The 1,153,433-nt window shown below is 42.2% G+C and overlaps 2 protein-coding genes, 2 long non-coding RNA genes and 2 other non-coding genes across 13 annotated transcripts; 4 read left to right on the top strand and 2 right to left on the bottom strand.

Moving 5' to 3' along the window:
* Nucleotides 1-11,336: 11,336 nt before the first annotated feature.
* Nucleotides 11,337-413,814, bottom strand: PRICKLE2 (prickle planar cell polarity protein 2). 7 transcript variants are annotated; one of them, XM_066350403.1, is made up of 9 exons: nt 404,397-404,507; nt 403,534-403,619; nt 107,046-107,229; nt 71,619-71,732; nt 68,675-68,812; nt 65,649-65,852; nt 62,277-62,463; nt 55,808-56,683; nt 11,337-17,343 (listed from the first exon to the last, which is right to left on the bottom strand). In XM_066350403.1, exons 1-9 carry the CDS (start codon nt 404,436-404,438, stop codon nt 16,469-16,471), a joined length of 2,706 nt encoding a protein of 901 aa, XP_066206500.1. In that variant the 5' UTR covers nt 404,439-404,507; the 3' UTR covers nt 11,337-16,468. The 7 variants fall into 7 exon arrangements, with proteins under 7 accessions (XP_066206500.1, XP_066206499.1, XP_066206506.1 ...); XM_066350402.1 differs by lacking the exon at nt 404,397-404,507 and adding an exon at nt 404,289-404,357; XM_066350409.1 differs by lacking the exons at nt 403,534-403,619; nt 404,397-404,507 and adding an exon at nt 413,744-413,814.
* Nucleotides 341,562-341,637, top strand: TRNAD-GUC (transfer RNA aspartic acid (anticodon GUC)). Its single transcript has one exon. It is a non-coding gene; the product is annotated as a tRNA-Asp (tRNA).
* A 111,219-nt stretch (nt 413,815-525,033) lies between the features above and the next one.
* On the bottom strand, nt 525,034-702,523 carry ADAMTS9 (ADAM metallopeptidase with thrombospondin type 1 motif 9). Its single transcript, XM_066350504.1, has 40 exons — nt 702,409-702,523; nt 701,434-701,834; nt 696,402-696,564; nt 669,185-669,474; nt 666,329-666,412; nt 666,114-666,229; nt 665,127-665,167; nt 664,912-665,017; nt 659,155-659,301; nt 657,849-657,990; nt 655,371-655,484; nt 648,265-648,410; nt 638,640-638,821; nt 638,418-638,554; nt 636,904-637,021; nt 636,271-636,366; nt 627,804-627,970; nt 627,582-627,711; nt 625,872-625,998; nt 618,346-618,556; nt 617,672-617,836; nt 615,792-615,956; nt 613,440-613,559; nt 610,859-610,963; nt 610,556-610,723; nt 608,615-608,884; nt 603,084-603,245; nt 600,022-600,198; nt 573,393-573,560; nt 566,382-566,555; nt 552,084-552,254; nt 548,125-548,319; nt 546,596-546,728; nt 546,290-546,384; nt 546,084-546,178; nt 545,859-545,992; nt 543,722-543,813; nt 538,703-538,807; nt 529,127-529,221; nt 525,034-526,532 (listed from the first exon to the last, which is right to left on the bottom strand). Exons 1-39 carry the CDS (start codon nt 702,521-702,523, stop codon nt 529,132-529,134), a joined length of 5,817 nt encoding a protein of 1,938 aa, XP_066206601.1. The 3' UTR covers nt 525,034-526,532; nt 529,127-529,131.
* LOC136381924 (uncharacterized) lies at nt 566,452-598,061 on the top strand. Of its 2 annotated transcripts, none has more exons than XR_010747176.1 (3): nt 566,452-566,572; nt 582,565-582,754; nt 596,723-598,061. It is a non-coding gene; the product is annotated as an uncharacterized lncRNA (long non-coding RNA). The 2 variants fall into 2 exon arrangements; XR_010747175.1 differs by lacking the exon at nt 566,452-566,572 and adding an exon at nt 573,510-574,132.
* Nucleotides 699,891-1,042,939, top strand: LOC136381923 (uncharacterized). Its single transcript, XR_010747174.1, has 6 exons — nt 699,891-700,290; nt 855,064-855,149; nt 1,011,381-1,011,540; nt 1,013,286-1,013,415; nt 1,040,471-1,040,723; nt 1,042,178-1,042,939. It is a non-coding gene; the product is annotated as an uncharacterized lncRNA (long non-coding RNA).
* LOC136382691 (small nucleolar RNA SNORA67) lies at nt 816,288-816,424 on the top strand. Its single transcript, XR_010747313.1, has one exon. It is a non-coding gene; the product is annotated as a small nucleolar RNA SNORA67 (small nucleolar RNA).
* Nucleotides 1,042,940-1,153,433: the final 110,494 nt, after the last annotated feature.

Raw genomic sequence — 1,153,433 nt, 5'->3', positions numbered from 1 at the left:
GAGGGTGCATGGATGGGGAACGCCAAGCTTTTCATTTCTAGAAAGGAGGAGAAGACTAGGTAAGGCCAGCATGAATGCCCACTGCCCTTGTCATGGATGGCTTAGTTGAATGGTTGAGAAAACTCCCTCCGTGCTGGCGGTCTGGACAGACCCTACAAGCTGGATGCCCGGGCCGCTGTGCAATGTCTCTCCCTGAAGGTCGGGCTGTCTGGGTGCTTCAGATCCTCCTACCTGACTCAGCCAGCCAGCCCTGGATTCCTTTTGGAGCAACCTTTCGAGGTGTGTCCCAACACTCAGTTCCCTAGGTCCGTGTGTGGGCTTGTGGAGGTGGAGGAGGAGGATGAGACAAGATCAGGGGCATGGAGCTACGGCGGGTTGGTAGCCTCAGTGAGCACCCGAGAAGCTGCTGAAATTAGATACTGGAAGAAGCCTATGACAGAGAAGGAAAGAAAAGCAGAGAGGGGGAAGCAAAGGAGGGAGTGGGTAGGAGGCTCTTTAGAACTTGACTTACATGGACAATCAAATTAGACAAATGAAAGGTACCGAGACTGAGATAGAGCGTTTAGAGTTAATGAAATGGAAAGAAAGAAAAAAGTAGGTTTTGGGATGAGAAAATATGCTCATTTCATCATATCAATTTTTAAAATACATATTTATTTTTGATTGCTAACTCATTACTGAAATAGATCAAAGTTTCTTTATTTTTCTTTTTTTCTTTTTTTTTTTAGGTGAGAGGAGGGGAGATAGTGAGGCAGACTCCCGCATGTGCCTCGACTGGGATCCCCCTGGCAACCCCGTCTTGGGTCATGCAGGAGTACCGAGCTATTTTTAGCACCTGAGGCTGTGGCACTCTGAGGGAGCTATCCTCAGCATGTTGGGCCAATTCTCGAACCAACCAAGCCACTGGTTGTGGGAAGGGAAGAGGGAGAGAAGGGGGAAAAATGGGGAGAGAAGCAGATGGTCTCTTCTCCTGTGTGCCCTGACCAGGATTTAACCCAGGACACTCATACCCTGGGCCCACGCTCTAGCCACTGAACCACTGTCCAGGGCCTCTTTTTTGTCTTTTATTTATTTTTGTCTCACAAACTTAGTCATGCGAAAAAATATCACCTGGGCTTTGGTCTTAAAAGTCTCGGTTAATTATGTGACACTGAACAAATCTTATTTCCTCCCTAAGCCTTAGTTCTCTGATATTTAAAGTAAATATATACAATGCCTGACTCTTGAAGCATTATGAAAGTCACATAAAACATCTACAAACTTATAAACTATATACAAAATACTGATTATATTCACTTACAATGGGAGTACAGTCCCCTCCAGTTCATTCTTCTCCACCTTTGAACATGGACATCTGAAGTCACACCTGACTGAGGGGCTCTCAAGTCAAAATGCTCCAGAGTTCCCCACAGTATTTCCAGAAAATGTTTAAACCTCATAGCTTAGCCTAGACAGCCTCCCCAGTCTGGTTTTTGTGTACCTTCCTGGTCTCATCTCCCACCAATCGAAGCCTGAACTCAACAGGGTGGCAATCCTAATTTATCTACATTTTATCTTCCTAGTGCAGGGAGCCTCAGTAAGGGGAACCTCCCCATGGTCATGGTGGCAGGTGTATCTCAAGCGCCCAGGGGCTGCAAACTCCAGTGCGCACCGGGGCCAGGTGGGGGAATCAGCAGTGAGTGAGCCAAGTGGGGAGGAAGCAAAGGACATAGTTACCACTTGGACTCAGCTATCTTGCCTTGCAGAAACAGGGCCCCGATCTTGTTAGATCTTCAAGAGAATCCCCTCTAATCCAGATTTTTATGTGAACTCTCCTAATTTTTAAAACCTTGACAAGGAATTTAAAATTTTTTGAAATCAAGTGTTGTCCAAGTAGAATATATCACAAGACTAGATAGAGTTCACTGTGAGCTGCCATTTTCATTCCCTGGCCTTCTTCTTCATATATGTTGAAATGAGAACACATGAAAACATATAAAACCATAAGAAATGTCATTTATGGCTATTCTGATGTCTCTTTATTTGACCAAATCATCCTGGCCCTTCAGAATGCTATATAACATCAACTCTAGTGGGCAGCCTCCTAGACAAACCCTTCTCTTCCCACTCCCCCAGCACTGCATTCTTTATGCCATGACCTTGGTCTAAGCCTGATTACTGCACGGCCCAATATAGTGGCTGAAGCCCCAGCCATCACTTCTGTACTCCAGACAGCAGGATGGGGGAAGGAGGTGAAGTGCAGAATGGCCTGCTACCAGATGAATCGGTCCCTCTCAAAGGACTTTCAGAAGTCTTCACTTACTTTAGTTACATCTCATTGTCCAAATCTAGCTGCAGGGGATCCCTGTTTAGGTTAGGGAGATATATAATCACATCACTGAAAAGGATAAAATCAAGGATCTGTAGTAGAAGGAAAAATGGTTATTAAGTTGGCAATTAGCATTCTCTTTCATATTCACTGACTTGTTTTCCTGCTTCTACTATTGCCCCTACAATTTATTCTCAAAACAACCATTGTTTTTCAATTGACTATACTATCCTCCACAATTTAAACAATTTTAATGGCTCCCATTGTCCTTAGGATAAGACCAATGCTTTCCTAAGGCCTAAAATGCCCGTGTGACTTGGCACCACACACCGCTCCTCACCCCAGCTTTCCTTCTCTACCCTCTCACTCTTATTTACCACTCCACCTAGGCTGTCATGATTTCCATTCCTTGAATGTACCAGACTCTCTCCCACCTTGACACAGCTGCTCCTGCCTTGAGCTCTCTGCCCCCACTGACTGACGCCTCTAAGCATCAGCCGGAACACCCGTCTTCGGGGGCATCCTCGCTCCTCTAAGCATCAGCCGGAACACCCGTCTTCGGGGGCATCCTCGGTCCTCTAAGCATCAGCCGGAACACCCGTCTTCGGGGGCATCCTCGCTCCTCTAAGCATCAGCCGGAACACCCGTCTTCGGGGGCATCCTCGCCCCTTCAGGCAGAGCACCGGCCCATCCCCATTGATCTGGGCCACATTCTGACTATTGAGCTCCCTACAGTTGAAGACACCACTTTTTGTTACCACATGTTTTATTTCCACCATTGTAACAATAATTTCCCATAGGAGTGAAGATTAGTAGCTATGAAAACAAGAAAAATATTCTAAGCAGTAAAAGAAAAACTTTGGAAAACAGAAATGATAGTAACAGAACTCATTAGTAGAGTTGAGGACAGTGAGTGTGTTGATGTGTGGGACCATCACTGAGGCCAGTCTTCCTCACAAGACCCTCTGTAGTGAGGACAAGGGGGCTTGCTCCCTTGTACATATATTCCAAGGCCTAAAAGATACTTACTAATTTAGTAAATACTTATTTGCCTGAAGCACTTAAATAAGTCACTGGACTAAGTAAAGGGTATGTGAGACTCAGCCAAACCCTCACAAGCCACCTCCTTCCCCATACCACTCACAGAAAGTTATGAATCTGAAATGATGCCAAATTCTGCCCAACTAGTCATTTATCAATGCCTAAAAGCAACTCCCCTTTCTCTCTCCATCTTGTACAGAATAGCCTTTCTAAGCCTTCCCCACTCAGCTGTTCTGTGCTAGGTGATGAATGTGAAGTCACTGCTCCCACCTCCCTGATTCAGTTAAAAGTATTAACAAAACATTAAATTATTAAGCCTTTGCAGGGAGAGGATGTCCCCTAGTTTACAGTTTGGGAAACCAGCTCCATTCGCTTCAACCTAAAACAACACAAAAAAATAAACACAATTTGATGAAAGCATTTCACTTTAAACCTCTGTCTTAAAAATGAAAACAAAACAAAACAAAAACCAGGAAAGTAACTCTCAAGATGTATCGTGCAACTTTATCTGGGAATTGAAATAAAAGGTGAACGGGGAATACAGGAACCAAAGAGCTGGCAACAGCTGCTGCTGGGGCAGGGAGAGGCACCCAACATTGACCTGTTTCCGTCCCTACAGGTGTGTGATGAGTCCAGACTGGTCTAATGCACATATAGGAAAGCGGAGAAGAATGTTGAGAGTCTCTTACTGGCTACAGTGCTGACACTGGTTTTCTGCTCCAATTAAAGTAAGACCTCAAGAGTTTAGGGTGACTCTCTCTGTCCAGAGGAACTTGGGCCAACTGCTAGAGGATGCCTTGACCCAGTGGCAGATGTCAACACTAGGATGGTCCAAATGAATGCAAGTTTTGTCTCTCCTTCTCTGTGGGAGACCTCAGGAGATAGTATCTCACAGCCTGACACCAGATGCTAATCAGATTATATCCAGATGCTCTATAAACATGTGTCAACAGTTGAAAAGACCTATTCTAATTGGGACAAAATTACTTTTTCCAATGTGTAGCATTGTTTAAATACACACTAAGGTGCTTGATTTTTCTTAAACACAGAGAAAGTCCAGGTTGAGCAAACGTTGTATATGCTTTTGCACTAAGTCTCTTTGATAGAAAGAAATCGGGCAGCCTCTCCAGCATCCCCTTGCATACACGTGAAATTCCTTAGTGGTTTAGGATCCCATTGCTCAGTTTAAAGACTGTCTAGATTTTAGTAAACCCTTCTTCTTTCTTGCTGATTAAGGAGTTCCTAATATTGACAACCATAACTATCTTTTACATTTTTTACTGAAGAATACCCAAAATGTTTTTATGTGTTTGCTTCATGCAGAACTTGTTTGCAACCAATGCTCCAACCTCCATTTGTTGAGCGCCTGCCTAATGCAGAGGGCAGTGGCAGTGGGGAGCATCAGCGAGCTGTGTGTCACGTCAGTGACGGCTGTGAGCTTTGAAAGAACTCATGGTGAAGTTGGTGAAGTTGCAGAGACAGATCAGTAAACAGGAAATCGTAGCACTCGTGGAAACATGATGATAGCGGAAGACTAGGATGCTATAGGAGCCCAGAGGGGCTCACCACATTTGGCCCGGAGATAAGGATGGTCCAAGAAAGCATCGGGAGGAAGAGCCCTGGGTGACCTGGGTGCAGGGACCCAGTGAAGTCACAGTGAGAGTGAGGGAACCTCGGCCGAGGAGGCACACCATGCTCGCATTATGTCGACTGGAAGGCAAGTAACTAAAACTGTGTAAAAGTGGAGTGGGCTTCCCCAGAAAGCAGCAAGTTCCAAATTATTAGAAGTGTGCAGAGGCTGGATTAACATTTCTGGGAATTGTACAGATAGATTTCCCTAGTGGGTGAAAAGACGAACCAGGTCCTGGCCCAGTCCTGAGCCAGCCCGGGTGTCCAGAAGCAGCGCTCACTGTGTATTTGGTGCTCAGTGCCCCTAGTTAGTCATTAGGCAAATCAAAACTGCAGTAAGATACCATTTCATACCCATTAGGTATAGGGAATCATAGGAATAGCTACTATTAAAAAAAAAGTAAAAAGCAACAAACATTGGCAAGGATGTGGAATATGGACCCCTTTGCATTGTTGGTAGGAAAATGGTGCAGCCATTGTGGAAAACTGTGGTGCTTCCTCAACCCTGAAACGTAGGACTATAGCCTCTAGTCATTCTTTAATCTCTGAAGGAGTTGAGACAAGGGACTCAAACAGAGAATTGGACACCCTTACTTCCTTGTGGCATATTTCACATAGCTGTTGAGCTTTCGAGTGCCAGGTGCTGCTTGGCTGCCACCCAGTGTGGTGTTCAGCAACACTCTGAGGACCAGAGGGAGGAAGCATACGATTTTCTTTAGTCCTTGGGCCAGTTTAGTGTAGACTTCAGTTAGGACTGTTGGGAGCATTCTTCTGGAGATAAAGTGACCTTTCTGAAAACACTCCCAGTTCAAAGATGGTAGCTGGGGATGTGTAACACAGGGAAGGCTAGCAAGCCATCCAAAACCATTAATAAGAAAGATCCACAGGAACTGACCCAGGAGATCAAGAGAAGCTCACAGAAGCAAACAGCTTCTCTCAAGAATGAGATTGGGGCCCTGGCCGGTTTGCTCAGTGGTTAGAGCATTGGCCCAGCATGTGGAAGTCCTAGGTTTGATCCCCTGTCAGGGCACAAAGGAGAAGTGACCATCTGCTTCTCTCCCCCTCCCTCTTCTCTCTCTTCTCCTCCCACAGCCAGTGCCTCAATTGGTTAGAGCATCACCCCAGGCTGAGGATAGCTCTGTTGGAGTGCATTAGCCTCAAGTACTAAAAATAGCTCGGTACTTGAGCATTGGTTCAGACAGGAGTTACTGGGTGGATCCTGGTCGGGGTGCGTGCAGGAGTCTGCCTTACTGTCTCCTATCCTCTCACTTAAACAAACAAACAAAGAAACAAATAAATAAAATAAAAAGAATAAAACTGGACAAAGGAGGACAGGGGTCATCTATTCAGTTCAGATAAGAAATAGGCAGGTGTCCTCTTGAAGGCAAGGCAGCAGAATGAGTGGTGAACGGCAGGCTGATTAGTCAGCAGCAGGGTTTGTGGAGTTAATGTATTTTGGGTGCTTGCATCTTCTGCATGCCTCAGATAACTAGATAATTATAAGTTTTTTCTTTTTGCAGGCCAAACTTTCTCTTAATAATTTAAAATAGATAAGTGAGAAAAGCAAAGCAGAGCTCCACAAGAACAGAAAATTTGGCATTCATTGTTTCATCCCCAACCTTAGAGTGCATGCAGTAGGTGCTCAATAAATATCTGAGGCATGAGTATGTTATCCAGTGCACTCAGCTCAGGGTGTCTGCAGCCTTCACTTTTCTATGGAGGGGAAAGTATTTCCCAGTGTTTCAAGGGCAGCATTTGTGGTGGCAGAGGGCTTCATGCAATCTAGATAACCTTTGCATGCATCATTTCAATGATCTGATTTATTCTTTTATTTATTTTGTTCAATAAATATTTCTTGGGGAACCTGCTCTGTGCAGGCACTTACTGAGCTGAGCACCTGTGAATACAATGGTAAGCAAAATGAGTGCGCACAAGCTTGTAGCCTGATGTCTTATAGAATGTAGTTCTCTAAAACCATCACCAATGGTTGGAGGCTTTAAATAACTGAGTAATTTAACCAAACCAAAGCAAGCAATCAACCAAACCAACCACCCAAAGGCAAGGGGGCTGAGAAGTAGGGGGGAACACGTGATATTCAGTGAGCATTAAACATCTCAGCCACACCCTTCTTTACACAAAACACCCCTGGGATCATCATTCCACAGAATTGAGAAACAACTTTTAGTTGGAAAATAAGATTTAGAGACTAATGGGCCAATTTCTTTTCTGGGCTCTTTACTTGAGAATAATTTAAAAGTGAAAGTACAGTAGCATAATTAACTCCCCCTCTCTGTGGGTCAGAGGAATTCATTACTGACTGGTGTATGCCCACAGTTCTTCAATCTCTTTTCTAGCCTAGGAAACTCCATCTTACATTGTAGATTTTCAGCTGACAAAGTGTATTTTACCACTCTGGTAAAAACAGATGAAAGAAAACTCTAGATTGTGGAATGAGTATGTTAGTTTTAATATCTCTAAAAATTGTGTGGCAGTTGCATGATCTAACTTTTGAATGTATGCCTTTGTTCATGGGGCTCCTGTTTACAATAAATATAGTTGATTGTATCTACAATGTTAGAAGAATGTTTGCCTTTGCTAGATTTACTTTTTGTTACTGGATAGCAAGCGTCAACTTCTTTCTTTGTGTTTCTTCTACCACTAGGGCTTGTATTAAGTATCATACCATCTCATGTACTTCTAATTCAGGTGCAGGTTTCTATTGCCTACTAAGTGCACTCTGATTTTGTCCTGGCTTGCTCAGGCACATTTTCCAATAAACAATGGTAGTATAATTAGCACTAGCCCCATGAAAGAAATATGTTGAAATATGATAATTTATTCCATTTGCTAATGTAAGTTTAACCCTGGGTAGCATTTTCCTGATCAATATTGACTTGATTATTCTCAAACCTTTATTTCCTAGAGATGATCCTTTTATTATATCATAAATCATCTGATTATAATTCAGTGCCATGAACTCTTGACTTTGTTTTTTGCACTTAGAAGTGATAGTGCTTGAAATGTTGGGAGCTTTATTATGGAGTCCAAGGGCACTATTACGCTGAAATTGGAAAACACTATGCTTAGCTGGAGCTTTTTAAAAAGTACCAATTTGGGGAAACTCAGTAACCCAAACACACAGCCACAGCCACTGCCACTAACAGGGAGCTCTCAGGGAAATTTTGCCTTGCGGCAACTCACCATCCAGAGGAAAAGAGCCTTCTCTGTAGAAGGAAGGCGAGAATGTGGTGGGGAACCTGGACGCTCAGAGGCATGAGGGCTAAGCCCGTGATCTCCAGTTGCCCTTTTCATTTACTGAACCAGGATTTTTAGGAATCTCCCTTCTAACATTCCTTCAAAATATTTTTTAAGCAGTGCTGAAAGACAGCCAGAATCCCAGCCCTTGTGGGAAGGGAAGAAAACTCAATTACAAGAGAAGGACAGGGAAACGTAGAATTCCATGAAGCCCAAGGCCAGAGGCACCTATTTCCAACTTTCTGGGAGCAGAGTTTCATCCTGGAGGAAGCATGTCTAAACTGAAAGTTGAAGAGTAAGAAGTAGTCAGGTGGAGAACAGACGGGACAGAATAGATAGGAGGGTGAGTGTTTTAAGTGTACAAAACAGCAAGTGGGTGCAAGAGAAAGAGATGGGGATGAATTAACAAAGATCAATTTGGTTGGATTCCATGCCATTTATTTGTCATATGATCATCACACAGCGGTTTCCATTGATGTGGCTTGCATGTTCGTGTTTGGATATCTCTCTGAGACAAAATTAGCTGAAGATGGACGGTGCCAGACCTGAGACCTGGTCTACACAAAGGTTATAGACCTAGACCATGAAGACAGACACAATGACTTTCTCAGAGGCATCCTTTTACCTGGCACGAGGCCACCTGCTGAACGGAGTTCACACGACTACAGAGTAGGAGTAAAAGATCTCTGTGGCACCTGTGGCTTTGGAGACAAAATTCATCCAGTGTTAGAAACAGCACAGTACAGAGAGAGTCTTGGTTAATTGGGTGTAGTGGAGGTAAAAATTAAACCCTACAGATTGGCTGATTTGATTTACATAATAAAGAGCAGGTGAGAAGGAAAGGGAGGTGGGACAGAAAAGGTCTGTGCACTTGGCATGTTTGGAGGTGGAAGTTGAGAATGAGAAAGATTTGGGGGAGAGCTGGCATCCATGTGCAGAACCAGTGGAAGGGGCAGCAGTGGAGAGTTTTCGGATGTTTGCTATGCAGGTAGAATTCATTTCCTCCTTGGCATTTCCTTGGAGACAGTACAGGTTTGAAATACTTAGTATTAATTTATAATATTTTTGATTCTTTATTGGTGTTTCTTTTAATGCACTCCTTGACTACACTGGGCCAACTGGAGTCACAGGTTTGGGGGGCTATAGAAGCTTTCCTTTGAGATGGTGGCTGGCTCTGAGTGGAGTGCAAACCACTCTTGAGCAGTACAGCTAATAGATAAAAACTGTTTCTTCCCTTTGCGATGTGACTAGGGTAGTCTTTATAGAAAATGCACTCTGGAGAGTCCACTCAGCTCATGATTTTCTCTTCTGGAAACATTCCTCACTCACATGAAGTAGCACTCTGCCAGCACATTAGCTCCTACAAGTCACCGCTTTTCTTCCAACAGTTGAAAATCTAATTTACATGCTGCTCTGGTCCTCACTCCCAGACAATATTAATACTATCCTAACCAGAACATAGCTGTGGATAAAACTCTGTAGACAAACCACTTATTATTTCCTTAAAAGCAAATCCAAAATCTTAAGGTCATCTGCTGGTTTTAATTTCTACTAATAACTGAAAATTGACAGTATGGCCTGGGTAGGAGTCAGTTTCAAGAATCCTCAAGTAACAGGGATGCTAGGCAGCAAAGCATGTGAATGGGCAGTTCTCAGCCACGAGTTTTTCTTGTTCTCAGGGGACATGCAGATATAACTCGAGATATTACTTTTAAATTGTCATGAAATAAAGACAACATAAAATTTACCACTTTATACTGTTCAGTAGTATTAAGTACATTCACGTTGTGCAACCAATTTTCAGAACTGTTATCTTGAGAAACTGGAACTCTATACTCATTACACAATTTTACATTCTCTTCTTCCCCCAGCTCTTGACAGCCACCATTCTACCTATGCTATAGATTTGGCTGTTCTAGGTACTTCACACAAGTAGGATTATCAGTATTTGTCTTTTTAGTGACTGGCTTAATCACTTAACTTAATGTCCTCAAGGTTCACCCATCTTGCAGTATGTGTCAGAATTTCCTTCCTTTTATTTTTTTAAATTATTTTTTATTTTTTGTATTTTTCCGAAGCTGGAAACGGGGAGGCAGTCAGACAGACTCCCGCATGTGCCCGACCAGGATCCACCCGGCACGCCCACCAGGAGGCGATGCTCTGCCCATCTGGGGTGTTGCTCTGTTGCAACCAGAGCCACTCTAGCGCCTGAGGCAGAGACCATAGAGCCATCCTCAGCGCCCGGGGCCAACTTTGCTCCAATGGAGCCTTGGCTATGGGAGGGGAAGAGAGAGACAGAGAGGAAGGAGAGGGGGAAGGGTGGAGAAGCAGATGGGTGCTTCTCCTGTGTGCCCTGGCCGGGAATCAAACCCGGGACTTCTGCATGCCAGGCCGACGCTCTACCACTGAGCCAACCGGTCAGGGCCAGAATTTCCTTCCTTTTAAAGGTGACTAATATTCCATTGTATGTATACATCTATCTACATATCACATTTTATCTATTTGTCCACTGATGGATATTTAGGTTGCTTCCACCTTTTTGGTTATTATGAATAATGCTGATATAAACATGAGTATATATGTATCTTTTTGAGGCTCTGCTTTCAATTATTTAGGTATGTACCCAGAAGGAGAATTGTTGGATCATATGGTAATTCTATTTAAAATTTTTGACGAACTACCACCGTTTCCTACAAAGGCTGTACCATTTTACATTCCCACTAAAAGTGCACAAGGATTCCCATTTTTCCCCATCCTCACCCACACTTGTTATTTTCTAGTTTTTGTTTTTATAGTAAATCATCCTAATAGGTGTGATGTATGGAGACACTTCTTGGTTGTCACAACACAGGGGGAGGGGTGCTACTGGCATCTAGTGGGTACAGGTCAGAGATGTTATTAAATGTTCTACAGAGCACAGGACGGCACTCTGCCACAGAGAATGAGGTGGCCTGAATGTCAATAATGCTGAGGTTGAGAAATTATGATGTCAATAATCATGTTCACCTTTCTTTCACAGTAAATCTCACCCCTGACATGTGTGGGCCTCTTCTGTTGAGATGCTCAAAGGCAAAGACTGACAAAAATCTGCAGCATGAGGGAGGAATGGCAACATTTCTTTTATTCAACTTTTATTGGAAGTTTACAGACATCAGTAAAACATCATATCCATTTTACAGTTGATAAACAGTTGCTAAGAGCACAGGTCTCAAGCAAAGTGTTCACAACAGTCTCTGGCAGAGCCTACACCAAAGGCCTGTTTCAGACCTTCTTAGCAAACAGCTTGACGCTCAACACGTAACAGACTCTGGCCTGCCTCAGCGTCTTGGGCCCTCTGAGGTTTTATTTATGCATTTGGAATGAAAAGAGATGGGCAAAGCAATCCTGAGCAGGAAAGAATGTGCCTAGGAGAGAGCAACTGCCAAAGTCCTCATTTGCCAAGGAAAATGGAGGACTCATAGGCACAGAGTATTAAGTCAGGCTCTATAAATAGAACCAACATGCTTTATGGGTAAGTATGCAAATCACCAGAAAGGCTTGAGAACAGACCTTACTGGTGAGTATCTCTGAAAATTTTGCAAAAGCCTGGTCAGTGACTACTGAAGATCAATAGTCAGATGCCCAGTAGGGTGAAGGGTTGTCTCAGAAAACCTTCAGGATAGATAAGACAATTTTCTTTTCCTATTCTATGGATTCATCTTATCAAAATTATATAAATGTTTTTCTAACACTATGTGTATTTTCCCCCCTCATTTTCATTCCCTTCGAGGAAAACTAGTTTTGTCAGCAGGAAGTCAGCCTATAAAATAGTATAGCTCCCAACAGTGAGTCAAGTTTTATGAGTCTTGTGCTGACTGGGCTACTCCTATGAGAAAATGGAAAAAGAATCAAATCTTGTCTTGATACTAACCTTGGTGACTGCTTCCAAGTGGCCAAACAAGCTTTGGTGTCTGCTAGGTTCCAGAGGGACCAACCACTAGAGGCAAGGCTAAACTCTTCATTTCTATGTCTCTAGTGCTTAAGAAGTATGTATACCTCAAAAGGCAGGTGAAACAGCCTTCTAAGTCAGCAGAGGCTTGGCTGAGTCCTGCACCTGGAATGCTGTTCAGAGCCCATTTCAAAGCCCTGAAGGTGATAAACAGTTGCTAAGAGCAACTCGTCCAGCATGAAATATTCAGATTGCTGGCCATCTTCCACTTTCCTTTTCATAGATTCTCCTTCTTACGTGTTAGCATCTGATTTCTCTTAGACAGAAATACACAAAAAGCACTTCTCCTTGGAATTTAAATATCTGTGTTATTTCTTGTTGGAAAGGGGGATTAGCCGAAGAATAAGATGGACTCTTATCTGACCTCTGCAAAAGGACAAAGGCTGCCTATAATAATTGGCTAAGAATATGAGAAGGGAAAGGGAGGCCAAAGACATTTGTCTTCATTTAGCCTAAAGAAGTCAGCTCCCGTTAGCATCCACCATCTGGGGACACGGGAGTTGGAGTCTCACCATTATTTATGAATGATGCTTCCTAAGTGGCTGGTGTACTATTTTTGGCCAATAGTGAAAGAGCCCACAGTGGAAAGACAAATACGAATTAGTTTAGAAATAAGATTTGCTATCAGATAAATAAGATCAATTTTGATCAACCAGTTCTGACTGGCCGGAGTGCCACCAGATTTTTGAGGCTATATCTGTGTTCTTGGAAAGTCCACAGTTACGCATGGTTATATCTGCCCAGGCTGCAGAGTACATGCTACGCATATGCCATCACAGGCCGCCCCTGAGCTCAGCCATTGCCAGTGGTATCCAAGAAGCAGCAAGCTGCTGCAGGAGAAGAAAACACTGTCCTGTTGTGTGCAGGAGCATCCTGTAGAATGGGAAAGAGGGTGAGAAAGAGCTGCCTGCAGGCCCTGTATTAGAAATACAAAACTGCATGGTCACTGGGATGGCTGAGGGCAGAAAGGAAGGGCTAGAGAACACAGGATGAATATAAAAAGAAGCTGTCAAATCACCAACACTAGGGATTCTCCCCCTTTGAATGCATGCAGAACCAAGAAGTTTTGCTCAGCTCATTCACCTTCACACTTGGTAGAGATCCCAGAACTAGACAACGGAAGGAAGGGTATCTGAATGCCATGCTCGATGCCACCAGCCTGCTAAGAAACCTATTCACAGTATCAAGGGTGGTGTGTATTGGCAGGGCCATTCAGGATGCTGTCAATGACAACTCTTGGGAAAGAGCCAGTTCTGATGCTGCTGAATTGAGCGGCAAATAGGACACGAACTGAACTCTATAGCTGCAGTGTTAACCAAGAGACAAGAAGAGGACTGCTGTGAGGAGAGGTAGAAAAACAAACAAAACTCTAAGGCATTAGAGCAGAGGGGAAACTGGGACAAGTCCATAGACTTGTATAAGACTAGTCTATTGACAATGAAATGATGATCTAAGAAGAGGTGACTGCAGGCCTTACTCACAGCGAAACTGACCAAGAGCTAGTGGTTATGATGGAGAAATCAGGTAAGGACCCCAAGTTCTTGCCTCAGAAAAGAATGCATTAGATTTTGGGGAATGGAATTCAGGGATGTCATGTGTAAGGTGGATGTCATGTAACAGGTGGAACTCCCAGTACAATGACACCCTGATCTCCCTGGGGCATTCACCTGGAGGCCCATCATCATGGTGAGGGTTTCACCATCCTGCATCAACACTCTGTCAGGCGCTCGGCTGCATGTGGAGTGGAAAGACCTCTGCAGTCTTAGACTCGATGGCGGGGACCTTGCCTATAGACAGTCTGACCCTGAGGCTTGTATCCATGACATCTCAAACTCGGACCAGTTTGGCTGCTGCGTGCTCCCTGGGCAACTAGATCTCAAATTGCTCTTCCTCCAATCCCTGCGGACATAGTTATGTGTAAGTTTCTAGGCTACCTTCTTCTTTCTGCTGATGGGGGTTAAAACCTCAGCTGGGAAATGCAAGGGGCACTCTGAAAATGACAGAATTAGAAAGCAATGTCATTAGGAGAATTCCTTTCATTGATTCTGGGCCACAGAGGACAGACACTGTTTTCAGTGTGTTGCTAGGTGAAGTCATCTACTTTTTTCTCTTTTTCCTTTTCCAAATGCCTTTTTATTCTCATCAATCAAGGAACTCAAAACTCCAAATTGGACTTGCCCAATTTCTACCAGAAACCTGCCACTTTGGTCATGTGGTGTTGCACATTTTTTCTTAAAATCAGTTTGCCAAGCAGTTTACAAACTTACTATACAAAAGTAATGGAGTTAATTCTCCAGAGGCTCGGATAATTAATGAAGCATTTAGATATGAAGATAGCATGCGGAAAAAAGCCACAACCAACATTTGCATTGCTTTTTAAAAAAATCAGTGACAATGACAAATGTCATATTAATACCTGAAAAGCAAATTATTTTAATATATCCTGAATGGAGCGCTATTTCCACATCTTGTACAGCCTTTCCTTCTCCAGACCCACTTAGCATGGTGTCTGAAAAGCCACTTTTCACATTCTCTCCATAGAAATACTAGAAAATATTAACTACTACACTGATAAGAGACCACGCTCACCTCACCACAGCAGATGGCCACTGAGATTCACTGAGTAGCACAAGGACAGCACATCTCACGAAAGGTGGGTCCTGCGATGGGTTATTTCAATTGCCACAATCCATTACAAGGAAGAGGGAGAATGGAAGAAAAAGTAAGCGCTTCATTTTTAACCGAAGCAAGGGAGGAAGTTTTACTATAAACAACACAACCGTTAAATGTCTTCTTTAAGCAAACTCACTTTTGAGCCCATTTTCTATCTGAACAACAGCCCCCAAAGTTCAAAATGGAAATCCTCCTTTCAACATTTGTTCTTCAAGACTATCACACTGAACCCTCCTGAGTAGCTCAGCCTTTCTGGAGAACACAGATATTCTGATTAGGGAGTGTGTGAAATGGAATTATTTCCACAACCACTGGTGGCTACTCAAGGCGGTTGCCACCTCTCCTCTACTTCATTTCCAGAAATTCTTCTTCACCCTGACCTTCCTTCATATTCTCCTTCAGTTCTACCCTTGACCTGCTTTCTGTTTTCAAATCACCTTATTCCTTCTCCATGCAGAACATACAATCTGTAACTCGCCATCACTCCGAGAACCCCATCAGAACCTTTCGGCCCCTAAATCCCTAATGCTTAAGTTCATTTGCACTGAGGACAACCGGTTGTCGGGCTAAGGCAGCTGTTCCATCTGCCTTGGTAAAGGAAAGCAGATAAAGCAATCCAGGAAACATGAGCACCATAAAATAATGCCACATTCAAAACAACGTCATGCTGACATCACACAACAGCACCACTCACAGTCACGGTATTTTCCCCAAGGGAGAGGGCAGTAGTGAGCAACTTAATGTTCCTAGCAGGGATGGCGCTTCCCATGGAACTTGACTGACACTGATTGGTTTCTTTAATTGCCAAAAGTATGTGTGCTATTAATAAAACGACAACCACTTTGTAGAGAATAGACTGTACTGAGAGTGGGAGTGGACTTAAGGACGGCCCCTTAAGATGGAATAGAGCATAAAATGCTTTGGGTTTAATAGTTAAATTTTTTTATCCACAAAAAGCCAAATTGAATAAACTCCTTTGAAAGAAGTCTCACTGACATGTAACAAATTTGTATAGAAAAAGAAAAAAGGATGTAGTCCTGGACCACCTCTGAATACTACTCAAAGACGATGCTGGCTGTGCATGCGGCTCTTCACCGAGTCCTACGATATAGAAATTCCTTTGATATTACAAAATACAAAAATATTTTATCAGAACTCTCATTTACATTGCATTTACAATGGACGTGTAAATAACTTAGTCTTGGGTCCTGGCTAATAAACAAATTACTTACTGGAAAAGGGTCCTAAAAGTAAGAGAACCAGAGAGGATACAAGCGAGCAGGAAGCAACTTGCCACCTTATGAGTGGCAACTCAACACACTGACGGGAGGGAGGGGCTCCCCGGCCTCCACAGTCTATAGCGTTTCCAAAGTGAAATGTGCAAATAATATTCAACATGCTGAGAACTGTGACTACTGACCGAGTCAATCTGTCACCTTGCCTTCATCAACTGAGAGCACGTCCCTTCTTCCCTGGGAACCACCCCGAAAAGCGCTTTCAAATTTAAAACAGTGCAAGTTTCTGAATTTACATTCTTAGCTCCCTTCTTCCCCCATTTCTTGACCCTGATCAGATTAAGAAATAATACAGTTTTTGCTCTTTTGTCTTTTCCTGTTGTGCAACTGTTCCCTGCCACCTAACGTGGATGACTTGGGGAGGCCGTAAGAGCTGTATTTGTGCAGAAGCTCATCGCTTGTGACGTATCGCAGGCGGGCTGGCTGTGGGATCGGTTCTCCTAGGAAGTAGCCCTCATTGTCAGACTCGGAGGAGGAAGAGCAGGTGGAACACCAATCGTACTCGGTGAAGTAGGGTCCCCATCGCTCCCCAAAAGCATTCTGCAAAGCCAGGTCCGACACAGTCCTGGGGCACTGGCCATACAGGTCCCTCCGGGACCCTTGGCCCAGGCTCTCCTGGAAGCTCCGCTGGCGCATGAATTGGTCATAGTCCTCCCTAGCTCGGAGCGGGGGCCTTTCTTTCAAATGAGTCATGGCCTCGCGCTCACTGGCCAGATGCAGGGCGTTATCCGAGCGAGAGCGCCGGGACCGCCTGGACCGGTGGGGCCGGAAGCGGCGGGTGTCTTCGCGGGAGGTGCTCCTTCTCCGCGTGCGTTCGCTCATGGGCTGGATCCTCACGCCCTCCTGCCCCGGCAGCTTGCTGCTCCCTACACCTGCGTCAAAATCAAAGCTCTGGTGCATCCTGCCGCGAGACTGCAGGTCCCTGTACCCAATGGGGTTGCCGAGCTGGTGGAGGTTTCCCTCCATCTCCTGGTACTGCTGGGCCGAGAGCAGGCTGCGCACAGACTCTGCGCTGCGGAACTGCATGGACGAGTTGAGGGTGCCCATATTGCTCAGCTTCTCGGAGACATTCATGCCAGAGTCTTTGCTGAGGTCAGGCATGGAAAACCGGGAGAGGTGCTCCTGGCGCTTGGCACCACCGTCGGTGGAGAGGCCTGTGAGGGAGAGAGGAGAGGCCACTGGAGGTTAATAATAAGTGTGCAGCAATGGGGGTCACTGTCACAGCTGGTCATCTGAACGGTCATCCATCTATTCAGGGGCACTGTGTAGGGTTGTACAGTTGGACACTGCACAAAGACTCGCTCAGAAAGTGTATAGGTGGCTCCACAGGGGGAAGTGTCCACCGAGAGAGGCATCTGGCTAAAACGGTGTCCACAAGCATGAATTTTACCAGTTAGCCATTCCTCCAAAGGTACATCAAAATTACTAAAGCCCACTGTGCATCTGGCAAAGGATGTTTCCTCTGTTTAGAATTTCACTCTACAAAGTGCTTCAATTACCTCTTGGATTCTAGTGATATACTATATGCTACCTAGGATAGGGATTTTGGAGAGGAACCTTTGAGCTAAAGAGGTGGGGCCATGCCCAAGCACTTCCTGACAAAACTGAGCCTAGAATCTTGTCCCATGATACTGGACCAGTTCACTCCCCTGTTAGCTCTCAGGAGTTTCCTGATCTGCCTGCTGTCCATCAGCCCCCATCTCACATGCCCTAAAACCAAGTGACTCCCTGAGTGTAGACAGAGGGATGTTTATTCTCACTGACTACTTAGTAAAGGCCTGTTTCAGGGATCTAAAGGGGCCTCCAGAAGCCAGAAGATGTGAGTGGGACTCTGGGGCATTCCTCCCCCCCAGGCCCTTTTACAAACAAAGCAGTGACCCTAATGCTTTCTCACAGCAGGTGCCCTAGCAATGGACCTGTATGCCCAAAGTGCTGCCACTGGCGTCACTGAGATTAAAACCATTTTGAAGGCTGAGGGTGATTCCTGACTTTAGTCACCTCCATTTTGCCCATCTTAAAGCAGCACTCAAAAACAAAGCTTAAGAGTGGACCAGGTGGCAAATTCTCATCATTTCTCTCATTATCTATCCATTGAAAAGATCAGCAATTTTGCCATTTCTGGTAGCAGACATATCTCTGGATCACTATGGCCCATTATGACCCCTGCCACTGATTACTCTTCCCACCTACTGGAGCCAACAACTTACTTCCACTCCCCTGATAAATAATATTATGAGCACTTTGAAAAACAACTTATCAATATTACTAAAGATAAGTGCACATATACACACACACACAGATGAATTATGAAAAAGCTGCTTTGCATATGTGTCTTTTATGGACTTACTCATTTCTGCTGGGTATATAACCACAGTGGAGATTCTATTACTTTCCTTTACCAATTCTGATTATATACGCAACAGAAATCAGTTCATATTCTACTCAAAGTCTTCCAAAAAATTGAAGAAGAAGCAATACTTACAAACACATTTTATGAGGCCAACATAACCCTCATACCAAAACCAGGCAAGGATGGCACAAAAAAAGAAAACTATAGACCAGTATTTCTAATGAACATAGATGCTAAAATACTAAACAAAATACTAGCAAATCGAATACAACAACATATTAAAAAATAATACATCATGATCAAGTGGGATTCATCCCAGAATCTCAAGGATGGTTCAACATACGTAAAACGGTTAACGTAATACACCATATCAACAAAACAAAGAACAAAAACCACATGATCTTATCAATAGACGCAGAAAAGGCTTTCGATAAAATACAACACAATTTTATGTTTAAGACTCTCAACAAAATGGGTATAGAAGGAAAATATCTCAACATGATAAAGGCCATATATGATAAACCATCAGCTAACATCATATTAAATGGCACAAAACTGAAGGCATTCCCCCTTAAATCAGGAACAAGACAGGGTTGTCCACTCTCTCCACTCTTATTTAATGTGGTACTAGAGGTTCTAGCCAGAGCAATCAGACAAGACAAAGAAATAAAAGGCATCCATATCGGAAAAGAAGAAGTAAAGGTATCACTTTTTGCAGATGATATGATCCTGTACATCGAAAACCCCAAAGAATCCACAAAAAGACTACTAGAAACAATAAGCCAATACAGTAAGGTCGCAGGATACAAAATTAACATACAGAAGTCAATAGCCTTTCTATATGCCAACAATGAAACAATTGAGAATGAACTCAAGAGAATAATCCCCTTCACAATTGCAACAAAAAAAATAAAATACTTAGGAATAAACATAACAAAGAATGTAAAGGACTTATATAATGAAAACTATAAACCATTGTTAAGAGAAATTGAGAAAGATATAATGAGATGGAAGAATATTCCTTGTTCTTGGTTAGGAAGAATAAATATAATCAAGATGGCTATATTACCCAAAGCAATATACAAATTTAATGCAATTCCCATCAAAATTCCAATGACATTTTTTAAAGAAATAGAGCAAAAAATCATCAGATTTATATGGAACTATAAAAAATCCCGAATAGCCAAAGCAATCCTAAAGAAAAAAAATGAAGCTGGGGGCATTACAATACCTGACTTCAAACTATATTATAGGGCCACGACAATCAAAACAGCATGGTATTGGCAGAAAAATAGACACTCAGACCAATGGAACAGAATAGAAAGTCCAGAAATAAAACCACATATATATAGTCAAATAATTTTTGATAAAGGGGCCAAGAACATACAATGGAGAAAAGAAAGCCTCTTCAATAAATGGTGCTGGGAAAACTGGAAAGCCACATGCAAAAGAATGAAAGTGGACTACAGTTTGTCCCCCTGTACTAAAATTAACTCAAAATGGATGAAAGATCTAAACATAAGACCTGAAACAATAAAGTACATAGAAGACGACATAGGTACTAAACTCATGGACCTGGGTTTTAAAGAGCATTTTATGAATTTGACTCCAATGGCAAGAGAAGTGAAGGCAAAAATTAATGAATGGGACTACATCAGACTAAGAAGTTTTTGCTCAGCAAGAGAAACTGATAACAAAACAAACAGAAAGCCAACTAAATGGGAAATGATATTTTCAAACAACAGCTCAGATAAGGGCCTAATATCCAAAATTTACAAAGAACTCATAAAACTCAACAACAAACAAACAAACAATCCAATAAAAAAATGGGAAGAGGACATGAACAGACACTTCTCCCAGGAGGAAGTACAAATGGCCAACAGATATATGAAAAGATGCTCATCTTCTTTAGTTATTAGAGAAATGCAAATCAAAACGGCAATGAGATACCACCTCACACCTGTTCGATTAGCTATTATTAACAAGACAGGTAATAGCAAATGTTGGAGAGGCTGTGGAGAAAAAGGAACCCTCATACACTGTTGGTGGGAATGTAAAGTAGTACAACCATTATGGAAGAAAGTATGGTGGCTCCTCAAAAAACTGAAAATAGAACTACCTTATGACCCAGCAATCCCTCTACTGGGTATATACCCCCAAAACTCAGAAACATTGATACGTAAAGACACATGCAGCCCCATGGTCATTGCAGCATTGTTCACAGTGGCCAGGACATGGAAACAACCAAAAAGCCCGTCAATAGACGACTGGATAAAGAAGATGTGGCACATATACACTATGGAATACTACTCAGCCATAAGAAATGATGACATCGGATCACTTACAGCAAAATGGTGGGATCTTGATAACATTATACAAAGTGAAATAAGTAAATCAGAAAAAACCAGGAACTGCATTATTCCATACGTAGGTGGGACATAAAAGTGAAACTAAGAGACATTGATAAGAGTGAGGTGGTTAGGGGGGGGGGGGGGGGGAAAGGTAGAGGGAAAGGGGGAGGGGGAGGGGCACACACACAAAAAAACTAGATAGAAGGTGACAGAGGACAATCTGACTTTGGGTGATGGGTATGCAACATAATTGAAAGACAAGATAACCTGGACTTGTTGATCTTTGAATATATGTAACCTGATTTATTGATGTCGCCCCATTAAAAAAATAAAATTATAATTAAAAAAAAAAAAAAAGAAAAAGAAATCAGTTCATAGACCCCCAAAAATGTCCAAGGGTATTCAGAGAAGCTTTCTTTGCAATAGCCCAGAACAAGAAACAATTCAAATGTTAATTAACAGGTAAAAGGATAGATAGTGGTCCTTCCTTCCCTTCCCCATTAAAAGGAACTAGTTCTCCTTGGAGAAATAGCCGACTCTAGTATAGGAGAAGGGTTAGGTCTGGAACATCTGGTTATGCCAAAAAGTAAGGAAGTGTTAAAAATAAAAAGTGATGGGAATTTGTCAGAAGAACACAAGGCCCAATTTCAAGGGGTTCCCATTAGCCCAAGCTGAGCAATTTGAGCATTACATTATTTAAAACAGTGCTGATTTATAAGCTACTGAAAAAGTAGAAATTTATGAGTCTATATTGATAACAGATAAATACAACAATAAATAAATGGGGGAGGTGAGTGGGCTCTTGTATGTAGTAGAGCACTCAGAGTGGGTGCAGAATTGGTCATAGTCCAGATGGAGTGCTGGAATTGTAACCATTGTAGGTAAAGATTGGTTCATGCAAGAGTCAAAATACGCTAAATTCTGGGGGTCATATTAGCGGGGGGAGCAGAATATTAGCATGCTATTGTTTCCCCACATATTGTTTCTTAGCTGTAAGGGAAAATTTAATAACTATACAGTGGAGATCAAACTTAGCATCATTGATGAGGGACAATTGGACTACACGTGCCCCTGGATGGGATGTTCTGAGGACACACTATGGCTTCGTCTTCTAGTCAAGGATACATTTCTTGAATGTCTTGAGGAGGAAAGATTAGACAAACCTGCAAATGAGGAATATTTTATTAAGAAAAGATTGTATTCTTAAAAAACTTCAATATTATACAAGATAAGAAGACTCTCTAGACTGAAGGGTACTAGAGAACCAGGGCAAACATATACAACTCCTGGTCCCAGACTGGAGCCTGCTCTGGAGCGAATATAAAACCAAGGCAAACATATACAACTCCTGGTCCCGGACTGGAGCCTGCTCTGGAGCGAATATAAAACCAGGGCAAACATATACAACTCCTGGTCCCGGACTGGAGCCTGCTCTGGAGCGAATATAAAACCAGGGCAAACATATACAACTCCTAGTCCTGGACTGGAGCCTGCTCTGGAGCGAATATAAATGCTATAAAGGATAAGTGTTGATCAATTGTCAAAATCGGGGCATGGGCAATTGATAAATGTAATATGCTTTATTTGCTGTGGTTAATTAATATGCTAGTGTTTGAAAAGATTGTTATCATTGGGAAATATGTGTGAAAGTACATGGTGGTAAATGGCCATGGTGAATGCAACTTGTCTCAAACTGTTGAGAAATAAGTTGTGTGTAGGTGTGTATGTGAGCAACAGAGAGAAAATGATAAAATGGGGCGAAATGTTAACAATAGGTGAATCTAGCTAAAGAGTACATTGTATTATTTCTTCCACTTTTTGTAACTTTTCACTAAGTTGGAAATTGTTTCCAAATTAAGTTTCTTAAAAATTGTTCTATATTTAGCCCTGGCCGGTTGGCTCAGCGGTAGAGCGTCGGCCTGGCGTGCGGAGGACCCGGGTTCGATTCCCGGCCAGGGCACATAGGAGAAGCGCCCATTTGCTTCTCCACCCCTCCGCCGCGCTTTCCTCTCTGTCTCTCTCTTCCCCTCCCGCAGCCAAGGCTCCATTGGAGCAAAGATGGCCCGGGCGCTGGGCATGGCTCTGTGGCCTCTGCCTCAGGCGCTAGAGTGGCTCTGGTCGCAATATGGCGACGCCCAGGATGGGCAGAGCATCGCCCCCTGGGGGGCAGAGCACCGCCCCTTGGTGGGCGTGCCGGGTGGATCCCGGTCGGGCGCATGCGGGAGTCTGTCTGACTGTCACTCCCTGTTTCCAGCTTCAGAAAAATTGAAAAAGAAAAAAAAAAAAAAAAAAAAAAAAAAAAAAAATTGTTCTATATTTATATGATACAGTGGTTTTCCATTGCAGGGGAAATTATAGGGGTTAGGGAGGTGCTACTAGCCCTTAGTAGGCAGAAGCCAGAAAGAAGCTGTGGAATATTCTACACTGCACAGTCCAGTCCCCACAAGAAAGAATTACCCAGCTCAAAGTGTCGATAATGCCACAATGAAGAAACTATGATATAAAGGGATACTAAGCATCAATAGAATGAATAACTATGCCCAACAACATAGATGAATCCCACAGAAAATGTTCAGACAATACAAGACGACATGCTGTATGATTCTGTTTATATGAAGTTTAAGAACAGGTGAAGGCTAGCTATGGTGACAAAGGCCAGAATACTGGGGACAGACAAGGGAAACCCCTCAGGCACAGTCAGTGCCCTGTATTTAGATCTGGGAGATGGTTACAAAAGGATAGGTATATGTAAGATTCCCCTGAGGTGTAATTTTAACATGTTTGCTTTACCTTATGTAAGTTATAGTTCAATAAAATGGTGTAAACATAAAGCAATGTTCTCATTAAAGGGCCATATTTAAATTAGGAGATGCTTGTGAAGAAAGTTCCATATTCTGACACACTTGTGGTCCAGTCATATATGCTACTGGTATATATTTTTATTTCATTACTGAGATCATTGTCAGGGCAAAAGGAGTTGAGTCCTCCAACCTCTGCTTCCCATGCTGCTGAGCTCTGATATTCACATCCTAACGGCTGGTTTATAGCAGCCGAATTGCTCCTAGAATGGCCCCAACCTGAAGGCAGAGAGGCGTAGTAGTGACCTGAGATGATGAATGAGTAGTTTGAGCAGATGGTATTTAGGAAGGTGGGAAAAAACTTCAAAAATCATTTGTAGAAGCAAAAGCTGTGCACGTGGGTGCAGTAATCTTTGCCCAGCTAGCTGTCTACTCATGCTCGAGTGGAATGAGGGTCAGCATTGTCAATCTAGCAAACACTAGACATTCCCAGATGTGCTGTTTTCCTGAACCGGTCTTTCAGAAGCGCTGAGGTTAAGCACCTGTGAGAAGAGATTCATGCGTCCCCGAGGAGGTGACGGTGAAGAGCTGTGTCAGCCCCACGGGGAGGGGTCTCGCCCTCTCCTCTGCAGTGCCTCGTAACCCTTCCTTCCTCTCCCCCCAAAGAGAAAAACATTTTGAAGGACAAGAGGCCTGTTGCTCAAGTCCAGTGTCTACTCCCAGTAGTGCCTGAGCCTGAGCCTCAAGTCCAGTGTCTACTCCCAGTAGTGCCTGAGCCTGAGCCTCAAGTCCAGTGTCTACTCCCAGTAGTGCCTGAGCCTGAGCCCCCCCCAGGAGGGTGTGTGGGGGGGACAGAAATTCTACCTGCTCACTCCAGACAGGAGAGATGTCTATGTTCTCATTTATTAACTCAGATTTTTTTTTCAGGGGTTTCCTGCATACAGGCCATGGATAAAATGGCCTATAGATAAGCAATAATTGTGTAGGGTGGCTCTCTGGTGAATTTCATTATTGGCAAAATCCAGAGTCCTTATGCAGAACTCAGGGTCCTCTGTTTCTCCACAGTCACAGGCTAAATGGTGTCCCTGCCCCCCCTTCCCCGCCTTACTCACACTCTCCCTTTTCCATCGGGCACCAGCAAGCTCACTCCGGCCCCTTCGCTCCCCCTTTTCCATCGGGCACCAGCAAGCTCACCCCGGCCCCTTCGCTCCCCCTTTTCCATCGGGCACCAGCAAGCTCACCCCGGCCCCTTCGCTCCCCCTTTTCCATCGGGCACCAGCAAGCTCACCCCGGCCCCTTCGCTCCCCCTTTTCCATCCGGCACCAGCAAGCTCACCCCGGCCCCTTCGCTCCCCCTTTTCCATCCGGCACCAGCAAGCTCACCCCGGCCCCTTCGCTCCCCCTTTTCCATCGGGCACCAGCAAGCTCACCCCGGCCCCTTCGCTCCCCCTTTTCCATCGGGCACCAGCAAGCTCACCCCGGCCCCTTCGCTCCCCCTTTTCCATCGGGCACCAGCAAGCTCACTCCGGCCCCTTCGGCAAACTCTTCCCTTTGCATTAAGGCCCTCTCATAAGCATCATTCTCATAAACATCATGCCTGCTCGGACGGCTTTTTCTAATTTTTTTTAATTCATTTTTAGAGAGTAGAAAGAGAGAGAGAGAGAGAGAGAGAGAGAAAGAGCAAGCAGCGGGGAGGAGCAGGAAGCATCAACTCCCATATGAGCCTTGACCAGGCCAGCCCAGGGTTTCCAACCAGCGACCTCAGCATTCCAGGTCGACACTTTATCCACCAGGCCACCACAGGTCAGGCTCAGATGGCTCTTTCTAAAGTAGCAAAGTTGATCCCCCACCAACCAGTCACTCTACAATAGTATGTGACCTGTTGGCAGGCCCCCACCTTCCTTAATGTAAGTTTGTAGTAGAATGAATGCCCGTGGGAAGTGGGCCTTGTTCACTGCATTCTCATGGCAGGGACAGTGACTAACACCACACCCCACTGGTGCTCAGTAAATATTTGAAGAGTTGACATAAATGAAGCCTTACACTACCCATAGCCAGCAGAATGCCACCACCCTCTGACCTGGAGTGGGCTAGACTTAAAGAAGCACTGACTGTATTCGGATGGGTGGAATGCCAAGCATGAGAAACAGAACCCCAAAGCAGCTCCGGCCAACCTCACTGTCTCTGGTAGCTCATTATACCAGACCACCATCTGGGGCTCCTTCAATTCAAGTTGAAGAACGCGTGATTTATAATTACCTCCTTAATCTACAAAATATGCTTTGTCTCATTCATCATAGCTCTGGAGATCTGTTTAAACTAGCAGCTTCCATGTCCCCAAGATGAAACTGTAGTATCACAGTTCACACTTCAATCTGATAAACCTCTCTAGGCACAGGAAGCTCTCTATCAACAGAACTGGAGAGCTGCTTCCTGGCTGGGTAACTTGGGGCAACCTTTGAACCTCTTGAGAAGCATCTGTAAAGTGGGCATAACAACAGTATCTGAACTTGAAAGCTGTAGTGACTATTAGATGAGGAAAAATGTGCCTTTCCTTTTTGAGATTCACCGCAATTGTAATACATACATAGAGTATCGGTTTCCTTTCCATCTACCTGCTTAGTCTGCAAGCTCCAAAGGGCAGGTCTGGCTCCTGCTTGTGAGGCCCGTCTCTGTACCTTGGATTCACGATGCTGGAAGAAAGTACGCAGGGCCTAATCGTCCCCAGTACATGCTCTATGGCTCAGGAATTTTATACCCAGTTAGCAAGGCAGAAGAGCTACCTGGAGAACACGTGCTTATGTGAATGAATGAATCTGAGCAACATGACCCACACAGGGCCACACATGGCAATATTCACCGGTGATGAGCCATGGTTAAAATAATTTGTGCCTCCAAACTGTAGCTGGGGATTACTCCTCTACCCAGGTGAAATACAACTCTTTATTCCATTTGTCAAAACACTGCAAGTCCAACTAAATGGGGCTCTCAAATGCTACACCGCAATCCAACTATACGTGCACTTTTTTTCTTGCTGCCCAGGCCACCGCGTGTGTGTATGAGTGTGTATGTACACAGGAGCACAGGTGTGTGTATGAGTGTGTATGTACACAGGAGCACAGGTGTGTGTATGAGTGTGTACGTACACAGGAGCACAGGTGTGTGTATGAGTGTGTATGTACACAGGAGCACAGGTGTATGAGTGTGTATGTACACAGGAGCACAGGTGTGTGTATGAGTGTGTATGTACACAGGAGCACAGGTGTGGAGGGGACGATGGTGATGATAGTGATGGGGAGCCCAGTTCTCCAGGAGAGCTCGAGCCGCAGCCCATAGTATGGCCGCCTTATCAGTGCCCCTGGCAGAAGACCCCACCGACAGCGTGAGACACACAGCAGCTCTCTCTCCTCTCAAGTGGAACTCGGTCTTATTAATAGACAAAGAGGTTGCATTCCTTTCTAAATAACTCAAGCTTTGTGAGAGGTGCTAGATGGTGTCTGTGGAGTTAAAGGTCTTGATCTGATTCACCCTTGTCCCGGGGGTCAGTGTGGCCAAAAACTACACAAATGTCTAGATACCCGCAGAAGCCACAGGCCTTGTCCATCAAGGAGGGGTCAGCCTGTGACTCTCTGTGGTTCAAGTGTCCACACCGAGGAGCAGCCAGGGTGCTGTAAGCAACAGCAACACTTCTGTCCAAGCAGTGTCCCCTCACTGAAAACAGGTCTCACAGGACCCAGTGACAGCAAGAGAAATCAGTGCCTTCAAAGGACACTGTGGGTCTGGTGGAGGAGAAAGGCAGTCTTCAGCGTGTCCCTCCCCTTTTGTTCTGAGAGCAGAACGAGTCCAAAGAGAAGAACATGCAGACTTAAAAGGTGATGGCGGCCCTTTGGTCCGTCCTTCTCTTTCTTATTTATTTATTCTACTCCTCCAACCCCCTAAAACAAAGAAACAAAAACAACTGGCATGAGAAGATAGCTGTGTTTCTGCCAACTTAAAAGACACATTTACATTTCCCATTTCTGTGCAGTAGAAGAAACAGTAACACTATTACCCTCTGTCCTACAGACACTACTACTCATACTGATGACTTTGCTCCCTGTCAGTACAGGTTTCCCTGTATGACTTTTCTTTATTTCTTTTTGTATCTTCCCTCCCCTCCCCTCCCTTTTCTTTCCTTCCTTCCTTCCCTCCCTCCCTCCCTCCCTCCCTCCCTCCCTCCCTCCCTCCCTCCCTCCCTCCCTTTCCTTCCCTCCTTTGTTCTTTCCTTCCTTTCTTCTGGCTGAAGCAGAGACGTGAATAGGAATTGTGCAGAACACAGTATTGCAAAATATGGCCCATTGGTCTAATTCAGCTCACTACTTGTTTCTGTAAATGAAGTTTTATTGGAATACAGTTACACTTATTAATTTGCATACTGCCTACGGCTGCCTTTCTGATACAATGGCAGAAGTGAGTGGTTGTGACAGAGACTGTATGACCAGCAAAGTGTAAAATATTTACTATCTGGCTCTTTCTATAGAAACAGTCAACCTCTGGTTTAGAATGGAACGTGCTGTCTGTAAAACCTGAGTCCCCCAAAGCCATGACCTCTACACAGCCTAAGTGTCTCGGCCATGAGAAATGTCTCTGACGTGCTAGTGTATTTCAATGTATGATATCAACACCTTGAATTTATGCCTGACCAGGCAGTGGCGCAGTGGATAGAGCATTGGACTGGGATGCAGGAGGACCCAGGTTCGAAACCCTGAGGTCGCTGGCTTGAGAATGGGATCATAGAAATGACTCCAAGGTCACTGGCTTGAAGCCCAAGGTCGCTGGCTTGAGCAATGGGTCACTCACTCTACTGTAGCCCCCACCCATCAAGGCACATATGAGAAAGCAATCAATGAATAACTAAGGTGTTACAACGAAAAATTGATGCTTCTCATCTCTCTCCCTTCCTGTCTGCCTGTTCCTATTTGTCCCTCTCTCTGTCTCCATCACAAAACAAACAAACAAACAAACAAACACCAAACAAACAAAAAACAGCCTGAATTTCAAATTGGCAACAGCTGGAGAGAAGATGTCATCTGGGCATGGAATTTAACCACCACCGCATGTTCTTCAGTGACAGGGTATAGAATAGTTCAGTGCATGACAGGGAAGGCTGGGGGTGGGGATGGAAGGAGAAGAAGAGGGAGAAGGAAGGGAAGGTGAAGATTGTGACCATACACACACTTCTTGCTACTCAAAACATGACCCATGGACCAGCAGCAATGGCACCCTCACCAGATGTGCAGAATCTGAATTCACAGAGGCACTCCTGGTGATGCAGGGCCCTTCAAGGCTAGGGGAACACTGTGCCTGATAGCAGTTTTGAGGAAAATGTCCTTCATAATTAAAGGTTTTTCTACTCTGGGAAGCCACATCTTATACCTTCATACACTCTCATTCAGGGTTTCTCAACTTAGTACTTTGGCATCTTAGGCAGAATAATTCTCTGTTGTGGGGTGTTCTGTGCTTTGTAGGATGCTGAGCAGCATCCCTGGTCTCACCTACTAGATGCCAGTAACACTCCTCAGTAGTTGTGGTAAATCACAATGTCTCAGACATTGCCAAACGTCCCCTGGGGTTCAAAGTCACCCAACTGAGAACCACTGCTTGGGCAGATCCAGTCCCGGTCTGCTGCTGACTGCAGGCTGAGGGGGACTGCACTCTTGACCCCCCCAGGAGCGGCCATGGGCTAGGCCGCTCCACTCCATCCCGCAAACACCAGCGCTCTCTAGTGCAGTCAGGGTGGACGCCCGTCTCTACAGAAGGACGAACATGTCCACTGCTGGGTGTGCTCTATCTCCAAAGCGGGGGGGGGCTCCAGTGTTTCCTTCTAAGCTCCTCTCAGCAAACCTGCTCTTGACAGCCTGCTCTTCCCTCAGGGAGTTCCAGGAGTGCCTGTGGCCCAGGCCCACCCTGTCTTACCCCCTCCTCCCGTGGAAGCGACAGACTCCCGAGCCCTTGACGTTCTTTTCTTACTTTTTTAGTTTCCAGGCCATCTAGTGCTCCCATGTGACCATCGGTCACACTTGTTTGCAGTCACATGTCTGCCCTCTGCTCCTGTGGTACGGATCAAATGCTGGCAAATGCAGGCAGCTGCTGGGGAGAAGGGGCCGGGGCAGCTGGCAGAGGGCCGGGGAGTGTGGGCAATTCTGATTTTGAACCCCCTCTGCCCCCAGGTTGAGCCACTCAGGGAAGGATTTCCCACCCCTGGCCACTCCACAAGACCGGCCCAAACTGAAGACAGCACCTTTGCAATGAGTGGTTTTGAAGGCCATGGCTGATTCGAGGTTTCCCAACCCAAGAGGCTCTGTCTCTAGCAGCATTCTAGGGACTTGCCTTTGAATTTGGTGGTTGGAAGGTGACAGGCATGGCAATAGGACTAAAACTCCTTCTTCTACTGACCAAGCACAGTTACTAGGAAAAGTCTGGTCAAGATCGAAACTCGGATGGGATCGGTCCCTTACCTTCTATCACTGATTTGCTCATTACATGAACTTCCCGGTAAACAGTTACCCCAATAAAGATGGAGGCGTGAAAGGGAGTACAGGGAGTGAAGGGCCAAATCAGAAAGCGACATTAGAAACATGAGGGGGTCCGACCCAACTACTGCCCCCCTCCGCAGAGGACTGTGGCTGTGGGGTCACAAAGTCTATTGCTAACTGAGAGGATATGCAACAATCCAAACCAGTGGAAGACTGTTCGCTAGATGCCGCTCTCCAGAATCCATAGCCCAAGTCAACAAGCTGCCTACCCTGGAGTCTTTGCTCAGGGAAGACGCTAAGTGGCTCTCTGGCAGTGAAGAGTGGGTGGCCAGGGTCCTGGACATTTATTTGGTTTCTTCAAAGATTTTTGAGGAAGCCCTGCCATGGCAATGCTTTGTGCAGCCTCTGGGAGCAAGCCTTCCAGGGGACACTTCTGACAGCGTGATACTTTACAGGAAGACATATTACTAACGAGTGACATACAGTGCTATGGGCAGTAGTCACCAGGCAGGGGAGAAATGCAATGCTGTGATGGAGAATAAGAGACTGGCTCTACCTGACATGGTGCTGGCAAAGACCCTGTGTGTTGACAATTAAAGTGAGACCTTAAGGATGCGAAGGAGCCAAAGACAGTTTCATGTGCTCTAAGAAGTGACAGACAGGTTGTGTGACTGGAGCACCTTGAGCAAGGAGGGGAGAAGCAGGGACGAGGCTAGGCAGGTAAACAGGAGCCAGAGGGAGGTTTTTCTGGGCTGTGTGGCTTTGGGAGATTCCTCCCACGCCGGTAGACAGGATGAGTAGAGCGCCTGAGACAGTGCAGGGGTGGAGAACACTGGCTGCGGAGTTCCCCTTCCGCTCGGCCCTTCCAGTGGTGCCTCCCTGGGCAAGGCCTTGAGCTGGGCTGGGCTTTGGGTCCCTCATCTGTAAACTGGGGATTGCAGATCTGCTTCATTAGGGTGAAGGTGGGCTCACACACAGAGAATTCAGAGCAGTGCTGGTGCGGCAAGTCCAGGTGCAATGCTAGAACTGTCCTCTGCCCCCTATTTGTCACCTCTGAAACATTTTTCTGTGTGGCATCATATATATTGCTAGGCATTGTCATGCAACTTTTCAAGTGGGTAATAGAGAGTGGGAACAATTTTCAAGGTTGCACAGCAGCTATTCAGAGCTCTTCCCCTCCCTCCTGCCTTTATTACTGTGAACAGAAAGAGAAAAGGAATTCTGCAGGAGTGCTGGCTGTCAGAGGTCAGAGGGACAGGAGGCAAAGGTCTACCAGAACGAGGGCTTGGATCCACAGCACCTGGGGTTAGCCCAGGATTCGGAATTTCTAACAAGCTCCCAGGAGATGCTGATGGTGTTCGTCCAAGACCACACTTGGGACAGCAAAGGAGCAGCGTGCTTTGCTTTAGCGCACAGATTTGGAAAGAACGCCTGGCATCACTCGTTTCTCCCGAACACATCAGGAAGGTGTGATCACAGAGACCACCCAGGAAGCTGTGTCTGAGCATGTGACAGCCCCATCCTCAGCCAGGGCGCCAGGGGACCTTAGGAAGAGACAGCCAAACGTGGCCTTGCCCATCCTGTTCCGTCCTCCTCGTCTCATCCACTGGAGCTGAGCCCAGCCTATTCCCTGCTTTTGACAAGGGACCCAGCAAAGCCGGGACAGGGTTCTTAGAAAGCATAGGCATTGAGCTCAGCCATGGAAACTTCCTCTCACCTCCTGTCTGTGCCCTTCACCCGCCTTCGTGAGGCACCGTGGGCTTGGCGAGGCGCATCCGCACAGATGGAGAAGCAGCTGCTAACCCGGGAAGAGCTGAGCATCCATGTCCTCCAAAGGCCCTCAGACCTTCCTCTCCTCCCAGCTTGCCAGCCTCTCACGGAGCCAGCCTGGGAGGAAGGGAGCTTCTCCACAGTGTCCTTCTATGAAGATGTGAAAATGCATCCTGGAGGCAAGTCAGTGGGCAGTTGCTGAAGGACTTTTCAGAGCAGATCTGCTTATAATTTCTATCCCTGTCACTGTAATAGCGACATCCATGCCCATGGAAATTGGAGCCCGAGGCAAAAGGAGATAATCAATAAAACCAATCCTGACTTTATTTACTAATTTAACATTTTTTTAACTGAGGATTTTTGCATGAATTTTGCTTCTTAGAATACCACATTGAAATATTGCTTATCTTGGTTGCTAAATTTTCTGGGCTGCCTTTCAGACATGCACCCAGGGCAGTGACAGATGCATCACCCTGGGCCCTGCCAGACGGGCCACTCACCTTTCCCCTCAGATAAATCTTTAATTTTTATTTGTAAAATTCCATGGATTGTATAATTCCTATAAACTGTGTTTACTAGAGTGATGGAAAAAGCACAGAGAGTCCCTGACTTATGATGGTTTAACTTATGATTTTTTGATTTAACAATAGCGCAAAGCTACATGCATTCATTCAGTAGAAACCATACTTCAAATTTTGAGTTTTCTTTGCCCAGCCCAGCAGGCAGTGGTGTGATACTCCCTCAAGATGCTGGGCGGTATCAGTGGGTACAGCTTCCCATCAAGCACATGCTCAGGACAGTAAACTACCTATACCCCACAGTCTATTAATAAACGCATCTGGACTTAATATTTTCAACTTATGATAGGTTTATTGAGATGTAAGCCCATTGTAAGTTGAGCAGCATCTGTAATTGACCTGAATAGCAAGGGACCTAGAGTCCCAACTCTAACACAAAATACTCGTAAGATCCCGAGTGCCTCCCGCCCCGCCCTCTCTGAGCCTCAGCCCCCCCTCTCCCGAGTGCCTCCCGCCCGCCCCGCCCTCTCTGAGCCTCAGCCCCCTCTCTCCCGAGTGCCTCCCGCCCCGCCCTCTCTGAGCCTCAGCCCCCCCTCTCCCGAGTGCCTCCCGCCCCGCCTGCCCTCTCTGAGCCTCAGCCCCCCCTCTCCCGAGTGCCTCCCGCCCGCCCCGCCCTCTCTGAGCCTCAGCCCCCCCTCTCCCGAGTGCCTCCCGCCCCGCCCTCTCTGAGCCTCAGCCCCCTCTCTCCCGAGTGCCTCCCGCCCCGCCCTCTCTGAGCCTCAGCCCCCTCTCTCCCGAGTGCCTCCCGCCCCGCCCTCTCTGAGCCTCAGCCCCCTCTCTCCCGAGTGCCTCCCGCCCCGCCCTCTCTGAGCCTCAGCCCCCTCTCTCCCGAGTGCCTCCCGCCCCGCCCTCTCTGAGCCTCAGCCCCCTCTCTCCCGAGTGCCTCCCGCCCCGCCCTCTCTGAGCCTCAGCCCCCTCTCTCCCGAGTGCCTCCCACCCGCCTGCCCTCTCTGAGCCTCAGTCCCCTCTCTCCCGTCCCTTTGCCGGAGACTCTCCAAGCCTCTCTTGGTGAAGAGTCTAATTTGGGGGGGGGGGGGGAATAAGAATGGTTCAAAAAAATTTTTTTTTGTGTTTATGGATATATAATTGACATATAACATTAACTTAGTTTCAGGTATACAACACAAAGATTCAATATTTGTATATGTTACAAAATGATCACCATAGCAAGTCTACTTAGCATCCATCACCACACATGGTTACAGTGTTTGTTTCTGTGATGCGGACTTTTATAACCTATCTTCTTAGCCACATTCAAATATACAATTCAGTAACATCAACTGTTGTCACCAACTGTACATTATATTCCCCGGACATTTACTTTATAACTGAACGTTTATTCCTTTCACTATTTCTGTGAGAGTCTGTGATTTTGAGTCTATGATCCAGGGCCACTCCCTCCCGTGACCAGATCAGGGTGGAATGCTGAACAGGTCCCACGGAGAGCCAGAGCCGGAGGGAACAGTGTGGGGAAAGAAAGCACAGTATTGGGGTGCCGCCAGATAGTCAGAAATGGAAGCACGTGGTGGGTCCTTACACAGTCAGGGAACATTTAAGGATATAGTTTGTTGATAGAAAAGAAAAAGAGAAATTGAAACCCAAGATTTGTCTACTTCATCATCTTTCATTTGTCCTAACTTGCTGCCAAGTCTCAATGGGATGGTCCAGGACCTGCTGGCCTGTGCCTTGCCGTAGACAGTCACCCTGAGCAGCCAAGGATCAGTGTGTAACAGACTGCAGGCCTATTTCCACCTGCGTCAGACTCACCCATGGGCTTGTTGACATGCGGTTTACTGGTTCCTGTCCCAAACTGCCTGCCTCAGAACTGCTGGGAACAGGGTTCAAAAATCTGTATTTTCCACAAGTTCTTCTGTTGATTTTAGTGTTTCTGAAAACGAAACCCCCACTGATTTGAAGTCACGTGAGTGTGAATAAGCAGATCCCCAGCACCAGCTCCCCTCACTTGCAGGCAACCTTACAATTCAGAATCTGAAAAGCTGTGTTAATAAACTGCCTCACCAGCGCCAAGCCAGGTGCAAGGATGCTGTGACCCACCAAGCCCCGAGCTGTCAGATGCAGGGTTTCCAGGACAATTTGTTATCTTTCCCACCAGATCTTGGCTGGTGAAAACTGATAACTTAATTCCTAGGCCCCCGCCACTAAGTGTGGTCCCTGTGCCAAACCAGCCAGGGTGGATGGCAACCCAGCTCCCCTGGACCCTGTCCAGATGGTTGGCACCTGCGAAGCCCATCAGGATGCTGGAGACTGGAGGGAGGGAGGAATTTTACTTGGTGTGGTTCCAGCTCTCAGGCATTAGGCTGCTCTCTGCTCTGTGAGTGACCACCCTGGGCGTGCTGTGCTGTACTTATCCTCAGGCAGGATTTGGTCCTACCAAGAGCCCAGCTCTGAGCCCCTAGTCTCCTGATAAGAGTACAAATTTTATACCAGCTGGAGGAGGCCAGTTTGGTAGCATCTGCATGTGCACATCTCTTGATTCAGATACCCCACTTCCAGGAATTTAGGCTATAGAAAAACTGCCACAAGCATACAAATTCAAGTAAAAAGATGTTTGACAAAATAGATTCCAACGGTAAAAAGTCTGAAAAAATCCAAGGGTCTAGCAATAGAAGCTGTGTTACAGGAATGATGGTGTAATCACACAATGAAATACTGGATGACTTAAAAGAAATGTGTATTAACAGAGAGAGATGGACAGGTATCTAATGAAATAAAAAACAACAACAGAATTTCAAATGGTATGATAACACTTCTGTTTGCAATTTTGTATCTGTGAGTGTATACCCACAGAGAAATACCAAAGGAACAGTCACCATTAATAGGGGGAAGGAAGGAAATTATGGGACAATTTCAATTTGTACAGATGGTTACCTGGCAGAATGCAGAGATCTCCTGCCTCCCAGGCCAGAAAGCTGGGTCCTACCTGCCCTGCTCAGAGCAGGTGATGCCCTTGCCAGTGACCTGATGGCTGTGCCTTTCCGCACCCTTCCTGCCTGGTGAGTCACACCTGGTCATGATGCCAAGGACGGCCAATGAAGGCATTTGGACGTGCTTTCTTAGTCCATTTGGTGGTTTGGGGCCTCCTGATCAAGCAGACTCAGGTACCAATTAAACTGAAAGCCTCGACCCAGGAGTGGGGCCGACGGGTTCATCAAACAGTGCGTGTCAGGCCTCCTGATAACTTCCTCACATTTCACACTGTGCTGGGAGTCAGCTGGTTCACACCGGTGTGGCAGAACTGATATTTAATTTTTGTTGAGTTTGGTGAACTGGTTGTTAAAATGGCGCTTGTAATCAGGGTTCTCTCTAAGGTGGGCGCCTGGGCAGCCACCTAATGTAGAAATCACTTTACATTCCTCTCTTTTTTAACATTCATCTGTGCAACAATGTATTCTAAGCACCTGTAGTAATGTTTACTCCATTCACACGTGAAAAAAATTACAAGTGAGCACACCAATCAAGAAGCAATATGGAAGCTACGTTAACAGAAAAAAAAAAGAGTGATCAGGAAAAACACAGCAAGTTTACTCTCCTTCAAAATCTTAGATAACTTAAGTCTAACCTTAGCTGAATGACATATATTTGTTTCTTCCTTTAATATGTAGATGCTGTATCTCAAAAAATAAGCATAAGAAAAATAAGATACCTAACTAAATACCTATAATCTGTCAAGACTGCGGCTGAGAGACTGGCTTACATTGTATTTACAGAACATTTAAGACTTCATAGTTGTATGTTAATTATACCTTAATAAAATAAGGCTTTATATATGAAAAAAAAAAGCAATATGGAAATATCTTAAATAACAGTTTTATTGTTTTTTGTTAGGTATTATTTAATATTTTTTTCATTAATATTTTAAAACTTTCTTAATAATCTAGTTTTGTGTACCTGTTTTATTGTTCTTATTTAAGTATTAAATGCATGAAATAATAAGCTACATTTTGGTATATATATATTTTTATACTTAAAACGGTCATTAGAGCAGAGAACTTGTTGTGAAATGATTTGAATCCCACCACTGATATTATGATTGTAAAAGTTCCTTTTCCTTTCCTTCCCCGAAGTTCGCAGCACGGTGGCAGCGTTACAGAGAAGGACGTGGTGGTAGGGGAGGGAGCAAAGGGAGGGAGGGCTGGCGTGGTCTGCGAGTGTGCAGCCAGTCAGCAGGGCGCTGAGTGCCCACCTGCCTCTCCACGCCGGGCAGCTGAGTCCTGGCTCTGGTACAGCATACAAATGGAACTTCTCCACCCTGACAAGAAACTTCTGAAGACAGATTTGACCCCTGCTGCTAAAGAGAGGCAGTGATTCTAACAATGACAAACCCAGGGATTATCAAAGTGGGGAGTGGACTGGCTACACCTTCCATGCTCATGGGAGAGTTGTAGAGTGAGGAATGGGTGTGGGCACATTAAGAAGCACAGTCAACATTCTAATACCATATTAACTACTGTTTTCATAGTTCAGCAGTCTAGGGCTATGACAGAGAGCTCAACCTTTGCACTGTTGACATTTGGTCCGTGTAATGGTCATGCGGGTGGGGCTCACATTGTAGGATGTTTACCTCTACCTACTAGATGCCAGTAGATCCCACTCTCTATTGCAGTGGTGGTCAACCTGGTCCCTACCGCCCCCTAGGGGGCACTCCAGCTTTCATGGTGGGCGGTAGCAGAGCAACCAAAGTATAAATAAAAAGATAGATTTAACTATAGTAAGTTGTTTTATAAAGATTTATTCTGCCAAACTTAGTGAAAATCCGACATAAAGTACTTGGTAAGTAATTATTATTATATGCTTTAACTTGCTATAACTCTGCTTTATAAACTTTATAAAGTAAAGTTACTTCCCTACTTTATAAATCACCATTACTGTGGAACTGGTGGGCGGTTAGAAAATTTTACTCCTAACAGAGATACAAAAAGGGTGACTCCCCCTGCACTAGAGTGAGGAAGGCAATGGGCAGGAGGCAGGGAGGCTGCACGCCTGCTCAGCAGGGTGCCCTAATCTTGCAGTGGCAGCTGCAGAGGTTGTTCGGGCTGAGGCTGGCTGGTGCCCTGGCTGCTCTGGGTGCCATTTGGGCTGCACAGCTGTGACAAAGGATGCAAACAATGAAAACAGGTAAAAAATGATTTTTCAAGGTGCTTGTGGCAGTTGGCAGGCCCTGACCATTTTGGCTTCATCTGCTGGGCTCTCTGGAGTACTCTTTCTATCAGAGAAAGACTTGAGTTTTGGGTAAACTCCCTTTCGTCAGCCAAGATGAAAAACTGATGTCACCAAGTGCCGCTTCTTCTCCTTCAAAAGCTTTTATTCTATGGAGGGACATACGGAATGGTGGTTACATGTGTAGACTGGCAAACCTTACTCAGCTATTCAGCTATGTGACCTTAAACTCTTCACTTAGTTCCCTCATCTCCAAGATGGGGATAACAGCTATAATTGCTATTGTTTACTATAGTTCACTTGACTTTTCCACTTCAGTCCTTAGCTACAACAGTATCAAAATACATGTGTCCTGAGAGGATTCCACATCTCTGTTGATGAAAACAACCAATGCTTTTGAGTTTACTGTGATCTCGGCATTATACTGTTCCCCCATTTAACCCTATGAAAGGGTTGTTACAGGTCAGAACATTCAGACTTAAATCGTTTAGAAAACTTGCTCAAGGCCACAGAGCTGGTAGCAGACAGAGCCAAGAGTTGACCAGGAATCTATCTGACTGTCGACACTGTCACCTTCATGGCAATTTTCAGCTGCTTTGGGCAGGATTAGGTAGAGTACAGATGTTACTAGAGAGCATTTTTTATGCGCTCTCTCTTAGGATGTGTGCTGCTTTACAGAATGCGAAAGGACGGACCAAACTAGGATGCTAGAACCAGTCACAAATCCTCCTGGAAGTCAGGAACATACGCACCTGAAGAAGAATCTGAGTTTGCCTTAATACAATGCGACTCAATTGTGTCTGCTCTGTAGAATTAGTGAGGAGTCTTGAAACATCCCCTTACCCAGGCCAACCCCCAGGCTGGTTAAACTGGAATTTTGGGGTAGGGCTTAGGCATCAGTATTCCTTTACCCTCCCAGATGATTTCATATGTGACCAAGATTGAGAACCAGTGTCTGAGTAGTTTTATAGCATCTAACTTACATCTTTCCTATAGGTACCCAAACAAACTCTTAAAAGAGATGAAAAAGACCTGGTGACCATTTTCTTTAGAATAAGGGTGAAGTATTCACTCTAAACATTCTGAATTTGAGGTAGGAATTCCCACGAGATACTGGCTTCCTTATCCAGAACAAAGTTGATGGGAACCAAGGGCCTCAAACATGTGATGGTTCTTCAGATTTGTAAGGATGTACTTTGGTCAGCAGTCACTAAATTTGTCCTTAACTGTGAACTAACCTAGTCTTATGTCCTCACTTGGACGAAAATGGGGCCACATGCTGAACCTGACAAGCTCAGAGAAAGCACGCATGGTGGCCTTGCAGACTCAGAGACCTAAAGTGACCACACAGGATGGTCTGAAATAAACACTTTCTAACTAGACCTCACTGGATAGCTTGATTTGTTAGACTCTAACAGAGCATTGTCCTGAAGTACAGAGGTGGCCGGTTCAATCCCTGGTCAGGGCACATACAGGAACAGATCTATTTTCCTGGCTCTCTCCCTCTCTCCTTTTCCTTCTCACTAAAATCAATCAATAATTTTTTTTAATTAGGCATAAACAAAAAAACAAACAAACAACTTTCTAACTAAAACCAGTTCATGGTGGGTAGTCATGACCCAAAGCAATCTTTTCCTCTAACAAAGGAATGTTATGTTGTCTTTTTTTTTTTTTTCAGGGACAGAGAGAGAATCAGAGAGAGAGAGGGATAGACAGGGACAGACAGACAGGAATGGAGAGAGATGAGAAGCGTCAATCATCAGTTTTTTGTTGCGAGACCTTAGTTGTTCATTGATTGCTTTCTCCTATGTGCCTTGACCGGGGGCCTTCAGCAGACCGAGTAACTCCTTGCTGGAGCCAGCGACCTTGGGTCCAAGCTGGTGAGCTTTTTGCTCAAGCCAGATGAGCCTGCGCTTAAGCTGGCGACCTCAGGGTCTCGAACCTGGGTCCTTCCGCATCGCATCCCAGTCGGACGCTCTATCCACTGTGCCACCGCCTGGTCAGGCTGTATGTTGTCTTTTGCATCTACAATAATGCACCTGATAACATACAGTGTCTTTGAAATGTAAGAGGAATCTTTTCCTGACCCCTCAGGGTGCAGCCACCAGACCAGAGCAGAAATCCCTCATTGCTGTTATCATGTTAATTGTTAACTATCTCATACCTGCTTATGTAAAAGAAGTGCATTTCACTTGTTATCTCAGAGATTTCCTGCCTTGCTTTCCCACTGCTCTAATCTGTCACCAGTGGGTTTCATGTGACCCTCTTACATCTTCTCCTTTGATTCTAATTTATAAAATAAGTGGTGAATTTTCTCAATCTGTTGAGACTTTGCTTCCTGGAAATTGCTGACAGTTTGGCTCAAATAAACTCATAAAAATTCTTACAGGTTTGGAAGTTTCTTACTTTGACATCCCTCAAACACTGTGATGAGATTCTATACATGGACAATGTGTCACAGGGTGACTTCCCCCCAACAATGCAAAATCTTCTGGCTAAACTGGACTTCAGCCTCTGAGAGGGATTTTGACACAAAGTGGTAGGATCTAGATCTTTGATGGCTAGGTGAAAGCCTTTTATAGCAATACCCACCTGGGAAAAATGGTAACAGCTCAATCTTTCTTCTAAGGACCGTGGACACATCCAAGAGCCCCAGAGTCTGTTTGCCATGGCCAACACTGGCTAATTTGTGCAATTGTTGGGCAGATAAAATATATTATGCTCACTTTGTTAAAGATGGCGCTGCCCACATGGAAGCCTGTTGCCCAGGTGATATTAGTGTGTGTTGGGGGCAGGCTGTGGGCGGGCAGGCAGGATCCTTGTAGCCTGGAGCTTGGTTTTAGGACTAAGCCTTTCCCACTCTTTTTGATGTGGGGTGGTACAATCCCATCATGTCTCTGGTAAGTGACTTTGTATTAGAGACTTCCCTATTTTGTATATTGGATTAAAGGTTTTGATTTCTGCACTATAAAGTGGGGCAGACCCGGAGCTTGCTTTCTCAGTTCCTGAGATTAGCATTAGAGCAGAGCAGAGAAAGGCCATGTGGAGGAGGCCAGGAGAAGCAGCCAAGATGGTGGAGTGTTGAGTGAGAAGCCAGTTTGTGCAGAGTTTGTGCAGGGAGAAGGAAGGAGATGGGGAACAGAGGTGAATAAGTCTGGTGAACTAGAAACCTTTGATTCTAGGAAACTCGGATAAGTCAGTAGCTTTGTGAGCACTGAATTTGAGTGGGTTTTGGAGCCCAGTGTGTGTTTTTACTTGCCCACCGGGTGCAAGCTAGGATTAAAGATGATAGCCCACCAGTTTTTGGCTCCATTGTTTCTTTACCGACTGTCCGAATCCAATGCGAACCTGCATGGGCCTGGCTGCTGTGATAGTGGCATGGCTACTGGCTTTACATGCAATAAAACAAGAAGGGGATTTATGAATCATATGTCTGTTTAGCCATATGTTTTCAAGGCTTACTGTTTACTTAAGGAAAGGCTTTTGCATTAATCAGGTTTACACATTAGTTGTTTGGCTAAGCCAGGATACCTAAGGTAAAATTCAAACGTAACACAGCTATGAAATCCAGAGTATGACCAAGCCAGAAACCAGCACTGAAAGGAGAAATCAGTTATAGCAATAGAAAGATCAACAGAAAGAGTACACAGATTTATTTTTTTTTTAAACAAAACAGTTTGGTTTAAAGGGCATGCTCTCCCCCTGCACTTCTCAACACAGATATTTTTGACCTAATGCTTCATTGTACCTTTGCATTTGCTTCCTAAACCCACTGGGCTATTCTTCTGACTTGATTTTACTTTCAGACACCCCACTGAAAAAGGGGACCAGGACAGTGTTCTCAGAGGGATTCCAGGAGGTTGAATTTGAGCCAGCAATAATATGTGAGAGCTTTGCAGCTCTAAATATAGAGCTCTCTCCCCCTTGACAACCACACTCTCATTATACTGGCCTGCTTTTAGTTCCCAGAGTTGCACAAGTTCTCTGTTGCCTCAGGGCCTTTGCATATACTACTTCTAAAGCTTATAATTTCCTTCCTCTCCTCCTCCCCTTCTTAGCAAGGTCAAGTCCTTCTCATCCAATTCTCAGCTTAAATATCACTTTAGGGTGCTTCCTTGACCATCCCTGTTATGTCCTTTACCCTCAATATTCTCTATTCCTTGCCCTGCTCCTTTTTTTTATAAACTTAATCACAATCTGTCTTTGTGTGTTTGTGTAGCCTCTGCTAGATTGTAAACCATCTCCACCCTGTCCCCTAAAAGCTGTGCCAATGGCTGGCTTTCCTCCCATCTGGCTTCTAGTTGGGTCTGGCTCATGGGAGGAGATCCAAGGGCAGAAAGTAAGTTCTCTCACGGTATTCCTTACCCTGGCTCCCTCTACTATCAGGCTGCAGGTCGGCAGTGGTTCTCCACCTAAGGCCCCATTCCTACCCAGTGGCCCTCCTTCACTAGGCTTTAATTACTCTTTGAATGTGCCATCTGTTTCCTGCTGGGGTCCTGACCCACACAGGGACTGGATCTGATTTACTCACCAATGTGTACTTGGCAAGGAGCAGAGTGCCTGGCACATGGTAGGAGCTCAGTAAATATTTGAATAAATGAATATAAAACAACTCAGAACAAGATTTTAAAAATGTCTCTCTCTTCCCCATTCTTTTGTTTCCAAAAATATCTTGTATCAAACACTGGTATAGAAAACAGATAAACAGGGTTGTTGGGATTTGGGTGGGTGGGGATACATAACAGTACAGGTCCCTTTTAAATGGTGTTGGGCAAATGAGTTTGTAAGATCTGTATTTTCTAAGTTTGCTCACTTGTATTGTTAAAAATAGTAGCTGCCCAGGTACTTGATCTGTGAAACTGCTAATTACCTTTCTGCTTGGGAAGGGCCATTGTTATGCTAATGTTGCTGGAGGAGGGGTTTTCCTGCCAAAAAAAGTTTGTGAGGAAGAAGGAAAAAGAAGCCAAGATGGCAGGGTGCTGAAGGAGAAGCAAGTTGTGCAGAGAGGAAAAGGGACAAGATGTGTAGATGGGGAGCCAGAGGTGATTTGGACTGGTGGGGGCCTTTGATTCTCTAGGAAAAATTGGAAGAGCTTTCTGGTCGTGAACCCGGAGAATGTGTGAGTGGGTTTTGGTGCCCTGTGTGGTTTTGCTTGCCTGCTGGGTGCGAGGCTAGAATAAAGGGATGGCCCACCAGTTTTCGGCTCCGCAGTTTCTTTACCATCTGTGCGAATCTAATAGGAACCTGCATTGCACCTGCCTCTGCCTGGCCGTGATGACCGTGGCTACTGGCCTGACAAACAGCAACTGTAGAAACGCAGTGCATTAAAGAGATGTTTTGGGAGGACACCATAAGTTTCTGCAACTGAAGCTCACAGTCTAGGGGGCTGGCTGAGAGTGAGTGACATTTACATCTCAACGTTCCCAGGAGGGCTTTGGGTTCAGATGCTGGATGACAGTGGGGGTGTGGGAACAGAGAGGGGGTGTCACTTCTGTGAACTTTAAGAGTACACTTTTCCTTTTGCAGACATTCTGGGCTCAGAGGAAACCTGGAATAAAAAATGTCCTTGGCTATCATGTGCTCCCTCCAACACTGTCAGATAAGGTGTGATGCTCCAAAGCTCCCACAACAAACAGCTTCAGAAAACAAAGGTGACCAAGGAAGCCTTGCTTCGTGGCAGCGCTAATCCCGAGCAGAAGGAGGGCCACGGGACGACGCTGAGCAGACAGCAAGCCTGGCATCTGGTCACGGATGATGCTTTATGAGAGCCTGGGCTGTGCCTGAACCCTCTCCCTGCAGAGAAGGGCAGGGTCAGGCTCCGTTCTGGAGCTGATGACGATTTCAGCTGAAACCTCCTTTGTACCCTCATTTTCTTCCCAGCTCAGGCCCAAGCTCTGCCGGTCTCTTTCTCATCCACAGACCCAAAGAACAAATTAACTCCTCTAAACTGTGGCAAATGGGATATCTGAGAAGTTAATTGATACAGGGGGCAGGGAGAGTCAGCGAAGGAAGGGTGGAGGTCTGGGGCCAGCAGGTGGCATTCTCACATGAGGAGGCTGGGTTCCATTAGCACTAATAGGTGTTACATGGGTATAATTAGGCCGCAGATTCTGTAGCTCAGACAAGGTTGGCGATTGAGATTCAGGGAGAAAGGGCCCATCTTTCCGGCTGCAAGTATTCCTGAAGACTCAAGGCAGGGTCTCCCAGTGGTGGGCGTCATGTGACTCTGGGTCACTGATATCCACAGCACTCCTCAGACTCATGCCCATCCATTGGTTCCGACCCTCTCCCAACCCATCCCTGTCTATTATAAGGATTCCTGTGTTCTATTCAATCTTCCTTCTCCCTGGTAAGTGAGTAATGGGCTGAGATATAATTAAAAGGAAGATGGCAGGGGGGTCAGCACTTTGGGGCACCTCATAATAAGAGTAATAATAACTCTCAAATATTGAGTTTGCCAAGTGCAGGCATGGATTAAGTGCTTTCTGCACATTACCTCATACTCCACGGCACCACATGTGGCAGACATTACATTTACTCTCTAGGAAGCTGGGGGCCGAGGAGATTTAAGCCATTTGCTGGAGAGGTGATGGGATTTCAACCAGATCACTCAACCTTAATGTGTGCTGTAGCTGAGGACAGAAATAGAAATAAAAAGGGTTCTTTCAGCTGCAGGAGCGGATTCCAGAATGCCCGGGCCCTTCACGTGACACCATGTTCTCCTCTGATGTGGTTCTGAATGACTTCGGTGGGGACTGATGACTTCCAGCTCTCAACCCTGTGTTCAGCCCTGGCACTGCTGGCGCACAGGGCCAGACAACTCTGCTGGGAGGGAAGCAGCTGTCCTATTGCCCTGCAGCATGTTAGCAGCACCCTGACCTCTACCCAGTCAGTAGCACTCTGCACCCCAGTGGTGACAACCAAAATGTCACCAAAGTTCCCCTGGGTGACAAAATCACCACTCCTCCCACTGCCACTCACCCCTGCGGAGAACCACTGACCCAGACTGCTCCTTTAAGCAGGGGTACATCACAGGTAAAGGGAGACACACACCCATCTTTTCACCTAAGACCCAGAATCCAAATATAAAGAAAGAAATAAAAAGGATGAGTTATTCTAGGCTGTTCTCCTCTCCTCTCCCTTCCTGCTCAGCTCAATCTGCTCCCAAGGAAAAGACACAAGTAAAGCCTGACATGGACTTTTCTGCCTTTTAAAACCAGCACTTCTGATTTGAAAGGTAGCCGTCAGGCCATCTCCTCCATGGGATGAGGAACCCTGGCAGGTTCCAGATCACTTGCTGCTAGGCAGCACAGAGCCACGGCCAGGGACACTCACCAACAGCACACCCCCAGAATCAGAAGTAAGACCCCACAGGTGTCGTTGGCCTGACAACACCCGCAGGGAGGCAGATCTTACTGGGCAGGACGATTGGCTTCAAGAAGTAAGAATCTCTTAGCACACAACTGAGTCAAGGATTCGTTCCAAGAAAGCAGAAATACTCAGAAGGACTGTTTCTACTCCTTTGTGCAACAAGCAAAATGAACTCATTTTTGCTCCTGTTACTTGTGCATGAAAAAAATGAGAGAAATAAAATGAGAGGAGCTGGATAAGCCGTAAACTGGAGCACCAAGCCCTTGGGTAGCCGGGAGTTTAGAAAGGCTACTTACTGGAACAGAAAAGCGGAGTGTGTGTGTGTGTGTGGCGGGGGGAGGTGCCTGCTTTAGCTAAGTGGACGGGGAATTCAGCATGACATTTTTAAGCTGTTCAAAGTTTTTACAGCAAAGAAAACACTAGGTTTTTTCTTAGGAATTTTGTGTTGTAAGACAAAGACTTTATCTTCTAAATGGTGTCCCGCCTGTTTGCACAGCCTGATTTGTGACAGCTGCCTCCCAGAAACATGTCATGGTCTGGTTTTGATTTTGGAAAGGCAGGCTAGAGGAGACACCTGGCAGAACAGAACTAGGAGAAAACACACACACACACACACACACACAGTCAACTACCTGTGTGCTCAAGGTGATGATGGTATAAAATCGAGGAAGGCTGGTGAAAATTATCTTAGATTAAACAAACAACACACCAACCAACCTCAAACTCTTATGAAACTGTGGTTTCATGCCTTTTGATTTTCACATTGATTTAGAACTGAAACATGCCCCACTTGAAGATTAGAGTGTTTTATTATCTACTTTTTCTAATGCATTCAGCAACAATACCCAAACCATTTGACAAGTATTACGCTTTTTCATATTTAATCTGTACTATGTAATTAAGGAATATACCATGCACATGTTTCAGATAATGTGCTTTTAACTCATTAAGATGCTATTAAAAAAAAAAAGCCTGACCAGTGGCAGCACAGTAGATAGAGCGTTGACCTGGGACATTAAGGTCACAGGCTTGAGCATGGGCTCAACTGGCTTGATTCTAGACTCACCAGTTTGAACATGGGGTCACCAGTTTGAGTGTAGGATCGTCGACACAATCCAATGGTCAGTGGCCTGAGCCCAAAGGTTGCTAGCTTAAAGCTCAAGCTTGCTGGCTTGAGCAAGGGGTCATTGGCTTGGCTGGAGCCCCTGGTCAAGGCACATAAGAGAAAGCAATCAATGAACAACAACAGTGCCACAAATGCAAGTTGATTCTTCTCATCTCCCTTCCTGTTTCTCTCTCTCAAAAAAAAACAAAAAACAAACAAACACAGAAAAGATGCTATTTACTGTACCAAGAGCTATTTGATGTCAGGGACATCTTTGGAGCTTTTCAGACCAGGCATAATCTAATGTTTCTTTTGTCCAAAAAGGAGTCTGGACTCAGAGCAAGGAAGGATGACAGTTCTAACCATAGATGATATAGTTGATCACTCAGTTAATAAGATGAGGAGCCTAGCTTTCTCTAGGTCAGTGGTCCTCAAACTCAATGGGCCTAAGAGTTCTCTGTGGGCACTTGTTAGAAATGCTAATTCTAGGTCTGAATCCTGAAAGTCTGTGAATCTGGGACAGGGCCCAAGAATCTGCATTGTTGACAAATATTCCAGATGAATACAAGGTAGGTGGTCCTCAGATTACTCTTAATTGATGGAGTAAATGGTTGACTGTTTACACAGAGAAATACACTCCTGAAAGCTGGCTCCAGGAGGCTTTTACAAGAAAAAGGGTTATAATCACATCCATTTTCCAGTGCCTGGGGAGACAGTCTGCATGTGGGTTGAGAGGGCAGTTGAGACAGGCAGTGGACATCAGAGAACCACTGACGGGCCTCCCATGCCACTGACACTTCGTGGAGGAGATGTTAACAGTGGTTTTCCAAGTGGCCAAGGTGAGATGGTCAAGGATCTGATAACCACTGTGCCAAAATATCTACATGGTGTGATTACGCTTGTAAGGGAAGGGGGAGGAATGACATTTTGTTGATGGAAGTCAACGGAAGTCAAGATTTAAATGCAAATCAATTTGGAAACTGTCTAAATGTCCAATTCAAGAGCTGTGATAATGTCAATGCAATGGAATATTATTGTGGTCATTAAAATGATGGTTACAAAAGCTATGAAAAAAATTTTTTTAATTTTATTTATTTATTTATTCATTTTTAGAGAGGAGAGACAGAGAGGTAGCGAGAGGAGGGAGAGACAGAGAGAAGGGGGGAGGAGCTGGAAGCATCAACTCCCATATGTGCTTTGACCAGGCAAGCCCAGGGTTTCGAACCGGCGACCTCAGCATTTCCAGGTCGACGCTTTATCCACTGCGCCACCACAGGTCAGGCCAAGCTATGAAAAATTTTAAAAAGCTATAAAATAAGCTGATGACAGAATGCAAATGAAGAAATTCAGGACAAAAAGTATTCAGTATGTTTACAACTCAGAAAAGAAACCTCATCAGGATATAGAGAAAAAAACTTGAAAATTCACCAAAATATTAATACTAGTCAAGTGGTGAGAGTTTGAATATATTTTTCCTATCCCTACCCTTTCTCTCAATTTTTTTCTTCTACATTTCCCTGTCTATATTTTGAAAAAAAAATCATATAAACCTGAGTTTCAAAGCCATTTTCAAGTAGTCAAGCTCTCTCTCATTTCCTATTATGGGATCCCCAAATTCAAAGGTTCTAAAAAAAAATTTACACACATTCTTTAAAAATCTGCTCTATAAAATCTTGCACCAATCTAAACAGTTCATCACCCAGTGGCCCCCACCAGGACCCATTTTTCCAGTGTTTCCTTTTCTGTAATAAAATGAATAAAATCAGCAATATTTTCTCTCCTGTCAGCAGCCATGGTTACTTACTCGGTATAGATGACTGCTCATGCCCAACAAGGTTAAATAAGCCTCCTGAATGGTTATTAAAAACCAGGACACTGGAAGATTTCTCTGGACCCAGACAATGTCAGCAAGACCATGACATGTGGCAGGAGTGCAGCAGCCACTCTGGGTGGGGCTCTGTCCCGTCTTCTGTTGTTTGCCATCTCTTCTACCTGGCTCTACCTGGCTCCGAGAGTGCCTTTTGCTTCCCCACATGCCAGGAAATGACCCAGGCAGAGAAATGAGGGAAGAACAGCTTTTCCTGTGACGTTCACTCTGCTGCTTCATCTGGCCCCTGTGGGCCTGGTTCAGAGTCATAAAATGCCCATGAAAGGGCACAGCTTCCTTGAGGAGCACAGAGGAAGTTACTCTGGGAGACCAGTCAGAAGGTATTCCTGCATCACACTGTCAACACTGAGTGGAGAGGTTTGAGATCCATCCAACTTGCCCCTCCAAGCCATCTCCTTGCTGGCCTAAAATACCCCATTAGTTACCCCAGGAAGATGCTCCACAGACCAGAACTTTTGACTCCAGAAAACCATGGCTACCATATATATGGCCATGTGATGTCAAGTTCAATGTGGGGCTTCAGGAGAAAGGGACCAGGTCCGGGGAGTCGCCAGAAATGGGCAGGAGACCAACAGTTCAGTAGCAGACACCTGTGGTTTTTACCTCCTTGCAGCATAATCTCTTCCTTTGAAGACACTACTTTGGTTTTCCTTTGAGAAGTATCCCCCATCTCCATTCTTCAATCCCTGCAATTATTTTGGCCTTGACCCCACTACCTGGTTCCCAGGATGGGCATGGGACTCAGGCCTGGTCAGTCAGAGCAATCATCCTCCCTGGCCAAAGAATTTAGTTTAACAATTGTTAGGTGACCCAAGTCAGGCAAATGCAACCTCATTCTGGGACTTCTGGTGACACTACTAAGAGCAGTTCCCATTCCTGTCCACCTGATGCTAAGGGATGTCAGCCTGGAGCTGCGGAGAGCCACTCTGCCATTCCTGCTGCTCCTGGGAAGGGTCTGCCAGAGCATCAGGTACATGGAGGAGGCAAGGGGCTGAGACCTAGTGATATCAGTCCTGATGACACTTGTACCCAGCTGGGCCAGGAACCAAATGTCTGTGAACTCTGTAGTTATTTAGTTAAAAAAATATCTTCTTTGTTTACACAAGTTGGGGTTGGGCTTCTGACACTTGCAAACAAGGGTTCTATAATTCCAGGGAACAAAGACAATACCTATGCACCTGCCAAGTAGTTCCCAGGCTGGCTCTGGGCCAGCTGATGGCACTCTACCGAACGGGAGGTTCTCATATCCGCCAAACCAGCAGACCAGGTGCACCTTCTCCACAGATGAAGGACTGAACCAAGTCTGAGGGGTGGCCGCTCAAATACTGGGCGCCAGCTGGCTAGGAGGCTGCACCCAACAGTTAAATAAAAAAAAAACTGGGTTAGAGGGTGGATATCCAAGTTATACAGAAGAATAGGAGAAATGTTTCTACCCCAAGTTAAATATAGAAATGTTCTGCATTACAAGGATTAAAAACCATTTCAGACATTCCTGCTGAAGCGAGCTGTGCTGCTGCTTTCTCAGTCTTTTCCAGCTTGCCAGCAGCGCTGAAAACCCACACCCGCCCCCAGCAGTCAATGCATCTTGGTGTTGTACAACCCAGTTTCCTTTGTCAAGGTATGTGGCTGATGCATGTGAAAGGTGTGGACATGCCACAACAATACACACTGTTCCAAGCTGTCAGCAGGCCCTTCTGGACTTTTGTTCCTGCTGTGTCTCTCCTTATGCACGTCAGTGACACATGCACTTCAGCGGATGCTGGCCTGGGTCAAAACTCTGGGTAGGCACATTTTTATCCATTTCGATGTTTTCAAATTTATCCTCTTCTTTCTCCCAGAACTTTTCCCCAGGGAGACTGGAAATCTCTGCCAATTTTCTCTCCTAAGTCACTGTCACCCTCTTATTTCAGTCTTTGCTCTGTTTATACCTTGGACACTGCCATAGTCACCTCTTCTCTGGGCTGTATAGTCTTGGGCTTGCACTTACCCTCTTCCAATCAATTCCTCATACAGCAGGCAGAGCCATCTTTTCAAAATGCAAATCTGATTGTGTTACTTCCCCTCCCTGTTTGGCTTGAAACTTCAAGGGTTCTCTACTGTCCTTAGTGGAAAGACTCAAACCCTTAAAATATTCTGAATGCTTCTCCACTGTCTAACCCTTGTCGTCTTTCCCAGCTCTCTGTGTTCCACCCAGCCAGGTGGCCATCTTTCAATTCTTTATACTTGCTACCACAGGACCTTTGCATATGCTGCTCTTGCTGCCTAGAATGCTCCTTCCCTTATCCCTTAAGCATCACTTTTTTCAGGGTGCTGTTTCTGACTTTCCTAACTTGGCCATATCCCTCTTTCTATGCCCTCCTAGCTCTGCATTTGCCACAGATGCAATTTTATATCACACAATAAAATTGTTATCATCTATTAAACTCCATTAGACTATGAGGTACAGGAGGGCAAGGCCCACATCTACTTTGGCTCATCGCTGCACCCACAGCACCTTGCACAGGCCATAGCACCAACTAATAGTAATAATAACTAATATTTATCGAACACTTAGAGGGTATTAGGCACTGTCCTAAAAATTTTATATGGATTAACTTATTTAATTCCCACAACAAACCTCCAAGGTACGGTTGTCATTCTATTTCAAAGATGAGGAGGCTGAGGCACAGAATAGATAAACTGGATGCCCAAGGTTACACAGGTATTACACTGAAAAGTCCAATTTCCAACTCATTCTGCTGTATCTCATAGGGTAGGTACATAAGTCACATTAGCTGGCTGAATGAATGAGTGAACAGAAACCATCTTTCTCTTTCCCTCATCCCTATCCACACCTGCATTCCTTTCTTACAGGTACTGGCTCTCCCTGACACAACCACTCTACAGAATCTGGCTGGTCCTCAAGGAATAGCCCTATTCTCGGCCTCATCATCCCATAGCAGAGCCCTTCTCCAGGGACCAGCTGACCGCCTCCAACTGTTCTGTGGTATAGCATCTGCCTGCAGTGACTGGTCCTAATTCTAAGTCTACTGTGCACCTGGCCCCAGTGTGTGACTTGAGCTCTGACCCTAACTTGCACTACAGCCTTATTCTCCTCTCCATTGGTGGCCATGCCGGGGCCAACCCCTGGGCTTATACTTGTCGCCGTTGTCTTTCCTGCCTGACCTCCTGCCCTTCAGCTCTCACTTGACATTGTGCTCTCGAGCTTCCCGTAAGCCCTGCCAGAGCCACACTGACACATCAACACACTGGCTGCCGCAGGAAGAGGAGGCTTCTCCCTGCACAGGGAGTCACGGTGCACCCCTCCTGACTGTGGTCATGACCCTTCATGTGAGGGTGCACACCAGCGAGGTGAGGAGCAAGGGCTCTCAGACCACCACCTTCGGACTCAGGGCCTGGCCAGCAGTGGTGACTGCTGGAACTCGACAACTTCTTTGAACTTTAGTGTATTTATCTGTTAAATGGGTATAATAATCAGACTTATCTCATAGCATAGTTGGGTAGATTTAAAGTGATGTTAGACATGAAGTTATTAGCATGTCAGGTCACAGTCTGTGGTCTATTATGATTATCATCAGTTATTGTCTGATGACAATCATCCACCTCTCTCCCATGGTATAGTGGCTAAGGGCACTGGCTCTGGAGCTAGAATATCCATGCTTGAATCCTTTTCCTCCTCTTCCAACCTGTGTGGCCGTTCTGTGTATCACTTATGTCACCTGTAAAATGAAACTAAAACTAACAAGTCTATGTACCCCATAGGGATGTTGTCAGTTCACATAAGGTGCTTAGAGCAATACCTAGTGCATGATAATCACCCAGTCACATCAGCTGTTGTTGCTGTTGTTGTTATTACTACTTGAATACTATGCTCATCCAGGCTGCAGGCTGCTTGAGAGCCGTGTTTAGGGAATGGCAGGGCAGAGAGTTTCTGCAAGGTTCTACACGCTGCTGGTATAAAGGGTGACTGTGCCCAGCTGACTCACTCCATGTGAGCACAGGGATGGACAGTGTTTTCCAAGGAGGCACGTACACTCCCAGTTCTGACCAAATCGGGAGGTGCCAACCCACATCTGGGGCTGGCAAGCCACTGGGGAGATCTGTTTTTCTGGTTCTGTTCTAAGGAAAAATGGTGCCCACAAAACAATCATGCTTCATGCCAGATTAAACACAATAAACTTATTCAATAAGATAAGTTGCTGATCATGGCGGGGGGGGGGGGGTTATCCTGAAATCTAGCTTTCACCAAAGGATCAAGATGTTTTGACTAAGCCTTTTGTGTCATGTACCTGTTATCATAGACTGAGATTCTAGGATCTAAAGATACGCAGATGGTTCAGAACACTGTCTTCTCAAAAGGTCACTGAGTTTTCTAGCAAAATTCAAACGCAACAGTGAAGGTTGGCAGCAGGAAGACTTCCCCAGTCCAGTCAACACAGTATCCTTGGGGAATACCATGTGCGGCATTGGGTGCGGAAGGCTTCTCAGGGTCTGTCTCAGTGACAACTGGTAGAGCAAAGTTTCAAATATACTGTATTGGCTACAATCTTTCTTCTATGCTCTTGTGTCTGACAGCTCCATGGGAGCGTAACAGCACAAAATGGGTTTCTTTAGTTCCCTGTTCCTCATGCCCTTCTCACGCTGGTTAAGAAGAGAAGCCCAGGGGAGCATTTCAAACCTGAAAATAAATGCAAACCTGCAGAGCTGGTGAACACTGGGAGATGTCAGTAGCTAAAACACTCCTGGAGGCCAAAATTATGCACTGGTATGTTTGAGAAAGGAGAGGAATAATAACAAAAAGTATCGGGTAACCACTTAGAGGGTCATATGTGTCAAGAACTATATTAATGAGTTCGAATGCATGATCTTTTCATTCTCACAAAAACCCTACAAAGGAAATACTGTTATGCACTAAATTTCAGGGACGACGAAATGGAACCTAACAATTTAAGTGACTAATTCAAGGTTACATAGCCCCTACATGAAGAATGCTGAATTTGAACCCAGGGAGGGATTTCATAACTGGTACTCCAAACCATTAATTAATTGAGAATCTGAAAAACCAGTGCTCCTGTGAGAACTTCCAAAGAGACTAATGATGAGGTTAACATCATGCCTGTCCTAACTGCCCCCTTCTCACATCTGTGCTGTCCAGCAGGGTAGCTGCCACTACATGTGGTTATTAAAAGTTAAATTGATTAAAAAATAATCAATTTATTCATTGCTGTTGAGCACTTAAAATGTGGCTAGTGCAGCTGACAGCCTGAAATTTTTATTTCATTTATAATTTTCATTAATTCAAACTTCAAAAGTTACATGTGGCTAGTGGCTACCATATTGGACAGTGCTACTCTGAGGATTTTCTCAGCTGCATCAGACATGGTTTATGCTGCTTTCCAAAGAATCCCAGAGGTAAAGGCGAATTAGTTACTTTGCCCAAGAAGCCACAGAAAACCATGAGGGTCAAGTCCCTGCCTCTCTCTTAAGATCAGAGACTCTATGTTCTTCAAATGTATCCACGAGGCCTCTCCAACATTCCCACCCCCACATCTCCCGATTTCCTCATAAGTCAAAGTGTGAGGACAAAAAAAAAGTAAGAATAGGCAAAACCCAAGAACAACTGCTCTCAGACAACACTTGCATCAGCACCAGCAGGGAGCTGGTTAAAATGCAGGTTCCTGGGCCCCACCTCTATAGGGTCTGATGGAGGGGAACTAGGAAAGGCCCTGGAGTCTACGTTTGACTCAAGCAGCCAATGACTCTAATGCAGGTGGTCTAGCTACAAGAAACTGTTTCAGAGGCTGAATTACTCATCTATTTCTTGGCCTCTTAAATAATTATAGCACATAAATCTTTGAGAACAGCGTAAATTGGGCTGGAAGCCAGGCAGTTCTCAGTCTGCACTGATTGCTCACCTTGATGATATCGGGCAGGTGCTTAGTCAGCAAGGCCTTATTATTTTCTCTGAAACATGGGGCAAGGATGCGTGCTGTTTGTCCTCCAGGACAATGAGACCACAGATGGGAAAGCACGGGAGGAAACACCAGTGAAAAACACACTGCGTGGATACTTTGCGACTCAGAGACATGCTCCGCTTGTTAGCAGAGAGCTTCCATAGATTTCCTTTTTTTTTTATTTGCGCATTTTTAACTTGTCTGAAACAAGTGGGAGATTTGACAGCATGGGCTTATGTTAAATTGCAGCCTGGTGTGATTAAGAGCACTGCTCTGGGGTCATATGCAAAGGTTCAAATCCCTCTACTTTTTAAAAGCTGGGTCAAGTCCTTCAGCCTCTCTGTGCTTCTGTTTCTTCAACTCTGAAATGAGAATTTAAGTCTTCCTCTTTCATAGGGTTGTGATGATTTAATTGAGTTAATATTTATAAAGTGCCTAGAACAATGTCTGCCACATGGTAAAGCTAGAGCCCTGTTTGTTGAATGAACAAATAACTGTGAATGTAGCAACAAGCAGCTGTACCTGAGCAGTGGCTGTCCCCTCTAGATGGGGCTGACATACACCAATTTATCACAATCTCCACCCAGACACATTTGACCACTGGATACCTGTTATATGGGGTCTACCCTTAGGGGTCCAGCTCATGAGGGGCAGATGCACTCAGTGGATCTCAGAGCAGTATTTCTCAAGATATCCATGATGAAGGACCAGTTTATTTATAATCCATTGACTGACACGTGCCTGCCTGAACATGACCGATGCATAGCAGTGCCACACACGGCTCACCTGCGGGTTCTACAACACCCTCACTGGTCTACCCCTGGACCAATAAATGAGCCCAATAGCATGCCTTTGGATGTTGTCAAATTGCTGTAAGAGTCAAAAGCACTATTCTTCCAGTACTTATGTCATTGTGGACTGTGGTCAGCCCTGATCCTCAGATGACCCTCTGAGTAGTGCCGTCCTGCAGAACGTCTATACATCTTCACATACTCACAAACCAGCTAGACAATTTGACTGGAGAGGGTGGGCATTAGAGTGTCTCTCTCTCTCTCTCTCTCTCTCTCTCTCTGTCCCTCCCTCCTCTCCACTCCGCCCTTCTCAGCTCTGTCCCTATCTCTTTGTCTTTACCTGCACATTCGAACCAGCTCCCTAATGAGATACTGGGGTCCAGAAGAGCCTTGGAAGCCGTTGTGGATGCACGGTGCCCCAGGCAGCACCCCGTTTTGCGAGCACTGCCTTCAGCTCACAGCTGCCCCATCTCCTGAACGTTGCCTCTGCTGACAGGAGCGGCTTTGGCCCACGCCCACATCCACAGCCTCATCTCCAGTTGCTCCCAGCGGCCCAAAGCCAAAGACTAAACCCTAACTGACATGGTGGTGCCAAACATTAGCCCCTTTGTCACAAGAGGGAACCAACTGTGGGGGACAGTGTCCTCCAGAGCCCCCTGTGAAGTTGGGCTGAAGCTGGGCTCCTGTGCAGACAGCATCCTTCACCCGCTCCTCCCCACGCCTGGGCCTGTTTCTCTCACGCCCCCTCCCTGGAAGCACCCCCTGTGACATGTCACAGGCATCCAAATGTCTGCTTCAGGCTCTGCTTGTAGGGAATCCGATCAAACTAGCCATCTAAAACTTGGTGGTGCACCTTCCCCAGTGAACTGCTGGAGGGGGCACATGGCAGGAACAGCATGAGAGCCGAGGCCCATCGTCAGGTCACCCTGAGGTCACCCTGTGTGTCTGCCTGCCAGGTGAACAGACCTACCTGTTGCATTAGACAGGGCCAGCGACTCCATGGAGCCCCGAGGGGTCTGCTCCGTGGGCGTCATGTCCGCAGTGTATTTCAGGGAACTGAGCGGATGATGGGTCCGACGCTGCTGAGTGGCCATGCCCCCTTCCTCCTCCTCCTCCTCCTCATATTTGGGGACTTGAATGCTGCCTCGGGTCTCACTGAAGCTCTGACTGGACATGTCGCTGTAGCTCTCCTGGGACCTCAGCCGTCCCGGGTAGTAGTCCTCTCGGCACTCCTTGATGAAGCTGCCGCCGTGCCCCTTCAGGGCCAGGGACGAGCTCCTCTTGGGGTTGCTGAAGTGCTTGGCCCACATGTCAGGCTGGGCCCCAGCCCCTGGCCCGCCCGGGCTGTAGGAAGTCCTGACGTTGCACTGGCTGAGCAGCTGCAGAGGACTCTGTGGTTGGTTCTGCTGCTCCATCTTGTTCCCATAATGATACGGCTCCTCGCGGCTCCTCCAGACTGGGTCCCGGGGGAGGCTGGGTGTCTGGCTGGCCAGGCTGAGCAGGTCCATCTGCAGCGACAGGGGGTCCACGTCCGCGGACAGCCGGTTGGAGCTCACCTGCAGCTGGCTGTGTTGGCTCAGCGCGGGCTCCTCCGTCTTGCCCTTGTTCTTGCCGATTTTGGCACTGCGCCGGGACTCCTTGGCCCTGGCATTCTGGAAGGCTGAGTCGGATGAGTCTGAACCATTGGGGTCCTCCCCAGCACTGCACGCCCGTGAGCAGAATATTTGGCCCTGTTTTGGGAGGAATGGCCGCCCAAGCAGGGATTTCTTGCAGTGAGCACAGCAGAAACAGGTCTCAGTGGCGTGCCAGTGCTGGCCGTCGTAGGTCATTTGGCCTTGGTCAATCCCTGAGAAAGAAAACACATGAAAGAAGCCAATAAGCTGCTCAGACTACTGCATTACATGGTAAAACATATAGCACACTGGGTTCCAGACACAGCAGAATACAATGTCATCAAACCAGTGATCAGGCCCCCATGAACGGTATGCATGTCCTACTATGAACACCTCCTTGTTGTAGCAGTCAAGTCCTTAAGTCAGTTGCTCTGAGTAGAGAAACTAATCAGAGTGGCCTGCCCATGAGTCCTTCTGCCTGGGACACACTCCTCCCGACAACGAGCAATAATGTTATCAATGTATGATAAATGCTTGCATATGTGTAAACCTATTTAACCTTCTATTGTATGAGGGAGGTTCCTAATATTATTTCCACTTTTCAGATGAGAAAAAAAGAGGCACAGGAGGTTAAATAACTTGACTGATGTAAAACAGCTGGGAATCACCAATGAAATCTGTACCCAGGAAGTCTTGCTCCTCACTGCGACATTGATACTGCCTCCTTCACTCTCCTTAGGGGTCTGCTCGAAGGTCAACTCCTTGGAGAAGTCGTCCTGTCCACCCTACTAATGCTGTCCATCATTCTCCACCCACACCTGCTGCATTTTGTATTTTTCTTCATAGCATTAATGCTGCTTGATATTGGACAGCTGCATACGTGCATCTGTTGAGTAGTTCTCCCCCTGAAAGTGCAGCTCTATGAGGACAGGGTCACTGAGTCTCTTTGGTATCCCCAGGAACATGGCCCGGTGCACCCATCATAGGGGCTCTTCATACATTGAATAGATGGGTAAATTCAATCCCACCACAAGTGTACCCCATTCCAAAAGGTAATCACTGTAGCAGCTCAGTGAAAAAGAAAAAAAATGTGGATTTCAGCTCTTGGTAAGGAAAATATTTGGACATGGTTTGCCAAATAAAACATATCACCCCTCCAGAAGCATCCACACCCTTTGCTTAACTTCTTCAGGAAAGGGAGAAACACATTTTGCCCCCTGCCAGGGCTGGGCCTGGTTACACAGTCTCGCTCCACCCACAGGAGCACCTGCCATTGCCCCCACTGCACCTGCTTCTCTCACCCCTCTGCCCCTGGGTACAGGACTTCATCTCCTGGTGGTGCACCATCGCCCTGCCACCCTTGGGCCACGAGCTTTGGGCAGGGCTAATGTTACACTTGGACCCAGCACTGGCCAGTAAAAAAATGTACCTCCCAGCCCAGTGACTGGTTCAGGGGCGGGCACATGACCTTCACCAGGCCAAGAAGAGAGACTTGGGACTGTTGCTAAGACAGTGATGTGGGGAGGCTCTCTTTTGACAGCAGCTGCTAACCTGGCAGGATGAAAACCAGGAGCTATGGGGGCCCGGGTCCTGTGGGGACAGTCTGCTGAGAATGCAGTCCGCAATCACTGTGGGCAGGAAGGGGACCTTTGCAGGTCGCCTGGTGTCTGCTGAGGAAAGTCTTTCCAGGAAGGTGGTATCAACGTAAACCTCTACTTTGGTGGTGAGGATCCTGAGCTGGCCTTTCCAGAAAGAACTTTCAGAGACTTGTCCAGAGAGGCAGTACGACATAGGAAGTGGCCTTTCTGTCCCTGTGACAGGGGAGGGTGGCTGCAGCTGCTGGGGGCCTGTGCTGAGCAGGAAGGAGCTCACAGCAAGGACCCAGGGCAGCTGGGGCGGCAGCACGAGCTCCCCGGAGGAGAGGGGGAAGGGAGAGAGGAGGGAGACCAGGCCAGCCTCAGTGTTCTCTCCTGGCCTGCATCCAGACAGCAGCCCTCAGAGCAAAGAGGGAGACAGGCTTCAAGACTGAGAGAAAGAGAAGGGCAAGGACAGAGGCAATCAGCCGGCAGCCTCTCCCGGGCCTGTCTGCGCTCCTCCCATTCACCATCGGTCCCCAGAGCCCAGGGAGAGAGAGGTAAGCACATTCGTCTCTTAGCTCCTCCCCAAGCTAAGGCTCTCTATGTTTCATTATGAGTCAGGACATAGGGACTAAGAGAGGATTTTTAGAGGGACTGGAGCAGCCACAAGGCCCACCCCAAGGGGGGGGGGGACACTGAATCCCCTGGCTTTCATCCAGCACAGCATTTCCACCAGGAGTGAGAACTGGCCACGGCAGGCTAGAGGCAGCTGACCCAGAGCTGTGGCTCCTTCCACACTTCCTCTCCAGGCTCCTGGCAGGAAGCAGGGCAGGCAGCAACCCAAAGGCAACTTTCTAGCATAACAGTGTGAAGTTTCAGGTTCAAATCCCAGCCCCCTGCCATTCCAGCTGGTTGTGAAGGTGCTGATGCTCATTTAATTTGTGTTCAAATCTTGGTTCTGCTGCTATCTGGCTGTGTGCCTCTAGGCAGGTGGCTTCATCTCTCTGTGCCTCGGTCTCCTCCATGATGCAATCGGGGTAACTGCAGTATCGACTTCATAGGTTTGTTGTGAGGATTCACTGAGTTACTATGCAGAGTACGCTTAGATGTATGCCTTGTAACTATTCTGACTGCTCTTCTTGCATTTTTATTACATCTCAATGCCTGTCTCCTTCTTCGCTCCGAGGGCCACTGCCTGGACACAGGCCAGGAGAGAACACTGAGGCTGGCCTGGTCTCCCTCCTCTCTCCCTTTCCCCTCTCCTCCGGGGAGCTCGTGCTGCCATCCCAGCTGTCTGGGTCCTTGCTGTGAGCTCCTACTCAGCACAGGTCTCAGGAGCTACAGCCTCCCCTCCCCTGTCACAGGGACAGAAAGGCCAGCTCCTATGGCCTGTCCTCTACCAACTCGGTGCTGTGTAAGGAAACACATGCAGAGGCATGAGGGGCCTAGTTCTGGGACAGGCCTTGCAGAAGGCTGGGCCTCCATGGGGAGTGGAGGAGGAAGTGTGTCACAAAGTAGCCCAGGAGGCAGTGGAACAGGGTCCCTGATAAACATCAGCGACGTCAGATGGTGCTCTGAACTGCTCCTGAACTCTAAACATCTGGAAAGGGGCTCTGCCGGTCTACATCTAAGGGCCCCCCACCCGAGCCCTTCAAGTACTTCTCTGAGGGTGGATGTGTTGACTGCTGCTACAGCTGTCGTCTGTTTATAGGACTGTTTGCTGTGCGCAGGCAAGAGTACCGTTGCCCTAGCAACAGCTGCCTGATGCAGGGTCTGCTCGGAGCAGCTATATAAATATGGAATATTTGTAGAATACAGTCAGAATGAAGCACCCAGAGGCTGGTGTGCATGATACACAGAGCATACCCTTTCACTGTTGCAGGAAATCAAGTTTTACAGAAAAGTAGATTTAGAACAAAATATCAAGGGCAGCATTTTAAGTGCAGCAGTGATAATTCTATAAGCCACAGAGGTCCTCTTTTTGGGTTAAACAGGGACGCCTTTTTATGGATTTAAGAGGAAAGGCATGGGAATGCCAATCACCATTCCCAACGAGCTAGGAGAGGTGAGAAGGAGAAGACAGCAGGCCTTCGAGCTGTGTAGGCTGTGGGGACAGTCAGACTCCTCTCTTCCAGGCCGCTGAGTGCAAGTTCTAAATGGCAGTTCCTGGAAAGGCTTTGAAGCACCAATGGAAAGGGACAGAAGAAATAGAAGTACTAATGAGAAGGGGTATCGTTGCTGTAAGTTTTCTGTACACTCAGCCCCTCTCATGTAAGCAAGCACTTACTTGCAGACCCAGAACCTACAGCGAGCAATGTGGGGTAGGTGAGGTGCACTGTCTCCCCTGACAGGTCTCATCCCTGCCCTTCCTCAAGGACCCAGTGACTTGTCCAAATCAAGATCCCGTTTGCTAACTCTTACCATAAAAGGAAGCTTACCTCTTTTGACTATTTTGACCTTGCAAGAATGAAAGCTGTTGGTTCTGGTCATGAGAGAGTGAGGTGTTTAGGGCTGGGAAAAGGGACTCTGTGTATCACCGAAGTCCCCAGAGGGGGTGTGCTAGACAAAGGTCAGCAGGACAATGCTTATTCCCAGGCCTGGCAGGTCCTCCAGCCCAGAAAGGCCTTCCAGAAGCAGGTAGTGTGGAATGGACACTCAACAACAAAGGACCACAGAGCCATGTAGTTGCCTTGTCCACAAGCTGTGATTTTTTTTTTTTTTTTGAGATAGAGAGGGAGATAGGGAGACAGGGACAGACAGACAGGAAGGGAGAGAGATGAGAAGCATCAACTCATAGTTGTGGCACCTTAGTTATTCATTGATTGCTTCTCATATGTGCCTTGAATGGGGGGCTCCAGCCAAGCCAGCAACCTTTGGGTTCAAGCCAGCAACCATGGGGTCATCTCTATGATCTCATGCTCAAGCCGGCAACCCTGCATTTAAGCTGGTGAGCCTGTGCTCAAGCCTGATGAGCCCTCACTCAAGCCAGTGACCTCAGAGTTTCAAACCTGGGCCTTCAGCATCCCAAGCCAACTTCTATCCAATGTGCCACCACCTGGTCAGGCAAAGCTGTGATTTTTATCAATACACAAATCCCTCCAAATTACTGGCTAATTTTTCATTTGATTACATCATTCCTAATGAAAAGAAGTAGCAGACAAAGCTACTTCTTTTTGCTCCTGATAAAATCTTTGAAGTGGGGCAAAACGGGCTCCCAGACTCACTCCACACCTACCCATGGCAGGTAAGATGCTGGCAGCTTCTAAGCACATTTCTTGGAACTGCACAAACCACAGGAAGACCAGGCTGCTGGTCTCACCAACATTCATTCACTGCCAACATCCTTCTTTTTCAAGGGTGGCTCATTCTCAAGTTGCCAGGAAAGGCAAGTTGAATGAAGCCACAGAGGAAACATGGTCCAGAGGGCTGAACAAACTGGGTAGTATTTGCAAAGGGGAAATGATTTTTACTATCTCAGGTCTGCCACTTGTTTGGGAAGTTTATACCTTATAAGCTTTTTGAGCCTCTCTTGCTTTGTATTTGGTTGGGTCAGTTTTTATTTGGTGTTTTATTTTTGTTCATTTGTTTTTAGACCTGCTTTCCAGAAACCACTTGGTTTGCTTGGCTATCTTTCCCTTTCTACAAAGAGAACTGGTTTGATTTCTCCCTCTGTTGACCCTTAAGTTTTTCCAGGGAGGCAGTGGAAGACATCTGGTTATATTTTCCTTTTCCCTGACTCTTGGTAATGGGGCTGTACATCACATAGCCCCACCTCAGGTGCAGGCCTATGAGTCAAGCAGACCAATAGGAAACTAGGAATTCCTTATTCTCTTGTTTCCGGGGCAGAACACATGACCAAAGCAGGGCCTATGTGATTCCTATACGGAGACCTGACTTGGATAGGGGAAGAGACATGCCCCACTCCTTTATAGAATGCGAGCGCAAAGCCTCTGTGTCACTGGAGGGTCATCTTGGCCACTATGTGAAGGCTGTTTGCTCCCAAATGATGTGATGAGAAGCTGAGCTGAGACACAGTGGGAAAAAACTCTTTTGGAACACTTGACCCATCGCTACCTAAGGCAAACATACTCCTTGGCCTTTCTAGTCATGTAACTCAAGATATTCTCTTTATCACTTAAGCTGGTATGAGTTGGGTTTCTGTCATTTGCAACCAAAGGGATTCTAACTGCATCAGATACATAAAGGTCTAGTCCCGATAGGATCAAACTAAGCCCAAGCATGGCCTCACCTATGTGTTGGGCACAGGTGTCGCAATATTCTGCATACAAGGACTCGAAGCAGTGGCAACAGTAAGGCCTTCCCTCCTTCATGATGTAGCGCTGGCCACCCAGCACTGTCTCACACTCGAAGCAGCAGAAATGTTTCATGTGCCAGTGGCGCCCCTCGGCTTCAGTGCATTCGTCAGCAAAGATGATCTGGTGATGGGGAAGCCAAATGGTTAGGACCTAATTAAGGAAAGCAAGGGGTCCCACACTAGAATGGTGAGAAAGCAGGTCCCGCCCACAAATTATTGAACAAAAATGGCTATGGGTATGTTCATTTTATATCTAAATCAGTTCCCACATGTGCACTTGTCTAAAGGACAATTAAGCATGGTTTCTGGCCTGGCTAGTAATTGGTTTAACCACGTTTCAATAAAAGAAAGAATGTTCTAGTATTAAGACTATAAAGCAGGACCAAAACCCAACAACCCACGGGCACTTTGAACATACATATCTGTTTTATTTGGCCTATAACAATACATATAAAAGATGTGAAATGTCATACGAACACCTGGAACTCGGTCTCTTTTTTGAATACATAATATTTGGCAACACCTGGTATACATCCTGCATGGCCGCAGAAGCTCACGCCGAGAGGAGAGGCTGTTGCTCTTGGGTGAGCAGTGAATGCTCCCATCTGCAGTTTGGTCATACTCTTCACCACTTGCTGTGGCCTTAACATAAGCCACTCTCATGTACAACATTTGCTAGCCCTCAGAAGCCTCTGTGCTTTGACCTTTAATGTAGATTTTTAAAATTTCAAAGCATAGATTTAAAAGCTTACTATAAACTACAGTCAAGTGGTACTTGTATAAGAATAAACATGTAAACCAACAGAATAGAATCAAAGGTATAGAAATAAATCTAAACATTTACAGTCAATTGGTTATCAACAAGGGTGCTAAGAACATTCAATGGGGAAAGAACAGTCTCTTCAACAAATGGTGCTGGGATAACTGGATAGCCACATGCAAATGAATGAATCAGAACCCCGATCTCATACCATACACTAAAAGGAATACAAAAGGGATCAAAGACCTAAAGAACCAAAAAACTATAAAATGCTTGAAAGAAAACAATAGGTGTAAATTTTCATGATCTTCAATTAGGCAATGGTTTCTTAGATATGACAAACCAGAAGTGTAAGCAACAACAATAACAACAAGAAATTGGACTTTATCCAAGCTCAATACCTTTGTGCTTCAAAAGACACCATCAAGAAAGTGAAAATATACACAAAGAATGGGGGAAAAGACTTGCAAATCATGTACTGATAAGGAACTAGTATCCAGAATATTTAACAACAGTTACAGTTCCATAATGAAAAGAAAAATCACCCAACTGAAAAAATGGGTCAAGGATTTGAATAGATATTTCTTCAAAAAAGAAAAATGTACACGTGTCCAATAAAGACATGCAAAGCTGCACAACATTGTTAGCTGTTAAGAAAACGTGAACTGAAACCACTTTATACCCACTAAGAGGACTATAATCAATAAGACAGTCAATAAGTGTTGAGGAGACTGTGGAGAAACTGAAACTCTCATTTACTGAGAGTGGGAATGTAAAATTGTGTGTCTGTCCTGAAAGAAAGTATGGATTCCCTCAACAAATTAAACAGAACTTTCACATTTCCCAGAAATTCCACTGATAGGTAAACATACCCTCAAGAGAACTGAAAATATATGTCCACAAAAAAACCTGTATATGAATATTCATAGCAGCATTGTTCATAACAGTTGAAAAGTGAAAACAATTTAAATGTCCATCAATTGAAAAATGGCTAAACAAAATGTGATATATACATACAACTGAATATGAGTCACACACAGAATACAGTACTGATACATGTCACAACACGAATTAGCATTGAATATATCATGCTAAGTGAAAGAAGCCAAACACAAAAGGTCAAAGCTATACAGCGTTATTTTACTTCTATGAAATGTCCAGAATATGTAAATCCATAGCGACAGAGACTAGATTAGTGGTTGCCAGGGCCTGGGCGCAGGGGAAAGGGATGTTTCTGCTAATAGATACAGAGTCCCTTTTTGGGGTGGTGCAAATCATCTGGGGTCAGAAAGTAGTGATGGTTGCACAAGTTTGTGGATATATTTAAAATCTCTGAATGTGTGTACCTTAAAAGGGTGAACCTTGTGTTATGTGAATTATATTTCAGAAAACCAAAATTTCAAAGCACTTAAATAATCATATTCTATTTGCAACGAAATAACATAACGTCATATCATGAGCACTCATTTCCAGATGTGGAAACTGAGGCAGGGAGGTGAAGTGGCTGTCTACAATTACAGAGCTGGCCCTAAACTCAGTTTCCTAACTACCTGTCTATAGGGTCTTTCTAGCACGTCACCGTAGCATTAGAATCCAAATTATATAAGACTGCTCCACTTCCCCCTAGAAGAGTGAATCTTTCCTAGGCAGTTTATATAAGGGAGAGATGCCCATGTCATAGTGAACTCGGGCTGAAAAAGCAAATGTTGTTTAGACAGTTCCACATTTCTGTTTACAGACTCAGATAGAACCAAAAATCCACTCTGCAGGAGGAAACCCCTGTCCAAGACATTTCCCCAAATGATTCCCATAAAAATTGTCTGCTTTGGAACATTCTCTTTTCTACTCCAAATTCTTAAAAAATTTGTATCAAGCTATAAGCTCCAAACCTTTAAAGCTAAAACCAGGATTTCAAGTCTTCCAGCTCACAGATCATACCTGGGTGTGTTTCTGGTAGGAGAAAGCATCAGGCCTGGAGCTTCTGTACTTGTCTGCTTTCTTACACTGGGTAGCAAATTCAAGTTCTTCTTAGACCATGGGGCAAAGTTTACCAAATGCAGTATCCATCTGCCTCCTGAATCCTCATCAGAACTTTTGTAAATCATGGGAAAATTAAATAATGCTACCAGTTCTCTTCTCAAACCAACCTGTCCCAATGAAGCTAAGAAAACAGAACTTTCTAAGACATAAGTGGTGCACTACTACGGATGACTGCTCCCTAGGACGAGGGCTGAACTACAGCTGCACAATGCCATTTTTTCCCTTTTAAGCATTCTGAACTGACTTAATATCAGCAATCTCTTCAGCTACAGAAACCAACTGCTCTTCCACCTGGGTGGCCACGAGACTGCTGCGTCAGTGAGGCAGGCCACAACTGGACATGCCAACCACCAGGGATGGGTGGGCCTTCCTCCTGGGAAGGGTTAACATAAGCAGGTGGAGCAGCCTGTGGTTTTCTTCTGTGCAGGAAGCCACAGGACAGTGTGTTGGTTATGCAACACAGGGCTGCTTGGCAGGGCTGCAAGCCCCACGGAGGGTACACTGACCTCGTCACAGGCTGCACAGCGCGGCTTCAGGCACTCGGCATGGTGCCGACCACAGTATATCTTCCCATCCTGGTAGAAGTAGATCAGATCCACCAGGAGCTCACTGCACACGGTGCATATGAAGCAAGGTGGGTGCCAGCAAACGCCATGGCCAGCGCGTGACGCAAACACGGCAATGTCCCCACCATTGATCTGGCCTCCGCACTGTGAAGCAAATGGAAACGTGAGTGTGAACACTAGCTCCTGCCTCTCAGTACCATGCTCAGGTGATAAATGACCCCCACCTCCAACAACAGTAGACTACTGAACACGTAGTTTCCAACTGGTCCCCGTGCAACCCGCCTCACATACGTGCCCTGCACCCACTTGCCTTTCTCAGAGCCACCAAGTAAGATGAAGTAACAGAAAATAAGGACTCACAAAGGTGGAAAGAAAGGGAAACTCTTGCAGGCAGGAGGCAAACTTAAACAAAGCGAAGGTCTCACTTTGAAGGATCTTTCAGATCCTCCATGCTCCATCCAGAGGCTCAGCCAAGTTTAACACCAGGAGTAGGCTGTGGGGGCCCAGAGTGGGGAGAGGGGCTGTAAGATGATAGGGGAGTGGGTTCATTAAAATATGCCCACCATTATTTCTCTGAAAGCTCCTCAGGCATGCTCTTAGCCTGCTTCCTCTAGCATCTTTTTACATAGTCTTGATTGAAAAGGCACACCTTCTAAGACCAGATTCTGGAAAGGGCTTCTTCTTTCTCCCTCCCCTATCTCCCTACTCATGTTCCAAAGTTCCTTCCTATCCAGAAGGGAACCAGGTGGAATCCCTGATAACCCATGTTTGCAGCTGGGGTGAGATAAAATGAATATGGTCCGAGGGTCTTTGACAGAGAAATAAAGTGTGAGGCAGGGGTTCTGGGGAAGGCTCTCTGCTGAAATGACATTGGCCATGAGGTTCCCAGCCTGAGGGTCTAGTACTATGGCCACACACATGGGGCTGAGCTTTGGGGGCAACGTCTAAAGATTAGAAAAGCTACCTCCAAACCTTTCCTACATCATATACCTCACACTGGTTGAAATGCTTTCTAGAAAAAGAAGATCTCATGGAACAGTCTCTAGGAGCTCATTCATGAGAGGGACCAGACAAAAGATAAGACGTTAGGCTACACAAAGTACTACCCCTTCCTTTCATAACACTAGATCTGAGACAGCACAGTGTTAACAGATAAACCGAAGCACATTAAAAATGTCAAGTTTACTTCAGCAGATATTGAATGAAATTGGACAGGCAGCACCAAACTGAGGGTGTGTGGGGTACTCCACCACCTGGAGCTCAGGGAGAGGCTCTTACAGAGGCGAGGCAGAGCCAAGCAAGGCAACGGCATGGCTGGCTAAGTGGCTGCCTTCTTTGGGAAAGCCAGGTTGGCATTTGTGATTGATTGTCCTTAAGTTTCATTTTCTCAGATTCTAGTACATTAATTCTGGCTTAGGTTTTAGCTTGCTAATGTAGCTCATCATATGAAGTATCGAGTCACATCAGTGTAATGCCCTCTGTTTAATTACTTGAACAATACAGAATCTCATTTAATTCTCAATACAGTTCTATAATATAGGCATTTATTGTCCCCATTTTGCAGATGACAAAACTGAGGAAAAGTAATATGGCCAAGGTTATCTGGGAGAAACATGAGTCACACTGTCTTTCTGCCTCCGTCCTCTTGTCACAATTCTATACTGCTTTCAACATCTTCCCACAATATGCCCAACCTTCCTTCTGTCCTAGGTGAGCCCAGCTGGGCTGGCTCCAGAAGGGTCTGAAAGTGGCGGAGCACACCGAATCTTACATCTTAACCACCGACCACCTCTCTCAAGGTTGTGTCTTAAGGATAAAGACCATGGCCAAATCTCTGGTCCTTCGGTTCTCCTATTAAGTATTGTCTCCATTCCACCCACCTGAAACTCCTTACTCTATCCTCCTGAAATCTGGAAAAAAAAAAACAAAAACAGCTTCCAAATGGCTCCCACTCCCCTCAGGTACTACTATCTCACATCTCACTTTCTCTCCACCAATCTGGTTCATATATCTTCAGCTCCTAAATGAGTCCTTTTAGAGCCCCCGAGTTCGATGGGCCTGTACTAAAAGCAGCAGGGCTCAGCCAAGTGTAGAAAACGACATCTAGCACCAGCAGGCCTTCGGCATCTGAGAGGAGCAGGGTGAATGCAGGCAGACTAGATCGCCACCACCCTGCTTTCTTCAAAGCCCTCCTCTGCCATGCCCTGAGCATTCTACAGGACGGTGAGAGAAACAATAAACTCAGACTCTTCAACCTAGTGAGGTCTGAGGGAGAATGCAGGGGGCTTCATGCACTTTGCCGAGGAACCCTTAGAGCCAGAAGACCATCATTTACCATCCTTTAGATGTCACCAGTCCTGGCATGACTCTGGGAAAGAGGCTGCCTGACCCATAGTCCATGTAAACTCCGTTTTTCTAAAGGACTCATTTAAAACTATAAAGCCATCATGTGTCATTCCTCAGCTCAACTCTTTCCAATGGGTAGGTCAGTCTCCGGGACTGGCCCTCTGTCAGCTCTGCTCCGTGGTGAACTCTGCCCTGCCACACTGGCCGACTGCTCAGGACAGAAACGCCCCTGCCTCAGGGCCTGGGAGCTGCCCGTTCCCTCTGCCCTCGCAGCCCCTTCCCCAGGCTGCACATGTCATGCCCCAGCTCCTGCCGTCTTTGCTGCCTGAGGGGCACCTTCCAGGCCACGTAAGGAAAACACAACCTTCCACACCCAGCACTCCCTTCTCCCTTCCCTGCTGCATTTCCTCTATCTTCTGCATATTATTGTCTGACCTCTTCCCCTGGAATGGAGCTTTTTACAAGAGCAAGATTTTTTGTTCACTGCTGTGTCCCCAGGCTCAGAGCAGTGCCTGGCCCACGACAGGCACGCAATAAGATGACTGGGGGGGGGGGGGGTGAGCAACTGAGAGGTCACATGCCAGAGCGTTCCGCCCTCACGCCTTGGAACCCACGCTCACCTGTTCACAAATGGCCCCGGTCATGGTGACCGGGAAAGGCCTGACGTTCCCTCGGCCCAGGTTCTCGCGTTTCCTCTGGTTGCTGAAGAGCTTCAGCTCCCGCTTCTCCTCCTCGTCCAGGGAGTTGCAGTATCGGACCTGGGCGACAGAGGGTGGCATGGAGGAGTCATCTTCCTCCTGGGGGTTCCTGAAGCTTGTGCCTCAGTCTTTGCTCAGTAAATACACTTCTATTTGGTGTTATGGCCCTGGCTTGTACTGGAACACCACCTGGCTTGTGGACATTTAAAATGGGTCTCAGCCTCGGAGGCTGACAGCCAACAGAGCTTGCCAAAGGCTCCGAACTCTGGAGCCCAAGGCTCAGGCAGGGTGAAGGTCCATTTCTGTTCCTCATCCTCCCTGCCTCACTCTGCCTCCCCACTAAGATTCAAACCCAACTTCTGCAACTTTCTTCTTCTTTCAGATGCATTTGGATCTTTAAATTGACTTTGGATCCTGATACTTTTAGGCCCATGCACCCGCGTATGGTCCTTGACACGAGGGAGGCTCCAGGCCAGCGAGCCTGAACCGCTGCCAATGCCTCACAGCTTCTTTTCTCCCATCACATTATTGGGAAAATGAAGAACCACAGGCTGGAGACTGAAGAGCAGGAGGGAAGAGCTGCGCTGGGCTTGGTTAACACGGCAGCTCTTGGTAAGCTATGCTCCTTCTTCTTACACAGACACAAACCAGAGGACAGATGTTAGTCATTCGGCTCTCCTCTTATGTCTGCACACGGTAGGAATTTTGTCATAGTCTTGAACTACCCCTTATTACTGTTTTAAAACTGACTCGCTTTAAAAAACTTGAATATGTTTACTTAAAAACAAAGTATATTATAAATGGAAAATCAGTATTACCTGCAAAAAACAGGGGTGACCATAAACTAAACAGAGTGAGAACAAAACTACACTGTTGCCAGATTCTAGCTGGCTACTGTTGCTTGTGGGAAATCCTAAAAAGCAGATTTTTAATACTGCAACTTCCAAGTGGACACTAGGAGGGTTTGGAGAAGTGTGATGCACCTGCAGGTACCAACCGAAAATTTCCCCCTTGATTATGAAATATAATTTAAAAGGATGTGGTTCTCTCGTTAAATGGTTCAATTTTATTTACTGCCTTCTTCATGTTCCACATAAAGTGCCCTCTCTACCACACTTTGGGAAACATTGCCCACCACCAGTCTTCATAGTATTCTGGGCATCAGAAAGGCTAACTGAAATGCTCAACTGTTTTATCATCCAGAGGGTTACAGTGAAACCTTTGAGCTAAACAGATGCATTCTCATTTAAAAACCAGGACAGCTGTAGATGCCAAAATCGTCTTCTTTGGATGAAAATAAAATGATCAAATATTTACTTTAGAATCTCCCTTTGTTCTCAAAAAAGGCCACGTTAAATGGGTGAAATCTGCCCACTGGGTCACATGTAAAGAATTCTCACTGCAGGAAGAAGGACTTCGAGAGGTCTTGTCTCATGAACCACAGTGAACTGTACACAGAAGAAATGACTAAAAGCAGAAAAGAGCAGATCAGGTCTTTCCATCACATAAAAAAGAGTTAACAACAACAACAACAACAACAAAAACCCAAAACGACTTCATGTGGATGTCCCAGTGAGAGAACTGCAGTGACCCGAACAGCCCAGAATATACGGTTACACCACTGACATTTTATGGACTTAGTTTTAAAGAAAGGCACACCCCTCCTGCTTGTAAAAACCCTCATTTTCACTTCCAGATTCGTTGACTGGGCATCAGGTTACAAGGCTTGCTCTCAGGTTTAAAGAGAAAGCATATCCATTTTTTAAATGATGTCTGAAATAAACACTAGGAAAGGGAAGCCTCGCTCTCCTTCTAGGAGCCGCTTCCGTGTTCAAGCTTTTGCTCCACTTATTCAAATTTACCTTTTTATTCAAATGGGAGAAGGTAAAGGCTAAAAAAGCACTCAGTCATTTCCTTTGGGTTCTAGCTTGTGGGTGTGGCAGTGGGTAGAAAGCTGGTGTCTAGCTCGCTAAAGGGGTTACATCTCTTTTAATTGAAAATTATGTTTTTGTTTAAAATGCAATCAGAGTTCAGTAGACAACTCAATTCTATGAGTTATCATTTTTACAAACCAGATACTTAAAAATTAATTTCTAGTTTACAAATCTAAACCCCTCAAGCAGTGTGATGCCTTTAAAGCATTTACAAATTTCCCATTATGATCAACTTAACTTCAAATACAAGAAGTGCCTGCGGACAGTGCCATGTGTCTAGGTTCAGAAAGAAAAGGAAGAGCCTGCAAGCCACAGTTTCAAGGGCACACGGGTGACCTTAGCAAGCTGGACTTTCAATGACAAAAACACAGGCTTTTCAGAGCTGCAAATCGGAACACAGAAGTTCTGCTGTGGTGCGGCGTGGGAAGTGAGCACACCTCTTTCTCAGGAGATGACGCAGAGCCACGGAGCTTCTGCGGGGTCTGAACTGGCCGTGGAGCCCCACAGTCTGACGGAGCTTCTGCGGGGTCTGAACTGGCCGTGGAGCCCCACAGTCTGACGGAGCTTCTGCGGGGTCTGAACTGGCCGTGGAGTCCCCAGTCTGACGTGCTCAGGACCCAGACTTGCACACTCTTCTTCAACTAAGAAAACCTGGACTTGAGCTTTTACATGTTAGTGCTCCCTGGTTACCCCCAAATAGCAAGTAGTGCCAGGCCCAGAGGTGACTCCAGTGCCTCGTGAGATCCTGCTCTCTGGTAACACTCTCCAGAAGGTGTGGGACAGTTTCTCTCGGCTCTAGTTAAGGAAACTGAACCTAAACTAAACTGCCAGTTTTCCTTCCGAGATCTCACGGACCACAGCATTCCAGTTGTGGAGCAGAAACAATTCAGAGGTTCCAAGAAGAGTCTTCCTAAGACCCCTTCAGCCCTTACCTCATTGTCATGTGGTGGCAGCTGGTGTAATAGCTGTTTGATGCGCAGTTTCTCGCCAGGGCTGTTGACATACGGAACTTTCTCTTCTGGGAGACAGCTATAGTACTGGTGAACCTGGAGAAGGAGAAGCGACACATGTCCTGCCCATTGCCAACTTTCTGGGAAGATGATTCCCATGGCAGGGCACAATTCACTTCGCACGGTCCCCCCTCCCCCGCCCTGGAAGGCAACGGTATGAGTTTCTCAGTGCAAGCTGAGAAATTCCTCCTGAAAGGAGTCCGGTAAATCACCTATCTCCTGGGGGCTTTCCCTCTCTCCACAAGGGAAAATTAAAGCCAGCACACTTTCCTGGGCAAAGAGCAATCGGCAAACATGCTGGGGAACCCGGAGGGAGGGCTTTCTCGGCAGGCGCCCTGGAGAGCTGACTTTACCATTTTCTCGGTTAGTCTCCAGCATGCAACACGCCTATGGAGCCAGCGGGATATGTCAGTGCCTGCCTCGCAGCACGAGTCCCAGCCAGCTCGGCACTCGGCAGACTGCTGGGTCCCTCGGCCTCCACCTGCAGGAAGAGCCCTCCAGGCCTAGAGCCTTTTGTAAGGACAGACGGCAGTTCACATGCCAGAAAAAGAGTCACTAAATCTGGGATGCAGAGCATGCAATAAAAAATTGTCATTAATAAGAGTATTACTGTACATCTTAGAATACTCCTGTTTATATCAGTTAGGACAGATTCTTACACTTTCTAAGGCTCAGTTAACACTAACAATAACTTTGGAAAGCACTGTGCAAAACTAGGGAAAGAAAATACTGACCATACAATAGGTATGCTATTATTTAGGAGAGGCACCCCCTCAAACAAAACAAAAAAACCAAAAACAAATGCACAAGCTCAGATGACATCATGGAAAATATTTTGAACTATCTCTTAGCAGCATCATGATCAGCTCTTGTGAAGCAGGAAATTCATTCAACAAACAGAGAAGAAGGAAGACTTGGGACTCTAAATTCATCATATTCATTACATTCCACAAACTTGGTCTAATCCCCTGAGTTTAGGGAGTCTTGGATATGCACATATGTTTTGGGAATGCTGGGTGAAGAGTTATGAAAGATCTGTCTACTTTGATCTCCAGAAACTAAGTCATAAGTGTTAGAAGAGGGGAGAAAAGGCTTTGCAATGACAAGGCCTTAAAAAATGTGAAAACCATCTTTATTCTTGTAACAAATAATTGTAACCATTCACCATCATGTGCATATCATCTTCTTAATCAAATCCCAAAGGCAACCATAAACAGACTTCTTGTCCCAGACTAGCTGGCTTTGGGAGGCCAGGCCTCTGCAACTGCTCCCTAAAGGCACTTGGCGAGGAGCCACTTCCCGGGATGGGAAGGAACCACTCCAGGCCCGCAGGCCTCCCACAGGTTACTAGCACTCTCCCAGAGAAAAAATAAAAGCCCAGCTGATGGAGCTGGTTTGGAATTAGAAGCTGGCACTGAGCCCATCAGAGACCAGCACCAGATGGCCCCTCAGGTAAGTGCCAGGTACAACAGCAGACCTTGTCTCTGTGTCTTGGAGAAGGGCTTTGCTTCCTGAGTCAAAGAACTGCTTGTAGAAAGGCCTTGTTGCGACACCACACCACTTTGTCATTCTCACAACTCCCATGATAGCTATGGACATTAGGGACAAATGCTAAAATGAATCACTGTGGACACTTGCTAATGAATGGTCTAATTTGAACTTGACTGAGCCTCCTCTCCATCGCCCTCATTATTCACACAGCCCCCTCTCCACTGCCCAGAACAGTCATCCCTGAGAGCCCTTCTGAACCAGCGCCTTGAGCCGAGCCCTCTTTGATGCTGTCCATGGCTGGCCCAGGCTGGAGTCTGCCCCGCCCCTTCCATGCCATGGCCAGGGGATCTGCACCTCCAGTCCCAGCTTAGCCATGTGCCACCTCTGTGTCCTCAGCAAGTCACCTAATCCACTCAGAAGCCTCATTATAAGATTGAGGCAATGAAATGAGAGTGTAGGCAGAGCACTTGCCCCTCAATAACATGAATGTATAGCAGTCAGTATACTATCTTGCTTGGAACACTCCAAATGGAACAAACCAGAGGCTTCATGGACTTTCTTCTATTTTAAAATGTAGGGCACTACTGTCACTTTATAGAGTGAGACCAAACACTGGAACTCCCCACCCCCATCTTAGTCTAAGTAAGAAGGCTGCAAGGAATACAATGTTATTTAAGCTAGTTTGATTTCAGAGATAAGAATGGCAAAGTATTATAAAGACGTGATGTTTCCTCCAGAACCCAAGCAGTATACAGTACAAGGGCCTTGGGAGGAAGTGGAGCCTGGCTGGTCAGGTGATCAGATGAGAAGTGAGGGCGCTCATCTCTCTAAGCCCAGTGTCCTCTACTCTGCAATCTCTGCAGATCTGCTTCTTACCTCCCAAAGCTGAAGGCTTCTCTTATAACACTGGAGTTTATAGAACCTTGGTCCCTAGACTGACTAGCTTTGCTCAAATCCAAATTTCCCAGAGAAAGAACCCTGGGCAGGGACCACACCTGGATTAAAGAAGTTCCATACCATTTAAGGGTAAAGGAGTCCCAAATACTCAGTGATAGAGAATTCTAGAGGTACTAGGGAGGTAATAAATATCTTGGTATGCTGAGGTCCACCCTGCAGACTTCAAATTCTTTTAAAAAATTTTATTTTTCAGTTACAGTTTACATTCAATATTATTTTGTATTAATTTTGGGTGTATAGAATAGCGATTAGATAATCATACATGTTACAAAGCGTCCCCCAATATTTCCAGCACCCACCTGGCACCACACATAGTTATTACAGTGTCATTGACTAGATTCCCTAGGCCGTACTTTACATCCCGTGACTATTCTGTAATGACCAATCTGCACTTCTTAATCCCTTCACTTTTTTCACCTAGGCCACCATCGCTCTCCTCTTTGGTAACCACCAGTCTGTTCTGTGTCTAGGAATCTGTTTCTGTTTTGTTTGTTCATTTATTTCATTCTTTACATTCCACATAAAAGTGAAATCACATGGTATTTGTCTTTCTCTGCCTGGCTTATTTCACTTGGCCCAATACCCTCTTGGTCCATCCATGCTGCCACAAGTGGTAGGATTTCATTCTTTTTTATGTCTAAGTAATATGCCAGTGAATATATGAACCACCACTTTTTTCCACCTACTTTTCTTTCAGTGGGCATTGGGGTTGCTTTCATATCTTGCCTATTATGAATAATGTTGCCATGAACACAGGGGTGCATACATAAGGCTTTGAAATTCTTAACAGAGGCAGTGACTACTCTTTGGGAATAGAGCTCTATTTTTCATGGCTGGGCATCTTGTGATGCCTTTTATAATTCAAGCCAACTGATTACTGAAAGTGAATCCTTTCTACCAGTATTCCAATAATTCCTTGAATATGGACTGTGCTAAAATATTTTTTCACAATAATTTAGTGGATGACTTACAAACTTACCTAGTTAGTGAGATGCCCTTTTATTAAAAACAAATCAGCTAATATTAAGGAACAACCTACAAAACCAGCCCAGTGTCACGTGCAAGGTGACTTGACAGGCTCTGCAGGAGGACAGTGAGCTGGGCCTTCACCAGTTCCAAGCTTCCCCAAGCCTGTCAAGCCCAGGAGAAGAAGTCAGTCTCTCATGCTGGCTTCTGTGTCTCCCCCTGGTATTTATCTGAGCTTTCTAGGCTCTTTATTGAGCAAAAGAGATTAGAAGATGGATGAGAATGAGGGGGAAACTACTCCCTTGAATTCCCAATCTGTCTGGCCACGCACAGAAACATCACATGCATTACCCTCTGTCATATTCCATAATAAAACTATCGTATAGCCCAAAACATACACCAAGGGAAATACTTAGTATACTTCCTGGCACTCCAAAAATTAAACTGAACACCACCACTGAAAACCCTGCAGATTGCTCATTTTAGCCCAAATATGTTTCACTTGCTAATTTTTACAAGTAAATTAAGCAATTCCAATAGAGTTTTGTCAATGATCATCATTATCTTTATTTTTCCTCTTGTGTGTACTGACATATTGAGCCTATTTTTCAAGAGCAGGTCTGTTGAATGTTCTAGATCTAGAAATTCTCCTTCCTTTAAACATTCCCAGGTAGAAGTGCCTTGTGATTCTGCCCTGGGTGAAGCTGTACAAGGTACATTTCCTCATAAACAAAGAATTTTGAATACAATAAACTGGCTTATAAAAATGAAGTAGCTGAAGGCATTTAGAGTACTATTCCCAACAGGGAGGTTTGGCAATCCTTTAGTCTGCCTGACAGATTGTCAGAACTCAGTGTGCAAATGAGTCTGCAGAGCAAGGCCTCACCCAGACTGGGCTTGTTTGCACTTTTGACAAACATTTCTGCCTGGGCACACATGGAAGAGAGACAGTAAATGACTCCTCACTGGAGAAAAAAAAGTGAGCTAATTAAAAAATATGTGTGTGTGTGTGTGTGTGTATTTTAATTTATGGATTTGAAAGAGGAAAGGAGAGGGTGTGAGAGGAGGAAAGAGGGAGAGGGAGAGGGAGAGGAAGAGGGAGGGGGAAGATGTAGGGAGAGAGAGAGGGGGAGGGAGAAGGGAGGAGAGGGGGAGAGAGAGGGGGAGGAAGGGGGAAGAGGTGAGAGAGGGAGAGGAGGGGAGAGGGAGAACGAGAGGAAGGAGAGAAGGAGAAGGAGGGGGAAGAAAGGGGGAGGGAGAAGAGGAGGGAGAAAGAGAGGGGGAGAAGGAAAGGGGGAGGGAGGAGGAGAAGGGGAAAGGGAGAGAGGGAGAAAGGGGAAGGAAAGAGGGGAAGAGGGGGAAGAAGAGAGGGAGAGAGAGGAGAGAGAGGAGAGAGACACATCAATTTGTGGTCTTGCTTATTTATACATTCATTGGTTGATTTTTATATGTGTCCTGATGAGGGACAGAACCAACAACCTTGGTGTATCAGGACAATAGGAGGCGCAGTGCTTTATTTAGAGTGATGGTTCCCGCCTGGCCTATGGTGGCACCGTGGATAAATATTGGCCTGGAATGCTGAGGTTACAGGTTCGAAGCCCTGGGCTTGCCTGGTCAGGGCACATATGGGAGTTGATGCTTCCTGCTCCCCCAGCCCCCCTCTCTCCTCTTTAAAATGAATAAATAAAATATAAAAAAATAAAAATAAGAAAATAGAGTGATGGTTCTCAAACTTTTGCTTGCATCAGAACCACCTGAAAGGTTAAAACACATATCTCTATTTTAGTAAGCCTGGGACGGGACTGATAATGTGCATTTCTAACCACTTCTCAGGTGATGTCCCTGCTGGTGGGCCAGGACCCCACTTTGGGAGGTTGTTACCCAAGTGCTCTCCTTCTGCAGCCAACCCCATGAGGTTGCCAGGTAAATGGTGGGCTTCCTGTTTCTTCTAAGGGATCCAGGAAGCCTAGGAGGGGAAGGAACGTGTCCAATCCAACCCAGTTTTGCAGGTGCCTCCTTCCAAACCTACATATGTGTGATAGCAAGGGAATTCTATCAGCTTTGGCAAGAATGAGGACTCTTGAGGGAAAAGGGCTTGTATTTTTGGGTGGGACATTTTTCATATCAAAAGCATTCCTATTTTTCTTAAAGCAGGAACCCAAAAACAAAGTCAGACTTTCTTGGTTGATCTTAGATTAGCATTCATCATCTAAATGAAGGAAGGGATCAATAAAAGTATTTACTTATTGAATGGCTCTTATGCCAGGAGTGTTTTTCTGTACAGTAGCTTGTGAACCTTTCCCACACCCTGGAGCTTGGTACGTTATACTCATCAGAATGAGCAACACAGCTAAAAAGTGGTACTGCCACTTTTGATTTGGCTTCCTCATTCTCTCCCTCTGTTTATCATGGATTCCTCACCTTCCTTATCAAGAAAAAAAAAAAAGAGACTGGCTGAGGATAGGAGAGAAGAAAGAAATGGATATAGTAGTTCTCAATATATCGGTTTGACTGGCTACAGAAACGACGAATATGTTTTCCTTTGCTGCTTTCCATAAACACATGGTACAAAATAAACTGATAGTAAGTGAAAAAAAAAGTATTTCAAATTAAGCAGTCTTCCCACAACACCATGGCCATGGCATGATGGTGTAAGGGAGCTGCAATAGATATGGCAACACCACCCATTTTCCTTTCTTCCTTTATGGGAATACCCTTGTTTTACTTTGATTATCACTATACCCAGCTAAGAGCGATATTTCTGCATCTCATTAGCAGCTACGAGTGGCTATGTGAATAAATCCTGGCCAATAATATGCACGGATGTGACTTCTGAGTTGGCTCTTTTAAAGGATGCTAAGCAGTTGGCAAAGGCCCTTTGGGCCCAGCCCCCATCTTCCTGCTTCCTGTCATCTGAACTTCATTTATCAATGAGAGCAATAAACTATTTCTTTATTTACAATCTTTATTATAGGAAGCAAATGCAATTCCTAAATGATACAGCAGTGGTTCTCAAATATTAGCATACTCCATAATCATTTGAGGCCCTTACTGAACATTATTCCAATTTTCATCCTTCAGGGTCTGAAAAGGAGCCCAGAATTTTGCATTTTTAATAAGCACCTCACACCACACCAGAAGAAACACTGCTTTAAAGGGAGAGAAAACATGACTCTACCAGGTTTAAAGGTAAAAAAGCCCTGGGGTGTAATCTCCAATGTCTGTTGACAAATATAGAAGGTTTTACAAAAGCCCATCTTAACCCAGACACTACCTAGTGTCTTCACTTCACTTTCACTTTCTCCCTCTCCTGCAGTTTGAGAAGTTTAGAACCTCAGTTAATCTACTTCAATTTGGGGAGGCAATAATTAGACTACTCCTGAGGTCTCAGAAGGCAGGTAATACAGAGAAATGAGAGATGCTGCCTGAATTTGCAGCACGTGGTGGTTTTTATGAAGAGTGCATGCACATTGCTTCCCAAATGGGGTCCTGGAGAATAATTGGGTAGCATTCCAGCTATGAGCCAGTGGCAATGGGCTGCTTTGGGGGGGGCGTTTGCTCATTTTGCCTCTACTTGCCAGAATTTCATTCTCCAAGCAATAGGAGAATAGTGATGTTAAGTGGCATCTAAGAGGTATAATTGTACTGAGTTTGTCTCCTTTCTGTTTCTCCAGGAGACCCACATTATAATTTTAATTGGTTTACTCGGGAAGTAATTTAGGATATAACTGTCTAAAATATAATGCCTAAACAATGTCTCCATACTTAAACTCTTATAGATTAGGAGCAAAAATCAGAAGGAAAAACTCATTTGGGGTATTTTCAGAGGAGTACATCAAACTACCTCCACCCACAACACACACACTTTTCTTGATCACATCTGATGTCTAATTCATCACCAAAATGTGTCAGAGATAGGCTTAAAACATATCCAGATTTCAGGCATGACCCCGCCCACAGGGTTATTGCTATGGCTGCCCTGGTTGCTGGCTTTCTCCTTTGTGTCTACACTGCTGATTCTGTATTCAGCATCAATGGCAACCCTATCTGAATATAAACCAGGTCATGTTGCTATTCTTCTTAACACCCTTGATGGCTGCCCATCCCCCCTTTGATTCAAAGCCAAATTCCTACCTATATGACCATGACCTTGCTCCTTTAAGACCTGGTTGATAAAATCATTTCCTATCATCCTCCTGTTCAGTTCTGCCAACAATGGCTTCCTTGCTATCCCCTCACCTCAGGGCCTTTGCACTACCATTCCTTTTGATGGGACCATTCTTCCCCCAGATGTTTACATGATGTCCACCTTCACAATGTCCAGTCTTTGCTCAAAGGTCACCTTATAAGAGAGGTCTTCCCTGATTAGGAAATTAGCACTCCCATCTCTTACTTTCTAGACCCGAGCTTCTCAATTTTTCAACCAGGGCTTACTGTTGACCACCAAGGCATATTTGGCAATGTTTGAAGACATTTTTGGTTGCCATGACTGAGTGTGTGTGTGCATGTGTGTGTGTGCTACTGACATATAGTGGGTCAAGGCCAAGGATGCTGTTAAACCTCCTACAATGCATGGGACAGCTCCCATAGTAAAGAAAGATTTGAACCAAAATGTCAATAGTGCTGATAAATCTTTAACCTGCTTTTCTTCAAAGAACTTGCCAGTTGCTGATACATAATCATCTTGTTCATTGTCTCTTTCTTCCATCTCAAATATGACCACCTGGGACTTTGTTTACCAGATAGTCCCTGAAGAGGGTCCTACATGTAGTATGTGCTCAATAAATATTAGTTGAACAGATGCATGCTGTAGTCAAATCTCATCTTTAGAACTTTCTGGTTTAACAAAGGACTTAGACAGGGACATGAAGCAAGAGAATACACAAGTGAGGTTTTAGGAGAAACTGGAATAAAATGCACAGTGTCCCTTTCATTCCATCAAAGCACTTGCTTTCACACCAGAGAATACTGGTGTGTGGTGGATAGAAGAAATTCTAGAGAAGGATGAATAAAATGAATAACTGCCAATGTAGTTTCTTTATGAGAAAGGGACAGAAACAACGCCCACTTGTACTTGAAGCAAGGGAATTTCTTCCAAGTTGAGTCAAAATTGTTCAAACAAATTGAAGAAAATAATCACACCGAGTCTTAGGCAGGGACTGTAATTCTAAATCACGTGAGTTGTTCTGTTCCTCTGACGGCTCTCTCTACATGCTTGTTCTTTCTAAATCTCTCAGTTTATAATTTTTTAAATTTAGAATATTAAAGCTCAATGTTTAGTTAAAAAATACTTTCCAGTTAGTCTGGAGCATTATATGACAGGTGTTTATTTTATCCTGTCTTAAAGAAAAGGTCTCAGAAATGGAAGACCATGGAGTTTAAGCACTTTTCTTTTAAGCTACAGTTACATGAAGACTCCCCTACCTCAATTTTACCAAAGCACTCTGAGAAATGTCTGCACATTTGCATATATGCTCTACTAAAAATTCCTCAACAGTTGCTTACTTTTTTTTATAAATAAATTTTTATTTTAATGGGGTGACATCAATAACAGTTGCTTACTTTTTTTGGTAAGGGTTTCAATATTGTTGTTGGACAAAATACACAAAGATATATGTATGAAAAAAGCAGGTGGCAGTTTGCTACAGTGGTTAAGTATTTGAACTCTGAAGTCACATTGTTTGGGTCTGAATACTGGATTAAACACTTACCATCTGTACATAGTTGGGCAAGTTACTTCATCTGTTATAGAGTCACTATCTCCATCTGTAAAATGGGGACAATAATACAGGGGTGGGCAAACACAGATTTACAGTTGTGAGTATGCAAAACACATTTTATTCTGGTAGAATCATATAATCATAATTTGCATGTCATTTTTATATGAACAACTGTAAACCTACCTTTGTCAACTCCTGTATTTACCTTGAAGCAATGCTATGGGGCTCAGATAATATGATGCAACTTGCACAGAGGCAGGCACACAAGGAAGGCTCCGTATGCCTTTGTTTTCAAGGAAATGCTTAAGTCATAAATACCTATGTTATGGACTGAATTGTGCCCCCTCCTCCACTGCAAATTCATAAAGCATTAGCCTCCAATGAGATTGTATTTGGAAACAGAAACTTTTAGGAGGTAATTAAAGTTAAATGAGGTTACAAAGCTGGGGTTGTTATCAGAAACGACTAAAGGACTTATAAAAAGAGGAAGAGACACCAGAGGTGCGTATGCACAGTGAAGACACAGTAGAAGGTGGCTGTCTGCAAGCCAAGAAGAGAGTCCTCACCAGAAACCAATCCTCCTGGCACTCTGATCTGGAACTTCCAGCCTTCAGAACTGTGAGGAAGTAAGTTTCTGCTGTCTAAGCCGCTCAGTCCGTGATAGTCTGTCTCTGCAGCTGGAGCAGACTAAAAGCAGTCTACCAAATGCAAGGAAGGTTACAGGAGGTTACATTTCAGTAGCGTGTATAAGACAAGTAGAGAAATGACTATAATGAAAAGTTAAAATAATGCAAAAGCCATTAAAGGAAGACAAAACTACTACAAAGTTTTAAAAAAAAACAACCTTAAAAACCCAACAGATTAAATTCCTAAATCCATAGCATTTGCCAATTTCAATGGTGTAAATAATCCCACTATGGCTGATTTCAAGCTACCAATGTGACATCATTGGTTGTGGGGCTGGGAAGAGGTATACATTAGCATACCACCATATCACAGTTCTACCATATGGATAGAACAGATGACATGGCCTCAAGAGCACAGAAGTGAACTATGGGAAAGGAACTATGGTGTGATGAGTTTTGAGTATGTATTATCTTTGTTTTAAATATAATTTATTATAAGATTATATAATTAAGTTACAACAACTGGCTTACAAAATTCCTGAAAGCTGACCAATTGGATCATGTGATACTGTACAAGCCAGTTCAGTACAGCAGGACAGAAACTCACACGGGGTATGTGGCGAACTCTCTTTAAAAGGTAGAAAGAATAGAAGAGCTATAAACATGTACAGGCTGCTGGCCTCCTTCTCCACAGAATTATGCCCTTTCTTTCTATATCTTTTCTTCCCTTCTTGTTTTGTTTTTAAATCCCTAGGCATAAAACAGAACTAAAAAACCTTTAAAGTCATTTATGTATTGGAGGAGACCCTAATATTGGCTGAACACCTGGCAATATGTGTCCCCATAAATATCTGATTTTGGAATTACTTCTTTCCTAGGTGAACTCCTTATGAGTTTCCTATATGGTATCTTCCCTGTATGTTAAGTCATTGTTTTTAATTTTATATTTCACATATGACTTAACTAGTCCATTTCCCCCTCTATTATTAGTAAGTACAGATTCACAATGTTAAGTAAACCCATTTTGAAGGAAGTTTAGAAAGCAGCAACAGAAGAAATCCTAGAACAAATTCAACTTTCTAACTGTCCAATGTGATGGATAATGAGATATGCTATATGATTCCAAGAAGAATTCTTTTTTAAATAGAGCTTGCTGATCACAGGACATTGTTAGAAACTCATTTTAAAATACAGGTGATCTTTGTTTGGAATCAGTTCATTTAAGGCAGCTTCATCTTTGAACATTAAAGTAATTGAAGGTGTGAACGTGTGGAAAAGTATAAAAAACCAAGGAGCTCACTTACATGTTATGAAATAAGTATTTCTGACCACTATGGCCACTTTCAGCCCAGGTTACACTGCCTGCCCACTAGGTTTCAAATGTATGAAGGACACAATTAGAAGAATTTATTTTTCCCTGTTCTGCGAGGACAAAGATCAGTGAAGGAATTATCTTGGCTTGCAAGTTCAACGTTCGATACGGCCATAAAGCTCTAAACGTCCTACATTATGTCATTTCAAAGAAACAGACAGGAAGGAAGGTTTGAGTAGGATGAACTAGATTATGCCACAGAAACAACCATCACCAATATACTACCAGCTTTGCCCCACAGTTGCTTTTTAATTAAAAAAATGAAATTTTCTTATTGTGGTAAAACATATATAAGATTTACCACTTCAATCATTTTAAAGTGTACAATTCAGTGGCTTTAATTACATTGAAAATATTGTGCAACCATTGCCACTCTCAATTTCCAAACTTTTTCATCACCCCAAACAGAAACTCTCTACCAATGAAGCTACAACTCCTCATTCCCCCTTCTCCCAGCCCCTGGTAACCTCAAACCCACTATTCTGTCACTATGAACTACCCTACTCTAGGTATTTCTTTGAAGTGGAATGATATAATTTTTTCCTTTAGTGTCTGGCTTATTTCATTTAGCATTATGTTTTCAAGGTTTATTCAGGTTGCAGCATCTGTCCAAATTTCATTCCTTTTTAAACCAGAATAATGTTCCACTGCATGAATATATCACACTTTGTTTATCCATTCATCTTGCTTACGGGACACTTGGGTTCTTTTCACCTTTTGACTATTGTAATGCTTCAGTGAATACTGGTGTACAAGTATCTGTTTGAATCTCTGCTTTCAGTTCTGTGGGTGTATACCTAGGCGTAGAAATGCTGGGTCACAAGGTAATTCTGTGTTTAACCATTTGGGGAACTGCTACACTGTTTTCCCCAGTGGTGGAATACCCATCAGCAGTGTACATGTGTGAAGGCTCCAATATCTTCATATCCTTACCAATACTTGTCATTTTCCATTTAAAACATTATAACCATCCTAGTAGGTAGGAAGTGGTATCTCGCTGTGGTTTTGATCTGTGTTTCCTTAATGACTAGTGATGTTGAGTATTTTTTTATGTATTTACTGGCCATTTGCATGTCTTCTTTGGAGAAATGCCTATTCAACTCCTTTGCACATGTAAAAGTTGTGTTGATTTTTATTCTGTCATTGAGTTGTAGGGGTTCTTTATATATTCAGTACATGAAACCACATTTTATTTTTCGCTCACATATCATCTCTGATATGGGTACGCAGAAGCCCAGGTGATGGAGGCTCTATCAGGGATCCCCAAACTTTTTACACAGGGGGCCAGTTCACTGTCCCTCAGACCATTGGAGGGCCACCACATACAGTGCTCCTCTCACTGACCACCAATGAAAGAGGTGCCCCTTCCAGAAGTGCGGTGAGGGGCCGGATAAATGGCCTCAGGGGGCCGTATGCAGCCCTCGGGCCGTAGTTTGGGGACACCTGCTCTACACTGTCGTTTTCAGATCAGCAGACAAAAGGAAGGCACGAGCTTAACACTGATAATGAAACCCTTTTACCTGGATGCGGTATATGTGACCTCTGAGCCCATTTCATTGGTAAAAGCAAGTCACATGGCCATATATACTTTGCATGAAGTGAGAAAGTTCAATCTCTTGCCCCCTCCTTATGTCTGGGAAGAAGAGGGAGTCAATCATTTGTGAACAGCCCTGCTCCCTACCACAGCATGGAAAGAATGGAGTGATGTGTGAGCAAGAGATGACCTTTTGGAAAGGGAAGTACAGGTAGTTCTTGTCATTCATGGTGGATAAGTTCTGTAAAGTCACAGCAAACACTTTATTAGTGACTGTTGAACCACTGCTCCTAGAGGACACACAGGAATAGGTTCCTACAGGCCTCTGGTCACAATATCTTTGTCAATAAAAGAATCCATATCATTGTTTGATGTGTGTGTCTCTATTTAAGGACACCTTATTTAATATATGATGTTGATTCATTAACATCGACTTCACAGTCAACAGCACTGTAACTCATTCTGACTGAAGATTCTCTAATACATACTTTCTCCATAAGGGCATCTCAAAGGCTTCTTGCCCTTAGGGACACCAGACAGCACTTTAGTGCTAAGTGTGGGAGCCATTTCAAAGAGTAAAATCCCCAACAAAAAGCACAAATGCAAAAAACATGGTACTAAATAGATGACAAAAAGCACACCTGCTTACTGTGTGAAACAGGAAACAAAAGTACAGCCTTGTTTCGTTCATTTCAGCTGGCAGCATGCCCGTATGGAGGGGCCGTTCACACAAAGCTTTTGTCCCTCTGTGCCTTTCTGGAAGTGACCGTGTAAGTGCTGTGACTGTTGATCTGGGGGGAGGTTACAAACAAAGTTTAACAGGTGCATTTGCTGATACTTGAATACATGAACGATGAGGGTTGACTGGATGACAATGTATTGACCTGCACAGAAGTAAGAGGCAGAGGCAGGGGCGTCTCAGAGCTCATGCTCATCCCACTTCACCCCACTGAACCAGGATTACTCTGCCCTGAGCATGCAATGAATCACAGTTTATTCTTTGAGCTTGTGATTCCTGTTAAAGCCTTGAATAATAAACAGGCTGGACTGGCCATTAATCATGAAAGCCAAATGGACAAGGTAGAATTCCAAAGAAGGTAAAAATCAACCACCTTATATGGAAGCGTGTGCGCTGTGAATGTTCTGTGCATACATTATGTAGCAAAGGTCATGTACACTGACTCGGGCTTGACAAATTCTTTTTCTTGAAGGTCTAAGCAAGAGAAGTTAATGTGCTCAAGTTCACCCCCGCAAAAAACAATGTGGTCTTTGGAGCAATTGCTTCAACACCTGACATTATGTTTTTAAATGTTATTATTTTATTCTATTTCATGTATTTATTTTGTGGTGAAATACATATAACATAAATTGCCACTTGAACCATTTTTAAATGGTATTAAGTACATTGTTGAGCAACCATCACCACCATCCACCTGCAGGACATTCTCATCTTCCCCCAGTAAAACTCCATACCCATTAAACACTCACTCCCTACACCCCTCCTCCTGGCAGCCACCACTGTTTTTCTGTCTCAATGAATTTGACTAGTGGAGAGTGACTTTTATTAACATGTTGGGACCAAATGTTCTGTGTTAATGCTCTTCTGAGATTACAGTGAAAATCAGTGGGGGGAAAATGAATCAGACAATATACCTACACTTACATTTAAGTTCTTTTCTAAGCAACTTTCCTAAGACAATCAGGGAGTGCAGGGGAGACTCTGTAACAAACGGGGGGGAGGACCTGGGGACTCAGGGTTCTGAGCCTGCTTCCACTGAGTAGACCAGTGCAATCCATCCTCCCTGCCGAGGTCATGTCTCCTGCATTTTCAGCCTCAGGGCATTAACTCAACATTTTACAGATCATAGAATTCCCATTATGTAGCACCTCGTCCTAGCTCATGACAGAGTCATCTGATTGCTTTTGAGGTGGCCCGAGAAGTGACCAAATGCATTAGTGGATAATTGCTGGAGAAGAGAACTCAGTATCAACTGGACGCAGACCCAAGTAGGCAGATCTGGGCAGGCACTCTGCAGCATCCTGACATTTCTGACATCTAGTTCAAACAGTGCTATCCTCACGCTATCACAGTCTAATTCCAAAACCAGCAGATATCATTACATGCTTAGACAAGGACACTGCTCAGTGCAGTGGCAGCCTTTAGGCTTGGTGTTCTGTGACCTGGGTCACACTTCCCTTTGTTGCCAATGGCATTCCTTAGCCTTCTTTCACTTACTCTATCGAAACCCACTCTAAACCTCTGTAGGAAATATGCAGGAAATAGAAGAAAAGAAAAAAAGTCCTAATTTTACTCATATATTTTTATAATATTATAAAAATGGGGTGTTTCAGGATCAGTTCTTATCCATGTTAAATGAAGTAAGCAAAGATGTGAAACAAAGACATGAAATGATCCAAAAATTATTAGTATTGGTATGATTTTGTTTTAAAGAGAAATCATCCAAACTTATACTTTACTTGGGCCAGAAAACGTCTAAATTCAAAGTCAGGTAAAGGGACTCAGAATTATACTGAGGTGCAGGCTATGCAAGATGGGAAGAAAAATCTTTCATAAGTAATCTAAGAAATGACACTAAAATGTACATCACATCAGGTCCCTGCTATATTTAGAAGAAAAAGAGAAACATCAAAATAACTGGATGTTTGTTAAAACTAAATGAAGGAGGGAAGAAAGGCATTAGGTATAGCAGTGTGGGGCCCTGAGGCTGGAGGAAGCTGAGCTATTTGAAGAGGAACAAGGGATGCAGTGTGGCTGGCAGTAAAGAACTTCGGGCTACCCATCGCAAGAATGAAAGTGTGTTCCACAGCTTAACAAGGAAAGGAAAATGAAGGGAAAGGGGAAAACCTTACTAAAAAACAGTAGTCAAGAAAATAGAACAGGGCAGAAGAGAAAAGACGGCAAATAAAAAACAGAAAAAACTGGTAGTATTAATTATCTAAGTTATCAAAGTAAAAGTATATATATATTAACTCATCAATTAAAAGCTAGATGATCAGTTTGGATTTAAAAGAAAAACGCTATCACATGTTGCTTACTTAAATCTATAAGAAAAGGTTGAAATGAAAGAATAGAAAAATACAATCTTGCAGTTACTCACCAAAAGAAAGCTAATGTGCAATGCTAATATTGCACAAACCAGAATTTAAATAAATACAATTAGAAGAGATAAACAAGGATGCCATAATTGATTAATAAATTCTTTGTCATTTCAAAATTATTGATATAAATTATTTTGTAATAGCCACCAGTTCACTACTTAATAATATTCCTAAAAAATATTAATGCAGCTGTTCATAAACTTTTCAAGAACCATAAAAGATTTCCATGTTAAGTTAAATGCAAAAAAAAAGGGGGGGGGGTGTTGAAAAATAATGAAAGGTTCAAAAATATCATGTGCCTGACCAGGGGGTGGTGCAGCGAATAGAGTGTTGGACGTGATGCAGAGGACCCTGGTTCGAAACCCAGAGGTCACCGGCTTGAGCACAGGCTCACCAGCTTGAGCAAGGGGTCACTTGCTCTGCTGGAGCCCTCCAGTCAAGGCACATATAAGAAAGTAATCAATGAACAACTATGGAGCCACAACAAAGAATTGATGCTTCTCATCTCTCTCTCTTCCTGTCTGTCCCTCTCTCTGTTTTTCTGTCTCTGTCACACACAAACACAAAATCATGTAATCATAAACTTGAAGACATCTAAAAATAAAGCCTCAAAATTTATAAAGCAGAAACAGAAATAGAAGGAGAAACAAATATATTAACAGAATCAGAGATTTTTTTTGCATTTTTCTGAAGCTGGAAACAGAGAGAGACAGACAGACTCCCGCATGCGCCCGACCGGGATCCACCCGGCACGCCCACCATGGGGCGACGCTCTGCCCACCAAGGGGCGATGCTCTGCCCATCCTGGGCGTCGCCATGTTGCGACCAGAGCCACTCTAGCGCCTGAGGCAGAGGCCACAGAACCATCCCCAGCGCCCGGGCCATCTTTGCTCCAATGGAGCCTTGGCTGCGGGAGGGGAAGAGAGAGAGACAGAGAGGAAGGCGCGGCAGAGGGGTGGAGAAGCAAATGAGCGCTTCTCCTGTGTGCCCTGGCCGGGAATCGAACCCGGGTCCTCCGCACGCTAGGCCGACGCTCTACCGCTGAGCCAACCGGCCAGGGCCAGAATCAGAGATTTTAAGATGCCTCTCTCAGGTATTGAACGATCAAAAAGACAAAAATTATGAAGGCTATAGAGTATGTTAAAAGTAATTATTGTTCTCTAATTATTAACTCTATCACCTTTTTTTCTTACAATTTAGAAACATTATCTTGTTTATTCTTACTGTAGACAGACAAGAAAAGATTTCATGCCCTTATTTTCCAAATAGGGAACAGAAGCTAGAAAGTGCAATGACTGTCTAAAACTGAACTTTTCTGATTCATAACTCTATCTTGACATGAAAGCCTCCTTTTCTGTGTATTCTTCTGATCTAGTCCTTGAGTACTTTCCTCAGATGTTGCAAGGGGAATAGTAGTGAAGTAAATGAACTCTGTTTCCTAACTGCTGGCTCTATGTGACAGTGTTCAAGTCATACATACTTCCTCTGAGATTGTTTTCTTAAATATCAAATACAAGGTTTAGGTTCAATAATTTCTACAGTCTTGTATCTATACATCTTCCCTCCTTCCAAGTCTCTGAACAAGAGCTTCAGACTGAAATCTCAGCTTGGTTTCCCCAGATGGACCTTTCCAAGAAAAGTATTTCTACACCTATTAGCTTTCCAATCAGTAATTATACCTAATGTTTCTTGACATGCCAGGATTATATCATTGCCGCATAAGGCAGGAACCACTACATTGCTATCGTCATGTTATAAAAGAGAAAGAATGACCTTACCCAGGTGAAACAACTTGCTCCAATCATAACTACAGTCAGAGTAGCAAAGTTGGATCAGGTCCCCCATGAGGCTGACAACAGAGCCAAGGCTTTTAATCACCATGCTTTGGGATGACCACTGACCATACTTCAGCACAGCTGTTTCTCATGTTAAATTCACCCTCTCAATGGATTCTTGATTATCCACCCAGCAATGGAGTCCAAGAGAGGATGGATGCTTCAAAACCATGCACCATCTCAGCTCAAATTTATTCAGAGTTTAACTTGACCCTCTCATTCAAACAACAGGAACACAATTGCCAAGTGGCTGGCAAAATAAGTTGGTTCACATTTCAGTTCCTTTCCCTGCTGTCCCTCTGTCAAAGGCTAGGATGCTTGTAATGATTTGCAAAACGATGGAGCACAAAAAAGGACCCGGTGTTCAGAATCTGGGTCTCTGCCACTGGAGAAATCATAACCGGCCTCCTCCTCACACCCATCACTCGATGCCAGTGAGGGTGGGGCGCCACCTTTCCCCAGCACCCTTTGTCAAGAGTCAGAAAGGAGGTTTCCCGGAACCCCAGGATTGCAGGGAAGCAAGAAATGAAAAGTCAGCATTGAGCTAGGCTAATTAATGTTTACAGTTCCTCCTTGGTAGCTGCTCCATTTTTTGTTACCTTTGTGAAAATTAGAAAAAGACTTCCTCCTAACTACAAATTAGAAAAAGCAAGCAACCAGGTAAGCTCTAAAGTGCCTTGTGGTAAAATATACTCCCTTTCTGGGAGGCCTCAGAGCCCAGGTAGAAATCAGCCTCCAGTCACCTCCTTTACCAGGCGCCTTTGTGCAAACTATATAACTATATGTGGCAGCCCTGGTCCCTCCCAAGCTGAGAGCTTATGAATTTATCTTTTCGGTTCAGGAAATGCAGGTCCAGAAATTGCTTGAAGAATTAGCTTCCCTCTGCAAGATCTGATCATTGAGTTTTAATCAGTCTTTAATTGCCATAGCAGTAACAACTACCATTACTATTTATTGAGTGCCAACAACACATTAGGCATATCCTAGGGAATGAACAGAGATGATGAAAGAAGCCAGTCTGTGGAAATGGTTTTTCAGTGCCATCCATCTGGAGGTTGTTGAGTTTTTGTCTCAAATCTCCTTTTTGTTATGCATAATTAGTACTGAGCAATTCTTTCTAACAGAGCTTCTTGGCCAAAGGCTCAGTTACTTCCCAAGGCAACCATGGAACTTTAGAAAGACTCCATCATTGACATGAGAGAGGATGCCTGCCTTTCTGTTTGCTAAAGAGCAACTTCATTGGATCAATCAATCAATCAATCATTCCATCATTTTATTGAGGTATGTAAAATATAATAAACCGCACATGTTCAAAGTATACACTTTGATAACTTTTGACATATACAGTACTCACAAATCAATCAGCATAATCAAGACAAGTGAAAATACATGTTACCCTCAAAAGTTCCCTCTGCCCTCTTCAAATTCCCCTCTCATTTCACCTCCACACCACATTCTCCCCTACCCAAGTAATCATCTGCTTTCTGTTACTACAATTATTTAAATTTTCTGGCATTCCATATAAACAGAATCCTATAGCACATACTTTTCTTCACCTTGTTTCTTTCATTATTTCATTCTTAATGATTTTAAGATTCATTCATGTTGCAAATAGCAAGAGTTTATTCCTTTTGATTACACAGTAGTATTCTACTATATGGATATAACAATTTGTTTATCCACTCATCTGCTGATGGACATTTGGGTTGTTTCTGGCTATTTAAAAGAAAGCTAAAAGCTGCCATTTTAAAATCCCTATGCTTAAGGTATTGCTTTATTTAATCCTAACAACCACACTCATGAAGGTGAATTAACTTAGCCAATTTGAACACAGAGCTAGTTAGTGTCAATCCTTGCACTCTTGACCACTACAAACTCAGAAGGATAAGTACTTAGAAGCTATGGGAGGCTGGCACAAAGCATGAAGTCTGTGTGGGTCTTCCATAATGAGCGACTTTCTACAGTTGCCTATGAACTACTCCATGCCACACAAAGCACAATGCAAAGATAGGTCTGGGAAGCTCCAGTTTTACAATGAACTGGGAGAACAGCCACATGAAAATCACATGTACAGTAAGGGCACTTAATAAACAACTGTGGAATGAATAAACGGTTGAATGCACAAGTGAATGAATGAACCGATGGGTAAACAGACAGATGCAGGAAGTTAAGTATTAGTTGACTTGATGGTAGATTCATCCAACCATCTCATGAAACTACTCGAAATAGCTCATGAGTCACCAGGCAGAGGAGAACATCTTGATAGTAAATCAGCTCTCACACTGGCCCATGGTGTAGGCTGCTTGGTCAGCAGAAAAGATGTGCAGCTGGGAACTCATGTAGGAAGTCCAAGTCCAGAGGCCCACTCCCAATCTCAAGGTTCCCAGAACACATTTACTGTAAAGGTTGAAGCCATCTGTCTTAAAAGCTGGGAACTCCAATGGCAGGTCTCCTTTCCTGCGTTTGCAAATGAGCCTTGGCTTCTCTGGGCCTCATGCTCTGCATGTGAACCTTAACAAGACTCTGCTGGTGGAATCTGGCCACGCTGCTGCTGACTTCATCTGGCAGAGGCCCTCAAGCCTGAACCCAGGTTCTTGTCCATCTCTGACAGCTCTGTTGAAAACAAGTTCATTAACAGGCAGTTTTACTGAATGCTGTGCACACAGGCATACTTCCCATCACTATTCAATGACTCATTGCATTTCTGGAGCCAAGATAAACACAGCATCATTCATGAGACTGGTTTCCCGGAACTGTTCAGGAGATTGTTTTGGGGTCTCCTATCTCCTTCTTACTTTCCTTCCCTACTCATCTCTGATACTGCACTGAGAACACTGAGGTGAGTGACAGTGAAGGCTGACACAGGAGATGCAGCTGAGAAGAAATTAAATCCAATCCAGGTAAAGAAGCATGCTTCTCACTGCAGCTATGAAATTCCATTTGGAGCTCAGCATGAGCTGATGGAATAATGAAAGATGATGACACTGCAAATGGCTGGTGAGTCTAATAACGATTTTTGTTCAGTTTTTAAAGGGGCTATAAGATTATGCATTCCCCTCTGGAACCAGACCACCCAGCAAGCCTAGAGAGATGAACTACTTTATCATTCTCTCCCTTCCCCCACATCCACCAGCTTCTGTCCTTCTTGATATAAATAGCTTCTCTCATAAAAAGAGCAAATTGTCAACTGCCTGAAAGTGAACGGTAAAACTGGGTGCCTGGCACCATGGCTCCAGCCCAGTGGTGAGTCACAGCTACAGAATTCACAGACCCAAAGCAGCTTCTGGGTTAACAGGCCAAGGAGCGAGCCAAGCAGGACCGGTGAGAGGATTTTAAGTGCATTTTGAATTCTTTTAACTAACAGCCTTGTAGTCAGGCCACATTCAGGGGACGTTAGTCAGGGGCAAGATGCCGAGAATGGAAGGGCATAGCTCATCTTCTTACTTCCCATGGCAAACCTGCTTCAGTGTCTTGATGACACACAATGATGGTGATGATGACAGTAGTTACCATTGAAGAGGACCTATTCTGTGTCAGCATCTCTTAGACTCTTTATAGGAGTAGTTCGTTTATTCTTACAGCTCCTCTAGCCATTTGCCGTTTCATTTACAGGGCAACCAAGGTTCCAGGGCTAAGTGGACGAGCCAAGATTTGGCCCCATGTGTTTCCAATGCTGTGCTTTTTCCATTGCCCAACAGCAGTTTTCAGCTGCAGAAACACCTGGAGGCCCTGATGAAACAGACTGCTGGGCCCACCTCCATGGTTCAGGTTCTGGAGCTTTGGGCCATGGCCTGAGTAGTTTTATTTTAAACAAATTCCCAGGTGATACTTGCACTGCTGGTGCTAATGCACTCTGAAAACCATGGACTGGGCTGACTGCATCTGCAGAATTTAATCATTATTCCATGTACTGCTCAGCTCAAATATCACCTCTCCAGAGAGGCTTGTTCCTTTTCAAGTAGATTCTCTAAATTGGGGGCCAGCAAACTACAGCCTATGGATCAAATCAGGCCCACTGCCTGTTTTTGGAAACAAAGTTTTATTGTCACATAGCCGTGCTCCTTCATTTACATATTGTCTATGCCTTTGTACTATAACATCAATGAGAGACTGTTATGTCCCACAAAGCCTAAAATATCGACCATCTGGCTCTTTACAGGAAATGTTTGATAACGCTGGCTCTACTCAACCGCCATTTTCACTGCTATCCCAGCACACCTCTCTCTTTCTGAGTGCCTTGTTCATGCAATTGTTCATTTGACTGTGCCCTGCACTAGACTGTCAGCTCCACAAGGGCAGGGATACTGGTTTGCTGGTTCAAAGGTGTTCCTGCAAAAGTGCCTGGCATCTAGGTGGCACTCCATGAACATCTGGTGAAGGGATAAACACCACCATTTAGTGCCAGCTACTTGTCACTGTGCCAGGGACAGGAGGGCCATGGAAAGAAGTTGCGGAAATGTAGTTGACCGTGTGGGATCCCTGCCAGGAGAGGAGCCAGAGATAAACAGAGGTGTTGATGGGTAAAGAAGCCTTTGAAAGTATGGCCTTGCTGCTTCCTGCAGTGATGGGGAAACTGGAGATGGGGAAAGAGGAAGGCCTTAGTCATCAAGGTCAACCTGAGATTAAGAGAACGTTCCTTCCCTAAGAATGAAAGAGCCTTGTGTGAAGTGTGCTGCACCCTTCGCTGACACACATGCTCAGTCAGCTTCCTTAGATCTGATATCTTGGGTGGATCCCCATGAAGAGGGGAGAGGAGGAAGGGCCTGAGGGGGCACTGGCTGGAGCAGACCTCTCACCAGCTGTGGCACCCTGGTCAAGTTCCTCCCTGAGCTGCAAGGTATTATGGGAAAAGTGGGGGATTTTGAAGGATTAAATCTGATTGTTTACTTGTGTAATATTTGCTTAATGAATGAGTAATATGCATCAGATATTATTTTAGGCACTGAGCGATTGTGACAAACAAGACAATGTATGTCTGCCTCCAACAGGCTCACATTGTAGAAGGCAGGGCACATGACAAATGGCAGACACAAACATATAGAGATTATCTGCTGTGCACTGGGCCTATGGATTCCTTGTTATCTTTTCAGCCTCTATATGAGGACCCTCTGCAGGCATCCCCAAACTACAGCCCGCAGGCCGCATGAGGCCCCCTGAGGCCATTTATCCAGCCCCCACCGCACTTCCGGAAGGGGCACCTCTTTCATTGGTGGTCAGTGAGAGGAGCACTGTATGTGGCGGCCCTCCAACGGTCTGAGGGACAGTGAACTGGCCCTCTGTGTAAAAAGTTTGGGGACCCCTGCTTGTCTTATTTCCACAGGTGGGAAAAAACATCCAGGTGGTGGATGATGGGGCTCCTCTGATTTCACAGTGACAAGCATGGCCTTGGGACGTCTCAGCCCTGAGATCCACGGATGCTTTGGCAAGGATTGGACACCGCATGGGCTCCATTCATTTCACCCCAAACTGTCCAACAACACTCTCCCCCAATTCTTTGTACAGATAAAGTTGGTACTGATTCCATTTCACTTCTGACCTGAATGCAAATGAGTTACAAGTCAGAGCTCTGCCTGGCAGGCTTCTTCACATCTTTTAGTAGCAGCTCATATGCCACCTTCCCCAGCCAGAGACTGTCCCTGACCAGTCAGTTTAAATTAGCAATCCCTCCAACACCCCAGCCCACATCCATTATAACAGAAGCAGCTTTATTTTCCTCATAGGTGGACTGAATGAGACACAACATGTAAAGCACCTAGGATGATGGATGCCTGGCACATGTGAGTGCACTAAAAGTTCATACCACTATCATAACATCATTGTTCTTTTTCAATAAAAATTTCAAGTCATCTTGATCATTTGTTTTGCTCAAACCAACGACCTTGGGTCCAAGCTGGTGAGCTTTTGCTCAAACCAGATGAGCCCGCGCTCAAGCTGGCGACCTTGGAGTCTCGAACCTGGGTCCTCTGCATCCCTGGTCAGGCCGCTAGTAGATTTTTATAAAATTAAATACCCATACTCAAGAACACCTTCTAAAATGGGAGGTGACTTTCATTTGTACTATATTTAATTGAAGACATTTCTCAGAAGAAATAGAATAATAAAAAGTATTACCTGAAGGTATATCAACCAACACCACAATCAGGGACTAAAATGAAAGGTTTCTAACAAAAATGAAAGCACATTACTCTCAACACCAACTAGTCTTTGGTATTTTGCCTCCAACACAAAATATATATATATTTTTATAAATTTTTATTAATTTTAATGGGGTGACATCAATAAATCAGGGTACATATGTTCAAAGAAAACATGTCCAGGTTATCTTGTCATTCAGTTATGTTGTATACCCATCACCCAAAGTCAGATTGTCCTCCGTCACCTTCTATCTACTTTTCTTTGTGCCCCTCCCCCTCCCCTTCCCCTCTCCCTCCTTCCCTCCCCGTAACCACCACACTCTTGCCAATGTCTCTTAGTCTCGTTTTTATGTCCTACCAATGTATGGAATCATGCAGTTCTTGTTTTTTTTCTGATTTACTTATTTCACTCCGCATACTGTTATCAAGATCTCACCATTTTGTTGTAAATGTTCCGATGTCATCATTTCTTATGGCTGAGTAGTATACCATAGTGTATATGTGCCACATCTTCTTTATCCAGTCATATATATATATATATATATATATATATATATATATATTTTTTTTTTTTTTTTTTTTTTTTTTTTACAGTGATTAAAGTCTTTAAGCAAACTCTTGGCCAATACAACAAGAATCCATAAAAGAGTAGTATCCTTAACATTTTCACCAAGTCCAAGTTGGCACCAACACCATTCCAAATCCCTGCGAATGCAACCCAACCCCAGTTCAGTCCGTTAGGAGCTATCACAAGGAGCAGGTGTCCAGAAAAAGTCCACATCCAGGAAAAGTCCGCATGGCACTGGAATTGTCACAATTCTATACTTTGCAGCTCACGCCCAAGTCCCAATGACTGCTGCTTCTAGCTGGTAATGATTCAGGTAGACTGGAAAAGCCATCTGCAGCATGTGTGGAGATGGAGCCTCTGTTCTCCTCTGCCTGGAGAGATGAGACCAGGGTGCTTTACCCTGGAGCTCTGCAACTGTGGCATGGTAAAGAGAACCTTGGGATATACTAAGCTGGGTGGCAAAGGTAGATTCATAATAGAAGTTGGCAAAAGGAGGAAAGAGAGCTCTAAATTAGGAGTAGGTCCCAGCCTGAAATATAAGTGGGGCATTGAGGTAGGAGGAAGAAAAGAAACAGCAGAAAATAGGACTATCAACACCCACAACAGAGATCTTTGAGGGAAGAATAAAAAACCTGACTATTCAGGCAAGACAGAGTTAAGTGGCCCTTGTGCAAATGAGATCAGTTTACCTGCTTCTTGTAATAAATACCCTAGGCTTGTCCACAGTGTCGTAGATGGGGTCGACGGCCCTGGGCACCTTCAGCCTTCAGTGGCAAACCCCAGCATTCTGGGAAAGGTTAGGTCATAGGTGGCTGGAGCAGGGCTGGAAGAGATTGAACCATCCTTTACAGGAGCGAGGGGGAAGCCTACCTTCCAGTGTCCCTGTTTCCTCACAGCAAAGGCATGTAAGCCTGGCAGGCTTTAGCTCAATGACCTTCCTTTCCACTTTGAAGAAGGACCCAGATGGCATCCTATGAGACCCATTTGGGGCACTGGAGCCTTTAAGGGCATATACTAAAAGCTGGTAGTTCACCTGATCTCTATTATGCTTTTTCTGCCTCTTGGCACCTTAAAAGCCATGCTCAGAAGATCTCGCTGAGGGGTTTGAGGATCCCAATCCGCCTATATAAACCTTTTCTGTATATCTGGAGCTATTTGGAAAAAGACAAAACACTGTTATTAGCTGGATCCAATAAAAGAAGGTAGAAGTTTGCAGGAGAAGAAGATTTGGCATCTCCTGTTCACCAGCATTCAAAAGAAATTTAAAAATTTTAAAGTAAAAAGCATGATATGGTAGACCCATAGGAGTTCCAGGATATGACTCCTCTCTTTTAAATTTTCTTAAATTGACCTTAAAATATTTGCTGGGTATGCTATAATAATACCTTGACTTTAAAGATTATAAGAAATACCCATAATTCAAAAGGTTTGACAAAATACAGTAAATGCTTTTGCTACATATGCAGGATCATTGTCAGTTTTAACCAGTTTAGGAAATCCAATAATAGAAAAATGCATACAGACAATGAGCTATAACCTGCTTAGCAGCCTCTCCTGTTCTGACAGAGGTTACTATAAATCCAGAATAAGTATCCACTATAACGTGGACATAGGGCTGTTTGCCAAATGAAGGTATATGAGTAACATCCATTTGCCAAAATTGTCCTGGTAGGAGTCCTTGAGGGTTAACTCCAAATGAAGGGACAGATTGTAGTATAGGACCCCTTGGACAGGATTTACCAATCTGCCGTGCTGCTTCCTGATAAAGTTGAAGCTGTTTACACAGGGCTGCAGCGTTCTGGTGATGAGTAGTATGAGACTTGAATTGTTCGATCTATCATGGTTGCTCCAAATAATTTTCTTTTGTCTAGCTTGATCAACAAGGGCATTCCCTTGTGCTAAAGCTCCAGGGAGCATGGAGTGAGCTCGAATATGTCCTATAAAACATGGAGCTCTATGTTGACAAACAAGACTTTGAAGAAGGAGGAACTGCTGAAATAGTTCATCCGCAGTTGTCCCTAAGACAGCATTCTTTATAGTGGAAACAACCCTAATAAATATTTCCTGTCTGTATATAGATTAAAGGGGGAATATGGCAAATGCTGAAAAGCCATGATAATAGCAAATAATTCTAGTCTTTGAGCTGATTTTAAGTTGACTGTTTCAGTATAAAGTTGTCCATTGATTTGCAAGAGCGATTTGCCATTTAGTGGAAGTTTCCCAGAGCCAATTATTGTTGATCCTTTGAAAAAAGGAACAACAATAATTTTGAGGCTCAAAACCTATAAGCTGTAAGGGTCGCCTATGCCCCTTGATAATCAAGGAGGCGACAAGATCAAAATATGGAAGTGTATTCCATGGGCTATTAGATGGATCAATGTGCCCAAGCTGTAGCTGCTCTTGTACCAATCGAGCAGCTGCCCTAAGTTTCTCCTGAGAAAGGGGCCATTGGTCTACCCATACAGGATTATCTGATTTCCAAGTAATTGGGTCTGCACAATGCATTATTGGGGTAGCAGGAGCTACCAAGGCCCCTATGCTATATTTTGATATCCTAATCCACATCTTCTGGTATTGGGTGCCATTTCTATGGGGGTGAGAATTCCTCTCTGTTCTTTCCCTAGTCCCTTAGTGGGCAAAAATCCCCGATCATGCATTTGAGTACTGACTAAACCATTAGGACTGACAAGCAACGCTCCCGTATTTTTCAAAACATCTCTACTCCACAAATTAACTGGCCATCCAGGGAGCGCATAAGGCTTAAAAAATCCAGAATGACCTTCTTAATCTTCCCAATGTAAAAAACTAGAACTTTGTTGAGGGGATTTACTCTGCCCTATACCTTGTAATTCTGTGGCTGCTGCATGAGTGGGCCAAGAAGGAGGCCAATGTAGCTTAGCAATAACAGATACATCAGCTCCAGTATCTAAAAGTCCTTTAAATTTATGCCCTTGTATTGTTAGTTCCATTTCAGGGCATTCCTGACCTGTTTTTTTAAATCCAATTGGCAAAATCAGAGGAACCAAATCGCCAATTTTCTTGGGGCCCCTTTTGCAGGATGTGGCCTGAGAAGCACAATTAGCATCCTTATACTATTCTTCTAACTGCCTGAATTAGCCCTGAGACAAATTCTTTTTTTTATTTTATTAATTTTAATGAGGTGACATTGATAAATCAGGGTACAAATGTTTAGAGAAAACAGCTCTAGGTTATTTTGACATTTGCTTATGCTGCATTTCCATCACCCAAAGTCCAATTGTCTTCTGTCACCTTCTAACTGGTTTTCTTTGTGCCCCTCCCCTCACCCAACCCCCTCCCTCTCCTCCCCCCCACCCCGTGACCCCCACACTCTTGTCCATGTCTCTGAGCCTCATTTTTATGTCCCACCTATGTATGAAATCATATAGTTCTTAGTTTTTTCTGATTTACTTATTTCGCTCAGTATAATGTTATCAAGGTTCATCCATGTTGTTGTAAATGATCCAAAGTCATCATTTCATATGGCTGAGTAGTATTCCATAGTATATATGTACCATGGCTTTTTAATCCACTTGTCCACTGATGGATACTTGGGCTGTTTCCAGATCTTCGCTATTGTGAACAATGCTGCCATAAACATGGGGGTGCATTTCTTCTTTTCAAACAGTGCTATGGTGTCCTTGGGGTATATTCCTAAAAGTGAGATAGCTGGGTCAAAAGGCAGTTCGATTTTTAATTTCTTGAGGAATCTCCATATTGTTTTCCACAGTGGCTGCACCAGTCTGCATTCCCACCAGCAGTGCAGGAGGGTTCCCTTTTCTCCACATCCTCGCCAGCACTTATTCTGTGTTGTTTTGTTGATGAGCACCATTCTAACTGGTGTGAGGTGATATCTCATTGTGGTTTTAATTTGCATTTCTCTAATGATTAGTGATGTTGAGCATTTTTTCATATGCCTATTGGCCATCTGTATGTCCTCTTTGGAGAAGTGTCTATTCATTTCTTTTGCCCATTTTTTGATTGGTTTGTTTGTCTTCCTGGTATTGAGTTTTACAAGTTCTTTATAAATTTTGGTTATTAACGCCTTATCAGATACATTGTCAATATATTCTCTCATTGTGTAGTTTGTCTTTTTATTCTGTTCTTGTTGTCTTTAGCTGTGCAAAAGCTTTTTAGTTTGATATAGTCCCATTTGTTTATCCTGTCTTTTATTTCACTTGCCCATGGAGACAAATCGGCAAATATATTGCTGCGAGAAATGTCAGAGAGCTTACTGCCTATGTTTTCTTCTAAGATGCTTATGGTTTCACGGCTTACATTTAAGTCTTTTATCCATTTTGAGTTGATTTTTGTGAATGGTGTAAGTTGGTGGTCTAGTTTCATTTTTTTGCAGGAAGCTGTCCAATTTTCCCAACACCATTTATTAAAGAGGCTGTCTTTACTCCAATGTATGCTCTTACCTCCTTTGTCAAATATCGGTTGTCCATAGAGCTGTGGGTTTATTTCTGGGTTCTCAATTCCGTTCCATTGATCTGTATGCCTGTTCTTATGCCAGTACCAGGTTGTTTTGAGTACAATGGCCTTATAGTATAACTTGATATCCAGAAGTGTGATACTTCCCACTTTATTCTTCCTTTTCAAGATTGCTGAGGCTATTCATGTTCTCTTTTGGTTCCATATAAAGTTTTGGAATATGTGTTCTATATCTTTGAAGTAAGTCATTGGTATTTTAATTGGTATTACATTGAATTTATAAATTGCTTTGGGTAATATAGACATTTTAATGGTGTTTATTCTTCCAAACCATGAGCACGGTATATGCTTCCACTTGTTTGTATCTTCCCTGATTTCTTTTATCAATGTTTTATAATTTTCCGAGTACAAGTCTTTAAACTCCCTGGTTAAATTTATTCATAGGTGCTTTATTTTTTTAGTTTCAATGGTAAAGGGGATTGCTTCCTTAATTTCTCTTTCTGACAGTTCATTGTTAGTGTATAAAAATGCCACTGGTTTCTGAGTATTAATTTTATATCCTGCCACGTTGCTGAATTCATTTATCAGGTCTAGTAGTTTTTTGACTGCGACTTTAGGGTTTTCTATATACAATATTATATCATCTGCAAATAATGGTAGTTTTACTACTTCTTTTCCAATTTGGACGCCTTTTATTTCTTCTTCTTGTCTGATTGCTGTAGCTAGGACTTCCAGAACTATGTTAAATAAGAGTGGTGAAAGGGGGCACCCCTGCCTTGTTCCTGATCTTAAGGGGATTGCTTTTAATGTTTTGCCCATTGAGTATGATGTTGGCTGTGGGTTTGTCATAGATGGCCTTTATCATGCTGAGGTATGTTCGCTGTATTCCCACTTTGCTGAGAGTTTTGATCATGAATGTGTGCTGGATTTTATCAAATGTTTTTTCTGCATCTATTGAAATTATCATGTGGTTTTTCTCCTTCCTTTTGTTTATGTGATGAATCACATCGATTGCTTTGTAAATATTGTACCAGCCTTGCCTCCCCAGAATAAATCCCACTTGATCATGGTGTATGATTTTTTCCATATATTGCTGGATTCGGTTTGCTAATATTTTGTTGAGGATTTTAGCATCAATATTCATCAGGGATATTGGCCTATACTTTTCTTTCTTTGTGTTGTCTTTGCCTGGTTTTGGAATCAGAATTATGTTCGCCTCATAAAAGGAGCTTGGAAGTCTTCCTTCCTCTTGAATTTTTTGAAATAGCTTGAGAAGAATAGGAGTTAGTTCTTCTTTGAATATTTGGTAGAATTCACTTGTGAAGCCATCAGGCCCAGGACTTTTCTTTTTGGGAGTTTTTTGATAACTGTTTCAATCTCATTTGTTGTAATTGGTCTGTTTAGGTTTTCTGATTCTTCCAGATTAATTTTTGGAAGATTAAATGTTTGAAGGAATTTGTCCATTTCATCTAGGCTGTCTAGTTTTTTGGCATACAGTTCTTCATAGTATTTTCTTACAATATTTTGTATTTCTGTTGTCAGTTGTTATTTCTCCACTCTCATTTCTAATTTTATTTATTTGAGCCCTCTCTCTTTTTTTCTTGGTGAGACTGGTTAAAGGTTCATCGATCTTGTTTACCTTTTCATAGAACCAGCTCCTGGTTTCATTGATCCTCTGTATTGTTTCTTTAGCCTCTGTCATTTATTTCTGCTCTGATCTTTATTATTTCCTTCCTTCTACTAGCTCTGGGCTTATTTGCTGTTCTTTTTCTAGTTCTTTTAAATGCAGGGTCAAGTTGTTTATTTGACTTTTTCTAGCTTCTTGAGGTATGCCTGTAATGCTATGAACTTCCCTCTCAAGACTGCTTTTGCTGTGTCCCATAAATTTTGAGTTGATGTATGCTCATTATCGTTCATTTCTAGGAATTTTTAAATTTATTCTTTGATCTCACTGTTTACCCATTTGTTATTTAATAACATGCTATTTAGTGTCCAAGTGTTTGAGTATTTTTCAGTTTTTCTGTTGTGGTTGATTTCTAGTTTCATGCCATTGTGATCAGAGAAAGTGCTCGATATGATTTCAATCTTCTTAAATTTGTTGAGCCCGCTTTTGTGCCCTAACATGTGGTCTATTCTACAGAATGTACCATGAGCACTTGAAAAGAATGTATATTCTGCTGCTTTAGGGTGAAAGTTCTGAAGATATCTATTAACTCGAGTTGATCTAGTATGTCCTTTAAGTCTGCTGTTTCTTTGTTAATTTTCTTTCTTCAGGATCTATCTAGTGATGTTAGTGAGGTATTGAAATCCCCTAATATTATAGTATTTCTGTGGACCTCACCCTTTAAATCCATCAAAGTCTGCTTTATATATTTAGGTGTCCTATATTAGGTGCATAGATATTTATAATGGTTATATCTTCCTGTTGAATTGCTCCCCTTATTATTATGTAGTGACCTTCTTTATCTCTTAGTATAGTCTTCGTTTTAAAGTCCTTTTTGTCTGATATAAGTATTGCTACCCCAGCTTTTTTATCATTTCCATTTGCGTGAAATATTTTTTTCCATCCTTTTATCTTCAGTCTATGTGCATCTTTTGTTTTAAGGTGTGTCTCTTGTAGACAGCATATGTATAGGTCCTGTTTTCTTATCCACGCAGCTACCCTATGTCTTTTGATCGGATCATTTAATCCATTTACAGTTAAGGTTATTATTGATATGTAATTGTTTATTGCCATTTTATTCTTTAAAATTGTATTCCTCTTTTGCTATATTCTTTTTCTCCTTTGATCTGTTTACAACAGGCCCCTTAGCATTTCTTGCAGCCTTGGTTTGGTTGTAGTGAATTCCTTGAGGTTTTTTTTTTCTGGAAAGTTTTTTATTTCTCCTTCAATTTTAAATGATAGCCTTGCTGGATAAAGTAGTCTTGGTTGTAGGTTCTTGTTCTGCATTACTTTGAATATTTCTTGCCATTCCCTTCTGGCCTCAAGTGTTTCTGTTGAGAAGTCAGAAGTCATCCTTATGGGGGCTCCTTTGTAGGTGATAGTCTTTTTTTCTCTAGCAGCTTTTAATATTTTCTCTTTATCACTTAGCTTTGGTATTTTAATTATGATGTGTCTTGGTGTTGATTTTTTTGGGTTTCTCTTTAATGGAGTTCTCTGTGCTTCCTGAACATGTGAGAAGTTTTCCTGCCTTAATAGAGGGAAATTTTCAGCTATGATATGCTTGAACAAAGTCTCTATCCCTTGTTCTTTCTCTTCTTCTTCAGGAACCCCTATGATGCGGATGTTATTTCTCTTCATGTTGTCACAGAGCTCTCTTAGAGTTTCCTCAGACTCTTTGAGTCTTTTTTTTCCTGCTCTGCTTCCATGCCTTTATTTACCGTGTCCTCTAACTTGCTGATTCAATTCTCAGCTTCATCTATCGTGCTTTTAATTACTTCCATTGTGTTCTTCATTTCTGATATTGTATTTTTCATTTCTGACTGTTTCTTTTTTATTATTTCGATGTCCTTTTTTATATTCGCTATCTCTTTAGGTGTTTGTAATGTCCATCTATTATTGTTCTAATATCTTTGAGCATCCTAACAATCGTTATTTTAAACTCTGCATCTGGTAATTTGGTTATATCTGATTCATTCAGGTCCTTTTCTGGGGATTTCTCTTGATTCATTTGTGTTGCATTTCTGTGCCTTCTCATCTTTTCTGTGTAAAAGAAGGTCTTGGCCACTGGAGTCCACTAGGTGTGGCCTCTGTTCCCTAGGTATGGTCTGTCTGTAGGCCGCCACCCCCTCTGCTGTTGCTGCCTAGGGAGTTTGGGTATGGGAGTTGCTGGTGCCTTCCCACTGGGGCTGTTGCTGTGGTTTCTGCCTCTCCTTCACAGGAGTGGCTGTGATCATGTGAACACAAAGTATTTTAATGTTCACTATAATTTCTCTTGAAAGAGAAATAGTTTTTCAGAAACCAGAGACAACTAACATAATATTAAACATCTGAATTAAAATTTTTAGGACTAAAATTTTTCTAATCTTAGAACATAATGGACAAGGTTTTAAATTTTTTTAAACCTATAAACAGTTCCGTGAGTAATAAACTTGAAAGAATCTCTTAATTTAAAAAGTTGCAGTCCACTTCTTTCATGCAACAAGATCTCTTCCAATATTTTTAATAAAGAAAAATATAGAACCCTTTAAATAGTTTGAAGAGATCATCTCTCTCTGAAGAACAATTTCCCGTTCTAACCATCATAGAGGCTTGAGTAAGTATAGAGAACAGAGAAAACCATGCAAAGAACAATAGAGCTATAAGAGATAGGAATATTTTTTCCTCTGACACAATTCAAACCATTTGTTTAACAGTATTAGTCATTTTCTTTCAAAACAAATCAAAGAACATTATTTTATACTTCCCAAAGAGGTTCATTTCAGATAAGTCAAAGTGGCCTCCAAAAATACCATAAGCACTTACTTTTTGAATTGGTGAATTTAACTAAAAACGAGCTTCTGCAATTGTCTTTTCTCTTGGCTTGATAGAAAATTTTCTCTGAATATGAACATCCTAGATGGATGTTTAAAAATCTTAGAGAAGAATCTACCTAATCAGGGAACTGAAATTTCAGGGCCCAACTTACAGGAGGCAAGGGAAACAAACAAAAAAAAAGATGGGTCTCTTAGAAGCTGCTGGAAATGAGGTTAGCAAGAAAATGAAACAAACTCACAGATGGAATCTAAGTGTGACAAAATCATTGCTCAAGTACTGGGGACAGAATGGTGATGGCAAAAATAGTCACCCACCACCGCTTTCAAGTCTCCAGATAAACTCAACTGCTCTCATTCTTCTTAAACTTACTCTTTAATAATACAATCCTTACTGAAACAGAAGAAAATAAATAACCTCAACCTATAAACAGAGAGAAACACTCTATTTCTTCCTGCTAATATCCAACACAGAATCCCCTTCAATTCTTGTGGAGATTATCTCCTGTGAATGTTTCTATTCTAAGCTACTTTCTCTATGATAGTAATTAGAATGGAGATAACAAACTCTATAAGTACCTATAGGGTTTAAAAATTAATTCAAAATGAAAGAATGGGCAGCTCTCAACTCAATGACCAGAACACCAATACTGGCAGAAATGAGATTTCAGATCCTCAAAATTTTCAAGACATAAATATGAACTTTTAAATAAAAATTCCTAATTATTAAGCATAAGTAACTAATTACATAATTTAAACAATCAATACTTTGCTGGCTGAAGAAATCCTGCCTGTGTGTTTGATTTCATTAACCAATTTGCAACCTTAATGTTGGAAGAAGAACATGAGAAATGCCCAATCAAAGAGATATTATCAGAGTCCCAGTCCCACCCTTTAGTTGGTGAATTCTTGAGTCCTCCTTAGTCCTAAAGAACTTTATCCAAAAGCAGGATCACATCTCAAGTTCCTACGTTAAAATTTCAGGGCTTTAAACTATAAAACATACTGTCAGACACAAAGATCTCCAGAGTGAGAAGTTTTCTGTGTCAGAGGATAGGAACAGTGGTTGAACACTTAAGAGTTTGGGAAAGCTGTCTCTAAAAGATGCACAGAGAAGATTGTGAAAATATCCAGCCAAGAGCAGGGGCTTCTAAGCCAACACTGATGCTAATGGAAGAGAAAATTTCAACTACTGAGAAATGCAAAGCAGAGATTGTATATCGCTGAGGAAAGGCAGTGAAACAGAAAGAAACCAAGTTCATCTCATCGAGCCAATAATATTTAGAGCAGGGGTTGGGAACCTTTTTGGCTGAGAAAGCCATCAACGCCACATATTTTAAAATCTAATTCCGTGCGAGCCATACAACGACCCATGTACATTACGCATTATCCAATAAAAATTTGGTGTTGTCCCGGAGGACAGCTGTGATTGGCTCCAGCCACCCACAACCATGAACATGAGTGGTAGGAAATGAATGGATTGTAATACATGAGAATGTTTTATATTTTTAATGTTATTATTATTTTTTTATTAAAGATTTGTCTGCGAGCCAGATGCAACCATCAAAAGAGCCACATCTGGCTTCTGAGCCATAGGTTCCCGACCCCTGATTTACAGCCTGCGGGTAGTGCCAAAATATTTCAGGAAATGCCAATGTCTTTCTTTGTAAAGCCAGGCCAAGCGTAATATTTAAACCCAATATACACATATCACTGGGGAGCACAGGCAAATCTACATTTCCTCATTCTGCTTTACAAAGAATCTTAACGTAAGATTCATGGCCAAGGTAGAACTCCCCTCCCCACTCCAAAATTAAAGTTTCACAATCTAATGTTTCAAAGCCAACATTTTTGAGAAATTTCTAAATTATCTTCTGTTAACAGGTAATGGCTATACAGAATAAATGAATAATAGCTCACACAAGGCTGTTTCATTTCTCCTCCTCATATCTCACTGCGGCCCCAGGCATCTCAACCCACGGAGCCCTAAACCACTTCTCTGAATCAGCCACATCAACTCTGTCTTCTGAACTGGAATGAGGCAGGATGGGCAAGACAAAGGTAAAAGCCAAACCACAACCACCCTCATCAAGAATGGTACCTGTTCAGGCTTCAGCCCGGGCGGGACCCAGGCGTACTCCTCCAAGGCGCAGCCTGAGTCATCGTCAGAGGTCGAGTTCCTCTGGAAGTCAAACATGAGTTTGCTGACGGTCTTCTCCATCTCCAGGGGCATCACCGTCACCATGTGCTCCTCCTGAGGGCACTTGCAGTGCAGACAGATCTTCCTGCAAGCAGCAAAGGCAGGAGGTGAGAAGGAAGACAATAGAATCCATTTTTTCAATTGGCCTGCTAGGCCCCAGCCCTTGGGTCCCAAACCATGAACACATTTTTTGGTAACTGGCTTTTGGCAAAAGCATTTAAGGTAAGCATGCCACAGCATGCCTGTCTTTGTAGTAGACGTCATGGCACCGCACATGCAGAAACACTGCAAAGGTCGGACACCACCAGCTAAGCACGCTAAGGATGTTTGTACATGGACCCCAACCTCGCCTTCTAAATCAATACCCCAAAAGAAATGTCATAATAGCTTTTATTTTATGAGGTAGAACACTAGAGATAGACCATGACCACAATTTCCTTGACTGTAACAGTAATTAAATAGACATAATACATATAGCTGACCAGAAATACTACCAGTGGATTTAACAAATACAAACAAGATAGTATTTTTATAAAAGGTTCATCAACCTTGGAAAATGGACATGATTTAAAAAAGAACTGTAGGTGAGACTTTCTTTAAAAAGAGCAAAATTATTATTTTCCTACTACAGAAATCTAGTCCTAAGATTTCATGAGAAAGACATTTTACCTCCACTAAAGATCCCCATAGGTCTGAAATTCTAATTAGAAACCCAAATCTTAACTACGTTGGTCATTTTTTTAATATAGAAGATCATGTATGTGAATTATTTCAAAAGGTAGCAGCCAATGATAAAAGTCTCTCCTCCAAATTGAACATTTTTCGAGATTACCTACCATCTGTTCCATTTCCCATGGCTACACAAACAATGAAACAATAAAAAGGTTCATGTCAACAACACAAAAGCATTCTAGCTTCCATCAATAAGATAGAGAAGAAAAAAGCAGAGGAGCAATTTCTTAAGAAAATAAGCTGTTATACATATACTCTCATCCTTACAATTAGTTCCAGAAGCACCTTACAAAGGCAATAAAAGTCCTAATCCTCACATGTGCCTGAATTTTTTGATAACAGCTTTTTAAAAATATAATTCACATACCATAAAATTCACCATTTTAAACCGGGTTTTAGTATATTCACAGAGTTGTGAAACTATTACCACTATCTAATTTTAGAACATTTTTATCACCCCCCAAAGAAAACCTGTACACATTAGCAGTAACTTCCCACATTCGCTTTTCCCCCAGGTTTGTGACAACCACTAATCTAATTCTTTTATTTTCTTTTTTATGCAAGAGAATAGGAGACAGGAAGGGAGAGAGGAGGGGAAGGAGAGAGATGAGAAGCATCAGCTTGTAGTTGCATCACCTTAGTTATTCATTGATTGCTCTCATACATGCCTTAAACAGGGGCCTCAAGCTGAGACAGTGACCCAAGCTAGAGACCTTGGGCTTCAGGCCAGGGACCATGGGATCATGCTGATGATCCCACACTCAAGCCGACAAGCCTGCACTCTAGCCGGTGACCAAAGAGTCTCAAACTGGGGCCTCAGTGTCCTGAGCTGATTCTCAATCCATGGTGCCATCACTGGTCAGGCTGTATTTTCTATTTCTATGGTTTTGCCTATTCCAGAAATTTCACATCAATGGAATCATACAATATGTAGACTTTTGAAACTGGATTCTTTCACATTGTATGATGATTTTAAGGTTTATCCATGTTGTAGCATATGTCAATCCTTCATTTCCTTTTATTGCATTATAGTATTCCATCATATATTTTGTTTATCCATTCATGAGTTGGTGGGCATTTGGATTGTTTCCACTTTTTAAAATTTGTGAATAATGTTACCTGATATTTATGTACAAGTTGTGTGTGTGTGTGTACATATGTTTTCAATTCTCTTGGGTAGATACTTAAGAATAGAATTGATGGGTCATATAATAACTTTAACAATTTGAGTAACTGTCAAACTGTTTTTCAAAAATATACGATCAATTGTACATTCCCACCATCAGTGAATGACTGTTCCATTTTCTCCACTTCCTTGCTACATTTATTATTGTCTTTCTTTTTGATTGCTGCCATATTAGTAGGTGCATAGTGGTATCTTATGGTGATTTTGATTTGTAATTTCTTCATGTCTAATAATGTTGAGATTCTTTTTATGTGCTTACTATTTATCTTCTTTGAAAAACGACTATTCAAATCCTTAGTCCATTTTAAAAGAATTGCTATTTGTCATTTATTATTAAGTTGTAAGCATTCTTTATATATTTTCTAAATATAAGTCTTTGTGTACCCAGAAATCGTGTCAGATATATGATTTGCAATTTTTTTCTCCCATTATGTTGGTTGTCCTCACTTTCTTGAGATGATGTCTGTTGAAGCACTTTTTTTTTTTTTTACTTTGACGCAATCCAATTTATTATTTTTTTTCTGTTGTTGTTTATACTTTGAGTATCCAAGGTCATAAAGATTTACTTCTGAATTTTCATCTAGGAGTTTTATGGTTTTAGCTCTTATATTTGGATCTATGTTTCATTTTGAGTTAGTTTTCATATAGGGCATAAGATAGGAGTCCAAATTCATTCTCCTGTGGCTATCCACTGTCCCTGCACTGTTTGTTAAAAGTCTATTCTTTCCCCACTGAATTGTCTTGGCTTACTTGTCAAAAATCAACTCATTGTAAATTTAGAGATTTCTGGACTCTCATTTTTATCCCACTGATCAGTGTGTCTATCCTTGTGCAAGTACTACACTGTTTTCATTAACATTGCTTTGTAGTAATTTTTGATATTGTGAAATGGGAGACCTCCAACTGTGTTTCTCTTTTAAAAACTGTTTTGGTTCTTCTGGGTCCCTGGTATTTATATCATAAAATATAAATTTTAGGATTAGCTATTTTCTGCAAAAAAAAAATCCTGCTGGGATTTTGATAGGGATTGCATTGAACCTGTATATCAGTTTGGAGAATATTGCTGTTTTAACAATATTAACTCTTCTAATCCATGAACAAAGAATGTCTTTCCATCTATTTCAGCATATTTTAATTTATTTCAATGCTATTTTGTGGTTTTCTGTTATAAGTGTTGAAATTCTTTTATTTATTCCTAAGTAATTTATTCTTGATGCCATTGTAAATAAAATTGTTTGCTTAGTTTCATTTTCAGATTGTTACTATATAAAAACACAAATGATATTTGTACATTGATTTTGCATTGTATAATCTTGCTGAACTTGTTTATTAGTTTTAACAGTGTGTGTGTGTTTTCATTAGAATTTTCTATATATATATAAGATTATATCATCTGCAAATAGAGACAGTTTTATTTCTTTCTATCCAATCTGATGTCTTTGTCTTGCCTTACTGCCCTGGCGAGGACCTCCAGGACAATGGTGACTAGAAGTGGCCTGTGTGGACATCCTTATTTGGAGCCTGATCTTAAGGAAAAGCAGCCAATCTTTCACTATCAAATAATATTTAGCTGTGGGCTTTTTGTATATGCCCTTCATCAAATTGAAGAAGTTTTCTGCTGTTCTAGTTTGTTGAGTTTTGTTTTGTTTTTATCATAAAAGGATGCTAAATTTTTAATGCTTTTTTACATCTACTGAGGTGATCAGTTGGTTTTTGTCCTTATTCTAGTAACATCTTGTGCCTCAATTTTGACACCAAAATGTACTGAAGAAACAAAATCAGTGTAGATCAGCCGAATCAGGCTTGTCAGGTCCTCCCACTTCCTGCTTTTCCTCAGACGGAGACTACGTGCAGACAGAATGCACACGTGGGTCTGCTTTGCATCTGCAGAGTCAAAGATGTTTCCTCCAAACCCTGGCTCTTCCTTTTAAAAATATAGATCATTTTAACAGTAACTAATTAATCAGCTACTTTAAAAAAGTAAGGGTTTTAGGAAGTTATCAGGGTTTTTTTCTCCCCTTTGAATTTTTATGCCAGGTTATGATTTAAGAAAAAAAGGTTTAGTGTGTCCAAGCAAATTTACAAAGTTCTTTGGTGACTAATGGTTTTTATAAGAAATCATACTTTTAAAACAAAAGGTAGAGGATTTTTTTTAACAAATTCAGATTCTAGAATATTCATCAGTGAAACTTATTCAGCAAAGCAGGGAAGAGCATAATACTAATACTGGACGAATGTGATCTAATGAACTAAAGCTCCAGGAGAAGGAAAAAGATGAGAATGTGAAACACAGGATTGCAGAAGCAGTTCCAGAACAAGTCTCACTGAGGAGAAGCATAACATCAAAGCGAGCGAAGGGAGCTAAGGGCCCTGTTTACTCATCCAACAAATAACTATCCTGCACTTGTCATGTGCCAGCTCTGCTCTACACACTGGGGACACCTAACCAAAACACAACACAGATTCCTGCCCTCATGGCACCTGCAGCCTTTAAGGGAGAAACAAACATAAGCAATGAACAGCAAATGATTCAGTCATATCGGACACGGAAGGCGCCAGATGCTACAGAAAACAAGAAAACTGAGGCAGGAGGGCAATCAGAACTGGAGTGGGGGCATTCATGAACAGAATGCCGAGCACTGGACTTTCTTTCCTTTTGTTTTTGAGGGGGGGGGGGAGAGGGACAGATGAGAAGTATCAACTTATAGTTGAATCATTTTAGTTGCTCTTCGATTGCTTCTCATATGTGCCTTGATGGGATGAGGGAGCTCCAGCCAAGCCAATGACCCCTTGCTCAAGCCAGTGACTCTGGGCTTCAAACTAGTGACTTTTGGGCTTAAGCCAGTGATCATGGGGTCGCGTCTATGATCCCACACTCAAGCAGGCGACCTTGCACTCAAGCTAGTGAGCCTGCGCTCAAGCCGGCGACCTCAGGGTTTAGAACCTTAGGTTCTCAGCATCCCTAGTTGATGCTGTATCCACTGTGCCACTGCCTTGTCAGGCAGCACTGGACTTTCCTAAACGTTGTACAGAGAAGTGCAGATTCACACACCAAGAAAGAATATATCACCCTCACCTTCCTCTGAGACAAAGGCACAGAGAGGTTAAGCAATGTGCTCAGTCAGTGGCAGACAGCAAGCGGAATGGAGACTAAAGCAGGATCTATCTGACTCCTGAACAAAAACAATTACCTATAGACAGCATACCTGACTCCAACCAGAGAATACTCTTTTACTCTTGAACAACAAACATATTCAGAAAAATAAAATCAAAGAGGAAAAAAGAAGAAAAGAATATAAAAGTGGCAAATCAAAAGCAGGAAGACTGTGTTTCCCTTCTAGATGCCTCCCACCCTCATTCATAGCTAACAGGCACTCCCGTGGCAAGGCATTTTTACTTGCAAAGAATTTTCAACTTCTGAGTGGTTCCATCACAGCCTTTGGAAAGACTAACTTAATAACCTCTGGTTATAAATCGGGAACCCAAGGCCCAGATGCTCAGAAAGTTGCAGAGGGTCAGAGGTACAGCCAAGAGGATGTCTCTTGGTCCTCATGTGCCTCCCCCCCCCTCTTGGCAAATGCACACAGCAACACCCAACAGCTTTCTCTTTCCACACATGGATTTAAGTTTTGCAAGATTGCGTGGGGAAGAATATAATTTATTTTTTTTCCAAATAGACATTTATGAAAACAGAACCTGCTAGTAAAGCAGGATTTTATTAAAAAAAAATCCAACCATATAAAGCATGCATTGGTTTCATTCTGTCAGAGTTGACATTCTACCTGCACATAATTGGGTTTGTGAATGACAAGTTTCCAAGGAATAAGGCATGTTTCAGAGAGCAGAGATCCTGCATCCTCTTTTTCCCTCCCTCTACCCAGCAACAACCCCTGTACCCCCTAAGTCCCCCTTCCCACACACAAGTTGCCACTATTAATTCACTTACTTCCACATCCAGAAGTCACAACCTGCTCTTGCACGGAATGCAGAATACCTGCAGGTGGAGGCTCTCTTTATAACCATTTCAAAGTATTCTGGTCATCTGCACTGCTGACCACACCATTTGGAGAATGACTAAGAATTTATATCAGTGAATTTACCAACCATGATGAGGAAAGATTCATCATAGAAGGACTGGGTATGTGCAGCAGTCTCATCCTCGAGAGGCTGACAGGTTATTCACAACACTGAACCCTGAACCATCATGTCTTGTTTTGTGTGAGAAGCAATAGAATGAAGACCAAAAAAAGAGCCTTCCTTTATCACATGATTCTGACAAGTTTAAGTCATAAACTGCAGCGTTTTAGATTTGGATGGAATTGTAATCATCAAGTCTCTTTTAAAATTCTTCCTTCTCTCTCTCTTTCACTACCCCCCCTCCATTTCTTAATGAGAGGAAAAAATTTTTATAGAAGAATTCATATATGGAAATACATTCAATATATAAAACAGAGCTGTCCAAGTTGATGTGAAGGAAAGAGACCTTGTACTTAATTTCTCTCAAGCTCAACTTCCTTCCCAAACTCCAGACATTTCCATTGTCCTAAGGTCCCAAGTATAGTAGCCAGGACCCTGCCCTGGATTCCTCCAGGTCACTTCCACCATTTATCTAAATGTGAAGGAGGTGCTCAATAATTTGATAGGTGATGGAAAGACCAACAGGGAGAGAGAGAGAGAGAAAGAGTGGGGGGATGACAGTTGATGGCTTTTTAAAGACAACATCTAATTCTGAAACTTGCACATAAATAGTGATTCTAGTCATGGGAAATTGCATATCTGGTTTTCAGGACATGCCAGGGAGATTCTTCAGGAGTGGTGATGTACCCCAGTGACTGACGGCTAGGGCTGACACAGGCCCAGGGAAGGCGTGTCCACCAGCATCTCGGGTGACTCTGACGCCCCCTGGAGGGCACTCTTCCGCAGCTAGCCTCCTAAGTAGGAGGCAGCACCTGAGGCAGAGAACAGTCAGAAAACTGGCGTGCGTTCTGCCAACAGAACTGGTGGTCTCAGCAACTCTGGGCAGTGCACATTTAAAAAAAACTGTTTTGGGGATCTATCCCAACCACTGTCTTAAACTCTTACATCACTAGGCCCGCCTGTCATTCAGCTGGCACCCACTGAGGCATGATGTAAAAAGGTGCTGGCGCAAGGCAGGACTGTACCAGACACCAGAATGGTGTCTCCCATTGCCAGCCTTGCCATCTGTCCTCCTGCCTATACTTCCTTGGTGGTATGGGCTTCTCTGTCCCAAGACCATGGCCAGATCAGATTCAGGCCACTTTTATGCTCATGGTCAAGGGGCAGACTTCTTCAAGAGTGGCTCAGCCCCACTGCAAACCAAGTGATTGATGATGAATGCACAATGCCGGACTTAACGTGGCAAGGCCTCAGGCAGTCAAGATCAGGTGTAGGATAATACATTTTTATTAAAGACAAAGCACAAAAATAACCCAAAGGGCCTCCATAGCATCTTGCTAAATAATAGATGTGTCCTAGGAGTTTAGATTCTTCTATGACTCTAGCTCACTACAGGCAAAAAATAACTCCTTTTATTCTTAATATTTATTATATTTATTGATTATATATTATTTATTTATCATATTTATATAATAAATATTATAATATTTATTATAATTTAAAGTTATTGCTTCCTTATCTTAAAAAAAAAGCAACACGATGTAGAAAAGGATCAGGAATTACAGATAAGTCAGATGAAAGACAATATTTCAAAAACACTCACAGTCCCAGAGATAAACACTGCTAAACAGAAACAGTTGCTGGTCCTCTGTCTCCCTCATGTTAAGAAACTGAAGACCAGATTTCACTCTATGTGCTTCCCATCAGTGAGGACCAAGAGACGAGACTCTGGCCTGGAGCGACAAGACATGAGGAGTGCCCCCCACACGTGCACACACAATACCCTCAGCAAACAGATGTGTGTTATTCAACCCTGATCAGTGGGTTTGTTCTGATCTGGTGCCCTGTAGCAGGATCAGAGAATTTATTACGTAGTCTCGAAGATGCCAGCAACGTGGGGATTGCATATATATTTATGGGTATCGCAGAGTTAAATTAGGTCCCTCAGATAAAAAACATCTGAAAACCAGATTTCAACATTTATCGACTTTCAATTTTGTGTGCAAGTGGAAAGAGATGGGTCATGGATAATTTAAAAGCACCAAGCCCTGGCTCTGAACTGTGTCTCTGTCTATCAGTCACATACTCTCATTGCTGCAATAACTTACGTCACCTCAAGCTACCTGAAGGCTCTGTCCTGGCAGGACAGGCTCAGGTGCAGCTGGGCAGGAGTCTGGCTTTCTCAGTCAGCTCTGCTGCCCAATTTCTTTGGGTTTCTAATGAAAGCCTCATCTTTTCATATGCCATGCAAAGCACCAGCCTAAAATAAGCCAAAAAGGATTCTGAGTTTACTGCCTTTGGGGAACACCTTTCCCCGGCTTTAGGAGGTAAATAAGTGCTTCGGGGGGAGAGAGATTTTACTGGGTTGCAGGCTGCCCAGAAGTTAGTGAATAGAGACAGTAGTTAGACTTAACAAAAAAGGCACAACCCTGCTGTGCTTAACTGAGCCAGTAAGACCTGGCAGCAGGGCCTGCCCGCCCAGCGACATTGCTGAGATAAGCCCACCCTGCCGGGAATAAGGCAGGGTTGTCAAAGCTCAGCTATCACAAAGGACACAATCGGGTTCTTCTACAAAACTGCCTGGGTTACAGGATTATACGTCCAAAGCACAGGGCTTCAGCTTCTACCTTCCATCCTCTCCCAAACACAAGTGGAGAATCAGAATGGCAGAGGTAAGTGTAGGAGCCGGCCTGAAATGAAATGATGCTTCAAGAGGGGAGTCTCTTCCCAAAGGGTCAAGGACCCCAACCAACAGATCTGACCTCCACGGCCCTGGCTTCTGCCTCTCAGCCCAACACGCACTTTGGTACTGGAAGACGGCAGGTAAGGCTGACCACAGTGACTGTATTTCTACTATTAACATAATCTCTTACATTTATGGAGGATTTATAATAGTCATATTATTTTTACATAGTTTATCTCATTTGTTCACTTTTACTAATCCTAAAAAAATTGGCATTTTTATCCATTTCACAGATAAAAATATTTGGGCAATGGACTCGGAAGCCACCTGACTGAAGTCACACAAATTAGAACCTATGTCCTCTGATTCCAAAACCAGTGCCCTTTCCACCATCTTGTTTCAAGGACAGTGGCCAAATCTTCTTTCCTTCTATTCTTCAGTGCATCTTTCCACCCCTCCCTCCATCCATCCATATCCACTGATACAGTCAACCTACCAACCAACCATCCAAGCAAATGACAGTGGCTGAGCACCTACTGTGTGCCAGGCACAGTACTAACATCCTGGGCATATAACAGTGATTAAGACAGACATATCTCTAACCCCATGGAGCTTAGAGTCAAAGGAGACAGACAACAGTCAGGTAAACAGACACTTGCCACTGAGCAATTGTGGTAAGTGTCATGATGAAAATAACAGGGGGATGAGAGAGAGAGGGCGTGCAGGTGGACCAGGAGCGGCCTCCCTTTGCAAGTGATGTTTGGGTTGGGACTAAAGGAGTGTGAGGCAGCTCTGAGGACAACCAGGGCACAGGGACAGCGCCCAGGTGGGGAAGAGTGTGGCATGACTCATTCTGAGGAGGGTGTGTGTGTCCTTCCCTCTCCCATCTTGGTCTGAATGGATGACAGTGACCAAACTGGCTGAGCCACTGCCTGTCCCAGAGCTCAAGCACATACGGAAAATTGAGGGACAATGCCATGTTAGTGGGTAGAGAAAGGTTCTTTCATTCTCCCGAATTCCTTTCTTCGTGGAATTCCTATACCCTTCTGTCTTGACACCCAGACATCAGCACCTCCTGTTATTAGCAGCCTCGTTGGCCCCTAACTCCCCCTCCCAGCCACAGTATTTTGTCCTTCTCCCTTTCTGGCAAACAGTCTGAATGAGTGACCCAGGCATGAACCTTGCACTTGCTGCATCTAGAAGCAAGGTTTCTATCTCAGTGAGAAAAAAAAGATGGTTTCCTAATAAACACAGAGTTAAAGGGCTGAGACCATGACGGGGCCAGCTGGGAACGAGGTTGGTGTGTGCTAAGAGCCAGAGCGCAGCGCCAAGCCCAGGCCAAGCCCGTGCCCGCACCCAGGCTCCAGCGGCTCCGGCCATCTGCACCGAGAGTCTCTGCTCCTCGCTGCCAAGGCTGGTGTAGGGTCGTCGTCAGTGGCAGTTGTTTCCTCTCTTAATTCCTATGTCAATTCATACTTCAATGGAGAACTACAGTGTCCCACTTTAGATTAATTATCTTGTAATTGTTAAGCAGTGGAAACACATTCTTTTATTTTTTTAATTTTTATTGATTTTAATTCATTGTGTTTACATAGATTCTAGTGTCCCACAGAATACATCCCCCTCCCCTGTGTCCCCCTCGACATCGTCCCACAGAATACATCCCCCTCCCCTGTGTTCCCCTCGACATCGCCCCACAGAATACATCCCCCTCCCCTGTGTTCCCCTCGACATCGCCCCACAGAATACATCCCCCTCCCCTGTGTCCCCCTCGACATCGTCCCACAGAATACATCCCCCTCCCCTGTGTTCCCCTCGACATCGCCCCACAGAATACATCCCCCTCCCCTGTGTCCCCCTCGACATCGTCCCACAGAATACATCCCCCTCCCCTGTGTTCCCCTCGACATCGCCCCACAGAATACATCCCCCTCCCGTGTTCCCCTCGACATCGCCCCACAGAATACATCCCCCTCCCGTGTTCCCCTCGACATCGCCCCACAGAATACATCCCCCTCCCCTGTGTTCCCCTCGACAGCGCCCCACAGAATACATCCCCCTCCCGTGTTCCCCTCGACATCGCCCCTGCCCCCCCCCCAGGCCTTCCCTCCCTCCCTACAGGATTTGCTTTCCTGCTCTCTATAACGCTGGGAAACACATTCTTTTCTAAAAATAAGCCTCCTGGGTAACTTTTCATATTTTGGACATGTCTTACCCTACTCTGTTGACAGGTATGATGTCTCAGCTATTGAGGGACAATGTCTGAGACTGGTTTTCCCAGAATCAGAGCCTTGAAAGTTACCCTATTTCCCCATGTATAAGATGCACCTTAATTTGGGGGCCAGAATTTTGAAAAAAGATATTAAAGTTATTGAACTCAAGTTTTATTTATTATAAAATTCATACAACTTCTCAAGTGGGAAATGCAAGTTAAAAAATCTACAACCACTGTATAAGATGCACCCAGTTTTTAGAACCCAAATTTTTTGAAAAATGTGCATCTTATACATGGGGAAATATGGTATGTGAGCATAAAGAAGTTTGGGAGGTAATCCCAGAAAGTCCTGCTAGGGAATCGTGAAGAGAAGCAGGGACGGAAGGACGCCAGCACTTACTTCTGAGGTTGTGGGCAGGCTGGAGCCTTGGGCAACTGGAGCTCATTTCTGTTGAGGAGGCACAGAGGGCATGAAACAGGCCTCAAAGATGTTCCACTGGAGAGTCAAGGACGCAGGGGGACTTATCCACCAATTCCCAACAGTCACTGGGCAGGGACCGCTCCTGAGGCACTCTGGCCTACCCCAATACAAAACAGGAAAGCTTAAGCAGAAAACTGTAGTTCCTACTGTAGTAGGAACCATGGATCAGAGAACACGGGAATGGTGAGCGCCAAGGGGGAAGAAGAGAATGCCAAAAATATCTGCTGCAGGAAACTTCCCTTAATAAAGATAATTCACTGAATATCTACTATGTACCATGCATTCTGGTATTGCAAGGAATTAAAACAAACAAAAAACAGTAGCAGTCCCTGTTTCACTGGGAGACAAAGATAGAGACACAAAGAGCTAAACTATAACTCACAAAGTGAAGAGCATTTGTGGGGATGTTTAAGAGAATGTCCTTGTTTTGAGGAGACATATGCTGAAATACATACAGGTGAAGGATGATGTTTGCAATCTATTCTCAGATGGTTCAGCCATAACAATAGTGTGTGAATATATGGTAGGGAGAGGGGAGAGAGAGACAGGGGAACAAAGAGAGAGAGGGAAAGGAGAGGAAAAAAGAGAGAGGAAAAGGAGAGGGAGAAGGAAAGAGAAAGGTGGCAAATGTTAACAATGGAGAAATCTAAAAGGGTGTATAGAAGGTCATTATATTATTCTTGTAAGTTCTATTAAGCATTGTGATTTTTCAAACTAATTCTTAAAACAATCAGAAGTGAAAAGTACTTGGCCTTTGCCCGGCACTGTGCTCCAGAGAGCTCCTATTAATGAGAAGTTGGGGGAAGCAGCACCTAAAGGATGCTGAGTAGTAGGTTGCTAGGCAAACAGAGAAGGAAGGGGTATTGCCAACAGGCAAACAACGGGGTAGAGGTGGCAGAAAACATGGTGTCATCAAGATTTGGAGAGGAATCTTAGATGGTGACAAGATGGCAGCTGGAGAATGACACAATGCAATCCATGGGAAGAAACTCTGATTTTATTATAAACATGCTCATAGCCAGTGAGAAATCTGCCCAACAAACATCAGCTAGCTAATTCAGCATGGTGATAAACAGACAGAGAGAGCCTGCAAAGAAGAGTGTGGCCACTGACTGTCTCCATGGCAACACTGCTACCTGCCTCACTGTGTTTCACCAGAGGCTGCGTGTCTCTAGAAAAGTGCCAACTTCCTTAGCTGCTGGTTAGACTCACTGCCCTATGGAGAATAAACTGAGGTGGATGAATGAGGTTATTCCTTGTAGACAGCGTCCTCCACTTCATTTTGTCCACAAACTGCAATTTTATGGCATGTCGGTTTTTGCCTCTTTGGACACTTAGCACAGCAAGTTCCTATAGTTTCTCCTTTGCAGAGAGTCCTTCTGAGGAAATGACTGCAAACAATTCTCACATTCCACCTCCAAACTTCAAGGAAAGAACTGAAAGACACCACAGAATATCTGTTTAACTTTTTCTCCTTCTCTTCCATGCCATCTGCTGAAGTACTTGTTCAGTCCCTACCTGCCTTGTGGCAGAAACTGGCTGACCTCATGGAGATAAGATCTGAGACATTAACTATCCCCCCCCCCCCCCCCAGGTATCTGAAGGCAGTACCTACAGGATTGGACTGGATTAAAACCTTGGATACTGGAGCCACTGTGACTCGGGTTTGAATCCTAACTCTGCCACTGCATTGAGTTGCTATTAGAATTCAATAATACATACAGCATGCTTGGAATAGTGAAACCTGACTATATGTGCTGGGCCCCAGGCCATGTGCAGGGATATAAAGGGATATAAAGTCAAACAAACAAGTAAATAAAAATTATCAGGCCCTGGCCTGTTGGCTCAGTGGTAGAGTGTCGGCCCGGCGTGCGGAAGTCCTGGATTTGATTCCCAGTCAGGGCACACAGGAGAAGCCACTATCTGCTTCTCCGCCCCTCTCCCCCCATCTTTCTCTCTCTCTTCCTCTCCTGCAGCCATGGCTTGAGTGGTTCAAGTAAAGTTGGTGCTAGGCACTAAGGATGGTTCCATGGCCTCGCCTCAGGTGCTAAAATAGCTCGGTTACCAAGCAACGGAGCAGCAGGCCAGACGGGCAGAGCATCGCCTGGTAGGGGCTTCCTTGGTGGATCCTGGTCGGGGTGCATGTGGGAGTCTGTCTCTGCCTCCCTGCCTCTCACTTAATAAAAAAAATCATCATGGTCCTTGCTTTCCAGAAGTCCATTTAGGCCCTAGCAACATATTCTACCTAGACTGGAAACAGATCAATGGAAAACAGGTGGTGAGCAAGCCAATTTTGTGTCTTTATGAAACACCAAGATGTGTTAGATTGAGCAAGGTAATTTGTTTATTCTCCTTCCCAAAAGCTTACCAAACCTTTACCATGCTTTTAACATTTCAAGGTCATACAAGAAACCTTTTTCTTTTTTAACTAAGATACAATAAGGCAGACAGGTTGGAGATGAAATGAATGATCTCTGTGACTAATCAAGCACTTTAGAGCTCACTATGCATTTTTTAATTCACACAACTCTGAATTGCCAAATTCAGAGCAAAGGTGAGTACTGGCGCTTCGGGCTGAGGTGGGGAGGCCTGGAGAGGCACGGGCTGTGGATACACTGCTAAGTGGTTGGAATGTTGACAATGTCAACTCTGCCTTGTGTCCCCCAAGACGGGGAAGTAACGGCAGTTTGGTTCCATTTCTAGGGTATAATTTTCCCAACTCTTCTTCTGAAGAAAACATTTTCCAAGCAGACGTGGGCCTCTGTGCTAAGCACTTTGCATGTGTTAATCCTCAAAGCCCAGTTTGAGATGGAAACTGTTATTGTCCTCATTTTACAGATGGGAAAAGCAAGTCTCAGAGTTCTGGAACCGACACAGGCTCTCACAGTCAGGAGATGATACAAATCATAAGGCAAACCCAAATCTGCTGGACCCCAGAGCTCTTCAAGGAACAACTGAATGCCTTCCTGAGGCCCCATCAGACTGACTGCGCCGCCCCGTAATCCATGTAAAACAAGTTGTGCTTTTCTCCTTTTTCACAGAGGCCCCCAAATCACTGGCAAGTCATAGAAAATTCTTAAGTGGCTGCTTATTAATAACATTTTCAGTTTATATTAGGCCGCCTTTCATCCCGGGGAACCCAGCCAGCTCCATGCACAGAGCACCGCTGAAACCCAGCCATTTCTGGGTGGATGGGGGCCAGCTGGCAAGATGACCCTCAGGGCTTGGCTTGTGGGGATTCTGGCAATGGTCACACCCTTCAAAACTTGACAGGGCCCTTGACTCTGTGCGCTGAAAGGCTCTAGGAAAATCATCCCAGAAGTCCATGTTCCTCAGTGAATGAGGCCAAAGGCTCACAATGACCCCAGTGGATTTGGGAAATAACAGCATCAAGAAATTGGGTGCTTATCAAAAATTGATGCCGGAAGTAAAGGCTCACAATTCAGACCGAGTTGGACACAACAGGGAAAGGCGCTATTTTCAGGAGAGACCTGCTTCAGTCAAGTCCAAGGGAAAAAACTAAACAAGTTTCTCAGGGTTTCTCCTAGCAGGGGCAGGCAAAGGAGGCAAGAGGCTGACTTCCTGCCCTCCAGCTGGACCTACGGGAAGGTTCTGTAGTTTTGTCAGGAGTGTACTAGCTTCCTCATTCTGCATCAGTGAGAGGACAGAGAGGAGTGCATAGGAAGAAGATAACATTTCCTGGTTTCACGACTTGCTGGAAAGCAGCCCTTGATGTACTGAATTTACACGGTCTACAAAAGGAAGGTAATTATTTTAACTTTGTTATATTCAGACTTAACAAGGTGAGGGTTAAAGGATCTATGTCCCCATGTGCACTCCGCTGCCCTGAGCCTGCTGGATGTAGCAACTCAGTAAACACCACCCGCCCAGACTCAGGACTTCCTTGCACATGAGTAAGTCTCAGCCATTTATTCATCTCCTCATCTCATCATGTCCATATCTTGACTCGCCTAATCCAAATACCTCCTGCCTGGGCTAGAGCAACAGCTACTTTTACTTCCCTGTTTTCAACCCTGCTCTTCCAGAATGTACCTTCCACCAGCTGTTTGTTTTTAAAACAACTGTGATAATACTCAACAATCCTGCTTCAAATGTGCCATTGGCATGCCTCTGCAAACAGCGTGGAGTCCATGCTCCACCCTCGCTCTGCGAGAGCTGACGTCTAACCCAGCCCCTCTGTCTCCGGCTTCATCTAGTTCCACCGCCCATCTCGTCCACCACGCTTCAACCTCGCTTACCTTCCATCTGTGCGTAGACTCGCCAAGGCCAGCCCTCCGTTAGGCTCTCTGCAGTGGCTATTCCTCTGCCTGGAACAGCTTCCCTTAGCTCTTTGTGATTGTCCTACTTGTCATTATTGATGCCATTCCTCAAAGGTACCTCCAACAAAGCCCCTATAAAATATAGCCCACTTCCCCTCTCATTCACTATCTATTTTATTATACTAAAATTTTTTCTTAACATTTTCCAGTATCAAAAACTGTCTTACTTGTCGATGTGTCTATTATGTTTTTCCTGCTATAAAATGACTTCCGTAAGGCCAAGGAGCTTACTTTGTACCTAGGACAATGAGCATTTAATCGGTAGTTTAAAATGTTTTTGAATCTCAAATACCTAAACCCAGAATCTAGCTTGGAATGTCTGAACCTGCAGGCTACGGACCTTTCATGACCATGCAAACAAGATATCATCAATGTGTAAAATTTTTTAGTATTTACTTTCTGCAATAATTAAAAACATATTTAGTTACAACAATGTCAAAAATGTAGGGTGTGAGTCAACTATATGATCAGTAGTATGTCATCAAAACTACACCAAAGAAAGACTACCTTTTTTTCCTGGGTTAAATGAAAGTATGCGAAAAAGGAAGCTTATGGCAGAGATGATGTGTGAGCTCTGTAAGGATGACCGAGAATCGTGCCGTAACTGTACTGAAACGTAATTGGTACGTGTATTGTAAATGTTCAATATTTGAAAGAATGCTTTGAATACAGAAAGACTGAAAACCTCTGACCTAACCCAAAGGAAAAGTTCAAAACATTGTTAAATGAATAATAAAAAGTATCTCAAACACAGAAGAAATAAATATATCTGTGGCTTTGGTATCTGAGACCACAGACCTCAATTTGCTCATCTGTAAAGTGGAAGAAAACCAGGGAACTCTCCCTCCTGCTCCACAGAGCACAGCATTAGCTCGGGGGCAGCCATGAAAAAGGTGCATTTCCACAGAGCACAGCATTAGCTCGGGGGCAGCCATGAAAAAGGTGCATTTCCACAGAGCACAGCATTAACTCGGGGGGGCAGCCATGAAAAAGGTGCATTTCCACAGAGCACAGTATTTTCCAGACCTGTTAACCTATGGAAATTTTCCTGGATGCATTTATAACAATCTCTGGCCATTCTAGCAGTTCTTAACCTTTTGAGTGACTGTATGTCTTTAAAATCTGATGAAAGCTGGGACTCTCACCCTTAAAAAATAAACATACACACAATCACAGAAAATCTTGTATGTAATTTCAAAAATTTTGTCAGTCTTCTCTGGTCCTTCGATGCCCATGGATTTCAAGTGACAAATACCTGGTTCAGAGAATTGGTTCAGTGTCACAGATCTTCTCTAATATTCCCTATAGGGCCAGAGTCAGTGTCTTGTATCTTTCAGATGTTCTATTTCTCACTCTCTGCAATGTCCTTTTAAGAATTCAAAATAGTGGCCCTGGCCGGTTGGCTCAGTAGAGAGCATCAGCCCTGCGTGTGGAAGTCCTGAGTTCAATTCCTGGCCAGGGCACACAGGAGAAGCACCTATCTGCTTCTCCACCCCTCCCCCTCTCCTTCCTCTCTCTCTCTCTCCCTCCCACAGCCAAAGCTCCATTGAAGCAAAGTTGACCTGGGCGCTGCAGATGGCTCCATGGTCTCTGCCTCAGGCATTAGAATGGCTCTGAGTGCAGCAGAGCAATGCCCCAGATGGGCAGAGCATCGCCCCCTGGTGGGCATGCCAGGTGGATCCCAGTGGGGAGCATGCAGGAGTCTGTCTGTCTGTCTGTGCCCCCCACCCCACTCCCCGGCTTCTCACTTTGGAAAAAAAAAGGATTCAAAATAGCACATGATATCATAGTTACCATTTAGGATGCTAAATTTTAGAAATTCAGTGGTACAGGATTTAAAACAATTTTTAAGCATAGCAAGGGCAAAACATATTGTGTTTAAGTAGCCAAACTGAGTGTGAAAGGCAAGTTCAAGCTCGTCTGACCAAACCAAGCCCAGTGATTAGCATGCTTTCCACCTAGTCACCTTTTAGAAGACATTTTAGCTAGAACCCAAGCTCTTCTTGAGAGAGGGACATGCGAATTCTTTGCTTTGCATTTCTACCCTGCTTCCTAACAAGGCAGGTGTTTCAAAGTGGCCCAACCTGCACAGGAAACATGGTAGGGGAGGGGAGGGAAGGGGAGGGGAGGGGAGGGGAGGGGAGGGCAGTGAAGCGAGGGTGGGATGGACAGTGTTCCAACCTGTGGCAAGCTTCTAGTCTTGACAGGCTTTTCCAATGATTTCTGAGCATATGAACTCAACTGCAAGTGGTAGACTTGAGCAGTAATTTAAATGCATTCCTGAATCTTAATGGATAAACTGTCAGGAGAGAGCTACACAGTTGCTGAGCCAAGAGCAGCCACCCCATCTGCACTGGCCACCCAGCCAATGAAGGGCTGGATTGCCCAGACAATGCCCACAGAAAACAGTTGGTTGTAGAGCAGTGGTTCTCAACCTTTCTAATGCCGTGACCCCGCAATACAGTTCCTCATGTTGCGGTGACCACAAACCAAAAAATAATTTTTGTGGCTACTTCATAACTGTAATTTTGCTACAGTTATGATTTGGAATGTAAATACCTGATATACATTATGTATTTTCCGATGGCTTTAGGCGACCCCACCGGGGTCACGACCCACAGGTTGAGAACCGCTGTTGTAAAGGAATTATTCCTCTGGGAACATCATAGCAGGAAAGCTAGATAATCACTGGTAATGAAAAGTGACAGGATCCTTAAGAATAGTAACCATACTCATCAGAACAATAGAATGTATATCCCGAAAAAGGAAAAAATCTATTACAATCTTAACCAAAAATTCAACTAAAACCTTCAATAAGTCTGCAGGTCATCCACTTTGGGGAGGAAGGATAAAATGTGGAGTAGGTGGAAAATAGAATTTCTTTTCAGCATGCCTAAACAATTTGTAGGTGTTTAATAAACATTTACTAAACTGAAAAGAGAACCAACTACTAGGGAGTCTGTAAGGGTAGTGCACACATGTAGGTTAAACCCCTCGGCCAGCTACAGCTGGCGAGCAGAGGCTGCCTGGAGTGTTGTATCGTGAAGGATTCTGAGCTGCGTTGGGTCTTCATGGAAAGAATGTGGTGGTCATTAGTGAGGTCTGCACTGGACAAGGACCTGGCGATGCAGGCGCCAGAGTTTTGCCATACTAATACTATGGTCAGGATATTTCTAAGAATGGAGTTCAAACATGGGTATACATTCAAATAAGAATAATTTTCTCCAGTGAAGAAGATATTCCCTACCTTTTATACAGAAGTTTCTGGGGGAATAACAAGGTGGGGTAAGAGAAGAAAGCAGACATCTGTTTGTCCTGCCAGGTCCCCGCCTGCTGTACAGTCAGGTGACAGATAGCAAACCCACAGAATGCTTATGACCAATAGCTTATAACTTCCACTTACAAGGCAGGTTCACTGGGGATTTAGGCTGAGGGTAATTATTTAATTAGCTGCCATATCCTGGACCACAAGATATTCTCAGATGGGTAACCTTGCTCTTTCTACTAAGGCAGAAAAGCAATCAGATATACTGTCCAAATTTACAAAAAAAGACTAAAAATTAATGGGGATTTAATTCTAAGTAACCAGAAACTCAGTTCACCATAACTTCCCATTCTTCTAAACATTCCTTAGCTAATGTTTTCCCCTAGCTGAACTATCCAAGACAATAGAGTAAATCCTCGTGTCCTTCAAAACTTCACAATGCCTTTGATTTTAATTTATATAAACCAAAACAACATTTTCAATGAAAAACAATACAACCTCATTTGGCAAACAGTTATTTCTTATACTGTCAGGTGCCCTAAATATTTATAAGGGGATACATAAGGAAAATATATTTACGATGTTTGTGTAATACTCTCTCTCTCTCTCTCTCCAAGAGCCTTTCATCAACTGTCTCTGTAAGTTGTGAGGACTCCAGAGCTACAGGGGATGAATCCAGCTTGATCACTTTCTAGCTGCTAATTAACCACTCTTTGCTTAGTTTCTGATGAATGCAAATGATTACATAACCTGCCTCTTAAGGTTATCATGAGGAGTAAATAAAATATAGCACATAAAATAGTGAGTACTCTGGCTGTCACATAGTAAGCAGTCATTAAATGTTAGTTATTATTTGTATTACTTTTCAGAAGAAGAAACTGAGTCATAGAGCAACTAAGTGGTATCACTGAGGTTTGCTCAAATAACAAATGTTAATAGTAGGACTAGAACCTACCCTTCTGAACTGATTCCAAATTTCTTTCCTATGGAACACTTATTCCTCTTTAAAGGTGGCTGAGCAGGGGCATCATCAGAGTCACCAAGGACCTTGTCAAAAATGCAGTGTCTGCATTTCAGCAACTTCCCCAGGTATGTGCATATTAGACTGGAGAAGCCTGAGTCTCCAGCACTTTGCAGAATGCATGCATACATAACACAGCCCCAGAGGGCTTCTGACATGAATGAGCAGCACCAACACACTGAAGGACCATCCACCCCCTTCTCAGTCCTCTGAAACATCTAAAGGTCAATGTTTCTCCAGGAAGCTCCAAGTCATTCTCTGGAGGGCTACTGCTTCCCATATTCCAAAACATATTCAACACAGAGAGGTCAGGTCCTGATACGAACCCTGACTTTTTAGTAGTCCACTGTGCAAATCACACACCTTCACCAACAGGGCTGATTTCATTCTTAAAGTTCACACTTACAAAGATCAGTGGCAGATGAGAACTTACACTTCATTTGATTCAGGACCTTTATTTTAGGGAAGAAAGAACTGGGGCTCAGAGAGGGGAAACAATAATCCCAGTTAGAACCTCATGTGCCTGGAACTTGGAGTTAAAAGCCAACAAACTTGGCCCACTCTCCAGACTCCAGCTGGTTGGCCCAGGCCACAAGTTTGGTCCAGCAGAATGTCCCATGCACCCTCTTGTCCAACAAAGGGCTGCTTTTGTTGGTCTGTGGCTTTTCATGCTCATCTAGGTGTGTCTTGCTGACTTTCCAACCAACCTCACCCTTTCATTCTAAGAGCCACACTCAAAGCTGTGGGGGAGGAAGCCGTATGCTCTGTTTAATGCCTGAAATACCTCTTGGATGTTGCCAATTTTACCAAAAGATCAACCAAAAGGATTTAATACAGCAGTTGAATAATGAGGTCTCTCTCAAATGAAGGATCAATAGAAGGCAAAGGAAAAACATTCACAGAGGATATTATAGTGAAATATATAAGGAGGTCTAGAATGGTGGACATCATTCAGGCTTTGGACTATGATGGTCCCAGATTCAAATCCCAACTTTACTCTTTCTTTACTGTCTGTGTAATCTTGGCCAAATTACTTAACTTCTAGGAGTGTTGGTTCCTCTATGTCAGCTAGCACAGTGTAGGTGCTTAATATATAATACATAGTTACTGTTTTATTCTATATATTTACATAAGCACTAACCCATAAGACTATGTACAGACACACAGGAACCCCCCCCCCCCCAAAAAAAAATATATATATATATATACATACAGACACACATATATATACATTAACAGCTATGCTGAAAACATATGTGATCCAGTGACCACAGAAGTATAGCTGTTTTTCAGCGGAGTCCCAGAATGTCTATGAAAAAGCATCTCTGAGGACTCACAACTGATGAACAGATGCCAAGAAAAGAGCTGGAAGAAAGGTATCCTGCCCAACTGAAACGAAAGGCAAGAATTCCTGTCCCAGTGGCTTTTAACTCAGACAGGTTAAAATACTGGATAATACTTGCAAGTTTGATTTTAAGGAGCCAAGGAGGGGTGGGGGACCTGGGGCCAAGGCCCTCCCAGTGCCAGAGGCAAAGAGGCAGCTCAAGTCAGTCATCGGTCAGACAGGCGGAGCGCTGGACCTGACTCCATCTTTATCCCACATTCCCCAGGAGGGACCGGTGTCTGCGATTCCTCCCGCGCCCCAGGAGGGTTTATGTCCAGCAGCTCAGATGCCAGGACAGGAAAAAAGAGGACATGAGAAACCACATTAGTCCTTCTTCCTCATGCAGGTCCACTCTGCTATCCTGAGGGAGCCTGATTCTGGGAACAGGTTCTCAGCGGAGGCCAGCCAGGCCTCCCCGATGGCCCTGGGGTGCTGCTGCTCCTCTCCTGCATCCCCTCTCAGAAAAATGAAGTCTTCCACTCGGCCAATTTGATGTTATAGACTTTAAAGCCAAATGTGTTCTGGAGGTTTACCCTCTACACCCACTCAGGAAAAGCAGGCTCATATTGTACTAGAAAATGTGCTCTTTTTAATGAATTCACTTTTTAAAATGGTCCATGGCACTCTAGTGGAAAACATACTCTGTGTTTAGCCACAAATAGGGTTTTAAGATTTGAAATGGCTACTTTATGAGTTCTATAGGGCAGATGGGGAGAAGACAGGAATTTCTAGCTGAGGGAGCACAGAGGCTCCTGGCTCCTGAGTTGTGACTTAACCCAAAGGGAACCTTCAACTTGGCTCTTCCCGGTGAGTAGGAGATGGCTGATATTTTCCCAGCTGCTCACCCACTCCGACTTCCCACTTCCCTCTTCCTCCACCCAGTCTCTCTCTCTCCTTGCTTCTTTTCTCCCTCTGCCTGTCCCCAAGGAAATAACAGAATAAGCAAGCCTCTGAGATTTAGACTCCAAACAAAGAAATGCTCAAACAACAAGCCAGAGGAAAAAAATCAACCAAGTCTCCAAACTAGATGGGCCAGGTCCCCAGTGGAGGTTTGGGAGACTTATGATGCCTGAAACTCAGCATGCTCTTATTCCAACATTGTCTCCTTTGCTCTCATTTACACACACACACACCAACAAGGTACAACAAAAACAGGAATGTTTCATTAACAATCTTCACAGGTTAGGACAAGAGTATCAATGAGTTAACGAATGTTAATGCCTTGTACCTCAGCTCCTTGTCTGTGACCATTCACAACCACCACTAGCTACTGATTATAAACAGGAAGGAGAGAACAAAGAAAGGTTTTATTGGGTCTTCAGGCACCCAAATGCCACTCAGAATTCCTGTCTGAGGCTACAGAGCATTTTGACTCCTGAACACTTGAAAAACAACAGAGAAGAGTGCAGACCATGGCTTGGGGCTTCTGAAGAAAAGAGCTTCTGCAAATTCAAGGCAGGAAGGACAGAGGGGGTTTGGAGCCCTCCTCCAAATCAGCCTTTGCCATTGATGGGACCTGTCACCTGCTGTGTCATTCAGGGGAGTTATGCTTATATCTTTGGACTTCAGTTTCCTCTGTAAAATGAGCATTATGACAACTAGCCGCTGGTGGGCACAGGTGGGGATGAAATGGAAATATGAAAGTCCTCGGCCCTGGAAGGAAATAAAACTCAACACCTAGTCAGTAGGCACCAGGAACTGGGCATGGGTATTGCAGCCATTGTCTCAGTAATCCATGAGTCCTGGGGAATTTATTTCCAATTTTTACATGAATAAACCAAAGATCAGAGGGTCTAGGGAACTCTTTCAAGATCATACATACAACCAGGAGGCAAGTGGGATGGGTTATTAACAAGGTATAAATACCATTCTCCGTGCAGAACACAACTTGACTGAAAACCAGTGGCAACCAGGAGTAATCAAGTCCCAATTCTGAGTTTCCTGAGAAAGAACTCTATACCAGACTCCTCTGGCTCCTTTAGTTCACTTTTAGTTTGTCCTGCAGACCCCTGTGTCAGAGCTCCATTTCATCTAAGTTTAAACAAAAGGTGTTGGAAAGAAAGGGAGAAACAACCATCAAGTTTCATGACTGAAGTATGCTCACGACAGGAGGAGGAAGGGCACCAATCTGACCGCGGCGTACTGGTCGGGAGCACGAATCCAGAAGAGGGCTGGGTCGTGGGCAGGAGAGCAGGGAAGCTGGCTACTCCTTCCCCAAACAGGGGACCACAAACAGAAGTCACCCGGCAGGAGAGCAGGGACGCTGGCTACTCCTTCCCCAAACAGGGGACCACAAACAGAAGTTACCCACTTGGTGGCATCAATTCTGAGGAGCCAATCAGGCAGGTGAAGCGTATATCCAAGTCCTGCTTGGATGGAGAAGAAAATGCAAGGTGCACTGTAAAGAAAGAACAGAACTGCCTCTGACAAGCTAAGTTGGAAGAAAAGAAAAACGCAAACAGAAATCCAGAAATGCCTCAACTCCGATTTGGATCCCGCAGTTTTCGACGCATGACTTGTCAGCTGCCCCAACGGGAAGGCTTCCTTTAAGGGTGCCTGAGCTGAATGATTTTCATTTTACCATCCGGTCACTTTTAGTTTTGCAAAATACAGCAAATCTGAATAATACCTTTATTCTGTCAACTCAATCAACAGGGTGGAAAGTTCCTTTGAGTGGGAATGGATTTGGACATGACAGTGACTGGAGATGGTACTTTCCCGCTAGCAAGACCTTTCTTTAGAAAAGTGAAAGTCAGCATAGCACCTTTTTAGTAGACTATTTTGTTTTTAGCAACAATGTATATACTCAATGATAAAAAAGTAATAATGACAACAGCAATAATAGCAAACACTTATTGAGCATTTACTGTCTGGCTAGCATGGTGCTAGGTGCTCTTCACTCTTCAACTCATTAAATCCTTATACCTTTTACCCTGTCGATAGGTTCTGTTGCTCTCCCCATTACAGACAGGAATTACTGCTCTCAGGGAAAGATCTCCGTGTCCTTAGCTCTTTCTGAATCCACAGTCTGAGCCCTTGATAAACATCATTCTACTGTGTCTAACCTCCAACTTATTTTCTCTTTCCTTAGGCTTCCATGAATGCATCCTCCTTCCTATATTTCTGTTTTCCCATCTGTATTGCATGGCTGTTACAACACTGCTGTTTAAAACTATGCTATTTTACTATTTCTGGCTGCCCAACAACTGTTTACAGATAATGCCCAATTGAACCAATGTGTTTTAATTTTCACATTAAAAAAGAATTACCAAGGGGAAAGAGCATTTGATAGAAAGGCAAAACCTTCTCAAGTACTCAAGAAGGCATTGAAATTCAAATTTCCAAAATAGGGTAATTCTGTCAAAGTTGTGACTCCATCTTGACCCCTCTGTGAAAGTCGTCAGCAGCCAGTAAGCCTTATGAGAAGCAGCCAATTCAGCTTCCAGCAAGGAGGCCAGGCTGCTTCATTTAGTTAAGTCTCACTGGGGTGGGTCAAAACACTATCCAGGAAAAGATGTTCAAGCAAAGCAAACTGCAGTCTTCTTGCAAGCTGCAGCTTTGGTACATGGCAGTCTGTGTCTATCTATTCATGGCACATTGGAGCCCTCCCCTGACTGTGCTCATGGATGCACTGACTAGAAGCAGAATGCTCTCACTGGGGAAATGATCTTTGTGCCTAAGTTATACAAGAGCCACACTTGGCCCAGTGGATGGCATCGCAGCAGTTGGTACAGATCACTTAGCCTGCTGTGCTTTGGCCCAGCCTAGATTATTTATGCTTCACAAAAGTCCCAGGGGACCCCAGCATATTCTAAGACCACACAATAATGGGATTAAATATATATATTTCATTGCAAGACCTCCATGGCAGATTAGTAATGCTATGATTGGTTTTCGGGAAACCGAGAGAGAGGAGACCTTACTACAACACTCCTGCAAGAAACCCAATGTGGAGAACACACTGAGTCATGTGTTTCTGCCAGGCTGAACAGTCATATTCTGGAGCTCTGTCACCATTTCTAATTTGAAAGCACTGGCTAAAATTAAAACTAAATTCGAGTGCCACTGCTTTACCTGAAAGTCTCAGCGAAGTCATCATTCCTCAGATCCTCTCATGGTTGCTGACATCCTGAGCTGAAATGACTACTGTGCACAAACACTGGCAACTGTTTGGTTTTTAAACCCTCTCCCCTTTTATTATTTTTAAAAGAGAGCAGCACTTCTTTTACAGAGATGTTACTTCTAAAGCAGTAGGACATAGCCCTGTAGCTGTGATGTGTCACTTTACAATTGAGCTTTCTAATAAGCATAGGAAAGGCAAAATGTGCCACAGGGCCACTAAAAATGCCATCTCTGTAAGATAATGGAGGCATAACAGCCTCCCCAATGCAAATCCTCAAGATCTAGCCTTTTCATCCTTCTTATAAAATATACTTTTGTTTAATTTTTGATTGAGAGCAAATTCCTTACCTACCTCCAAGGAAGATTAAATGCCCAGGCTTGGTAGCTTCTGCCAGACCCCGTGAGCTTATCAATTGCCCCAGTTCACTTTCTCCCTGAGTCCGGCTCCTAGGAACACAAGCAGGACCGCAGGCAGCCAAAGCATCTTCTTCTGGAAACCCTTCTCCAAAATCTGGACCCTTCCTGAAGCCAGCAGCAGGCTGAAGCCCGAGCTGCTCAGCATCCACTCATGGAAAACAGCCCACTGGATCCCGATCCTGCCCAAGAGCCACCAGGCAAGGGGAAAAGTGTGACTTCTACCGTTCCTGTGGATCCGACTGCCTTCCTGAGAACCTCGCTGTCGTCAGTCTGCAGTAAGTCTCCGACCCCAGCCTCAGCGTCACCAGCTGATCCTCAGCCAGCACCAGGAAAACAGTCAGCTGGTCGCGGAGCTCAAGACACTGAACCAGGAAATGTGCAGCTTGACAAAATAATAGTAATAATAATAATAATAATAACTGTCGGCAGCGGAGCTGCCCGTGGTGCAGAAGTCACTGTTGCAGTGCTCGCATCCTCCGCATGCTAATGAAGCCGTGACGTCAGCAAGTCAGTCCAGGCATCTGGACGTCCTGTCCCTGCTGCCCAGCGCTGAGATTTATTTACATGTAAATTAGCCTTGCCTCCCAAATCAATAATCCCCAAGCCAGGAAGACAGGAAGAAAGCCCTTGCAGGATGCAAAGGCCCTAACTAGGCAACCTCCAACGGAGTACAAAAATATCTCATACAAGAAGGGAGGCTTTAAAGACATACGTCTATTTTTCCTTTTTAAAGTGGTGCTCTGATGTGCAGGGTATCAGATCTGGGCCGAGTTTCCAACCTGAGCGCCTGTTTCAGATTATGTGCTGCACCAATTGAGGAGTGAAATCAGCTCTGTTTTTGGTGTTTTCCCCACTCCCCAGAAGCTGTGTAGAGCCTTTGAATGTCTCTACTTTCTTTTCTCTTCAACTTTTGTTCTAAAGTGTTTGTTGGCTTGAGACAATGTCATCTTTGAACTTTTGTGCATCCCTGAAATAAAAGACATTTGGCTACTTTTTTCTCAATGTGCTTGGGTGGTGAATTAGTCACCCCCTCTTTGCACCCCTGACCCCGGCTCCGAGTAAGCATGGGCCATGACAAAGCATAAATCTGCCTGGAGCATCTGAGGACACTTAGGCCCTCAGAGAGCACTGCCCCCATCTCTCTATTTTACAGATTAGGAAACTGGAGCTTTGAGTGAAGAAAGGTCTTTTCCAAGGTCACACCAGGATTTTAGCACATTTCCTGCACCTCAAAATGAAACTTTGACAAACACCTTTAGGTCTTCATTCAATCTCCATTTCTCTGCACCAACAAAGAGGCCTATCCCAGTAATCACAAAGAAAGAACTCTATAGAGATGGGTAGCCCTGGGTTCAAATCCTGGTTTAGTTTTCTGTGAGTGATATGACCCTGAACAACTAACTTAACTTTGGGGGTCTTGAGTTTCTTCATCTCTACCATCCCTTCATTCAGTAAATATTTTCTGGGCACCTACTCTGTGCTGTCCACACTGCTTACTCTCCCCCAGCTCATGGTGTTTTTTTTTTTGATTTTTTTTTTTTAATAATTTTATTTTTTTAATGGGGTGACATCAATAAATCAGGATACATATATTCAAAGATAACAAGTGCAGGTTATCTTGTCGTTCAATTATGTTGCATACCCATCACCCAAAGTCAGATTGTCCTCTGTCACCTTCTATCTTGTTTTCTTTGTGCCCCTCCCCTTCCCCCTTTCCCTCTCCCTTTCCCCCCTCCCCCCCGTAACCACCACACTCTTATCAATGTCTCTTAGTTTCACTTTTATGTCCCACCTACGTATGGAATAATGCAGTTCCTGTTTTTTTCTGATTTACTTATTTCGTTTCGTATCATGTTATCAAGATCCCACCATTTTGCTGTAAATGTTCCGATGTCATCATTTCTTATGGCTGAGTAGTATTCCATAGTGTATATGTGCCACATCTTCTTTATCCAGTCATCTGTTGACGGGCTTTTTGGTTATTTCCATGTCCTGGCCACTGTGAACAATGCTGCAATAAACATGGGGCTGCATGTGTCTTTATGTATCAATGTTTCTGAGTTTTTGGGGTATATACCCAGTAGAGGGATTGCTGGATCATAAGGTAGTTCTATTTTCAGTTTTTTGAGGAACCACCATACTTTCTTCCATAATGGTGTACTACTTTACATTCCCACCAACAGTGTATGAGGATTCCTTTTTCTCCACAGCCTCTCCAACATTTGCTATTACCTGTCTTGCTAATAATAGCTAATCGAACAGGTGTGAGGTGATATCTCATTGCAGTTGATTTGCATTTCTCTAATAGCTAAAGAAGATGAGCATCTTTTCATATATCTGTTGGCCATTTGTATTTCTTCCTGGGAGAAGTGTCTGTTCATATCCTCTTCCCATTTTTTTATTGGATTGTTTGTTTGTTTGTTGTTGAGTTTTATGAGTTCTTTGTATATTTTGGATATTAGGCCCTTATCTGAGCTGTTGTTTGAAAATATCATTTCCCATTTAGTTGGCTTTCTGTTTATTTTGTTATCAGTTTCTCTTGCTGAGCAAAAACTTCTTAGTCTGATGTAGTCCCATTCATTAATTTTTGCCTTCACCCAGCTCATGTTTTTATGGTGAGGACTGACACAATTGTCACACACTCAATAAAGAAGATATTTTTGATATTTTGGATGAAAGCAGAAAAATTCACCATGGTTTTCCTTCCACTAGGATGGCCACTGGTTCTATCCTCCAAGTTTTTCCATTGTCATCATTTATAGTTTAAAATTAATTATTCGTTCAGTGCTGCCAATGCAGTACCCTGTGCCCAGTGAGAAGTGCACACAAGCCAATACTCTGCACCCTGTGCCTGTGCTAAGAAGCAGGGCAGGTTCCTTAGGTGGAGGGGGTGCTGGGAGGCGGGAGAGAGGTGTGCTCCGTTAGGCACATAGGTGGCCCTGAGGACAAAGCAGCCAGCCCAGCCTGGCTCCTTGCATAGACTCCCCGCTTCTCCCTCACCGGAAGAAGCCACTCTGATGAGCTCTGCCTTTCCAGCTGGAGTTCCTGAAGCTTCAAATGAATTTTCTGTTGGATGTGGGAAAGTTAAATTATGTCTTTTGTTATAGGTAATTGTATTAATAATGCTTAATAACTTCTTTCAGAATGTTTCTCTGTGGTTCCCAGAAGACCTTTCATGGTGAAAATCATGCGACCAGAATAACTATTCACTAATAGAAACAGAATACAACTAAATGAAGTAATACTCTGCTTCAAGTCCCCATCATACAGAACTCAGAGCATGTGCCAGACCTCAACATCCTTCAAGAAGTAGAGTGCGCCCTGGCCAGTTGGCTCAGTGGTAGAGCATCAGCCTGGCATGCAGGAGTCCTGGGTTTGATTCCCGGCCAGGGCACACAGGAGAAGTGCCCATCTGCTTCTCCCCCCTCCCCCCCTCCTTCCTCTCTGTCTCTCTCTTCCCCTCCCGCAGCCGAGGCTCTACTGGAGCAAAGTTTGCCTGGGCACTGAGGATGGCTCTATGGCCTCTGCCTCAGGGGCTAGAATGGCTCAGGTCGCAGCAGAGCAACAGCTCAGATGGGCAGAGCATCACCCCCAAGTGGGTAGATCCCAGTCGGGCACATGTGGGAATCTGCCTCCCCACTTCTAACTTTGGAAAAATGACACACACAAAAAAAAAAAAAGAAGAAGAAGAAGAAGAAGAATAAGAAGAAGAAGAAGAAGAAGAAGAAGAAGAAGAAGAAGAAGTGGAATGCCAAATATAACAGTTTGAAGCCACCAATGGCCAAGGGGAAGCATTGTAGCCATGGACAAGTCACTCCAACTTCTATGTTTCAATTTCATCTGGGCCCACTCCCCTCTGACCTCATTATCAGCATGATCATAAAAGAATTAGGAGAAGCAATTCACAAGTGATTGACAGTGAAGCAATAAAGAGAAAAGCTGGAACACAAAGTGAAAGAGATGAAATCTTCAATCTGGAATAGGTATGACTCACGACTATCAACTCATAAGACATGACAATATGACATGGGGTCTGCAATATATTGCCTGGGGACAGACCCTGGCTTGGACGCACTAACTCCATGATTGGGGCCTAAGGTTCTCTTCCATAAGAAGAGGGACAATAATAGTATGTTACCCTTGCAGGGCTGTTTTGAGGATCAAATGAGAATGAATGTGAAGCACTTAGCACGAGCTGAGCACACAGCAGTCAGTGAAGGTTAGCTACTGGCAGTGGAAACAAGAGGACCATATTTCTGGGCAGCGTGGGTGCTTCCACTCACTCACTACATGAACTCCTAAGATTTCTCAGTTACTGTGTTAGGCCTGATGGACATCACAGTGACCAACCCAGAGATGGGCCCTGCCTGTAAGAGCTTCAAAATGAGAGGGAAAGACAATGAAGAGTGTTACTTGTGTTCTGATAGGGCTCCTGCAGAGTTCTCAAAGGTCTAATTACAGTCAGGAGGGGATGATGCAAAGCACATTGCTGAAGTCCTTGTGATTGGAGCTCAGTGCTTCCTGTAACTTGAGCTCAGCGGGGAAACCGAGATCTCTGCATTGCCTTGGCATAGATTACTGACAAAACACAATCCATAGATCAATAACTCTTTGCAATAATTATTTTCATCCTGGAGACCATTTTATTCAGGATTTTTTGGAAAATTTGTTGTTAGGTATTAGCAAAGTGAGGCAACAACTTACGTTAGAAATTTCGGAGATCTGGTAAATAGGGACAAAACTCACACTAGTTTTACAAAAACAGATGAGATTCCACATTCATAACAGCAAATTTCTTGGGGGGGGGGGGAGATGAGGGAGAACAGACAATACATGTGAGACACTCAGTTAATGGGAACCTGTGGGATGAAGGACAGTCTTGCTGGGAGACAAAGATGCAACTACTAACCTTCAGAACTTCCTGTTTAGATAGGACAACAAGGTAATTACAAAATGAGCATCACTGCATATACTATTTAGGAACACGGGCAAAGAGGACAAAACTGACTATGGTTGAGGTGATCAGAGATCAGGAAAAGTGTGATTTGAGTTGGGTTGAAGGCTAAAAAAATTTTTATAATGAAAAAACATCCAGAAAAGATCCAAAAGCCATAAATAAAAAGCCTGCTAAAGGCCCTAGCCAGTTGGCTCAGCAATAGAGCATCAGCCCGGTGTGTGGAAGTCCTGGGTTATATTCCTGGTCAGGGCACACAGGAGAAGTGACCATCTGCTTTTCCACACACCCCCCCTTCTCTTTCTCTTCGCCTCCTGTAGCCATGGGTCAAGCAGGTTAAGCAAGTTGGCCCTGGGTGCTGAGGATGTCTCCATGGGATTGCCTCAGGCATTAAAATAGCTTTGTTGTCAAACAATGGAGCAGAGGCCCCAGATTGGAAGAGCACTGCCCACTGGGGGCTTGCCAGGTGGATCTTGGTCAGGGTGATTGCAGGAGTCTGTCTCTGCCTCCATGCCTCTCACTGAATGGAAAAAAAAAAAAAAAGCTGCTAAAATAGCCAAGGTCAAGCTTTAGCTGCTGGAGAGCAGAAAGAGCATGAATATAAGACAAAAGTGTTCACACAAATGCAGAATGAAAATATGCTGTTGGGCCAATGAGACATGGGCAAGTCATGACCAAGAGTCCACTCCATATATATAGGAAAATCAAATCGTATCACCAGTCTAATCGGCATTAGTTAAAATCTTATTAGAGGATTAAGGGGAAAGAACAGTGAGTCACTACTGGTTACTTTACAGAAGATAAGGCTTAGTGACAACAAGGACTACAGCCTTCTAGAGGAAGGGCTTCAATGAGGACAGTCACACGAACAATTTTTAATCTCCATTTTCATAGGTGTATAATATAAATGAATAGATTTTAAATGAACTAAAGGGGGATTTACAGAACCAAGAAGACTTTTGAATACTGACATGATAGGCTGGACTGGGCCACTCAGATCAATGATAACACCTCGGTCTTAAGAACACTTTAAAAAAAAGAGAACATCAGCCCTTGTGGTTCAGATCAGTACCTTCTGACCCTGCCATTGTGAAATAGTAATTACTAGAAGGGATATTAACAAAGTTTCAAATCCCACATCTAATAAAGGTTGTAAGTTCGTTTATTTTATTTAAAAACATATGTGTTACATAGGTGGGACATAAAAACGAGACTAAGAGACATTGGTAAGAGTGTGGGGTTACAGGGGGGGAGGGGCACAAAGAAAACTAGATAGGTGACGGAGGACAATTTGACTTTGGGTGATGGGTATGCAACATAATTGATTGACAAGATAACCTGGACATGTTTTCTTTGAACATATGTACCCTGATTTATTGATGTCACCCTAGTAAAATTAATTTTTAAAAAAGGGGAAAAATGTGTTATTTTGTGTGTACTATGATGATATTATTTTAAAGAACAATATTCTCTCCATTGTTATGAAAGAGAATACAGTTCTTTAAAATTTTATATATAAATATATATGATATATATACACATAGAGATGGGGGGATTTATATAGTTTTTAGTAACCTACTCAGGTATGGTTCTCTGACATTTAGATTTCAAAATCCAGTAATATTTTAAATGAGGAAAGGAACCTGACAAAGAATTGTTATGTTAGTTGGGCTAGGCTTGGCTATTAATGCTGTAACAAACAATCACAGATCTCAGCAGTCTAAAACAAGAAAAATTGATTTCTTACTCATGTCAAGTTGGCTGGAGGTCCAGAGGCTCCCCTGGTGCCTCTATTCCAGGTAGTGATTCAGGGATCGAGCCTGATTCTTTTTTGTGTGTTTGTGATCTTAACACATAATTTCCAGGTTACAGCAACAGAAGAAGAGAGAACTAAAGTTTTAGGTGTCTCAGCTTGAAGGTGAATGACATCACTTCTATTTGTCAGACTAGTCCCATGACCTCATCTACCTGCAAGAGGGCTGAGAAGTATATGCCCAGGAAGAAGAAAAAAACAATGGGGAACCTTGGTATGTCAACCATAGCCGTCAATTTTTATTTTTGCTGTGTAAATTCATTTTTTAAAATGAAGCACAATCTACCAAACCTATATTATCTTAACCCAAAGGGATGTTTAACACCAAAGAAGTAATGATTGTCCTAAATAAATACTGGAGCCCTGGCCAGTTGGCTCAGCGGTAGAGCGTCGGCCTAGCGTGCAGAGGACCCGGGTTCGATTCCCGGCCAGGGCACACAGGAGAAGCGCCCATTTGCTTCTCCACCCCTCCGCTGCACTTTCCTCTCTGTCTCTCTCTTCCCCTCCCGCAGCCAAGGCTCCATTGGAGCAAAGATGGCCCGGGCGCTGGGGATGGCTCTGTGGCCTCTGCCCCAGGCGCTAGAGTGGCTCTGGTCGCAATATGGCGACGCCCAGGATGGGCAGAGCATCGCCCCCTGGTGGGCGTGCCGGGTGTATCCCGGTCGGGCGCATGCGGGAGTCTGTCTGACTGTCTCTCCCCGTTTCCAGCTTCAGAAAAATGAAAAAAAAAAAAATAATAATAAAAATAAATAAATAAATAAATACTGGAGATCAAAGTTGCATCGGATTTGCCCTAAAAGGGCAAACAAAGAAAACATTCTAGATTTTTATCAACATTTGTATTAAACAACATAAACCACGTAGAAAAATAGAACTCATGAAGCTTCTATAGTGCAGGGAAAGATAAATAAGGCTCTCAAAAAGGCAGAACTGTCTTCTTAAAAAAGAAATCAAAAGAGATTCAGTAGTTTTAACCACTTTTCCAATTCAGTTTTATAATAATCTGTCTGCCTTCCCCAAAGCAAGCAGGACATTGTCACTGAAAGAGCCCAAACAAAAAGACCTAATTTCAAATCAGATCTATTACCGCCTAGTTTCATGACCTTCGTAATACCAGCTATTCATCTTTCATAAAACTCAGTCACTCCATCTACAAAATGAAGATTTGGGTAAGGTTAAATGAGTTAAATTATGTAAAGGACAGTACCTAGCATATAGTAGGTGTTGCTATTACTTCACACTTGGTTTTCAAAGAATGCAACCAGAACTGATAAGCTTGTTCATGATAAACAGAAGGAAGACCCCCGCCACTGGACATCTTTTTTCTTATCCATTTGTGTAAGATTCCAGATCTTTTACAAATCTTATGCTTTTCACACCATGGACACATTTCTATATTTTGTGAAAAATAATCTGGTATACTTTAAACCCAGGCAAGAGGCCTTTTTTTTCTACCATCTGAGGAATCAACCACATTTCATGCATTTTAATTATTCTTGATCCCAATACATAATCATAATCTAATGCACAAAATTTTAACTTTATCCTCTTTTAATTACATTAATTAAAAGGAGAAATATGAACAAGCTATCTTGCGCAGCTCAACATGAAAGACTGCTCAAGATTTTGCTCACTTCCCAAAAAAGATTAAAAATTGCATCAGTACATGCTTACCATGAAAATATGGTTAAAATTGACATGCTGTGTTAACAAACATTACTTTTGTTTGAGATTACAAAAGCTGCATTTTCTATAGTAGCTTGTGGGAATTACTAATTCTCATTTAACAGTTGAATCAAAAACTTAATTTTCTTAATGTAAAGGACCAGGGGACAAGCAGGACTCACACAGGGATGCGCTGGTCGCCCAGCATTTCCTGAGTGCATGCACTCCTTTACGCTCCTCTCTTGGGAGACAGTGCTGACAAATGAAGGATACTCTGGAAAAAGACTAAAAATTCCCTTCCTCATAAAGCAGCAAACTGGCAGCAAATACCTGTCTTGAGGAAATTATCCTGGAAGAAAAATGTCACAGATGTACACAGTGGTTACTGTTTTTCACAAGGAATGGAGAGAGCCTCTCTTCCAGGTGTTTTGTATACTTTTTTTCATGTAGTCCTCACCAAAATCCCAAACTGTAGCTTTCATTACCCCTTATTGTACAGATGAGGACAATGAGGTTCACAGAGAATACAAGAATGACACAAGGCCCTGACCGGTTGGCTCAGTGGTAGAGTGTCGGGCTGGCATGCGGGAGTCCCAGGTTCGATTCCCGGCCAGGGCACACAGGAGAAGTGCCCATCTGCTTCTCCACCCCTCCCCCTCTCCTTCCTCTCTGTCTCTCTCTTCCCCTCCCGCAGCCAAGGCTCCATTGGAGCAAAGATGGCCCGGGCGCTGAGGATGGGTCCATGGCCTCTGCCTCAGGCGCTAGAGTGGCTCTGGTCGCAACAGAGCGACGCCCCAGATGGGCAGAGCATCGCCACCTGGTGGGTGTGCCGGGTGGATCCCAGTCAGGCGCATGCAGGAGTCTGTCTTACTGCCTCCCAGTTTCCAGCTTCAGAAAAATACAAAAAAAAAAAAAAAAAAGAATGACACAAGGACCATCAGCTGAGATTTGGTCCTGGGTCTGATTATAAAGTCCATATTTCTTCTTCTAATTTAAATGTTCTCATTCACCCTCTCAAAAACTAGGTGTGTCCCAATCAGGGTGTGGTATGCTGGAAATAACATTATTAAAAACAGAAAAATGCAGAAGGGTCCCTAGTCCTCAATTAGATCAGCCCTTTGTACAAAACTCATGCTACTGCTGTCTTAGGTATTTGTCCTTCCCTTTAGAAATTTTGTCTTGTTTCATAGTTCTACAGCATTGGTTAGCAGTTATGATCCACCATGGTTAGTGTTATGACTATTCAATTAATCTTTCTCTCTAGACAGTGCAGGAACTGTGCCTTTTTGGGCTTACTTTTCTATTTCAAGCACCCACCACAGTACCTGGAGATTTGACAGCTAATGAATATTTGTTGAATTAATGAAAAGTTCAACAATAATTTTTCTTACCTAGAAGTCAGAGGGAATTCAGGATTATTCCTGTAAGCACATTTCTCTGTTCACTTGTACTCCAACCTGACTTTGTGAGTGGGAAAGGGAAAGATAGGGCTGACATCTCTGAAATACTTTAGCTTCCAGGACGCCACATTCTCCTGGTTTCCTTCCTATCCTCTGGCTGGTCTTCCTCAGTCTCTTCTGCTGGTTCATCTTCATCTTCCTGACAGCTGAACCCTGGGGTTCAGTCCTGGAACCTGTACTTTTCTTGATTTAAATTCACTTCTTTGATCTGGTCCAGGGTTCTAAGTACCACCTCTGTGCTGACGACTCCAGGCCAGACTTTTCCCATGAACTTAAGGAGTCTCTAATCTTCCCGCCTATATCACATCCATATATGGATGTCTAAAGGGTTTCTCAAAATTAACAAGTCCAGGTCTTGGTTCTCTATATCCACCACAAATCCACTGCCTCTTTAGTATTCCTGATTTGAGTTCATCACAACTTCATCTTTCCAGTGGCTAGAAACTAACGCTTTCAAGTCACCCTTCACTCTTTTCTTTCTCTTGCCCCTGACATTTAATCCAGGAGCTGGCAGACTATATCACATTGGAAAATCTTGTCTGCTTTGTGTTTTGCAAACACAGTTTTGTTGAAACACAGTCACACCCATTCAGTTATGTACTGTCGATATTGATGCTTCAACAGCAGAACTGAGTAGTTCTAACAGAGATTGCATGGCCAACAATGACCAGCATAGTCACTATCTGATCGCGTACATTCAACACTTAGTAACCCGTGATTAGTCCTGTTGGCTCTGCCTTCAAAATGTATGCAGAATCTGACATCTCGCCCACCACCTCCACTATTCTCACCCTGCTCCAAGCCACTGTCACCTCTCTCCTAGATGGCGATGAGAGCCACCGTCAACTCTGCCTCCACGTGATAACTACAGTCATAGAGATTCTCCGAAAACAGAGTATGTCCTGCTTCCACTCCAGACCCACCAAGGCTGCTCATCTGAGAAAGGCCATTGAGATCTATGCTCCATGACACCCTCTTTGGCTAGTCCCTGCCCTGCAGTCACTAGCACACTGTCCCCAAACACAGCAGGCACTTGCCTGCCTCCAGCTCTTTGCACACGTCCTTCCCTCTGAAATGTTCTTCCTGCAGATAGTTAGCATTGCTTACTCTCTCACCTTTGCAAGTGTTAAAAATATCATCTCTAGCTTTCCTGTCCTAAGATTGTCCTCCCTTCCTCTTTCCTAATATTGCCAAAATTTTTGCCTGCTTTATTTTTCTTCTTAGCATTCTTAAAAGTCTTATTGAGATATAATTCATATATTATATAGTTCACCCATTTCCAGTGTACAGTTGAGCAGGTTTTAGTATGGTCAGAGTTATGCAGCTATTATTGCAATCTGATTTTAGAGCACTTTCACCAACCCCCAAAAAACCCTTAGTACTCACTCCGCATTTACCCATTTTTTCCAGCCCTAAGCAGACATTAATATACGTTGTCTCTATAAATTTGCCCATTCATAAGACTTTTTCTTCCACAAATGTGTCTTGACTTATTAACGCTGAATTAAGTTTATACCAAATCTTGATATTCTGCCCCTAAACTCTACTCCATCTCCCCCTCCCCTCCCTCCTCCTGACATTCACTACTGTTGTCTGGGTCCATTATTTTTTTTCTTCCCTTTCTTTTTTTTTTACTCAATCCCTCCATCCACCTCAGAGAAATGCAAATTAAACCACATGAGATCTGACCTCACACATGTCAGGATGGCCTGCTGTTCTCTGCCCACTTCCTATGTATGAATCTGTCTCTACTTTGCTTGTTAGTTCATTACATTCCACATGTGAGTGAGATCATATGGTATTGTCTTTTTCTGACTGGCTTATTTCACTTAGCATAATGCTCTCCAGGTCCATCCATGCTGGCTCAAAGGGTAGAATTTCTATCTTTTTTACTGCTAAGTAGTATTTCATTGTGTAAATGTATCACAGCTTTTTTTTTTTAATTAATTTTAATGCAGTGACATTCATAATAAGGGTACATATGTTCCGAGAAAAATCTCTAGATTATTTTTACATTTGATTATGTTGCATACCCCTCACCCAAAGTCAAATTGTCTTCTGTCACCTTCTATCTGATTTTCTTTGTGCCCCTCCCCGCCCACCACCACCCTCTCTCCTTCCTGACCCCCTCCCCACCGCCCCCACCTAACCCCTTGTTACCAACACATTCTTGTCCATGTCTCTGAGTCTCATTTTTATGTCCCATCTATGTATGGATTCATAATAGTTCTTAGTTTTTTTCTTATTTACTTATTTCACTCCATATAATGTTATCAAGGTCCATCCATGTTATTGTAAATAATCCGATGTCATTGTTTCTTATGGCTGAGTAGTATTCCCTAGTATATATGTACCAAAGCTTTTAAATCCACTCGTCCTCTGACGGACACTTGGGTTGTTTCCAGATCTTCACTATTGTGAACATTGCTGCCACAAACATGGGGGTGCATTTCTCCTTTTGGAACAATTCTATGGTGTTCTTGGGGTATATTCCTAAAAGTGAGATAGCTGGGTCAAAAGGCAGTTCAATTTTTAATTTTTTGAGGAATCTCCATACTGTTTTCCACAGAGGCTGCACCAGTCTGCATTCCCACCAGCAGTGCAGGAGGGTACCCTTTTCTCCACATCCTCGCCAGCACTTATTCTGTGTTGTTTTGTTGATGAGCACCATTCTAACTGATGAGGTGATATCTCATTGTGGTTTTAATTTGCATTTCTCTAATGATTAGTGATGTTGAGCATTTTTTCATATGCCTATTGGCCATCTGAATGTCCTCTTTGGAGAAGTGTCTATTCATTTCTTTTGCCCATTTTTTGATTGGTTTGTCTTCCTGGTGTGAGATTTACAAGTTCTTTATAAATTTTGGTTATTAACCCCTTATCAGATACATTGTCAAATATGTTCTCCCATTGTGTAGTTTGTCTTTTTATTCTGTTCTTATTGTCTTTGGCTGTGCAAAAGCTTTTTAGTTTGATATAGTCCCATTTGTTTATCCTGTCTTTTATTTCACTTGCCCGTGGAGATAAATCAGCAAATGTATTGCTGCGAGAGATGTCGAAGAGCTTACTGCCTAAATTTTCTTCTAAGATGCTCATGGTTTTACAGCTTACATTTAAGTCTTTTATCCATTTTGAGTTGATTTTTGTGACTGGTGTAAGTTGGTGGTCTAGTTTCATCTTTTTGCAGGTAGCTGTCCAATTTTACCAATACCATTTATTAAAGAGGCTGTCTTTACTCCATTGTATGCCCTTTCCTCCTTTGTCAAATACGAGTTGTCCATAGAGCTGTGGGTTTATTTCTGGGTTCTCTGTTCTGTTCCCTTGATCTATATGCCTGTTCTTATGCCAGTACCAGGCTGTTTTGAGTACAATGCCCTTGTAGTATATCTTGATATCAGAAAGTGTGATACCTCCCCCTTTACTCTTCTTTTTTAAGATTGCTGAGGTTATTTGTGTTTTTTGGTTTCATATAAATTTTTGGAAAATGTGATCTATATCTTTAAAGTATGTCATTGTTAATTTAATTAGTATTGCATTGAATTTATAAATTGCTTTGGGTAATATAGACATTATATTATGATGTTTATTTTATTCTTCTTAACCATGAGCATGGTATATGCCTCCACTTATTTGTATCTTCCTTGATTTCTTTTATCAGTGTTTTACAATTTTACAAGTACAAGTCTTTAGTCTCCTTGGTTAAGTTTATTCCTAGGTACTTTATTTTTTTTATTGCAATAGTGAAGGGGATTGTTTCCTTAATTTCTCTTTCTGACTGTTCATTGCTGGTGTATAAAAATGCCTCTGATTTCTGAGTATTAATTTTATATCCTGCCACTTTGCTGAATTCGTTTATCAAGTTTTGGCTGAGACTTTAGGGTTTTCTATATACAATATCATATCATCTGCAAGGAATGATAGTTTTAATTCTTCTTTTCCAACTTGAATGCCTTTTATTTCTTCTTCTTGTCTGATTGCTGTGGCTAGGACTTCTAGGACTATGTTGAATAAGAGTGGTGGAAGGGGGCACCCCTGCCTTGTTCATGATCTTAAGGGTATTGCTTTTAATTTTTGCCATTGAGTATGATGTTGGCTGTTGGTTTGTCATAGATGGCTTTTATCATGTTGAGGTATGTTCCCTGTATTCCCACTTTGTTGAGAGTTTTGATCATGAATGGGTGCTGGATTTTATCAAATCCTTTTTCTGCATCTATTAAAATTATCATGTGGTTTTTCTCCTTCCTTTTCATCACATTTGCTATTGTGAATAATGCTGCCACAAACATGGGGGTGCATTTCTCCTTTTGGAACAGTTCGATGGTGTTCTTGGGGTATATTACTAAAAGTGAGATAGCTGGGTCAAAAGGCAGTTCAATTTTTAAGTTTTTGAGGAATCCCCATACTGTTTTCTACAAAGGCTGCACCAGTCTGCATTAAAAATGTTTATGTTATGAATCACATTGATTGATATGCAAATATTATAACAGCCTTGCCTCCCCAGAATAAATCCCACTTGATCATGTATGATTTTTTCCATATATTGTTGGGTCCGATTTGCTAATATTTTGTTGAGGATTTTAGCATCTAAATTCATCAGGAATACTGGCCTATAGTTTTCTTTCTTTGTGTTGTCTTTGCCTGGTTTTGGAATCAGAATTATGCTCGCCTCATAAAAGGAGTTTGGAAGTCTTCCTTCCTCTTGAATTTTTTGAAATAGCTTGAGGATAGGAGTTAGTTCTTCTTTGAATATTTGGTAGAATTCACTTGTGAAGCCATCAGGCCCAGGACTTTTCTTTTTTGGGAGTTTTTTGATAACTGTTTCGATCTCATTTGGTGGAATAGGTCTGTTTAGGTTTTCTGGTTCTTCCAGATTAATTTTTGGAAGATTGTATGTTTCAAGGAATTTGTCCGTTTCATCTAGGTTGTCTAGTTTTTTGGCGTACAGTTCTTCATAGTATTTTCTTACAATATTTTGTATTTCTGTTGTGTCAATTGTGATTTCTCCATTTTCATTTCTAATTTTATTTGAGTCCTCTTTCTTTCTTTGTGAGTCTAGTTAAAGGTTCGTCGATCTTGTTTACCTTTTCAAAGAACCAGCTCCTAGTTTCATTGATCCTCTGTATTCTTTAGCCTCGATGTCATTTATTTCTGCTCTGATCTTTATTATTTCCTTCCTTCTACTTCCTCCGGGCTGTACTTGCTGTTCTTTTTCTAGTTCTTTTAGATGCAGGGTTAAGTTGTTTATTTGAGCTTTTTCTAGCTTCTGAAAGTGTGCCTGTAGTGCTATGAACTTCCCTCTCAGTACTGCTTTTGCTGTGTCCCATAAATTTTGAGTTGTTGTATACTCATTATCATTCATTTCTAGAAATTTTTTAATTTCTTCTTTGATCTCATTCTTAATCATTTGTTATTTAACAACCTGCTATTTAGTTTCCATGTGTTTGAGAATTTTTGAGTTTTTCTGTTGTGGTTGATTTCTAGTTTCATGCCATTGTGATCAGAGAAAGTGCTTGATATGATTTCAATCTTCTTAAATTTGTTGAGACCACTTTTGTGCCCTAACATGTGGTCTATCCTAGAGAATGTACCATGAGCACTTGAAAAGAATGTATATTCTGCTGCTTTAGGGTGAAAGATTCTGAAGATATCTATTAAATCGAGTTTATCTAGTGTGTCCTTTAAGTCTGCTGATTCTCTGTTAATTTTCTTTCTTGAGACTCTATCTAGTGATGTTAGTGGGGTATTGAAAGCTCCTACTATTATAGTATTGCGGTTGATCTCTTCGTTTATATCCATCAAAGTTTGCTTTATATATTTAGGTGTTTCTATATTAGGTGCGTAGATATTTATAATACTTATATCTTCCTGTTGGACTGCTCACTTTATCATTATGTAGTGATCTTCTTTATCTCTTTATATAGCCTTTGTTTTAAAGTCCATTTTGTCTGATATAAATATTGATACCTCAGCTTTTTTTTTCATTTCCATTTGCATGAAATGTTTTTTTCCATCCTTTTACTTTCAGTCTATGTGCATCTTTTGTTTTAAGGTGTGTCTCTTGTACACAGCATATGTAGTGGTCCTGTTTTCTTATTCATGCAGCTACTCTGTGTCTTTTGATTGGATCATTCAATCCACTGACATTTAAGGTTTATTATTGATATGTAGTTGTTTATTGCCATTTTATTCTTTAAAGCTGTATTCCTCTTTTGCTATATTCTTTTCCCACTTTGATCTGTTTACAACAGGCCCCTTAACATTTCCTGCAGCATTGGTTTGCTTGTAATAAATTCCTTTAGTTTTTTTTTTTTTGTTTTTTTTTTGTCTGGGAAGCTTTATATTTCTCCTTCAATTTTAAATGATAGCCTTGCTGGATAAAGTAGTCTTGGTTGTAGGTTCTTGTTCTGCATTACTTTGAATATTTCTTGCCATTCCCTTCTGGCCTCAAGTGTTTCTGTTGAGAAGTCTGATGTCATCCTTATGGGGGCTCCTCTGTAGGTGATAGTCTTTTTTTCTCTAGCAGCTTTTAATATTTTCTCTTTATCATTTAGCTTTGGTATTTTAATTATGATGTGTCTTGGTGTAGGTTTCTTTGGGTTTCTCTTTAATGGAGTTCTCTGTGCTTCTTGAACTTGTGAGAGTTTCTCCTGCATTAATTTAGGGAAGTTTTCAGCTATGATATGCTTGAACAAAGTCTCTATCCCTTATTCTTTCTCTTCTTCAGGAACCCCTATGATGCGAATGTTATTTCTCTTCTTGTTGTAACAGAGCTCTCTAAGAGTTTCCTCAGACTTTTTGAGTCTCTTCTTTTTTCTTCACTGCTTTCATGCCTTCATTCCACTTGTCCTCCAACTCACTGATTCAATCCTCAGCTCCATCCATCCTGTTTTTAATTCCTCCCATTGTGTTCTTCATTTCTGTTATTGTATTTGTCATCTCTGACTGATTCTCTTTTAATATTTCAATATCCTTTTTATACTTGCTATTTCTTTATTTAGGAGTTTGTAATGACCATCCATTGTTGTTCTAAGATCCCTAAGCATCCTTATAATCATTATTTTGAACTCCGCATCCAGAAGTTTGGTTATTTCCATATCACTCAGTTCATTTCCTCAATGTTTCTCTTGTGGTTTCATTTGGATTGCACTTCTCTGTCTTCTCATTATATCTGTGTGTTTAGGTTTTTGTTTGTAGAGCTGGTTGAGCCTAGGCTTGGTGTTGTCTGCCTCCAGTATTCAATTGTGTTATTTCTAGGTCTTCTTGGGTTGGCATCAGCTATTATTTGTAATCCACTTTCGGATTTGGGCTTCTTTGAAGTCTTGATTTATTTGTTTTCTTAACAGGTGATAGTCTTGTTTACTGATCTCAGCAGGGGGTTTATTTGAAACTGTATCCAGGAATGCGGTGGCTGTAACCTGAGACTCTGAAGGCCTCTTCTTCTAGTTACTCTCTCTGGGGGCAGGGTGTTTTCTCAGCTTCAGAAGGGGGAGGTGTATCTCAGATCTCCATGGAGACCTGAGTTACTTCCCCTCCTCCCCACTTCTTGTTTTCAGCTGTGTCTTGTTGCGCTGATTGGAGCTGGAGAGATGTCTGGAGATCTGTGACCCAGAAGGACTTTGTCTTTTGTTTTGTGTAAGGGTCAGCCCCTCCCTCAGCTATGGTCGCCTCCAGCACCAGATAAGTCAGCTTCTCAGGTTGTCCCCTGCATTCCTCTTCCCCTCACCATCTGTCTCTCTCTCTCCCCTTTCTTTTTGGAAGACAAGCTGGCCCTTTCAACACACCTCACTCCCTGGTTGCCAGGCAAGTGGCTGTGAGCAGTATTTTCTGCTCTTTTCCCTGGAATGAGATCCCCTCTGTGCCCTCAGCCTCACCCCCCGCCCCGTTCCTGTAAGCAGGGGAGATTCAGGCACTCCCTACCAGGTTTGTTGTGGCTTCTTCTTTGCTCCTTGTTTTTTGAGAGATATTCTTGTAGTCCAGAGTTGGTTTTTTATGCTGATTGTTCATGAATTAGTTTGTAATCCAGTTTGGTGGTGTGAGCTGGGAGTCTGCATCTGCCTACTCTGCTGCCATCTTCCAAGAATTGTACCACAGCTTTTTAAATCCACTTATTTACTGATGGGCACATGGGCTGCTTCCAAATCTTCTCTATTGTAAACAAGGCTGCAATGAACATAGGGATGCATATATTCTTTAAAATTAATGTTTCAGATTCATTTGGATAAATTCCCAGAAGTCAAATCATTGGGTCATAAGGCAGTTCCACTTTTAATTCTTTAACTCCATACTGTTTTCCACAGTGGCTGCACCAGTCTGCATTCCCACCAACAGTGCACAAATTTCCTTTCCTGCATACCCTTACCAATACTTGTTTATTGATTTATTGATGATAGCCATTCTGACAGGTGTGAGGTGATATCTCATTGTGGTTTAATTTGCATTTCTCTGATGATTAGTGACATTGAGCATCTTTTTATATGTCTATTGGCCATATGTTTGTCCTCTCTGGAGAAGTGTCTATTCAGGTGTTTGCCCATTTTTTAATTGGGTTGTTTCTGTTGGTGTTGAGTTTTATAAGTTCTTTATAAATTTTGGATATTAACCCCTTATCAGATGTATCAGCGAATATGATTTTATGTTTAGTGGATTGTCTTCTCATTGTGTTGATGGTTTCCTTTGCTGTGCAAAAACTTTTCAGTTTGATATAGTCACATTTGTTTGTTTTTGTTGTTTCCCTTCCTAAGGAGATATATCAGAAAAAATACTGATACAGGAAATGTTCAAGATTTTACTATGTTTTCTTCTAGAAGTTTTATAGTTTTGAGTCTTATATTTAACTTTTTAATCCATTTTAGTCTATTCTTGTGTAAGGTGTAAGAAGATGGTCTAGTTTCATTTTTTGCACATATATGTCCAATTTTCCCAACATCATTTATTGAATGAACTGTCTTTACCCCATTGTATGTGCTTGCCTCCTTTGTCAAATACCAATTGATCATATTGATATGAGTTTATTTCTGGATTCTCTATTCTGTTCTGTTGATTTATGTGTCTATTTTTATGCCAGTGCCTTACTGTTTTGATTACTACAGCCTTGTAATATAGTTTGGTATCAGTATGTGTGATAACTCTAACTTTGTTCTTTCTTAAATCACTGTTGCTATTCAGGGTATTTTGTGATTCCACATGAATTTTGGACTATTTGTTTTAGTTCTGTAAAATATGCCATTGGTAGCTTGATAGGAATTGTACTGAATCTATAGAGTGCTTTGGATAGTAAGGACATTTAAATAATGTTAATTCTTTCTATCCACAAATACAGTATATGCTTACACTTATTTATACCTTCTTCAATTTCTTTATTGTCTTATAATTTTCTGAGTACAACTCTTTCATATCCTTGATTAAATTCATTCCTATGTCTTCTTTTCTCTTTGGACAATTGTAAATTAGTTTGTTTTCTTAGATTCCTTTCTGGTAGTTCATTATTGGTGTATAAAAATGCAACTGATTTCTAGATATTTATTCTGTATCCTGTTAACTTTACTGAATTCATTTATAAGTTCTAGTAGTTTTTGGTGGAATCTTTTGGGTTTTCTATATACAGTATCATGCCATTTGCAAATAATGAGAGTTTTACTTCTTCCTTTCCACTTTAGATGTCTTTAATTCTTCTTCTTGTCTGATTGCTATAGCTAAAACTTCCAGTACTATGTTGAATAAGAATGGTGAAAGCAAACATCCCTGTCTTGCTCCTGATCTTAAGGGAAATGCTTGTAGTGTTTGCCCATTGAGTATGATACTGGCTGTGGGTATGTCGTATATTGCCTTTATTATGTTGAGGTATGTTTCCTTTATTCACACTTTTCTGTGAGTGTTTATCTTATATGGGTTCAGGATTTTATCAAATGTTTTTCTGTATCTCTTGATATGATCATGTGATTTTTATCCTTCATTTTGTTTATGTGCTGTATCACATTTATTGATTTGTGGGTACTGTACCATCTTTACATCCCTGGAATAAACCCCACTTGATTGTGGTGTATGATATTTTTACTGTATTTCTGGATCCAATGTGCTTTTTGTTGAGGATTTTAGCATCTATGTTCATCAAGAATATTGGCCTGTAATTCTCTTTCTATGCAGTATCTTTATCTGGTTTTGGAATTAGGACAGGGGTCCCCAAACTATGGCCTTTTACCCGGCCCCCGTCGCACTTACGGGGATTCAGCTGGTTCCCTGATTCATTTCAATTGTAGGCGCTCTGGCGCTTACAATTGAAATAATGCGCCCGCTGCTATACAGGAACTCTCTTTCCTGTATTGTGCTCGGCGCTCACTGTTCTACCTAGATGATCACGTCGCGATGTTGTAGCGCGCGATGTGCGTATCTAGGCCTGACAGACTGAAGACCGAGGCTCCGGGTCCACAGCGCGGCAGCGGCTGCCGCACTAGGTAAGTATATTTTTTATTTATTTTTTAATTGGATTTTTAAAAAATTTACTTGTTCTTTATTTTAAATATTGTATTTGTTCCTGTTTTGTTTTTTTACTTTAAAATAAGATGTGTGCGGTGTGCATAGAGATTTTCATAGTTTTTTTAGTCCGGCCCTCCAACAGTCTGAGGGCCAGTGAACTGGCCCCCTGTGTAAAAAGTTTGGGGACCCCTGAATTAGGATAATGTTGGCCTCATAAAATAAGCTTGGGAGACCCTCCTCTGGAATTTTTTGGAATAGTCTGAAAAGGAGAGCTGTCAGTTCTTTTTTGAATGACTGAAAATATTTACCTGTGAATCTTGACTGAAAATATTTACTTGTGAATCTATCTCATCCAGAACTTTTGTTTGGGGGGAGTTTTTTAAATTACTCCTTCGGTTTCACTAGTTTTAACTTGTCTATTTAGATTCTCTGATTTTCCCTGATTCAATTTGAAAGGTTGTATGTTTCTAGGAATTTATCCATTTCAACCAGATTGCCCAATTTGTTGGCATCTAGTTGTTCATAATATTTTCTTTAAATCCTTTGTATTTCTTTAGTGTCAGTTGTTACTTCTCTTTCATCTCTGATTTTATTTATTTTGGTCCTGTATTTTTTTTCTTGATGAGTCTAGTTAAAGGTTTGTCAATCTTATTTATCTTTTCAAAGAACCAGTTTTTAGTTTCCTTGATCCTTTATATTGTGCTTTTTAGACTCTATTTCTGCTCTGATCTTTATTATTTCCTTCCTTCTACTCACTTTGTGCTCTGTTGTTCTTTTCCAACTTTCTTTTAGTGTAAAGTTAAATTGCTTATTTGAGACTTTTCTTTGACATACACTTGTAATGCTATGAATTGTTCTCTCAGGACTGCTTTTACTATGTCCCATAGCTTTTGGGTTGTCGTGTTCTTATTTTCATTTGTTTCAAGGTTTTTAAAGTTTCATCCTTGATCTCATTATTAACTCACTCATCATTTAGTTACATGTCATTTTACCTCCACATCTTTGTATGTTTTTCAGTTTTTCTCATGATCAATTTCTAGTTTCATACCCTTATAGTCAGAGGAGATGCTTGATATTATTTCAATCTACTTAAATTTATTGAGACTTGTTTTGTGTCCTAACATGTGGTCTTTCCTAGAAAATGTTCCATGTGCACTTAAAAAGAATGTATATTCTGTTGCTTTTGGTGAAATGCTCTGAAGATGTCAATGAAATTCATCTGATCTAGTGTGTCATTTAAGGACACTGTTTCCTAGTTGACTTTCTTTCTAGAGGACCTATCCATTGATGTCAATGGGGTGTTCAAATCTTCTACTATGACTCTATTACCATCAGTTTTTCCACTTATGTCCATCAAGATTTGCTTTACATATTTAGATGCTCCTATGTTGGGTGCATTGTTTACAAGGGTTACATCTGCTTATCCGCAGTGTCCTTCTTTGTCTCTTACTCTAGTCTTTGTTATAAAGTCTATTTTTGTCGATATAAGTATTGCTACTCCAGTTTTTTTTTTTTTTGCTACTCCAGCTTTTTAAAAATTTTCATTTGCATGAAATATCTTTTCTTATCTCTTGAGTCTGTATGTATTTTTAGTTGTGAGGTGGGGTAGGTCTCTTGTAGACATGCTGCTTATGAAGTTTACTGGATCCTTCTCTGATGTTGCCTGAAGCTGGCCACTGGATGTGTTGATTCTATACCTCTTGGGAAGGACTCTGGTTCTGGCCAATATAAGATGCTCCATGAGACTGGCCCTCAGCAACCTGTTTGGAGCAGTCTTGATGTGGTTTTTAAGATCAAGATACTTCCAAGTCCCTTGAGTACACCTAGGAATGTAATTGCTGTGTCATATGGTAACTCTATGTTTATCTTTTCTGGAACTGCCAAACTGTTTCCCAAAAGCAATACGTCAGGGCTCCAATTTTACCACTTCCTGATCCCGTTCATAACACTTTATCTAAAATGGAATTATATAATATGCGATCTTTTTTTTAATTGGTTTCTTTCACTGAGTGTAATATTTTTTCATGTTGCAGCTTGTATGAGAGCACCTTTCATTTTTGTTGCTGAATTATATTCCATTGTATGGATATAATACTTTTGATCTATCATTCATGAATTGATAGGACATTTGAGTTGTTTCTACTTTTTGCTTATCATTAATAATGCTACCATATACATTTATGTACAAGTTTTTGTGAGGATACATGTTTTCATTTTTCTTGGGTATATTTCTAGGAACAGAATTGCTAGGTCATATGGAAGCTCTGGTTAACATTTTAAGGAACTACGAAACTCCTTGCCAAGACTGAAAAATCAGTTGTTAATTTTATTGGAATTCTCATCAACTAATGAGTTGTTTTCTCTTACTGCTTTAAAGATTTTCTTTTTGTCTTTCAACATTTTGACTATAGTGTGTCTCATTTTGCTTACTTGGAGCTCATTAGCTTATTGGATGTATATATTAATGTTTGTCATCAGAACTAGGAAGTATCTGCTATCATTTCTTTAAATATTTTTTTCTGCTCCTTCTTCTGTCTCTTCTCCTTTAATTGATCCATTATGTATATGTTGGTATGCTTAATGGTATCCCACATTTCTCAAAGGCTGTTTGTATTTTCTCATTCCTTTTTCCTTTTTCTCCCTATTCTTCAGAATGCATAATCTTTATTGATCTACCTTCAAGTTTGTAAATTCTTTCTTCCTTCAGATTAAATCTAAAGTTCAGCTCCTCTAGTGAATTTTTCATGCTATTATACCTTTTAACTGCAAAAATTTAACTTTTAATAATTATTTTTAAAAATACATTCTCTTTATTGGTATTCTCTATTTGAGGAGACATATCATCATGCTTTTCCTTTAATTCTTTAGACAGTTTCTTACAGTTCTTTGAATGTATTTATAATAGCAGCTTTAAAGTCTTTGGTAAATCAGACATTTAGGTACCCTGACAAGCAGTTTCTTCTGCCTACTTTTTTCCCTGTGTTTGGGTCACAATTTTTTGTTTCTTTGCATATTTCATTGCAAACTGAACATTTTAGATGAAATATTGCAGCAGTACCAGATACTGACTCCCCCCTCCTTTATCTAGAGCTTCTTCTTGTTTGCTTCTTTATTTAGCAGATGGCTAGACTAGTTAAGTGAATGCTATTTCCCCTGCAGCCACAGCCTCTGACTTTGCTCCTCAAGAGAGTACAACACAGTCTCCCTAAGTATCTGGCTGGTCTGTATTTATTGGTCACAGCCAGATGTTAGCCTCACTAATTGCTAGCTGATTGTTCTATTGTTTTCAACAATACCCCGGGGCATAAATTACTCCTCAGTCTGATCTGACTAAAGTAGTGCTCCTCCACAGGGGCTGGGCACTGCCAGTCTCTGAGGTGATCCCTCCTGGGATGAAACCTGGGATGATCCCTAGACTGAGAGCCAGGTAGAGGAGAAGCCCCATCTCCTTGGCTGCATATTCTCAGAGTAGAGTTTCGTTCACACTGATATGTGCTGGAGGGAAGGCGGAAGATGAGTGCTATGGCTCAAATGCCACAGACTCACTGATACCAAGATTTAGCAGATTTTCTTGAATAGATGTTTCTCCATTTGCTACAAAATCTTGGGACAATTTTTAGAAACTATTTTTTTCAAAAAAGTCATTTTCAGTCAATTAACTGTTTCACTGGTTAAAGGGCCTCCGTGCTCCTCACAGTGCCACTTGTCGATGCCCATCACGTCTCCGTGCTCCTCACAGTGCCACTTGTCGATGCCCATCACGTCTCCGTGCTCCTCACAGTGCCACTTGTCGATGCCCATCACGTCTCCGTGCTCCTCACAGTGCCACTTGTCGATGCCCATCACGTCTCCGTGTTCCTCACAGTGCCACTTGTTGATGCCCATCACTTACCACTCCTAACGCACTGTTTCACTTGTCTATGTTGATGTAGGCTCTGTCTGCCTGTGGAGCCCCTAAAAAGTAAGCTCCATTTTGGGGAGGAGAGAGCAGATTTTTTATTAGTTTTAAGAGAATAAAACCTCAAAGCCCAGCACAGTGTCTGCACACAGTAGGCCCTCAATAAATATGGGTTGAATGAATGGAGTGCCCATGACACACAGCCAATCCTATATATGCCATGGCTGACCACAAACTGCCATGGCTGGTGCCCCATTTCGTATATGTGCTGCCGAACCAAGCACACTGGTGACCCATTTCATGATGTGACAATTATGCACAACTGCCATTCAATATTTCCATATAACTTTTTTTCCACAATTTCCTCAGAAACGGATCACAACCCTGGGAGACTGTCATACTTGCGACTCTCATAGGACAGCTGACTGATGTAGAAAAAAAAAAAAGAAGTATAACTATGGTGTACATATCCCTCAACCCACGCTGCTTGATGCTGCCTCTGTTCCTTTTAATCTTAAACATTCTTTAATATATATAAATAGCTTGCTATAAAGGGTGTCTAATTTATCTCACTAAGTCCTGCTATAAAGGAACTAACCCTGAAATGGGCAACAGAAAGTCCATGTTTGGATTTTGAGCCTCTGGCTCATGTTGTCTATGTGCCATCAAAAAAATTCCTTAGCTTCTACGTGCTTCAAAAGTCCCTCTGGAAAATGTTACAGTGGTGATAACCTTAGCCACGTTTCTTGTTATATGAGTTGGAATAATCTTCACAAAGCATTCCGCACACAGCAATCATAAACCTGCTCACCCATCACGAGGGGGCGATCTGCTCATCTAAGGAGAGGGTGGCTGTAAAAGTAGATTGTTCATGTGATGTGTTTTGCAAAATTACTTCCTTCAAGCTCCAGAACTGAGTCTTCCTGGCCTGCTGGGCTGAGAAAAAGCCCATGGTTATGTTTCTGTTCTAGTTCCTCCTTCTTCTCCTCCAGGCCTGTATTCACTTCTCAATGCCAGGCCAAGTCAGGCCCTGCAGGGGAACCTGGGAATCCTGCCTCAAAATGCAGACCTTCCCTCGGCAGGGAGTTCCCGGGACAAGGCCATCCCCTTGAACACTGCCTCCCAGCCACCATCTTGCTCAGCGGATGATTAGGCCAAGGCCTATGGTCCAAACTACATAAAAGCAGGTATCAGAACTTGAAACGCCAAGCAAAATGAGCAGTAGAGAGTTTTACTAAGGCACCATAACATGCTTCCCTTTGGAGAAGCTGGTAGTGTTGAGCCTAACACATGTGAGTCTGAACCACTGAGAGCCAGGGTTGGGAGAGAGAAAAGTTCCCCAGGGACAGCTAGATGGCAAGTATTCTTTTGGGGCACGGGGGCAGGGAGGCCTCCTGGATTTTCTGGAGTATATGAGATAATACAGGAAAAACTGCCAAGTACACAGCAAGTTCTTCAAAAATATGTAAGTATAAGATACTATTAGTCAGGCTTTGGAAAGCGAGGCGAGGCTGTCCAAAGCCCTCTGATTTGAGTAGCCATCAGCACACATGGCTTGGGCACCCAGGATGTGTTCTTCTTCCTGACTCTGGAGCCTGTGGAATGAGTCCCTGACAGCCAGAGTGGGTTTCATGCTGTCTTATTTCTTCTTTGTGCTCCCAGTGACGCCACTACAAGGAGGAACCCTGCTGATGCATCCCCAGGGTCACAGGGGACAAGCCCAGACGGATGTCAGAGCAGGCTGCAGTGGTGAATTATTTAGCACCCCTTCTCTGAGGTAGCAGCCCGACTCATCCGACAGGAGCCAGGTTTCTCTTCCCTTAAATGGCACACACAGAGCCCTGCTGGGGGCTGAGGCTGCTGGAGTCTTTGCTGCTCAACTCATCACTGTTGGGGCAGCTGTGGAAGGAAGGAAAGGGCTATTAGGAGCTCAGCCCCCCCACAAAAAAGATACACAGAGGGGGTTCAGCTAGCTGGGATGAGGGGAGCCGTACTACTGGCAACCAGAAATGCCAGGAGTGGAAAAAGCTGGAGTCAGCCAGTGGCTAGAGTCAGCTGCCCAGAAAACACAGGATGCTTCTTTGGCAGAGACTAATCAGAGCCACCAGGTGCTACCCACAGATGCCCTGAAGGGGTCCTTTAGACTAGTTTTGATACCTCTAAGATGATTGCTATCTGGAGTGCCGAGCCATAGGTGGAAAGAAGACTTATAAGCCAGATTTAGAGGTGACAGTTCCATGTACTACATCTCCTTTAACTCTCACAACCACCCTTTAAGGTTATACAACTAGTCCCTGCCATAGATAAGGAAACTGAGGCTCAGAGAAGTCACTGTAGTTTTCAGTTGCAAGCATTCCTCTAATTTCTAAATGCATTTCCTTTTTCTACTATTTATACTTGTCCTTACAATTTTTATTTAGCTTGCTGAATCTCTTTTTCCCACTCCATCCTAGGTTTAGGTTAATTTTGATATGTCTTGGTTTTGACCAGTTATGTGTGGAGGCCATTATTAACCTCAAGATATTGGTCAGGTCAAGGAGAGCAGTTGTGAAGACAAGGCACTCGAGGACTAATGGGCATGGGAAATACGGAATGTTTACATACAGCTAGCGCCCCTTGGAAGGCTACACAGTTGGTCCTGGATGGATCCTAAGGGATGTTCTGCAAATTGAAGAAACGCACCAACTCTGCAGGGTTCTAAGGATCTACAGAACTCTTCATGGTCCCTGTGGGGGCTGTGCAATGCCTCAGTGAGTCTGACCTGGGGGTTCTACAGAATTCATTTCACTCTCTGGGCCAACTGAGGCACCGTCTTGATAGAGTAGGTGCTTTGAAACCTCCCCAATAGCACAGCATGTCAGAGTCCCTGGTTCCCAAAGTGTGACCCTGGACCAGGAGCATCAGTTCCAACAGGGAACCTGCTGAACATGCAGATTTTCAGGCTCCACCCAGATCTACTGAATCTGGAAGTGGAGCCTGGTCATCCCAGTTTTCACAAGCCCGTTAAGGAATTCTGTACACAGGTTTAAGTTTGAGAACCTGTGGTTTAAGTAATCACTAGCAATTGCCGTTGAATGCCCAAGAGAGAGGCACAAGGGGTGAGCAGTGGCATGAGACTGGATGCACCTTGTCTAGGATGGCAAGGTGGAGGCCTGAGGGTGGACTTCACCCATGTATGCGTTTACTGGGCCTAGAGGTCAGGATACTGTGTGAAGGACCAAGTAGGGTATGTGTTGGGCTCTGCATGCCACACAGTCTCTTTCTTCCACAATTACTCAACTCTGCTGTTGTAGTCTGAGAACTGTCACAATCTGTAAACAAATAGGAGTGGTTATACTGCAATAAAACTTTATCAAAACAGGTACTGGGCTGAACAGTCCTGCAGGATGTAGTTCGCTGACTACAGCAGCTTCTCTGAAAAAATAAAACGAAACGAACATACAGCAAGAGATCTGGCCTCTCTGAGTTCAAGTTACCAAGAGGCAGAGATCTGCTGGAGTAAATGGGACAGCCCTCTTTTAGCTGGGACACGAGCTCTAGTTTCCCACAGTCCCACCTTTCTACTCTCTCTCGAATCCCAGGACAGAGAGTCAGTTTGCATTTATTACACTGCCCATTTTCTCACTTATCTACTTACATTGACATGCGATTAATACATAGACCTGCATATATATATATACATTTCTGTGTGTATTTCAGTGTTCAATACTTTGTATTCTAGAGACACCTCAATTCTCTCTGAAGGGCGTTGATATCACAATATGATGAAGCTTGGTTTAGAATTCCAGGATGAGCTCCAGCCCTTCTTGACACTGTACCTTGAGCAAGACCATGACCCTCTCGGAGGCTCCTGTGTGCAAGGGCAGAAACCAGCCCTGCCTCGCTGCCCTCCCAGCGTGGCCGTGTGGCCGTATGGCCCGGAAAGAGCACAGCGTGGCCTAATTGTCAGCAGCCGAAACTATACCTTCTGGTTGGCCAAACAGGGGAAAGATATTTTCTTTCCCTATATCAGGTATCTAAACACTGCCTGAAATCAAACTGGATAATATTGCATTGCGCCTGTCCACTCATCACCCACCTCACACCCATGCGGGCAGGAATCCTCCCTGTGCATTACTCTGTTCAGATCAGCTGAGGATTCTTTGGAAAGCTCAGAATGCCAGGCATGACTTCTAATCATCTTGTCTCTTTTCCTTTTTTTAAAATTAATTTATTTTTAATACTTTATTTATTGATTTTACAGGGACAGGAGAAAAAGGGGAGCATGGAATGGGAAGTATCAACTCATAGTTGCTTCATGTTAGTTGTTCATTGCTTGCTTGTTGTATGTGCCTTGACCAGGGAAGCCCAGGGTTTCAAACTGGCAACCTTGGCATTCCAGGCCGAAGGTTTATCCACTGCGCACCACAGGCCAGGCTCATCTTTCCTCTTTTCTGCAAGCAACTTAAGGGATCAGAGGTTTCATCTAGAGTCCTCCACCCTCATTCAGTTTCCTTTCCTCTTCTCCCCATCCCCCTACTGACCCAAATAAATAAATAATGAGCGCATAATGATAATGATCTTTGTTGCAGAATAAAAAGGGCATATTTAATGTCACCTTCTTAGCAGTCTAGCTGGAACCTTGCGCTGTAACTTAAGTTACATGAATCAGGCACAGCATTTCTAACTACACATTTTTCTGGGGTGGGGGGAAGAGAACTTTTCATGAAGGAAATTCTTTTCCCTCTTTTCTCTTTCTTTAACTTTTTTCCCACCCTGTCTACCCAGAAAGTCTCTTGAAAGAAAATACATAAATCTTCAGTTTATCTGGGTAGCATATTTCACAAAGAATCACAAAGATTCTTTGATTGGTAACACAAGTTAGTTTTCCACTTACATTATCGAGCGACAATTTATTCTACAATAAAAATAGCCAATTCTGAGCTTCCACCTCAGTGGATGCCTTGGCCAGGGAGGGCTAAGATTCCAGGATTCTTTTGCTTCTGCTACCACCTCCTTCACTTGCATGGGCCCCCAATACTTTACAGCTGTTCCTCTCTAGATGCATCTCACCTACTCCATCCTCTGTATGTTTAAGACAATGAACACCAGTCTACAAATGACCATTTGTGGCTCCTGCCAGCATTAATAGTAGAGCCAAGAGCATACCTGGGCATCTTAAGAAGAGCACAGGCTGACTGAGATGTTCATAAAAAGAGAGAGAGACAATGACGAGAGAAGGCTGTGATGATTGAACACTTACTATGTCCTAGTTATTCTAAGATAGAGAATAATATCTCCATATGAGGGATGAGAAACATGAGGCTTAAGAGTGTACATGATGGCCCTAAAGAGAAACAGAAACCAATAGAACAGGGATTTGAATTTAGGTCTGTCTCATGGCTCTATACTATTTTATTTATTTATTTAATTTATGTGACAAAGACAGAGAGAGGGACAGATAGGGACAGACAGGCAGGAAGGGAGAGAGATGAGAAGCATCAATTCTTCACTATGGCTCCTTAGTTGTTCATTAATTGCTTTCTCATATGTGCCTTGACTGGGGGGCTGCAGCAGAGTGAGTAACCCCTTGATTGAACCAGTGACCTTGGGCTTGAGTTAGCAACCTTCGGTCAAGTCAGCGACCTTTGGGCTCAAGCCAGTGACCATGGGGTCATGTCTATGATCCCATGCTCAAGTCAGAGACCTCACGCTCAAGGTGGTGAGCCCATGCTCAATTTGGATAAGCCCACGCTCAAGCCAGTGACCTCAAGTTTTTGAATCTGGGTCCTCCGCGTCCCACCCTGATACTCTATCCACTATGCCACTGCCTGGTCAGGCTGTCCCTTGGCTCTTAAATGCAGTGGTATACTGGTATACTGAGTGGGTTGAACTGTGATACACATGTGTATACTACTTTAAAAGCAGTGATATCCTCCTTCAAGGATAGGCACTTTTTATTTATCTTCTGTAGACAGTAGGCTAGGTCTAGAGCATCATTTCTTGAACAGGAATTCTTGAGCTTGACAATATAAACACTCTGTACCAGAAGATTCTTTGTTGTGGAGATCTATGCCATCTTATCGTACAGTGTTTATTAGCATCCATGGCTTCTTCCCATCAAATGCCAGTAGTGAGAGACAAGATGGCGCTGGAGTAGGCGGACGTACCAGCATCTACTTCCCAGAACCAAAGTGGATTACAAACTAATTTTATGAACTATCATCTGGAAAAACCAACTTTGGACTAAACTAAAAGGACTCTTCAACCAAGGAACGCTGAAGAAGCCACACAGAGACTGGTAGGAAACGCGGAAACGTGGAGAGGGCTGCCCAGCTCCTCGGAGCGAACGGCAGCAGGGAGAGACTCACGTGGTGGGAAGTGAGTTTAGCAGAGGGGAAAGGGTCCTGAGCCCCAGGAACAAAGCCCTAGCCTGCAGCCCCAGAGCCCAGAAGAGGCGTAAGGGCAGTATTTAGCTGGAAATAAGTCAGGATACTGTTTGTGAGAGAGTCTGATTTCTCAGACCCAGGATCCTTCTTAAAGGGACCGCGCAGAACATCTCTCTCAAAAACAATCACCTGGGGCTCCTGGGGATGGGGGTAGAGAGAGGAGAGGACCACAGTAACAGGAAGAGAGTGCAATCTAGGAGGCACAGGGAGAAACATTTTGGGAGATAGCCACCCTAAGCCCTGGGACGAGTCACTCCCCAAAGCTGAAGTGAATATTTCCCCCGGAAACAGCAATACCAGCAAAGGGAAGCAGGAGAGCAGCCAAACAAGCTCCCCCGCAGCATGCAGAGCAGAGTCGCATAGAAGGAGGGAGCTTTCGGGTCTACAGTAGTGAGTCTTAGAGTCCAAGCTGCAACGCCCCCACCACGCGGCTGAGGGCGCATTGGAGAGCAGGCGGCAGTGGGAGACAAAAGCGCGGTTCTGCTGGCAGGGGCGGAAGCCAGCTGGCCACCACTGGGCTCAGGTGTGAGCTCAATCTTGCCCGGCTGGGGAGAAGGGGGCGTGAAAAAGCGGTCAAGCTCAGCTGCCGGCAGCCTGTTATCCAGCCTACGGGAGAAGGGCGGGAAACCCGGAAAGGGTAGAAACCAGCCCCAGAGCAAGGGCAGAGGAGCACAGCCCCGCCCCGCCCGTGCAACCCAGGCTTGCGGTCTGACTTGGTAGCCGGCTCCTCCCGCGGGGGTGGAGCCAAAAGCCCAGAAGAGGCGGAGTTCCGCTACTGAGCTGAGCTTGGGCACGCAGCCCTGCCTGGTGGTAGAGCCAAGGCTAGCAGCTGTTCCTTGAGTGGGATCATCCTGCAAAGACAGGGCGAAAGCTCGGAAACAGGCGGAGACCCGCAGCTGAGCAAAGGTACTCGCCAGTGCCCTCAGGACCAAGCATAACGTCACACACGGGGGCGGGGCAAAGGCCAAGGCCACAAACCCTTGTGCACCTGAGCACATGATCACAGCCACTCCCGTGAAGAGAAAATGCGGAGGCAGAGAAATACAACACAAATAAACCAAGAGAAATCCCCAGAAAAGGACCTAAGTGAATCAGATATAACCAAATTACCAGATGCAGAGTTTAAAATAACGGTTGTTAGGATGCTCAAAGATATTAGAACAACCATAGATGGCCATTACGAATACCTAAATAAAGAGATAACAAATATAAAAGAGGACATTGAAATAATAAAAAAGAATCAGACAGAAATGACAAATACAATATCTGAAATAAAGAATACAATGGAAGGAATTAAAAGCAGGATGGATGAAGCAGAGAATCGAATCAGTGAGTTAGAGGACACAATAAATAAAGGCACGGAAGCAGAGCAGAAAAAAGAAAAGAGACTCAAAAAGTCTGAGGAAACTTTAAGAGAGCTCTGTGACAACATGAAGAGAAATAACATCCGCATCATAGGGGTTCCTGAAGAAGAAGAGAAAGAACAAGGGATAGAGACTTTGTTCAAACATATTATAGCGGAAAACTTCCCCCAATTAAGGCAGGAAAACATTTGACATGTTCAGGAAGCACAGAGAACTCCATTAAGGAGAAACCCAAAGAAACCAACACCAAGACACATCATAATTAAATTACCAAAGCTAAATGATAAAGAGAAAATATTAAAAGCTGCTAGAGAAAAAAAGACTATCACCTACAAAGGAGCCCCCATAAGGATGACTGCTGACTTCTCAACAGAAACACTTGAGGCCAGAAGGGAATGGCAAGAAATATTCAAAGTAATGCAGAACAAGAACCTACAACCAAGACTACTTTATCCAGCAAGGCTATCATTTAAAATTGAAGGAGAAATAAAAAGCTTTACAGACAAAAAAAACTCAAGGATTTCACTGCAACCAAACCAAGGCTGCAAGAAATGCTAAGGGACCTGTTGTAAACAGATCAAAGGAAAAAAAGAATATAGCAAAAGAGAAAAACAGTTTTAAAGAAAAAAAATGGCAATAAACAATTACATATCAGTAATAACCTTAAATGTTAATGGATTAAATGATCCGATCAAGAGACATAGGGTAGCTGCGTGGATAAGAAAACAGGACCCATACATATGCTGTCTACAAGAGACACACCTTAAGTCAAAAGATGCACACAGGCTGAAGATAAAAGGATGGAAAAAAATATTTCACGCAAATGGAAATGAAAAAAAAGCTGGGGTAGCAATACTTACATCAGACAAAATGGACTTTAAAACAAAGACCATAGTTAGAGATAAAGAAGGTCACTACATAATGATAAAGGGAGCAATCCAAAAGGAAGATATAACCATTATAAATATCTACGCACCTAACATAGGAGCACCTAAATATATAAAGCAGACTTTGATGGACTTAAAGGGCGAGATCAACAGCAATACTATAATAGTAGGGGATTTCAATACCCCATTAACATCACTAGATAGATCCTGAAGAAAGAAAATTAACAAAGAAACAGCAGACTTAAAGGACATACTAGATCAACTCGAGTTAATAGATATCTTCAGAACTTTCACCCTAAAGCAGTAGAATATACATTCTTTTCAAGTGCTCATGGTACATTCTCTAGAATAGACCACATGTTAGGGCACAAAAGCGGGCTCAACAAATTTAAGAAGATTGAAATCATATCAAGCACTTTCTCTGATCACAATGGCATTAAACTAGAAATCAACCACAATAGAAAAATTGAAAAACATTCAAACACTTGGAAACTAAATAGCACGTTATTAAACAATGAATGGGTTAACATTGAGATCAAAGAAGAAATTAAAAAATTCCTAGAAACAAACGATAATGAGCATATATCAACTCAAAATTTATGGGACACAGCAAAAGCAGTCCTGAGAGGGAAGTTTATAGCATTACAGGCATACCTCAAGAAGCTAGAAAAAGCTCAAATAAACAATTTAACCCTGCATCTAAAAGAACTAGAAAAAGAACAGCAAGTAAAGCCCAGAGCTAGTAGAAGGAAGGAAATAATAAAGATCAGAGCAGAAATAAATGACATAGAGGCTAAAGAAACAAAACAGAGGATCAATGAAACCAGGAGCTGGTTCTTTGAAAAGGTAAACAAGATAGATGAACCTTTAACAAGACTCACCAAGAAAAAAAGAGAGAGGACTCAAATAAATAAAATTAGAAACGAGAGTGGAGAAATAACAACTGACACAACAGAAATACAAAATATTGTAAGAAAATACTATGAAGAACTGTACGCCAAAAAACTAGACAACCTAGATGAAATGGACAAATTCCTTGAATCATATAATCTTCCAAAAATCAATCTGGAAGAATCAGAAAACCTAAACAGACCAATTACAACAATGAGATTCAAACAGCTATCAAAAAACTCCCAACAAAGAAAAGTCCTGGGCCTGATGGCTTCACAAGTGAATTCTACCAAATATTCAAAGAAGAACTAACTCCTATCCTTCTCAAGCTATTTCAAAAAATTCAAGAGGAAGGAAGACTTCCAAGCTCCTTTTATGAGGCGAGCATAATTCTGATTCCAAAACCAGGCAAAGACAACACAAAAAAAGAAAATTATAGGCCAATATCCCTGATGAACTTAGATGCAAAAATCCTCAACAAAATATTAGCAAACCGGATCCAGCAATATATGGAAAAAATCATACACCATGATCAAGTAGGATTTATTCTTGGGAGGCAAGGCTGGTATAATATTTGCAAATCAATCAATGTGATTCATCACATAAGCAAAAGAAAGGAGAAAAACCATATGATAATTTCAATAGATGCAGAAAAAGCATTTGATAAATTCCAGCACCCATTCATGATCAAAACTCTCAGCTAAGTGGGAATACAGGGAACATACCTCAACATGATAAAGGCCATCTATGACAAACCCACAGCCAACATCATACTCAATGGGAAAAATTAAAAGCAATCCCCTTAAGATCAGGAACAAGGCAGGGGTGCCCCCTTTCACCACTCTTATTCAACATAGTTCTGGAAGTCCTAGCCACAGCTATCAGACAAGAAAAAGAAATAAAAGGCATCCAAATTGGAAAAGAAGAAGTAAAACTATCATTATTTGCAGATGACATAATATTGTATATAGAAAACCCTAAAGTCTCAGTCAAAAAACTACTAGACCTGATAAATGAATTTGGCAAGGTGGCAGGATATAAAATCAATACTCAGAAATCAGAGGCATTTTTATACACTAATAATGAACTGTCAGAAAGAGAAATCAGGGAATCAATCCCCTTTACCATTGCAACCAAAAAAATAAAGTACCTAGGAATAAATCTAACCAAGGAGATTAAAGACTTGTACTTGGAAAATTATAAAACATTGATAAAAGAAATCAGGGAAGATACGAATAAGTGGAGGCATATACCGTGCTCATGGTTAGGAAGAATAAACATCATTAAAATGTCTATATTACCCAAAGCAATTTATAAATTCAATGCAATACCGATTAAAATACCAATGACTTACTTCAAAGACATAGAACACATATTCCAAAAATTTATATGGAACCAAAAAAGAACACGAATAGCCTCAGCAATCCTGAAAAGGAAGAAAAAAGCGGGAGGTATCACACTTCCAGATATCAAGTTATATTATAAGGCCATTGTACTCAAAACAGCATGGTACTGGCATAAGAACAGGCACATAGATCAATGGAACAGAACAGAGAACTCAGAAATAAACCCACAGCTCTATGGACAACTGATATTTGACAAAGGAGGTAAGACAATACAATGGAGTAAAGACAGCCTCTTCAACAAATGGTGTTGGGAAAACTGGACAGCTACCCGCAAAAAAATGAAACTAGACCACCAACTTACACCACTCACAAAAATAAACTCAAAATGGATAAAATACTTGAATGTAAGCCGTGAAACCATAAGCATCTTAGAAGAAAACATAGGCAGTAAGCTCTCTGACATCTCTCGCAGCAATATATTTGCTGATTTGTCTCCACAGGCAAGTGAAATAAAAGACAGGATCAACAAATGGGACTTTATCAAACTAAAAAGCTTCTGCACAGCTAAAGACAATAAGAACAGAAGAAAAAGACAAACTACACAATGGGAGAATATATTTGACATAGCGTCTGATAAGGGGTTAATAACCAAAATTTATAAAGAACTTGTAAAACTTAATACCAGGAAGACAAACAATCCAATCAAGAAATGGGCAAAAGAAATGAATAGACACTTCTCCAAAGAGGACACACAGATGGCCAACAGGCATATGAAAAAATGTTCAACATCACTAATGATTAGAGAAACTCAAATTAAAACCACAATGAGATATCACCTCACACCAGTCAGAATGGCGCTCATCAATAAAACAACACAGAATAAGTGCTGGCGAGGATGTGGAGAAAAGGGAACCCTCCTGCACTGCTGGTGGGAATGCAGACTGGTGCAGCCACTGTGGAAAACAGTATGGAGATTCCTCAAGAAATTAAAAATTAAACTGCCTTTTGACCCAGCTATACCACTGTTAGGAATATACCCCAAGAACACCATAGCACTGTTTGAAAAGAAGAAATGCACCCCCATGTTTATGGCAGCATTGTTCACAATAGCAAAGATCTGGAAACAGCCCAAGTGTCCATCAGAGGACGAGTGGATTAAAAAGCTTTGGTATATATATACTATGGAATACTACTCAGCCATAAGAAATGATGACATAGGATCTTTTACAACAACATGGATGGGCCTTGATAACATTATACTGAGTGAAAGAAGTAAATCAGAAAAAACTAAGAACTATATGTTTCCATACATAGGTGGGACATAAAGATGAGACTCAGAGACATGAACAACAGTGTTGGGGTTACAGGGTGGGGGGAGGAGAGGGTGGGGGTTGGGGGAGGGGAGGGGCACAAAGATCATGGCTTTTCAGCATTTGCCATATTCCCCCCTTAATCTATAGACAGACAGCAAATATCTACGTATGGTGTTCCCACTATAAAGACAGCTGTCTTAGGGACAAATGTTGATAAACTATTTCAGCAGTTCCTCCTTCTTCAAAGACTTATATGTCAACATAGAGCTCCATGTTTCATAGGACATACTCAAGCTCACTCCATGCTCCCTGGAGCTTTAGCACAAGGGAATGCCCCCTCCCTTTTTTTTTAGTATTTTTACTTTTATTATTTTTTGTATTTTTCTGAGGATGGGGATGGGGAGGCAGTCAGACTCCTGCATGCGCCTGACTGGGATCCACCTGGCATGCCTACCAGGGGGGAATGCTCTGCCCATCTGGGGTGTTGCTCTGTTGCGACTGGGGCGGAGGCCATGGGGCCATCCTTAGTGCCCAGGGTGGCTTTGCTCCGGTGGAGCCTTGGCTGCGGGCGGGAGGAGAGAGACGAAGAGGAGGGAGAGGGGGAGGGGTGGAGAGGTAGATGGGCACTTTTCCTGTGTGCTCTGGCCAGGAATCGAACCCGGGAATCCTGCACACCAGGCCAAGGACTCCAACGGGTCTACCATATCATGCTTTTTACTTAAAAAAAAAAATAATTTACATTTCTTTTGAATGCTGATGAACAGGAGACACCAAATCTTTTTCGCCGGCAAACTACTACCTTCTTTATTAGATCTAGCTAATAACACTGTTCTGTCTTTTTTCCAAATAGCTCCAGATATATGGAAAAGATTTATATAGGTGGATGGGGATCCTCAAACCCCTCAGCGAGATCTTCTGAGAATGGCTTTTAAGATACCTAGAGGCAGAAAAAGCCCAATAGAGATCAGGGGAACTACCAGCTTTTAGGATACACCCTTAAAGGCTCCAACGCCCCAAAGGGGTCTCATAGGATGCCATCTGGGTCCTGCTTCAATAGTGGAAAGGAAGGTCATTGAGCTAAAGCCTGCCAGGCTTACACGCCTCTGCTGTGAGGAAACAGGGACACTGGAAGGTGGGCTTCCCCCTCGCTCCTCTAAGGGAGGGTTCAGTCTCTTCCAACCCTGCTCCAGCCACCTATGACCTAACCTTGCCCAGAAAGCTGGGGTTTGCCACTGAAGGCTGAAGGTGCCCAGGGCCGTCGGCCCCATCTACGACACTGTGGACGAGCCTAGGGTATTTCTTTCAAGAAGCAGGTAAACTGATCTCATTCGCACAAGGGCCACTTAACTATGTTTTGCCTGAATAGTCAGGTTTTTTATTCTTCCCTCAAAGATCTCTGTTGTGGGTGTTGATAGTCCTATTTTCTGCTGCTTTGCTTAATATATAGTGTTTCCTTTATCCCTCCTACCTCAATGCCCCACTCATATTTCAGGCTGGGACCTACTCCTAATTTAGAGCTCTCTTTCCTCCTTTTGCCAACTTGTATTATGAATTTACCTTTGCCACCCAGCTTAGTGTATCCCAAGGTCCTCTTTACCAGGCCACAGTCACAGAGCTCCAGGGAAAAGCAACCTGGTCTCAACTCTCCAGGCAGAGAAGAACAGAAGCTCCATATCCATGCATGCTGCAAATGGCTTTTTCCAGTCTACCTGAATCATTACCAGCTAGAAGCAGCAGTCATTGGGACTTGGACATGAGCTGCAAAGTATAGAATGGTGACAACAATTCCAGCGCCATGCGGACTTTTCCTGTGGGGACTTTTCCTGGACTCCTGCTCCCTGTGACAGCTCCTAACGGACTGAACTGTGGTTGGGTTGCATTTTTCAGGGATTTGGCATGGTGATGGGGCCAACTTGGACTTGGGGAACATGTTAAGGACACTACTCTTTTAGGCATTCTTGCTGTATTGGCCAAGAGTTTGCTTAAAGGCTTTTAATCACTGTAAAAAAAAAATAGAGGACTGGATGAAGAAGATGGGGCACATATACACCATGGTATACTATTCAGCTAGGAGAAATGATGACATCGGATCACTTACAGCGGAATGGTGGATTCTTGGTAGCATTGTGCGCGGTGAAATAAGCGAATCAGAAAAAAACAGGAATAAATAAAATAAAATAAATAAAAAAAAAAGGGTGATGGGTATGCAACATAATTGAACGACAAGATAACCTGGACATGTTATCTTTGAATATATGTATCTTGATTTACTGATGTCACCCCATTAAAAATAAATAAAATTAAAAAACAAACAAACAAACAAAAAAAAACAGGAACTGCAGGATTCCATACATTGGTGGGACATAAAAGCGAGACTAAGAGACATGGACAGGAGTGTGGTGGTTACAGGGGGTGGGGGGAGGGAAGGAGGGAGAGGGGGAGGGGGAGGGGGAGGGGTACAGATAGAACTGGATGGAGGGTGGTGGAGGACGATCTCTCTTCGGGTGATGGGTATGCAACAGAACTAAATGACAAGATAACCTGGAAATGTTTTCTTTGAATGTATGTACCCTGATTTATTGATGTCACCCCATTAAAATAAAAATTTATTTATAAAAAAAAAATGCCAGTAGTATTCCTGTCCCTATCTGTGACAACTAAAAATGTCTCCAGAAGTTGCCAAATGTCCCCCTAGAGGACAAAATTGCCCCCACTGAGAAATACTGGTCTAGAAGTAGTTTAGAAAGTCTACCTTGCAATAAGTTATTTATTACAGCTTCTTTGGGGGCTATATAAGGTAGAGGTTAACAGCACAGTTTCTGGTATCAAACATACCCAAGTCAGAATTTCAGTTCTGCCCCTTAGTAGCCTTGTAACCTTGGATGAATTATTCAACCTCTTTGAGCCTTCTCTGTAAAATGGGACAGAGAACAGTATTCTGAGGATTAAAAAGATGTAGATGGAGTCCTTAGCAGAGTGCCTGAAACAGTAATATTGTGATTATATCAGTATTGTGATTAAGAAAAAGAGAATCGGAAAGTGTTGAATTCAATCACTTTATCCAAAGATGAGTAGACTGAGGCTCAGAAATAAAAAGTATTAATTCAGATTAGGACCTTGTCTAATTCTCCAATAAATACATATTTTTGGCTACAGGTCTCAATGCCCTTGATCATTTCTACTCCATAAAATGACCTCTTTGAGCCTCCAGGTATGTTATTTCTCTACTATCCATGTTTTTTCATCTCATCATTGCTAGTACTTTAATTTGTAGCAGTCAAATTATGAAATGGGACAAATTGATTCTTTTCAGGAAGTACCTACGATCATTTTGATGGAGCAATCAAAGACAAAAGAAAACCTAACAAGAGTAAAGAAGTTTGAACTTGTGTGAAGTCACAGAGTGGCTTACAATGACCTTTCCAGAATTTGGGAAGTTACAGTATTTTGACCTGTTATTCTACCAAAATCAACGCTGCTCATGGAATATCTCAGGGTGTTTGATTTTGCTCAGCAAAAATGTTTGTGTCACCACTTGGTAACCATAGCTAAAAACACCAGGATCTCAATTCAAATAGGAAAACACCATTTTGATATGCAATTTGTGTATTTCTTTGAGCCCTGTCATTTTACGAGAGGTTATGGGATGAACTAACTGGTGGAAGGAGTCATGTAGTAACTGATGCAGTAATTAGTCTCTCGCTTGAAAACGCTGGGAATAATTATCAAGTTATATAAAGAAGGGATTTCTCCCTCTACTTCTGGCAGGGGTTGACATTTAGTTACCCTAGATTTAGTAATCACGGCTGGAGTGTGTGTGTGTGTGTGTGTGTGTGTGTGTGTGTGTGTGTGTGTGTGTGTGAGAGAGAGAGAGAGAGAGAGAGAGAGAGTGAGAGAGAGAGATGGGGGAAGAGGGGGATAGGTATATTCATACGTGCCCTCAACAAACCATATATCAGCATGATCTTGGCCTTATTTGGTCACCAGACTCAGGAAGACTAAGGCATAATCCTTAACTCAGGTGGATCACAGCTGAAAATAGAAAGATATGTATAACTGCATATATAATACACATATATCATTACATTGAGCTATAGTTCTCAATCAGTGTGTCATAGCATATAACAGTGGACCCTGAATCCTTCAAATTTGGGCTGTCAAGTTTTTATCAATGTATATAAATAAGTTTAGTAATCAAAGATGTACATGACAGCATCAATATCTTGCCTAAAGAATGTGGAATTAAGTTAGCCATTTCATGTCAATAGGGTGAATTGCTAGTAATAAAATGTACAACACATAGGACAATTTCAAGCCAATTTTTCTAAGAGAAAAACTGGGTTCACTGCACAAATAACATTAGAATTTTGATTTCAACTTTTCAAAGCTTGCTTAAAAAAAGTTTAATTATAATCTTTTAAAATGTCCTGTCAAAAACACTAGTATTTTCAAGTGTTCCACAATAGAAGTGGTTGGATGGGCAGATGAGGGAGGTCAGAAAAGCCACCTCTGGGGGTCAAGGCAATATACATGCTAGTGGGCCCAAACCCCCACTACCATTTCCCACTTTTAGAGCATTCAGAGAACTCCAAAACCTATGCCTACATGTTAACTGCAACTTCGGTTTGGAATCAGAGACCACACTCCTAACAGAAGATCTTAAAGAAAAGTGAGAACCGCCTGACCAGGCGGTGGCACAGTGGATAGAGCATTGGACTGGGATGCGGAGGACCCAGGTTCGAGACCCTAAGGTCGCCAGCTTGAGCGCAGGCTCATCTGGTTTGAGCAAAGCTCACCAGCTTGGACCCAAGGTCACTGACTTGAGCAAGGGGTTACTCAGTCTGCTGAAGGCCCACAGTCAAGGCACATACGAGAAAGCAATCAATGAACAACTAAGGTGTTGCAACGAAAAACTGATGATTGATGCTTCTCATCTCTCTCTGTTCCTGTCTGTCTGTCCCTATCTATCCCTCTCTCTGACTCTTTCTCTGTAAAAAATAAGAGTGAGAACCTTCGAAGGGTGATGGGCATTCCAGCAGACATGAGGAGGGTGCACAGAGCAGTTCCAGGGTTTTTTATTGTGATACAACTTTTCCTTCTATTACAGCAAGCGTTTAAATCCAGAGAGACTTAGGTAAGTTTCTCTTTTGGTATCAATGTATGACTCCTAAGGAAGTTTCAGATCCAGTGCAATGGCAGCTAAGCATGCTCCAGCTGAAGACTGTGGTTTGAAACCTGAACTTGGCCTCAGAGCTGTCAGGCAGGAAGAAAGGGAGAACGGGCAAGGTGTTGGAATGAGCGTGTGCTCTCCGTTTTGCCAATAACCTAGGTGTTTTTGTAAAGATAAGGTTCTCTCTCTTTAAATAACAGTTCACTGAGACTTTTCCTTTTACTTTGGGCTCTCCAGAATATCATTAAAGACAAAATCCCTCCTGTGTATACACCCTTTCCTTGGGAAATCTCACTGCCATAGTTGTCATTTTAAAATTTTACCCAAGGAATCTTGGGGACACTATTAAAAACAGAGTTCTGGAGTTGGAAAAGACTTTAGTGACAACCCACAGCTTCACCTTCACCTTGACCTGTTAACATTAGAGTCCATTCTCCTTTCTCCCTTTTGGATCTTCTAGTTTTCTCACTTCACAATGACTGTGATTTGGGTTCAGCTATAACAATGGTTCTAAAAATGCAATGTGCCTCAGGATAGCCTGAAAGTCTTGCTCAAGATGGCGGGGTCCCACATCCAGAGCTTCTGCTAGTCAGTGGGTCCAAGGTGAGATTGTGCGTTTCTAACAAGTTCCTAGGTGATGGTAAGGCTGATGCTCATGGAAGATCATTCTCTGAGGGTCACAAAGTAGATGCTTCCACAGTAGAGGTGAAGATACTCCCAGAGAGCTCAGTCCAGTTCACAGCCAAGGGTTTTACTCTCTCATGCTATGTCCCTGCCTTCATTCCAGTAAAGTTCCTGGTAGAAAGTATCCCCATAAAGTTCTTGGGTTTCCCTGAGCTGTCCTGCCCCCTAACACAGTGAGGAATCTCTAAGAAGAAGGGGCACAATCTACCCATATAGCTCATTCCAGGCTTATCAATATTATTCACAAGAAAGTCTTCATGGGGTCCATTTTGTAAAAATTATATTTGGAATCACATATTTGACTGTCTCATTTTTTAGATAAAAATTCTGGAGCCAAAATAGGTCATGTGACTTTCCCAGAACCACAATACTAGCTAGCAGCACCCTGCAGGGCTGCCCTTAGAATCTCGGTTCTTGACCAGTCACTTTCCAGAACAGAATCTTTTTCCAGCGGCACTGGCTCCCTGGTCAGATGACAGATTTTAATGAGCTATAGTACATTGCTTCTTACTTGAACATAAAGTTCCTAAAATATTCTTTTAATAATTGCAGCAATTACTATGCATGTATTTCAATGTGTACAGAAGATACAATGAGGTTTTTTTCCTGTTTTTTTCTTTTTCTTTTTTTGGGGAGCACCATTCTATTTATATTACCTGGTCATGTATTTATAGGATACAGATTACCTTTAAGCATTCTGATTTCAAAAGACTAATACTCCAAAATGACTATTATACTCGGGGAATAAAGACATTTTATTTTTGCAATCTTTTTGTCTTGTATCATATATAACCTCCTGTATCTTACTGAATCAGGCTTTAATTGTAGGTGGCTTCTTTTTATTCCATTATTTAACTATGTGAAATTTTGCAGCAGTTAGGAGTAAGGCAAAAAGTTTCTCCCCTTACTTAATAAGACATCATTTCAAAAGAAGGAATGCACAGATTTAAGTACTGTAAGTCATATTTTAAAGTAACCTGGGCCGTAACTATGACATAGAATAAAATGAACTGTTTTCTCCCCCAAAGTTTTATTTTTTTAAGATTTAAAAAAAATTATTGATTGATTTTGGAGAGAGAGAAAAGAGAGAGAGGAGGAGGGTATGAGAAGTAGCAACTCACAGTTGCTTTACTTTAGTTGTCATTGATTACTTGATCTATGTGCCATGACCAGGCAAGCCCATGGTTTCGAACAGGCCACCTAAGCATTCCAGGTTGATGCTCTATCCACTGGGCGACCATGGGCCAGGCCCAAAGTTTCTTTAACAATGTGCCCAGATGTAAAGGATTCACATGAGATAAGCCCACTGGTGTGGTATACCACCGAGCTGACAACTTAAATTAATTCTTAATGAAGAAAATGAATTTTACTAGGAGTTACAGAATGGAATTTCATTTTCTAGTGAGCCTCAAATGTGGTTGTGTAGAAGATGGCAACAGAGTAGGCAGACATACAAACTGCTACCTCATGAGATCAAACTGGTTTACAAATTAATTTAAGAACAATCATCGTGAAAAACCACACAACAGGAAGCTATAACTATTATAAATATATATGTACCTAATATAGGAGCGCCTAAATATATAAAATAGATTTTGATGGACAAAAAGGGCGAGATCAACAGCAATACTATAATAGTAGGGGATTTTAATACCCCACTAACATCAATGGATAGACCCTCCAGACAGAATACTGTAGTAACAAAGAAACAGCAGCCTTAAATTATACACTAGATCAACTAGATTTAATAGATATCTTCAGAACCTTTCACCCCAAAGCAGCAGAATATACATTCTTTTCAAGTGCTCACGGTACATTCTCTAGTATAGACCACATGTTAGGGCACAAAACAAGTCTTAATAAATTTAAGAAGATTGAAATCATATCAAGCACCTTCTCTGATCACAATGGCATGAAACTAGAAATCAACTAAAATAGAAAAACTGAAAAACATTCAAACACTTGGAGAATAAATAGCATGCTATTAAATAATGAATGAGTTAACAGTGAGATCAAGGAAGAAATCAAAAACTTCCTTGAAACAAATGAAAATGAACATAAAACAACTCAAAATTTATGAGACACAGCAAAAGCAGTCCTGAGGGAAGTTCAAACCATTACAGGCATACCTTAAGAAGAAAAAGCTCAAATTAACAACTTAACCATGCACCTAAAAGAACTAGAAAAAGAACAGCAAGTACAGCCCAGAGGAAGTAGAAGGAAGGAAATAATAAAGATCAGAGCGAAAATAAATGACATAGAGGCAAAAAAAAGTACAGAATATCAATGAAACCAAGAGCTGGTTCTTTGAAAAGGTAAACAAGGTTGATGAACCTTTAACCAGACTCACCAAGAAAAAAAGAGAGAGGACTCAAATAAATAAAATTAGAAATGAGAGTGAAGAACAATTGACACAGCAGAAATACAAAGGATGTAAGAAAATACTATGAAGAACTGTATACCCCAAAATGGGACAACCTAGATAAAATGGATAAATTCCTTGAAAAATATAATCATTCAAAAATCAATCTGGAAGAATCAGAAAACCTAAATAGATCGATTACAACAAAAGAGATGGAAACAGTTATCGCTCAGCAAGAGAAACTGATAACAAAATAAACAGAAAGCCAACTAAATGGGAAATGATTTTTTCAAACGACAGCTCAGATAAGGGCCTAATATCCAAAATATACAAAGAACTCATAAAACTCAACAACAAACAAACAAACAATCCAATAAAAAAATGGGAAGAGGATATGAATAGACACTTCTCCCAGGAAGAAATACAAATGGCCAACAGATATACGAAAAGATGCTCATCTTCTTTAGCTATTAGAGAAATGCAAATCAAAACGGCAATGAGATACCACCTCACACCTGTTCGATTAGCTGTTATTAGCAAGTCAGGTAACAGCAAATGTTGGAGAGGCTATGGAGAAAAAGGAACCCTCATACACTGTTGGTGGGAATGTAAAGTAGTACAACCATTATGGAAGAAAGTATGGTGGTTCCTCAAAAAACTGAAAATAGAACTACCTTATGACCCAGCAATCCCTCTACTGGGTATATATCCCCAAAACTCAGAAACATTGATACGTAAAGACACATGCAGCCCCATGTTTATTGCAGCATTGTTCACAGTGGCCAGGACATGGAAACAACCAAAAAGCCCATCAATAGATGACTGGATAAAGAAGATGTGGCACATATACACTATGGAATACTACTCAGCCATAAGAAATGATGACATCGGAACATTTACAGCAAAATGGTGGGATCTTGATAACATGATACGAAGCGAAATAAGTAAATCAGAAAAAAACAGGAACTGTATTATTCCATACGTAGGTGGGACATAATAGTGAAACTAAGAGACATTGATAAGAGTGTGGTGGTTATGGGGGGGAGGGGGGAATGGGAGAGGGCTAGGGGGTGGGGAGGGGCACAAAGAAAACAAGATAGAAGGTGACAGAGGACAATCTGACTTTGGGTGGTGGGTATGCAACATAATTGAACGACAAGATAACCTGCACTTGTTATCTTTGAATATATGTATCCTGATTTATTGATGTCACCCCATTAAAAAAATAAAATTATTAAAAAAAAAAAAAAAAAAAACAAACCTCCCAACAAACAAAAGTCCTGGGCCTGATGACTTCACAGGTGAATTTTACCAAATATTCAAAGAAGAACCAACGCTTATCTTTCTCAAGCTATTTCAAAAAATTCAAGAGGAGGGAAAACTTTCAAACTCCTTTTATGAGGCGAACATAATCCTCATTCCAAAACCAGGCAAAGACACTACAAAGAAAGAAAATTATAGGCCAATATCCCTGATGAACTTAGATGCTAAAATTCTCAACAAAATATTAGCAAATCAGATCCAGCAATATATGAAAAAAATCATAAACTATGATCAAGTGGAATTTATTCTCAGGAAGCAAGGCTGGTACAATATTTTCAAATCAATCAATGTGATTCATCACATAAACAAAAGGAAGGAGAAAAACCACATGATAATATTAATAGATGCAGAAAAAACATTTGATAAAATCCAGCACCCATTCATGATCAAAACTCTCAGCAAAGTGGGAATTCAGGGAACATACCTCAACATGATAAAGGCCATCTATGACAAACTCACAGCCAACATCATACTCAATGGGCAAAAATTAAAAGCAATCCCCTTAAGATCAGGAACAAGGCAGGGGTGCTCCCTTTCACCACTCTTATTCAACATAGTCTGGAAGTTCTAGCCACAGCAATCAGACAAGAAGAAGAAATAAAAGGCATCCAAATTGGAAAAGAAGTAAAACTATCATTCTTTGCTGATGACTTGATACTGCACATAGAAAACCCTAAAGTCTCAGTCAAAAAACTACTGGAACGCTAAATGAATTCAGCAAGGTGGCAGGATATAAAATCAATATTGAGAAATCAGTGGCATTTATATACACCAACAATAAACTGTCTGAAAGAGAAATTAAGGAGACAATCCCCTCCACTATTGCAACCAAAAAAATAAAAGTACCTAGGAGTAAATTTAACCAAAGAGATTAAAGACTTGTACTCGGAAAATTATAAAATATTAATTAAAGAAATCAAGGGAGATACAAACAAGTAGAAGCATATACCATGTTCATGGATAGGAAGAATAAATATTAAAATGTCTATACCACTCAAAGCAATACATAAATCCAATGCAATTCCTATCAAAATACCAATGCCATACTTCAAAGATATAGAACAAATATTCCAAAAACTTATATGGGACCAAGAAGAACACGAATAGCCTCAGCAATCTTGAAACAGTAAAATAAAGCGGGGAGTATCACACTTCCTGATATCAAGTTATACTACAAGGCCATTGTACTCAAAACAGCCTGGTACTGGGATAACAACAGGCATATAGATCAATGGAACAGAACAGAGAACCCAGAAATAAACCCACACCTTTATAGTCAATGGATATTCAACAAATGAGGTAAGAGCATACAATGGAGTAAAGACAGTCTCTTTAACAAATGGTACTGGAAGAATTGGACAAATACATGCAAAAAAAAAAAAAAAAGAAAAAAGAAACTACACCACCAACTTACACCATTCACCAAAATAAACTCAAAATGGATAAAAGACTTGAATTTAAGTCATGAAACCATGATCATCTTGGAAGAATGAACATAGGCAATAAGCTCTCCGATATCTTGCAGATTTAACTCCAGGGGCAAATGAAATAAAGGACAGGATGAACAAATGGGACTATGTCAAACTAAAAAGCTTTTGCACAGCAAAAGACAACATGAACAAAATAAAAAGACAACTCACACAATGGGAGAACATATTCACCAACACATCCCAATTAAGGGGTTAATAACCAAAATCTACAAAGAACTTGTAAAACTCATCACCAGGAAAGTAAACAATCTAATCAAAAGTTGGACAAAAGAACTGAATAGACACTTCTCCAAAGAGGACATACAGATGGCCAATGGGCATATTAAAAACTGTTCAACATCACTAATCATTAGAGAAATGCAAATTAAAACCATAATGAGATACCACCTCACACCTGTCAGAATGGCGCTCATCAACAAAACAACACATAACAAGTGCTGGCGAGGGTATGGAGAAAAGGGAACCCTCCTGTACTGCTGGTGGGAATGCAGACTGGTACAGCCACTGTGGAAAACAATATGGAGATTCCTCAAAAAATTAAAAATTGAACTGCCTTTTGACCCAGCTATCCCACTTCTAGGAATATATCCTAAGAATAACAAATCACTGATTCAAAAAAAGAAATACACCCCCATATATATTGCAGCATTATTTACAATAGCCAAGATCTGGGAACAGCCCAAGTGTCCATCTGTAGATGAGTAGATTAAAAAGCTGTGGTAATACACACAATGGAATACTACACTGTGAAAAAGAAGGAAATCTTACCCTTTGCGACAACATGGATGGACCTGGAGCCTATTATGCTAAGCAAAATAAGCCAGGTAGAGAAAGAAAAATATCATATGACCTCACTCATATGAGCAATCCAATGAACAATATGAACTGAGGAACGGAAGAGAGGCAGAGAAGATGTCAAAGAGTCCAGAGGGAAAGTGGTCAGAGGGAAAGGGGACGAGAGGAGGGGATTAAAGAAAGGAAAGACAGTGAAAGTATATACACATAACAGAGAGATAGAGGGCAAGATAGTAAATCATGGAGGGAAGGAGATAAGGTGGTAGGGGAGGGGGAAAAGGGGGTCTCAAGGAGAACACGGGTGGGGGAGGGAGAGAGATATATTCGGGGGAACACTTGTAACTATGTAATCCCAACAAATTAAAAAAAAAAGTAGTTGTGTAAAATCATTTTGAGATCAAAGTGACTGTGAGTCTGGACTGGTTTTCACCAGCCCGCCACCAACTGAGGAATCAGCCATCCATTCCTTAGATGGGTCAGGAAAACTGACAGCTCTCCATGGGCAGTGCACTCCAGTCTGTAAAACTTTCAAACTCAGCCACCCACCATAAAACTTACATAATGGAAGCTTTGCTTGCTGAAAATGTTTGCAATAGAAGTCTGAGCATATATTCCATTTTAAAAAACACAGCCCACCATCTCACTGGATGAAAATTAAAATGCACATCAGAAATAATTCACTGAACATCAATCAGTTAATTTTCATGAGTCATTCTGACTAAGTTCTTGCTAATGATCTGTCTTGGCAGAAAAGTGTTTGACCTAACTTCTCTTCAGTCTTCTTTATTCACTTCAAGAAAAGCATTTAATAATGGGCAAACAGCAAATAATTGGGGAAAAAGAAACAAACAAAAAACACTTGCCAGTCAACTCCAAAGGGAAACCACCTTCCTTTCCCAATAAGTTTCCAATCAGGAAAGGCAAGGAGAAGTCCATTAATGCGCAACCAGCAGATGGCTGCTGGGACACCCACTCACTCAGTGGGTTGCAGGCGAGTAATTAAAGTCCGCCACACGCACAGCAAAAGGTCAGCGTCTCTAGCTGTCAGGCAAGTGGTGACTTGAACCACACAAATCAATCACCATTCACATCAAAGGAGTGAGAGGTGAAGCGAATGAGACAGATACAGCTGGAAGATCTTGTCCCTTCATTTGATAACGTGTTGCCTCTTTTTATACTACATTAGTTCCTCCCACTAGTCCATATTGCAAAATGTGCCAAAGTTTTATCCTGATGGACTCTCTTAGGTAACAGAATCAAACAGTAATAGTAGATGTCATAGAAACCACAGTAACACTCTATCTTGTCCAGTAACAGAATTTAAGTGAAGCTGAAAAATGAACTGAGAGTTTAACTCAAGGGAACAAAAATTTATTTTTGATTTCTCACCCAAAGCCACAATTTAAAACTGTGATTAAAAGTAAATTCCTGTGACATACAAATACATTAAAATTTCCTCAATATGATTTACTATATCTAAACTCTGACCATCTTTCCCCTTTCCACAAAGTAAAATAAATACATTAACAAGGGGGAAAAAAAGAAAAACAGTAGCTGTATTACCAGTAGGACCAGTGACAGTCTTGCCAAATGGAGGCTCAGTAAGAGGACTGAGACTCACCAGTGAACCGCACACGGACTATTTGCTTCTGCAGTCAATGCCTTGAAGACTGCTCAGCCCTTTTCCCTGAGTCTTACAGCTCATCCATTCTGTTCCATCCCAGAATGTCCTGCTGTCCAGGTCTGAACCTCTTCTACCTCTGGGAGGACTGTTCTACTTGAATTACACGTCCGTTTCCATCGGCCACACTAGTGGATGCTCCCTGAGGGCAGAGGCTGTGTGGTGGGACACTGATGCAAAGCAAAGCATCTTGTACCCAACAGGCTGCCTACTGGATGGAATGCATTGCTCATGTAGCTTGTCACTTTCTAAATTCCTCTGAATCTGACCCTCATAGCCACTGGGTGACGTGGGGTTTTTATCTATCCATTTTCCTGAAGCGGAAACAGAGCTTAATGACTCGCTCAAGACCTGTTAACCCTTAAAGAACGTAGGTGGAATTGAACCTGGAATTTCCAATGCCACAACTGCTTCCCTTCCCTTTACCACCAAAGCAAACACTGGCTCTCCCTGTCACCCACAGTGCCAGAAATCAGCAAGTTTCGTGGAAGGCCCTGGGAGCCAGACCGGTATTGGGGCTGCATCCCAGCTGTCCTTGTGGAACTAGGTTCTTTCGGGGCTGTATCCAGTTTTTCAACTACTGAGGTTCTGCGCAGGATCATTCTTTGGTGTGGGAGGTCCTATGCACTGTGGGATATCTGGCAGTGTCCCACAGAATGCCAGGAGAAGCCTTCCCCAAAATTGTAAAAATCAAAAATGTCTCCAGAAGTTGAGCAACATCCCCAGGGGAGAGAAAAGCCTGATGACACTGGTTGGGAGTCACTGGTATAGAAAGACCAAGATTACTTTGCCTGCAGGTGGGCACATGACCCAAATTACCAAAAAGAGCACCCACATTGCCCAGATCTGCCCTTGGTGAGTCCATGAGAACGGATGTCATCAAGGCAGGGCAAATCAGTGTTTTGGGGGGTTGTTGTGGGTTTTTTTTTGTCATATTGAGTATGACACTGGAAAAGTAAGGAAGCATCACTCCTGAGATCATGGCTCTCTTAGGTCTAGGGTGGTCAATGGTCCTCTTCGGCAGCAGATGGAAAGAAATGAAGCCAACATAAAGGAGTGTATATGCAAGAGAAGACAGACCCCTCTGATCCTGTGTCAGAGCATGCCTCTGACAGCACCCAGAATAAGCCCTACCCCTCAGAACTCCCACTTGCATGAGCCAATACATCCCCTCTTGGCTTATATTGGGTTGACCTTTACAACGAGAGAGGCCTGATTTCCTGTAGGGTGTGAGGCCCAACATGTGCTTCCCTTCTAGGACAGAGTGACAGACAAAGTCCTTTTCCAGGACAGCAGAGTCTAACATGCTGTGGCATCTTCCCCTCCCCCCGCTCAACCACCCCTGCTGTCCCTCCACACAGGAGGGATGCTCTGGGCTGCAGGTCTCTCTCCCTCTGGGACAGTGCCCTGGCGTCAGCATGCCTCACTTCCTTTAAGTCTATGTTCAGCGCACCTTCTCTGGTGGGAAAGAAGCGGCCATAATAACTGCATGTTTTAAGGTGGGTATCAGCCTTTTCAGGGTGATCACTTCATAAGTTACACAAATGTCTAATCACTATGTTGTACAACTGAAATAACATAATGTTGCGTGTCAACTGTAATTGAAACATAAAAAAATAAATAATTAAAGGTCCCCCGTCAAGAGGCAGAGAGCTCATTTTGCATGCATGGCAGAGAAGCATGGCAAGCTGTCAGAGATTGGGAACTGGTTCACATCTGGGTGTCTGTTATTCATTGCTGGTCATCTTGAAGTCTGAGGTCGTCAGTGTAGTTTGACCGTGATACACCACGGTGAGATGTAAGGCCTTGGCTCCTCTCTTTTTTCCTTCTGAGTTTAAAGACCTCTTTCTATGGGGCTGTGCTGGCCTGGGTGACAGTGCAGATTCCATCTGCAGCTGCAGTTTGGCTGTGGGTGCCTTCCAAATAAGGCTGCTGCAGGGAGGGCAGCCACAGGAAGGCTGTGAAGCTTGGGCCATGGCAAGTAATCACTAGTCTAGGTCTGGACTCCTTCACCCAGATTGGGATTTCTTTTGCTGCAAGCAACCCAGTTGCAGTTGGTGATTTAAACTAGTAATATTTCACATCTTGCATTCTCATTCATCTAATGTTCCACAAATATTTACTAAGCTCCTAATAGATGCCAGGCTCCATTCTAGGCTTTGGGGACATATCAATGAGCATGACAGACATGTCCCTCTGCCCTGATATACTAAGGATGGGGCTCTGTATATGGACATAATTTATTGCCTGTCTGCTCAAGACCTTCCCACAGGTGAACTTATATTTTAAAGGAACACACTAGAGATATTATAGCCAAGTATTTAAGAATGCATTTGAATCAATCCAAGACAGTCTGAAAAAATAAAGTAATAGACATACTCTACACCAGTGGTTTTCAGTCACCAGTTGAAAGATTATAATCTTCATACAACATCAGGGAGGTTAACTCTTTCTCAGACCAGCACAAAACTTCTGACGAACTGGGGACTGGCACCAGTCCGTGGACTGGTGGTTGAAAAACACTAATCTATATCACGCCAACATTCTTCCCTCACCTTCCTTGCTCTGGAATCTGATAAGAGCTTGCTCAGACCCTGGCTCCATCACTGACCTCGTGACCATGAGCAAGTTATTTAACCACTCTGAGCCTCCATTTCTCTCTCTGTGAAATGAGGATAGCAATTGTTTCCATCCTTATAAAGTTGTTGGAAAGATTATATGAAGTGCTTCAATAGGAAACTTAGCACAATGAAAAATATGAGGCAATCATCATGGGACAAAACTCTGAAGCAAAGAAGCCTACGGCAATTATTCCCCCCCCCCCCTACACACACACCAGCTCTCTCCCAGGAAGCTTCATACTTGGTCACCACTGAACATGGCCACCCAGGTCAAGCACACACTAGGAAAGTACACCCCCAGCCCACCGACTGGCTGCCTGGTTGGAGAACCCCTTCAGCTGACGCAGTAACAGAGCGGTGGACAGGATCCTGCATCACTCCAACGCTGACCCTTTACCTCTAAGAAGTTGCTCCCCCATGGCAGAACTGATCTACTTGCTGGTCAAGAGACTTTTGCTGTTGTGTTCAGTACCCAGTAGCATGAGCTGTTCTTTGTGCTTCATATAACCTTACCCTCAAGCCAGGAGGCTGTGTGCACAAGCCCTGGCGTGCGAGTCAGGGAGTCTGCGGGAAAGACTCAGCATGTGTCTTGGCAAGACCTCGGCCTCCTCTGGGCCTTGCTTTTCTCAGGGGTAAAACCTCAGTGAATCGGACCAGGGGTCAACAAACGTTTTCTGAAAAGAGTCAGGCAGTAAATATTTTAGGCTTTGGGGCCATGTTATTCATGTAGTCTCTGTCACAACTATTCAACTGTCACTGCAGTACAACAGCAATAGATGACATATGAATGAGTGAGCATGAATGTGTCTCAATAAAACTTTATTTACAAAAATGGCTACAGGCTGAATTCAGCCAGAGGGTCATAGTTTACAGGGTCCTGGATTAGAGGATCTCTTCTAATTAGATGGTCCCTTCCAGTTCTGAATAGCGATAATTTAATTATCCAAGATTTACCTCCCATCAGCCTTATAGAATGTCTCAAGGGCTAGAAAAGTTCTAGGTTCAATTAAAAGTTCAAGAAATAACAACAGCTACCATTTTTTAAGTGATTGCTGTGTACCAAGTACTGTGTTATTGGCTTTACGTGCCTTACCTCATTTTGTCCTCACAGCAATTTGTTGAGGTAGACATAATCAATCCATATTTTAGCTAAAGAAAACTGAGAATTCAGCAATAAAATTACCCACTCAACAACATCAAAATGGGAGGTGGCAGGGCTGGGACTGAACTTTTGAACTGTTTGACTCTAAAGCCCTTGATCAAAACTACTGACCAATGGGACACACAAAGCTGCACAGAGACCTCCCGGCACGGGCGTCTCCACCGGCTACCCAGCTCCTCCCCGGGACCCCCCGGAGGTCCACGTGAGAAACTGTTCTCACATGCTCAGAAATGGAAAGGTTGGCTTAAAAATAACACACACGTTCAAAAAAAAAATCACACACACGTTCACTACTCTAGATGATAAATTGCTTTTAAATGCATACTAACTGACTCCCCGCCCAGCTCAAGACCTTCCTGTGGCTGCCCTCCCTGCAGCAGCCTTATTTGGAAGGCACCCACAGCCAAACTGCAGCTGCAGATGGAATCTGCACTGTCACCCAGGCCAGCACAGCCCCATAGAAAGAGGTCTTTAAACTCAGAAGGAAAAAAGAGAGGAGCCAAGGCCTTACATCTCACCGTGGTGTATCACGGTCAAACTAATCACGAACAAAACTCTTCCGAGACAGAGGCTTTGAGAAAATCCAAGGGCAGCCTGGAATGTGCCTGGGACCTGTGGGCTGAACCTCTGAGAGCATTTCCCACAGGGTCCCTGCTGGCGTGCCCTCGAATCCTGGCACCACTCTCCTCCCATTAACCCAGTCTCCTTGAGCAGTTGGTGACTATGAATGCAGTCTCTCTGGGGCCTCAGTTGGCGGGTGGTTGGTAGTAACAGAAGTGGATGTCTCAGTAAACAACTGCCCTCTCTAGAAGGCACAGTGAAAATGCTAATCCTACAATTCAATAAATATTTAATGGTTCTTTCCTTAGCTTACTGATGCGATTAAGCAGGAGCCTCATTACTAAAACCTACTTTCACTTCCTCTTTTATTTATGAGCTTTATTCCTTTATATGAACACACAGCTAGATTAAGACAAACTGAAGCCATGAATACAGTAGAAATAGGAACAAACAACTGGATTCTACCAGACCATGAAAACTGGATGCAAGTCATATTCTGGCAAAAGGCTCTGCCTCTGTCCCTCAGTGTGACAGCTCAGACTGAAGCAGAGCTAGAGAGGCCACGTCAGGAACACGGATCAGCTATTTTCACAGAGACGGTAACATTCAGAGGAAGAAAACAAGAAGGCAGGGCCCCTGAATTCTGTTCTCATCTCCTAACCAGCCAGGGCTAGTTATTTATTATATTAGTATATTATATAAATAATTTGACCAACAATAATTCATCTCAGTATTTTTCATTCTTCCCATCCACATGGCCCTCGTCATTCTTTGAGTCTAGCTCATATGACACAGCCTCTTGTAAACTTATCCCATCCCTCCCCCAAAGTCAAATTTATTATTCCTTCTCTTGTAATCCTCTATGCTTTGTTGAAATGCTATAATAGCTTTTATCTCACAAGGTGACTTAAATATTACAGTCAGGAATAGGAGAGTTGAAAGTATAGACTCAAGTCTAACTTCCTACGTTCATTACTTACCAGCTGTGTGGTCTTGGGCAAGTTACTTAACTTCTCAATAGTCTATTTACTTCCTTAAAAATGGAGATGATGGTGGTGCCCCAAGGGACCATAGTGATATTATGTGAAATAATTTGGTACTTAGCAAGCACTCAAATAGCTAGATATCCATGTCTACATATCACACACACACATATACACATGTAGATACACATGCACACATACATACATACATGTCCATACATTTAGATATGAGGTTTCTGATTCCCCCTACATACCTATGCAGATGTATATAGTATATGTAGCATACAGAAGGAAACAAACATCATATCTACCTTCTACCGCTTCCCATTTAGTATACAAAGTTGTAAACCTGATTGGCTAAATTCTAAGCCAGAGTAGTGAGTAAGGGCACTTTAAAAGACCACACACCTAGGCACTGTTTTCTAGCTCCCACATCCTTCCTTTCATGTGGCTTGGTAGGTAAATGGGCACATGATAAGAAATGCCAGCTTTCTCTCTGCATGCATGTCTGAGCTCATGGGCTGTGATCTTGTTTTCTGTCTTATGTGACTGAAGACAAGGTTTTGTAGAATCTCAGCATATGCATTAATGTTTAGGGGGAGGTAGGAGGCCACAGTTTGTTTTCAACTGAAGCCACGTGCCATGGCCCAAGCTTCACAGGACTTTCCACTGACGGATGATGCTTGTTATCCTTTGTTATCAGTCATTTGGGAACATCCTTGGAAGGAGCAAGGGTACAAGTCACCCATCACCTCATTCCTAATATTATACATGTCTACCCTCCTCAGTACTGAGGACAGACACAGGGGGAGGGATGGAGAGACTCTGAAGTTGGGCAAACCTGGTCCAAATCCCAGTCTGCTACGACAAGGCCCTGGGGAAGATGGCGACCTCTGCAAGAGTCACTCTGTCCCTTTGTAACGTCTGGCAGAGGAATCCAGTCACCTATCCAACATCTGTCCTGCCCAGCAGCAGGACCCTCACTGAGGTCTAAGCACACTATCAGGGAGAGCAGACAGCTGCATTTCCAGCCTCTTCCACAGAGATGTGCAGTCATGTGACTGAGTCCGGCCAAGGAGATGGTAGGAGAATTGGGTGAAACTTCAAGAAGTCTCCTATAAAGAGTAGATGTGTACTTCTTCCCCTGTCCCTTCTTGCTACAGGTGACTCTGAGGAAGGAGGCCATGTGCTAAGACTGGCAGGGCAGGGAGAAAGAAACCTGGGTCAATATGATACAGTGACACTGCCACACCAACCTTACACAGCCACCTCTGAACTCCCTACAGGGAGTGAAATAAATGTCTAACTCATTTGTACCACTGGTGATTTTCTCTGTCCTGTGCAGCCCAGCTTAATGATAAAGAGGTGCAGCAATAACGTAAATGAGACTAAATTCCTCCCACCACCCATTTTTGTCTGGGCCATGAGCTAACAGTGATTTTTAGAGATGAATATTCACAATCACATTGGTGTTAGGAACCTGCAATTCTAACCCTTACTCCTTAAAAAAGAAATCCATGCTTCTTATTAGACCTGTATTATAAAAGTTATACTCAATTATTATATTTAGATATAATTTTGATTGTCAAAGATTTTTGTGTGAAAATGTGTTTTTTCTTACATAGGTTAGGTACCCATTACTGTCTTTGATTCTGCCTCTTGACGCAAAAAACCTAAAATATTTACTATGTGCCTCTTGACAGAAAATGTTTGTTGACCTATGATATAGAAAATTCCCAAATACTGTTGGTCATATAGAAAATGAATGGTAGCTGTTATTACAATAGAATTAAATCTCCAAAAGAGTCTGGCACTGTAGTTGCTCAATTATTTGTTTGTTTTGTGAGATATTACAGTCTTATAGAAGAGTATCGTTTACTTCTTTGTTGACTCGAACAGATAAAAAAAATCTTCCAGAGTGAACCTTACTCTTTCCAAGTACCTCCTCTTTCCTTTCCTACTTCTTGGTCACCAGGCAAAAAATAAAATAAAATAAACAGGAGGACCCAACAAAAATACTTACAATGTATTTTTATGGGCACCTAACAAAACAAGCAAACAAAAAGGACAAAATGGATAAGACAAGGGAACAAAACAAGCCTAATTTCATTCAGATTGCTCTGCAATATTTCGGTAACTGGGCCAAATATCCATCCTAAATTTCTCCAGCTAATTCCAGACTTGACATGTGTAAATTGCCAACTTGGCACAAATTAATGGAACCCCAGGCAAAGCCACATATTTGATTTTACCATTTACCACATGGTGTAATTCTTCATCGATGACCAAACTCAGTTTGGGGAGCTGTTCAAGCATGAGTTCCAACCTTCCTCAACAAAAATTATATGGCTAGATTAAACCAGCAGCCCTCAACCTTTTTGGGCCATGGTGCCAAGTTTCTGGTTCATGCCCACATCATTATGCCAATCTGTGCCAGCTACTTCCTCCACCCTCTGCTCCCAACCTTCAGTTGGACACGCTCTAATCTGTAACACAGTTTAGGTTGTCCAAATACCAGGCTTGGGATTATGACATGAGGGGTCAAATTAGTTCAGTGGAGGCCCCAGTCAGGGAAGAAAGGGCTGACTTAGCACTAGCAGAAGGGGCGTGAGTAGAGGAATGAAGTGGCACTGAACAGGGAGCTGGGAGGTGGAGCTGTGTTTCTCGTTGGGTATTGACTCCTTCTGAATTACCACATCTGGTCCCAGCCCACTGCAGGAAGGCCAAGGGAAACGTATTCTGGAAAGTGTGATGGTTCAGAAGATTCCAACACATGGCTTAGGAGGGTGTTGGGTAGACCAGGGAAGGATATCAGTTCCTTTAAATCAGCCATGATCCTTGGTTATGAGAAGTTCTTCATGTTGTGAGGCATCTGAAGCAAGCAATTGGGGTTGGGGTTAGGAGAGAGTTCTTGATTAAAAGTATCATGGATTTTGTCTCAGCATTATATGTTCCTCCCAAAGATATGTATTAGAATGTCTATAACAGCATTCTTTTAAAAGCCTTTAACTAAAACTAACCAAATGCCCATGAACAATTGAATGGATAAATTGTGATCTATTTAACAATGGAATACCATACAACAAATTAAATGAATGACCTACAACTATATACAACAAGATGATTAAATCTCACAAATAGGATGTTGAGTGAAAGAAGCCAAATATGGAAGAATGTATATTGTCTGACTTCATTTGTGTCAAGTATAAGAACTGGCAAAATCTATGATACTGGATGTAAGGGAAGTAGGTTCAGAGGATGGAAGAAGAGACACAAAATGGCTTCTGGGCACTGGTAACATTGTACTCTCTGTGCTGGTGACACCAGTCCAGTGTGTTCAGTTTATAAAATTTCACTGAGGGCCTTGGCCAGTTGGCTCAGTGGTAGAGCATTGGCCCAGCGTGTGGAAGTCTTGGGTTCGATTCCTGGTCAGGGCACACAGGAGAAGCGCTCATCTGCTTCTCCACCCTCCCCCTCTCCTTCCTCTCTGTCTCTCTCTCCCCCTTCCGCTGCCAAGGCTCCATTGGAGCAAAAATTGGCCCAGGCACTAAGGACGGCTCCATGGCCTCCATCTCAGGCGCTAGAACGGCCTGGCTGCAAGGGAGCAATGCCCCAGATGGGTAGAGCATCGCCCCCTAGTGGGCATGCCAGGTGGATCCTGGTCCGATGCATGCGGGAGTCTGTTTGCCTCCCCACTTCTAACTTCAGAAAAATACAAAAAAAAAAAAAAAATTCATTGAGCTGAAAGCCTATGATATGTTTACTTTCCTATATGTATATTATATGTACTTTACTGAAAAGATTTCAAAATGATGAGGTGGCCTTGAAGAGATCAGCAACCATAGTTTGCTAGTTCTCAAAGGAGCCCTGGCTGTTCTTGAGATGAGACAGCCCACATCACTTCCTGTGACCTCGTTTGGAGAGAAGGAACTTGGTAATAGTGGTCAGGGCAGTAGCAATAGTAAAAATAAATAATCATAGTAATTAACTAGTATTTACTTGTGTTAAGCACTTTAGAAGTATTATCTCATTTAATATTTATAATAATCCTATGAAATATGTATAGTCACATCCCATTTTATAGTTGAGAAAACTGAGGTTTGAACTCCTGATTTAGGCATTCTTTTTACTTCCCCAGATAACCAGAGGTGGGGCATGGGGTGAAAGAGCTCTTGGAAAAGTAGATCCAGGTCTCCTGATTCTTAAATTAATATGCCCTTGTTGGTTAAAAAAAATGGTCCCCCAATGATATGTCCATATGCTAAGTCAGTGGTTCTCAAAATTTTTGAAGTCAGGGCACATTTAATATCCTACAAATAATTGTAGGCTCACTATATACAAATTTCTGAGAAATATGTTATAATAATTAAGTTAAATATTAAAGAAATATAAAGTCCAAGCGTGCCTTTATGGTAATTAAAAGAAATAAATACAACAAAATGAAATTTATTCTGACATTAAAAACATTTTTATGTTACATTTTTTTTATGCTTTTTAGAATTTGTAAAAAAGAGGGATTAAAAAATTAAAAAACGACAAAAAAGTTATCTTTATACATACACACACACATTCTTAGTAAGATTTAGTAAATTCAGCAGGTCCCAGCACAAATGTGTTAAATTTTTTTATTCTTGTGTTTATGAGAAACATGACCCTGATGTGTCCTAGTGATTTCTTCAATGTTTGGGCATATATCATACATATTTGAAAGGCAAACTCTCATTTCCTCGTCAATACATTGAAGAATTCCTCTCTTTTTACTCTTAATTGTGTTGAGGGTAGAAAATCCTAATTCACATAAATAGGATGTTGAAAATTATAGTAAAATGTTCAAATCTTTTTTAGATATTGCCACATATTCTTTTATAGAAATCCAAAAGGCTTCAAGAGACAATTTCTTATGTTTAATCATCAATCCAAAACCCCCACTATACATATCATCTTAACTTCACACCAAACAAAGGATAGAAGAAACTTGCCTCCAGTTTTTCTGGGGAACATGGGGGGTAGTGTAAACAATCCAGCACCACAGCTTAACAGCCTTTTGCAACCTAATCAGGCAAGTGAGGTGTGGGGTTGGGCAGACTGTCAGCTTACAGCCAATTCCCCACACCTCTATCCCCCAAAAATCTAAACTCCAAAAACCCTGTTGGTTTTTTGATCCCCAATAGGCACATATTTCTCTGGAATACCATAGGAGCACTTGGAAATCTTCTAAGGTGCCAGTGTGCCCTGCCGCACACTTTGAGAACCACTTGGAACCTGTGAATGTGACCTTATTTAGAAAAATGGCCCTTGCAGATATCATTAAAGATATTGAAATGAGAAGATCATCCTGGATTATCCAGGTGGGTCCTAAGTGTCATATAAATTGTCCTTATAAGAAAAAGGCAGGGAGATTTGAGATATGCACAGATATGAAATATGGAGGCACATATTGAAGTGATGCTGCCACAAACAAAGGAACACCAAGGATTGTTGGCAGCCACCAGAAACTCGAAGAGGCAAGGAATGGCTTTTCTTCCAGAACCTGTGAAGGAAGAATAGTCCTGCCAACACCTCAGTTTTCAAACCTCTGGTCCTAAGAACACTAAGAGAATTAATTTCTGTTGCTTTAAGCCACCAAGATGTGGCAATCTGGTACAACTACAGGAAACAAATATACTCTCCATTATCTAAACATCAAATGGCAGATTCTAAAAAATGTTCTACATGAGGGTGACAAGTACCCCTGAAAAGCCTTCTGGGATCAAACCATTTTGGGAAATACTGTTAGATAGATTTCTTTACTGTTGGAAGTCTCAAGACCTTTAATGTTTCTTGTGCCTCACATGTCTTTGAGAAGAGGACACAATAATATGGAATTTCCCAAACTTAGCTAGAGGACCCCACTGGACATTCCCAGGAAGGGCAACAATATACCATGCTGAAAACAATGACCAGACCCAAAGGGGAAGAAAGGCCTAAAAGATTAAGATTAATACTTTGATAATTTTTTCATGATTATTTTTCTAAAGCCCCCAAACAAGGCATAGGAGTTATCAGGTCAAGAGTTTGATGGACGATCTCCACAGGCCCTTCCAAATCTAACAAACTCGAAATTTTTATGTACAAGAGCAAAGATGATTCTTGCCTTTGGCACATGTTGCTAATCAATCACAGCTGTCCTCCCCTGAGCTGAAGGGCCCCTGATCCTCAACCAGAGTTCCAGGCAAGTAAAACTTCTGCCCTATTCCTGTTCTAGTAATTTAGTGAATAGTCCAAATAAATAAACCATGGTTTGTGAGTTTTCAAAAATGCCTATACTATTCTCTACTTGTCCAAGGAACAGTCTCATCCCCACCAATATCTGTTGACTTCTTCCCCCATTTCTAGAACATACAATGTTTTGCTCTGATTTTTAAGTGAGTAGTCCAATAATGATGTTGGGGGAGAGACTTTGGGAGCAGGAAGAGGAGGAAGTTCAGGCCACTATACTTGCAGCCCAACCTTTTTTCTCTGGGCAGTATTCTCTGCAACAGATCAAACGTGTTCACTGTACATGTTTACTGTCCTCTGAGTTCCACAGCCATTCGTGGGAGTAGTAGTTGATCTCAAAAATCTTGCATCTCAAGACAGTTCCCAGAGCAGCAGCTGTATCTGATCAGACTTCCTCGGCTGGAAAGTTCAGAAGCTCCAGATCTTCAAAGAAAACCATTAGCTGGGGTGCAGTTTTTAAAAGGCGATGAAACACTAATGTCTCATTTCTACTGCAACACCTTCCTCTGAATAGTGTACAGACCCCTACAGGGAGCAACGATCACTGACCTCAGTTTACAATAAAAATAAAAACTGAGGCTCAGAAACGTTAACTACAGGGACTCAGCACACAGGGTCAAGAAGCATAGCTTTTTCTATCTATCCCCCAGGAAGGACGAGGAAGATGAGAAAAGGACAAAAGTGGGTAATAAAAATAATTTTAGCCCTGGCCGGTTGGCTCAGTGGTAGAGCATCGGCCTGGTGTGCAGGAGTCCCGGGTTCGATTCCCGGCCAGGGCACACAGGAGAAGTGCCCATCTGCTTCTCCAACCCTCCCCCTCTCCTTCCTCTCTGTCTCTCTCTTCCCCTCCCACAGCCAAGGCTCCATTGGAGCAAAGTTGACCCGGGCGCTGAGGATGGCTATGTGGCCTCTGCCTCAGGTGCTAGAATGGCTCTGGTTGCAACAGAGCAACACCCCAGATGGGCAGAGCATCGCCCTCTGGTGGGCGTGCTGGGTGGATCCCAGTCGGGCGCATGCGGGAGTCTGTCTGACTGCCTCCCCGTTCCCAACTTCAGAAAAATAAAAATAAAAATAAATAAATAATAATTTTAAATGTTTCATTAATTTACAATTTTCTTGCAGTTTGTCAGATATTGAGCTAGGTAACCCAGTCATTTAACCCAGTAAGGCCTGGCTAGATGACAGGCATTGTGCGCTGAGGATGAGAGTTCACTGGCACGGGACCTGCCTTTAAGAGGCTGGGGGTGGGGGTGGAGGCAGACAGTTACCACATTGGAAACAAACATTTTAGATCTTGAGAACTGCTTTGGAAAAAATTAATAAGGTAATGTAGCAAAGAAAGATACGGGTGGGGTGGCGGCGGTGGGGGGGGGGGTGTTGGGTGGCGAAGCAAAGGCAAGTAGGAAGTCCTCTTAGAAAAAGATTTAAGCTAAGACTTCAATGATGAGAAGTCAGTAACTTCCCTGGCAAGCAAAGTTCAAGGTAAAGAGCATTTCAAGCAGAAAGAAGAGCAAGTACCAAGGCCCAAAGGCAGGTGGGAACTTGGGGTGTTAAGGTGTGGCTACAGCATAGGGACTAGTGTTGGGGAGGGAGAAGTCTTTGCAGAAGGAGGCAAAGACCAGACTTTGTTGAGTGTAGGGGTCTCCCAGTTCATGGTGGAGGGTTTGGAGGTTGTCTTTATTGCAACGAAATGCTGTTGGAAGTTGTTAAACAGGAGTGGTATGATCTGATTTGAGCTTTAGAAACACTGGGAATTTGGGAAGGTTGTTGAGCTATCATTATGAGAAATGATGAGTGTATATACGAAAGTTGTGTCTGGACAGATAATGAGCAGTGGTCCCATTTGGGAGAAATATCCTTTCTATCACTTTTTTTTTTTTTTTTTTTTTTTACTGAGGTATAACTTACATATAGCAGAATGTGTATCTTGCGTGTAAAGTTTGATCAATTATGATAAATGTGTATACCCACAAAACCTACACTTAATGAAGACAGAAAGCCTTTTCAGCATCCAGCAGCGACTCAAGCCCCTGCCCTGTCAGTCCTCCTCCTCTTCTCCTCTACACCCAACTGGGGATGTAGTTTTGAGGTTTGAACATGGGAGTGTGTAGAAAAGAGAAAGAGCAAAGATGCCAAAAGTTTTTAGCTTGAGCAACGAGGTGTCATTTGCTGACCAGAAAGTCGGGCTTGGGAAGAGGGAGGAGTCAATTTGAAGTTGTGCTCTGATGTGTTAAGTTTGAGCAGCCCATTCACCATCTAAGGAAGACTGAGAAGAGAGTTATGTGTATAAGTCTGGAGCCCAGGAGCAAGTTCAGGTTGAAGGGCTAAGTCTGGTCATCACGGTAGGAAGCCATGGACTGGATGTAGCCTGTAAGGGAGCAAATCACGTTGAAGAGGAGAGGAGGATGAAGAGGGAAGATGAGAGCAGCGCAGGAGGAAGGGCAGCGGTGGGGGCTGCGGTCAGAGGGGGACGTGCGATCGGGGTGCGCAGGAGCCACAGAAGAAAGAAGAATGTCACAAGGAGAGAACCAAGCCTCAGACAAGTTTTCCTGAGAAGTTATCTCTACATCCCTTATTTAACCCTCCCTCAAACTCCATAGGAGAGGAACCATTATCATACCTATTTTACCGAGAATGAAACCACTGTTCAGAGATGTTCATGACTTGTTCAAAGATACACTGTAAATATGCATGTAGTAGAAGCATCATTTTGAAGCATAGCAGCTTCCCCCAGGTATGTTTTGCTGCATGCTCATGTGAGGCTGCAAAGGGGTTCCAGGTCGCACTGGTATGGGTCATGCAAAGTCAAGTCAAAAAGGTTTCCGCCTTTGCAGTTGGCTCAGTGGGTAGAGCGTCGGCCTGGCTTGTGGAACTCCCGGGTTCGATTCCTGGCCAGGGCACACAGGAGAAGCGCCCATCTACTTCTCTACCCTTCCCCCTCTGTCTCTTTCTTCCCCTCCTGCAGCCAAGGCTCCAGTGGAGCAATGTTGGCCCGGGCACTGAGGATGGCTCTGCAGCCTCTGCCTCAGGTGCTAGAATGGCTCTGGTCGCAACAGAGCGACACCCCAGATGGGCAGAGCATCGCCCCCTAGTGGGCAGCCAGGTGGATCCCAGTTGGGCACATGCAGGAGTCTGTCTCTCTGCCTTCCCACTTTTCACTACCAAAAAAAAAAAGAAAAAGTTTCCCTACTCCAGGGCTCGGAGCTTCTAATATACTAGCAAAAGGAAGAAGCAGGATGTCGCATTTTCCAAATATATATGGAACCATTTTTTGCTTTCTTGCTTGGAAGAGCAATTGCCCAAGCAGTTGTAAAAGGCAACATGATCACACCTTCAAATCACGTTTGAACAAAGTCCAAAGTGCTTCCATACCTATATCACTTGTACTCAGAGGAGAAAAGGTTCTGTGAACATTCCATTTTACAGATAGTGGAGGCAGCATACGAGGTTAAGGGGTTTGTTCTGTACCCTAAGCCTGCAGCAATTAACCCAGACACACCAGCACTGACCCCTGTGCCTGGGGCAAGAGCAATCAGGTCAGACCAAGGGGGAATCGGGCAAGAGGCCTGAACGAGACTCATCGTCACCCCCTGCCTCTGTCCTCACAGTGCCACCTCTGCACCTGCTGCCTGCAGGAACCTACCCAGAGTGGCAGCAGCTTGGGCAGAAGCCCCAGGAAAAAGGAACTTCTGGTGGGCTCTGGCATGGGAATCAGAGAAAGGCTTCCACCTTCTTGGGTGTGTGCTCTGTGAAGGGCCTTGTGGGAGAATTCTGTGGGAAGGGGATGGCTTGGAAGAAAGGAGGTGGCCCTGGGAACTGCAGAAGGACCCACCAAAGGCGACAAGAGCTGCTTTAAGGATTTTGAAATCTGAGGGCATTGAAAGCACCTCAGGAAAGAAAGCAATCTGATCATGAGCTGTCTCAGTCCAGCAGTTAGAGCGCTCTGGCAGAGGAGATGACACTCCCATGTGTTAACAATCCTGCGGTCTCCCCATATTCTGCCACAGCAGACTGTGAAAAAGGGCTTCACGGCCTGCCGCCTACCAAATGTCAACATTGTGGAGAGGTCCTTCCGCAGACAGACTTGGATGAGGGGTCGCTAGGTTCCAGTTGTAAAGAAAAGGGCCTTCACCTCCCCAGAGCATAAGCTTGAGCACATGGACTTTGGAGTTTGATGGTCACAGGTTCAGGTTTCCTGTGTGGCCACTTAGTGGCTATGTGAGCCAGGGAAGTTACTGAACCTCTCTGAGCCAACCCTTCCTCATCTGTGAAATAGGCATGATAATAGCGCCTACTCCATAGGGTTATTATGAGGAATTTAAATGATAATGAACAAAAAGCAAAGTGTGTCCTAAGAGAGAGTCCAAGGTCCCCCCCCCCCAACTGGGATGTATCTTAAAATGCAGATTTCTGCATCTTACCACAGACTCCAAAGGATGCTCTTTTATGCTCAGGAAAATCTAAGATTCATAAGACATTTTAGTCTGTGCTTGGCAAAAACTTAGGAAGTTAACAACTATCATTCTGTTTATTACTACTATCTTTTAGATTATGCAAATGTGAGATTTCTTCTCCAGCCAGGATAGCCTAGTGCTCAAAATAAAAATTTATCTGAAATCCAACTCAATATATTTTCGCTCAACCTCAGGAGCCTAAACAGAGTGTTGATCATTGGAAAAATCAAAATAAAATCAGTGAGTAATTACAGCAGCCTAGATGAATGAAAAGTAATATTCAGCAAATGTTCCCAAGAAATCGAGTAGTCATAGTTTTCCTTTCTTTTCTTTTCTTTTTTTTCTCTTTTTTAAGAAACAGGAGTATAAAGCAAACTTTCCAAGATGTGATAAGCAATATCATGTGCACACTCCCTGTGGACTGGCGTCTTGCCTGGGAAGGTGCGTAGTGTGGGGGAGACCCTCACGATGGGGAAAATGATTTCTATACACAGGCTAGTTGGTAAAAGTCAACTGGGAAACAATTTTCAAAAGCCTCTGGGCTAAATTGGCAGGGAAATTGTTTATGAATTTTCCCAGACACTGAGCCCCACAGTCCCTGTGTCTGTCTGTTCCATGTGCCCTTCTCCTGGGAGACGTCCAGAGACAATCTTTGCAAAAATGAGTCTTCTTCTGGTTGTCACACAGAGCATCAGGTTATGAAAGAAGGTCACTCAAAAAACTGCATGGTAATAAAATGTTAAGTGTCCTGAAAAAGAATCTCTTGCCATTTAGTGTTTGAGAAAATAAAAATAGCAAAGAAATTTTCTGGAACATTAACTTTAAACTCTTATTATGATTTCCATAAAATTCCATTACATTCAACAAGGATTACCATTCTGTATTCTGGCAGCTAAAAAAGTCATTCCCTCTGAATCAAAATATCATTGACATCAAAATATCACACTGAGTTTATATTTACCCAGAGCTCTCCTACTTGATTATAAAGTGAGGAAGTGCTTAGTGTGACTGGGTACCTTTCAGGAAAGATGAAGAAAAATAGCTTGGGGAGCACACAGCATCTTTAAGATTGGGATTTCCAAAAACTGCAGGTTATCTGTAAGCACAACTACACAAAGCAGATTATGTGGTTGCCTTCAGAGTCTTTTTTGTTTTTTTAATTTTTCCATTGATGAGAGTAAGAGAGAGAGAGAGAGAGAGAGAAGCATCGACTCGTTTCATTTAGATGTTCCATTTAGTTGTGTCCTCATTGATGGCTTCTCATACATGCCCTGACCAGGGTTGAATCCATGACCTCCAGTGTGCCGGGCTGATGCTTACCCACTGAGCCACCTGGCCAGGACATGCCCTTTGAGTCTTTTAATTGCCCATTCTCCACATTGCCGATGCACTTTAGGTAAACTCAACACAGAACTACTTCACTTTCTCTGCAAATGGCTCTACAAAGACCATAAATGTCATCACCAAATTGGTGAGCACTAGTTCGAACCTTTGCATCTCTCATTCCTCAAGACATCTGTGTCCCTCAGGATAATAATTGAGCTTAAAGGAAATTTTGGGAAAAGGAGCCAAGAGCTTTTCCTGCTGAGGCTAGTGGGAGGAGGCCAATGGGGAAGTAGGCTCGATAAAACTGTCTCCAAAGTAAGTCCCATCTTAAAAAGCTTATGAAGGGAACGAGAGAGTTATTTTAGTTTCTTAAATGGGAGTCCAAAAAGAAAAAAGAAAAGGCTTGTTGATGGAGAACCTTGGAAGACTGGGAGAGGTTGAAGACATCACTGCAGAAAGATTGCCTAGTAACAGAGCTTTCTTGTATTACACCCAAAGCTGTGTACCATCTGAGGCTGATTCAGGAAAATACTCAAATCTCCTGGTAATTTCCTGCAGACAGGGCGTTTAATCATCTCCGAGCCTCTACCACCAAAGGAAAAAAAGAAAAAAACAACCTAAACCAAATGATTCACACTCTTAAAACGAATCTGCCTTCAGAACAAGAAACGTTTTCTGCTCTTGAAAAGCAGCCATGATTTGTTATTCTAACAAAGCGTTCTTTTCCTCCAAACAGAAATAAAAATCGCTCAAGGAGTGCTTATACTAATATCTTCTGCATTTCTTGAAACTTCCATCCAGTCAACAGTTTCTCCTGGCAGGTTCTCAGAGATCCAGGGAGAGCTGGGTACAGCGACTGAGAACACAGGATCATTTTTATAAGCCTCCCTCCCCCACCCCACTATTTTGGCCCCATGGGAAGATGTTTTATTGTAGAGCGAGCAGAATTAGCTGTACATATAAATTCTTCGCTGCTAGGCTCACTTGACACCTTTATCTGAATTGCTCAACAGCTGGAAAGATTTGGCAATTGACGATTTGAGAAGGAAAGGCCCAAATCCTCCTCAAGTGATATTTGTTCTCTCTGTACATACAGGCCACATTCATCTAATTACTCATCTAGCTGCACAGATAAAAACATCTGTTTGTGGAAAGCAGGAACACAAAGTATACAAATGATTCACACCATCTAAACATGTGTAAATAAAGGCCAGCCCAGCATGAGGAGGGCCCTAAAAGCCAAACAGTTTAATACGGGTGGAAACAGAGTTTGGTAATCCATGCATCAGACTTTGCTCCAATTTTGAAAGGTATTTCTTCCGGCTGCCTTTAAAAACACAAAAGCAAAAACAAACCCTCTGACCCTCTACATTGAGCTCTAAACTTCCAACTTAGGCACAGACACACGAACAGACTGGGGATGGAGGACAGGAAGTACACACTGTTTTAAACCCTCCCCCACCCCTCCATCCACCTCCATGGATTATTTTGGCTTTAAAATTTCCCAGGATACAGCTGCTGGGAAGCCCCAGCTTTGTGTGATTCCACTGCTCAAACCCTGACCTGGGAGAGGTACATTCTACTTAACGGAACGCCAACAGCTTTCTCATCCTACAGACTGCCTTCCACAGAGCTAGGAAGGCTGCATTGGAGACAGTCTCCCCCACCTCCACCCTCATTTCACAGAAAATAAATGAACAAATCCAGAGCTGCTTAACTGTAGAAATCCACCAAGGAGAAAAGGAATGCATTTGGAAAGTTACAGGAAGATAGGGTGTATGGAGAGAAGTAAATATTTTTTTGAAGTAGACCTTTCTGAAGACATTAAAAATATTTTTGATAGTGTAAGAGAAATAAGTAGGTCATCAGCAACAAATACATTTAAAGTATTTGAGGGAAATGAATTGTAAGTGTATAAAGACTTTAAAAGCTAGTTCTGGGACGTTTCAGTGCTTCCTTTGAAGTCTTCTTAGCACAGCAACATAATCCCCTCCCCCTGATTATATTGCCATCACTATTACTGGTTAATAAAGTGGATGCACAAAGGCTGGCAGGTACTCAGACCAGAATGACCCCTGGGTCTAGGTCCACCACCTCCCCGCCCCCGAGATCTCGACCTGCCCAGTACCTGTATGGCAAGGAGCATCTGTCCCAGAGGTTAGTTTCTCAGTTCAAGGCCCCCTATCCCTTGGGAGGGGCGTGAAAATCGAGAGTAAACGCGCCCCAGCGCCCCGCTCCGTGCGCCCGGGCCACGGGGCCACTTACCCGGCTCAGTCTCGCATCGCTCACAGCTGCAGGACCTGGGCCGCCAGGGAAGTGGGGGAGCCGGAAGGGGCCGCAGACCCGGGGGCAGAGGGGTGCGGCTGCGGCTAGGACGCCCAGCCAGGCGTGGGCCAACAACTGTCCGAAGACAGAGGGGGCCCTGCAGGGGCTCCGTGCAAGGGGGGTGACATTCCCGGGGCTGTGGCAGCTGCTCCTGCACAGCTCCGGGTCCAGAAAACCTCTTCGGTCCTGGGGAGAGGAGCTCCAAGCTCTCCAGGCTGCCTCCCGGCTGCTTAAAGGGACTCCTCCCCACCTACCGCTCTGCTTATTGGTGAAAATTCTGAGCCACAGGCCAATCCTAGACCTGTTCCTAAATTGAGATTTCAATCAAGGAAGCTACTGCTTTAAAATTAGAAAAGGCTGATATGGGGAGTGTGGGGGTGGATGAGCAGATCTTTAGCCACCTTTCTGAAGCAGAAGGACACAGGCTGTCTGGCCCTCGCTTACAGAGGTGCGGAGCTGGGAGAGGTGAAGAGCAAGAGTATACTGCACAGAGCAAATGAGGAAGACAAGGGACATGCTGGACACTTGGCCTTCATCCCTCCCATTCACCTCCCCACAACTCACTCATCCTTCAGGGCTCCTCTAATTCTCACACATGCTGGATGGAGGCCCTCCACTCCTGGGAAAAGCCCACCAGCAATGTGGTGCTGCTGCTGCTGCTTCTTTTTAATTAAGTGAGAGAAAGGGAGGCAGGGAAACAGAGACAGACTCCTGCATGCACCCAGACCAGGATCTACCCAGCAAGCCACCTATAAGGCAATGCTCTGCCCACCTGGGGCTGCTGCTCCATTGCTCCGCAACTGAGCTATTTCAGCACGAGGCGAGGCCATGGAGCCATCCTCGGCACCTGGGGCCAACTTGTTTGGCCATTCAAGCCATGGCTGTGGGAGGAAAAGAGAGAGAGAGAGAGAGAGAGAGAGAAGGAGCAGCGAGAGCAGAAGGGGAGAGAAACAGATGGTTGCTTCTCTTGTGTGCCCTGGCAGGGAGTTAAACCTGGGACTTCCACGTGCCAGGCCAATGCTCTATATCTGAGCCAACTGGCCAGGGTGCACTGTGCTTCTAAACCTCTCTGTCATTCCCCTTCCAGACACTCATTACACTTTCACTGTTTTTGCACTAACTGTCTCTCTCTTTATATTATAAATTCCACCAAGCAGGGATGTTTCATCCATCATCACACTGTATCACTCCCTACCTGGAACACTGTAAGCTCTCAGTAAATATTTGTTGAATGAATGAGTAAATATATGAATGAAGAAATGGGCAATAAAATATATCCTATGTTGGCTGTGACAATACCAATGTAAATTAAGAGACAGTACTCAAGAGTCCAGGTGTTCATTTCAGACAAGATTGTGTTCAAATATGGCCTCCATAACTTATGCCTCAGTTTCCTTGTCTGTAGAGTATGATCATAAAACCTCCTATCTCACAGGGTTGTTATAAGATTGCATTAGCTCATCTCTGGACTAAAGGACATGTTCAGTCAATAGCTGTTGTTACTAAAATCAAACTTATGTTTGCTGGAGGCTAGGACTGGTCTGACAGCTGGTTTGGCCTCTTGGTGAGTCATTCATGAAACAGGAATTAAGTGCCAAGTCAGTGCCAGGACCCATGCAAAGTGCTGAAGTCATCAATGAAAGACAAAGTCCTTGACAACAAGGAACTCAGAGTGGGGGTCAGGGTGTGTTTTAGTCAGGATTTTCCAGAGAAACAGAACCAATAGAATATAGAGTGAGAGATTTATTATAGTAATTGACTTGCATGGTAATGGAAGCCAAGAAGTGCCATGGTCTGTAGTCTGCAAACTGGAGACCCAAGAAAGTTGGTGGTATAATTCAGTCTGAGTGCAAAGGTCTTAGAACCATGATGGCGAACCTTTTTATAAAAACCGCCCACTTTTGCAGCGCTGGTCAACCTGGTCCCTCTGCCCATTAGTGGGCATTCCAGCTTTCATGATGGGCAGTAGCAGAGCAACCAAATGGCGCCATGATTGGCCCACCATGAAAGCTGGAACGCCCACTAGTGGGCGGGAGGGACCAGGTTGACTAGCTCTGCAAAAGTGGGTGGTTTTCATAAAAAGGTTTGCCATCACAGTCTTAGAATCAGGGGCCAATGATGTAAATCCTAGGCTCAACCCCAAAGCCTTAGAACCAAAAGTGCCAATGTCCAGAGCAGGAGAAGATAGATGTTTTAGCACATGTAGTGAGAGCAAATTGACCCTTCCTCTGCTTTTTTGTTCTATTCAGGTCCTCTAAGGATTGGATAATGCCTACCCACAATGGTGAGGGTGGTCATCTTTAAGAAATCTACTGATTTAAATGCTAATCTCTTCCAGAGACAGCTTCACAGACACACTCAAAATACCAGCTCTCTGGGTATCCTTTAGACTAGTCAAATTGACTCACAAAATTAAAAATCACAGTGTAGGGAGAAGAAAGAGAGTAGACAGACAAAGAGAATTATGTTAAATGGTACTCAAACAAAGGCATATTTACAGGAATGTTTGTGGTAGGATAGTTTATAATAGCAAAATAGTGGAAAACCACAATCCAATAAAAATAGGGCAAATGATTAAATAAATTAAGGCACATCCATTCCATGGAATACTATACAGTCATGAGAAAAGAAAGGCAGAGCTAACTGCACTAATAAACAACGAACTCCAAAATACATTGCTAAGTGTAATGCAGAAGGTCAAATGTATCCCTGGTTACATAAATAAATCTTCATGTATTGTGTACACATATGTACTCTGTACATGCATAAAAATGCTTCTAGAAATGTGCCTAAGAAAATGGTAACAGTTATTATACCTGGCAAGTTGGTTTTAGAACTAGCCAGGTCTCAGATGGGAAGGAGACTAATATTTCATCATATATCCTTGGGTATTATTTGAATATCTTACCATCATAAACTCCTAGTTCTGGCAAGGTGGCAAATGATGATGGCCTAAAAATTCCAACACTTCAAACACCTAGATATAACAAAAATCTTGTAAATGCTTAGCTGATTCACAATAAAGAAAAAAAAATTCCCAGGTGGTAGAAATAAAGACACTGAAGACAAGAATGATAAGCATGCAAATTCACTGTGGCTATGAGGTAGAGGGGGAGGGGCTGGCAGCAGGGGAAGGTTTGTCTTGGTTCTAGGGTTTTAATGCCCATGCAGGAGAGAGGGTAAGGCTGGGACAAGAAGAAATGTAAAGTTATGAGACCTCTAGAAAACCAGGGACCCTCACTGAGGGCTGCACCCTCAGTAAACAAATAGATTAGAAAATTGTTAACCAGTCAGCATAATTTGTCTGTCTCTATTTGTGTTCTAACTAGGAGAGAAAGTGTAAGCGATAATTATAAACCCTAGGCCTATGCCTTTCTTGAAAGTGGAGTACTAATAACAAAAATCAGAATCAGAAAACTCTACCTAAAAAAATTAATATAAAAATTTTGATCTGGTCCTGCCAAGAATGCCTCACAGAAGCAAATAAAACTTGCCCTGGAGAGCCAGTTCTATAACCTAGGATACCACTGGGCCTGCAGAGAAAGAGCCCCCAATGTAGTGAAAACAACTGAAGAGTCACAAGTCAACGACTATGAGGATCAGAGGCTAAGCGTCAGAGCTCATAAAAAATATTCTAAAAAAGAACATGAAGTGATCTTAAAGTTTAAAGTGATTAAAAATGTTAAAGCACAATCAAAACCCTAAAAAAGAACAAGACACAATCTTTCCCTGTAGATTCAATAAAATTAAAAACTCATTGGATAAGTGAAACAGAAAGTTAGTTACTGCTGAAGAGAGAAATATGGATCTCAGGACACTACACAAAATGAAGCACAAAGGGATAAACAGTTGAAAAGTTTGCAAGAAAGTTTAATAGAGATGAAGGCTGGAATGTGAAGGCCCAACATACTTCTAATAGGAGCCCCAGAAGAGAGAATGGAGACATTGAGGAGAGCATAATTGCTGAGAAATTTCTCAATTCATAATACTCATAAATACTCAGATTCAAGAAGCACAAGGCATCTCAAGCAGGATAAATAAAGATAAGAACAACTGCATGTATTAATTATTCATAAACATACAGTTTTAAAAACGCTGAAGTGAGGAAAAATGAAACGGTAATAATGCAGTAACAGAGGTCAGCACTCAGCGCTGCAGCAACAGGGCAACTCCCTAGTCCACGTCTGGAGCTGGACTCTACTTCCCCAAGTACAGGGCGAGGCAAAAGCAGGCCCACGGTTGTGAAGTATGTGAAACAGACTTTATTCTTGCATTATTATTCGTTAATTATTGTATTATATTCCATAGGAACAACTATAAACCTACTTTTGCCCCACCCTGTATGATGAATTCTGAAGTATAATGGGTTCTTGAAGGCCTGCCTGTACATTACATATGGTGCTCATGTACCAAGGCAAAGTGGCAGAGATCCCTGGGAAAGATGTACTCATTCAGCCATAGAAAGAAGAAGAAGAACAAGGAAGAAGGAAGAAGAAACAAAAGCCCCTGTCCTCAAGAATCTCACTCCGGGGGTGGAGGCAGTAGATAAACAGTCCATCACAGAATGGGAAGTGTTGTAACAAGTGAGCATAGACCGATCTGGAAACCGAGAAGAAGAACATCTCAACCCGCCTGCAGGAGAGGGAGAGGCGGTCCCATCAGGAGGCTTCCCAGCAGAGGTCACATTAGCACTGAGAGAGCTGCGAGCTTCTGGGAAGACATGTTAAGAGTCAGGCCTAGCTTTACAGCCCAGTACTGTCACTTACTGTTTTGTAATTTGTAACTGCCTATTCACCTCATCTGTAAAATGAAATTCATATCACGTCTTGGGGTTGTACTGAGGTCTAGGGGAAAACATATAATATATAGATATAGCATTGAGCAGAAGGCCTGGATTATAAATGAATTTTCACTAAATGGATAACTAGTATTATTATTAGATGAAATGCAGTGCCTTGCTGAGGAAAAAAATCTCTTGTTTTAAAAGGCAAGTGTCTTCTAAAAGCTGAAGAAGACAGAAGCTTCACTCAGCTTGTTTTCATAGAACTACCTTGAGAAATATGAAATGTTTACTCAGTATCCACCCTGAAAAAAGCATATTATCATGCTATCAAAATATAAAGTTATCAGATATGGTCCTTTTCATAAAGGGACTTAAAATATAGCCCCCCCCCCAAAGAATTACTAAAGGCTGTATATGTTGTATCAAATATATAATTAGCTTCAGTGTTAAACCTCAAAACCATGACAAAATTCTTATCTATATCACTGAACCTTCAGATTCCCAACCACAAACCAAGCTGAAAGAATTCAGTCGAGCAGAGGAACTAGACGGGCCCTCCTCTGTATTGCTCAACAGGTTTGTGAATGACTGAGATGATGGATGGGGAAGAAATTTGTAAAATCCAACCAATAATTCCAAGTTGCAGGGCTCTGCCAATGCTCTACACAAAGAGATCTAGCCCATGTGCAGGGATGGCCTGAATTAAAGTTGATGAAATTCAATAATGGCAAGAGTGTGCCTGCCCTTTGGAAGAAATGCTGAACTGTGCTGTCTTAGGAAAGAATTGGCCAAGAACATGCTTTGCACTCATTCCTTCATGTACCATTTAACAAACATTTCTCTAATGTCTATTATGAAAAAGAGTTTACCTTATGGGATGGGTAAACATGAAAAAAACACGAATCAAACACATTCCTGCCTTCAAGCAGCATAAAATGTAGCAATCCAAAATTCTTTTCACTTGAAACTGCCCGAGCTCTCCAGCATTTTTCCTCTTACCATGCAGATGTGATCTAAAGCCATCTAAGGTTTGCACTATGGATTGAACACCATCGTGTTCCAGAATGGCAAACAGATTTCACCTCTTGGGTGACCCTTGAAGGATTAGTAGTGACTTTCCAGAGTGCTGACTTGACAAGAAGTCTGAGGCTACATTATGGCAGAAAGCATGCTATGATTGACTAGTGATGTCTGTCACATGGATGGATAAGGAGTGACAGCATCAGTGCTATGAGTCTGACATCTCCCATCAAGTCTGACGCCCTGGTTTCACAGATGAGAAAACAGAGCAGATCTTTCTTCCTGGAGCATTTTAAATTCAGCAACTCTAGCAGGGGCAACCACGGAGAACCTTTATATCTGAAATGTTGCTGAGAGAGAAGAAAAAATCTATAGCTTGGAATATTTCTGATGAGCTTTTAAGATATGCACTCAAATTCTTTAGCAGCCTTTGTATTCTACAGCAAACAGGCTAAATGGAGAAAGCTACAGACTTTGATGTGCCCATCCCCCAGGCACACAGAAGATTGTATTAAACATATATCATTTGAGTATGTTTAAGAATTTAAAATATTGGGTGACAGAGATGTCTATAAAGTGAATACATTTTAGAAATACAAAATGAGTAAATACATAGAATCACAATTAACATGTTATTTAAGAAAGGACAAAGACCTTGGCCAGTTGGCTCAGCAGTGGAGTGTCAGCCGGTGTGTGGAAGTCCCAGGTTCGATTTCTGGTCAGGGCACACAGGAGAAGCGAGCATCTGCTTCTCCACCTCATCTTTCTCTCTCCCTCTCCCTCTCTCTCTCTCTTCCCCTTCCACAGCCATGGCTTAAATGGTTCGAGCAAAGGTGGCCCTGGGCACTGAAGGATGGCTCCATGGCCTTGGCCTTAGGTGCTAAAATATACATATATAGCTCCTTGCACAGCAACAGAGCTGCGGCCCAGCTGGGAAGAGCATCTCTTGGTAGGGGCTAGTCAGGTGGATCCTGGTTAGGGTACATGCAGAAGTCTGTCTCTCCCTACCCCCCTCACTTAATTAAAAAAAATGGAATAAAAAGGACAAAGATTTTTTTTTATCACTTTATTCTATTAAATGATACAGATAACAGCAGCCAAAGAAAAGAAAAGAAAAACCCTTATTTTTCTACAGACACTTTATATCCTGGGGACTCTGTAACAGTAACTAAGGAGATAGGGTCTGTCCCTATTAAGCATTTCCACACCCAATCTATGAACGCTCACCACCATCACCCAGCCCAATCACAAAGAACACAAAGAACCCTGCAAAGCACAGAACAGTATAAATGGACGAGAGATAAGCAGGAAGCCCAACTCCAGCCTGATTCAGATACAAAGAACAAATTGTAGCATTTGATTAATATGCCAGCCCTTCCGTCATGCTGACTAACTACAAAGTGAATCTTATAGAAAACCAACTCTTTGAGAAATAGGTCTAATTAATTGTTACATAAATTCCAATGAAATATTAGGGAGAAGGGATAACGGGATGGAGGAAGAGAGAAAGAGGGAAAGAGAACGTGAGGAGGATGAGGAGAAGAAGGATGAAGAGGGAAGAAGAAGGGAGGGAGGGAGGGAATGAATGAATGACTCAGAATATGAACAGACCATTGTAAAGAACAACAGGTTTACCTCAAGGCCCCAAAAGGTATGTTCTGCCTTAAGACGGCAGGCTGCCTATTTATATTTCTCCCACATACACTTCTGAAGAATTTTGGGGGTAAAAAAAATTAAAACAGCACCTCAAACACTTCTTTAATGCATAAATTGGTCGGATTAGTCTTTTCCTCCAAGACACATTCGTTTGCAAACCACCTTCAGGATTTCCAACAAATAGGCTTTTACTAAACACTATGTTCATGATTTGTCTTATGGACTATGACTTATATTATTAGTTATCATGAATAAACAAATTGTGATACATTCACACAACAAAATACTACTCAGCAATTATAAGGAATGAATACGGCTGAATCCCAAATGTATTATGCTAAGTGTAAGAAGCCAGGCTAAAAAGGTTACCTATTGTTTAATTCTATTACATGACATTTCAGAAAAGGCAAAGTTATGGGAACAGAAGGCAAATCAGTAATTGGCAAGGGCTGACATGGGAGGTGGGATTGAGTAGCAAGAGAAAAAATACAGAACTGGTATCTTGATTGGGGAGTGGTTACATGACTGCATGCACTTGTAAAACCTCATGAAACTGTAAAACTAGGAGTGAATTTTACTATAAGCAAACATAAAAAAACAACAGACAAAAAAATGTTAAACCATCTATAGTATCACTTTTTAAAATTATTCCTGTATTAAATATTTTCTCATTAGTTTAGTTATTTGTGTAAAGATGTTTAACAAATTACTCAAAAAATCATTACTTAGGAACTGTGCTCTGCCAAAGGCCCTGTCCATGAAGTTGCTCTCTCCTCACTAAGAAGGGGGAAGATCCAGTTCTAGAGGAGTGGCAACTCTAGCCTACAATGAGAGCTCCTCGCTGTACTTACAAAGTAGAGGAGACTGGAAAGATCTTTTTTTTTTTTTGTATTTTTCTGAAGCTGGAAACGGGGACCAGATAGACTCCCGCATGCGCTCGACCGGGATCCACCTGGCACGCCCACCAGGGGGCGATGCTCTGCCCATCCGGGGCGTCGCTCTGTCGCAACCAGAGCCACTCTAGCGCCTGGGGCAGAGGCCAAGGAGTCATCCCCAGCACCCGGGCCATCTTTTGCTCCAATGGAGCTTCGGCTGCAGGAGGGGAAGAGAGAGAGACAGAGAGGAAGGAGAGGGGGAGGGGTGGAGAAGCAGATGGGCGCTTCTCCTGTGCGCCCTGGCCAGGAATTGAACCCGGGACTTACGCATGCCAGGCCGACGCTCTACCACTGGGCCAACCAGCCAGGGCCAAGATCATTTTTAAACTATGTGTAACTCAACGTTTGCTGCACCACCCCAGACAGTCTTACGTTTGTAAAGCAGCGCTACAGACCAGAGGCTCTGGGAACGAAGAGGCTGCATCTGTGTCTTCACAGCCATCGCAGCACCAGACAAAGGAAGCACTGGGCAAATATTCATAAAGTGAGTGAAATAAAACCTTTCTGCTGTGTCTCATACTCCACTCTTCCAGGAGAGAAAGTTCCTGAGGCAACTCAGTTCATTGCCAGACGGCTGGCTCCTGGGTTGAGTTCTGCCTTCCAGTGAGCTGGCAGCCAGCACGCCACCAATATGGATTCCGGAGAACCAGTCCAGACAACTCTTCCCCCAACACCCTTCAAAAACCTGAGCCTTCTATCACCCGACTGCTGTTAATGGTTCCTCACAGGACATGGTCTCAAACCCTTTGACATGCTGGCCACTCAAAACGTGATACCCTAGTTAAATTAGAACAAGGAATTATTACTGTCAGTGATACAGGTAAGACAGAGTCATGGAAGAAAACATCCATTCTTTCCAGAGAAACACATTTAGGAATATAAGGCTAAAGTAATATGGTGTCTGAGACCAGCTTTAAATACAAAAGACAAAAGGAAAGACAGAGAAGGAAGGTGGGAATGAGAGAGGGAGGCAGAGAATTAAGCAAAAGAAAAAAAAAGATGAAGCACATATTCCAAAATTTTGATAATTAAATCTATTACATAGGGATTATTGTACTATTTTTTTCCTATGTTTAGAAATGTTCTTAATAATGGAAAACACTTACATATGATTTAATCGGGGCGGGGCAGAGAGGGTTTGTGCCCCTCCTGTTTCTGTCAGGGAGATTCCAATGTCACGTTAATTTGACTCACAGTGAACTGTTAACAAAACCTGTTTAAATTGTTTGGTTTTTTTTCCTCCACAATCTCTCACTAAATTACAGCCACTTTATTCTACACCTGAGCGCTTAGGTTTTTGGCTCCAAGTGCAGGTCTGTTCATTTCTTTATTTTTTAGGTTCAGCCAATTATCTCTATTTGCATGGAAATCCATGATCCTCAATCTGCTTCTTCATACTGCGGAGCATCTAGTCTACTCGTTTTCATTGCCAGACTATGTCTATATAAGAACCACATGGGATTTTGTCAATACCGCAGATTCCTAAGCTTCAACCATAAAAATTCAAATTCATTACATTTGGGACAGGGCCCAGAACTTGTATTTGCAAATTTTCTTAAAACCAAGCTAATATAGTCATTATTTCTCTATTATATCATCAAGTAGTTGTTGTTTTTTTAATGATAAATGTTACCAAAGATTGAATAGAATTTTTTAGTTGCATTTGAGGGAGGGGAAAAAAGGAATGGAAATATCTCTATTATCTCAAATTGGCTACTCCCAAATTATAAAGACAAACGTTCCAGTTAGTTCACAGGGAAAACTGGTGACTCGTAAGCTCTTAAGAACAATTCTAGATGAGGTAATTTGTATTGATAGAGAGGCAGGTATCAGCATTTTTATTTCCTGGGCCTAAATGTTGACATCTCTATTCTTGGTGGTTGCAGAAATAATTTCTGGTCCAAAAACTAATCAAAATTTACTTCTTGGAACTTTTCATGTGTTTATACATTTATCTATCCAGCTGACCACCTTACCTTGTGGCTATTACATACAAGACATTATGGTAGTCAGTTCGGGGGACACATATAAAAAAGACACAGTTTACACTCAAGAGAGTCTGGGAAGAGAGAGAGGTCTGTGTTATATCTACATGCATTAAACAATTAAACAAAGCACTGAGTGATACAGCCTTGGAGGAAGAAGTGCTCAGGAACAGAGGAGTGATTGAACCTGCACAAGAAAGTGATGCTAACAACACATCTTCAGGAATGAGCAGGAATTTCAGAGGTGGAAGGAGAGAAATACTGTCAGACAGATATGACAGTATGAGCAAAATTAAGGAGGCTTGAAAGTGACCCAAGCAGAACAGGAAAGATAGACATTTCATAGAGCAATCAACCTTGGCACTGGGGTCTGGAAAATTCTTTGCTATGGGAGCTGTACTGTGCACGTAGGGTATTAGCAGCATGCCCGACCCATTAGATGCCGATAGTAACCCCCCAGTTATGGCAACTACAAGTACTTCTCGATATTGCCAAATACTCCTGAGTAACAAGGTCACCCCTTTGAGAACCTAGACTAATGGGAAAGCTTGGAAGTATGTGTGAAAGAAGAAAAGGATGAGGGGCTGAAAGAGCACAGTGATGTGGCTTGGGTCTGTGTCATTAAATCAGTCAGTTGGTCAGGCTCTCTGATTCTAAATAACCACTGGCCACTCTGAAGCTCATTTCATTTAAAAGGGCCTTCTGCCAATTCCAGCCTGCTGGCGCAATCCACATTAGAAGTCATTGGTTGAATAATTAATTTGGTTGCCTTCTATCTAACCATATGGCAAGCAGAACACTGCAATGACCCCTTAGATTCTTGGTCCTGGGGTTACACACACAGTCTCCCAGATTTTCAATCACACACTAATTTAGGTGTTGCTGTGAAGGGATTTCATAGCTGTAACTGAGGTCTCAAAACAGTTTATCTTAAAATAAGGAGATTATCTTCAGGGAGCTTGACCAAATCCCATTAGCCCTTCAAAGAGGCTGGGATCTTCCCTGAGACACAGATTCAAAGGGCAAGAGGGATTTAATTTGAAGGAGACTCAGTCACTGGCTTTGAAGATGGAGGGGCCATGTGGAAAGGACCTCAAAGTTGCCTTATAAGCTAAGCATGGCCTCTAGTTGATAACCAGCAGGGATGCAAACCACCTCAGTCCCACCACAAGGAACTGAGTTCTGCCAACAACCTGAAGGAGCTTAGAAGAGAAGCCTCTGAGAACTCAAATGGCCAACACATTGACTTCAGCTTTCTAAGAACTTCAGCAGAGAAGACAGCTGCACCATGCCTGAACTTCAGACCCATATAGGTTGTTGAAAGCTGTTCATACAAAGAATGCATCAATAAGTGGAACAACAAATAGATGTGTCTCTCTCTCTCCCTTTCCCTTTTTCTTCCTTCCTTTCTCTCTAAAATTAATAAATGTTTTAAAATCTATAGATCTGTGGTAACTACCTAAGCAGCAGTAGAAAAGTAATACCTGTACAACCTTGATCCCATAATCCTCCAAGACCCAGCTAAATCCTCCTTCTCCATGAAGCCTCTCCCCACTGCACACAGAGACTAGACCAGGTCATTTCAAGTTTCTTCAAATCACCACACTGTCTCATGCTGCTCCCATTGCCAACAACCCCCTTTTTTTGTGACATCTCATGTTGATAAAGTACTATCCTGTCAACCATTGAATAGCTCCTGAAAGATTGCATGTTCTTTTGTCTACTTATCCCTGCTCCTCCACCAAAAAGAACGTCAGCACTGGGAAGACAGTGGTCATCTCCCCAAGTATCTGTTGAATTTCTCACAGTGCCTATAATAGTGTTAAGCCCATTGCAGACATTTAGTGAATCATTACTGATTGATGGCCATGGGCACTCACCCTAATCTCCACATAAGGGGGGAAGAGGTATTGTATTCTACCACCAAAATTTGCATTATGAGGGAACTTCCCAGGAGCAATTTGCTAGCATTCAAAGAACCATTTATATTTCAATAATTACTAACATGAGATCACTCTCATGAGTGATGATGACTCTTACTTTACAGTGAAGTCTCCTGGGTCACTTAACTATCAGGGTCATGTGAATAATCAGCCAAATGCTCCTTGCATTTTAGGTTTTCTTACTGTTGCTCCCATCTAGACGTAAGCTAGAGGTTTCCAGCTACTGGGCTTGTAGTTGAGTCTCCTAGTTAGGAGACCCAATTTGGGAGGTTGGCGGAAGGAAGCTTCCCATTAGCCTTGCCCATTAAATACTCTATCCTCCTTTAAAGGAGCTTTCGCCATCAGGTTTCTTTCCAGGATGGATTCTAGAATTACAGCTTCTGGGATCTAATTTTACCCACCAGCCCAAGTGGAGTTTCCTCTCTTTTTTTTTTTTTTTTTTTTTTTGTATTTTTCTGAAGCTGGAAACGGGGAGAGACAGTCAGACAGACTCCCGCATGCGCCCCACCGGGATCCACCCGGCATGCCCACCAGGGGCGACGCTCTGCCCACCAAGGGGCGATGCTCTGCACCTCCGGGGCGTCGCTCTGCCGCCACCAGAGCCATTCTAGCGCCTGGGGCAGAGGCCAAGGAGCCATCCCCAGCGCCCGGGCCATCTCTGCTCCAATGGAGCCTTGGCTGCGGGAGGGGAAGAGAGAGACAGAGAGGAAGGAGAGGGGGAGGGGTGGAGAAGCAGATAGGCGCCTCTCCTGCGTGCCCTGGCCGGGAATCGAACCCGAGACTTCTGCATGCCAGGCCGACGCTCTACCACTGAGCCAACCGGCCAGGGCCGTTTCCTCTCATTTTTGCCATTATCAGCAGCAGGTCAAATAATATGACTCTGATCATTGTCTCAAAATTATCTCTGCTAAAGAACAAATAATTATGGAAAAAACTGAGAGCCTAAACTTGTAAGCAATCGGGTCACAGGTCTCCTGGGTGGCATAAAAATCATCAGGCTGTGGCCCTGGCCGGTTGGCTCAGTGGTAGAGCATCGACCTGGCGTGCAGGAGTCCTGGGTTTGGTTCCCGGCCAGGGCACACAGGAGAAGCGCCCATCTGCTGCTTCTCCACCTCCCCCCTCCTTCCTCTCTGTCTCTCTCTTCCCCTCCCGCAGCCAAGGCTCCATTGGAGCAAAGTTGGCCCAGGCACTGAGGATGGCTCCATGGCCTCTGCCTCAGGCACTAGAATGGCTCTGGTTGCAACAGAGCAAAGCCCCACATGGGCAGAGCATCGCCCCCTGGTGGGCATGCCGGGTGGATCCCGGTCGGGCGCATGCAGGAGTCTATCTGACTGCCTCCCCGTTTCCAACTTCAGAAAAATACACACACACAAAAAAAATCATCAGGCTGTGAAAAGTCAACCTTCCCGCCGACTTCATTCAGCTCTCTAGTGAGCTGTGTCAATTACTGTAGAGGCCTAAAAGTTACCCAACAGAGTCCCAGGGACTTGGGAAGGCAGAATTCATATTTGGTAAATGTGTACTTGGAGAGATGGAATAGAAATGTTTCTGGAAAATCATTACTCATAGCAGGAATTCTCTAGATGAGGGTGGTGAATGTTTCCCAGCTCTGTTACCACCCAGGTCCAGATTCCACAGCAAATACCATAAAATAATCGCGGAACTCTTTCCAGCGGAGCCTGGAATGGAGTTAGAGTCTTTCTCAACACAACTCTGCTGGATGGAAAGCCCCTTCCAAGTGGTCCCAATTGGCCTACAAGATAAAATCAATTTGCCTCCTGTTGAACTAAACAAACTGATATTCTCTCTCTTTACCACACTTGCATTTGCTTTAATTTTTTTTTTAAGCAAGAAGGAAAACAGAGAAAAGACAAGGAAATGAAGCATATCTACTCAGCTCTATGCTCTCACTGTTTCTAGAAGTCATCAGGTCATCAAAAGCCATTCTTTTTCGGTAGCAGAAATTGCTCAATGTTTTGCCATTTGAGCTTCAGAGCAAAGAGAGGAGTCATCTTCTCAGTTTTCTATGAAGGTTCTTCTTTTTTGCCCTTCCTTGTGGTGAAGTCCTCCTAGATTTGGCCCTGGGCTCCCTTTTATCACTCTCCCAGGGCAGGGTGACAATCCTGCCTCCTCATCCAGTGGCATCCATCACCCTCTGTCAGTGGGCTGACTTGCTCAGTACTAGACTCTCCTAGGTGCTGGGGATATGGTAGTGAACAAAACACAAGTCTTCGCCTTCATGGACCTTGCAATTTGCTGTGGTGGAGAAAGGCAATATGCAAATAAGACAATAAGTACTAAGGGGCAAAATGAAGTTGAATGAGGAGAAAGAAGGATGGGCAGGGCACACAAGGTGCCAGCTTAGAGAGTGCTGATGGGCTCGGGTCTCCTTTCCAGCCAGAGCTCTCTCCTGCCTTCTCAGTATCTCCACCTGAAAGTCCAACAGGAACAGAATCATATGTCCACCACAGATGCTCATCATTGTCCAAGTTTTCTACTTCAGCAGAGCCACCTACCCAGACTCCTAAGTCAGATGCCAGCTGCCACCCTTAAACCCTTGCACTCCCTCTCCATTCCAACAGCTTCTCCATGCCTCCCAATGTTGTTTTCTCCTCCATTTCTGCTGCCATACCCTGACCCAGCCCTGTTCTCTTTTCCCTGGGCTGGTGCACCAGCTCACTGACAACGAGAAATTGTGCCTCTCCCAGCCCAGTCCAATGCCATTTATATACTGTGGCTAAAATGATCTTGCTAACAGTCCATCTGACCATGTCATTCATTCCCTGCTTAAAACTCTTCTATAGCTCCCTAGTACCCTCAGGTAAAGGAACCCGACTCACAAGACTCACAGGTCTGACTCTTACCTATGATGTCAACTTTCTGTGTCAAAACTGCCCCCAATTCTAGCAAATCTGACCTGTATTATAGTTTCTTGCTTTTACTACTCCTGAACATGCCCACTCATCCTCCAGGTTGAATTATGGGCATCTGGGAAGCCTTCCTCTACTTCAGAAGACCTTGGCTAACCTGTTTGTTGATTAACAGGGCAATCAGCATACTACCTGGCACTCCATAAATATTTCTTGAATATATCAATGTACAAAGCACAAATCGATTTGTATAATTGTAACCAATTTCTCTTAGGTCTCAGGTATCCTGATTCTTGTGTCCTCATAGCCCAAGCTTCTGGGGGCAGGAGTTCCCATGGTTGGACAATTCATTTATTCTCTGTAAGCCTCAGTTGCCTCATTTACTGCAAGAGAAAAATAATTCCCACTTTGGGGAGGTGTCATAATGAGAAAATGAAGCGGAGTATTGAAAGACCTAGCAAGCACATGGCTGGTACAAAGTAGGTGGATCTGTAAGTGGTGGCTCTTATTATTTAAAAAAACTTCTGTCTGCAAGTCAGGCAGAGAACAGAAATACTCTCTGAGACAGGTGTCATTTCTCAGAGGTCATCAAACCTAGGGGAAATGGAGAGAATGAGGGAAAATGCCTCCTCTTTATCAAAAGCTCTTCTTTCCTTTGAAGATCTCTCTAGCACTTTGCACTTGCTATTCTGTTTTTCACTCTGAGTTCATTTAGCTTTAAGCTCACAGCCTTTATTTTAATACATGTTGCATTTTAACAAGTAGGTCAAAGCCATTTTATACTTGCAATATGATTACCATAGTAATAGCTGTATTTTATAACCTGAAAAATACTCCCAGGGAGACCTGTGGGGACAGTTACAGTTTGTAACAAAAATAATAATTTCAGCCCTGCAGAATAAGCTCCTCTTAAAAACTCTCTAGTTGCAAGTGTTAATTTTTGAGGCTCCCACAATATTTGAAAATGGCAAGTGCTAATGACTAGCTGAAGACATGCTCAAGAGTTTTACTTGAGTGTGCCTTTACTTCAGTAGCTTTGTGTTTGGAGAGTTAGTATTAAAAATAGTAGTAGCAGTAGTAGTGAGAGCAGCAGCTAATGCTTACACAGCACTTGAAGTACACCATCTGCAAAAGGGGTCCGAGTAGTTTCCCGCCTGTACCATGCTCTTGAGCTGTCTGCTGTCCTACTGACTCTGGGCTTGGCCTGCAACTTGCTTTGGCCAATGAAATATTAGCACATGTGACACAAGCAGAGGCCTGAAAAGTAATTGTACCTTTGGGCTTTGCCCTCTCGCAGCTGTGGCCACACCACGTGGACAAAGCCAGCCATTACAGTCCCGTCTGCCATCACACTAAACATGTAAGCAAAGCCACCCTGCACTATCCAGCGCCAGCCAAAGTGACCCGGACGGAAAGACCTGCCCAGCCAACCTGAATCGTGACAACAAATTTATCTTGTTCTGAGCTACCCAATTTTGGAATGCTTTGTTATGTAGCATAAGCTAACTGATACAGTGTTTATGCATGTCAGGCATTCTTCTAAATGCTTTATGTAAATCAACTAACTCATTTACTCCCTACAGCAAACCTTTGGGGGCAATACTGTTATTGATCTCACAGATGAGGAAATTAAACACACAGAGACCTGATAATTAGCCCAAGGTCACACTGTTAGAATGTGATGGAGCCAGAACTTGAACCAGTAAATTTGGCCCAAGTACCTACAGTCATCCCTCGCCATATTGCAGTTCACTTTCTTGTGGTCTCACTGTATCACGAATTTTTAATTGTATATATCTAATACTGTATCACAGATTTTTTGCTATATCACAGGATTTTGCAGTATATAGGTATTTTTATATATTTATTATTTTAATTATTTATGCAGTCAAATGAACAAAATAAGTGTGGGAAAGGTTAATAACAGTGTAGGAAAAGTTTATAAAGAGTGTGTGGAGGGTTTCTAAAGCCTTAAAATATATATAAATAATAAAATAAATATAAGATTGCTACTTCGCAGATTTTTGCCTGTTGCAGGGGGTCTGGAATTGAACCCCTGCGATAGATGAGGGACCACTGTACTCCTAACCTACACAGTACTCACTGTCAGCTATCTTTCTACTACAGAGATGTTTATTTTACACAATAGTTATGAAGAGCATTGTTTAACATGAACAATTGTGTCAAAGATCAAGATTATAAAATACGCTGTGCTCTAAGCAAATACCACAGGAATACATTTTGAATCCTGAAAACAGTTAAATCAAAAGTACTCCCAGCCATCTGAGCACTAAATTCCATTCAAAAATTCAGACTGGTACAATGTAACCTTTAAAATGAATTTTGAAAATCTAAAGTAAATACTCTTCAATCACACACTTTCTCAAGTTTTCGTGTATTTTATTTCAGTCACTTAAACCACAAAAGGAATACAAGCTTTTAAAGTATCAGGTGTACAAGCCAAAAGGGCTCCCTCCCTTGCTTTCACCCTTTAACCTCACCTTTATCATCTAACAAATTATTAATTTAATGTGTATCTTTTTAAATTCTCCTATTTATGCAACTGTAGTTACTAAGGACCTACAAAGTTACTATTCATTAAAATTGAAAATAAGAAAAAAATCAGTTGACTCTAAAGAGCATATTTTATAAAGGCCTCAATTCATTATTATTAAGCATCTATGACATTAACTGTATTTTAATACTCAAAGTGACAATTATCCTTTCACTTTACACAACACATGGGATGATTACTTGTACAATACATATACAAGAAGCCAGTTTTCTGGTCTAAAATATAATTTTTATCTGAAAAATGCTGCTATATCTTTTAGAACTGAAGTCAGCTTTCAGAATGACCATGTAGATGGCAGTCCGGGAGGTCCAAAACAGGTCATAAAATCTCACACGCACACATATCAAAAATTTAAAAAAAGGCCCTGGCCGGTTGGCTCAGCGGTAGAGCATCGGCCTGGCGTGCGGGGGACCCGGGTTCGATTCCCGGCCAGGGCACATAGGAGAGGCACCCATTTGCTTCTCCACCCCCACCCCCTCCTTCCTCTCTGTCTCTCTCTTCCCCTCCCGCAGCCAAGGCTCCATTGGAGCAGAGATGGCCAAGCGCTGGGGATGGCTCCTTGGCCTCTGCCCCAGGCGCTAGAGTGGCTCTGGTCGTGGCAGAGCGACGCCCCAGAGGGGCAGAGCATCGCCCCCTGGTGGGCAGAGCGTTGCCCCTGGTGGGCGTACCGGGTGGATCCCGGTGGGGCGCATGCGGGAGTCTGTCTGACTGTCTCTCCCCGTTTCCAGCTTCAGAAAAATACAAAAAAATAAATAAATAAATAAAAAGAACACATCAAATGCACAAACACAAAAAATCAGAGGCCATCCCCATCTAGGATAGGAGTGAAACTGACCGGAATCATTTTCTTAGGGGATAAGAGAGTAGATCTATATAGTCAGGGGATAAGAACCATGGGAGCCTATTCTCATCAGGTGATAGGATAATAGCAAAGTAAGGCACATTCCATAAAAATCAAAAACAGTCCGATTGTTATATTTTTAAAAATCCAACTGAAAATATTTTTATTTGGATCAAAAGTTTTTTTTGCCCCAAATAACAAGTGACTTTTGTATAGAATATATAAAAATTGAACAGTAATATAGAACAAATTATTTTTGTAACTGCTTTGTCTCATTTTCCTTCTTCTTAATAATATACTGGTTTTGAAAATGTGTGGATAAAGCATGAGATCAAATGGGGAAAGTTAAATCCAGATTTCATAAGGGCAGCCTGGGGGACTGAGGGAGGGAGGTGCTCCTGACCCTTTAATTTGAGTAAGATAAACATAAAGGCACTGGTTTCTCATTTCCATCATGGAATAGATGCTACATCTTTAAAGGCCCTAAAGCCACATTAGAATTCAGAATAGTGCTGGTAATCAATATGTTGAAAAAATACATATCTCTATCTACCTACCTATCTATATAAATAATTTTAAGTCCATAATTTAGCCATGAGTCTGTCATTGGATACGTAATTAAGGGATGATAATGAGAGAAGCATTCACTTAATGCAGGAACCACCACTGAGCCAGTTCATCCACTCAGGATACCCTCACTGGGCATTCAGGGCACATGAAGTCACAGGACAGGTCTCAGGACTGAAAGAGTCAATGAGACGTCCAGTGACAGAGAAGACTTACCAGATGAGTGGACAAGAAGACTGCAAGTATAAAAATGATTGTATAACTGCTCAGTTTATTTCCATCTGAAAAGTCTACTAGTAAAGGTTAACAAGTAAATGGTCAAATAGTAAATAAGTTAACAAAAAATGTTTAATGCCTGACCAGGTGGTGGCACAGTGGATAGAGCATCAGACTGGGATGCGGAAGACCTAGGTTCAAGACCCTGAGGTCGCCAGCTTGAGCGTGGGCTCATCTGGTTTGAGCGAAGCTCACTAGCTTGGACCCAAGGTCACTGGCTCAAGCAAGGGGTTACTCAGTCCGCTGAAGGCCTGCAGTCAAGGCACATATGAGAAAGCAATCAATGAACAACTAAGGTGTCAAAACGAAAAACTGATGATTGATGCTTCTCATCTTTTTCCGTTCCTGTCTGTCTCTATCTATCCCTCTCTTTGACTCTATCTCTGTCCCTGTATTTAAAAAAAAAAAGTTTAATAATTAAGATCATGAGATTCCCTGTGTGCCAATCACTGTGATGAGTGCTAAAATAGAAAAGGTACAAGACATGACGCTGTCTTCATAGGGGCCATGTCAACAGGAAAGTCGGAATAAGAACATAACGAGATGGCACACAGTGCAATCAACAGTTTGAAAAAGAAAAAGAATAGAATGGGAAGGGATCACATAGAAAGTAAATACCTAACCTGGTTGTAGGAAGGTCTCCCCAGAGAAGATATACCTAAGCTAATAACTCAAGGACAAGGTGATAGCTGTACTTCTAAAATGGAATTTCATTTAAAATATTTAATTTCTAGCCAATAATTCAAAAGCTTCTTGCATTGGGTAAGTGTTTTTGAGTTGGGTCCCCAGCACAATAACTCTCCAACTTTAATGTGCATCCAAGTCGGCTGGGATCTTGTTGCACACACAGACCCCGGCTCAGCAAGCCAGGGGTGGAGCTGAGTCTGTATTCCTCACCAGCTCCCAGGGGTGGAGCTGAGTCTGTATTCCTCACCAGCTCCCAGGGGTGGAGCTGAGTCTGTATTCCTCACCAGCTCCCAGGGGTGGAGCTGAGTCTGTATTCCTCACCAGCTCCCAGGGGTGGAGCTGAGTCTGTATTCCTCACCAGCTCCCAGGGGTGGAGCTGAGTCTGTATTCCTCACCAGCTCCCAGGGGTGGAGCTGAGTCTGTATTCCTCACCAGCTCCCAGGGGTGGAGCTGAGTCTGTATTCCTCACCAGCTCCCAGGGGAGGCTGAGGCTGCTGGTGTGCAGACCACATCTAGAGTAGCCCGGCCCTAGCACAGAGGGGTCCCTGCCCACAGTGTGCTGTGTTTGGCTCATGTGGTGTTCCAAAAACTCTCCTTCAGTTGGAAACTTGTAAAAATCAGGAGATTTTACAGAAAAAGCAGGATTTCCAGCTTCTTTGGAGAACTTTCTATCAAAGTGGATCCTAAATTTCTCACGGAGGGCATTGGCTGGAGCTTCTGCATAGTGGCCTCCGTGCCCAGAGGCTTCCTTCTGCACCCTTTTCTCTCCCTCAAGGGTCCAGTAGCTTATAAGTGTCAACAGCTCCCACCCAGCCACCCAGCATTCCTGCAGCAGTAGCCTGCACACCTGGCAGGAACTGATGCCATTAATTTATAATCAGAAAGGGCCAACAGCTATTTATGGAAACAGCACTAGTTTCTGTTACCAAACTCACCTGGTTTGGCAAGTGCCTCACCTGTTCCAAGGTGGCATTACAGTGCACACCATTACTGAGATAAAGGGGCATTTATGGAAGGACGTGCATAGACAGTGAGATCGCATGGCCGCAAGGCATTAAATGCCAGCCTGGGGTACAGCCCAGGAAATTCTCAGCTGGCTGAGGATCCTGAGAACCCCCTCTCATCCTTTAAGATGTCAGCACCTGAGCGCATCTGGAAACACTTCTCAATCTGGAGCCTTGGCCAGAAGTGGGGGCAGGACTCCACCTGGAGAGAATGTGTGTTGGCAAATGTGCGAGTGGGTGCAGGCAGACAGACCTCGCGTCTTCTCGTCGCGGAATATTAATCTGCACACTGGTACTTTGCTATTTTTACATTTGAGTGATGTCTCTGCATTTGAATGCGACAGAAATGTTCCACTTCGGGGCTCAGGCATCAACAATCTCCAAAGCCCTCATGAGACATTTCTGTCATCCACAGATTAACAGACAGAGTAAAATGGATTGATAAAATTTTTAGTATCAATTGAGAAAAAGTATATCAGAAATTACTTATTCTCTGGTGCTTCTGATGCCTGATGTGTCCGTCACTTCCTATGACGAGAAAGATTACTGCTGTGCTAGGACTTGAATTAGGCTTGTGAAAGATAAAACTGGAGAAGCCTCCTCTGTTTGTGACTGCCAGCATGCATCTTGTTCATCATTACTTTCCTTTACTAGGTCAAAGTTATGAGCCTGTCCTGGATTTGATCCTATCTTTATCTGTCACTGCTATATCATCAGATCAAAACCTAGCATTTTCTTAGAGTTAGTGGTATAGAGGAGGTAAAATATGTTTTAAAATACCACTGACAAAGAATACCTACTTAAAGCAGTATGAGGGGGAAATTGGAGCTTAGAGCACATGCATATGAGTGTATCCCCATGATCCAGCCACACAAAGTCATGTTAATTTTGTGATAACAATAAAAAGGAACCAGGAGAACCTGTAGTCCCTTGACACACACAGTTGGGGAATATTGAGATAATTCTGTTCTTCTGTCTGTTTTCTGCTTATAGTACTTAAATCCCAGTTTTTAAAACTTTCCAAATAATGAAGTTTGGCATCAAAAACAAATACATACGAAACTGCTCTAAAAATACATTGGCCAATACTGCAGTGCAGCCTAAGCTGAACTAATTGGACCTTGAAAGTTTCTCTTCAATTATCACCAAAAATTCTGTCTTTCCTTCCTCTCTCTCTCTCTCTCTCTCTCTCTCTCTTACTGAGAGGCAGAGAGGCAGAGGCACAGATTCCCACATGCGCCTGGACTGGGATCCACTCGGCAAGGCCCCTGTGGGGCAATGCTCTGCCCATCTGGGGCCATTGCTCTGTTGCTTGGCAACCAAGCTATTTTATTGTCTGAGGCGAGGCCATGGAGCCATCCTCAGCACTCAGGGCCAACTTGCTTGAATGAGCCATGGCTGCAAAAGGGGGGGGGGGGAGAGAGAGAGAGAGAGAGAGAGAGAGAGAGAGAAGGGAGAGGTGGAGGGATGGAGAAGCAGATGGTTGGTAATCGAACCTGAGACTTCCACACACCAGGCCGATGTTCTACTACTGAGCCAACTGGCCAGGGCCAAAATTTCTTAATCATATGGTCTATGAGTGAATGTCACTATATTAAAGGCAATATAGTATAGTACTCATGTATTACAATTGGGACTAAATGATCATGTGATCATGTGTTCCATGTTGGTCTTTCCTTCTAGAATACAAAAGCACAAGGTACCAAGGCCCACATTTATCCATTACTATAACGCCATATTCAAATAAAAAGTACCTGGCACACAGCCAGCACTCAGATATTTATTAATTCATTGGATGAAGCGAGATTAAAAGTAGGATAGTAAACAGTTACTGTCCTTAAGGAAGTTGAACTCAAAATGAGAATCTGGAGGACTACAGACTCCCTGTCACTACTTCTAAGGAAGACATTGATCCACTCATTGGCTGGGGTCTTATCCTGACACGTAGCACTGAAGAGAGCTGGAAGCAAAGAGATCAGGTAGGATTTTGCGAAACAGTAGCTAATCAAGAATACACTCCTAGTCTGGGATAGAAGAACTAGTGTCAGTTCCTAATTATCACCACTGTGCTGCTCATGGACCAAATGTGAACCTGGAACTTGAACTAAAGTCAAAATGAAGAGACTGACATTTTTCAACATTCACTAAATCAACTGTTTTCTTTTTTCAATTGAAATTCAATAGTTTTTCAAAGCTCCCAGAACTATAGCACTTTCAGATATTCTAAGAAGTAATGAGTATATTTGGAAACTTAATGAAAATCTTAAAGGCTGATCTGCCTCTCACCTGCTTCAATAATAACAGCAGGGCCCAAGCGAGAGCTTCGCATGGGAGTGTGCAAATCAAACACAATTCACACGCAAGGTGGACGGATTCCTGAGAAAGAGAGAAAGTCGCGTGTTTGGGTATGTTATGAAAATTCACATGTGCAAAAAATGTTATGGCTATCAACTCTACATATATCATTTGAAACAATCTTTCATTGCTCAAAATTGTCAAGTGTAGATAAACGTATTTCAAGAGGCAATAAAGAGATTTGGTCAACCTCAGCAGTTTTAGCCCTAACCATAAACAGGAAGGTAATTATTTAATTTCTTAATTTCTTTCAAGGGAGTAGGATCAAATTTAATACCGATAATGCCACTGATGTGTTTAACTTCTGGGGCCTCCCAGTCTAAAATGGCTAAAAAAGGACTTTCACCCTTAAATACAAAACAAACTGTCTCCAGTAGAGGCCTGATTTGACTGATTATGAATTCCACATAAAATTCTGCTTGCCTCCTGGTTGCTGAGAATGCCCTTTCTCAGTATAATAGACTGGGAAGATAGGGTCAGAGCACTCTTCCTGGAAGGGTTTAGCTCATAAAATCAAATATCTATGAAGTACACTTTTGTAACAGAAAAAGTAAAACAAGTCTTGCATTATGCAACTAAAGTGCAATCTACTCCCAGAAAAGCTTGTTCTGGTGGAAACATCTCTATCAGGTAGCCGGTGCCACCATGTCTTAAATGGCCAAAGCTAGAAGTAATGCTATCTTTGAAATGAATGATTTCTAAATAAATTATGGTAATATAATCAGAGACCTACTCACATTTTCAAATAATAAAATATAGGCAGAAATTAATCATCTGGAGTCATTTCTCTCACACCAATTATGATAAGCTTCTATGCAAGTTCCATTATAAAAAGAGGGGGGCTGTGGATAGCATTGCTCTTCCAAGGAAAACAATCATCTAAACCAGTCCATGGGTCAGCAGGCCAGTGCCAGTCTGCCAGGAATTTCGTGCCAGTTCATGAAAGAGTTAACCATCCTGATGTGATGCAACAGGCCAGCAGCTTTTAAAACAAGAATCTAATCCACATCCCAGCTGAAATTTCTAATCATCATGTAATTTCGAGGTAGTTGAAAAGGTATTCCCCAAAACTGCTTTAGATGACAAATGTTTCCTTAGTGGTTAAGCATCTTTTGCCTGACCAGGTGGTGGTCCAGTGGCTAGAGTGTCAGCCTGGGATGGTGAGGATCCAGGTTCAAAACCCCAAGTTCACTAGCTTGAGTGAGGGCTCATCCAGCTTGAGCGCAGGTTCACCAGCTTGAATGCACGGTCACTCATTGGCTTGAACGTGGGATCACAGACATGACCCCATGGTTGCTGGCTTGAGCCCAAAGGTCGCTGGCTGAAGCAAGGGGGCACTAGCTCACCTGGAGGCCCTCCAACCCCAGTCAAGACACATATGAGAAGGAATCAATGAGCAACTAAGGTACCACAACTATGAGTTGATGCCTCTCATCTGCCTCTCTTCCTGTCTGTCTGTGTGTCTTTCTTTCTCACTCTTGCTAAAAACAAAACAAAACAGAAAACATCTTTTAACATGATCATATTTATAATGAGATACAATATATTTGAAAGAAACAAACCTAGCCCTGGCCTCATAGCTTGGTTGGTCAGGGCACATATAGGAACTGCTCCATGTTCCTCACTCTCTCTCTCACTCTCTCACTCAAATCAATAAATAAATCTAAAATAAAAGAAATTATTTTAAAAAACGAAGAACCGAACCTCTATAATTTTTATATAGTTTGTGTTGTGGGATCTGTACATATTTGGTACTTTAATCATTTTACCATTTAAGAGAATTTGCCTATTCATAGAAACAGGTTCTTATAATTCCAATTTAAAATGTTTAATGCCTGACCAGGTGGTGGTGCAGTGGATAGAGCATTGGACTGGGATGTGGAGGATCCAGGTTCGAGATCCCGAGGTCGCCAGCTTGAGCGCGGGCTCATCTGGTTTGAGCAAAGCTCACCAGCTTGGACCCAAGGTCACTGGCTCGAGCAAGGGGTTACTTGGTCTGCTGAAGGTCCACGGTCAAGGCACATATGAGAAAGCAATCAATGAACAACTAAGGTGTCACAACAAAAAACTAATGATTGATGCTTCTCATCTCTCTTCCTGTCTGTCTGTCCCTATCCAACCCTCTCTCTGATTCTCTGTCTTTGTAAAATAAAATAACATGTTTAAGTTATTGGTATAGATTTATAACTTTAAATTAAAATCTATTATATTTACATATAGTTTTAAAATATTTAAGTCAATTTAGTTTTCACTATATTTATGAGTTAAATTTGTGAGAATCATAAAATTATTAAAAGGGAAGGGAATGGGTATTGTTTTTCTTGGGAAAGGAGAGTATCAAGTCAGATGACATAAAAAGAAGCCAAATATTCTGCATTTATAAATATATCTTAAAATATAAATAATTTAATTATATAAGTTTGTAAATGGGAACAGAAAATATATAAGCATGAAAGAATTGTAAGTTCTGAATGCTAAACTTACAAAAGTTTTAGGTTTTTCAATTAATTGAATATTAAGTTTCAAAACCAAAGCAATCTAAATAATTCTTCTTTTCAATAAAAACTGCCCTTTGGGGCTTCACATAGATCCGTTTTTTGCCTGACTGCCTTTGGGTTCATATTCTTATGAGGTCCCATGCATTTGTAATTACACTTGTTTTTCTCCTGTTAATCTGTCTTATGTTAATTCGATTCTTAGGCAAGTTGAAGAACCTAGAAGGGTAGAAGAAAAAATTTTCCTCCCAACTGGTGTAGTTGGCAGGATCAAGTTCGCTGGCCAGACACAGCTGAGAGACACTGGGACCTCTGACAAAAACCAGCAGGAGGTAAGAATCCCCCACGTCCGTCTCCTGGACCTCTGCCTGCAGGTCTGATGGAAGCAGAAGTGGTGCATTTCCCTTCTCAGTTTAGATTAGCTGGCAAAAATGTCTGTGGATCTAGAGTCTTGGGTATAGGGACTCTGGTAAAGCTTTGTTGTAAGTATTCTTAGTTTGTATTGATCCTTTTTTCCCAGAGATTGTCACTATTTTTCTTTGTCTTCATCTCTTGTGTCATTTGTAATAGGGAGGGAAATCTCAAGACAGAACAGACACAGGTTCTATAAGCCTGCTGTTCAAGTCAGCCTCAAAGACTGGTGAGCCCACGGTTCTCACCACACTGAAGTCTGGTTGGACAAATTTTGCTGTGGGTTAGTATGCACATGAGGTAGAGCTGTTACTAAGAAACGTCTTAGAAGCCAAAGCTACAAAATTCATGGGCATGGGTTAAGCCCTAAAGAACCGTAAGAGCACTTGTCACCTAACCCAAAGCCTCCTGTGTTAGCCATGGAGATAGGTTAGATTGATATGAGTTCACCTGCCAACCTCAAGAAAATTTTTATGCAATGAGGTACTCTATACAAATACCACATAATCCCGAGCCTAGTGGCATATCACTACTAAGTGTTTGTTTTGCTCCAAGAGAACCAAGGCTTGGCTAAAGCAGTTAATGCTCATATAAGAAAAAGAAAACCAGATAAGATCTTCTTTTTGTCTTGTCTGTCTTGAGAGCTTGGCTTTGAACCAGTGAGAATATTCGCTCTGGGCTCCACCATACAGAAGGCACAGGCACTGCCGTGCATTTGGCAGCTAGTACAATACACTGGAATTCTCAACAGCTGTAGCTGGCTGGTCAAACTGTGTCTGCAAAAGGTCAGGTAAAATGTTACGTAGGCCTTGGGACCATATGGTCTCCATTGCAACCATTCAACTTTGCCACCAAAGCAGCCAAAGACAAATAGCAAATGACTATGCATGGCTGTGTTCCAAACATCTTTACTTACCAAACAGGCTGTGGGCCAGACTTGACCCATGGGCCACAGTTTGCCAATCCATGGTCTAGTCTAGAATATAGGGGCCACCCAATTCAGAGGGATCTACTCTCTGATTTGCTATAAGACAACTGAACACATTCCTGTCGTAGGAGTTGGAGTCCTCACCTAGCCTGACTTCTCACTCAGCGGTGGCAGGCAGCAGATTCCCAGTGAATACCGCTGCCAACTCATAAGATACACCCTTTTCCTTGAGGTCAGATGGTTATATCTCAATCTGGAAATTTCCCAAAATGCTTTTTCCTTTTGAGACAAATAAATCAAATTAAAGGGGTTTAATAGTGTTACGTTCTTTGGGGATTTTAAAAGAAATTGGCCTTGCTTTTCATAAACAAAGTACGTGAATGTAGCTGGCTTCACTACATGAACAGACTCGAAGGCTCCAGAGTCTGACAAACTTCTGAGCCGGTGACGCTGCGACGAGGACACACCTGCAGTCCCTTCCTGGACACACGTGCCCTGTAGCTGGCCACACGTGCTCTGTAGCTGGCCACATGTGTTCTGTAGCTGGCCACACGTGCCCTGTAGCTGGACACACGTGCCCTGTAGCTGGACACACGTGCTCTGTAGCTGGACACACGTGCCCTGTAGCTAGCCACACGTGCTCTGTAGCTGGCCACATGTGTTCTGTAGCTGGCCACACGTGCCCTGTAGCTGGCCACACGTGCCCTGTAGCTGGACACACGTGCTCTGTAGCTGGCCACACGTGTTCTGTAGCTGGACACACGTGCTCTGTAGCTGGACACACGTGCCCTGTAGCTGGACACACGTGCTCTGTAGCTGGACACACGTGCCCTGTAGCTGGGCTCCAGCTGCCACGGGGTGCACTCACTGCTCAGAGGTGAGTTCCAAATGCCCCACTTCAAACCTCAATTCCTCCATCAGATGTTCTCACAAAAAGCTGAACATGAGAGTTCAAATAAACCATTATTGCATTACTTTCTTCTCTCTCATTTTTCTTGTCACAAGCAGGAAAGAGGCTACCCACATTTAGTGAGCAAACTCAGGAAAGCAGGTTTAGGAGTTGTGTTTGTGAAGGTGCTGGAGCCAAGCAGTCGTATGTCCTCTGCTCATTCAAGAAATGTGGAGAAAATAAGTGACATAAGCCAGACAACAGGGAGAAGAGTGTCTACTATGGGGCATTTATTGGATGATTTTGACATGTGCAAGGTCCCGTGGGCAGGTCTTCCCAAGGGTTATATCCTTTCATTTCAACACAGGGTTCTGAAGGGAGAACCAAGCACTGAAATAAAGAAACTGAGGCACAGTGAGGTCAAAGGTCATGCAGCCAGTAGAGGGAGAATGTGGATTTAAATCCTTGGACATCAGAGCCCACAGTCTGAGCTACTACTTTAATCTGCATTAAGCAGAACGCAGGACTCTGCCAGGAAGTTTACCCTGCGCTTTCCAGCTCTGCTGCAGCAGAGGCCTGGCGGTCTCTTCCTCCCACACACAAGGCGGCTGGGCCCTGCCTGCCAAAGTGCGCTGCACGTGGCATCATCACGCTGTTATAAACCGTACCACTTGCTCCTGTATTCCCAACTAAAGTATAACCCGGGTTTCTCACCCTTTGCACTGTGGACATTTGAGGCCATAGAGTTCTTGGTTGCAGGGGGCTGACCCATGAGTTGCAGGATGTTTAACAGCCTCTTTGACTTCCACCCACCAAGTGCCAGCAGCAAACCCCTGAAAGGGGAGGTTGGGTAAAATTGTTCCTGGTTGAGAACCACTGTTATCAAAACCCTTGAGGTCAGGTTGTCTGTCCTTGTCATTGTTTACCTACTGCCCAACGAAGGGCCTGGCACACAGAAGGTGGTCTACAGATACTAAGTCACTGCATAATGTCTTTCTGCAGCTATATAGCTAAGAACATTGCTATTGTTGGTTAGATGGCTCTAAGGGACCAGAATGAAATCTAAGTCTAAACCTTCTGTGTGCCATTCCTTTAGATGTTTGGTTTCCATGACACAGCAGTCATCTTTACTCCTCCATATTTCATTCAGAATGAATTGTTGATTTTAACCCCTAAAGACTTCTCAAATCTGTCTAACCTCCTCCTTTCTACTGCCACCCTTATTAGCCCAAACAAGAGACCTCTTTTTTTTTTTTTTGTATGGACTGCAGACAAGCCTCCTGACTGCCATCCCAGTGCCCTCTCTGGTACCCTCCCCATCTGTTCTGCCTGAGACACCAAAGAGATCTTTCAAAACCCAAATCTACTTATTCCAGGCTCTTAGAGGGCTTTTCATTGCTTATAAAGTAAGACTCCTTAACAGACCTTTGGAGACTTCATCTTTCTGCCCTGGCTAACTCCTGCAACCTCCTCCTCTCATCACTGGGGCTGCAGTTCTTTAAAAATGTCATGGCTGGCCTGACCTGTGGTGGCGCAGTGGATAAAGCGTTGACCTGGAAATGCTGAGGTCGCCGGTTTGAAACCCTGGGCTTGCCTGGTCAAGGCACATATGGGAGTTGATGCTTCCAGTTCCTCCCACTCTTCTCTCTCTCTGTCTCTCCTCTTTCTCTCTCTGTCTCTCCCTCTCCTCTCTAAAAAAAATGAATAAATAAATTTAAAAAAATTTTTTAAAAATGTCATGGCCTTATCTGTGGTGGTGCAGTGGATAAAGCGTCGACCTGGAATGCTGAGGTCGCCATTTTGAAACCCTGGGCTTGCCTGGTCAAGGCACATATGGGAGTGGATATTTCCTGCTCCTCCCCCCTTCTCTCTCTCCTCTCTAAAATGAATAAAAAATTAAAAATGCCATGATCCTACCTGCCCCCCTGGCCTTTGCATACACTGTTTCACATGTGTGGAACTCCACTGTCCTTCGTATAGACTAACCTTGGTGTTGCTTTTTCCTGGTACTTTCATCAAAGGTCACTGTGGAACCATGTTCCATCTTTTTCCTAGCCTTCATCCACAAGACCACCCTCAGAAAAGAGGACAGGTACCTTGTCTACTTTTGTTTGCTATTATAATCCCTGTGTCTGGTCTATGGTGGATGCTCAATGAATGTTTTTTGAATACGCTTGCATAATTAGTAGCTTAGAGAGACACTATTGGTGAATACAGAGGTTTTGCAGATGAGATGCACTAAGATAAGTGGTTAGGTATATGAATTATGGAGTTCAAGTTCTAGCTCTTAACAGCTGTGATACCTTGGATAAAATAATCTCTCTGTGCCTCAGTATTCTCATAAAGTGTGGAAAGAGTTCCTACCCTCACAGTATCCTTGTGGATAAAGTATATAAGCATATATAAAGTCTCTAAATAGTGTCTGGGACATAAAAAGTGCTATATAAGAATTTGCTGCTATCACTATCGGTAGTGGCATTTTTATTTATGTTTGATGGCTAACATCAAACATTTATGTTTGAGGTAACAGGCAAGTTCTTCAGCAGTCACACTGAATTCTTGCAAGTCCCAGATGAAGAGATCCACTTCCTCATTCTACAGACCCCATGTTAACCCCAAGGTCCTCTTCAGGTAGGCTAAAAGGTTTACAAATGGCCCTCTGACAGGTTCCACAGAAGGTTCCCAAGTTCTTCTTTTTGTTTGTTTTTTAGTGAACTGAGAGGCAGGGAAACAGACTCCTGCATGTGCCCAGACTGGGATCCACCCAGCAAGCCCCCTACTGGGCAGTGCTATGCCCATCTGCTCTGTTGTTCAGCAACCAAGATAGCGCAGCATCTGAGGCGAGGCCATGAAGCCATCCTCAGCACCTGGGGCCAACTTGCTCAAACCCAGCCATGGCTGTGGGAAGGGAAGAGAGAGATAGAGATAGAGAGAGGAGGAAGAGGGGGAGGGGTAGTAAAACAGATGGTTGCTTCTCCTGTGTCCCCTGACCAGAATTGAATCCAGGACGTCCACTGCTGGGCTGATACTCTACTGCTGAGTCAGCCGGCTAGGGCCGGTTCCTGAGTTCTTAATAATAGCACTGCTCCTTCATCAACTCTGTGCCTCCAAGCTAACTGCAGAAGCTGAAGGGCCATCAGCACCTTGGCCATCAGATAACAGAAGATTGGATTTGTTTACAGTGCAATTAAAATCCAGCCTCCCTGGAAAGCCTAGTTCACTCTGTGGACCTTTTCCACTCAGAGACTATGAAAACATGAGTGAAAGTCGTTTCTAATCTCTTCATTAAACAGACATTTCTTGGAAGCACCTGAAGTGCCTGGGACTGTGTTAGGGGCAAAGGCTGGCAGCCATCACTTGTCACCAGAGCCTGAGCACGGATCACATTGTGATGAGCAGCTTTTACTAATCTCCTATACACTCCATGTTGTTATGGGGCTGCTCCTCTGATAGCACATGTCAGGCAAAGGCAAACAAAGCCTTTTATTCCTTGCATTTGTGTGCAGAATCATCATTCCCAAAGGATAATTCCAATTCCAAACATAACTGCAGGTCAAATTCTATTGTGAAAAACTCCTAAAGCATATGTCAGGCAAGGATTTTGTTGCCTGCAATGAGCAGGCCATTTGGCTGAGATTTGGAAATCCTGTTGCCATATAATGATTCCGTTGTGTTGGGATTTGTTGTAATGGGATTGGCCTATAACTTAACTGAGAATTAGCAAAGGGCCACTTTTATTTCCTGAATCCTAGGGCCAGAGGGTACTGGCACCTGAGCCAACTTTCTCCTAATGAGGCAATTAACACTGCAACATGGTCTGCCTAAAACACATTTTACTGCTTTGCTCATCAGAAGGTAGGATGAGTAATAACAAATCAAAAGGCAGCCAGACAAACATTAAAGAAAGGGGGAGAGAGTCTGTTGAAAAGAAATTACTTTTACTCTCCCTTTATGTACTGAAAAAGGGAAGATCTCAACTCAAGACACTTTGTTTTTTTTTACAGAGACAGGGAAAGAGAGAGTGGGATAGATAGGGACATACAGACAGGAACGGAGAGAGATGAGAAGCATCATCAGTTTTTCGTTGTGACACCTTAGTTGTTCATTGATTGCTTTCTCATATGTGCCTTGACCATGGGCCTTCAGCAGACCGAGTAACCCCTTGCTCGAGCCAGTGACCTTGGGACCAAGCCAGTGAGCTTTGCTCAAACCAGATGAGCCTGCGCTCAAACTGGTGACCTCAGGGTCTCAAACCTGGGTCCTCTGCGTCCTAGTCCAATGCTCTATCCACTGTACCACCGTCTGGGCAGGCTCAAGACACTTTTTAAAAAGTGTTCTACACGCCCAGGGTCTCCATGTACTGCATTACTTTCAGTCTGACCCAGCTAGAAGAACATGTATGTTATAATTAAAGATGCTGAGTCCTCTGGGTAATAGATCCAGGAAGGTGAGTCATCCTGCCACAACTCACTTAAAAGAGAAAATATTCAAAAAGATCAGCTAAAAAACTAGGCTTTGAAATGGCAAGGAGGGTGTTAGCCATTCAGGTTAGTACCTGGTATAGATGTTATGAGTTGAAATAAAGTAAAACACCTACAGGGGGTCCTCGGGTTATGACAGTCTCGACATACAACATTTCGAGTTTATGATGCTCACTCCCATAAAAACTTAAAAATGTTGAGACGTGAATGTTTTGGCATTATACTTTTTTTTACACTAATTTTTCGTCATTTTTTCTGTAACCACAGTATATTGTACAGTACAGTATATTTATGTCCTTTTCCTTTTTTTCTGTGGCTTAGCTGTGTTTTTATGTTCTAGATCAGTGATAGTCAACCTGGTCCCTACCGCCCACTAGTGGGCGTTCCACCTTTCATGGTGGGCCGTAGCGGAGCAACCAAAATATAAATAAAAAGATAGATTTAATTATAGTAAGTTGTTTTATAAAGATTTATTTTGCCAAACTTAGTGAAAATCCGACATAAAGTACTTGGTAAGTAATTAATATTATATGCTTTAACTTGCTGTAACTCTGCTTTATAAATTTTATAAAGTAAAGTTACTTCCCTACTCTATATGATAAATCACCATTACTGTGGAACCAGTGGGCAGTTAGAAAATTTTACTACTAACAGAGATACAAAAGTGGGCGGTAGGTATAAAAAGGTTGAATACCCCTGGTCTAGATTATGATTTTATACATATGTTAGGATAGGTAAGTGACTTAGGCTAGGGTGGGTGTGTTTCGACTAATACCAAAATTTGGGTTACAGCATTGTCGTAGGAACAGAACTATGTCGTACCCAAAGACCACCTGTACTTGCTAGTCTACAGGATGTGTAAGAAGTTTGAACACCTGGGGGAAACAGTGTGTTTTCACTGTTCTCTTTTCAGGTTAACAATTGGCCTCATTGCCTTAAACTTAGAGGCATTTCATCTTTAAAAAAAATGTCAAGCAGGTACAGAAAAATATATTTGAAAATATAACTAACATACAATTTAAGATGTTTCTCATTTCCTAATATTTCAGATATTGTCTACATGTTTAGGACCTTCAAAATAAAGAAGGACAAAGAGTGAACCATAAAAAAATATTTCCAACACTAGCATGAAAAAGAAAATATAAGCCCTAGGGATCTAAAAGTGAATAAGCTTTCCTAGCTATCAAGATTTTAAATACATATATCTTTACGCTAACTTTTTTAAAACACAAATATTTTTTAAACTAGTAAATTTGAGGTAGTAAATCCACTGCAATGGATTTATCTGATCAATGGACAGTGAAAGCTTGGGAAAAAACCTAAATGTTCATCAACAAAAGTCAGGATATAGCCATATAAAGGTAACACTATCCTGTCATGATCACTTAACTCATAGAAAAATGTTTCTTAAAGCATTTGTAGCACATGCTGGATATAAATATCCTCTTGATGGTCTTGAGTGCTCCTACATAAATGACTTATAATCCTGTAGACTTCTACTTTATTCTTTTTTTATAAATTTATTAATTGGGTTCAGAGACAGAGGAGGTGAAGAGAGAGAGAGAGAAGATGGGAAGAAAGAAAGGAGGGAAGGAGAGGGAGAGAGGGAAAGAGAGAGAAACAACATGCTGTTCCAATTATTTATGCTTTTGTTGGTTGATTCTTGTATGTGCCCTGATCTGGGATTGAACCCTTAACCTTGGTGTATCAGGACAATGCTCTAACCAATGAGCTACCCATCCAGGGCCCACTTCATTCTTAACTAGGTCTGCAGAGTCCTTGATAAGGATTTTCTAAAAATTCGTTCATAATTTACAGCCAAATTGCCTAGAGAAGAAACTCCAGAATGATAGAGTAAGAATCTCCAAAAATCTATTTCTCCATAAAAGCAAAAAGAACACTGCCAGTATTGTCAAAATTAATATTTTCAGAACTCTGGAAATTAACCAAAGGCTTGCGAGAAACAGCTGAATCTTGGTATGAACAGAAAAAGTTACAGCATTTTAACTTGTACTATTCCCATCTTCCTTTCATTTCAGCAATAGCCCTGGAAACAGCAGTTTTGCAGGAATGGTAACTGTAAAGAACAGTTGCATATCGGTCATTGAAGGGGGACAGAAAGTATCGGATAGGGCTCCCTAGAATCTCATCCCCAGAAACTTGTAACGACTTGACCAATCTGGAAATTGCCTGGAAAAAACCCAGTAACAGGGCCTATTTTCAGTTGAGCTGGCACAGAAGGGAAAAAACCCTATCCTCAGGTGTTTGTTGAAAACATTTAGCAGCAATTGTTCAGCCTCACAGATGTTTATGACAATAATACCATTGGGGGAAACAACAGGCTTGCCAAAAAAAAAAAATCTAGAAAATAAGATGAATATAGGGGGATTTAAAAGGCTCCGGAGTATTTCTGGGGCTCTAGAAAGTCACAGACATGTGAAGGGCTGTGCACATGCCCATGAAAGACTCAAGAGGGCTCTCTCACCTCTAACTGACCTTGAAGATCTGCACAAGCAGGAAGTGAAAGCTAATGCAGAGTTATAAGCTGCCTGAGTGTTGAAGGTATATAACAATACACATACACAGCCTGTTGGCAAGGGGGAGACTTATTTGTTCTATATATTTAACAATATATCTGTCCAATTCTTAGCTGGCCACTAAGGTAACTGAACAGGGATCTCAGTGACACACATGACAAAGAACAAAGCCATTATAGAATTCATCCAAAAAAGTCACTAAACAGACAACAAAAATCCCTTTGCGGGAACAGTTTTCAGAGTTGTAATATTATTTCAAATGTCTAGATTCCATTTCAAATTATGAGATATGAAAAGAAACAGAGGCTCTGGCCCGTTGGCTCAGTGGAAGAGCATTGGCCCGGCATGTGGGAGTCCTGGGTTTGATTTCTGGTCAGTATACACAGGAAAAGTGACCATCTATTTCTCTACCCCGCCCCCTCCTCCTTCTTCTTCTCTCTTTCTCTCTCTCCTCCCTTCCCACAGCCATGGCTCAAATGGTTCAAGCAATTTGGCCCTGGGCATTGAGGATGGCTCCATGGCCTCATCTCGGGCACTGAAAGAACTCAGGTGCCGAGCAACAGTGCAGCTGCACTAGATGGAGAGAGCATCGCCTGGTAGGGGGCTTGCTGGGTGGATCCTAGTTGGGGCCCAGGCAGGAGTCTGTCTCTGCCTCCCTGCCTTTCACTTAATTTAAAAAAAGAAAAGAAAAGAAAAAGGAAGGTGCTGCTCATATATGAGGGGAAAAGCATTCAGCATAAACTACACCCATGGAAGCTCAAATATTAGATTTACTTGATGAAGACTTTAAATCTACTATTATAAATGTTCAAGGAACTAACGGAAAACTTGTTTAAAAATGCATAAATTATAAAGAAAAGTATGAAAACAATGGCTACTGGTCCTGCAGGGTTGGGTCAGTGGTAGAGCATTGGCCCAGTGTTTAAATGTCCTGGTTCAATTCCCCATCAGAGCACACGGGAGAAGTGACTATCTCATTATCCACCTCTTCCCCCTCCCTTCTCTCTCTCTGTCTCTTTTCTCCTCCTGCAGAAATGGCTCAATTGATTTGAACGCATGGCCCTGGGCACTGAGGGTGACTCCATGGAGCCTCTGCCTCAGATGCTAAAAGTAACTTGGTTGCGAGCATGGCCCCAGATGGGCAGAGCATCAGCCTCAGCATGGCCCCAGATGGGCAGAGCATCAGCCTCAGCATGGCCCCAGATGGGCAGAGCATCAGCCTCAGCATGGCCCCAGATGGGCAGAGCATCAGCCTCAGCATGGCCCCAGATGGGCAGAGCATCAGCCTCAGCATGGCCCCAGATGGGCAGAGCATCAGCCTCAGCACGGCCCCAGATGGGCAGAGCATCAGCCTCAGCATGGCCCCAGATGGGCAGAGCATCAGCCTCAGCATGGCCCCAGATGGGCAGAGCATCAGCCTCAGACAGGGGTTGCTGGGTGGACCCCAGTCAGGGTGCATGTGGGAGTCTGTCTCTCTATCTCCCCTCCTCACACTTAGAAGAATACAAGAAAGAAAATAAAGAAAGAAAGAAAGAAAGAAAGAAAGAAAGAAAGAAAGAAAGAAAGAAAGAAAGAAAGAAAGAGAAAGAAAACAATGTCTATTAAGTAGAGAATATCAATAAAAGATAAAAATTAAGAAAGAAAAAGAACCCAAACCACCCAAATTGAAATGTTTGAGTTGAAAAGCACAATAAAAAATGTCACCAGAGAGGTTAAAGAACAAATTTGAGCTGGCAGAGAAAACAATCAGTGAGCTTGAAGAGAAACCAACTGAGATGATCTATTCAAGTCTGAGAAATAAGAATAAAACAAAAAAGAATGTGAAAAAATAACAAAAGCCTCAGGGACCTGGAGGACACCATCAAATGTACCATAATAAGGGTCTCAGGAGAGGTGAGAAAGGATCAGAAAGAATTCTGTATTTCCCCATGTATAAGACACTCCCATGTATAAGACACACCTTAATTTGGGGACCTGAAATATGAAAAAAAATGTATTACCTAAAGTTATTGAACTCAAGTTTTATTCATCATAAAATTCATACAACTCCTCATCACTGTCAAAACTCCCATGCATTAGCTTGTCCTCATCGGTATCTGATGCTGAATCACTGTCTTCATATACTGCCTCATCCTCAGTTACATCTATGGCATTTGAAATGCCACACTTCTAAACCACTGTATAAGACACACCCAGTTTTAGACCCCAAATTTTTCAGAAAAAGGTGTGTCTTATACATGGGGAAATATGGTATGTGAAGAATTAATGGCCCCGAACTTCCCAGATTTGCTGGAGAAGATTAATTTAAACATTCAAGAAGCTTAAGGAATCCAAGTAGGGTAAACTCAAAAATACCTACTCCTAGCCACAACATAATAAAACTTTCAAAAGTCAAAGACAAAGGAATGTAAAGGCTGAAGAAGAAAAAAGTGGCTCCTTTTGTACAAGAGATCCTCAGTAATACTTAGAGCTAATTTCTAGTCAAAAACCACGAAAGCCAGAACACATTGAAATGGTATATCCCAAGTACTGAAAGATAAAAGCTGTTAGCCAACAACCATCGAAATTATCCATCAAAAACAATAAAGAAACTGAGAAACAAATATTTGGAGCATCTGTTCCTAGTAGGCCTTGCAAGAAATACTAAAGGAATTACTTCAGACTGACAGTCACATGAGAAAATTTTAATTTGGACCCTTTCCTTATACCATACATTAAAATGAACCCAAAATGAATTAGAGACTCAAGAGATAAACTGTAAAACTCTTAAGAAGAAATAAATCTTCATGACCTTGGATTAGACCAGGGGTCCCCAAACTTTTTACACAGGGGGCCAGTTCACTGTCCCTCAGACCGCTGGAGGGCCGCCACATACAGTGCTCCTCTCACTGACCACCAATGAAAGAGGTGCCCCTTCTGGAAGTGCAGCGGGGGCCCAGATAAATGGCCTTAGGGGACCGCATGCGGCCCGCAGGCCGTAGTTTGGGGACGCGTGGTAGACAATAGTTTCTCAGATATAAAATCAGAAGCATAAACAACAATAAAAACATAAATCAGAGTACATCAAAATTTGTTCTTCAAAAAATTCTATCAAGAAATCTGAAAGATAACTCATAGAATAAGAGAAAATATTTGTAAAGCATATCTCTGATAAAGGACTTGTATTCAGAATGTATAAGGAACTCTTACAAGTCAACAATAAAAAGTGAAATAATCTAAATTAAAAATGGACAAAGATTGTAATAGATATTTCTTCCAAGAAGATATACAAATCGCCAATAAACATTTGAAAAGATGCTAACATCATAAGTCACCAGGGAAATACAAATCAAAACCACAATAACACCACTTCACAAACACTAGGACATCTATAATAAAACAGACACACGTTATAAAACACTAGAACTCTCAGATGTTCTCAGTGTGATTATAAAATGGTACAACTGCTTTGGAGAACAGTTTGACAGTTCCTCAAAAAGTTAAGGGGGCAGCAAAATGGCGATGGAGTAGGTGGACATACCAACTTCCACCTCCCAGAACCAAAGTGGATTACAACTTAATTTTAAGAACCATCATCTGGAAAAACCAACTTTGGACTAAACTAAGAGGACTCTTCAACCAACGAACACTGAAGAAGCCACACTGAGGCTGGAGGGAAAAGTGAAAATATGGATAGGGTTGCCCAGCTCCCAGGAGCAAACGGCAGCCTGGAGAGACTCACGTGGTGGGAAGTGAGTTTAGTGGAGAGGGGAGCATCCTGGGCCCCAGGAACAAAGCCCCAGCCTGCAGCTCCAGAGCCTAGAAGAGGTGTAGGGACAGTATTTAGCTATGAAACAAGTCAGGATACTGTTTGTGAGAAAGACAGATTTCTCAGACCCAGGATTCTTCTTAAAGGGACCACGCAGAAAACCTCTCTCACAATCACTCACCTGGGGCTCTGGGGGAAGGGTGAGAAGAGAGGACTCGAGCAGAGGGAAGAGAGTGTAATCTAGGAGGTACAGGAAGAAACACTTTGAGGGACAGCCACCCTAAACTCTGGGCTGAGTCACTCCCCAAATTTGAAGTGAATATTTTCCCTGGAAACAGCAATACCAGCAAAGGGAAGCAGGACACCAGCCAAACAAGCTCTCTCGCGGCACTCAGAGCAGAGTTGCTTAGGGAGCTTTCTGGACTACAGTATTGAGTGCTAGGGTCTGAGCTGCAGCACCCCCATCCACACGGTTGAGGGCTCGCCAGAGGGCGGGTGGCAGCAGGAGGCAGAAGCACGGTTCCATCGACAAGGGCAGAAGCCAGCCAGCCACGACTGAGGCCTGGGTGTGAGCTCAGTCTCGCCCAGAGGGGGCGGAGGGGACACGCGCAAGTGGTCAGGCCCAGCTGCAGGCCTGCCTGCAATCCCGCCTGCAGAGGAAGGGCAGGAGCCCCAGAAGGGGCGGAGACCCACCACTGAGTAAGGGTACAGGGGTGGCAGCCTCACCCGACCTGAGGAACCGAGGTTTGCAGCCTGATGCGTGAGCTGGCTCTTATCGTGGGAGGTGGGGTGAAAGCCCAGAACAGGCAGATTCTTGCAACTGAGCGCGCCACGGTCGGCAGCACCGAGGCTTGCACCCGACCAGAGCGGGCTGCTCCTGCAGAGGTGGGGCGAAAGCACGAAAACAGGCAGAGACCCACAGCTAAGCAAAGGTGCTCACCCCTGCCTGTGATGCCAAGGCTTGCAGCCCAGGCACAATGCATAACCCTACCTGCAGGGGCAGGTTGAAGGCCAAGGCTGCTAAGGCTTGCAGGCCCTGGGCAGGTGATCACAGCCCCTCCCATGGAGGAGAGGTGGAAACTGCAGTGACAGCCATAGTGGGCTGGCATCGGCAACGTACATACCCAAATGCCCTAGACAGCAGAGGCAGAGGGGGTAGCAAGCCTGCAGAGAGATGACACCTAGGAAACACAGAGGCCACACCCATTGGACTCCAGAGGCCAAAACCCTCTTATACACAGATGAAATGGGAAGGCAGAGAAATGCAACACAAATAAATCAAGAGAAATCCCCTGAAAAGGACATGAATGAGTCAGATATAACCAAATTACCAGATGCAGAGTTTAAAATAACGATTGTTAGTATGCTCAAAGATATTAGAACAACAATAGATGGTCATTTCAAACACTTAAATAAAGACATAGCAAATATAAAAAAGGACATTGAAATAATAAAAAAGAATCAGTCAGAAATGACAAATACAATATCAGAAATGAAGACCACAATGGAAGAAATTAAAAGCAGGATGGATGAAGCTGAGGATTGAACCAGCGAGTTAGAGGACAAAATAAATGAAGGCATGGAAGCAGAGCAGAAAAAAGAAGAGACTCAAAAAGTCTGAGGAAACTCTAAGAGAGCTCTGTGACAACATGAAGAGAAATAACATCCGCATCATAGGGGTTCCTGAAGAAGAAGAGAAAGAACAAGGGATAGAGACATTGTTTAAACATATCATAGCTGAAAACTTCCCTCAATTAAAGCAGGAAAACATCTCACAAGTTCAAGAAACACAGAGAACTCCATTAATGAGAAACCCAAAGAAATCTACACCAAGATACATCATAATTACAATATGATAAGTGATAAAGAGAAAATCTTAAAAGCTGCTAGAGAAAAAAAGGCTATCACCTACAAAGGAGCCCCCATAAGAATGATATCTGACTTCTCAAAGGAAACATTTGAGACCAGAAGGGAATGGCAAGAAATAGTCAAAGTAATGCAGAACAAGAGCCTACAACCAAGACTACTTTATCCAGCAAGGCTATCGTTTAAAATTGAAGGAGAAATAGAAAGCTTCCAAACAAACAAAAAAAACTCAAGGAATTCACTACAACTAATCCAATACTGCAAGAAATGTTAAGGGGCCTGTTGTAAACAGATCAAGGGGGAAAAAAATATAGCAAAAGAGGAATACAGCTTTAAAGAATAAAACAGCTCCTGACCAGGTGGTGGCGCAGTGGATAGAGTATTGCACTGGGACGCAGAGGACCCAGGTTCGAGACCCCCAAGTTGCCAGCTTGAGCACAGGCTCATCTGGTTTGAGCAAAGCTCACTAGCTTGGAACCAGGGTCTCTGGCTCGAGAAAGGGGTTACTTGGTCTACTGAAGGCCCGTAGTCAAGGCACATATGAGAAAGCAATCAATGAATAACTAAGGTGAAGCAATGAAAAACTGATGACTGACACTTCTCATCTCTCTCCATTCCTGTCTGTCCCTATCTATCCCTCTCTCTAACTCTCTCTCTGTCTCTGAAAAAAAAAAGAATAAAATGGCAATAAACAACTACATATCAATAATAACCTTAAATGTAAATGGATTAAATGATCTGATCAAAAGACATAGGGTAGCTACATGAATAAGAAAACAGGCCCTGTACATATGCTGTCTACAAGAGACGCACCTTAAAACAAAAGATGCACATAGACTGAAAGTAAAAGGATAGAAAAAAAACATTTCATGCAAATGCAAATGAAAAAAAAGCTGGGGTAGCAATACTTATATCAGACAAAATGAACTTTAAAAGAAAGACTATAGTAAGAGATAAAGAAGGTCACTACATAACGATAAAGGGAGCAATCCAACAGGAAGATATAGCCATTATAAATATTCACCTAATATAGGAGCACCTAAATATAAAGCAGACTTTGATGGATATAAAGGGTGAGATCAACAGCAATACTATAATAGTAGGGGATATCAATGCCCCACTAACATCACTAGATAGATCCTCAAGAAAGAAAATTAACAAAGAAACAGCAGATTTAAAGGACACACTAGGTCAGGGGTCACCAAACTTTTTACACAGGGGGCCAGTTCACTATACCTCAGACCACTGGAGGGCCACCACATACAGTGCTCCTCTCACTGACCACCAATAAAATGGTGCCCCTTCCAGAAGTGCAGTGGGGGGCCGGATAAATGGCCTCAGGGGGCTGCATGCGGCCCGCGCGCTATAGTTTGGGGATGCCAGCACTAGATCAACTGTATCTAATAGATATCTTCAGAACATTTCACCCTAAAGCAGCAGAATATACATTCTTTTCAAGTGCTCATGGTATATTCTCTAGGATAGACCACAAGTTAGGGCACAAAAGCGGTCTCAACAAATTTAAGAAGATTGAAATCATATCAAGCATTTTCTCTGATCACAATGGCATGAAACTAGATATCAACCACAACAGAAAACCTGAAAAATACTCAAACACTTGGAAACTAAATATCATGTTATTAAATAATAAATGGGTTAACAATGAGATCAAAGAAGAAATAAAAAAATTCCTAGAAATGAATGATAATGAATATACATCAACTCAAAATGTATGGGACACAGGCTCTGGCCGGTTGGCTCAGTGGTAGAGCATCGGCCTGGCGTGCGGGAGTCCCAGGTTCAATTCCCGGCCAGGGCACACAGGAGAAGTGCCCATCTGCTTCTCCACCTCTCCCCCTGTCCTTCCTCTCTGTCTCTCTCTTCCCCTCCCGCAACCAAGGCTCCACTGGAGCAAAGTTTGCCCAGGCGCTGAGGATGGCTCTGTGGCCTCTGCCTCAGGCGCTAGAATGGCTCTGATTGTGGCAGAGCGATGCCCCAGATGGGCAGAGCATCGCCCCCTGGTGGGCATACCGAGTGGATCCCGGTTGGGCGCATGCAGGAGTCTGTCTGACTGCCTCCCTGTTTCCAACTTAGGAAAAATACAAAAAATAAAATAAAAATTTATGGGACACAGCAAAAGCAGTCTTAAGAGGGAAGTTCGCAGCATTACAGGCATACCGTATAAAGCTAGAAAAAGCTCAAATAAATAACTTGGACCCTGTACCTGAAAGAACTAAAAAAAGAACAGCAAGTAAAGCCCAGAGGTGGTAGAAGGAAGGAAATAATAAAGATCAGAGCAGAAATAAATGACACAGAGGCTAAAAAAAATAATACAGAGGATCAATGAAACTAGGAGCTGGTTCTTTGAAAAGGTAAACAAGATCGATGAACCTTTAACCAGTCTCACCAAGAAAAAAAGAGAGAGGACTCAAATAAATAAAATTAAAAATGAGAGTGGAGAAATAACAACTGACACAACAGAAATACAAAATATTGTAAGAAAATACTATGAAGAACTGTATGCCAAAATATTAGACAACCTAGATGAAATGGACAAATTCCTTGAAACATATAATCTTCCAAAAATTAATTTGGAAAAATCAGAAAACCTAAACAAACCAATTACAACAAATGAGATCAAAACAGGTATCAAAAAACTCCCAACAAAGGAAAGTCCTGGGCCTAATGGCTTCACAAGTGAATTCTACCAAATATTCAAAGAAGAACTAACTCCTACTCTTCTCAAGCTATTTCAAAAAATTCAAGAGGAAGGAAGACTTCTAAGCTCCTGTTATCAGGCAAGCATAACTCTGATTCCAAAACCCGGCAAAGACAATACAGAGAAAGAAAATTATAGGCCAATATCCCTGATGAATTTAGATGCTAAAATTCTCAACAAAATATTATTAGCAAACTGGATCCAGCAAATATATGAAAAAAATCATACATCATGATCAAGTGGGATTTATTCTGGGGAGGCAAGGCTGGTACAATATTTGCAAATCAATCAATGTGATTCATCACATAAACAAAAGGAAGGAGAAAAACCACATGATAATTTCAATAGATGCAGAAAAAGCATTTGATAAAATCCAGCACCCATTCATGATCAAAACTCTCAGCAAAGTGGGATACTGGGAACATACCTCAACATGATAAAGGCCATCTATGGCAAACACAGAGCCAACATCATAATCAATGGGCAAAAATTAAAAGCAATCCCCTTAAGATCAGGAACAAGGCAGGGGTGCCCCCTTTCACCACTCTTATTCAACATAATTCTATAAGTCCTAGCCCCAGCAATCAGACAAGAAGAAGAAATAAAAGGCATCCAAATTGGAAAAGAAGAAGTAAAACTATCATTCTTTGCAGATGATATGATATTGTATAAAGAAAACCCTAAAGTCTCAGTCAAAAAACTACTGGACCTGATAAATAAATTCAACAAGGTGGCAGGATATAAAATTAATACTCAGAAATCAGAGGTATTTTTATACACCAACAATGAACTGTCAGGAAGAGAAATTAAGGAAACAATCCCCTTCACTATTGCAGCCAAAAATAAAAAGCACCTAGGAGTAATTTAACCAAGGAGATTAAAAGACTTGTACTCGGAAAATTATAAAATATTGATTAAAGAAATCAAGGAAGATACAAACAAGTGGAAGCATATACCATGCTCATGGTTAGGAAGAATGAACATCATTAAAATGTCTATATTACCCAAAGCAATTTATAAATTCAATGAAATACCAATTAAAATACCAATGACATACTTCAAAGATATAGAACACATATTCTAAAAATTTATATGGAACCAAAAAAGAACACAAATAGCCTCAGCAATCTTGAAAAGGAAGAATAAAGTGGGAGGTATCACACTTCCGGACATCAAGTTATACTACAAGTCCATTGTACTCAAAACAGCCTGGTACTGGCATAAGAACAGGCATATAGATCAATGGAACGGAACTGAGAACCCAGAAATAAACCCATACCTTTATGGTCAATTGATATTTGACAAAGGAGGTAAGAGCATACAATGGAGTAAAGACAGTCTCTGTAACTAACAATGTTGGGAAAATTGGACATCTACCTGCAAAAAAATGAAACTAGACCACCAACTTACACCATTCACAAAAATAAACTCAAAATAGATAAAGATTTAAATGTAAGCCGTGAAACCATAAGCATCTTAGAAGAAAATATAGGTAATAAGCTCTCTGACATCTCTTGCAGCAATATATTTGCTGATTTATCTCCATGGGCAAGTGAAATAAAAGACAGGATAAACAAATGGGACTATATCTAACTGAAAAGCTTTTGCACAGCTAAAGACAATAAGAACAAAATAAAAAGACAAACTACACAATGGGAGAATATATTCGACAATACGTCTGATAAGGGGTTAATAACCAAAATTTATAAAGAACTTGTAAAACTCAACACCAGGAAGACAATCCAATCAAAAATGGGCAAAAGAAATGAATAGACACTTCTCCAAAGAGTACACACAGATGGCCAACAGGCATATGAAAAAATGCTCAACATCACTAATCTTTAGAGAAATGCAAATTAAAACCACAATGAGATATCTCTTCACACCTGTCAGAATGGCGCTCATCAACAAAACAACACAGAATAAGTGCTGGCGAGGATGTGGAGAAAAGGGAACCCTCCTGCACTGCTGGTGGGAATGCAGACTGGTGCAGCCTCTGTGGAAAACAGTATGGAGATTCCTCAAAAAATTAAAAATCGAACTGCCTTTTGACCCAGCTATCCCACTGTTAGGAATATATCCCAAGAACACGAAAGCACTGTTTCAAAAGGAGAAATGCACCCCCATGTTTGTGGCAGCATTGTTCACAATAGCAGAAATCTGGAAACAGTGCAAGTGTCCGTCAGAGGACGAGTGGATTAAAAAGCTTTGGTACATATATACTAGGGAATACTACTCAGCCATAAGAAATGATGACATCGGATCATTTACAATAACATGGATGGACCTTGATAACATTATACTGAGTGAATAAGTAAATCAGAAAATACTAAGAACTATATGATTCCATACATAGGTGGGACCTAAAAATAAGATTCAGAGACATGGACAAGAGGGTCGTGGTTGGGGGGGGGGGGATGGGAATGGCAGAAAGAAAACCAGTTAGGATGTGACGGAAGACTATTTGACTTTGGGTGATGGGTATGCAAGATAATCAAATGTCAAAATAATTGGAGATGTTTTCTCTGAACCTATGTACCCTGATTTATCAATGTCACCCCATTAAAATTAGTAATAAAAAATAAAAAGTAAATGTAGGATTATCACATAGCACAGCAATTCCACTCCTAAAAATATATCCAAAAGAGAGGAAAGTGTAGGTACAAAATATTTTGCAAATACAGCAGCATATTCATAGCGGCCAAAAGTGGAAGTAATCCAAATGCTCATCAACTGACAAGTGGAAAACAAAATGTGTAAGTTCATACAATGGAATATGATTTAGTGGTAAGAAGTAATGACATTCTGATACATACTACAACATAGCTGAACCTTGAAAACATTATACAATGTGAAATAAGCCAGCAATAAGAAAACAGAGATTGCATGATTCTATTTACATAAAATGTCCAGAATAGGCCAATCTGGAGGCAGAAAGAAGTAATAATTAGCATGGGCAGAGGGCAGGGGGCAATGGGAAATGGTGGTTAATGAGTACAGGTTTCTTTTTGAAATTAGGTAGTAGTTTGGGTTGTACAACTCTAATTATACTAGAACCTACTAAAATGTTCATTTTAAAAAGGAAATTATATGATATGTAAATCATAGGTTCAATAAAGCTGTTTTATTTTAAAAGCTGATAGGAATGAGGAAAAAAAATAAATTATCAGTATTCTGGATACTTATGTAACACTTCATAACATGTCTCATTAACTGTGTGACCCTTGAAATGATTTCACCTCTCTGTGCCTCAGTAGCCTCATCTGTAAAATGGGCACAGTAACAGTAATTACTTAAAGGGACAGTTTTGAGGATTAAATGCATGAGCTATTATTGGGAGAGGAAGAGATCAGGCTTCCTCTGACCTTAGAAAGAAGAAAGAAGGGGAAGATGCTGGAGCAGGTAGGTCTAGAATTCTAGAAGAACAAAGCTGTGGCTCCAAATCATAAGGACCCCTATATTTTTGTGTTGAGGGAAACAAATAGGGGGTACAGTATAGGAAAGAGGGATCCCTTTGAAGTCACTACAGCAAAGATGACAAACATAAGAGAGGCCAGCTGACATAGAAACCAACTCTGTGCCAGGATAGCACACACAGCACCCAGAACGAAGGACAGAAAATTGAATGGCCAGGCCTTTTCAGGGCTATTAAGTGGCTGGGGCTGTGGGCAAGGAAATACGGAGGAAGGGAAGACGAGTTTGATCAGAAAGGTCCCTGAGGAATTGGCAATGACATTTCAATCCAGGAGAGAGGAAGGAGGGGCTGCCAATGGAGGCAAGAGCTAGTTCCCTGAAATTTCTTAAAACAGATGGTTGGTCTGAAGCAAAGCTTACTCATACCGTAGGAAAAAACTAGGATTCTTTAACCCAAAAATAAGAAAAATCAATGATGACGTGTTAATTGTCTCACTGTCTCACTAATTTTATTTCTTTCAACCTTTTCTCTCTAAACTCTTTCTCCCAGACTTTACTATTGTCAGATACTCCTGTTGTTTAACTCAAACTTCCCCAAACTTGTTTGATCATCAATTCCACTCTTTCCAGAGAAACATTCCTAACCTGATTCAAAAGTGGGATCCTGAGGGAAGGAGGAATTCTCTACAACAAACAGATGCGCAACTAGAACCCCAAAGAGGGTGGGGAAGGAAGCGACTCCACTGAGACATCTGTTCTGTTCCCTTTGTGCTGCCTGAGTGAATTTTCCAGGCACCACTCACGTGGAATGTAGTCCTGAAGCTAACCACCAGACAAGGGATCCTGAAGGCATTTTTCTGGACATCAAAACAGGCATATGTAACAGTTTACCAAGGCATCTGGGCATGCTGAGCTATAAACATGAGATGGCATCATGTTACCAACCTCAGTGCTCAGCTCTGCTGTGTCAAACCCTCTTCCTGTTGGTGGATGTCTCCCCCAACAAACATCCAGGCCAGTTCTGTGATGTTTCAATACTTTCCATGATTGGACATGGCTCATCTGGGTTTCTAAGGCTGAGCCCTGTTCTTTGTAAAACTTCTATTTTGTATTTAGATCCATACTCTTTCCCCATCCCACAGAACAGGTGGCTACATGCTTGCTCTGGAGAAGAACAGTCCTGCCTTCTAGTCTGGAGCCTCATCTCGTCGCTCACCTTGCCCTCCAACTCTGGCACTGGGAGGCCCAACACGCGGCAACGTCTGCACCTCTGCAGAACTAGAGGGTCACCTGCCTGTTCCCTGGACACTCCTTTTTGCCTTTTCATGAAGGTTAGTTATATCAAGTAATACTGCAGCCTGCAGACCAGGTTTGCAGGCCCTGACCTGAGTGGGGTAGAGAGGGACAGATGGCAGCATGGACCTGTCCAGACGTCACACACAGCCCCTGCAGATCATCCCTCCTTTAGCATTGGAAAGATGCATGTTAGATGACTAATTTACTTCAAAATATACTGCTCACAAAAATTAGGGGATATTTCCAAGATGATTATGAAGCGATACAATATCCCCTAGTTTTTGAGCAGTGTACATCTGCATAATTACGGTGACCTCATGTATGTGCTGGTTGGCTTGGCCTTAGTTTTAGGGGTTGTCAGCTAATGTGCTATCAAGAATACATAGACTCGGGGGGGGGCCAGTTAGCACCTCATCAAAAAGTGCCATAGTCTAGTGTCAGCTACCATATGTGTGCTTCTCTTAGCTGAGCCCAATCAACAACCAGCAGTTGTTAATTAGCCTCAGAGATGCCAAAACAGGTTTTTATTGGTGGAACAATAACTTGTTAATTAGCATAATGGGTGTCAGAGAGAGGGTGTCACTGTTGAAATCCAAGGTATTTAGGATGTGTGCAGTGGCTAAAGTCTTCTGGATACCTTTCTCATCTCTGCACAAACTGAGAACAAGATTCCACTTGGGCCTGTACCCTGCTCCGCTTATACTGCTGCCCCTGCCAGGGTGTAGCCCCTGGTTTGAGAGATTTTCTAGCTGATGAGTCCAAACTAGAGGAGACAATCTACATTTGTGTGTGATGCTGGGATCACCTTAAATGAACCTTCAGTCCGGGGTGTGGTGGAAGCATTTAATACAATGGTTCTCTACATTGGCTCAACATGGGCATTGAATGAGGAGCTCTTAGAATTTCTATGGCCAGGCCTCACCCAGACCAACAATGTGGGAGTCTCTGGAGGGAAGATGGGTACCCACAGATCTACAAGGTCCCCCCAGTAATTCCAGCGAGTAGTACTGTACAGCACAGCATGCTGGGATGCACCGACTTGCAGAATGCGTTTCTGAGCTGTTTGGAGCCTGCTCTACTAATGAATATTCATTCACTAAATGTCTGTATATGTGGGGGAATTTGGTCTCACGCCTCCTTTCATCAGATTCAAAGCAAAGTTATAGAAGAAGAGCTAACACTCACCAGCTGTAACTCCTTTGGCAGCTTCCAAATGAATCTTGGAAGTTATCAAACGGATGTTGGTCAGCTCATAACAGGGGCCAGCTCCCCATCTCTCTCATAAGAAAGGAAAGGAGAGAACAGCTTCTCCCTAAAAGACCACCTTTCTCTCTCTACAGGTTGTCTCTTAAATCAGCTTCGGTTCGGGTGAAGCCAACAAGGCCCAATTTAATCTCATCTCTTCTTGTAGCCTGTCCTATTTGTAACAGCTTCTCTATGTCACAGCCCCATCCTGATGGATGCCTGTCACTTGCATGTCACCCTCACCAACTGGAACAGAGCCCTTTGACGAGACCGACTTCTGTTTGACGAGACCGACTTCTGAACTAGGTACATGGGGTACCTGTGCTCTGTCCCCACCCTGGGTCTGGAACAAGAGGGGATAACTTCCACTAGGCCAAACATCCTTCTATTATAAATACAAACAGGCAGACCACAAGTGGGCACATACAGGTATGAGAGGAGGAACCAAAGCCAATAATCTCAGCAAATGCCTTGACACATTTACACTCAGTTGTCAAGAAGAAAGCTGGAAGTGCTACCCCTCACCTTGTCTCCCCTGTCCCCTAACAAAGCAAAGCTGCTGAGCACAGGGCTCATCTCCACACTAAGCAAACTGCCTCACCCAGGGAAATCACCTCTGTTATTACCACATCAGGGTCCTATCCACGTTACTAACAGGCATCCATCAGGAGAGGGCTGTGAAATAAACAGACAGTTACAAATAGGACAGGCTACATTTACAGGAAAGGAGAACAAGAAGAGATGAGATTAAATTTTCTGTGCTTTTAATCTTGCATGTCACTCTCACCAACTGAAATAGTTTATTGTGTCTCTTTTCCACCCACAGTGTGCTTGCTGAGTTCTCCTAGCAGAGATTGTGGTCGACAAGAACACTATGTGAATTCAAAGCACAAAACAGACTCTCATGTTACCCTTCTGGAAAGAAAAAATAGATCATAATTATTAGGGACCAAATTGTGTCCCCCAGCCCCCAAATTCATATATTGAAGCCCTAACCCCCACTGTAACTTATTTGGAGACAAGACCTCTGAAGAGATAATAAAGGTTAAGTGAGGTTATAAGGGTGAGGCCTTAATCCTATAGGACTGGTGTCCTTAGAAGAGGAGGAGACAGCAGAGCTCTCTCTCCACATGTACAGAGGAGGCTCGGCAAGGACACAAGAAGAAGGTGGCTGTCTGAAAGCCAAGAAGAAAGGTTTCCCCAGAAACTGACCCTCCTGACACCTTGATCTTGAACTTGCAGCCTCCAGAGCTGTGAGAGGAAACATCTGTGTTGTTTGTGTCACCTAGTCTATGATATTTTGCTATGGCAGCCCAAGCTGACAAATGCAATGATCTGAAATTGCTTCTAAGTATTAAACAGAAGTGGGTCCCATTTCAGCAAGTGCAGTTCTACTAACTACAGCGTGCAGATGCTATCTCTATCAAAATGGAGGTGGTGTGGGTGGAAACATCAATAAAAAGCCCAGACTATGTGCCATTAAAGAGCAAGCTGGGAAGGGAAAGCCCAAGCCAGTTCTCTTCACTGATCATTCGGAACTCAGAGTGAAAGCAGAGTCAGGCCAATGCACGTAGCACAGTCTTAAGCATCAAACCAAAAAAAACTGGAGATAAAAGTTTCCAACTGGTTGTAGAAATGCCAATTTCTTCCACTTTTTTGCACTGGAGCAAGTGAGCATTGCAGTGTCTAAGAGGGAAATTTTGATCTGTGCATGTTTGGGTTGGAAAACGGAACTTTGGAAAAAGCAGTCCCTGAAAATTTAAAGCACAATAGTCAACTGAAGACTAATTCAGAGTGAGCTGTTTTGACTCTTGAGATGAATGATACAGTATCTGAATTTCTGGAGCTTGGTTAACAGCTAACCAGGCTGTTCACATTTTTTCTTTTCTCTTGAAACAAAAGCAGCAGCACAGCAGTTAATAATAATGCTCAGTCACAATGTATGAAGTGCTTGAAATAATTTTAAAAATACCCTTTAAGTAGAAATCCTAAGTTGCTAAATAACATCTTGGTTAAATAAGAGTTTTCCTTTAATATTGCATCTTTGGCGATTTCACTGTATCCAGCCACCAGCTGAGGACATGGGGATCGACCAGCACAAGTATTGTTCAGTTCTCTGATTGCAGTGGCCATGAGCCATTCACGCTTCTGAGTCACATCCCTTTCCAGCGAAAAGAACAACTGCTACAACAAACTGCTTTCACTTGTCACTCATCAGGATGCAGGACTCAACGGTGACCTGATGCCAGTCATTGGAAATGTACAGACTCCATGTGTGAGGACAGCATAAGGGAAGGAGCAGGAATGGCATGCGTCTCGGGTTCTACTTGGACACGGTAGCTCTGGCCAGAAAGTCAACACCGGCACTGGGTGATGAGGGAAGGAGGGAAGGAGTCAGCTTTTCTTGAGTTTCTGACTGCCAGCCTCTACTTTCAACTTCAACACATGGTATCCCAGGGACAGAGAAAAAAAAGACTTCTTCCAAACACTGGCGTAGAGAAGAAAGGCAACAGTGTGCTGTTACCTTGTGACTTATAAATGGGAGGTGCAGCTCTATTCCAATGTGTGTTATTGTGATCCTGTACACCAGAGATTTCCAACCAGTGTGCCACAAGAGGTTTTAAAACATGGAATACCTGGCTATTTAGTCAGGGGAACTGACTTGTTTTCCCTTAGATTGTCAAATTAAAAAAAAATGACAACAGACAACATAACAATAGCCATCTGATGTGAATGAATCAAACTATACCTATTTCTTTTGTCAGATCAGCAAAGATGGAATATATTTTTTGGTGTGCTGTAGAATTTTAATAATTAGTTTATGTGTGCCATGAGATGAAAGATGGTTGAAAAATCGCTGCTGTACACAGACATGTAACCTGTACTATAATTTTGTTTCTATATACTAATTTGTTGCTTAATAACTATTTTTAGAGCATTTGATATGTATGTCTGATTTGTCTCCAGGACACTGTAATTTCCAAAGAACATTTTGACATGACTACAGCAACCCATATAAGAAAAGGGAGGAGAAAAATCAATGAGTTCCATTTATGTTGTGAGCTTAAACAGTACACACGAGAAAAGTGAAATTAATTCTGGACATCCATAGGGTTTAGCCTGCCCAGAATTCCTTACCTGTTTTTCTGGTAAGAGCATTCTAGTTTTCATTTGGAAACTACCTGTCCATCACTCTCAGATGAAGGAACTAACACCAGAGTACATGACTTTGACCACACCACTTCCTTAGGCTCCAGGGATCAGCAAACAGTCCTAATCCTGGCTACCCCCTTGGTCCAGGGATTGCTTTACAGACTATTGATCCAACTGGCCCAATGAGAATCATCCCTAGGATAGCGCTGAAACTTTTGGGACAGCCTCATTTTCCTTTTGAAGAGATTGTCAAAGCTGATTGGATAAAGCCTAGAGATGCTAGGCTAAAACCCTGCCTGAGAATGACGCCAACCAAGAGGGAAGCTGAGACAAAAGGAGAAAACCCAAGGTCTGATTTTGTTAGTTGAGCTCCCAGACCTGGGCATGCGGAAGTGAATCTGCCACTTGCTTTTGCTGGCAATAAATGTTCCTTTTTTCATTAAACCAAGTTTGAGTTGGTCTTTTGTCACTAATTACCCAAAGTTCTGATTAATACAGATCCCTAACTCATAGTGGCTTACATAATCATGAAATATGTCAGCCACTTACTGGGATAATGGCAGAATGAGCAGGCTACTTTGGCCTCAGGACATGGGTTCAAACCCTAGCTCTGATGGGTATCTTTAAGAAGAATTCAATCCCTTGGCCTCTGTTCTTGACTATAAAATAAATGGATGCTGAAACTATCTATTGGGCCAATTATGCAAATTAAATGAGGAACATAGGTGAAAGTAGGCTACCGCCTCTGCCAGCCTTCTCTGCATTTCATCTGGTGGTTTAGAAATAACTCCTAATACCTCTTCCCTTTCCTGTTCTAACTAGATCATAAACTTCTTGCGGGAAAAGTAGACAACTGTTCTCTAAGTAGGGTCTGAAAACTCCCTGGGATCCCCCAAATCTTTCCAGGGAGTCCACGAGGTATAAATATAACACTGAGATAGCATTCATCATTTTCACCCTCATTCCCTAATGAATAGTCAGAGAAGTTTTCCAGAGGCTAAATGATTTGTGATATTACAACAAATTGAATGCAAAAGCAGATACTATCCAGCTATCTTCTATTAAACTAGACATTAACATTTTGAAAAACAATGTCATTGCGCACACTAATTTTCTGGTGTTGTTTGGAAAATATGGTATTTACATTAATATGTAGTGTAATTTTTATTTTTATATTTTAAATTAATAAGGTTTTTAATTCCCAATTTTTGATTATGATAATGGTAAATATAGATACAGCTCACATAAACAAAAGCTTTTTGATGAGACTAAAGTGATCTTGAGAACAAAGACTTTGAAAACTCATGAAGTTAAAAGTATAGACTTTGCAGCCAGATCAGGTGAGTTCAAATTTTGGTTATGCTACTTACTGACTCACTGAGGGAGGGAAGTTAATTAACTTTTCTTTATTGGCCTTAGTTTTCTCATCTGTAAAATGGACATAATTATAGTACCAACCTCCCAAGGTTATTGTAAGGGTTAAAGGAGTTAATAAATGTAAAATGCATACCTCAATACCTAGTACACAGTGATTTCTCAAAAAAAAAAATCTTCATTGCTATAGTCACTATTATAGTTTAAAACATAGCATAGGAAAAGTGTAATTATACTGAGCTAGCTCTACAACAGGTACATTGGTTTTCTGTAAAAATTCCTTTCAGCAGACTATTTAGGAATACTATGTACACATCCAAAGATGAAAATAAATAGATTGTGCCCTCAGAGAACTTACAATTTAATAACAGAATAAACAGTTACTTAGTTTATACTCTGTACGACGGACTGGTCCTTGATTGTTCAATTCAACCCATAAAAGTAGGTACTCTTTTTTTTTTGGTATTTTTCTGAAGTGAGAAGCGGGGAGGCAGAGAGACAGACTCCCTCATGTGCCTACCCGGGATCCACCCGGCATCCCCACCAGGAGGCGATGCTCTGCCCATCTGGGGCATTGCTCTTTTGCAACCAGAGCCATTCTAGCTCCTGAGGCAGAGGCCATGGAGCCATCCTCAGCACCCAGGCCAACTTTGCTCCAATGGAGCCTTGGTTGTGGGAGGGGAAGAGAGACAGAGAGGCAGAGAGAAAGGAGACGAGGAGGGGTGGAGAAGCAGATGGGCGCTTCTCCTGTGTGCCCTGGCCAGGAATTGCACCCAGGGCACCCACACGCAAAGCCAATGCTCTGCCACCAAGCCAACCGGCCGGGGTGAAAGTAGGTACTCTTGATTTATGTACTTTACAGATGCAGTAACTGTGCTAACATAGATGAGTGATTTTTCCCCAAATAATAATACGGGCATACATCAACTGAATCCTACATGTACCAGACAACAAAGCCTTTGCTCCTTGCCAGTACCCTACAGGATCTGTATTTCTGTGGCTAAATCTTGAAAAGTTACGAATCAAAGCTTACCTTCAAAGGAAAATGAAAATACATCCTCATTCCAGAAGAGCCTGAAGGAACCCCAGTATTGGGCCTCCTCCCAAAGGGGAAGCCTTTGGAGACGCGAAGACTAGCTCTTGTGATGGGTTGGGGTACAGGGCAGGATCGTAAATGCAGAGGCAAGGTTACTAACTCCATTCTTTACAAAGCACAGAGGTAAGCCATATTCTACATCTTTACAGGTTACTAACTCCCTTCTTTACAAAGCACAGAGGTAAGCCATATTCTACGTCTTTACAGGTTACTAACTCCCTTCTTTACAAAGCACAGAGGTAAGCCATATTCTACGTCTTTACAGGTTACTAACTCTTCTTTACAAAGCACAGAGGTAAGCCATATTCTACATCTTTACAGAAGAGGGGTGCCTGATTTTGAGGAGCATTACCTCCTCTCAAACAATGACTATGAAAGAGAAAGCTTTTCTTAGACAACAACAGAAATAAAAACCACCAAATAAGATTCGGAAATGTCGCACACAGTTTGTAGCTTAAATTATAAACTGTCCCCCTTACTATACAATCTTTCAGAGCAGAGGAAAGATGCCCCAGGGGAATGAATACTAGTTAAAGCCAGCCAAAACTATGGCCTTTAGGAGCAGAAACAATAAAGCATCTATTATTTTTAGCAATTTCTCACCATTGTCTTTGCAGGGTGCTTTCTTCCTTTTATTTTTTGTTCTTTTTCTCAAAAGATTCATTTTCAGATTAGTCACAGAAGGCTGTCAAAATGCTGGGAAACTGAAGGTACTCCAGAGCTGTCTTCTGGGGTAATCCTCCAAAGCTTTTCAGGGAAAACGACACCACCCTCGCCTCGCAATCTGTGCAAGTTTCAAATGTAAGCATGGCAGAGAGCAGAGCCCATGGGGTACTGACCCTTGGTCTCTCTGTAGGTGAACTTGGGATAGATTGTTTCTGCACTAACGGGAGGAGCTGTCTAGGAAGGATGAAAAACCTGGCACAAATTAAGTTCTCCAGGACCATAAACACACCTGGAAGAAGAAAGAAACAAATTTGAAAAAGAATGTAAAGGGGAAATAAATGCACATTAAGAACACGAATCAGCCCTGGCCGGTTGGCTCAGTGGTAGAGCGTCGGCCTAGCGTGCGGAGGACCCGGGTTCGATTCCCGGCCAGGGCACACAGGAGAAGCGCCCATTTGCTTCTCCACCCCTCCGCCGCGCTTTCCTCTCTGTCTCTCTCTTCCCCTCCCGCAGCCAAGGCTCCATTGGAGCAAAGATGGCCCGGGCGCTGGGGATGGCTCTGTGGCCTCTGCCCCTGGCGCTAGAGTGGCTCTGGTCGCAATATGGTGACGCCCAGGATGGGCAGAGCATCGCCCCCTGGTGGGCAGAGCGTCGCCCCATGGTGGGCGTGCCGGGTGGATCCCGGTCGGGCGCATGCGGGAGTCTGTCTGACTATCTCTCCCTGTTTCCAGCTTCAGAAAAATGAAAAAAAATAAAATAAAAATAAAAAATAAAAAAAAAAAAATAAAAAAAAAATAAAAAAAAAAAGAACACGAATCAGCAGCAACAACAGAAAAAAAAAAAACAGTTAAAAAATCCTCATAAAAGTGGTGACTACAGGTTATATAGAAAATCAGATATTAGTGTGGTATTATGGATTACTAAAAAAAAGCTCCCCCCTCTCTATGAAAGGGTGCACTCACTTTGGAAACAGAATGGCAGTTCCTAAAACAATTAAATATAGAATTACTGGATGATCCCACAATTCTATTCTGGGTAGATCCCCAAAAGAACTAAAAGAAGGGAGCCTAACAGACATCTGTGCACCCATGGCCCTAGCAGCATTATTCATGATAGCCAAAAGGTGAAAGCAGCCCAGTGTCTCCTGGAGGACGGATGAGCATAATGTGATATGTACGTGCAAAGGAATATCATTAAGCCTTAAAAAGAAAAACCAAATGCTGACACATGCTACAACATAGATGAATACTCAGGACTATGCTAAGTGAAGAAAGCTAGTCGCAAAGGAACAAACACCCCACTATGCCACGCAGGTGAGTATCTAGATAGGTCACACCTAGGTTCACCCAATTCCTAGAGACAGAAAACAGAATGGTTAGCAGGGGCTGGAGGAAAAGAAGGAGGGCTACTGTCCCTGGGGGAGGGAGCTTCAGTTTGGGGACAGGAAAAGCGCTCTGGAGATGGATGTTGGTGATGGCTGCACAACAGCGTGGACATACTTAATGCCATTAGACTGTACCCTTAACATCATCAAAAGAGTACAGTTTATATCACATATATTTTACCACAATAAAGAAAGTAAAAAAACAAACACACCCAAGACAGAAACACAGCCCCCTTCCCCATCCATACCCTTTTTGCAATGTCACATTGCTGCTCCTGCTACCAAGAGGCAGAGTCAATTTCCCTGGCCCTTAAAAATGGCCTGGCTTGTGGACGGGCTTTTACCACAGGACATGGGAGTCACATCCCGGGGTGTGGCAGCTGAGGCTTCGAGAGGCCGTGGAGCTTCTCCATTCACTCTGGGAACCTGGCCACCATGGAAAGAGGGTCAGACTATCTGGCTGGAGAAAGAGGCCACCTGCACAGAAAGACCTTGTGCAGAGACGGGTCACAGTCAGAGCCCAGTCACGTGAGTGAGGACATCGTGCTTTCTTCAGACTCAGCTGAGCGGCGCCCCCAACCAGCAGCACATGGAGCAGGCAGGTCCTGCAGGCTGAGCACACCCAGATCCCTGACAGCAGGACGGCAGGCAGAGGCGGGCTGCTGAGCCACTGCATTTTGAGGTGGTTTGTTCCACAGCAATAGGTCATTGAAACAATCCTGCAAATCTCTGCCACACTCTAGAATAGCTCCATTATCTTCTACTACTGCCAATTACTTTATCCACTCATTAAACAAATATTTATTGAGCACCCACTATGTGGCATAGCTGTTCCTGACATATGAGATCTATTACAGACCCCTGCCCTCAAGAAACATACATTTAAAAAAATTATTTTTTGCATTTTTCCAAAGTTAAAAGTGGGGAGGTAGTCAGACAGACTCCTGCATGCACCCAACCAGGATCCACCCAGCATGCCCACCAGGGGGCGATGCTCTGCCCATCTGGGGCCATTGCTCCACTGCAACCAGAGCCATTCTAGTGCCTGAGGCGGAGGCCATGGAGCCATCCTCAGCACCTGGGCCAACTTTGCTCCAATAGAGCCTTGGCTGCGGGAGGGGAAGAGAGAGACAGAGAGGAAGGAGAGGGGGAGGGGTGGAGAAGCAGATGGATGCTTCTCCTGTGTGCCTTGACCAGGAATCGAACCTGGAACTTCCACACGCCGGGCTGATGCTCTACCACTGAGCCAACCGGCCAGGGCGAGAAGCTTACATTTTTAAAGGAGTAGATGAGAGCAGAGGAACACAATTAGTAAGAAATCAGACGGTACGTTAGAAGGTACGTGTGACGGGCAAGGAAAGGGCTGAGCAGAGCGCAGAGGCCCGGCGCCGGAGGGGCAGGGGGCAGGCCTGTCCCCTTAGTGGGCCTGCACGAACTTCTTTTCCATGAAAAGAATTCATCTTTCCTTTCCTATGTTTTTTGTCAGCTGACCTTTTCTGATGATGCCTTGGTTTTAATTCTTTGTAATCACTGTGCTAATGGATATAAATACAGGCAACTCAGTTCATTATCTTGATTACAGAAAAAATTATATGTTGTCTCATACTGCTACCGCTATCTAAAAAAGAAGCAACTTGATTTGCAGGCAAAACCTTGAGGTAAGTCCTAGAGATCCAAAAATTTCCAAGTTCCTATCCTGAATCTAAAAAGATATCTGTGGGTTTTCTATAGTTTTTATGTTGAACTTGCACATAATACAGCCACTTCCTAATGCTGATGATACACAGCAAAGCTTGCTCAGAAAGGGGGTGTTACTGCTCACACTCCACCAGCTTCACGTAAATATGTGTTAAGACTGTGGGGGACTGCAAGCTGACAGGGTCCTTGCAGTTTAGATTTTGGGGGGACAGAGGTGTGGGGACTGGCAGTAAGCTGACAGAATGCCCACCCCCCCACCTCACTTGCTTGGTTAAGTTGCTAAGGGCTAAGTTCTCCACACCTGTGTGTGAGCTGTGTTTCCACTGCTCCCATCCCCTCTGTGTCTGGAAAAGACTGGAGGCACTTTTCTTTTTACCCTTTGTTTTGTGAAGTTAAGATGTTATGCAGGGTAGAGGGTTTTCTGCACTTGGGAGAATTCTTGGGTTGCCTTGGAAATGTGACTTTGTATCAGAGATCTCTTTGATTTGTTAATGACTTTATTCTGCCCTATAAATAAAGCGGTTTGGGGGTGGAGACTCACTCTTGCAAGCTACCTATAGGCTGTGCAGAGACCTCCCAATCCTATCCTTTTTCTCTCTGAGTTTATTTCTTCATTCCGCATCATTTTCACTCAGGACCTAGACAATTATTAGCCTCATCGGTCCTTAGCATAAGACCATATGCTTTCATGTCGGGCATACCTTGGTTCAAGTCCAAGTCCTACCACCTGCGACGTGGTCGACCTGCTCCTTAAGCCTCAGTTCCCTGGTCTATAAAATGATGATAATTACACAAAACCTCACAGAAGGAATGATTAAATGAAATTATTCACAACTTAAAGTACAGTATTTAGCCAGTGGCTAGATCTATTATCATATGGTTATTTTTTAGAAGGCATACTCAGGTATAAAAACTACAAAAACAGAACAGTCATCCCTTGAGTGTCTCACTGTGGAATTATTTATCATTGGATGTTTCACATGTCTCTGCGTGACCTACTAAAAGCATGAAGGCCAAATCGCTCTAAAACTGGATTCAAAGAAAGTTCACACTGACATGTACCTTTCTGCTTTAATCTCATTTTGAAGCTAGACATCAGTGACATTTTAATCACACAGGACTTTGGTGCAGAGTCAGTCACAAGGGGTCAATCTGAAAGCGTCAAATGGGAAAAGTCACTCCTCAATACCTCCCCCTACCTGGAATCGTCCTGAGACTGAACTCTAGGGTTTCCGTCCACTTTAGAGTGTTTCCGACCCTGGATTAGCAACCCAATGGTAAATGTAGATTTTGTCTTTTGGGAGGTGAGGTAATGGGGTGCTGTCTGGCATCTAAACTCCTTCCTATGCTTGGAGAATCCCTGCCTTATAAATGGAAGACAGATTCCATTTGACACCAGAGAGGGTGAAAGTCAACCCTCACTCACTGCCTCTCCTGACATGAGCATGAGCATGAGCACAAGCCAGGACTGACTAGTCGTGTGTACTTGTCCAGAGTCTAGAATCTGGCTCTAAAGACACAAAGGAGCAGGAACGAGGATGGTATAAGTCTTTCAATGAGCTACAAGAGCTGCAACACGGGCTTCTGGGGGCAGCAGTGCAAAGGTGGGTGAGCTACAGCCTCTGCTGTTTGCAGTGGTGGCAGCTATATCCACATGGATCATTTTTTGAGATTCTTCTAGTTGTCAGATTCAGTGGAGCGCTTCCCTTCTATCTGTCTGTGCTCAGAGCCTGGCTCTCCAGCCTTCTTGGAGATTCAGTGATCTTCCTGAGAACCTTTGAAAACAATCTCTCTGCTTAATTCAGTCTGAGCTCATAGCTGTTACCTACAACTAGGAACTCTGACTGGTAGAGAATTCTGAAATAGCTATAACTGGGCGAATGTGACCAGATGCCAGGCATTGGTCTCAGCATTTTATGCACATTATCTCACATTAATTCTCACAACCAAAGTGCAAAAAAATCACTCTTGTCTCCCTATTTGAGATGAGGATACTGTTAAATGGTGCAAATGGAATTCAAATTCAGGTCCCTCAAGTACCAAAACTCAATAAACCACTAGTTCATACTCTTAACTTCTATCCCTTGTTATCTAGACCCTCAATTTAAAAAATTTTATTGAGCCTCTACCACATGACAGGCACTTTTCTAGACACTGAGGATAGAGCAGTGATCAAAACAAGCAAAAATTTGTGCCCTAATATAATTTACACTCTAGGCCTGACCAATGGTGGCATAGTAAATAGAGCATTGATCTGGGATGCTGAAGTCCCAGGTTCGAAACCCTGGTGTCACCGGCATGAGCACAGGGTTGCCAGCTTGAGCGTGGGTTTCCCAGCTTGTGCATGGGATCATAGACATGACCCCATGGTCAATGGCTTAAGCCCAAAGGTTGCTGGCTTGAGCAAGGGGTCACTGGTTCAGCTTGAGCCCTCTAGTCAAGGCACGTATGAGAAGGAATCAATGAACAACTAAAAGTGACATAACTATGAGTTGATACATCTTATCTTTCTCCCCTTCTTCTCTCTCTCGCTCGCTAAAAAAAAAATATTACATTCTAGGTTTTTGCTATAGACTGGATGATTGTCCCTTGTCACATTCATATGTTGAAACCCTAAAACTAGAGTGATTTAGGGGGCTTTAGGGTATGAGGCCTTTAGAAAGTGATTAGGTCATGAGGGTAGAACCCTTATGAATGAGATTTGTGCTATTATAAAAAAAACAAACAACTCAAGATGGAAGAGTAGGTGGAAGCTATTCTCACCTCCTCCCAGGACCAAACTGGACTTACAACTAAATTATAGAGCAATCATTCTGATTAACTATCTGAAGACTAATGAAGAGAAATTTTATAACCAAGGACTTACAGAAGAGGCCACATCAAAGCTTCTCCAATAGGTTGCCAAGGGCCAGTCATAGGCAGCGTTTTATATTGTCCTGCAGCAGAGTCCCTCCCAAGAGGCCCAGAACCAACACACCCAGTGGCCAGCTTCAGACAATGTCAGAGCTGGATTCAATAAGCTTCAAAGGTAGCATATTCAAAGGGAGAGCTCGCAGGCACCAAACCCTGCTGAGACAAATCCCACTTTGTGTGGTCAGCACCTGTACAGCAGCTCACACACTGTGGTCAGGGTGGAGCCTTAGAGCAGCCATCATAAGTGATAATCTCATGCATGAATGGGCCATTAGTAATCAAGACTCAGTTAAACATCAGGGCCCACATAACCCACACAAGAGACATTCCTGAAGTACCCAGCTCAAGTGATCAAGGAGACTGCATAACTGGACCCCATGGGACAGCTACTATATAAGGCCACCACACAAAGATGGGGAGTATAGCAGATCTCTCTAATACATAGAAACAAACACAAAAAGGAAGTCAAAACACGGAGACAAAGAAACAGGAACCGAATGAAAGAACAGAAAACAAACTAAATGAAATGGAGGCAAGGAATTTATTAGATATAAATTGTCAGAATGACTATCATCCATAAATCAACAAACAACAAGTGCTGGCGAGGCTGTAGAGTAAAGGAAACCCCCATACATTGTTGGTAGGAACGCAGACTGATGCAGTCACTGTGGAAAACAGTATGGAGATTCCTCAAAAAATTTAAAATGGGCCCTGGCCGGTTGGCTCAGCGGTAGAGCGTCGGCCTAGCGTGCGGAGGACCCGGGTTCGATTCCTGGCCAGGGCACACAGGAGAAGCGCCCATTTGCTTCTCCACCCCTCCGCCGCACTTTCCTCTCTGTCTCTCTCTTCCCCTCCCGCAGCCAAGGCTCCATTGGAGCAAAGATGGCCCGGGCGCTGGGGATGGCTCTGTGGCCTCTGCCCCAGGCGCTAGAGTGGCTCTGGTCGCAATATGGCGACGCCCAGGATGGGCAGAGCATCGCCCCCTGATGGGCAGAGCGTCGCCCCATGGTGGGCGTGCCGGGTGGATCCCGGTCGGGCGCATGCGGGAGTCTGTCTGACTGTCTCTCCCCGTTTCCAGCTTCAGAAAAGTGAAAAAAAAAAAAAAAAATTCATGACCCAGCAATTCCAATTTTGGGAACTTATCTGAAGAAACCTGAAGTAATTTTGAAAGAATATTTGCACCCCTATGTTCACTGCAGCATTATTGACAACAGCCAGGATCTGGAAGCTGCCCAAGTGCCCGTCAGCAGACGAGTGGATGAAAGAGCTGTGATATATTTACACAATGGAATATTACTCAGCCATAAAAAAGAAAGAAAACCTACCTTTAGTGACAGTATGAATGGACATAAAGATCATTATACTAACTGAAATAAGCCAGTCTGAAAGACAAGTACCATATGATCTCACTCATGTGGAATCTAATGAACAAAATAAACCAACAAGCAAAGTAGAGACAGACTCACATACAGAGGGCAGGCTGAGCGCGGCCAGGGAGTGGGGTGCAGTCGGCTTGACTGGTGGTGGTTGGAGGGATTGAACAAAAAAGGAAAAAAAGAGAAAAAAAATGTACGAGGACAGACAACATTGTGGCGACTGCCAGGGAGAGTGCGGGCGCCGGGAAGTGGACAGGGTAGGGGGCGAAGGGGTGGGGTGCAGACGCGACTTGGTGTGGTGAACACAACAGTGTGCAGAGATGTGCTGTGGAGTGTGCAGCTGAAACTTGTATAGTTTGGTTAACCAGTATCACTCCAATAAATTCAATAAAAAGGGAAAAAATTTAAATGAAATTAAAAAGACCTCAGAGGGCTCACAGCAAGAAGATGGCTATCTGTCCCTGGAAATACCTCACCAGATACTGAACCTGTGGGCACCACCATCTCGAACACCCCAGCCTCCAGAACTGTGAGAAAACAATGTCTGTTTATAGCCCCTTTGTCTATATTTTTGTTATAGCAGCCCAAATAAATGAAGATGGTCTTATATTCTTCATTCTGTTTATTATTATTATTATTGATTCTTAATTCTTATTTTCCCAGCTGGTTTACTTTAATGAATCTGTGTTCTCTGTTTCTGACTCCCGCCTAACAACTTAATTAATTCCACTAACCCTGTCATTCTGGTTCAGTGGAAAGAGCCCAGACTAACACAACACACAAGTGGCAGATCTCAGCTTCCCTCAGCCACTGCTGACCCACCAGGAAGCCTGCATGCAGGCTCAGAACCCTTCCCAACACAGCTGTAAGAGCAAGCACAGCTCAGTGATCAAACCTGCCGCAGCAGACAAATCCATTTGCCAACTGTATTAGTTTTCTACTGCTGCTGTACAACGTCACCACACACTTAGTAGCGTAAGACAACATTCATTGTCTCACAGTTCTGCAGGTCAGAAGTACAATGGGCTTTGCTGTATTTTCAGGGTCTCATAAATCAGAAACCAGATGTTGGTGCCTGGCCTCTTATCTGTAGGCCCTAGGGAAAGAATCCACTGAGATCTTGTTCAGTTGTTGGCAGAATTTATTCCTTGTAGTTGTAGACCAAGGTGACTTCCTTTTGCCATATAACATAACATAACATAACATAACATAACATAACATAACATAACATAACATAACCATGGGAGTAACATCAAGGGACAAAGTAGTGGAGGCCATCTGTTAATTTCCACACCACCCTTAGCCTAGGCCTGTTGTATAGTTAGAATTTTAAATACTGTGGACAGAGTCAGCCTCACTGGAAAGTGACATGAAGGACATGAGCAAACAAGCTACATGGATGTTTTGGGGACATCTGTGCTTGGAGTTATAAATGCAGAGGAGAGGGACCAGAGTCGGTCACAGTCCGCAGTTTTGTTTTGTTTTTTTTTTTGTTTTTTTTTTTTTCATTTTTCTGAAGCTGGAAACAGGGAGAGACAGTCAGACAGACTCCCGCATGCGCCCGACCGGGATCCACCCGGCACGCCCACCATGGGGCGACGCTCTGCCCACCATGGGGCGACGCTCTGCCCACCAGGGGGCGATGCTCTGCCCATCCTGGGCGTCGCCATGTTGTGACCAGAGCCACTCTAGCGCCTGAGGCAGAGGCCACAGAGCCATCCCCAGCGCCCGGGCCATCTTTGCTCCAATGGAGCCTTGGCTGCGGAAGGGGAAGAGAGAGACAGAGAGGAAAGCGCGGCGGAGGGGTGGAGAAGCAAATGGGCGCTTCTCCTGTGTGCCCTGGCCGGGAATCGAACCCGGGTCCTCCGCACGCTAGGCCACAGTCCGCAGTTTTGGTCAAGAGGCTAAATAAAGGTGTGAGAAGCTCAAAGAAATGCTGCAAAGGAAAAAACCCCTAAGAGCTTCTGGCCTGTAGGTATAAAGATGGGAATAAGAAATTGACTTTGCCAGTGAGCCTCCCTGGAGATAAGGGTGCAGTTCTAGCATAGAGGAACAGCTCACTAAATATTTGTTAAATAAAAACATTACATACTTAAGCCTCCAGTGTGGGGCTTTGGTATGCCATCTTCATTACAGACTTCCTTCTTTCAGACTGAAAGAGTCCCAATAACACTGCACAAGGCATTAACAAATCACATAGCTTTCACTTCTATAGCAGATGTGTCAAGATGTCTTTTCTGATTCTTTCCTTATCAATTAGGACCTGTGGTACTGTGGATAATTAACCTAAGCCTCAGTCTCTTCATCTGTATTTCCTCCTATAGTTAGTTACTGAGCAGATTAATGATACAAGTAAAACACGAAATAATAGTGTCCAGTGCCTAGTAAATAATCAATAAATGAGCAACTGTTATTATTATCAACATTCCTATTAGTAAAAGTAGCTTCTGGGTGTGGGAACTGGCACTTTACTCTCGGCCTCTATCTCATGCGCAGCTCTATTTTTTCCTCCTTCCTCTCTCTGACATAGGAAAGGTCATATTTAGTACACAGATCCAAGAAGAACTGGAGACAATTTTGTAGAAGGCCATTTAGCAACACTGCTGCCCTTGAGTTTGACTTTTTTCCTTCTAGTGCTAAATATGCTAATTCTTTCTCTCCCTTCCCACCACCACCAGCAAGCAGACTCTCCACGGACCCATCCGAGTGACTCAGAGTTTGCTATGGTGCATCTGGAGTTTCTCACAGTCTTGCCTTCTCCCAAACCTAAGCATATTTGTGTCATCAGCAAATTTCAACAACTTGCCAGTGAGAGAGATGACATTTACATACCCACAGCTCCAGGCGGCAGTGACCAAGCTAGTGAATTTCTAATGAGAAAGGTGTTGGTCCCCCTGGAAATAAATATTTGACAGCTGGAAAGTTCCAGATGACAGTTGATCATTTAACCCATTCTCAGCCATTTACCTTCTTTGCCTGTTTCTCTCTTGCCTTCCACTTTTTCTGCTTATAGATCTGCAAACAACTACCATGGTTTCTAGAGGACCAGCGAGGCAGAGGAAGGTAAAAGAAGGAGGCAAGTAAATCAACCATGTGAAAGGTTTGCGAGATTGGTGGCTGTTTGCAGAGGGAAAATGGCAGAAGCGTTGCCTCCACAGTACTGGGCAGTACAGACAATAATTTACAAAGATGCATTGTGCTGCTGGATTGAGGGCAGTGCTAGTCATATCTGCCCAGTCTCCTCTGCCTCTTCTGGAAAGAGCTGCCCAAGTTTCCCTGGTAGCATGCTTCCTGCCCAGCTGACACTGTCAATCAAATTCCAGCCCCAGCCAACTCCCCACCAGGCATATGTCAAGCCCATTTAGTTTTTCTCTCCCATGACTGAGAATTTTCGGCAGAGAAGCACAGATGGAAGAACAGACATCAGCTCCTGCTCCCTTGATCTTCAGGTCCTATTATTCTCCAGAGGTCTGCTTTTTCTGCTTTGCCTTAAAATCTGGGAGGCACTCTATATCCTCCCTTTTTGTGAAGCTAGCACAATCACTTTCTTCTACCTGCAATCAAAGAATGGAAACAATATCAGTTCTAAATCTAGCCTTCCCACAAAGAGAGCACCAGTTCAGAAAAGCCATAAATTGACATGCTTGCATTTACTAGGTGTGCACTGTTATTTATTGCAGGCAAGGAGCTCTTTTCAAGACAGCAGTAAAATTGGCACTTAGGATATCTTAGGGTTAATAATTCCCATTTCTCCTGCCAGTTACTGGGGGAGAGTGGGGGTAAGGGGGAGGCAGAAGAGCACAGACGTAACTGATAGACTAGTACTCTCGTGGGATTAATTAAGCAAGGCTAGTGAGTTTTATCAGCATAAGAGAAAAGAGGAGGTTTGAAAGGAAAAGAGATATATTGACATCAACATTATCTAGAGATGAATTTTCAAGAGTAGAATAATAGAGATGTCTTGGTCAGGGGTCAGGTATAAGGCAAAATAATAATAATTATAATAATAATAATAGAGTCACAATTATTATCTCTTGAATTACAATGAGGTACAATACAACTGATAATCCCATGCAGGGAGATATTAATACACATATATTACATAGACTAAAATGTACAGTGTGTAATGAGTACATAGACAAAAAGGAAAACTTTACATGGTCAATTACATAAGAAAGACAGAATCTGAAACGTGAAATCGCCAAGAAGGCCATGCTACAGGAAGCCAGTGGGTTCTGCAAAAGCAGAGGGACATCTGTCTCCAGTAACCTGGGCACCAGTGAAGAGGAGGACAGGCAGAGTCACCCAAAGCACTTGAAGAGTTATTTTTATTTTGGGAAGGGAGTTGATGGCCAAGTATTTGTTAATGCAAGCATATCTAATACAATGCCTGTGACTTTAAGAGGCCATTTGCTCTTTCCAGGGGACATCTGATAACTGGCTACATCTGATAACCTGCTACTAGTTTGCACAGAACTGGAAACCATCAGCCTTCCCAGAACTGGACTACCCCTAGGCCTTGAACACTGGGATACACATTGTCCTATAGTTCTTTACTTCTCTTTGCCTCCTGAATAAAAGACAAATATAATGCTATAAAACATTTTGACTAGATACTAAGATCAAAATAACAAGTGAAATTAAATATGTAATTTAGAGATGGAAATAAATACAAAAATGCAGGGACAAGGATGTGACTTAATGGTCACAGAATCACAAAACAACTTAGGCCTGAAAATGGCTTTAAAGAGAAGCCAATTTAATATTTAAACTATAATACCTAATACATGGTGGAAATAAAAAATTGGCTGTTGAAAGGATAAATAGCTTAATTTCTTCAATGAGGAAACAACAGTGATTAAAATGATTTCATGGTGATATTAAAAAAAAGAAAGGAAAAGCCCTGGCCGGTTGGCTCAGCGGTAGAGCGTCGGCCTAGCGTGCGGAGGACTCGGGTTCGATTCCCGGCCAGGGCACACAGGAGAAGCACCCATTTGCTTCTCCACCCCTCTGCCGCAATTTCCTCTCTGTCTCTCTCTTCCCCTCTCGCAGCCAAGGCTCCATTGGAGCAAAGATGCCCCGGGCGCTGGGGATGGCTCTGTGGCCTCTGCCTCAGGTGCTAGAGTGGCTCTGGTCGCAACATGGCGACGCCCAGGATGGGCAGAGCATCGCCCCCGGTGGGCGTGCGGGGTGGATCCCGGTCGGGCGCATGGGGGAGTCTGTCTGACTGTCTCTCCCTGTTTCCAGCTTCAGAAAAATGAAAAAAAAAAAAAAAAGAAAGAAAGAAAGGAAAGGAAAAAGGGAGGAGAAAGAGAGAGAAAAAAAAATTTCAAAGTATGATACAATAAAGGCTAAAGCTCTTTTTGACAAAATAATGCCAGCTAAGAAATGGAGAATGAACAACAGAATTTTAAAGTCAACATTTGATAACTCTCGATGTAATAACTGATTCAAGCAAGGAATTCTACAACTGAGTGGGAGGTTTGGAGGAACAAGATATTCACACAGATTACTTATGAACCATAATGAGGAAACTCACCTCCACAATGGAGAGATCTAGCAGACACCCCCCCCCCCCCATGGAGTGATCCAACAAAGCACTGCCAATTATAGAACAAATTGACATTATGTGGTTTTACATGTGATGCTAGGGAAGTGCATGGCATCATCTAGACAGTATTCTTGGCAAAAAAAAAGAGTCTATCCTAATTCCTATTGCAAAGAAACAACCAGACAAATCCAGAGTGGGGGTCACTCTACAAGAGAACTAGCTTGGACTCCTCAAAAAACATCAGTGTCCCCCCAAAAATGGGGTACATTTTTCTAGATTATAGGAGATTGAAAGACAAGAACATGTAACACATAAATCTTGAATAAATCCTGGATTTTTTTTAAAGGCAAAAAAGGACATTGGGCATGGGGGGTTACTGGAAAATTTTGAATATTAACTAGATAGACTTTATTAAATTAATATGACATTTCTTAGATATAACAAAGTTGTGATGGTTATGTAGGAGCATGTCCTGATGTATAGCCTATATATGCTAAAGTTTTTTGAGGTGAGAGTTATTATATCTGCAAATTACTTTCAAAGGATTCAGCTCTAAAAAAGTGTGCATACATGCACACAAAAGACGAAAGCAAATGTGGCAAAATGTTAATGATTGGTGAGTCTAGGGGAAGGCCTAGGAATATTCTATGCACTATTCTTCCAATTCAGTAACTTTTGATGTTAAAAAAAAAAGAATTGGAAGGAAATGAGGAATCAGGTTCCTACACATCTTTAAATGCCAGACCAGAATCAGTGGAAATACTGTCAACTACAGCTCAGTCTGCCCTTTTCCTTCCTGTCAGGCTTGAGTAAGGTATTCTCACTAACCCACAGGTTGTCAAAGTGAAAGCCTCATAGGACTCCAAGAACCTATGTCAAAAGTGTTTACAGACAGAATATGTAAAGAATGTTTATAACTCAATAAGAAAAAGGAACTCAATTAGAAAATAGGCAAAAGCTAAAGAGAGATACAAATGGCCAATGAGCACATGAAAGGATAGCGCTAGTCCCTAGGAAAATGCAATCAAAACCACAACGAGGTAACACTTTCCACCCATCAGAATGGCAACAGTCAAAAGGGCAGACAATAACAATGGGAAGATGTGGAGAAATTGGAAACCCACACATTGCTGGTGGGAATATAAATGGTGCAGCAGCTTTATAAAACAGCTTAGCGGTCCTCAAAGTTAAGCATTAGAGGTACCCTATGGCTCAGCAATTTTGTTCCTCTCCTAGGAATATACCTAAGAGAAATAAAAATATATATATATATAACACACAAATATTGTACACAAAGGTTCATGGCAGCATTATTCCTAATAACCAAGGAGTAGAAGTAATCCAAATATCCATCGGCTGTGGTATATCCATACAATAGAAGATTATTCATCAATGAAAAGGAATGACATATTGATATATATAACAATATGGATGAACCTTGAAAACATTATGCTAAGTGCCTGAAGCCAATCACAAACACTACAGAATGTCTGATTCCATTTATATGAAACGCCCAGAGTGTTCAAATTTATAGGGAGAGAAAGTGGCTTAGCAGTTGCTAGAGGCTTGGATGAAGAGGAGAATGGATAGTCATTGCAGAAAGGTAAGGGCTTTCCTTTAGGGATGAAATGTTCTAAATTAGACTTAGAGGGTTTTAGAACCCTGTAAATAGGCTAAAAAACAAAGAACTGTACACTTAAAATGAATAAATTGTATGGCATGTGAATTATATAAATAAATAATATAAATATAAGGCTGCCTTACATGTGTGTAAACATACACACAATTATGACCCCCCAAAAAGTATTTGCAGGCAGCTTTCCCCCTAATCTTTGATCTCTCTGGCATATGATTTCTTTGTTTCTGCTACTACTCCAAGGTAAGTCCTAGTTTCCCTTCCAAATGCCCTACAGTAGACCTCTGGCTAAGTGAACAAAGGAAAGATGCTGGACCACAACCTACCTTCTCCAGCATCAGTTAGTACTCAGTCACTCTGAGTTCCATCCTCCCACATGAGGACCGTAAGCACTGCCTGATCAGCTAGTACCAAATTGTCCCTGGGCAATGATCACACGTACAGGATCAGGCTCCAAACTGCTATCTAGGCAGCCTGCTTCTGAAGCATCTGTTTTCTTAGATGAATTGGGAGTTTCAAAATTAGAATAGAAAGAACCAGGTTTTTAAAGGGACAGATAGTAATTTATATGCTGGGAAGGAGAAAAGGGGACTGGAAAAGAGGAAAGCCATGGGCCATGCAGGGAGGAGGAAAGAGCTGTGTACGTGAGGCAGGAGTCGTCGTGTGATGTTATAGCCCTCCAGCAACCTGTCCCCCTCCTGGAAGCAGCTCTCTGGTTTCCCATGGGGCACTGCTCTTCTCGGTGGCCAGGTCCATTTGATGTGGGTGGTGCTGAAGTTCAGGTCTAGAGGACCCATAGTGCATTCACTGCCCTTGGTTCAGGAATGGGCACATGACCTAACAGGGCCAATGAGGTTCATACCTAGCAGTTCTGTTGGAAGTTTAGAGAAGAAAAAGAATTTGTGAAGATTTGAAGCCAAGAGCAGCTGGCAGCATTCGAGCCATCACAAGGGGAATACTTGCATGAAAATGGAGAGGTTCTCATATTATGTGGGACCCAGAAGCTAGAACACCTGACAGTTTGAACTACTGAGTCAATGATTCCTCCCCCCATCACTCCTTTTTTTTCTCTAAAACCAGTTTGAATTAGCATTCTGTCTCTTGGACAGAATTCTGTGTAACATGAAGGAACTCAACAGAGTCCCACCAGTGATTGTTCCATAGGCCACCCAATGACAGGAACTCTATCTGTGACGTTAAGTTTATGTGTCAATGTGGCTAGGTCATAGAATGCCGATATTTTGTCAAATAGGATCCTATATGTTTTTATAAATATCTTAGACATTTAAGTAAAGCAAATTATCCTCCATAATGTGGGTAGATCTTGTGTAATCAGTTGAAGACCTTAAATGAAAAGACTGACCTCCATGAAAAAGAGGAAATTCTGCCAGCAGATGACCTTCAGACTCTAAACTGTAAGTCTCCCCTGGGTCTCCAGCCTGCCAGCCTACCGTGCTGACCTTGGACTTGCCAGCCTTCACAACTCCTGAACCAAACCCATAAAATCTATAAATCTAAACCAATCTCTCTATAGACAGACAGACAGACAGATAGAGATATGTTTCTCTAGAGAAGCCTAATGCATGACCAAATGGTGACCCTAGGGCAATGTAGTCTTTCAAAGCTTCAGATGGGAAGAACGTACAGTCACACCTCTTACCCCCTCTATCTCCATGGGCAGTAATCATACCCACTGCACTCCAGGTTCTGTGTGACATCCTTGGCTCCCTTCCACTTAATTACCACTAATATACCATTCCCCCCCCTTTTTTTTTTTTTTGTATTTTTCTGAAGCTGGAAACAGAGAGAGACAGTCAGACAGACTCCCGCATGCGCCCGACCGGGATCCACCCGGCACACCCACCAGGGGCAATGCTCTGCCCACCAGGGGGCGATGCTCTGCCCCTCTGGGGCATCGCTCTGCCGCGACCAGAGCCACTCTAGCGCCTGGGGCAGAGGTCAAGGAGCCATCCCCAGCACCTGGGCCATCTTTGCTCCAATGGAGCCTTGGCTGCGGGAGGGGAAGAGAGAGACAGAGAGGAAGGAGGGGGGGTGGAGAAGCAAAATGGGCGCTTCTCCTATGTGCCCTGGCCGGGAATCGAACCCGGGTCCCCCCGCACGCCAGGCGGATGCTCTACCGCTGAGCCAACCGGCCAGGGCCCATTCCCCTTTTATAGATAAAGAAAGATTAAGTGACTTGCTCAAAGACAAAATGCTAGGAATTGGGAGACCCAAGAATCCAATTCAGAATTCAGGTCTCTGGAGGTCAATGGTGGGATTCCGCCAGTTTGCACTGGTTCCACAGAACCAATGCCTAATTTTTTGTTGAGTTCAGTAAACTGGTTGTTAAAATGGCACTTGTAATCAGGGTTCTCTCTAAGGTGGGTGCCTGGGCAGCCGCCAATGTGGAAATCACAAATTTACATTCCTTACTCTTTTTAATGTTCACCTGTGCCAACAGCGTATTCTGAGCGTCCCTAGTGATGTTCATTCCGTCCATAGGTGAAAAAAAATTGCAAGTGAGGACGCCAATCAAGAAGCAATATGGAAATATCTTTAAAAAGTTTTATTGTTATAAGGTATTATTTAATATTTTTTCATTAATATTTTAAAACTCTTTTCCTATAATATAATGTAGTTTTGTGTACCTCTTTTATTGTTCTTAAGTATTAAATCCATGAAATAATAAACTACCTTTCAGTATATATATTGTTTTATATTTAAAATGGTCATTAGGGCAGAGAACTGGTTGTTAAATTATTTGAATCCCACCACTGCTTTAGGTCCATCCCAAAGACCTCCCCTCCTAGGCAAGCTCCTGTGTCCTGGGAGGTATCTCCTGCGGTTGCTCTTCTCTTTCTGAGTTTGGGCAGCAGATTTCAAGTTACAAGAAGAAGCAAGACCACACATCTGATCCACAACCCTCCACCCTTCCCCCAGCACTGCTTCCCTGTCAGGGTCCTTTTGTTGTTTAAACGCCTGCTTGTGGCTGGTGCTGGCCTGAGTAAGTCACTAAGTCCTGCAGCCACAGTCTCTGTCCTTTGACGGTTAGGGTCCAATCTCCAATTCCTAATGTGCCAACATGGCTCCCTGGAGTAGGTTAACGGATTCGTACCTTCTCAACTCTCCTCAGTCAGGACTTGACATCCTAGCATGACTTTTCTGGCAGCTGCAGCTTTAGGGCAACGTGGAGGGCAAGGTGCCAGAGCGGAGAGAGAAGACTTGGCGGCACCCCACTCTGAAGTCTGCGCAGAGGCCGGAAGGACGCTGTCGGGCCGAAGTGGCAGGCGGCCTTCCTCTGCAAGGTTGCCTGAGAGCTGTGTTTGCATGTTGGTCACTCGTATCCCACCTCTGTGACATATGCATACCCACGCTACCTTTAATATTACCTATTCAACATAGTTTTAACTGGCTTCTTGTTTCATGAAAATAAATCTATTTGAAAAGGGAGTTTTATGTAATAATTACATATGAAACTAGTTTTACTTGTCATAAATAGAAAATAGTTTGGAAAAATAAAATTTAAAACATATTTAGCCCTGGCTGGTTGGCTCAGTGGTAGAGGGTTGGCCTAGCTGTGGATGTCCTGGGTTCAATTCCCGGTCAGGGCACACAGGAGAAGTGCCCATCTGCTTCTCTACCCTTCTTCCTCCTCTCTTTTTCTCTCTCTCTGCCTTCCCCTCCTGCAACCAGGATTGATTGGAGTGAGTTTGGCCCCAAAGTGCTGAGGATGCCTCCACAGCCTCTGCCTCAGGTGCTAAGTCTTAGCAGCTAAGAAGAGCTTAGTTGCAGAGCAATGGAACAGCAGCCCTAGAAGGGCAGAGCATCACCCTCTAGTGGGCTTGCCAGGTGGATCCCGGTTGGGACACATGTGGGAGTCTGTCTCTGCCTCCCCTCCTCTCACTGAAAAAAGGGGGAAAATTCATTTCTACTAGACACACTTGGCTATTAAAGGCCATGAGCCTATGACTAATTCTAATTTTGTTTAAGAAAAAAGGGAGATTACAAGTAACAGAGAGATCTTAAAGACCTGTTAGCTAGTGACCTGGAATCCCTAGAACAGACTAAATGTGATGTCATTTGAAAAAAACATGAGTACATGACACAGCTTAGGTCAGTGTACCTCTACTGAATGTCGTCTCTGGGTCAGAACCTGTGCTGGTTAACCTTGATAATCCATTTGAACAAGAGTTCCCTCAGAAATAGTTTTTTTTTAATTGGCATTTAATTCAATTATGCTTCAATATAAAGAAAAATGTGTTTCCAGATGCTCCTATTTTTAAGTGTCAATATCAGTATAGCCTTTGCTTCCCTAGCTTGTTTACGCCAGCCTTCAAATTACAGCTTCTGTTAACACAACCAAATACAGCTTCTATTAACACAACCAAATACATCTTCTATTAACACAACCAAATACATCTTCTATTAACACAACCAAATACATCTTCTGTTAACACAACCAAATACAGCTTCTATTAACACAACCAAATACATCTTCTATTAACACAACCAAATACACCTTCTGTTAACACAACCAAATACACCTTCTGTTAACACAACCAAATACACCTTCTGTTAACACAACCAAATACATCTTCTGTTAACACAACCAAATACAGCTTCTATTAACACAACCAAATACAGCTTCTATTAACACAAAGTATATTAAACTGGAATTTCATTGAAAAATAATAATAAAAAGACCTACCAGCACCAGCTCAGACTTTCTCCTAAAGGTATGTGAGAGAACTGGAAATGTATTAACTTTTCACTACATACTTTATTTTTACTTAATGCAGAATGTGTATAATAACTAAAACCATCTTTCTCACCACTTGAAAACATCTCAGTGCCACATAAAAGAATCTGCAAACTGCTGTGGCAGGTGGCCATTTGGGGAAACATTGGGTTAGAGAACACAAATACTTGTGTTGGATTCCTGCTCTGCCAGTTACCAATTCTTTGGCTTTAGGCAAATTACTTAACCTCTCTGAATTGCCAGTTCTTCATCTGCAAAGTGAGGATAACAATATTAACCTTGTAGGGCTGTTGAGAACTAGAAGAGGATAAATATTCCAAGGGCACTGCATGCTTGGTACACAGCAGGCACATAATTCATATTACCACTCTGATGGGGGGGTGAAAGTCACAGGCAACACCAAGAAAGCTGCTTCATGTCAGAGGTGACAACTTAAATGCCACTATGGCCAAGCTAGTCACACAACATGAGGCAGCATGTTGGGTGGTGTCCTAATAAAATTGAGACCCAGGTAAGGTTACATCTAACACAGGCAGTTACTTGCTCCATTGTGGGGAAGCAGCTGTGTTAGACTCACTCGCTGGGTTACCAGCTGCAAGCACTTTGCCTGATTGGTGCGTGAGTGTGTATGGCCTATGTAAGGCTATGGGTGCTTGCCCTCAAGGTGGATAGCAGATGGTAGACTGCCTTCTCATCACTGTGAGGGCCCATGTTGCTGTTTCTTTGCCTGAGAAGTGTTTTTTCCCTGCCTGTGTACTCGTCTGCCATTGTGAGACTCTATTAAACAGAATGGCCCAACATTTTCCGGCTCCACAATTTCTCTACCATCTGCCCAAATCCAATGCCTGGCCTCGGACACCAGCATTACATCTGGCATAGGGAGCAGGATTCAGAGCAGGTGGGTATGGAGCTGCCGACACCCTTGAGGGGTGAAATAGAGGAGTGGCTGCTCCCAGTGGCTCTCCTGTTGGGGACTGGGGGTTGGGTGTTTTTTACAATCCTGAGAGAAGAAACCAAGAGTTCTGTGCAAGGTATAAAGCTCTGGGGTGAGGTGCAGACTGAGCAGCAATGACAGTGTGAACTGGAGCGAGCGCTGGAGAAGGTTGACCAGGTTCGAGAGCTGCAGTGTGAGACGCAGCCTGAGCACCAATGGTGCCTGGAAATGGCACAGTCTCTGGAGAAGGAACTATGGGTTTGCAAGTTACAGTTTTCCCTGGAAGCTGAATGTTGGCAGTGACACCTGTTGGAGAAACAACTGTAGGTTCAAGAGCTCGAGTCTCAGCTTCAGGCCGAGAGCTGGCAGCTGCAGGAGCCGAAATGGTTGCTGAAGAAGGAGCCGTGCTGGCGTAGCGGCACTGAGCCTCCAGGAGCAGGCACTTCCATACGGTACTGAGCCTCCAGGAGCAGGCACTTCCATATGGCACTGAGCCTCCAGGAGCAGGCACTTCCATACGGCACTGAGCCTCCAGGAGCAGGCACTTCCATACGGCACTGAGCCTCCAGGAGCAGGCACTTCCATACGGCACTGAGCCTCCAGGAGCAGGCACTTCCATATGGCACTGAGCCTCCAGGAGCAGGCACTTCCATACGGCACTGAGCCTCCAGGAGCAGGCACTTCCATATGGCACTGAGCCTCCAGGAGCAGGCACTTCCATACGGCACTGAGCCTCCAGGAGCAGGCACTTCCATACGGCACTGAGCCTCCAGGAGCAGGCACTTCCATACGGCACTGAGCCTCCAGGAGCAGGCACTTCCATACGGCACTGAGCCTCCAGGAGCAGGCACTTCCAACTCCTCCTCTTCGGAGAGGAGGCTCAGGCTGAAGCTGCCACCAGACTCAGAGCCCAGCCAGTGATCACCCCAAAGGTAAAAACCCAGCAACCGAGAGTCCCTAAGGGGCAGGCACAACCCCCTTCGCAGGTAGTTGAGCACTCTATGGTCTGAGTCTACACCCAGGCAGAGCTGATGGAGTTAGGGATGAAATTCAGGCAGAAACTCACCAAGCCCCTGGTAGCCTCATTGCTGTGGCTGTGGGACACAGGGGGTGGATGGCATCATGCTCTTCAGAACAGAGATGGACCATAAGGCTGTGAGAGCTACTGCCCGTGCTGCCCCCAACTAACAAGAAAAATTGGCCTCTAAAGGTTACCTGAAAACAGATGTGGGTAGATGTGATTGGGGCTTGGGCAAATAGGAAGAAATTAGATGGCAAGCCTAATAAAGTTCTGTTGGAGCTTTGTTGGCAGCTTAAGCCTCAACAGAGATTCCAGCTGCTGAAAAAGTAGGTAAAGCAGGCGACCCGGCATCTGCCAAGAAAACAGCTGGCGTTCAGGCTGCATGGTCGTAAGGTAATTGCTGGAGATAGCTGTGGAAGAGGAGGATCCCCAAGACTTTTTATCCCAGTTTGACTAGGGGGAAGGACAAGGGACTCGTCCAATAGGTACAGGCAGGGGCTGGAAAGCCCATGTGAAACTGGCAATCCATTGAGGCAAGCAACCATAAAGGGGTGGAATGTGGGGCAGCTGTGTTAGGCTTGCTCGCTGGTTTCCCGGCTGCAAGCACCTTGCCTGATTGGTGCGTGAGTGCGTGGCAGCACTATGTGTATATGGCCTATGTAAGGCTATGGGTGCTGGCATTCAGGGGGACTGTGAATGGTGGACTGCCTGCCCACCACTGTGAGGGGCCATTCTTGCTGTTTCTTTGCCTGGGAAGCTGTTTTCCCTGCCTGTGTGCTTGTCTGCCATTGCAAGGATCTATTAAACGTAATGGCCCAACCCTTTCCAGACCCACAGTTCCTCTACCATCTGCCCGAACCCAATGTGGACCTGCCTGGCCTTGGCCACCAGCGTTACATTTGTCTCAGATAACTGCAGCCATTTTAACAGCAGGTGACATTTATTAAGTTATTACTCTAAGTGTCTAAGGACTTTCCATATTACTAACTCACTGAATCCTCCTAAACCTAGGAGGAAGGTCCCATTGTCACCCTCATGTTACAAATGTGCAGACCACGGCACAGTGAGATCAGGTAACTTGTCTCAACCCCACTCAGCGAGGAAGTGGCCTGGCCACACTGAAACCACAGGCATCCTGTTCTCAAAGCTACTCACTCTCTTCAACCTCTGGGGCAGGAGTGGCTGTCAAGTTTCAAGGTGCATTAGAATCACCTGAGGGCTTGTTAAAATACAAGTGATTCAGTAGGTCAGAAAAGGGATAGAACTGAGAATTTACATTTCTAATGCTTCTCAGGTGATGCTGATCCCAGGAGCACACTTTGAAAACCACTGTTAGGCTATTCTTCCTTTCCGAAGCTGGTCTAATGTTCCAGCTCTGATTGAATTTTAAGAGAAGCCAGAAATGTGGTCTTCTGTATGAAGGCTCACTAATTTAAATGCTGACCACTAATTCAATATTTTTTTAAATAATATTGTATAAGTCAACAGTAACAACAACAAAATAAGCTAGCAAGTCAAATTTGGCCTCTAGGCTGTTGCCTTGTAATTTTTGCCTTATGAATCCAAAGCATTTTAATACATTTATGCAACAAATGTGTATAGAACACTTGCTACACACCAGGGGCCCATTATGGGAGCTGGGCACAGAGAGATAAGCAAGACAAATGAGACTGTCTCTCTTTGTAGAGGTCACAGTTGGGGTGACAGAGTGGAGGCGACTGAAGAGAAGACAAAAAATAACTAAATAATCAAAAACATCTTTCCAGCTATGTTGAGCTCTCTAAAAAAAAAAACCCCCAAAACAGCAGAGTGCAAGATCTCCTTGGTTACTTACAACTCTACAAGGAAGAAGGAGGAAATGCAATACACCTCTATCACAGATGAGAAGCAGCCGAGAGAGTTGAATTATGCACTGCATCCAATGTCACCCAGGCCGTGGAGGTCAGCAAGGATCACACCAGTGCTTGACTTCTCTGCCAATACCAACTGCATGACATCATCCCCTCTCCCACAGATTACTGACCTCATTCCAAAGTGTGGAAGGTCAGACTGCCAGCACCTTGCAGTCTGCCTCTGCAGGTGAAATTTAGCTTTAACTAATTGCTACTCTGGTAATGGCTGCCAGGGATTCATTTTAGAACTCAGCACAGGTGCGCTCTGTAGCTGATGTTCTGTTTTCAAGGACGAAAGGAATTAGGCAACCCGATGTCTTCTACTTCAAGAGTTAAAATGAAGTTATTTTCCCCCCCAATCAACTCATGTTATCTCGTTTCAATTTTCCAGAGTGTTTTCTCATCATAAATTAAACTGGGTTGCCAAGTCCCAGAGCAACAAAAATGGAAAGGGAGTTGGGAGGAAGGGAAGAAAAAGTTTTGGAGCTTATTAAAAAATACTGTTCCTGTGTCCTTGAAGTGCAGTCATTATATAAGGGAGCTGTGTGTGGTAAGAATATGAAAGTGATAAGGATGACGACAGCGAGGACGGTGACAACAGTACCAGCAATAACAACGACCTTGATGCCGCTGACTCTGTCTGGCCCTTACGAAATATTCACCAATGAAAGCCCCAAAAGTTTAACTGTGATGTGGGTAAGCAGCGCTAGGCCTATTCTACATATTAAAAGATAGATTTTTTGAAAAGTATAAGTGAATTCCTTAAAATGGTTAGTGCATTCTTGATTCCAGCAGTTAATGCAATTTCAACAAGACACCCACTTCCTAAAAACACTTATAAGACAGATATGCTGACTTCACATGTGCTATAGTTATTTTCAAGTCAGCACTAAGGAGATGAGCTGTAACCAGTGGTATGTGCCTTTATAAACTTGACATAGATTGAAAACACCAAGGCAGAGAGAGTTGACAAAGAAAATGTCAGTATATAAACTGCAGAGCCCCCTACTCCATCTTGGCCCAGTTCAGTAATCAACACAGGTCAAACCTTGGCCCTGGACACAGAGGTCCTGGTGTGAGAGCAGCAATCCATCAAAACCGTGAGCTATACACCTGGCCATTTGCCACAAGACTGTCCTCAGACTGTTTCATGGGTAGAAGGAGGCAGACTTCCATTTAAGTATTAGTTGCAGTGATCAAGTCTGAAGCCCTCAGGTCTCCCCTTCCTAGGAAGAGATGAGCAGCACCCTAGCTGCCCTCCTACCCCAACACTGCTGCAGGACAAAATGCAGAACCGCGCTGGAAACTGAAGGGACAATCAAACAAAAGCAAGGGTATTATTGTCACTACCTTCTCCCCAACTCGATTTGTAAGCTACTTGTGAATAAATAAGACATCATCTTGTATTTCTTTGTACCTCCCTCTTAACACACGCTCTTTGTACCTCTCACCACAGTATCACCACATAATAATGCCAAGAGCAGAACAGCAGCTTTGTGGGTGCTGCTGGATTTCACAAACCTTTGTCTCCTACAAAAGAGTTCACCTCAGGTTTTCTTCAGTCAACACATTTGAAAAATGATTTGATAGCCCCCAAAGTAGAAAAATAGTATGTCAGTTCTAGAATAGAAGTAGTACCCCTTTCACTGAGTTCTTTGTACTTATTTTCTCATTTCATCTTCCCAGTAGTGTTTCAAGGTTGATATAACTAGCATCATTTTTGGATGAGAAAACTGATACTCAGAGCGTTTAAATAAGTTGTCCAATTTCATACAATGAATAAGCAGCAGAGGCAAACTTTTATCCCAGGTCTCTCTGATGGCAAAGTCCTGCATCCCTCTGCAAGTCGGGTAAAGCTTAGTGCCGGTGGACACATCTGTGGTCCTGAATGCCCATTACGCTATCAGGAACTCTAAACACACAGTCCTTTCTACAAGTATTTCTTAAAGTATTCCTCTTACCAAAGAAAGATGATCATGCTTTTGGACAAGTATTCAAAATACAAATCTCAATCCTATAAGCATTCTAGAAACCCTTCCCATTTATTCTTCAAATTCTAGAACTTTATGTGCAGAGGTGTGGAGGGTAAAGATTATTGCGCAGTGGCATCTTCAGCCAGGACAATGATTCTACAAGTTCAGCCTTTAGCTTGCCTTAATGAGCATATACCAGAGGGAGCTTGATAAACATGCATATCCCTGGGTTCATGCCTCCCCCACGATTCAACTTTTGGGAGGAGCCCAGGAATCTGAGTTTTCATTAACTCCTTGGTTCTTCAGATGCAGGTGGATCACAGACCACACTCTTCTGGTCAGAATGGGTGGGAATTGGGGACCACGATCCTGGCTCACTGGCACACTTGTTGTCAGGCCTTCAACAATCCAACCAACCTCTTTGCAACTCTGTCTTTCTTGGGTATTCCTGGCCTCATCCTTTGGGGCTGATTGGGCCCAGTTTGCTTCAGAACTTCTCAATGGAGGATATAATCTTTTGGTACATGGTCACTGTGTCAGCTATATCCACTGGGATGTCCAATAAGCCCATTTGTTTTTAACTACAGAACAAGCTCCAACTGGAAGGCTAAGAATGCTGTAAGAAAGCCTCAACCTACCCAGCATTTGCAGGATGCTACTACAACCACAGTCAGCCTTGGAGGGCAGCGCCATCAGTAATGACTGCATGCTTAGCAAACCCCCTTCTACTGATGTCAATTGACTACAAGAGGATCCTTCCTTCGCAAATATCAATATATATCAGTAAGAAGGCAGTACAAATGCTGCTTGCCAAAAGGGGTGCCTTAACACCTATACAACACACACACACACACACACACACACACACACACAAACACACTCCAAGACTGGCAGTGGAGGGAAGATCTCCTTCAGGCTATAGTTTCCCAGTCCTAACTGAATATTGGAACACACTGTGAGCTATGAAAAATATATACATTCTTGTGCCCCTACCCAGAGATTTGTTTTTAAAGTGTCTAAAAGGGGACCTCCAATATTGGTGCCTTTGAAAATTCCCTAGGTGAATCTATTGTGCAACTAGAATTGAGAATACTGCTTTGCAGGATCTTCAAGCACCAATCACAACCCTGGTATTCGAGCCCTTCCTTAGCTGGCGCACAACTCCAGTACCACTAGAACTAGAACATGAGGCTAGTGGTCTCCACAGTGAATTAGGGACGATATTAGAGTTTAACTATCAGTTGATTTTTACCTAAAACTTAGAGGAGAATAAACTTTACAGATATTTAATATATGGCTTGATACCAGGATCCTCACTTGATTTTACTGACAGACATTATGTGACATGCCTCCTAAGTAACACTGACAGAACCTTGAGAGAAGCGTGGTAATGTCAATAGGGTACAGTTGACATTGGGGATACTGAGGATTAAATTTTAGCATAATGTGACATATTACTGAGTTTGCCAGGTTAAATGGATTTATGGAATTATGGATACCTGGTATCACTTGACCTAACCTTACAAATGACCTGAATAGATTACAAAATAACCCACAGAGTGTAAGTATCTAATGCAAGCACAAGAAATGGAGAAAATGGCTGAGCTGGTACATCTCCTCCTCCTGCTATGAGGTCCTTTAATGCCACATTATGAAGTAAATATAACTACAAGGAGAACTAACCATAATTTGGTTTAAAAAACTCAAAATGATCAAGGTGGTTTTTTGAAGTATGGATTTTGCATACTGTTACTATGAACCTTGATTTATATATAAATCATACTTTGGAATACAGACAGTCTTCATTTTGCACAATTCAGTTACTCCACTCTAGTGAAATAACACGTCTCTCATCATGGTTCAAATTTTAGTTTCCATGGAATATTAACTGTAATTTGCATAAAGTAAAAACATCACTGCTTCAGTCTACAAATCACTATGTAATAATAGATGCACATTATGATCAGTGACCAATCATATCACTTCTCTCAAAGTCTGTCAAGGACTGATCACAAGCATCGATGAATCAGTTCATGCACAAACAGCAAAGCATATAGTTAGCTGTGCCTTCTGCCTTGCAGGGATAGTCCCATGTGACATTTTATACAAACAAGTGAACTGGCCACCAAGATTGAAAGTGTAGCAAAGAAAAGTGATCAAATAAAATATAAATGGAGTTATAGAAAAAATAGGTGAACACAGAGTCAAGAAATTCTGCATATGCACCCAAAGGAATTTAATGAAGGCAAACTAAACATAAATAGAATTGCCCTGGCCGGATAGCTCGGTTGCTTCGAGCATCATCCCGAAGCACAGAGGTTGCTGGTTCAATCCCCAGTCAGGGAACATACAGGAGCAGATGTTCCTGTTTTTCTCCTGCTCTCCCCTTTCCTCTCTCTAAAATCAATAAAAAATAAACATAAATAGGAAAGTAGTTGTAACAACAACAAAAAGAATGAAGATGTGTGTCCTAGAGGAAGTGACACATAGTAGTTCACATTGAAGGAGCTCTCTGAGACACTGAATAACCACACAGCATACCATGGAAACTGATATCCACTGGAAAGGAGTCGGACAATTTGCCACATTCTAGCAAAGATGCTTTCTCTGTATCACAGTTATGACACAGGGAAGAGAATCGCCATCCAAACATTTTAATTTTCAATGTTTCAAATGTTTTTAAATCACAGTTGACTAAATATTTACTTTTTCAAAAATTTCCCCGTGCATTTATAACCAATAGTAAGAGACTTTATACCATTTTGAAAAATATTTTAAAGGTCATAGTACAACTGTAATTCCCCCACTGCTTATTAAGATTGCTTCGCAAAGTTTCAGTTTGCACGGTTATTTTTACAATCCCATACTGCTGTGCAAAGCAAGTACTGCCTGTTTCAGCTAATCATAGGAGTGTACATGTATGATTTATTGATAAGTTAATATACACAGTCTAGCAGCCTATGTTCAAACAGATTCTACTGAGAAAGTGTGCAATCAAAAAAGAGTTTGAAGCCCTCCGGCTCAGACAATGCTTATTGGCGAATGCAACATCGTTAAAGGCAAATGACCGCATTAATAAGGATCTAGATCAGGGGTCCCCAAACTGCGGTCCCCTGGGGTCATTTATCCCGCCCCCGCCGCACTTCCGGAAGGGGCACCTCTTTCATTGGTGGTCAGTGAGAGGAGCACATTGACCATCTCACTAGCCAAAAGCAGGCCCATAGTTCCCATTGAAATACTGGTCAGTTTGTTGATTGAAATTTACTTGTTCTTTATTTTAAATATTGTATTTGTTCCCGTTTTGCTTTTTTACTTTAAAATAAGATATGTGCAGTGTGCATAGGGATTTGTTCATAGTTTTTTTTTTTGTTTTTTTTTTTTGTATTTTTCTGAAGCTGGAAACGGGGAGAGACAGTCAGACAGACTCCCGCATGTGCCCGACCGGGATCCACCCAGCATGCTCACCAGGGGCGACGCTCTGCCCACCAGGGGGCGATGCTCTGCCCCTCCAGGGCGTCGCTCTGCAGCGACCAGAGCCAATCTAGTGCCTGGGGCAGAGGCCAAGGAGCCATCCCCAGCGCCCGGGCCATCTCTGCTCCAATGGAGCCTTGGCTGCGGGAGGGGAAGAGAGAGACAGAGAGGAAGGGGGGGGGGGGTTGGAGAAGCAAATGGGTGCCTCTCCTATGTGCCCTGGCTGGGAATCGAACCCGGGTTCCCCGCACACCAGGCCAACGCTCTACCGCTGAGCCAACCGGCCAGGGCCCATAGTTTTTTTTTATAGTCTGGCCCTCCAACGGTCTCAGGGACAGTGAACTGGCCCCCTGTGTAAAAAGTTTGGGGACCCCTGATCTAGCTAATCTAGGTCTCTGCCACTGGATGCAAGCCTTGCCTGCCAACCTACAGTCTGTGCCCAGTGTCAGATGCCACCGTGAGCATCTTTTACCTAGGCATGCCCTTTAGGCTCTCTACCACCTTATTCCTGAGAAGTGGTCCTCAGAAAGACAACATTAAGGAGCTTGTTAGGAATACAGAATCTCAGGCCCCGTCCAGGTCTACTGACTCAGAATATGAATTTTTAATAAGATCCCCAAGTGATTCTGAAACTTTAAACTTTGACATGTACTACCCTCGACTTCACGTTTGAGCCTAAGATGCAATTCAAGGGCCAGGCAGTGGGATGGCTTTCCTATGTCATATGTCTAAGGACTGAAGTACATCTATTACTGAAGTCTATATTTTGTTTAAGAACACACTGCTTTTCTCGGTGACTGATATCATTCATGAAAACAACAGCAGTAATAACAGCAGCAATGGCAAAAATATATCAAGCACTTTGTGCCAGACAGTGTGATACACTACCTATATCATCTCATGCAATACTCACATGATCTATACAACAGGAATAATTATACTATTCCTAACACACATATAGTAGAAAAGTTGCACAGAACCTAGGTGATAACAGGTAAATGAGAATTGGAGCTGCCTGTATATATGAGGCTGGTGTGTAGGTGTGTGTGTGTGTGTGTGTGTGTGTGTGTATGTGTCTGTCTGTCTGTCTGCTTTAATCATAGCAAGCAGTCAGCTGCTTATTCTGAATCCCCCATCCCCATTTTATTTAGGTTTTCTCTGAACTATTTTTCTGGGTTATTGCCTACAGCTAACAATTTAGGAACACCTCAAAACTGGGCGTAGGTCAACTGGCTGTTTTTCATAAATGAACAAATTTCATATGGAAATTCCAGAAATCCAGAATAGCCAAAACAATCTTGAAACAGAAGAGCAAAGTTGTAAAACTTGAATTTCCCCATTTCAAAACTTACTGTCCAGTTGCAACAATAAAGACAGTGGGGTACTGACATAAGAGAGTCGTGCAGATGAATGGCACAGAATTGCAAGCCCAGAAATAAACTCATGTATTTATTGTGAAGTGATTTTTGAAAAAGGGTGCAAAGACAATTCAATAAGGGAAATAATACTCTTTTGAAGCAATGGTCCTGGGACAACTGGACATCTACATTCCAGATAAAGACAGTGAACCTGTGAGGTATGTATGGGATGGTGGTGGTAGGCAGTCAGCAAGGGACCTGAGTTCAAGTCTTGGCCTCTAAATAAGAATATTAGAGCCAAGAGAAGATGGTTGGGGGAGGTGTGATTGTTAATTCCGTACAAGTGTGAACTGAATTTCTCTCATCCTCGACTAATTAGATTTTCATTTTAATTAGGCTGACTCCATCTGCTGTCCTTTCTTAAATCCACATACTAGCAGGACATGAAACTGCATCCTAGTCCAAACTTTCTATCCAACCAGGTTTGAACAGCAAATAATTTAGAGAAGCTAGAGTTTGAAAGGGGCTAATTTGTATCATTAATAATTCAATTAGCTGGGATATTATGGGCAATCCACATTTCAATTATGACATCCCCCCAAGTTAGCCTAGTAGAGGAACACTTGAGAAAAATGCTAGGAATGACATTTCCATATACCTCCAAGATTCCAGGGACATTGACTCACCAGGAAAAGCCAGACAGAAATCTAAATGTATGACTCAAGTGCTCAATTCCCACTGGTAGTTACTCATGCTGCTTTGCAGGAAAGAAGACTCAAATATCGAGTTTAACATAAATATGTCTGTTCCTTGCATAGTTTCCAAATCTGAAATGCTGCAAGTTCTTTCCAAACTTCTATATAAAAGGAAAAAGAGGTTAATTGCTCTGACCCCCTGAAAGACCAGTGCAGACTAGCAAATATGTACACATGCAAACATGCATACACAGAGCACCTTGCTCTAATTGTTTTGAGTGGTTCAAATTCCTCATCAAGAATCAGGCAAGCTCGCTGGCTGGGTCCTGTAGTCCCTTCCAACACCACAGCCTCCCCCCCAGCCTTTCATCTGGTATGTAATTCAGACCTACACGGATTTAAAGTGCAGTGACCAATTTGTCAACAGACCAGGGTCTGGAGAGGGTCACTAGTATGAACACTAGGGACACTCCCCATAAACTATGAAAAAAGGGCCATAATGTGTTATACAATGTGTTTTTCTACACACATACCCTTTTATTTCAGGACAGCTCTAAATTCCTGTGGCTCATAAGAGTTAAAAGAAGATAAAGTATAGACCTTATAAGGAGGCCTAAAGGAAAAAGAGGACTATCTTCCTTCTCCAACTCCAGTTGGAGTTCCGAATCAACTTCCTAATCCTGCTCTTTCTGGGCCAACCGCCCCCACTATCTATTCCTTTTCTAAGAATCAACTGAATCTCAGCCTGTTCCTTGCTGGCTCTGCCAGCAGGGAGCCCTCCTGCATGCCTGGGACCACCCACAGACTCCTGGCTCTGTTTGGACAGGAGACCCAACTGCAAAGAGGGAACATGGCGACTGTTCCCAAAAGCGGTTGTCACCTTGGTTCGAGCATTCAGATCTCAGCAACAGTTGCAGCCCTACCGCACGCTGACTGCCTTACTTGCTCAGAGTTTGGGTGACATCTAGGACAGGAGCATCCAACCAGCAGAAGTTGACCAATGCTTGGCTGGCTAGAGCATAACTATCTACAGAGGTTTAAAAAATACACAGATTTCCAAGGCCCACCCCCAGAAATTCCAATAGGTAGTTCCTGGCATAACAACTTAGAATCTACATTTTTTAAATATACTTCTATGGAGTATAGACGAACAGCCAGGTTTGAGGACCACTGCTCTAAAACCAAGACACTAAAGGCAAGGTCTTCAAAGAAGTGAGATGAGGATGACACATAAGAAAAGGTATGTTTTAGAATATTCTTTCTGGGTGTCTTTTGAAAGAGACTTACTCATATCCTGCTGTACATGGACTTGGTCAGAACTGCAATGTGTGTGAGCGTGCATTTTAAAGTAAAAACTTTGGAAGTGAGCAGAGTGGTGTTTAGTTCCTCCTCAGAGACTGCCAGACACAATGTTCAGTTCCTCCTCTGTGACTTAGGAAGTGGGAAACCTTGGACAAGCCGGAGCCTCAGTTCCTCAGACAATAATAGGGACAGTGAGGCTGAGGACCTTAGCTGTGGCCACTCACAATTACAGGGTGACTGCACCGTCACACGTTGCCAACAGTAGTTTGCTGGGGGTTGTGAGAATGAAGTAAGGCATTTCACATAACATACTTAGCACACTGCCTTCTACATTGTTAGAGAATAGCTACTGTTATGGTTTTATGGCCTTAGTTGGCCAGAAAGATAACTGCCTTTACTGTCACTTTAAATAGGACCAAATAGGACCAAGCACTTTCCACCTGCCTCCAGCCAGCAGCTTCCTGGCCACCACAGTCCCCTCTCCCACACTACCCTTGACTTAGTTTCTGATGTTTCCCTTATGACATATGCCTTAAGGTTCAGGCAAAAAGGCCATGGTTAAAATAAATTATTCTGCTGGAGCAAAACACTTTCCCCATTAGACATTTATGCTGCAGATATAATTTATTTTTCTGACCAATTACTTAGCAGCATTCTAAAGTGTTTAGGATTTTAAAATAAAGTTAAAGAAAAGCAGAAGTCGAGCCTGTGAGTCCAGGTAAAATCTGCTACCCTTTCAGGCTAAGGGTCCTCCTGTTAGGATCCCAGACACCGTGGGAAAAGTGGGAAAACTAGTACGGTCCATGCACTCTCTCCAGGAGATCCTTTTTGGGCATGAACACACATAAGTATTCTGCATGTTATTCCAGAGGGTTTGTGCCACTGAAGGTCACCTACAAGGACCATTGAAAAAGGTGAGTGCTAAGTTACATACCCATCACGGTTGGCAAACTCTGTCAAGAGCCAAATTGTAAATATTCTTGGCTTTGCACCTCATGTGGACTCAGTCACAACTCCTTAACTCTGCCACTGCAGAGGGAAAGCAGCCACAGACAGCAGTTAAAAATATCACATGAGGCCCTGGCTGCATAGCTTAGCTGGTTAGAGTATCATCTGGATACACAAAGGTTGCCGGTTCAATCCCTGGACAGGGCACATACAAGAAAAGATCAATGTTTCTGTTTCTTTCTCCCTTACTCTCTCTCTCTAAATCCAATAAATAAAAATTAATAATTAAAAACCAGTGAGTGCATAAATAAGGGGAATAATAGCCTGACCTGTGGTGGCGCAGTGGCTAAAGTGTTGACCTGGAAATGCTGAGGTCGCCGGTTCCAAACCCTGGGCTTACCTGGTCAAGGCACATATGGGAGTTGATGCTTCCTGCTCCTCCCTCTTCTCTCTCTCTTTCTCTCTGTCTCTCTATCTCTCCTCTCTAAAGTGAATAAATAAAAAAATAATAAGGGGAATAATAAATCAATTGTTTCTCTCTCTCTACCTCTCTCTCCCTTCCTCTCTCTAAAGTCAATTAAAAATTATTTTTAAAAGTAATCAGATAGCTGTGTGCCAATAAAACTGTATGCACAGAAACAGGCAGTAAGTCAGATCGGGGTTGCAGTGTGCTGACCCTTGCTTTAGAGTTTGTTAAGCCAAGGTAGGTCAAACCCTCTGGGAAAGCATCTAGGATTGGAGCCTTCCATGGGCAGCATTCTGACAGGCGGGAATACCTCCCCCTGCAATCCCTCAGTCCTGGCTGAACACTTTCCAAGTACATGGTCCTGGCTTTCTAGGACGGTGGCAGCTCCAAGGAGGCCCTGCCTTCCCCCAATCCACTTCTAGTCCTAGACCCTCCAGCATACCTGGAGCTGTTTGCATTTAAAACTCCCCTTCTACAAAAGTGAACCTACCTGGAGTCTCCTCAAAAAATTAAAAATGAAATTGCCTTTAGACCCAGCTATCCCACTTTTAGCAATATATCCTATGAATACCAAATCACTGATTCAATAGAAGATATGCACTCCCATGTTTATTGCAGCATTGTTTACAATAGCCAAGATCTGGAAACCGCCCAAGTGTCCGTCAGTGGACGAGTGGATTAAAAAGCTGTGGTATACACAATGGAATACTACTTGACCATGAAAAAGAAGGAAATCTTAACTTTTGCGATTGCATGGATGGACCTGGAGCCTATTATGCTAAGTGAATAAGCCAGACAGAGAAAGAAAAGATATATGATCTCACTTATACGTGGAATCTAATGAACAAAGTGAACTGAGGAATGGAACAGAGGCAGAGGCGGGGTCACAGGGAGCAGAGGGACAGCAGTCAGAGGGAAGGGGGATGAGGGGATGGGATCAGAGAAGGTGAAGGGATTAGTGAAATTATAAACATAACAGACATGCAGATAACAGGACAGCAAATCTCAGAGGGAAGGGGGAGGGAGTTAGAAGGAGGGAGACACTTGAATCCATGTTAACATAATAAATTAAAATTAATAAAAATTAGAAGGAAAAAAAAGTAAACCTACCTACCCAAACAGCAATACTTTTCCTGGCCGGACAGTGTTGCTCCCATACATGGATAGAATTTCAATGGAAGTGACTTACATAGTGGTACTGGTTCATCCCAAGTAGGTCTTGAATAGGATAGAAAAAAAGAGTAACAAGGCCTAAAAATCCAGAGCACTTGGGTCACTTAAGTGGGTTGCCATAGGGTAGAAAATCACCTTATTACTTTTGACAAGTCTTACCAGAAAACCACACATCTTTACACGTGCCATCGTACAACATCATCTGCAGACAGGAGGAAGAGAGAGCCTTTCCATTTTCCCTTGTGGTCACTTTTTTTAAAAAGAACCTTTAAAATAATAGACATGGCTGTAATCAGATAAGACAGATGGAATGTTAGTGACCCCAGAAAACAGCTTGTTTCTCATCCCTTCTCTACTAGCATCATCCTATCCAATACGCGAATGTACATCACGCTGCCAGTTAAACAACGTGTGGGGAAGCCTTTCTCCTCACAGTGCCGCTCGGCTGCCTTTCGGGTCCTAGGCCCGGACTCACTCTCAGATTAATGTGCAAGTGGGGTGTGGTGAAATCATCTCGACAACCAGATAGACAAAAAACACTTGGAATTTTCAGCCCAGCTCCCAATGTGCTTTCTTCATCTCCTGAGGAATCCCTTCTTCATGTAAACTATCTTCCTGTTGACATGAGTAGGGTGGGGTGGGGTGGGGTGGGGGCAAAGGGGAGGATGTTCTCATCACAGAAAACCATTAGCCCTGATCTAACACTTGTAGATTCTTGAGTATATACTCAATTTAAAAAACATTCCAAGGACCATCAGCACAGAAGAGCTTCAGGGTAAACAAGAGGTATTTCCATGGCACTGCCACGGCACACAGAATGTCAGAACAGTGCATCCTTCGTGGGACTGCTTAGTTCAGCTCATCAGCTACCTCCCCACATGAAAAGACATATTTGTCTGTCTTCCAAGCACTTACATTCACTTGCTGACTTTGTCAGAAGAATGCTAAATGAAGCAAGCCTTTTACTAGATAAACATTTGGTTTTGATAAGGGAAGTTTTTTTTCTTCTAATGGAAACAAACCACAATGCCACTCTTTAAATTTTGTCACTGACAGTGAGTCTAAGAGATGCCTCGCAGATAGCAGGGAACACATGCTGCAGGCTCAGACACTTCATACGAGGGAAGGGAGGTCTGCCGGCACTAGAAAGCCATGTTTGGTTTTGTTCTTAGAGATCTGTCTGGGCCCTGGCCGGTTGGCTCAGCGGTAGAGCGTCGGCCTAGCGTGCGGAGGACCCGGGTTCGATTCCCGGCCAGGGCACATAGGAGAAGCGCCCATTTGCTTCTCCACCCCTCCACCGCGCTTTCCTCTCTGTCTCTCTCTTCCCCTCCCGCAGCCAAGGCTCCATTGGAGCAAAGATGGCCCGGGCGCTGGGCATGGCTCTGTGGCCTCTGCCTCAGGCGCTAGAGTGGCTCTGGTCGCAATATGGCGACGCCCAGGATGGGCAGAGCATCGCCCTCTGGGGGGCAGAGCACCGCCCCTGGTGGGCGTGCCGGGTGGATCCCGGTCGGGCGCATGCGGGAGTCTGTCTGACTGTCTATCCCCGTTTCCAGCTTCAGAAAAATGAAAAAAAAAAAAAAAAAAAAAAAAAAAAAAAAGAGATCTGTCTGAATTTCCTAATTAGGATGATGCCCAATTAGGAAGATGCCTAATTGTGGGGAAGAGGCCAGGCTTGCCTAATGTGCTCAGGCAGTGCATAGATGAGTCACTTCCAAAGGCAGCCAGAGTCAAAGCTACTGAGTTCACAGATGGCTGCCAAGGTCTGCAGATAGGACCTCCTTCCCTGAGCTGATGCACCCCAGCTCACCAAGACCTGGGGCCTCCGCAGGGCACAGGCAGGATTCTTGCCCTTGAGAGGCACTCTGGTCACTGCCATTTCACAAAGCCTAGAATGCATCTCTTCCCAGAAGTTGATGCATAAGACCAGTTGGCCTGAAAAGGTTATTACCCTGAAGGATGCTGGGAGTCAAGATGACAGATAGCTGGGATCTATGGTGCTAAACATAAATTCCTGCTTCCTTGGTTCCAGAATGTTATTCCATCACTCACAGTCAGCTCCTTTCCCTATTGTCTGCTTCTTTCTCCTCTTCCTCCCTACCCCACCCCTGCACCTTGACATCAACTGTCTAAATTCCTCTGAATAAAGCAACACTGATTTTCCTCCTTGGTCTTTACTCTGTCACTAATTGGGATCAGTATTTTCCAGTTACATAAAGAGTGCCTGTGTGGCTTTATAACATGCTGACAAATAAGTTGGCAAACATTTTCTTTTGTTGCATCAAACGGCACTGTGGAGGACTGTAGCACTAGCAACCAAGTATGCACACTCTTAATGAAGCAACACAGTTAAGAAACCATCTCAGTGCTGACTATAGGCTCTGGGGATCCAGAGTCACATTAAAAAGGCAAAGAGTGATCTATTATATACGATGGATGTTTGTTGGAATGGTTTCCAGATGGACCCAGGAGGCTCCAGAAGAAAGGTTACTAAAGAATTATGCAAGGTTCGCGAAGCATGCTGTTAAGTCACAAACAATTTATTTTAGAGAAATTTGTCCCAGTTTAATCAATCTCGTTAAGCCTTCCTAGAGAGTTTCCTAAAGCAGGACAGTGCTCTAGGTTAAATGACGGTAAAAGATGAAAAGCACTCTCACTTGAGAAGAGACAGTGCTTCATTGATTAACTCAACAGTGATCACTGAGAATGCACTGTATGTCAGGCAGACACTGCTCTAGGCCCTTGGGATACATCAGTGAATAAAACAAAATTTCCTGCCCTTACATTTAGTGCAGAATGGGAGAAGGGCCATCAGACAAAAACAAAACAAAACAAAAAAACCTAGGCCAAATAAATGAGTAAATTATATATCATGTCAAAAGGTAGTTGAGTGCTTGGAATCAAAGAAAACCAGTACAAGAGAGACTGGGAATCCCAGAGAGAAATGGAATAGCGTTAAACAGATTGCCTAGGTAGGCCGAGCACTCACTATAAAGAAGTAAAGACTGTCTAAGCAAAAGGGACATCTGATGCAAAGGTCCTGAGACAGGAGCAGGCACATGTCCAAGGACCAGCCAATGGCCTGCTGTGGCTGCAGCAGTGACCTGAGAGAATAAAGTGGTAAGTGAGAACGAGGAGGAGCTCAAGGTAGGGGTAGGGGCTGCTGATCACATGGTAACTCAGAGGCCATTGAAGGACTCTGGCCTTTAAATTGGGGGAGATTGGGAACCACTGGCGAGTTCTGAATAGACACCTGACTTAGGTTTTCCAAAGATCTCTCGGAGGCTGGGACGGAAGGGATGCTATGGCTGGAATCCAGGTGAGAGATGATAGTGACTAGAGTCGGGCAGTCATGGTGGGAATAGTCAGAGTCCACCTGCTTTGAAGGTAGAGCCCATAGCACTGCCTGGTCCACTGAGTGTGAGATGGAAGAGAAAGAGAAGAGTCAACAATGACCTCAATGCTTCTGGCCTGAACGATGGAATTGATGGAACTGTCATCAGGTGCGATGGTAACAGCTGTACCTGAAGCAGAGAGAAGACCAGTGTCATCTTCGGACATGTTAAACTCAAGACGCCTACTAGTCACTCAAGAAGAAGTGAAATAGCCCTGGCTGGCTGGCTCAGCGGTAGAGCGTCGGCCTAGCGTGCGGAGGACCCGGGTTCGATTCCTGGCCAGGGCACACAGGAGAAGCGCCCATTTGCTTCTCCACCCCTCCACCGCGCTTTCCTCTCTGTCTCTCTCTTCCCCTCCCGCAGCCAAGGCTCCATTGGAGCAAGGATGGCCCGGGCGCTGGGGATGGCTCTGTGGCCTCTGCCTCAGGTGCTAGAGTGGCTCTGGTCGCAACATGGCGACACCCAGGATGGGCAGAGCATCGCCCCCTGGTGGGCAGAGCGTCGCCCCTGGTGGGCGTGCCGGGTGGATCCCGGTCAGGCGCATGCGGGAGTCTGTCTGACTGTCTCTCCCTGTTTCCAGCTTCAGAAAAATGAAAAAAAAAAAAAAAAAAAAGAAGTGAAATAGATAGCCACTGAATATTCAAGTATGAGGCCTGGAATGCAGATACAAAGCTTCATGCCTGGGGTATATGGAATATTTACAGCCACGAGAAGGGTGAGCTCACCACCATAGCAGGCCTGTTATGTACCAAGTCCCAACATGCAGAACAGGGTTTGATTGCCCTCCTGGACCAGCTCTGAATCATAAGGTCCTATACAGAGATGCAGCAATAGACAGAGTGGAGAAACAGCACTCCTCCGTTTGCTCCTGTCTCAGTCTTGGTCAGCTGAGCATTCGTAAGAGAGTGATGCCAAAGTTCAGAGAACATTTCAGAAAGACCAGAGTGGGTGACTCTTGATTATTTTGAAAATTATATGGTCCTTCTAGAAAAGGCAGATAATGGGAAAACAGAATGAGGCCTAGAGTACCAGTGTGTAGTCAAAACAGGCAAAATCACCAGTTCCCTGAACTAAATTCCCCCCTTACTCGTTTCAGATGAATTCCTCCCTCCCGAGCCCACCGTGTGCAGGTGTGCCCTGCAGAAGGCTCTCGCCTCCACTCCGCACACCCGGAAGCTCACACCAGTCATCAGGGAGCATCCACCTCTCTCAAGCAAGAAGTACTTTATTTATACCTCTCAAAGCTTCTCTTCATGTTTCTATATATTGATTGATTTCTACTTTGTTTTGTTTCAGGAAGCCTAAAGGCAGCTTGTAAAAAGAAACAAAATACAAGACAGCATAAATTAAAAATAGGAACAAAAGGAAATAGAAAATGAGGAAGGGGACATGAAATAGGTCCAAAGAGGAGACTAAATTGCATACTAAGAGATGCATGGTCCACAGATTGGGCTCTAAGCTTACGGCAACCAATGTGGAAAAGAAAATATTATGTAATTACACAACTCACTGTTTCCAGAAAGTAAAATCATTTCAAGTGCTTTGGAAAAATTAAAACACACACATTCTAGAATCTGTCCCTCTTCTCCTCAGGCACTCAGCTCATGTCCTATCTATAATGCAGTCCATGGGTATGTGAGTGAACAGAGAAGTACACAGACACATTCATCCATTTATTTATCATTCATTCTATCATTCCCATGAGTATCTCCTGAGCATAAACTATGTGGTAGGTACTGAACTAGAAGCTGGGGACAGGTTAGTAAATAAAGCAAACACAGGCCCATCCCACATGTTTATATATACATTAGAGTGAGAATCCAGCAAACACAAAGAAAGCAACAAATAAAAAAAATGCAAAGTGCCTCATACTATGAAGGGAATAGTTAGGAGACTGATATTAAAATAATGGGGAGTAAGGCATGGACTTTGAATGGGTATGGTCAGGTAAGGCCTGTCTAAAGGTGATAATGGATGAGAAATTAGAAGGAGGTAGCTAAGTGCAGATGCAGGAGACTTTGGAACAGGGGTCAGGAACCTACGGCTCATGAGCCAGATGTGGCTCTTTTGATGGCTGCATCTGGCTTGCAGACAAATCTTTAATAAAAAAAATAATAATGTTAAAAATATAAAACATTCTCATGTGTTACAATCCATTCATTTCCTGCTGCTAGTGTTCATGATTGTGGGTGGCTGGAGCCAATCACAGCTGTCCTCTGGGACAACACCAAATTTTTATTGGATAATGTGTAACGTACACAGGTCGTTGTATGGCTCACAGGAATTACATTTTAAAATATGTGGCGTTCATGGCTCTCTCAGCCAAAAAGGTTCCTGACCCCTGCTTTAGAAGGAGCCCTGTGCAAAGGTCATGAGGCAGAAAAGAACTTGGTATAGTTCAAGTACAGCCAAGTGTAGCCAGAAATCACTGTGACTCAAACATAGTAGACAGGGCAGAAACTGGCAGGAGGTGACATCTGATGGATCAGATCAGACAGGCCGTGTAAATCTTGGGGAAAGGTTGGTTTTATCCGAACACAATGAAGAGTTTTAACCCAGGAAGTGATATTCAATATACAAAGGGAAGATCGCTCTGGCTGCACCCTGGAGAACAGACAGGAAGGCAGCAAGCAGGAAGATGAGTGAAGAGGCTGCTTGCTGTGCCGGCAGGGCCTGAACTAGAGGAGTAAAAATAGAAGGCAGGAGCAGCCCACAGATAAACTGAAGAGGATTTGATTCACTGGGATCTGGCAAGTAGTTTGGATACTTAGGTACAAAATCAACAAAGGGAGGAGTCAAGAACAAAGCAAGGTTTCTAGGGCAGGAGAGTGGTGATGACAACGGCCACATTAATTGACTCCATCAATTAATGGAATCTGAGGCCTCATCTCTGCTAGGCTCTGTGCTAAGTCCTTGGTTTGAATTACCTATGTCATCATCTCAACAACTATGTACGGTCAGTATTATCATTATCCCACTTTATAGATAAGGAGAAACACAAATACCAAGTGTTCAAGATTCACAGTCATGCTTTTAAGAATGAAGACGGAGATGAGAATTGTGTGTGCATGCACGTGCATGTGTATGCGTAGTACAGTTGGCTGGCACCTTTCACACTTCCTGAATTAAAATCCCAAAGGTGGGCACAAGAATCCATTTTGTTAAAGAAGCTGGAAGGCTAATTCAGTGTAGTGGTAAGTCAAGTGTGCTCTGGCTGTTGAATATTCCACGTACAATTAACTGCAGACAAAGTCAGAATAACTATTTCTTGTTTTTGTTTTTGCCTTCATCAAGCTCATAAATGCAAAATTCAGTCAACTGCTTCCTAGGTTCTTCTTTTGGAGCGTGATAAGAGAGGAGAGGGAGAGGAGAGGCTGAACCATCAGGGGAGCAGGATGAAACACACTGGCTGAGTTCTTTTCAACAACCCGTAGCCTTTCTTAGACGCTCAGACCAGGAGTGGAGCTTGCAGATGACCAAGGGCAAGCGTGCAAGGCGTAGATGTTTTCCGAATTTAGAACTCTCCCTGAAGACTGTTCCAGATCAGGGCTTTCTAGATCTCACCAGTCTCCAAGAAAGGCAATCCAATCCCTGACCTGTTCTATCAATGAACTCCTGCTGTTGGACACCTTTGTCTGAAAGTTCCTTTTTCTATCAGGGACTGTTATTTAAAGTCATTTCCTCTCCACTGCTAGTGAACATTCAAAAGAGTTTGCCTTGATCTTCTTTGAGTCCATCTTTCATAAGGAATAATATAAAATACTCTTCTGTATTAGTGAGAAGAAAAAGAATGCATAAATGCAAGGAAAAAAAGGAAAAGGAGAAAGATTACTCTCAATTTTCATTCCCAAGAGTTGTCTTCCAGAGAAATATCAATTGATTTATCACATACATATGTCAGCATCTGGAGTGAAACTGAAAACTATAATTATGATCAGAATTGTTGAATTTCGGAGCTGGAAGGAAAAGAACAGTTCTGTTTTGTTTTTTAAGTATATGTGTATATAAACTATTCACTATAATTTAATTACATTTTTCTTATTCCAGCTTTTCTTATTCCTTTCTTATTCCAGAGGGAATACCATGCCCTTCTAAATACAGATAAGGAAACTGAAGCTGAGAGGGGAAATAAGACACATCCATGGTCACAGTGTCCTACTGTGCAAGTGACAGTGCTCAAATTCCAGGACAGTTCTAGTGGGAACTTAGAGCAGGTCGTTCTCAACCACGGGCCATTTTGCTTACCAGGGGACATGTGGCATTTACATCTGCGGATATTTTTGGTTGTCCCACTGCAAAGGGGAGACGCTAAAGACACCTAGAAGGTCTTCTAGACGCCACGGACTGCTGTTCAGCACCCTGCAATGCACAGCACAGCCCCACAACAGACAATCCTCTGGCCCAAAATGTCAGTAGTGCTGAGGTTGAGAAACTCTGCCTTAGAGAATGCTCCAGTGAATTCCTTTACTCCTGACAAATTGAGAAATACAGCACAGAGATTTAGATGCAGAAAGACATGTATACTTCTTAACGGAAGAACTCATTTAATTATCTTGAGCTACCTGGAGTGAGTTTAGCTTCCTACACAAAGAAAAAATCTGATTCATCTTGTTTGGTATTTCACAGATCTAGTGAGAATTTTTTTAAAGTGTTCAAGAAATAAGTATGATTCATTTCCTTCCAAGGCCAGAGTGAAACCTTGCTTTGAATGTGCTCAGCTATTACTGTCTAGTTCTTCTTAAAGGATCAGGCTAAATTCAACTGTGAAAACGTCCATTGCTATCTGGGAAATGTTTCACATGGTTGGGGAAGAGCCAGTGGGTCTAGAACCAGATAGGTCTGCAACAAAATCCCAGCTCCACCACTTATTTATTGATTGCAAGTAACTTAAAACTCTTTTTACCTCATTTTCCTAATCTGCAAAATGGGGATAATAAAATTTGCAACTTCCCTGGCCGGTTGGCTCAGTGGTAGAGCGTCAGCCTGGCGTGCAGAGGTCCCGGGTTCGATTCCCAGCCAGGGCACACAGGAGAAGCACCCATCTGCTTCTCCACCCCTCCCCCTCTTCTTCCTCTCTGTCTCTCTCTTCCCCTCCGGCAGCCGAGGCTCCATTGGAGCAAAGATGGCCCGGGCGCTGGGGATGGCTCCTTGGCCTCTGCCCCAGGCGCTAGAGTGGCTCTGCTCGCGACAGAGCGACGCCCCAGAGGGGCAGAGCATCACCCCCTGGTGGGTGTGCCAGGTGGATCCCGGTAGGGCACATGCGGGAGTCTGTCTGACTGTCTCTCCCCGTTTCCAGCTTCAGAAAAATACAAAAACAAACAAACAAAAAAAATTGCAACTTCATAGGGTTATTGTGAGGACTAAAGGACTAAAATTCTTAATATAATGCCCAGTTTTTAGTATTTGCTGTTTTTATAATGATGATGATTAATATTATTCTTACTCCCTTGGTGAATTAGAGAATGGCAGAAAGTTTTAAATTTAAGAAAGATATTTCAAATAAACAACAATTTGAAAAGGTGTAATTGTCCCCAAATTCAACTTCAGGAATTATAATTTCTTAAACTTAGAAGTCAAACAAGGCTCAGATGCATGACAGATACTAATAGGCTAAATGTGCCTATGGGTATCAGACTAGATGAAGAAACTTCCTGAGAACTAACTCTGTGTCACACACCACATGACACAGCACATCACAATGCCTCCGTTTTTGTTTCTAATGTCATGAAGTAGGTGCTCTTTCAAATCTTCCTCTTACCAATGAGAGCAAAATCTACTGAGATTAAGAACCATGCCTAAGAGTACTCAGCCAGCTTATGGCAGCACCATGACCATAATGCAGGTGCACTCAGCTCCAATCCGAGTGTTTGACTACTGAATTATATATATCACCTCTGCCTGTCTTTTATCCTGGGAACAAAAGCACAGTGTGACCAAAGTGTTTGTGCACAATAATGAATTGGTTTCCCTCTAATGGACTTGAACAACATACACTGTTCTTTTTCTTTTGTGTGTGTGTGTGTGTTTAACAGAGACAGAGAGAGTCAGAGAGAGGGACAGTTAGGGACAGACAGACCGGAAGGGAGAGAGATGAGAAGCATCAATTCTTCATTGCGGCTCCTTAGTTGTTCATTGATTGCTTTCTCATATGTGCCTTGACCGGGGGCTACAGCAGACCCAGTAACCCCTTGCTCAAGCCAGTGACCTTGGGCTCAAACTTGTGAGCCTTGCTCTCACCAGATGAGCCCGCACTCAAGCTGGTGACCTCAGGGTTTCTTTTTTTTTTTTTTTTTTTTTTTTTGCATTTTTCCAAAGCTGGAAACAGGGAGGCAGCCAGACAGACTCCCGCATGCGCCCAACCGGGATCCACCCGGCATGCCCACCAGGGGGCGATGCTCTGCCCATCTGGGGCGTTGCTCCGCTGCATCCAGAGCCATTCTAGCGCCTGGGGCAGAGGCCACAGAGCCATCCTCAGCGCCCGGGCAAACTTTGCTCCAAAGGATCCTCTGCTGCGGGAGGGGAAGAGAGAGACAGAGAGGAAGGAGAGGGGGAGGGCTGGAGAAGCAGATGGGCGCTTCTCCTGTGTGCCCTGGCCGGGAATCGAACCCGGGACTCCTGCACGCCAGGCTGACGCTCCACCACTGAGCCAACCGGCCAGGGCCGACCTCAGGGTTTCAAACCTGGGTCTTCCACATGTCAGTCCGATGCTCCATCCACCGCGCTACTGCCTGGTCAGGCAACATACACTATTCTTGAATTGTTTCTTTTTTTGGCTGCCACGTTTTCTATCTAGGCTGTCCACGAAATGCTATAGCTTGAGGAAGTCTAAATAAAGCACACACATCCAAGGACGCCTGCTGAGATGCCGTCTGGAGAGCATTCAGTCTGGCCAGAGCTTGGAGAACAAAGGAGGAACTGTACGAATACATTCATCTTGGATGCTTCCAACAACACCGCTCACCCACAGGGTGGTTCCTGGAAGCTGAGGGGGCTGCCTCATGGCAGTGGTAAGTCCAGGGCTGAGCAAGATGGCTCCACAACCTCACCCTTCCTCCTGGAGGCCAGGCTCATCCACCAGTGGGGAAAGCTGCTCCCTCAGAAAAGTCCATAGCACCGCCCCTTTCAGCTCTCCACAGCATAGCTCTGTGGTTGGACATCTGAAGCTCAAAGCCAAGGCTGCAGGGACATCACGGTGTGGCCATGAGTCCTAGAACAGTGATTTCCAACTGATGTGCCACGAGAAATTTTAAAACATGTGATCTCTGACTAAATAGGACACAGGACCCTTTGCCCTTAGATTGTCAAATACAAAAATAACAACAGCCAACACAACAATAGCCGTCCAGTGTGAATGAATCAAAATTATAACTGTTTTTCTTTTGTCAGATCAACAAAACATAGAATATATCTTTTGGTGTGCCACAGAATTGTAGTAATTAGTGTATGTGTGCTGTGTGGTAAATGGCTTCAACATTGCTGTCCTAGAGCTCAACTCCTGAAAAGCAGTGCTGGCCCAGAGCAGTTTCCCAAGTTAGAGCTCGCGTGTCTGCCAGACTCTGCCTCGCGCGGGTCAGGCGGCATCTGGGAGTCATGGGGCTCATCGGGAAGCCACAAATTCTAAGTAGAATCTGCAAAGCACATAGGAAATGCCAGGCTCAGGTGCCAAGGCTGAAAAAGTCGGGAAAGAACAGGAACTTTCTGTTTCCAGGAGGCACATAAAACAATGGAAGGGGGTTTGTAGGAGGCGCTCTCTGGCCCAGAACCTCTTCTTCCTTCACAGCACAATGCAGGGCAGGGCTCAGGAGGCCCGGGCAGTGTTCAGTGAGGTTATTTCTGATCCCTCTATCATCCATCCTTATTCTTTTAATATTTTTAATTATTTCTCCAATTATGTGCCTAACATATACAACTCAAAAAGAAAACAATCAAAAGGCACAGACTTCATATAACATAAAAAATCCATAATTCCTTCACCAAGGATCACCTCACTTAGGATTTTGCTATGTGCGTGTATATAAAATACACAATGCAGATATACATATATCTTGTAATTATATATATCTTGTAGTTTTTCCAGGAATGTGTTGAAAGAACAACAAAAAGTTTCAAATGACACCTTTTGTTATATAGGATTTTTCCTCAGTTAATAGCATATTCCGGTTTCTAATTCTTTTTAGTACATTGCCATATATATGCTTTCTTTCTGTCTGTCTTTCTCCTTTTTTTCTTTTTTCTTTTTCTTCTTTTTAGTGAAAGAGAGCCAGAAAGGAAGGGAGAGAGATTATAAGCATCAACTCATAGTTCTGGCACTTTAGTTGTTCGTTGATTGCTTTCTCATATGTGCCTCACAGGGGAGGGGCCTCCAGCAGAGCCAGTGACCTCTTGCTCTAGCCAGTGACGTTGGGTGCAAGCCAGCAATCTTGTGCTTCAAGCCAGTGACCTTTGAGCCCAAGCCAGCGACCATGGGGTCATGTCTATGATCCCACGCTTAAGCCAGTGACCCCATCCTCAAGCTGGTGAAGCCTACACTCAAGCCAGCAACCTCTGGGTTTCAAACCTGAGTCCTCAACATCTCAGGGAGATGCTTTAATGACTCATTGTACCACCACCTGGTCAAGCACATTGTCATATATATGGTTTCTTTGGTTTTTAAAATAATCCTATGATATGTACAGATTAGGACATTGAGAACAAGTAGGAGAAAACTTGGACAAGTAGTCAGATAATATATAAGCAAAAGGGCATGGCTGTATTTGAACAAAACTTGCAGGTACTGAAATTTTAATTTCACATAAGTCTCAAAATATTACCTTTATTTTTTCTGACCATTTACAAATGTAAAAGATGTTCTGAACTCACAGGTCTTACAAAAAGAGGCAGAGAGCCAGATTTGACCCTCAGAAATCTGGTTACCAATCCCTGACCAAGAATACTAGTATATATGTTATTGGTAAATGCATCTTTCCTCATAATCTTTTGATTGTTCTATTTTTTTAATTCAGGACCAAATTGGCCAATGCCAGTGATATTTCCATGTCTTAATGTAATAATAGCAAGACTGAAGAGATTTTTTTAAAAATTAGCCAAACACTAGGGCCAGCAACTGAAAAAAGCACAGGGCGAAAGGACAGATAATTAATTATATAGCTTAATGTTGGTTGAATACTTACAACCTGCTAGGCATCAAGCTTAGGGCTTTATATACATCAGTAAGGATAGGAGAGGTCATGCCATGATAACCAATGATCCCAGAAACTCACTGATGACAATCATAAAGGTTTGGTTGTAGCCTTATCCTGCATACACACTGGCTGTGGCTCTGCCCCATGGTCCCAGCCTTGAGTCCAGGCAGATGGAGCAGCCTTTATAAGGAATACTGCCAGTGTTATGGCTGAAAGAAAAGAAAACATGGCAAACCATACCACGAAGTGACATATGCTCATTTGCTTACAATTCTTTAGCCAAAGAACATTAAAAGATCATGCCTGAAAAATGGTCTGGGAGTGTAGGGGAGACAGATATTTGTGAAAATAACAGAATGACTTTAAAACAACAACTTATTTTATCCTGATAAGGATCCCTTGAGATAAAATTATTTCCTCATTTTATAAATGTAGAAACTGAGCTCCGGAGACTTAAGTTTGCTGAGATCACATATCTAATAAGTATAGCTGGCACCTGGTCAAGTTGGACCCCAGACGGTCCAACATGAAAATTTACATTAAAATCCCTGGACTCTCCTGCTTTCTGTGAACACTGAAAAAATGTACTCACCTGAAAGTCATCTATCCATAGGTATTTGTAACTATCCATTCGACCAAAATAATGGGACCATGGTCTCAATATGTCAGACATCATGACAAAGGTTATCTATGCTGTGCCTAGAAAACACTGAGAAATGTGCTAGAGAGATAGCCTCCTTCTTAAAAAATATTTAACTGAACCAAACAGAAAAGACTTGGAATACCATCACTTCAAAAAACAAAATCAATGAAATAGAACTCAAATAAATGTGTTTGGAATTATTTTGTTTTCAAACAAGAATGCCCTATGTTCTCACAAAATAAAAGAGCTTTTACACAATTTAATGTAATAGCATTTTGGGGAGGTTTGCATGAAGGAGGAAGCGCTGAAAGAGACCCACCTATGGAGTTCACAGACCTATATGTGGGTAGTTCATGCATCCATCTATCATAAAAATCAAAGAATGCCTGATAACTCATGATTTGAAACAACACCCCAAACTCTACAGAAACCTAATGATTTCATTGGTCATACAGAAATCATCTCTGTATTCTTTGCTAAGGGTATCACCACCAGATGTACATATCTACATATTTATTGAGTATTTGCATGTGTTAGGCAACTGGCTAAGTGCTTTACAAAAATGCTCACAACTCCATGTTAGTAACTCCATGAGGTAGTCTATTTTACCAATAAGTAAACTGAGGCTCAGAGGGATTTGTCAATTTGGTCAAAGCCACACAGTTAATAAATTGCAGAGCTAGGATTCAAATCCAGATTTCTCTCTAACTCCCAACTCCTCTGTAGTGCCACAGATAGTCAAGAGCGCCCAGGATGCAGCTTTAGGTCACATGAGTTATGAACCTAGACAAATTCTTTTGTCATAAAGGAATGGCATTTGTGTGTGCACACACATGCGTTAGGATCCTAGATCATCAGTCATCACACAAACCAAAGCAATAGTGGCTTTAACAAAAAAAAAAAAAAGTTTATTTCTCTCTTGACGATGTCTAAGGATGGGCAGGCCAGGGCTGCTGTGGAGATTCCATGTTTTGGGGACCAAGTCTCCTTTTTCTGTATGGTATCCCCCTCTTTATAGTGTCATCATTGTAACAAGTCAATGATAGTTCATTGCCATGATGGCACATACCTGAAGAGGAGAGGAGAACATGATCCAGTAGACACTCATCTGGGCCAGTACTAAAGGACATGGCTCTGCTCAGCTGCAAAGGAGGCTGGGAAATGTTATCACATGCCCTCTTAAATTTCAGCCCAGATAAAGACAAGGAGAATGGTTATTGGAAGATGATAAGCAGTGTCGGCCACCATGTGGTAAGGAAAGGGGTGCTCACGACCTCATAAGAGAAGGAAGACAGTGAGCTCTGCTGCTTTCCCCTGCTGAGCGCTTCCTCCTTGCAGCACACAACAGTAAGGAGGGGAATGTCAAGAGAGAGAGAGAGAGAGGGGACACTGCAGGACTTCAGAGTGGGAGCTATGAAGGAGGTAAAGGGACAGAATGAGGTTCCACTACTCATCCTCCCTGCTCCCCCTTAATAACACTTGGCACCGACTTCCTGCACAGAGGTGCATGTGGACAAATAATGGACAATGAAATGGAGGGAAGGGGCCCTTTCAGGGAGAACTGTCCTCAGAGTACCCAGCCCCCAGCCGCTGAGCTGAGCTCCGCTAGCCCAAGGCTCTGCACAGGAGGGCCCCCCAAGCAACCTCACCGGGTTGATATTATTTTCAAACACCATCCCTGGGGAACTGCTCACAAATGATTTCTTATTTTTATTTATTTATTTATTTATTTATTTATTTATTTATTTATTGCATTTTTCTGAAACTGGAAACAGGGAGAGACAGTCAGACAGACTCCCGCATGCGCCCGACCGGGATCCACCCAGCACGCCCACCATGGAGCGATGCTCTGCCCATCAGGGGGCAATGCTCTGCCCACCAGGGGGCGATGCTCTGCCCATCCTGGGCGTCACCATGTTGCGACCAGAGCCACTCTAGCGCCTGAGGTAGAGGCCACAGACCCATCCCCAGCACCCGGGCCATCTTTGCTCCAATGGAGCCTTGGCTACGGGAGGGGAAGAGAGAGACAGAGAGGAAGGCGCCGCGGAGGGGTGGAGAAGCAAATGGGCGCTTTTCCTGTGTGCCCTGGCCGGGAATCGAACCCGGGTCCTCCGCACGCTAGGCCGACGCTCTACCGCTGAGTCAACCAGCCAGGGCTTGATTTCTTATTTTTAAACCAAGATAATTATTCCTGCTCTTGCTTATACTAGAGCTTTAGGCGACCCCTGTGTTTTGGTCGTTCGACCCCCGCCAGGGTCGCGACCCACAGGTTGAGAACTGCTGTACTAGAGGGTAAGTATTCTAAATATTTTTAAACAATATTAGGAAGTTGCCAGTTCAAAATCGAGAGGAATGGAAATGGAGTTTCTCAAAGACCACCATAAAGAGACAAATAATATAGCTATAAGAAGAGACTATTTCAATTGCCAGGCACCAGAGTTAAGTGACATAGATAATAATATATAAACATATAAATGAATAATGTATATGTGTGTATATTGTATATATGTTTTTCCATGCACATTTATCTTTTCATCCTCATAAACTGCATTTTACAAACACAGAAGCCGAGGCTCAGAGGTTCATCAGGTGTCCCAAATACGCACAGTGAGTATGTGTAAGAGCCAGGGTTCACACCCAAGCTTCTCAGGCTCCCAAAACAAGGAGCAACGCTAGACCAACATACCCTAAAGCAGGGGTCCCCAAACTTTTTACACAGGGGGCCAGTTCACTGTCCCTCAGACCATTGGAGGGCCAGACTATAAAAAAAAACTATGAAAAAATCCCTATGCACACTGCACATATCTTATTTTAAAGTAACAAAACAAAACGGGAACAAATACAATATTTAAAATAAAGAACAAGTAAATTTAAATCAACAAACTGACCAGTATTTCAATGGGAACTATGCTCCTCTCACTGACCACCAATGAAAGAGGTGCCCCTTCCAGAAGTGCAGCAGGGGCCGGATAAATGGCCTCAGAGGGCCGCATGCGGCCCGCGGGCTGTAGTTTGGGCCCTAAAGTATCCCCCAACACTGCCACAGAGGGTGTGATGCCCCACACAGATAAAAGTGAAGTACAGGGGGGCTTTGCTCTTTGTATCAGAAGCCTTTCTAGGAACTTACACTATATTCAAAGTCTTTTATAATAGTATCAGAATCTAAATGAGTTCATCATTTTAGCAAATATTCTGGTAAAACCTTTTGTAAATATGAGACTCTTTTTGTACAGTATGTACCTGATAATTCATTGTTCTGTACATTTTACTTCTAGATACAGTATTTAGTTACTTTTAAAGGGACAAGGGGAGGTATTTACATCTGTAGTGCTTTCAGTTCTATTGCAGGTACAGTTGGATTGTAATCACTCAGAAACTAGCTGTTCCATTTTTCTGTTATCCAAAAGGTTGGTAATTTTTTCTGCAACCTGAGAACTAACGTAAATAAGAGAGACAAGTCAGATGAGGTTAGCAGTAAACTGCACAGCAAATGCCCCACCTGAAAGGGGCACTGGTGAATAAATTCCACACAGCCTTGCAGTGCTGTGATCCCAGTGTGAAACTACCAATTTGTGAACATGAGGAACTAATCCCATTCTTCAAGAAGACCCATACAGGCCAAACACATCGAGGACACATTGCTGCCACTAGCCATCAGTTTGTATTATTGTTTTGAGTTACCTGAGGCTTGGGATGTTTTATTTAATTGACTCTGGTAGTAAAAGAATAGTGAGAAAGAACATGAATGAGGCTTAAGTACACCGATCTTCAAGTCAGCAAGATCTAGACTCTGCTCTGACTGACGCCTACCAGCTGTGTGATTTTCCATTACTCCTTAGCTTCTCTAGAGCTCTGTAAAACGGGGATCCAGTTGACCCCTGAGCAGCTCTGGGTTTAAAGTCACCAGTCCCTCTAACCTGGAATTGAAATCCTCTAAAACTAAACTACCCTAGGTATCCATGAGGGACTGTTTCCAAGAACCCCACAGATACCAAAATCTATGGAAGCTCAATTCTCTCATATAAAATGATGTAGATCAATACATACATTCAGCCCTCTATATCCATGGGTTACCAACTGTAGATCAAAAACAGTACAGGTATCTACTGAAAAAAACCCTACATATACGTGGACCTACATAGTTCAACCCATGTTGCTGAAGGGTAAACTGTGATAGGTAAACCCACCTCTCAGGGAAGTTGTGAGGATTAAGCATGACAAGGCATCACATTTAATATATGATTGGCAATTTATTTTCACCTCTATTTGTGGAGCCATCAAAACCTCTTCCTACATCTCAAGAAAGATCCTCATGAGGTGACTTTGTTTTCTCAGGTACCCAACCAAATTCATGAAGTCTTACCTATGTCAAGAGAAGCATTCTAGCCCAAAGATACTAGAAGAATAAGGCTTGGTTCTTCTCCTGGAAAGTTCAGAAAATCTACAGATAATTACTATTGAAAAACAAAATCACTAGAATTTAAGGAACCTCAAAGATCATTTTTCAAATCTCTAATTTATGGATAAAGAAACTGAGGCACAAGCAGTTGAGATTCATCCAAGGTTAGAGCTAAGTCCAGAGCCCAGACGAACATTCACAAGAACAGGCTCTTTAGAAATGCCACAATGACTTCCCCTCTATACTACCAGGTACCACCACCAAGGTGACATTTATAATCTACAGTGAGAGCTAAAATCAGGGACCCGCTTAACTCTCAGTTTTAAAACAAAACTTGTTGTCCAACAGGTCCAAACAGGTCATCTACAACCAAGGTGTAACACAAAGAATGAACCAGGAAAATTGTTTTCCTCTCTCTCTCCCCTTCTCTCTTCCTTCCTTTTTTTTTCTGTCCTTCCTTCCTTATTTTAAAAATATAACCCTCACCCCAAAAAACATAAAAGTCACTCTGTGAAACTCTTATATTTTTTAACACCCATTGTTTATAGATTTGCTTGGCACTTCGGGGCACCTCTAGCACCATTTATTAAAAACTCTTTTCCAGGTGTCATGAGTCCAAGTGCTCATGAGACCATGAAGTAATGACAGAAGGAGAAGGATTTTTCCATCCTCCTCCTTCTGGCAAGCAGGCTGGTGTTGTGGAAAGTATAAGAGGGTTCATTAGTTTTCTTTGGCAAAAACTCACAGTCTACTGACAGCCCAGAGAAAGCAATTCTCAATATTGCAATAAATTTATGTACATGGAAATAAAAAATACTTCTCAAAGAGAGCTATAAAAAATAAGTGCTTATAATAGCATTGATATTTAATCAATATTAAGTTGTTAAATAAGTGCTAAACAGGATTAAACAAGCCAAGTATACACAGAATTTTTTTTTAAGGGAAAGAAAAGTCTACTACCCAGATACAACTATCATTAACATTTTGGTATATTTATTTTCTGCCTTTTTTTAATGTGATGTATTATTTTTAAAAATAATGGAAAACAAATATACATCATTCACAGCAATAAGCATATCTCACTCATATCATAAAAGTTTTGGTAAATATTATTCTTAATGGTTATACTTTATATAAAAATAATTCATAATTAATAATATAATATTATTATTATTCCATTCCCCTATTACTAGAATGTTTTTCAACCTTATTGCTAGATATTTTCCAATTGTAAAAAACACTCCACATTGTTATAAATACCAAAGTGACAGAATTTCTTTTTTTTTAAAGAACAAAGTTATGTTCTAAGTAAGGATTCCTGCAAATGACATTATTGAGTTAACGGGCATGACTTTTTCAGGCTTTTTATAATATTTTGCCAGAAATTTTGAATTCCAAATAGCAATGAAAGTGCCTATCACTTATCACCCTTCAAAACTAAATAAATATTATCATTGGGAAGAAAAGAACAACAACAAACAAAAAACCCAAAATATACTTTGTTTATTTGATAGTTAAAATATCTTGTTTTTTTAATAGTTTTGAAAATTTTTAATTGATTTTAGAGAGAGAGGAAGGGAGAGAGAGAAACATTGATCTGTTGTCCCACTTCTTTATGCATTGATTCTTATATGTGCTCTGGCCGGGGTTGAAGCCACACTCCTGGCATATCAGGATGACGTTCTACCCAACTAAGCTAGCAGACCAAGGCTCTCTTTTGTGCTTTTAATTGCACTCTTTTTACTGCTGATGAGCTGAACTTTTAAAATTGCCATGTGGATTCAACCTCTCACTCTCTGTTCATATCATCTGCCTATCTGGAAGGCACTTTGAAGTCAAACAGTGCTCAATTGTGGGTAAAGAGTATAGGTTCTGCCCAGAGCTTGAGTGTCTCTCTCTTTCTCTCTTTACTTCAGCTTCTTACTGCTGACCTAACGCTAACCAGTGAATGTTAATGCTACCATAGAAGAGAGACCTGAGTCTTCCCCCCAGTTAGAGCTCAGTTCTGGCTGAACCGCCCTTCCTACATGCTGCCCTCATGCTCTGGGAGCCAGAGTCCACAGTAGCACACGCCAATGAGAAAAGAAAGCTTCAAGGGCTCAGAGTGGGATGGAGACAGAATTCCTACAAGAGGCACCACTAAGAACCACCTCCAACAACAGCTTTCAATTAGAAAAAGGATTACAGATCTGTCAAAACCGATTTCAGCATCCATCACTTCCCCTAATCTGCTTCCCGAGGGCCGAGGAAAGCGGCCCTGCAAGACAGCAGCACCCACCATGCCGACCTGCCCACTGAGCCACCGTCTCAGGAAGCTTTTCAAGGAATGAGATGAAAAGTCAGCACGCAGGAGTTCCGTGTCACCCTGTGACAGAGCTGGGCATTAACTCCTTGGAAACATCTCTGTTTGCGGGAAATTAATGAAGCACAGAGTGAGTGCTGGAGCTCTGCAAAGTCAGAAATGTGGGTGTTGCAGAGGCAACAGCATAGACCCCGTGTTAAACAGACAAGATTAAATGAGAGCTGGAAACACATTCATAAATCTTTCTAGTAGCCTCCCTCAAAACAAACATTTTCACTGGGAATAATAAACAAGGAGCCGAGCTGCTGTGCATGGCATGCCCAGGTTTTACTGCAGAAGCTCTGGGACAACTGAATTGAAGCTAATTGGCCTTGAAGGGTCCACTCTTCCCTGGAGTGAAAATGAACATTACCTTGGTGTTAATATTATTAAGAAAAGGCTATTCTATTTGGTTTTTTATTCATAAACCTATCTCCATTAAACATTGATTGCGTTAGCCTACGTTGAAGGCTCGGTGTCATAAAGAGACAGATGATATTGGATCAGAGGCCACCAATCTCCAATGCTGCTACAGTCCCTCTGTTCCTAGATGCTACTTCACCCAGCAATATGATCAGTGCTTGGCTGAGACTGAAATGAAATAAACTCTGCCCTGTGTCCTCTGCACTGGATACTTACATAGCTGACCAAACATCAGCCCTTAGGAGAAACAAGAAAACATAGAGATCCAGCAAACTGGCCTGGGCATCAGGCAGAAAGAACTGGATTTAAATCCCAGCTCCATGCTGATGGGTTGTACGACAATGGGCAAGTTACTTATCCTCAAATTAATAGTAAATGAGTTCAAATGCAATGATTTGAACAGTGTGTGATACATGGTAAGAAGTTAATAAATTGTTATTATATTTCCTCAACCTGAAAAGAAACACATTTCAAAACAAAGCTACCCCTTGAAAATTAAATTGTGATGATTAAATAAAACTTGTAAAAATGTCATCATGGAACCTGGCAAAGACTAAGTGCTCAATAACGGTAGCTATTATGTCTAATTAATAAGGAGCTTTGGAATTTGAAAAGAACTGTACACAGTGTTAGAACAATTCGGGTCCAGTTCTTAATTTATCATTACTCATTTTGTGATTTCATTCCAATATTCTTTAGGAATCTGGCATTTATAAGTAAATATTGAGGATACCAGACAAGTAATTCAAAGCTATGGTATCAGGTGTGTAAAACAAAGGCAAAAACAGATTTTAAGTGAAATAAAAGGGAAAACAAACAAACAGAAGGTCTGGTAAGGAAACTTACTGGGTGCTGAGAAGGCTACATCAAAAGTCGCTAGCTCCTAACGAGAAGAGGAAGCTGACGCCCCTTCCATGCTTTATATCAAACCTAGTCTTGAAGAACATCATCATGGTGGCCCCACAACTTCACAAATCTAGCCCTGGAGAAACATCGGTACAGTGGTTTCTTAGTCCAAGAACTTAACCACTGTCATGTGCCTAAAAGTTTTTTTGGAGAGCAGGGGTGAAAATCTTCCTTTTTACCAGGCATTGCCCAATTGTCCTCTACAATGGCTACACTACACAGCTGTGCATAAAGAGTCTGAACTTCAATTTTTAAATCATCCCTATGACCCTAGGTAGGAGACACATTTATCTCCATTTTATAGATGAAGAAACAATGTCATATAAATCACCATATTCATATAAGCAGAATGTGGTAATAGTAAACTTTCTAAAGCCATCTAAGGTTGTCTACAAGTGTGAACACCTCTGAGTATGAATGTGTGTGTTGTTTAGGTCTAGAGCACAGAAAACAACAGAAGTTTCTATAGTTAACAGGAAGTATTGATAGTAGATGCATGGGTTCTTATTCACATACAAGAAAAAATGTTGCACAGGCCATAAGAGTTTTTACCCTTTGCTATACCTGAATCTTTGGAGACCTTAATAAAAGTCCCCATGCCCAGACTACAGCCACACCTGTTATACCAGAACCTCTGGGGGTAAGACCCAGCACCAGTATTTCTTAAAACTTGCTAGGTTGCTCCAGTATGCAGCCAAGGTTCAGAAACACTGGGCATGAAGAGAGTTATAAATGCATCCCTTATTCAACTCAGAAGAACCTACACATGCAACTGTAGTATGTGGAATGTTATGCAAGTATTAAAGTGGTAACTGGTAATACTGAAAATGTTGAAATGCTTATGACACTACATCCAGTGAAATGAATAAGGTTGGATTTTTAACTTCAATCGGAGATAAAAGGCAGATGCTATCTTCTCCATGGTCTTCCTGAATGATGAATTTCAAGCTCAATTTTCTATCTGCCTATTTTCTTCTAAGTCAATGATATACTTTGAAAAATATTTTTGTTTCTTTTTATAAAAAGATATTTATAAAACTGTCCATGAACTATTATTTTAGGAAGGTAAAAATATGCATGCATATGAAGAGACACAGGAAAAGAAAAATTTTCTCAACAGATGCTCTCATGGCATGTGACCATATAACATGACACCTGAGTGAGAACACTACAGAGAATTTATTTATTAAATTTTACTCAAGCTCATTAGGCAAATGTCACAGCAGTAATTGCTACCAGCAAAAATCATCAATGAGGGCTAAACTTGTGGACAAAAGTATAATGAGAAGCAGGATATTTGCATAATCTCAAAAGTGTCACCCTATAAAATATGAATTAATTACAAAGAGAAAAATAATAACTTTATAGTGGAAAAACCTGGCAGACAGTACCTTAAACAAGTGATCAAAAATACCATCACCGACACATCATAATTAAAATACCAAAGCTAAGTGATAAAGAGAAAATATTAAAAGCTGCTAGAGAAAAAAAGACTATCACCTACAAAGGAGCTCCCATAAGGATGACTTCTGACTTCTCAACAGAAACACTTGAGGCCAGAAGGGAATGGCAAGAAATATTCAAAGTAATGCAGAACAAGAACCTACAACCAAGACTACTTTATCCAGCAAAGCTATCATTTAAAATGGAAGGAGAAATAAAAAGTTTCCCAGACAAAAAAAAACTTAAAAGAATTCATTACAACCAAACCAAAGCTGCAGGAAATGTTAAGGGGCATGGTATAAACAGATAAAAGTGGGAAAAGAATATAGCAAAAGAGGAATACAGCTTTAAAGAATAAAATGGCAATAAACAACTACATATCAATAATAACCTTAAATGTAAATGGATTAAATGATCCAATCAAAAGACATAGGGTAGCTGCATGGATAAGAAAACAGGACCCGTACATATGCTGTCTACAAGAAACACACCTTACAGCGGTAGAGTGTCGGCCTAGCATGCGGAGGACCCGGGTTTGATTCCTAGCCAGGGCACACAGGAGAAGCGCCCATTTGCTTCTCCACCCCTCCGTCGCGCCTTCCTCTCTGTCTCTCTCTTCCCCTCCCGCAGCCAAGGCTCCATTGGAGCAAGGATGGCCCGGGCGCTGGGGTTGGCTCTGTGGCCTCTGCCTCAGGCGCTAGAGTGGCTCTGGTCGCAACATGGCGACGCCCAGGATGGGCAGAGCATCGCCCCCTGGTGGGCAGAGCGTCACCCCATGGTGGGTGTGCCGGGTGGATCCCGGTTGGGTGCATGCGGGAGTCTGTCTGACTGTCTCTCCCTGTTTCCAGCTTCAGGGGAAAAAAAAAAAAAAAAAAAAAAAAAAGAACACCTTAAAACAAAAGATGCACATAGACTGAAGGTAAAAGGATGGAAAAAACCATTTCATGCAAATGGAAATGAAAAAAAAGCTAGGGTAGCAATACTTGTATCAGACAAAATGGAATTTAAAACAAAGAATATAGTAAGAGATAAAGAAGGTCACTACATAATGATAAAGAGAGCAATCCAACAGGAAGATATAACTATTATAAATATCTACGCACCTAATATAGGAGTACCTAAATACATAAAGCAGACTTTGATGGATATAAAGAGTGAGATCAACAGCAATACTATAATAGTAGGGGATTTTCATACCCCACTAACATCACTAGATAGATCCTCAAGAAAGAAAAATAACAAAGAAACAGCAGACTTAAAGGGCACACTAGATCAACTCGATTTAATAGATATCTTCAGAACTTTCACCCTAAAGTAGCAGAATATACATTCTTTTCAAGTGCTCTTGGTACATTCTCTAGGATAGACCACATGTTAGGGCACAAAAGTGGCCTCAACAAATTTAAGAAGATTGAAATCATATCAAGCACTTTCTCTGATCACAATGGCATGAAATTAGAAATCGACCACAACAGAAAAGCTCAAAAATTCTCAAACGCATGGAAACTAAATAGCAGGTTGTTAAATGATGAATGGATTAAGAATGAGATCAAAGAAGAAATTTAAAAATTCCTAGAAATGAATGGTAATGAGCATACAACAACTCAAAATTTATGGGACACAGAAAAAGCAGTACTGAGAGGGAAGTTCATAGCACTACAGGCACACTTTAAGAAGCTAGAAAAAGCTCAAATAAACAACTTAACCCTACATCTAAAAGAACTAGAAAAAGAACAGCAAGTAAAGCCCAAATGTAGTAGAAGGAAGGAAATAATAAAGATCAGAGCAGAAATAAATGACATAGAGACTAAAGAAACAATACAGAGGATCAATGAAACTAGGAGCTGGTTCTTTGAAAAGGTAAACAAGATCGATGAACCTTTAACCAGACTCACCAAGAAAAAGAGAGAGAGGACTCAAATAAATAAAATTAGAAATGAGAGTGGAGAAATAACAACTGACACAACAGAAATACAAAATATTGTAAGAAAATACTATGAAGAACTATATGCCAAAAAACTAGACAACCTAGATAAAATGGACAAATTCCTTGAAACATACAATCTTCCAAAAATTAATCTGGAAGAATCAGAAAACCTAAACAGACCAATTACACCAAATGAGATCAAAACAGTTATCAAAAAACTCCCAACAAAGAAAGGTCCTGGGCCTGATGGCTTCACAAGTGAATTCTACCAAATATTCAAAGAAAAACTAACTCCTATCCTTCTCAAGCTATTTCAAAAAATTCAAGTGGAAGGAAGACTTCCAAGCTCCTTTTATGAGGCGAGCAAAATTCTGATTCCAAAACCAGGCAAAGACAACACAAAGAAAAAAAATTATAGGCCAATATCCCTGATGAATTTAGATGCTAAAATCCTCAACAAAATATTATCAAACCGGATCCAACAATATATGGAAAAAATCATACACCATGATCAAGTGAGATTTATTCTCGGGAGGCAAGGCTGGTACAATATTCGCAAATCAATCAATGTTATTCATCACATAAACAAAAAGAAGGAGAAAAACCACATGATAATTTCAATAGATGCAGAAAAAGCATTTGATAAAATCCAGCACCCATTCATGATCAAAACTCTCAACAAAATGGGAATACAGGGAACATACCTCAACATGATAAAAGCCATCTATGACAAACCCACAGCCAACATCATACTCAATGGGCAAGAATTAAAAGCAATCCCCTTAAGATCAGGAACAAGGCAGGGGTGCACCTTTCACCACTCTTATTCAACATAGTCCTGGAAGTCCTAGCCACAGCAATCAGAAAAGAAGAAGAAATAAAAGGCATCCAAGTTGGAAAAGAAGAAGTTAAACTATCATTATTTGCAGATGATATGATATTGTATATAGAAAACCCTAAAGTCTCAGTCAAAAAACTACTGGGCCTGATAAATGAATTCAGCAAAGTGGCAGGATATAAAATTAACACTCAGAAATCAGAGGCATTTTTATATACCAGCAATAAACAGTCAGAAAGAGAAATTAAGGAAACAATCCCCTTCACTATTACAACAAAAAAAATAAAGTACCTAGGAGTACATTTAACCAAGGAGACTAAAGATTTGTACTCGTAAAATTATAAAACATTGATAAAAGAAATCAAGGAAGATACAAACAAGTGGAAGCATATACCGTGCTCATGGTTAGGAAGAATAAATATCATTAAAATGTCTATATTACCCAAAGCAATTTTTAAATTCAATGCAATACCAATTAAAATACCAATGACATACTTTAAAGATATAGATCATATATTCCAAAAATTTATACGGAACCATAAGAGAACACGAATAGCCTCAGCAATCTTAAAAAAGAAGAATAAAGGGGGAGGTATCACACTTCCTGATATCAAGTTATACTACAAGGCCATTGTACTCAAAACAGCCTGGTACTGGCATAAGAACAGGCACATAGCTCAATGGAACAGAACAGAGAACCCAGAAATAAACCCACAGCTCTATGGACAACTGATATTTGACAAAGGAGGTAAGGTCATACAATGGAGTAAAGACAGCCTCTTCAACAAATGGTTTTGGGAAAATTGGACAGCAACCTGCAAAAAAATGAAACTAGACCACCAACTTACACCATTCACAAAAATAAACTCAAAATGGATAAAAGACTTAAATGTAAGGTGTGAAACCATAAGCATCTTAGAAGAAAACATAGGCAGTAAGCTCTCCGACATCTCTCACAGCGATGTATTTGCTGATTTATCTCCACGGGCAAGTGAAATAAAAGACAGGATAAACAAATGGGACTGTATCTAACTAAAAAGCTTTGCACAGCCAAAGACAATAAGAACAGAATAAAAAGACAAACTATACAATGGGAGAACATATATGACAATACGTCTGATAAGGGGTTAATAACCGAAATTTATAAAGAACTTGTAAATCTTAACACCAGAAAGACAAACAATCTAATAAAAAATAGGCAAAAGAAATGAATAGACACTTCTCCAAAGAGGACATACAGATGGCCAATAGCATATGAAAAAATGCTCAACATCACTAATTATTAGAGAAATGCAAATTAAAACCACAATGAGATATCACCTCACACCGTCAGAATGGCGCTCAACAACAAAACAACACAGAATAAGTGCTGGTGAGGATGTGGAGAAAAGGGAACCCTCCTGCACTGCTGGTGGGATTGCAGACTGGTGCAGCCACTGTGGAAAACAGTATGGAGATTCCTCAAAAGATTAAAAATCGAACTGCCTTTTGACCCAAATATCCCACTTTTAGGAATATACCCCAAGAACACCATAGAACGGTTCCAGAAGGAGAAATGCACCCCCATGTTTATGGCAGCATTGTTCACAATAGCGAAGATCTAGAAACAGCCCAAGTGTCCATCAGAGGACGAGTGGATTAAAAAGCTTTGGTACATATATACTATGGAATACTACTCAGCCATAAGAAATGATGACATCGGATCATTTACAATAACATGGATGGACCTTGGTAACATTATATGGAGTGAAATAAGTAAATCAGAAAAAACTAAGAACTATATGAACCCATACATAGATGGGACATAAAAATGAGACTCAGAGACATGGTCCAGAATGTGATGGTAACAGGGAGTGGGGTAGAGGGGTGGGGAGGGGAGGGGGCGAGGAAGGAGGGGGCGGGGGTAGGGGGAGAGAAGGGGCACAAAGAAAACCAGATAGAAGGTGACGGAAGACAATTTGACTCTGGGTGAGGGGTATGCAGCATAATCAAATGTCAAAATAATCTGGAGATGTTTTCTCGGAACATATGTACCCTGATTTATCAATGTCATTGCATTAAAATTAATAAAAATAAGATAAAAAAATACCATCACCAATACTAACACATGCCATTATGTGTGTGCACCTTAACACGTACCTCCTGTTAAGATGCTTTGAGAAAAGCCCAATATCTGTGGTCTTCTTGTCAAAGAGGCAATCCTCAATTTAATGATCCAAAAATATCAGACAAGCCAACGTTAAGGATACTCCATAAAATAAATGGTCAGTTCTTTTCAAAAGTGTCACTTCTTGAAAGACAAAGAATAAGAAATTGTCATAGATGGGAGGAGAAGACTATTGGGAGACATGACAACAAAATGTAATTTGAGATCCTGGAGAGGCTCAGGGAGGAAAACATGACATTAGTGGTAAAGCTGGTGGCCTTTAATTATGTCTATAGTTTAGTTTATTAATATATTGTGTCGATGGTAATTTCCTGGTTTTGATGATCATACAATGATTTCATAAAATATCAACTTTTGGTGCAACTGGAAGAAGGGTACTGGGAACTGCATGTACCAGTTTTACAACTTTCTGTAATTTTAAATTATTTCAAAACAAAACATTTTAAAGATTAGTGAAGTTTAGTTACTTAAAAATAAATATTAAGTTAGCATTTTCTATCTACTCTCATTGGACCATCATGTGCATATACTTTGAGAATTAAAGAATAGGGTCAAGGATGTCTAAGGAAGATTATTGGAATCCCTCTGCATAATAGGAGGTGAGCTGAGCCTGGAAAGTGGGCAGTTTAACTATGACGCCTGCACTGATGGTCATATCAACAAATGCAACCCATTAAAACTGAGGGGGCCTGTTGGGCAAGAAAATATGGAAAGGTCACAAAGCCCTGGATTTTGTGCCAAAGGTACAAATACAAATGCTCAAGTGTTGACCCAATACAATATGGCTTTGTGATCTGGAGTCAATAGTCACTTGTTATCTGTAAAAATGAAGATGAACAAACTTTTTTTTGTTTTGTTTTGTTTTCATATTTTTCTGAAGTGAGAAGCAGGGAGGCAGAGAGACAGACTTTCACATGCACCCCACTGGGATCCACCCAGCATGCCCACCCGGGGGCGATGCTCTGCCCATCTGAGGCATTGCTGTGTTGCAACTGGAGCCATTCTAGCACCTGAGGCAGAGGCCATGGAGCCATCCTCAGCACCTGGGCCAACTTTTGCTCCAATGGAGCCTTGGCTGTGGGAGTAGAAAAGAGAGATAGAGAGAAAGGTGAGAAGGAAGGGTGAAGAAGCAGATGGGCACTTCTTCTGTGTCCCCTGGCCGGGAATCGAACCCGGACTTCCACACGCTGGGCTGATGCCCTACCACTGAGCCAACCAGCCAGGGCAAAGATGAACAAACTTTATTGCACATAATTATAAGCATAAAGTCAATAGATGTACCTAAAAGCATTAGGTAAATGATAAAGCCTTGCTATAAAATGGTTACTAAAATTACCAAGAGTAACAATATCTATCTAGCCAAGATAATAGCACAGTTTCACTGTGCTAGTCCCCAAACTTTTTACACAGGGGGCCAGTTCACTGTCCCTCAGACCGTTGGAGGGCCGGACTATAAAAAAAATATGAACAAATCCCTATGCACACTACACATATCTTATTTTAAAGTAAAAAAACAAAATGGGAACAAATACAATATTTAAAATAGAGAACAAGTAAATTTAAATCAACAAACTGACCAGTATTTCAATGGGAACTATGCTCCTCTCACTGACCACCACTGAAAGAAGTGCCCCTTCCGGGTGTGCGGCGGGGGCCGGATAAATGGCCTCAGGGGGCCGTATGCGGCCCGCGGGCCGTAGTTTGGGGACCCCTGCTCTAATGGTACTCATCTCATGGGGAAGCAAATCTGTCTCGCCTTCTGCCTGAACTTGGAGCCTGGGGTCACCAGTCTTCATGTGTGGTCAATATTAAACACCATCTGTCCTGAGTTAACACAACGCCTCCTTAGTTAAAGCAATGAGCACTGGCTACACTGGTGAAAGCCTAAATAAATGCAGTATGAAGGAAGGAAGACTTTATATTCTGTTTATTACTTTGGAGGGTGGCATTCACTTACTACTTGTTTACCCATCTAACTTGTGTGACAAAATGTCTTTTGAACAATTTTACAAGCAATCAAATGCAATCAAGTTCTTTCTCTTCTTGCTTAATTTTCCTCAGCAAACAAGATACTAAAAAGCCAGTAAGAAGCTGGGGCTTTTTTTCAAATCTTTTTTTCTACTGCACTCATATTCCCTGAAGGTGCTCTACCCTTGCCCTTCATAAAAAAGCCCTAATAATTGTATGTTCACTGTCTCTGGTGTAGGTCATTCTTTTTACTGTTTCCATGCAGAGGAAAAGGGAGAAATATGCTGGGGCATCCGTTGTTTTAGTCGTCCTGAGTTCCACTCCACTTCTGGAGTAAAACCAGCCCTCACTCTCAATCCACAGAGTCTGAGCAGGGTGGGCAGCTCCCATCCCAGCACAGATCAGTCAGGACTGGCCAACCAGCACAGCCCACCCTCCAGGCCAGAGAGTTCAGGGATGGGCACTCATGTAAATGCAGGAAGGACTGGATATAAACCTGAGGCTGCCTAGGGCCTTCCTGCCATCATGAGAAGAGAGTCTGTCTGGACAAGAGGACAGCAAAAGAAGAGAGCAGACAGACAGTCAGACTACTGCTGACATCATCCCACTCTCAGTGTCCAAGCCTGAAGCTAGTGCTACATACCCCTCCCCACTCACTAATAGCTCAGTTACATGAGTCTAGGTTTCTGTCACTTGCAACCCCAAGGAATCTGATTAAGAAACCCAGGAAATAAACATTGAACAAATATGCTGCCAGCAGAGGTCTGCAGTTTTCAGGGGACAAAGATGGTTGTCCAGATGGGCCACAAAGATCTCATCCATCTCCTCCTGTGGTCATGAAAGGTTCCTTTGCAAAGGATCCTACTGGAAGGTGTAAGGAGGCATCTGCAATGAGAGAAGGGAGGTTTTCTGTGCACAGCTACCTCATACCACACATGGTGCCCAAATAACCTGCCCAGCCTCATCTTCCAGCTTCTTCCTCCCCCATCTACGACCTCTGGGCACACAGAACATCTTTCTCTTCCCTACCTCACCGCAGTGCTCCATGCTGCCACACTAGTGCACCATACTCCTCTGAGACCCGGCTCAGAGGCGGCCTCTGTGAGGGGGCCCTGACTTCTCCAAGCACAGCTCCCCAGCCCCCACAGCGGGCTCCCGTGGTCAGACCACACCACTGCAGTAGGTGCAGGCGGCCACACGTGAAGATAAACACTGACACAACAAGGTTTCCAGCTTTCCTCCTGCGTCAGAGGTGAGCTCTGGCTTCTCCTCCTTTCCTGCATGCGACTGAGGTCTCGGGCCGAGGACCTAGGTTTTCCTTCTGTAAGGGTCTAGTTTAGACCTTCCTGAAGCTGAACTGAGAGGAAGTGGGAGTAGGGAAGACACTGAGGACATGGAGCTGGGGAAGAGGGCTTTCTGGGGGAGTCTCAAAAACAAGATGGAGAGAACCAACCATGTGTGAGGGAAGGACATGGAGCTGGGGAAGAGGGCTTTCTAGGGGAGTCTCAAAAATAAGATGGAGAGAACCAACCATGTGTGAGGGAAGTGGGTGAGTGGGGTAAATAGGTCTAATAAGACTGTTTCCAAGTATCCTTTCATGATGTATGGGCAAAGTAAAGACAGAAGTTTTTAAATTACCTTCAGTCGTCAAAAAACTTTCTTTGATAACAACACTTGCATTAAACACACTGGTCTCTAGCTACACACACTCATACACACTCTCTCATACATACAAGTGTACACAGCTAGCTTTAGGCCCATTTCTCTCTCTCTCTCTCTCTCTCTCTCTCTCTCTCTTTGTATTTTTCTGAAGTGAGAAGCAGAGAGACAGAGAGACAGACTTCTGCATGCACCTGTCCATGATCCACCAGGCATACCCACTAGGGGCAATGCTCTGCCTATCTGGGGCTTCACTCCATTGCAACCAGAGCCACTCTAGCACCTGAGGTGGAGACCATGGAGTCATCCTCAGCACGTGGGCCAACTTTGCTCCAATGGAGCCTTGGCTGCAGGAGGGGAGGAGAGAGACAGAGGCAAAGAGAAAGGAGAGGAGGAAGGGTGGAGAAGCAGATAGGCACTTCTCCTGTGTGCCTTGGCCAGGAATTGAACCTGGAACTTCCACATGCTGGGCCAATGCTCTACCACTGAGCCAACCAGCCAGGGCCACCCATTTCTCTCTTTTGAATGTAATTTCACTAAGATCAGGGAGTATTTCTTAGACCATGTAAACATGACTCTTAACACTCAGCACACAGTATCTCCATGTAAGTTCTTTTTTACAGCCAGTATTTCACCTGTTCATACTGTGAGGGGAAGGATTTTATAAATGAGGGAACAAGAACCATTCCCTCAAAGGCAGGAAGGACTTTCCAAAGGCCAAGGTGCCAATGAGTAGCAGACGACATACAATTCTACATCAACTTCCCAGTAAACCATTCTGTGACCTCCTGCAAATATTCTAGAACCCAGACAGTACTAAATACCAACATGTGGGCCATGGCTGGGCTTCTATCAAGACCTACTCAGGCACCATTGCTGGGCATTCTTTCATAGGTTAACCTGGTGGGTCATTAACCTGTTTTCCTTTCTTTGTTTCAGAACAGAACCTTGTACCTATTTTCAAGTTGAGGATGCATTCTCTTTTTTTGTTCCTTTGAGCAGCATATTAAGAGTACAGATCAACAGGTGACACAAAGCCTAATACTTCCTGACACACAGAAGGCATTCAATGAAGACCGGATCATTCCAGTGTGGACGTACATTCCAGTGTGTTCTGTGGAGGGAGTCTTCACTCTCCAGCTCTTCTCCCAGCAGCACCTGCACATACCACCCAACATTCCCGCACGCCAGGGCAAAATGCAAACAGGACCAAGAGCCGCTTGCTACCCGAGCGTGGAACTGCAGATGGACTCAAAGTGAGTCGCTACACTCTCAGGATGAGAACCAGAGCCCATCTGGGACTGGCTGTCCTTGTCACATGGTTTCTGGCCAACTTTTAATAAAATTAGGAGCTGCAGCTGATCACTGCTGGTGTGCCTTCTTTCAAAACACACACTTGGGCCCAAGGCTGAGGGAGGTGGTTGAGTTTCTGAGAGCCACAGTCCTACACAGAACACCTTCCCCTGTGATTTATTGGGTCCTAAGTAGCAGCCAGTGGGCAGGCTCACCGCCATCCACTGTTCTTAGACCAGTATCACGCGCCAGGCAACGGCCTGCCCAGCATCCCGCAGAGAGCTGAGCTGACACTAATTTTGCAGAGAGCTGATCTAGGGCCCTAAGGATTTCTGCCTGAGTCTTCCCAGCATGTGCTCATAAGTACTCAGCCCAGACCAGGGCTTCCCACCATGCAGGTGTCACACCATGGCACACCTGGGAACAGTAGGCCCGAATATGCTTTCTACAATGAAAAGGACTTAAAAAGTTAAAGCAACCAAACACTTCAATTCACCATAGGTGTCAGTCAGAGCTCTCCAGAGAAACAGAATCAGCAAGAGAGATTTCTCTCTGTTCTCTACCTCTAGCTATATAGAGACTATATGGTTTAAGGAATTGGCTCCCACAATGAAATTCACAGGGCAGGCTCGCAATTCAGATGAGAGTCAGTACTGCCGTCTTGAGTCTGAAAATCCATAGGGCAGGCCCGCAGCTTGGATCCTCAGGCAGGGTTTCTATGCCACAGTCTAGAGGCAGAATTCCTTACTACTCAGGACCTCGGTCTTTTAAGGCCTTCAACTGACTGAGAAGCAACAATATTAGAGGGTAATCTACTTACTCAAAGTCAACTGATTGTAAACATCTATCACATCTAAAAAATACCTTCACGGCAATATTTAGATTAGTCTTCTTTTTTCATTTAATTATTTATTTACTAATTATTTTTATTTTTTATTAAGTGAGAGACGGGGAGGTAGGGAGGTGGGGAGGTGGAGAGACAGACTCCTTCATGCTCCCTGACTGGGATCCACCCAGCAAGCCCACTAGGGGGCGATGCTCTGCCCATTTGGGGGCCTTGCTCCACTGCAACCAGAGCCATTTTTCAGCATCTGATGCAAGACCATGGAGCCATCCTCAGCACCTAGGGCTAACTTTGCTCAAGCCATTGAACTATGGCTGCAGGAGGGGGAGAGAGAAAGACAGAGAGAGAGAGAGAGAGATTGAGAGAAAGAGAAAGAAAGAGAGAGAAGAGGGAGGGATGGAGAAGCAGATGGTTGCTTCTTCTGTGCGCCCTGACTGGGAATCAAACCCGCAACTTCCACACGCCAGGTTGATGCTCTACCACTGAGTCAGCCAGCCAGGGCCTAGATTAGTTTTCAGCCAAACAACTGGATGAGATAGCTTAGCAAGTTGGCACATTAAATTAACCACTGCATCTTAATTCAACACATATAATTCAGTAGCTTTTAATCTTCTTTGGACTGTAGAGATCCCTTCCCCTTTTAGTTTCCTGAGGTAGAGTTTACATCCTTCCCACATTTCATACGACTAACACCTCACGTTCAGGTGGAGGTAGGTAGGTACAACTTTCCTCTGACCCATATATATTGAGCAGATTTCTATTATTGAACTTACCATGTGTTATATTATAAAATCAAGCTTCAATCTCTCTACCCCACTGTGTTGCTCCTAACAAGCTGCGGGCAGGAAGCCAGCCTCCCGGTACTTACTAACCCAGGAAGCAGAGAGCCAGATTAAATGCTAACTCACAGCACAGCTATATTCTTCCAAGGGCTGATTGTCTGTGGCCATGTAATTACCCTAAAATGTCCTTTGTGGTCAGAAGTAGATACCACTCTAGGAATTATCCTATAGAAATCAGTAGACAAGCTCAAAAAGACATATGTACCAAACATCATAGTTGTAGCTTGAACAGTGAAAACTGGAGCACAGGGGATCTTATTATCATCTCTGGGAAGAAGGCATAGTGAATGTCCAGCAAGACTGATTTGGTGAAATAAATCACGTTATACATGATGCACTGTGCTATTATTAAAATGTGGAAGTCATTATTTGCTGTTTATTTTAAAAGTGGCAAATTATAATCATGTTTAAGTGGAGGTACACGCATTCAATATTTTATCTAAACAGACACACACCTATACCCACATGTACAAATATGCACGCCCACAGACTTTATAAAGCAAAAACTGAACAGTGGTTAGTAGAATTGTAAGTGGGTAAGTAGTAGAATTATGAATGATCTACAGGTATATTTTAAAATTTCTTTCCCCTTACCCCTGTTTTCCAACTACTTACCATGGAAATGAGACACCTGTGAAGAAATGCACAGTGGTTAAAGAAAGGGCTACGTGCACGCCGAGACTTAGCTGCTTGCTAACAATATGTCCCTGCTCAAGAGAATCTCTTCCAGCATCAAGTTCCTCAAGAGAGTCGTGCCAGTACCAGAGCACTATGCTGAGATTGATGTGGATCAGCTTGATCCACATGCTGGCACACAGTCAGCCCTCAAGGAATCTACACCTTTGGAACAGAAGCAGATTTAAAGAAATAAATGTCAATGAACCAACATGCATGCCGTGTTCTTTTGGAACACATCACCAGAGGTTATGTTCAAGGCATTGTTCTCCATATCTGAAGTATAAGACTGCACACACCCCCACCCCGGTTGGGCTGGGTGAATGAGTAGGAGACAGGGTAGCCACTTCCTAAAACATCCACCTTCCTGCACAATCCAAACAGCACAAAGGACTCTGCCATGCCCATGCCTCAGAAGCCATCCCTGCCCTTACTCCCTTCCAAGAGGGTTTTGCTTCCATTAATGTACCCTAGTAGCTGGCCGTCCTGCAGGTCCAAGACTCTCATGCAGCTCTGGACCACATGATACTTATTCCTATCAGCTGAGGAGGGAGCCAGGGTAGTGGAGGAATGGGGGAGAAACTCTGGACCTTCCACTGCTGGTCTCAAGAAGAGAGAAACCACTGGGTGCTTAAAGAGCCGATGCTGTGCCCCTGCCCTCTGCTAGCAATGGAAGGGCAAGGAATCAGGTGTAAGGGCCACCAGATATTTCTTTCTTATGCCAGAATATAGAAAACCATATTCATCTTCACTAAGGGATTAATACACTAATTTTAATCATCCAATCTAAAGTAGGTTTCCTGCAACAATTATCTCTTATAGATTCTGTACGTTTGCTATATTTTTCTTCATAGTATTAATATAAGCATTTAATAACATATATAATTATTAGTTTCCTTCTTTATCCCTAGCTGCAATGAACCAGAGAAACTAGAAAATAAAAAAGCATGGGTCTATTGACACATGGCCAGAAGGCTGTTCTTTCTTCGAAATGACCATGTCATTCAAGGCACTAACATCTTCATTATAACCTTTCCAGTTGTTCCCTTGAAACACCTACTAACTGGCTGAAAAGATGGTAACACAATCAATCCATCTGTCTACATTTTACCAAAGTTGAAGTATGGTTTCTTATATTCTGGCACAAAAACTCAATCATCTGATGGCCTTTAAACCCATTTTAGTAGCATGCATCAATAGTCACTGTCATCCTGCCACCCTTTCTCCTGATGACATCAAGATGGGTCAAGAGGATAACTGGGGAGGTAACACTGAAATGCAGAACACAAGACTTTTAAATATAAAGACGGCCTTTCTAACATAAGATTTATTCTAGAGCTTTATGTCCCACTATTTATGAAACTCTGTATTTGAACTCCAAGCTGCACATTTGAAATCCAATAAATATTGAAGGAGTGTCTACTCTGTCCAACACGCTGAGCTAGCAGGCGGCCATTTGACCTCACATAAGACAGATAAGGATGCTGCCTTAATGGAGCTTACATTCTGATGGGGGAGGTAGATAATAGACAGAAAACAACTAAATGAATAAGATTTCAGGTGGGGACAGGTGCAATGAAGGAAAAAACCACAGTGAGATGACGGAGCCTCCAGGTGGGGTAGAGACAATGAGGAGACCTGAAGGGGTAACAAGGCGCTGCCACATTCAAGGCTGAGGGAAGGGCAGCGGCACCACCAAGTGCAAAGGCTCTGAATTGGGAATAATGTTCACATGTTCAAGAAACAGATGCAAGTGCAGCAATTAAAGGCAATTAGACCAGATATCCAGAATGCATTTCAGATGTACCCAAAAGAATCCAATTTTCCACTGCTTCCAGAAATTAGAGGAAATACCAACAGTAACATCAGTAATGGCTGGTGAGGTAGCTGTATGCCAAGCATCCTGCGAAGAACTTCACCTGCAATATGTATTTCCCTACGACAGTCCTGGGAGGCAGGTGTCGTCGTTTCCGTCTTTCAGAATAAGCAACCTAAACCTGGACGGGTTAGTCACCTGTCATTTCCACATGGCTATCATGTGGTGGCAGAGCTGGGAAGAGAACCCAAGGTGTCTGAGTCCTGGGTACTTCTGCGCCCATCCGGACCCCATCCTAAATGATACCTTCTCCTGGACACCTACAGAGTCTGGTGTAGGTCCCGCAGCAATGGTGGCTTGGCTTTACCCATCCAAAATCCAGGCAAAAATCAAACCGTTTTATATCAACAAGGCGAAGAGACAAAAGCCATTAGTAATGATTTTCTGGCAGTTCTGCACGAGGTGCTGCTCGCCACCCACATACTCTTTTATTAAGCTATAATAAGCCTTAGATGAAAACTGTTGCCATAGGTGAAGCTTACTTTAACATATGGCTGATTCAACTGAAGAAAAACATGTTAAAATGCATTTTTTAAAATCTCATTTTACTTATAGCATGTTTTTGAAAAACAACACTTGTCGTGTTTCTGGTCTGCTGATGCACTTCCAAATATTGGGCCATGGAAATGTGTACTTGTTCAAGGGTTACTTACTAAGGGACAACAAAGGCACTCAGCACTCACGGAACGTGGCTTTCAGTGTTGGATTGGACGTAGTTTGCAAAAATATAAAGAGGTAACCTGCAATTCTGTCGACTTGGTTAAGGACAAAGTGTCTCTGACTGGAAAGTAGCTGGGTGTTTCAGTGAGAGACTGCAGCTACTCCAATAACCTCACTGCAGGCTTTTCCTCACTCAGGAGGAAGGCAAAGCAGCAGGGGCAGGGAGGAGGCAACAAAGTGATCAAATCTGCGTGGCGGGAGACAGGAAGACCCAGAGCTCCGGGAGGACAGGACTGAAACTGGCTGGGTACGAGATTTATCAGGCGGACCACTCCGCAAATTATAGAAAACGTCTAGCCATTGGGTTGTACACCTGAAATTAACATTGTACATCTGCTGTAATTGAAAATTAAAAATTTATTTAAAATAATAAAGTACAAAAAATTGGCTAGCAGGGAATACTTTTCATGTGTCAATCATTTAGTCCTAGCCAGGCCCTCTAAAACAGGTATTATTTGATATATATTTTTTACTGTTATGATAAATTCCTTTTATTACATAGTATTTAGTGGTTGTACTCAATTAACAAGGTCAACAAAAACTTATTATTCTGTTAAATAACACAGAAACTTGTAATATTCTGTTAAATAACACTCTATACATACATTTTTTAAAATGTGGTAACATTAATCCCAGTTTCTTTTATTAATATAATTTTAAAAACAGGGAACTGAAAACAAACACACACACACACACTCCTTTTCTTACAGCAGGTAGGATTAACAGAAGTTCACATTATATTTACTAACACATCAAAGACTGACCCATGCCCCTAACACCAAACTCAAGGTTGCTCTTGCTCAGGAAAGCTGTGCTGAGGGTGCTGAAAGGGCCACCCCGTGGCATCCGTGTGAGGTGATTTCTTTAACTGCTAGACCAGGGCACTGACTCACTGTAAGGCCAGGGGCCGCCATCGTGGCCATTCACATGCAGGTTCTCATTAAATTCGGGCAGACGGTAAAGAAACAGCGGAGCTGGTGGACGGTGGGCCATTCTGTTTATTGGTGTCTCATCGAGACAGGCAAGCCACACGAAAGCCAAGGGAAAAGAAGAAACCTGCTTTTTCCCGTGGAGGGCAAGGGATCAGGGAGGAAAAAGAAATGCTCCTGCACCTCTCAGTGTTGGAGGCAGAATCTCTCCTCCAGCAAAACATTAGCAAGACAATGCCCTTCCCAAGCAGGAAGGTAATTTGCAATTTCACAGACCACATATACCCGGTGCTGCCCAGCCCCCAATGCAAACTGTAAGCAAGCAAACATACAAAGCATATTTTACAAACTTCCTTGACCAACAGTCACTACTGCCAGATGGAGTGCCTTTTGAGGATGTGGATGTGTGTGGGAGGCACGCAGGCTCCCTCTGCTTGAGTCTCGAGATGCAGATTCCCCTGACCAGGCAAGTCTGAGGGCGAGAGGGCACTTGCTCTGAGAGCCACCACCGGCCACCACAGAAGTTTGTACTTTTCTGCACATACCACATATGCTATTTTATTTAATGTTTTTTTAAGCTTATTAATTTTTATACATTTATTTTAAAAGGAAACTTTAGATTTTCATAGACAAACCAATACATTTTGCTAGAAATGAAAGCTAACCCTTTTTTAAAAAATATATGAAATGTCCAGAACAGGCAAATCTGTAGTGACAGAGTGTAGGTCTAGTGCCACACTATCACAGCCAGGCACGTGCAGGTTCTCATTAGATCTGGACAGACTGTAAAGAAACAATGGAGCCAAAGTCTAGTGGGCCATTCCTTTATTCTGGCATCGCATCCGGCAGGAAGAAAAACACACACAGAGGGAAAACATTTCCCTTTCCATTCAAGGCTCCCAGAATCACTGACACATCCGGATTTTCCGAGAATCAAAGGCCCTCACCAGTCTCAAGCCACCTCCAGTTCCCCATCTGCACACCTTCTCCCTTCTCCTCTAACTGGCTTCTCCTTCAGCACCCTGCCATCTTGGCTGCCTTTTCTGCAAAAAAAAAAAAGGGGGGGGGGGCTTCCTTCCTCTTTCTTCTCCTTCTTCACAAACTTTTCTTGGCAAGAAAACCCCTCCTCTGGCAACATTAGCATAACAATGGCCATTCCCAAGCAGGAAGTTAATTAGCAGTTTCACCTGGGCAGCGCCATTCATGTGGGCAGCGGCCATTTTTAACAATAAAAGTGAGCAAACCCAGAAAATACAGATTTTACAAACTCATTTGCCCAACACAGAGAGTAGATCAGTGGTTTCCAGAGGCTGGGGTGGGAGAGCTAAAGGGACTTAGAATGGTAGATAGGGGATGGGGCTTCCATCATTCTGAGGTAATAAAATATCTGAAAATTCATTGCATGCAGGAGACACACTCTGTAAATATATACTAAAAGCCACTGAATTACATCCTTGAAGTGGACAAATTATGCAGCATGTAAACTATACCTTAATAAAGCTGGTCAGGGAAGTCCCCTCCAAGAAAGTTGAGCTTGAGGAGAGCCTTAACTGAAATTCAGGGACAAGCCATGCTAAGCCCCAGGGCAGACAAGGCTGGAGGGTTTGGTGTGTTCAGGACCAGGAAGAAGGTGGTGTGACCAGAACAGAAGAAGGAGGGGCTGCGGCCAGGAAGATGGGCATTTGGAGCCTGAAAACCATGGTCACTGGGTCTTGGGTTTCATTGTCAGTGTGAAGGGAAGCCACAAAACAGGTTCTGAGGCGGGAGGGTATGTGACTTCAGAAGGCCCCTGCCTGCAGAGTGAGTGGAGTAGAAGAACCAAGGATGGAAGCACGGAGCCCAGGGAGCAGGCTCCCACAGCAGGACAGGTGGGAGAGGGCGAGAGCCTGGCATGTACTGGTGGCCAAGGAGACGGACAGACAGGCAAAGCATGGATGTGCTTTTCTATGTTATTTTTAAAAAGGGTTAGCTTTCATTTTTAAATATGATCAAAAATCGCTGCTGGTTTGATGGAATATATGAGAAAAAATTAAAGAAGATGTCCAGGTTTCCAGCCTAAACAAGAGAACAGACATCAGATATAACTGCTTAGAAGACAGCCTGGCACTGAGAAAGTGCTCACAAAATATTAACCACTGTCATTTTACCAATTTTATTAAACCCACCATGATCATTACACCTTCTAGCATTCCCACCACCACAGTCATCACAACTGCCACCATCATTACCATCAGCACCAACAAGCGCAGGGGAAGTAGCAGGAAGAGCAGAGGATACCACACGAGAAAAAGTAGAAGTCAAAGAAGCCTGCATCCAAACTGCTGGACATGCACAAAGGAGTGTTTGCCAGTCTGGGACGTCACCCAGGTTATAGGGCCTGACACAGTTCTACCACCACTCTCTCCCCATCCCACCACCCACACATTCACAGAAGCTTCTTTTTGAGTTTACAGTCTCTTAAGGGATTACTGTTGTCACTCTCTGGCTTTTGCCTGGCCCCATCTTCATCCACCCCTCTGAAGCATGCTCCCTTCCCCCCATCCCAAATGGCCTGCTGTATCTTCCAAAACTGCTGACATGTGTATGTGGAACATTCATGGCTCAACTGAGTATTTCAGTGCCTCCAAAATGCAAGCAATGTGCTCAACACCAGCACTGACCTACAGCTAGTACATTCTATAAATGGAATCTTCAGGAAAAAAAAGGTAGTAATTGCACTTGCAAATCTCTAATCTTAGTCACCTTATGCCCAAAATACATCTAAAACTCTTGCTCTTCCACACTACTTGGCTTTCTTTTTTTTTCTTTAAAGATTTTATTTTATTCATTTTAGAGAGAGGAGACAGGGGGGAGAAGGGGGGAAGAGCAGGAAGCATCAACTCCCATATGTGCCTAGACTAGGCAAGCCTGGAGTTTTGAACCGGCAACCTCAGCGTTCCAGGTCGACGCTTTAGCCACTGCGCCACCACAGGTCAGGCGGCACTACTTGGCTTTCTATCAGCTGCATGTGTGAACACCATCTCTCTAGAGCAGGCGTCCCCAAACTACGGCCCCCTGAGGCCGTTTATCCGGCCCCCCACCGCACTTCCGGAAGGGGCACCTCTTTCATTGGTGGTCAGTGAGAGGAGCACTGTATGTGGCAGCTCTCCAACGGTCTGAGGGACAGTGAACTGGCCCCCTGTGTAAAAAGTTTGGGGACCCCTGCTCTAGAGTCAAGAAAAATAATCTCCATGTTGGTCCCTATCAGCATGAAGGTCAATAAACAGATGAGACTGTAAGTTCAAGAAAAGATAAGCACGTATAAGAAGGCTCCACATTTTCTGGGTTGAACCCTGATGGTAAGATAAGAACTTTTAACTATTCCAGCAAACCATGTCAGCTCTTAGCCCATGCTTTAGCATTTCTTCTCCAAATGCTGCAATGTTATATAAGAACATGATTGATCTTAGAATCCCAGTAAAAAATTCTTGAACAGGAGCATTGCAGAGCTAATCCACCATCTCCTTGCAGATAAGAAAGGGCATGTTGACCTTGTGGGAGCAAATTTCTTTGAACTTTACTTTAAAAACACTAATTTGTTCTTGCTAAATGCTCATGACTTGTTTGCAAAGTAGAAGACAAACCACAGGCAAGCTGCTCCATGTCCGGCAGGCCCTGGTCACTCTCTGCCCTGTGCTGGCTGGCCAGTGCACTGCAATCATTTAGCTAAAGGGCACAAATCCCTTCATCCAGGACCAAATCCAGGCCAATAATTTGGGGACCTATATGAGTGTGGGGAGGAAAGAGAAATGATGACTTTTATCCAGTGAACAAAACTTCTTATAATTAGGTTGGTGGTTTCTATGGTAACGAGGAGCCAACTCTTTTATTTGAAATAAAAAATAGCAACACTCCAGCTGTCCTTGCTGTCCGGATGCTCCAAAGCAATGAGAGATTTGATTTCACACTTGCTAGGACGGACTGCTGAAGACTTTAAGCCATGCATTTCACTAGTTGTCGAGTTTTTTTTTTTTTTTTTTTTTTTTTTTTCTGAAGTTGGAAACGGGGAGGCAGTCAGACAGATTCCCGCATACGCCTGACCGGGATCCACTCGGCATGCCCCCCAGGGGGCGATGCTCTGCCCATCTGGGGCGTTGCTCTGTTGCAACCAGAGCCATTCTAGCACCTGAGGCAGAGGCCATGGAGCCATCCTCAGCACCCGGGCCAACTTTGCTCCAATGGAGCCTTGGCTGTGGGAGGAGAAGAGAGAGACAGAGAGGAAGGAGAGGGGGAGGGGTGGAGAAGCAGATGGGCACTTCTCCTGTGTGCCCTGGCCGGGAATCAAACCCGGGACTCCTGCACGCCAGGCTGACGCTCTACCACTGAGCCAACCGGCCAGGGCCAGTTGTCGAGTTTTGGTAAGACATTAAGCTCCATTCCCCTGAGAAAATATATGTAAAAAACAAAAGCACAAAAACAACCAAAACAAAACAATGTTCCCTCTCTGTAGCCAACACACAATTTGTTTCTTTCTCCCTAATTATCATAGGATACCATCAAACCACTTCCTTGAGAAAACTGTTGGTAGTAGTTCACCTTGAAAAACCATTGGAGAGCTCAAGATAGATGTCTATGTATAATAACATCCACTATTACTGGGGACTTCAGTAGGTGCTAGGTACTATGTCCAGGGCTTTCTCTGCATCATCTGATAAAATGCTCAAAGCAACTCTAAGGGCTATGTACGGTAGGCTGTCCATTTAGTGATAAGGAGGTTTAAGAGGTTAAATAACTTACCCATGGCCAACAAGAGCTAAAACTCCACCCCAGTTCTCACTGATGGCAAAGTCTGTGCTTGATCTATTCCACCTTTACTGCTGTCTTGTAACCTAGACCAGCAGTTACATTCACCAGGTGGAGACTGTGTTCAGAATACCCCATAGAGGCCTGTCCACCTCAGAGAACCCTCTGGCTCATCTGTGGGAAGGGTCACTCTCCCTCCCCCTCTCCAGCCCCATCGCATAGGTGCCTGGCAGCCAGTGAACCCAGAAAATCATAATTCCCTCTCAGAAGGCTCAGACTGTAGTCCACATGACCAAGAGGAAGCCGAGGGGTGCCATCATCAGAGGTTAGGATTGTAATGGTGTGCATACTGGTCCCAGAGGGAGAAGAAAGCTATATAATGGAGGCCAAGCAGCTGGGAAGGCCTGATCATAAAAAGTGACCTTCAAGCTAAGTCTTGAAGGAAAAGTAGCTGTTACTCAGGCTACAGAGGGATAGAGCGAGTCTTTGGGGCAGAGAAAATGACTGTATGGAAAACCGCAGGTATGGGACAGCACCACTGGGAGTCTTGGCAGGAGGGCGTGGCATGGCTGGGGCAGGAGAGGTGAGCAAGGACCACAACAGGAAGGACTTTCGTGTTTCTGGGGGGCTGAGGGCAGTCAGGGAACGAGGACGAGGGAGAAAGATACGTTCTGGCAAAAAATAGGCATCCCCTTCATGATATTCTAGAAATCTGAATTCTTTTGCAATTACTCTTGGTTGTACACAGCTCTGGGACTGAATCACATAGACTGTGGAACTATAAGCATCACCTTATTATCTATTTACATGACTGACCACCATGAAGCCACAAATTCCTTTAGAACAAGAGTTTTAGTCAACTGTAATTGAAATATTTTTTTTAATTTAAAAAAATTTTATCTTAATCACCTTTATCCCATGTCTAGTAAAGGATCCAGCATATAGCAAAAATTTAACATATGCCAAATGAATGAATATAAATGATCACCACTTATTCTTTGAAATATATAAATATTAATGTTAACTACTATATTAATTTCCACATATCAGTCCTGACTATAAGTCAACTGCTGTGCAAAACACTTTATAGGCCTCATCCCATTTAATCAGCACACTTGCTGTACTCAGTGGTACTACATCAGCCTCCTTTTACAAATGCCGAGAGTGAGGCCAGGGGGGCCAGCGACGACGCCCTGTCCGCAGGGCCCAGCAGCCACGCAGCCCGATCTGCAGCCCCGCCCGCAGGGCCCAGCAGCCACGCAGCCCGATCTGCAGCCACGCAGCCCGATCTGCAGCCACGCAGCCCGATCTGCAGCCACGCAGCCTGATCCGCAGCCCCGCCCGCAGGGCCCAGCAGCCACGCAGCCCAATCCGCAGCCCCGTCCGCAGGGCCCAGCAGCCACGCAGCCCGATCTGCAGCCACGCAGCCTGATCCGCAGCCCCGTCCGCAGGGCCCAGCAGCCACGCAGCCCGATCTGCAGCCCCGCCCGCAGGGCCCAGCAGCCACGCAGCCCGATCTGCAGCCACGCAGCCTGATCCGCAGCCCCGCCCGCAGGGCCCAGCAGCCACGCAGCCCGATCTGCAGCCCCGTCCGCAGGGCCCAGCAGCCACGCAGCCCGATCTGCAGCCACGCAGCCTGATCCGCAGCCCCGTCCGCAGGGCCCAGCAGCCACGCAGCCCGATCTGCAGCCCCGCCCGCAGGGCCCAGCAGCCACGCAGCCCGATCTGCAGCCACGCAGCCCGATCCGCAGCCCCGTCCGCAGGGCCCAGCAGCCACGCAGCCCGATCTGCAGCCGCATTTGCGTCATCTCAAGCTCATGCTCTTCATCAGCAGGCTGCAGGCTAAAAACAAACTGCTTATTGCAAGAATAGATGCTCATTAATTACTAGTACTGGGCACACAGTAGGTGCATGAAAAATTAGATCAATTGAACAATTTATCTAATACCTACTATGTACTAAGGTATCAAAGATCACTGTGGCAAGTTATCTACCCTCTAGAGCTGCCATCCTGCTGGTGACTGAGGAATTCCTGCAACATGACTTTGGAAGTGGGGGAGGGCTATGGCTTCTTTGGCAAGAGTCGATCTAAAAAAAAATAGAAAAATAATTCCTTTGTAGGTTTTTATAATGGTCCTTTGATGTATTTTGCCAACTCAGGCCCTTTTCTTCTTTTCTGTGATAAAGTGACCTTGAATTAGCTTTGAGATCCAATGTCCTTCTGCTCTCTCTACTCAAGCAGTCTGGGTGATGCTGTCCCCACACTCTGATCTAAGGGAGATATGACTCATATATGGCAAATCAGAGCATTTAATCTATACAGTCACAGATCAGGGATGGGAGGGGTAATCCCTGAGATTTCCCCTGGAGCTATCTGGAGAGCTGGGGTCTCGGAAGCAGGGTGGGTTTGAGAAGAACTTGAAAAATGCACTACCATCTGACCCACAAGGGTGGAAACAGTCTGACAGTGGAACTAATGTAGAGGGAGGTAGAGCCAATTGATGGAGAGACCCATGTCCAATTGACGTTGCTTGAGCCTTTGCGGGTAGCCTTGGCTGAGTAGTTCCATAACCTCAGCCAATCAATTCTCCATTTTGCCCTTCAACCCCAGAGACTGGTATCTGACACTTACAACCCAAAATCTAGACAAAGACAGCTCTGCTCTAAGGAAGAGATGGAGAATGAATGGGAAATTGGTACATGTGGTGAACCAAGAGGAGTTGAAGAAAATACAGAGGGAGGATCATGTGCAGTTATTCCTAAGGGTCCCTTTTATTGATTGCATTAAGACACATTCTACAATATGGTATTAAAGCCCACATTCAACTCCTCTAGGTAGAGCATTTACCTAATTACTGCCCTAGTACACCTTCAGTGCCCTGGTGATCAAGAGGAGTTAATGCAGTCTCCAAGAAAGATGAACAAAAAAGAAATTCATTCATTAAATATTTACAGAGCACTTTCCATTTGTCAAGCACTGAAGCTACCATTTGCTGAAAATTTATATCTTATCTACTTCAAAGGAGATTTTAGACACCTTTTAAGTTAAACTTCACTGATCTGAAAAAGAATTAAGAGGAAAAGAGAACAAAGATCCCCTTCCCCTACCTCCTGCCCTCCATGCACTAGGATTTTTTCAGATAGCTAAGAGTAGCTGATATCTCTTTGAAAGTAAATTAAACTCCATAGTGTATGGGAGAAAGGGAAACTGATTGTATTACTGAGGAATGCTTTCTGGAAAGACCGAATACATCTTCAAGATAGAGCAAGGAGAGACCGGACACCCATGTCCGAATGGAAAGGTGGGCTGGGGGCCGGGGCTCAGAAATGATACAGCTGATGTACTGGGTCCCAAAGAGCTCAACCAGGTGCTCCAGGGAGCAGCACCCAGGAACCTGCAGCTTCATCAGGGTCACCAGGTGACGATTTTGCAAACTAAAAACTGGAGCCAAGATGCCAGACCTGAGGACCCAGATAACTATTCTGCACCCTGACTTTGAGGAAGAGGAAGCAGAGCCCTGAACTTGGCAAGCAGGCAATTCTCTCGATATTCAATGACTGCGTGAGCACGTAAGCACTACTTAATTGGATGCAGTTATTTAAAGGCAGCCCATCCAAAGAATTCACAAGTCCCTGGAGGTGGCAGGAACAAAGGTGAAGTTTCTTTAAAGAAAAATCTTAAACTGCAATAATTTTCTTTCTCTCTCTCTCTCTCTCTCTCTCTTTTTTGGGGGCAAATTTTACCTGCTCCTTGCAACAGTTGCAAGCAAAACAATACCCACCAACCTCTTGCTTCAAAATTAGAAAGCTGTGAGGCAAGAGAAATAAACACGAGTCACAGATGTGATCTTAAATTTCTACTAACCACATTAACATACAAAATTAACGAGAACAATACATTTTATTCAAACCAGTAGATCCAAAATATCATTGCCATATGTAATCAATATACAATGTATCAACGAGACAGTTTCTTTTTTTCTTTTTTTTTATTCATACTACATCTCAAACTCCAGTGTGATTTTGCACTTAGAGAACAATTCAGGATGGGCCACATTGCAAGAATTCAACAGCCAGGTATGGAGAGTCAATACAACACATCATGGGTCTATGGGACAGAGGTGGCAACATTTCAAATCAAGACCTAAATCTCCTAACAAGAATTCCATAGTGAAAGTCTTTGAGGAAAAATAAAATGAAGGCAAAAAAACTATGCTACAATATAGCCAACTGATTTTTTTGTATTGAATTTTAGAGAAAGGAAGGGAGAGAGACACCAATTTGTTGCTCCTCTTATTCATGCTGTCATTGGTTGACTCTTGTATGTGCCCTGACTAGGGATCGAACCTGCAACCTCAGCATATCAAGATGACGCTCTAACCAACTGAGTACCCAGTCAGAGCCTAGATGTTTACATAGATATCTTCTATGCTACATTTTTGTAAAAGCTATTAAACTGTTATTATAAAAACCATCTCCATTACAAGGGGAAAGAAACTGACACCCAACCACCCTTTTTTCATGAATTAGCAGAATCAAGGACTTCCATCAATTTGACCATATCTTATATTTCAAGCTCTACTTAAATTTGATGCATTATCTTCTGGGCAGAAATCAAGACAACTCATTTCTTCCATGGAAAACCTCAAATTGCTGGACAGTTAAAACAATTAACCCCCATGTTAACAGGATGAGAAAAACTGAGTCCCTTTGGAGACAGGAGACTAGGAGCAGAGAGTCTGAGCCTGACACGCTGGGGCTAGAATCCGCCCCTGCTTTTCCTCGCTGGGTGTGAGGGCAGAGGCATAACTTCACTTCTTGGTGCCTCAGCGTCTTCATTTCTAGAATGGGAATACGTAATCACTGTACCTACTTCATGAGTTAAAAATTTCATGAATTAATGCTTGTAAATACTTCCCATGGTGCCTGGCATAGAGTAAGACCTCAATATAGAGTAAATGACATTATCAACATTAGTTATAATAATTTTATTAAAAGCACTCATGCAGAACTTATTACCTGGACTAGGACCTTGTGAGGCACTCACCTTGGGTACAAAATTTAAAAGGGCATTAAAAAAAACTTGGCAATCAAAACAAATGTTTTAATAAAGTAGTTTTAAAAATCAAATGGGCCCTGGCCAGTTGGCTCAGCGGTAGAGCGTCGGCCTGTCGTGCGGAAGTCCCAGGTTCGATTCCCGGCCAGGGCACACAGGAGAAGCGCCCATCTGCTTCTCCACCCCTCCCCCTCTCCTTCCTCTCTGTCTCTCTTCCCCTCTCGCAGCCGAGGCTCCATTGGAGCAAAAGATGGCCCGGGCGCTGGGGATGGCTCCTTTGCCTCTGCCCCAGGCGCTAGAGTGGCTCTGGTCGCAACAGAGCGACGCCCTGGATGGGCAGAGCATCGCCCCCTGGTGGGCGTGCTGGGTGGATCCCGGTTGGGCGTATGCAGGAGTCTGTCTGACTGCCTCCCTGTTTCCAGCTTCAGAAAAATACAAAAAAAAAAAAAAAAAAAATTAAATGTATGGCCCTGGCTGGTTGACTCAGTGGTTGATTCACTGGCCTGGCATGTGGATGTCCTGAGTTCGATTCCAGGTCAGGACACACAAGAGAAATAACCATCTGCTTCTTTTCCCCTCCTCCTCCCCCTTCTCTCCTTCTTACCATCTGGCAGCCAGTACTAGATTGGTTTGAGCATGGGTCCCAGGCTGTTGGTCTGAGCATCAGCCTCAGGTGCTAAAAATAGCTCTATTGAGTCCAGCATCATCCCAAGACAGGGATTTGCCAGGTAGATCCCGGTCGGGGTGCATGCAGAAGTCTGTCTCACTATCTCCCCTCCTCTCACTTAAAAAAAATAAAGTGTAATGTAAAATTGTTGATACAGAACAAAATAAATTTTTAAATAAAAATAAGATCACTGATACTTTTTTTCTCCTTTGCCTTAGGCTCCAATGTGGCACTGTAGGGCACTGTTAATATCCAGTCTTCATTTAAAGTTAATTTAATTTATCCAAATTCTTGATATTCTGTTCATATGCCCGAAGGGTAGGGGTGATTCCCAGCCCCAGGTCCTTGAACTCATGAGAAATTTGGCAGCTCTTGGTCACCCAGTGCTTCATGTCACCATGAGGCATAACAAAGAAGACCAGAGTCCCAGGACGAGGGACAAGAGCCTGTGGAATTGAATCAAAGTCCCAGCTGCAAGGGAAACAATGAGTGTTGTGTATTTTATAGATAAGGACAGTCCTGAAGGCACATCCATCCATCAGCCTCCAGAAAGAGTGAGAGGCACCAGACAAAGCTTCAAGAGAGCAGTCAGCCTCTCCCTGTCATTCTGAATTTTATTTTCTCCCTTTCTTCCCCGGAGGCCTCCTTACACAATCGGCCCCTCTGAAGGGACCTGCCTCCCTTCACTTTTCCGTAGTTAACAACAGCAGAGATCAAATGCTGCAGAACTAATCTCCTCCAGACAAAGATGATTTAAATGGCAAATAAATACAGTATGTGGGAGTAATCAAAATCAGTAAACTGTAAGCTGCACTTCGAGCCCAGATTATTTTAAAGCATGAGCAGAATTGTCAATGAACTGTAAAAGGAAGAAAGGCAGAAAAGGCAAAAACAAAAACCCACCACCAGCCTGGCACTGTTGGGATGGAAAGATAGTTTACATTCTTTCTACCGGGAGCTGACTCTCTGACATCAGGGAGGCAAAGCCTTGCCTCTCCTTGGCCCTGTACCTGGCCTTAAATCTCAGCACAATCACTGGGAGGCGTTTCTAATGCAGAGGTCAAGTGTCATCAAAGAGCTGTGAAGTACATAACTTCACTGCGGAGAAAATATATTCTTTCTTCAGGTTTTACAGTTCATTTCAGAAAGCTCAACTACATTTTCCCCTCTGGTGTCAGAGAAATGTCTTCTTCCACTGGCTCCACCCCTGATATCTCAGAAGAAGAGAAAGGAAAAGAAATCCATACAAGGATGTGCTTCTACAATATGGCTACCTCACTCTGTGAGACACCTAATTTGGTTTGCCACTTTTGATCCAGGGACTTCTAGGAGTTGTGATCTTTGCTTCCATGTATAAATTGTCCTTGATCTAGTTACTGTTCTTCTAGTTACTGTTGTTTTTCATGTGGGTTTAAGTGTCACCAAAAGCACTAAATCAGAAGAATAAGACCACGGGTTTGGAGGACTCCAGCTCAGAACCCAGGGCTCTTAATCCAAGGAGGGTGACCAGCTTAAACCGAAGCTTTTGACTGAATCAACACAACCTCATACGTGTAAGATTTGGTCATCTCAATCATCTTTTAAAAATGTTCTTTCCAACTCCCCAAACATGAAGAAAAACAATTGGTTTCAACTGCTTAGACTATAAATTCTTAGATATTGAAAAAAAATTCAAATTCCCTCTCCATGGAGCCATTATTAAAGAATGACAACATATTTTTATAACATATTTCTGTACAAAATGTCTTATCAGTTTAGTATCCACAGTGAAATATGTTTTAATTTTCATTTAACTATTCACAAGAATTCATCTCTATAATATAGTACAAGACACACATTGCCAGCCACAGAGGGAAAGCTTCGGCAGAGAAGTGGAAGTCCACCCTGAACTATGGAGTGCGGGCAGTACAGCCAAGCAGGGTACCCGGCCGGTTTCCTTCCGTCATACTTGCTACACTCTCACCCTTGCCTCCCAAAAGGTGCTTCATATATATATTTGAGAAGTTAATAGCTATTTCCTATAAAAGAAAAAGGAAGGGAGAGAAGGAAGGAGGGAGAGAAGGAGAGAAGAAGGGAAGAAAGGAAGGAGGGAGAGAAGGAGGGAGGGAAGGATGGAGGGAGGGAGGGAGGGAGGGAATGAAGGTTAGTGTATTCTGTTGCCAAGTTTGAAAATATGCACTAGATTCCCTTCTAGAAAATTTGTGACACATTGTTATTATATTAAAAGCTCTGTCTTGCAATAAAAAATAAAACAAATCAATAAATTCTGACCTTTTTGACTTTAAATAGTGTGAGATTTTCAGATAGCAGAAACCTGCTTCAGAGGACTCCGACCTTCACATTGCCACTCTCTCTGCTGCTTGCAGACGAGACTCCTCCTGCAGAGACGGTCTCAGAGAGTCTCCTAAAGATAGCTCATGTAAAATAAAAGGCACATACGACAAACCCCCTTTGTCAATGCAATGATTACCTCTTTTAATTTTGGGTTTCTAATTTTCTTTGAGCCTCAGTTTTCTCAACAGAAAAACAAGGATAATAAATTTCATCCTCCTAAGGTTGCTATAAGGATTAAAGGGGATAATCCAACCAAAACACTTGGTATATATATTTTTAATTCATTTTAGAGAGAAGAGAGAGAGAAGAGGGATGGGATGAGCGGGAAACATCAACTCCCATATGTGCCGTGGCCAGGCAAGCCCAGGGTTTTGAACTGGTGACCTCAGCATTCCAGGTTGACACTATCCACTGCGCCACCACAGGTCAGGCAAAACACCTGGTATATTCAAGTTGCAGAGAGTCAGCACTCAATAAAATTTCATGGCTGCTGCTACCATCATTATAACCTCTACCCAGGTTCATCGAAACAAAAAGAGCATGTGCCAGGCTGGCAGTACACTGTGCTTGGAGCTGTCCCCACAAATCCAGTCAGCCATAGCACCAGTCCTGTGTCCCTGTCTTCCTTCCATCCCTCACGCCTCACTCTGCCCTCCCTGCTCCACCATGAACCACATGTCCTTTCCCATCGACACCACTTTCTGGGTGCAAGTCCCCCATGGCCCGACATTCCCTCTGCTTCTCAAGAGCTTCTCAAGAAGGACTTTGGGAAGAGTGATCAAGAAAGGGCTCGGAACCATGAGAGACCAGGAGGAAAGGACCCAGGAGCCTCCCCTAGACCTCACGAGGAACAAACTGTGCTATATTCTTTATCAAAGGAAAAACTCTCTATTTGGCTCAGTGCCACTTTCCTTTTCCTGAAGCTTTGATTTGTGACTTAATTATTATCTATTTAAAAATTATTCCTGGGCTGAGTTTCAATAATGCAAGTCAATAAAGTTCTGATTGGATTAAAATTGCCAGCTCTTAAGAGGCACAAACTTCTTTTCGGTAAGGCAGTTGACAAATTAGGTCCTTTAACCTAAAGCCATAAACAAAGATGACTTAACAACTTACAACTCAACAAATGTTGCTAAAGGGTCCATTTTGTAGTTCTATCATCTCGGGCATACTTTTCTTTCAAATGCTAATACACATTTAGGGGTTATGACTGGAATAAATACTCCTTTTCATGTTCTTATTTGGGCTGTTGATGATTATCAAACGGACTCAGAGGCATCCATTCCCACCATGCTGCACTAAAAAGCCATCCTAAAATAAACCAGTGAACAGAAATCAGACACATCTATAGATTACAGCATCCTTTGTGCAAACACAGAGCACTGCACAAAAGCTTTCTTACCAAGCTGGAGGTAAGAAGAACAGATAGCAAAGCAATTTCATATTAACACACAAAAGCCAGCAGACATCTGAGGTTGCCAGATTTTCAAGACTGAAAAGTGATCTTACCAAAGAAAACCAAAAGAAAATCTCAAAAGGTTGCAATTTGTAAAATAAGAATGCAGTCAACTTCAATAACCCCTGTACATACATATGTGACTACAAAATGCTACATTGGACAAATGTTAGAGGTTTGTCTTGAAACCACAGAAGCGAAAACATTAAGAATCAGGGCTGGGAGCAGAGTCCAGAGAGCCAGGAGGGTGTAAGGAATCAGGTCCAAAGGTGGGCAGGGCCACCTTAGAAAGGTACCTCACAACCTTGCTTGTATACTCTGAAAAGCAAAACCAGTACTCTCTCTTTGGGGAAGAAAAACTCATCATGTCCTTATTAAATGTGTTTATAATGTTAGTCCTAGGGAAATGAACACACGTCTTTAAACAAGTCTGTCCATCCTGTGGGCCATTAACAGTGCTCATGAGGACACCTAGCTGGCAGGGTGAAAATGGCAAGCTACCTGGAGGGATGGGAGACTGGGCACTGGGCTGAATTCAGTGACCTGAGGGGGGTCTTGTCACACCTGGGAAAACACTGACACCAGGCTGGCGTTCAGTGGTGAGCAAGCACAGCCACCCTTACTATTAGAATACCCAATGCTGCTCACAGTCACTGTCCGGCACCTTCCCTGAAGCAGCCCACCAGCACCAAGGCGTTCACGTGGAACACAGGGAGGGCCGTCCCAAGGCCCCACCTCCGGTGCCACAGCAGTGCTGGTTGTGAGTTCTAGGCGCCTGCACCACAGCACTTATTAAATATTTTGAATATCATTCCTGTTTATGTGACATTGCCCGTCTTACTCCAAGGGTGAAAAAAAGGATGAATCCATCAACTAGGATCTTACAGGGGTAAACACTACTTTACAAGCCCAGATAAATGAAAGAAAGAGCTACCCTCTAAGGCGGGACAGAGGGGAGTTCCCTGCCTGGCTGCCCAGTGCCCTGGGCCAGGGGCAGAAGACCTCCAAATGCAGGCTGCAGGGGCCAGCTGCACCTCGTTCCCCACTGTGCTGCCGGCGCCCAGCCTGCCCGGCACAGGGCACCTGCTGGGTGGTGCAGCCTGCAGGGGCCAGCTGCACCTCGTTCCCCACTGTGCTGCCCGGCACAGGGCACCTGCTGGGTGGCACAGCCTGCAGGGGCCAGCTGCACCTCGTTCCCCACTGTGCTGCCCGGCACAGGGCACCTGCTGGGTGGCGCAGCCTGCAGGGGCCAGCTGCACCTCGTTCCCCACTGTGCTGCCCGGCACAGGGCACCTGCTGGGTGGCGCAGCCTGCAGGGGCCAGCTGCACCTCGTTCCCCACTGCGCTGCCCGGCACAGGGCACCTGCTGGGTGGCGCAGCCTGCAGGGGCCAGCTGCACCTCGTTCCCCACTGTGCTGCCCGGCACAGGGCACCTGCTGGGTGGCGCAGCCTGCAGGGGCCAGCTGCACCTCGTTCCCCACTGCGCTCGGCCTGCCCAGCACAGGGCACCTGCTGGGTGGCAGCTGAGTAAAACCGCCAGGGCTGCCACCTGGCCAGTCTTAGAGAAAGGCAAGAGGTAGACTGAGTGGTAAATTAGATGCTCATTAATTACTTTTATTAAGTGAGCTTCCTACTTTCCATTTTTCTCTGTGATGTATTTATAAAACATTGTCCACTATTCCTATCTGGCTAATCACGTGGTGGTACCCCATCAAGGGCATCACCGCTGTAACCCCGCCACACGCCTTCCACAGCCCTTCCCACCGGGAGCACCTGGAAATGCTCGGGCACTTTTTGGTGCTATGTATATTTACTGTGAAGGACAGGATGTTATGTATGTGGCTCCATCGTCCTATTCCACGAAGAACTGACCCAACCCTAGATGCCTATAGCCCCATGTTGAGAAAAACAGATTCACTAATGAACTTTCCTCTCTCTAGAAAATAAATATAGATATTATAATGGAATCTGTCTGTAGTTCCCTTACTCTTTGTTACCTGTGTCTGCATATCTGAGCCCTTTGATCACAGTCCAAGTAAGTCACCTCCTAATCACCTGTCCTGCAAATCCATGCCTATAAAGGTGACAGCCAAGGGTGATCAAAATATTTAGTCATTAGAACCAACCAACCCACCTGGGGGCTGGTATAATGAAAGGGCTAGGCTCTTCTCTTGAGCCCTGGGTATCAGTTCTGAGTGTGGCCACCAGTTAATAAAAAGTAAGATGTGGAATGTGGAGCCACATGACAGTGGGAGGCCAGGTCCTCAAGAAACAGTAAGGTCAATGGTGACATCCAAAACGCTTTCTTTCATATGGCATATGATGGTAACTAACTCATGGTCCCACAAAAAAGCCATTGAGATAGAGAGTGAGGTTGCTGAGCCACAGTGCAATGACGAATCACTTAGAACTTCTGAGTCTAAATCGGTTTATCACCAGGGCCTGTGACATGGTGAAAAGGTCTCTTACTTGGATGGCAGAGGAATAAAAATTGACTGATGATGGTCACCATGATTTACCTTGAATTAAACCTTCAGAATATATTGCCTTAGGTGACCTTCCCATGAACCTTCTAACACAGGAATTATTTTCCCATTTTACAGGTAAGAAAATCATAACACAGAAACCAAAACGTCTTTTCTGACATCACACTGAAAATAAGCATCTGTATTCAAATTAGAAGCCACATCTGTTCAAATCCACAGTACAGGACGTTTTATTAACAGTGAAAAGACACAGGAAGAAAAAGCAGGAACAGAAACCAAAGATGCATTCTGCAATGCATTACATCTATTCAGAACAGAGGAGTAAAATTTAAAAGGGTCCAAGAAATAAAGGCTTTCTCCTCTACCTTCACTCCCAAGTAAATCCCATCCTTTTGCTGAAAGGCATAGCAGATGGCCACTTTCCTCACCAAGACCCTCCCAGACCCACCTGCCCCGTCTCAGAATTCCCTGATGACCCACCTGTCACATAAACTGCCATTGTCAGATCTCAGCCATCTTTCATATGCTGCCCACTCCTTGGAGCTGCTCCTCAGGTTTTCTCCACTCTGCCACTTGGCCTGGTGACGGCCCTCCCAGCCTTTCCCAGCTGCACCGAGACCCTGGCCTTGACTCCCACTGTGCCTTTCTCATGACATTTCCATTCAACTATTTCTTAAATCCATTTGGGGGACTTATATCTGTATGTATAATCCACATTATTAAAGCATAAATGTCAGCATCAGCACCACCTCACCTTACGACAAGCGCTGTGTACCAGGCACAATGCCAAGCTCTTTAGACCCAATGGCTTAATTCTCATCCCAACTCTGGGAAGCAGGGCTTGTTATTATTGCCTTTCATATATGTGGAAACTGGGTCTTCTAAATATTATATAACTTGTCCAGTATCACACATGTCTTTTTTCTCTTCCTGCAGTCTCCACGGCACATATGTCCAACAAAGAAAAAACTCAGCATCTGGTAAACACTGAATTGTACATCATTCATTCACTCACTCTTGGGGTACAACCACATGCCAGACAGTTCATAAACAGAAAAAGGATAAGCCCCACTTGCTGCTTTAGAAGAATCGCAGGCTTTCAGGAGATGTCCTCTTCCCTCCCAAACAGACCCTCCGGATACAATGTGGGAAATCCAATGATCATGTAATTAATGTCAGGGTCTTAACTGCTCAGAAACTGGGCACCAGAGGAGGACCAAGGTGGTCAGGAATATCTGCCCCTGCCACTGTCCCTCGCACTGAAGCCTCTGAGGAATGTGCCATCCTGCTCACTCAGCGCATCGCCCCCACCAGCTGCCACCACCTCTGAGGTCTTGCATGTGGAGACTTGAGGGCCGGGCTCTTGCTGTTCTGAATGTTTACCAACAGAATGCAGCAGGGACACAAAGTCCCCTTCTCACCCCTTTTCCTTAGTTTTACAGGTGATTGTTTGTGTCACTTACAAGCAGCTTCAAATGAGTACAAGCGTTTTATTCCCAATAGACTCTAAATAACGACATCCTGCCACAAGCTGAAAATCTGGCTGGCACTCCTGAGGACCTGTCAGCTTGCAGGGACATTCCCTCACAGGCATCAAGCCTATGTGGAACATAAAAAATTAAAATACACAGATTCTAACATTTTCCTCATTGAAAAATTGGCCACAAGGTATCTGATGGCCTGCTGGGCTGTATCAGATATCTATTGCAACAGTGAGGCTGAGGACAAGACCACAGCAGCATTTCTTTCCCAGGTGTCTGTGGGGGCCAGCGACGCTGTGCTCCCATGAACCTGGGGGTGGCTGGCTCAGGGTGAGTTTGGCTGGTCCACTCTGCTCTACCTGATGTCGCTTATTCTTCTCTTGGCCCAGTCGGCTTAGCAGGCACAACTTTCTCATGATGACGGCTGAGTAGATGAGCAGCAGCAAAATCATGCCACCGGCACTTTCTGCAGCCTCTGCTCACAGTGGCTTTGGTACCAGCCCACGGGCCACAGCCGACCCCAACGCCCAGCGCAGGAGGCTTGGGAGGGCATCGGGCAGCCTGAGTGCACAGGAGGGTGGGGGGTCAGAGGCATGATGGAGCCACACCCTACTGGTCCTGCTCACTCAGAGACAGCAGTGAGATGTCTGAACCTCAAATCAGGCTTGATCAGATTTGTATGCCCTTCCAAGTGAGACGGTCTGAGAAGGATGCCAAAGGTGAACAACTGAGATGTTCTGATGGTGTGTTCCAAGTAATCCATGAATTACCTAGAGGAATATTTATAAATTGTTCTAAAAACCAGAGGGATAGTCACCAGCAAATATAAAAATACCAAAGTACTTCTGAACACAAGATCATCTCTGACAAAGCCAGGAGAGAGATGATTATTTACTATAACCACTTCATAGTAATTGCAAATATTTATTCAGCAATTAGGATGTCTTGGGCTCTATGCTAAGTACTTTCTATGAATTATTCCTCTTAATTTTTACAATAAACCCATGTGATAGATATTACTATGCCAATTTTATAGATGTGAAACTGAGGCCAGCAGTTAAACAACTGGGCCAAGAACTCCCAAAGAGTGAAAGGAAGAACTAGGACTTGAACCTAAACGCAGGTCTGTGTGGTTCCATGGTTCTTTTCTTTCCCACCATTACCCTAGACCAGGGGTCGGGAACCTTTTTGGCTGAGAGAGCCACGAGCGCCACATATTCTAAAATGTAATTCCATGAGAGCCATACAATGACCCGTGTATGTTACGCATTATCCAGTAAAAATGTGGTGTTGTCCCGGAGGACAGCTGTGATTGGCTCCAGCCACCCGCAACCATGAGCATGAGCAGTAGGAAATGAATGGATTGTAATAAGTGAGAATGTTTTATATTTTTTAAGTTATTATTTTTTAATTAAAGATTTGTCTGTGAGCCAGATGCAGCCATCAAAAGAGCCACATCTGGCTTGCGAGCCACAGGTTCCCGACCCCAGCCCTGTATCATCCCTCTATTCTCATGAGCCTCAATGGCCTTGTTATACTTCCCTCTTGATTTACAAGTAACACAGGCAGTCCCAGGTTACAAACAAGATACAGTCTATAGGCTTGAAAATGTTTGTGTTCATATGCACAGAAAGGTAAAAATAAATACTAAAGACAAACATCTAAATTGCATTTAATAGGTAAGTGTACCTGTCCCAACTTACATACAAATTCACCCTGAGGACAAACTTACAGAACCCATCTCATTCATAACCCGGGACTGCCTGTACTCAAAACTTTGGAATCTTCTTCTGTTTCTGACAGAAAGACTTCTTCTGTCTAAAAATGACTACATTTTACTCAATGTCTGGCTAACCTAATTTAGTGTTTCTTCCATTTGTATATTATATTAACTAAGACAGCTCCTAGGGAGAACATAAGTTTCAAGATACCAGGTCTGATTGGGTACTACTGCCAGTCTCTGAGTATAAATTGTACAGGCAGGAAACCAATAAAGCTCCAAGGAGCAGAGTAGAAGGAACAGCGCAGTACCCTGTAGCAGACGACCTCCATTCCTTTCTTGTAAAATGAGACTATTCAGTGATTATATTCAAAATACTAAACAATATAAATCAATACAAAAAAAAAAACCAAAGTTTTTTTGTGTTTTTTTTTTTATTTTTCCTTAGCTGGAAACGGGGAGGCAGTCAGACAGACTCCCGCATGTGCCCGACCGGGATCCACCCGGCATGCCCACCAGGGGGCGATGCTCTGCCCCTCTGGGGCGTCGCTCTGTCACAACCAGAGCCACTCTAGCGCCTGGGGCAGAGGCCAAGGAGCCATCCCCAGCGCCCGGGCCATCTTTTGCTCCAATGGAGCATCGGCTGCAGGAGGGGAAGAGAGAGACAGAGAGGAAGGAGGGGGGGGGGTGGAGAAGCAGATGGGCACTTCTCCTGTGTGCCCTGGCCAGGAATCGAACCCGGGACTTCCGCACACCAGGCCGATGCTCTACCACTGAGCCAATCGGCCAGGGCCTGAAACCCCAAAGTTTTAAATATACTCTTTTTTTCTCTACATAACATATGTGTGCATAAAGGTGAAATACTTGTCAGAAATGGCTAAATGATATATAAGCTGTGCCATATAATGTATTTCAAATTGTTCTAAAATTTTCCAAACTATTTGTTGAATTTTAGGTCTGTGGGTAAACTCTTCTGTTTGCTGCACTTGTCAGGAGTAAACCATGTCCCTGTCTGAACCATGGTTGACACAGGGGACCCCATTAAGGTCTTTCCAGGGCTCTCCCATTCATTAACAGTTGTTAGGACCCCTGGCCCCCAGCCCCTTGTTGTAGATAAACAGAGGCCAGTGCTGCTGGTGCGTGTTGGCCAATGAACAGGAGACAACTCTTCCCACATAACCTGGACCTAGAGACCTTGAGCTTGGCCTCTGCTGACAGTGCCACCATCACCACCTGCCCCTGCTTCCTTCTCTGACGTCCAAACAGTGCTGGGCAGGTGCTTCACAGGCCTCGCCTCGACCTCCTCGGCTGCCCCTAGGATGCTGCTGGCCCAGCCCTAGCACCACACCAGGCCTCCTTCTCCACACCGCTGGCTTGCTACCCAAGTCAATCACCAGTGGAACTGCAGCACCACTCTTCTGGTACCTAACGTGCTAAACTTCAGCCCTGAGAAATACTCATCTTTGCATCCTCTCTGGACTCCTGTGATGTTTCAATGACCTAATGTATGAAAAGATGTCTTCCAGAACAAATAGTAACTCTTACTTTAAAATGCTTCAGGTGCCTTTTTAGCCACCGAATGTATATTTGATAAAGCAAAGGAAATCCAAGGTCAATTTTTCATTCTCTCCTTGCTTTTTGTTCACCAATCCCAGCAAGCAGTCTGAAAAGCATGTGAAAGAAACCAAGAAGGCTGTTGGTCAGCAACTGCTGTGCTGGGCTGAGATCAAAGAGTTCATAGAACGGGGTGAAAACAGTCCTTCCTGGCCAGTGCACCTTACAACCACCAAATACTGGCAGCACTCTCAGCATGGGGTCTGTGTAGTCACTCTCCGCCGGTGTGTGTAGTACTGAGGCCTCCGTCCCAGAAGTCATGGGCACCTCCACAGTACAATATTCAGACTGTGCCTGACCAGGCCTTCGTAGTTTGTGTGAATAAAGAGACCGACGGTAGAGAATAGTGCTAAAAGGCATTGTGTGAGAAACAGAATCAACAGGCTATACACACACACACACACACACACACACACACACACACACACAGAGTAAGAAACTGGGCTCACGTGATTATGCAGGCTGACAAGCAAAACCTACAGGGTGTGCCACTGGGGTGGGAGATCCAGGGAGAGCTGTGCTCCACTGTGGTCATCAGCATGAAAAGCTAATATTGCAGAGGAAGCCCAAAGGAGTCAGCTGGATAATTCTCTCTTATTCAGGGAGGGCCAGACTTTTTGTTCTATGCAGGCCTTCAACTGACTGGATGAGACCCACCCACATTATGGAGGGCAATCTGCTTTACTCAAGTCCACTGATTTAAATGTCACTCTCATCCAAAAATCCTCATAGAAACATCCAGGATAATGTTTGTCCGACTCTCTGGGAACCCTGTGGCCATCACAAGTATGTTCCTAGATGAGTTAACAAATTTCAGGCACAGTTTAACAGTACTGATTCTGGATTGCCATAGAAGTTCCGAGGTTCCATCTGTCAAGAAAAGTCTGGAGGGCTTGAGAATTCTGGAGATTTTTCAGAGGTGAGTTTTCTAGCACATGGAAAACACCACTTGAAGGGGGAGGGGACTGTGAGAAATAGGAAAGGCACAGGGGGGAACCATTAACAGATAATGAATCATCAGCTCAGCTGAGCAGCTGCTGCTGCTTCCTCTGACAAAACAAGGTCCTGACCAGGCAAGGTTATTCAAGAGGATTCACTTAGGAAACGCAGTGCTGGAGCCAGGACTTTTAACAATGCTTATGTGCACACATGTGTGTGTGCACGCGTGTACGTGCATGTGTGTGCGTGTGCGGAAGGATATTTATCCAATGGCACATTGCCCTTCTTTAACTCCTTTGCTGATTCCTCCTCCTACAAATCCTCAGAACATTGCAAAGCCTGCACCTAGTGGCTCTGCCCTACACCCTTTCTCTCCAGAAGTGATCTCAATCACTGATTTAAATACCATCAGTATGCTGATGAGTCCTGAATTTATTTTCCCCAGCCCAGACCTTGCCTGCCAAGCAGCAATTTCATATGGTATAGCTTAATATATCCACCAATGAAAAGCCTCTCACTTGTACCATAAGGTTTTTTTTCTTTCTCTTAAATGATTCTTGCCATATTATTTATGAACCAAAAATAACATTTAAATAATCACTCCTGCCTTTTATAGCATGCTTGGCCAGTTTGGATGCAACCAAGATACACACCACTGTTACCTAAGAGCCACTCAGTGTGGCTCTTTCTCTCCTGCCTCCACCCCACTTCTCTAAGCAGCACCTAGCACCCAGGGCCTGGGGGAGGCGCGCAGGAGCAGGAAACCATGAGAACACACTCACAACAGGCTTCTGACAGTGGCTGACGCTTCCGAGAATACAACTTCCAACTCAGAGGATCAGCCACCAAAAGCTCTGTTTTCTTTTTGAGAACTTTTTTAGGAAGAGGGACAAGTCAGGTTTTGTGGTAAATTCTTATTAGAAAAACAAAATTAAGTTCATCTCTTTTTTATAATTTGGTATGCACACAATTTGCTTCTGCATTTCACAAAAGAGAGAAGAGTGTTTCTAAGCATCTAAGTAGCCAAGCTTAGAGACACTAGTGCAGTTCTCAGTTCAACAGGTCGAGGAAATTGATGCAGGCTATTGCTAAAATTTGACTCAGAATTTTAACATTAATCGATGGTAAACCAACACAGCTTTCCCAACACGCTGTAGACTCAGCTCAGGGAATTTTATTGATCGACTGATTTGAGAGAGAGAAACATTGATTTGTTGTTATACTTATTTATGCATTCATTGATTGAATTTTGTATGTGCCCTGATGGGGGGTCACACCTGCAACCTTGGTCTATTGGGATGATGCTCTAACCAACGTAACTACCAGACCAGGGCCTTAGTTCAGGTCCCTGGTCCCTCATCAATAACATCAACACCGCCAGCTGGCACAGGGAAGATTTCCCACTTTAATGATAATTTTTACTTCAGTGCTTATAATTTGATTTTGTCTGGAACCTGGAGGAAATGGAGATCTTGAAAGCTGTTTAATCTGATGCCTTTGTTTATAGATAAGCAAGGTAAAGCCCAGAGTACAGTGACTTGCTCAAGGTCACACAGCAAGTCGTTTAATCTGTGTCTCCATCTCCCCATTGGAAAACAGCACTAACAACACAGCTACCTTACTGGGTTTTTGTGACTATTTAAATACCTTATGGCCCTGGCCAGTTGGCTCAGTGGTAGAACATCCACCCAGTGTGTGGAAGTCCTGGGTTAGATCCCCAGTCAAGGCATACAGGAGAAGTGTCCATCTGCTTCTCCACCCCTCCCCCTCTTGCTTCTCTCCCTCTCCCTCTCTCTCTCTCTCTCTCTCTCTCTCTCTCTCTCTCTTTCTTCCCCTCCTGCAGCCATGGCTCAATTGGAGCATTTGGCCCTAGGTGCTGAGGATGGCTCCATTGCCTCCACCTCAGGTGCTAAGAAGAGCTTGGTTGCTGAGCAACAGAGCAATGCCCCACATGGGCAGAGCATTGCCCCCTGGTGGGCTTGCCGGTTGGGGCATATGTGGGAGTCTGTCTCTGCCTCCCCTCCTCTCAATGAATTAAAAAAATAAAATGAAATAAAAATAAGTAAATAACTTTATAAAACAGACTCAGCTGAGTGCCTGACAGAAAAGGAGATGTTTGACATTAATAATCCTCTCCAGGCTAATCCTGTGAGCAGGGTGCTAAGACAGTATTCAAATGTCCCTACCACTTTGATTATTTGGTAAAAAACAAACAAAACAACAGAAAGGCTATTCTAAAATTAACCCTTTCTATCTTTGAATGTCACAAATTAGACCCAACAGTGTGAAGGAGTGGCTAAGGGAAAGAGGAAAACACTCCTTCAAGAAAATGCTCCTTCCTTCTGATAAAAGATGACCTCTCTGCAAGAGAAGGGATTTCTCTCCCCTTCATGAAGCCAGCCTAATTAAAGAAACATTTCCATGGGTTTTCAATTAAATAGACATCACATCGCCATAAAGTAAGCCTTGATATGTGTGACCGAGTGCCCTCTGCTGTGAGTTTTCTTTAGTGCACTAAGTGTTGGTCTTGGAGATCCTGGGCCAGGCAGTGGACCCCAGTCCAGGAACTGGGATAGATAGATCAGTGGGAGTGCAGGACACTAAACTCTTCTTCAAATTCTATCCCCACCAATTGGGGTTTAAGAAGAGGATATAACTACAAAATGCTCCACTCACATTCCTGATTACTTGACCTTGGTCCAACTAAGGGCCTGCAAACAGAATAAAGGCTAGTTAACTTCTGGTGCATCCCTAAGTTTCAGATGGAAAACAAATTATTACAAAAGTCAAAGTGATGAATATAAGGAATCAGCAATTGTCAGAGGAAAGTTAAATCACCTCTGTCGAGATTTAAAATGCTCGGTAAATTATTAAAGGTCACTGTGTTGACTGGATGTCTCCTAGGTACTTCAAATGAGGGAAGGATTTCCCAGTGCCGTAAGTAAGAATGATCCACTGGCCACAGCTGACCAGTGATGGCTACATTCTATCTCAGGAGGTAACCAGAGTCTGGGTGATTCTTTTGGGATGGGAAGGAATCTTAAGATTCCAGTTTCAAATGGGTAGCTGGTGTGCATGAGAAGTTCTCATAATTTTACAAGTCAGAAAAACCTTCAAAATAATTTAGGGACACTACAGCAAGTTTAAGGAAACAAAAACTACTATTTAATTTCACTATGATTTCTTAAAAGAAGCAATCATTTAAAACAAATCTAGCAACCAAAGACAAATATCAGATAAAAAAGTATTTTTTAAACTTAATGGATTTAAATTGACTAGACTGAAACTGAATGTGCCAGTGTGTGATGTGAAGCACACAACAGCATTTGTTTACCCATTAGCTTTGGAGAAACTATTTTCTTGTAATCAAAAAAGATTAAAGCTATTTTAATTTATGAATTCCTGAGCATCTGAGATCAGCAGAGGGAAATGTTTGGGGCTCTGGCTGGGCAGGAGTGTTCCCACAAGCTGTCTGAACTTGGGCTGTAGTTGGAATTGAGAGATGCCCTAAAGACTGAAATCCAATCTAGGGGTATATTGTATGTGTGTGTGTGTGTGTGTGTGTGTGTGTGTGTGTGACAGAGACAGAAAGAGACAGAGATAGGGACAGACAGACAGGAAGGGAGAGAGATGAGAAGCATCAAGTCTTTATTGCGGCTCCTTAGTTTCCTTAGTTGTTCATTGATTGTTTTCTCATACGTGCCTTGACTGGGGGGCTGCAGAAGAGCGAGTTACTCCTTGCTCAAGCCAGCAACCTTGGACTCAAGCCAGCAATCGTGGGCTTCCAGCCAGCAACCCAGCGCTCAAGCTGGTGAGTCCACGCTCAAGTCAGATAAGCCCATGCTCAAGCTGGCAACCTCGGGGTTTCTGAACCTGGGTCCGCCGCATCCCAGATGCTCTGTCCACTGTGCCACCACCTGGTCAGTCCATATTGTATTTTTTTAGAGAACATATTCAAAACTCTCACCATGCTAAAAAAAAGGGGGCCCATACACTCAAAACTGTAAAGCCACTGATTGAAGAGAACCAATTCCAAAATATATTCCATTGGAAACTATAGTAAACTGACATCGCCCCAATTTTTACCTCTTCCTATGTCCATACTTTTGCTTATCATGGAGCGTATGTCCCACTCCTTGGCTCTGATTGGACACCTGACTTGGCTCTGGTCATGGGCACATGAGTGGAAGTGACAATGTGCCAGTTTCAGACTTAAGCCTTAAGAGGCCTTGTGTGGGTCAGCCTGCTCTTTCTTCCCCTGCCCCCGTCACGAGCAGAGCATGCCCATGCTAGCAGCAGGTCCCAGAAGGGGGACGAAAGAAATCAGAGCCTCTTCAGCAAACCCACAAACTCAGGAGTAAGGAACAAATGCTTAGTATTGCACGCCGCTGAGAATTCTGACACTATTTGTTACACAGAATTACCGTGGTAATAGCTAACTGATAGAGAAACTAAATTCTGTAATTTTCCCACAGTAGAAAAAGAATAACCCGATGCCATTAGGACTGAGTGAAAGAGGGTGACATGGGACATGGCACAGCTTCTTAGTCTCATTCCTGCCCAGCTTCTACCTAAGCCAGTGGTTCTCAACCTGTGGTTCGCGACCCCGGCGGGGGTCAAACGACCAAAACACAGGGGTCGTCTAAAGCCATCGGAAAATACATATTTTATTTAAAAATGTATTGTATAATAAATATGTATTTTTCGATGGCTTTAGGCAACCCCTGTGTTTTGGTCATTCGACCTCCCGCTGGGGTCGCGACCCACAGGTTGAGAACTGCTGACCTAAGCTCTTAACCCTTTTCCTGCTCCCCAGCTCTAAGAGGAAGGTAAGTCTCCTGCTCAAGCAAAGAAAAACCAATGAGCTAGGACCAGGCTGGGTCCCCATGTTCTGTATTTTGGCCACATAACTTCAATGGATGTGTGTGATTTTCATATATTTACAGATTATCGTTTTAGAAACTCCAACTCTAACAAACCCACTTGCAGAAGTTCCATATTTTTTATAGACTTGCCTACCTTAGAGCATACAGACGACAGTTTTAACTATGTTGTTAAAACAGTTAACAGGGCAGGGTTCTGGTTTACCACACATGTGGAGGCTACAGATGTGCTCGCAGGGAACAGAGGGCAGCACTATGGAATATAAGCTGTGGAAATAAATCTCAATGCTACTACTTAATAAGTTCTGACTTTCTGCAGGACACTTAACCTCTCTGATGCTATTTTTTTTAATTTATTTTTTTATTTATTCATTTTAGAGAGAAGAGGGACAAAGAGAGAGAGAGAGAGAGGACAGAGAGAGAGAAGGGGGGGAGGAGCTGGAAGCATCAACTCCCATATGTGCCTTGACCAGGCAAGCTCAGGGTTTCGAACCGGTGACCTCAGCATTTCCGGAGGTCGACGCCTTATCCACTGCGCCACTACAGGTCAGGCCTTTCTCATCTGTAAAATCTCTGACTTACTTCTGAGTGTTACAGAGAGGTTTAATTAAGCGATATATACATTACTTGGCTATGGCAGGGGCTTGGCAAATGCCGGGTTCTCCCACATTGGTGCTCTGGTCAATCTGTACTTCATGCAGTGCCGGGTGGGAGGTGGGAGGGACCAACTGGGGCAGAGGCAAGAGTTGCTGTGTGACAGTCAGAACTGGACTCTCATCCTGGCTCTGTGATACCAGCTATGCTGAACAAGCCACTTCACCCTTCTGAGCCACAGTTTCATTGTCTGTAAAGGTGATCATGAAAAACAAAAGCGAGAAAATATTCCAGGGTGCAGGTATCATGAGAAAATATATGCAAAAGGGTTTTGAAAATGGTAAAGAGCCCCAGAAATATTCCCAAACAGAAGCACAGCAACGCCTCGGGAGCACTTTTGTTAAATGGTACTTAAGGAGTAGAACTTACTTTGTGGTACTTAATAATTAAATATTATTAAGGACTATTTATAAAAACCCATATAAACTTAAAGAAGGTCCATTTATTGAGAACTAGCCAATAAAAAATGAAAATACAATTTAAGGGGTTTTCAAAGAGAGAGAAAAACCCTCTGGTCCTATTAGCTTCAATACTATGATTAATGTTTCTCCTGGTCTCAGGAGACTATGCACAAGATACCACATCCCAGCCCATACAAGAATGAATGCAGAATTCAAAGCTTTCTCATTTTGTGGGTCACACAGTGGGTGAACCATGCCACCCAGGGAAGTTGGCACAGTACATACCTGCGCTCTCACTAATGCCACCATCAGTGCCCTTGTTTGCCTGGCTCTGGGGAACAGGGGCTTTCCTTTTTGAGCTCCAGGAGACTGAAAGAGAGAGGCAGTTTTGACAGGCTACCGACCATGGTGCACAGCACACAGACCTCAGCCCGCAGGGCTGGTTTCCGGTTCTGCACACAGTGAAGGCAACAGAGTGCTCTCAGGGAATGTACACTGAGGGATGGCATGTTTGCATTCTCTCTTGCCCTCATTATAGTTCACCTGTGCCCCCCCCTTCTAGAATCATTTTACAAGGCCAGCAATACCAAAACCAAACAAGGACACCACAAAAAACAAATTTATAGGCCAATATCCCTAATGAACAGAAGTCCTCAATGAAGTATTAGCAAACTGAACTCAACACTACATTAAAAGGACCATACCGTGTGATCAAGTGGGATTTATTTCAGGGATGAAGGCTGGTTCACCATCTGCAAGTCAATCAACCTGAAGCACCACATAAAGAAAATGAAGGATAAATATTATATCATCTCAATAGATGCAGAAGAAGCATTTGACAAAATTTAACATCCTTTTATGATAAACACTCTCAGCAAAGTGAGTATAGATGGAATGTACCTCAACGTACTGGAGGGACTACATGGCAAGCGCACAGCCAATCTCACACTGCACAGTAAGAGGCAGAGAGCTCTTCCTCCGAATCAGGAGCAGGACAAGGGTGCACCTCTCACACTGCTATTCACCATAGAACTGGAAGTCCTTGGCCCAGAGAAATTAGTGCAGGAAAAAAATAAAAGGCCTACACAAATTGGAAAGGAAAAAGTACAATGGTTATTATTTGCCGATGATGGTTTTATAGTTAGAAAAGCCTAAAAGTCGCACCAAAAAATTCCTGTTAGAACAAAAAAATTAAATCAGTAAAGTTGCAGGTACAAAAGTAATACACAAAAATTTGCTGTGCTTCTATACATTAACAGCAAACTATCAGAAAGAGAAATTAAGTAAGCAATCCCATTTGTAACTACATAAAAAAGAATAAAATAACTGGGGATAAATTTAACCAAGGAGAAGAAAGCCTACACACTGAAAACTATAGGGCACTGAGGGAAACTGAAGAAGGCAGAGATGAACAGAAAGGTATTCCATGCTCATAAACTGGAAGAATCAATATGGTGAAATGTCCATAGTACCCAAAGTAATCTATAGATTCAATGCATTCCTTATCAAAATTCTACCAGCATTTTTCACTAGAACTAGAAAAAACAATTCTAAATTTTGTATGAAACCACAAAATATCCTGAATAGCCAAAGCAATCTTGAGGGGAAAAAAATACAAAGTTGGAGGTATCATGCTCCCTGATTGTAAACTATACTACAAAGCTATAGAAATCAAAATAGTATGTTATTGGAATAAAAACAGACACGTAGATCAGGGTAACAGAAAAGAAAGCTGAAGAATAAAGCAACACATACATGGTCAACTAATTTATAACAAAGGAACCAAGAATAGACAACAGGGAAAGGACAGTCTTCTCAGTAAGTGGTGTGCTGGGAAAACTGGACAGCCACATGCAAAAGTAATGGACCACCATCTTACAGCACACACACAAATCACCACAAAATGGGTTAAAGACTTGAATGTAAAACTTGACATCATAAAACTCCAAGAAGAAAACATAGGTGATCAGCTCCTTGAAACTGGTTTTAGCCATAATTTTTTGGATCTGACTCCAAAAGTAAAGGTAACAAAAGCAAAAATAAACAAGTGAGACTATATCAAACTAAAACGCTCTGCACAGCAAAGGAAACTGTCAACAAAATAAAAAGGGAACCTACTGGATAGAAGGAAATATTTATAAATCCAGTAAGTAGTTAATATCCAAATTATATTAAAAACTCATATAACTTAATAGCAAAAGACAAATCATTAAAAATAAACAGAGAACCTGAGCAGACTTTTTTCCAAAAAAGACATGGAGATGGCCAACAGGCACATGAAAATATGCTCCACGTCATTAATCCTTAGAGAAATGTAAATCAAAATTACAATGAGCTATCACCTTACACCTGTTAGATTGGCTAGTCAAATAAAATAGACAACATATAACAAGTGTTGGTGAGAATGTGGGGAAAAAAGAGCCCCTGTGCACTGTTTTAGGATTATAAACAGATGCAGCCACTATGAGAAACAGTGTGGAGAGTCCTTAAAAATTAAAAATAGAACTGGCATAGCACCCAGCAATTCTACTACTGAGCATTTATCTGAAGAAAACAACACCACTGATTAGGAAAGCTATATGCACTCCTATGTTCACTGTAGTCAAGATAAAAAAAAAACAGCCCAAGGGTCCATCGATGAATAAAAGAATGAAGATGACATAGACTACATATATATACAATCGAATATTACTCGGCCATAGAAAAGAATACAATATTGCTATCTGTGACAACACAGATGGACCTTGAGAGTATTAATTGCTAAGGGAAATAAGTCAGACAGAGAAAGACAAATACAGTGTGATTTCACTTATATGTGGCTCTAAAAAACCAAATCAAGTGAATAAATAAAACTCACAGGCACAGAAAACAAACTGTGGATTGATGGGTAGGTGAAAGGGGTCAAGAATTACAAACTTCCAGTTATAAAATAAATAAGTCATAGAGATGTCGTGTACAGCATGGTGATTATAGTCAATAATATTTTATTCAGTATTTGAAGGTTGCTAAGAAGGGTCTTATCATAAAAAATTTTTTATATCTTTGCATGGTGATGGACAAGGACTGAACTTGTGGTGATCATTCTGCAGTGTAGGCAAATACTGAATCATTTTGTTATACACCTGGAACTAATATAATGTTATATGCCAATTATCCCTCAATTAAAAAAAAAGAATGGGAAAAATGAGAACTTAAGTAAAGCTTTTATGTGGCTTGTAATCAAACCTGACTTTGGTTCACATACTGAAATATATTAAACATATGGGTCTTCTGTCTGAAAAAAATGTTCAACTTCATTATTTTTGCATAGCTCCAAACTGATACACAGCCTCTCTAACTGGGCATTGACAGAGGTGGAATTCCAAAGCATCCTCACAGCGTGGGCTCTGGAGTCCTTGTGCAGGAACTGGGCTCTAGGATGGATGTCTCAATCAGTTCCATGTGTGAAAAAGGGTGAACTACTATACATCTTTGCATCATTCAGCAAGATTTCTTGTTCTTTTCATCGTCACATAGTTTTAAATAGAACTTTTGTATCCCTGCTGTGGGACTCAGATTCCCAAGGATAAACCAAGGGGTTAGAAACAAAATATGTAGATATGTTGAGTCTATCAGGACTGTGGTAATAAATAACCTAAAATCAGAGAACTCATCTGAATATGGACACCAGAGACTTCAGAGAAAAAAGTTAACACCCAACTAACAAATACCTTTTCCTACCGGTAAGAATAGTCTGATTCAGTCAGGCTAAGAGATTAACCAAGAGAAAAAAGAAAAAATATTATGCCAGACATTTTCAATAACTTATTCATAGAATAGGGATATTGAAGGCACTTCACTGTTAGCATAAACTCAAGTTCAAGAGGAGAAACCAGCTGCTGATCTTACAGCTAATAAGAGGTTTCAGCCATTGCCAGGCACAGTGGTAGAGGCTTTGTGTACACTATACATCATTTACTCTCACAATCAGCTCATAAAAGAAGTGTTGTGGACCTCATCATGCTGAGGGAAAAATGGGAACTTAGCAAGTTGCAGCATTTGTGCATGAACTTAGGTTTTACAAGTGCCAGGAATTGTACCAGGGCCTGTCTAAATTCAAAACTTCCCCAGAAACATCTGCAAAGAGGTTGAAAACATCAATCTCCTGATCTTACAGCAGCAGATCTCTTCAGAAGAGAATCAATTTTTGTTAAAAGAAAACTTTAAAAGGTAAAAGGTCTCACATAGCCCCCTCATCCCCACCGCCTCCCACCCTCCATGTGCCAATCTCTACAGATTAGGGCATAGTTTGAGAGGTTAACCAACCAAAATCTTATTCCATTAACATGTTTATCGGCTTTGATTTACCCACTGTGAAAGAGAAATTTTATAGTAATTATAACTAGTAAAATAACTTTTAGATAAATATAACATTTGTTAAATTTTCACAGACTTTACAGACCTTGGTTTAGAAAACACCAGATTAGCCTGACACTGGGCTTGGTTATGCCACTAAATACATGTGCTTAGGAAGAGCCACTTTCTCTCAGTGTCAGTCAGCTTCTCAACTGGTAACCTTCAGGAGTTTTCCCAAGTCTTGCCTGACCAGGCGGTGGTGCAGTGAACAGAGCGTCGGACTGGGATGCGTAGGACCCAGGTTTGAGACCCCGAGGTCACCAGCTTGAGCGGGGCCTCATCTGGTTTGAGCAAAACTCACCAGCTTGGACCCAAGGTCCCTGGCTCGAGCAAGGGGTTATTGGGTCTGCTGAAGGTCCACGGTCAAGGCACATATGAGAAAGCAATCAATGAACAACTAAGGTGTCACAACGAAAAACTGATGATTGATGCTTCTCATCTCTCTCCATTCCTGTCTGTCTGTCCCTATCTATTCCTCCCTCTGACTCTCTGTCTCTGTAAAAGAAAGAAGAAAGAAGGAAAGAAAGAAAGAAAGAAAGAAAGAAAGAAAGAAAGAAAGAAAGAAAGAAAGAAAGAAAGAAAGAAAGAAAGAAAGAAAGATTGATTTCCCAGGTCTAAGATTCCATAAGACAGAGAAAGGAAAGGTTGTTTACAGTGAGATTAAGTAGTTTTCTTTCTATCAAGAATTGATCAATAGAGTCTGTGAAGAAAGGAACTCTTGGATTTAGACATTTCTCAAAGTGCCTTTAAAAGATACTGAAAATGTGAGCCAATCATAGTCTAAAGGACAGGGGGCATTTACTATTTGACAACTAATGATGTTTGAACAGAAGAACATATTAACAGCAGAGTTTGGTCAAGTGAGATTTCTAAGCATGGACAGCAGCACCTTACGTGGTGACTGACCCATCTAGCAGCCTCAAAACAGCCACAGCACACTAGCAAAACAAGCTGCCCAGCGCCTTGCTCTGGAGCCTGAGGGGATGGCTTTCAGGTTAGCCAGTCCTGAGCATGCAAAAGAGACTGAAGCCACTGCCATTACCACCCCAGGCCTCGCAGTCTGACTGCACACCACACAGCTCGTGGAGCGCAGAAGCTGTGGGTGTTTCCCCACATGCCCCCGTCCACACAGCCCACTCAGGCAGACGCAACGATCTTCTCTGAAGATGGCACTTATAAAAGGTGAAGAGGAGATGGGAATTGACATTTTTTAGAGCATATACTAGGTAAGCTGCATTACTTTTATAAATACACTTAAATCAGGCACATGAAAGTCAGTGTGAAAATTCTGCAAGGCCAGGCCAAGCTCTTGAACCAGGGTAAATCTCTTAAATTCCTGCACCATGATTCTGACTAATTGCCAGGTCCTGAGTGCCTTGTTTAAAAACATAAACCTCCAAGTACAACAAAAGACAGTATGTCCAGCCCAACAATAGTTATGACTTCTTTTTACACAGTGAATTCCGAGGGTAGAAGGAACGCCGCCCTGTCAGGATAAGGATGTTACATAAAGGAAACCCCATCAGTTTTCAAGTATACACACAGAGGTCCTGGAGAAGCCACCCTGCTATCTGTGGTGACCCAGGAAAGCTATGAACTTAAAAGTTGCCGACAGCTGGTTTAACTTAAGCAATGCATTTCTCAACATGGTTTTCAAACATTTTGGAAATGAGAATGCATATAACAGACTTGCCTGAAGTTCACATTTCCTTTCTCAGCTTTCTTCCTGAGCCTCTCCCAGTGGCCTGGCCAAATTCCAAAACCAAACACTACACTCACGTATTCCAGTCTCCTTATTAACTTTTGCCACAGTAACTCTGATTCATCGTCATGCCTTCGTTTCATTAAAATCCATTCATCGAGAGAAACAGTGACCCGCACACTCTTGGCCTTTGCACATCCTATGAAGAGGCACTGACTAGAGACTAGAGAGGCGGCCCCTCCCCACTCCAAAATCCTGATTTTTGTGACAAAAACTCTACCAAAAAGACCCATTTGTTTCTGGCAGAATTCTGTGCATCTCTCAGAAGTGACAAAGACAGGGCTTATTACCAAGAGCCCACGAGGGCAAAAGGGAAGGGAAACCGATGAACACATTTTCAGATGTTGCCAAAAGAAAAAATAAAAGCATTTGCTCCTGATACCTCTCCAAGAATATGAACTTGAACTTGGTCCTATCACACTATCTAGGAGAAAACAGACAACAGGAAAAGAAGCAAAACCCTCAGCTTCTAAAACGGCATTGCACTTGAGTTTCTACAGCTTCTGAACAAATGTCTCCCTCACTCCAAACATGCCGTCCTCTGATTCTCAGGCTATGATAAATGTATGTGGAAGTAAAAGGCAGACTCTCATCTCCATAGATTTTGACAAAAAAAGAACACTAAAATGCAAGCCCTTGTTTCCAGCCACCCAATAGAGCCGAGTAGAATATAGGATGGGAGCTATTCTGAAGGTTTCCCATGGTTACAGCTGCTATGGAAATCATTTTCTTCTCAGGGGTTTTCAGATATCCTAGCTTAGCTTCAATCATAGTTTAGAGAAGAAAAGAGAGAACACAAACAGGAACGGCTTCTTTCATTTAAAGTTTTAAAGGTTCCAAATTAGGATGGCTGGAGGACAGGTACAGGCACCAGTGGTGGTGATAACCTCAAAGGCTCCACCTGAGTCACCCAGCATGGGGCAGGATCAATCCCTCATGATCTGGAGAGAAACCCATGCTTTCTGGACCTAGATAGATACAGACTGATTTTTTAAAGCACAAATAGCATCTTATCACTCTCCTGGGTAAAATCACTCAATGGCTTCCCACTATTCTTAAAATAAAATCCTAAATCTCCACAACCATCTAAGCCAAATATTCCTCCACTTCCTCTCTCACTCTCGGCCTTATTTTCTGTGTGTCAGCATCCCTGGTTTTCAGCCCATCAAATATTATGTGTCTTCCTGCCTCAGGGCCTTTGTACATGCTTTTGGCCCAGAATACTCTTCTGCCCTGTCACCTGGTTATCTTTCAGATTAAATGACTCAACATCACCTTCTCTCATTCCCTCAGCTTGGTCAATCCATCCTGTTCTGTTACAGCACTTGCTGCAATTTAATAAAATTTGTAACTTGTTAATGCTTCATGAATGTAAAGAGGTGGAGCAGAAGCTTCATGAGGGTAGAGGGTAGAGGGTAGAAACTACATCTGTGCTTTGACCAGCTATACACAGGCCTTAGTTCAGTGCCTTGTATGTGGTTGGCTCAATACATATTTAATGGACAAGTGATTTAATGCAATGTTACAGGTAGACTATAACTGTTACCCAATGTCAAGGCATGGTCTTTCTCTAAGCTCCAAAACCCATTCATGACAACTTTACACAAGTTTCACCAATATGGAAGAGGAATGTTATATGTACATTGTATCTCAATAAAGTTATAAAAACTATGCACTAGAGTTACATCTTAGGCAGGTCTTAGGCTTTGTAGTCAGTACACAGCTCAGGTCAAGTAGAGCAGTAGTTCTCAACCCAGGGTGATTTACCCCTCAGGAAACATGTAGTAACATCCAAAAATAATTTTGGGTTGTCATAACCATCATCTAATGCAGGGGTCTCCAGACTTTTTACACAGGGGGCCAGTTCACTGTCCCTCAGGCCATTGGAGGGCTGCCAAATACAGTGGTCCTCTCACTGACCACCAATGAAAGAGGTGCCCCTTCCAGAAGTGCAGTGGGGGCTGGATAAATGGCCTCAGGGGGCCGCATTGCGGCCCGCGGGCTGTAGTTTGGGGATGCCTGATCTAATGGATAGAGATAGAGATGCTGCTAAATACTGTACAGTGCAGAAGACAGCCCTCCAGAAAAGAGAATTATCCATTCAAAAAAGCCAATAGTGCTGAGGCTGAAAAGCCTGGTGTGGAGGGAAATGACAGTTCTCAACACATTTGAGAAAGGAGCAATCTTGGAGAATGATAACCATCTCTCTTAGTCTGTCCAAGTCTGTTTCCCCCAGTGTTGATACAGACATTACTGCTTTAGTTGAGCATTAAGAAAGCTATCAGCTTGCTCCAAAGGGCCAGAATGCATTAAGAATATGTATCTTTAATCACTAGCATCCCAATCACATGACAAGAAGCCCCCACCACCAGAGGCACCAAGAGCTGAAACCAATCAGAACCAGGAGAGTCATGTACGCCCTCTCCTGCTCATGCTGGGGTTGGCACCATAGCGAAAGCGACAGGCAAACTGTCTGTACTCATCTAAATGGCTTCCTTCTCCTTCACTCTGTCTTTCCTATGAGGACGAGCTGGTCTAGCAGAAGTTCATCTGCCACAGTCTTTCTGAGAGGGTCAGCTTTCTCTTTACTGGAGCCCCCCCACTCACATCCACCCTTCCAATGCTTCTTACTTTCATGTACCAGGTGAACATTCTACTCCTGAAAATGCATCCACTCGGCTCCAACATTTCTCATAGAAAATGAGCCTATTAAAATGTAAATTCTCTTAGGAAATGTAAATCTTAGATGAATTTTAAAAAGGTATGAAGCACTTTTCCTTTAAGTAGGGAGGAATTAATTTTAGCTCAGGAAATGAACTGGTACCAAACAACTGAGCAGCAAAAAGTAAGAGGCTTTGAAGAACACAGGATCTGAGTTGGGTAGAGAGAGCCAAAAGAGAAGTAAAGAGCACTGAAAAGACTAATGCTATCTGTGTGACAGCAGGCTAGTGACTTAACCTCTCTGAGCCCCAGTTTCTTTACCTGTAAAATGGACATAACAGTCCAGCCTCCGAGAGTGGTAAGTGAAGACCAAATGCAATAATGGAAGTTCAGCACTTAGACCAGTAAGTAAGTAACCCATAGTAAGTACTCCATGGACAGTCTACAATTTTACCCAGGGCAGGACATGATCCAGTTAGAAGAAGGCTGTAAAATAAAGAGAGGGAAGCCATTTGATGAAAAATTCTTACATATTTGGCATGTAGTCAGCATTCAATAAATATTTGATGAATGTTTAATTCATTAATTTATTTATTCCTTTGGCCCTAGTGTCTTGTTTACAGAATTCAAGTTTTATACTCAGGATAACAATGAATCGACCTCAACAATTACATTTCCTAACTTCTCATGCAGGTGGGGATGATCAGGTGACCATGTTCTGGCCAATGAGACGTGCATAGAAGTCCTGGGTAATGTGATGTCCTGAAGTGCCAAGTAACAAAGGTATTCCCCTTCAAAGGGAACTATACGCTTTGCTAATCATTCCTATATAGAAACTGATTGCATGAGAGATCCTTGTCCAAAGATGGCAGAAGACTAATACATTAGGCATACAATGGTATTTAACAAAAAGGAATTACGGATGCTTCAAAGGGGGCATTTAATAGCATCCTATAAATCATCATAAGAAACATGAGAAAATACATCAGAAAAAAACAGAATCTGAGTCAAATGCTACAAATGGCGTTAGTTATCATTTAAAAAGCAGAATAGAAAATAGATACCTTCTGCCGATGTCCCCAGTTTGTGGGGAGGTGATGATCCAAGTCAGTTAGCGTGACAGTGAATGCCTGAAAACCCTGTGACACAGAAACCCTGCCTCCAGGAATTTATCTTAAGGAAATAATCACCAGTGTACACAAACATCTGAATGTTATTTTTAGTAGGAAAAAAAATGGAAAGCAATTTAAATGTCCACCATTAGAAAATTGTTCAAGTCAATGAATGGTTTCAGAATAGTACTTCCTTTTGTTTTGTTTTTTTAATTTTTTATTTATTGATCTTAGTGAGAGAGGCAGGGAGAGAGAAAAAGAGAGACAGGAACATCGATTTGTTCCTGTATGTGCCCTGACCAGGGATTGAACAGGTAACCTCTGTGCTTTGAGATGACGCTCTTAAACAATCAAGCTACGAAGCCAGGGCATAAAACAGTACTTCTTAGCATGTAGGGTTCCATAAGAGTGCTTTGATAACCACCTTGGAAAAACTGCACACTTCATCACCACTTCAACCAAGACAGCTTTGGTTTTATTTCCTTTTTTTCTTTTCTTTTCTTTTCTTTTCTTTTCTTTTCTTTTCTTTTCTTTTCTTTTGTGTGTGTGTGTATGACAGAGGCAGAGAAAGAGACAGAAAGAGAGACAGTGACAGACAGACAGGAAGAGAGAGAGATAAGAGGCATCAATTCTTCATTGCAGTTCCTTAGTTGTCCATTGATTGCTTTCTCATACGTGCCTTGACGGGGGGGGGGGGGCAGGTGACCCCTTGCTCAAACCAGCAACTCTGGGCTCAAGCCAGAGACCTTGCGCTTCAAGCCAGAGTCCTTTGGGCTCAAGCCAGTGACATGGGGTCATGTCTATGATCCCACGCTCAAGCCAGAGACCCCATGCTCAAGCCAGATGAGCCCGTGCTCAAGCCGGGTGGCCTCAGTGTTTTAAATCTGAGTCCTCTGCATCCCAGTCCAACATTCTATCCACTGAGCCACTGCCTGGTCAGGCTCAGTTTTAGTTCTTGTATATATTAAGGTTATATATGAGGAAAAAACGTTTTTGCTCATTGTAATGCCAGTGGCCAAGGCCAGGCGGATTCACATTGAATTCGGGCTGACGGTAGAAAAACTGCGGAGTGGGAAAGGGTTGGGCCATTCTGTTTAAGTCTCACAAGCACACAGGCAGGGGAAACCGCCTCTCAGGGAAACAAACAGCACAATGGCCCCTCACAGTGGTGGGCAGGCAATCGGTGCATCTGTAATCCCTCCGGTGCAAGCACCCACAGCCTTACACAGGCCATGCACACGTGCCTCTGCCACGTGCTCACACACTAACCAGGCAAAGTGCCTGCAGCTGGTAAAGCCTAACACAGCTGCCCCCACACATGAAAATAAAAATTTGAAAACCAGTGAATTCAGTATAGTATTTATCCAATACATATGGTAACATGTATGTTGACAGCTCTGGTGTTTTTTAGGTAGTAACTATAGGTCTTTTTTTTTTTCTTACTTGAATTTATCTCTAGTTTCCATATTATCTACAGATAACACGTAATTATTTTGGTAACCAGACAAAAAGTGGGTTTTGAAAACAAAACTGTCAGCAGCAATAAAATGTCTATAGCTACTGTAAATTTCACAGCTTATTGTTTTAGTCATTCAAATCATAGGTTTCTAACTCTGCTATCATTATGAAATTTTTTCCCATGAAATATCATAGGTTGTAGAGAATAGTGAAGCTATAGTCCAATACCCTCATTTTAAAATTGAAGAAACTCGGACCAAAATGTTTCAGTATATTGAAATGAGAGCTGGGAGCTGGCAGTTTTCTGATTTCATGTGTTTTTTCTGCTATCCACCTAGTTTGTAAAATGGATAGTCATAATTTTCATTTTTCTCACCTGTGTCTTACCTCGTTGGAGCATCAATCATTGTATTCTTACTTTTTCCTATGAGTGAAAACTATTTTTTGAAGAGCCAGTGGTCAAAATTTCTCTATTTAAAAAAAGTTGGCACAAACTAGGGATTAAAACAGACCCTGCCTGACCTGTAGTGACGCAATGCCTACAAAACGGACCTAAAGTGGTAGGGTCAATGTGTGAAACCCTGAGTTCTCCCAGTCGGGGCAAATATAGGAGGCAACAATAAGTTGATGCTTCCCACTCTTCCCCTCTTTCTCTCTCTCTCTATCCTCTCTCTAAAAATGAATAAAAAATAAAAATAAACAGGTCCTAAAACTTTCAGAAAGTCAGAGGTAGATCTCCCATAAAAAAAATGATTCAACTGAAACAGTGTTCTTCTCTCTCCCCTAAATATAGCTATAGTGCAGGAGGGGGGGTAAAAACAGCCCTTAGACTAGAGTACACGCTATGATTGGATGAACTAGAATAGAAAAAGAAGCATGGGTCTTAGATGACAGTCTTGAGTTGGTTTGTCATCCCTGAATTTCTAAACTCAGTATTCCTCATTATATATGAAAAATAAAACTCCCAATCCATTTAAGCTACCCTCTGTTTTGGGAAAGTGGAGGTCTAGGCTACTTGCAGCCATGTGCAAATCTTCCCCCACAGTGGCAGACCACAGTCTACCCCCTCTCCTGGTCACGCTGTTCCCGTGGCTTCCACTACCTACTCTGAACCATCTAAACACTATGACTGATGATACCTTCACCTCAAGTCCCAACCATATTCTTAAGACTTAATCTAAAATAAGCCCCAGAAAACATCTCCCCCAGAACATTCTATAAGCTATTCAACACTGTCTTATCTGAGCTGAATTCTTCCTCTCCTTCCCAAATCTGCTCTCCTCCCCCCGACTCTCGTTTCAGGTCTTCAGCATCATCCAGCCTCCCGACGCGGACACCTTTCCTTTCTTTCAACCCCTCAATTTCAAGACGGTCACTGCGTTGAGGATTCTAGTTCTGCAGTGGCTCACAGAACCGAGCCCACACTGTCCCCCTCCAGGCACCAGGAGGGGCAAGCGCAGATCTTCACAAAGGACTCTTAATGCTTTATCTTCCACCCATAACTCCAGCATCACCCTTTTCTAGAGCTGACATGGTGCCCCAGCTAGGACTTTCAATGAAGGGCAATACAACAGCCATGTTTCACAAAGGCCAGGGTCACAACACAGAATGTAGTTAAGACAATTATCCAGTCCAAGTCTGATATTTCTTTGTATTCTGAATTCCGTGGGTAACTGAGGGTGGCTCTGAGGCGTGTGGACGTGTGAGAAGAGGAGCCTGGACACACCTACCTCCTCACTCCCATCCCCAGAAGCATTCACATAACTGGTCAATTAATTCTGTAGTTTGGAGACATAGCTCTTGTTTCCTAATCCATACTCTACTCTCAAAGACTTATCAAAGGTCCAACAGGTCAGCCACCACGAGTCACTAACAGAGCAACATGTGAGGCAACGGAGGGGCTTTTCACAATGCAGGGGCGTCACTCCCACTGTCACCCTCTGAAACAGCCAGCTCTGGCAGTACGCTTGCATTTGAAAATAACATCAGTTCATCTTAGCTCATTTCCTCTGTGATAACTTCATGACTATTTATGGGAAGCTTCAAAGGCTAAGAAATGTTAAACAAACAAGGAGATAAGTTGCTGAAATATTAAACATCTACCCTGGCCAACCTCACAAGATATTTCTACAGGAATTCTAAATCCATGTAGATTATCACTGGAAACCAAATGTGGTGATAACATCTTAAAAAAAATAATAAATTCATCCTAGGCCAGACTGAGGAAGCTCACAAACCAATACAAGATTATTTTTAGAATGCCAGCGATTAAGAATGAAAAAAAAAAAGACAGACTATGATTGTAAAATGAGAAAAATAAAACTTAGATTTCTTTTTCTTCGGAAAACATCTTGACCTTTTCCATTCTAGCGTGGAAACTTTGAGAGCTTAAAAATATCTAATTAAAAATCCTGCTATTTCAGTTTAAATGAAAGTAATATGCCTTTAAGTGGGAGGTGAACATGTACCATTTCCAGAGATAATCATTCATCCCATTCTAAATGGATGTCTTACAGTTTTCCCTTTTCTTTTAAAGTAGATGATGTTAAAATGACTTTCTCAAATATTTTTCTTCTTTTAATTTCAAGTCATTAGAACAGGTATGAACATCAAAACAAGAAAAAAAAAATCACAATTTTTTTTTTGTATTTTTCTGAAGCTGGAAACGGGGAGAGACAGTCAGACATAAGAAACAAAATGTACAGGCCTCATTTCACAGATTCTGTGCCTACTGTGGCAGAAAACAAAACTAATTATGCAGAGAAAGAGTCCATGGATAAAAAGAAGTTCTGTTTTTATTAGGCACCATCCTTAAAAAGCTTTCCCTGTGCAATGAGATGTTTTAGCTCTGAGGAGTGGCCATTACCAGCTAATGTAAAAGACAAACTCAGTAATAAGATGAATAAACAGTTCTGAGCGTAGAGGCTTAATAACAGCCAATAGTTAACATTTATTAAGTACCTGTATTTGTCAGGTACAGTAATTAACATGTATGGAGCAGTTTAATTTAAAAGTGCCAGGCACTTTTCCTCCATAAACCTCATCTAATTCATCTTGGCAAACCTCATAAGGATTTTTTTAGGTAAATATCATTGTTCTCATGCACAGGTGAAGCCATGAAGATCAGCAAAGTTCGTCAACTTGTTCCAGCTTTTCACACCCGGCGGGCCAGGATTTGAACGCCACTTCTGACATTTGCTAGCAGCAGGCACTGCACTCTGAGACTCAGTGTTTCTCTCTGTGAAATGCAGACCTACCTTGGAGGTGTTGTGAGAAGGGAAGGGGCCGTGCATATGGAGCCCCGAGCACAGCAGCTGCCACAGAGCAGAGACCCAGCAAACACTGGTTTCCTTCCCTCTCTTATATTTGTTTGGTCATTTGCATTTCTTTCTCTGCCTCATGGGGCAATGCTGGGCATATACCTGGTCACTGTCCTCACTTATTGCCAAACGTAACTGAAGAAAAGACTCCATGAGACCCTCCTTGCTGTTAGGATATGTGCCCGAACTTGCGACCCACTGACGTGATCATGCCTTCCTGATGTATTCTCCAGAATGCCTCCCAAAGCACGGCGCACCTATCATCGTGGGAGCAGTGAGCGGAGAAAGGCTAGTAATGCTGTTTGTAGGTCTTAAGTGTTCAGTTTGGGGAAATGTTTCAAGTTGCATACTTTTATCAATAGATGTAATATTTCAATTAAAGGCTTGTAAAAAGAATTTCCTTGCAGGCATATCCTTTGGGAGAGTCTTCATTACGTACCTTTGGATATGCATACCCCAATCCAAACTCCAAGCCTTCATCCCTCATCTCAGCCCCAGCTCCGGGTCTCCCCCAGTCTCCCCAGCCCCAGCTCCGGGCCTCCCCAGTCTCCCCAGCCCCAGCTCCGGGCCTCCCCAGTCTCCCCAGCCCCAGCTCCGGGCCTCCCCAGTCTCCCCAGCCTCAGCTCCGGGCCTCCCCCAGTCTCCCCAGCCTCAGCTCCGGGCCTCCCCAGTCTCCCCAGCCTCAGCTCCGGGCCTCCCCCAGTCTCCCCAGCCCCAGCTCCGGGCATCCCCAGTCTCCCCAGCCCCAGCTCCGGGCCTCCCCCAGTCTCCCCAGCCCCAGCTCCGGGCCTCCCCAGTCTCCCCAGCCCCAGCTCCGGGCCTCCCCAGTCTCCCCAGCCCCAGCTCCGGGCCTCCCCAGTCTCCCCAGCCCCAGCTCCGGGCCTCCCCCAGTCTCCCCAGCCCTTCAGTCTGTCCCTGTCACAGCCTGACTCTTCCCAATGCCCTCTGTCACCCAGCGTCTACCCCTAACCACACTGGCCTCTCCTGGCCTCAGATCAGGGTCCCCATGGATAGGAAGATGCCCACGGTCCCGCCAGCACCCTCTGCTCCCACCACCACTTGCAAGGAGGCCCCTGCTTCCCCACCCCCAGGCCCACGCTTCCCTGACTCAGCAATTCCACTCTCTGCCCTCGGAGTTCAGCCCTTTGTTTCTGAAATCCTGCCCCTTCCTATTTTTACACCTGTCCTTTCCCCCCTTCTGTTATATACTAGTTTCCTCTCTAAATTAAATTCATATTTTTATGTTTAAGAAAAATATGAAGTCAACAGTCACTACTTTGGATACCCAGCTCTTACTGAGTTCTTACGATGTATCTCGCAGCTCTTAGCACTTTGCCTGGATGAACTTTCACAAGCCAATCCTCCTAGCAATCCTGTAGGGGACATGCCATCGGTCGCACTTCAGAGATGAGGAAACTGAGGCTGAGCCCTAGAGAGGCTGCATAAGTTGTCCAACAGCAAAGAGTTGCCAAGTGGTTTCTGAGACAGGAACCCAGGCCAGGCCTCTAAAGCAGACCCTACCAAATCGCCTCTCGGCAAGAAGGAAGGTGCCTGGACAGGCACAAGTCACAGGCGGTACATCAAAGGCTGGCTTTAGGACGCTCTGCTCTAAGCAGTACTGCTTGGGAGACGAAAGGGAGCTACCATTTCTGGTTCCCTGTCCAAAGGGTGGTGAGGACACACAGCAGTTTCCTGCAGCAGCCTAAGCGGGGCCTGGTGGCGGCTTGGTTCTGCCTTCTCCCTCTTCCAACACTGGTGGGGGCAGGCTGGAGAGACAGCATCTGCCCGTCCTGCAGTGAAGGGGCGCGAGAGGAAGACGCAGGGTGTGCTCGTGTGCCTGGGACTGTCAGTGAAGCAGCAGAAACACAGCAAAGTTCCAACTCCCCTCTGGAAATCTGCCTTTTGATGGCATCCTAAGGGGATCGGATGGTAAAAACACTTCACAAAACACTTCAGTGAGGGGAACACATCTTTGAACAGCAAAATGCTTTTCTTTGTGAAAAGCAAAGTTTGATTTAAAAATAAAGACTAAGCAGTGAGGTTGAAAAAAGCCAAACTCAACCCAAACCATCACTTCCACTGTGTTCACAGACTTCTAACAACAAACCCTAGAGGCAGCCGCTCTGCCCCTCCCCCCGTCCCCCCCCTCCCCGCTCTCTGCAGAGCTCCAGCCAGGGGTTGGGTTTCCATCTGCTCCACCTGTTCTCTTCTCAGGTACCAGGTGAGGCCTGGGAACCCCTCCCAAAGTGCAATGAGTAAAGGAATGTGGCAGACTGTAAAAGAAACCAGTTCCATTAGGGGACAGTTATTAAATATTTTTAAATTTCATGTAGCAATTTATACCCTTATATGTTAGTATATATGGTATATATATACTATAACTTACTATATAATGTGTTATATAGTATATAAGCTTTATGTTCTCTAGTAATAAATATGAGCTATATGTTATAAATACTGATTTTTGTATTTAAGTTATACCATATGATTTATATATGCACATATTATACATATATTTATACATAGTATATATGGCAGAAATACATTCAAGGACATAGTTTTAGCAGCAAGACTGATAAGTATCATAATTTCTAAGCAGTGAAATTTCTAAGTTAATAATACAGTGTGTCCATAAAGTCATGGTGCACTTTTGACCTGTCACAGGAAAGCAACAAAAGACAATAGAAATGTGAAATCTGCACCAAATAAAAGAAAAACTCTCCCAGTTTCATACCTATTCAGTGCAGTTTGATGTGGGCTCACGCACAGATTTTTGAGGGCTCCTTAGGTAGCTATCCCGTATAGCCTCTACAGACTCATCATTGACTGATGGCCTAAACAGAAGGGGGTTTCTCCACCAAACTGCCGGTTTCCTTCAACTGCTTATCCCACCAAGTAATGTTATTCCTATGTGGTGGTGTTTCGTTATAAACGCGCCGATATTCACGTTGCACTTTGGTCACGGATTCGAATTTAGCGAGCCACAGAACACACTGAACTTTTCTCTGTACCGTCCACATCTCGACTGGCATGGCCGTGGGCTGCTCCGCTGTATACAGTGTTACCTCATCCTCTGCGCATGCGCACATGCTGCCACATCATCCTACAGAAACTGGGAGGGTTTTCCTTTTATTTGGTGCAGATTTCACATTTCTCTCGTCTTTTGTTGCTTTCCTGTGACCGGTCAAAAGGGCACCATGACTTTATGGACACACTGTATTTCAAGATGTCTTCCATGACTTATAATATGATATGAAAACATCTAGAATTTTATTGGTGAAAAGGCACTGGAATTGTTAATGCAATTACTGTGGTTTGTCACCTTCATCCATAACTGAGGGAAATGCTAAAGTTCAGGTACGGGTTGGTAGAAACAAGAACCTCAACTTTTTCTCATCCAGGCTCAGAGGTGCTCTGAACTCTATCTGTGGCTGCCAGGCCAAGAGCTGCAGCTCCAGAGGGTGTCAGGAGCGGTCGGGGCTGGTGTGGAGTGCGCAGTGTCAGAGGGGAGTTCTCTGCTTTGCTCAGTCACTAATTACCACAGGCTAACCGGACCTTCCTTTCCGTACTAAACTAACTTTTCATAAAAAGGCACTTCCTCTTGGCCTCAGGCTTAGAGAGGGCCACACATATGCACAGGCAAGCCAGGGCCCCGAGAGTCCTCTGAGCCACTTTCTGGGGCTAAGGTCACTTTCTCTCCTGCTTCCTTTTCAACGACCTCCCAAGTCATTTGCACCTACAGACTGCTGCCAATCGCTCAGTCTTAATTTGCTCATTTTAAATTATAAGTGACTGCGAATGTATTGAAATAAAAAGAAAGACTTGTGAAACCTTTTAAAATAAGAATAGCCCTTCAGAGAAAGGTTTAATTAAGAGAGGCTTAAGATCTATGAGCTATTTTGAGAGAGCAGTGGGTCCAAAGAACAGTGGCACACTCTGGATCTGGGCTCTGGGCCCCATTTCAACTGTGTACTCCAGTAAGTCAACCCTGTGTGCATCCCTCACACTCTGGATCTGGGCTCTGGGCCCCATTTCAACTATGTACTCCAGTAAGTCAACCCTGTGTGCATCCCTCACTCTCTGGGTGTGGGTTCTGGACCCCATTTCAACTGTGTACTCCAGTAAGTCACCCCTGTGTGCATCCCTCACACTCTGGGTCTGGGCTCTGGGCCCCATTTCAACTGTGTACTCCAGTAAGTCAACCCTGTGTGCATCCCTCACACTCTGGGTCTGGGTTCTGGGCCCCATTTCAACTGTGTACTCCAGTAAGTCAACCCTGTGTGCATCCCTCACACTCTGGGTCTGGGCTCTGGGCCCCATTTCAACTGTGTACTCCAGTAAGTCAACCCTGTGTGCATCCCTCACACTCTGGGTCTGGGCTCTGGGCCCCATTTCAACTATGTACTCCAGTAAGTCACCCCTGTGTGCATCCCTCACACTCTGGATCTGGGTTCTGGGCCCCATTTCAACTGTGTACTCCAGTAAGTCAGTCACCCCTGTGTGCATCCCTCACACTCTGGGTCTGGGTTCTGGGCCCCATTTCAACTGTGTACTCCAGTAAGTCACCCCTGTGTGCATCCCTCACACTCTGGGCCTGGGTTCTGGGCCCCATTTCAACTGTGTACTCCAGTAAGTCACCCCTGTGTGCATCCCTCACACTCTGGGTCTGGGCTCTGGGCCCCATTTCAACTGTGTACTCCAGTAAGTCAACCCTGTGTGCATCCCTCACACTCTGGGTCTGGGCTCTGGGCCCCATTTCAACTGTGTACTCCAGTAAGTCAACCCTGTGTGCATCCCTCACACTCTGGGTCTGGGTTCTGGGCCCCATTTCAACTGTGTACTCCAGTAAGTCAACCCTGTGTGTATCCCTCACACTCTGGGCCTGGGTTCTGGGCCCCATTTCAACTGTGTACTCCAGTAAATCAACCCTGTGTGCATCCCTCACACTCTGGGTCTGGGTTCTGGGCCCCATTTCAACTGTGTAACTCCAGTAAGTCAACCCTGTGTGCATCCCTCACACTCTGGGTCTGGGTTCTGGGCCCCATTTCAACTGTGTACTCCAGTAAGTCAACCCTGTGTGCATCCCTCACACTCTGGGTCTGGGTTCTGGGCCCCATTTCAACTGTGTAACTCCAGTAAGTCAACCCTGTGTGCATCCCTCACACTCTGGGTCTGGGCTCTGGGCCCCATTTCAACTGTGTACTCCAGTAAGTCAACCCTGTGTGCATCCCTCACACTCTGGGCCTGGGCTCTGGGCCCCATTTCAACTGTGTACTCCAGTAAGTCACCCCTGTGTGCATCCCTCACACTCTGGGTCTGGGTTCTGGGCCCCATTTCAACTGTGTACTCCAGTAAGTCACCCCTGTGTGCATCCCTCACTCCCTCACACAGGAAATAAGGATGACAATTCTAAAAAGCAAGAAAAAAATCAAGAATTTCCCATGGGCCAGACATTATACCAAGTGCTTTTCCTTATAATCTCACTTTCTTCCTTCCTGGAAACATGTTACAGAGGTACTCTTATTTCACTTTTACAGGTGAGGAAACTGAGGCACAGAGAAGCAAAGTGACATGCCCATGTTTACAGAACTGGCCAATGAGCACACAACACTCAGCCTGAGCCTGTTCCCAATCCTACCATGTGGCATCCACACGGCTGGGATATCCCAGGGACACTGGGCACCGATTTGTCCCCTCCCATCTCCATGGGTAAGATTCGGTCTGAGAGTGCCATCGGTGACTATGGCAGCGGTCAGGCCTATGGCTGCTCCGCCCTGCTTCGAGCATGCTTAGTTCAGAGACAATACGAAGGGCAGAGCCAATGCAGTTCCCTGAGTGCAGGCGGGAAAACAGAAACACCCACAAGCTTGTTCAGACGTCACACTGGGAATCAGGGCTCTCGAGTAACATGTCCCCAGACCTCTCACTTGGGATTACTTCCTTTGTGTCTGTGTGTCCACAAAATAGTGGCTGCAATGTGTTAATTCTGTCTCCCGAGGAGCAGCTCCACAAACCCTTTCTTTTTTAAGCAAGCAAGATTCCAGCTTCCACTTATTTATGCTCTGTTTGTTCATTTATTTCCAACAGACACCATCAGTGCTGGCTGGTGTCAGATATGCTCTGCCCGACCAGGTAGCTTAGCATGGCACCTTTGAAGGTATTCTGATATCATCTCCTTCATGAAACTGCCCTGAAGCCAGAGGCAAAGATGGAGTGAGTTGTACCCTGATTTCATTTCACTGGACCAAAGGGTGTGAGACTGGAAAGGACTTGAAAACTTGACTTCCTCCACCATTTACTCATTTCACCATCTATTTATTGAGCACCTACTATGTGCCAGTCACTATGTCGGGCCCTGGCGAGTACAACAATGACCCAGCAGACACGGGCCCTGCCCTTGTGGAGCTTCTAGTTGTAGGACAAGGGTGCTGTGATCAGAGAAATGTTCTGAGAAGGTGACGTCTAACCTGAGAGTTGAGGAGGGAGAAGCCAGCAGTGCCAGGACTGATGGAAAACAACACTGCAGGCAGAGGAAACCACAGGTGTACAGAGGACAAAGGGGAGATGTGACAAAAAGTATGAGGTAGGATGGGGACAAGCAGAACGCTAACGCTGAGGGGAGTATAAAGTGACACACACCTCTCTGGAAAACAGCACATCCTTATCTAGTGACGCTGCATAGACACGCCCTGACCTGGCAAGGCCACTCTGGGGAAGGTGCTCCAGAGAAGCTCTCGCACCTGTGCCCAAACACCTGCAGAAGCACCCGGGTACTGGGGACGGCACGCTGTGGCAAAACTGTACACAAAGCAGGGACTCGATCAGCTCCAAATTCAGGATAGTGGTTACCTCTGAAGAGGAAGAGGATAGAATCATAATAATCGGTTTCTTTTTCTAAAGCCAGGTAGTAGGCTCCTTCCTATCCCTATTGTTTGTGCCTTACACGTGTTTTATCAATATTTCATGAGAACTACTTCTTTGCACCCGAGTGCTATGTGGAAAATGGATAAGAGGGGTGAAAAGGCGGAGGAAGGGACATCTGTTAGGAGAAGAGGGCAGCTGTTGAGGCAGAAATAACCATGGCATGGAGGGGCGCAGTGATGTGGAGGAGACGGAGAGAAGAAAAGGCACAGTGCACCTGGAATTTTGAAAGAGGATGCAAGTTTTAACCTAAAGCATCATTTCTGGAGAGGCAAGAATGAGGGAGAAGGGTTTTAGTCCTAATTTACTTCACCTCTTGATTTTTACAGAATGTGATTCAAGACACAGAGATGAGATTAAAAAAAATTAGAGATGGCACAGACCAGGATCCAGATCGTTAACACCCAGCCCGTTGCCGCTGTGATCCCAGCCTTGTGGCTGGAGATGGACACATTCTGACACCAGAATTCTGTCCCATGCAGTGTCAGGAGCTCAATGTGGACAGCATGTTGGGTCTGTGTCAGAGAAAGAACGGTGCACCTCACTCCTATAGAGACTCTGTCAGGATAAAATTATTTAACAGCTCCTGTCTTAGCACAAGGAAGTTAAATCGACTTCAGTGGTTTTGCAAAAATTTGAGGTTAGCAACTCAAAGTAATAAACAAAACTGGCATTCTTTTGTAGTTATGCACATTTTACCACGTTAAAGATAAACTTTTAAAATGGCATTCCAAAATTTTCTTGAAGTTAAAGGCTTATTTTTTATTTATTTATTTATTTTTTTTTTGGTGAGATGAGAAGCATCGATTCTTTGTTGCGGCTCCTTAATCTCCTGAGTTGTTCAGTGATTACTTTCTCGTATGTGACTTGACCGGGGACTACAGCAGAGCAAGTGTCCCCTTGCTCAAGCCAGCGACTTTGGGCTCTAAGCCAGTGACCTTTAATTTAAGCTCAAGCCAGTGACCATGGGGTCATATCTATGATCCCACACTCAAGCCAGCAACCCCACACTAAAGCTGGCGAGCCCACGCTCAAGCTGGCAACCAAGGCGTTTCGAACCTGGACCCTCAGCATCCCAGTCCAATGCTCTATTCACTGCACCACCGCCTGGTCAGGCAGTGCTTAGTCATTTAAAATTAGCCTTCTACCTTCCTATACACATTGATAGATCTATAAAGCTTTGAAAATCACTTTTTTTCATTTGGCAAAATTCATTTGTTAAAATGCATATACCCTTGAACTCAGCAATTCTACTTCCATGAATTCATCCTTCAGATCTTTTCACACACAAAGGCAATGATGATCTATAGAATGTCTGCTGAAGCACCTTCTGCTATAACCAGAAATTTTAAACATCCTAAATGATGAGTGGAGAAGTGGTAAAATAAACTGTGGTACAACTGTATAATGGACTTTTACATGGTCTTTTTTAGAAGATTATTCTAAAAAAGATCTTTTTTGTTACTAATTTGAAAGAATATGCACACCCCTATATTCACTGCAGTGTTATTTTTTATTATTATTTTTTTTTGCATTTTTTTTCTGAAGCTGGAAACAGGGAGAGACAGTCAGACAGACTCCCGCATGTGCCCGACCGGGATCCACCCGGCACGCCCACCATGGGGGGGGCGACGCTCTGCCCACCAGGGGGCGATGCTCTGCCCATCCTGGGCGTTGCCATGTTGCGACCAGAGCCACTCTAGCGCCTGAGGCAGAGGCCACAGAGCCATCCCCAGCGCCCGGGCCATCTTTGCTCCAATGGAGCCTTGGCTGCGGGAGGGGAAGAGAGAGACAGAGAGGAAGGAGAGGGGGAGGGGTGGAGAAGCAGATGGGCACTTCTCCTGTGTGCCCTGGCCGGGAATCGAACCCGGGTCCTCCGCACGCTAGGCCGACGCTCTACCGCTGAGCCAACCGGCCAGGGCTGCAGTGCTCTTTACAATAGCCAAGACAAAGAACCAACCAAAGTGCCTATCAATAAACAAGTGAATATAAAAGCTGTGGTGTATGAGTATGTACACATATATACACATACACACCCAATGGAATATTACTTAGCCATAAAAAAGAATGAAATATTATGATTTGCAACAGCATGGATGGACCTAAAGAGTATTATCTTCAGTGAAATAGTGAGTCAGAGAAAGACCAATACTATGATTTCACTTACATGTGGAATCTAAAGAATAAAATAAACAAACAAGCAAAATTGAAACAGATTCATAGCTACAAAGAGTGGACTGGTCATTACCAGAGGGGAGGGAAGTTGGGGCAGTTGTGAAAAAGGTAAGGGCATTAAGGAGTATAAATTGGTAGTTACAAAATAGTCATGGGGATGTAAAGTACAGCTTAGGGAATACAGTCAATAATATTGTTATAACTCTGTATGGTGCCAGGTGGGTACGAAAAAACGGGGGGGGGGGACACTTTGTAAAGTATATAACTCTTACCTACTCTGCTCTATACCTGAAACTAATATGAAATAAATGGAAAGAAACTGTAATTGAAAAAAAAAAAAGGCCCTAACTGGTTGGATCAGTGAATCGAGTGTTAGCCCTGTTTGCTAATGTCCTGAGTTCGATTTCAGGACAGGGCACACATGAAAAGTGACCATCTGCTTCTCTCCCTGCCTCTACTTTTCTCTCTCTCTTCCCCTCCCACACCTAGTGGCTCGACTGGTTCAAGGTCGGCCCTGGGTGCTGAGGAGAGCTCAACTGGTCCAAGAGTCAGCCTTAGGCACCGAGGATAACTCAGTTGATTAGAGCACCAGCCCCAGACAGGGGTTGCCAGGTGGATCTCAGTCAGGGCACATGTGGGAGTCTGTCTCTCTATCTCCCCTCCTCTCACTTAAAAAGAAAAAAAGACATATGTTAAGTAACAAAAAGAAAGTATCTATGGCATGTCATTTGTGTAACAAAATATGCACATATGCACATGTGCACAACATGTTCAAATTCATCCAACTAATTTAAAATATATGAACTTTATTTCAAGGCATATGAGGCCACAGTAGGCACACAGTACATTTTTTTGAATGAATAAATTCCCCCTAAGTTTTTATAAATTAATTTCCCACTGTTTCTTTTGCTTATGAAAACTTGACCCCAAAATGTCATCCAGTTTTGTTCTCAGACATTTATTATTATCAATTTAACATTCTTCCCAGATAATTTGAGAAAGTTGGTCAGGAATAACTGTCAGAAAGGTAATTCCTCTCTAAAGACTTTCACACAAAACTATCCTGGTATAGAACCAACGAGGCAGGCTTTCCAGCAAGGAAGTTTTTGTCTGGTCATTATTTAATGAAGAGACTAAAAAGGCACACGCCCTTTTCTGTTCACACACAGGCGATGAAGGTCTGGGTGCTGCACACTCGCAGAGAGTAGTACTGTGACATACTTCTCCACATATGTAATGTGAACCCGGCCCCCTGCTTCGTCTGTTGGTAAAATGAGAGGGGCTATCAGAGGCATTCATCATATCCCCTCGTTCTCTACCCTTTAATCCTAAAATAAGCAGGCTAAAGGCATTCCAAAACAGCACATGCCCTTCTGTAGAGGGTGAAATCTGTGCTACATGATGACATTCCTGAAATGTTCCAGGTTATTCCTCAATAGATAAAAGCGCAGATTCATAGAGAAGTTGAACAATAGGAAATACATACCTATTAACCACATGTAATTCAATTTGCCCCAATAACTTCTGAAGAGTCAAGGTTCCCGATGAAGTCATACCTTCCTCAGAACAGTATGTTCCGGAATAGCACACTTGCCATTAGCAAGTGCTCCTAAAAGTAAAAGAGCTATTTTTGATTTTCAACCACTGAGAACACAGTGGGTATCCTACTGCTAGAAATGACAGTTCTAGTAAATCTGTTGAAATAGTCAAAATTAATTCTTGACCCCTGCGCAGTAGGCAATATAATAGAGCCTCCCTTATTCAACAAGTATAGTTCAGTTGGAATAAAATTCAGCTGTAGATGACTAAAATATCCAAAATAATAGTGGCCTAAATAAGATAAAAATTAATTACATTCTCACATAAATACAGTCTGGATTTATGCAGGCCAAGGTTACAGTGTCTTTATGGGCACCAGGGACCCAGGCACTGGTTCTGCTCTCATGGTCCATTTTAGCTGCTTGGGTTCCAACTGTCACATCCACATTCCACTAGGCAGGAAGCAGGGAAACAAAGGTACACATGCTTTCCCTTGAAAAGGACTTTCCATCAGATGTACTTACTATTTTGACTATGCCTTTGGCAAGAACTTAGTCAACTGGCAACCCCTAAGAGCAAGGAGAGCTGAGAAATACGGTCTGAATTCTCAGGCTCTGAGCCAGGCAATATACTGAAAGGTATTTCTAAGGAAGAAGTAGACAGTAAATATGGGTACAACAAGCAGTGTCTATCACACTGAGAAATCATAAAATAATGATACAAACATATCTCAATTTTTCTCTTGACATACAAAACCATTCATTCATTTGAAGCGAAAGAGGAGATTTTGCATATGGGTTTACAGATCAGAGTATCCTTTATTTCCTGCATAAAACACACCTATAATGCATCTCCAATTTCCAGCTTGGATTTTTTAGAGTAGTGTCAGACCTTAAAGATGTTCTCAAGAAATCTAGGGCCTTTTATAATTTGTCTCATTCCCAATCTTTTAAAATTGTTTGCCCAGAACCTAACTCAATAGGTTTGCTCTTAATGTTCATTCCTGGGGCATTTTCAAGTAGTCAACTTAGTTTTTCAAAAGAAATAACTCTTTGTTCTTTTCACATTATATTTCATGGGTTTCTGAAGGTGCTTATGTAATTACAGTAGCAGGTATAAAACAGGTTGAGGACCAAATGAACTCCCTCTCAGTCAATATACAACTCTACAGCACAGCCCGAGGGGTGGGAGTAGGGAGAGCACCCAGAGCACCTCCCCACTGGATGTTCTGCAGATGAAGTGGAGAGCTGGGCTTATTCAGCAAGGGGGTTGAGTGAAGCATTCTGTTCTCTCAAACTTCTTGACAAAATCTGCTCAGTGGCTGTTTAAGCAGGAAAGCCCTGGCAATGCTTCACAGTGTTGATGATAATGGGGCCTTTTCAGACTCTATCATGTATCTGCCTCAATCTGTGGATGAGGGAGACTGAGGTCCAGGGAAGTGTTCCCAAGCATCAGAGGTACACCATGCACTTCCCAACGCATTTGCTTCTTTCAACACTTCTACAGCCTCTCACTGGGTGAGAATGTTCTTGGCATTTGGGGCAGGGCTACCATCCTGGCGATGGCACTATCTCAGAGTCTGCAGAATATTTCACATCTTTGTCCCCAGCCCATTAAATGCTGGTGGCAGCACTTCCAAGTCACTGTAACAAGAAAACAGAAATGCAGCTATGAGTGGTAACTGCCCATGTCCCTGGATATATAAGTTATTTTTAAACTTTGTAGATGTTATAGGCTTATAGTGATTGTTTTTCTGTCATCTTTATAATCACACTATCATCGCTATAGGTCTTGTATACATACATGAGCAACTCCAAATCCTAAGGAATATTAAGAGGTCTTTTAATCTCCTCAGCAAAGTGAACAAAGCTTAGCCCAAAATGTCAGCATGCACACTATTTTAATAATTTCTAGCAAAAGAGACACTCTCATCCAAGGAACATAGGCTTTTCCATTATACACAAATATATTTTCTAATTGCTATTTATATTCGACTCACAAGTAAACAGGAACATTAGAAATGGTAGCACCATTAAGAAAACAAATGATACCTGCTCATGCATCTTCCAGATGAGATCCTTTGCCCAATTATCTAATGAGTTGTTTCATGTTTTTGTATAGAGCTGTTTTCATATTGTAAAAAATTAGGCTTCTGTATATCATACGTGTTCCAAATAATTTTCTCAGTTTGTCATTTGACAATTTTAATTAAGTTAGTTGTGTCAAAATAATCCATCTTTATGACTTCTGAATTTCTTATTCCTTCATTTTTTAATGTTTATTGATTTAGAGAGAGGAAGGGATAGAGAAGCAGGAACATCAATCTGCTCCTGTATATGCCCTGACCAGGGACCAAACTGGCAACCTCTACGCTTTAGGATGATGCTTCAACCAACTGAGTGATCCAGCCAGGGCTGAATGTCTAATCGTCCATTGTTTAGTCATTCTTTTAACAAATGCTGTCAGGATTTTGCTATGCACCAGGTATTTGGGGGGGCGGGGGGAGTGAGGAACCAAACAAAAAAGACAGGGGAAAAATATCCTCATAAAGTTTAAATCCTTGTATAGGCTAAAGTAATTAATTTTAGGGCACAGAGAAAGCCAGATAAGCCCTGGAAATATCAGGTCAGGTAAGGAGAAGTGCTCTGACAAGACAGAGGGAGGAGGGGAAGAAGCAGTGGCTGCATCACTATTCCAGGTGGTCGGGGACCCTGCTCCACGGAAACAATGCTGGGCAGAGGGCAGGAGAGAAGTGGGGCCCAGACCTTGTGGATATCTGGGGAGCAGTTCTGGGAGAGGCCCCAGCTAAAGCAAATGCTGTGAGGTGGGCGCATGCCTGCTGAGTCACGTGACCAGTAGGGGGCCAGTGTGGCTACAGGGTGGGGAGCGAAGGGAGGAAAGAGAAAGAAAAAAGATTTCAATTTAGATATATCTTTCACTTTCCAAATTTGTACAAGCATTCATCCACAAAAAAATTTAATACTTTTATTTAAAAGTTTTAAATTAATATTTATTCCAAACGGAAAGCTGCTTGTCCCAGCACCAGTCACTGACTTGTTCCCCCAGCTCTTACATGTCACCTTTATCATACACCATTTCGCCACAAGGACTTCAGTTTGGTTTGGGAGATGTGCTGATCTGTCACAGTAATCTATTCCTGCTCCAGTACTATATTCTTTTCCTTTGTATAGCTTTACAATGTATTTTACTACCTGGTGGGGCTAGAACCTTGAATTAATCTTTAGTCGTCTTCATAGACACCAGAGCTTGGCCGCTTCTACTTTCCAACTGGTGAAAGAATTTAAAAACCATTTTAGCCTGACCTGTCATGGCACAGTGGATAAAGCATTGACCTGGAAATGCTGAGGTCACCAGTTCGAAACCCTGGGCTTGCCTGGTCAAGGCACATACGGGAGTTGATGCTTCCAGCTCCTCCCCACCTTCTCTCTCTGTCTCTCTCTCCCTCTCTATCTCTCTCTCCCTCTCTCTCTCCTCTCTAAAATGAATAAATTTAAAAAAATTAAAAAAAAAACCATTTTATAAAATTCTATGTCCTCTAAGTGATAGTAAAGAGGAGAACGCCAAGAGTATACTAAAGCTTAAGTGTGGGGTGAGGGCCTCTCTTTCCAATTTAAACTCCTAGCCCTCAACATTGAACTACAGGGGGCCCTCGGGTTATGACAGTCTCAATATATGACAATTCGAGTTTATGACACTCACTCCCATATAAACTTAAAAAAAAAAATTGAGACATGGCCTTGGCCAGTGGGCTCAGTGGTAGGCATCAGCCCAGCATGTGGAAGTCCCCGGTTCAATTCCTGGCCAGGGCACACAGGAGAAGCACCCATCTGCTTCTCCACCCTCCCCCCCTTCTCCTTTCTCTCTCTCTCTCTCTCTTCCCCTCCTGCAGCCAAGGCTCCATTGGGGCAAAGTTAGCCCAGGCGCTGAGAATGGCTCCATGGCCTCCACCTCAAGCACTGGAATGGCTCCAACTGCAGCGGAGCAACGCCCCAGATGGGCACAGCATCGCCCCCTGGTGGACGTGCCAGGTGGATCCCGGTCGGGTGCATGCAGGAGTCTGTCAGCCCCACCCCACCCCCCACCTCTGCCGCTTCTCACTTCAGAAAAATACAAAGAAAACCCCCCAAAACTGAGATATGAGTGTTTTGGATTACGCCATTAGCATTGATTTACAGACTACATGGGCAAACTAGTTGTTTTTTTTACAGTGGAAGAATACTCAGTATTCATTTTCTGTGGCTTAGTTGTGATTTTATATTCTAGATTATGATTTTATAACTGTGTTAGAATTAGTAAGTGACTTAAGCTAGGATGTGTTTTGACTTACACCAAAATTCGAGTTAGGTCAGTCATAGAAACGGAACTGTGTCGTAACCCGAGGACCCCCTGTACTTTGTGGTGAAAAAGCTCGTGAACTGCTAAACTGGACGATCACTTAAATCATGTTCATCTGGTCTCCCTGATGTCACTGCCAATTCGTGGAGGGCTGGGCTATGGTGTTGAACAGTGGTTCTCAAACTATGTTCCCTGGACCAGCAGCAGCAGGACCTAATTCATTAGATGTAAATTCTAATCACTAACTGAGATCTAATGAATGGCAAACTCTGAGAGCGGAGGTGAACAGCACTACAACAGTTTTGAGTCTATGAGATCTTTCCAGAGCCAGAAATGTAATATAGTGTCTAAGAGCCCAAACCACAGTCAGAATCCTAAGATTTAACCTTAGTTTCAATACTAACTAGCTGTGTGACCTTGGTGAAGTCACTATAACTTGTGCACTTCGGTTTCTTCATGAAACCATGTTGATATTGTATCTCTCTCATCAAGGGTTTAAATAATTAGTAAGAGACTATAAGAAACATGCTAAGAATTTAATAGCCCTGGTATGTTGTAAATGTTCAATTAATGATAGCTAGCATGAGAATGAGGAGGATGATGAGGATAAAAATTTCATACTTTGCTTCCCTTTTATTTCAATAATTTATCCTGAATAGCCTAGATGCATTCATGCTGGATTTAACAGAAGTCAGGAAATGGGGTAAGTACAATTAATGTTATCTTTCTCTGGCTGTGTTTACAGAGAAGTGGGGGGCAGGGAGAGGGGAGCAGTGAGTTAGCTCTAGGACAATTTTGTGGAGATGGGAATTATTTTTAGAATCATGAAGAATTTCCTTTTCTAAAAGAGACTTTTCTTTTTTGCCTTTGAAAGTGAATCAATTATATAACCTAGACAGTAATTAAAAGGCCCCAGGGCCAAAAGCTCTTCCCACAAATAACTGTCCACAAACTACCAGTTCATTTCCTATACATCTCCCTGGCAAGGCCCAACAAAAGCTAAAAGAAGATGGATGGACTTCACAGGATGACCTGGGGGTCAACTGATACAGACAGCTGAATTCATCAGTATGAGCAGGAAATGCCATCCACCGATAGCAGCTTGTCACAGTCCCCTCCTGTTGCAAGCATCTAACAGTGTCTAGAAAAGACAAGGAAAGCGTATTCTGAAAGGTGCATCAAAGTCAAGGTGCCACCCTGCTGTGCCACTGTTGTTTTACAAAGAACACATTTAGAAAGCCCTAACTGGGTACCCCGCTGAAGAATATAACACTGTGTATGCTTTATTACCATAATGATTATAATGGGTTGCATAGTGGTTCCCCCAAAAAAGACTTCCCTGGAATCTTTAAATGTGATCTATAGAAAAAAGGGTCTTTCCAAATGTGATATATTAAGGACTCTGAGATGGGATCACCCAAGACTAAGAAGAGCCCAAATCCAATGGCAGGTCTTTATAAGAGAAGAGCAGGGAAAGGGACAGATAGAAGGGGAACACCGTGTGAGAACAGAGGCAGAGATGGGAGTGGTCCATCCACAAGCCAAGAATGCCCAGGAGTGCCAAGAGCCAGCAGAAGCTAAGACAGAGGCCGAGGACGGAGCCTCCAGAGGGAAGCAGCCTGCTGCCTCCCTGCCTTGGGCTTCTAGCCTTCGGAACTCTGAAAGACGTTTCTGTTCCTTGAAGCCACCCAACTGGCAGTTATTTGTTTCATAGCTCTAGAAAACTAATACAACTATGTAAAATTCTAAGTCAAGAAACCAGATGGAAATCACATCCTAATGCTAAGAGTACGACGCTATGGGTGTTGGAGGTAAAGGCATTTTCTTTTAATCATTTGTCTTTCCAAACGGAATTTTCTAAATTATCTACACTGCACATTTATCATCCAAAAATTTAAGTAAAATTAATTTTAAATAAGAAGTAAACCTGTCTCAAAATGCTCTTATCACCAGGATTGTGATTTAAGAGAAAAACATTATCTAAAACACTCAGAGTTGGAAACATCTATTAAATTGTTCCACCTCCCAGAATTCTTCCCATCGCTTCAAATATTCCAGACCTAAGATGATAAAGATATTCCCCTGTTATTTATTGTTTCCAAATTTGGGGCTTCATAAAGATGAAAGGAGCTTGTCATGATTTCCAAACAACTCAATAAACTGCTGGAAAAACTCCAGAGGCAGAGTCACCGAGGATGCAAATGACAGCAGCGCTCCTGGGCCTGATTGGGAACAAAAGGCTGAGAAATTATATTATCAGAGTAATTTCATAGTGTGTTGAAGAAAGAAAACACCTGCATTCTTTTAATAAGCCCCCTGGAGGCCTAATTCCTCAGTACTTAAACTTGGAAGACCCACTCTGGGTGTTACATGTACGCATAATAAGCCAGCTTTTAAGACCTGTGAAAGCACTTTCTGCATCATCAAGGAGTTGACCAAACATAAAATCAAATAACGCTCGCATTAAATGATTTCCAACCCTCAAATGTGCTTGCATCATCTGGTTTGCAACATGGTGTCGAATCAGGAAAGCATCAGGGAGCAATAGCTGAAAAGCACCAGTCCAAACTCTGGATAATGACCGTTGTGTTTCCTTTTCACTAGTGTGTTGACTGAAAAGATGCTGCTGAAAAGATGACCTGTAAATTCCCTTACTTGGCTGATCCCTTTGTGGAGGTTTCCTTCAGGATGCATGCAAATGAAATTTCTGCTGACCACCCCAACCCCCTTCACAAACTGGCCACATTGCTCAACACCAAAGCTGTAAACAGGTTGAATGGCACCATCTTTAATGTATGCAGGCAGATCCAATTAGCAAACTCCCGGTGACCTTCTACTGGAAATCACATTGTAAGTCAGAGGTCCCCAAACTACGGCCCCAGCGGGCCACATGCGGCCCCCTGAAGCCCTTTATCCGGCCCCCACCGCACTTCCGGAAGGGACACCTCTTTCATTGGTGGTCAGTGAGAGGAGCACATTGACCATCTCATTAGCCAAAAGAAGGCCCATAGTTCCCATTGAAATACTGGTCAGTTTGGTCTGACCTGTGGTGGCGCAGTGGATAAAGCGTCAACCTGGAACCCTGAGGTTGCCGGTTCGAAACCCTGGGCTTGCCTGGTCAAGGCACTTATGGGAGTTGATGCTTCCTGCTCCTCCCCCCTTCTCTCTCCCTTTCTCTCTCTCTCTAAAAATGAATTAATAAAATCTAAAAAAAAAAAAAAAAAATACTGGTCAGTTTGTTGATTACAATTTACTTGTTCTTTATTTTAAATATTGTATTTGTTCCCGTTTTGTTTTTTTACTTTAAATAAGATATGTGCAGTGTGCATAGGGATTTGTTCATATTTTTTTTATAGTCCAGCCCTCCAACGGTCTGAGGGACAGTGAACTGGCCCCCTGTGTAAAAAGTTTGGGGACCCCTGTTGTAAGTGATTCAATTTCTCACCTTTCAGACATCCCAGTAAGCTTAACACCACACCCTCTGATTGTCAAGGAGTTTCACCTTTGAGACCCCAGCCTCAAGTAAACCAACTAGCGCAGGGTTCTTCAGACGTTTCATCCATTGTAGACAACAGTATGATCTCATCCCCAGGCCACAGAGAATATAAGATTGTTTTCTCCAATGTATAGTTTTACATTTAGACAAGAAAAGTCAAAATGCCAACATGCTTGGTTAAAAACTTGTGATCTCGAGCCCTAGACTTGGTTTCAAATCCTGACTCCACCACTTGTTACCTGTGTGACCATGAGCATGTTAACCTAACAGCCCTGGGCCTCAGTTTCCTCATAATTAAAAATAGAAGATAAAACGTATCCCTCGGCGAACTGTTTAGAGGATGACATGGGTGATCCTTTCCCCTCATGGGGATCTCCCAGAGTGGGAGTGTTGGTCAAATAAGTTTGCAAAATATGATTTTTATGTTTGCTCACTTATAGTTTGCATTGGGGGCAGCACCAGGTATATATGGTCTGTGAAACTGCAAATTACCTTCCTGCTTGGGAAGGGCCATTGTTTTGCTAATGTGTGTTGGAAGAGAGGTTTTCCTGCCAGAAACTTTTAAAAAGAGCAGAGAAGAGAAGGAGAAGAGGGAAAGAGAAACCATGTTTTGCAGAGAGAATGCAGAGTGCTGAAGAAGAAGCCATGTTGGCAGGGAGAGAGAAGGTGTGCAGATGGGGAACCAGAGGTGAGGGGCTTTGTGAGCTCTGCTGAGACTGGTGGGGCCTTTGATTTTAGGAGGAACCAGAGAAGATTCTCCAGGTTGTGGAACTGGAGAATACGTCAGTGGCTTTGAGAGCCCTATGTGTCTGCTCATCGGCCGGTGCAAGACTTGAATAAAGGAATGGCCCACCATATTTTGGCTCCACTGTTCCTTTACCATCTGCCTGACTCCAGTCGAGCCCGCATGTGCATGGTGGCGGCCTCTGGCCTTGCAGGGAGGATTTAGCGGCTTTGATGACTTGCTCAGCATAGTTGTCCCTGCCATTCACATCATCTTTCCAGTCGTGTATATCCACTCACCTACTTCTTCAAATCAGATGTCTACAGCAGCCAGTCAGTGATGTAAAAGAGTGTGCAGGCCAGGTGTAAGCAAGAGAGAATGGTGGGGACTGTGGAAAAGCTGAACACATGTTCTAGCTAAAAGGAAGAAAGGAATACAAGCCCAGAGTTGCCTAAGATTTTCATTATTCCAGAGAAACACCCAATGCTGATTTTTTACACAAAATATCAAATGTTGGCAATTAATTAAAATTTTAAATCTTGTACAGTGTCCACAAAATATAAGTACAGGCCAAAAGAGGGAGCTTCCATGTAAGGACTGGTGATCCTATAAATGAAAGTGTTCAGCAATATACACTAGAGCCCACAAAAACTCATACTTAGTAAGCCAGCTTAGGAAAGACAGGTAAGTATCGCCTTGATGCTGTGTCATTTTCATCTTGGACATAAATATTCATGGTCCAGCTGGTGGGCACAAAGCACAAAAAAAGCCTTCTTTTATATAGTGAACCCAGCGGCAGACTTTAAATGTCTTCCTATTAGTTTGTAAATTGTGTTTACAATCATCATATGCACACTTCACTTAAACAAAAAGATTGTGAGAGTATAGGGTCCAATCTTACTAAAGTTCATTTCATCTGAAATGTATAAGGCCCCAGGTGAGTGTGGGATGGGCTGCATGAGTCTGCTATTCCATCAGCCTCATTCCTTTAGAACCTAAACCCCCACATAAAGGAGCAGTCTAGTATCTCTTCTGAGCTAAATCCCGAAGAATCATCATCCCCTTTTATTTATTTTATTTATTTATTATTATTTTTTTTTTTGTATTTTTCTGAAGCTGGAAACGGGGAGAAACAGTCAGACAGACTCCCACATGCACCCAACCGGGATCCACCCGGCACGCCCACCAGGGGCGAAGCTCTGCCCACCAGGGGGCGATGCTCTGCCCCTCCGGGGCATCACTCTGCCTAGAACAGAGCCACTATAGCGTCTGGGGCAGCGGCCAAGGAGCCATCCCCAGCGCCCGGGCCATCTTTGCTCCAATGGAGCCTTGGCTGCAGGAGGGGAACAGAGAGACAGAGAGGAAGGAGGGGGGGGGTGGAGAAGCAAATGGGCGCTTCTCCTATGTGCCCTGGCCGGGAATCAAACCCGGGTCCCCCGCACGCCAGGCCGACGCTCTACCGCTGAGCCAACCGGCCAGGGCCTCATCCCCTTTTAACATGTACAGCTCATGTTGGGAAAATGACTTGTTGTCTGTCATAGAACCTATAATTTCCAGAGCCATGAAGCAGGTCGTCTTAATTTTTATCCAATCTTTTTTCCATTAAACCTTCTTGCAAGCACAAACATATATTAAGGCATGCACATAGAGGCACATCGCATGTATTATCCCATTTAATCCTCTTAACAACTTCTAAGATAATCTCAGAATTATAAGTAAAATTATCTCCATTTTCAGGTGGAAAAACAAAAAGTCAAGAAATGCTGGGGAAGAGAAGTCACTTTCCCAAGAACAGTCTGTGTAAGGCAGAATCAAGACTACAATCCCTGCACCGTGTCTTCAAAGCCTGTCCCTTTAATCATTCAACTAGAATGCTCCCACATAAGCCTTCACAAGCTTCCTAGAAGTTTTTGTGACACTGACTGGAAATACAAATTTCTCCCTAAAGATCACCCCCCATGGCTTTCCCATACATAAGGCAGGGTAGAATCCTTTAGATCTCAGAATGCTCAGTGATCTGGGAATCGTTTTGTTTAGGAAATGTTCCCCTGTCCGCAGGGAATTCCCTCTGGGTACTCATTAATGCACAGTTAAAGGATAACCTTCTAGCTCTTTGAACTGAGAGACCACAAAATAACAAATTTATTATTCCCCCTTCATCCTACTAACTTTAAACAAACAGAAACATAAAACTGAATGACCATCTTTCAATAGAATGTGGGTGTCACTTTTGAAATTAAAGACAAATAATGTGTCTTTTGCAAACAAGAGGATTGACATCAATGCTCCCTGTTTCCTCACTATTCATCAGGCACGGATCCTCACGCACGGTGCTTACGCAAGGATGAGTTATGAGGTCACCATACAAGCTGGGATGTTTCAAAGTTTCAGCCCGATGGACCCAGAAATATATATACCCAAATTTTTTAAGGCATAGAAGTGAAAGTTGGCATCATCTTTTTGGAGGACAATTTGACAAGGACTCAATACAGGCATGTTGTGGCATAAAAAAAACTGTCATATAGTATATAATGAGGAACAATGGAGAACTACCAAAGTGGACATGAGTAGAAAAACTCTAATTCAATAATTACCCCTATACTAGATTCTAAAAACTAATAAATTATATATTTTGCCTGAAATGTAAAGATGTCCAAAAAATATTTCAAAGTAGAATGTATATTTTCTGTAAAACCTTGTTAATAAGCCATAATTTGAATGAATCTGAGGAAATAAACACCATGACATAAACATATGTCTCAAGCTGTTTCTGTACAGGGCCAGGTAGTAAGGACTTTCATTTTTGTGGACCGTGAGTACTGGCTCAATGATTCAGTTCTGCTAGAGCAGAAGCAGCCACAGATGATAATAAATAAATGTCCCGGCCAGGGCACACAGGAGAAGCGCCCATTTGCTTCTCCACCCCTCCGCCGTGCTTTCCTCTGTCTCTCTCTTCCCCTCCCGCAGCCAAGGCTCCATTGGAGCAAAGATGGCCCGGTCTGCCTCAGGCGCTAGAGTGGCTCTGGTCGCAACATGGTGACACCCAGGATGGGCAGAGCATCGCCCCCTGGTGGGCAGAGCGTCGCCCCATGGTGGGCATGCCGGGTGGATCCCGGTCAGGCGCATGCGGGAGTCTGTCTCTCCCCGTTTCCAGCTTCAGAAAAATGAAAAAAATAAATAAATAAATGAAAAATAAAAAATAAATAAATAAATAAATGGTCATGACCGTGTTCCATTAAAACTTGAGTTATGGACTTAAAGTTTTAAGTTCATTTCATTTTTATGGGCCACAAAATGTTGTTCTTTTTATTTTTTTCCCAACCATTTAAAAATGTAAAAATTATGTTTAGCAGCTGGCTATGCAAAAGCAGGTAGCTGGCTGATTTTGTCCCACTGGCTGTGTTTTGCTGTCCCTTGCTTTCAAAGGTACAATCAAGGGTTTTCTCCTCTGTGCTTTGTGTATGTGTGTGTATGTTTGTGTATGATTTTTAAATCTTCTATAATAGGCATAGCTTAATTTAAAATCAGAGACAACAATATGAATATGAATATACAAAAGTAGGTTTACAGTTGTTTGTATGAAAAATAATACAAGAGACTGACCAGGAGGTGGCACAGTAGATAGAGCGTCGGACTGGGACACAGAGAACCCAGGTTCAAAACCCCAAGGTCGCCAGCTTGAGTGTGGTCTCACCAGCTTGAGTGTGGGGTCGCTGGCTTCACTGTGGGATCATAGACATGACCCCATGGTCACTGGCTTGAGCCCAAAGGTCAATGTCTTGAAGCCCAAGGTCACTGGCTTGAGCCCAAAGTCACTGGCTCGAGCAAGGGGTCACTCACTCTGCTGCATCGCCCTGGTCAAGGCACATATGAGGAAGTAATCAATGAACAACTAAGGAGACTAAGGAGCCGCAACAAAGAATTGATGCTTCTCATCTCTCTCTCTTCCTGCCTGTCTGTCCCTATTTGTCCTTCTCTCTATCTCTCTCTGTCACACACAAAAAATTAATAATACAGGAATAAATAATAATAAAAGAATAACCTCTGTGTCTCATGTACTCACAACTATAAACCTACTTTTACTACATCCTATATTATAAAGAACTGATACATTTCTTCAAGAGAAAAACCCTATTAAAGTGTTTCAACTTCTAGCAGGCATACTGTCAAATCCCAACGGCATTAGGTGAGCCAACCAGCAACCTCCTTAGCTACCAGTATCTTCCCTACCTTGAGGGTTCCAGGCATGTCTTATATGCATGCACGCTTCCTTCCTCCCTTTTCTTGGCATATCTGAGACAGAGTGGTTTTCCTTCCCAAGCAAAAACAAGCAGAGGGGGATCCATTTCTTAGCCAAATTGCAATCCACTAGGGAAACCAAGCCAGCATCTCCCTGAATTACTGCTCCAGTCATCAATCAACAGAATTGCTAGGGCAACTAAGGAAAGATGCTTTTCAAGGCCCAGTCTTGGCTGACCCAGCAAGCGCAGCCTAGAGCGACTGCACAGCGCCAAAGCATCCTGCCTGGAGAGACAGCCATTGTCCAGAGACAAACTACTCTGCATAATTAAAACGATCTCACAAAGCTACCACTGCTCTGGGCTTCCCATGTCAGCTGCTTCTGAAAGTGCAGCTCCTGGAGGCTTGTTCTGAAAGCCCGCCTTTTAATGCTCGAGTTGAATATACATTTATCAGCAAAGCTGAACCGTTAAAGGGATTACAAGGAGCTTAGAATCCACTGGCAGTTCATTGATCTGGTCTTGCAAACCTCATCTTCACATGCCCTTTAGAAATGGCTTTGGTCTCTTCCCTGGTTCTTTGGTTGCCTTTGACTTTTTTATTTCAGCATCCTTCTCATAGTCCTTTCCTCTAAAACTAAAAGAAGCTATTTGCATATTTCCCTAGACAGAGGTAGAGAACAGGGATTGGCCAATATTTTCTATAAAGGGTCAAACAGTAAATGTTCTGGCTTTGTTGGCCAATAGGTCAGTTGCTACTACTCAACTCTATGGTTATGGCAGGAAAATTGCCATTCACAATAATGTAAAACTAAGAGGTGTGACTTTGCTCAGATAACTATTTATGGGCACTGAAAATTGAATTTTGTATAATTCTCATATCTCATGAAATATTATTCTTTTTTATTTTTTTCCCCTACCCACTAAAAATGTAATGTAAACCATATAAAACAGGAGAAGGGTTGGATTTGGCCAGTAGAATGTAGCTTGCCAACACCTGGTCTAGACTGTTGCTGTTCAAAGTGTGGTCTCTGGGCTAGCAGCAGTCAGCATCACCTGAGAACTTGCTAGAAATGCAGAATCTTAGTCCCTGCCTCAAGCCTGCTGTTGAATCAGAATCTGCATTTGAACAAGATCCCTTGGTAATTCATATACAAGCCAAGTGAGAAGTCCTAGTCCAGAAAACAGAATTTGGGAGTCAGACAGGATGGAAATAACCATTGACTATTAGGCAAGTTGTTCAACCTCTCTGGAACTCAATTTCCTTATATCTTAAAATGGATATAAATAACTGCAACTGGTTATCTCCAAGGATTGTTGTAAGTGAAAGTTAGGAAGGAGATAAAACACCTAGGTGGCATTGTCAATACTTTAAGAATAGTAGATAATATTACAGAAGTCTACTCTTTTTAAAATCATATGCAGAGAGATGAGAATGCTCACTCAGGATCTGCAAGCTTCAATCACTTCTGGACCTGACAGGTCACCTAAATATTTGAAGCAGTCCTTAAATGCAACTGAAATGTTGGAGACTACTGCAATACCAGGTCACACTTTCCAAAGGTATCTGCTAGTTACTGTCATGAAGCAACAGTCCCCATGTTTTACCACACATTTAAATTTTCCATCAGAAGCTGGAACCTGGATTTTAAGGTTAGAAAAAAACCCTTTATTGAACACACTGTGCAGAACAAACAATACCCATCTGTGGGCTGGATGTGATCCCAGGCTCTCTAGTTTGTGACCTTTGCATTAAAATAGAGAAGTAACCAGAGATGAGTCACAAGGAAATGAGCTTGGATTTTAAAGTGACATCCCAGCAGTGCTGAGCCTCAGTTTCCTCATTGGAAAATCATCACATCTACCTCACAGGGTTTGGTGATGATTAAAGAGAATGTACGTAACACATGGAGGCACACTGGACAGTCAGTGCTCTCCGTTACTGCTGATGTTGTCTTGGTGTTATTGTTTGTGATGCGTCAGTACCTAGGCCTTCAAAGGGTACATTTTCACTGTAAAAATGACTGTTTTTCTCTCCCTGCCCAATCTGGTAGCAAACAAGCAAGCCCAATTAAACCCCATTCAGAATGCTGTATCATCTAAGTGCTTAGTTATTAATTTTATTCTGGCCACTATTCATGAAGATGCCTTAATCTCCCTTTTAATAAAAACTCCCTCCATGACCCAGCAATGGCAGGGTTCGCCAAAGGCTGCCTGGAGGTGTTTTCCTCAGGGCTAAGCCACCTGTCGGGAGCAGTGCCCACCTAGGCTCCCCAGCTGCCCTAGATTGGGTGGAGGACACTGTGAGCCTCTGCTCTCCAAGCCACATCATCTCTGAGGGTGTTTTTAGAAATCTTAAAAAAAAATCCCCACATCGGCCACTAAAGGCATGGGTGACAAAAATGGGGAGAGTATGTCAAATCCCCATACAATAAGGCAGACTTCCACAGGACCTTAGGACTCCTTTGCACACAGAGGGAGCCCCGAGTGTGGGGGCTGCCCCGCATGAGCAGAGTGGGGTGTGCTCCATAGGGCTGCTCAGTCTCTGCCAACACACACCAGCTGGGCTCAGGCTCCGGAGCCGAGGGCCGGGCTGACTTCTGCATTTGTAACAAGCTTCCAGGAGATGGTATACTGAAAGATCCTGCCCCAGTCTGAATCAGCATGATCCTGCTCCCTGGCTTCACTCAGGTCCCTGCTCAAATGTCACCTAGAGTTCAGCATGATCCTGCTCCCTGGCTTCACTCAGGTCCCTGCTCAAATGTCACCTAGAGTCCTTGCCTGACCACGTTATCTAAAAGGAAATTATTTGTTGAATGAGGGCAGGAGTCCCGGCTGTTTTGTTCTTTGCTGTACCCCAGCACCAGCAGAGTGCCCAGCACAAAGCAGGCACTCAAATATTTGTTCAGTAGAGAGAGCCCAGTTTGACAGCTGAGGAAAATAAAACTTGGGGAGCCTAAGTCATTGGCCCAAAGTTCCACGGCTTGTCAAAGCCACAGCTAGACACCAGCCTGGCTCTGTCTGGACTTCAAAGCCCCAGCTCCCCCTTCTCACCAGAGGGGGGAGCAGAGTTTGTTTACAGCACACTTCCTCCCTAGAACTTGAATGCCTTTGTGCCAGAGGCAATCACACAGTTCTGTGCTGCTTGGAGGAGGTGCCTGCCTGCCTTACAGACAATGGACTTCAGAGGGACCGGTGTGTGGAAGCAGAGAGGCTAGCCGAGAAGCCCAGGGTGACACCAGGGTGCCTTGGCACTCCCGGGGAAGAGGGGTGCCGCTTTTGTGGGGCAGCCTGTTCCACCCAACTGTCTCTCCAGAGAAGTGGAAAGTGAGCAGATGAGATTTCTAACTGCCAAAAAGAGTATGTACTGTATCACCCAAGAGCATGCCCACTGGGGAAAAGGAGGGGGCGGAGGAGCTGCTTCCTCTCCAGCGATGGGTGGAAACGCCATAAAAACCCCATTCATGGAGCCAAAGGGAAGCCTTTCTGCGGCGAGCAAGGAAAAGGCTTCACATGAAAACCTATCTCATCCGAATGAAAGGGTCTCTTTCCAAAAGAAAGTCTCCAGAATGGGCTGAAAATGGAACACTTGTTCTCCCATCACGACGTCAGCTGGGCTAAAATGGCTTCAGGTTCTCCCAGAAGCTGTGGTTCTGAAAGTTCTGTGACCTGGGCACCCAGCAGCCTCACACAAGCCAGATATGTTTCCTCCTAAGCATTGGTTGAGAGGAAGCTAAAAATAACGAACAAACCTTGACTGGGTGCCTGGTCCTGGGCAAACAGCATGCTTTCAGGATCTCACTAAATCCCAACAATCCCATCACAAGGTAAGGTACTGCTCCCACTTACCAGTTCAGGAAACTAAGAACTAGGGAAGGTAAGTGACTGACTAGAGGGCAGATCACACAGAACGGAGGAGGGGAGCCAGGTACACCTCGCCAGGCCTCTAGTGAGGAGTAGACCCCAAAACTGCAGAATCGGGAGAAGCTGAAAATCACGTCCTGCTCACCACTGGCCACCCCACCTTGCCCTTTGAGTACAGGATGGGTAGAAGAGAATGTGATCAGTAGTTCTGGGTCCTGGATTTAGTTGACAAAAATAAAACTTCTACACCTATTCCCACATTCCTCCCACTTTCACAGTTGGGACATACAAGGGGTAACCCAGAACACACCTATTTGGCACAGCAGATGGATGCCTATCGCCCATTACAGTATTTATAAGGTCCCCCAGCCTTGCCTCTGACACACAAGTTATTAAATGCTCGGGAGCCACAGGGCTGCGCTCGGTGCCCTGAAACAAAGGCAAAGAGGCTGCCGAACCCATCAGAGGCAGGAACAAAAGCATTTTATTTCTGAAGGAGTGAGTTGGAAGTTTCCTTATAACTGGGTGCCCAGCACACATTACCAACTGGGAGAAAGTAGAGAAGCACACACTAAACCAGAAAGAAAGATCAAAGCAGGCCCTTCTCCCTAGTGTCCAGAACAGCCCTCTTCAAAGGGGCACAGGAGCAGTGGGGAAAGATACAATAATCAAAGAAGAACTGGATTATGATGTTGGAGAATTTTCTCCTGTCACTGCTTTTTTTCTTTTCATGCAGTTGCCAAAAAGGATCCACTTCTCCTCTTCACATCGTCAAACTGAGAGCCAGAAGCCTGTACCCCAACTTTTCCCAGGCAGAGCCCCAGCAGCCAGAGGCATTGGGAGGGCACTGAGATCCCTTGTCTCCCAAACATAATCATTCCAATCCAGGCTGGGGCTGCCTGGAAGTCGACATTCACGGCACTATAATAAGAAACATCTGGCCACCAAAGAGGGTTGACACAGCGCAGACGGGCAGTGGTGGATTTGCGGTTGGGACCCAGAATTACAGGGGCTGAATCAAAAACACAATTGGAAAACACCAGCCAGTGGCTCTTGGAAACAATTCCATGCCAAGTTGAATTGTTTGGGGCTGACTGACTTACATATACAGAGTGTGGGTTCCAGGGACCCAACACTCCCACATCATGGAAATACTTCCCTGTATCCCCCAGTATTTGGCCACCACTTCCACAATCAATATTTGTAGCAGATGTAATCCCACTCTTAAAGGAATAGCCTTTTCATTATTTCCATGTGGCTTACAAGTGAGATTTACAAAAAGAAAAATAGATGTTTGTGCATATATATTTTTTACATGTGGGCACACACATATATACCCCCGCCCCATGCCCCCAAGCCTTGTGCCTTTAGAAATCAGATCTAAGGGTCCTACCTCCATTTATGCAAGGCAAACCCAGGGCACTGGTCACCACAGGCGTTACATGGCTGGCCTCTCTCTATCCGCCCCAGTCCAGTCAACTTCAAAACAAAAAGACAACACAATATGTTTCTACCACAGAGGCTCCCTCCAAAGCCCCACTAGTGTCCAAGGCAGGACGCCCTGCTCTTCAAACCCCCACCTCATTTGACTGACTCCAATGTTCCTCTCAGAGGAGAGGGACCTGGGCCAGGGTGCTGCTGGTGCCCCAGGGGTCGTCTTCTTCATGGGGAACGGTGTTGCGACCTAGGCGGACAGCCTCTGGTGAGGGCACCAAGCCACCAAGAGATGGCCATGGCTGGGGCTTTGTCTCCCTGAGACACCTTGGTCACAGGTTTCTAAGAAACAAAAGCAAGAATTTTCCCCACAGTCGCCAAGAAGCAACCGTGGCTCGCGCTTGCTTTGGAACAGGCTTGTGCTCCCAGGAAGGGGGCAGCACAGGACACCCCAAAAGACAGACCCAAAGTCAAGACCGCGGCTAGAGCTCCAAGAATCTGGACACTGGTGCGTTAGTGGTGGGATTATGGTCTGCCTCAAAGGAAGAGGCGAGGGAAGGGGGCCTCAGGGGAGCCCCCAAACTGTGACATTGCGGGCTACATTTCCTGGTCGCCCTATCGCCTGTAGTGGGGACCCGGATTTAACCCTTCCTCCCCTTGCAGCCCTCTCGCGCACTCCGGACGCACCCCCGCCCACCCGAGTGGCCGGCTTACCTGGGGCCACAGGTGCGCGGCCGCCGGGCACGGGGAGACCCGGCTGGGGAGTTCGCGGCGGCCCAGGGGCACCCGGAGATATGCCCCGCTCTGGTGGGGGACACTCACCGAGCGGCTGGAGAGTCTTTTCCGGGAGCTCCGGCTGAACATGGCCCGGTGCCTGCTCCACGCAGCGCGGTCTGTCGGTCTGTCCGCTCCGCGGCTGAGAGGGCGGGTGGCCTGGGCGGGTACCCTCGGCGGCCAGTGGCCTGGCAGTCTCCGCCTCGCAGCCCCCGGCTGGCTGCGGTGCGCACGACTCCCCTCCTCCCTTCCCTGTGCCTCCCACTCTCCGCCCGCAGGTCCCTCCCTCTCTCCCGGCATCCCCCCGCCCTCCGCGGCTTCCCCCGCGGCCCACCGGCCCTGCCCATCCCATACCTCCCCGCACTGGCGGCGCCTACTTTCTCCCGCACGCTGCTTCCACGCCGGCCCACGGGGCCAGCTCCCGGCCGGCGCCTGGGTCCGCCCTGCCACCAAAGGCTCGCCCAGCACCCCGTCTCAGAAGTTAGGGACAGGACCACTTCAGGCCCCCTGCTGCTGTAGCTGGGGGTGGAGGCATGGGGTTAAGTGCTTTTAAGTTAAGGTATAATTCACATCCAATAAAACTTACCTTTTTTGGTGCACAATTCTGCCAATTTTGAGAAATTCATACAGACCTATAACCACCACGACCACCACAACCAAGATATAGAGCAGTCCCATCACCCCCAAAGTTTGTACCTTGCAGTAATCTATTCAGTATTCACTAAGTGCTGATAAATGAGGAGGAGGAGAAAAGGAAATATGTCCCTAAGCATACAATACCTGGAATACAGTAGATGTTCATTAAGTAACGTTTGAATGATTGAACACATGCTTTGAGACCCAGTGCCTACCTGCCCATCTGTTTCCACCACTCACTAGCTAGTGACCTTAGCAGATTAACTGAACTTTTGTGCTTCTGTGTCCTTATCAATAAAAACAGCCTTAGCAGTTCTTTTTGTGTGTGTGTGTGTGAGACAGACAGAGAGAGAGACAGATAGGGACAAACAGGAAGGGAGAGAGATGAGAAGCATCAATTCTTCGTTGTGGCACCTTAGTTTCTCATATGTGTCTTGACCAGGGGGCTACAGCAGAGCAAGTGACCCCTTGCTCAAGCCAGTGACCTTGGGGTCAAGCTGGTGAGCTTCGCTCAAACCAGATGAGCCTGCGCTCAAGCTGGTGACCTCGAGGTTTCGAACCTGGGTCCCCCGCATCCCAGTCCAATGCTGTATCCACTGTACCACTGCCTGGTCAGGCCAGCTATATAACAGTTCTTATCTCACAGCGTTGTAGAATAAGATGAGTTGAGACACTTACAGTTGTTATACATATTATAACAAACACAAAGGAAGGGCTCATTAAAGATTAGCTGTCAGAAAAAAAAGTTTTCAAATCTGAAAGGTTCAAGCCATGGTGTCCACTTCTCATTGATGTTTCAGCTCGAATGTCACCTTCCCTGAGAGGACTTTGGTGACCCTTTATTGCAGCATCTCTCACACTCTCTCATCTCACACGAAGCATACATAGAAATGATCTTATGCATTTATTTGCCCTCACTCAATCTTGCTTGCTCACTTCCACAGCTCTAGAACCTATGACGGTGTCAGCACACAGTAGGCACTCCATAAGTATTTGTCAAAGGAAGAAATTCTCGTCGTTGTAGAAAAGATGGTTCTCCCAGCTCAGCACTTTCCCAGACAAAACATTGAATTTGAGTGAAGAACAGTGGCTCACTTTGGGTAACACAGCAAACTGGTGGCAAGGCCAACCTAACTATTGCTCAAATTCCGAAGAACAGAGTGACACAGCTCAGACGCCCCTGTGGTCAGTGCTGGCTGGTAGTGTTCAGTGCCCACAAAGTAAACTTTGGTTTGAGTTCCAGGCTAGAACTAGGATAAAGCCAGTAAGGTCTCCATCTTGGGAGCAAAACTTATGGGGTTGGCCCTGGCCGGTTGGCTCAGTGGTAGAGCATCGGCCTGGCGTGCAGGAGTCCCGGGTTCGATTCCCAGCCAGGGCACATAGGAGAAGTGCCCATCTGCTTCTCCACCCCTCCCCCTCTCCTTCCTCTCTGTCTCTCTCTTCCCCTCCCACAGCCGAGGCTCCATTGGAGCAAAAGATGGCTCGAGCGCTGGGGATGGCTCCTTGGCCTCTGCCCCAGGCGCTAGAGTGGCTCTGGTCGCGACAGAGCGATGCCCCGGATGGGCAGAGCATCGACCCCTGGTGGGCGTGCCTGGTGGATCCCGGTCGGGCGCATGCGGGAGTCTGTCTGTCTGCCTCCTTGTTTCCAGCTTCAGAAAAATACAAAAAATAAAAATAAAAAATAAAAAAACGTATGGGGTCACCAAAACACTCAGTAACCAAGGTAAACAGAAATTCATGCAGTATTTTAAAGAATTGAAATTAATGCAAAATATCCATCATGAACAAAATATCAATTTTTTATTGATGTATTAATTTTAGCAAGAGACAAAGGGAGAAAGAGACAAGAACATGGATCTGTTCCTGTGTGTGCCCTTACCAGGGATCAAACTGGAAACCTCTGTACCTCTGGGCAGGCTCTAACCAACCGAGCCATCTTGCTGTGGCCAGAGTGTCAACATTTTATTTATTTATTTATTTATTTATTTTTCTTAAGCAAGAAGTGGAGAGGCAGAGAGACAGACTCTAGTATGCACCCTGACAAGGATCCACTTGGCAAGCCCCCTACCTGGTGATGCTCTCCCCATCTGGAGTGTTGCTCCATTGCTCGACAACCAAGCTATTTTAGCACCTGAGGCAGAGGCCATGGAGCCATCCTCAGCGCCTGGGGTCAACTTGCTCCAACTGAGCCATGGCTATGGGAGGGGAACAGAGAGGTAGAGAGAGAGAAGGGAGAGGAGAGGTGTGGAGAAGCAGATAGTCGCTTCTCTGGTGCCCTGACCGAAAATAGAAACTGGGATATCCACACGCCGGGCCAATGCTCCACAATTGAGCCAACCAGCCAGGGCCTAGTGTCAACATGTTAACTGAAGACAGAATCCTACCTTACATCTACACTTGTCTTCCTCACTCACCACACCCTAACCCTAGTCCTGATTTTTAAAAAATTGCTCCCAAACTCAGTGAAATAAAGAGTTGACTGCCCTGTAGTGCATTTCTCTGTTTACCCAGCACTCTCCATCCACAGTAGTTGATATACTTGCAGAGAGTCAACATTAGGGCTTATTCATCCCTTGATTGGCCTAGGGCTAATGCAGGGTCTGGGTTATTTCAAATGCTCAACAAACCTGTGTCAGATGATTCAGTAGAAGGCAGTAGCCTCCACAGGGGTGGGGGGAGGGGGCATTAGCAGTGAAAATCCCAAGCTGTAATCAGCACTGGTGGAGGACGCTTGCTTGGCCATCTCAGCAGAGCTACTGCATCCAGCTGGGAGCTGAACATGGCCCTGTAGCTGGCAGAAGTGGGTCAAGGAGGGCACTCTTCTCATTGTAGACATTGCCTATTTGTATTTTAATTATGGAAAATTTTATCAAAGGTCAGTAACAAAATCAGTGTATTACAAGTTTCTAACAGATGGGAGGAATGTATCTTGAGGAAGCAGAACTTTCTTCAAATGCCCTGGAAACAACAGCTGGTGGCTGTAATCCTGTCCTATGTCTCATCTCTGGATATGTGTGGCTGCTGAAGGATGCAACTATAGTAACGCCATTGGGAACACAGCTCGACTAATCTGGGCCTTTAAATTTGGTCCGTTGTCTCAGAGGAGATGCCAAGAAGATGTAAATGGTCTCTACATGTTCTCTGAATGAGCCATGTACACGAGGCCCAGTCCCCACAAACAAGGTGCCAACAGTGTTTCCCTGACACCTGCCATAAAAGCACCTCTTCCTGGGCATGGCCCCCTTGGTCTGTCTCCACGGAGGCTCATGTATGAGAGGCAGTATCTTACTAATCTATCCAGCAACCACTCCATCTTTCTTAGGAAGAGAAAGCCCAGTAACCCCGACGTAAAGCATATGTTTGCTGTCAGCTGTGGGGGGACAGTAGAAAATTCAGCTTAATCATTGCCTTTGCTCCTCATAGACACTTTTGATGTATGTTCTGTCCTCCTCTCTCAAGGCAGTGCAGTTACTAAGGAAACTTGAAGAAATCCTGATACACAACTACCGACACATGGGATGATGCCTTTGCTATATAGTGAAGTAAAAAAAAAAAAAAGTTGGCCCTGGCCGGTTTGCTCAGTGGTAGAGCATAGGCCTGGCGTGCGGGGGACCCAGGTTCGATTCCCGGCCAGGGCACATAGGAGAAGCGCCCATTTGCTTCTCCACTCCCCCCTCCTTCCTCTCTGTCTCTCTCTTCCCCTCCCACAGCCAAGGCTCCATTGGAGCAAAGATGGCCCGGGCGCTGAGGATGGCTCTGTGGCCTCTGCCCCAGGCACTAGAGTGGCTCTGGTCGCGGCAGAGCAACGCCCCGGAGGGGTAGAGCATCGCCCCCTGGTGGGCAGAGCGTCGCCCCTGGTGGGCCTACCGGGTGAATCCGGGTTGGGCGCATGCGGGAGTCTGTCTGACTGTCTCCCCGTTTCCAGCTTCAGAAAAATACAAAAAAAAAAAAAAAGCAGTATAGGCAGTTTGGCTTTAATTAGACCAGAATATAAGAAATTGGAAACACACACAACACTAAAATAGATTGGTGACAAAGTGTTCAGTTTTTGTCTTTTTACCATTAAAATGTATTTCCTACAATAAATGTGTTCATTTTATAATCATAAATGTAAAATTATTTATCTAAACTGAGAAGTGTGCCCTTGTTCTCTGAGGTCTTCTAACATCAAATCTGGATCATAGCAAGAAGCTGTGTGTCTCCCGTCTCCTTGGCCTATATAGGCCTATCGTCTGTATTTTGTCTTTCCTATTTTTTCTTATATAAATAAGACTACTAAGCTGGCAGAGGTTTTTTTGTTTTGTTGTTTGTTTGTTTGTTTGTTTGTATTCTTCCGAAGCTGGAAACAGGGAGGCAGTCAGACAGACTCCCACATGCACCCAACCGGGATCCACCTGGCATGCCCACCAGGGGGCGATGCTCTGCCCATCTGGGGCGTTGCTCTGCCGCAATCAGAGCCACTCTAGCACCTGAGGCAGAGGCCATAGAGCCATCCTCAGTGCCCGGGGAAATTTTGCTCCAATGGAGCCTTGGCTGCGGGAGGGGAAGAGAGAGACAGAGAGGAAAGAGAGGGGGAGGGGTGGAGAAGCAGATGGGCGCTTCTCCTGTGTGCCCTGGCTGGGAATCGAACCTGGGACTCCTGCATGCCAGGCCGACACTCTGCCACTGAGCTAACCGGCCAGGGCATAAGCTGGCAAAGGTTTTGATGCTCTGTTCCCACATACCTGCCACAAACCGTCGGGATGCATCTGCACAGTGCTTTTTAGAACAGGGAAGAACACAGTACAGCAGGTTCTCGAATAATGCCATTTGGTTCGATATCACTTTATCTCATTGATGAGATGCCTTAGGAACTTGATTCTTATTTATATCCATTAGCCTAGGGTAAAATCAGTTTCCTTATACAATACATTGTTTTGCTTAAAGTCACAGAATCTGTGGATAGCATTAGGTGAGGACCTACTGTTATCTCAGCACAGCCTGGCCCAAGTGCGTATTTCTTTCTCTTACCTATTAAGAATAATTCTAAGTGTTGCAAAAGGGGTAAACCATCCTAACAGCAGCCAACACATAGAAGCTTCATCAGAGCATCCTCCTAATCAGAAATTGACATGTGGTATTTTAAACAAGAGTGTGTAAAGCCATGGGTGGTGAGGGAGTGGACAGGGTGACTGGAGCAATGATTCTCTCTCAGTGGAGGAGTATGGGGATGTTTCTCTTTCATCCCATGCACATGATTCTATAGTCCACAAATTCTCTAATATGAGCATGAATGCAGCATATATAATCAGAAAATTTAAATCATGTACTAGTTGACCAATGTCACCCTGTTAGATTTAATCGTCTAAATAAAAAAAATTAAATCAGAAGAGAACTGAAATAAAGACTCACTGTAGGCTAGATAGTTCACAGGGCATTACACTATCTCAAATTTATTACCATATTCAAATATATTTCAAGCAAAAAAAATTGAAATTATAAAAGTACTACACTAAAGAGGAGACATTCTTCTCTTTGAAAAAAGCCTTAGAATTCTGCAGAGCCATTGGCTCAACTTACCCTAAAAATTAAATAACAAAGAAGCACACTATATGTGGTTGAAGGATAGTTATGACAACATTGTTTCTAAAAGAAAAAAGACTCTTTCCACACCCCTCTGCCTCTGGCTATCACAACATTGTTGTCTGTGTCTAAGTGTTTTACATGTATATATATATATATATATATATATATATATATATATATATACACACACACACACACACACACACACACACACACACACACACATATATATGGCTAATTCCTTCTCCTTTTTTTGTGACAGAGACAGAGACAGATAGGGACAGAAAGAGAGGAAGGGAGAGAGATGGGAAGCACTTTAGTTGTTCATTGATTGCTTTCTCAAATGTGCCTTGACGAGGGAGGGAGGGGTTACAGCAGAGCAAGTGACCCCTTGCTCAAGCCAGCGACCTCTGGGCTCAAGCCAGCCACCATGGAGTCATGTCTGTGATCCCACACTTGAGCCAGTGAGCCTGCGCTCAAGCAGGCAACCTCGGAGTTTTGAACCCGGGTCCTCTGTGTCCCAGTCCAGCACTCTATCCCAGGGGTCGGGAATCTTTTTGGCTGAGAGAGCCATGAACCCCACATATTTTAAAATGTAATTTCGTGAGAGCCATACAATGACCCATGTACGTTATGCATTATCTAATAAAAATGTGGTGTTGTCCCAGAGGACAGCTGTGATTGGCTCCAGCCCCCCTCAACCATGAACATGAGCGGTAAGAAAAGAATGGATTGTAATACATGAGAATGTTTTATATTTTTAAAGTTATTATTTTTATTAAAGATTTGTCTGCGAGCCGGAAGCAGCCATCAAAAGAGCCACATCTGGCTCGCGAGCCATAGGTTCCCGACCCCTGATCTATCCTCTGCACTACCGCACAGTTTCCCTCTCCTTCTTTCATCCGGGCCCTCCTCCCTCCTCCCCTCTAACGGTCTGTTTCATGTATCCCTGCCTCTGTTTCTACTTTGTTCCTCAGTTTATATTGTTTATTAAATTCCACGTATGAGTGAAATCTTATGGTATTTGTCTTTCTCTGACTGGCTTATTTCTCTTAGCATAATAATCTCCAGGTCCATTTTTTGCTGTTGCAAAAGGTAAGATTTCCTTCTTTTTTATTGCCATGTAGTATTCTATTGTGTAAGTATATCAAAGCTTTTTTATTCCACTCATCCACTGTTGGGCACTTGAGCTGTTTCCAGATCTTGGTTATTGTAAATAATGCTGCAATGGACACAGGGGTTCATATGGTCTTTCAAATTAGTGTTTCAGGGTTCTTAGGTTATCTTCCCAGAAGTCAGAATGTAGTTTCATTTTTAATGTTTTGAAGAAATTCCATACTATTTTCCACAGTGGCTGCACCAGTCTGCATTACCACCAACAGTGCAGGAGGGTTCCCTTTTCTCCACATCCTCACCAGCACTTGTTTGTTGATTTATGATTATAGCTGTTCTAGCAGGTGTGGTGAAATCTCTTTGTGATTTTAATTTACATTTCTCTGATGATTAGAGACATTGAGCATCCTTTCATATGTCTATTGGCCATCTGTATGTCCTCTTTAGAAAAGTGTGTATTCAGGTCCTTTGCCCATTTTTAAAAATTGAGTTGTCTTCCTGGTATTGGGTTCTATAAATTCTTTATATATTTTGGTAATTAAACCCTTATCAGATGTATCATTGGCAAATAAGTTCTCCCATGCAGTTGACCCCTTTTCATTTTGTTGATGGTTTTATTCCCCTATGACATATGGGTTTCTTTCGTGTGCAAAAGCTTTTTAGTTTGATATAGTCCCATTTATTTTTTCCTTTATTTCTCTTGCCATAAAAGATACAGTAGCAAAACTAATTGCTACAACAAATGTCTGAAATTTTATGGCCTCTGTTTTCTTCCAGGATTTGTATGTTTTCACGACTTACATTTAAGTCTTCTATCCATTTTGAGTTTATTCTTGTATATGGTGTAATTTGGTGGTCTAATGTGCAGGTGATATTTTGTTGAGTTGTACACTTGAAACCTGCATGGTTTTGTGAACCAATGTCACCCCAGTAATTTTAATTAAGAAAAAAAAAGAAAAATTACAAATGATCTAACAACTTGACATAATTATAAGTCCTGTTAAATAAATAATGGTACATAATTCCAATGGAATTCTGCCCAGACATTAAAAATAATCTTGCAGAATATACAGATATTTGTATAAATATTATTTCATTTGGAAAGTAGGTTACAAAATAGCAATATGAGTTCACATTTGGAAAAGATTTTGGGTACCTGTCATGCTTTCAAAAATACACGTGTATTTGAATATTGAAATGTCCAGACTATAATAAAAATATTATAGATTGTGATAAATTATTTTTGAGTTTGAATTACAGGTGACTTAATAATTTCCCTTTTGCTCATCTCATTTTTATTTTTAAAAAGTATATTCCTTGTGTAATAAATCCAGGTAAATTATAAAATATCTAAATAATTATTTAACTTTTTAATGATCTGAAAGACTTAGGAGATCCTAAACGGTGGAATATATACACTATGGATGATTTTTTTCTTATTCTTATCTATCAAGAATTTCTACAAGAATTATGTATTGTTTTAAATTAAGAAACTTTAAAATTCAAAAATATAAATGATTTAAATATGCATAAATAATTGTTTTCTAAGGCAAATATTAGTATTCTTTTGGAAGAAGAAATTTAAGGTTTTATTTCTTTGCAATTTTCTAAGTTTTTATTCCCCTATGACATATGTTTTTTGTAATAACAGAAAAAAAATTTTGTGTTCCCTTCTTCTGTCACACACCTCACCCATAACACTTGAAAGCCTTATAATACTGTGTCCTTATTTTCCCAGCTTCCCTATAAAAAGCACAGATGCAAAGGTGACTTTTAATAATCTCTTACACTTATGTCACAGTCTAATATCTGCAAAGTACATTCTTAAGTAACGTATTTGAACCCCAAGAGTCACAGGAAGGTCAGAGGGGAAACAAAGCTCACTGCTGTGGTGGGATCAGCTTCACATCCTGTGCGAGAGGTGTTTCCAGGAGAGATGAAGCCCAGCTTTATTGTTCCAGGTTTCACGATCCCTTACTGCCTTTGAGGATAGCTTGCTATTAAGGCACGAACTCTCTCTGTTTCTCTTGCACACGCACACACAAAAACACACACAGAAGTGTTCCAGGTACCCCACGTACCTTGGGTGGCAGCTGAGTGCATCCAGCTGGGCACCTTTTAATGCGCCCACAGGTGCACTTGCAGGACAGCTGGCGTGTGAGTGAGCAGCGGACATCTTCCTTGACTACCTTGCTTTCCCATATTCCCCAGCCTCTCCTCCCCTTTCCCTCAGCTCTTACATCTTTGTTGTATTATTTTGTTACCTAGCAAGGGCTCGCTGCTCAACAGAAACCATGAGCTTTTATTGTTGAGTCAGCCTGCAGGAGACAGGAGGCATCACTCAAATGTTTCCCTGATCCAGAGTTCAGGGCAGGATTTTAAGAGGTTTCCGCACCACATCTTCCTGGACAGCAGAGCATTCACTTCTGATAGGTTTCCAGTGTTCAGGTTCCAGTTCCATGTTGGGCGACAGTTAAGGGTACACAAGTGTTACTTGTGAGCGATGTAACGTTGGTTTTGGGTCTTATTGAAACAGGATAGAAGCAGTCTGAGCTGGTTCTGCAGTTACAAATCCCTAGGGGTGATGACTGCTCTAGCCACTTCCTGCTGATAGGGGGCAAATTAAGTCAGGACTGGTACTATACAAGCAAATATCGCAACCAAGAAAGGAAACAATTATTTAAACCCATTCGTAGCAAGATGAGCTAGATAACTGAGGTTCATACAGGCCTGTCTCAGACTCTTGGGGTAGAGCAGTCTTCTTTTGAGATATCTGTGTCTTCTCTATTTGGACAGGTGGGGTCTGTCATCTTGTTTCTTTTGAAAAGTAACTAACAAGAGGGACTTCATAGGGTCCATTCCATGTGGGTTGCAGCTGACCCTCACTGTTGATTTTTCCAAGTGTTGAGGACCAGATAAAGAAACACCTAGAGACTGCACACATTTATGGCATATAATTTGTTTACAGTATGCTTAAGAAAGGGTTTCCCAGGTAACATTTCACATGAACTCAATTAAAGCTTGCTTCCAGGAGCTACTCTTCCTAAGCAGGGCAACTGATAAGACCTTATTCCAAGTTAAGTTGGTTTCTTGATGTATTCATCTGTTCAGCCTTTCTTGTAGACTGAGATTTCCATGAAGCAAGTAATTCCCCAAAGATCAGGAAAGTAAAAAATCGTCTAAACCCATTCAATAGCAATGTGGGGGCATTTTAAAATCCTTGTGGGAGCACCATCCAGCAACCTTGTTGTTTCACATTTGTCTCTGCATCACCCCGTTCTAAGGCAAAGAGTTCCTGGCCCTGGCCAGTGGCTCAGTGGGTAAAACTTCGGCCCAGCATATGGATGTCCCAGGTTCTATTCCCAATCAGGGCACACAGGAGAAGCGAGCATCTGCTTCTCTCCCCTTTCTTCTCCCCTTTCTCTCCCTCTTCTCCTCCAGCAGCCATTGTGGTCCAAGCATCAGCCCTGGGTACTGAGGATAACTCAGTTGATTCGAGCACTGGCCCCAGACAGCAGTTGCAGGGGGCAACCAGGTTGGGGCACAGGTGGGAGTCTGTCCCACTCTCTCCCCTCTTCTCATAAACACAAAGGTCTTGGGACTCGGGACTCAGGAATATCAGTAAAAGGCAGCTTTTCAGTCCAGAACTGTAAGCCAGAAAAAGTCTCCAGGTAAAATTGTAAATGCCAATGAATGTCTACAATTTGGTTAATGTCTCTAAAGGAGTCCCAAGCCCCGTCATTCTTGGTCACAATCAGAGTTATGGTATCTGGTGGGACGTTTTGCACAGTCCCTTTTCTTTCTGTCCAAAGAAGGTTGCAACAGACCCATTTCCAGAATCCTTTGTGGCTACAAAAGGCACACTGTTGTGGTCCAAGAGATGGATGACCTTTGTGGCCTAGTTGTCGGTCCCGGGTTCTACCTATCATTGTCTGTTCTTTCCTATGGACATTGCATTGGGTCTTGGCTGGTCACAGCTGAGGCTTCTGTGAGCAGAGCAGTGTGTCATCCATCTCACATCATGTAGCTTTAGCCTTTCCTGAGTTTGATCTTGGCTATTAAACATTTTAAAATAAACTCAACCAGTTGAACACTGCTATCCTCAGACCCCTTCCAGTTTTTGTATGCCTTTTTTCCTTATGTCTGAAATACTCTGGTTGATAAAGGTCATATCAAACAGTCTCATGTTATCTGGGTGTTCACGATCAGTATCAGTATATTGTTGGGAAACCTCAAGAATGCTTTCAAGGGCCCTGGCCGGTTGGCTCAGCGGTAGAGCGTCGGCCTAGCGTGCGGAGGACCCGGGTTCGATTCCCGGCCAGGGCACACAGGAGAAGCGCCCATTTGCTTCTCCACCCCTCCGCCGCGCTTTCCTCTCTGTCTCTCTCTTCCCCTCCCGCAGCCAAGGCTCCATTGGAGCAAAGATGGCCCGGGCGCTGGGGATGGCTCCTCGGCCTCTGCCCCAGGCGCTAGAGTGGCTCTGGTCGCAATATGGCGACGCCCAGGATGGGCAGAGCATCGCCCCCTGGTGGGCAGAGCGCCGCCCCATGGTGGGCGTGCCGGGTGGATCCCGGTCGGGCACATGCGGGAGTCTGTCTGACTGTCTCTCCCTGTTTCCAGCTTCAGAAAAATGAAAAAAAAAAAAAAAAAAAAAATAAAAAAAAAAAAAAAAAAAAAAAAAAAAAGAATGCTTTCAAGGAATGTGGGTGGGTTCTCCCTGGGACCTTGCACTACCTGGATCTTATTCAAGACCTCTGGTTTTGGGATCCCTTTGTGAAGTCCCACTATCAGACATTCCTTATGATGGTTTAACTTTTCTCAGTCTCCTAGTTCATTGTGGCCACACGCTGGTTCTGTTCCAGAGATGGCTGCACTGCTGAGGTCCTGACTGGATTGTTTGGTTGTAATTCCTGGAGCCTCTTGACTTTGGTGGGCCTTCTCTAGTACCATCCTACATTCCTCCGGAGTGAGGAATTATTCATGAGGACTTGGTGTCAGCCCACTTAGGATGATGAGTAGCAAAAATAGAGGCAAAGAGGTTCTCCACATTTTTAGGATTATCTCAATAGGATGGAATATAACTCTTCCAATTATATAAATCAGAGTTAGACAAGGGGGAGTACAAGTATACAAATCCTTTAGGTTGACCTTGGTCATCTAGATCTGCAGGAACTTGTCTCAACAGGTATTTCCCTGCCTGAGGAAGAGTAACCCCGAGGCTGAATTGAGTCCACCATCCTCTCTACAGGGAGGTAGACAGTCCCCTTCTGACCTACTGGCAGGAAGGGCACAGGCTGGACCTGTGACCCTCGGAGAACTGTTGGAAGCCTCGGTGCTACTCACAGGAATTCCCACTTCACACAGCAGGGAATTATGGGAAGGGTCAAGGAGGAGCCAGGCCTAGTACATCAGGATCATCATTTGGCTCTGACTTAGGTAAGACAGGCTTCCTTGGAGGGTTTCTGCAAAATTTATTCTGATACAAAGACATAAATGGTTGTACCTAAGGGATTTATTCCCATTTCCCCCTTCTTTTGCAAAGCAGGCCTAAATGTAAAATAATATTATAGGTTAAGGACCATTTCTCCCAACTCCAACTGATACTGGGACCAGGCGGTGTTACAAAAGCAAAGCATTTTCCTCTTATTAAGCTCATAGCTAAATATTGACTAATTTTGAAGACTACACCCCAAAAGACTACAGTCAAATAAAATATTAGCATTCCTCATTTTGAAAGATTTCTCACGATTATCAGAACAAAAATGACAAAGAGCAGATTCAATAAAGTTTTCTGTGGTTATCCCCTTTTAAACCTTATTAACCAATTCTTAACAGATAAAACAATCAAACATAAACAAAGACATCCAGCCTGACCAGGCAGTGGTGCAGTACATAGAACATCAGACTGGGACGCAGAGGACCCAGGTTCAAAACCCCGAGGTTGCCGTCTTGAGTGCAGGCTCATCTGGTTTGAGCAAGGCTCACCAGCTTTAACTCAAGGTTACTGGCTTGAGCAAGGGGTCACTCGCTCTGCTGTATGCCCCCCCCCCCAGTCAAGGCACATATGAGAAAGCAATCAATGAACAACTAAAATGTCGCAACAAAGAATTGATGTTTCTTATCTCTCTCCCTTCCTGTCTGTTCCTATCTGTCTCTCTCTCGCTCTGTTTCTGTCACACACACACACACACACACACACACACACACACACACACACAAAGACATCCAAAACCTGGGACTCTAACCTAAGGTTCAGGACTCTAATCCAATCCTTTGAGTACCAGGATGGCTGTAACTTTTTATATTGTGTCTCTTAGGATAGGACTTGAACCCACAATCCTAGCCCTAAGATTCAGGATTCTAACCAAACAAAGTCTGCCCACAGTCTGGCTCTAACCCACAGTTCTGATGAGGCTGTTAGGCACTTTAGGCACAGCATGTTTTCACAGATTTCTCACCCAAAAGATGTTTGATCCAGAAGCTGTTTCTTTTCCCCAAAGTGAAAGTGGTGCCAAAGAGCCTGGGGCACTGGGCAGGACCCAGCCGCGAGGCTAGACTAACCACTCAAGGTGGCCTCTCAGGGGTAGCCACAGAGCCCCCCATGGGGACTACAGTACCTCAAGCGGGTGGTCACAAGATCGAATTTAACATCGTGGCTGCCAAAAGGACTGCTGTCTGATGTGCCTAGAAGCCATGCCATGGTGCTGACTTTTAAGAAAAGGAAGAGCTTTTACAGCTATGTCAACCTGTGGGAGATAGGAGGCACCACTCAAACCTATCTCCTTGACCCAGGAGCAGAATCTGAAGGGGTTTCAGCTCCAGATCTTCCTAGACAACAGCCTTCATTCTGAAAGGGTTTCAGTGTTCAGTATGGTCCTTTGGTCCCCTGTGGGGAGTAGGTAAGGGTTCACAGTATAACTTCTGAGTGCTGTGGCTTTGGTTCTGGGTCTCCTTACATACAGAAGAAGGCCAGTTTGAGCTGGTTCTGTAGTTCTAATTTTTCTGCAGTGCTTTCTGTCAAGTGAATAGAAACCATGAAAAGGAGAGACACTAGAGCTCCCTGGCACCCAGTGTCCTCATCTACGCTGAGGAAGCACCATGCTTACAGGGCTACTGGTTTGGCACAAGGAGCTGATATTTCTTCTCAATCCTGGTTCAAAAATAAATATTCTCTCCCTCTCTCTCTTCCTCCCTCTTTTGCTTCCTCCTTTTCTCTCTTTACCTCCCTCTCTCTCACTCTCTGCCATAATGGCCTCTTTGTCTTACCAAGGCACAATAACTCAGTAGTTCTCAACCATTCTTTGTATATACAGTAGTCACCCCACCCACCATCCAAGGTTTCCTTTTCCACGGTTTCAGTTAACAGCAGTCAGCCTCAGGCCAAAAATATTAAATGGAAAATTCCAAAAATAAATGATTTATAAGTTTAAAATGACACACCATTCTGAGTAGTGTGATGAAAGCTCGCACTGTCTCACCCCATCCAGCCCAGTGTCTCCACACTGTATAGACTACCCACCCATTAGTCACTAGCAGCCATCTTGGTTATAGAAAGAGAGAGAGCACATTCATACAACTTTTATTACAGTGCATTGTTATAATTGTTTTATTTTATTATAACTTGTTCTTAATCTCTTACTGTGCCTAATTTAATTTATAAATCAAATTTTATTATAGTTATGTAGAGGGAAAACATAGTTAATATAGGGTTTGGTATTAACTGACGAACGCATCCCCTGTGAATAAGAGAGAACTACTGTACTTTCTGATGATAGAATTTTGGAGGGTTGACTTGAAGGGATTAAAATACTCAAGACAAGACTAAATAGGTCAGCAATCAGTAGGAGGCAATTGCTACTATAATGTAAAAATCGTGTGTCCATTCACTTGTCTTTTTGCATTAAGCAGTTTGAATAGAATAGTGTGTCTCAATTGGCTTAACCTGAGGAATGATTTGTGGAAGTTTTAAGAATCCCAATGCCTAGGACAATGAAATCAGAGTCTCTGGGCTGTGATGTAGGCATTAGCATTGTAAGAACTCTCCCTATGATTTCTTTTTTTTTTTTTTTTTTTTTTTTTTTTTGTATTTTTCTGAAGCTGGAAACGGGGAGAGACAGTCAGACAGACTCCCGCATACGCCTGACAGGGATCCACCCGGCACGCCCACCAGGGGCGATGCTCTGCCCACCAGGGGCGATGCTCTGCCCACCAGGGGGTGATGCTCTGCCCCTCTGGGGCGTCGCTCTGCCGCGACCAGAGCCACTCTAGTGCCTGGGGCAGAGGCCAAGGAGCCATCCCCAGCGCCCGGGCCATCTTTGCTCCAATGGAGCCTTGGCTGCGGGAGGGAAAGAGAGAGACAGAGAGGAAGGGGGGGGGGTGGAGAAGCAAATGGGCGCTTCTCCTATGTGCCTTGGCCGGGAATTGAACCCGGGTCCCCCGCACGCCAGGCCGACGCTCTACCGCCCTATGATTTCAACATGCAGTCATGAGCAACCGTTGACTGTGTGACTCTTTAGGCAAAGGCCTCTCCTGGCCAGCTTCTTCAGCTGTGATTTCTTCCTTCCAGAAATTGTGCCTAGATTTGCACACACATCAGAATAAACTGCTCAACATCCAGGTAACAGTTTATGACATAGATGTAAAGGGCATGGGTCCAAGTTTCTAGAGGACCTGTGTTTACTGTGCCTGGTCCAGGCAGCCACAAATGGAGCCACGAGGACAGAGCCACACTCTGCTCCCAGGAAGTAGACTTGGGGGTGGGGTGTGAGAGGAAACCCCCTTGTTGGCTGGGTGCACAGGCACGGGGGAGAGACGTGTCTAGTGGGATTTGCTTAAGTGAAATGTGCTGTGCCTCATGTAGCCCCCACCCCAAGACAGAAGGAATCTTCCATAAAGCCACGACACTCACAGCTGCTTGGCATGCCTAGCTCTCAGAAGGATGCTGAGCTTTCCGTCAAGGCTGGAAAAGGGCCAACTCTGAGCTGGCTTCTGGTGACAAGTGGCAGCCCACACCTGGGCTTCAAGAGTATAAATTCAATCACAGTAAAACTAATTCTGTTCATTGGTCACAATTTGTTGAAGTGCTTGTGCTGGGCTCATGGCACCCTGAATAGAGACCCATTGCCGCGGTGCATGGTGAATGCTAGCAGTCAAGGCTGATTTCTGTACTCTGATATATAAATATATTGTGCAGTAGTAACCTCTGTGAACATAGAGTACAATCAAATCCACAATGTTAATGAGAAAATAGGAGCCTCTAATTCCAATGAATGGCATGGATTTCACATCTTTCATTTACTCTCAGCTCCTTAACAAAAAAATCACTCCAATAACCCACAAGCTAAGTTGTCATTTCAGGTAAAGCAGAGATTTAGTGTTTTTTGTTTGTTTCTTTGTTTGTTTGTTTGTTTGTTTTTTAACAGCTTGACCAAAAGGATCTGATTTTTCAAAGTTTCAATCAATTGCCTTCTGTTGTAATATCCTTGAGGCTCTCCCCTCCTGCCCTGCCAAGCCATCAGCCTCTCAAACCAAAACCAAGCCTGATCTGTTATCTTGATAAGATCCCACCCTGATTCTTTCCAGCTGGGAAAGCTGCCTCGTGTCTAGCCCTGCCATTCTCAGCCCTGGCTGCACACGTGGATAACCTGGGGAGTTTTTTCTTTAATATATCACGTCCGGCCCCATCCCAATCAATTGAGTCAGTATTCCTGGGGTGAGACATAACAATGGATACTTTTTAAAGCTCTCCAGGTGACTTTAAAGTCTGATCAGAGTTGAAACCTGTAATCCATCTCTTTCCACAATTTCTTGACTCATCTGCCTACATTTCCCTTCTGGCTGCGCATTCTGCACGGTCCTTGTCCCGCATGTCCCCACCATCCCCACACAGTGTAGCCTGCCGCGGACCAGCACGGCTCCTAATAACGGTGCGGAATTAAGGAAACACACTTACCAAAACAAAAACGATGGGACCAGGAGGACTCTTCAAAATGCCTGGCAGTATCCAAGTGCCCCAGAGCCCCAGTTTGCTTTATTATATAGCCATATGCAAATCAAGGACCTTTATACAAAGTTGCACATCCAAGGCTAAGACAGGAACTCTCCCAAGGCAAAAACAGGATACATTAGTGAAATCTACCAACATATGAAACAAACAAAGAGTCAGAGGAAGGGCATGTATATTGCTTCCAGCAACACAAGGAAACAAGTGGAGTGGGTGCAAATACTCAGCGTCAAAGCCAAATATGGAGATGGAGGGGGGAGAACTTAGCCTTTTGCTAAGCCTCGAATCTAAAATGGCTTGACAATGTATGGCCTCTGTGTGGGCAACAGAAGAGGGAAACCCAGATAAGGACAAGACCTCCAATTCCTTGCTCTTCAAAGGTGAGGTCAGTGACCAGCAGCCTTCAAATTACCTGGAAACTCACTTATTTTACATAATCCTACTGACTCAGAATCTCATTTAAATAAAAGTTCCAGGTACATGCATGCACACTAGAGTGTGAGGGGCGCTTCTTCATTAACACATGAGCCCACATCCTCATAATAGGACCACCCTAGAGATCCTCTGTGATGTGCCAGGGTTGGAATGATGTGCTCCAAACGCTCAGTTCCCCAAGGTCCAGACTCTTCATGAAGTCCTGTCCTAAATGCCTCCTTAGATACCAGTTCATCTTGTCCTTGCTGTAGCTTTGTGAGGTGGGTCTATTATTATCCCTCAGTGAAAGAGAACAAAGCTCAGGGAGGTGAAGTGACTTGTTCAAGCTGCTAAATGATAGGTTCAGGATCTTGGTAGAGGTCTGTCTGACTCCAAAACTGGTTGTCTTTACAATGAAACAGGTGTCACAAGCTCTGCCCTGAGATGGGCACACAGAGCAGGTAAGGCGGCTCCTGCTCTCCTAGCCCTTCCTGCTCTGGATGGAAACTTCAAAGACCCTCTCTCACTGTTGCTACCAGAGACACCAGGTGTCCTGCTGCTGCAGTGAGTCGTCATCACCATCTTACCATAGAAATGGCGGAGAGGGATGCTGAGTGCTGTTCCTGGCTCTGCGAGAACCCCCGAGAGCACACTGTTTGGCCTCTTTTTGGCGGACCCTCCTGGACATGGGGCTCATTTCCTCTTCAGCAGAGAAGCCAACCTCTTGAGGATTAAAACGTATACATTCCTTTCATGTTTACTTCTCCTAAGCCAAAAATCATTAAACCAGATGGCCCTTTCTCTGTCATAGGTTGGACATGTACAGTTTAAAATGGTTACAAAAAGCAATTAGAACTTTTGTTGAATGGAACAGAACCTTCCTACCCAGCTTAAAGCTGGGCTCAGCATGACTACGTCACCAAGTCAAGCTCTTTATTTCTGAACCATGAAGACACCGCTTTGTATTTTAAACAGAATACTCAATGCCACAGATTAGGTTGAAAACTAGATCTCAGCAGAGGCCCTTGGCATTCCCTGAGCTTGTACAGTGGGTGAGTAGTAGACTGGATTGTCTTTTCTTCATAAAAGTGGTAGCCAGGACATGTGTCTGTGTGAGGGCAGCCTAGCTCGCTCTCACTGGCTGGGCCTATCTGAAGAGCCGTTCATTTCTTGCTCACATCACAAAGTAATGCAAGTGGAGCAAGGGAGACAGAAGGGAGAGGGTGCCCTGCCAAGCCTGTGATACTTTTAACTTCTGCATCTGCCAACTTCCAGAACTGTAACAACCAAGACGGTGGTCACAAGTCATATGCAACTATTTAAATTGATTAAAGGTAAAAATTTACTTCCAAAGTTATGCTAGCCACATTTCCAGTACTCAATAGCCACATGTGACTAGTAGCTACTGTATTAGACAAGACAGAATAGAAGTTTTCTACTATTCCAGAAAATTTTATTAGGTAGCTTGCTCTAAACTTCAGGGTCCTCCACTGGGTTTTCCGCATCTGGCCTGTGGGTCAGTGAGAAGTGTTCAAGTCCGGTCGGGAATGGTCAACATATTTCCCCCCAATTCTATTGGCAAAAATTTAAGATGTGACCCTCTTTACTATAAAAGGATTAGAAAGTGTCAACTAGGTTTGTGCTTAGGAAGAAGTGCAGAAGCACAGACACAGAGGAGCCCTTGGGCAGCCTTGTACCAATGACATTATCGATGTGCAATACTCCATTCCTTGTAGTTCTGGTAAAGGGCAGAGCAGGGATCAAAAGCCAGATTTGGCTGATGCAGAGCTGAGCCTGTACGTGCATTGTGTGTGCTCACTATGAGTCACTGGGGTGCAGAGAAGCACTGTTTACTATCCCCCCATATGGAAATCAGGGAAGAAGGAGAAGGAATGGAGTCCCTATGAAGTCACATCTTGCATCTCTTGGGGTCTGCTTGGATGATACTCTGGACATTAAACTAACCCACTTGTTTATTTTTAGTGCCCTTTATCCAGGTCTCTGGGGTGCCCACCCTTTCTCTGAATTCACTCCACAAGCCCCTTTTGTGGGAATAGAGCATCAGATGAACAAATAAAAGACAGAAGAAGTTCTCAGGCTGTCACAACATTATTTTGGAATCCAGGTAATCAGAGCTGAGAGCTGTATTTGGAGATTGTCAAATAAATTAAATTTTGTAAACACAGTCCTGTGTGAAAAGCTCTAAGGGAGTTCTTTAGAAAAAGGCTTTGGAAGAATCTTTCTATAACCTGAAGTTTCAGAGTTTACATTTTTACATCTTTCTGTATCAAGATTTGCATTTGTGCCTGATCAGACTGGGATGCGGAGGACCCAGGTTCGAGACCCCAAGGTTGCCAGTTTGAGCGCGGTCTCATCTGGCTTGAGGAAAAAGCTCGCCAGCTTGGACCCAAGGTTGCTGGCTCGAGCAAGAGGTTACTCAGTGTGCTGAGGGCCTGCAGTCAAGGCGCATATGAGAAAGCAGTCAACAACTGAGGTGTCGCAATGAAAAACTAATGATTGATGCTTCTCATCTCTCTCTGTTCCTATCTGTCTGTCCCTATCTATCCCTCTCTCTGACTCTCTCTCTGTCCCTGTAAAAAAAAAAAAAAAAAAAGATTTGCATTTGTAATGTTTTTCTGTTTATTGCAAAAATAGAACGTATTTATGATAGAAAACATGAAACATTTAGAAAAACAAGAAACAAATGAAATGCTGGAACTCTCCCACCGAGAGAGAGTTCTTTTAAATACTTGGGTTCTAGAACTCTCCCACCGAGAGAGGGTTCTTTTAAATACTTGGGTTCTAGAACTCTCCCACCGAGAGAGGGTTCTTTTAAACACTTGGGTTCTAGAACTCTCCCACCGAGAGAGGGCTATTTTAAACACTTGGGTTCCACCTCTCCAATGACCCGGCTCATGCACACACAGGCATGCATATATATGTGTAATAAAATTTTTTAAAAGAAACAGAATCGAACTGTACATACTTCTTTGTAACCTGCTTCACCTATCAAGAATTTTCTCACATTACAAATATTTTTCCACAACATAGTTTCCAAAGGCTGCAAAGAACCTGATTAAACCCTCTTGTTGAACATTGAGGTTGTTTCCAATTTTTGATATAATAAATAATGTCACTTGTCCATATCAATATTATTTTAAATCAAGATACAGATATGCTAAGCAAACTGGCAGAGCTAAGTAAAATGATGGCATTGCTAAATGGCTCATGTTTTATTAATTCTAAAACATCGAGGCCATGCTTTGGGACTGGGTTAACTGGTTCAGGCATGCAAACACAGCATAAAGCTCCGGGGTGGGCTTCGGCTGCTGGGTGCTGGGTGCTGGCTCAGCATCGTGGGGGGGGAGCACAGCGTGCACCCTCAGGTGCTCTTGCGCCGGGCCTGACACTCAGGCGCCTGACCCAGGAAGCCTCTGTCAGCACCTCCAGTACTACAGCTGTTACTAAAGGGACAGGAGGTGACGAGAAAATGGATGGCTTCTATTATGGGTTGTATTATGCACCCCCCACCAAATCTGTATGCTGACGCCTTAGCCCTCAGCCCCTCAGAATGTGACTATTGGAGCTAGAATCTTTACAGAGGTAATTAGGACAAAATAAGGTCATATCGTGAGCCTTAATCCAATCTGACTGGTGTCCTTACAAGAAGAGGTCAGGACACAGTCACATGGAGGAAAGCCAAGTGAAGACGCAGAGAGAAGACGGTCATCTCCATGCCAAAGAGAGAGACCTGAGAGAGCCCCCTGCAGACGCTCCAGCTCGGACCTCCTGCCCCAAGAATCGGAGCGGACGGATGTCCGTTGTCTGAGCCCCTGGTTTGTGATACGCTGTATGACAGCCCTAGCATATTAATAAGGCTCCCCAACACTTCTTCGTAGAAAGGCTGTTAAAATAAAATTATTTTTCCCTTAAAAAAACCCAAAACCACAAAAAACCTTTCCCCCTTTTATTCCAGGGGAGGCTACCCCACATAAGCAGGCAGCTTTGGAGTCAGAGACGGGACTGAAGAGGAAGGAAACTCCAGGATTCAGGAGCTGAGCTATCTTCAGCATGACCTTGACATGTCTGAGCCTCAGCGTCCTCCGCTTTGACACAGGGATCGGGATTCCTGTGATAAACAGTGCCCGCCTTTGGGAGGACTCTGAGCACGGCAGATGTGAAAGCATCCCGCACAGTGTGCAGAAGGCGCGGATGGACCCCACTAGCCAGTAGCCTGCCGGTGCTCGATCTCCACCTGTCTGATAAAAAGTTGTGAGCACCCATCCAACTATTATCCAGAGAACTGTTTTTTCAGAACTTTTGCTTAGCCCACACAATGTTTTATAAAATTTTGAATTACTTGTCAATATTTTAAAATATGAGATTTTACATAAATTCTGGGTTTCTGGCTTTTTGAAAAATCAGGCCCTGGCCGATTGGCTCAGTGGTAGAGCATCAGCCTGACATGCAGGAGTCCCAGGTTCAATTCCCGGCCAGGGCACACAGAAGAAGCGCCCATCTGCTTCTCCACCCCTCCCCCTCTCCTTCTTCTCTGTCTCTCTCTTCCCCTCCTGCAGCCAAGGTTCCATTGGAGCCAAGTTGGCCTGGGCGCTGAGGTTGGCTTTGTGGCCTCTGCCTCAGGTGCTAGAATGGCTCTGGTTGCAACAGAGCGACGCCCCAGATGGACAGAGCATCGCCCCCTGGTGGGCATGCCGGAGTCTGTCTGACTTACCTCCCCGTTTCCAACTTCAGAAAAATACAAAAAAAAAAAAAAAAAAAAGAAAGAAAGAAAAGAAAGAAAAGAAAAATCAGAAGATATGGAAACACTGGGCCCATGCTCTCGTGGCTACAACCAGCTAGGGCTAAGCAGCAGGGGCCACTGGCTGGCTCACTGTGGTCCTTGTGCACAGAACCCATCTGTGTCACCTGCTTTGAATTTGTAACCCAAGCTTTAATTCATAAATTAATTTTTGTAAGTAGAAAATGCACACACACACACACACAAACATGTAGTATATGTAAACATGTATATATGTGTATACAGGCAGTCCTAGGGTTATGACACTCTCGACATACAACATTTCAAGTTTACAATGCTCGCTCCCAGAAAAACTTTAAAAAATTGAGAAGTAAGTGTTTCAGCTTATGCCGAACAAACTTAAATTGTATGTGGAAGAAACTGTGTCCATAGTTTGTGTATGACTTCCATGGCTTTGAGGAGTCAGTATTGGCTGTAACAGCAAAGGTTGTTGCCATGGGTAAACAGCTGAATTTGGCGGTGGAGGCTGAAGATGCCAGAGCTACTGGCATCTCATGGACAGGAGCTGTCTGCTGAGGACCTCAGTCAGCTGGAGAAGCAGCTGATTGAAGAGGAAGAGATAGAAAACCTAGAACCCAAGAGATTTACTACCAAGGGCTTGGCAGAAGGTTTTTCTGTGGTAGAGGAGGGGTTGGCAAAATTTCAGGCTGAGGACCACAGCAATTTAGTAAGGTCTAAAGAGCTGTTATGGATTGTCTTGCAATTCCATAGGCAGATTTAGGAAGAGAAGAAGTCATCAACCTTCCAGACTAGCCTGGAACAATTCTTTGAGAAGGTAGAGAGGCCTGCAACAGATCCTGTCCCCTCTACATCAGCTGTTTCTCTAAACGTGCAGGTAGAATCATCCCCAGCGCCTCCAGCGTGTTCCTTAGGCAATCCTGAGTCACCTGACCCAGTGTCTCCAGCACCTGCTGCAGGTTCTCCTGCCTCCCCAGCTTCCTCCTCCCAATAGGTCACTCTCTCCCACCTTGCAATGCCCCTTCCATTGTGCGAGCCAACCACAGGAATAAAGGTAAGGGATTTTTTTACACTCATTTTTTTTGTCATTTTCTTTCTGTCACTAGCAGGGGTCTCCAAACTTTTTACACAGGGGGACAGTTCACTGTCCCTCAGACCATTGGAGGGCTGCCAAATACAGTGGTCCTCTCACTGACCACCAATGAAAGAGGTGCCCCTTCCAGAAGTGCAGTGGGGGCTGGATAAATGGCCTCAGGGGGCCGCATTGCAGCCCACGGGCCGTAGTTTGGGAACGCCTGGTACAGTATAGTAGATTTATGTCCTTTTCCTTTTTCTGAGGCTTAGTTGTGTTTTTAATGTTCTAGATCTAGATTATGATGTTACAACTGTGTTAGAATAGGTAAGTGACTTAGGCTAGGGTGTGTTTCCACTTACACCAAAATTCGGGTTACGTCACTATCGTTTCATAACCCGAGGACCCTTTCTATATCCCTCTTGGATTACCGTATTTCCCCATGCATAAGATGCTTCCATATATAAGATGCATATTAATTTTGGGGCCCAAAATTTAAAAAAACGTATTAGATAAAGTTATTGAACTCAAGTTTTATTCATCATAAAATTCATACAACTCCTCATCACTGTCAAAACTCCCATCCATTAGCTTGTCCTCATCTGTGTCTGATGACGAATCACTGTCTTCATATATTGCCTTGTCCTCAGTTTCTTCTATGGCATTTGAAATGCCACAACCACTGTATAAGATGTAACTAGTTTTTAGACTCTAAATTTTTCAAAAAAGTTTGCATCTTATACATGGGGAAATACAGTATTTCATCAACTTTTCCTTTGTAAAAATCTGTTTTAACTTTGGACATATCTTTGACTGAACAAAATTGAGGTCGGAAAACCCTATTACCACACACATGCAGAAATGTGGATAAAATTTTATAATTTCCCTAATCTGACCTCTTATTTTACCCATGAAGACAACACCTCTAGTTTATAGCCCAATACTGTAGTTTTGGAAGGGGCTTCAGAAATAATCAAGTCTTTGTAAACACGTATTGTCACCAGAAACCTCAGAGATTTAGGAAAACGTTTTGTTATCTGATTCAATTTAAAAAATTTTTTTTAAGACTTTATTCATTTTAGAGGGTGGAGAGGGGGTGGGGAAGAGTAGGAAGCATCAACTCCCATATGTGCCTTGGCCAGGAAAGCCCAGGGTTTTGAACTGGTAACCTCAGCTTTATAGGTTGATATTTTATCTATAGTGCCACCACAGGTCTGGCATGATTCAATTTTTTTTTTTTTTTTTTTTTGTATTTTTCCGAAGCTGGAAACCGGGAGGCAGTCAGACAGACTCCCGCATGTGCCCGACTGGGATCCACCCGGCATGCCCACCAGGAGGCAATGCTCTGCCCATCTTGGGGCATCGCTCTGCCGCAATCAGAGCCATTCTAGCGCCTGAGGCAGAAGCCACAGAACCATCCTCAGCGCCTGGGCCAACTTTGCTCCAATGGAGCCTTGGCTGCGGGAGGGGAAGAGAGAGACAGAGAGGAAGGAGAGGGGGAGGGGTGGAGAAGCAGATGGGTGCTTCTCCTATGTGGCCTGGCCGGGAATCGAACCCAGGACTCCTGCAAGTCAGGCCGACGCTCTACCACTGAGCCAACCGGCCAGAGCCAGGCATGATTCAATTTTTAAGGAAGGAAGGAAAGAAAGATGGAAGGAAGGAATGAAGGAGGAAGGAAAGGAGTGAGGGAAGGAGGCAGGGAGGGAAGGAAGGAAGGAAGGAAGGAAGGAAGGAAGGAAGGAAGGAAGGAAGGAAGGCAAACATCTAATTAGTTTTGTAATCCTCAGATGTTGTAGAAATCCTCCCAGGTATTCCTAAAATAGGTTACCTCTCCCCAGTCCTCTGAACCTCTGTGTTGTCTCCTATTAGTTTCTAGGTAACTGAAGAAGATTTACGCCAGGAGTCAGGAACCTATGGCTCGCAAGCCAGATGTGGCTCTTTTGATGGCTGCATCTGGCTCACAGACAAATCTTTAATAAAAATAATAATAGCGTTAAAAATATAAAACATCCTCATGTATTACAATCCATTCATTTCCTACTGCTCATGTTCATGGTTGTGGGTGGCTGGAGCCAATCACAGCTGTCCTCCGGGACAACACCAAATTTTTATTGGATAATGCGTAACGTACACGGGTCGTTGTATGGCTCTCATGGAATTACATTTTAAAATATGTGGCGTTCATGGCTCTCTCAGCCAAAAAGTTTCCTTACCCCTGCTTTACGCACATCTATTGTTAATTCCTAAGACAGTTTCCAGCTCTGCCATAAACAGCACCAGAAGCAGATACCACACTTCCTTAAGAGAGACTCTTCTTACCCTCCTGAGATGAGGCATCCCGGGCACACATCTATAAGGTCCAAAATATTCTAGTTTTAAAAAAAAAAGATACTACTAGTAAATTATCAGCTGTCTGCAAAAACAGTTGAGCAAATTTGACACATTTGGGCCCATATCCAGTGCCCTCTTGTGCCAAATCTATTAGAAGTTTTATTCAAAGAGCATTATCTGCCATCTTAATTTGCCTGCATGAAATCTAATGCTGTGTGTTGTCCTCCATCCTTCCCAGCAGCACCAAAATTCATCTTTGAATGGAAAACTTGTATCCCAGAGGCATCTGCAAAATTATTTCTCAAGCAAGCGGTTTCATTACCTTTTAAAGGTCTCTGGTTAAGCACAAGTACCATTTATACTGGTTTGGACTGCATGTATGAACTTTATTGCCATTGCCTGGGTAAGTGATGAGGGGACCCAATTTATATGATGGTCCCTCAAACCAAAGTTTTATAGAGTGACCATAATTATAACAACTCTTTACATTTGGGAAACAGTCATGTTTTACTATGAACTTGCCTGGGCATCCTGCCATCAGATTCTCACTGCAACTCCATTAAGAGGCCTGGTTCATGGCATTGTCACTTCTGCCTCAGATGACTGCGTGACTTTGTGACTTCATGACTTCAACAGTCTGCCAACTGGTGGTCCAGCCTTGTCTCTTCCTAATCCATCCACCACACAGGCTCCAGAGAGATCGCTCTAAAACAGAAACCAGAACGTGCCACTTCATGTTTAAATCAGCCAGTGTGTCTCATTTATAGAATCAAAGTTCATGTTCCTTAGCATGGAAGATGAGGGCCTCCACCGTCCAGCCTCTGTTCACCTCTTCATTTCATCTGCCTTCAGCGTCGCCTCACGTTTCGCATCCCACCAGCATGACGTTTTGTGTGGTTCCCTGCACACCATGCTATTCCTTGCTACTGAAACTTTGATCATACTATTTGCTCTGCTTCCAAAGCATGTAGTCCCACCATCCAATTATTGTACCACCCCCTCCAGGAAGCATGCTCTGACTACCCTCACAACCATATACCCCTGCTGAGTTAGATATCTCTCCTCTGTGCTCCCAGAGTGCTCAATGCATGCTTCTATCAGTGCATCTCTAAAATTGCTTTGTACTGTTTATTCTGTTCATCTGTCTGTCTCCCTCACTACACATCAGCGTTTATTTCTGAGGCAGTGTCTATATGCCATCTTCTTCCTTTCGGTATTTCCAGAACTGGGCACTGTGTACGGCCCATCATGAGTGTCAGTTTGTTGGAAGGAAGGAGTAAAGAGGAAAGGAAGAGAAATTCTAAGAGGGAGGCCAGTAGCACCATTAACTTCACTCATGGATGAAGCAACTCAGGCTCCAAAGGTATGCTGACTCCAGGAAACACATTCAGCAAATAGAAGAGCCAGATATAATCAGGGAGAAGGATCCTTACAAGTAATCTAACCCATCCTTTTATATAGTTAAAAGAGCTTCTCTTTGCATACTCCCGGGGATGGGGTGCTCACTGTCTTTCCAAGTAGCCATTTTCACTGTCAGCTATCCTGTGAGACAGTTCTCTCTTGGCTTGTGCTGAACCCAATTTCCCTATGATTCGCATCAACCTGGTTCTACTTTTGTCTTCTGCTGTTAGACATTTCCTCTTGTCGGAGCAGAAACCTCAGACTTCCCGCTCTGTGGATAAATCACCCTCCAGTTGCTCCCGCCTCCCTCAATCATCATCAAAAATGCAAAAATAACCAGATTCCTAGCCTGAACATAAGTGTTTTCCATGTGTATCTAATTCAAACCTTCTGGAAACACAAGTTGAAAAACATGCCCCAGATCACACAGCTAGAAAGGCACAGATCAGGCCTGAACCCTAAGGGATCTAACTCCGACCTCATGGATTTAACCACCTGACAATACTCTGGCGTGCCTGAGCCCTTCAGCTACTCGACAGTGAAAAGCTAAGCAGATTAAGGGAACATAATTTGTTCTCTCTCTCCCTTCCTCTAATACCAGCTTTATGGGGACCTAGCAGATCTCTCTCCTCTGAGGATTATTTTTAAAAAGTGAGTCTATTTATCCTTCCTCTTCCCTCCCCAGCTCCACTGAGGAAGGAAGATCCCTGGCTTGCTGGCTCTTGCAGATACCGTGTTATTCACAGGGGTGCAGCTCCGGAACAAGCCAACTCATTAGTGTCAAAGCCTCAAATTAATCTGACATTACTGTTCCACGGGGTGAAAGGTCATTTTTTTTTTTTTAATCTTTTTAGTCTTATCCACCGGCAGCAAGACCCTCCCGCATCGCAGCAGCTGCGGATGCTTCTCTTCTTGGCGGTAAGTGAAACTGAACACAAAGAGCGGGGATGGTTTTAATGCCCAGTCGTTTCTTCAGTAGGGTAATTCGGTAAATCATGGGGTAGAGAAACGAGTAAAAGCCTGGTACAGGGAGTGTTGAAAGGAGCTAGACACTGAAAACCGCGAGACCAGAACAAAGCTGGTGGGAACTGGGGAAAAGTCCTTCTCCAGTCTCCGGCTTGGGGAGCTCCCTCTGGTGCGCCCTAGTGGCAGACTCTGACGTGGCACCACTGACTGGAGAAGTGGCAGTTAGGGCCACAGCATCACAAAACAGCGTGATTTAAGTGACAACAGTTTAACAACTGGCACCAGCAATCATCCCTATGCCTAGAATATGTGCTAAAAATTTAGTCAGGTTAATGTATGAAGGCGCTGGTGGCCCATGTCATGGAACTTTCCAAGCTGAGTCCCGATAACCCCCAACTCATGATAGGAGCCACCCCACAGAACGAGGTATGGTTCACAGTTTGGGCTGCCCCAGTTAGACAGAAATTCCTCCGGGTAGCCCTGGCCGGATCAAAGCCGCATTGAGGAGGGGAAGAAAGCTGCATTGAGCGCTGTCTGCTTGTGCTCACAGTAGCTATTGTCTCGTCCAGAACGGTGTAATCAGACCAGATGCATTCTTCAGTGCTTGCTTCACCCCCCGCCCCCGCCACTCTCTGTGCCTGCTCCCAACAGGTTCTCCCAGCTCCATGGGGGGCATTTGGCACTTATAGGGGGTTGGGGGATGGAGTGTGACCTCAGAAATAGAGAAATACAGCCTTCTCTCATATCTCTAAATGCTCCTACATGCTGGGAGCCCTGAGGTTGCCATGCATCTTCGGGCTATGACACTCTGAGGATGAGATAGAAATCTGCCCTTTCCCAGTGCGCTGTCCATCGAAAATGCCCTATGGACATCCTGGAACTAAACCACCTTCCTTCAAGGAAGCAGCTGTAAATACAGCAGGGAAAAGGTCAAGGTCAAGAGGTGGGATTTGCAGTGAGAAAGCAAAATAGAGCCATCACAGTTCTTAATTTAACTCAATTTTTAAATTATGTTCAGCAGAAAGTTTAGTGACACCATGGCACAGGGCAAAAAGGTTACATTTATTACACACCATGCTTCCAGGTCAGGTCAATGACAGAGGCGGCAGAACACAAACCTCACTGGAATTAAACCCCATGAGTGCAACTGAGGACAGGAGCTGAGAACGGACTGCCCTAAGTCAGTCTTACAGCCCCAGGTGTGGGCCCAGCAGTCATTCCAGACACTATTTTTTTTTTGTCTCCAAGCACTGTGGGGAAGGATGGCAAGTTGCCAAGTCGTAGCCTACTGGTCAGCCAAAGCCACCTTATCTGTTCTGGCTTGGAAAGAGAGAGAAGTTAGGAGCTAGGTCTTTCTAATTTGGGTAGCACACCAAACACTATGTAGTGGGCATCCCTCCCTGGCCCTCTGGTGACTGGTTCTCAGCTCCAGTTGAGTTCTAGCCTAGCTGACTGGTGGAGACAAGAGCAGGGTTGCTTCCTGGCTTAATATGGAGCCATGGGACACAGGCCTTTCCCCCCCTTCAAGGGTGCTGTAATGAGAGTTGGTCATTCTGCATGCTTGGCGTCTTCTAGTAACAGCACCATGACTTTCCTGTGGGAGCCACGTCTTCACCTGTAGCACTTAGGTCTTGGTTCCAGATGTTTCTACTTCTCCATCACCCCAGAACGAGGAATAGATCTAAGTCTGACCAGTTAAAATCAACCTGAGGATTCTCATTGGAATGATAAGAAAGGAAAAGCTCCTTGGTGGCAGTTGTGGGAGAACAGTTAGTGCACCCTTCAGGCACGCCACAGCAAGCTCTGTAACGAACCCTCCCTCACAGTGCGCATGACAGTAAGCTTTGACCATAAACGCAGGCAGTGCTGTGGGTTAGTGACTGTGCTCCATGGGGCGGCTCTGCTCGAAACATCTGCTGTTTCCTGGGGAGCAGCAGGCCACCTGGAGTGTATTCTCACGGTGATTCCAGCAGCACAGGGGAGAGCAAATGGAAACAGGTCGTTCTTAAGGGCTCGGCTTTGAACTGGCACACTGTCATTTCCAGCCATATTCCCTTGACTGAAATAGGTCAAATGGCCATGCCCAATATCATCGGGGTGGCATCTATTCCACCTACTGCGGAAAAACTGCACAGTCACTGCCAGAGGGCATGTATGCAGGAGGGGTGAAGAACTGGGGACATTCAGACACTCAATCACGTGATATAAGCCACTTGTGCTGGTGGCCGACTTGCCACCAGGTCAGACCAGTCTGCCTGAATGAAGCCAACAGATAGGACAGCAAAGGCAAGAGATGAGGCCGAGACATGACACTATGGATCAGTCCCTGGATCCTGCCACGTCCTGACTTTTCATTTATATAATTGTTTAAGTCTGTTTCAACTAGGTTTCTGTCATTTGCAACAAAGTTACCTGACCCATCTGTATCAGTCAGAAAACTCAGAGAGTGTGGCAGGATTCAAAGGAAAGGCAAGATGGAGCAAGTGGGTTCTGAAGGCTGAGCCTAGACTGGTTGCCAGAGGCCACTGGACATGGGCGATGGAGCCTTTCACCGGCACCCTTAGAAAGCCAGTCTGTGTGAAGGAGGCACTGCCATTTGAACACTCAGGATCAAAGGATGAAAGGGCTCTTGTTTCTCCAGCATCTGACAGAAACTGACACAGAGTGCCAGAGTGGGCCACACTGATTCGAGGCATGCTACTCATCCTCGATGTAGGAATAGCCATAAGGACTTCTAGGATTGTAAGTACCAGAGCATGTCTTTCATCTTATGATCCCCACAAACAAACAAACAAACAAACAAACAAACAAAGAAAACCAAAGATCTCAGAACAGCAAATGAGATTTTTGGCCTTAGAGGAAGGGTCATAAGGATGCTGATATTTGAGTAGATTTAGCAATGACATTAACTACAGCCATTACCATTTTTTAACAACTTTATTCATTTTAGAGAAGAGAGAGAGAGAGAAGGGGGGGAGCAGGAAGCATCAACCCCTATATGTGCCTTGACCAGGCAAGCCCAGGGATTTGAACAGTAGACCTCAGTGTTCTAGGTTGACACTTTATCCACTTCGCCACCACAGGTCAGGCCTAACAATGACCATTTATTGAGAACCAGCCATGTGCCAAGCAGGGGGCTAACAATTGACATATACAAGAAACCTGAGAGGTTAGTATTTTGTCACCATTTTACAAATTAGGTTGATGAAGTTAGAGAGGATTGTCTTCTACCTAAGGTCCTGCCCTGGAGCCCAAGCAGTTAACACCAGGCTGGGAGCCACCCTTTGTTCTTTCCGACCCAGAGCCCACAGGGACCTTTTAATTAGTGCTTCCTTCTCTTGCCCTTTTTTATAGCCTCCTGTTCTTTGAAATTGGGGCCCAACCTCAGACTGAAGAGGAAAATCTCCTTTCTGAGAAACCTTTTCTGCAGGCTCATTGTAGAGGGCAGTAGTGGCTACCTCTGCCCAGCACCCAAACTCTCTTCTTCTCATAAGGAGCACCCAGGTTTCCTTTGGGGAATCCTTCTTTCCCAACCCTTAGCCCCAGTGACTGAGGTGGGACATAGCTGTTCTGCACCAGCTCTGCACCCAGGCGAGAGCTGGCTATTCCTGTAGTCTATGACCTGAGTCAGAGAGGCACACAGCCTATTGGAGCTAGAGCCTACTGGGTGTGTGACCTTGAGCTACTTACCCAACCATTTCTGTGCCTCAGTCTTTCTATCTGTAAAATGGGATGATAATAATAGCCCCAAATCTATAGAGTGGTTATGAGGAAGAGTTAAGAGAAGGCACATGAAGAACACAGTACATATCCTCAACAAGACACAGCTATGACCATCACAGGCATGAGCACCTGACATAGCCTAACCAATGGGAATCTTTGCTTGGATTTCACTGAAAGTGCTGAAAAAGGAATATTCTTTCTCTCTCTCCTCCACTCCCCCTCCTTTGCCCCCCAGGTGGGGGTGTTAGGCTAGAAATGTGGGTCTAGAGCACTAGTGGAAAGGATTTCTGAGACATCCAGAGACAGATTTGATTTTTATCAGCCCTGTGAGGACCTGGCTGCAGGATTCACTTCCCCAAACTTTTCTAGAATGTGCCAATCATTTCCTTCCGTGGGGAAACCAGTCAGGGCAGGGGATGGGCAGCAGAGAGAAAGGAGTAGGAATTGTTGGAGCATCTTCAGACTTCAGCACCTGCTGACATTTCTCTCCTCTCTAACGCACGAGGCACAGAGCAGGAAAGGAGGACAAGGAAGAGAGAAGCGAGAACCGTTATGGCATTTGCCTGCTCCCTTCCCCTTTGGCCCTCACGCACATGGGTGTGACTCCAGTTATAGATCCCCCAGTACAACCATATGAAATGATCATTTTTAAAGGTCAAAAATGGTTAAATGTTGATAATTTTACATTGTTCAACCTAATAGTTTCCACCTTACATGGTTCTGTTAAGATTGGGTGAGATGATGCCTGTGCAGTTCTTAGCATGACCTGGCACTGAGGAATGGCTAGGAAGTGTTAACTTCCGGCCCCAGGGGTTGTGTGAACTTTCATGACTAGTTGGGAGAGGAGGGGAGGGAGGCAGGGAAGGGCTCTTTTAGAATGGCCACTCATCCTTTTAAACATCTTGGTGTCCATAAAACAGTTTCCAATTCAGTGATAACCGAGCCATTTGTTGTTTGTTTTGGTAGAGGGTTTCTCATGCTCAGCAGTTCCTTGGGTCAAAGCACAGTATTTGTTTTCTGAAAGGTGACAATATGACACCTGATCATTCTCATTTTTTTTGCCTTCCAGGCATGGTCACCAAGCTTTTCAGGCTTTTCCTCCCTGCTGGGGCCTTCAGACCATTCTTCCCCCCCAATCCTCACACTGTCCCCTCCCTTTCACCTGATCCGCTCCTCAGAGCCCTACCTGCTGGGACTGGTGATACTTTTAGACACCCTAAATCCACTGACCCTTCTGTAATATGCCCCCATGTTACTTGGTATTGTTTTCCTACTGCATATGACACTGTCAGTCATTTCATTATCTGTGTAACTGTCCCTTGGCCGTCATCTGCCCCACTGGACCCCAAGCTCCAGAGGACAGGTTCTGACTGTGTCAAATTTATTCTCCACCATGCCCAGGACCTAGCCTGAGGGATGGCACATGGTAGATAACTAAAAATAGGTGTTAATTAGGATTTCATTATTTAATAATTCATAATACAGGTAATTAAAAAAATCCATTAATCAGTGACAGAAGCTTGGCCATTCTACATGAAAAATAAGGTGAGTTTTTGAATAGGGGTACAGAGGGGTTGGCAGCAAGAGCATCACCCAGCCCACCATGTGAGGACATGGCAATAGGACAGAACTCCTAGGACTCTTGGCATATTCCAACTCATTGTGAAATTTGGGAAAGGGAACTGAAAGACATTCTAGCATTTTGTAAAATGTCCTTCACAGGCAATCAGACACTATTGGGAACCAATCTTGAACTTCAGACATGACTAGCAGCCTCAAATGAACGAGAAGCACCAGTGATTCTCTTCACGTGCACAATGATAATGCAGAAGGAAGAAATTCTAGGTTAGCATTAGAGGGGCCGACTGGCACCTACTCTATCACCATGAGGCTGCCCCTTTAATCACAGATGCTTGGGTAGGCCTGGCTGCTGAGAGTGCCAGTGTTTACATTGGAGCTTGCCAGTCGTGGCATTTGCAAGAAGAAACAACCATCACAGCAGATGTAGGGAGGGAACACTTTGTTTAGTTTAAACTAACCAATCAAATTGTAACTTATGTGTTGTCTGTGGCTATCTGCCCTGCTGGACAGGGAGCATTCTAGGTCAGGACCTGGGACTTACTATACTTTCTAAATTCTGTTATCTAGAATAAATGCCTTTGGATGAACAAATGAATAATTTCTATTATTACTGCATGGCTTCTCTTTCTCAAGAAGACAAATTATGATCCAAATCCACAGATCTAGGTAATTCTTACTCTATAAAATCTCCATTGTCAAGAAACAAGTATTTATTGAATACATACAATATAGTAGGCAGCTTCTTATGCTTTGAGAGGCAAATGGGGCCTGTGGCCCTCAAAGGGTTTGACTACCTGGTTAGGAAGTAACCAGCAAAAGCTCTTCTAGATCCACATGATACAAACCTTACTGAGTTTAACTCTAGCAAGAAATAGAAAGAAAAAATAAAGAAAAAGAAAAAAGGAAAGAAGAAAGAAAGGAAGGAAGAAAGGAGAGGAAGAAGGAAGAAAAAACCCCCAAAACCCCAGCCCTGGCCGTGGCACAGTGGATAGAGCGTTGTCCCAGAGAGCCAGGCTCTGGCTTACACCCCAGGCTCTGGATCCAGAGCGGCTGGCTCAGCTCGGCGTTGCTGGTTGAAGCTGTGATCAGGGCACATGTGAGAAGCAACCAGTGGCACAACTAAGTGAAACAACAAGTTGATGCCTCTCTCCGCCCCCCTAAAACAAATAGGTTGTGGAATCAAGAATAGGAAACAGTTCAGCCAGGTGCCATAGGCACTAGAACTAGAAAACTAGGGTCAGAGGAGACCTCCCTGTCTCCCTCAGGCTTTTCATCTGTTTACTAATGTTGCATGGGACCCAAGATGGCACCAGTCCCAATGCTACCTTATGACCTTGAAGGTCAAGTGCTCACCCTGATTCATCATCGATGGGGAAGGTGAGGCTGTGGGTCACATGATCTGCTGCCTCCTTACACGGGGTATGTGCGGGTTGCCCCTAGGAGGCGTGACAAACCACGACTGATGTTTCAAAATCAGGCACAAAGGCTCCACACACATGGAAAGGTCTCCGAGGAAGGGGCAAGCAGCGGAGCGTGGGGGCGTGCCCAGGAGAAGGGATACCTGCAGGTTTGGTGTGTGCAAAAGGAGATACCCGCTGGGGGAAGGGGTCTCCAGGTCCAGAGCCTAGTCATATAAAGCAGCTTCAGACTGCCTTCCCCATGAGTACTGGCTGTGAGTGTTCCCACTGCCAGAATAGGAAAAGGCACTGGAACGGGTGGGACAGATCACCCAGCCTTGTCACCTCTAAGACGGAGGAGCAGGCTTGTGATGAGCAGTGGTAGTCCAGAAGAACCTGAGCCTCTTCTGTGATACATTAAGTCTTCTAAAAGGAGAAGGGGTTCATCTCTTACTTGGGTAATTACTGTTTAATTGTTTAAATAGGAAACCTGGCTTAGAGCACGCTTCTCTGGGGAACTGCAGGAGAGAGTTTAGCTGGCGCATTTTCCTGAGGCCAGGTCGGGGGGCAGCCCCCAACTGCCCAGTCCCAGAACTTAAGGCAGATTGGCCAACTTAATTATTAACTGAACTGAAAAAAAAAAAAAGGCTTTCTGGAGACTGAGTCCTAATTTTGACATTGATATCAACACATAGACTTCTTTTTTTAAAGAAAGCATCTGGTGGTATTTTCCCAACTATTGTTAAAACAAATTAGATGGAAAGACAAAATGTGCATAAATCACTATGTTGGGAAACTCTTGAGAAAATAAAAATAGAAAATAAACAGAGTACCAAGAAAGTGTGTTGTAACTGTCCCGTCCCCTCCCTTTCTCGGTGACCTTCATGCACACACCTCCTTCCTAATCCCTTTCCTACGACTCTCAGGAGCGGAGAGGTGAAAACTCATATCATCAACACGTAAAGTGTCAATGGCTCAGACATGTAATGGAGAATTTACAGCCACAGATCTTCCTAAATCTCTGAGCTAACCATTGGTCCTCACTACTTCCTCCACAACCTTAATCAAATCCAGCACATAACCACAAATACTTCTGTGGTCTTGCTTGTAAAGCACACGCCACTTTCTTTTCTCTCAGCCTGATAGAACTGGTGTCAAATTCTCCCTCTGCCAGGCCCAAGTCCTCTGTAGGAGAAGGTTCCCTTCCCTCTTTATGCCTCCCTCTCCGGCTTTCTCATATCCCATGCTTCATGGAAGATACTAAAAATAATACAGTGTAATGCCCCTTTTTGTTATTCTTTACCAGTAACCATGGGGAATATGCAAACTAAACTCTAAGAATTAGGTAAGTGTGTTCTCTGACTATACTCAACTTATGGAAGTTAAAGATTTTTTTAAAGACCAGTAATCAAAAGGCCATCTCATGATCACCGGTGGTGCTGGGGGAGAAGTCAGCTACGGGCTAAGGAGGCAAGAAAGGGAGCCCTGAGGAACTTAAGAAGGTGGAAGTTCCAGAGGGTCTTGGACATAGGAATGGCACGGTCAACAGATATAGTGGCATTTCATACTGTGTAGACACCATTTTAAGATCACATTTAATTGTCATGGCAACCCAATTTTTATTCCTATTTTACAGGTGAAAAAAACCTGAAGATTAGAGAAGTAAGGTCACATAATCCATAGACAGAGGAGCTGGGATTTTAACCAAGGCAGTACGTGCATAACTACCCAGCAGAGAGGCAGAGAGGGAGGAGGAAGGAAGATGACTGATGATCAGTTGAAAGAGACCGGAACTGTTTTGGAACAATCAGCAAACATCTTGAACCCAAACAGTGTTTGGAGGCGCATGTAAATCTCAGCAGTGAGGGTCACAGAACAACCAGGAGGATAAAGACAGCAAAACCAGAATGCACACACTATGTGCAAGGAGGGTGTGTCCTCAGAAGCCTAGTGGAAACAGATGACACACTCAAGCTAGGACAATTGGAGGAAGGCTTGTTTAGAAAGAGACTGTTGACCGAGCAGCATGTGCAGAGGAAGGTAAAGGCAGTGCAATAACCAGGGCTAGGAGCAGCAAAGGACATGCTCTCTCTCTGAGCGGAAGGGAGCTGTTAGCAGCACCTTGCTGATTCTCAGAGAAGGCAGCCTGAGAGGAGGGGAGACCTTCATCTAGAGACACAGCCTGGCCAAGGTGACCTTGAAAGGCAGGGCCTAGGAAATCTCTGCTGCACCTTCTGCCTCCCTCCAACCTCCTGCTGGGGGCTCTGCTTTGGCTGAACCCAACTGGAGGCCAAAGTGCACAGGCCCCCTGTGACAGATAGTCAGCACCGGACGCAGAGGAGGGAGTTTGTGCGGGAAGTCCAGATGCCCAGCTCAGAAGATTAAGGCAGCACTTTTACTTAGAATCAGATGCCAAGGGCTGCTGGAGGGGTAGGAGGGAGCCCAGAGTGCAGACGGGCTCTGATGCTAAAGGTATAATAACTTAGCATGAAATCCTGTCCTCGGTCCCTGGGGGGAAAGTGCCTGGCTGAATTGCTCATGGCCTCTGTGGGTTCATGAGCCCTGCAGAAGTTTACCTAACAGATACCATGTAGCACAGGCCTTTAAAGAGCCTGTACTAGTAGCTACTTGTGGTGCTGGAATGCTGGAAATGGCTATTTGGAAGAGGGACACCCAACCATTCGGGGAGCCAGGGGAAATGGAGAGGTGAGAAGAGTGTGGGTAGAGTCAGAAACAGGGACAGTCAAGGGGGAGCCCTTCATCATATCTGGACCACACTCCCAATGCACCTTAGTGACAGTGTTGTGAATGAGCTATGTTCAGAAATAGTTAAGTCAGAAGAAAAAAGACACAAGGAAAATATTTTTGTTACTATGCATGGTAACAGATGTTAACTAGACTTGTGGTGATCATTTCACAATACATACAGATATCAAATCATTATGTTGTTACAGCTGAAATTAATACAATGTTTTATGTCCATTATACTTCCATCATTCTGGCAGAAGATTCTCTGTGCTTCTAGGGGGGTCTGATTTGTAGTAAAGGAAAGGTTAAAAAATAAAAATAACTCCTTCCACTGGGCTGTTTGTTGCTAAAACCACAGGTCCTGTTCAAAGTCCTGTGCCTCAAATTAGGGCACACAGAGAGAGAACCTGTCTTTGGGATGGTGAGGATGAGGGAAGGATCTCCCTCGGCTGAGGCTCTCCTGTGAGCATACAGTGCCCTGATGACAGGGCTTTTCTGTCATATCGGGTTAAAGATAGCAGAGGGGACAGGACAGCAGACGAGGGTGCCACCCCACTAGGAACACTAGCTATCTCTGGAACACTGCAAATAAGTTGTCCCTTACCCTGGCCGGTTGGCTCAGTGGTAGAGCGTCGGCCTAGCGTGCGGAGGACCCGGGTTTGATTCCTGGCCAGGGCACACAGGAGAAGCGCCCATTTGCTTCTCCATCCCTCTGCCGCGCTTTCCTCTCTGTCTCTCTCTTCCCCTCCCGCAGCCAAGGCTCCATTGGAGCAAAGATGGCCTGGGCGCTGGGGATGGCTCTGTGGCCTCTGCCTCAGGCGCTAGAGTGGCTCTGGTTGCAACATGGCGACGCCCAGGATGGGCAGAGCATCGCCCCCTGGTGGGCAGAGCGTTGCCCCATGGTGGGCGTGCTGGGTGGATCCCGGTCGGGCGCATGCGGGAGTCTGTCTGATTGTCTCTCCCCGTTTCCAGCTTCAGAAAAATGAAAAAAAAAAAAAAAAAGTTGTCCCTTAACACAGGTTTTCTTACACAACTGGCTGGAATGCAAATTGGTCCTAATACTGTCAGAATAGGAATTATCCTCAGGCAGAAACAATTGGCATTGTCCACCAATGCAGACCTAATCTCTGGAGGAAATTTTTGCCTGGCCTCTGTAGACTTACCTCCTGACCATTGCTTAAAAGCAAAGTCTAAATAGATGAAATTCTGACCTCACCAGTGGTGTCATAGTGGAAACTCTGAGGTCCCTATTTGAAACCCCAAAGTCATGTGCTCTTCAGCTTGAGCATAAGGTGGCAGGTTTGAGCACAAGATTATCTATGTGATCCCAAATTTACTGGCTTGAGGCCAAGGTCAGTGGCTTGAGCAAGAGGTCACTGGCTCAGCTTGAGCCCACCTCCTTCCCCACCTCAAGGCACAAATGGGAAGCAATCAATGAACAATGAAAGTACTTCTCACTCTCTCCCTCCTCTCACTCTCTCTCTCTCTCTCTCAAATCAATCAATAAAAACATTTTAAAAAATAAGTAAATAGATGAAATTCTGGAATCAAGAAATGCATGATGTAGTGCTGTTCACTGGGAACTCATTATTTTTTTACTTACATTTTAAGCCTTTGTTGGTCAAATAAGCTTGTAAATTGATATATATGTTTGCTCGCTTATAGTTTGCATTGTGTGTGGGGGACAGGCTGTAAGCAGGCCAGGTCATTATAGCCTGAGGCTTAGTTTTAAGACTAAGCTTTTCCCCACACCCTTGACTGTTGCATGATGTGGGGTGGTGCACTCTCATGAGGAATCCAATTATGCCTCAGATAAGTGACTTTGTATCAGAGACTTCCTTGTTTATATATTGTATTAAAAGGTTTTGATTTCTACACTATAAAGTGGGGCACACCGGGAGCTTGCTCTCCGGGTTTCTGCTGTCACCATTTCAGGGGCCTCCCTGATCCCTTGCCCTTCATGGCCTTCCATCCCTTGTCTTTTCTTGTGTTTTGCCTGTCTTGGTGAGACACCAATAAACAGAATGGCCCACCATCCTCCGACTCTGCCATTTCTTTACCATCTGCCCAAATCCAATGGGAACCTGCATGTGAATGGCCACAATGGTGGCTCCTGGCTATACAACTGGTGTAGTCGGCAGGATTCAGAGATCGATATGGGGCCGCCACCCTTGAGAGGTGGGGTATAGAGGACAGGTTGCTGTTCTGGCTCCTCATGGTTGTCCTTTTAGGGGCCGTGGGCTGGGTGTTCTTTACTCAAGAGGAAACCAGGAGCTCTGTGTGAGAAGCCACCCAAGGTCGAAAGCTTCAGTATGAATTGCAAATTGGATGGCAGAAAAGGCTGGAATTAGAGCGAGCACTGGAGAAGGAATTACGGGTTCCCGAGTTGCAATTTGCCCTGGAAGCTGAACATTTGCACCAACAGTTGTTGGAGAAACAACTGCGGATTCAGAAGCTTGAGTCTCAGCTTCTGGCCAAAAGCCAGCAGCCACAGGAGACTAAACGGTCACCAAAGGAGCAGCAGCATCCCTGCTGGTGGATTGGCTTTGAGTCAGCGGAGCAGGCACTTGCAACTCCTCTTCTGAGGATGAGAAGATTCAGGCTGAAGCTGCTATACGCACACTGAGAGCCCGACCAGTGGTTGCCAAGAAGGTAAAAACCCAGCAGCAAAGAGTCCCTCAGGAGCAGCCACAGCCTCCTGCCCAGGTAATGGAACACTGTGGTCCAGCCCTGTACCCAGGAAGAGCTCATGGAGTGAAGTTGGGGGCACAATTTTGTTGTAAGGTACCAAAAAGCTGAAAAATTAATATTGATATTCTAGGAGGAAAACTCAAGCTTTCTTATCCTTTCTTCAGAAAATGGAGGAAAAAGATTATAGAAGTATCCTGACTTACAAGGACAACTAGGGTCATTTGGTTTTAGTTCTCTGAAAGGATTAAGGCTATCTGAAGAACTCCCTCTCGCTTTCAATAAGAGACAAAATTAACGTACCACCCTACACTGATCTTAGCTCTCCCTCCCTTCCTGGAATCCTGAGACTAGCATGTACCTCTAGGCAAAGGAGGAGAGATGGATACTAAAAGGATTTGTGAATGTCTTTGATCCTACTACCTTGAAAGTTTTAATGTTCTTTGTAAATCCCCTAGACAAATGTTAATCTTGTTATGGTAATCTTGGCAAATATTAATCTTGTTAAATGTAACGCAAATCTTGTAAAGTTAATCTTGTCATGCTGTCATGCCCCCTCCACCTGTATGTGATCAAAGGATATATAACCAGCCTCTGAAATATACTTGGCGTGGACGATTTGGGACTGCTATGCCCCGTGTCAGCCATATGCAGCCGGCCTATTTAACAAATCTTCATCAATAAAACTCTTCAGAATTCATCTGGACTGGGTGTCCTACTTCAACCCGATGGAGTGAGGTACGGTGCCTTTCAGAATCTGGGGTACGGTGCTTTACAACATTTGGGGGCTCGTCCGGGATCCAGTGTTTGGCATCACTGTGTAGAGACACCTCAAATTGGATGGACTCTCCACTAAAATGCCTGGCCCCACTTGAATTTCTAGATTGACCTGGGAGGAGAGGCGCTACCTGAGACTTTTCAGGGCTCCCAGTCTTCCTGTGGGGTCTGGACTGTTCCTCAGCAGATGCCTCCCGGTTCCCAAATTCAATAATTTGGATAATTTGGCAGAAAAATCGAGGTAGTAGGTAAAGCAACTCTTTTTGCTTTACTGAATTTTCTGGCTTTCCTCTGAACTCTTGCTTTCACTTTTCTGTTTGGGACTGGTACTGGTCTGTGACCACATGTAGGTGAAGTAGATTTGTGACTTTACTAATTTGTAACTCCAGTGTGAACATAAGGCAGATCTCCTGTTTTGCTGGTTTGAAACTCTGGTAGCTTGTAGGTAAGGTCAATCTAGAATTGTGGCCAATCTAGATTTGTGGCTCTGCTAATTTGTAACTCCAGAGATGTAGGTGAGGTAAATCTTTTGCTTTACTGAATTCAAACTTTGGAGGTGTAAGTGGAACAGATCTTTTGCTTAGCTGATTTGAAAATCTGGTGTGTAGGTAGGGCCAACTGCTTTGATGTTTGAAACTAGTCTCCACATTTTTCCAGCTTTCCTCTGAATTCTTGCTTTTGCTTTTCTGTTTGGAACTGGTACTAGTCAAATTTGTTTGGGACTAGAATGTAGGTAATTTGGGGACTTTGCTGAGTTGTGACTCCAGAGATGTGGAACTCCAGTGGTGTAGGTAGGGCCTTCAAAGCTGCTTTGCTGAGCTGAAACTCCAGAATTTTGTAGGTGAGGTAGATCTTTTGTTTTGCTGAGTTGTGACTCCAGAGGTGTGGAACTCCGGTGGTGGAGGTAGAACAAATCATATGCTTTACTGAGTTGAAACTTTGGAGGTATGTAGGTAAAGCCAGCTTTCCAGTATTACTGAGTTGAAACTAGTCCTGCTGTGGACCCTCCAAAGACCGATATGTCAGTAGGAGGTCCATTGGTCCCGATTAGGATTCTCTGAGATGCATTTAGTTGTACTCTAGAAAGACAATTAGTAGGAGCTGAAGTGACTGGGTCCATCAGCTTCTATCACGGTTTTGTGTTTGCACATTTAGTTGTACTCTGAAAAGACAATTGGAAGGAGCTGAAGTGACCAGGTTTATCAGTTCTGTCTCAGGCTTTCAGAGACACCTGTTTGTGTTAGCACATTTGTACATTTCTCTAGAAAGATAATTAAAGGAAACTGAGTAGAGACCCCAAACTTCCAGAGGCAGCTAGTTATGCTCCCAAAGAAAAAAAAACCTGAGTAGGGATATTTGGTGGTGCCACATTACATTTGGTGGTGTTCGAGATCTTGTTCTTTGCTTTCCTTGTTTTTGTTTGAAACGCCTGAGCTGTGTGGTGTGAGTGGGGATCTCTGGTGCCTAAGCCTAAATTGTGGGAACATGGCTAGGAGAACACCTGAGAGGCCCCTGAAAGTGGAACCCCTTCCTTTGTCTATTGAGCTGTGTGGTTATGTGTTTTGTCTCTTTGTTTGTCAGAAAATATCTCTAGTATGATTTTAATTGGAATAAGTAAAGTGCGCTTATTTAAATTTCTTGATTTATAATTTGTGTATGTGAAGTCTTTGTTTAATGTGTAATTATGTCTGTTTCTAAGGCCTAAATTAACTTTTTGCATGCAATATTGGAAATTTCTGGGCAAAAGTAAAAGAAAATTTGTAAAACAGGCCTGAAAAATATAAAATCTATTTTCTTGGATCCAAAGACCTTTCTTTAGCTTCAGGGCACTCTGTCTGATTACTCCCCTGAAGAAATTATCCTCTTCTGTTGGTTCTTACTTCTTGTCTTGTGTCCTCTATAGTCAAACACTCTTTATTCCAGGTGCTAGTTAATTGTCTGTCTTATCTTTCTTTTTATTAGTGTGAAAATTCCTGCCTTCTCTGTGGACAGTTTGAAGTGTTTTCCCAGCCTCTGGGATGAAGGGCTGACAAGAAGGTGGTCTGGTGAGAGAAAAGCAGGGCTGCAACGTGCTGTGTGTGGAACAGTGGGGGAAGGACGCTAGAGTAAAATGGCAGGGACAACTAAGTGTGAAGTGACTAGAGAAAATATAGAATGGAAACTAGTTTCAGATATCCACTTACTGACCAAAAGAAGTTTTACCCATTTGGAAAATACAGGGTAGGAATAGTATTAAAAATTGGAACTTTGCTTTACAAAAATCGGAGAAAAAGAAAAAGAACAGGGCCAGGTAAAAGGATTTAAAAAGTAACAAACCACAAGTGTGGACTTTGCTGGTTATCAGTTCTTTGAAATGAATTGCAATTCCAGAATAAGTGATGGGATTATAAGTAATAGGATTATAGACAAATAGGATTATCAGGACAGTCTAGAATGAGTGATGGGATCATGAGTAACAGGATTATAGGGGATGGGATTATCAGAGACAGGTCCTCTAGCTGCCTCTCTCTTTCTCCTCCCTAGGACATAGGGGTTGCATGGGCCCTCTGTGCATTAGGATTAATGGTTTATTGCCCTCCACTGATGTGTAGAAAGTTATAAAACGTAAAATAAGTGTAAAATGAACAAAACTAGCACTGGGAGAATGGTTCCAACTCTCTCCCGTGGGACTGAAGCAGGTATAGGGTCCCTTCCAACTTTGCCCTACCCTTCCCCAGTTTCTTCATGTGGCATGGTTGTTATCTGATATGGGAGGCATGAGATCCATGGGAAGACCCACTGCTTTAGCCATAACAGTACCCCCTTGGGCACCAAGAATCCCACCCCTCATGTTGACTTAATAGTGTAAATTACTGTGGGTCAAAAGAAAATTAATATCTCTTTGCCAGCTGGGTAGTTACGAAATAGTGAATGCATTTTGACCATTCCTTATTTTTCTCAATCAATAATTCATTGGGGTAGTAGTTTACAATCCTCTTATTGTAAACTGTACTAAAATATTACTAATAATAAGGCATATCGAATTATATAGCCTGCCAAATCCAAAAGACTTCCTTTTTGTACGAAGGTTCCCTTGTTGTGTAAAAATATTTTCCATGTTAAAAATGTATGTTGTTTCTTGGAGATGACGTCAGAGTAATGGTGCGGTAGGAAGCGATACCAATAAATCTCCAAAACTCAACAATATCTTCAACCAGAAACAGAAAAACCTATCCTTGGAGCCTCCAGATGTTTCGCAATACACCCGAAGGTATGGTCGAGCGAAAAATTGGCTAAAGTTATAATCAAACCCTGAAGGAAATAGGGAGTAAGAAATGCTCCACCTTCCTCAATAACCTAAATAGGGCTGCTTTCACTGGGAACTGAGAATATAGAAACTGAGGTGGGTAAAGGGGGTGAATAGATCCAGGCCACGGCACAAACAGCCGAACCAGGCTGTGGCACCGAGATCCAAGCTGAGGAAAAACTGTGCCTGTGCAACCCAGTCAATACAAGCTAACACTTGACCAAACCCAGACAAAGAAAGACAAGTGGGGCAGCCATTTTCCCCAATCTCCTGGTTGGCGCATGCAGATAGTGGGTGAGAGATTCCTCTGAGTGCCTCAGCAGTGGGCGCCTGTGTTACCCCACAGAGGGGCAGAGTCAGGGGCCTTTGTGAGGGCCAAAAGCGGAATCTCCAGGCCACCCCAGTACCCTGAAAAGGCCGCGCATGGGGAGGGAGCGAGAGCCAATTCCAACGCTGGAACTTTTCCATGCGAGCATGGGTTTCACTCAGAGTGTGAGACTGCGGCCTGATATCCTGGTCTGCGCACAGATAGGGAGCAAGAGTTTCCTCCAAGCGCCCCGGGAGTGGGCGCCCGACTGAGTTACCAGACAGAGTGGCAGAGTCAGAGGTCTTTGAGTGGGTGGAAGCCCTGCCTGATTATGCTAGCAACTCTGACTGACTGAACCTTACCCAGAGCCCTGTGCTGAGTGGGAATAGGGTGGGGAGTGGCCAGCTCTTTGAGCCTCTTACTATCCAGGCAGAGGCAGCAGCAACCCCATAGCTGGATTATCAGGCTACTAACTGAGGAAGGAAAGACTAGGAGAGAGATTCCAGGAGCACGGACTCTCTCACTGTCGGAGCCTATAAATGCTAATGAGCCTCGACTGCCAACGAGACTGAAGCACAATACATGACATCGCCATAAAGAGTTATCAACTGCAAACCTCTACCTGAGTGTGCCAAAGGGGCAGAACCCAGTGTACAGAGTCACCGACCAAGAAGAGGGAGAGAAAAGGAAAAGCAAGAAGATAACCTCTCAAAATCAAGAATAATCCGCAGACTTTATAACCTATCCCATTTTATTATATTTGTTCGTTTGTTTCTCTGATCTTCATTCTTGATTTTTTTTTCCCTCTCCAATTTGGTCGTTTAACTCTCTGCAGGTCTTACTTTCTCCTCTCCTTGAACTACACTACCCATAAGTGGTACATCTCCCATTATCTTTTCTTTCCTCTTCCTTTCTCTCTATGAGGGTTGCACTCTAAAACCCTTAACTCTCTCTCTCTCTCTCCTCTTTTTTCTTCTTTTAGTGGTTCTCTTCTTTCTCTCTCTCTCTCTTTCTTTTCTCCCTCTATATTAGTTTCTTCTTTTCTCCTTTACGTCTCCTCTCATTCAAACCTCAATAACGAACAAATTATCTGGGACTCAAACTTATGTTTGTGGCATTTTGGGGGGTTTTTACTTCACCTTTTTAACTCACTAGCAGTGCTCTCATCCCTGGCTCTCCATATTATCTAGTTCTTGTTCCACTAAATACAATAGTAATTTTTTAATTTGTCCCCCCCATTTTTCCGTTTTCCTCTTATTTCTCTCATCATAACTCTTAGACAACCAACACCTAAAAGCAAATCATTTTATTTTTGACCCAAATTTTTTCCTTATTTGCTTTTTGTGGGTCCATACGCTCTTTTTTTTTCTTTTTTCTTTTTTTTTTTTTTTGCCCCTTTATTACTTTTCCCCAATTCAGGCCCTGCATCACAGGCATTGTTTGTTATAATTCACAGTTCACCACAAGATTTTCTCAAGAAAGAGGGGAGAGGAGAGGAGAGGAAAAGGAGAGGGGGGCAATAATTTCCTTTTTTAAAAATTTTTATTTTATTTTATTTTTCTTTATTTCATTATTAATTTTTTTTTTTAAAAAACAACTCTTTCGATTTTTTATTTTTTTATTTTTTTAACTTTTTATTCTTTATTAAATCTCATTAATACTATCAACAAAACCACCCTCAGATGCCATTAAGAAAGAGAAAATTGAATATCATGGATACAAAAGAAAGAGAGGTAACACAGCTAGATGAGGAAAAATCTATGGAGAAAAAATTTAATATATTGGAATCCTTGGAGCTAAATGACAGAGAATTCAAGATAGAAATCCTAAAAATCCTCCTAGATATACAAGAAAACACAGAAAGGCAATTTAGGGAGCTCAGAAAACAACTCAATGAACACAAAGAATATATGTCCAAGGAAATTGAAACTATAAAAACAAATCAAACAGAGATGAAAAACTCAATTCACGAGCTGAAAAACGAAGTAACAAGCTTAGCTAATAGAACAGGTCAGATAGAAGAGAGGATTAGTGAAATAGAAGACAAGCAACTTGAGGCACAACAGAGAGAAGAAGAAAGAGACTCAAAAATTAAAAAAAATGAGATAGCCCTACAAGAATTATCTGACTCCATCAAAAAGAATAACATAAGAATAATAGGTATATCAGAGGGAGAAGAGAGAGAAAATGGAATGGAGAACATACTCAAACAAATAATAGATGAGAACTTCCCAAGCCTGTGGAAAGAACTAAAGCCTCAAGTTCAAGAAGCAAACAGAACTCCGAGTTTTCTTAACCCCAACAAACCTACTCCAAGGCATATCATAATGAAATTGACACAAACCAACAGCAAAGAAAAAATTCTCAAGGCAGCCAGGGAAAAGAAGAATACAACATATAAAGGAAGGCCCATTAGATTATCATCAGATTTCTCAGCAGAAACTCTACAAGCTAGAAGAGAGTGGACCCCAATATTTAAAGTCCTGAAAGAGAGGAACTTTCAGCCACGAATACTATACCCATCAAAGCTATCCTTCAAATATGAAGGAGAAATAAAAACATTCACAGATACAGAAAAGATGAGGGAATTTATCATCAGAAAACCCCCACTCCAGGAATTACTAAAAGGGGTTCTCCAATCAGATACAAAGAACAAAAAAAAAACAGAGCCACAAGTAAAAGCTCCAAGAAGAACACAATAAAACCAAATTTAAACTGTGACAACAACAAAAAGAAAGAGGGGGAGAAGATGGAGATTAACAGTAGCAAAGGACGATGGAGTGCAAAAGTACTCACAAAATAGTTCGCTACAATGAAGAGGGTAGGGACCCTTTTCATTACTCAAAGGTAACCACCATTGAAAAAACCACCACAGAAGCACATGAGATAAAAAAGACAGCAACAGAGGAAAGATGTATGGAATACAACCAAATAAAAACAAAAGATAGAAAAACGAAAGAGAAGGATCAAACAAGACACAAAACTAACAGAAAGCAAGATATAAAATGGCAATAGGGAACTCACAAGTATCAATAATTACACTAAATGTAAACGGATTAAATTCACCAATAAAAAGGCACAGAGTAGCAGAATGGATTAAAAAAGAAAATCCAACTGTATGCTGCCTACAGGAAACTCATCTAAGTAACAAGGATAAAAACAAATTCAAAGTGAAAGGCTGGAAAACAATACTCCAAGCAAATAACATCCAAAAAAAAGCAGGTGTAGCAATACTCATATCGGATAATGCTGACTACAAGACAGGAAAAGTACTCAGAGACAAAAATGGCCATTTCATAATGGATAAGGGGACACTGAATCAAGAACACATAACAATTCTTAATATATATGCACCAAACCAAGGAGCACCAAAATATATAAGACAGCTACTTATTGATCTTAAAACAAAAACTGACAAAAATACAATCATACTTGGAGACCTCAATACACCGCTGATGGCTCTAGATCGGTAATCCAAACAGAGAATCAACAAAGACATACTAGTGGCCTTAAACAAAACACTAGAGCACCTGGATATGATAGACATCTACAGGACATTTCATCCCAAAGTGACTGAGTATACATTTTTCTCCAGTGTACATGGATCATTCTCAAGAATTGACCATTTGTTGGGCCACAAAAATAACATCAGCAAATTCAGAAAAATTGAAGTTGTACCAAGCATATTTTCTGATCATAAAGCCTTGAAACTAGAATTCAACTGCAAAAAAGAGAAAAAAAAATCCCACATAAATGTGGAAACTAAACAACATACTTTTAAAAAATGAATGGGTCAAAGAAGAAATAAGTGCAGAGATCAAAAGATATATACAGACTAATGAAAATGACAATACGACATATCAGAATCTATGGGATGCAGCAAAAGCAGTGATAAGAGGGAAGTTCATATCACTTTAGGCATATATGAACAAACAAGAGAGAGCCCAAGTGAACCACTTAACTTCACACCTTAAGAAACTAGAAAAAGAAGAACAGCCCTGGCCGGTTGGCTCAGCGGTAGAGCGTCGGCCTAGCATGCGGAGGACCCGGGTTCGATTCCCGGCCAGGGCACACAGGAGAAGTGCCCATTTGCTTCTCCACCCTTCCGCCGCGCTTTCCTCTCTGTCTCTCTCTTCCCCTCCCGCAGCCAAGGCTCCATTGGAGCAAAGATGGCCCGGGTGCTGGGCATGGCTCTGTGGCCTCTGCCTCAGGCGCTAGAGCGGCTCTGGTCGCAACATGGCGATGCCCAGGATGGGCAGAGCATCACCCCCTGGTGGGCAGAGCGTCGCCCCTGGTGGGCGTGCCGGGTGGATCCCGGTCGGGCGCATGCGGGAGTCTGTCTGACTGTCTCTCCCTGTTTCCAGCTTCAGAAAAATGAAAAAAAAAAAATTGAAAAAAAGAAAAAGAAAAAGAAGAACAAAGACAACCCAAAACCAGCCGAAGAAAGGAGATAATAAAAATCAGAGCAGAAATAAATGAATTAGAGAACAGAAAAACTATAGAAAAAATTAATAGAACAAGGAGCTGGTTCTTTGAAAAGATCAACAAAATTGACAAACCCTTGGCAAGACTTACCAAGGAAAAAAGAGAAAGAACTCATATAAACAAAATCCAAAATGAAAGAGGAGAAATCACCACGGACACCGTAGATATACAAAGAATTATTGTAGAATACTATGAAAAACTTTATGCCACTGAATTCAACAACCTAGAAGAAATGGATAAATTCCTAGAAAAACACAACCTTCTTAGACTGAGTCAAGAAGAAGCAGAAAGCCTAAACAGACCTATCAGTAGAGAAGAAATAGAAAAAACCATTAAAAACCTCCCCAAAATTAAAAGTCCAGGCCCTGACGGCTATACCAGCAAATTTTATCAAACATTCAAAGAAGACTTGGTTCCTATTCTACTCAAAGTCTTCCAAAAAATTGAAGAAGAAGCAATACTTCCAAACACATTTTATGAGGCCAACATAACCCTCATACCAAAACCAGGCAAGGATGGCACAAAAAAAGAAAACTACAGACCAATATCTCTAATGAATACAGATGCTAAAATACTAAACAAAATACTAGCAAATCGAATACAACAACATATTAAAAAAATAATACATCATGATCAAGTGGGATTCATCCCAGAATCTCAAGGATGGTTCAACATACGTAAAACGGTTAATGTAATACACATATCAACAAAACAAAGAACAAAAGCCACATGATCTTATCAATAGACGCAGAAAAGGCTTTCGATAAATACAACACACAATTTTATGTTTAAGACTCTCAACAAAATGGGTATAGAAGGAAAATATCTCAACATGATAAAGGCCATATATGATAAACCATCAGCTAACATCATATTAAATGGCACTAAACTGAAGGCTTTCCCCCTTAAATCAGGAACAAGACAGGGTTGTCCACTCTCTCCACTCTTATTTAATGTGGTACTAGAGGTTCTAGCTAGAGCAATCAGACAAGACAAAGAAATAAAAGGCATCCATATCGGAAAAGAAGAAGTAAAAGTATCACTTTTTGCAGATGATATGATCCTATACATCGAAAACCCCAAAGAATCCACAAAAAGACTACTAGAAACAATAAGCCAATACAGTAAGGTTGCAGGGTACAAAATTAACATACAGAAGTCAATAGCCTTTCTATATGCCAACAATGAAACAACTGAGAACGAACTCAAAAGAATAATCCCCTTCACGATTGCAACAAAAAAAATAAAATACATAGGAATAAACATAACAAAGAATGTAAAGGACTTATATAATGAAAACTATAAACCATTGTTAAGGGAAATCGAAAAAGATATAATGAGATGGAAGAATATACCTTGCTCTTGGCTAGGAAGAATAAATATAATCAAGATGGCTATATTACCCAAAGCAATATACAAATTTAATGCAATTCCCATCAAACTTCCAATGACGTTTTTTTAAAGAAATAGAGCAAAAAATCATCAGATTTATATGGAAGTATAAAAAACCCCGAATAGCCAAAGCAATCCTAAAGAAAAAGAATGAAGCTGGGGGCATTACAATACCTGACTTCAAACTCTATTATAGGGCCACGACAATCAAAACAGCATGGTATTGGCAGAAAAATAGACACTCAGACCAATGGAACAGAATAGAAAGTCCAGAAATAAAACCACATATATATAGTCAAATAATTTTTGATAAAGGGGCCAACAACACACAATGGAGAAAAGAAAGCCTCTTCAATAAATGGTGCTGGGAAAACTGGAAAGCCACATGCAAAAGAATGAAACTGGACTACAGTCTCTCCCCCTGTACAAAAATTAACTCAAAATGGATCAAAGATCTAAACATAAGACCTGAAACAATTAAGTACATAGAAGAAGACATAGGTACTCAACTCATGGACCTGGGTTTTAAAGAGCATTTTATGAATTTGACTCCACAGGCAAGAGAAGTGAAGGCAAAAATTAATGAATGGGACTACATCAGACTAAGAAGTTTTTGCTCAGCAAGAGAAACTGATAACAAAATAAACAGAAAGCCAACTAAATGGGAAATGATATTTTCAAACAACAGCTCAGATAAGGGCCTAATATCCAAAATATACAAAGAACTCATAAAACTCAACAACAAACAAACAAACAATCCAATAAAAAAATGGGAAGAGGATATGAACAGACACTTCTCCCAGGAAGAAATACAAATGGCCAACAGATATATGAAAAGATGCTCATCTTCTTTAGCTATTAGAGAAATGCAAATCAAAACGGCAATGAGATAGCACCTCACACCTGTTCGATTAGCTATTATTAGCAAGACAGGTAATAGCAAATGTTGGAGAGGCTGTGGAGAAAAAGGAACCCTCATCCACTGTTGGTGGGAATGTAAAGTAGTACAACCATTATGGAAGAAAGTATGGTGGTTCCTCAAAAAACTGCAAATAGAACTACCTTATGACCCAGCAATCCCTCTACTGGGTATATACCCCAAAAACTCAGAAACATTGATACGTAAAGACACATGCAGCCCCATGTTTATTGCAGCATTGTTCACAGTGGCCAGGACATGGAAACAACCAAAAATCCCATCAATAGATGACTGGATAAAGAAGATGTGGCACATATACACTATGGAATACTACTCAGCCATAAGAAATGATGACATCGGAACATTTACAGCAAAATGGTGGGATCTTGATAACATGATACGAAGCAAAATAAGTAAATCAGAAAAAACCAGGAACTGCATTATTCCATACGTAGGTGGGACATAAAGGTGAAACTAAGAGACATTGATAAGAGTGTGGTGGTTACGGGGGGGGGTGGGGAGGGGGGAATGGGAGAGGGAAAGGGGTGGGGAGAGGCACAAAGAAAACAAGATAGAAGGTGACAGAGGACAATCTGACTTTGGGTGATGGGTATGCAACATAATTGAACGACAAGATAACCTGGACTTGTTATCTTTGAATGTATGTATCCTGATTTATTGATGTCACCCCATTAAAAAAATAAAATTATTAATTCAAAAAAAAAAAGTTTCTAGCTCACCAGTCTCATTCACCTCTGTTCCCCATTTCCTTCTCTCTGCACAAACTCTGCCCAAACTGGCTTCTCCTCAGCACTCCACCATCTTGGCTGCTTCTCCTGGCCTCCTCCACATGGCCTTTCTCTGCTCTCTTCTCTAATGCTAATCTCAGGAACTGAGAGAGAGCAAGCTCCTGGTCTGCCCCACTTTATAGTTTAGAAATCAAAACATTTAATCTAATATACAAACAAGAAAGTCTCTGATACAAAGTCACTTATCTGAGGCATAATGGTATTCCTCATGAGAGTGCACCACCTCACATCAAAACGCATGCCCACAACCTGCACCCAACACACATTAATAATCACGCCCTTCCCAAGCAAGAAGGGCAACTAATATAATCACCTGGACAATGGGCTTCCAAGTGGGCAGCGCCATCTTTAACAAAGTGAGCATAATATATTTTATCTGCCCAACAGAAAGGGATGAAGGGTTTCTTTAGTAAGTGAATGAGTCCTGAATTTGTTCTGAATACTTTATTTAGTAGACCATGTTTGTTTTTATCCCCACTAAATACATGTCTAAGAAATATATAAAGAATTCTAGTTTAATTGGGATCTATTCTTTGGGGAATTCTGAGAGTCCAATCCCCAAATTAACAAAATTTGTCAAATGCAGAACATGACTTTGCTTGTTAATTTTCCTTCGTCCCATATTTCTTTATGACTGTCAGTCAAATAGGTTTGTAAATATAATATATATGTTTGCTTGCTTATAGTTTGCATTGGGTGTGGGGGACAGGCTCTAAACTGGCAAAGTCATTATAGCCTAAGGCTTAGTTTTAAGACTAAGCCTTTCTCTCCCTTCTGATACTAAGATCTTCTCAAAGCTAAGCTTTTCCCCACAGCCTTGACTGTTGCATGATAGGGGGTGATGCAGTCTTATGAGGAATCCCATTTATGCCTCAGATAAGTGCCTTTGTATCAGAGACTTCCTTATTTGTATATTGGCTTAAAGGTTTGGATTTCTACACTATAAAGTGGGGCAGACCAGGGACTTGCTCTCTCTCGGTTCCTGAAGTTAGCATTGCAAGGAGAAGCAGCCAAGATGGCGGATTGCTGAAGGAGAAGCCAGTTTGTGCAGAGAGAAGGAGATGGGGAACAGAGGTGAATGTTGGGCAGATAAAATATATTATGCTCACTTTGTTAAAGATGGCACTGCCCACTTGGAATCCCATTGCCCATGTGATATTAATGTGTGTTGGGGGCAGGCTGTGGGCAGGCAGGATCCTTGTAGCCTGGGGCTTGGTTTTAGGACTATGCTTTTCCCACCCTTTTTGATGTGGGGTGGTGCAATCCTATCATGCCCCAGATAAGTGAGTTTGTAATAGAGACTTCCCTATTTTGTATATTGGATTAAAGGTTTTGATTTCTGCACTATAAAGTGGGGCAGACCGGGAGCTTGCCTGCTCTCTCGGTTCCTGAGATTAGCATTAGAGAGGAGAGCAGGGAAAGGCTAGGTGGAGGAGGCCAGGAGAAGCAGCCAAGATGGTAGAGTGCTGAGGGAGAAGCCAGTCTGTGCAGAGTTTGTGCAGGGAGAGGGAAGGAGATGGGGAACCGAGGTGAATAAGTCTGATGAGCTAGAAACCTTTGATTCTAGGAAACTCAAATAAGTTAGTAGCTTTGTGAGCACTGAATGAGTGAGTTTTGGAGCCCAGTGTGTGTTTTTACTTGCCCGCATTGTGCAAGCTAGGATTAAACATGATGGCCCACCAGTTCTTGGCTCCATTGTTTCTTTACCAACTGTTTGAATCAAATGCAAACCTGCATGGGCCAGACTGCTGTGATGGTGGCCCTGGATACTGGCTTTACAGTGAATAAGGCTGGTGAGGTTAGAAACCTTTGATTCTAGGAATACTTAAATGAGTCAGTGGCTTTGGGAGCCCTGAACAGAAAGGGAAGTGTTTTCCCACTGTGTATATTTCTCGCCCGCCGGGTGCGAAGTAGGATTGAAGATAATGGCTCACCAGTTCTTGGCTCCACTGTTTCATTACTATCTGTCCAAATCAAATGCAAACCTGCATGGGCCAGGTGGCTGTGATGGTGGCCGTGGCTACTGGCTTCACAATAACAAACTCAAATTCATCACGTACTTGCTGTGTGCCAGGCTCTATAAGTTAAAATTTTTATTTATTACCCAAAGAGTTTTCAAAGAATGCACAGACCTTTAACTCAGGCACATTTGAGACCTTCACTGTCCAGTATGTCAGCCTCTCACCACATGTGATTATTTAAATTTAAAGGTATTATATGCCTGATCGGTGGTGGTGCAGTGGGTAGAGTGTCAACCTGGGATGCTGAGGTCCCAGGATCTCCAACTTGAGTGCGCAGTCACTGGCTTGAGTGTGGCATCATTGACATGACCCCTGGTTACTGGCTTAAGCCCAAAGGTCGCTGGCTTGGCTGGAGCCCCCTAGTCAAGGCACATATGAGAATAATCAATGAACAACTAAAGCGACATACCTATGAGTTGATGCTTCTCATCCCTCTTCCTTCCAGTCTCTCTCTCTCTCTCTTGTAAAATAAATAAATAAATAAATAAAAATTTAAATTTATTATAATTAAATAAAATTTAAAATGAATTCTCTAAATTTTAAATTTGCCATGTTGTTAAGTGCTCAGTGGCCACATGTGGTTAGAGACTGCCATATTGCACAGAGTAAATATATATTTCCATTCTCACAGAAACTACTGTTGAACAGCAAAGTACTAGACCCTCCAGAGCTGTTTCTACCTCCTGGAAAATCATTTTATGCAGAAAAGCTATCATTAACTGAGCATGTCTTCTTGGCTGTTCAAGGTTCTAGGTCTGTCATATAAGACCATCTCACAATATCCCCTCCCCAACATCTCACCCTGCTTTAAAGATGAAGAAATTTGAGCACAGAGAGGCTAAGTTACCTTCTCATCACCACACAGTAAGTGGATAGCAGAACTATGGGAGTTTGACTTCAGAGGTGGCGCTCATTGCAAGGGCGTAGTCCACACAGTAAAAGTGAGAACAGCACCAGGGACAAGGAGGAGCTGCTGGGGAAGCTGGCCTTCCTGACAGAAGTGGCCACACATCTTTGGGGCCAGGCTGGAGAAGCCAACTCTACCCACAACTAGCTGGGTGACAGTGGACATATACCCTCTCTGAGTATATGTAAAGTGGGGATGCTCACAGCACCCACCTTATAGAGCTATGAGGATTACTGTATTTCCCCATATGTAAGAAGCACCTTAATTTGGGGGCCCAAAATTTGAGACGATGCTCTAACCCAGTTGTCAACAAACTCATTAGTCAACAGAGCCAAATATCAACAGTACAACAATTGAAATTTCTTTTGAGAGCCAAATTTTTAAAACTTAAACTACATAGTTAGGTACATCCCTTATTGAGGTAGCACCCGCATGTGGTATTTTGTGGAAGAGCCACACTCAAGGGCCCAAAGAGCCGCATGTGGCTCGCGAACCGCAGTTTGCTGACCACTGCTAACTAGTTGAGCTATCTGGCCAGGGCATTGGGGCCGAAATTTGAAAAAAAAGTGTATTAGATAAAGTTATTGAACTCAAGTTTAATTCATCATAAAATTCATTCGACTCATCACTGTCAAAACTCCCATCCATTAGTTTGTCCTCATCTGTGTCTGATGATGAATCACTGTCTTCATATATTGTCTTGTCCTCAGTTCCATCTATGGCATTTGAAATGCCACACTTCTTAAATGACTTGATAATGATTTCAATCTTGATATTATCCCAGGATCTTTCACCCAGGTACAAACTTCTTCACTCTTCCTGCTGGTGTCAAATTGTCCCCAGAAGACTTCTACATTGGTTCCATTTGTCTCTCATGGCAGTTCTAAAGGGTTTGTTAATGCTGACATCAAGTGGTTGGAGCTGGGATGTTAAGCCTCCAGCTATGATGGCAAGTTTTGTTTTGTGCTCTGCAGCAATCTTCTTTGTGTTTTTAGTTATGTGTGCCCTGAACTGATCAAGCACCAATAGGGCAGGTTTGCATAAGAGCCCACCTGGTCTCTTCCAAACTTTCTCAAACCAGATCTTCATCCCACCCTGATCCATCCAACCCTTGTCATGAATGTGGACAATCACTCCTCAAGGAATGTCTTCTTTTGGCATTGTTTTGTGTTTGAAAATTAGCATAGGAGGCAGCTTGGTTCCATCAGCACAACAAGCTAGAACAGCTGTATAATGAATGGCTCTTTTCATGTCCACTTGTCTTCACAGTTACAGTTTTTAACCCCTTCTTATCAACACCTGACAGGTAACACACTAACAGTGTCTTAGATCTCTCTCTCTCTCTCTCTCATAGAAGCACGTGGTGCTGGGATATCCAGGGCTGGAATGGCAGCTCAATAGGGTCAGAATCAGGCTCTTTCTAGCTTGTGGCATCTCCATCCCTGGCTTCCATTTCCAAGGTCACTTCAAAGTCCAAGATGGTGCTGGGTCTCTAGCCATTTAATCCACATCCCATGAAGAACAAGGGTGCTTTTTCTTTCAAAGGGCCAAGGCTCTTTTATACAAGGGTGTTCTCCCACACTCGTCCTCAGCCTGGAACACCCTGACCCCTCTCTATGCCTACTGGCCCTTCCTGTCCTTTGGGTTATGGCTTCTGTATCACCTCCTGAGAGGTCTCCTGAGCACACCATGTAACATAGTTCTCATTCTTTATGGACTCCTTTTTTGTTTTTGTTCTTTATAGCATGTGTAACACCTGAAAATTATTTTCTTAAGTTATCTAATAAAAAACAAGACCATGAGCACCTTCCTCTTTTTTTTTTTTTTTTTTTTCATTTTTCCAAAGCTGGAAACGGGGAGGCAGTCAGACAGACTCCCGCATGCGCCCAACCGGGATCCACCCGGCATGCCCACCAGGGGGCGATGTTCTGCCCCTCTGGGGGGTCGCTCTGTTGCATCCAGAGCCATTCTAGCGCTTGAGGCAGAGGCCACAGAACCATCCCCAGCACCTGGGCCATCCCTGCTCCAATGGAGCCCTGGCTGCAGGAGGGGAAGAGAGAGACAGAGAGGAAGGAGAGGGGGGGGGTGGAGAAGCAGATGGGTGCTTCTCCTGTGTGCCCTGGCCAGGAATTGAACCCAGGACTCCCGCACGTCAGGCCGACGCTCTACCGCTGAGCCAACCGGCCAGGGCCACCTTCCTCTTTTTTGTTGATTTCCCCCATCAGGGAGGCAGCTCCCCAGAGAGCCTCTGAGCGAATCTTTACTGCTCACCTGTCATGTACCAGGACTTCAAAGACAGTAAACATACCCAGTTTTCTTCTCTGCTTCAGAGAGGCCAGGAGATGGGACTCAGGGTTCATCTGCAGGAGACGGGGAAAGACACAGGTTGGGGGGTGGGCAGCAGGGAGAAAATGTGGGGTCCAGTGACATCCTAACAACTGCCCTGCTGCAGCCTGAATTGTGGTTGGCTCCACCCTATGTCTCCTTCCTCAGGTTAGTGTCTTCTTTTGTTCCACTTTTAACATTTATGGCCTGTTGTGTATTCTTTATTACTGTGAGGAGCTTTACATCTTTCCTGGAAGAGAGAGAGGTCTCTCACAGTGGTCTTCCTGTCATCTTGGTAACTCAGTTGTCTAAGGCAGAATCCTAGGCATCAGAAAACACTGCCAGTGGCCAGCAGCAGTATATTAGCCATTATTCTTACTTTTGAAATTACTCCTCATGCCTCAATCTAATCCCTCACTGTTTCTGTATAACTTTACTTTGTAAATATCTGTAAAATCCATTCACCTTTCTCCAACATCACCTTTGCCCAACTGTAATCATGGTGGTCAAAGCCAGGCAGGTTCATGTTAGATTCAGGCAGAACACAGACGAACTACGGAGAAAAGGTATCCAGTCCTTTCTGTTTATTGGATTCTCGCAGAGGCCAGCTGGCTAACAGGCAGCAGAAAACCGCTTCTCAAGGTGGCAGGCCAGCAATCAGAAAAACTGTCCCTCACGGTGGTGGGCCAGTGATCTGTGCCAGAGAAAAGTACCCATAGACTTACATAGGTTATACACTGCCACATGCTCACACACTAATCATGCAAAGTGCAAGTATGCAAGCCTAACAGCTGTTTTCCCTATGCCCAAGCTTCCAGCATCTCTTGACTATGATAAAGACTTCCTAAAATTCACCCTCTACAGATAAACCAGTTTGATCTTTTTAAACCTTTCATGGTGAAAAGGACTCACAGAGTCCCATTGTTCTAGGAAAAAGCCCTTCACCAATGCCTCGGAATTATACAGTGTGTCTGTAAAGTCATGGTGCACTTTTGACTGGTCACAGGAAAGCAACAAAAGATGATAGAAATGTGAAATCTGCACCAAATAAAAGGAAAACTCTCCCACTTTCATACCTATTCAGTACAGTTCGATGTGGGCTCACGCACAGATTTTTTTTTTTTTTTTTTTTTTTGTATTTTTCCGAAGCTGGAAACAGGAGGCAGTCAGACAGACTCCCGCATGTGCCCGACCGGGATCCACCCGGCATGCCCACCAGGGGGCGATGCTCTGCCCATCTTGGGGCCTCGCTCTGCCGCAATCAGAGCCATTCTAGCGCCTGAGGCAGAGGCCACAGAGCCATCCTCAGTGCCCGGGCAAACTTTGCTCTAGTGGAGACTTGGCTGCGTGAGGGGAAGAGAGAGACAGAGAGGAAGGAGAGGGGGAGGGGTAGAGAAGCAGATGGGCGCTTCTCCTGTGTGCCCTGGCCGGGAATCGAACCCAGGACTCCTGCACGCCAGGCCGACGCTCTACCACTGAGCCAACCGGCCAGGGCCTCACGCACAGATTTTTTAGGGCTCTTTAGGTAACTATCCCGTATAGCCTCTACAGCAGGGGTCCCCAAACTTTTTACACAGGGGGCCAGTTCACTGTCCCTCAGACCGTTGGAGGGCCGGACTATAAAAAAAAACTATGAACAAATCCCTACATACACTGCACATATCTTATTTTAAAGTAAAAAAACAAAACGGGAACAAATACAATATTTAAAATAAAGAACAAGTAAATTTAAATCAACAAACTGACCAGTATTTCAATGGGAACTATGCTCCTCTCACTGACCACCAATGAAAGAGGTGCCCCTTCCAGAAGTGCAGCGGGGGCCGGATAAATGGCCTTGGGGGGCCGCATGCGGCCCGCGGGCCGTAGTTTGGGGACCCCTGCTCTACAGACTCGTCACTGACTGATGGCCTACCAGAAGGGGGTTTCTCCACCAAACTGCCAGTTTCCTTCAACTGCTTATCCCACCGAGTAATGTTATTCCTATGTGGTGGCGCTTCGTTATAAACGCGCCGATATTCACGTTGCACTTTGGTCACGGATTTGAATTTAGTGAGCCACAGAACACACTGAACTTTCCTCTGTACCGTCCACATCTCGACTGGCATGGCCGTGAGCTGCTCCGCTGTATACACAGTGTTATGTCATCATCTGCGCATGCGCACATGCTGCCACATCATCCTACAGAAACTGGGAGAGTTTTCCTTTTATTTGGTGCAGATTTCACATTTCTTTCGTCTTTTGTTGCTTTCCTGTGACCGGTCAAAAGTGCACCATGACTGTATGGACACACTGTAGAGCAACCCCTGTCCATCTCTAGAGCCTTGTCTCTTAACTTCATATCCCTTACTTGTTAATTTCAGCCACAGTGGCTTTTTTTTTATCTCCATTCTTCAAAAATGCCATTCTCTCTTACCTCCAGGGCCCTCAAATGTTCCAGACCCTCTGCCTGCACCCTCAAGTAAAGCTATCTTCCAAGCAGTGATCATTGACTTTTTCAAAACAGAAAGGCCACTTTCTGAGAGGATTAGGAAGAATTTATGAGTGAACCAGGAAAAGCTGCCTTGTTCTGTTGGACAGTGTGCACTGCACACTCAGCCAAGGTGAAGCATGGACTGTAATTCCCACCCAGTCCGCTTGCCACACCATGCCCTGGTGCAGACAGAGGGTCAGCCACCTGCTTACCAAACTGATTGTGGAGCTGCATTTTCTGAAAGGTTTTTTTTTGCTAATTTGCAATGAAGGTGCCATACCGGCTAAGGGGCAGCCCTAGCTGAGAACACATAGTAGGTAAATAAGAGTGGAACTACATTTAAAAATGTACATTTCTTGTCTGTTATAGAAATTGCCAAAGACCAGAAAAGAAGCTGATTATTTTAGCTGCCTGGCTCTGCTGCTTTCTCTTTCTTCCTGTAGCAGGAAAGCAAGCTACTCCACATTTCTGGTACTAGCTCAGAGCTGAGGTCCACTCCAGAAACACTGGCCCTTACTCTGTGTATGGAACAGTTGGACAACTTTCAAGTCTTGGAATGATGCAATTATCACTTTCCATAATTAAATGCATAGTAAAATGTTTTCTGGAAATTCAATATTTTTTAATTACTTATTCTTATTAACCTCATTCATCTGTCCCATAAAAAAAGTGAATTAGCCTGACCAGGCAGTGGCGCAGTGGATAGAGCGTCGGACTGGGAAGTGGAGGACCCAGGTTCAAGACCCTGAGGCCGCCAGCTTGAGTGCAGGATCATCTGGTTTGAGCAAAGCTCACCAGCTTGGACCCAAGGTCACTGGCTTGAGCAAGGGGTCACTCGGTCTGCTGAAGGCCCACGGTCAAGGCACATATGAGAAAGCAATCAATGAGCAACTAAGGTGCCACAATGAAGAATTGATTCTTCTCATCTCTCTCTGTTCCTGTCTGTCTGTCCCTATCTATCCCTCTCTCTGACTCTCTTTCTCTGTCTCTGTTAAAAAAAAATAAGTGAATTAAGCCTAGCCCTATAGAACATACATCCTAGCAAATATAATTAGCCCCAAATACCTTTACAGGTAAAGTATTTCAGAGCCAGAAGGGACCTGGAAGATCACCTGGAACATAATTTTACCATAGTGATGCAGGATGTGGGGCTCAGATTGGAAGCAATGTTCCCTGGGTCACTCAGCTCACAGGTGTCGTTGCTGAGAGGTTAGCCAGGTCTCCTACCTGTGGAGCTAGTGATCCCATTGGCTAGAACAGACGAAGAAAAAATAATAACAGAAGTGAATGCTGGCTTTCTTACCAGGTAGTAAGTACAAGTGAGCACTACTTTCAAACCACTTGGTTTGCATACAACGGCTGCTTTTCCATAGTCCTGGAAAAGTAGCAGCTCTGTGTTGCATCTAATAATTAAAGACACCGTTTTCTGTCATTTTGTGGAAGCAAGACATTTTGAGGATATCACTGTCTTGTGAAATACGGGGCCTGAGGTGCTGAGGCCCAGACAAATATGTGTTTCCTCATTCTCCTGCTAGTTCACGGGACTCAGGTCTCTAAGATCACTGCTCTTAAAGCTCACTTAGCTTTGCAGAATTAAAAGTGAGCATTCTCATACAGGGTTTACTGGAAGATTCCATGAATATTTTCCTTTGTACATATAAATAGGGTCAATTAAAAATATCTGTTTACACCCATTTTGAACTTTGTGCCGCAGACGTCAGCACTTCAGGATGTGCACACAGTGTTTTAGTGGGTGCCGCTCTGGGGGTGGTGCCAGTGCACAGCTGGGCTGGCTGGGTTAAATCCCGCCTGTTCTATCACCAGGTGTCTCCCTGTGCAAGTCCATTCACTTCTGGAGCCACAGTGTCCACTCCTGTGAATGGAAACACTAATAGCTACTTCCCAGAACTGGTAGGATGAAATAATATAATATAGATGAGAATATCATGGATTGAATAATATAATTAAGATCAGAGCCCCACATACTAAGTGATAAGACACAGAGTAGAGCCCCTCGGACTAAGCTGGATAACGTAGGTGGGCACACCGTGGGCATACCCATGAGGGCTCAGTCCCTTTTAAACGGTTCCCTTAACAAGGCGGTGAGGTCTCCGCTAGGCCTTTGCCTGCTATCCTCCCCTCAGCCCTGGTGTGCCAGGCACAGACCTTCTTTCATGGTTTGTGCTCAATAAGGAATTGTTAAATTAATTAATAGGTGTATGAGAGTTGAAATGAGTGATATCTTTTCCTGTCTGTAATACTAGCTAGCTGTGGTGGGTTGAATGGTGGTAGGCTAAAAGTTCCACATCCTAATCTCCAGAGCCTGGTATGTGAGTAACCCTATACAGAATAAGCACCCGTAGTAACAGATGTTATTCATTTAAGGATCTTTTTTTAAAAAAACGATTTTATTTATTGATTTTAGAGAGAAAGAGCAGGGAGGAGTAGGAAGCATCACCTTATAATAGTTGCTTCTCATATGTGCCTTGACCAGGCAAGCCTGGAGTTTTGAACCAGCAATCTCAACATTCTAGGTCAGTGTTTCCCAACCTTTTTTGTGCCATGCCCCACCTTAACCTCTCTAAAATTTTTATGTCCCCCCCTATGTAACATACATAATTTTTAACATTAAAAAATTGATTTGTTCACTTAATAAACATAAGTGATAGGTTCTAGGAAGAAATCACTATGAAATTGTTAACAAAACACAGTAAGTAAAATTTCAAAACATATAATGAAAAACAGAAATTTAAATTCCAAATAATTTTAATACAGATTTTTCTATATTAATTTATTATTTTAATTTAGTGTGATCCTTGCGCTTGATGCTTGCTGCACAGAGATTTTATATTAGGTTCCAATTTGGTTAGCTTTAGTCTCAAGTCTCCACGTTGTGTTATATCTAGCCGATTTCTTTTTTTTTTTTACCAGTAAATCATTTACAGCACTAAATCCACATTCAGCTAAAAATGAAGATGGAAACGGTAGCAATAGTTTTCTTGCACATTTGGTTGAATTTGGGTATTTGATTTCTGTTTCCTCACAAAGCCATGCCATCGCTCCTTTGATATTAAATAAAGCTTTAACTGACTCATCATTTTGCAATTCTGCAAGTTCTTCTTGATACTGCATATTTGATATATCAGACAAATCCACTAACATTGGCTGCATCATCCATGTTGGGAAATCAATTTGTTTTAAATCATAAAATCTTTCTTTTAAATCAGCCGATAGAATATTCAAATGATTGACAATAACAAGTAAAGCAGTATCAGTTACTTCACATTTTTGGAGCCAATGAAACTGTTTAAAGTTTTTGTTGTTAATATGTTTCTGACATAACTCAATATTGGTAATGAAACCAAATATCTTTGCTTTTGCATCGACAAGAGTTTTATTTGTTCTTTGAAGTTGCTTATTTAATATATTTAGTTTTTCAAAGATATCGGCTAAATAACTCACAAATGCTTTACCATCTATTGTTAACAGATACTTCATTTTAGGTTTGTCGCTTAAAAAATCACTAAGAGTATCAAACAGTTCCATAAATCTTTTCAAACAGTTTCCTTTAGATAGCCATCTTACTTCAGTATAAAGTAAAAGTCTCACATGGTCTTCATTTTGTTCTTCACAAAATAGCTTGAAAAGACGCTCACATTTGGCACTAGCTTTAATAGCATTAACACACTTTATTACTGTATGTAATACTTCATTCAGAACAGGCGAGATGTTTTTAGCTACCAAGTTTTCCCTATGAATAACACAATGCACAAGAATCATTTCTGGATTCGCATCTCTCATCAATTTTAAGCAGCCATTTTTCTTGCCCATCATATTGGGAGCACCATCTGCAGCACAAGATGTTATATTTTTCATTGGTATATCATTGACATCTAAGTAGTTTTTTAGCTTATTATATATATCTTTGGAGGTAGTGGTGCTTTCTAATCTTTTACAGAACAACATTTCTTCAGCAAAATGTCCTTTATCAATATATCTTACGTAAGTTATCAATACTGCCTCACTGTCTCTCAAAGTTGATTCATCCATTTGCAAGGAGAATTTTCTTGTTTTCAGCTTTTCAATAAGTTGTTTTTCAATATCCTCACTCATTTTGTCTATTCTTCTGCTAACAGTATTGTCACTGAGTGGCATAGCTTTTACATCTTTGTCATCTTTTTCAAGAACAATTTTAAGAAATGCTGATATTGACGGTTTTATTAAATTCTCTCTTATAGTGTGATTTTCTCCAGTTTTAGCGATGAATAAAGAAATTTGATAACTAGCCTCAAGAACACGATTATTAGTTGAAGTATGAGCAGTAAATAGAGACTTTAATGTTCTTTTTTCAAAATTTTTCTTTAAAGTTTTAAAGTAACTCAAATCTGAATTAATATGAGCACTATGTTTTGCCTTCAAATGCGCCTCAAGACGACCTCGTTTCATTGATTCGTTGGTCAAGCATTGCTGGCATAAAAGACAAAAAGGAATCCACTCATCGTGAACAGCGGGTATGAACCCAAATTTTAAATATTCCTCCGAATATTGACGAGTTTTTTTCTTGCTTGCACCACTCATTTTACTATGGGCTATAAGAAATAAAAATAAGATCAATTAAAAACTAATATTAAAATATGTGTTAAAATATATTCAATGTGACATAGAGTAAACGTATACTAAAAATTCATATTTATTTAAATGTATATAACACATTTACTACACTACCAGCGCAAATCAAAAGGTATCTATATTTTTTCCACTTGACAAAATTTTCTGGAAAGTTATGCTTCTAAAATTAAAATTGTCGTGCATGCAGTATTATAGCCCCAATAATATTTATAAAATATTAGTGCTTTCTAGCCCCGATGCAAGAAGTACTTAATAAAGAGTTTAATATTGATAAAAATAAAATCAAATACTTACCAATTATATCTATACTATATATATGTATATTTATTAAATCAACGAGCTTTTACAACAGTTTTGACTGACACTTATTTCAAATTAACACCAACTGAATGATGTGAAACACTACAGAAGTTGCGATGGGCCAATTAGGTGAGAATAACTGCGTTGTTTCGCAAGTTTTTAAAACGTCCGGGGTTCCCCGCAGCAGACGGCATGCTCCGCGGTGAACCCAGGACGAAGTTTACTTGACGACGCTAATCACCCAGTTGATATTTTGGTCTCGTCAAATGAAATTATACTTAATAATTATTTACCGCAATTATTTAAGAATTGCATTTTTTGTTAAATTTGGCACCGATATCTAGCATTGCATTTAAATGGCCCGGGGCGAAAGGGTTAAAGTCGTGTCGAGTTCATTTTCAAATTGCCCCCCTTAACTATCAAATTGCCCCCCTGTGGGGCGTGGGCCCCACGTTGGGAAACACCGTTCTAGGTCAACATATTATCCACTGTACCACCACAGGTCAAGCAATTTATGAATCTTGAGATGAATCATTATGGATTATCTGGGTGGACCTGTGTTAGTCTAATCAGGCTGCTATAACAAGCACACCATAGACTGTGTGGCTTATAAATCACAAACATTTATTCCTCACCTTTCTGGAGGCTGGGAAGCCCAAGGGCAAGGCAATAGCACATTTGGTATCTGGTGAGGGTCCACATCCTGTCTCAGAGATGGCTGGCTTCTCGCTGGGTCCTCACAGGGCAGAAGGAACAAGGAACCTCTCTGGGGTTTCTAAGAGCACTAGTCTCATTCCTGAGGTCTCCACCCTCATAATCAGTGGTGGGATTCAGCCGGTTTGCACCGTTTCGGCAGAACCGATATTTAATTTTTTGTTGAGTTTGGTGAACCAGATGTTAAAATGGCACGCACTTGTAATTAGAGTTCTCTCTAAGGTGGGCACCTGGGCAGCTGCCCAATGTGGAAATCACAAATTTACTTCCTTACTCTTTTTTATTTTTCATCTGCCCAACAGCGTATTCTAAGCACCCATAGTAACATTCATTCCATCCATAGGTGAAAACAATTGCAAGTGAGGACTCTAATCAAGAATCAATATGAAATATCTTAAATAATAAATTTTATTGGTTTTTGTCAGGTTTATTTAATATTTTTATTAATATTTTAAAACTCATAACATAATCTACTTTTGTGTACCTCTTTTATTGTTCTTATTTAAGTATTAAATGCATGAAATAATAAAAACTACTGTTCAGTATATCGTTTTTTTACTTAAAATGGTCATTAGGGCAGAGAACCAGTTGTTAAATTATTTGAATCAACCACTTCTCCTGACCTAATCACCCCTAAAAGGCCCCGCCTTCTTACACCATCACATTGGGAATTAGGTTTCAACATACAGGGATTTGGGAATGGGTGGGATACAAGCATTCAGTCTGTAACAGACCTGAACCCAGTAACAAGTGTCCTGTGAGAGACAAGAGAAGACAGAAGCAGAGGAGAAGGTCCCGTGAAGACAGAGGCAGAGCCTGCAGCGATGCAGTCACAGGGAGTGCGGCAGCTACCAGAAGCGAGAAGAGCAAAGTAAAAGATTCCTCCCTAGCGCCTCTAGAGGAACTTGGCCCAGCTGACACCTCATTTTCTGACTTCTGTCCTCTAGGCCTGGGAGAGATGCCTGTTGTTTTAAGCCACCCCATTTGTGCTAATCTGTCACAGCAGCCCTCCAGCATGGGGGACACTCAACAAACACTGGAAGAGCAAAGGGAGGGGATTCTGACTCACATTTGCCATCCCAGTTTTGGACTCCACTATACACCCAAAGCATTTCACCCAAGTTAGGTCAACTAAGAACTGGGTATTTGGCTGGGGGCACATTAATTTTTGAAGTTCCATTACAAGAAAAAAGACACCCTGCAAAGCCACACAGATGACACTTCATATTTTTCCTGAAGAAGATACCAAGGAAGTATCCTCTACCCTGCCCCCACCAGCCACACACGGCAGGCAGGTTGTGCTTACAGAGAACAACTGCTTTCTGCTGAGAGTCAGAGACCCACAGACAGCAGGGCAGGCACCAAAGAGCAGCTGGATGCTCCATGTGGAGCTTAGTGGGGATTAGAGTTGGCACCTAGAATCGCATCAGCCTCCACCCTGAGCTCCTGGTTCAAATGTCCTACTGGTCCTTGACCTGCCCCAGAGTGAACGCCTGGTTTCCCACTCTGCCTGCTACCTTACCGGTTTTCTCCACCTCTGAACTAGCCACTCTATTTGTTACCCTGCTCTCTGCTCCTCTCCTGGTCTCACACCCCTTATCCATGCACACTGCAGTACCTTGAAAATATCCTAGAATCCAGACCCTTTGTCCAATTTCCATTGGCACCATAGACCACTGTGCTTTCTAGACTGGACTATTTCAACAGCTTTTTCCTAACTGATCTTTCTGCTTTTATTCCCATTTCACTCCATCCTATTCTCCAACTAGCAGCCAGAGAAAAAATTTTAAAACGTAAATTAGGACAAATACCTTTCTATCTCATTTAGAATGGGATTCACGACCCTTGCCCTGGTCCGTACAGTAATGCATAAACTGTGCGCTCTGCTCATCCTGCCCCCTCTTTTTCCAGCTTTATCTCTTCCCATTCTTCCCACTCACACAGCTCAGACCCTGTCCTCCTAGTTCTTTCAAAATGCCAAGCACCCTCCTACCTGGAGGCCTTTGCAACTACTGCTCTCTCTACCTGTCAGATATCTGCATGGCCTTGTCCTTCCCTCATTCAGTCTCTGATTCTGTGTGAGCTCGTCAGAGAGGCTGACTCTGACCGCTCTGTGGAACAGCATCCCCCCAACACTCTCTAACAGCTCCACTCTGCTGTAGTTTTCTTCTTTCCATATCATGTCTTGTGAACAGAATGACCTTGGACATTGTGCTTAAAAATTACTGAGAGATATCTACAACTTAATGAGAAATCTGAAAGAGTTTGTGGTCCTAAAATTCTAGAAAAAAAACACACAAAAAACCCAGATTCTGGACAAGGTCCAGGCTTCTTTTAGACCTGGAAATAGGTGGATTTATCTACAGAGTGAAAGAAATGTGAAAACCAACAGTGTGGCCATCTGGGGGAAGAGTCATGAATTACATGTAAGTCCAAGGGATATGGGCGAAGCTACCATCTTCTTTAGGTGATTCTGTAAAAGGGTTCAGGTGGTAATTGATGTCTCAAAGATTGGCTTGTATCTGGTTATTAAACTCAGTAAGCCTGAAAGGCAACACCCAAACCTGAAAGGGTTGATATCATTGTTTCCTTAAAGGTTAAGCGTAATTCAATTCTTAGCTGTTTCCAGCTTCAGAAAAATACAAAAAACAAAACAAAATAAAAAAAACAAAACAAAACAAACAAACAATTCTTAGGAAATTTATAATTAATTATAAAAACACCTAGGACAATCAATCCATAGTAGTAATATTTACATATTCAATATTTTAATATTAATTACTTATTTTGTTTATAAGAATTTAGTTTGTTAAAATGAACAGATCAGCCAAGTAACATCTATTCAAAATATATAATTGAGTTAATAATTTATCTTGATTTAGGACTTTAATTTAAAATCTTACTAAGTTTATATATAGTTTTAGAACATTGAAGACACTTCAAGGATTACCATATTTATTAGCTTAATTTAATAGCTTTATAAAAATTATTTAAGCACCTAGGAAGATTTGTCAATAATACAAATGAACTACTAAAAAATAAAAATAAATACTCAGAATATATAAATGTAGTTTAATTAAGTTTGCTAATGCAATCAAACATTTTTCAAATGGCCCTTAAGTAGATGTGTAGGCTGAAATTAAACCCGAGCTTTTTAACCAAGTGACTTTAATAACTTAATCATTAATTTCTAAAACCAAGATACACTTCAGAATAGTCTTTCCTGCACCCTTCAACCATGGAGGATTTCAAACATTATTTATCACATTTACCCCTCTTTAGCATCCAGGCTCCACTAAAATAGCACATTGTATGTTAAGCCAGCACTGCATTCTCAGTGCTTGGGCTTGTTTCCAGCACATAGTAAGAGCTAAGGAAAATGCTGAGTGGGTGAAGATGACTACTCTCTGCTCCGAGATCCTAAATGACCTCAGGTTCTTAGTACATTCTAAAGAGACTGAAGTCCAGTGACACTATGGACAATGGCCAAGATCCTGAATAGAGTCAGGTGGAGGGGTTCAAAGACAGCCCTGGGACCCTAACTTTCTGGGCTATCTATACTGCCTCCTCCGTAAAGTCTCCCACTGGATGAAGAGTATGTTACACCAGTGGTCCCCAATCTTTTTTGGGCCACGGACCAGTTTAAGGTCAGAAAATATTTCCACGGACCGGCCTTTAGGGTGGGACGGATAAATGTATCACGTGACCGAGACAAGCGTCAAGAGTGAGTCTTAGACGGATGTAACAGAGGGAATCTGGTAATTTTTTAAAAATAAAACATCGTTCAGACTTAAATATAAATAAAACGGAAATAATGTAAGTTATTTATTCTTTCTCTGCAGACCGGTACCAAATGGCCCACGGACCGGTACCGGTCTGCGGCCTGGGGATTGGGGACCACTGTGTTACACCATTTACATGACTCAACCTTGTGAGATTACTTTTGTGCTTATTTCAGTCTTTCTTTGGTGGGCTGAGAAGCTCTATATTTCTATGTATCTTCCTATGCCTTTTAACATCTTCCTATGCTGAATGGATGGATGGACAGAAGGATGAGTGGGTGGGTGGGTGGATAAATAAATGGATGGATAAACAAACAAATGGCATTTTTGTGCCCACTGATGCTGCAGAGGTTAATAACCCAGGCTTTGCAATCAGATTGCATAGGATCCCTCTGACTTCAACCCATGTTTAAAAAATATTGAGAATTCTTTAGGCTTTAAAAATAAATGCTGGCTTCAATCTGCTTACCAGGTAAGATAAAAGGAAAAGCTAAATTCAGGACTCCAGTGGAAACATTTACAATTATTTGCTTAAGATATGTCAGTAGATACCTGAAGATGTCAAGACTTACTAGGACATGCAGGCCTTTGGGAAAAGAGTTTCAGTGTGGTTTACATATTTGTAAACAGAAGGAAATCTGGAAGGAAGGAGCTCAGAGAAGATAAGCCTTTAGGTAAATAGTTTGGGAGGCACCAGAAGCTGCTTCCTGGAAGGGGACATTGAGCTTAGCAAGTGGGGGAGGGCCCAGCTGGAGAGCAGGGCAGGGAGGAGAGATGGAATAAAGCGGGACTTCAGCCCAGGGCCTCTCAAATTTTAAATCGCATGCCACTCCCCTGGGCATCTTATTCATACAGCTTCTGCCTCAGTGGGCCTGCGGTTGGTTCTGCATTTAACAAGCTCCCAGGGGATGCCAGTGCTGCTGGTCTGCAGATGCACTTTGAAGAGCAATGGTGTATGGTAGGAAAACATTATGTATACAGCCCTCCAAAAACATTGTACAACAGAACAGCCCCCAAAACTCAGAAGTACAGACTGCGGTCAGTGCTGCTTTTATTCTCATCAGGTACATGTCTTAGAGGCAGTATCTTAACACGAACCACCTTGAAAAAAGTCTGGTAAGGTTCATTTATTTGCTCAACAAACAAACAGATGTTCCTGAGCATCTACTAAGTGTCAGACACTGTTCCAAGTTTTTGAGATACAGCAGGGAGCAACCAGAAAAGGTCCCTAAACTTGAGGCATTTACAGTCCAGTATGGGAAATAAAATTGTTTCAGTTTGTGATAAATGGCAAAAGAAAACAAAACAAGGTTATGGGTTAGAGAGTGGTTTGGGAAGGAGGGCTGCTGGGAAGGGGTGAGCAGTAATCAGCCATGCAGAGTTCTAAGGTTACACTTCCCAAGCAACAAGTACAAAGGCCCTAAACTGAGAAAGAGCGTGGCAAGTTTGAGGAACAGTATCTCAGTGTAGTTGAGGTATAGGGACCAATGGGGAAAGAATTACCTGGGAGCTGGATTGTAAGGAAGTAGGATTTTATTCTTAGGGTGATGGGTAGTCTGTAAAAGGTTTTAAGCAGAGAAGTGATATGAACATTTTAAAAAGACCCCTCTGATCAATCTTAAAATCACTAGTAGTAGCCATTATTTGCCTCCTAATAAAATAAAATAAAATAAAATGGGAGGACACAGCATCACTGATAAAATAGTCTTGCTGAATATAATTCAGTTTTTAAATCTAACATCTAATTATAGGAACTATAGGAGATAGAGGATCAAGTTCAAGGACATCATAAGGAAGCACTCAGAAAAATGCAGGTGAGACGATTGGAAGCCTTTCTTTTCAACAAATAAGTGGCGTGAGAAAAGGGAGGGGGTGCTTTAGACTAAATGGGAGTTTAAAGATATCACAATCAAATTTATACACTATGTGGCTCTTAGATCAGTGATTTTCAACTTTTTTTGAGCCGTGGCACATTTTTTACATTTACAAAATCCTGGGGCACACCACTTACCAAAATGACACAAAATGACACTCTAACACAGTACATATTATACATATAGTTAATAATATAGTTTCTAAATGTTTTTATACTCACTTAGTGTGAAACCTGGGCCTGTTTTGATAAACACAAAAGGGATATCCTGGCAGGAATTGTAGAAAGACACACACGGAGCTCTTCCTCAACAGTTCTTAGTCTCTCTGTTTTTAGTTTTTATCGCAGTCAAGCTTGAGAAGCTCAGCTCACATAGATATGTGGTTGAAAACGGGAGCAATGTCAAAATAGCTTTGTTGGCCAGAATGGGGAACTCCTTGGCAACAGATAACCAAAAACTGTCCAAAGGAAGTTCTGCAAACTTTAGCTTTAAAGTTAGATAACATTGTGATGCATTATGATGCATTGTATATCACCCTCTGCGGGGGCCTCTTTTAAAAAGAAAAAGGTCAAATATCTATTGTATATACACCATCAGGATAGACATAACCAGCTGAGGCTGAGGCTTCATCTAGTGGTGGCAACATTTACCTCCAGTCCTGACCAGGATTAGAAATTGAGACCATGGGGAGGAGTAGCAGCTTCAACTACTCACTGCGGCCACACAATGACGAGTGTACGGCAGCCCGAGTGGGGACCTTCCTGGGTGTGGATTAGAGGCAGCCTACTATTGGCTCATCGCTAGTGGTCAGGATGAATCCTAGAAGGTGATTGGTCAGTGAGCGTTCCCTGTGCCTCCACTCTTCCTGTCGCTGATAGTTGGAGGGATTGTGAGGGGAATGTTTATGTTCGGATGGAGGCGGCTGGCGGCGAGCCAGATAAATAGCCTCCGTGGGCCGTATCTAGCATGTGGACCATAGTTTGGGGACCCATGTTTAATTTCCCCACGGCACACCTGACCATGTCTCACGGCACACTAGTGTGCCGCGGCACACTGGTTGAAAACACTGTCTTAGATGATTGTGGTTCCAATTAACCATCTGTAAGAGACACTTTGGGGACAACAGGAAGCATTTTATGGTGGAAACAATCTTAGGTAATAGTGTGGTAAGGTACCAAAGAATAGAAAATTAATATTAATATTTCAGGGAAAATAGGATTCTAGTTCTCTCCTTTGTGTAGGGAATGAGTGAAAGTAAAGGAATGTGAAAGTTTCCTAGCTTGCAGAGACATACTGTGTAGGAAACCATTCTTACCAGGAAGCTTAAAAGAGCATTCTATAATTTAGGCTAGGCATACATAGAGATTTTGTAAAAATGATTTTTATACTTATGTGATTTGCACCAACTCAGGATAGACAACAGTATTGTATTGTAAAGAGATTTTGTGCTGGGGAGACTTAGACTCCCCCTCCTCCACCTCTGTGAGAAACAGGGTAAACACCTAGCCAGGTGTGGGGATGCTAGGGATAGATAAGCAAGCCATTTTTCCTTTCTCTTTCTTTCTTCTTTAGTGGGCCATTTGCAGGCGCTTAATCCCCTGGCACCATGTAAATTACTCCTCCCCTCCTGAAAACGTGTAATTGATGTATATACCGCTAAACAAAGGAATGGCAAATAAACACTAAAAAATTTGGGAATATCTTTTAATATGTAGAACAACATTTTCGCTATTGTGTTACCTTATAAGTTTTAACATATAGAAATTTTTTTAATAAATCCTATAGATGAGTGTTATAAGCTTGCTAATGAATTGTGTCATCACTCCCCCTCCCCCTTTTCCCACCAATCTGTGTGTGATCAAAGGTATATAACCTGCCTCAGAGCTGTGCACGGTGGCATGATTTGGGTCAGCTATGCCCCATGTTAGCCATATGCAGCCAGCATATTAGATTTCCTCCTTTTAATAAAACTCCTTAAAAATTCATTTGTACTTGGTGTCTCTACATAAACCCGACAAAACGGTACTTTATAAAAATAGTAAAAAGCCATTTTGGATGTTGTAAGTCATTGTGGATAAGGAGGTGAAAGTGCTCATTTTTAAGAGATGAAAATTTAAGAATTTAAGAGTAAAAACTCATGATATTTGAAATTTGCTAATGACTTGCTTATGACAAATAGAATATAGGAAAAGAGATGGGATATCACCTCTGAAATTAGTTTGTAAAAGCCCCATGACTTCCATTTTGCTGTTACTCTCTGTCTGGCTCTTTCTACTCACTTACTCAAATGAAGCAACATGCTGCGTCATCAGCTGTACTAGGGAGAGAGTCACTGGGCAAGGACTGAGGGAAGCTCCTCTCCAACATGCTGCGTCATCAGCTGTCCTAGGGAGAGAGTCACTGGGCAAGGACGGAGGGAAGCTGCTCCCCAACATGCTGCGTCATCAGCTGTCCTAGGGAGAGAGTCACTGGGCAAGGACGGAGGGAAGCTCCTCCCCAACATGCTGCGTCATCAGCTGTCCTAGGGAGAGAGTCACTGGGCAAGGACGGAGGGAAGCTGCTCCCCAACATGCTGCGTCATCAGCTGTCCTAGGGAGAGAGTCACTGGGCAAGGACGGAGGGAAGCTGCTCCCCAACATGCTGCATCATCAGCTGTCCTAGGGAGAGTGTCACTGGGCAAGGACCGAGGGAAGCTGCTCCCCAACATGCTGCGTCATCAGCTGTACTAGGAGAGAGTCACTGGGCAAGGACCGAGGGAAGCTGCTCCCCAACATGCTGCATCATCAGCTGTCCTAGGGAGAGAGTCACTGGGCAAGGACGGAGGGAAGCTGCTCCCCAACATGCTGCGTCATCAGCTGTCCTAGGGAGAGAGTCACTGGGCAAGGACGGAGGGAAGCTGCTCCCCAACATGCTGCGTCATCAGCTGTCCTAGGGAGAGAGTCACTGGGCAAGGACGGAGGGATGCTGCTCCCCAACATGCTGCGTCATCAGCTGTCCTAGGGAGAGAGTCACTGGGCAAGGACGGAGGGAAGCTGCTCCCCAACATGCTGCGTCATCAGCTGTCCTAGGGAGAGAGTCACTGGGCAAGGACGGAGGGAAGCTGCTCCCCAACATGCTGCGTCATCAGCTGTCCTAGGGAGAGAGTCACTGGGCAAGGACGGAGGGAAGCTGCTCCCCAACATGCTGCGTCATCAGCTGTCCTAGGAGAGAGTCACTGGGCAAGGACGGAGGGAAGCTGCTCCCCAACATGCTGCATCATCAGCTGTCCTAGGGAGAGTGTCACTGGGCAAGGACCGAGGGAAGCTGCTCCCCAACATGCTGCGTCATCAGCTGTACTAGGAGAGAGTCACTGGGCAAGGACGGAGGGATGCTGCTCCCCAACATGCTGCGTCATCAGCTGTCCTAGGGAGAGAGTCACTGGGCAAGGACGGAGGGAAGCTGCTCCCCAACATGCTGCGTCATCAGCTGTCCTAGGGAGAGAGTCACTGGGCAAGGACAGAGGGAAGCTGCTCCCCAACATGCTGCGTCATCAGCTGTCCTAGGGAGAGAGTCACTGGGCAAGGACGGAGGGAAGCTCCTCCCCAACATGCTGCATCATCAGCTGTCCTAGGGAGAGAGTCACTGGGCAAGGACGGAGGGAAGCTGCTCCCCAACATGCTGCGTCATCAGCTGTCCTAGGGAGAGAGTCACTAGGCAAGGACCGAGGGAAGCTGCTCCCCAACGGCCTGCAAGGAACTGAATTCTGCCAACAATCATGGCAGTGAACTTGAAAATAGAACCCTTCCCACACAGCCTAGAGATGATCATAGCCTAGCCCAGTGATGGGCAATCTTTTGAGCTTGGTGTGTCATAATTCGCCAAAAACCAAGTGGTGTGTCACTTCAAGAAAAAAACCATAATTTCGCGATATTTATAGTTTAAATAACAAAAATGTATAATTGTAATATATAACTGTATTTAATAAACCAAAAACTAATTATTTAACTTACTTGCTTAGTGACTTCTTTGTTCATTTGTCAATCAGTTTCTTATGTTGGTCTTGATATTATTTAACTTGTGTAGGGTGTCGTGAACTAAGATAAGTGAGGGGGAGTGGGAGTTCTTTAACTAACCTGCCTATTAGTGACTTTTTTGTTGCTGAATTTCATTGGCTAAACCTTCAATTGAAGGTTGGTATTTTGTACAGTTTAAGCCCAAGTAAGCACTACTAACTTCATCTGTCAATCTGTTTCTTTTGTTGGTTTTGATATTATTTAACGCTGAGAATAAGGTCTAACAAAAGTATGTAGAGAAAAAAATTGTGAGTAAAGCCTTTGCTATATTTTTCAGGGTGCTAAAAATGTCTGGTAATCGGTTCCAGGCACTCCAAATTTCCTGCTCGTAGTGGCACTCCTCTTGATTCTCCAAGCGGCACCTTTCCAGATTCTCAAGCTTTGACCTCAAGTCCACAAACACCTGAGCCCAGATGCTGTCTTGAAATTCTGCAAGTTGCATCTTATGTAAATTAAGATGGCTGCTGCTATTTCTAATGGCGGGAAACGGCACCCATAGCACAGGCCCTCGCCTCTCTCAGCTGCCCCTCACTTATCTCAGTAATGATGGTCAATAAGAAATCCACACACCCCAGAACAGTAGATTGGATGATGGATGCTGTGGTTATGTGGTTGCTGGTAATGGCAATCACAGGGCCCCCAGAGATGCATCCCCCACAGCATTCCGCTGCTCCCTGCTCCACCAGCCAGAAGTGAGGTAAAAGATTCCCTAACGGCCTAACCGGAAGTCCCAGAACTAGACGGTCTGTGCCAGAGTTCTGTCGTTTTGGCCTACAGACCTCCGGCACAGAGTGTCTACACTACAGCAAATGTTTTATCCTTGATTACTGCACCTGGCTGTGCAGGAGCTGTGGATGAAACGTCCTTCTCGGCATGAGGCCTCATACTTCTCTGGTATGCGGTCGCGTGTCATCAAAAATGGCTAGGCGTGTCAGTGCTGACATGTGTGTCATAGGTTTGCCATCACGGGCCTAGGTCCACCCGCGAATGTACCTATACTAGACCCTGGAGAGGTCCCAGATCTGGCAAAGCCATACCTGGACCTGTCCCACAGACACTGCTGTGAGATAAAATCAGTGTGTATTGTTTTATGCTGCTAAGTTTTGGGGAGGTTTGTTATGCATCATTAGATAACTATACAGGCAGAAAAATATTGATATAGATAAATATCTATATAATAAAATACACCATTATATAGATTTACCATAATTCACTTAACAAATCAGTCAAGGGGCAATTAAACTATTTCCAAGACTTCTGCTATGATAAATAATACCTCAATATAAATATATTAGTCCTGTCATACCTTTAGGAAAGTATTCTTAAGGTACACTCTTACTTTGAGAGTTACTGAATTGTCCTCCTGAAAGGTCACCGATTGATTGTTTCATCAACACAGCTTAAAAGTGTCGTGTGTGAGGGAGAAGCCAAGTCTGCAAATAGTGGGTATTATCATTTTTTTCTTCATTTGTCAAATGAAAAAAAATCTCACTGATGCTTTAATTTATACTTAATTGATTATAAAATAAATTGGGCATTTATCCAATATTTGGTTGTCACTTATTTTAAATTTTCTACCTGTTTGTGCCTTTTCACCATTTTTCTTTCTGTATTTTTCTTTCATTCTCATTCTTTCTCTTTTTCTTTGTTCTTTCTTTTTTTCAGTAAACATTTTTTAACAGGTTGCTTGTTGTTGGGCAGATAGTTATTTTTTCTTACCCTGTTAAAGATGGCCGCTGCTCTCAGGTAGTGATGTTCTCACTTGATACAGCTAGTTGCCCTTCTTGCTTGAAATGGGCGTGGTTATGCTAATATGTGTTGGGGAAGGGCTTTGCACAAAAGGTTTTAAAAGGTGAAGCTAGGAGGACATTTGGGGAGAGTGATCACGTTCTTGTAGGGAGGAGGAGCCCAGGCTGGAGCAGGGCAGGGAAGCCACATGGAGGAGGCAGTCAAAATGGCAGAATGGGGAAGGAGAAGCCAGTTCATGGAGGAGAAGGAGATGGGGAACAGAGGTGAATAAGTTGGTAAGGTGGAAGCCTTTGATTTTAGGAAAACTGAAATGAGTCAGTGGTTTTGAGAGCCCTGAATGGAAAGGGAAGTATTTCCCGCTGTGTGTATTTTCTCGCCTGCCAGGTGTGAGCTAGAATGAAGGAAAATGGACTGCCAGTTTTCGGCTCTGTTGCTTCATTACCATTGGTCCGAATTAAACCTGAACCTGCGTTGGCCAGGCGGCTGTGATGGTGCCTGCGGATACTGGCCATACACTCATCTTTGTTAGTGGGAGTAATGCCTTAATCTGGCAAATACTTTTCTCCTAGTTTAGCTTTTAGACCCTGTTTATGGTGTTGCTTGTTTATTTTTTCATATATAAATTCTTCACTTTTTTTAAAAAAAATTTTTTATTTATTCATTTTAGAGAGGAGAGGGAGAGACAGAGAGAGAGAGAGAGAGAGAGAGAGGAGAGACAGAGAGAGAGAAGGGGGGGAGGAGCTGGAAGCATCAACTCCCATATGTGCCTTACCAGGCAAGCACAGGGTTTCGAACTGGCGACCTCAGCATTTCCAGGTCGACGCTTTATCCACTGCACCACCACAGGTCAGGCTAAATTCTTCACTTTTATGTGGTTAAATTGCTAATTTTTCTCCTTAAAATTTTCTGGGTTCATGTCAGTTCCAAAAAGATAATCTTACTTAAAGATGTTGACGATGAGAAGGATGATGACAGTGATGGTGTAAATTGAGGGAAGGAGAAAGGGGTGATGAACAACATTCACTGTGTGCTGGTTTCCGCTCCAGTGGCCCTATGTGCTTTGTGTCATCTAACCCTTTCTTTACCTTGCCACATAGATATCTTTGGTGTTCTGACTCAGAAATGAGGAAACCAGGTTTCAGAGATGTAAACTGCTTGTGCCGATTTTGGAAACTTCACCCGTAGTCACCACACACTTACAAAGACTGTTTCCGATGCTGTCCCTCCATGAGTTTATGCCAAAACAGAGAACAGGTCTTTGTGACTGCAAAGTGAACTCTGTTTCTTGGGTGCTGGGGATGATTTAAATGCTTTTTCATTACCAAGGAAGCCTTTCACTGCACAGAAAAGTGGAGCCATCAATGATTTAGCACACACAGAGAGCCAGAGATGGAAATTGCTGCTGAATCCCAGCTCTGATCCAAGCAGCGAACCGGGACTGGAACAGAAGCATGGCCTTTCAGAATTGCTCACATCCTATCCCAATTAAGTCTTTGGGGAAACTGACAATGGCTTCCTGATGTGGAAATCACTTTGAAATAGTAGGCTGCTAGTTAAAGCCATTAGTTCCACTTGGGCTTCAAGGATAACTATAAAGAAAATATTTTGTAAATTGCACGAGAAGCATGGATTTGCCAACCCCCAGGTTAGCCCAAACTGGTCAAGCAATTGCTTTTAACACTTTATTTCCTAAGTGGACTAATATCTGGGGAGAAAAGGAAAACAAACCTCCTTTCAGACAACATAGGGCTTCTTAAAAGCCACAAGTCTCTCTGCACCAAATAGCTATTGGGTGAAGAGCTTGGCTGTTTGCTTGGACAGAGTTTTTATTGCAGACCCAGGATGAAGGTGTGGTTGCAGGTGAATCTAGTGCCTCCTGCCCGACTTTTCCTAATTGGAACATGGCCGGCTACCCAGGGACACTGAGGAAGGCATTTCTAAATGCTTCTCAGTCATGTTATAAGTTGAGCCACCAAGAGAAATGGAAGAAGAGGAAAGTCTAACTGGAAAGCGACTTCATCATGACCTTGGGCCTGTGGCTCTTAACTGTCCAGTCTAGAATATAGCTGAGCAACCACAGGATACATTTCTATTGTCTTTCTTTCTTTGCCTGCTTGTTCACATGTAGCAAGGTTCTGATTTTCTCTTCCTTCTGTGTGGAAGCTCACTGGTGTGGGAAGTTAGCCTGTTGGCTCTAATCTCAGCATTGTCCTTTAAGTAACTTACTGTTCTGGACAAAGCTGCTCGGCATCTCCCCTAGCTGTGTGGTGAAGACCCTGGACTCAGGCTAGCAGATTCTCTTAACCCTCAGTTTTCTCATCTTTAAAATGGAAATGAAAAGAGTGGCTCCCCCTGACAGCTGTCGTGAGGGTCCCATGAGAGGACACATGCACAGCATGTAGGGCTCAGAGTGAATGGCACCCTCTGGAGTGACTCTGCCTGGCCAAAGTGTACTAGGGTTCTCCAGAGAAACCACCGATATGAGCTGTCTGTATATATGATAGATACAGATACAGACTTAGATATAAATATAAACATAGACAAAGGCATAGGTGTAGGTATATAGAATATTATCTATATTGATATGGATAAGAATACATTCTATTACACCATCTATCTAATCTATGGAAAGATTTATTTAAAGAAGAGACTTATTTTCTGGCTCACACAATTGTGGGAGCTGGTAAGTCTGAAATCTGTAGGGCAGTTGGCAGACTGAAGGCCCAGGGAAGAGTTGATGTAGCAGTCTGAAAGCATTTGGAGGCAGGATTCCCTCTTTTTCAGAGGACTTAAGTCTTTTCCCTTAAAGCCTTCAGCTGATTGGACGAAGCCCTCCCACAGTGTGAAGTGTAATCTTTTTTTCTCTTTTCTTTTCTTTTTTTTACAAAGAGAGAATCAGAGAGAGGGATAGATAAGGACAGACAGACAGGAACAGAGAGAGATGAGAAACATCAATCATTAGTTTTTTGTTGCGACACCTTAGTTGTTCATTGATTGCTTTCTCATATGTGCCTTGACCATGGGGCTACAGCAGACCGAGTAACCCCTTGCTCAAGCCAGTGACCTTGCATCCAAGCTGGTGAGCTTTGCTCAAACTAGATGAGCCCGTGCTCAAGCTGGCAACCTCGGGGTCTTGAGCCTGGGTCCTTCGCATCCCAATCCACCGCTCTCTCCATTGTGCCACCGCCTGGTCAGGCGTGAAGTGTAATCTGCTTTATTCCAAGTTTACCAATTAAAATGTTAATCACACTTAAAAATATCTTCACAACATCTAGACTAATGTTTGATTAAAAGTTGGGTACCATTCCCTGATCAAGTTGACACACAAAATTAACCATCACACATAGTAAATACAGTAAATACAGTTTTTAGTATTCTGGTGATGAAGTTATTATTATTGTTGGCCTAAATACCCTTTCAGGTCCCTTCTAGTCTTGAAATCATCTTTGATTCACACTTTCACTCACATTTTGGAAAAGATAAAAACCGGCAGTTCTTTGTAAACAAATGAAATCTGAGGAGGGCCCACATGCGAACCTTCATTTCCTCACCAATAGGACACGAAGTTGAGGTCAAAGTTGGGGCCAATACCCTCATACCTGCCTCACAGTAGGCTTTCCCAGATTAAAGAATAGATCATACATGCATTCATTCCTGTCTTACATGTATTTTCTAATCACTGAGAGATACTGAGTACTTACTACATGCCAGGCAATGTTCTAAATGATTTCAAGGTGTGAGCCCGTGGACCCTCATAGCAACCATGTGACATTATCATCCCTCATTTCATTGAAGTTAAGAGTCATGGCCAAGGTTACACAGCTAGGGAGTAGAGGCACGAAGACAAGCCATTCCATGTTGTCTAGAGCCTGTGGGTACTGTCAGCGCACCCACCATGACCAAGGGCTGCAGTGGCAGGGGAGGGGCGGTGCTGCTCCCGGGAGACGGCTGCTGTGTGGGAAGCACAAGGGCTGCAGTGGCAGGGGAGGGGCAGTGCTGCCACCCGGAGACTGCTGCTGTATGGGCTGCAGTGGCAGGGGAGGGGCGGTGCTGCTCCCCGGAGACGGCTGCTGTGTGGGAAGCACAAGGGCTGCAGTGGCAGGGGAGGGGCGGTGCTGCCACCCGGAGACTGCTGCTGTATGGGCTGCAGTGGCATGGGAGGGGCGGTGCTGCTCCCCGGAGACGGCTGCTGTATGGGCTGCAGTGGCAGGGGAGGGGCCGTGCTGCCACCCAGAGACGGCTGCTGTATGGGCTGCAGTGGCAGGGGAGGGGCGGTGCTGCTCCCCGGAGACGGCTGCTGTGTGGGAAGCAGTGGCAGGGGAGGGGCGGTGCTGCTCCCCGGAGACGGCTGCTGTGTGAGAAGCAGTGGCAGGGGAGGGGCCGTGCTGCCACCCGGAGACGGCTGCTGTGTGGGAAGCAGTGGCATGGGAGGGGCCGTGCTGCTCCCCGGAGACGGCTGCTGTGTGGGAAGCACAAGGGCTGCAGTGGCAGGGGAGGGGCCGTGCTGCCACCGGGAGACGGCTGCTGTGCGGGAAGCAGGGCCAGGGGAGGGGTGGTGCTGCCACCCGGAGACGGCTGCTGTGCGGAAGCAGTGGCCTCGGGAGGTTGGGTCTTCCCAGTGTGCAGAAGAATCACGTGGGAATCCTGGTCAAATGATAGATTCTCAGGCCCCAACCCTAAAACTACTGACTGAGGAAGTTCAAGGTATGTCCAGGGTCCACACAGGATCCACCTCAGTCCCCTTCCTTTTCCCTGGCTGTGCGGGAGCACAGAAGGCCCCCAGAGCCACTTGTCCAGGGGTATTGTGAAGTGAGCATGAAGCAGTGACAAAGTGTCCTGGCTTATCAACAAAGACGGAGAAAGCACTGTTATCAAGAATATCTAGAGAGAAAAAGATGGCAGCGGAGTAGGCGGATGCACAGACGCCCAGCTCTCACCACCAAACTGGAATACAAATCAATTTAGGAAAAATCAGCATGAAAAACCAACTCTGAACTGCAAGAACGGCTCTCAAAAATCAAGGAGCAAAGAGGAAATCACAGGAATCCTGGTAGGGAGCCCCTGAACCTCCTCTTCTTGCCGGAACGGAGGGGGTGGGGTGGGGCTGAGAGCCCAGAGAGGAATTTGGAGGGAGGGGAGAAGAAACTACTGCTCACAGCCACTTGCCTGGCGACCAGGGAGCGAGGTGCGTTGAAAGGACCAGCCCTGGCCGGTTGGCTCAGCGGTAGAGCATCGGCCTAGCGTGCGGAGGACCCAGGTTCGATTCCCGGCCAGGGCACATAGGAGAAGCGCCCATTTGCTTCTCCACCCCTCCGCCGCGCTTTCCTCTCTGTCTCTCTCTTCCCCTCCCGCAGCCGAGGCTCCATTGGAGCAACGATGGCCCGGGCGCTGGGGTTGGCTCTGTGGCCTCTGCCTCAGGCGCTAGAGTGGCTCTGGTCGCAATATGGCGACGCCCAGGATGGGCAGAGCATCGCCCCCTGGGGGGCAGAGCACCGCCCATGGTGGGCGTGCCGGGTGGATCCCGGTCGGGCGCATGCGGGAGTCTGTCTGACTGTCTCTCCCTGTTTCCAGCTTCAGAAAAATGAAAAAAAAAAAAAAAAAAAAAAAAAAAAAAAAAAAAGAAAGGACCAGCTTATCTCCCAGGTGGAGAGGACAGGGAGAGGGACAGACTGTGAGGGGATAAGGAATGCAGGAGGCGAGCTAAAAGGGCTGACTCATCCGTGCTGGAGGCGGCCATAGCTGGGGGAGGGACTGAACCTTTCACAAAACAGAGCTGAAGTGCTTCCGGATCAGAGACCTCTGGACATCTCTCCAGCTCCAGTCAGCACAACAAGACACAGCTGAAAACAAGAAGTGGGGAGGAGGAGCAGTAACTCAGGTCTCCATGGAGATCTGAGATGCACCTCCCCCTACTGAAGCTGAGAAAACACCCTGCCCCCAGTGAGTCTAGCTGGCTAAAGAGGCCTTCAGAGTCTCAGGTTACACCCACCGCATTCCTGGATACAGTTTCAAGGAAGCCCCCTGCTGAGATCAGTAAACAAGACTATCACCTGTTAAGAAAACAAACAAATCAAGACTTCAAAGCTGCCCAAATCCAAAAGTGGATTACAGATAACAGCTGATACCAACCCAAGAAGACCTAGAAATAACACAACTGAAAACTGGAGGCAGACAACACCAAGCCTAGACTCAACCAACTCTACAAATAAAACAAAAAAAGAAGAGGATGAGAAGACAAAGGAGTGCAATCCAAATGAAACCACAAGAGACACCTTTGAGAGATGAACTGAGTGATATGGAAATAATCAAACTTCCAGATGCGGAGTTCAAAATAATGATTGTAAGGATGCTTAGGGATCTTAGAACAACAGTGGAGGGGCAGTTTGAAAACCTAAATAAAGAAATAGCAAGTATAAAAAAGAATCAGTTGGAGACGACAAATACAATATCAGAAATAAAGACCACAATGGAAGGAATTAAAAACAGGATAGATAGAGCAGAGGATCGAATCAGCGAGTTAGAGGACAACTGGAATGAAGGCATGAAAGCAGAGAAGAAAAGAGAAAAAAGACTCAAAAAGTCAGAGGAAACTCTTAGAGAGCTCTGTGACAACATGAAGAGAAATAACATCCGCATCATAGGGGTTCCTGAAGAAGAAGAAAAAGAACAAGGGATAGAGACTTTGTTCAATCATATCATAGCTGAAAACTTCCCTAAATTAATGCAAGAGAAACTCTCACAAATCCAAGAAGCACAGAGGACTCCATTAAAGAGAAACCCAAAGAAACCTACACCAAGACACATCATAATTAAAATACCAAAGCTAAGCGATAAAGAGAAAATATTAAAAGCTGCAAGAGAAAAAAAAGTTATCACCTACAAAGGAGCCCCCATAAGGATGACATCTGACTTCTCAACAGAAACACTTGAGGCCAGAAGGGAATGGCAAGAAATATTCAAAGTAATGCAGAACAAGAACCTACAACCTAGACTACTTTATCCAGCAAGGCTATCGTTTAAAATCAAAGGAGAAATAAAAAGCTTCCCAGACAAAAAACAACTCAAGGAATTCATCACAACCAAACCAATGCTGCAGGAAATATTAAGGGGCCTGGTGTAAACAGATCAAAGTGGGAAAAGAATACAGCAAAAAAAAAAAAAAAAAAAAAAAAAAAAAAAAAAAAAAAAAAAAGGAATACACCTTTAAAGAAGAAAATGGCAATAAACAACTACATATCAATAATAACCTTAAATGTAAATGGATTAAATGATCCAATCAAAAGACATAGGGTAGCTGCGTGGATAAGAAAACAGGACCCATACATATGTTGTCTACAAGAGACACACCTTAGAACAAAAGACACACATAGATTGAAGGTAAAAGGATGGAAAAAAATGTTTCATGCAAACGGAAATGAAAAAAAGCTGGGGTAGCAATACTTATATCAGACAAATTGGACTTTAAAACAAAAGATATAGTAAGAGATAAAGAAGGCCACTACATAATGATAAAGGGAGTAATCCAACAGGAAGATATAACTATTATAAATATCTATGCACCTAATATAGGAGCACCTAAATATATAAAGCAGACTTTGATGGATTTAAAGGGCGAGATCAACAGCAATACTATAATAGTAGGGGATTTCAATACCCCACTAACATCACTAGATAGATCCTCAAGAAAAAAAATTAACAAAGAAACAGCAGACTTATTGGAAACACTAGATCAACTCGATTTAATAGATATCTTCAGAACCTTTCACCCTAAAGCAGCAGAATATAAATTCTTTTCAAGTGCTCATGGTACATTCTCTAGGATAGACCACATGTTAGGGCACAAAAGTGCTCTCAACAAATTTAAGAAGACTGAAATCGTATCAAGCACTTTCTCCGATCACAACGGCATGAAACTAGAAATGAATCACAACAGAAAAGCTCAAAAATTCTCAAACACATGGAAACTAAGTAGCAGGTTGTTAAATAATAAATGGATTAAGTATGAGATCAAAGAAGAAATAAAGAAATTCCTAGAAACGAATGACAGTGAGCATACAACAACTCAAAATTTATGGGACACAGCGAAAGCAGTGCTGAGAGGGAAGTTCATAGCACTACAGGCACACTTTCAGAAGCTAGAAAAAGCTCAAATAAACAACTTAACCCTGCATCTAAAAGAATTAGAAAAAGAACAGCAAGTAAAGGCCAAATGTAGTAGAAGGAAGGAAATAATAAAGATCAGAGCAGAAATAAATGACATAGAGGCTAAAGAAACAATACAGAGGATCAATGAAACTAGGAGCTGGTTCTTTGAAAAGGTAAACAAGATTGATGAACCTTTAACTAGACTCACCAAGAAAAAGAGAGAGAGAGGACTCAAATAAATAAAATTAGAAATGAGAGAAGAGAAATAACAACTGACATAACAGAAATACAAAATATTGTAAGAAAATACTATGAAGAACTGTATGCCAAAAAACTAGACAACCTAGATGAAATGGACAAATTCCTTGAAACATACAATCTTCCAAAAATCAATCTGGAAGAATCAGAAAACCTAAACAGACTGATTACAACAAAGGAGATCGAAACAGTTATCAAAAAACTCCCAACAAAGAAAAGTCCAGGGCCCGATGGCTTCACAACAGAATTCTACCAAATATTCAAAGAAGAACTAACTCCTATCCTTCTCAAACTATTTCAAAAAATTCAAGAGGAAGGAAGACTTCCAAGCTCCTTTTGTGAGGCGAGCATAATTCTGATTCCAAAACCAGGCAAAGACAACACAAAGAAAGAAAATTATAGGCCAATATCTCTGATGAATATAGATGCTAAAATCTTCAACAAAATATTAGCAATCCGGATCCAACAATATATGGAAAAAATCATACACCATGATCAAGTGGGATTTATTCTGGGGAGGCAAGGATGGTACAATATTTGTAAATCAATCAATGTGATTCATCACATAAACAAAAAGGAGAAAAACCATATGATAATTTCAATAGATGCAGAAAAAGCATTTGATAAAATCCAGCACCCATTCATGATCAAAACTCTCAGCAAAGTGGGAATACAGGGAACATACCTCAACATGATAAAGGCCATCTATGAGAAACCCACAGCCAACATCATACTCAATGGGCAAAAATTAAAAGCAATACCCTTAAGATCAGGAACAAGGCAGGGGTGCCCCCTTTCACCACTCTTATTTAACATGGTCCTGGAAGTCCTAGCCACAGCTATCAGACAAGAAGAAGAAATAAAAGGAATTCAAGTGGGAAAAGAAGAAGTAAAACTATCATTATTTGCAGATGATATGATATTGTATATAGAAAACCCTAAAGTCTCAGTCAAAAAGCTACTGGACCTGATAAATGAATTCAGCAAAGTGGCAGGATATAAAATCAATACTCAGAAATCAGAGGCATTTTTATACACCAACAACAAACAGTCAGAAAGAGAAATTAAGGAAACAATCCCCTTCACAATTACAACCAAATAAATAAAGTACCTAGGAATAAATCTAACCAAGGAGACTAAAGACTTGTACTTGGAAAATTACAAAGCATTGATAAAAGAAATCAAGGAAGATACAAACAAGTGGAAGCATATACCGTGCTCATGGTTAGGAAGAATAAACATCATTAAAATGTCTATATTACCCAAAGCAATCTATAAATTCAATGCAATACCAATTAAAATACCAATGACATACTTCAAAGATATAGAACACATATTCCAAAAATTTATATGGAACCAAAAGAGAACACGAATAGCCTCAGCAATCTTAAAAAAGAAGAATAAAGTGGGAGGTATCACACTTCCTGATATCAAGTTATACTACAAGGCCATTGTACTCAAAACAGCCTGGTACTGGCATAAGAACAGGCATATAAATCAATGGAACAGAACAGAGAACCCAGAAATAAACCCACAGTTCTATGGACAACTGCTATTTGACAAAGGAGGCAAGGAAATACAATGGAGTAAAGACAGCCTCTTTAACAAATGGTGTTGGGAAAATTGGACAGCTACCTGCAAAAAAATGAAACTAGATCACCAGCTTACACCACTCACAAAAATAAACTCAAAATGGATAAAAGACTTAAATGTAGGCCGTGAAACCATAAGCATCTTAGAAGAAAACATAGGCAGTAAGCTCTCCGACATCTCTCGGAGCAATATATTTGATGATTTATCTCCATGGGGAAGTGAAATAAAAGACAGGATAAACAAATGGGACTATATCAAACTAAAAAGCTTTTGCACAGCTAAAGACAACAAGAACAGAATAAAAAGACAAACTACACAATGGGAGAACATATTTGACAATACGTCTGATAAGGGGTTAATAACCAAAATTTATAAAGAACTCGTAAATCTCAACACCAGGAAGACAAACAATCCAATCCAAAAATGGGCAAAAGAGATGAATAGACACTTCTCCAAAGAGGACATACAGATAGCCAACAGGCATATGAAAAAATGCTCAACATCACTAATCATTAGAGAAATGCAAATTAAAACCACAATGAGATATCACCTCATACCAGTCAGAATGGCGCTCATCAACAAAACAACACAGAATAAGTGCTGGCGAGGATGTGGAGGAAAGGGAACCCTCCTGCACTGCTGGTGGGAATGCAGATTGGTGCAGCCTCTGTGGAAAACAGTATGGAGATTCCTCAAAAAACTGAAAATCGAACTGCCTTTTGACCCAGCTATCCCACTTTTAGGAATATACCCCAAGGACACCATAGAACGGCTCGAAAAAAAGAAATGCACCCCCATGTTTGTGGCAGCATTGTTCACAATAACGAAGATCTGGAAACAACCCAAGTGTCCGTCAGAGGACGAGTGGATTACAAAGCTTTGGTACATATATACTATGGAATACTACTCAGCCATAAGAAATGATGACATCGGATCCTTTACAATAACATGGATGGACCTTGATAACATTATACGGAGTGAAATAAGTAAATCAGAAAAAAAACTAAGAACTACATGAATCCATACATAGAAGGGACATAAAAATGAGACTCGAAGACATGAACAAGAATGTGATGGCAACAGGGGTGGGGGCTGGAGCGAGGGGAATGGGGTGAAGAAGGAGAGAGGTGTTGGGGAAGGGGAGGGGCACAAAGAAAACCAGATAGAAGGTGACGGAAGATGATTTAACTTTGGGGGAGGGGTATACAGCACAATCAGATGTCAAAATAATCTAGAGATGTTTTCTCTCAACATATGTACCCTGATTTATCAATGTCACTGCATTAAATTTAATAAATAAATTAAAAAAAAAAGAATATCTAAGAAAGGTTCTGTAGTTAATAATGGCTCATGTCCTGAAAAGGCTGTCATAAGCTTAAAAGGATCCTATAAGCCTTGATGGCAGGACAGAGACATCAGGCATGAGAGATCCCAGACCACTACTTGAGAACCATAAGGATTTCATGTCCTTGGAAGTATATGTAAAAACAAAATTTTTTGTCAAGTTCAAAGTCTTTGGACCAAGATAGGAAGACATTTATATATAAAAACAATATACAAAATCCAATCAAGAATCGAACTGTTGAAGACTTTAGATTAGAATGTAGTCCAAAAATTGGGCCTTATGTGGAATTTTATTCCAGGAACATGGGCTATTGGAACAGCCTTCTCTTGAAATTAAGGGTCAGTGACATAAAGGTCAGAGTGACCTATTAGGGACTTGGATAATCATATCAGCATTTGACCACTATCTCTGGTCCTCAAATGTGTGGAAAAGTTATAGTAGACAGAATAATGACTTCCCAAAGATGTCCACATCCTAATCTGTAAAGCCTAGGGATATGTTATCTTATATTTCAGAGGGGACTTTGCAGGTGTGATTACATTAAAGCTCTTACTATATAAAGACTATCCTGGGTTATCTAGTGGTCCCAGAGCAATCACACTCATTCTTATAAGAAGGAGGCAAGTGAGTCAAAGTTAGAAAAAGGTGACATGATGACAGAAGCAGAGATCAGAGAAGGAGAAAGAGATCTGGCTTCAAAGAGTGAGGAAGGGGCCATTAGCCAGAGAATGCAGGTGGAGAAGGAGTTGCTGATGGCTGGCCTCCAGAAATGAAACAGAATGTATTTGGTTTGAGCAAATACATTGTTGCAGCAGCAGTAAGAAATGAATGAATACAGAGTTGGAGTGAGAGGATACACCCTGTTGATCTGCTGCTCCCAAACTTGTGCCTGCAGGAAATCTCTGAGTCTGTAGCAGCTGGATGAGCACACAACTTTTATTGATCTTAACAGTTAATTTAAGATAAATGTTCCATGGAATTAGAACTATTATATTAAAATTTGTGTGTTATGAAATATGTGAGGCCTTGGCCAGTTGGCTCAGTGGTAGAATGGCAGCCCAGTGCGTGATGTTCCAGGTTTAATTCCTGGCCAGGGCACACAGGAGAAGTGACTATCTGCTTCTCCACTCCTCCCCCACCCACTTATGTCTGTCTCTCTCTTTCTTCCCCAGCCATGGTTCAACTGGTGTGATCGCATTGTCTGCAGGCACTGAGGATGGCTCCATGGAGCCTCCACCGCAGGTGCTAAAAACAGCTTGGTTGCTGTGCAAACACCAAGGCCCCAGATGGGCAGATCATCGCCCTGGAGGAGGCTCACCAGGTGGATCCCAGTGGGGCACATTGGGGAGTCTGTCTCTCTGTCTCCCTTCCTCTCACTTAAAAAAAAGAAAGATTAAATACTTAACAAAGACTTCCTTAACATTAGATAATTGAAGGACTTATGTATGACAGATATAAAATTCATGAAATGTATAAATACTGTGTAAAATATTAGAAGGCTTTTTAAATTGACTAACTATGAATGGAACAAACATTCAAAAGTTTTAAAATAATAATTATTAAAAACAAGGCTGAAAAGTAAAATAATAGGATTGATAGACTGTACTTCAAAGCCTAAGAACTAGGTTTCTTTACTTGGAAATAAGTTGATATTAGTCATCTTTCCTCCACACAAACAGCATCCTTGACCAAACTGACACTCATGAGCAACCTGTAATGTATTTGATCCTAAGTCCTAACAAAGTGACAGGTGATACAAGCTACATAGAAAAGGTATATTTCTGTGTAAAGTTATACTTTCTCTCCTTTCCCATTGTAATCAGATGCCCCTGTGATTAGCACTTTGAATATTTGCTCCTTTTGCCCTTAAAGGGCATCACTGGGACCAACAATGCAAAACTAGCTGTGCCGACCAAACTGAGTGGCAGACGTTCCTAGAGCTGCCGCAAAGGTGTCTTCAGGGGTTTTGTTTGTTTGTGTTTTTGTTTTTTTTGTTTTTTTTTTCAGAAACAGAGAGAGAAAGTCAGAGAGAGGGACAGATAGGGACAGACAGACAGGAACGGAGAGAGATGAGAAGCATCAATCATTAGTTTTTCGTTGCAACACCTTAGTTGTTCATTGATTGCTTTCTCATATGTGCCTTGACCGCGGGCCTTCAGCAGACCGAGTGACCCCTTGCTCGAGCCAGAACCTTGGGTCCAAGCTGGTGAGCTTTGCTCAAGCCAGATGAGCCCGCGCTCAAACTGGCGACCTCGGGGTCTCGAACCTGGGTCTTCCGCATCCCAGTCGGACGCTCTATTCACTACGCCACCACTTGGTCAGGCTTCAGTTTTTTAATTAAAAAAAAATAGTCATCAGAGAAAAACCTAAATTCATGATCTAAAGTTATTTTTAATTTTGAGGTACATATTTGAGGGGAGTAACATAATTTTTTCAGGGACTAGGAACTCAAAAATTTTTTGCAAAATCATCTCTAAAATAAGCAGAAAAAAACAGACACAACGAACAAACTGATGACTGCCAGCTGGAAGGGGGTGTGGCTGGGTGAAAAAGGTGAAAGAAATGAAGAAGTACAGATGGCCAGTTATAAAAACAGTCCTGGATGCACACAGCACAGGGGCTACAGTCAGTAATGTGATAACAATGCCTGGTGTCAGGTGGGTACTGAACTTACCAGGGTGATCACTTCATACATTATATACATATTTAATCCCTGGGTGTGTACTTAAAACTAATGTAATATCATATATCAACTGTAATTGAAAAATACCTTTTTTTTTTTTGAAGAAAGGGGAATTCTGAGCCATGCTACAACATGGACATGTTCAGGGAAATAAGCCAAATAGTGTATGATGCCATTTACACAAGGGACCTACAGTAGTCACACTCACAGAGACAAAGTAGAATGGTGGTCACCAGGAGCTGGGGGAGATGGACAAGGGGAGTTACTGTTCAGGATACAGAGTTTCTGTTTCCTAAGAGGAAAAGAATTCTAGGGATGGATGGTGGTGATGGTTACACAACAATGTGAATGTATTTAACACACTGATCTGTGTACTTAAAAAATAGTTAAGATGAGAGAGGAGAAGTAAGATGGTGACAGAGTGAGCAGATGTTCCAACTGCCACTTCCTTAATATAAGAACAATCATCTTGAAAAAACAACTCTAGATTAAACTAAGAGGAGTTTATAACCAAGGATCACGGAAGAAGCCACATGTAGACTGGTGGAGACGTGGAAAGGGCTGCTCCGCTCCCAGGAGTGAGTGGCTGCTGAGGGATCGGAAGGACTCTCACTGTGGGTCCACAGTTCCAGGCCTGGAGCCCCAGCCTAGAGTCCCAGAGCCTAGAAGAGGTGCCCACACAGCATTTAGCTGTGAAAACAGCCCAGTTTCTGTCTGCGAGAAAGAGTCACAGCTCTCAGATGCAGACTCCGTCTTAAAGGGCCTGCGCAGAAAACCTCATTCACAGCCACTTACCCAGGGCTCTGGCGGGGAAGAGCTGAGAGGACTGGAGTTGTGGGAGGAGAGTGTAAAGTTGGAGGCCCAAGGAGAGTCACTTGTGGGGGATGGCCGTAAGAGCCCCTGTGCTGAGTTACTCTCCAGTACTGCAAGTTGCCATCTTTCTTGAGTGGCTGCCACTCAGAGGGTGACATCAGCCTGGGGAAAAGCAGCTGCTCTGTCCTTAGGAGTGTCTCCTACCTCAGTCATGGCGAGGGGTCATTCTGAGAGGCCAGGAAGCAGGGGGCACATCAGTGACTCAGTTTTCTGATGTTGAGACTGGAGCTCCCCTCTCCACTCTCCCGAGTCTATGACTGGTGCTTCCACCTCACAAGGGACTCAGCTGAAACTGTGGGGAGGCAGACCACACCTCTGGATCTCAGAGGCCACATCCACCAGACTCCTGGGCCCTCACCCTACTGTGGTCTGTGAAAAGTCTGGACAGACTGATACCTGGGGCCAAGGGGCAGAGCCACAGGCTCTAGACTCTGGCAGAGGTTTTTTCAGCGCTGATCCCAACAAGCAGCCAGCAGACAGAGGCTGCAGGAGGTGGGATTCTGGGAAACTTGGCCATTTGAACAGATTTTCCCCCAGGACCAGAGTGATGAAGAAAAAATTCACACAAGTTCAAGAAGCACAGAGAGTTCCATTAAAGAGGAACCCAAAGAGGCTTACAGCAAGACACATCATAAATAAAGTGACAAAGAAAGAATACTAAAAACTGCAAGAGAAAAGCAATTAATTACCTACACAGGAGACTCCATAAGGATGACATCTGACTTCTCAACAGAAACACTTGGAGCCAGGAGGGATTGGCAAAAAATATTCAAAGTGATGCAAAGCAAGAACCTACACCCAAGACTTCTTTATCCAGCAAGGCTATCATTTAAAATTGAAGGAGAAATAAAAAGTTTCCCAGACAAAAACAAAACAAAACAACAACTCAAGGAATTCATTACAACCAAACCAGTACTGCAAGAAATGTTGAGGGGCATACTGTAAAAAGAGCAAGGTAAAAAAAAAAAATAGAGAAAAGAGGATTGTAGATTTAAAGAATAAGATGGCAGTAAACAACTACATATCAATAATAACCTTAAATGTAAATAGATTAATGATCCAATCAAAAGACATAAGGTGCCTGACTGGTGGTGGCACAGTGGATCAAGCATCGATCTGGAATGCTGAGGTTGCTGGTTCAAAACCCTGGGCTTGCCCAGTCCAGGCACATATGGGAGTTGATGCTTCCTGCTCCTCCCCCCTTCTCTCTCTCTCTCTCATCTCTAAAATGAATAAATAAATAAAAATAATTAAAATAAAATAAAACGAAAAGACATAAGGTAGCTTCATAGATAAGAAAACAGGACCTGTACATATGCTGTCTACAAGAGACCCACATCAGAACAAAAGATACACATAGACTAAAAGTGAAGGGATGGAAAAAAGTATTTCATGCAAATGGAAATGAAAAATTGCTGGGGTAGCAATACTTATATCTGACAAAATAGACTTTAAAACAAAGGCTATAGTAAGGGATAAAGAAGGTCACTACATAATGATAAAGGGAGCAATCCAACAGGAAGATACAACCGTTATAAATATCTAATCGCCTAATATAGGAGCACCTAAATATATAAAGCAGATTTTGATGGGCATAAAGGGAGAGATCAACAGTAATACTATAATAGTAGAGGATTTTAATACCCCACTAACATCAGTGGATAGATCCTCCAAGAAGAAAATTAACAAAGAAACAGCAGCCTTAGGTGACATCAGAGAAATGGCACAGTGAGGGGTGCTCCTGATACCTCTTCCTGAAATTTCAACAAATTTAACAATTAGAGACAGAAATACAATCCCGGGAGCATCTGAAATACACATACATCAAACAAAGGTACAATTGGGAGGAAAGGTGGCTGAATATATAATCCACTCTGAAGGAAATAAGATGGAGAACTGAGTATTCCACTTTCCTCACTGACCTGAGGAAGGACTGCTTTCACTTGCAACTGAGAGGAAGGGAGTGCTAGGAGAGAGGGAATAAACTGGCTAGGGCGGAGGCTTTCAAGTTGAGGAGAGAATGTGCCTGCGGCTCAGCTTGAGATTGCCAACATGGAGCTAACACCAGCAGCAGACCCAGGCAGAGGTGGGCAAGTGGGTTGCCTGCGGAGGCTGATACCAGAGCGGCTTTGGGTTTTGTTTACTCCTGGTCTCCTGGTCTGCAATTGTGGGCAGTGTGCGAGTGGATCCACCTGGCACTTCGGGCATGGGCGCCCGTTCCCGGATAAAAGGGCTGGGTCAAAGACTGTCAGCAGTGACTTTCTGCATGGGCTGTAGCCAGAGTTTCTGTGCAATCCCGGCTCCCTGAACAACAGCGCACAGGAAGTTTGTGAGAGCTGGCTTCCCTATGCCCGGACCTGTCCGGGAGGGGCGCCTCCACCAGCTGACACAGGCTACAAAGCACATTCTCGCAAAAGAGAACTGCGAAAGTGCTGGGGGCTGAGCATGCAGGCAGCTTGCTGGAGCAGGCAGCCTTTGGAGAGCAGACCTGCGGAACGCTGAGGCAAACTAGACATGCCCCAGAACCCTTAGAAAGGAGCCTAACTTGCAGTCTGCTCACTGCCCGGCCGGCTTATGCTGGTGGCTCTGGCTGACAAAGTGTTCTTTCCCGGGGCTGTGATTTAAGCTGACCCAGAGAAGGGACTTGCTGATCTCAGGGCCTCTTGCTCTGCAGGCAGTGGCTGGGGCAACTTCCCGTCAGCTGGTACAGGTTAAAAAGCACATTCCCACAGAGCAGACCTCAGAGAATACTGCAGAATTTGGGCGGGCTGGGCTGTAGGCTTTCCAACAAGGGAGAAGCCTGTGGAGAGCAGACCCGTCGAGCGCTGAGGCAAATTTAACTGGACATACCTGGGGAACCTTAGTAAGAAGCCTGACCAGAAATCAGCTCACTCCCCTGCCTGCCTAAGCTGGTGGCTCTGGTTTACAAAGCTTTTTTACTCAGAGCTGTGCTTTGAGTGGACCTGGAGGAGGGACTTGGCAGCTTTTAGGACCTCTTGCTCTGGAGGCAGTAACTGGGGCATCTTCCTGCCAGCTGATACAGGTTACAAAGTGCAAAAAGCCTGGGGAGAGTAGACCCACAGAGCGCTGAGGCATACTAGACATGCCCGGAAGCTCATAAAACCCCCCAACTCAGGCCCTCCATTCTATGTAGTTTTTTTCCACTTAGCACAATAGAATTTTCATTTTTTCACTTATTAGTGTTATTAACAATACCACTCTAAAAATCAATTGGCTCCCAGTCCTGCCTGATTACACTGGCAGCTCTGGCTGGCAAAGCTTTACCCAGAACCCTGCTTTGAGCAGGGATAAAGGGAGGATATGGCAGCTCTTAGAGCCTCTTGATCTCCAGGCAGTGGCTGAGGCAACTTCACAGCTGGGTCCCCAGGCTGTGGTTCAGGAAGGAGAGACTTGGGGAGAAGCTCTGGGAAAACAGACTCATTGTTTGAGACTGCAAATGCTAACAAGCCCCGCCTACCAATGGGACTGAGTCCTAGTTTATGTCATTGCCATAGCAATACATTAACTGCAAATCTCTGCCTCAGAGTACCACAGGGGCAGAACCTGGGGGACAGCGCCAACGGCCAAAAAAAGAGAGAGAAAAGAAAAAGGAAGAAGATAACCTCTCAAACCGAGGAAAAATCCACAATCTTTTTACGTATTCATTGTTTTTCTTGTATTTTTTATCTTTTTTTCCCCACCTTGGTCGTTTTATCCTCTTTCCATTTTAATTCTTTTCTTTTCATTTTGAAATTCATTATGCATAGTGTTACATTTTTCATTCTTGTTTTTTCTCTATGAGGGTTACATTCCCAAAACCTTAATTCTCTCCCTTTTATCTCTCTCTCTTTTTTTTACAGAGACAGAGAGAGAGAGAGTCAGAGAGAAGGATAGACAGGGACAGACAGATAGGAATGAAGAGAGATGAGAAGCATCAATCATCAGTTTTTCGTTGTGACAGCTTAGTTGTTCATTGATTGCTTTCTCATATGTGCCTTGACTGCAGGCCTTCCACAGACCAAGTAACCACTTGCTCTAGCCAGCGACCTTGGGTCCAAGCTGGTGAGCTTTTGCTCAAACCAGATAAGGCCATGCTCAAGCTGGCGACCTCAGGATTTCAAACCTGGGTCCTCAGCATCCCAGTCCGACGCTCTATCCACTGTGCCACCGCCTGGTCAGGCTCTCTCTCTCTTTTTGTTTCTTCTTTTCTCTTTCACTTTTTCTCTCATTAATCCTCACTCACAAACAAATTATTTTATTCTGGATTCAAATTTTTTCTTTGTGACATTTTATGTGCTTTTTACTTTGCTTTTTATCTCTTTAGCATTTCCCCCAACTCTGGCTCTCCATTCTATGTAGTTTTTGTTCCATATAATACATCAGAATTTTCATTTTTCACTGGATTTATTTTTCTTTTTTCTCTTTTTCTTCTTTTCTCTTTCACTATTTCTCTCATTTACAAATTATTTTATACTTGATTCAAAGTTTTTCCTTGTGACACTTCATGGGTTCTTACCTTGTTTTTTGTCTCTTTGCCACTTCCCACCAACTCAGGCCCTCCATTCTATGTAGTGTTTGTTCCACTTAGCACAATAGAATTTTCATTTTTTCACTGTATTTTCTCAAAAAAAATTTTTTATTTTTAAATTTTTAATCAACTCTTATTAGTGTTATTAACAATACCACTCTCAAATGCCATTAAGGAAAAAAATCAAATATCATATCATGGATACAAAAGACAGAGATGTAGCTCAGCTAGATGAGGAAAAATCTATAGAAAAAAATTTCAATAGCTTGCAAAACTTGTAGTTAATCGACAGAAAATTTAAAGTTGAAGTCCTAAAAATATTCAGGGATATACAAAAAAAACACAGAAAGGCAATTTAGGGAGCTCAAAAACAATTCAACAAACAGAAAGAATACATCACCAAGGAAACTGAAACTATGAAAATGAATCAAACAGAGATGAAAAACTCAATGCATGAACTGAAAAACGAAGTAACAAGCTTACCTAATAGAACAGGCCTGATAAAGGAAAGAATTGATGACATAGAAGACAGGCAACTAGAGGCACTACAGAGAGAAGAGGAGAGAGACTCACAAATTTAAAAAAGAGAAAGTCCTACAGGAATTGTCTGATTCCATCAGAAAGAGCAACATAAGAATAATGGGTATATCAGCCCTGGCCGGTTGGCTCAGCGGTAGAGCGTTGGCCTGGCGTGCAGAAGTGCTGGGTTCGATTCCTGGCCAGGGCACACAGGAGAAGCACCCATTTGCTTCTCCACCCCTCCCCCTCTCCTTCCTCTCTGTCTCTCTCTTCCCCTCCCGCAGCCAAGGCTCCATTGGAGCAAAGATGGCCCGGGCGGTGGGGATGGCTCTGTGGCCTCTGCCTCAGGTGCTAGAGTGGCTCTGGTCGCAGCATAGCGATGCCCAGGATGGGCAGAGCATCGCCCCCTGGTGGGCAGAGCATCGCCCCTGGTGGGCGTGCCGGGTGGATCCCAGTGGGGCACATGCGGGAGTCTGTCTGACTGTCTCTCCCCATTTCTGGCTTCAGAAAAATACAGAAAAAAAAAATAGATAAAAACTTCCCAAGCCTGTAGAAAGAATTAGAGCCTCAAATTCAAGAAGCAAACAGAACACCAATTTATATTAATCCTAACAAACCTACTCCAAGGCACATCATAATGAAATTGACATAAACCAATGACAAAGAAAAATTCTCAAGGCAGCCAGGGAAAAGAAGAATACAATATATAAAGGAAGGCCCATTATCATCAGATTTCTCAGCAGACAATCTACAAGCTAGAAGAGAGCAGACCCCAATATTTAAAGTTCTGAAAGAGAAGAACTTCCAACCAAGAATATTATACCCATCAAAACTATCCTTCAAATACAAAGGAGAAATAAAAACATTCACAGAAGCCCTGGCCGGTTGGCTCAGTGGTAGAGCGTCGGCCTGGCGTGCAGAAGTTCCACGTTCGATTCCTGGCAAGGGCATACAGGAGAAGTGCCCATCTGCTTCTCCACCCCTCCCCCTCTCCTTCCTCTCTGTCTCTCTCTTCCCCTCCTGCAGCCAAGGCTCCATTGGAGCAAAAGTTGGCCCAGGTGCTGAAGATGGCTCTGTGGCCTCTGCCTTAGGCGCTAGAATGGCTCTGGTTGCAGCAGAGCGATGCCCCAGAGCAGCAGAGCATCGCCCCCTGGTGGGCATGCTGGGTGGATCCCGATTGGGTGCATGCAGGAGTCTGTCTGACTGCCTCCCCATTTCCAACTTCAGAAAAATACAAAAAAACAAAAACAAACAAAAAAACATTCACAGATACAGAAAAGATAAGGAAATTTATCACCAGAAAACCACCACTTCAGGAAATAGTAAAAGGGGTTTTCCAACCAGATACAAAGAACAAAACAAAACTACAAGTAAAAGCTCCATCAAGATCACAATAAAAGCAAGATTAATCTGTGACAACAAAAACAAAAAATGGGAGAGGACGAAGATTAACAGTAGCAAAGGAGGATGGAGTGCAGAAGCAGTCATGAGATAATGTACTATAATGAACATGATATGTATCTTTTCCATTACTTAATGGTAACCACCCCTGAAAAAAAAATCACCACAGAAGCACATGGCTTTAAAAAAGAAGTAACAGAGGAGCCTGACCTGTGGTGGCGCAGTGGATAAAGCATCAACCTGGAAATGCTGAGGTCGCCGGTTCAAAACCCTGGGCTTGCCTGGTCAAGGCACATATGGGAGTTGATGCTCCCAGCTCCTCCCCCCTGTCTCTCTCCTCTCGCTCTGTCTCTCTCTCTCTCCTCTCTAAAATGAATAAATAAAAAAAAAAAAAAAAAAAAAAAAAAAAAGAAGTAACAGAGGAAAGAAGTATGGATTTCAACCAAACAAAAACAAATGGTAGAAAAACAAAAGAGAAGACCCAAACAAAATAACTATCAGAAAGCAGTATATAAAATGCTAATAGGAAACCTTTAAGAGTCAATAATTACACTAAATGTAAATAGATTGAACTCACCAATAAAAAGACACAGAGTAGCAGAATGGATTAAAAAAGAAAATCCAACTGTATGCTGCCTACAAGAAACACATGTAAGCTACAAGGATAAAAAGAAATTCAAAGTAAAAGGTTGGAAAACAATTCTCCAAGGAAATAACATCCAAAAAAAAGCAGATGTAGCCATACTCATATCTAACAATGCTGACCACAAGACAGCAAAGGCATTCAAAGACAAAGACAGTCATTTCATAATGATAAAGGGGATACTGAGTCAAGAAGACATAACACTTCTTAATATATATGCACTAAACCAAGGAGCACCAAAATATATGACAGCTACTGACTGACCTAAAAACAAAAACTGACAAAAATACAATTATACTTGAAGACGTCAATACACTGCTGACGGTTCTAGATCGTTCATCCAAACAGAAAATCAGTAAAGAAATATTGGCCTTAAACGAAACACTAGAACAATTGGATATGATAGACATCTATAGGACATTTCATCCCAAAGTGACACAGTATACATTTTTCTCTACTGTACATAGAACATTCTCAAAATTGACCATATGTTGGGCCACAAAAATAACATCAAGAAATTCAGAAAGATTGAAATTATACCAAGCTTATTTTCTGATCATAAAGCCTTGAAACTAGAATTCAACTGCAAAAAAGAGGTAAACAAACCCACAAAAATGTGGAAATTAAACAACATACTTTTAAAAAATGAGTGGATCAAAAAAAAGTAAAAGCAGAGATCAAAAGATACATACAAACAAATGAAAATAACAATACGACATATCAGAATCTCTGGGATGCAGCAAAAGCAGTAATAAGAGAGGAGTTCATCACTACAGGCCTATATGAACAAACAAGAGAGAGCCCTAGTAAACCACTTAACTTCACATCTTAAGGAACTAGAAAAAGAAGAACAAAGGCAAATCAAAACCAGCAGAAGAAAGGAAATAATAAAAATCTAGCAGAAATAAACAAAATAGAGAACAGAAAAACTATAGAAAAAAATCAATAAAACAAGGAGCTGGTTCTTTGAAAACATCAACAAAATTGACAAACACTTGGCAAGACTCACTAAGGAAAAAAGAGAAAGGACTCATATAAACAAAACCCAAAGTAAAAGAGGAGAAATCACCACATATACCATAGATATACAAAGAATTATTGTAGAATACTATGAAAAACTATATGCAACCTAATTTAACAATCTAGAAGAAATGGATAAATTCCTAGAACAATTCAATCTTCCTAGACTGAGTCATGAAGAAGCAGAAAGCCTAAACAGACCAATAAGCAGGGAGGAAATAGAAACAACTATCAAAAACCTCCCCCAAAATAATCCAGGGCCAAATGGCTATACTAGTGAATTCTTCAAACATTCAAAGAAGACTTGGTTCCTATTCTACTGAAAGTCTTCCAAAAAATTGAAGAAGAAGCAATACTTCCAAACACATTTTATGAGGCCAACATAACCCTCATACCAAAACCTGGCAAGGACAACACAAAAAAGAAAACTACAGACCATTATCTCTAATGAATACAGATGCTAAAATACTAAACAAAATACTAGCAAATTGAATACAACAAATTAAAAAAGTAACTCATCATGATCAAGTGGGATTCATCCCAGAATCACCAGGATGGTTCAACATATGTAAAACGGTTAACGTAACGCACCATATCAACAAAACAAAGAACAAAATCCATATGATCCTATCAATAGATGCAGAAAAGGCATTTGATAAAATACAACACCACTTTATGTTTAAAACACTCAACAAAATGGGTATAGAAGGAAAATAGCTCAACATAATAAAGGCCATATATGATAAACCATCAGCTAACATATTAAATGGCATAAAACTGAGTACTTTTCCTCTAAAATCAGGAACAAGACAAGGTTGTCCACTCTCTCTACTCTTATTCAACGTAGTGCTGGAAGTTATAGCCAGAGCTATCAGACAAGAGAAAGAAATAAAAAGCATTCATATTGAGAAAGAAGAAGTAAAGGTTTCACTTTTTGCGATGATCCTATACATCTAAAACCCAAAGACTCCACAAAAAGACTACTAGAAACAATAAACCAATACAGTATGGTTGCAGGATACAAAATTAATATACAAAAGTCTATTGCCTTCCTATATGCCAACAATGAAACATCAGAAAACGAACTCAAAAAAATAATCCCCTTCATGGTTTCAACTAAAAAAATAAATACCTAGGAATAACTATAACGAAGAATGTAAAGGAACTATATAATGAAAACTACAAAGCATTGTTAAAGGAAATAAAAAAAAGATACAATGAAATGGAAAAACATTCCTTGTTCTTGGATAGGAAGAATAAATATAGTCAAAATGACTATATTACCCAAAATGATATACAAATTTAATGCAATTCCCATCAAAATTCCAATGTCATTTTTTAAAGAAATGGAATAAAAAGGTAACAGGTTTATATGGAATTATAAAAAAAAAAACCGAATAGACAAAGCAATCCTAAGGAAAAAGAACAAAGCTGGGGGCATTACAATATCTGACTTCAAATTATATTATAGAGCCATGATAATTGAGACAGCATGGTATTGGCAGAAAAACAGACACTCAGACCAATGAAACAGAATAGAAAGCTCAGAAATAAAACCACATATATAAGGTCAAATAATTTTTGATAAAGGTGCCAACAACACACAATGGAGAAAGGAAAGCCTCTTCAACAAATAGTGCTGGGAAAACTGGAAAGCCACATGCAAAAGAATGAAACTCGACTATAGTTTGTCCCCTTGTACTAAAATTAATTCAAAATGGATCAAAGACCTAAATATAAGACCTGAAACAATAAATTACATAGAAGAAAACATAGGCACTAAACTCAAGGGCCTTGATTATAAAGAGCACTTTATGAATTTGACTCCAAAGGCAAGGGAAGTGAAGGCAAAGATAAACGAATGGGACCACATCAGACTAAGAAGCTTTTGCACAGCAAAAGAAACTGACAACAAAACAACAGCCAACTAAATGAGATATTTTCAAATTACAGGACAGATAAGGGCCTAATATCCAAAATATACAAAGAACTCATAAAACTCAACAACAAACAAGCAAACAATCCAATAAAAAAATGGGAAGAGGACATGAACAGACACTTCTCCCAGGAAGAAATACAAATGGCCAACAGATATATGAATAGATGCTCATCTTCACTAGCTATTAGAGAAGTGCAAATCAAAACTACAATGAGATACCACCTCACACCTGTTAGATTAACTATTACCAACAAGATAGGTAATAACAAGTGTTGGAGAGGTTTTGGAGAAAAAGGAACTCTCATCCACTGTTGGTGGGAATGTAAAGTAGTACAGTACAACCATTATGGAAGAAAGTATGGTGGTTCCTCAAAAAATTAAAAATAGAACTACCATATGACCCAGCAATCCCTCTACTGGGTATATATCCCCCAAACTAAAAAACACTGGTATGTAAAGACACATGCAGCCCCATGTTCATTGCAACATTGTTCACAGTGGCCAAGACATGGAAACAACCAAAAAGCCCTTCAATAGATGACTGGATAAAGAAGATGTGGTACATATATACTATGGAATACTACTCAGCCATAAGAAATGATGACATTGGATCATTTACAACAACATGGATGGACCTTGATAACATTATACTGACTGAAATATGTAAATCAGAAAAAACTAAGAACTATATGATTCCATACATAGTTGGGATATAAAAAAGACTCAGGGACATGGACAAAAGTGTGGTGGTTATGGGGGGGGGGAGGGAAGTGAGAGAAGGGTAGGGGGAGGTGAGGGGCACAAAGAAAACCAGATAGAAGGTGACAGAAGACAATTTGACTTTGGGTGTAGGATATACAAAATAAAATGTCAAAATAACCTGGAGATGTTTTCTCTGAATCTATGTACCCTAATTAATCAATGTCACATCATTAAAATTAATAATAAAGGGACTCAAAAGAAACAGCAGCCTTAAACGACACACTAGATCAATTGTATTTAATAGCTATCTTCAGAACCTTTCACCCCAAAGCAGCAGAATATACATTATTTTCTAGTGCTCATAGTACATTCTCTAGGATAGACCACATGTTAAGGACACAAAACAAATCTCAATAAATTTAAGAAGACTGAAATCATATCAAGCATCTTCTTGGATCACAATGGCATGAAAATAGAAATCAACTACAATAGAAAAACTGAACAACATTCAAAGACTTGGAGGCTAAATAGCATGTTATTAAATAACGAATGGATTAACAATGAGATCAAAGAAGAAATAAAAAATTTCCTTGAACAAATGAAAATGAACATACAACAACTCAAAATATATGTGACACAGCAAAAGCAGTCTTGAGAAGGAAGTTCATAACATTATAGGCATACCTTAAGAAGCAAAAAAAGGCCCTGGCCGGTTGGCTCAGTGGTAGAGTGTCAGCCTGGCATGCGGAAGTCCCGGGTTTGATTCCTGGCCAGGGCACACAGAAGAGGCGCTCATCTGCTTCTCCACCCCTCCCCCTCTCCTTCCTCTTTGTCTCTCTCTTCCCCTCCTCCAGCTAAGGCTCCATTGGAGCAAAGATGGCCCGGGTGCTGGGGATGGCTCCATGGCCTCTGCCTCAGGTGCTAGAATGGCTCTGGTCACAACAGAGCAATGCCCAGATGGGCAGAGCATTGCCCCCTGGTGGGCGTGCTGGGTGGATCCCGGTTGGGCGCATGTGGGAGTCTGTCTGACTGCCTCCCTGTTTCCAGCTTCAGAAAAATACAAAAAAAAAAAAAAAAAAAAAAAGAAGCAAAAAAAGCCCAAATAAACAACTTAGCTCTACATCTAAAAGAACTAGAAAAAGAACAACAAATAAAGCCCAAAGGAAGTAGAAGGAAGGAAATAATAAAGCTCAGAGCAGAAATAAATGATAAAGAGGCTAAAAATAATATAGAAGATCAATGAAACCAAGAGCTTTTTTTTTGAAGAGGTAAAAAAGATTGATGAACCTTTAACCAGACTTATCGAGAAAAAAAGAGAGAGGACTCAAATAAATAAAATTAGAAATGAAAGTGAAGAAGTAACAACTGATATCACAGAAATACAAAGAATTGTAAGAAAATATTATGAAGATTAGTATGCCAAAAAATTGGACAATCTTGGCGAAATGGATAAATTCCTAGAAACATATAATAGTCCAAAACTCAATCTGGAAGAATCAGAAAACCTAAAGAGACCAATTACAACAAATGAAATTGAAACAGTTATCAAAAAACTCCCAGTAAACAAAAGTCCCGGACCAGATGTCTTCACAGGAGAATTTTACCAAATATTCAAAGAAGAACTCACACCTACCCGTCTCAAGCTATTTCAAAAAATTCAAGAGGAGGGAAGATTTCCAAGCTCTTTTTATGAGGCAAGCATAATCTTCATTCGAAAACCAGGTAAAGACACTACAAGGAAAGAAAACTATAGGCTTAGATGCTAAAATTCTCAACAAATAATTAGCAAACCGGGGTCCTGGGCAGTTGGCTCAGTGGTAGATCATCGGCCCGATGTGTGGAAGTCTTGGGTTCGATTCTTGATCAGGGCACACAGTAGAAGCACCCATCTGCTTCTCTACCCTTCCCCCTCTCCTTTCTCTTTATTTCTCTCTTCCCCTCCTGCAGCCAAGGCTCCACTGGAGCAAAAGTTGGCCCGGGTGCTGAGGATAGCTCCCTGGCCTCTGCTTCAGGTGTTAGAATGGCTCTGGCACAACAGAGCAACCCCCCAGGATGGGCAGAACATCACCTCCTGGTGGGCATGCCGGGTGGATCCCAGCCGGGTGCATGCAGGAGTCTGACTGCCTCCCCACTTCTAACTTCAGAAAAATACAAAAAAAAGAAAATTAGGCCCTGGCCGGTTGGCTCAGTGGTAGAACGTCGGCCTGGTGTGCGGGGGACCCGGGTTCGATTCCCGGCCAGGGCACATAGGAGAAGCGCCCATTTGCTTCTCCACCCCCCCCCTCCTTCCTCTCTGTCTCTCTCTTTCCCTCCCGCAGCCAAGGCTCCATTGGAGCAAAGATGGCCCGGGCGCTGGGGATGGCTCCTTGGCTTCTGCCCCAGGCACTAGAGTGGCTCTGGTCACACAGAGCGAGGCCCCGGAGGGGCAGAGCATCGCCCCCTGGTGGGCAGAGCGTCGCCCCTGGTGGGTGTGCTGGGTGGATCCCGGTCGGGCGCATGTGGGAGTCTGTCTGACTGTCTCTCCCTGTTTCCAGCTTCAGAAAAATACAAAAAAAAAAATTAGCAAACCAGATTTAGCAATACATGAAAAAAATCATATATCATGATCAAGTAGGATTTATTCTGGGGAGGCAAGGCTGGTACAATATTCACAAATCAATAAATATGATTCATCACATAAACAAAAGGAAGGGTAAAAAACACATGATAATATTAATAGATGCAGAAAAAGCATTTGATAAAATCCAGTACCCCTTTATGATCCAAACTCTCAGCAAAGTAGGAATACAGGGAACATAGCTCAACAGAATAAAGGACATCTATGACAAACCCACAGCCAACATCATACTCAATGGGCAAAAATCAAAAGCAATCCCCTTAAGATCAGGGGTGCCCCCTTTCATCACTCTTATTCAACATAGTTCTGGGAGTCCTAGCTACAGCAATCAGACAAGAAGAAAAAATAAAAGGTATACAAATTGGAAAAGAAGTAAAACTATCATTATTTGCTGATGACATAAAAAACTCTAAAGTCTCAGTCAAAAAACTACTAGACCTGGTAAATGAATTTGGCAAGGTGGCAGGATATAAAATTAATATTCAGAAATCAGAGGCATTTTTATACACCAACAATAAACTGTCTGAAAGAGAAAGTAATAAAACAATCCCCTTCACTATTGCAACAACAAAAAAATAAAGTATCTAGGAGTAAATTTAACCAAGGAGGTAAAAGACTTGTACTCAAAAAATTATAAAACATTGATAAAAGAAATCAAGGAAGATACAAACAAGTGGAAGCATATACCATGTTCATGGATAGGAAGAATAAACATCATTAAAATGTTTATATTACCCAAAGCAATCTATAAATTCAATGCAAGACCTATTAAAATACCAATGGCACACTTCAAGATATAGAATATTCCAAAAATGTATATGGAACCAAAAAAAGAACACGAATAGCCTCAGCAATCTTGAAAATGAAGAATAAGGTGGGAGATATCACAGTTCCTGATATTAAGTTATACTTCAAGGCCATTGAACTCAAAACAGCTTGGTACTGGCATAAGAACAGGCATATAGATCAATGGAACAGAACAGAGAACCCAGAAATAAACCCATGCCTTTATGGTCAATTGATACTTAACAAAGGAAGAACATACAATGGAGTGAAAACAGTCTCTTTAATAAATGGTGTTGGGAAAACTGGAGAGGTACATGCAAAACAATGAAACTAGACCACCAACTTACACCATTCACAAAAATAAACTCAAAATGGATAGAAGACTTAAATGTAAGTTGTGAAACCATAAACATCTTGGAAGAAAACATAGGCAGTAAACTTTCCGATACCTCTCGTAGCAATATTTTTGCTGATTTATCTCTATGGGCAAGTGAAATAAAGGACAGGATGAACAAATGGGACTATATCAAACTAAGAAGATTTTGCACAGCAAAAGACAACATGAACAAAATAAAAAGACAACCCAGACAATGGGAGAATATATCCGCCAATATGACTGATAAGGGGTTTATAACCAAAATTTATCAAGAACTTCTAAAACTCAACACCAGGAAGGTAATTAATCCAATTAAAAATGGGCTAAAGAGCTGAATAGACACTTCTCCAAAGAGGACATACAGATGGCCAATAGGCATATGAAAAAATATTCAATGTCACTAATTATCAGAGAAATGCAAATTAAAACCACAATGAGATACCACCTCACACCTGTCAGAATGGCGCTCATCAACAAAATAATACAGAATAAGTGCTGGTGAGGATGTGGAGAAAAGGGAACCCTCCTGCACTGCTGGTGGGAATGCAGACTTATGCAGCCACTGTGGAGAACTGTATAGGGTTTTCTCAAAAAACTAAAAATGGAACTGCCTTTTGACCCAGCTATCCCACACTTAGGAATATATCCTAAGAATGCCAAATCACTGATTCAAAAGAAGAAATGCAACCCCATGTTTATTGCAGCATTGTTTACAATAGCCAAGATCTGGAAACAGCCCAAGTGTCCATCAGTGGACGAGTGGATTAAAAAGCTGTGGTGCATATACACAATGGAATGCTATGCGGCTGTGAAAAAGAAGGAAATCTTACCTTTTGTGATGGCATGGATGGACCTGGAAACTATTATGCTAAGTGAAATAATCCAGGCAGAGAAAGACAAATATTGTATGATCTCACATATATGTGGCATCTAATGAACAAAGTGAACTGAGGAATGGAATAGAGACAGAGGTGGGGTCACAGGGAGCAGAGGGACAGCGGTCAGAAGGAAGGGGAATGAAAGAATGGGATCAGAGAAGGTGAAGGGATTAGTGAAACTACAAAATATATAAATAACACAGAGATATAGATAACAGGACAGCAAATCCCAGAGGAAAGGGGGAAGGGAGCTAGGGGGAGGGAGCAAAGGGGTATAAAAGGGGACACGGGTGGGGGGAGGGAGTTATATTGAGTGGAACACTTGAATCCATGTAAACACAATAAATTAAAAAGAAAAAATTTAAAAAGGAGAAAAATGTCAGACTGAAAAAAAGTTAAGATGTTACATTTTATGTTATGTGTATTTTATCACATTAATTTTTTTAATAAAATAAGCAAAAACCTGCAGGTTTAACATTGCAATGGCTCAGACTTGAGACTCAACTGACAGAACAGGACCTCTCCTGACCTCTGCTGGTGACAGAGAGAGTTTCCCAAGCCCACTGCGGTTGTGGCAGGCTTCTATGGTGACCCTCAGCTTCGTTCTTGGCTATGGAAGCTTATAAAGAAGGAAATTACTACCATTCTGTTTAAAACATGCTCACCCAGGGTGCTGGGCATGCCCAATTCCCAATCCTGCTTTATTTCTTCCTCTAGTCCTTCTCACCATCCAACAGTATGTTTTGGCTTGCTATTACTTTTGTATCCATCAAGAAAGAAAAATCAACACCCAAAGGCAAAGTGAAGAGCAGCATGTGTGAATGCTTTGGGAACGCAAGGTGCTGGTGCTCAGGGAATGACATGACATGCTGCCATGGTACAGGATGGCCACTGTGGAAAACATGGGCAGGTTTATTACAAGAAAAGAACTGCAGAGTGTTTTATTTGCTTATTTTTCTCTTGTCTGTGACCACTAAAATGTAAGCTCCAAAGGGAAGAGCTTTTTGTAGGTTTTGTTCACTGCCTGTGGCAGAAGCAGCTGCCCATAGCCAATCTTCCCTCCTTCCTCTTAGTAGCAGAAGCTCCACCGCCACCTGGCAGTAGTAGTGTGCATGGTTGCCAACTAGAGAGCACACTTCCCAGCCTCTCTTGAAGCTACATGAAGCTATACATCTAAGCAATTGCCAATAATTTGTCAATAAAAGTTATTCTTTAACTTCCAGGTCTTGCTGTAAAATGACTGTCTCTTTCCTGTCGGTTAGACACGGACATGGCGAGGATGAGCTGTATAAGGACAACACCTGTGAGGATGGCCAAGCTACAAAACGGAGAGCCCTCTGATGCCATGTGAAACCGAGTCACTCCCCCGGCCCAACTACCTGTCGACCTCTGCACAGAAAGTGAGAGAGGAATAAAGTGCCCATCTTTTTTGGGGTCTTCTTGTGAACTGCATTATCTTTCCAAAATTTCTATGTCGGCACCCTAACTCCTAATGTGACTGTATCTGGAGCTAGGGCTTATAAGGGGGCATCAAGGTTAATGAGGTCATAAGGAAGGGGCCCTAATCCAATAGGGTGGGATCCTTATAAGAAGGGGAAGAGACACTAGATCTCTCTGTGCTTCCACAGAAGAAAGGCCATGGGGGACACAGCAAGAAGGGGCTGTCTACAAGCCAAGAAGAGAGGCCTCACCGGAAACCAGCTCTAGCAGCACCTTCATCGTGGACTTTCAGCCTGTGAAAAATACATTTCTGTAGAGTAAGGCTGATCTGCGCCTTTTGACATGGCAGCCCTAGAGGGCAGACTCTCAGCCTGCACCCTGCTGCACTGATGTGCCTCCAGTGCCCAGAACAGAGCTCAGAAATTAGTGGAGATGCAATAAGTATTTGGATAAATGAATAAGTAGAATACAAAGACAATAATTTGTACAGTGCTATAAAAATGAAAAGGATTAACGGATTCTGGCAGATTATATCGGTCCCTCCACCCACCCGGTCACCCTCCCAACACCCTGTTTGCACTTGGAAGTGCTGGTCAGCACCTTCTCTCTCACAGCCCACCCTGACCACCTCCACCGTCAGTGCCTGTTCATTTTACCATCCATATTGCTGTGCTTTTCTACCATTACAATGGTCAGAGCTCTAGTTCAGAGTCTACGATCTTTTGCTTACTTTGATAATTGCTTTCAAACCATTTCCTCTCCAGTCTCTGTACCTGAACCTGCTGCAGAGACTTCTGCCTCTTGCCAACCCAGTTGCCTTCTTTCCTAGGAACAGATCCGTCACTGTATGCAGTTTGACAGTGCATCCTGTGAAACAGCCCTATCTCCCATGGCTCTGACAGCCTGGGTGCAGCCACAGGACTAAATCTGGCTGAGGGGCTAGAAGTAGAATCTGTTGGGTAAGGTTTCTGGAAAACCTCTTAAGAGGAGGTTTAGAGATCTGGGACTGGACCACTTTTCACACTTCTTTTTTCTTATTGCCTGAAATCTGGGAACAATTGCTGGAGCTCTAGCAGCCACAATAAATGTGGAAGATTGAGAAGTAGAAGTAGATACAAAAAAAAGGAAACTCTGTTCCTGATGATTTTGCCGGACGACCACACCAGCCCTGGTAAGCCTCTCACCAGGAGTACTTTTCACAACAGTGAAATAAACTTTTCAATGTTGAAGCCCTGCAGTCAGTCCTCGTAATGAACAGATACACACAGTTCCTGACTGACAGGAACCCATCCCTACACTGCCTTCAGCTTATACTTGTTGATAACACAGTTTGAAGGCAGCTCTTTTGCCACCACTGGTGCAAGGCTCAGGGTCTTCAGAAAACACCTAATCCTGCAGGGCAGATGGGAGGACTATCAATAGCCTCATTTTACAGGCGAAGAAACCAAGGCTCAGGACCATTTAGTTAGCAGATGTTAGGGAAAGGACAAGAACCATGGTTTCTGATGATACTAAGAGATAATGACAAGGGATGGGACTGGGACTGTGGTGTAAGCTATGGGACTTGGAGACTTCCCACGTGCACTTATGTGTATGCATACAAACACACACGCAAACATGTGCATGCATATATGCTCATACACACATGTGTGCATACAAATGCTCACATATATGTGTGTACACACACACACACACACACACACACACACACACACACACACATTTGGAATCTAGAGAGTATTCCTGCTGCTTTTGTTTGTCTTCATATCATTGGCCCTTTTCTGATAACAAAACCCTTCTCTTCTGGGAACTGTCCCTGTTCCAACCGAAGCTGTCAATCACTGGACACACAATCCCACCGGGTACTTGATCCCACCCACCTGGACAATGTGAGGGGTCCAGAAGTGGCATGTAACTCAGTCAAACAGAGCTCTTTGGGGACTGCCATTTATTCACTGCCTGTGAATGTGGGCCTATTTGCATCTCAAAGGCTGTTTCCTTATCCATAGAATGAGGAAAATCTATTACCTGTGTTACTGGCAGTTGTGAGGGTGAGCGAAAACAGTTCGATAAAAAATTTGTGATACGGTGAATGTCCACTTACTCTTAGACTTCTCTGGGAAGCTCTCATTTCTCTGGACCCCATCAGCCGGTAGTGTAGAAACTACTATTACAAAAAAAATAACAAGTTCCCAAATCCCACCTCAATATGGTTTATTAGCTCACTTGGTTCCCATCACACAAACAAGAGGTTTATATCTCTGTTTTTCAGAAGAAACACTTCCAATGATTTGAGTGATAAAAGGCGGGCTTGGGGACAGTCCCCATCACTTTATCTGTCTCTAAAATAACAACTATAATTGATGGGATTAAGAAAATCTGTGTTGACGTCAGAGTAATGGCGGGGTAGGAAGCGATACCGATAAATCTCCCCCAAAACTCAACAAGATCTTCAACCAGAAACAGAAAAACCTATACTTGGAGCCTCCAGATGCTTCGCAATACACCCGAAGGTATGGTCGAGTGAAAAATTGGCTAAATATATAACCAAACCCCGAAGGAAATAGGGAGTAAGAAATGCTCCGCCTTCCTCACTAACCTAAACAGGGCGGCTTTCTCTGGTAACTGTGAATATAGAAACTGAGGCGGGCAAAGGGGGTGAATAGATCCAGGCTGCGGCACAAACGGCCGAACCAGGCTGTGGCACGGAGATCCAAGCCGAGGAAAAACTTATCCTGTGGCAACCCGGGCAATACAAGCTAACACTCGCGCCAAACCCAAACAAAGAAAGACAAGCGGGGCGGCCATTTTACCCGGTCTCCTGGTCGGCGTGCGCGCAGTTAGTGGGCGAGAGTGGGTGCCTGTGTTTCCCCACGGAGAGGCAGGGTCAGAGGCCTTTCTGTGGGCCGAGGGCAGAGTCTCTGGGCAGCCCCAGCGCCCTGGGAAAGCCATGCACGGGAGGGAGTGAGAACTAATTCCAACGGTGGAGATTTTCCGTGCTGGAGGGGGTTTCACTCAGAGGGAAATGCGGCCGGCCTCATATCCTGGTCTGCGCGAAGATAGGGAGTGAGAGATTCCTCCGAGTGCCTCGGCAGTGCGCGCCCGTGTTATCGCACAGAGGGGCAGAGTCAGGGGCCTTTGTGTGGGCCAAAGCGGAATCTTGGGCCGCCCCAGCGCCTTGCAAAAGCTGCGCACGGGGACGGAGCAAGACTCAATTCCAACGCTGCAACTTTTCCCTGCGGTTGGGGGTTTCACTCAGAGCGTGAGACTGCTGGCCAGATATCCTGGTCTGCGCGCGCAGTGAGTGAGAGTTTCCTCCAAGCGCCCTGGAAGTGGGCGCCCGCCTGTGTTACAGGACAGAGTGGCAGAGCCAGAGGTCTTTGAGTGGGCGGAAAGCCCGCCTGATTATGCTAGCAGCTCTGACTGACTGAGCCTTACCCAGAGCCCTGTGCTGAGTGGAAATAGAGTGGGGAGTTGCCAGCTCTTTGAGCCTCTTACTATCCAGGCAGAGGCAGCAGCAACCCCATAGCTGGATTATCAGACTACTAATTGAGGAAGGAAAGACTAGGAGAAAGGCTCCAGGAACACGGACTCTCTCACTGTCAGAGCCTATAAATGCTAATGAGCCTCGACTGCCAACGAGACTAAAGCACAATACATGACATTGCCATAGAGACTTATCAACTGCAAACCTCTACCTGAGCGTGCCAAAGGGGCAGAACCCGGGGTATAGAGTCACCGACCAGGAAGAGGGAGAGAAAAGAAAAAGCAAGAAGATAACCTCTCAAAATCAAGAATAATCTGCAGACTTTATAACCTATTCCATTTTATTATATTTGTTCGTTTGTTTCTCTGATCTTCATTCTTGATACTTTTTTTCCTCCTCCAATTTGGCCGATTAACTCTCTGCCGGCCTTACTCTCTCCTCTCCTTGAACTACACTACCCATAAGTGTTAGATCTCCCATTATCTTTTCTCTTCTCTTCCTTTCTCTCTATGAGGGTTGCACTCCAAAACCCTTAACTCTCTCTCTCTCTCTCTCCTTTCTTTTTTCTTCTTTTAGTGGTTCCCTCTTTTTCTCTCTCTCTCTCTTTCTTTTCTCCCTCTATATTAGTTTCTTCCTTTCTCCTTTACATCTCCTCTCATTCAAACCTCAATAACAAACAAATTATCTTATCTGGGACTCAAACTTATGTTTGTGGCATTTTGGTTTTTTTTTTACTTCACCTTTTTAACTCACTAGCAGTGCTCTCATCCCTGGCTCTCCATATTATCTAGTCCTTGTTCCACTAAATACAATAGTAATTTTTTAATTTGTCCCCCCATTTTCCCATTTTCCTCTTATTTCTCTCATCATAACTCTTAGACAACCAACACTTAAAAGCAAATCATTTTATTCTTGACCCAAATTTTTTCCTTATTTGCTTTTTGTGGGTCCATACGCTCTTTTTTTTTTTTTTTTGCCCCTTTATTACTTTTCCCCAATTCAGGCCCTGCATCACAGGCATTGTTTGTTATAATTCACAGTTCACCACAAGATTTTCTCAAGAAAGAGGGGAGAGGAGAGGAGAGGAAAAAGGGAGGGGGGCAATAATTTCCTTTTTTAAAAATTTTTATTTTATTTTTTTCTTTATTTCATTATTATTTTTTTTAAAAAAAACAACTCTTTCGATTTTTTATTTTTTTATTTTTTTAACTTTTTATTGTTTATTAAATCTCATTAATACTATCAACAAAACCACCCTCAGATGCCATTAAGGAAGAGAAAATCGAATATCATGGATACAAAAGAAAGAGAGGTAACACAGCTAGATGAGGAAAAATCTATGGAGAAAAAATTTAATATATTGGAAACCTTGGAGCTAAATGACAGAGAATTCAAGATAGAAATCCTAAAAATCCTCCGAAATATACAAGAAAATACAGAAAGGCAATTTAGGGAGCTCAGAAAACAACTCAATGAACACAAAGAATATATGTCCAAGGAAATTGAAACTATAAAAACAAAGCAAACAGAGATGAAAAACTCAATTCACGAGCTGAAAAACAAAGTAACAAGCTTAGCTAATAGAACAGGTCAGATAGAAGAGAGGATTAGTGAAATAGAAGACAAGCAACTTGAGGCACAACAGAGAGAAGAAGAAAGAGACTCAAAAATTAAAAAAAAAATTAGATAGCCCTACAAGAATTATCTGACTCCATCAAAAAGAATAACATAAGAATAATAGGTATATCAGAGGGAGAAGAGAGAGAAAATGGAATGGAGAACATACTCAAACAAATAATAGATGAGAACTTCCCAAGCCTGTGGAAAGAACTAAAGCCTCAAGTTCAAGAAGCAAACAGAACTCCGAGTTTTCTTAACCCCAACAAACCTACTCCAAGGCATATCATAATGAAATTGACACAAACCAACAGCAAAGAAAAAATTCTCAAGGCAGCCAGGGAAAAGAAGAATACAACATATAAAGGAAGGCCCATTAGATTATCATCAGATTTCTCAGCAGAAACTCTACAAGCTAGAAGAGAGTGGACCCCAATATTTAAAGTCCTGAAAGAGAGGAACTTTCAGCCACGAATACTATACCCATCAAAGCTATCCTTCAAATATGAAGGAGAAATAAAAACATTCACAGATACAGAAAAGATGAGGGAATTTATCATCAGAAAACCCCCACTCCAGGAATTACTAAAGGGGGTTCTCCAATCAGATACAAAGAACAAAAAAAACCAGAGCCACAAGTAAAAGCTCCAAGAAGAACACAATAAAACCAAATTTAAACTGTGACAACAACAAAAAGAAAGAGGGGGAGAAGATGGAGATTAACAGTAGCAAAGGACGATGGAGTGCAAAAGTACTCACAAAATAGTTCGCTACAATGAAGAGGGTAGGGACCCTTTTCATTACTCAAAGGTAACCACCATTGAAAAAACCACCACAGCCTTGGCCGGTTGGCTCAGCGGTAGAGCGTCGGCCTAGCGTGCGGAGGACCCGGGTTCGATTCCCGGCCAGGGCACACAGGAGAAGCGCCCATTTGCTTCTCCACCCCTCCGCCACGCCTTCCTCTCTGTCTCTCTCTTCCCCTCCCACAGCCAAGGCTCCATTGGAGCAAAGATGGCCCGGGCGCTGGGGATGGCTCTGTGGCCTCTGCCTCAGGCGCTAGAGTGGCTCTGGTCGCAACATGGCGACGCCCAGGATGGGCAGAGCATCGCCCCCTGGTGGGCAGAGCGTCGCCCCCTGGTGGGCGTGCCGGGTGGATCCCGGTCGGGCGCATGCGGGAGTCTGTCAGACTGTCTCTCCCTGTTTCCAGCTTCAGAAAAATGAAAAAAAAAAAAAAAAGAAAAAAAAAAAAGAAAAAACCACCACAGAAGCACATGAGATAAAAAAGATAGCAACAGAGGAAAGATGTATGGAATACAACGAAATAAAAACAAAAGATAGAAAAACGAAAGAGAAGGATCAAACAAGACACAAAACTAACAGAAAGCAAGATACAAAATGGCAATAGGGAACTCACAAGTATCAATAATTACACTAAATGTAAACGGATTAAACTCACCAATAAAAAGGCACAGAGTAGCAGAATGGATTAAAAAAGAAAATCCAACTGTATGCTGCCTACAGGAAACTCATCTAAGTAACAAGGATAAAAACAAATTCAAAGTGAAAGGCTGGAAAACAATACTCCAAGCAAATAACATCCAAAAAAAAAGCAGGTGTAGCAATACTCATATCGGATAATGCTGACTACAAGACAGGAAAAGTACTCAGAGACAAAAATTGCCATTTCATAATGGCTAAGGGGACACTGAATCAAGAAGACATAACAATTCTTAATATATATGCACCAAACCAAGGAGCACCAAAATATATAAGACAGCTACTTATTGATCTTAAAACAAAAACTGACAAAAATACAATCATACTTGGAGACCTCAATACATCGCTGACAGCTCTAGATCGGTCATCCAAACAGAGAATCAACAAAGACTTAGTGGCCTTAAACAAAACACTAGAGCACCTGGATATGATAGACATCTATAGGACATTTCATCCCAAAGTGACTGAGTATACATTTTTCTCCAGTGTACGTGGATCATTCTCAAGAATTGACCATATGTTGGGCCACAAAAACAACATCCGCAAATTCAGAAAAATTGAAGTTGTACCGCCCTGGCCGGTTGGCTCAGCGGTAGAGCGTCGGCCTAGCGTGCGGAGGACCCGGGTTCGATTCCCGGCCAGGGCACATCGGAGAAGCGCCCATTTGCTTCTCCACCCCTCCGCCGCGCTTTCCTCTCTGTCTCTCTCTTCCCCTCCCGCAGCTGAGGCTCCATTGGAGCAAAGATGGCCCGGGCGCTGGGGATGGCTCTGTGGCCTCTGCCCCAGGCGCTAGAGTGGCTCTGGTCGCAACATGGCCACGCCCAGGATGGGCAGAGCATCGCCCCCTGGTGGGCAGAGCGTCGCCCCCTGGTGGGCGTGCCGGGTGGATCCCGGTCGGGCGCATGCGGGAGTCTGTCTGACTGTCTCTCCCTGTTTCCAGCTTCAGAAAAATGAAAAAAAAAAAAAAAAAAAAAAAAAAAAAAAAAAAAAAAAGAAGTTGTACCAAGCATATTTTCTGATCATAAAGCCTTGAAACTAGAATTCAACAGCAAAAAAGAGGGAAAAAATCCCACAAAAATGTGGAAACTAAACAACATACTTTTAAAGAATGAATGGGTCAAAGAAGAAATAAATGCAGAGATCAAAAGATATATACAGACAAATGAAAATGACAATACGACATATCAGAATCTATGGGATGCAGCAAAAGCAGTGATAAGAGGGAAGTTCATATCACTTCAGGCATATATGAACAAACAAGAGAGAGCCCAAGTGAACCACTTAACTTCCCACCTTAAGGAACTAGAAAAAGAAGAACAAAGACAACCCAAAACCAGCCGAAGAAAGGAGATAATAAAAATCAGAGCAGAAATAAATGAATTAGAGAACAGAAAAACTATAGAAAAAATTAATAGAACAAGGAGCTGGTTCTTTGAAAAGATCAACAAAATTGACAAACCCTTGGCAAGACTTACCAAGGAAAAAAGAAAGAACTCATATAAACAAAATCCAAAATGAAAGAGGAGAAATCACCACGGACACCGTAGATATACAAAGAATTATTGTAGAATACTATGAAAAACTTTATGCCACTAAATTCAACAACCTAGAAGAAATGGATAAATTCCTAGAAAAATACAACCTTCCTAGACTGAGTCAAGAAGAAGCAGAAAGCCTAAACAGACCTATCAGTAGAGAAGAAATAGAAAAAACCATTAAAAACCTCTCCCAAAATAAAAGTCCAGGCCCTGACGGCTATACCAGTGAATTTTATCAAACATTCAAAGAAGACTTGGTTCCTATTCTACTCAAAGTCTTCCAAAAAATTGAAGAAGAAGCAATACTTCCAAACACATTTTATGAGGCCAACATAACCCTCATACCAAAACCAGGCAAGGATGGCACAAAAAAAGAAAACTACAGACCAATATCTCTAATGAATACAGACGCTAAAATACTAAACAAAATACTAGCAAACCTGAATACAACAACATATTAAAAAAATAATACATCATGATCAAGTGGGATTCATCCCAGAATCTCAAGGATGGTTCAACATACGTAAAACGGTTAACGTAATACACCATATCAACAAAACAAAGAACAAAAACCACATGATCTTATCAATAGACGCAGAAAAGGCTTTCGATAAAATACAACACACAATTTTATGTTTAAGACTCTCAACAAAATGTGTATAGAAGGAAAATATCTCAACATAATAAAGGCCATATATGATAAACCATCAGCTAACATCATATTAAATGGCACTAAACTGAAGGCTTTCCCCCTTAAATCAGGAACAAGACAGGGTTGTCCACTCTCTCCACTCTTATTTAATGTGGTACTAGAGGTTCTAGCCAGAGCAATCAGACAAGACAAAGAAATAAAAGGCATCCATATCGGAAAAGAAGAAGTAAAGATATCACTTTTTGCAGATGATATGATCCTATACATCGAAAACCCGAAGGACTCCACAAAAAGAGTACTAGAAACAATAAGCCAATACAGTAAGGTCGCAGGATACAAAATTAACATACAGAAGTCAATAGCCTTTCTATATGCCAACAATGAAACAACTGAGAACGAACTCAAAAGAATAATCCCCTTCACAATTGCAACAAAAAAAAACTAAAATACTTAGGAATAAACATAACAAAGAATGTAAAGGACTTATATAATGAAAACTATAAACCATTGTTAAGGGAAATCGAAAAAGATATAATGAGATGGAAGAATATACCTTGTTCTTGGCTAGGAAGAATAAATATAATCAAGATGGCTATATTACCCAAAGCAATATACAAATTTAATGCAATTCCCATCAAACTTCCAATGACGTTTTTTAAAGAAATAGAGCAAAAAATCATCAGATTTATATGGAACTATATAAAACCCCGAATAGCCAAAGCAATCCTAAAGAAAAAGAATGAAGCTGGGGGCATTACAATACCTGACTTCAAACTATATTATAGGGCCACGACAATCAAAACAGCATGGTATTGGCAGAAAAATAGACACTCAGACCAATGGAACAGAATAGAAAGTCCAGAAATAAAACCACATATATATAGTCAAATAATTTTTGATAAAGGGGCCAACAACACACAATGGAGAAAAGAAAGCCTCTTCAATAAATGGTGCTGGGAAAACTGGAAAGCCACATGCAAAAGAATGAAACTGGACTACAGTCTCTCCCCCTGTACAAAAATTAACTCAAAATGGATCAAAGATCTAAACATAAGACCTGAAACAATTAAGTACATAGAAGAAGACATAGGTACTCAACTCATGGACCTGGGTTTTAAAGAGCATTTTATGAATTTGACTCCACAGGCAAGAGAAGTGAAGGCAAAAATTAATGAATGGGACTACATCAGACTAAGAAGTTTTTGCTCAGCAAGAGAAACTGATAACAAAATAAACAGAAAGCCAACTAAATGGGAAATGATATTTTAAAAACAACAGCTCAGATAAGGGCCTAATATCCAAAATATACAAAGAACTCATAAAACTCAACAACAAACAAACAAATAATCCAATAAAAAAAATGGGAAGAGGATATGAATAGACACTTCTCCCAGGAAGAAATACAAATGGCCAACAGATATATGAAAAGATGCTCATCTTCTTTAGCTATTAGAGAAATGCAAATCAAAACGGCAATGAGATACCACCTCACACCTGTTCAATTAGCTGTTATTAGCAAGACAGGTAATAGCAAATGTTGGAGAGGCTGTGGAGAAAAAGGAACCCTCATCCACTGTTGGTGGGAATGTAAAGTAGTACAACCATTATGGAAGAAAGTATGGTGGTTCCTCAAAAAACTGAAAATAGAACTACCTTATGACCCAGCAATCCCTCTACTGGGTATATATCCCAAAAACTCAGAAACATTGATACGTAAAGACACATGCAGCCCCATGTTTATTGCAGCATTGTTCACAGTGGCCAGGACATGGAAACCAAAAATCCCATCAATAGATGACTGGATAAAGAAGATGTGGCACATATACACTATGGAATACTACTCAGCCATAAGAAATGATACGAAGCGAAATAAGTAAATCAGAAAAAACCAGGAACTGCATTATTCCATACATAGGTGGGACATAATAGTGAAACTAAGAGACATTGATAAGAGTGTGGTGGTTACAGGGGGGGGAGGGTGGAATGGGAGTGGGAAAGGGGATGGGGAGGGGCACAAAGAAAACAAGATAGAAGGTGACAGAGGACAATCTGACTTTGGGTGGTGGGTATGCAACATAATTGAACGACAAGATAACTTGGACTTGTTATCTTTGAATATATGTATCCTGATTTATTGATGTCACCCCATTAAAAAAATAAAATTATTAAAAAAAAAAAAAAAGAAAAGAAAATCTGTGTTTTGCCTGGCCAGGTGGTGGCGCAGTTGGACTGGGACACAGAGAACCCTGGTTCAAAAACACAAGGTTGTTGGCTTGAGCATGAGGTCGCTGGCTTGAGAGTGGGATCACAGACATGACCCCATGGTCGCTGGCTTGAGCCCAAGGTCACTGGCTTAAAGACCAAGGTCACTGGCTTGAGCCCAAGGTCACTGGCTAGAGCAAGGGGTCACTCCCTCTGCTGTAGCCTCCGGGCAAAGTATATATGAGAAAGCAATCAATGAACAACTAAGAATACTAAGGAGCTGCAACAAGGAATGGATGCTTCTCATCTCTCTCCCTTCCTGTCTTTCTGCCCCTATCTGTCCCTCTCTCTGTTGCTGTCACCAAATAAAATAAATAAATAAATAAATAAATAAATAAATAAATAAATAAATAAAAATGTTTCTTCTCAATTTGGCACTTTTAAAAAATATATATTTTATTTATTGATTTTACAGAGAGGCGTAGCAAGAAGCATCAGCTCATAGTTGTTTCACTCTAGTTGTTCATTGCTTGCTTGTGTAAGTGCTTTAAGCTGGCAAGCCCAGGGGTAGAACTGGCAACCTCAGCATTACCAGCTTGCTGCTCTATCCACTGCGCTGCCACCAAAGGCCAGGCTCAATCTAGCATTCTTAAAAACTAGAGACATTTTCCCTCAAACTTGAATCAAGAGTCCAGAAACCATGTGAAACACAAATGTTTAGATGTGGTCACGGTATTTATTCATAGTATATTTTCACAATGTGTTAATAATGGAGAATAGCACATATTCATACATGAGCATAACTTTTCCTGGAGCACTCTGGAGTGTTTCGGGGGAGGGGGTTGGAGAATACTGCCACGTTTTTTCTAATCTCTTTGGTTTTTGGAAGTAGGCAGGATTTCTCAAACCAAGTATCTGCCGGGGTATTGGCAATAACTTCCCTTCGATCAGGTTGGAAGGGCAGATAGACCATAGCTTTGGCACTTCCATTTTTGAAAGAAGTAACAGAGTGAATAAATGGACCATCAGAAAGAATCGGGTGTCTTGTACTCCACAGTTCATTTCTTGTCACAAATGCTAATTACTGCAGCAGCCATGAACACTGGCAGGTCTTAGGCTCACGGCCTGAGGAGAAGTCCTGTCACCAGTCAATGTTTTCATGCAAAAGGCAATGACTAAGAACCTGGTTCTGAACTCCTCCAGGGATTCCAGGGATACTGAAGGTCACCCCTGTTCCGTGCATTCTCTGTCTTGCAACTGGTAAACTTAGACATCATTTCAGAATATCTTGGCAAAATGCTGAGAAGATCTCACTTTCTCAAGGTTACTCTGTAATGAAATTGCTTGTGGGACCCTCCGTTTAACCACAGAGGGACTGAGGCACCATGAATTGAAGCAAAGCATATTAATAACAACAACAATAAAAAGAATAGAGTACAACTCTCTCCCAAAAAAAGCCCTGTCCAAAAATAATAGTAAACAGCTAGTCTTATCTTATCCAAATGGTTCTGTTCACTGGAAACGCCCTTTAGTTGCTCCCTTTTGTTAGAAGTGTTTACATTTCAGAGTCTGAAGATAACTTAAATGAATATAATATTAGCACCAAGGCAGAAATCTTGTTCCCAGAGATCACATGAAACCAAGTAAATACTTAGTGTAATTAACAGCTGGTACAGTCTGTGACATCACCTAATTCCTCATTTGGCTAAAGATGCTTTCATGGAGATGTCACAAATGCGCTGTAGCACCTTGATGACAGCTTAATTGTTTTAAAAAACAAGTTGCAATTAAAAAAAATTAACAATAAAACATTTACAGATAGAAAGTAAACAATAGTGTACCGTGATAATGAAGAATCACTTTTGTCATAATACTACATATAATGTAGAGTACGTAAAATGCAGTGGTCTGACTGCAAACAACAAAATAATGCAAAAGGCAGTCATAATAGAATCATTTTACGTACAAAAATATTACATCACAATAAATAATCTCAAACATAAATATTAAACTTTACATCATTAGGATATTCCACATCTATACACACACATATCTGTGCACATGTGTGTGTATCTGTGTATATATATGCATATGTATATGTACACACACAAACATACAAGTCCACACACACACACACACACACGCACGCACGCACACGCGCAAACTTAAGGTGGAGGTATTGCATTACTGTCCTTCATCCATCCCATCGTGGCTTCCTCTTCAGAGCACCTGCAAATAAACCAACCAAGAAAGGTAAATCTTCTGTCCCAAATGCTATCAGTCAAGAGTAGTAATCCATATATTTTTACATATAGAATTTAAAAATAACACATTATTTTCTTTAGATTTTACAAGTAATGTATGTTTGCTATCAGAAACGTATATTTCAGGAGAGAATAAATAAAAAAACCACTAGCTTGAAATTCCCAGCTGAGTTAATGCTCTTCAAATACTGTTATCTTTCCTTCTAGTCTTTTTTCTATATATACATGTAAATATTATATAAAACACATAAAAAGTTTATTTGCTAGATATAAAATATATAAAATACACATATAATGGTATCTCCAGTGGATACTTGCTGAGTTCACCTGCCTTCATCCATTTCCCTATTTCTGACAATGCCTTCTTGTGCTTTGGGAATTATGTCTCTCCCTAATGAAGCTGTCAATCACCTGACTGTAGGTGGGTACATGAGCTCCATTTCCTGGACATTGTGATTGGTTCAGAAGTGGCCACGTGACAAAATCAAAGCCAGAGATCTCGTGCAGAATGGATGCTGAAGGTAAGCATTTACTTGGGACTATAAGCTGTAAGGATAATGTGAGCCTAGTACTGCCAGGGACTGTCATGTGGGGGAATGGTCTTCTTGAGAATGAAGCCACCTGTGAGACAAGCATTGCTGACTGATGAAGAAAAAGTCCTGATGACTCTGTTTGAGCCTCTGGATCCAGCCAGGCCTGAAGTGAGCCCATTGGCTGGACAGCTGTTATTTAAAACAATGTTTCCTTTTTTTTTCCCTTTTGTCTCTTGCAACAGAAATAATCCTAACTTAAGGTCATAATTTTGAATAGAGACGTTTAATTAAAAAATCAAAATACGGATTTGTAAATGTCAACTAGGTACTCCTGTATCAGGACCCTGACGAGCTTTGTAGGGTAATGGGCTATGGAAACTTGAGGACAGTTGTAGTGGTGGTCGCGGGAGTATGCCGAGTTTATCCCCTGTAGCAGAAGGGACTGGATCGAGAGAGAATGACCAATTCAGTCCTCTGCTGAGTACTTGCTGGCAAAGTGTAGTTAGACCAGGGATTGCCAAACCCTAACACATACACCCCTCTTGGGGATGTGTTAAAATGCAGACTCTGCTGCCACAGATCTAGGGTGAGGCCTGGGAGTCTGTATTTTGAACAAGTTCCCACTGTATGTTCAAAGTGTATGCAGCAGTGTCGTACCTGAGAGCAGTGGCTTTGGTAAAGGACATGCCTGGGTCCTGCCAAGGGAACTCACTGTGCCCATAGGCAAGTTACTATTGCCCTATCTTATGAGAATTCAATGAGCTAATGCCTGCAACAGGCTTATCATGGTGCATGACACAGTCATGCCTCAGTGAACACCCTTACTGTTACTGTAATATTTCTAGGCAGTTCACAAAGGTTGATCTGAGTCACCTCCTTCCGAATTCCCTATACTAAAAATACAGATTCCTGGATCCACCAGAGACCAAATGAAGCAGGACATCTAGAAATGGAGCCCAGCAAGCAACATTCTTAATAAATAATAAACATTGCAGAGAAATCTAATGCAGAAAACCTAGGGACCTCAAGGATGCAGGACAGATGAACAGGAATAAAAAAGGTAAAATAGTGTTGAGTAAGCTTCAATACGCTTAACAGCCACCTGTCTGAGGGCAATGAATCTGGCCGCATTTTTTTTAGGTGAGAGGTGGGGAGATAGTGAAGCAGACTCCCGCATGTCCTGACTAGGATCCACTCAGCAACCCCATCTGGGACCAATGCTCGAATCAACCAAGCTATTTTTAGTGCCCGAGGCTAATGCAGTCAGACCAACTGAGCTATCCTCAGTGCTTGGGGCCACATTTGAACCAGTCGGGCCACTGGCTGCAAGAGGGGAGAGGGAGAGAAGAATAGGGAGGGGAGAGAAGCAAATGGTCACTTCTCCTGTGTGCCCTGACTGGGAATCGAACCCAGGATGTCCATACATGGGGCCAACACTCTATCAATTGAGCCACTAGCCAGGGCCAAGGCTACATTTTTTAATCATCAGGCTATAGAAACAATGAGATAGAAGATAGAAAGATAGAAAGATAGGAAGGGAGGAAGGGAGGAAAGAAGGAAAGGAGGGAGGGAGGGAGCAAGAGAGTGAGGGAGGGAAGAAGGAAGAAAGGAAAGGAAGGAAAGAAAAGAAAAAGAAAGGGAGAATGAGAGGAAGGAAAGTGGAAGGAAGGAAGGAAGGAAGGAGAAAGAAAGAGAGAGAGAAAGAAAGAAAAGAAAGAAAGAAAGAAAGAAAGAAAGAAAGAAAGAAAGAAAGAAAGAAAGAAAGAAAGAAAAAGAAAAGAAAGAAAAGGAAGGAAGGAAGGAAGGAAGGAAGGAAGGAAGGAAGGAAGGAAGGAAAAAAGGAAGGAGAGAGAGAAAGAAAGGGAAAGGAAAGGGGAAAGGGGAAAGGGGAAAGGGGAAAGGGGAAAGGGGAAAGGGGAAAGGGGAAAGGGGAAAGGGGAAAGGGGAAAGGGGAAAGGAAAGGAAAGGAAAGGAAAGGAAAGGAAAGGAAAGGAAAGGAAAGGAAGAAAGCACAGAATTTGCTTACCTTAACTATAAAACTCGAACCTCCAGGCCAGTGCCCGAGGACGGAGTGCATTTTCCACAGTAACCACCGCATGTCCCTATGACTCGAGTACCATCCTGCAAGAAGATGCATGATTTTATGATCTTAGACTACCTGCTTGGCTAGTGTTTCCAGGGCTTGCACTGGCTTTTCAGGAAGTTATTCTTGCACACACAGGAGGCAGGCCTTCTGAATGAAAGCGAAGCCCACTGAGCTCACCACAGTGTAAAGCAGGGGTGACTGCTGGCATGCTCCGTCCAGCCTGCCACCTGCTTTTGTAGGGCCCACATGTCAAGAATGGTGTTAATGTTTTTAAATGATTAAGAAGAAACAAATCAAAAATAATACTTCTTGACATGTGAAAATTTTACAGAATTTTAACTTCATTGGATCAGAGCCACATTCATCCATTTACCTAGTATCTAGAGCTGCTAGTGTGCCACAGTGTCAGGGCTGAGAGCTGCGACAGTCACCTTACTTCCACTGCTACTGAGCACACTTCAGACCACAGTGACACTTTCAGTCGTCTCGAGTGCCATTGCATTGCAGTATCACAACACTGTTTCATTATCAGTGTGACCATTGTGTCAAAACAAGAAAAGTAGACTCTGAATGTTACACTTTTAAGGTACAGTGCTGTGTGGGTTATTCTTATATCAAACTCAGAGGGCAAAGCACTGGGGGTGCCACACAATGATGTCAGCTGTGCTGGAAGAGGACAGTCCACACCCACGTCGCCAGACCCAGCTGTAGCCCAGTATCTGCCACTCACAGGAAAGCAATGGCCAGAAGTTCAGAAAACTATGAAAGAACATCTCACCATAGGATCATTTCTTCACAAAAATAAAAATGAGTAAAAGTAAATGAAATGAATAAGTGAGTTTCCAACTGGCTCATCTGTTAGTCAAGCAATGGAAACAGTTTACCCATGGTAAGTTCTGAAATTTTGTTTTATTGCAACAGATGAAGAAATATGTCCAGAGAAAATAAACCTGTTTAAGACTATTATCCTTTTGGCAAAAACAGTTACTTGAAAAGTTAATGACATTCGCAGCAAAATTAACCAACCAATGAAAGAAGAGGCAAATAATTTCAAGTGGTTTTCTTTCGCTCTCATGAACTGACAGATCCTATGGGTGCTATTCAGTTGTTTACTGGAGGAGACAGTGCCGAGTCGGATGTGACTAAATAATTCTCCTCTATAAAGAGTCTGTGTGGGACAAATTTGGGCAAGCACATTTCAAAGAAGTTGAGAAGCACAAGTGGAAAGCAACAGGGTGAAACCTGTAAGCTGGGCTGACAACTGATAGTGGAAAAAAAATATTTGGGAGCAGAAAAATCTTTGATTGATCAGATACCCAAAGCTTATGAAATGTCAGATGTTCAAAGCTTATGATGACTCACTGCATTATCCACCAGTCAGGGCTTTGTAGAAACTATTCGAGTCTCTAAGAGGGGTCTGGAACCAGCAGGGTTCATGATTAACTCCTTTGCTTTCATGAATGTAATTAACTATCATTGGTTTTGTAAATTTTTCATTAGATCTAGCAACTGAACACCCTGACTTGTCCTACCATCCAGCAGTTTGATGACTTGGCAGTGATTAAGCTTTATTGTGAATGTTTGAGATTGGGGCTAGGATGAAAATTTTTGGAACAAGAACTGCTCTCTATCACTGTAACTGAAGACTCCGTGGCTTTGAACACTTACTTTTGCTACAGACTTGACAGCATTTCTTAATGAATTGACCCTAAAATTATGGGGCAAAACTGCCACTTATAGGACAAACTCATACTGTGGTAAAGTCACTTCAGGAACAACTAATACTGTTTGAAACATAAGTAACAAGAGGCCATTTTACAATCATTCCATTCTGTTAAGTTAAAACAAGAAGCCACGTCTCTGTCTCTGTCCCACATACGTTTGTAGTAGAGATACTATCTATGTTTTTGGAGCTCGGGCCGCAGTCTAGCAGTGTTGTCTAGACTTTGATGTAAGTGGGAAGAGAGTTTCGAACTTCAACACCCACTTAACAAGGCAGTTGAGGAGGTGTGTCTCCCCTTCACTGGCAGGTGATTGACCCACAACGTGAAGACGTGCTAACAGACAGAGAGAAAAGTCTAACAGAATTCCATAGTGCTTGCCAAGCATAAACATGCTTATTACAATTACATAATTGCAGACTGCATCAGAGCTGGCAATGCCTACTGGTGTAAGAAAAACATTTATATAAAGATGATCTCACTTCTGATCAGCGTTTACAGGTAAATATTTATAACTAATATTGAGAATAGGGAACATTAATTAAGCAAAATGTTACCCTCTCACTATTCCATTCTTCTCTTCAGTATATCTACATTAAATAATATAATGAATTATTATCATTTTAAATTTAATCAATAAGAATTTTGTGGAAATTTTTTTTAACTTTTGTCATATAAATACATATATAATATCATTGATTTTTGTCTGTCGGCCGGCAAAGTCTAAAATATTTACTGTCTGGTCCTTCAAAGAAAAAGTTTTCTAGCCCTTAATCTAAAGTTTTGTGTGGTCTCTCAGACACCATTGTTTCCCTCTACCCTTCCCCACATCTCTGAATTTCTTTGGGTTGTTTTTCTGACATTCCCTTTACAACACAGGGCCTTTGCACATGTCATTCCTCTACCTGGAACTCTCTTTCTCTCCCTCGCCCTCTCTGTGTGCACTGGGCTACCCCAACTCTTGACTAGTAAATTCTTCAGAACTCAGCCCACAGGCCACTTCCTCTTAGATATCTTCTTGACTCAGTTACCTGCTACACAGCACCCGGTAAAATTAGGTAATTCTTTCTTTATATCTGTCTTCCTGCCAGAATGTAAGCCCCACGATGGCAAGGCAATGAATGTCCTGTTAAAATCTAAGGGTCTCTGGAATTTAGCCCAGTGGGGCAAAACTAGGTCTACAGTTGTTCGTATGGAAGACAATACAATAATTAATAAATAATAATATAAGAATAAACTGTGTTTCACCTACCCACAGCTCTAAACTTACTTTTGCCTTACCCTTTATGGCTCAGAGTGATACTAAAGACAAAGTTTTGAATGAATGAATGAATGAATGAAGCTGAAGTTCACGTTTCTTTTTGACTTGCAATTCAGAATGCTCTGCTGGTTAGTTTTCCTAACATTTGACCATGCAATGAAGCACTCCTTGTTTAGTATATGTGCTGCCAAAGCGAGCACGAAGCGCTCCTTGTTTAATTGTGGCATTGGATCCAACTGTGTAAATGCACCATGGCACGGTGGAGACCCCCCCACCCCTCCTCTCTTGCACAATGTTTGACATTTTAGATGGTTCCTATCTTCTACTATTGGGAATGACACTGTGATGGACCATATTTGTGACTGCATTTTAGGATATTTTTGGGCTATAATCCCAGATCCAGGTCAAAGGGCATCAAGATATCATTCTTACGGCCAAGCTAGGAAAGTCTCTTGAAAATAACATCTTATTTTTCTAATAAGACGTGCTGGCTTTCCTAAGTCCCATGGAACCTCCCCTTTTGTGCTTATTAGAAAAAGAACTCTGGCCCTGGCCGGTTGGCTCAGTGGTAGAGCGTTGGCCTGGCGTGCAGGAGTCCCGGGTTCGATTCCCGACCAGGGCACACAGGAGAAGCGCCCATCTGCTTCTCCACCCCTCTCCCTCTCCTTCCTCTCTGTCTATCTCTTCCCCTCCCGCAGCCAAGGCTCCATTGGAGCAAAGTTTGCCCGGCGCTGAGGATGGCTCTGTGGCCTCTGCCTCAGGCACTAGAATGGCTCTAATTGCAGCAGAGCGATGCCCCAGATGGGCAGAGCATCGCCCCCTGGTGGGCATGCCGGGTGGATCCCGGTCGGGCGCATGCAGGAGTCTGTCTGACTGCCTCCCTGTTTCCAATTTAAGAAAAATACAAAAAAAGAAAAAAAAAAGAAAAAGAACTCTGCCAATTTAACAAATAAGGAAAACAAAATAGTTTCTCTCTCTTTTTAATTTGCATGCCTCAGATTATGAGTAAGATTGAGCTGGGAGTTTTCTGTCACCTTAATGGTCCTGGTTTTAAGGGGCCATGTTAGTTTCGGAGCTAGTCTGACACCACCAACTAGATTTAATGACAGAACAGCCTTCTAGCCAGGAACCTTCCTCCCAGGCTGAAGTATTGGTCTGGTGGTCTTTTAAGGATGTCAACATGTTACAGATGTCTTCTGTCTCCTCAAAGCTTATGCTTTACCTAAACTCTCTCCGCTTGTAAAGTGCTTAGCCCAGTACTTAGCCTAACATTCGTGCTCAATAAATATTAGCTATTTTTATCATAGAGGCATATTTTATCTGTTGATCTCTATCATTGCCTGTTTTCAAGGAGATGAGGAATAGTCTGGGTAATTATAAAATAGCTGATAATGACATTGTAATTTTCATGTTATTTCATTCATTGGGACTCTGTTGATTTGATTTAGGTAAAAGCTGACCCAAAACTTATTTTTATTACAGAACAGCAACAACAACAACAACAACAAAACACATTGAGAAAATGCATGGCATAGACATGATCGTCATGGAAACAGTGCCTATTTCAGAGAAAAAGATCTGTCTACGGCCATACCACCCTGAACGGCCCGGTCTCGGAAGCTAAGCAGGGTCGGGCCTGGTTTGTACTTGGATGAGAGAAAAAGATCTGTTTTCCAGCATTTGAGAAGTACCCTCTTCACCTACAATAAAACAGTAATTATAAATCATTTTTATTTTTTCATTAAAGCAAGTGAGGTTTTCTGAAAATAAAGCCCACAAATCTTTCAATGAATATTTTGTTGGCCAGCCTGGTTTGGGCTCTTACATGTAATTAAGATGAATGACTCTCTGCTCCACTAAGAATAGTTTAGATTTCAGACTCTTTCTTAATTTCTGTTTTCTCCCTCAGCACAAAAGGGGAGGTTCCATGGGACTTAGGAAAGCCAGCACATCTTGGCCTAAAGAGTGCTTATTTACATTTCTTCGCAGTGTGCTGGTGGAGAAATAGCCCATCAAGCACGGCATGTGTGTACACTTTTGCAATGCAGTCCTAGATAGTTACGGACATATGAATATACATTTAAACACTGCCTAGTTTCTATAGGAATGCACAGAATAAGAAGTCCGTATATATAAGATCTAATTTTACTGGTTTGGTCTGCAGTACGACCTTTACACTTGGTGGACAGCTGGATTCTCATAAATGAAGTACGGCTCAGAAGGCAGTCTGTGGTGCCTATGGCAGACTTGACTCTGTGCCAGGGACAGACATATCTACCTCCTGTTGCCTCCACTGCACTGGCTGTAAAGGAACGGAATGGTCAGCGCTGAGCTCATCTCCTCCATGGCGGTACACCTTCCACTCATTTTTAATTTCCAAACAATTCTTTAGTTCACAGCTCTCCCCTCAGCACAAGGAGTGTCAGGGAGGCTCTGGGGCGAGGCTGCCCGGTCTTAGAAACACAAGCCTCCAGCCCCACAAGTCCCCAGGCGCTCAAAGACCTGAGGGTGCCTCTCCTATTCAGCCTGCAGTGAAGCGACTGTCTCTGAAGTCCATTCCAGAGCCCCCTTCCTGGACAGAGGGCCACACAGCTGCTCTGAGAGCAGCACCGGCTGCAGGGCACTGCTGGGGGGGGGGGGGGCTGAGGGCCGGGTTGGATCCTGGACAGCCATGTGTGAGCATACACAGAATTATACTGCGCAGGAGTTCAGATTTCAACATCTCTCCTATCTGATCTGGGCCATGTCCCCTTTCTGTCCATCTGTCCTTGACACACAAGCAGAGCAGAAATATATTATCCCCTGAGCCATGCAGGTACAGCTGAAACGTCTGCCTAGGAGTTCACCCCTCGGCCAAGGGGTGGGGAGCCCCACAGGCCCCACTCCTGGGAGGGGTGGGAGCCCACATGGACAAACCATGTGGGTACCAGCTGGGTCCAGGCTCAGCCTTGGCTCAGATGGCAGTTCCCTGCCTTCCATTCTTTATCTGAAGCAAGACCTGCTTCCTCTGTCACCTTGACCAATGTCTACAACCAATGGCAAGCCACAGGGCTGTGGGAATGTTGGAACATTAATAGCTAATACCAATAGTCGGCCTGCTAATTCCCCCGACATGCAAACAGCTTTGCATTCCGATCTTATTAGTAAACACCATGGGACCAGGGCCACCAATATCCCTACCATATAAAGAAATCGAGTCCCCCAAGAAAACTGGTCCAACATGGCAGAGCTAAGAGAGCGCGTGCTCAGGTGATCTGAGTTAGCAGTCTGCGTGCTCCAGAGCCAAGGTCTGTGGCCATGTCAGCACCGAGGGCTGGACTGCTGCTGGTGGGGACCACAGGTTCCACCACCAAATCATCACACACTTACCCTCCACCCACTTTCTCAGATTACCCTCTGAGAAGCTGATGAGAAGGCTGGAGGAATGGGATTTAATGCATGTAAAGTGCCCAATAAATAGTAGCTATTGCAACTACAAAATAATTCTTTTTGTTAGTTAAGAATATGAGAATTTGCATTACACATACAGCAGCCAACAGTGACTTGACAGAGACTTGTGTGTGCCAGTTTAGTTCCTACGGGCGAGACAGCATCTCTGCTCTCCAAGTAGCTCTGGTGACTGAGTTTCACCCGGAATGACTGGAATCTTCCTTTAGTTTTGCTTGGGGAAAATGTTTTATTGCCAACCAGGTTTGGAAAATTGAGGTTTTCGTTGTTTTTCCCTCTGCAGCTTCCAGTAGAAAAGTGAAGGAAAACGAGGAATGACGATTTGAGAGCACACTCAACGCAGGGCTGTTTGGAGAGGACTGTGACCTCTGGTGAGCCCGTCCCTCAGGGGCAGGATGGGGAAGATGGCGGTGGGAGGAGGGCACAGAGCACATTCCCCGAAGGTTGTTGCACAGGACAGTGCTTGTTTGCATCAATTAAAAGGTGCAAGTTTGAAAAGGAGGTTGGTTCTGTGGTTGGTTTAACTTAACATCAGCGGTCCTCAAAGTATGGTCCCAGGCCAGGGGCATCAACATCACCTAGGACATTGTTGGAAGTGTCCATTTTGGGGCCCTTCCCATGGCTGTGTCTCAGTCAGTCCTGGAGGGGGCGCTGCTGCAGGCTCAGGTTTTACAACCACTGATTTAGGGGAATGCTGGTTTGAACAAAGTCATAAAAATTCCCATCTTCTATACTTTATCCCAAACTCTAATATTCAAATGTGATTTTTCAAGAAAAAAATAAATAAAATATAATTTTCCTTCCAAGTACCTTTGGCTGTGGAGGCCTATTTTCATGGATATCCCTAGGGGATGGGGCTCTGTGGACCACAGACAGCGTAGCAGGTCAGAGACAAAGAGCTGCATCTCAGGGGGCTGCCTGCAGCTTGATATTCTCAGGCCTGGCTCCAGGGGAGGAGTAAGCAATGCTTCACACACCCTGGAGATTAATTTTGAGCTCAGGCTCTCTGAGCTGTCATAAAACACCAAGATTTAGAAAAGAAAAAAAAAAAAAATGCTGACAGGCAAATGTGGAACCAACTCCCTCTGGCACAGAGAAACTTCCCCCAAGGCCTGGGGAACAGCCAGATGATGTTGGCCCAGGTAGTAATCATTATCTCCACAAGGTGGAGCTCCTGGCTGTAATTATTTTTAGTTCAGCAAGTAAAACTTCAATATTGACTCTGGCTGCCAAAGAACTGAAATTTATGTTACAGTTTAGAGATGGCTTCCTACATAATCACACTTCCTGTCTGACCATATTTTGAGAAGTTATGTTTTTGTCCCTCTTGGTCACTGAAACAATGTATGGACCCTGGAGGGCAGGGGTAGGGAAGTGCAGTACAATTTCACGGCACATTCTGAAGAACACGTGTATTGTCTCTCAGCTGTCCCCTATTCCTTTCCGTGAAAGCAAAAATATAAAATGATTAATTTATAAGCAATCAACCAGATTAGAGAGAGTTGATTGGCTTAGGGACAAGGAGTGAGTTTTTTTAACAGACACAGATACAACCCTGGCATCTTAAATCAAGGGATGAGGAAACTGGGATTTTCCTGGGAAGTTGCAACCAGATGTTTCTTTTTCTTCTGGGGGAGAGGGACAGATTGATCTGCTTCTTTATAGTCTGATCTTGATAGAGTTTAGCAAATAAAAATACAAGAATCCCAGGCAGAGGTGAATTTCAGATAAACAACAAATATGTTTTAGAATGTGTGTCATGTGATATTTAAGACATAGTCAAAAATGTTCCTTGTTTATTTGCGGAGCAGCTGTGTTAGGCTGCTCACTGGTTTACTGGCTGCAAGCTCTTTTTGCCTGATTAGTGACTAAGCACGTGGCACTGCTTATATAAGGCATGGCCTATATAAGGCTGTCGGTGCTTGCACTCAGGGGGTTTGTAGACTGCCTTGCCCACCACTGTGAGGGGCCTTTTTGCTGTTTGTTTGCCTGAGAAGTGGTTTTCCCTGCCTGTGTGCTTGTGTGCCCTTGTGAGACTTTATTAAACGGAATGGCTTAACACTTTCCTGCTCTGCAGTTTTTCTACCATCTGCCCCAATCCAATGTGCATTATTACATTATTTAAAATTCAAAAGTAACTGGGGATCTTGTAATGTGTCTGGCAACCCTACTTTGGTCTTTCCAGTTCTCCTTTTTCTGTCCTTGCCTCACATTCCTAAGGGGACCCTGAGCAGGGGTCACAGGTGAGCTGGGATGGTGCAGTCCTGGGGCCAGATTCTTATAAGTGTCTCACTTGTCCACAGCTCGGGCTCCTGGCCCACTTCTCAGAACTCCGAGGGAAACGGTGAAGGGCGGTGGTTCCTGCCCTTCCTGAACATTGGAATGCACTTCTGCTTCAGGGATTCCCTATCAGTGACTGGCAGGGCCAGGGCATAAGCATTTTAAACTTTCCCAGGTGATTCCAACATGCACCCAGACTGAGGTCTGGGCTCTTCATGCTGTTCCCTGGTAACAGCCACCTGGCGACTTTGTCCAGGTGCAGAGGCTCTGAGGCCCCGGAAACTGCATCCTCAACAGGCCCTCAGGTGGTCCTGATGCCCCACCTGCATGTGCTGCAACTTGAGTAGCCAGATTTTAGAGCACATAGTGTCTTTCTTTCCAGAAATTTCACCGATGTTATCCTTTGCTGTCAGCCCCGTTTATATGTATTTCAAGTTTTCTTCAACATTCATTCCCCTAGTTCATAAAAGTGAACTCCATGTTGGCTAACTGCAAGGAATCCGGTGCGCACACTCCCTCCTAGGCTTCTCGCTGCTCTCGGCTCCCTGGCCCAGCTCCTTCCAAGGACCCTGCGTGCCCAGGCTCATGGCTCCAGGAAGAACTCACCAGTAGTGACACAGGGTCTCTCCCTTCCGCTCACCTATACACTCTTCACCTTTGCTTTAGTTCCTACATTTTCTGACACTTTGTAAAATGGTTTGAGGAAGTGGGACAGAACATTTGCACCGCTGCAGAGAATGAGGGGAGGGAGGGAAAGTGCAAGGAAGAGAGAACAAATCCCATCCCTCAGCTGTCCAGCAACCTTACCGGTGACTTCTTAATGTTGGAGACGGCGTAGTTCCCTTGTGATATCCATCTGGCAGATTCGGTTAAGGAAAGGCCTGTTCCGTAAAGGTTGATGCTAAAACGACCCTGGAAAAATAGCCAACGAAAAAGATCTTTAGTCCATGTGCCAACATCCCCAACAAAGGTCATACAACAAAAGGTTACTTGGAAGGGAGACGGGTAGTAATTAATAAACGATAGATACTAATTATTGAGGGTTTTTTTGGAGGGTGGGGTGGGGGCATAGGTCAGGGCCAGGAATTTTACAGGTATCGTCTCATCCATCTCCGCGAGACCTCTATGAAAGTTTTCTTTACAGATGGGGAAACTGAGGCCCAGCAAAGGCGATTAACTCCTTCAGGATGGAGTGCGAGTCCAACTCACATTTTCCTGACTTCAAAGTCTTTGCTCTCAACCTAACACAGCAATCCTGATGTTGCTCATAATTATCAGATTCCTTCAGTAACAAAATGCCACAGCCTAATTGTTCTAACAAGATCTTGCTGCCAAAGCTTCCTGGGCTCCAGCTCCCTGCGGCGCGGGGCACTCCGCGTACTAAGCACAGCAGGGCGAGACTTCAAAGGGGAGGCGCGCATCCGAGATGGCCAGCAGGGCGCGCGCGTGGCCGGCTCCAGGACCCTGGGACGCGCCGCCCCTCCCGGCCCGAAAACCCTCGCCTCCTAGGCCGCTCTGGGGCTCCTTTGGAAACGTGGCCTGGCTGTTTCCATATTATTTCTAAGGAGGCGGTGCAACAGAGATTCTCTCTCCCTTTCCCCATCTTTCTCTGTCTTCTCCCTCGCTCTTTCAAAATGACTCTGCAGAGACACCCGCCATACTCCCTCCTGGAGGTTTTTACCCCATACGGGCAGTCTCGGAGTTACAACGTTCCGCACAAGCACGCTCAGTGTGAATGCTTCCCCTCTGCACCTCACAACCGAGTCCTTGTCGAAAGGCTTTAATAAGCAAGGCGGCCCTGAGCTGGGACGCATAGCCAATCAGCCCTAAGTGAAAGCTCAGTTCTGTCACCGGCAGCGAGAACCCGGGGCGCATTCTTTGGCCTCTCAGAACCGCGGGGTCTTCTGTGAAACGTAAGGTAACGAGAGCCCTGTTCTCTGGGGCAGTAAGCGAGCCACCGCGGGGCTGCAGGGCCGTGAGGGGCGGGCTCGCTCCTCTGACGGGGCTGCCAGTAAGTCCAGGCTGCATTCCCTTTAGATTTGTGACATCAGCCAGGCCACAGGGCCAGTCTCCATTTAATGGGTCCTGATATGCAAATTAACTTTATCTGATCTAACCTGTGAATAAGAGGGGGTTAGATAGAAGGCGTAATATACCAAACTCATTATCTGCCAGAGAGTAACTGATATTTTTAAACGTGTTCTGGAAATTATTCTATGACAGCACTCGACAGTGTTGGTGGTGGTTCATTTTCAGCAGCCTCAATACCCAGGTGTCCCTGACTGTGGCCTACTGGGGCACAGACACCCCTTGCCCTGCTACCTCCATAATGGCTTCAGTGAGATCACCCATGAGGTCACTCCCCTATGTCTCCATTATCCCTGCCCTGAGGGGGCATCCACCCCCTCCCCAATGCTAGGGCCACACTGTTGCCAAGGACCCCTCTCATTTCTATCTCCCCACCTTGCTTCTCAGGCACACCACCTGCTCCACCTGCACTGCAGAAGGTAGACTGGATCTGCTCAGATGTCAGTTCTTAGAAGGTCCAGGCTGCTGACCTGGCTTCTAGCCTAACAGCCCCTGACCTGGGTGTCCAGTGTCAGCACCCCCCCCCCCCCCCCACACACACACAGATCTGCCCTTCCCTAGCAGGTGACACACTGCGTTGTAACACATCTTCCTCCTTCCTCCTTCTCTGATTCAGGGAACTGTATGATCAGTAAGTGTCCTAGCTGACAATCAGCATTCTAAAGGTTGAGTATGGACAGAGGGGTGAAGACCACTTGTTCTGGATAGCTCTAGTCTGGCACATCTTTGCCCCAAAGGCCTTATCTTCAGGGTGTAAAGGGCATGCTAGGTTTATCTACAGCCTTCTGTCGCTGATTAAAAAGAGAAAAAGTAATTATGAGTCACACGTACACTGAATGACCCAGAAAGATTTGGGGAAGATGTGCGTTGCACAGAGATTTTGTTCTCTGCTCGGACAAGAGTGAACACTGCAGAAATTTTGCCTGGAAACAAGATCAGCCAGGCAACTACATCTTTCATTTGTACTCAGACACCTGGGGTGACATCCAGCCTCTACGCTGTGTGAGTCTGACAAATTACACAACCCATCTACACCTCAGTGTCCCCATCTGTAACCAGAGGACGTTTTCATAGGATGCCCTGGGGAGTAAATGCGAGGCTGACTTAGAGACCCGGAGCATGCAGCCTAAAGCCTAGTGCATGCTCAGTAAGTGCTACTCAGACCAGCATCACAAAAATGGACAATAATGCTGTATCTACTGTGATCAGGATTTTCTTTAAAAAAGATATTCTGCCCTATAACTTCAGGTGAGGGTTCTTGAGAAACCCACCCCTACTGAGAAATAAATGCCCAAAGCCACAGCCATGGAGCAGAGGAAGAAGCAGACTGTCAGAGAGCCCGTCCTCCTGCTTTGATTTCTGTGCAGTCACCAGGTCGGAGGCTACAGCATCGAACAGCTCCCTCAGTCGGGCCTTCCTGGGGCAACTGACATGACACATTCACATCTCTCCTCTTTACAGTCGGTGCTCAATGCAAGTCTAAGGAAAAAAATTCTTCATCCAGTACAGTTTGAAGAATGGGTTGGAAAAAATACAAATGAGCTTCTCACTGGCTTTGGGTTTTCTCTCAGTACTGCTTTAGTGTGAAGATTTAGCAAATCAATCCGTTCATTTGTCTCTGAATGATCAAAATAAATGAATGCAAATTAACTCATTTACTTAAGCTTCTCCAAAGATGTCTATGTAGAAAGGAAAGGACCCTGACCAATTTGAAAAAGGTAGGACAGGGCCAATCTATTAGCTGTTAAAATGCAACCCTTACCAATGGAGTGTTTGAAGTCATCAACTGCTCTAAAGAAACTACACTTCAATGTTTTCAATTCCTGGGTCATGGAGAAAAGGTCCTTTTTTACCACTATGTCCTTTGTTTATTTTCTTTCTCCCCTGAGAGCTTCCTTTTCACTTCTCTAAGACATTTAGCAAAGCTTTCTAAAGCTTGGGGCTGAGAAAACACTTCCTTGAAAGAAAATTCAGATGTGTTTGTCTTCTGATGGCCCCTGTGGCTGGGCAGGCACAGATCTACCCTGGGGTTCGGAAGGCATTGCCCAGTCCCAACCCCCAGACCTTCAAGGGGCACAGACAGATTGGAAAATTCCAGACACACAGTTTAACAACAGCCTTGTGAAGACCTCATGAAAACCAAAGGAAAACGGGGCCCAGGTCCTCCTGTCCGGAACCACCACACTCAGCAATTTTCAACTGATGTGCCACAAGAATTTTTAAAACATGCAATACTTGACTATTTGGTCAGGGGCACTGACCTCTTTCCCTTAAGTTGTCAAATTAAAAATGACAACAGCCAACACAACAATAGCTGTCTGGTGTGAATGAATCAAAAGCATACTTATTTTTTTTGTCATAATCAGCAAAAAATATATTTTTTGGTGTGCTGCAGAATTTTAGTCATTAGTTTACGCGTGCCATGAGGTGAAACAGATTGAATAATTCTGACCTGACTCATTGCCTGTCCTGACTTCTCAGTGAAGAAGCTTCTTGCAAAGACTGAGTGTTGTTTTACCAAATTAGCCCGGCACCTGCCACACCTCTAAAGAGGCCAGAAAGTGTGGAGCTGTGGAGTGCGCAGGAGGACTGCTGGCCAGCGAGTGCTGAGGAGCGAATACAGTGGAAGAGGATAAATCTGTACTGCTTGGTTTGAACCCTGCATGGTTTATATATCTGAAGTCAGGGTGAGAGCTTTTCTATAGCACATAATTGGCGAGGATTTTTTTTTCTCTTTATAAAAGTTGCACTTTATTTTTTAAAAAAATTTTAATTTATTGTGTTTACATGGATTCAAGTGTCCCATTGAATATAACTCCCTCACCCCACACCCCTGTGTCCCTTTTTATATCCCCTTTGCATCCCTCCCCCCAGCTTCCCCTTCTCTTCCCTCTAGGATTTGCTGTCCTGTTATCTATATCTCTGTGTTATGTATTTATAATTTCACTAATCCCTTCACCTTCTCTGATCCCATCCGCTCATCCCCCTTCCCTCTGACAGCTGTCCCTCTGCTCCCTGTGACCCCGCCTCTGCCTCTATTCCATTCCTCAGTTCACTTTGTTCATTAGATGCCACATATATGTGAGATCATACAATATTTTTCCTTCTCTGCCTGATAATGGTGTGTCGGAGTACACTTGGACTCGCTTTTGAAAGCTAATTGTATCTCTTCCCAGCTCTCCATTTAGTGACATAATGTTGATGGCTTATAATTAGTTGTGAGGGTGAGGGAAAGATATTTACACCATGGAAATAGGCAAATGCTACAAAGCAGGGCTGTTTATTCCTTTCTCTTGGAGAGTCAGTCATTAAACATTTACCAGCATGTCACTGACTTCATAATATTAATTTTATTAGCCACCATCTTTTGGTTAATCAAGCCATTTGCTATCCAACATCTAATTTGTTTCTAATTTTTACTGTTGTAATAGATGCATTTTGCTGAATGCAGACGTTTGACATGTAGCTACAACCATTTCCTTAAGAAGCATTCCTCTCAAGAGGAAAGCACTGCAAAATTATGGGTATAATGTTAATAAGAAAAACTTAATTATTCATTATTTCTGTTTTCCCTCTATTCAGGGCAATGTGTTTGGCTCTTTGAGCTGTCTTTAACCACTCCTATGATTAACGCTCACAGAAGTGTGAGCATTTGAGGGGCTCTCGATGCAGGGCCCAAGTGCTCCCGGAGCAGGGACAGAGCCGCCCAGGGTCCCGGGGACAGGCTCCCGCACGTACCTGTGGGCACTTGGAGGCGCTGTAGCAGTCCCCAGCAGTGGCAAAAGGCACAGGATGCCCTTCGTTTGTCCTTGCAAACTGTAAGTCAGTGGCTGCGAGGTTTGGAGAAGGGTTAAAGGCAGATGAGAAGTGGCCATAGGAGAAAGAAGTAGGGAAGGATCAGGATACAGCAAGGAAAAAGAAGGGAAGAAGAATGGTCAGGGAAATGATGAGGAGTTGGAGAGGAAAAAAAAACAAAGTATGATTAGTGAGCAAATGGATCCAGATGGGCCTTGGCTTTTTCCTCATTATACTGTGGTTCTAAGAGTGTCTCCCTGGGTTTTACCAGCCCTGACTGTCTCCTCACAGCATGGAAGCCAAAGAGGGATTCAAGATGCTTTGGAATCAATTCCTATATAAATAAATATGTGAAACTCCTTGCTTAAGCGTCATGAAACGGGACGACTGTGACCTCCCTGCCACGCCTCTGGGCTGCAGGACGAGGAAGGGAGGCAGGACAGCATCCCCACCTACCTCGATTTCTTTCCTGAGGCACCCCTGTCCTCCCGTGGCCTAGGCACTATTATTGCCAAAATGTGGAGCAATTAGGACCCACATCTTGAAAGTATTAATGACAGTTTCTCAAGTTTGCGGCTAACTTGTAAATTTTTTTTTTAAAGAAGCCAGTAAAAACAGCGCTAGTGTTTTCAGGGTCTGGTGGCTCCCGAGACCGGCCCTGCGCACGCAGGAGGGTCAGGACTCCCTGAGAAGCTGCAGAAGCCGCTGCTGCTGAGACCGGAGGCCAGAGGCAGCTTTGACCTTCCTGCTTTGCTTTTCTGGAATCCTTCTGCAGTCCCCCACATTCTGGTGGGAGGGAGGTCTGAGTCCCCTGGTCCTACAGGAAAGGGCCCTGGCGGGCACCCTGGATCTTAGCTGGGGGGTGGGGGGTCATTTCTCGGTGAGAAACTGCAGACCCTCTGCCTTTGGCCCTAATCAGTCTACCTAAGAGCAATTAAAAATACCTTGGTACAAATCAAGTATAATGTACCTCAAGAGGAAAGCACTGCAAAATTATGGGTATAATGTTAATAAGGAAAACTTAATTATTCATTATTTCTGTTTTCCCTCTATTCAGGGGAATGTATTTGGCTATTTGAGCTGTCTTTAACCACTCCTATGATTAATGTCCTTACAAAAATGCAGTGTTGGCCAGAGTATAAAATCAGCCCAGGCACAGTACAGCTTAAAAATAAAAAGGAAAAAAGGGAATTCTGTGCACCGTTTTTCTTGTGTAAACCAACAGTCAGATGAAAGGAGTTTTATGCCCATGTATGTGTGCCCGTGCCACACGAATCTCAGTTTTGGGGTTTGTATCAGCTATTTCTTCTCCCTCAGAAACTTTTGCTACCATCCTGCTATTCCCACACAGGTACCCTGTGCCTGGCTAACTCCTACTTGACATCAAGCCCTCAATTTTTTAAAATTATTAATTTATTTTTAAGTGAGAGGAGGGGAGATAGTGAGAGAGTCTCCCGCATGTACCCCGACTGGGATCCACTCAGCGACCCCTGTCTGGGGCCAATGTTCTGCCCATCTAGGGCCGATGCTTGCAACTGAGCTATTCTTAGTGCTTGAGATGGGGCTCCACAGAGCCATCCTCAGCACCTGGACTGACGAGCTCGAATCAATTGAGCCATGGCTGCGGGAGGGGAAGAGAGAGATAGAGAAAAAAGAGGAGAGGGGAGAAGAAAATGGTCACCTCTGCTGTGTTCCCTGACCGGGAATTGAACCTGGGACATCCACATGCCAGGTCAATGCTCTACCACTGAGCCAACTGGCCAGGACCAAGGCCTCAATTTTGATGTCCTATTTTGGGGATGCTCCCTGACTTCGCCACTGCAATGGGGCCCCTTTAATATGCTTCCATCTTCTCCATTCATTCATTCATTCATCCATTCACTCATTCATCACACAGCGGAGGGTGGCACCGCCCTGTGCCAGGCTCTCTCCAGGCCAGGTCACAGCAGGGAACAGCGAGGAGCAACCTCAGCCTCAACCAGCCTCCTCCTCCTTCGCTCCTCAGTGCTTCGCCGCAGCCACCATGCTAACTGAATGGGACTAATGAATGTATTCCCACACGACACCCCACTGAACTCACTTATTATCTGCATGGTGCTCAAGTCTAGTCTGATTTTCTGGAAGCTGGAAAAGCCAGCCGCTGTGTAGTCCTTCCGACACTGGCAGTCATCGCGTCGGCTCCCGTTATAGGGACATTCCGTTGGGTTGTGCAGCCTAAATTACAGAGAGAATGTTCTGGTGAAGATGGGAAAGCACTTTCAGGGACCTCAGGAGTTGGGGTTCCCCTGGGCCTGAGCTCTCCTACCTGTACCCATAAACCTCGGAGAAGTTCTCAGAGTCGCTGTGAACCAGTGTCATATACTCTTTGGGGTGGTCAGACTGCATCCCTGCGCAGAATATCTGAAAGGCAGACCGGAAACAACTGGGGGGCAGGTCAGAAATAGGTGGGGAGAACCGGGGTCACTCAGTCGAAAGGCAGTGGGGCAGGAAGGACTGATGCCTGATGCTCACCTTCAGGGGCTTTCCTGTGACGGTCAGGAAGTACTCACCGTCTTCAGCGACACCGTTCACTCTTTTCACTTCCTTGCAGCTCTGGGGTAACTTACCTAGAAGACATGAGAGGTAGAATGGCGTGTGATGTCCCCAGGGGGGCCGTGTCTCCTGAGGAGTGAATTTACTGTTCACACTAAAGCTCTTTGGTAAATGGGAGAATGTCTTTAGAATAAATTTTGTATTTGTCAATGGGCAGGCAAACAAATGAACAGAGAAACACCGTTCTTCATGCTCCTGACAGATGGCTTAATTTGGCCAACTTACAGTTATAGATGTTATGGCAGGATTTCCTCTCTTCTGGCTTCAAGTCAATGGGACATAAGTGGCTGGGCTGGTCCTCATTGGTTAAACACTGCACAGACCTGTGCCTCACGCCAGCGCCACAGGACACTGAGCACTACAAGGCAGAGCAGAGTCAGTGATGTGGCCATTGACCCCAGGAGGCTCCCATTGCTGGGTCATGGTGCTCAGGGCCTGACGGTATGTACAGGGAGTCATTTCAGACCCTCTGTTGCTGACATAAATAACTGACATATTGAGCACTTACTATGGACCCATTCTGTGCTGAGCTTTATATAGACAAATTTATGTATACCTACCTACCTACATATTTACATATGTATTCATATATCTATATCTATATCATCTATAGCTATATATAATCTCATTTAAGCTTTACAATAACCCTAAAATGGTATTTCCATTATTCTGTTTTTACAGAGGGGAGATTAAGGCTCAAATGTTAAGAAATTTGTTCAAGGTCATGGTGGAGCCAGGTCCAAGGCTAACCACTTTCAACTGGTCCTATACTTTTGCCCGATCACTTAGTGACACTTAGTGATAAGGAGCTGGGAGGGGCACTGTGGTGACTTCCCAGGGCTGCTCCAGTTTAAAATATTCTCACTAGTGCCCCTAACACAATGAAGGATTCCCAACACAGGACTAGAATACACAGACTTCTTAGCAGTAGAAGCAACAACTAACACTTCTGAAACTCTTATTAAGTGACAAATATCTAGGTGCTGTTTAATTTTAAATTGTGGCCCCGGCCAGTTGGCTCAGTGGTAGAGTATCAGTCTGGCATGTGGAAGTCCCAGGTTCGATTCTCAGTCAGGGCACACAGGAGAGGCGCCCATCTGCTTCTCCACCCCTCCCCCTCTTGCTTCCCTCTCTCTCTCTTCCCCTCCTGCAGCCAAGGCTCAACTGGAGTGAATTGGCCCCAGGTGCTAAGGATGGCTCCCTGGCCTCTGCCTCAGGCGCTAAGAAGAACTTGGTTGCTGAGCAACAGAGCAATGCCCCAGATGGACAGAGCATCACCCCATAGGGGGCTTTCTGGGTGGATCTCGGTCAGGGTGCATGTGGGAGTCTGTCTCTGCCTCCCCTCCTCTCACTAAATTAAAAAAAAATAAATAATTTTAAATTGTGGAAAATATATGCAACTCAAAATGTATCATTATAACATAAGTGCTTTTTCTCTATTAACCCCTATCATCTTGACAACTACCCATTTTGCAGAGGAGAGAACTGAGACCCTGAAGTTCTGCACTTGCCCAAGGTCATTCGACTGGGAAGTGACCAAAGCAGGCATCAGACAGAGGCTGCCTGGCTTCAGAACGAGGCACTGAACACTGGCCAGCCAGTCCCACTGCCCAACCAGCCCATTTCAAGATGCTGACTGCTTCTTCTCACCAGGTCTCTTGAGGGAGAACGACCTGGGGTTGTCAGGCAGGATGTGTTTAAGGGGGCTTTCGATCCCAAAGCTTTACTACTTGATGACTCAGTGATCTACTTACGCTCCCCCAGTTGCCCACTCTCCAGGCGGCCGACACAGGGCACTCCCTCAGGTAGCAGGGGTAGACGCTGGGGGGCTGGGTGCCCGGGCAGTTGGTGGCGGTTTGGTGGCTATACTCATAATTCTCCTTCCCAGTGTAAATCTCGCTACAGGAGACGAGCCTTTGCTTGTAGCCCTTGCCACAGGTTACTGAGCACTAAGGAGACAGGGGTGAGGGGAAAGTTTGGAGCAGGCCCTGGGGGAAGCCACAACAAACCCCTGCCCTCCACTGCATGCCACACCTGGGCCATGCTGCGGAAGGCTCTCAGTTTATTAGCTTCACACATTTCCAGCATACAGGAGACAGGCAACCCTATGCAACGTTTTCTGAGCCTAGTGCTCCCACTACCGCTCCACAGAGGCTGGGGCACCTCAAGTCTCTTCTCTGGATTTCAAAGGGGGAGATGAGGGCATGTGGGTGTTGTGGGGGGAGATCCAGACGTCATTGGTTCAATTTACAACCTCCAAAACCCATGCACCGGCCGGCAAATCATGTTTTTCCAAACCTACAATGACCACATCAGATACTGACCCAGTGGCCTGGAGAGAGAGCCAAAGCCCATCTGAGTTGAGTGTGAAATCTCTCCCTCTCTCTCTCTGTCAGCCATTTAACCCTTTGCCCATAATTAGAATGTATTTAAAGATACATAAACTAGGCCCTGGCAGGTTGGCTCAGTGGTAGAGCATTGGCCTGGCGTGCAGGAGTCCCGGTTCCGATTCCTGGCCAGGGCACACAGGAGAAGCACCCATCTGCTTCTCCACCCCTCCCCCTCTCCTTCCTCTCTGTCTCTCTCTTCCCCTCCCGCAGCCGAGGCTCCATTGGAGCAAGGTTGGCCCGGGCACTGAGGATGGCTCTGTGGCCTCTGCCTCAGGTGCTAGAATGGTTGCAACAGAGCGACACCCCAGATGGGCAGAGCATTGCCCCCTGGTGGGCGTTCTGAGTGGATCCCGGTCGGGCGCATGTGGGAGTCTGCTGACTGCCTATTTTTTTATAAAAAAATAAAAAATAAAAATAAAGAAAAAAATTAAAGATACACAAAGATACACAAAAGGAGAAGAAACAAATATATTACTAGTGTCCCAGTTTGTTTCTGTGATGGGCCATCTAATTGGTTCTTTATTTTATAATCTATTCAACTTCTCCTGCTAACTAAGTATTTTATATATTATTTAAAAATAAAGCTGATTTAAAAAATTTAGTTTTTATGATATTTTTAGTTCAAGTCATCAAATAACTGGTCATCCTCCATGACAGTGCCACAAAACTTAAGGTGGAATATGAAGATTCTTGAGAGCAAAGGCTCTCTGAGGAGAGCCAGACTACGCCCGAGAGAGCAGGCAGCTTGTGGTGTGTGATGCTTTTCTGGGCTAAGGGACCAAAGCTTCCATTAGTTCTTACTACAAAAAGCCGTAATGTTGCCCTTTCCTAACGTCTTCTGAGCTTTGTTACATTAAGCCACGTGGCTTTCCTTTCCTGAAACTTGTCCAGGGAGCAGGCTTTCCTTGAAGATATCCCAGAGGCAGGAAAGGAACAGGCCCAGGCAGAGGCACGCAGAGCAGTCCTTCCAGCTGGCTCAAGACCTGTACACACTCTGCGTCCGTTTCTTCCTTCTTTGGCTGTTGCTGTTCAAGTGCCCGAAGACCCAGCTGACACCAGGTCAGGAGAGGGAGGCTAGTCTGAGGAGTTTCACAAACGCTCTGTCCAAGCTGTGGGGATTTCAGAGCGTCTACCCCAGCGCCGGTGTGCAGTGACCTCAGTCTGTACAAATTTCATCAAGGCTGTGCGTCTGAGAAGGCAAGTATGCAAACTTGACCCCCACCACGCAGAAGCCAAAGCAGCTCAGTGGCTGTGACTGTGGTGACGCAGGGGCAGATAAGCATTTGCTGATGGAGCTGAGCCCAAATACAGTCAGGTTTTATTTGGAAACCTCCACATCGCTGACAAGACTCTGGAAAGAACACACACGGCCTCTGGCTTCCTCCATCCATTGCAGACCACAGTTCCGAAGTACAGGAGGCTCATCTCCAGGGAGGGAGAGCAGTGTGTCCTCAGTCAATGGGCTGAGCACAGAAAGGAGCACCGAGAGTCCCAGGTAACAGGGCTCTTCTAGAGGGAATTCTGGTCCCGTCCCTTTGGCATCATTCCACTTTTAGGGTCCCTTCCCCATGTTCCTTGTATCTGTGTGAAAGTCCTGTCTCCAGCCCTCTAAACTTTGTCAGTATAGCTGCATATTTTTTCAATCTGTGATACAATTTGCAGATGTGTGGAAGGCTTTTATTTATTTTTAAACCTTCTCGCTATCTCATCTTTTCGGGTTAAGATTAAGGTTTTATTAAAGCTATAGTAGTAACATGACTCAAGTCTTAGAAAGAGACCAAAACTTTTTTAGCAGAATGCCCACATCACACCAAGGACTGGCAGAGGGAACAGGGCCTGTCCTGTGCCCGACAGGAGGGTTAGCAGCATCCTGGCCTCTAGTGGCTGCCAGGGGCATCCCACTCCCCCAAGTTGTGACAACTAAAAATGCCTCCAGACATTGCCAAATGTCCTCTGGGAGGAAAGGGAGACAAAATGACCGAGAAAGATGGAGAGGCAGAGTTAGAAAAGTCTTCAGGACCACCTCTAGTACAGAAACAATTCAACGCTCAACACACTTAAACACTTGAAGAGACCTGATTCAGCAGCTCCTCTACTCTGAACGGGCACTTCCCTTTCACATCTCTAAATTCTTCTGGGCAAATGGCACCTGGTTTTGATGTTACAGATCGTTCAGTACTTGAAAATACCATGAGGTTTGAAATTAGTATAATCACACTATTGTTACTATTGCTGGGTTATATAATAAAAAGTATCCAGGAGGAGAGAAGAAAGGATAGATACTTCAGACTCCTTGTCTGTTATGGAAAATTACTTTGTTACTCTGGATCAGAGGTTGTTAAACGGGTAACCAACATCTGGCCCAAGAATATGTTTGGCATGCCCCACACAATGTTTTTAACAAATAATTTGTTTCCATATTTTTAAATTAGGAGACCTCACATAAAATTCCAGATTTTTGTCCTCTCTTGAGAAGTCAGGTTTCCATGAGACTGGACCCACATTTGCAAATGGCCTCAGCCAGACTGGGAGAGAGCCTGTCTCATTACACACCATGTGCTGGTTTTTCCCTGCCTTCACCTTTCTCTACTGTCTCCCTGACACTAAAACCTTTTCTTACACTTCACTCTCTTCAGGCATGGAGAGGCATCTTAAAAATTTGCAGCCTCTGTCTTAACTTCTTCAAAAATCATTGAACAGGACATCAAGGTGAATCACAAAACAGAGTTGAGGGCCCTGGCTGGTTGGCTCAGTGATAGAGCGTCGGCCTGGCGTGCAGGAGTCCCGGGTTCGATTCCCGGCTAGGGCACACAGGAGAAGCGTCCATCTGCTTCTCCACCCCTCCCCCCCTCCTTCCTCTGTGTCTCTCTTCCCCTCCCGCAGCCAAGGCTCCATTGGAGCAAAGTTGGCCCGGGCGCTGAGGATGGCTCCGTGGCCTCTGCCCCAGGTGCTAGAATGGCTCTGATTGCAACAGAGCAACGCCCCAGATGGGCAGAGCATTGCCCCCTGGTGGGCGTGCCAGGTGGATCCTAGTCGGGCACATGCAGGAGTCTGTCTGACTGCCTCCCCGTTTTCAACTTCAGAAAAATACAAAAATAAAACCCCCCCAAAAAACAGAGTTGAGAGGAGCTCAGACAACCTTGTGCACCTCCCCCAATATGCACAGATGGGACTGTGGTGGAGAAGGCTGAGGGACTTGTCAGAACTCAGAGCTCAGGGGCAGAACTGGCAGGTGCACGAGTCTCCCACAGTCCTGCCTCATCACTTTGTTTTTCTCAGGCCACTGTTGACCTGAAGGCGGTAACACAATCCCCAGGATGTACCTCCGACCATTCTCCTGTGATCCAGATGTACTCGCAGGGTTGCAAGCGACAGCTCTCGTGGTCAGCAGGCCGCTTGTTCCTGTCGCAGTGCACGCTGGGAACCTTGCTGCCACCCTCCTGCACGCACGTCACCCTGCGGGACCTGGAGCCTTCGCCACAGCTCTTGGTGCACTGTACAGACAAAGAATGAGTGTTGACATGAAAGAATAATAGAATAATAGTATCCTGTTACATATATGATACCTGGTATCTATTATATATGGAAGAGTAGTATCCTGTTGTAATTACTTGCTCTCCTGTCTATAGCACCTTTAAGACTGAGATCTCTGCAGGCTGGTGTCATCAGAGAACTCATTCCTGCAACACCACTCCTGGCGCAGCAAGAAACTCTCAGTGAGTGGCTGTGTGAATGCAGGAAGGGGTCAGGAATGAATGAATTTCAGCTCTGGAAAGGACCTGAAGTTCTATTTAATTCAATCACCCACTCAAGCATGGAATCTTTTCAAAACTATGGCCAAATGGTTTTCAAACTATTATTTAGTCACTTCCTCTTGAGTTAGGAAGGTCATTACCTGTCCAAGTGGCCTATTTCACCTTAACACACAGAACTACATGTATCTCTGCAGGTTCCAGACTCTTGTCCTAGTGGTCAATTCTAGGGCAGCATGAAGGACAAATTTCATTTCTCATCAATGATTCCCCTTCAAGGATTTGAGTAGAGTTTTCCTGTGGCCCCTAAAGCCCTTTCTTCTCCAGGTGAACTGCTCTCATCCTTGGTCATTCAGTAAATCTTCATCACGTTTCTACTAAGTGTCAGGCCCTGGGGTAGGTCCTGGGTGAACATGAGTGGGCACAGATAGCACAGCCTGGCTCTCAGACAGGAGCAAGTGTTTTAGTAGCAAAGACAGATGTTAAAGACCAAGGGGTAGGGAGCAAGAGTGCATTTGCTATGACCTCCACTTTTCAGATGAATGAATTGGGATTTAGACAACCTAAGTCACTTGTCCCTGGTCATGCATCTCTTTGTGCGGTAGGAGGGACTAATATATTTATTCCCATGAGCTAAGTGAGAAAAACAGAAGCTGGTATGTTTTGTCCTAGTATGATCTATCTCTACACTGTCCACTTAAGCTTGGGGCCAATTTAACTCAAAATTCTTTCCTGAGAAAATTGGATGGATACATGCAGAAAAAAATAAAATAAAAATCAATAAATGAAAGAAACAAAGGAAGGAAGAAACTACTACATCACCTTCTTATACCATATACATTAGTAAACTCAAAGTAGATTAAAAACTTAAATCTAAGAACTCCAAACCATAGAACACCTAGAAGAAAACATAGGCAGCAAAATCTCTCACATTTCTCTTAGCAATTTTTTTTTTCTGATATATTTTCTTGGGCAAAGGAAACAAAAGAAAAAATAAACAAAAGGGATTATATCAAACTAAAAAGTTTTTGTATGGCCAAGAAAACTGACAACAAAACAAAAAGACAACCTATTGAATGGAAGAAGACATTTGCTAATGACATAGCTGATAAGGGGCTAAAATTAAAAATTGATAAAGAACTCGTATAGCTCAACACCAGAAATACAAACAGGACCATTTGAAAATGGGCAGAGGGGCCCTGGCCAGTTGGCCCAGTGGTAGAGCATCGGCCAAGCCTGTTAATGTCCAAGGTTTGATTCCCAGTCAGGGCACACAGAAGAAGCAACCATCTGCTTCTCCACCCCTCCCCCTATCTGTTCTCTCTCTGTGTCTCTCTCTTTCTCTGCCACAGCCATGGTTTGGTTGGAGCAAGTTGGCCCCGGGTGCTGAGGATGGCTCCGTGGCCTCGACTCAAGTGCTAAAATAGCTCAGTTGCTGAGGAATAGAGCAACATCCCCAGATGGGCAGAGCATCATCCCATAGGGGACTTGCCAGGTGGATCCCAGTTGGGGTGCATGTGGGTGTCTGTCTCTCTGCCTCCTTGTTTTTCACTTAAGGGAAAAAAAAGTAAAAATTTGCAGAGGATCTTTTTTTTTTTTAATTTTTTTTAAGACTTTATTCATTTTAGAGAGGAGAGAAGGAGGAGAGAGAGAGAGAGAGAGTGAAAGAGGAGGGGAGGAGCAGGAAGCATCAACTCCCAAACTCCCATATGTGCCTTGACCAGGTAATCCCAGGGTTTTGAACCAGCGACCTCAGCATTCCAGGTTGACGCTTTATCCACTGCGCCACCACAGGTCAGGCGGGCAGAGGATCTTAATAGACATTTCTCCAAAGAAGACATATAGATGACTAATAGACATATGAAAAGATGCTCAACATCATTAATCATCAAAAAATGCAAATTAAAACTACAATCAGATATCACCTTACATGTGTCAGAATGGCTATCATTAATAAATCAACAAGCAAGTGCTGGCGAGGATGTGGAGAAAAGGGAAACCTCCTGCACTGCTGGTGGGAATGCAGACTGGTGCAGCCTCTGTGGAAAACAGTATGGAGATTCCTCGGCAATTAAAATGGATCTGCCTTATAACTATTTCTGGGTATATATCCAAAGAAACCCCAAACACTAATTCGAAAGGATATACGCATTCCTATGTTTATTGCAGTGTTACTTCTAATAGCCAGAATTTGGAAGAAACCCAAGTGCCCATCAATAAATGAGTGGATGAAAAGTCTGAAACGTATTTACAGATACAGAGAACAGACTGAGGGCTGCCAGATGAGGGGAGGGTTAGGGACTGGGTGAGAAAGATGAAGGGATTAATTAGTACAGGGGGTCCTTGGGTTACAACACAGTTTGGTTCCAACAACAGTGACGTAACTTGACTTTTGGTGTAAGCTGAAACACACCCGAGTCCAACACAAACGTAGCACTTATGCTTTTAACAGTCCAAAATGGCATCGGTAAGCTACTGGGGGATGTCAACTCCCTCACTCGTGCTGCTTCACTGCGCGTTCCTCTGCCAGGCAACCCAACTAGCTCCCCTGTAGTCCTTAAGTAGGGCACTAACAGCATGGGCCGAAACACTCACGTCTCGACTTTTTAAAGTTTTTTATGGGAGTGAGCATCATAAACTCAAAATGTCATATGTCAAGACTATCGTAACCTGAGGACACCCTGTACTATTGGTACAAAACAGTCATGGAGATATAAAGTACACATAGGGACTATAGTCAATAATATTGTAATAACTATGTATGATGCATTTGATTATCTAACCACTATGCTGTATACTTGAAACTAATATAAAATATCAACAGTAAACTGTAATAAACAAATAAAATAAAAAATATATTCTTCCCTGATAAGCTTCATGCTTTTCTTTCTTTTCTTTTTCCTCCTTCCCTCCCTCCTTCCCTTCCTTCCTCCTTTCCTTCCTTTCCTCTCCTCTTTTTTGGTAGTAAAATATGCATAACATAAAATTCATCATTTTAAAGTGTATAATTCAGTAGCACTTATTCACAATGTTGTACAATAATTACCACTATCTATCCAAAACATTTTCCTAACCGCAAAAGGAAACCCTGGACCTGTTAAGTGGTCCCTCATCCTCCCAGCCTGTGGCAACCACCAATATGCTTTCTGTCACTGTGAATCTGCTTATTCTGGGTATCTCATATAAATGGAATTATCCAGTAGGTGTCCTTTTGTGACTGCTTCTCTCATTTAAGATGTTTTCATGGTTCTTCCATGTTAAGCATGTGTCTGTTTATTGCTGAACTAGAGTCCTTTGTATGGCTATACCACATTTTGTTCGAATGTTGATGGACATTTGGGTTGTTCCCTTCTTTTGACTAGAACTGCTGTGCACATACATGTGTAAGTTTTAACACCTAATTTCAACTCTCTTGGGCACATCCCTAGGAGTGAAAATGCTGGGTCACACGATACACCGTAGCTTGTGAGCCAAAGTAGAAGGAATATATGGTGTGTTCTGGTAGTCCCTTATCATTTGCAACCTTAACTCAAAATTTGTCTTTGGAAAAACAATTTTTTTAAATCTCTGCTGCTTGGAAGAAAACCTCAATATCTAGAAAGTGAAGTTATTTGTGATTTTTCGGGGGCACCAATATGAACCTAAAGCACTATGAGATGAGCACAGAGGAGCAAATCCCTTTCACCTGGTGCAGGAGGTTGGCTGGGTCCGGCGCCTAGCTCAATCTTGGCTCTATGGTTTGGGAGTTTTCTGTGCCCCTGGAGGGTGCCAGGAATGACTGTGAAGTAATAATGTCTTTGTTTATTTTAAAAATGCCAACTAAGTTAGGGAGCCACTGAATATTACAAACCGTGGTTAATCTGTATTATGTAGATATATGCAGAAGAAATACTTAACTCCCTTTAGAAAAAGGAGTGGCTCAGAAATGCAGACCCTGACTCAGAGACAGGACTGAGCAGCCAACCTGGACTAAATGTCCCAGTGTCTCATCACTTCCTCTCACCCCCAGGGCTTTAGTCTGTGTCAACGAGTAACAGTTTAGAGCAGAAATGCAAGGATTACTAAATACTTTCTACTTGTTATGTGTTTCTCTCTTGGTTTTGAAGAATGTTTAACTACCATAGAAACTCTTTTGTCAGTGGTGGAAAAGGGAGCTGGGAAACCTTACCAGAAACATCCAAACCTGTAGAAACTTTTTATGAGTTTATTTGAGCCAAACCAACAATTGCTGGGAAGCAAAATCTCATCAGATTGAGAAAAGGCTCCAGAGAATGGCAGTTTGGCATCTTATTTTGTACATCAGGATCAAAGGGAAAGACGTACAGAGGGCTGCGTGAAATCTAAGGGTGGTTGATTAAGGGGTGAGAGAGAGCAAAGCTGGGAAGTCTCTGGGATTGGATACAAAGTAAAATGGAGAGACACATCTCTAACACTGGTGGGTACAGGATGGCTAACCGCTAACATTTCCAGCACAGAGAATTCCGGGAACAAGGTAACAATGAGGAATTCTGTGGTGTCTGCTCTGGTGCGTGGTGTACCCTGGGGACTCCGAAATGGGAGATTACACTGACATTTCAAAGGCATGTTATCTTAGATGCAGAAGGAAAATAGAGGCTGACTCAGGGTAAACACTGACCTTTGTTAAAGGAGCTGTAGGTCCAGGACGTGACTACCCTCATGACTGTATTTTAGGGAGGAATTTTTATGATCAGATCATCCTATGTGCCTACTTTAGGTCTTGGAGTTTGTAGGGCTCACCACGTTGGCCTCCTCTGAGCTTGTCAGGTTTAGTATGTGGCCCTTTTTGTCCACAGTTGAGTATAACTTCATGAGAAATGAAGGTAAATAAGGAACTGACATGCTCAGTGCTTTGGAATGAGTCAACAGGCATTCTGAAATCACAAAGCAAGCTTTTCTCTGGCAGTTCTGGACGCTCGGACAGCACGAGGCGGAGCGGGCGGAAAGCAAACCCGCCTGGGCTTGGGCTCTGTCATCAGCCTTCGGTATCGGCTCTCCCCTCGCTGTGATTCATGAACTCTTTTCCTTTCTCCTGGAAAATGACCTAGAATTGTCCTAAAAAACAGCTGGAAAGGTCAACTAGCCTCATTTTAATTCCAAAGGTTTTCTCAAGTTTCATTACAGCTTTTAGGAAAAAGTACACCATGTATCTCAGTCACACCACCAACCTCCTGCAGTTCCAGCCACACTGATTCAGAAGGCAAATCATCACAGCACTGGGACGAGTTGGTGGACACCCATCATGTCACAGGCAACATGCTGTCTCTAAATATGCTGCAGTTACCAGGGTTGGGGCAGAGGATGATTTTCCAAATTTGAGAGTAAGACCTAAAATAAACGTTTAAGGTACTTTGCACTTTAAAGGTGCTTTGCACTTTTTTGGTGACATTCCCTAACCATTGGGACAGGGTTGGGGGGAGGGTATTGGGGGAGGAAATCACTTCACATTCACGTACTCTGCCTTGTAAGGTTGTTGATTTTCTCCATGGCTGAAAGTCCCGCTGTCTCTAGGGCCAGGCCACCACTGTCAGATGGTGTATGCACAGGACGAACGGAACAGCCCCATGCTCTATGTGCTGCACAACCAACCTAGCCAACATTGCTTTAAATTTAAAAAAGAAGCAGTCTTTAAATTATCAATAGGTTCTATTCTCAAAGCTCACACTAAATTCAGGAATGAGCATTTTGGGTACTTTGATCCCAAAATTGTATATTTGTGAGAGAAAAAGGTAGACACAGAACTGTGGAGACATTTCATGACTTTAAAGTCATTCATGCTTTTGGCCATCAATCAGCCAAGTTCTATGCTGGGTGCTGAGGTACAGCCCTGATACCTTCCTATTCCCCTTCTGTCTCCGTGTGACACCCAGGCTGGCTGCTTCTCCCAGCTTGGGGTCTATGTGTCAAGATAGCAGACATACTGTTGGCCCTGGGGTTCAATGTTTATGTGGCTGTGTGAGCAGATGTGGATTCCCAACAGAGACTGTGACAATGGGAGGAGACACACTGGGACAGCAGGGGAGGACAAGAGGCAGGAATGCCCACAGTGCTGAGAGCAGTGCTGGGCAGTGAGGGACAAGGCAGGGGCTGCAGGAGGACATGACGGGCTCTGCAGCCATGGGGCTGCAGGTGATTGCCACGGGCATGAACACAGCAACTGGGGTTGTTAGAACCTCTGGTCTGAGATAGGGATGCCGGAAGGTGGCAGAAGTCAGGTCATGAAGGGGCTTGTAAAACCTGTTCTGAAGAAAACCCAAACCCATGCCCTGGGCTACAGGGCATGTCCTTAACCTGGTCACTCCTGTGTCCCAAATCCTATCAGCATCAGGTCCCCTCTCCCTCGGCTCCCGCCACGCTCTGCTTTTCTGTGTGAAGGTGCCGGGCTCTTTCCTCCCTCTTCCCACCTGGAACCCCGTTCGCCTGCCCTTGGCCTCCTGACCACCCTGGAGAGGGAGGCCTGGCCTGGCCTTCTCTGTCTCTCTCAGCGCTCATTTCTTCCCATCACTGCACTTTTCACAGTTGGCAGTCTCATGTGACACGTTTGCTGTTCTCTCTGTCAATCCCATCGTGGCCACTCCACAATCTCTGCTGCATCCCTAATGCCTAGTGCCTGTGCAGGTGCTTCATAGGGACTTGTTGAATGAATAATAAAGAGTTAATATCTGGCTCTTGTACACACATCAAAACTTGATCACTTCCTACTGGGAACTTGATTAAAATCTTTGTAACCAACTGACCAAGGACCTGCTGCTCATTTCTAACTTTTCTGTGCTACAGAGATAAATTTGGGAATCATTCCACAGCTGATCTCAATAAAAGTTCTTAGAATCCAAATATGTATGAGAGTGGACCAAGTCCCTTCCCTGGGCCAAACAGCTGTGGGGTGGGCAGCTCTGCAAAGGCCAGATGTACCCAGTACAGCTTGTCCATGGCAATGTGACAATAAAATAAAACAGCTGTCCTTACAGGAAAACAGGAATTTGCTTGACTGTTCTAAAAGACATTCTAAAGATTTAAAGAGAAAAGGCCATCGCCCTGGCCGGTTTGCTCCGTGGTAGAGCGTCAGCCTGGTGTGTGGGAGTCCCGGGTTCTATTCCTGGCCAGGGCACACAGGAGAAGCGCCCATCTGCTTCTCCACCCCTCCCCCTCTCCTTCCTCTCTGTCTCTCTCTTCCCCTCCCACAGCCAAGGCTCTACTGGAGCAAAGTTTGCTCGGGCGCTGAGGATGGCTCTGTGGCCTCTGCCTCAGGCGCTAGAATGGCTCTGGTTGCAACAGAGCGACGCCCCAGATGGGCAGAGCATCGCCCCCTGGTGGGCGTGCCGGGTGGATCCCGGTCGGGCGCATGCGGGAGTCTGTCTGACTGCCTTCCCATTTCCAGCTTCAGAAAAGCACAAAAAGGAAAAAAAAAAAGAAATTCTAAAGAGAAAAGGCCATCAATTAGCAAGTACTTTCTCTCCCCTCTCCCCTCCCCTCCCTTCCCCTCTCCTCCCCTCCCCTCCCTTTTCCTTCCCTCCAACTATCTTTTTGTTCCTCCATCCATTTTATTCTTTCAACAAGTGTCTTCACTGCTCTAGGCACTGTGCTGAGTGCTTGGGAAAGCTCTGGTGAACAGGTTCTCTGACCCCAAACAGTGGATCACACAGATGAGGAAAACAGGCAACAACAATGAGAGTGCTCACGCTCCACAGTCACTGGTGTAGAGGTTCATCAGCTGGCTTCAGGGAGGAAGTGGCATCTTGGTTGAGTATGAAGGGTAAACAGGGGTGACTGAAGGAAGGGAGGGAGAAGGGCAGCCTTGCTGTGAGATAGAGTTACTAGGGAGGTGAGAGTTATCAAGGTAAAGAGAAAAAAAGAGAAAAGAGAACTTTCAAGTCCTGGGAGATTTATTCCTTAATGCTGAGAGATGTGTCTCACAGTTCAAATTTGATCGGAAGCCCTCTGCCGCTATAAGAAGATTTTTATGTCAGATTACAATACTATTAATAATTATGATCATAATTTTCAAAGGAATTAAAAAGTTTTTGTTTCTTTGTAAAAATTCAGACTGTTTCATGAGCATTACAAATCTAAAGGAGGTAAAACCTATCACTGAGAGGCCAAATATCCAGCCCAGTCAGCAGGTGACACTGAAATCCCAGCACTGTGACATGGGGGCGAAGCTGCAGTGCTGGCTGTCACCCGCTCTCCGTCAGGAGGCCACTATCCTGAGGAGAAGCCACATCCGTGGAAGTCCAAAACGTGCAGAGTCCCTCACTTACTCCTCAGTCTGACTCTTCAGAAAAGCCCACCATGGGACCCCTACTTAGCAGAGGTGCTATGTGGAGTTCAGAGATTTGAAGTCAATTTCCCAGAGCAATACATTGTCTTTCGTTCACAATCTGGTGCTCTGGGACATAAACAAACAAGACACAACTGTTTGCACAGAGCATTTTTGTTCTCTCCATTTATTGTGCCCTACGTCTACCCTCTGGCACATGAAGGCACACTGATGTCTCTTCTGCCCACACAACCAACAGGCCTCATAATGCACAAAAGCGGTCCACCGAGGCACTCAAACATGATCAATAACCACTCACCCCAACCACATGGCTTAAGGTCTGATCATCAACCAACTGGGTCAAGAATTTCATTTTTAGAAGCAAGTGGGTGGTCACCCACCATAGCGACTTCTACTTTGATGCCAACTCTGCAAGTAAAAGGCTGGAAGAGCCATTAAAAGGGAAATGAAATTATTCACCTAAGGTGCAAGGAAGGCAGCAGAACATAAAGATTCAGAGCATGTGTTCCAGAGTTCAGGCTGCTGGGCTTCAAATCCCAGCCTTATTATTTGGTAAATGCAAGAAGTTGGATGAATTAACCTATCTAAGCCTCAAGTTCCCTCATCTCTAAGTGAAGATAGAAATGCAATTACTACATTAGAGAGTTATTGAAAAGGTTAAATGAGGTTCTCCACATAGTGCTCGGTCCACTGCTTAATAAACAATACGACATATGACCTTTCTTTTGTCATCATCAGTACTGTGCTATACAACTCTAGGGGACGCCCCTGACATTGCAGCCTGTGGGAACAATACTCCCAGAGTTGTGCAGTATACAACATGTGTGGCTGTATAAAATATGATGATGCTATGATGAGCATGCAGAACTTCTGCTTCTCAAGGTGGATGCCTAGATTATTTTTGAAAAAGCAAGAGTGCCATTGGCTATGTGCCTTGCATGATATACATCTTGCCAACAAACAGGTGAGTCCACCAGGGGGGAAACAAAGGGGAAAATATACACTCAAAAAGCAAGCAAGAGCTCTGAGCTGGTTGCCAAGGACTTCTAGGAGGAAGAGAACTTCGGCAATGGGGTGGGTGGAGGAACCCAGCACAGCCCGGTCTGTGGGCTCTGAAGCTGTGCCTTGCATGCTCCCTGACATCAGGTCAAGGTCTCACTAGAGACAGGGAATAAAGTCAAGACACATGCCTTCCCCAAGCAGGTATCAGGTAGGATGTAGCAGAGTGAGGGATGAGAGAGCAGGTGGAGGAAGAAAGAAGGCACCAGCCCTAAATAGGAGCTGACCACAAACATGGACCCATAGTGGAGAGTGAGAGAGAAGCACAGGGTCGGAGGGTGAATCCACACACCTGGGAAGACTGCAGTTCTAAAAAAACCCCATTTAAAACAGCATTTTAATAAATTTAATAAATAAAAAATAAAACAACTAGGAATAAATTTATCCAAGGAAATGGAAGATTAATACCCTGAAAACTGTAATACACTGAAGAAAGAAAACTGAAGAAAATACAAATAAATGAAAAGATAATTCATGCTCATGGACTGGAAGAAGCAATGTTGTTACAATGTCCACACTACACAGAGAAAGCTACAGATTCCACGCAATCCTATCAAAATAACAAAGGCATTTTTCACAGTGATAAAGAAAAATCCTAAAATTTGTGTGGGAATTGACCCACAAAAGACCCCAACTAGCTAAAGCAATCTTGAGAAAGAAGAACAAAGCTGGAGGCATCACACTTCCTGATTTCAACCTATATTGCAAAGCTATAGTAATCAAAACAATATAGTATTGGCATAAAAAAATAGATACATAGACCAATGGAATAGACTAGAGAACCCAGAAATAAACTCACATAAATATATGATCAGTTAATTTATGACAAAGGGGCCAAGAATATATAAAGGGGAAAGGACAGTCTCTTCAATAGTGGTGTTGTGAAAACTGGACAGCCACATGCAAAAGAGTGACACTGGACTACTCTCTTACACCACACACAGAAATCAACTAAAAGTGGGTTAAAGGCTTGAACATAATGTCTGAATTCATGAAACTCCTAGGAGAAAGCATAGGGGATAAGTTTCTTGATGGCAGTCTTGGCAATGATTTTTGCATTGACAGCAAAACCAAAGAAAATAAAAGCAAAAACAAACAAGCAGGAATACATCAAACTAAAATTGGGCAAAGGACCTGAATAGACATTTCTCAAAAGAAGACATATAAATGGCTAACGGAAATATGAAAGAGTAGTCAACATCACTAATCATCAGGGAAATGCAAATCAAAACCACAGTGAGATATGACCTCACACCTGTTAGAATGGCTATCATCAATCAGACAAGAAATAACAAGTGTTGGTGAGGATGTGGAGAAAAGGGAAGCCTCATGCACTGTTGGTGGTAGAGTGAATTGGTATAGTCATTAATGCAAACAATATGTAGGTTTCTCAAAAAATTAATAACAGAGCTACCATATGACCCAGCAATTCCATTTCTGAGTATTTATCGGAGGGAACAAAATCACTAACTCAAGGAGACACCTGCATCCCCATGTTTATGCAGCATTATTTACAATTGCCAAGTTATGGAAGCAACTTAAGTGTCCATTGATGGATTAATGGGTAAAGAAAATATGGTCCATATATATACAATGGAATATAATTCAACCATAAAAAAGAAGGAAATCCTAACATTGGTGACAACATGATAAACCTTCAGGGTTATATATATCAAAGAAAGATAGATACTGTCTAATCTCACTTAAATGCAGAATCTTTAAAAGAATACCCAAACTTATAAATATAGAGACAGATTGGTGCGGCCAGATGTGGTGGGGAGTGGGGGTAGGAAGTATGTGAATGGGTGAAGCTGGTCAATAGGTAGAAGCTTCAGTGATGAGGCAAGTAAGTCCTGGGATGTGATGGACAGCATGGTCACTATAGTTAACAATACCATATCGTATATTTAGAATTTGCTGAGAGAGTAGCTCTTAAAACTTCTAATCACAAGAAAAATAATCTGTAAATATGTGAGCTAATGGATATTAACTATAACATAGTTATTGTTACCAATAACTAAACTTACTATGGTAATTATTTCACAATACACAGATATATCAAATCACCATGTTTTTACCAAAAATGAATACAATGTTATCTGTCAATTATATTTCAATAAAACTGGGGAAAAATGACATTGCCATAATACTTGTATAAAATAGTAATAATAATAAAAAATACAGTGAAATGTCTCATAATGCTTTAATAGAATAATCTTAGGATCAAGTCTTGCTTTTCCACTTGTTAGATATGTGGCACTTGGACCAATGACATTGGCTCTCCAAACCTCAGTTTTCTCAACTGCAAAATGGGGTCATAAAAATCATACCCATTTTGTCTAGAGGTTAAAAAGATTAAGTGAGGTGATGACCATAAAGCACTTAGCACAATGCAGGCATGTCCCCCACCCCCATTCTAAAAACCATTCCTGGTAAGAAATTTCTGTTTCATTATTCATATTATTGAACCTTTTACAGTATTCACTTTCTTTTTTTAAAATTAAACTTATTGGGATAACATTAGTTAATAATGTTACATAAATTTCAAGTGTACAGCTTTCCTTTCTTTCCCCTTCCTTCCTTCCTTCCTTCCTTCCTTCCTTCCTTCCTTCCTTCCTTCCTTCCTTCCTTCTTCCTTCCTTCCTTCCTTCCTTCCTTCCTTCCTTCCTTCCTTCCTTCCTTCCTTCCCTCCCTCCCTCCCTCCCTCCCTCCCTCCCCTCCCTCCCTCCCTCCCTCCCTCCCTCCCTCCCTCCCTCCCTCCCTCCCTCCTTCCTTCCTTCCTTCCTTCCTTCCTTCCTTCCTTCCTTCCTCTCTTTCTCTCTTTCTTTTCTTATTTATTTATTTATTTATTTTAAGCAAGAGTAGGGGAGATAAAGAGACAGACTCCTGCATGTGCCCTGACCAGGATCCACCTGGTGACCCTGGTCTGGGGCTGATGCTTTGCCCATCTGGGGCCATGATCGCAAGCAAGCTATTTTTAGCACTTGAGGTGGAGGCTCCATGGAGCCATTCTCAGCACCTGGAGCCTATGTGCTTGAATCAATTGAGCCAGGGCTGTGGGAGGGGAAGAGAGAGAAAGAGAAAAAGAGAAGGGGGAGTGGAAGAGAAGCAGATGGGCACTTCTCCTGTGTGCCCTGACCAGGAATTGAACCTGGGGACTTGCACATGCTGGACTGATGCTCTACCACTGAGCCAATCGGTCAGGGCAGGTATACAACTTTATAATCTGGCAGCTGTATATTGTATTGTGTGTTTACAATTCAAAGTTTAGTCTCCTTCTGTCACCGTAGAGTTGACCTCCTTTACCATCTTCATTCTCCCTGGCCCCCTTCTCCCTGGTAAACACCACCGTGTCATGTCTGTGAGTTTGATTTTTGTTATTAGTTCATTGTTTTCAGTTTTATATTCCACATAGGCATGAAATCACATGGCTCTTTTACTTTCACTTATTTTGGCTCTCTCATTTAATTTAGCACGATACTCTCAAGCTCCAACTATGTTGCCACATATGGCAGTATTTCATCTTTTTATGGCTGAGTAGTATTCCACTGAATATACAAGGGTGGGCAAAAGTAGGTCTACAGTTGTGAGTATGCAAAATTGTTTATTCTTGTATTATATTTTATTAATGGTTGTATTATTTATTTGTATTATTACTGTAAACCAACTTTTGCCCACCCCTGTATATGTACCACATCTTCTTTTTCTAATCACCTGTTGAAGGACGCTTGGGTTGTTTCCTCATCTTGGTTATTGTGAAAACAGCATGCATTTTCTATTTCATTTTAATGTTGGCAGACATGGTCTTGCTTCCTAAGGCTCTTCGCCCCCTTTTCTACAGTCTAATCTGCTCTGGATACAGAGGTTACCTCCTACTAATGTCTTACCTTGCAACCAGACTTTTCCCCAGGGACATTTTGTATATATTTTTTTTTCATTTTGTGTATTTTTTAAGTAAAAATTAACATTAAACGTTAACATTTTCTTTAACCAAACATTAAGTGGGAGACAAGTCTGTCTATTTCTGCATCGACAGAGCAGTTCTGATTCCTTCATTTCTTAGTGCTGAAATCCTTCACTAATTAACTCAAGTTTCCAATGAGGGCCTGTCTCCTACCTGGAGCCGAAGTCCTGGATGGAGGAAAACTGCAGAGCAGTCCTAGCCCAGTCTGCCTGTGGCTAATACAGGATGACCAAGTCTGGATACACAGTTTTCAAATATTTCATCCACTTCCCCTCCTCGTGTGAGTTATCGGTATGTATTCTGCCTCAGGCCTGTTAAAGTGTCTCTGGAGGCAGCCAACCTAGGAACTTTCAAGGTCGCACACAGAGAAATTGTGGGAAAAGGAGGAGCCGTTCCACCCCGGGGAGTGAGCTGCCTGCCTCTGACCACAAACCTCTGGGAAAGAGCCAGCCTTGTCACTGTGCTTGAAGGCTTCCCAGGGATGGATGTGATGATAGAAAAGGGGTTGAGCACAATGCCTGGCAGGTGCCCACTTTATGGCTCTACTTACCTCTTGCCAGTCCTCTGCCCTCCAAGCATAGAGAGGACACAGTGGGGCCCGGCAGGTGCGCTCCGACTCCGGTCTGGTGTATGGGTTGCAGTCGGTCTCTCTGGCTACTTTGCGTGTTCCCATCTGACAGCCCACATTTCTCCGCTGCACGCCTTGGCCGCAGGACACAGAGCACTGAGAAGACAGAGTGTGTAAGTGGAAGTTTTGGAGGGAGGTGCGGGGGAGACTCACAGACCTGGGAATCACCCCTAATCCCTTTCACAGCTCTCATAGAGGTTTCTAATTTCTAATGAAAGGGGCCCCAGGGGAGGTCTGAAATCTGCAAACTCACTGCCTATCAATGTTGGTGAATGAGGAAGGTATTCGAGTCTCAGGACTCTCTCAAGTTTACAAAACTTTTAGGACAATTGGAGAGGTTGGGAGGAACATTAGGAAACATTTAGTACAACCTAGAAACAGAGCTGCCACATGAAATGAAAATCCCAAATGGCTTCTGTCCTGGAGGATTTGAGGCTCTTTGAAAATTGGAGCTACAGTCTTCTAAAAGATAATTTCTTGGTAAGTTTAAGAGTATAAACCCAAGAAGAATAGGACCTTGTAAATAGAATTATTTTCTCCAGCTTCTTCTTTTTTTCCTCCTATTCCTGGAGATGGAGACATTTTTTTAAATTGTGGAATTCACTGAAGTATTTTTGTGTATCTACAACCTAAGAGGAATATATAAGAATAAAAGCTGACAAGGAAAAACCATTCCTCAGGCATAATGTTTCAGCTCTTGAAAAGTGCTGTTAATCAGGCGGAAACATTTGGTTGACCAAGTTGCAAAAACAGCACATTAAATCTGCAATTAACTTCCTCCAAATTAATTTTTAAATGGTTTCCTAATTGCTGGATTTTATAATCTCACTTATGGGCAGGCCAAAAATCATAGTCTTTATAAGAACCTTGATAATCAGAAACTAAAGGCATCATCTGATGGAAAAAGAATAACATATTATTACACTTAGCTATTTAAAAATGATACCAAGCTTTGGGGATAGCCCAGACTCCATTAATTTGTCTGGCACTGAGAAAACTGAAGTCATACTCCTAAGAGGGAGTCTTCATAAAGATAGAATCGGGCTTTATAAATAGTTTTGTTTTTTTTAAATTTACTGATTGGTTCTAGAGAGAGAGGAAGAGGGGTGGAAGAGAGAAACCCTCAACCCTCATCTGTTTCTGTATGTGCCCTGACCAGGGATCGAACTGACAACCTTTGCATATTGGGACAATGCACTAACCAACCAAGCTATCTGGCCAGGGTGAATTATGCTCTTTTAAATTAGAAGGCAATTCTTGTCCAATTAACCTGCAGAATGACTCATCTCACTCTGACCTAATGGAAATTTACTATCAAGTATACCAGTTGGATTCTGATGAATATTAATGCTATTGCCATTTCAGATTTTAAGAAAATAGGTAATACTATGTAGAAGGCAGCTCAGGAAATCATATTGTTTCAGATGAGTTTGTTCTACACAGGAGCTCAAATGTTTGCATCAAAGCTAGCTGAAGAAAGGAAGTATTTTAGAGCAACACAGCTACTATTGTTTGGGTTTAATTATATTAATTGGATTGAATGAGTTTGTGACCCACAAAAAAACAGACTTTCGAAGTCATTATATCCTGGTGGAACGTGGAGTGCCTGAATACCAGGGACTGCCTTATCTACAGAGGATGGCCAGATAATGCTATGGGAGCCACACGTAAAATATTTCCCATTGATTACACTGGAAATGAATGCATGTTAGAGCGAGAGAGTTACCACATGAATGACAGAAACATTCAAATCCTGTCATCATCAACAAATAACAATCAAAAACCCTCTGGCTATTTGAATTTGGGGTCTAAAATATACAATAGTTCATTTCCAGAACAATATATCCAAATGGAAATACAAAGAAAGAAAAAGAACAGTTACATAAACAAGTTTGAGTTGGGCACAGGGCTGATATACATTCAAAAGCTTACAGTGCATTAATGGCCTAAAGAAAAAGGAAACAACATTAAAGACTTTCAGAGAACATACTACTCAGGTTCTAAGTCAATGAAACCTCTTTTTAATGCTACTGTTATTGAGTATATTACTTATGGTTCAACAAAGGCAAGGTTTTAAGAGCCCTAAGTATGCAACATTTAAAAAAATACCACTTCCTACAATGTTTGATAGTTTTTAAAAAAGACAAAGACAAAGGAAAGTTCAGTTACATAATGTATCTTTGTGGCTTCTGATTTTTATTATATCAAAGCCAGTTTTGAAATAACTCAAGTCTTGACATGACTTGAATGTACAGCAAGGCACAAGCTCTGCCTTTCTGCATTCTGCATCACGGTCACCTTTGTTTCAATGAAGTGTACTGCCTCAGTTCCTACTCTGTGCTCCAGTTCACTGCCTGTGCTATCTCAGGGTCACAACAATTTGCATACACGCAGCCAGGCTCGCCTGGCCTGGCACATTCTGAGAGATTTGTGCAGAAACTGCAGGAATAAAACAGCATCAAAAAGTCCTCGGCATGACCTTGAAAGTGAAGAAGTTGGTAGTATGTGCATGTGCACATGTTTAATTCTTGTTGTTCTACTTAGTAGACCCTTTAGATAGTTTGTGGAGAAAGAAAGTCAAGTAGTCTCTATTAATGTGTCCTCTCCCCAATCCACCATGCCGGTACTGCTGTCCGTTTGTGCAGGTTTGAAAGTTGATGTTTTTAGTTTCGAACTGCTGAGCCGGAAGCTATGTTTCATCTTTCTGTACTCTCTGCTGTGCAGAGCTAGTATGCAGAACTCACCGACTCAGAGAGGGAGCTTGGCACTTATTTATTTCCACAGATAAAAAGAATCTCTGTGGAAGTTCAGATGTTTGGGGAATCATTAATATATACCTGAAAACCTGCAATGAATTTTAGAGCCTTTCTTCCAGTATTTTGTGGTGACATTATTTAAAGGAGGGACTAGCTTGAAGAATAACTATATGTACCAGCTATAATAATATAATCTAGCAATAACAGTAACAGCAAATTTTTACTAAGCATTTATTATGTACCAGCCTCTAAACTGAGGTTTCTCAATCTAATAACTCCTTTCTGTTGGGGGCTGGCCTGTGCAGCACCCCGGCCTCTACCCACTAGATGTCAGGCACACGTCCCTTCCTCCACCAGACTGTAGTGACCAAACTTGTCTTTAGACACTGCCAACTGCCCAAGAGGCACAGAGGCATTCTGATTGAGAGCTTAGCTTTATGCTGAGCATTTTATAAAAAACCTTTTGTATTTTTTAGTAAACCTTTATTTATTTTATTTATTAATTAAAGATTTTATTTATTAATTTTAGAGAGAGGAGAGAAAAGAAGGTGAGGAGGAGGAGCAGGAAGCATCAACTCATAGCAGCTGCTTCTTGTATGTGCCTTGAGCAGGCAAGCCCAGGGTTTAGAACTGGTGACCTCAGTGTTCCAGGTAGACACTTTATCCACTACGCCACCACAGGTCAGGTTTTAGTAAAACTTTTAGGTGGAAATATTTCACAAATAAATCAAGCAACAAACAGAGATAGTCATTCTAACTCAAGCAAAAACAAGAAAAAAAATAAAGTAAATTCTGTCCCAGGCAATGGACCCACTGTAGCTACTGTGGATTAGAATGTCCCTTCCAGTTTTAAAATATAGTTCTAATAGGATACAGTCTTCTGCACAGCGTCAGCTAGAGTATGAGTGAGAAGCTTGTATTCAAACAATTCAACATCAATGCTTACAGTTCAAATACACACAGTCGGGGAGCACACATCTCTCTCTAAAGCAACTATATTTCTCAACACTGACCACATGCGTATAATTTTCTTTTTTTCTTAAAAGATACACAATATATATTTGCCATGTTTCTCCCTTAAACATTTGCAAATTACTTCAGAATCTGACACCATAGCCAAGCTATTCTCATTGTAGTTATGACAAAAGTTCTAATCCAAAGTGGCTGGTAGATGCATAATGCAAGCACCAGTTTCTATTTTGGCATTTGTGTCAAAGAGCTTGAAAAAATGAATTATTTCCCTGAATCTAAGACACAACTGATTGCAAACACGGCCTATATTTTATATCAGTAAGAAAGAAAGTAAGGGCTATTAGTTAAATCATGGCATTCCATTGATTGCTGGGCCTATCCTGACCACTGAGATGGGTCAAGTGTCAAAAAGACGGGTAACTCAGGCCTGACGAATGCATCCACTGAACAAATTCATGGCTGATAAATACAAACTGAATAGGCAACTCATATTTCTGATGTTGATTTTTTAAAAAGCCATTTGATAGGAATAGGGTAAGTTAGAAAATCACTCTGGACTGCTTTTGTACTGTGGCAAAAACAGATATTTCACGTGTACCAAGCTGAATCAGGAATTTGATACTGTTTTTTGTCTTAAAATTTCATAGGCATCTAACCTTAGCTCTTGATCAAAATCATCTAAACAAACTGAACATGAAATTTTTTTGGGAAAAAAAAGTTTTAACACAATAGAGAGGATGTGTTTCCAAGAAAAGTGTTCCTTTCTTTGGAGAAACTTCCTTGACAATTTCAAAATTTTCAAAAGATGTAGGTTGAATAATACATTCCACTTTAAAACTGAAAACACCAACTTTGACAGAGAGATTTTGAAGATTAGTACAGCTACTACAGTCCCCTATCCCAATATTCTATATCTTATTATCATCAGACATTTTGACATGATGAGAAACTGCACCAATTATTCTTCCTATCTGGAAGACAAGATGAACAGAAAGTAGCTACTAGCAGAAAACAAAGGGACTAGATATAAAATCTTCTAAATCTGTTGCAAATGGGTAATCATTACTCTTGCTTTAATATTGCTGCCTTTGGGATATTCCCGTTCACCACTGGATCATTAGTAAGTCAGTAATTTCTAATCATGCAGGTCGTCTTTCTCCATCAACTACACTGGCTCTGATTATTTTCAGGTATACTTCCAAATTGCACAAATTGGATTTTACTGATGCAGCACCTTGTCTTGCCTGCCTTTATAATTCATTTCTACAAATCAAACCACGGTATTATAAAGCTGGCCACAGACCATTACATAGTTGTGTTTTCCTGCATCTTATCCAAAGGTAACTAGACTTTTCTAAGCAATCACTTTGAATAGGTGCAGTCTTTCCTGGGGAAGCATTCTGATAATCGTATTACCTTATGTTTGAAAAAAAAAAAGAAAAAAAACCAGAGTTCAAACATAAACATCACAGCTTGTGAGCAATTTTAAGACTTCCCATCAAGATAATAGGACACTGAAGTAAAACTCAGTGTTTACCAATAAAGAGAAAAAGATTCTTTTAATCATCTTTTTATTGAATGAATTGGACTTTAAAATGAGCATGATTTTCCTTGTTCTGAACTTACTAAGCAGGGCAACGTGCACTCAGATAAGTCTAGGCTAAGGAACACAGAGAGGAGGAAGAGCAGACAAGAGGACAGGCTAATTAGTGTGTAATCTTAAACAACGTTTGCTGCAAGCTTCCCTGTGAACTGAAGCGCTCCCAAAATAAAAGCCCTAGAAGTTGTAGATGGCAGTCGTCACTCGCCACTCAGACAGCCATTAAGGATGACTCATATGAAACACCACCTTGAAATGGCAACCAAAGGGGAAACGAGCTCGGCCTGGGCACAGACGCTTTGAGGGTTAAATTAATACAAAAACAAACTAACATGATCATTATGAAAAAGGTCTTGAGCTAGCTCAGGCTTTTCTGCTAGGGGACAATGCAGGGAAATAAAATATGGTTGGGAGGATCGGGGACAAAGAAGCCAGCTCAGAGCAGCTAAGAAAAATTCACATTTCTAGAGGAATTTTCTATTAGTCATGTAGAAATGGAGGAGCCTCAGCTCCTCCCCATGTTAATACAGCCACCTCTTTCGTGCTTAGGGATCAAGACCCAGGCTCTGGAGTAATCAGTCTAGAGGCTGCCAACCTTGAAGCTAGTTTTTATTGATCCTCAGGAGTATCTGCACAGGAAGTCTACAAGTTCACTCTGACCTCTCTGCATCGCGGCACTGGAGAGAAGGAGCTGCATGTGAAGACAAGCTTAGCCTTACTACTTGTGAGTAAGTGCCTTTGGCCACTGAGAAAATGTGCAAGTGTGGAGGGACAAGGTTTACTTAAGGACTAGATGCCAGTGGCTTTAGTTCATGCATCAGTTGTTTATAATTAAACAGAACTTTCAAGAGTTCTTTCTTGAATTCAATAGGAAAACGCTCATACCTAATTTCTGACTAAATCACCAAATGTTCAGAATTAGTGGAGTCTAAGTATAATCAGTTTCTTGGGTACTAACCTGTTTCCCTGAAACACACATCACACTTATCCGAACAAATTATTACTCTTGAGAGCTTATGAGATACAAGTACGTGACATTCATTATTGCATTAAATCCTCATAAGAACCATATGAAGTTGGCTCAGGCAGAAATTGCCCATGGTCGCACACTAGAAATGACAGAGAACCACTGCCTGTCTGCCCCCCACCTCTCTTGTATGCAAGTAAATGGCAGAGAAATATTCTCTAATATTTGATATTGACAGCTCTTTCTTTAGGAATCTCAAAGTTAAATTGAGACTCAATTCCTGCCAGGCGACCAGAGTTCATCTCACTGCAATCTGAAGCAGTGGTTTTTTTGAGTGGTGAATGATAATACAAATGCTGTCAGTGAAGTTCTGAGGGCTGCTCTGCGCTAGACGTCTGACGGCTCCATCTGCTACCGCTGAGAATGGATCTTCACAACCACCCGACTGCAGATATTATTCAAAGTGCCAAGGGCTAAAGGCACTTGCCCAGCTAGTAAGCATCCTGACATAAAGAGTCTTCCCTCCTGAGCTACCCTCTAAAAACTCAGAGCCGAGCACTGGAACACAAGCCAACTCGCTGGTGTCGGCCACGTGCCTGAAGGTAACAAAGCAGTCATAGAGGAGAAGCATTGCTCACCTGACTCCAGGCGCCAGCCTTCCACTTGGGGCATCTTCCTCCTCGGCACTTTCTGTGCCCATCTGGCTTAGCAAGATGTTTACAGTAATCACTTTCTAAATGGCTTCCATCTTTTGCCATGCAGTAAACATTTCGTTGTTTATGCCCTCGACCACAAGAGACAGAACACTGAAATATAAAGCAATGGCAAGGTTGTTGTTGTTTTTTTTTTTTTTTTAATCACATGGAATTTGATAAAAAACCTGTGTTGGAAGATGTTAAGATTATGCCTGACCAGAGTCATCATTCCCCCTTTTCCAGCACCATTGTGGATAACATCTCAAAGACAACATGGAGAGAAGGTAGCACGGGAGGAAAAATGTCTCTGGCATTACCATTGCAATCCTGGGTAGTGTTTTCGGTCACTCAAGAGAGTGGGTCAACCTTGATAATTTAGGTCAAGAATGAAGTCCATGGATCTGAAATTACCATGCAGTTCTGATTTAAAGAACTCTGACTATGAAATAAGGACTTCTTTTTGTATCTTACTTCATGCTATCTCTGACCAAGATATTTCTTCAACAAAATGCCTCATCAGTCTGGATAAAGTTGATTTCCAAGATACAACTGTGTCCAATTTCCTAATTAAATGATTTAAGGAAACTCTTCACCATTTTTCAGAGGATAAGCTCTTCTTTTCCCAGTTCATTGAGAAAAAGGGGGAGAAAAAGCACTTTAGAAATCGAAAGGTAAGCTAGCAGGTAAGTCTGCCAATTCCAGGAGGGAGGCATTACCTTTCAACTTTGGTCTGCAGGTTCACTGAACTGTTTTAAATGTGACCTTGTCTGACCACATCTAAGAAACTTGACTTTGATTTCAGATTAGGTTTCTCAGAAAGGTTTAGGAATCAAAGTGCCCACGGAGGCAGTACAAAAATTTGATATGACAGCTTCTTGTGGAACAGGCAAGAGGCTGTCCCAGTGAGTGCACTCAGATAGGCAACTTCCATTGCCTCATTAGCAATTATAGAAGTCATTACCACTCGGATCATAAGCTTGCTGGCTCAGGTTTTCAAGACACACTATTTCTCAATATAGCATTCTTGTTTTTTTAGAAGGAAATGAGTTTAAGAATGAAGGAAAAAATGTGAAAATGCAATGAAAATAGATTTCAAGTGTCATTTCCTTTTATTCAATATTTCTTATTTCCTCCAGTAACTGTGATTTTGTTCACTTAAATTACCAAAGCGCCCTTTTATGCCTAATAGATAAATAGTACCATGTAGAACAGGCAGCCTAGTATCAATTCAACCACTATTACCAATCAAGTAAGCTCAAAGTTACACCATTCATAAACTTGCCAGACATGTTTTTCTAGTACACACAAACCATTATAAAAATTTCAACCAGTAGCTAATAGACAAAAATTTAAAACATGTATCTTAACAGGCTTGGCTATAACTTTTTACTTTAGGAAATGGAGGCACATCTGTTTTCATTGGGGCTTTCATCTTCTGAGCACTCTGTTTTGGAGCAGTCATTCTGGAAATCTTAACAGAGAAATGGGTAGAAGGAAGGAGCCCACTTTGAATATCTATAACAAACTCAAACATCCATCATTCAACCAATAGTGTTTTGATGTGTATTTTAAGACTGTGGAATATAATTCTAGAAGGTTTTTAAGATGAAGTTCCTAGACATCTCCCTACAAACCAGTGTTCTAAGTGCAGATATTCTCTATTATTAGTAACTAATTTTAATATTTAAAAATGTTACTTTCACAAGAATATAAGGGCACAATTAGAATTTGGGGTGAGTTCATTTGTTTATTCCACGAACATTTATTGAGCATCTACTAAATTCCAAGAATTATGCAATGCATTGGGGATACAGTGATGAACAAAACTGATGTAATCCCTGTCCTTATAAAGCATATAGATTAACCAGTAAAGGGAGACTAGCACTAATCAAGTGGTGAAAAAAAATAAACATATGTTTATTAATTGAGATGAGAGTTTTATGAAAGAAATACGTGGAGTTGTTGGAAAAAGGGCTCCCAGCGACATTCCCTGATGTACAGGCAGAGCTCACTGGTCATAATAATGTATCTGGATTTTATTCTGCATGCAGTGGGAAATCACTGAAGAGTTTTAAGTTGAGTAAGACATGTTCTCATTTTGGTTTTAAAAATTTCACTTTGACTACTGAGTAAATAATGGGTGGGAATACAAGTGTGAGTGGAAACAATAAAACTGCCCAGGAAGTGATTACATTTTTCTAGATAAGAGGTGATGGTTAGATTAGGGTGCGGAGTGTCTGGGTGGGAGGTTGGTGGATTTAAGACATGGTTTTTTGAGGTACAAATGACAGTAGCTGATGGGTCAGTTGTGGGGTGAAGGGGAGAAAGTGGAGTCAAGGATGACTCCCAAATTTCTGGTATGGGCAACTAGTTAGATAAATGACATTTATCGAGATGGGGAAAACAGCATTGGGAGTCAAGGATATATTTATTTGTAGGAAATAGGCTGGGATTAAAGGCTATAAACTTGTGGATGGTAACATTTGGTTAATTCGGGTGAAGACACCGACATAGTTACAGATTACCATGAGTGAGCTTAAAGCAAGTCTATGCTTAGAGGTAGTCATTTCAATACACAAACAGTAAAAACAAACTGTTCCTTACTATCAAGAGGATTCAGGGCATTGATAGAAATACTGATGTAGTAATCTGTAGCAGTCATCAGAAGAGATAGCCTGAACGTAGGCAGCAATCTTCAGAGGCAGAATTAGAAAGGGCATGGTGTTCTCCTCTTACTCATCAGCCAGGCACTTCTCTAAGACTTGAAGTATATATATGATCTTATTTAATCATCCCAATAACCATGGAGATAGGCACTATTATTGGAGACAATTGGTGTTTTCAAAATGGTGTAACCACAGTGCTTTATATATACCTCTGCCCATATGACTCCAGTACAAGTGGAGATGTCTGTCAGTTACAGTTACAGCCCAATGAAAACAGCTGAACTACCAACATCAAGACAATTCATCTGGGGTGCAACCAACATCTTATTGCCCATGAAATGAAGATGAGAGTAGTTTCTAAGTATGTTGCCTTGATGATCGTTAACGATCTGAATTAGCTACGTCCCACCCATTCCTATGTGCATTTTCTTATTTGGGGAGCCTGATTGGAACTTGGAAAAAAGAATGCAATTACAAAATTCTCTAGGCATCTACTGATAAAATACAATTTTGATTTTATTCAGACTTACCAATGAAGAGAAACAGCTGCTCATGGAAATGTTCATATCCAGCAGTTTATTAATGAGTCTTTTATGACTTCATAAAGAAGCTGTTATTTTGATAACCAAATAAACAGATTTCAGCTCTTATATTTGAGGGAAACTTCCATCTGATCACTTCCAGCCCTTTCCTGGCACTGACTTTTGCATAGACATTCGTCACTGAGAGAACAGTTAAGTTTAGTACGTCACTTAGTACATGTTATTTATTGGCTACATATCTGAGGGCTCTTGCTCTGGGAAATATTTTATTCCTTAAATTTGCAGCTAAAATAGCCTTCTAGTTGGCCAATAGAAATGTGACCTTTTTTCCCTGGGAAACAGCCCAAGTTGTTTAGGGGAATGATTTCCCTACCCCCAACTTGCAGCAAGATTCCCAAACAATGTAATCTCTGCTTGTTACTTAGAAACATCAAGGTCCACATCTCAAATGCCCAGGCTTGCAGGCTTTCGTTTGTGGGAGGCCTTTCAAAGGAGATGTTTAATGTGGCACTTTGTTCACATGTTGCCTGAACACTTTCCACAAACTAAGTTCTAAGAGTTTGAAATCCTTGCATTTAAGCTCCTCTGGGGAAAAGGACGCTCACAACCTCGGCTAAGGGCTTTCTTGCTCTCAAATGGTAGCTCCAGGGTGGATCTGGGTCTGGTGTGGTCCGGGCCTTACGGGCATTGTCCTTTCACTTATATTGAGGTGCATGGTCTCTGAGTCAGCACGCAGCCAACAAACAGCCCCAGTGGTGTCTGCCTGGAAGAGAAGGGCTGAGACCTAAGGAGAATGAGCTCCCTGGACTGGTAAGGACTCCACAGGAGGAATGAAAAGGAGGGCGGAGGTCAGCCATGAACACAAAATCGGACGAGAAGGTTGGTTCTCGGTGGGACTAGCAGAAAGTGAGGCTGAGGGGAGAGGGTGGCGTGTGAGTCGGGACTGGCTGGGTCATAGCCGTGCCTAATGCTCAGGGATTAATGTGGGTGGCGTGTGAATCAGGACTGGCTGGATCACAGCCGTGCCTAATGCTCAGGGATTAATCGCTGGTCAGGAGAAAGGCCCTGGCAGAGCGGCTGGGCACGGTTCTGCATATCTAGGTGTTATCATTGCCAAGTAACCCAGAGACATGAGAGTCTGTTACATGAACTGTGTCTCAGAGGATGCTGATCAACTAGTCCATGTTACCAACCCCAGACTGGCTGACAGCAAGGCAGAAATCAGGAAGCATGAAAGGTCACAAGAAAGGTTATGTACCAGAAGCTATTCAGTCAAGGTATCTACTAGTCTAAGGATTTCTGACCACTGGGTAGCTAACCATTTCTCTGAGACTGGTGGGCCAAGTTCAGTTCTGAGACAGGAGACCTTGCTAATTATCATTCAAGGCCTTTCTCTGTGATACTCTGAAATAAGAAATAACATCTAAATCACTTCATTTAAAAAATGCTCAGTTGTGTCTGCTCATAAAACAACCAGCTCTTCCTGATTCTATTCTCATTTTGGCTTTGTTTAACAAAAAGGAGTCAAACCTCTCTAGAGAGCATGCTACCAGCAGGGAGGCAGTGCTGCCCCCGGGCTCAGGGCCGCCTCTGCTACGACAGTGAGGAACGGAGTGAGGCCTCACGAGTGTCACCCACCAGGAAAGGCACTGTGATGCCAGCCTGCACGTAGTGTTACACTGAGAAAAGAAAGTGAGCACAAGGGTATAGACTGAGGGGTCAAAGATTCAGATTCTACTCAGTGCGAGACCTGGAAAACCACACGGGTTTGTCACGTGGCAAAAAGATAGCTACAGCTCACACAGGTTTATTTACTGCCTTGCACACTGCAGGCAGTCAGTGAGTATGTATGGAAACAGATTAACACATGAGACCTGTAGCCATCACAGAAGATACTATAAGTAAAATGTCATGTTTTCCTAAAGGTCACAATGATAAAACCACCTAGACTCTGACCCACACTGCTAATGCTGAACTGACCTGGCACGGGTTAGATTCAGAGAGGCCTCCTAAGCGCACGCCTCCCCTCGCAGCAGACTTAGAAATCACACTAGCACCCTTCTATTAAACTCACCCTTAGCGGGGAACTGGGTGAAGAACCCTGGCTTCACTTAATCCCAACAGCAACTTTGTGACTCAGGCACTGCTAGGGTCCTTTCTACAGATAAGGGATTAACGAGGTGATGTCACTTGCCTAGGTTCACAGAGAGGAAGCAACAGAGTTAGGCTTCAAGTCCAGCATGTCTGTTCCTGGCCACCATTTCCTTCCTCATGCTATACTGGAGACAGGGCCCGGTTAGGAAAACAGGCGCTCACCCCTGCTTACCTATGGCAACACCAGAAAGCAAGGGTCTCAGAAATGTTTCTGAAGACTATTCTAGAGACCTCTGATTTCTTGGTTATCCAAGAAGAAAGTAGCTATGCGATGTTAGTACTTTGACTTTAACACATACTGCACAACATTGTTAGCACCTTGGGAAGACAGCACTCTATGAAGCAAATACACAATCACATCAGGAAAAGACCACAGTTGCCTTCAGCCAAAGCCACACCCTGATTTCCTCTCAGCCATTTTTCAGGGTTTGTTCTCCCTCTGGGGCCTGCCCGATGCCCCCAGTGAATGGTCATTTCTATTCACTGCTGAAGGGCACTGGGTTGCTGATTCACCAAGGACTAATCTCTCAAATGTCTGAGTTGTAGAACAGCTCAAATGTTATTCAGTCCCTCCCTTTGTTTTACAAATGCAACCCTAGAGAAAAGGGGCCAAGCTTGCTCAAGGTCACCTGCAGGCTCAGAACTTTGAGCTCCTGTCCAGTTCCTATTCTAAGTCCATGATGCTCATAACAGCTAGTAGGATGGACAGGAACTAGAGAGGAAGGCATGGCCTTTGGTTATGACAGACAGTACACACCAGTAGGAATCAGAGTGAGTGCAATACTTCTTGTCTAGTGGTATCGCTAAGAACAAACTCCAAGGGGTGGACATGCACATGCCAGCACACTTAAAAAAAAAAGAAACACATTCACCATCACTATGACTACTAATTCTATTCAGTGGAGTCTTTAGACTATCTCCTAAGGCGTGTATAAAAATGTGAGTATATTTTTTGTGTGTGACAGAGACAGAGAGAGGGACAAATAGGGACAGACAGACAGGTAGGGAGAGAAATGAGAAGCATTAATTCTTCATTATAGCTCCTTAGTTGTTCATTGATTGCTTTCTCATATGTGCCTTGACCAGGGGGCTACAGCAGAGCAAGTGACCCCTTGCTCAAGCCAGCGACCTTGGGTTCAAGCTGGTAAGCCTTGCTCAAACCAGATGAGCCCACACGCAAGCCGGTGACCTTGGGGTTTCAAACCTGGGTCCTCTGTGTCCCAGTCTAACACTCTATACACCGCACCACCATCTGGTCAGGCAAAATGTATGTTTTAAAAATATATGTTAACTAATGGAACCTAAGGCTAACATTCTAACACAGGATTTTCTGGTTGAAGGAGGGACTTAACCTGGCAAACACCCACCCATGTGATTAGGTGAAGAGCTTTCCTCTCCAAAGGTCACAAAGAAACACACAGAGCAGACATAAATGTTGAGAAGTCCCTCTCCGCTGCAGTGCCCTTTCCACTCTCATTGATGATCACTTATTAAATGGTCCCTCTACCCACAAGGGACAGGAAGACAAGAGGAAGAAAGACCACATCGGAATGGCACATCTATTTTCTGCTCCATCATTTCCTGCTCATATTGATGATCTCAAGAGCTACTTATGTTTCACATATGTTTTTGTTACGCTTTTTCTTACATATCCTAAAACACAGCACCGTCAGTGATCACCATTACCGAATGCACACCACTTACTTCCCTGCTTTGCTCAGCTTGGCTGTGGAAGTGGTCACGGTTCTTTGTCAAAAAACATCTTATTGGCAGGTGTGACACCTGGATTTGGGTATTTTTTTTTTTTTTTTCCATTTTTCTGAAGCTGGAAACAGGGAGAGACAGTCAGACAGACTCCCGCATGCGCCCGACCGGGATCCACCCGGCACGCCCACCAGGGGGCGATGCTCTGCCCATCCTGGGCATCGCCATGTTGTGACCAGAGCCACTCTAGCGCCTGAGGCAGAGGCCACAGAGCCATCCCCAGCGCCCGGGCCATCTTTGCTCCAATGGAGCCTTGGCTGCGGGAGGGGAAGAGAGAGACAGAGAGGAAAGTGCGGCGGAGGGGTGGAGAAGCAAATGGGCGCTTCTCCTGTGTGCCCTGGCCGGGAATCGAACCCGGGTCCTCTGCACGCTAGGCCGACGCTCTACCGCTGAGCCAACCGGCCAGGGCTGGATTTGGGTATTTTTAATAGGGCCTCTCACATACAAGAATGGCTCTGTACGAGGCCTCTGGGAACCAAAATGACTTAGGAGAAAGGAGAGAAAGCTTTGCCAGGAAGCAAGGGCTGTGACTTCAGGGCGTAAAGCCCATGTGGACAGGCTTGCCTGATGGCTGCTGAGGTCCAGGACCACCATGGCACTTGTCACCATGAAAAGGAACTGAGAAAGCAGGAGATTGGCAGGGGACACCGTGGAAGAAAGCAGATGCAAGAGTCACAGTCATCCCAGCCAGATGGGACTTTAGACCACTATCCATCCGCATAGACCCCAACACCCCCAGCCTTTTCCATGCTATACGGTCTGAGACTGCGGGAGAAAAGGAACTACGGTTCACATGTCAGCTCTTGGCACACACTTGAGGCTGCCGTCACTGCTCTAGCCGAGTAGGTGGCCCAGCCTGTGCCTTCCAAGGGAAAGGGTGGAACAGACAGTGTGGGCGCAGGGGGAGGTGCGAGGGTGCTCACGCCCACCACTGCTCATTGGCCCCAGGAGCTGCGAGGGTGCTCACGCCCACCACTGCTCATTGGCCCCAGGAGCTGCGAGGGTGCTCACGCCCACCACTGCTCATTGGCCCCAGGAGCTGCGAGGGTGCTCACGCCCACCACTGCTCGTTAGCCCCAGGAGCTGCGAGGGTGCTCACGCCCCCCACTGCTCGTTAGCCCCAGGAGCTGCGAGGGTGCTCACGCCCCCCACTGCTCGTTGGCCCCAGGAGCTGCGAGGGTGCTCACGCCCCCCACTGCTCGTTAGCCCCAGGAGCTGCGAGGGTGCTCACGCCCCCCACTGCTCGTTAGCCCCAGGAGCTGCGAGGGTGCTCACGCCCCCCACTGCTCGTTAGCCCCAGGAGCTGCGAGGGTGCTCACGCCCCCCACTGCTCGTTGGCCCCAGGAGCTGCGAGGGTGCTCACGCCCCCCACTGCTCGTTAGCCCCAGGAGCTGCGAGGGTGCTCACGCCCACCACTGCTCGTTAGCCCCAGGAGCTGCGAGGGTGCTCACGCCCCCCACTGCTCGTTAGCCCCAGGAGCTGCGAGGGTGCTCACGCCCCCCACTGCTCGTTAGCCCCAGGAGCTGCGAGGGTGCTCACGCCCACCACTGCTCGTTAGCCCCAGGAGCTGCGAGGGTGCTCACGCCCACCACTGCTCATTGGCCCCAGGAGCTGCGAGGCACAGGCTCTCCAGCTCCCCTACCAACCTCATAATGAAAACAACTTCATATGGGGGTGTGTGTGTAAATTTTAACATGAAATATAACAGCATATCAGATTAGCTATACAAGCTGTGAAAACCTAGCTGGGGTTCTTTTTGTTCTGAAACAGTATAAATATTACGGTTTTCCTACTTATAAAGGCAGAAAACAGAAACCAAGGAAATCTGCACAAGTGGCAGCTGATGAATTCTACTGCAGTACATCCAGTGGTGTGTCCAGGAGCTTGGGGCATCTTATGTCACCAGGTCTGTCGTCTGCTATGCCCTCCGAGTCCCCATTCCAACCAAGCGCATTGACTCTTTGTATACACCCTCTTTTCCCTTTCAAGGTCATGCACAATGATGACTTGTAACCGATTTGAATAATGGTATTGTTATTTTCAAAAAAAGAGGTAAAGCTGGAACAAGAACCCACACTCTGTGCTTGCCACAGGATTATCTGTGAAGGCAATTCGGAAGACAGGGTGGGTAGAGGGTGAGACATCTGTTCAAGGATCCTTGTTCTCAGCTGTTGCAAAGGTAAGTGAAGAAGCATCTGAGTAAGTAAGAAATGGAAAAGCTATGGCTGGTGATAATGGTGACTCAAGTTTCTTGGTACTCTGAAAGTGGACCATGACTGAAGACCCAGCCAGGAGACTTCAAGGCTATCGGAGATGTCACTCTGCTAGAATATGACAGTGCTCAGGAACACCCACCCATGACATGCTACTATTACAGAGAGTCAGGAACACATCTAAAACTTAAGTCACCTTTGGGAATGCTTCTGTAGAAAAGTAGTCCATGCATGGTGTCTGGGAGTTTCACTCCTAACCAAAGGCCATCCCTTGAATTGCTTCCTCCTACCAAAGACTTAGTCTATGTGTCATTCAGTCATTTGAAAAGGTACCAAGACAGAGTTTATTTAATTGCATTTTCCAGTCTTGCTTTTTTTTCTGCCTGTCTGGCCCTTTCTCCATCAACCTGGAGTGAAAGAAACATCTTTACATGCCAACACGTTAAACACTTTAACAATGGAAATTTATAACTTATTTTTAGAAAGTAGTTCATGTAATCAATTTGCTTTTATGTAGATATTAATGCCATCACTGAACTAAGATGTATATATTATATGTATCTGAGTTTGTGTCCAGAGAAACATGCTCAGCAGGAAGGAAAAAGCTCATTTTAACCATGATTAAATTAGATGATTCTCCTCCAACTTCACATTGCTGTACTGGGAGTTCAGACAAGACCAAGTTACTGTCAGCATACACTATACAAGTTCTTTGTGGCTTTTCTTGTCTCTTCCTCCTGCTTGCCTTTGGTAAAGAAATGGCTCAAAGTACCACTATAAAAGAATGACTGGAAAAAAATCCCCAGCTAAAGTGTAAATGGCTCACAACATGGAAGACTTGGCATAAGAAGTGGCTAAAATTATGTTGATGGTTTTCTGTGAACTTAAATTATTCCTATACTAATCTGAAGTTTATTCAAATAGAAATACAAGGCTTGAGGCAGAAGAGGGTAATAGTCATAACCTTGGTTTTGGAATCAGTCAAACCTGGTTTCTTCCTTTGTAATCTTATGTAAGATGCTTAACCGAAGCATTTCTTTCCAAGTGTGCTCAACAGGAGGCATGAAATGATGGATAATAAGCATCTCAAACTTAACATGTCCAACACAGAAGTCCTGGTCTTTCTCCACAACCCTCTTCTTCCTATAGCCTCCTCCCTTTCAATCAGTGGAATCTCCACCCTTCCACTACCCAGTGCACAGCACTGGGGTCATTCAGACTTCTCTTTCTCTTGTACCCCATGTCCTAGCACTCGGCTGGCCCTTTGGTACAACCTTAAAAATATATCAGACTCCCACCACTTTTCACCACTTCCATTGTGAACATTCTCATCAGAGTTACTGCACTGCTTCCATATCTGCTCCTCCTGTAGCTTCGTCTAAACTCAAAAGCCAGAATCAGTCTTATAAAACAAATTTATTTTCATACTCAACCTTCTTCTCCCTTCAATGGCTTCCTACCTCACTGAGTGTAAGCAAGAACCCCTTCAATGCTCTAACCTTTCCTCTTCCCTCCCATGGTCTGCTTCCACATTCCTCTCCCTCAACTCCATCTCTAATTTCTTATCCCATCCCTACCCCCTCTCTCCCAGCCACACCGGCCTCCTTGCTATCACTGATGCCTGGGGTACTCCTGTCTCTGGGTCTTACCCTGGAATCCACTTCTTCTGGAAAACCCACATGACTTGCTTTTGTACTTCCCAAATCTCTGCTCAAATGCCACCTTCTTAATGGGGCTTTGTCTAACCTCCTCCAGATTCCAGTTCCTTGCTCTTCTTCCTTGCTATTTTCTCTCCCTCCTCTCTAATTTAGTTAATCTGTCAGTAATCACTTTCACAATATATAGCTTACCTTTCTTATTTTGTTTGTCATTTACAGGTTATCTCCCTAAACCCACCAGAATGTAAGCTCAGTGAGTTCAACGATTTTTGTGACCTTTGTTCATTGCTATATCCCCAATGGCTAGCAAGATGCCTGGTGTATAGAAAGCACTTAAGGGATACACCAATAAAGGCATGAATTGGTGAATGAACAGGATCAGATAGACTCTAAGCCACTTATATCACAAGAATGTTTAAGGATTAGGTAAACAGTCTGCACAATGCTTAGCTCACTGTATAGACCAAATAACTCCTGCTCTCTCCTACCTCCTGTGTCTATTCAGTCCAAACCTGGCTAAGTACCCTGTGGTTTAATATTTAATTTATAGTTACAGAACTAAATATTGCACCGCGGGCATCTAAGAGGAAGGTTATCTGAAAATGTGATACAATAGATGGCAGGCAGCAGCTAGGAACTCGGAACACTACACTGACCTGCAAAGCCAAGTCTGACATCAAAACTTCGGCTCTAAACCACTGACACAACCAATACCAAGAGTCACCTAATACTTCTCGTCCCTGAAGATATCACCTTAGAATGATACCTTTGCCAGATGGAAATAAATGTAGACAGACAGATTTAAAATAGACTACAAAGAAATGTAATGGACAAGAATGGGCTCTATCTAGGACAGGTAATATATATTTTATTCTGACTGCAAACTGCTGAAAGCAAAAATGGAAGGCTCATATTTCTGTTCCAAAACAGTGTGTCTAGGTTTCATCCTCATTCTTTTAAAAGTTTTCCTTCATTTAGAAAATGTCCCTGAAATTATAGGCTATGCAGGACTACAAAACCACCATGCAGCCTGCGATTTGGTAACTGTAGAGTCAATTTGATAGGAGTGAATCAGTGCCAGCTTGCCTGTACATTCTTGGCCGGCTAGCCACCATAGCCTCTTAGGACCATGCCATAGCCAGAGAGATCTAGTTTTCTAAGTCCCGCAGACCTTGCCAGAGCGATGTAGCAAGTTACACCATTTGAGAGTGCTGTAAATGTCCAAGGGGAAGCCAAGCCTCTTCAGAGCTCTGATATAAGAATGCTGGGTGACCAAGTCCAATTGCTGAGCTTCTTTGAAAATGACTCAAAACCAAGTGCAATGTTAAAATTGTTCTATTAAAAAATGCAAATATTCAGCTACCTCCCACTTTTGATAAGAATGAACAAAACGAGGAAACTGGCTAAAACCCTTGGAAAACATTCACATCCTAACGACTAAGCTTCTATAGCTTTTAAAATGCAGAGGAGCACTGAACTGGTTTCCACTTGGGCAAGATCATTTCTTTTATGTCACATATCAAAATCAGTATTTCCAGAAATTTTGACAGTGTTACCAAGAGGAAGTGGGAAAGCATGGGGCTTGGGAGTCAATCACATTTGGACCCAAGAATTACTGATTGTAAAATGTTGGGAAACTTGCTTAGTCTCCCTGCAGCTGTTTTCCTACCTGCCTACAAAAGTCTATTCTGCAAGGATTACATGAAGATTAGCAACACAAAGTACCAGCCCAGGGCTTGGCTGATAGCAGATGCTCAGTAAATAAGGAGCTTTATTATTATGTCTCCACTGCTGGTCACATCTATCTGGCCAACTGAAGATGGACACCTTTTTGTGTACACCAAGAAATGTAGGACTGGCCATTGTTTGGTGATTGTTATGTGGAGAAGCTCATTCTTGTAGAGAAGCGAGCTTTTCAGTGGCAGCCAGTGTCTTCTTGCTTATTTACTAAAGATTTGCATGTGTCTGATTTATAGCCTAGAATCACCGGTAAGTTTATAATTAGGTAAAAGGCAACACTCAACTTCTAATTTTTTTTTTTTTTTTTGTATTTTTCTGAAGCTGGAAACGGGGAGAGACAGTCAGACAGACTCCCGCATGCGCCCGACCGGGATCCACCCGGCACGCCCACCAGGGGGCAACGCTCTGCCCACCAGGGGGCGATGCTCTGCCCCTCCGGGGGGTCGCTCTGCCGCGACCAGAGCCGCTCTAGCACCTGGGGCAGAGGCCAAGGAGCCATCCCCAGCGCCCAGGCCATCCTTGCTCCAATGGAGCCTTGGCTGCAGGAGGGGAAGAGAGAGACAGAGAGGAAGGAAGAGGGGGTGGAGAAGCAAATGGGCGCTTCTCCTATGTGCCCTGGCCGAGAATCGAACCCGGGTCCCCCACATGCCAGGCCAACGCTCTACCGCTGAGCCAACCGGCCAGGGCCGGCATGTCTTCTTTTAATAAAAATTTCTGTGGTCTTCTGTCACATAAAGTTTAAACATTGTGAGAAAAACCCAGTATTTCACTAGAGGCCCTGTCACAGAACTTCTGAGGCTGATGGTGGTGTCCTGGGTTCACTTTGCTTGCATTTCCTTCACTGACAGCGTTCTCCTCCAGTCCCAATGCTTCGGAGTATTTATGACCATTGTTAGTGACCCTTCTGAAGGAAAAGAGCTGAGATTGATTTTCTTTCTAGGGCCAGGAGATGCATCACCTGAAATGTTCTCTGACCTATCAATTTCAGAGCAAAGCCTGCTATTCTGAGTATATGTGTGTCTGTGTGGCGCGGGGGCTTGAGTTAAATATAAACCATTCACTATCTGCTAAAGCAGGGACAATCTGGAAAGTGGATAATGGGAGGTATGGAGAGGCAGGACTTCAGAAGTTTCCTTTCCTAGAAGTTCATGTACAGAAAAGCCAAATTAATGCCATACGTCTGGAAAAGCCGACCACCTAAGTATAGCTTCTTCCACTGGGTTAAAGAAAAATCTGGTGAGGAAATAACGATGGGGAAAACCTGATGATCTCTACAATGTGATGATTTCTCTTCCCTCAGAGGAGAAAGGAAACAACTTTATAATCTCAAAGACTCTGACTTAAAACACAGGGATTGTTATCAAATGTATTTGGGAAATGCTGAGGACTATCCCATGAGAATGTGCAAAGAAAAGTCCTGTAAGAAATCCATAAAACTATAGGGGTGGGGGGATATTATTGCCTCGGGGCATTTGGCAATGTCTGAAGACATCTTTTGTTATCATCACAAAGAGGAGACACTATTGGCATCCAGTGGGTAGAGGCTGTAGCTGCTGCCAACATGATGCAGTGCACAGACCAGCCCCACAAAGAAGTTTCTGGCCCAAATGTCAGTAGCACTGAGATTGGGCAGCCTATCTTCATACTTATTTATAATTTAGGAAATACTTTCTGTTCCCCTCACTGCCTTAGTCCTGTATCAGAAATGCGGTCTGCTGTTCCTTAGATAAAATACAAACTAGGATTAGTCCTGTTTTTAAAAGAGTACCTCCCCCAAAACCTAAATATTCAATTCTAATACGAATTCCTAGATACAGCTGGACCACTACATATGTCCTTATGCTATCACAGAATAAGGAAGTACTATCTGTTTAGAACAGAAAATGGAAAGAAACGTACATATGAGCTATCAGTGTGATCAGAACAACCCAAATGTATGAACATGTTGGAGTAAACCTGCTTTTCTTAGAAACACCCATTCTCACTTATGCCTCTTTCCAAAGTTGGGTTACTCCTGCCAAAGCTGCCACGCAGAGTGCCTATAGGTCACCTTGGGCACATTTGTGCATCCTTACAAATCCCCTCCCTCCCTCCTCCAAAACAAGAATGAGTGACACTTCTTGTTGGTTTGCAAATTCACAATCTGGTGAGGCAGCTTGGAAACCTTGAATTTTTAGCTCACCCTTGAGAATCTTTGACTGACCTTGATGGCTTCCTGGAATCCCACATAATATTTTATGGAAGATTTAACTCTCTAGAGAGAACTGCATTCTGATAGCTAACCATTGTCATTCCACGGTGCTTATGACTGTGCCTTCAACTTTGACTTTTGACTATGAGTCCTTCCTCTCTTCACCGGATGTCTCTGCAGGGTTTCTCAGCCTTGGTCTTATTTCAGCAGTTTGGGTGAGACAATTCTTTGTTGTTGGGGGCTGTACTCTGCATTGTAAAATGCTCAGCAACATCCCTGGCTTCAGTTCACTAGAAGCCAGTAGAACCCCCAACCCATTTGTGACAACTGACAATATCTCCAGACATTGCCCAGTGTCCACTGGGGGTGGGGGTAGGGGTAAAAATCACTCCCAATTGAGAACTGAATTATCCCACGGTTTTGAGAAAGTTTTCCAACAAGCTCTCAAAACTGAATTGATTTTTAAATTTACTTTATTTATTATTTTAGAGAGGGAGAGAGAAAGAAACATCAAATTGCTGTTCCACTTATTTATGTATTCATTGGTTGACTCCTGTATGTGCCCTGACTGGGGATCACACCCGCAACCTTGAGAACATGACATGTACAGTGTGCAATCAATTCCCACGCACAGCAACAGAGATCCCAACTACCATGAACAAACAGGCTCTTCTGGACAGCACTTCCTCCCTGACATTGTGGCCGTGACCTGTTGTTGCTAAGGGGTTCCCGGATATTTCACATTCGATTAAGAAGTAAGTAATGATTTCACTAAGAAAGGGCAAACTGCCATGTGAGAATAGGTGAGTTGGTTGCAGGAGGGTTTTTATTAAGCACAAGGAAAACAAACAGAACACATTTTCTTGTTCAAGGAATCTGGGTTTTGACCAAGAGCAGTGAATAGAAAATAGAAGAATCTGTATATGTCCAAGTATTTTCAGGAATTTACGACAAGACTTGCAATGAATGTGTGTATTTCCCTGGGAAAAAGGGAGGAAAAAAATACAGCATTCCCAGAGGCCTTTCATTTTAGCTATCTGGGTGGAGTGGGGGAGGGAGAGTTGGAGAGAGGGAGGAGACAGGAGAAGAGAAACCATGGGGGAAAAGCCAGTAAAAAACTAGGAAAATTTCTGTTTCTGCCGAGCTCCGGCTAGAGTACCCACTTCCATTCTGATGTTACAGTGCAAATCTGAGATTAAAATCAGCTTCGTAAAATGTGTCAAAAATTTAAAGTCCTGAATAAATCCAGATCTACTCTTTACGTCCTTGTGAAGTGAAATACACACTTTTAACATATTTATGTTTTTTTTTCTTTTCTTTTCTTTTTTTAAATTATTTTTTTACAAACCCTTGTGTCGAGGGCTGACTTTCAATAGATCGCAGCGAAGGAGCTGCTCTGCTACGTACGAAACCCCGACCAACATATTTATGTTTAAAAAAACTTTTTGAATAACCTATTTTGAAAAATCCCAAACTTAAAAAGAGATTGCAAGAACGTCACAGAGAACTCTTCACCCTGTTATCCAGACTCCCCACCTTCCAACATTTTCACACATTTATTTCTTACACACACACACACACACACACACACACACACACACACCAGTATTTTTATCTTTTCCTGGACAAATTTGAGAGCAATTTACAGGCATAACACTTTATCACCTCCAAAACAATAGTTTCCCCAAATCAAGGACACTCTCTTCCATAAATACCATCAACACCCCAAGGCAGGAAATCACTATTGACACACCACCATCCAATATGTATGTTTTAGGGAGTCTTTCCTATAGTTTAGTCCTTTATTTCCACACTTCTAGGCCAATGTGAGGAGGAGTTCAGCTCCTGAGTAGATGAGCTCATTCCTGGATTCATTTCCACATTGTTCATGGTATGCCCACATTGAGTAAGGCAGCAGGTATGAACAGTGGGCCTCTTTAGCCCAAAGGGAAGTCACCTTTGGGGAATAAAATAAATGATTTAGAAAACAGGCGTTTCACTTGAAACCTGGGGGCTGTGTCTCCATTCCTCACTCTGTCTAGCTGAGAAAAAGGGAGCAGACCCACTGTTTTCTCCCTGCATATCTCCCTTTTCTTCAGCCTACACAGCTCCCAGCCACAGCCAGGACTTATCACCCCCTGCCACATGCCGTGAGGGAGACAGCAAAGGGGGGAGTGAGGCTGAAGCCAGGGAGAGGAGGCGAGGCGGGCTCGGAGGGCTGCCTGGCCGGCCAGAGGGTTGGGGAATTGCCAGGAGAAGAGCTCAACTCCTTGGCTTTGCTTTATCTCAGGAATAGTTTGGAAGATAGACCTCAATGCCTTTAATTTGTTTTATTTCAACCACAGAGTTTTTAATGTGAGTTAACCTTTTTTTTTTTTTTTTTTTTTTTTTTTTTTATTTTTCTGAAGCTGGAAACGGGGAGGCAGTCAGACAGACTTCTGCATGTGCCCGACCGGGATCCACCCGGCATGCCCACCAGGGGGCGATGCTCTGCCCATCTGGGGCGTCGCTCTGTTGTGGCCAGAGCCATTCTAGTGCCTGAGGCAGAGGCCATGGAGCCATCCTCAGTGCCCAGGCCAACTTTGCTCCAATGGAGCCTTGGCTGCCAGAGTGGAAGAGAGAGATAGAGAGGAAAGAGGGGGAGGGGTGGAGAAGCAGATAGGTGCTTCTGCTGTGTGGCCTGACCAGGAATCAAATCTGGGATTTCCACACACTGGGCTGATGCTCTACCACTGAGCCAACCAGCCAGGGCTGTGAGTTAACTTGTTAAAAAAAATTTTTTTTTTTTTTTTTTTACAGAGACAGAGAGAGAGTCAGAAAGAGGGATAGATAGGGACAGACAGACAGGAACAGAGAGAGATGAGAAGCATCAATCATTAGTTTTTCATTGCGACACCTTAGTTGTTCATTGATTGCTCTCTCATATGTGCCTTGACCAGGGGGCTACAGCAGACCGAGTAACCCCTTGCTCAAGCCAGCAATCTTGGGTCTAAGCTGGTGAGCTCTGCTCAAACCAGATGAGCCCATGCTCAAGATGGCGACCTCGAAGTCTCGAACTTGGGTCCTCCGCATCCCAGTCTGACACTCTATCCACTGCGCCACCGCCTGGTCAGGCAAGTTAACTTTTTAATAAATTTTAATTTCATAATTTTTCAGCATTTACTTGTAGCACACACAACAGCAAACACATTCTACAACAAACCTTATCACCATAAACATCTGAAAATCCCCCAACTGGCTTTAACAAAACCTAATCTATCATCCTGATTATCTGTTTATCTACTGAATAAAGAAAACACTTAGATTTATGATCACAAGTTACTGTATTTCTCTTTGTATATTAAAATGTCAGACATATCACCTAATGTCTGTTTATTCAATACTTCATGCAATTTTCTCCTTCAGAATCTTCTAGAAGGCCCAATTCCTGCCTTTATTACTTGGTTTAATTTCAAGAGAAACGATTTTCTCTTATTCATCCCCTTAGTGCCCTGAGCAAAATTTGTAAATGGCTCAATAATTCCAAAATGTACCAAGTAGTTACCACCTGGAAAGACAGAAAATCTTAAATTGTAGAACTCCCCTTTCCACGGAGGTTGTATTTCACCAATTAGACGGTAATATGAGGTGATTGTATCTTGGTTAAAACCATGGGTTTGAAAGTCAGGAAGTCCCTGGTTCAAATTCAGCTGCAGCCCCTACCCCGCAGTATGACTGAAAACCAGCAGGTTAACTTCTCTGATGGTGCTAACTTCATCTAGATAGAGAGGGTTAAATTAGATTATGGGGTGAACTGCTTTGCATAATTCATAAAAATAGTAAACACTTCAAAATGTGTTTGTTACAGTGAAAAAACAAAGTCCTCCCTAGAAAGATGGAAATATAATGTGCAAAATTAAAGGAGGGAAAAACAGCTCTTTGTGGATAACTGAGGCTATCCATTCATCCACATTCTGAGATATTTTAGAGGACAGTGGCTCAGGGAGAATTTTTTGACTTATTTCCTTTTGTAGTGCACAACCTAAGAGGAAGCATAATAAATTCATGAGCTTCTAAAAAACAAACCATCTGAATGGTTTATAGTTTAATTTAGGGCATTGCTCTAAAGGAAAAAAAAAAGCCCAACAAACAATTTTATCTGGCCACTGGAAAAGCGAAGGGATGACATCACCCGCCAATTTGCAGTCAATGTTGTTGCATAAAATTTAATTTCTGGTGGGCATCAATATGGATTAGGGATGTGAATAAATCCACAAGGGTTTTCATAACACTGTGAAGGCTACATTTTGGGAAGTTAAATGATGACAGTTACAGTGATGGAGAAGACATTGCCTCAACTCTGCTTCTCCTGAAGTGCCTTTGAAACAGCACCCTGAAAGTTAATCAGCTCAGTCTTCACCTACTGGGTTCATTTAATCTGAAAAGCTGCTTCCTGAAACTCTTCCTTCAAAGAAGTGATCTCTTGAAATACTAGCTTCTACATCGCGGCTACCTGTTTTCCATTTTTGCCTTCTAAAAAGAAAGCATGAGTCGAGCCTTGCCCTTTGGCCCACTGAACACATAAACATTCTTTCTCCTTAACTGAACTTACTACCATGATGAACTTGAACTCGGAGATGCACAAGGGGAGCATTTGTTTTAACAGCTGCTTTTACATTGAGGTCCTGGAATTACTACTCTCAAGACAGCTGGTTCTGATAGCCTCTCTTTTTCATTGTCCTGTTTTTTCTAATGCCCAACTGTCAGGAAACACCCACTGAAGTTTCAGAACAAAGACACAAAACAAGAGAGGGCAAGAGAGTGCCTCTCATTGCAGGGCAGAGCATCCCACATCCGGACCCTCACATGCAGACACAGAGCTTTTCTCCCCAACTTATTTGTATAAGTTTATTGACCTCTTTGCTACTTTATTACTAATTGCTGTTGCCTGAGGTTGCCCTGTCCAGTATGGTAGCCCTGAGCCACAGGTGGCTGTTTAAATTTACACTAATTAAAATGAAATACAATTCAAAATGAACTTCCCTGTTCAACTTAGCCACATTTCAAGTGCTCAATATTAGCCACATGTGGCTAGTGATTTTCATATTGGAGAGCAAAATAGAAAACATTTCCATCATGGTAGAACATTATTGGGCTGTGCTGGCCAAGGCATAACCTCTTTTTAAAATTAGAAAAGAGGGTGTAGATCTGGCCAAGAATGGTGGATTTGTAGGGTCAGCCCATATTGATTATCTTCCATACAATTTTTTGCATGCTCTTATCCGGACTGCTCATGCTCTATTTTATAAATTTCTGGAAAAGGAAGTTGTGGTCATTAAAATCATCCAGGAAAATAATCCCAGGTAAGGAGGAAACAACAAAAGAAGCCAAGGTGGTGGGTGGCAGTGTACACCGCAGATCTCATTGGAACCCACCGAAAAACAAAGGGGAAATGTGCTTCTGGCCACAACCTCCCACATGTACACAGGGGCTGAGAACCCAGCAGGGAGAGGCATGAAGGCCCGCCCTGCACTCATCCTGGCTTTCAGAACTCCTCTCTCTTCTGGGTTCTAGTATAAAAGTGAACAGAAGATGGTCCCTGCTGGGAGGTTTTTAAAGTCTCCATGCTATCAGCCAGGGAGCAATGATCCCTGAAAATGATTGGGCAACTTGCACATTTAAAAGGAAAGATAGGATCAATAATTTATATTTATGAAAGTTTATTAGCAGCCATAAATATATATACTGCTCACAAAAACTAGAGGATATTTCAAAATGAATATGAGGCAATACAAAATCCCCTAATTTTTGTGAGCAGTGTATATGGGTACATGAAACAGTTTATTCTTGTATCATTTATTATTACTAACCTTCCTTTGTCCATCCCTGCATATATATCCTACTAGCAATATGTACAGCATTTTATTTTCATGGTTGCAGGGGGGCTGCCCAGAAAAAAGGGTCGGTTCTTTAATTACATGTGTAATTTTATTCCTTTAGTACCAATTGTTCTCTTTCTCACTAGCATGAAGAGCTCTGACTTGTTGTTCACTGCTATAACCTCAACACCTAGAACAGCGCTGGGCTCACAGCAGGAACATACAAAATATTGCTGGAAAATGACTTTTTTTTTTTTTTTTTAAGGAATGACCCAAAGTCTTTTTACTTCTTCCTCATAAAATAAATCTTCCTCAACTGCCTTTTCACTAATCAGGACCCCCTGCCAGCCCTTCAGACGTGGTCTCAGCCTCCTCCTCCACTCCGGTTCGTCCTTTCCGTCCCATCTCTGATGGGAGTCTGTCCACACCAGGACCTTCACCCCCCCTCGAGGCCTAAACACCCCCCAGCCTCTGCTCCACCCTGCTCCTACCTGTGGACTTTTTAAAACCGTCAAAGTTGAAGTCTGCCAAACTATCACAAAATGTCAGCTGTCCAAACGCAGGAACAGAGTCTGTGATAGGCATACAATCACTAAAAAGCCTAGAAAAATAAAGGTCAGCAATATTTTACCTCCAGTGAAATAGATGCAGGCCAGGGTGGTGTGTGTTTTGAATACATTTTAGATGAATGGTTTACAGAGTCTGAATCGATGTTGAATTCAAGTAAATTTAGCAATTTCATATGTTGTACTGTTTGGAATGAAAAAACTATCTTATCTCTATAGTTCATATTGATAAGCCAAATAAAGCATATCTTATTTTTAAAAAAGGCACTAAGCATATGATTAAGATTATGTCTTTGTTAGTAAAAAAAATCTTAAATTTCTAAGAAATGCATACGTATTTAATGTGATGTTCCCATGGTCAAATCTTTACCTCCTCCTCCTAGTCTGGTTAACACGGCCTTTACAGTGAAAGGGAAATGGTGCTTGGCCCTTCCCTAGACACAAGCAGTTGAAGTGTTCCTGCCTGCTGGCTATGGGAAGTTAGCAATAACTACTAAATTTGGATGTTCTGTCATTGGAGTGAAATGGACAGTCAAGACTGAGGTCAGATGACATTTGTGTGTTAGGCATATCCTTTCTTGAATATGAACAGGAGTTTAAAAATTTCATTAGGAACACGGGCTGTTTGTTTCTATCAAAATCAGCAGGATTAATATAGTTAGTATAGTGACACTGAAGTCTTACCACTAAGGTAAATCATCACATAGTCAGATAAATTCATAGAAACACCACTCTCACAAGGCACCATGAGGGCTGAATGTAACGCGTATTTGCTTAACTCGGCTTAGTACACAGTTAAGCAAGACAGTACTCAGTAAATGTTAGCTATCATATATGCTTCCAAGAGTTACGTGTTTGGCCTTAAAAAGTTCATAAAGTTATTATTTTCACTTATTCATCACCTTATAAAGATATCAAACGCGTACAGGGACTCCTTTGTGTTGGCTCTTTCACCTTCAATTACCATAATAAATGACAATGAAAACGGGAGGCTCTGTAGGGGAGTGTGGAACCAGTAAACACCTGGGTTCATCTGTACAGTATATAATTTTTTGAAAATGCGGGCTCTCTTAAAACTTCCAAGCTTATTTTATCGTTAGAGTATTTTCTTTATTTTCCTTAATAAGAAATGTTTTCTGAAATGAACTTCAGGTGAACAAATAACAGAACTGACAAACGAAGTATTTTATAGTTATCAGAACACAAAGAATAAAGTCTGCTAAAATTTATGCACTTTAGGTGAGCTTTTTCCTACACCTAGCACCACTTACATGTGTAGAACCATTTCTTTTAATCATGCGTTTCTGTCTTCTGGCTATGTTCTATCATTATCTATAAATTCAATAAATGGAGTATTCCTATTTCATAGTTCAGACTCAGTGAATCAGTACAACAGTATTAGAAAATAAAATAAATGACAAATGTTAAGCCTCATATATTTTTGTTTGTATCACTAAGCATCATTTCCAATTCAAAAATATTTTCTAAAGTATCCCTTTAGAATATACATTTTAAACATCCAATTACATAAAGTTTCCCATTTGGCTACTTGTACTTGGAGAGGGATAGTACAGGTTGTAGGGGATATATACAAAATAAAAATGTATCCTTTTAAAACTAAAAGAAACATACAAATGCATTTCTAATTCACATAGCCTATTTGACTTTACAGTCTGCTGATAAACACTGATTTTTAAACACTGTATATAAAATTAAATAACATGGAAAAATAAATTATATTTTATTATGTAAACACATAGAAATCTGGACTGCTCAAAATATTCAGATCATACTAGGCTAGGCTGCTAGCTGTATTGAGAAAATATGGCAGTGATATTTACAATCTTTATTTTTTGCTCGAGAGAGATGCAATGAGGTGATAAAATAGCTGATATCAAACATTTCCTCTTCCTACCCACAGGAGCTGCAAACTTGAATACGAAAATGAGGTAGACAAAATTTATCAGCTGGCCGTGCAGAAACAAAAGCACAGTTCCTTCATGAAATCATAAATTTTCATTGTTCAGGTCGACAAGCATTATTCCAAAACACTAAAGCAAGGCTTGGAGAATGCTTTCAGGTTTGTCATGGAGAACACAAACGAGCAATTTCTCCTACGAAGGACCAGTCTGCAAGATGACCAGCTAGCAGATACACAGAGCAACGTGGAAGAGGAATGCAATGGGACCAGCTTGGATGGATGACATCACTCACCTAGCCACTTTTTATTACTTGGCTTACTTTGATGAATCTGCTGACTCTAGAAGGCTGCGATTTTTAACCTACTTCGGGCTGTATTTGACAGTACAGAGCTCTTCTTCAGGGCTATCCCTCTTGTCAGGGATGTGTACATTCACTACAGTCAGCTGGTAGGGCCACTGCAGAGCCCACTAAAGGCATGTCAATGGTAGAAACTGATTTCAGAAACAAAACAGTACCAACCAAGAGTGCAAGGATACATGAAAAAGAGGACAGAAAGGGCCGAGGCTTCGGAGGCTGCATCTCACAATCAGGACTCTACATCTAAAGTGACTTGAGGAAGAACTAAGGTCTAAAACAGGGACTTGAACCCTATGCTCACAGGAGCTTCATTTTAGAGACTGGAAGCCATCCTAGCAGAGATTTGGAGTTTCTTTCCTAAATACTCTTCTTAGTAACAATTGTTGAACTATGCCTATCTTCATTGTGACCTTGTGAAGGCCCATTCACACAGTGGCAGCTGCTTCTCAACACTATCTCCAGCGTGGGAGTATTTGGGGACAGAAGGAAGCCACCAAAGGACTAATTGTTACCCTAGATTTCCAATAAATCCAGTTTGCTTTCTGTTAAAAGCAACATGTTGGCACCTCAAGTGTACGTTTTGTTGTTAGTTTCCCTGTCAGTGACAATGAAGAAGTGCCACAGGAGCCACTTTGTGGCTATTAACACAACTCACTGAGGTATGCTTAGATTTAGAGTTTCCAGGAAATACCAAAGCGTCCACAACAATCGAGGTTAAGTAAAACCAAAACCCTACATTAGGAACTGAAAGACTGCCCTCACATGCATATATTTAAGTAATATTACAAATGTATCTATTTAAATAAAATGCTCTTGATTTAATTTATTAAAAGGCACAATTAAAAGCCTTGCAGGAGTGGCCTTGCTCCTGGACTGCAGAAGAATTTAAATATGTATTCAAATAATGATCACTTTACAAAGGAAGCATTAAAATTAGAGGCAGCAAAAATATTTTAAAAATCCATGTATTTGCTTCTGTGTATAACAGTATTAAATATCTACGGTGTCTTCTTCTTTCTGTGTGTTTCAGAAAACCGTGCAGGCTGAAGAACAACTATACTAAAACAAAAACAAAAACAACAAAAACCCTAAAGTCTTTACTCAAATTAAAAATCAGATCATCTTTTAAAATGAAGCTCTTAAAATAACTGCAGGGAGGGTGGTGAGCTTGTGTAAAAAAATTGAGTTGTATTTTTTTATTTTAGATTTTACTTATTCACTTTTGAGAGAGAAAAGAGGGGAGGAGCAGGAAGCATCGACTCCCACATGTGCCTTGACCAGGCAAGCCCAGGGTTTTGAACCAGCGACCTCAGCATTCCAGGTCGACGCTTTATCCACTGCGCCACCACAGGTCAGGCCTTGAGTTGTATTTAGAAAGTGTTCAAGGAAGAGAATGCTACGGAAACTAATATATATTGCATATGACACATATACAACACAATATATAATATATATTATTGTATTGTATTATGTCATAAACATACACACACACCCTCTGAGAGTTAGGAGATATTTTCTGGTCAAATTCAAGAAACACAACTTTTTAGAGAGCTAGTGGACTTTCTGTAACATAACTTTGCTGTGGTGTTGCTACTGGCTAAGTGAACAGGGTGAGAATATACGGGGCCCACGAGGGAGAGTTTCATGAAGCATGTAAGATGTACTAGGTGACCGAGGGAAGTTAAGAATGTCAGAGGATGCTTCTGTCGTTCTAAGGTTAGTCCTGACCTTCTCCCAAGCATTCACTGTGGAAGGTACCAGCGCCACAGACAAGATGCTTCAGGGACACGATCCATCTGACCCTGGCGTTTCTCAAGCTCTTGAATAAAAATCCTTAGAGCCCAGTTAAATATTACCAGTTGAGAAGCTACTCTAAATTCCTCTAGATTTCAACCTAATACAAAGCACACTGCTTCTCTAGCTAGTGTTCTACCAGCAGACACAGCCTCAGACACTGGAACCCTTGACTGTCAGAAGTGTCAACAGGTATCAGCCATGTCACACCAGTTAATCTGCTCTTTGGCTGGTCCTAAGAATGGTTAAGACTTTTCTTATAACCATATAAAAAAAACCTTCTAGATATGACTTAATATAATTTTAGCTGCAGCGCAGTTAATGTATTTACAGGAGCGTTTAGGATATTTATATGAAATAGGCCTAATGATGCCACAAGTTATGGCACAACTTAGCCAAAGTACTGTTTTGACACAGCTGATCCTCCTGTTTGCCAATAGCTGCCCCAGCATTTGCATAATGTTTAGAATGACAAATCTGTCTCATGATATCAGCTAAACAGAGAGCAAAGGAAGCCTAGGACTAGAGCAAACAATGGTCTCAACTGGGCTTCGTGTCTGTGTGGAAGAAAACATTTCAGACACAGTGAAAAGCAACAGGTCACGTGCCCACTGTCAGCCTTTCGCATTTTCCAAATGATTTCAGTCTGTTTTATGGGTACAACATTTGCATGACCGTGTTCAGAGGTGTACCTGAGTCACACAGTAGCAAATTACAGTCACTGAAGAAAATATTGCTCTGGCCTCAATAAACAGGTTATCTTTCCCAAAGTCAAAACAATCATAGCTTAGAAAAGGAAAGAATGCCTGTTGTTGAGTTGTCTGCTTAAATCACCTTGGAGCTTAATAACTACATTAAGTTATTTAGTTTCTTTAAAAAAATCCAAATATATATAGTCTAGTTCTTCTAAGAAAGGAAGTTACTTCTTGGTATTGGCACCAGGCCTGTAGAGGCACATACAGTCTGTAGTCACTTTGGCAATATCATAAAAAGTTATTTTTTGAAGAAAATAATAGACTTTATCGCACAGTTTCAGGGATGCTCTTGTGACAATGATCTGTTGCAGAGGAATGTCCCGGAATACCACAGAACTGGGTATGTTAGTTAGATAGTTTGGCTAACGAACATGAATAGTTAGGGCCGTACCGAGCTCCACGGGCCAGCGCTCCACGCCGCGTCGAGAGGACAGGCATGTGTGTTACACTGCTCACGATCGGGAGGTTTATCAAGAACTTCACAGCTCAGATCTGGAAACCGCTCACCGCTGGGCCGCTGACAGACCACCAGTCTTGTTCTCAAGCCTCCACCACACAGCTTAGAACACTGTGAGGAGCAAAAGGAAGGCTGCAGTGACTTTGTCTGAACAGTCAATGGCAAATTTTCTTCTCTCATAAGAAATATTTCTCAGTCAAACTCTATTATGGCACAGGGCAAGGTAACTCTCTAGACCAAGTAGCTTTCAACCATTTACACTTGGGGAGCAGTGAAAATGGAATTATTTTGAGGTCCAGTAAGGCAGAAATCTCCCTGAGCATAAGTGAATTTGACTCAAATCATTCGGTCTATAATCTTCATACAACAACATAGTAGTTAACTCCTTCACAGAGCAGCACTAAATTTCTGGCAAACCATTCCACAAACCGGCAGTTGAAAAACACTGCTCTAGACAGAACCACGCTAAATTACCCAAAGCAATTATCTACATCAGACTGGCACTCTCTCCTTTAGTAGTGGGCATTGTTTACCCAGAGCTTCCCCTTCACCTACACTAAGGGCTCTAATATACATGATCTCATCAAGAGAAGAGAATAGGTCCTGGCCAGTTGGCTCAGTGGTAGAGCATTGGCCCGGTGTGTGGAAGTCCCGGGTTCGATTCCCCGTCAGGGCACACAGGAGAAGCGCCCATCTGCTTCTCCACCCCTCCCCCTCTCCTTCCTCTCTGTCTTTCTCTTCCCTTCCTGCAGCCGAGGCTCCATTGGAGTAAAGTTGGTCCGAGTGCCGGGGATGGCTCTGTGGCCTCTGCCCCAGGCGCTAGAATGGCTCTGGCCTCAAGGGAGCAATGCCCCAGACGAGCAGAGCATCGCCCCCTGGTGGGCATGCTGGGTGGATACTGGTCGGGTGCATGTGGGAGTCTGTCTGCCTCCCTACTTCTAACTTTGGAAAAATAAAAAAATAAAAAAAAAAAGAGGAGAGAATAATTATTTGCCTTATTTTATATTTGGGGTAACTAAGTTTAAAGGAGGTGAATTAACTTGATCAAGGTCAACTTAATAGCCAGTGTTCAGGATAAGATTACAGTACACACAGAGGTGGATTAAAGTCGGTTGAGGCTCTGGGCACAGAAGAAAATATTAGGCCCCTTATCATTAGAAAAAAGTGTCAAGTTGAGGTTTGCGGGGCCCTTCAGAAGTCGGGGCCCAGGGTGTGCGCCTGATGTGCCTGCTGTTAAATATCTGCCTCTGAGAATACAAAATCAAATATTGAAAAACCACCAGCACCACATAAAGGAAATAATGACTTAGCCACATTTATTTCCTGGCAACTTCTAAGAAGCCGTCATCAGCCTTTGGCTGTTCTGCAACTCCAGTCTCCATAGACCTTTATGATGTCAAAATACTTGACGTTATCTTCAAATCTTAGAACAACTGTGACTTTCCCCAAGGATGAATAACAGTGTGATGGGAATGCTGGATTAAGTTCTGACTTCTGGCTAGACCCAAACTTCTGAGGCAGGAACAAGCTGTATTTCTTGGACAGAACTGCTGTGCTCACATCCAGGAACACTGTCATTCTGTTTCCCCACTGTGGTCAAGGCCAGATCTCCCACAGAATTTGGAATGATCTGGTCCATGCTGACAGCAAGCATCCCAATGAAAGCGTGTACTCTCTTGGCTTCAATCCAGTTACAGAAGCTTAATCATGGGTCCCAGGGGACAAAACTTTTTGAGGAGTTTTAGGAAAACCGTAACACACAACTATCAAAGCCTGACTCCTCCTTTCTGCTTTTCAGCCAAGCCCCTCCAGAATGACATACTGTCAAGAAAAGTCAACAGAAATCTGTTATGACTGCCTAGGACTACTGGGTTACGTGTATGCAACCATGAAATGTGGATACATGACTTCAGTGAGCCAGGAGTGTGTGCTAACGTGCCCATCCATCTCATCTGTTTTTCCCCCTTTTCGGCACTGGGGTCTCCAAGATGTTAATCCTCATGTTTTATTTTATAAATTTTAAAGTCAAAACAGAAAAACTCAAGAAGCTTTAAATATGTGATCTCCCTGTAAATTCAAGAGTAGAGAGATATATTTTTGATTAATTAAACACAAAACAATAAGAACAATGAGTATATAAGCCCAACATGTTATAGTGGCTCAAAAACCCATTTAATAATGATAGCAATACTAATGATAACAAATAATAATGATTTTTATCAAAGCAGTTAACTTTGAAGACTTTGTGTTAGGCCTTTGACATGTGTTATCTCATGAATACTATGAAGCTGATGCCATTATCATTCCCATTTATAGAAGAGGATATACATGTTTGGCAGTTACATTATTCACCAAGGCCATATGGCTTATAAGAGTCAAGGATGAAAATGGTACCCAATTTTCTCTGGTCTAAATACTTTATTGCTCTTCATCAGTCATAGCAGGCAACTCTTTAAAAGGTCTAAAAGGTAACAGCTGAAGAATTTTATTATTTGAGAATATACAACTGATTATTCACTTCTATGTTTAAAATGAGTCATTGTGATGGGAAAAATCGCACTTATTCATTCTGGTTTCATCAGGGCTTTGAATAATGGGAGACATTACTCCATGATAATAAGAGTGTGTCACAAACACCTCAAAACTAGGAAGGAGATGGCAAAATTTCTATGAACTAATTTAACACATATTTTCAATCACTTTAAAGGCTTTGCTTTTTAACTAGCAGAGTTTAAACAATTTAAATCAGCATTTATCTGAATTCTTTCCTAATTTTCCTCTCCTATGTAATCAAGCTGCCTACAATTGGTCGTAAATGCACTTTTAAAGTAGTCTAGCATTAAACCAGGTCTCCTAGTTAACCACAAATTAAAAAGCTTTAACTGGAACTAATTCTTCTTCCAATAAACTATTGAACAATAAATAAACTAATTACAGTAACAAAATTACTCTGTGTTTTTCCCAAAGGATATATGAAATGGACTTTGAAGCCTCACCTCTCCCCAGTTACCATGAGCCCACTGAGGACAAAGGCCAGACTCGCAGGCTCTTTGCTCGTCGGGCTTGATTCTCTCCACACAGTCGCTTGCGGTGTAGCCGTTCTCATCTTGACAGACGACGACACGCCGCTGGGACCCGCCAGCACAGGTGCTAGAACACTGAACACATCAGACATCAGTCAACAGGCTAACCCGACCTCCACATCCATTTAAGGATTACAAAACAGCTGATTGGATGGTCATAGGCAAATGTGACAGAAATCATCCACCAAAGACAGAAGGCAATTGTGAGAACTTCCCTTCTATGGAGTTGTTTAATGTCCAAATCTTACAATAAATACCTGGGAGGGCAGAAACATGGCTTCTCTTTTGCACACTTTAGGCCTTGAGTAAGTGTTCAATAAATGTCTGAGTGATAATGTGTTGTGATTTCCAAAGCAGCCCTGCTATGGTCCTCCTTTGCCTTTTCTGCATATGTGAGGTACACAGGTGTTGACTGACACCAGAGTCTACTGAGAAATTCGTTTTTAAAAAAAACTCCAAGTGCTTACTTAGAACCAACATGTGATTCCCGTTTCCCTTTCAACAGAGAGGTCAAATTATCTGCTTAAGGAATAGCCAGATGTTGAAATTAAGCTTTCATATTAACTCATTCATGTACACAGAATGTCCACTTAGACATCATTATCTCACAGGTAATGCTCTTGTTTCTCCTTCATAATGGGGTCTACTTTAGTGGCAAATGGTAGCAAGATTTCTTTTCTTTCTTTCTTTCCTTCTTTTCTTTCTCTCTTTCCTTCTTTCTTTCTCTCTCTCTCTCTCTCTTTCCTTTCCTTCCCTTCCCTTTCCTTCCTTCCTCCCTCCCTCCCTCCCTCCCTCCCTCCCTCCCTCCCTCCCTCCCTCCCTCCCTCCTTCCCTCCCTCCCTCCTTCCTTCTCTCTCTCTCTCTCTCTCTCTCTCTCTTTCTTTCCCAATGAACTTTATTGAATTCCATATGTACAAACTTCTCTTCAGATGGACATTCGGTCTAGCACTCCCTCTCATGATTCTCATAGAATTATGCTTGCATTTCAGCTAATTTCCCACACAAGTTTCTCATAGCTCTTTTATTTATCTACATCTTGAGTGTTTTTTCTTTCCTTAACTTCCTTATCTTTTTTTTGTATTTTTCCAAAGCCAGAAATGGGGAGGCAGTCAAACAGACTCCTGCATGTGCCCGATCAGGATTCACCCAGCATGCCCACCAGGGGGCGATGCTCTGCCCATCTGGGGCGTTGCTCTGTTGCAACCAGAGCCATTCTAGCGCCTGAGGCAGAGGCCACAGAGCCAACCTCAGCACCCGGACCAACTTTGTTCCAATGGAGCCTTGGCTGCAGGATGGGAAGAGAGAGACAGAGAGGAAGGAGAGGGGGAGGGCCATCCTCAGTGCCCGGGCCAACTTTGCTCCAATGGAGCCTTAGCTGCATGAGGGGAAGAGAGAGACAGAGAGGAAGGAGAGGGGGAGGGGTGGAGAAGCAGATGGGCACTTCTCCTGTGTGCCCTGGCCGGGAATCGAACCCAGGACTCCTGCACGCCAGGCCAAGGCTCTACCACTGCGTCAATTGGCCAGGGTCAATTTCCTTATCTTTTGAAACCCACTGTGTTTGCTAGTATCCTTCGCTCTGACACTTAACAGTTTACCTATAAAATAACCACCAAGTCCTCAAAGCAACTCAATTCCCATGAGTTATCATCTCAAAATGCATTTGCAACAATGTTTTGAGTTCCGGGTTCTGATGGCTGATTTGTGCTTTCACTCTAACTTTAGCTCATACCTGGGTTATTTCAAAATACCTGCAAATGCTGCTTCTTGCTGGTCAGCTTCTTCCATATAATGATGTAAATATATTTTTCTTATTTCATTGGACCTTAGTTCAATTTCCCTACATATGGCTTGTCAAATTATGACAGATTTAAAAATATATTGTGTTTAATTTAAAAATATGCATAGAACAAGAAAATAAATTTATGAATTCTGATAAACTATTTAGGTAATTTTTGATTTAAAAATATAGACCAAGAAAACAAGATTTATGAATTCTGCCTAACAAAATATTTAGGTAATTTTTCACTTAGGTAAATGATTTATGAACTCTGAGAAAAATTTTAGTTTATTTTTTACTTAAAAATGTAGACCAAAAAAATAGACTTATGAATTCCATCTGAGAAAACAGGTAATTCTTGATTTAGGTATATTTAGAATGTTTTAAAATATTCTACCTCTATTCTCAGATGGTTCTGGTATACTTACTCTAACCTAGAAAATAGTTGTCTTCTACTTTTGAAACAGCTTAGTTCACAAAAAACACACAAAGAACTAGTCCTTTAATTGGCTTTATTTGGGAATCAGAATTTAAAATGTTTAGAAGGACCTTCCATATTATAAATAGACTTGGGATATATATTTTGTTTTGGCCCTTGACTTTTCCCCTTCACAATAAAATCTTGTATTATTCCTTTATTTTATCTCTTGCAAGTGTTATAGCTCAACAAAATGGTGAACTCCTCGAAGGAGGGCTCAGTGTCATAACTCATGTCCCTGTTAACTCCCAGGTACTAGATAAAAATGTTAACTGACAAAAATGTTTACAGCACTGGTCACAGGATTGCCTGGTCCCATTAGTTTCTGGAAGCAGTAGCTCTATAAACCACATGCTCCCCTCTCTTCAATATGGTTGACTGGAGCAAGGATGGCTACCTGATTCAAGGCCAACTAATCCACAGCTGCCCAGTGACCAATCAGATGCTTCCTCCTGAGAGCTGACCAAAGAGATGAACATGGTGCTCAGCTAGGGCCAAGCAAGTGTACTGCACAGCCCTAGAAGGGTTCTGCACAGTTCCAAACCAGGTTCGGCTTGGGTCTTTATCCTCTCATACACAGGTGAAGTGGTGTACCTGATCTTTATCCAGGTTCAATTTTGCCTTTTTTTGATTAACAGGGATTCTTAGGTCAATGCTTATGTTGCAGAATTTCACCCTGCCTAGCTTTTGTTAACAATTTTCCTATTCTCTTTGGGTGACTTATTTTTCTAGGTAGACATTTCTTTGAACAAATCTTACAACTATCATCCCCACTGGACAAAACAAGGGGAAATGGCCTTTAGAGAAGCAAGAGGTAATGACATCTTTTTCTTACCAGCCTCATATACTTCTCTTGCATTTAGCAGTCCAATTCTCCTATAAAGAACCATTCCACCCCCAATAGCTGCCACCTTGGTGGGACTGTCTATTAAGATACTCTGCCTTTCCCTGGTCAAGGCATGAGCAATTGAAATGAGATGAACCAATCAGACTTTCCTAGGAATTTGAATCTTGAGTAGAGTAACTTAAGGGTGGTTCAGAGGTGAAAGGGATTCATTAAGAAAACTCAAAGCAGTTACCCTTTAATTACTGCTCAATCTAGATCAGGATTTGGTAAACCACAGCCTGGGGGAAAAATCTGGCCCACCACCTGTTTTTATAAATAAAGTTTTATTGGAACACAGCCATGCCCATTTATTTACTGACTATGCTGGCTTTGTGCTACAGCAGCAGAGAGGGTTAGTTGTGACAGAGACTGTATACTCCACACAGATTAAAATGATTATCATCGGGCCCATTGCAGAAAATATTGCCAAGCCCTGAGCTAGATCCCTGAATGTGCTCTGGTCTCTGCCTGTACTGGGGCTAACTGAACAGTTTTGTTTGTTTTGCTTTCACTTGAAAGAGACAGTGTCTTTTGCTTGCAATCAGAGACCTCCAATTGATAACACACGAAAACCTCATATAAGGTTCAAGTTTATGCAGAAATCAACTGCAAAAGGAGGGTCTTTCTCCAGCACCCAGTGTCGACTTGAGATTCTCATTGTCTAGTGTTTATGATTCTTTGCTGCCTTTTCTGCCACGGGAAGCAGGAAGATCACGTACAGTTTGAGTATCTCCCCATGGCTAGACTGCGCACTTTCCGCACACTACTAGGAGCAGGTCAGGCATCCCAAAGAGAGACCTGAAAAATCACATTGTCCAGCTTCAGCCTCACTTAACTTAGAAAAAAGTCCTCAAACAAAAAACAGGCACAATAGGGAAAAGAATGGTGTCGCCCATTGCTGTAAAAAGGTTACCTAATCCTCCCTAATTGGGAACTCTGCCCAGGGCAGAATCATTCAGTCTTAAAGGAATGCATCTTTCCTGAATGCAATCCTAAATAACAACAGCTTTCAAATGTTCTCAAAAAAATTTCTAGCACTATTATTAGAACATACAGAAAAATTGTGGGACACCCAGTGATTACCTCCCTTAGTCACCCTTTGATTTCTCAGAACCAAAGTCTCTCAGAGCCGGACAAAGGAAGACAAAGTGGGAAGCCAGCCAGGAGAAGGAGACGTGAAGGTCCCGGCAACGTGGCCCATGCTCTGGGTGCTCCCGACACTCTGAATGCACAGCGGCTAATCAGAATTCCCAGGGAAGTCAGCCTGATGTACTGAAACAACCATGTGAGAAACAGACAGCCTCCTTCTAGTGCTTTCAGTCCAGAAACAATGAAACAAAATTAGCAGTACTAGAAGGATTGGATAGTAAATAATTAAAAAGAAGACCCGGGGTGGGAGTAAACCCCTAACTCTGCACAGTGACCAGAGCCTGCCCTTCCTCAGCTTTCCTGCAGTTCCATTAGACATGGCCAATATTCCACAATGTAAGTTTTTGGAAAATTATTTAGTAAAAAAATCAAAAACATTCAAAAGCATATTTTTTCCTTAGTATATTGAATATTTTTTGAGGTCTTCCTAATTTGAAGGACAATGATAAAGATTATTGCTGACATCTATTAAGGTCTCACTCTGTGGCAGGCAGACTGCCAAGCAATTTATGTGCATCATTGCATTTAATTCTTACAACCCAGGAAAGCCAGAGTTATGGCTAACTTTTACAGATGACGAAACTGAGGCTGGGAGAGGAGAGGAGACCTGCCAAAGTCAGCAGGTTTGGTACTTCTCCCCTGAGCACAGATTTTCCCTGACCTCTCATGACCCCTACCCCCACTCAAGGCAATTATTTACTGCCACAAATCACACAGCAAGTGTGCCACTCTGACACTGCATGCATCGGGAAATAGCAAGAGGAAAATGTCATTCATTAAGAGCTCCCTTTCTGGAAAGTTCGTCGCTCTTTCCATTTCCCTCCAGGTAAGAACTGCCAGGGCTGCTTCCAGGTTCATGCCTCATGGTCCTCACAGTACCTTCCTGGAGGGCACCTGATTATGTCACCCAGCAGTGACATACCCCTTTCCACCCAGTTAAGGTGGCTTACAGGTGCATGCAGACATCGCATGACACCCTCAGGAACTGCAAAAATCCCACTGCAGTTCACCCCAAAACAAGTGAAAATGCATGTCAATCCCTTGTGAGAAAATATGCTCCAAAGATGTTTCTAGTCTGTCCCCTGCTCCGCCTAATGCTCTCTCCAGTGAAAGAGAAGAGGTAGATTAGGAAAAGACCTCAGGTAAATACTCACTGCTCCCCAGGGGCCAGTCCTCCATTGGTTTCCACTGAGCACATGGGTTCGGCTAGGGCTGAGGCTCCTGGGGTGATAACCCACATTTTGGAAAGGGTGCTGCGCCAGACCACTGTCTGGGGTCCATTGAGGGCATGGTGACATGGAGCAGTCCTGGTCAGTTTCGGGGATATAATCTGGGTCACACTCGCTCTGATCAATCACATGGTTACTGTAGTTGACACATACCACTTGCCGGGTCGTCTTGCCTTGCCCACATGTCACAGAACACTTTATTTAATGTTCAGAAAGAGAAAGGGTTATTTAGCAGTCATAAATTCATGAAAGTGCATTTTTGTAAATTGCCCATTACCCACCCAGTTGATAAGGTAGAAAACCTTGGTGTTATCCTTGATTCCTCCTTTTTCTTCCCACCCCATAGCAATTTCACCAAGAAATTGTGTCAGCTCAGTATTCAAAAATATACCTCAGCCCCTTCTCACCACCTCCATCATCAGCTCTCTGGTCTAGCACCATCCCTTGACAGGACTAGTATAATGGCCTTTCATCTGAGCACCTGCTTATAACCTTGCATCCCACCTCCCACTAAGTCTGCTATCTACATGTCACAAACCATGATCCTTGCAAAAATAAGTCAGATTATGTCATTCCCTCAAGTGACTCCCCAATTATTCAATGTCCAAAGTCCTTACTTGAACTGGTAGACCCTTCATGATATGGTCTCTGGCTATCTCTGTATTCACCTCTTATCACTCTCCACTCACTTAATTCCAGCCACACTGGCCTTTTCCTTAGCTTGCCAAGAACACCCTCATCTAAGGTGTGGGAAGCTGCTGTACCTTCTGTTGTGCCAGTGAATACCCACATGGCTCACTCCTTCACTCCACTTCAGTCCTGCTTAATCAATGCCAGCTCCTTCCCGACCACCCTGACTGAAAGCTCATCCCATCTCTCTCAGTGCCATTACTCTATTGGATTTTTCTCTAGTACTTACCAGTATCTGTTGCTATATCACTTATCTATTTCTTTATATTCTCAGTGACTGGGAACTCCATGGGAAATATTTCCAGGAAGGCAAGGACTTCATTATTTGTTGCTCACTGCTCTTGGTACAGTGTGAGCTTTAACAAATACCTGGTAAGCACATGTACCTAACGTATGTATGTGTGTATTTATTTATGTAAGTTCAGATCAAGTAGAGAATGAGATTATCTACTATTTATTGAGCTTCTATTTGTGCTAAATATTTAATATATAATCTCAATCCTCATAATAACCTTGAAGGTACTTCTTGGTCGTCTTTGAAGAGCAGAGGAAACTAAAGCTCAAGGACTTTAACCAGACAGTTCAAGGTCATGAAGCCAGTAAAGGTCAAGGTCTGGATGTTTATACAGCTGTCTTTGAACCTACCTCTCAAATTTTATATATATGTTACATCTATTGACATATTAGTCTCCCTTCTCCTTATGATGCCTATCACCTCTCTTAAGCTTTATATTTCCTGGACTCTGTAATTTTGGCAAAGCAGAAAGCAAGAGCTGCCTGAGACAGGTTTTTCTACTTTTATAAAATCTCTCAGATGGTGCTTGGTGTATACAGTAGCTGGGTCCACAGCACTGCATGTGGATTCTCACTGCTTACTCTTCAAAGGTAAGAGCCTCTGGACTCCAAGAGGCCACAGGATGCAGAAGGTACCCAGACTCAAGGTGAAAGCTGTCTTCTTACTACTCCCTTCATCTTTGCCACTTCTGGTACCTTATACATTTCTTGTATATCTGGCTAAGATTTATACCAGCTGCACATATATGAAGCACAACAATTTAAATCACAGTCTAAAATTCAATGCTAAAATATTACCCATTGACATCTGAGACCTGCTACTATTCATCCCCCTTACTGTGCTCCAATCCTGTCTCAATTCCAAGGAATTCACTTGCTTACAGGGCTCCAGTCCAAAACCTTCCACTGGCCACAAGGAGTCACAGAACATTCCTCCTCTGCCACTGGTCTAGGCAGGGCTGTGCAGGCATTCTCATCAGCCACGGAGCCGTCCTCGTCCCGGCAGCTGACGTACCTCATCCGGGTACCTTTTCCACAAGTGGCTGAGCACTGGGTGTTGGAGTAAAATAATATAGAGATGTTATTTGAATTGGTTGCTAACCGGACAGTAATCTACTTTCTATGGCCATGTCAGAGAACGTCTTCCTCCCCTTCTACCCTTCCACTTCCCATTCTATTTCTTACTGGAGTCCAAGACCCAAATCGCCACTGGGTTCTAGGTGCACTGTGTATATTTCTCCTGGCTTCTGGGGCAGCTGGGAGAGGGTGACAAGTTGGTAATTCACAGTCCTAGATGTGAGAAGAGGAAGAGGGAAGCCAGTTACCTTTATGTTAATACATATATTCATGGTCATGGCATATAAAATATAAGAACTGAAAATCCTAAGACCTCAGACTTGTGTATGATTTTGGGCAAGTAACATGGTATCTCTCAGCCCCAATTTCTTTAACTGTAAATGGAATATAATCTGAGTCACTGTGGGCACGTTGATACAGGATAGGGGTCTACTTAATAATCTGTAATATCATATTTATCTCTTACATGGAAAGAGAAAAGATATTATAATAAAATGGCAGATGAATTGGGAAAGAGCAGAATATACTTTAAAATTTTTCTAGTGTGAATTCTTTAAAATTTTGAAGGCCAAACTCTGTTCTCAAATTTTAGTTTCCTAATCAGATACTGTTGATAATAAAGTTGCTTTCCAAGTTTACTTAAAGAAAACTTCTAAGGCCCTGAAGGTCAAATCTAGATATAACAGGTACAGTCAACATCTTGATGCCTAAATTTATATAATACCCCTCAATCACACTAAGAGAAAAATCTCTACAATGAATGAAGCATCTATGTGTATATAATATTCCCAGATTTACAAATGGGAAAACAAAAATAACCACCTGCCCCCAATCATTCCCAGCCTCAGTGGTTAGCAAATATTCCTTGGTTAAAGACATGTTTATAAACACCTGAGAAATACTGGGTATGGCACAGAGTGCCAGACAAAAGATGCATTCTCAACTTTATGGATCTTACATACTGAATGGGACATTCTGGTATCTGGCTCCAGATCTCACCTATTCCTCTATGCATGGTCCAAAGAAAGCCACAGGGATCTTTCCATAAAGGGAAGAGGTAATTCATATGCTGCAACTGTGGAGCTGCCCTCTACTCCAAAAGACATCACAGAACAGTTTAGAAAGCAATTATGTTTTGAATCTTTAAGGGAGTTGCTAAATCCTTACCTTGTGACTGCTCAAACATAATAGTTAACATTTCCCAGGCATGTATGATATAGTGGTTTGGAATATTTCAATAAAGTAATAAAAATAAAGATGACACAACTCACAAGTCATTACTTGGTTAACCAATCAGCAATGACACCATGGACAAGAGTGCCATGTTCATTTACTTTCTTGACACGCTTTACCCATAAACAACACATGCTGACATACAGCAGACTACGGGGTGCTCAGGACAGAGGATGCTCAGTGCATCACTAGATGGAGCCTCAGTGCATAAGCTCTCGGCATAGTCTGGTTCCAGTCCTGTCTTCAGCAACTAGCAAAGCTAATGTATAAACGCAAGTCTCCTCTTTACATAAGTGATGCTGAAATTACGGCCCAAGTGGGACGCTGGTCAGTGAAGATCAACATGCTTGCTTGAGAAAGAAGGTGAGCATATATTCGTGTGTACAGATATGTGCACACACACACAGGTTTATACATGTACATACATGCTTATAAATTTCACTGATATAAAGAATGTGTATCACACAATTTAAAAATAACAATGAAATATATAATCCTTAATTTAAAATTCCATATAGCCAATTAATTCTCACAGAATAGTCTTGTTGATTTTTGATGAACTCTTGAATCTGTTGACAAATTATGGTTGTAACTACTGGACAAGTGTAGTTCTGACCTAAATGTTAGTTGATGTTTTCTTTACTTTTAAGAGTAAGGTAAAAGTGACATGATGAAGATGCATGTTAACAACTTGACTCATTCACACCAGTGATATGAATGATTTCTTTGCTGAACCAGATAATGATTTTCAAAAACTGGAAAAATATTACCTTAATTTTTGTTCTATTCACAATGGAAAAACTATAGACACCAGACTCTTTTGAGTTTAATTTACACTATTAACAGTTTCTCCATTACCATCTGACAACTAAATAATCAACAAAACATATAAATACAATAAACCCTGAAATATAGAGCATTTGCTGATCTCTGTGCTATAAACACTCTTACGACAGCCAATTTCAAGCTACCAACCTAATGTAAAGTTGGGAAGAGATGTGCAGTAGCTCACCATTATATAGTATTTCTATCACACAGACCCACACATAAATAACCTCAAGGGTACAGATCATAGTAAAATATAGGGCCAAGCCAGCACCAGCAAAGTGCTGTCTGAACATATATGACACTGTTTGCTGAATGCTACATTGAAATTATTTAAAAAAGAAAAACATACAAGTTCAAGAAAACAAGACTAAACCATATCAAGTGCCATCCAAGAAAAATCAAAATCAAACTTACATACATTTCCAATGACCAGAGAAAAACAAAACTGGGACATTAAACTATTAGATTCAAAATGTAACAGATAAGTAAATCTAGAACAATTTAATCAATGGTTTTTCTCTACCTGCATAATTACCTGTGAAAATACTTAAATTTTGACTGAATCACTGGGAAATTTTGGCATCTCCATACCCAAAACCAACAACTCAGTTGAACAAAGGAGACTTACCTGGGTATCTGTTGGTCTAGCTGCTGCATTGCAGATACTGTCATCTACCACTGACATATAAGTTCCCATGATGCATTTCACTGCTCTTAGCTGGTATCCCTGTCCACAAGTGACACTGCACTAGGGGAAAGAAATAAAAATAAAAGTTATACAATTCAACAACACTTCTCTTTCCTTTACTTTCTTCATAACATTTTACAAGAGAAAAGTATTTTCATCATTGTAGCCCAGAAGGTAGGCACCCAAAGAAATTAGGTAAAAGTAGGTAATCTTGCTCTGCACAAATTATACTGATCAATTATCACTATAACACTTGAAATTATTTCTATCTCTATTGGAATTACATTTGTAGGTGTTTGGTTCCTTAACTGTGATTTCATGGAGGGAAGAAAGTATAGTTTAATCATCTCTACATCTTTCACACTATAGCTACCAGAATGATGTGGTTGAAGTAGGTACTTTAAATAGAGTTCTGTGATTTTATCTGTCTGGGAATGAACTGGCAATATCTCCTAGGTATGCCTGTCTAGACCATGTTAGGCTATAAAACAAGTCTCAATATATTTTAAAAAATTGAACCCCACAAAGTATCTTATCAGACTACAATAAAAAGCAGTAACAGAAGAAAAACTAGACAATTCAAAAATATGTGGAAATTAAACTATGCAGTCATAAACAACCAATGGTTTGGAGAAGAAATCATAAAAGAAAATAGAAAATACTTTGAGATACATGAAACAAAAGCAAAACACAAAATTTACATTTCAATAAGGATAAAGATGCAGCAAAAGCAGTGCTCAGAGGACAATTTATATCTGTAAACACCTACATTACCAAAGCTCTCAAATCAATAATCTAACTTTATATCTTAAGGAACTGAAAAAAAGATGAACAAATTATACCCAAAACTAGCAGAAAAAAAGAATAAAAAGTAGAATAGAGATAAATAGAGAATAGAAAAACAGCAGAATCAACTAAACTAGAAGCTGGCAATTTAAAAAGTTCAACAAATTGACAAACCCTTACCTAGGGAAAAAAAAGAGAAAAAATGCAAATAATTAAAATCAGAAATGAAAGTAGGGACACTGCTTCTGATGACAATAATCAGGATTATGAGGAGTATGTTTGGTTTTCTTCTTTTTGCTAAGTAACATTTTGCAAAAATTTTTCTAACGAACAGGCATTACTCAAACAATATTTAAAATAAAAAGTTTGTTGAACGTGAATTACATGTTCAGGCAAAGGAAGAACAAATCTCTGGCTAGGATTGGCCTGGTGTGTACAGGGGTGAAACAGAGGTCCATCAGTTCTAAAAGATGTTATAGTCAAATCTTACTGGTGACCGTGAGCTGTGCATCTTTCCTCTTACTACTCCTTAAATTTACGCAGATGGAGACAAGAGAAGGCAAGATCAGAAGTGCATGTTGAAGCTGAGTGATCGGGTGCCGTGCAATGGGGAGGATTCAGAAGAGTTTCAAAGCTGCTGACAGAGTGTCAGGATGGAGCAATAAAGTTGCTCCCTTTATCACAGGCATATTGGAAATGAGGACATCAGCGAGAGAACTGAAGTGGCTGAGGCTGTGACTGACAGAGTGGAGGGAGAGTTGTTCTTCAAGATAATTATGTAAGTCACAGCAGACAGCTGCTCTGCTTTCTTTGAGAACCTGGGGAGCCACTTAAATAGAACCAGAATGCTTTTTGCTTCTATATTGGGAAGGACATAATTTCAAAAGTAGTGGCTTCTCTAATACAAGCCCAAGGGAGACTTTTACTCTGTCCTTTAAGAAGAGGTCTAGTTAAGGCTTAATACCTACACACTATAACTAGGGGACTTGGGAAAGATTCTTGCAAAGTGAAATGATTCTGCAAACTTTGATCTAATTAATGTTTGGAGAGTCTGACTTAGTTATGAGAGGTGAGCTTTGGAAACATGACATTGGAAGCCAAAACATCCTGTACAAATCCCAGTCCAGACCGTCCTGCCAAAGGTGCTGGGGTTGGATTCCATTTCCTGTGACAGACGCACAGGAGCACACTAGAAGATAGCATCAGTCAGACTCCAGGGCTGTTCTGAATTGTTCAAATGTTCACGTCTCAATGAGGTTTTAACCCAAGAAGGAAGACATGCACGCGGGTCTATAAAGGGGCTAATCAGCCACAGAAGGGCAAGCACTGATGCCGGGAAGTGGGGCAAAAAGGTCGCAGCGTTTCTCCTGTTTGATACAGAGCCATAAAGGTACAGTGCAAGTCCCAGACACGGCAGTGAAACTCCTGCCGCCTGGAATGCCTGGCTGTAAGCCCTCTCCAGATAAAAGGAAAGAATGCAGTTAAGAACGTTATCATTTAAAATACCTGTCCCCAGGGGCCCGCCTGCCAGGACGCACATTCTGGCTGCTGACAGGTCTGCATGGAGTCTGGCTTGCTCTCAGGGTCACAGAGTCTATCGTTTAATTGGTCTTCACCAAACTGACACCAGACCTGACGGTGCTTGTGCCCTTTGCCGCAGGTGACCAAGCACTGTAACAAAAGCACAGCCAGTCAGTCTCAGTTCTAAACAGAGTGTTGTGGGTACCAGGTCATTCAGGGATTAGCAGGAACAGGTATGCTTTTCCCACATCAATTCCTCTCTCTCATAGCAATCTGTAAAAATACCAAGGCTCATTCCAGTCATTCATTCATTCATCCTTCCATTCTGTATTTCTCCAGGGTCTGGGCCAATTTTAAGTACAGAGTAAACTTGACACAGCACCATGCTCTGAAAGATTAAAGAACAGCACTGATTGTTTTCTATGTAGTATAGGAGTTAAGTATGGAGAATTCATGATTCAGACCAATGTGGGTTTTAATCTAGAGGTCAAGTCACCTCCCTGTACCTTCGTTTTCTCATCTGTACTATCGGAACAGAGTGCCCACTGCAAAGAATGGTGAAAACTGAATGAAAACAAATCCAAAAGTACCCACCACATGTTCATTTACTAATGTTCAATATAAGCATGGTTATTGTCTATGCTTATTATAAAACATTTGAAAAATACAGAATAACATAAAAGAAAAATACATAGTGACCAAAAAAAATCTCACTGCCCAGGGATAGTCATGAACATTGTGCTGTTTTCTGCCCAGTCCACTCATCTACAGAATGCTGGCTCATGCTGAATAAATAATATAGTTTGATATTCCCAGCTTCTACTTATCAAGCATTCTTACAAAAGTTTGTTACTTAATTTTAAATGCTACTTTAGCTAATATTAGCTATCTATTTAAAAATCTGGTACCTTCTTTCATCTTTTTAAAATACAACTGAAGTTTAAGCTAAGGTTGCTTGTTAACATAGAATGAAAGCACTAGGTTTGTTGTCAATTTGTCTAGGAATCGGACACTGTTAACCACATGCATTGTTACACATCTGCCATTAAAGGGGCACTAATAGTGTCCTTTTAAGATTCACATTTTATTTAATACTGAAAGTAAAATAGTCTGTGCATAAGTGGCTATGAAGGGAATGTATGGAGAAGTGTTAGCAGAAAACACCTCTTTCCCCATAAATAAGGGAATTCCACTTGCTCTCCAGGAGGAAGGGAAAAGTAGTCACCTGCTCGGTCATGTTAATCAGGAGGGCTAACATGAGCATAAAAGGAAGAAAGAGGCTCCACCTTCTTTGTTTCACTATCCTGGGGTTGCCTGTGCTCAGTAATGGAGGCTTAGCCTTGGTACTTCATCAGGTAAGGGATGAGAAAGGCATAAATCTGGAATACCTGGCTCAGTCCTTCTACTTCCTATGTTTCCACTAGCAAAGGATGGCGACATCAGACCGGTCCCTCACTGGGGCCTAATTCTCGGCTTTTAAAGATGAGGAAGCTTTTAATCATGAGGAAGCTCATGATTTACTTTAGATCCAAGCCAGGGCCGCTTTATAATTCCTCAAGCCTTGAGTCCCTCCACAGTCGGTTAGGGCTCAAAGAGGAGAGGAGGTAAGGAGCTGGAACTTCAAAATCACCAACAAAAGCTGTTGTGGTGGGTGATCTAGCTAAACCCACTGCACCTCTGCAGTTGCCAGTGGGCTGGTCACATCTAATATAACAGTGATGGAGTGGACAGAGGACTAGAGTTGTTGTTTCCTCAACAGGAAGTGGGAGAAAAATGCAGCAGGTTTAACCTGGAACAGCCCAAGGAAGACTTAGAATTAGAGCATCAGAGTTGGCCTATGGGAAATAACAGCCTTCCCATCTCACCTCTGACCAGTCACCCGATTTCCACTGTGGACAGGGAAACTCGTTGCACCTCTGAATAGTGACTTTCTCTTGTTGTGTGCATTTGCTATCATCCAGGATATCATTTTGTGTGTTGACACAAATGGCCCTTCTCCTCTGGATTCCACCATCACAACTTTCAGAACACTGAAAAGACAAAAATCTAGATAAAACTGAGTTTCTTTGTCAAGCATGCTCAAGATTCTGGCTATGATGGCTTGTCCCTGGCAGGCCTTAAGAAATAACCAACCAACCAACCAAGCATGGCCATTTCTAGTTGTTATTTTGGAACTGTCTGTTCATGTTATCAATTTAGTTACCAGGTTTATAGATAAGTCAGTATTAGTAAATGGGCGAAAAAAATGAAACTGGAAATAGCCTATGGGATATGGAAAAAGCAATTGGTTGATTTGGTCTACCACTTCCAATTTTCCATGCCATGGCCATGACAGACTTTACAAATTAATCATGGTACTCTTTTCTGCAGAATTTAAATGGGGTTAGGCATTATAAATCAATCATGGTACTCCTTAACCATACAACTAAATGGGGCTTCTCAACACAGCCCTGACAAATAAATTAGTTGATTCATCACTATCAACTAATCAGACTTAGCATTCAAGAAGATGACTCTATTTAAGAGAGAACCAACTTACTTCAGTCCAAGCAGAATATCGCCAGCCCCCTGTGTTACATTCTCCTGAGCATTTTTCCTGATTTTTTGGTTTGGGGTCACTGCTGCAAAAATTGTCATCAACCTTCTCAATCTTCCCATCTAGCCGGCTATATTTGGCACAGTAGATGTCTAATGTGCGGTACCCCAAGCCACACTGGGCACTACATTCACTCCTGCTGGCAACATGCCACCTGTGCATAACAGTTGGGAGAAACCACACATTCTGTTAAAAACATCTCTTATCTATATTTAACCCGTCGAAGAGTTGAGTTCATCCCCCTCCCCCTTAACTCAAATACCAGAAAATCCAAAGCCATCATCAGTGACTGAAACCTAGTTTTAAACCAACATATCCCTGTATTTTTCATGGCTGTCAATGTACATGGAAGTCACAGTGTGATAACTAGAGGTTCTTTCTTTGTGGAGATTCTCCTGTGATATAGTCAATCTAAGATTCAAGCAACCAAAAAGACAAAAACAACAACAAAAAAACCCACCAAACTCAACAGAGCAAAAAGCAATTTCATATTTAAAAGGTTTGTGCTGCACAGCATTTCAGTCATCAATCAGGTTTCTTCTAAGAAAGCACTATTGTTGGAAACTGTCCCTCAGAAACCTCCTCTGTGTGGGCCTGGGCTAGAAAGTGCTCAGTGAACATTCTGTCAATTAATCAAGGAACAGATAATTTGGACTGTAATTATGAATTTCAAAGGTGTTAAACTGTGTACATTACTATCTGTGAATAAAAACCTTAAGTTCCTAGAAGACAAGGACCACACTTTACACAATTTGGTTATACAATTTTTTTTTAAATAAAAGAGAATTTATTTTATTTAGAGCACTTTTAAGTCTACAGTAGAGTTGAGGGAGGCACAGAGATTTCCCATACACCCTCGTCCTCCCACCCACACAGCCCTCTATCACCAGCACCCCCACCAGGACGGCACATTTGTTGTAATGGATGGACTACACTGACACATCGTTATCACCCAAAGTCCATAGTTTATGATACAGTTCACTTTAGGTGTTGTGTATTCTATGGGTTCAGACAACTGTATAATGACATGTATTCATCATTATAATGTCACATAGAATCTTTTCATTGCCTTAGAAATCTGTGCTCCATCTATTCATTCCTTACTGCTCCACAGTTAACATTTTAAAAATTAGATTTGAACCTACAAATCTTGGTCATATAGACATAGAGTACCTTTACATCTCTAGTATCCTCTAAAGAGCCTTTCTTGGCACACAATAGGATAATAAATTGATTAGTTCTTTTAATGCCCAGGAACATGATCAGTGCTTAAAATAAAAAAAATGCTTAAAGTTTTGTGGGTTTTTTTTTGTTTTTTTTTTGTTTTTTCCCATTTTTCTGAAGCTGGAAACAGGGAGAGACAGTCAGACAGACTCCCACATGCGCCCGACCGGGATCCACCCGGCACGCCCACCAGGGGGCGACGCTCTGCCCACCAGGGGGCGATGCTCTGCCCATCCTGGGCGTCGCCATATTGCGACCAGAGCCACTCTAGCGCCTGGGGCAGAGGCCACAGAGCCATCCCCAGCGCCCGGGCCATCTTTGCTCCAATGGAGCCTTGGCTGCGGGAGGGGAAGAGAGAGACAGAGAGGAAAGCGCGGCGGAGGGGTGGAGAAGCAAATGGGCGCTTCTCCTGTGTGCCCTGGCCGGGAATCGAACCCGGGTCCTCCGCACGCTAGGCCGACGCTCTACCGCTGAGCCAACCGGCCAGGGCCTTAAAGTTTTTTATATAGAATATTCTAAGTAAATACACTTGAAATATATTATGTTGATTAAATCTAACAATTGAGGCTCTGGCTGGTTGGCTCAGTGGTAGAGCATCGGCCTGGCGTGCAGGAGTCCCAGGTTCGATTCCCAGCCAGAGCACACAGAAGAAGCGCCCATCTACTTCTCCACCCCTCCCACTCTCCTTCCTCTGTGCCTCTCTCTTCCCCTCCTGCAGCCAAGGCTCCACTGGAGCAAAGTTGGCCTGGGCACTGAGGATGCCTCCATGGCCTCCACCTCAGGTGCTAGAATGGCTCCAGTTGCAAGGGAGCAGTGCCCCGGATGGGCATTGCCCCCTAGTGGGCTTGCCAGGTGGATCCCAGTTGGGCACACGTGGGAGTCTGTTTCTTTGCGTTCCTGCTTCTCACTTCAGAAAAATACAAAAAAAAAAATCTAACAATTGAAAAAGATTACTTTCTTTATAACCTTCATTTGGATTCTCTCTTGATTGCTAATTCTGTATTGTTCGAAATTCAGTGGTTTGGCAAACACCAATGCCCTATGAATTCTTCCTTTCACACCTGCCCAGGGTAAAGATTCAGGAGGAAAATAGCAGTGCTGGACACACCCTTATCTTGGAATTCCCCACAAATGCTAAAAAGTAGGTCAAAGTTGACCTACTTTTACATTTGGCATGTAAAGTGGACTACCGAAGTTTTTCCATTCAAGTGACATGATACTATTTGGGGATCTGCTCTGACCGGAACATGTTAAATAAGGGAGTGTAAAAAACAATGCTTTATCTCATCCTGTCAAAGTTTAAACTGGGCGAACCCACACTTCCCTAAGGAAGTGAGGCAAAAATGTGGACCAATTCAGCAGAGGCATCTGGAACTTTCATCTGCCCTTTGATTCTGGGCTACCTGCTCTTTGCCTTCCTCACCGTTTCCTTGTAGAAAGGTTATTTTCCATCCTGGGTGGGGGAGGCAAGAGTCCTGCCCCCACAAGAAAACACCCCACAGCTCAGGCTGGGGAAAGAATGGTAGAGTCTCCCTGATAGTCACACAATCCCTCGAATCTGAGCACAGAACCTGGAAGAGTGTGAAAGGTCACAACACGGCCTCAGGAAAGTTCTCAGAATGCTATCATTTGCTTCCCAGTCTCTCTCTAGAAGGCTGTCTCAACTTCAGGGTTCTGAATTCATCCAGTTCATTTCATGTAACAAGTCTATTTTATTTCTATATTTTAGACAAGCAAAGTGTTTGTTAACAAGTGGAGACAGAAAAAAATGTGATGACTCTGTGGGTCTGTGTGCCATTATTAGGGGAGCTACTGTTTGAAGCAGGGTTCTATACTGCAGGACTTCCCAGGGCCTTCAAAATGTTAATCAGCATTTTGAATGTCCACATAGGGGAGGAGATACATACTGGTCCACCATGGATCCTCTTGTGGAACTAGGGTTCCACAAACATGCTTTGGGAAAAACTATTTTATAGTTTGACCAATCAGTAACAATCCTCTCTTCAGTCTTTCAGTTTTGCACTTGACATTAATAAGCAAAAATCACAATCCTACCAACTGTCAGGTTTATAGAAAAAGACAAAACACCTTCTTGAGGCTTGATTTGTGTCTTTGTATATATTTCAGTGAACAACTTTATTTTTCCAACAACCCATAAAAGCCATGAAGATATGACTTTGAATAATGACAAATAAACATAATCTTCTATTTAATTTTAGATATAAGCATGTACCTTTCCAGTTATTATTAGGTTTTATAAACTAATCCTAAACTCCACTTTTCTTCATTTCATTTTTTTAATTCTTACTCATAAGCTGTCCTTTCTACCAAACATTTCTACCAAAAGACATGGCTATAATTCCTTCACCTTCTTTTCTTGAGTTAGAGGTGCTGCTATCATCCAAGCCTGTTCCCTGAGCAGCTGTCCTCCTTTGATCTCAGTAGTCTAAGTATTTCTTTTACAAGGTAAGTATAAAAAAAGTTGACTCTCTCTGAATAGGGGAATTAAGAATAGCACCTTTGACACACCTCCTATATGATGAAATGAAAAGATTCTAAGCCTTGGTTTTCCATAGGTATTGTTTTTTTTTTTTTTTTTTTTTTTTTCTTTTTCTTCATTTTTCTGAAGCTGGAAAGAGGGAGAGACAGTCAGACAGACTCCCGCATGCGCCCGACCGGGATCCACCCGGCACGCCCACCAGGGGCGGTGCTCTGCCCCCCAGGGGGCGATGCTCTGCCCATCCTGGGCATCACCATATTGCGACCAGAACCACTCTAGCGCCTGAGGCAGAGGCCACAGAGCCATCCCCAGCGCCCGGGCCATCTTTGCTCCAATGGAGCCTTGGCTGCGGGAGGGGAAGAGAGAGACAGAGAGGAAAGCGCGGCGGAGGGGTGGAGAAGCAAATGGGCGCTTCTCCTATGTGCCCTGGCCGGGAATCGAACCCGGGTCCTCCGCACGCTAGGCCGACGCTCTACCGCTGAGCCAACCGGCCAGGGCCTCCATAGGTATTGTGAAAAGATTTTTTTTTTTTTTTTTTTTTTTTTTTTTTTTTTTTTTTACGTTTTTCTGAAGCTGGAAACAGGGAGAGACAGTCAGACAGACTCCCGCATGCGCCCGACCGGGATCCACCCGGCACGCCCACCATGGGGCGACGCTCTGCCCACCAGGGGGCGATGCTCTGCCCATCCTGGGCGTCGCCATGTTGCGACCAGAGCCACTCTAGCGCCTGGGGCAGAGGCCACAGAGCCATCCCCAGCGCCCGGGCCATCTTTGCTCCAATGGAGCCTTGGCTGCGGGAGGGGAAGAGAGAGACAGAGAGGAAAGCGCGGCGGAGGGGTGGAGAAGCAAATGGGCGCTTCTCCTATGTGCCCTGGCCAGGAATCGAACCCGGGTCCTCCGCACGCTAGGCCGACGCTCTACCGCTGAGCCAACCGGCCAGGGCCGTGAAAAGATTTTTAATAAAAGTTAGAGGATCAGTTATGGAGTCAGGAAGACCTAGGTGTAAATGCAAGCTCTAACATTTTTTTAGCTATTGACCTGAGGAAGGTCATTTAGCCTCATCAAGCCCGGCTTCCTCTCCTGTGAAAGGGGAAAAAAAGACCCATTCCCCAGGGTTACAAGGACATTTATGAGGCATTTAAGACAGAGGGCACCCACTCAATAAAAGTAGATATTATTATTATTACTCCTGTTGTTTTATTCTCCAGCCAAGTTCAAGTATCATGTAATGCCACATAAACCAATAACATAGTGTGACAGTTGACATCTTTCATATAATTCTACATTAAGGTCCCATGGATTTGAGGCTACCTTTCAATGCATTTACTGTTTAAAACTTGCTTTAATTTTTATTTTACATCTAAAAGCTTCTGGTGCAGGAGAAACTTTAGAGAACATTGGAGTAGCCAGCATCATTACAAACTATACTGTGGCTTATCTTGGAGTCTGAATGAAGTAAAATATTTTTAGTTTCAGTTCAAACATTACCTCCACCTTCAAACTGTTGCTCCTTAGGTAAACTTAAACAGGGTTCTTAAAGAATCTTCTTCTTGTTTTGAGCATGCTTAGTGTTACAGTCAAGAGTCCCACAATATCTGCAGTTATCTTTTGAGACTCCTGCATCATCAGACTCTCCTCGTCTGATTCAACCAGTGCAGGAATGACAATGAGGGGTTCCAAGTAAGACAGGGAACAAGAATGGAAAAATCTCTTTGGAAGTGTTTTTGTTGTTTTTTTCCACAAAGGAAGAAAAGCTACACAACAATGAGTCTCATTCATTATGACTGAATTAAAAATGAAAACAGCTTTCTTCAAAATCTTTAAGAGTGCAGGTGAAAGGGTCAGACAGCACATTGAAATCCTGCCCCTTCGCTAGCTGGTTCTTTTGACCTTGGGCAATGTGCTTCACTTGTCAGCCCTACTTTCCCTATTTGTTAATTTAGAATACTACTACTACTTACGTCACCGTGTTGTTTAGGTTACTAATAAGATAATAGGACGTTAATATAATATGATATGAATTATATTAATAGGGTAAGATTTTATATATATAGAAACTACCCTATTAACATAAGACTATAACTAGGACAATATATAGCTGCTAAAAACAGTCCTTAGTAAATGGTTGACAACTCTATTATTACTTGCAGAGTAGTTATCACTCTGAATAATATATTAATTAATTATTAATTATCAGTATTATAATGATATTATCAGTGTAATTGATATAAGGCTAATTGTAAAATGTCATTTTTCCCAATTCATTGAGGTTAGGCTTCAGGTAATCTATCCATCAATTCAGTGTTTTTCCCCTAAACTTTAGTGATTCAGTTCAGCATTAACTAGCTAGCTATTTTTCTGAAAAGACCTTTAACTCAATTGGCTGAAGCAATGGGTTTGTGTGGACATTACCTATAACAATAATTAATACTACCTAGTATAAACGTCAGGCTTTTAATGCCTTAGGTCTTTCTTTCTATAACGACCTCTATTGATGCTTCCTGACAAGCCGGTGAGCCAGTCAGCGACAGTGGGTGGAAAGGAAGTATAGTGGGGTAGAAAGAAGCAGGGTTTCTAAACTAGAGATTTCAGATACAACTGGCAAAGATGTGCCACTTGTGCCATGTCTCCCTCTTATTCCCGTAACAGACATGACTGACTGATCACAGCACTGCTCTTCTCTCTCATAACCTTGAGCATGCCTTTTCATCTTCACTCTAGTGCTACAGACCTGCCTATAACACTTGATAGGACTTGGCATGGTGATGTATCAATAGAACCTGAAAAAGGCTTAAGTATCCATTTTGCTTCTTTATTTTTAACACTTTTTAAAATTTTTATTTATTGGCTTTAGAGAGAGAGAGGAAGGGAGAGTGAGAAAGAGAAAGAGACAGAAACACTGATCTGTTTTTATATGTGTCCTAACCGGGGATCAAACCAGCAACCTTTGAGTACTGGGACGACACTCTAACCAAGGTGCTATCTGGCCAGGGCCATTTTGCTTCTTATGAATGATGACAGCTTAACAACTTCCCATATCATTTTGTATAATTTCTTTTCTGTAAAAGGAGAATAAAACACTAACTCGTCTTATCTGCCTTTAACTGAGAAAATTCAATTCCCAGGCTACTTAATATTCAAACATGATACAATCTTGCAGGGAAATGGAAAAGCTATAGAAATCTCCACCCATCCACCATTTTTTAAAATTTTTGCCTGATTTCAGACTTTTCTTAAATACAGAATTGTTTGGATACTTAGACATCTGCATACAGATTTTCTTCTAATTCCCTCTATGACGCTACCCTAGCGCATTGCAACTTTCATATGCATAAGAGGTTACCAGGGGGCATATACTCTTGGTGATCAAAGAATATTACAAGTATTTGGGGGGATAAAGTTTCCCCCTTTTCTGTTGGCTTTCAAACTAACCCTTTGCAAAAGATGTGACTCAATGATAATAATACCTACAAAGTGAGTTGTTAGGGTCAAATAAAAACTTTTTTTGGCAAGTGCCATTCTTTACTAGCTGTTTTTAATTTTTAAGAGAAGAATAAGAAATTCACAGGTATGTGTGTTGGCTAACTGGTTTCAGAGGGATGGGAAATTGGTAAACACATCATTTCATAGAAACACAGGGACAGGGCCTCCTAACTACACTCTGGCTCTGCTCCCCACAGGCAGAGACCGCCCACAAGACCGTCACAGCTCAGCAGTAAGGACCACGAGGGAACACTGGCCTTACCTCAAGTCACAGTCTGTGCCACAGGGTTCAGTGATGGGCCCCGGCTGGGGTAGCCGGTCACATCTTTGATCAGAAACTGTAAGCTGATCAGGTTCCCTCGTACAAATGGGTTTTCGTTTCCGCTCCCCTAAGCAAGAGGGAAAAATCAGTCAAAGAGAGAAACCCATCCCAGTCTACGGCCATACCACCCTGAACACGCCCGATCTCGTCTGATCTCGGAAGCTAAGCAGGGTCGGGCCTGGTTAGTACTTGGATGGGAGAGTAACCCATTCCATAAACTATTTAGACCAGAGATTGGCAAACATTTCCCATAAAAGGTTAAATAATAAATATTTTTGGTTTTGTGGGTCATATGACCTTTGCAACTACTCAACTGCCATTACAGGGTAAAAGCAGCTGTTCATAGATAACGTGGAAGAAATTGGTGTGCCTGTGTTGCAATAAAACTTTATTTATAGAAGCAGGCAGTGTGCTAGAATTGGCCCCTAGTTGTGAATTGCTGACCCTTATTCAGACAACAGGAAACAAGGTAAACAACACACCATGTCATACTTAATCAATGTCTCTGGAAAGTCGAAGTGGCAGAGCTGACTCATTTGGCTTCATGAATGTGTAAGAACGTCTCAGGATGAGGAAACTGAACAGATCCCGAAGTCCTGAGAAAGCTTGCCTTGCCGGTAAAAGGCGAGGAGATAAACTCAGAAAATGGAGAATGTGTGAAGCTAGAAAGCTTTACAAATAGCATGTATTTGGCTATTTCTTATAAAAATTTAAAAACATCTCAATTTTTTTTTTTTTTTTTACTCACAAACACTTCAAAGTGAAATACATCAGACAGAGAAAGAACTGTATGATCTCAGTTACACGTGGAATCTAAAAAGAAAACCAGCCCTGGCCGGTTGGCTCAGCGGTAGACCGTCGGCCTGGCGTGCGGGGGACCCGGGTTCGATTCCCGGCCAGGGCACATAGGAGAAGCGCCCATCTGCTTCTCCACTCCCGCCCCCCTCCTTCCTCTCTGTCTCTCTCTTCCCCTCCCGCAGCCGAGGCTCCATTGGAGCAAAGATGTCCCGGGTGCTGGGGATGGCTCCTTGGCCTCTGCCCCAGGCGCTAGAGTGGCTCTGGTTGCGGCAGAGCGACCCCCCGGAGAGGCAGAGCATCGCCCCCTGGTGGGCAGAGCGTCGCCCCCTGGTGGGCGTGCCGGGTGGATCCCAGTCGGGCGCATGCGGGAGCCTGTCTGACTGTCTCTTCCCGTTTCCAGCTTTGGAAAAATACAAAAAAAAAAAAAAAAAAGAGTAAAAAAAAATAAAAAAAAAAATAAATAAAACCAAACTCATAGACACAGAGATCAAAGGTGTGGCTGAGGGGTAAAGGGTGAACAAAGTGAGCTGAAAGTGGTCAAGGCCACAAGCTTCCAGTTATGACATAAATAGGTGCCAGGAATGTAACGTGCACCATGGTCACTATAGGTAACAATACTGTGTTGTGTATTTAAAGTTGTTAAGGGAGTAGATCTTCAAAGTTCTCATAGCAAGAAAAAAAATTGTAACTATGTGTGATGATGGATGACAACTAAACTTATGGTGGTAATTATTTTTCAACACCTTCAGCTTGTACAATGTTACAATGTCAATTATACGTCAATACAGTTAGAAAACCAAACAAGCCAGAGAAATAGCTCCAGTCCCCGGCAGTCCACCTAAAAGCTGATACCTTGGCAGGGTCTGCTGCAGGCTTGCCAGGGCCCGTGACTGTTCCAGTAGAACTGCTGGGGCTTGTCTTCAATTGGAATATTGAAGGAATAGCGCACGTCGGGGTTGTACAACTTCCCTACTGACAACACCTGGGATGGGCCGACAAAATGGAGACGATGTTTACAGAACTGGTGATCCCAAGGGAAAGAAAAGGATTGTGGGCACATGGCCAAGATTCTACCTGGAGGAAAAGTTCTTGTTCGATGCGATCTGTGCAATTTAGCCTCTCCACGGCATTGTCAGACCCACTGTACTCAATCAGAGCATTCCCGATACGGATTTCCTTGGTGGACATTGTGACAACGAAGTCTCCATTCAGCAAGAACTCCCCTTTACCATTTGATAAGGCTGTAGACGAGAAAACAGAATACACTGACTGGCTACCAATGGCTTGCTGTTTGAGAGAGGAAATAATGTTTTGACGGACAGAGTCAGAATGCCAAGAACATGGACTCTTCGGACAAACAGGTGTGGACTGAAATCCTAGTTTTGCACTTGCCGGCTTACAGCTTTGGTACGTCACTTTTTTTTTTTTTTACAGAGAGAGAGAGAGTCAGAGAGAGGGATAGACAGGGACAGACAGACAGGAACAGAGAGAGATGAGAAGCATCAATCATCAGTTTTTCGTTGCGACACCTTAGTTGTTCACTGATTGCTTTCTCATATGTGCCTTGACCGCAGGCTTTCAGCAGACCGAGTAACCCCTTGCTCGAGCCAGTGACCTTGGGTCCAAGCTGGTGAGCTTTTGCTCAAACCAGATGAGGCCGTGCTCAAGCTGGCGACCTCGGGGGTCTCAAACCTGGGTCCTCCACATCCCAGTCCAACGCTCTATCCACTGCACCACCGCCTGGTCAGGAGGAACGTCACTTTCTTTCACTCAGTCTCCATTTCTTTCTCTCTAAAACAGAGATAAAAACATCTATCCTTCAAGGTACCTCTCAAAATTAAGAGAAATAAAAGCATCCTAATGAGCTGAAGTTCTGTTATACAGGATCAAAGGTGGAAGCAGAAGGGTTATGATGTGGAAGTACGTCCAGTGTACAAAACTGGTGCCCACACAAATACCGCTCTCTACTTCCCGTTAGATTCCACGGGCATACTGAACCCTTGCTAGTCTTCTTCGCTTGACAGACGTGGAAATCAGGAAATCCATGGTCAGGACAATGCTCACCTGTGGCTTCCTCAGTGAGGCCCACGGCAGTGGTTAGCCCCCAGCATGGGCCTGGTGACCTCTGCCCCCTAGAACTCACCTGGTGCCTCATCCCCTCCCACACTGAACAGCCCTGACTGTGTAAACACTAGGACATGGCAAAAATGACACTGTGACTTCCAAGGCCTGGTCAGTAACACTGTGGCTCCACCTTGCTGTACTTTAAATCTCCGGTTTGAGGAGAAGCCAGCTGCCATATTGTAAGAAAGCGTGAGTAGCCCCATGGAGGGGCTTCTCAAAAATGGCAGTGAAGAACAGCAGGCTTCTGCCAACAGTGTCTGAGTGACACACCTGGGAAGCGGGTCCCCCAGCCCCGGCCAAGTTTTCAGACGCCATCACAGTCCTAACTGGAGTTCTGACTGCCATCTCATGAGACACCTCAAGCCAGAAATACCCAGCTGTGCTGCTCCCAAATTCTTGATCTGCACAAACTGGGTGACAGTATGTATCTGTTATAGGTTTTCAAATCACTTGTTAAACAATACAAGCTGTTCAACAGACTGGGAAGATAAGATGACAGCTGCCTCAGAGGAATAATTAATTAATAAAAGTGCCAAGAGAGACTGTTAAGAAAGTTAATTAAGTCACAGAAAGACATTTTCTTTCTTCCCTTCCCCCCCCCTTTTTTTTAAAGTGAGAGAGACAGACAGGAAGGGAGAGAGATGAGAAGCAGCAACTCATAGTTGTTCATTGATTGCTTTTCATATGTGCCTTGACTGGGGGATCCAGCTGAGCCAGTGATGCCTTGTTCAAGCCAGCAACCCTGGGCTCAAGCCAGTGGCTTTTAGGCTCAAACCAGCAACCATGCAGTCATGTCTATGATCCCACACTCCAGCTGGTGAGCCCCGCTCAGGCCTGCCACCTCAGAGTTTCAAACCCGGGTCCTCAGCCTCCCAGGTTGACACTCTGTCCACTGTGCCACTGCCTGGTCAGGTGAAGATGCAGAAAGATTTTTAAAAATGACCCCCTTTCAGAGTTTACTGTTAAACTAAAATATTAAGTGAACAATGTGCTACTCAGATATCGTGTGACTTGACTGGAAAACTTTGGCAAAAATACATATCAATTGCTTTATTCTACATTCTATAAAACTGGGCATGATAGAAATTAAAATGTAATTTTGTTGAACATAAAACAATTATTTTCATACTTTTTGATACATTTCTCAAGATTAAATCCCAATAATATCTTTTCCCCTAGTATTTATTATTAAAAATTTGGTTTTAAGTATCAGTTTTCTTTCTTTACAGGAGCCCAGCTCCTTGAATAATGAATTGGGCTGGACACGAAACAGGCACGCAACAAATCAGAGCTAGTAAACATTCAAACTCTGAACAAAACACTAGAAGAAAGGCCCCTTACCTTTGTAAACTGTTCCTGATGAGCAAATCTCAGCCAGCAGGGGACCCTCAAATGTCCAGGCCATGTAAATACATGGTGAATAAAGAGAACACGGAAATTTAACTCATAAGTAGCAAACAGGTTTCTCTCTTGGGCACTGATGTCCACCAATTGGTACTTGCTGCCCATGAAACTGCAGGACAGGAGTCACCGGCAGCTTCATGTCTTGGCATATTCAATGACAATCTGTCTTGGTTGTGGGATGAGGAGTGGCCTAAATGTCCTAAGTGTTTGTCTGGTCTTCATCTGTCTTTCACTGATGCAGGCAGTGCACTGCCTTTTACTGTGCAGGCAGGAACAGCGTGTCCTTAGGAGAGGCATAGAGGGTTTAGGGAAAGGAGGTCTTGTACCCGTATGCAGAGGAGAACGAGGGCAGAGACGAGCTATGGAGATTCTGTGGCACAGCAGCAGCAGGTGCTTGCTTTCTTGCACAGAGGAACCTCACAGAGCTCACCCACCTGGACAGTGACCTGATATAAAGACTACTCCTCACCGGAGGACCAGGAATTAACATCACTGAATTCTATCTCCAATCTTGCACTTCACTACCAGAATTCCCACCCACTTAAGCCTAATCTGGGCCCTGGAGGAAGAAGATGCTTCATTTGAAAAGGTGGCGAAGAACATGGTGACACAGGGAAAAGTTTTAAAAAAGATTAAAAACCCGGCCCTGGCCGGTTGGCTCAGCGGTAGAGCATTGGCCTGGCATGCGGGGGACCCGGGTTCGATTCCCGGCCAGGGCACATAGGAGAAGCGCCCATTTGCTTCTCCACCCCCTCCCCCTCCTTCCTCTCTGTCTCTCTCTTCCCCTCCTGCAGCCAAGGCTCCATTGGAGCAAAGATGGCCCGGGCGCTGGGGATGGCTCCTTGGCCTCTGCCCCAGGCGCTAGAGTGGCTCTGGTCCCTGCAGAGCGACGCCCCGGAGGGGCAGAGCATCGCCCCCTGGTGGGCAGAGCGTCGCCCCTGGTGAGCGTGCCGGGTGGATCCCGGTCGGGCTCATGCGGGAGTCTGTCTGACTGTCTCTCCCCGTTTCCAGCTTCAGGGAAAAAAAAAAAAAAAGATTAAAAACCCTCCAACATCACAGCTGCTTCTTCTTAACTATTGTCCCTACTACCTACAGAGTTTAGTTCTAATTTCTTTGGATCATTTTCTGTATTTTTATAAATCTTATCCTGACCTATTTTTTTCCAGTCTCATCATTCACTCCCACTGATAAACTTCGATGTGCAGTCAGCATCCCCAGGCCCAGTCAGCCACGCGTTTTTCTATAGGGAGGCAATAAACCCAAGTGGTTAAGAGTGTGGGGTTTGAAGTCAGATCAATAAGGACTCCAGTCCTTCCTTTCTGTTTGTGTGATATTGGATAAGTTACTTAACTCCTCTAAAGCTCAGTTTCCTTCTCTGTATAATGGGTTTTCTCATGGTATTGTTAAGAACATTGAACACAAGAGTGTACATAGGTTTCCGTTCCTGGCAGATAATAATGCATTTATGTGCATGATATCGTGATCATACCTTTATTGATGACTAATTTATAGATGAGGAAGGCATGACTTAAATATCAGTAAAATACATTCCCATGGCCAGATGACCTCTTTATGGAAGTCTGCCTGTTAACCTGTTAACCACTGAAGTTTTCCAAAAAGGACATCAACAAATGGTTGCTGAGTAAATAAACTCATGTATTTTTCTCCTATGTACAAATAGAAAGCAAATACGTTTAGCTATGAATTTTCAAAAACTTAGTTTGTTTTGCTAGACTGTATGAGCCCCTTCTGTAAAGTGACCACTTAAAAATGCACTTTTATAAGGCCAAGAAGAGTCCCGGGAGGTGCTCAGTCAATGATGCTGGAATACGGAGAGACTGACGGAACCGGACACTCACAGCAAGGAGAACAGAGTGCCTCCAGACAAAAATAACCACGTCCTTGTCAGCCTGAGCCCAACACCCCTGTCCCACCTGCTGCTCCAGCAGCACGAGACCCACCTGCAGGCAAGACGCACAAGTTTCAAGGGGTCACTGACTGAAGATGAAGTAGTTTCTATGGCACCTGGGACATACCTCTTAATGTGAGTCCCTTATAAGGTGATGGCAGGACATGCTGCCAACAAAATCACCCAGTTCGCTCAAGTGAAGTCACCTGCTAGCCACCCAGCTGATGTTTCACTGAAAGGGGGAAATGAGATGTCGCAAGGCCAGCCTGTAAATTAAGCAGTAATCCAGTTCTGTTCGTATTCAAAGAGCAATCATTTATTCTATGTGAACTCTGGGGCTCCTTCCCAGTGTCTCCAGGCTTCCTCTCAGGCTCCTGCTGACTTGACCATTTTACCCTTCACTGCATCTCCTTATCCCAAAGATGGTGGGGAGGGAAGAAGGGAGTTGCCAGGTGAAATGACCTTTCTACTTCCCCTTGAACTGAGTCCATTCCTGTCTTCCATGGCCACAACTAAACAAGGAGATAAGTGTCACGGAAATAGCCCCTTTTCCCCTGAAGAAATACAGATGTGGTGGTGCTGGGTGCAGCTTGGCTTTACCCCAACTGGGGAGGGTCTGTGTGAAAAGGTGACCTCTGACAGGGAGACTTTCTGCTTCAGTTCCTTGTGAAAGAAATAGTTTCCTGAAAACAAGTCTACTGCCCAACCTCCCACTAATGCGATTAGGGGAGCTAATTTCCTGGCTTCGTTTCCCCCCATTTCACCCCTCAGAGCTGGGTTGCTACAAAGGGCCCCTCTCTCCTGGAAATGGCTCCTTCACCAAAACATGCAGAAAGACTGCAGCTGGGCTGACCTTAGAAAAATCAGGAGGGACAAGGATGAAGATTGCTTAGCAACGGAACAGCTGTGAATGGACTTGAGCCAGATTCAACAGTGGGGTTTTAAGCCTTCTTAGAGCATTTACTGGCCTTCCCTTCAGTCCAAGGGCACACTTTAACACACGCCGGGTCTAATGACATCATCTTCTCCCTAACTTGATAGGAAACTCCTGCAAGGTTCAAAGGCTCTGCGCTCTCAGCTTTCACACTCAGTGAACTGGGACCGGCCATCTGTGCGTGCACACTCTTCATGTGCGTCCAGAGAGACCTCCCTTTGCTAACAGGTGCTTTTACCATAATATTCCACGAAAGAGCCATGACTGCCTGTCCCAGGTGACAAATCTCTAATTTTGCTTTTACTCTTGACAAAAAGATTAAGAAACCTCCAGTGAGGAATAACAGGTATCAGGAGGCCTCCTCCATTCAGGCTCCTGAACTGGTTGAGGAAGTTGAACTGAACTGAGGCCCCTACTTGGAAGGAGATTGTTTTTCCAAGAAGAAAAAGAATAAGGGAGAATCCTTCTCCTTTTCAAGGAAAATAAAGGAAGAGGTCAAAATGGCTTTCAGCTCTCAGGAAATTAATTTATAAAGGAGGTTTATGTAATAGTGCTGGATTTAATTGGGAAGTAGTTAAGGCCACATGCTCAGATTTATAACCCAGAATGTGAAGAAAAATGTGTGGTCCATTTTGTAGTGGTGGAATGAGAAATGTGAGATTGCCAAAAAAGTAATTTGAAAAGAATCCTCAAGAACTTTGTTAACTGTCTTATAAAATCACCACGCCTTTAGATGCTTAGGATGAGGAAAGCTGACTCAGCCACTGAGAAATCGACTTCAAGGAAGACTTGATGATTATAAAAGAAGAGGTGACTTGTCAACTTCCTGGTAATCTCACACAGTAGGTGCTCCATAAAGACAGAATGAGCAGTGGTTGTTCAACAATTCAGCAATTGTGTACTTGGCATCATGTGGAGACTTTATAACAGGAGCTAGAGATATAAAGACACAGTCTCTGACCTTAAAACTTGGGGGTCATATGGATAGAGGAGAAACAAGTTGTCTCAACTCAGTTGATGGCAACTTCACCCTCTCAGCTGTTCAAGGACCAAACCTTGGAGCCATCCTCTCTTTCTCCCACACTCCATATTCAACCCATCAACAAATCATGATGCCTCTGCCTTCAAAAGCAACCCAGAATCTTACCATGTACCGTAATTCTGCTGCTCCCACTTGGGGCCAAACCACCAGCATCTTATGGATTACTGCAGTAACTTCCTAACCAGTCTTTCCGCTTCTGCCTCGCACCCTCCCCCACCATCTGTTCTCAACGTAACAGTCAGACTGCTCCTTTGAAAAAGAAATATGATTATACCATATTATTCTTCGGCTCAAAACCCCCAGTAGCTCCCCAGGTCCCTCAGTATAGTCCTTTCAATGGCTACATGGCCCTTGATGATCTAGTCCTAGTACCAGCTTACCCTCAGCTAGGACTCCCCTGTGCTCACTCAGCTCCACAGCGGCCCCCATCTACTCTTGGAATCATCCATATATGCTCCTCCTTCAAGGGTTTTGCACTGGCTGTTCCCTCTGCTCGGGATGCTGTTCCCCCAAGTGTCTTGTGGTCTTTTGCTACATTCCAAATATTTCAACTCCACTGTCCATCCTATTTCCCTTCTGCTGCTCTGTTTTCTAATAGCATGTATCATCCTCTAAGTACGTAGTCTGCTCATCTATTAGGTTACTGTCTATCTGCTCAGTGACTTCTAGCCAGTGTGCCACAAGAATTTTTAAAACATGCAATACCTGACTATTTAGTCAGGGGCACTGACCTCTTTTCCCTTAGATTGTCAAATAAAGAAAAGACAACAGAGCAACAGCTGTCTGGTGTGAACAAATCAAAATTTTATGCTAATTTTTTTGTTAGACCAGCAAAAATATATATTTTGGGGTGTGCTGCAGAATTTTAGCCATTTGTTTTGGGTGCCATGAGTTGAGAAGTTTGAAAAATTGCTAATCTACTCCTACTAAAGAGTTTCAAGAAAACAGAGATTTTTAAAATTTTTATTTTGTTTTGTTATGGTGCCTAGCACATACAGTATTAATAAATGACTGATAGAATGAATGATGATACACTGAAAAAAATAATGCTCGCATGGAGTCATGTTACACTTGATTAGCGTGCTAGACTAGAGGATCACTGTCTATTTTATGAAGGATTTCATACAGACGTTCCAAAAGATAGATACAGGTTCTAACTGGATTAAACTAATAGTCATTTACTAGCTCAATATGCCCAAATGTTTGAAGTAAGCCTCAACAGAGGTTGTATTCAGATGAATAAATAGAGTTCCTGCCTGGACATTCTAAGACTCATTCTAGGACATTCATTTCTTTTAAAAACTGATTGCCCAGCGAAACTGGCCCGGTTTCTGCTCATTCCACGTGCAAGCTGAGCTGTGCTCTGCAGCCAAGAAGGGTCTGCTCATGCAAGATGACCAGCGGAATTCCGGTCAGTCATGACCCCACTCCCCACCTCCTTTTTTAATTAAGAATGGTTGGCAAACTTCCTAACAATTTATTGTAGTTTGCAGAATGATGAACTGAAGTGGGACTGGACCGAACAAACTGCTGAAGATGAACACCAGGTTGCTAGTGTGTGGCGGCTTACCTCTAAGAGACAGATACGAGTTAGTCATGCACCTGAGCGTGGCGAGAGAGGGATGAAAACTCTATAAAGGCACAAGGTGCACCATGCCAGTAATGGCATGAGAAAAATATGGGGCCTTTTGCATAATGAGATATTGAACAAGTCTATCAGTGGTCTGCTCTTGGTTAGAGCTGAGAACATAAAAATCAAGTCAGGTAATCCCTCTAATGTAACATTGCAAGTCAGTTACACACAGGACAGAATTTTTAAAAACGAACAATGATTTTATGCTAAACTTATAAGGCAAGGACTTTCAAAATTTGATTTAGGGGCTTTCTATTTTCTAAGATCCAGAATAAATCCCTTGATATTGACTAGTATAACTGCATGGCTCTTAAATCGATACTCTGAGGGTGTATACATGAAGGAGAGATAAAACAGTCAATTTCAAGATCAACGTCTATGGAAATACATGACAGCTGCAAGCTCCCTGCCCGCAGCAGGGTGAGGAAACCGTTAGTGCCTGCCAAGTGCTGCAGATCCCCAGGGTTCCTGCAAGCAGCAGGGGCCCCAGCTCACCTAAGTAGTTATCATCCTCGGATCTCCCTGAGAAACTGTGCTGCCGCACATCGATACTGGTGGCACCCGCTGGAATTCGGACCACAAGGTTATAACCTGAAAAGAATTGAACAGAAAGTCAGTATTCCATAGCACGGTTCACTGTCTATAAGCGTGGGGAAAGGTGGGCTGGCCCTGGCCAGTGGGCTCAGTGGATAGAGCACTGGCCTGGAGTGTGGATGTCTCGGGTTTGATCCCCAGTCAGGGCACACATGAGAAGCAACCATCTGCTTCTCTCCCCACCCCTCTCCCCTTTTTCTTTCTCTTCTCTTGCAGCCAGTGGCTCGATTGGTTTGAACATCATCCCAGGCGCTGAGGATAGCTCAACTGATTGGAGCATCAGCCCCAGATGGGGATTGCCAGGTGGATCTCGGTCGAGGCCCATGCAGGAGTCTATCTCCTCTCCTCTCACTTAAAAAGAAAATGTGGGCAACAAAGGACTATCATATAACTCTCAGCCTTATAGCCAGATGGGTGATGTACCTTAACAAGACTGATTTTATGCTTGGCATGATTACTTTTACATAGTACAGATGGACAATTTTTACAGTTTGACCAGTTTCCCTCTCATGGTTGTTAAGAATAGACTCTTACCATATTGTACTGTATTAAATGTTCCTGCCACTGTTTTGCATGAAGAATTGTCGCCACCGCACACCCCACATTTATCTCTCCGGGCTTTTGAGTTTAACACATGATCGCATCCAGCTTGCTTTTAAAAACATTTGAAATAAATGGTAAGTATCATAAAGATGACAAAACAGCAAATGATATGTTTCTCTGAATGATGGACATTGAAAATAACAACAGCGTCAAGTCTCCAGACTGGCGAGGTGGAGAACTCAGAGCGGTTACGGAAACATGGTCCCTGGGCCAGGAGCCCTGCAGCCCCAACGCTGTCAGGAAGGCAGCTTCTTGAGCACTGCTCCGACCCACTGACCCTGAGGAGGTTTTCTGGCACATTAAACAAGCTTCCTTGGGTGCTTATTCTACATATTAAAGTTTGAGAAGCACTATTCTACAAACAAATGGGTTAAATAAAAAAAAAAATCACTTGGGATTGGAACTAAAGAAGCAGTGTGGACTATATTCAATGAAAGAGCTCTCGTCCCATCGTGAGGGAGCAGCTGGTGTTCACTCCAGGCTCCTGCTGCCCTGTGGACACAGGAGCCCAGTGTTGACAATATCCCAATTTTTCAAGACAAATTGAAAATTTTATTTTATGCGAGATCGCCCATGTTTAAATGTTGACTATGAATGGAGGATAAAGGTGGCTGCAGACACCACTGGGGTCAGGCCTGAGGCTCCAAATGGCCTCCTGAATTTCTTCACATCCCAATGTAGACCGAGGTCTGAGGACACCAGCAACAACCAGAGTTGACATTCTTGTCCATTCATTTCCTTTGTGTGAACTAGTCTTTGAGGGGAAGCTGAAGCATTGCTATAAAATGGACCAACAAGGAAATCTGCACTGTCAGCTGTGAGTTGGGAGGTGGGGGACGCTCTCAGGGTCTTCCAATCAGATCATCCTGATTAGGAACTCCAAAGTGCAAGGAACCAGCTCATCATTTCATAGCCTAGCTGTGCAGGGATGATTTCTGACTGGTGAGCACAGTGTAATGGTATCAAGCCCTTGAAAAGTCTCTCGATTTCCCATTGAAGCATATATAACAGGCATGTCTCAGTTAAGAAGCTATCCTGCTTAAAATCAGAGTCACATCTGAGTGAGACCAGCTCTTTCTCACGAGATCATTCTGGAGCAGAGCTATCCTATCTAGGAATTGTTGTCAGGAAGCATTTGGGTTTACCCTTAAGCACTGAGGTTACAGTTAAAGGCGTGTGTGAAAAACTTATTGTAATCAGTCTTTACAGGGAAATTTTGTGCAGAGCGGCTCAGAATATCAAGAAAAAATCCAGGGCTGTGGTTCTCAAACGGTGGCGTGCATCAGAATCAGGGGGTGTCGATGCTGCTCGGGGGGGCCCCACCTTGAGAACCACTGCCCCAGAGACAATGCACAGGTACTATAAGCTGCTACTCTGTCAAGAAAGCCACAAACAACAGCCTGGCAGCAAGACAACAAGTGATGAAAGCACCCTCTGGGACTTACCCGGCAAAGGCCTTGGACACAGAGGTCACTGGTGTCCTGGCTACACGGAGTCCCATCTACCACTCTGTCCCGGAGTTGATAGTATGCTGTGCTCCCTACTACCCTGCAGAACAACTTGCACCGGTCCTTCAATAAAACTAGAGAGGAGAGACATATGCAGTGTGACATTCATGCTCAGACCCACCTGGCCTGCTCACTGTGGGCATCGCCCCGCACACTTACTTCCACTGTACTTGGGCACCCAGCGCACATTCGGAAGCAGGCCGTTGATGTTAAAATGCTTCCCATCAAACTGAGAACACTGTTCCTCGCGGAAGTCTCGCTTCTGCTTGAGACATGGCTCTGTGTTGCAGGACTTAAATTTCATTCTACGCCCTGTACAGTACTTTCCCCCATTTTTCGGCCTGAGAAAGGTAAAGAACAGACACACTAGATTATTATGCATCTCTGCCACATCACTCTCTCATCTGTGGCTTCCTTTCTCCTACGTGAGAGTCCAGGGCAAGGGCTCTGACACCTGGTGTGCATGCTGCCTTCCTCAACGTGTCTAACCTGGGGCAACTCACTTAACCTCGAGCCTTAGTCCTTCGCATCTGTAAAATGGGAAGGGCTGTTTTGAGGATAAAGTCTGAGATTGTGTAACTTAAAATATAAAATACAAAGCTTAGAATCTATTAGGCCATTTTCTCTTCTCTGTCTTCCAAACATTCATGCCCTTCGATTTCAAAATTGGAGAAAGTGACAGACATGGATGAGTCGTCAAAATGCTCCCTGTCTACCTTTCCCACTGACACTCCCGTGAGAAACCATCCCAGGCCTTTGCATGCTGCTTCCATTCATACTCTCCCATCTCCCCACCAAAAAACACTGGTTTTGTTTGTTTTACAAATAAGGTAGAAGATAGGGAGTGAGAGCGCCTGCATTTTGACTAACTCAGAAGAAGCAGGAGAGAGCATCCTGGCTTTGTTACCTCCTGTGTGATGAGAGTCTGACACGTCTTACAAAGCAGCACAGTGCAAATTTAATCTCCGCATGCAACTCAAACATGTATTTTCCAGATGTGACCCAGAGAGGCAATTATGCAACACATCTCCCAACAGTCAACAGCTTGCCAAATTCATCCTGGAAACTGGAAGAGGACAGAATCCTAGGAAGTCTGGCTCGCCTGCCAGGACCGGAGCAGCTCAGATTCCACGCCTCCCTAGGACGCTTCTCAAACCTCTCTTCCTTGTTTCTCGGGAATGAAACTTTCAGAGTGACTTGGAACGTAAGAAGTGTTTTTAGTTTTGTTTTGTTAAACTAGGCCTGGGGGGATGGGAGAGGTATCCAAGCACAGCAGGCAGGTAAGAGGTGGATCCGGGTTCCACTCTTGGTCTTATCTTCACTGTGTGACCTTAGACAAAGTTCTCAGTCTCCCTGCATTTCAGATCTCTCCTTCTCTACAATAGTGCACACAGTAGATGCCGGGAACGTTAACTACTATGCTATTATACATGAGCACTCCAAATCCTCTCTGACCCAATTCAACAGTTGGCTTGTTTTGAGTACTAAATCTGAGCTACAACCTGGTTTGTACTGTGAGGCAGGCCTCGGTTCTCCTGAAGAGTGCCCAAGTCTCAGGAAGGACTATGACGCTGCCATAAATATATTCCCTTGATCAAAGATTTGTGGAGTAGGGTAAGAGCATTGGCCTCGCAGTTTTAAGTTGGACACATTTGTGGAAGCTGCCTTCCTGGTCTCTCTGAGCTCCGCCCTGCACATGTAAAGCAGAGATGATTACCCTTGAAAGGCTTGTATGGATCTGAGTCTGGGAAATATGGATCATGAAGAAGACTGTGTCTAAGGGCGCAGAATGCCATATAACCCAGCATTGTCTGCCTCATTGTTTTTCCATTAAACACAATTAACCCATAAGCTTTAACCCACTGTGCATCTGACTAGCCAAAACTCACTCATGATTTGCCCAAGAGAAAGGCAGAGGTGCTTTCATACCAAGCAGGAGGTGGTTCAGAGAAGGTAAGTACTTTGCCCAAGGTCACACAGCTAATGAAAGAGTAGAGGCAGGACTAGAAGTCAAGTTTCCCAGATTCTATTTCTATGTTCTTTCTGCTACATTATCCCTGAGCTATGGTCCAGAATCTTTTATTTTTCTTTTTTTGATGCCATTTAGAGATACAGCCTTGGTTTCCTGGATACCAAGCTCTTTTCTCAATACCAAGGCACCCCAGTCTCATGCATAAAATATCAGGTTATACATGAATAAAAGATCAGGGCCACATAGCTGTTCAGGTGAAATTTGTTTTAAATCTGTTGAAAGGAAGACCCCCTTCAACTTTTCCTCATACTTTGTGAATCTTTTTAAATGTCCCAACTATGGTGGATTGATCATTTATTTGTTGCCTGCAAGTAATTCACATTTCTTTCTCTTTGAAAATTATTTTTTTAAAGATTTCTTTTTCTCTTTTGGTTCTTTAACATAATGAGTTTTAGCTGACTCTTGTATTGACCAAATGGAGCAGTCCTTTGGGCTGTAAAGACCTAACACTTGCAGGTGGCTTCCCTGAAGATGGTGACAGTTTCCATCTTTGCTTGCTTTGACTACAATCAAATGGCAAATAAGCATGTAGTGATTTATTTTTATAAATGACATTTTAAAATAAAAGCCACGTAGAAAACACTCTATGTGAAAGGCCATATTTCTGAGGGTTATAAAGATGGACCCTAAAAACAGAGGGTTTGAATCTCAGCCTTGCCTCATAATAGCAGTGCAATCATAGGCAAGTTGCCTGTTCTACTATCAGTAAAAGGGAGGTGATGCTAATGTCTGCTTCATAGGGCTGAGTGAGGGTTAATGGGGTTAACACATTCAAAGCATCTGAACAAGGCCTGGCACACAGTAAATGTTTAGCTATTACAAGGGTGCACCAACTTTAGTGTGCTGGCCAAAAATTGGCCTATTGTCTGTTTTTACATCCATGAGAAAATAATTATTTTACATTTTAAGATAATTAAGGGAAAACTTTTAAGAACTTGAGAAACATAAAAATGTGAAATTCAAACTTTAGTGTTCATAAAGTTGTATTTGAACACAGCCACACCCACTCTTTCCATATTGCCTATGTGTGTTTCTTACTATATCAGCAAGGCTGATTAGTAGATAGCTGGGACAGGGATTCCATGACTCTAAATGTCTAACATACTTATGAAATATTTTACAGAAAAAGTACTTGTTGATGAAAAAAGTATTCACTTATGAAAGAAGTCTATGAAAAGTTTATGAAAAACTCCTGAGCTATTCTTATGACTGGGTGTAGACACACTCTGAGGTGGGCAGTGACATTCTGGTTTCTGAAACTTCGTTGGAACTGGGCTAAGAAATGTTAAGTATTCAAGCAAGGTCACTTGTTGAATGCACGAGACACACTGGCCAAGAGCAACCCACATCTCCCTCACCTTCCACTCAAGACCTGGCCTCCCTGCTACACTGCCTTTCCTGACACAGGCTTTCTACTAATGAACTCACCCTTTGTTCTTACTGGCTTTGTATATAAAGATATATTGTATTTGATCAGGAAATATAAATGTGTCCTTTTGAAATATATGACTTATATCTTAGCCGATGTGATCTCTGCCTGATTTGCATGTATTGAGCAATGAGAAGGCCTTAGCCAACTTCACTCACCTTTCAGCATGGAAAAATTCATTTATACTTTAGTAATGTAGCTGGGTAGGCATATTTTTTCCATGTAGGAAAATACTGCAAATTAGAGGAAATGCAACTTGAAAAAATATTAACCACATTTTCCTACTATTAAGATCCTTTAAAAATATCACATGTCAAATAGGGATGGAAAGGACTTAAGGAAATTGCTAGATTAATTGCCATGAAAGTAACAATACTCAGCACAGCCAATCTATCTCTTTCTTTCAAGCATATATTACACTACCAGGTCTATTCATACAAACAAAGATAATTGGCAGTGCTGCATGGCCAAAGATGATGGAATTTTTGCAAAGATAATCACAAGTGCATTCCACCTTCAAGGAAAGATAACCTTTAGTCTGCAAATGTGTTTTGACAGAAATCTCAACTTCTGTGTTTACTAACAATGAGTTAGGCTGGCAACTTAGGGTCAGCACAAGGAAGACATTTCTAATGATACAAGAGCCAGGCCTAGAAGGTAGAGTATTTCTAAACTTGGAGGGTTTTAAAAAGGAGCCAAATGGCCAACTGCAGAGGATGCTGCAAAGCTATTCAAGGTTTAGATGGGATGAGCCAGGAAACTGTACTAGTCATCACTGATGATCCTGCCAAGTGGGGCAGTCTGTGGAGCTGCATATTATTAATTCATTAGTTAATGACTCTCCCACAGTAGACAATTCTTGACATTTTGAAATAAGTTCATCCAACTCAATGCCTCAAAAAAACTTTGCTGTAATACATTATAGCCAAATGAGAGACTGGTTTTCTTAGATGAAACAGACTTATGTCTACTCTCTTTTATGTAATATTTGCTATGGTAAAAGTTTAAGTGCCTGACCAGGTGGTGGCGCCGTGGAAAGAGCATCGGACTGGGATACGGAAGACCCAGGTTCGAGACCCCGAGGTCGCCAGCTTGAGCATAGGCTCATTTGGTTTGAGCAAAGCTCACCAGCTTGGACCCAAGGTTGCTGGCTTGAGGAAGGGGTTACTTGGTCTGCTGTAGCCCCCCGGACAAGGCACATATGAGAAAGCAATCAATAAACAACTAAGGTGTCACAACAAAAAACTGATGATTGATGCTGTTCATCTCTCTCCATTCCTGTCTGTGTGTCCATCCCTATCTATCTCTTTCTCTTACTCTGTAAAAAAAAAAAAAAAAGTTTAAGTGAGAAATATCCAGTTCATAATCTTGTCTTTTCTCAAATCTATGAGTTGAATATTACTTTTAAATTTAACATGCTTCTTAATTTAAAAGAAAAACAGAAGCACTAGGAGAGGGAAGTACTTTGCCTTCCCTAGCTTGATTTTTTATTTTGATGTATTGTAACAATTGTATACACCATTTTTTTTCCAGTCACCAGGAAGCTCAGGGCCAAATTTAGAGCACAAATAACAAGTATGAGCCCAATGGCCTGATAATGCATCTTCTAGTTCCAATGATGGTCTTGTTCTGATACTCTCAGTTATAATTTGGTGATTCTGATTTAAATTTTTATCCTGTTACATATTTCTCATAGATTGGGTGACCATATAATTAACTATCCAATCCAGGACACTTTGAGAATAAAAAAAGGAGCTATTAAATTTCTCCAAGACAACTGATCTAATCTGGGCCACCCTTACAAACCAGAACAAATACTCATTTTAACCTGTAGGACATGGGTCAAAACACAGGATTAAGAAAACTAAATAAAGCATTTAAAGACAAAATATTAGGGCCCCATTGTCACAATGGCAAACCCATGGCAATATATACAAATTGAGACCAAAACATTTTTTGACTAAAATTGGAAACCATTTTGTTTATATGGCTTGCTCATGGGTGTGGAACAATCCATTTGCATGGGAAGGGTCCTTTTCCGGTTTTGGCTTTTACACTTTCAAGGGAAAAACCTAAAAGCACAGCATAACATCTCTGGGTGCTAAATACATTCTTTAATCTCATGAATTCTGTGAAAAAGTAAGAACAATCCAGTGTTCTTAATAGAGACAACATCGGATTCTAAAGGTACATTAAAACCTCGGAGCTCCTCCAACAGGGTGGGCAGGCTGGACTGCTCCCCTGGGAAACTTAGGACAGCAACCATTGTCATGTTCTACATAACGAACCGTTTGCTCTGCGAATTTCTCCAGACAAGCTTTTAAACTGAGATTCGGATCTGATTTTCCCTTTTCTCGTCAAACAGACTTCCCCGGTGCCACTGTACCTTCAGTTTTCAGAGGCACACTCCTTCGGTAATTCACAGGGACATCCCAAAATGCAAATAACTTGGAGGTGTTTCAATGAAGTGATGATGTCAACACAGACACGCACCTAGGTGGACTGTTTCACTTTAAAACACCCATAGCGAACAGCAAGAACAAGGATGTCCAACTGAAGTCTTTAATGACTGGTTCCTAACTTCTGAATGTGAGAATCTGCGCTTCGTTTTGAAGCTCTAGACTAGGGGTCCCCAAACTAGGGCCCGAGGGCTGCATGCGGCCCCCTGAGGCCATTTATCCGGCCCCGCCGCACTTCCGGAAGGGGCACCTCTTTCATTGGTGGTCAGTGAGAGGAGCATAGTTCCCATTGAAATACTGGTCAGGGCCCTGGCCGGTTGGCTCAGTGGTAGAGCGTCGGTCTGGCATGCGGGGGACCCGGGTTCGATTCCCGGCCAGGGCACATAGGAGAAGCGCCCATTTGCTTCTCTACCCCCACCCCCTCCTTCCTCTCTGTCTCTCTCTTCCCCTCCCGCAGCCAAGGCTCCATTGGAGCAAAGATGGCCCGGGCGCTGGGGATGGCTCCTTGGCCTCTGCCCCAGGCGCTAGAGTGGCTCTGGTTGCGGCAGAGCGACCCCCCGGAGGAGCAGAGCATCGCCCCCTGGTGGGCAGAGCATTGCCCCTGGTGGGCGTGCCGGGTGGATCCCAGTCGGGCGCATGCGGGAGTCTGTCTGACTGTCTCTCCCTGTTTCCAGCTTCAGGAAAAAAAAAAAAAACCAAACAAACAAAAAAGAAATACTGGTCAGTTTGTTGATTTAAACTTACTTGTTCTTTATTTTAAATATTGTATTTGTTCCCATTTTGTTTTTTTACTTTAAAATAAGATATGTGCAGTGTGCATAGGGATTTGCTCATAGTTTTTTTATAGTCCGGCCCTCCAATGGTCTGAGGGACAGTGAACTGGCCCCCTGCTCTAGACCCTTCCCTGCTGAGATTTTTACCTGAATGAGTTTCTTTGTCTCGCCATTTCAATGATGGAGGGATTTCTTTCTCCACTCCCCACAGAACTTCTAGAATTGATCCACTACTTAAAAAAACAACAACAAAAAAACCCCACCAAACACTTCTATTGAATACAATATTCTTGAGTCAAAATTTCAGAAGTGCCTACTATTTGCAATATTCATACCCTCATGTATAGCTTACTACAATAATAATTTGACTTGATGGAACCACACAATAGTTTTTTATTTAAAAAAAAAATTCATATTTGCGGCCCTGGCCAGTTGGCTCAGCAGTAGAGCATCAGCCCGGCGTGTGGAAGTCCCGGGTTTGATTCCTGGCCAGGACACACAGGAGAAGCACCCATCTACTTCTCCACCCTTCCCCCTCTCCTTCCTAACTCTTCCCCTCCCGCAGCCAAGGCTCCAATGGAGCAAAGGTGGCCTCAGGCACTGAGGATCGCTCCATGGCCTCCACGTTTAGGTGCTAGAATGGCTCCGGCCGCAACGGAGCAGCACCCCAGATGGGCAGAGCCATCGCCCCCTAGTGGGCATACCGGGTGGATCCTGGTTGGGTGCATGCGGGAGTCTGTTTGGCTGCCTCTCTGCTTTTAACTTCGGAAAAAGTGCAAAAAAAATTTCGTATTTGCTGTTAGCCCAAAATGTTTTATTATAAAGTTTCAACAATGCAAATAGCTAGGATATATATTACTTTTAAAAAGAAACTTGTAGAACTCTAAATATAGTGTGATTCTTCTTCTTATTATTTTTTATGTGAGAGGAGAGGAGATAGTGAGACAGATTCCCACATGCACCCTGACCAGGATCCACCTGGCAACCCCAATATTTGAGTACTGAGCTATTTTAATGCCTGAGGCTGATTAGCCACCAGCCAGGGCCAATCTTTATTTTGTTTTATTCTTAGTTCATATAATGCATATTACATCTATAATCTTCTTTGAAAGTCCAAAGGAATATACCTAAAATTGGTTTTTGGCAGTTATTTTTTATGGGAATAATTGGGGGTTAGAAATAATGACAGTAATTTTTTACATCATATGTTAGTGTCTGAATGTTTTTTATTACCAAGAGAGACAGAGAGAGTGAGACAGAGAAGAGACAGAAAGAGGGACAGACAGCCAGGAAGGGAGAGAGATGAGAAGCATCAACTCTTAGTTGCAGCACTTTAGTTGCTCATTGATTGCTTCTCATACATGCCCTGATGGGGAGGGGGCTCCAGCTGAGCCACTGACGCCTTGCTTAAGCGAGCGACCTAGGGCTCAAGCCAGTGACCATGAGATCATGTCTATGATCCCACACTTAAGCCGGAGACCTCATGCTCAAGCTGGTGAACCTGCGTTCAAGCCGGATGAGCCCTTGTTCAAAACTGAGAACCTCAGCATGCCAGGTCAATGCTCTGTTCACAGCACTACCACTGGTCTGGCTAGTGTCTGAATTGTTTAAAGCATGTACTATTTTTATATTATTTAAAAATGAATACTAAATTAGATTCTGACAAATCTAATGTTATTAGTTTAAAAGCAGAGCTACCATGTTAGTTTTATAAACCAGTCTATATCTTATAGCTTTTTAGTTATCTTCTATGGAGAGTAATGATATGTAGATGTGAACTAAATGTTGGGCTGTGAACAAAAACATATTAAAATAAATTGATCACCATCTGTGATTTGTGCTACAGAGTATTTATTTAGACCAGGGCTTTCAACAGTGGCCTATAGCTATGTTCTCTTTTGGTTCACACAACTCAGATTTTCCTTTAAAAGAATTTGGAAGCTTTGTCAACAATAGGCCCTTTTCCTACCTGTGAACTGTCGGCTAGATCCCAGGAGCGCACTGCACATGGTCTCCTCCTCTCTGCAGGAGGGCCCATCTCTGTTGTACTGAAGCAGCCCACTCTGCTACTTGACCTGCTTGCTTCTCTCTACAATCCAGTCTGTGATCCTTAAAGCAGGCTGTTTAAAGTTAAATGAGCACTGATAGGCAAATTCATTTTACATCATCCCAAAGCAGCTGGTTCTCAAAAATGGTTGTTGCTTTATACAACTAAAAGCTATCTTTAACTGTGAAGACTTCCTGGGGTCTCCAGTCTATATAGGTTCAGTGGCAATAATATCATGTATTATTTTCTATTCCTTTAAATTTGATACATCTTATAGCTACATTAAATTAGATGTCATTCCTCACAATGAAGATAGCAATTTTAAAAACCTACTTGTAAACAGCCTCCCCAGAAAACACAGGTCTACCATGATAGATGCCGGGGAAAAAAACCCACTGACTTTATTTGAACATGGAAGTCCTAATAAGGTTAGGCTGGTCACATAATGAGAATGACTCTGAAGAGCAGGACACTTCAAATCTGTGAACTGTCAGGTTGTGCAATAGGGGCCTCAGGTGTCTCACCTGTAAGACAACTAGATTAATTCAAAAAGTAATTCCCGGCTTGGGGTTCCAGGTCCACTGAGATCTGCTAATGCTGCCTCAGGGGTCTGTGTGCCTTTTTCAGCATTTCAGAAGCTAAACAAAGAGGGTGTTATTTACTTACAATCTGGATGAAAATGACTGATTTCTGTGTTTCCTCATGAAAAACTTATCTGTTCACTTTGTTAGTGTGCTATCCCAAGCTCTGGGTGGCAGTGAGCTTTGACTGTCAAAATTCTTAAACAGATCCATCAACATAAAAGCACCACTGTTCAATAGACAAAACTTTTAATAATGAAAGATCATGGTAAAATATAGTAATACAGAAGGGAAGCGTCCAGGAATAGAGCAGCTTGGATACCATCAGCTGCGGAAGCCCTAAAAGTCCACTCACTCTCTTAACTTGGAAAGAACTCTTCATCTGCCTCCAGCTCAATTATTCGCATGCAGCATTTTTTATTCCCACTATCCCAGTAATAACAGTTATAGCTCTAGGACTTACTCTGGTCTGTTGCAATCCCGAACAGCTATTTTGATGCCCCCGCCACATGTTCTTGAGCAGGTTCCAAAGTGACTCCAACTTCCCCAGGATCCATCGGTCATAGGGGCCTCCATTTCTTTGGGAACACAAAATCCAAACTTGCAGTGCTGCATTTGATAAGGGGAACAATGAGGGAGAGCTTGGTGCCTGAGACACTGTAGGACCAACTGTCTTTCAAAGACACCCTGTTTCTAATTGTTTTCCATGCGCCGGTGTGAAAAGCAGCAATTTCATCATCTTTGTAAATAATGGAAACTGTAGGAATTTTAAATCATACTTTTTTTATCTTAGACTGTGTCTTCATTTATAACTTGCTTGAATAAAACTAGCCAATAAGGGGTCGGCTCCGGGCCACCACGGTAACTCCAGGGGCCAGCTCTGCAGTGATGGCGGATGAGGGTGGAAATGCACAGACTGGCGGTGGACAGGGCCAAATGAGTGGCTGGATTTGCATAGCAAATCTCCATTAACAAGGCCCAGACATGTTGGAAGCTTGTTAAAATATGTTTAGTGCCTCCCACGGATTTGAAAACCCAATTTTAATTAAACAGGAAGTATAAAAGCTAGTTATAGGAGTCCTATATACTCACTCCACTGAGGCACAGGGACAAATCAAAGCAAAATGGACACATTACAGACAGCCCTAAACTTTACTGCTTTTTTGATCCTAATGGTTTCACACTCCAGCCTGGAGCAGGAAAAAGGCCATGATGTTTACAACAAAACAAAACAAAACAAAACAAAACAAAAAGTCCTCAGCAGGACAAGGGAGTCCAGAAGCCCAGGTCAGCCCTCTGCCAATGTTGAGGTGTGAGGGCCTGACACAAAGCCGAGGTCACTGAGCAGGGGACAAAGGAAGAGTGTCAGCCATGGCGGCAGGAGGGTGGCACCCTGTGGCTCACTCCGATCTCCAAGCAGTGCTGGTGGCTCTGCTGTGAGTCACCCACAGGAAGGACACAGGTATGCAGCCACAGAAGCTGGGGTGGGTGGTACTGAGCTGAAAGTGGGCAGAGAAGAGGCAGATGAAGGTCCCGGTCTGAACAGCTGGTCCTGGGACACAGGCTTGGTGAACAATTATTTAAAGAGTGTAATTAAACTTTCTCTATTCTGCTGTGCCTTCTCCCTTGTAATTATGCTCTTAGAGTATCTGAGGACATGTCTCCTTCCCTGGGCTGTTTGGCTGAGGCTTTAAAGGTTCTGCTTCTAAAGAATCCTGGGCAACTCCATACCCAAGAAATATAGGCAGAGGCACAAGTGGCCACACCACTCCATGAAATCACTGTGTATTCGTCTCCACTGTGTTCTTGAACATTGTAATACAAGCACATGAAGATAACTGAGAAAAACAGCTTGGTCTAGAGCACCACTATCCAATAAGAATGCAGCTTGAGTCAGGCATTTCTTGGAGCCACGTTCAAACAAGTAAAAAGAAAACTGAAATTAATTTTAGTATATCTCATTTAGCTAAAAACATCTAAAACATTATTATTTCTATATGTAATCAATACAGAATTATAACTTAGTTTTTAAATATTTTTTCATATTTGGTCTTCAACACCTGGTTTGTTTTTTCTCTTAGGCACATCTCAGTTCAGACTGACATTTCAAGTGGTCACTACCCTCATTGTGGCTAATGGCTGCCACACTGGACAGTGCAGGGACAAAGCTTAGCAGGCAAAAGTCTAGTTTGCACAAACTAACTCTGTGACCTTGGGCAAGTCACTGAACTCTGCTCACACAGATGAAAAATGAAGATCTACCTGCCAAAGTGGCCTTGAGTATAACAAGAGATCCCAGAGCACCTAGTACACAGCTGAGCACACAGTAGACCAGACTTAACGTTAGTAATAATAATGGCAAGCATTTACACTTAATATCTGTCAAGCACTGTTCTAAGCATTGTATACATATGTGTATATGTATATTTATGTATACTTAACTTTCATAGCACACTATGAAGTAGATACTATTATCACCCACATTTCTACAGAAAAGTTAATGGCTACATAGAGGGGTTAAGGACAAACCATAGCAGGCGGCAGAGCTGAACCATTAGATAATCTGACTCAAGTGCACTCTTTATTTATTTATTTATTTACTTATTTATTTATTTATTTTTTGTATTTTTCTGAAGCTGGAAATGGGGAGAGACAGTCAGATAGACTCCCGCATGTGCCTGACCGGGATCCACCCAGCACGCCCACCAGGGGGCGATGCTCTGCCCATCCAGGGCGTCACTCTGTTGCGACCAGAGCCACTCTAGCGCCTGGGGCAGAGGCCAAGGAGCCATCCCCAGCGCCCGGGCCATCTTTGCTCCAATGGAGCCTCGCTGCAGGAGGGGAAGAGAGAGACAGAGAGGAAGGAGAGGGGGAGGGGTGGAGAAGCAGATGGGCGCTTCTCCTGTGTGCCCTGGACGGAAATCGAACCCGGGACTTCTGCACGCCAGGTCGACGCTCTACCACTGAGCCAACCGGCCAGGGCCTCAAGTGCACTCTTAACTGTGACATACAATACCTCTCAACTGTGAGTAAATGGGAACAATTTTGACATCTAAATAAAGACTGACATTTAAAACAAAAGCAAATTACTAAAATGATTAGGTAAGGCTAAGACTTTAAGTTGTCTATTTGATGTCCATTCTTCCTTTCATCCTTGGTCCAAAATCTGTATTTCCCCTAGATTCTTGTACAGATAAGAGTGGTCAAAATGATGTCAGCAGGATTCACAGGGTGAGATTCTAGGAGGGTTCTTTTACTCCTTTGTTCCTTGCCCTTTGGCTTAATTCTGCCTGGAACACAGACTTGATGACTGGTGTGGCAGCAGCCATTTTGTGACTTTGAGGATGAAGCTCATTTATATATATTAGTGGGACAGAAAGAAATTAGGAGCCTGGGTCTCTGATGATTTTGTAGAGCTGCCACAACAGCTCCATACCTATTTAACTCTGGGCTACTTTTATTTTTTTATGTTTATTGTATTAAATTTAGAGAGAGAAGGTAGAGGAGGGAGGAGAGAGACAGAGATAGGAACATCGATCTGTTCCTATATGTGCCCTAAGGATTGAACTGGCAACTTCTGTGCTTCAGGACAATGCTCTAACCAACCAAGTTATCCCCCCAGGGGTGAGCTAGTTTTTTGTGTCAGAAAAAAAGAGCCACTTTGCTTATACTACTATAATTGGATCTGACCTGAACAAAAAAATGTTTTTAATTGTTTTTCTTCTTTTTCCAGGTGAGAGGAGGAGAGATAGAGAGACAGACTCTCGCATGTGCCCCAACTGTGATCCACCTGACAAACCCTGTCTGGGGATAATGCTCTGCCCATCTGGGGCCAAGCTTGCAAATGAGCTATTTTTAGCACCTGAGATAAAGGCTTCAGAGAGCCATCCTCAGCAGCTGGGCTGATGTGCTTAAACCAATTAAACCATGGCTGTGTGTGAGTGTGTGTGTGTGTGTGTGTGTGTGTGTGTGTGTGTGTGTGAGAGAGAGAGAGAGAGAGAGAGACTGAGAGAAAGAAGAGAGAGAGAGAGGGAGGGAGGGAGAAAGGTGGAGAAGCAAATAGTCACTTCTCTTGTGTGTTCTGATCGGGAATCAAATCCGGGATATCCACACACCGGGCCAACACTCTACCACTGAGCCAAACGGCCAGGGCCTTGAACAATATTCCTAATTCATATATAATAGAGGTTATAGCTGATGCCCAAATTCAGCCTTCAAATCTAGGTGCCAGATACACATCTTATAAATTTTTCAAAGTAAGGAAAAAATTCCTATGATGATTCATGGAGTTTAATAAAGAGGAATTACCTGCAAATATATATTTTCTCCTTTTGACACTTAAGTTTTCAGTCTGTTGGTCTCTGTATTCTACAAACTTTACTTCCACATAAGAACAATCGACGTCAAAGCAAAATAAGGACATAGGTGCTACCATGACCAGAGTGCCAGCATTCAGCACTACACTCAAATGTCCTCACGTGGTCTCTTTTAAAAAGAAAACATCTCAGAGCAATAGAAGGGCCTACAGTGACAGAGGCTGGAAATCAGCGCTGTTCGGCAAGTATGTACCAAGATAATCTATTTTTCCAGGCAACTTTGACAAACAATAATTACATATTGGGAAAGCCATTACATCATAACAAAGCATTAAGTGGCCAGCAGAGCCCCAGCCAAACTATAGTCAGCCTTTCCTAAAAGTGTCCAGAACCATTTAAATGATATTTTACCTAAATAATCCCCAAGTTCTTTTTAAAAAGAGAGAGACAGGTTGGAAAAGGGACTTGGGGATCAATTTCATCTCAAGAAAGCTTAAAACAAAAGTTTCAAACCTGAGACTCACAAAGAGGATTAAAATACAAATGTTAATGGACTGAACAAGAGAATAGAGAAAGTACAGAGACATTAAAGTCATTCATCAAAATAACATTCTGTCAGCTGCCTAAGACAGATCGCTGCTGAAGGAGCCAGAAGGAAGAGAAAGAGAAAAAAATGAACCACTCAGCAAAGGGAGTCAGACTGTGCTAGAGAAAAAGCATATGGTTTTACTGCCAATCCTATGAAAACACAATGAAAGTACACAAAGAATCTCTATTCCAACATATCCACCATCTCTGGCATTTGTAAAATGCATAAATAAATACCCTTCAGAAGAATAAACACATATACTATATCTTTAATAAAAGCTACTAGACTTGGCCACTTTGCTTTTTTTCAATTTTCTAAAACCCAACTAAAAATGTACCTATGTTTTCACTGCAGAGTGCTTCTCTGCAGGTGTCTGAATCTGCCCTTTGGGATGCCTTGAAGTCCCTTCCTCTTGCTGAACTCAAGCATACAGTGAAAAAGTCTTCTGAAAGATCTCCCAAATACCCATCCCTCAGGTGTAAGACTGCCCTGCAGTTCCTTATCTTCTGCTTCTGTTGCAACAACAGAAGATTAGAGAAAGACACAACAGATATCCTCTCACAGTCTTCCATGTTCCATGATAGACTGGGATACCATATCACTGCATGGCACCTGGCAGCCTATTCATGACAAGTTTCCTAAATATAATTCACTTCATCATATTACTGAGTAGCCTTTGTTATGGCTTTTTGAGCAATAGCATGAGTCAAAAATAGTTGTTAGGTGGGTGCATCAGTTTAACTAAGAACCACAACACAATACCAGTGATTTTTCTGAGAATAAACAGTTTCAATTTAAGTAAAATAGTTGGCTGGCTCTATGTCAAGCCAACTAACCAAGTTGGCAACTGGGTATTACATTTACTGTCATCGCCCATCAACTGGTAGTAGCTGTCTGAGTCACTGTGCTTAGAAAGATTCTGAGGACACTTCATTTCCTAATGATGAGTATATATTTTTAATTCATTTTAGATAGGGGGGAGAGAGAAAGAGAGAGAGAGAAGGGAGCAGGAGCAGGAAGCATCAACTCCCATATGTGCCTTGATCAGGCAAGCCTAGGGTTTCATACCGGCAACCTCAGTATTCCAGGTCGACACTTTCTCCACTGCGCCACCACAGGTCAGGCATGATGAGTGAATTCTTAATGGCTGCCATGGAAACCTAAGAACCATATTCCCACTCAACATGCTGAGTTAAATATTCTACAAAAAGTGAAAAGATCCACTTTGACCAAGAAGATATATTTCTCTTTTAAGCTACTGAAAGGTATAAAGCTTGTTATACCTATGTCTGTATATAGTTTTGGTGAGCTTGTTACTGGGGAAAGGTGTATACTTAATTGCTGAAGTCCAAGCCATTAAGTAGTGGTAACTTGAGCTGACTTAGTCATCAGGTCAAGAATAAAATCATCTTCATTGCAATTTTTAATTTTTGTATTGAACTTTGTGTTTTTCAAGTAACTTTCATGCCCTCCACTCATGTAACTTTATAACCACCCTGAGAGATGGTGAAGAAACCACTGGTCCTCCAGTTTGAGCACTGGAAACAGAGCTCAGTTCTGGCCACTGCAGTGCCCTCTGGCCCCTTCACACTGACAAAGGAGGGAGTTAGGGAGAGGGACGAAGGTGTTGGGGGGCTCTGCCCTTTAATGAGCTGTGTGATCTTAGGCAAGTTGCTTCTTTTTTCTGTTCCCTATATATAAAACCGGGGACAAGAGAATTCAGTTCTATTATCTCCTTAGGACTCCTTTCATGGAAACATTCTGGTGCTATTGATTCTATAAGGAAAGGTGGAAAAAAATGGAAGATGAAAATAAAATATTAAAGGTGAGCAAAGTAGACAATGGCAAGAAGAGAGAAGACAGGAAAAATATATGTAAGAAAGACAAAAGACTTAGAATATTATTGGTTAGTAACAGAGTGCCATTTTCCACACGGATTAAAAAAATCAGGATTTATATCTATAATATTTTTTAACCATGTATTTTGGTGATGATGATGATATCAGAAACATAGTACCTTTTATTTCTTAGATGGACACCAGGTAAGTAGGTTACATTAACCATATTCCCAGGTGCATGGGATGTTGTTATCATTGGGCTGTGCAACTAGCAGATTTTGTTTGGTTGCTAACGAATAATTGTGAACTATGATAACCAACTGAGAATTGGGACTTGGGTATATCCCAGGTGACATCATTGCTTTATAAAGGGACAAAGGTTGGGAAAAGCCTGTGTCCCAGTTGTGAACACAGTAAATTTACTGTATTCCCATATTTCTTTGATTTTAAGATGCTTCATCACATAATAATAGACTTCCATTGCCATTCCCTGAAGAGACAGAAAAAAGAAAAAGAAATGCTACCTCCCATTAAATGTACCCATAAATTTGGATAGCTCAATGGAATTTCAGAAATGTTAAAATGAGAAAAGGTAGGTCTTAAAATGGAGGCAATAGAGACAGCCATGTCAATCCTATCGCTATTATATAATAATGTTGTGTTCACAATTTTTAATAGGAAAGCCGAACCTTTTGCCTCAAAAAAAGTACTACGCATGCTAAAACATACTGCACTCACTAATTCTCAACAGTGGTGACTGAGCCTGAAGCTAAGATCTTGCCCAATTCTGCCCCAGTGTGGAAGGCAGGGCTGAGGTGTTACTTGCCTTTCCAGGCTCACACTCGGTCCCATCCGCCCAGGGAGTGTGCTGAGTCCGGCAGCCTTTGAGGGCTCCGTCTGCTCCATCCACATTATTGCACCAGAGTCGTCGACACTGCATCTGCTCATTTCAGTGAAATGACAGTTCAGAAACAATGTTGTTAGGTGATATCAAATACGGCAAGGATTACTTCCAATTAGTGTTTACCAATGAAATAGTACACAGATTGGAAAAGGATTTCACTTCTTGGTATAAGTGAATAAAATTCCAAGTGATACAGGGAACAGCCCATGATATACACGTCTATGTCTGGTAGGACCTGTGATGGTGTAAAAAAGGACTTCTGTGCATCAAAGACACACAGGGTGTCATCTGGTCCTCAGTAATCCGTCCCCAGGCCACAGAGAACATGGGCAGAGGCGAAGGAGCATGCTCACTCTCACACTGGGGTTGTGATGAGAGCCTGGGTCTATGAGGAGCTGTGATTGGAGATCAGGTTTGGACTTAGGTTGTAATTAGCTGTAATTTGAGTTTAGATTTGGTTTGAATGCAAAACTAGAGTTCTCTTCTTGTAGGCCATAGAATACACAACCACAAGATGGCTGTTTTTAGGGTGTTGGGGGCCAGAGGGAAAAAGGGACAAAATATTGTGAAATATTTCAGGTGTACAAAAAGTACAAACAATAACATAACGGACACCCAGGGACTCACCACCCAACTAAAGAAAGGAAAGTCATCACAGGCCCAGTACATCCCTCCTTAATCCCAGCCTTCCCCTCTCCCAGGGACGCCCAGTGTCCTGAGTGGTGGTTAATACTGCATCACTCCTGCTGATCCGACCCCAAATGTTTAAGTATCAACCAATAATATACATTTCCTCTTTAAAAAAACAATAGTATTCAGCATCTCAGGATATACTAATAGATCTTACAACTTGCTTGCCCCCCACCCCACCCCCCACACAGTATTTTTTAGATTTACTCAAGTTGATATATTTAGCTTTATTTTAGGGCATACATTTTAAAGACATTGTTTCCCCTTGATTACTAAACTAAACCATGTTCAGAATAAAAAATTTCAGAAAATATTAAAATTTCTTTAAAAAAAGTAGAAAAGCCTTACCCTACCCAGTCTTTCCTACAGTTTTCTACCCTTAACAGTTGAGAACATAAAATAATTATTTATCCTATTATTTTAACTTAAAAGCTATATCAGGATCATGTTGTCATGTGTAGCTAATTTTTACCTGCTGTATAGTATTCCACTAAATGGAGACACCATAACTTGTTTATTCTCCTACTGGGTATATCTGGAGTACCCCTAATGTTCACTACCATGAGTAACACAGAAGTGAATATAACCATGGATAAATTTTATTCAAAATATTTTATTATTTCCATGGAATCACTATATTTCCCCATGCACCATGTTATTTCTGAAAGTTCTCCCAGAAAAACTAACACATGCACCCAAAGGGATACAATAGGGCACCCCAAAAAGCACGTTCTCCTCATCTGAAATCTAATAACCACTGGATCATATCATATCATTGGTCCACATCAAAATATCACACACCCACCAGCTGAGCTACCACCAGAAATGATTGTAAGCCCCAGGTGGTCACAGGAAACAACTTTGATGAGCTAAAACAGGGGGAACAGATTTGTTTCATGAATTACTTTTACTGATTCTTGAAGAGTCCCTACAATAAAGGTCACTTGGACAGGTCAATGAGCATGAAACGAGACAAAGAAAGAAAAGGCTGACCTCTGCCAAAACCAGCTCTGCAACGGGTCCTCTCTGAGCCTCACTGGCCCACCTGTACCATGAAAACAATAACGGCTCTCCCTGTCGGGCTGCTGTAGAGTGAAGTGAGAAAGTGCAGGGAAAGCACCATCTAACACTGAGGACTGTGACGGCTTCTCACCATCATCGGTACTATTGTCATTAAGAGTCAATGGGTCATTCTCAGGCCCTGGCCGGTTGGCTCAGTGGTAGAGCGTCGGCCTGGCGTGCAGAAGTCCCGGGTTTGATTCCCGGCCAGGGCACACAGGAGAAGCGCCCATTTGCTTCTCCACCCCTCCCCCTCTCCTTCCTCTCTGTGTCTCTCTTCCCCTCCCGCAGCCAAGGCTCCATTGGAGCAAAGATGGCCCGGGCGCTGGGGATGGCTCCTTGGCCTCTGCCCCAGGCGCTAGAGTTGCTCTGGTCGCAACAGAGCGACGCCCCAGAGGGGCAGAGCATCGCCCCCTGGTGGGCAGAGTGTCGCCCATGGTGGGCGTGCTGGGTGGATCCCGGTCAGGCGCATGCGGGAGTCTGTCTGACTGTCTCTCCCCGTTTCCAGCTTCAGAAAAAATACAAAAAAAAAAAAAAAGGAGGAAAAAAAAAGAGTCAATGGGTCATTCTCAACTTTTCCACAAGTAGTTTATAGTAGAGTAAAAATCTAATGCATAAAAAGAAGTCTAGAATCAACCTTCAAACACTTACCATAAATGGGCACACCTGAGAACCTGGTCCAAAAATCAATTCACATTGCTTATTCACGTTGTAAAGGAGGCCTGGCAGTTGGGAAGGCAAAGGGTAGGATCTAGGTTCAGGTTCGTTAAGCAAACACTCGCCGTAACCAGTGCTATGGAAAGCAAAAAGCACAGATGGTGAGAGCAGTGGGTGACATATGACTTGTCAACACCTCCAGATGACAGGGAAGGCCATCTGCCATTGTAACAGTAGAGGACAGTTCCTTTCTTCTATTTGTTTTATTCTTTTCATTCAAGGTTAACTCTAGAGCTTAAGTTATATATTAATATTTTGGTGTATACTTGTTTATACAATTGGCTACGTAGACAACATAGCCAGCTGAAAATATGTATCTATTACAGCATTTATCACTTTTAGGGGCAATTATCTTTTTTTTTTCTTTTTTAATTTCTTCTCCAATAGACTGTAAGCTTCTTAGGGGCAAAATACTGTCTTTTTCATCTTCCATACAAGAGATATTTAGTAAATGTTTGCTGAATAGATGAGTGAGTTAATCAACTATCATGAGAAACACCTTAGGCCATCTATTAAAGAGGGAAAGCAGTAGCTTTCCAGTATTTTGGATTTTTCCACAAACACTTCTGGAAAATTCACACCCAACGAGTTCTGATGAAGAAAGCCCTCTTCCCTGTGGTTGCAGAAATATACACTCCATGACCTCAGGACAATCACATAACCTTTCATACTTCTGAGAGAGAAAAGCAATAAATCTATGACACAGGAATATTGTATAATGTAATTGGATCTTTGAGTAGCCTGGCAAGAAGCTTAAAAAACAAAACAAGGAAAGAAAGGAAGAGAGAGAGAGAGATCCGTCATTCAATAACAGGGAGGTCTGCTGCAATTTTCATCCGCCCAGATAACCTTCTGTGTGACTGCCTCACATCCTACTCCTTCCAAGCAAACTTAGTGCATTAAAGCTCATAAATATTGGTGGCCTCCCTTGGTCATGTAATCACCTCCGTGGTCCCTTCTCTAAAACCTGAACAAACTTCATCGTTACTAGGAAAAAAGCAACATTTACACATTTCCTATAAGATCTCAAACTTCTTAGCTTGGTCTGCAATCTTCTAAACTCTGGCAAGGACATGAACTGCACAGGTGGCAGACTATTTTTTTTTTCCTCCTCCAAGGAATGTCAACAAGAATAACAACTCAAAAAGAATGCCTGACTCTACATTTTCTGGTCACAATTACTTTACTACATGAAGGCCAGACACCAGAAGTCTGTGCTAAAAGAAAATTCAAGTCTTACTCTAAAAATTCAGTGACATATTTTCGACTACACTTGGACCACATCCAGGGTTTGGTGTAGAAGTTCAATGTTGGAGCCATGACGTGCTGGGGACTCTTCACTCCTTCTTCTTTGCACTTATTGCTGTCATCGTGAGGCATATTAAACCTAAAGTCAAGAAAACAAAGATGAGAAAGTCAATAAATACCAAGAGATCGAGCTACTATAATTGCTTTCAAGAATGTACCTGTTTTAAAAAAATTTTAACTGACTACTGCATTGTGGATAAAAACCTGAATCCTAAGGAGCAGAACAAAACTTATTAGGCAATTAAAGGTAGAGTATTGCTAAAACATAGTTCCACTCAATTGAATACAAAGTGCCTTTAATGTATAAAATTAAGATGTGGATTGGGCCATTATGAGGCTTAAGTGTACTTTTTGGAATTGCAGAGGCTCTGAATGTGCTGTACTTTGCTGCTAGATTCCAGCAGTTGGAATTCCTAATAAGTAGCTAAAGGTCAATTTATAGAGTTAAGAATTTGGTAGGTCATGATAGTGTTGTGAATATAAAGAGTCAGTCAGGTGTCAAAACTTGCAGCCATAAGCTTCCCTAATAAGAGGCTCACTGTGGGTCTTGACATCTCCTCCTTTTTGGGTCAGGTTGACAAATGACATAACCCTATAGGTATAGCATTATAAAGGTATGCGAAGTTCATGCACAATAAATCCAGTAAGGGAGGCCGCAAGCATGGAAACCAGAGGCGTGCCTATTCCATCGGCTTAACTCAGAGACGGCAAGTAGTTTTGTGCTTCATGCCAATGCCAACTGATTGGTACTGGCTTTCTGAAAAGTTAGGCACAAAATGATTCTTAAATTATTAAATCCAGGTCCTCCAAATACTGTAATGGAGTCTCAATGTCCTCTTGGACCTGGGAGAGAGCTCAGCAGAAGCATTAACACATATTTTCCAGAAGATGTGGGACGAGGGATGATAGGCAGCATTTCTCCATCCAGAAACATCAATTGTATGATCCACACGCCATTCTCAGCCTAAGTAACTATCCATTGGTTAACAAGCTTAGAGGGGCTGTCCCTTTGGGATGACTTCCCCCAATCGCAAATATGATGTATATGAAAGCATTTAGGGAGGAATTTCCTTCATTAGTCCATCTTGAAATATGGAAATAAGTGAGTCAGACAGAAGTGTGTAGACTTGCTTCACATAAAGAGTAAAGTGGGATAAAAGTCTGTGAAGTCCAATCCACTGATTTCTCTTATGTTTGGTTTTCTTTTCCTTTAAAAAATTTGGGCCCCACAATAACTGCCAGATAGAATGATTGCCTGATAGAACTTGGGAGACGGAAAAACACAAACTGTCCTAGTTGAACTTAAAAGTGGTTCTTAATGCTTATGAGTCCATTTTGTACAAAGAATGAGTGCCAGGTCTCTGGTTCCCAGTGGCATGGTCAGGATTCTACTTTTCCCAATAAACCCAACACAAGAAAGCATCCAAATCTCAGTTCAGCTGTTCGTTTCTCTGTGGTGCCCGGTGCAAAGGCACTGGTGTCTACTCCCCACCCCCACCAGGGCTTGACAAAATCCAGTTTATTTCACTGTGTAAACAGAAAACTTCACTGCCTTCAAATGTCAGGCTCATTTGCTCATAGCAGGGGCTAGGTGATAATAAATATTCATTAGGCATCTACTAAACAGTAATAACCAAAACTTTTTTACATTCACAGCCCACTGGGCAATGTGTTAAATGTGTCAGATGCTTTATTTCATTTAATTACCTATTTGGCCCAACAAATAATACAATTACTATCCATGTTTTACAGACAAAGAAACTGAGTCGTAGAAGTTTAATTACTTGATTGAGGGCATAAGGCTACTTAGATGGGGGAAACTGGGAATCCACTTCAGTCTGATTCTAAAACTTGTTTTGGAATACCTGTAAACTATCTATATTCCTTCCTATGAGACAAATGTGGAAGATTTCTCAAGGATACTGTGAAAATAGTTCCATATCCAGTAGTGACTCGATCACCTCCCTAACCCTCCCTCCTAGACTCTGTCTGAGAAATTGCACCAGAAGGCGGCCGCTGGGCGTGAAGCTGCAGGGGTTGCTCATCAGACCAGATGGATCGCTTTCCCCCGGGAGCACCCAAAGTTTTCATTATCAGCTCATGACTGGAACAACTTGACATGTTTAAAAGGCTGTGAGAAAACCTACAGATTCTCACTTTCCTTTAATGTGAGCAAACCTAACTATATGAGACAAAGCACCAAAACAAAAATAACTCATTAATAGGTTAGGATTATACATTTTGTTTAACAACTCACATCATTCATTAGTTATATCATCTTTCACTTCCTGACACTTTTGAGATGGGGCATATATGCATTATCCCTCCCACCTTACAGGTAGGGACAGAGCATACATTTTCCTCAAGTCAAACAGAATGTGGAACAATTCAGTCCAGAAGTTGGTATCTGGCTGCCAGCTGACTTCTGTCTAAGAGCTGGTACCCCCATATAATGTCGTTAAGTCAAACAGAGAAACAGTAAGCCTGCCTGTGAGGATAATGAAGATTAAGGGAGATAAGGTAAATGAAAGCTCCTAGAACAATGCTAATAACATAGCTGTTCTGTGAGGAAGATGTTTGATAAGTAGGCATTGAGGTTTCTCAACAGCTGAAAATATTTAGTTTTTGCTACTCAAAATTCTCACGTCAAAATGTCAACTTTACACACTGGCTGTCTAAAAGAAGTTTATAAGCTCTTACTGGAAAGACATTAATAGAAGATTAGTTATATTTCTTTAAATGGTATACTTTTCTAAGCTATGTATTAGGGAGAAATGTTAGTCTGTTAATAAAAATCTTCTGCCTTTGAATGCAGCCCTGTCTCTGTAACATTCCTACTCTACTTCCTAGGGAAGAAATGGCTGTTTTGTTGAAATGTCACCCTGTTCTTCATGGTCAAATCTACCCTTCTATTTAAAGTTCTAAAGAAACTTACTACATTTTTTACAAAACAAAAATCCCTAAAAGATGCTATTAAAATAAGTTTGGGGGCCCTGGCCGGTTGGCTCAGTGGTAGAGCGTCGGCTTGGCGTGCGGGGGACCCGGGTTCGATTCCCGGCCAGGGCACATAGGAGAAGCGCCCATTTGCTTCTCCACCCCCCCTCCTTCCTCTCTGTCTCTCTCTTCCCCTCCCGCAGCCAAGGCTCCATTGGAGCAAAGATGGCCCGGGCGCTGGGGATGGCTCCTTGGCCTCTGCCCCAGGCGCTGGAGTGGCTCTGGTCGAGGCAGAATGACGCCCCGGAGGGGCAGAGCATCGCCCCCTGGTGGGCAGAGCATTGCCCCTGGTGGGCGTGCCGGGTGGGGTGCATGCGGGAGTCTGTCTGGCTGTCTCTCCCCGTTTCCAGCTTCAGAAAAATACAAAAAAAAAAAAAAAAAAATTTGGGAAAACTGAATTAAACAAAGCCACAGTTTAATAATACAAGGAAAACATTTAAAAGTCATTTGAGTGAAAAACTGATAACAACAGAGACTACACTTTATTTTAGCCAAAAGGCCAAAAAGAAACCTGGATATTATTATGCTAAGTGAAATAAGTCAGTCGGAGAAAGACCAAACGATGTTATTTATATGTGGAATCTAATGAACAAAATAGAAACAGACCCACAGATACAGAGAACAGACTGACAGCTGTCGGGGGTGGGCGGAGGGGTTGGGAGGCTGGGTGAAAAAGATGAAGGGATTAAGAAATACAACTTGCTAGTTTCAGAACAGTCATGGTATGTAAAGTATATCATAGGAAATATATTCAAAAATATCATGACTACTGGTATGGGGCCAGATGAGTACTTGAAGCAGAAGGGGAACCATTTTGCAAAGTACATGGTTTTCTAATCACTTTGCTGTACACCTGAAGCTAATACAGAATAATAGTGAGTATAAACTTTAACTGAAACAAAAAATCATGACTACAAAACTCCCTTTTTTTTTCACAGACCATTCTTTTAAAAATAGTGTTAAAGCTCTTGTGCTTTGGGGAACACTGGTGGGATCAGTAGTTTTTAAATTAAATTCCAAGAAATCCTTGACTTTCATGATAGCATTTCAGAAACCGAAAGGACAGAGAATGCCAACAGTACCCTGGCCCACCACAACTGGTTCAAGGAAAGCCAAATCTTTTCTGTGCTATAAATATGGGGCATCAGACAACATTGCCTTTAGAGAAAAGAAAAGGGGTGTGCTCTTAAAATATATTTGAAAGGTACTATTTTTAAAATGTACTCATTATGCCTGACCATGTAGTGGTGCAGTATATACAGCATCGGACTAGGATGCGGAGGACCCAGGTTCGAAACCCCGAGGTCGCGAGCTTGAGTGCAGGCTCATCTGGTTTGAGCAAGGCTCACCAGCTTGAGCCCAAGGTCGCTGGCTCGAGCAAGGGGGTCACTCGCTCTGCTGTAGCCCCCCGGTCAAGGCACATATGAGAAAGCAATTGATGAGCAACTAAGGTGCCACAATGAAGAACTGATGCTTCTCATCTCTCTCCCTTCCTGTATGTCCCTATCTGTCCCTCTCTCTGTCTCTGTTACAAAAAAAATAAAAATAAGAAGTTAAAAAAATATATACTCATTACATGTTGAACCAATTTGGAGAGCCTCTATATGCACCTTGCTTTATATGAAGTGCAGCACACTGACATATGTTATTAGTGACATCAGAGATAATCATTTCAAAAAGATATAGTATACGTAATTTAATTATTCTAGAAAGAAAATAATGCAGCTCAAATATCAGAATAATTTCTATGAAATGTACACTACTGTTGCCACGTTTTCTAATCATGCTCTCTCTCTAAAAGAACAAAAAGGAAATGCTGATTTCATAATTAACTATTTAGTTATAAAAATAGTAAAGGTTATCTTTCTTTTCTTTTTCTTTCTTGTTTTTTAAAGTGAGAGGAGGGAAATAGACTCCTGATTGTGCTCCAACTGGGATCCACATGGCCACCCCCATCCGAAGCCAATGCTCCAATTACCCGAGCTATCCTCAGTGCCCTGGGGCCGACACTCGGACCAACTGAGCTACTGGTTGCAAGAGGAGGAGAGATAAGGGAGAGAGGGAGGGGAGAGAAGCTTCTTATGTGTGCCCTGACCAGTGATTGAACCCAGTATGTCCACACGCCAGGCTTATGCTCTATCCACTGAGCAAACTGGCCAGGGCCTAGTATAGATTTTCTTTCCTCTTTGTTCATTCTCTCAAAAGAGAGATATTACTGTTGTTAAAGTCTAACATCTGAATAACAGATTTATATAACTAGAACCAGGAATGATCTGGATTTGTGAACATCGTGTGAGCCTGGGCAATGATAGGGGACCATACTAGACAAAGACGTCAAGTTGGAAAAGTTCTCCTAGCAGACATACCCTTTGCTTCAGTGGATGACTTGGAAAAGACCCCTTCCTCCAGTTCCCAGCAGGAAAGAAGACTATTAGACTTTTCACAGAAAACTTGTGCAGTTAAATCAAAGATACACACGAGCTACGGCCCAAGAGGGCACCCTGCATTTACTCAGCTTTCTGAAACCAAAGGCATTTTTCCCAGTGAGGTTCAAAGCTCTTTGATCCTGCAAGTAAATTCTATAACGACTCAAGAAGTGTTTCTCACCCTAAAGTCAAGGAAAGGCTCACTGTTGCGAAGGAACAAATGGGTTAGGCCATTCTCAAGTCAATGAAGATACAGAAAAGAAACATACACATGGCCCAGCTCATGGGCGATTGTAAAAGCTGTGCTCAGCCCATTGTCTTCACTGATGGAGCAGCTTCTGAACGGATCACAAATGGTTCCCAGTTCAGCAAGACCTATTCAAAGGAAGAAAAACAAGGATTTACTTGAAAAAGCAGTTATGGCTTAGAATAAAAACATGTAGTAAAGTGTTGGAGCCACAGAGAGTACACACAACAGACTCACCTAAGGTATCACATTTGTCATGAGCTCTGCAGATATCCTGTCTGAAAACAAAGCAGACTTAGGGCCTTGACAACACCAAAGATAAAACGTCATACACGTGAACACCGTAGTCTTCTAGGAATGCACACGACCCCCCCGGACGGAGAGTTACAAAAAGCAAACGAATGTGGCCAGGGTCACGCAACTCAAACAGTTTGCAGTCACTGCTCTAAGGATAAAAAGCTGCACTGAAAGGTCTTCTTCTGCCTCAGGGGTGGCCACGGAATAGGCAAGCCTCTCCAGCCGGGATTTTTCCTTAGATTCTTAACAAAGATTCCTGAAAACATGGCTTTGTTTCATGTTTACAAGTGTGTGTCTGACATCAGATCCAAGGTCACACCAGGGAGCACAGAAGGCCAGCAGTACAGCTTTTTTTTAAAAAAAAAAAGTATATTTTTGAGCTAAGAGCTACCATTTAAAAATTTGGCGAGTTCGTTTTAAAGAAAAATCTGTCTCTCTAACTTTTTGTAAAATCGCAACAGTTGATAACATTGGGACTCATACCCTGCCTGGTAACAACCAGTTCAATCTGAAGAGACCCTGGCCCTGTATAAGGCCGTTTCCTTTCTGACCTGCCTATCACTTCTACTGTCTGCTTGGCGCCTATTGGTAAGAGGTTCTCAAACAGGGGTGCTTCTGCACTCCCCTACCCCTACCCCCACTCCCACCCCCAGTGGGCATCTGGCAATCCATGTGGTCTGATGATGACACTGCTGGCTGTCACAACGGAGAAGAGAGAATGCTTACGTAGTGGGCAGAGACCCAGGATACTGCTAAACATCCTGTAATGTATAAGACAGCCTCACAACTCAGAATTATCTGGTCCCAAATGTCAACAGAGCTGAGGCTGAAAAACCCTTTACTGGGGGCTGGCTACCAGGGATATACGACCTCATCCCATCAACTTGACCGGAAACTGGGCAATGTGAAAGAATAAGAAATTTGTACCTTGTTATAAGAACAGCAGTATCATGCTGGATTCCGTGTGGATCATTGTTCGAATGCTGCCACTGGCAAAAGTTTCTTAATGTTGTCTGGGCATTAAAAGATATGGAAGGTCCCTCCTAAATACAGAGAAGAATTATGGTTGGTCCATTGTACCAACACCAGTGAGATATGCCATTTCAGATACAGATAGAAAAAGAAGAAAAAAATTTTATTACCTGTTCATTATGAATCACAACTAAGTTCACAACAACAATATTAATTAAATTTCCAATACTGGGGTCTTTATAGACAGAGGCTACCTGCAACCGAAATAAATGTTTCAAAGTTAATGGTGAATTCTGGGTAAGCAATAAGCAATTCACTTCCTATGTGGAGCTCTGCCTCCTTTCACATTACATGCAACAGACACATTTTTTAATTTTGAATTGTTATTTATTCAACCAACATTTATTAAAAGTCTCTGTAAAATAATTCATAGATGGAAGTTTTAAATAATAATAATAATAAGTTCTAACAAATTTAAATTTCAAGATGTTTTCTTTGGAAATTGCATGGCCATGCAACTTAACCGTTCTCTGTGCAAAAATACTGGACATTAACTTTTGATCAAGATCCTTGATCCCAGCTGAAGTCCTAGATTGCTAAATGACAGAATCTCCCATTGACCACGCCTTTGCTAATACTGCTGTTCGGCAAGTATACTACCCATTCGTGTTCTCCACAACCTGCCAGCCTAGTTTTTCATCATTACTGTCAATTATGAGAGTTGACATTCATTGGGTGCTTGCTGTGGGGAGGTCTTGCTGAAAACTGCATGTGCATTTGCATTCTCCCATAGCAGAACTCCAGGCTAGGTATTATTCTAACCTCTGCTCAACAACAGACAGAATTAAGGCTCAGAGAAATTAAGTACTCATTCAAGACCATCCACAATGGTGAGCAGCGCAGCCAGAACTCTGAACATCCATCAGTTTGACCCAAAGTCCATGCTCTTAATTGAAATTCTTAAGCCTGGTCTGAAGGGATAGGTTGGAAATGGAGCTGCATCTGTGCAGGTCTGATTAGGTCTTTCTTTCCTGCTCCAGGACAAGAAGTGAGGATTGGGGCACATGGCACTGAGCATGGAGAAGGGGGGTCACGAGAGGGTGGAGGGCACGCAGATTGGGATGTAGGAGAGGGAGCACGGGGGACTAGTTCACAGCAGTGAGAGAAAAGACAAGGAGAATCACAGGCCAGGGAGAGGGAAGAAGAAACTCCAGAGCAATGTTCCCAAACATGGCTGTTTTCACATTCATTTGTGGAATATATTAAAGTAGATTCCTGTTCAACTAAACTAAGGTCAATGCATTAAAAGGAATGCTATGGTGAGACCTAAAATGAATGTAGGCAAGATCATAGGGATTGCTATAGAAAACAATCCCCAATATTCAAGAAAAAAGCAAGTGTGTAAAACAATCTAGAACAATGCTTCATTTCTGTTTGAAAATAAAAAGTTGTATGTGCATACATATATGCTTAAGAAATGCCCAGATTTGTGCTGTCTGATACGGTAGCCATTGCCACATACAGTCACTGAGCACTTGAAATGTGGCCAGTCCAAACTGAGATGTGCTGTGAATATAAAACACACTGGATTTTGAAGAATTAGTATGAAAAAATATGTATATATCTTATTCATAATTTTTGAAGTAATATTAGAATATAAAATAAAGTATATTATTAAAATTAATTTTACCTACTTGTTTTATTTTATGTGGCTACTGGGAAGTTTAAAATTATATATGTGGCTTACATTATCCCTGCTGGGCAGAGCTGCTTAGTTTAGACACATGAAGAAAACGTGACGGCAGCTGCCTTGGAGAAGGGCACAGAGCTCCAGGAGGGACCCTGCTTTCTCATCAGTGATCTTTTGTAGTGTTTGATTTTTTAAATTATGCATATGTATTGCTCTTTTAATTCAAAATGGGAACAGAAAAGAATAGAGTGAGAGATTTCTAGGCCTCATCCCAGGGCTAGAGTCCTGGGGAAGAGCTTGGAGGAGGACAGTGGCACTTTAATACATCCCCAGGTGACTGATTCACAACCAGCATCCAAAGTCTTACTGGAGACCCACACCTGGCTGTGTCAAACAAAGAGCACTGGTTTTGGGGACTGGACAAGCTAAAGGTCACATCAGTCTCCAAGCGTTTTTAGGACCACGGGCAAGTGACCTAACTCATCGGAGGCTCAGTTTGCTTATCTATAACACGAGGTGATAACCCTACCTAGCAGAGTTGCCTGAAGGATTAGAAATGATTCCCTTAATAAGAAGCTCATTGTTTAACAAACACTCAATACTGATAACCACTATTGTCATCATAAAATGGCAACCAATAAATATCATGTGTTTTTTGGTGATTATTTTTGTGACAGAGACAGTCAGAGAGTCAGAGAGAGGGACAGACAGGAAGGGAGAGAGGTGAGAAGCATCAATTCTTCATTGCGGCTTCTTAGTTGTTCATTGATTGCTTTCTCATATGTGCCTTGACCGGGGGCTACAGCAGACCGAGTGACTCCTTGCTCAAGCCATCGACCTTGGGCTCAAGCTGGTGAGCTTTGCTTAAACCAAATGAGCCTGCACTCAAGCTGGCGACCTCAGGGTTTCAAACCTAGGTCTTCCACATCCTAGTCAGACGCTATATCCACTGAGCCACCGCCTGGTCAGACTCAAGCCAGCGAGCTTGGGCTTTAAGCCAGTGACCTTTGGGCTCAAGCCAGCAACCACAGGGTCATGTCTATGATCCCAAGCTCAAGCCAGAGACCCCACGCTCAAGCTGTTGAGTCCGCACTCAAGCCGGATGAACCCACACTCAAGCTGGCGACCTTGTGGTCTCACACCTGGGTCCTCTACATCCCAGTCTGGTGCTCTATCCACTGCGCCACTTCCTGGTCAGGCCTCTTAATGTTCTTTTAAGTCACTTGCCTGAATCGTTGAAATGCCAGCCCTGAGTGGTTCTTCAAAGCACTGCATGGAAGCCCATTCCCCAATGGCCCATTTAGGGACCTCGAAAATCACCTTTTAATGTACTTACAATTGACATTAAAGTTAAAATATAGTGTTGAAGGTTTGCTCCATGGTATAAAGCCATTTTTTGGTCTGCTACCACCATCACTTCCACAAACCGTGGGTAGGATAGAAAACGTTTTGTTCTCTTGTGGGTCCTCTTTTCTCTTGTGCTGTTCGTCTTGCTGCCACAGGCAGACAGTGCCTCTGCTGCTAAGCTGGTTTTGACTCCAGCCACACCACTGGCCAGGCTCCTCCTTCCGCCCCATCTCCTCGTTCTTGTTCTACTCTTGCCTTTACTGTGACCGTTCTTGTGTTCTGTAACAAATCAGAGAGCATGCATTACATTTCAAGTCACATCTATTTCGTATTAAGAACTGAATTGGACACATCTTAAAATGATGCCTCTAAAAGTCAAATGACATACTAAATCAAGTTCTCCACACCACGGACTCTACAGGTGAGCCTCAATCTATACTCTCATCTAAATGACTAAGGACTTGAAATCAGCTTCCCTGGAAGTTTCCATAAATGCTCACATAAGGTATTACAAACAAATCAGGCCTGAGTTTAAGGGAAACAATTGCAAGTGATTCTTTCCATTTGGTAACAAATGTCTTGCTGAATTTAAACAGTTTATGTTTGTTGTTCTTTGCCATAGATACAGTAAGGGCCAGCAGCAGCTAGAGAGCTCTAGAGAATGGAAATGGAGGTGTTTCATACCCACCCCTTTTGATATTCAGTGAGATACAGTATAAAGAGGTCTGAGAGATTGGTAGCCTAATAGACAATACAAAGGAACTACAGAAAATGCATGACAAGGAAGACATGGTATTATTATATTACTGAATTTGATTAGTATAATATGCAAAAATTTAAGAATAGAATCACTGCTATTTAATGCCTTTGACTTTTTAAAAATTAACTTATTTCAGGGCTCAGTTAAGGAAGTAAATGAAACTCAGAGTATGAAGAGACAGTTGGGACCATGAGGTATAACGACAGATTAGTTCTACTTATTCCAACTCCTGCCTAGCCCTCCAGGTTCTATACAATCTTCCTGCTCAAGTGTGGTCCTTGGACCAGTAGCATTGGCAACCTTTGGAAACTTGTTAGAAATAAAGACTCGCCCCACTCCAGACCTGATGAATCAGAATCTACATTTTAACAAGATCTCTAGGTGATTCATGTTCATATTAATGTTTTGAAAAGCACTAGCCTCAAACTTGGCTTGAAGCTTGTATTGCTGGTGAGAATATTCAATTTCAACACTATCAATCACACAATAAACAGAATCAGCATAAAAGTGTCTGCCAAATACACTTTGAATAGTAACATAATCTAATCGGTTACCTTGCCTACAGTTTATAAATGTGCTTTCAAGTTTTAATGCATGAGGGATAGGGGGAAGAAACGTCCCTTTCCCCTTCTAGGTTCTTCTGGCTGCTCTAAGAATTAAATCAACATGAAACACATTAACAAGAGAAAATAGCCAAATTCAGTTACATACATATGTATGGGAACCCCACATAGACAGTCAGAGACCCCACATACATGAGAGGTTCAGAGACAGAAAGGTAAAATGAGATACATGACATTCTGAGCTACGGATAATGTAAAAAGCTTGGGGCTTCAGAAGGGAAAAAAGACATCCATAGGACCATAAGAAAAGCGGGTGTTAAGTAACGAGGTGTTTGCACTGCCCTGTACATAGGTCATAAAGTCACTGCTGCTGATCATTTTAATATGTGCAAGACCCTTAATTTAGGTCCTATAAGGAAGAGGTAAAAGTTTCTTGGGAGCCTGCAGGGTCTCAACTGTCATCAGCTCATCCTCAGGAGGCTTGTTCTGAACCCCTTCAAATGTCACTAGCTAGTAGTCTAAAATAATCAACAGAACTGTACAATTAAGAAATATGCTTACCTAAGACACAAGGAATAAAATTTATTATACTACTAAACATACAGTGACAACAAAAGTCAAACTATAAGTGGTTTTGTATTTTAAGGGTGCTAATATTTGACCTTTATAACCTATTACTAAAACAATCAATTTAGAACAGGATGTATATTTTCCCCAAGTTGAGTATTTTAGCTATTAATATTAAAACAGTGAAATCAGTCCAATCTATCAAACAAGTTACATGTGGTCTCGCTCCAGATAACAGGACTAACCTAAAGCCTGGTGCATAGGAGTCAACATAACATTCTTTTCTTCAACTCTCTTCCTTCAAGTGTATTCATATATGTATACTCATGCTGCGGGTAATTCGGCTATCATTCCATTTTTAAATCATCAAATGATTTATAGGATACTTATCAAGCACTTAATATGTGCCAGATATTGAACCAGGCTCTTTTGTGCATGTTACTTCACAATTCCACTCAGACTAAGAAAATTAACCACTATTTTACAGAGGAGGAAAATCAGTCTCAAGGAGATTGAGCAACTTGTCCAAAGTCACATAGCAGGGCATGGTGGCATGAAGAATCAGGCATGATGCTCTATTAGGCAAGATTTCTGAAAAGCTAGGAACTGAAATGGTCTCATGGTTTGATTGATAGTTTCTAAATAGAATCTAAATTAGAAAAATTACAGCACCTGGTAGATTTTTTCACAAAAGACTAGCTTCTTACAACAGGTATGTAAGAGGCCATGTTGAAACTGATGTTTTTAAATATGTAAGAAAATGTCACTTATTTTTTAAAAAGTAAATAATCCCTGTTTAACATTTTCTATAAGCATTTTAATACAATTTATTATAATAAGAAAAGTTCAATACAATTTATTATAATCAGTAATGTTTCAAATATTTAAAGTCTCTCTTATTTTTCTATATTTCATTCATTTCTGCCCTAATCTATATTATTTTCTTCTTTCTGCTTGCCTTAGGTTTAGTTTTCTCCTCTTTTTGCAGTGTCTTCAAGTGGAAGGTTAAAATATTGATTTGAGATATTTGTTCTTTCCTAATAGAGGAATATATAGCTATAAATTTACCTCAAGCACTGCTTTTGCTGCATCCCATAGTTCATATTTTCATCTTGAAGTATTTTATGACTTCTCCTTTGATCTATTAGTTATTTAGAAGCCTGTTCATTTTGCACATATTTTAGTTCCCAGTTTTTTCCTGTTATTAATTTCTAATTCCATCCACTTTGGTCAGAGAACATATTATGTATTACTTCTGAGGTTTTTATGGCCTACCATATCTACTCTAGAGAATGTGCCATGTGCACTTCAGAAGAATATGTATTCTACCACTGTTGGGTACAGTGTTCTATAGATATCTGCCAGGTAGCTGAATTACTAGGTTGTTCAAGTTTCCTATTTCCTTGTTGATCTTCTGCATAGCTGTTCTATCCATTATTGAATATGGAGTATTGAAGTTTCCAACTATCGTTACTGAATTGTTGATTTCTCCTTTCCTGTGCGTCACACACAGCTACCAAATGGTTATTCACAGTTTTTGCTTCATGTATTTTGGTGCTCTATTCTGAGATGCATCTATGTTTATAATTGTTATATCTTCCTAAAGACCTAACACTTTTTTTATTATAAAACTCACTGATAAACTTTATCCTATCAGTAAGTGAAAGAAGCCAGTCACAAAAGATCATCTATTGCATGATTACAATCATATGAAATGTCCAGGATAAGAACATATACAGACAGAAAGTAGATTATCTGCTTAGGGATGGAGATGGAGTGGGAACACAGGGGGATTGATAGCTAATAAGGGGTACAAGATTTCTTCTTCAAGTGATAAAAAAAATGTTCTAAAATTGATTCTGACATTGGTTGCACATATCTGTGAATATACTAAAAACCACTGAATTGTATACTGTAAATAAAAGAATAGTAAGTATGTGAATTATATTTCAATAAAGCTGTTTTTAAAAGATTATATGTCACTTAGTTTGTGAAAAGTAAATAATCCTTACTTAATGTTACCTGTAAATATTTTGATTTACAAGTTATTTAGAGAAAGGTATACCTGTAGTGAGGAAAACACTTGAGAAATGCTATACAGAATTCACTCTTTTTGACCACTAAGGGGAAAGAAATGGAGTCTCAGAGGATCATTTGGACATGTGAAGACAATAGGATAATTTAAGACCTTAATTGGAAACCAAGAACCCTTATTTAAATAGCAAGTTGAAAAAAATTAAGGCATTAACCAATTTCTATCAGAGAATAACCCATTTGAATTCTAATATACTGGAAGACATTTCATTCGCAAGTAACCTGTGGCATGAAAATGCAGGAATAAAAGTACTTCTGAACAGAAAATATCTTCTACTATGTAACATCTCCCTAGATTTTGCCCATGTGACCTTTTATCCTAATGAACTAGAACCAGATTTATTTACCTAATTAGCCTAACTAATTTCTACACATTAATCATTTTAGAAAGCAATTTTGAGTTTAGGATTAAAAATAGTATGAGCTTTAAAGATTCAAACACTCGGCCCTGGCAAGGCTTGCTCAGTGGTAGAGCATCAGCCCAGCATATGGAAGTTCTGGGTTCGATTCCTAACCAGGGCACACAGGAGAAGCACCCATCTACTTCTCCACCCTTCCCCCTCTCCTTCCTCTCTATCTCCCTCTTCCCCTCCCACATCCAAGGCTCCATTGAAGCAAAGCTGGCCCAGGTGCGGAGGATGGATCCATGGCCTCTGCCTCTGCTAGAATGGCTCTGGTTGCAATGGAGCAATGCCCCAGATGGGCAGAGCATCGCCCCCTGGTGGGCTTGCCGGGTGGATCCCGGTCGGGCGCATGTGGGAGTCTGTCTCTCTGCCTCTTCACTTCTCACTTCAGGAAAATACATACACACACACACACACACACACACACACAAAAGATTCAGACATTCACTATGACTTCAAATATAAACATTTTAACAGAGAATTGAAAAAACTAATACCTTTATACCTACTCAGCTCTCTTGCCTCTGAGCAGAGAATAATCACTACCAAGTGATACACACTGTTAGGATAAAAAGAAAGCCATTCACATTTCTCTTCAATGACCTTTTAGCATACTGAAATTAGGGCTAATGCTTCAAATTCACAATGTCATTTGCTAATAGTTTTTTCAGAATGGGCTGCATAATAATATGTCATCCTTGTGGAAAGCACAGTACAAATTCAAATTGTGTGTGTGTGTGTGTGTGTGTGTGTATTTTGTATTTTTATGAAGTTGGAAACAGGGAGGCAGTCAGACAGACTCCCGCATGCGCCCAACCGGGATCCATCCGGCATGCCTACCAGGCGGTGATGCTCTGCCCATCTGGGGCGTTGCTCTGTTGCAACCAGAGCCATTCTAGCACCTGGGGCAGAGGTCATGGAGCCATCCTCAGCGCCTGGGCCAACTCTGCTCCAATGGAGCCTTGGCTGCGGGAGGGGAAGATAGAGAGAGAGAGAGAGGAAGGAGAGGGGGAGGGGTGGAGAACAGATGGGCGCTTCTCCTGTGTGCCCTGGCCAGGAATTGAACCCGGGACTCCTGCATGCCAGGCCGACGCTCTACCACTGAGCCAACCGACCAGGGCTTGTATGTATATATTTTTATCTTCCTTTTCTACACATTTAAAATTTTTTTTCTTAAGTGAGAAGCAGGGAGGCAGAGAGGCAGACTCCCGCATGCTCCCCGACCGAGATCCACCCTGCAAGCACCCTACCGGGTGATGCTCTGCCCATTAGGGGCTGTTGCTCTGTTGCTAAGCAACCAAGCTACCTTAGCACCTGAGGCAAGGCCATGGAGTCACCCTTAGCACCCAGGGTAACTTGCTCCAACTGAGCCATGGCTGCAAGAGGAGAAGAAAGAGATAGAAAGAGAACCAAGAGAGGAAGAGGTGGAGAAGCAGATGGGCACTTCTCCTATGTGCCCTGACTAAAATCAAACCCAGGACATCCAAACGCTGGGCCAACACTCTACCACTGAGCCAACCGGCCTGGGTGACTACACCATTTTCATCCCTCTTCTTGAAGTTCAAATGTGCCACTCAGAAATAGGTAATCTTTTTTATGGTTCTCTTCTTTAAGAATTTCTTACAGTTAATCATCTTTCTTTATTAAATACATTATAAGGAACCTGACCTAGTTCATACCTTAAAATAGCAAGTTGAACCAAAGAAGATATACAGATAGCAAATCAGCATATAAAATGTGCTCCACATCATATGTCATAAAGGACATACAGGTTAAAATGACAAGATACCACTACACACTGATTAGACTGGCCAAAATTCAGAACAAGTGCTTAAAAGGATGTGAAGCAACAAGAAATGGTCATTCCTTTATTGCTCGTGGGAATGCAAAATGGTGCAGCCACTTTGGAAGTTAGGTGTTCCTTATAAAGGTAGATACATTCTGAATGTATAACCCAGCAACTATGCTTCCTGGTATTTACTCAAAAAAGCTAAAAATTTATGCCCACTAAAAACCTGCACATAGATGTTTATGGTAGCTTTATTCATAATTGCTAAAAGTTGGAAACAACCAAAATGTCCCTCAGTAGGTGAATAGAAAAATAAACAGATACATCCAGACAATGGAATACTATTCAGCACTAAAAATAAATGAGTTATCAAGCCATGAAAAGGTCTGGAGAAAACTTAAATGCATTTACTAAGCAAAGGAAGCCAGTCTGAAAAGGCTGCATATTATAGAATTCCAATCGTGTGACGTTCTGGAAGAGGCAAAACTATGGACGTAGTAAAAGATCAGTGATTGGCAGGGTCTGGATCTAGGGAGGGATGTATAGTAATAGCATTCAGAGGATTTTTAGGGCACTGAAAATACTCTGTATGATACCGTAATGATGGATGCATGTCATTAAACATTTGTCCAATTCCATAGAACATGACACCAAGAGGAAATTGTAGGTAAATTATGGACTTAGGGTGATTATCAAGCATCAATGTAGGTCCAGGAGTTGTAACAACTGCATCCCCCTGGTGAAGAATGTTGAAGGCAGGGGAAGCTGTACATGTATGAGGACAGGGGATTTATGGAAAATTTCTGGACCTTCGTCTCAATGTTTCTGTGACCCTACAACTGCTCTAAAACACAAGAATTAAAAAAATAATGTGAGCCTGACCAGGCAGTGGCACAGTGGATAGAGTGTTGGCCTGAGATGCAGAGGACCCAGGTTCGAAACCCTGAGGTGTCCGGCTTGAGCGCGGGCTCACCAGCTTGAGCGCAGGTCACTGGCTTGAGCGTGGGATCATCATAGACATGACCCCATGGTCGCTGGCTTGGGCCTAAAGGTCACTGGCTTGAAGCCCAAGGTCACTGACTTGAATCCAAGGTCACTGGCTCTGCTGGAGCCCTCCCCCCTCCATCAAGGCACATATGAGAGAGCAATGAATGAACAACTAAGGAGCTGCAACGAAGAATTGATGCTTCTCAACTCTCTCCCGTCCAGTCTCTCCCTATCTGTTCTTCTCTGTTTCTCTGTGTCTCTCTTGCTAAAAACAGAAAACAAAAAAACAAACATGTGATACCTCTGAAAATCAAATGCACAGTTGCATTATTTTGCAATCTGAACCCTCGCATGTGCATGTAAACAAAAGTTAGCCCTGTTAAAAAGCTGTAACTGGCAGTCATGTGCTTCCTAATGACAAGTCGCAGGCACTACAGTTGTTACATTTCTTTCTAAGAATGTGTTTTGGCCCTGATGACTCTGAGGGTTGGCCCTGATGACTCTGAGGGAGAAGTGATGATGTTTACACCACCACAAACAGCCAGTGCTCTAAGATCCCCTACTCTACAGGGAGCAAGCTGCAAGTTCTGTTTTACCTTGTCAAGTAAGTGCCTCTCCTCACCCTCCTTTCTCCTGTGGTAAAGGTGAGTAAAAATAAGCCCCGTCATGGAGCTACTCTGAGAAGCAGTGGGAGACCATGCGTGTCAAGTGTCTATCACGTAGGGAGAAACAAATGATGACTATAATTTTTCCTATGTTAGTAGTCATAAAGTTATAAAGTAAGTTAGCACTAAAAGAAGCTACTTATGGCAGAGGGACTAACCATTTAAAACAATGTTCTGGCTTATAATAACAATTTCAAAAAGAGAAGTTGTTTATGACCTAAAATGATCTTTTCTAAGTCCCAGTCTCCTGACCTCTCAGATGGGCATAAAAATGATCTACTTCCTTTTTAATGCTATTTTGAGAATTATAATGAGAAAGTATATAGAATACCCCTTATAAATTATAAATTGACTTTAAAATTACTTCTTGAGCAGCCATTTTTGTAAAAGGCACATAGCTAGATAAATCAAACAAAACAAGCAACAACAAAACAAGAATAACACTTGGGGCAATCTTTAAGAAGAAACTATTATAAAAATTTAAGATGGTATCATTATTTAAAAACCTCATAGCCCCAAACTTTAACATTGCTTACTTATTGGTAAAGACGTTTTCAATGAGCTTCCCTTTCACACTGCCACGCAAGAAAATGCATATTACATTACTGTCACTGAATAACTGGCATCGTTTTAGAAAATAACAACTGGGCCTTGCTTATTCAGCAGTTACTCACTGAGTGTTTCCTGTAAGGTAGTCAGCAATGGGGGAAGGTCATGTGAGACACCAGACCTGGGAACTTTGGCTAGAACCGCCCACATCCAGGCGTGCCAAAAGAAACTTCCCAGGAGTCCCTTGGAAAAGAGCAACCGTCTGCCAGCCAGTGAGATTTCACCATGTCATATTAGCTCGACCACCCTAGAAACCCTTTAAATATCTCTCACATGGATCATCCCATGCAACTTCCCTGGCCTCTGTCCCCGGGACCAGGGAACCTCATCGGGTGGGATGCACTGTACTCAATAAAGCTTTTGCTTATCCACACTTCGCGGCTACACCTCTTCCTTCTTCCTCAGGAAAAATACCTTACATTTGGTGCCGAAACCCGGAGGAGTCAGAAGTCCGCAAGGACCGCTCCTCTCCCCTTCCCCTCCAAGAAAGAACCAGGACTTCTGACCTTCCACCCACTTTGGCACACGGTGTGGGAAGTCCCCTGCCTCCAGCCTCCCCTCAGTTCTTTCTGCAGCTGTGTCAGGAACCTCTTTCTGTTCCATTCCAAGTGCGTGTGTGTCCGTGGAGACGTCCTGAGCACATTCACTTTACCTTATCCGTCTGGTGGCCAGAGCTTGAGTTGCAGGACGCCAATGCTCACCTCTGAGCACTCCGAGGACTGAGGGCGGCCATGGGGGCACAGGAATCTAAACCTAATCCAAAAACACTCCTGGAGTTCCTTATCCGGAATCTCTCCCTCCCTCTCCCTCCCTAAAGAAGAAGAAACTGTTTTTCTCCGCTGTGGCCAGGACACAGAACCCACTGGATAATCAGACCAGGTAGCCTCCTGAAGGGACTTTCGGTTTTAACACTCTCACCAATTTAACTATCGCCAAAGAACTGGGAACTGGTTGGAGATTCCTTACATTCAGGGCTTCTAGTTATTTGCGCTCCCGTCCTAACTTCTGTGCCGCCTGTTCTACACACAGGCCCTTTCTGGCCAGAGAAACCTCACCTAAACCCTTAGCTCTTAATATTTCGTCATTTGCCCGACCCCCAACTCTCTACCCCTCCTGCCTGACACCTGGGGCGCCCCTCTCTCTGGACCCCTCTCTGGTCTGCAGACCTCTTTCGCTCAGGTCTCTTTCTTCCAAGAGCCCCCTCCCCTCCCTTCACTGGATCCTGTTTCTCATTCACCTGCAAATACCATTCTCTTTCTCCTCCCCTGCCGGTCAGAGGCCCCACCCTTCTCCACTGTGTTCTTAAGCCCCTCCTCCGTCAAGTCACCCTCTGCCAGCCATTGGCCCTGTCCTGCCTCTGGCTCCAGTGTTTCTGGCAGGATCTGGGTGCCAGGCTCCCCAGGATCTCCTCTCCTCTTATTCTCAACCCCCAAACCCCTATCCGAGGCCTGTGAACATGGCATTTAAAGTTTTTAATGGTCCGAACTAGTAGGAACAGGCCAACGCTGTTCGCCAGGCCCACATGCAGCAGAAGGTAACTCTCCAAACCCAGGCTCTTGTGGCAGCCCTGAGGCCAGCAGAGCAACAGGGGCAAGGCACAGGAAGTGCTCGACCCAAGTCCAAGCCACAAAGAGAAATGCCCACCAGGAGTTTGCTTTAAGTGTGGCAAGCAGGACCACTGGTCCCGGCAGGGCCCCTGCCCGCAGCTGTCCAGTGAGCCCTGCCCTGACTGCAAGCAGCCCGGTCACTGGCGGAGTGATTGCCCCTTTGGGCAGCAGGCTCATCCTCAGCACCTCTATGTGGAGGACGAGCCACTCAGATGGAAGGCCAATCCAGCCAGATGGGCCCACCACTCGAACTCCTAGACGTCATGAATGACTGCCACGGCCTGGACTTGGAGAACCCGAGTTCAGGAACGGGTTCTGCTGCAGGAACAGGTAAGTCCATCTCATTTCTTGTGGACACGGGAGCTACCTTCTCTGTTTTGCCATCACACTCTGGACCTCTAGTTCTCTCACAGGTCTCGGTTATGGGAGTGGATGGGACCCCTTCCTTTCCCCTTCTTACGCCACTCCTGCCATACAGTATTGCCTCAAGTTTGCTGGCCCCTACCCATCTCCAGCTCACCAAAAGGCTGGACCCTGCAGATCCCCCATTACTCCTTTTTTTAAAAAAAAAATCCTTACAGGACCACATCCGCAAAGTTTCTCCAGTCACGGTCTAACAGATGTTCCTCCTGACTCCCCTCAAAGCCACTACTTTCCAATCTCCCCTCCCCACGATGCCCCTAAGCAGCAGGAAGTAGCTAGATGAAGCGACGCCCCTAATTAACACAAAATATCGGAATGTAGGGTGGTCAGCAATGGGGGAAGGTCACGTGAGACACCAGACCCAGGAACTTTGGCTGGAACCGCCCATATCCATGCACGCCAAAAGAAACTTCCCAGGAGTCCCTTGGAAAAGAGCGACCATCTGCCACCCAGTGAGGTTTCACCACGTCATATTAGCTCAACCACCCTAGAGACCCTTTAAATAACCCCCACGCGGGTCACCCCATGAGAATTCCCTGGCCTCTGTCCCGGGGACCAGGGAACATTGCCGGGTGGGATGCGCTGTACGCAATAAAGCCTTTTATCATTCCACACTTCATAGCTCCGGCCCCTTCCTTCTTCCTCGGCGGGGAAAAATACCTTACATTTCCCACCAACAGGCGTTGGATTAAGATTTGCATGCTAACATTAACAGCTGAGAAGTTAATTATTGCCCTCTGTTTTTACAAGATTTAACAAAATTTAACTGAACTTCCTAAGACATTACTCCACTTGCGACCTCCGTGTGTTTGCCAGCAGGGCAATCGCAGCCAGGGCCCACAGGGAAGACAGGTGCAAGTCCCCTGCTGCTCCACCACGCTCGACAGACAGGAGGACAGCATTAGCCTTGTATCTGGACTTCCGGGGACTGGCCCTGCCTCACAGTTTGGTCTTTTCTGCCTCTAGCTGCCCTTTCTGCCTCTAAGCTTCAGTTTTGGCATCTGTGCATGCCAGCGCACACCTCAGAGGTTCCCTGTGACGATGGAAAGGGACAGCACATAACCCCCCAGGGCTGTGTGTGACGCACAGGGAGGAGCCATTAAATATTTCACATGATAACAATTTCTAGTTGTTACTGTTTCACTGGTAGTGTGCAGAATATCCTCTCTTCACAAATATATGTTGATATTAGGGTTTCTCAAACAAAACAGTTTTATTTTATGAGGAACCTTCTACAGGAAAGGAGAGTGAGAAGTAAGAATGGAAGAGAGAAGGAAGGAGGGAGAGAGAAAGAGAAAGGAGGAAGGAGGAAGGAGGGCTGGAGGGAGGAAGGGAAGGAATTAAAGGCAGAAAAGGCCAGTCCAGTCCCTACTGAACTCTCAAGCCAGGTAAGAACACAGGAGGACTGATAGTGAGATGACACAGTCTGAGATGCAATTAGACGTAAGCAAATACAAATGCCTGCACCTCTCAGCGGGCTCCAAGGGCAGATGATCCACAGGAGCAAGAGTGGAAGCCAAGCCAGCTCCCTGTGTGCTGTGCTACGTTCAGTTACTCAGCGAAGCTGCAGGGCAGGGCAGGAGAAAGTCTGCTGGGATCAGTGCAAGGTGGAAAAACAAGCACAATGTGGGGGGAAAGGTAAAACAGAAAAACAAAAACAGCCATAAAACCATTGAGTGTCCTAATAATACAGAACAATCTGTTTCCAGACACTGGGTAGAAAAGGCACTGGTGGGGGTGGGGGTGGGGAGGAGCTGTTCTGTGTGTATAAAGCTTTGAAGGGCATGAATGAAAACTACCAAGGTTTAATTTGCTTAAAGGATCCTCAATCTGCTAGCTTTAAAAACAACAGCGAATCCCTGGATACTTACTAGATCGAGGCCCCAAACTCATCGCTCTCTGTGGGCTGTGTGTGTGTGTGTGTGTGTGTGTGTGTGTGTGAGATGCCCCTGTCTGGTAGTGCTCCATGCTCAGTACTGATGAAATGCATGTAAAAGGCAGTGGAGAAAGAGAGTATATTGTTAACCCTTCTTTTTGGCTGGCCAGAGCCTTTATGAACATTGTTTCCCTATGAGTGGTTTATGGAACTTTAGCCCCAGAATATTTCCAAAAACAAATCAAGTAGGTTTGCAAATCTACTTGACAGCATTCACGTCTGGGACCTCTTCCAGGCACGTTAGCATTTTAAGAGCTCTGAGAAGTCTTGCAGCAACAAAGCCAGTTTACACTGGTTTAACCATGCAACTGGGAAACTTACAGGATCTTGGCCAGTATGTGGGGCAGGTCATGGAGACAGAATCGTCCCGGGACATAGAACTAGATGAGTACTGACGGGCTTCTTCTCAGGGAAGGAGACAACCGAGAAGGTTCTTGCAGTTCAAGGGGCTGTGGTGGGAGGCAGGAGGCATGTTTGAGGGTCATCACACTACCTCCTAAGTGGTGGGGACCTCAGCCTTAGGTCGGCAAGCTGGTACACCGCCCCCCGCAGGCCCTGATGCGCCCCCACTCACCACCTGGCCGCTCCTTCCTCCAAAGGCAGTAAGAAAGACAGTGAGGACGGGTATGGCAACACTGGCTAACCACTGCTGAGGACTTTCCTCCACGCCAGGTGCCTCCTAGGCACTTCCTGCGGATACTCTGTTTATTCCTACTACTTTCATTTCATACATGAGGAAACTGAGGCACACTTGAAACAACTGGAGAAAATATTTAAAGAATATCTATTTGAAGTAGTATAAAATGCTGAACATATCCCAGCCTTTATTTTACTAAGAGATTGTTTGATTTTGCTATTAATACCCCGCAAAATACTCCTTGGGAAATGTTGGCTTTGACTCGTTATATCTCTCAGCAATAAGATGAGACAGGCCTTTCTGGCTGACAGAGTGCCAACTGCCCACAGCCACCCTGCACTATCCGTGGCCTGCTTTCTATGGCCCTTCTCAGGCCCCTTTGTGACTTGGAAGTTAAGAATGTTTAATAGCCATATTAAAAAAAAAGTAATAAGAAACAGGTGAAATTAATTTTAATAATACACTTCTCTATTTAACCCAAAATAGCTAACATATTGTCATTTCAACATGTGGCACTGGCCACATTTCAAGGACTCAGGAGCCACATGGAGCTACTGGTTGCTCTACAGGACAGTGCATTTCAGGCATTAAGTGTTTGCCAAGTGAATATTAGAGGCAGTATGATATGCTGGGTAAGAGTTTGGGCCTGGCAGTCAGAGAGACCTGTATTCCAATCCTGACCTTAGCAAGTCACCTAAGCCCTCTATGCCTGCTTCCTCAACTGTAAAATGGGATACCTACGGTTCCTCCTTAGGGGGGGGGGGGTGAAATGCCTTAATAGGCATGAGGTCTGACCCAGGACTTGGGGCACAGTAGGCGCTCCAGGGTGCTGGCTATGCTGACTCATTCCACAGGGCGAGCACCCTTTGGAGGCTGCTGGAACGAAGTGGCTCCAGGGCTGCCTGCTATCTGACAGCAGCTCCTGGGTGGCCCTGTGGCTGAGCAGATGCCTGTGGTAGGTCTAGGTATCACTCTCTTATCAGAGATTAAAGCGCAGTTGGGCAGGATCTCTCTAAAAGGCTCCTAAGCAGCTCCTGGAGAGCATATTCCTGCCTCCCACATTCCTCTGATACCCAAGGCGCCCAGCTCCCACAGAACTGAGGACCAGTGTGTGCACCGCAGCTCCCAGTGCAAACCCCTTCCCGTCCTGATGGCCACGTCCAGAGACCATGGCAGGGAGAGGCTGCAGCAGTGCCCTGGACTCGGACGGCACCGCAGCTCCCAGTGCAAACCCCTTCCCGTCCTGATGGCCACGTCCAGAGACCATGGCAGGGAGAGGCTGCAGCAGCGCCCTGGACTCGGACGGCACCGCAGCTCCCAGTGCAAACCCCTTCCCGTCCTGATGGCCACGTCCAGAGACCATGGCAGGGAGAGGCTGCAGCAGCGCCCTGGACTCGGACGGCACCGCAGCTCCCAGTGCAAACCCCTTCCCGTCCTGATGGCCACGTCCAGAGACCATGGCAGGGAGAGGCTGCAGCAGCGCCCTGGACTCGGACGGCACCGCAGCTCTCAGTGCAAACCCCTTCCCGTCCTGACGGCCATGTCCAGAGACCATGGCAGGGAGAGGCTGCAGCAGCACCCTGGACTCCAACGGCCCTGGGCCTCAGCAGGGGCCCTCTCAACCACAGGCACTTTCCTGCAACACCTCGCCCAGCTCAGATATTTAGTTGCTGAAAATTCAGCTCTGGCTGTGACAACTTAATTCTTTAAGTGAATTAAAAGCCTAACATCTTTCTCTATAGCTTTAAGATAACTTAAATGATCTCACTGATTTCTTCTTACCTGTTCTTACACTTCGATCCAGTGGCACTTTCAACACCTCACCTGAGTCACACTTTGAATGTCACAGACAGCTTTTCCACGACTTGCAGCCGGAAGGAACATAGGACAGGCAAGCAGGAGGCCTGTGTTCAGGGTCCACTTTGCCATTCACTCTGGTTCCAAGATTATTAATCCCTTCAAAATTCTGAGCCTCTATCCTCTTACCCATGGAGACAAATTAGAATAGACATTCTCTCTTAAACCCTCTCCAGTATTAAAAATGTATGAGTTCTTTTATTTTATAAGAAAAAAGGGGATAATGCTGAAAAATGAAGTCCTGATATTCAAAAGGAACAAAACCCAACATTCTCTTCCCTTGGCCACTGTGACTCTTTAGAGGGTACAGAAGAAATAACCCAACAGGAGACAGCATGGGTGGCAGGAGACAGAGTACCTCAATCCAGAAACCAATACAAAAATGTGCACTGCATCTGATGTTCAGAAACATCCAGGGAGACACAATGCACTCACCTCCGCTACTTATAGGGAAGTCTGCATTTTGGACCTGCTAAAACAGCTAACAGTTTCTGAAAACCACTTCTTTCTAATCAGGCTTGTTACATTGAAATAGCAGCAAGTGTGAGGATTAGGAAATGTTTGGAAAAACTCTTGTATTGCACACAATAGGGATTTTGGGAAATGGGGTCCTCTTCCTGCAGTAGCCTGTGGTTACACAGGGCTGAATGTCACATCAGTAACACTTCTATGTCTCACTATCCTCTGGCTTTTTCTTCCTCTCCTGTGTGCTACGTGGGAAGGAATACTGTTCTTTCGTAGGTATCCAAAGCTTCCTTTGTAACTGTGTCACTTATGAGTCAAGAGAACACATTCCCATCATAAAGTACGCTGGCTTGAAATAGAAAGTTTTCTCTGTATAGTCCTTAGAAATAAAAACAACAATAGCATGGCTCTTCTGTTGACACAGACACTGGCTTTGAAGAACAAATCCTCAGTCTGTCTTTTCTAGGCCCTCTCTCTTCACTGTGTCTTGAACAAACTCCATACTGCACGCTGCACTGTGCTTCCTGACGTGTAGCTCTGCGGCAGCATGACGTCTGTGGTACACGAAAGATTTTCAATAAAACAAGGAAGCTATGTACGCCGTAAGTGTCTCCAAATGAAGACAATGAACTAAAGATACACGAATGACAACTAAGCACAAGAAGAGATGCTTAGTCACTATGGAAATGCAAATTTAAACTATGACGAGATACCACTAGGTACCTATTAGATAGCTAAAAGTAAAAAACAAAAACAAAGTACCAGCAATAACAAATGCTAGCGAGGATACAGTAAAAATAAAGCCTTGAGACCCTGCTGGTGGGACTGCAAAATGGTACAGCCGCTTTGAAAAATAGATGGCAGTATCTCATAAAGTCAAACATACTCTTACCTATAACCCAGCAATCTACAGCCTAAGTGTTGACCCAATGAAATGAAAACTGATGTTCACCCCATGAACATAAATATGCAGATGTTTATAGTGGTTTCCTTTTTAATTGTAAAAACGCTGTTCTTCCACTTGGTGACATATGAACTGTGGTACACCAGTGCACGGACCACTGCTCGCAATAAAACAAGATGGATTACTGATACAGGCAAGACCTGGATGAACTTCAAACACACTACATTTAGTGATTCTATTTATATGACATCCTGGAAAAGGCTGCTAAACTGTAGAAACAGAAAATAGAGCTGGCTACAAAAGACAAGGAATTCTTCTGTATCTTGACTGTGATGACAATTACATTATTGTACCTATTTGCTAAAACTTAAAAAACTGTACACTATAGAGGATGACTGTTACTGAAGTCAATTATATCTTTATAGAAACGCGAAAAGAAAACATTAGGAAATAAAAAGATTTCTAAAAAAAATAAACTCTGAACTGAGAAATGCTGAGGCCAAGCACGTCAACTTGAAGGTTTTCCACACAGCCCAGGCCAACAGCCCTTTCCGCACACCCCACTCAAACTCCAAGGTCATATGAGATGGGAATCGAGGAAAAGGAAGCATTTTGCCAACATCTGCCCTCCGTTTGATTTCATCCATTCTCAGAGCCCACTGCCCACATGTACACACACCATCATCAAATCCTCCTTTTCCTCATGCTCTTTTCGCGATACCTAGAATGCTTATTTATTAGTGATTTTCAGTTCTACGAATATCCACGCAGATGTCTGGCCCAGACAGAAGCAAACATTAGTCACTCATAAAAAGCTATAATAGTGATTCTGTCTGCAACAATCTAATTATTATTAAAAAAAAAAACACCTAACTTGGATGGATACAAAGTTTAAAAATTTAAACTTAATTGCATGGTAAAAGCCCTTTATTAAATGAGTGGGTTTATTCTCTCAGATGAAGAGCACCAAGAGATTCTATAACATCTTACTTCAAAAAGACAGCTCCCTTAGATGAAGGGTTTGAGGGCCCTCAGATTGACCCTGGACACCCCCGACCCAGCCCTCTGCCCCAGTCTCTGCCGTTTCTTACACCCTCCTTTCTAGGGAATGTGCATCTTCACCTACTTCGTGGGTTCCTGGGAAGATGAACAAATTGGCAAGTATCTGGGTGACCCTTTTCCTTAGCAGACAATGGGTTTCTGAAGCAGTGACATGAACAACCAAAATCTGATGACAGGTGACAGAGAAAGGCCCTGGTTTCGGAGCAGGTGAAGCAGGCAAGCAGGTCCCATACCACGAGTCCTGATTTCAGGTCCTTACCTGACTTCCACTTCCCATCCCCAACTGCAAACTGTTTCTTCTGAGCTTTAAAACACAGACAAGTGAAATCCTTGAATGGTAGATAAGGGCAGCTTAGTAAATACTATAAAGTAAAGATCTTTCCACTTGGAAGATAAAAAAAAAAGAAGCACTATCAAGGTACTCCAGACAAAGGTTCAAAAATCACCCAGTCACACCATCCTCTGTATTTGATTAAATTATTCTACTAAGTGGCTTGTTCCCGAAGAAGCTGTGTTCTTGGTACCTGCGCTGGCTATGGGGCCTGACTCTGCTCTTTCAAACTGTTATAAATGCAGCCTAACCTTATGATGATAACTATGAATCAAAGACTAGAAGTTGAAAGGAAAAAAAGGGCCATGAGGAGCAAAACTAAACCTAAAGTAAAAAGCTATTTTAACACCAATAATCACAACAAGTGAAGTTACTTAACCGACATAACCAGTTGCAATGTGTGGACCTTGATTAGGTCACAATCTAAGCAAAAGGACTATAAAAAGGCATTTTAGGAACTAGAATTCTTTTCTCTCTCTCTCTCTCTCTCTGTGTGTGTGTGAAAGAGAGAAAGAGGAAGGGAGAGAGATAAGAAGCATCAATTCAGAGTTGCATCACTTTAGTTGTTCACTGATTGCTTCTCATACCATGCCTTGACCAGGGTGCTCCAGCTGAGCCAGTGACCCCTTGCTCAAGCCAGCGACCTTGGGCTCAAACCAGTAAACCTTGGGCTTCCAGCCAGCAACCTTTGAGCTCAAGTCAGAGATCATGGGATAATGTCAATGACCGCGTGTTCCATCTGCTGACCTGGTGCTCAAGCTGGTGAGCCTGGGCTCAAGCCTGCAACCTTGGGATTTTGAACTTGGGACCTTAGCATCCCAGGTCAACACAATATCCACTGTGCCACCATTGGCCAGGCAGAAAAATTTTAATGTAGGTACTATTTAGGTGATATGGAGAAAGTATTGTTGATTTTGCTCACCATCATAAATAATGTTACAGTTACACAAGAAAATACCTCCATTTTCCAGACAGGTATATTAAAAATATTCAGAGAGGAAATGTAATGATATCTGGGTTTTTTCAGTTTAAAATAGTTCAACAAAAAGGAAAACTAAGCAGCAAATGTGGAAGTTGTCATTGTTAAATGTAGATGGTACATTTATTTTACCATGGCCTCTACTTTTTAGAATGCTTTTTTAAAAATAAGATAAAAGGTAAAAAAAAAAAAAAAGATAAATCAATGAATAAATAAGAATGAATGAAAGAAGAAACCATTCTTATATTAGAATGGTTATCCTTTAATGACTTTGTTGGAATACTGCACCATAGATTCCAGTGTTAGAAAAAAAAGAACTATTTTTATATAAATTCCATAAAGAAAATAAAGCTGAGCAAATAAGCTCAAGAATTCAGTTATTTAAAACTGATTTTCTAATATTTTACAAAGGATTTTAGAGGTCATTGCTTACACTGACTATATAAAGTGTCTGAAAAATGTAAAAAAGAGAAAAAAGTATAAAGACTGATAAGGAACAAAAAGGGGCAAATGAAAGGAAACTAAGTCAAAACAATAAACCCCAGCCTGACCGAGTGGTGGCGCAGTGGGTAGAGCGTCAGACTGGGATGTGGAGGACCCAGGTTCGAGACCCTGAGGTCGCCAGCTTGAGTGCAGGCTCATCTGGTTTGAGCAAAAGCTCACCAGCTTGGACCCAAGGTCGCTGGCTTGAGCAAGGGGTTACTCCTGGGGTTGGGAACCTATGGCTCACGAGCCAGATGTGGCTCTTTTGATGTCTGCATCTGGCTCGCAGATAAACCTTTAATAAAAAAAATAATAACGTTAAAAATATAAAACACTCTCATGTATTACAATCCATTCATTTCCTACCACTCATGTTTATGGTTGTGGGTGGCTGGAGCCAATCACAGCTATCTTCCGGGACAACATCAAATTTTTATTAGATAATGCCTAACGTACATGGGTCGTTGTATGGCTCTCAAGGAATTACATTTTAAAATATGTGGTGTTCATGGCTCTCTCAGCCAAAAAGCTTCCCGACCCCTGGGTTACTCGGTCTGCTGTAGCCCCACGGTAAAGGCATATATGATAAAGTAATTAATGAACAATTAAAGTGCCACAACGAAAAACTGATGATTGATACTTTTCATCTCTCTGCATTCCTGTCTGTCCCTATCTGTCCCTCTCTCTGACTTTTGCTCTGTCTCTGTAAAAAACAAACAAACAAACAAACAAAAACAACAAATCCCAAATAGCAGAAACTATCTTTAAAGGTCAAGCCAGTGCTGGGTTGGCATGCCAACTGCTTCCTTGACACACTGTGAACAAGTTCACTGATGTTCAGTTGTCTCATCTGTAAAATGGGAGTGCCTGGCGCATCTCCCTCCCAGCGAGCTGCTCCTGGAGCAGGTGAGACAGCCCACTGTGTGCTCGCACACTGCCCAGTCTCGGGCTCCATGAATGTCGCCTGTCCTGTGTTCATGGGCTCAAAGGCTGAGGGGACAGGGTCGGAGGACATGAAGTGTGGGAAACAGAGGCAGGCTGGCTTCTCACAGAAATCACTAATTAGCCGACAACCACTGACCTGCTTGGGCCCAGACAGGACTATGAGGTCAGCCAAAGCTCTGGTTACTGCCGGGAACCCTCAAGCTGTCCCAGAATTGTTTACTCAAAGCCCCTCAGAGGTCTGCTCCTGAGCACCCTGTCTCACTCCACTTGGGCCCAGCTCTAAGGGCAGGCACTAATCTAATCAGCCGATCTATGCTAAATTATTAATGGCTTCCAGAGGTTAATCTGTAACAAGGATACACTCCAACAGAGGCAGCTGGAGACACAAGGCCTCTGTGAGTCACTCAAGTCTGGGTAGGAATTTGGGCACCCAGCAGTCCCCCCCAAATCAAATCAAATTCTAGAAAGGCATTTAAAAAGTCCTACTAGAAAAAGTAATTTGTGTGAAAACAATCGAATCAACAAAGGGATAGGCAAAAAAAATCCTCTAACTGACCAGGACAAATGGTATGATTCTGAGCTTTGTGGACCTTGGTAAATCAACTTTATGGACTTCTCTGTATCTCTGTTTTTCCAACTGCAAAAAGGGAGGCTGAGCCTGACCAGGTGGGGGCGCAGTGGATAGATGCGTCGGACTGGGATGCCGAGGACCCAGGTTCGAGACCACAAAGTCGCCAGCTTGAACGCGGGCTCATCTGGTTTGAGCAAAGCTCACCAGCTTGGACCCAAGGTCGTTGGCTCGAGCAAGGGGTTACTTGGTCGGCTGAAGGCTCGCGGTCAAGGCACATATGAGAAAGCAATCAATAAACAACTAAGGTGTCGCAACGCGCAATGAAAAACTAATGATTGATGGTTCTCATCTCTCCGTTCCTGTCTGTCTGTCCCTGTCTATCCCTCTCTCTGTCTCTGTAAAAAAAAAATAATAATAAAATAGGGAGGCTGCGGTAAGGATTAAAATTCGTAATCCATGTAAGGCACATGGAATAGGCCCTGGCCGGTTGGCTCAGTGGTAGAGCCGGAGTCCTGGGTTCGAATCCCGGCCAGGGCACACAGGAGAAGCGCCCATCTGCTTCTCCACCCCTCCCCCTCTCCTTCCTCTCTATCTCTCTCTTCCCCTCCCGCAGCCAAGGTTCCATTGGAGCAAAGTTTGCCCGGGCGCTGAGGATGGCTCTGTGGCCTCTGCCTCAGGGGCTAGAATGGCTCTGATTGCGGCAGAGCAACGCCCCAGATGGGCAGAGCATCACCCCCTGGTGGGCATGCCGGGTGGATCCCGGTCGGGCGCATGCGGGAGTCTGTCTGACTGCCTCTCCATTTCCAACCTCAGAAAAATTAAAAAAAAAAAAAAAAAAAAAAGATGTTTGGAAATCTTAAGTGAAAAAGATTTTCTAGAAGGCAGCTTCTTCCACCTGTGTTTTCTAGGTAATGTAGCCCACAGTGTAGCACATTGGAATTAGATCTGAGTTCACGTCAGCCTCACTTCCTACTCGCTGTGCAACTTTTGGCAAATTGCTCAGTCTTTCTGAGCTGTAATTTTCTCAACTGTGAGAAAGGATAATACCTACCTTGTTGTGTTGATGAACAGATTATATATGATAATGTATGTAACCTGCATAGCACAGGAACCCCATATACACATGAGTCCAGCAAATGATAACTTTAATTATTCATCTTATACTTTTCACCTTTTGATTTTATCCTGGGGAATCCAACCAAGAAGTGACAGCACATTCTAATGGGAGTGATGGTAGAGTCCTCAGTCCCCAATGGAGACTAAACCATGGTAAGCCCAAAGTCAGTCCAATAGACACAAGGTAATTTAACTGTGTTGAGTGGAACCGTCAGCTTTGACCAACCCCAGTGTTGCAAAGAAGTAGCTACAAAGCAGGACTTTTATCCATGTGATATTAAAACTATCTCATCCCCCTGACCCCCCCTCCCCCCCCCCCCAAAAAAAAAAAAAAAACGTAAAAGAAAAAGAAAAAGAAAAAGGAAGCCTGGAATCTTGGCTTGGCTGTTGGCCCTGGTGACAAGTGCTACGATAACTACATGCTACCCTCATTTCTTTTTAAACCACATTTTCTGATTATGAAGCTATTATAGAGTCAGGCAACATACAAAGGTAAAACTGCCTGTGCTCCTGCCAACTGGAAATAATCACTGTTAACATTTTCATGAACATTGCTTCAGTTTTTATTTACACACACATGCACCCCCTCCCACACACACACACTTATTTTTTTTAAATGAGACCATACCATATATACTGCCTGTTCACTTAATACACACATTTCTGTTTATTAATATACATCTATGCCATCATTTTTAATGGCTGCATAAGAATCCATCAAGTGCACACCTCATAAATTATTGATATGCCTACTACCGATGGGCACTTAGGCTGTTTCCAGCATTTTTCTATGATAAACACCACTGTGCTATGCATTCTCCCATACACACCTTTACAAAATTGTTCAATTATTTCCTTAGAAGTGGCATTGATGGGTCAGTAAGTATAAAATTCCTAAATGACTTAAGAAACAAAAGTCAGCTGGCCTTACTGAGAAAGGAGGTGAAAGAGGTATTTTAGTAACAGAAAAATACTCTTTTACACCCAGGCAAACAAAACAATCTTTTTCCTGTTGGCCCACTCCCCTGACCGTTCTCACACACCTACCAGAAAGCACATCTATCTCACTGATAAGAACAATTACATTCCCCTGTGCAAAATTCAGGGTCAAACAGTGTCTACATGAGAGAAGTAGGAGTCTCATCTGGAAATGCAATGTGAGGATGGGAAGAGTGGCTTACAAATGCAGCAGACTCTCCTGCATGGCTCGCATGGGCCTGCCACGTGGGCGGGCCCCTGGTGTGAGGCAAGCAGGTCACCTCAGTGAACTCTAGTGGGGACCCACTGTGTAGGGGACACTGTAGTCACAAGGGCACGCTATAGGAAAAAGAAAATTCCCCACACCCCTACTTGAATCCTGAGAAACTTATAAACAGGATGAAAGTCACAAACAAATGCAGATACTCAAGTGGCACAAACGCACACACATACAACCAATGAGGGCAAAACAGAGACGCCACAGGAAGGAGAGCCACAGGGCCAAGGGAAACTTGCCAGAAAGACAGTCTTCATAGGCTGTGGAGGTATAGTGGAAACAAGCCGACAGAAGGGGCTCTCACCTCTGACACTGGCTTACAAGTGACCTTGGACAAGGCCCATAAGCCCTTGTGACCAGGTTACCAAAAACTCTAAGTTTAATCACAGCAACCCATTTAACTTTGGCTTTTAGTATTTTGAATTTTCCTTCCCTCACAATAGTGTTTTAATTTCTACTTCCTAATCTTCATTAAAAAATAAAAATCTGGCCCTGGCCTGTTGGCCTTAGTGGTAAAGCGTCAGCGTGGCATATGGATGTCTGGGTTCAATTCCTGGCCAGGGCACACAGGAGAAGCAACCATCTGCTTCTCTACCCCTCCCCCTCTCCCTTCTCTCCCTCTCTCTCTCTCCCTCTCCCTCTCTCTCTCTCTCTCTTTTTTCTCCTCCCGCAGCCATGGCTTGGTTACAATAAGTTGGCCCTGGGTGCAGAGGATGTCTCTATGGCCTCACCTCAGGCACTAAAATAGCTTGGTTGCTGAGCAACAGCCCTAGATGGGCAGAGCATCGCCTGGTGGGTGGCTTGCTGAGTGGATCCCAGTCAGGGTACACATAGGAGTCTGTCTCTCTGCCTCCTGGCTTCTCACTTAAGAAAAATAAAAATTAAAAAATAAATAAATAAATAGTGGACTAGAGCTGACTACTAAGGTTTCCTCCAGTTCAAATATAATATTCTATCATCCTATGAGAAGACACAGAAAATAACGGAGAAAGCCAAGTCCAAGGGCAAAGCATGCAACGAGCCATGGATAGTAATTAGTACTTTAAATCCAACTTTAGCAGGGATTCTCCTGTTTAGAGGAGCTTCTGAACTGCTTGGAACACTCAACTAAACCTTCTGATTCTTGCTCCAGCTTTTTTGGCTGAGAGAGGGATTTGTTTGTTTGTTTCAAAAATCTGCATTTGTATGTGGCATTTAAGGGTACTTCTAAAATTTACTCTTGGTTACCAATCACTGCTCTTGGGGGGTAATCCCTGAAGGTCAATGGATTGATATTTACCAAGGGGATGTTTTCCTCTCAGGCCAGAGGGTCTTCCCCCATCCTCCACTTATTTTTACTCCCTGTGCCAAGGCTTCCTGGTTTCAGAAGTTTCCATGACCTGCTGGTCCATCCCTCTAATGCAGGCATCCCCCCTGAGGCCATTTATCCACCCCGCTGCACTTCCGGAAGGGGCACCTCTTTCATTGGTGGTCACTGAGAGGAGCACTGTATGTGGCGGCCCTCCAACGGTCTGAGGGACAGTGAACTGGCCCCTGTGTAAAAAGTTTGGGGACCCTGCTCTAATGGCTGCTGGTTAACTGTGCCGTATTCTGAGGTTCTTCCAACTATTCTGAGCTCCCTGCATCTGAACGGAGAAAGGGGTGCAGAGCAGCTGGAAAGGGGAAATCAGGTGGCCAAGTCCAGCAGCCACCTTTGGAAGACACAATCAAAGCTGCTGGGATGAAAGAAGGGCCCACCATACTGGTCACTGACAAGCCAAAATCAGAAGGAAAAACAGTTGATAGTGGTGATTTGGAATGTGGTACTTCCAGGCCCCAATACTAATAATGACCAGAACTCAAATAAACTTTTTTGAAAAAGGTATCTTCCACTGTCCTCAGTCTTCACCTGTTCAGATTTCCCTCCTCTTTGTGTTTTTAACAAGATTGAATAATGACTTGTCGTCTAGCCCAGGAAATCACATGTTCATTAATTTGGGCAACTGATAAAAAAATAAACCTTGAAGATACTTTGAATGATGTTACTATGTCTCCTCTCCCTCTTATACACACACACAACCTGAACAGAGAACACGAATCATGGGACAAGACAGGCAAACAGTGGTTCAATTATGGTCTAGTTGTAAATCTGCAAGTTGCTTCCTCTCTGAGAGCCTCAGCTCCTTTACCAGGTGCAGTGGCAGTTAGAATGCTGCCCATATGACAGGGTTGTGGAAAGATTGAGTGAAGGAGTGTAGACAAAGTGCTCTGTACAATGACAATAGAGAATAGAACCGTAATAAATGGTAGTTTTAAAAATATGTTGGTTTGCTATTTCACGGCAGAAGAATGTCACAAAGTGCCACTGTTCAATAAAATGATCAACAAAAATATCATTTGAGTATCTTTTGAACATATACTGGTAAGACAGAAAGGGAGGAATCATAGATTTCCTTTCTATCACAGGCTATATATGTGTGTGTACATAGATAGATGTACGTATATATATATTCACGCACACATATAAAATATGCACTTGCTAATTTTGATTTGGGAAGTCAAGAAGTAAATGTTGACATTCTTATTAGCATTGTCAACAAAATGTGATAAATGTCCTGTCAATGAACTTGCTCGGAGCTGGCACTCTTGGCATCAATCAAGCTGTTGTTACTACATAGTTTCTAAATACACCTATCACATTTTCCTACTCCCACCCCTTGGCTCTCCAGAGAGTCTAACAGACAGACTATTTCAGTTATAGTCTGCCTAGCTCTGTGGTAAGAACACAGCATTGGATGGGATAAAGCCAAAAGGCCTATAATGCTACATCATATGACGCTGCTCCCTGGCTACTTCAGGTTATAGAGAGCCAATGTTCTGTCATTAAAGGAGTCACTTTAGAAATAATAAATCCAGGAGAGAAGACAACACTACACTCTGTCACATTGGATGAACCCAGTGGTCAGCAAACTCATTAGTTAACAGAACCAAGTATCAACAGTACAACGATTAAAATTTCTTTTGAGAGCCAAATTTTTTAAACTTAAACTCTATAGGTAGGTACATTCCTTATCGAGGTAGCGCCCACACGTGGTATTTTGTGGAAGAGCCACATTCAAGGGGCCAAAGAGCTACATGTGGCTTGCGAACCGCATTTTGCCAATCACTGTGATACACATATGAGATGAAATGAACATTTGTGATTTCCTGGGCTAGACGACAAGTCATTATTCAATCTTTTTAAAAACACATATGATCATTTGGGAAATGTTTTAGGAAATTACTTGTTGGTCTTGAATTTGGTCTTATTTGGAGATGGCAGAAAGACCCTGAAAAGTTGTTTAATCCAAAAAAGCAATTTTTAAAATTAAAAAAATAAGGATAAAGTTTTAGAAACAGTAATTCCAGTAATTTTTTCAAAGTATATGAGCAAACATTCTAAAACAGAGGACCCAACTGAGAGATGATTTTTAATAATAAGCTATCATCAGAGAAAGTAACCAGGCTTCAAAGACAGTCAAGGGCTGCTTCAAGACTGCAGGGTGAGAAACACAAGCAAGCATAAAGCTTTCTAGGGTGCCCAGAATTATAGACACATCCTTGCAATGGCCAAAGATATCAGCATAAAGCCTCAACGAGCCTGGCCAGGATGGAAGGAAGTCTGCTGCGGCGCATGCGCCTCGGACAGGAACCCGACTGCAACCAGGGCTCCCAAACGCATATGTCACACAGCCACAGAGCACGAGCTAAACGGAGCTGACAAGAAAAAGTCTGAGAAAGACACAGACGTTTCCATGAGTTCCATCTGTAAGACTGTTTTGTAACCTGACATATTACAAACATAAATAGAAAACAAGAAACATAAGAACTGCTGACTGAAGATATGGCTATCATAGCATAAGACGTTACTAAAGCTTAATAAAAAACTTAGCAACTTCAACAAAAGACGCTGCTCTGCCCATGGTGGCCTTGGCATCACTGCTATCTGAGTTTGAATCCTGGCTTGTTACGTATTAGCTGTGCAACTTTTGACAAGTTAGCAAGACTCTCTTTAGCTTTCACATCTGTACAGTGGGAACACACTACCTCACCAGAAGATCAAATGTGACGCAGTGTGAGTGGTAGTGCTTTGTAGCCTATGAAGAGCTCCATCTTTGTAGCATGACAATGATCCCATCTGTCTAAACTAGGATGTCTGAGGACGCAAAAAACTAATACCTGAAGTGTCACACATGTGCCTTCCTGCAGAGGGTTCTCTCTGGGGGACACTGCGCCTGTAGATAATGTGGGGTTTGTTCTGTTCCTCTTCATCTTCTTGCTCATCAATGGACAGTAGAGGTTCAATAAAATAATCCGCATCGTGGGACCGGAATGTGCCCAGCTGCAAAGGAAGAGATGATACGTTGATTTAATAAACAATGAAATATTTCAAAGGTGCTGTTTTATCCTGTCCTTTGTCATGACAGCTGCTTAAACTGAAAATGCTGACACAATTGGAGAAGCAGTTTACTTTCATACTCGGCCGTGACAGTACCTTATCCTTCATTTGACTATACTTTATTGCACCTCTACCCAAATATCTATCTCTAAAAAATACTTCCTTGGTGCTCAAGTTCTAACCCAATATTCCCTTCTACAGGCTGCTGAGAGGGTGTTTTTCTGGGGGAAGACAGCCTGCAAACTTAGGGATGAGTGTAACCTCCAAGGGATAAGCTGACTGGTGGCAGCCTTATCAGCAATTCAAATTCAGGAAGCATATGTTGACCATAAGGCATGCAAAGTGATGCCACCTGTCACACCAGCACAAGTCTCTCACCAGCCCTTCCCTTTGCAACAGGGAATAACAAGGTACAAGGCTTTGGAGTCAGGCTGCCCTAGGTTCCAGTCTCTGCACCACCATTTACCCTCCCGCCTTGGATAAGTTCTTTAATGCTAAGCTTCAGCTTCCTTGTTGTCAATTAGGGATAAAAATACTTACTACAAAGGGCCATCCTGCAGATTAAATGAGATAATGCATTTAAAGAGCTTTGCAAAGTGACACCTTGTAAGGGCTTAAAATGCTTTAGTGGCTTTTTGTGTTGTGGTGTTAGCATCTAACCACCAGAATACAATTTATATTTCCCAATCATTCTTGCCAAGCACCTTGAAAGGAATTGTTTTCTTCTCCTTCCCACATACCAACAAGTTTTGATGATGCCTCAAGGCTGAACCACCCAAACCAAACATTACAAGAGCACTAAAAAGTGCCTCATGCCATGCAATGTTTAAGTGGAGAAATCAAGCCTTTCTCTCATCCTCAGTTGTTCCTTTCCTGAACTGGAAATAATAAAAAAAAAGAAAATAAAAGAATAAAGAAAAGCAGAGGCCCTCTACCTTCTTCTGGACACAAGGGAAATGACTGTCCTTAAAGATCATTTAGCATCATTCAGAAGTTTGTTAGCAATTTGAATAATAATCATGCTCCACCCCAAATCTGTTCTACTGAATCAAAATCTCAGGGTAGGGCCCAGGAATTGGAATTTTAATGAGCACTCCATGGTATTCTTATTCATGATAAAGTTTGTGAAGCATTATGCCAAGACAAGGGTTCCCAAAGCCAGCTAAGTATCAAAATTGCCTGGGAAGATTTTTTTTTAAATTCAGATTTGGGGCATTGTCGCTTACCTGCAAATTTGGGATTTCCAGGGGTAAGGTCTAAATCTATAGCTTTAAAAAAGTTCTCCACATGATTCATTGGCTCAATGAGGGCACAGCTCTGGTGTGGTCAGACTAAGCAACAGAACAGCTGGTTTCCTGAGAAGTGATTTAACATATTTATTTTCACCCAGACAGCTCTGTCTATCTTCAACACATACTTCTGATGTTCTCTGAACAAGGCACAGGATATGTACGATAATATGTAAAACGCACCTGAGACAAGCCACACACACTGGAAAGAACCTGGGAGTTCATCTGGGGAGGATCTGGCACCTCTGGTAAAAAGGGAAACTGAGGCCCAGAGGGAGGAAGTGACTTGTCCAAAGTTCCCCTTGGGTGGCACAGAATCAACTGAACAGTACCAGTGCTGAATCCAGAACTCAGTTATCCTGACTTTGGTCCAGTGCCTTTAAAAAAAAAAAACTCTAAAATTCTCTTTAGGAATATAGATTTAGTCTCTGAATGGTTAAGCGCACAGGTCAGAAAGATGGGTGGGAACCTCAATTCCACCACTTCAGAGCTGTGAGACCTTAGTCAAATCTCCAGCACTCAAAGCCTCAGTGTCCCAATCTGTTAAGCGAGTTAAGGATTGGCTTTTTGTGACAATTTTGCATGAGATAATGCAAATGTAAAGTACTCATTACAGAGCATATAATGAGAGTTTGATAAATGGAATCTATAAGGTACCAAATTAATTATGTTGTTGATTCACAAATATAGTTGCTTGACCAAAGGATAATCCTTGCTTGGTCAAGGTGAACACTTATTCAAACACAGGAACTGTGTACCTACAATATATGACTCCAAAACAGGAGAGAAATGAATTGATGCTGACCCTGTTGCCAAGGAGTAAAGGACAGAACATACCATATCAAGAACTATAACACAAAGGAGAGCATACTAATGACCATGAGAAAAACACAGACATGCTTCTATGGAGGTGGAGAGGGAGACATGACACCAGTCTATAGGACCAGGAAGAGGTTTCTTAGGGAAAGAAGATAGGTAAGTGACACTTCAAAAGAAGGGAATGAAGTGAGCATGTGAAACTGGGTGAGATGAACAAATAAAACCAGTGGCTCAAAGGCAATGACGGAGGATTACGATGCAAAGGAAATTCAGAAAAAGAGGCAAAAGCAGATTTCCTGAAATACAGGACTTGTGGGGAAACACTTGAGAGACCACCCTGGACAGTGGACATAACAGGGACAAGAAGGTATACTGCAGATGGTCTGAAGTACCAGATGGAGCTTACAGTTGTTCACTAGGCAGTGGGAAGCTATGCAGAGTTAGCGAGCAGGGTGATGTGATCTTGCATCCAAGCATCATTAACTTGTAAGTGGCAGAGATGAGAGAGAAAAGGCTGGAGGAAAGCCGGATGGAAATATTTCTTAGACATCAGTCCTAATGAGAGCGGGAGAGAAGTAAAGGGGGCTACAATTAGGGTAGGTAGGGGTGCTCAGAAAAGGTAAGACACACATCTGAGATGGAATTCAGGGAGGTGTGGGACAACAGGGGAAACAGCCTGGCCCACGCAGAAGAGTGAAAAATTTCTTGGGTGGGCCTCTAGAAACTTCACAATTCTGCTGCTACAAAAACAGGAAGGGGAAATCTTGGGGGGAGACATAAATTCCGGAAAGAAGACAAAGGGGCGAGGGCTTGGAGGCTAGATCAGGTAAGCGCGTATATATTTAAGATGTGTGTTAGAACTCCCCACCACCCTCCAAAAAAGGCAGACTGCAAATTAAATGCAATATAAACTGGGTTATCAGGGTCTAGGTCTCGTTTCTTAAGTCCTGGCCCTCAGCTCCCTAAAAGTTATACCATTCGAGTTCCACATGCGAGTTTCTACCCAAAATTGCCAATAGAAATTAAGGTCCTGCGCAGCAAAATATTCCTACAACTGCTAGGGCCACTCAGCGGGGTGTGGAGGCGGGGAGGGGGAGGAGTAAAGGCTGTTTACAAACTTGACGTACAGACGCAGCCCTATCCGTTATGTTATGAAATTGGGGGATCTGCTGGCTCTCTGATGCCCTTGGTTCCGGAGCCTGATTTATGCCCACCCGGGCCGTACCTTTCGAAGAACAGAAGGATTCCTGGGCTCCCGTGCTACCTAGGTCTAGAGGCAGCAATGACTTGCCGCAGCACCCCATCTGCCTTCGCTATACTGCCGTCTCCGCCCACCCCCAAACAATCTCAACGAGGCGCCGCCGCTCCCGGCTCTTTGCTAGGGGCTAAATGGGATCATTCCCGTGCCCGCATTCCAGCAGGCCAAACCTCTCCCCTCCTCCACGCTTGCCTAGCTCCCTTCCCGACTCAACCGTTGAGCGGCGAAGATGGATGCGACATCCAGATGGGGATCTCCGGATCCACAACAGCAGCGCGCAGAGGGGGCAGCTGAGCACCCCGGGTAAGTATCCATGCTTCTACTTAAGAAAAAAGGGGGTGACATTAGGGAGTGTGGGTGCTTAAGACTAATGCATCACTCGGGCGCCATGCGCTGGGAGAGCCTGACCCCAGGAAAGTTTCTGCGTCACACGCGCGCGGCAGCAAAGCACGTCGCTTGAGAAAATCAAGGACTGTCTGTCCGGTCAGAATCTGATTGCTGATCCTCAAATGTCACGGGGGGAGAGGGCGGATGCCGTGTAGGAACTCCTTGAGGGCAAAGTTGTGGAGAAGTTGTAAGCAGGGGATCGGAGTAGCAGGTAGGATCCCCGGCTAAGTCTGTATTTTGCTGCGCAGGTAGGTGACCGCCCCGCCCCCTAGGCCTCCCTTTCTGGGAAAACGTGCCTCGCAGTCTCCGTCCTCTGATTCTCAGGGAACCCCTGTGGGTGACAGCCGCCCAAAAAAACCCCAAATCTCAGAGTCGACATCTCCAGGCTCTCTCCCAGTATTTACGCTTCACCGTGCCACCCCGCCAGCAGGGTGCAGAGTCGGCCTGCGCCGCACCCCACTACCACTCTCTACCCGAATTCAAAGCCTGGGACAGGCTCCGCCCTCTTCCCCGCCCCCGGAGCTCCAGGCCCACCCTTCCGTTCAGGGGACGGGACCTGTTCCTTGTCAATCCTGTTCAGCCTCGGGGTTCCTGGCGCGTGAAAAAAAAAGAGGGGGCCTTAAGTAAAACGCCAACACACCATGACCACCGAAGGAACTCCCCGGACCCAAGCCTGGTGATCCTCAGCCCATACCCCGACTCAAGACGCACCAATAAGAAGTCGGGTCCTCCCTGCATTCAGCTGCTTTTGGGAGGCTGAGTTTGCTTCTAACTCCCCGACTTCGGAAACCAACTTCCAAGCTGCCACCTGGCGTCAGGCAAAGCGCAGCTAAGCTGGGTTAGGACCCTAGAAAGCTCCAAATATTCAGAACCCCCTGAGGGCGGACGCGTGCGCTCCTCTCGAATGCACGCACACGCTCTCGTCAGCCACCCAAAGCGCAGGACCCAAACGACTTCCATATCAAACTTAACGCCACAGTCGTGACTGGGCATAGTGAGGGTCTTAGGTTAGAGAGCAATTAAGTCTTTCAGAAGGCGGGGGGGGGGGGGCTCACTCACCATTCCGGAGCAGAGGCTGATGACCGCCGTGTGCTCGGACTTGGTATTGACATGGCCTTTGTAGAAACAGTGCTTGAGTTCTGCTTCCTCCTCGGAATAAAACTTTGTCTGGTTCTCCTCGGGCGTCCCGAGGAGGGTGACAGTGAACAGTGGAGCGATAAATCCGGCATGGGCGGTGAGATTAAATAGAAATTGCTGGCCGAAGGCGGAGAGGCGGTAATGCGCCTGGGAGGAGGTGGAGGAGGAGGAGGAGGAGGAGAAGGCAGGCCAGGGGTCAGAGGCAGAGTTAATGCTCCGTCGCCTTCTTTTGAAGTGCACGTTCGTGGGAAAGGGTTCTCCGAGAGCGTTCACTCGGATGGGAGACGCGATTTCGTATTCGCTCAGAGTCTCTAATAATTTCACTGCAGAGAGAAGCAGAGACACAGAAACCAGTAATTCATTTATCCGCAAGTTTTAAATTAAAATAAAGGTAAGGGCTTTGTCCTGAGCTTTTTGCCCCAGCAGGTTGTCTTTTCCCCATTTGAATCAACCCCTTCAGCCTCAGTGAGTGGACAAATATTTGCTGAGCTCCTACTGTGTGCTAGGAAGAGCCAGGAACTGTGCTAGGCGCTGAGGTTACACCATTAGGAGCCAGAAAAGTGAACAAGTCAAAATACATAAGGTAATTGCACATTCAGACAAATACTCTGAATAAAATAAAACGCCGCTAGCCGTTGCCACCAGTTATCGTAGTTTGGAGCATGAGCGTCGAGAAGGGGAGAAATCAGGCTAAAAGCAAAGGGCTTGGGGGATAAGTTCCTTCCACAGTGTCACTCTAGAAATTGGCTGGGTGTGACCTAAAGAAGGCAGAGGCTGCAAAGCGAGAAATAATTCTTTCTAGGAAAAGGAAAGAGGCTTCCGCTGCGAGGTGCCCGCTCCCGGGCGCGGAGCCTGGCGACAGGGGCGGAGGGGTCCCGGGGGCTGGAACCTTGTTACCTTGCCTCGGGTGCAGCCTGCCGTTGCGCACGGCCGCCGTGGCGTCTGGGCTTGCCATCTCGGCCAGGTCCCGCACTAGGAGCGTTAGCAGTGTGGCCCAGGATACAAACTGCATGATGCTCCCCACCCCTCCCCCCGATGCCCTCACCCCCTCCCTCCTGCCCTCCTTGGCTACTGCGGCGACGCGAGGCAGCGGCCGCGTAGAGCGCGCGAAGCCTGGCGCCCGCCGCCAACTTTTGACTTTAGGAGTCGCTGAGGTCTCGCCGCGAGGGTCCCGTCTGCGCTCGGCTGAGCAACGCCGCCGCCTGCCGAGAGCTGAGCCGCTCGGGCCGCAGGAGGAGCCGGAGGAGTAGCAGTAGGAGGACTGGGGCTCGGCTACTCGGCCGCATAATGTCCAAGGAACGTGTAGGAGAAAGCGCGGAACGTGCGCTCTGAGGCGCGGCGGGCGCCCTGTGCTGGCGGGGATAGCGGAGTGGCTTCTTGAATGGGGGGCGGAGGCGGGGGGGCCGCGGGTCCTCCGGCGCTCAAATACCCCGGGTGCCCGCCTCTAGGAGAAGAGGGGAGGAGAAAGCGAAGTGAGTGCGGACCGCCTCCTTCCAGACCGTTTCCCTGCCTGTCCGGCCAGTGCGGGACTCTCGGCTTCAAGAGGCCGAGGCCAGAGGCACCCGGAGCTCCGGGGCAGCGGGTCGCGGTCCACAGCACCTCGTGGAAATGAGCTTTTCTGAGGCGCCCTGCCCTGGGGAGGGAGAAAAGAGTACGGTGTCTCTTTCCTAGAGCTCGTCGCCTCTCTCTGGGTCTCTGGGTCTCTTGTCTACTTTCTCCTTTATGTTCTCCCTTCCGTATCTATCCTTTCTCCTCCTCGTTCGGTCTCCAAGCCACTCTGAATCTGCCTTCCTCCACCCCACCTCCTCTGCGGTCTCTACTTCCCCTCCCACTGCACCCCTCTAATTTGTCACGTTTCTCTCTTTCCTTTTCTCTTTGTCTCTTTTCTGTTTCTCCCCCCCCCCCTCCCCAGCAGCCCTCTTCTTTCTTCCCCTAACCCCTCTTTTTGGTTTCTTACAAGTGAAAGTGCTCAGTTCTGGAGCGCGTCCGTTCCTAGTGTCTCACTGGGGATGAGCTTTGTTGTCTAATTGCCCTAACTCAGGAATTTAAGTGATGAGGTTCTTTTTTGTAATTGACTTTTAGAGAGAGGAAGGGGGAGAGAGATAGCAACATTGATTTGTTGTTCCACTTATTTATGAATTCATTGGTTGAGTCTTGTGTGTGCCCTGACAGGGATGGAACCCGGGCATGGGGGATGGCGCTCTAACCAACCGAGCTACCGGCCAGGGCCAATGATGGGATTCTTAATATTGCAATTCGAAGTGTGTTTCAAGTCCCTGGTCTCCTGAAAGTTTTTGCAAAGGTTTGAAGCTGTGCATTTTTAGATTCTGTCCCCATTCTAACAAGGTCCAGAGTTTTCTGTAGATCCTAACCCAAAAAAGGTTAAGACCAACCACTCTTGGCAGTGAGAGGGGGCGGAGACTTTGGCGCCTCTTACTGTCCAGGGGTTTAGAGATTAGAGATACTGGGGGTGGGGCACGAATGGGAAAGAGAGCCCAGGCCCGGGAGGGGAAGCACCAGTCTTGAAAGAGATTTTTCTCAAATCACTTCCGCTTCATTCTGCCAGAGATGATTGCTTGGAGCAGTGCTAAACGGACACTTCAAGCTATACTTACCTCCCCCCTGTATGCAAATTTGAAAATCAGAAATTAAGTTAGTGATAGCGAATGCAAGTAGGTGAGTGTGTGAATGTGTGTGTAAATTGTTTAATCCTGGATGGTTCAAAAGCACTTTTTTCTTTACCAGTCCTCAGGAAGATCAGGATGTGCTCATTTCAAGCGAAAGGAAGTGACTTTTTTTTTTTTTTTTTTTAAGATATGACTAATGTATATTTGCCCAGGTTTTAGTAAAACTATAATTTGTTGCTTAGTAGGCTGGCACTGAGGATTGCCAATGCCAGTGACCAAGTAGCAATATGCTAGAAGGGTTCACTATTCTGGAAATATTAATGCATGTATTTTTCCTGGTAGAAGGAAAAATAACTTGGAAAGACTGGAATATCCTTAAAAAGTCGTTAATCCAAGTAGACTATTATTGCCTTTGGCCAAATGGGTATATACAACGGTGTCTAAAAACGGGTCTTGGTGATGATACTTTGACACCAAAAACAAAGGCAACAAAAGCAAAAATAAATGGGACTACAGCAACATCTGCATTGTACACAATAAGAGATTTTTAAGGAGTGACATTTAAGTCTCTTTGAAACCTTCAAAATAACTCACTAAAATACATTTCTTCTAATATGTGATCTTTCTTTTCATTATGTTGTAAAATTTCTCACAATCACAGCATCTGGGAGTTGCTATAGGCTTAGCAAGGAACCGAAGACTATCAAGAAATCAAACTATTAGCTGATTCTTATGGAAAGTATTCTAGAATTTGCACTATAAAATTACAGACATAGGTGAATGGAACAGAATAGAGAGCCCAGAAATAAACTTTTGCATACATGGTCAATTTATTTATGACAAAGGAGCCAAGAATATACAATAGGGTAAGGACAGTCCCTTCAATAAATGGTGTTGAGAAAACTGGTGAGCTACACACATGCAAGAGAATGAGTCTGGATCACTTTCTCATATTATACACAAAAATTTGCTCAAAATGGATTAATGACTTGAATATAAGACCCGAAATTATAAAACTCCTAGAAGAAACATAAGGGATCATGTCCCTGAAATGGGTCTTGGTGATGATACTTTGTATTTGACACCGAAAACAAAAGCAGTGAAAGCAAAAATAAACAAATGGGACTACATCAAACTGAAAAACTTCTTCACAGCAAAAGAAATCAGCAACAAAATGAAAAGGCAATCTATTAGAATGGGAGAAAATATTTGCAAGTCAGATAAGGGGTTAATGTCCAAAAAACCATAAAGAATTCATACAACTCAATAGTGGAAAAAAAAATCTGATTAAAAATGGGAAGAGGATCTGAATAAATGTTTTTCAAAGAAGACATGCAGATGGCCAACAGGTAGATGAAAAGGTGCTCACTAATCACCAGGGAAATGCAAATCAAAACCACAACAAGCTATCACCTCACACCTGTTAGGATGGCTTTTACTGAAAAGATGAGAAATGTGTTGGCAAGGATGTAGAGAAAGGGGAACCTATGTGCACTGTTAGTAATGGTATAGAAGTTTTGCAAAAAAAATTTTAAAAGTAGAACTACTGTATGATCAAGTAATTTCACTTCTGGGTATTTATCTGAAGGGAATGAAAACACTAACTCAAAAAAGTAACTGCACTCCATGTTCACTGCAACATTATTGAAAATAGCCAAGACATGGAATAACCTAAGTGTTTTCAGCAGATGAGTCAGTGGTGGGATTGAAATAATTTAACAGCCAGTTCTCTGCCCTAATGACCATTTTAAGTATAAAAAAAGATATACCGAAAGATAGTTTATTATTTCATGCATTTAATACTTAAATAAGAATAAAAGAGGTACACAAAACTAGATTATAAGAATTTTAAAATATTAATGAAAAAATATTAAATAATACCTGGCAAAACAATAAAACTGTTATTTAAGGTATTTCCAAAAACAGCTTGTCACCCCTGGTTGTTTGGCACTTTTTCTCTTTACGTTATGTGTTTGTTTACTGCAGTAACAAATGCGAGCGAATTAACACTCAAAGGTATAATGAGTTTTATGAAATGAATAAATATTATGAACATAGTTCCATCAATTTATTTCACCTCTGGACAGAATGAACATTATTACTATGGGAGCTTAGAATACGCTGTTGCACAGATGAATGTTAAAAAAGAGTAAAGGATGTAAATTTGTGATTTCCACATTGGGTGGCTGCCCCTGCGCCCACCTTAGAGAGAACCCTGATTACATGTGCCATTTTGACAACCGGTTTGCCGAACTCAACAAAAAATTAGGTATTGGTTCTGCCTAACTGGTGTGAACCGGCTAAATCCCACCACTGAGATGAGTGGATAAAGAAAATATGGAATATATATATATATTCCGCATTATATATATAATGAAATATAATTCCATCATCAAGAAGAAGGAAACCTTGCCATCTGTGACAACGTGGATGGACCCTTGAGGGCATTATGCCAAGTGACATAAGTCATACAGAGAAAGACAGATACCATGTGATCTTAATATATGGAATCTAAAAAATAAGGAAAATGAACTCATAGATACAGAGAATACCTAGGGTCATTGCTTGAGGTGGTGTGGGCCCAATGGATGAAGGTGGTCAAAGGTACAAACTTCCATTACTGTATTTCCCCATGTATAGGACACACCCTTTTCCAAATTATTTGGGGTCTAAAAACTGGTACGTCTTATACAGTGGTTGTAGCATTTCAAATGCCATAGATCAGGGGTCGGGAACCTATGGCTTGCGAGCCAGATGTGGCTCTTTTGATGGCTGCATCTGGCTCGCAGACAAATCTTTAATTAAAAAATAATAACATTAAAAATATAAAACAATCTCATGTATTACAATCCATTCATTTCCTACCGCTCATGTTCATGGATAAGGGTGACTGGAGCCAATCACTGCTGTCCTCCGGGACAACACCAAATTTTTATTGGATGATGTGTAACGTACATGGGTTGTTGTATGGCTCTCACGGAATTACATTTTAAAATACGTGGCGCTCATGGCTCTCTCAGCCAAAACATTTCCCGACCTCTGCCATAGATGGAACTGAGGACGCGGTATATGAAGACGTTGATTTGTCATCAGACATAGATGAGGACAAACCAATAGTTGGGAGTTTTGATAGTGATCAGTGATGAGTTGTATGAATTTTATGATGAATAAAACTTGAATTCAGTAACTTGATGCAATACATTTTTTTCCCCCAAATTTCGGGCCCTAAAATTAAGGTGCGTCTTATACATGGGGAATACAGTATATCTAAGTCCTGGGAATGTAATGTACAGCATGGTCTCTAGAGTTAATAATACTTTATTATAGATTTGAAAGTTACTAAGAGAGTAGATCTTAAAAGTTCTCATTACAAATGAAAATATGTAACTATGTGTTGAGATGGCTTTATTGTGGTGATCATTATACAGTATATCCATATATCAAGTCATTATGTGCTACAGCTGAAACTAATGTAATGTTATATATCAATTATACTTCAACTTAAAAAAAGTTTATAAGGGATTACAAATAGCACTTTTCTATATTTACCATTAAACAATTTTTCTCTATTTTAATTTAAACCACTCCTGATAAAGAGAAGCTAATTATTATATTTAGGGACAGAGCCTCCTTTGTTTATTCTCTCTTTAGCTTACTTTCTAAGATATGGTTTTAAAGGATAAATTTTGTTTACTGTTGTTTAAAATTGTTCCTGATACATTCCAATCATTTCACAAGAGCTGCTAGGGAAGGAAAATACAAAGTACAGTTATCTCGGTGACTTCCATAGGTGACCAACAGGCTGACTTTCTGAATTTCTCATCCTCAGTCAGTCTACTAATCCTTTCTTAAGTGTATTATGCTGCCTCTGAATTTACATCTGTATACAGTTGTTGAAGTGTCTTTGGAAGATGTTTGAAATCATAAGAAACAAATATAACAATTGAGCTAGCTATCTAAATAATCACGTGCCACACCATGTGCTAACATAAACAAATTTAATTCTTACAATAGCTCCATGAGCAGGCGGTATCAGTAATTTGATTTTACAGATTAGGATATCATGGTCTAAGGATGTGAAATAATTTGAGAAGGGTCCCCTAACTAGTAAGTGAGAGAAATCATTCAATTGCTGTTTCAGCAGCTTAGTTCAAGTTCATAATTATTATCACATATAATGAATAAGTGATCAGAAGTGCTGGTAGTTTTGGTTTGGAAGAGGGTGGCTAAAATCACCTAGAGAATTGGCTCAATTGTCTTTTCTATGTATATTTTCTCTTTGGCTCTAACTCTTTTTCTAATGCTAAGTATTTCATGATAATATCTTAGTTATTTTATTGATACTTTACAACTTTTTCCTCGGCACCTATTGTAGAATAGGTCTGGCACATAGTAGGTGCTCAAGAAATGTTTTTTGAATAAATACAACCCTTGTACATTGGTTCAACTGTGATGGAATGACTTCTTGTTTACCTGTATACACACATGTGCATTCTGGAGGTTGGTGCTGTAAATAGGAATATACAGTTACCTGAGTTAAGAGGGAAAAGTGGTTCCTATACAAAATTGGCCATCACAAAAGTTTGCTCTGAAAGAAACAGCTTTTTGAGGTCACCTAGAGTTAACAGAGGGACACTTTTTAGCCAACTTTCTTCGCCTAGGCTTTACAGGAATTGGATGTTACTATAGGTAAATGGAAGACTACTTTGGCTGATTCTTCATGAAAATTGGATTCCAGGGTGGTGAGGAGTAACATTAGTCACTAGGCAGAGATAATCTGGTCAGTGGAAATATGAAGGGTGACATCACAAGCAACTTTGTTTGCAGAACAGCAGGAAAGTGATTTGAATTAAAGCCATTTATTTCCACAGAAAGGGAAAACCCACCCCTGAATGAGAGATGGAGACCATGGGGCCAGAGGAAAGTGAATAGTTTCCTGAGTGGTCAGCAGCGGGCAGTTGCTGGAGTAGATAAGCCCATGGTACCACAGGATTCTAGTGAGTGAAGCACCAAGCAGGGAACTGGTTGTGGCAGAATTCTGTGACTTTGGCCAGTGTCATTTCTGATCCAGTTTCATGTTTGCAGCGTAGAAGTGGGGAGAAATCGTGTCATCTTTTCTTGCCATGTGGGTAAATGACCCTAGTATATTTTCTAATTAAATTCATTGGTCAGTAACATTATATACATTTCAGGTGTACAATTCTCTCATACATCTAACATACTATATTCCATTGTGTGCTCATCACCCAAAGTCTAGTCTCCTCTGTTACCATATATTTGACCCCATTTACTCTCTTCATCCTATCCCTATCCCCCTTACCCTCTGATAACCAGCTTTCTGTTGTCTGTGTCTATAAGTTTGTTTTGCTTGTTCATTTGTTACTTTTTGTTTTGTATCCCAGGGTTGAGTGAAATCATATTTCTTGTCCTTTTCAATCTGATTTATTTAGCATGATACTCTCAAGATCCATGTTGTTGCAAATGGCAAAATTATATCTTTCTTATGGCCAAATAGTATTTCATTGTATGTATACACCAGATTTTTATCCAAACAGTTGAAGGACACTTAGATTGTTTTCATATCCTGGCCATTGTGAATAATGCTGCAGTGAATATAGGGGTACATATGTCTTTAAGAATAAATGTTTTCAAAATTTTCAGGTCGATAACCAGAAGAGGGATTGCTTGGTCATATGGTAACTCTATTCTTAATTTTTTGAGAAACCTTCATATTGTTTTCCACAATGGCTGTACTAATTTACATTCCCACCAACAGTGGATGAGGGTTCCTTTTTCTCCACAGTCTCTCCAACACTTGTTATTACCTGTCTTGTTGATAATAGCTAATCTAACAGGTGTGAGGAGGTATCTCATTGTAGTTTGGATTTGCATTTCTCTAACAGCTAGTGAAGATGAGCATTTTTCCATGTATCTACTGGCCTGGCCAGATAGCTCAGCTGGTTAGAGCATCGTCCCAAAGCGCAGAAGTTGCTGGCTTAATCCCCGGTCAGGGTACATACAGGAACAGCTCAACATTTCTGTCTCGCTCTCTCCCCCTTACTCTCACTGAAATCAGTAAATCTAAGTTCTAAATAACTTATTTTTAGCTTATTTTTAAGTTCCAGTTTTCAGGTGGTTTTATACAGCTCATGACTACCCTTAGCACTTCTGCAAACCTGTCACTCTTCTCTCACCAGCTGCTCCTTGCTTACTTGTTCTTCCAGAACACCATTCTTTGGTTATTTCCAGGCTTTGGAGTCCTAAATGAATCCCACTAATATTCTCTTGAGACTTTTTAGTCCTCATCCTATTTCACCCTTTCTAGTATTCTGTGGGAGGAGACCTTCAGACACAAGGTTCAACATCACAACCACAATGATTCAGGAGTGCTGGACTTCTAGCTCAGATCCAAACCAGTCTTAAATTGAAGCTAAATTAGAAGCAATGCAGTGTGTGTGAGTAGTTTCACCGTTTTCTAAAAGTGCACATTCAACATAGATTGTTGTTACAGGTAATGCTCGTGTGGAATCTATTAACTCTCAGTGTATTTTGAGATGCACCAGAGTGCTATGTGCCCACTGAGTCTTGAACTTCTCCTGTCCAAGTTGGTTTCACACTTTTGGTTGTTTAGTGTCTTTTCTTAGATTTAAAATGCATGGGGCAAGGGGCAAATCTGTCTCCCTCACATCTAGATCCCTGGGTGACACCTACGAGGCACGTAATAAGTATTTTTTTTAAATTAATGAGTTAATTATTGCCACAAAATTGTTTCGAGTATTTGTTTTAATTCATAGAAGTTATTCTTTCACACACGCTCACAGACATGCGCATACACACATGCACTCGTGTGCAACCTTAGGAATGACTGAGGCAGCTTCTTTCTCGGTATTGTTTACTCATGGGACACAAGTCCTGCTTTAATCAGAACCTTATCAAGATTCCTTTTCTCCTAGAGTAAAAACTTTCAGAGCTAGGCTTTCCCCAAGGCTGCTTAGGATTGTGAGCATGGCAAGCAGGAGGCCAGCACTATGGGCAGGTTCCATACCCTGAAATCAGGGTAATTATCACTTCCTGCCTCACAGGGATGCTGTGGGGATGAGCTAACCGATGAAAGTGCTGGCTTAGTAGCTGGCATAGAGGAGGTGCTTTATGAATGTTCGGATCAGCGGCTCACCGAGTCACCTGCCCGGGAGGAGGAGCGGGTACTGAGCCGGTGAAGGAGAAGGGTGCGGCAGCCCGCACCCCTCTCCTGGCCACCTCCCTCCACCCCAACCACCCGGCTATAAGTCTTTGTCCCCTGGGAAAGAGAGCAAGCCTTGTGTGAGCTTGTATTTCTTTGACTGTGTTTTTCTTTTCACACTCAACTTTGCTGTTAGCCCTTGGTCCTTTTAAAAATGTTTTTCATTTTTTTAAAACACTTTTACTGACCCTCACACTGCTGAAATTAGCATTTCACATTAAGTCCAATTTAGCAATTTTTCTTTTTGACAGAGTCAGACAGAGGGACAGATAGGGACAGACAGACAGGAAGGGAGAGAGATGAGAAGCATCAATTCTTCGTTGCGGCACCTTAATTGTTCACTGATTGTTTTCTCATATGTGCCTTGACCGTGGGTGGGGGCTACAGCAGACCCAGTGACTCCTTGCTCTAGCCAGCGACCTTGGGCTCAAGCTGGTGAGCCTCTGCTCAAGCCAGATGAGCCTGCGCTCAAGCTGGCGACCTCAGGGTCTCGAACCTGCATCTTTCTCCTCCCAGTCCGATGCTCTATCCACTGCACCACCTCCTGGTCAGGCAGTTTAGCAGTTTTTCAACCATTAATCTTTTTATTTGGCAGAATTTTAAAAATAACTATAAAACATAAAGAAACTTTTTGTATGATAAACAATTTTTACACATACAAAAAAATAATTACTTCCACCAGATAATGCTTAACGAGGTGTCTGTCCTAAAGGTATTTATTATAATAAAGATAAACCTCAGTAATTGCTTCCTATTTGTAGGCAAAACGTATGATACTATATTCAGACCTGACAGCCAACAGAACAGGAATGCCATTAGCCCCACTTTTCAGAAGAGGAAATGGAGGCACAGGGAAGGACAAGCTGCCTGCCCCAGGCTGCACAGCTAGTGAGTTGCTGAGTGGATATTCAAAGCCAGGATTTCTGATTTCAGGGTCCATACTTTTAAACCATGACATTATACTGACTGTCATATGCATTTATGCTTTATTAAGCTTAATATAGGATAAATTGTGATGCTTAGGGATGCAATCAGAAAGTGGAAATTCAGACATTAGTGGAGTTCAGGTATTGGGCCAAATGGAGAAAAAGGTCAGTAGGATGGCTGGTTTAGTATGTCAGTCACGTATGCTTGGATTCTGGACATCAGATAGGGTGGGCTTGAGGACAGTGTCTTTCTGCACGCCATACCACTCACTCACCTAACTTACAGGACTGCCTCTTGGGAACACTGGCCTTCAGTGGTCTTATTGTTATAACCATTCTTTTAAACTGCTGTGGCCCTGAGGTTAGCTCAATGTCTTTGTGTTGTCCAAGGTATGTTGTGGTCCTTGATTAAAAACAGCATATGGTCAAGAACCTTGGCCTGGAATTATAAAAGGGTGTAGGATTTCAATTTCCCACAGTGAGCTTAAGTGGGGGCCCTCTACAACAAACTTTTTCAGAGAATGATTCAAAATATCTCAGCTACTGTGACTACCAAGGCGAATGGAGAGGGACTAGAGGCAGGAAAAAAAATATTTCATTTTCCAAACTAATATGCAAGGATGTAGATGTAGTATATGTACTACCTTGACCTGGTAGTGAGATGGTGTGACATCAACTCAATCCCAGTTATAAATGGTATATTCACCATGTACTGCCTTTGGATTAATTGACATCAGTAACATAAAATAGGATGCTTCCTGAAATGTAAGCCTAGCTATTAGTGCCTTGCCAAATCCTGTCAGATGTTGGCAAAACAAGAGGTCCAGCTGCCCATATCAGCAGCATTCACGGCAAGCATAAGTGGAATAAACCTCAGCTACTGTTGGGCTCTGGGTAAGAGGCAGAGTCACAAAAAGCAAGTGTTGGTTATAGTAGGCAATACCAATTCACCCACATCAGTGTTTTAAAAATCAGTTCTCTATAGTTTACATCATCAGTTTGTGATTTTTTGCCATTAGAAATGATACTGCTATCAATGAAGAATATTGTGCATTTCATTTTCCACATGCAGAAAAGCACTTGATGTATAAAATACAGAATGCTGGGTCAAGGAGTATATGATTTTTCAGTTTTGATAGATATCAAATTACTTTCTTAGGGGTTGTTCTATGTACACACTCAATAACAATATATAAAAGTTCTCCAAAGCCTTAGCAATTGACTTATATTCATTAGGATTTTGCCTAACTGATAGCTAAAAAACTGATATTGGTATATTTTAGTTTGAATATTTTTTATCATGACTATCTTGTCTCAAGTCTGTACCATTCCTATTTCCTTTATTAGGAGCTGTCAACTGACACCTTTTGCAGGTTTTTTTTTTAATTCAGTGCAAGAACGGGATGCAAAGACAGACTCACCTCATGAGCCCTGACCAGGATCCATTAGGCAAACCCACTAGGGGGTGATGCTCTACCCATCTGGAGCCTTGCCCCGTTGCTCAGCAACTGAGCTCTCCTTAGTGCCTGAGCCATTCTCGGCGCCTGGGGCCAACTTGCTCAAATTGAGCCATGGCTGCTGAGGGGAAGAGAGAGAGAAAGAGAAGTAAGATGGGGAGGAGTGGAGAAGTAGATGGGCACTTCTCCTGTGTGCCCTGACTGGGAATGGAACCCAGGATGGCAGGGCCATCGCTCTTCCATTTAGCCAACCAGCCAGGGCCAGGTTTCTCTTTTGAACTGAAGGGAAGATCTCTCTGTTATGAGATGAAAAGATTTTTTTCTCAGATTCTCATTTGAGAAATTTTGATTTTGATTGTTTCTTTCCTTGAAGGATTTGTTTTTTTTTGTGTTTTTTTTTTTTTGTAATAAACTTAAACATTTCAACTTTTTCTCCTGTATGGCTTGTGGATTTTGAGTCAGAATTAGCAGACCTTCCTTATGCCTCGAATGTTGTTATTTGCTACTGTGTCATTCCAGATCTGTTTTGGTTTATTTTACATTGAACTTATGACCCAATTTATATAGTTCAAGTATGTATTTAAAGTAAAGTATGAGGTATAGATTCAACTTTATTATTATTACTACTATTCAGCCATATGGCTACCAAGTTATTTTAGCATTGAGTGGTCCATATTTGCCCAAACTGTTTCAGAAGCCATATCTGTAAGAAACTAAATTTTCACAATTTGATTTATTTCTGGATTTTTAAGTCTCCTCCATTGGGTTTTCTGTTCATTCACAATCCAATATCACTTAATTATTTATTGAGGATTTATAATCTATTTTAATATCTAGTATTAAAACTAGATTCTCCACATAGTTCCCCATTTTTAAAGTTTTTCAAGCTGGTTCTTTTATTTATTTGTTCATCTTCCTAAATAAATTTTGGCTCAATTTGTCTTATTCAAACACAAAATAATGTTTGATCAAATATCTGGGCACCCAGTGGCCCAAAGAAGTTGACACATAAAATGAACTATCACAGGCTGCCGTAACAAAATATCACAGACTGGGTGGCATAAACAACAGAAAGTAATTTTATCACAGTTCTGGGGCCTGGAAGGTCAAGATCAAGGTGTTTGCAGGATTGTTTTCTCCGGAGGCTTCTTTCCTTGGCTTGCAGATGACTGTCTTCTCACTGTGTCCTCATTTGGCCTTTCCTTTGCACACCACATTCCCCGTGTCTTGTCCTCTCCTTACAAGAGCCCGAGTCCTGTTGTATCAGAGCCTCACACTTCATTTTACCCTAACTACCTCTGTAAAGGCTCTGTCTCCAAATATAGTCATGCTGGGGATTGGGTTGCAACATAAGAGTTTGGGGGGACATAGTTCAGCTCATAACAGGATAAGGGCAGGAGGGAGATTTTCACTGTTCACTTAAACTTCTTGGTTTAAGATACATGCATGTAATACTTATTTTAAAATATTTTTAAATTTCACATTTCTGCCTCCAGCAACTTAGAGGACTTGGTACCAGTCACTGGGATGAAAAAGGCTGAGGAAAAAAATAGTTGGTAATATGGGAATGGGGTGGGGGCATTGGAGATGCTGGAGAGGAGCCGGAGTAGAATGTCAGCAAGCAGCTGTGTCCAGGGGAGGGTCCAGGAGGGAGATGAGGAAAAGCAAGTCCTGGCCCTGGCCGGTTGGCTCAGCGGTAGAGCGTCGGCCTAGCGTGCGGAGGACCCGGGTTCGATTCCCGGCCAGGGCACATAGGAGAAGCGCCCATTTGCTTCTCCACCCCTCCGCCGCGCCTTCCTCTCTGTCTCTCTCTTCCCCTCCCGCAGCCAAGGCTCCATTGGAGCAAAGATGGCCCGGGCGCTGGGGATGGCTCTGTGGCCTCTGCCCCAGGCGCTAGAGTGGCTCTGGTCGCAACATGGCGACGCCCAGGATGGGCAGAGCATCGCCCCCTGGTGGGCAGAGCGTCGCCCCTGGTGGGCGTGCCGGGTGGATCCCGGTCGGGCGCATGCGGGAGTCTGTCTGACTGTCTCTCCCTGTTTCCAGCTTCAGAAAAATGCAAAAAAAAAAAAAAAAAAAAAAAAAAAAAAAAAAAAAAGCAAGTCCTGTACATGGTTATAGATGGAGTCAGGGATCTATAATGCCATCACCCAGGTCAGTGGTTTCCAGATTTCATTTATCATGCTTCAGAATCACCTAGAAGGCTCACTGAAACATATATCACAGGACCCCATTGTCCAGTTTCTTATTCCATAAGTAGTCCTGAGATTGGACTCTAGACTTTCCATATCTAACAAATTCCAGAGGATGCTGACACTGCTGGTCAGAGACCCAACTTGAAGGACCTAGGCAATGGTGCTTCATTCTAGCCTCACATCAGTGTCACATGGAAAGCCATGAGATTAAGTACCCGTCACCCTCCTCACAGCAGACCAACACAGAACCTCTGGGCTGTGGGCCTGGGCACTGCTCAATTTAGAAGTTCCCCAGTTCTTTCTAATGTGCAGTTAGGGATGAGAGTTTCTGACCATGGGAAAGAGACGTGGAGAAACAAGAGAGGGCCAAGACCAGAGACCTTAGGACGTCAACCTTTGAGATGACCGGCAAGAGAGACCAGCCGAGAGACTGGGGAACGAAGAGGAACGAGGAAGACCAGGCCCGCCCTCAGGCCCCGGAGGGCGGCCACCCGCTGGCAGGCTGTGTGCGGGGCTCTGTGACGCAGACGGAGGGAAGACCTGCGCAGCCTGACCAGACTTCCTTGTTGTTAAGGGCCAAGATGCTGTTTTCCAGAAGCTCAGGTGTGACTTATCCACTTCATATCGACACCCCTGACCCTGGGTTCACATCAGGACCTTACTGACCACATGAAGTGTATCTCCCAACCCATTCCTAAACTGAAAAAAGGGCAGAAACTGTGACTTCAAAGAATAAAAAACACTACTGGCCATTACTCTCCTAGGAATTATGCTGCAAAACCAGCGTGTTTGAAATAGCATTTCAAAAATACCGACAACTTAGCCTGACCTGTGGTGGCGCAGTGGATAAAGCGTCAACCTGGAAATGCTGAGGTTGCCGGTTCAAAACCCTGGGCTTGCCTGGTCAAGGCACATACGGGAGTTGATGCTTCCAGCTCCTCCCCCCTTCTCTCTCTCTGTCTCTTCTCTCTCTCTCTCTCTCTCTCCCCCTCTCCTCTCTAAAATGAATAAATAAAAAATTAAAAAAAAAACCCAGTTCACAGTTGTACACCCATTAAAAAATTAAGAAAAAAAAATACCGACAACTTCCTTCTCCAGAGTGTTGTCTGGCAGACATGTTGTAGTTATTCAATCAAGCAGCTGTTTTGGAATGTGACTGAAAATGCAACCTAGATTTTTATTTTGTTGGCCTTTGTTGCCTCTAGAGCAGCTAAAGGATGCTGGGAGACTCTGTGAGCAAAGATGTGGAACTCCACTGAAGCTCTTTGTAGCCTGGCCCTATCTGTGACATTTTAGACATGCAGGTACTTTGGAGTTAACCTGTGTTGACAAACCTCAGTTGTCTCCCTGGAAAGTAATGACTTTTAAATTCTCGGACATTAATTTTCAGAGTAGGAAGACAATCTTCCTACAAACATTCTAGGAGAGCAAAAACATTGTCTGCCTCATTGCCACTGTGTGCCCAGTGCTTAGCATAATGCCTGGCTTACAGCAGGTGTTCAGTAAACATTTGTGGAATGAAGGAGGCCATAGAAAAGAAAGAAAAATAAAGTCATGGCTGAATTCTATATGATATTGAGTAAAAAGAATCAGATACAGAAAAGTGAATTCTACACTTTACACTTAAATAATGTTAAAAATAGACAAACTTAATCACTGATGATAGAAAATGGTTGCTCTTGGGGGGGGGTAGTGATTTCTAGGGGCTCCTGGGAATCTGGTGTTGATCTTGGTGCTGGTTACGGCAGTGTGTGCACTTTGTGAAAATTCATCAAACTATATGGTTATGATCTGTGTACTTTGCTGTTTGCTCATCATTTTAAAAAATGTTTACTTAAAATAAGTGAAATCAACTTTGCCACAGAAATTCACTGTTAAATAATGTCACGTCAACTGATGTTTGGAAGTTTTAATTCTTTGTTTTGTAGATGATCCAATCTCTGGAAAATTATTTTCCAACTCTACACATATTGCCCTTTTATATTTCTGAAGAGACAATGTGTCACATCAGCTCCAAGGCTCAAAGGCTCAGCGTTCCCCAGTCTAAGGTATTTGCTCCTCCTTCCTGGAATTCAGCTGATGGCAAAGCAGCTGTTGTAGGATAGGAAGCAGGTCTGCTATCGGGTTGTTAGCGCCCATTCTTTTTCCTGCCCTACTCTTTTGAAATCTCTAACCCCTTAAAGAAATGAGAGAGCTATTGAAAGAAAACCAGAAACTTCAGAGATGTGCAGTCTGGGAAAAACATGTGACATTTCCCACCATTTAATAACCACCAGACTCACAAAATTATCTAATTTTTTTATTTGTTCTCTTCTTCATTTCTTTTTTTATTTTTCTGATAATATTAAAAAAAAATTTTTAAATCCTTGAACGCAGTAACCCAGAAATTTAAATTACACACACACACACACACACACACACACACTCACACACTTCTGCACATACAAAGTAATAGAGTTGCAAGGTAATTCACACATACATTATCTGTAATAGCAAAAGGTTAAAGGCCACCTGGACCAGCAAATGGGTGTTTAAGTATCTGTTGTTCAACAATAGAAAAGCATGGTCTGAAAGGAATGAAGAGGCTGTCTGTGTTGAAGGCAGATCGATAAGGGCAAGTCCAGACAGGACGTTGAGACTGCTATCATGTGTGAAAGCATACATTTTTTTTTTGAGAAAACACAAGAAACTAATATTGGTCGCCCCTGGAGAGAGAAGGTGTATACTTGGCAGGAGGCTTTCCCCTGCACACACTTTGGTTCCTTTCCTATTTAAACCATATTATGTTATTGTCTGATCAAAAATAAAATGTAAAAACATATAAGATAGTACAATTGGCAACAGAAGAAAAAGCCCCCATTTTGCCAAGAGTGTAGAGGAGGGCACAGTCTTCTACACTGCTGTTGGAGGGAAATTTGAATAAACTCCAAGAAGGCAAATTACCAAAACATATCAAAAACTTCCAAATTTTCCTTTGATTATCTATTTCCCATCCCAGGACTTTTATTTTATTTTATTTATTTATTTTTTGTATTTTTCTGAAGCTGGAAACGGGGAGAGACAGTCAGACAGACTCCCGCATGCGCCCGACTGGGATCCACCCGGCACACCCACCAGGGGGCGACGCTCTGCCCATCAGGGGGTGATGCTCTGCCCCTCCGGGGCGTCGCTCTGACGCGACCAGAGCCACTCTAGCGCCTGGGGCAAAGGCCAAGGAGCCATCCCCAGCGCCCGGGCCATCTTTGCTCCAGTGGAGCCTCAGCTGCGGGAGGGGAAGAGAGAGACAGAGAGGAAGGAGGGGGGGGTGGAGAAGCAAATGGGCGCTTCTCCTATGTGCCCTGGCCGGGAATCGAACCCAGGTCCCCCGCACGCCAGGCTGACGCTCTACCGCTGAGCCAACCGGCCAGGGCAGGACTTTTATTTTTTAAGAATGTAACTATGGGCCCTGGCCCGTTAGCTCAGTGTAGAGCGTTGGCCCAGCATGTGGAAGTCCCAGGTTCGATTCCCGGCCAGGGCACACAGGAGAAGCGCTCATCTGCTTCTCCACCCCTCCCCCTATCCTTCCTCTCTGTCTCTCTCTTCCCCTTCCACAGCCAAGGCTCCATTGGAGCAACGTTGGCCTGGGTGCTGAGAATGGCTCTGGTTGCAACCGAGCAGTGGCCCCAGATGGGCATCACCCCCTAGTGGGCTTGCCAGGTGGATCCCTGTTGGGCGCATGCAGGAGTCTGTCTCTCTGTCTCCCTGCTTCTCCCTTCAGAAAAATTAAAAAAAATTAAAAAAAGAAAGAAAGAAAGAAAAAAAAAAGGGAATGTAACTATGAATGAAGAAATGGCTATAATGGAGCTCAATGAAAAACTAGATTACAGAATATTGGGAAACAACTAGATGTATAAAGCAAAAGCTCTGTTTCGTAAGTTATTGCCGCGGACCAGCGCAGCTCCAAATAACGGTGCAGAATTAAGGAAACACACTTTGTCAGAACATAACCGATGGGACTGGGAGGACTTCTCAAACTGCCTGGCAGCATCTGAGTCCCTCACAGCCCCAGTTCGCTTTATTATATAGACCTATGCAAATCAAGGACCTGATACAAAGTTGCACATCAAAGGCTAAGACAGGAACTCTCCCAAGGAAAAAGGGGATACATTAGTGAAATTTACAAACATCTGAAACAAACGAAGTGTCAGAGGAAGGGCATGTATATTGCTTCCTGCAACCCAAGGAAGCAAGTGGAGTGGGTGTAAATACTCAGCATCAAAGCCAAATATGGAGATGGAGGGGGGAGAATTTACCCCCCTGCCAAGCCTCGAATCTATAATGGCTTTTTGCCATTAACGGTCCACAACATATCCCCCTTTTCTTTTTAATTTGTGTGCTGAGATTTGCACTGATCTGATTTTCTAATTTGGAGGCAGATGGAAAAAATACAGAACAAATGCAAAATTAGTATAGCCAATGCTAACAGATACCCAAAAACAAGTATACTAATACATCACAGTGATTAAAGCCTTTAAGCAAACTCTTTAAGCTAATAATACAACAAGAATCTATAAAAGAGTAATGTCCTTAAAGTGTTCACCAAGTCCAAGTTGGCACCAACACCATTCCAAATCTCTGCAAATGCATTCCAACCCCAGTTCAGTCCATCAAAAATTGTCACAGGAGCAGGAGTCCAGGAAAAGTCCACATTCAGGAGAAGTCTACATGGCACTGGAATTGCTGTCACACTTCCACACTCTGCAGTTAGCGTCAAAGTCCCAATGACCGCTGCTTAGGTAGACAGGAAAAGCCATCTGCAGCACGCACGAAGACAGAGCTTCTGTTTTCTTTAAACTGGAAAGATGAACCCAGGGGTCCTATACTGGAGCTTTACAGCCATGGGGTGGTGAGGAGAACCTTGGGATACACTAAGCTGGGTGGCAGAGGTAAATTTGTAAGTTGGCAAAAAAGGAAAAAAGGAGCTCTGAATTAGGAGTAGGTCCTAGCCTAAACTATGAGTGGGGCATTGAGGCAGGAGGAATAAAGGAAAGACTATATGTTAATCAAAGCAGCAGAAAACAGGACTATCAATACCCACAACAGAGATCTTCGAGGGAAGAATAAAAAACCTGAATATTCAGGCAAGACCTAGTTAAATGGCCCTTGTGTAAATGAGACCAGTCTACCGGCTACTTGGAAGAAATACCCCAGGCTCATCCACAGTGTCGTAGAAGGGGCCGATGGCCCTGGGCACCTTTTAGCCTTCAGTGGCAAATCCCAGTATTCTGGGCAAGGTTAGGTCACAGGTGGCTGGAGCAGGGCTGGAAGAGACTGCTCCTTAGAGGAGTGAGGGGGAAGCCTACCTTCCAGTGTCCCTGTTTCCTCACAGCAAAGGCATGTAAGCCTGGCAGGCTTTGGCTTAAATGACCTTCCTTTCCATTATTGAAGCAGGGCCCTGATGAAGTTCCAGTTGGAGTGTTGGAGCCTCTAAGGGCATATGCCAAGAGCTAGTATTTTTCCTGATCTCCTTTGGGCTTTTTTTTTTTTTTTTTTGCCTCTTGATACCTTAAAAGCCATGCTCAGAAGATCTCGCTGAGGGGCTTGAGAGTCCCTATCTGCCTATATATCTGGAGCTATTCAGAAAAGAACAAAACAGTGTTATTAGCTGGAATCAAATAAAAGTAAAAAAGGGGTAGTAGTTTGCAGGACAAAAAAAATTGGCATCTCTTGTACATCAGCATTCAAAAGAAACTGATGTAAAAAGCATGATAGGGTAGACCAGCAGGGGCTCCAGGACATGACCCCCCCCTTTCTTTTTATATTATTTACAATTGATCTTCAAGCAAATGTTAAGCACACTTTATTGCAAGAAATTCTTGATTTTGTTAACTTTTAACAAAAATAGAGTAAATGCACCTTCAAGCAACATTCCCACACTTATCAAAACACCCCCTTAATATTAATTAACAGGTACCTTAAAGAGTACATATCAAAACTGAAAAATCCCAGTATGATCTTCATTATTCTCCTATAGTAAAAAAAAAATCTTTACACTTTTATTATGTAAATCTATGCTGCTTCAAGCCTTTCACTTGCGGCCTGGAGCAGCCTGGCCAAACCAGCAAGTCTTTTGGATCCAAAATGAGCGCGCTCTACTTATTCCAAACAAAATTATATTTATATAGGGAAATGAAATTATTCCATTTTGTTTTCAATACTACAGCCGGCACTTCCAAAACTATTATCATCATTACTTTTCATGTAAGGACTTAATTCAGGCCTTATAAACAAAAACACTTAGACATTAAACAAAGACTTCACATACAATCACACAAATCAAGAGTGAAACCCGGGGTTTTAGAGATTAAACTATGGCCTGCTTGATCTTAAGTAGGGCTACTTTAATAGGAATGTAATAAGGATATATACTAAACAGTAATCTCTCTCGAAAAATCTCAAGACGGCCGTATGAGATTTCTGTTCAGCAACACCCAAATCAGGCCCCCCCTTTCGCCTTCTTTTCAGGCAATGGAGCAGGAAAGAAATAAAATGATCTAAAACACACAAAAAAATTAAGTAATAATAATTGAGAAAGGGAAGAGAGCGTAGTAAAATAAGCCTCATACAATTGCTCTTGTGAAATGAGTCTCTCATCTAGAATCATGGTGTCTCACCAGTTGTTCAGGGATCCACCGAGGAGCTTCAGCAGACCTAGGAAAAACACACACATATCCTCGGCCCCATAAGAGAACAGGGTCTGGCCCTTGCCAGATTCCTGTGAGTGGGACCCTCCATCGCACTTCAGGGAAGGCTTTCCTTGCAGGGTTCCAGAGTCTCTCTGCTGCTGAATGACCTTGTACATCAGTATTCAAAAAACTTAAAGTAAAAAGAGCATGACAAAGATTTGCAGGAGTTTCCTAATACTTAAGCTGCTATTTGGCTCCTAACTCTGAACATACCTCACAATGCACTAGCCAAATTAGTAAGACTTAAGGATCTACATTCTATTCTATTTAAATTTAAATGAGCGCTCCTTACAAATTCTAAAAACATTTTATTTTTTCTAAATATTAGAGCTAGCATTTCCAATTTTTGCATGCAAAAAAACCTTAATTCAGGCCTTAAAAACAGACACATTTTGACAACATTAAACAAAGACTAAACAGAAACAAGAATCAGACGAACCAGACAAACCAGAGAGAAACCCGGGATTTCAGAGTACATCCAGATTAGAAAGATGCCTGCCTCATATTAGGGCATTTTCTGACAGAGGGACTGAAGGATGTGACTAAACAAAATCTCCCCGAGAAAATTTGTTCTCGGCAGCTGCTGGGATATTTTCCATAGTCAGATCCAACACAGGTCCCCCGCCTCAACCTCTAGGCAAAGAACAAGAAAGAAATGAAATGATAGTTCAGAAGACTGCAGTCAAAACATTAAAGAAAATCAGCCCATGACAGAAAAAGCTGTAATTACCCTAATACCTGCGTCTCCTATCCATTCTCAAATTCTATATTCACTGTAACTGGCAGCTCAGGTTGGCTATGCTGAGATTTCTCCCTTACCTCAACAGCCCCTTCATGAAAGTCCAACTTCCACAGCAAATAATCACCGCCAGAAAGACAAGCACAGGCAATCACCTTCCAGTCATTTGGGGGAAGAGCGTTTGCCCTAATAGTATCTAATAAACCAAGTGAAAAAGGGGCAGTAGGCCCATACTGAACACAAACAAGTTTAAGCTCTTTCAGAGTTTTAAAAGGTACAGGTTTATGTTCTCGCACTAGTCTCCCTGTATCATCCTGTCTTTCTACAACAGGAAAATAGGTAAAGCCATCATTTACTGTTTCCCCTACATTTCGAGCCTGGTAATCAGCCTGATAAGGGAACGGAGGAGCAGAGGGTTGAATGTAGGAAGGAACTGAGGGCAGCGGAGGCCCCCGGCTAAGGCAGCCATAGCCACGGATTTTTCATCCCCCCTGTCATCCTCAGACTCCAAGTTATCCTTGTATTCACATCCCTCTGTTTCTGGCTCACCCTGATACTCTTCAGACAATGATTTGTCTTCATATGGAAACATTTTTACAAAAAGGTCCCTTATTTTTTACCCTATCTGTCCCATAATCTTTTACTCCCAACTACACTTTCCCCAAAAACTTTCTTTACTCACTGTGCGCACTTCACTTTGGGGAGTTCCGTCACCTTCCTTCAGTTTTAGTTTCCTCGTACTCATACTCAAGTCTTCTGTTCAGGCGCCACTTGCCGCGGACCAGCGCAGCTCCAAATAATGGTGCGGAATTAAGGAAACACACTTTGTCAGAACAAAACCGATGGGACCGGGAGGACTCCTCAAACTGCCTGGCAGCATCTGAGTCCCTCACAGCCCCAGTTCGCTTTATTATATAGACCTATGCAAATCAAGGACCTGATACAAAGTTGCACATCAAAGGCTAAGACAGGAACTCTCCCAAGGCAAAAACAGGATACATTAGTGAAATTTACAAACATCTGAAACAAACAAAGAGTCAGAGGAAGGGCATGTATATTGCTTCCTGCAACCCAAGGAAGCAAGTGGAGTAGGTGCAAATACTCAGCATCAAAGCCAAATATGGAGATGGAGGGGGGGAGAACTTAGCCCCCTGCCAAGCCTCGAATCTATAATGGCTTTTTGCCATTAACAGTCCACAACAAGTTATGGTGCAACTCTACATTAAAAACACTTTCAGAAGACAGGGAAAGTGTCCATAAAATTAAGAAAAATATACAACACCATAATATTTTTGTCAAAAATTCACCTTTATAATTGTAAAGTTTTGTGGATGTGTGCATGCATAAATTAAAAAAAAATTAATATTGCTGTAGGTGTGAGAAGAAGGGGTATTTTTATTTTCTATTTCCATTCTTATATGGATGTTCAGATGGAATTAGATTATGCGTATGTAAAACTTTACGATATAAATTCATAAGAATTTTTTAAAGGTGCTACAATTAAACTTTATCAAATCAACATGTGTGGTCCAAAATATTCAAGTGCATGACTCAGAGCTGCACTTGAGATAAGTGACAGCCTGCTGTTAAGGACAAGAGCAGGTTGCCAGTGCCTTTCTTGGCAAAGTGATATTGGTGAGGGAGGTGTTACCTGGGCATGGCCTTCCCATGGAGCATGGTGATCACTTGTACTCTGAGAATTACTTCTTTCATAATGAAATATTTTAATTTTTTAGGAAACAAGTAATGTTCACCCCAAAGCAAGAAAATAATCTAATATTATATAAATATATTATAGAGAGAGGGGAGAAGGAGTGAACTTTTTAAAAAAACTGCTTCTGATTAAATTACCCCCAGAATATCTTTTTTTTTATTACTTTTTGAGGTAAGATTTACATCACATTAAGATTAATGATCTTTGTTTTGTTTTTTTTGTATTTTTCTGAAGTTGGAAACGGGGAGGCAGTCAGACAGACTCCCACATGCGCCCTACTGGGATCCACCCGGCATGCCCACCAGGGGGTGATGCTCTGCCCATCTGGGGCATCGCTGTGCTGCAACCAGAGCCAGTCTAGCGCCTGAGGCAGAGGCCATCCGCAGCGCCCGGGCCAACTTTGCTCCAATGGAACCTTGGCTGCGGGAGAGGAAGAGAGAGACAGAGAGGAAGGAGAGGAGGAGGGGTGGAGAAGCAGATGGGCGCTTCTCCTATGTGCCCTGGTCGGGAATCGAACCCGGGACTCCTGCATGCCAGGCCGATGTTCTACCACTGAGCCAACTGGCCAGGGCCAAGATTAATGATTTTAAAGTGAACAATTCAGTGGCATTTAGTACACTTGTAGTGTTGTGCAACCACCACATCTTTCTAGTTCCAAAATATTTTCATCATTCGAAAAGGAAGCCTTACAGACATTAAGCAATATGCTCCCCATTCTCCCCTCAGTCCCTGGCAACTGCCAATCTGCATTCTGTCTCAATGGACATATCTATTCTGGACATTTTATAGAAATGGAAGTGTACAATATGCTGGGTTTTGTGTCTGGCTTCTTCCACCTGTATTATAACATGTATCGCACTTCATTCCTTTTTATGGCTGAATAATATTCGTTTTCTGGATATATCAGTATTACACTTTGTTTATTCATTTGTCTGTAATGGATATTTGGGGTGTTTCCACCTTTTGGCTATTGTGAATAGTTCTACTATGACCATTCATTCACATCTGTTTGATCCTTGATTTCAATTCTTTTGCCTAGGAGTGAATTGCTGGATCATATTATAATTCTAAGTTTAACATTTTAAGGAACTGTCAAACTGTTTCCCACAATGACATTTTAAATGCACACCAGAAATGTCCAGGGGTTCTTATTTCCCCACAACCTTTTCGACTCATTTTCGTATTTAAAACGTTAGCAATCCAAATGGTACTACTGTGGTTTCAATATGCATTTCCCTCATGACTAATGATGTTGAACATCTTTTCCTGTGTTTGTTGGCTATTTGTATATCTTCTTTGGAGAATGGTCTATTCAAGTTCCATTTCTGTTTTAATTAGCTTTTTTTGTCATTGAGATGTAAATTCTTAATATACTATAGATACTAGTTATAAATACTAGACTCGTGTCTAATGTATGACTCACCAGCGTTTTCTCCCATTCTGTGGGTTGTCTTTCCCCTTTCTGATAATGGCCTTGGATGCATTTGTTACTTTTACTGACTAGCATTTACATAGAGAAATAGTATTTTCTATTCTGCCAGTTTCATCTAAAATTATATCTTGGGCCCATTTTTGTTCTTGACATGATTATCAAAATGACATTATTATCATTTTGATGCCTGTATGAAATGCTGTCATATTAATAATAATACATGGATCATTTAATTAAATTTGGCCAATTATTTAAGGTTCTCTTGGTAACAGAAACAAATTAAATCCCATGAACCATTCAGCAACCATTCAGTAAGAAGAGCAGGAAGCAGGTGGCTCTGAGATCACATGAGTTTGTGTACTTGGTCTCAAACACTGCAGTTAACATGCTTCTCCACTTCGGGTTTCTTTGTCTCCCACTTCAAACTCTCACACAACGGCACCTTGCTGGCTCAGCATGGATCAGAGTTGACCCCCATAGAGGATGTACAGCTACACGGCCCGGAAATCCCTCCAGGACTGAGCTGCTCCCCATCCCAGGCTTCAGCAGCTACTCCAGGACTGAGCTGCTCCCCATCCTAGGCTCTGGCAGCTACTCCAGGACTGAGCTGCTCCCCATCCTAGGCTCTGGCAGCTACTCCAGGACTGAGCTGCTCCCCATCCTAGGCTCTGGCAGCTACTCCAGGACTGAGCTGCTCCCCATCCCAGGCTTTAGCAGCTACTCCAGGACTGAGATGCTCCCCATCCTAGGCTCTGGCAGCTACTCCATGACTGAGCTGCTCCCCATCCCAGGCTTCAGCAGCTACTCCAGGACTGAGCTGCTCCCCATCCTAGGCTCTGGCAGCTACTCCATGACTGAGCTGCTCCCCATCCCAGGCTCCAGCAGCTACTCCAAGACTGAGCTGCTCCCCATCCCAGGCTTCAGCAGCTACTCCAGGACTGAGCTGCTCCCCATCCTAGGCTCTGGCAGCTACTCCATGACTGAGCTGCTCCCCATCCCAGGCTTCAGCAGCTACTCCAGGACTGAGCTGCTCCCCATCCTAGGCTCTGGCAGCTACTCCAGGACTGAGCTGCTCCCCATCCCAGGCTCCAGCAGCTACTCCAGGACTGAGCTGCTCCCCATCCCAGGCTCCAGCAGCTACTCCAAGACTGAGCTGCTCCCCATCCCAGGCTTCAGCAGCTACTCCAGGACTGAGCTGCTCCCCATCCCAGGCTCTGGCAGGTACTCCAGGACTGAGCTGCTCCCCATCCCAGGCTTCGGCAGCAACTCCAGGACTGAGCTTCCTCATCCCAGGCTCTGGCAGGTACTCCAGGACTGAGCTGCTCCCCATCCCAGGCTCCGGCAGTGTAGCTGCTGCCAGCTCCCGATGACTTGCCTTTGCCTGACGATAACCTTTCACCCAAAGTCATGTCTCCTTTCCAAGGGCAGCTCACATGTAATGATGGCGAATGCAGGAGGACTCTGAAGGGTCCTTCCAGCTCCAGTCCCTTGTGGGACTGGCTGACACCTTATTATGACTGCATCACATTTCACTTGCTCCTCTGTCTCATCCTGTTTGCCTCCCTGACCCCCAGATAGCACTCCCCCAAGTACCTGCTGCACACTAATATTTGATGAGACCTGTCTTCCAGGAACCCAGCCTGTTAAAATCTTTTAGTCCAGTAACCACTGGGCCCAGGCATTTGGGTAACATTATGGTATCTAGGACCAACCCCTGAGGATTTCAAAGCTGGAAACGATGGCTTATGGTCTACTCCAGTGGACGATTGCGATGATTTACAATTGTGCCCTTCAGTAACCCTGGAAAAGCAGCGTCTCCTTCTGTTACTGCATTCGAATAAATAAACTCCTATGCATTTTTGTCAATTAACAAAGTCACCAAGAAGGAGTGGATGCGACTCTAAATTCTTAATATACCTGTAACCAAAAAGGGAATGAATAAAGACATTATAAGATGTGCTAGAAAATCTGGCATGGGGCTTAAATAAAAACCCTATTGTGTCCCCTAATACTGGTTTGCTCTTTCACTCTAATGTTAACAAAGTTTATAAAAAAGTCTAACTTATTTAAGCCATTACTGCTGAGAATGAACAATGTCATTTCTAAGTTCTTCTATATTAGAGACACATGACTAGGTTCTGTCCATTGGGATGTGAGTAACTAATATGGAAAACTTTGGTGTCTTTAAAGGAATAGGTATACCCTCCACTGCTCTTCTTCCCTTTCTGCTGGCTGGAATGAAAATCATGGTGGTAAACCATTTTGGACAATTAAAGGTGAAAAGGACACAGTGGGGAAGAAACAGTTACTTACAATAGAGGGAACTTAGGTCCATGACACTGTGGAGCCACAATACCAGCCCTAGACTACTGGGACTGTGCTTATTACATGGGAGAAAAATACAACTTGTTCTTGTTTAAACCAGTGATATGATGGATCTCTGTGTCAGCAGCTGGCCATGTATACTAACTCATACACAGTATCTCTCTTCTCACTCCATCCTTATGGCAACCCTTTGGCAGTACATAACCTGTGTTATTTTAGATAATAAGAAATTGAAGATTGCAAATATTAAGGAATTCATCACAGAGTCACATTACAGCGAAGTTCAGTTAAAAAAAATAACAACACCCTGGTATCTGCTTGGGAAGCCTCTGTTAGGTCACTGTTCTTTTCCTAAAGAATGTATAGTTCTTTTTAGGGACCTAATTTTCAAATCTCTACTTTGCTGACGATATGATAAGATTTATATACAGAATATAAATCACAGTAATCATTTGCTAACAATATGGAAATAAACACATTTATGTCTTTTTTTCTCCACATTTGTCTTTTCTCCTTTCCTGTGTGTGTGTGTGTGTGTGTGTGTGTGTGTGTGAGAGAGAGAGAGAGAGAGAGAGACAGAGAGAGAGACAGAGAGAGAGAGACAGAGAGAGAAACAGAGAGAGGGACAGATAGGGACAGACAGGAAAGGAGAGAGATGAGAAGCATCAATTCTTTGTTGCGGCACCTTAGTTGTTCATTGATTGCTTTCTCATATGTGCCTTGACCCGGGGCTACAACAGAGCGAGTGACTCCTTGCTCAAGCCAGAGACCTTGGGCTCAGGCTGGTGAGCCTTGCTCAAGCCAGATGAGCCCATGCTCAAGACAGTGACTTTGGGGTTTTGAACCTGAGTCCTCCGTGTCCCAGTCCGACGCTCTATCCACTGCGTGCCACTGCCTGGTCAGGCTGTCTTTTCTCCTTTCCTGATTTAACTTTTTCAGACCTCTGAACAAAATAGGTGTGAAAGCTATTTTAGGGTGGTCTTCAGTTTTTAAAGTTATTTTGGTGCTAGGAAAGCTTTTGAGGTCAGGAAAGCTTTAGGAACTCAACCTTTGAAGTGAACCATAATTATGGGTAGGGTTTTGTATGATTGAGAGGTTTTTGTGTTTTGTGTGTGTGTTTGTGTGTGTGTGTATGTGACAGATGCCCAACTCAAGGAATTTTAAGCAAAAAATAAAAAAATGAATTGGCTTAAGTAACTGAAAAAAATCCAGGACCATCTGTGTCAGGCCCAGCTGGACCCAGGACATCTAAGTGATGCCCTATCGTGGCTGTCATCCCTTGTGCTGGCTCTGTTTTCAGATAGGCTTCTTCCTTGTAGAGGTAAGGATGAACCCAGATTTTCCAGACTCCTCTGTTCCCAACTCCATCACGCCAGCAAAAAGAGAGTGCCTGTTTCTGATAAACCCAGCAAAATATACAAATGGGGCTCTGTACAGCACGTCTGGGTCTAGAGCCCACTTCTGGGGTCAAAGGGAGGCTCAGCTACACCAAACTGAGCTCGGGTGGGGTTGAGCTTGGACAGGAGTGGCTCCCTAAAACATAAAAGGGTGTTTTAAACTGGAAAAAAAAAATGGAGGCTGAGTAGTCAAAAAAACAACGTCCATTATGGGTTTCAGAAATGGAGGTAAGAATGGGGAGGGAGTTTTAAGTGGAAGTTATACCCCGAATAAAGGCACGAAGGCAAGATAGTCTAGGAAAGCCATGTTTGAGAAGAAGATTGAGAAAGAGAAAAATTAAGCTGGAAATGTGTCATAGAAAGCCTTGGCAGTCAAGGTCAGGTGTTTATGTCAAATTTCAAAGGCACCTGGTGTTAATCCTAATCCGGAGGTACCCAAAACATTGAAGACACGAACAAGGTCCGTCGATTATACACCAAAGTTTTATTGTCTAGCTTGGCCAAGCGGCGGGAACTCCAACAGGAATCTGAAGGAGAGTGCGCTGGCCCTTTGTTCTACTTAGTTTTTATAGTTTTGTAAGTGGGAAGTACAGAAGCAAAAATTGCAATTAGGAGCCCCTTACCACTATTGGTTCTAGTCATATGTCCTTTAACATGATAGGACCACGTTCAATTTGCAAGCCATACATTATTTTGGAGAAAACAAACTTTACAAGTCAACACAATGGTAGAAAGATGTCTCTTTGCATATTAAAAGGCATTCCTATATTATCTAGTATTTATCTGCCATCTCTCTGTCTAGAGTCACATGTGTTAACCACACGCATTTACATAGGAGAGGCAGTTTCTGTGGGGACAAATACCCGCAAATGGCTCATTGCTATAAGAAAAGGTTTATTTTGGCTTTTCTCTCCCTGCACCTGGCTAGCCATTCACCCCTTTCCCCACAGGTGTTGTGGAATATCTGGGGATCCATGTTTTCCTCCCCTTTGCATTTACAATACAATGCCAATCACACAGTACAGAGACTATTCTCACAATTTCTCTGCACACCTCAACCCAAATTAATAAAATGTTCTCCAAGCCTCTTAAAATATTAATATTAATTCTGTAGCTTTGGGTACTTTACAACATCTGCAGGTGAAGTGGCTCAGTGGCTTCTCAGCGGGGAGCCAAAGAAATGCCAAAAAATATTACCGCATATTACAAATATAATACATCATCAGCTGCAATTGAAAATCAGTTTTCTGCATTTTCTTCAGCAGTCTGGTATGTAGTGGTATTCTTCATTTATAAAGCATTTATTTTCAATTAAATCATATAAGCTTGCTTGACCTACCACTGGGAGAAGTTTCATTATGTTTGTTGAATGCATCTGTCTCCCCCAGCTTTGCCTATAACTTTGAGATTTGGCTAAAATGAAAAATACATATTAGTATGGGCAGTCCCAGGTGAAGCACCAGGGAACTCTAAGAGATAAATAAAGAGAATGCATCCAACCATCAATCCTTAGACCTGATGGGAACTTTTCAACCCATCCCTCGAAGGCATGCACTTACTTTTCAGGTAGAGTTCTCTCAGCGTTAGCACACAGACTTTGGAAAAAGGAATGCTTCGTGATAATAATGATTTAAAAATGTATTCAGAGGAAATAACTTGCTGATGAAGATTCATTTTTCTCTCCTTTCCTCTTCCACTTTCTGTGTCTCCTCTAAAAATAGAAGTGAGAAAATGACCAGAGCCCCCAGGGATTGGCCACAAAGTTCCTGGTATAGACTCAACCTGAGTTGACAGCAACTTAGTTTTAATGGCTTCATTTCACTGTAGGTTAAATAAGAAAGGGCTTTGCAGACAGTGAAATGTTACGTGTGAATTAATTATCACCTCGATAACCAGGAGACCGTGTGGGGGTTCCTAAAGCTCCCGTTTCCCGTTTTCCTGCCGCGGGCAGTGCAGTTTCAGGATAGCAAGGCCTGGGCTCCTGAAGAAGTGCTAGGGTTTTATTGCTTAACTTGTCTGGGTCCCCGTTGCCTCATCTGTAAGATAGGCTTATAAAAGTATTTTTCAGATCTAAAAGTGCTTTGGTGAGAATTATTAGATGAGATAAAAATAAGTTAAAAAACAACTAGTTCATGCAACATGACCAACTCATCCTAGCTTTTCCAGAATTTTCCTAGATTTAGCTCCATAAATTCCACAGCCTGAGAACCTTGCCAGTCTCAGGCAAACTGGGATGGTTGGTCAGCCAAGAATCAGGAACTCAGTGAACTTTCTTAGAAAATATTGGCTATTTATTTCAAAGGAGAAAAGTGAAGGCTGAAATATTCAGCATGGTGTAGGAAACAGAAACATTTTGTTTAAAAAATTCATCCATTTTGATTATAGAATTAGACATCTTTAGGATTCATATGTAAAGCTTCTAAATCCAAATCCTGTGATTTTTCTATGGTGCTTTTATTCATTCTCTCTTCATTCAATTGGTGCCTGACCTCACAGAACTTACAGAGTAGAAGAGAACGTCGACCTTTAATAGTTACATTACCAATGTTTTAAACTGACATTGTGCATCATGGACCAGTTGGCTTGTAAGTGGTTTTTCAAGGCATTTTCCTGAATCCACCCACTCTCAAGTGTTCCCACTTGGGGCTTTAGTCTAGCCTTTGGCCACCGTGGAGGAGAAAGATAAACAGCCTGAAATGACTACACTTGGTCTGGTCAGTGGGGTTCCTCTTTTCACATTTTTTGTAGATTAGCAGACTCATGGAGTAAAGTGTTCTCATCTCTGTCACATGGATAGATCTATAGTCAGCAGGCGCCTAAACCAAACGGGAGCCCCCCCCCCCCCCCCCCGTGAGCAAACTGGGTCTGCATGTGCTGACCTACGGTCATAAAACAAGAAAAGGCCTGAGGGCCTTACACTTCTACCTGTGCTCTCACTGTCCGTGAGAAAGGAAAAGTCGGCTTTCCTAATGTGTTCCCATGACAGTATTGTGTGGTCTTTTATTTTCATTTCAGGAGAGCCAGGAAATTCAGAATCAGTCACTTATTATATTTATGATAACATATCCTAGGGAAAGTGGATATTTCATCTGGGAGCCAGGAGGTCACTGAGGGACCGGCTTTCCTCGGCAGTACTGTGTTTATAAACTCAAAAGAGCCCGATGCTGGGTTAAAATGCACCCCCCTCCCAACATGGCAAACTGAACAGGGGAGGCGACCTCTAGCAAAACAGGATTAGATTTCACAAAAAGATATGGAAAGGGATACAAAATCCTTCACCGTGTCTCCTGCAAAAATAAAAGAACAAAAGAGCCAGTGGCCATTTATTCAAAGAAGAACCTTCCCCAGACTGTTTTCACTTACAATCTACATCCTTTTTACATTTAGGTTTAGGTAGCTGGTATTTAACAAAATCTACAAAGTTAAGTCTTTTTTGTTTTGTTTTGTTTTTATGGTTTAATTTTTCATTTAGGATACCGTTCAGGAAAGACTTTTAAGTGTTTGATTTGGTAAGAAATTCTGTGATTAGGTCCTGAGAAGAAAATAGTGTTTATTTTTGGTTTGGGATCCACTTGGGATCGGCAGTTAGGAAACTGGCAAAGAGCCGTGGGCCGATGGCACCAGGTACCAGGAGGCTGCTTTAAATGTATGTTCTCACTACTCAGCAAAGGGTTGGTGTGGCGGTGGTCCTGCTCTCCTGCTAGCCAGACGGAGAGGCTCAGGAAGCTGGAATTGGAGGCCTGAGAGGTCAGGCTGGATTTGGGAAAGGACAGCCTTCCCTGCTTATGTGACACCAAGCCGAGATATCGAAGAAGCAACAAGCAGGGGAAAACTGAAAGTCATAGCAGACAATGCCCTGGGATGTTCCCAGGGGTGAGGGGGGTCGGGGATGAGGTAACAGAGGAGAAAACCAGGAAGGCAGGCAGGAGGGAAACGTCCAAGCAAATGGTGGGAGGCAGAGCCTGGGAGAACTCCGAGACATGTAAAAAGATACTTTTAGAAGCAGTGGGGGGAGGAGGGAATGAACTGAGAAGCAGCTCAGTTGGATGCAATTGCACCAATGCAATGTTTTGCTCATTCATTAGCCCTCCTCTAGGAAGCCTTACAGTATCTTGACTCTCCACAGATTTATGATCAGTGAATGAAAAACTAACCTGCAGTGAGTCAAAACACAAGGAGTATTTACTTTTGGATTTGTGATGACATACCTCTTTCTGTTGTTCTGAAAACATCTTCAGCATAGGACACAATCAATCTGAAAAATAAGATATCAGCACTCAGTGATGTGGAACCTGGAGCAGATAAGCCTCTGATGGCCTCCCACCCAACCCCCTCTAGAGAGCCTGCCCACCCACAGTCTCTGGGAACTGAACCTCTGCTGTTCCTTCCCTCCTGTCCACTGTTGACCAGACCAAGGTGGACATGGGTCCGTGCTGGGGGTGGGGAGTTGGGGACACAGCCAGGCCTAGGCAGGTGAATGAGGACAGCCCCTCACACTGGAAGGCTAGGCAGAGTCAGGCTGGACCTGCAGCCTTGGTGACTCCGAGGAGGCTGGGGACGTGGGGGCCCTGGGGATGCTGCTTTGCAGTGAGATGGAGAGACTGGGAAAGACGGCCAGAGAGATCCACCCCTGAGAACAGCCCGGACAGTTTGACCAGCAACCCAACCTTTCAAGGACTAGGCCAATCCTGTGATGTTTAACTACCCCAGTGTTCATATAATGGATGGTGTGGCCCTTAAGAGAGATGAAGGTCAGTACTTTGATTCTGACGTTCCAGTCAATGAATCAGCCTATCATTTGACCCCAGGCCCTGATGGCCTGGGGTTATCTACTTTCTTTAAATCCTCACTTACTACAAAAGGTTGTTGGAATGAACATCTGCTCCTTGCCAAGAATGAATCACTGAATGAATGAATGAATAAATAAATAAATCCACTGACTAGATGCATGATATGTATTCTGACAACCAAAATGTGACTATAGGTACCCAATCACTATTTATTTGCCCTTATTATCATTACACTAAATCTGATCTCATTCTCCAGATAATTATTATCCAAAAACATTTCCTGAGTCTCTAATATACTTGGCACTTGTAGGGAATGCGAGGAAGCAAAAACACTTCTTCCAGCCTCCTGTCCTCATGGTGTCGGGTAGAGATAACTCACAGCAGACAGAGGAAGGGAACTCCCTCAGAAGGCGAGCGAAGCACACTATAAGCAGCTGGTGGGTTTCCAAGGGGAAGCAAGTTCCTTTCACTTGGAGTGGGCAGGAGGACCCATGAGAAGATGAGAAAGTGAGGGAATTACAATGTTCACACAAAAAATGAGGAACAGAGGTGTGACTTTGGCATGCACAGAGGATGGAAAAGAGCATGACGGACAATCAAGAGATGGTGACCAGGCCAGATCAGCTGAGGGAAAGCATTCTTGGAAGGTCAAGTGGGTTTTTGCCATGAGAAAGATATATCCATATTGTCTGGAACCTGTGAAATGAACTTCTTTGTGAAGGGGTCTTTGCAGGTGAGTGGGCCCTAAATCTAACAAGCGTCCTTATAAAAGACAGACGAGAAGAAAATGCCCACACACACACAAGATACAGCCATTTGAGGACTGAGGCAGAGAGTAAAGATGCAGCCGCACCCCGAGGACACCTGGAGCCGCCAGAAGCTGGACATGCGGGAAGGGTTCTCCCTAGGGCTAGAGAGGGAGCACAGTCCTGCCAGCACCTTGATTGCAGATTTCTGGCCTCCAGAATTGTGAGAGAATCAAGTTCTGCTGCCTAAGGAAAGAGAGAGAGAGAGAGAGAGAGAGAGAGAGAGAAGGCATGGTCTCAAAGGTATGTTAGCAGCAATATTTTTGTTAGCATTAATTTTAATAGCAGCAAGTGTATGGCTATTTCTTAAAGAAATTTAGTGCAAAAGTTGTGCCCCTTGCTATTCTGAGATCTTGCCCAAGATTTGAAAACATGCCCAGTGCAGATATGTGTTCGGAGACTTCAAATGAAAAAGTAAGTTCAAACATGTTTTTCCTCTTGGTAGTGTAGGGCAGTGTTAGCCAGAGCTACATCTGCATCTGTTTCGCTTTCCTTTCACTTTTTTTTTTTTTAGAAGGAAGGTTCTTTGTTAATCAGACATCATAGCAAGAAAGAAAAAAAAGAGATCATATTGTTGCTAAGTGATATAGGTTGAAGTATGTCCTCCCCAAATTCACATGTTGAATTCCTAAACCACATCACTTTAGACTGTGACTGTATTTTGAGATTGGGCCCTCACAGAGGTGATTAAGTTAAAATGAGGTCCTATGTGTAGGCTCTTACCCAATGTGACTGATGTCCTTCTAAGAAGGGAAATTTGGACTCAGATGTGCACACAGAAGAAAGACCACGTGAGGACACAGCAAGAAGGCACTGATCGGCAAGATGGGAGAAGAGGCCTCAGAGGAAATTAAAGCTGACGACACCTTGATCTTGAATTTCCAACCTCCACAACTGTGAGACAATAAATTTCTTTTGTTTAAGCCACCCAGTCTGGAATTTTGTTATGGCAGCCAGAGGAATCTCATACACTAAGTCAAATGACTAGTTCTGCTGAAGGATGTTGCCAGTGGGGCATAGTACCTACTGTCTGAGGAGAGGAATGGTTGCTTACTTTACATTTTTAGTTATATTTAAAACTGCATACAGAACCCAGTGAATTTAGGTCTCAGTAGAGTTATTGGAGGGCGGGTAAAGTGATGTGAGAATGTTATTTCAGTCACATTTGCTAATTTGAGTGCATTTTAATCTGCCAAGCAAAAGTCTCAATCATGCATGGTCTAGTACAGCGGTTCTCAACCTGTGGGTCGCGACCCTGGCGGGGGACAAACAACCAAAACACAGGGGTCGCCTAAAGCCATCGGAAAATACATATTTCCGATGGCTTTAGCCGCTGAGAAGCCGCACTACCGTCTGCAGCAGCGCTATTCAGCTTGAACGCACGCCATTATGGACGTGTGTTCCAAACTGAATGCCTGCGGTCATGCGCAGACATGATTGCATCATCCGTCCGGGGCCTAAGGGGGGGGGGGGTACGCTCCACAGTCCATAGCAGCGCATTACGTGTGTCCGGCGCTTGCTGATGTCACCAGTGGGCGGGTGCAGCAAGCGCGGGAGGACAGAAGCCTAGGAGGCAGAGAGGCAATGAGAATACATTGTGCATATCAGGTATTTACATTCCGAATCATAACTGTAGCAAAATTACAGTTATGAAGTAGCCACCAAAATTATTTTTTGGTTTGGGGTCACCGCAACATGAGGAACTGTTTTGCGGGGTCACGACATTAGAAAGGTTGAGAACCACTGGTCTAGAAGATAATTTAAACTCTGGCCAGTTGGCTCAGCAGTAGAGCGTTAGCCCAGAGTGTGGATGTCCTGGGTTTAATTCCTGGTCAGGGCACACAGGAGAAGCAACAATCTGCTTCTCCCTCCTTCCTATCCCCCTTCTCTCTCTCTCTCTCTCTCTTCTCTCTCTCTTTCTCTCTTCTGCTCCCACATCAGCCCATTGAGGATGGCTTTGTGGAGCTTCTGTTTCAGGTGCTAAAAATAGCTTGGTTGCAAGCATGGCCCAAGGTGGGCAAAATATCACCCAAAACGGGTTGCTTGGTGGATCCCACTTCGAGAGTATGCAGGAGTCTGTCTCTCTACTTCCACTCCTCTCACTTGGAAAAGAAGAGAATAAAAAAGATAATTAAAAAAATTTTTTTTCTCTTGATGTGAAAGAGAGAAAGGAAGGGGGAAGGGCAAGACAGAGAGGCATCAACTTGTCGTCCCACCTAGTTGCTCCACCTAGCTGTGCATTCACTGATTACTTTTTGTAGGTGCCCTGACTGAGGGTCAAAGTCACCACCTCAGCATGCTGGGACGACCCTTTATCCACTGAAGGCCAGGGCCAAGACAATTTTTAAATTAAAGAATATTAATATATTTTTTAAAGGTTTTTATTTTTTATAAATGGTCTAACTTGGATTACTTGGATTCTTCTTTTTAACTTATAATGACAATGCAAGTTTTTTCCCCTGACCTTTGTAACCTCAGAGTATTTAAGATAAATATGATACAGCCATAGATAGAATAAAACAGTTGTTTAAAAAGAAGTAAGCACACCATATCAAAAAGCACTTTCAGTGTTAACTGAAAAATTAATTTTAAATCATTAGATGTAAATTGTTACTGCAATTATGCATAATTATATGTAGAGTATGTATATTATAACTATACATACAGTATCAGTACAGTTAGGGTTTTTTTAAACCTAACAATAGAAAACTTACTGTGAGGAAATGCACCAAACAGAGGTTACTTTGGGGGGATGGGATTATGACTGCTCTTCTCCCCCAGCACACCTCCTATTTTCACCTACATTTCTTTAATAAACATTATTACTTTTATGATTCAAAATTATCTGCTACCAGTGTGAAAGTGTATGTGAGATACATTAATAGTTAAATGAGCTAACCTCCAGGTATAAACACCTGGTACAGTGCTTGGTTCAGGCTATGAGCTCAGTCAAGGTAGTTCTTGCTCTGCATGGCAGATTAGTGTCCAGCCATACAACAGGATACAGGTGTCCCAGGGATAGTTAATGATATTCAGTGTAACTACCAGACACACAATTTAAAAATATGGGTAGGAGGTGTAAAGAGAGGGAATGTAGGTTTCAAAATTAGTAGAATTTACTCTTCTTAATGAATTAATACTGTACCTTCTTTGATGGTAGACTTGCATATTGTTTAGTAAGAATGTATCAGTTGTGTTTTTGTGGAATTGCAAATATGGATGCCCTGGGTTCCACAAAAGGACTTTGTCTTCCAGAAAGATGGGTAGGAAAGGAAAGAACATGTTGCAAGTTAGAAAAACATATTGCCTTGATGTTTCAATGCAAAAACATCCTGTAGGCACCATAGAAGTCTTTATGTGAAAGACTGTTGGAGAGCTATTGAAATAAATGAGCGTTGTCTCTTTGATCAGGCTGCCCTTGCAGGTTGACACAAGGAAGGCATCGGGTGAGAATATCTAGGTGCCATGAATTAATTGTTCAGCACATGTGGCTAATTTCAGTAGAAGGACTGAAACTGGGCCAGCACTCCCAGAACTGTGTTTTTTATCTCACTACTCAGCTTCCTGACCCTCCTCCTTCCCTAGGGGAAAGAAAAATCCCTAGGCCACTTTTAGAACAGCTGAGGAAGTTGTGTAATGAGGCGCAGGAAACCCTGTTGACTAAAAGAAAGGTATTTTCAATATGGTTTAGCCAAGTACAGGGTTTAGAAATTCTAGTGTATTTTTTTCTGGAGAACTAGAACTCAACAACGCAAAGTAGATGGCAGTGTGCAATTTGAAATCTTACTTGTCTCTGCAGATGGATGAGGACCTTCAATAACGGCAGGAAGCAATCAGGCTTAGCACTTCCTCACCTGATATAATTCTGACAGGATCTTAGTGGAGTGGAGATGTAGGACCCTGGAAGAAAACCTCGGGAAGTCTGCCCTGAGACATGGGAGGATCACGAATCACTTGTATCGCAGATTCTGAGCTGAGTAGTTCCTTCTCAACCGAATAAAGAACTTTATTTTCTAGTTTAGTGTGAGTTGACCTGAAACTTTAGGCCTGGTGTAGTTACAAAGATACCCTACCAGGAATTGGTCTTGTTAACAAATTCCTAACTGAGTCCCATTTTTACTGAGGTCTAGCTGAACCTTACAACAGGCAGTAAAGCTCATTGGAACAATGTGAGCTTTCATAGCCTTGCTATTTAAGATTCTTTCTCTCAGACTAAATAAGCAAAACTGCTCCCAAACATCCATCATGAGTATCACAGAGTGACTTACATATCATGTAACTTAGAACGGGTGGTTCGATCCCTTCAGGCTTCCTGACTTTAGCTAGCTGCGTCTGCTAATGCTGGAAATGTGTTTTTGAAGACTTTGTATCATTTGGCCAGGAATATGGAATGCCAGGTGGTTTTAAAAGAATATTAAGTGGCAGAAGGCTCTCTTTGAATGCTTAACTGTTTCTAGACATCATGCTTCTATTTCCTACATAGTGTCCTCTTTGGGGGTAAACTTTTGTTATTTTTAATCTAAACCAGAGAATATAAAGAAGATGAATACTTTCAGGATATTTTCTAAAATAAAGATGAGGAAAGCTTTTTGAAAAATGATGAATATAATTTTGAATATCTTTGATGGCAGGTGGTTTATCTTACACATTCTGTTTTATCAAGGAAGGCATATTTACTGTCAGCATTCAGCAATGTGTTTCCTATGGTGGAGAAAGAATTTTGGAGACTAGAATAGTATCCTTTGCTCATAATTTTGAAATTTAAGTGTACATCAGGAAGATCTAAAGAATAAATGTTGATCTGAAGAATGAAAGTGACTGTCAGTAGGATTAATAATATACTTACCAAAAAATCTTAGAATGATGTCTGGCATATTATAACTGCTCAATAAATTCTGTTACTTTTATGATGATGATTGAGCTGTAGACTAAGGAAATCAACTTCTTATTTGACATCTCTTGGCTATCTCCCAGGCACCTCAAACTTGACAAGTTCAAAGGTGAGTTATTTCTTCCCTGTTGAATTTGGCTCCTCCCACAGTTTCCCTCATATTCATAAATGTCACTCTAAAATTATCATGCCAGAAATCCAGGAATTACACCTGATACCTCCCTTTCTCCCAAGCACTCTAATATCCATCCATCACTATGTCCTATTCATTCCACAGTTTAAAATTTTTAAAATTTATCTATTTCCTCTTATCACTATTGCGAAACTTCTAGCCTCGGGTTTTCAAACCCTTTCCTGTTGACACTTTGGGCCAGATGATTCATTGATGCGGAGGGTTGTCCTGTGCTCTGTAGGATTATTAGTGGTCCCCCTATTCTCTACCCAGTGGGTGTCAGTGAGACCCCTCATTTGTGACAACCAAAAATATCTCTAGACATTGTCAAATGCTTTAGGGATGGGGGAATATCCCCTAGTTAAGAACCACTGAGTCAGCCCAAATGACTATCATTTGCTTCAACTCCTACAAAGCCTCTTTAGTGGTCTCTCTTCATAAGGATAAGACTCTCCTACATTTCATTAAAGCCCTTTTCCACAGAACCTTCAGAGTAGTTTTTATAATATGAATCTCATCAGTTTACATCCCAGCTTGAACCCTTTACCCACTTTTCTTCACTCTTAGAACAATACTCCCAATGCATCCTGATCCTTTCTCCAACCTAATCTTATGCATCTCTCTATGCTCCAGCCTCAGTGGGTTCTTCCCCAGTATACCGTGCATCGGTGCACCTCACCTCTTCACACATGCTGCTCCCTCTCTGGAGAGCTTTGCAGCCGACTTAACATTTATCCATGTAGGGGCGCCCATCCCGAGTTTTTTCTATCAGTGCCTCCATTACAATTTTTAATGCACACTTTTTATCTTATTTTGTCTCATACTAGACTACAATTTTCTTGAAGGCAGAAGCAGATCTGTTTTATTCCTTACTCAATACCAGCAGCCATCACGATGTCATGCACGTAATAGTGGATGTCATGCACATAATAGGGAATCCATGCAGGTTCGTGGAATGAATGAATGACATATAAAAGCAGTTTTGGTTGGAAATTGCTTTCCTCATTCTTCACACTAGGGGGTACCAAATAAAATAGATAAAAATTAGTATTCAGGAGGTTTGGATGTTCTTTTCCCATGATGCCACTTAAACTCAGTAGCGCAACAAACTGTTCTTCTCACTTCGGAGTAGTTTTAAGTTCAATGTGTTGTGCTAATTAAATGAGATATACCTGCCAAATGCTTAGCAAAATACTAGCCAGACAATTAGAAGTGCTCTGTAAGTGCTAGTTATTATTTTAATCTATTAAATTATTTTTAAAATTAAATTTTATAGCATTTTCACAGTGATTAGAGGATGTAGTTTAAAGCAGAGAACCATTTATTACTTACTTTTATTTACCTTAAATGACTCCATTTCTATGTCTCAGGGTTTTCATTATTTGCATTGAATATATAACTTGCAGTCCTTAACAAAAGGTGATCATGTTTAAAATACAAAATGGCTAGACTGTGAAGAACGAAGTGTTCAATAAAATTTTAGATTGACTTCATTTAAGCCAATCATTGGTGTTCTAATTTCTAAGTAAAAATGTCATGATGAGATACATATCTGAAAATTCAATCTTGACTTCATTTAAAACTTATTAAGGTTTTTGAGGGCTCTATCCCCTGAGTGAGGATTTTATGACACATATCCCTAAATTAGAATAGCTTCAGGTTAAGTGTCTTCCTTTTCCAGGACAGAAGCCAAGGCAGAGTGGGTAGTGAGTGTCAAATGCCAACATGTGGCTCTGATTCTTTTCAGAATGTTTCAAGTTGCATGCTAGTCACAGTCTTCATTTCATGTGGAAATTCTACCATCTCAGGGCATTAAAACCTCTTAGGTAGAGAGAGTGTGTGAAAAAATAATGTCTTGTAGATATCTATTTTACATATATAGAGTAATACAAAGTTTTTACATTGCAAATAATATGTTGTTACAAAGTGGAGTTATAATTTCACTATTTTCTGATCACCCTTTAGATTTTCAGATTGCCCTGATGTCTTTGTGTTTCTATGACATTTATAAATTTGTGCCTATTAGATCATCACAGTAAATGGAGTAGTTATTCTTAAGTCCCAGAAGGCATGTTACCTTTTTCCAAGCCTTCATCCAAGAAGCCATTGTGATAGGAATTAAAGTATCCTGAAGGAAAATTAACTAGGAATAAAAAAGGAATCTAAATAGTAAAAATATTTCTTGCAGACAGTTCTGGTGTAGAGCCAAAGGAAATAACTCAGGGACTAGTTTGGGATTTAATTCTAACTTCAATTCAGATTAGTTAGCTCAGCTGATTACAAGTAAGACCATGATATCCAAGCTGGGTCCTATCTTCTTGTCTACAGGGTGATCTGGCCTAGGGCTTCTGGAGGAATCATTTCAAGATTGACTATAGAACTAGAAACACAATTCAAGTCTTGTAATGATACAGTTCCATTATTTTTCAAGCTGGTATATATTCTATAATTGGCCTTAGAATAGCATCGGGGTGAAGGTGGGGGTTAGAAGGGAGAGAGAAAGACGCATGGAGCTCACCAGAAGCATGCTCATGCTCACTTCAGAGCAGTGCGGCTTTCCGCTTCTCTTCTGTGCTAACCTCATGTCCAAAGGCTGAGTTAGCTTTTTCTAACAAAAATTTTATTGTGGGAAAGTTTAAAACTCTTTTGAGGAAAAACTTTACAGTGACCCAATTTCCTGTAACCTAAATTCTCCGTTCTCTTACAACTGATACCCTTTAAAATTACATTATGAAACAAACTTCTATTCAACTCCCCTGAAGAGTACACCCTGCTCAGTACATGCCCATGTACAAATGAAAGCTGCCTCTTAGACATCTACACCTTGGATGCTGTGGAGATAAACCCTGCCTTTCTACAGGGAGCACCAAAACAGACACGAGAAGAGATGTGTCTCATAGTGACAGCGGCTACCGCTGTCAGAAATGTGGAGATAAACCCTGCCTTTCCACAGGGAGCACCAAACAGACACGAGAAGAGATGTGTCTCATAGTGACAGCGGCTACCGCTGTCAGAAATGTGGAGATAAACTCTGCCTTTCCACAGGGAGCACCAAACAGACACGAGAAGAGATGTGTCTCATAGTGACAGCGGCTGCCGTTGCTCAGCATTTCTCCATTCTCTTCAGATAATGTCAATCAATTATTTTAATACTTTATACAAAAAATATTTGTGTATATTGAGAATATTAGTATACATATGTTAATGTTTGAGAGTTTGCTTGTTGTTATTTAATTTTATATGTGGGATCCTTAAGAACAAGAATGATATTTTATCCTTGTAGCCACAAAAGTGCTTAATATGTAATAACTAATGGTATTGACACATTACTGTAGGAATAGACTTATCTGTAGTTTCTAGTTTATGAGTTCCACAGACAATGTTTGCTTTAATTATTGCTTTATTCATAGCACCCAGCACAGTGCCAGGAATATAGTAAAGACTCATTATGAATAGTTGATAAACATTGAATTAGGACTAAAGCTTAGTTTTTAACCATTCACTGTGTCCTACATTGTGTTGGACCCCTAGCATGTACTCAGATATATTTTAGAAATTTCACAGTGGCTTTGGCTGAAAGAGTGGAGATTTGACAACCGCTGCTTAGCTCCCTGGTTAATGGATTTGCACTGATCCATCCACCAAGTTCTACTCTGTAACTTAAAATGGCACTGCCTGTGGAATGGGGCCAATCATAGCAATAGCTCCTTAGAACTTGAATAGAAGGAACTGAGCCCTACATGGATCAAAACCACAACTTGCACCTCTTTAGTTATTGCCATGTAATCAAAAAGAGTAATCTCGGTCCTGGCCGGTTGGCTCAGTGGTAGAGCATCGGCCTGGCGTGCAGAAGTCCCGGGTTCGATTCCCGGCCAGGGCACACAGGAGAAGTGCCCATCTGCTTCTCCACCCCTCCCCCTCTCCTTCCTCTCTATCTCTCTCTTCCCCTCCCGCAGCCGAGGCTCCATTGGAGCAAAGATGGCCCGGGCGCTGGGGATGGCTCTGTGGCCTCTACCCCAGGTGCTAGAGTGGCTCTGGTCGCGACATAGCGACGCCCTGGATGGGCAGAGCATCGCCCCCTGGTGGGCAGAGCATCGCCCCCTGGTGGGCGTGCCGGGTGGATCCCGGTCGGGCGCATGCGGGAGTCTGTCTGACTGTCTCTCCCAGTTTCCAGCTTCAGAAAAAAAAAAAAAAGAGTAATCTAATAATAAGAGAAGGATAAGTTTAGGAGCAAGTGAATACCATCTGGTCAGAAACTCTGTGTTACAATGCTGGATCCCTCCCAAGATTGCTTCCTAGCATCCCATTAAATGAGGCTGTATTTCCTAAAGTGAGGTCTGAGCTACCAAGTGGCATGTAGGGCCATTTTGTGAGGAAAGGTGCTTTCATTACTAAGAAGCTGGTCTAGAAAATTCATGGGCTAGGCTCAAAACAACAACAAAACCCCACCGTTTTATACAATCTTGAAGGAAGAAATTTCAGAATAGAATGACTTTGAATAGCAAAGAAGATAATAAAAGAAGATGGATAAACCACCCTCTTTTAGGATTGCCATTTAACAACCTGGTACAGTTGAAAGACTCAGAATTTGCCCTTAGGAGACCTCAGCATGAATATAACTCTGCTGCTCTCTGTTTTGACCTATAGCAGGGGGAGTCAACCTTTTTATAACTACTCTGTTAGTAGTAAAATTTTCTAACCGCCCACCGGTTCCACAGTAATGGTGATTTATAAAATAGGGAACTAACTTTACTTTATAAAATTTATAAAGCAGAGTTACAGCAAGTTAAAGCATATAATAATAATTACTTACCAAGTACTTTATGTCAGATTTTTGCTGTTTGGCAGAATCTTTTTTTTTTTTTTAATTTTTAGAGAGGAGAGAGAGAGAGAGAGAGAGAGAGAGAGAGAGAGAGAGAGAGAGAAGGGGGAGGGAGGAGCAGAAAGCACCAACTCCCAAATGTGCCTTGACCAGGCAAGCCCAGGGTTTCGAACTGGTAACCTCAGCAGAATAAATCTTTATAAAACAACTTATTATAGTTAAATCTATCATTTTATTTATACTTTGGTTGCTCCGCTACCGCCCACCATGAAAGCTGGAACACCCACTAGTGGGCGGTAGGGACCAGATTGACTACCACTGACCTAGAGCAAGCAATAACTTTTCTGAGGCTCGTTTTTTGCATCTGTAAATTAGGGATTAATCTCTTAAATATTGATTTAAACATATGTTCCATACTAGACCAAACTACTTATGGTGCATTATAAATTAATATATTTTCTTATAAATTCTGTAATTATCTTGCTTTAGCACAAGTATTTTGTATTGTATTTTCCTTCTAGTGTAAAAGCATTAATCTGGTTAATGTAAATACCTAAGGATGTAGCATACTTTTTTGGACTGGGACAGTCTTTCACTGATTTCTGAGCAGTACAGTAGGATGCCTGGCTCAGATAATCACTTTGGAGCTGCCCAGTCCTAAAAACTGTGCTGAACTCTGCATTTAAAGATAGTTAAGACGTTAAATTTTAAGTTATGTTGCATTATATTTTAGCACACTTAAAAGTTTAAAAGGAGATAATTATTTTTCATTTTAATCAATTAATTGCCCAATATTCATCAGTCAATGGAAATAACTCAAAATCATGGTGCCAAATTGGAGTTTTAGATGGAAATAAAAAATGGAGCATGGTGATGTCCTTCCCTTCTACAAATATTTATTGAGTACCCACTATTTGCTGACACCTTTGAAGAGTTGGGAGATAGGAAGAGAACAAAGTCTCTGTGCCCATGGATTTCACACCCGGTGAGGGTGGGACAATAAACAAAACAAAGGGTGTCAGGCAGAGATGAAGGCTATGAAGAAAAATAGTCAGGAATGGTCACACCTAGAGTCAAGAGGTAGATGGGTGCTGCTTAGGGACCCAAGGAGGCCTTCCTAGAGAAGGGCCATTGGAGTAGAGATTTGAAAGGAACGAAGAGCTGGTTGTAGGCAGAGAAGATAACAAGTGCAGAAGCCTTGAGGCAGGAATGTGCTCACTGTGTCCAGGAGGACCCTTTGCAGCCCTTATTGCAGAGGACGATGAGTGAGGAGAAAAAAATGGTCAGAGATATGGTCGGATATTCAACCACAGGTCAGAATTAGTTAGAGCCTTGTGAGCCGTTTCACAGTGAGGTAACTGAGGCTTAGGGAAAATAAGTGACTGAGCCCAATCTAAAGATACTGTTCTTCAGGCCTGGCTGGGTAGCTTATTTGCTTAGAGCATTGTCCCAATACGACAATGTTGAAAGTTCGATCCCTGGTCAAGGCACATACAAGAATCATCCAATGAATGCATAGATAGGTGGAACAACAAATCAATATCTCTCTCTCTCATCAATAAATAGAAATGAAAAATACAAATAATTATTTTAAAAATATAAATAAATAAATAAATAAAATAAAGACTGCTCTTCTACTCTGGAAGCTGCTTAGTTATGTAAGAGCCTGGGGTTTGTTTGGTTTTTTTTTGGTATTTTTTTTCTTGCTGTGAATTTCTCTTAACTGTGCAAAGTCATGTTACAAATCTGACCCAATCTTTGTTTTTTATTTTTTGCTTTTCTGCTGAAATCTGAAGTTCAAGATGTTAAGTAAGTTAACAATATTTGACTATTTCCCTAAAATCATGACGATACATGTATGCTTTGGAGGAAATGCAGGAATAGAAGGCTGGGAATGAAGGACAGTCTCTTGTAATTCAGAGCACATGTGTTATACTAGTCACTTTGGAATTGTTTTTAAGTTAAATCCAAACACAGCTTGATAATTAGGCAAACTTAAATTCTATATCCAAACACATTTAAATGCCTTGCATATTAGATGCATGAAATTACAATACTTTCCATTAAGCGTTTTTTAATTTTGCAGAGTAGATTCCTAGCTGGTTGCCTTCTTACTTTCAGGTATGCTCTATGTGTCTTTGTGATAGTCACTCATAATTTTGTTTTGAAACCAATTTTTAAAAAATTATTATATAGCATTAATTTCTACTTGTAGGCAGTAAGGTTTTCTTTTTCTTTTTCAGAATTTTAACCTTCATTTTCTAGCCACACTAATCAAAATTTAATCTTAAATGGAAAAAGCCAGAATGTAGTTATTCTCCCTGGAATTGTCCTGAGGTCCCGTGTACTTAGAGATGCTCCTCCGTCCATAAAGGGGGGTCATTCCGCTTGGCGCATCTCCCCGGATTATTGTTGAAGAACTGAGGAGGAGAGGCTTTTAGAAGCAAAAGAGCCTATACACAGAGGCCATAGTTATTCCTGATCAACATTTGGTGGAAGAAGTCCCCAGTTTTGAAAAGCTCTCTGTGGCTGCGGGAGGTGTGGGGCGGGGCCCCTGAACCCCGAGCACTGCAATGAGACAGTTTTCTCTCCCTTCGACTGCCACACCCTGCCAGCGTGCTTTTCCAGAGCCAGTCCAATCTTTCCGTGGCCTCTCCAGGGCTCAGAGGACAAAACCTGAGCTCTCTCCGTGCTGTCTCTTGCCTCCCCACTGCCTCTGTGCACAATCCAGCCATGAGAAAGGAGCAAATACAGGCCTTGCATAGCTCAGTCGTTTGCCGGGACTGCTCTTGCCCCGTTAGTACTCTGAAAAGCACTGGACCCATACGTAAGAGCTCCACACTCACTCCCTGTTTCTGCTTCCAGTCTGCCCCAGACCACTCCTGCCAATGGACAGAGTAGCTGGTGTTAAACAAATGTCTGGTTTGGTAGCAATATCATGTTTATAAGTGGATGTTTTTTTAAAACACTAGTGCAGTGTGAATTTGGAATGTATGATATATCTTAATTCCTCAGGCCCAGAAAGTACCTCAGCTTGAGTTTTTTTAGATTATTGCTCGTGTCTGAATGTCCCCAGCGCACACCGAGAATTGCTTCCCAATGCGTGAGCAACCCTGTGACTTGTTGAAATGAAATGTTTCCTCTGCATAACTTCCTAATCTGTGTTACAGGCGTACACCTTATGAATGAGTGGCGATTCATTCATATTTGACTTTTGTATATTAGGGTTTCCAAATCTTTTCTTTCTAGTCAGTCCTATAGCTTATCCTTCCAGTAGTGTTTATATTCATTCTGCCTTTCCAGGCTTGTTTAAGGGACCAATGACAGGACACAGGAAAGCCCTTTAGAAAGTGAAAACCCCTGTACACATGGGAGCCTAATTGCTGTCATCACTGGGTGTACATTACTTCAAGGCCTGGTAAGGCTTTTTAGTTGTCATAGGAACTGACTTCTTATCAGTCTGCACACTGCTCAGCACTTTCCGGCTTCTTTATAATTTTCCTGCGACAGGAAGGAATACATGAATAAATTCTGCTCTCTGCAAATCCTATCTTCTTCCTCCATGCCCTGCCAGTCAGGGCCGACCAAAAGAATGGACTTCAGCATAGATGTAACTCCAGATTCTTGTTTCTTGTAGGGTTGGGTTCAAATGTTACTTTAACCTTTGTAAGCTGTGGTCTTCTCATCTGTAAAGTGGGATGGTAAGAGTATCCTGCTCCGTGTATCAAATGAGGTAATATAGGGAAAGTTGGTGAGTATCAAATAAAAGCAGGTACTTAAATGCAGAGAATGCACATGGTGTCGGCAATGCAGGTAATGCACATGATTTCAGGTGTGACGAGCTTTAAGAAAAAAGTGTGATTGGTCAAGATAACTTTGTTTTCTGACCAATTTATTATTTTTAATAGGAGACTTCATATACATTGATACCTTAACTAAAACTTGTAACAAGTTTCTTTTGTAAATCTTCACTCTGCTGATTGGAACCCATCTGGGTGTAATGACACCAGGTGCGTACAGCTGTCCTGGTCTGGCGCACGGTGCCTTCCTGCAGCCACTGTAATTGCTACAAGTGCCTGTGTCCTTCTGAGTGCTCACCAAGTACCTGCTTCATGATTCACAGCTCATAGCTCACGTTTCTAGACATGAAAAAGACTGGTCTTCAATAGTAATAGTTTAGAAATAATTATTATGATACTAATTCATTTGTGTTTTCCTGGTGGCTACTGAATACCAAACTTTGGGTTGGATTTGTAGGCATTGTCTTATTTAATCTTATAGAGGCTACTGAAGTGGGTCCTCATACAGTTGGAGAAAGCAGGGCAGTGGAGGATGACCTAAATTGCCCATGGCCACACTCCTAGGACATACCAAAGCTCATATTTGAAACCAAGTTGACTAATTCCAGAGTCTGTCTTCAACCAATAGCCTACATTTGATTTCCCATTTTTTAAATATTTTCTTTTTCTTGCACATTGTAGAATCTCAAGAGATGCTCTAATGATAGGACCTCACATTTCTTGAGCACATACTAAATAATGGGATTTCTGTTGCTGTTATTACTGTACTTTTCCTCCATTTACATTTCTCAAAGCTCTAGGAGGGGAGGAAGGAAGCTTACAGTATAAGTACAGATAAGGAACAGAGGTCCCGAGAGTCTTTGAGAGGCTGAAAAACCTAAAGGCACATAGCTATGAGGGGTCTCTAGGTCTACCTCCAAACACATTCTATTTTCCACTACAGAGATCCCCAAACATCTAATAACTATGAGGCCTTAAAAGATGTGTGGACTCTGCAGACATATTGGAAAGAGTTGATGCTCTGTGATTGGAAAGCATATGGCCACAAACTATATAAATTGTGTTGACTGTTCAAACCCTAGAGTGAAAATATTTTCTTCTGAAAGGAAAATAGCATTTTCAGCCAGAGTCAAGGCTTGTAGCTCATGGTGCCCTTTTAAGCTTCTCCAAAGTCCACAAAGATCCCTTGACGGTTTTCTGGTAGGAAACTCCCCGCCCCTGACCTCCTATTGCACGACAGAGACAACAGTGGTAAAAGGGGACTTTCCTAAATATGACTCCGTGAGTCTGCTGAGATGTTTTCAGGCTCTACAACAGGCACTTCCATCCAAGCCCCACAGGGTAATTGTAGCTTTGCCACTGTTCTGGGGCTGGCAGCGATCCAGAACTCTGCTCTCTCTGCCTCACCCTGCCTTACCCAGGGTCTGGCGGGGCCCTTTCATGTCAATGTGGGGACTTGCTCATCTCAGCATCTTCTCAGTCTGGCTCATCCCTAGCCATCCTGAATGGCTCGGGGCAGGTCACGAGGAAGGAGCATTAAGGAGTTAACCTTTAAAAGAAAATAGAAAGTATTAATTAGATAGAGCACATGGAATGTGTTTTGTAGTACACGAGGCAAAAGTTAGGCTTTTAATTTTTTCTCCAGGTTTGAGTGTGAATTTATAGGCCGTTCAGAGTAGAGGGTTTTGCGTAGACAGATGTTTCTTAAAGGAGAAAAGGAAAACATCCTCCCCACCCCATTTCTTTTTAAGGCCACAGCTGAAGTCATGCTTACCTTCTACACTGAGGCACCGGGATGTTTTTCTAATTGTCAGGTCTGTTACACTTCCTTGACAACATTCATCCTTCCTGTCAGGGACAGGTTCCTGGGGTCAGGCACGCAGTGGGCTCCAGCCAGTGGGCCACCTCAGAAGTCCGGAGCCACAACGTCCTTCAGATGTGGATCTGTGGCATGGGGCTCAGACTTCTGAACCAGGATGTGACTGGAAAGCCAGGACAAGCCCCTGCACACTGCAGCTGCTCTTGGGCATTCTCTGCCTCTGCGCTGGTATTGATAGTGCTTCAGTAGTAGCCAGGGCCATTAGAGACACCTTGGATATAGCTCTGTGCACTGTTAGGCCCCTCATCAAAGCCCACACGTACAGAGGAGGTGGGGTTAGATAAGGTGAATTGTCGCCACTAAGAGCAGTGCTGGGTGCTTTGCAGACTTTATCTCAAGAAAGTACTCACAACCACCTTCCAGGATATAAACACTTCCATTATTGCCAATTTACACATAAGAAAACTAAGGTTTAAAGAGAGAAAGAAACTTGGTTATGCAGTGTCTTCTTGGTTTGGGTTGTGACTTGAAGAAGAACTGGGACAAAGATTTGAGGGAAAGTGGCTAATTTGGAATGTTCAGGAAATACCAGTAAAGTCATAGAAAATGAGACACAGGAGGGAGGGCTGTTAATAAAGAGGATGAGGGAACTGGACTGGTTTTTTTTTTTTCTTTTTTAAATTGATTTTAGAAAGTGAAGCAGGGAGAAAAAGAGAGAGAAACAGAAAGACAGAAACATTGATTTTTTCCTGCACGTCCCCTGACCAGGGACCAAACCTACAATTTCAATATACAAGGACAATGCTCCAACCATCCTAAGAGATCCCCAAACTACGCCATCTGGCCAGAGCTGGACTGTTTTTATACCAAGCTGTTGATCACTGATTACGGTTAGGTGGGGGTGCAGAGGGAGTGTTAATTTCCCATTTTGGACAGAGCCCTTGCTAGGACTTTGGAGAAAGCCCCCAGGCAGAGAGACCCAGGTACTGGTAGTTGGAAGCCAGGCAGCCTGCACTGAAGTGGTGAGCCCCCAATAATATCAGCTGGAAATAGAGTGTCTTCCACACACGTTAAATGGAAAAGCCGGGATGACGTCAGAGTAATGGCGGAGTAGGAAGCGATACCGATAAATCTCCCCCAAACCTCAACAAGATCTTCAACCAGAAACAGAAAAACCTATCCTTGGAGCCTCCAGATGTTTTGCAATACACCCAAAGGTATGATCAAGCGAAAAATTGGCTAAATATATAACCAAACCCCGAAGGAAATAGGGAGTAAGAAATGCTCCGCCTTCCTCACTAATCTAAACAGGGCGATTTTCACTGGAAACTGAGAATATAGAAACTAAGGTGGGCAAAGGGGGTGAATAGATCCAGGCCGCGGCACAAACGGCCGAACCAGGCTGTGGCACGGAGATCCAAGCCGAGGAAAAACTGTTCCTGTGACAACCTGGGCAATACAGCTAACAATCGTGCCAAACCCAGAAAAGAAAGACAAGCGGCGCAGCCATTTTACCTGATCCCTTGGTAGGCGCATAGTGGGCGAGAGATTCCTTCCAAAGCCCCCGGAGGGTGTGCCTGTGTTACTCCACAGAGAGGCAGAGTCAGAGGCCTTTGTGTGGGCCGAAAGCCTCCGGGCCGCCCCAGCGCCCTGGGAGAGCCGCACACGGGGAGGAAGCGAGAGCTAATTCCAACACTGGAACTTTTCAGTGCGGGCGGGAGGTTTCACTCAGAGGGCGAGACTCCGGCCTCACATCCTGGTCTGCGTGCACGGAGAGTGGGAAGGAGACTGTTCCCAGCACCTCCGGAGTGGGAGCCCGTGTTGTCCCACGGAGGAGCAGAGTCGGGGGCCTTTGTGTGGGCCGAGGGCGGAGTCACGGGCTGCCCCAGCGCCTTGAAAGAGCGGCATATGGGGACGAGTGAGAGCCAATTCCAACATTGGAACTTTTCAGTGCGGGTGGGGGGTTTCACTCAGAGGGCGAGACTTCTGGTCTAACATCCTGGTCTGTGCGCGCAGACCCGCCCGTGTTACCGGACAGAGTGACAGAGCCAGAGGTCTTTGAGTAGGCGAAAGCCCTGGCTGATTATGTTAGCAGCTCTGACTGACTGAGCCTTACCCAGAGCCCTGTGCTAAGTGGAAATAAGAGTGGGGAGTTGCCCGCTCTTTGAGCCTCTTACTATCCAGGCAGAGGCAGCAGCAACCCCATAGCTGGATTATCACGCTGCTGGTTGAGGAAGGAAAGACTAGGAGAGAGGCTCCTGGAACACGGACTCTCTCACTGTCGGAGCCTATAAACGCTAATGAGCCTCGACTGCCAACGAGACTGAAGCACAATACATGACATCGCCATAGAGACTTATCAACTGCAAACCTCTACCTGAGCGTGCCAAAGGGGCAGAACCCGGGGTACAGAGTCGCTGACCAGGAAGAGGGAGAGAAAAGAAAAAGCAAGAAGATAACCTCTCAAAATCAGAATAATCCGCAGACTTTATAACCTATCCCATTTTATTATATTTGTTCGTTTGTTTCTCTTATCTTCATCCTTGATTTTTTTTTTCTTTTTTATTTTTTTTTTCCTCCTCCAATTTGGTCGTTTAACTCCCTACCGGTCTTACTCTCTCCTCTCCTTGAACTACACTACCCATAAGTGTTACATCTCCCATTATCTTTTCTTTCCTCTTCCTTTCTCTCTATGAGGGTTGCACTCCAAAACCCTTAACTCTCTCTCTCTCTCTCTCTCCTCTTTTTTCTTTTTCTTCTTTTAGTGGTTCCCTCTTTTTTTTCTCTCTCTCTCTTCTTTTCTCCCTCTATATTAGTTTCTTCCTTTTTCCTTTACATCTCCTCTCATTCAAACCTCAATAACAAACAAATTATTTTATCTGGGACTCAAACTTATGTTTGTGGCATTTTGGGGGGTTTTTACTTCACCTTTTTAACTCACTAGCAGTGCTCCCATCCCTGGCTCTCCATTTTATCAAGCTCTTGTTCCACTAAATACAATAGTAATTTTTTAATTTATCCCCCCATTTTCCTGTTTCCCTCTTACTCCTCTCATCATAACTCTTAGTCAACCAACACCTAAACGCAAATCATTTTATTCTTGATCCAAATTTTTTCATTATTTGCTTTTTGTGGGTCCATACCCCCACCCCTTTTATTTATTTATTTATTTATTTTTTCTTGCCCCTTTATTACTTTTCCCCAATTCAGGCCCTCCATTACAGGCATTGTTTGTTCTATTAAATACAATATAATTCACAGTTGACCACAAGATTTTCTCAAGAAAGAGGGGAGAGGAGAGGAGAGAAAAAAAGGAGGGGGGAATAATTTCCTTTTTTTTAATTTTTATTTTATTTTATTTTTCTTTATTTCATTATTAATTTAAAAAAAAACAACAACTTTTTTCAATTTTTTATTTTTTTAACTTTTTATTTTTTATTAAATCTCATTAATACTATCAACAAAACCACCCTCAGATGCCATTAAGGAAGAGAAAATCGAATATAATGGATACAAAAGAAAGAGAGGTAACACAGATAGAAGAGGAAAAATCTATGGAGAAAAAATTTAATATATTTGAAACCTTGGAGTTAAATGACAGAGAATTCAAGATAGAAATCCTAAAAATACTCAGAGATATACAAGAAAACACAGAAAGGCAATTCAGGGAAATCAGAAAACAACTCAATGAACACAAAGAATTTATGTCCAAGGAAATTGAAACTATAAAAACAAATCAAACAGAGATGAAAAACGCAATTCACGAGCTGAAAAACGAGGTAACAAGCTTGGCTAATAGAACAGGCCAGATAGAAGAGAGGATTAGTGAAATAGAAGACAAGCAACTTGAAGCACAACAGAGAGAAAAAGAAAGAGACTCAAAAATTTTAAAAAATGAGATAGCCCTACAAGAATTATCTGACTCCATCAGAAAGAATAACATAAGAATAATAGGTATATCAGAGGGAGAAGAGAGAATAGAGAGAAAATGGAATGGAGAACATACTCAAACAAATAATAGATGAGAACTTCCCAAGCCTGTGGAAAGAACTAAAGCCTCAAATTCATGAAGTAAACAGAACTCCGAGTTTTCTTAACCCCAACAAACCTACTCCAAGGCACATCATAATGAAATTGGCACAAACCAATGGCAAAGAAAAAATTCTCAAGGCAGCCAGGGAAAAGAAGAATACAACATATAAAGGAAGGCCCATTAGATTATCATCAGATTTCTCAGCAGAAACTCTACAAGCTAGAAGAGAGTGGACCCCAATATTTAAAGTCCTGAAAGAGAGGAACTTTCAGCCACGAATACTATACCCATCAAAGCTATCCTTCAAATATGAAGGAGAAATAAAAACATTCACAGATACAGAAAAGATGAGGGAATTTATCATCAGAAAACCCCCACTCCAGGAATTACTAAAGGGGGTTCTCCAATCAGATACAAAGAACAAAAAAAAAATAAAGCCACAAGTAAAAGCTCCAAGAAGAACACAATAAAACCAAATTTAAACTGTGACAACAACAAAAAGAAAGGGGGAAGAGGATGGAGATTAACAGTAGCAAAGGACGATGGAGTGCAAAAGTACTCACAAAATAGTGCGCTACAATGAACAGGGTAGGAACCCTTTTCATTACTTAAAGGTAACCACCATTGAAAAAACCACCACAGAAGCATATGAGATAAAAAAGATAGCAACAGTGGAAAGATGTATGGAATACAACCAAATAAAAACAAAAGATAAAAAAACGAAAGAGAAGGATCAAACAAGACACAAAACTAACAGAAAGCAATCTATAAAATGGCAATAGGGAAGTCACAAGTGTCAATAATTACACTAAATGTAAACGGATTAAACTCACCAATAAAAAGACACAGAGTAGCAGAATGGATTAAAAAAGAAAATCCAACTGTATGCTGCCTACAGGAAACTCATCTAAGTAACAAGGATAAAAACAAACTCAAAGTGAAAGGCTGGAAAACAATACTCCAAGCAAATAACATCCAAAAAAAAGCAGGCGTAGCAATACTCATATCTGATAATGTTGACTACAAGACAACAAAAGTACTCAGAGACAAAAATGGCCATTTCATAATGGCTAAGGGGACACTGAATCAAGAAGACATAACAATTCTTAATATATATGCACCAAACCAAGGAGCACCAAAATATATAAGACAGCTACTTATTGACCTTAAAACAAAAACTGATAAAAATACAATCATACTTGGAGACCTCAATACACCGCTGACGGCTCTAGATGGGTCATCCAAACAGAGAATCAACAAAGATATAGTGGCCTTAAACAAAACACTAGAGCACCTGGATATGATAGACATCTACAGGACATTTCATCCCAAAGTGACTGAGTATACATTTTTCTCCAGTTTACATGGCACATTCTCAAGAATTGACCATATGTTGGGCCACAAAAACAACATCAGCAAATTCAGAAAAATCGAAGTTGTACCAAGTATATTTTCTGATCATAAAGCCTTGAAACTAGAATTCAACTGCAAAAAGGAGGGAAAAAATCCCACAAAAATGTGGAAACTAAACAACATACTTTTAAAAAATGAATGGGTCAAAGAAGAAATACGTGCAGAGATCAAAAGATATATACAGACTAATGAAAATGACAATACGACATATCAGGATCTATGGGATGCAGCAAAAGCAGTGATAAGAGGGAATTTCATATCACTTCAGGCATATATGAACAAACAAGAGACAGCCCAAGTGAACCACTTAACTTCCCACTTTAAGGAACTAGAAAAAGAAGAACAAAAACAACCCAAAACTAGCCGAAGAAAGGAGATAATAAAAATCAGAGCAGAAATAAATGAAATAGAGAACAGTAAAACTATAGAAAAAATTAATAGAACAAAGAGCTGGTACTTTGAAAAGATCAATAAAATTGACAAACCCTTGGCAAGACTTACCAAGGAAAAAAGAGAAAGAATTCATATAAACAAAATCCAAAATGAAAGAGGAGAAATCACCACGGACACCGTAGATATACAAAGAATTATTGTAGAATACTATGAAAAACTTTATGCCACTAAATTCAACAATCTAGAAGAAATGGATAAATTCCTAGAACAATACAACCTTCCTAGACTGAGTCAAGAAGAAGCAGAAAGCCTAAACAGACCTATTAGTAGAGAAGAAATAGAAAAAACCATTAAAAACCTCCCCAAAAATAAAAGTCCAGGACCTGACGGCTATACCAGCGAATTTTATCAAACATTCAAAGAAGACTTGGTTCCTATTCTACTGAAAGTCTTCCAAAAAATTGAAGAAGAAGCAATACTTCCAAACACATTTTATGAGGCCAACATAACCCTCATACCAAAACCAGGCAAGGATGGCACAAAGAAAGAAAACTACAGACCAATATCTCTAATGAATACAGATGCTAAAATACTAAACAAAATACTAGCAAATCGAATACAACAACATATTAAAAAAATAATACATCACGATCAAGTGGGATTCATCCCAGAATCTCAAGGATGGTTCAACATACGTAAAACGGTTAACATAATACACCATATCAACAAAACAAAGAACAAAAACCACATGATCTTATCAATAGACGCAGAAAAGGCTTTCGATAAAATACAACACAATATTATGTTTAAGACTCTCAACAAAATGGGTATAGAAGGAAAATATCTCAACATGATAAAGGCCATATATGATAAACCATCAGCTAACATCATATTAAATGGCACAAAACTGAAGGCTTTCCCCCTTAAATCAGGAACAAGACAGGGTTGTCCACTCTCTCCACTGTTATTTAATGTGGTACTAGAGGTTCTAGCCAGAGCAATCAGACAAGACAAAGAAATAAAAGGCATCCATATCGGAAAAGAAGAAGTAAAGGTATCACTTTTTGCAGATGATATGATCCTATACATCGAAAACCCCAAAGAATCCACAAAAAGACTACTAGAAACAATAAGCCAATACAGTAAGGTCGCAGGATAAAAAATTAACATAAAGAAGTCAATAGCCTTTCTATATGCCAACAATGAAACAATTGAGAATGAACTCAAAAGAATAATCCCCTTCACAATTGCAACAAAAAAAATAAAATACTTAGGAATAAACATAACAAAGAATGTAAAGGACTTATATAATGAAAACTATAAACCATTGTTAAGAGAAATTGAGAAAGATATAATGAGATGGAAGAATATTCCTTGTTCTTGGTTAGGAAGAATACATATAATTAAGATGGCTATATTACCCAAAGCAATATACAAATTTAATGCAATTCCCATCAAAATTCCAATGACATTTTTTAAAGAAATAGAGCAAAAAATCATCAGATTTATATGGAACTATAAAAAAAACCCGAATAGCCAAAGCAATCCTAAAGAAAAAGAATGAAGCTGGGGGCATTACAGTACCTGACTTCAAACTCTATTATAGGGCCACGACAATCAAAACAGCATGGTATTGGCAGAAAAATAGACACTCAGACCAATGGAACAGAATAGAAAGTCCAGAAATAAAACCACATATATATAGTCAAATAATTTTTGATAAAGGTGCCAAGAACATACAATGGAGAATAGAAAGCCTCTTCAATAAATGGTGCTGGGAAAACTGGAAAGCCACATGCAAAAGAATGAAACTGGACTATAGTTTGTCCCCCTGTACTAAAATGAACTCAAAATGGATCAAAGATCTAAACATAAGACCTGAAACAATAAAGTACATAGAAGAAGACATAGGTACTAAACTCATGGACCTGGGTTTTAAAGAGCATTTTATGAAATTGACTCCAATGGCAAGAGAAGTGAAGGCAAAAATTAATGAATGGGACTACATCAGACTAAGAAGTTTTTGCTCAGCAAGAGAAACTGATAACAAAATAAACAGAAATCCAACTAAATGGGAATGATATTTTCAAACAACAGCTCAGATAAGGGCCTAATATCCAAAATATACAAAGAACTCATAAAACTCAACAACATACAAACAAACGATCCAATAAAAAAATGGGAAGAGGACATGAACAGACACTTCTCCCAGGAGGAAGTACAAATGGCCAACATATATGAAAAGATGCTCATCTTCATTAGTTATTAGAGAAATGCAAATCAAAACTGCAATGAGATACCACCTCACACCTGTTAGATTAGCTATTATTAACAAGACAGGTAATAGCAAATGTTGGAGAGGCTGTGGAGAAAAAGGAACCCTCATACACTGTTGGTGGGAATGTAAAGTAGTACAACCATTATGGAAGAAAGTATGGGGGTTCCTCAAAAAACTGAAAATAGAACTACCTTATGACCCAGCAATCCCTCTACTGGGTATATACCCCCAAAACTCAGAAACATTGATACGTAAAGACACATGCAGCCCCATGTTCATTGCAGCATTGTTCACAGTGGCCAGGACATGGAAACAACCAAAAAGCCCATCAATAGACGACTGGATAAAGAAGATGTGGCACATATACACTATGGAATACTACTCAGCCATAAGAAATGATGACATCGGATCATTTACAGCAAAATGGTGGGATCTTGATAACATTATACGAAGTGAAATAAGTAAATCAGAAAAAACCAGGAACTGCATTATTCCATACGTAGGTGGGACATAAAAGTGAAACTAAGAGACATTGATAAGAGTGTGGTGGTTACGGTGGGAGGGGGGAAAGGGAGAGGGAAAGGGGGAGGAGAAGGGGCACAAAGAAAACTAGATAGAAGGTGACAGAGGACAATCTGACATTGGGTGATGGGTATGCAACATAATTGAAAGACAAGATAACCTGGACTTGTTGATCTTTGAATATATGTAACCTGATTTATTGATGTCGCCCCATTAAAAAAAAAAAAATGGAAAAGCCTCGGCTGCCACTTATAGTTATCTCCTGCTGCAGAACAACTACTCCCAGACAACAGCCGTTATATTTGTTCATAAGTCTGCAATTTGGGCTGAGTTTAGCGGGACTGTTCTGATGGTCTCACCTGGGGTCACTCATGGTTGTACTGGTCCAGTAACTTAACCGGGTGCTGCAGTTCTAGGGAGTCCTCAGCCCGGACAGCTCCTCTTTGTCCACCTGGTCTCATCCACCACAACTTGACCAGGATTCAGCAAACACTGTAAGGCCCAGATAACAAGTAGTTTTGGCTTTGGGTGGCATTCAGTCTTTGATACAACTATTTAACTCTGCTGTTATAAAGTGAAAGCAGTCATAGATAATACATAAAAAAAATGGGCATGGCTGATTTCCAATAAAACTTGTTTTACAAAAGCAAGCAGCGGGGTGGATTTGGCCCCTGAGCCGCACTCTGCTGGTCCCGGAGCTCGGCCAAGCTTCATCGCATGGGGCTGCACATTCTGATAGCTTTAAGGCAGAAGCTATAAGGCCTTTTGAGACCTAGGCCTGGAAGTCACACAGTGTCCCTTCTGTCACATTCTATTGTTCAAAGCAAGTCACTGACCTAGCTCAGATCAAAGGTAGGGCAAAAGACTTCACCTTCTAATGGAAGGCGCTACAACATTATATCACAAAGTGATGTGCATTGAAAGATGAGAAAATTTTGTGTCCAACTATGTCAGCAGTTTACTCTCTAGTTCTGGAGTTCTCTATACTTGATCACATTCTGCTTCCTCTCTACATTGCCTCATGTTGAGGCAATGAGGTCCGGAGGTTAGGCAGATTCCAGCAGCTTTATATCATATTCAGTCCAAAACTGGAATGTGGTCTTTGGTGTGTTAGAACTCAACCTTAGAAATGGAGGTTTAGAGTCCTAGAGTGTTTCTAGTCCACTCAGTTACCCCTTGTATGAAGGAATTACTGCTACAAATTGCCCAGCAAATGCCAATTGAACAACTCTTTGGTGACCCCTTGAGACAGGGAGCTCACTATTCTAGTCCTCTTTCCTTTCATCATTTGTATGTCTCATCCATCCCTCCATTTATCAAATCATTCAGCCAAGTGTTTATTGAGCACCTCCTGTGTACCAGGTCAAGAGCGAAGTGATATACAAATACATAAACCTAGTGGCTTCTCTAATGGAACCTACGGTCAGTTCATCTTCAGCATGGCACCTGTTTCACTTGTCTTCTTGGTTACATAACTGTTTCCTAGTTCTTTCTAGTCTTTGTCCCCTAGGTCAAGAATAGTTGTTCTTAACTATGAGAATATTTAGCAATATTTTCCCCTCCTTACTGAAATGAATTTTCTTTTTTTCCTGAAATGAGTTTCACAGATAAACAGATATCTACACAATTTCAAAAGAATGAACAGAATGCATTAACTATACTGCTCACAAAAATTAGGAGATATTTTATTGCTTCATATTCATTTTGAAATATCTCCTAATTATTGTGAGCTGTATATAATTAATAACACTTAAATGGGAATTAACCTAATAAAATCATGCATATTTTTGGGTTTGTTTTTTTTTTGTATTTTTCTGAAGTTGGAAACGGGGAGGCAGGCAGACAGACTCCCGCATGAGCCCAACCGGGCGGTGATGCTCTGCCCATCTGGGGCGTCGCTCTGTTGCAACCAGAGCCATTCTAGCACCTGAGGCAGAGGCCACAGAGCCATCCTCAGCGCACAAGCCAACTTTGCTCCAATAGAGTCTTGGCTGCGGGAGGGGAAGAGAGAGACAGAGAGGAAGGAGAGGGGGAGGGGTGGAGAAGCAGATGGGCACTTCTCCTTTGTGCCCTGGCCGGTAATTGAACCCTGGACTCCTGCACGCCAGGCCAACACTCTACCACTGAGCCAACCAGCCAGGGCCAATCATGCATATTTTAATAGGTAAATATTCTAGTAGTAAACTAGATTAGGTACTGAAGTAATTGGATGTTGTAGTAGACACAGAATCAGGTTTAGACTAGGGGTTTGTCAACATTTCTATAATGGGTCAGATAGTAAACATTTTAGTAAATGTTTTGTGAGCTATCCTCAGCTCTGTTATTGTATTGCAAAAACAGCTGTAGACAATATGTAAATAATATGCATGGCCGTGTTCCAATAAAACTTTATTTACAAAAATAGACAGCAGGCTAGATTTGGCCAACTCACCATAGTTTGCTGATGCAACATATACATCAGCTATGAATGAATATTGATAAGCATATGTTGTGTGAATAATTCCAACATCTTTAGGCGTATACTGTCAGTGATATGATTTTTTCAAAATGGTGAGTACCATTTAGTAAAGTTCTGAAGAAAACAAAGCACAATCTTCCCTTAATCTACATAGTAGTTAGTTTCCTAGGAAATTCAGTGTAAAGCTTTTTCTTGCATTTTTCTGTAACTTTATTTTTTTACTTTTTATTTAAATATTTTTAATAGAATTCATTGGGGTGACATTGGCTAATAAAATTATACAGGATTCATGTGCACAATTGCACAGTACATCATCTGTATATTACATTATGTGTTCACCACCCAAAGTCTAATTTTAGACAGTTATACACAGGTGTCTCCTCTGCATGAATGTCCTGTGGGATATTTTAAAGACAGAATTCCTTTTTGTTGTGAGGAATGAACTGGGTACTGTGAAAAGGTTCGGCCTTCCTGGCTGCTGCCCATTAATGGGTGCTGGGCTTCTCAGGCTTTGTGACCACAAGATATTAACACCACCATTCTCTGCCTGCCAATTTCTTCTGTTGTGCAGTGCTGTTCACTACTGATAACCACAGCTGGTAGCATTCTGCTCAGGCTCCCATAACAGAATATGGCAGACTGGATAACTTAAATAGAGAAATCTATTTTCTCACTGATCTGGGACTGAAAGTCCAAGATGAAGATGTCAGCAGGTGTAATTTCTCCAAAGACTTCTCTCCTTGGCTTGCAGATGACCACCTTCTTGCTGTGTCTCAGTTTGCCTCTGCTCTGTGTGTGTTCCTAGTGCCTCTTCCTCTTCTTACAAGGACATCAGACCTATTGGATTAGAGCTCCCCTCTTATGACCTCATTTGACTATAATTAATTCCCTTAAGGCTTTATCTCCAAATGTACTCACATTGGGGGTTAGGATTTTAACATGTGAATTTTGAGAAGACATAATTCAGTCCATAACACTCCTTTTTCTCCACTGCCTGGCTCAATCTTCTCATCCTAGCCTTTCTTCAGGGTTTGTGGGAAGTTCAGTGCTCAACACAGCCTTCCCAGTCAGTGGCAATGTAATAATAGAGAAACTGCTTCACTTGTCACCTCATATTTGGCAGAGGACTTTTATGTAAATACCCAACTGTTTTTGAAATAGTCTTTTTGACTTTTTCATCCATTTTTTAAAAAATGTAAAGTATTTTAAATTTATAGAAAATACAGAGTTATTTAGCAAATACCCATGGGTCTACCACCTGAATTTAATGTCAAGACTTTTTGCTGTATTTGATTCAGATTAATTTTATGAACTAAAACACAATAGGTTCAGTCTAAATGCCTTCTGTGCCACTTTCCAATTCAGTTCCTTCCTCCCTCAAAGTTGGCATGTTTTCTTCATATGTATGTTTTTCACTTTCGGTACTTATACACATTACCACAGAATGTATGGAATTGCTATGTGTGTCTTTAAAATATATTCAAGTGATATTGTCCTGAACACATGCCATTCGGCAGTATTTCTTTTTCACTTTACACTTTGGTTTCAAGAGTTACCTGTGTTGATATATGTAGATCTAGTCCACTACTTTAATTGCTATGTGGTGTTTCATTGCATGAATATGCTACAAATTTATCCATTTCTCTTTTGATGGGCACTAAGCATTTTGTGATTTTTCACCTTACACACTTCTGCTTATGTCATCTTGTGCACATGTGTGAGAGTTTCCCTAGAGAGCTATGGAAAGAAACCCAATAAGCAGTGAACGAATAGCCCAGGAATTTCTTCTTCCTGACGCAACAGCAGCCTCAGGTAGACACTTGGGACTGCTATGGCAGTGAGTGCTACCAAGGGGACCAGCTTTGTGGCATCTCTGCTCTGCCATTCTTAGAGGATGCACTTTCATGATCAGGCTTGTTGTTTCATGGTCTCACAAAGTAGCTACAACAACTCCAGGGATTGTGTCATATTACAGTCAGAAAGAAAGGAAAGGAACAGTAAGTAGTTAAGGAAAGCCATCTAGTCATATTGTCCCTGTAAGCCAGTTTCCTAGGAGGCCCACTTAGTGGTTTCCACTTATACCCCATTGGCCAGAACAGGAGCATGTGGTTCCCCATCAGCCAATTAGTAGAAAGTTTCTGGATGGTACGTGCTATGGAAGGGAATTATTATGAAGCTATGGGTGCACAATGCAAGATCAGGCCATTTATGAAAAAAAACAAAACAAATAGACAACAAAAATCAATACTTCTAGGGCATTAAGCAATGTGATAAGAGCTTTAAGTGCACACTGTCAGACAGGCCTGTTGGATTCCCTTTTCTGGCACCTACAGTCAGGTGATTCTATCTAAGATTTTCTGGGCCTCACTTTTCTCATCTGTAAAACAGTGATAAAAGTAGCATCTATCTCATAAAAATGTTTTCATGATTAAAAGAGAAAAAGTGAATGACTAGCACAGCACCAGCTACAGAGGGAGGCTGAAATGAATGTTTCCTACTAATGGTAACATCATTACCTAGAGATTATATATTATATGTAGGTTGAGCATATTTTCTGAGCCCCAAATTAGGAAATTGAAATGACACTTATGAGTTCTACTCATGGAAAAGCAGGTCCACATATTTAAAATGGGACCATTTTGAAAAACTGTGGAATGATTTCTATGCTTGTATTAAACGATGGATTTCCCATCATCTCTGTCTTCTAGAACGTGCTATTCTATAAAGCAAAGCATGTTTCTAAATATAAGCCTCAAAGAGCAAAATAAATGAATGGAATTAAGTCAACTAACAGGCCAAATGACCATTACTAAACCCATATTTTACTCTTTAATTTATAGATATGATTGTTGAGTTTTTCTTTTCTTTTTTTTTTTTTTTACTTTAAGCGCTCAGAGAACAAAGGTAAGAATGTGAACCTCAAACTTATTTTTTCTTTGTGATATTTAACAAGTACTGTTAAGATATGAGTACTATGAAGAAGAGGAAAAGCAATGAATATTATTAATAGATTTTTATAGGGAAAAGTTTAAGAAGCCAAAGTTATTAAATTCAGAGAAGAGAAAACTACAAGGAAATGTCATCATTATCAGTCTCTGAGCATTATCTTCAGAAGGAACCAAATGAAGTGTAATGAGTTTATTTAATTTAATTAATTAATTAATTTTACAGAGACAGAGTCAGAGAGAGGGATAGATAGAGACAGACAGACAGGAATAGAGAGAGATGAGAAGCATCATTAGTTTTTTGTTGCGACACCTTACTTGTTCATTGATTGCTTTCTCATATGTGCCTTGACCGCGGGCCTTCAGCAGACCGAGTAACCCCTTGCTCGAGCCAGCGACCTTGGGTCTAAGCTGGTGAGCTTTGCTCAAACCAGATGAGCCCGCGCTCAAGCTGGCGACCTCGGGGGTCTCAAACCTGGGTCCTCCACATCCCAGTCCGATGCTCTATCCACTGTGCCACCACCTGGTCAGGCTGGAATGAGTTTAAATGATAGGCGGAGGGCCCTGGCTAGATAGCTCAGTTGGACAGAGCGCCATCTCAATATGCCAGGAGTCAACCAGAAGATGCATGGATATTTGGAGCAGAAGATTGATGTTTCTCTCTCCCTTCCTCTCTCCCTAAAATCAATACATAAAAATTAAAAGAAGTAAAATAAATAAAATTTAAATTTGAATATTAAAAATTTGCCTGGAGGAGGAATTCGAGGTCCCTTTAAGAAAGACTGTTCCGATAGTAAGCAGTGTGAAACTTTGTCCTGGTTTTCAAATTATTGAGTGACCTGAGAAAATAGATTGACTTACTTTTCTGCAATTGTGAATATCCATTTTAGGTCATGAAACACTTGGTCTTTAAAAACTTTTTAACACCATTCTGTACCTTAAAAAAAGTGGCATGCTTTGTAGTTCTCATAGGTAGCACATGTGTTTATTGAGATGCCTAATTATGTTATCAGGCACAAGACTAGACTCTGGGGATGTAGAAGAATGCTTGCTGAACTGGATCCTGTCCTCCTGGAGCTTGCAGGCATTGCACTGACAACACTATGATGGATGCTACAAGAGCTCAGGAAAGGGCACTTAACTATGATCGACTGGACTGGGCATGGCAGTCCAGGAAGGCCTTCTGGAGGAAGTGCAGTCTAAGCTGAAATCTGATGGCTGAGTAGGAATTAGTTGAGTGAAACTGGAGACCTGTAGGCAGTTGGTGATTAGAGGTGGGGAGGGATATGGTAGGGACAGAGGATAGCACATTCTCTTCTGGGAAGAGTTAGTCTGGGATGGGCTCAAGTGGAGAAATGCAGAGCCTGAGCCAGTTTATTGTAGCACTTTTAGTGCTTCTCTATTATATTTCCTTGTTGTTTTAACAACCATGGCATCATCATTGTATCTTAAAAATTGTTAAGATGCTGTACTTGCGAAAGAGCCCTGGTGGGACAAATCTCTCCTCCATTTTCTCATTAGCTACATGTTGGCTTAAAAATCAAGGAGCATAGAGGGTGGGGAGGGAGAATGGGGAAGGAGAGACAAGCAGGGTCCTGGAGGCTGAAAGAATCTGCCTGTCCTGTTTTAGTAGTTTACGTCAGATATCCACTGGGTTTGTGGTTGTGTAACTACTTCTCATGTAGCATAAGGTCAAGGGCATATGTACTGGAGCTAAAGTGTCTGCTTCCAATGGAGAATGACTGGCAGTGTTAGCTTGGTAAAGTAAATGTATCTCTCTGGACCTAAGCACACCATCTGCATGGCAAGAATACAACAAAACTTTCTCCAAGAATTTCTGTGAGCATTGAAGGAGGTAAGGTGTAGTAGATGTTTAGAACAGTGCCTGGTATGTAGATAATCTTAACTAAATGACTAGCACTGATCATCATTATTATTTGCGGTATATGGAATCAAAGGCAGGGATCAATGATAGTAATAGTTCTCATTAACAGAGCATTTATTTTTCAGCAGTCATTGTGCTTGCCTTGGCTGTCTCACTTAATGTTCTCAAGCACCTCCTTTTGCAGACAAAGAAGCTGAAGCTTGGAGAGGTTATCTAACTAGCCCAAGAACAGGGCTGGTGTGGCCATTGCACCAAACTCAATCATACACCATTTTGATAAGAAAGATTGGACCCTGGTTCCTTTTACTTTCTTCTCAAGTGCTTTGTTTTCTTTTTTACTTTCTTTCTTTTTTTGTTATTTTTCCGAAGCCAGAAACGGGGAGGCAGTCAGACAGACTCCCACATGCACCTGACCGGGATCCACCCGGCATGCCCACCAGGGGGCGATGCTCTGCCCATCTGGGGCGTCGCTCTGTTGCGACCAGAGCCACTCTAGCGCTTGAGGCAGAGGCCACAGAGCCATCCTCAGTGCCCGGCCAACTTTACTCCAATGGAGCCTTGGCTGCGGGAGGGGAAGAGAGAGACAGAGAGGAAGGAGAGGGGGAGGAGTGGAGAAGCAGATGGGCGCCTCTCCTGTGTGCCCTGGCTGGGAATCGAACCCGGGACTCCTGCATGCCAGGCCGACGCTCTACCACTGAGCCAACCGGCCAGGGCCAAGTGCTTTGTTTTCTTTATAGCTGTGTTGGTAGACCCTTTTTAGAACTGTTTTCAGACTGGAAGTCTGATTGGTTCTGTAAAACCTCCTAGTAATGATAGCAATAAACATGGCTTAGCTAAGTACCAGAGCATTGGCCACCATAACCAACAAATAATCAGAGGGCAGTCTCACAAGTAATTTGTGTTCTAACTATCAACAAATGGGTCTGGGGCACATGATGAACATGACTTGCCACCGGGGACACAGATGGTGATGGAGCTGAGGAAGAACACTTATTCTCAGTCTTCAGCTGCTCACACTGCAGCCCAGAAGCCCAGCTTCTGAGAAGCAGAACTGAGAGATATCATGACTTCTGTGAGACAAGGTGGCTCAAGAGCTCAGTACACAGTCCTGCTGCTCCAGTTTACAGGCGGTGGCTCCTCTTAGCACTCCTAGCTAGGTGCACAGAGCCAAATGTTTTAATTTGTGAGTCCTACTTTCACTTACCTGTGAGATGGGGATGTGAGTACTTACATGCCCAACTCCTTGCAGTCTTTTTCTGAATATTAATTGGAATAAAGAGCACAACACTGGTAATGCTGTATACTGCATTGGTTAGCATCAAACATCAGCTGTCACTCTTCAGGTCTGGACAACAGCATATTCAATGCTTTGTTTTGGAAAGAGTATATTACTTCTCAAAAGATTATTGAAGAATGTACTTTTATGGAAAAGGAAGGTGTAAAAAAGGAGAAGACATTCTGAGAGGACAGAGACTTTGTTCAGAGGGCCGAGGGGGAAGCAGTGGGTGGAGTTTGGGATGCAACTTTTAGTAGCACTCCCTGTTTATTGTGGCACTTGGGTTCCTTTCCAGGCTTTAAAGGAGCCTGAAAATTTGGGGAGACAATGCTACTACTGGGAGGTGAGAGAAGATGGCTTCTTGGATGGGGAATAGGGTGGTCCTGTCTCTCCTTCCAGACGTAGATTAACAATGACTTAATTCCAGAAATATTGTTAGCAAGTAAAATAAATAGACTAATCACTGTGGGCAATTTGTATGTTAATGTATCTAGGCATTGTTTCTAGTCTGACCCTTAAATATACGTTTAATCAATCTAGATGGATGAGTCATCCTGTTCTTAATTAATCTTTTTGGACATTTATAGAGAAAAGGCAAAGTCTTTACAAAGACCTTATAAATGTGTTTAAGTCTAGTATGGAATTTTATTTATGTGCATAGCACGAGAGCCGTTAATTCTAAATGATGGCTTATTTTGAATGTTCTCAGACCTTCAAAATGTTTTATTTCCAGCCTTTGGGAGGGAATTGGGTGAATTGAAAGGAAACACATGATGGCACGAGCTGGCCAAGCCTCTGGAGCGAGCATGTTTGGATCTCACAGCACTGTAAGCAGAGACTGGGAGAAAGAGATGGGTGCCTTCGCTCTTCTGGGAGCCTTTGTTGGAAGGTGGTGTTACATTCAGGGATTTGTCTCATTTGGGATCACCCTGGGCTCAATCGCCTTTGCCACAGAAATCCTGACCGTTACAAAAGCATTTCTGTGGCACCTGCAGGCTCTGGCTCTTACAGCAAACACCAAGGCAGTGCACTTCTGTGGCACCTACAGGCTCTGGCTCTTACAGCAAACACCAAGGCGGTGCACTTCTGTGGCACCTACAGGCTCTGGCTCTTACAGCAAACACCAAGGCGGTGCACTTCTGTGGCACCTACAGGCTCTGGCTCTTACAGCACACACCAAGGCGGTGCACTTCTGTGGCACCTACAGGCTCTGGCTCTTACAACAAACACCAAGGCGGTGCACTTCTGTGGCACCTACAGGCTCTGGCTCTTACAGCACACACCAAGGCGGTGCATTTCTGTGGCACCTCCAGGCTCTGGCTCTTACAGCACACACCAAGGCGGTGCACTTCTGTGGCACCTACAGGCTCTGGCTCTTACAACAAACACCAAGGCGGTGCACTTCTGTGGCACCTACAGGCTCTGGCTCTTACAGCACACACCAAGGCGGTGCATTTCTGTGGCACCTCCAGGCTCTGGCTCTTACAGCAAACACCAAGGCGGTGCACTTCTGTGGCACCTCCAGGCTCTGGCTCTTACAGCAAACACCAAGGCGGTGCACTTCTGTGGCACCTCCAGGCTCTGGCTCTTACAGCAAACACCAAGGCGGTGCATTTCTGTGGCACCTACAGGCTCTGGCTCTTACAGCAAACACCAAGGCGGTGCACTTCTGTGGCACCTCCAGGCTCTGGCTCTTACAGCAAACACCAAGGCGGTGCACTTCTGTGGCACCTCCAGGCTCTGGCTCTTACAGCAAACACCAAGGCAGTGCCCAGCTGCACTTGTTGTCATGGGCTTTTGTGTGTTGGACATTGCTGGGGATCAACCATCCGCTGGGACTCTGGGAGTTCATTTCTAGTGCTATTTGCTGAAGGGATTTGACTTGAAGTCAATTCCTCTAGGACTATGTGATATGTATATTGCAGAGAGTGGCATTCTCAGTCATTCAGCTCCTCTTGTCCATCAGAATTGTGTGCCCCAGGATCAATTATTTTTGCTACTTTTGTGGTCCAGCTTTTGGTTTTTGGTGTTTATTTATGTTGAGCATCTACATTATAGTAGGTACTGTGCTAGGTGTTGAGAATACAGTAGCACATACTATTGGTTTAGAACAGTAGTCGGCAAACCGTGGCTCGTGAGCCACATGCGGCTTTTTGGCCCCTTGAGTGTGGCTCTTCCACAAAATACCACATGCGGGCACAAAGGCCAGATTAGGAGTACCCTAATTAAGTTAATAACAATGTACCTACCTATATAGTTTAAGTTTAAAAAATGTGGCTCTCAAAAGAAATTTCAATCGTTGTACTGTTGATATTTGGCTCTGTTGACTAATGCGTTTGCTGACCGCTGGTATAGAATAATTGGAACTCTAGATATTGATAAGTGCCATTAAAAAATGAAACAAGGTGCTGAGATAAGGGTGGCATATTTGAGAGGCAGAGGTTAAGTCCAGGGTGGCTGGAGGAGAGTAGACAAGGCAAGGAGTGGGTTGAAATGCAGCCAGAGATGTGGGCAGAGGTCAATCACGGTGGCTGTCAAGGGACACAATAAGGAATTGGATTTTACTCTAACTGCAATGGAAAGCCATGGGAGGGCTTTAAGTAGGGAACTGATATGATCTGATTTAGGTTTTAAAGAGATCTAATTGGCAATTGTAAAGCCTTTCTACTCAAAGGATGGCCCACCGGTGGGCAGGCAGCTGAGCATCATCTGGGAGTTTACTAGAGAAGTAGAGTCCAGAGCCTCCTCCAAGTCTTCTGAAGCAGCACCTGCACTTCAACAAGATCTGTGGTGGAGAAGTGTTTTTTTCAGAGAATGGATAGAGGAGGGCAAGGAAGAATCATTTCATAAGTTCCCCACGCTCACTGTCTTCTCAGGTATAGGAGATAAGTCTTGACTTTAAAGGGTCAGTCAGAACTTGCCTTCAAATTCCACTTCTGATGGAACCATTTAACATAACTTTTCATTTGTTCACATATTTCTCTAGTTCTTGGTTAACTCTCCTTCTTGCCTTTTACCCAGCTGATGAACTTTTCTCTTTTTTGGTGTTTCACTTACCTATTGATTCTGTAATATCTCAGCCCTTAAGAAATGAGCACTGTTTCCATCATAGATCAAGTGGCATTTGCATAAAATACCCATGTCTTAATAAAAAGATGACTGGATCCTGTTACAAGGTTGGTATAAGTTTGACATTCATATTTATAGACTAGCTGTTATTACTATGGGAGTCTAATGCTGTTGAAATGTAAATAAGTTAGGATTAGATTTGCCTTAAAAGAATAAGTGTATAACAATGGCTTATAGATATAAATTTATTCTCCCTCATGCCAAAATTTGGTGGTAGGAAGGATGGGGTTATTATGAAGGTTCAGTTCCCTGAAGACCTCAAGGACCCAGGCTTGTTCCACTGTGTTTGGCCAAGGTCACCTCATGGTCCAACATGGCTGCTTTACCTCAAGCCAATGCATTAAAATTTCAGCCGTCTTGGGAAAGAAGGAATAAAAAAGATGGTACAGGCAGCAGGCTTTTCAGGAAGACTCTCCTTACAGAGTGTTGGCCAGAGTTGAAACAAATGGGTGGCCAGATACCTAGCAAAAAATCAGCAATCTCTTACTCCAGAGAAAAGAGGAACATGCATTGGGGAACATCTAGCAGTCCCTAACACAGCATGTTTCAAAAATGTGATTTGGCATCTCTAAATATATAATGGTACCTCCCAACTATATTTAATCTAGGCTGAATATTTGGCACCATCATCTCATTATGATGTTTTGTAATTCTTTCCACTTTTCTTTCCAAAGAAAAAGAGGTGTCTGATTTTAGCAAGAATACATTTCTGCATTTAAGTTGAAATGTGAAGATATACCCAGTGGAAATAGGATAAAAGAAAATTCCCTGATAGAGGGAAACAGGCAATGTTCTATTAACACGTGTTTTTTCTCGAGTTTGGTCTTGATGTAACAGAGCAGGGGTAGTCAACCTTTCTATACCTACCACCCACTTTTGTATCTCTGTTAGTAGTAAAATTTTCTAACTGCCCACAGGTTCCACAGTAATGGTGATTTATAAAGTAGGCAAGTAATTTTACTTTATAAAATTTATAAAGCAGAGTTACAGCAAGTTAAAGCATATAATAATAATTACTTACCAAATACTTTATGTTGGATTTTCACTAAGTTTGGCAGAATAAATCTTTATAAAACAACTTACTATAGTTACATCTATCTTTTTATTTATACTTTGGTTGTTCCACTACTGCCCATCATGAAAGCTGGAATGCCCACTAGTGGGAGGTAGGTTGACTACCACTGCAACAGAGGAATTGGAGGAAACAAGTGCCTCACCTTAGATTGTTCCTGAGTCAGAAACTCCACATGCCCTTGTTACTACCAGAGAAATGAAAAATGGTGTAAACGTGAGATTTCAGAGGACTTTATTCCTTAATTTCAAAAGTTAGGTTTGGGCCCTGGCCAGTTACCTCAGTAAATAGAGTGTCGGCCTGGCATATGGATGTCCCAGGTTCAATTCCCAGTCAGGGCACACAGGAGAAGCAACAATCTGCACCTCTCCCACTCCATCTCAACCTTGTCTCTCTCTTCTCCTCCCATAGCCAGTGGCTCAGTTGTTTCAAGCATGGCCCCAGGCACTGAAGATAGATCAGTTGATTCAAGCATTGGCCTTAAATGAGGGGTTGCCAGGTGGATGCTGGTTGGGACACATGTGGGAGTCTGTCTCTCTATCTCCCCACCTCTCACTTAAAAAAAAAGTTTAGGTTTGGAAGGATATGTTTGAAATGATTCAGTACACTGGCTTGGAGAACAGGCTGTGGAACCAGGTAGGCCAGAGAATGGTGAGCTGGCTACTTTTGGGCACAGAGTTGCTAATCTCAGTATATATTAGTTAACTGGAGAGCATTTACCATCAATGAAGAATTTATTTAAAAATTAAATGAGACATTGCATGTAAAGCTTTTAGCACAGAACCTGCTCCATTGTAAATACTCAAAAAACATTGGGTATTCAAAATCTAGCCCAGATTATAGATAAAAAAGAAATTATATATTTTAAGGGACATTTTAGGGATATTCTCTCATGGTATCCATATTTGTTTAATCACTTATTGGTTCATCCATTATTTCAACAATTGTTTGATTCCTACTTTGTACCAGGCCTTAGTAGGTACTATTTGCCAGAGAGAGCAGGAAATATGCCAAGACAAATAAAACAGTTTTTGTGCTAAAAGGAGCTCACTGCTTAGTGGAAGAGAAAGGAACTAAACAAAGTCATTATGTCCCAGGCAGAAAAACAAAAATATAAAATATTAAAATGAAAGGAGAGAGTTACAATCATGATGAGTTTTGCAAGGAGACAAGTCAAATGCCTAGTTCTTAGACTATTAGAAAAGGTACGGTGACTTCACACTACCTCATCCTCTTAGCAGAGTCCAAGGGTTCCTGCCATGCTTTGAGGAAGATCCATGGAGGAAGATAAGAGACAAGCTAGCAAAAACATCACCAAAGTTCTACATAAATACACAGAATACTTCTATTAAACATTGAAATAAATGCTAGCTATATATACGTTTAAGAAAGATTAAGAAAAACAATTAAGAGAATTATTTTCCAACATGCTGATTCCAGGTTGGGGTCCCAGGTGGGCGAGAGATCTCTTGCAGCTGGGGATCAAGGTGGGGCTCACCCTGGACAGGACACCGTTCTATCTCTGGACACACACACACACACACACACACACCAAAGACTGGGACAGTTCAGACAAGTCTGTTGATCTCATGTGCACATCTTTGGGATGTGGGAGGAAATGTGGTCCCCGGAGAAAAGCCACACAGATACAACAACAACAACAACAATATTTTTGTTTACACCAGGCAGTGTCCCCAGCCAGGAATCAATCTTTTATTTTCTCATTAACATTATAACTAAACCAAGCTATTTGAGTATCTGATGAATAATGATTCTAAGACCAATCTTAATTTCAGAAACACAAATATGTGAAGGTAAACAAAAGCTTGTCTAACAACTGAGGAAAAGAGTCACTGGAGGTAGTAAACGACGTAGGTATTGATGGATGACACAATGTTAGGTTGGTGAGCTGGCTGCAAGCCTGTGGACTAGTCCCCAAAGGGAAAGTCTTCTTCATCGCATTGGAAACAACTCATCCCCATGGCAGGGTCTGGTGCCAAGGAGGCCTAGCATCAGATTTTGGTGTGTGGGGCTCCATTTTGGGCTTCCCTTCCCATGCCTGGAAGTTAACCTGTCTCTTATCTTCCTCAATTGACCTGAAGAATCATCAAAGCCATAGCAGGAACCCTTGGACTCTGCTAAGAGGATGGGCTAGTGTAAAGTCATCACACCTTTTCTAATTGTCTGAGAACTAGACATTTGACTTATCTCCCTGCAAAACTTACCATGACACACAGGTCCCCTTCAACCTGTAGCTTCTCATTGCTCTTAGGATAAGGACTAAAACTTTTAACAGTGCCTGAACGGCCTGTGTAATCTAGTCCTCACCTCCTCTGGAGCCATTATCATTTCAGTCCAGGACACCAATCTCATGATCGTGTTCAGTGTCTATGTACCTAAGTGTCTCAGACATGGTTCTTCTCACTCTCCCTGCTGCGGTCCCTGGCTTTATTCCCAGGTTCTGACACCCAATGTTTCCACTTGCCATGGGACCTGCTATGTATCTAGGTTTCCACTCTTTGTCTAGACTATTTGAATTGGAGCTCAAGAGCTTCATATACTCCTTATGTAATCCTTTCTTTCTAGGGGGATTTGAGGAACTTACTTTCAAGTCAACTGGTTTTTCATGGTTTTCACTATGAGGCATTTAAATAGTTATTTCCTACTCATTTTCCTCCTTGATTCTTTTTCTTGAAAATTCTGGAATGTTTCTCTGTCTCTGATCTCTGCTGCAAGCCATTTCTTCCTTCGAGGAGGCCCAGTTAAGCAGCTCTTGTAGATATCTTATTGTCTTCAATAATTGGGTAGGTGAGGAGCAGAGGAATAATATTAGTTATAACAGCAAGTGGCTTTCATGGCCCTGTTTGTCAGCCTTGTCTGCAGGTGACTGCCCTGCATTGGGGGCAAATGGCCCCACCCTACACACTAGCTTCATAGCCTAACAAAAATCCCTGTGCTTGGACTACTCCAATCCACATGGGCAGGGAAATTCCTGTTCTACTTGGCCAGGCTGGGTTTCCTAGTCAGTCACTATGGTAAGAGGGAGAGGATTACCCTGCATTTCATTCCATTGGGGTCCACGCCTGGAGCTAGGAGTGGAGCAAATCTGACTGTGTGGCTGCTTCCTAATTGGCAATGGGTGGGATTGATGTTAAGGACATAAAAACCATGCTCTTCTCAGGTATCCCTTCAGTTAAGTTTGCTCATGACACTGAACAGCTTTGACATTGGTCCTTATTTCAGACTCTGAGAGAAGCTGATTAACACCTTTTCATTTAGAATTTTTAATTCTTGGCTCCAGTGTTTGCAGGGATGAAAAGCTCACACTCTACTAATTTCTACTGCAAATCTCTAATAAAATGAGGTATCACAGAGTGAATAAACATACTATTAAGTTTGGTGAACGGCATGTAGCACCCATATTCGCAGGCCTTTCACAATAAGATGACCGATCGCTTGGATCTATTGGCTTAACAAGCTTCCAGCATGCAGATAAATGAAACCCTGCTTCATCTACACCTGCTGTGAAACTTGTCTTCCAAGGATGGCTCATCCTCTTCCCGTCAACTGTAGGGTTAGAAAAGTGAAGTTTTCTTTTTTTCTTTTTGTTTTTAAGTTAAGAATATCAGTGAAAGGGAACCCATACATGGACAGGAGAAGGTAGTGTTCTCTAACATGCATCACATTTACCTGGAAGACTTGTTGAAATACAAATTCCTGGGCTCCATGTCTATAGTTTCTGATTTGTGAGGTCAGGGCTGGGGCTTAGGAATGTGCGTTTCTGGTGAGTTCCTAGGCGCTGCTGTTCAGGGACTACGGGGATCTGGGAACCACTCCACTCAATGATCCTGTCTGACAATTTCGTGTGGGTATAGGATTTTTCAAAGTTTACTTCTTTTTGACAATCTAATCTTAACTGTGTAAACAGAATTATCAGTTGAATCCAGTAGAGCAAGCCCAGGCTCATTTTCATGTCTCTGTATCCAAGCTTTTTCTTAATCATGCCTCTAGGAAAAACCTAAAAATGTCCCCTCCTTTTTTACGCAGTTGGAAACTATTCTTTGCCTTTCTCCTAGTGAAAACTGAAGAGCTCACTTTGGGAACTGACCAAGTCCCCAGGGTCCCTAATAATTGTCCTGAGCATCCAGCATCCAGTGGGTAGAATGGTTTACTGGGCTGGCACTTGCTAATGGCTCTTCTAGCATTGTGGCATTTAACCCTCACATCACCCCTGCAAGTGATTACTCCTACCCTCTGGTGTGGGAATGGAGCCTGGGAAGAGGCTAAGTGCTTTCCCTCTTTGCTGAGCAAGAATTCAGTCCAGGCCAATCAGCTTCATGCCCAAACACTCAGCAGCTCAGTTCTAGTCTATTAGTTGAAACCCCAAGAGAAAAGTAAACAATGGTGACTCTTTCTACCATAATCTGTAAAGCTCTCTCCTTCCCCTTCAGACTGCAACCCTGTGCACCAGGATTCCCCCCAATCTAAAGAAAACAGTGGAAAGGCTGTGATTCCTGAATACCTATTAATCAGACAGAAGCAAAAATCCCTCCCACCGCATGTTGCTCTTCATGCAGCATTGGAGAGAAGTTACACCATCCATTACTTTGATGGGTGCTGGAGGGAGGATAGGATGAGATCAGCCCCAAGTGGACCCAGAAATTATTGGCAAATACAGCTGCAGAGGGTGTGTTTTGTACTTTCTTCAACCTTTCACTGAGGATAAATAGCATATGACAGTAAGCAGTTATCTGTTTGAATAGCAACCCAAAATAAAAAGTCTGACAATGGGAAAATGGAGACAATCAGGAATAGAGAAAGAAGATAAGAAAGGGTGAGTGTTGTAGCTCTCATCTACGGAGACACAGCCAATGTTATGTCATATTTCTAGCCTCTGAAATGACTGCCACTCAAATTTCAAATTATTTTTAAACTTCTGATCCCAGGTTTCTTCCCAGGTAGTGTAAAAAGGCCCTAGGTTTGTCTGTATGCATCATAAAAGGTAATTTTTTGTTATTACTTCCAGGTAAGTGTAGATGTATCAGCCTGAGAATGAGCTAAAACTGAATCTTGGCTAGAAGAATATTTATAAACAGTTGAGTTGGGAAGACAAGAGTTTGGTGGGTTTTCTCTACACTCACTCCTGTAGTGTTTAGATTTGCTCTGCAATGTGCCAGGCAGTTTTGTGTGGGTTTCGACCTGACTCCTGTGCCTTTTGTATTTATTATTTTAGAATTACTAACCCTAATAAGTTTTCCTGTTCAACATGGTTTTCCAGTAAATGGCAAAGTCTCTTTAAATCTGTCTGCAGTTTTAGAACAAACTGGCCCAAAGCCTTCATAATAACCATGGGTGGGCATTCTCTGAAGGGTTCACTGTCATGTTTATTTACTTGGTTCAAAGGTAGGAGGTTGCCTGACAGCTCCGGGAATGAATACAGATGCTATGATGATCAGCAGTTGAAAGCCAGTGCAAGCTATTAATAAATGGTTGGGCTTGGAGGAAGCTGGCTGGAACCACAATACAGCCAGGGTCAGAGTGTGGAGTGCTATTATTATTTCATTACCATTATCATCATCACCACTATTATTTCCCAAATTATACTTTAGTGGGTCCAATATACCTTCAAATCTGTAACTAAGACGTAGATGACTCTCTTCTGCTCAGCAGTCACTAGAAAGGTCCACGGCAGATTCCACCCCTTCCAGCTCTAAATTCAACCTTGATCTTCTTCAGTGGTTGCTCTACTTTTATTTGTGTTTCTGCTTAGGATTTGCCTTTAAATTTGTCTCATAGAGTATAAAGCTGCAATTGGTGTTATTATGTATTCAAGTTATTCATAGCATTTGTGTTCATGGACAGAAATTTAGAAAATATTTTTCAGTGTTATTTTGATATAGGTAGTTCCACTATGCTGAGCTATAAGATACAGATAGCCAATAGAAATTCCACATAATACCAGTGTTGAGGGGGTTGGATTTTTCTCCCTTGTCTTTTGCTCTTAGCCTTGGTTGTTTTTTTCTGTTTTAAAAATTGACTATTGATTTTAGGGAGACAGATAGAAGAATAGAGAGAGAGAAAGAGAGAGAGAGAGAGCGTTCATTTGTCGTTCCACTTAGCTGTGTGTCCATTGTTTGCTTCCTGTGTGTGCCTGACTGGGATCAAACCTGCAATGTTTGTGTTTTGGAATGACCCTCTAGCAATTGAGCTAACCAGTCAGGGCCTAGGCTTGGTTTTTCTTAGACAAATTTTGCCTAGAAAAAATTTGAGCATGAGAAGGAAAGTCCCTGAAGTATAGTCAGTCATCAGTGCAGTTTAGTTCCCTTCCCATTTCTGCAGTTCAGCTGTTTTCTTTCTTCTGATATCATATGCTTAGAATCCTTCCAAATTCACACATTAAGTTTAAAGTTGGAAGGAGAGTTAACATATACCAAATTCACACATTTAATGGGTTGACTTTCTTTTATCTGTCAGTTTAAAAATCTGAGAGCATCTTGAGGTCAAGTGCTATTCCAGCCCTGTTTCTGTGTCCTCATAAATGAGCAGTGTTTGGCGCATAGAAGGTGTACATGAAATGATAGTTGAATTGTCTCATTTCTGCATAGCTCTAAGTACCTCAGTGAATATAGGATGATAGAATAAGATAAAATATAACACAATAACTGAATTTTAGAAAGGTTATCATTTTAAAGATGAGAAAACAGGTATGAAGAGATGATGTGACTTGTCCAAGGTCACAAGGTCACAGAGCCACGAGGTATTTTTCTGAAGTGAGAAGCGGGGAGGCAGAAAGACAGACTCCCGCATGCATCCGACTGGGATCCACCTGGCACGCCCACCAGGGGAGATACTCTGCCCATCTGGGGCGTTGCTTTGTTGCAACTGGAACCATTCTAGCACCTGAGGTGGAGGCCACGGAGCACCTGGGCCAACTTTGCTCCAATGGAGCCTTGGCTGTGGGAGAAGAGAGAGATAGAGAGAAAGGAGGGGGGGAAGGGTGGAGAAGCAGATGGGCACCTCTTCTATGTGCCCTGGCCGGGAATCAAACCTGGGACATCTACACACCAGGCTAGTGCTCTACTGCTGAGCCAACTGGCCAGGGCCAGCCACATATATTTTTAAGGGTAACATATTATCTTTCCAAATGATATATTGCTGGCCCTGGCCACTTGGCTCAGCAGTAGAGCACCGGCCTGGTGTGTAGATGTCCCAGGTTCAATTCCCGGTCAGGGCACACAGCAGAAGTGCTCATCTGCTTCTCCCTCACTTATCTGCCCATCTCTCTCTTCTCCCACAGCCATGGCTCAGTTGGAGAAAGTTGGCTCTAGGTGCTGAGGATGGCTCCATGGCCTGCCCCAGGTGCTAAAATAGCTCAGTTGCCAAGCCATGGAGCAACAGTTACAGATAGGCAGAGCACTGCCCCATAGGGGGCTTGCCAGGTCAATCCTGGTCGAGGTGCATGTGGGGGGCTGTCTCTTTGCCTCCCCACTTCTCACTGAAGAAAAAAAACAACTATATATTGCTCAAAATTCACATAATGAAATTCGAACACCCAGTCCTTCCTAATATGACCTTATTTGGAGATAGGGTTTTTATAGAAGTAATTAAGTTTCAGTGAGGTCTGGAGTATTTTGTTAAAGCAGTCCTAGCAAACTAAAATAAATTTTAGTTATTAGTTTCTGAGGGCTACTGTAAACAAAAAAGAAAAAAGAGAAAAAAGCCACAGACTGAGTGGCTCACACAGCAGGAATGCAATGCCTCATGGTTCTGGAGACTAGATGTGAGGGACAGATGAGCCCAGGCTTCTTTCCTGGGCGTGGAGATGGCCATATTCATATTCGATGATGCTCTCCGCACCTTTGCAACTTTCCCCTCTGTTATAAAATAATGAAAACTACTTAATTTTCTTTTTTTCTGTAAGCAAATATAGGACACTATTAAGTCTTTTCAGATTTGCCTCCCTGCACTTCCACAATCCTTTGTTTACTGTATAAAGTTTACAGCTGCATTTTACTCTGTCTCGCCCTGTCTGCGTGTCTCCCTTCCTTCCTTCTTCACTCCTGAGCTGGCTCCAGACCTCTTTCATTCTAGTGCTTCTCCCCAAGCCTCCCTCCACCTCCTGTGTGCTAGTTTTCTATTGGCAGAAACAGTGTCTTAGCATTTATTTCTCAGTTCACAGTTCTATAGATTAGGAGTTGCAGATGGGTCCTCCACTTGGGCCTACGGAGGCTGAAATCAAGATGTCAGCCAGACCAGGCTCTTATCTGAAGACCCTGGGAAGAATCTGGTTCCAACGTCATTGCAGAATCCAGTTTCTTGCATCTGTGGGACCAACCTCTTCCTGCTGTTGTCATCTGGGGATTTGCTGTCAGCTCCTGAAGCTGCTTCCAGGTCCCTTCCCCACGTCATCTTCCAACATCAAAGTCAACAACAGAATATCTCTTTTGTGTCATACCCTTTGAATCTCTCTGATTTCCCCTCCTGCCACCAGCTGGAGAAAACTCTCTGCTTTTAATGAACTCATGTGATTAGGTAAGGCCCATCAGATAATCCATTTCAAGGTCAACTGATTAGAAATCTTTTTTTTTTTTTTGTATTTTTCTGAAGCTGGAAACGGGGAGAGACAGTCAGACAGACTCCCGCATGCGCCCGACCGGGATCCACCGGCACGTCCACCAGGGGGCGACGCTCTGCCCACCAGGGGGCGATGCTCTGCCCCTCGGGGCCGTCGCTTCGTTGCGACCAGAACCACTCCAGCGCCTGGGGCAGAGGCCAAGGAGCCATCCTTAGCGCCCGGGCCATCTTTGCTCCAATGGAGCCTCGGCTGCGGGAGGGGAAGAGAGAGACAGAGAGGAAGGAGAGGGGGAGGGGTGGAGAAGCAGATGGGTGCTTCTCCTGTGTGCCCTGGCCGGGAATCGAACCCGGGACTTCTGCACGCCAGGTTGATGCTCTACCACTGAGCCAACCGGCCAGGGTCTGATTAGAAATCTTAATCACATCAACAAAATTCTTTTTTGCATGTAATCATGAGAGTAACACTAGGGAGTATAGATCATGGGTCACCTTAGAATTTTCTCACCACACCCTGCTATTCAATCTAAGGAGAAACAGTGGACAAGAGACAAAAGTCAATGATTTCATCCATTTGTTGGCAAAGGGGGCATTCAAAATTAAGTTGGCATTTGAAGTCTAAGGACAAAGTTAGAAAAAAATGTTCATGTGAGGAAGGCCATGTTTTTTGATCCCTGTTGTATATCAATCACAACTATAAGAGTAGCTGTCATATATTAAGGGCCTGTTATGGGTCAGCCACTTTGAAGGCGGCAGTGCATTGCTGCTATTAGTTTGAGTTTTAACAATGATTCTCCAAAATGAGTTGTACCATAGAGCAAACTGAGATACTGAGAAGTTTAATAACTTGCAAAGGTACTAGTAACAGGACAGAATTCATACCCATGTCTGTGTTCTTTCTAGAACCACATGCTTCCTCCGTACCAGGAAAGCCCTCTGACATTGCATGGATTCTGTATGTGTAGGACAATATTATAAATGCAACTTGCCTAATGAAATGATTCAGAAAATATTTTCTAGTAAAATTAAGGTAATTCCATAGATGACACGATGAAGCAGGCATCTTAGAATCTGGAATTTGGGGATATTATACTGTTTTATGAAAGCATGTTGAACTGAAGAAGGCTGATGGATGGTAAGGGTGAATGAAATAGGATTATGACAGAAAGGGAGATGCAGAGCAGCATTCTGGGCTGTCCTTTCTCGTCTCCCTGGGAAGGGTGACCCAATGTTTAGACAGAAAAGACTTCGGGAAACAAAAGTATAATTAAACAAGCCGCACAAAGGCTTGACAGCAACCTGGTCTGTAATGTCCAGTTCCCCTGCTCGAACTTGACTTATAATTTGGTCTCTATTCTTCAGTAAGAGGTTTTGTCTAGAAAATTAAACTTAGTTCTGCTGTAAGATGTTTTCTCTCTTCTTCTATTCCTTCTTTATTAAGTCAGTCAGGCAACTGATAAAAATTTAGTGAGCACTGACTATGTTCCAGGCATTTATTAGTTATAGAAGATAGGACATTATCTGTGTCCTCCAAGAGCTTCAGGCAAGGCAAATTGTTTCATATTATTTCACAATATTGCATGCAAAGCATAAGATTAAGCTAGAGTTAACTAGTGGTGACATTCAGAAATACTGGTAGAACCAGTGGAAATTGAACATGTCAAAGAATAGTCTGAAAATTATTTCCAAGGTCTAATCCAATGCTGTCCAATAGAACTTTCTATGATGCAAGAAACGGTCTGGACCTGTACTGCTTAAAATGGTAGCTAGTAGCCACATATGGCTAACGGGCACTTAAAATTGACTAATGTGGGCCCTGGCCGGTTGGCTCAGCGGTAAAGCGTCGGCCTGGCGTGTGGGGGACCCAGGTTCGATTCCCGGCCAGGGCACATAGGAGAAGCGCCCATTTGCTTCTCCACCCCCACCCTCTCCTTCCTCTCTGTCTCTCTCTTCCCCTCCCGCAGCCAAGGCTCCATCGGAGCAAAGATGTCCCAGTCGCTGGGGATGGCTCCTTGGCCTCTGCCCCAGGCGCTAGAGTGGCTCTGGTCTCGGCAGAGCGACACCCCCGAGGGGCAGAGCATCACCCCCTGGTGGGCAGAGCCTCGCCCCGGGCGGGCGTGCCGGGTGGATCCCGGTCGGGCGCATGCGGGAGTCTGTCTGACTGTCTTTCCCAGTTTCCAGCTTCAGAAAAATACAAAAAAAAAAAAAAAAAAAAATTGACTAATGTGACTGAGGAAGTGAATTTAAAATTTTATTTAATTTTAATTACTTTATTTTATTTTAAAAATTACTTTATTTTTTATTTTTCTTAAGTGAGAAGCCAGGAGGCAGAGAGACTGATTCTTGTATGCACCTGGCCAGGATCCACCTGGCAAGCCAGGTGGATCTGCCCATCCAGGCTATGCTCTGCCCATCTGGGGCTGTTGCTCCATTGCTTGGCAACTGAGCTATTTCAGTGCCTGAGGCGAGGCCATAGAGCCATCCTTAGCACCTGGGCGAACTTGCTCCTATCGAACTGTGGCTGTGGGAAGGGAAGAGAGAGATAGAGAGATGGGAGGGGGAAGGGTGGAGAAGCAGATGGTCACTTCCCCTGTGTGCCCTGACTGGGAATTGAACCTGGGACATCTACATGCCAGGTCAGCACTCTACCACTTGAGCCAACCAGCCAGGGACTTAAATTGCTTTAAATAAAGTTACACCTTGCCAGTGGATCTTGCATTGGGAAATACAGAAAATGTGCATATATCTAAAGTTCTTTATTCTACGGGTTGCTTTGCAACCTTTACTGCTCTCCTTCTTGACTTCTAAATGTATTTTATACAGTATCTGGCTTATTTCCTCATGTAAATTCACTCTCTGAGATTAGTTTCTGGTATCAATGTAAACATACTGCAAACTAAACAATTTTTAGAGGTGGTATCACAAAGCAAAACAATATATTTTTAAACAAGCTGGAAAAGGTTATCAGCCTAAGAAGCATTCCAAGGAGTGGGAAATAATTAGTTGGATTGCATCATTTTAATCCTGTGTATGGGTGTTCTGAGCAAACTCATCTCCTGCCATTTGAAGAAAGTTGCCAACGTTTGCCCTCTTGTCCTTGAGAGAACATGCCAAATATGCTCTTGTTTCATCCTGTTCAGACAGTTGTTTTAATGCTCTTCCCCGATGTTATCCTTGAACACAATTAACAGATTTCTACTAAAATGCCAACTGCAATGAGAATTGTCTCTCACTTACATCTTGGTTCAACCCTGGCTCACTTACACTGCTTGGCAATCAGATTCTATAATGACTTTAAGCTGTTCTGTCCAAACAATAAAATCTATGGAATTTCAGTCCAGCCATGTTTTTTTCTTTTGGGCAAACTGACCTCTTCTGTTCATAGCATCCACCAGGACTGCCATGCCACTCTTAATAGGCTAGGAAACTTTTATAGGTTCTTAACCATTTTGCCTCTCTCAGGGCATTTTGATGCCAAAAGATATCAGAGAAACATTCCAATTTCCTTCAGCCGACGGCCTGTCTTTGCAGGCTGCTTTACTAAATGGTTGTACGTCTCTGGGAAGGAGCCCTGAGATTTTCTGGCACAATAAGATGGACTGTATATTGAGGCTGTTGTTTCAGATTCCAGCCATTGTCCTTTCTAATTCAGCAAACTAATAAGAATGTGCCCTTTGGCCAGGGCATCTCAAGTCTAGAACAAGGCCCCTTCTCTCTCAGGGTCAAGTGAACAATAGTTGCACTTAATGAGGATTTTGGAAATAACTGTGGGCTTTCCAAGGCCATTTTAAAATAATTTACCTAAAAAAAATACGTGTGTAATATGTAATTTTAGGAAATATTAAATATAGGAATGTATAATAGAGATAATAACATATATATCCTATGATGTAGCAATTCCATTCTCATGCATTGATCATGGAAAAATATTTACATATGTGCCCAAAGAGGTCAATTAAAGAAAGATAATGCCAGCATTTGAGATTTGCAAGAGTTAAGACCATCTAGAATTGATTAAACTAATTATAAAACATTCCTATAATGGAAACATTTTTCAATCATTTAAAAAAATGACAGATTTGTGTAAGTGCTGATACTAAGTGATATTTAGAGTGACTTAAAAGGGGTAAAGCAAGGTGCTGAAAAGTATATTTAGTTTTCTTCTATTTGTTTTCTCTCTCAAAAGGCTTTTTCATACCAGGAAAAACCCAGATACTCACATATGTGCTTGTGTGTGCAAAAAATATTTCGGAAGAACACCCAAGAAACTGTAAAAAAGTGGTTATTTAAAGGAAGCACACTTGTTTTATTTGGTATTCCATTAGTTCTGTGATTTTTTTGAAGCCAGCAACATTTTAATTTTTCCAGTAACAATTACTTAATAAAAAGACAATAGGAATCATCTGTAAGCCCACTACTCAGAAAATGTCTTAATATTCTTTTAAACTTACTTTGGTTTATATGTGTCATATGTTAGGGTAGTACACCATGATGTGATTCATTTTTTAAAAGATTTTATTTATTGATTTGAGAGAGAGGAGGGGCGGGGAGAGGAGCTAGAAGCATCAACTTGTTGTAGTTGCTTCTCATCTGTCCCTTGACCAGGTAAGCCCGGGGGTTTTGAACCGGTGACCTCAGCATTCCAGGTCAATGCTTTATCCACTGTGCCACCACAGGTCAGGCTGTGATTTATTTTTTGACCACATAAAAATCTCTCATGTTGATAAGTATACTTTATCTTTTGTTTTAATAAACTTTGACAGTAAAATGCAAAGACCATAAAATCCATCCATTTTAAATACATAGAGTTTTGACCAATATGGACAGATTTGTACAATATCATTTTTAATGGTTGCATAGAACTGCTCCTTAGTAAACAGTGAGATTAGTTCAAGAATAGGTCCATGAACCAAGTCAACCCAAACTAAGCCATTTCTGGAATTTCTGGTGAAAATACCGTCCTTAATTGTCAATTCCACACAGATGGATGTTTAGGATGTTTTGAATTTTAAACTGTTCTAAATAATGCTGAGATAAATGAACATTTGTATAGCCAGTTGTTGTGTATTGCACTAGTAGTATAAATATGCAGAAGTAGAACTTCTGAGTGGAAATCTATAAATAATACATTGTTAAATTTCCCTCAAGAGCGAGTGTGCTGATTATATTCCTCACCCTTCAACCACTTCTTCCTGTTCACCTCCACCTATTCTTTCTGCCACCTTGGTGAGTGTAGCCGGGTACATGCTGGAGCACAGCTTAGCAGTCAAGCAGATGGAGAAGAAGCTGGAATGCACATGAGGAAACTGATTCCCAGGAGGATGATTCGTTTTACAAAGCAGGGTGTATGACATCCCTCTTGGCTCAGACAGTTGTTGGCTGTGCTTGGAGTTCAAACTCCTCATTCTCAGAACTGGTCCTTTCTCCTCCCTGACATGGTTGTTGCTCAGTTGTCACCTACTCAGTGAGACTTCCTTGCCCAGAATACCTCTGTCCTCCACATCTCTTCCTGGCTTTATTTTCTTCTACTTCACTGATCCCTTCTGACTTCACAAATATTTTTGTTATGTTTATTCTGTGTCCTCATGCTAAAATATAAGCTTCGTCTGAGCCTGGGGTAAGGTTTTGTTAACTGTGGTATGTGTGCTGAGCATAGATTGGGCCTCCAATAATTTGTTGAATGAATGAATCATACTATATACTATATAAAGCACTTATATATTATCGCTTGATCATCACAACATTCCTGTGAGATGAAAAGGACTGGTTCTATCCCTCATCTTCCAACTAAGGAAACTGAGTCTTCAAAGGACCAAATGATTTTCCCAAGGTTGTACATACCTTTTCTGGCTCCAAGTTCAGTTTTTTTTTTCCACCTTGGTTGGTACCTGTCTAAGCATACAGTAACAGGCACTATCTTTCTTCTGGGAAATTGTCACATTCCCTCATCAATGGAGTAATAGTACAGGTGACAAGAGTGGGGCCAGGAACTCAGTGGAGTAAAGTAAAGAGGTGAGAGTCAGGCAACTTGAATTCTAATTTTGGATTGGCCACTGAATTATGTCTGCAGCTTTAGTAAACATTCTCTCTGTGGGCCTCAGTTTCTTTCTTTATCAAATGAGAAGGCCAGACTGATGGTCTGAGGTCTCTTCTAGTTTTACTATTCAATGACACTAAAAGGAAGTATACAGTATTGATAAACAGATGTTGTCCATCAGTGGAGGCTAACCCTACTGCATTTAAATTCATGAACCCAAATTGTCTCCAATTCCTCTTTGGCTCTAAAAATGTCCCAGTTCAGGAAAATAGGTCATCACCTACACGTTGGCTCATCAAAAGCGAAGGTGTCAGGATAAAGTACTAGCTAAACTCAGGACAGAAAATCCTGTTCCTGGAAGGAGAGTCTTAAGCTTTTGTAAAGTATAAGTCTGTCCTAGGTACTTTGAGTGTGTAAACATTTCTATTAGTCAGGAACTCTTTTAGTCACAAGAACTGGAAAACTGACTTTAACTGATTTATGCAAAAATGGGAATTTTTTGGCTCACAATCTTGAAAACTTCAGGGTGTGTGTGTTAAGCTCTAGTAAAGGCTGGATAAAGGGCTCAACTGAAGTCATTAGAACCCTATCTTTCAGCTGTACATCCCTCTCTGTTGACAAAGTAGATGCCAGTGGTTCCTGACATATATTTCCATCATAGAGAGTTCTGACATACATTTCCTCCCATCAGAAGTAGCAGTGGTGGTTTGGATCAGCCTGACCTGAGTCAGAAGCCCCTCCCTCTGGAAGAGTCTCTATGGCCAGCACAGAGTACACAGAATGGCAAGGCCTGGATTCTATACCCAGCCCTGGACCACAGTGCCTGGTCTTATTTCATTCAGACCATGCAAACTGAGAAAGAGAAAGGGGAGGTTCTCTGTGTGCAAACAAAGGTACTCACACCAGAGGAAAGGGGGTGTGGACTGGGCCTGAAAAGAAGAACAAAAGTTCACTGTCTTTTTTGCCAATCACTTTTTTTCCTTCTACCTCTCCAAACAGCTGCAGGATATGGCTTTTGTTCTCATGGTGATGGTTATAGTTGTTGCAGAATTGGAGCATTTAAAAATTCATTTGGTGTGCTCACCTCGGCAGCAGGTATACTAAAAAAAGAAAGAAAGAAAATCATTTGGTTGTAAACTACTGGGGGAAGGAAGGGAAGTCCCTTCTCCCCATATGGTCCCAGGGCTGTCCGGATACTGCAGCTAGTTGTCACTTCCTCAGAGGAACAACCAGGAACTCTTTCCTAGGAACTGGCCAGGCTTGCTGGGCACACAGCAGGATGCAATGGACAGAAATGTGTCTTGACAAGATACTGGAGGGGTCAGATTGCTGCGGGCCTCATGTACAGGCCCAAGGAATGATGCTCAGCAGACCCTGCCAGCATTCCAGGAGCTGGAAGGCTTACCAAGTATAATCTGGAATCTTTAGAAGAGCCAGCCATTCAGGGCCTCGAGATTGAAAGGAAGAAATTTCCTGTGTCCTTATTTCCCCTTCAGAGGACACACAAAGACAGACTTCTTACTAACTAATCTACCCTCCTGCTGCCATAATCCAAAGACAACTTCACTTTTTTAGAAAATATTTTATGTCATGTTTTACAGAAAAAGGACTGATGGTGGAAGGGTGAAGTAGTCACAGAAGGTTGACTGACTGAACCTTCCCATTCCTTTATCCATGCATTGTGCTCACCTGCCATCTAGCACACATCATGCTTGCTTGGGCCCTGGGTCAAGCCCTGGCAATACAGAGATGAAAGACATAGACCTTGTCCCAAGGTGCTCATGACCTCTTATTAGGGTCTTGGTAGACTAAAGCTTAAGAAACTATGGGAACATAGATTAGGCGTTGGCAAACTATAGTTTATGGGCCAAATCTAGCTTACCATCTGCCAGGGGTCTCCAAACTTTTTACACAGGGGGCCAGTTCACTGTCCCTCAGACCATTGGAGGGCTGCCAAATACAGTGGTCTTCTCACTGACCACCAATGAAAGAGGTGCCCCTTCCAGAAGTGCAGTGGGGGCTGGATAAATGGCCTCAGGGGGCCGCATTGCGGCCCGCGGGGCCGTAGTTTGGGGATGCCTGGCACGCAGACTTGCTCATGGGTGTAGACTTTCATGCTTAATGGCAGAGTTGAGTAGCCTACAGTATTTACCGTCTGGGTCTTTAGAGAACGCTCTCCAATCCCTGGCGCAGACGACAGTCCCTATCCCAGGTCCGGGGGTGGTGGTGGGATCTGGAGCTGCAGCACAGGAGAGGCAGTGCCAGAGCTGAGACACAGGGTCAGGGGAGGAGATAACCAAACAAGGCTGGCAAGTCAGGGACAGCCACGGCAGAAGGACACACTGAGCCAAGACAGGGTGAGCAGAGAGCACGTGTGTTCCGGCCCAGCTGGAGTGTGCAGAGCTGGAGGAATGGCGGACTAGAGATATAGGCTGTGGCCGCATTAGGATTATCTGGAAGTCAGGAGGAGCCTGGAAAGTTCCAAGCTGGGGAGGGCTGATCAGGTTTCCTTTCTTGGAAGTTTGCTCTGTAATGGCATAGTGGGTGGGTTGAGAGGACTGCTCCTTTTCCTTTCCACTCTCCCCTCCTCCACATCTCAAGATATTTACTCTTGGAAGCAAACTGGTATAAATGTCCAAACCATCTCGTCTGTGCCCTGCTGGCCTGGGGAAGCCCGCTCACCTCATGGCCCCTGTGTTCTATGCTGCCCTGGTCCTTTCCCACGCACGGCTGTCCGCTGCGCTGCAGTAGGCAGGAGCAGGGGGCCCAGGGAGCTTCAGAGGCCGGTTCTCCACTTGGCACGTGCAGCCCCTTTGGCCTCCAGGCAGAAATCTGAGTGGCAGTAATTGGATAAACAGTTTAATTGAATAGTAACAGAATTCTGGGCCCAGTGTAAGAAATCTCATTGCCCTTTTCTCAAAGTGACTTTCCTTTCCAGGCTGCAAGGCTGATGGGAATGCAGAGAAATGCACAGCATTGATTTTTGCCTGGCAAGAAGGTCAGGCTGCAAGAAAGGATTTTAATAGTCATGCTAAGAAAGGAATACCGAAAAGAACAGAGGCAGATCAGACCTGAGTGCAGGAAGTCAGGAGAAAAAAAGTGGTATTTGCTATTTATTTCTGAAAGTGAGATCTGCTTTTAAAAAATAATCTCCTATTTTCAAGTTAGAATTAAATATGCTGCTCACAAAAATTAGGGGATATTCCAAACTGAATATGAAGCGATAAAAAAAAGAAGCATTTGATTTTTTTTAATTTTTTTTTTTACAGAGACAGAGAGAGAGTCAGAGAGAGGGATAGACAGGGACAGACAGACAGGAACGGAGAGATGAGAAGCATTAATCATTAGTTTTTTTTGCGCATTGCGACACCTTAGTTGTTCATTGATTGCTTTCTCATATGTGCCTTGACCGCGGGCCTTCAGCAGACCAAGTAACCCCTTGCTCGAGCCAGTGACCTTGGGTCCAAGATGATGAGCTTTTGCTCAAACCAGATGAGCCCGCGCTCAAGCTGGTGACCTCGGGGTCTCGAACCTGGGTCCTTCCGCATCCCAGTCTGATGCTCTATCCACTGTGCCACCTCCTGGTCAGGCTGATTTTTTTTTATTTATTAAACAAGAACATCAGAAAAGCAAACAACAAGTCAAAGAAAGTTGTTTAATTATGCAAATGAGATGCAAAACCAACTTTTATTTCATTGGTGAAAATGCACTATACAAAAGGCTGGAAGTATTGGAGTATCTGCATGTTCCCTGATCCCTTAATTTTTTTTTCCCTGCCTTTATCATGTCATCTTTGAAATGAGACTTTCTAGTGTGTCATGAAAATAGCATTGTACTTTCCTGGATTTTAGAGGAGGGCTTCTGACAAATCTCATTGGCCACTTTGGCAGTATTGCTGCTTGATCTGCGCATTCAACGTATTTTTTTATACTGTCAATTGTAATTGCTTGTGTATCTCTATAGAAGATGCTGCTGCAGTTGTAAATATCTGTTGCTCTACAATATTCAATTCAGACACTATGATTATTTTAGGTATCTGGTCTTTACGTGATTCCAATAGTTCTGTTTCATACACTGCTTTATAATAATGTGGTTTCTGTTCACCAGTTTTCTCTCCGGAGTAATAGGAACATCCATGTCGCTACAGAGGTTAGGGACTAAAGGTGTCATACCTCTTTAAGAATCTTTCTAGGCCCTGGCCGGTTGGCTCAATGGTAGAGCGTCAGCCTGGCGTGTGGAAGTCCTGGGTTCGATTCCCGGCCAGGGCACACAGGAGAGGCACCCATCTGCTTTTCCACCCTTTCCCCTCTCCTTCCTCTCTGTCTCTCTATTCCCCTCCTGCAGCCGAAGCTCCATTGGAGCAAAAGTTGGCCTGGGCACTGAGGATGGCTCCTTGGCCTCTGCCTCAGGCACTAGAATGGCTCTGGTCACAACAGAGCGACGCCCCGGATGGGCAGAGCATCGCCCCCTGGTGGGCATGCCGGGTGGATCCCGGTCGGGCACATGCGGGAGTCTGTCTGATTGCCTCCTTGTTTCCAGCTTCAGAAAAATACAAAAAAAAAAAAAAAAAAGAATCTTTCTAAATCTCGACTTTGTTTTCATATCGCAAGCATCAACACAGACTTACTATTAGCAGTTGCCTTTATTTTTATACTAATCATCTAATCCTTAAAATACATCCACATTTTATACATGAGGAAACTGAGGTATAGACCATAATAAATTGCCAAAGGTCACACATTTATTAAAATTCAAAGCTGAGACAATTAACAAGAATGCTTAAGAATAACTGATTTTATTGCTTTAAGACTAGTACTTTTAAGTAACACATGGAAGGAACAAAACCTACATTCTCTGAAAATTTGATTCCCCCTTCCATTTGTGAAATAAATAATGCTGCTGAGTATGATGGGGATATGTAATTAAGTCAAAGTCCTGATCCCCTAATTTTTGTGAGCAGTAATTCTTTAATGTATTTTGGGCTTTATTTTTCTTCTTTATTTAAAAGAACAAAACATTCTTGCTACAGTCATATTTTTGGTCCCTTCATTTATAAAGTTACTAAATTTAAAACTGGACTGAAACATTTCCAAACCAAAATTCATGAAAATTCTTTGAGACTCTTAAAATCTTCGCCTCCCTGAGGACCTCCAAACCTGAGCTTCTGAGTACAGACCAGGCTTTACAGCCACACCTGGCGCAGACAGGTGTGGGACCCCTTCCTGTTTCTCCCTTAGCTGCCAGCTTGCCCCCCCCATCCAGGTATCTGCTTCTAATAATCCCTGTCAAATGTTCAGTAATAACCAAGGGATTACCCACTATGGATGTGAACCCTCTGAAGATGGCCTAGGTTCCAAGAGATGGACTTCAGAGGGGATGGGATTGTGGTTGGCTGTACACCTGGCTGACACTCGAGGCCAAAGCTTGTATTACCTTGGGCTGTGTTTCCTCAGCACTCTTGGGAGCCTGCTGCCCTATCAGAGGCTGAGGGAGGAAAGTCATTACAGACTATTCTCCGTTATTCACTCAGAAGTTGGCAAGCAATGTGGGAATAACCACGCTCAGCACATTAGCAAAAGCCCTTTGGAGATTATTATAATTCCTAGTAACTTTCACCTTCTCATTTGGATTTCACTTAATGAACTTGAATTTCCTGTGCTCTTTTGTTCATTAGGCAGCTACAAGTGTAGGGAAATAATTCAAGAAGGAACAGTCCAGAGAAAACTGGTGCTTACGTGAGCCAGTTTCCAGCTTACCTGAGGCTTGCTCTCCATTCCCCCTTCCCCTCCACCTTCTCTCTCCTGCTCCTCTTTCTCTGTTCTACATGCAGGTGGAGGTGGCTCTAAGGAGAAGTCTAACCAGGACCCTTTTTTTCTATGGACTGAAATAGAATCTGGAAATAATGGCTTTGCTGCTGAACAGGTTTAAGAATTCAGGATCTGAAGTGAGACACACAGAAATGCGACCCCCGAAGTCCAGTGTACAATCTCAGTGAAACATGAGCCAGTGATCCCCCTGTCTGAGCCTTACTTTTATCCTCTGCAGCATGATGAGGGGCCTGACTTCATAGTGTTATTGGAATGATTAAATTAGGTAATTCATAGGAAGGGGTCAGCCCTGTGCCTGGGTATTGTCATTCTGTTCCCCAAATCAAATGCCTTGCATACAACAATACTTGATATAACAGAGTGAGTCTATTTACAGAGCTGTGGGCACTGTTCCTGACACCAATGTCACCAAGTTGCTCCATCCATCTCTCCTTCAAAGGTTTGTGAGCAACCTCACATGTGTGAGCCATCATGAACGACAGCGGGTAAGAGGCAAATGTGTGTAGTTCACGGGGCGGGAATGGAAAGGAAAGGAAGAGGAGAGAATTAGATTGAGGAGCAAAGTTTAATTCAGTAAATATTTACTAAACTCATACCATACTCCAGCACAATGACAGTGTGTAAAAAGTCCTGAAGGACTCAAATATGGTCCTTGCCCACAAGGACAGAATACTCATAATTAGGATTGAGGAAGGATGTGAGTGTGTAGGGAGAATATTAGCATATAGAAAGAAAAGCCAGAATCTAGGACGGAGCCGATGGAGATGCAGCCATATCAGCTTCGTACAGTTAGACAACAAGCTTTGCTTTTAAGAGGCCCTTGCTGGGATGTCTCCTCTGTCCTCTACACCTGGTGAAATACCACTGGATATCTACCTCCATGCTCTGTCCTTGGAGAGCCTTTCGACATCATTGAAGCAAACAGAAGGGAGATCTTTCTCTCTTTCTCTCTCTCTCTCTCTATCTCTCAAGGGTTAATACACTGTCTGCTTAGGACTCCTATGGCACTTACTATGAACTTTGATTCTTTAGGTCTGCTGTCTATATGATCAGATTTCACTTGCAGTTTGTCTTTGGGGACACAGCGTTTCTTAAGTGATGGCAGCTGCACCATTGAACCAAAGAAACCTTAGTGCCATTTGCCCACCCAAACAAACATGTGCTACAAACACAGCTGTATAGAAATTGTGAAATCAACAACTATTTACCTTTTCTTCCCAACACATGACTGCTTCATGATTTTGATGGAGACCAAACCAGGAAATGTCAACATGACACCTGGAGGTGCAGCTGTGTTTCCAAATACCACACAGAGTTCGGATCATGCAGAGTTTACATGAAATACCTCTCAGTATTAACAAGGTGCAGAGTAACTGTTTACTGATGAAGGCTGTGCCTTCAGATAGGATGAACTCTTCTCAGTAGCTTACATTTGACATTGGGAAAGCAAGCAGTCGCAGTCAGCACCCTTGGGGGCCTGGAGTCTGTTTATCTTTCGAGAAACCAGGTACAACCAGGCATCTGAAACTGTTCAAATGCAGTCTAGAAACAGGCCAAGTGTTTGGCTTCTGCCAGAGGGACTAGAATGTCATCTCTTAATGTGCAAACACTGAGGCTGTTTGTTTTCATCTTCTCCACCAGGAAGTTATATGCGCTTACTCTTTCATGAGCATTTTGGAGGCCATTTATTGGTCTTGACTTCAAATAGAAGCTACAGAGATACGCCAGGGGTGCTTAAGAACTGCACCCTTTTTGTTAGTAAGCAGGTTAAGGCGATGTGCGCATGCAGTGAAGTATTATTCGGAGTTCCCAGGTTCCAATCTAGGAGCCATGCTGGGCCACCAGAGCTGCCATGTGTGACAAGGAAAGACAGTCGCCAAGGATTTCTCTCTTTGCCCACAAAGGGCATTTTGTTGTGATCTTCCTTGAACTTGACCCTTTTAGACATGGGTGGATCATTAACTAATTTAGAGACTGCTAAAAAACCACACCAGCAGGGTAACGTCTGCTTCTCCTAGGTCTTTATTATTATTTATTTCTTTTTGATGGAGGAAAATAAAGTAAAAAAGTTGTAGTTTCTTAAGCTACCCTGGTGCTATTTGCATATAACTAAAAATTGCTATATATCCTTCTTAATATTTTTGCAGGTAAATTGCTAGAAAATACCAGCATGCTTTATTTTGATTTGGCCCCAGCTCCATGTAAGATGCCAGGCATAGCAGGACTGCATGTGTGCATGTTCATGTGAGGACAAGGAAGCAGAGACGTTTGTGTAAGGGGTTCGGGTATGAAGAAGGTCAGTGTGGGAACACAGGGGCAGGCAGGGCCACACAAATCCCTAACAAAAGGTAGTTTATTGTTTTACCAAACGTGCCTTTCAGGAAAAGGCCATTTCTAACCTGCAGCAAGTTACAACTGAGAGGAGATTGCAAAGATAGGATGCTTTGCCTTTCTAACTCAATGAACTTGGAGCATCTGATCTTCCTGTTAAATTCAACAAGGAAAAAGAAATCCACCTATCCAAAGTTAAGATAATTGAAGAGGAAAAAAATAGGATGAAGATGATATAAAAACTGCATTTAGAAGGAGCAATATGATGCAGAAGAATGAAACTGAACCCTTTCTCACTCCATATACAAAAATCAACTTAACGAATTAAAGACTTTAAATGTAAGGTTATAATCCATAAAATAGTACAAGAAAACATAGGGAAAAGCTCCTTAACATTGGCGATTATTTTTTGGATATGACCCCAAAAGCACAGGCAACAAAAGAAATAACAACAAGTAAATTGCAACAAACTAGAAAGCTCCTGCACAGCAAAGGAAACAACAGAATGAAGAGACAACTTACGAATTGGGAGAACATATCTGCAAACCATACATATTACAAGGTGCTAATATCCAAAATATATAAGGAACTCAAACAAATCAATAGCAAGAAAAGAAATAACCTGATTAAAAAACAGGCAAGAGTCCCTGGCCAGTTGGCTCAGTAGATAGAGCATCAGCCTGGTGTACAGACATCCCAGGTTCAATTCCTAGTCAGGGCACACAGGAGAAGTGACCATTTCCTTCTCTCCTCCACCCTTTCCCCCTTCTCTCTTTCTTCCCCTCAGGCAGCCAGTGCCTTTATTGGTTTCAGTGTTGGCCCCAGGCACTGAGGATGGCTCGATTGGTTTGAGTTTTTAGGCTCAGGTGCTAAAAATAGCTCAGTTGATTCTAGCATAGGCAACTGGCCAGGTGGATCTAGGTCAGGGTGCATGTGGGAGTCTGTCTCACTATCTCCCCTCTTCTCACTTAAAAACCAAACCAAAACAAACAAACAGACAGACAAAAAACAGGCAAGAGAACTAAAAAGGCATTTTTCAAAAGAAGACATACAAATGGTCAATAGATACATGAAAAGGTGCTAACATCATTAACCATCAGGAAAATGCAAACCAAACCATAATGAGCTGTCACCTCACACCTGTTAGAATGGCTATTCTCAAAAAGACAAAAGATACCAGTGTTGGTGAGGATATGGAGAAAAGGTGGAGGACAGGGAACCTTTGTGCCCTGATTGTAGGAATGTAAATTGGTGCAGGAACTATGGAAAACAGTGTGAAGATGCCTCAAAAAAAAAAAAAAAAAAAAGAATTACCATATGATCCAGCAATCCTACTTCTGGATATATTGATATATTTTCAGTGAATGAATGAATTGAATCAGTATTATAAGTATTTTAGGGAGATATCTGCACTACCGTGTCCATTGTAGCATTATTCACAATAGCCAAGGTATGGAAACAATACAAGTGTTTGCTGACGAATGAATGGGTAAGATGTGATGATGTGATTTATATATATAAGAATATTACTCTGATATAAAAGAATATTACTCTGCCATAAGAAAGAAGGAAATCCTGCCATTCGCAATGACATGGATAAATCTGGAGGACTTATCCTAAGTGAGATAAGCCAGACAGGGAAAGATTGTATGATCTCTCTTATATGTGGAACCTAAAAAAAAAAAAAAATGTCAAACTCAAAGAAGATGAGAGAACTGTGGTTACCAGGGTACAAGACTGTGAGAGGAAGTGGAAATGGGAGAGGCTGGCCAAAGGGTAGGAAATTGCAGTTATGTAGGATGAGTAAGACTAGAGATCAACTGTGGAAGCATGATGACTATACTTAATAATACTGTATTGAACAATGGGAATATGCTAAAAGGGTAGACTCAGGTGTACTGATCATACAAAAATTGGTAGCTATGTGAGGAAATGATAATTAGCTTGACTATAGTAATCATTTCACTATGTATATGTATAGCAAATCATATTTATACATTAAATATATGTAATTTTTATTAAAAAACTAAAAAGTGAATAATGCAGGATATAGAGAACCTTTAAGTGAAATGTATGTATGTATGTGTATCTATCTTTCTACATATACATACACATTTTTTAAAGACCTGGATTCAAATCTTCCATTGGCCATCTACTAGCTGTGTGACCTTGAGTAAGTTATATCATCTCTCTGAACTTGTTTTTGTATCTCTAATAGTGCCAACTTCATAGGGTTGATGTGAAGTAGTAGTTAAATATTGTGCATACTACCCCTGGCATGTACTATATGCCTATAAATAATCAATAGCTTTACAAAGTATACTTATTACTTTACATTATGTATGGTAAACAGTTTTATTTCTAGTGTCAACTCTGAGTAATTAGTAACTGCTTGGGGCGCTACATTTAGAGTGACTCTGAGACTGTGACTAGGCTTGACAGAGAAGTGTGGCGGGACCAGTTACTGATGTCCACGAGTGGCACCACAGGGGGAATTTTTTTTTGCCAGAGAGTTCGGTGAAAAGGTCACAGAATGTCAGGAGACCTGGTCTTTCTGCCTCCAATTAAGTGGATAACCTGCGAACATCTTCCTTCTTTCATTTTCACCAATGTAAAATGAATGAACAGAATTTTATGATCCCTGGGGTTTCTTTGAGTCTAAAAATTCTGATTCTAATCTGGAAGATATGGTTACTGCTTCAGAGGTTTAGTATGTTAATAAAGCTTTAGAAAATATTTTGTATTAAGTCCATTTACATGTAAGAAATTCTTCTAAAGGCCTATTTGGAGGAGCAGTTGGAGCACCCGAGTTAAAAGAGTGTGTAGGTCAATCAATGGGGCAATGTTTGTGGGATCCTCTTACCTGCTGTGTGCTCCTCTGTCCATCAAAACCTCTCTGCGCATCAGTCTCATCACCTGCAAAATGTAAGGAAAATTATTTCTGTTCCCTCCTGACTCTCTGGGATGTGGAACAGATTAATTAGGTCACATATCCTCAGTGCTTTGAACTTGTCAGAAGGCAGATCTTACACAGCTCTAAAGTATGAGTATTCATATAAAAATGTGGCCCAGAAGTGCTCCCTTGATATGACGCACATTCATATCCATTTGATGTACCACAGCTTTATTACAACAGGGTGGCACTTCCAGAAGGGAACAGAGGTTGGTAAAGAAATGCAGGCTTTATCATTTCCATTTGAAGTTGAGCTTTTCTTTTTCTTAGTGTAAATCCAACAATCTTCAAGGTTAAAAACATGATCAAAGCTGAAAGAAGCTTCGTGCTGAAGTCATCCACCTAGTGAAAAGGGTCTCGACAGCAGTATGTATACATTTGCTGCTTAAATACAGGGTGGGAACAAAGTAGGTTTATAGTTGTTCATATGAAGAAGAATACTATAATTAATAAATAATACAAGAATAAACTCTTTTTTCACGTAGTTACCACTATAAACCTGCTTTTGAACCACCCTGTATATTTAAAACCAACTTGCTGTTGAAAATATGCAAAAATGAGTCCACATGAAGTTGGAATATCTTGGCCCCCTAAATAATTATAACAACTGATTGTAGTGCCAGATTCTGTTCTGTGGAAAAAATCTGAACTTAAAAGATGTCATAAAGCCAACATTCCAAAGGATAACTGAGTTGACAATGGGGAAAAAGTGTTCTTCTGAGACAGAGAACACAGGAGATAAGCCAGGATAGGTAAATAGAGATTTGCTTCTTCCTGATCACTTTGAATCAACAGCATAAGCAAGGAAACAGAAGAAAACAGAATTTTCCAGCATTTACTCTGTTTGACTATATTTCTTTTTTGCCTCAGTGCCATAGATTCTAGGCAATCATGATGACTGGAACACTAATGGCTCTTGCTAGTGTTTAAAACTCTTCTAGTGAAACAAAACTCAGTTTCAATCGAGGTGTCAGTATGATAGGTTCAAAATGACAAGGTGAGTAAGACAAATCCATACACACAGATCTTTAGAAGAAAATGTTCAATAAACTGATCTAGCACTCTTGATACACTGCCCTCCACTCCACTGCATGCCCTGCCTTTGAGGATTCAAAAGAGGCCAGAGAGTGGCCCTGGCCAGTTGGCTCAGCAGTAGAGTGTCGGCCCGGTGTGTGAAAGTCCAGGTTCGATTCCCGGCCAGGGCACACAGGAGAAGTGCCCATCTGCTTCTCCACCCTTCCCCCTCTCTATCTCTCTCTTCCCCTTCTGCAGCCAAGGTTCCATTGGAACAAAGTCGGCCAGGGTGCTGAGAATGGCCCCATGGCCTCCGCCTTAGGTGCTAGAATGGCTCCAGTTGCAATGGAGCAACGCCCCAGACGAGTAGAGCATCGCCCCCTGGTGGACATTCTGGGTGGATCCCGGTCGGGTGCATGTGGGAATCTGTCTCTCCCTCCTCGTTTCTCACTTCAGGAAAAATACAAAATAAAACAAAACAAAACAAAACCCCCCCCAACAAAACAACAACAACAAAAAAAGGAGACCAAAGAGTGGCAAGTGGGATTGTGTGAACTGATTGGTGAAGAGGTTTTTTTAGGGTGACAGTTGATGCATCCTATGTGATTCCTCGTTTTGCTTTTTTTTTTTTTTTTTGGTGGACATAATTCTACCAACTAACCCAGGGGCCGGGAAACTATGGTCTGCAGATCAGATCTGGCCTACTGGCTGTTTTGGTACAGTTGTGTTGTGAGCTCAAAATAGTTTTCACATTTATAAAATATAAAATGGGGGGGATAAAAATACCTTGTGCCACATGAAAATTAATTCACATTTCAGTGGTCATAAATAACACACTATTGGTTACAGCCATGCCCCTGTATTTACATATCACGTGTGGCTGCTGTGGCACCCAAAGGAGATGAGCAGCTGCCACAGAGACTGGCAGGAAAGCCTAAAATATTTATCATGCTGGTAGACTCGGTTTCCAATCCTACGCTGCCATTTATTGGCTCTCTGACTTTGTGCAGTTGCGTCCTTTACCTGTAAATGGAACTAATGTCACTCCCACACAGCTTTACTTTGAGGACTAAATGAGTAAAACTACCTGGCCTAGAATAGGGACTTGATAAATGGTGATAATTTAAAGTGGTCAGCTGATGGTTTGATTTCCTGAGATTGGCACTGATCTCTTCAGATCACAAAACAGATTCCGTTCACAGGGAAGGATCTGGGTTTTGCTATTCTATCTAGGCGAAAGAAGCAAGCTCTGCAAGTCTGTAGATGAACAGTGCACACACTCTTAGGACCATCTGGGGCTACAGTTGAGAACATCAGAGAGTCTACAAAACAAGCCAAATCAATGAAGATTCTAGGGGCCAAAGAAACTATTTTTCAGTTCCTTATCCAAAGCTGGAATTGGCAGATTTATTTTCAATTTTCCAATCTTGCCTTTTCAACTAGGTCATTATTTAAAATATGTGAGACATAGTAAACTAAGAAGTCACTTCTTATTTACTCAGGTTCAAATTCAACCATTTTTGCTGTTTTCATTTGAAACTGGTGATTTCTTTTGAAGGATGAAAGAATTAGATAGTTAGAGAAAGAGATTAAAAGGAAAGAGTTTTATCTGGACAAATTTCCTCCCAAACAAATTGAACTGACAAAATGAATTAGCTCCCACTAAAACCTGATTTTTAAATTTGTCAACTAATTCCTCATGAATAGAATGACTGAGGCAAAGTGATCTCACTCCATAGATGTAAATTGCTATTGAGCAAGTGGAAAACAAAATTTATTGTAAAATAACTTATGAACATCTCTTTTGGAAAATGGCTGCAATATTTTTTTCTCTAAACAAAAAATTCTGCTTTAATTCAAAATTCTTGATGTCATCAGGTTCCTCAGTCTAAATTTCATATAACTAGCCTGACCAGGTGGTGGCGCAGTGGATGGAGCGTCGGACTGGAACACAGGGGACCCAGGTTAGAAACCCTTAGCTCACAGGCTTGAGCGCAGGCTCATCCAGCTTAAGTGCTTGAGCACGGGCTCACCAGCTGGAGCACGGAGTCGCTGGCTTGAGCGTGGGATCATGGATATGACCCCATGGTCACTGGCTTGAGTCCAAAGGTCGCTGGCTTGAGCCCCAGGTCACTGGCTTGAGCAAGGGTCTCTTGCTCAGTAGTAGCCCCCCTACCGCCATCAAGGCTCATATGAGAAAGCAATCAATGAACAACTAAGGAGCTGCAACGAAGAATTGATGCTTTTCATCTTTCTCCCTTCCTGTCTGTCCCTCTCTCTGTTTCTCTCTCTGTCACAAAACAAAATAAATAAATAAATAATAGATTTCATATAATTAAAAATGGATCGTTTGTGTTCTATTTTCTCTTTCTTACTGCCCATCACTGTGGCAGGACTACGTTAGTGTCTTTGTTGGAGCACATAGTTCGCATTTTCCAATCACTCCCTCTTCTGCTGGTTTCCTGACTGAACAGTGTGCTCCTTGAAGGCATGTACTTCTTTTTCTTTTTGACCTATTCCTACCCCTTCATCTAGCACAGGCTAGATAAGCAATAAATGTCCTTTGAAATGCATTGAATGGTTTAGGTATTTCCTGCTGAGAAAGGCTGACCTTGCCAATTACTGGGTAGTGACAAATTGGATAAGTAGTAATGATAATTGAGTGGTGTCTCTGTGGTAGCACGTGTCACTGTGGGCAGAGGGACGCAGCTGGGAAGCACACTCCCCACTAGTTGGAGGAACCTGATCTTCTCTAACGAGGTAGCCCGATTAGAATCCTTCACGCCTATATTATTTGGTCACAGACCCCTTTCTTTTCTCTAATGTCACATTCTGCGTTGACTGTTTCATGTCATAAAACACATGATTAGGGAGCCTGTGACGAAGTGTCAGTTTTCCAGATTCTGCTTCCTCAACTTGTTCCATCATTTCATATTGTTTCTGTGGTCACAACAACTCCCGCTGGAACTGAAGCATCCCCCGTTACGAAATACTTTGCACCCCACAGGCTTCAGGGCAGGCATTTGCTTCAAGTCCAAACAAACAGAGATAGAGTTTCTCTCCGCCTAGGCACTGGTCTTTACAATAATAGCAGCATGTTGATCTCAGGGTAATTCTAATGTAAACATCCAATATTTAAAATGACATAAACTGTTTCTTTGGGAGTCTGGAAAGTTTGCAGAAGACCTCACATGGCCCTTTTTGAATGCTTCACTTCCATATTCCCCTTCGTTTTGTGTCATAAATGTTGTTCTCTTGCAGGAGCTGGCTTGGGAGATCACTTGGATTTGATCCTGCTGGCTTGATACTGCATACTTGTCTGGTCAGGACTTCCTGTCCTGCCGATGATATTATACAGCAGGAGCAGAGGAGTCTTGGTAGAGCAGACACCGTGTGCTTGGCAATTATAGGGTTCAGTAGAAATTAGATAGATAGAGATCTATATGTAAGTTTCCTACATGTCAAAATTCCAGAGGCTGTCTTTTACATCATAGTTTGATTTGCAACCTACGGAGTTGTATAATAGACATCCTATATGGCTGTGCACAGAAAGCCTGATTGCTATTATCTAACATTCATTGAGTATTTACTATACTCCACGCACTGTGCCAAGTACATTTCATAAATGATCCCAGGAGTTGTCACAACCTTATGAAGTTTCATACATAAGGGAACTGAGGCTCAGAAATGACCTTGAGGAAATTACACAAAGATAACATATCGAGGAAAAGTAGAGTCTGCAATAAGTGAGGATTATTAGCAAGTGTGCTCTACCTGTGGTCCTCAACTACAGGCCAGGTCTTCTTAGAGGAACATAGCAGAACCTCCCTTCCATAGTTGGGATGGTGAAGTGGATAAGGAGATTAAAAAATATAATTGCCTGGCCTTTGGTGGTGCAGTGGATAAAGCGTCGACCTGTAATGCTGAGGTCGCCAGTTCGAAACCCTGGGCTTGCCTGGTCAAGGCACATATGAGAGTTGATGCTTCCTGCTCCTCCCCCCTTCTTTCTCTCTTTCTCACTCTCTTCTTTCTAAAATGAATAAATAAAATCTTTTTAAAAAGGTTATAAAAATATAACATACTGTAGTTTAATTGTTGGAAAATTTTTAAAAACTTAGAATTTTTGTGATACAGTTGATGGAAAGTAAAATTTGACCAATGTTGCCATATGGTCAGACACAGAAGATAGAGTCTATAGTCAGTGACTCTTAGTACTTAGAGGAAGGCAGAGTGAGCTCTCTGCACTGCCGCCCCTACCTAAGGGTGTGTCAGTAGCCCTGTGGGTTGCTGTGGCATATCTATCAGGTTTACCAAAAGAGAGCATGGATAGACCTGGAGGCCATTAGGGCAAGTGAAATAAGCCAGGCAGAGAAAGACAGTACCATGTGATCTCACTCACATGTGGGATCTAATGAACACAATAAACTAACAAACAAAATAGAGACAGGCCCATAGGTACAGTGAGCAGACTGACAGCTGCCAGAGGGGGTGGAGGTTAGGGGACTAGGTGAAAGGCAAAGGGAGTAAGCAAAGAAAAAAATTTATAGACACAGTGTGGGGATTTCAAGGGTGGGGGAGGTGCAAGAGGGTGGAGGGAGCACCCATGGTGAAGGAGGGAGACCTGACTTGGGGTGGGGAACACAGGCAATATTCAGATGATGTATTGTGAGACTGCGCACCTGAAACCTGTATATTTTTATTAACCAATATCACCCCAATAAATTCAATAATTTTTTAAAAAGGGAGCATAGTTTCTATATGGTTAAAATTTTCCCATCCACACCAAATGAAACTGATAATTACCAAATTTCTACTACTTTAATGTTATTTTGACCCAGAAAAACCTAAAAGCTATATTTTTATTCTGATTTCTATTATACAGTAAAAGAGGTTTAATTGGGATTTTATCTTGAAAATACAACCTGACTTATGAAGGCATTGTTATTTTATGCCTAAAAGAATTTAAGCCATCACTCCAATTGTGAGATTTTCTTAGAACAATTAAAGCAAGAATCAAGTGGTGTTAGTTGGGTGCCTAATTTTTCTTTAAAAATAGAACTATATGACATCTTCAATTTTACTTCTGTATTATTATCATAAAGATGAGCTTGCAAAAATATGCTGCTCACAAAAATTAAGGGATATTTCAAAATGAATATGAAGTGATAAAAAGAAGTATTTGATTTTTTTATTAAATAAGAACATCAGCAAAAGACAAGTCAAAGAAAGTTGTTTAATTATGCAAATGATATGCAAAACCAACTTTTATTTCATTGGTGAAAATGCACTATACAAAAGGCTGAAAGTACAGGAATATCTGCATGTTCCCTGAGCCCCTAATTTTTGTAAGCAGTATATTGAAGGCCTTACACACTTTCTCTCAAGGACTCTGACTAAGGTAGCTGTTAAAGTAATTCCCCTTTGAGACATTTATGGTCCGTCTTATTTGCTTGTGCTCCTTTCTTTTTTTTTTCCTCTTTTTTTTTGTTACTAACTCATCAAATTTTGCCATATTGTCATCTGTCCCCTTTGCAAACGATTAGAGCAATTTAGCTCAGTTGCTAAATCCCCATATTTTTTGTAATATTTGTAATTTTACTTTACCATTCATTTGTATTGCTTTTGCACTGCATTTTGGATATTTTTTTTTTATAAATAAATTTTTATTAATTTTAATGAGGTGACAACAATAAATCAGGATACATATATTCAAAGAAAACATGTCCAGGTTATCTTGTCATTCAATTATGTTGCATACCCATCACCCAAAGTCAGATTGTCCTCCATCACCTTCTATCTAGTTTTCTTTGTGCTCCTTCCCCTCCCCCTCTTCCACCTTCCCTCCCCCCGCCCCCTGTAACCACCACACTCTTGTCCATGTCTCTTAGTCTCGTTTTTATGTCCCACCAATGTATGGAATCCTGCAGTTCTTGTTTTTTTCTGATTTACTTAATTCACTCCATATAATGTTACCAAGATCCCACCATTTTGTTGTAAATGATCCGATATCATCATTTCTTATGGCTGAATGGTATACCATGGTGTATATGTGCCACATCTTTATCCAGTCTTCTGTTTTTTTTTACAGTAATTAAAGCCTTTAAGCAAACTCTTGGCCAATACAGCAAGAATCCATAAAAGAGTAGTGTCCTTAACATGTTCACCAAGTCCAAGTTGGCACCATCACCATGCCAAATCCCTGAAAATGCAACCCAACCCCAGTTCAGTCTGTTAGGAGCTGTCCCAAGGAGCAGGAGTCCAGGAAAAGTCCACATCCAGGAAAAGTCCGCATGGCACTGGAATTGTTGTCACAATTCTATACTTTGCAGTTCACGTCCAAGTCCCAATGACCGCTGCTTCTAGCTGGTAGTGATTCAGGTAGACTGGAAAAGCCATCTGCAGCATGCGTGGAGATGGAACTTCTGTTCTCCTCTGCCTGGAGAGATGAGACCAGGTTGCTTTTTCCTGGAACTCTGCAACTGTGGTGTGGTAAAGAGAACCTTGGGATACACTAAGCTGGGTGGCAAAGGTAGATTCATAATAGAATTTGGCCAAAAGGGGAAAGAGAGCTCTAAATTAGGAGTAGGTCCTAGCCTGAAATATGAGTGGGGCACTGAGGTAGGAGGTATAAAGGAAACACTATATATTAAACAAAGCAGCATAAAATAGGACTATCAAAACCCACAACAGAGACCTTCGAGGGAAGAATAAAAAACCTGACTATTCAGGCAAGATATAGTTAAGTAGCCCTTGTGCAAATGAGATCAGTTTACCTGCTTCTTGGAAGAAATACCCTAGGCTCGTCCACAGTGTCGTAGATGGGGCCGACGGCCCTGGGCACCTTCAGCCTTCAGTGGCAAACCCCAGCATTCTGGGCAAGGTTAGGTCATAGGTGGCTGGAGCAGGGCTGGAAGAGACTAAACCCTCCCTTAGAGGAGCGAGGGGGAAGCTTACCTTTCAGTGTCCCTGTTTCCTCACAGCAAAGGCATGTGAGTCTGTCAAGCTTTAGCTCAATGACCTTCCTTTCCACTATTGAAGCAGGACCCAGATGGCATCCTATGAGACCCCTTTGGGGCGTTGGAGCCTTTAAGGGTGTATCCTAAAAGCTGGTACTTCACCTGATCTCTATTGGGCTCTTTCTGCCTCTTGGTATCTTAAAAGCCATGCTCAGAAGATCTTGCTGAGGAGTTTGAGGATCCCCATCTGCCTATATAACCTTTTCCATATATCTGGAGCTATTTGGAAAAAGACAAAACAGTGTTATTAGCTGGAACAAATAAAAGAAGGTAGAAGTTTGCAGGAGAAAAAGATTTGGTGTCTCCTGTTCATCAGCATTCATAAAAAATTTAAAATTTTTTAAGTAAAAAGCATGGTATGGTAGACCCGTAGGAGTTCCAGGATATGACTTCCCCCCTTTTGAAATTTTTTTAATTGACCTTAAAATATTTGCTGGGTACACTTTAATAATACCTTGACTTTAAAGATTGTAAGAAATACACATAATTCGAAAGGTTTGACAAAATACAGTAAATGCTTTTGCTCCATATGCAGGAGCATTGTCAGTTTAACCAGTTTAGGAAATCCAATAATAGAACAATGCATACAGACAATGAGCTATAACATGCTTAGCAGACTTTCTTGTTCTGACAGAGGTTACTATAAATCCAGAATATGTATCCACTGTAACGTGGAAATAGGACTGTTTGCCAAATGAACGTATATGAGTAACATCCATTTGCCAGAGTTGTCCTGGTAAGGGTCCTTGAGAGTTAACTCCAAATGAAAGGACAGACTGTAGTATAGGACCCCTTGAACAGGATTTACCAATCTGCCGTGCTGCTTCCCAAGAAAGTTGAAACTGTTTACACAGGGCTGTAGCATTCTGGTGATGAATAGTATGAGACTGAATTGCTCGATCTGTCATGGTTGCTCCAACTAATTTTCTTTTGGGTAGCTTGATCAACAAGGGCATTCCCTTGTGCTAAAGCTCCAGGGAGCATGGAGTGAGCTCGAGTATGTCGTATGAAACATGGAGCTCTATGTTGACGTACAAGTCTTTGAAGAAGGAGGAACTGCTGAAATAGTTCATCAGCATTTGTCCCTAAAACAGCAGTCTTTATAGAGGAAACACCATAAGTAAATATTTGCTGTCTGTATATAGATTAAAGGAGGAATATGGCAAATGCTGAAAAGCCATGATAACGGCATATAATTCTAGTCTTTGAGCTGATTTTAAATTGACAGTTTCAGTATAAAATTATCCATTGATTTGCAAGAGCAATTTGCCATTTAGTGGAAGTTTCCCAAAGCCATTGTTGTTGATCCTTTGAAAAAAAAGAACAACAATAATTTTGAGACTCAAAACATATAAGCTGTAAAGGGTCGCCTATGTCCCTTGATAATCCAGGAGGCAACTAGATCAAAATATGGAAGTGTATTCCTTGGGCTATTAGATGGTTCAATGTACCCAAGCTGTAGCTGCTCTTGTACCAATTAAGCAGCTGCCCTAAATTTCTCCTGAGAAAGGGGCCATTGGTCTACCCATGCAGGATTATCTGATTTCCAAGTAATTGGGTCTGCACAATGCATTATTGAGGTAGCAGGAGCTACCAAGGCCCCTATGCTAAATTTTGATATCCTAATCCACACCTTCTGTTATTGGGTGCCACTTCTATGGGAGTGAGAATTCCTCGCTGTTCTTTCCCTATTCCCTTGGTGGGCAAAAATCCCTGATCAAGCATCTGCATACTGACTAAACCATTAGGACTGACAAGCAACGCTCCTGTATTTTTCAAAACATCTCTACCCCACAAATTAACTGGCCATCCAGGGAGCACATAAGGCTTAAAAAATCCAGAATGACCTTCTTAATCTTCCCAATGTAGAAAACTAGAACTTTGTTGAGGGGATTTACTCTGCCCTATACTTTGTAATTCTGTGGCTACTGCATGAGTGGGCCAGGAAGGAGGCCAATGTAGCTTAGCAATAACAGATACATCAGCTCCAGTATCTAAAAGTCCTTTAAATTTATGCTCATGTATTGTTAGTTCCATTTCAGGGCATTCCTGGCCTATTTTTTTAAATCTAATTGGCAAAATCAGAGGAGTGAAATCACCAATTTTCTTGGGGCCCCTTTTGCAGGATGTGGCCTGAGAAGCAGGATTAGCATCCTTATACTATTCTTCTAACTGCCTGAATTAGCTGTGAGACATATTCTTTTTTTTTAAATTAATTTTAATGGGGTGACATTGATAAAATTGTCTTCCGTCACCTTCTAACTGGTTTTCTTTGTGCCCCTCCCCTCCCCTAACCCTCTCCCTCTCCTCCCCCCCACCCTGTAACCCCAACAATGTTGTCCATGTCTCTGAGTCTCATTTTTATATCCTACCTATGTATGGAATCATACAGTTCTTAGTTTTTTCTGATTTACTTATTAAGCTCAGTATACTGTTATCAAGGTCCATCCATGTTGTTGTAAAAGATGTGATGTCATCATTTCTTATGGCTGAGTAGTATTCCATAGTATAAATGTACCAAAGCTTTTTAATCCACTCATCCTCTGACGGACACGTGGGCTGTTTCCAGATCTTCGCTATTGTGAACAATGCTGCCATAAACATGGGGGTGCATTTCTTCTTTTGAAACAGTGCTATGGTGATGTTGGGGTATATTCCTAACAGTGGTATAGCTGGGTCAAAAAGTAGTTTGATTTTTAATTTCTTGAGGAATCTTCATACTGTTTTCCACAGTGGCTGCACCAGTCTGCATTCCCACCAGCAGTGCAGGAGGGTTCTCTTTTCTCCACATCCTCGCCAGCACTTATTCTGTGTTGTTTTGTTGATGAGCGCCATTCTGACTGGTGTGAGGTGATATCTCATTGTGGTTTTAATTTGCATTTCTCTAATGATTAGTGATGTTGAGCATTTTTTCATATGCTTATTGGTCACCTGTATGTCCTCTTTGGAGAAGTGTCTATTCATTTCTTTTGCCCAGTTTTGGACTGGATTGTTTGTCTTCCTGGTATTAAGTTTTACAAGTTCTTTATAAATTTTGGTTATTAACCCCTTATCAGATGTATTGTCAAATATATTCTCCTATTGTGTAGTTTGTCTTTTTATTCTGTTCTTACTGTCTTTAGCTATGCAGAAGCTTTTTAGTTTGAGAAAGTCCCATTTGTTTATCCTGTCTTTTATTTCACTTGCCTGTGGAGACAACTCGGCAAATACATTGCTGCGAGAGATGTCAGAGAGCTTATTGCCTATGTTTTTTTCTAAGATGCTTATGGTTTTATGGCTTACATTTAAGTCTTTTATCCATTTTGAGTTTATTTTTGTGAATGTTGTAAGTTGGTAGTCTAGTTTCATTTCTTTGCAGGTAGCTGTCCAGTTTTCCCAACACCATTTATTGAAGAGGCTGTCTTTACTCCAATGTATTCTCTTACCTCCTTTGTCAAATATCAGTTGTCCATAAAGGTGTGGGTTCTCAGTTCTGTTCCATTGATCTATATGCCTGTTCTTATGCCAGTACCAGGCTGTTTTGAGTACAATGGCCTTATAATATAAATTGATATCTAGAAGTGTGATACCTCCCACTTTATTCTTCCTTTTCAAGATTGCTGAGGCTATTCATGTTCTCTTTTGGTTCCATATAAATTTTTGGAATTTGTGTTCTATATCTTTGAAGTAAGTCATTGGTATTTTAATCGATATTGCATTGAATTTATGAATTGCTTTCGGTAATATAGACATTTTGATGATGTTTATTCTTCCTAACCATGAGCACAGTATATGCCTCCACTTGTTTGTATCTTCGCTGATTTCTTTTATCAATGTTTTATAATTTTCCGAGTACAAGTCTTTAATCTCCCTGGTTAAATTTATTCCTAGGTCCTTTATTTTTTTGGTTGCAATGGTAAAGGGGATTGCTTCCTTAATTCCTCTTTCTGACAGTTCATTGTTAGTGTATTAAATGCCTCTAATTTCTGAGTATTGATTTTATATCCTGCCACCTTGCTGAATTCATTTATCAGGTCTAGTAGTTTTTGACTGAGTCTTTAGGGTGTTCTATATACAATATCATATCATCTGCAAACAATGATAGTTTTACTTCTTCTTTTCCAATTTGGATGCCTTTATTTCTTTTTCTTGTCTGATTGCTGTGGCTAGGACTTCCAGGACTATGTTGAATAAGAGTGGTGAAAGGGGGCACCCCTGCCTTGTTCCTAATCTTAAGGGGATTGCTGTTAATTTTTGCCCATTGAGTATGATGTTGGCTGTGGGTTTGTCATAGATGGCCTTTATCATGTTGAGGTATGTTCCCTGTATTCCCACTTTGCTGAGAGTTTTGATCATGAATGGGTGCTGGATTTTATCAAATGCTTTTTCTGCATCTATTGAGATTATCATGTGGTTTTTCTCCTTCCTTTTGTTTATGTGATGAATCACATTGATTGATTTGCAAATATTGTACCAGCCTTGCCTCCCAAGAATAAATCCCACATGATCATGGTATATGATTTTTTACATATATTGCTGGATCCAGTTTGCTAATATTTTGTTGAGGATTTTTGCATCTAAATTCATCAGGGATATCAGCCTATAATTTTCTTTCTTTGTGTTGTCTTTGCCTGGTTTTGGAATCAGAATTACGCTCACCTCATAAAAGGAGCTTGAAAGTCTTCCTTCCTCTTGAATTTTTTTAAATAGCTTGAGAAGGATAGAAGTTAGTTCTTCTTTGAATATTTGGTAGAATTCATTTGTGAAGCCATCAAGCCCAGGACTTTTCTTTATTGGGAGTTTTTTGATAACTGTTTCAATCTCATTTTTTTGTAATTTGTCTGTTTAGGTTTTCTGATTCTTCCAGATTAATTTTGGAAGATTATATGTTTCAAGGAATTTGTTCATTTCATCTAGGTTGTCTAGTTTTTTAGCATAGAGTTCTTCATAGTATTTTCTTACAATATTTTGTATTTCTGTTGTGTCAGTTGTTATTTCTCCACTCTCGTTTCTAATTTTATTTATTTGAGTCCTCTCTCTTTTTTTCTTGGTGAGTCTGATTAAAGGTTCATTGATCTTGTTTATCTTTTCAAAGAACCACCTCCTGATTTCATTGATCCTCTGTATTTTTTCTTTAGCCTCTATGTCATTTATTTCTGCTCTGATCTTTATTATTTCCTTCCTTCTACTTGCTCTGGGCTTTACTTGCTATTCTTTTTCTAGTTCTTCTAGATGTAGGGTCAAGTTGTTTATTTGAGCTTTTTTCTAGCTTCTTGAGGTATGCCTGTAATGCTATGAACTTCCCTCTCAGGACTGCTTTTGCTGTGTCCCATAAATTTTGAGTTGATGTATGCTCATTATCGTTTGTTTCTAGGAATTTTTAAATTTCTTCTTTGATCTCATTGTTTACCCATTTGTTATTTAATAACATGCTATTTAGTTTCCAAGTGTTTGAGTATTTTTCAGTTTTTCTTTTGTGGTTGATTTCTAGTTTAATGCCATTGTGATCAGAGAAAGTGCTCGATATGATTTCGATCTTCTTAAATTTGTTCCGACCGCTTTTGTGCCCTAAGATGTGGTATATTCTTGATAATGTACCATGAGTGCTTGAAAAGAATGTATATTCTGTTGTTTTAGTTGAAAGGTTCTGAAGATATCTATTAAATCGAGTTGATCTAATATGTCCTTTAAGTCTGCTGTTTCTTTGTTAATTTTCTTTCTTGAGGATCTATCTAATGATGTTAATTGGGTATTGGAATCCCTTACTATTATAGTATTGCTGTTGATCTCGCCCTTTAAATCCATCAAAGTCTGCTTTATATATTTAGGTGCTCTTATATTAGGTGTGTAGATAATTATAACGGTTATATCTTCCTTTTGGATTGCTCCCTTTATCATTATGTAGTGACCTTCTTTATCTCTAACTAGAGTCTTTGTTTTAAAGTCCATTTTGTCTGATATAAGTATTGCTACCCCAGCTTTTTTTTCATTTCCATTTGCGTGAAATATTTTTTCCATCCTTTTATCTTCCATCTATGTGCATCTTTTGATTTAAGGTGTGTCTCTTGTAGACAGCATATGTATTGGTCCTGTTTTCTTATCCACGCAGCTACCCTATGTCTTTTGATCAGATCATTTATATCATTTACATTTAAGGTTATTATTGATATGTAATTGTTTATTGCCATTTTATTCTTTAAAACTGTATTCCTCTTTTGCTATATTCTTTTTTTCCTTTGATCTGTTTACAACAGGTCCCTTAGCATTTCTTGCAGCCTTGGTTTGGTTGTAGTGGATTCCCTGAGTTTTTTTTTTTTGTCTGTAAAGCTTTTTATTTCTCCTTCAATTTTAAATGATAGCCTTGCTGGATAAAGTAGTCTTGGTTGTAGGCTCTTGTACTGCCTTACTTTGAATATTTCTTGCCATTCCCTTCTGGCCTCAAGTGTTTCTGTTGATAAGTCAGAATTCATCCTTATGGGGGCTCCTTTGTAGGTAATAGTCTTTTTTTCTCTAGCAGCTTTTAAGATTTTCTCTTTATCACATAGCTTTGGTATTTTAATTATGATGTGTCTTGTTAATTTCTTTGGGTTTCTCTGTAATGTAGTTCTCTGTGCTTCCTGAACATGTGAGATGTTTTCCTGCCTTAATTGAGGGAAGTTTTCAGCTATGATATGCTTGAACAAAGTCTCTATCCCTTGTTCTTTCTTTTCTTCTTCAGGAACACCTATGATGCGGATGTTATTTCTCTTCATGTTTTCACAGAGCTCCCTTAGAGTTTCCTCAGACTTTTTGAGTCTCTTTTTTTTCTGCTCAGCTTTTGTGCCTTTATATATCATTTCCTCTAACTCGCTGATTCGATTCTCCACTTCATCCCTCCTGCTTTTAATTCCTTCCATTGTGTTCTTTATTTCAGGTATTGTATTTGTCATTTCTGACTGATTCTTTTTTATTATTTCAATATCCTTTTTTATATTTGCTATCTCTTTATTTAGGTGTTCATAATCACCATCTATTGTTGTTCTAATATCTTTGAGCATCCTAACAATCGTCATTTTAAACTCTGCATCTGGTAATTTGGTTATATTTGATTCATTTAGGTCCTTTTCTGGGGTTTTCTCTTGGTTCATTTGTGTTGCATTTCTCTGCCTTCACATCTTCTCTGTGTAAAGGAATGTTTCGCCACTGGAGTCCACTGGGTATGGCCTCTGTTCCCCAGGTATGTTCTGTCTGCACGCCCCCCACCCCCTCTACTGTTGCTTCCTAGGGCTTTTGGGTTTGGGCATTGCTGGTGCCTGCCCACTAGGGCTGTTACTCTGGTTTCCATCTCTCCTTCACAGGAGTGGCTGTGATCACATGCTCGGGTGCATAAGCCTTGGTGGCCTTGGCCTTTGCCCCGCCCCCATGTGTGGCGTTATGCTCAGCCCTGAAGGCAGTAGCGAGCACCTTTGCTCAGCTGTGGGTCTCTGCCTGTTTCCAGGCTTTTGCCCCACCTTTGCAGAAGGAGCCCACTCGTGGAACAGCTGCTAGCCTGGGCTCTACCGGCCTGGCAGGACTGCGTGCCCATGCTCAGCTCAGTAGCTGAACTTTGCCTGTTTTGGGCTTTTGGCTCCACCCCCACAGGAGGAGCCAGCTCTCAAGTCAGGCCACAAGTCTTGGTTGCATGGGTGGGGCAAGGCTGTGCTCCTGCGCCATTGCTCCAGGGCTGGTCTCTACCCCTTCCGGGGTTCCCGCCCTTCTCCCAGAGGCTGGATTACAGGCTGCCGGCAGCTGGGCTTGACCGCTTGTGCACACCTACTCCTCCCCAGTCGGGCAAGACTGAGCTCACACGTGAGCCCAGTGGTGGCCAGCAGGCTTCTTCCCCTGCTGACAGAACCTCGCCTCTGTGTCCCACCGCTGCCCGCCATTCGGCGAGCCCTCAGCCATGTGGGGTGCGGGCGCTGCAGCTCAGACCCTAACATTCACCCAAAAGCTCCCTCCTTCTAAGCAACTCTGCTCTGTGTGCCGTGGAGAGCTTGTTTGGCTGGTGTCCTGCTTCCCTTTGCTGCTATTGCTGTTTCTGGGGGAAATATTCACTTCAGATTTTGGGAGTGACTCATCCTCGGGGGTTCAGGTGGCTGTCTCCCAAAATGTTTCTCCCTGTGCCTCCTAGATTACATTCTCTTCCTGCTACTCTGGTACTTTCCTCTCTCCCCATCCCCTGGAGCCCTGGGTGAGTGGTTGTGAGAGAGGTGTTCTGTGTGGTTCCTTTAAGAAGAATCCTGGGTCTGAGAAATCAGACTCTTTCTCACAAACAGTATCCTGACTTGTTTCCAGCTAAATACTGTCCTTACACCTCTTCTAGGCTCTGGGGCTGCAGGCTGGGGCTTTGTTCCTGGGACTCAGGACCCTCCCATCTCTGCTAAACTTACTTCCCACCACGCGAGTCTCTCCCAGCTGCCATTCGCTCTGGGGAGCTGGGTAGCCCTCTCTGCATTTCTGCTTTTCCTACCAGTTTCGGTGTGGCTTCTTCAGTGTTCCTTGGTTGAAGAGTCCTCTTAGTTTAGTCCAAAGTTGGTTTTTCTGAAGTTGGGATATTTTAAAACAGCTAATACCCTAAAAAACAAACAAACAAAAAACAAAAAACAAAAACAGCTAATACCCTATGAGATAATGACTGGCAAATACTGTTGACACAGGAAAAGGAGAAAAGCTAAAATTAAAGCAGAAGGTTATTTGAGGGATACTAGTTTTAAAAGAGGTCATGGGTGGCTTTTAAGTAGGAGTAGCATTTAATTATTTTTTTCCCTTCTTTAGCTCCAAAGAGAATTTTCATAATATGTGCAAAAGCCTCTTTCCAAAAATAGTCTTAGAAAATGGGAAAATTGCAAAATCTAACCACATGAGCTAGCCTGCCAAAATCACTGTTTCCCCAACATTATGAGGATCGACTGGAGATCAATCCTATTCTTTCATTTCTTTTGCGGGTTTTTTTGTTGTTGTTGTTGTTGTTTTGTTTTTCAAAAATAAGCCATCTGTTAAAACTACTTGGAGTAAATACTCTTATTGGTGTGCCTGTTTCCACGCCACGTTCTGGCTGAGTGCCTATAATGTGCCAGCAGCTTATGGAAGTGAAGATAACAGTAGATTCCAGCTCAAATACAGAGCTAAACCTCTATCTTACCCACTTCATGAGTTAAAAAACTGGGTAATTTCACTCTCTGGCATGTTATCTAGAAGTCTACTTTAGTATTGTGAAATGTCATATGTGTGTTATCTTAATAACTTTTATTCATTAAGATACCTTAAAGATATTATAAAGGCAAGTTACCAACTTCAATAAAATATTCTGCAATAAGTACACAATTTACAAAGAATTGGTATAAAAATATGATAAAATGCCTACAAATCAATAATAAGAATACCACAGATATTCCAAAAGAAAAAATGGGCAGAAAACAGAAATGAGAATTTCACAGAAGAGAAAACATGTATGTACAATAGATACATGAAGAAATATTATTAGTGATCAAGGAAATATAGGTCAACATCACATAAAATATCATTTTATTGATAGTTGAATGGCCAAATGAAGAAAGTTGATAATAACAAGTATTGGAGGGAATATGGGTCCATAGGAATTCATATGCACTTCTGGAGTATAAGTTGGTATCATCTTATTGAATTCTGTCTTGGTGTTATCTCCAAGAGTTAAAGATTCATCTACTCTATGACCCAGCAGTTCTATTCCAGTTAAATGCTTGCAAATGCCCAATAAGACACATGTACTTGAAACCAAGGTGATTCCCTCTCCAAGAGGCCTCATAGTGCCGTCTTCAGGAAAGTAGCAACTTGGAAGAAAGTCTGGCGTGCCTCAGGTTTTCAAAGGAGAAGATCACTTCCTTTGCCTTCCTTTGGCTGCCTACATGTAAAAAAAAAAAAAAGACACATGTACTTGAATGGTCGAGCACCGCTTTGTACAAAGGCAAAAACCTGGAAACAACCCAAGTACTCATCAATGGTGAATAGATGATTAAGCCGTGGTAAATTCATTAATCAAATATGATATAGCAGTCAAACCAAGTGAACTAAAATAGTATATAACAGTATGGATGACTCTCAACAACATGAAAGTAAGTAAAAAAAGGTCCCCAAGTATTGCATAAGCATGATGTTCTTACTATAAAGTTAAAAACAACATAAAACAATAAAGTTTAGAATGTACAGCATGGTGACTATAGTTCATAATGCTGTACTACATATTTGAAAGTTGCTGAGAGAGTAGATCTTAAAAGTTCTTATCTGGGTTCTGGTCAGTTGGCTCCATAGTAGGGTGTCAACCTGGCATGTGGAAGTCCCAGGTTCGATTCCTAGTCAGGGCACACAGGAGGAGTGACCCTTTGCTTCTCCACCCCTCCCAGAGGAGGATTAAGGTCGGTTGAGGCTCTGGGCGCAGAAAAAATTACTGGACCCCTTAAAAAAAAGAGAGATAGGGAAAATGAAAATACATGTTAACCATATTTTTAAATAAATAAAAAATATTATGTACTATTAATGTAAAATTGCACATGTGAAACCAAACTTGGGTCATTAGAAAAATATGTAAATTTGAAGTTTTGCGGGGCCCTTCAGAAATCAGGGCCCATGGTGTGCGCACAGTTAAATTCATCTTTGACCCCTCCTTTCTCCTTTTTTTCTCTCTCTCTTTCCCTCCTTCAGCCATGGATCAATTTGGTGAGGGTAGCTCCTTGGAACCTCTGGCCTCAGGGACTAAAAATAGCATGGTTGCGAGCATGGCCCCAGTGGGCAGATCACCCACACCAGGCAGGGGTTTCCCGGTGGAACCCAGTCAGGGTGCATGCAGGAGTCCATCTCTCCCTCCCTCTCACTTGGAAACAGAAGGGGAAAAAAGTTCTTATCACATGCAAAGAAATTGTAACTGTAAGGTAATGAATGTTAACTAGACTTATTGTGATAATTTCACAATATATACAAATATTGAATCATTCTGTTTTACACCTGAAACTAATAAGAATGTTATATGTCAATTGTACCTCAATAAGAAAGGAAATATAGCCTGACCAGATGGTGGTGCTGTGGCTAGAGCATCTACCTGGGTCACTGACCCAAGTATGAAACCTTGAGGTTGCCGGCTTGAGCATGGGCTCACCAGCTTGAGCACAGGGTTGCCAGCTTGAGCATGGAATTAAAGACATGACCCCATGGTCACTGGCTTGAGCCCAAAGGTCACTGGTTTAGAGCCTAAGTTGACTAGCTCAAGCCCAAGATCACTGGCTTGAGCAAGGGGTTACTGGCTCGGCTGGAGTTCCCCGGTCAAGACACTATGAGAAAACAACCAATGAAAGACTAGAGTGCCAAAAGTAGGAGCTGAGGCTTGTAATCTCTCTCCTTTCCTGTCTCTCTCTCTTTCTCTCTTTCTCGCTCTATCTCTATCGCTGTCTTGCGTGTGTGTGTGCTAAAAAAAGAAATAAAAGAAAGTATAGTTTTCTCTGTTTTGATATGCAATTGCATATATTTAAAAAGAAAAATAGAATTTATAAAACAATTCTATTTTTAAATACCTCCCACAATGTTAATAATTAAAGTTTAGAAATAGACAATTATTTAAATGGAAAACAAGAGAATGATGATGATCATGGTTCACAAGGTCATGTGGAAGGATACAGGAGAACACAACCAGTGTAGTGTATGGGTATATGTTGGCTACTGTGAAGTGTTAGCTTTTGTTTTGCATGGTAAATTTGGGGATGGTTATTGTGATATAAAATAACTGGCAAAACAAACATAAGTAGATTATGCAAGGACCAGTGGCAACTGTGTCATGGAACAAGGATTATAGTTAATCCAATTCTGAGGTTCATAAAAAAGAAAACAAACACCACTTGTTATAAAGAGAAGATAAACATAATAAAATGTAGAACAAGGTTTAAAAGTTTAAAAGAGAACATCTGTGTACTGCTCAAATTATCCTTTGTACCACCAGCGCTATAGACAGCATGGAAACCACTGCCCTGACATACAACAATGAACAAGAGAGGTTCTGATCTTAAAGAATTCATGGTTGGTAGAGAAGATAAATAAGTGGGTAATTATAATAGAGTGAACTAAATGATAGGATAATCATAAAGAAGCGAGAGAGCACAGGGCAGTGGCATGGAACTAGTCTGGGCATGGAGAATGTAAGAGGAGGTAAAATCTAACTGGACTTAAAAAGAAAGGGTATTTTGGCAAAGGAATCCCATGCGTAAATGAAGGTGGGACAACTGAATTTCTCTAAATTGTTCCATTTGACTGAAGCAAAGAAATGCAGGAGGGTTAGAGAGAGAAAGATTGGGGCTTTGAAACCAGACAGGGGTCTCCTCATGAAGGGCCTTGAAAGTTATACAATGGACTTGGGAGCTTATCTCAAGAGCCAGGGGAAGCCATCCAATATTTAGGCCAGGGAGTGACATGATTAAACTTCTCGCTTCATAAAGATCGGGACAAGAGGCTGAAAGGGTCAGTTAGATTAGGTAGATGCTGCTGCAGTTGTCTAGGTGGGTCATGGTGATGACTGGAAGCAAAGGCATTTAGGATGAGTAGACAGATTAGGGAGTTCTAGAACTGGTATTGAAGTGGACTTCAAGAGGGATTGGATATGGGAACCAAGAAAGAGAGGCAAGTCAAGAATCACTTCTACTTTGGGTAGCTGAGAAATGGTGGTGCCAGACGCTGAGACTTGAGAAAATGGAAGAAAGAATGTAGGTATCTTGTAAAATGCATCCTATTTGGCCTGGCATTGGTTCAGTGTCTCATAAGCCTTTTCAGATGAACTTGACATTTCTCCAAAAAAAATATGGCTCATAAGCTCTTTAAACAACAGAGATCCTCTCCTTGTTTCCAAATACCACTGAGATGTTAAAGAGACTGTCACAAATACCATGGGAAGAATCTTTAAGTGAAGGTTTCCAGACTCCATGACCTAACATTATAAAAGTTGTTTCACTTTATTTTGTAAGTAATCCCTGAATTAGTTACTTGCGTGGCATGAAGTTTAGGAGTATTGCTGACTATTTGTGTCACTGATTTTGAGATTATAAATTGAGGTCACAGCTCCTCTGAGATTATTTTCCTTTGTTTTAAAAGCAAAATAATTACCTAGATGAATCTACTGGACAACTAGATAATAAAATCCTTTGCGTCAGGTACAACGTAAAACAGTTGCACATATTTCTTCCTTGTATACAGTGGGCCATAAACATGTAAAGGAAGCAACATTAATTTCCTACGGAATCATTGCCAAGATGAAATTTTCTGGTCAGTGGTAAAAGAAGAATGTGTGGACCTATGTTCTGTGAGACTCCTGTGACATGGCTAATACTATGGTCATTTTTATAACTGATTCTGCCAAAAACCATTAAAGCAAGATAGCCATGGAGTGATACATTTCCAAACTTGTAAGAAATATTACATTACATCCAGATAAGTCCCTAGGAAGGTTTGTTATTAATACATATTTGGCTCTGGAGAGAGGAGTTAATAAAGATCCATGTTCCTGGTACTCATGTGCAGGCGGAAGGAATAGAAATAGTTTACATATTACATTAGTGTATTAATATTAGTTAGTAATTATGCTGTCAGATAGTACCAGACTTATTGGGGTAATCACTTCATATATATAAATGTCTAATCATTAGGTTGTATACCTAAAACTAATATAATTTTCTTTGCCAACTGTAATTAAAAAATAAATTTTAGCCTGGGCCCGATGGCTCAGTGGATACAGCGTCATCCTGGCACACTGACGTCATGGGTTTGATCCTCAGTCAGGGCACGTCCAAGAAACTATCATTGAGTGCACAACTAAATGGAACAACTAAGTGGAATAATGAGTTGATGCTTCTCTCTTTCTCTCTCTCTTCCCCTCCCAATCTCTCTCCCTCTCCCTCTCAATCAATGGAAAATTTTAAAAAGAAAAGAAAAATAAATTAAAAAAAAATCCAAACTCTTATCTAATCAAATGTAAAAAATATATATGGTATATTAGTTGCCAGTTCTCATATAGCCAATTCATGTGTTAATGTGGATGATGATACCATAAAGTATAGTAGTAGAATGAAATTTGGTGTCAGGGAGAATGAAATCAAATCCTGACTTTGCCACTTAAGAAGCAATGTGACTTTGACCAAATTATTTAAACTTCTAAATTTTAGTTTCTTCATTGATCAGTAGGACAACATGTCTTTTCTTGGATTTAATAGGTTTAATGAGTTAACAGATGCAAGGAATTTAGACCAGTACTTGATGTATCATAAGCATTCAACAAATGGAGATAATATATTAATAAATAAAGCAACATGAATGTGTACTAATGATTTGTGGCAGGCTAGAGTCTGATATTCGACCTAGGATAACTAAAACTTTCTAAGATACTCTTTAATTTGTGGATAGTTGATTTTTTTAAATCATGGTCCACAGGAAACATAATATCATATTCCACTGGCTCCAAGATGTGCATTTAAACATATTTAAATAGAGGCAGAGATTTTGTTGGCACAACATATCAAAACTTGTGAGAAGGATAACATCAGCTTAAAAGAAAACTTCAGACCCAATAATGGAGCACTCTTTTAAGAAATGTTTCATTGTCAATGTTCTCATTAACATGGAGGATGACATTGTGAAAAAACAGACACTGATTCTTATCTGTAAAATGATTTAGAGGAAATAGACTCTAAGTGGGAAATTCTAGAAAATACCTCTTTCCACTTCTGTTGTTTATGCTTTTCATTTTGTATATGTACAAGAGTAATATTAGATAAAATTATATGTCTAACTAGGACTATTTATGAAATAGCAATCAATATAAAATGAAAATTCTAGTGGTAAAAAGTTGTGTCCTAGTTTTATTGTCAATCTTCATCATATCAGAACATAAATTATGGAGCATTTCATAACTGATGAAAACTTAGTTTTACTGAAATATAGTAAATTTAGAGAGGTTAGAAAATTAAGTTGATAAAGGCAGATACCTAGGTTCAAACCTTAGCTCCTCCATTTCTAGTTATGCTATCTTTGAACAAATGACCTTCCCTCTGAGCCTCTGTAAAACAACAATTTACCTAAACCCTTAAGTAAATAAAATTATATAGGTGAAATATTTAGCATCCTACTGTGGAAATACTTTAAGACTGCAATAAATGATTGATATTATTGCTATTATGACAATAATCTGTTGTTTTATTTTTAAAAATCAAACTATTTCTAAATACTTGTGACATCATATAATGGAAAGCTATGTGTTATATCTATCAATTATCCACATACTACAAAAATATACATTTAAAAATATTAACATTAGTTATATAATTAAGCTTAATGTAATTGCTGAAATTGTTTTGCTGAGACCCAGTAATGACTTGCAACATGAGTCTGGTGCTGACTGAACAAAGATTCCTTTGCATTCAGCCTTCCTGAAACACCAAGCTGGGTATGATCAGTCCTTTTTCTGTCACTTTTCTGTACTTGAACTACAGCAAAGCTTTATTCTTTACATTCATGCATTTATTAAGTCTGCCTGTATTCTCTTCTCATCCACCTCTAATAAATATATGCTATTCCAGTGTAATCATAAACCCAACTGTAAGTAAGCACAGCACAATAGTTATCTTTTGCTTTGTAACAGATACCACAAAACTCAGTGATTTAAGACACCAATCACCTTAGCTCTTTCATGGTTTCTTTGGCTCAGAAACCCAGGGGTGGCTCAGCTGGGCAGTTCTGCCTCGGGGTCCTTTGTGGTTGCAGTCAGATGGAGGCTGAGGCTGGGGTCATCTCAAAGTCTCAATCACACCCTTGCCCAGGAGATGGTCTAGAACAGGGGTCCCCAAACTTTTTACACAGGGGGCCGGTTCACTGTCCTTCAGACCATTGGAGGGCCGGACAAACAATAGCAAACAATGGCCCCTCCCAATCAGGAAGGCAATCCGCAATTTGCAATCTGCGGCCCTGAGGACAAGCACCACAGCCTTCCATAGACTACACACATGGCACTGCCCCAATCTAAGCCAGCAAACTTAAAAAACATTCGTTTACCCAATAGCGGGCATTGAGAAAATTATTACACTGGGGAACAATTTTTTTTTCATTTTCTGTTGCATGAGGTTTTAGAACTGTTTCGATATACAGTGTGTCCGTAAAGTCATGGTGCACTTTTGACCGGTCACAGGAAAGCAACAAAAGACGCTAGAAATGTGAAATCTGCACCAAATAAAAGGAAAACTCTCCCAGTTTCATACCTATTCAGTGCAGTTCAATGTGGGCTCACACACAGATTTTTTAGGGCTCCTTAGGTAGCTATCCCGTATAGCCTCTACAGACTCGTTACTGACTGACGGCCTACCAGAACGGGGTTTCTCCACCAAACTGCTGGTTTCCTTCAACTGCTTATTCCACCGAGTAATGTTATTCCTATGTGGTGGCACATCGTTATAAATGCGCCAATATTCATGTTGCACTTTGGTCACGGATTTGAATTTAGCGAGCCACAGAACACACTGAACTTTCCTCTGTACCATCCACATCTCGACTGGCATGGCCATGGGCTGCTCCGCTGTATACACGGTGTTACGTCATCATCTGCACATGCTGCCACATCATCCTACAGAAACTGGGAGGGTTTTCCTTTTATTTGGTGCAGATTTCACATTTCTATCATCTTTTGTTGCTTTCCTGTGATCAGTCAAAAGTGCACCATGACTTTACGGACACACTGTATTTCTGCATTGCTGATTCCAAATCTGAAATCCGTTTCTTGGTGCATGCTCTAGTTTTTATGCAATTTTAATGTCTTTTTGTTACAGTCAATGGCATGCATTGGTTTTTTAAATTGGAATTAAAGGGCAACAACTCTTGGATTGAACATAATCACAAGGCAATTAATATTTTACAAACATCACTTTTACATAATTATAGTTGTTTTTAAATATAAAAAATTATTATCTGATAAAAAATTATATCTGAAAAAACGGCATATGATCGCATATCCTAATATTCCTTCAGCAATACGACCTATCCCACACTCTGAGACACTCCTGATTCCAGTTTTCTATGGTTTTATTTCTTCTGAAGACAAAGAAAGCGAACATGGTGATCAAGTGTATTTTGATAAGATGCATGAGGAAATGGTTGTAGAATCTGAAGGGTGTTCTTCTGATGCCAAGCAGTCATTAACCCCTCAGCAGTTTAGCCAACCTGAATTGAATGACTTAGTAAGATATCTGGGTCTATCAAAGAAAGCAGCTGAGTTATTAGCCTCCAGGCTTCAAGAAAAGAATGTACTTCACTGGTCACCTAAAGTGTCCCATTTCAGGAACAAATTTTTGTGGACTTTTTTTCTGAAGACAAACACTTTGTTTACTGTCATGATATCAGTAGTCTTCTCAGCCAGCTAGGTGTTACCACTTACAGTCCAACAGAATGGCGGTTATTTCTTGACAGCTCTAAACGGAGTCTGAAATGTGTTCTCCTACACAACGGTAACATTTATGCTGCAGTTCCGATTGGTTATTCAACTCATCTGCGAGAAGATTATAATGACATAAAAATTGTCCTCGACTTCCTGAAGTATGAGGAGCATAACTGGATCATTTGTGTGGATCTTAAGATGGTAAATTTCCTGCTAGGACAACAGAGAGGTTTCACAAAGTATTCTTGTTTTCTGTGTTTGCGGGACAGCCAAGCTTGGTAGAAACACTAGACACAGAATGAGGGGCTGAAACGTGAAGCTCTGGAAGAAGGGATGCAAAATATTGTGAATAAACCTATAGTTAATCGAGACAGGATCATTTTCCCCCACATCAAATTTGGCTTAATGAAGCAGTTTGTTCAGGCTTTGAATAGAGAAAGCAAATGCTTTCAACGTATTATTTCTGCTTTTCCTGCCTTGTCTTTTGAGAAGATAAAAGCAGGTGTATTTGATGGACCTCAAATTCGAACCCTCATATGTGACGAAGAATTTGCCAGGAAGATGAATAAGGAGGAGAAAGCAGTATGGCCGTCTTTTGTGGCAGTTACAAAGAACTTCCTTGGCAACAAAAAAGCAGAAAAAGATGAACTTCTGGTTCAAAGGATGCTGTTGGCTTTCCGTGACATTGGATGTAACATGAGCGTTAAGATTCACTTCCTGAATCTTGATAAGTTTCCCAAAAATCTTGGAGCTGTTAGTGATGGGCAGACTACTGCTGGAGCATCAAACAAGATTGTCCTCAACAAGTACACAAACGCAAGAGCTACAAAAGCAAATTTTTGCTTGAATAGAATTTAAATAAGTTTTGCGCAAATTTTATGATTAAAATAAGTGTTTTAATATGTTCTATTTTGAAATTGTAGACAAATTCTGATGCAATCATGTCTTTTAGCATATTAGTGTATTTACTGCATTATATAAATTATTATATTTCCACAAAGATGATGCCCAAGAAGACATTCTACTTCATTATGTTAAACTAAATGTTGAAAATTTTACAATACAATGAAAACCTAAAATCTTGAATTGCAAACAAACTGTAGCTTACAGAGAAAAACTAATGTCAGATTTGAGATCAGCACACTCGAATTAGGTAAGAACAAGTGTTTTTGTGGATGCAACAAAACTTTGTTCCCCAGAGTTATAAATGTGATAAGTGCTACAAAAAGGAAAGCATAAGGTTCTGAGGAGACGCTGCATTAGTCTGGGGGAGGAGTCTGGGACAGAGAATGACATGGAAGATAATATCCAGAGAGTGAGAAGATCACTAGGTGAAAGGGAGGCAGGTGAGGAGTGCTTTGGCTTTTTCTACATTTGCTTTCAACTACTGTGTATCTCTTGCCTCAAATATTGTACAAGAAAATTGTGACTACCATTGAAATAAATTTCTGGCCCATAAAAGAATATTGGTGGATGGAATAGGAATACGCTTATCAATTCATATTTTAAAATTATATGGTGATCTGCTAATCCTGGTAAGGTGTAATAGGGAAACAGACATTCAAATGGCCTGAGTAGGTCTTCTGCAATCTGTCATCTCATGAAGGAAGCCATTGGGATCTAGGTTTCCAGGTTGGCAAGCAGTGCACAGTTGGCTCTCGCTGGGGGTTCTCTTCATCAAAGCCTCCCATCCATGAGCAGTTTGTTTCCTCATCACAGCAGCCACAGAGTCAGAACGGCTTACCTCCCATTGCCTTCAAAAGAAGCCTGGGCCTGATGTCTCTCAGCTGGTAGCTTTGCTTTCCTCATAGTTCCCACGTGTTGTCATAGGACCGCCATGCCTTGGGATGGCTGTGCTATTCCAAAGGAAACAAGGAAGGGGGAGGGGGAGGACAGACTCTGCTTGCCCCTGACTGACGGTTCAGATGCCCCAGATGCTTCATCTCTGTGCAGAAGGGACGTCTTAACCCACATCTAGAAGGGGAAGAAAAGGCTCCTTCAGAGTCCACAGTGCCAGGGCTGAACTTTCTCTTCCTTGGCCCCCCATGTTGTCTTGGGCACAGCTGGCATTACCTGTGCCCACTAGCTTTCATATACCTCTTATATTTCAGACAATAATATTATCCCAAATGACTGAGATGTGACCTGCAGTTCACCCCTGAAGTTGCCATTATCTGAAGGGTATTATCTGGTGCTGGCTTTTATGTTAATGAAGGGCTTCTATTAAAACTATGTAACTATGGGTAGTGTTGACTAATCAGAATGGATGCTGGTCACAGGGACAGGCATTAGCCCTTTAATTTCTGAATGAAATTGTGGAGTGGTCCAAGACACCTGAGGGGAGAAGGACATAGTCCCAGGTGCAGTTTGCTGACTGGTCTGGACGCGGTTTAGAAATATGGCAGTGGTGTCTCTGTAACGGTGCTAGCCCTGTGCAAATGTGCACAGGATGTGCTGTAGGAGCTGGTACAGCAGAGTGACTCTCAGTGCCTGGTCCGTTACCTTGCCTGTGAGGTGGGAGTCACATATCTCCCTCCACCTCAGCCTCCCTGTCAGGCTAAATGATGTATAAGCTTCCTTTCAGTCATAACATTCATTTTTACAGTTTTTGGGGTTTTTTTGTATTTTTCTGAAGCTGGAAACGGGGAGGCAGTCAGACAGACTCCCGCATGCGCCCAACCGGGATCCACCCGGCATGCCCACCAGGGAGCGATGCTCTGCCCATCTGGGGCGTCGCTCTGTTGCAACCAGAGCCATTCTAGTGCCTGAGGCAGAGGCCACAGAGCCATCCTCAGCGCCTGGGCCAACTTTGCTCCAATGGAGCCTTGGCTGCGGGAGGGGAAGAGAGAGACAGAGAGGAAGGAAAGGGGGAGGGGTGGAGAAGCAGATGGGTGCTTCTCCTGTGTGCCCTGGTCGGGAATCGAACCTGGGATTCCTGCACGCCAGGTTGACGTTCTACCACTGAGCCAACCAGCCAGGGCCCATTTTTACAATTCTAAAACCACAATCCAGGAACTGTCTCTGTTCTTAGTACATAATTGCAATGTAAGGGAAAAATGGATACACTGTTAATTATAATTGGTTATAAAGTGATTGATTTCCTGGGGATTTACTGGCCTGTTTCATTGATAGGTTCAGGAAATATGCTGGCTTCTAGTGTGGCTAGTTCAAGTTGCTTCAACATTTTCACGAGGACTTGATCTCTCTCCATCTTTCAGCTCAGTTCTGCCCTATTTTGGCTTTCCTTCCAGGAGATTTTCCCCCAAGAGGCGGTAAAGAAATACACTAATAATTAACTAATCTTACATTTTATCAATTTTTCAACCCTGGCAAATAAAGAACACTTCAATTTTAAATCATGCCAGTAAAATCCCAGGTCTCATGGGTCCAGCTTGAGTTATGTGTCCGTCCCTGAATTCCACTGAGGCCAAGGGACACACGCTTTGACTGGCTGGGACCAGGCTGCAGCCCATCTCCTTGAACCAAAGGAAGTGTTAGATTAAAACTTTACACATTAACAAGAGGGAAAGGTTGGTTGCTGCAAAGAAAATTGGAGTGTTGTTCCCAAAGAGAAAGCAGTCAAACCCAGCAGATCCCATTCCAAACAAGGATTTAGAATGAAGAAAACCAGCCACACATGTGCCCGCCAAGGTTTATCTGGAAACTTAAGTGAAGCAGCTGGAAAAATGAGGTGTTAATCTTGATGAATCATTTTGGTGTGCCCTTTTCTTTAGCAGAGTCCTGGAGGTTCATTCATCCAGCAAGCCTTGGCCATGTTGCATTTTACTCTGAGCCTGGCATTGAGCTAGAGGCCGAGCACAAGGAAGGAGCAGGACCCTCCTGAAACTCCCAGCCAGTGTCTGAGGGCCCCAAACATGCCACAACCATACAGCACTTTCCAACAGGGATTGCAACTTCTGTCCTTCTTTGCAAATAAACCAAGGGTCTGCTTCTTTCCCTTTGAAAGCTGATGGCTCAGCCTCCAAGTCCCTTTGCTGGAAGGCATATTATGAAACGGGATGTACTGTCAGAAACACAGGTATGAAATCTGAACTGCGTGGCCTCACATAAACCCAACCAGGTCTCTGTCAAAAGCACCTTTCCCTTCAACAGGTGCAAAGACAAAAGGCCCATTGTCCTTTGGAGCCTATAGGATAAATAGAAAGAACACATCCTTGCTGGTTAATCTGCTGGTGATAAAGAGTATTGTTTTATCTTCTGCCATCTCCGAGGTTCCATGGGATGAGTTCTATTGTGACACAAAGTCTGCTTTGTCTTCCCGACTCAGTGAGACGTTTAAACTGACCTTTCATATATTCCTTGGTCACCACAACCTGAGCACTGAGTTGGTATTATGCATTGAGAAGATTATCATTTCCCCCCACAAGGACTCTTATTTAAAGAGGTGCCACAATGTTGAAAAACAGCATGATTCTCTCCTGCTTAAAAATACCTTTTTTTTTTTTTTTTTTTTTTGGAGCAGTTTTAGGTTTCTAGAGAAATTGAGCAGAAAGTAAAGTTCCTATTTTCTTTCTCACCCAGCTCTCCAAACCCTGGTTCTCCAGTTGTTCACATCTTGCATTGTGTGTTATTGTGGCATATTTGTTATAATTAATACATACATTATTATTGACTAAAACCCATTGTTTACATTAGGGTTGACTCTCTTTACATTGTATATTCTTTGGATCTTGACAAATGTATGACAGCATGAATTTACTATTAGAGTGCCACACAGAACAGTTTCGCTGCCCTAACATTCCAGTGTTCCACATATCTGTTCCTCCCTTCCCACCAGTCCCTGGCAACCCTTGGTGACTTCACTGTCTCCCTAGTTTTAGCTTTTCCAGAATGTCATATAGTGGGACTCATGTAGTATGTAGTCTTCAGATTGGTGTTTTTCCTTTAGTAGTATGTACTGGAGGCTCTTCCATGGCTTTCCATGGCTTGATAGCTCATGTCTTTTTGTCACTGAAGAGCTTCTATTTAATATTTAAAGCTTTCAGAATATGAAAGCAGTAGTTACTTCTTACTTCCTCCTTCACTGGTATTTTCATAATCATAAGAGAGGACTAGTTATCACCTAAGTCTTCTTTTCTTTCTTTCTTTTTATTTTTTTTAGTAAGAGGAAGGGAGGCAGAGAGACAGACTCCCTCATGCGCCCCAACTGGGATCTATCTGGAAAGCCTACCAGGGTGCGATACTTTGCCCATCTGGGGCCACCACCTCGCTGCTTGGCAACCAAGCCATTTCAGCGCCTAAGGCAAGGCCATGGAGCCATCCTCAACACCTGGGCCCAACTTGCTCAAACTTGGCTCAAATCGAGCCATGGTTAAGGGAGGATAAGAGAGAGAGAGAGAGAAGGGGAAGGAGAGGGTGAAGAAGCAGATAGTTGCTTTTCCTGTGTGACCTGACCAGGAATTGAACCCAGGACTTCCGTATGCCAGGCCGACATTCTATCTCTGAGACAACCAGCCAGGGCCATCACCTAAGTTTTATAAAGTGGGCCCACTGTAGGTACTATTTGAAATGATCCAATGCAGAACAATGTCAGGTACTTCCTGTGAGGTTAGAGAAGCAGAGCAAATTCTGCCATCTCCGGCACAGCCAACAGACCTCTGTAAGAGGTCTCTCTTCAGTAAACTGCAACTAACAGTGGCTCTCCCTCTGTAAGAGGCCTGTTCAGGCTGCAGGCAACATTGATGTCCTTCACATTTTTACCCAGAAAAATTTATATCCATATAATTAGTGTTTTCCCTGATATAGATGGTTTCCTAATTTTCTTTTCATCTAGCAACATCTGAGGTCCTACTTACTTGATTAGTAATAATGTTTGTTTTTAATACATGACTCAAACATTTTTTTCTTTATTTATATTTCCTAAACAGAATCCACTTAGTCTACACAAAGAACGATAGTGGAGGAGATCCCATTCACTTATCTAATATTTGATAGTCATACAAGGTACAGGCTTTTGAATTCCAGGGAGTGAGATTGGTGTCCCCATTTGACCCTTGCCACCTGTGTCTTTTAACAAATCATTTCTCCTCTCTCAGCCTCAGTTTTCTCTTCAGTAAACTGCAACTAACAGTGGCTCTCCCATGTAAGACCATTAGGGATATGGGAGGGGGTAATTCATGGAGAGCATGAAGCCCAGTTTCAACAACAAAACTCTTCCTCAAACGTCATCCCAGCCACACCAGGCAACTGGCCTGTGTAGAAAGGAAATGCTGAACACAGAGAAGATGCTCATTAAATTATTCCTGACTGATCAAGGAAGCAAAGGAAGAGCAGATTCTACCACATGTGTGCTCTCAGAGAACACAGTCCAGGAATCCGATTTGACTGGGCTCAAGCATGATGGAAGAGCTGAGGTCCCTGTGCAGTCTTGTAGGATAAGGACAGCACTTCTGGCTCCTTTGTCTCTGCTTCTGCTGTCACAAGCCCACTGTTAGTAGCTTTCATTTGTCTCTTCTTCACCCTCAGAAAGCCTATTTCATGAGCAAGTGTAAGTGAAACTGAGGTTTGTTACGATTTTGATTAAATTTAGTTTCAAATCCTAGCTCTAGAAATCACCCCTCTGTGTCTGTTCCCCTCAGAGACCTTGCCTGTAATCAGCAACCCCTGAGGCAGCCGAAGACAAGAGTCCGGCCCTGACTAATGGTCACAGAGTCTGATGGACCTCTGGAAGGATCAAGAAAACATCTTGACCTCAGTTATGTTTCAGCTCCTGAGCCCTAAGGTAGAATGACCTGTGGCTACTTTCCCATGAGACCAGACAGAGGGGCATCACAACAGACCTCAGAGCTGTCCTCAAGACTGGGCAAAATGATCGTTCTTCCCTCACATCCAACTGGTTAGCTGCCAGCATGGTCCCAGACCCTAACCCACGGTGTCTTGTGATGTTTCCCTACATAGTCTGTGACCTATACACCGCTAGGGAGTCTGGGCTTCTGAGCACTAGTTTCCTGTCCTCCTGGTTTGTGCCATTCATGATAAAATAGCCATTATTTCTCCACTGTACTCCTCAGTGTCCAGTGTTTGGCTCTGCCAGTGCTGGGTGGACGGACTCTTTCTGTTCTGCAAGACTAGCTTTGGTAAGGTGATTAGGGAAAAACCTGGTTTCCAGTTTTACTCAACAATTTCTTTAGGGTGAAACTGAAGGGTACAGTATTATTCTGTCTCTCCTTCTTCTGCCCTCCACTACCATAATGTTCAGCTAAAATAACTTGTCATCTAAGAGTTGCTAAGATCCAAGGAGCAAGAAATCTCAGTCCTGCACAACACAAGAGCTAAACATATTGTGGGCACCATTTTTGTCTTACTTTTGATCCACTGTTATCATTTTGCAGAGGAAAACTCCCTTGCCAAAGGCAAGGTAAATAAACTCAGACACATCCTGTCTCCCTCACATCTTTGTTTGTCCATAAACTGTCAAAGACACAGATGAAAATCCACTAAACCATGCTCGAGGCAGTTACACAAAGGCCAAATGTGATTGGAGCACAAAAAACTCGATGTGGCAGAAGATGATATCTAAAATGCTACCAAGCTGGTTCTGTGTGATGGCATGAATGAGAATTAAAGATACCAAGAGAAGATGAGCAATGGTCACAGTTAGGAATGGACTCTATTGCCTAAAAAAAAAAAAAAAAAAAAAAAAAAAAAAAAGAATAAAAAATACAGAAATGCTGCTGTGAGAAAGTCTGTGGGAACATCTGAAGCTGAACTGTTGGGGGCACACACTCGGGAGTGGGAAGGAGGTGGGTCAGACTCTTGCTTCCCCTTGTCTCTCACCTTTAAAGGGAGGACAACTCATTTTATTGCTCCAGCCCTCACCTTCCTCATGTGTCAAATGGGATAAATTCATATTCTCCTCAGAGGATTGCTTTTTGGAAGACCTGATGAGATTAAAAAGTATAAACCTGCTTGATCATGCTTGGCTCAAGCAGATTTTTCATGAGGGTTGCCTGTTACTTTTCATATGTTAATAAGGACTGTGGATCAAGGGTACATAGCAGGCACCTTGCCACATAAAACCTTTTATTCCAGGGCAGCCCATGAGGTTAATGTTCTACAAAAAACAGTTTGAGAAATGCTGCTAAATAAATAAATCCCAAGCTTCTGGAAGGCAGAATGTCTGCCTTGAACATCCTCGTTAAAAGTTAAAAGTTTTTAAGAAATGCTTGCGGTTATTTCTATAACATTTTGGGCATCAGGTTTTGGGTTGGGAAGGCATCCGCCATGCTGTCTTCATGTCTGTGGGAAAATCAGATTTCATTTACATTCTACCTAGTCAGTCACCCCGGCGAGAACAAGAGCACCTGCTCGATTGGCTGCGGGGCTGTGTGGAGGGAGGGCTTCCTTTCTTACCGACATCCTGACAGCAGGCCTCTGCCTGCCCCACCAGACCTGGGTCAGAATTTCCCTTGTGGCCCATGAACACAGGAGCCACGACCTGCCCTGAGGGAGGCACTGTGAGCCTGGAAGAAGCATCTCGCTCCTCTGGAGAAGAATAAAGTACAGGCAGGGTACGGATGTTTTACGATGTGTTAGAGACGGATAATACAAGGTGCAGACTCGCAGCAGCTTGGTTTTGTTTTTTTTTAAGCAAGGAAGCTCAGCAGTGAAACTCATTTTCCACAACTCCCAAAGTGATTTTGCAATAAATCTGTGAATTTAATCAGCCTCCTCTGTTGAGGCAATCTCCCCTAATTGGTTTCTTGTGAGGGACAATAGACATGATGACAAAAATACTTCATCCCTGTAAGACACCAGAGTCTCATCAAAATAATAAAGCTCCCATCTCCTAAAGAAATGAGGCACGGCCTCCCAAGCAATTTGGGCTCCAGGCTCAGGCGTGTCAGGTAACGCTTGTCCTTTGGTCCATTGTTCTTTCTCGCCTCCTTTCTGGCAAACATCAAGAAAATGAAAATCCCCAAATGAAAACCAAGTGTCTGGCATCATATTGGCCAGTAGCCAAGTGGACTACTAAGTAAGCTTCTAGAAATTTTCCTGAAGATTGCAATAGATTAATGGGGAGTTACACTAGAAATGAACACAAAGCTGGAACACAGAATGCAGACAACACAAGTTGGTTTCCATTCTCTGGTAGGCGATTCCCACTCCTCTGTCAATCCTGGCCATAACCACAGTGTTATGGCTGACAGGCCCCACCAGGAATGTCACACATGCAGCAGCTGGCTGGCAGTTGGCCAATCGACCCACTGACAATAGTGGAGATTGGAGCTCGATGCTTCGTGTTCTTTGTTTATGGGACAAATATAATCTCCCAATCCAGTTGGCATCTGTAGGGGAAACAGTGTGTTAGGCTTGCTCACTTGCACTTTGCATGATTAGTGCGTGAGAATGTGGCAGCAGCACCTGTGTGGCCTGTGAGACTACGGTGCTTCCCTCAGGACAGAGTGCAGACTGCCTGCCCACCACGGTGAGGGGCCCTGTGACTATGGTACTTCCCTCAGGGCAGAGTGCAGACTGCCTGCCCACCACGGTGAGGGACCCTGTGACTACGGTGCTTCCCTCAGGGCAGAGTGCAGACTGCCTGCCCACCACGGTGAGGGACCCTGTGACTATGGTACTTCCCTCAGGGCAGAGTGCAGACTGCCTGCCCACCACGGTGAGGGACCCTGTGACTACGGTGCTTCCCTCAGGACAGAGTGCAGACTGCCTGCCCACCACGGTGAGGGACCCTGTGACTATGGTACTTCCCTCAGGGCAGAGTGCAGACTGCCTGCCCACCACGGTGAGGGGCCCTGTGACTATGGGTGCTTCCCTCAGGGCAGAGTGCAGACTGCCTGCCCACCACGGTGAGGGACCCTGTGACTATGGGTGCTTCCCTCAGGGCAGAGTGCAGACTGCCTGCCCACCACGGTGAGGGACCCTGTGACTATGGGTGCTTCCCTCAGGACAGAGTGCAGACTGCCTGCCCACCACGGTGAGGGACCCTGTGACTACGGTGCTTCCCTCAGGACAGAGTGCAGACTGCCTGCCCACCACGGTGAGGGACCCTGTGACTATGGGTGCTTCCCTCAGGGCAGAGTGCAGACTGCCTGCCCACCACGGTGAGGGGCCCTGTGACTATGGGTGCTTCCCTCAGGGCAGAGTGCAGACTGCCTGCCCACCACGGTGAGGGGCCCTGTGACTATGGGTGCTTCCCTCAGGGCAGAGTGCAGACTGCCTGCCCACCACGGTGAGGGACCCTGTGACTATGGTGCTTCCCTCAGGACAGAGTGCAGACTGCCTGCCCACCACGGTGAGGGACCCTGTGACTATGGTGCTTCCCTCAGGGCAGAGTGCAGACTGCCTGCCCACCACGGTGAGGGACCCTGTGACTATGGGTGCTTCCCTCAGGGCAGAGTGCAGACTGCCTGCCCACCACGGTGAGGGACCCTGTGACTATGGGTGCTTCCCTCAGGGCAGAGTGCAGACTGCCTGCCCACCACGGTGAGGGACCCTGTGACTATGGGTGCTTCCCTCAGGGCAGAGTGCAGACTGCCTGCCCACCACGGTGAGGGACCCTGTGACTATGGGTACTTCCCTCAGGGCAGAGTGCAGACTGCCTGCCCACCACGGTGAGGGACCCTGTGACTATGGGTGCTTCCCTCAGGACAGAGTGCAGACTGCCTGCCCACCACGGTGAGGGGCCCTGTGACTATGGGTGCTTCCCTCAGGGCAGAGTGCAGACTGCCTGCCCACCACGGTGAGGGACCCTGTGACTATGGGTGCTTCCCTCAGGACAGAGTGCAGACTGCCTGCCCACCACGGTGAGGGACCCTGTGACTATGGGTGCTTCCCTCAGGACAGAGTGCAGACTGCCTGCCCACCACGGTGAGGGGCCCTGTGACTATGGGTGCTTCCCTCAGGGCAGAGTGCAGACTGCCTGCCCACCACGGTGAGGGACCCTGTGACTATGGTGCTTCCCTCAGGGCAGAGCGCAGACTGCCTGCCCACCACGGTGAGGGGCCGTTTTGCTGTTCATTCACCTAATGCCCTGAGAAGCTTTTCCCTGCCTCTGTGCTCCTCTGCTGTTGCAACTCTTGAACAGGAACAGCCCAACGCTTTCCAGCTCTGCAGTTCCTCTAGCGTCTGCCCAAATCCAGTGTGAACCTCCCTGGCTGTGGCCAACGGATTACAATGGGTCAGCAGTTGAGCAAGAGAGAGATCCCAGTGTGGAGGCAGGCCTTTCTCTGGACGGTTGGAAAGCAACCTAGATTTTTTTCATCCTGGAACATGAGAGAAGCAAAGCGTGGCAATTGAATTAGAAGAGGAAGAAAAGAAAGAATTTCAGAAGGATGTCATCTGTCCCAGCCTCATCCAGCTTAGCCTGGCATTCCTGCATCCTCTCTATTTCCTCATTTTCCACACGGGGCCTTGGGGTCAGCAGATCATCGTGGTGATAAAACAAGAACTCACCTGTGGTCAGCTGCCACAGGCCAGACCTGGAGGAAGAGCTGTGAAAAATGCCATCTTCCCTGTGAATTGGGCACAATCTTTGGCTGGAACAACAGAAGAGCTAGTGTATTTCAACTCCTGGAGCTGCGGGCTCTCACTAGTGTGAATCGGGGCACTGAGGGGGCAGAAAGGGTTTAAACTCCCAGCCTCCTCCTTTCAGTCCTGCGCTGTGGTTTCTCTGCTTCCTCCCACTGGGCAACTTCAGTAGGAATTGCTCCCAAAACCAACAGTAAAATTTAACCACCACTCCTTGCAGGAAAAGAAGAAACCCTCTCCTCTTGGGGGAGTTTTCTTCCTGTGCAAGCCTTGCTGACTTTGGCCGGCCTCTCCTGCACACACAGGCTGCGGGCTTTCCAGACGGTCTGCCCACGTGGACCAGGCTCTCAGCGAAGTGTGGCCCCTGGACCAGGAGGATCAGAATCACTTGAGAATTCACTAGAAATGCAAATTTTTGGTCTTTCACAGTCCTGCTGAATTAGAAGCCCTGGAATTGGGCCCAGCAATCTGTATTTTAACAAGCCTCTGGGTGATTCCAATGCACACAATTTTGAAAACACTGATAAATGTTGATCATGTCTCCAGAATTCTTCACATTTTTATGCCTGTGTGTTTGGTCCTTCAGTTCTCTCTAGTTGACATGCTTCTTTCTTTTCTGCCTGGCAAGCTCCTATTCAGCCTTTAAAATCCTCCAAAAAATACCCTCTCTTATTTTTAAGTGTAATGCCGGTGGCCAAGGCCAGGAGGGTTCCTGTTGGATCAGGTGGGTCTTAGAGGAACTGCAGAGCTGGAAAGCTTTGGGCCGTTCCTGTTCAATAGATTCTCATAAGGCAGACGAGCAAACGGGCAGGGAAAACTGCTTCTTATGGCAGCAGGCGAACAAACAGCAAAACAGTCCCTCTCAGTGGTGGGCAGGCAATCCACAATCCGCCTTGAATGCAAGCACCCGTAGCCTTACATAGGCTATACACACATGGCACTGCCACATGCTCACACACTCAGGATGAAAGGTGCAAGCAGGCCAGCCTAACAGCTGTGTTCCCTACAGTAAGCCCCTCTGACATCATCTTTTCCTCCTAAGTAGAATTAAATGCCCCTTATTTGTGTTCTGACAACACTTCAGGCAGCCACTAGTACATTCTATTCCAATCATCATATATCCATGTTCTATACCAGGCTGAGACGGCAGGAAAATGTCTAATTAATCAAATATTTTGTACAAAACATAATGGGCCTATCATTATGTTAGCTCTGATAAAACCAAAATAATAAAAATTGTAGTTAAAAAAATGGGACACTACCTCATTTACCTACTTCATGTTGCACGCCAAGTAAAATTTCAAATCTCTGGCCCAAAGTGTCACCTCAGATGTGTTAGTTGTGTAGCATTAGGGAAACTATTTAACTTCTTTGAATTTCATTCATAGTAAGAAAATGCTAACGATATGTACCTCAGTGTTTATGAATTGATTAAGTTAGAAATATATTGACAGCACTTAGCACAGTACCTGCTCAGAATAGGCACTCAGTAAATGCTAGTTGTTATTGCTCATTATAATATTAATATCATCATCCCATCACTAACAATGTGCATCACGCCTGGGACAGAGAATGTGTGCATTCATGTTTCTGAAGGTTTTTAAAGGATCAGGGGTCTAAGCTTATCTACTTCTTGGGGTACTTGACACTCATATAGGATGAGCAAATATGACTTTACATAAAATGTTTCATAAGAGATGCAAGAATGATCAGAGAACTTTTGCACTGCCTCCCTGAGCTGCCCAGTGCAAGGGTCAATAAATACTGAGACTCCTGCTGAAGTTATAGCAAAGTTGTGTTAGGTCAGTTTACCCCCAACCCACTCACACTACCTTTCAACTATGGTTCTCAAACTTAATTTCACATTAGAATCATCTGGGAAGCTTTAAAAAAAATCTGATGCCTGTGTCTCACTCTCAATCTGATTGATATAATGTATTAATTGAAATGATGCGTGGACGGGGCATTGGGGCTCTCAGCTGATTCCAATGTGCAGCCATAGTTTCTGCCCACTGTGGCTCGTGCTTAGTAGTTAGAAACTAGAAAGGTCTTGCCATTTTTTACTAAAATTAAAGTATGGTGAACCACTGGTGGTGGTGTGAGTGTAGTAAAACAGAAATATGCTTAGTAATGTGACATTCACAGTCGGTAGGAACTTCTGGAATAGAATGGTGCCTAAGTCAGGGGACATCAGAAGTAGCATGTTGATGATGCTTGTAGCAGCTGAAGTGCCCTTCACTTTCAACTTAGACTTTGTCTACACAACTCACTCCTCTGGCAGACCAACTTCATCCATCAACAATGCCCCAAAGACTGTAGGAGAATTCCCTTCACATCTAGACTATTAGCTGCTGAAACTCCCAACAGATATCTTGAGACTAGTGTTCTTTCTGGTACAGTTGAGAGATTGTTGTATGTCTGGCACCAAGAGCTCTGTGACTTAAAACTCCTTTTTCTGACTCCCATCAATCTCCAAGTGTTTCTCTCTCCTTGACATTGCTTTTCAAATAAAGTAGCCCAAGTATGATGGCAAGGGGGTGGCTTCTTAGGACAGGGTCCCAGTACCACCAGAGCAAGCCTCAAAGCTTTGACTAAGACCCACATTAATCCTCCCCCAAAGCTCTGATGAGGGCCAATAATTAAGTGTGTGGATGGCAGAGACATTTATTTCAATGCAAATGTGTAGGATAGGTACTGATGAAGTTTAAAAGGTAAATAATGCTAAAGTAGCTAATGGGAAGAAAACACATTGCAAAGAGAACCCCTGTACCCATCATGACTTCCAGGTAAATAATGCTAAAGTAACTAATGGGAAGAAAACACATTGCAACTGAATCCCTGTACCCATCATGACTTCCAGGTAAATAATGCTAAAGTAACTAATGGGAAGAAAACACATTGCAACTGAATCCCTGTACCCATCATGACTTCCAGGTAAATAATGCTAAAGTAACTAATGGGAAGAAAACACATTGCAACTGAATCCCTGTACCCATCATGACTTCCAGAACCACGGCCGTGGAACAGCCACATTTTCTTCAAGTCGAACTTGCAGAGAAACACTAGCTCACTCTTTCTTCTTTCTGTTCTCATTTTCCCTTGCTCCTCCTCCATTTCTTCTTTTCTTTTCCCAGGAGTACATTCAGAGCAAGGACATACGTTATGGTATAGTCAAAGTGGACAAGAGAGGGGGCGCCTACTGCTTCTGGAGAGCTGCCCACATGCTGGGTACGTTATGTGGCAAATCTCCTTTCGTTCCCACAAAGATATTTTGTACCTTTTTTTTTAAGGTTAGGTAAATGAGGCTTAGAAAATAAAATGCAATTTTCCCAAGGAGGCAGAGCTAGCAAGTGTGATAGCCAAATTCTGAGCTCTGTGATTTCAAAGTCCAATTTCTTCACTAGGCTGGGAACTGCCCTCTTCCAACGAATCAATGTATTAAGTTTGTTGTGTCTATGGATGGGGAAATGGCCCCTTTTGGGCCCCATGGCTCATCTGATTAGACTACCATCAAGACAGGCCATTATTTCAGTAGGGCTGTCTATCTTGTACCCTAACTCCAGTCTTCCTCTTCTCAACAGGAGTCTGTGCCTGTGACCCTGGATGAGCCCAAATAAAAAATAGGAGAGTAGGCACCCTGACCACATGGGCGGACCCACTCTAGAGATTAAGTCTATAGATTGTGCACCTTCTTTATTTCTCAGGGCAGACATTTTCTGGAGCTGTAGGATACAGAGGGAGAAAGTCAAAGACAGGAGAGTCCCAAAAAGTAAGATGCTGGGGCAGAAGATGCAGCAGCAAGTTCAAATGCCACTTGACAGCATTGGCTCTTAGACTCAGGTCTTGCCAGGTCAATGCGCTGATGGAAGAGAGGAGGAGCAAGTGGAGTCCAGTGTGCATTGCTTCTGGCCAGCTGCATTTCTCCTCATGGGAGCAGAGGACCCTGCAAGCAAAGGGGATTTTGAAATCAGGTTGCACAAAATGTGTAAGACTGAACATAGGCAAATGAGCCAGTCCTTGAATCTGTTGGAGTTCTTATATACTACTCTCCAAAGATGGATGGGCTATACAATTCATAAATGGGAACCGATTCTAAAAATCACCCTTTCGTTAAAAAGCTAGGCTCTAATTTTTTCAGGGGTCAACTGAGTACTGTGCATATTATTATATAATCTGTGTGGGCTGTTGAAATGGGACTGGTTTGATTCCATTGTGGGAGAAGCGATTTTGATTTTTTTCTTTCCTTTTTCTGAGGTTGTGGTGAACAAGCGGTTCCAATTTTGCAACTCTGTAACTAAAATGATACCCCCCACTTCATGGTTTGGGACTGTTTTTTCCAAGAGTGGGCACAGATGGTGTTTCTGTCTCCTCCAGAGAATATTTTAAAATGTAAAGTGTATGAAATAAATTATTCAACTGTGGCCAAAATAGTCTTCTGGAAAAAAATCATATGTGAATAGGAAATAAGAACAGCCTGGCCTGGCCAGGGCTGAAAAAAGTTAAAATGCAGCTGGCTTTTAGAAATGGTAATTTTGTAATAATGTTTATATTGGGAATGTAGTGAGACCTGGAACTGTGGAAGGCAGCCCTGCTTTATCCAGGAAATTCAGTGATTTGTCTCTTCTTTCCTTCTCTCCCCCACCTCCCCCTCCCCTCCCCTCCCCTCCCCTTCCCACCCTTTCATGCCTATCATCTCCTTCCCCTTCTCTCCTCCCTCCCCTCCCCTCCCTCCCCTCCCCACCCTTTCATGCCTATCATCTCCTTCCCCTTCTCTCCTCCCTCCCCTCCCCTCCCCTCCCTTTTATGCCTATCATCTCCTTCCCCTTCTCTCCTCCCTCCCCTCCCCTCCCCTCCCTTTCATGCCTATCATCTCCTTCCCCTTCTCTCCTCTCGCCTCTTCCCTCCCCTCCCCTCCCTTTTATGCCTATCATCTCCTTCCCCTTCTCTCCTCCCTCCCCTCCCCTCCCTTTCATGCCTATCATCTCCTTCCCCTTCCCTCCTCTCTCCTCTCCCCTCCCCTCCCCTCCCCTCCCTTTCATGCCTATATCTCCTTCCCCTTCTCTCCTCCCTCCCCTCCCCTCCCCTCCCTTTCATGCCTATATCTCCTTCCCCTTCTCTCCTCCCTCCCCTCCCCTCCCCTCCCTTTCATGCCTATCATCTCCTTCCCCTTCTCTCCTCCCTCCCCTCCCCTCCCTTTCATGCCTATCATCTCCTTCCCCTTCTCTCCTCCCTCCCCTCCCCTCCCCTCCCTTTCATGCCTATCATCTCCTTCCCCTTCTCTCCTCCCTCCCCTCCCCTCCCCTCCCTTTCATGCCTATCATCTCCTTCCCCTTCCCTCTCCTCCCTTACTTCCTTTTCTTTCCTTCTCTCCCCTTTTTTCCTTATCCTTCTCTCCTGTTCTCTCTCTCTCTTTCTCTCAGTATTTCTAAAACTTTTATGAACATATAAATTACCTGAGGATTTTGTTAAAGTGCATGTGTAGATTCTGCAGGTCTGGAGTGAGACCTGCAGTTCTGCATTTCCAACCAGCTACCAGCTACCGAGTTCGGCTGCTGCTCCTAGTCCACAGTCATACTACAAGTGGCAAGTACTAGAGGATGTTCAGATGAATTATGTAATGGCGTATAATTATACTTTGTTAAGCTAGTAAATTAATAATTTTATTCATTCCTTCAATAAGTATTTATGGAAACCTGCTTTGTGCTGGGCACTGAGCCAAGTGTTAGGGATAAAATAATGAACATAACAGACCCCATCCTTGTCTTTATTGTGCTCAGAGCCTAGTGTGTAATAAGATAAACATTAATTAAATAACCACATATTGAATATAATAGTGCAACTATATTAAATCCAAAGGAGGAGTGATGAGATCTTAAATCTTAAAGTGGGGTGCCTTCATAGAGGGCCAGAAAGGCCCCCCTGAGAAAGTGAAATGGAGCTGAACCATGAAGGTTATAACAATGATCATTATTATAATAGCAAGTAGCTAACCATTATTGAGCATTTACTTTGGGCTGGTACTTCATTATTTCAGCGTATTATATCATTTAATTCCCATAGCAACCATATAAGGGAGGTGCTATTATTATCCGGTTGTACAGAAGGAGAACTGAAGCCAGAGAACTTATGCTCAAAGTCACACATCTAGTACATAGCAAATTCATGACCCAAAAGCAAGTCATACGTATTCCTAATGTCTCTACTTAAATGCTTCCATTTATCATCTAGGACATTAACTGGGGAGACCATTAAATCAATCCAATCAACTGTATCGGCTACTTTGCTCCTTGTAACAACAGCCAAGGCGGAGTCTGTTCTGTGCCCGCTGAAGCAATACAGCACGGAAGACTCAGGCAGGAATTAGGAAATAGGAGTTTGGGTTTTAGCTCCACCAATAGCTTGCTGTGGGCTTGGCAATGGTCACGACAGATACCACTTTTCCTTAACATATGATTATCTCAAATTTTCAATATAGGACCTGGCCGATTGGCTCAGTGGTAGAGCGTCAGCCAGGTGTGTGGAAGTCCCAGGTTTGATTTCTGGTCAGGGCACACAGGAGAAGTGACCATTTACTTCTCCTTCCCTCCCCACCACACCCCCCCATCTTTCTCTCTCCTCCCCTTCCACGGCCATGACTCCAATAGTTAAAGCAAAAGTTGGCCCCAGGCACTGAGGATGGATGGCTCAATGGCCTTGCTTCAGGTGCTAAAATAGCTCAGTTGCTGGACAATGAAGCAATGGCCCAGAAAGGCAGAGCACCGCCCCCTAATGAGCTTGCCTGGTAGAACCCCATCAGGGAGCATGTGGGAGTCTGTCTCTGCCTCCTTGCCTCTCACTTAATTAAAAAAATGTTTTTTCAAGATAATTTTGTAAGATCAAAGTTAAGCTTTAATACCTGCATTTTACAGGTGAGGAAACTGATGCTAATGTGGCACAAATTCTGAGAGGGAGGGTATAGATGTGAGAGGTCATTCATCCCTGGCTGCAGCTCTCTGAGGTAGCCTGTACACTGGCACTGGTCATCACACCTAAGGCCTTTTCAAGAAACTGTGGTCAAAACTATTTGCACAATAACACAAGGCATTATTTACTTTTTGTACTGTGCCAACAAATGCACCACTGGCTCAAAAGCAGTGGTAGGTAAAGCTGTTGGTGCCTCAGAAGAAATTTAATTTGTTATTAGTGATGTTAATCATATAAGTGGAAGTAACATTTTCCCTGGAGATAAGAGGCATTCTGATAAACATACTCACATAAATCAATAAAATTTTGGAAGATAAAAACCTAACTGGAAACTAATGCCTAAAAACATATGTGATAACAATGATCATAAAGGTCTCTGGTACAGCCTGACCTGTGGTGGTGCAGTGGATAGAGCGTTGACCTGGAGCACTGAGGTCACTGGTTCGAAACCCTGGGCTTGTCGGGTCAAGGCACATATGACAAGTAATCAGTGAACAACTAAAGTAAAGCAACTATGAATTGATACTTCTCGTTTCCTGTCCCCATGTCTTCTCTCTATAAAATCAATAAATTAAATTTTTTTTTTTAAAAAAAAGGTCTCTGGGACAGTAACATGGAGTATTGGCTGTCTATGTATGATAGAGTTTGGGCTTTCAAGCAAAGATTAGAATACAGTACTGGAAAACTTATTTCTGCCACCATGAGCTTATCAACTTTCCAATTCTTAAAGCCTTTTAAAAATGAGAGCAATGACATTAATGAAAGTGTTTTTAAAATAATTTTGGAAGCTCTGCAAAGCCCAGTGAACTAGTATCTTCTAAATTCCCAATGCATACTATGAACAAAATCACTCATGGGTAAAAAGAACCATTAAAAATACAAAACAGACCCATAGATTTTACAGTAACAAATGACAAAAAGTTGACTAACATGGATCCAGCTTCTACATTACAATTAACCTTTACAAAATAACACATGCCTAGTTTTGTCTACTATCAAAGAAGAACAGCCATTTTTATCAGAAAAAAGCTAATAAGCTACTCCCTCTTTTCTAGTTATATGTGTATGTGAAGCTAGATTTTCTTTCTGCACTTTAATCAAAACAACATATAACAGAGTGAAGGCAGAAGCAAACAGAATCACCAAACTATCTTCTCTAAATGGAAAATGGTGCTAATCTTTTTGCCAAATGTTTTTTGTTTTGAACAATAGAATTATTTCTCTTAAGATATGTTATGTAATGTCAACATATAATGAGTTTATTATTATATTTAAATGAGTTAATGAAGAAATATTTTGAAGTTTTCTTAGTTTTGATTTTGAATATAATAAATATTGATAGGTCTAATGTACATAAACAAAGCTGTTTGGAGTTCTCAGTAATTTTAGTAATGTAAGGGGGTTCTGAGACCAAAAAGTTGTGTACTTCTGGCTGGCATACAGGGAACCCCAAACTTTTTACACAGGGGGCCAATTCACTGTCCTTCAGACCATTGGAGGGCCACCACATACAGTGCTCCTCTCACTGACCACCAATGAAAGAGGTGCCCCTTCTGGAAATGCGGCAGGGGGCCAGATAAATGGCCTCAGGGGGCCGCATGCAGCCTGCTGGCTGTAGTTTGGGGACGCCTGGAACACACACTCTGAGTACAGATCTGCCTAGGTTCTGACCATCATTTTCTTTTCTTTTCTTTTCTTTTCTTTTTTTTTTTGTATTTTTCCAAAGTGAGAAGCGTGGGGCCGGAGGGGTACAGGGGAGGCAGACAGACAGACTCCTGCATACGCCCAACCGGGGTCCACTGGCATGCCCACTAGGGGGTGATGCTCAGCCCATCTGGGATGTTGCTCCGCTGCAACCAGAGCCATTCTAATGCCTGAGGTGGAGGACATGGAGCCATCCTCAGCGCCCGGGCCAACTTTGCCCCAGTGGAGTCTTGGCTGCAGGAGGGTAAGAGAGAGATAGAGAGGAAGGAGAGGGTGTTGAGTGGAGAAGCAGGTGGACGCTTCTGCTTTGTGCCCTGGCCCAGGAATCAAACCCAGGACTTCCACATGCCGGGCTGATGCTCTACTGCTGAGCCAAGTGGCCAGGGCCTGACCATCGTTTTCGAAGACAAAAAGACCTTGGAAAAATGACCCACTTTCTTAGTTTTCCCATCTATATAATGGCAATAATAGCAATAGTTCTTACCTCCTAAGGTTGTTGTGAATGCTAAACAAGTTCATACAGGTAAGTGCCGGGAACATTGCTTGACTGTGTTAGCTCTTTTCTGATCCTGGTATCACCGTTCTTTCTACTAGAGCAGGGGTTGGGAGCCTTTTTGGCTGAGAGAGCCATGAATGCCACATATTTTAAAATGTAATTCTGTGAGAGCCATACAATGACCCATGTACGTTATGCATTATCCAATAAAAATTTGGTGTTGTCCTGGGGGAAAGCTGTGATTGGCTACAGCCACCCTCAACCATGAACATGAGTGGTAGGAAATGAATAGATTGTAATACATGAGAATGTTTTATATTTTTAATGTTATTATTATTTTTATTAAAGATCTGTCTAAGAGCCAGATACAGCCATCTAAAGAGCCACATCTGGCTCACGAGCCATAGGTTCCCAACCCCTGTACTAGAGTCATTTTTCTGAGCATCCCTTCTTTTATTTCTAAGACTTACTATTAAAGTCCCTTAGCCTCACCATGGCATGCTTGTACAAATATGTTTCCTACTGATTAAAAGAATAATAGAGCAGCATCCTAGCTGGGAATTGGTGCCAGCTTAGAAAATAATGCTATTTAGCCTCTGAGTGCAAGTTACATGTACTGTTAGAAAAAGGGAGTTATTTTAAAAGCATATTGAACTTAGATGTTTTTAGAATTTACTGGCTCTAATCAAGTGTTTGATTATGAAAGGAAGCATTGCCAACATGCCAACAGGCATCAAGTTGCATACCATTTTTCAGCAAATATGTATGGATGGAGCCCCTTCTGTGCGATCAGCACTCTTCTATGTGTAGGAATAAAACAGACAAAAGCAAATGATGACAGGAATGTGTATTTTGGGTGTGTCTATCAGAGAGGAAACAATAAATAAGAATACATAGTGTGTTAGCTGAAACCAGGTATGATGAAGATAGATAAAACAAGGAGGGGTGAGTATTCACTGGGGTGATCAGGAAGGTCCTAAATGTACAGGTGATTTTAGAGTAAAGACCTGAGAGAGTGAACCATAGAAATACCTGGGTAAGAGAATTCCAATCAACAGAAATCAGAGGTACGAAGACAGCAGGGCTCTTCCTGGTGTGCTATAAGAAGAGCCGAAAGCCCAGTGTTGTTGGAGATGAGTGGGCAATGCAGGAGCAGAAGATGACATGATCAGAGAGGTCAAGGGTGCTGGACTGCAAGGGGTATTGTTGGCCTCTACCTGCTGATTTGGGACTGTTGAGGAGAAAGTAACATGATCTGAACTTCACTTTAATGGAAGCAGAGAGCCCAACTAGGCAAGAGATCCTAGTGGCTTGAGTCAGTGTGGCAGCGATGGAGGTCATAACACATGGTCAGGATCTGACTGCATTTTGAAGCTGAGTCAATAGGATTCGCTAATGGGTGAGCTGTGTGAATTGAGAGGAAGAATAAAGCCCAGGATTGCTGGGATTCCAATAACGGAGGCAGAAAGACTGGGGAAAGGCTGGTCTGGAGGGACAGGTGGGAAGGGGGCAGAATGACTGGGGAAGGGCTGGTCTGGAGGGACAGGTGGGAAGGGGGCAGAGAGACTGGGGAAGGGCTGGTCTGGAGGGACAGGTGGGAAGGGGGCAGAAAGGCTGGGGAAGGGCTGGTCTGGAGGGACAGGTGGGAAGGGGGCAGAAAGGCTGGGGAAGGGCTGGTCTGGAGGGACAGGTGGGAAGGAGGCAGAGAGACTGGGGAAGGGCTGGTCTGGAGGGACAGGTGGGAAGGGGGCAGAAAGGCTGGGGAAGGGCTGGTCTGGAGGGACAGGTGGGAAGGAGGCAGAGAGACTGGGGAAGGGCTGGTCTGGAGGGACAGGTGGGAAGGGGGCAGAAAGGCTGGGGAAGGGCTGGTCTGGAGGGACAGGTGGGAAGGGGGCAGAGAGACTGGGGAAGGGCTGGTCTGGAGGGACAGGTGGGAAGGGGGCAGAGAGACTGGGGAAGGGCTGGTCTGGAGGGACAGGTGGGAAGGGGGCAGAGAGACTGGGGAAGGGCTGGTCTGGAGGGACAGGTGGGAAGGGGGCAGAGAGACTGGGGAAGGGCTGGTCTGGAGGGACAGGTGGGAAGGGGGCAGAGAGACTGGGGAAGGGCTGGTCTGGAGGGACAGGTGGGAAGGGGGCAGAGAGACTGGGGAAGGGCTGGTCTGGAGGGACAGGTGGGAAGGGGGCAGAGAGACTGGGGAAGGGCTGGTCTGGAGGGACAGGTGGGAAGGGGGCAGAGAGACTGGGGAAGGGCTGGTCTGGAGGGACAGGTGGGAAGGGGGCAGAGAGACTGGGGAAAGGCTGGTCTGGAGGGACAGGTGGGAAGGGGGCAGAGAGACTGGGGAAAGGCTGGTCTGGAGGGACAGGTGGGAAGGGGGCAGAGAGACTGGGGAAAGGCTGGTCTGGAGGGACAGGTGGGAAGGGGGCAGAGAGACTGGGGAAGGGCTGGTCTGGAGGGACAGGTGGGAAGGGGGCAGAGAGACTGGGGAAGGGCTGGTCTGGAGGGACAGGTGGGAAGGGGGCAGAGAGACTGGGGAAGGGCTGGTCTGGAGGGACAGGTGGGAAGGGGGCAGAGAGACTGGGGAAGGGCTGGTCTGGAGGGACAGGTGGGAAGGGGGCAGAGAGACTGGGAAAGGGCTGGTCTGGAGGGACAGGTGGGAAGGGGGCAGAGAGACTGGGGAAGGGCTGGTCTGGAGGGACAGGTGGGAAGCGGCCGGAGTTCAGGCTTAAACGTGTTAATTTTGGGATGCCTACTAGGCATCCAAATTTTTTCCTAAAACTCTCAAACATGACCCTAGGCATTGAAAGCAGATGACATATTGTTAAGAATTGCTAAAAAAAAAAATAATAATAATAATTAAAAGTGCTGCATTTGTTTCTTGAGGGAAATAAAGCTTGAAAAATTACATAGCCGAGGGTGTCATTTTTATTTAATTTATTTTAAATGTTATTCTAGTGTGGCTCCAGAACTAAACACCCTAGGCCAGGTGTGGTTTTATTCAAGCTTTGGAAGAAAAGACTATCTGTTTTGAAAGACAATGCCTCCCCTGTGGGACTAAAAGTAGCTCAGTGCTCATTCCCCAGAGGACAGGGATCTCTAACTGGCTATCTACTCGGCCCAGGTTAGCTTGACAAGTAAATTTTCGAGGCCCACCTGTACACCACTGACACTGCATCTGCGTTTTAACTTGGTTTTAATTTTTTATAGCTCCTGCCTTTCTTACAAACGTAACCTCCTACTATACTCTATTCCTCACTGATGCTGTTGCTAAATCTGGCTGCCTGATCTATTGTCATTAATAATGAAAAACAGCATTTGCTAATTTAATATCATCTGCAGATTTTATAAATGTGCCATTTGTACTTTGGTCCAGATATTTCCAAAGGATGTCCAGTAATGTGGATAATCATCTTTTAATTAATGTAAGGGAAAGGTCGTTTCTTTTCCTTCTGGGGGTAAAAGGAAGCATGCTTTCTCTTTTTGTTTTCAAAAGCTTGCTCGCTCAGAAAAGAGATAAGAAAAAAGGAGGACATTTTTAAGAAGGATGCTAGTCCATTTGTGGGTGAGGGAGAATTGTCCAGAAGCTTATGTTCCTCATCTACATTATGCCACACATATTTTCAAAACAAAGGGGAGCAGAAAATGCAGATTTCATAACCTAAAATCTCTTGAGCTTCAGCACATGCCAATAAGAAAATGCAATGGCAGAATAAAATACGCTGATGTGTTTTGACAGAATAATCGTGCCTGTTTCTCCTTAATGAGCCAAGCTGGGGTTTTCCAGCAACCAGAGGCGGGGTGGGGCTGTCACACCACCAGATGTGCCCCATACTAGTAAGAGGCATTTACTTAATGGAACATCTAAACACTTGTCTACATGTCAGTGGTGATGCAAACATGACATCTCTCGACTTGAGAGTGGCTCTTGTGCGCAGACATCTTCGTGGAGTCATGGGATAGGACTTGGAAAGGGATTTTTAACTGGGAATACATTTCATGGCTCAGCTGCAGAAAGAAATTCACTTTCAGCAGCTCTGTGAATCCATGGAGTGAGTCCATTTGATTTCAGTTCTGCACAGCAGACTGATCAAGCTGCTTTTTCTCCCCCTCATTTCAGAACTGAGAGACGTCTTTGCAATGATTTGGGGATGACTGTTGCTAAATCTGCTTGATGACTTTTGTTTTGATTCCATCAACTGGGATATTTCTTTTTGCCTAGGTAATTTTCCATCTTAAGAATTTTTCTGCTAATATATGAGGGTTTATATTTTCTTTTTTGTTGCTTGGAACAGACGTAAAAAATGATGATGTAATGTTAAGAAGGCAGTGCTACTGCACTGAAATTGCAAGCAGGAATGCAAGGAGGGCTCAGAAAGTTCTAGAATACCGAACTGGAGAGATGGCAGGATCCAGGGAGCACACACTCCCTGTCTGCTCCTCTCCGTGCATCTCTTCTATGTTTTGTCTCATCTTCCTTGCCCTTCACCCCACATGGTGGGGGAAGATGCCACTTAAGCTCCCAAACCCACGTGTGGGTCCAGGCACATGGAGCGACTGATTGAACCTCAGTCTCTATCTGTCTGCTGAATTCCAGATTCCTGGGAAAACTGACCCAGTTTACCTCGGGCTCCCACCCCTGGTCTGATATGGCTTCTATCAGCCCATTGCTTTGGATTGGGTGAAAAGTAAGGGGATGATTGTGAGCAGTTCAGAAACACACAAAAATGCCCAGGGACAGATGAATTGGGATGAGAAAAAATAATAGGATACTAGAAAGGAAAATCTTAATCCTACTGTTCCCTACGAAGTAGTAGGAACTATTACAAAGTAGTAGGAAACAGTATTCCAAACACATCCACCCCACCCTGAAATTGTCAAGTGGTCTTCAGAACAGTGAGCAGGTGGGTTAAAAAGATCAGCAGGCTTGTCATACATTTTCAACACCTTGGAAACATTAGGCTTGGCCCTGGCTACTTCACACATTATTCAGCCACAGCACATGTTCCCCTTGACTGTCACATGCTGCAGGAGAACGTCAGTTCTGCCTGTATGTGATGAACACTTTTCAAGCACCATCCTGAAATCAAAGGCAAGAGTGTACACCTGATTGTCATCTTCAATTGGGTTTTAGGAATTTGATACATGGACAAATATCAGTCCAAGAACTTAATTTAATGAGCTCAATGAATGTTTTCTGAGCATTTCCAATATAACAAATGTTCTGTGAGGCAGTTACACTTAGGAGTTTAGGATTGTAACTATTTAGGAAAACCTGGAGTAGCACTGGGCAAACCAACTGATTCAAGCAAATGGCATCCGGATTTGGCCTCTTGGCCTCAGTTTCTTCTGCATCTACTTCACTGTTCCACAGGTTCTCTCTACATGGTGGCTACAGAGTTTATGTTGTCTTATTCAAATTTAAAGAAAAAGATAGAAAAGGAAAATAAAACTCTTGCCCTCTGCCCTGCCAACTCCTTTCTCTTGCTCATTCCAGAAGTTCAAGGATTAGCCCTAGTTGACTGTGATTGGTCATGGACCCACTCCCAAGCCAATCAGAATCCAGACAGAGGTTGTGCTCTGGCTGGCCAACCCTGGGTCAAATGGCTACTTCTGGAGTTGGAATTGAAATAGCACCAAACTGGCCCTGGCCGGTTGGCTCAGCGGTAGAGCGTCGGCCTAGCGTGCGGAGGACCCGGGTTCGATTCCCGGCCAGGGCACATAGGAGAAGCGCCCATTTGCTTCTCCACCCCTCCGCCGCGCTTTCCTCTCTGTCTCTCTCTTCCCCTCCCGCAGCCAAGGCTCCATTGGAGCAAAGATGGCCCGGGCGCTGGGCATGGCTCTGTGGCCTCTGCCTCAGGCGCTAGAGTGGCTCTGGTCGCAATATGGCGACGCCCAGGATGGGCAGAGCATCGCCCCCTGGGGGGCAGAGCACCGCCCCTGGTGGGCGTGCCGGGTGGATCCCGGCCGGGCGCATGCGGGAGTCTGTCTGACTGTCTATCCCCGTTTCCAGCTTCAGAAAAATGAAAAAAAAAAAAAAAAAAAAAAAAAAAAAGAAATAGCACCAAACTAACCACAAGATGGCAAGTGAGGAGGGCTCGCTTCCCAAAGAAAACACAGGACACTGGTTCCCAAGGAAAGAATAGATGCTGTCAAGGCAGACCCCACAAATGCCTACTACATACACTAAGGAACAAGGAGAAACACACACAAATTATTATTATAGAAATCTAATGGGAATAGATGACCTAAATGAGATATTTGGAGAATAAAGATGAAAAGCCATTCTAAAAAATATAGAAATCAACTTTTTCAGAAAAGATAACATCTGTGTTGTGTCTAGAAGGATACGAAAATTTTCGTTGGTGAAAATGGTGGGGGGGGAGGTTGACAGAGGACATTCTAGGCAGAGAAAGCAATATGCAAATACACTGTGACATGTCTAAGAGGGTGGTACATTTTGGAAAATATTGGACCAATGTGTATTGAAGACATGTTAGTTGATACACATAAGACATTTCCAGGCCTGGCAACAATGTATAATTGTACTTACTGAAGATTCATATATGTCAGCCTTCAGATCTCAAATTATAATCATGGGCACATTACATGTGATGAGGAAATCAGCAAGAACTTTGAATTTAGTCAGAACTGGTATGAATCCCCTCTCAGCCACCTACTATCTATGTAACTTTGGAGAAGTAATTGAAGTTGTTTAATCTTAATGTTTTTATCTGTCGGTGGCAGCATATATACTACATATTGTCCTTGTAAGAATTAACTGAGATGCCATATGCAAATCACCCAAAATGGTGTCTGGAATATAATAGATAATAATGGCTAGTTACTCGCTTTTCCTATTCTTCAAGTATACACATTGTTTCTAGTAAGAACATGAATTTGATTTCTGTAAAGCATAGATAGTGACCAACCACTTAAATATTAGCCACAGCATTCAAAGTTATGCTATGACTGGGCTAGGTGTAAATATTGGCAATTGTGTGCTGGATAATTGCTTTTGCCTCCCCAAAGCCACTGTCCATTCCTCCCCACTCTACCCAGTGACCAGGAGGCTGACCTTTAGGGATCACATTAACAGATTCTCATGCCCTCTGGTAAAAGGGTGGGCTCAGTGACATAGACCAACAGGAGATGGAGGGAGGAAAGAGGAAATTGGAATTTCTATTCCTCATATTCCCTACCTGTAGCATTATGGTCCTTGTCAGACAGGCTTCTCTACACACCTCCATTGATTCTCTCTCTTTCTCTCTCTCTGTCTGTCTCTCTCTCTCTCTCAGTTTAGGCCTAGGAGTATACCCAGTGCCATGACCTTTTCTAGTTGTCTTTGTCTATTAGGGTTGCAGTAACTCAATGCCATCAACTGGGTGGCTTCTAAACAACAGAAATTTATTTTAAAGTTCTGTAGTCTGGGAAACCTAAAATCAAGGTGGCAGGAGATTTGGTGTTTGGTGAAGGCTTCCTGCTTCATAGATGACCATCTTTTTGCTGTATCCTGACATAGTAGAAGGGGCAAGAGATCTCTCTTAAACCTCGTTTATGAGGGCACTAATTCCAATTGTGAGGGGTCCACTCCCATGACCTAGTCACTTCCCAAAGACCCCACCTAAAGGACTATTACATTCGGCATTAGGTTTTTACATACAATTTTGGGGAAACACAACATTCAGTTGTGGTACTGGCCCCATATGACACAATTTCTTGTGGTATTTATAGTATCTCTATATTCTGCTCACCCATACCTTTGTTAATTACTCCTTAATTAATCTTGTCTCATTTGACTATACTATTGTTTTCCTGTTGGGATCCTGACTAGCCCTCATAAAGAGGATAAACTTGATGTCATTATTACTCTAATTTGAGGAAGGCCTTTTTAATTTTTACCTCTTGGGTAGGGAAAAAATACCCAGCCTGAATGGAAGTATTTTGTGTAAATGTAGCTAATGTTTAAAATAAATACCTTTTTAGGAAGACTTGCAATCCCTTCTGAGGCATGGTGGTGCTTCCTTCATTTGGATTCCACATATAAAAGTTCTGATAATGAGATTAATAAAATAAGAAACAACAGAAGATTCCTTTTCCCCTGGGTTGGGTGTGGGATAAGAGATGTGGCAATATATAAGTACTATGCATTTCCTGTTCAAGTGGGTTTTTGATAATTTTGTTTTGTTTCATTTTTGGTTTTTTGTCTCTATAATTCCTTCCTTCCTTCCTTCCTTCCTTCCTTCCTTCCTTCCTTCCTTCCTTCCTTCCTTCCTTCCTTCCTTCCTTCCTTCCTTCCTTCCTTCCTTCCTTCCTTCCTTCCTTCCCTCCCTCCCTCCCTCCCTCCCTCCCTCCCTCCCTCCCTCCCTCCCTCCCTCCCTCCCTCCTTTCTTTCTTTCTTTCTTTCTTTCTTTCTTTCTTTCTTTCTTTCTTTCTTTCTTTCTTTCTTTCTTTCTTTCTTTCTTTCTTTCTTTCTTTCTCCGATTCCCCATCTCCTTCCCCTTTGGCAACCATCAATTTGTTTGTTTTCTTTTGCTTATTCATTTGTTTTTATTTTTTAGAGTCCACACTAAGTGAAATCATATGATATTGTCTTTCTCTGTCTGGCTTATTTCACTTAGCTTAATACCATCCATGTTATCGCAAATGGCAAGATTCCATTCTTTATTATTTCTAAATAATATTCCATTGTATATACAGGTGTTAGCAAAAGTAGATTTATAGGCCCTGGCTGGTTGGCTCAGTGATAGAGTATTGGCCCTGTGTGTGGAAGTCTTGGGTTTGATTCCTGGCCAGGGCACACAGGAGAAGCACCTATCTGCTTCTCCACCCTTCCCCCTCTTCTTTCTCTCTATCTCTCTCTTCCCCTCCCGCAGCCAAGGCTCCATGGGAACAAAGTTGGCCCGGGCGCTGAGAATGGCCCCATGGCCTCTGCCTCAGGTGCTAGAATGGCTCTGGTTGCAGCAGAGCAATGCCCCAGAGGGGCCAGGGCCAAGCATCGCCCCCTGGTGGGCTTCCCCCACCCCTGCTTCTCTCTTTGGAAAAATACCCCCCAAAATGGAGATTTATAGTTGTGAGTATGTAAAACACAGAGTTTATTCTTGCATTATAATATACAGTAAGTATATTATTATTAATAATTTCATTATTAACAAATGTAAACCTACTACTTTTGCTCACTCCTGTATATACCACATCTTCTTCACACAAATGTTTATTGATGAACACTTAGGTTACTTCTATATCTTGGCTATTACTAATAATGTTGTTGTGATGAATATATCTTTTCAAATTAGCATTTTTGCTTTCTTTGGATAAATATCCAGAAGTGGAATTGTTGGACTGTATGACAGCTCTATTTTTAACTTTTTGAAGACCCTTCATATTGTTTTCCTTTGTGACTACACTAATTTACAATCCCACCAGCAGTGTACAAGGGTTTCCTTTTCTCCACATCCTCACCAACACTTGTTTATTGATTTACTGATGATAGCCATTCTGATAGGTGTGAGATATCTCATTTTGGTTTTAATTTGCATTTCTTTGATGATTAGTGATGTTGAGCATCTTTTCATATGCCAGTTGGCCATCTGTATGTCCTCTTTGGAGAAGTGTCTATTCACATCCTTTGCCCATTTTTTAATTGGAGTATTTGTTTTATTGGTGTTAAGTTGTATAAGTTTCTTATATACTTTGGATATTAGCCTGTTATCAGATGTATTATTTGCAAATAACTTTTTCCATTCAATAGGTTGTCTTTTCATTTTGTTGGTAGTTTCCTTCACTGTGCAAAAACTTTTTAATGTGATGTAGTACCATTTGTTAACTTTTTTCTTTTGTTGCCCTTGCCCAAAATGACATATCCAAAAAAGACACTGTAAAAAGCAACGTCAAAGAGTTTATGTCCTATGTTTTCCTCCAGGTGTTTTATGGTTTCAGGTCTTACATTTATCTCTTTGATGCATTTTGAGTTTATTTTGTGTATGGTGTAAGAAAGTAGCCCAATTTCAATTTTTTTTGCATGTATCGGTTCAGTTTTCCCACACCATGTATTAAAGAGACTGTCTTTACCCCATTGTATATACTTGCCTCCTTTGTCTTATATTAATTAACAATATAATCAAGGACTTATTTCTAGGTTTTTTATTCTGTTTTACTGATCTTTATATCTGTTTTTAATACTACTACCAAACCATTTTTATTATTATAGCCTGGTAGTATAGTTTGATATTAAGGAGTGTGAACCTTCTCACTTTGTTCTTTCTCAAGATTTCTTTGGCTTTGGGGATTTTTTTGTGGTTTCATATAAATTTTAGAATTAGTTGTTCTAATTCTAAAAAGAATGCCTTTGGTATTTTAATAGGAATTGCATTGAATATATTGCTTTAGGTAGTAAGAATTCTTTAACCATATTAATTCTTCCAATCTGTGCTACAGGTTTTCATGGACTACATGTTATCAGTGGCTCTGTTCTCCTGATTGAATATTTTTAACGTCAAATAAAATTTCACTTCACAAGCAAGGTATAGTCTTCCATTTACTTATATCTTCTTCAATTTTTTTCTTCAATGTCTTATACTTTTTAAAGTACAGGGCTTTCACCTCTTTGCTTCAATTTATTTCTTGGTATTTTATCTTTTTGTGATGCAACTGTAAATGGGATTGTTTTCTTAATATCTGATCGTTCATTATTGGTATATAGAGATGCTACAGATTTCTGTATATTGATTCTGTATCCTGTAGCTACTGAATTCATTTATTAGTTCTAATATGATTTGGTGGCCTCATTAGGGTTTTCTATATACAGTATCATGTAATTTGTAAATAATGAGTTTTACTTGTTCTTTTCTGATTAAGATGCCCTTCCTTCCTTCCTTCCTTCCTTCCTTCCTTCCTTCCTTCCTTCCTTCCTTCCTTCCATCCTTCCTTCCTTCCTTCCTTCCTTTTTTCCTTTTCTTTCTTGTCTGATTGCTGTCAATCTGGGACTTTCAATACTGTGTTGAATAGAAGTGGTGATAGGTGGAGATCCTTGTTTTATTCCTGATCCTAGAGAAAAAGTATTTAGCTTTCCATCATTGAGTATGACATGAGCTACAGGTTTTCAACCTTTTTACACTTGGGGATCAATGAAAATAGGAGACTATTTCAAGGACAGCTAAGGCAAAAGTCACCCTGAGCATAAGAAAATTTGACTAAGATTATTGGGTCTAATCTTTATACAACGTTATGGTAGTTAACTCTTCTGTGAACTGGTCCAAAATTTCTGGCTGACCTTTGCTCAGACCAGTGGTTGAAAAATACTGACATAGAACTTTTATTATGCTGATATATATTCATCTATTCCCACTTTGTTGAAAGTTTTTTATCATAAAAATATTGAATTTTGTCATATGCTCTTCTGCATCTATTGAGATAATCATATGGTTTTTATACTTTATTTTGTTAATGTGATGTGTCATGTTGACTGATTTATGAATGTTGAACCATCCTTGCACACCTGGGATGAATTCCAATTGGTCAAGGTGTGTAATCCTTTTAAGGTATTTTTGAATCTGGTTTGCTAATGTTTTGCTGAGAATTTTTGCATTATGTTCATCAAAGATAATGACCTGTGATTTCCTTCCTTCCTTCCTTCCTTCCTTCCTTCCTTCCTTCCTTCCTTCCTTCCTTCCTTCCTTCCTCCCTCCCTCCCTCCCTCCCTCCCTCCCTTCCATTTTCCTCCTCGTTTTGTGATTTCTTTGTCTGGTTTTGGTATTAGGGTAATGCTGATTTTGTAGAATAAGTTTGGAAGATTCCTTCCTTTTTGATTTTTAAAAATAGTTTAAGAAAGATAGGTATTAATTCTTTTTTGATAGAATTCCTGTGAAGTGATATGGTCCTGGACTTTTGTTTGTTAATACTTTTTTGATTACTGCTTCAATTTCATTACTAGTAATTGGTCTGCTTTATTTACTTATTTATTTACTTATTTATTTATTTATTTATGAAAGACAGAGACAGAGACAGGGACAAGAAAGGAAAAAGATGAAAAGCATCAACTTGTAGTTGTGTCACTTTCGTTGTTCACTGATTGCTTCTCATACATGCCTTGATGGGGGGCTCCTGCCAAGTCAGTGACACCTTGCTTAAGCCAGCAACCTCGGGCTCAACCCAGCAACTTTTGGGCTCAAGGCAGCAACTATGGGTTATGTCTATGATCCCATGCTCAAGCTGGCAACCCCGTGCTCAAGCTGGTGAGCCTGCACACAAGGCCAATGATCCCATGCTCAAGCCAGCAACCTTGGAGTTTTGAACCTGGGCCCACAGTGTTCTAGGTTGTTGCTCTATCCACTGCACCACCACAGGTCAAGCAGGTATGTTTGAGTTCTTACTTTTCCTAGGTTTTTGGTTACTTTGTCGTGTCAAATTGTTCCAGGTAAGATTTCAGTCATTTTGAAAGCTGAAAAACTTCACTTTTTTCTTTAAATACATACACCAAATTCTCTAAGGACAACTTTGTTATACCTATGAAATATAAATTGGTTCAAAGGGAAAAAGTGCAGAAATAGATCAGGAGTCCAATTTCCATAGCATACATTTGAATGCTGTCACTTTTAACCACCCAAGATTAATCAATTCCAACCAAACTACTAAGTTGAATCAGAAGAAATTGCTATTATTCTAGCATTTTCTGACCTACAAATGGCAATTACGTCTAGTATAACTAATAGATGACTCTTACTGTTCCTTAAGAGAACATTACCTTTGTTTATTTGCCCGTTTCTTGGGAATATTTTCTCCTTAATTTAATAGTGAGAACTGTATTGTTCTCTATTGGTTTTGATAAAATATCTGATGGATAAACCTACAAAATTTATTACAATATTTAATTTTTTATTAGTGAACTAATTATATGTTGCAGTGAATTTATACCCTATATTTACTATATACAAAGTTCTGATAAACACATTCACACAAATCAATACAATTCCAGAAGGTAAAAACCCCATTTTTATTAGAAACCAATGCTTAGAAATACATATATAACATATTAATAATCACAAAAGCCTTTGTCCCATACCTTAATGGCTATATAAAAATTCTACTCGCAGTTAAAATTTGTTTTGAAAAACATCTAGTCTTAGCAATAAATACCCTTTTACTTTGCCATTTGCTTTAAATAATTGTCCTTCCTCATAACACTGAGGGGTAGCCTACCTATCTTTAACCAATAGTAATGCATCCTTTCCAATGCTGGCTTATACATGTTTCAGATTTGAGCTTAAAAAGAAATATTTTTTTACAGTAAAAAACAAACAAACAAACAAAAAACAGCCAATTACATATAAGCCAAGATTACACAATAGATAAATCCACTGATAGGAGGAGTGGTGAGGCATTATTACTATGGAAAATGTCTGAGGGTGGACATGCATGGTAAAATGCTTGGAATATTAATTGCTTTTGGAGAAAGTTAAAAATAAAGTCAGACTCTAAAACTAAAGCTAGTGAGATCAACAAAATATCATGAAATTAGTTTCTTGAAGAAGGAACATACTAAATGATAACTGTGTATGTATTTGTTAGTAAGACAAGGCTGTTTCCTAAAGTCATCTAAAGAAAAAATTAATCACCTAAAATATCTTCTAAATATATACTAAATACAACTCTAGTTAACTCTAAGACATATTATAAAAAGTGATTTTGGACCAAGGGTTGTGTGAATTTTTTTTTTTTTTTCTGAAGCTGGAAACGGGGAGAGACAGTCAGACAGACTCCTGCATGCGCCCACCGGGATCCACCCGGCATGCCCACGAGGGGCGACGCTCTGCCCACCAGGGGGCGATGCTCTGCCCCTCCAGGGCGTCGCTCTGCCACGACCAGAGCTACTCCAGCACCTGGGGCAGAGGCCAAGGAGCCATCCCCAGCACCCGGGCCATCTTTGCTCCAATGGAGCCTTGGCTGCGGGAGGGGAAGAGAGAGACAGAGAGGAAGGAGGGGGGAGTGGAGAAGCAAATGGGCGCTTCTCCTATGTGCCCTGGCTGGGAATCCAACCCGGGTCCCCCGCATGCCAGGCCGACGCTCTACTGCTGAGCCAACCCGCCAGGGCCGGGTTGTGTGAATTTTCAGAACAGTCTGTGTATAACATAATTTTCAGAACAGTCTGTGTGTAACATATTTTACCCTGTGCTTATATCATATGCCTGTAATTTTTTGAATGGGAAAATATGATGTCTGTTTTTATAGGTATATTAGTTTCCTGTGGCTGCTGTAACAGTGTACAAAAGACTTGATCGATTAAAACAGCAGAAATTTATTCTCTCACAATTTGGGAGGCCAAAGTCTGAAATCAGTATCTTTGGGCTGAAATCAAAGTGTTGGCAGGGCATCAATCTATTCGCAGGTGCTACAGGAGAATTCATTCCTTGACTTTTCCAGCTTCTGGTAGCTGCCAGCATGCCTTGATTTGTGGCTGCATCATTCTAGTCTTCAAGGCCAGCACCCTCAAATCTCTCTCTGTAGCTTCTTCACATCACCTTTTCCTCTCTGTTTCTTATCCTCTGACCAGTTCTTATAGAGCTACATGTGATTATATTTAAAATCTTTCTTGATAATATAGGATAACCTCTCCATCTCAAAATCTTTAACATAATTGTCCCTGCCAGGATATATTTTCCATGTAAGGTAACATGTACAGACAGCAGGGATTAGGGTGTGGAAATGTTTGGGGGCCGTTTTCAGGAGACTGTTATAGGGAGTATTAGTTACAGCTGCATGGTGGACTGGGAAGACTAGACTCTGGGGAACTGGAACTAGGTCCTTGTTTTGTTACAGTCTATCTGTGTTTTCTTAGGAAAGTCACTTATTTGAGACTTAATTCTGTCATCTGTAATATAGGTGTCAGGTTTAGGGAAGTAGATGTTCCCTAAGGTTCCTTTCAGCTTCAAAATTACATTAGGCATAGAGAGAACAGATCAGTCAGCACATAAATTTTTCATTCTGAAAAGGTGTGTGCGTGAGGGGGAGGAGACAGACAGACAGATAGACATAAAGGCCTTATATTTGAGATATTTGGTAGATACAAACTTTTCAACCACCAGGAAGGTACCAGAATGTTGGAATCAGGGAAATCTCTAGTCTGTATTACACATCCCATAAGACAATAGAAAAAATGTCCTTTGTTCTGATTCAGAGCTCACATAAAAAAACTTCTATTAATTATGTTATTTAACTACCATGATATCAGAAATTCCTGACCCCTAGGAAAAAATATATCTCCCTTTGTAAATGCTGTTCTGGTTGAGAAGCCAAACTTTAGTGATTTCCTTAGTCCTGACCACTATAAAATGTAGTGTCTCAGCATCTCCCTATTCAAATTATCTGGTGAGTTTATCCTGAAAGAGCCTGGCATTTATTATTTTATTTAACAGACATTGATCTAATGCTAATAATAATAATTAACAACAGCAACAATAATGGTATCTCATTTGCATTGAAGATTTACTCTGAGCAAGCACAGTGCTAAATCCTCTGCCTGAATTGTTTCATTTGCTCTTTATAATTTTCCAATGAAACACGGTCTTGTTCAACAAATCCAGCTGTGTGCAGGCATATATTGGTATAGAGATATAAGGATGCTCAGACAAATATTAAGCAAAGAATCACAGAGATAAATGTTGCATTTATAGCTGTGTTAAATGCTACGTACCCAGCGGAGGTACAGGGTGCTATTGTACTCATTGCAGAGCTAAGATAAATCACTTTGAGAGAAATGGTATGAGGTGTCCCAGGTCACAGCCTGTGTAACAAGAAGAACTGGCGTGATCCAGGGCTGTTGCAAATCCCTCTGGAAACCACTCTGCTATACCTTGCCTCATGTTTTGTTTCTGCATCACTAGTTGAAGTTCAACATACTTGTCTTTTCTGTTAGCAATCTTTAAGTTTTAAGTGGTCATTTTTCCACCATGACTGCTTGGCCCCAAAGTTTAGTATATTGACTCTTGTGGACATTCTTAGTATGTGGAAATTCTAAAAAGAGCCCAGAGCCCTCAATCCATTTCTGGAGTCTATGACACAGATTTGCTATCTCATTCTATTAAGAGTTCAACTCCACGCCCACTTTTGAAAAGTGAAAGTGTGTATTCAGTAAATTCCTGAAACTGACAAGAACTCTTGGTTATTAGTCAAAAATGTTTCATGCCATGAACTAAAGTGGGAAGTTATTTCCACACTCCACACAGAACCTCCCTACCCTTCAAAGTAAGAGTGATAAAACTGTTTACCACTGGATGCAAAACCATTTCCTCTAGAAGATAGTGTGAAATAATTTGGTAATAGTTGTGGATTGGAGAGCTATGCTGATAGAAATCAATTTAAATTTGCTATACTTTAAGAAATTTGTTTTAACTGACCATATTTGTATGCAATAAATTATTCATCTGGGATTTTCAAATTAAATGTCATACACTGTTAAGTACCTATGGTGTGAGTAAATCCAATCATTTCCTCTCTATTCACGTGGAAACACTAAGGGTGAACTGACTTATTTTTCCTCCCCAGGTGCAGTAACTTTTTCATATATAAACAATGCAATTCCAGAAAAATGACAATATTTACCACATACTTTATAGTTCTTATAAGTAAATACTAGCAAAAATGTAGGCTTTACACTTGGTTTAATTAAAAACAAACAATAAATACACTTGATTAAATCTTTCTCCTATATTTGCATGCAAGATTATTATGTAATAAAAATTAACAACCATTTAAAAAACTTGAGATTTTATTTTTTTATGTTTTTATTATTTGAATTAATGGCAAAAATAAGTTGAAAGAGGTATCCCCCCCTTTGGAATAAATAGTCAGTTTCGAAGAACATTCCTCTGAGCTACCCACGGACAAACTAGTTAGCAAATTAAACAGTGACCCCACAGACTTGCACAATCACCATTGCATGCTCAGTGGTGAGGATTGTGACCAAGTAAGCAGCATAATTCAGATTGGAACAACAACCACACAATTGCCCAGTCCCATTACATTGGTGACAAATGCCATTTAACCCCAAGAATCTGTTCTTTCATTCATCACTCCTTCCCATTTATCTCTCTTACAGCAGAAGATTCTTGAGAAATCTTTTTCATTCTGCCTACAACTGGTCAGCCCTGTTTTAGAAATCCCAAAGTAAATACTTATAATCCGTCCTCTTTAAGTGATCAGTGAAAGGGGACATGCCATAGTCTTTTAAATGCCAAACAGCTGTTTTATTTCCCAATTAGGGGAGAGCACTGTAAATGGTAGTTGTAAATAAATATGTAATTTAATCTACTGATAAAGACAATGTAAATATTTAGGGCGATTATGGAAACAAATGTACACATCTTTGACTAGTCCCCAGAGGCTGAGATCCAGCCCTGGTAAGCCTCTGCCAGAGGAAGTCTCGGGTGGGTTCTGCTGAGGGACTGCAACCACACGGGCGGGCGGGCGCCCTGCTTCCCATCTGGCTCTGGCTCTAGGACATGCTGCTGGAAGGAGGGGGAATGAGAGGGATGGGCCACTGTCAGGAAATTGCCTTTTACAGTAGACGCTGGATTCATTCTCTGGTCTTTTGGTTTCAAATTCTTCTTTTTTTTTCTTTTTAAAATATTGATTGATTTTAAAGAGAGTGAAGGGAAATAAGAGAGAGTGAGCAAGAGACATCGATTTGTTGTTCCATTTATTTATGCATTTATTGGTTGACTTCTGTATGTGCCCTGACAGGGGATCGAACCCTCAACCTTGGTGTATTGGGACAACACTCTAACCAACTGAGCTACCCGGTTTCAAATTTTTGTTCGGGTGAGACTGGCTGTTTCTGGTTAGAAACGCTGATGGTCAGAAGACAGGAGCATGCAGGGGCCAAGGTGATCTTTTTTTCTTAGGAGAACCTGACTTTAGTTTTCACACAAACGTGGTAACCACACATGTTCAAAGCATTGCTTCTGTCTGAGAAGTTATTTTCAGATAAGGGTTTTCTCCATAAAACACATAAAAAGTAAAAGTTAAAGACTATACTCTGCATTACAACCTTGCCACCAATTTTATGCAAGCTCTTGTTTAATTGTAGCCCATGCTAGTCTGGGCCTTAGCTTTCTCATTATGAAAAAGAGATTGTGCTGTGGTCCCTTCTAATTGCACTATTCTGTGCTTTAGAAGGCAGTGTGGATATCCGAGCACCATACTTCAACTTTAAAAAAGTTTTCCTAATTATAAAAATAACAAATGACTATTGTGATACAAAAATGAGTGAATAAAATATACAGAAGTCACTTCTTTTTCCATCATCAAAGTTTTCTCTCTCTCCCTCTCTCTACACACACACACAGACTGTTGAATATACATACTTGAATTCTTATGTGACCTTGCAATTGTGAACATTCCTCCTGTCATTAAATACTCTGTAAAAATATGACTCAATGCTGTACAATGTTCTGTTACAGGGATGAATTTTGATACATTTAAGAGTAACTAATGTGGGTTATTTAGGTAGTTTCTAATATAATTGATATCTTATCAAAATTTCTGTCCCTGTTGTGTTTTAGTCTCTCACACTCTATTTTATCTCTTGTGGTTGACTCAAATGCTAAGAAAATGAAGACAGGAAGATGCCGTGTAGAACCCCTACCTTGTACTTGCTGGTGGCATGGTCTCTGTAGATGTTCAACTTCTTGGAGATTACTATTTTTACAGTTTCTGGATCTGCCAAAGGGGAGCCACAAACCCTGTCTTTCATGGCCATTGTGAAGGTGGGTTGATGCATAAGTCAAGTGTCCGCCACACAGAGGTTCTTAGTAAAAATCAGGTTCTTTCTTTTTCTTTCTCTCTTATTCTTTATATAGAAGCCCAATGTGCCTATGATTAAGTTTCAGAGTCTCTGTGAGAAGTCCTGGAATTATGTGAAAAATTTTGAATGTTCAGATTTTTTTTTTTTTTTTTTTTTTACAGAGACAGAGAGAGAGTCAGAGAGAGGGATAGATAGGGACAGACAGACAGGAGCAGAGAGAGATGAGTAGCATCAATTATCAGTTTTTTGTTGCAACACCTTAGTTGTTCATTGATTGCTTTCTCATATGTACCTTGACTGTGGGCCTTCAGCAGACCAAGTAACCCCTTGCTCGAGCCAGCGACCTTGGGTCCAAGCTGGTAAGCTTTTTTTTGCTCAAACCATATGAACCCATGCTCAAGCTGGCGACCTTGGGGTCTCGAACCTGGGTCCTCCGCATCCCAATCCAATGCTCTATCGACTGCGCCACCACCTGGTTTGGCAAATTTTTTTTTAGGGGAAAAATCTTCACAAGTAAATAAGAATTGCAAATGTTGCTGCTTTGTGGTTTTCCATTTTGCCATAAAATAATACAACACACATTTGCCTGGTCCCCAAGGGCTGCCATATTGCTCTGATTTCCCTTTGAATATCACCTTCACTTGTTGGGAGCTTATTGTTCAACACAAGCCCAAAGTGACACACGATGTCTGCACTGACAGCCTAAGGCACTCAGTCCATTGTCTGAGGCACAGTGAGCACTCAATCAATAAGTTGTTGCTAATGTTGTTATATACATGAGGAAATTTTTAGGAGAGGTGCATGCATCTTAAGTTAAATAACTAGCTTGATCATGGGAGGGATGTTGCATATGAATGAACAGCACACTTTCTCTCTCTCGCTCTCTCAAAACTGAGACCTGTGATTAATCTAGCCATGTCCTGAAATATACTTCCAAGTTCCATTTATCTTATGTAGGTTTATAAATGGATTAAGCAAGCAAGAGATTACAATTTCTTTTTTATCATATAAAAAGGATGTGTGCAGGAGAAAAGAATTTGACAAAAGGCAAACATCAATAGAAGAGGTTAAAATAGGATGATGGTCCATCTGTCTTGAATAATTTAGACCACAAGTTGACTAGGCAAAGGGAAAACTGCTGAGATTCTTTCCAACTTTGTGATTCTCTGACCTTACTGATGGTCCATTTCACAGATCTCCCAGAGGCAAGTGTGTTTTAGAATGCCTGCTACATAGTGGAGCTGCTTAGGCTAACGGGTGTTTGAAGTTCTAAAAGCGGGGCACTGAAGCCACTGGGTGCCTTTTAAGTGATCAACTCTCCAAACATTTGATTTATGTTATTCTGCCCAAAGCAAGAGCACTCCATGGCCTCACTCAGCAACAAAAGATTTTTTGTTTTCTTTTCTTTTACTATATATAACAGGTGCTTTTGGAAATATCTAGAAAGTAATTTGATAATAAGAAATGAGTAATTAAGGAAAGTAGAGCCTGGACTCACTTTGTCAATAGATTGGGTTAGGGAAGTAACTGTTTTGGAGAGACACAATTTGTTTTTAGCAAGCCAGTTTTCAGCAGCAGGGCTGAGGATATAACTGTGTGTGAAATAATTGTCCACACCAGTCTCCTGTATTTTCAGAAGCCAGACCAGTGGCAGGGTCCCAATGGTCTTCTGTGTATCCTGACTCCATGCTACTGAGGTCAGTTAGAACAAGCTGTTTCTCTGCCATTTACCCTGGCCCACTGTGGTGAATCACAACTTCTCACATCTGGGCCTTTGTGCAGGCCCCTCCAACACTGATCAGGCCTGGCCATTTGATTAGCCAATGGCACATCAGAATATATAGTGCAAGTAGAGGCTTGAAAAACTCTTGTGCATTGGGGCTTGTCTCTCAGAATGCTACCCTAAGACAAAGTCTTAGGGTAGCTCAGACTCTCTGGAAACATATGAGCTATGACCTTCAGCCAGCACTAAATGCCATGATTGTGAATGAGGCCATCTCAGAACCTTCAGCCCAGCTGAGTCCCTGGAGATGCCATATGATAGTGGTCCCCAACCTTTTTTGGGCCATGGACCGGTTTAATGTCAGAAAACATTTTCATGGACCGTCCTTTAGGGTGGGACAGATAAATGTATCACGTGACCGAGACAAGCGTCAAGAGTGAGTCTTAGACGGATGTAACAGAGGAAATCTGGTCATTTTTTTTATAAATAAAACATCGTCCAGACTTAAATATAAATGAAACAGAAATAATGTAAGTTATTTATTCTTTCTCTGCGGACTGGTACCAAATGGCCCACGGACCAGTACCGGTCCGCGGCCCGGGGGTTGGGGGCCACTGCCATATGAGACCTACAGAAGAAGCACCCCCTGATCTGAACCCAAACTGCTGACTCCCCAATCAGGAGCCAATCAAGGAGCTATTTTAAGCTTTGATGCAGTGGTAGATAACCAAGACACCTATTTTGACTAGATAGAGATGAACAAATCCATTCACTGCTGGCTGTTTAATTAATATTTACTCAGTTGTCTTTCTTCTCCAGTTGGTGAGGGGCAGAGGGGTGAGAAGATGGGGCAAATGGATGAAGGCAGAAAGAGATAAGATAATAGAAAAGAAAGAGATAGCTTTTCCTTTCTCAGGTCTTCCTGTTCCCCATCTAACTCTTCTTTGGATGGATATGTTGAGTTCTTCTTAACTCAATATTAATAGTAGGTAAACAAACTTGCTTCCTCGGGAGGTTTCTTGAGGGAGCCAAACCTTATGTTTGATTCACACATTTAAATACCAAGGGATCCTCTTTCCACAGAATGGCCCCAGGTTCTGTGGAATGAAATGAAACATTTCATCAGCCACTGGCCTCCCCTTGCATTTGCTGTTCTGAAACACAAACTGCTCTCCCGGCACAAATATTAGTGTGTGGTTTTATTAATGCAAGTTTTTGGCTTTTTTCTCCCATTTCAGCTAGAACACAATAGCTAACTGCTAAGTAATGCAAATTCCTTTCTTTTATCTACAAAGTTTAACATGAAGTTTAGATTGTTGTAGCTTTTAAAACCTTTTTAAAAATTAAACATAAAGGAATGATGTTTAAACTCAAATATAAATATGAAACAAATAAAATAAAATAACATCCTCTAAGTCTTTAAGTGTTAATGTTTCCTAACACAGAGTAATTTAACTAATAAATACTATCCATGCTGTTCATCTAAAAAATGAATATATCTTCCTTCTTCCTGTCAAATGCCCATGTTTTATTTCATCAAAACCATATTCTGCCCATGTTTTATTTCATCAAAACCAAGGACGTAAAAATATAGAAAAGTCCCCACTGTCCTCTATTTTCACTATGTGATGAAAGATAAGTCTGAATTTAAAAAGCTATTGTTTGTTAGGATTAACGACTGTTGAATTCTTCAGAACACTCTTAAAATTACACTGATAAACAACCAACCTGAATAAAGAAATGAGCAAACCTTCCTAAGAGCTTCCTTGGCTGGCTGAGTCACTGAATGGCAGTTGAAAAGGTTTTCCATAACGCCAAGTCAGCTGATTCTATAAGGTTGTGTGCCCAAACATAATTAAAAGTGTTAACAATTTTGTAGCCATTATCAGAACATATTCTCCCTGTATACCTTTGTAGCCATTATCAGAACATATTCTCCCCGTATACCTGATCACAAGTACTAGAGACAAATAACTCTTGTTTTACTTTATGTACTAAGATCATTGTACCCCAGGAAACTTCCTTGCCTATATCATGGAAGTTGATAACCTAGGAGACTCCAAAACCTACCCAGGGTCCTGCCAAGACTCTCATAGTGCTATATACATAATAGGTACTCAGCAAATATACTAAAAACATGCAATCGACTTAACACCAATATATAATTATAAGAATGCAGCCAGGGGAAAATTAGAGGTTGGGATTGCTATTTATTCTGCAAGCCTCCAGGCTCTCTAAGACTTCTTGAAGGATTGTTAGTAGGAATGACTCAAAGGACCAGGTCAGAGAGACATCGTGGCTCCTCCAATCTCCTTCCATAGCTCACATGAGAGTGCTGAGTAGTGGGACAATGGGCACCTGGACCTGAAGTCACATATTTCTACTTGGAGCTTCTAAGTCAGTGGTGCTGATTGTGGTTTCCTCAATTATTTCAGACCAATGTCTTCCCACTTGGCCATGAATCTTTGTGGTGGACACTCACTCACCCTGTCTCCACCTGAATAATTCAGTGGTGTGACCCAAAGCTAGATGCTGCCCCAGAACTCCAGATTCTGTCTTTAGCTCTCAGGTGGGCACCAAGAGTCAGGGAGAAAGTGGTGATGACTCACCATTGCATCCCTTCAGGAGAAGAAAAAGCCCAAGGGAAAGAGATGAATATTTGTCTGCTGTGAAGTTAAGAAGGTATAAAATAATCATCAAAATATGCTTATTGGTAATATGATTAGAGATGAATTAAATCTAATTAGATCTGTTAAGTCTGATAAAATGTGTAATGAATCATAACTGGCTACCTCTGAATGATGTAACCTTCCCTCAATTTCTCAAACACAATACAAACATCATATCTCAAGTCATAGACTGTCAGATGAGTGTTACTCTATGCTAATGAGTAAATACTAATAGAATTGAGATGATGATATTATATGTATTTAGAACAGCGGTTCTCAACCTGTGGGTCGTGACCCCAATGGGGTCGCCTAAAACCATCAGAAAATACATAATGCATATCAGGTATTTACATTCCAAATCATAACTGTAGCAAAATTACAGTTATGAAGTAGCCACCAAAATTATTTTTTGGTTTGGGGTCACCACAACATGAGGAACTGTATTTTGGGGTCATGGCATTAGAAAGGTTGAGAACCACTGATTTAGAACGAGAGTGTCATATTTAAATAGTGTGGGATTTCAAAGTGCAATTAAGCAGTAGGACAAGATAAAGGGGTGGAGGATAGTTGTGATGAACCTTTTAATTTTGGGGACTTAATTTTTGAACTCAGTATTTTTACACACTTTTAGCCAGTCAAAAAAACCTATCTTCAGGCCAAATTTGGCCAATCCACAAGAGTTTGAACCCTTGATTTAGAGACTTTCTATAAATGATTTTTTTTAAGAATATAATCCTATAGGCCCTGGCCTGTTGGCTCAGTGGTAGAGCGTCGGCCTGGCGTGCAGAAGTCCTGGGTTCGATTCCCGGCCAGGGCACACAGGAGAAGCGCCCATCTGCTTCTCCACCCCTCCCCCTCTACTTCCTCTCTGTCTCTCTCTTTCCCTCCCGCAGCCGAGGCTCCATGGAGCAAAGATGGCCCGGGCGCTGGGGATGGCTCCTTGGCCTCTGCCCCAGGCGCTAGAGTGGCTCTGGTCGCAACAGAGCAACGCCCCCGAGGGGCAGAGCATCGTCCCCTGGTGGGAAGAGCATCAACCCCTAGTGGGCGTGCTGGGTGGATCCCAGTCGGGTGCATGTGGGAGTCTGTCTGACTGTCTCTCCCCGTTTCCAGCTTCAGAAAAATACAAAAAAAAAAAAAAAAAAAAAAAAGAATATAATCTTATACTCAAACAGTAGATAAATTCTTCAGCAGGGTCAGGCTATTTTCTAGTTTTTCCTTCCATCTACATTCCCCATCTCATCAGTGTAAAGACAGGCAACTGACATCTCAGGAAATAAGCCAATTCTTTAGCCACAGAATGAGGAAAGGCAGGGGCAGTATGGGATATATTTAGCCAGCAGCATAGTAGAGGTATTGGGTAGTGAAAACAATGCCCTCTGAAGGACTGAAACCCTGTTAGGAAGCTAGGCATTTAGTTTTTGAAATGGGAGGAGATTTGGGGGGTATCCAGAAGAGGGACCAGGGAAGCTAAAGTGGTGGAAGGAGTATTTGGAAAATGCAGGCAGTGACTGTATACCCAGCACTACAGAAATATTTAATACCTTTATAACCAGTGTCACTGCTCTGGTACCTATTAACTGAATATCCCAGCATAAGAAGCAAGTTTTAAACTTCATCTAAGAATCTCTCCCCTCAGGCTATTTTCTAGTCTTAAAAACTTGTTTGCATATTCTGAATTCTAACAGTAACTGATCTGGTAGTTGAGATATACACAGTCCTGTGTGGACACTATACCATTTAGCTCATCAGTAGACATCTTAACACAAAACTTACAGCCTAATAAATTTTGTTTTCATACCTGATAGAAGTTAATCTCAAAATAATAGCCTCAGGGTTAGAGATTTTAATAGATGACATTATACCTTCTACTCCTCCCAACTACTCTAGAGAAGACGGATCACTCAATCCATCTTCACTAATATGATGAATTGAATCCAGAAAGGGCAATGGAAGTTTGCTGAAGGCTGAGCTTGGGCAATTCTGACCTAAACTCTGCTAAAGGTTCTGGCCCCATTTGTCATAAATTAAATGGCCTAAAATGACCAGGTAATGTAGTACAGTGATTAAGAGGATGGGTGTTGAGATAAACAGATTTCATGTGAACCCTAATGCTGTTTACTTGCTGTAGGATCTTTGAGTAAGGTAACTAAGTTGAAAATGATGGTAATGACACTAGTTGTATGGAGGTATTGTGAATATCAACTAGGATCATGTATGTACACATAAGATAGAGACGTGTATGGTTCTGGAATATGAGTTAGGTCATTTGTTACTATGAGAGAGGAGTGCTGTCTGTGTAATGCACACAGCATACTGGTTCTTATATGATTTTCCTTTTTCCTAAGCAAAGAAAACTGGACTAGCAGAAAGCCAATTAAAAGCATGAGCAAGTAAGGAAAATGTCCTCAACTTGGCCCACAATATTGGCAGCAGGAAACATTTCAGTTGTTTATAAAGAATATTTTAACACAAGTCCCCACAACTGGAGCTCATTTCTCAAGAATAAATGCCCCCAACCTGGTTCAGCTCCCAGCTCAGGGCAGCATGCCAGTCTTCCCATGCCCACATTAATGATAGTGCACTGCTCAAAGCATCACTCCCATCTGTATTGTCCCAACACTGGCCAGTCCCATTCCAGCTAAGGCACTGCCAGCATTTTTATGTTATTTGTGTTTGTGTGATGGTGCATTTTTCAGTAGCACTATGGCAGCCTACAGCCATCCCAACTTGTCCACCTTGGCTGACCAAGTCATTTTCCCATGGACCAGTTGTCTTGCTAGAGTTCTGGTTACAAAAGTGTGTAGACTTTGAGTGTACTCCTAACCCTATTTGCTCCATAACCTTGGTTATTTTCTATGCATACTTTTGCTCAACAGGAGATCCTTTTAGAAATGCATATATCACATTATGAGGACAGTATATAGGCACTAGGGAAAGGGATATTCTAAAATAAACCCTATTTCTGTAGAGTGGAACTGAGCTCTTTTCCCACAGTCTCCAAAAATGGGATCATGTATCATGTTTATTGACTGTGCTCCCACCAAGGTAAATGAAATACTGCTGAGTCTTTTGGGTTTTTCCTCAGTCATTATTAGCAAAATAGCTAGTTATCAATAAAAATGGAAGACCTTTCTTTCATTCATGGTGGCAATGAATACCATTTATTTAGCATCATTTTGTTTGTTGCAATAGAAAAACACTATATATATATTCTCTTTTGACTTACAACAACCTATGTGGCTCATTTTATAATCCATAGTTTGCAGATGGGGAACAGACTGTCAGAGATTGCCTAAGGTTTTTAGCCAGTCAGGGCAGAGCTGCAACTCAAATCCTAATATCTTCTGACTCCAAAGGCATAGCTCTCAAAGCGTTGCAGATAGGTGAGAATGTTTGCCTCATTCTTTGTTAAGCTCTAGACAAGGTCTGTCCAAAAGAAATGTAAAATGAGCCACACATGCAAGCCACAGATGAACTTTAAAAATTGTGGTAAAACAATAGAAATACAAAATATTGTAAGAAAATACTATGAAGAACTGTTTGCCAAAAAGCTAGACAACCTAGATGAAATGGACAAATTCCATGAAACATACAATCTTCCAAAAATCAATCTGGAAGAATCAGAAAACCTAAACAGACCGATTACACCAAATGAGATCGAAACAGTTATCAAAAAACTCCCAACAAAGAAATGTCCTGGGCCTGATGGCTTCACAAGTGAATTCTACCAAATATTCAAAGAAGAACTAACTCCTATCCTCCTCAAGCTATTTCAAAAAAGTCAAGAGGAAGGAAGACTTCCAAGCTCCTTTTATGAGGCGAACATAATTCTGATTCCAAAACCAGGCAAAGACAACACAAAGAAAGAAAATTATAGGCCAATATCCCTGATGAATATAGATGCTAAAATCCTCAACAAAATATTAGCAAACCGGATCCAACAATATATGGAAAAAATCATACACCATGATCAAGTAGGATTTATTCTGGGAGGCAAGACTGGTATAATATTTGCAAATCAATTAATGTGATTCATCACATAAACAAAAGGAAGGAGAAAAACCACATGATAATCTCAATAGATGCAGAAAAAGCATTTGATAAAATCCAGCACCCATTCATGATCAAAACTCTCAGCAAAGTGGGAATACAGGAAACATACCTCAACATGATAAAGGCCATCTATGACAAACCCACAGCCAACATCATACTCAATGGACAAAAATTAAAAGCAATCCCCTTAAGATCAGGAACAAGGCAGGGGTGCCCCCTTTCACCACTGTTATTCAACATAGTCCTGGAAGTCCTAGCCACAGCAATCAGACAAGAAGAAGAAATAAAAGGCATTCAAGTTGGAAAAGAAGAAGTAAAACTATCATTATTTACAGATGATATGATATTGTATATAGAAAACCCTAAAGTCTCAGTCAAAAAACTATTGGACCTGATAAATGAATTCAGCAAAGTGGCAGGATATAAAATTAATACTCAGAAATCAGAGGCATTTTTATACACTAACAATGAACAGTCAGAAAGAGAAATTAAGGAAACAATCCCCTTCACTATTACAACCCAAAAAATAAAGTACCTAGGAGTAAACTTAACCAAGGAGACTAAAGACTTGTACTCGGAAAATTACAAAGCATTGATAAAAGAAATCAAGGAAGATACAAACAAGAGGAAGCATATACTGTGCTCATGGTTAGGAAGAATAAACATCATTAAAATGTCTATATTACCCAAAGCAATCTATAAATTCAATGCAATACCAATTAAAATACCAATGACATACTTCAAAGATACAGATCACATATTCCAAAAATTTATATGGAACCAAAAATGAACACGAATAGCCTCAGCAATCTTGAAAAGGAAGAATAAAGTGGTAGGTATCACACTTCCAGATATCAAGTTATACTACAAGGCCATTGTACTTAAAACAGCCTGGTACTGGCATAAGAACAGGCATATAGATCAATGGAACAGAACAGAGAACCCAGAAATAAACCTACAACTCTATGGACAACTGATATTTGACAAAGGAGGTAAGAGCATACAATGGAGTAAAGACAACCTTTTTAATAAATGGTGTTGGGAAAATTGGACAGCTACCTGCAAAAAAATGAAACTAGACCACCAACTTATACCATTCACAAAAATAAACTCAAAATGGATAAAAGACTTAAATGTAAGTCGTGAAACCATAAGCATCTTAGAAGAAAACATAGGCAGTAAGCTCACCAACATCTCTCACAGCGATATATTTGCTGATTTATCTCCACGGGGAAGTGAAATAAAAGACAGGATAAACAAATGGGACTATATCAAACTAAAAAGCTTTTGCACAGCTAAAGAGAATAAGAACAGAATAAAAAGACAAACTACACAATGGGAGAACATATTTGACAATACATCTGATATGGGGTTAATAACCAAAATTTATAAAAAACTTTTAAATCTCAACACCAGGAAGACAAACAATCCAATCAAACAATAGGAAAAAGAAATGAATAGACACTTCTCCAGAGGGGACATACAGATGGCCAATAGGCATATGAAAAAATGCTCAACATCACTAATCATTAGAGAAATGCAGATTAAAACCACAATGAGATATCACCTCACACCAGTCAGAATGGCGCCCATCAACAAAACAACATAGAATTAGTGCTGGCGAGGATGTGGAGAACAAGGAACCCTCCTGCACTGCTGGTGGGATTGCAGACTGGTGCAGCCACTGTGGAAAACAGTATGGAGATTCCTCAAAAAATTGAAAATCGAACTGCCTTTTGACCCAGCCATCCAACTTTTAGGAATATACCCCAAGAACACCATAGAACTGCTCCAAAAGGAGAAATGCACCCCCATGTTTGTGGCAGCATTATTCACAATAGCGAAGATCTGGAAACAACCCAAGTGTCCGTCAGAGGACGAGTAGATTAAAAAGCTTTGGTACATATATACTATGGAATACTACTCAGCCATAAGAAATGATGACATTGGATCATTTACAATAACATGGATGGACCTTGATAACATTTTATGGAGTGAAATAAGTAAATCAGAAAAAACTAAGAACTATATGAATCCATACGTAGATGGGACATAAAAATGAGACTCAGAGACATGGACAAGAATGTGATGGTAAAGGGGTGTGGGGTGTGGGGTTGGGAAGGGGCGAGGAAGGAGAGAGAAGGGGTGAGGGGAGGGGAGGGGCACAAAGAGAACCAGATAGAAGGTGACGGAAGACAATTTGACTTTGGGTGAGGGATATGCAGCATAATCACATGTCAAAATAATCTGGAGATGTTTTCTCAGAACATATGTACCCTGATTTATCAATGTCACTGCATTAAATTTAATAATAATAATACAAAAAAAGTGGTAAAATATGCATAACAAAATTTATTATTTTAATAATTTTTAAGTGTATAATTCAGTGGCATTAAATACATTCACATTGCTATGTTACCACTAACCATTTCCAGAACTTTTTCATCATCCCAAGGAGGAACTCTGTACCCATTAAACCCTAATTCTTCATTCCCCCTCCCACTAGTCCCTGGTCACCTCTATTTTACTTTCTCTCCCTATGAAGTTGCCCATTTTTGGTAGCTCATATATGTAGAATCACATAATATTTATTTGTGTCTTACATTTTACTTAGCATACTGTTTTTAAGTCTCATCCATGTTATAGCAAGTGTCAGTATTTCATTTCTTTTTAAGACTGAATAATATTCCATTATATGTATATGCCACATCTTGCTTAGGCATTTGTTTGTTGATGAACATTTGGGCTATCTCAGACATAAATATTTAAGTACTCTTATAGCCACATTAAAAGAAGTCAAAAGAAATGTTAACATTAACTTTAATGACATTTTTATTAACATATTATATGCAAATTGTTATCACTTCAACATATAATCAATATAAAATTATTAATAATATATTTTACATACTGTATTTATTACTATGGTTTTGAAATCTTGCGTATGTTTTACATGCACAACACATTTTAATGTGACCCAACCACATTTCAGTTGCCGAGTCAGCACACGAGGCCAGGGGCGGCCACACTGGGCAGCTCTGCTCTAGGCATTTACGTGGGGGCCGTCTCTTTAATGTTTCTGTGAGCCCCAGACCTTAGCGATGCAAATTTCCCACTTAGTTTTTATGATATTTAAAGTCCCCTTTTCAATTTTCCACATTTAATGTATGCCTTTGTAACACTGGATATTGTATAGTATAGAGGGAAATACAACATGGTCACGATTAGGCGCTCAGGACACATGCACATAAGATCAAATAGTTCTGTGTGACTCATCCCAGGAGGAGAGGGGGACACAGTGGCAGTTGCATCTAGTGCAAGCATAGTTCCAAGACAAAAGACTTTTTTTTTATGATTTGTGAATTTTTTACATGCAGTTTACGAAAGGCTAAAAAATCATTTTACTTAAGCATTTAAGAAATTACCTTAATTAAAAGGAATATAATAACATGAAATTTGAAATCTCATTGAAAACCTGGGAGGATTGTAGAATATGAATTAAGGAGAGGCTCTTGGCATCTTAGAGTCATTAAGAAAGAAAAGACAACATTTATAAAATGACAGCTTCCTGTGTGCACACCTGGGGCCTGGTACATGCATGTATTACCTTGAACTACAAGATATTATCAGTATTTGACTGCTGTGGACCTATAACACTGTCAATTTCATATGATCAACTGGATACATTATTTCACTATTGCTGGCAAATTCTTTATGAAAAAGTGGACTTTAGGATGAGCTCTGGAGACTGTTTATATTGTAATTGACAAAGGCAGAGAGAAGGTAAACCTCCTTCTAAGGGTAGAGGCACATAGAAAGGAGGGAGTCAATGTCATAATAACAGCAGCAACAATGATAATAGCCACTTTTCTGGAATGCTAATAATGTGACAGACACTGCTAAGCATTTCATATATATTATCTCATTTAACCTTATTACAATCTTGTAGGAAAGGTGTTCTTATTCTCATTTGGAGACTAAGATGCTGAGGCTCACAGAAATAAACAGATTGACCAGATCTCTCTGTTATTTCTGACTTCAAAGTACTCACCAACCATTCAGGTTGGCTGGTCCTGACAGCTTCCTAAAGCATGAGATTGCCATTTTAAAACAGGAATAGTCCTGGGCAAACCAGAGCACACTAGCCACTGGAAGGTCATCGTTCTTACTACTCTACTGTGGCAATTTGAGGCTCTCTGCCCACAGTCTAAAGAGGCCATTTCATTAAAACATAAAACACATATGATAGGTACTGATGTTTTTCAATTTTTTTCAAGCTTTTTTATTATTTACTTGAGCCAACAAACCCATTTTTTTTTAGTAGGCTGAGTAATAGTTTAAACACATGTCAGCAAATACAGGCATCCCATCATGAAGTTGGGTACAGTATTCAGTGGGAGGATTCATGGCTCTTTTATTGTTTATCTCTATTCCAGGGTAGAACTTGGGGGACATCCACAGAATTACATCACCCCTCTTATTAACATCTAACTGAAATTTAGCATTTCCTTTGATTATGAATATTGGCAATAAAACACAGTATTATTACTTGTACCTATGACTTTATCATTTATATAAATTGTAGATATTTTCATATCACATTACAGTTGTTGAGATACTTCAAGCTATCAGTTAAACTCATCAGCATTTTAAAATTATAGTAATTATAAAACCTACTGCTCGCCCTGATACTTAATGTTACTAAATACATCTATTATCTGTTTTTGAAATAAAATATTTTAACAAATAGATTTAAATATAATTAGTTTGCTTTGCAATCATAAACATTTCAGAACATTGTTCTGAGAAGGAGTCCATGCCTAGAAGAGGTTAAGGATCTCTGCTCCAGATTAATGGGTGACAGGAACTTCTTTAGATCAGCTAACATCAACAGTTTCTCCACCCAGGACACTTCACTTCAGGTTACTTTAGAGCAGGGGTCCCCAAACTTTTTACACAGGGGGCCAGTTCACTGTCCCTCAGACCATTGGAGGGCCGCCATATACAGTGCTGTTCTCACTGACCACCAATGAAAGAGGTGCCCCTTCCAGAAGTGCGGCAGGCTGGATAAATGGCCTCAGGGGGCCGCATGCGCCAGTGGGCCGTAGTTTGGGGACACCTGCTTTAGAGGAACTGACCATTGTATTTGGCTTTCACATTCTAACCTAAGGTTTTCTCTAACCTAATCCCATTCAGTGGGAGTACATGGGGCCACAATTGATTACATTTAGAAAATAAACAGATTCACCTTCTAGGAAGTGAGGGATAGGGCTGTAAACCCTAGAAGGAAGAAGCCTGCCCTAACTTAGTCCAGCCCTCTGATTCCATTTCTTGCAAGCATTTTTCTTCCCAGGCCAATTGTGAGAGTTCCTTTGTGAATAACATGTCTGGATTAGTTTGCTGAACAATTAATTGCCTCGTTTTAGTTAGCCTCTGATTGTCCTTGCCTTTGTGAGTCAAAATCCTTAATCTTATTTGAATGCAATTTAATTCCCTAGAGAGCTGAGTCTTTAGTCTCTTCATTTTATAAAGTGAGTGCTTAGAGAAAATGCATGGGAGCTGACATAGTGCCCCTTTAAAGCTAGGTCACTCTACCAAGGAAATAATTAGATAAATGCGCACTCCAATTGGGGGCAGGGGAAGGAAAAGAATTTCTTCACAAATTACCTTTAGGACATTTAAGTGGAATTGAATTAGAATGTCAAGAGCCAGACAGCTCTCAGGAGGTCATTTGATCTAGTCCCCTGTTGCTGGCAAGAGCACAGATATGAAAACTAGCTCATGCTTCAAAAGCTTAGCTAGTTTGAAGAGTACACTTTACTTAAGCATGTCCTGCTAAGTGAGTGGGAGGAGGTTGTAGATATAAAAGAATATTTGTAATAAGCCATATAATAGTATGTAGCTGATTAATTAATTAATTAAACACACTTATTGAACCTGCCATGTGCCAGAGGTGTCCTGAGCACTTGAGATAATCAGTGAGCTCACATTCCAGTAGGAGGAGACAGATAAACAGTAGCTCTAATAAGAAGATTATAAGGTATGTTGGAAAGAGATAAATACATTGAAAAATGGAAAAAAATAGAGCAGGGAAATATGCTGAAGTATAGGCAGAGAAGGCTGTCTTCATAAACTTGTAAACATAAAAACATAATTTAGTACATGTTAACTCAGGGGTTGGAAACATTTTTGGCTGAGAGAGCCATGAATGCCACATATTTTAAAATGTAATTTTGTGAGAGCCATACAATGACCCGTGTACATTACTCATTATCCAATAAAAATTTGGTGTTGTCCCGGAGGACAGCTGTGATTGGCTCCAGCCACCCGCAACCATGAACATGAGTGGTAGGAAATGAATGGATTGTAATATATGACAATATTTTATATTTTTAATGTTATTTATTTATTTTTATTAAAGATTTGTCTGTGAGCCAGATCCAGCCATAATAGAGCCACATCTGGCTTGAAAGCCATAGGTTCCCGACCCCTGTGTTAACTGCTTAGAATAGTGCCTAGCATGGTAAATTCTTCCTCTCTCTCTCTCTTTCTCTGTATGTATGCATATTTGATGAACTTGTTTGGATACAACTGAGAGAAATAGACTTTGCCTGATTTAGATGAAATAGGAATTTTATTAGCGGGGTAGTTAAGTATCTCTGAAGACCCAAGATCACTAGGAACTGGGTCCTACAGTCTCACTGGCCTGCGCCTGGGCAGGGTGAGAAAAGCAAAAAAGATCAGCTCAGTAAAAGAAATTTTGGAAAAGATGAGGTAGTGAGACAGAAAGATATCTCATCTTAATTAATAATCTGACCTAGGGCTATAAGATAGTTTCAGTTTGCAAACGAAGTTACTGGAGGAGGACATTAAACATGCCCAATACTAGCCGTGATGCAGTATGATGCCAATTTATTAGATGGGCTTTAATTTAGTAGCATAGAAATATATTATGATTTTCCTATCTGAAAAAACTACCAACTTTTGTTAGGAATGGACAGACTATAATTACAGCCATGGTCAATTCACTTTTCGAAAGCTATAAATGGATACTGGAGAATTAGGTAATTTCTGATGAGGGCATTTATTGTCCCAAAGGTAGTCAATTAGGTAACAGACAATGTGAAACAAACCAGACATGTTCTCTTGACTTTGGATAATTTCAAACCAAATAAAACCAACATTGGATAAAACCATTGCTGAACTTGGCTTCAATCCATATCACCTCTTTTTCCTGCTTTAGCTTAGATATGTCCACATGCTTACCAGTCTGACACAAAACTTGTCTGTTACTACCCAGAGTAAAGCCTGACTGCATTCAAGCCTAAAGGTATATAGGGGCTCTGTGTTCTATTAAAATTTGCTGTAATGTATTTGAGAGTGCAATTACCAGTTCATTGTGAATCACAAAAACTTTCTCATCTGAGACATAATAATTAAACACATAATAACTCTACTTGAGTAATTTAAACACTCGATTTCCCCCCGAATCCCTCTCCATACATACAAAGGAGGAACTGATTTGCCACACTGCCTCTGCTTGCATATTTGACTTCTCGTCCGTCTCTGGGCACGTAGATGCTCTTGTCCTCATGGCGTTTCTTTCTGGACAAATCTCACATTTTTCAATGAATCATGCTTATTTTGGATGCCAACATGATGCAGGTGTGAAGATTTAGAGGAAGGATATGAATTTGAGATAGAAATGATTTAGGTTTCAGATATTGTAGGCCAGAGAGACTTACATTTTTATGACCAAATGGAATGGTAATATATTTGGACATATCGAATTCATGTTATGTCTAATTTTCTTCATTGTTGTTGGCAGGGAAGCTATAATGAGAAAATTGGCTTTCTGTTCCCTGTGGTTTTGCTTTAGCAGTAGAGTGTCACCAACCAATATTTGGTTCTCATGTTGAGCCTTTGCTCAGAGTGCAGAGTCACAAGTTGCCATTAATATTAGGGCCTTCTACTGTCAAGTATTGGTGAAGTTAAAACTAGTCAAATGCAGACCCATGACCCATTCTAGATCTTACCATGCTTAAGAAGTACCTAGAGGGAGATACACTATAATAATTTTATTTATTTTGTATTTTTCTGAAGTTGGAAACGGGAAGGCAGTCAGACAGGCTACCACATGCGCCCGACCGGGATCCACCTGGCATGCCCACCAGGGGGCGATGCTCTGCCCATCTGGGGCATTGCTCTGTTGTGACCAGAGCCATTCTAGCGCCTGAGGCAGAGGCCATGGAGCCATCCTCAGCGCCCGGGCCATCTTTGCTCCAGTGGAGCCTTGGCTGCGGGAGGGGAAGAGAGAGACAGAGAGGAAGGAGAGGGGGAGGGGTGGAGAAGCAGATGGGCGCTTCTCCTGTGTACCCTGGCTGGGAATCGAACCCGGGACTCCTGCACACCAGGCCGATGCTCTACCACTATAATAATTTTATAGGAGGAAAAAATCTGAGTCAGAGACATTGTCTGCTCCAAGTAAAGAAAATTAGGGCCCAGATCTTCTGAACTCCTTAAAGACATCAGAACCAAAATGGAATATGCAGATGACCCAAGACCATGTTTGTGAAAGTATGATATATCTGCGTATGTTAGGAAGCAAAGCTCGGTTACGAGGCGCTGGTACTAGGCACTATTCTAAGCACTTTACACATATTGAATTACCTAAAATCTCACAATCACACCCCGAGGTAGGTGCTGTCATTATTCTGATATTGCAGATGAAGAAATTGAGGCACAGAAATGTTAGATGGTTTCCCAAGCACCAGAAAATGAGTGGCTGAGGTAGGATTTAAACCCAGGCTATCTGGCTTCAGGATCTGTGCTCTCAGCTACTGTACTATCCCTGTTGGTTTCACCTGTGTCTATATTAATGTGCATTTGAAACAAAAAGATTCCTAGCTAATTGCCCTGGATGCAGTGCACTGGTAATTCAGATGTACTCTCTCATGAGTCACATCTCCAGTGATGGGATCTTGACAGTAACACTTTAGAAGGATGGGTATTATGATATTTTATGCTATTAAATTAAAGCTGATGCATCTATATTAAATTTTAAAATTTGCTTTAAACTTCTAGATACATTGAATTCTGTGTGTATGGCTTTAGTCTTTACAGGACTATATTTTTTCTCCCAAATGGAAAATTTTTAAGGGCTGTATAAGAGTGATTAAATTTAGGAAACACTAATTCTAGTCCAAATCTTTTACTTTATTTTAAAAGCGAGGAATTAAGTCTTGGTTGGCAAAACAACCTATTAAAAGTAACACAGTTTATTAGTGTTAACAATGGTTAATGGTTTTTTTGTAGCTCCTACTATGTACCAGGTACCATTTTCAGTGTTGTTACAGGGATTACACTATTTAAATCTAATTACAATTTAGAAGGTAGATTCTTTTGTTATTATCTACATTTTATAGATAAGAAAACTGAAACTTAGAGAGAGGTTACATAGCTGTTAGGGATGAAGTTTTCTAACTCCAGAGCATAAGATGTCTTCTTAGGTATATGTTTCCATGTATGTGCAGTCTTAGCAATCTTAGCAGTTAATAACAAAGCATGCTTCCCCACTGGGATCCACCAGGCACACTCATTAAGGGGCAATGCTCTGCCCATCTGGAGTGTTACTCCGTTGCTCAGCAACTGAACTCTTCTTAGTGCCTGAGGCAAGGCCATGGAGCCATCCTCAGTGCCTGAGTCCAACTTGCTCCAACCAACCCATGGCTGCCGAAGGGGAAGAGAGAGAGAGATAGAGAGAGAGAGAAGAGAGAGGGGAAGGGGTGGAGAAGCAGATGGGCACTTCTCCTGTGTGCCCTAACTGGGAATTGAACCCAGGACTTCCAGACACTGGTCTGACACTCTACCACTTGAGCCAGCTGGCTAGAGCTGCTATTTGTATTTCTTTCAATGTAACATGGCTTCTCACTGCCTCTGTTTACTGAGATTAGCTGTCATGAAACAGAACTTTAGAAGGAAAAGCTGGAAAGTATTATGCTGAAGTGTACCTTCTTCAAAAGATAACTATTTGAAACGTTTCAAAATAAATGTAGTTCAAAGCTAAAAAGCTATTAACATATCTGCCACAGTAGTAAACATTCTTCATTTTAATGTGATGAAATAATGCCATTAGAATACAAAAATTTTTAATGGTACATTCACAAATGTTTTGTAATACCATGATAATGTTTTCATAACAATATAATGTAACTTGTTAGACATGAGCCAAATATCATTTAAGTTCTTTAAGAATTTTCCCTTTCACTGTATGAATCCATACATAGATGGGACATAAAAATGAGACTCAGAGACATGGACAAGAATGTGATGGTAACAGGGGGGAGAGGAAGGAGAGAGAAGGGGTGGGGGAGGGGAGGGGCACAAAGAAAACCAGATAGAAGGTGACGGAAGACAATTTGACTTTGGGTGATGGGTATGCAACATAACCAAATGTCAAAATAATCTGGAGATGTTTTCTCTGAACATATGTACCCTGATTTATCAATGTCACTGCATTAAAATATAAAAAAAAGAATTCTCCCTTTCAATTTTCTGCTTCAACCTTCATCTTGTTTTGTATTTTAAAATTTTACTAGGCATTGATGTTACTTCAGTAACAAACAATAGCCTTTAGGTAAGTTTTTTTTATCAGGAAGAGAATCTCAAGGTTTTCTTTATAAACAGCAGCTTGATTAACTGCCACCCTTTGGTGGTGATAAAACGAAATCAAGTTAATAATATTCTGCTCTCATTTCCAGTCAAAGATGGTGGCTTCCAAAGAAATACCAATGTTTTGCCTGGAGGCTCTAAAACCTGCATTTCTTCTGTGAAAAAGTGGAACCCAATGGAACGCAGCTGCCACGACACAGAAATGAGAATCTCTAAAAAGAACATGCTAATAATTTCCTTGGTTCTCTCTCACCACACCCATATAAGCCAACTGTTATTAACTCATTCTACAGACTCAGGAAACTGAGGCCACATAACCAGCAGGGAGTGGAACACAGGGGAGCGCCCATGTCTGTCTGCTTGTAAACTCAGTCCTCCACGCCAGGGCAGGAGGAGAGCTGGCAATGCACAAGGGAGTCCTTGGAACACAGGCGTTTCCGATGCTGCTGCTCTCCTCATTGGGACATGCACGTTCCCAATGCTGCTGCTCTCCTCATTGGGACATGCACGTTCCCAATGCTGCTGCTCTCCTCATTGGGACATGCACGTTCCCAATGCTGCTGCTCTCCTGGTTACTACATTGCTTAGACACTATTCCTGTGATTAAGGAACTGAATCAATTGAAGGCGAGACAACAGGCCAGCACATAGCAAAAATTACCACTGGATTGAATGCACTCCCTCCCAGTGGAGAGTTGAGAATCTCATGGAGCCCTGTTTTGATCTCCCAGTGAGGAAAGGCTTGGGTAATGGGTCATACCTGGTCTTAGGGCAGAAGTAATTATCACCTTCATTAAGGTTTCCTACTCAATCCATCTGATCTGTTCTCCCCCACAAAGTGCTTTGCACCAAGAAGTACATCATCTTATAATAAAACATTTTCATCCTTGAAAACTGGCACATGCCACTGTTCAAAGAAGGGCTATTTATTTCTACCAGTGGAATGGAGTTAATAATGTCCAATCATAGAAGGGACTGACTCCGAGATCTAAACTGCTCTCAGGAGAGTATCCTCATGCCTTCCCATTGCCCACAAAGGCTTCCTAATGTACCTCTGTTGGCTCTTCACTTCCCCAGAAGGTCAAGATTACTCAGACCCCTAGGATTCGGCTTGTCTCTTAGCTGGAATGCCTACTCCACTGGCCTTCTCAGGGATGGCTCCTCTATGTTTTGATCTCAGCTTAAATGTCACTTGCCCAGACAGTCCTCTCTTTTAAGTTGACATGACTTTTTACATGACCTATATCTTCTTAACATCACAGCATTTAATGAATCTCTGAGCTTTTATTTCTTGTTACTGTCTGTCTCCATTACTGAAAGTAGGAATAGTCTCTGCCCTGCAATAGTTTCCTCAACACCTAGTATAGTGCCAGGCATGTAGTAGATGCTCAACAAATACGTGAGATTTTTAATTAATAAAACTAAGAGCCTAAATATAGTTTATATAACTAAAGATTATATAATTATGTTTTTCTTTTTTTGCAATAGAAGTACCCTTTGTTAAAAGGGAAGGGGCATAAATAACAGGAAGGGTTGACAGTGAATTTATTATTAGCTAGAATTTTTTAGTATGAACCAAATTCCTTTATTTCCATTAAATATCACCTATAAGTTCCTTCCTCCCACTGATGTCAGCCACGCACCACCTCCTGCTTCAACCCCCTCCTTTCATCCACAACTGTTTTTCTCTCCTCCTATTGCTTTTCATCAATCTGACCATATCGTTCCCCAGCTTTATGCATTTCTAGCACATGACAGTGCCCTTAGGAGAAAGTCAAACTCTCCCCCCACCCATTGATTTGAGAGAGAGAGAGAAGCATCAACTTGTTGGTCCACTTAGTTGTTCCATTTGGTTGTATCCTCATTGATTGCTTCTCATATGTGCCTGACCAGGAAATGAACCCACAACCTCAAAGGGCTGAGACTACACTCCCATCATTGAGCCAACTGGCCAGGACCAAAGTTAAACTCTTTAATGTGACTTGGAAAATATTTTATAATCCTACCGACTTTGTTCTCTAGCTTCAGGTCTTGTTCCCTTTCTCTCTAGACTCCAGCCATTTTTCCTTTAGTTTCTAGAAATCACCATGTTGTCTCTTGCCTAACTTGGCAAACTAACACATCATCCTTCAGCTTTGAAGGAAAGGCCGCTTTCCACTTGAAGCCTGCCCAGCCTCCGCGCCTTGCCCAGCCTGGACTTCTCCACACCTTCCCTTTTGCAGCACTCCAGACTGTACGCAGTTTCCAGCTCCCTAGTTTTCTGCCCCATCAGGCTGCATTTGTCTTGCATACTCTTGTTCCCCAAGTGTTTTGTACCATGCTTGGTACTTTGTTGTCACCCAGTAATTAAAAAATAAAAATAAAATGAAGAGATGCTTACTGCATCGTTTTAAGGAAAGGTCTAAGTTGCCACCTGGAGACTTTTCACCAACTGTCAAAGTGTCTGATAAGCCTTCTGTGCCCAGAAATCACTCAGGCCCTGTCCCCTTTTTGAATGATAACCAAGAGGCACTGTAACCCCCTGGGGAGTCTTAGCTCCCAACCCTGCCATTTAAAGTGTAATGTAAGAAGGCCGCTCCTGGAAGCAACATTGTGCCTGATGGTACCTTTCAGCACAGGGAAAACTCGAAAAATAGGGTGGTCTCAGCCAAGGGTCAAATTGCAGATATGTATTTGGCAGTGCTCTGGAGACAAATACATAATCACAAAGGTATGCAATCTGGTTGGAAAATGCAAGCCAGATAGAATGACATGGAGAGAAACGCACACACACAAACACACATGACAATGAGCACTCTTATTTGTAAAAACCACATTAATGGATGGCAGCTTCCTACCTCTGAAGTGATTTATAAATTGAAATAATTGTCTCTTTGAACTGCACAGATATTAATTGGCCTATCACTAATGTGCATACAGTCTCCAAACCATCCAAACATTACCTAAACATTTTTATTCCCTTTATTCTGGAAATTCAAAAACCACGAAAATAGGCTCTTTGTTCTGGTGCCAAGGGTCATAAAGGAAAAGCCATCATCTTTGATGACTTTGCTATTCTTATTCTAGTTCTTCTTCAAATTAATTCTAAGTGAAATAGTGAGTACTCTGAGGTTGAATTAGCCTTCCCACTACCCTTTCTCTTTAACAATCTCATCCTGAGCACATGGATCCAGTTCTGGCTCAGATTTCTCGTAATGAGAGCAGAGTAATTCATTATTTTTTATAATTAATTTTAGCTTTGGGTACATATCTCAAACCACCACAGATTGTGGGCACCCAGCATTTCCTTCCTAGGTAAAATGAGGGAGAAAATAAATTGGGTGTGGCCCAGATGTACACAGACTGTGGCCACATTGCTGGGAGCCTATGCTGCAAAGGTGATCTTGATCTACAGGGTGATCTTGACCTACATTGGAAAGCAGGCAGAAAAGCCTTGTACCTAAGGCAGTGGTTCTACACCAGGGGGTGATTTTTGCAATCCCCCTCTGGGGCAAATGGCAATGTCTGCAGAAATTTGTGGTTGCTTCAACTTGTTGAGGGTAGGTACCTGATGAGTAGATCAGAGGCCAAGGATGCTGCTAAACATCCTGCAGTGCCCAGACAGCATCACAAAAAAGGATGATCTAATCTAAAATGTCAGTGAGGTTGAAAATTCTGCTCTAGAGTTGAATATACTTATATTCACTGCCCAGCTTTGCTCTTTTACTGTTGTATGACCTTAGGTAAGTTTCTATATCTCTCTGGTCTCAGGCTTCTCTTCTGTCAAATGTTTACTCTGGTGGAATTTTGTCAAGCCTGGTATTTTTTTTTTCGCGTGTTCAAACACTTTATAGCAATTGCTGAAAACAGGAGGCCTCCCTCACTTGTGGGAAGTCTGGGGGACTAGCTGAGGGTCTTTCGGAGATCTGCAGGCTCTGGGACCCAGGCATCACTTCTCCTTCCTGGGTGAAGGAATCCCGTCATCTCAAGTACAGGTGTCAAGCTAAAAGAGGCCACGCAGCAACAGGTCGCTTTCTGCTAACTCTCTTCATGTCTTGTGAGGTGATGTGCCCCTGTGGAGGTTGTCAGCCTCCTCGCTCAGCAGCTCCAGGATGGAGGCCACCACGAACTCAAGAATGCCAGCAAGGAAAACAGGGGTAACGGAGGACAGGTGCTTAGCATAGCGACCACTTCGCAGGTGGCGGTCCACACGACTCGCAGAGATTTGCAGCTTGGCTCTAGGTGTGTGGGAGGTGGCACGCTTCTTATGTTGGTGCCGGTATCTTATTTCCCTACAAGTGATGTTTGCTGCGTTTTTCTGGGATTGAGATTGGCCCATCTAGATTGTCCTGACGGTCTTGACTTCTCTAGATACCAGGGTTTATTCCTGCTCACCTATCTCTGTGCTCAAGGCCAGCTCAGGTCAGGGAGCTGCCTCTATGAAAAACTGACATTGTGACATCACTGGTGTCCCCTGAGCCTTGACCAGGACTGGCCTAGAAATGTCCATGATGGGAAACTGGTCTCCATGGTAATGTGACACCCTTTCTCAAAAAACTCTTTCTATTTGAATTTAGCATCCAAGAAAAATATGGATGCTTCGATGGAAAATGTTTCCCTGCCTATGGGAAACTACTCCAGGTGAGCTGGTTCTAGCCTCGTCTTGTTCTGGTGTCATTTCACATCCCTCTGTAAGGTGCAAGTCCCTGACAGATATGCACCACCTTTAGTAGACCCTCAATTTTCTTTTCTTTATTTATTTAGTTTTATTTATTTTATTTTTTATTTTTTAATTTAATTTCTTGTGTTTACATAGATTCTAGTGTTGCCCCGAATGCAACCTCCCCTCCCCTGTATTCCCCTCAACATCTCCCTTGCCCCTCTCCCAACATTGCCCTCCCTCCTTCCCTTCAGGTTTATCCCATCCTATCATCCTCTTTCCCTCTGTCCTCTTTTCCTCTGGTCCCTTTGATCTCTCCTCTGTCTCAATTACATTCCTCAGTTCACATTGTTTCTTGGATTCCTCAAATGAGTGAGGTCATATGATATTTTTCTTTCTCTGCCTGGTTTATTTCACTTAACATAAAAGTTTCCAGGTCCATCCATGTTGTTGCAAAAGGTAATATTTCCTTCTTTTCCATGGCCCCATTGTGTATATGTACCACAGCTTTTTAATCTACTCGTCCACTGACGGACATTTGGGCTGTTTCCAGAGCTAGGCTACTGTGAACAATGCTGTCATAAACATGAGGGTGCATTTCTTTTTTGAATCAGTAATATGGTGTTCTTGGGATATATTCCTAAAAGTGAGATGGCTGGGTCAAACAGCAGTTCCATTTTTAATTTTTTGAGGAATCTCCATGGTTTTCCACAGTGCCTGCACCAGTCTGCATTCCCACCAGCAGTGCAGGAGGGTTCCCTTTTCTCCATATCTTCGCCGGCACTTATTCTGTGTTTGTTTTTTATTTATTTATTTATTTATTTATTTATTTATTCATTTTAATTAATTTTACTAGGGTGACATCAATAAATCAGGGTACATATATTCAAAGAAAACATGTCCAGGTTATCTTGTCAATCAATTATGTTGCATACCCATCACCCAAAGTCAGATTGTCCTCTGTCACCTTCTATCTAGTTTTCTTTGTGCCCCTTCCCCTTCCCCTTTTCCTCTCCCTCCCCCATCCCGTAACCACCACACTCTTATCAATGTCTCTTATGTCCCACCTACATATGGAATAATACAGTTCTTGATTTTTTCTGATTTACTTATTTCAATTCTTATAATGTTATCAAGATCCCACCATTTTGTTGTAAATGATCCAATGTCCTCATTTCTTATGGCTGAGTAGTATTCCATAGTGTATATGTGCCACATCTTCTTTATCCAGTCTTCTATTGAAGGGCTTTTTGGTTGTTTCCATGTCTTGGCCACTGTGAACAATGCTGCAATGAACATGGGGCTGCATGTGTCTTTACGTATCAATGTTTCTGAGTTTTGGGGGTATATAACCAGTAGAGGGATTGCTGGGTCATAAGGTAGTTCTATTTTCAGTTTTTTGAGGAACCACCATATTTTCTAACATAATGATTGTACTACTGTACATTCCCACCAATAGTGAATGAGGGTTCCTTTTTCTCCACAGCCTCTCCAACATTTGCTATTACCTGTCTTGTTAATAAAAGCTAATCTAACAGGTGTGAGGTGGTATCTCATTGCAGTTTTGATTTGCATTTCTTTAATAACTAATGAAGATGAACATCTTTTCATATATCTGTTGGCCATTTGTATTTCTTTTTTTTTTTTTTTTTTTTTTTATTTTTCTGAAGCTGGAAACGGGGAGAGACAGTCAGACAGACTCCCACATGCGCCCGACCGGGATCCACCCGGCACGCCCACCAGGGGCGATGCTCTGCCCACCAGGGGGTGATGCTCTGCCCCTCCGGGGTGTCGCTCTGCCGCGACCAGAGCCACTCTAGCGCCTGGGGCAGAGGCCAAGGAGCCATCCCCAGCGCCCGGGCCATCTTTGCTCCAATGGAGCCTTGGTTGCGGGAGGGGAAGAGAGAGACAGAGAGGAAGGAGGGGGTAGGGGTGGAGAAGCAAATGGGCGCTTCTCCTATGTGCCCTGGCCAGGAATCGAACCCGGGTCCCCCGCACGCCAGGCCGACGGCCATTTGTATTTCTTCCTGAGAGAAGTGTCTGTTCATGTCCTCTTCCCATTTTTTATTGGATTGTTTGTTGTTGAGTTTTATGAGTTCTTTGTATATTTTGGATATTAGGCCCTTATCTGAGCTGTTGTTTGAAAATATCATTTCCCATTTAGTTGGCTGTCTGTTTATTTTGTTGTCAGTTTCTCTTGCTGAGCAAAAACTTCTTAGTCTGATGTAGTCCCATTCATTTATTTTTGCCTTCACTTCCCTTGCCTTTGGAGTCAAATTCATAAAATGCTCTTTAAAACCAAGGTCCATGAGTTTAGAACCTATGTCTTCTTCTATGTACTTTATTGTTTCAGGTCTTATATTTAGGACTTTGATCCATTTTGAATAAATTTTAGTAAAAGGGGACAAACTGTAGTCGAGTTTCATTCTTTTGCATGTGGCTTTCCAGTTTTCCCAGCACCATTTGTTGAAGAGACTTTCTTTTCTCCATTATGTGTTGTTGGCCCCTTTATCAAAAATTATTAGATCATATATATGTGGTTTTATTTCTGGACTTTCTATTCTGTTTCATTGGTCTGAGTGTCTATTTTTCTGCCAATACCAAGCTGTTTTGATTGTCATGGCTCTATAATATAGTTTGAAGTCAGGTATTGTAATGCCCCCAGCTTTGTTCTTTTTCTTTAGGATTGCTTTGGCTATTCAGGGTTTTTTATAGTTCCATATAAATCTGATGATTTTTTGTTCCATTTCTTTAAAAAATGTCATTGGAATTTTGATAGGAATTGCATTAAATTTGTATATTGCTTTGGGTAATATGGTCATCTTGATTATATCTATTCTTCCTATCCAAGAACAAGGAATATTCTTCCATCTCATTGTACCTTTTTTGATTTCTCTTAACAATGCTTTGTAGTTTTCATTATATAAGTCCTTTACATTCTTTGTTATGTTTATTCCTAGGTATTTTATTTTTGTTGCAATCATGAAGGGGACTAATTTTTTGAGTTCGTTCTCAAATATTTCATTGTTGGCATATAGAAAAGCTATGGACTTTTGTATGTTAATTTTGTATCCTGTGACCTTACTGTATTGGCTTATTGTTTCTAGTAGTCTTTCTGTAGATTCTTTGGGGTTTTCGATGTATAGGATCATATCATCTACAAAAACTGATACCTTTACTTCTTCTTTTTTGATATAGATGCTTTTTATTTCTTTGTCTTGTCTGATTACTCTGGCTAGAACCTCTAGCATCACATTAAATAAGAGTGGAGAGAGTAGACAACCCTGTCTTGTTCCTGATTTAAAGGGGAAAGCCTTCAGTTTTGTGCTAACATTTAATATGATGTTAGCTGATGGTTTATCATATATGGCCTTCATCATGTTGAGATATTTTCCTTCTATACCCATTTTTTTCAGAGTCTTAAACATAAAATTGTGTTGTATTTTATCGACTGCCTTTTCTGCATCTATTGATAAGATCATGTGGTTTTTGTTCTTTGTTTTGTTGATATGGTGTATTACGTTAACCGTTTTACGTATGTTGAACCATCCTTGAGATTCTGGGATGAATCCCACTTGATCGTGATGTATTATTATTATTATTATTTATTTATTTTTTTTGGTATTTTTCTGAGGCTGGAAACGGGGAGGGACAGTCAGACAGACTCCCGCATGCGCCCGACCGGGGTCCACCAGGCACGTCCACCAGGGGCGACGCTTTGCCCACCAGGGGGCGATGCTCTGCCTCTCCGGGGTGTTGCTCTGCCACGACCAGAGCCACTCTAGCGCCTGGGGCAGAGGCCAAGGAGCCATCCCCAGCGCCCGGGCCATCTTTGCTCCAATGGAGCCTCGGCTGCGGGAGGGGAAGAGAGAGACAGAGAGGAAGGGGGGGTGGAGAAGCAAATGGGCGCTTCTCCTATGTACCCTGGCCGGGAATCGAACCCGGGTCCCCCGCACGCCAGGCCGACGCTCTACCGCTGAGCCAACCAGCCAGGGCGTATTATTTTTTTAATATGTTGTTGTATTCGATTTGCTAGTATTTTGTTTAGTATTTTAGCATCTATATTCATTAGAGATATTGGTCTGTAGTTTTCTTTTTTTGTGCCATCCTTGCCTGGTTTTGGTATGAGGGTTATGTTGGCCTCATAAAATGTGTTTGGAAGTGTTGCTTCTTCTTCAATTTTTTGGAAGACTTTGAGTAGAATAGGAACCAAGTCTCCTTTGAATGTTTGATAATATTTGCTAGTATAACTGTCTGGGCCTCGACTTTTATTTTTGGGGAGGTTTTTAATAGTTTTTTCTATTTCTTACCAAATAATTGGTCTGTTTCAGCTTTCTGCTTCTTCTTGACTCAGTCTAGGAAGGTTGTATTGTTCTAGGAATTTATCCGTTTCTTCTAGATTGTTGAATTTAGTGGCATAAAGTTTTTTAAAGTATTCTACAATAATTCTTTATATATCTATGATGTCCGTGGTGATTTCTCCTATTTCATTTTGGATTTTGTTTATATGAGTTCTTTCTCTTTTTTCCTGGTAAGTCTTGCCAAGGGTTTGTAAATTTTGTTGATCTTTTCAAAGAACCAGCTCCTTGTTCTATTAATTTTTTCTATACTTTTTCTGTTCTCTATTTCATTTATTTCTGCTCTGATTTTTATTATCTCCTTTCTTCAGCTGGTTTTGGGTTGTCTTTGTTCTTCTTTTCCAGTTCCTTAAGGTGTGAAGTTAAGTGGTTCACTTGGGCTCTCTCATTTGTTCATATAGGCCTGAAGTGATATGAACTTCCCTCTTATCACTGCTTTTGCTGCATCCCATAGATTCTGATATGTCATATTATCATTTTCATTTGTCTGTATATATCTTTTGATCTCTGCACTTATTTCTTCTTTGACCTATTCATTTTTTAAAAGTATGTTGTTTAGTTTCCACATTTTTGTGGGGTTTTTTTCCTCTTTTTTGCAGTTGAATTCTAGTTTCAAGGCTTTATGATCAGAAAATATGCTTGGTACAACTTTGATTTTTCTGAATTCGCTGATGTTGTTTTTGTGGCCCAACATATGGTCAATTCTTGAGAATGACCCATGTACACTGAAGAAAAATGTATACTCTGTCACTTTGGGATAAAATGTCCTGTAGATGTCTATCATATCCAGGTGCTCTATTGTTTTGTTTAAGGCCAATATATCTTTATTGATTCTCTATTTGGATGACTGATCTAGAGCCATCAGCAGTGTATTGAGGTCTCCAAGTATGATTGTATTTTTGTCAGTTTTTGTTTTAAGGTCAATAAGTAGCTGTCTTATATATTTTGGTGCTCCTTGGTTTGGTGTATATATATTAAGAATTTGTTATGTCTTCTTGATTCAGCGTCCCCTTAATCATTATGAAATGACCATTTTTGTCTCTGAGTCTTTTTGCTGTCTTGTAGTCAGCATTATCAAATATGAGTATTGCTACGCCTGCTTTTTTTTGGATGTTATTTGCTTGGAGTATAGTTTTCCAGCCTTTCACTTTGAATTTGTTTTTATTCTTATTACTTAGATGAGTTTCTTGTAGGCAGCATACAGTTGAATTTTCTATTTTAATCCATTCTGCTACTCTGTCTTTTTATTGGTGAGATTAATCCATTTACATTTAGTGTAATTATTAACACTTTTGAGTTCCCTATTGCCATTTTATAAATTGCTATCTGTTAGTTTTGTGTCTTGTTTGATTCTTCTTTTTAGTTTTTTTATCTTTTGTTTTTGTTTGGTTGTATTCCATCCATCTTTCCTCTGTTGCTATCTTTTTTAAATCATGTGCTTCTGTGGTGGTTTTTTCAATGGTGGTTACCATTAAGTAATGAAAAGGGTTCCTACCCTGTTCATTTTAGTGCACTATCTTGTGAGTACTTTTGCACTCCATCGTCCTTTGCTACCGTTAATCTCCTCCCCCCCCCTTTTTTTTTGTTGTCACAGTTTAAATTTGGTTTTATTGTGTTCTTGGTGGAGCTTTTACTTGTGGTTTCGTTTTGTTTTGTTCTTTGTATCTGGTTGGAAAACCCCGTTTAGTAATTCCTGGAGTGTGCGTTTTCTGATGATAAATTTCCTCATCTTTTCTGTATCTGTGAATGTTTTTATTTCTCCTTCGTATTTGAAGGATAGCTTTGATGGGTATAGTACTCATGGCTGAAAGTTCTCTTTCAGGACTTTAAATATTGGGGTCCACTCTCTTCTAGCTTGTAGAGTTTCTGTTGAGAAATCTGATGATAATCTAATGGGCCTTCCTTTATATGTTGTATTCTTCTTTTCCCTGGCTGCCTTGAGAATTTTTTTTTTTGTCATTGGTTTGTGCCAATTTCATTATGATGTGCCTTGGAGTAGGTTTGTTGGGGTTAAGAAAACTTGGATTTCTGTTTGCTTCTTGAATTTGAGGCTTTAGTTCTTTCCACAGGCTTGGGAAGTTCTCATCTATTATTTGTTTGAATATGTTCTCCATTCCATTTTCTCTCTCTTCTCCCTCTGATATACCTATTATTCTTATGTTATTCTTTTTGATGGAGTCAGACAATTCCTGTAGGGCTTTCTCATTTTTTTTTAATTTTTTGAGTCTCTTTCTTCTTCTCTCTGTTGTGCCTCAAGTTGCTTGTCTTCTATTTCACTAATCCTACCTTCTATCTGACCTGTGCTATTAGCTAAGCTTGTTACCTTGTTTTTCAGGTCGTGAATGGAGTTTTTCATCTCTGTTTGATTTGTTATTATAGTTTCAATTTCCTTGGTAATATATTCTTTGTGTTGATTGAGTTGTTTTCTGAGATCCCTAAATTGCCTTTCTGTGTTTTCTTGTATATCTCTGAGTATTTTTAGGATTTCTATTTTAAATTCTCTGTCATTTAGCTCCAAGGTTTCCAATATATTAATTTTTTTCTCCATAGATTTTTCCTCATCTGTCTGTGCTACCTCTCTGTCTTTTGTATCCATGATATTCTATTTCTTTTTCCTTAATGGCATGTGAGGGTGGTTTTGTTGATAGTGTTAATGAGAATTAATAAAGAATAAAAAGTTAAAAAAATAAAAATAAAAAATAAAAAAGAATAAATAAAAAAAATTATTATTCCCCCCCTTCTTTTTCCTCTCCTCTCCGCTCCCCTCCTTCTTGAGAAAATCTTGTGGTGAACTGTGAATTATATTGTGCTAAATAGAACAAAAAGTACCTATAATGGAGGGCCTGAGTTGGGGAGAAGTGATAAAGGGGCAAAAAAGGGGGTATGGACCCACAAAATGCAAAAAAGTAAAAAACTTTGGGTCAAGAATAAAATGATTTGCTTTTAGGTAATGGTTGACTAAGAGATATGATGAGAGGAATAAGAGGGAAATAGGGAAAAGGGGGAAAATTTTAAAATTACTATTGTATTTAGTGGAGCAAGAACTAGATAAAATGGAGAGCCAGGGGTGGAAGCACTGCTAGTGAGTTAAAAAAAGCAAATTAAAAAACCCCCAAAGTGCCACAAAGAAAAATTTGAGTCCCAGATAAAGTAATTTGTTCATGATTGAGGATTCAATGAGAGGAAAATTAAAGGAGAAAAGAAGAAACTAATATAGAGGGAGAAAAAAAAAAGAGGAAAACACAAAAATAAGAAAAAAGAATAAAAGGAGAGAGAGAGAGAGAGAGAGTTAATGGTTTAGGAGTGCAACCCGCATAGAGAGAAAGGAAGAAGTAAGAAAAGATAATGGGAGATGTAACACTTATGGGTAGTGTAGTTCAAGGAGAGGAGAGAGTAAGACCGGCAGAGAATTAAACGACCAAATTGGAAGAGGAAGAAAATAATCAAGACAAGAAGATAAGAGAAACAAACGAGCAAATATAAGATGGGATACGTTATAAAGTCTGTGGATTATTCTTGATTTTGAGAGGTTATCTTCTTGCTTTTACTTTTCTCTCCCTCTTCCTGGTCAGTGACTCTGTACCCAGGGTTCTGCCCGTGTGGCACGCTTAGGTAGAGCTTTGCAGTTGATAAGTCTCTATGGTGATGTCATATATTGGGCTTCAGTCTCATTGGCAGTCAAGGCTCATTAGCATTTGCAGGCTCTGCCAATGAGAGAGTCCATATTCCCGGAGCCTCTCTCCTAGTCTTTCCTTCCTGAATTAGTAGCCTGATCATCCAGCTATGGGGTTGCTGCTGCCTCTGCCTGGAGAGTAAGAGGCTCAAAGAGCTGGCAAATCCCTACTCTATTCCCACTCAGCGCAGGGCTCTGGGTAAGGCTCAATCAGTCAGAGCTGCTAGTATAATCAGGCAGGGCTTCGGCCCACACAAAGACCTCTGACTCTGCCCCTCTGTCCGGGAACATGGGCGCCCACTCCTAGGAGAATCTCTCGTCCACTATCCGCGCTCGCCAACCAGGAGATCAGGCCGGCTGCCTCTCACTCCGAATGAGGTGCCCCACCTGCATGGAAAAGTTCCAGCATAGGAAATTTCACTCCCACTCACTCCCCGTGCACTGTTTCTTGGGGCACAAGGGGAACCTCAAGACTCTGGTTTCGGCCCACAGAAAGGCCTCTGACTCGGCCCCTTTGTTCAGGAACACAGGCGCCCACTCCTGGGGCTCTAGGAGGAATCTCTCACCCACTATCTGCGCTCGCCGACCAGGAGATCAGGCCAGCCGCCTCTCACTCCAATTGAGGGACCCCGCCCACACAGAAAAGTTTGAGTGTAGGGAATTTTGCTCCCACTCACTCCCCACGTGCTGCTTCTCGGGGTGCAGGGGCAACCCCGAGACTCCAGTTTTGGCCCACAGAAAGCCTCTGACTCTGCCCCTCTATCCGGTAACATGGGTGCCCACTCCCAGGGCTCTAGGAGGAATCTCTCGACCACTATCTGCACTCGCTGACCAGGAGATCAGGGCGGATGGCTGTCCCAAGTGCCTTTCTTTGTCTGGTTTTGGTGCGAGCATTAGCTTATGTTGATTGGGTTGCCACAAGCACAGTTTTTCCTCGGCTTGGATGTCCATGCCACAGCCTGGTTCGGACATTTGTGCCGTAGTCTGGTTCTATTCGCACCCTATGCCCGCCTTATTTCCTATACTCTCAGTCCCAGTGAAAGCAGCCCTTATTTAGGTTAGTGAAGAAGGCGGAGTGTTTCTTCCTCCTTATTTCCTTCGGGGTTGATTATATATTTAGTCAATACCTTCACTCAATAATACCTTCGTGTTTACTGTGGACCTTCTGGAAGCTCCAAGGATACATTTTTCTGTCTCTGGTTTAAGATCTTGTTGAATTTTGGGGGAGATTTATCGGTATTGCTCCTTACAGCGCCATTTCTCTGAACTCATCTGCCCACTGTCCATGTTGTTTTGTTAATGAGCGCCATTCTGACTGGTGTGAGGCGATATCTCATTGTGGTTTTAATTTGTATTTCTCTAATGATTAGTGATGTTGAACTTTTTTTCATCTTTCTATTGGCCATCTGTATGTCATCTTTGGAGAAGTGTCTATTCATTTATTTTGCCCATTTTTTGATTGGATTGTTTGTCATCCTGGCATTGAATTTTACAAGTTCTTTATCAATTTTGGTTATTAACCCCTTATCAGATGTACTGTTGAATATGTTCTCCCATTGTGTGGTTTGTCTTTTTATTCTGTTCATCTTGAATATAGCTGTATAAAGGATTTTTAGTTTGATATAGTCCCATTTGTATATCCTGTCTTTTATTTCATGGCCTGTGGAGATAAATCAGCAAATATATTGCTGCGAGAGATGTTGGTGAGCTTACTGCCTATGTTTTCTTCTAAGATGCTTATGGTTTCATGACTTACCTTTAAGTCTTTTATCCATTTTGAGTTTATTTTTGTGAATAGTGTTAGTTGGTGGTCTAGTTTCAGTTTTTTGCAGGTAGCTGTCAATTTTCCCAACACCATTTGTTGTCTTTACTCCATTGTATGCTCTTACCTCCTTTGTCAAATATCAATTGTCCATAAAGGTGTGGGTTTATTTCTGGGTTCTCTGTTCTGTTCCATTGACCTATATGCCTGTTCTTATGCAAGTACCAAGCTGTTTTGAGTACAATGGCCTTGTAGTATAATTTGATATCAGGAAGTGTGATAACTCCCACTTTATTCTTCTTTTTTAAGATTGCTGAGGCTATTCGTGTTCTTTTTTGGTTCTGTATAAATTTTTGGAATATGTGTTCTGTATCTTTGAAGTATGTCATTGGTATTTTAATAGGAATTGCATTGAATTAATAGATTGCTTTGGGTAATATAGACATTTTAATGATGTTTATTCTTTCTACCCATGAACATGGTATATGCTTCCACTTGTTTGTATCTTCCTTGATTTCTTTTATCAGTGTTTTATAATTTTCTGGGTACAAGTCTTTAATCTCCTTGGTTCAATTTAATTCTAAGTACTTTTTTGTTGTTGTTGCAATAGTGAAGGGGATTGTTTTCTTTCTTTCTTTTTTTAAAAAATTTTTAAATTTTATTTATTCTTTTTTTTTTTTAGAGAGGACAGAGAGAGGGAGAGAGAGAGACAGAGAGAGAGAGAGAAGGGGGGAGGAGCTGGAAGCATCAACTCCCATATGTGCCTTGACCAGGCAAGCCCAGGGTTTCGAACCGGCGACCTCAGCATTTCCAGGTCGACGTTTTATCCACTGCGCCACCACAGGTCAGGCTATTATTTTTTTTTTAAATTTTTTTTGGGGGGGGATTGTTTTCTTAATTTCTTTTTTTGATGGTTCATTGTTGGTGTATAAAAATGCCTCTGATTTCTGAGTATTATTTTATATCCAGTCACCTTGCTGAATTCATTTATCAGGACCAGTAGTTTTTTTGACCGAGACTTTAGGGTTTTTTATATATAGTATCATATCATCTGCAAATAATGATAGTTTTACTTCTTTTTTTCCAATTTGGATGTCTTTTATTTCTTCTTCTTATCTGATTACTGTGGCTAGGAGTTCCAGAACTCTGTTAAATAAGAGTGGTGAAAGGGGGACCCCTGCCTTGTTCCTGATCTTAAGGGGATTGCTTTTCATTTTTGCCCATTGATTATGATGTTGGCTGTGAGTTTGTCATAGGTGGCCTTTATCATGTTGAGATGTTGCCTTTATTCCAACTTTGCTGAGAGTTTAGATCATGAATGGGTGCTGGATTTTATCAAATGCTTTTTCTGCATCTATTAAAATTATCATGTGTTTTTTTTTCTTCTTTCTGTTTATGTGATGAATCACATTGATTGATTTAGGAATATTGTACCATCCTTGCCTCCCCAGAATAAATCCCACTTGATCATGATGTATGATTTTTTCCTTTATTCCTGGATCCTGTTTGCTAATATTTTTTTTGAGAATTTTAGCAATTAAATTCATCAGGGATATATTTGCCAATAATTTTCTTTCTTTGTGTTGTCTTTGCCTAGTTTTGGAATCAGAATTATGGTTGCCTCATAAAAGCTTGGAAGTCTTCCTTCCTCTTGAATTTTTTGAAATGGCTTGAGAAGGATAAGAGTTAGCTGTCTTTGAATAATTGGTAAAATTCACCTCTGAAGCCACCTGGCCCAGGACTTTTGTTTGTTGGGAGTTTTTCGATAACTGTTTCAAATTCATTTGTTGTAATTGGTCTGTTTGGGTTTTCTGATTTTTCCAGATTGATTTTTGAAAGATAATATGTTTCAAGGAATTTGTCCATTTCACCTAGGTTGTCTAATTTTTTGGCATACAGTTCTTCATAGTATTTTCTTACAATATTTTGTATTTCTGTTGTGTCAGTTGTTATTTCTCCACTCTGATTTTTTTTTTTTTTTGTATTTTTCTGAAGCTGGAATCGGGGAGAGACAGTCAGACAGACTCTCACATGCACCCGACCGGGATCCACCTGGCACGCCCACCAGGGGGCGATGCTCTGCCCACGAAGGGGTGTCGCTCTGTTGCAACCAGAGCCACTCTAGCGCCTGGGGCAGAGGCCAAGGAGCCATCCCCAGCGCCCAGGCCATCTTTGCTCCAATGGAACCTCGGCTGTGGGAGGAGAAGAGAAAGACAGAGAGGAAGGAGAGGGGGAGGGGTGGAGAAGCAGATGGGCGCTTCTCCTGTGTGCCCTGGCTGGGAATCGAAGCCGGGACTTCTGCACACCAGGCCGATGCTCCACCACTGAGCCAACCAACCAGGGCTCTCCACTCTGATTTTTAATTTTATTTATTTGAGTCCTCTCTCTCTCTTTTTTTTTTTAATGAGTTAGGTTAAGGGTTCATAGATTTTATTTTTCCTTTCAAAGAACCAGCTCTTGTTTTCATTTATCCTCTGTATTGTTTCTTTAGCCTCTATGTCATTTATTTCCTCTCTGATCTTTATTATTTTCTTCTTTCTACTACCTCTGGGCTTTACTTGCTGTTATTTTTCTAGTTTTTTTAGATGCAGGGTTAAATTGTTTATTTGGACTCTTTCTAGTTTCTTAAAGTATGCCTGCAGTGCTAGGAACTTCCCTCTCAGTATTGCTTTTGTTGTGTCCCATAAATTTTGAGTTGTTGTATGCTCATTATCATTCATTTATAGGAATTTTTAAAATTTCTGTTTTAACCCATTTGTTATTTAATAGCATGCTATTTAGTTTCCATGTGTTTGAGTATTTTTCAGTTTTTCTGTTGTGGTTGATTTCTAGTTTTATGCCATTGTGATCAGAGAATGTGCTTGATATGATTTCAGTCTTCTTAAATTTGTTGGACCACTTTTGTACCCTAATATGTGGTCTATTTTAAAGAATGTATCATAAGCACTTGAAAAGAATGTGTATCCTCCTTTTCTAGGATGTAGGGTTCTGAAGATATCTATTAAATCTAGTTGATCCAGTGTGTTCTTTAAGGCTGCTGTTTCTTTGTTAATTTTCTTTCCTGAGGAACTATCTAGTGATGTTAGTTGGGTATTGAAATCCCCTACTATTATAGTATTGCTGTTGATCTAGCCCTTTATATCTATCAAAGTCTGCTTTATATATTTAGGTGCTCCTATAGTAGGTGTGTAGATATTTATAACAGTTATATCTTCCTGTTGGATTGCTCCCTTTATCGTTATGTAGTGACCTTCTTTATCTCTTACTATAGCCTTTGTTTTAATGTCCATTTTTCTGATATAAGTATTGCTACCCCAGCTTTTTTTTTTTCATTTCCATTTGCATGAAATGTTTTTTTCCATCCTTTTACCTTCAACCTATGTGCATCTTTTGTTTTAAGGTGTGTCTCTTGTAGACAGCATATGTACAAGTCCTGTTTTATTATTTATGCAGCTACCCTATGTCTTTTGATGGGATCATTTAATCCATTCTCATTTAAGGTTATTATTGATATGTAGTTGTTTATTGCTATTTTATTCTTTAAAGCTGTATCCTCTTTTGCTATATTCTTTTCCTACTTTGATCTGTTTACCCCATGTCCCTTAACATTTCCTGTGGCATTGGTTTGGTTATAATGAATTCCTTGAGTTTTTTTTTGCTGGGTAACTTTTTATTTCTTTTTCAATTTTAAATGATAGCCTTGCTGGATAAAGTAGTCTTGGTTGTAGTTTCTTGTTCTGCATTACTTTGAATATTTCTTGCCATTCCCTTCTGGCTTCAAGTGTTTCTGTTGAGAAGTCTGATGTCATTCTTATGGGGGCTTCTTTGTAGGTGATAGCCTTATTTTCTCTCACAGCTTTTAATATTTTCTCATTATCACTTAGCTTTGGTATTTTAATTATGATATGTCTTGGTGTAGGTTTCTTTGGGTTTCTTCTTAGTGGAGTTCTCTGTGCTTCTTGAATTTGTGAGAGTTTCTCCTGGATTAATTTAGGGAAGTTTACAGCTATGATATGATTGAATAAAACCTCTATCCCTTGTTCTTTCTCTTCGTTTTCAGGAACCCCTATGATGTGGATGTTATTTCTCTTTATGTTGTCACAGAGCTCTCTAAGAGTTTTCTCAGACTTTTTGAGTCTCTTTTCTTTTTTCTTCTCTGCTTTCACACCTTCATTCCAGTTGTCCTCCAACTCGCTGATTCAATCCTCAGCTCTATCCATCCTGTTTTTAATTCCTTCCATTGTGGTCTTCATTTCTGATATTGTGTTTGTCATCTCCGACTGATTCTTTTTTAATATTTCAATATCCTTTTATATACTTGCTATTTCTTTATTTAGGTGTTCGTGATGACCATCCATTGTTGTTCTAAGATCTCTAAGCATCCTTACAATCATTATTTTAAACTCTGCATCTGGAAGTTTGATTATTTCCATATCACTCAATTTATCTTCTGGAGGTCTATCTTGTGGTTTCATTTGGATTGCACTTCTTTGTCTTCTCATTGTGCCTTGGTGTCTGGGTGTTTTCTTTGTAGAGCTGATTGAGTCTAGGCTTGGTGTTGTCTGCCTCCAGTTTTTACTTGTGTTGTTTCTAGGTCTTCTTGGGGTGGCATCAGCTATTATTTATAATCCACTTTAGGATTTGGGCTGCTTTGAAGTCTTGATTTGTTTGTTTTCTTAACAGGTGATTGTCTTGTTTGCTGATCTCAGCAGGGGGCTTATTTGAAACTCTATCCAGGAATGCGGGGGCTGTGACCTGAGGTTCTGAAGTCCTCTTCTGCCAGTTAATCTCTCTGGGGGTAGGTTGCTTTCTCAGCTTCAGTAGGGGAGGTGTATCTCAGATCTCCATGGAGACCTGAGTTACTGCTCCTCCTCCCCACTTCTTGTTTTCAGCTGTGTCTTGTTGCACTGATTGGAGCTGGAGAGATGTCTATATCTCTGTGACCTGGAAGTACTTTTATATTTTGCTTTGTGGAAGGATCAGCCCCTCCCCCAGTTATGGCCGCCTCCAGCACTGAGTGAGTCAGCTTTTTATGTCATCACCTATATTCCTCTCCTCCTCACTGTCCGTCTCTCTCTCTCTCTCTCTCTCTCTCTCCTTTCTTTTTGGAAGACAAGTGGGCCCTTTCAACTCAGCTCATTCCCTGGTCACCTGGTTGTGAGCAGTATTTACTGCTCTTTTCCTTGGAGTGAGAGCCCAGCCTCACCCCCCACCCCCATTCCTGTAAGCAGGGGAGATTCAGGTGCTCACTACCAGGTTTGTTGTGCCTTCTTCTTTGCTCCTTGGTTTTTGAAAGCTGTTCTTGTAGTCCATATTTGGTTTTTCATGCTGATTGTTCATAAATTAATTTATAGTCTAGTTCGGTGGTGTGAGCTGAGAATCTGTGCATCTGCCTACTCTGCTGCCATCTTCTGGTCTTGATTTGATTATTTAATCCATTTACATTTAAGGTTATTATTGATATGCAGTTATTTATTGCCATTTTATTCTTTAAAGCTATATTTCTCTTTTACTATATTCTTTTCCTTTTTTGTTCTGTTTACAACAGGCCCATTAATATTTCTTACAGCATCGGTTTGATTTTAATGAATTTCTTGAGTTTTATTTATTTTTTTGTCTGGGGAGCTTTTTATTTCTTCTTCAATTTTAAATGATAACGCTGGATAAAGAAGTCTTGGTTGTAGGCTCTTGTTCTGTATTACTTTGAATATTTCTGTCATTCCCATCTGGCCTCAAGTGTTTCTGTTGAGAAGTCAGATGTCATCCTTATGGCGGCTCCTTTGTAGGTGATAGCCTTTTTTTTCTCTAGCAGCTTTTAATATTTTCTCTTTATCTCTTAGCTTTGGTATTTTAATTATTATGTGTCTTGGTGTAGATTTTTTAGGGTGTTTCTTTAACGGAGTTCTCTGTGCTTCTTAAACTTGTGTGACTTTTTCATGCATCAATTTAGGGAAGTTTTCAGCTATGATTTCATTGAGCAAGGTCTCTATCCCTTATTCTTTCTCTTTTTCTTCAGGAACCCCTATGATGCAGATGTTGTTTCTCTTTAGGTTGTCACAGAGCTCTCTTAGAGTTTCCTCAGATTTTTTGAGCCTCTTTTCTTTTTGCTGCTCTGCTTCCATGTTTTTGTTTATCTTGTCTTCTAAATTGCTGATTCGATTCTCTGCTTCATCCAGCCTGCTTTTAATTGCTTCTTGTGTAGTCTTCATTTCTGATATTTGTCATTTCTAAGTGGTTCTTCTTTATTATTTCAGTGTCCTTTTTGATGCTTGTTATCTATTTAATTATGTGCTTATTGTGTCCATCCATTGTTGTTCTAAGATCTTTCTGCATTCTAATAATCATCATTTTTTACTCTGCATCCAGTAGTTTCCTTATTTCCATCTCATTCAATTAATTTTCTGGGGGTTTCTCTTGATTCATTTAGATTGCATTTTGTCTTCCCATTTTTTCTGTGTATATCCTCCTTGTTTGGGTGTGTTGTTCATAGAGCTGGCTAAGTCTATGGTTGGATTTGTCTGCCTCCAATTTTCAGTTGTGTTATTTTTAGGTCTTCTTGGGTTGGCATCCGCTGTTGTTTATGAAGCCTGGTATTTTTAGCTGGTTAAAAACATTATATTTTAATTCACCTATTATTGTAGTTTAAAAAAAATTCCAATTTCCACAATTTGAGGGGAAACTGTGAAATTTTAAATTTCACTTTTAGGATTTCCAAGATGGCAATGGAGTAGGTGGATGTTCCAATTGCCACCTCCCAGTACCACACTGGAGTTATAACTAAATTTAAGAGCAATCAACTTGAAAAACAAGCTTAATACTAAATGAACAGGAGTCTATAACCAATGAGTCATAGAAGAAGCCATATAGAGACTGGTAAGAAGGGTGAGACCCAAAAAGGGCTGTCCTAATTCCCATGAATGAGCAGTTGCTGAGGGTTTGAAGGGACTCTCAGCTGTGGGGACGTTTTTCCTGAGAGGTGTTGGTCCTAGGATCCAGAACAGGTGCCCCAGCCTAGGGCATCAGAAACTATAAGAGGTGCCCACATAGCATTTAGCAAACCTTTAACCAGACTCATCAAGAAAAGAAGAAAGAAGACCCAATTAAATAAAATTAGAAACAAGAGAGGAGAAGTAACAACTGACACCACAGAAATGCAAAGGATTATAAGAAAATACTTTGAAGATCTAATCTCAAAAAATTGAACAACCTGGGTGAAATGGGGAAATTCCAAGATACAATCTTGCAAAACTGAATCTGAAAGAATCAGAAAACCTGAGCAGACTGATTACAACAAATGAAATGGAAACAATTATAAAAAAACTCTCAATAAACAAGTCCTGGACCAGATGGCTTCACAGGCCAATTTTACCAAACATTTTTTTGTATTTTTCTGAAGTGAGAAGTGGGGAGGCAGACAGAGACTCCCACATGTGCCCAACTGGGATCCACCTGGGATGCCCACCAGGGAATGATGCTCTGCCCATTTGGGGTGTTGCTCTGCTGTGACTAGAGCCATCCTTAATGCCTGAGGCGCAGACCAGGGAGCCATCCTCAACACCCAGGCCAACTTTGCTTCAATGGAAACTTGGTTGTAGGAGGGGAAGAGAGAGATATAAAGAAAGGAGAGGGAATTGAACCCTGAAAGGGAATCAAACCCAGGACTTCCATACACCAGACCAATGCTCTACCACTGAGCCAACTGTCCAGGGCTACGAAACATTTAAAGAGGAACTAACATCTATCCTTCTCATGCTATTCCAAAAAATTCAAGAAAATAACTTCCAAGCTCATTTTGTGAGGCAAGCATTATCCTAATTTCAAAACCAAGTAAAGACATTACAAAGAGAGCAAGCTATATGCCAATATCCCGATAAACATAGATGCTAAAATTTTCAACAATATATTAACAAACCATGTCCAGCAATATATTAAAAAGATCATGCATCATGATCAAGTGGGATTTATTTCAGGAGACAAGGCTGGTACAATATTTGCAAATAAATAAATGTGATTCATCACACAAACAAAATGAAGGATAGAAATTACATAATCATATCAATAGATGCAGAAAAATTATTTCATAAAATTCAACACCCACTTTGGATCAAAACTCTCAGCAAAGTGGTAATACAGAGAATATACCTCAACATGATAAAAGCCATATATGACAAACCAACAGTCAACATCATATTCAATGGGCAAAAATTAAAATCCCCTTAAGATCAAGAACAAGACAGGGGTGTCTCCTTTCACCACTCTTATTCCACATAGTCTTGAAAATCCCAGCCACAGCATTCAGATAAGGAGAAATAAAAGGCATCCATATTAGGAAAGAACCCCTCAAAACTGTCATTATTTGCTAATGACATGATACTATAAATAGAAAACACTAAAGTTTCATCCAAAAAACTACTAGACCTGATAAATGAATTCAGAAAAGTGGCAGCATATAAAATTAATATTTAGAAATTGGTGGCATTTTTATACATCAATAATGAACAGTCAAAAAGAGAAATTAAGGAAACAGTCCCATGTACTATTGAAACAAAAAAAATAATAAAGTACCTTGGAATAAATTTAAACAAGGCATTAAAAGAATTGTACTCAGAAAATTATAAGACATTGAAAAAAAATTTTGGAAAATACAAACAAGTGGAAGCATATACCATGTTCATGGATAAGAAAAATTAACATCATTAAATGTCCATACTACTCAATGAAATCTATAGATTCAATGCAATTCCTCTTAAAATGCCAATGGCATTCTTCACAGATCTAGAACAAATATCTCAAAAATTTAAATGGAACTAAAGACAAAAAAAGAACCTAAATAGCCTCAGCAATCTTGGAAATGAAGAACAAATTGGGAGGTATCCCACTTATTGATATCAGTTATACTACAAGGCTATTGTAATAAAAACAGCCTGGTACTGGCATAAGAACATGCACACAGATCAATGGAACATAACAGAGCTCCCAGAAATAAACTTAACGGTCAACTAATATTTGATGAAGGAGGCAAAAGTATACAATGGAGTAAAGGCAGTCTCTTTAATAAGTAGTGTTGGGAAAATAGGACAAGTACATGCAAAAAATGAAACTAGAACACCAACTTACACCAATCACAAAAATAAACTCAAAATAGATAAAAGACTTAAATGTAAGTCATGAAACCATAAAACTCTTAGAAGAAAACATAGGCAGTAGACTCTCAGAAATCTCTCAAAGCAATATTTTTGCTGTTGTATCTCCTCAGGCAAGTGAAGCTAAGGACAAAATAAACAAATGGGACTATATCAAACTAAAAAGCTTTTGCACAGCAAAAGACACCCTTAACAAAATAAAAAGACAACCCATTCTATGGAAGAACATGTTAGCTGATACATCTGATAAGGGGTTAATAACCAAAATTAACTTATAAAGCTCAAAACCAGGAAGGTAAACAGGACAATTTAAAAGTAGGCAAAGGTCCTAAATAGATACTTCTCCAAATGGGACATACAGATAGCCAATAGGCATATAAAAAAATGTTCAACATTACTAACCATTAAAGAAATGCAAATTAAAACCACAATGAGATACCACCTCACACCTGTCAGAATAGCTTTCATTAACAAATCAATAAACAATAAAATACTGGCAAGGATGTGGAAAAAAGGGAACTCTCCTGCACTGTTGGTGGGAATGCCCACTAATGCAGCCACTGTGGAAAACAATATGACGTTGCCTCAAAAATTAAAAATGACAGTGCCTTATGACCCAGCCGTTTCACTTTTAGAAATATATCCTAAGACTCCCAAAATAGTAATTCAAAAGAAAATATGCACCCCATGTTCACTGCAGCATTGTTTATAATAGCCAAGATCTGGAAATAGCCCAAGTGTCCATCAGTGGATGAGTGGATTAAAAAGCAATTGTACATTTACACAATGGAATACTATACATCCATGAAAAATAAGGAAAGCTTACCTTTTGCAATGGCATGTATGGACCTGGAGATCAATATGCTAAGTGAAATTAGCCAGGCAGAGAAAGACAAATACCATATAATCTCACTTGTATGTGGAATCTAATGGAAACAATAAACTGAGGAACAAAACAGAAACAAAGGCACAAGGAACAGATGGACAGCTGTCAGAGGGAAGGGAGAAGAGGGGATGGGATCAAAGAAGGTGAAGGGATTAGCCAAATTATATATATATGTAACACAGAGATAAAGACAACAGGGTAGCAATTCCCAGAGGGAAATGGAGAATCAAAGTAGGGGAAGGGTAGAAGGGATGAAATGGGGGTGCAAAGAGACTTTGCCTGGGGCATGGGGAGCACAATGTGGTGGGTAGAAGTTGTTATATTGAAATGGACACTTGTAACCATGTCAACACAACAAATTAAAATAAAAAAATAAATCTTACTTTCAAACCAAAGTTTTTTCTTTTTTATTAGTGCATAATGAAGGGATACAAAATGCATAATTCTATCTATAAAATATTTGTCAATAATTGACTTTTTATCTTTCAATTTATTTTTATTTTTTATTTAATATTAATTTCAAAATTTCAGACCCATTAATTTTTTATTTTGGAAATAATTTTTTTTTTTTAGATTTTTAAAATTCACTTTTAGAGAGAGAGGAAAGAGATAGCGAGAACAGGGGGAGCAGGAAGCACCAACTCCCATATGTGCCTTGACCAGGCATTTTTGATTGAGTAACAGGAAATGTTCAATTATGAATATATACATTTTTCAGCATCGGCACGAACCCATGATTACTAAGCCAGACTTATAGAAATACTATTGCCTTAATTCAAATAGTTAAAAAAAAAAAAGGCCCTGGTTTCCAGTGGGCAAAGACACAGCACTCTAAAACTGCCTAAAGGAGTAGGAAAATGTAGGAAAGTGGAAATATAAATCATATTCTGATATTTTTCTATATGACATTATTATGAAATACCAAGTTATACAAATATAGCTTCAATACAAAATTTAATGTTTATTTGAATCAATTTGGACTTGTAACCTGTTTATATAAAAAGCTTCTTGAAATTGTTATTTAAAATAAGAAGTGTTTTGGTTTTACAAATAGTGTTTTAAATCAACTCTGAATATACTGTTCCAAAATAATTTGAGATGTGACAATCATGATCTCCCAATGTTTCTTAATGCCACATCTCCCACTTTGAAGAGCTAGTCCTTGTTGCATAGGCTAAAGAGACAGGCTTTTGGATGTTCTGCAGCTATTTACTGAGTTTCCACTGAGGTAGACGCTGGGGATATCATGTCTTAGAACACACAAATGTCAGCACACAGCACAGCGTGGTGACTAAGGACTCAATTCTGAGTCAGAGAGAGATGGCTCGAGTTCTGGTTAAGCCATGTGTTAGCTGGGAACACTTTGGTCATCTGGCTCAACCTATCTGAGGCTGTGTTCTCATCTAAAAAACAGGTTTAGAGAGTATTTGTTATCTGTTTGTTGAGAAGATGCTGGTAAAAAGCACTGAGCATGGAGCTTGCTATTTATTTTTAAAATTGCTCAATAATGCTTAACTATATTACTGTAATGACCATGGGGTTGTTTCTACAGTCCAGAAAAGACCTGTTTTAGGGAAATGGAGGCTGTTTTTCTAAATCTGTGGGAGAATTTAACAAGCAGAGGCTGAGTAAATGATACTCCTTAGCATAATGTGTATGAGCATATGAGACGGAGCCGGCTGTCACAAGACAGCCTGGGGTGTTGTTGGTTCTGCTCTTCAATGTTCTTTAACTTCTGATGGCCAACTGGACGCTCAATCCAGCAGCTGGACAAGCTTCTCTAAGTTGCACTGTTCACATATTTTCCTTAGACATGGGTAGGGTTATAAAACAAATCCTTCAATTTGCACACACATTCAGAGTTGCTTTCTAACTGGACTTTAGTAAATAAATTTATTTTTTATAGATAGCTAGCTGGTGACAGAATTGTAAATGCTTTTGAGGAAAAAACAAATTATATGGTAAATAGCACTTATTTAAAAAACAATACATATTTCTTATAGAAAACATAAAAAACTAAAAACTCACCTCTAATCTCAATAACTAGAGGTGTGTGTGTGTGTGTGTGTGTGTGTGTACACATATGGAGTGTTTCAACAAAATTTTCTTATTTTATTTAATACTCTATCGGGATCACTAAGTGTTACTTGACTAGAGCAGAAGTCTTTCCATGAAGGGCCAGATTGTAAGACGTTAGGCTTTGTGGGCACGCGGTCTCTGCCACTGTAGTGAAAAGCAGTCTCAGACAAGCTGTAAATGAATGAATGGGGCCAATTTCACCTGCTGTGCCCTTGATTCCTCCCCCAACCTCAACTTGCTACTTTTGTGCCTGAAAGAACCTCAGCAGTAGTTACAACAGATTATTCAATATAATTATACGACAGTGTCACCAAAAGTTGTATTTTGCATCTCTCGCAGCGATATATTTGCTGATTTATCTCCACGGGCAAGGGGAATAAAAGACAGGATAAACAAATGGGACTATATCAAACTAAAAAGCTTTTGCACAGCCAAAGACAATAAGAACAGAATAAAAAGACAAACTACATAATGGGAGAACATATTTGACAGTATGTCTAATAAGGGGTTAATAACCAAAATTTATAAAGAACTTGTAAATCTCAACACCAGAAAGACAAACAATCCAATAAAAAATGGGCAAAAGAAATGAATAGACACTTCTCCAAAGAGGATATACAGATGGCCAATAGGCATATGAAAAAATGCTCAACATCACTAATCATTAGAGAAATGCAAATTAAAACCACAATGAGACATCATCTCACACCAGTCAGAATGGCACTCATCAACAAAACAACACAGAATAAGTGCTGGCGAGGATGTGGAGAAAAGGGAACCCTCCTGCACTGCTGGTGGGAATGCAGACTGGTGCAGCCTCTGTGGAAAACAGTATGGAGATTCCTCAAAAAATTGAAAATCGAACTGCCTTTTGACCCAGTCATCCCACTTTTAGGAATATTCCCCAAGGACACCATAGAACGGTTCCAGAAGGAGAAATGCTCCCCCATGTTTATGGCAGCATTGTTCACAATAGCGAAGATCTGGAAACAACCCAAGTGTCCGTCAGAGGACAAGTGGATTAAAAAGCTTTGGTACATATATACTATGGAATACTACTCAGCCATAAGAAATGATGACATTGGATCATTTACAATAACATGGATGGACCTTGATAACATTATACAGAGTGAAATAAGTAAATCAGAAAAAAACTAAGAACTATATGAACCCATGCATAGATGGGACATAAAAATGAGACTCAGAGACATGGACAAGAATGTGATGGTAACAGGGAGTGGGGTGGAGGGGTGGGGAGGGGGCGAGGAAGGAGAGGGAGGCATTGGGGGGAGGGGAGGGGCACAAAGAAAACCAGATAGAAGGTGACGGAGGATGATTTGACTTTGAGTGAGGGGTATGCAGCATAATCAAAGGTCACAATAATTTGGAGATGTTTTCTCGGAACATATGTACCCTGATTTATCAATGTCACTGCATTAAAATTAATAAAAATAACATTTAAAAAGTTGTATTTTGTTGTAATAGGGAAAATGGATGATTTTTGAATCCTCTACACCTTGGAGGTTTCTTAAAGAGTTGTCTTATTAGTGCATATTTAGGGAAATTAGATATAAACAAACAGCAACAAACAGACATTAAAGTTTTCTGGAGGTCAATTTAAAAAATGCAAGAACTGTGACACTGCCCATAATTAAGTATGTGCTTGTTCCTCCACCATAATTCCTGAAATTCCTAGTGTTGTTTTGGGAGCAGCATTCCCCTGCAATGTAGGAAAATGCTGCCTGTTACTCCTGGCTGGGAGGAGTCTTCCTGTTGTATTATATAAATGGTGTGAGTTTAAGCCTCCGTTGCACCTGCTACTAGATCAGTACCTTTCTCAAATAAGCATATCATTTGTTACTAGGTTGTTCTAATGGGGAGAGAGCACAGAGGCCTGGTTATAGGTTGTGCTCCATGGGAAACAGATTCTGGGACGATAACTAGCATTTAGGAGGTTCACTAGGGAGTGCTGTTAGGATCAGATCAGTACCTGTGGGTGGCAGAGGGCCAGAGGCAGGATGGGGCAGTGGGAGATGTTGGGCTGTGCTACATCCTCAGCAAAAGCCTCAGATGACCCCATGGGAAGCTCCAAACCTGGGGTCACCATGCAGCATTGTTCTGAGTCAGAAAGAAGGGTCCCAGCCTCTATCCACTGGTGTTGACGAGGTTTTGGCTGAGGTGGCCCCTCAGTAGTCTTCCCAAAGGGGGCCAACGACTAAGGGCTGCCTTCTGGCATCACTGTCAGCCTTTATGAGACTGATCCTTCATTCCTGCAATGAATGGGTATATCAAGGTATTTATCATCTCATGGGTTAAGTCCAGATGAGAAGTTTTCCCACATCAATGCTCTGTCTTACTTTGAAAAATCAATGTAGTGAAGTTTGTGGAGCAGTGTGCCATTTTAACTCTGGTTTAATTAAGCCATTTGGTTTAATAATTTTATGGTCATCCAAGACTATCAAGACCAGCAAACCCTGTATCTGCAAGGTCCTGCCAAGCGCCTGTAAGTTAGAGACAAAAACAAATACAAGACACAGATTGGGTCTTGTCCTTGGGGAGCTTATAGCCTCTTTGGGAAATGCAGGAATATGAATTACTACCTGAAATGGTGCCAATATTGGAGATGATGTAGAAATTCGTGGTCTTAAGAAACCATGGTTCACCTGACCCATATGCATGCAGAAGAATTTCTATTTTATTTTAAGTCTCTGTTCTTTATAAGTTTATTAATAAATGGTATTAATAACAATCATGGCTTAACTTCTGCTGCAGGGAACCCTGGAGTCATAAACAGAATGTAGATGTGTGTTGGCATCTTGAAAATTGACATTATGGTTATGCTTGATTATTTCTAATAGACACTTAGTCATCAGAAATCCCTTGTGCAAGCTAATTCAGCTCTCAGCACTGTGATCTATAACCTACTTTTGGATGTCACTCTTTCCTTCTCTTGATGATTGTATGTATTTTACCAACATATTATAATACAGAGAAGATATTACTCAAGGTCCCCATTGAATAAAAATACTATATTAAAAATGTTCTTCAACTCACAAATGAATTGCAACTCAGCTTCTTTCTCAGTTGCATGTCAAAAATGAGGTCCCTGTACAATTAAAAAACCAAAGTGGGACTTTATACTGGCACCTGGAGAGTTGTAGACCAACTTTAAGATTATGGAAAAGTGTATGTGTTCAAATAAGGGCAAAAGAGATCTTATTCAGCACACAATGCCAAAATAACTGCTTCTGTGTGACATATATGCAAGACATATAACCATGAGGGATTTTATAGCTTTTAGAAAATACTGGGCATTAAATATAGTTTTTCCCAATAAGGCAATTTGACAGCAGTGGTTTCATTCACTCACCTACTCACTCATTCATTCATTCATTCTTTCAGTCAATAAAGGGCTGCTGTGCTGCACATTTGCAGGTAATGCCGTTGATATGGACGCTGTCTGTGGACGGTGCCCCTGGAGCTGGGCAGCATGCGGCCTGCATGACCAAATTCAGCACAGACTCAACCACACGTGCAGAGTATGTTCCAGGCAGGCACTCTGGCACCCTGAGAACAGAGCAGTGAGCAAGACCCGCTCGGTCTTGCCCTCATGGATCTTTATTTGAAGGACAGTCAGATAAAAAGAAAAAATAATTACCAAAACCAATAATTATAAACTGAAAAATGTCTTATGAAGTGTGGAGACAACAGAAGGACTTCTCACAGGGGACCTGCTGCTGCTTTGGGCTGGTGGAAAAGAAGTTGTGAGGAAGCAGCGTTTAAGTTGAAGCCTGGAGAATAAGTTTATTTATGGATGTGCAAACCAGAATCAGGAAGGATGTTTCAGGAGACCGAGACAGTAGTCAGGTCAGGAAGCAGTACAGGGTGGGCCAGGAGTTGAACCAGACTGATGTGGCTCCAGTGATGGTACCGAAGTGGTGTTGGGGGAGACTGGGCTGGAGAGACAGTCAGGAGCCTGGCTGGTGTGTGCAGAATTTTAATGTTCATCCTCAGAAAAACGGGAAGGTGTTAGATGTGACTTTTACCAAGCTCATGCTTCTGCGTTACAAAGAAAATATGACAGGGACAGAAGATACGTGGCTGACAATATGGGGATTGTTTCAGTAGCACAGTGACAGTGGCTTGTCAGGACAGCACCAAAAAGGTGAGAAGTGAACAGATCAAAGATATCTTTAAATAAAATGTCTTAATCTTTTCTCATTCTGCTATTTGCTGGCCAGTACCACAGAATTCTTTTGACCTTTGAGTGCACTCAGACAATATTAAATATCTACTATTGTGAGTGACTATGTGAAAAGTAGAACGATTTGATGTTAACATCAAAGACCATTGCAATCAAGTGTTGGGTTTGCCTGTGAATATGTCATGTAGCCAATAAAATAGTCATTACCCTTTTACTTATCAGAAGCCTACTTGACAACCTAAAATTTAGTCCTCCCTTTATCTTCCATGACATGCAGTGCCTACTCATTTGGGACTGTGGTAAAGATGCAAAGAGATAATACATATCTAAAGCCCTAGCACAATGCCTGCTATGTCATAATTTCTGTTAGCTTCCTCTTACTACTGCTCTAAGAAATTGCATAAAGAACATGGGTTGGCTTTTCTGCCCACCTCTGCCAAATCTATTGATTGGTATACTTAACCAAAGGAAACCTGTGTATCTGAACAAAAAATTATCTTGTGTCTTTAGCAGTGACAGAGAAGGTATGAGCAAGGCCTAGACCCTGCCCTGACCCTGAATGCTTACATCAGAGGAGGAAGGGAGGCGAATCATGGAGCAGAGAAACTGAGAGCACAGCTGGAGTTAGAGTGCATGAGTAAACCTGGCTGTGCCCTCCATCAGCCACGCAGCAATGCGAGCCTCTCAGAGTCTGTGACTCAGTCTCCTCATCTATAAGATGGGGACGAGAATACTACTACCTCATGGGACTCTCATGAGGATCAAATAAATAAAAATAGTAGCATCGGGCACATAGAAATTATAATATATGTTTGCCATTATCAGTATCTGAAAAAGACCCCTTTGCTTTTCTAATCTCACCTACCAGAGAGGTTACTCTTCCCAAAGGAAAGAGAAAATGAGAAACAAGTACTTCTGAAAGAGAAGTATTGTTGCTATGCCTTCCCTTCCTGGGGCATGGGGAATTAAAGTCCTTCCTCAATACTGAACATTGAGTAGAGTAGTGTAAGGGTTTACCTCCCATACATTCTGTCACTTGACCCAGTTGACCTTGACTCTATCCTCTCCACCTGGAAAGAAGGAGCTTTTATAGAATAGCCCCACATAACATAGGGTCATGTACTATGCTTTGTACCCAATGAGCACTCAATCACTGCTTGATGGATTTGAACATGTGCATCTTTCTCTGAGTAATTTTCTTTTTAATCAACGGGCTGTTGCCTTGCCAGCAACACATAGGCCCTGTACAGGAAATGTAGGTTCCCAAGCATCTGCTTTCTTTCCTCAGAACAATATAGGCTTCTGGTTTCTAACTTTCAGGACCACCCAGAAATGCAGGACACCTGCCAGTAATGAAAACTTTTTTAGTACAGGACAAACACATGTTACATTCACCTTCCACACTTTGCCTCTTTCCTGATCTAGAATTGCTGGGCTCTGTCAAAAGCAAAAATAAAATAAAATAAAATAAAAATTAAAAAAAGTTTATTATAGGATGAACATCTTGATTTATTTGCTTCCTTATTTGTAGGCTAATAAATTAGGTTTAGCTAAATATATAACATAGAGGGAGGGTTAAGTAAAATATGGGATGGATAACACTGTGAGGCCAGGAACATCAGTAAAGGTGAAGGATTGTGCAACTATATCGAAAACATTCACACCATCATCCTGACTAGAGCAAGTACCACACTGGAGGTCTACTATGAGTCTCAATTGAGAAGTGCAGTTTCCCTTCATTGCCCTAGTTACTCTCTGAAACTTTGTTTGCTGCTATTTATGAACTGCCTCTCCCAATTGCAGTGTATATTCTATGCGACTTTGTGTATTTCATTTACCTCTATAGTGCTAGGATCTTGTAGCAGGGTTTGGCAAACTGTGGCTAGCTGGCCTAATCTGATTCATTCCTTGTTTTGTAAATAAAGTATTGGAATACTGCCAGAATGATTTATTTGCTTACATGTTTTCTGTGGCTGCTTTTGTCCTACAATGGCTTACCTGAGTAGTTGAGGACCTATATAGTCCTCAGTGCTTTAATGTTTTACTACATGGCTCACTAGGGAAGATCTTTGCTGATCTCTGGTCTAAACCACTAGCTGACACATCTTTAGTGCTTAATAAACACTTATAGAGTGAGTGAATGTGTGAATGAATAAATGTATACATATGGATAAAGAGTGAAAGGAAATGCAAATAAACAAAAGCAGTGTGCTAAAGGATAGGAGTATGCTTGAAAATATATTTTAATTCTTGAAAACATTTTTTAATTCTATAATATTTGCTTAAGAGTTCCATTTAAAAAAAAAGCAGAGCAAATTTTAAAATGTAAGACCACCACCTTTGTAGGTTGTTGAGAATGTACATTTGAGGTCTTGTGGTTCAAAAATTACTGCAATTCTAAATTATTGAGCTGTTCGCTCATGTTTTTATTTTTAGCTTAAAAGCAAAGCACCCTTATTACTAATTACGCTTCTAATTGTGAGGTAGCAGTGGGAGAGCCAGCCAGTGGGGACTGCTTGAGAAGCTGTTCCACAGCAGACTGTGCAGGTTGTTCAAACATGAATGGAGCAGACCTGACTTACGTAGAAATATAAGTAATATTTACCAAACTGGTTATTCATCAGAATTAAATTGATCCAAGGCCTCAAGAAGCTTGGTTATCTTAATCTTGACACCAGACACAACATCCACCTGCTAACTCCCAGCCTCCAGCTAGCCCCTCCCCCTTTGCTTAGGTCTTCTCAGGTTGGCCTTCAGAAGAGCCTTCTTTAAAACGTAAACTGTTAGCCAAAAAAAGAGCAATGAGCCTTTACATCTATAAAAGATCAAGAAAAGAAAACAGGAGAAGAGACATTTTATTTGTTTCACAGAAGGACGAAAAGTGGTCTCCCTCACTTCCATCTCCACATTTCTGTGAATCTGGTGGGCTCTTTTATAACTATTTGCTCATTTGCTTGGAGCTCCTTCAGGGGCCTTTCCAAGCAGTAGCATAAGCCAAAAGAGGAGATGCAATCTATTCACCAAAAAGTTGCATTTTTAAAAGACATTTTGCATACTCCATTTCACAAAGGAATAATCATTGCAAAAGCTCTGGGACATTAATTTTTCACACATTCAAAATATTTATTTTTAACGCACATGGCCACAGGTTCAAAGTGTAATGTTAAGCTTGTATCTATTGGCCGGAATAATGCTATTCAAGACTTCCTCCTAGTTCCCTGTTGCAAAGGAATTTTTCCCCACTGTGTTGTGTTTTCCTTTGCATTTCAAAGCCCTAGAATCTGTTGTAATGGCGGTAGCATATTGGATTGGGGAGGGGATGCATTGTGGTTTTTGTGTGTCTGTGCATGCATGGGAAAATTTTCATGTATTTATGTCCTGAATGAACAGTGGTAGTGCTTTTCTAAAGTAAGTCAACAACAGGGTGCAAATCATTTGACTCCTTTTTGCCAAAAATTAGTAAAAGATCACAAAGCACCAGAAATAGTTTTGGCCACATGAGTGACCTCATTAAATATGGCTACCTCATTCTTTCCAGAGCTCCCATTTCTAGTTAATCATTAAAATGGCTTCATTAGGTAGAGTCCAACTATAATGAAGTTTCAACTTGCCTCTTTGAAAGAGAAAATCAAAATGATTCTTAAGCTCAGGGTGATACAGTTCTTTGTAAAGGTTCACTTCAGAACTGACCTTTCTGGAGTAGAGGTGAAATATCTTAGACTGGACAAGAAAAAGCAGCAGCCCCAATAAAATAGCACTGATGTGTTTAAACACACAGAGAAAAGAGAGGCCACATAGGACAGAATACCAAGAGACCCACAAAAGTCATGCCAACAGAAATGGAGCAGGAATGCTATTTGTGAATCTACTTCATAAAGGACATATTTTCTTGCTTCAGCAATATATCTTTCTACACAATTTTAGATGTAGGGTATAACTTAAGCTTCTTTGCTTCATATCTAAAGCCACCATGTACCCTGCTTTTATTAGGTGGAGTACATTCAGATGATTTTAATAATGTTTTAAAAGGACATTAGTTTCCTGCTATTTCAATGAAAACCACTTGCAAGATGAATTTAAAGCAATAGATCTATTTCTTGTCAACACATACCCTCTTTATAAAAATGTCACATTTTTATAATATCCAGCTAAACAACACACAAGCATAATCATCAAGTGCATGTGAATAGGAGAAAAATGTTATCCTTGGAATGTTTAAGGATGAGGAAGTAGAGAGTGAGATGGGTACCATGGTAACTGCCCAGATCTTCTCTTCAGGGCTGAGGTTCCTCTTACTGCTGAGAGTTGGAGTCTTGGCAATAGGATTTCTTCTCTGGGAATTGTCCAGGTATATCTGTTCTCTAGGGACAGCTCACAATCCAGTAACTGGTCAATATGGTATATAGGTGGAGGACAGGGAGAGATCTGTAAAGGCCCGGTTCCCTGATATGAGGTGACCTTTAAAACCATCCTAGCTAGAAGTACCTAAGGCCTTTATTATGACTGTACTGCAGTCCAGTATCTCCTTGGGTCAGTTCAACGTCTAGCAATCTTCAGGGTTTAATCTCAGAGCACTGCATACAAATCTTCACATGGGAGTCCATTCCCCAGGGAACCCAATGTAGGATGGTGAAGAATGTTTCTTCCTAATTTCTCTCACATTGATTTTGTTTTTAAGTTTCTATTATCAAATTATTCAAGCATACACAATAATAACCAAGAAAATAATATAGCTCATCAACTTTATTAACATTTTGTCATTCTTGTATCATCTAATCCTTTTTAAAAACAGCATTCTTTTAAAGTAAATAATTTTCCCCATAAATACTTCAATATGTTCTTAACATGTAAAGTTTTTAAAAAAAGCAATAACCACAATGTTACTATAACATATAAAATTAACCATAATTCCTTAAAACCATCTAAAACTCAGTCTGTATCCATATTTCCAAATGTTTCCAAAAATGGTTTTTTGTTTGCTTGTTCGTTTTTAGAATGCACATTGATTTGTGAATTTTTACTCCTGCTTCTAAGACTTACTTTCAGGCAATCATAACCCCTAACCAAAACCCTAATCATGGCCTTCTCCTTGGTCTTCTAGTCTCCATTCTCACATCCTTAGGAAGCCTCTCCACTGTTGTCTAAGTTCAGCTATGTTGTTGATATTTCCACCACAAATAGCATTGTTTCTCAAAGTATGATCTTTGGAACACTAGTCTGTCTGCTGCTTTATAAAAAAAATAATATGATGGACATTCTGTGATCAAATAAATATGTGAAGTGCTGTGAATTTCATTCCCTTCTTGATATTTATAATGCACATTGGTCTATTCAGGGCTCTGAGCAGTCCCTACAGTAAAGAACCCATCAAACATAGTTAACCCAGTATTTTCCAAACTTATTTAGTCATGCAACACTGTGTTTAACATTTAATAACACCTGGAGACCACCCTTTGGGAATTGCTGGCTTCCTGGAATGCCACTGAAGCCCTCTATAGTCTCACCCCAGCTATGTTCTCCAAGCACTAGGTCTAGAATTTTTTCCCCTTCTGTTCTTTTGTCCTTTGGTTTCCTTTAGCCTTAGACAGTCTTTTCGTTGAATCTCTTTTTGTAGAAATCCATCACATGCTTTAAATTCCAGATTCTCTGAGAAACATTACACAAATCTTCTAACCAGAATCAATCTTTTTTCTCTGAATTCTTAAAGTACCTGGGCAATCTATAGCAGCAACAGAGACATTAGGCTCAGAATTACTGTTTGGCAGGCTACCAAAAATAGGACTTTCTCATCTACAAAATAAGAATAAGGTGGCATTTACCCCTATAGAATTGTTCTGTAGGTTAAATGAGAGAATAAATGCAGATGTTATTAAGTCTAAGGTCTTGCAGTCAAAGATTGTGTAGAATTAAGCTCTGTTGGTTTTGATGAATCTGGTAGAGTTCTGAGCCCAGTAGGTCTTGACTCATGTTTATTGGATTGTTATACTTGACTGTCAACAAGGATTCTGGATCATGCATTATTTTTATAACATATTGATGAGATCAATTATATGTGCCTTTGTAGGGGAATTGTATGATTTAGGCTCTGAAAATTCATTCTAGTTGTGCTGTTAGACATTGTAGGGGTTTTGGATGTTCACCTGCCTTTTCTGGAACTTAGTTTCTAGATTTGTAAAATTTAAGTGATTATGCTAAACCACTGACTCTCAAAATTATAAACCACCAAGAACCTTAAAAATGAGTTCTTCCATGATTTGAGATACTTATAAAAAAATAAAAGCAAACAGTACTAACTGAAGATTATTCAATGATCTTCCTGTTTTTTCTAATCAAAGTCATTAAAAAAGTGATAAATTTTCTTTGCTTGTTTAGTCTTATCACAAATAAGTAGAAAGTTTTCTCCTAAGATTTCTATAGTATTGAACCAAGTACTAAGATACAGATTATAGCTCTCATATATATATTGGAAGCTATCATAAGTTGGCAAACACTGCTTTTAATAATTTTTATAGTGTCTTTTGCTTTAAAAATTCTGTGATATTCTGATATAAATCAAGAGATTCACAATTCAGTTTTTGCATGGTTTACTCACTTTTTCTGTACGTGTTTATATAGTTTGTGTTATTGTTGTAAAGGGAGCAAAGCCATGGAACCCAGTACAGAGGATCAGACTTTTAAGCCTGAGTGATGAGTAGGCATCCTCTAAACAAATAAGGCAACTGGAGTAGGGTAGGAACAGTGATCTGGTGATGTGGACAGAAGGGACTGGTGTATAGACCCAACCACAAGTGAAATCAGAGAAAGTTTGGTATTTTGGGAAATGTTTGTATGAGTGCATTCATGTGTGCATTTGTACTGGGTAATGATGTAAAATGTATTTCTAACTATGTGTTGAGGTCAAAAAAGTTTGCTCAACATGAATCCATACTTCAGGAAGCTTTCTTACAAAAGCCTGCTAGAAGTCACCATGGGAACCAGGTGGTAGGCATCAACAAAGCAGCCCAAATCACTTCCTCCCACTAAAACATGGGGCTGGAGAGCATGTCCTACTGCTGATATGTTGCAATTTACCTACAAGTTCAAATTTAAAAGACTTCCCTCAGCAGGCCCAGAAACAGACTGATCCAGAAAGATGCACTGGGTTAACGTGTTTCATGTTTCTCAGCGGCAGTTCTCAGCCGCTTCTGTGGGGTTAGGTATCTGTGGTCTCTTCAGCTTCCTGTGATTCAATCCCTTTTCTGCTCAGCATCCACCATGGGAGAGCTGGGACCTGCCATCTGTGCCGGGAACTTCAAAGATGCGTTTTGTTTTGCATTCTGTTACAACGAAATCAATGTAAATTGTTTTTATGTTGTTAATTTTTCTTTTACTTGTTGTTGGAAGAGGGTGAATAAGGCAAGTGAACAAGTACCAACCACAGTTTAATATGGTATTGGCTTGACTTAAAAAAAAAGTAGTCTAACACATGTTAGTTTTGATTCACTGTTTTCTGTGGGAATTAACTTTTTACTATTTTTCAAATTCTATTTGCATCCAAATTTGTCTCAGTAGGAGAAAATGCTAAATTTCCATTTAGATACATTCACTTTAACAGTGGCAATGTGCCATACCCTTATCCTTTCTTTTTTATTTTTTTAGAAATAGCACAAACACTTCCTTGAACTTGAGGCTGACCTGAACTTTCTTCAATAGTCTTTCAAAGGTCAACTGAAAGGCATTATTTCTCAGAAGGGATAAGGCTCTCAGAGTTTAAAATGAACCAGAAGAGTCCTTAGCGTATACGTAAGCCAGTTCCTACTAATTTTGCAGATGCTGCAGTAGAGCCTCAGATAAGTGATGTGAATTGCCCAAGAACATGAGCTTACTGATGGCATAGCTGGACCTAGAATTGAGTTCAGAAGGACCAGACAAGGACCTTTCCATTTGGCCTCACTGTCTCTTCAAATGCTGAGCAATCGTTCCACCAAAATGGCAGCTTCATGGAAAACACTGGTCATGCAAATCACCTAATAGTCCCTGTACATTTTGCTCCTGGAAACAAAATTTCAAAAGTAATTGATGTTGTAAAATTGGACATTTTATTTATCGGTTAATTGAGTTGATTATTATAATAAGAATCTCCAGAGAAAATTGGTAGTGTATTAAGGTTATTTACTGTGATGGATAATAAGATAGAAGGAAGCTTCTTACTAGGAATAGTTATTGTTTCTTACCAGATATATAGAATGTTTTCCCCTTAGAGTTATGATTGTTGAAAGTGTAAATTATAGTCAGAGGAATTATCTAAATCACACACTGGTAGTTGCAATTAAGGAAGAAATTTTAAAATAATTTAGACCAGAGTTTTTCCATATTATGGGGGATGGAGTTAAGCTGTGATTTCAGGGTGGTTAGCAGCATACCTGGCCTTCACCTAGTAGAAGGTAACACACCCATAATTTTGATCATCCAAATTGTCTCCAGATTTTACTGAATGTCTCTCAGGGGGTGAAATTACCCCTAACTGTGATTCACTAATTTAGACAAGTTTGGATGTTTGAAATTTAAAGAAATACTTCCTTTATTAGGAGAGAGAGGGAAGGGAAGAGGGAGAGCAGGAGAGAGAGCAAGAGGGAGATGGAGAAAGAGATAGAGGGAAGGGAAGAGAGGGAGAGGGAGAGAGTGAGAGAGAGAGGAGAGAGAGAAAGAAGTATTATTTTTCTGATAGTAAATGTAATAAATACTTATATTTATAAAATATGGAAACATGTTATTTCATTAATACCAAATTACCTCAGGTCAGTCACAGCATGTTGTTACAGTCAACAAAGTAACAAGTATAATATTCAAAAATCAATAAAAGTAACTTTAGCCCTCTACCAAAATATCCCTAAGAGATGTGGGAACAGAAAGTTTGTAACCCCAGAAATGGCTTTAATTCCCTCTTCAACTACAATATATATTAGTTTCTCTTATTACAACAGTTACTCTTTCACTCTCTTCTTCTCTAACTCAATCCTCAATTCTATAACCCTTGCTGGTTTTTCTGTCTCCTCTCTGCCTGTGCACCAGTGCCCACTGACTCAGTCCCTCCATACATGCTTCTCTGGCTTTCCAGGTTAGAGCTATGTAACCTCTTGCCATGTTGCTGCTTTACCCATTGTCTAGATTCACACAACAAAAATCCTAAAACCAGACAAATACTTAATCTTTCTTGGAATATTCTGAGAAAAAGGGAAGGGTTTAAGTCCTTATATAGGACTATTTTTTACCCTACTCATACTAAAATGAACAAGGATGGGTAGCAATTTCACTACTCACAAACCCCACAGTGAAAAATCTGGTGGATATCCGGGTATGTGTTTTTGACACCTGAAGCTGTAAGAAGAAAATCAAGATGAAAATATATAGTTTGCACTTCCTTATGGAGGAAAAAAATAAAATGTCCTGACCTCACATCCTTTTTTCTATTGAATTATGAGGCTGAGTTCAAGATGTTTCAGCTTTATATGGAGCCATCATCATCATCATCATCTACTAAGTACCTACTATGTGCCACAAGACATAGTATAATTTGTCATACTTAACTTTCATTATAAATAGTGCACAGGTGCTATTGATATTTCCAATTGACTGGTGAGGTAATTGAGTCTCACAGTGGTTTTGTAAGCTATCCAAGACCACATAGGTATTAATTTTCACCTGGAAGTAGAAGAAAAATTCCCATGCTCTAGAATCCCCCTTTTCCTTTGCCATTTGCCTGTCTTTGAACACTTGCTGTGGCAGGTAGGTGGCCAGGGGCAGCGCATCCTGCTGCCATTTCCACCCATCTTCCAGTAAGGTCCATGGACAGCTGGAGGAGGGCCCGTTAGGAGGGCAATAAGAAACATTTTGCCTATGATGTCTACTGTAAGAACCTATTCTTCCCTGTGTATGTCAGCTATGCACGCTCTTGCTTTGTTTGGAAGTGTCTTATGGCCTTGTTACTCCAACTATACCCACAGTGACCTGCAGCATCAGTGTCCCTTGGGAATTTGTGATATACAGAGTCTTGGGCTTACCTCCAGACCTACTGAATAGTTTCCGAGGTGAATACAGTGCTCTCAGGATATTTGAAGGTAGTACCAATACAAAGCTTCCATGGTCCAGTGGTTCTCAAAAGAACATACTTCAAGTTCACTTGGAGGGCTTGAGGAAACACAGGCTGCTGGGCCTCCCCTTTGCTCTTTTGGGTTCAGTAGATCGGGGATGGAGTCCAAGAATTTGCATTTCTGACAAGTTCCAAGGTGGGCTGGGGACCATAGTTTGTGAACCACTGCTACAATCAAATAAATTGTGAAGCTGCTAAAAATTAAACCAAATTATAAAAAATGGGTTTCATTTGAATGGAATTGTTAATAAAGATATCTTGTTTAGCTTTATTAGGTACTGGGGCTTTTTTGCATTGTTTAAATAAAAGTAATAAAAACAAAACAAAAACAAAACAAATTAATTAATTTTGAAACAGGTCTCAAATACTTAGCCCATTAAAACCTTTTTATTTGGCGGTTGACATGGCAAAATATCATTATAGGTTAGTGTTCCATATGATAGACTTTGTGAGCCACTGCTCTGCAAACAATAAAGTCTAGAAATTTTGACAATAAAAATTAAAAAGAGTAAAAAAGAAAGAAAGAAAAAGAAAGCTGAATGTAGTAAAGTGACCTCTCTGGTTGGGTGAGGGGAAGTTTGGAATTGGTGCAAAGTCAGCACAGCTGTTGTGTCTTGTAGCAAATGAATAGCACATTTCTCTAAGGGATCTGTACAGATTGAAAATAAATGATAAATTATTGAGATTCACATAACATAGACACAGGATTAAAAAGGGACAAAATATATTAGCAACGACATTTGAATTACTGTTTTATTCCCCCTATTGAAATCCAAGCCAAGAATAAAACATTGATTAAATAAAGAGCATTGACATTTTACTCCTGCAGTGCTGGATACCAGCCTAGACAAAGAGCCGTTAAATTTGAAAGACAAAGGGTCCTTTTGTTAGGTAGTAAATTCGTCTGGGAGGAATATTGAGTGAAGTCTCAAAGGAGAGAGTTCTCCAATATCTTTACCTACAACACTCATTGAGAGGCAATAGGTAAAATCATATTAAAAATATATGGGGGCCAGAAGATGAAAAAATTGGGATACACAGAAAGCTTAACTTTCCCCTCCAGTGAGGGAAATTTACATTAGGATGTGAAACTCACAATGAACAATGAGATATGAGTAAGAAGATATATTCTTCTGAGCAAGCAAAATATAAATGTCAATTTCATCATTTTTCTACAAGTAGGAGATATTAGCAGCAGACAAAATAGACATACTGTGTCCTCTCAAAGATCATGCACAGAAATAGAGTACAGGATTGGAAATAAGAAAACAATCAAATAAGTGTAATATTTGAAGAGAAACAAGGAGAGGATATGGAGAATTACAGGATTTGGGTAGATTGGCTTTAGAAAGTGTGCTCAGGAACGCTTCTCGAATGATTTATTTGAGCTAAGAAAGAAGAGACTAGAAGTGACCCATAATATAAATGTTTAGGTAAAAAAGCATTCTGGAAATCCAGAATAGTATATGAAAAGGACTGTAATTGGGAAAGAAATGGGAATATTTATAGAGCAAAAAGAGACCACACTAACTGAACACTTACTTGGTAAAAGTGACTATACTGTGTCATATGTGTGTAAGAGTGTGCCTGTGTGCATGTGTGTGTATGTGTGTGTGTGTGTGTGTGTGTGTGTGTGTGTGTGTAGGGGGGGGGGTGACAGCATTCAAGATCAAGTAAGACCTTGGCCTCCTGAGTTTGGCCAGTTAGTTTCCCATGATTCCTTCACTCAGCCCCGAGTGCTGCGAGGTGGTTTCCGCCATGTTGACACAGACGACCCCCGTTCTGCTTGTAGAGTCGCGTGTAGTGTTAGCGTCTATTGTTCTTGCTAAAACGTTCTATTATACCTTGTACTTGTTTTAAAGAGTTATTTCTTGACATTCAGGCTAAGTTCAATTTTGGGCAAAAAATTCTGACAATTTAAAGTTACTGAACAAATTTAAACTTTTAAGGAGGCTTATCACATCTCTTCACAGTAGTGCTACAATGAAGGATGGAAGAGGCTTTGGAACAATATTGGGGAATACTGAGTCTGTGATGACTTAGATTAATTCTTCTTGTTACATATTGTTGTAAAAGAGTTCCAGAAAAATGGGTGTATTGGGTAGATTCTAAATATTAAACAATGATTGCTTGCCCTGGCTGGATAGCTTGGTTGGTTGAGCATTGTCCCAAAGAGCAGAGGTTGTTGGTTCGATCTGTGGTCAGGGCACAGACAGGAACAGCTCTGTGTTCCTGTTTCTCTTTCTCTCCCTTCCTCTCTCACTGAAATCAATCAATAAAAAATTAAAAAAGTAATTGCTTGAGGAATTTAATAAGGTACAACTAAAGATTTCTTAACCTCAGATTTACAAAAATGAGTATGCAAAGGATATAAATATATCTAGAAATGATTTGGGTGCGAGATCATTTTAGAAAGTGAAAGTGCAGAAGATTGGTTTTTTTATTATTTAATGTAACTAAAACAGAAATAGAAAAGCATGCAAGAAGATCCCAAAATGGGGGGGGGGGTTAATTATCAACTTGTTTTACTCAAGTATCACATGGTATTTATTCCTGAAAGACTACGGGGCTGGTAAGTGATTCAACAAAAGCAGGACAGCTCTGATTTGTAGAAAGAAAGGCTTTATCTTTCTTCCTGTGATTTCTACTGTGATTCTGAGCATTTGCCTTCTAAAAGTTCAAATCCATGAAATAGAAAATCTCCCACTGAGCACAGGCCATGTGATTGCTTCATCAATCAGAAGTCCCAAATATTACATTTGCTATGTGCTTTTAAGTGGCATCAGGTTAATCGGTTAATCAAGGCTGGCTGAAATCATTCGACGAAGAGGCAAAAATCTGCTTTTTTTCTCTTTTCTTTTCTGCAAATGGCCTGATTGTGTAATCAGAACCCAGCCAAATCTGGCTTGTGTTGTTAGAAGAATTATCTCCTCATTAAAAACAAATCTTAATAGGCCTAATTTGAAGTCTGCTTTTGTCTGTAACTTGATCAAGAGGGTAATGACTGTGAACTATGGTAAACAGGGAGAGTCAAAGAAAGTCAGAGACATTAAACAGTGCTGATTGCAGTCACATAGCAGTGCTTTGATATGCAAATGAACAAGAAGGCCAAAAAAAAAGAAAGTATAAATGGGTTTGCTTCTATTTCATTTCCAGATTTTCTCCATGAGGCATGTCAAAGTACCTACGTCAAATGAATGATTTAGTTTGGGAGACATAAAATTATATTTTTTAGGGCCTTCGTCTCTGCACTTGTAAAGTGGGAATAATAATGTCTACAATTATTATAATAGGGTGGTTATAAGGATTAAATGAATTAATGTGTGAAATATTGATAAATAGCGTCTGAGTTTCTAATCCATCCAGCACATAGTTAATGATAACTATAAGGATTAGCTATTATTATTAGTCTTATTATTAATGGCTTTTTTCTATTCTATATCAGTAAGAACAGCAGTTTCAGTCTCACAAATTTTGGACTGGGAAAACTTTATTGTTTCCAGAACTGTATTCCATGAATATCCACTGTTATTTAAGATATTAGTAATATGCCTGACCTGTAGTGATGCAGTGGATAAAGTGTCGAGCTGGAACCTGAGGTTGCTGTTTCCAAACCCTGGGGACTTGCCTGGTCAAGCACATATGGGAGTTGTTGCCTCCTGCTCTTCCCCTCACCCTTTTCTCTCTCTGTGTCTCTCCTTTCTTTTCTTCTCTCTTCCCCTGCCTTTTAAAAATAAATAAATAAATTTAAAAACTTTATTAGTAATATAAAAATGGGTTTCTTTTCAATGACTTTTGGAAAATGCTAGGTTAAATAAAATCAAAACCATTTCACCATAGGACTTTCAGAACCTGTAATATGCCAGAAATGTGAATCTCAAAGAGGGTGAAATTTTACTCTGTTTTTCCTAAACTTATTAGACCTCAAGCTCCTTTTTCATTAAATGTCTCATAATCCTTTAAGGAAAATTAGTTCTGGAAGAAAATTATGGATGGCAACTCAATGATGCCCAAAGAGAAACAGAGTCAGGGGCTAGTCAGGGGCAGTCAGGACTTGAGCCTGGGTCTCCTGGTGCCTTCTCTAGGATGCTGTACGGCCAGTAGTCGTGGCTGTCACAGCCGCCCGGCACATGCCCGTTCCCATTAGATTCAGATAGACGGTAATTAAACAACGGAGCCAAGAACTGGTGGGCCATTTTTTATGCTAGCTCTCACCAGCAAGCGAGTAAAAACAAACACATAGGGTACCCAAATCCATTCACATGTTCTCCAGTTCCACAAACAGGAGCATCCTTCCGGTTTTTCCTAGAATCAAAGGCCCCTACCTCTGTTCCTCTTTAGCTCCCCACCATCTTGGCTGCTTTCTCTCCAACCACCACGTGGCCTCTTCCCAAAATGGCCTCCTAGCTCCTCCTTCTTCCTTCTTCTTAAAACTTTTTGGTGGGACAACCCCTCCTCCCACACACATTAGCATAACCAAGCCCCTTCCCAAGCAGAAAAGTAATTAACAGTATCACCTGAGCAATGCTATCACATGGTCAGCAGCCATTTTTAACAATAAAAGTGAGCAAAACCAAATAACATAAATTTTACAAACTTATTTGCCCAACAGATGCACTGCATAAAGTTCACAGCTTTTTCTGTCCTGCATTTCTGCAAGAAAAGATTTGCAGTGAAATGAGGAGTAAAGCCCACTGGTTAAAAACATGGACTTGGTTTAAGTGCCCACTTCCCACTGATCTTATGCAAGTTACTTCACTTTCTTGGGCCTCAGTTTTTTCTCCTCTGTAAAATGGGGATAATGATTTCGTCTGCCTTATGGGGTGGTTGAGAATATAAATGACACAATGCATGTCACATACATTAATTACAAACAATTTATCATTGTTCCTGGCACATAGGAAGTGCTCGGAATAGTTGTCAGTTATTTAAAAGATAGTGTTTTTAAAAGGAGATGGAAGCCCTGGCTGGGATGCTTAGTGGGCAGAGTGTCGGCCTAGCATGTGGGAGTTTCGTTTGATTTCCAGTCAGGGCACACAGAAGTGACCATCTGTTTCCCTCCCCCTCCCCTCCTCCTTCCCTCTCTCTTCCCTTCTAGCAGCCATGGCTCAAATGGGTTGAGTGAGTTGGCCTCGGGCACTGAGGATGGATCCATGGTCTCACCTCAGGTGCTAAAATAGCTCGGTTTTTGAGCGACAACAGAGCAGCAGCCCCAGATGGGCAGAGCATCCCTTGGTAGGGGCTTGCCAGGTAGATCTCAGTCGGGGCGCATGCAGGAGTCTGTCTCTCTGCCTTCCCGCCTCTCACTTAATAAATAAATAAATAAATAAATAAATAGGGATGGTCCTCTATAGTGCTCTACTGTAGCAATGTTAGGATGCATGCTGTACCACTGAGCCAGCCCTGCAACAGATCATCTCCCCCTTTTCATTTGATGGCTGGTAGAAAAGGACTGTTAACCACTCCTGGTGAGGGTGTGGGTGTGTGGGTAGGAGATTCTAGCCTAAGCTTAGGGTCTTTGGATTCTACTGCAGAAAATTTTCAGGTAGGAAGCATCTAAAGGCCTTAGACTCACTCAGTCAGGCTAGGAGTGCCACAGTGGGACATGGATCAAGCCTGTCTATGATCTTTTTGTGACCAGTCCCCAATAAGGCAAGTACAGACATTGAGAGTCAGCATTTGGAAACTTCTATAGCAGTTTGCAAATATGTTTTTATTATTTCATTTTTCTAGTAATTTATTTCTATGGAAATAAATTTCTATGGAAATTACAACCTGTCCAGGACAGGTTGACTTTTAAAACAAATAAAATTAAATTAATCTTGTTTTTTACCTTAGATAGTTTGAAAATTAGTCTAAAACAGTGGTTCTCAAAAGTATGATCTCAGACCATCAATATTAGCGTCACTCAGGAACTTGTTAGAAATGCAATTCTTGCTCCACCCCAGACTTTTTTATTTCAGCGATCTTTATTTCAACAAGCCTGTCATCAGGTGATTCATACACACACCAAAATTTTAGGAGCACTGAAAACATCTCCAGGATAATTGTAAATTTTTCCAAACTTAATAGAGAAGGAATAGGAAATATATTCCAAACTCTGGTATGCAAAAATAACATAACATGATTTCTCTAAAATCAAAGTGAAATTTACTCTGAACTACCATTCATTTGGGTTGGAAATAGGATTAAGTTCAGTTATGGGCAATGGACGTCCCAGAATAACTGGCCCAATCAATCAGCAGACTTTTGAAAACAAAAGCCAGGTAGCAAGGGTTCTCTTCAAGTGAAATCCACATTCTGACCTCAGTCTGGATTCTCTGAAACAAGAGGACACAGAGGTCTGCCTACATTTTTTAATGGAATAGGAAAAATTTACAGAGGGCTCAAACCCAGATTGCAGTAGACTATGCTGCCATTACCAACAAGGGTATTTGATCATCCTCTGTGGTAATCCTGGAGCAGACCAATACCTAGAGCAGTGATTTTCAATTGGTGTGCTGCAAGAACTTTGAAAACGTATCATACCCGACTATTTAGTCAGGGCACCAGCCTCTTTTCCCTTACATTGTCAAATATAACTATGATAACGCCATCACAAAAATAGCTCTCTGGTGTAAATAAACCAAAATTATACCAATTTTTTTTTTTTTGTCAGATGGACAAAAACCATACTTTTTGGAGTGCCGCAGGAACTTAGTAATTAGTTTATATATGCCATGGGATGAAAAGTTTAAAAATTGCTGGCATAGAAGGTTCAAGACTCACTCTGAATATCTGTGTGTTATTCATGTTTTTCCCCCTTTTAACCATTGTCTGCGGAGGTCTTTTAAACTCCCTTCATAACCCTAATTATGCCCTTTTCATCTTTAATGGTCTTGTTAAGGATTCTCTCACTTGTCAAATCTTTGACCTGTTTGCCCAAAGACAGGCAAATTTACTTGACTTTAGTAACTATTGGATGGCTGCTTGTGATTTTTATTTTCTTGGTGCATTTCTTTGTAACTGGAACCATTAAACAAAAAAGGTGGGTGGAAACACATTTCACAAATTTATTCCCATGCCCCTGGCATTGAAGTCAATTCCTAATTGAAAAATTTGTCTCCAGGGGGCACTAATTAGATCTTGAGACTGATGCTTTGTGCAAAATTCAGTTGCTTTCAAGTTTGCTATATTTCTATAGGTTCCTGTTTTCATTGTTTCCCATTTGTAGTTAAGGGATTCCATACTTCTATTCGTCTAGGCTTCTAGCAACGATGCTTGTTTAGTGACATTTTAAAATATTTAAGTGAAAATATTGGCAAATTTTGAATGAATGTTTATACATTTCCCAACGTCTAATACTGTGTCCAATGAATTACATATTTTCAGTGCATTAGAAAATCAATTATATAATAGTTATATATTTATTTAGTTGTAATGTTTTCAGAAAGATAGATTCAAGAGACCAGGTTTGATGGACTCCTGACTGTGCTTCCCAGTGTCACCTTGTTCCACTTTACAAATCTTTGCTTTCTGTTTCACAGTCAAAAGTCCCCCCAAATATAAACTTCTTAATTTAGATGTATTTAAAGCTGATTTTCCTCCTACTCTTGTTTACTTCTCTAACAAAAATTTCCAGAAAAAAATAGAAAGATGGGAATCTCAAATATTATACAAAATTAATTTTATAGGACAGGGGTCTCAAACTCGCGGCCCGTCGAACAATTTTGTGCGGCCCGCAGACTAATCCACGAAGTTCAAAATATTTTGGATAAAATTAAGTAAGCCTAGGGGCCTACTTGTATTTTTCATTTCTCTAGCATCCTAGCTAGATATTAGCTTAGTTAACAGCAGTTGTGATGCGAACTACAGTTTCTGGTCGTTTTGTGACACTGAGTAAACTGCATGTACGATTGTGCTTGTTGTACTGATTTTTTTTGTTTTCAACTGCAGTGAGAAAAGTGTTGCGTAACAGTTGCCTTTTGTAGACCTAGTGCGTGCGGCCCGCCGAACAGCTGTGATCTTGCTCTGCGGCCCACATGCTGAGTTGAGTTTGAGACCCCTGTTATAGGAGGAACTTGTTATGCAATTTGAGTATCAACCTAGTTATTTCCTTTTCCTTTTTAAAAATTTTCCTTGCTAAGCTTTAGAGATTAAAATTGGGCCTGACCTGTGGTGGTGCAGTGGATAAAGCATTGTCCTGGGAACACCCTAGGCTTGCCTGATTGAGGCACAAATGGGAGTTGATGCTTCCTGCTTCTCCCCCCTTCTCTCTCTCTTTCTCTCTTCTCTCTCTAAAAATGAATAAGTAAAAACTAAAAAGAAAAGAAAGGAAGAAAAACTTGCTGAGATCCTACTCAAAGACATCCACTTTGAAATATTTTGGTTCATTTTATTCTAATCTCAGAAAAAGATAACATTTTAGAAGCATCGCCTTTATCTTTTTAATACCTACATGCATTTTGCTTATATCCATGTGATTTCTTTTCCCATTTATAAGGCGATACCTGTTTTCGCAAATGCAAACCAAATAAAATGTATAAGGAAAACAGTTGCCTGTGCTTTTTTTGTTGTTGTCAAGTCTTTGACCTGTTTGCCCAAAGAAAGGCAAATTTATTTGTGTTTAGCAACTATTGACTGGCTGTTAGTGAAAATTTTCCACCAAATTCTTGGGAGGGAAGGTAGTCCTCTAGGGTTCCCAGGTCAGTTTGGATGGATCTTTTATGAATTTCAAGATAACGTTTAAAATCTATGTTGTTTTGCAGCATCTTCCACTTGTAAGTAGTGTCAAAACTTACTCATCTGGCTTTGACAGTGCCTATTGCAACAGGGCAGCTGAGTTAACTGAGTGTGAGATTTAAATTTTTATGTTTTAATGTTTTTCTATTTAACAAGATGCAATGGAATTTTTTTTTTAAATCCTGATGTGATGTCAAAAAAAACCCCCCGCCTATGTGGTTTTTTCACCTGAGAATAGAAAAACCATCTGAATCAAGCATACTAATCAGCTATAGTCCCACATGCTAAGGATTAGGTGAACCGTGAGTGTTCAAATTAAATCAAGAGAATGTAAACCCCACGCCTCTCAGTTTCTTTCAACTTTTTGGTTTGCCTTGCCTTTCATTTTTTTTTTCACATTTTATTAATTTTAATGCGGTGACATTGATAAATCAGGGTACATATGTTCTGAGAAAAAATCTCCAGATTATTTTGACATTTGATTATGCTGCATACCCCTCACCCAAAGTCAAATTTTCTTCCGTCACCTTCTATCTGGTTTTCTTTGTGCCCCTCCCCTCCCCCACCCCCTCTCTCCTTCCTCGCCCCCTCCCCCCCCTCCCCCTTGGTATCATCACATTCTTGTCCATGTCTCTGAGTCTCATTTTTATGTCCCATCTATGTATGGATTCATATAGTTCTTACTATTTTCTGATTTACTTATTTTACTCCATATAATGTTATCAAGGTCCATCCATGTTATTGTAAATGATCCGATGTCATCATTTCTTATGGCTGAGTAGTATTCCATAGTATATATGTACCAAAGCTTTTTAATCCACTCGTCCACTGACAGACACTTGGACTGTTTCCAGATCTTCGCTATTGTGAACAATGCTGCCATAAACATGGGGTTATATTTCTCCTTTTGGAACAGTTCTATGGTGTCCTTGGGGTATATTCCTAAAAGTGGGATAGCTGGGTCAAAAAGCAGTTTGATTTCTAATTTTTTGAGGAATTTCCATACTGTTTTCCTCAGTTTGCACCAATCTGCATTCCCACCAGCAGTGCAGGAGGGTTCCCTTTTCTCCACATCCTCGCCAGCACTTATTCTGTGTTGTTTTGTTGATGAGCGCCATTCTGACTGGTGTGAGGCGATATCTAATTGTGGTTTTAATTTGCATTTCTCTAATGATTAGTGATGTTGAGCATTTTTTCATATGCCTATTGGCCATCTGTATGTCCTCTTTGGAAAAGTGTCTATTCATTTCTTGTGCCCATTGTTTGATTGGATTGTTTGTCTTCCTGGTGTTGAGATTTACAAGTTCTTTATAAATTTTGGTTATTAACCCCTTATCAGACATATTGTCAAATATGTTCTCCCATTGTGTAGTTTGTCATTTTATTCTATTTTTATTGTCTTTAGCTGTGCAAAAAAGCTTTTTAGCTTGATATATCCTGTCTTTTATTTCACTTCCCCGTGGAGATAAATCAGCAAAAAATTGCTGCGAGAGATGTTGGTGAGTTTACTGCCTATGTTTTCTTCTAAGATGCTTATGGTTTCACACCTTACATTTAAGTCTTTTATCCATTTTGAGTTTATTTTTGTGAATGGTGTAAGTTGGTGGTCTGGTTTCATTTTTTTGCAGGTAGCTGTCCAATTTTTTCAACACCATTAATTAAAGAGGCTGTCTTTACTCCGTTGTATGCTCTTACCTCCTTTGTCAAATATCAGTTGTCCATAGAACTGTAGGTTTATTTTGGGGTTCTCTGTTCTGTTCCATTGATCTATATGCCTGTTCTTATGCCAGTACTAGGCTGTTTTGAGTACAATGGCCTTGTAGTATAACTTGATATCAGGAAATGTGATACCTCCCACTTTATTCTTCTTTTTTAAGATTGCTGAGGCTATTCGTGTTCTTTTTCGGTTCCATATAAATTTTTGGAATATGTGATCTATATCTTTGAAGAATGTCATTGGTATTTCAATTGGTATTACATTGAATTTGTAAATTGCTTTGGGTAATATAGACATTTTAATGATGTTTATTTTTCCTAACCATGAGCACGGTATATGCTTCCACTTGTTTGTATCTTCCTTGATTTCTTTTATCAATGTTTTATAATTTTCCGAGTACAAGTCTTTAGCCTCCTTGGTTAAATTTACTCCTAGGTACTTTATTTTTTTGGTTGCAATAGTAAAGGGAATTGTTTTCTTAATTTCTCTTCCTGACTGTTCATTGCTGGTGTATAAATATACCTCTGATTTCTGAGTATTAATTTTATATCCTGCCACCTTGCTGAATTTATTTATCAGGTCCAGTAGTTTTTTGACTGAGACTTTAGGGTTTTCTATATACAATATCATATCATCTGCAAATAGTAATAGTTTTACTTCTTCTTTTCCAACTTGAATGCCTTTTATTTCATCTTCTTGTCTTATTGCTGCAGCTAGGATTCCCAGGACTGTTGAATAAGAGTGGTGAAAGGGGGCACCCCTAGCCTGGTTCCTGATCTTAAAGGGATTGCTTTTAATTTTTGCCCATTGAGTATGATGTTGGCTGTGGGTTTGTCATAGATGGCCTTTATCATGTTGAGGTATGTTCCCTATATTTCCACTTTGCTTAGAGTTTTGATCATGAATGGGTGCTGGATTTTATCAAATGCTTTTTCTGCATCTATTGAAATTATCATGTGGTTTTTCTCCTTCCTTTTGTTTATGTGATGAATTACATTGATTGATTTGTGAATATTGTACCAGCCTTCCCTCCCCAGAATAAATCCGACTTGATCATGTTGAATGATTTTTTTCCATATATTGTTGGATCTGGTTTGCTAATATTTTGTTGAGGATTTTAGCATCAATATTCATCAGGGATATTGGCCTATAATTTTCTTTCTTTGTATTGTCTTTGCCTAGTTTTGGAATCAGAATTATGCTCCTCTCATAAAAGGAGCTTGGAAGACTTTCTTCCTCTTGAATTTTTTGAAATAGCTTGAGAAGGATAGGAGTTAGTTCTTTGAATATTTGGTAGAATTCACTTGTGAAGCCATCAGGCCCAGGACTTTTTTTTGTTGGGAGTTTTTTGATAACTGTTTCAATCTCATTTGTTGTAATCAGTCTGTTTAGGTTTTCTGATTCTTCCAGATTGATTTTTGGAAGATTGTATGTTTCAAGGAATTTGTCCATTTCATCTAGGTTGTCTAGTTTTTTGGCAAACAGTTCTTCATAGTATTTTCTTACACTATTTTGTATTTCTGTTGTATCAGTTGTTATTTCTCGACTCTCATTTCTAATTTTATTTATTTGAGTCCTCTCTTTCTTGGTGAGTCTGGTTAAAGGTTCATCGATCTTGTTTACCTTTATAAAGGTAAACAGCTCCTAGTTTCATTGATCCTCTATTGTTTGTTTAGCCTCTATGTCATTTATTTCTGCTCTGATCTTTATTATTTTCTTCCTTCTACTACATTTGAGCTTTACTTGCTGTTCTTTTTTAGTTCTTTTAGATGCAGGGTTAAGTTGTTTATTTGAGCTTTTTCTAGCTTCTTAAAATGTGCCTGTAGTGCTATGATCTTCCCTCTCAGTATTGCTTTTGCTGTGTCCCATAAATTTTGAGTTGTTGTATGCTCATTATCATTCATTTATAGGAATTTTTTTTTTCTTCTTTGATCTCATTCTTAATTCATTCGTTATTTAACAACCTGCTATTTTCATGTGTTTGAGAATTTTTGAGTTTTTCTGTTGTGGTTGATTTCCAGTTTTATGCTATTGTGATCAGAGAAAGTGCTTGATATGATTTCAATCTTCTTAAATTTGTTGAGACCACTTTTGTGCCCTAACTTGTGATCTATCTTTGAGAATGTACCATGAGCACCTGAAAAGAATGTATGTTCTACTGCTTTAGGGTGAAAAGTTCTGAAGATATTTATTAAATCAAGTTGATCTAGTGTGTCCTTAAAGTCTGCTGTTTCTTTGTTATTTTTCTTTCTTGAGGATCTATCTAGTGATGTTAGTGGGGTATTGAAATCCCCTACTATTATAGTATTACTGTTGATCTCACCCTTTATATCCATCAAAATCTGCTTCATATATTTAGGTGCTCCTATATTAGGTGCGTAGATATTTATAATAGTTATACCTTCTTGTTGGATTGCTCCCTTAATCATTATGTAGTGGCCTTCTTTATCTCTTACTATAATTTGTTTTAAAATCCATTTTGTCTGATATAAGTATTGCTACCCCAGCTTTTTCTTCATTTGCATTTGCAAGAAATATTTTTTTCATCCTTTTACCTTCAGTTTATGTGCATCTTTTGTTTTAAGATGTGTCTCTTGTAGACAACATATGTACGGGTCCTGTTTTCTTATCCATGCAGCTACCCTATTTTTTTGATTGGATCATTTAATCCATTTACATTTAAGTTTATTATTAATATGTAATTGTTTATTGCCATTTTATTCCTTAAAGCTGTATTCCTCTTTTGCTATATTCTTTTCCCACTTTGATCTGTTTACAACAGGCTCCTTAACATTTCCTGCAGCATTGGTTTGGTTGTAGTGAGTTCCTTGAGGTTTTTTTTTGTCTGGGAAGCTTCTTATTTCTCCTTCAATTTTAAATGGTAGCCTTGCTGGATAAAGTAGTCTTGGTTGTAGGCTCTTGTTCTGCATTATTTGAATATTTGTTGCCATCCCTTCTGGCCTCAAGTGTTTCTGTTGCGAAGTCTGATGTCATCCTTATGGGGGTTCCTCTGTAGGTGATAGCCTTTTTTTTTCTAGCAGCTTTTAATATTTTCTCTTTATCACTTAGCTTTGGTATTTTAATTATGATGTGTCTTGGTGTAGGTTTCTTCAGGTTTCTCTTTAATGGAGTTCTGTGTGCTTCTTGGACTTGTGAGAGTTTCTCTTGGATTAATTTAGGGAAGTTTTCAGCTATGATCTGATTGAACAAAGTCTCTATCCCTTGTTCTTTCTCTTCTTCTTCAGGAACCCCTATGATGTGAATATTATTTTTCTTCATGTTGTCAGAGCTCTCTCAGAGTTTCCTCAGACTTTTTGAGTCTCTTTTCTTTTTTCTTATCTGCTTCCATGCCTTCATTCAACTTGTCCTCCAGTTCGCTGATTCAATCCTCAGCTCCATCCATCCTGTTTTTAATTCCTTCCATTGTGGTCTTCATTTCTGATATTGTATTTGTCATCTCCGACTGATTATTTTTTAATATTTCAATGTCCTTTTTTATACTTGCTATTTCTTTATTTAGGTGTTTGTAATGACCATCCATTGTTGTTCTAAGATCCCTAAGCATCCTTATAATCATTATTTTGTACTCTGCATCCAGAAGTTTGGTTGTTTCCATATCACTCAGTTCATTTTCTGGAGGTTTTTCTTGTGGTTTCATTTGAATTGCACTTCTCTGTCTTCTCATTATGTCTGTGTGTTTGGGTGTATTGTTTGTAGAGCTGGTTGAGTCTAGGCTTGGTGTTGTCTGCCTCCAGTTTGCAATTGTGTTATTTCTAGGTCTTTTTGGGTTGACATCAGCTATTATTTGTAATCCACTTTCAGATTTGGGCTGCTTTGAATTCTTGATTTGTTTGTTTTCTTAACAGGTGATAGTCTTGTTTACTGATCTCAGCAGGGGGCTTATTTGAGACTGTATCTAGGCATGTGGTGGGTGTTACCTGAGACTCTGAAGGCCTCATCTGCCAGTTACTCTCTCTGGGGGCAGGGTGTTTTCTCAGCTTCAGTAGGGGGAAGTGTACCTCAAATGTCCATGGAGATCTGAGTTCCTGCCTCTCCTCCCCACTTCTTGTTTTTAGCTGTGTTTTGTTGTGCTGATTGGACCTAGAGAGATGTCTGGAGATCTGTGACCCGGAAGCTCTTTAGTCTTTTGTTTTGTGGAAGGATCAGCCCCTCCCCCAGGTATGGCCACCTCCAGCACTGCATGAGTCAGCTTCTCATGTCTTCCCATGCATTCCTGTGCCCCTCATCATCTGTCTCTTTCTTTCTCTCCTTTCTTTTTTGGAAGACAAGCCAGCCCTTTCAACACACCTCGTTCCCTGGTCACCAGGCAAGTGGCTGTGAGCAATATTTTCGGCTCTTTTCCTTGGAGTTAGAGCCTTTCTGGGCTCTCAACCTAACCCCCCCCTTTCCTGTAATCAGGGGAGATTCAGGTGCTCTCTACCAGGTTTGGTGTGGCTTCTTCTTTGCTCCTTGGTTTCTGAGAGCTGTTTTTGTAGTCCAGAGTTGGACTTAGGATAACAGGTACACTGCTTCTTTCAGGTGCAGCTGATGATGCCAGGAATGCATACTTGACCCAAGATATCTCAATCCAATTTTCTCCGCTGCAGGGTCCAGTGGGAGCACGGGGTCCTGTGGAAGCACCGGGTGGTCCAGTGGGAGTGCAGGGTCCAGCAGCGGTCGTGGAGAAAGCCTGGCCTTTGTGTGGAAGAGGCTCACTCCACCTGTCTCCTGTGTGTCCTGAGAGGCGGCATTTCCCTTGCCTTCCATTTTGTACCCACCAGGCAGAGATACAGTAGCCGTGAAATGAAAATTTCTTCACTGGTCTCTCTGATTCCCTCCAACCAGAATCTATTAGCTCTTCTCCTGAGCAGAGGAATGTGGATTCAGAAAAGATGCAAGATTGTGAATGGAAAGATATATATTTTCAATTAGACGTTGACAGCCACTCAGTTATTTTAGAAATTGAAGAGAAAGAAAGTTGAAGGAGGCCCTGGCTGGTTGGCTCAGCGGTAGAGCGTTGGCCTGGCGTGCGGGGGACCCGGGTTCGATTCCCGGCCAGGGCACATAGGAGAAGCGTCCATTTGCTTCTCCACCCCCCCCTCCTTCCCTCTGTCTCTCTCTTCCCCAAGGCTCCATTGGAGCAAAGATGGCCCGGGCGCTGGGGATGGCTCCTTGGCCTCTGCCCCAGGCGCTAGAGTGGCTCTGGTCGTGGCAGAGCGACGCTCCGGAGGGGCAGAGCATCGGTCCCTGGTGGGCAGAGCGTCGCCCCTGGTGGGCGCGCCGCGTGGATCCCGGTCGGGCTCATGCGGGAGTCTGTCTGACTGTCTCTCCCCGTTTCCAGCTTCAGAAAAATACAAAAAAAAAAAAAAAAAAAAAAAAAGAAAGTTGAAGGCGGGGTTAAGAGGGAGGGTATGAGCAGCTATATCATTTATGTTTAGCCCCAGAAGGATAAAAATATGGCATACTTGATTTTACCCCTTCCTGGCCTTGATAGACATTGTTAATCAATCAGCCCCCGTTTCCCGCTGAGCTTGGATATAGCTTCAGAATCTTTTTGGTATAGCCTTCTGGACAGCTGCTACCAATCTATCTAGTTGGCTTATGAGATTGATTTACCAAGTGTATTATTTATTCATTTATTCAACATTTATTGAATACCTAAACTGGTCCAGGCATGTCAAATGCATTCAGGAACAAGACATGAAACTTACATTCTAAAGAAATAAAACTTTATTATTGTTTTTGTTGGGGGAAGCTGCACATTTGCTTGGCATGCAATAAGTGCTCAATACATTTATTTTGTCACACTGCATTGAGTTGGTTTGTGAAGAGCATTCCAGCATCAACTGACTCAGCTGAGAATTGGAGTGTGGCTATGGTTCTTTGTCAAATAATGAGAAGATTTGTTCCACCTCAGTTCACTTCATTCTCAAGATCTACTAAAAAAAAAACTCACCATAAGATTAGTTCTCAACTGGATATATTTTGAGGGGTAGGGGTAGATAGCCAAGAGAAGAGTCATACATCAAAACTCATGTTAGACCTTAAATCTGACCTCTGAATTTCTTTTAGATCTGCTGATTGGATTCTTGCTAGAATACAGTATCAGACTCCATCCTCAAAGAAAATAAATTAAGCTGCACCACAAGAGGACAAATGGTTGACATTGTACTTTTGCTAGCATCTTGGGTGCAGCTGTGAACAGCTGTGTTAGTGCCAGTTAAGCTATGATAGCATCACTGGGGAGTGAGATAAAGGGTGATTAATTTACAAAGCACTATTTAAAGAATCTCACAGGTGTGTTTAAGGATTGGTTTTCTGCTATCTCCTTTCTACTTAAAATTTATACTGAGTTAAGGTGATTGGGTAATACAATTCTGCCAGAATTATAGGTCTTCTTTCTCCAGAAATGGTGTTTTTGGAATACATGCTGTAGCATTCTTAAACAAAAATGAAACCAGGAAAAGAATGCCCTATGTGCAGAGATGATTAGTTTCTGATTCTCCCAAGTGATTCTTTGATCACATTATTCATTCCTTTATGAATAAGCCTTAGTTTTCCCTCTCTGGTAGAGGAAGCATAAACCATGTCAAAGAGACTGACTCTTTCAGAGATAGCTTTATTTATCACCCTTATTTGCAATTTTACTCCCTTCAAAGAAGCTGTCAGCTGTTCATCTTGTTGTTCATGTAGGTAGCTAGAAAATAATAGGGGAAGGAAGCAGAGGGAATCTGATATTAAGCATAATAAAATAGGAAGAGGGAATCTACTTCCGTAGAAAGTTACAGCATTTCAATTACTAGGAAGCATGTACAATTTCAGATATTCCAAGGTATTGCAGCCTTGCCCCACTAATAAAATTAACACCCACCGTCCCCTTGTAAGGTAGAAAGAATAGTTTTTCAATCTCGCCATAGTACAATGGCTCCAGTCCCAGACTATGGGGGTAGGTGCTTCTACTTTGAGGCATGCCCTGCAATGGAAGCCAAGATGGCCACCATAGAGACCAGTCAGTCTAGCCTAGAAGATGGATCTAATTGGTTAGTGGGAGGAACCATGAGAAGCCCAGGAAAGATTAAGAAGCTGATTAGTTGGTTTGAAGAAAAACTAGTCCTTCCCAGCACAAAATATAAACACAGACCTAACAAAGAAGTTTTCTACTCTTCTTTACTCTTCTCTCACTTGGAAAATTCCCTGGACTCATTCATTCATGAGTTCTCCAAGAAGCCATGGGGCCTAAAGAGCTGCAAAAAGACTTGACTTGGGGGCTGGAGTTGAACACATAGTATGGTGTGCAGAGATGTGTTGTAGAATTGAGCACCTGAAACCTGTATAATTATGTTAACTAGTGTCACTCCAATAAATTCAATTAAAATGAAAAGTAAGTAAGTAAATAAATAAATAACCCAAAACAATAACTACAAAAAGCTTTGTGGACCAGCTGGCTGCCGACAGCCATGTGGACTCTAAATTGGACACAGCACCAACCAAGGCAAGGCAGGAACACAGAATATGCTAGCCAGATGAGGACTAATTAGTCTGAATCATGACACAGAATATTTGGACACTGATCTCTGTATTGGGCCTGATGAGGACAAGGCTGGAATTTTTTCTTGGCAGGATGGACATAGATGACACACAGGGAACCTGTGGGAAGCCTTCCATTTCAACTCCATTACATCTTACCAAGCCACAATCTCCTATAGGTGAGTCCTTTGAATGCCTTTTCTGCAACTCAGAAAAGAACAACATTTTTGCTGGCAACACTTCGACTACAAACAGTCCTCTCATTTGGTGAACAAGGATGGGGTGAGGTGCTAACTGCCAGTGAAGAGGACAAGAGGAGGTGATAAAAGGGCTTCCTGGGAAAAAAGATTGGAATGGCATGTGGATGTTTGTTTTAAACACACTTCAATTTGCTGCTTGAAGGAAAAATTGTGTGTATGAGATGTGCTGCTGAGAAATGTAGTTGAAGATACATCAGTCAAATTTAAATTGTACAGAAATCCTAGGTCAGTGTTCCCAAATGCTGGTTGAGTCCACAGGCCACTTCCTAGGAATCTCCTAGTAAACTTGATAAGGTCGCAACTTCCCTGGCCTCCTTACGTCTGCAGAATCAGGGGAGGGATGCCTGAGATGAGTCTAGAGTACACAGCTAGATTTGGAAATTCCTGGTAGATCCCAGACCAAACAAGCAAGCAAACAAACAAAAAAACATGAAACTGACAAGATATTTAGGAGGGGAAACTGGAAATAGAACCCGAAAAATGAGATAGCAGATCTATCTCTCTGTCTTAAGCCAAATCAATAACTAATATTTGGTAATCAATAAATAGTAATTAACTAAAAACTTACTATGTATCCAGTGCTTATCCAAATGCTTCCTATTCCTTCAGTATTTTTATCTTTAAATTGTAAGGAGCTTTTGAGTGAGATAAGACCCATGAAACCTCTTTGCACATTAGACATAGCATTTTAAGGCACTTGCTTGGTAGGTGGCTAAGCTAGACTTCGGACTCAGGTAATGTGGCTTCAGAGCCTTGCTCTAAACCTGGACTAGATATTGTCTTTTCCATGCAGCAGCGGGCCCTCGGGAAACAGTAGTTAATAAGGCAGTGCCTTCCCTCAAGTAGTTCACAGGAATGTATAATATAATGCATGAGAAAAGGTATAGTAGTTTGAAGTGTCACTCAGGGTGCTGTCACCAGAAGGAGGACTGAATATGTGGCAAGAATGGTAATTATTTATTCAATTATTGAAAATAACTATTAATGGTTATTATTTAATTGAGACTAATGTTAATAATAATTGCAATGATTTTTATTAATGGATATGAATGCTAATTGTGGTGCTCTGTACCTTTTGCTGGGTAGTAAATTATCACAAAATGTAGTGGCTTGAAACAACAACTCCTCTGTTGTGATAATGGAGTCTGTAAGTCAGAATTCAGACAGGGCACAGTTGATATGACTTGAGTCTGCTTGCCAATGTCTGGGGCCTCAGCCACAGGTGACTTCAATATCTGGGACAATGAACACCTGGGTTTCAAGGGTCCATTTCCAAGAGGGATGGTCCACCAGCTTGGTGGGGATGACTGGAAGGCTGGATTTAGATGGGACTGTGGCCAGAGTGTCTCATAAGCCCTCCTCAGCATAATGGCCTCAGGCAAGTGGGACTTCTTCAAAGGTGGGACAGGGTTTCGGTGAACAGGTGGAGGCCAATGTCTTTTTGACACAGCTTTGGCTGCATTTTAAAACCACCACATCTGGTTAACTTTTACTGAGAGCTTTTTATGTGCCAGGTACTTACCAAAGATATGTCATTTAAAGTTTATCACAACAGCGTAGAACATGTGCTGTTATTACCTCAGATTACAGATAAGGAATTGCAGGCTTATGGAGGATGTCTAATTTGTCCAAGGTTACTAGTTAGTGTCTGCAATGGGAATTGAACCTTGTAATCCTAAATTGTATTACCTTGGTGTTGTTTGCAACCTGGCCTGACTCCCAGCCTGATGTGCATAGTAAGCTCATTCTGAGTATTTGTGAAGGGGAAGAAGTTCTCAGAAACTATATCTAATTGTGTGAACATTTCTCACACAATTGCTCGCATAATTCTTTCTCTGGTGGCCTCATCTACAGAAGTCTCATGCCTGGGTCTTGAATTTAAGGATAAAGGGGAAAAATATTCTTTGGAAAATACTTCTGAATCAATTTCTCTTAGATCTTGGAAGAATATCACAAATTGGGAGCGTCCATTCCCAGGAATATGAACAGATATCTTTGGACTACTTTTTAATACTTTTACTACAACTTACACTAATCAAAAGAGTAATCAATGATATTTAAACTCGATTTTATCCAATAAATACATATTGAACACCTACTATGTGCCAGACACAATACTGGATTATGAAGATACCATGGTGAACAAGAAGATGGTGGTTTTCTCCTTCCCAGAGTCTGTCCTTAGTGAGGGAGACACAGAAAAACTAAGTAGATCACTCTACAAATACGCAGTTGCTAACTCTCAAAAGATTTTTGAAGAAAATTAATAAGGTGATAAGATAAAAGTAAGAGGGAAATCTAGTTTGTATATATGCTGAATGGGGTAGACCTCTCTAGAAATGTGATATTTAAATTGAAACTCAAAGAAAGAGAGAAAAAGAAAGGCTGTGAACTTATTTATATTTATTCTGTCTATTCTTGAGTCCAAACCTCTTTCCTTTGCATTCAGACCCTATGCCAAAGGGAATGAAGCTTAAAGACTTGGAATGTTGATGGAAGAAGAATCTTAACTATCCCTTATGCTAATATCAAGTTTGTGCACACAGACTGTGGTGGGATTCAAATAATTTAACAATGAGTTTTCTGCCCTATTGACCAGTTTAAGTATAAAAAGATGACATATTGAAAGGTAGTTTATTATTTCATGCATTTAATACTTAAATAAGAACAATAAAAGAGGTACACAAAATTAGATTATGTTATAAAAAAGAGTTTTAAAATATTAATGAAAAAATGTGAAATAATACCCAATAGAATAAATAAATAGAACTGCTGATGTCTACATTCTGTGTTCTCTCTGTCATCTCTGCAACACATGCCCTGGAAAAATGAGAAGGAGAAATCAAGCAAAGAACAAAAGTATCTAAACCATGTTTTGCTGCTTGATTTTAACCCCCTGTGAATCTTTCCCTTAAACCACTTAGAGATTCTGTTCACAGATACTTTAACTGTCCACCCAGAGTCGGCATCCCAGAGTTACACACATATCAGTCATTTCTGTTGTATAATTTAGAAGGAGTTAGAGCCTCCCTCACAGAATCTTAAAAGAAGCCATATGATCCTAGGGTGTAAGACATACATTTTCAGGGAGAAAAAATCACCTCCAAGGGGTAAAAACTGATTCTTGAGGGACAAAAAGTTCTTTGTCCCTCAAAAGTAAGTACATCTGTACTTATAGATATACTTATAGAACATAAACAGATATACAGTCTGTGGTATTATATTTTTATGGGGTGTGATTAGGGAAAAATATTTTCTTCGAAACTCTTTGGGAGGGAGATAGGAGAAAAACCTGTTGGAGGTCAAGCCAGCAAAATGAGTTCTAAGTCAAGGAAGGCTTCATGGTGGGAGACACTGGGCTGTGGATTCAGCTGTGGTGGAGAGGAGAGATGAATCCAGAATCTGGCAGAGTGTAAATGAACTTCCCCAGGCATTTACTGGGCTTTGTTCTTCTCCATCATCTGATTTTACCTAACTTCCATCTTCCAGGAATTCCTCACAATTTATGGCTCCCTGAGAGTTCTTTCCTGGTGTTTGGAGCACATATACAAATTCATTTTCAACTTGTTTTCTAAGGTTTCTGAGAGATTTGAATTTGATATGGACGGTTGTAGCAGGTGTTTGGTTTACCGTCTAGAAATGGGATGTGCTGATTATAGACTGAGGAAAGATTGGCTCTATTTTCCTCTCCTTCTTCCCACTCCCTCTGTTGGATGGAGGTAAAGTCTAGGAGTTAAAGTGAGGGTGAGGGGAGGACTGAGAAATAAGCAGGAGGGTGCAGAATAGAAACGAGTCAAGGGGAGTGCAGAGGAAGAGCCTTGCATGATCAGCCACCATATGAAGGTCTGGTCCTGATACCCCTGTTGTGCCTACTTTTCAGTTTTCACATTTTTAAAATGAAGAATTTGTTTAAATGGTACTTAAGTTTGACTCAGTTTCAACAATATATGATCCCATGAAATACCATCTGTTTTCACAATGTCTTACAGTACAGCTGTTAGAGTTACATATATTTGGGTTAAAGTTTTTATTCTTTTGTTGCAATTCAGATACTCAGTAGATCTGAGTTAAGCTGTTAACTTAAAATTGTCACCTTCATGTGAATTCCACATCAACACAACACAAGGAAAAAAGGCTCCAAGTCTGTGGAATCTTAATAGATTTAATGTAGGAGCCAGGGTTTACGTCCTGTGGGCTCTGCAGGACTTGGAAAACTCTGAAAACATATTTAGCCAAAACCGAAATCATACCTATTATATTGAACTACATAAAATTCCCATTTTTGTACCTTGAAAAGCGTTGAATGTTGACTGTAAGGTGGGTGGATAATGAGGGATGGTCACGTGGGGAACCCAGGCCCACGAACTTTGGCTAGGACTGCCCACAGCCAAGCGCACCAAAAGAAACTTCCTAGGAGTCCTTGGAAAAAAAAAGCGACTGTCAGCCAGTGAGATTTCTCTACGTCATATTAGCCTGACTTCCCTAGAGGGACCCCTTTTTAAATTTACCCATGCGGTCTCTCAGTGCGCGATTTTCTTGACCTCCATCTTCCAGGCCAGTGAGTCCTGTCCGAGGAACGCTGTGTACTGAATAAAGCCTTTTTGTTATTCCACACTTGGTGGCTCTGAGCCCTGTTCCTTCCTTCTCGGCAGGGAAAAATACCTTACATTGACAAATTTATATAGTTCAACCTAGAGTTTAACTGTCAGATCATTCTTCTTTAATGAGAAGCAAGCATTGTTATTCAATAAAATTTTTATTGCCTGACCTGTTGTGGCGCAGTGGGTAAAGCGTTGACCTGGAATGCTGAGGTCGCTGGTTCAAAACCCTGGGCTTGCCTGGTCAAGGCTCATATGGGGGTTGATGCTTCCTGCCCCTCCCTCCTTCTCTCTCCCTCTCTCTTCTCTCAAAAATTAATAAAAACATTCTTAAAAATTTTTCTTTACTATCTTATAACACAGTCAATAGTTGCCATGGAGTTTTTATTTTTATTTTATTTTATTTTATTTTTACCATTTTTATAATTTAAACCCTAGGCATAACTGAATTTGAGAATGAAAACAATAGATAGGTGCATATTTATGATGAGTTGGCTTGAAAAACAATTTATTTTCCTGTTTCTATGGAGAGGCTGTTCGCTAAGAGATGTGGTCAACCTGCTTTTAGTTGTGCAAGACTCTGCTTTGTCTGTGCCATGTTGTTTTCACATAGAGTTTGCTTCAATTCATAGTGGAATCAGCCCAAGGAAGTAAGCACTGTGGCTAGCAATTGTGAGGGCACGGGCAGAGGTGGGAACAAGAAGGTTGGTGGAGCACTGGCACTTCCACGGAGCCTGGCTAGGCCAGTTCCACTCTGAGATTCTGAGAAGAAAGGTAGAGGCAATTTCTAAACTAGGAAATAAACTATTTCTGAACACTGAGTCTGAGGATTGAAAGGAGAGAGACCTGGAAAAAGCAAGTGTTCTTTCCTATGTGAAAAAAAAAAATGGGACAAACAAAGCAGAGTTTTATACAAGTGACAGCAGGTTGACCACATCTGTGGGCAAACAGCCTCTCATAGAACCAGAAAAATAACTTTGTTTTTCAGTGAATTAAGAAAATTAGAAATATTGGAATAACGTGGAGGAGAAGAGGAATTGAGGAGAAGGAAGAGGGGAGAACTGAAGAGGATTGGCAATGGGAGAGCTCTTCTGGTTTTCAGTCTGTGATCCCAGATTGGTCACTTTAAGAAAGGAGAAGAGAAGTGAATGTTACCTGTTTTTTAATCACGACTTCATTCCCATCTCCTTCCAAAAGAGCTTAATGTGACTGGGAGAGCAAAAGAGCCAGAATGTTCTAGAGTTGCTTTGAGAGAAAGAATGCATAGCTTTCAAAGAAAGTTGGACTTCTTACTCTGCTCCCAGTATCATAAGTAGCCCAGGAAAATTGAATGAGAAAATTAATAGTGAAGAACACACACACAACAGGGGCTAGTACTCTAGATTTGCGCTCTCATCACTCACAGCCTAGCCAGTCCCTTTCGATAGATATGTGCTCTGTGAGTTCTGACCTTTTTGGCCAGATCCAATTAACATGGATACGCCATATTCTGGAAATGGACTAGAAATGTTGTTTGACATGTGGGTTAGAGCTATGTTGACACATAGTGTTAGAGCTATGTTGACACATAGTGTGATCTGTGAGACAGAACACTACCACTCATAGAAAGTGAACCCCTGAGCACCCACGTCTTGTCTACTGGCATACGCAGACCTTGTCATTTATGAGGAAAAGCTCAGCTGAGAGAGGGCTTGCACGCCACTTTTCAGGCCTTTCCTTACTTACATGTCACTGTGGCCAACCATTCCCAGGATAACACAATCCACTATCTTGACCAAACCAATAAACAAATGAAAGAAACAAGGAAATAATTCCTTCAGTATTTCTTTTCAAAGTCTTTCTCCTGGAACAATTTTATTCTCCTGAGAAGCAAACTCTAAGGCCAAAGATAAGGATGTTATTTGTATACAGTTATTTATATATGTTCATTGGCCGTATATATTTTCAGACTGCCAGAAATGTTAAAAAAGAAGCCTGTGAGTTTAACTTCCCCAGAACTGAATTCAACTGGATGTCAGAATTGTAGCAGGGCTTGTAAAAGTCCCACTGCTGCTGGGATCTGCAATTAGAGCAAAGAGCCAGCTGGAAAAAACATCTCGCCAAAGCGTGATTTGGGAAAGGTCATTTTATTACATGATTTATTTATACTGTTTCTACATGGTACAAAGCATCCTGATATGGACGCAAAACTGGAGGAGGAGAAACACTGAAGAAGTACGGAAGGCCGACCAGTCACTGCCATCATGTGGGCCGAGGAGAAGTTTGCTGTAAATTCTTTACCGAAAACAGATTTCATCAGTGCAGCTTTTCTGCATCAATTAAATTAGAGGAAAAAGTTTTAGCATAAGATCAATCTTCTCCCCCACCACGAGGCATCAGTAAGCAACATGATAGAAGGAGATCTTGGTTTTATAGTCACCAAGAACAATCAAGATATCCTTCCTCTTCCAGAAATGAAAAAAAAAAAAAGTTAGTTTCATCAAATTCCTGATGGTTTATCTTCTTTACACATTGTGTTGTCATCTTAAAGGGCTTACTCCCCCCCCCCCCCCCCCGAATTTCTTTTCCTGAAGAGGCATGTGTCAGTTACATTCTAAACAGAACTACAGTACTTAATATGGAAAGTTGAGTATGTTTTTAAATGAAAACAGATGGGCAGTTTGTTTATCTTCACTTGGCTCTACCATTGTGTCCTAAACACAAGGCTGGGATTTTTCATACCAAATTTATAACAGTGACAAGTGGGATTTACAGAATAAATACTACTCTGACCATATATTTTATTTAACCTTTCCCTGATGGGCATCCATACTAATTGTTTCTGGGTTTTTTTTGTTTAATTCTTTTGTTTAATCATTGTTCCTCTTCCTTTGTTGTCAGTGTGTCTCAGACATGGGGTCAGGTGTGTGAAAATGAAAACCAAACGGGTTTTCCTCTTGCCTTCAGTGTGTAGCTAGAGTTGTGACTTTCTCAAGTTTCTTGTTTCACATGCTGAAAGTACTTTTTTTAAAAAGGAGCAAAATGAGTCAAAGCAATTGAGAGTAAAGAGTATGACTTGGCTAGCAACGGCTCCCCTCAGTCCAGCCAGTCCCAGTCATCTCCTTTTTTTTTCATTTTCACAAATGTTTATATAGGTAGCAACTTCCAGTATCCTCCAGCCAATGTTGTTATTTGATAGTGCAGATTGTATTGCCATATCTTCAAAAGTGGCTCACCAAGGAATGCATGTGCCAAGGATTGTATTCTCTGATAATGTCTGTGGCTATGTTTGACTGATTCACCTCTTAGACGACGATGTCTGATGTCTCCATGGAATTCCAACTGAGAGAGATTTTAAAACTAAACATCACAAATATTCATCAAAGCTGCCTGCACGTTCAGTTTCCAGTGACTTAATCTCTTTCCCTGTACTTTTCCTTAAAGAAGCTATTGTTTGAATTAAGAAAGGATTGTCTTTAATAGAAACAAAAACACATAAAGTTAAATAGCAATACTGTGTGGAACAACTTGAAATGTTGAATTTAAATGCTCCTCAAAAACATGTCACTCTGGCAAGGCCACTGTTAGAGGACAAGGTTAGCTCCTCATGGCAGCTCTCTACTTTAAGGTGCATGTATTAGTTTCCAAAGAACACAAGGCCAGTACAGATTTGATCTTCAGTAAGTCCATTTTGCTCTTTTTTCCTCTGTGTTGAAAGAGAGAACACCCAAATCACCAAGAGTTCCGTTTATAATTAGGAAGACCATCCAGATAGCTGGGACAGGAACAATAATGTAGGAGAGGCAAAGGTGTTTGGAAAAATATTACATAGAACTTGATGTAAGGCAGAAAGATTACTTCGAACCTCTTCAAAGTCACATTAATTGTCTTCTCTCACCCTCCTAAACAGATACAAAACAATCAATGTAATAGATGATTGTGACAAATGAGAAAACTATTGAGATTACTGAACACAATTTGTAGAACAAATAAGAAAGCAAAACTACGGTCAGTTCTAGGAGCTGTGAGTTGGCTATTTGATTAGCCAGGTCACTCTTAATTGAATTCTTTGTGGTAATTCAATAACTAGGTCACACTGGATCAAGTCCAAAGCCAGGAGGTCTTGTATGAATTTCTTCCCTGCAGTAAGTAGTGAGATTTTCTGCCTGTATTCTAAGCATAAGATATAAATTAATTAGAATTGAATTCACTCGAAAAGTTACTAACTAGTGAACATATAAAAAGAATAAAACATGTATTTAGCATTCTAACAAGTCTCAGGACCCCATGTTTGGAAGGGAGATCTTAGTATTCTGATGTTGCAAATATGATATAGATGCCTGGAGAGGCCAAAACAGCTACTTAGTCTGTAACATTTAGAGATGGGAATGGATGTCAAGACTTCTGTGAGTTGTGAGCAAGTCTGTGCAGCTCAACATACATAGATTTTAGTCCTGGTTTCAATACTTACTGGGTGAGTAACTACCAGCTTAATTTTTCTAAGTCTCAGTTACTTTATCTTTACTAAGGGCAAAACTGCTACAAATTCCATATTATGAACATTAAAGGAGATATAATTGGCTGGCTCATTGTAAGTACTCAATAAACCTCAGCTCCACAGAAAAGGAAAATGAAATAGTAACACAAAGTTGATTTCAAAAGAGTTCCTGAATGTGTTCAAGGGGATGTATGCAAACCACTGAATGTTTAACTCAATCTCTGTTATCTTAAAAGGTAAATTATGATGAAAACTCAGGTGGAAAATTGTGAGTTACACATATAACATAGTATATGATGTTAAAAGAAAGATGTGATTTATTATGTTTAAGGAAAACATACACTTCAGAAAGCTGTTGCTCTGAGATAATAAACCCATTCTTAGTTAGTCTTCAGTTAGCCTAAAAAATGGGTATTCTGGTTTATGCATGTTTCTATAAACATCACCTTTTTAAAATAAAAGGTTCTTTAAAAATCATTAAAAGAGTGAAGTTTCAAGACTATTTGAGAGTAGCCAGGATCCCCTTTGTAATTGTCCCCTCACAGGTCCTCTGCTGGTTTATGACAGTCTGCTTCACCTTCCAGTAAAGGCTGCAGTTACTGAGGGAATCAGAATCATGAACAGAGTGAAGCCAGCACACAGTAACAGAAGGTGCCAGAGTTGGCACAGTGATTCCAAACTCTGAATCTTTGTACCCTGTGCCCCCTTCAGAGACAGGCTCTTGGCAAATTCAGAGCAGAACACCAGGCTACTTGCTGGCAAGTTTCAGTACAAAACACATCAAACATACAGCATGGGGAGTGTTGAAGGAGGGATTAACTCCATCCTGTATGAAGTCCTTAGGAGTTAACAGTGAGGTCATTTTAATTTAAGAGTGGTAAAAATGGCCTAATACAGCAGGAAACACATAAGCAGTACATTTTTCTAAGATACCATCAACTTCTTTGTCCCCTCCTTAGTGAGGTATACCTGGGACCATGAGAGGCTTCTCTCTCCCTTTCTCTATTTGTACATCTCAATCATTTCATAAATAACTCTTCCAAAATAAATCAACAAAAATTTCTTTTGCATCACCTTATCATAGTGAACACATATTTTTTTTTGGGGGGGGAGGGTTTACTTTAGAAAATATCTGTGGGAACTTTATTGATAACCAAGTGACCTAGTGACCTGTTTACATTAGAATCTCTTTACCAGAAGTCTTTCCCAACCATTAAGAATCTTAAAGTGTAACATTTTAGAACAGTTTGTCCTGGGTTGTCTGTGATGGGGAAAGGGGATGAGAACCTGTTTCAAGGGATTTTCTCGTGACATTTACTCCTTGGCTCCATGGGGGAACACGTCAGCTCCTGCAGTCCGCAGCTGCATGTACGTCCATCCTGACTTCAGTGCCCGGGACTGCATCCTTAGTCCTCAGAGGGGCCATCAGTCTGATTGGAGATCTGGACAGCAGCCATCAGTGGGCAGAAGTCTATAAACAGATTGTTCCCTTCCTGCTCCTCACAGCAAAGAAAGAAAAATAAAGATTGATGGAGGGACATGTAGAAGAGATAAATGTGCTAAGAAAATGTCCCCAACTTAGAAATAAGGCAAAAAGATTACTGTGAGTCTTTTCAAAGTCATATTAACTGTTCTAAATAGCTCAGCTAAGGATCATTTGACACTGTTCAGTGTCATAAATACTAGGCACATATGGCTCTTTATAGTTAACTCTGAATTATAATTAAAGTTAAAAACTCGAGGGGTGGCAAGATGGCAACGGAGTAGGTGGACATTCCAACTCCCATCTCCCAGAACCAAAGTGGATTACAACTTAATTTTAAGAATAATCATCTTGAGAAACCAACTTTGGACTAAACTAAGAGGGTTCTATAACCAAGGACCATGGAAGAACCCACACTGAGACTGGAGATGCAGAAAGGGCTGCTCTACTCCCAGGAATGAGTGGCAACCAAGAGGGACTCTCCAGTGGGGTGGGTTGCCCGGACAGTTGTGGGTCCTCAGCCTCAGAACCGAAGCCCCACCCTAGAGCGCCAGAGCCTAGAAGAGGCATATGGACAGTATTTAGCTGAGAAAAGAGCTGGGATACTGTTTGTGAGAAAGAGACAGAACTCTCAGACCCAGGCATTGTTTTAAAGGGACTGTGCAGAAAACCTCGTTCACAGTCACTTACACAGGGTTCCGGGCATGGGGAGTGCTGAGAGGACTGAAGTTGCCAGAGGAGAGTGTAATCTCGGAGACACAGGGAGAGACACTTTGAGGGACAGCCACCCTAACTCCTGGGCTGAGTCACTTCCCAAATCTAAAGTGACCATTTTTCCTGGGAGTAACAACACTAGCAAAGGGAAGAAATTACCCTGCCCACTGAAGGCTCTCCTGCTCCAGTCAGAGCAAGGAGGTGCTTAGAGGCAGGGAGCACATCAGGGACACAGGTAGTGAGTGCTGAGGTCTGAGCCACACTGCCCCTCCCATGCTGCTGAGTACTCGTGGGGGTGGGGGGCTGGGCCAGTGGTGGCCTACGCAGCTGCAGTGGCCAGGGCAGCGAGAGCACGCGCATGCAAATCTGCCTGCAGTCATGGCAGCGGGGACTGTGGCAGTTCGAGCATGCATGCAAGCCCACCTGCCGCAGCGGAGGCCCAGGCAGCTGTGGCAGAGGCCCAAGCACATGCACGCAAGCCTGCCCCCAGTGGTGGAAACCTGGGAGGCTGTGGCTGTGGCCCATGTGCAGGCAAGCAAGCCCGCCTGTGGCTGCAGAAGTGGCACCGACTGTGGGGGCAGCCTGAGCATGCATGAGCAATCCAGCCCATGGCAGCAGAAGCCACAGTGGTTGTAGCAGCAGGCTGGTGCTGGCAGCACCAAAGTCCGAATGCCTGAGACAGTGGCAGTGGGAGGGCGAACAGACCACACATAGGGAACACACTGGCCACACCCACTGGACTCCTGTGGCCACATCCTTCTGAGGGCTGACAAATAAGAAAAAATAAAATAAAAGAGAAAAAAAAAGTCTGGATAGAATGACACCTGAGGCTAAGGGGTAAGCCACAGCCAATACCATACTTGATCTCTGAATTATAGTACTGAGCTCAACAAGTATCCAGCATTAAGAGACAGCAGAAGGTGAATCTCAGGGGAACTTGACTTTTAAACTAACTTCCCCTAGGCCAAGAATAAATAAAAGCTAGCCTAGGAGTGCAGCTGATATTCAAAATACCACCTGGGCCCAGCAGAGACAGCCACAAGATCTGGATCACCTGTAGCTCCAAAAAGGTTGGTAAGGGCCAGTCATTGGCAGTGACCCCTGCTGATCTGCACCAGGCTCTGGCTGGGGAGGTATATCCAATGCACAGGGTGGGCATATCCGGTGACCAGATACAGAGAACATCAGTTCAGGACCTAACAACCCTTGTTAGAGTGGTATCTTAAGGAAGGGTTTCTCACACTTGACCCAGCTAAGATGTAGAGAACCCTGACACAAATAACAAAAATAACAGTGAGAGCAGACAAGTAGCCCACAGCAGATTACAAACAACAGCGGATGCCAACCCCCAAAAATCTAGACACAACACAACTGGAAATTGGATGTAGACAATACTAACCGTAGACTCAGCTAGCTATAAAAACAACACACACAAAGAAGGAGTCTATAAACAGACAAAATGGGAAGACAGAGAAATGCAATCCAAATGAATCAATAAGAGAAATCCCCAGAAAAAGAACTGAATGAGATGGAAATAACCAAATTACCAGATGCAGAGTTTAAAATAATAATTGTTAGGATGCTCAAAGATATTAGAGCAACAATAAATGGACATAATGAGCACCTAAATAAAGATATAGTAAGCATCAAAAAGGACATTGAAATAATAATAAAGAACCAGTCAGAAATGACAAATACAATATCAGAAATGAAGACTACACTAAAAGGAATTAAAAGTAGGCTGAATGAAGCAAAGAATCGAATCAGTGATTTAGAAGACAAGATAAATGAAAGCACAGAAGTGGAGCAGCAAAAAGAAAAGAGGCTCAAAAAGTCTGAGGAAACTTTAAGAGAGTTCGGTGACAACATGAAGAGAAACAACATTGCATCATAGGGATTCCTGAAGGAAAAGGGAAAGAGCAAGAGATAGAGAACCTGTTTGAAGAAATCGTAGCTGAAAACTTCCCTAAATTGATGAAGGAAAAAGTCACACAAGTTCAAGAAGCACAGAGAGCCCCATTAAAGAGGAACCCAAAGACTTCTATATCCAGCAAGATTAGCATTTAAAATTGAAGGAGAAATATAAAGCTTCCCAGCCAAATAAACCCAAAAAACCCTCAAGGAATTCCTTACAACTAAACCAATGCTGCAAGAAATGTTAAGGGGCCTGTTGTGAACAGAACAAAGGGGGGTGGGAATCTAGAAAATGAAGAATTTAGATTTAAAGAATAAAATGGCAATAAACAACTACATATCAATAATAACCTTAAATGTAAATGGATTAAATGCTCCAGTCAAAAGACATATGGTAGCTGCATGGATAAGAAAACAGGATCCATACATATGCTGTCTACAAGAGACACATTTTAAAACAAAAGATGCACATAGATTGAGGGTAAAAGGATGAAAAAAAATATTTCATGCAAATGGAAATGAAAAAAAGCTGGGGTAGGAATACTTATATCTGACAAAATAAACTTTAAAACAAAGGCTATAGTAAGGAATTAAAAAAGTCACTAGATAATGATAAAGGGAGCTATCCAGCAGGAGGATATAACCATTGTAAATATCAAATTGCCTAATATAGGAGCACATAAATACATAAAGCAGATTTTGATGGACATAAAGGGTGAGATCAACAACAATATGATATAGTAGGAGATTTCAATACCCCACTAACATCAATGGATAGATCCTTAAGAAAGAAAATTAACAAAGAAACAGCAGCCTTAACGAACACACTAGATCAACTGGATTTAATAGATATCTTCAGAACCTTTCACCCTAAAGCAGCAGAATATACATTGTTTTCAAGTGCTCATGGTACATTGTCTAGGATAGACCACATGCTAGGATGCAAAACTAGTCTCAATAAATTTAAGAGGTTTGAAATAATATCAAGCATCTTCTCTGATCACCATGGCATAAAACTAGAATCAACTACAACAGAAAAATTGAAAAACATTCAAACACTTGGGGACTAAACAGCATGTTATTAAATAATGAATAGGCTAACAATGAGATCAAAGAAGAAATAAAAAATTTCCATGAAAGAAATGAAAATGAACACACAACAACTCAAAATTTATGGGACACAGTAAAACCAGCCCTGAGAGGGAAGTTCATAGCATTACAGGCATACCTTAAGAAGCAAGAAAAAGCCCAAATAAACAACCTATCCCTACATCTAAAAGGACTAGAAAAAAAAAAAACACAAAGCCCAGAGGAAGTAGAAGGAAGGCAATAATAAAGATCAGAGCAAAAATAAATGACATAGAGGCTAAAAAAAAAAACCAAAACAAAACAAAATATCAATGAAACCAAGAGCTGGTTCTTTGAAAAAGTATACAAGATTGATGAACCTTTACCCAGACTCACCAAGAAAAAAAGAGTAGGACTCAAATAAATAAAATTAGAAATGAGAGTGGAGCAGTAATAACTGACACAGCAGAAGTACAAAGGATTGTAAGAAAATATTATGAAGAACTGTATGCCAAAAAAATTAGAAAACCTAGGTGAAATGGACAAATTTCTTGAAACATATAATCTTTCAAAAATTAATCTGGATGAATCAGAAAACCTAAATAGACCAAATACTTCAAATGAGATTGAAACAGTTATCAAACAACTCCCAACAAACAAAAGTCCTGGGCTGAACAGGTGAATTTTACCAAATATTCAAAGAAGAACTAACTTCTATCCATCTCAAGCTATTTCAAAAAATTCAAGAGGAGGAAGACTTCCAAGCTCCTTTTATGAGGCAAGCATAATCCTCATTCCAAAACCAAGCAAAGACATTACAAAGAAAGAAAATTATAGGCTAGTATCCCTGATGAACTTAGATGCTAAAATTCTCAACAAAATATTAGCAAACTAGATCCAGCAATACATGTAAATCATACATCATGATCAAGTGGGATTTATTCTGGGGAGGCAAGGCTGGTACAATATTAGTAAATCAATCAATGTAATTCATCACATAAAAGGAAGAAGAAAAATCACATGATAATATCAACAGATGCAGAAAAAGCATTTGATAAAATCTAGCACCCATTTATGATCAAAACCATCAGCAAAATGGGAATACAGGGAACATACCTCAACATGATAAAGGCCATCTATGACAAACCCACAACCAACATCATACTCAATGGGAAAAAATTAAAAGCAATCCCCTTAAGATCAGGAACAAGGCAGGGGTGCCTCCGTGCCTCCTTTAACCACTCTTTTTTTTTTCCCCCTTTTGTATTTTTCTGAAGTTGGAAACGGGGAGGCAGTCAGACAGACTCCCACATGCGCCTGACAGGGATCTACCCGGTACGCCCACCAGGGGGCAATGCTCTGCCCATCTGGGGCATCGCTCTGTTGCAACCAGAGCCATTCTAGTGCCTGAGGCAGAGGCCACATAGCTATCCTCAGCGCCCGGGCCAACTTCGCTCCAATGGAGCCTTGGCTGCGGGAGGGGAAGAGAGAGACAGAGAGGAAGGAGAGGGGGAGGGGTGGAGAAGTGGATGGGTGCTTCTCCTGTGTGCCCTGGCTGGGAATTGAACCCAGGACTCCTGCACGCCAGGCTGACACTCTACCACTGAGCAACCGGCCAGGGCCTAACCACTCTTATTCAACATAGTTCTGGAAGTCCTAGCCACAGCAATCAGACAAGAAGTAGAAATAAAAGGCATCCAAATTGGAAAAGAAAAAGTAAAACTATCATTATTTGCTGATGATATGATACTTTACATAGAAAACCCTAAAGTCTCAGTCAAAAAACTACTGGACCTGATAAATGAATTCAGCAAGGTGGCAGGATATAATATTCACGTTCAGAAATTAGTGGCATTTTTATACACCAATAATGAAATGTCTAAAAGAGAAATTACTAAAACAACCCCCTTCACTATTGCAATAAAAAAATTAAGTATCTAGGAGTAAATTTAACCAAGGAAGTTAAAGACTTGCACTCAGAAAATTATGAAAAATTGATAAAAAAAAATCAAGAAAGATACAAACAAGTGGAAACATATACCGTGTTCATGAATAGGAAGAATAAACATCATTAAAATGTCTATATTACCCAAAGAAATCTATAAATTCAATGCAATTCCTATTAAAATACCAATTTCATACTTCATATATAGAATAAATATTTGAAAAATTTATATGGAACCAAAAAGAAACATGAATAGCTTCAGCAGTCTTAAAAAAGAAGAATAAAGTGGGAGGTATCATACTTCCTGATATCAAGTTATACTACAAAGCTATTGTACTCAAAACAGCCTAGTACTGGCATAAGAACAGGCATACAGATCAATGGAATAGACAGAGAACCCACAAATAAACCTTTATGTACAATTGATATTTGACAAAGGAGGTTAGAGCATAGAGTGGAGTAAAGACAGTCTCTGTAACAAATGGTGTTGGGAAAATTGGACATCTACCTGCAAAAAAAATGAAATTAGACCACCAAGTTACACCATTTACAAAAATAAACTCAAAATGGTAAAAGACTTAAATGTAAGTCATGAAACCATAAGCATCTTAGAAGAAAACATAGGCAGTAAGCTCTCCGACATCTCTCACAGCAATATATTTGCTGATTTGTCTCCACGGCCAAGTGAAATAAAGGACAGGGTGAACAAATGGGACTATATCAAGCTAAAAAGCTTTTGCATAGCTAAAGACAATATGAACAAAATAAAAAGACAAACCACAGAATTGGAAAACATATTCAACAATACATCTGATAAGAGGGTTAATAACCAAAATTTATAAAGAGCTTGTAAAACTCAATACCAGGAAAGTAAACAACCCAATCAAAAAATGGGCAAAAGAACTGAATAGACACTTCTCCAAAAAGGACATACAGATGGCCAATAGGCATATGAAAAAATACTCAACTTCACTAATCATTAGAGAAATACAAATTAAAACCAAAATGAGATATCACCTCACACCAGTCAGAATGGCGCTCATTAACAAAACAACACAGAATAAGTGCTGGCGAGGATGTGGAGAAAAGGGAACCCTCCTGCACTGCTGGTGGGAATGCAGACTGGTGCAGCCACTGTGGAAAACAGTATGGAGATTCCTCAAAAAATTAAAAATGGAATTGCCTTTTGACCTAGCTATTCCACTTTTAGGAATATATCCTAAGAATACAAATCACTGATCCAAAAGAAGAAATGCACTCCCATGTTTATTGCAGCATTGTTTAAAATAGCCAGGATCTGGAAACAGCCCAAGTGTCCATCAGTGGATGAGTGGATTAAAAATCGGTGGTACATATACACAATGGAATACTACGCAGCTGTGAAAAAGAAGGAAATCTTACCTTTTGCAACAACTTGGATGGACGTGGAGACTATTATGCTAAGTGAAATAAGCCAGGCAGAGAAAGAAAAATATCATATGACCCCATTCATATGAAAAATTTAATGAACAGTGTGCAGTGAGCAATGGAATAGAGACAGAGACGGGATCAAAGGAACCAGAGGGAAAGCAGTTAGAGGGAAAGGGGAGGAGAGGATGGGATCAGAGAAGGGAAAAAGATTCGTGAAATTATATATACATAACACAGCATCATAGAGAGCAGGGCAGCAAATCCTGAAGGGAAGGGGGGAAGGTGTTGGGTGGAAGGGACAAAAGGTGTATCAAGGGGAATACTGGGGTGGGGGTGAGGGAGATATATTTGGTGGGACACTTGAAATTATGTAAGCACAATAAATTAAAATCAATAAAAAATTAAAAAAGTAATAAAGTTAAAAACTCAGTTCTTGGCTACATGAGGTTGATGGGTACCCTACTAGACAGCAGAGACAAAGAACATTGCCATTACTGCAGAAAGTTCAGTTGGACAGCTGTTCTAATAGAAGGTAACTTTGCCTTAAAATTTACTAAAAATCAGAGCTCAGACTCTATAGATGTCATTTGGGAGAAAACTGAAAAACTGAAATTAGTTTTTTTTCCCTAGAGATTCAAATTATTTTTGTCCATAATAAAAGATGATTCCTCGGGTTATGGTTTTATTGCTTCAAAGAAAACGAATCAGTTTTGTATCAAATTTGCAATTTTGTTTCAGCATCTTTTAACTGATAAGTGTACCTGCCTTGAGCAGCTTTGTCATTTTGCTGTGTTCCTTGTTATGGAGTTAGAGAAAATCTTTGACACATGCCCACTATATATTTGAGAGTATATATTATATTTCTAGCTTCTAAAGAATTATACTCTGGCAAAAGGATTGGACAGATGTGCCCATTAAAAATATTATTTAAGCAGAGTGTAACTTAAATATTGGAAATATTGTTCTTTTGGTGAAATTTATGCAAATGCTTTGCAGCTTTTCAACAGTACAGTGTAGAGATTAAGAGACTGCTTTGATGATTTGGTTAAGGTCCATTGATGCTACTGCCAAGATCATACACAAGAAGAAAGTAAAACAAAACAGGAAAGATGAAAGATGGAAACTTTTCTTTTATTACTTTGTATAATAAATACTGTATGGTTTCATTTTTTGAAATAAATGAGCACATAGAGCTACATAATTAAAATTAAAATTAAAGCAAAAATTGCACATACAGGGAGGCAACTTAGTAATTAGTATTACGTCAGTACTTTACCACTTACTAGTTTTGTGACCTTAGGCAAGTTCTCCAATTTCTCTTAGTCTCAGTTTCCTCATCTGTACAATGGAAATCATAACAAGTAGAGCATAGGGCTGGTGTGATGGTTAAATCAGATAATGTCTGGTACATACTAAGAGCTCAATAAATGATAGCTGTTACTGTCATCACTCCTGGGAATTCAGGTGCATTCCATAGAGTTACTCATTGAAAAGCAACATTTAATGCCTTCCATCTGATCTGGCAAACCTCATGTGAATTCTGCATTCTCATCCATGAGTTATTTCATTTTCATTCAAATATAATTTCCTCTCACTTTCTTCCAGTAAAGATGCTGCACATTTGTTTGGACTTTGCCCATCCTTTGCACTCTTGGCGTATGATCAGGAGTGCACATATCCCAGATGGAAAAGCATGGCATTTGTGATAGACCACAGACTGTGTGTTCATTTTCCCCAAAGACTAGTAGAAAAAGTCTTAAACCTAATTGTAGTTGACTTTAAGGAATCAAGGTTGTCAGAAAAAATTGCACATACAGGAACATACACACACCACTAATACCAACACTACCCAGAACCTACCAGAATTTGAATTTGGATAATATTTTTGGTGAAAGAAAGAACAAAATGCCATGCATGGCATAGTCACATCAACTCCCTTCCACCCCTTTTCCCAACTGTGTCCTAACTTCTTTCATTTTCTCTTCTAGCAGAATTTATACATTTTAAAACAATTCACCTGTTAGAATAGAGAGAACCCCAGAGACAGAAAGTTCATAAGCAAAGACATCAGCAACAAAGAAGAACTCTTAGGAGGATAAAAACCCAAAAGCAGCCCAGAGAGCCTTCCTGGGAGCATGGAAACAGTTCCCTGGGGGCAAAGAGCCAAGGTTTTGCTGTGCTGCCCGTGACAGATGGGGCTGTGGGGAGATCGGTATGTGTGCCTATGGACTCCTCACGGAGAAGCTAGGAGAGGAGGAGAGAAAGATATTAAGTCTTTTGACTCCATGACAATTAATGGAGAAGATACCTGTAGCAAATATTTTAAATTTTTTATTTATTTTTTTATTTGTATTTTTAATTTTTAATTTATTGTGTTGACATAGTTTCAAGTGTTCTACTCAATACAATACTCTCTACCCCCCACATCATGCCCTATGCCCCATGCAAACTCTCTTTCCACCCCCATTTTACCCCTTTGCTCCCTCCAACTTCATCTCCGATTTTCCTCTGGGAATTGTTACCCTATTATCTCTATCTATCTATCTATCTATCTATCTATCTATCTATCATCTATCTATCATCTAAAATTTGGCTAATCCCTTCACCTTCTTTGATCTCATATCCTCTTCCCTCTTCCCTCTGTTAGCTGTCTATTTGTTACTGTGACCCTGCCTCTGTTGCTATTTTGTTCCTCAGTTTATTGTGTTCATTAGATTCCACATTAAATGAGATCATATGGTATTTGTCTTTCCCTGCCTGGCTTATTTCACTTAGTATAATAATCACCAGGTCCATCTATGCTGTCACAAAAGGTAAGATTTCCTTCTTTTTCACAATGATGTAGTATTCCATTGTGTATATGTACCACAGCTTTTTTATACACTCATTTACTGATGGATACTTGAGCTGTTTCCAGATCTTGACATTATAAACAATGCTGCAATAAACATGGGGGTGCATATCTTCTCTTGAATTAGTGTTTAGTGTTTTGGGATTCTTAGGATATATTCCTAAAAGTGGGATAGCTGGGTCAAAAGGCAGTTCCATTTTTAATTTTTTGAGGAAATGCCATACTGTTTTCCACAGTGGCTGCACCAGTCTGCATTCCCACCAGCAATGCAGAAGGGTTCCCTTTTCTCCACACCCTTGCAAGCACTTGTGGTTTGTTGATTTGTTAATGAGCGCCATTCTGACAGGTGTGAGATCACATCTCATTGTGGTTTTAATTTGCATTTCTCTAATGATTAGTGAGTTGAGCATATTTTTTTCATATACCCATTGGCCATCTGTATGTCCTCTTTGGAGGAGTGTCTATTTATTCCCTTTGCCCATTTTTTAATTGGTTTGTTTACCTTCTTGACATTGAGCTTTGTGAGTTCTAAATAGATTTTAGTTATTAACCCCTTAGCAGACATATCAAGAAACACGTTCTTCCATAGGGTGAGTTGTCTTTTTATTTTGTTAATGGTGTCTTTTGCTGTGCAAAAGCTTTTTAGTTTGATATACTCCCATTTGTTTATTTTGTCCTTTATTTCACTTGCCTGAGGAGATATATTAGCAAAAATATTGCTTTGAGAGATGTCTGAGAGATGCCTATGTTTTCTTCTAGGATGTTTACAGTTTCACAACTTACATTTAACTCTTTTATCTAATTTGAGTTTATGTTAGTGAATGGTGTAAGTTGGTGCTCTAGTTTCATTTTTTTGCATGTACCTGTTCAATTTTTCCAATACTGTTTATTAAAGAGACTGTCATTACTCCATTCTATACTCTTGCCTCCTTTGTCAAATATCAATTGTCCATAAAGGCGTGGGTTTATTTCTGGGTTCTCTGTTCTGTTCCATTGATCTGTATGCCTGTTCTTATGCCAGTATCAGGCTGCTTTTGGTTACAATGGCCTTGTAGTATATAGCCTGACATCAGTAAGTGTCATACCACACACTTTGTTCTTCGTTTTCAAGATTTCTGAGGCTATTTGGATTGATTTTTGGTTCCATATAAATTTTTGGAATATTTGTTTTAGATCTGTGAAGCATGCCATTGGTATTTTAATAGGAATTACATTGACTCTATTGATTGCTTTGAGTAGTGTGGATATTTTAATGATGTTAATTCTTCCTATTAATGAACATGGTATATGCTTCTACTTGTTTGTATCTTCCTCAATTTCTTTTTTCAATGTTTTCTAATTTTCTGAGTACAAGTCTTTTAACTCCTTGTTTAAATTTATTTCTAGGTACTTTATGTTTTTTGTTGCAATAGTACATGGGATTGTTTCCTTAATTTCTCTTTCTGACTGTTCATTGTTGGTGTATAAAAATGCCTCTGATTTCTGAATATTAATTTTATACTCTGACACCTTGCTGAATTCATTTATCAGGTCTAGTAGTTTTTTGACTGAGACTTCAGGGTTTTCTATGTACAGTATCACGTCATCAGCAAATAATAAGTTTTACTTCTCCTTTTCAAATTTGTATGCCTTTTATTTCTTCTTCTCTGATTGCTGTAGCTAGGATTTCCAGAACTATGTTGAATAAGAGTAATGAAAGGGGGCACCCCTGCCTTGTTCCTGATCTTAAGGGGATTTCTTGCCCTGGCCGGTTGGCTCAGTGGTAGAGCGTCGGCCTGGCGTGCAGGAGTCCCGGGTTTGATTCCCAGCCAGGGCACACAGGAGAAGTGCCCATCTGCTTCTCCACCCCACCCCCTCTCCTTCCTCTCTGTCTCTCTCTTCCCCTCCCGCGGCCGAGGCTCCATTGGAGCAAAGATGGCCCAGGCGCTGAGGATGGCTCTGTGGCCTCTTCCTCAGGCGCTAGAATGGCTCTGGATGCAACAGAGCAATGCCCCGAGGGGCAGAGCATTGCCTCCTGGTGGGCATGCCAGGTGGATCCCGGTTGGGCGCATGTGGGAGTCTGTCTGACTGCCTCCCCATTTCCAACTTCGAAAAAAAAGAAAAAAAAAAGGGGGGGGATTGCTTTTTTTTTGCCCATTGAATATGATGTTGGCTGTGGGTTTGTCATAGATGGCTTTTATCATGTTGAGGTATGTTCCCTTTATTCCCACTTTGCTGAGAGTTTTGATCATAAGTGGGTGCTGGATTTTTATCAAATGCTTTTTCTGCATCTATTGATATGATCGTGTGATTTTTATCCTTCATTTTGTTTATGTGATGAATCACGTTTATTGATTTACAGGTACTTTACCAGCCTTGCCTCCCTAGAATAAATCCCACTTGATCATAATATATGATCTTTGTAATGTATTGCTTGAAATGGCTTATGGCTGCCTCTGCTGGTCATAGGTGAACATGGAAGGCCCCAGTAATACACCTAGACTGGCTTTTATCAGCCCAGGGCCAGGAGGCAAGTCAGCTAAAGGCCCACAGTTCCCTGAGAACTGTCTCCTGCCACTCTCTGTTGGATGCTTGTGGGCTTGACCCCTGAAAAAAACTTCTGGTAGAGTCTAGAGCCTGGGGCAATTCAGGGATTAAGAAAGGTGGTGGGTGTGGCTCCCACCCCAGGGCCCCAGGTGTCAGTCTGTCTTGAACTTTTTTACAGACCTTTGTAGTGGTAGTCACTAGGAGTCTCATGGGTGTGACCTTTGAAACCTCGATATTTGGACTGTGCTCGGTTCAGATAGCTTTTACTGCAAGTCCCATGAGGTGGAAACACCAGGCATATTCTTGGGAGAATGTAGGTTAAAGCTCCATCTTCAATGCTGGACAACTGAGTCACTGTCACCCCCTTACCCCCCACTTCCTGGCCAAGTCTGCTTACTTCTCAGCAGATCCCAATCTCCATAGGGTGAGGCAACAGAGATTTTTTAAGGGGGCAGTTCAGTTGCTTTCCACCAGGCTGCCACCACACAGAGGTGACTACTCCACCCAAGAAAGTTGGTGACTGCATTATTGGACAATAATTCAGTACAGGGGTTTTGGTGGCTGTCTCCCAGCATAGTTCTTCCCAAGGATGCCAATTTCATACTCTCCACATGTGAGGACTCCAGTCCTCTCAGCCCTCCCTCCACCAGAGTCCAGGGTAAGTGGCTGTGGACAAGATTTTCTGCATTGGCCCTTTCAGAGGGGGCCTCATCTCTGAGATCTCCCGTCTCTTTCTCACAGACAGAAACCTAACCTTTTTCACCACCAAATGCTATTTGAGCACCACTTCTGGTTTCTGGCACTCTAGGCTGGGGCACCTGGCCTGGGGCTTAGGAACTTCCTCTCTCAGGGCGAACCTCCCCACAGTGAGAGTCCCTCTGGACCCTCCGCTGCTGCTCACTCCTGGTAGCGGGCAGCCCTTTCTGCGTCTCTGCCCTTCCTACCAGTCTCAGTGTGGATTCTTCTGTGGTCCTTGGTTATAGGCTCCTCTTCATTTAGTCCTGAGCTGTTTTTTCAGGATAACTGTTCTTAAATTTAGTTATAACTCTAGTTTTATCCCAGCGGGGTGGCAATTGGAGCATCTGACTACTCTGTCACTATCTTGGAATTCCCCCTGTCGAAAATATTAAATGGAAAAGAGATTTTATTAAAATAGTCTTGTTCACATTTATCCAGTGCCCTTAGAGGATCATTTAATGTTATATTTATTAATAATGAGTATTAATAGGAGTAATATTTAATAGTATTACTTAAAGGATCACTTTCTTTGGGATTAAATAAGCTTTGGCTATTAAGTGGTTTCTGTACCCTTGCAACCTATTTCTGTGAGAAACCTGTTCGGTCTCCACATCCAGGGCTCCTCCTCTCCAGTGCACGGGGACATGGGAAGTATTCAGTGAGTGTAGTCCCCACTGTGATTACTATTGACTGAACTCTGGGATCATTATAAGGAGGCCAATTACTAGTATTTCTTATGCTTGCTGAGGAAAAGTCAGTCACATGGTTTATCAGCATCTTGTCAATAAACAGGATGCACCAGCATCCCCAAAGTTGGTTGTAATAATGGGTGTTGATGAAAGGAGGTATGAGTACAGGAAACAAGAGCTGGTGAGGCACTAGAGACTAGTAAACTTAGCAGTCACGACCAGTATTGTGGATTGAATGTTTTGTCTGCCCCAAATGCATATCTTAATACTCTAACCTTCCAATGTGATTGTATTGGAAGAAGGAGGAACCTTTGGCAGATGATTAGGTCATGAGGAGGGAGTCCTCATAAGTGGGATTAGTATCATTCTATGAGAAGACAGCGGAGCTTGCTTCTCTCTCTTCTCTTCACCATGTGAGATACAATAAAAAAAAAAAGTGCCATCTGCAAACCAGGAAGTGTTCCCTCACCAGATACCACACCTGCCAGGACCTTGATTTTGGCCTTCTCAGCCTCCAGAACTGTGAGAAAATAAATTTCTGTTGTTTAGGCCACTCAGTCAATGGCAATTTGTTATAGCAGCCTGAGCTAAGACTACCATCCCTTGAGGTGACGGGGTAACTGGTAGTCTTAGTCACTTCCAGAGGGGAGGTGATCAAACAGTAAGGGTGGAGGGCAGGAATATCCTGACTTTTCTCTCTCCTGTTTTCATATCTTCTTGTATCATTCTGTCTAGCTGAACCCAACATGAAGCTAGCCAGCCATGGAGCCCCAGATGCAGCCTACAGGGTCTGCCTCCTGTGATACAGAGATGGGTCAACAGTAGTTGGGGTGGGGTGGGGGCTGAGAAACAAAGAATAACTAGGTATAAAGAGCCTGGAGTCTATAGAACTATATGATCAATTTGCCTATTCACTCCTGATGGTTGCAATTCGTTCTCTATAGGGGGCCTGTCCTAGCCTTCTGTCTCTAGTTCTGACAGCCTTCTTCCCTTCATTAGTAAAGGCTGCCATTAAAACACCAACCTAAGAAAGTCAGAGGATGTATTCAAAGACAACTTGTGCTACTTAATTTCAAAGCTCCAGCTTTCTGAACAGCATTAAAATCTGTTTTTCATATAAGGCAAATTAGTTAATTTCAAATGTGTTCAGTGAATATCAATAGACCACCCAAATATTTACTTATTTTAGGCCATACTCCTAGTAAGTTAAAAGAATCCATTTGCTTGGTGAGAAAGAAGGGGTGGGCATGTATGCATATAAATTGGCTAAATTAAGTTTCATTTTAAAACAATATTAATTATTCATTTAGAAAAGGAGAAAAAATTACCTATCATCAGAAACCCCAAGGGTGACGTTCTTTTCTACAAACCTGCTTCTAAGCTAAATAACATCCCAAATACCCTTTTTATTCAACCTTTCTTCCTGGAAATGAGAAGAGGCTATGGAAAGAAAAACAACAGAAGGCTTTACAGTTACACCATGGCTTAGGTGTTGGTCTATACAAGTTCTTTTGAACCAGGAGGTCATATCCAGAAAAGCTGGGCATGGAAAAAAATTCCTTGCCTCTGCCTCTCTAATAAATGTCAAACATTGGGAACAAGTCAGAGTGAAATCTGTTCCAGGCTTGGGATTTCAGAGCCTGGCAGAGGAGGACCCCTGGAGGAAGTGACTGACACTTGGCTGAGTTTCCAAGTCCCCTTACCCTCTCTCTGCCCCCAAAGACCTTCTGGAAGCAGAAGAATCATTATCCAAAGTCAATTCACAGTTGCCCACCAAGGGAAAAGTCTATTGTTCTGCCAACTGAAATGCTTTAGATTTTCAACAGCAAACTCCCTGTCCCAGGGACTCGAGGAAGAAGAGGATCCAAAGAACATATTTTTAGTTTCTAGAAAACAAGCACCTTGTTTATTTAATCTTAACAACCTTTTAACTTTATTAGTCTGAATAAAATTGGGTTTCCCACCCCTCTCAAAGAGCTATAAAATAATAGCAGTAGTCTTCCTTTTTTTTCCCCCCCTTGTTCTGGTTTTAATGAATTGCAAAGTTTAAGATGTAGCCTATTTTTGAGAAGTCTTGTGTATGCATTTGCCATTCTGAGGACAAAGTTGTCAACATTTTCAGAGTTGCAGCTATCTATCTGGAGTCCCCAGGGAGCCTTGGAGGGATCACCCACTTACAAAGATCTCCCCTGTTACTGGCTTGCACAGTGCGGAATTCAGCTCTTAGAGGTTTATTTCCTTGGATCTTTCGAGTGTCTTGCTTTCTAAGAGACCCATAATTGAGTGCAAATACTACAAAGAAAGGATACTCTTGAAACAGTTGGGATCCTTAACAGTTTGGGGAAAGGTGGTACAAGGCAGGCGGTGTTCCCATAGCTTGAAAAGAAGTTGAAAGTGTGCAAAAAATACTTGCACCTACTTCATAACGTTTCTGAAGTTTCATCACTATGGCAAAAATTTCTTTCAAGAGAGAGGCTATGCTTATGGTTTAGAAGGTCCCATTTATTAGCTATGAGATCTTTGGCAACTCTAACATCCTGATCCTCAGTTTCACCATCAGTAAAATAGAGCAACAATAATTACTTCATTAGAGTTTTGTGAGGATTCATGAGATAAGTTACATAAATTACTAATGTGGTGTTCAGAACATAGTAAGTGTCCAGTTAATAGTATATGATGATGACAAGGATGATGACAACCATCACATCTGCTCTCTACAAACAGATAAATAAGGAAGAACATTTAAATGTGTCCCGAGGAGGGAAAAATAAGAAGAAGCAGATGGTCAGAAAGTTTCTCTCTTACATTCTTTCTGTCCCTTGCGGGGAATAGGGACGCTTTATGAAGGACCCGTCATTCCTTCCCGTAGAGCAGACTGGACTCTGAGAAGAAGGGAAGACACGGGGAATTGTAAATAGATGCAGCTGTCTGATTCCTCAGGTCTGTCCACAAGAACATTTACTTAGCTCCAAGGAAGTGGGTTTTTATAAGGGAAAGATTATGGTTTTAAAATATCTTGCATTCGAATGCTAACATTTCCTCCCCAACTAACTGCTTTGTAACTTTACTAATGTGGCTCTGTAGGTTTTCTGGGTCTACTAGCCAGCCTGAGATTTAACTGGCTTGATATAAGCCTGTCACACTGCATTGCATCGTGTAGGGACAGTAGCCAGGGAAGGTACTAGATAGCAAAACAAAACAAAAAGTAGTGGATTTGGGGTCAAATTGAGGCATGAAGGTTTTAGTTTGATGATAATCCTAATTTTCTCAACAACGTGATTTGCACTGGAAGGAAAATGGTGTAGATAAGGGTTTAGTACTCATGAAGAAGGCTCAAAAGCAAAGCCATTTGACTATTTTTAAGTTTTGAAATTTATTTAAGGGCACATCTTCCCTGTATATTGAATCAATGGCTTGACTCTCTGGTGGTATGTTCAGTATCTTTAAAAAGAAAGCCCATTTTATTCATCAAGTTAACACATGTTTACCACGGGCAAACATAACATCATTTAAGGAGAAAACAAGAAGAAAGGAGAAACAGGTATAGAACTGAGCTCTGATGTTCACCAAACTGTCAGCTCTACAGTTACTAGTGGGGCACTGGGGCTTCCTGGATTTCCTGCTATTTTCTTCTAGTCAAGGTCCAACTGTAGAGAGAGTGACCTTTATTTAAGCTCAATGCAGCACTTTGTCAATTGGGCCCTCATGCAACACTCTGGAGCCACCATGTCTTGAAGACTGTCAGAAAAGGTCTCTAGAGATCCAGAAGGTGAGACGGGCCCATGGCAGCCTCATGGCCGAGTTCTCACGTCCATCACTTGTGAACTCCAAGATCCACATTTCGGGCTACTCTCCATTCAGGTCACATGAAGACTCTCTTGGTTCCTCCTATTCATTAAATATTCCCAGGCATGTTAGAAATCCTTTAGGCTCACCTAAGATTGCAATGTATGTGGATTTCTAAGACTGCCAATTTCCACATTCATACCCCCTGGGAGTGGACCTTTCCTATAGACTCTGTATACAAAGACCAGCAACTTTACATCCCACAATCCTCACTTGATCAGATGCTATTCATGTTAATGCCACTCTTCATCCTTCCTCCCAATTTTAGTAATGAAGGTAAAGAAACAAGTAAATGCCAAATATCTTCTTAGAAGAGGTTTGAAGTTGCTTACAAATAGGGGAAACTATTTTATTCCTATCATCCCCAAAGCATTATTAATAGCACCTCATTTACCCCTAAAGTTGTCATAATTTCAGTAAGGTAATATGAATTCACTATGTTTTTAGAAGAGTCATCATCATGGACATTAAAAAAAACCCATATTATCCCCATTTTAGTTTAGGCAATGGTTATGTTGCTATAACAAAAAGACCCCCAAAATACAATGGTTTGAAGAATACAGAGATTTCTTTGTTTCTCATTTAATGGTCCTGAGGTGAGCAGTTCACGTTGACAGGATATCTTTTCCATGGGATCATTCAGGGACCAAGTTAATTCCATATTGTTGCTCTACTACCTTTTAGGGGCCTGAATTTGTGTATATATTTAAATCTGGGCTATAGTTTGGGTTCAGCTCTAGAAAGAGGAAGAAAAGTATGAAAGAGCATGCCCAAAGGTCGAAGGCCCAGAACCAAAGGTAGCACACGGCATTTCTGCTCCCATTTCTGTTGGCAAAAACTAGTTCCATGGCCATTCCTAGTATCTTAGCCTAAATTGCTTGGAAAGCAAAGCCTGGGATAAAAGCTTTAGTGTTATTTTACTAGGGAGTATAATACCAAGCAGCAAGGGTGAGAATAAAATGGAACCCAGCAAGGAACTAGTAAAAGCAAATATGAATGTGCATTATTGAGTTAGACAACTCTTGGTATCAAGAGTGACTGGCTGTTCTGGTAGGACCATATTTTAGCAGGTCATGTGAACTAATGGAGAAGAATTTACTCACTGGTTTCTGTTTGCTATTGGTAGAAAGATTAAGCTGTATAAAATTCCCTAAAGTTTTAAGTGCATATTTCTTTCTTTCTTCCTTTTTTCCGTCCATCCATACATCCATTTATCCATCAGTCTACAGTGTACAATTCTATGAGTTTGGACCAATGAATACAATTGTGTAATCATAACCATAAAGACAAGAAATAGTCCATCATCTCAAAAAGTTCCTTTTTTATCCATTTGTAGCCAACCCCTCCTTTCACTTCAACCCCTGGCAACCATTTGGTTTTCATTCTATCTCTGCCTTTTGTCTTTTTCAGAATGTCATATAAATGGAATTACATTTACATTGTATGTAGCCTTTTGAATCTGGCTTTTTAAATTTAACATAATGTATCTGATGTTCATCTATGTTGTTTCCTGTACCTATTTATCTTTTTTTATTTTTCAGTGGTATTACCTAGTACAAATGTAATAGTTTTATGAGCCATTCATCAGTTGAAAGACATTTAGCTTGCCTCTAGTTTTATATCCTTATGAATAAAAGATATTAAAAATATTCACTCACTATTTTTGTATAAGTAGATTTTATTTCTTATGTAACCCCACAACACTTTTTGAATTAGACTTAAATGTCACTATAATACAGATTAAAAATAAACAAACTAGATCTCACAGAAGTTAAATAACCCAGTGTCTCACAGGCAATTGAGTGCTCGAACCCAGGTGTCTCACGTTCATGGTCTTGAGAAAGACACAGAAATAACATTACACATAAACAAACACATGTACAATAAGTTATATAATAGAAAAAGTGCCAAGAAAATACAATGGAATCTGAGAAAAGTGCGCCTAATTTTTTTCCCCAGATGATCATGAAAGTCTCTAGGGTGGCCCCAAAATTCTGCATCTTAAAGTATGAACAGGTGTGTTTTTTTTTTGCAGGCAAGATGCTAGAAGGGCTGAAATGTCAAGTTCTCAGGGACAGGGACTTGGTCAGTTTTGTGGTCTGGAGATTCCCAAGAATCTGGAGCAGGATCTTGCATGTACTAGACACTTAATACAAAGTTCTTGAAAAAATGAATGAATTTCTGACCAAAGGTTTAGAACATGTAAGAGCAGGGTTTCTAGTTTGCACTGAATCTTCTTCCCTGGTACATGACCTCTCCTTCAGTAGCAAGAAACATTTTCAACTGCTTCTTGACTTAATTTTTAATATCCAGATGTCTAGTGGCCACACCCATTAACCTGAGTCCTGAGGGTCAAGTCCATTTTTATAAGCCTGGCTCTGACCTCTGTGAGCTGCTCCAATGTGCAAGTTAAACAGAGATATAAAACCTTGGAGGCAGGCTTATTTTTCAGTGTACTGCTAACTCCTTGGATGTAATGGATTCTATTCCTTGTCTCTAAGGCACCAGGTGAGATTTGGACCAAAGAAGGCTAAAGTGGTAGGCCCCAGGGGACAGAAAGTGGAAAGAGAAACTACTGTCTGAGCAGCTCAAGGATAGAGGATCCTAGCAGCTGCAGTGTCAGGGAGGCAGGTGGAGAGGCTGCTCCTCCATTTATTTCTTCTCCTTACTACAAAGTACTACTTGCTATTATGGAAATATTGAAAACTCTATAAATCAGCAGAAGCATTTGAAATTATCTTAATTCCAGCAGTGAAAGAGTAGCCCTTACATATCAGTGTAGATACTTCTGTGTTTTCTAGGGTTACACAGTCACGCACAATGGAATGCCAGTAGCCTTTGTGTCAGGAACATTTTGTATCAAAATTGATTATTTGTCTACCAATTCATTTTAAATAGCTACATTTTGTTCAAAAACTTTAAAATTTTTTATTTTATTTAACCAATTGTCAAGATACATTTTTGTTTAAATTGTTCTCAAAATGTTTTGTCATTTGGAGCTTATAAGAATGGGTTTTAATGTCGACTTAGTGCTGTTTTCTGGCACTTTCTGGCTTCATAATTTTGGGCAAGGAACCTAATTGTGTTGCCTTATCACTAAAATGAGGATGATAATAGTACCTATTTCATAGGTTTACTGCAGAAGCCAATAAATTGATTCCCACCAACAAGGCACAAGGCCGTTTTCTCCACACCCTCACCAGCTCTTGTTTGTTGATTTATTGATAGTAGCCATTCTGACAGGTGTGAGGTGATAGCTCATTGTGGTTTTAGTTAGCATCTCTCTCATGATTTCTGGCATTGAACATCTTTTCATATATTTACTGGCCATCTGAATGTCCTCTTTGAAGAATTATCTATTCAGATCCTTTGCCCACTTTTTAATTGGGTTGTTTGTCTTTTTGGTGTTGAGTAGAATAAGTTCTTTGTATATTTTGGAAATTAACCCCTTATCAGATGTATCATTGGTAAATATGTTCTCCCATGCAGTAGGTTGCCTTTTCATTTAGTTGGTTTCTTTGCTGTGGCCAGGATGTACTCTTAATGGAGAAGAGAATAAAGTAAGCCTAGCAGAACACAAGCCCTGATTTATATGGCTGGCCAAATCCACACTGTGCACATTCCATAATGCCAGCTAAGAAGACTCTCACCACAAACTCAACTCCTCAGAGTCAGAAAGGATCTGAGAACTGTGTCCCAGTTTCTAATCCGAGGTAACCTTGATTGTTCCAGGACATCACGCTTCACCTGCATACTCTGTTCTTGGTGCTCTGAAGAATAAAACTGGAAAACAGTCAAATTCCTTGGGTTGTTGCTGCTGACTCAGCAAGCAGGGGACTCAGCGAGAGTTCACGGTGGTTTGGCCACAAAGACGCTCAGGCTCCACAGAGATTCGCAGCCTCCTGGGGGCCATGTGAGGAGTTGACTTGTTTATACTGTATCCCAGAAGAAACAGCTGGGGAAACTGTAACCTCATTCAGTCCCCCTACTGCCTTAAAAAAGGTTATATCACACCAGGAAAAAGTTCCTCATGCTCATTCTTTGTTTCTTTCTGTTCTTTCTTCTCTTCTTTTTATTCTTCTCTCTCTCCTTTTTTATTTCCCTGTTCCCTCCTTTTCTTGGTCTCTCTCTCTCTCTCTTTCTTCCAATTTCCATGACAAAATATTTTTGGGGAAATTTTTAACAAAGAGATAAATCCTTTCTTTTCAGAGCCAGGAGGAAATTTTTCCCCCAAAAGATTTCTTTGCAGCCAAAAGAACTGGTGAAATAAGTGCGCCAAACGCCTCTCTCTTGTTCTGGCAAAATGTCCGTAGAAAGTCCTGAAAAGGCTGGACTTCATGGTGACTTTAGCAAATATATGTTTGGAAAAAGAGGATTAAAGTTTGGTTTCAGCCCATGCTGCCTCTCAGTGCTCTGTCCCAGCCCCTCCAGTTACAGAGGAACTAAAGACAGGGCCAGCAAAACTCACAGCTGCGTGTCATCTGCCAGCCTGATAACTGTCAGCTCTACATTGTCTTCCAAGTCATTGATCAACATACTGCACAAGATAAAGGCCAGCTGCATGCATGTAATTGAAGCCCTAATTTCAATCCCTATGTATTTATTAGGACGGCAATACAGAGTGGTATTAAAAGCACAAATCCCGGCCCTGGCCGGTTGGCTCAGTGGTAGAGCGTCGGCCTGGTGTGCAGAAGTCCCGGGTTCGATTCCTGGCCAGGGCACACAGGAGAAGCGCCCATCTGCTTTTCCACGCCTCCCCCTCTCCTTCCTCTCTGTCTCTCTCTTCCCCTCCCGCAGCCGAGGCTCCATTGGAGCAAAGATGGCCCAGGCGCTGGGGATGGCTCCTTGGCCTCTGCCCCAGGTGCTGGAGTGGCTCTGGTCATGACAGAGCGACGCCCCGGAGGGGCAGAGCATCGCCCCCTGGTGGGCAGAGCGTTGCTCCCTGGTGGGCATGCCGGGTGGATCCCGATCGGGCGCATGCGGGAGTCTGTCTGACTGCCTCTCCCCGTTTCCAGCTTCAGAAAAATACAGGAAAAAAAAAAAAAGAAAGAAAAAAGCACAAATCCCAACTCTGCTCTGTGTATACTGCGCATCTTTAAGACTATAACAGACTCTCTAAGTCCCATTTCTCCATCCTTAAACATGGGGATGATGGCACACAGCTGACAAATGCACATGTGCAAAGTCAGTGCAGTACCGCTCAGGCAGTGCGCAGCCATTGGTGGTTATTATGAATAATTCTGTTAGCCGTGCATCCAACTCATCAGATTATCATCTAGCTTTCCACAAGAAAAAACACACATCTGTTTATCAAGTGCTCTTGCTGGAATTGAAGAGCATGGTGTCTGAAATATTTTATTGATCTATCAAAAATAAAATATCGGGAGAGGAAATAAAGTGAGGCCAGAAGGACTTGAACTTCTGCAAGCTCTCGGGTCTCAGGCTGTGCTCTTTCCTAAGTGTTCGTAAAGGGCGTGTTTCACAATCGGGTCCTGAATGTTAGCTCCATTGCCTTCTAGTTTTTTAAATCCACATTTTTCTCATTTTTGAAAACTAGAATAACATATTCTTGTCTCCAATTCCCTGGCCTCACTCCCAGTCTCTGATTTCTCTAGGATTGCTGACAGTGGTTTTGTAATCACATCTGCAAGCCCTTTCTATATTCTAGCATTTAATCCAACTTAAACTCATTAACTGTCTAGTTCCCCTTCTATTAGCTCTTGTGCTATCTTGGTTTTTAATTTTCCCTTTTAAAACATGTTTTTCTCATATATATGCTTATGCGTGATTACATCAGGAGAGACACTAGATCAGTGCAGAAAACTGCACCAGCTGAACTCTGCTGCAGGGACACACACACACACACACACACACACACCTAATACATGCTCATGGCTAAAAGTTTCAAAAACATGGTTAAACAAAATGATGAGATCAGGAATCACTGGTAATTGTAGCATTCAGAGACAATATGGTGCCTCTTGATTTGATATAACACCTTCCAGTATTTTTTCTGTGTGGGAATAGATAGATACACATGCTGGTGGAGAAATAAAACATGAAGATTCTGCCACATAATTCTTTTTTCTACAATCTTACTTTAATGTTAGCATAAGGCTTCAGTGCAGTAATGTGAGATAATTTGTACTGAGCACAGAACCTTTGGGTATTTTGACTTTTCAGCAATTTGTTATATTATTAATGTTACAGTTGCTACTTTAGTAAAAAGAGTAGGTGCTCAATAAATAGTTGCTGATGTCCTTAATTAAGGAGGCTCCACAGGCATGAGAATTAGACTTCAGAGTTAGAGGGACTGTGTGTTGATGCTTCTCATCCATATGTTAGATGGCTGATCTCAGGCAAACCATCCCATTCCTCAGGGACTCAGTTTCTGAGAATACTCTCCTGTTAAAAAGGGGTAGGTGACAGACCATGACCCTGGGTTGGGCTATTGTGAAGATTAAATGTGACTTTGAATATAATGCTTAGAGCACAGAGCTTAGTTCTTAAGGAGTAACCAAAGCATCATTGCTATTGTTAACATTATTTTTGTTATTAAGATCTTACATGGTTCAAGGTCTATGTACTTTGAAAGGAAAGACATTGTTAGAGGTCAATGATTCCTTTACTGTAGAAATACACATCTTGAGCCTGACTGGTAGTGGCACAGTGGATAGAACATTGACCTGGGACACTGAGGTCCCAGGTTTGAAGCCCTGAGGTTGCTAGCTTGAGCGTGGGCTCACCAGCTTGAGCGCAGGGTCTTCAGCTTGAGTGTGGGATCATCAGTATGATCCCAAGGTCACTAAATTGAGCCCAAAGGTTGCTGGCTTGGGCAAGGGATGACTAGCTTGGCTTGGCCCACCCTGATCAAGGCACATATGAGAAGCAATCAATGAACAACTAAAGTGACACAACTATGAGTTGATGCTTCTCATCTCTTTCCTTCCTCTTGTAGCAGGAATCAAGGAGGACAGAGACGCCCAGACAAGTTGATGAAGGAAGTAGAATTTTAATAGCTGGCAGAGCAGCATGACCTCAAGAGGCAATAAACCACAAGCTCCCCTAAAGTTAGATTTCTTACATCTTATATACCTTTTACAGAATACATGTGTTCATGCAAGGGGCTCATGATCCCTTTGTCTAGAGGTCTACATCACTCTTAGGCCTTCAGGAGAGAAGGGTAAGTTTTGATGGGGGAAGGGGTTTCTGGACCACTGGTCTCAGCTACGTATAAATCCTGTTCTTACTTTGTTTTACAACCAGCTTTCAGAGCGCTGTAGTTCATCTGTAACTGGCTGACTCAGTTACTCCTCTAGGTTCCTCTCCCTTGCATTCTTTTCATTTCTTCCTTCTCAGGGAAGGGGGGTGCTGCCCCTCCTTCCTCACTCTCTCTCAAAAAAGAAAAGAAAAAAATGAAAGGTATACATTTTGAGCTCAGTGTAAAGTGAATAGAACCCAGTAACACACTGTAGATAATATCAGCACGGGGACTCAAATGGAGGCACTCATTTAGTATATACTATCAATTCTGCTCTAACGAGACATATACTCCTATGCTGTACAAAAGTTTGTGATAAATACCTCAGGGCTCCTGGGAAGTGGGGTTGTGGAATGGTTCTTAACTCATAAAATCTCAAAGTCTCATGGAATTTTGCCCCTATGCCCCAGGGACATTTGCAGTGTCTACACTTTTTAATTGTTACATTGGTGGGGAGGGGCAGTGAAGCAGAGGAGGGTGCTCCTGGCATCTAAGGGGTGAGACCAGGAGTATTGTTGAACATCCTACAGTACACGGGACAGTCCCCACAGCACAGAATCATCCAGCCCAAAATGCCAATAGTGCCAAGATAGAGAAACCCTGGATTAGGGGCCCATCACTCAAAAACATGTCAGTGACACATTAAAAAAGGGGGATAAGAATTTAATAAAATCAGCAACACAGTTTTACTCACGTTAAATGTGTAAAAAACAGTGTACTTTGCCTTTAAAAAGACCTGGCATTTGCTTGTAAAAGTGGGTGTCAGGAGGTTGGCAGCTTGTGGGCAATTGTGAAGTGGTAGAAGCAGGGTCATCGGAAAGGGGACAAGAGTTGTAGTGCCAGATACGGAGGGCGTGGCCCGGGACCCACCCGGTGAGACGGAGGCGGGTGCTGGACGACCGAGCTGTGCGCGTCCCCAGACAGCACGGTTCAGCTGGTGCGGTTTCCATACTCACCTCGTGCTGGACGACCGAGCTGTGCACGTCCCCAGACAGCACGGTTCAGCTGGTGCGGTTTCCATACTCACCTCGTGCTGGACGACCGAGCTGTGCGCGTCCCCAGACAGCACGGCTCAGCTGGTGCGGTTTCCGTACTCACCTCGTGCTGGACGACCGAGCTGTGCGCGTCCCCAGACAGCACGGTTCAGCTGGTGCGGTTTCCGTACTCACCTCGTGCTGGACGACCGAGCTGTGCGCGTCCCCAGACAGCACGGTTCAGCTGGTGCGGTTTCCGTACTCACCTCGTGCTGGACGACCGAGGTGTGCGCGTCCCCAGACAGCACGGTTCAGCTGGTGCGGTTTCCGTACTCACCTCGTGCTGGACGACCGAGCTGTGCGCGTCCCCAGACAGCATGGCTCAGCTGGTGCGGTTTCCGTACTCACCTCGTGCTGGACGACCGAGCTGTGCGCGTCCCCAGACAGCACAGCTCAGCTGGTCAAGTTTCCATATTCACCTCGTGTTTTTCTGGGGTGGAGTCACACATAAACAAATATGAATTTTTTTATGCCCAAATTGTTACTTAGTATAACAATGGCATTGGAACAAACCCATATTTTAAAAACAAACTTTATAGAACTTACAGTACATATTTAATTGCACTGAGTTGACTTAACTAAAACTAGAAGTCAAAGCAACAATATTTTGATTTTGAAAAATGTGACAGATTTCATGATCAAAAAGACTTTTAACCTATAGATATCACCAAACAGGAATGTCCCAGAGAAACAATGAGGGTCCAGTTTAATAAAACCGTTTTACAACCTGCCATACAGCACAAGACTTTTTAATGACCTGACAAGTGGCTCATACTATCTATGACAAACTCTGTTTTAAATCTGCTATACTACTGTAATATTTAAGGGTGAAAGTATATGATATGTGGGATCTGCTTCAAAATAATCCAGCTGGGGCCAGCGAGTAATGGAGCTAAGAGGAAACAGGATTGACCACGAGTTCATAAATGAAATCAGGCAATGGGAACATGGGCGTGGGTACAATGTCCTCCCTACTATTGTATAATTAAGTAATGATTTTTAACATTATGTGTAAGCAATGCATTTCCGAGCAGATTCATTTAAATGTTGATTTTTAAATGGTGAGGCTGCTGTTTTTGAACACAGGGTTCATGTGTAGCTACTCTAATGAAATATGTTAAAAAGCTGAGATGTGCCGGGGGCGGGGTTTTACAACATGCTTACTTTCCCGTTTCTAAAGGACTGGCTCTTTAATAAGAGTACGCTGATTAGTAAAATCAGGTGTCAAAAGGAGAAAATTAACACTCAAGTCAAGGGCAGTGACCAGGGCCAACTACTTGGAGGGGTGTTCATGAGCCGAGACCGTAGAAGCCCTGACAGCAGAGGCCGGGCTGCCAGCCAGGGGCAAATGCAGATTTGCTCTGGGGGTGCGACATGGGAGAAGCATAATTAAGTAATGATTTTTAACATTATGTGTAATGTTAAACGAGCTTACTCGTTTAGGCCTTTATTTTCATGTGCAGTTGTAACAATATAATGAATGCACTAGATCCATGATTTCACAGAGTGTATTGATAAGGATGAGGCTAAGTAAAAAGGAGAGACAGAAAGTAGCTTTAAAGGAAAGTCGTGAGTGATAGCCCTCTTGTTATGGTTTTATGGCAGAATTTGCAAAGGCAGCTGTATTTATTCAGTCTGGTTTTGAGCACTAGGCTGGCACTTGGCAAAGATAGGCATGCTGTCACATCGGTCTCTGCATGTCCATCTGCTTTCCTAGGGGCAGCTGCAGGAGCACAGGGACCAGGCCGGCCCAGCTCTGCACCTCCTAGAGCTGGAGCTTAGGGATGGTTGGCTGAGTCACCGCATTTAGGAGTGAATTTGAAAAGCCTGTTCCAGCATCACTTCGGACTCCTCAAATCACTATTTTGTCTGTATAATGCCAGTGACTGAGGCCAGACAGGTTCACATAGGATTTGGGCAGACGGTAGAGAAACTGCAGAGCCAGAAAGTGTTGGTCCATTCTGTTTAATAAGTCTCACAACAGTGGACAAGCACACAGGCAGGGGAAACCGCCTCCCAGACAAACAGCAAAATGGCCCCTCACAGTGGCGGGCAGACAACCCACCATTTACAATCCCCCTGAGCACAAGCACCCACGGCCTTATATTGGCCATGCACACCTGGCACAGCCACGTGCTCACATCCAATCAGGCAAAGTGCTTGCAGCCAGTAATAAACCAGTGAACAAACCTAACACAGCTGCCCCACAGTCTGCTTTCTGTAACGAAGGGAAAGCAGAAAGTTGGGATGCAGGAACACAGCTCTTCCCCCAGACTCATTCTCAAATGGTCCAAACAGACCGTCACGGGAAGCCTGTCCTGATCTAGTCCTGCCAGAGCTCCTTTGCATAGGTTTTCTTCCCGGCATTGCTGGGCAGCATGGAAGCCCATTTAGGATGTGCATAGAGTTTTCTTTGCTTTTAACACAATTAACCAAAGACTACCAGTTCCTTCATCATGAGAACAAGTTTTACCCACCCAGGCATAGGCTGACTCCCAGGAACCATGATTATTCCCTAGATAATCATGGGTTACTGACAGAGAGGAAACACAAAACACGGAAATTGTACAAAGGGAAAACTTAGTCAACCATCACCTGCCAGAAAAGGCAGGACGGGTGGGAATGGAGTAAGGAGGTTCCTCAGGGCGCTTCCCCAGGGAGGATGCCGAAACTTCCAAGTTCTGAAGGTCTTCGTGTAAGAGGTGAGGGGGTGTGGTGCACCCAGTGAGTTGTGGCTAGCTGGAGAACAAAGAAAGGAAGAAGGAAAGGCAAGGGTGCTTCCACTTTTCAAGGTAACATAGTTAAAGGATTCCAAGATTGAATTAGTTCTAATCACTGGTGATTCATTTTGAGAAAATCACAAAGGGACTCTCCCCCACCAGTTTCCGCTTTAGGGATTTCCCAGGCTAAGAGGGCAGCCCAGTCTGAGTCACTGAGTTTAAGGAACAAAAAGTAAAAAATAAATGATAATGTAGAACAGGTCAACGACACTCCTAAGGACTGTTAACCCTGTGTTTTTAAAATTTCTTTTCAAAATAACTTATCTACAATCCAATCTGCAAGCCCATTTACTATGGAACTCCTGCTTTCATTTTTTCTATTATATCTTCCTAATTTGTTTGAATGGTCAGAGGTCCACTTAGGAAAATATGACAAGTTGAAATTATAATCAATTACGTTTGCTACTCATTAGCAGGCACAATGAGTAGCTCCTTCTTTAGGTGTCTGGTAAATTTCACTGCAGCATCACTATAATTTCACTTCTATTTGACTGAAAACATAAATCACCATGAGTGCCGAGTGTATTCTAGGCACTTTACATACATTATTGTTTTTATTTCTCACAAGAATCCAATGATATAGGTAATATTTCCTTATTGAACTGTTCAGAAAACTAAGACCTAGAAAAGCTAAATGATTGATCCACAATGACCCCACTAATAAGTAGCAGAATCAAGCTTTAAACCTCAGATTTTATCTGTTCCAAATTATATCTTTCTACTCCCCTTACTATCATTCTATTATAAAAACTCCAGAAAGGATGTAAGAAAAGCAAAGATGAATGGGATTTAGTACATCAGAGAAGTAAAATATGATTGATCACAAATATCCGTTAACATATGATGTATCTCTTGCTATGCAATAACTGAATAGTCTCACTTCTTCATTCACATGTGCCAGTCAGCCTCCCTAGCCCTTGGGCATGTGTCCTAATGTCCACCATATTTGTTCCCTAGTCAGATACCCTCAAACCACATTGACATCACATTTATTTGTTAGACATTGGGAAGAGGGGGTGTGCTGTTTATGGAACATGCATTATTTTTATTTTTACTTATTTATTTTTTAAGTGAGATGAGGGGAGATAAGTGAGGCAGATTCCCGCATGCACCGTCACTGGCAACCCCATTAGAGGCCGATGCTTGAGTACTGAGCTATATTTAGAGAGTGGGGCTGACGTGCTCGGACCAACCAAACTATCCTCAGTGCCCAGGGCCACACTCACATCAGTTGAGCCACTAGCTGTGGCAGGAGAAGAGGGAGGGAGGGAGGTGGGGGGGGGGAGAAGCTGATGGTCACTTCTCTTTTGTGCCCTGACCAGAAATTGAACATGAGATATCCATACTCTGGGCTGACACTATCCACTGAGTCACCAGCCAGGGCCAGGACATGCATTATTTAACAACAATGTGATTCCTGTAATTTGTGAGTACCAGCAACACTGCTCTCAGCAGTAACTCATTTCTGGGAGGACCTGATGTTCTGAAAAGGAAGTTTTATCATTGTGTGGATGCCCTTGTCATTTCCATGTCCAGAAGCATCTTCTCTCACTATGAAATAATTGAGCAACCAGACTCAGTATGGATGGAGAGAGAGCAAAAGAGCTGACATCTCTAAAGGGAGCAGAAACGTAGAGAAGGTGAGGGAAAGGCAGGTCTCTCACAGTCAGTTCGTGATTCTCTGTGCACATGGACCTGGGGGCCATGACCACCATCTGAAATATTCATGCTATCATGTTGCTTTTATTTTTTGAGTATTGGTTTCAACACTTCATGATCTTCTATGGGGTATCATCTTCCCAGAAACAACCTCCTTATTCATGGGCTATCTAAAATTGATTGCTCAATTCAGCAGTGATAAAGTACAAGGGCTTCAGGGCTTCGCATTTCTTGATTTCCAAAGAGAATAACTCGTGGTTATGGAAGCCGAGTCAGACTGAGACGAGGTCTCCTGCAAGTCCCAGTCCTGTCCGTACTGACTGACCTCTTAAAGAGAGTTCTGTCCAGGAACGTTGAACTGTGTCACGTGCTGGCACTCAGGTACTCCATCCCCACTCACCCAGGCCAGATATCGGGGCAATGCCTGCCCTTTGGTGATATTGTCCAGACCCCCTCTTAAGTCCACTCATACACTCTGCAACATTCTTGTGAGCTGCTGGGAAAATCTGGAGCCAAACTGGCTTTCACACATGAGGATTCTGCCTCCTCCTTTAGGAGCCTATCACTCAGACCAGTGGTTTCAACCAACGGTCCAGTTATAGACAATAATCTTCATACAACATCAGGATGGTTAACTCTTTCAGGGACCCACATGAAATTTCTGGTGGACCAGCACCGACTGGTGGTTGAAAACTATGGACCTAGGCTCTTCTCCCTGAGAGATTTTGCTTTCTTTGGATCCCCTCACTCTCCAAACGTAATCCTGACCTATAGGGATGTTTGAGTTGAATTGAATTGTTATCATTTTCATCTACAGAGGGTGAAACTAAGACCAGTAGGTGAAAATCATTTCGCTGGTGTTACAAACCTAAGTGGTCAGGCTGACAGCAGATGAAATGCAGGTTAAGAGTGTTTCAGTGGTAATCAGAGATACATTTTGGGGAATGGATAAAGTTGGTGATATTGTACATACCTAGTATATCAGAGGCAGCACATAAACGGGGGATGGCCAGAGGGGATGGTGATGTAAAGGAGTTGTGGGAGGTTCCTCCCACATTCATGGCCAAGGAGGTGACCGTTGTTTTGTTTTTGCCACAGGTAGTTCAATGTGAGCTTTTAAGAGGGTGGGCTCACACTGTCAGTAATGATGGGGAACATGGAGGAAAGATGCTTACTTCTTTGCTCCAATTTTCTCATTTCTTAGAATAAGCAACACCTACCTTTCAAGGTTGTTATATGGTAGCAGTCAGATAAGTAAGTAGGTCGGGGCTTCTCAGCAGTGGCATTATTGACATCTGGGGCTAGATATTTCTTTGCTGGGGGTGGGAGTGAGGCTCTCTTGTGCACTGTAGGATGTTTAGCGTCCCTGGCCTTCCCACAGCTAGAGCACTATATCCCTTCCCTCCACCGCCCACCCTCACCATGACAATCACAGTGTCTCCAGACACTCCCACATGTCCTTAGGAGGCAACCTCACTCCGAGGTAAGACCCACGGACCTAGGTTGAGGCCTCAGAATAGTGGTAGGCATGCAGGAAGTACTTAATACATTTTATTATAATTGTTTATTCCTCTATCTCTGTTCTTTCTTCTTTAGAAGATGTCTTTTCTTTGACCCTCTTCTATGTATCTCCACTTTCATTTCAAACTGCCTCTGAGGAAGGGACTTGACAAATGCATTTATATCGGGAGGGTTTCCATTTTAATCTGGGTGCAGCACTCTAAGCCACAGACCCCATCTCTAACGACTTAAGTGTAAGCACAGTGACCTGAATGACACAAGTTTTCTTTGTAACTTCTCAGGAGGCCATTGATGCCAGTGGTTATTATATGCTAGCCATGTGTCAGATGTAAATTAATGGTTCCCAAAGTGTGTTATTTGGAATACTAGTTCTCAGTGGGTGAAAATAGATGTTAACATGATAGGGTTCTATGATTAAGTGAATTTAAATTAAACAGATCTCTTTACTGTACTTCACAGGCTTTCACAGAATCCTTAAGGTACAACTCTGCATCATTGATTATTCATAAAAAGATATGGTTTGCAGTTTTTCACAAACTCATTTTTACCTGGCACCAGTTTTTAAAGGCAAGGGATCAGTAAACTATAGCCTTTGACCAAATCTGGTGTACCATCTATTTTTGTAAATAAAATGTTACTGGAATACAACCATTTGCATATTGTTTATGACTGCTTTCTTATTACAATGGCAGTTTTAGCAGGGACAGAAACCCTATAGCCTGCAAAGCCTAAAATCTTCACTATCAGGATTTTTTTTTTTTTTTTGGTGGGGGGAGGCGGCAGGGAGAGAGAGACAGGAACACTGAGCTGTTCCTGTGTGTGCCCTGACTGGGGAATCGAACCAGCAACCTCTGAACTCTGGGTCGACACTCCAACCAGCCAAGCTTTCTGACCAGGATACTGTTGGGCTTTTTACAGAAGTTTGTTGACCTTATTAGAGGCTGACTGGCCTGTGGGAAACTCCGAGGAGCACTGTTTATAGAACCTCAGTGTTGGAAAGGGTTTCAAAGGTCACTTAACCCATCTGTGGCAGTGTGACTTCAGAATGACCAGATCCTCCAGAATCACCCAGGGAGTTTGTTAAAAATGTAGATTCATAAGATCGTATCCTGAGCTCTGAACCAGGATGTTGTCTAGGGGGAAAGCCCAGGATTTGGTGTTTAACCAAGCCACCCACCAGTTCTTAAGCACAGCTGAATTGAATGGCCCTGATCTAATCTGACTGTCAATCCTTAGCTGCCTTCATACCTTCAATGGTGAGGAACTCATTACTTCCCAAACAGATTATTCTACTCTTCATCTGGAATAGCTGTCGGCAGGTTCTATATGTTGAACATGAAATGTCTGCTAGAAATTCTACCCATTGATTTTTTTTTTTTTTTTTTCATTTTTCTGAAGCTGGAAACGGGGAGAGACAGTCAGACAGACTCCCGCATGCACCCGACCGGGATCCACCCGGCACGCCCACCATGGGGCGACGCTCTGCCCACCAGGGGGCGATGCTCTGCCCATCCTGGGCGTCGCCATATTGCGACCAGAGCCACTCTAGCGCCTGGGGCAGAGGCCACAGAGCCATCCCCAGCGCCCGGGCCATCTTTGCTCCAATGGAGCCTTGGCTGCGGGAGGGGAAGAGAGAGACAGAGAGGAAAGTGCGGCGGAGGGGTGGAGAAGCAAATGGGCGCTTCTCCTGTGTGCCCTGGCCGGGAATCGAACCCGGGTCCTCCGCACGCTAGGCCGACACTCTACCGCTGAGCCAACCGGCCAGGGCCCTACCCATTGATTTTGATTTCCCTCCACTCCCACTCATTGCTAGCTATAGAGTATATTTAAGCAGAAGGGCAGAGGGCAAAGTTACCCACAAAAACCTACCTTTTTTTCTTTCCTGGTTCTAGTATTCCTCAGGGGGAAGTTCCTGACTGCTCCAGGCAGAACCAAGCACCTCCTGCCCCGTACTCTCAAAGGGCGCGAAGGTTCCTCTGTGAATTCTCCACATTTGTGTCATGTAGTGTTGTAGTGAAAGGCACAGACATCTGACAAAGTCAATAAACCTGGGGCCATTCACTTTTGGCTTATGGGCCTTTGGGAAACTTACTTTACCATATGCCTCCATTTTCTTATCTGTAAAAAGGGTACAATAATAGCATCTACTTGGGGGTAGTTCTGAGGCTTTAGTATCACAGGTACAGGGCTTGGCTTCAAGCTAGTTGACAGGAAGCACTCAATGTCAGCAAGGAGGAGATGAGGTTAATATGTCCCCACTTGGTGCTGAACTTCACTAGGGAATGGACCACTGATAACTTATCTTCCTTTGAATCCCCAGTGCCCATCACACAATAAAAGCCTAAAAAGAGAAGATTTACTTGGCCCTGGCTGGTTTGCTCACTGGATGGAGCGTTGGCTTGGCGTGCAGATGTCCTTGGCTTTATTCCCGGCCAGGGCACAAAGGAGAAGTGACCATTTGCTTCTCTCCACCCCCTCTCCCCCTTCACACTTTCTTTTCCTCCTGCAGCCAGTGGCTTGATTTGTTTGAGCATCAGTGCTGAGGATACCTTGGTTGAGTAGAGCATTAGGCCCAGATGAGGACTGCTGGGTGGATCCCGGTCATGGCGCATATGGGAGTCTATCTCCCCTCCTCTCAGTTAAAGAAAAACAAGATTTACTAAAGGAATGCTTAATTACTGAGAGAGAGCAGATAAAGCAGTGGCCACAAACAGTGGGACTGGAAGACAGTTGCTTACTTTCAGATCCTTTTAGCCCCTGTGCCTTCATGTGTGGTCTTGAGCTCTAGGTTTGAGTTTACTCCTGGGCAAATGAAGCTCCTCTGAGGGTGGTCGTGAATTTTAAATAAGATGGTGCAGGCAAAGCACTTAGCACATCACAAAAACTCAATAAGGGCTATCATTATAACTACTATTACCACGATGTCATGCGGGTGCCGAGGCCAGGCAGGTTCACGCTGGGTTCCGGCCGGTAGTAGGGGAACTACAGACCCAGAAAGCATTGGCTGTTCCCATATATCGGAGGTTTGCAGAGATGGGCGAGAGAAGAAACAAAGGAAAATCGCTTTTTGCAGTGTAGGGCAACGGATCAGGAACACGGCCCCTCATAGTGGCGGCTAAGGGAATCAGGGAACTGTACCTCGCAGTGGTGGGACAGCAATCTGGGAGAATCGCCCCCAAAGGAAAGCACCTGTAGCTTTTTATAGAGACACACATATGGCTTTATGCCATGTGCTCATGCACTAATTTTGCTAAGTGTTTGCAGCTGGGAAACCAGCGAGCAAGGCTTACACAGCTGTTTTCCCCACATACTACCATTATTATTAATAGTATCCATCGCCCTGGCCGGTTGGCTCAGTGGTAGAGCGTCGGCCTAGCGTGTGGAGGACCCGGGTTCGATTCCCGGCCAGGGCACACAGGAGAAGCGCCCATTTGCTTCTCCACCCCTCCGCTGCGCTTTCCTCTCTGTCTTTCTCTTCCCCTCCCGCAGCCAAGGCTCCATTGGAGCAAAGATGGCCCGGGCGCTGGGGATGGCTCTGTGGCCTCTGCCTCAGGCGCTAGAGTGGCTCTGGTCACAACATGGCGATGCCCAGGATGGGCAGAGCATCGCCCCTTGGTGGGCAGAGCGTTGCCCCATGGTGGGCGTGCCGGGTGGATCCCGGTCGGGCGCATGCGGGAGTCTGTCTGACTGTCTCTCCCTGTTTCCAGCTTCAGAAAAATGAAAAAAAAAAAAAAAAATAGTATCCATCAGCATATCCCAGTGGCTCATCTGGGAAAAGACGTCTTTGCTCATAGATATCTTATCTCTCTTTCTCTGCTTCCTATCCTTAGATGTCTTAGGAAATGCAGAGTTTGAAATTTGGGACCAGGCTACTGGAGGCCCATGCAAATCCATCCTAGAAGTATACACATAGTAAATTCTGTGGCTGTGCTAAGCTGTGTACAGTTAACATTTCCCCTCAGTGCCATAAACCAGACACCCCTTTCCCCACCAACTGTTTGCAGCATGTTAGGTACAGACTTAATTAAACTCCTAGACAAGGAAATGACAGTACACAAAGGAGATGAAGGAATGTCTTGTGTCCAAACCAAATAAAGGAGAAAACATAAATACCAGGGCTCAAAGATATCAGCATTTACATTCAGACAGCTCTTGTTACTGCTAAACCTGACTCTTTAATCCTTCAGAAATTAACTCTTGATTACCGCCCTCGGAGTTGAGACTAATGGCCAATCCTGAGCACCTGGAGTTTTTATCACACCTGCTTCTAAACAGGTCAAGTAAGTTGAATGTCCCACTCCCTACTTGATGAGCTGGACACTGTTCCAGGCCCTGGAAGCAGAAGATAGATGCACAATTTTGGTTTTAGGAAGCTCATAGTTCAGTGGGGGAGATGAATATCAACAAAAGAATCCCACTCATAAGTGTAAAATTAAAAGAAATTGTTATGAAATAGTTTCAGGTCTTTTTGAGAGTATATAATAGTTATTTGTATATAAAGAGGACAGAGAAATCTTCCATTGGGAGCTAATGAAATCAGTAGAAATCTGGTTAATGGGCAAAAGTTATTTAGAAAAATGGACCAGGGTATATAGTTTTGGAGAGCAATGCTGGCAGAATGAATAGCATGTGTGAAGGCCTCGTGACAGGAGGGCAGAAGGCATGTGAGAGGAACTGAAAGAAAGTCCGTTTGATTATAAGAGCAAAGAGTACAATACACAATGAGGTTGGAGAAGACAGGGAAGATAGACTATGACAACACATAGCCACCCTAACAAATATGGTCTTTATTGTAGGAGTAAAGAGAAACAATTGAAATTCTATAAGTAATAGGTGATGAAATTTGCATTTCAAAAAAGATCAGAAGAGATTCGATTGAAGAGTCCAGTTAGGAGTCTATTATAGGTAGTCTGGCAAAAAATGGTGGTGGCATGGACAGCTGTGATGAGCAATGCAGGTGAACAGAAGTGGATCATGGACCTAAAAGGTGGACCTGAGATGAGAAAACAGCACTTTAGATCAGAAATGAAGAAATGCATAGCTCTATCCTTCTAAAAAATTACTTGTTTTCTATCTAAAGGTAGAAAACAGAAGGGTATTCAGTTGTATTGGGCAGTTATAAATATATACTGCCATACTGCAGACTTAGTTTAAAAACTGTTTGCATAATTTTTAAAAATTTTTCTTTAGAAAATTAAATTTAACAGGGTGACATTGATCAAGAAGAGTACATAGGCTTCAGGTAAATGTTTCTATAGCATTTGAACTGTTGATTATGTTGTATACCATCATCCAAAGTCAAATTATTTTCTGTCACCATATATTTGTCCCTCTTTACACCTTTCTCCCACCCCCTCACACATCCCCCTCTCCGAGTAACCAGTTCACTTTTATCTATGTCCATGAGTCTCATTTTATAACCCACCTATGTGTGAAATCATATAGTTCTTAGCTTTTTCTGATTTACTTACTTCACTCAGTATAATGTTCTCAAGGTCCATCCATGTTGTTGTAAATGGCACCATGTCATCCTTTCTAATGGTTGATAGTATTCCATTGTAGATATGTACCACAGCTTTTTATACAATTCTCTATCAAAGGGTTGTCAAGATCATTTAATGGGGGAAAGGACAGTGTTTTATAACAAAAGCTGATGAGAAAACTGTATATTCTGATATAGTTAATGAATTGAACCCTTACCTAACACTAAAGAAAAATTAATTCAAAATAGATAAAATCCTAAATGTAAGATGGAAGAATAGAAAACTCTTAGAAGAGAACACAGGGAAAAGCTTCATGACATTGTATTTTTTTTTCTGTATTTTTCTGAAGCCAGAAACGGGGAGAGACAGTCAGACAGACTCCCGCATGCGTCTGACTGGGATCCGCCTGGCACGCCCACCAGGGGTGACGCTCTGCCCACCAGGGGGCGATGCTCTGCCCCTCTGGGGCGTCGCTCTGTTGTGACCAGAGCCATCCCCAGCGCCCGGGCCATCTTTTGCTCCAATGGAGCCTCGGCTGCAGGAGGGGAAGAGAGAGACAGAGAGGAAGGAGAGGGGGAGGGGTAGAGAAGCAGATGGGCGCTTCTCCTGTGTGCTCTGGCTGGGAATTGAACCCGAGACTTCTGCACGCCAGGCCAACGCTCTACCACTGAGCCAACCGGCCAGGGCCCATGACATTGTATTTGGTGATAATTTCTTAGATATGACCCCAAAGACCCAGGCAACAAAAGAAAACAGAGACAAATTGGACTTCATGAAAATTCAAAATTTTATGCATCAAAAGATGCTATCAACAGAATTAAAAGGCCACTCACAATATGGGAGGAAATATTTGTAAATCATAAATCTGATAAGGTAAGAGCATACAGTGGGGTAAAGACAGTCTCTTTAACAAATGGTGTTGGGAAAACTGGACAGCTACCTGCAAAAAAATGAAACTAGACCACCAGCTTACACCATGCACAAAAATAAACTCAAAATGGATAAAAGACTTAAATGTAAATCGTGAAACCATAAGTATCCTAGAAGAAAACTTAGGCAGTAAGCTCACCAACATCTATCGTAGCAATATATGTATATTTGCTGATTTATCTCCACGGGCAAGTGAAATAAAAGACAGGATAAACAAATGGGTCTCTATTAAACTAAAACGCTTTTGCACAGCTAAAGACAATAAGAACAGAATAAAAAGACAAAGCACACAATGGGAGAACATATTCGACAATACATCTGATAAGGGGTTAATAACCAAAATTTATAAAGAACTTGTAAATCTCAACACCAGGAAGACAAACAATCCAATCAAAAATGGGCACAAGCAATGAATAGACACTTCTCCAAAGAGGACATACAGATGGCCAATAGGCATATGAAAAAATGCTCAACATCACTAATCATTAGAGAAATGCAAATTAAAACCACAATGAGATACCACCTCACACCTGTCAGAATGGTGCTCATTGACAAAACAACACACAATAGGTGCTGGCGAGGATGTGGAGAAAGGGGAACCCTCCTGCACTGCTGGTGGGAATGCAGACTGGTGCAGCCACTGTGGAAAACAGTATGGAGATTCCTCAAAAAATTAGAAAGGGAACTTCCCTTTGACCCAGCCATCCCACTTATAGGAATATATCCCAAGGACACCATATCACTGACTGAAAAAAAGAAATGCACCACCATGTTTATGGCAGCATTATTCACAATAGCGAAGATCTGGAAACAGCCCAAGTGTCCATCAGTGGACGAGTGGATTAAAAAGCTTTGGTACATATATACAATGGAATACTATGTATGGGGCTATGAAAAAGAAGGAAATATTACGTTTTGCAACAATATGGAGGGACCTGGAAACTATTATGTTGAGTGAAATAAGTCAGGCAGATAAAGAAAAATATCATATGACCTCACTCATTTGAGGAATCCAAGGAATAATGAGAACTGAGGAACAGAATTGAGGCAGAGAAGAGAGCAAAGGGACCAGAGGAAAAGAGGACAGAGAGAAAGGGGATGACAGGATGGGATAAACCTGAATGGAAGGGGGGAGGGCGCTGTAGGGAGGGGGGCAAGAGAGATGTTGAGGGGAATAGGGGGGAGGGGGGAGGCATCGGGGTGACCCTAGAATCTATGCAAACACAATTAATTAAATAAAAGAAAAACTTTAGATTAATCTGATAAAGGATTAAAATGTGGAATGGATAGACAACTCCTAAAACTCAACAACAAAAACAAGAAAACTCCACAAATAACCTGATTAAAAAATGAACCAAGGACTTAAATAGATGTTTCTCCAAAGAAGATATACAAATGCTTAATAAACACATGAAAAGATGCTCAACAGCACTAATTATTAGGGAAATGCAAATCAAAATTATAATGAGATATTATCTCACTCCCATTAGGATGACTACTATCAAAATAACATTTTAAAGAGGATGTAAAGAAACTGGAACCCTTATGCACTGTTTATGGAAATGACAAATGGAGCAGCTGCGGTGAAAACAGATGATGGTTTCTTACAATAAATGACCGTATGATCCAGCATTTTCACTTCTAGGTATGTACCCAAAAGAACTAAAAGTAGGGTCTCAAGAAATATTTGTACATTCACGTTCGTAGCAATATTATTCATGATAGCTAAAACATGGAAGTAACTCAAGTGTTCATTGACAGATGAATGGATAAGCAAATAATGGTATGGACATACAATAAAATATTATTCAGCCTGAAGGAAGGAAATAAATTTTGACATATGCTACAACATGGATGAACCTTGAAGACATTGTTTTAAGTGAAATGAACTAGTCACAACAATACAAATCCCTTATGCTTCTATTTATATGAGGTACTTAGAATAGTCAAAGTCACAGAAACAGGAAAGAAGAAATGGCTGCTGGGGCCAAAAGGTAGGAGGGATAGGGAGTTATTGTTTAGTAGGTATAGAGTTTCAGTTTTGTAAGATGAAGAATTCTAGAGATGGTAGCACAACATTATGAGTGTATTTAATATCACTGAACTTTATACTTATTGGTTAAAATCATAGATTTTTAATGTGTATCTTGTCACCATAAAAATTTAGAAAAAAAATCTGTACAAACTCAAGGATTCCTTGAAGGGCACAAAATGGAGCTCTACTGCATATACACTGGGTAATTAGAACATATAATTCCACAATAAAAAAATTCAAGTTAAGAAAGAAACTATTCGCAGTAGCATCAAGGGTTTATCATAGCATCAAAGTCAGAAGAGAGTGGATTCTAATCCCAGCTCAGTCACTTCCTGGCAAGTGACTAGTAAAACCTTGTCCTGACCCTCAGTTTTCTCGTCAGTACAAAGGAAGTGATGAACCATGCCTTGTAGGGTTATTATGAGGCTGGAAGGATATGAGATGAGAATTAAATGTTGATATAATTTGCCTAGTACTGAGTCTGGTCTACATATATGTTAGCTGTTATCTTCATCAATGAGACACTCCTGGTAGGAATAAACACAACAGAATGACTTCTTTGAAGATGGAAAAGTTGTACTATGTCTCCATCCCTAGCAGAATGGAAGGTCATCTCCAACAAGAGCTGGTGGGTTTACAACCACAGGGGTGAGCATCCTCTCAGAAACCAAGGATAGGGCAATGTGTTTCAAACACTATGGATCTCAACCCTAAGAAAGAATATTGTTTGCTGTGATCTGGTAATATACTCTGCTATTTTCCATTTGATTTGATTCTATTTCATTTTTTTTTTGTTTTAATTCTGGTCATGACTCACCAAAGTAATTTCCTGATCCCTGGGTCATGATCCACAGTTTGAAAAACACTGGGTTAGGCAATTTGCATGCAAGCTCTTTCAGGAGGGCTTCCTGGAAAGCCTTACCCTGTGGCAGCTGTTCCTACACTGACTTTCCTTGGCAAATACAATTTCAGGCTGTGCCTTGCCATGTTTTTATAACTTGTCTCTCACCTCCCTCAGGTACTTCACTGTTGGTCTGTATTTCCCACTCCGACCTTCTAGCCTCCTTCATTATTTTACATCCAAGAGAGTTGATTTAAGAATCTGGGACAATTTAATATTCATTTATGGTGGTGAAGGTAGAAACAGGTGGCCAGGGAACCTAGCATCTAGTCAAATGAGCCTGCGCCGCTGAGTTGGCTCAGCGCCTTGCCCTGCCTGAGCTGAGGAAGTGGACGGTGCTCTTTCAGATTCTCAGCGCCCTCGAAGCTGGGCACAAGCTCTCAGAGTGGGAGCAGAGCTCAGGACCTCAGTGTGAAGCCTCTGCGGGCTCCAGAACAGAGATGTGGAATGAGCTGAACTTTGACTTGTGCCGAAGAAGCTTCCTTAGCAATGAAACAAAACTCTATTGTCTCAGGTCAGAAGAAGGCACAGATGTCCTTGCCTGGCTCAACTTTCTGAAATAAGCCTTTTCACTGAAAGTTCACCCTCACATGTGACATTCACAGAGAATCAGGTAGTGACTCTATCCAGGTGCTTAATTCCAGCAGTCTGGAAAAGGAACTGACCTTGTTTCTACGTGGTTCATCTGGAGCATTCAGTGAGATGATGCACATAAGGCCCCCAGTATAGTCTCAGGCACATCATAAGCCTTTAATAAATGTGATCCAGAGTTTTCAACACTCAATACAGCATAACTGAGGGGAAAAGACAGTCACCTAAAACAGCTTTTCCTTCATCAAGCCAAAGGAACATAGTTTCCTAGTGAGAAAATGAGGCCCTGACTGCTCCTGGCATGGAGAGAGATCTTATCTGAGGATCCTCTGTGTCATGCTAATGTGCAAATCTGAGTTAGCTGAGAAGCACTGCAGACACTGTCTTCTGGCTCCTGGGCCAGCAGCTCTGAAGAGGGTTCCTTTGGTGTCAGCCACCTCCCCTTTGGGGACCTCCCAGGCTCAGAGACTTCAGCCAGCATCAGAACCCTTTATATAGAAAGTTCTCCTGAGGGCCTTAGGTGTCTGCACCCCCCCCCCCCCCCACTCCTCTAGCTTGCCCATGCGATCCCCAGCTCTACCTGCTTCCTGGGAAAGCACTCCTCTGGGCACTGGCTGCATGTTCCAGCTCTAAGCAACTCCACGGGCCTTTGCCCCCATGCAGCTGTCCCTGAGGTCTGCAGCCTACGTCTTCAGTCTTTCCAGTGAGGTCTTCCAGTGGAAATTTAGCATCTGATAGCAGTGTTTCCAACATAAATATGTAAGTCAGATATGTAAGCTTAGTTTTTCTAGTAGTCACTTTAAAGAAAGTAAAAGAAATAGGTACAATTGACTTAAAAAAATCTATTCTGAAGTCTGGTGTGTGCCTTACACTTACAACGTTTCCCAGTTTGGACTGGCCACATTCCTGTGCTCAGTAGCCACTTGTACCGAGCAGATTTTGAAAACTTAGTGCCAGAAAAAAAAGTAAACTATTTTAATAATATTTTTCATATTGATTAGATGTTGAGATGATAATAATTTGGCTATATTTGGCTAGATAAAAAATATTGTTTCTATTGACTCTTTCTGGCTCTTAGGAGGCACTTTCCTGGTCCTTTTATTAGAAAGCAAAGGCTGGGGCCACCCCCATTCACCTCATGCACTTCCCACAAGGAGCCCACCTCTGGGGCAGCGGAGAGGAAAAAAGAAACCCCCACAGCGATTTCCCTCCCTTCAAACCACAGTTCCTCGGTTCAGAGAGGCTTCCCCTCCGCAGGGGTTCTCGGGAGGCTGCCTGCACTGCTGCTGTGGCCCCTGACCAGGATTGCTGCTGCTGCCAGGAGTGAGCCCTGCTGTGGGCTGGAGTAGGAGTGGAAAGAAAAACAAAAGGAAAAGCCCAGGGCCTGCCCCCACTCTCTCTGTCCCATGGACCAGGAGCAGGGGCTTCTCTTGGGCTGTCTCCTTCTGCACTCAGGGGCTGTCTCGGGACTCGCATCAGCTTGGGTGCAGACTAGGAGACCTGGGAGTGAAAACCCCAGGAAATTTATGGTCCTGTTAAGCCAAATTCGGAGGGACACAAAACATGAAAGACAGGAACAAGGTCCGTCGTTTACACATCAAAGCTTTATTGTCTAGCTTCATTGTCTAGCTTGGCAAAGCCGTGCAGCTCCAACAGATATCTGAGGGAGAGCGCGCCGGCCCTTTGTTCTACCTAGTTTTTATAGTTTTGTAAGTGGGAAGTACAGAAGCAAAAATTTTAATTAGGAGCCCTTTACCACTATTGGTTATAGTCATATGTCCTTTAACATGATAGGACCATGTTCAGTTTGCAAGTCATACATCATTTTGGAGAAAACAAAATTTACAAGCCAACAAAATAGTGGAAAGATGTCTCTTTACATATTAAAGGCATTCCTATATTATCTAGTGTTTATCTGCTATCTCTCTGTCCAGAGTCACACACGCATTTACATAGGAGAGGTAGTTTCAGTGGGGACAAATGCCCGCAAATGGCCCATTGCTATGAGAAAAGGTTTATTTTGGCTTTTCTCTCCCTGTACCTGGCTAGCCATTCACCCCTTTCCCCACAGGCATGGTGGAATGTCTGGGGATCCATGTTTTCCTTCCCTTTGCATTTACAACACAATGCCAAGGGCTATCCTGACTATGCCAATCACACAGTACAGAGACTATTTTCACAATTTCTCTGAACACCTTAACCCAAATTAATAAAATGTTCTCCAAGCCTCTTATAATATTAATATTAATTCTGTAGCCTTTGGTACTTTACAACACCTGCGGGTGAAATGGCTTAGTGGCCCCTCAGTCCCACTTACTTTTCAGAGTCCTCAGAGAGAAGTTCTATGCATTTTGTCCAGAGTTCTGAGTTGCTGCATGTTAACCACAACCAGAATCTTTGGGAGATGTTTTGTTTTTCCACATGTTGTACTGCATTCAACCTCTGTGACAGTTGACCATCTATAAATGGTATCTATAGAAATTTGAGATGGGCTCAATTAGAATACAGTATACCCAGACCATGCCAAGTATCCCTGATATTCACATATTTAGAATGAGAGAGACCTGCTTTATACGCTGAGAACAAAGGGATTTGAACACTTGTAATGAGTCAGAAAGGAACTAGAAATAGTGGTTGATCTTTTTTCTTCGTGAAATGTTTAAACATCTATTATCACACATACTAACTCTGTCACATTAGTATTTAATTAGATAATGTACATGACCTCCATCTTTTCAAACTGCATTTTTGTAAACATCTCACTTGATAAGGCAGTGTGGGTTTAATTTACTTGGAACCTCCAATTTTCACTCCTAGTACCCATAAGTTTCCTTTATGGTGACAATAGATTATAAAGTTAGGTAATTAGGGTGTGTTGCTGAGAAATATATCCATGTATATGGGTCAACTAATTTCCAAAGTATTGTCCTTTTGACCAAAAAGGAAGTAATCTATAACTCTAGAAATCATTAGAAGGCAGTTATTACTTTGGACACAGTATGTGCTCAAATATTCACATAGAACTTATAATGCACTGATAAGGATGAGCTAAATTCCTGAAAATGTTGTGAAATAATCTGGTGATTAAGAACTTCAGAAAACAGCAGTTATTGGAAATGATATTGTGGATATTTGCATAGTAGTCTGTACTCTACAAAATGTTTTTACTCCATTAATTATTCATTCTTATGATCATCATTTATTGTCTATGATGTATTATTGGTTTTTGAGTAACCCCAGGTGTACTCTACTTTAACCAACCCTTCTACAAAAAAGTCTGAATTGACAGAACAAATATAGTGTGATCTATACAAAGATAAATTGTTAAGGTCTTAAAACAATAAATTTTAAAATGTTTCCATTTATAAATACTAAAACTGTACACATTTGAAGAGACTATAAATTCTAAGTATTAGAGGCAAAAGACATGGGTTTTTGAGTCAGAAACTCCTAGCTTCAAGTCTCTGAAATGAACTTAAACCATACTTTGTCATCTGTAGCTTTTAGAATATAACAGTATCTACGCAAAAGGATTGTGGCCAGATATACATGACACAATGCAGCTCAAATTTATAGCACAATCAAGTACATGGTAAGCTCTCAGTATTCATGTATTAGAACTACTGTGTAACATAAGATTTATTTTCTTGTCATATAAAATAAATTATTTCTTAATGGTTGAAATATAGATGTGTATTTTAAATATATGTTTGTTCTATCACCTATGATGTGTATGAAGAATGACCACATTTAGTAATAGGTGTGGGGGTTGCAAGAGGGAAAGGGGGCGGGGCCAGTAAAGGAGGGTAGACAAGGGATAGATGGTGATAGAGAGGAACTTGACTTGGGGTGGTGAACTCACAGTCCAGTATATAGATGATGTATTATGGAGTTGTACACCTGAAACCTCTATTATCTTATTAACCAATGTAACCTCAATAAATTCAATATAAAATAAAATTAAGTAAATTGAAAAAAGGAATGCTATTCTTATCATTTCACTAAACATCCAAGTGTTTCATTACACTTAAAAAAAAAAAAAAGGATGCCCTGGCTGGTTGGCTCAGTGGTAGAGCGTCGGCCTGGCGTGCAAGGGGTCCTGGGTTCGATTCCCGGCCAGGGCACACAGGAGAAGCGCCCATCTGCTTCTCCACCCCTCCCCCTCTCCTTCCTCTCTGTCTCTCTCTTCCCCTCCTGCAGCCGAGGCTCCATTGGAGCAAAGATGGCCTGGGCGCTGGGGATGGCTCCTTGGCCTCTGCCCCAGGCGCTAGAGTGGCTCTGGTCGCAACAGAGCGATGCCCTGGAGGGGCAGAGCATCGCCCCTGGTGGACAGAGCATCACCCCCTGATGGGCGTGCCGGGTGGATCCCGGTCGGGCGCATGTGGGAGTCTGTCTGACTGTCTCTCCCCGTTTCCAGCTTCGGAAAAAAAAAAAAAAAAAAAAAAAGTTTGCTAGGAAATATGACAGCATCAAATATTTAAATTGTCATGTTTTTACAACTCCTATCCCTTAAATGAAATCATTTTAATACTCATCTTATTTTCTGAGATATTTTTATCTTTATCACTTACTAAGCACCCACAATGTGCTTGAGGAGCTACAGAACCATGTAAGGATCTACAGAATCCCTGCTCTCACCGTTTATCTGCCTAGGGAATATAACCAATAACATTGTGAGAAGTATGTTGCCAGGAGGGTACTAGAATTATCGGGGGGGGTCAGTTTGTAAATGATATAATTGTCTAACCACTATACAGTATACTTGAAGCTAATATAATATAATATTGAATGTAAAATAAATTAATTGATTTAAAAAAGATGTGTTTGAAAAGGCAATCTTTTGTAATGAAGATTATTTGTGTTGCTAAACTTTGTGCCAGAAAGAAGGCAGGTTCATTCACTCCTCTTTTCATGTGTCCCTCACTGGGCAATGGTTCTAATGAGATAAAAACTGTTTAACCATTTTCTTGCACATTCGAGGTTGAGTCTTTCATTTGAGTGGGCAGAAAGCAAAGATGAAATGTCATCATATGGCGACAGTTTAGGAAGACCATAATCACTATCAGTGATCTTCTAAGCTAGGTATTTTCACATTTGATCCACACAATAAGAATGCATTATTACTTCCATTTTACCTTTGTGGTCAACGAAGCTTAAAAATGCTTAATAATTTGCCCAAAAGCAGAAAGCAAAACCCAGATTTAAACTCAGAATGTCTGTTCTTTTGATATTAGACCTTAGCTCAGCTCAAGAATATATGATGCTATAGAATATAAATGTCTTCTCCCCTTGACTATTTTCCTTGTCATCCTTTCTTCAACAGGTAAAGCTGTAATGATTCATGTGGGCACCTGACCCACAATCCCCTCACTTCCATTTTTGGGAGGCATTGCTAGCTGACAACAATGCTCTTTTCCGAAGAAACTGGAATGAGCCTCCAAATACTCCACTCAGCATTACAAAGCAGTCAGTCTCAACCAACTGACCATAATTCACAGTAAAAATCTATTTGACATCTCTTCCTCAACACCTTGTTAATGACTTAATTAATAACATACTATAATTTGTTTCAATTGTTTGCTGCCCTTTTAGTTTTACCTGTAAGACTTCAGTGACAGGACCATTCCACTTCCTAAATGCAGACACGTGGACGCAGTTTACCACACAGCACAGTCGGCACCCTGTAAAAGTTTTGTTGGATTGAATTTAACTAAATATGTTTAGTGTAAACCTATTTACCAAATGATAAACATGTTATTCGTTAGTAATTACAATGACTACCATTTATTAAGCATTTACTATATTAAGCAGTTTACGTATATTAATTTATTTAACTAAAAAATGATCCCATGAGAGGAGAGGAAAGATGGCAGCAGAGTAGGCGGACGCACAGACGCCCAGCTCTCACCACCAAACTGGAATACAAATCAATTTAGGAAAAATCAGCATGAAAAACCAACTCTGAACTACAAGAACAGCTCTCAAAAACGAAGGAGCAAAGAAGAAGCCACAACAAACCTGGTAGGGAGCACCTGAATCTCCCCTGCTTATAGGAACGGACGGGGGGGGGGGTGGTGAGGCTGAGAACCCAGAGGGGATCTCACACAAGGGAAAAGAGCAGAAACTACTGCTCACAGCCACTTACCTGGCAACCAGTGAGTGAGGTGTGTTGAAAAGACCAGCTTATCTCCCAGGTGGAAAGGAAAGAGAGAGGGACAGACTGTGAGGGGCTAAGGAATGAAGGAGACGACCTAAAAAAGCTGACTCATCTGTGCTGGAGGCGGCCATAGCTGGGAGAGAGACTGAACCTTTCACAAAACAGAGCTGAATTGCTTCCGGATCAGAGATCTCCAGACATCTCTCCAGCTCCAATCAGCTTAACAAGACACAGCTGAAAACAAGAAGTAGGGAGGAGGGGCAGTAACTCAGGTCCCCATGGAGATCTGAGATACACCTCCCCCTACTGAAGGTGAGAAAACACCCTGCCCCCAGGGAGATTAGTTGGTGAAAGAGGCCTTCAGAGTCTCAGGTTACACCCATCACATTCCTGGATACAGTTTCAAGGAAGCCCCCTGCTGAGATCAGTAAACAAGACTATCACCTGTTAAGAAAACAAACAAATCAAGACTTCAAAGCTGCCCAAATCCAAAAGTGGATTACAAATAATAGCTGATATCAACCCAAGAAGACCTAGAAATAACACAACTGACAACGGGAGGCAGACAACACCAAGCCTAGACTCAACCAACTCTACAAATAAAACACCCAAAAACAGAAAATGAGAAGACAAAGAAGTGCAATCCAAATGAAACCACAAGAGACACCTTCAGGAGATGAACTGAGTGATATGGAAATAATCAAACTTCCAGATGCGGAGTTCAAAATAATGATTGTAAGGATGCTTAGGGATCTTAGAAAAACAATGGATGGTCATTATGAACACCTAAATAAAGAAATAGCAAGTATAAAAAAGAATCAGTTGGAGATGACAAATACAATATCAAAAATAAAGACAGCAATGGAAGGAATTAAAAATAGGATAGATAGAGCTGAGGATCAAATCAGTGAGTTGGAGGACAACTGGAATGAAGGCATGAAAGCAGAGAAGAAAAGAGAAAAGAGACTCAAAAAGTCTGAGGAAACTCTTAGAGAGCTCTGTGACAACATGAAGAGAAATAACATCCGCATCATAGGGGTTCCTGAAGAAGAAGAAAAAGAACAAGGAATAGAGACTTTGTTCAATCATATCATAGCTGAAAACTTCCCTAAATTAATGCAAAAGAAACTCTCACAAGTCCAAGAAGCACAGAAGACTCCATTAAAGAGAAACCCAAAGAAACCTACACCAAGACACATCATAATTAAAATACCAAAGCTAAGCGATAAAGAGAAAATATTAAAAGCTGCAAGAGAAAAAAAATTTATGACCTATAAAGGAGCCCCCATAAGGATGACATCTGACTTCTCAACAGAAACACTTGAGGCCAGAAGGGAATGGCAAGAAATATTCAAAGTAATGCAGAACAAGAACGTACAACCAAGACTACTTTATCCAGCAAGGCTATCATTTAAAATCGAAGGAGAAATAAAAAGCTTCCCAGACAAAAAACAACTCAAGGAATTCATTACAACCAAACCAATGCTGCAGGAAATGTTAAGGGGCCTGTTGTAAACAGATCAAAATGGGAAAAGAATATAGCAAAAAAGGAATATACCTTTAAAGAAAAAAAATGGCAATAAACAACTACATATTAATAATAACCTTAAATGTAAATGGATTAAATGATCCAATCAAAAGACATAGGGTAGCTGCATGGATAAGAAAATAGGACCCGTACATATGCTGTCTACAAGAGACACACATTAGAACAAAAGATACACAAAGATTGAAGGTAAAAGGATGGAAAAAAACATTTCATGCAAATGGAAATAAAAAAAAGCTGGGGTAGCAATACTTATATCAGACAAATTGGACTTTAAAACAAAGGATATAGTAAGAGATAAAGAAGGCCACTACATAATGATAAAGGGAGTAATCCAACAGGAAGATATAACTATTATAAATATCTATGCACCTAATATAGGAGCACCCAAATATATAAAGCAGACTTTGATGGATTTAAAGGGCGAGATCAACAGCAATACTATAATAGTAGGGGATTTCAATACCCCACTAACATCACTAGATAGATCCCCAAGAAAGAAAATTAACAAAGAAACAGCAGACTTATTGGAAACACTAGATCAACTTGATTTAATAGATATCTTCAGAACCTTTCACCCTTAAGCAGCAGAATATACATTCTTTTCAAGTACTCATGGTACATTCTCTAGGATAGACCACATGTTAGGGCACAAAAGTGCTCTCAACAAATTTAAGAAGATGGAAATCATATCAAGCATTTTCTCCGATCACAACGGCATGAAACTAGAAATGAACCACAACAGAAAAGCTCAAAAATTCTGAAACACATGGAAACTAAATAGCAGGTTGTTAAATAACGAATGGATTAAGAATGAGGTCAAAGAAGAAATAAAAAAATTCCTAGAAACGAATGACAATGAGCATACAACAACTCAAAATTTATGGGACACAGCAAAAGCAGTAATGAGAGGGAAGTTCCTAGCACTACAGGCAGACTTTCAGAAGCTAGAAAAAGCTCAAATAAACAATTTAGCACTGCATCTAAAATAATTAGAAAAAGAACAGCAAGTAAAGCCCAAATGCAGTAGAAGGAAGGAAATAATAAATATCAGAAAAGAAATAAATGACATAGAGGCTAAAGAAACAATACAGAGGATCAATGAAACTAGGAGCTGGTTCTTTGAAAAGGTAAACAAGACTGATGAACCTTTAACTAGATTTACCAAAAAAAAAAAAAAAAAAGAAAAAAAAAAAGAGAGGACTCAAATAAATAAAATTAGAAATGAGAGAGGAGAAATAACAACTGACACAACAGAAATACAAAATATTGTAAGAAAATACTATGAAGAACTGTATGCCAAAAAACTAGACAACCTAGATGAAATGGACAAATTCCTTGAAACATACAATCTTCCAAAAATCAATCCGGAAGAATCAGAAAACCTAAGCAGACCAATTACACCAAATGAGATCAAAACAGTTATCAAAAAACTCCCAACAAAGAAAAGTCTGGGCCTGATGGCTTCACAATGGAATTCTACCAAATATTCAAAGAAGAACTAACTCCTATCCTTCTCAAACTATTTCAAAAAATTCAAGAGGAAGGAAGACTTCCAAGCTCCTTTTATGAGGCGAACATAATTCTGATTCCAAAACCAGGCAAAGACAACACAAAGAGAAAATTATAGGCCAGTATCTCTGATGAATATAGATGCTAAAATCCTCAACAAAATATTATCAAACCAGATCCAACAATATATGGAAAAAATCATACACCATGATCAAGTGGGATTTATTCTGGGGAGGCAAGGCTGGTACAATATTCGTAAATCAATCAATGTGATTCATCACATAAACAAAAAGAAAGAGAAAAACCACATGATAATTTCAATAGATGCAGAAAAAGCATTTGATAAAATCCAGCACCGTTCATGATCAAAACTCTCAGCAAAGTGGGAATACAGGGAACATACCTCAACATGATAAAAGCCATCTATGACAAACCCACAGCCAACATCATACTCAATGGGCAAAAATTAAAAGCAATCCCCTTAAGATCAGGAACAAGGCAGGGGTGCCCCCTTTCACCACTCATTTAACATAGTCCTGGAAGTCCTAGCCACAGCAATCAGACAAGAAGAAGAAATAAAAGGCATTCAAGTTGGAAAAGAAGAAGTAAAACTATCATTGTTTGCAGATGATATGATATTGTATATAGAAAACCCTAAAGTCTCAGTCAAAAAACTACTGGATCTGATAAATGAATTCAGCAAAGTGTCAGGATATAAAATCAATACTCAGAAATCAGAGGCATTTTTATATGCCAACAATTAACAGTCAGAAAGAGAAATTAAGAAAACAATCCCCTTCACAATTACTACCAAAAAAATAGAGTACCTAGGAGTAAACTTAACCAAGGAGACTAAAGACTTGTACTCAGAAAATTACAAAGCATTGATAAAAGAAATCAAAGAAGATACAAACAAGTGGAAGCATATACCGTGCTCATGGTTAGGAAGAATAAACATCATTAAAATGTCTATATTAACCAAAGCAATCTATAAATTCAATGCAATACCAATTAAAATACCAATGACATACTTCAAAGATATAGACCACATATTCCAAAAACTTATATGGAACTAAAAAAGAACACGAATAGCCTCAGCAATCTTAAAAAAGAAGAATAAAGTGGGAGGTATTACACTTCCTGATATCAAGTTATACTACAAGGCCATTGTACTCAAAACAGCCTGGTACTGGCATAAGAACAGGCATATAGATCAATGGAACAGAACAGAGAACCCAGAAATAAACCCACAGTTCTATGGACAACTGATATTTGACAAAGGAGGTAAGGAAATACAATGGAGTAAAGACAGCCTCTTTAACAAATGGTGTTGGGAAAATTGGACAGCTACCTGCAAAAAAATGAACCTAGATCACCAGCTTACACCACTCACAAAAATAAACTCAAAATAGATAAAAGACTTAAATGTAGGCCGTGAAACCATAAGCATCTTAGAAGAAAACATAGGCAGTAAGCTCTCGGACATCTCTCGGAGCAACATATTTGCTGATTTATCTCCACGGGCAAGGGAAATAAAAGATAGGATAAACAAATGGGACTATATCAAACTAAAAAGCTTTTGCACAGCTAAAGACAACAAGAACAGAATAAAAAGACAAACTACACAATGGGAGAACATATTTGACAATACGTCTACTAAGGGGTTAATAACCAAAATTTATAAAGAACTTGTAAATCTCAACACCAGGACGACAAACAATCCAATCCAAAAATGGGCAAAGGAAATGAATAGACATTTCTCCAAAGAGGACATACAGATGGCCAATAGGCATATGAAAAAATGCTCAACATCACTAATCATTAGAGAAATGCAAATTAAAGCCACAATGAGATATCACCTCACACCAGTCAGAATGGCGCTCATCAACAAAACAACACAGAATAAGTGCTGGCGAGGCTGTGGAGAAAGGGGAACCCTCCTGCACTGCTGGTGGGAATGCAGACTGGTGCAGCCACTGTGGAAAACAGTATGGAGATTCCTCAAAAAACTGAAAATCGAACTGCCTTTTGACCCAGCTATCCCACTTTTAGGAATATACCCCAAGAACAAAATAGAACGGCTCCAAAAGGGGAAATGCACCCCCATATTTGTGGCAGCATTGTTCACAATAGCTAAGATCTGGAAACAGCCCAAGTGTCCGTCAGAGGACGAGTGGATTAGAAAGCTTTGGTACATATATACTATGGAATATTACTCAGCCATAAGAAATGATGACGTTGGATCATTTACAATAACATGGATGGACCTTGATAACATTATATGGAGTGAAATAAGTAAATCAGAAAAAAACTAAGAACTATATGAATCCATACGTAGAAAGGACATAAAAATGAGACTCAGAGACATAAACAAGAATGTGATGGCAACAGGGATGGGGGGTGGGGGGAGGGGGGATGGGGCGAAGAAGGAGAGAGGGGTTGGGGGAGGGGAGGGGCACAAAGAAAACCAGATAGAAAGTGACAGAAGACAATTTGACTTTCGGGTAGGGGTATACAGCACAATCAAATGTCAAAATAATCTAGAGATGTTTTCTCTCAACATATGTACCCCGATTTATCAATGTCACTGCATTAAATTTAATAAATAAATTTAAAAAAAGAGAGGGGCTTTGAAAAAGGAGATCCACTTAAAGTGGACCTGTCTTTTTAGCCCTTCCCCCATAAAAAAAAATGATCCCGTGAGATATTGTATCCTCATTTTATAAATGATGATACTGAAATCCAGAGAGATTAATGATATCAATGATTTGTACAAGGTCACAGGTCCCAACTCAGATATTTTTAATCCCAAATCCACCTTTTTTTTTTGTATTTTTCTGAAGTTAGAAGTGGAGAGGCAGTCAAACAGACTCCCACATGCACCTGACTGGGGTCCACCCAGCATGCCCACCTGGGGGCAATGCTCTGCCCATCTAGGGTATTGCTCTGTTGTGGCTGGAGCCATTCTAGCACCTGAGGCAGAGGCCATGGAGCTGTCAGTGCCCAGGCCAACTTTGCGCCTATGGAGCCATGGCTGTGGGAGGGAAAGAGAGAGATAGAAAGAAAGGAGAAGGGGAAGGGTGGAGAAGCAGATGGGCGCTTCTCCTGTGTGCCCTGGCCGGGAATCAAACCTGGGACTTCTACATGCCAGGCCGACGCTCTACTGCTGAGCCAACTGGCCAGGGCCCAAATCCACATTCTCTCTCTCTCTCTCTCTCTCTCTCTCTCTCTCTCTCAGACACACACACACACATACATACACACACACGCTTGTGAATTAACAGATGAGAAATGAATAAAGGTCCTGAAGGAGTCTCTCATTTTTTCAGTTTCTTACCACCAGAACCATTTCAGGGTCTACATTACTGGCCAGTGTGACAGGTGCAGTGAGGTCCAAAGATGAATAAGCCACATTCCCCATCATCAGGGTGTTGTTCACAGTTTAGTGGGGAGACAGCCACATAATGACAATGAGGCTGTCATTGGAGAAGCAGGTGATGCCATGGTTGAATAAGAAGGACACACAGCTTTGCTAATTCTAATGTGGTGAGAAGATTTATCTGGGAGCAAGGGAATGAAAGGAGAACCGTAGGAGAAGAAGTTCCTAAGTCTAAACCCAGCCATTCCAGGGAATGCTCATGGACTTCAAAGTCCTCAGCATGGACCTTTTATCCCTTTCAAAATGATTTGAGACTTTCCAAGTAGAACCCCAGGAGGTCTGCTCTGGAACTCCAGAGTTCCAGGTGTTGAGCCTACCATTATACACACATACTTCCTCCCCCAACACATGGAAATACTCCATTGAGTTATTATTTTAATGCAGTGATTGATCATGGTTGCTGAAGAGGATCATAAGTTTTTGAGGATTTTAGGGTACCTTCTACATACCCTGAGAGTCCAACTTCTGAAATCAATGAATGCTTTGCAAGCATGTTCTTTCAGAACTGAAACCTTTAAAAAGAGGCACATACCTTCCCCAGTTTCCTATAAAAGACATTATTCAAGTGTCCTCAAGTGACAAATGGTCTAATAATCTGCAAAAACGTGCTCCTTACACTCTGAGGTCAGCTCTGTTTTCCTTAAGAGTTTTTACTCACACAAGTACCATCTGGAGCCCACATCCTCTATCTTAAGCTTCAAATAAATCCTGATTTACCTCCATAATGTTTGCCAAGAATCTGCTTGCTAGAAAAATTACCAGTTTCTCCTCTTTGAGGCATGCCTTTGCAATCTAGGACACCTAAGAGGCCCTTAATAAATGACTGACCAAGGGGATACTCTTAACGATGCTGTAGAATAGAACTGTTGGGAACAAAGGATGGGGCACTGCAGCTAAATCTCTGTGTGTGTGTGTGTGTGTGTGTGTGTGTGTGTGTGTGTGGTGTATGCGTGTGTGTGTGTGTGTGTATGCATGTAGTAGGGGCAGTTTGGCAAGATGACACGGTTTTGATTTAGCTGGAGCATCCTAATCTGAGTTAAAGCTGCATGTGTTACATTAACATTCTGACTTAACACTGCTGAAATTGCTATGCCAAACATCTTTTCAGCTCTCAGGATTTGTAAATCTGGGGTACATTTTGATCTGATGATGTATGTGTACAGAAGAAGAATGGATGGATGCTTAAAGATGGCCTTCAAATCCTGAAGGGATCACGTGCTATGTGTTCCTTGAAAAGCCTGAGAAATGCTTTTGTTGGGTCTGCCCCATAGTGTGCCTGTGGCATGTTTGTGGCTAACACCTTGCAAAGTGGAAAGGCGGCCTTGTTGCAAATGCTTTCTCTCTGGGACAAAAACCAAGGTGCATATAGGATTACAATAATACTTCCAAGGTGTTGGGTCCAATGCACTCTGGAAAATGCCTTAACTGTTTGAGTTAAGCCCCTGAGAAAGCAAAGGAAACTAATCCAGCTCCTTTAAAAAAAAAAATATATATATATATATATATTTTTTATTATTATTGAATTTATTGGGATGACATTGATCTAAAAAATTATATAGGTTTCAAGTATACAATTTTATAACACATCATCTTTATATTGTATTGTGCTCCCCACCCCAAGTCCAGTCTCCTTCCATCACCATTTATCCCCTTCTACCCTCCTCTCCCTCCCCCACCCCCTTTCCCTCTGGCAATCACCATATTGTCGTCTGTGTCTATGAGGTTTTTTTTTCTTTTGCTTTGTCCCTTCACCTTTTACATCCAGATCCTCAACCCCCGCCCCTCTGACAGCTGTCAGTCTGTTCTCTATATATGAATCTGTTTCTATTTTGCTTTTAATTAGATTCCACATGTGAATGAATCATATGTTACCTGTCTCTCTCTGCCTTATTTCTCTTAGCATAATGCTCTCCAAGTCCATCCATGTTTGCAAAGGGTAAAATTTCCTTATTTTTTGCAGTCAGTAGTATTCCATAGTGTAAATAAATGTACTACAGCTCTTTCATCCACTCATCTACTGATGGGCACTTGGGCTGCTTCCAAAGCTTAGCTATTGTAAATAATGCTGCAGTGAACATAGGGTCTATGTATTTTTTCGAATTAGTGTTTTGGGTTTCTTTGGATATATTCCCAGAAGTAGGATTACTGGGTTGAAAGGCAATTCCATTTTTACATTTTTTTAAGGTGACTCCATACTATTTTCTGCAGTGGCTGTACCAGTCTGCATTTTTATCAACAGTGCACAAGGCTTCCCTCTTCTCCAAATTCTTGCCTACACTTGCTTTTTGCTGATTTATTTATAATAGTCATTCTGACAGGTGCAAGGTGCTCATTGTGGTTTTAATTTGCATTTCTCAGATGATTAGTGACATTGAGCATCTTTTCATGTCTATTGGTCATCTTGGAGTGACTATTACGGTCCTTTGCCCCTTTTTAAATTGGATTGTTTGTTTTTTGTGGTGTTGATTTTTTATGTTCTTTAAAACTTTTGGATATTAACCTCTTATCAGATGTATTATTGGGGAATATGTTTTTCCATTCAGTGTTTTGTCTTTTTATTTTGTTGATGATTTTCTTTGCTGTGCATATAATTTTTAGTTTGATGTAGTCCCATTTGTTTATTTTTTCTTGTTTTCCTTACCTTAGGCAATATATCAGAAAAAAAATGTTGCTATAATAAATGTCATAGATTTAACTGCCTATGTTTTCTTTCAGAATTTTTATGGTTTTGAGTCTAACATTTAAGTCTTTAATCCATTTTGAGTTTATTTTTGTGTATGGTATAAGAAGGTGATCTAGTTTCATTTTTTTTGCATGTATCTATCCAATTTTCTCAATGCCACTTATTGAATAGACTATCTTTACCATATTATATGTACTTATCTCATTTGCCAAACATTAATTGACTATAAAGTCATGGGTTTATTTCTGATGTCTTCATTCTGTTCTATTGATCTATATGCCTGTTTCTAAGCCAGTGCCATGCTGTTTTGATTACTATGACCTTGTAGTATAGTTTGATATCAGGTAACATGATTTCTCCAACTTTGTTCTTCTTTGTCAAGATTACTGTGGCCATTTGGGGTATTTTGTCATTTCATATAAAGTTTTGGAATATTTGTTTTAGTTCTATGAAATATGCCATTGGTATTTGGATAGGAATTGCACTGAATCTATAGATATCTTTGGGTAGTATGGACATATTAATGATGTTACTTCTTTCTATCTGTGAACACAGTATATGCTTGCACTTAGTTATATCTTCTTCAATTTCTTTCTTCAGTCTTTATGTCTTTGGTTAAATTTATTTCTAGGTATTTTATTTATTTATTTTGATGCAATTGTAAATGGGATTGTTTTCTTAGTTTTCCTTTATGATAGTTCATAATTTCTGTATGAAATGCAATTGATTTCTGGATATTTATTTTGTATCCTGCTATTTTACTGAATTCATTTATCAATTCTAGTAGGTTTTTGGTGGAATCTTTTTTTTTAGTTTATTTATTTATTTACTTTAGAGAGAGGAGAGAGAGAGAGAGAGAGAAGGGGGGAGGAGCGGGAAGCATCAACTCCCATATGTGCCTTGACCAGGCAAGCCCAGGGTTTTGAACTGGCAACCTCAGCATTCCAGATCGACGCTTTATCCACTGCACCACTACAGGACAGGCAGTTTTTGGTGGAATCTTGAGGGATCCCTATATACTGTATCATGTTGTCTGCAAATAATGACAGTTTTACTTTATCTTTTCCAATTTAGATGCATTTTATTTTTTCTTCTTTTCTGATTGCTTTGCTTAGGACTTCCAGTACTATGTTGAATTGAATGACAGTGGTGAAAGTAGAGATCCCTGTTTTGTTCCCTGTCTTAAGGGAAATGTTTGTAGTTTTTTCCCATTGAGTATGATGTTGACTGTGAGTTTGTCATATACGGCTTATATATTATGTTGAGGTGTGTTTCCTCTACTCCCACTCTGCTGAGAGTTTGTAGCATAAATGAGTGCTGGATTTATTCAAATGCATTTTCTGAATGTATTCATATAATCATATGGTTTTTCTCTTTCATTTTGTTTATGTGCTTTATCATATTTATTGATTTGAGGATATTGTACCAACCTTGCATCCCTGGAATTAGTCCCACTTGATTTTGGTGTATGATCTTTTTAATATGTTGTTGATGAAGTTTGCTAATATTTTGCTGAAAAATTTAGTATCTAAATATTTCAGAATTATTGGCCTATAATTTTTTCATTGTAGTGTCTTTATCTGGTTTTGTAATTAGAAAAATGCTGGGCTTGTAAAGTGAGCTTAAGAGTCTTCCCTCCTCTTGAACATTTTGGAATAGTTTAAAAGAATAGATGTTAGTTTTCTTTAAATTTTTGGTAAAATTCACCTGTGAAGCCATCTTGTCCAGGATTTTTATTTGCTGGAAGTTTTTTTTTTTTTTTTTTTACTGCTTCAGTTTCACTGGTTGTAATCTATCTTTCCAGATTCTCTGATCCTTCCTGATTTAGTCTTGGAAGATTGTATGTTTCTAGAAATTTATTTATTTTGTCCTGATTGTACAATTTGTTAGAATATAGTTCATAGTATTTTCTTTTTCTTTTTTTTTAAATCTTATTTATTCACTTTTTTAGAAAGGAGAGAGAGAGGGAGAGAAGAGAGAGACAGAGAGAGAGAAGGGGGAGGAGCAGGAAGCATCAACTCCCATATGTGCCTTGACCAGGCAAGCCCAGGGTTTCGAACCGGCGACCTCAGCATTTCCAGATCGACGCTTTATCCACTGCACCACCACAGGTCAGGCCAGTATTTTCTTAAAATACTTTGTGTTTCTTTGGTATCAGTTGTTACTATTCCTCTTTCATTTCTAATTTTATTTATTTGGGTCCTCTCTCTCTTTCTTTCTCTCTTTTTTTTATGAGACTTACTAAAGGTTTGTCAATCTTGTTCATCTTTTCAAAGAACCAGTTCTTGGTTTCATTGATCTTTTGTATTGTTTTTAAACTCTATTTTCTTGATTTCTGCTCCTGTCTTTATTATTTCCTTTTTTCTACACACTTTGGGCTTTGTTTGTTTTCTAGTTTTTTTTTTTTTAGTGTAAGATTAGATTGTTTATTTGAAATTTTTCTTGTTCTTGAGGTAGCCCTGTAATGCAATGAATTTCCTTCTCAGGACTGCTTTCACTGTGTCCCATAAATTTTAGGGTTGTTGTGTTCTCATTTTCATTTGTTTCAAGATGTCTTTTGATTTCTTCCTTGATCTCATTGTTACCCATTCATTATTTAGTAACATGTTATTTCGTCTCTATGCCCTTATGTGTTTTTCAGTTTTTATCTTGTGATTTATTTCTAGTTTTATACCATTATTGTCAGAGAAGATGCTTGATGAGATTTCAGTCTTTTTAAGTTTATTGATAATTTTTTTATGTTCTAACATGTGGTCTATCCTAGAAAATGTTTCATCTACATTTGAAAAGAATGTATATTCTTCTATTTTGCAGTGAAATGATCCAAAGATATCAATTAAATCCATCTCATCTTGTGTGTCATTTAAGGTTGCTGATTACTTTTTGATTTTCTGTCTGGAAGATCTATTCATTGATGTCAATGGGGTTTTTAAAGTCTCTTACTATGACTATATTACTGTCTATTTCTTCCTTTATGTTCATCAAGATTTGCTTTATATATTTAGATGCTCCTATGTTGGGTGCATACATGTTTATAATGGTCATATCCTCTTGTTGGATTGCTCCCTTTCATCATTATATAGTGTCCTTCTTTGTCGCTTGCTATAGCTTATGTTTTAAAGTCAATATTTTCAGATATTATTGCTACTCCAGCTTTTTTCCTTTCTATTTGCATGAAATATCTTTTTCTACCACTTTACTTTTATTCTATGCATATCTTTAATTCTGAGGTGGGTCTCTTGTAGACAGCATATATATGGGTCTTATTTTGTTATCCATTCAGCTACCCTATGTCTTTTTATTAGAGTATTTAAGTCACTTATATTTAAGTATTTATTGATAAGTATGTATTTAAGGCCATTTTAATATTTTAGCTATGTTCCTCTGTTGTTTCTTCTTCTTCTTCTTCCTCTTCTTCTTCTTCCTCCTCCTCCTCCTCCTCCTCCTCCTCCTCCTCCTCCTCCTCTTCTTCTTCTTCTTCTTCTTCTTCTTCTTCTTCTTCTTCTTCTTCTTCTTCTTCTTCTTCTTCTTCTCCTTCATTTTCTTCTGCTTCTCAAAGAAGGCCTTTTAATATTTCTTGTAATACTGTTTTAGTGTAACAAACTTCTCTAGATTTTTCTTGTCTGAGAAGCTCTTTATTTCTCTTCAGTTTTAAATGATAGCCTTGCTGGGTATAGTAGTGTTGGTTGTAAGTCCTTGCTATTCAAAATTTTGAACATTTCAAATCCCTTTTGGCCTGAAATGTTTCTGTTCAGAAATCACTTGACAGTCTTATGGTAGCTCCCTATCATATGGCAGCAAGAGAAATACAGAAGGTAACTATCTTTCTATTTCTACGTTTAAAATTTTTATATAGGATGATGTCAGAGAAATGGTGCTGTAAGAGGCAATTCCGATTAATCTCCCCCAAAATTCAACAAGATCTTCAACCAGAGACCGAAAAATCTATCCTTGGAGCCTCCAGAAGTTCCACACTAAACGCGAAGGTATGATCGAGCAAAAAATTGACTAAATATATAATCAACCCTGAAGGAAATAGGAGGAAGAAACACTCCACCTTCCTCACTAACCTAAATAAAGGCTGCTTTCACTGGGAACTGAGAGTATAGGAACTAAGGCAGGCATAGGGTGTGAATAGAACCAAACTACGGCACAAATGTCTGAACCAGGCTGTGGCACGGACATCCAAGCCGAGGAAAAACTGTGCTTGTGGCAACCTAGTCAACACAAACTAACACTCGCGCCAAACCCAGACAAAGAAAGGAACTTGAGACAGCCATCTGCCCTGATCTCCTGGTCGGCGTGCGCAGATAGTGGGTGAGAGATTCCTCCTAGAGCTCCGGGAGTGGGCGCCCGTGTTCCTGGACAGAGGGGCAGGGTCAGAGGCCTTTCTGTGGGCCAAAAGCGGAATCTCGGGGTCGCCCCTGCGCCCTGAAAAAGCGGTGCACGGGGAGTGATTGGGAGCGAAATTCCCTACGCTCGAACTTCTCTCTGTGGGTGGGGCACCTCACCTGGAGTGAGAGGCAGCTGGCCTGATATCCTGGTTGGCATGAGCAGGGAGTGGGCAAGAGATTCCCCTGGGAGTGGGTGCCCGTGTTCCCGGACAGAGGGGCAGAGTCGGAGGCCTTTCTGTGGGCCAAAACCAGAGTCTTGACATCACCCCTGCGTCCCAAAAAGCAGCATGCGGGGAGTGAGTGGGAGCAAAATTTTCTACGCTGAAACTTTTCCGTGCGGGCGGGGTGCCTCACTGGGAGTGAGAGGCAGCCGGCCTGATCTCCTGGTTGGCGAGCACAGATAGTGGGTGAGAGATTCCTCCGGGAATGGGCACCCGTGTTCCCGGACAGAGGGGCAGACTCAGAGGTCTTTGTGTGGGCCGAAGCCCTGCCTGATTATACTAGCAGCTCTGACTGATTGAGCCTTACCCAGAGCCCTGCACTGAGTGGGAATAGAGTGGGGATTTGCCAGCTCTTTGAGCCTCTTACTCTCCAAGCAGAAGCAGCAGCAACCTCATAACTGGATGATCAGGCTACTAATTCAGGAAGGAAAGACTAGGAAAGAGGCTCCGGGAATATGGACTCTCTCATTGGCGGAGCTTGCAAATGCTAATGAGCCTTGACTGCCAACGAGACTGAAGCCCAATATATGACATCGCCATAGAGACTTATCAACTGCAAACCTCTACCTAAGCGTGCCACAGGGGCAGAACCCGAGGTACAGAGTCACTGACCAGGAAGAGGGAGAGAAAAGTAAAAGCAAGAAGATAACCTCTCAAAATCAAGAAAAATCCACAGACTTTATAACCTATCCCATCTTATATTTGTTCGTTTGTTTCTCTTATCTTCTTGTCTTGATTATTTTCTTCCTCTTCCAATTTGGTCGTTTAATTCTCTGCCGGTCTTACTCTCTCCTCTCCTTGAACTACACTACCCATAAGTGTTACATCTCCCATTATCTTTTCTTACTTCTTCCTTTCTCTCTATGAGGGTTGCACTCCAAAACCATTAACTCTCTCTCTCTCTCTCTCCTTTTATTCTTTTTCTTCTTTTTTCTCTCTTTCATTCTTTTTTTCTCCCTCTATATTAGTTTCTTCTTTTGTCCTTTACTTTTCCTCTTATTTATTCCTCAATCAAGAACAAGTTACTTTATCTGGGACTCAAATTTTTCTTTGTGGCACTTTGGGGGTTTTTTACTTCACTTTTTAAACTCACTAGCAGTGGTCCCAACCCTTGCTCTCCATTTTATCTAGTTCTTGCTCCACTAAATACAATAGTAATTTTTAAATTCCCCCCCCCATTTTTCCTGTTTCCCTCTTATTCCTCTCATAATATCTCTTAGTCAACCATCACCTAAAAGCAAATCATTTTATTCTTGACCCAAATTTTTTCCTTTTTTGCATTTTGTGGGTCCATACCCCCTTTTTTGCCCCTTTATCACTTCTCCCCAACTCAGGCCCTCCCTCCATTATAGGTACTTTTTGTTCTATTTAGCACAATATAATTCACAGTTGTCACAAGATTTTCTCAAGAAGGAGGAGAGAGGAGAGGAGAGGGGAAAAAAAAGGAGGGGAAGAATAATAATTTTGTTATTTATTCTTTTTAACTTTTATTTTTTTAACTTTTTATTCTTTATTAATTCTCATTAATACTATCAACAAAACCACCCTCAGCTGCCATTAAGAAAAAAGAAATTGAATATCATGGATACAAAAGACAGAGAGGTAGCACAGATAGGTGAGAAAAATCCATGGAGAAAAAATTTAATATTTCGGAAACCTTGGAGCTAAATGACAGAGAATTTAAAATAGAAATCCTAAAAATACTCAGAGATATACAAGAAAACACAGAAAGGCAATTTAGGGAGCTCAGAAAACAACTCAATGAACACAAAGAATATATTACCAAGGAAATTGAAACTATAAAAACAAATCAAACAGAGATGAAAATCTCCATTCACGAGCTGAAAAACGAGTGAACAAGCTTAGCTAATAGAACAGGCCAGATAGAATGTAGGATTAGTGAAATAGAAGAGAAGCAACTTGAGGCACAACAGAGAGAAGAAAGAGACTCAAAAAATTAAAAAAAAATGAGAAAGCCCTACAGGAATTGTCTGACTCCATCAAAAAGAATAACATAAGAATAATAGGTATATAAGAGGGAGAAGAGAGAGAAAATGGAATGGAGAACATATTCAAACAAATAATAGATGAGAACTTCCTAAGTCTGTGGAAAGAACTAAAGCCTCAAATTCAAGAAGAAAACAGAACTCTGAGTTTTCTTAACCCCAACAAACCTACTCCAAGGCACATCATAATGAAATTGGCACAAACCAACAATAAAGAAAAAATTCTCAAGGCAGCCAGGGAAAAGAAGAATACAACATATAAAGGAAAGCCCATTAGATTATCATCAGATTTCACAAAAGAAACTCTACAAGCTAGAAGAGAGTGGACCCCAATATTTAAAGTCCTGAAAGAGAGGAACTTTCAGCCACGAGTACTATACCCATAAAAGCTATCCTTCAAATACGAAGGAGAAATAAAAACATTCAGAGATAAAGATGAGGGAATTTATGATCAGAAAAACCCCACTCCAGGAATTACTAAAGGGGGTTTTCCAACCAGATTCAAAGAACAAAACAAAACCAAACCACAAATAAAAGCTCCACCAAGAACACAATAAAACCAAATTTAAACTGTGACAACAACAAAAAAAAATGGGGGGGGGGGAGGACAGAGATTAACAGTAGCAAAGGATGATGGAGTGCAAAAGTACTCACAAGATAGTGCACTACAATGAACAGGGTAGGAACCCTTTTCATTACTTAATGGTAACCACCATTGAAAAAAACACCACAGAAGCACATATTTAAAAAAGATAGCAACAGAGGAAAGATGTATGGAATACAACCAAACAAAAACAAAAGATAGAAAAACTAAAGAGAAGAATCAAACAAGACACAAAACTAACAGAAAGCAATGTATAAAATGGCAATAGGAAACTCACAAGTGTCAATAATTACACTAAATGTAAACAGATTAAACTCACCAATAAAAAGGCACAGAGTAGCAGAATGGATTAAAAAAGAAAATCCAACTGTATGCTGCCCACAAGAAACTCATCTAAGCAACAAGGATAAAAACAAATTCAAAGTGAAATCCTGGAAAACAATACTCCAAGCAAATAACATCCAAAAAAAAGCAGGCATAGCAATACTCATATCTGATAATGCTGACTACAAGACACCAAAAAGACTCAGAGACAAAAATGGTCATTTCATAATGATTAAGGGGACACTGAATCAAGAAGACATAACAATTTTTAATATATATGCACCAAACCAAGGAGCACCAAAATATATAAGACAGCTACTTATTGACCTTAAAACAAAAGCTGACAAAAATACAATCATACTTGGAGACCTCAATACACTGCTGATGGCTCTAGATCGGTCATCCAAACAGAGAATCAATAAAGATATATTGGCCTTAAACAAAACACTAGAGCACCTAGATATGATAGACATCTACAGGACATTTCATCTCAAAGTGACAGAGTATACATTTTTCTCCAGTGTACATGGATCATTCTCAAGAATTGACCATATATTGGGCCACAAAAACAACATCAGCAAATTCAGAAAAATCGAAGTTGTACCAAGCATATTTTCTGATCATAAAGCCTTGAAACTAGAATTCAACTGCAAAAAAGAGGAAAAAACCCCCACAAAAATGTGGAAACTAAACAACATACTTTTAAAAAATGAATGAGTCAAAGAAGAAATAAGTGCAGAGATCAAAAGATATGTAGAGACAAATGAAAATGACAATACGACATATCAGAATCTATGGGATGCAGCAAAAGCAGTGATAAGAGGGAAGTTCATATCACTTCAGGCCTATATGAACAAACAAGAGAGAGCCCAAGTGAACCACTTAACTTCACACTTAAGGAACTGGAAAAGAAGAACAAAGACAACCCAAAACCAGCCGAAGAAAGGAGATAATAAAAATCAGAGCAGAAATAAATGAAATAGAGAACAGAAAATCTATAGAAAAAATTAATAGAACAAGGAGCTGGTTCTTTGAAAAGATCAACAAAATTGACAAACCCTTGGCAAGACTTACCAAGAAAGAAGAGAAAGAACTCATATAAACAAAATTCAAAATGAAAGAGGAGAAATCACCACGGACATCATAGATATACAAAGAATTATTGTATAATACTATGAAAAACTTTATGCCACTAAATTCAACAATCTAGAAGAAATGGATAAATTCCTAGAACAATACAACCTTCCTAGACTGAGTCAAGAAGAAGCAGAAAGCCTAAGCAGACCAATTAGTAGGGAAGAAATAGAAAAAAACTATTAAAAACCTCCCCAAAAGTAAAAGTCCAGGCCCAGACGGTTATACTAGCGAATTTTATCAAACATTCAAAGAAGACTTGGTTCCTATGCTACTCAAAGTCTTCCAAAAAATTGAAGAAGAAGCAATACTTCCAAACACAGTTTATGAGGCCAACATAACCCTCATACCAAAACCGGGCAAGGACGGCACAAAAAAAGAAAACTACAGACCAATATCTTAAATGAATACAGATGCTAAAATACTAAACAAAATACTAGCAAATCGAATACAACAACATATTAAAAAAATAATACATCACGATCAAGTGGGATTCATCCAGAATCTCAAGGATGGTTCAACATACGTAAAACGGTTAACATAATACACCATATCAACAAATCAAAGAACAAAAACCACATGATCTTATCAATAGACACAGAAAAGGCTTTCGATAAAATACAACACAATTTTATGTTTAAGACTCTGAAAAAAATGGGTATAGAAGGAAAATATCTCAACATGATAAAGGCCATATATGATAAACCATTAGCTAACATCATATTAAATGTTGGCACAAAATTGAAGCCTTTCCCCTTAAATCAGGAACAAGACAGGGTTGTCCACTCTCTCCACTCTTATTTAATGTGATGCTAGAGGTTCTAGCCAGAGAGCAATCAGACAAGACAAAGAAATAAAAGGCATCCATATCGAAAAATAAGAAGTAAAGGTATCAGTTTTTGCAGATGATATGATCCTATACATCGAAAACCCCAAAGAATCTACAGAAAGCCTACTAGAAACAATAAGCCAATACAGTAAGGTCGCAGGATACAAAATTAACATACAAAAGTCCATAGCCTTTCTATATGCCAACAATGAAACATTTGAGAACGAACTAAAAAAAATAGTCCCTTCATGATTGCAACAACAAAAAAAAAACACCTAGGAATAAACATAACAAAGAATGTAACGTAATACACCATATCAACAAAACAAAGAACAAAAACCACATGATCTTATCAATAGATGCAGAAAAGGCAGTCGATAAAATACAACACAATTTTATGTTTAAGACTCTGAACAAAATGGGTATAGAAGGAAAATATCTCAACATGAGGACTTATATAATGAAAACTACAAAGCATTTTTAAGGGAAATCAAAAAAGATACAATGAGATGGAAGAATATTCCTTGTTCTTGGATAGGAAGAATAGATATAATCAAGATGGCCATATTACCCAAGCAATATACAAATTTAATGCAATTCCTATCAAAATTCCAATGACATTTTTTAAAGAAATGGAACAAAAAATCATCAGATTTATATGGAACTATAAAAAACCCTGAATAGTCAAAGCAATCCTAAAGAAAAAGAACGAAGCTGGGGGCATTACAATACCTGACTTCAAACTATATTATAGAGCCACGACAATCAAAACAGCTTGGTACTGGCAGAAAAATAGACACTCAGACCAATGGAACAGAATGGAAAGTCCAGAAATAAAACCACATATATATTGTCAAATAATTTTTGATAAAGGGGCCAACAACACACAATGAAGAAAAAAAAGCCTCTTCAACAAATGGTGCTGGGAAAACTGGAAAGCCACATGCAAAAGAATGAAACTCGACTGCAGTTTGTCTCCGTGTACTAAAATTAATTCAAAATGAATCAAAGACCTAAATATAAGACCTGAATCAATAAAGTACATAGAAGAAGACATAGGTTCTAAACTCATGGACCTTGGTTTTAAATTTTAAAGAGCATTTTATGAATTTGACTCCAAAGGCAAGGGAAGTGAAGGCAAAAATAAATGAATGGGACTACATCAGACTAAGAAGTTTTTGCTCAGCAAGAGAAACTGACAACAAAATAAACAGACAGCCAACTAAATGGGAAATGATATTTTCATACAACAGCTCAGATAAGGGCCTAATATCCAAAATATACAAAGAACTCATAAAACTCAACAACAAACAAACAAACAATCCAATAAAAAAATGGGAAGAGGACATGAACAGACACTTCTCTCAGGAAGAAATACAAATGGCCAACAGATATATGAAAAGATGTTCATCTTCATTAGTTATTAGAGAAATGCAAATCAAAACTGCAATGAGATACCACCTCACACCTGTTAGATTAGCTATTATTAACAAGACAGGTAATAGCAAATGTTGGAGAGGCTGTGGAGAAAAAGGAACCCTCATTCACTGTTGGTGGGAATGTAAAGTAGTACAACCATTATGGAAGAAAGTATGGTGGTTCCTCTAAAAACTGAAAATAGAACTACCTTATGACCCAGCAATCCCTCTACTGGGTATATACCCCCAAAACTCAGAAACATTGATACGTAAAGACACATGCAGCCCCATGTTCATTGCAGCATTGTTCACAGTGGCCAAGACATGGAAACAACCAAAAAGCCCTTCAATAGAAGACTGGATAAAGAAGATGTGGCACATATACACTATGGAATACTACTCAGCCATAAGAAATGATGACATTGAATCATTTACAACAAAATGGTGTGATCTTGATAACATTATACGAAGTGAAATAAGTAAATCAGAAAAAAACAAGAACTGCATTATTCCATACATAGGTGGGACATAAAAACGAGACTAAGAGACATTGATAAGAGTGTGGTGGTTACAGGGGGGGAGGGGAGGGAGAGGAAAAGGTGGAGGGGGAGGGGCACAAAGAAAACCAGATAGAAGGTGATGGAGGACAATCTGACTTTGGGTGATGGGTATGCAACGTAATTGATTGATAAGATAACCCGGACATGTTTTCTTTGAATATATGTACCCTGATTTATTGATGTCACATTAGTAAAATTAATAAAATAAAAAATAAATATTTTATATTTATTTTTTAGTGAGAGAAGGGGAGGCAGAGACAGACTCCTGCATGCATCCCAACCAGATTCCACCCGGCAAGCCCATTAAGGGGTGATGCTCTGCCCATCTGGGGCCCGTGCTCCATTACAACTTGAGCCATTTTTTATCACCTGAGATGGAGGCCATGGAGCCATCCTCAGTGCCTGGCGCCAACTCACTCTAATCAAGCCATGAATGAAGGAAAGGAAGAGAAGAGAGAAGAGATAAAGATAGAGAAATAAGCAAGAGGGGCAGGGGTGGAGAAGCAGATGAGTGCTTCTTCTGTGTACCCTGACCAGGAATTGAGCCTGGGACTTCCACACACTAGGCTGATATTCTACCACTGAACCAATTGGCCAGGGACTTTCTATTGCTACTTTTAAGATTCTCTCTTTGTGCCTGATTAGGCAGTGCCGCAGTAGATACAGGGTTGGACTGGGATGCCTAAGACCCAGGTTCAGAGCTCCTAGGTCACTGGCTTGAACACAGGCTCATCCAGTTTGAGCACAGGCCCATAAGCTTAAGCACGAGGTCACTGGCTCAAGTGTGGGATCATAGACATGACCCATGATCACTAGCTTGAGCCCAAAGTTTGCTGACTTGAAGCCCAAGGTCGCTAGCTTCAGCCCAAGGTCACAGGCTTGAGCAAAGGGTCACTCACTCTGCTGTAGCCCCCCAGTCAAGGCACATATGAGAAAGCAATCAATGAACAACTAAGGTGCCGCAATAAAGAACAGATGCTTCTCATCTGTCTCCCTTCTTGTCTGTCTGTCCATATTTGTCCCTCTCTCTGAAACTGTCACTGTCTCAGTAAAAAAAAAAAAAAAAAAAAAAAAATCTCTCTTTGTCTTTACTCTTTGTCATTTTAACTATGCTATGTCTTCATGTGAGCCTCTTTGGGTTCATATTGTTTGGGACTCCATATTTTCTCAACATGTGGGGTTTTTTATTTCCTTCACCTGGTTATGGAAGTTTTGGTCACTATTTCTTCAAATACTTCTCAAACCCTTGCTCTCTCTCTTCTCCTTCTGATACCCCAGATGCAGGTATTATTATGCTTCAAATTCTCTCAGTTTTCTTAAACTATCCTCATTTTTAAAAATTCTTTTTGTGCCTGAGCTGTGGAGGCACATTGGATAAAGGGTCGACCTGGAACACTGAGGTCACTGGCTAGAAACCCTGGGCTTGCCTGGTCAAGGCACATATGGGAGTTGATGCTTCTTGCTCCTTCCCCTTCTCTCTCTCTCTTTCCCTCCCCTCTCTAAAATATAAATTTAAAAGAAAATCTTAATAAAAAAGGAAAAGAATTCTTTTTGCTGCTCTATTTTTTTCTACCTTGTCTTCCAACCTGCTGATTCAATCCTAAGCTTCACTTAACCCAGTGATCCCCAACCTTTTTTGGGCCGTGGACCGGTTTAATGTCAGAAAATATTTTCACGGATGAGCCTTTAGGGTGGGATGGATAAATGCACAAAATAAAATTATGCGATTGGTGTAAAAACTGTGGTTTTGGTTTTTTTTTTGTATTTTTCTTAAGTTGGAAATGGGGAGGCAGTCAGACAGACTCCTGCATGTGCCCGACCAGGATCCACCCAGCATGTCCACCAGGGGGCGATGCTCTGCCCATCTGGGGCATTGCTCTGTCGCAACCAGAGCCAATCTAGCGCCTGAGGCAGAGGCTATGGAGTTATCCTCAGCAGCCGGGCCAACCTTGCTCCAATGGAGCCTTGGCTGAGGGAGAGGAAGAGAGAGACACAGAAGAAGGAGAGGGGGAGGGGTGGAGAAGCAGATGGGAGCTTCTCCTGTGTGCCCTGGCCAGGAATCAAACCTGGGACTCCTGCATGCCAGGCCGACACTCTACCACTGAGCCAACCGGCCAGGGCCAAAACTGTGGTATTTTTAAATATAATTGTCGAACTTACGAGACAAGAGTGAGTCTTAGATGGATGTAACAGAGGGAATCTGGTCATTTTTAAAAAATAAAATATCATTCAGACTTTAATATAAATAAAATGGAAATAATGTAAGTTATTTATTCTTTCTCTGCAGACTGGTACCAAATGGCCCACGGACCAGTCCTGGTCCGTGGCTCGGGGGTTGGGGACCACTGATTTAACCTAGTGTTTATTCCTTCTAGTATATTCTTCATTTCAAATACTGCATTCTTTATTTCTGACTTGTCCTTTTTTATGATTTCTATGTCTTTTGTCATACTGTTGAGTATCGTTATAACCATTGCTTTGAACTTTATATCTGATAAACTGTTTGCCTTCATTTTATTTAGCTCTTTTTCTGGATAATTCTTTTGCATTTTCATTTAGGGCATGTTTCTTTGTCTCCCCATTTTGGCTATTTATTTTTGTTTGTTTATGTATTAGATAGGTCTGCTATGACTACCAATCTTGGTGGGTGGTCTTATGTATTAGATGCTGGTGTCCAGGAATGTAGTCTACTTGATTACCTGAGCTAGGTGCTCTATGGATGTCCCTTGTGTGGGTTATGTGGGCCTTCCTATTGTAATTGAGTTTTTTTGTTTTGTTTTTATAAATAAATTTTTATTAATTTTAATGGGGTGATATCAATAAGTCAGGGTACATATATTCAAAGAAAACATGTCCAGGTTATCTTGTCCTTCAATTATGTTGCATACCCATCAACCAAAATCAGATTGTCCTCCGTCACCTTCTATCTAGTTTTCTTTGTGCCCCTCCCCCTCCCTTTCCTCTCTCCCTCCTTCCCCCCCCCCCATAACCACCACACTCTTGTCCATGTCTCTTAGTTCCACCAATGTATGGAATCATGCAGTTCTTGTTTTTTTCTGATTTACTTAGTTCACTCCGTATAATATTATCAAGATCCCATCATTTTGTTGTAAATGATCTGATGTCATCATTTCTTATGGCTGAGTAGCATACCGTAGTGTGTATGTGCCACATCTTCTTTATCCAGTGTTATATTTTTTATACAGTGGTTAAAGCCTTTAAGCAAACTCTTGGCCAAATACAACAACAATCCATAAAAAAGTAATGTCCTTAACATGTTCACCAAGTCCAAGTTGGCACCAACACCATTCCAGATCCCTGCAAATGCAACCCAACCCCAGTTCAGTCCGTTAGGAGCTATCACAAGGATCAGGAGTCCAGGAAAAGTCCACATCCAGGAAAAGTCTGCATGGCACTGAAATTGGTGTCACAATTTTATACTTTGCAGCTCACATCCAGTCCAAATGACCGCTGCTTCTAGCTGGTAATAATGATTCAGGTAGACTGGAAAAGCATCTGCAGCATGTGTGGAGATGGAGCTTCTGTTCTCCTCTGCCTAGAGAGATGAGACCAGGGTGCTTTTCCCTGGAGCTCTGCAACTGTGGCATGGTAAAGAGAACCTTGGGATACACTAAGCTGGTGGCAAAGGTAAATTCATAATAGAAGTTGGCAAAAGGGGGAAAGAGAGCTCTAAATTAGGAGTAGGTCCCAGCCTGAAATATGAGTGTGGCACTGAGGTAGGAGGAATAAAGGAAACACTATATATTAAACAAAGCAGCATAAAATAGGACTATCAACACCCACAACAGAGATCTTCGAGGGAAGAATAAAAAACCTGACTATTCAGGCAAGACATAGTTAAGTGGCCCATGTGCAAATGAGATCAGTTTACCTGCTTCTTGGAAGAAATACTCTAGGCTCATTGACAGTGTCGTAGATGGGGCCGATGGCCCTGGGCACCTTCAGCCTTCAGTGGCAAACCCCAGCATTCTGGGCAAGGTTAGGTCATAGGTGGCTGGAGCAGGGTTGGAAGAGACTGAACCCTCCCTTAGAGGAGCGAGGGGGAAGCCTACCTTCCAGTGTCCCTGTTTCCTCACAGCAAAGGCATGTAAGCCTGGTAGGCTTTAGCTCAATGACCTTCCTTTCCACTATTGAAGCAGGACCCAGATGGCATCCTATAAGACCCCTTTGGGGCATTGGAGGCTTTAAGGGTGTATCCTAAAAGCTGGTAGTTCCCCTGATCTCTATTGGGCTTTTTCTGCCTCTTTGTGCCTTAAAAACCATGCTCAGAATATCTCGCTGAGGGGTTTGAGGATCCCCATCGACCTATGTAAACCTTTTCTGTATATCTGGAGCTATTTGGAAAAAGACAAAACAGTGTTATTAGCTGGATCAAATAAAAGAAGGTAGAAGTTTGCAGGAGAAAAAAATTAACTGGCCATCCAGGGAGCACCTAAGGCTTAAAAAATCCAAAGTACCTTCTTAATCTTCCCAATGTAAAAAACTAGAATTTTGTTGAGGGGATTTACTCTGCCCTATACCTTGTAATTTTGTGGCTGCTGCATGAGTGGGCCAGGAAGGAGGCCAATGTAGCTTAGCAATAACAGATACATCAGCTCCAGTATCTAAAAGTCCTTTAAATTTATGCCCTTATATTGTTAGTTCCATTTCAGGGCATTCCTGACCTATTTTTTTAGGAGCCAAATCACCAATTTTCTTTGGGCCCTTTTCGCAGGATGTGGCCTAAGAAGCAGAATTAGCATCCTTATACTATTCTTCTAACAGCCTTAATTAGCCCTGAGACAAATTCTTTTTTTTAAATTAATTTTGATGGGGTGACATTGATAAATCAGGCTACATATGTTCAGAGAAAACATCTCTAGGTTATTTTGACATTTGATAATGCTGCATTCCCATCACCCAAAGTCCAATTGTCTTCTGTCACCTTCTAACTGGTTTTCTTTGAGTCCCTCCCCTCCCCCAGCACCCTCGCTCTCCTCCCCCCCCCACTCTGTAACCCCCACACTCTTGTCCATGTCTCTGAGTCTCATTTTATGTCCCACCTATGTATGGAATCATATAGTTCTTAGTTTTTTCTGATTTACTTATTTCGCTCAATATAATGCTTTCAAGGTTAATCCATGTTGTTGTAAATGATCCGATGTCATCATTTCTTATGGCTGAGTAGTATTCCATAGTATATATGTACCAAAGCTTTTTAATCCACTCATCCACTGACGGTCACTTGGGCTGTTTCCAGATCTTTCCTATTGTGAACAATGCTGCCATAAACATGGGGGTGCATTTCTTCTTTTCAAAGAGTGCTATGGTGTTCTTGGGGTATATTCCTAACAGTTGTATAGCTGGGTCAAAAGGCAGTTTGATTTTTAATTTCTTAAGGAATCTCCATACTGTTTTCCACAGAGGCTGTACCAGTCTGCATTCCCACCAGCAGTGCAGGAGGGTTCCCTTTTCTCCACATCCTCGCCAGCACTTATTCTGTGTTGTTTTGTTGATGAGTGCCATTCTGACTGGTGTGAGATGATATCTCATTGTGGTTTTAATTTGCATTTCTCTAATGATTAGTGATGTTGAACATTTTTTCATCTGTCTATTGGCCATCTGTATGTCCTCTTTGGAGAAGTATCTATTCATATCTTTTGCCCATTTTTGTATTGGTTTGTTTGTCTTCCTGGTATTAAGTTTTACAAGTTCTTTATAAATTTTGGTTATTAACCCCTTATCAGACGCATTGTCAAATATATTCTCCCATTGTGTAGTTTGTCTTTTTATTCTGTTCTTATTGTCTTTAGCTGTGTAGAAGCTTTTAGTTTGATATAGTCTTATTTGTTTATCCTGTCTTTTATTTCCCTTGCCTGTGGAGAATAATCAGCAAATATATTGCTGCGAGAGATGTCAGAGAGCTTACTGCCTATGGTTTCTTCTAAGATGCTTATGGTTTTATGGCTTACATTTAAGTCTTTTATCCATTTTGAGTTTTATTTTTGTGAGTGGTGTAAGTTGGTGGTCTAGTTTCATTTTTTTGCAGGTAGCTGTCCAATTTTCCCAACACCATTTGTTGAAGAGGCTGTCTTTGCTCCAATGTATGCTCGTACCTCCTTTGTCAAATATCAGTTGTCCATAAAAGTCTGGGTTTATTTCTGGGTTCTCCGTTCTGTTCCATTGATCTATATGCCTGTTCTTATGCCAGTACCAGGCTGTTTTGAGTACAATGGCCTTTATAACTTGATATCCAGAAGTGTGATACCTCCCACTTTATTTTTCCTTTTCTGATTGCTGAGGCTATTTATGTTCTCTTTTGGTTCCATATAAATTTTTGGAATATGTGTTCTATATCTTTGAAGTAAGTCATTGGTATTTAAATCGGTATTGCATTGAATTTACAAAATTGCTTTGGGTAATATAGACATTTTAATGATGTTTATTCTTTCTAACCATGAGCATGGTATATGTTTCCACTTCTTTGTATCTTCCCTGATTTCTTCTATCAATGTTTTATAATTTTCCAAGTACAAGTCTTTGATCTCCCTGGTTAAATTTATTCCTAGGTACTTTATTTTTTAGTTGCAATGGTAAAGGAGACTGATTCCTTAATTTCTGTTTCTGACAGTTCATTGTTAGTGTATAAAAATGCCTCTGATTTCTGAGTATTAATTTTATACTCTGCCACCTTGCTGAATTCATTTATCAGGTCTAGTAGTTTTTTTACTGTGATTTTAGGGTTTTCTATATACAATATCATATCATCTGCAAATAATGATAGTTTTACTTCTTTTTTTCCAATTTGGATGCCTTTTATTTCCTCTTCTTGTCTGATTGCTGAGGCTAGGACCTCTAGAACTATGTTGAATAAGAGTGGTGAAAGGAGGCACCCCTGCCTTGTTCCTGATCTTAAGGGGATTGCTTTTAATTTTTGCCCATTGAGCATGATGTTGGCTGTGGGTTTGTCATAGATGGCCTTTATCATGTTGAGGTATGTTGCCTGTATTCCCACTTTTCTGAGAGTTTTGATCATGAATGGGTGCTGGATTTTATCAAATGCTTTTTCTGCATCTATGGAAATTATCATGTGGTTTTTACCCTTCCTTTTGTTTATGTGATGAATCAAATTGATTGATTTGCCAATATTGTACCAGCCTTGCCTCCCAAGGATAAATCCCACTTGATCATGGTGTATGATTTTTTTCATATATTGCTGGATCCGGTTTGCTAATATTTTGTTGAGGATTTTAGCATCTAAATTCATCAGGGATATTGGCCTATAATTTTCTTTCTTTGTGTTGTCTTTGCCTGGTTTTGGAATGAGAATTATGCTTTCCTCAGAAAAGAAGCTTGGAAGTCTTTCTTCCTCTTGGATTTTTTGAAATAGCTTGAGAAGGATAGGAGTTAGTTCTTCTTTGAATATTTGGTAGAATTCACTTGTGAAGCTATCAGGCCCAGGACTTTTCTTTTTGGGGAGTTTTTTGATAACTGTTTCAATTTCATTTGTTGTAATTGGTCTGTTTAGGTTTTCTGATTCTTCCAGATTAATTTTTGGAAGATTATATGTTTCAAGGAATTTGTTCATTTCATCTAGGTTGTCTAGTTTTTTGGCGTACAGTTCTTCATAGTATTTTCTTTCAATATTTTGTATTTCTGTTGTGTCAGTTGTTATTTTACCACTCTCATTTCTAATTTTATTTATTTGAGTCCTCTCTTTTTTTTTTTTTTTTTTTGGTGAGTCTGCTTAAAGGTTCATCGATCTTGCTTACTCTTTCAAAGAACCAGCTCCTGGTTTCATTGATATTCTGTATTGTTACTTTAACCTCTATGTCATTTATTTCTGCTCTGATCTTTATTATTTCCTTCCTTCTACTAGCTCTGGGCTTATCTTGCTGTTCTTTTTATAGTTCTTTTAGATGCAGGGTCAAGGTGTTTATTTGAGCTTTTTCTAGCTTCTTGAGGTATGCCTATAATGCTATGAACTTCCCTTTCAAGACTGCTTTTGCTGTGTCCCATAAATTTTGAGTTTATGTATGCTCATTAGCATTCATTTCTAGGATTTTTTTTTTTATTTCTTCTTTGATCTCATTGTTTACCCATTCATTATTTAATAACAAGCTATTTAGTTTTCAAGTGTTTGAGTATTTTTCAGTTTTTCTATTGTGGTTGATTTTGAATTTCATGCCATTGTGATCAGAGAAAGTGCTCGATATGATTTCAATCTTCTTAAATTTATTGAGGCCACTTTTGTGCCCTAACATGTGGTCTATTCTAGAGAATGTATCATGAGCACTTGAAAAGAATGTATATTCTGCTGCTTTAGGGTAAAATGTTCTGAAGATATCTATTAAATCGAGTTGATCTAGTATGTCCTTTAAATCTGCTGTTTCTTTGTTAATTTTTCTTCTTGAGGATCTATCTAGTGATGTTAGTGGGGTATTGAAATCCCCTACTATTATAGTATTGCTGCTGATCTCTCCCTTTTAATCCATCAAAGTCTGCTTTATATATGTAGGTGCTTCTATATTAGGTGCGTAGATATTTATAATGGTTATATCTTCCTCTTGGATTGCTCCCTTTATCATTATGTAGTAACCTTCTTTATCTCTTACTGTAGCCTTTGTTGTAAAGTCCATTTTTTCTGATATAAGTATTGCTACCCCAGCTTTTTTTTATTTCCATTTGCATGAAATATTTTTTTCCATCCTTTTATCTTCAGTCTATGTGCATCTTTTGTTTTAAGGTGTGTCTCTTGTAGACAGCATATGTATGGGTCCTGTTTTCTTATCCACGCAACTACTCTATGTCTTTTGATCGGATCATTTACATTTAAGGTTATTATTGATATGTAATTATTTACTTCCATTTTATTCTTTAAAACTGTATTCCTCTTTTGCTATATATTTTTTCTCCTTTGATCTGTTTACAAAGGGCCCCTTAGTATTTCTTGTAGCCTTGGTTTGGTTGTAGTGAATTTCTTCAGTTTTTCTTGGTCTGTAAAGCTTTTTATTTCTCCTTCAATTTTAAATGATAGCCTTGCTGGATAAAGTAGTCTTGGTTGTAGGCTCTTGTTCTGCATTACTTTGAATATTTTTTGCCATTCCCTTCTGGCTTTAAGTGTTTCTGTTGAGAAGTTGAAAGTCATCCTTATGGGGGCTCCTTTGTAGGAGATAGTCTTTTTTTCTCTGGCAGCTTTTAATATTTTCTCTTTATCACATAGCTTTGGTATTTTAATTATGATGTGTCTTGTTGATTTCTTTTGGTTTCTCCTTAATGGAGTACTCTGTGCTTCTTGAACATGTGAGATGTTTTCCTGCTTTAATTTAAGGAAGTTTTCAGCTATGATGTGCTTGAACATAGTCTCTATCCCTTGTTCTTTCTCTTCTTCTTCAGGAACCCCTATGATGCAAATGTTATTTCTCTTCATGTTGTTACAGAGCTCTCTTAGAGTTTCCTCAGACTTTTTGAGTCTCTTTTCTTTTTTCTTCTCTGCTTCCATGCCTTTATTTATCTTGTTCCCTAACTTGCTGATTCGATTCTCAGCTTCATCCATCCTGCTTTTAGTTCCTTCCATTATGTTCTTCATTTCTGATATTGTATTTGTAATTTTGACTGATTCTTTTTTATTATTTCAATGTCCTTTTTTATATTTGCTATTTCTTTATTTAGGTGTTTGTAATGACCATCTATTATTATTCTAATATCTTTGAGCATCTTATCAATCATTATTTTAAACTCTGCATCTGGTAATTTGGTTATATCTGATTCATTCAGGTCCTTTTCTGGGGATTTCTCTTGATTCATTTGTGTTGCATTTCTCTGCCTTCTCATTTTCTCTCTGTAAAGGAAGGTGTTAGCCACTGGAGTCTACTGGGTGTGGCCTCTGTTTTCTATGTATGGTCTGTCTGCAGGCCCGCCACCCCCTCTGCTGTTGCTGCCTAGGCCATTTGGGTATGGGCATTGCTGGTGCCTGCCCACTGGGCCTGTTGCTGTGGTTTCCGCCTCTCCTTCATGGGAGTGGCTTTGATCACGTGCTTGGGTGTACAAGCCTTGTTGGCCTTGGCCTTTGCCCTGCCTTTATGGGTGGCTTTATGCTCTGCCCTGAGGGCAGTGGCAAGCACCTTTGCCCAGCTGCGGGTTTCCTCCTGTTTCTGGGCTTTTGCCCCATCCTTGCAGGAGGAGCCCGCTCATGGGACGGCTGCAAGCCTTGGCTCTACAGGCCAGGTGGGACTGTGTGCCCATGCTCAGTAGCAGGACTCTGCCTGTTCTGGGTTTTTGGCTCCACCCCCTACAGGAGGAGCTGGCTTTCAGGTCAAGCCACAAGCCTCAGTTTTGTGGACGGGGCAAGGCTGTGCTCCTGTGCCCTTGCTCAAGGGCGGGTCTCCACCCCTTCTGGGATTCCCATCCTTCCCCTGCAGGCTGGATTACAGATGGCCCGCAGCTGGGCTTGACTACTTTTGCACACCCCCTCTTCCCCAGCCAGGCAAGACTGAGCTCACACCTGGGCCCAGTGGTGGCCAGCTGGCTTCCACCCTTGCCGACAGAATTGCGCTTCCGCGTCCTGCTGCCACCCGCTCTCTGGCGAGCCCTCAGCTGTGTTGGTGGGGGTGCTGCATCTCAGACCCTAAGACAGACTACTGTAGTCCCGAAAGCTCCCTCCTTCTAAGTGACTCTACTCTGAGTGCCGCAGGAGAGCTTGTTTGGCTGGTGTCTTGCTTCCCTTTGCTGGTATTGCTGTTTCCAGGGGAAATATTCACTTCAGATTTGGGGAGTGACTTGTCCCAGGGGTTAGGGTGGCTGTCTCCCAAAATGTTTCTCCCTGTGCCTCCTAGATTACACTCTCTTCCTGCTATTCCAGTCCTCTCCTCTCTCCCTGTACCCCAGAGCCCTGGGTGAGTTATTGTGAGAAAGGTGTTCTGTGCAGTCCCTTTAAGAAGAATCCTGGGTCTGAGAAATCAGTCTCTTTTTCACAAACAGTATCCTGTCTTGTTTCCAGCTAAATACTGTCCATATACCTCTTCTAGGCTCTGGGGCTGCAGGCTGGGGCTTTGTTCCTGGGATTCAGGACCCTCCCCTCTCTGCTAAACTCACTTCCCGCCACTCGAGTCTCTCCTGGCTGCCGTTCACTCCGGGGAGCTGGGCAGCCCTCTCCGCATTTCCGCTTTTCCTACCAGTCTCGGTGTGGCCTCTTCAGTGTTCCTTGGTTGAAGAGTCCTCTTAGTTTAGTCCAAAGTTGGTTTTTCCCGATGATAGTTCTTAAAATTAGTTTTTAATCCACTTTGGTTCTGGGAAGTGGAGGTTGTTACGTCCGCCTACTCCATCACCATCTTGTCTTCTCCTGTAATTGAGTTTTGATTCCTATTGGCCCTTTTGTGCATGGGGTTGACCCTCAAGCTGGCTGACTGAGGATCAGTCTCAACCATGGCATGTGAGCTGCTTTTCAAGTGCTGACCACATGAAAAAAATTTGCTTCAACAAGATCTGGTGCCTGTTGGGGTCTCCCCTTGGATATGCCACTTGTGAAGCTTACTGTATCTGCTATGGCATTGCCTGAAACTGGTCACTGGATGTGTTGTTTCTGGGTCTTGTGAGGGACTATGGTGCAGGCCAATGTCAGAAGCTGCCTATGACTGGCCCTGGGCCACCTGTTTAGATCTACAAATGATCCATAGTTTGTGGCTGCCTTTGCTGGGCTTGGGTGTGTGCGAGAAGGACCACACTGCACACCAAGGCTGGCTTTTATTAGCACTGGGCCCAGGGGCAGGTTATCAAAAGTACCCAAGGCACCCTGAGGTACATTTCCACTTTCCTCTGCCTGCTGGTGGCCTGCTAGTCTCAGTCACTGAAATACTTTATTTCTCCATCTATAAGACACACCTTTTTTGGGGGAAAATTTGGGGTCTAAAAACTGGGTGCATCTTAAACAGTGATTGTAGATTTTCTTTTTTTTACTTTCATTTCCCATTTTTTCGTGCTTGTTGTCTTTGCACTCATTGTTTTGCGCTTGTTACAGTTATTCATCATCAGACGCAGATGAGGACAAGGTAATAGATGGGAGTTTTGACAGTAATGAGGAGTTGCATGAATTTTATGATGAATAAAACTTAAGTTCAATATTTATGTAATACATTTTTTTTTTCAAATTTTGGGCCTCAAAATTAAGGTGCATCTTATGCATGGAAAAATATATACTTGAGGAAGAGCAAGTGGGGTTCACCAGATTGATACAGATTCAAACTTGCTGCCAGTGCTAGGTCTGAAACTACTCAGAAAATTTGCCCAGGTATATCAAGTCTAACTCCACCCACTGTGTGCTTGTATACCTCTGTGTTGGAGCAGAGTATCAGAGTCATCAGGGTAAGACTAGCAGAGTTGATCAAGCTCAAACAGACTAAGATTTGGCCATGTGAAGGGAAGCTTCTACTTTAATCTGAGGTGGAAGGGAAAAATAGCACCTTATCTAGAGTCACACAATTCAGTTTGTCCTCAGTAGGGTGGGACCACTGGAAGTCAGGAGAATGGGGCTAGTGGATCGCCCATGAGGGGGAAGTGCCAATCAGGTTCATAGGAAAGTGGAGAGAATGGCCCCTGCTATGCAACTCAGTCATTGACACCCCCTGAGTCTTCCCAGACCTCCACACCCTAGTCAGTGGAGCTGACTCCTCAATAAGACATAAGCTCTGCGGAGGGAGTCCAGAATATGGTGCTATTGCTTTGCCCTAGGCTGATGCTGTATGAAGGGGAGTGCTCCACCCAAGGAAAAGGGTGTCTCTGGTATGGGAGAATGACTCAGCACAGGGATCCTGGATGCTATCTGGTTAGCTCTCTACCCAGAACCACAAACCACAGACTCTCTTGTCACAACTCTAGTCCTCTCCACCCTCCCTCCGCTGGAGCCCAGAGTAAGTGACTGTGAATAAAATTTTGTGCATTGGCCCTTTAAGAGGATGCTTGTCTCTGTAGTGAACTCCCATCTTTCTGTGGAAGGCAGAATTTCCAGTGATTTTCACAGCCAGATGTTATGTGGGTACCTTTTCTTAGCTCTGGTGTTCTGGGTTGGGGTGCCCAGCTTCAGGTTGAGACTCCACTCTTCTCAGGGGGAACCCCCTGCTGCTGCGATATTCCTCTGGAACCTCAGGAGTAGCCCATGGGAGTGGGGCCGGTCTTTTTCATGTCTCTGCCCTTCCTACTAGTCTCAATGTGGCTTATTGTGTAAATTCTTGGTTATAAGATTTCTCTTCAGCTACTTTTCAGTAGGTTATTCAGGATAATTATTCTATAAGTTAGTTGTAATTTTAGTTTGGTCCTGGGAGGAAATGAGTGTGGCTTCCACTGCCATCCTGAATTCTCTAGCTCCTTTTTTTTTCATGCCAGCCTCACAGATGCTCGGAGCACTGGCTCACTTGCCAGGACTGGAAACGGACCACTCCTGTACTTTTACACTGACATTCCCTGGAGAGCAGGAAAGCAGCCCTTTCCTCTCTAAAGTAGACCTGGATGTGGAGTCAAAGAGTTTAACCTTTTTCAAGTGTGATTAGCAGTATTTTAAGTCAATTCCTGGTATTAGGTGTATCTTAAATATGTAATTTTTTTTAAAATAAGGAAATGAGTAATTCCTTAGATTTGGACCAGGAAGAAAATTTGAAACTTTGCTAGTTGTTTTTTTTTAACCTTTTGGGGCAATAACTATAAAAGCCTTTATATAAATTTATTTTGAAAACCACCCATAACTCCATTAGTAACAATTTTTTCCCTTTTTACTTTAAAAGATCTTGTCTTCTTCTCAATAATATTTTAAAAAGTAAAATTGGGATAATGGTATATAGAATTTTTCAGAATGCATATTCTTACTAAAAATCTTGTGCTCTTCTTCCTATATATTTAATTTTTATATATTTTTATAAACTTGATCTTCAAATGTCACCTAATAATCCATAGAATTCTCTTTGAGAAACACTTTATAAAATCAAACCAGGAAAGGCCCTGGCTGGTTGGCTCAGTGGTAGAGCGTCGGCCTGGCGTGTAGAGGTCCCAGGTTCGATTCCCGGCCAGGGCACACAGGAGAAGCACCCATCTGCTTCTCCACCCCTCCCCCTCTCCTTCCTCTCTGTCTCTCTCTTCCCCTCCTGCAGCGAGGCTCCTTTGGAGCAAAGATGGCCCGGGCGCTGGGGATGGCTCCTCGGCCTCTGCCCTAGGCGCTAGAGTGGCTCTGGTCGCGACAGAGCGATTCCCCGGAGGGGCAGAGCATCGCCCCCTGGTGGGCAGAGCATTGCTCCCTGGTGGGCGTGCCGGGTGGATCCCGGTCGGGTGCATGCGGGAGTCTGTCTGACTGTCTCTCCCGTTTCCAGCTTCAGAAAAATACAAAAAAAAAAAAATCAAACCAGGAAATATATTATGTCATTAAGTAGAGATGGCTCCAGTAAGGAAGACTGAGTTCTGAGTCTCCCACTAATCAACTAAATTAGTATGAACAATACATAAGTAATTAATATTATTGCATTTATTGAGCACCTGTTACGTAGCAGTTACTTTGCTAAGGGCCTTCTCTGTATTATTTTTAATTAATCCTAGAATCCCATCAGCTGGCACTATTATTATTCCTATTTTGCAGATGAGGATACAAAGGTTAAGGAATGTTTACTATGTAAGCTCACATAATGAATATGTGAAGTTGAACTGCCCTATTTCCACTTGACCAGATTGAATTCCCACCTGTCTCCTCCAGCTATTGAAAATATGGTTTCCCTGTCAAGTTTCCCTAATGCCTGGCTAGTTTAGCACCACTCCCAGTATTAGCACCAACTACGACATTCGTCCCTCCTCTTCACCCTTCACACCTCTCCGTAAATGCCAGTTGCTCTTGGAAGTCCTTTGTACCCCATTATATATTCCCTTGGAACTTACATTTTTATTTAGAACATTTATGGGGATTAATTCTTTTTAAATTCTGAGTTCAATATCCATCTCCTCTGCTAGACTGAAGCTCCAAGACGCTGTCACATCTGTATCACACCCCACAGTCTGAATAATTGATTCATTAGTGATTTGCCCTTTCCAATTCTTCAACCATCAATATGGTCAGTTCCCATCAGTTCATTTCTAATTGTGTAGCTTTCAGCATGACAAAGAGGAAGGACAAGAGATGAATGAAACTGCTCAGCAAAATTGTAGGACTTCGGGTGAGTAATCTTGGGAAGGAAGGTGTTTTGAAAACCTCATCCAGTCTATGCTTCTTTTAGAACAAGAAGCCTGAACAATTTTGCCAAGAGAGTATGTGAATGGCTTGTAAAGGGTCAGGGGAGCTGTTGTACTCACAGGACTTCTTCAGCAACACGAAGCTTTCAGCTCACAGAACTATCACCAATCAAAAATGGCAGGTCTCAGCCATGGGGCTTAGCTTCTCCTGCCATGGGGAGTCAGGGTGGAAGAGGAGGGTAAGTGATTCCTAAGCAAAGCTTTACTTCAAAGTTCACAGTATACACGAGCACATGAGAGAAGCCGAGAGGTCCTACAGGAAAAAAAAAATCTCATTTTGCTCAGTTCCTCAGTTGATTTGGTCATGTTGGGCCATAGGATGCTGTCTTGGATTAGATTGTGGCAGAGACAGATTCTGAGATAAGAATTTAAGTACAAGCCCTTTAATTTGGAAGGAGAGTTTATAGAAAGCATCAGGAGAGAAAACAGGAAGTGAGATTGGAAAGGAAAAAAAAGCCAGTCTAGGACACATTATGAGCAGATTTACCTCTGTGGGCAACTGGGACTCAACAGTGCTGGAGCCAATGGCAAGAATATGCCACAGAAGAGTCCCATCTGAGGAATAAGGAAGCTGGGAATTTATTCACGAGCTCTCATCAATTGAGGGCTGCTTCTGGGTCACTACCTCCCTGGCACTTCCAGTCTGCCCTGCGTGGCATCAGGCAAAAAATAGCGTTTATGAGAGAGCACTCCTGTGGTCTTGCTCCAGGTGGTGAGTGCTGAGGGGAGGTGAATGAAATTACTCTATTTCCCCATGAATAAGATGCACATTTTTTCAAAAAATTTGGGGTCTAAAAACTGGCTGTGTCTTACACAGTGGTTGTAGATTTTTTACTCTCATTTTCCACTTTTTTGTGTTTGTTTTTGCGCTCATTGTTGAAGACAGTGATTCGTCATCAGACACAGATGAGGACAAGCTAATGGGTGGGAGTTTTGACAGTGATGAGGAGTTGTACGAATTTTATGATGAATAAAACTTGAGTTTAATAACTTTATGTAATACATTATTTTTCTAATTTTGGGCCCCCAAATTAAGGTGCATTTAATACATGGGAGTATCTTATACATGGGGAAATATGGTACAGTGTCTGATACACAGCTGTCCCTTCTACCTTTTTATTTTTTATTCAGGACACCTGGTAGAAGTAGTACTTGAGAAACAAAATTTGGAAAACAGAACACCCACGGCATTCAAGCAGTTTGATAAATTCTGACAAGCTATCACTGAGCTGTATATACAAAGCCAATGTTATGCTATAGCTGATAAAACTCCAAAGGGAATTCCCATAAATGCCACCAGATACCAAACATATAAATCTCAAGGCTCAGCAGAAATAGCCTTGGGAAATCATAACCATGGGATGCTACATCAAAGGACCTTCTCGGGACTCCAACTTAGAATCAGGTTCTAACTTGGTTTGTCTGTGAAAATAAAGCCATCTTTCCCACAGCCACGGGAACAGAGGATGGCATACCAACCCTATCCTGTGGATGCAGCAACAGGCTACATCCACAATAAGCTCGGCTGCTGTATAGAGACATAGGCATAGACGTAGTCAAAGACATAGAGGCTCATGATTCCACTCTTATGGAATAGGATAGTGTCACTAAGGCTCACTTCTTGTTTGAAGGAAGTCTCCTGACTCTACCCTATCTGACCTCACTGGTTGCCTCAACCCAGTCACTCCAGGCTGCCCCCAGGTCCTCTTCTGGACTGCCATTCAGTGACTCTAGACTGCAAAAGTTCCTAGTAGTGCAACTGCAAGGCTCAGCCAAGTGCGGCCCCTGAGGATGATGTTGGAGGGTCTGTCAAAGGAGTGCACTTAGCCTTGATAGTAAAAGGCTGATTCCTTACTTTCTTTATGCTCTGGCAATACGAGGGTCGGGAGAAAAAGAAGGACAGGACCTTTGGGGATAAGAACATCACAGCCGATGGCTCTGTCATCCAGCAGAGCATCATCTGGGAGCCTGGACAAGCCTCAATTCTATTTCACAATGGTTATTGGGCGCCTGGCAGAGGCTGAGAAGTGTGCTCCTACAGAAGCGAGTGAAGCTCGGGCCCTCCTCTCTTGGTGTGATCTTCTAGAGACTCACACTCCTAGGAATAGCAGCCAGAATGCAGTCAGTGTCAAAAGAGACATTTGAACAGAGAACTTCAGGAGAGTGGAGGGGGAAGAGAAATTAACGAGGGCACTTGCTTTCTCTGGCTTGATGATGGTTAATTGGATGGACCAAGTATGTGTGGAGCTACATGTTTCCTTTGTCACACCTGTGAGTGAGGCTGTTTCAGGCTCCGGAAGAGGCAGCACTATGTCGGGCAATGAAGCACTATTATCAGGAGACAGGGAAGTGAGCAAAACAGGAAGAGAGCTCACAAAGAGCTGACACAAAGGCCCCGGTCCCTTGGCAGATGGCAGCTCTGAGGGCTGGGTATTGGGATGTTCTCTGAGAAGAGCTTTCTCACTCCCTCATTTTCACTGCCTTCACCTTTTGTTTATTCCATTCCCTGTACATCTGGGTCTTTCTGTCAGGATCGTGCTTTCAAATGCCCCTCAACAGACACTGTTTGAGTGTGAAGATGAACTCTTAATACTTGCCTTGAGCAGATTTTTTCACTTCTGTGTGCTTCAGTTTCCTTATCTGTAACAGGTAGATATTAATAATACCTACCTTGTATGGAATTATTGAGGATTCAATGACTTACTACACATAAACAGGACAATGTTATTTCTATTGTTATGCTGGGGTGATTATATCTGGTCCCCTAAGTGTAGCCTAGGTAGCAGGCTTTTGTGGACAAACTGGCTACTTCCCAGTGTCTACTTAGTTGGAAGGCAGCTAGGGGTATTAGATGCAAGGGCTCCTGGGTGCTTAGAATCGCTGATTCCTTTCCTGTATATCATAGTATGATTCAAAATAACTTTTTACATTTTAAATGTTATAAAACAATGTAGCTTCATTCGAAATTATTTACAAAGAAAAGGTCTAACAGAAAGTAGGTGAAAATCACAGAGTAGAGAATGTATAATTTTTATCTATCTGCATCTTTCCCTTTGGGAACCACTCTCCAGATTGCATGGCAATTTTGTTCAATCTGTGCGCTCTGCATGGAGCTATCCCTGCAGCAGACCAGGCGGGGGGGCCAAGCCACTGACAGACTTCTGTTGGCGCTGCTGACAGATGCTTCTTTCTGAGACACGATTAATATGTTTGAAGCTTCTGATGGTGACAAATAGAAATGAAAGCAGATTCTGGCTTTCTGGATAGAAAGACAGAAGGACAGGATTGAGAGATACACAATGACTGTTTGGAGATCTGGGTCCAGTGGTACCTGAAACTACCTCTTCTATAGATGGGCCAAAATGTTATACAAGCCAATATGTTTCTTTTTATATTTTTATATTCTTTCACTTCAACTAGTTTCAGCTGAGATTCTGTTACTTATAAGTGAAATACTTTTGACCCACTATCCAGAAATGAGCCCATTTTCATTTGTGTATATATCCTTCCAGTCTTTTTTCCCCTTCTCATTCTCTCCGCATAGTTTTCTAAAAATGAAAGTGGGTCTTAATCTACAAATTTTAATACTTCTTTTCTTTCTAATCCTGTCCACATTTCCCTGCCTGTGGTCAGCATCTAAGTCTTTCTGAGAGCTGGTAGAGTAGCTTCTGCAGCCCTGGCCCTGCCCCTGTTGCCCTTTGGCTTCCGGGAAGGTATTTCAGAGGCCAGGGGCTAGCCCATGACAACTAGGACCTGGCAGTTTTTCCCACGCTCAGTTCTGTACTGCTGGGCTGCAGACCATCAGCTTCCATAGAGACTTGGGTCTTAGGTCAGCTTGGACTCCTGCCTGGTCTTTCAAAGCACTTTCTTTTTAAAGTCTCCAAACCCAGCACTTTCCATAAACATCTGCCATTTTTTATAAAGAGGAAAGAAATCCAAGGAGAACATACTGTATATTAACAATGTCTAGAAAAATGCAGCACAGATAATAGTTTCAGGAATCCACAGAGATGCACAGAATGTGTTTGACTGCCAAGTAACCATTTGATGTGTAATTGAAAATTAAGAATGCTATAATAACATAGTGGGAATTATATCTGTGATTCCCTCAGAAAATCTGAGGTGCTGTGGCCTTTGCTTTATAACTAGCACGAGGAGATAATAGAGGCTGAAGAACGTTTGCTAGCAACTATGGCGTTTGCTTGCTCTGCTTATAGCTCAAAAATAACAGCAAAGTTTGTTTTGCTAATTTCTCCTCTGGATTTGTGAATTATTTGTTTCATTATCTTTAAGATAAACTGGAAAGAAAAACCCAATGCAGGGGGAGTTTTTATAAGACAGAAGAGTCAAGTTGTCTTTGGATGAGGACATCACATTTAATTTAATAAAAACCAAGACAGACCAAGACCAGACTGGAAGCTGCAATGGAGGAATGTGTGTTTACAACAAGGGAAAAGCCACAGGTCAGAAAACAAGCATGAGCTTTGAAACCAAAGGGACGGTCATGCCGCTGCTACTCCTTATTCTGCTGGGTGATTCCAGGCAAGTCATGTCACCTTCCAGGATTCTAACTTCCCATCTCTACCTAACAGTGGTGATCATACCTGCTCTGCCTACCTCAGAGCCTATAAAAAAAACAAAGGAGATAATATGGTTTCAACTATTTATATTTTTAAAAATAAATACAAGTAATAAACTATAGCATAATTGCAATATTCAGATAACACTCTTTAGAATGTATAGGATGCTCATGCATCTAATGAATGGTGTGACTGTTATAATTCTTAACCTTCCTCCATCTCTGTCCATTACAGATCTCAGCTCTTGGTAGTGCAAAACCAGATTTCAGTTGAGAATCAGACAGTGAGAACAAAATCTTAGCTCTGGCTGTGTGATCTTGGGCACGTTAGCAATCTCTCTGGTCTTACATACATCCTCTGTGCAGTGGGGATGAGGCAACACATGCCTAGCTGCCGGAACCTTTCTGGGAGGTAGGAGATCTTCATGCTTTTGTTACAATAAGCAATAATACTCAAATATTATTTCAGTCCAATAGATTGATAGATGAGTACAGCACTGAATATAACATCATAAGAGTTGTTGTTTTTGGACCACTTTCTTTGCTTTAAGTGCCACTCTAAAACCTTCACAAGGTTTAGCACCTTTGAGAAAGTGTAAAGCTGAGCCTGCCCCTCAGTTTTATTTTACTCCACAAGTTAGTCTTATGACAAATAGCTGATACACTTGCTAGCGTGCTCTTTCCCACACCCACTGTGGACATTACTAGTCATGGTGCTCTTTCCTCTGAGCCTGGACATGACCAGTGGATCCTTCTATACAAATTCTCTTGCAGCCACTACTGGTCAATAGCAGCTAACATTCAATACCAGCTGACATGCAATGTCCTATCTATTAGCTACTCCTGCTACAACCTTCTGATGAACACCTTTGTCTTAATGGTGATAGTAAAAAAATAAGTAATAGTCAACTCTGCTTGCTGTGAGATAAATGCTCCTTTCAAAGACTGGTAACTCCCAGAAATGGAATGCATCTTAGATGTGATGGTTCAGAGGCCACAGCCCAACCGCTACTTGTAAAGAGAAAGATGACGCCATGTGAAGAGCTCCGGGCTCTCTGCCACCAAGCCAGTTGAGAAGCCACCATTTCCAAAGTCTTGATGTTGTTGTGATGGTCTATTGCTTCCCACAAGAGGAAAGCTGTACTCTATGCCGTGCCAGCAGCGAGGCCTAGAACCCGGCCTCCCCGGGAGGGGTTACGGTTCACTATCAGGCAGTGCGCACTCACAAGCAAAGGCCCGTGGAGCCTGGGAGTGCCCTGGGATCGTGACAGTGCACAACATTAGAGAGCAACAGGTCATTGCCCTGGTCCGCAGCCCATAAACCAAGCCTGGCTGTTTCCTTTCCTTGTGCCCCCAGCCCCTCACCATTTACCTTCCAGCTCATAGATAATGATGCTTTTCTTATTTTCCTTTCTAGGGAGAAGGATTTAAGGCTGCACGGACACACCCAAGGCCCTGTTAGTGAAAGTTCAGGAAGAGACCAGGACTTAGTTAGGAATGAGCCGAATCAAAATTAGAGTAAGAAGGGCAGGGGGAGGAAACGTTATGCTTTAAACATGCCTATTTCTAAAATAATAGAACTTGTAGACCTCACACATAGGACCCCAAATGTATTAAACACCAACATTTCCCCATCCTTGTCAGACCCAGCACAGAACCAGATTATAAAGGTCAAATCAACCTGAAGAGAAGGAAAATGCTACTCAGAGTGCATAAACAAAGCAGGGATGTGACAAGCTTGGATATGGAAATTAGAGGGGTGACACATAGGAGGAAAGGGAAACAAGTGACAGTCTAGAGCAGATCGCCTGCAGGAGGGAGGCAGGTTGGAAGGCATTAGTGTCATGTGCCATTATGAAGAATGGAAGCTGGATTTCTAAACACTGATAAGGGTAGTAGCTAAGAGTTTAGACTCCAAAGCCCAACTGTGAATACTGCATTTGAACTCACCTCCTGCTAGCTGTGTGGTCTTAGGCAAGTCACTTATATTCTCTAAGTCTCAAACTCTCCGTCTTTAAGTGGGGACATTAATAGCACACGTCTTATAGAATTCTGTTAGATAATTCATGCAAAGTGCTTAGCACAGAGTCTGGCACCCAAATAATTTAATACATGTGAGTCATCCCTATTATCTAAATATGTCCATAATAGATTGCTGAGAGTTTTAAAAGTTACATAATACTATTTATTAAATGATATACATATATATACTTGCTTACAAATAAAAAAATAAACACCAAAGTTTCAAAAACTGCTAACCATAAGTGACAGAATGATTTTTTTCTGCTTTACATATTTCTATATCATTTGGTATATATCTTTGTAATGACAATATTATTTTTATAATAAAATAAAGATAAAATTATAAAAAAGACAAATTATATGGCTTCTGACCATGAAACTGGGATATAATGTGATGTCTAAAGGACCAGAGTAAGCACATGTTGCCCCGCCAAGACCAGCCTGAATGACAAGAAAGAAAGACTACTTGGTAAAGAGAATGAAAAGAAGGATAGAAGCACTTGGTGATACAAAGTGGAACAAAATGTACAAGATGTGAAATGGCCACACTACACCTAGTATTTTTCATGCTGAGAGTAGATGTCTTCTGGCCCAGGCCGGTTGGCTCAGTGGTAGAGTGTCAGCCCAGCATGTGGAAGTCCCTGAGTTCAATTCCCTGTCAGGGCACACAGGAGAAGTGACCATCTGCTTCTCCACCCCTCCTCCCCTTTTCTATCTCTTCCCCTCCCACAGTCATGGCTCAAATGGTTTGAGTGAGTTGGTCCTGGGTGCTGAGGATTGCTCCATGGCCTCACCTCTGGTGCTAAAATAGCTTCGTTGCTGAGCCACAGTGCAGTAGCCCCAGAGGTGCAGAGCATCCCCCAGTAGGGGCTTCCCGGGTGAATCCTACTCAGGGCGCATGCGGGAGTCTCTCTCTCTGCCCTCCCTCCTCTCACTTAAAAAAAAAAGAATAGATATCTTCCACTTTCCACACTTTTACCAAATAAGTATTTCGTGTTGTCTTCCATCAAGATAAAGTTTATTCCTTTGTTCATGCCTGTGTCTGGACTCCATATCAGATGCTTGAAGTTTGAAAAAGTAGGAGTGCATCTTGAAGGGAAATGTCAGAGCTTTTTGCCAAGTGAAGATAGATTGATATGCCTGCCTTTGACTGAATTATTCTAAGCACTAGAAAATAATTGTTAAAAGTGTGAGCCTGCTGATTGGGCTGAGGTTTTTGACATTAGCAATTAATCCAAGAGCTGATTTTTTTTTTTTTTTTTACAGAGACAGAGAGAGTCAGAGAGAGGGATAGACAGGGACAGACAGGAATGGAGAGATGAGAAGCATCAATCATCAGTTTTTCATTGTGACACCTTAGTTGTTCATTGATTGCTTTCTCATATGTGCCTTGACTGTGGACCTTCAGCAGACCGAGTAACCCCTTGCTTGAGCCAGCCACCTCGGGTCCAAGCTGGTGAGCTTTTTTGCTCAAACCAGATGAGCTCACGCTCAAACTGGCGACCTCGGGGTCTTGAACCTGGGTCCTTGGCATCCGAGTCCGGTGCTCTATCCACTGCGCCACCGCCTGGTCAGGCCCAAGAGCTGATTTTAATTGAATGGAGAAGGAGTAAGGATTTTTTTGCATTATTCTCGTTGCAATAAGTATTCAAAGTATGATTTTTCAACCAACATTTGATGAGTGAAAATAACTTTCTGCTTTTCTAATGTTTGAAGAAGATGTTGACAAGGTATAAAGTATCTAAAAGCTTCTCCATTGTATTTCAGCTTCTGCCTGGTCAGTGGAGCCGTGAGTATAGTGCTTTTGACTAACTGGCTGGATGATCCACTTCCCACATGACTAATGCACACGGCTACTTGATGGTGCTGGCAGAGGCCAGTCCCTTCTCATGTGGGTCTTGCCACAGAGCTGCTTGTGCATCCTCCAGCATGGTGGTTGGATTCAGCCAAAACAACTTTTCCGTGGAATTAAGGCAGGAACTTTAATGCCTATTATGACAGCCTAAAAGTTACACATAAGCCACCCTTGATTCAATGTAAAGACAAATATACAAAGGACTAAATAAGAGGAGGTAAGGATTATTAGGGGCCATCTTAAAGTCTCACTATTATAGGCACCAACACATTCTGATGGTTTTTAGAGCCCACTGGGAATAATGTTGGATAGAGATGACACTCTTGGCAGAGGTTATCAAAGCCTGGGTTAAGTGTTGGATGTTTTTAATAAACACAAGGCCAGATTATGAGTCAGGGGATAGACAATTTGGCCTCAAAATTATATTTGTGCTCTATGTTGAACCCATTTTGTAGTTAGTTCTAAGCTTGAGACCCTCTGCCGAGGATCAAATGGAACATCAGTGAATGATTGATTTCTTCAGCAGAATATCTATGGAGTACCGACTGTGTGTCAGACCCAGTGCTAGGCCTGGAGACACTGCCTCTCTCTAACAGTGCCTGGCCCAGTGAGGACTGTAAATACTTCACCTGATTAGTGAATTATAATCTATTCCACAAGGAAAGTATCACAGGATGCCATGAGGACTAACATTAGCCAGTCTGTGTAAGGGATATTAAACTGAGAAATGATGAGCAGGAGATGTCCAGAGCTGTGGAAATGGGAGGGGGCGTGGTTTCAGGTAAAGGAACAGCATGTGCAGAGGCTGTGAAGTGTGAACACGATCATGTACTCTGAGTCCTGAGCTTCCAGCTTATACTTAGGAAGTTACTGATAACTGCAATTCACTTGACTCAGTGCTTAATTGGGAGAGAAATCTTTATCATTAACTATGAAATGATTTCTTCTTTCAGTACAGGACAAAGACATGCAAGTTGCTCCCCAGATACCCAGAGAAAGCATCAAGGCAAAGTTGTATAGTATGTCTTGGGATAAAAAAAACTTCTCTTACATCTCATAGAATAAGGAAAATATCTGAATTAGAATGGAAAATATAACTGAATCTTCTATTGCTAAAAGCTGTGGTTGCTTCCAGTACCTGAAAGTAAACTGAACAGTTCAAGAATTATGGTAAAGTGGGTATTAAATCTCATGACCATTGACATCATAGCTCTCAATTTACACAAGCAAATCATTCAAAGGGGATACTCTGCTATTTGAATGGATGACCAACTTTATGCTCTGAAATAACCTCAGATATAAAAATCATAAATGAACAAAAGCAAAACCATGTAATGGCCTCTTTAGGATAAAACTGGCAGTGTTTAACTAGAAATTACTGTCCCAGAAATGACATTCTGTGTTCTGCAACAAGGAGAGCATTTTGTGTCTTCTTCCCTCCCATTCAGTTACAACAATGAGTCACCACTCCCTGCAAAGCTAGACATGTAGATTCACCTCTTGTGCCAGAAAGGTAAGACACTAGTTGGCTGGGATTTAAAATGAGAAGGGTAAAAATGTTTAATTTACAGATTTAATTAAACATAAAAGCTTCCAGGGAAGAAAACATGTCCCCAGCCCCCAATAAAAGGGAGGCCGTTTAAAAATGCCTCTACTGATCTTCATTCCAAAGAGCCTACATACATTAGAGACTAATTTTTAATGATGAGTGTAAAGCATCAATGTGCCCCAAATCAGAAGGCTTATGTAATGAGGACTGGTAGAGACAAAATGCTTCAGTTTAGTCTGACCAAACCACGCCTCTGAAGGACACTTATTTAAACTTGCTTGTATAAAGGTTGTCTCTGTGCCCACCTGTCTTTGGCCTCCATGAGGCACAGGGAAGGTGAGGTAGTGGAAACTCAAGCTCAGAGGTTTTCTAAGTATATGGTGATTATGTACAATGTACTCCAGGCCCGAATTACTGCCTAAGACAACCCCTCTCCCCAGCCCTCTTCCCCCAAACCAGGTCTTTCCAGCCAAGAAACCTGATTCTTATTTTCATAATGCTTCAGGCATGCAGAGCAAAGAGCGACTCTTTGGGCTCTTAGAGTTTAGACAAGACCTTTCCATTTGAGCTGAAAATTTAGAGTTTCCCCTCTTTGTCTTTGTGAAACTGAGCAGTCAGAAAGAAAACAAGAGGGTAAACTTATCCTACATTTTCCAAAAATAAAGGAAAAGTGAATAATGAATGTAAGCACATACTTTAAAAAGTATACCTTTAAGAAGCAAATGTGGACATGTAGTTCAAGAAATCCATTGAGTTCTCTGGGCACGGATGGACTGCCTTATTCTCCTGTCTCTTTAGTGCCTGCATATTCAACTCTAATGATGTTTCAAGTCCTGAGGCCAAATTTTCTCAGTTTTAATGAAATGTGTTCAAACGTGACTCACATGGCTAAGGGGTGGTGGTAAGATGATGATACTCTGACTGCTGCCATGAGCTGAACAGAGGGGGATGTAAACCCCAAGTGAAGAAGAAGCACAGTTTTTGTAAGAACCAATGAATCTCTTTTCTAAGAACAAGAGAAACTGTAAGTGGGATATTTTTTAGTTTTAGTTTCTCTAAAGGGATTTTTCAGGGGCATGTCATTCTGCAGAAAATATTACCTAGATGAGATCTTTTTTAATTCTATGTTTTGTACTATTGATACTTAACAAATGTGCAGCCATATTCCAACAATGATAAGTCAAGTACATTCACTATTCCAGTATCTCTGCATTCAGGGTTGCCGTTTGGACACAGAGAGTCATAATGGCCAAAGGCTGGCACTTTAAAAGAGGTATTTGTGTTTGAGTCTGCTTATACAGTATATTTCTTTCATAGCAGCTGCAGAAAGATTCCTATTCTTTTTTTGACTTTCCTGTTAAATTTCTCTAATATCTTGGAGCTTCATTACCAGCTGTTCATCATTATTTTTACAGAGATTATTATGTATTTCTCAAATTCATTCCCAGAGAGAAGACTTTAGAACTAGAAAGACACTATGATTTTGTCATTCTCTCTGTTTAGCATGCCTCCCTTTATCAAAAAAGAATCCTCTTTAATTTGGGAAACATTCCTTCCTCAGATTTTGGTTCTAATGGAGGTTGCCAATAAGTTTAACCCACCTACCCATTTACAGGATAAGCATGTGACCAAGCTTAGCCAGTCATCATTCCCACCTGTGATTGGCCCCAGAGAGCCCCATGTGATCAATGTAAGCCAATGAGGGTCTTCCTGTTTGGAGTTGATAACAGAGGTGCCCCTGTGACTCTGGGAAGAAATGAGTCCAGAAGCTACCATCCAATCTGCTTCTTCTGTCCATGGGGGAAGCTGATTAAGGAAATGAGGCCAACACTCAGAGAGAGGTAGAACCAGGAGAGGGAGAGTATAAATTTTGAGGCCCATCTCTGACGTTGTGCATTCAGTTCTTCAAATATCAGAGCTACCCAAGATTCTTCCTGGTGGTGACCTTTCACTCCTCCGGCAGCTCAGGTTGGGTTTCTGTCACTTTCGGATGAAGGCCGGTCCTAATGGCATGAAAAAGCACCTTGCACAGTGCCCTGCACAGAGCGGTACCTACTGTAAGTGGGTAAATTAAAAGGCAATTTCTTAAAACAAACGAACGAGAAAGCAGAGAAGGAATTTTTAGCTGGACAGCTATCTGCATTTCATTGTTATTATTAGCACTGTTACTATGTCAGGCCTTTCAGGTCTTACTGAAATGTCAGGGCACCTGACAGTTGAATCAGTTGAAGTTATTTAATCTATCAAAGTGATTAAAAATATGGATCAATGAGGTCCAATGAAATTATAACTTGAGCTACATATATAATTTAAAATCTTCTAGTATCCACATTTTAAAAACTAAAAAGAAACAAGTAAAATTAATCTTAATATTTTATTTCATTTAATCCAATATATTAAAAAAATTTTGTCATATAACTAATATAAAATTATTAATGGGATATTTTAATATTTTTCTGTGTACTATGTCTCCAACCCGGTATGCATTGTACACTTATAATATTTAGCTCAGACCCGCCACAGTGCAAGTGCTGTACAGCCAGTGTGGCCGGGGCTGCCGCGTGGACAGCACAGCCGTATCCCTGACCGGGATTCTCACGTGCGGCACAGCAGTGTGGCCGGGGCTGCCGCGTGGACAGCACAGCCGTATCCCTGACCGGGATTCTCACGTGCTGCACAGCAGTGTGGCCAGGGAATGGACCAGCACAGCCGTATCCCTGACCGGGATTCTCACGTGCGGCACAGCAGTGTGGCCGGGGCTGCCGCGTGGACAGCACAGCCGTATCCCTGACCGGGATTCTCACGTGCTGCACAGCAGTGTGGCCGGGGAATGGACAGCACAGCCGTATCCCTGACCGGGATTCTCACGTGCTGCACAGCAGTGTGGCCGGGGCTGCCGCGTGGACAGCACAGCCGTATCCCTGACCGGGATTCTCACGTGCGGCACAGCAGTGTGACCGGGGCTGCTGCATGGACAGCACAGTCGTATCTGGGGCTGCCGCGTGGACAGCACAGCCGTATCCCTGACCGGGATTCTCACGTGCGGCACAGCAGTGTGGCCGGGGTATGGACAGCACAGCCGTATCCCTGACCGGGATTCTCACGTGCGGCACAGTCGTATCTGGGGCTGCTGCGTGGACAGCACAGTCGTATCCCTGACTGGGATTCTCATTCCATCACTAACTAGTGCTATCACCTTGAGAGACCTATCTGATTTATTTTAGCCTCAGTTTCTTTGTCTGTACTATGGTGATGATAATAATCATCCCTTCATCGTTTTGTGGGTAAAAATCCAGGTAAGTGGTTGAATAAACTTCCTGAGCACACTGAGCTGTGTCCTAGTGTAAAGCATGGACAACTTACTGTTATAAAAATAGGTAAACAGGATGTCTGGTTGTGCTAAATGTAACAGGTTATTGAGATAACAAGTAACATTCAGGGGATGGAGAGAAAGGAGCTTCTTAGAGAGGGCAATCAAGGTGGGCCTCTCTAAGAAGGTGATCAGTTAGTTACCTGTGTGTTCAGCAGTGAAACAGAGCCAGGCACATCACTGTCAAAGGCAGGAAGCCAGGATCTATGTTCCAGTGAACCCCAAAATTTTCTTCTGAAAACAGAAATAAGCATCACACCAAAAACTCCTGTACTGTAACCCTCATACCAGCTGTCAGGCCCAAGTCACTTTCTAAGTTTCAATGCGGTGAAATGCTGGTAACAGCTGGTTGGAGTCCTGCCTGCTTTTCTCAGGCAGCCGCTGCATCAGTTCACCCCCCTTGAGAGAGAATTAAAGGGAGAAAACAAGAAGGTGATGTGGGCCGTGGTAATTTCAGGCAACCGTGGGTTTAGAATAGGCTGGTGCAGGCGCCTCGAGGCAAGCCCAGCAGACCTTCCGCGTGAGCCCAGGCTTTCAGGACGGTCCTGAACTTGTGAGGTCCTGTACAGACACACTCTCTGGGCGGTGCCCTCAGCCCTCACTGCTGCCAATGCCAGATTGTCCTGGCCCAGGGCTGGGCCCGCGCTCAGGGCTGGGCCCGCTGCTGGCTGTCTTGTTTTCATTCTCTCTGCCTGTTTCTCTTTGAAAGCAAATTGTCTCCCTAGGCTGTTTATGACATGTCTCAAGCAGCTGGCCTGGCAGCCCCAGAGTGGTTTTGGATTTACTGTGCAGGTAAGAAAGCTTGAGAAGGTTACTGGCCTCTCACAGCAGTGGGGGGTGGGGGGCTGGGGTTCAGAAAAGGCTTTGTGCCAAGCCTTTGCTCAGTGCCTTATATACATCAACAATATCAAGAGAGAGGTTTTACTTCCCACATTTTACAGGAAAGAAAACTGAGGCTCAGAGAGGTTAGGTTATTTCCTCAAAACCACATGGCAATTAAGTGGTGCCTTCAAACTCAAACACTTCCCCTGCTCTGTGCTGAATGGGAGAAATTTAAGCTGGAGAGAGGGTAAGGACATGGAGTGTCAAGTGACAATCTATGAGTTCTTCATAGCTAAGAAACTCAAACAAGGGAAGGACTTGAACTTGATTCTACCCAGACTCTGACTTCACACGCCCAGGTCACTGTGTGTTGACTTTTTATTTTGTTCCCAAGTCTACTCCAAAGACAACAGATAACGTGTGGAAAAGACACACTTTAAGGGCAGAGGGAGTGCACATCACTGGGAAGAAAATCCAGAGAAAGGGAAGGAGGAATTTGGATCAGCACTCCAAAGCCAGATGCTAAATTCATTAATAGATGCCTTTAGGAGTTTTTAGAAGCACAGGATCATAAAATTGCAACCAAAAATCAAACGAGAAGTAAAAAGTAAAAAACAGATTGTGCTATTCATCCTCGAAAGGTCAAAACTTCCCACCTGCAGCAGTAATTGCAGTTTAAATTTAGTTGCATCATCTGCACACATACACCCATTGAAGCCTCGATGCCTCCCCCACACCTCTCCCCCCATCCTGCTCCTTTCCATGCTTGCTTTTTCCTTGTCATCCTTGGTTGTATTTGATCTCCCTGCCGCATCTATCATTGCTTGTCACTCCCCTATCTCAATGCTGTGTCCTCTCTTGCCTTCTGTGACATCACATAATAGTCTCTTTGTTCCATGCTGCTATGTAACAAATTAGTCCAAAACTGAGTGGCTTAAAACAACATACATTTCTTATCTTAGACTATTTTTAGGGTCAGGTTGCCAGAAACGGGTTCACGGAGTCTTCTGTGTCAGAGTTTTTACAGGCTACAATCAAGGTACCAGCGGAAGCCAGGGCTGGATCTGTTTCCAAGCTCAGCGGTTGGTGGCAGGCTGCAGTTCCTGTAGGTGGTGGGATGGAAGCCTTCAGTCATTGTTGGCTGATCACTGGAGGCAGCTCTCAGTTCTTTGCTGTGTGAGCCCTCCAAAGGGAGCTTCAGGAGAACAAGGGAGAGAGCAACAGCAGGATAGAGCCATGCTCCTGTAACAGAGTCATGGAAGTGACATCTCATTACTTTTGCTGTATTCTGTTTGTTAGAAAGAAGTCATCAGATCTAGCCCACACTCAAGGGGTGAGGGTCCATAGAGGTATAAATATCAGGAGGTGGGAACCATCAGGGGTTGTCTAGGTAACCTGCCATCACAAAAATCATGCGCGATGACTCTATTTAGTACCATACCTGAGACGTTGAATGCCTGGTAAATGATGGCCATGTCTGACATTACATTCTCCCACTGCCCTTGGGTTCACCTCAACAAGATGGCACAATCATTGTGACATAAGAAAACTTAAATATATCTGTCCCCACCCATTCCACACACACATACTTTCCCCCTACATGCTGGGAAGCTAGAGTAATCTTTCTAAAACCCAAATCTGATCATGTCACCTCCATCTCAAAACCTTTCAGTGGGTCCCCAACATCTTTAACATGGCCTTATCATGGCTTTGGAGGCCCTGCCTGTTAGACCCATATTTACCCTTTCAATCTCATTTCTGTCCACATCTTCACTCTTTTTATGTTTCAGCCGTATTAACTTTTTAAAAACTCTTTAAACATGTTGTTTTCTCTCCTCTTCCTATGCGTTTACCAGATGTACCCCCTCACTTCAAGCCTTTGCACCCTAAGCAAAGGAGGAATCCCTTCTCTAATCTAGAGCCTCCATGAGGGCAGAGATTATACTGATGAGGTTGTCCCCCCATCTTTGGTGGTCAGCACAGCACGAACGGCAGAGAATGGCTATGGGGGAGACTGTACCTTATGGAAGATAGTGGCAGTGATTTAGTTTGCCTTGACACCACCCTGTAGACAGAGAGGCTATGGGACTTGCTGGGTAAAGGATTTGCTTTGCAATACCTGCCTCCTGGACTCTACCTCACCCCTGATGCCCTCAAAGAGCGGTGACACCATAGCTTCAGGGTACTGTGCTTTTAGGAGAGCAAAATGCATAAGGCAGCATTTATATCATGTTCTTTATGAGGGTTCCTGACATATGTTTTTGAGTGAATGAATAACTTAAGAGATCCAAATGCAAATAACATCCACCAATCTTGCAAATGATAGTAGCCAGCATTCATTAAATACTTAAGATTTTTCAAGCACAGCTCTAGGTGGTTTACATGTAGTAGTCTAGTCCCTCATTTAATATTTATAATAACATCGTGACTTGACATAGCTATTCTTATTTCACAGATGAGGAAATGAGGCTCAGAGAGGCACAGTTACCTGCCCACAGTAAGCTGAACTGGGACAACATAATGGTACCTATTTACTAAGCCTTTACTATAAGCCAACCTTTTATCAGTACTTGATATGAGTTCTCTTACTAACAACCCATTCCAATGGGCACTGTTGTTATCCCTGAATGAGAGATAGAAAAACTAAGGTTTAGGAAATTTACGAATATTTTCCCTGATTATACAGCTAGAAAGAGGCAGCACTGGGATTTACTTTTTTCAGCACACATTTTATTGCAGCGATATATATATATCTTGATATATATCTTGATATACATATATATATATATATATATATATATATATATATCGTGAGACAGAGACAGACAGGCAGGAATAAGAGAGATGAGAAGCATCAATTCTTTGTTGCAGCACCTTAGTTGTTCATTGATTGCTTTCTCATATGTGCCTTGATTGGGGGCTACAGCAGAGCCAGTGACCCCTTGCTCAAGCCAGTGACATTTGGGCTCAAGCCAGCCACCATGAGGTCATGTCTATGATCTCACGCTCAAGCCAGCAACCCCATGCTCTGGCTGGTGAACCTGCGCTCGAACTGGTGACCTTGGGGTTTCAAACCTGGGTCCTCTGTTGTCCCAGTCCGATGCTCTATCCACTGTGTCACTGCCTGGTTAGGCTGCAGTGATATTTTAACAAAGAATTTTATTTCCAAATATGAAATATATTGGTAAGTATGTTAAAACTCTAAGATGATAACAATAGCCAAGATAGGCTTTTCTTCCTCTCAGAAAAAAAGGCTGGTATAAATATTCAAGAGACTTGATATCATCACTTTAGGAAAGACATAAAATATATCTTACGGTGAGTTTTAGGTCTACTTGATAAGTGAAATTGAGATTAATTTATAGCCAGATATTAACATGTTCTCTCACCTGCATGTTATTCAAGAAAATAAAAATATATTAATAAACAAGAATACTAATGTGTTTTACACCCTGTTGTCCTGAAAACAATTACTAAAATGTAATTCAGGATGTTACTTCTCCAACCTGACTTCTCACGTGTACCCTGAAGCTGAGGGCACAGACCCGAACTGTTCAGGATATCATGACGCATTGTTTGCGGCTATCCAGCGTCCTGGTGGGCCCCTCCCCAGCACTGGGATTGCAGCCAGGCCTGCTCGGTGCCCAAGCTGATGCAGTGATCACCACACAAATCAACTAACCAGGCCACTTTACCAAGTGCAAGGCATGGGGAAAATGTGTCCTTCAAATGCCAAGTTGTTTGAAAGCTGATGGGTGCTTTCACAAGGAAAGACCACAGGCTCTAGTTTCCAGAAGTAATTACAGCAGGCTCTCCGCTGAGTCCCCGGGAGAGTTTCACCAGCTCTCACAGCAGCATGAGATCGTCAGACTCAGCTGAAAGGTCCTAAGACCCATATTCTGAAGGCCATAGCACACTGTGGACTCAGAATCTCCAGGCCCAGGGCTTAGGAACCTGATTCCAGAAGCTCCTCAAGATGGCCAGACAGATGGGAGCTGCCAGTTGCCCTGCGCCCTGCGCCCTAGGACAGCCCCAACCTTGAGGCCCTGCGCTTGCCACCTTCCCTGTATGAATTCTAAGGAGGGGCTCCACTGCCCACTGGCAATTAGGAACAAGCAAGTTTAGCCTGAAGGCTAGCAGGAGGACTTTCCATGTTCTTGGAGAGATTTTTCATTAACCTACCCTGTCATATAGCAAGTCCTACTGCTTATTTGATGTGATTTGACCAAAACACATATTCCTGTCCAGATACTGCTTATAAACTCCTTTTTCTAACATCAAATATAAGATGATGATGATAATGATATCTATAACGATTTATGGGATACCTACTATGCTTTCTATAGGTTACCTGTAATCTCCACAACTCTTACAAGGTGCATTATATACTCCCCAATTTGCACGTAAGGAAACCAAGTCTCAATGAGGTTCATTAACTTCTCCAAACATGTCCATCCAACAAATGGCAGAACCAGGCTGTGAAGCCAGATGGTTTTAACTCTAGAGTCTAGGTTCCTTCCAGTCCTGACCAGCTAGCTGTGTCATCTTGGGAAAGTACTGCCCCTCTTTACTTCTTTACCTGTGCAAAGAAGAAGACAAAAGTACCCAACTCAGCATTGCTGCTTAGGTTAAAAGAAATAATTTGTGTAAAACTCTTAGCACAGTAATGTCAGATACCACAGTAGTTGTTTTGTATACCAGCGTTTCTCCAACATGCTGCAGAAAGCCCGCCTCCCCTCAAAATGAAAAGCTGTAAAGAATTTCAGCATGTTCTGCCAACTATGTCTGCCTCTCAGTGGTTCTTGAAGCTTGTCAGTGTGTTAGACTCGGAGAAGTTCCCCAGTACAGAATCTAATTTCACCCTACCCCAAGCCAGAAGATATGTTTATTTAAAATCACTTAATTCCCACCTAATATTTTCTTCCTACCAAGAAGGAAAAGGGTCTTTTACGCCCAATTTAGAATGGAATTGCTTTAATAATCTCAGCCTCTGCTGGCACTTGGAAAACACCCGACGAGAAGAACATACTATTAAGAAGTACTTGCTTTGATACTGGCTGCTAATCCCATGGCCCAGCTTGACATTGTCTCCTAGCAACATTCTGTCCTTTCCCCCTTTTCATTCTTGTGCCTCTGAGGACACTTCCTCTCCTCTGGTTTCTCTTCAGCCTCTGGCTTAAGCCTCGTTTGCACAGGGAGAAGCGGGAGCTGAAAGCCCTGTGCACGTATTTATGTTAATAGTACCAAGGGGAGAACAGCCAGTTCTGGGGCTGCTTTCCAACTGTCACATAAATCAGTCAGAAAAAAAAAAAGTTACTATTCATTGCCAGAGCAGAGAAGCAGGTCTTGGCAATGCATCCTCCCCTCACCCCCGCTCCCCACCTCCCACCCCCACCTCCCACCCCCACCCAGATCCCTTAAGCGCGCCTTCCGCACTGTCTCCCTCACTTGTCGGAAAGAGGGGATACAGGATTTCATGGATGCTAAAGATTTTTAAGTCAGAAGGGACCTTTGTGATTGTCTAGTGCTAAATCACACGGAAACATCTAGTAATACCTGTCTGGATCCTTTCCCCAGCAATCCTGGTGCTGTTGCTCGGAGGTGGGGCACTGGAAAGACTGTTAAAACTCTCCCAATGCACAGTGAGAGCTAGAAGTGCTGCCACCACCACAGGCCCATGAAAAGACAGGACCAGATTAGACAAGGCATCCTTCACTGGCGCAGGGAGTTGATGTGGCAGAGTTCTGGCACTCGGTCACATTTTATTCCATGATGTGTGGTCACCAGGCTGTGGAGTAGAGCAGCAGAAAGAGAAGGCAGTGGTCTAATTAGAGTTGTGCAACTCACTCTCACACCATCACCCCACTCCCCTCAGACTGGACCAACTGAATAAGAATCTCTTGGAGGAAACCCAGCACACTGATTTTGAAAAAGCCCCCAGGGCCATTTTGACCTGGATTCCAGTCTAAGATTCCTGATAGGAAGACCACCCATTTTGGAGTTAGAAAACCTGGGTTCAAATCTGGGGTCTATTAAATATGAACTGTGGTTGCTTGGGCAAGTTATGGGGCCTCTCTGAGCTCCAGATACTTCATCCACAAAATGGGACTACACTGCTAGCTCTCACCCATTCTCCATTGAATAGTTCAAGTGGTTTCTCTGTGGAAGTCATGGCTGAGCTTTCTCAGGGGTCCCTGTCAGGTACGCTCACAGATAGCACCTCAAATTTCCCCTTTATAACACTGACCAGTTCAGCTACCAAAGAGCCAGAGGCCTAGTACATGGTTTTTTAGTGAATGAATAAGTAATAATGATTAACTGTATGTGTGAGGAAGCCCTCACTCTCAGTCTCCACCACCAGTATTGAAGTTCAGTGAGATAAAGGGCTGAGCTGCCTTAGTCACTGCTGCATCCACAGTGCTCAGTGTGAGACCAATACACAATAGACTTGGTAGAAAAAATGGCTGAACAAATGACTAATACATATAAAGCACCTGGCACGTTGTAAACATACAACAGATTTTGTCTGTTATAAAGTCAATGTAAAAAATGTCTAAACTTGTAGAGAATTTTTATGAGTTTATTTGAGCCAAACTGACAATTGCCAGGAAACAAAATCTCAACAGATTCAGAAAATATTCCAAAAAATTGCGCTTTTGCTGCTTATTTTATACATAAGAATCAAAGGAGGAGATGTAAGAAGGGTTACATGAAATCCGTTGATGGTAAATTAAGGGGGCGGAAGAAATCAAAGCAGGGAAATCTCTGGGACTGGATGAAAAGTAAAACAAGAGATGCATACCTTTTCTCCATTGGTGGGCACAGGATAGTTAGTTAACATTTCCAGCACATCGAGCCTGACCTGTGGTGGCGCAGTGGATAAAGCGGTGCCCTGGAATGCTGAGGTCACCAGTTCAAAACCCTGGGTTTGCCTGGTCGAGGCACATATGGAAGTGGATGCTTCCTGCTCCTCCCACCTCTCTCTCTCTCTCTCTCTCTCTCTCCTCTCCTCTCTAAGATGAATAAATAAAATCTTTAAAAAAAAATTCCAGGAACAAGGTAACAATGAGGAATTCTGTGGTGTCTGCTCTGGTGCGTGGTGTACCCTGAGGGCTCCGAAATGGGAGATTACACTGACATTTCAAAGCTATGTTATCTTAGATGCAGAAGGAAAATAGAGGCTGACTCAGGGTAAACACTGACCTTTGCCAAGGAAGCTACAGGCTTAGAATGTAACTACCTGCCATGACCCGCTTTTGATTAGGAATTTTTATGTTCAGATCATTCTTTATAGTTACTTTCAGTTTGTAGAACCCACCTGCTGGCTTCCTCTGAGTTTGCCAGCTTTAGCATGTGGCCCCTTTTCATCCACATGGAAATGGTCTTCAGATAGGCCAAGTGTCTTGCTCAATGACATACTGCAGAGCTGAGACTTGAACTCAGTCCTCTGGACTTCCACCTTGTGTTTTAATGTGTTAATCTGCCTTAAGGTTTTCATATTGTAGGGAGTGAAGCTAGGAAAAAGTTGCAGGCTGTCATTGCCCACTAAAATAAGCCGGAAACCCAATTGGCTCTTGCACACTCTCAGATCCACTGGTGCAATTTTTGTGTACATGCACACATCTGCAGACTATAATGACTGTTGGCACGGAGGTCCTTGGTTCTTTCTTGAGAATGTTCTGGATCATAAACTCTTTGAGGGCAGTAACAATAGTTTTGGCTCCCAACATAAGATAGACCCATAGGAAATCTACCGTTTGCTAATGATAGGTTTGTGGTAGCAACACTGTCTTGATTTCAGCACCATTCAAACATACACATGATAGGGCCATATGCCTGTGATGATTTCTGGGTTTCCCTTTGGTCATCATGCTCTGATGTGGGGAATGTTGGTGACTGGTGGGGCATAGAGTGGAGGTGGCATTCACATTCTTGGCTGCTTAAGCACACATTGGGGAAGGGAATTCAGAATAAGTCTAGAGGTACAGTAGGTGTTCCTGGGAATGATTCCGGGTGATCCCTTGTCTCTATGTATATATTAGCATGGAAATTAAGAGCTTTTCAAATTTTTATTTTAATAGCTTTCATTTAGTTAGAAGTTACTGTGCTCCAGAGGCTAAAAGTGCTTTACAGATATAATCTCATTTAATTCTTTTTACTCTGACAATGCAATCAGCATTGTCAGTATATTACAGAGGAGAAAACTGAGGCTGAGAGTAATTTGCTAAAAGTCACAAATACAATTACAAGCTGAGACCAGCACTGGAAGCTGGCTTAATAGATAATTCCAGGGCCTAATTTCACTCAACAAATAGTTATTGAACATTGCTATATGCCATGTTGTTTTCTACTTGCAAAGGATATATTACAGACAAACGGCCATGCCTTGTGAAACTTAGGTTCCATCAGGAGAAGACAAACTATAATAAACCTAAGCACTAAATAAATCATGTGATCTGTTAAAAAGTGATAGTGGGAAAAATAAGGCAGTGCCAAAAAGATGGGGGGAGGGGAAGAGTCTGGAACACAGATGTGCAATTTTAAGTAGGGTGATCAGGAAGGCCTCAGTGATTGAGTCACATCTGGGGAAAGAAGGAATGACTTTACGAAGGTCTAAATTATATTATGTTCATTCTGCTTCCTAAAATGAATGGATGGATGAATGAGTACAACCGCTGCTGACCAAGCACCTGCTCTATGTCAGGCACTGCATTAAGAGTTTTATCCACAGTTTGGATCTTCATAATGACTCTATGAGAATATCACCTTCTTTTTTCATATGAGGAAATTGAGACTCAGAAAGGACAACAATATGTCTAAAATTATTCAGGTAGTAAGTGATGGGGCTGGGATTTCATCTCGACTCCTTCAACTTCAAAACCCCTGTTCTTTGACTATCACCATGCTGATTAAATTTGTGGGGCACCTGGGGGCTGCGCAGGGAGGCACAGCATTGAGCCCAACCTTGATTTGAGAAAGTCACCCTGCATCACTCCTCAGGGGCAGGGCTGCTATGATGATGCTGGGTGCTGACAACTGGAATGTGCCACAGTTGTTCTGTGGCATTCCCTCCATGTAGTATCTGTCTCGTATGTCTTGTTTTCCCCCACGTGGTTTTGAAATCTATTTCTTTAGTAATTTAAGCAAAACAGAAGTAGAGAAGAAGTTCTAGAAGCCCTAGACCACTGGCAAATGTCAGAAACTACTTGGTTTCTGGCTTCCCAGGAAGCTCCTCTTTTCCATAGGAACCGTGGCATCCCTGCCACTAGAGGTAAGAGGCTAAGCATCTTTGTAGGGTGTTTTTAAGGAATCGTTCATAGACTTGACAGTCTTGTTCTTGACTTGGCAAGTGTAGCTTTCACGAATGATCTCTCCCATGTATGACTTTACCCCCTAACACTGCAGTTTCCCTTTCCCGTGGAGATTAAGATCCTGATGGTTTAAGAAGACGTTACTTACAGAATGCAGGTCTTTCCAGCCTATAATGTATTTCTCTCAGGAGGGTAGCAATGCAGTCATGTCAAATGACATATATTTGAAAGTCTGTTAGTGAAAGAGGTAGGTCTCCTGAGTGACTTCAGCTACTCAATAACAAACTATTGAGAGAGATAGTGAGGCATGACTGATTTGTGAGTGCTTTGAAAAGTTAGGAACACCATGGAAATTATTAGGTGATAATGAGGAGGAAGAGGAGAAGAATGCTAGATTCTTCTGGGCATCCCAGAGTTTCACAGCCTCAGTCTATCCTTTGATTCTAAGCAAAGGCATGGATTCTGTCCTTTGTACCCACTATACGTACATATATTGAATACTTATATATAACAATAACAATATTATTTGTTAACATTTATATGTATTGAAAGTATTGTTCATGAACATTAACTTGCTTAATTTCCTTCAAGTGACAAAATAGCCCAGTTAATGGGCTGTGATGATTTTAGTTCCTTCTAGCAAATGAGAAAACTGAGACAACAGAAGTTCAATGACTTGCCAAGGTCAGAGCTGATGAATGATAAGAGTGTAACTCAAGCCCAGGTGCTCTGAGTCAAACTCTTATATTTCCTTCCTGACAAAGAAAAGATGTTTATTACTAGATTCCTTCAGAACAAGAACAGTATGACACACTCTACCTGTCTCTCATTTTCCTCTGTCTTTATTTATTCAGGGTCTTTAATTCTCTCTTGTCTGTCAATCTCTCTCTCTCTCTCAACTTAGATTTAAGTTTACTCCAGGGTGAAATGTGTATAAAAGCTACATTATAAAGTAGTCTTGCTGTAGGCATTCTGGGGTTCTATGGACCCAAGGGTCCAGGACCCACTGTAGGTTTTTGGCTTTGCAAAGGAAAGAATTCAAAGATGAGTAAGCATAGAAGCTAAAGTTAAAGTGAGTTTTTAGTGAAGCAGCAAGATGAACAGTAGGCTACTCCATAGACAGAGCAGGCACCCTTTAGCAAAATTTACTTCCTTTATTGAGTTCATTTAATCAGAGGGTAGGGCATTCAATAAGGAGGGGGAATATTCAGAATTTTTTTGGAAATGAGGTGGAGATTTCTTGGAAGAGCTCCACTGCCCATTTTGTATCCTTATATGGACTTTCTGTTTCTGATCATGGCAACACAGGGTGTGTCATTTAGCATGCTAATATATTACATTGAGTATATAATGAGGTTAGGGTTTATAATGTGAAATTGATCACCATGTTGGATCCAACTGATATCTGCTGATTTTAAACTATAAATCTAGTGGGGGTTGGGAGAATGGTCTTACTTCTTTGTTAACAGTTCTTGTAGCTTTTAACAATTGCAGTTGTTTCATCACATACCTTATCTCACCTGTGATCCTGTGACAGAGACCCCAAGAGAGACACTGTAATGAGACCTTGGTAATTGCTCTGGAGTTCTGAGCTGGTTACATGTCCTGGTGCCTTACAGGAGGTAAAATTCTCACTAGGAAAGCATATAGGATGGCATCCCATGACTGTGTAGGCTCACACAGGAAAAGATGTTCTGGATCATGCAGAGTCAGGGCCCTTCCTGGTGACTCCTTTACATTAATCACTTTTTTTTTTTTTTTTTTTTTTTTTTTTTTTTTTTTTTTATTTTTCTGAAGCTGGAAACAGGGAGAGACAGTCAGACAGACTCCCGCATGCGCCCGACCGGGATCCACCCGGCACACCCACCAGGGGCGGTGCTCTGCCCCCCAGGGGGCGATGCTCTGCCCATCCTGGGCGTCGCCATATTGCGACCAGAGCCACTCTAGCGCCTGAGGCAGAGGCCACAGAGCCATGCCCAGCGCCCGGGCCATCTTTGCTCCAATGGAGCCTTGGCTGCGGGAGGGGAAGAGAGAGACAGAGAGGAAAGTGCGGCGGAGGGGTGGAGAAGCAAATGGGCGCTTCTCCTATGTGCCCTGGCCGGGAATCGAACCCGGGTCCTCCGCACGCTAGGCCGACGCTCTACCGCTGAGCCAACCGGCCAGGGCCATTAATCACATTTTAATATACAGTGTGTCCGTAAAGTCATGGTGCACTTTTGACTGGTCACAGGAAAGCAAGAAAAGATGATAGAAATGTGAAATCTGCACCAAATAAAAGAAAAACTCTTCCAGTTTCATACCTATTCAGTGCAGTTCGATATGGGCTCATGCACAGATTTTTTAGGGCTCCATAGGTAGCTATCTCGTATAGCCTCTATAGACTTGTCACTGACTGATGGCCTACCAGAACAGGGTTCCTCCACCAAACTGCCGATTTCCTTCAACTGCTTATCCCACCGAGTAATATTATTCCTATATGGTGGCGCTTCGTTATAAATGCGCCGATATTCACGTTGCACTTTGGTTACGGATTCGAATTTTGTGAGCCACAGAACACACTGAACTTTCCTCTGTACCATCCACATCTTGACTGGCATGGCCGTGGGCTGCTCTGCTGTATACACAGTGTTACATCATCATCTGCACATGCTGCCACATCATCCTACAGAAACTGGGAGGGTTTTCCTTTTATTTGGTGCAGATTTCACATTTCTATCGTCTTTTGTTGCTTTCCTGTGACCGGTCAAAAGTGCACCATGACTGTATGGACACACTGTATTTGCCTGTCCCATATTTGTCTCCCCACTTGACTGTGCTACATAAGCCATAAGGACTATGAGGACTATGTCTGCCTTCCTAATCACTATCCCTTTGGTTTATAGCACAGTGTTAGGCATTGGGTAAGCCCTCACAAATATGTAGGAAATAAATAAATGAATAAAAGAAAGAAATAATTGATGGCATAATAAATTAATATGTCATTTTCCTCAGGAATACTTTAGTTTTGAAAGGAAATTCTAATCAAAGGTGTGTTTTACCTCATTAGAATTCACATAGAAAGAGCTCCACATGGAAGGCCCACTCTGGAGTGAGTGTGATGTGAAATGCATCTTTCTAGAGTTTCTCAAATGGTACCCCAGCATATACCTTGACATTCAATCACTGTCGTCACCAAAACCAAGAGTGATTGGACAGGAACTTTGAGGAAGCTGAGAAAGAAAGCATGAGGGATTTGATGTCATTTCACCCAAATGTCCTGTGAGCTTCTGGCTGTTCCCTCATGAATGTGAGGCAAACGTATAGAGGTCTTAAGTTGCAGCATAGAAAGCCACGTTCTTGTGGGACAAAAAACCTGAACCAACTGCTAGCCCTGCTGGGTCCATATGTTACTGGAATTAAGGCCTTCTTTTCTTTTTATTCCACCTGAAAAAACGTTCTGGCAGGGTGTTGGGTTTCAAACAGAAATGTCAGCTAAAGGCTCTTGAGGCCAAGGTCTGAGTGAACTTGAATTAATTTATGCTTTGGGTAAAAATTCATATAGAATTTAGTGGCCTGGTAGGTCCATTTGGTAAATGTTCTTCATTTGCAAATGTACAAGGAGCTGGGTATAAAATCAACATCAGAGTACAATGTGACTTCTACCCAACATGTGGGTATATCGGTAAATGAGTGATTTGTTTCCTCAGCCTAAGAGCAGAAAAGAATTTATACAAGTTCTATGCTCCAATTTAAACCTTGATCTATGTATGATCCAGTCAAAACCAACCCTATTGATGATAATAATAGGAAAAACAATCTTTAATAAATATTTACTATATGACAGTCTCTGTCCCTGCACCTTACATTTATTGATCAGTTAATCCTCTTAATGACTCCACAAAGTAGATTTTATTATTTGTTCTATTTTATAATTAAAAATAAAACAGAGAAACAGGTTTAAAAACATGGGCCAGCTTTTAAGCCAGCAAAGACTAGGACTGAAAACTGGACAGTTTGCCTTCAGAACCTCTGCCCTTAATGTTGGTCAGGGACTGGTTGTGTAATGAACCCAACATTCAGGAATATGAACAAGATGCTCACTGCAGGTAAAGTTGAAATTTCATACCCTGGACAGCATTTTTCAGAACTCAGACTCCATTTTGGTGGTAAAATATGTAAGCCCCATAGAAGAACTTGATTTTTTCCATCTAGTTCTGATATAAAGAAAAGGAACTAAGATAATTAACTGGCAAATCCAGTTTCCAAATGCTTTTGCTTTGTACCAATACACTGGATAGGCTAAAATTCCTCCCCATCCCCTATGGGATGTTGAAATCATGTTTAAATCACTTCCTTGCACTCTTAGCATTTGGGTGCAGAGACAACCAGGGATTTTCTAGGAGTCCAGCAGCCTTGAAGATCAGAATAAAAAAATGACATGGTGGTAAAGAAACACTCAATGGGGGTTTGGTAGGCCTTGCCCATCCACTAAATGATTTAAAAATATACACGTGCTCTTTGCAGCAGGCTTGAATCAAACCCAAACTTAGTCAACAGATATATGAAAAGATGCCCAACTCCAGTAATATGGATGGAAATGCAAATTAAATGTCATTTTTTGCATATTATTTTGGTGAAAATTTCTTACTTTGATAATATCAATTATAGCAACAATGAGGAGAAGCAGGTAAATGCTGATGAAAGCAGGAATTGGAACAGGCATATTGGAAGTATTAAAAATGTACACTACCTGTAAGCTATCAATTCTCTTTTTTTGTATCTACCATCAAGAAACATTTATACAGCCCTGGCTGGATAGCTTGGTTGGTTGGAGCATCCTTCCAATATGCAGAGGTTGCTGGATTGATCTCTGGTCAGGGCACATACAGAAACAGATTGATGTTCCTGTCTCTCCCTCTCTCTCTTTCTCTCTGCCTTTCTCTCCCTTCCTCTTGCTCTAAAATCAATCCATAAAAAAAAATTTAAAAAGAAAGATTTATACATATTCATTAGAATATTCATTGCATCATCATTTGTGCTATCAAAAAATTAGAGACATCTGAAATGTAATACATCCATACCATAGAATGTTACAGCTCATAGAAAGGTAGATCTCTACATACTGACAATAAAATATGCTTAATTTAAAAAATCCACATAAAAAAAAATCCACGTAGCATGCTATCATCCAATGATATTAACACACCCATAATATATATATCATATATATATATGATATATATATGAAAAGGAATGCAAAAATATAAACTCAGGGATGAGATTGTTTCTGGATAAGCTTCAGGGATGGAAACAGTGGTCATGGGTACCATCCATCATTCATTCATTCATTCATTCATTCAGCAAACATTGTCTAGAACATTCTGTGCCAGGCACTGATGCTACTTTGTGGTCAAGAAAACAGACAAAAATCCTTGCAACCATGACACATACATCCTAGTATTATTGTTTTGTTAAGTATGTTTGTAGAGTAAGAATGTATTTATATATAATTTGCATAATTAAGAATAAGTAAAAATAAAAGCAAATTAAAAACATTTTTATATTAACAAGATATCAAGTGAATATTTATTTTGGATTCTGAGAGTCTTTGCAAACAGTCCTGACCATAAATATTGTGCTGGTGAGTGCTACAGCTATTGTAATTCCTTAAATGGTTCCCTTTGGGTGGTTGGCACAGACTGGGGTACAGTGACAGCCTCTCATAGCATCAAGACCTGCACAAAGTTTGTTCATTCCTTCTATTAGCATTTCTTGGGAGCATCACTAAGCACAAAGTATGAGTAAACCCCAATCAACTTTACATATATTCATCAAAAGACATTTACAGGAATTACTACCAATAACAGCCCAGACTGGAAACTATTTAAATGTACTATACTCACACAAAAAGTACTCCATGGCAATGAAAATCAATGCATTAAAACTATATGCAACAATGTTCACGAATCTCCCCAGTACAGTGTAGACTGAGGAAGACTGATACAAGAATCACCTATTGCATAATTCCATTTATATGATATTCAATAATAGGCAAAAATGACACATGACACTAGAAGGCAGGATAAGGGTTACCCTAGGGAAGGAGCACTAGGTAGGGTGCATCATGGGAACAATGGGAAGTGCTGGAGATGTTTAGAAGCTTCTTACTCAGTGTGCCAGTTATTAGGTATGGCTAACTGATCACAATGTGTTGAGTTTTAGGGTTACATTTTAGTTCATCTACTCTACGATAGTTTACAAAATTAAAACATAAAACCCGAAAATCCAATCTGTGTTTTGGCAATCTCATCTTTGGCAAATTGCATGCCTTCTCTGGACTTCAGTTTTAGCATTTATGAAACGGGAGCAGGACTTGCTAGCTGATCTGTGAGGTCCCTCCAGCTGTGTGGTTCTGTGTGTTACCTCTTCCATTCCAATTTCTGAAGCAGTGGAAAAAAATAGAGGATGAGCCTTGGGTCATTTGTTATTAGAATTTGTAGAAGGCTTATGTCACATGTGTCCCATTTTCAAGGCATTTGTTGTAAATTAAAGATACAATCAATGAACAAGGGAAATGCTGTCTTCCAGGAAAATGCACATAGCTAATTCTTTCTGCGAGTGCTCATGGGGTGTGTGAATACGCCAAATGCTGCTTCTGCCAAGCCTCTTCCTGCCGCTAATTTATATACCCTAGTTCAAATACTCAGCGAGAGGTGGGGCTGTTCCTGGTAGAAAAGAGGCAGCTACCACGCTCAAGACCTACCACTGTTTGATTAGGCACTTCCTCTCAGAGGGGAGTTGGTTGGTAATTTTCCTCTTCCTGCCAGTGGAAGTCCTTGAATGGCAACATCACAGCTTGTACCCATTCACTACAGGAAAGTTTGACATCCGCAGATCTTGGCAGGAGAGGAGGAAATGTCCAGTTCTGTGTGTCAACTTCTATATTAGAACCAGGAAAATATTTTCTGTACTGTGTGTGGAACTCAAATGAGCTGTCAGGCTCTAAGCTGGGAAACTTTTCTGGTTAGGACTCCCAAGAAAGGCAACGACTTGAAGGCCCAAACAGACACATTGTGTTCAGGTGCTTTGGGAGTAGGAGACTAGCTCCGGTGAGCAAGCTCTCTGTAGGGATGTTTTCCTGTCTGTTTAGGGAGAGCTGGGTCTCATGTGAAGGGTCAGTTCTCACAGGAATACTCAAGTTAGCTGCTGAAACTAGTCAAGCACAAAATCTGATAGTGGTCTTAAGTTAATTGAGATTGGTTCTTTTCAAATGATCAGAAGTGAAGGACCAGTTTTGTTGCTTTATTTTATTTGTTTGGGTATTTAATTCTAATCATTTACTGGTCAATACAGTTTTAAAAGTACAATAAAAACAAGATGACTAAATATGGAATAAAGAGATAGGCAAAATACAAGTCTTAATTTTTTAATTACATTATTCTATCAAGTGGCTATAAAAGTTTGTAACTGCTTTTTTATTGACCTTGGTAGGAGCTGGTCAAATAGATTTGTTTCTGAAAACCTGTTGAGTAATATGCAATGTCTACACAAATCCCACATATCCACTGTGGGCCAGTGGTGGTCTGTGGATTTTAGGAACACTTTTGGCTCTCCTGAGAGCACTCTTCTTTGTGAATTGATAGAGTTAACACAACAATTAAAATAGGGAAAAGGACAGGGGAATAGGATATTGTGATGATGATAGAGACTCAAGAGAAGAGGATGGAAGAACAGGTAGAAAGTAGATTTCTCTCATAAACCAAAATTTTAGTGATAAAGCAATTGTTGGTGATGATGGGAGGGACTTGCTATTTGCACAAGAGTAGGACCAACAAATAGAACAGTGAAATGTTTCCTCTCTCTGGTAGCCTTCAGGCTGATGACTCCTGCTATAGATGTGCTGGTTAACTAGAGGAATTCTGCTTGAGACCCAGGCAGCCCCTTTGTCAAGAAGAGGTAGGAAAATATGCACAAACTAATGACTCCAGAACCAACTCAAATCAGTGGGGTCAACCAGAAACTAAAAGGTCTAGAAATTTCTCTATTTTCCTTGGACCCCTTTTCCTTGTTAGGATGTCTATAGTCCACACCCACCTATTCACCTTGTCCATCCTCCCTTCCCTTGATATAGAAGATGCCTGAGTTTTGAGCTCTCTTCAGATGGATTTAAGAATTAGTTCTCCCAGCTTCTCAAGCTAGATCTTCTCGATCAATAAATCTTTCCCTATTCTAAACCTTTGATCTATTGAAAATTGGCTTTTCTTATGGGGCACACAAACCTTTTGCCTGTAACAGAACACCAGAAAATAATCAGATTAATTATGTAGAAGAAGGCACAGAAGTCTGCTCATTGTGTTCAATCTCCATGCTAATCAACAAATATGCACCACATGAAATAATAAAGTTCTCATTCAGGGCACCCTGGGCACCCTGGGAAGGTGAAGCATAACTCTTCCATGTGTTTCCTACTCACAAACTGCAGATGGAAACTGATTTTTACAAAGTCAATTTTCCTGTTTCACCAAATATCAAATGTAAGAGCTCATGTCGATATGATCACAGTTAATGATTCTTGAAAGCAAATTTAAAATTAGGAACAATTACAACAAAACATTAGGAGAATAGGTTGTTAAGCAATTTATTTAAAGTTACAGGAATAATGTCTCCCTAAAGCTAGCCAACTATTCTTTCATTGTTTTGGTATTTTGGAAAAGAGACAGATTTAAGTAGGTAAGACAAAAGACTAAAATTCTACAAGCATTTTAGTTTCCAGTTCCATCCAGCTGCTGGGTGATATCACCCGTTGTGAAAACAGCCATGCGTGGAGGGAATTAGCAGATGAAAACTGAGCAAACTCCATATGGGGTGTGTAAATGTGCTTTCTCAGTCTCTTTCAATTCTCCTTAGAGATAGACACACCTAAAAGTGAAGTTATATATGTGGATGTTTATACGAAGCATAAAGGATATAAGAAAGGGTCTGAGACATTTAAAACGCTGGAAGAAGACAAACATTTCAAGATTCAGATCATATTTGCTGTCCCAATTCAGAGTCTCTAAGGAAATAGCAACAAGGGCCTTTCGACTCTCAGTTTCCTTCCAAGGAAGAAAAAGTTTGCTATGAGCAAAGGAAGTGCCAACAAAATGCCCATGTGTGTCACACTAATGTCTTTCTTAAGGCTCAAGGTCAATGTTGAAAATATAAACCTTTGGCTGCAGCAAGCACAGACAACCTTGAGGGTCTGATATTAAGTTCTTCAAATGGATGGAGGGGAACCTGAGAGGAGATCAAATCAGACCCTCATTAATTAGAGAATGTAGTGACACTAGAGTTTTATTTGCAAGAAGTGGTGGGGTCAACCTTACTATGGCACCTGAGGTGAACTTAGAAAAATGGAAATCCTAAAACCACATTTGAAAACCATTTCACTGGAGACAGAGATAGCAAGTTGGAGGGAGGAAGAGGGGACAACAGGTAAGCCACAGTGAGACTCCAGAAGCCAGGAGAACTGGCAAGGACAAATGGAAGAACAGTTTACTTTCCTGCCTCAGACAGACCAGCCTTCAAAGGCCACCTCTCTCTTCAGTGGGATGAATTTGCTTAGAATTGGCACCAATGCATTATTCATATTTAAAACTCTCCTTTCAAGGTTTATAATTTTCATAGAGGCAGCTTCCTTTGGAAGCATAAGTAATGAATGTAAGAGGCTGCTGCTTTGGGGAGTTGTAAAGACAACCTAAAACCAAGCCATTCCAGAGGAACAAATGGGTGATCATTTCCATTGCATAAGCTCTTAACCCCTGATGCTTTCATTGTTTCACTCTGACCAGCTGTGTCAGTATTTTACTGACCTCATCAGGGAAATGATTGTTTAAAAATCAAACATAAATGATGAAATAGTTTCTACTTATCTTTTCCAGAATAATAGCTTCCCTCCCCTACTTCCCAACACAAAAGGGTTAGGCCCATGTGGTAATGAATTGTTCCAAAGAGTCTGACAGTCCCAGAGAGGGGAATGAGAGCAAAAGTAACTAGTTGATTACCAATAGGGAGCAAATTGGCCACTTAGAATTCAGTGACTAGAATGACAAATGAGAAAATGAAAATTCTCTTGGAGAGACTAGACTTTCTGATTAGTGGAAGTGCTAAGGGCCGCTTTCCGCTTTCCGTGCCTTTCCCTTCCTGCTGAGTGATGGTTCACATCTAATTGGACATCATTTTGTGTTTGGGGCAGTCATTTCTAAAAGGGTGTTTGGAAGACTTTGAAGTACTTAATTATAACCAGGAGGCATTTAGGGACTGAGCAGTGAGATGGAAGATGCTCTGCCTTGGGCTGTGGAATGTTCATTTATAGAAGGAGCCCATGTCTGGTTGGTTTGGTCTGGTTTTTTATTCCATCACCCCATAAGGCATCCTTCCAAAGTTTTCTGGACCTTAGAAGAAAGTAAAAATGAGAGTATTTTTGGCGAAAAGATTCACAATCAAAGCAGATTCAAGGATTTCAATATGTGGATAGACTGGGCTTTCTGTTAATAGTCAACTACTAAAAATAGATATAATTTGGAATTTCTTTGAAGGGAGGCCATTTTAATCAGCTCTCATTTGAACAAATCTATCAAGTGAGTCAAGGTATATAATTAACCATAGTCACGTTAGCCTTCCTCAAGGAAACTTAAATATATTAGCAGCGCTAAGCCATATATGCATGGAGAGATTAAAGAAGACCATCAACTCTTAGCTTCCAATTGGGCATAGCCATATGAGCTGTAAGAGTTAGAAGAAAGAAGGGTATTTTAAGTTAGGTGATCAGGATAGGATTCTGGGAGGAAGGATGATATGACCCAGGCTTTGAAAGACAGATAGAACTACAGTAAAGCAAATTCCTGGGTGAGAATTGCTTGAATGAACAAAGGTACTGTTTAGTGTTTTTGAAAATGATTTGATGCAAAGTAGGTAGAATGGTTTGTTTCGAGCAAAGAGGTCTGGAAAGACAAGTCTGGACATAATTTCCCATAGACATGGACCTTCAACACTAGACAGGAAACTGGACTAGGTCTGCAGAGCCTGGAGGAGCATGAAAAGTTTTGAGTAGAGTTAGAACAGTTTAAAGGTCTGTTGTCTTCGGAGACCTAAAGATGGCAGCGGAGTAGGCAGACGCACAGACTCCCAGCTCACACCACCGAACTGGATTATAAAATAATTTATGAACAATCAGCATGAAAAACCAAATATGGACTACAAGAACAGCTTTCAAAAATCAAGGAGCAAAGAAGAAGCCACAACAAACCTGGTAGGGAGCGCCTGAACCTCCCCTGCTTACAGGAATGGGGGGGGGGAGAGGGGGAGGCTGGGCTCTCATTCCAAGGAAAAGAGCCGTAAATACTGCTCACAGCCACTTGCCTGGCAACCAGGGAGCAAGGTGTGTTGGAAGGGCCCACTTGTCTTCCAAAAAGAAAGGAGAAAGAGAGAGATGGATGGTGAGGGGGAGAGGAATATAGGTGATGACATAAAAAGCTGACTCAGTGCTGAAGGCGGCCATAACTGGGGGAGGGGCTGATCCTTCTACAAAGCAAAATACAAAAGTACTTCCAGGTCACAGAGATACAGACATCTCTCCAGCTCCAATCAGCGCAACAAGACACAGCTGAAAACAAGAAGTGGGGAGGAGGAGCAGTAACTCAGGTCTTCATGGAGATCTGAGATACACCTCCCCCTACTGAAGCTGAGAAAGCAACCCACCCCCAGAGAGATTAACTGGCAGAAGAGGACTTCAGAGCCTCAGATCACACCCACCGCACTCCTGGATACCGTTTCAAATAAGCCCCCTGCTGAGATCAGCAAACAAGACAATCACCTGTTAAGAAAACAAACAAATCAAGACTTCAAAGCGGCCTGAATCATAAAGTGGATTACAAATAATAGCTGATGCCAAGCCAAGAGGACTTAGAAACAACACAAGCAAAAACTAGAGGCAGACAACACCAAGCCTAGACTCAACCAGCTCTACAAAGAAAACACCCAGACACCAAGGCACAATGAGAAGACAAAGAAGTGCAATCCAAATGAAACCACAAGAGAGACCTTCAGGAGATGAACTGAGTGATATGGAAATAATCAAACTTCTGGATGCGGAGTTTAAAATAATGATTGTAAGGATGCTTAGGGGTCTTAGAACAACCATGGATGGTCATCATGAACACCTAAATAAAGAAATAGCAAGTATAAAAAAATATTGAAATATTAAAAAAGAATCAGTCGGAGATGACAAATACAATATCAGAAATGAAGACCACAATGGAAGGAATTAAAAACAGAATGGATGGAGCTGAGAATCGAATCAGCAAGTTGGAGGACAACTGGAATGAAGGCATAAAAGCAGAGAAGAAAAAAGAAAAGAGACTCAAAAAGTCTGAGGAAACTCTGAGAGAGCTCTGTGACAACATAAAGAGAAATAACATCCGCATCATAGGGGTTCCTGAAGAAGAAGAGAAAGAACAAGGGATAGAGGCTTCATTCAATCATATCATAGCTGAAAACTTCCCTAAATTAATGCAAGAGAAACTCTCACAAATTCAAGAAGCACAGAGAACTGCACTAAAAAGAAACCCAAAGAAACCTACACCAAGACACATCATAATTAAAATACCAAAGCTAAGTGATAAAGAGAAAATATTAAAAGCTACGAGAGAAAAAAAGGCTATCACCTACAGAGAAGCCCCCATAAGGATGACATCAGACTTCTCAACAGAAACACTAGAAGCCAGAAGGGGATGGCAAGAAATATTCAAAGTAATGCAGAACAAGAACCTACAACCAAGACTGCTTTATCCAGCAAGGCTATCATTTAAAATTGAAGGAGAAATAAAAAGTTTCCCAGACAAAAAAAACTCAAGGAATTTATTATATTACAACCAAACCAATGCTGCAGGAAATGTTAAGGGGCAGGGTGTAAACAGATAAGAGTGGGAAAAGAATATAGCAAAAAAGGAATACAGCTTTAAAGAATAAAATGGCAATAAACAACTACATGTCAATAATAACCTTAAATGTAAATGGATTAAATGATCCAATCAAAAGACATAGGGTCGCTGCATGGATAAGAAAACAGGACCCGTACATATGCTGTCTACAAGAGACACACCTTAAAACAAAAGATGCACATAGGTTGAAGGTAAAAGGATGGAAAAAAACATTTCATGCAAATGGGATTTAAAAAAAAGCTGGGATAGCAATACTTATATCAGACAAAATGGACTTTAAAACAGAGTATATAGTAAGAGATAAAGAAGGCCACTACATAATGATAAAGGGAGCAATCCAACAGGAAGATATAACTATTATAAATATCTACGCACCTAATATAGGAGCACCTAAATATATAAAGCAGACTGTGATGGGTATAAAGAGCGAGATCAACAGCAACACTATAATAGTAGGGGATTTTAATGCCCCACTAACATCACTAGATAGATCCTCAAGAAAGAAAATTAACAAAGAAACAGAAGACTTAAAGGACACACTAGATTAACTCGATTTAATAGATATCTACAGAACCTTTCACCCTAAAGCAGCAGAATATACATTCTTTTCAAGTGCTCTTGGTACATTCTCTAGGATAGACCACATGTTAGGGCACAAAAGTGGTCTCAAAAAATTTAAGAAGATGGAAATCATATTAAACACTTTCTCACATGATCACAATGGCATGAAACCAGAAATCAACCACAACAAAAAAGCTCAAAAACTCTCAAACACATGGAAACTAAATAGCAGGTTGTTAAATAACGAATGGATCAAGAATAAGATCAAAGAAGAAATAAAAAAATTCCTAGAAATGAATGATAATGAGCATACAACAATTCAAAATTTATGGGACACAGCAAAAGCGGTACTGAGAGGGAAGTTCCTAGCACTACAGACACACTTTCAGAAGCTAGAAAAAACTCAAATAAAAACTTAACCTGCATCTAAAAGAACTAGAAAAAAAACAGCAAGTAAAGCCTAAATGTAGTAGAAGGAAGGAAATAATAAAGATCAGAGCAGAAATAAATGACATAGAGACTAAAGAAACAATACAGAGGATCAATGAAACTAGAAGCTGGTTTTTTGAAAAGGTAAACAAGATTGATGAACCTTTAACTAGACTCAACAAGAAAAAGAGAGAGAGGACTCAATTAATAAAATTAGAAATGAGAGGGGAGAAATAACAACTGACACAACAGAAATATAAAATATTGTAAGAAAATACTATGAAGAACTGTATGCCAAAAAACTAGACAACCTAGATGAAATGGACAAATTCCTTGAAACATAACAATCTTCTACAAATCAGTCTGGAAGAATCAGAAAACCTAAACAGACCAATTACACCAAATGAGATCAAAACAGTTATCAAAAAACTCCCAACAAAGAAAAGTCCTGGGCCAGATGGCTTCACAAGTGAATTATACCAACTATTCAAAGAAGAACTAACTCCTATTTTTCTCAAGCTATTTCAAAAAATTCAAGAGGAAGGAAGACTTCCAAGCTCCTTTTATGAGGCGAGCATAATTCTGATTCCAAAACCAGGCAAAGACAACACAAAGAAAGAAAATTATAGGCCAATATCCCTGATGAATATAGATGCTAAAATCCTCAACAAAATATTATCAAACCGGATCCAACAATATATGGAAAAAATCATACACCATGATCAAGTGGGATTTATTCTTGGGAGGCAAGGCTGGTACAATATTTGCAAATCTATCAATGTTATTCATCACATAAATGAAAGGAAGGAGAAAAACGACATGATAATTTCAATAGATGCAGAAAAAGCATTTGATAAAATCCAGCACCCATTCATGATCAAAACTCCCAGCAAAGTGGGAATACAGGGAACATACCTCAACATGATAAAAGCCATCTATGAAAAACCCAGAGCCAACATCATACTCAATGGGAAAAAATTAAAAGCAATACCCTTAAGATCAGGAACAAGGCAGGGGTGCCACCTTTCACCACTGTTATTCATCATAGTCCTGGAAGTCCTAGCCACAGCAATCAGACAAGAACAAGAAATAAAAGGCATTCAAGTTGGAAAAGAAGAAGTAAAACTATCATTATTTGCAGATGATATGATATTGTATATAGAAAATCCTAAAGTCTCAGTCAAAAAACTACTGGACCTGATAAATGAATTCAGCAAAGTGGCAGGATATAAAATTAATACTCAGAAATCAGAGGCATTTTTATACACCAACAATTAACAGTCAGAAAGAGAAATTAAGGAAACAATCCCCTTCACTATTACAACCAAACAAATAAAGTACCTAGGAGTACATTTAACCAAGGAGACTAAAGAGTTGTACTCGGAAAATTATAAAACATTGATAAAAGAAATCAAGGAAGATACAAACAAGTGGAAGCATATAATATGCTCATGGTTAGGAAGAATAAACATCATTAAAATGTCTATATTACCCAAAGTAATTTATAAATTCAATGCAATACCAATTAAAATACCAATGACATACTTTGAAGATATAGATCACATATTCCAAAAATTTATATGGAACCAAATGAGAACACGAATAGCCTCAGCAATCTTAAAAAAGAAGAATAGCCCTGGCCGGTTGGCTCAGCGGTAGAGCGTCGGCCTAGTGTGCGGAGGACCCGGGTTCAATTCCCGGCCAGCGCACACAGGAGAAGCACCCATTTGCTTCTCCACCCCTCCGCCGCGCTTTCCTCTCTGTCTCTCTCTTCCCCTCCCGCAGCCAAGGCTCCATTGGAGCAAAGATGGCCCGGGCGCTGGGGATGGCTCTGTGGCCTCTGCCTTAGGTGCTAGAGTGGCTCTGGTCGCAACATGGCGACGCCCAGGATGGGCAGAGCATCGCCCCTGGTGGGCGTGCCGGGTGGATCTCGGTCGGGTGCATGCGGGAGTCTGTCTGACTGTCTCTCCCTGTTTCCAGCTTCAGAAAATGAAAAAACAAAAAAAAAACAACAACAAAAAAAAGAAGAAGAAAGTGGGAGGTATCACACTTCCTGATATCAAGCTATACTACAAGGCCATTGTATTCAAAACAGCCTGGTACTGGCATAAGAACAGGCACATAGATCAATGGAACAGAACGGAGAACCCAGAAATAAACCCACAGCTCTATGGACAACTGATATTTGACGAAGGAGGTAAGGTCATACAATGGAGTAAAGACAGCCTCTTCAACAAATGGTGTTGGGAAAATTGGACAGCTACCTGCAAAAAAATGAAACTAGACCACCAACTTACGCCATTCACAAAAATAAAACTCAAAATGGATAAAAGAGTTAAATGTAAGGCGTAAAACCATAAGCATCTTAGAAGAAAACATAGGCAGTAAGCTCTCCAACATCTCTCGCAGTGATATATTTGCTGATTTATCTCCACGGGCAAGGGAAATAAAAGACAGGATAAACAAATGGGACTATATCAAACTAAAAAGCTTTTGCACAGCCAAAGACAATAAGAACAGAATAAAAAGACAAACTACACAATGGGAGAACATATTTGACAGTATGTCTGATAAGGGGTTAATAACTAAAATTTATAAAGAACTTGTAAATCTCAACACCAGAAAGACAAACAATCCAATCAAAAAATGGCCAAAAGAAATGAATAGACACTTCTCCAAAGAGGATATACAGATGGCCAATAGGCATATGAAAAAATGCTCAACATCAATAATCATTAGAGAAATGCAAATTAAAACCACAATGAGATATCACCTCACTCCGGTTAGAATGGCGCTCATCAACAAAACAACACAGAATAAGTCCTGGCGAGGATGTGGAGAAAAGGGAACCCTCCTGCACTGCTGGTGGGAATGCAGACTGGTGTAGCCTCTGTGGAAAACAGTATGGAGATTCCTCAAAAAATTGAAAATCGAACTGCCTTTTGACCCAGCCATCCGACTTTTAGGAATATACCCCAAGGACACCATAGAACGGTTCCAGAAGGAGAAATGCACCCTCATATTTATAGCAGCATTATTCACAATAGCGAAGATCTGGAAACAGCCCAAGTGTCTATCAGAGGACGAGTGGATTAGAAAGCTTTGGTACATATATACTATGGAATACTACTCAGCCATAAGAAATGATGACATCGGATCATTTACAATAACATGGATGGACGGACCTTGATAACATTATATGGAGTGAAATAAGTAAATCAGAAAAAAACTAAGAACTATATGAATCCATGTATAGATGGGACATAAAAATGAGACTCAGAGACATGGACAAGAATGTGATGGTAACAGGGAGTGGGGTGGAGGGGTGGGGAGGGGGCGCGGAAGGAGAGGGAGGGAGTGGGGGAAGGGTAGGGGCACAAAGAGGGCCAGATAGAAGGTGACGGAGGACGATTTGACTTTGAGTGAGGGGTATGCAGCATAATCAAAGGTCACAATAATCTGGAGATGTTTTCTCAGAACATATGTACCCTGATTTATCAATGTCACTGCATTAAAATTAATAAAAATATGATTCAAAAAAAAGGTCTGTTGTCTTCATCTGATGAAAAAATGCAAAACAATATTCTCTAGAACTTTACAAATAGGTGAGAGCAACAGGTTAGACTGCCATTTTGATTCTTCTTCACTTTTGACGCTTGTGCTTTAGAAGAGGAGAATGAATAACACAGTTCCTGGCATGTGAAAGGACTCAACAAATATTGCTGAAAGTTATTTAGAACCAGAGTATTCTTATTTCCTAGCGCGGGAGAAGGGAGCTGAAGTTACCTCAGTCCTCTTAAGGGAGAGAAAGGGAGAGGGAGGGGGAAAGAAGCAGATAGTCGCTTCTCCTGTGTGCCCTGACCGGAATCAAACCCAAGATGTCCATATGCTAGGCTGATGCTCTATCCACTGAGCCATCAGCCAGGGCTGATTTTGTTCCTTTTAAGCCATGAGACTGATTTGGAGAGCCCAAGGATAATTTTCATCCCTGGAAGGACAAGTGGAACACCTGATACCACTGCTCCGCCAATTTTATCACCTTGTGGGAGCCTGTGGCTGATTGGTTTGACTGAAATGAGAAGGAAAGAATTTTGTTCCTGTGAACTCAGCCTCAGATTGCCTAACAATTTGAGGAATATTATTGATCTTGATCATCTGTGCTGGGGTATAACTGATGAATCATGAAGAGTAGTGAGTTTTTTTCAAAAAATGAAATTAGTTCCAGTTCCAGTTTTATTAACTTAAAATCATGTTTGTTTGATAACCAACTTGTGGAAACAAGAAGAACATACATTTGCCTTACACGTTTTAAAATAAATCGATCATACTCTGGAGGGTCAGGAGGCACGAGGACATACATGAATGTTTGTACCACTCAAAGGGTTAAAAGTCACCTGCTTCCATCAAAACATGGCATTGGCAGTATGTAACCACTCAAAACCATTTTTGTAAAAATTTTTTCTACTTCTCCTTTCTTTACAGTGATCTATGTTATAAGGTTATTGGAAAGAATAAATAGATAATGATGAGGGGAAAGCACATAAGAAGATGATGCTTTTGCTTTAAGGCAATTGTTCAAAAACAATATGCAATAATATGTTTTTTTGAATAGGTGTACTCAGAAGTCACTCTGATTTGGGGACTTGTCAATAATAGTAAAATGCTGAGTGGATAAAACATGAGCAGTTACCGAAAATGTTATCATTCCCAAGAAGCTATTGTCAGTGTGAAACTCCAGTATGCAAAGCTAGTTCTGGCAATTTATAATGGAGCAGGACTTATTAATGTTATTTGGCTAATGTATTGCTGAATAGAGATCTGAGGGATAAAGAAGTTACAATGTAATAAGGAAAACTCAAGATAAGATTAGGCTCTAATCAAAATAAATTGTGTTTTATTTAGATTAATTTTAAAAAAATTCAACTTCTGTTTCCCTTTATTTATACCAAAAAGAAATGAATTGTACTAAGCTGATTCATATCACTGAAAAACAATAATGGTATGCTTTAATATAATATTAATAAACTGAAAATACCAACTTACAAGAAGAAACCAGATTTAGGCAAGAATAGATCATTTTTGTGAGAAAATATTTGCCTATTAATGTCAATAAATTTATTTTTTCTTGAATAGTACTTATTAGATTTAATTAAACAGTTGATTAGCAGAACCATATAAAAAATAAGTGGTGATGTTATGAATAATGGCACTGAAATTTATTATGATTACCTTTTCTTTCCATTCTTCCTGTCTTTCAAATTTTTCTACTTCTCTAAGTAGTACAGGCATATCTGAGATATTACCCATTTGGTTCAAGACCACCACAATAAAATGACTATCACAATTAAATGAGTCATGTGAATTTTTGGTTTTTCAATACACATACTGTATGTATATTAAATGTATAATGTAGTCTATTAAATGTGCAATAGCACTATGTTTGACATATGAACAAAACTCAATTTTTAAAATCTTTATTGCTAAAAAATGTTAACCATCGTCTGAGCCCTTAGTGACTCATAATCTTTTTGCTGGTGAAGGCTTGTGCTTCGATGTTGACTAGTGTTCGCTGATCAGGGCGGTGGTTCCTGAAGGCCAGGTAACTGGAGCAGTTTCTTACAATAAGACAACAATAAAGTTTGCCACCTCAATGGACTCTTCCTTTCATGAATGATTCCTCTGTAGCATACAATACTGTTTGACAGCTGATTTTACCCACAGTAGAATTTCTTTCAATTGGAGTCAGTCCTCTCAAACCCTGAAGCTGCTTTATCAACTAAGTTTATGTAATATTCTAAAATCTGTTGTCATTTTGACAATCTCCACAACATCTTCACAGGAGTAGACTTGATGTAAAGAAAACTTTCTTTGCTCATCTGTAAGAAGCAACTCTTGATCCGCTAAAATTTTATTGTGAGATTGAAACAATTCTGTCACATCTTCCAATTCTAGTTCTCTTGCTGTTTCCACCATATTTTGCAGTCACTTTCTCTGCTAAAGTCTTTAACTCCTCAAAGTCATCCATGAAAATTGGAATCAACATTTCTGTTAATGCTGAGGTTTTGACCTCTCCCCATGAATCACATATGTTTTTAATGGCATCTAGAATGGTGAATTCTTTCCAAAAGTTTTTCATCTTACTTTGCCCAGATCCATCAGAGGAATCATCATCTATGACATTTATAAGCTTATGAAATGTGTTTCTTAAATAATAGCACTTGAAAGTTGAAGTTACTCCTTGATCCTAAGGCTGCAGAATGAAGTTGTGTTAGCAGGCATGAAAATAGCATTAATCTCATTGTACATCTCCATCAGAGCCCTCAGGTGACCAGGTGCATTGTCAGTGAGCAGGCATATTTTAGAGGGACTTGTTTTTGTTCTGAGCAGCAGGCCTTGACAGTGGGCTTAAGATATTTAATAAACTGTGTTGTAAACAGGTGTGCTGGTTTAAAGTGAGAGACATGCAACTCTTCCTTTCACTTGAACAGTTAGAGGTCATTGTAGGGTTATTAAGTGGCCTAATTTCAATATTGTTATGACTCAGGAAATAGGAAGACTTGAGGACAGGAACAGAGATAGGGGAATAGGCAGTCAGTGGAGCAGTCAGAACACACACAGAATTTATGAATTAAGTTCACTATTTTATATGTGGCATCCCAGAACAATTATAACAGTAACATCAAAGATCACTGATCATAGATTATTATAACAAATATGGTAATAATGAAAAAGTTTGCAATATTGCAAGAATGATCAAAATGTGACACAGAGACACAAAGTCAATGCTGTTAGAGAAATGGCACTGATAAACTTGCCCAGTGCAGAGTTGCCACAACCATTCAAATCTGTAAGAAGCACAGTATCTGTGAAGCAGAATAAAGCAAAGCACCATTGAGCAAGGTACACCTGTAATGAGGTTCCCTATATTTCATCAGGCAACATAAAGTGAGAGGAGAAAATTTTCTTCAATAAAATGAATTAAGCACTTCAGTTTACTTTACTTACAGAGTTCTATGGACAACACTGTCAAACAATGAGTCAAAAATCACTCTAAGTAGCATCAATCTATTCTAGACTCACTCATACCTTACCATTTTATCTCTTCAGCATGGAAGCAGAAATGTCTCTTCCATCTGTAGTTTTCTTTCTTTTACTGAAAATGTAAAATACATTTACCTAGCATGACCCAAATCTTGGTCTTCCACTGGGCATAGTAACTGTTTCCAGTTGCCCAGATATGAAACCTGTGGGTTAACTCTGGAGCCCAGGACAATGCTGTCACATGCTGTAGTTGGTAAGAAACAAAATGTTTATCTCAGGCTCCCATGGTATTAGCAATCAGAAGTGCCTGGTAACAACCTCTTAAGTAAAGCTAAAAAATGGCCCAAATTGCAGTCACTTTGCCTTTCTAAGTTATGTGGGATTTACTGATATATCCCTGTCAGGGTCCTATGAATCCCCAAACTACTAATCATTTTCATATTATCACTTATGTTATGAATAGATTTAGCTCCATGTATGTTTATTGCAAAATTGACTTGTTATTCTAAAAGTGATTACTATATGATAGTTATTTTTACCATATCAACCTGATTTTATTGTTGTCAAATCTGGGGTAGCACTTGGGACAGCTTCTCACCTTAGTCCATACCAAGGGGGATTGCATGGAGACAGTTATGAAAGGTACACCTAGGCTTATGTACAGAACTCTCATTGACATTCTAAAAATGAGAGGCTCTGACAGTGGTAGGTGGTTTACCCAAATGAAAAACAAAGACATTTACTAAGTACATTTAGCCATTTAGATTATGGAATATATAATGCTGGTGGCCGAGGCCAGGTGGGTTCACATTAGATTCGGGCAGATGGTAGAGAAATTGCGGGGTCAAAAAGCGTTGGGCCATTCCATTTAATAGATTCTCGCAATGACGATGAGAAAACAGGCAGGGAAAACTGCTTGTTAGGCAAACAAACAGCAAGAATGGCTCCTCACAGTGGAGGGCAGGCGATTCATAATCCACCACCCACCCTGAGGGAAAGCACGCACAGCCTTACATAGACTATACATGCGTGGTGCTGCCATGCGTTCACACACTCATCAGGCAAAGTGCTTGCAGCCAGTAAATCAGCAAGCATGCCTAGCTGTTTTCTCCACAAAATGCTTAAATGCCAACAAGCATTTTAATTTCTGGGTAGTGCAGAATCACTGGCATTTTCATGTCAAGATAGTGGTTGTATGTTAGTTCCATGCTAGATGTTAATGAAACCTGTATTATGATTAGAATCACTGTTGGAAACGAGCAATTTTGTGGTAATTCTTCTTTGGCATAGGAAACACAGCATGGTGTTTTCATTGAACTCTCCAAAACCACTTTTTTCTGTCTATAGAGGCAAGTTCTTGCTGTTTATATCTTGAATGTTTCATGGTGCAGGAAAGTGTGACTGTGGTTTTCAAACCAATCTGATGGGCTCTGGCGGTATAGGCTAAACTCGAAGAATTCTGTGCTCCTCATTCATTCCTAATAATTATACCTCCCTCAGAATATTGTCCTCTCCATTTCATAGACAAGGAAACTAAGATTCAGGAAAGTTAACCAGTCATTTACAATGACACAACTAATATATGTTCAACCCAAATTCATTTTATTGATTCAAAATCTTGAGAACTTTCTGCCAGAGTTTTAAGCAGACTACACCCCTACAAGTCTACCTTGGAGGCTCTCAAAACACAATAAAGACTTAGTATGGGAGGAGAAGAAGAAGACAATGCATTATAATGCTGTTTTTTTGTGTGTGTGCATGTGCGTGTGTGTGTGTGTGTGTGTGTGTAAGGGTTAGTTTCAGCTCTGTTACTATATTTCTCTGATTTTGGGGACATCACTGTTCATTTCATCATTTGTCAAATGGGATGGATAAAGAGCGAGTGGATAAATTCAGTTGCATGCATTAGGCTGATGCTGAAGGATTCTAGTATGTGTATTTATACCACCGCATGATCCACAAAGACCTGGAGAAGAAATGTAGCTTAGGAGGAGGGTCTCCCTAGCTTGGGGGTTTCCCTTTCAAGATCCTTTCCTTTTTTCCCACCTCTAATGATAATTCACAGATTTCCATTCAAAACCATCTACTCTTTTCTAGCCCTTGTTTTTCTTTGTGTGTCATCTGCCTTTTCCAGCTCTCGTTTTAAAGTCTATTTTGTCTGATACTAGTATAGCGGCTTCATGTCACTTACATTGCTATTTGCATGGTATATCATTTCTTATCCTTTACTTCCAAACCACTTGTAACTGTGAATCTAAAGTGTCTCTGTACACAGCATGTAGTTGGAATATTTTTTAAAAACCTATTCTGTCAGTATCTGCCTTTTAATTGGTTTGTTAAATTTATTTAGATTAAAAATTAGTGCTGATAATGGAAGAATTAGTTCTGACATTTTGCTACTTCTTTTCTATATGTTGTCTATATGTCATCATTGTTGATCCTCAATTCCTCTCACACTGCTTTAATTTGTGTTTGATTACATTTTCCAGTGGAACATTTTGAGTCACTCTTCATTTCTTTTCCTATATAAGTTTTAGTCATTTTCTTAGTAGTTACCATGGGAATTATATACTGCTTACAAAAATTAGGGAATATTTCAAAATGAATATTAAGCGATAAAAAAAAGAAGCATTTCATTTTATTTATTAAACAAGAACACCAGAAAAGCAAATGACAAGTGATTATGCAAATAAGATGCAAAACCAACTTTTATTTCATTGGTGAAAATGCACTATAAAAAGGCTGAAAGTACTGGAGTATCTGCATGTTCCCTACTCCCCTAATTTTTGTGAGCAGTGTAGTTAACACTCTAAATTGATATTATTCTACTTCCGATTAATACCTACATAGTTTTAAAAGCATACATTAATCTAGTCCTATCCAATTCTTTACCTTACGTTATTGTCACAAACTATATCTTTGTATATTGTGTGCTTATTAGCATAGATTTATATTATTATTTTATGCATTTGTCTTTTGTCATATAGGAAACAAAAGAGGAATAACAAACCAAAAATAAATAAATAAATAAAACACCCAATAATGCTTTCTTTTATGTTGTTACCTTTACTGTGATATGACTGAACCTATAATACTCCCTTTAGTATTTTTTATAAGGCAGGCCTAAGAATGATGAACTCCCTTATCTTTAAGTTATCTTGGAATGGCTTCATTTTTTTCTTCCTTATTAAAGGATAGTTTTGTCAGCTACAGAGCTCTTGATTGACATCTTTTTTCTTTCAGCATTATAAATATATCATGTCACTGTCTCTGGTCTTCATGATTTCAGATTAGTTGTTAATGTTACTAGAAATCCCTTGTATTTGATGAGTCCTTCTCTCTTGCTACTTTTGAGATTCTTTGTGTTGTCTTTTGATAGTTTTATTAGCATGTTTCTTGGTGTGGATCGTTGTGTTTATTATACTTGAAGGTCTGAGTTTATTAGATTTGTATATTTATATATTTCATCAAATTTAGAAGTTTTATTTTGTTATTTCTTCAAATATTTTTATTTTCCTTTCTCTCTTTTCCTTCTAGGACTTCTGTAAAGCATATGGTGATATTCTTGGTGATGTCCCATTGGTCCCTTCAGCTTTGTTCATTTTTATTAATATTTTTTCTTTTATCTCCTCAGACTTGGTATTTTTAATTGCCTTATTGTCAAGCTTGTAGATTCAGCTGGCTGCTTAAATCTGACATTAAAACCTTTTAGTTAATTTTTATTTCAACTTTTGTATTTTTTTGGCATTTCTATTTGGTTCCTTTAAAAGTTTTCATCTTTTTATTGATATTTCTTTTATTTTTTAAGTGGGAGGAGGGGATATAGAGAGACAGACTCCTGCAGGCACCCTGACCAGGAGCCACCCAGAAACCACCACCTGGGGCCAATGCTCAATTCAACCAAGCTATCCTCAGTGCCTCAGGTTGACAGTCAAACCAGTTGAGCTACTGGCTGTGAGAGAGAAAGAGACAGAGAAGGGGAAGAGGGAAGGAAATAGAAGCAGATGGTCACTTCTCATGTGTGCACTGACTGGGGATTTAACCTAGAACATCTGCACGCCTGGCTAACATTCTATCCACTTAGCCAATTGGCCAGGGCCTTCACTGATATTTCTTACTTGTTTATACGTCATTCTCCCAATTTCTTTTAAGTCTTTGTGTGTGAGTTCCCTCAACTCTTCACATATATTAGCACAGTTAGTTTAAAGTTGTATCTGGTGTGTCCAATGTCTGTTGATTATTTTTCCCTGTGAACAGTTTATACATTTCTGATTTTTTCTATGCTTTGTAACTGGACATTTCCAATATCATAATATGCTAACTCTGGGAATCAGATTATCCTCCTTCTCCAGGAATTGCTGATGTTGCTTGTAGAGATGTGATAATGCCTTAGTGACTTCTTTAAACTATTTTTGGAAGAACTATGTTCCTTGTCATATGTGGTCACTCATCGAAATCTCTTATTTATTATCTCCACAGTCAACTAATAGCCTAACAGAGAATTTCTTGAATTCATGAGTCCGATAAAAAAGTAAAGAAAGGACATTCTGTTCTTTTAATTTCTCTTGACTGTTACTGTCAGATAAGCTGCTTCAGTCTGAGAGAGCTGGTTAGCGTCTACACTGTTTCCTCAGTGATTTGTCAGGCAGACCTACACGGACACCCTGATCCTTGGAGGACAAGGTGCTTAGTGTTCAACCTGGCAGCTTCAAGAAACACCAGGAACATAGGCTGCCATCCTCACATTCACCTGTTGCAGGACTGGGGAACAAAAGATGGTAACTTCTCTGTAAAATGTGAAATCCACCAAAATTTATCAGCCTCTTACATCATTAAGCACTCCCCTGGATACTGCTGGTGTTTGAATGGATTCCAGATTTCCCAAATAGCTGTTTCTGACTATTAGTGCTTTCTCAACAGTAGATTTTTTTTCCAGTGTTAGAATTTCTTTCTGAGTTTCCTACTCCATCATTTTTCAAGACACTACTCTACACGGTCTTTTAAAGTGACCTTTACTGATACTTCTTATATTTTGTGTGTGAGCTCAAATTACATCTGATATTACTTTTTTTCAGCCTAAGGAACTTCCTTTAGCATTTATTGTTATCAAAAGATAGGCAGGTCTCCTATCAACACATTCTCTCAGTTTTTGTTTATCTGGAATATATTTATTCTACCTACATATTTAAAAGCATTTTGCTAATTCTTTGTTGACATTTGTTAGAGTTTTCTGTATGTGGAGTTATTTCTTCTTTACTGCTTTTAAGATGGCCTCTTTATATTTGACTTTTGAGTGGTGATTGCTGGGGGTGGGAGAGGTGAAGGAAGATATTGGGGGGATAAATGGTGATGGACAAAGACTTGGCTTGGGGGTTGTGAACACACAATACAGCCTACAAAGATGTGTTGTAGAATTGTTCACCTGAAACTTGTATAATTATGGTAACCAGTGTCACCACAATAAATTTAATTTAAAAAAAGAGAGAGACAGGCTCTGGCTGGTTGGCTCAGTGGTAGAGCGTCGGCCTGGCGTGCAGGATTTCCGGCCAGGGTACACAGGAGAAGCACCCATCTGCTTCTCCACCCCTCCCTCTCTCCTTTCTCTCCATCTCTCTCTTCCCTTCCTGCAGCCGAGGCTCCATTGGAGCAAAGTTGGCCTGGGCGCTGAGGATGGCTCTGTGGCCTCTGCCTCAGGCGCCAGAATGGCTCTGGTGCAACAGAGCATTGCCCCTGGTGGGCGTGCCGGGTAGATCCCAGTCGGGTGCATGCGGGAATCTGTCTGACTTTCTCCCCGTTTCCAACTTTAAAAAATACCAAAAAATAAAAAAAGAAATAAAAAAAGAGAGAGAGAGAGACAATATATTTGACATCCAAATATTTTACTATTATGTATCTGAATGTGGTCTGTTTGTATTTATCTTATTTATTGAACTTCTTGAATGGGTAGATAAACTTTTTCATTAAATTTGAAAGGGGCTTAGCTATTTTAAAAAATGTTTTTCTGCCTCTATTTTTCTTCCATTACATGTATGTTGGTTTGTTTAATGATGGTCTACATTTCTCGGATATTCTTTTTATTTTTCTTTATTATTTTTTTAGTATTTTTCAGATTGAGTAATCTCTATTGATTATCTTCAAATTTTTTTTCCTGCCAGATAAAATCTACTTTTGAACTCCTCTAGTGAAGTTTCCATTTCTGTTATTGTACTTTTCAACTCCAGAAATTCTATTTGGCTTATTTTTTTACAATTCTTACATTTTTATCAATATTTTTATTAGGAGAGGCATTGTCCTCGTATCTCCCTTTAATTCTCTAGGCATGCTTTACTTCTATTCTTTGAACATATTTATAATGGCTGCTTTGAAGTCTTTGTCTGCTAAGTCCACCATCTGTGTTCCTTCAAAATAGTTACTATTGGCCACTCTTTTCCCCCTGTTTTATAGGTCACACTTTTCTGCTTCTTTGAATAGCTTGTAACTTTTTGTTGTTGTTGTTGGAAACTGAACATATGAGATAATATATTATAGCAACTCTGGCTATTGATTCCAGGTCTGTCTCTGCCCCCAGAGGTTGATATTGTTGCTCTTGATTTCCATCTCATTGATTTATTTCTTTAGTTACTTGGCTGAACTAACTCTTTGAAGTTTGTTTCTGTCCAGTGTGCTGTCTCTGACTCCTCCAGATACTCTATTTTTTCCCCTTTTAACCTGGCTATTTAATGGTCAATCATGGGTTGGCATATGCCACTTATTGGTCAAAGGCTATGCTTAAACTCTGTTGGCAATTAAATTTTTGCCTTCACCACTGGATATGTGAGTAGCATTGAGGGTACTTTCACAGGTGAACAATTTATATTTTTGCACCCTGTTCATCTAGGGACTAGCAGCTTTGATTTTCCTTCTCTATTCACTCCTGAGAGTACAGTTGTGGGCATTTACACAGTTTCTGACTGTCAAGGATGTATGTGAGTTTATTTTTAAGCCTACCTTGTTAGGAGCTGCTACTGGGTTAGAGTAGCTTATTGCTCAGCCAGTGTTTAGTTAGAGGTTGTCTTTAAGACCCTAGTGCCAGTGCAAGCTTGCACACTGTGTGATGGATTTATATGCAGCTTAAGAAATGTTTTCAAATCTGATTCACATCCTATTTATATTGTTCCTGAGTGGGTGCTGTCTATCACTTGTGTCTAGCCTTCCCAATCTCTAAATCTCAGGAGGGCATTTCTTGGTTGTCTTTTCCTGTGATTTTCTCTGTTTAACTTCTGACTACTCTACTTTTTATTATTTATTGCTGCCAATATTGTGGAACTATGAGCATCCTCTTAACTGCTCTTCACCAAGATCTCCATCATTTTTACAAAATCATGGGCAAGGAATTTACCATGTTCAGTTCCAAATAGGGTTACTTCCTTCAGGAAGAGCTGCAGTAGCCTGCCTCTCTCTTTGGACTAAAGTTCTGTTCCACTACACAAAAGTTTAGAATGATGAAGAAAGCTGACTTCTGGAGTCACATCACTATTATATAAATAGGCATTAGGGAAGCATGATTGTCCCAGCATGGGACACTTGCTCTACTAGTAAGCTGCTGAAAAGTGATTCAAGTCCAGCATTTTTTGCTGCCATATCTGTCATATCCCACAAGTAGGGGATAGGTGAAGAAACAGAGCCCTAGTCCTCTCTGAGTAGAGCTCCTGTAACACGGAACTTTAGGAGAGGGGAGAATGACAATGCTGGTAGCCTGTTTCTTCCATGGTGATTCCATAGATGTAGTTGGGAAGGGTGTGTCATGGCTCAAATAAAACACATACTCTATTTTTACTGAGATTTAGTAAATTTATTTGAATGACTATTGCTTCATTTGCTGTATTCTCTTAGGACAATGTTCAGAGACTTTAAGGACTTTAAGTGAGATTTCCATATTTACAAAATTTTAATAAATTTTATGTACTATTATATATTTATATAACTTTATTAGAGAGATAGATGTATGAGTATAAATAGATAAGTAACATATAAATAAGTAGATAGATAGATTTTCTTCAGTAAAATTATCATTTTTATAGGGACAAAGTTTGCTATGCTTTTTACTCCATCATTCCAGAAATTGGTTTCTTATTTTATCTCTTAAAAATTGTCTGTAAAATAATGATGCCCAATGTTGGAGAGGCTGTGGAGAAAAAGGGATCCTCATTCACTGTTGGTGGGAATGTAAAGTAGTACAACCATTATGGAAGAAATTATGGTGGTTCCTCAAAAAACTGAAAATAGAACTACCTTATGACCCAGCAATCCCTCTACTGGATATGTATCCCCAAAACTCAGAAACATTGATACGTAAAGACACATGCAGCCCCATGTTCATTGCAGCATTGTTCACAGTTGCCAGGACATGGAAACAACCAAGAAGCCCTTCAATAGATGACTGGATAAAGAAGATGTGGCACATATACACTATGGAATACTACTCAGCCATAAGAAATGATGACATCAGATCATTTACAGCAAAATGGTGGGATCTTGATAACATTATATGGAGTGAAATAAGTAAATCAGAAAAAAACAAGAACTACATGATTCCATACATTGGTGGAACATAAAAATGAGACTAAGAGACATGGACAAGAGTATGGTGGTTACCAGGGGTGGGGGGAGGGAGGACATAGGAGGGAGGGAGGGAGAGAGTTAGGGGGAGGGGGAGGGGCACAGAGAACTAGATAGAGGGTGACAGAGGACAATCTGACTATGGGCGAGGGGTATGCAACATAATTTAATGACAAGATAACCTAGACATGTTTTCTTTGAAAATATGTACCCTGATTTATTAATGTCATCCCATTAACATTAATAAAAATTTATTAAAAAAAAAAAACAAAGTAGGTGCTCAGCTAATATTTGAGGAATGAACAAACAAGCAGTGAACCAAATGAAGAGGTCATCCTTCCCTAGAACAGTGTAGTCCAACAGAGCTTTTGGAGATGAGAGAAATGTGACACTTTTGTGCTGTCCTCTACAGCCATCACTAGCCATATGTGGCTGCTGAGCACTGGACCTATAGCTACTGTGACTTAGAGACTAAAGTTTTAGTTTTATATAATTTTAACTTAAACAGTCACATGTGGCTACTGACTTCTGGAGTTACATCACTATTATATAAATAGGCATTAGGGAAGCATGATTGTCCCAGCATGGGACACTTGCTCTACTAGTAAGCTGCTGAAAAATGATTCAAGTCCAGCATTTTTTGGTGCCATATCTGTCATATCCCACAAGTAGGGGCTAGGTGAAGAATATAACTCCAAAGATAAGACACAAAATTTCCTTCTGCATTACTTTTTTCTATAGTGCCTTCCTCTCCCAGTTTTTCAAACATCTTCATCCTCCCAGTTTTCTTCATTCCAGCCTATAGAACCAAGCCTCTTCCCTCATGGGAAGTTCCAGCAAAGCCATTTCCCCACTCCCTCAGTAGTGCCCTAAACAGTCTCCAAAAGTACTAAACTAGTCATCAAACATCTAGAGCCTTCTTAGATAGAGCATTGACCCAGGCCCTGGGGAGAGGTGGAGGGAGACATGCAGATAATTTAAACAAGGTCCGTGTCTGAGCATGAAGAAGGTGGTTAGACTAATAAGTGCACTCATAGTAGGCCTTGGTCAAGGGAGAGAATTGGGTAGGCAGTAGGGGTGGGAGCACTAAGTATCTAAGTTTTCAGTCTCAGAGTTCCAAAATGAGACTTTGGAGTGTCCACTTTGCAGAAATTGCTATAAAATAGTAGCAATTCCAATAATTCCTGGGCCAGAAAAATAAATGAATAAAACCAGGTCTCTTTTCAAAACCAAACTCATGATAGACATAAAAAAGTTTTACTGTCTAGAAAGAGACAGTTGACCCTGATGGAAAGAACTGTTATTATATTTCACCCTGATGGCTTGGGCTGATGAAAGATGGATCTAGTTATTTTTTTTTCTTTTTTTTTTTTTTTTACAGAGACAGAGAGAGAGTCAGAGAGAGGGAAACACAGGGACAGACAGACAGGAACGAAGAGATGAGAAGCATCAATCATTAGTTTTTCATTGCACGTTGCAACACCTTAGTTTTTCATTGATTGCTTTCTCATATGTGCCTGACTTCAGCTTTCAGCAGACCGAGTAACCCCTTGCTCAAGCCAGCGACCTTGGGTCCAAGCTGGTGAGCTTTTGCTCAAACCAGATGAGCCCGTGCTCAAGCTGGTGACCTCAGGGTCTCAAACCTGGGTCCTTTGCATCCGAGTCCGGCGCTCTATCCACTGCACCACCGCCTGGTCAGGCGGATCTAGTTCTTGATACACAACCCCACCTTTTATAGAAAGAGAAATAATCAAAGAAATATTAGACTAAAACCCAAATACTAAAAAGAAGAAAGGGAAGAAGAAAAATGTGGTGCACATTAATTTTCCCAGTCATGAACAATTACTACTCATATTCTAACAGAGGTAGTAAAAATGCATTTCTTTCCTCCCACCATTTGCATACTTGGAATCTCACTTACATTGTATGTAGGTTAGAGCAAAAAGATGCTGCTTTGTTTGGATTTGCTTCTTCTTCGGAATCCATTATAAAGCAATGTGCTTTTGTGTGTCAAAGAGCAGAACAGCTTCATTTCCTCTTTTCAAAAGGACTTGGGCAGAAGTCAATTACTGTATTTATTCCACACAGTGCTCTTTTTGATTAGTAGATGTGTGGATAGCACAGAAAAACAGTGAATTTTCTTACCACAAAGGAATTTCTGTCTTAGGATGTATATTACAGCATCATAGTCCTGAAAGTAAAATTTTTAGTCAGTCATCTAAACGTCACTCTATAAACAGTAAACATTTAGACATGTGGAAATACCCAGATGATGCTCAGGTCCTTCATTTTTCATCCACATATCTGCTATCAGTGCACAAGTTGGATAACCATATCTTTCATTTTCCCCAAACTTCCTTGATTTACTTTTCTTCAATAAGAACCATTAATAAAATACAAAATCAAATGAGATTTCATTGTAATACCTCTCCAACACTTCTCTTATAAATTACATCACAGATCAGAAAATTACAATATAAACAAACAGAAAAAAACTATATCAACTGTTTCTGTCTACTTCAGATTGATGGAAATACCACCTAAGAAATTATTAGCTCGCTGCCTATGAATTAACTCCACACTTCCTCAAAATGCAATTCTGAGAACACTAGTATTATAAAATTTACAATGAAGAAACTACTACTACATGGTGAATGCCCTAAGCCCATGTGGCTGTGCAAAATAGTTGAGTTGTTTTCATAATTACTTCCAGCCTTCAGGTGTATCTTCCTTCTCACATCCCTGCTGCCAAATAATAAGTCCTACTGTGAGAAAACTTTAGAAAAATTTCTGCCAAACACACATATATGTAATAGCAAATAAGCATGAAAAATGGAAATGCATATTGTTCTTTTAAGCTCTGAGAACTCTGAGCTTGCCTTTAGGGTCTTGCATTAAGCCCCTTGCACAAAGAATCCACTCCACCTAAGACAGGCAAAAACTACAATCCTCTGATGGCTGAACCAGATAACTGTAGGACTGTGTCAAATGACAGAGCCTGCCATTACGTGGGTGTATAGGACCTGAGGATCAAAGAGGTTATGTAATTGGCTCCCATGCTTGAAAGTGTGATGGGACCTGCAATCACCCTGGCTTATAACATATATGAACACCACTAATTTTACTAATAAAAAAGCATTTTTGTTTGCCTTTTCAACATTTATGGAACCTATGGTTTCATTATAATAGTGGCATTCAAAGTATCTGAGTAACCATCTCTGAAGTTAGATTCTTGCTGAGGGTGCTTCAAATACTAGTTTTTCTTACTGGTTAGGTTAACTGTAGTTTACACATGCAGTGTGCCCACATATAAACATTATGATGTTTAGAGGCAGCCAAAAGGGGGAGATAAACATACCCTAAATGAAAGAACAGGAGAAAGCCTCCAAAAAAGAACCAAATGAAATAAAGGCAAGGAATCTAACAGATACAAATTTCAAATAAATGGTTATAAGAATGGTCAAGGAACTTAAAAGAAGAATGAATGAATTCAGTGCAAAGTGGAACAAAGAGAGAGTAAAAAAGGACATAAAAACAAACCAGTCAAAAATGAAGAATACACTGGAAGAAATCAACAACAAAGTAGATGAAGTAGAAGACTGAATTGGTGATTTGGAAGACAAGATAGCAAGAAACACCTAACTAGAGTAGCAAAAGGAAAGAAGATTTAAAAAAAATGAGGATCATTTAAAGGACCTCTGGGACAATACCAAGCATAACAATTTTTGCATTATAAGGGTACCAGATAGAGATGAGAGAAGCAAGGGATTGAAAACCTATCTGAAAAAAATAATTATTTAAAAATTTTCTAACCTGGTGAAGGAAAAAATATACACACATCCAGGAAGTATAGAGAGTCCCAAACAAGATGAACTCAAAGAGGCTCACACCAAGACACATGAAAATTAAAATGACAAAGCTTAAAGACAAAGAGAGAATATTAAAACAGCAAGACAAAGACATTTACTTACAAAAAAGCACCCATAAGACTGTCAGTTACTTTCTTAACAGAAACATTTCAGGCCAGAGAGATTGGCACAAAATATTTAAAGTGATGAAAAGTGAGGACCTACAACCAAGACTACTCTACTCAGCAAAGCTATCATTTAAAATTGAAGAAAAAATAAAGAGCTTCCCAGACAGAAAATAAAAAAAGAACAAAAGCTAAAACTGCTCATTACCACTAAACTAGGATTAAATAAATGTTAAAGAGACTTTTTTAAGAAGAAAGAAAAAATAAGAGGAACATTTATGTGTATATAAAATGACAAAAAATATGTACCTATCATTAATCACTTTAAATGTAAATGTATTAAATGTTCCAATCAAAAGATATAGGATAGCTGAATAGACTAAATAAATAAATAGATAAATAAATAAATAAATAGATAAATATATAAAACAAGACCCATATATATGTTGTTGTCAAGAGGCCCACCTCAGAAACAACAACCATAATAACTAACAAAGAAGTGTAATGATAAAGAGATCGATCCAGCCAAAGTATATAACTCTTGTAAACATTTATGTACCCAACATAGGAACACCTAAATGTATAAAATAAATATTGATTTACATAAAGGGAGAGATTAGTAGTAATACAGTCATAGTAGGGGATTTAAACACCCACTTGACAGCAAGGCTCAATCTTCCAGATAGAAAATCAACAAAGAAACAGGGGCCTTGAATGATGCACTAGACAAGAAGGATTTGATTGATATTTTCAGAACATTTCATCTAAAGGAAAAGAATATACACTTTTTTGAAGTTCACATAAAACATTTTCCAGTACTGACCACATGTTAGGACACAAAACTTGTCACAATAAATTTAAGAAGATTAAAATTATATCAAGCCATCTTCTCCAACCACAATGTTATGAAACTAGAAATCAACCACAAGAAAAAAACTGAAAAACAGACAAAGGCATGGAGGCTAAATGACATGTTACTAAACAGTGAACAAGATTGATAAAGAAATCAACAGATACCTTGAGACAAATGAAAATAAACATACAATGACCCAAAATTCATAGGACACAGCAAAAACAGTCCTAAGAGGGAAATTCATAGCAATACAGGCTTGTTTAAAGAAACAAGAAAAATCTCAATATAACCTTCAACTACAGGAACTAGGAAAAGAACAGCAAGAAAAGTCCAAAGTGAGTAGAATGAATGAAACAATAAACATAAGAGCAGAAATAAAAAAAATGGAATCTAGAAAAACAATACAAGACCTTGGCTAGTGGCTCAGTGGATAGAGCGTTAGGCAGGTGTATGGATGTCTTGGGTTTTATTCCTGGTCAGAGCACACAAGAGAAGTGACCATATGCTTCTCCTCCTCCTCTCCTATTTCTCTCTTTCTTCCCCTCCTCAGCCAGTGGCTCAGTTGGTTCAAGCATGGCCTAGGCACTGAGGATAGCTCCACTGGGGTGCATCAGCCTCAGGCACTGAAAAATAGCTCGGTACCCAAGCATTGGCCCCAGATAGGTGTAGCCAGATGGATCCCAGTTGGGGTGCATATGGGAGTCTGCCTTACTATCTCCTCTCCTCTCACTAAAAATAAAAATAAAAATACAATAGAAAAGATTAATGAAACTAAATATAAGCAAGATTATTAAATTTTTAACCAGACTCATCAAGAAAAAAATAAAAGAGGACACAAATAAATAAAATAAAAAGTAAAAAAGAAGTGATAATAGACACCAAAGAAATACAAAAGACTGTAGGAAAATATTATGAAGAACTATATGCCAACAAATTGACAATCTAGAAAAAATAAATAAATTTCTAAAAACACACAATCATTCAAGACTGAATCAAGAATAAACAGAAAATCTAAACGACCAATTATTACTAACAAAATTGAAACAGTAATTAAGTAACTCTCAACAAACAAAGGTATGGCTTTGAACTGTATGGCTTCATAGGTGAATTTTACCAAATAGTGAAACAACTAACATATATCTTTCTCAAACTATTCCAAAAAATTCAAGAAGAAGGAAGATTCCCAAGCTCATTTTACAAGGCCAGCATTATCCTAATTCCAAAACCAGAAAAAGACACTACAACAAAACAAAAGTATAGGCCATATTTGTGATGAACATAGATGAAAAACAACTTCAACAAAATATTAGCAAATTAAATTCAGCAATACATTAAAAGAATCAAACACTATGATCAAGTGGAATTTATTCCTGGGATTCAAAATGACTATAATATCTGCCAATCAATTAATGTGATACACCACATAAACAAAATGAAGTATAAAAATATATGATTATATCAATAGATACAGAAAAAACATTTGACAAAATCCAGCAACCATTTATGATAAAACCTCTCAGCCAGTGAGATTAGAAGAAACATACCTCGCCTGACCTGTGGTGGCGCAGTGGATAAAGCGTCGACCTGGAATGCTGAGGTCGCCGTTTCGAAACCCTGGGCTTGCCTGGTCAAGGCACATATGGGAGTTGATGCTTCCAGCTCCTCCCCCCCTTCTCTCTCTCTCTCTCTCTCTCTCTCTCTCTCTCTCTCTCTCTCTCCCTCCCTCCCTCTCTCCTCTCTAAAATAAAAAAATTAAAAAAAAGAAACATACCTCAACATATTAAAAGCCATATATGAAAAGCATATTCCTTAAGATCAGGAACAAGACAGGGATGTCCACTTTCACGAACACTCTTATTCAACATAATACTGGAAGTTCTAGCCACAACAATCAACAACAAAGAGAAATAAAATTAGCAAGAAAGAAGTTAAACCTACTAGAACTGATCGATAAATTCAGTAAAGTTCCAGGACATAATATAAACATACAGAAATCAGTTGCATTTTTGTACACCAATAATAAACTGTTATTATGGGAAACTAATAAAACAACTTTACTTAAAGTTGCATCAAAAAATACCTAAGAATATATTTAACCAAAAATGTAAAAGACCTGTATTCAGTAAATTATAAGACACTAAAGAAAAAAACTAAATAAGATATAATAAATGGAAGCATACCATGGATAGAAAGAATTAACATCAATAAAATGTGTCCAAATTCTCAAATCTATAAAGTCAACACAATTCCTATCTAAATATCAATGAGATTTTTCACAGAACTAGAACACACAATCCAAAAATTTATATGGAACCACAAAAGACCAAAAATATCCACAACAATCTTGAGAAAGAACAAAGCTAGAGTTATTATACTACCTGATATCAAACTTTTCTACAAGGTATAGTTAAAAAAAAAAAAAACAACGAAAACAAACAAACAAAAAAACCCCCATGATATTGGCATAAAAATAGACACATAGATCAATGGAACAGACTAGAGTGCCAATATAATAAATAAAAATAAACCTGTGCCTATATGGTCAATTAATATATGACAAAGGAAGCAAGAACATATAATGGGGTTGATAACCTATTCAATAAATGGTGTTGGAAAAATTGGACAGATTTATGCAAAAAAATAAAACTATACCACCTTCTTCCACCATATACTAGAATAAAGTCAAAATGGATTAAAGACTTAAATATAAGACTAAAAACCATAAAACTCCTAGAAAAATACATAGGCAGTAAAATCTCTGAATTTCTCTTAAGAATATTTTTTTCTGATATATCTCTTCAGGTAAAGGAAATAAAAGAAAAACAAAAAGATCTACATCAAACTAAAAAGTCCTTGCACAGCAATGGAAACCATCAATAAAACAAAAGGACAACCTACTTAATGAAAGAAGATATTTACTAATGATACATTCTACAAGGGGTTAATACCCAAAACTTATAAAGAACACATACAACTCAACATTAAAAAGAAAAGTCAATTAAAAAATTGGCAGAGGGCCTGTAAAGACACTTTTCCAAAGAGGACATACAGATGACCAATAGACATATGAAAAGATAATCAGTGTGACTAATCATCAGAGAAATGCAAATTAGAACTACAATGAGATATCACCTCATACCTGCCAGAATGGCTATCATCAATAAATCAACAAATAACAAGTACTGGCAAGAATATGGAGCAGCCTGACCAGGTGGTGGTGCAGTGGAAAGAGCGTCGAACTAGGACACAGAGGACCCAGGTTCAAAACCCCAAGGTCACCGGCTTGAGCAAGGTCTCATCCAGCTTGAGCAAGGGTTCACCAGCTTGAGTATGAGGTCGCTGGCTTGAGCGTGGGATCATAGACATGACCCCATGGTCACTGGCTTGAGCCCAAGGTCGCTGGCTTGAAGCCCAAGGTCACTGGCTTGAGCCCAAGGTCACTGGCTTGAGCAAGGGGTTATTCCCTCTGCTGCAGCCCTCTCCCCATCAAGGCACTTATGAGAAAGCAATCAATGAACAACTGAGAGGACTAAGGAGCCGCAATGAAGAATTGATGCTTCTCATCTCTCTCCCTTTCTGCCTGTCTCTCCCTATGTGTCCCTCTCTCTGTCTCTGTCAAAAAAAGAAAAAGAATATGGAGCAAAGAGAAGCTTTGTGAATTGTTGGTGAGAATGCAGATTGCAGACTGGTGCAGCCACTGTGGAAAACAGTATGGAGTTTTCTCAAAAAATTAAAAATGGAACTGCCTTATGATCCAGTGATTTTACTTCTGGATATATATATATATATATATATATATATATATATATATAATTTTACTTCAGATATATATATATATATATATATGAAGAAACCCAAAACACTAGTTTGAAAGAATGTATTCACTCTTAGGTTCATTGCAGCATTATTTACAATAGCCAAGATATGAAAGCAACCCAAATATCTATCAATAGATAAGTAGATAAAAAAAGTGGTGATACATATATATAATGAAATATTACTCAGCTGTAAAAAAAAATGAAATCTTACCATTTGCAACAGCATGAACAGATTAGAGGGTATTATGCTAAGTGAAATAAGCCAGACAGAGAAAGACAAATAAATACCATATGATTTCACTTATCGTATTTTTCATTCCATAAGACACACCTAGGGGTTTAAGGAGGAAAATAAGAAAAAAATATTCTGAACCAAATGGTGTGTTAAAATATTTAATGAAATACCATATTTTTTGAGCCATAAGGCACACAGGCATTTTCCTCTCCACTTTTGGAGAGAAAAAGTGCATCTTATGGAGTGAAAAATATGGTATATGTGGAACCTAAGGAACAAAATAAACAGCAAAATAAGAAAAGACTCATAGAGAAGAGACTGATGATTGACAAATAGGGTAAAAAGGTGAAGGGATTAAAAAGGATAATTGGCAGTTACAGAATAGTCAGGGGAATGTATAGTACAGCACAGGGAATATAGTCAATAGTAGTATAATAACTATGTAGGGCCAGGTTGGCACTGGACGTATTGGGGGACCACTTTGAAAAGTATATGATTATCTAATCTCTATGCTGTACACCTGAAACTAATACAAAATAATATATGAATGTAAACTGGAGCTGAAAAATATAATTTAAATTTAAAAAATACTCAAGCTACTCCTAAACAATAACCCTTGCCAACAAAACCATGGCATATTTTGAGAAATATATGAAAATCAAAACTGAAATTGGGTCAGTAACAAACACTTTAGACCAACTTTCAGTACCTAAATCAAAGGTTGGTTCTAACACCAGCATTAATGTAGGCAATTAAATGAAGCCATTTTGAAAGGATGTCTTTTCATCACGTGCTTTATTTCTTCAGTCTGTGGTGATGATCCACATCATATAGGATTAAGAAGTCTTCAAGTGTGTAAAAATATTTCATAATGATTACACATTCACTCTATAGCTGGCTGAGTCTTTACATCTTCATTTGTCATTCACAATTATGTTCAATTAAATAATTATCTTTAAAAAATAAATATAGAAACCTTACTCTGTTTATGTTACATGCATCCATCAATATGGTAGATCACCATATTGATCCAGTAATGCATATGGGTAAATTTGGATCCTCTTGAGAATTCACAGAACTCCTAAACAAGCTGAAGTTTCCAACATACCTACAGTAAGGAAACCTTGGCAAAATCCAAAAGATTTCAACTTATTTGGCCTTGGCCTCTGAAAAAATATGGATCTTGTGTTCAAAAGCAACCTATGAAACAGTTTCCATTATTGGACTCTGAATGAGAACTGATGTTAGACATCATTCCGAGTGCAGCCAATTTTTTGCATATGAAAAAATGGACATTCTGATTTATATAGCATTCTCTTGTGAGTTTAATGTGCAAGGATCTGCCCTTTAGAGTCTAATATCCTCTATTTAATGTGGTAAAACTGAGTTTTAGAATAAGCAAAATTGAAGGTTATACCAGCGCTTCACCGAGGTTGTAATATATATGTACTGGGAATGTGCTAGGATAAAAAACATATTATCTATCATTCAACTTACTCCTTTCAATAATACACAAAACAGATAACACTATCTTTTTATGGAAGAGAAAGCTGAATCAGGAAAGACTGATGTAGTTTCTAAAATTACTGAGCATTTAAGTAGCAGCATTAGGATTAGAATACAGACCAGAACTGTTCAAAAGTGTAAACTTTTAGCCATCACGCTACACATTTAAGGAGTGGACCCCCACACCTGTAGCCAAGCCATTTATGTTCAGCCTCCCTGGAGCTGCCGCCTCAGCAGGGAACCGGTTGCCCTCAGCCAGCCGGCTGTGTGTCTATGCCATCTGTGCAGTGCACACGGTCCTGTGCTTGGTTTAGTGCTTTGCTCTCACCATCGTGAAATTCCCGATAACGTTTTGAACAAGGAGCTCTACATTTTATTTTGCACTGAGCTTCACAAATGACATAGCCAGTACTGACCATGGCATACACATTATAATTGACAGAAGCGTTAAAAGCTGTAGAGAGGTCAGCCTAAATTGCTAGTCTGAAGGAAAGTCCTGGAAGCTAATTTTGGAACATGTTGTCTAGCCCTAGGTTACGAAAAAAAGACTGTCTTATTACAACTTTAGGGGAAACAGGTAATCCAAATTTTAGTCCATTAATTTCACTGGCAAGAGTTTTCAAAAGTAATGAGCAACAGGACAGGAATTCGCTAGCCATCAATATGTGACCCAGTTCTACGTGCCAACCCCAACAAACTGACCAATTAATGATTGTGTGGTCACAAACGGTTGATTGCAATACTTAGACACGTGGTTAAGGACACTCCAAATATGTCATACTCTTTCACATTGTGGCAAAACTATTGATTAGATAAAGCAGAGCCATTTCTATCTCCCTTGTCTACTTTACCCTAAAGAGTTTAGGAAAAAACTGACGCTTGTTTCCCACCCTTCTTTTTGGATAAATGTCATCATGTGATTCAATTCTGGCTCATGAGGTGAAAAGGAAAGTGTTGGGAGATTCTGGGAAAACTTTTCCCTTTGTTAATAAAAGAGCAACACCACTACAGGAAAATAACTTTCCCCTACCTCTCCCTCGTCTAGCTCTTACCTTGGAGTTGTTTGGAACTATAGCAGCCATCGTGTGACATTGAGGTAAAAATGCATGAACATGAATGCCAACAACTAATATGGCTGAGTAGATAGATAGGAGTTTTGTGACACTGTGGAACATAGGACCATATCACATATTGTTGTGTAATAATGAAGAAACATCAAGTATAAAATGGATTGGGCTCCAATGGGGCATCATTGGTTCTGGCCAGTGACTGCTTGATCCTGTGTGGCAGAGCATGTTGTGTGCCATAGAAGTTGAAAACAAAGGCAGAGGAGTCTAACTACATACTTGGGCTCAGTTCTCAGTGCTAAGTGAGTGACATCTCACTTACTGGGCGGTTGCACACAAGTGTTTTCTCAAATCCTTGATTTTATTATTCTAAAATGGGGATGATCTCTAACTCTGGAAAATTGTATGAAGATGAAACATATAAGAGAATGAACACATGTAACATGTTTCGCACAAGGCCTGGCACTTAGTGAGCACTTAATAGATTTTAGTTACCATTGCTTTTCATCTCAAAATATTGCATGCATCTAGTATCTAGCACTTTGAAAGCCTCAATACATATTTAATAAACTATTATATTTTAAAAACAGCAGGCTAGCATACCTATTAGAATGGCCCAAATTTGGACATTGACAAGACCAAATACTGACAAGGATGTGGAACAACGGGAACTTTCACTATTGCTGACAGGAATGCAATAGGGTGCAGCCACTTTGGAAGACAGTTTGTGGTTTTTTACAAAACTAATCATACTTTGTAGCATATGACCCAGCAATCACTTTTCCTTGGTGCTTACCCACAGAAGTTAAAAACTTCTGTTCATGAAAAAAATCTGAACACAATGTTTATAACAGTTTTATTCATAATTGCTAAAACTTGAAAGCAACCAAGACAACCTTTAATAGGTGAATGGATAAATAAGTTGTGCTTCAACCAGACAATGGAATACTATTCAGCACTAAAACGAAATGATCTGTCATTTGAATCATATGCTGTATGATTCAAACTCGGTGACATCTGGAAAAGACAAAAGAAGCAATAAAAATATTAGTGTTTGCTGGGGTTGGGCAGGGACAGTGGGAAGGGATAAATAGAGCACAGAGGATTTTTAATGAATACACTCTGTGTGATACATTAATAATAGATACGTGTCATTATACATTTGTCCAAACCATGGAACAGACAACACCAACAGTGAGCCAGAATGTGAACTATGGACTCTGGGTGATAACAATTTGTTAATGTACGCTCATTGGTTGTAACAGTTGAGCCCCTCTGGTGGGGAATGTTGATAATGAGAAAGGCTGTGTATGTGTGGGGATGGGGGTATATCAGAAACCTCTGTACCTTTCTCTCCATTTTGCTGTGAACTAAAAATATTCTAAAATATTGTTTTAAAACCCCTCAAAACAGCAGGTAGTCATAAATAATTTTTAAATAGCCAAACTGAGCATCATATCAGACCTACATAGATATATCAGAGCTTGGGACCTTGGGTCCCATTGCCTAAAATTCCCTCATGCTCCAGATATGTCAAGAAACAAATCAGTCAACCTCACAGTTCCTCAGTTTTCTTAACTATGAAGTGAGAATAATAACAGCACCTCTCTGGAGGAGGGAGTGGGCTCTGTTCATGTCTGACACTCAGCAAGCAGTCAGTAATGCTAATTTAAAAAATAAACCCTATAGGAGGCTCGAAAGCACTGTGCTCAATGACAATGTACATTTTATTAAAATGTTCCTCTTTTTTTGCTGTCTGAATCTCCTTCTAAATGTTGTGACATTTAGCTATCCATTGAGCACTGGTCAGTCTTGGAGTTTTTTCACTACCTGTGTAACTGTGATCCTTAGCATGCTGTGTACTTAACACACACCTTGTCATTTCTCATTTCATAAAGCAAATTGCTCCACATAATGGTAACAATTCTCATTTGCAAATGCATATATAATTAGCTCTCTAAGTGCAATTTTCTTTTTTTTTTTTTAATGAATTTTTATTAATGGTAATGGGATGACATTAATAAATCAGGGTACATATATTCAAAGAAAACATGTCTAGGTTACCTTGTCATTAAATTATGTTGCATACCCCTCGCCCAAAGTCAGATTGTCCTTCGCCACCCTCTATCTAGTTCTCTGTGCCCCTCCCCCTCCCCCTAACTCTCCCCCTGTCCTCCCTCCCCCCACCCCTGGTAACCACCACACACTTGTCCATGTCTCTTAGTCTCATTTTTATGTTCCACCAATGTATGGAATCATGTAGTTCTTGTTTTTTTCTGATTTACTTATTTCACTCCGTATAATGTCATCAAGTTCCCACCATTTTGCTGTAAATGATCTGATGTCATCATTTCTTATGGCTGAGTAGTATTCCATAGTGTATATGTGCCACATCTTCTTTATCCAGTCCTCTATTGAAGGGCTTTTTGGTTGTTTCCATGTCTTGGCCACTGTGAACAGTGCTGCAATGAACATGGGGCTACATGTGTCTTCACGTATCAATGTTTCTGAGGTTTTGGGGTATATACCCAGTAGAGGGATTGCTGGGTCATAAGGTAGTTCTATTTGCAGTTTTTTGAGGAACCACCATACTTTCCTCCATAATGGTTGTACTACTTTACAGTCCCACCAACAGTGAATGAGGGTTCCTTTTTCTCCACAGCCTCTCCAACATTTGCTATTACCCGTCTTGTTGATAATAGCTAATCTAACAGGGGTGAGGTGGTATCTCATTGTAGTTTTGATTTGCATTTCCCTAATAACTAATGAAGCTGAGCATCTTTTCATATATCTGTTGGCCATTTGTATCTCTTCCTGGGAGAAGTGTCTATTCATGTCCTCTTCCCATTTTTTTATTGGATTGTTTGTTTGTTTGTTGTTGAGTTTTATGAGTTCTTTGTAAATTTTGGAAATTAGGCCCTTATCTGAGCTGTTGTTTGAAAATATCATTTCCCATTTAGTTGGCTGTCTGTTTATTTTTATATCAGTTTCTCTTGCTGAGCAAAAACTTTTTATTCTGATGTAGTCCCATTCATTTATCTTTGCCTTCACTTCTCTTGCCATTGGAGTCAAGTTCATAAAATGTTCTTTAAAACCCAGGTCCATCAGTTTAGTACCTATGTCTTCTTCTATGTACTTTATTGTTTCAGGTCTTATATTTAGGTCTTTGATCCATTTTGAATTAATTTTAGTACACGGGGACAGGCTGTAGTCGAGTTTCATTCTTTTGCATGTGGCTTTCCAGTTTTCCCAACACCATTTGTTGAAGAGGCTTTCTTTTCTCCATTGTGTGTTGTTGGCCCCTTTATCAAAGATTATTTGACCATATATATGTGGTTTTATTTCTGGGCTTTCTATTCTGTTCCATTGGTCTGAGTGTCTATTTTTCTGCCAATACCATGCTGTTTTGATTATTGTGACCCTATAATATAGTTTAAAGTCAGGTATTGTAATGCCCCCAGCTTCATTCTTTTTCCTTAGGATTGTTTTGGCTATTCGGGGTTTTTTATAGTTCCATATAAATCTGATGATTTTTTGTTCCATTTCTTTAAAAAATCTCATAGGGATTTTGATGGGAATTGCATTAAATTTGTATATTGCTTTGGGTAATATGGCCATTTTGATTATATTTATTCTTCCTATCCAAGAACAAGGAATATTTTTCCATCTCATTGTATCTTTTTCGATTTCCCTTAACAATGCTTTGTAATTTTCATTATATAGGTCCTTTACATTCTTTGTTATGTTTATTCCTAGGTATTTTATTTTTTTTGTTGCAATCGTGAAGGGGATTATTTTTTTGAGTTCGTTTTCTAATATTTCATTGTTGGCATAGAGAAAGGCTATGGACTTCTGTATGTTAATTTTGTATCCTGCGACCTTACTGTATTGGTTTATTGTCAAATTGGATTCAAGTAAATAATTTCTGACATACTTGCTCCAGTGAGCAAAGATGAACTGTGGGCCCATTCTGCAGTCTATCAGATGCTACATATGGTGCACAATTGTGTCTACACGTTTCCCAGGAAATCTTAGAAAGAGCTCTTCCTGGCTGCCTGCAGCTATAGGCATTGTCTTTGCTTCCATGGTTATAAGGGGATTGCAAGAATTTAGTGACAAATTTATAGAGATTAAGGAGGCAAAAGGGAACCGATGTGACAAAAACAAAATCTCTAAGTGACACTGTATCACATGGGGAGAGACAGTGAACAGCTAGAACCAGTTTTGCTGAGGTTCATGCAAAAACAGCAGAAAGAGTGAAGAGAGGCCAATGCATATCTGTAATGCTGGTGGCCGAGGCCAGGCAGGTTCACAATGGATTTGGGCAGACGGTAGAGCCGGAAAGCAGAGCCGGAAAGCGTTGGGCCATTCTGTTTATTAGATTCTCGCAATGGTGGGTGAACAAACAGAAAATGGCCCCTCACAGTGGCAGGCAAGCAATCTGTGCCAACAGAAAGTACCTGTAGTCTTCTATAGCCTACACACACCCAAAGCTCTGTCACGTGTCAGGCACTAATCATGCAAAGTGCAAGTGTTTTCCCTACAACATCATTGTGGGCAAGTGGGCAGCTGACAACAGTGTGTGTGAGAATTTTATTCTGGGCTAAACAGTAATGGGAAACAGAATCCTGACTTGGTGGAAAGGATCTAAGGGTATTTACTTCATCTCCTTGTCCAGGGTCCAGGCCTTCTCTTTTGATATCAATGTCTCCGTCTCCTTGGAGGAGTCGTCTGGTCCGTGTGGCTCAGGTGCTGCTGAGGCTGTTCCTTGACTGGTGAACATGAGAGGGACAAACGACCTGGGTCCAGCCAGAGGGGTTTTTCAGAGCTTCTGCCCGAACACTTTGGAGAATCACTTTCTTTCTATATGGAGGCCAAACGGGCAGGATATGGGCCCAGGCCACCCAAAGAGGGAACTTGCTTGAGAATAAAACCAGCACAGAGAAGTGAGGGAACGGAAGTGAGGAGACGAAGCTCTGAATTTACCAGCTGTGAATCCTCTGAACTTCTCAGTGCCCAGAGCCAGGGAATTCCCTTATTGCCCAAACCAATGTGAGTTCATTTCTGTCACTTGCAACTGGGAAAATTCTGATTCATTACTGAGGTAAAGGGGAAGTCACACCTACTTACAAAGTACTTTTTCCTCAACAACCATATCTTTGATGTGACTTCCATATCAGTCTATGGGTGAATATATTTTTCTAAATACTGGCATCCCCCAAATCAGCACATCTATTCAGACAGGTAGAATTATACTCATAGAACAACAGAGCAGAATGTTTGAAAATCAGAAGTATTCAGAAAACCCAGGACATGTGAAAAAAACACACTTCTAGGTAGTATAATCTGCCAGCCCACTCCCCCAGTGAACTCCCGAGCCATGCATTCCAGACACACCTGCCTCCGTTTGTGATCAAGCTACAGTCCTTTGCTACACTCCCTGGACAAACAGTGAAACACCTTGCTCAAGGTGGTTGCACTGGACTCTAAGCTGGTTAGTCAATATTTGGAGCTTGTGCAGACCATCCCAGGGGAGAATCCAGCTAACATCTCCTCCTGCCATCTTATATGTTGGCAGGAACCACCTCAGTCACTTGGTTCCTCAGTAACAACTTTACTATGCAAGGGGTACACACCTCAGGCTGTAGAAAAGGTCTCTTAAGCTGGGCAAACTCAAGTTTGTTACCTCTAGACCTACGATCTGTGTATTAAACATGCTCATTTCAGAGATGATCTCTTTTCAATTCTTAAAGAATGGCAGTTAGCTAGGGGTCTTACTGCTGTGGCTTCTGGTGTGGCTGGTGGAATCATTATCTTACCTTTGTGACCTAGAGAGCTATCCTTTAACACAGTGGTCCCCAATCCCTGGGCCACGGGCCATGGGCCATTTGGTACCGGTCTGCAGAAAAAGAATAAATAACTTACATTATTTCTATTTTGTTTATTTATATTTAAGTCTGAACGATGTTTTATTTTTTTAAAATGACCAGATTCCCTCTGTTACATCCATCTAAGACTCACTCTTGACGCTTTTCTAGGTCACATGATACATTTATCTGTCCCACCCTAAAGGCAGGTCTGTGAAAATATTTTCTGACATTACACTGGTCTGTGGCCCAAAAAAGGTTGCGGACCACTGCTTTAACACATATGAGGTGCCAGCACCACGGTAAACATTTACATGCACTGACTAAGTATTCATAAAACCTCATGATGTAGATCTACTGATGTCTCCAATATACAGAGGAGGAAACAGGCTCAGAGCAGTTGAGCAAAATTCCCAAGATCATATACTTAGTAAGAGTTGGAGCGAGAACTAAATTCTAGGGCCATTCTTTCTTCTCCCCATAGTCCATGTTCTGAATGCCTACTATATTCAGACTCCTGTGAGAACTTTGGTATTTTATCTGGGAAAATCAGATTTTACTATTATAATTTGGAAATATTTCATTAGAAAATGTGAAGATAATTACCTTATTTTGCGCTCCATAAGATGCACTCCCCCCCCCCCCCAAAGGTGGAGGGGGAAAGTCCCATGTGTCTTATGGAGCAAAGGATACGATATTTTATTAAATATTTTAACACACCGTTTGGTTCAGAATATTTTTTTTCTTATTTTCCTCCTTAAAACGCTAGGTTTGTCTTATGGTCAGGTGCGTCTTGTGGTGCAAACAATACGGTAATTAGGCATAAGGGTAGCAGGAATATACAACAGGAAGAATTACTGAGCACACTCCCTGTGCCAGACACAGACAGAAAGGCAATCACAAGGAAGGCCCGTGGTATTCCGGGAAGCTGAGGGTTGGGAAGGTAGATGCTTTCCGTCTGGTGTTCGCTGTGCTCTGTTCCAGCCAGCGATGGGCACCCAGCAGAACTGCTCTTTGGCAGCTCCCATCAATAAAAGAGGAAGCTTGGGCTAGATGATCCCTAAGCCCCCTTCCAGCCCTGGCATTTATTGAGTCTCAGGCTTTCTTCCTGGATTCTTGGAGGGTAAGAAATGTAGGCAGGCACATTAGCAAACACCAGAAAAACCTGCAGACCCACCACCAGAGGGTAGCATTCAAAAGTTCCAGGATGGGGTCCAAGATCTGCATTTCTGATAAGTCTCCTGGGGGAGTCTGATAAACGGATTGAGATTTGAAGCTCTGGTATTCAAGGCATTGGCAACACTTGGGAACTTATCAGAAATACAGATCTTGGGTCCGACCCAAGGCCCGTGAATCAGAACTTACATTTTTCCAAGGTCTCTGGGTCACGCTTGTGTCCATTTAAGTGTTCTTAGAAAGAGTCCAACCTGGTTAATCTCGATACCATGCTCTATCTTGATACCAAAGAAATCTCAGCACACCCTTACCTACTTCCGGTTTTAATTTCTCTTGTGGTATATATTCTTACGCAGGAGAGATATGTAATCACTACTCCTAAAACCATCACCTGGAAGAGTGCTTTTCAGGTTAAGTTTGGCAGAGCCTTGGCTTCGTCCTCCAGGGCCACCTGGGGGTGGGGTTGTGTGAAGTGGCTGGGGCAAGCTGGCCCCCAGGCTGCACACTCTACTGCAAACAGAGCTGTTCCACTTCGATCAGTTTTAGAAATTGGGATTACAGTTTGATTTCCTTTGAAGAGATAGTTTTGCTGCTTTATTTTTCAACCAACACCATGCTCCACAGTCCCTATCAATGCTATTGGTACCTTCCCTTATGTTACCTAAGAGACAGGCTGAGGAAATAAACATGGCTCAGTTTCCTATATGCTTCCCTTGGGGGCAGGGACATGACCTTCAAAATATCAAAACCTGTTCCTGTTCCCAGGAGGACTGTTAAGTTACTTCCTTGTCCTTCTTTAATATGAAATGACCAAAAAGACCCTAATGTGGAAAACTTTGAATTCAGTTTATATGCCAACCCTAGTTTTTCTTTTAACAAAAGCTCCATGGATCTTATAAACCAAAATGTTCCCAACCGTTAATGGAAATTTGATCCGTAAGGTAAACACGAGCAGTCCAGATCTGTCTTTAGACCAAGTATTTTAGGGGATATCTTTAGTCACTGGTGAAAGCAGAATTAGGAGTCTCAGAATTTACTTAACAAAGAAGTCATAAGAGGCCCAAGAAAAGATAACTTGAGTCTTAGTAACACCTAATAAATAGATCTCATTGGGTGCAAATAATAATCACCTGGGGAGCTTTGAAAAATCTTGCCATCATGGCCACACCCCAGCAAATTACAACAGATTTTCTGAAAGTTGGACTCAGGCTTCAGTGGGACTCCAGGGGATTCCAACGTGCATCAGAGGTTGTGAGCCATTGTCCAGTATAAGAGATTTGGGAGCAGTGCCGTAAGGTACATGCTCACACAGGTTCCTAATCCCCTTCTCCTGTGTCATTTCCACTTATTTATTCAGCAGTTATTTATTGAAAATCTACTATATACTCATTTGGAGCTGGGAATCAATGATTCAAAAATCTTGTCCTTATGGAGTCAATAGTTGTACAAATAAATTTATTATTTGAAAAATTTTAGGTATGAATAGGTGCTATAGAGAAGATAAAATAGGGTGTTACATAGTATGTACACACAGCCTCTGTGGGGTGACATCTAGGTTTGGGGTGACACCTGAATTTTGGGAAGGACAGAGCACTAGGAAAATCTGGAGAATAAAATCATAAACAGAAGGAATAATAAGTTCAAGTGCCCCCAATTGGGAATGAGCTTGATATATTGAAAAGACAGATTTAAAAAAATCAAAGTGACAAGGGCAAAGTGAGGGAGAAGAAAAGTTAAAGAAAACTAGATCACAGTAGAAACCAAGAACCAGATGGTATAGGTCTTTCTAAGCCATAAAAATAGTATGGAGAAAAAAATTGATAAATAACTATTACAGCAAGAAAATATCTCCACGAAAGACCAATAACAATCACTTGAACAATGGCTTATACTGTAACATAATGGCTTTGATTTTATTTTAGCTTTTGGCAAGAGGGGGACAGATTTATTACTGTTCCATGGAGACAAATATTAGAAGAGGTTCATTGAACCTGTGTGGCATACATTGTCCCTCTGCCCCATAGGTACAATTCTTTTATACTCCCTGAAGGGTGTGACCCTCTACCCATTGTGAACATCAAGTACCAAAAGAAGTTGGGCCATATCCAGTGGTGCATTTAAGATCTTCAGGTCTATACCTTCAGTCCAGTTCATTTTTTTTTCTAAACTTCAAACATCTGTACTCTATAAATATCTCTATAAGAATGTCCCACAGAACTTCAAAACAATACAATCCAAACCAAACTTATTTTTATTCAAAGATAGGACCATACCACCTTATTCAATCTCTATGTTAGTTGATATCAACAGATGTCTGTGGAGCTGGATCATTTGATGGCTTCTTCACTCACATGTATGGGCTGGGTTGGCCAGTATAGCTGAGTAAGAACTAGTTAGGTCTTTCTGTTCCCTGTGGCTAACTTGGGATTTTTTACAGCATGACAGTATAGTTTCAGGGTTGTTAGACTTCTTACATGGGAGCTGGCTTCTTCCAGAATGAGTGATTCAAGAGTTAGAAAGTATAAACTGACAGTCTATTAAGGCCTGGGTCTGAAAATAGCCACAGAGTACTTTTCCACATCCTTGGCTCAAACCAGTGTTGGAGCTCACCTAGATTCAAGGGGAGGAGTCACAGACTCACCTCTCAGTGGGAAGAATGTTGATAAATTTAGGATCATGTTTTGTCTACCACAATAGTAAAGTACACACATATACACACACATATCTGGTACATATTAACTTATAATCTTTCAAGTGGATTCTACTATAGTAGTAACTGAATGCAGTCCTAATCACTTTATAGTGATATTCTCCAATTAGCAAATGTGGAGGGAACACAGGGAAAGAGGAACTATACAATAACCACACCCTCCGCAGTCATTATCCTTGAAGGTGCTCCCCGTTTTGAGATCAAGAAAATACAAAGATGTGCACTATTACCACATCTAATAAGAATTACACTGAAGGTTCCAGTTAGTGCACAAGGCAAGAAAAATAAATCAAAGGCATAAGGATTAGAAATAAAGAAACAAATTGTCACTTAAAAATTAAATGTTTTATATATACTGCTCACAAAAATTAGGGGATATTTCAAAATGAATATGAAGTGATAAAAAAAAGCATTTGATTTGTTCTTATTAAATAAGAACATCAGAAAAGCAAACAACTCAAAGAAAGTTGTTCAATTATGCAAATGAGATACAAAACCAACTTTTATTTCATTGGTGCAAATGCACTATACAAAAGGCTGAAAGTACTGGACTATCAGTGCATTCCCTGATCCCCTAATTTTTGTGAGCAGTATATATAAAACCCCAAAGAAACTACAGATATGTTATTTGAATTGATAAGATAATTTAAAATATTTTCTAGACATAGATCAATATTAAAAATCAGTATCACTATATACTAACAAACAAAAATTAAAAATATAAAAGGATTGCATTTGTAATAGTATCAAAAATATGTAAGAATAAATTTGACCCTGGCCAGTTTGCTCAGTGGATAAAGCATTGGCCCAGCATATGGGTATCCCAGGTTTGATTCCCTGTCAGGGCACACAGGAGAAACGACTATCTTCTTCTCTCTCCCTCCCTCTCCCTCTTCTTTCCCTCTTCCTCTCCTGCAACTAGTGGCTCAATTGGTTTGAGCGTTGACCCCGGGTGCTGAAGCTAGTTCTGTTGTCTGAGCATGTCAGCCTCAGGTGCTAAAAATAGCTCAGTTGAGTCAAGCTTTGGTTCCAGATAGGGGTTGCTGGGTGGATTCCAGTGGGGTTGCATATAGGAGTCTGTCTCACTATCTTCCCTCCTTTCACTTAAAAAAAAAAGAAGAAGAAATTCAACAAAAATTAACATTTTTACTGAGTAAATTATAAAATATTATTAATGGATATTAAAGACCTAATAAGATGATCATGGATTGAGAGAGTCTCAATATTGTAAAGATACAAATTCTCCTCCAAAATGATCCCAATCAAATCCCCCAACTTTCAACAATATGATAAGCGGATTTTAAAATGTATATGAAATTGCAAAGGATGTTAAGATAAATAAGAACTAAAAAGAGCAACGAATCAAGAATTTCTTTGATGTTAGAATCAACTGTGGATCAGGGATAGGCAAAGAGACCTGGGAACAGCTCAGTGAGCCCAGACACAGACCCATGTATGTAAGATGGGCATTTGCTGTATGAAAGGTAGCCTGACAGGTTGGTAAGGACAGAACAAATTTCAATAAATGTTTCTAGACAATTGAGTACCCATATGTTTAAAACAAAAAGAAAAGGAAAGAAGCAAATATACCTCTACCTTATATTATATACAAAATAATTCTAATTAGTTTATGGTCCAATAGTAGAGGATAAACTATAAAACTTAGAAAAAAACAAAAAAGAATATTTTCATAGGTATATGATAGATAAAATTGTCCTAAATAAAATACAGGGAACTAAAGGAAAAGATTGTATGTTTCACTCCATATAAAAAAAAAAGGAAAGAGCCTGACCAGGCGGTGGCACAGTGGATAGAGCGTTGGACTGGGATGTGGAGGACCCAGGTTTGAGACCCCGAGGTCACCAGCTTGAGTGCAGGCTCATCTGGTTTGAGCAAAGCTCGCCAGCTTGAACCCAAGGTCACTGGCTCAGCAAGGGGTTACTCGGTCTGCTGAAGGCCCGCAGTCAAGGCACATATAAGAAAGCAATCAATGAACAACTAAAATGCCCCAACGAAAAACTGATGATTGATGCTTCTCATCTCTCTGTTCCTGTCTGTCTGTCTCTATCTATCCCTCTCTATGACTCTCGCTCTGTCTCTGTAAAAAAATTAAATTAAAAAAAAAAAAGAAAAAAAAAAAAAGGCCCTGGCCGGTTGGCTCAGCGGTAGAGCGTCGGCCTGGCGTGTGGGGGACCCGGGTTTGATTCCCGGCCAGGGCACATAGGGGAAGCGCCGATTTGCTTCTCCACCCCCATCCCCTCCTTCCTCTCTGTCTCTCTCTTCCCCTCCCGCAGCCAAGGCTCCATTGGATCAAGGATGGCCCGGGGCGCTGGGGATGGCTCCTTGGCCTCTGCCCCAGGCGCTAGAGTGGCTCTGGTTGCAACAGAGCGACGCCCCGGAGGGGCAGAGCATCGCCCCCTGGTGGGCAGAGCGTCGCCCCTGCTGGGCGTGCCGGGTGGATCCCGGTCGGACGCATGTGGGAGTCTGTCTGACTGTCTCTCCCTGTTTCCAGCTTCAGAAAAATACAAAAAAAAAAAAAAAAAAAAAAAAGGAAAGACACTGTTGGGCAAATGAGTTTGTAAAATTTGTACTTTTTTGAGTTTACTCACTTTTATTGTTAAAAAATGGCTCTGGGCAGAGCCAGGTATATGTGGGCTGTGAAATTGCAAATTACCTTCCTGCTTGGGAAAGGCCATTGTTTTGCTAATGTTTGCTGGAGGAGGGGGCTTTCTGGCCCCAGCCAGTTTTTGCAGGGAGAGTGGAAAAGAATGCAGAGTGCTGAGGAAGAAGCTAGTTTTGCAGAGAGAGAGAAGGTGTGCAGATGGGGAACCAGAGCTGAGGGGCTTTTGTGAGCTCTGCTGAGACTGCTGGGGCCTTTGATTCTAGGAGAATCTAGAGAAGGGTCTCCTGGTTGTAGAACTGGAGAAGACATCAGGGCTTTGGGAGCCCTGAATAAAAAGGGAAGTGTTTTCCCTGCCTGTTTGCTCGTCTGCTGATGCAAGACTTTAATAAATGTAATGACCTACCGTTTTTGACTCCACTATTTTTTTACCATCTGTCTGAATCCAATGTGAACTCTTTATAAAAGAGATCGTCCAAATGACCAATACATATTTTAAAAAATACTTAATATCATTAATAATTTGACATATGTAAATACAAACCAAAGTGAAATAGTTTTGTACATATACTATATTGGTAAAAAATTTTATACTCTTAAAATACCAAATGTTGGGAATCTTCATACACAGCTGGCATAAATAACATAATTTCATATTTTGGTGTTATCTACTCAACTTAACAATGTGCTTACTTAATTTAGAGAAATGGATGTACACGTTCTCTAAGAATCTTGCAGACTGTAGTGGTGTGAATCTAGCATGCTCCTTCTTATTAGAATGGGTAAATTATGATACATTCATATAATGGCATGCCATGCAGCAATGTAAATGAAAAAATTACATGGACATATCATATAACATATTAAACCAAAGAAGTTATTTTTTAAAATTGTGGTAAAAATATACATAACAAAATTTACTATTTTAACTATTCTTAAGTATAAAGTCTGTTGCTTAAATACATTCGTCTTGTTATAGAATCATTGCTGTCCATTTTTATAGTTCTTGAACTGTAAAAATATTTTATGCACTTCTTTTGTGTATGGGTTATATCTCATGAGAAATGAAGCAAAAATAGTACAAAGTCAAGAGTGTATATAAAAAGATTTAGTTACAGAGGTGTTAACTGTAACACTACTTATCACAGAAAAAAAAATCTGAAACAATGAACCACTATTTTGGTCAACTATTGACCTTATATGATATACTCATTTTTAATAATATAATTAAATTTCAAAAGTAAACAAACCACTACTTTGAATTACATGGAGGAATGGATCAAACATATCAGAGCCACAGAAGGGAAGTTCACACAGCCTCCAGAAATGATACCATAGAAGAATATTTGATGACATCTAAAGAAAAATGAAGTATATAGTAATGTGGGAAGGACGTTTTAATACATTATGCACAAATATTCTAATATTTTAAAACAAACCACAGATATTTATGCAAGGAAAAAGAGTGAGAGAAATACATTATAATGTTAACCATGATTCTATTTGGATGGTGATATTTTGAGTGATTATTGGTTTTTGTTTTGTTTTGCTCATTTGTATCATTTCAACTTTGAGCAAGGAATATGGATTACTTTTAAGGGAATAAAAAGGAGACAATACGTTTGACTGGGAAACAATAAAGTAAAAGAGCTTAAAAATCTTAAAGTGGAAATTAGAAACCTGGCATTAGCTCATAGGTGTATTCGGAAGACACCAGCTCCCATCAGTCCATTGTAATATAACTTTCCCCTGCCAGTTACCTCTTTCCTACCTGGTTACCTTTTCCCCAGAGTCCTAGCTCTGATGGCAAAATAAAGTTCTGCCTGTCTGGTTTGGAAGCAGGGTAGCCTCTGAAAACAGTCTGCTCCTAAATGAAAAGAATTGAAAATCCTCCAGATGTTTTGGGGAGAGTTGATAGATCATTCATCAGTTCTCCTTCATCTGATCTGCTGCCTCTTACAACCAAGACAGGAAAAATGAAGTGTACCTAACACAGAAAATGAGGGTAGTCATTTGAATGATATACTACCAGTTCCTGGTAAGATGTTTGGGTGGGGTGGGCTTTGAAACAAAGAGCACCGGTCATAGCATTCATAACTGACCTCACACAGGGTAAATAGATATCTGAAGACACAAATGAAGGTGAGTAGCGAGGACTCCACTGTCAGTACACAAATATTCCCACTGCTCGGGTGTGTTCACCCTGTGCATACTTGTGAGCTCATCAGAGTGGAATCTGCATGGTAAACTGTGGTGCAGTGGTTTTCCCCGGGTACAGCTCCCCACAGCCCTGGTGCTGCAGCCACTCCACTGGGCCAGTGCTTCATAAATCATAGAGTGGAAGAATTCACAGAATATTTTATGACAGGTAGATATAATCAAAAAGCAATAAGTAAACAAATGTTAATAATCCACTATGTATATGTGTGGTACACAATTATTGTAACTTGAATTATACTTGGCCATGAGTTCATGACATAGAAAAGATTAGACACTGTTGGAGCTACTGTTGATCATCCATACATTGAATAATGTCTGAAGAAAAGGTAGGCTGGAGGTGGGAGAGAGGCTTGGGGGTTGTGGTACTAGTTTTCAGTGGAAGTGTGGTTATAATGAATAGATATGCTCTAAAATGGGGTAAAATGAATTTGGGGAAAGTGAAGTTAAATAAGAGTATACATGGTTTCAGAAATTCCTAGGGTCTTTCATTGACTAAAATACATTGTGTCTCTCTAAAATTAGAAATAGTGTAGAGTTACTGTGCAAAAACTTTTTGACTGTAAAATATTATGGAATACATTTGAGAAATTGCTTCCATAAAGGAGTCTCTTTCGCTGCTTTCCCCACACAGGAAAGAGACACTGTGCTCTTTTGCATGGGCTTCGCTGAATGTATATTATATGATCGGTTTGTCTCCACAAAACATTTCACTGCTTTTCCAACTGATGATATGGTTGTCCCTCACTGGCTTTTTCTTGCATTTATGGCAAGAGATAAACCTGACAAAGTTCAAACTACCACCAGGTGTTGATTATTTTCATCAGCCAGCCTAGGTCCAGAACCTTTGCAAAACAACTTCCCAGAACTCAGAGTTAGTCTGTGGCTGGAACTGTGATTACTCCAAAGAGAGCACACTTTGTCTATGTTTTCATTTTCTTTCCCAGAAGAAAGAAAAGAAATGAGCTCAAAGAAAAGAATAGAGAAATGAGTAGTGTACGGCCAGTAGCCGCCACCATTGTGGCCGTGCACATGCAGGTTCTCATTAGATTCAGACAGATGGTAAAGAAACAGTGGAGCCAAAAAATGGTGGGCCATTCTTTTATTAAAGTCTTTCACTGGCCTTCAAGCCAACACACAGGGCTCCCAAAGCCACTAACACATTCTCTGGTTCTACAACCAGGAGAATCTTCTCCAGTTTCTCCTAGAATCAAAGGTCCCACCAGTCTCAGCGGAGCTCACAAAAGCCCCTCACCTTTGGTTCGCCATCTGCACACCTTCTCTTTCTCTCTATACAAACTGGCTTCCTCTTCAGCACTCCACATTCTCTCCTCTCTCACTCTGCAAACATGGCTTCTCTCTGCCTCTCCTTCTTCTGCTCTTTTCAAAACCTTCTGGGGCAAAAACCTCTCCTCCAGCAAACATTAGCAAAACAATGGCCCTTCACAGACCACTATACCTGGCCCTGCCCAGCCCCCAATGCAAACTATAAGTGAGCAAACATAAAAATCATATTTTACAAACTTATTTGATCAACATGTAGAAATACCTTTCAAATGGCATCTCTATAGCTTTGTCAAATCAATGGAGAATGAAGCCATAATCTATCTCTGTACACTTAAATGTTGGTAACACAAAGCTGTCAATCTACACAGCACTCTTGATATATTTTTTAAAGCAATGTAATGTAAATATTCAATTGGAAGGATTGTCCTATGGCTGGAGTTAAGTTGTGGTAAGGATGTTTGAGTACAGGATTTTAACCACATTATTGGGGTTTCTCCATGTGCAGATCTATAAACTAATGTACTTTGTCTAAATGATGAGGATAACCATCCTGCAGGATGCTGGTTGAAAAGACAGATTCCCAAGGCCCACCCAATTAATTGTACAAATCTAAATCTTTGAGGATATGGTCTGGGAATTTGCATTTTAATAAGTTTCCCAGGTGTTTCCCTTGCATTTGAAAATTACTGAACTTCATCCCAGTTCCCTGCCCTTGTGAGAGAGAAGGCAGTGGGGCTGGGGAGTCAGGAGATAAAGGGAAGGAAAGACAGACAGAGAGAGAGAGAGAGAGAGAGAGAGAGTAGGATGACAGAGTATTGCTAATGCAGTCCATAGACTCTTGTCCATATGCTTGGAATGCTCTTCTGGCCATTCGATGAAATGCTACAAAGCAGAATGGCTATGATTTTCAAACTGCAAAGAATTTAGTCTCATACATTGGCAATATGTCTAGGAGAGAGAGAGGGAGAGAGAGAGAGAGGCTTATTTGGGCTTCAGCCAAGCTGTGAAAAGTAGGGTTTGTCTTTTTTCACAGGAAGTGAGATAAGACAAAAACCTTACAAAAACAAACATCCTGAAGCCTGTGTTCAAAAGGCCACTGCAAAATCTATAGTAATGTGTAGTGAGCTAAACAAACACATTACTGGCCATCCAGGAAACACGAAGCAGATGCCTGGAAGAGAATGTGTTTTCAACCTGGGCAGAAATATCCTGGGGAGTGATGATATGGAATCAGACACAAAGTTCGTATAAAAGCAACAAGAAGGATTTGCAGTGGGCAGTGTATCCAGGCTGGAAGGAAGGAGCTCCTGTCCAGGGCTTTACAGCAATCAGGGTAGGAGGGAGACTGGGGCTTGCATCTCATTTAAAGTTGTATGCCCGACTTTTCTCCTCATCATGGGGATTAGCTGATGGCAACTAGTTAACTAAGGAGTGGTAGGAGAGAGCCAGTGTCTAAAGCCAAAGCTTCAGAGCCTTTGAATATTGAAAAGAATACTGCTTGCCCCCTCCCATGATGTAATTTAAAATAAATACAATACCATTCAAAATGTGAACAAAAGTAGTTCAGAGACATCCCGGGTTTTCCTTTGAGACTAACTCAGTACTTTTTTGGAAATGGAAAATATCACTCTCTGGAAAAAAAATAAATAAATAAAATGCAGGCAGGTTTGTGCTTTGCTGGTGGCTTATATACAAGCTTAAAGTGGCAAGATAGTGTTCATAAAGTGCTTATCAAACTTCCCGGCACAGAGAGGCACTCACTCAGTGCAGTTTACTATTGTTTTTGGTAATAGGGATGTATGTTCCAGATTACATTTACTGTGGCTTCCTTCCCTTTAAAGGAGCGCTGAGGCTCTGGCTTCCACGGAGGCGTTTCTGAGAGGATTTCACTGTTTGACCCTGCTTGAACTTGGATCTGTAAATGAGGATATGGCCACTGGCTTCCCTGTCCTCCGAATCAGGGGCCCAGTTCTTGAACATGGTTTCCCACTGAGCCCTCCTTTTTCTAAAACTTCCCTGTCCCATCATAGCATTTAATTAGCTATCATTTTCTGCTTGCTTTTAATTAAGGGAACACTGCTTGTACTCATCCTGGAATCATTCACTGAATGTCATCTAACTCTTGACATTTATTTAGAAAACAGCATTCTACAGAGTTTTTATAGTATGAATTGTCGCGGTCCAGCCACAACGAGTCTATTACGGGGTCTTTGAACAGGAAAAGGTGTGGAATTGAAATAAATGATAGACAGGGACTTAAAGATATATACATACAGATGGGTTTGGGAGGACGCCAGAGCAAACAGTCTCTACTGTTCCTGAGCCTTAACGTGCCTGCTTCCAGAAACACATCCACTTTTATTCATAGAAAAAATGTCCATCAGCAATTCAATTAAATTTCCAAGGCAACTCAAAGACAACCCCCACCATACCATCCAAATCTACTTACACTAAGAAACTAGCTTCCAGCCTCCTCTGTCCGGAGAACATGGGTGAGACAAATGAGAATCAGGTGTAGCTCTTTGTTAACTAGGCACATGAGGTGGGGTTTGGGCCCAGCACCTCTGTCCAGATTGCAAAAATACCCTGTTTATGTACTCAGTCCCCAACAATGAATATTTGATGACTAGGAGAGTTCAAGGCCTTCTGCAAATATGTTCTCGTTTCCTTTTTATAACACCAGTCAGGTCAACCCTTACATTCAGAAGGACTCCATGAAATTTCAACTGCATTTGCAATTTACATTATCAGTAATAATTGGGAAAATTATAGTATTTTTAAGGTAAACATACATATATTTTGTTATAGCTTGAAAAATTGCATATCTTTTCTCAGCAAAAATTTTTCTTTGAAAAGTGATTTCTTGGCCCTGGCCAGTTTGCTCAGTGGTAGAGCGTTGGCCTGGTGTGCAGGAGTCCCGGGTTCGATTCCCGACCAGGGCACACAGGAGAGGCGCCCATCTGCTTCTCCACCCCTCCCCCTCTCCTTCCTCTCTGTCTCTCTCTTCCCCTCCCGCAGCAGAGGCTCCATTGGAGCAAAGATGGCCTGGGCGCTGGGGATGGCTCCTTGGCCTCTGCCCCAGGCGCTAGAGTGGCTCTGGTTGAGACAGAGCTACGCCCCGGAGGGGCGGAGCATCGTCCCCTGGTGGGCGTGCCGGGTGGATCTCGGTCGGGCGCATGCGGGAGTCTGTCTGACTGTCTCTCCCCGTTTCCAGCTTCAGAAAAATACAAAAAAAAAAAAAAAAAAGTGATTTCTTTTACTACCAAAAAATTTTAAACATTGCAGTTATCATAGTAATATCTAATTATTATTACAAATAAATTTTTCCAGACCTAGATTGATATAGAGGCAGGATATACTCCAGAAAAGAAAAAAAAAAAGCAAACATTTTTAACCACTATTTCCTTTGTGAGAAAGTTGCATTCACGTCATTTAATCCTACACATGACATCGAGAATGTCTATTTTTATGAAAAACTGGTTTTACAGCAGGAAAACTAGCCCTTTCCTTATGATGTCTAGTGATTCATGGTTGTTAGAAAATTCGTTCACAGAACAAAGCAGATTGGCTTCTGCTGCTGGAGTTTGAATTCTGCCACATCTTTAGGATCTCTACGGAGTCAGGGATTTACGTCTTGGATATTGTGTTTGGGCTTCAAGTTGTCTGGTCCCATTTTCTGCAGTCTCTGAGAGCAATTGCAAAAGCAGTAGAGAGGCAGCAATATGAGTCAAGGCAACACACCACTGCCCATGAAAAGACCTCGGACCACCAAGGTTCTCAGTTCTTCTTAATGAGGCGGCAATGTCAGCAAAGAAGAAACTGAAAACGGGCCACAGAGGAAGGAGGCCATAATAGGTGTGGTCCAAATGCATGTAGGGTGGATTGAACTTTTAAAAATTATATATGCATATAGTCTAAGTGTGCCTTGGGACAGCCATGGTATTCTGGCCTCGGAAGCATCTCAAATTCTCTCCTCTACACACGTATACTTCTTCCTGAGTTCCTGATTTTTTTCACTCAGGTCTCCACCTAAGGGCTGGTAATTTTGGGGCAGATTACATTTTAACAAACTTGTTCTGAGCATTTACTATATATAGAGTGATAAATATCCTATTTCATGTGTTCTAGAAGTCCATCAAGTTAATACTGGGTACAGGGAGAATACTTCTGATATCGCCAAAAATACAGACAAGTCAGAAACTTTAACATATGAAAAGAGTTATTTTAGAATAAGGTACTTGTGGTATAGTCAAGAAAACAGCTCTGTTAAGAATATGGCTTTAAATCAGACTGACTTGGGTCTAAATCCTGGCTCTAGCATGGATGAGTGAACATGAACAAGTTATCTGACTTGCCTATGCTTCCTATTCTTCACCTTTAAACTAGGATGTTGGGAACTATTTCACAATTTTTTTTTGAGAGGCTGAAAATAATGTTAGTAAAAGCATTAATATCATCATCATCATTCTTCTCAACTCTGGGCTAGACATTCAAACTGTGACATCCAGGGATTAGGTGAGGAGTAAACCTAGGGATTCAGAGTTTGGAAATTGCTACCTGGGCTTCCATCTCTGCTCTGCTATTGTTTAGCTATGTGACCTCTGGCTGACTTAACCTCTCAGGGCCTCAATTTTCTTGGAAAATGGAAATAACAATAACATGATCCCCAATAGTTAATATAAGAATTAAAGTAATGACTACACACAAAATGATTAATTTGGCACATGGAAAATATTTAATAATGGCATTTTTGTTATTATTATACTACATTTTAAAATGTTTTCACTATGATAAAATATGCATAACAAATTTTTATCATTTTAACCACTTTTAGCTATACAATTCAAAGGTATCAGGTACATTCACATTGCTATGTAACCATCACCGCATCCACCCTCAGAATTTTCTTTTTTATCCCAAGCAGAAACTTCGTCTTCAATAAGAAATCATTCTCCATTCCCCCTCTCCCCAGCCCCTGGCAACCACCACTCTACTTTCTGTCTCTATGGATTTGACTCGTCTAGGTTTCTCATATAAGTGGAATCTTAAGTATTTGTCCTCTCACTTCTGGCTTGTCTCACTCAGTATAATGTTTTCAAGATTCATCTATGTTGGAGTATGTGTCAGGATTTCCTTCCTTTTAAAGACTGAAATAACATTCTGCTCTATGCATTTACAACATTTTGTATATTCATTCCCCCACTGATGGACCTATAGGCTGTGTTCATCTTTTGGTTTTTGTGAATACTGGTGCTGTGACCATGGCTGTATAAAAAGCTTACTAAAGACAGCATCAGGGAGCATGAGAGAGAAGAGTGGCATGTGGAGAAAACTCAGAGGAACCCCATCATTTAAAGGGCAGGGAGAGGAAGACTTGCTTCTTTAAGAAAGTTAGGTTCTAGCCCTGGCCGGTTGGCTCAGCGGTAGAGCGTCGGCCTAGCGTGCGGAGGACCCGGGTTCGATTCCCGGCCAGGGCACACAGGAGAAGCGCCCATTTGCTTCTCCACCCCTCCGCCGCGCTTTCCTCTCTGTCTCTCTCTTCCCCTCCCGCAGCCAAGGCTCCATTGGAGCAAAGATGGCCCGGGCGCTGGGGATGGCTCCTCCGCCTCTGCCCCAGGCGCTAGAGTGGCTCTGGTCGCAATATGGCGACGCCCAGGATGGGCAGAGCATCGCCCCCTGGTGGGCAGAGCGCCGCCCCATGGTGGGCGTGCCGGGTGGATCCCGGTCGGGCGCATGCGGGAGTCTGTCTGACTGTCTCTCCCTGTTTCCAGCTTCAGAAAAATGAAAAAAAAAAAAAAAAAAAAAAAAAAAAAAAAAAAAAAAAAAAAAAAAAAAAAAAAAAAGAAAGTTAGGTTCTGTGAAAGGTTTTAAATAATGGGTGAGCTTGCCATAATCAGAACGTCCCAGCCCCTCTGAGCCAGATTTGCTGCCCTCGGGTGCTTGCAGTGGGCTCAGTGCTATGCTAAATCTGTTACATCACAGCTTTAATCCTGTCTCTGCTCCAAAGAGTACTGTCCCCATCTAGCAGAGGAGGACTTTGAGCATCATTGTGTAACTGCTGCAATTCCACAGAACTGGTGACTGAGCAAACCAGCATTTCCCCCTGGGGTCTGCTGCCTGTGAACACCTGGGTTCCAAACCAGTGTGTCCTGTGCCATTTCTGAACAAGGCAAAGATCGTTTCACATTCAGCAGAGATTCTCCCCAATCCTTGTCTGTCATTAAAACAATTCCAGAATCAAAGGTGGTCCTTTGACTGTCTAATGAGACTTGACACATTTATACCTATATATTTTTAACTTGTCAAGGAGACCCAAATAATGACTTAGCATGATTCCCTCCACCTCTCACCGCCCCCAATCTTTTCTTCTCTAAAGGTTCAAGTGAAGCTCTCTGTGGGTCAGCTCGCGGAAAAGCCATATAAAGAACAGACCAGAAGTGAAGGGTTTTTCTTGACCATAACTCTCTTCTGTTTCAGGTTGTCTGAAATAAGGTGACTCAAGTAAGAAAATCACTTCTAATATCATTTACTACTTTCTGAAAATATGAATTTTTATAAATCAGATGTATGACACAATTGTTCCATACCATGCAATTTACAGCTTCCAAAACAATCCCTGATGTTCCATTTTTCTCATCATGAGTCATTCATCTCAGTGGGATAGACGTGAGCCACTCCACCCTGAATATTTCCTTTGAGAAATAATTGACATATGACAGGTCTGATGGTGACTCCTCAATAATTAGGGTATTATAACAAGCTGAAAAGCCATTTCAAGAGACTCAATAGGCAAAAAATAATTCTTTCTATAAAATGGTTCTGATACCAGCTATAACTGTTTAACAAGACTCAAGTGACAATCACACATGGTACCAAATGTAAATGCATTTTGTATGGCAGAAAGTGCCTAACATGTAAGAAGTTATCATTTTTATTACAAATGGACCTGTTTCACATTTGATGTTACAAACTTGAAAACATTTTTCATCAAAAAGATAATGATATATAGTGTTAAATTCTAAGTTAAATTAAAATTTTAGGTTCTTACTCTATTGCCATCTTTACAAACCCAGGAATTGGCATGTGTGGTTTGGGATTAAGAGGGTGATATAGATGTGAATTTCTCAACTTTACCACTGTCACTATTGACATTTTGGTCCAGATAATTTTCTTTTCTTTTTTTTTTTTTTTTTTTGTATTTTTCTGAAGCTGGAAACGGGGAGAGACAGTCAGACAGACTCCCACATGCGCCCGACCAGGATCCACCTGGCACGCCCACCAGGGGCGACGCTCTGCCGTGACCAGAGCCACTCTAGTGCCTGGGGCAGAGGCCAAGAAGCCATCCCCAGCGCCTGGGCCATCTTTGCTCCAATGGAGCCTTGGCTACGGGAGGGGAAGAGAGAGACAGAGAGGAAGGAGGGGGGGTGGAGAAGCAAATGGGCGCTTCTCCTATGTGCCCTGGCCGAGAATCGAACCCGGGTCCCCCGCACGACAGGCCGACATTCTACTGCTGAGCTAACCGGCCAGGGCCCAGATAATTTTCTTTATGAGGGATATCCTGTGCATTTTTGAAAGTTTAGAAGCATCCCTGGCCTCTGGCTACTTCCACTCCTGGGTCATGACAATCAAAAAGTGTCTAGACACTACAGTGTCTCCTAGAGACAAATTTATCCCAGATTGAGAACCACTGCTCTAGACAATAAAGTTAGAAATGCTGGCATAGATCTTTCAGTGTTGTTCCTGTTTTATGAGGCACACTCATTTTAAACCTTTTTCTTGACAAATTTGATAAATTGAATTGAAGATTCTATAGAATGGCTCGAAAGTATATAGCTGACTGCAGAGATTTTAGAGGATTAGCCATATTTGGCTGAATTAGCCTTTGGGATTATGTCAGCATGAGGACTCAAAAGATAGCAGAAGTAAAAGCAAATGAGGTACTCTTTATTCCCTGTTCCAAATGTTTTATTTTTTCATGTTAAAAACAAACAAACAAATGGCCAAAATTACCCACATTCAACTCAACATAACACACACACACACACACACACACACACACACACACACACACACAATCCTTAAACTCACCAGGATCTTATCCTACTGTCTTCTAGGTGAAACAACAAAGACTCAGAGAAAATCAGTCTGCTGAGCAGTAATCTTTTTCTTCTTCTTTTGTGAACAGTAAACATTACAAAGATCTCAATCTCTGAGGGGAACTTTTTCAAAGATTTTTGTTGTTGCTACCTATTAAAGAAGACACCAAAATCTTTGGTGTTAGTGGTTCTAGAGATAACTTAGATGTAAAATATGTGTCCTGTCTGGCACTTCAGTTACATCTTTCCCTGTCATGCTACAGGGACTCCATCCCTTAATTAAGCCTTCAGATTTAGCAAGGAGAGCAAAGACGTCAATAAGATTCACCCAGGATCATATAAATGGAAAATGACAGACTAGAAAGAAAACACTAGAGAGATTTTAAAGTCCTCTTTTCTAAATTATTTTTCATCTGTTTCTCTCAACTTTTTTTTTTCTCTCTCTCTTTTATCATTTCCCTTCCCTAAGTTTATTACTGAGGATTCTGTCAACATATTCCTTGGCTTATAATAGATGTTCAAGAAATAGCTATCACTCAATGAAAGAAAGGCTCAAACCACAGATACCAAAGGAAAGAAAACAACTTTCCACTGAATATATTATTTGCTTTAGAAGAAATGGAATTTAGACTATTTAAAAGTGCTGATTGACATCACTTTTAATTTATGGCCACAAATCTCAAATGAATGTTCAACAGTGCCTGGCAATCCTGTTGTACAGGACGTCCAATTCCCTACTTTCTCCAAAGGGATAGTTCAGCCTCAGAAACACCACAGACATCTTTGATGGACAATTAAATACTAAAAACAAAAACAAATTTACAGGCAGAGATTGGCCAGAACTACTTTTAAAATGTCTGCTTTTGATGGAGCCTAGGTACATGCAATGGAACATGTAAAGCTAGTCAAAAATTTCCACTGCAGCCTTGAAATTAACTGCTCTTGAGCCTCCACACAATGCCATTTGAATACGGAAGCCGTACCTTTTGTTCTTTTCAGATGATCCTTGAGAATACCTACACAGAGAAAAATAAGAAACTCCTTGAGCTGTTTGTGCTCTACCTTCGTCATTCAAACTCATGTCAAGAAAATGGAAAAGAAACCAAGGGCAAGTGTACCTTCTAAAATCCTTGCCCAAGTAGCTCACTACCATGGCAACCATGTGCACTATACATCACATGCAAACACTTGCAGGACTCTAAGAGTTTAACTATTTTGCACATTGCTATAATTACAGATATCATGTTTTGGACTCCTGCTGTCTCTGGCAATTGACAAAGCTTAAAGCTGCAGTAATTGCCTTCTGGCTTTCTTAATTATTTCCCTTGAGAATGATTAATAAAGTTCGTGCAATATGATCAGACTTATGCAAGCATTTTACATTCATGTCAGCTTTGATGGAGGTCCATATGAGTACAGCCAACGACAAGGAGACCAATAAATAAATACAACTCACTTGTGTTCCTTTGCCCTGCTGCACTTGAATTATTGTAATTGCTCACTATCTCAGTTCCCTGCTTCCACTGTACTCCTTTCCATCTGATCTCCTCCCTTGAATAGGGTCTGAGCATTGCAGCTTGAGTGATATTTCTAAAATGTAAATCAGAAATTGTCATCTCTCTGTTTAAAATTACTTAGAAAAAACAAACAGAAGAAGCTACCTCTCAAAAACAGGAAAAAATTACATTTTTTATAACTTTTTTTCCCACTTTGGTAATTTTCTCTTCTTTCTATTTTATTATTTCTTTTTTCTTTGAACTTCATAATCCATAGTTGTTACATTTTTTATTCTTTTTTTAATGAAGATTACATTCCAAAAACCTTAACATTTTTTCTTCTTTTCTCTTTTTTCCTTTTTCTTTATCTCTTATTCAATCATTATTTATCAACAAATTATTTTATTTTAGATTCATATTTTTCTTTGTAGCATTTTGCATGTTTTTTACTTCATTTTTTATCTTTGTCATTTTCCCTCAGTTTTGGCTCCCTCTTCTCTGTTGTTTCTGTTCCACTTATCATAATAGAATTTTCATTTTTTCACTGTATCTTTTCAATTTTTACTTTATTTTTTAATTATCTCTTGCTAGTATTATTAACAATACCACTCTCAAATGTCATTAAGGAAAAAGAAATAAAATATCACAAATACAAAAGACAGAGATATAGCTCAGATAGATGATGAAAAATCTCTAGAAAAAAATTTCAATTGCTTGGAAACTTTGTAGTTAAATGACAGAGAATTAAAAACTGAAGTCCTAAAAATACTCAGGGAAATACAAGAAAGCACAGAAATGCAATTTAGAGAACTCAAAAAATAATTCAATGAACAAAAAGAATACATCACCAAGGAAATTGAAACTATAAAAAGGAATCAAACAGAGATGAAAACTCAATACATGAACTAAAAAATGAGGTAACAAGCTTAGCTAATAGAACAGGTCAGATAGAGGAGAGAATTAGTGACACAAAAGACAGGCAACTAGAGATACTACAAAGAGAAGAGGAGAGAAACTCATGAATTTAAAAAAAATGAGAAATCCCTACAGGAATTGTCTGACTGTATCAGAAAGAGCAACATAAGAATAATGGGCATATCAAAAGAAGAAGAGAGAGAAAATAAAAAAGAGAACATATTCAAACAAATAATTGATGAGAACTTCCGAAGCCTATGGAAAGAATTAGAGCCTCAAATCCAAGAAACAAACAGAACACGGAGTTACCTTAACCCAGTGGTTGGCAAACTCATTAGTCAACAGAGCTGAATATCAACAGTACAAAGATTGAAGTTTCTTTTGAGAGCCAAATTTTTAAACTTAAACTATATAGGTAGGTACATTTCTTATTGAGGTAGCACCTGCACGTGGTATTTTGTGGAAAAGCCACACTCAAGGGGCCAAAGAGCTGCATGTGGCTTGTGAGCCACAGTTTGCCAACCAGGATCTTAACCCAAACAGACCTACTCCAAAACACATAGTAATGAAATGATCAAAAACCAATGACAGAGAAAAAAAATTGTTAAGGCAGCCAGGGAAAAGAAGAATACACATATAAAGGAAGGCCCATTAAGCTATCATCATATTTCTCAGCAGAAACTCTACAAGCCAGAAGAGAGTGGACCCAATATTTAAAGTACTGAAAGAAAGGAACTTCCAGCCAAGAATACTATATCCATCAAAACTATCCTTCAAATATGAATAAGGAATTAAAACATTCACAGATATAGAAAAGATGAGGGAATTTATCACCAGAAAACCCCCACTTCAGAAAATACTTAAGGGGGTTATCCAACCAGTTACAAAGAACAAAACAAAACAAAATTACAAGTAAAAGTTCCAACAAGATCACAATAAAAACAAGATTAATCTGTGATTACAAAAACAAAAAAGGGAGAGGACAAAGATTAACAGTAGCAAAGGAGGATGGAGTGCAGAAGTACTCATGAGATAATGTACTACAATGAATATGATACATATCCTTTTTATAACTCAATGGTAACCACCCCTGGAAAACCACTACAGAAATACATGGCTTAAAAAAAAGAAGAAACAGAGGAAAGAAGTATGGAATACAACCAAACAAAAACAAATGACAAAAAAACCCCAAAAAACAAAAGAGAAGAACCAAACAAGATACAGAACTATAAGAAAGCAATATATAAAATGGCAATAGGAAACCCTCAAGTGTCAATAATTGCTCTAAGTGTAAATGGATTGAACTCACCAATAAAAAGACACAGAATAGCAGAGTAGATAAAAAAAGAAAATCTAACTGTATGCTGCCTTCAAGAAATACATCTAAGCTACAAGGATAAAAAAAATTCAAAGTGAAAGGTTGGAAAACGATTCTCCAAGAAAATAACATCCAAAGAAAAGCAGGTGTAGCCATACTCATATCTAACAATGTTGACTACAAGACAGCAAAGGTAATCAGAGACAAATATGGTCATTTCATAATGATAAAGGGGACATAACACTTCTTAATATGAATCAAGAAGACATGACACTTCTTAATATGATATATATGCACCAAATTAAAGAGCACCAAAGTATATAAGACATCTACTAACTGATCTAAAAATAAAAACCAACAAAAATACAATTACACTTGGAGACCTCAATACACTGCTGACAGCTCTAGATTGTTCATCCAAACAGAAAATCAATAAAGAAATATTGGCCTTAAATGAAACACTAGAACAATTGGATATGAAAGACATCTACAAGACATTTCATCCCAAAACGCCAGAGTATACATTTTTCTCCAATGTACATGGAACATTCTCAAGAACTGACTATATGTTGGGTCACAAAACTAACATCAACAAATTCAGAAAGATTGAAATTATACCAAACATATTATTTGACCATAAAGCTTTGAAACTAGAATTCAATGGCAAAAAAAAGTAAAAAACCCCACAAAAATGTGGAAATTAAATAACATACTTCTAAACAATTAGTGGGTCAAAGAAGAAATAAAAGCAGAGATCAAAAGATATATACAGACAAACAAAAATGACAATATAACATCAGAATTTTTAGGATGCAGTAAAAGTAGTAATAAGAGGGAAGTTCATATCACTACACACTTATATGAACAAACAAGAGAGAGCCCAAGTAAACAACTTAACATCACATGTTAAGGAACTAGAAAAAGAAGAAGAAAGGCAACCCAAAACCAGCAGAAGAAAGGAAATAATAAAAATAAGAGCAGAAATAAATGAAATAGAGAACAGAAAAAGTATAGAAAAAATCAATAAAACAAGGAGCTGGTTCTTTGAAAAGATCAATAAAATTATCAAACCCTTGGCAAGACTCTCTAAGGAAAAAAGAGAAATGACTCATATAAACAAAATCCAAAACAAAAGAGGGGAAATCACCATAGAAATTATAGATATATAAAGAATTATTGTAGAATACTATGAAAAACTATATGCCACCATACTTAACAATCTAGAAGAAATGGATAAATTCATAGAAGAATAAAATCTTCCTAGACTGAGTCATGAGGAGTAGATAAACTTTCCAAAAAAATAAAAGTCCAGGGCCATACTAGTGAATTTTATCAAACATTTAAAGAAGATTTGGCTCCTATTCTACTCAAAGTCTTCCAAAAAACTAAAGAAGAAGCAATACCTCCAAACACATTTTATGAGGCCAACATAACCCTCATACCAAAACCTGGCAAGGACAACACACACAAAAGAAAACTATACACCAATATCTCTAATAAATACAGATGCTAAAATCCTAAACAAAATACTAGCAAATCGAATATAACAACACATTAAAAAAATAATTCATCATGATCAAGTGGGATTCATCCCGGAATCACAAGGATGGTTCAACATAAGTAAAACAGTTAACTTAATACACCATATCTACAAAACAAAGAACAAAAACCATATGGTCTTATCAATAGATGCAGAAAAGGCATTTGTTAAAATACAACATCATTTTATATTTAAAACACTCAACAAAATGGGTATAGAAGGAAAATATCTCAACATAATAAAGGCCATTTATGACAAACCATCAGCTAACATCATATTAAATGGCAAAAAATTGAAGACTTTTTCTCTAAAATCAAGAGCAAGACAGGTTGTCCACTCTCTGCACTCTTATTCAATGTAGTGCTGGAAGTTCTAGCCAGAGCAATAAGACAAGAGAAAGAAATAAAAGGCATTCATATTGGAAAAGAAGAAGTAAAGTTTTCACTTTTTGCACATTATATAATCCTGTACATTGAAAATCCCAAAGACTCCACAAAAAGACTATTAGAAACAATAAACCAATACAATAAGGTTGCAGGAAATAAGATTAATATACAGAAGTCTATTGTCTTCCTATATGCCAACAATGAAACATCAGAAAGTGAACTAAAAAAAATAATTCCTTTTATGGTTGAAACAACAACAACAAAAATACCTAGGAATAAACATAACAAAGAATGTAAAGGACCTATATAATAAAAACTACAAAGCATTGTTAAGGGAAATCGAAAAAGATACTATGAAATGGAAAAATATTTCTTGTTCTTGGATAGGATGCATTCAAAATGCATCAAAGAGCTAAATATAAGACCTGAAATAATAAATTACATAGAAGAAAACATAGGTACTAAACTCATGGACCTTGGCCATAAAGAGCATTTTATGAATTTGACTCCAAAGGCAAGGGAAGCGAAGGCAAAGATAAATGAATGGGACCACATCAGATTAAGAAGCTTTTGCACAGCAAGAGAAACTGACAACAAAATAAACAGAAAGCCAAATAAATGAGAGATATTTTCAAACAACAGCGCAGATAAGGGACTAATATCCAAAATATACAAAGAACTTACAAAACTCAACAACAAACAAGCAAACAATCCAATAAAAAAATGGAAAGAGGACATGAACAGACACTTCTCCCAGGAATAAATACAGATGGCCAACAGATATATGAAAAGATGGTCATCTTCATTAGCTGTTAGAGAAATGCAAATCAAAAGTACAATGAGATACCACCTCATACCTGTTAGATTAGCTATTATTAACAAGACAGGTAATAACAAGTGTTGGAAAGGCTGTGGAGAAAAAGGAACCCTTATTCACTGTTGGTGGGAATGTAAAGTAGTACAACCATTATGGAAGAATGTATGGTAGTTCCTCAAAATATTAAGAATAGAACTACCATATGACCCAGCAACCCCTTTACTGGGTATATAGCCCCAAAACTCAAAAACATTGGTACATAAAGACACATGCAACCCCATGTTCATCACAGCATTGTTCACAGTGGTCAGACATGGAAACAACCAAAAAGCCCTTCGATAGATGAATGGATAAAGAAGATGTGGTACATATATATTATGGAATACTACTCAGCCATAAGAAATAATGACATCAGGCCTGACCGGGTGGTGGCACAGTAGATAGAGTGTCGGACTGGGATGCAGAGGACCAAGGTTTGAGACCACAAGGTCGCCAGCTTGAGTGCGGGCTCATCTGGTTTGAGCAAGGCTCACCAGCTTGGACCCAAGGCTGCTGGCTTGAGCAAGGGGTTACTCGGTCTTCTGTAGCCCCACAGTCAAGGCACATATGAAAAAGCAATCACTGAACAACTAAAGTGCCACAACGAGAAACTGATGATTGATGCTTCTCATCTCTCTCCATTCTTGTCTGTCTGTCCCTATCTATCACCTCTCTCTGACTTTCTCTCTGTCTCTGAAGAAAAAAAAAAAAAAAAATGATGACATCGGATCATATACAACAACATGGATGGACCTTGATAACATTATACTGAGTGAAATAAGTAAATCAGAAAAAAGTAAGAACTGTTTGATTTCGTATATAGGTGGGATACAAAATTGAGACTCATGGACATGGATGAGTGTGGTGGTTACCATGGGGAGGGGAAGGGGGGAGAGGGAGGGGGTGAGGAGAGGCATAAAGAAAACCAAATAAAAGGTGATAGAGGAAGCCCTGGTTGGTTAGCTCAGCAGTAAAGCATCAGCCCGGCGTGTGGAAGTCTCAGGTTTGATTCCTGGCCAGGGCACACAGGAGAAGTGCTGATCTACTTCTCCACTTTTCCTCCTCTCCTTTCTCTCTATTTCTCTCTTCCCCACCCACAGCCAAGGCTCCACTGGAGCAAAGTTGGCCCAGGCACTGAGGATGGCTCCATGGTCTCTACCTCAGGTGCTAGACTTGCTCCGGTTGTAGCAGAGCAATGCCCCAGATGGGCAGAGCATCACCCCTGGTGGGCATGCCAGGTGAATCCTGGTCGGTTGCATATGGGAGTCTGTCTGCTTGCCTCCCCTCACTTCTCACTTAGGAAAAATACAAAAAATAAATAAAAAAAAGATGATGGAAGACAATTTGACTTTGGGTGATGGGTATAGAACATAATCAAATGTCAAAATGATCTGGAGATATTTTCTCTGAATCTATGTAATTTAATTGATCAATGTTACCTCATTCAAATTAATTGTCTAAATAAAATTAAAAAACAAAAAAATACTATCCAGTGTTATTTCATTGTCTGGTATCATCTGACCTCTGTGTGAACCACCCTCCCAGTGTCCCAGTATGCTTTTGCCATAGACTTCAGTCAGCACAAGCTCTTCCCTGTCTCTGAGCCTGCACATGTGCACCCTCCAGCCCCTCAGCCCAATGAAACTTGGCCCTCATCTCATTCTGCACATCTCCATTCAGATGGTGCCTCTTCAGACACATCTTCCCCAGGGACTTTATCAAATAAGCCTCTTCCATTATTCTTCATCTGAGTATCTCAATTACATTTTTATGTCTCACTTTGCAAAAGTTGTTTATGAATAGTTGTGTTTACTTATGTAATTCCTTATCTCTTTACTCAAAAACTGTAAAAGATGGTGTCCATTTTGATCTCTGCTATAGAACAAGTTTTTAATTGTACCAGACATATAGTAAGCACAGTATATGTCCCTTAAATAAACAAACATATTATTGCAGAAAAAGAATTATAACTTTTGGCCTGACCTGTGGTGGTGCAGTGGATAAAGCATCGACCTGGAAACGCTGAGGTTGCCTGGTCAAGGCACATATGGGAGTTGATGTTTCCTGCTCCTCCCTCCCCCTTCTCTCTCTCTCTCTCTCTCTCTCTCTCCCTCTCTCTCACTCTTTTCTCTCTAAAAATTAACTTAAAAATTTTAAAAAAGAATTATAACTTTCAAGGGACACATTTGCCCGAGGAGAGACCAAATTTCAGCCTTCCGCCCAATGATAATATGTATCGTTTAGCCCTCTATGTCTTTTCTGCTCTCTCCTCTTGTCTTTTAATCAAGTTTGGGATTTACAGGAACTCTGGGTTTTCCCATGTGGGAAGGCCTGAGGAAACCCCCAATCAGTCCATTGCTTTTGTTTCATTCACAGATTTTTTTTTTAATTTAAAAAAATTATTTATTTATTTATTCATTTTTAGAGAGGAGAGAGAGACAGAGAGGAGAGAGAGACAGAGAGAGAGAAGAGGGAGGAGCTGGAAGCATCAACTCCTATATGTGCCTTGACCAGGCAAGCCCAGGGTTTCAAACCGGCAACCTCAGCATTTCCAGGTCAATGCTTTATCCACTGCACCACCACAGGTCAGGCCACATTCACAGATTTTTTTGACCCTTGTATATTTTAAGAGAAATCTAACCTTGATTCATTTATAGTTGGTGGAAACTACACTGCTTACAAAAATTTAGGGGATATTTTATTGCTTCACATTCATTTTGAAATATCCTCTAATTTTTGTGAGCAGTATATTTAATCTAATTGCTCTCAATTTTAAAAACAAATCAAACCTTTTTTTGCTGACATAGAAAGTCATATTTTGTCAAGACTAGATGAACTTGAACCCAAAGAGGTTTGAATTCTACTGTAACCTCAAAAACCACAAAAATGGGAGATATTCAGGAAGTCAAATATGTCCTTGTGCCTCATTGATAGGGCCTAACATTTTGTTTTCTTGGGAAGATTTGTGTGTTACCAGTTTTACCCTTTGCAAAGTTTCTTGGTACAGACAAGTGATACAATGCGGGGCCTCTGACTTTAGAAGGTGGTTTTCACAGCAACCTTTGAGTTTCTAATGTAATCTTTGAAAACAACTGGTCCAAATTCCATCTTGTCCCAGACCTACACAGACCTCCTCTGCATTATTTTTAGTTTGAGGACAAAGGAAGTTCAGGGAGGCACACTGGGCTAGATGTGATTTGGCCAAGTGATTACAGTTGCTTTGCAAGCAACCACCCAGAATGCAGATTTTATTGTTGTTTTTGTTTCTAAACCATTAAATGACTTATGGATTCATATACTTTTATAATTTCTTCCCCTCAAAGGTGATATCTAAGGATTAATCCTTCTGTGTGTTGTTCTAGCTATTAAAATAAACTCTTGACATTCACAAAGAATACTTCCTCATGACTTAATTAAACCCCAGATACACAAAGATGACTACAGCCCTTAATTTTCCTCAATGAGTTACAGTAAAATTTAATTAAATAATGTATATGGTATCTACTGACTTTGAATGAGAGTTTTATGTAGACAACACAGTGGAAATGAGATCTAGCCCTTAATCTGGAGTCAGACAGTCTTAGGGTTATATTTTAGCTCTTTCACTGATACATTATATTACCCTGACCTCAGCTTTCTCAATTGAAAAGCAGGGATAAGTAAGAGAAACTTACATATCACAGGGTTATTCTGAGGCTCAGAGAAGTTAATGCAGATAAATACTTAGTACATGGCCGGGCATATTTTATGTACTTAATAAATAGCAGCCAGTATCATTCTTGCCTCCTCCCTCCCCCACCCTCTGAAAGAGGAACAAGAAAGAGCAAAGCTGTCTGAAGTAGAACCTGGGCATCGGACTGAGGTCATTTTGTGGGGTCTTCAGTGTCAGCACATACAGCACGTTCCTGCTTCCGTAAAATGGTGAGTGACGTTATGGCATAAATCTTAAGGACTGTTTTCAAACAGACTAAAATTGAAGTGTTAAGTGTCTACTATTTTAACATTTTTATTTATTGGGATTTGAGTTATAAAACTAGTTAAAATTCAACTACATATGAAAATATTTTTCATCTCTAAATGAAGAGTTTTCTTTAAAATTTTCCATTTAAAAATATGAGAAAGAGGTATTTTTATATATAACCAGTGGAAATAGAAATTCATAGAACCATTTTGGAAAATGATACAAAAGTATTTATTGAATTTTAAAGCTTGTGTGACTTGGGAGACAAGATGGCCATGGAGTAAGCAGATGTTCCAACTCCCACATCCCAGAACCAAAGTGGATTACAGCTTAATTTTGAGAACATTTATCTTGAAAGACCAAGTTTCGTCTAAACTAAGAGGATTCTATAGCCAAGGACCACCAAAGAAGCCACACTGAGACTGGTAAGAAAGGCAGAGATACAGAAAGGGCTGCCCCGCTCCCAGGAGCAAGTGGCAGCCAGGAGGGACTCTTGTGGTGCAGAGGAGGGCTTGGTGAGTTGTGGGTCCTCAGCCCCAGAACTGGAGTCCCAGCCTAGAGCCCTGGAACCTAGAAGGGGCGAATGGACTGCATTTGGCTGAGAAAGAAGCCTAGATACTGTTTGAGAGAAGGAGACAGAACTCTCGGACCCACACTCCATATTAAAGGGACTGCATGGAGAGCCTCATTCACACCCACCTGCCTGGGACTGGGAGTGGGGAGTGCTGGGAGGACTGAAATTGCCAGGGGAGAGTGTGGTCTCGAAGGCACAGGGGGAGATATTTTGAGGGATGGACACCTTAATCCCTGGGCTGAATCACTCCCCAAATCTAAAGTGAACATTTTTCCTCGGAGCAGCAACATCAGCAAAGGGAAGAAATTACCCCACCCAACGGAGGCTCTCCTGCTCCAGTCAGAACAAAGAGGTGATTAGAGGCAGGTAGCACATTAGGGACACAGGTAGTGAGTGCTGAAGTCTGGAGCTACACTGCCACCCCATGCTGCTGAGTGCTCGCTGGGGGCAGGAGGGCTGGTGGAAGCGAGGTGCAACCGCAAGAGCCAAGGCGATCTGAGAAAGTGCATGCAGGCTTGCCTGTGGATGTGGAAGCCACAGCATCAGCTGTGGAGGTCAGAGCAAGTGCATAAGACTGCCCACAGTGTGAGCCTGGGCGACTGTGGAGGCAGTCTGAGCAGACACGTGCAGGCCAAGCCACGGAGGGGGAGGCTGTGGAAGCCTTGCAGAGGTCTGAGCTCGCGTGCAATCCTGCCTGTGGCGTGGGCCCAACCTTGAGGCAGCTGAAGCCCGGGCGACAGCAGCAGCAGTCCGAACGGGTACATGAAGGCCAGCCTATGGAGGTGGAAGACACAGCAGCCACAGCGGTGGTCTGAGCTCGTGTGCAATCTTGCGCACAGTGTGAGCCCACCTTGGGAGCAGCTGGGGCCCAGACCACCTTGGGGGTAGTTGGAGAGGTAGTGCGTGGGCCAACCAGGGGCGGTGGAAGCCGCAGTGGCTGTGGAGGTGGGCTGGCATGGCAGCACTGGAGTCCCAACATCTGAGGTGGCACCAGTGGCGGTGGGGAGCCAGTGCACAGACCATACATCAGGAGCACAGAGGCCACACCCACTGGACCCCTGTGACTACACCCTTCTGAGTGCTGAAAAAGAGAAACAAAATAAAATAAAATAAGTTAAAAGTCTGGATAGAATGACATCTGAAGCTAAGGGGCAAGCCACAATACCGTACCTAACCCTTGATATATAGTACTGAGCTCAACAAATAGCCAGCATTAAGAGGCAGCAGAAAGAGGATCTCAGGGGAACTTGAACTTTTAAAGGAACTTTCCCCAGGCCAGGGGTAGATAAAAGCTAGCCTAAGAGCGCAGCTGATATTTACAACAGCACCTGGGCCCAGCAGAAGCAGCCACAAGATCTGGACCACCTGTAGCTCCAAAAAGGTTGATAAGAGCCAGTCATAGTGACCTCCACTATCTGTGCCAGGCTCCAGGCCAGGGAGGTCCAGGAAAGGCACATCCAGAGGCCAGAGAGCATCAGTTCAGGACCTAACAACCCTTCTTAGAGTTGTAGCTTAAAGAAGGGCTCCTCACACCTGACCCAGCTAAGACACAGAAAACGCTGACACAAATTGCAAAAAATATTCCACAGCAGAATACAAACAACAGTTTATGCCAACCCAAGAAAATCTAGAAACAACAAAACTGGAAATTGGAGGTAGACAATACCAACCATAGACTTAGCTAGCTACACAAACTACACACCCAAAGGAGGAGTTTATACACAGACAAAATGAGAAGACACAGAAATGCAATGCAAATGAATCAACAAGAGAAATCCCTAGAAAAAGAACCGAATAAGATGGAAATATCCAAATTACCAGATGCAAAGTTTAAAATAATGATTGTTAGGATGCTCAAAGATATTAGAGCAACAATGGATGGACATAATGTGCAACAAAATAGAGATAGCAAGCATCAAAAAAGACATTGAAAACATAAAAAAGAACCAGTCAGAAATGACGGCCCTGGCCAGTTGGCTCAGTGGTAGAGCGTTGGCCTGGCGTGCAGGAGTCCCGGGTTTGATTCCCAGCCAGGGCACACAGGAGAAGCACCCATTTGCTTCTCCATTCCTCCCCCTCTGTCTCTCTCTTCCCCTCCTGCAGCCAGGGCTCCATTGGAGCAAAGTTGGCCTGGGCGCTGAGGATGGATCTGTGGCCTCTGCCTCAGGTGCTAGAATGGCTCTGGTTGCAACAGAGCAATGCCCCAGATGGGCAGAGCATCGCCCCCTGGTGGGCATGCCGGGTAGATCCTGCTCGGGCGCATGAGGGAGTCTGTCTAACTGCCTCCCCATTTCCAACTTCAGAAAAAAAAAATACAAAAAAAATGACAAATATAATATCAGAAATGAAGACTACACTGGAAGGAATTAAAAGTAGGCTGAATGAAGCAGAGGATTGAATCAGTGATTTAGAGGACAAGATAAATGAAAAGTGGAGCAGCAAAAAGAAAACAGGCTCAAAAAGTCTGAGGAAACTCTAAGTAAGCTCTGTGACAATATGAAGAGAAACAACATCCACATCATAGGGGTTCCTGAAGGAGAAGAGAAAGACCAAGAGATAAAGAACCTGTTTGAAGAAATCATAGCTGAAAACTTCCCTAAATTGATGAAGAAAAAAGTCACACAAATTCAAGAAGCACAGAGAGTCCCATTAAAGAGGAAACAAAAGAAGCCTACACCAAGACACATGATAATTAAAATGCCAAAATTAAAGGATAAAAAAATAATCCTAAAAGCTACAAGAGAAAAGCAGTCAATTACCTACAGAAGGGCCCCTATAAGGATGACATTCTACTTTGCAACAAAAGCACGTGAGTCCAGAAGGGAATGGCAAGAAATATTCTCAGTAATGCAAAATAAGAGCCCACAACCAAGATTTCTTTATCCAGCAAGCCTATCATTTGAAATTGAAGGAGAAATAAAAAGCTTCCCAGACAAGAAAAAGAAAATGGAATTTATTACAACCAAACCAATGCTGCAAGAAATGTTAAGGGGTCTGTTGTAAACAGAAAAGAGGGAAAAAAAATCTGGAAAAAGAAGAATGTAGATATAAAGAATAAAATGGAAATAAACAACTATATATCAAGAATAACCTCAAATGTAAATGAATTAAATGCTCCAATGAAAAGACAATGGGTAGCTGTGTGGATAAGAAAACAGGACACGTACATATTTTGTCCACAAGAAACCCACCTCAGAACAAAAGATACACAAAGACTAAAAGTGAAGGGATGGGAAAAAGTATTTCATGAAAATGGAAATGAAAAAAAAAAAGCTGGGGTAGCAATACTTATATCAGACAAAATGGACTTTAAAACATAGGCTATAGTAAGGGATAAAGAAAGTCACTACATAATGATAAAGGGAGCTACCCAACAGGATATAACCATTGTAAATATCAAATTGCCTAATATAAGAGCACCTAAATACATAAAGCAGATTTTGACATAAAGGGTGAGATCAGCAATAGCAATACTAAAATAGTAGGGGATTTCAATACCCCACTAACATCACTGGATACATTCTCAAGAAAAAAAATTAACAAAGAAATAGCCGCCTTAAAGGATACATTTGATTAACTGGATTTAATAGATATCTTCAGACTATTTCACCCTACAGCAGCAAAATATACATTCTTTTCAAGTGCTCATGGTACATTCACTAGGATAGACCACATGTTAGGGCACAAAACAAATCTCAATCAATTTAAGATTGAAATCATATCAAGCATATTCTCTGATCATAATGGCATTAAACTACAATCAACTAGAAATCAACAATAGAAAAACTGAAAAACATTCAAACACTTGGAGGCTAAATAGCATGTTATTAAATAATGAATAGGTTAAAAATGTGATCAAGGAAGAAATAAAAAATTTCCTTCAAAAAAATGAAAATGACCATACAACAACACAAAATTTATGGGACACAGCAAAAGCAGTCCTGAGAGGAAAGTTTATAACATTACAGGCATACCTTAAGAAACTAGAAAAAGCTTAAATAAACAACTTAACGACGAATCTAAAAGAACTAGAGAAAGAATAGCAAGTAAAGCCCAGAGGAAGTAGAAGGAAGGAAATAATAAAGATCAGAGAAGAAATAAATAACATAGAGGCTAAAAAAACAATACAGAGGATCAATGGAACCAAGAGCTAGTTCTTTGAAAAAGTAAACAAGATTTATGAGCCTTTAACTAGACTCACCAAGAAAAAAAGAGAGAGGACTCAAATAAATAAAATTAGAAATGAGAGTGGAGAAGTAACAAGTGACACAGCAGAAATACAAAGGATTGTAAGAAAAAACTATGAAGAATTGTATGCCAAAAAATAGGACAACCTAAGTGAAATGGACAAATTCCTTGAAACATATAATCTTTCAAAAATCAATCTGGAAGAATCAGAACACCTAAACAGACTGATTACAGCAAATGAGATTGAAACAGTTATCAAAAAATTCCTAAAACCAAAAGCCCTGGGCCAGATGGCTTCACAGGCAAATTTTACCAAATACGCAAAGAAGAAGTAACTCCTATCCTTCTCAAGCTATTTCAAAAAGTTCAAGAAGAAGGAAGACTTCCTTTTGTGAGGCGAGCATAATTTTGATTCCAAAACCAAAGACAACACAAAGAAAGAAAACTATAGGCCAATATCCCTGATGAATTTAGATCAGGGATCGGGAACCTTTTTGGCTGAGAGAGCCATGAATGTCATATATTTTGAAATGTAATTCCCTGAGAGCCATACAATATGTTTAACACTAAATACAAGTAATGTGTGCATATTATGTAAGATCAACACTTTTAAAGTACAATATGTCTCTGAATTCTTTTTAATAATGTTGTTATGCTGTTGCTAACCAATGATGAATAAAGTACTTCTTACCATGAATGTGACTTCTGGTGCTGCATGGTTTTGCTGATAGCTTTGTAGTCTGGTTGATATGTGGGGAGGTTAAGCTTCATGCAGGCGTTGAGACTTCCATCCATTAAACATGATTGTAGGTTGGTCCTAATGTTCTTTAGATGTGAGAAAGACTGCTCACATGAATATGTAGAGCCTATCATTGTCAGTACAGCAATACTCACATGCTGCAGTGTGTGGTATGTGACGGAAGTGCGTTTCAAGTTTTGACAATCAGCTGGCTGGTGGGTTGAAGTTTTTTCATTTCTCCCCACTTGTGTTTGCTCGCCAACTCTGCTTGCTGTCATGCAAGTCTTTCCAAATCTTCATTCAGTGACTTGAACTTATTCACCCACATGTCTGAGGCCCTCAGGTCAGCAGCTTGTAGCTCAAAATCTCTGGCAGAGACACCAGGGATGTTACTCAGGTAAGCGCTGTCCACTGCACACTCGTGTGGATGGGTGATGAACTTAAAAAGACGAGTGCACTCATGAAATTCTCCAAAGTGTGATTTGAATGACTGCAGGAGATTAGATGTGAAGCCTGCTAACTGCTGGAGATCAAATGTTGAGCAGGGTTACTTGCTGTGCATGCATCTTTAAACTCTCCCAGTTTTTCAAAGTGTAGTAAACGACCTGTTTCAATGTTGGCAATGAAGAGTTCCAGCATGTTTTCAAATGCAAACATTGCTTGTTGAAGGGATAAGACTGTATTTCCAATGCCTTGCATTTTCACATTGAGCTGGTTCAGATGTTCAGTCATGTCCACAAGATAGTAGAACTTCAGGAGCCACTCAGTGTTAGCTAACTCAGGATGCTCAACATTTTTTATTTCAAGAAAAGTCCGGATTTCGCTCAGACAAGCTGTGAAATGGCTGAGCACCTTCCCTGTTGACAACCAATGCACATTGCTGTGCAGAAGCAGACCAGGATAATTATTCCCAAATTCATTCAGCAGTGTTTTAAACTGGCGATCATTTAAAGCTTGGGCAACAATAAAGTTGACCACCCAAATGACCAGCGATATCACCTCATCAAGCTGATCGCCACACAGCTGAGCACAAAGCGCCTCCTGATGTAGGATGCAGTGAAAACTTAGGATGGGTCTCTTTTCATGTTCACAAAGAAGTGCTACGAATCCTCTGTTTTTCCCTACCATGCATAGAGCACCATCAGTACACACTGAAATAAGTTTATCCATCACTAGATTTTTTTTCTTTAGCAAACTCAGTGAAAGACTTGAATAAATCCTCCCCTCTTGTTGTCTCTTTCATAGGCAAAAGAGCAAGACTTTCCTCATGTAGTGTGTCACTGACAGCATACCTTGCAATCATGCTGAACTGGGATAAATGGTTTATGTCTGTTGACTCATCCAAAGCAAGAGAAAAGAATGGTGCTGCACTTATGTCCTTCACTTGTGTTGCCTCAATTTGATTTGCCATCATGATAGTACAATCGTGAACAGTTCTTGCCAATAGAGGCATGCCTTTTATTCATTTGATTATCTTGTCTTTATCCGAAAAGTCATCAAAAACTCATTGGCATCATCAAGCATTAATGTTTTGGCATACTCTCCATCTTTGAATGGCTTTCCATTTCTCACAATTGCTAAAGCACCAGCAAAACTAGCTGAATTCCAGTCACCTTGTTGGGTCCAAACATAGAGTTGCTGCTGACTAGCTTGCACTCTGCACAGTAGCTCTTGACATGCTTTCTTCCTGCTGTCCCCCGCTGAATATTTTGTTGCAAATGTAGTATGGCATGTGTCAAAGTGCCGCTTTATATTTGACCATTTCATCAATGCAATTTTATCATTGCATATTAGACACACTGCAGAACCTGCTCTCTCTACAAAGGCGAATTCCTCTGTCCATTCCTGCTGAAAAGTACAATACTCCTCACCTTTTTTTCTTTTAGCCATCTTCTTCATCAAATGGGTTTTTGCAATTAGCTAGCTGAATACTTGATTAAAAGGAGGGAAGTTAACTTCCTGACCTCACAATGACCTGTGTAAGTTATGCATTATCCAATAAAAATTTGGTGTTGTCCCAGAGGAGAGCTGTGATTGGCTCCAGCCACCCATAACCATGAACATGAGTGGTAGGAAATAAATGGATTGTAATACATGAGAATGTTTTATATTTTTAATATTATTTTTTTTTATTAAAGATTTGTCTGTGAGCCAGATGCAGTCATCAAAAGAACCACATCTGGCTTGTGAGCCATAGGTTCCCGACCCCTGATTTAGATGCTAAAATTCTCAACAAAACATTAGCAAACCAGATCCAGCAATACATGAAAAAATTATACATTATAATCAAGTGGGATTTATTTGGGGGAGGCAAGGCTGGTACAATATTCACAAATCAATCAATGTGATTCATCACATAAACAAAAGGATGAAGAAAAACCACATGATAATATCAATAGATGCAGAAAAAGCATTTGATAAAATCCAGCATCCATTCATGATCAAAACTCTCAGCAAAGTGGGAATATAGGGAACATACCTCAACATGATAAAGGCCATCTATGACAAACCCATAGCCAACTTCATACTCAATGGGCAAAAACTAAAAGCAATCCCCTTAAGATCAGAAACAAGGCAGGGATGCCCCCTTTAACCACTCTTATTCTATATAGCTCTGGAAGTCCTAGCCATAGCAGTCCAAAAAGAAGAAGAAATAAAAGGCATCCAAATTGGAAAGGAAGAAGTAAAACTATCATTATTTGCTGATGATATGATACTGTACATAGAAAACCCTAAAGACTCAGTCAAAAACCTACTGGACCTGATAAATAAATTCAGCAAGGTGGCAGGATATAAAATTAATACTCAGAAATCAGAGGCATTTTTATACACCAATAATGAATAGTATGAAAGAGAACTTAAGAAAACAATCCCCTTCACTATTGCAAGAAAAAATATAAAGTTCCTAGGAGTAAATTTAACCAAGAATGTTAAAGACTTGTACTTGGAAAATTATAAAACATTGATAAAAGAAATAAAAAAAAATACAAACAAGTGGAAGAATATACCATGTTCATGGATAGGAAGAATAAACATCATTAAAATGTCTATATTCCCCAAAGCAATCTATAAATTCAATGCAATAACAATTAAAATACCAATGACATATTTCAAAGATATAGAACAAATATTCCAAAAATTTATATGGAAGCAAGAAAAAACACAAATAGCCTTAGCAATCTTGAAAAAGAAAAATAAAGTGGGTGGTATCACAGTTCCTGATATCAAGTTATACTACAAGGCCATAGTACTCAAATCAGCTTGGTATTGGCATAAGAACAGGCATATAGATCAATGGAACAGAACAGAGAACTCAGAAATAAATCCACACCTTTATGAACAATTGATATTTGACAAAGGAGGTAAGAGTATACAATGGAGAAAAGACAGTGTCTTTAACAAATGGTGTTGGAAAAATTGGACAGCTACCTGCAAAAATATGAAACTAGACCACCAACTTACTCCATTCACAAAAATAAACTCAAAATGGAAAAAAAGACTTAAATGTAAGTTGTGAAACCATAAGCATCTTAGAAGAAAACATAAGCAGTAAGCTCTCTAACATCTCTACAGCAATATATTTGCTGATATAACTCCAAGGGCAAGTGAAATAAAGGACAGGATGAACAAATGGGACTGTATCAAACTAAAAAGACTTTGTATAGCTAAATTCAAGATGAACAGAATAAAAAGATAAACCTCACAATGGGAGAACATATTTGACAATACATCAATAAGGGATTAATAACCAAAATTTATAAAAAATTTGTAAAACTCAACACCAGGAAGATAAACAATCCAATCAAAAAATGGGCAAAAAAATGAATAGACACTTCTCCAAAGAGGACATACAGATGGCCAATAGACAGATGAAAAAATGTTCAACATCACTAATCATTAGAGAAATGCAAATTAAAGTCACAATGAGATATCACCTCACACCAGTCAGAATGGCGCTCATTAACAAAACAACATAATAAGTGCTGGTGAGGATGTGGAGAAAAGGGAACCCTCCTGAGCACTGCTGGTGGGAATGCAGACTGGTGCAGCCACTGTGGAAAACAGTATGGAGAGTCCTCAAAAAATTAAAAATGGAACTGCCTTTTGACCCAGCCATTTCACTTATAGGAATATATTTCAAGAACACCATGTCACTGATTCAGAAGAAGAAATGCACCCCCATGTTTATGGCAGCATTGTTCACAATAGCCAAGATCTGGAAACAGCCCAAATGTCCATCAGTGGACGAGTGGATTAAAAAGCAGTGGTGCATATACACAATGGAATACTAGAGGCCATGACAAGGAAGGAAATCTTTTGTGACAACATGGATGGACCTGGAAACTATTATGTTAAATGAAATAAGCCAGGCAGAGAAAGAAAAATATTATATGACCTCACTCACTTGAGAAATCCAATGAACAATGTGAACTGAGGAATGGAATAGAGGCAGAGTCAGGGTCAAAGGAACCAGAGGAAAAGAGGACAGAGAGAAAGGGGATGATAGGATGGGATAAAACTGAAGGGAAGGGGGGAGGGTGTTGTGGGGAGGGGGGCAAGGATAATGTGGAGAGGAACACGGGGGAAGGGAGATGCATTTGGGGGGGACACTAGAATCTATATAAACACAATAAATTAAAATCAATAAAATAAATAAAAATAAATAAATAAAGCTGTGTGTCTCAAGACCTAGCAATTCCACATCTTTAACACTAGAGAAATGCTTGCATCCTGTAAGGTATTTTCCACTGAAGAAGAAAGAAGTACATAGCCAGCAAGAGTGGAGAAGCAAAAGCTTTATTTAGAGCACATCCCAGGTAAGGTTCACTGGTCCGCAAGGTTGGGGCCAGGGAAGTTGCACAGTTTCTCCCGCCGGAGTGTGTGTGGGGGATTTATAGCATCAGTAAGGTGGTGGTAGGTTGATATGATGTAGCAAAATTTCATTGGCTGACAGATTTTTCAAAATGCTTCTGTGCTGTTTCTTTTGGTGGTCATGGGTGTGGTGGTTTCAGCCAAAGTACCCAGACCTGGTTCCTCATGTGACCTTCCCCCGTTGCCAACAGACCTCACATTTTGATCTTTTATGTTAGATAGGGGTGCTGCTATTCATCTGGCTACATCCTGCTGGTTAGGGATGTTGTGGGGAAGGGAGATCGGAAGGAGGTGGCTCTGAAAGGAGTCGCATTTATAGGTGTAGGAGCATCTGGTTGACTGTGGCTCGAGAAACCTCGCAGATGCGGCCCTGTAAGAATCTAAGAAAAAGAGGAGCAAACATGAGTAATATGCTGATAAGTAGAAGAGGACCTAGGATAGGGGCAGCCCAGATGAGGATGGGTGGCTGCCATCCGGATTAAGCTAGTTGTAGGAAGAGAGGTCTTTACGCAGTTTCTCTTGCAGACAGTTGAGGACATTGATGTTTTCTTCCACCAGACCAGTCTCATTGATATAGTAACAGCATTGCTCCCTGTTTTAATTCACTCTGGCGGCAGGTTCCCAGTGGGAGGGACAGGAGTAACAGGAGGATCTGCAGGGCCCAACCTTTTGGTGAGCTGGAGACAGGTGGGGCCCAGTGGTTCTGACTGCCAGCAGTCCTGCATGGGGGCAAGCTTGGGGCGAGAGACATGGTACCAAGGTGTTTGCCCTAGGAGCTTGGCTGTGGTAGGAGTAGTCAGTATTACCGTATGGGGTCCTGTCCACCTAGGCTGTAGGGAGCTGGGCTGGAACTCCCTCAGAAGAACCCTGTCTCCTGGCTGGAGGGGGACTGCTGAATGCACTTGGACCCCCTATGGGAGGGAGAGTCCGGTCCACATACTCCCTAGGAAGATGGCAGAGTAAAGACAGAAAGGGGAGGTATGTGGCAAGAGGAGGGGGGTTGACAGGTAAGCTGTGATTGATTAGGAATGGTTGACTGTAAACCAGCTCAAAGGGGCTGAGTCCAGTGGGGTTTCGTGGGGTTGCTGTGATTCTGGTGAGTGCCAGGGGGAGGAGGTTTGGTCAGGAGAGTCTGGTCTCAATGGAGAGTTTGGTTAGCTGACTCTTTAGGATGCCATGGGCCCTTTCCACCTTACCCGACGATTGAGGGTGACAGGGTATGTGGAGCTTCCAGGTGATGTTGAGAGAGGTGGCGACCTGCTGGACTATTTGATCAGTGAAGGCTGGGCCATTGTCTGACTGGATGGTAGTCGGCAGTCCAAACCGCGGGATGATATGTTCAACAAGAATGGAGGCAACGGTGTCTGCCGTTTCTTGAGAGGTGGGAAAGGCTTCTATCCACCCTGAAAAAGTATCAACTAAAGTTAATAGATAACGGAGTTTTTGTGAGGGGGCACATGAGTGAAGTCAATCTGCCAATCCTGGCCTGGCACGTGCCCCCTCCGCTGATGAGTGGGGAAGGGGGTCGGAGTCCCCCTTGTGTGGAGGCTTTGGAACAGAGAGCACATGCTGCGTGCACCTTTTCAATAGTCTGCTGGAGGCCTGGGAAGAAAAAGAGTGGTTGTAAGAACCGATAGAGAGCTTTTGGCCCTATTGTAAGGAACAGTGTATATCAGAAAGGAGAGTTTCAGCCTGTCCTTTTGGTAAGGCAATTCTATCTCCAAGAAATATCCATCCCTGGGTGCACACGTCTCCACCCTTTCTGAGGAGGGTCTGTTCTTCCTCAGGAGTGTAGGGAGGTTTCAAGGAGGTGGAGAGAAACATGAGAGGAGAGGGGGAGGCTCCCAGGGTGAGGTTTTGAGCCGCCGCGTCGGCCCGAGCATTTCCCAAGGCCACCAGGTCCTGAGAGGTTTGATGGCCCCTACAATGTCCCCCAGCCACCTCAGCGGGAAGCTGTAATGCCTGCAAAAGTTTAGAAATGAGGGTAGCATTGATTATGGGGGAGCCCTTGGTATTGAGGAAGGTGAGGAAGCCCCTTTCCTTCCAGAGGGCAGAGTGGCTGTGGGTGATAAGAAAAGCATATTCAGAGTCAGTATATATGGTTGCGCATTTTCCCAGAGTGAGTGCCCGCATGAGGACAATTAGCTCTGTTTTCTCGGATGTGGTGCCCTCTGGCAGCTGTTGAGCTTCTAGAGTGGAGGAGATGGTGACCACTGCAGAGGCCGCCCATCGTTGTCCATTGGGGAACAGGAGGTGAAATTCTTATTGGTGGGAAGGACCCAATAGAGAAAGAGATTTGTGCAAAAGGAGGCCGGTGAGCCTGTGGGAGGAGAAGACAGTGATGGGTTGGGAAAGGGGGAGTATAGTAGCCTCCTTGGTGAGTTCAGCTGCCTGGCCCAGTGCCCGGAGGCAGGGCTGCCAGCCTTTGACTGTGGTGTCCAGTTATTTAAAGAGGTATGCCACGGGGCAGTATGTAGGCCCCACAGGTTGAGTCAGTACTCCAATTGCATTACTGTGCTTTTCATCAGTGAAAAGGTGGAAGGGGCATCTGGGGTCAGGTAAAGTGAGAGGGGGAGAGGAGATGAGGGCATCTCGAAGGGTAGAGAAAGCCCTTTTGATGGCATTGGGGGATGTGAGAGGTCCCGGGGGATTCTCTTGTAGCCTCATAGAGGGGTTTGGCTAAGAGAGTAAAATTGGGAATCCAGTGTCTAAAGAAGCCTATTAGACGGAGGAAAGAAAGAATCTGATCAGCGGTGGTAGGTGTCTGGAGACTGCGGAGGGTCTGAGTTCGATCTAGAGTGAGACCTCGGGTGGTGGGGGTTAAGGCAATGCCCAGATAGACTACAGACTGAGAGTGAAGTTGAGCTTTAGTAGAGGAGACACGATACCCCTTCACAGCAAGGAAATTCAGAAGGGTGGCAGTGTGTTTTCTTGAGGCGGATAGGGAGGGGCTGCAGAGGAGTAGGTCATCTACATATTGCAAGAGGGTACTTGGCTCAAGATTGTATGCAGCTAGATCCCGAGCTAGTGCCCGCCCAAATAGGTGTGGGCTGTCTCTGAACACCTGGAGCAGGACGGTCCATGTAAGCTGCTGGGCTGCATTAGTGTCCGGATCAGTCCAAGGAAAGGCAAACAGAAAGTAAGAGTCAGGGTGTAGAGGAATGGTAAAGAAGGCATCCTTGAGGTCTAGGACCGTGAAGTGAGTGGTGTCTGATGGAATGTGTGACAGTAATGTGTAAGGATTAGGGACTCCTGGATGGAGGGGAACTACTGCCTCGTTGATTAGGCGTAAGTCTTGGACGAGGCGATAAGTCCCTGAAGGTTTTCAAACAGGAAGGATGGGGGTGTTGCAGGGAGAGTCTGTGGGGATGAGTAAGCCTTGGTTTAAGAGGCAGGCAATTATTGGTTTAAGGCCCTGGCAGTGACTTGCTGAAATAGCAAATTGGGGTCTAGATGGGAATTGGGAGGGATTTTTTAAGCGGATGTGTACAGGTGGGTGGTGGTTTGCTACCACAGGGTTAGAAGTGTCCCAGACCTGAGGGGTTGACAATATCTGGTGGAATAGGGGGTGTGACCGGGTTAGGGTGATCTGTGGTAGTGGGAGTCCCTTCAGTCAGGAGTGGTAGGAGTAGGTGGGAAGATACTGTCAGCTGGATAGTGGCTCCAAGACTGTGTAGAATGTCCCAACCCAGGAGAGGTACAGGGCATGAGGGCATAACTAAGAAGGAGTGCAAAAAGGGGATTCCATCTAAACTGCATGTCAGGAGTGGTGTGCAAAGAGGAAAAGAAGGGGTCCCATCCACTCTCATAACCGAGACCTGTGAGGGAACTAGAGGTCCAGAGTGTGATGGCAAAACAGAAAAGGTAGCCCCCATGTCCACAAGAAATGAGATGGACTTACCCACTACCTGTAGCATTAACCTGGTCTCAGCGAGGGTGATGGGGGTCTTTGAATCTGGGCCGCGTCAGTCGTCCATGAGACCAAGAAGTTTAAGCGATGGGCCTGCCTGGCTGGCCTGGCCTACCATTTGGGTGGCTTGTCCTCTGCGTGGGGACATCAAGAAAGAGCCTGTTACCTGAAGGGGGAAATCGCTTCGCCAGTGACTGGGCTGATTGCAGCCAGGGCAGGCAGGGCTTAGTGAGTGGCCTCAGTGTAAAGCCAGTTGCCATGGCCACCATCACAGCTGCCTGGCCCATGCAGGTTTGCATTTGATTCAGACAGATTGTAATGAAACAACGGAGCCAAGAACTGGTGGGCCATTACCCTTAATCCTAGCTTGCACCTGGCAGGCAAGAAATACACACAGTAGGAAAACACTTTCCTTTGCATTCAGGGCTCCCAAAACCACTGACTTATTCGAGTTTCCTAGAATCAAAGGTTTCTACCTCACCAGCCTTATTCACCTCTGTTCCCCATCTCCTTCCTTCTCTTTGCAAAAACTCTGCACAAACTGGCTTCTCCTTCAGCACTCTGCCATCTTGGCTGCTTCTGCTCTCCCCCACATGGCCTTTCTCTGCTCTCCTCTAGCATGGGCTCCTCTGCCCCATTTTATAGTGTAGAAATCAAAACATTTAATCCAATATACAAACAAGGAAGTCTCTGATACAAAGTCACTTGTCTGAGGCATAATGGGATTCCTCATGAGAGTGCACTACGCCCTATCATGCAACAGTCAAGGGTCTGGGGAAAAGCTTAGTCTTAAGACTAAGTCTTAGGCTGTAATGACCCTGCCTGCTGACAGCCTGTCCCTTACACCCAATGCAAACTATAAGCGAGCAAACATATATATCATATTTACAAACTTATTTGACCAACACTTGGGCAGTGGCACTGTCAGGCCCAGTGACCCGCTTTGCCACATTTAAAGCAAGCTCCTGGTGGGGTTCCTCTTTGCAGCCCAGACATGGGCCGGGCACCTTCTATGCCTTGCCCCTGTTGATCTGCTAGCCTCAGGGCTGCCACAAGAGCCTGGGTTTGGAGTGTTACCTTCTGCTGCAGGCAGGTCTGGCGAGCAGCCTCGGCCTTTTCCTCCCCATCATTAAAAACTTTAAATGCCATGTTCATCAGGCTCCAATAAGGATTTAGGGGCTGAGAATAATAGGAGGAGGGCTACTGGGGAGCCCGGCACCCAGATCTTTTTTTTTTTGTATTTTTCCGAAGCTGGAAACTGGGAGAGACAGTCAGACAGACTCCCGCATGCACCCGACCGGGACCCACCCGGCATGCCCACCAGGGGGCAACGCTCTGCTCACCAGGGGGCGATGCTTTGCCCCTCCGGGGCATCGCTCTGTCGCGACCAGAGCCACTCTAGCGCCTGGGGCAGAGGCCAAGGAGCCATCCCCAGGGCCCGGGCCATCTTTGCTCCAATGGAGCCTTGGCTGCGGGAGGGGAAGAGAGAGACAGAGAGGAAGGAGAGGGGGAGGGGTGGAGAAGCAGATGGGCGCTTCCCCTGTGTGCCCTAGCCAGGAATCGAACCCGGGACCCCTTGCACGCCAGGCCGATGCTCTACCACTGAGCCAACGGGCCAGGGCCCAGATCTTGCCGGAATCGCTGGAACCAGATGTAGGACAAGGCCAGGCCTTCCTGCCAGAAGACCAGGGCTGGGCCATGGGGTCAGAAGCCCTGCAAACCCAGGTGAGGGCCAATGGCCAGCGGAGGGCAGCCTGACAGGGGAGGGGCTTAAAAACACAGCGGAGAAGGGAGGGGGTCCTGGTCGGCAGGGGAGGGGGCTTCCTGGAGGGAAGAGACCCGAGTGGAAGAGGTCCACAGAGGGACCAGAGAGGGGTCCAGCAGAAGGGGGAGAGAGCTACTTAAGGGGGGTCAGCAAAGGAGGAAAGATCAGGAGTAGAGGGTTTAGCTGAGGTTTCTCTGGCTAAAAGGACCTGTGCCATAGAGCAGGCAACACAGAGATTAGGATGGGAGCGCAGATACTACAAGTCCTGAATGTAAGAGATCTCTGACCATTTCCCAGTTCACTGGCAATAGAAATCGGTGAAGGTGTTAAAAAAATCAAAAGTCCCTTCAGGAGGCCACCTGGTTCGATTATCCAGTGAGTATTGTGGCCCAGCCACAAGGGAGAAGAAGATCAGTTTCTTCTTCTTTAAGGAGAGAGAGATTCCGGATAAGGCACCCTAGGGGTATTTTTGAGTCAGGTTTAGATTCCTGTGCCCTTATGGCCGCCCTCAGCCTCGGAGGTATCAGAGACGAGAATTGGCGTCCCACAACTCAATCTCTGGCCACCAGATGGTCAGGTAGAGTGGGAGTGTCTGGGACGTCTCTACAGGTACACACACACCCAGAACAGATAGGAGGTCCCTGACACTGCTGTGATTATGGACAGGGAGTCTCAGAGGTGGAAAGAACTGAGGGGAGGCTGGAGGCAGGGGACATACCACACCATGTGCCAAAGTGGGTGGGAGGTCCGAGGTCCTGTTCTTCCTTGGAGATGAGCGGCCCTTACGAGCTCAAGCTCCTCCAGGGTTTCTGCATCAAATGTAAGGTATTTCTTGCCGAGGAAGAAAGAAGGATGTAGCCACCAAGTGTGGATGAGCAAAAGCTTTATTTAGAGCACATCCCAGGTGAGGTTCACTGGTCTGCAAGACAGGGGCAAGGGAAGTCGCACAGTTTCTCCCACCCAGGAGTAATTTATAGTGTCAGTAAGGTGGTGGCAGGTTGATATGACATGGCAAAATTTCATTGGCTGACAGATTTTTTAAAATGCTCCTGTGCCATTTCTTTTGGAAGTCATGAGTGTGGGCAGTTTTGGCCAAAGTCCCCGGACCTGGTTCCTCATGTGACCTTCCCCCATTGCCAACTGACCTCACACACCCAAGAAGACATGTACAAAATATTTAGAACGATGTGGTTTAAAACTAGAAACAACCAAGGGGTTCTTTCATGCTTAAATAAGAGAAACTAATTCCTGTTAAGATACAACTCTAAATAAGTATTTCAACAGATTAACAATTTGATGGACAGCCTATGTGAGGAACCAGTGACCTGATCTTCTTTTATGTTGTGGCTCTGTCATCCCCTAAAACTTTGGAATCTTCTGCTAAATCCTTTGTATTCAGCTGGCTCATGCAGGTTGAGAAAGGACATGGAGGACCTCATGAGGTTTTAATGCATCGGGCCTGGAAGTATTACACATCATTTCTTTCCACAGTCCAATGGACAGAACTCAGTAACCTTGTCATACATAATTCACAATGTGGTCTAGATACAGGTTCAGAAAGAAAGGAAACTAGGGTATTTGTAGTCCTCCAGCCCACTGGGAACTACCAGTGTTGCGTGGAAAAAAAACCTACTCAAGACATAAACTTATGTCAAGAGGAAGAGAGGGAGGCCTGCCAAGGGAGGTGAAGAAAGACCTCCTGAATCTCCTTCTCTCTCAGCTTTTATTATCAGAAGCAGAACAGAGGTAACAGGATTACAGGGGAGGGAGATCAGGTGACAAGGGGAAGAATGATTAATGGCCATTTTGCTCACATGGAGAAAGGACTAAATTGATCAGAACATTCTTTTCATCTGCTAATTAACAAGCACAAAGGAAGGGGCAATCTAGAACCTCTAGGCTAAGGTTATCCACTCACACAGTTTCTTGGTATTTGCATCATAGAGGGTTCAAGGTTAGATGGGTGATTCCCTACAGGTATTTTTTTTTTTTTTTTTTTTTTTTTGTATTTTTCTGACGTTGGAAACAGTGAGGCAGTCAGACAGACTCCCGCATGCACCCGACCGGGATCCACCCGCATGCCCACCAGGGGGCGATGCTATGCCCATCTGGGGCATTGCTCTGTTGCAACCAGAGCCATTCTAGCGCCTGAGGCAGAGGCCACAGAGCCATCCTCAGCGCCTGGGCCAACTTCACTCCAATGGAGCCTTGGCTG

This window comes from Saccopteryx leptura, chromosome 10 (assembly GCF_036850995.1).
Source record: "Saccopteryx leptura isolate mSacLep1 chromosome 10, mSacLep1_pri_phased_curated, whole genome shotgun sequence".
Taxonomy (NCBI): Eukaryota; Metazoa; Chordata; class Mammalia; order Chiroptera; family Emballonuridae; genus Saccopteryx; species Saccopteryx leptura.
The sequence above is the reverse complement of the archived record's forward strand: the minus strand, read 5'-3'. Positions and strand labels throughout refer to the sequence as shown.

Coding starts and splice junctions, on each gene's coding strand:
- PRICKLE2 (XM_066350403.1), bottom strand. CDS start 404,438: ATGTTCAGCCGGAGCTCCCGGAAAAGACTCTCCAGCCGCTCG. Junction 62,464..65,648: donor GCTGTGCAGCCTGTGACGAG/GTCAGTGTACCC, acceptor CCCCATCACCAG/ATCATCTTTGCTGACGAATG. Junction 56,684..62,276: donor CACCTGTGCCCAACACATAG/GTGAGGCCATGC, acceptor TTTCTTTCTCAG/GGATTGACCAAGGCCAAATG.
- ADAMTS9 (XM_066350504.1), bottom strand. CDS start 702,523: ATGCAGTTTGTATCCTGGGCCACACTGCTAACGCTCCTAGTGCGGGAC. Junction 603,246..608,614: donor GGACTGGCCCCTGGGGAGCA/GTGAGTATTTAC, acceptor TGATGTGTTCAG/TGTTCTAGCACCTGTGCTGG. Junction 543,814..545,858: donor GAGCACCATGCAGATAATAA/GTGAGTTCAGTG, acceptor CAAACCTCGCAG/CCACTGACTTACAGTTTGCA.